General features: G+C 42.6%; 2 protein-coding genes, 1 non-coding gene and 2 pseudogenes across 3 annotated transcripts; 2 read left to right on the top strand and 3 right to left on the bottom strand.

Moving 5' to 3' along the window:
- Positions 1 to 199326: 199326 nt before the first annotated feature.
- LOC124622302 (RNA cytidine acetyltransferase) lies at positions 199327 to 290392 on the bottom strand. The gene is made up of 20 exons (XM_047147973.1): positions 290221 to 290392; positions 290035 to 290126; positions 273725 to 273896; positions 273384 to 273568; positions 268745 to 268955; positions 254111 to 254315; positions 249356 to 249477; positions 247256 to 247392; positions 246935 to 247070; positions 244442 to 244590; positions 244161 to 244242; positions 243967 to 244083; positions 243712 to 243888; positions 243461 to 243602; positions 237337 to 237481; positions 231878 to 232101; positions 208220 to 208392; positions 203421 to 203657; positions 203193 to 203329; positions 199327 to 199611 (listed from the first exon to the last, which is right to left on the bottom strand). The coding sequence occupies exons 1-20, from the start codon at positions 290326 to 290328 to the stop codon at positions 199524 to 199526; spliced, it is 3039 nt and encodes a 1012-aa protein (XP_047003929.1). The 5' UTR covers positions 290329 to 290392; the 3' UTR covers positions 199327 to 199523.
- A 130033-nt stretch (positions 290393 to 420425) lies between these two features.
- Positions 420426 to 420499, bottom strand: Trnas-aga. The gene has a single exon. It is a non-coding gene; the product is annotated as a tRNA-Ser (tRNA).
- A 30599-nt stretch (positions 420500 to 451098) lies between these two features.
- Positions 451099 to 451217, top strand: LOC124623235 (annotated as a pseudogene).
- A 39534-nt stretch (positions 451218 to 490751) lies between these two features.
- On the bottom strand, positions 490752 to 1109493 carry LOC124622394 (prothoracicostatic peptide-like). The gene is made up of 5 exons (XM_047148083.1): positions 1109406 to 1109493; positions 765918 to 766344; positions 649880 to 650168; positions 566528 to 566653; positions 490752 to 491000 (listed from the first exon to the last, which is right to left on the bottom strand). The coding sequence occupies exons 2-4, from the start codon at positions 766341 to 766343 to the stop codon at positions 566532 to 566534; spliced, it is 837 nt and encodes a 278-aa protein (XP_047004039.1). The 5' UTR covers position 766344; positions 1109406 to 1109493; the 3' UTR covers positions 490752 to 491000; positions 566528 to 566531.
- Positions 776401 to 776518, top strand: LOC124623315 (annotated as a pseudogene).
- Positions 1109494 to 1137650: the final 28157 nt, after the last annotated feature.

Genomic DNA, 1137650 nt, shown 5'->3' with positions numbered 1-1137650 from the left:
CCGATGGGAACGATGCAGGGCTTCCCGTGGACTTGGCATGCCACTAGACAGTAGAACTCATCCGCACAGCGCGCTATCTACCAGATAAGAATGATAACGAAGAGAGTACAGTAAAGCGTAACGGTACAGAAATATCGACAGAGCCTTCGGAACGGATGGCAGGGAAAAGTTTCTTTGTCTCTTTCGAAAATTATCTCAGCAGTTGATTAGATACCTTAATAGCGAAGGGAACATTAGATCTGATAGCAGCAAGTATGTCCGAAATTATCGACTCAGTGAATGTACAAATAGCCATCAGCAACCACAAGGCAGTGGTAGTACTGAAGTTGAACACCAAGTTGTTAACTTAGGAAGATAGTTATGCTTAACAAGTGTGAAAATAAGATGATAACAACATAATTGAGCAACCATCATCTAGAAAAGAAAAAAGTCTCTTGAACATTATTTGAAGGCGTTTGCCGTAACGTATTTTTTTATGCATCACACTCAGCCGTTTGTCTTTTATTATAACTACCGATTGTGGCTTACATCATCATCACGATATCTCCATACATAAAAACAAAGAATGAAACAACTAGATATGCACAAAATCCAGTTACATAATGTGATATAAGTTAAGGGGGGATGTAACGGAAAATGTAAACATTTATTTAAAAAAATATTACAGCCATACTTATTAATGTACAAATCTAAAATTTTGCATATGTAAAGCAAAAGAGTTTTGTTTAACACAAAAATATAATAAAATATGCAGGATTAATATTTTGCCAGAAATTTGAAATTTTAATTTTTTATTGTCTTTTTTGTAAAAATCCATAACTCACGCAATTAATATGAAAATTTTATTGTAGTGTCCTGAGAAGGTTATAAGACCACTGAACTACAGTTAATAATTTATGGTACAAACTGTATCATTAACAGAGTTTTTAATTTGCACATCCAAAATTAACTTTTTCTCTGCATACAGTCATTTAAAAATCAGAACGTAATTGCAGGATCTCGTATTTGTTTAGTTCCAGGGAGACAGAAATACGTTGCAAACAGTTCCTGAAAATTTCATAGCATTAGCGCATATACTTTTTGAGAAAATGCTCCTAATAACGTAAAAAATGTAAAACAGAGAAAATGAGGTCAAAGATTTTTTCTCATACTTCTACATGTGATAAGCTTACCTCATTTTTAAAATCCTCCATACTGATTTTCCTCATCCTCCAGGTTTCTCTTCTCTCCTCTTCGAATCTGCCTGGCCTGTATTTGCAGGTAACACACTGATGTGTTAGTTTTCTTGACCCTGTTCTCGTCGATGGTGTAAAACGCTTTTGTTGTAAACACACGAGGATGTATACCATCTCTCTTCAGCACTTCAATTCTGCCATTATTTCCGTTATTGTGACATAAAACTGCATCACAGACACCTATTTTGAGTAAGTCAAGTCCACTGAATGTCCTTTTTGAGCATCTAGTCCAAATTAAATTATTGAGGCTTTCATTTGCACATTATGTCTTTCCGTGAAGACACTTCCTCAATAAATCAGTGTTTACAAGAGACCTGAATGTGGGCTTAATTGCGTTCGTAACAGGTTCTGGTAATGAGTGTTTATGTGAATACGTCTCATTTCTGTTGTTGAACTTACACCAATCCTCTTTCGGACACCGATTGTGCGTTGGTGTTTGATCAGTGGATAGTTTGTGGAAGAAAATTGACCACACAGCACGCCTCATTGCCTCTAAATTATGTGTGATTTTCTTGATAGCTCTCCCTTAAAATAACTTAAGAGAATCAGTTCCCTTCAGAGTAAGCCCGTAATTTCCACCTAGTGGTTTTCCATCATAAAGTACTTCACCTATCTTCTCTTTCAGCAAGCGGCGAAGCCTACCACCAAGCCTCTCTTGATGTGGCCAACACATTCCAACTTTTCTATTGTTGTATTGTACTGACTTTTATCTGTTACAGCTCTGAACGAAGAGGAGTGCCATCACCAAGGTATTTAGTATATCTAACATGATACTGGTCCTCAGATCTGGAGAACGTTCTAACAACTGCAGCCTCCGTGCCCCCACCTGAGTCACTATAATTTTTAGAGCATACCACTGCATGCTTTTCATGCCACAGTTGCTCACTGTCTATTGTTGGACATTTTCCTTGTTGCACACTGGTGGCAGTATTTAGACGTAATTTCTACATCTAAAACTTTACCTGAGTCAAGGCCAATAACAGATTGTGCATTGATGATTGGTCATTGGATAGATGTGTGACCCCTTTTCATCCAGGTACCATCTATAGACACACACAGGTCAGTAACATTTGTAGAAGAATCACTGTCATGAATATCTACCTCAGGCTCTATTTATATTTGGTTTATTACCACCAATTCCTCCACTGTTTTCTTCATAGATTCTTTGACAGTATCGCATACGGTTTTTCAAACATTTCACAAGGTGGGGGCATGTTCAGAGAACCACACAATGAATTACCTCCTTCCCTGCCCTGGCCAAGGCATCTTCGAGCATATGCTAACCTAAAATTACTTTCATTGGTACCAGTGTCAGTTTTTTTGGAGGAGAAAAATGAAAATTCATAGCCACACGAATTACAAATTAGTGTAAAATCACAAGTTATTCCCACTCTTCTTTCTTCAACAACAAACATGCATTCCGTATTTTTACAGTTAACACACGAACATGAAAACTTTGTAGCCTGGAAGAGAAGCTCTAAATCAATAAGTCTGAATCCAGTGGAATCTATATCAACATCATTCACGCACCTACACAATTCTCCTGTCCTAAGTTTCGATGCTGAAGTTGAGAGCTTATGTTCTTCATTTCGAGTTGCTTCCTCTTTTTTTGTTGGTAAACCGATTTGCATGAAACCTTCGTTTCCTAAATACAATTTTTCCGCCGTCCATTATGCATAAATCTTGACTTCCACATACAGGTTTGCGAATTCAACCTTCCACCTACTAATATGTGTTGTTGTTGTTGTTGTGGTCTTCAGTCTTGAGACTGGTTTGATGCAGCTCTCCATGCTACTCTATCCTGTGCAAGCTTCTTCATCTCCCAGTACCTACTGCAACCTACATCCTTCTGAATCTGCTTAGTGTATTCATCTCTTGGTCTCCCTCTACGATTTTTACCCTCCACGCTGCCCTCCAATGCTAAATTTGTGATCCCCTGGTGCCTCAGAACATGTCCTACCAACCGGCCCCTTCTTTTTGTCACGTTGTGCTACAAACTCCTCTTCTCCCCAATCCTATTCAATACCTCCTCATTAGTTATGTGATCTACCCATCCAATCTTCAGCATTCTTCTGTAGCATCACATTTCGAAAGCTTCTATTCTCTTCTTGTCCAAACTATTTATCGTCCATGTTTCACTTCCATCCATAGCTACACTCCATACAAATACTTTCAGAAACGACTTCCTGACACTTAAATCTATACTCGATGTTAACAAATTTCTCTTCTTCAGAAACGCTTTCCTTGCCATTGCCAGTCTACATTTTATATCCTCTATACTTCGACCATCATCAGTTATTTTGCTCCCTAAAGAGCAAAACTCCTTTACTACTTTAAGTGTCTCATTTCCTAATCTAATTCCCTCAGCATCACCCGACTTAATTCGACTACATTCCATTATCCTCGTTTTGCTTTTGTTGATGTTCATCTTATATCCTCCTTTCAAGACACTGTCCATTCCATTCAACTGCTCTTCCAAGACCTTTGCTGTCTCTGACAGAATTACAATGTCATCGACGAACCTCAAAGTTTTTATTTCTTCTCCATGGATTTTAATACCTACTCCGAATTTTTCTTTTGTTTCCTTTACTGCTTCCTCAATATACAGATTGAACAACATCGGGGAGAGGCTACAGCCCTGTCTTACTCCCTTCCCAACCACTGCTCCCTTTCATGTCCCTCGACTCTTATAACTGCCATCTGGTTTCTGTACAAATTGTAAATAACCTTTCGCTCCCTGTATTTTACCCCTGCCACCTTTAGAATTTGAAAGAGAGTATTCCAGTCAACATTGTCAAAAGCTTTCTTTAAGTCTACAAATGCTAGAAACGAAGGTTTGCCTTTCCTTAGTCTTTCTTCTAGGATAAGTCGTAAGGTCAGTATTGCCTCACGTGTTCCAGTGTTTCTACGGAATCCAAACTGATCTTCCCCAAGGTTGGCTTCCACTAGTTTTTCCATTCGTCTGTAAAGAATTCGTGTTAGTATTTTGCAGCTGTGACTTATTAAACTGATAGTTCGGTAATTTTCACATCTGTCAACACCTGCTTTCTTTTTGATTGGGATTATTAATATGTGTTAGTATTGTCAAAACGTAAATAAACCACATGCAAGAAAGTTTCCAGACAAAGATATAGATGTCAGACAGGGATGTAGATGTCAGCCAAAGATATCGAAAGAAAACATCCTTCACACCCACAAAAATTCTGCTGAAGAGAAATGTCGGAAAATGTGGGAGTGGCTGCCAGTGCACAGTTAATCAATTGAACAATTTAAAGGCATCTCTAAAGCTGATATCACGGTAAAATTCACGCACAACATAGATTAAACTGTGTAGATCAAGAAAATAATATTTTTAAAAAATCGATTTTTTTTTACCAAAATCCATTACATCCCCCCTCTTAATACATACAAAAGATCAGATATTAGCCAAATGTCACAGCATATCACATCATTATGGCAGTCTAAGTCATTACTGGTGCATCTGAACTGCTAAACATTTCCAGAACCAATGTTCCAATGTCCTTGTACAAAAGGTGGTGTGTCCATTTTGGAATCAGCTAGAATTTATCATTGGCTGACTACAAATGTATCATTAAGTATCCAACCATAGATGTTTGCTATGAAGAACAAACTAAAGCAAATATACAATTAATGTTTCTTCATCCATACAGTGTTAAAAGTTATTACAACACGTTACATAAAGCGTTGATCCTAGATACTAGGTGAGAGTAAAAGTTTTACTTTAAAATTACTAGTCAGTCGTACAAGAGTATAATGAAAAAGAAAACAATTAATATCCCACAACCAGTAGTGTAAACATGTAGAAGGCAAGAATAACATAGACTAGTGTGTAAGCAGTGACGGCTGTTGAATAAATGCACAAGAGCACATGAACACCCTAACTTTCGACATCTTGCGGATTTATTGGTTATTTTTCTTTGATGCTGTTAAACGTAACATAGCTGCAATCTGAAAAGTGGAGCACTTGATCTACAGCGTTACTGCTCCTCTAGACTCCATGAAACTTGGCATCAGGGTCGCGAGCATACCTGCAGTTGTGCACATTTTAAGGGGCTTATGCACATGTGCAATTGGGGTGACGTAATTGCCGTACGGGTGGAATAGATACGGAATTGATAAACAACGTAAACAGTTCGCGATGCGCACAACTGCTGGTTTACGTCAGTGCCACTGTGTAGATCTTGGTGGTGCATTGTGGCAGAGAGTTACCCCTGTTCGCCCGGCATAAATCCCACTAGATGATAGCACATTCCTCAGACATGCCAATTCACTCACTATATAGTAAAATTAGATCGGATGTCAGTATATGTTATAGTTATACTGACAGAAAAACCTATTTTGTGGGTTTCTGAATGAGTTATAGTATATAAAGTTTTGAACTTTATCATATACTAATCTGGTTGAACTCTGAGTGTCATAAGGCCCTAAAGCACTTCACAGTCGATTGGGAGATTGTAGCACTTATTCATGCCTCTGAACTCTGTTCTTACTTTGAGTCAGGCTTATTTGTGCTGTAGATCCACATTTTATGTATGAAAATTCACGAAAAGCTGATCACTGGTTTCTCTGATACTCACTCAAATGTACTTGTGTGCTTTAGGCCCTTACGGACGTCAGCGCCTTGTTTGTATTCTAGTTAAGTGACTCTAGTACCTTCCGTCGCAAAAGTCGAACACGCGCCAGAACAAACGGACGTGGTCAGCCCATAGAGGGCTCCGCCTCCGCGGGGGCTATTCCGCGCAGCGAGGGTGCCACCGCTAAGCCACGTGCAGACAGCAGCCAATAGCTGCTCACTCCGGTTTCGTGTATAGGGATCCGCTCCGCCCTAGTCCACTCCTCTCCCATCCCCGCCCCCTGCCACACCTTCACTGTTGTGTCCCCCCTACCCTCCATCTCTACACCCTTCATCTCCTTTCCCAAGGTGGCTTCTATCAACTCCCCCTCCCGGATGATGCCCTCTCTCCCTCCATTTATCCCTCCTATCAACTCTGATCCTCACTCCCCCTCCTTTCCTCTGTCCTTTTCCTGGGCTCCCTCTCTCCCCCCTTCCATCCTCTTTCTTCCCCACCTCCCCTCTCTTTGCCCCCTTCTCTCCCCCGAGTCCTCTTACATTTCCCTCCTCTGCCTCCTCTCATTCCCTCTTGCATCTGCCTTCTCCCCCTTTATTAGTCCTCTCTCTCCTTGGTTCCCCCCCCCCTTTTTCGTTTTTTCCTTCCTCCCTCCTTGTTCTTCCCCCTCCGCCACGTCCCGCCCCCCCCCCCATCTGCCTTTGGCTCGGGAGTGTCATCTTTGTGCAGTGTTCTACAGTGAGTGTTCTACAGTGCGTGTTTTACAGTGAGTGTTCCGTGTTGTGTTTTTTGGGAAATTGCGAACGGCCATCATACTGTCGCTGGGTATGCCTTTTATCTCTTGCAAACAGAAACCAGACTGTCGCCGTGTTTTTTAATTGCGGGTGTACTATGTTACTTGTCTGATTCCTGTATCTTTTATTAACATTGCCGACCCCTTTTGCTTTTTTTTTAACTTTCCGCATTTTTCCGCCGTTTTACACTTTAAGTCGCCGTTTCATCGCCTGTTTTTCTTGTTTCTTTTCTTCTTCCGTTTCTAAAAACAAAGTCTGTAGTCTGTAGAGCAGCGTACTAAGCTGCTGCCAGCCCGCCCCCTTTGGGGGGAATTGAAAATCAATAACGAAAAAAAAAAAATATATCAGATGTGTTTTCCTGTGGAGGAATCGGTTGACCTATGACCTTGCGATCAAATGTTTTCGGTTCCCATTGGAGAGGCACGTCCTTTCGTCTACTAATCGCACGGTTTTGCGATGCGGTCGCAAAACACAGGCAATAAACTTATTACAGTGAACAGAGACGTCAATGAGCGAGCGGACAGATAATAACTATGCAAAAATAAATAATGTAAAATATTCACTCCAGGGAAGACATGAACCAAGGACCTCTCGTTCTGCAGCTGCTCACGCTACCACGGGACCACGGCGCTCCTGAGCTCACATTGCGCATGATGTTGCATATGTGGCCCATGGACTACTCAGTTTGTATATTTTGCTTATTTTTTCACAGTTCCACACAACTTCTTCCTGTTTTCTCAATTGATCTGTGTTCAGTTTTTCAAGGCCTATCCACTGTGCCAACTTATAACTAAATCTGAGGGGGGTGCGATGGGGAGGTTCCCTTGTACGTTCTAGGCGACTGATGACCTCAGAAGTTAAGTCGCATAGTGCTCAGAGCCATTTGAACCATTTTGAACAAATGTGAAACGGAGAGTTGCCAGCCAGTCTGATACTCGCTCTGGATTTCGTTTCTATGTCGGCGGTACTGCGTTCTGGTCGTTGCTCGTTGTTGACATTTGCCTGGCTCTGGTTCCAAGTGGATTTACGGTTGGTGTTTGGTGTTGTGGTTTCCACAAGCCTCCGTTGTTTATCTCTTCCTCGTTGTGTCGCTCATAGTCGGTCTTGGTCGGTTGTTGTCAGTTGTCGTCGGTCTGTCGTCCGACTCGTCCTGTGTTTACCCGGTGGTGCGTGCTCCACCGCCGGCGACTTCCCCGCCTGGCGGCTCCGATCCGCAGCCGAAGGCGTTCCCGCTGTTGGTTGTGGTTACTACAGTGACCATGTCGGTAGACGTTACTACTCGAGTTGAATCATTTCCATAAATGGCGCCGCGCGGTGTATCCGCGCGGTCTTGGGCGCCTTGTCACGGTTCGTGCGGCTCCCCCCGTCAGAGGTTCGAGACCTCCCTCCTACATGGGTGTGTGTGTTGTCGATAGCGTAAGTTAGTTTAAGTTAGATTAAGTAGTGTGTAGGCTTAGGGACCGATGACCTCTGCAGTCAAATTTTTGGAATTTTCCATTAACGGCAGTTTGTGCTTGGAGCTGGTTGTTTGCTGTGCAGGGATCGGCTTTTGTGTGCAGCGTAAACATGAACTGTGTTGATTCTATTTTAAACGCTAGCAGAAAAATAAAGCTAAGAGGGCCAATCTTCAGTTTTGCTTGGGTAGCTCCGTCGGTAGGGTACCTGTCCGCGAAGAGTCCCAAGTACGAGTCTACGTCCGTCATACAGTTGTAATCTGCCAGAAATTTTGATATCTGTGCGTACTCAGGTGTGGAGTGAATATCTCATTCTGGAACAGAAAAGTAAATTACCAGGAAAAGTTAGCTGCAAAGGAACTATGACCTCCAAAACCAGCTCCGTTGATAGAGAGAGTGACAAAATCAAATAAGCGTGACTACAAGTGAACAGTTAACAAGGAAGTTTACAATTACCATAAGTTTTTGTGTGGGTGCAACGTAACAATATCTGTTTTTCATCCCGGGAGTAAATTCGTCGATTAATGCATCTGCTAAGGATCTTGTACATTTGTCCGAAAAGGAAAAGCATGAAAACTCTCACTTACACACAAATGTGAAGCCGGCCGAAGTGAACGTGCGGTTCTGGGCGCTGCAGTCTGGAACCGAGCGACCGCTCCTGTCGCAAGTTCGAATCCTGCCTCGGGCATGGATGTGTGTGATGTCCTTAGGTTAGTTAGGTTTAATTAGTTCTAACAAGGGAACCTCCCCATCGCACCCCCCTCAGATTTAGTTATAAGTTGGCACAGTGGATAGGCCTTGATAAACTGAACACAGATCAGTTGAGAAAACAGGAAGAAGTTGTGTGGAACTGTGAAAAAATAAGCAAAATATACAAACTGAGTAGTCCATGGGCCACATATGCAACATCATGCGCAATGTGAGCTCAGGAGCGCCGTGGTCCCGTGGTAGCGTGAGCAGCTGCAGACCGAGAGGTCCTTGGTTCAAATCTTCCATTGAGTGAACATTTTTATTTTTTATTTTCAGTGTATGTGACAAACTCTTATGTTTTCATCACTTTTTTGGGAGTGATTATCACATCCACAAGAAAACCTAAATCGGGCAAGGTAGAAGAATCGCCAAGTGTACAAGTTACGTGGGTCGACAACATATTCCTGTCATGTGGTGCACATGCCGTCACCAGTGTCGTATAGAATATATCAGATGTGTTTTCCTGTGGAGGAATCGGTTGACCTATGACCTTGCGATCAAATGTTTTCGGTTCCCATTGGAGAGGCACGTCCTTTCGTCTACTAATCGCACGGTTTTGCGATGCGGTCGCAAAACACAGGCAATAAACTTATTACAGTGAACAGAGACGTCAATGAGCGAGCGGACAGATAATAACTATGCAAAAATAAATAATGTAAAATATTCACTCCAGGGAAGACTTGAACCAAGGACCTCTCGTTCTGCAGCTGCTCACGCTACCACGGGACCACGGCGCTCCTGAGCTCACATTGCGCATGATGTTGCATATGTGGCCCATGGACTACTCAGTTTGTATATTTTGCTTATTTTTTCACAGTTCCACACAACTTCTTCCTGTTTTCTCAATTGATCTGTGTTCAGTTTTTCAAGGCCTATCCACTGTGCCAACTTATAACTAAATCTGAGGGGGGTGCGATGGGGAGGTTCCCTTGTACGTTCTAGGCGACTGATGACCTCAGAAGTTAAGTCGCATAGTGCTCAGAGCCATTTGAACCATTTTGAACAAATGTGAAACGGAGAGTTGCGAAAGCTTGCATAGTATTTCGATCTTGCCCTAAATTGTAACTTAATTACGTACAAAACAAAAAATTCTTTTTTGTTAGGAAAGTTATGCATCATGTTATTGTTATTATTATTATTATTATTATTATTGACAGTGGCTGTAATTGTATAAGCCTGTTAATAAGCATGTTATACACCAGATGTTGTTAATTTCACACTGTCAAATTTATCTGAAATTGTGAACACCCAGAAGGTATACCCACGAGCCGCGACTGTGTATAAGTGTAGATAATAAGTAAGAAAGGTGTGAGTAGTAGATCAGATGAAAGAAAAGTAATTACACCGAAGTCATTTAACAACTGTAGCACTTCCTTTCTCAAAGTAATATGCAGTGTCAAGGAATTATGCCAAAGAGAAGGATTCACACAGCGGTGGATCTGGCGGCAGACTGTAGCTTCTGGGGACCTCCACAAACAACTTTAAAAGTTCTCTTTAGATGTCCAGTTTCCTTCAGGTTATCAGTTGTGATGAGACAGTTAAAAATTTTGTGAAATGCAAAGCAAGAAAATGATCTAGCGTAATTATTTTAGTAAAAGCATGACATAATGTCAAGTGAAGCTATACATCAGTGACAACTTTTATGGGAGTGTACAATCGCATTTGTGTTTATAATGAACACCGGTTTCATTCGATTTTTAAACATATTCGGGACCATTGTATCAGGTGCATTTAAAAACTAATCGAGCTGGGGGCTGTAAAATGGAAACTGCTGAAGGGACCGCAATGCCATTGCCTACGGAACACGGTGTGGTCCCTACAAGAGCGCCGAGGCCCCACACTCTTGCCTAGAGGAACACAGAAGCACACCCATGACACCCAGTCGTACTGAATACAGGAAAATGGAGGCTTCAGCAGTACAGCAAAGAGTGCGTGCGTTGTGCAATCGGAGTTGTTCCCCATAGATATGTCATCCCGGACGTAGAAGAGCACGCTTTTCCAGCAGGTGCAACTGTCTCCCCCTCCCCCCCCCCCCCTGCCGTCGTAGAGACACCTCGCTCGTGTTTCCTACACAAAGGGTAGAAGACTTTTGGTCTCGCTGGCTCTGGTACTTGGTTGCCACACTTCGCTAACTGGATGCGTCTTCCCCTTTCGGTCTGAGAATGCGATTATTTGACTGTGTAGATACTGTCCGAATTTTTATACAAATTCATTTAGTTGCATAGATTAACATAATGTATAGTTTCATTATTATTTCTGCGTTGCTTTGTTAGTGTTGTGATTTTTCGTAGTTTTTTGTGTACAGCTCGAGTTACGCTCTTCTAGAGGCTGTAGAGCGGACTCAGCAGATCACGTTTTACACAGAAACCCATGTCCGGAAACGTCATCAAACTACGCTACAGAGCTTCAAAGTTGTAAGCGCCGCCTTGTATATGCGGGAAGATTCCGTGAATATGTTACAAACTTTCTGCGATGATAGACCTGGATAAATGTGTGAATTTGAGGTAAGGGCCCCCTTTACCGGAAACGAACGAGCGGAGAGCTATAATCGAACACCTTTTTGACACCACTGACAGTGGAATACATGGACCGAAACTGTTACTGTTAAGACTATCGGGAAGGCAGCTTCAAGAGGTGGCAGTATGGACAAAACAAGGAAAAGAGTCCAGTAAACACGGGCTCTAAAATGCATACCTCAGAAGCCCATGTTTAACAGACATTTTTTCTTGTTTCCATCCATACTACACCTCTGAAAGTTGCTTCCCCTATAATCTTAGCAAGAACAGCACTGGTAGATGCATTTTAGTTTCAGTGGTATCAAAACGATTTTCGCATATAACTTTAGACTCGTTCGTTTCCAGTACAGGGACCCGTACCTCAAATTCACACATTTATCATTCTGCATCACCCTAGGAAGGTTTTAACGTCATCACGGAATTACCCTTACATTTACAGACGCCAGCGCCTATAACTTTGATACTCTGTAGCGTCGTTGAATGACGCTTCCGGACATGGGTTTCTATGTAAAACTTAGATCAGGTCCCTTTTCCAACCTCCAGAAGTGTGTAACATGAATTGTGAAACACTCTGTACATCTCACTATGGAAAAATAACGGCTGAAGGCATTGTTAAATACTCGTAAATGTCAATCGTTTGCTTTCCGTCAGCATGTTCTCATTCGGAATGTACGAGGGAACTTCAAAAAGTAAGTTACACATTACTATGGCAGGTCAAGTGACTTTTATTGAATTTGCACTACGTTTCAAAGTGATAGAGCCTCGTGACACCAATTGCCAACATAGTTACCATGTCTCTGTAAACAACAGTCGAAAAATTCTACTATTCCTTGAATTCGTCAACGATAGAAATCCACTCCTTGGTCATGTGACCCTTCCGGAACCATTGTGTTTACATCCTCATCGTTGGGAAATCTTTTTCTCCACATGTTCTTTGAGTTTGCCAGTTTCCTCGACATTGTCATCTGTGACTACTGTCGATGGCCTTTCATCCCAATCAGCATTGTCCATGTCTGCGTGGCTTTGCCCAAATTGTTGCCACCATTTCACTACAACTGGACGTGACATTACGTTTAGTCTATATATCGCCAGAAATTCACGGCAAATATTCGTGCAATTAAGATGTTTTCTCGACAAGAATCACACTGATCCACGTATTTCAGCTTTGGAGAACATTTGCAGTTGCAGCAACATTTCACTCCCACACTGTGATGCATGTGTTATCAGTACTGATCCAGAATTTTGTCTTCAAAAACCATGACGTGCAACACGATTGTTGCACAACGGTTTTAGCGTGGGAAGACAGGTATAAAGCTGCTCAGTGTGGCCGCACATTTAGAGGCGGCATGTCAGTGATTGCTCGGCCCGTCCCACAGGAGGTTCGAGTCCTTCGTCGAGCATGTGTGTGTGTGTGTGTGTGTGTGTGTGTGTGTGTGTGTGTGTGTGTGTGTGTGTGTGTGTTGTTCTTCGTGTAAGATAGTTTAAGTAGTGTGTAAGTCTAGGGACTGATGACCTCGCAGTTTCGTCCTTCAGGAAGTCTCTCTCTCTCTCTCTCTCTCTCTCTCTCTCTCTCACACACACACACACACACACACACACACACATACACACACATGTAACACTAGTTTTTGAAGTGCCTCGATGACTCTATGTCCTAAAGTTGCAGAAGAAACAGGTATCCTTTTGCTGGGTACTAGGCCACATGGAAATTTGTGGAAATGAACAGGCAGACAAAATCACCAAGGAGGTCTGCAGGGAACATGTTAGACAGTGTGCCATTCCCCTGCATTCTGTCATTTCGCTGGTGAGTTGGAGGTCCATGCAGGTGTGGGAGGAAGAGGGGCTGACAGCGACGAGCAGAATGCCGCAGGTGGCGAGGTCAAATGTCTGTGGCTTTCTTCACACGGAACATTCCAGCAGGTTTAAATGGCTCTGCCTGCTTCTGCAGCTCTCTTCTGGATCGTTCGGTCGCTCTGCCGACCGTTCGGTAGTAGACGAGGGCACTGAGCGGTACGGCTACCCCAACCGAGCATCCGTGCACTTCCGTAAGCCGTTCGGTAACGAGTCTGTGCGGTTCCCGACGCACAGAGATGGGCTGCGCCATGTTGCCGCCTCTTGCCGCGCCAACCAATCGAAGACGAGTTGCCACAGCTGTGTGTATGCTCACCTGATGACTGCACACCCAGAAGGGCGCACCGCAGCGCCCTACACTCGAAGTGGCCAGCCACCACAACGACCAGACACGCTATTCCCATTATTGTTTTCGACTGCAGGCGCATTGTCAACCCTGACAACTGACTGGATGTCACGGGTTACGATTGATTAGATAGTGCGCGAAAAAGTCAACGATTTAATGCTTCAATATCTTTTATTTTAAAGTGTGCCAGTGTCAGCAGATGGGTTAGGATGTTTCTGCATCGTGAAATTCACATGCGACATGGGCATGCATATATTTGACAAACAGCGATATCGAAAGAAGTTTAAGTCTCGCCTTGAACTGGTGAATAAACATTAGCATTAACTGACGGCACTAACAGTAAATAAAGTCTTGTGTCACTGTTGGCTGCGAGGTCGCACCGGGTAGTTCCAACCGCCAAGTCGGGAAGAGATTCATCCATTCCGCCGCTCGTAATGGATCCTTTCCTTGCGGACATGTGAGAGTTGCGTCTTGTGTTTATTTGTGGAGTGTAGACGAGGGTAAATGGTGTGCAGTTGTGTTTGCGCTGTATAGTGATGAAGATGATGATGATGAAGCGATGATGATAACAGAAGCGAGGGGGTGCAAATCGGGGACCGCAAGTAGTCTACTCCTCTCGAACAGCACCAAGAGGCCGTCGAGCTCAACATTCCTGTCACTCGGGCGGATCTCCATCATCAGCGTCATGTGCTCTCAGTTCGTGAGACAATGTGGAGACGTTTCTGATTTAACCCAGGGCACTGGTGCGCGGTCTGGTGATCAGGAAGTTCACGCCACAGCCTCTCCTTCCCTTGCTGACCAAATATGGGGGTTGAAAATTTCAGGCATCACCAGCTTTGAGTGAAGCGCAACCGCACAGACGTGTGTTAGTGAACTCAAGTACGGAGGAGGATACTGGCAGTACTGAAAGGAGTATTATACATTCTTATATGTATATAGAAGCTGTACTTTGTGCACAGTTGGATAAATACATTTTCCATTCGGTGTTCATGGTGCAAGTTAATGGAACTCTGCACCTTCGGACACTGATTTTCTGTAGCGCTACTGTGGTATGTGGTGAGTCATTAGCAGCTAATACTTTTCCTGTCATAATTGTTAACACAATGCTCTCAAATTATCCTTACTAAAGACTGGTCTTGTGGCCGCACACTCAAGGAGTTTCTTGTAGCAGATGTGCTAACCACTGTTGTCTCAGAGTAAGCTGCACGGTAGCGTACTAAGTAAAGCAGTTGCCTAATTAGCAGGCGACGTGGGTGGAATTCCGTCTTTGGTGCAAATGTTAATTCATTGCTTCGACCCTGTTCATTATCAAAGACGATGTTATGTCGTTTGACAGAGTTTTAAGCAGTAATTTTACACAAAATTTGTGGTACTGCAGCATCGAAATAATATTGAGCCGTGCCGTGAGGATCTACAGCTCACGCATCGCTCCTGTGTTCTGCAGATTTGCCTCCCGAGAGTCTGGTTCTTCCACGCCCTCAAGCAACCACTTGCCGCTACCCACGTATCAATATAATTTTAAGTCTGATGCCATTTATATACTGAGAGCAATCAAATAATTTTCGTTTGAGTGCGTTGCTGCAGTGGATATGGCCGGCCGCTGTGACCGAGCAGCTCTAGGCGCTTCAATCTGTAACCGCGCAACCGCTACGGCCGCAAGTTCGAATCCTGCCTCGGGAATGGATGTTTGTAATGTGCTTAGGTTAGTTAGGTTTAAGTACTTCTAAGTTCTAGGGGACTGATGACCTCAGATGTTAAGTCCCATAGTGCTCAGAGCCATTTGAACCATTTTTGCAGTGGATATGCAACCTAGCGCGACCCTCATGCGGGTGTATAAGCACCGACATGTAGGCAAGAAGAGTGTGGCCTTCGAACGGAAACTTTTTGATCTTCCCTTATACGTGTACCACAAATGACAAAATGGGAACTGTAGTTACAAGACATTAAAATACTTGCGTCCTTGTATCGTGTAATACATTATACATACGTATCGTATCCTATACTATCTGCTTCTCGGTTTGTTACATTACAGCCTGCAAGCGGCAGGAGGCCGAATTATTCCTATTAGCAGATAACACCAGCACTGTTGAAAAGCTGACAAAAGAAACATAAACACAGAAAGCAGTAAAAGATTTTTTTTTGTGAAAGTGACTTTTTGCTTTTGCACAAATGGGCTACCTTTGTAATTTGAATATACATTGCTCGTCCGTTTTTGTACTGTGAGATACATAGCATGTCTTATTAACCTAGTATACAGACTGGAAATGATAAAGAGGATAGAAATTTCTATGCTGTGTGCAAATCGATGAAAATTTGAACTGACATAAACGTAGACCGGGCGTGATAAACCGTGTAAGTTTGGCTGCTTCTTCTGTAAGAATAATAAAAGTCTGTAAGTTAACATATTTTTAATAATTTCATTCACTTATGCCATCTGGTGTAATATTCCCTGATAAATCCAAAATTTCACAAAAGTATTCATTTCACAAAAAGAAAGTAATTAGATTATCTGCAGGATTTCCACATGTGCATCTTGCAGGCACCTTTGTAAGCAGCTAAGGATATTAACAAGAGTAAATTTATTTACTCATGAAATTTGTTATCCACAAAATGAATGATCGTATGGCATTGTTGGCCGGGAGGCCCCAAGCGGGGAAGTTCGGCCGCCGTATTGCAAATTCTTTTTATTTGACGCCACTTCGGCGACTTGCGTGCGTCAATGATGATGAAGAACACACAACACCCAGTCATCACAAGGCAGAGATAATCCCTGACCCCGTTGGGAATCAAACCCGGGACCCCGTGCGCGGGAAGCGAGAACGCTACCGCAAGACCACGAGCTGCGGGCTGTTACCCATAGTCTCGCTGACTTAGGGCGTAACAGAGATGTTCACAAGTACAACATCAGGAAGAAATAGGTTTTCTTTTCATGAATCTAACTTTGGCGCAGAAAGGGGTGAAATATGCTCCTATGTAGCTCTTTGACATTCCGCATTATTTTCACGGAATCCACTGCCTGAAATATGCCACATGTTTGGTTTAGTAACTTTCAATTCATTCGTTTCCAGACCAGATTATTTTTTATCTCAAACTGATACATCTGGCGGTTTCGATCATCCTTGAAAGTTTGTGCAGACGTCCTGGAAACGCTCTGTATAATACATGCTTGCGTAATACATGATAAGAACGTGGATAAACGGACGACATACAATGTCTGCATCTGTTAACCTACACTGTGCACTATCTGATCACAACTGTCTGGTCATCCATTAGTGGGCATTAATATAGAGTGTGTCCACACTTCGGGTTTATGGTGGCTTGAACTCTACTGGGGACACTTTCGATGATGTATCTGAATGTTTGTGGAAGAATGGCAACCCATTCTCTCTCATGAGCCGAAACCAGTCAACATAATAATGTTGGACGCTGGTGCCTGGAGTGAAGAAATCGTCATAGCTCTTCTCAAAGATGTGCCAGTGAGTTCAAGTGGGGACTGTGGGCAGACCAGTCCATTTCAAGGACGTTATTGCCCACAAACTATTGCCTTACACAAGCAGCTTTAGGACACCGTGCACTGTCATGTTGATACAAACAATCGCCTCTGAACACTTCCTCTACTGTAAGCACCACACAATGCTGGAAAATATGTTCATATCTTCCTCCAAAGAGCGTTTTGTTAAGAGCAACAAGGGGACCACACCGTAACCACGATAAACACCCACATACCGCAATGTCATATCCTCCATTAATCATGGCGGCAGGTAACTGTCTCCAAAAGCCAAATCCTTCCTTCAGATTGGCGGAGGGTGTAGTGTGATTCATCTCTCCAAATCACTCGTTTCCAGTTACCCACAATTGAGTGGAGTCGCTCCTTAGAGCTTTTCAAGCATCGGTTATCTCCGAGTGCAGAAACGTGTGGCCTATGAGGAGTGGCACGTATATTGTACTACATTCTTTTTAACTCCCTGCCCAAGTGATGTGATTTTTCGACTGTTGGTAGCACGTTGGAGCTCTCAAGTAATTCCTTCCTCTGATTACATGCTACTTTTTCAGCCACCCTCCGCAATGCTTGATGGTCCCTGCCCGTAACTACATGAGACTGCCTGGTCTCGGTCCAGCCGTAATTGTTCCTTCGCGACTGCAGTTTCGCAATCACGTCGTCAATAGTCGACTTGGGTTGCTTCACAAAGGTTGAAACGTCCCTGATGGATTTGTTGCTCAGGTCCAATGACTAGTTCACATTTGAAGTCCCTGAGGTTTGCTGATCGACTCATTCTGCCGTTATCGTTTCTCTGCCGACAACACAGTACTCCGTGCCCCCTTTACACTGGCGGCTGCTGAAAGGTGGCTACACTGAGCCACTGCGCCAGAGAGTTTTGTTTCGCCGCCTCCACTGGCAGTGATTATTGAGAAGTAGCGGAGGGCAGTGTTTGTTGAGAACTCGTAGTGGTCAGTGCTTGCTGAGATGTCGTAGTAAAGAGTGCTTGTCGAGATGTGGCAGTAGTCAGTTCTTGTTGAGATGTGGTAGTAGCGAGTCGGTGTGGAGATATTGTAAGGATTAGAGTGATTTTCATCAATATAAATGAAGGTAACAAACTCCTTTTCTTTTTTTTTATTATCTCAATGTCTTAAATAATGCGTCATTACAGGTTCAGTCAACAAAGCGTCTGGCTTGTGTTCTTGTATTAGAGTGTAATTCTGCTTTCCTTACGCAATTATAGTGTTTCTATTTTTTAATTACTTCAGTATAAATGATATTTAAAATTTCTTGTCTTATTGAAGAAGAACCGTGCCAGATGTGTACGTTGAATCACACTTCCACACACAGAACAGCTACACTTGTGCTTTGTTGGCTTCGTAGGTTTTATAGTTGCTGGGGACTTAATTAATTAATTGTATTAACGGAAATTTTCATTTCATTCTTTGTTGTTGTTCTATGCAGTCAGATTGCGTACAAAAACTAGTCAGGGCCAACCGTTTACGAGACACAGCGTAATCGGACACACAGCTACCAAAAATAAAAAAATGATTTTCAAATTTAACAGTTAAGCCCCCATGCACGTGGCGACCGCTGCTTCGGATCGTCCCTTGGAATTCTTCTGATTGTAAAAATAGTAGACAGTAGTATTGTTGTAGTAATTTGTAGTTTAGCAATTGTAGTCTATATTGCATGTGTAGATTTGGTAATTGTCATTCTTCTAATGGAATTTTTTTTTTCCGAACTTAATTTTGTTGTCTTGTATACGCGTTTGACAATTTAGTGCAATTATTTCAATTGTTCGTTAATCGTGTTTGAGGGAAATATTTCGTGTGAATGGTATTGTTGAAGATAAGGAGTCATTGTGGATAATTTTCGTACAGTGATGAGTTTTGTATATTTTGTAAATGATTACGCGATCGATGAAAAAGGCAAAAATGATGAATAGTGAGAATGACGAAATTGTTAACATGGCGAACTCGCCAACAGAGGAAAACAGTATGATGGATAATGAAGTGGAAAACAATGTAATAAGTCGGGAAAATAGTCAGGAACCATTTCAAAATTTTTCACAATCAAAAAATTTTCAGAATCCGAGATTAACGACAGAAGATTCCGGAATAGTATCGAACTCAGATAGCTTTACAGCTATGACGAAGGAAACTGGTTTCGCGGGAAATGTTAGGGGTGAAAAGAATTTTGAAACAGTTAATATGGAGCAGTTGATGGGTGTAATATTAAATTTGGGATCTGAATTAAAAACAGAGATAGGGAAAATTAAAACACAGACGGGAACAATGGAAACACGGTTAGACTCACTGGGATCACAAATAGGAACAATTACAACCGAGATGGGAACTTTGGGGTCTGAATTAAAAACTGATATGGGAACAATGGAAACACAGTTTAGATCTGAATTAAAAACACAGATGGGGACAATGGAAACACGGTTAGACTCACGAATAGGGACATGGTTCAAAAATATGAAAGATGAATTAACGAAAGAAATCAGAGAAGAAGTACAACCAATTTTGAATGCTCACAATAATAGATTAATTGCAGTAGAGATTAGGCAACAGGAACAGGATAGAGAACAGGAAGAAAGAGATCGCGTGATAGTACAAAAATTTTCAGAGTTAAATTTACAACGTGCACACGATAAGGAAGAAATATTTGAGAGAATCAAGGAATCCGTACCAAATGAAAGAATAAATAACCTAACACAACAATATGAACAGTTAACTACAAAATGTGTTAATACTGAAACCCGAGTCGCGACACTTACGGAAGACGTAAATAAACAGAAAGAACAAATAGGTGATTTATCGGAAAGAGTTGAGGAGATTTCAGATAAACTGACAAGTCTTAGTTTAAATGGGGACAGAGATTCAGATGATACAGCACCATTGCCACTTGCAGAAACCGAAGAGTATCAGAACATAAATAAGCATGTTGAAAATCAGGGAAAATTTAATGAACGCGTGAAAAGGGAATTTGAGGCATTAAAAAAGCAAGTCAAACAAATTGAAGGCGAAATCGTAGGAAAAGACAGCAAAAGAAATTTAGAATCACAGATACCAGAGGGGTTTGAAGAAAATAATTTGTTTCATTTACGGGATGCAACAAGAGAGCGCCAGGCGCGTGAATTTAACAATAATCGTCATTGGGACTGGGACAGACGCGGTAGGTCTTTGTCGCCACGAGGCGAAAACTTTGACTATAAGCACTTTTTGACTGTTCGGAAATTTAAGATCTTTCGTAATTCTAAGAATGACATACATCCATGTTCATGGTTAGATCAATTTATGTACGCACTTCCACGAAACTGGCCACTAAGTCACAAACTGGAAATTATGTGCGGCTATTAAAGTCCTCAGGGGATTCGCTACACTAAGTGAATATGTGCCGTAGCATGCATAGGGCCCGGAGCTGTAGTGGTGCTATTTCCCTTTTAGTTTTCTGCACCGCTGCCTACTCTTTTACTATTCTTTGCATCTGTCAAAACAACTCTTCTACTATCAATCTATCTAGAGAATCGTTAAAGAATAACCGGATATGACGAATTTACCCAAAAGAGATTTCGGAAATTACCGTTTCGACTTACTGTATCTTCTGCAGCATTCATTCGTAGCTTAAATGAAATTTTACCTGTTTATCTTCGTGACAATATTACTTCGTATGTTGACGATATTCTTATTGCTAAACGTTCTTGGAGTGAGCACAACAAAATTTTGGATTCTTTATTACGTATTTTTGCAAAAGTTGACATTACAGCGAACTTAGAAAAATCTGAATTTGGTCGTTCTCAGGTGAAATTTCTTGGTCACATTATTTCTACAGAAGGTATTCTTCCTGATCCAGAAAAATTAGACGCTATTCGTAATTATGCAGTTCCTACCACAAAACATGACGTTCGTAGTTTCCTTGGTGTCTCTAATTTTCCTAGACGCTTTGTTAGATTGGACAATTTGGCCACACCTCGTTTCTGCGAACTATCTGGAAAGTTCTTTTTAAACGAAAATCGGGCGACAACTCTGTTTGGTTAGTTTGTATTCCTGATGAGTGGGTTAATAAGCTGATTTGGTATACGCATTTCAGTTATGCAAACTTTGGTCCCAGAAAATGCTTTCATAAATTACGGGAAAATTGCTACTTCAGTAATATGGAAAAACGTATTCGATCTGTTCTTGCCAAATGCAAATTATGTCAAAAGGCTAAGCCGCCAACAATTTCTCACAGAGCACCGTTGTTTCCTATCATTCCAGCGAAATTAAAGGACATGGCTGCAGTTGATTTGTTCGGTCCAGTGGTTCGTTCTACTAATGGTTTTGCGTACATTTTCGTAGCAGTGGAGTTGACATCAAAATATGTGTGTTTTACACCGTTACACAAAGCAACAGCTCGTTCAGTATCTAATGCTTTCATTAACCATTTTCTTAAAGAAGTTGGTCATGTTGATAAGGTTATATCAGATAATGGATCACAGATTCGTTCTAAAATTTGGCTTCGTACTCTACGGCGTCGTAAAATTAAACCAATTTTCATTTCACTTTTTCACCCTCAATCTAACGCTTCAGAGAGATGGATGAAGGAAATCAATAAATTGTGTCGTCTTTATTGTCATCAGAATCACAGAACGTGGGATCAGTATCTTCATATTTTTCAAAACATTCTGAATGAATTTCCTAAGGATTCAACTTCTTTACCGCCTATACTGATATTAAAAAACAAAGCACCGACAAATCGCATTTCTGAAATCGTTCCTTTTCCACCTTCACGGAAACTGCGGCATTGTGAAGTTGTCAACCTGGCTCTACAAAATATTGCATCTGCGGCTGCTAGAAGAGAGAAATCAGCTAAGCGTCCTGGTCGTTTAAAAATCTTGTCAGTTGGTCAAAAGGTGTTAATTAAGTCTCATCGTTTGTCTCACAAAGGAAAAGGCTTGTGTCGCAAATTTTTTCTGCTTTATAACGGTCCATATAGAATTCGTAAAATTATTCATGATAACACTGTTGAAGTAGAAACTCTTAAATCACGACGCTCTAAGGGAATACATCATATATCAAACGTTAAAATTTTTGTGGAATGACGTACTTTGAGAAACTAACAGCTACATGTAAACATGCAGAGAATACAAGTATACCGGGCTGTGTTTTGGCGGCGGCATATACTCAAAGCAACAGTCAAGTCTGCGCGCCGCACAAGGCAGTCGTTGACCGCAAACAATTGCTTCCTACGTCACGCGCCTACAGCTGATCGAGCGCTCAGTGCGAATGCACTGACAGCCGTAAAGAAATACACAGCCTAATTTCTCCGATTAAATTCAGTATAAAGATATAGTGACTTGATGAATTATGTTATTAACGGTCAGTATTTTTCAGGATACGGTTCTATAAAATATTTAAGAACTTCAGGTAAATTCTGTGTGTCTCCGACGTTAAGAGGACTTGCTATCGAGAAAATTTCAGAAAGAATGTAATTTCCAAGAAGAAACTAATAAACTAAAAAGGTAACTATTAATTGAGTTTATTTTTTCAGGTAACATATTTCCACTTAGGTACGTACTTTAGACGTAATTTGCTGCTCGCAATTACGTGATTCATACTTTGTGCTAATTTCATGTTCTATGAATTTACTTGTGAAGCGACGTGTTTGCGTACATTTGCTGATTTTTGTCAATGTTTTATTAATGAACAGGGTTGTTATTTGTATATATTATGCATCGCTTGGCTGCAATGCTTTTTCACTGATGTCATATTTTTTTATTATGTGTCTGCTGTGCTTATTTATTTAAATTATAATTGTCACCTGATTAGTTGTGCTGATATGTATGTAAGTTATACTTTGTGATTTATCTGCTTGCGCCTTCATGTTTACTTATTAAGATGACATATGAACATTTATTTGCTTATGCTGATATGATGCTAATGACCTGTTTATTACGTAAGATATATGTTTGCTGCTATGCGTATGGATTGCATATTTATACATTTCTGTTTGTTGTCGTAACTACTCTTTAATTTGGTATATAGAAATGCTGATATACTGTGTACAAACATAGAGTTTAGGTCACACTATTGTATTAATTATAGATTGTTTGCTTGGCAGAGCCTCGTTGTAAGAATTGTGCTGCATCCACTTGTTGACGTTCTGTTCTCTACTGGTATATTTACTCGCTATTGCATGTTTTGCTTACGCTCAGTGCCTTATATTTTTAAGATAGGAAAATGAACTGCTATAATTCGACATAAACGACATTAGTACAAGAAACTTCATAGAAGTCACATGAGCTGGAGGTTTTATGGAAGCTGTATAAATTTATGCTAATAGGAAGGTAGCTAACGACATGACATACCAAAACTAGGTTTAGACCATTGACAGTTATTACACTGCATTTTTTGTGAGCAATTGAAATAGGAAGTGACACTTGACACAAGAAATACTCCACATGTTTGCTTCTGTTTGCCATAATTCTTGAAGTGGTGTACACACTGCGAAATATTATGATCATTAACACTCCGTAATCGTACTTAATTACTGAGAGTTATTCGAACTAAGTCTGTTAGAGGTCATGTATGCATTTCTTTTATTTAATGATGGACAAGGTAACCAAAATCCATCTTATAATTTATAATGAGTAGAAGATTTGGGTCAGATGGATTACACAGAGGTTGTGTGTTGACAGTGTGTCTTCGGATTGTATGGGATGATGAGGTTTGCATTAGGATTTTATCTGTACTTGTTCGAGGAGACTGACTAGAGGAAAGAGTTGTTATGGAAGTGAAATGATATTGGCGATAAGGTTTATATGTGTCGATGTATTGAAGAGGTATTATTGAGGTATTGAGATTATATGAAGTTGATGATTATTGGAGTTTTTGTGGACAAGAGGTAAGGTAAATGATATTGATGATAAGATTTATATGTATTGACGTAAGAGGTATTATTGAATTATTGAGATTATGTGATGCTGATGATTTTGGAGTTTTGGTGGATAAGAGGTAAAGTAAGTGAGGTGCATTTTTTTTTTTGTTGGTCTATATGGAACAAGGAGGATGAAGATAGCAGACTAGAACACTCAAGTAGAAGGAAGATTGTCTACACACACTTTGTTAAATCAATAAGCAGTACATATTTATTTTTTTTTTTTTTTTTTTTTTTTTTTTGGAGAGAGGAAATAATTGCATATCTTGGCTCACTGACAGTTGTTCAGCAACCGTACATTTTGATCTGGCTTGGCAAACATTGGTCTTGACATGATGACTATGACGTTGACTTAACTATTATTGACTGTTATACATTGCTGCCACTACTACTTGATACACATGATGAACATCAAATTTTGACAGAATTGCATTTACACAGTTAACACTATTCAATTACACAGTAGTACTTAATGTGGATGAAAGATGAGTGAGTGTGTTTTGTGTGTTTTCCTTTCCTAATCCTACCCACCTATCTCCTAAATATTATTTGATTTGTTTGTAGTAGCTTGCACTGAAACTCATAAATATTATAGGTTTACTGATATTTTAGTATTTGTAATAGTTAATATGACAATTATCTGATATCATTTGTGTGTTTATTAGAATTTGTATGTTTAGTGTAAGAGCATTGAGAATAATTTTGTAAAAGCATTTGTATGTGCATTCAAACTATTGTTCATGCCTGAACTGTCTGATTAGTGATGGTGAATATTATGAACTGTTACCTGCACTTGTTCAACATTGATGTGTGACACTTAGAAATGTTTAATTGCTGCTGATGAACTGTGTGATTAGTGACAGTGAATATTATGGACTGTTACTTGTACTTTTTCTACATGATTGGTGCCACTAGGACATGTTTAATTTCTGCTTATAAACTCTGATGGGCAGTGTGATCAGTGATAGTGAATATTATGGACTGTTACTTGTACTTTTTCTACATGATTGGTGCCACTAGGACACGTTTAATTTCTGCTTATAAACTCTGATGAACAGTGTGATCAGTGATAGTGAATATTATGGACTGCTCTCTGGACCTGCTCATCATTGCTAGGTGCAACTGATGGACTGCTTCTACTGAAATGAAGTCACTTGTTGCTGTCTGCACCTGCTCAACTTTGCTGGGTGCCACTGATGAACTGCTTCTGCTGAATGATGTCACTTGTTGGTGTCTGCACCTGCTCAACATTACTGGGTGCCACTGATGGACTGTTTTTTCCTGAAATAATGTCACTTGTTGCTGTCTGCACCTGCTCAACATTGCTGGGTGCCACTGATGGACTGCTTGTACTGAAATGATGTCACTTGTTGGGGTCTGCACCTGTTCAACATTGCTGGGTGCCACTAATGGAACTGCTTCTGCTGAGAAATGTGACTTGTTGCTGTCTGCACCTGTTCAACATTGCTAGGTGCCACTGATGAACTGCGTCTACTGAGATAATGTCACTTGTTGGTGTCTGCACCTGCTCAACATTACTGGGTGCCACTGATGAACTGCTTCTACTGAAATAATGTCACTTGTTGCTGTCTGCACCTGCTCAACATTGCTGGGTGCCACTGATGGACTGCTTCTACTGAAATGATGTTGCTTCTTGCTGTCTGCACCTGTTCAACATTACTGGGTGCCACAGATGGAACTGCTTTTACTAAAATGATGTCACTTGTTGTTGTTTGCACCTGTTGACCATTGCTGAGTGCTACTGCTGGAACTATCAATTTCGTTTTTTTTTTTTTTTTTTTTTTTAATCATGGAAAGCATGTTATGTGAACATTTGTATAAACTGATTTTATTGTGTATTGTGTAAACTATTATGTAAAGCCACATGTATGGAAGAATTTGTATTGCCTACTGTATTTTATATTAGGTTATTGAAAGGTCAGTGCAAAGCCAAAATTTTATCTAATTATGTGATATTTACGTATTAATATTATCTTTTATTTTTATTTGTATTTTTTTTGACGAATTTGGTGGTATTTTCACCACCAATGCTGTCAAAAATACCATCAAATTATAGCCCGTGGAGGAAGGGCATATGAAAGGTGGCTACACTGAGCCACAGCGCCAGAGAGTTTTGTTTCGCCGCCTCCACTGGCAGTGATTATTGAGAAGTAGCGGAGGGCAGTGCTTGTTGAGAAGTCGTAGTAGTCAGTGCTTGCTGAGATGTCGTAGTAAAGAGTGCTTGTCGAGATGTGGCAGTAGTCAGTTCTTGTTGAGATGTGGTAGTAGCGAGTCAGTGTGGAGATATTGTAAGGATTAGAGTGATTTTCATCAATATAAATGAAGGTAACAAACTCCTTTTCTTTTTTTTATTATCTCAATGTCTTAAATAATGCGTCATTACAGGTTCAGTCAACAAAGCATCTGGCTTGTGTTCTTGTATTAGAGTGTAATTCTGCTTTCCTTACGCAATTATAGTATTTCTATTTTTTAATTACTTCAGTATAAATGATATTTAAAATTTCTTGTCTTATTGAAGAAGAACCGTGCCAGATATGTACGTTGAATCACACTTCCACACACAGGACAGCTACACTTGTGCTTTGTTGGCTTCGTAGGTTTTATAGTTGCTGGGGACTTAATTAATTAATTGTATTAACGGAAATTTTCATTTCATTCTTTGTTGTTGTTCTATGCTGTCAGATTGCGTACAAAAACTAGTCAGGGCCAACCGTTTACGAGACACAGCGTAATCGGACAAACAGCTACGAAAAATAAAAATTATTTTCGTTTATAATAATTAAGCCCCCATGCACTGCGCATCTCGTGACATCTAGTAGCCAACTCCGCGTAACACAGGAGTGTTCGGATACCTCTGACCATCTGGTGTATCTGCATACAGGGAGGTCACGCCATTACAAAATTTTGCGAAATGTAGGGAGGCATGCAAGAGATAAGACGTTGGTGCAAAAATTGGTAGCTGAGCTTCGATATACACTCCAGGAAATGGAAAAAAGAACACATTGACACCGGTGTGTCAGACCCACCATACTTGCTCCGGACACTGCGAGAGGGCTGTACAAGCAATGATCACACGCACGGCACAGCGGACACACCAGGAACCGCGGTGTTGGCCGTCGAATGGCGCTAGCTGCGCAGCATTTGTGCACCGCCGCCGTCAGTGTCAGCCAGTTTGCCGTGGCATACGGAGCTCCATCGCAGTCTTTAACACTGGTAGCATGCCGCGACAGCGTGGACGTGAACCGTATGTGCAGTTGACGGACTTTGAGCGAGGGCGTATAGTGGGCATGCGGGAGGCCGGGTGGACGTACCGCCGAATTGCTCAACACGTGGGGCGTGAGGTCTCCACAGTACATCGATGTTGTCGCCAGTGGTCGGCGGAAGGTGCACGTGCCCGTCGACCTGGGACCGGACCGCAGCGACGCACGGATGCACGCCAAGACCGTAGGATCCTACGCAGTGCCGTAGGGGACCGCACCGCCACTTCCCAGCAAATTTGGGACACTGTTGTTCCTGGGGTATCGGCGAGGACCATTCGCAACCGTCTCCATGAAGCTGGGCTACGGTCCCGCACACCGTTAGGCCGTCTTCCGCTCACGCCCCAACATCGTGCAGCCCGCCTCCAGTGGTGTCGCGACAGGCGTGAATGGAGGGACGAATGGAGACGTGTCGTCTTCAGCGATGAGAGTCGCTTCTGCCTTGGTGCCAATGATGGTCGTATGCGTGTTTGGCGCCGTGCAGGTGAGCGCCACAATCAGGACTGCATACGACCGAGGCACACAGGGCCAACACCCGGCATCATGGTGTGGGGAGCGATCTCCTACACTGGCCATACATCACTGGTGATCGTCGAGGGGACACTGAATAGTGCACGGTACATCCAAACCGTCATCGAACCCATCGTTCTACCATTCCTAGACCGGCAAGGGAACTTGCTGTTCCAACAGGACAATGCACGTCCGCATGTATCCCGTGCCACCCAACGTGCTCTAGAAGGTGTAAGTCAACTACCCTGGCCAGCAAGATCTCCGGATCTCTCCCCCATTGAGCATGTTTGGGACTGGATGAAGCGTCGTCTCACGCGGTCTGCACGTCCAGCACGAACGCTGGTCCAACTGAGGCGCCAGGTGGAAATGGCATGGCAAGCCGCTCCACAGGACTACATCCAGCATCTCTACGATCGTCTCCATGGGAGAATAGCAGCCTGCATTGCTGCGAAAGGTGGATATACACTGTACTAGTGCCGACATTGTGCATGCTCTGTTGCCTGTGTCTATGTGCCTGTGGTTCAGTCAGTGTGATCATGTGATGTATCTGACCCCAGGAATGTGTCAATAAAGTTTCCCCTTCCTGGGACAATGAATTCACGGTGTTCTTATTTCAATTTCCAGGAGTGTATATAAGATGTCATGACACCGTATTTAACTTAGGTTAACGGAAAACATAGAGAAGATTCAAAGAAGTGTTCCATGATTTTTGATGCGTTCGTTAATGCACAGCGACATCGCCACAGAACTGCCGAATAAATCCCGATGGGAGACACCGCATGGTAGGCATTGCGAAATGCAGAGAATTACGTTCTCGGAACTCGCGAGACCCTATGCTTTATCTGGGGTGATGTTACCACCACCAACGTAAATCTTTCTTATTGACTAAGAAGATAAAATGAGAGAAATTCGTACATATTGAGAAAAATGACGAATGTAGCGGAAAAGTAAGGAAGGGGGTAAGGGTGGGGGGATTTGTCACTCTATGGTACCTCAACCCGGCCCAGCACAGTACGCACTTCACACGTGAAGAAATTGCTGGATGTAGAACTAGACATAAAGGCTTCCTCAGCAATGTTTACTTAAATGTTGCTAGAGGTAAAATACTGAATCTCACTTTGAAGCTCCTTAACTTGGCTGTACCACACTAAAGCTCTCTTTTTATTTATTTATCTTTTCCTTTTTAGGAGGTGACTCTTCTTCCAACTTATAAAAAGTGGCAGAAGTTTACTAAAACCCTGGGACTAGCATCCGCAGGTAACTCAGTGACTTTGAGGATAATTTGTTTAACACCAGAAAGTTTTCTGAGGATAAAAAAGTACCTTACATATCTTCTGTATCTAAACCAGAAATACTCTGTGATTATTCTGCGAAATATAGGTCACTTACACCTCTTACAAGGGAAACTCACCATAGCACCCCCCCCCCCCCTCCCTCCCTCAGATTTAGAGTCTGCCCAGTGGGCAGCCCGTCAAAAATTGGACACAGATCAAGCATGAAAACAGGAAAAAGGTGAACTGAACAGCAAAAGAGAATCAGTGAACGGTCCAAGGAAAAGAAGTGCATTAAAGGGCAGCCTGACACAGCGAGGCGCCGTGGCTGAGAGACCTCTGCCCTCTTTGCTTCCGACCCTCCTCTCAGGCTTAAACAACACAAAAATAAGTGGGCACAGAGTAGGACTGCCAAGCCGGGAAGACGTTTTCAAACCTCCCTAGCGCCATTTTTTTTTCGCTGTATTCAAATTTCTGTCTGTCTCGTGCTGTAACGCCCATGTGCAACGGCGAGGTGTAACGTATGACTATGAGAGTTGATTCTGCGCAACTACTCTATTAGCAGCCGAAACGAAGTGGCTTTCGAATGAGAACCGCAAACTTTTGATGACAAGGCAACAAGTCAACAGAATCCTCCATTGAAAAACGCGTCTGGTGTGTCATACAAGGCATTAGCGACATACGACAAGTTCCCCGATTTAGGTGTTCCTGTGAATGTGAATATGATCACTCCCAAGGATATGATGAAAACATAACAGTTTATCATATAACTGCAACAAATGAAGGCAACAGTTTCACAATCATACAATTTCTCTGTGCTCTGTCAAAACGTATGTTTTTAACGTTTTTGAAGTCGCGTTCCGTTTTTGGAAGTGTCTACTCTTGAATTTGTTTGTTGTAACGTAGTTCACACCCGTTCATTTGTTGTTTTCATCTCTGTGAGACATCTGTGTGGTATATCGCCTGCTCTCACGATTCATCACATTTACCTGCGACGGTAACGTATACTTAACACATGACTCATATTCTGTAACCAGTGAATAGTAAGAGAACTGCCAAGACTACAGAAAGAGAACAGACATTTCAGTGACCGGACGGACAGTTGGCAATGTTGTGAAAAAATGAAATGAAAATAAACGGCTGGAGAGAATTCTGAACACGACTCGCCCGCCATTGCTGTGTCAGGCTGCTCTACATTGCACTTCATGTTCCTGGACCGTTCACTGTTTTCATTTTGCTTTTTTTTCCACAGTTCTGTACAACTTCTTACTGGTTTTGTGCTTGACGTGTGTTCAGATTTTGACGGGCTGGCCACTGGGTCACCTTACCACTAAATCCGAGGGTGGCGAGCGATGCAGAGTTTCCCGTGATATTAATTTTTCAGAAATGGACGAAGAAATGTTTACGCTGGACCAAAAAGTTTGTCTTTTCTCTGGAAAAGTTTTCGCTGACTTCACAAAAGAGCTTCCGCGAGCAAGGCTTCCTTCTTGTTTCTCGTATCGAAAAACTTTCGTTAAAACGATTGAAAACATGTGTCGCACTAGCAGAGGTATAACCTTTCTTTCGTGTTTGTGGCTTAATGTCACAAGTCTGCCGTCCAATGTTTAGTGTTGCTGCCTCTACGCCGCGGCGTCCCGAGTTCGATTCCCAGTCGGCTCGGAGATTTTCTACCCCCGGTTCCGAGTGTTCGTGTTTCCTAATCACCTCCCGTCATCTCCATCAGACGTGCAAGTCGCCGAAACGACGTATATTAGAAAGACTTGCACCACGTGGCCGAACAAACCCCAAGGTGGTTTCCCAGTCAACAGTACATTTCCGTTATGGCTTAACAATACAGTACATTACCCAAGAACGACTATGCATAGTCACAAAATTAGACATTTCAGTGCATAACATGAGTGGTATGTTGCAGCCATAACGCACCAGCGACGTGTGCTTGCGCTCCTCTGGTGTAATTATTATTTCTCTTTTTTTCTTTTTTTGCATGTGCACGCTCATGTCCGTGGGTAAGTGTTATCTGAGATGATTATTGACGAGCTGATACATTCAAGAAATCTACCCAAGTTTTGTCATAAGATACATTCATAGCAAGTTTCATCAATGGCCAGATAACGTCTGAAGTAGCTGCCAGTGCGGTTCGGTCATAACAGATAAAAGTATCACAAACGTGTGTGCACCTAGTTCCCAGATACAACCAAATCACTTCAGACGAATATCGAGTTCTGGATTACCCCAGTCGTAGAATTCATTGAAGTATCTAAATTAAACATTATCTCATGCAATCTTGTGCAATAATTTAAACATCAAATTGTAAAATCTTTTTCCTGTATTAAGTCAGCAGGTACAAGCTATATTGAACAATACAGCGGAGCAGAATTCGTATCTGAGGAAGTTAGAAAATGATCTACACCTCTCCTCTGGCTCCAAATTATGGACATGAGAAACAACTTCATCACTTTCGTAAAATGGTATCTCGCGGATATTACTTGTATCCTCAACATTTCCTATTTCGCCTCCTTCCACACGTACGACCTTCTTAGGGCGTCCCAAATCTACACGTTACACACAATAAATCACTTTGATAAATAGAATCTCAATTCACTGAAATTATATATATATATATATATATATATATATATATATATATATGTGTGTGTGTGTGTGTGTGTGTGTGTGTGTGTGTGTGTGTGTGTGTATGTGTGTGTGTGTATACAGGGTGAGTCAGGAGGAAAGGTACATGCTTTGAGGGGTGGTAGTATTAGTGATTCTGAACAAAAAACTTCATATTGACGTATGCCCCATTCCGAATGGTTTCCGAGGTAGCACACTTGTAATGTCACTTCTGTAAGTTTTTCTTGAACAACTCAAAAAGCGCACCCTCCAGCAAAAAGGTAGTCCTATCATTTTTTTCTCTAGAACTAATGGTTTGTGGGAAGAGAGCGCGAGAATGTTGAAAAACTCGCTCGACGCGCGTGCACTGTAGCTTACGTAGTTTTTGTAGGCCAATTTGAGGTTTAGAATGTACCACAGTGGTGTAGAGCAAGTTGAGACGAACAGTTTGATACGGGTCACTTGTGGCCTATCAGGTCGGGAAACTATCTCAAATAGGCCTACAAAAACTACGTAAACTACAGCGCATGCGCGTCGAGTGACTTTTTCATCATTCATACGCTCTCTTCCCACAAACCATTAGTTCTAGAGAAATAAAATGAATAGGACCTTTTCTGTAGGAAATTTAATTTAGTACTGCGACACGTTTTCTCTGCAGGTTGTGGTTTTCGTGTTATTCAAGAAAAACGTACAAAAGTGATATTAAATGTGTTCTACCTCGGAAACCATTCGGAATAGGGCATACGTCAATACGAAGTTTTTTGTTCAGAATCACTAATACTATCACCCCTCAAAGCATGTACCTTTCCTTCTGACTCACCCTTTATATAATAAAATCTCAATTCACTGAATAACCAAGAATTACAATCATTTAAAAAAAAAATTCCTCAGAAAATGCAACGCCTAATCTGCATGAAGTGCAGTAAGATGCTTTAAATATGGTAAGCTGTCTACACTGAAACACTGAAATGCATGCCCCCAATTTACTAAAGCTTAACTAGCAGAATTTTAGTAGCACACGCTCGTGTCCTTACCTTGACAGTTAGCAGACAGGTTTGCAGTTTAAATGTCAGGTTCAGTTCTCAGATTCCTTCTATGTACATGTCTCCTTTATGCAGCAATGTACGTATGCTCGCTCGTCCTTACCGTATTGGTTGTTATATACATTAAAGAAAAATACAATATACGTTAGTAGTAAATACAAATATTGTATTGTGGTGCATACAAGTGTACCGTACATTGGGGCGCCAAATGTGGTGTGTACCGTGTCGTGGCGTGTAGAATGTCTGGCTATATGGATCGTGTTAGTGTATCAATGTACTATAAAGACATGTACACGCTGTGAAATGTATCGTACGAATCTGACAAAGCTTGTTTCTATACAGTAAATCTTTGTGTGTGGGCCTAGTTTAACATTGTTTGCGCAATATGTTACGTGAACCTTCCAAAATATATACTGAAAACTATCTGCAAGCATCTTGAATGTATTAAAATGCACGTAGCCAGCTTCACCTCTGAAACATCCTTTAAATTCAAGCAGCATGCACATACGTAATAGCGGTTCTCTTTGGTGCAAGTTTCTATTAATTGTTCATCCGCTTTATCAGAAAGTACATCTCACCTACACAAATTACAACCACACCGTATTAAACTGTCTTTGGCGGGTAGAGCTGCAAGTTGCGGCTAGTAAGCTCTCAGGGCTATCTTTTTATTAAATACCAAACACAGTTCTTTAAGAAAATATCTAGCTGTCACGAGTTATGTCCTATCACGAACATCTGAATGTACCATCTCGTTATATTTGAAACTTCTCTCTATAAATGTTTGATTGCTTTTTTATTGATAAAACATCGTCTTTGATACAGATTCTATCAGCACACACAATCACTATGTTTTTAGGTAAACTTCCTTGAAATTAAGCAAAATACCTATCCACTCTGAAGGAGTATTATTAGTATTTTTTTTACAAGTCTGAGTTTATTATTAATCAGCTCAGAAATATAGTGAAATAATGTTACCGGTCTTACGACCGCCGACGACAATATGAATAGCATCTGCGCCTCTCGCGTGTTATTTAAAATATTCACAGACACTTCCTGAAGCGCTTTATCTGAAAACTACCTTGAGCAGTTAAACAGAGAACCGACTCGTGGCGATAACATATTAGACCTTCTGGTGACAAACAGACTCGAACTATTTGAAACAGTTAACGCAGAACAGGGAATCAGCGATCATAAAGCGGTTACTGCATTGATGATTTCAGCCGTAAATAGAAATATTAAAAAAGGTAGGAAGATTTTTCTGTTTAGCAAAAGTGACAAAAAGCAGAATTCAGAGTACTTGACGGCTCAACACAAAATTTTTGTCTCAAGTACAGATAGTGTTGAGGATCAGTGGACAAAGTTCAAAACCATTGTACAATATGCGTTAGATGAGTATGTGCCAAGCAAGATCGTAAGAGATGGAAAAGAGCCACCGTGGTACAACAACCGAGTTAGAAAACTGCTGCGGAAGCAAAGGGAACTTCACAGCAAACATAAACATAGCCAAAGCCTTGCAGACAAACAAAAATTACGCGAAGCGAAATGTAGTGTGATGAGGGCTATGCGAGAGGCGTTCAATGAATTCGAAAGTAAAGTTCTATGTACTGACTTGGCAGAAAATCCTAAGAAATTTTGGTCTTATGTTAAAGCGGTAGGTGGATCAAAACAAAATGTCCGGACACTCTGTGACCAAAATGGTACTGAAACACAGGATGACAGACTAAAGGCCGAATTACTAAATGTCTTTTTACAAATCTATTACACAGAGGAAGACTGTACTGTAGTTCCTTCTCTAGATTTTCGCACGGATGACAAAATGGTAGATATCGAAATAGATGACAGAGGAAGAGAGAAACAATTAAAATCGCTCAAAAGAGGAAAGGCCGCTGGACCTGATGGGATACCAGTTCGATTTTACACAGAGTACGTGAAGGAACTTGGCCTCCTCCTTGCAGCGGTGTACCGTAGGTCTCTAGAAGAGCGTAGCGTCCCAAAGGATTGGAAAAGGGCACAGGTCATCCCAGTTTTCAAGAAGGGACGTCGTACAGATGTGCAAAACTATAGACCTATATTACTAACGTCGATCAGTTGTAGAATTTTGGAACACGTATTATGTTCGAGTATAATGACTTTTCTGGAGACTAGAAATCTACTCTGTAGGAATCAGCACGGGTTTCGAAAAAGACAATCGTGTGAAACCCAGCTCGCGCTATTCGTCCACGAGACGGAGAGGGCCATAGACACGGGTTCACAGGTAGATGCCGCGTTTCTTGACTTCCGTAAGGCGTTCGATACAGTTCCCCACAGTCGTTTAATGGACAAAGTAAGAGCATATGGACTATCAAACCAATTGTGTGATTGGATTGAAGAGTTCCTAGATAACAGAACGCAGCATGTCATCCTCAATGGAGAGAAGTCTTCCGAAGTAAGAGTGATTTCAGGTGTGCCGCAGGGGAGTGTCGTAGGACCGTTGCTATTCACAATATACATAAATGACCTTGTGGATGACATCGGAAGTTCACTGAGGCTTTTTGCTGATGATGCTGTGGTACATCGAGAGGTTGTAACGATGGAAAACTGTACTGAAATGCAGGAAGATCTGCAGCGAATTGACGCATGGTACAGGGAATGGCAATTGAATCTCAAAATGGTTCAAATGGCTCTGAGCACTTATGGGACTCAACTGCTGTGGTCATCAGTCCTCTAGAACCTAACTAACCTAAGGACATCACACACATCCATACCCGAGGCAGGATTCGAACCTGCGACCGTATCAGCAGCGCGGCTCCGGACTGGAGCGCATCGAACCGCACGGCCACAGCGGCCGGCGGCAATTGAATCTCAATGTAGACAAGTGTAATGTACTGCGAATACATAGAAAGACAGTTCCCTTATCATTTAGCTACAATATAGAAGGTCAGCAACTGGAAGCAGTTAATTCCATAAATTATCTGGGAGTACGCATTAGGAGTGATTTAAAATGGAATGATCATATAAAGTTGATCGTCTGTAAAGCAGATGTCAGACTGAAATTCATTGAAAGAATCCTAAGGAAATGCAGTCCGAAAACAAAGTAGGTTACAGTACGCTTGTTCACCCATTGCTTGAATAGTGCTCAGCAGTGTGGGATCCATACCAGATAGGGTTGATAGAAGAGATAGAGAAGATCCAACGGAGAGCAGCGCGCTTCGTTACAGAATCATTTAGTAATCGCGAAAGCGTTACGGAGATGATAGACAAACTCCAGTGGAAGACTCTGTAGGAGAGACGCTCAGTAGCTCGGTACGGGCTTTTGTTGAAGTTTCGAGAACATACCTTCACCGAAGAGTCAAGCAGTATATTGCTCCCTCCTACGTATATCTCGTGAACAGACCGTGAGGATAAAATCAGAGAGATTAGAGCCCACACAGTGGCATATCGACAATCCTTCTTTCCACGAACAATACGAGACTAGAATAGAAGGGAGAACCGATAAAGGTACTCAAGGTACCCTCCGCCACACACCGTCAGGTGGCTTGCGGAGTATGGATGTAGATGTAGATGTAGGCTAGTGGGGTTAGCAAATACTACAATAAGGGAGTACAAAATTAAGTAAAATTTCATCTATTGCTTGAAATTACCAAATTACACTTACTGCAATAACGTCTGCCCTCCCGGACGCTCAAATTCAACATCAGAAATGGAAGAAGAAGAAGAAGAAGAAGTGTGAACAAAAAAATCATCAGAGCGTTTGTCCTAAGAATGACAATGATGATAGTTATTATTGTTCCGTATAACAGTTCTTTGTAGATGATGACACATTTAATTAATATTTTTCGTAATATTTTTGTAAAGAAAGTACGTCTTTATAAGTTTTTAGCACTTAATAACACGTAACAAAGTTTTCGTGGTGAATAAAGTTCACTTTCACGAACGTTTATCGCACGAGTGTCTGCTCCAGAAGACAAGCAGTACACTGGTTGTGATGAAAGTTGGATGTCTCTTTGCAGGGAATACACCGTTAAATATTGGAATCTCAGTGTCATCACGACAATTTTAGTATTCACGTAGTAGTGCGCTTTTCCATCTGATATCAGGGTGTGAAATGTGGCTCAAGATAGATCGTATTGACCCATTAACAATGCGCATGATCTTGTTAAGTTACGCTACCTGTCTGTTAAGCCAGACAGATACACAATATTCTGCTGCTGGGTAGACTAATCCAAGTGGTGATACCCGAGGAGCGTCTGCGGAAGATCACCAACAAGTGCCACAGACTTTATGGAGAACGTTGTTTCTGCTTTTAAGCTTAGCAGATGCTCGTGTCAAGTGATCCTTAAAAATGTTTCCTATCTCTGTTATGACGAAGTTTGTCTCCCTCAAAGTAGACATCAAGGGCTTTGTATGCCAGTCTATTGTACAGATGAAAACATGAGACATCTGTTTTATTTGAGTTTGGTTGTAACCTCCATTTACGGAAATATGTCTAGATAAGAAGGTAGAATTTCTTCAGTTGTTTGAAAGGTTTTGTGTAGGGTAGCTACTGCCTAGTCTTGCTCATAGCCAAACTTTCTGGATTGTGTTGGAGGAATATCAGATGCATATAAATTAAACAGGACAGGAGCAAGGAGGGATCCCTGTTGTAAGCCATTATTCAATATTTTTGGGCGGCTAGTGTCTTTTCCTGTAGTTGCTGTAAATGTCCTTCCAGTTAATTTGTTGTCAATTACTTCTATTTTCCGTTTGCATGGGATGGGTTGCAGTAATTGATAAAGCAGTCCATCTCTCCGAACGGAGCTATATGCTGCTGTTAGATCAACATAAGTAACTGATGTTTTCTGCTTCATTTGGTATCCTGCTTCAGTAAATGTTGTTAAAGATAAGGCTTCATCAGCGCAGCTCTGTCCTGGTCGGAATCCAGCTTGTTCAATAGGAAAGTTCAGGAAGATCACTGGACTATCCTATTAGCTGCTGAGTAAGTGTTGTCCCTTATTTTAATTTTGTTTCCATCCAAATTTCTTAGTAATAGCCACGCTTCTCTACTTGATGTTTGAAAACTGAGTCAACAGTCTCTGTCCACCGAACCTGCCTGATTGCATCGAAATTACGAAGTAGATTACGCGCCATTTCCGGGTCGCCGTTTTTTGTAAATTCGTAGTATTGTTTTTTCTTAGTGTTGCTCCAACCTGGAATATAATGATTCCGGTAGCCACAATGAATTACCATCTTTGCTGTACTTATCTTAGCTACAACAAGCTTTCCATAGTTTTTTTTCTTTTTTTTTGGTGGGGGGGGGGGGGGGAGGGGGGGGGGGGGGGGGAATACAACCAAGACATCTGTCCAGAATTTAGCAACTATATCCCACTTTGCTTGTCTAAATTTCTATCTAGGCTGTGGAAAGGATGATAAGATTGGGATATTTGACGCTATTTCAATCAAAATTGGACGCTGTTGGTTTGCTGGAACTCTTAATTTATGAACTGCAAACTTTGGAGAGGTAATATATTTTCATTAGTTGTTACAAAATGTAAGTCGGGATTATATTGCTGTCTCGAAGCTGCTTACACGAATGTTACTTTATCCTTTAAATCAAACACCAAGTATATGTTATTGTCTCCTGTTCCATTTACGCCGGCCGTTGTGGTCTAGCGGTTCTAGGCGCGCAGTCCGGAACTGCGCGACTGCTACGGTCGCAGGTTCGAATCCTGCCTCGGGCATGGATGTGTGTGATGTCCTTAGGTTAGTTAGGTTTAAGTAGTTCTAAGTTCTAGGGGACTGATGACCACAGATGTTAAGTCCCATAGTGCTCAGAGCCATTTTGCTCGATTTACAATGGCTTCACCATTTTCATCACTTTCTTTATACTTCTGTTGAGTATGGTTGCTATTAAATATCCTAGAACACCATACCCTCCACCTCACATTCTGTATCCACCTTCTATCCCCCATGCAGATCCTCTATGACCACATCCACTTCCACATCTTCTCCTTTTCCTCAAACACATCTGCACCCTGTACATCATCTGCCGACTCACTGCCCCCCACCCCTGTCTTCTATCCTCTCTACCCCCAGTCCATTGCCGTGCCTTTGCCGTTGTATCCCGCCCTCCCTCCATGTCCACACCCTCAACCTCCTATCGCAACTTCCAGCACCTACCCCTCCCAGATCGTGAGCTTCACCCTGATCCCTTCCGCTCTTACCAACTCTAACCCCACCTTCCTCTCCTACTCCCCTCCTCTTCCCTTCTCCAGAGTGGTTTTCCTCCCTCCTGCACCCTCTCCCTTCTGTGTCTATGCACTCCCTCCTGACTTGCTTTCCAACTCCTGCCCCACCTTCCTCCTGCCTCTTGGTGTGCCCACCTCCTCCCCTCCCCCCCACCCCACTGCACCTTCCTCTCCCCCCTTTTCCCTCCTCTCAGGCCTCTCGTCCCTTGACAGCTCCCTCCCAACAGTTTTTATCCTTCGTGTGTGCTCTGTGGCTTATAGTGGTTTTTAAAGCATCACTCCTTCTGTGTGTTTTTATGCTGTAGCCAACTTTTAACTTGTGTGTGTGACTCCAGTGTATTTTAAGTGCCCCACAAATCACCAACTGTGTTCTTTTAACTTTATGTCGACTTTTTTTAACTGTCTAGCAATGACCGTCCCCATGTCAGTTTATATTGTAACTACCATTGTCTCCATTTTCTATGTTTTAATATCCCCCTTTTTCCGTAATTTTTATTATGTATGGTTTCCTCTTTGTATTTTTCGTAATGCCACTCGGTTGAAGATCGGTGGATTGTGCAAATGCCGGCCCTCCCCAGCGCATATGGGGAGAAAAGGAAAAAGAAGATGGCACTTTTACTTCCTCTTCACTCCCCATCTGGTGCCGCACCTTCACTGATGTGTCCCAGCCACTCTCCATCTCCATACACTCCACCTCCTCTCCTAAAGGAACTTCCAATGTCTCCCCATCCTGGATGATGTGCTTCACCCCAATATTAATCCTTCCTTCCAACTCTGACTCTCCTCTTCCCCTCCCCTCCTACCTTGGGCTCCCTCTCATTCTCCTCCTCCCTCTGCTGTTTCCTCCCTCGCCCCCCCCCCCCCCTGTCTTTCCCAGTCCCTGCACTCCCTCCTCATCTTCTGTCCCTTGGTGTGCTACCGACTCCACCCCTTCACCCCCTTCCTGCCCCCACTCTTCCGTCAACCCCCCATCTCTCTTTCCTCTCTCTCTCTCTCTCTCTCTCTCTCTCTCTCTCTCTCTCTCTCTCTCACCTCTTCTACCTTGGCAGGTCCTTTAAATTTTAATGCAGTTACTTCGTCGTGTTTTGGTGCTTGCCGTGTATTTAACGTTAGTCCAGTGTATGTTCAGTGCCATCGTCCCATACAGTAAACACCGTTTTTAATTGTGCTATTTGTGCCGCTAGTGTTTATGTGCTATGTCTTCATCGAGTGCCATTTTAACTGTATGTGGATTTTATGTGAGTGTGCATCATCAAACCACCCCCTTTTTTTGTATATTTTAACTCCAGTTTACTCCCCTTCTAACGCGTAAATTTCAACTTTTATCCCTGTATTTTATATATGTATTGCTCTTCTATGATATTTTATGCAATCTCTTGGCTGAAGATCGGCGAATTGTGCCATGGCCAACCCACCCCTGAGCTGGCCGAAGTGGCCGTGCGGTTAAAGGCGCTGCAGTCTGGAACCGCGAGACCGCTACGGTCGCAGGTTCGAATCCTGCCTCGGGCATGGATGTTTGGGATGTCCTTAGGTTAGTTAGGTTTAACTAGTTCTAAGTTCTAGGGGACTAATGACCTCAGCAGTTGAGTCCCATAGTGCTCAGAGCCATTTGAACCAACCCACCCCTGCCCCCATGGGGTATGGAAATGAAATTATAATAAAGGGGGAAATATGGTCCTGTGATCGTGTTCGCGTTATTATCGGTAAATAGCCACAGACCATTCAACACACAATATATTTTTGGGGGAATTTTACAAGTATAATACCCGAATTTCCTCTTCACTTCCCAGCCTATGGACCACTGTCCGTCATCAGGAGGATGAATGTGCATCTCTTGACTTTTAATTGCCATCCAGAGTGTTTGTATGTATGTGTATGTGGCTTATAGATTGTTAGTGCTTATCATTCCTTATTGGTGCTTATCCTTTCTTATCACCTACAGAGTAAATTAGTTGGAGCAAGACGCTAGTACTTCTCAATCCGAGCATTCCTTTCTTCCCCACTGCTGTTGTCCCTTACCTGTCACCTGGGTTAAAGTACAAATGTTTTCATGTTTTCATCATTTTAATTCGGGAGTTTCATGGCTTATGCGGCACGGTGAGCCCTGCAGCCCTGTCTTCCGATTTCGGCAGTGGTGTGTGGTGACATGCTCTCAGCAGCCGTGGGCGGACTTCTCGATCACAAATTTCCGACTGCCCAAAGGGGACTTCTCACCGGCTTGGTTTAAATGGTTGAAATGGCTCTGAGCGCTATGGGACTTCTGAGGTCATCAATCCCCTATAACTGAGAACTACTTAAACCTAACTAACCTAAGGACATCACACACTTCCATGCCCGAGGCAGGATTCGAACCTGCGACCGTAGCGGTCGCGCGGATCCAGACTGTAGCGCCTAGAACCGCTCGACCACACTGGCTGGCACCGGCTTGGTATTTGTTTGTTTAAACAAAGATGAATTGTTGCTCACCTACTCCCTGCACTTGCTTTTAAGTAGAGCAAATGCAGAGTTAAACTTAGGACAAGGGTGGTGGCTGACGCGAAATCTTTCACCTCGCATGAAGTAGCTGAATTATCAGTATCCAGTGATGTCATTGTGCATGGAACTGTCTCAGGTGCGACTCCAGAACGAGTTAGAGGAATTGGAGTTAAGAGAATCAGTACGCAGGAATTCTATAAGAAGCCATACCCCTCTGCGTGAGAGCTGTTCGCTCCTGGTGTGTAACTTACAATTATAGTTAGAAGAAGCAGTGATGACACACCTCTGAGTGAATAGTAGCCAGGCAAAACATTTCAGCAGACGGGCTGGGACCTCCACAGAAAACTCTGACATAATAGATCCTGTCGCAGTATTCACAGTCCTGAATTTCCTCTCCCAGTATTCCACATTGGACATCTTGCATCGCTATCTTGTATTCTGATATCTTAACAAGACTGTGTCAGTATTCCAAGTTCAGTTGGAATACTAAGGCTGTAATAGAATTCTAGGTCGGCCCTGTTTTATCCAGCTCAGCCATCTTGTGTTGGCTATGTTTCATTCAGATTCGCCATCTTGCATCGTCGTCTTGTATTCTGACGTCATAGCAAGATTGCGGCAGTATTCCATCCCTTGGGTTGTGATGTCAAATCCAGGCCGACGATCTTGTGTTGTCAAATAGGTCGACCATCTTACAGCGCCATCTTTTATTCTGACGCCAAAGCAAGACTGCACCAGTATTCCAAGTCTCAGATTCCCTCTCGTATTCCAAGTCAACCAGCGTGACAATGCACCATTTTGAATATCCCACCAATTTATACTTAGGACAACAGCAACCCTACTTCCACATTAGTGCAATTGGGCTACTTTCTGAAATTCCCGCCAATTTTGAGTTTCCTGTCAAACTTTGAACTTCTCTCCACTTTATAAATAGGGCAATAGGTCTCTGTTAGAAGAATCGTTGGGTGGAGGAGAAGAATGGTGGGTGTGAGGGTGGCGTGGGTAGTCCCTTGCGTTATCGATGACGTCATCGGTGACACATAGTGCACTTCAGGTCTCCTCACTATGCTACTCATATCATCAGTAACAGTGATAACTGTAGTGGTGACCGTGCACTGCCTTGCTGAACTTCACTCTTGGTATGAGTCCATGAAATCATCCCTCTCCAACTTGTACACAGCTAGTGCAGCCATGGTACAACATTCTTACCAATCCTTCAGGTATTTTCCTTCTCCTTAGGTGTTCCCAAATCTTCTCCTTTGAAGTATTATCATCATATGGATTTTTTAGATTCTAACAACACTTCCAGTACTTTTTCATCAGAATGCATATATTGAAAATTATGTCTGGATATAAATCCTCCTAAACATAAAGCATGCCGATACTTTTACTGTACAGTTTTTATAATCTTGATAGCAAATTTTCTCACAACGTCATTTGGAACACAACTTTTTTAAACCACCTACTAGTACTTCTCTATGATTCCACATTGTTTCTCTAAAGCACAATGTACTTATATGTACATATATAATTCTTATTTTTTTCATTATATACAACACATCCTTAATGTTCACGACAGTATTCAGGACCACTTGAAAATGGCTTAATGTAAAGGCCAAAACAGATAGTGGAATTAATAAAGTTCTCAACAGCGACTGGAGCTGTTTTCATTAACTGAACAGACAGCTACTAATACATGGCAGGTTGTTCTGGCCCGGCACCTGGTGGAGGCTAGCACCTAGGAATGGCGAAGCTGATTGGCTGTTCGGCACCCACTGTCCATTGAGCATTACGGAAAGTGGTGAAATTGTAACAGTTTTGTTTTTTGGAAAAACTGGCTAATTCGTTCGGTAACAACGTCTTGATCAGCCAGTCAGTTTGTTCAGTGACACCCTGAGACAGCGAAACTGAAAGATACAATAAAACACTATAAACGCAAAATACTGGCAAACTAATGCAATATTTTTCAAACTTTTTAATTCATGAGTGATTCTGAGAAAGTGTTTCTATTGCTTGCTTAGAACGAAACGCACCTTGTTCTGTCTTAGTTTTTTTTTTCACCATTACTGTTCAATACTCTTTCTTTTTGCTTCCAAATTAGTTGAAATGCTCACCCTCTTTACCAAATTCTTTTGTTCTTGTACTATACACAATTTCTGTTCACCTTCACTTCTTAACAACTACACCCCTTTTCAGTCTCTTTTTTTCTAAACGATATAGTCTTGAAATTAAAGACAAGGCAAAAATATATTTACTTACATAGAACTGTTTCCTTTTAAATTGTTATTGACTACCCAAGCTATCAAAATTTGACACGTTACTAGAAAATATCGTAACGAATAGCATTGTCAAGTTTTTGAATAGCTTTCATAATAACAGCATCGAAGTCAATACTCGGCGTCTGGCCTTCCGCGGTATATCATTCCTTACAATGCTTGTTCGCGAGTAACATGTCGTTGAGTAATACTCGCATTCTATAGCATGCGCTTACACATAAAAATGTCTCCGATGACCAAGAAGGGAGAACTATACATCTTCAGAGTTAGCTGTGTGATATTTATGTAACTGATATCTGAATGGAACAATCGAAGAAACTGGTGGCCAACATCTATGAACGATTACCGGAGTTTACTGTGAAATATTGAAGACATATTCAGTTCTGTATCGGAGAGGAAATGAGGTCGCATTATTATTATATTTCTGTCAGTTATTAGTTCAATTTTTTCAGCTTTAATGTTAGTCCAGTATTACTGTATTTTGTTCTTTTCGTGGGTGTCTTTTTTTCGTTAGCATTGTGTATGTCTTCTTATATTTTGGTTAGGAACTTTGTTGTGTATCACTTTTTTTCTTTAGGGCTCGCGCTTCATACTGTCAAATGAAATCCCTAGCTCTTTCAGTTTTTCAACTTTTCTGAACCATGTTGCATTATTTTTACTAAAGAAGAAAAGATAATTGATAATTCCGTTGGACATACGTACTGAAACTATTGTCTGGTCACTATAGAATTCCCCGTTCTCCTTGCTGCGTTTGAATGTATCTCACGCTTGTCTCCTCGTCTGTTCTCTCCATTGTCTTTAAGTAGATCCGAGATCGTTCTCTGAAGTTCCCTTTCTTTGGCTTCTAGCTGTTCTGCTAGACTTATCTTACTCATTATGAGTGATTGTGTCACTGAAATAGTCACTAAAATAGGTGCTCGCTTATAATATCCTGGTTTCAGTTACTCTTCTGATTTTTAAATCAGCAAATTATATGAGTTTTCTGCACCATCACACTGAATTTTCCTTGCCCTCCACTCAAAAATTATTTCACGCTTTCTGTTGACTTACCTAAGACAATAAAAACACGCACACCAGCACAAACGATTATTTTTTCGAGGGTGGGGAGTGGGGGCAAATCTATAAGATAATTTTAGCTAGTGTGACTTTTTATAATATAACCGTAGACTCGATTAAACCTTTTAATAGATGAGACACGCGGACAAGAGTTGATTTGCTGTTTTCACTCGCCTTAAATGATCCTCAAACGTGTTAAAAGCTCAAATTTCTGCAAAACTACTAGATAAATACTTATTTAATTTACAGCAGTGTTATTGAAATATCAGTCTCACATAGTATGCAGTAGATAAACAAATAACTCGAAAATTGAAAGAAGCTGACAGAAGGTTACAAAGTAAAGTCCTCGAGGGGATCGCTGAAAATGTCAGTTTTACAACGTCGGGGTTCACATTAGTATGTCTGTTAACGGACAGGTGTGGCACCCCATGCGTCCTCTCTTCTTTCATTGTCGAGCGCAAGTACTTTTTCAGTCGACGCAGGCAGCTAAAACTTTGCTTGCAGCTGCGGGCTGATACAGGAAGAACAGCATATATTTGAAGTAGTGTTCGAATCTTTGGAAAGAATATCTGCGAGCACTTCCCTGATGCTTCGACTGCGTTCTTAGATTTGTCACTCTAGTCAACCTTTTCCCATTTCTTCTTCCATCTCTCGAATTCATTTTTAGAACACTTTCTGAACTTGGCAGGTCACTACTATAGGCGCGAATAGCGGATTGAAGATCTGGAAAGTTGGCTTACTAATGAATTTCGGGACAAGGAAGACAGTCGTTCTGATGTCTGGATGAAAGTTCTGACAATCCAATGTGTACATACATACATACATACATACATTAATCCTGGTTCCATAGATCATGAATACGACATTTCGTAATGACGTGGACTTATCACTTTAACATAAGTTTTCTTTACACAAAATAATTAATTAATTAATTAATTTTTTACAGTTACTTCATATTTAAGAATTCATCTATTGAGTAGAAGGAGTTGTCATTCAGAAATTCTTTTAATTTGCTTTTAAATGTTGGTTGGCTATCTGTCAGACTTTTAATACTATTTGGCAAATGACCAAAGATTTTTGTGGCAGCATAATTCACCTCTTTCTGTGCCCATTGAGATTTAATCCAGAATAGTGGAGATCATCCTTTCTTCTAGTGTTGTAGCTAGGCACTTCGCTCTTATTTTCAAACTGGGATGGATTGTTCATGACAAATTTCATGGGAGAATATATGTATTGCGAAGGTACTGTGAATATCCCGAGTTCCTTAACTAAATGTATGCAAGGTAATCTTGGGTAGGCTCCAGCTATTATTCTGACTACACGCTTTTCTGCAATGAATACTTTATCTCAATGCAAGGGATGTAAAGAAGAATGCAGAAGTATTCCTCAGGTGTTGAGTGAAAAGTGTTCTCATGGTGTAGTTGTCTCCCACCCAGATCGGATGTCGACATCAAGGTCTTCACAGAGGTTGTAGAAATAGCTGGTGAAATTAATCAATAGCATTTTGCATTCTCCCAGCCAGTATAGTGAAGACATTTTCAACTACATGGAAATTTTTACCCAAATACAGATTTAGTAATGTTACGAAACTGTTCACCATCTACTCTGCTTTACAAGAGATTAAGCTTCATATAGTTTCTCAAATCTTTTTCTGCTGTTTTTCATCAACTTCTTTACATCCCTAACTCTTTTCAGTTGACTTTCAGTTATAATCAAGAATGAACAATGTTGAGTAAGCATTTTGGTACTAGTAAATTTCCGTTGTACGTAGAATACGCCCAAACATGAGGGGGGGGGGGGGGGAGGGGGCATGGACTCCCCAGTCCTCCTCCCCCCTGCGTGCAGGCCTGAAGATACGTCTTACGAATTTTCTATGAATTCAGCAATCAGTGAAGTGTTGCCGCCTCTAAGAGTTACGTCATAAACGGATTTCTAACACGTCAACTGATACACGTTGTACTTGTCGCAATAGTAAATATGTAAATATTTGATCAATAACGGAAAACAACAGATTCAGATTTTTCGATTTACGTGTAATCTGGTACCACATGGAACCCAAATTTTAATTTTTTCTACTGCTACTACTACTGCAAGTGGAAATACACGTCCGAATAATAAACCTATTTATGTACAAAAGATCATATTGCTGCTATAGAGTTTAATGATGTATTTGTTGTGATGGATCCATTTTGGCTACAATGCCATCTTCAGATCGTCAGCGATACTGTCTGTAAATGAAACAAAGCCACATCAGTTCCTAAATTTACTGTTAGGTCTAGTTTATCCTTTCGCTTTAAAAAATTAAAAACCACTTCCCTCCTATTTGTTTTCTAAACTATATAATACTTCTCAGTCAATTCTGAGGAAACTAATCCATTAATCTTGGCAAGATTTTTCATTATCGAAATTCAGACTGTCCGTGAGGGCACCTCTTCTGTTATCAAAAGCTTTCAAAGTATGTAAAGCCTGTTGCATTATGTCCCAGTCTGTACCCTCTAAGTTTAAGGTGAACGATTTTCCAGCAAAAATAGCGAGGTAAGAAATTATGGGTCCTTTATTTAAAGTAAATCTTTTAAACATTTCGTAAGCAGTTCCATCTGCTTCGGATATCTTGTTTCAATTTCAGGAAATCTTTTTTTTAAATTTTCTTGCATTTCAGCAAGTTTGCTGAAAGCAAAGGGTTTCTCCTTAAGAAACACAACAACTCAGTTGAACTCATCAACGGTTTTCTGCATCGACTTCTGAACTGGCTGTTGCGCAGGGGGGATTATAATGTGCAAATCATGGGATATGTGGAAGTTTTAAAAGCATGGCAGTTAATTTCGTATTTGACGCATTTTCTGTTGTTATGGAAGTGATTTTAAAATTGATGTTGTATTTGGGATAACAGACTTTACCCAGTTTGAGATGTTTTCTGCAATCTGTCTGTCTTCGAATTGTGCGCACTCTAAGAGGGATGACTTTGGTTCACTCTTCTCAGACTAATGTTACTTACACTCGTCCATGCATCAGACGTATGGCAGACTGCCTTTTCGGTGGCCGAAAATTTTTTAATTTTTACTGCAAATCACTTTTTAAAAGCTGTACATCTAATGTCATACATTTACTTAATGTGAAGGGCTTTATAATATTAAAAAAATTACTTATTGGTTGCTGTAAATGAAAAGCAGTGGAGGGCGAGGGCACCTCAAAAGAGATAAATCAGGCCTTAGTCCAGAACCTGACGACACTGAGGAGCTGCATAGTGCTTGAGACTCAGTTTGCCTTTTCAGGAGGACACCTTCACCCGAGGTGGAAGCAGACGTCTGTGAGGACAGTTGACGAGAAACGATTTCTCGAATTTCTGCATCGATTGATGGCAGTCTTGATCGGCTTCCTGACCCACATTGTTCCAGATTTACCGTAGGATGCTTCGATTTTAGATGTCTCCAGGTGTGATGGTGAGCCAGAAGCCATGACAATCATCTGCTGACAGTAGCGGCATTTTTCTTCATCTTTCATTTTGGTAAAATGGTACCGAACATCGTTCGTAATTCCTCTAGACGAAGGCAGTGTGTATAACATACTGTTTTCCAGCAATGAAAGTACACTGGTAAAGTTAAAATATTTGCTATTAACATAGCCATTTTACATTGTACAAGCTTAAAATGAGAACAGATATACAGACAGCACATTCTATAATCAAAAGTTATATAATAGGATGTAGGAACTTGTGATCTGTGAAACCTAGAGCCACAAACGAGAAATCTGTATCATATACGGAAAGGTCTGAAACAGTCATAGCGATTAAGGAACTCGCGAAAAAAAGCGTGACAATACGCGAGGATTTCACTGCTGAAAGATAAAAATTTTCAGTAATGTCATATCCGAATTTGGGCTACGTAGCATGTGAACAAGAGATGACAGGATAATGGTGCCGATAAAGGCTGGAAGAAAACAGTGCAAATGAACTCTAAAAGTCCGTGCTTTAGGAGCTACGAACTTGCCTACCCATGCAGCCACTATTTCTACCAACGTGTTTGTATTGTTAGTGTAGAACATAGATGGCCACCACTTTCAACTCATCTCGACGAACTCCGACACATATTTCAGAATATCGACATCCACGTCTTTCTTCTGACGAGCGTGGACACCTCGCTTAAGCCAAGCGCTCTCCATTTCCCTAGATATAGACTCCACTGTCCTAAGACATCACAGAAGTAATAGATGAGAAGGTGGAGTAGTGGCATACAAACACACTGACTTACTAACGACCATGCTACTCACTTCCAATACTAATGAAGACAAACAAGACAAATACATGTTCGTAAATATCAAATACCTTAAAAAAATTTGCCTAATGTACGTCGTCTACAGACCTCCGAAAGTAGGCGGTATAGCCTGTTTCAAAACTGACGTTTCGAAATACGATTCGACTTAGGATCATACAAAAATACGAGGATCACTAACATAAATATTCTGCCCCTTCACTGTGAAATTCAAGTGTGTAGGTTCTTCTTCAGATGCAACAGTATTTCAGCTTGCACCTACCCGTAATGCAGCCAATAGTTAGGCACCTATACACACACACACGGAAGAGCTAAAACAGTCCATGAATGTCCGTGACACTGCACATTGGACTCACAAACGACCTCCTACCCTTTAAAATAAAACAGATTACATGCAGAGAGCAAACAGAATCAAGCAAACTGAGAGAAACGATAACTAAGACATCCCAATATATTAATCTAAAACATACCAGGTAAAGACCGGATGCCCTATGGAAAAACTTGTGTGGCCTAGGGAAGCGTAGGCAAAGTAGAAGGTGCAGCTGATCCCATTGTCCCAACCAAGGAACTAAACCAGTCCTTGACTTTAACGATAACCTTCATTGAACCGTAAACAAAATATAGACTTACAGATTATTCTGCGGAGGTAAATGATGGTAGTTCCGAAAAAGTCTTTCTTGAGCTGACAACGTGGTCGAAAAATCCTTCAGTTCAGCATTTACTGTACAAGACGTCGTTGCAGTGCAAATACTCAAGCTTACTGTTGCTCCACTACTGCTCATAATAACTACTGCTCACAAGACCTTGAAGCTCTTTCCTGGAAATCACAATAGAAACACTCGTTCCCGTCAGAATACAAGCACAACAGATTCGATTGCTCAGAATATAGCTGGGTAGATTCTGTCTGAGGGGAGAGTGAATGTACACGTCAGAAAAAAACTGAGAGTGAAAAACTTAAATGAGCAGATTAAAAATTACAGAAACAATTGGAAGGATTATATAAAAAGAATGGAAGACGCCAGAGTACCAAAACTGGTGATAATTATTACCCAGTGGGCAGAAGATATTTACGAAGCCCGAGGGAAATCAACAATTTCAGCCAAGAGACCGTAACTGGCAAATGCCAACTACATGGAGAGAGAAGGAGAAGAGATATCATATTAAAAACATTATGATTTTTTAAGTTTTGTAATTACATATAAATCTCTGCTCTGACGTAAGAGGAGTACTGAGGGCATCCATATGTTCAGGTTAAATGAATAAATAAAAAATTAAACATAATGCACAGGTTTTCCCAGGGCAAATAATCAATACGCAGGGATGTGACAGAAACGATCACTTGATGCAAAAAACTTCATGTGGACATATGCACTCTTCTGAATGGTTTCCGAGATAGAACATATTTAATGTTCATCATTGCTTATTTTCTTTATTATTCAGTACACTGTCGTTTACAATGTACCATAGTAGTGTAGACGAATTCGAGACGAATAATTTGATATAGGACAAGTGGTCTATTAAGTCGAGAAAGTACCTCAAGCCGGCCGGTGTGGCCGAGCGGTTCTAGGTGCTTCAGTCTGGAACCCCGCGACTGCTACAGTCACAGGTTCGAATCCCGCCTCGGGCATGGATGTGTGTGGTGTCCTTAGGTTAGTTAGGTCTAAGTAGTTCCAAGTTCTAGGGGACTTATGACCTCAGACGTTAAGTCCCATAGTGCTCAGAGCCATTTGAACCAAAGTACCTCAAACTGGCTTACCTACACCTCAATGCGTGGGCGATGTGCAAGAATTTCCACATTCCCTCGTTCTCTTCACGTAACCTAAAAGTCCTTCAGTACTGCGACAAGTTTTCGCTAGAGGCCGCGGATTTCGTGTTATTCGTGTACACAACCTGTATATGTAGAATATCATGTATGTTAAAATAACCGTTACATTTAGTATCCTATCCACCCAAAGTAATCAAAAGGTGTATAAAGGCTATTGATACACCAACAAAAGCAACTATAAATGCAACAGACACAGAACAAGACGCAATAGTACACCTAACAAGAACTTAGAATGGGTCAAATAAGGATACAAAGAATGAAGAGCTGAACTCGGATGGAGACGCACTCAGTCATTAAAGCGAGTTGCAAGCTGTATCACTGCGCCAAGAGCACAGAGAACAGAGTGGCGCCGCAAGTCGCCACGTGACCTGCTCTGTGCGATTCCAACCGTAAGAGCTTTTTGGCTTGGTAGGGAGCAGTAAGCTAGTTTGCAATCCGATCCTTAAGAATGCTGGGAGCAGTGAGCTAGTGAGCTACCTTGCGATCTGATCCCTGAGAGTGGTGTAGAGCAGTGAGGTAGTGAGGCAGCCTACGGTCCGATCGGTGAGAGTGGTTGAGAGCGCTGAGTTATTGTGAGGGGAGTGATGCCTGGATCGCTTTGCTACGCGCTCTGACCACATGGAGGCTGAAAGCCACAGCTTTTATGATCGCTGGCAACACATTACAAGTGCGATGCTAAGTCAAAAGATAAAAACTAACAAAGCCTTTAAACGTTTATTGAGCTTCTGAAATTTGAGCTTTCTTTTGAAATCAAGAACGGAAACACGCTAGAATTGTTTTCTGCATTAATGTATCGTTCTGAAGAGCACGTTTTTGTTTGTGACAGTAGCTGTGTTGTCAGCATGGCAGATTGTGATGTGAAAGTTACCAGGTTCGGTTCCCAGAAAAGTCGGAATTTTTTTTTTTCCACTCACTGACCGGGTGTTGTGTTATGCTTACTTTCACATCGTCATAATTAGCATTACTATTGAAATGACTGAATAGATACTGCGCAACAGCGTATAAATTGGAAAAAGCGGATCTTTCTTTATTTGCTGTTTTCATGAATGAGTCAAGCTTCATGCACTAATAAGGTTTGCAAATCTACATGTGCACATGGTCTATAGCACATTTTTCGTAGCTTGGGAAACGTTTTCCTAAGGATGTGACATGGGACACTGCAACAGCCTAGTGCAGAATTTTCTGCCCGCTCATTACAGCCGCCAGAAACGCATTTTGAGCTATCATCCATTTTTTTCCGAATCATCCATTATCCACTCTTTAGAAAGACTTGACTCTTTGAATCAGTGCAGGAGCAGAGTGACCATCTCCAATGCGCAGTGCCGACTCGGCAGTTACATTGTAATGGTCGCGAAGCTTCCAGATACCTGGTGAGGAATGTACGTAGTATTAAAGTCGGCGCCGCCACGTTAGAGCCCCGAAAACACTGGCAGATTATTGTTCATGTAGAGATCATTTACGATTGCTTTTGGTCGTAATTTTTGTCGTGTGCACGTGACAATATAGTAAATTTACAGTACTTGTGCAAATAAGATAGTGCCAGGAAGGCGTTTTCAGACGTTTTTCTGGTCTTAAATGAGCGGTTCTGGCGCTACAGTCTGGAACCGCGCGACCGCTACGGTCGCAGGTTCGAATCCTGCCTCGGGCTTGGATGTGTGTGTTGTCCTTAGGTTAGTTAGGTTTAAGTAGTTATAAGTTCTAGGGGACTTATGACCTCAGCAGTTGAGTCCCATAGTGCTCAGAGCCAGCCTGGTCTTAAATACGTATTTAATCCAGTTATACGACCGCATTTGCAATCGTTATTGCAACTGTCTTTTTCCATACACATTTCAAATAACCATTAAGAGAAATGTGTGATGTCAAAATGATGCTTTCGAAAGCTGTTTAAATACTCTTGTCTGTGGGTACTTGTTTGAGTCTATCCGTTATCATCGACTTCTGTTAGAAGTTCAATAAATTTTTCTATAAAATGTTCATTTTTTAAATCCGTTTGTTTATTTAAAACGTCAACAGGGCGTTGTATTATGTGTATGTATATTTAAGCTCCTGAAGTACGTTCATTGTAAACCTTTATGTAATACGTGGAAAAATTTTCATTGCTAATTCTATCGTTCTGGGCTGTGGTTATTGTTATTTAAGGAGAAATGCCATGACTGATCGATGACGTCACAAGTGACACACACAGTGTGCTTAAACTCCCAGTACTTTAACACTGATATAATAAAAAACAACGAGGAAAGTTTTGGACAACTTAATGCAGCTACAATTGCTGGTGATCTGCGATGAAACGGAAGGTGAAGTTCAGATCAGGTTAAACGCATGGAAATCCAAGTTGCAACAATACAATCCCTGCATCAGTGAGACTAAGGCAGTGGTATTGGCAGTCAACAGCGATGGGTATCTCGCAAATGAGGAACTAGGGGAGCAGCAGGTAGAGCGTGTGGAATGTCTTTCATACCACGGAAGTACCGGGTGATCAAAAAGTCAGTATAAATTTGAAAACCTAATAAACCACGGAATAATGTAGATAGAGAGGTAAAATTGTCATGGGGTTATATTACAACAAAAAAAAAAACGAAGTTCACAAAATGCCCGACAGATGGCGCTGGACAGCAAAACGTCAGTGACTGCCCATGACAATCATCATGCTTGGTCTCCCTGGTCCCCAGACCTCAGTCCGTGCGATTATTGGCTTTGGGGTTACGTGAAATCGCAAGTGAATCGTGATCGACCGACATCTCTAGGGATGCTGAAAGACAACATCCGACGCCAATGCCTCACCATAACTGCGGACATGCTTTGCAGTGCTGTTCACAACATTATTCCTCAACTACAGCTATTGTTGAGGAATGATGGTGGACATATTGAGCATTTCCTGTAAAGAACATTATCTTTGCTTTTGTCTTACTTTGTTATGCTATTCTGATCAGATGAAGCGCTATTTGTCGGACATTTTTTGAATTTTTGTATTTTTTTTTTTTTTTGGTTCTAATAAAACCCCATGTCATTCCAAGCATGTGTGTCAATTTGTACCTCTCTATCTACATTATTCCGTGATTTATTCAGTTTTCAAATTCATACTGACTTTTTGATCACCCTGTATAATCTGCAGGAATAACTTGACTACACAGGAGATTACTAACAAAGTGCAAATGGTGTTGAATTCTATCGACAAGGGAGAACCCTTTTATGGGACGACAAGATTCCAGAAAAAGCAAAATTTGTGGTGTTCAACAGCTGTTTCGTACCAATATTCACCTACTGTATCGAAGCATGCACCCCCACAAAGACAGAGCCATCGAGGCTCCAGGCATCCGAAATGTAATTCCTTAGATCCATCAGACTACGATGGACAAGTTAAGGAACTGTGATGTGAGGAAGAAAGCCGGAATCGAGACATCCCTTTTAGACACAATTAGCACGTCCAGACTAAAGTGATATGAGCGTGTAACGAGGTTGGAGATTACAAGCAAAGCCCAAATAAATTCGAAAAGACAGGTGGAAGGAAAATTCCCAGTCGGAAGACCCAGAACCCGTTGGCTGAAAATGACCAAGGAAAACCTTACTGCCGGAGGAAGACCAATTGACGATGTTCTCCGTGACACATTATGCGTGGGCAGAAGAAAGTGGAAACTGGAACTGTACAGTGATGATGATGACGATGTCCTGAATTATTTGAAAATTCCAAATTGCATATTTTACCAGTAAAAGGATAAGAACAGTTTATAGATTTAATGAAAGCATAAAATACACTCCTGGAAATGGAAAAAAGAACACATTGACACCGGTGTGTCAGACCCACCATACTTGCTCCGGACACTGCGAGAGGGCTGTACAAGCAATGATCACACGCACGGCACAGCGGACACACCAGGAACCGCGGTGTTGGCCGTCGAATGGCGCTAGCTGCGCAGCATTTGTGCACCGCCCGCCGTCAGTGTCAGCCAGTTTGCCGTGGCATACGGAGCTCCATCGCAGCCTTTAACACTGGTAGCATGCCGCGACAGCGTGGACGTGAACCGTATGTGCAGTTGACGGACTTTGAGCGAGGGCGTATAGTGGGCATGCGGGAGGCCGGGTGGACCGCCGAATTGCTCAACACGTGGGGCGTGAGGTCTCCACAGTACATCGATGTTGTCGCCAGTGGTCGGCGGAAGGTGCACGTGCCCGTCGACCTGGGACCGGACCGCAGCGACGCACGGATGCACGCCAAGACCGTAGGATCCTACGCAGTGCCGTAGGGGACCGCAACGCCACTTCCCAGCAAATTAGGGACGCTGTTGCTCCTGGGGTATCGGCGAGGACCATTCGCAACCGTCTCCATGAAGCTGGGCTACGGTCCCGCACACCGTTAGGCCGTCTTCCGCTCACGCCCCAACACCGTGCAGCCCGCCTCCAGTGGTGTCGCGACAGGCGTGAATGGAGGGACGAATGGAGACGTGTCGTCTTCAGCAATGAGAGTCGCTTCTGCCTTGGTGCCAATGATGGTCGTATGCGTGTTTGGCGCCGTGCAGGTGAGCGCCACAATCAGGACTGCATACGACCGAGGCACACAGGGCCAACACCCGGCATCATGGTGTGGGGAGCGATCTCCTACACTGGCCGTACACCACTGGTGATCGTCTAGGGGACACTGAATAGTGCACGGTACATCCAAACCGTCATCGAACCCATCGTTCTACCATTCCTAGACCGGCAAGGGAACTTGCTGTTCCAACAGGACAATGCACGTCCGCATGTATCCCGTGCTACCCAACGGGCTCTAGAAGGTGTAAGTCAACTACCCTGGCCAGCAAGATCTCCGGATCTGTCCCCCATTGAGCATGTTTGGGACTGGATGAAGCGTCGTCTCACGCGGTCTGCACGTCCAGCACGAACGCTGGTCCAACTGAGGCGCCAGGTGGAAATGGCATGGCAAGCCGTTCCACAGGACTACATCCAGCATATCTACGATCGTCTCCATGGGAGAATAGCAGCCTGCATTGCTGCGAAAGGTGGATATACACTGTACTAGTGCCGACATTGTGCATGCTCTGTTGCCTGTGTCTATGTGCCTGTGGTTCTGTCAGTGTGATCATGTGATGTATCTGACCCCAGGAATGTGTCAATAAAGTTTCCCCTTCCTGGGACAATGAATTCACGGTGTTCTTATTTCAATTTCCAGGAGTGTAGTTGCGCTCAAACGTTGAATCACAAGGAACTGTAGAGGGCGTTAACGTAGTTTGTCCGCATCGTGGACTGCTTACAAAAGCATGTTTACAAGCATCTTGACACAGCTACCAACTTGCGAAGCAAATTTAAAGTAATTTATCGATAACGCACGGGCAGATTTCCAAGAAACTGGTGTTTCTAAGTGTGCATCACTCGTTGAGCGACTTTTCCAGAGATTTCTTCAGGTGGCCGAAGATTTCTAATTGTTTGTATATTCCATAAAGTATGTGCTCTTTATTGTACGGAAGGTCACAAGGTTCTTTCCGGTACTGTGCACAGTGTAACTAAAATGGTTCAAATCGCTCTGAGCACTATGGGACTTAACATCTGTGGACATCAGTCCCCTAGAACTTAGAACTACTTAAACGTAACTAACCTAAGGACATCACACACATCCATGCCCGAGGCAGGATTCGAACCTGCGGCCGTAGCGGTCACGCGGTTCCAGACTGAAGCGCCTAGAACCGCACGGCCACATCGGCCGGAACAGTGTAACTCTATTGCACGAAATGGAGTGTGGCGGTGGATTTACATCTTACGTTTTTTTTCATTTATTCTTTTTTTAATTCTACGTGTTTCTCGTATCTCCTTCTACAGTTCCTTCCCCTTTGTTATATGTGTAATCAGAGCAGCCAATTTTGTATATGCACTATTTTGGTATAATTATTGCGTTATATTAATTTTGTGAATTAAAAGCGGTAACAGTGGGGATGAGATTTATATGCCGTGTGTAAATTATATTTTTTGGGAAGATTGCTGAGTTGATAGGACACTTGACCGTAAAAAGTAAACGAACCAAATTTTTTTTTTTTTATGTAGCATCTCGATTTACTTTTAGCAAACACGAATAGATTTCAGTAGTTTATCCACAGTTTTCTTCATTCCTGACGTTCCTCCTTCATGACACCTGTGAAATACGGTAAATGAATGAGTACATAAATAAATTAGCACACTTCGTTCGAGTTTGCTGTTAGAAATGGACAAAAATTACCAACGATTTCAGTTTTACTAATTGGGAGATAATAATGCGTCGTCTACGTCAAATCAACAAATTCTACAAAGACCTTTTCATTTATTTAACAGCAACTGTTGTGAATTCAAGAACACCGATGCATAATTACATATAAAAAGTGTTGTTTTTTTTTGTTTCAAACGTCATCGAGGGAAAAAAGAGACTTACAGAATTTTTATTTGTGGAACGAATGAGTTTCTTATCTTAAGAAAAAACAAAGAATAGGATTCCTTAAAGTAGGGACCCTTTTGAACTCGTTAGCTCTATAAACCCACTGGCATTACGTCTTTTTAAAACATCACCATCGCTTACCATATAGAAAAAGATGACTCAAACAAAGAACGTCACATAGTTTTATCTAAAACCTTAACAATGTGCTGTCACTAACAGCCGCAACTGGAGGGATGTTAACTAGAAAAATTATAGAAAAAATTGTTGTGTACTCATAACTTTTTTAACTGCAGCAATTATTTGTGTTGTGGTCGTGCGTCAGAACACCTGGCGACGTAGGAGTGTAGGGACACTGCCACTCCGTTACGTCAGAAATGTGTATTGAAATCGTCACTCGAGGAACTATGCCGTGCAACAGCTTCAATGACGAACTTTACTGCTTTTCGGGCGTAGCTATTATCACTACTGACAAGATAATTTAAAGCTTCGTTGCTCCAACAGCTGCTGCGTACTGCGTGAGAACATTTTTCAGCAGACGAATACCTCTGTAACTGGACAGTCCCAAAGTACGCATGACATAGGTTATCGATCTTAGTTTCACATTCTTGGCAACACGTTTCTCAGTTGTTGACGGTCGGTGGCGGTGCGCAGCTGAGCTTGTGAGTCTCTGGGACTTCACTGCGCAAGTCTACCTGCGCAATATTTCCAGTACGACGCTAAGTCGAGCATCAGGAACAGGAACAACAGGGAAATGAGCCAGGAGATGGTCATACGCAAACGTCACAGGCTCTTACATTTCCTGTGGAAGGCATTCGGCATCCTACCTCTTCGCCACAGACGCCACACCTCGAGGCATAGTGTGCCCCCAATACCCTTAGTGTGGTTGGCAGTATTTCTGATCATGGATCTTTCATCTTCGTACCAGATGACCGTATGTTCACCAAAGCTCACTGTTCAAACTCGAGTCCTCTTTGAATTTCACAATTTCTTGTCGCATTTGGGACCCTTAACACTACTGTCTAAATGCGTCCGCACTAGGTATCGTAATTTAGATGATGTACGCGTCTGTCTGTTGCAGATCACGGGGAGGACTCGATGCGAATCTAAGAACTGTTGTACAAGATGGGACCTCACAGTCTGTTTCTTGCTTGCTGTAGATACATTGCTTTTTTATTCGAATATTTCGTTAGCCTCGGAGGAAGGGCAGTTAGCGTGTAGAGGAATGGGAATAGTCGTGCGCCTGCTGCTCAACTTGTCCACCATATTGGTACTGTCCCAGTTCGTGTGCTTGGTGGAGAACATCGAACTGGCCTTTCGGGCGATGATCCAGCGTCTAGTGGGATATATTTCAGAGCCACTCGATCCTGCGATGCCGCTCCCCAGCAGAGGTACGGCGGAGAAGTTAGCAGTACGCACGTGTACATGAGTTATTGTTGTGTCTACATTTAATATCTTAATTCTATCTGTTGTGATGGACAACCATTAGCGATTACTCAGAGCACGGCGAATAGTGCTTCCCTCCAAATGTTGGTCTATAGAAGTATATCATCTGAAACTTCCCGGCAGATTAAAACTGAGTGCCAGACTCGAACTCGAGACCTTCGCCTTTCTCGAGCAAGTGCTCTACCGACTGAGCTACCCAAGCACTACTCATGACCTGCCGTCCCAGCTTTTTTCGGAATATCTCGTCCCCTACCTTCCAAATTTCACAGAAGTTCTCCTGCGAAACTTGCAAGAAAATCACTCGCATAAGAAAAGATACTGCGGAGACGTAACTTAGGCAAAGGTATCGAGTCCGAATCTCAGTCCGGCACACAGTTTTAATTTGCCGGGAAGTTTCATATCAGCACACACTGAGCTGCAGAGTGAAAATTTCATTCCAGTTTATCATCTCTGTGGTACATGACTTAATGATGTCATAATACGATGCTGTTATCTTTGCATCGTGATGCCATCATCTACAACATTAGGTTTGCAAAAGGCGCCCGACCTTTTTGTCAGAAGGGAAAATAGTAAATTCTGAGGGCGAACCCCGATCCAACAACCTGCGAAGTGTAGTTAATTCTCTGAACCGGTTGAAAGCACATCTACAGAGTATATGTAATTTTAGGTTATATTTAAGTCGAAACATTGCTTTCCCTTATTCACGCAAAAACGCCCATTTTTCGTGCAATAGTTTGTTAACTGGGAACGTTCACTTTCAATTGCTGTATCACAATCTCCATTTGGATTCACGTCCACACAGCGTCATCAGATGCACAAGGTAGGGAATGCGGATGGTCATTTCAGCATAGCAGCACTGCGCTTTTCACTGTTAACGAACGGTGCCATGGGGTTTATGGAGCGAAGCCACATTACTTGATGCTTATTTTCATGGAAGCTTCCTCGCGGCGCCGTATCTCGGACGGCGGAGGCTGTCAACACGGAGTTCGTTACGATCGGCAGCTTTTCTTGGATGAACTCGTAGTCAAACAACACCTACCTAATCCCAAAGAAACCACAACACCAAGTTTCTCGTGATTATCTCTATGTAACTGTAACCATATCAACAGTTTTTGTTGTTATAGTGAAGATAAGAAAAGATGGAAGTCGACTTTCAACTGGCCGAAACAATGACGACTTTTTAAGAATATAGATGAAATCGAAACTTTTACGCAACGTCAACAACCGAGCAATAGGCCATTCCGGAGACCAACAAGGATTACTATGGAAAACCAAGGTCATCCACCCGCCCCATAGCGGTTTCGTGACTACGGGCTACCAGTCGGCTAATGCCATCGCGTTCGTTCTTCGGGCCTCCCCCCGCCATTTGGTTCAAAATGGTTCAAATGGCTCTGAGCACTATGCGACTTAACTTCTGAGGTCATCAGTCACCTAGGACATCACACACATCCATGCCCGAGGCAGGATTCGAACCTGCGACCGGAGCGGTCGCTCGTTTCCAGACTGTAGCGCCTAGAACCGCACGGCCACTGCGGCCGGCCCCCATTTAGGGCGTCCCACGCCAACAGCAGATATTGTAGCTCATGTGTTCCACGCGTGGGACATATCTCTCGAAGCTGCCGAAGACGCGTAATTTTCCAGGTGAAGCACGTAAGTGTTATCTGCAAGATGCCACTTCATTCATACTGATATCTGTGACATTGGTGATATTATCACACTATCAAAGAATCCTCGGAGTATAATACTGCTGCCTCGATAACATCGAACACGTGACTAAATCGAAACTGTAGATTCAGTTTCAGTTAACTGCCTGCAATGAGTAAAAGATATCATGAGTTTTTTTCTTTCCCATTCTTCGCGAACGATACAACGAAGACAGACAATCAAACAGAAAAACTGTACATAAATGATCACTCATTTTCTTATTAATTACAAGTCAGTTTCGTTGTGACACAAATGCATTGTTACTACCCACAAACAACTGTTACTTTAAAAAAAAAAAAAAAAAAAAAGCGTAGCCGGCCGGTGTAGCCGTGCGGTTCTAGGCGCTACAGTCTGGAACCGCGTGACCGCTCCGGTCGCAGGTTCGAATCCTGCCTCGGGCATGGATGTGTGTGATGTCCTTAGGTTAGTTAGGTTTAAGTAGTTCTACGTTCTAGGGGACTGATGACCACAGATGTTAAGTCCCATAGTGCTCAGAGCCATTTATAAAAGTGTCACGCGCAACCGTGTATTTGTTATTACTATCGCTCTCGGTTCTCACCATCATCACAGTATAAAACTTCATATATTATTTACGTGTCATACCATGTCATTTCGTATATATATGACAATGTTATTAATAGAGCTCTGATTTTATGTAATTGCATATTCTGTTCCTTTATGGGTAGTAGTAAGAAAAACTAAAATGTCACTAAATTACACTGAATGGCCCCTAATTCAAAGTTTTAAATAATATATGTTGAGATATAATACATATTTCACACTATACATAATTTGACATATTTTAATATTATTGCGCAGTTATTACACATTTTCGTAAAACCCATACTTTTACGTCACGTGGCAAGAAAGGAAAAGAAAATTAAGTTTCATTCTTGTGTGTCTCATAGTGTAGTCGATCCCGTTGTACTCAAAGCTAAAACTGAACAAGTCCGATGCGGACAACGCTTTCCTTTCTTGTTCCCAAACGCTTTATAGTGTGTAACAGTCAATCGCATTTGAGTTAACCATGGCACCGGTTGCATCTTGGTTGTCAGAAAAACAGGAAATGAATGTCTATTGACAGTGCTTGAACCACGGATGATGCAAAAGTCCCCTGCCAAACTTCTGATAAACGTATAGTATGTATGATGAAATCTGAAACTGAACAACATTTACGAAGCAATCTACATATTAGGAATAAACAACTGATTTCTTTAAAAGAAAAGGGTTCTACTTACACAGTTGCATGGACACCCTATATCATCTAATAATGAATTTTACCAAGAACTGTGTCTTCTATTGATTGCAGGGGACATATGCTGGAATAAATTTCAGAACCTTCTTACACAAATATTGCAACCGTAACATTTTTAACAAGTCCACTCTCAGGAAGAATTACCTCGATTCTTGCTATGTTGACAAACTAGAAAAAATCAAGAATTGACATTGAAAATCGTCTCTATGGATTTCTGTGATGAGACGACGGATGCTGTAGCCTGTTTCATCGCTAATCCAACTGTGGGCAACTTGAACTCTAGCGCTTTGTCAGAACCCTATTGAATTTACTGTCAATCTTAGCGGCAGCAAATAGTTCAGCAGTTGCTAGATTCATTAACTATAGACTGAAGAAAAGAAGAGAGAGTGATTTTGATTTACATAGATACAGCTCCATAAATGTCAAAAGCGGAGAAATCTGTTAATGCATTTTATCCTAATTTAGTGCATGTTATATGTACCTACGTCTGATGTTTTGCAACCAGTGGCAGAAACAGTACGACATTAACTCCCGGAACTAAATATACTGTTATCAGCAACGAAGAAGTTTGGGAAACATAAACTGCAGTTATGCTTTTCTACAGTAAGCACTTTGAAGCTGTGAAGTCGGTGTTGGAGACCTTTCCTTCTGATACTGCAGTGTCTGTGAGTGAACCTTGTGTGCATTCAACAATTCTAAAGTGCTCAGTTCTGTTTCGTACATTACAAGTCACTTCAGTGACTTCTCGACAGTATCAAAGAACTGGAGACTTTAAGTATGCCTCTCCAAGAGGCTGTGGGAATAATGGAAGATGCATTTCGGAAGGTTAGTGTCGTACCAGAAGTGTGTGGTGTAGTTTCCAGTAAACTGCAGTCTATGTTGAGTAAGAAACGTGTATACTCAAATTTTATTATTTTGTCTAGCTTATTTAATGCTGAAATTGTAGAATCCCTGAAAATGTTATTCCTAGCACAATTCGTCTGCATAAATATGCGCCATTGACTTCTTGCGAAATTGAGCGCTCTTTCTCTGTTTATAAAAACATGTTGTTAGTAGGCTGTTCGTGGCAATAGAGCATATGGAAAAGTATATTATAATGAATTGTGCATTCCGCTCCAGTGTGACTTAAATGGTTGAACTGGAGACACTCGTACTTCAGTAATTTGTAACACAAGTGAACTGATTAAAAATTAACATATGTATTTGACTAGCCTATCTATGAACTTACATTTTCTAGCAAAAATAAATAAATTATTTTACATATAACTGCTTAAGTATATATTTCTTTACGTATGTTACCAACCTGCGTTACATATTTATATACATATTTCTTAATTGGTTATGACATAAAATCCGGGCTCTGCTTATAATGTATACCCTTCACAAGTGCTAATCATGATAAATGAATAATAAACGAATTCTTGTGCGATTTTGGTTATTATCACTTGTTTAGCTTAAATGCCTTTGTGACGTTATGAGACGTTTGCCCGCGTATGCCATCTTACGGGAACTCTGAGCAGTACATCTATTTCACTGCTCATTGTTGCACTGTTTACAATCAGGGCTATCCGACAGGAAACAATCGTGCTGCTTTTCGTTACTGTGTGCTCATGTGATACAGCTTTCGTAATACAGTTAGTTGCTTGTAATTGTGAGAAACCAGGCATCGCTTATCGAGTTGTCCATGGGGGTCAGAGAACGTGCTAACTTTGCGCCCGAAAGGGAACGGGGAGCTAGCAGTTCATCATCACAACCAATGAAGAGAACGTCTGAGTGTATCGCCATGAATAAAAGTACACTCAAGCGAATTTTAAGGGAATATAGAAAACCTTCATGCCTTGTTTCGCCAGAAAAGAGTTCTGTCAGGGGACAGAAGTGTACCTTCGGTGAGTTTGCACAGGTCATCCTAAGAAGAAAATAGTGGAAAAGCAGCTTCTAAAGGTAGTAGGCGTATTGCAAAAGTTGAAGACCGAAGGGGAAGTGTTCCTGCTGTGAGTGAAACAGCCCTTTGGAAAACAAAGTTTTAGACACATGAAATTTAACGAGATACCCATACTGACGGAAAATAACATAGTAGCAGGAAAAAGAGACGAGTTCTTACAGTAAATAAGACACTTGCGAAACATTGTTATTACACTGACGATAGTTGGTGTCTTGCAAATCATTCCAGGAAGTTCGGATGTTAGGTGCAACAAACGCCTTAAGCGTCAGAAAATGTATTGGACTATCACAGAAAATTCAAGTACCGTCTAGCTTTGGAAAAAGGATTAACACTTGTCACATTGAAAGCGAAGACGATTTCGCAGAATTTGCTCGCTTGCATTTTACTGGGCAAAGAGAAGATGCAGACAGTTATTCTGAGATGAATGTCAGACGCTACGAAGAGTAGTTTAGGAGCATTCTTGAAAAATTACCGAACCGATCTGCGACTGTTGCAGACTAGGCTCCATCCCACACAGTTATAAACCGAATTATAGACTAAATACGAATACATAGTTTCATCCCATAAACAAAACTGCAGTTAATGTGATAGACGAAGGTGAAAGTGCAGTGAAAACATTTTGGATTTAAGTAGATCAATAACTATTACATGTTAAGTAAAGTTACTGAACAGTATATTGAAAGAACCTCTTCGTCCATTATCGTCCACTGAATAAGATATTAAGCTATAAATTGCCACTTTTAGACTCTATGTGGTTGCAGGGTTCCTACATGTGAATTCTGTAGATCTGAACTCGCGTTGTTGTAACTTTTTTGCTTTGGAGTACCCAGTCCTTTAAAATCTAAATTTTTATTTGTTTCCTAACCAAAATTTTTCAAAAAGATTTTTGAGGTTCCGAGCTTGCACCTGAATAACTACTGCTTTTTCTTTCAGGTATACGTGTTCTCCACGCTGAAATAATATACCTGCCAGAGGAGCTAGAAAGACAGGGGGTGTTTAGGACGATCACCACTGAGTACTTGACTGTGCTGCGTGTTGTTCCAATGGTAGAAGCTCATTTCGGCATTGTCATAGCCGTCGACGTAGCTAGTAACTTCTTAGCATTACTTTCCGGTGTCAACAACATATTCCAAGCATTCGTGGACTCGCTGAAACTGATGACTGTCGATGTACACTCGCTGATGCGTGGCTTTCTCACCACTGTCTACGGCGCCCTCCGGATTGTACTGGTCATCGAAGTGTGCCACTCTGTCAAATGCTGGGCCGATGACGTCCGCTGGATCCTTTCAGCCGAAGCGAAACTCCTGCCGCCATTCGAGATCTCGGCTGCGGGTCTCTTCGCCGTCAACAGGAGGCTCCTCATTTCTGTCGTCGGTGTCGCTGTGACGTATGCTGTGACACTCTGGCAGTTTCACTTCAAATGAGCATTCAAAAATGTAAGTACAGAAAAGAAGGAGAACATAAATACACTTAATGTCCCGTAGACACGGAGTCATCTGCAAAATAAGGAACGGAACCAGGGGTGCGATGGAATATCGAGTGGCGTATACACGATGAGACACTGCCACACTTGGTCACCTGATTTATTCGTCATGACGCCACATGAGTTGAAGGACGCCATACTCAGTTTCAGGCGAAGAACAAGTCGGTCACTCATCAAGTACTGTGACCATTCATCTCAATCCGGACACCTCATTTGTTCTACTGATTTCCTGTTGGTGTCCCTGTTGTACTTGTCATCGGTAGCACGTCTGAGATGAGGATTTCAGTCGGGAGATGAGCAGTAGAAGTAAGCCCCATCCCACAGAGATCCGTTAAAGAATCGAACTCCCATTTATAAAACAGCTTTGTGAAGCTCTAAGCGAGAAAACATTAGATTTTTTTTTTTTTTTGAACTCTCTAAGCGCTCTCAAGACATATGAACAGTTTCTAATACGGTTCTTGTGGCAGTCATTTTCGCAAAAGTTGTATATAAATTGCAGTATTTTTAAAGAAAAACGCCTTTCGTATTCTACACATGAATTTTTTTATTTAATTGTCTACTCACATGCGTTTCGTCTTAATTACATTTTCAGTGGGTATCCTGAAATATTATACGACTTTTCATTTGCATATATGAGTTATTATTTGCACAAATAGGTAATAGATCTTTTCTAATAAAATGGGAAAGGAATGACAGATCAGCGTCCAATTCATTACTTGTAAGAAAAACAGCTTTCTCTCAAGTGGCAAGCTGGTTGAAGCTTTCAGTTTTCCTTGTGGTCTCCGTTTTCGAAATATAGCACTGTAACAAAAATTTTTGTGTCTAGAGTGTCATTCGTCCCTGTAACTGTTGTCAACTTTCTCAGCTTGCGCTTTCAGTGTTCTTTTTTGACTATATGTGTGTTTATGTGAGTCCTGCGTGTGAGTGTGTGTGTGTGTATTCGTTTCATTTTTTTATTTTATTACTTATTTATTTTGCTTTGCTTTTATTATTATTATTATTTCATTTATGTACTTACGAGAGAAATGGGATTTGTGACCATGAATTTAGGATTTCTGTCTGTTATATGATCAGTCAATGTCAACAGTGAGTGGTTGGTCGTATTCACTTAGTGCTTTATTAGTAGTTCTTTTCAGCCTTTGCGATCGTTATCTTGCAAGGATTGGTAGGAGGTGTCTGTCATTATTTATTCTAACTGTTTTCATGTCATTCTTTCCTGAAGTAACATTTTTACCATTTTTATTGTTAAATTGGTAATTCAGAATAACAAAAAAAGTCCTTCGTTTATAAAACCGAACTGACCTTTACAATCCTTGAACATCGCCATCTGAACTTTCTTCTTCTTCCTCTGCGTCGTCATCGTTGTTCTCTTCGTCGTGTTACTTGTGCCCCACTTTTTGAAATAATTAACAATAATGTCTCCTCTCACTCTAGATCACGATTGTTTAATCCAGTGACACACACTTGTTTTATTGCAGATCGTTTTAAAGTTCCCTTCGGCGTGAATTCATGTTGGCTTTCATCCATTATCTATTTGTTCGATTCCTCTCTCATATACGCGTTAAATGGTTTGTTTATCGAGACATCAAGAGGTTGCAATTGTGAAGTAAGTCCTGCCGGAATAACAGCAAGCTCTGTATTTCCCTGTCTCAATTTCTCTTTCACAGATTTTTCAAATGACTACTCAACTGATGTAGCACAAAAAGAGAACTCTTCTTCAACAAAGCACCTTTCTTTCTCTCCCACACTCTGTTAATCCCAAATTTCACACCAGTCTCATCCATCCATCCCTTCTTATGTACGTGAACAACAACAACTGGCCCTAGTGCAGAAGGTTTTGGCATTGTTTTGCGCTAGAAAATGACATTAGGTTTAGTACCGTCAGTACAACAGTGTAGTTCATTTTTTATGTCCGCTTTTTTTATTACAGTTTTAGCACCGTTCATGGCAACAGTCCTGTTACTCGACACATGTCAGAGCTTCGTCCATATTCGCTATTTGGCTTAGTTCCACATTGGTTTACTTTCGATGTTGAATAATAAAGCGATAGAAACGTTATATTTTCTCTTCATACTTTTGTGGCATTTTCTGAGACTTTTGTGTTTGGTTAGCATGTTAAGTCCATTACGCTTCATGAACCTGTAGCACCAGCCAAGTTCACCATTAGAGTCTGAGTTTCACTGTAGCACTAGCTTACGAGTGTGTATTTGAACCATATTTGTATTAATTCCAATGCCATTTTGACCGCGTACTTGGATCCATTTCAATACGTCATCTCCTAGTTTTGGTCATTTTGCATTCAGTCTTCTATTTGCACATTTAGTCTACATCATCTTTTTCACTTCCTCTTTACTAGGCCTCCAATCGCGAATGATTTTTTCTGTTGGTGAAGGGTCCAAAGGCCGCTCACCTGCTCCGTTTCCATGTTCTTCTGCATATGTTAGTACTTTAAATTTATATCCTGCATCATATGAATACCTTTTTTTATTACGAAAATAGCTACTAACAAAAATGTTGTCTGTTACCGATCAAACATATCACTTTCAGTTCAAGTTCACTGTCACGGTAGACGGCAATGACACGTCATAGGCTAGACGGTGTTCTGGGTTTGTGATGGCGGGGAAGGAGGGAGGTAGTGTTAACAAACTTGTGAATCTCTGAACTCACGTTCTTCGTATCAGTGCACTGCTGCTGCCAGTTGAATCCAATGTTGCCATATAGAGATAGGTTTCCCCGCGGCATCGAATGTATGGCCATTTTTATGACTGGTAGGATTTTCAATCAAACACTGAACATTTTTATATTGGTTTCGAGTATAAGAAGCACCTGAAGGTGCGTCTTGGAGTCCGTAAAATACGGTACCTTGCGTCATATGTGTTTCATTGTACACTCCTGGAAATGGAAAAAAGAACACATTGACACCGGTGTGTCAGACCCACCATACTTGCTCCGGACACTGCGAGAGGGCTGTGCAAGCAATGATCACACGCACGGCACAGCGGACACACCAGGAACCGCGGTGTTGGCCGTCGAATGGCGCTAGCTGCGCAGCATTTGTGCACCGCCGCCGTCAGTGTCAGCCAGTTTGCCGTGGCATACGGAGCTCCATCGCAGTCTTTAACACTGGTAGCATGCCGCGACAGCGTGGACGTGAACCGTACGTGCAGTTGACGGACTTAGAGCGAGGGCGTATAGTGGGCATGCGGGAGGCCGGGTGGACGTACCGCCGAATTGCTCAACACGTGGGGCGTGAGGTCTCCACAGTACATCGATGTTGTCGCCAGTGGTCGGCGGAAGGTGCACGTGCCCGTCGACCTGGGACCGGACCGCAGCGACGCACGGATGCACGCCAAGACCGTAGGATCCTACGTAGTGCCGTAGGGGACCGCACCGCCACTTCCCAGCAAATTAGGGACACTGTTGCTCCTGGGGTATCGGCGAGGACCATTCGCAACCGTCTCCATGAAGCTGGGCTACGGTCCCGCACACCGTTAGGCCGTCTTCCGCTCACGCCCCAACATCGTGCAGCCCGCCTCCAGTGGTGTCGCGACAGGCGTGAATGGAGGGACGAATGGAGACGTGTCGTCTTCAGCGATGAGAGTCGCTTCTGCCTTGGTGCCAATGATGGTCGTATGCGTGTTTGGCGCCGTGCAGGTGAGCGCCACAATCAGGACTGCATACGACCGAGGCACACAGGGCCAACACCCGGCATCATGGTGTGGGGAGCGATCTCCTACACTGGCCATACATCACTGGTGATCGTCGAGGGGACACTGAATAGTGCACGGTACATCCAAACCGTCATCGAACCCATCGTTCTACCATTCCTAGACCGGCAAGGGAACTTGCTGTTCCAACAGGACAATGCACGTCCGCATGTATCCCGTGCCACCCAACGTGCTCTAGAAGGTGTAAGTCAACTACCCTGGCCAGCAATATCTCCGGATCTGTCCCCCATTGAGCATGTTTGGGACTGGATGAAGCGTCGTCTCACGCGGTCTGCACGTCCAGCACGAACGCTGGTCCAACTGAGGCGCCAGGTGGAAATGGCATGGCAAGCCGCTCCACAGGACTACATCCAGCATCTCTACGATCGTCTCCATGGGAGAATAGCAGCCTGCATTGCTGCGAAAGGTGGATATACACTGTACTAGTGCCGACATTGTGCATGCTCTGTTGCCTGTGTCTATGTGCCTGTGGTTCTGTCAGTGTGATCATGTGATGTATCTGACCCCAGGAATGTGTCAATAAAGTTTCCCCTTCCTGGGACAATGAATTCACGGTGTTCTTATTTCAATTTCCAGGAGTGTAGTTGGGGTGCACCTGCTTTTTGACAGATGTAAGTATTTTGTCTTTTTGGAATATACCTTTGGATGAATTGCCTGTCCGAATGCTATGCGAAGGCCTTGTCTCCTGAAACTATTTGTTATTTTATGTGTGAGTTTGTGGTTGTAAGTCACTGTGTACCATCTTGTATCTTTCTCCTTGTGTTCATATTCATTGTGTTGTTGTTGTTGTTCTGTCGCTGTGTGTGCTTGTTTGTGTCATGTTTCGTTGTGCTGTCGTTTTTCGCTGTGTGTCTATTGCATCTATCTACTGTATTTGTTGCTTAATTTTCTACCCAGTGTTTGTTGCTATCTATGTAATAACATCTAGTTCTTTTTTCTGTGCTGAGTGGTAGAGCGCTGAGTCTGCAAATCATGTATCTGAGTGCTGATTGTTTCTGTGAGTGCAGGTGATTTGAAGTCTAATGTATTATTGTGTCAGTTGTTATAAGCATATGGCAAATTTCAAAGCTATGCTGATTGTTTCATTTTCTAATGACACAGAAAATGGTGTTACAGTGCTGTATTTCGAATACAGTGACCAAAAGGAAAACAACAGTCATTCAACCAGTTTGCCACATAACAGAAAGCTGTTTGGCTTTCAAATAATGAATCAGGCCGTCATCTGCAAGTACCTTTCTTTTCTGTTATAGAAACTTCAATGAATTCTTTTAAATCTATAACCTATATGTACAAACGAAAACCTATATGTGCAAGGGAGAAGTTCATGTAACACTTCAGGAAACCTACTGAAGATGCTTTTCAAATCAGAGAAACACATCTAGGTACGTAAGTTCAATAAAAAAAGCATGGAAAAGGTGTTCTTCCTTTTTGAAGTACTGAAATTTATACACAGCTGCTGAAAAAATGGCCACCACAAGACACTTGTTGTATAAACCCTGCCAAGCATTTACAATTGGCCCCTACCACAGATTTAGAAGGCTGTGTCTCAGCATCTATAAAACGATGGAACACACACAGTTCAACAATATTTGTCAATCTAATAACCCTGTACCTAACTACATCAATGTGAAGATTAAAATCAGTTTTTCTAATCCTCCAAGCAGCACAGAAGTACTATGAAATTATATCTCAACACAAAAAAACTTTATCTCAGGAGATATGTTAAATACATGAACAGCATGCAGATAACGTTAACAATAATGCCGTTTTCTCTTATCCAGTCAAAAAATTTGAAAGTTACACAGACACAATCAACAACGAAATTCAAGAGAAACATATAAAAAAGATTACACAGTTCATGAGGCAACAAATACAACACGCAAATATAAACCATAAACAACCAAAGCAAGCACACAAATTTTACCCAAGACTGATGAATCTGACAGGCACACAGCCAAACAAGGAAGAAAAAGTGCTATTAGAAAAAGTATTTTAAGCATTATTTGAATATAAAAGTAGATGAAGAATATACAAGAAAACCTCATAATACAATCAAAAATTTTCTAAAACAAGAGGAGAAAATTGAAAACACTACTGTGAATCCTAGGCTAACAAGACAACTGATAAAAAAGTAATACATAAAATTATAAGACACAAAACAGCAGAACGATAAAAACAGAGACTCCATAACACTCAGCAAACTCAAGATCTTCAAAATCAGAAAGTCATTATTTCCTAAACACACAAAAGAAATACGATTCTCCTTATGGGTAAGCAACGATATATTGACAAAACACAAGAATTTATTTTAAAAAGTAATATTAACAAATTGACATCACATCCAACAAACAACTCCAGGCTAAGGAAAAAATTTCTTTAAAAACATAGATTATACACTAGATGGCAGAGAAAAGGGGAATTAATACAGATAAATCCCACTGTACCAACCCTCCAATACCATCCAAACATCCATAAACAAAACATCTCATTAAGACCTTTTGCAAAGTTTGACAAAGCTCCCACTTACAAACTTGCAGGACACTTGCTGAAATTTCTGTGTGAAACCTGTAAAATAGAAGATGAGAGAACTACAGAGAACACTTCACAATTCATACGCATCATAAAAGACATAAAAATCCCAGACATCACTACCCTTCTCTCTTCCGATATATTAAATATGTAAATGAACATACCAGTAACAGACACAATAAACATATTAAATATGTAAATGAACATACCAGTAACAGACACAATAAACATCATACAATCAAACTTGAAGGATAGCAGCTAGCTAGCAGATGAACACATCAAAGAAATGCACAAATGGTTGGTATTGATAACTGAAGAGAACTACTTTCAGTTTAATAATGAATACCATTTACAAGAAAATGGACCGCCAATGGGATCCCCAGTGGCAGAGGCCCTAACTAGCGTTTTCATAAACCATGTAGAAAATCAGATTTTAAAAAAATTACAACAAAGAACTACAACATAGTTCACTAGGTTAGGTATGTAGATGATATCCTTTGGATAATTTATGTACCTCCAGGCATAACTTCGAAATTCACCATAAACCTAGAAGTGATGCAATCATACATTAGACTTCAAATCACCCACACTCACAGAAACGATCAGCATTCAGACACATACCTCATAGATTCAACACCATACCACTCAGAACAGAAAACTACTAGAAGAAACTAGACTTCATCACACAAACAGCAACAAACAATGGGCGCAATAATAATCTAGTCACAAAATTAAACAGAAAATTATACAATGAATAAAGTCAATAAACGCAATACACACATAATAGAAAACGACAGCACAACAAAACATGACACAAAGAAGCACACTCAGTGACACAACAACAGCAACAACAACAACAACAACAACACATTGATTACATAAAAATAAGGAAGAAGATTCAAGATGGTACACAATGACATACAAGCATAAACCCACACATAAAATAACACACTTTCTCAAAAGACAAGGGGCCAACACAGCATTCAAAGAAACAGTTCAGTCCAAAAGTACATTCCAAAACTAACAAAAGACACACACATCTACCAGAAAGCAGGAATATACAAACTACAACGAAATACATGTGACTGAAGGTATGTAGTATTAACCAGTAAAACTTTCGAGACAAGGTACAAAGAAAATATGATAACACTGAAATATGGGGCAAGCCACTCAACTTTTGCAGAACACTTAAGAGAAAAGAATCACAAATCCACTTCAAGAGAGAAAGACATCAAAATAGTATATACAATTATACTAAAATTTGGGACAAGCCACTCAGCTTTTGCAGAACACTTAAGAGAAATGAATCACAAACACACTTGAAGAGAGAAAGGCATGAAAATAGAATAAATAATGGAAGACAGCTCCTAACTTTGCAAGAAAATGATCACATATACGAAACAAGGGCTGAAAAGAAGCTACTAATAAATGACAATGTGAATATGACTAACTACTCAATGTTTATACTGATTGATCATATAACAAACAGAAATTCTATATTGATGATCACAAATACCATTTCTCTCCTAAGTATATAAAAACGAAATAATAATAATAAAATAAAAACAAAATAAATAACAAAATGAACACACACACACACACAAACACACGCAACCAAACACACACGCAGAATGCACATATAGTCAAACAAAAAACAACGCTGAAAACGAAATCTTCGAAAGTTGGCAACACTTACAGGAATGAATGACACTATAGACACAAAAATGGCAGTTACTGTACTAGATTTCGAAAACAGTAGCCACAAGGAGAACTGCAAGCTTTCAACAAGTTTGACACAGGAGGGAAACCTGTTTACTGTTAGTTTTACAAGTAATGAGTTATAAGCTGATCCGTAAGTACTTTTCCATTTTGTTATAAAAACTTCAATGAACTGTTGTAATCTATAACCTACATGTGCAAACGATAACCTACACGTGCAAATTAAAAAATTGTGTAATATTTTAGGACACTCACTGGAGATGCCTTGTAAATAAGGCGAAATGTGTTTAGATGTACAAGTTTGTAGCATCAAAAAGGCGTTTTTCTTTTAAACTACTGTAAAAAGTTTCTAATTTCAATACTTGACTGATTTCGTTAAGTCCTTAACATAAGATTGTACCTTAATCAGTAGATTATGAGAGCTTTTTTAAATTGGTTCAGTAATATTATGTGTAATACTGAAATGAAAATTTTTGATTCCCCTGGAGGCCATTAGCTGTGAAACCCGTAACTGTGGCTGTGTGATTTTTTTAGCCATTTACTAATATAGACTTTTTTGTCCAGACGTAAATATATGTAACATATTAAAACTCATATTCAGCGGATTCACTGATGAAACAACATCCATTTTCAATTTTGTGGGAAGGATCACCCAGACACTTCACGCCCACAGAATGCTGAAAATTGACTGACTAACCTTATATATGACAGGAGTGCCTGTGTACAAATCGTAACTATAGGATACTGACACTTTCCTTGGAGTGCAAGTGTAGGTATGAGGCCAGTGTTTGGTTCGACAGGTTGGGGGAGGGAGCACAATTGGTCAATGTCTCTGTCCCACCCCACACCCCAATATACAAGTTTCCATCTCCCCCACTCTTAACCTGCTCTAGATGAGAATCATTTTAATATATACCAATAAAAATTTTAAATGTTTTAATGTAATAACATTATATTGTTTAACAACCTGAAATAAGTTAACATATAATAATTTTCTTACGTCAGTGAATAAATAGTACACTGTTCCAGCTTAGTGTCCAGTAAAAAATTCATAAAAATGTAGCCTTTCAAACGCATACAACTGAAAATTTGAGGAATATCTATGTCACATAGTAAGTAGCAATGAACTCTCAGAACTTTGTTAACGTCATAGCCTTCTCTGGATTACCAGTATTTCACTAAGCACTGTGACAGTGTACACTGGTCTGCAAACCGAATATGTATATGAAATAAATGCTGTTTGTTTCACTCGTTCCTGCCGAGTGTCTCCTAGTGGAGTGTCTTTGCTATTCTATATTGCCTTACTTAACTCCATGTGATTTGCCAGTTCCACCTGTGGACTCTGGAACCGAGTCGATTTTGTGTAGACAGCAGGCAGAGAGGGTTCTGCGCATGTACCACACTACCTGGTTGGCTGCAGGCCGACGCACATGGTCACGCCCTATCGTAAGCAATTGAAAAGAATTCTGTGTGAAGCATAGCTTGTACATACTACAGTTCCTCTCCATTTCTGAGACACTTAATTTTCATGCTGCTTCATTTTCCGAAAGTCAGTTGTTAAATTTGAGAATTGATTTAATTATGTAAAAGTAGAAACTCATTTGAGGGACATGGGCGTGGGACGTCAAGACCTTCAGGCTATCCATCCCTTGGATCAGCGCTTGATTGGCAAAAGGGTGTCTTGTGGAACACATCGAGGACAAGACCGCATGCCCGGAAACATAATCCAAAGACACTAACGAGGTCGGCATTTTAAAGGCCGCAGCATGGCTGTAGGTTAGCGCTTCGGCAGCAAATGTGAGTCTGTATGCTAACGGACTGCAATCCAACACACTAACTCTCTAAATGCTGTCAGATCCGTTGCGAAAGTTCCGCTTGTGATCGGCCTGACATTTGCTCTCAAAGGGCGCAACGGCGCGCGGTTGCCTGTATAACGCCGACGCTCCCTGCTGCCTTTGGACGGTGTTCCTGGAGATCGCTTCCAGCTCTCAGTATGTTCCTCGTGGCACCTTGTACAACACCTCCGGAATTGTCGACATTGTTTCATTACATCCTTCACTTCCTGCTGTCTTGTTATACTCCAGTGGTTTCCGTGATATTTTCTATTTTCCTACACTCATTTCTTGCTACTCGTTCAGAATGACATTATTAGTGATAATAACAACATTTCTGGTTGACGATGTGCTACTTCAGTATGATGTCACTTCACGTTACATCCTTCCTGCAGTTCAGGTACGCTTCTTACCAAAAATAGAGCAAAATTGGAGAAGAGGAAGATATCCATTGTGAGACTTATGAATAGTGATTGATTGGTAGAAATGTATATATGCTCAGGGTGATTCATTCGTTACTCTTTTTTGCATCTGCAGGAAATATGAGCCATCGTTAAGTCGTAGAGACGTTTCGAAACTTTTATGACATTGTAAGATATTTCCCTTTGTCTGTCAGTGTGACAGGACGTTCTCTTGGGACCTCCAACAGTCAACGTCATCATTTGAACTTCGTGACTGTATGACATGAGCTACTCGAGCAACAAAATGGTAAAGGTCAAATTGGGAGCTTGGAGGTACACTAGATTAAAGTTCGCAATTGTTCCACAGATCTGCATAATTTTATTCTCACATTTTATTCCGCATGGCTTTTAACATCCATATTCTTCCACAAATGCCTAAAATGAACAGGAAATAGACTATAACGACAAAATATACAGAAGTAAACACGTTGCTGTAGTGAGGGTACCATTATGTTATCCGAATCAGATACAGCAAGAACAAAATATGTTATTGTTGTGGTCTTCAGTCCAGAGACTGGTTTGATGTAGCTCTGAATGCTACTCTATCCTGTACAAACTTCTTCATCTCCCAGTACCTACTGCAACCTACATCCTTCTGAATCTGCTTAGTGTATTCATCTCTTGGTCTCACTCTACGATTTTTACCCTCCACGCAGCCCTCCACTACTAAATTGGTGATCCCTCGATGTCTCAGAACATGTCCTACCAACCTATCTCTTCTTCTAGTCAAGTTGTGCCACAAGCTCCTCTTCTCCCCAATTCTATTCAATACCTCCTCATTAGTTATGTGATCTACCCATCTAATCTTCAGCATTCTTCTGTAGCACCACATTTCGAAAGCTTCTATTCTCTTCTTGTCTAAACTAATTATCGTCCACGTTTCACTTCCATACATGGCTACACTCCATACAAATACTTTCAGAAAAGACTTCCTGACACCTAAATCTACACTCGATGTTAACAAATTTCTCTTCTTCAGAAACGCTTTCCTTGGCATTGCCGGTCTACATTTTATATCCTCTCTATTTCGACCATCATCAGTTATTTTGCTCCCCAAATAGCAAAACTCATTTACTACTTTAAGCGTCTCATTTCCTAATCTAATACCCTCAGCATCACCCGATTTAATTCGACTACATTCCATTATCCTCGTTTTGCTTTTGTTGGTGTTCATCTTATACCCTCCTTTCAAGACACTGTCCATTCCGTTCAGCTGCTCTTCCAGGTCCTTTGCTGCCTCTGACAGAATTACAATGTCATCGGTAAACCTCAAAGTTTTAGTTTCTTCTCTATGGATTTTAATTCCTACTCCAAATTTTTCTTTTGTTTCCTTTACTGCTTGCTCAATATACAGATTGAATAACATCGGGGATAGGCTACAACCCTCTCTCACTCCCTTCCCAATCACTGTTTTCCTTTCGTACCCCTCGACTCTTATAACTATCAACTAGTTTCTGTACAAATTGTAAATAGCCTTTCGCTCCCTGTATTTTACCCCTGCCACCTTCAGAACAAAATATAATGACAAATAATCAGACTAGAACATTTACACTGTGTTAGTAGAAGAGTTAACTGTATCACTCTCATCACAGATGTGCCCTTCGGCCAGACATGCTGGTTTCAGTAACAATTAAAATCCATGATGAACAGGAGGGATGTAACCGTGGAGGCACAGGACGTCAGCAACATTCTTCTTTCCATTCATCCGTGAACCATCGTATTTTAATCGATGAGTAAGAACTAGGTTTTGCTTCCCAGGTTTCCTAAAACTAACTTTGCGCCAGATGTCATGACAAATATTTCGGCACTGCAGTCATGGACTGTGCGGCTGGTCCCGGCAGAGGTTCAAGTCCTCCCTCGGGCATGGATAATTTAGGTTAAGTAGTGTGTAAGCCTAGGGACTGATGACCTTAGCAGTTAAGTCCCATAAGATTTCATACACATTTGAACAACATAATATTTCGCTGATGAATAAAGATAACAGTTATTCAGACGTCACCTTTCACCTTTATGTCGATAGCTCGATGCATTCTGAACGTCAAACTCACCAACTTCACAGAATGTTCTGAACGTTTGCCTCTGAATGCTTTTTCATGAGAGAGTAGTGGCAGTTAGGTCCCACGTCTTTTTATCTACGGCTTTTCCAGAACGAGATAAATATTCTTTGCCTGTATTAAATCTCATCTGTTGAAACTTCTGTTGCGAAGTGTGAGCTCAACCTTTTCCTAGAAGACCTCTTCGTCTGTTCTTCTGCTCTTTCATGACAGGTATCAGAGTCAGTGTTAGACCGCTCGATATTAAAGCCTGTTCGAAACCCTTCCCAGACTACCTGAATAACAACAATGCATGCAGTTGCAAATACCAACATCCATCAGCTGCATAAGAGAATGACAACAGTGAAAATTTGTAACGGATCAGGACTCGAGCATGGACTTCCTGCGTTATGCAAGTGGTCCCCTTAACCGCTTTTTTTTCTTATTTCCCCCACTTTCTTCGTTATTCTACTCCTCACTTTGTGCGGGCGGACTTCACATGACAGCCCTTTATGTTCAGCGTTGGATACTTGATTGCGTGCCGGCCTTTGGCTATCCATGCACAACTGATGGCCATACTAAGATTTCCATATGTCATCGTTCCTGTCTCACAACCTGTACTTGTAAACACAATATGTAATTCCCGTGCGGGGGAGGACATTTCCATTGAAAGTCGCTAGTATAGGTGGATAATACTATACTACGGGGCCTGTGTTGTTAAAAAGAACGATGCAATGTCCCTCTGGACATGAATGTTCCTTCAGTCATTCATATATGTACTCCCCTGTATCGCAGTTCTATAATGTGTGTACGTTTACACGACGTGAGGTAGGAACGACGACTTATGGAAGTTTATATGAAGACAGTAACTGTTCTCGAAAGAACAGAATACTGTTGATGACCGTGAAGCTTTTCCCTAGAATAAATGATGACTAACTGAAACCCTCAGCTGGTGACAGGTGTTGTTGATATACCTCGATGTGGACAGCTGAAAATGTGTGCCCTGACCGTGACTCGAACCCGGGATCTCCTGCTTACATGGCAGACGCTATATCCATCTGAGCCACCGAGGACACAGATAAATAGCGCGACTGCAGGGACTTATCCCTTGCACATTTCCCGTGAGACTCAGAGTTAGAACATTGTATGTTGATCTTTTATTTCTTCTAATTTATTGATTTCTTTGGTTTTTAAGGGTTACATTTGCCGACATAAATTTGGAACATTTATTAATGTGTTAACTTTTTCAGTAAAAAAAACTTTTATTAAAAATTTATTTTTAGGAAAATTATGTGATTTTAGTAATGTGAATAATACATTGTCCATATCTACTTCTTATTGATTGAAATTATTAGCTTTTAGTTACATGCTAGATGGTATAAATAAATGAGCATCTCAGAAAAATAACCAAAATAGAGGACAATATTACTTGACACCATCAGTTACATTTTACCTTCCACTCTTGATATGTTAATGCTACATGCACCAGACATGAATGACAAATTTTAAAATAAATCATTCTCTTATATTCCATGAACATGCTAAAAATCATATACCTGCCATTCTTATTTTATTGCATTAATCTTCGATTGCTGATAATAAAAACATGGCACTAGTCATTATCACAATATTTATACTTTTACAAAGAGAGAAAATACATTCACTTACCAAAGACTGTAAAAACTTTAGGCTATGTCATGGTATTTGCTGCTGATTAAATACAGTTGAGAGGTAGAAATCATATACATTGCTTATATGTACACTAACTGCTTTACACCTAAGCATATTGGAAATTTTGGAGCTAAATAATTTCAAAAAAGTGAAAATTAAAAAATTATAATTAATGTATGGTCTCTCTGATAGTGTCTACTGCAATGTATTTCAACAAAAATCCATTTTTGATGTAGGTTGTGAATGCTAGGAAATGTACACTTTATTAAATATTCAAACTGATAGAAATTTTCTGAGAAGAACTGTTTTGCTTGGTCTTATTTACATTTATTTTCGGTACTGGGAAAATTGTGAAATTAAGCAACTCATTTGTGGAGTAACCAACTTATTCAAAGTACAGGGTATCGCAAAAGGAACAGTACAGCTTCAATGTACACCCTAACTAATTAAGATATTAACATGATGTTTGGCTTAAGTGAGAAACAGATTTGTTTTTTGGAGTGCTCCAGATTGTCACGAGTGAAGCATAATGACAATGGTTCAAGAAAAGGCTCATTGTGTGGAAAGGTTTACTCTGATCAAACCAGATACGCATGTTCAAAGTAACTTCCAGTGACAGTACATAAAGCACCCACCCTCTCAAATGTCGGTACACCAGCGGTACAGAAATTTTATGCAGACAGTGAGTGTTTATGTGAAGCATCATACTGGATGACCTGGAACAAGTGAAGGTGACATAGAACAGATACAGTTGGCTTTTCAGTGCTCACTTCAGAAGTTTGTCCAGGGGACATCTCAGGAGCTACAAATTCCTAGGCTGACAGTGCACTTGGTCCTTTGGAAAAGTTTACAAATGTATTCAAACTGATCCCCACTTTGCATGCAATAAAACCTTTTTCTGATGAAATAACATTCCACATGTGTGGTAAGGTAAATAAACACAATGCTTGCATCTGGGGCACATATAATCCACATATGGTGACGAAAGTGGTATATGACAGCACGAAAGTGAATGTGTGGTGTTCTTTGGTGGTTGATCGCATTTGGGATTTTTTTTACTCAGGAAAAACAGTTAATTTTAACACTTACCTTGATGTGCTGCAGGTTTTTGTGTGTCACAAGTGGCTAACCGCCAAAGAGACAGATGTTTTCAAGTGAGATGGTGCACTGCCACAATGGACTCAGATTGTGTGAGATGTTCTAGACCAAGTGTTTCCAGGTCGCTAGATCAGCAGGGGTGGTCCAGTTCCCTGACTGCATAGGTCGGCTGACTCCATACTGGTGGACTTCTTTGTATTGGACAGTATGTCAACGACAGAGTCCACCAAACACCTGTCAATCACATCAGTGATTTAAAGAACGGAATCGCTGCTGCCACTGCCATGGTTGACATGGATATGTTCTGTCCAGTGTGGATAGAGCTTCAGTGCAGATTGAATGTTGTGCGTGCCACCAAAGTTGCATGTGTTGAAACAGGCTGATTAAACTAAGAACGTTTTGAGACACAGTGTTACATAAGCCAAACATGGTGTGAATAACTTAATTAGTTTGGGACTATAAAAGTTTAAAGTTGAACCATACCTTTTGAGACACTTAGTGTATTGTTGTAAATTACTTTTGGTTATGTGATTTGCTTCTGCAAATACGTTTTATCATTGTCTAACCTCTGAATGAACTACAAATAACTGTACATGCAAGAAATACAATTCTTTGAAATTCATTCTGTAACAATGGAATATTTGCTCTTGTGCCTGAGTGAGAGTCATACTAAATGTTAATCTTAACAGAAATTGAAACCTTTTTAAGCTGAATGATAGGTCAATTAAACTGTATGAATAATGACCTGCTTTTTGCTTTTCTGGTTAACATTTGCATTTTAATGTTGATCTTTAGAAACGTTTCTGTAAGTGCATAGTAAAAATACTGAACCAATTTAGGAATTACGTTGGGATGTTGCACTTCTGTCTTCATTCATCAATGAATTTTATTTTTTTCCTATAGTCTACAATGATTTGTTTGATGAACTGCATTATCTTTTTGCTAAAATCATTCACTCACAAAACCATTCCTCATTAACATCATTTCTCTCTAGAAGCAAGTATACATTTTTTTAATTGTTCCTCTGTCACTACACTGCACAATCCATCAGTTAAGACGATTTTGTAAGAATCTGAATCAATAACTTGTTTTTGAGAACATTTTAGAATGTTCAAAAAATATTCTTTAACATTGGAGATTATGAGCACAAAAGCCTGTTAGTATTATAGAAATTTTCCTTGAAAGATACTGTGATGTGAAAGAGACAATAGATGTTATCGTAAACACTCAAACATTCCTATATCCACAGATACAACAGCTACCAACACAATCAAAGAAATGAGGATAGCACCAGACACAAAAACCACTGATAGGTGATGGTTGGATTTGGAGGTATCATTCACTTCACCCATGAAGATTTTAATTTTTATGTAAGTATAATGTATTGGTTGAGTTTCAGATGAATAAAAAACTTTTTTTCTTTTGCTATGGTAAATTCCTTTGTGCTAATACCTATATAAAAGAGAAAAATCATTCACTTGTCTACAATGTTCTTGCAGTCTCACTATGGAGAAGAACTTTTAAGGAGATTGAAGGAGTTAATGTGCAATTTAATTAAGTTAGCTGTCTATTAAAATATGTTCTGAACTATCATTATATTGTTACTACAATGTAGTTCTTAGCTTTTTCGAGATACTTTGCATATGTGCACCCCATCTAAGACAACCATGGAGACCAAATCCTGGAAATGCTATGCTGTTTACTGACTGAATAAAATTTTCATTGTATTCTGGTTATATTTAAATTTTTGATTGTGCTACAGAAAGTAGGTATCATTAGTTTTTGTACACCTCTTGTTTACTGTAAAAATATATTACACAGTTAAAAATTAAATTAATGAATTTCTTATTTGTTCTGTTGAATTCACATGAACAAATCGTACTGACATGTATTTCAGGAAATATTTTAACCACTGAAAGGAGATTGTCGCATATGGAAAGATATAGCTTATTATTCAGTTATTGTGGAAAGCTGAAGTTGTCACTTACATTGAGTAAGTTAGTTAATTTCATTTTCCATGGATAATTTGCACCATAAGCTTCATGTTATGGAATGAGTCATTTTGAATCCAAATAACAAATTAATTTCAAATATGTTTACATGCTGATCATTTACAAGATTTTTTTAAATATATAGATGTTTTCAAAGTCTGAGAATGCTACAGGTGTTGCAGCACTCATGTACTGGGAATTGTCATGCTGAAGGAGAAGATTCTCTTATGTGTGGACGAACTCTTTGAATTTGTGTATTAAGTTATCTGAGGGTGTCGCAGTACACCGACAGAGTAACATTACACACAGCCATGTTACAAGTTACAATTCAGAGCGTTTTAGTGGCAGAGAGTTGCAACATGCGTTAGTGAAGTGTGAAAGGTGACTGAGCAATGTGCATGACATGTAATACCTCAACCAATCTTGAGAATAGAATAAAACATTCACAGACATTAGTTTTTAGCAGCTGCTCGTATTTTTCCTTGTCGTGTATTAGACAGACATTTACATATATAGGGTGGCGCAAGATAGGTTTTACCAAGTTTTCAAACAGTGAAACTCCATGTTAGAGTTGTCCATCTGGATCCGTCCTCCCGCCACCAGCTTTTCTAAGCTGTGCGGATGGGAGTTGTCCTTACAACATATTCTCCACTCCCAAAATAATCTCGGCCTCAGCCTTCGCTAGCATACTGCCCGCATACCCTCCACACAACAGTTTCCACCCCCTCTGTCCTACCACCTCGTCCTTATTCTCATCTCCGCTATAACGGTACTTTGCGGGCAGGCGTGTCAATTAGCATCGTATTAATTAAAATCGGGGATAAATAGACTTTATTTTGGAAGAATTGAAAAGGGGAAAGTAATACGAAACTTAAATAACTGCACAGTATTACTAAGAAGCAATATAATGAAAAGTAATAAAAAGCAAAGAACAAAGACCAAGCGGGACAGAAAGATATAGGGGCGCGTTTGTTATGTAATACATATAAAAGAACATGTAACACATTATTGAGCTCTCTACCTTCAGTTATTGCCATCGGGTTAGTCGATGAAAAAGTGGTACACGACTGCGAAATTCGTTAAGGAGATTATTTAAAGACTCTTCAAGCACGTTTAAAATACATTACGTGTGACGAAGTGATCAGAGACGTTTATGGTCAGGTGGAGTGAAAATGATTCCGACAACGTAAATTGTACTTTGTGTTAGCTGGGAGAAATACTCTTGGGAAACTATTATTGTTGTGGAACCCACGAAAGCTGTACGCAACGGAAAGGTATAGTTCACGTAACTCTGCATTTTATGAAATTGTGAAACGCGTGTGCGCGGAACATTAAGAGAATCTTATCCTTGGACGGTTGCGGGGGTAACTGACACAAACAACGCGCCAGCATAAAAATAGTTCGCTTATTAACTACCAGACATTAATTAACGGGGACCTAAAATACTAAAAACAGTGCATACACCGTTAAATTGAACCCTGTGTGAAACACAATCACATCGAACATTTCAAGAGCGGAGAATAAACATTTAAGTGCTGAATTGAGAGCCTGGATCGTGTCGATATTTGCACATTATATGACATGTGTTATTCAGAACACGATATCGACCATTCTAATACTGAAAAGAAGGATAGGATCATCACCTTCAATCCCGATTCATATTTCATATTTAGTTATTGAAAAGAAAATTGTTAATAAACAAACTACATTTCAATATCATCCACGATTTTGGCTAATTATGTAGTCTTGACTACATGATAAACAATATCTGTGGAAGTTGTATGCAACGTATCGTCATAATATTTAGCCAACCAATATTGTGGGACACCAAAAAAGGAAATGCATGAAATTGTTCTTATAACGGATGTATAATGTGAGAGTGCGATGAACTGTATTGAGAAACTGAACATCCATTACGTACTTGCATGTTTATCTGCGAAAATGGTCTTTGTCGGTACATCACATAGAGTTCGAATAGAATCGCTGGAACATTGCAAACCATTCAGATTAATCGAACATCTAAGTATTCATAATGCTGGTATCACCAGGATGTGTTCTTTCTCCTCAACTCCGTGGTAATAATTGAATTAAGAGTCAGCCGGGAATAACATTTAAATCAATTGACAACCATCGAGCTAGCATCACGAATTTTCAAACGTCCACTGCCATGTATGAAGGCTAGTGACACCACAAGTGCTAACGTCGATCGAGGGGTGTCGTCGTGATCGTATTGAATGACAGTGAGCGGTCACACCACCTTCTTTGTGTGCCACTTCTTCCAATGCACCTAGCCATTGCCAGGCCATTACTTTATGATACATGTGGATGTAGTTATGTAGATAATACTAATAACTGAGAAATACAACAACTATTTGCTATAGCTATCTTAAATAAACTGAATTCACTTTGTTAAATTAAGTTTGAGTAAGCACACATAATTTACCTATTTGTGGGAATACCGCTAGGTGGCTGGCAATTTTCTTGCTCTGAAGCATTCACTAAAAGATGGAAAGTTGTTGCCACAATGGGAGATAAAAGTGAACAATACTGTCTGCTGTAGACGTGGCTGAGTGAACTTGGGACATTAGTGTACTATCAAACGTTTTGTTGCATTAAACAATCATAATCAGCCATCAGTGTCAGAAAAATGGTACTTCACACAAGTACAATATAAGATATTTCAATTTATGTTATCTTCAACCAGGTACCATTTGACATAAAGGAGGACAGTGAAAATAACTTGATATTCAAGGAAAGTTAAAACATCACCTTTTTCTTTAAAAATGTGCTAACGTTCATCTTCATCTTACTGTGTTAAACTTAGCTTGAGTAAGCACCAGTAGTTCACACGCTTCGGTGAATGATGATATGTTGGATACAATGTTGTTTCACTGAAGCTTTAATGGGCCTGTGATTTTAATATTTTCACTAAAAGGTTGAAAGTTCTGATACTTCTGTGGTGTTTACAAACAGGGGCATTCCGAATAGAAAACAGAGTGGAACAGTGTTTGCCCCTATTGATGTAATGTGGCTGAGTGAAATTGGGACCCTATTGTTCTTGTGAAAAGTTGTTAATACAAATAGTACACCCAACTGGTAGAATCTGTTATGGCACTGTAATAAAAAGAAACAGTCCATTAACTACTGCAGCAATTGTAGCACACGCCAGATGAAAAAGACTATTTTTGTACAAATCGTCATTTTAATGTGCCTGATTTACATAAATAACACTACAAAATTCATGACGAACTAAAATTAAATGCATAGTACTACAAATAAACGATATTATTTAAGAAAACAGAAATAGTCTCCCCTGTCCATCATATGCATGTACAAGATTGAAAAGACGAAGTATGGCTTCATCTGAGAAGCGGAAACTGGATATAAATTCGGAATCGGTGTCGTCTCACTTCCCTCTCCTTCCTCAGTCTCATGAACAGCTCAGCCAAAGTCTCGTCATCGTTGTCTGCATCTGACACACATTGGACAACATGCACAACAGACAGATTTTTTTAAAATTATTTCAGTTCTCTGGTCTAGTTAAATGAATATAAAATAAACAAATATATATGGATTAATATAGTTTTATTCTGAAATCATTTGTTTCAATTTTTATTTTCTGATCCTAATTTTGATCTTTGTTCTCATTTTTTAACCAGTACAATTCTTCCTCCCTACTCTAGCTCCTGTCAATCTACTTTTGAAGCAGAACCATCTGAAACTCTGCTATTTTTTTTTTACATTTGAAAACAGGTATATTTATTCTGGAAACAAAAGTGACAGTTCTGAGCTGACTGTAGAAAAGAAGGAAGAACACAGTGATGGTGTCACACCTCCACTTACTTCTCCTACCCTCCCAGATTAAGTATAGCTGCTAGTGATGATTGCACAAGACAGAATTATGAATGAAAATGTTATCGTTCCTCAAACATTATGGGCGAGATACAATACCAACAGTTTCCAGATTGATATGTTCCATAGGTACATTTCTACCCCAGGATTATAAAATTGTTAATGGTTGCTTATTGTAAATCTTGGAATCTTATTCTCTATATATACCCTCAACATAATTAATAATCACCACATCATAGAAACAGGATTTATACACGCCAAAAAATTTCAAAAGTGGAGGCACAAGTAGTGTTCAGTTACTCAGCATGGGTATACCCATTGTTGCTGTAATGAATTAATCATTCTAAGATGTAAATACTACAGCAAGATAGCTAATAACACCTCTCAGAATTTTTAATCAAATCAACCTCCAAGATGTCTGTGTTGTCACAGTTTCTTGTAGAGACTGAAAAGACCAAATATTTCATAAAGCTGGATGCATTTCACAGTTGCTTGTATATTATGTGCCTGCTTACAATTCAGCATCGAGCTATAGTTACATATGATGGAATATTATCTTGAGTAAAAATGTTGTAACTGAATCAATGGACTGTGGTTTCCATCTGTTGACAATTTTATCAAATCGTGTGTTTCATTGTACACAATTTGGAACTTAAACTCCCTTCATCGGACGCCACTAATCTGTAGCCTTCTGTTACCTTTTCTGGGCAAGATATTTACGTGTTTCTTTCTTTAAAAAAATCACAAATCTGGTGTAGCTGCTCTGTCGATCTACATGAAGATGTCTGAATGGATACTGTTGCATGTTTCATATTTTTCCCCATGCTTTGTTCAGAAATCTAGAAAGATCTCTTACTGCTTAAAAAACAAATAGATGATCTTTTAACTAATTTCAACATAGTTACATTCTTGTACATATAAGTATTCAATCAATTTAGTTAAAGGTTTTGCACTAATATTTTCATTGAATGAGACTGCAGCAGGTTTTCGTGTTTTCTGCTACATTCTTGAACTCACGTTCAGTACCTATTAGCCTCAAAGTATCCTCAGGACAATAGTTTTGCGATCTGATACGCTTGTCATTCATGATTGACAAAGACGACGATTAAGTAGTTACGAAATGTCGTACAGTAAAATATCCAGAATGCTGTTCAGTTGTTGCCAACTTAAGTGGACACGAACGCTATTCCAGGAATAACTAATAGGAGAATAAAATGGAATCTTAAAACACATACTCAAAGTTAATCTGTGGTTATCCTAATCCGCGATTAGCTACCCTTGAATTTATCCTGAGATTGTACAATGGGCCCTTAACGTGTCATCCTTACAGTAAGTAGCAATCTATCTTTCCTTACATTGTTACAAAGTTTGTGTCTACTACAACGTAATATGGGGTGATAGATTCTTGTTCTCATATTTATCCTAAAGCAGGCATTCTAAAATTTAATAGAAAAGGTTTTCAAAATATTTTCCGTGTGTAGCAACATGTGTGTAGAGTCTTGAACTGAGCTTCGTGATGAATTAATAAAAGATCAGCATTTTCTACTGCTCGGATCTTCCTGTAAATTTCAGTATGAAGGGCCTGGAGTATTGCAGGTGCATCTTCAAAGACTCTGTCCTACGATAACCCCGGAAGTAATAATCATATGGTTTGCGGCAGGAACTATAAGGGAGTCATTCTACATCATGTCCAGCAGCTTGATGTCTGGTTTCGCAGTACCCCAGTGGAGCAGTCCTGTGCATTGACATCCCCATGGACATCACTAAACTACTGTTCCTCAGCCACCTCATTTGCAAAAGAAAATCGCTGATCCACATCGCTGTCCTTCAAACAATGATTGGCACAGTTGAGCTTTGTAAGAAAACGTTTAATTTCTGTTTCATTATCTTCAGAAGAATCAGTAGTGACATCCTGAGTTGCTATGCTGAATGTCGTTTTCATACTGTGAGACCCTCACTGAATAGGGTTCGCACTTGTTCCACATTCTCACGATTTCAACTAAGGCCTGTCGTCTTGAGTGGCCCTTCATTGAGTTATGCAGGGATCCACTCTTTTCAAAACGTTTCATCATCTTGCAAAAGAAAAAAAACCGTCATCACAAATAGACTTTTTCTCAATGCTGTAATCTCACAGAGAAGTGGTTATTCGGAATACTGATGTTCTTGGATCACATATACTGCTGAATGTGCGCCTCACACATCCAGAAGTTGTGTAAAATGTCTTTACGATACACAAACACCGTTCCTATGTTCATGCTTCCATTCTGAAAACTGAAGTGAGGAACTGTTGAATGAACTACAGAATTTTCAAAGTTTCAATGCAACAGTAGCACAAGGCGACTCATTTATGGCATACGATTAAACCACAATAGACAAACAACTTGTAACATTTCTTTTGCACCACCGTGTATAAGGAACCATAGTGCTCCTAATACTGAACGTTGACGAGTCTCGTATATTATTTCTCCCCTGTCAGAAGTACCTCCACTCACTCCATAGGTTGAATTGCTAATTACGAATTTTTAAATTCTTTTTGCTTGGTTGGCAATACCATCGATTCTATAAAACCCCAATTAATATAGGAGACAGTTGCGACTCACACAGTCGAATGCCTTAGACCAGTGGCAGAAAATACCAAATGCTGCTGCTATTATGCTGTTTAATTCTTGTGTAATTTTGTGTGTGAACGTGTAAATGACGTTCGCAGTTGAACAATTGTCCTGAAATCCAAGCAATGATGACATTATTGTTGCTGAAGTAGGATACTACACTGGCATGCATCACCTTATTATAAATTTTGGAAATTGATTTCAGTAGTGGAACAAGTCGGTAGTTATCGACATCTCCCGTTTCACCTTTCTTATAGAGGGATTTAACAATGTGACATTTCAGTCTCTATTTCAGATAACATAGGGCTTATTATATGAGAACAAATGCTGTTGGAATCACCATGATATCCAAATGAGCTTTTATTTTCGAGAGGACAGAGCTACAGGTATAGAAACACTGGCATTTTCGGATTTTGCAGTTATCAACATTATACAGATGGAATTTCTTAAAAGTGGGTCCTCTACCACTCACCGGTAGATTTAATTACTGTTTAACTTGTGTAGATAGATCTGCTAACTGGACGGAAGCTCTGCCCCTTCTAAACATAGAAGTAGCAAGAGTAACAACAACATCTTTTTAATTCCTACATCAGATTTGGAACACCACAAGATGTATAGAAACATCGTTTCAATATTTAGAGCATTAGAAAAGGTCTGTGGCTGTGAACAGACTAGAATTACTGCATGCAACTGGCAAGTTAATGGAAAAGTTGAAAGTTTCACCATATACAGAAGCATGCCATATGGGCCTATACCAAAGCTAAATGAAGTAATATGTTACTCACAGATTTACTTAACTTCCATCATTAGCAGACAGGCTATGTGGTAGTACACTTAAATTACCTGGAGATTTCCCCAGGAGCCTCCTATAGCAACGGAAATTGACCTTCCAACTTTCATCATCAAACTGAAGAAAAGGACGAATCACATGAAACCTACAGAGTATTCCCACAACGCCAAAGAAACTCCCTTCATTCACAAAGACCTAAAAGGTAGAAATCAAGTGTTTCTTAGAATTTTTAAGGTAAAATAATTGACTCACACAACCAAACGAAGATCCTAATGAAGTGAGTTTTTCGCCATCAAGCGTAAAGATAAACTAATCAACATATTTAATGGTTGAATGAAGCCAGACTATTTGCTTCCTGATGATAATGCACATGAGCATCAGGAACTATGGCATCATCTGCCAGCTGTTCTTGATAAGAAGCGTTTCCAAGCCCCCCAGGAAGATACAAGGTTAGCACCCACAGTGAAATTCCTTACCTTGTTCACAGACATCATTGAGTGACACTCACCCTTATGGTGGGTGGGCGTGATGTATGGACCTTTAGAATACAGAAACAGTGACTAAAAAGTAAATTATTAATCCCAAGCAGTTCAAAACTGTGTGTTGATTTGTTTTATGAATGAATTTTTAAAAAAATGCATGTGAAAATCTCCGCCTCTTACCACATCTACATTTTGTTTCTGACGAGCAAATATTGTAAAGAAGAGAGAAGTGAGTTGCGAAATAAAAAACATCGCAATCTAAGTCGGGGTTAAGTTTACTTAGATTTCGTGACAAACATAAGGAATAAGCTCTCACAATCATAAAATACAGGGTGGTCGCAAAGTCCCGTTGCAGACTTGTAGGACTTGTAGAGGGGAGTGAGTACATCGTATTTTGAATAGGAACCCGTGTCCGGATACGTCATCCAACGAGACTACAGAGCGTCAAAGGGACTATGACCATTGATCTTTGCTAATGTGAAACACATCTCCTCTACTGAGCAAGTGTTCATAGCTGTTAAGGCACGCACTTCAGGGCCCACGTTTATTGGACGTTTTTTCTCGTTTTTGTCCACGCTACCACCACTGAAAGTTACCAACCCTACACTCTTCGCAACACAAAAACCGGTACATGTATTCAACTGTCAGAGTTGTCAGAACGGTTTTCGTTTATAACTTTCGACCCGTTCGTTTCCGGTACAGGGATCCTTACTTCAAATTGATTCATTTATCGTTCTCCGTCATCCTAGAAAGACTGTAACATAATCACGGCATCACCCCGTGTATACGTACATTTACAGACGCCCGTGCTTATAACTTTAACGCTCTGTAGTCTCGCTGGCTGACGTTTCCGAACATGGGTTTCTATTCAAAATACGATGTACTCACTGCCCTCTACAAGTCCTAGAAGTCTGTAACGGGAATTTCTGACCACCCTGTATAACGGCCGTTGCATGCTAGACGTTAGGCATCAACAGTAGGTTACAGAACGTCTAAGTAATCTGGATTGCCACGGGCTTCGCTCATACAGAACGGACGCCAAGGGAACTCTGAGTTCCGGAACTTTGCAGCCAGACCAACAAGTGGCGACAACAGTCTTCCAGCCAGGCCACCAAGCAGCGTGCAAAGCGACGGAAGAGGTCATCAACGAACCGCCTTCCTTCGTCGACAATGTTATGTACCAAAAGTAGCCCGGCATATATCCTACCTTGAGGCAGCCATTTAGGCCGGCGCACGAGCTTAACAAGCGAGTTCCATTGCAGCGAACAACGCACTACAAGATGCCAGCAATGTCTCACTGAGGCCTCCACCATCGTCTTCCAGGACAGCATGTCACCTCCTTCGTCTGGACTCTGAGTGTGATTGGCGACGTGGTAGCTACTTTCTCGGTGAAGTAAAGGCAATAGAAATTGTTTCAGAATCATTTCTAAGTGTATTTATTTCACCGACAAAATAGTGCCAAGACTTTATTTTGAGCTCCTATCTCTGCCAGTCTTAGAAATTTTCTTTGTTGTTTTGTCGTCGAAACTTCTCCTATGAAATATTACTGCAAGATGTTTTGAAAGTGTTTGCTAGAATATGGCCTTCGTTTACTTTCATACCCAAGAATTAAGGAACTTGTTTTATGTTGAACTTTAACTTTATTTAGACTTACTGACTTTCCTCACGCGGATATCGTGTTCTCAGTTACCAACTGACGATTTTTGCTTGTTGATGAACTTAATTATTTTTTTATTCAGTTAGGTTTTTCTGTTGTCATTGGAGAAACGTTTAATTTCGGACTTGAAAGAACTTTACTCCCATAATACATCGAAGACTTGTTAAAAATTTGTTCGAGAAATGAACTTGTTGTATTATGACTACCTGTATCTCCAGTGGATATCTTCATGGAACCGGATAAATCAGATATTGGCGAGCATTTGAAAAGCACATTTTTTTCGTATGTTTTATTCCAAGTAGTCCACCTCTGTTTGACAGACAGGTTGTAAAATATGACCCAGGCAGCTTCGGAGTTCGATAGGCACCTTGCACAAATTGACTCCTCACTACACAACACCCAGCAGAAGCCACCATCTCCCAGCAGCTTGACTACAAAGTCGAACCCTAGTCCTGTTACATCGCGAGGATAGAGCAAGACTTCATTATCCGTCATATTGCAGGTGACACACAGCAACGCACTTTCCGATGGCCATTGCAGGACCGTTTATCTACCGGTTTATCCATCCACTAAACGTAGTAGCAGAGCTCCATTCCCTCCCTTACACCTTGTTGAAAGCAAGTGTTTTTAATTTATTTGATTACCAGGTGCCTGTGGCAGCAGCTAGGCACAAGTTTTTCATCTGTCACAAACTGTCTTCCGAATTCTATCAGGAATGGACTGCGCAGCTGCAGCAGTTATATCTGGAGTATCACCTCCATTGCACCAATCCAGTACAAGCAGACATACGCATCCTCGCTCGTCAGACACCGATGTTTGTCCACTCCCTAGATGACGCTTTACACCATGATATCCTTAAGCTCAAGGGCCAATCTTTGGAGGCGTGCCTCCATATGCTTCTGAACAATTGTTACGTTCCTCAGAACGCTGCTAGATCCAGCGCTTATCTTTGTCTCTACCCTTCCTACAATGGCTCTTGCCTATGCAGACAGCCCTGGAAGCTCGGCAAAGATCCTCCAGGTCCCAACCCTTTCAGCAACTTCCATCATGTAGTCAGTATCTCATTAAACATAATTGGCAACAATTTAGGAACCAATGGGCGAAATACGCGGCATGTGAGAAATCTAGCCACAAAGTGCAGTTTGTCGTTTCTCTTTGGCAATGACCATCAGTTGGACGTATATGGACTTACAATCGAGGAATCAGATCCTCCTGATGTATCGTTTGTCCAATCTGTGCTTTCACATTCCAAGAAGTTGTTGTCCATCACAGTGATGTTTGATGGGGTCTTTGCTGAATTAGAGATTGATACTGGCCCTTCAGCCACTGTTATTCATTGGCCCATGTATCAAAACATGACAGTCCCCCCTCACCAACCATTTGACAAGCCCCTGCGCAGTTCAGAAATGATCCCATAGCTATCATGGGCCTCTTCATGCCCGGATCCGGCATGGGTTATTAGATCTCACTACCAGGATCCTCGCAGTGGCCACCCCTGGGTCCTCAAATTTGCTTGGCTTTGAGCTCTTGATCGCCTTGGAAATTCATGACACTGAAGCCACTGTCAATGCTTAATTTTTTCCCATTTTCTTTCTTAGGATTTTGTATGTTTATTACCGTAGTGGGCTGGCGACCGTTTAATTAAATCTCGTCCTTTTTTGTGTCAAATGTTATATGGTACCCTTCTGCCCTGTATGGTTTGTGAGCGATTGCACTAAATTCCACCCATTTCAAAACTATTATCAGTATTTAGATCAGGTTTAGAGTAGATTCATCCTTCAGGAGGGTCTGTTGTACACTTTCCTCCTACTAACAGGTATTATTTTCCTTCGGTAACGATAGCCTTACTCATTGTAAAATTTCGTTAGGAATATGCGATCACGGTCGTTTATATTGCAGTCCAATAGGCCAATTAGGAGGGGATAGGTTACAAGGTATGACATACACTGTTCTAATTCTTCATACGCCATTCACTGGAGATTAAGTGCATCAGTGTCATCGATGGACAGAGTATTAAGGAATTATAGGAGCAACGTGTAATCTGGCTAGCTACAAGTAATCTTAGATACGGCATCCAGTAAGCAGGGACAGAATAGTACCGGAATCATTACAATCAGTCCAGTCGGAGAGTGTTTTGAAGCTATTCATAGGATGTCTGTGTAGATTCGTGATCGTCGCCGGAGCTTGGATATAGCCTCACGCTTCTCAGTCTAAGCAAGAGTCCAAACGTGAACAAAATCTTGAGTAAGGTCGCGAAAGAAAGATCTAACTGATAATCGGTCATGCCTGACAAACAAAACGAAGCTCATCCACCAGAACAACCCACCAAACCAGCCGTCACGGTGGCCAAAAGTTATCCTTTAGCCCAGGATGTTTTCTCCTTCTTCCCAAATCGAAAATTTGACTTTAAGACGGAGCTCCAGTCACACTTCTTTTCTTAGGATGAAGAAATGGAAGCTGTGTGAGTCAAGACTACACTATTCAAAAATGATTAGATGATTATGGTAATAGATTTTTTAACTGTTTACTGTGTTTTGTGTCAAACAACAATGTGTCTGCGAATATTTTATTTATTTATTTATTTTTGGCTTTTGGTTTCATGGCCATTCAATCAAACATACTTTATACCCATCAATAACAACTGACAATTTTGATTATTAACGATATACGTATTTAAATCCATTTATAGCAAAAAAATAGATTTATATAAAACTGGAATGTGTACACTATACTGATCTAGGCGTAAAATTAAAGAGGGGACAGGTGTGAGCCATTTCCCCCATGCTGGTTATGCAAATTTGCAAGGTATTTAGGTACCATTTCCAACAAACTATTAAAGACAAAAATCTTAAAACTTGGTAAGCAGGTTTTCAGAAATCATTGCTTTAGTCTCATGCAGATTCAGGCACATTGAATTTGTTGAGTTCTACTGACATTTGTTTAAAAAAATGGGTTATAATTTCAAAAGAAATTGATCTTCTTTTTGAGCCTGATAAACTGAAAAAGACAAATGTGAATTTGTTTGTTCTTTTGTTGCTTTGGAAAACCTGCAGAAAATTCCAAGCGTCTGTAACACACAGTTCTGGAAGTAATGGTACCTAATGAGAAAAAAATGTAGTTTTTAGAAATCTTAGTTTAAAGTTTTATTTGTGCATTATTTACAAATTTTTTTGTAACAGTTTTTACGATTAATATTTTCTTCCACGTATTCACCATCGTCTGCATCGTAGGCATCTTCTTTTCTTTTATTCTTGGCTCTTCTTTGTTTTCTCACCTCTTTTGTGCAACTGAGTGTAGCTACCTCTGCTTTCCGAGTTCTTGAAAAATCGACGTTTCCTAACGTCAGTCTTGAGTTTGCACCTGTATTCACTCTTCCTCTCTCCAGTACTACACTTTTTCTTGATATACTATCATTAAAGATAAAACAGTATTTAATACGCTAAATTTTAAATTTTCATAATATAGAAACACCGTTTTTGGTAGACGATCCCAAATTACAGAGGGCGAACTTCCATTGAGATTTTGAGTTTTAACATGTAAGCACTTCTCGAATAGATCGTTATTAACAAGGTCCCTAAATACAGGTTTTATTGTGCTCATAACTGCTCTTCATCATTTAATACCTAATGGAAAAGAATTGCCCATACAGCTCTTCTCATACTTTCTAAATATCTATAGTTCTTTCTCACGGATAATCCATAGTAAGTTTGCAGATGGTCTGTATCAGAATTTGTGAGACGTCCTTTTCCTCCATCTTCTAATTTATTTCACGCCTTTTCCTTTAGAAGCTTTAGAAGCTTTGAGGCAAGTTTTTTTCTAAACCTGCAGTATGATCTTTAATTTTGTAATCATAATGTCAGTACCAATGGCTACTTTCACAAAAGCCTTTGTGTCACCATCACCGAGATATTTCGTGTGCATGTCACCTCTAATTCTGACAGAGCGCTGAAAAACTTTTCGTACTCCAGCCACCTCCATACCTCCAGTACAATTTTTTCACGGATATGTCTTGCTCCTGAGTCATTTTAACAAACAAAGCAAAATTTACTCATTACTTCGACATTTAAAACTTTTCCAGTGTCAAAAGACGTGACAGACCCGATGCCATGAGAGATGTGTGATGTGTGCCTCTTTTCTGCCATGAGCCATTAAACCATTCGTGTGGAATGATATTCGGTGTTTTCATTTATCGCTTACTGAGCTGCTTCTTTCATTGATAAGTCCAACACGTCACTTACAGCTGAACAAATGATTTTATTATAAATTGAAAATCGCAGGGGAAGTTGAGGGACGTCAGACACTGCACAAGGAATCTTTCCTGCCTGCATACCTTCTTGATCTAATCCCATACGCAAGACGTATATTATTCTCATATATCTTAGTTGGATCTAAATTAGGTGTCATTTTCGTCGTAGTATATTTACACTTAGCACATTCTATAACTGACTCACAATTCCGTTGCGAATATTCCTGTTTCCACTGAAAGAAATAATACCACGACGATGCTAACACCACGTATGTGAACTGATAAATTCAATCAGTATCTTGAATTCAGTTATACTATGTCCAGAGTTTCCTCTGTTGTCAAGGTTTTTGTAACAGCCATACACAAATCAGGTATCGCTTTCAATTTATTTCTTGATGCACTTATCGGCTGTTTGTTTCCATGATTAGAAGCACATGTAGACGGCAACTCTTCCTGTTTATCACTTGTATTGTTAATATTTGTGTGCCGATTTCCTATGAATGTTGCCTTTGTCGAAAACTTTCCTTATTTTGGTATTTTCTTTGGACAAACGATGAAAATTGTAGCACAAGCAAATAAACAAAAAGAACATATTCATCTCGTATCGACAAAGGAGGTCAATTGTCACCTAGGGTACAGGCTGAGAAAGTACTGAAGTATAAATCAAAAATGCTTGCAGCACATCGAGGAAGCACGAAGTCATATGTCTGGAAACCTACAATAGCACCACTGGGAATACATACAGGCGCAACACTCTCTGCTGCAAAAGTTTGCATTTGACAGCTAGACCTATATCTACATCTACGTCTGCATGGATACTCTGCAAATCACATTTAAGTGCCTCGCATTCGGAGTAGAAAGTTGGTGACTGAAATTTCGTGAAAAGATTCCGCCGCAACGAAAAACGCCTTTGTTTTAATGGTGTCCACCCGAATTCCTATATCATTTCAGTGATACTCTCTCCCCTATTTCGCGATAATACAAAACGTATTGACCTTCTTTGAATTTTCTCGATGTACTCCGTCAGTACATCTATCTGTTAAGGATCCCACCCACGCAGCAGTATTCTAAAAGAGGACGGAGAAGCATAGTGTAGGCAGTCTCTTTAGTAGATGTTACATTTTCTAAGTGTCCTGCCCATAAAACGCAGTCTTTGGTTAGCCTTTCCCACAACATGTTCTGTGTGTTCCTTCCAGCTTAAGTTGTTCATAATTGTAATACTAGCGCTCCAAGCGGTGAGAAACCAGACAAACATACATCGTGAGGACAATGATTCTTTTCAATTATTTTTCTACTTAATTAGCGAAATAATTATATTTGCGCGTTCTCTGCATTCATAAAGTACCAAGAGATATGAGTTATCGTGAAATAAATGTAAAAGCAGCCGAATCTCAATGAGTCAGTGACGTCAGTTACAACTTGTTCATGAAGAAATACTTTCGAATGTGTGTATAATTGCAACTTAGTCCTCTGAAAGGAAGAGAATATAAACTCATTTCATGCATGAGAAGCAGATATTTCTATTGATGACTCTTCTTATTATGATAGACACCTTTCTCGAGACGGCAGAAGTTTTTGTAGAGTCCAATGATTCGCACACTTCACTCGACTTTCCAATACAATAATATTTTTGTAAATATAATTACTTTTGCTTCAAAAGCCTATGTGTTGAAATTTCTTGCCGTTTGTGGTTAAGATGTAGCAACAATTGTAGAAATGGTTTCTTCTGTGTTGGGAAACAGTTTTATCACTTTTGACGTTTTATTATCACGCAAGCACAGGTAGTTCCAGTTTTCAAGAAGGTTCGTCGAGCAGATGCACAAAACTATAGGCCTGTATCTCTGACATTGATCTGTTGTAGAATTTTAGGACATTTTTTTTGCTCGCGTATCAGATTTAGCCCGTGGTCTTGCGGTAGCGTTCTCGCTTCTCGCGCACGGGGTCCCGGGTTCGATTCCCGGCGGGGCTAGGCATTTCCTCTGCCCCGTGATGACTGGGTGTTGTGTGTTCATCATCATTTCATCATCATTGACTCGCAAGTCGCCGAATAAGCGTCAACTAAAAAGGACTTGCAATACGGCGGCCGAACTTGCCCGCATGGGGCCTCCCGGCCAACAATGCCACACGATCATCATCATGTAGACCCAGAATCTACTCTGTAGGAATCAACGTGGAATCCTGAAACAGCGATCGTGTGAGACCCAACTCGCTTTATTTGTTCATGAGACCCAGAAAATGTTAGATACAGGCTCCCAGGTAGATGCCATTTTCCGTGACTTCCGAAAGGCGTTCGATACAGTTCCACACTGTCTCCTGATAAACGAAGTACGAGCCTACGCAATATCAGACCAGCTGTGTGGCTGGATTGAAGAGTTTTTAGCAAACGGAACGTAGCATGTTGTTCTCAATGGAGAGACGTCTACAGAAGTTAAAGTAACCTCTGGCGTGCCACTGGGGAACGTTATGGAACCATTGCTTTTCACAATATATGTAAATGAACTAGTAGATAGTGTCGCAAGTTCCGTGCGGCTTTTCGCGGATGATGCTGTAGTATACAGAGAAGTTGCAGCATTAGAAAATTGTAGCGAAATGCAGGAAGATCTGCAGCGGATAGGCACTTGGTGCAGGGAGTGGCAACTGACTCTTAACATAGATAAATGTAATGTATTGCGAATACATAGAAAGAAGGATCCTTTATTGTATGATTATATGATAGCGGAACAAACACTGGTAGCAGTTACTTCTGTAAAATGTCTGGGAGTATGCGTGCGGAACGATTTGACGTGGAATGATCATATATAATTAATTGTTGGTTAGGCGGGTGCCAGGTTGAGATTCATTGGGAGAGTCCTTAGAAAATGTAGTCCATCAACAAAGGAGGTGGCTTACAAAACATTCGTTCGACCTATACTTGAGTATTGCTCATCAGTATGTGATCCGTACCAGATCGGGTTGATAGAGGAGATAGAGAAGATCCAAAGAAGAGCGGCGCGTTTCGTCACATACGTTATTTGGTAAGCGTGATAGCGTTACGGAGATCTTTAGTAAACTCAAGTGGCAGATTCTGCAAGAGAGGCGCTCTGCATCGCGTTGTAGCTTGCTGTCCAGGTTTCGAGAGGGTGCGTTTCTGGATGAGGTATCGAATATATTGCTTTCCTCTACTTATACCTCCCGAGGAGATCGCGAATGTAAAATTAAAGAGATTCGAGCGCGCACGGAGGCTTTCCGGCAGGCGTTCTTCCCGCGAACCATACGCGACTGGAACAGGAAAGGGAGGTAATGACAGTGGCACGTAAAGTGCCCTCCGCCACACACCGTTGGGTGGCTTGCGGAGTATAAATGTAGATGTAGATGTAGATGTAGAAGTGTGATTTTCGCATCTGCTACAGATATTGTGACCTACTTGGTACGTTGTATAATGAAGGTAGTACATTCCATACAAGTTTCTTATGCTCCATATTCACCGATTTGTCTGGAAGCGTAGCGAAAAAAGCTTCGCGTTGTTGGGCAAATACACAACGTGTTTCAGCTGAAGGTCAAGTTTTCTGTTGTTTACTATCAATTTTTTGTTATTGAAGGAAAACTACACAACATACCCATACATCCCAAGAGAAATCTAAAAAAACTATCGTGTAACCTACCGTTTCATATTTCCCAGAGTCTTTAGGAAAGTACGGAAAGACATGTGTGATGTCATTTTTTGTTGTCGATTTTTATAGCACTACGTTCGCTCTATATCGTAAAAAACTATGTTACAAAACAATACGATACGGTACGATATGCACTCGTCTGATATCGTATTCAGAAGTGTAGGCTGCTGGCCGCTTGGCGCGCTGTTATCGCTACGCTTAACAAAAACGAGATGGATTGTCACGACTGTTACATTAGACTGTCGTAAAGCACTTTGTGCAATGTGTTGTAAAATTGTCACCATCTCGGAAAATAATCATCAGATCCGCATAAAACAAAATTCATTTTACAGAGTAAATTGCAAAACATTTGAATTGACAAGGAAACAAATTTCTACTTTTTTGAGCCGATTTATCTCATGTCTCCCCTTAAAATCGGTTACAGCAAAAGTTGCATGTATGCGATTGCAGGATTTCTCAGAGGACTTTGATGATCAAAACTTCTCGTGTTATCGACTGAATAAGGTGTTGTTCTGCGGGAACTGAACGACGTCTTGGCTCGCCTGATAACCAGAGATTTCATCAAAAGGTGCCTTTTTTAACTAAATAACTGTTTATAAATCCCTTCACTTTATGTGTCCTGTTTGTCTTTTGATGTAATGGGTCATTGGGGTCCGTCCTCCAGGCAATACAATTCTTCATTTCTGCCCCCCCGCCCCCTAAGTGTCCTGCTTCCTGGAGTAGTCTTGCTTTCACCTCCACCCTGCCTTACTCGCAGGATCTAGATTCTGGCGTGGCTGATTATATGAACACTCTTAATTCCTTGAGAGCTTTGTATATGAGTTTATACACCCTAATGTGTTGTTGCCAACAGAGTGGTTTCGCATTGGAGGCCTTTATTTCGCATAGCACTCATTTGATTTAGTGTCCCATCTATCCAGTCTGTCTTTTCGGGACATCCTTATATTGCATGGTTCATGTCTTCTTCCTCTTCACCAGTACAAAGAGGACTGTCGATCAGCCTCAGGCAATCTAAAAGCTTTTTTTTTTTAAATGACTGTAACTGAATTCATTTCATGCAGTGGCTGTGCAAAACCTCTTGACATCGTGCACTTCATACACCAATGCGTATACCGGAGCGTATCGCTCTGTGTTTCCTTTTGTCGTTAGTTCATCTACTCCGTTCCTCACTCCACCTCATTCACATCGTCCATTTAAGTCATCGTATGAAGTCTGTGTGCGGTACCTTTGGATGGTATTGCATTCCTGAAGCTGCCCCTTGGTTAGCCAGTTGGCCGACCTGTTCGCTGCCGCGGATGTTGCTGTGCCATTTGAGCCATGTTAGTATAACTTTTTTGCTGAATTTGTAACCTACTGACATACTGCATAATTTCACACGCGACTGAGTCGTCGTTTTGCTGCGTAAAATGGTTTTTCATCATCATGACTGCTGCTCAGGAATCGGTTAAGATGATAATTGTGTCTACAGTACAGTTACCTGAGCACTTACGTGGCTTTAAAATGAATATTAGCTCTGTGCACAATAGATATTTCCTCAGGTAGTTTATATCCCCATGCTTGTACTGTCTTGTCTGGGAATGCGCATGCTGTGCCATATGCGCTTTTGGCACCGTCTGTATATAGCATTTGGCATTTGTTATGTTTCTCAAAGACTTCTTGTATCATCATCACATGCTGTGAAGGGTAATCTTCGGCATCACTCACATTGTTCACTTATTTGAGTCAGGGATATATCATACCAGTCGTAATACGGTACAGCCATAGCGTGCATCACTTTGTGTTGGTCTTCGTCTATTTCAAAATAACCTAGAACATAAGTCGGCACTTGTTTGTTGAACGAATAGCGTCCGGTAAAATAGCCGACAGCAAGCATCCAGATATTCTTTACAACCAACGATCTCGTAAACTGGCTATGTTTTAGCATGAACTTCGACGCAACAAAACGCCGACGGAGATGTAGTGATGCTTCTAATGTCTCCCATAACAATGGATTTGTTGGCGTCGACTTCATCGCGCCGACTCAGAGTACAGCGCTTTACACTGTGTTTTGTCCATTTTAAATAGGGTGGACTTGCTTGCAGAACCGTAGGATGGTCCAGGTACGGACGAATAAGTGCTCTGTTGCTTAGAGTCACATTGGGGTCTGCATCTCAGGCAATTCCCATAACTGCTCGTAGGATAATTATTGCTGTTTCGCATTTTTGTGCTGCTCTTCCAACATGCGACTCCATGTCAGCTTGTGGTCTACTTCCAAACCTATATATCTGACAGTTTTTTGGCTGGAAATGTATATGGACCTATGATTCAGATTTGTGCATCTGCGTCTGGTGAATACACAGACGGAGGTCTTACTAGGAGATAAATCAAGTGAGCTATTTCGCAGCAAAGATTGGACGCTCTCCACCAGTTGCACTAATGTCTCAAAGCGCTGGTTCAGTGTCTCTCCAGATGAATAAATGCAGAACTCATCAGCAAATTGGAAGCTCCTAGTGTTATCCTCCACTAGACTGTGAAAAGCGCGGAAGTCCTTCACACAAACACCTACCTCAGAGTACCATGATAATAGCCGTGAGATGAAACTTTGAGTATCCCATGTGTAAACAAGTACTATCCAATAAATTTCTGTATGTATAACAATTGTGTTACTTGGCGTCGGGAGTTGACGACTACAGTAACTTAATCATTCCGTTATAATAAGACATTATCCCACATGCAAAATACTTCTCTAAATAGCAACGTCGATGTTATACACACAACAACAAAAAAGTTTTGCATCACCTCAGTTCCGAGAGTTCTGGAACCTGTACAGAAAATTGGACTAGTGATCAACATAAACATCATTTCCTCCCTTTTTATATCTCATGAAAACCATACATTGCATGTTGTACCACCATACAGCGAGACCATCAGAGGTGGTGGTCCCGATTGCTGTACACACTGGACCTCTACTATCCAGTAGCATGTCCTCTTGCATTGATGCATGCCTGTATTCATCGTGGCATACTATCCACAAGTTCATCAAGTCACTGTTGATCCAGATATTCCCACTCCTCAACGGCGATTCGGCGTAGATCCATCAGAGTGGTTGGTGGGTCACGTCGTCCATAAATACCCCTTTTAGATCTATCCCAGGCATGTTCGATAGGGTTCATGCCTGGAGAACATGCTGGCCACTCCAGTCGAGTGATGTCGTTATCCTGAAGGAAGTCATTTGCTAGATGTGCACTATGGGGGTGCGAATTGTCATACATGGAGACGAATGCCTCGCCAATATGCTACCGATATGGTTGCATTATCGGTCGGAGGCTGGCATTCACGCATCGTATAGACTTTGCGGCGCCTTCCATGACCACCAGCGGCATACATCGGCGGCACATAATGCCATCCCAAAACAGCAGGGAACCTCCACCTTGCTGCAATCGCTGGACAGTGTGTCTAAGGCGTTCAGCGTGACCGGTTTGCCTCCAAACACGTCTCCGACGATTGTGTGGTTGAAGGCATCTGCGACACTCATTGGTGAAGAGAACTTGATGTCAATCCTGTGCGGTCCATTCGGCATGTTGTTGGGCTCATCTGCACCGCACTGCAGGGTGTCGTGGTAGCAAAAATGGACCTCGCCACGGACGTCGGGAATGAAGTTGTGCATCATGCAGCCTATTGCGCATAGTTTGAGTCGTAACACAACGTCCTGTGGCTGCACGAAAAGCATTATTCTACATGGTGGCGTTGCTATCAGGGTTCCTCCGAGCCATAACCGTAGGTAGCGGTCATCCACTGCAGTAGTAGCCCTTGGGCGGCCTGAGCGAGGCATGTCATCGACAGTTCCTGTCCCTCTGTATCTCCTCCATTTCCGAACAACATCGCTTTGGTTCACTCCGAAACGCCTGAACGCTTCCCTTATAAAGAGCCCTTCCTGGCGCGATCGAACCGCGGTATTGACCGTCTAGGCATGGTTGAACTACTGACAACACGAGTCGTGTACCTCCTTCCTGGTGGAATGACTGGAACTGATCGGCTGTCGGACCCCCTCCGTCTAATAGGCGCTGTTCATGCATCTTTGGGCGGGTTTAGTGACATCTCTGAACAGTCAAAGGCACTGTGTCTGTGGAACAATATCCACAATCAAAGTCATCTTCAGGAGTCTGGGAACCAGGGTGATGCAAAACTTTTTTGATGTGTGTACTTTAGCGTATTCTTCCTTATTTGCCGCGCGGGATTAGCCGAGCGGTCTTAGGCGCTGCAGTCGTGGACTGTGCGGCTGGTCCTGCCGGAGGATGGAGTCCTCCCTCGGGCATGGGTGTGTTTGTTTGTCCTTAGGATAATTTAGGTTAAGTAATGTGTAAGCTTAGGGACTGATGACCTTAGCAGTTAAGTCCCATAAGATTTCACACACACATTTCTTCATTTTTTCTGTGGTACAGTGTCAATAATGTAATACGAGCAATAACCACCCGAAACCCGATTCTTTAAAGAATCGAACTTCCATGTACAAAGTAGAAAAGCTAACTTTTTCACTCGTCTCAGTGTTTGAGACGTCGTATCTCCTGAACTATGCGTCGTAAAGTGATAGAATTTTGCAGTTATACACAGAGGTATATTTCACACTGTCTGCAAAATGCGCTGCAGCTAGAGTTGGTAGTAAAGGAGTAATAAACTAAAATGTTATTCCTGATGCTGCAGTTTCGCTGCGTTAATAGGAAAAATGTATTAAGCGATAACTTTTTTTTCCTTTAATTAAGTGTAAGCAAGAAAAAGTTTCGAAAAGGTTTGAAATTATGTGTTAAATTTATCGGAAGTTGCTAAGTGCTCTCATTCTCAAATACTGGATGAATATAGACTTAGTAATTTGCGTGTCATGAGCAGCTGCCCGTCTCTCGACGGATGCCAGGTAAATTAATGCTGTCACTATAAAGTAAGTTTACACACATTTAAACCAGTGGTCGGCAGAGTCATTAGTCGCCGGAGCCAAATACCAACAGTACAACCACTGAAATTTCGTTTGAGACCCGCATTTTTAAAATTTAAACCCAGGTACATTTTTATTAAGTTAAAGTATTCCTAAGCTGGTCTTTGCTAAAAACGTTGTAGCGATTCTGTATGGTCATCACTTTAAACAGTGAAAACACTCTTGGGGATACTACAACGGAAGTTTTTATTTTTATGTAAGTCATTATTACAAAGAGCTGTGTCAAATTCCAAAGAGTAAACGTACAGTCAATCTTAGGCAACTCTGAAATGCAATTGTTGGATTTAAAAAACAGTGCCAGTATTAAAGCAAGAAAAATTTAATTGTAGTAGAGTAAGATAAGGAGCTTTTTTTCATTTTTTTATCAATGACTAATGTCGCTTTGCTATTTCTGGAACGTGTTGAGAAAAGCTTCCCTCACATTTAAAAGTGTTGTTTTAAAATAGAAAATGTCAGTATCGGAATTATTTTCTTGGAAATGTTTCAACTACGGTCGCAGGTTCGAATCCTGCCTCGGGCATGGATGTATGTGATGTCCTTAGGTTAGTTAGGTTTAAGTAGTTCTAAGTTCTAGGGGACTGATGACCACAGAAGTTAAGTCCCATAGTGCTCAGAGCCATTTGAACCATTTTAGATGTTTCAAGAGTTTCAAGAAGTTTGGAAAGTTTCTCATAGGTTCTCTTTTAAAATCTTGAGCAAAAAGAATTTATTTTCAAGCGAAAGAATTAATTGTAATATCGAAAATATTGTGTTTCTTTTCCACTGTAGTTTACGATTACGCTGTTTTAGATTTGGCGTAACGCCTACCATAAAACAAACTTTTTGAATCCACTGCGGGTCTTAGCTGACAGTAGTGAACATTCTTCTCAAGAAGAAATCCTTTTATTCCTGTTAATAACGAAACGAAACTTTTCATAATGTCTCCTCATGATAACCCATATACCTTAGCGCAGTAGAAGATCCGCGTACTCACTCTCCATTTCAACTAAAACGTCTTTAAACTGACGATGATTAAAAGTTTTAGCTATAATAGTGGTGATCACCTTAATCATAAATTACATAACTTCGCAAATTTCTTCGGGGAATGTCTGCCCAACACAGTGTTTCTTAAGGAATGATGCAATTGTAACTAAGTTTATCGTCATAACTTTTTCTTTAAAAATAGCAACAGACCCACTTCTTACGCAAGTCATACTTTAAACCCCGCCTCTTGTAATTACGAATTTTATCCAGAGGAATATGATGTTTTCCAATTAACTAAATTACAGCTTTTCCTCTCTACAAATTTGACCTTTGAGTGACAATATCCAAAACTTTTTCTTTAGGACCTATTGATGAAACAGACCGTACGAAATGTGTAACCCTTTCTGTATCACTCATGTCACAAGACTCGTCTGCTCCTATTGATAAAGCCGAAAGCGGTTTAAGACCTTGGACTTGCTGGCTGGTTATACTTGAAGATTTTTTCTGTTCTGTCTTCCCATGTTTTAGCAGACACTGCCAACCGTATAACATTTTTCTTTTAACATCTCTCGAAATAGCTCTTCGGATGCACCTATAAAACAGTTTTTTATGTACTGTTTTCGCCGTGTGTATATGGTTTTCCACTCTTGACTAACCACAGATGTTTCAGTATTAACATTAGTGTAAGATTGCGCCACTGCACAATGAAACTGCTGACTTGGGAATAGATCGCGTACGCCTCCTCTGCGCAACCCTGCCGGTGGCCTCCAAATGCGTAGAACAGCAACTTAGTGAGGGAAGTGGGGGGGGGGGGGGGGGGGGGGGGGGTAGGGGGGGAGAGGGGGTAACCTTGGACGTTAGGTGAAAAGCATAGGATAGAGCCAGGTAAAAACGCCAACTACAATTCTAATCTTACGTGCATGGGCCATGAAGTTTCAGTCGAACAGTACCCGTGTGTCCACACTCAAAGGGCGAAAGAGCCACATGTGACTAGCGAGTCGCGGGTTGCCGACCACTGGTTTAAGACCATGCAACAAGATAATGCGATGCAGAACAATGACTAGTAGTTAATAACATAATTCGTCGGCGTGGTGTACAAAAGCAAATTTATCGTTTCCTTCATTAGAATCGCTGTAGTACAAAGTGGTACGTTGGCGGAGAAAGAACTGTGAAATTACATTTATGTAAACTAATCTGCATACTGTTAGCGAGCAGAATATTAATCACTGCACCTGTGTGAATTTTCTAGGAAAAATGGAACAGAACAGAGGGCTGTTTGTTGATGATAACAGTCAACGACTGAGCAATTTCACACTACTCGCCAAAGCGACAGAAAGCGGTTTTCAAAAAAACAGTAGCGAATTGACGCTTAATGCAGATGTACAGAGGTGAGAAGCAGAACTATTGGTTTTTATGTTGTTTTTTTTTAATAACTGCTCAGAGGCAAGAGGAATTTTGGATACTGTGGAATGATTATCGCAATAAAAATTATTCAATCGCTACTCAGTCTAATTTCCGAGCTTTAATTCTTCCTGAGATCTAGTGCGTTTGTTTACTTATTTTTTAACCTTTCTTTCCCATCCCAGAAAGGGAATGGCGAGTCGAGCAAGAGTTCTCACACTCGTTGTGGGCATTTTTCTGTATTTGTGCTGTTCAAAAATGGCTCTGAGCGCTATGGGACTTAACATCTGAGGTCATCAGTCCCCTAGAACTTAGAACTTAGAACTACTTAAACCTAACTAACCTAAGTACATCACACACATCCATGCCCGAGGCAGGATTCGAACCTGCGACTGTAGATAAGTAATCGCTTGACGGCTCAGGGGAAAGCTCCGAAAACCCTGGCTTGCTGGTGTTGACACCTCACGTATTATGCTGGGATTAACTCCTCTGGTAATTGTCTTGTTTCCAGCTGGCATACTCTTCTTTGTAGTTGAATTCCTCCAACTCACGAGAGCACATTAGGAGGCTAAATCTGTTGATTCAAGCCTGCACTGCTATGAAGGACATAGCTGGACGTTCCTCGCGGGCGTCCGGTGTCGTTTCCGTCTCTCAGTATAGAAAGTGGCCCTTCGTTTGGGAAGACGACGAGACGAAGTGCAGTCCAGTATTTATATCTATGTGAGGTTAGGCGATACGTCATCGGTCTGTACCACGCCAGGCGCTGCGTCTGAAGTACGCGCTGGTCAGTAGCAGCTATCGTCGTATTTTCTAGCCGTAGTTGTTACGACTGCTGTGCGCGTACTTTTTGGTTGTCGTCAGTTATAATTTTGTCATGTAACGTTCTGTTCCATATCCAAGTTGTACTGGACCCTCAATTTTCTAATTGCCGTCATTTAAGCTTTTCTTTGGATTATGCTGTTCTATTGCCGAAGCCGGCCGCGTCAGGTAGATACATCCGAGGTCCACGCCCGCTAGGGGCGGCTATCGGATTATTTTCTGGCCGCTGGTCTTCAAATTACGGCTCGTTCTCCAAATGACCGTCCTCGGGTACTTTATTTGCTGTCGGAAGTACCACCACCTGTGCGTCCTGTTTTGGTTGTGCTGGGTTATTTGCTATGTCACCATTTCCAAAGTTATTTCCGTCGAAGTATGAATGTTGCCACCGTTGCGTCTTTAGCAGATCGAGTGTCGAATTCCAGGCGGAGCTAAGCTGACAACCTGCGTCACGGTTGATAAGTTTTTGTGTGACCGTTATTTCGATGGATTCTCTAATAACAGTCTCCCAATATGTGAGTATTTGTGTTAGATTCTTGAAATAACTGCAGTTCATCGAATGATTTACACTCCTGGAAATTGAAATAAGAACACCGTGAATTCATTGTCCCAGGAAGGGGAAACTTTATTGACACATTCCTGGGGTCAGATACATCACATGATCACACTGACAGAACCACAGGCACATAGACACAGGCAACAGAGCATGCACAATGTCGGCACTAGTACAGTGTATATCCACCTTTCGCAGCAATGCAGGCTGCTATTCTCCCATGGAGACGATCGTAGAGATGCTGGATGTAGTCCTGTGGAACGGCTTGCCATGCCATTTCCACCTGGCGCCTCAGTTGGACCAGCGTTCGTGCTGGACGTGCAGACCGCTTGAGACGCCGCTTCATCCAGTCCCAAACATGCTCAATGGGGGACAGATCCGGAGATCTTGCTGGCCAGGGTTGTTGACTTACACCTTCTAGAGCACGTTGGGTGGCACGGGATACATGCGGACGTGCATTGTCCTGTTGGAACAGCAAGTTCCCTTGCCGGTCTAGGAATGGTAGAACGATGGGTTCGATGACGGTTTGGATGTACCGTGCACTATTCAGTGTCCCCTCGACGATCACCAGTGGTGTACGGCCAGTGTAGGAGATCGCTCCCCACACCATGATGCCGGGTGTTGGACCTGTGTGCCTCGGTCGTATGCAGTCCTGATTGTGGCGCTCACCTGCACGGCGCCAAACACGCATACGACCATCGTTGGCACCAAGGCAGAAGCGACTCTCATCGCTGAAGACGATACGTCTTCATTCGTCCCTCCATTCACGCCTGTCGCGACACCACTGAAGGCGGGCTGCACGATGTTGGGGCGTGAGCGGAAGACGGCCTAACGGTGTGCGGGACCGTAGCCCAGCTTCATGGAGACGGTTGCGAATGGTCCTCGCCGATACCCCAGGAGCAACAGTGTCCCTAATTTGCTGGGAAGTGGCGGTGCGGTCTCCTACGGCACTGCGTAGGATCCTACGGTCTTGGCGTGCATCCGTGCGTCGCTGCGGTCCGGTCCCAGGTCGACGGGCACGTGCACCTTCCGCCGACCACTGGCGACAACATCGATGTACTGTGGAGACCTCACGCCCCACGTGTTGAGCAATTCGGCGGTACGTCCACCCGGCCTCCCGCATGCCCACTATACGCCCTCGCTCAAAGTCCGTCAACTGCACATACGGTTCACGTCCACGCTGTCGCGGCATGCTACCAGTGTTAAAGACTGCGATGGAGCTCCGTATGCCACGGCAAACTGGCTGACACTGACGGCGGCGGTGCACAAATGCTGCGCAGCTAGCGCCATTCGACGGCCAACACCGCGGTTCCTGGTGTGTCCGCTGTGCCGTGCGTGTGATCATTGCTTGTACAGCCCTCTCGCAGTGTCCGGAGCAAGTATGGTGGGTCTGACACACCGGTGTCAATGTGTTCTTTTTTCCATTTCCAGGAGTGTAGTTCCAAATAATGTTCCGCTATAGCTGACGTGGAAGCCTGTTTGAGTCCGGTGCGCCGATGGTGCTGCTCACAGCTGTTACCACCGGTCCTGGTGCTCTGGCCTTTATATGTCATACCACATTGACATGTCATGTGGTAAATGTCTGGTTTCTGTAGGCCCAGATGATTCTTTACAGTCCTTAACAAAGCATTAATCTTGATTGGTGGGCAGAAAACGCTCTTGGCGTTATATTTATGAAGAGTTTGTCAGATATTGGTCCGGCATATGGCAAAAAGTAACCTTCTTTTGGGTGATGACGGCTATGGTCTAGAGCCCTGGTTGATGACCCCCTATCGCAATCCAGCAGAGGAGAGTCGCAGATTATTCAACACGATTTTAGAGAGGGTTGCGATAGAGCGTTGTTTTGGTCAGCTAAAGAGACAGTTTCCTATGTTGCAGTTGATGTGTAGAGTTTCTTTATCAAATCTTCCAATAATTATAGCTTGATGCTATGTACTGCATGATGGTGAGAAACATCTACAGGATTAAGATTCTGAACATACTGTACAGGGTTTCCGTGACGATGGCGTTAACGAAGAGGAGCTGTAAATGAGGGGGAAGTTCTTAGGAGAGGATATCAAAAAATACAACAACTTGCAGCTCTAATACAATTTCTAACAACACGTTATGTTCCTGCAATATACTTAAAGACATAAAATCAAAAACTTGAAAATGGCATAAAAGACCGAAACCTGGATTGCACTTAAATAAACAATAAAACGGACAAATGGCGGTGTGTTCCTTAAAAAAAAATTGTGTGATTATTGCTCAGCAAAAATCGTAGAGGGAGACCAAGAGATGAATACACTAAGCAGATTCAGAAGGATGTAGGTTGCAGTAGATACTGGGAGATGAAGCAGCTTGCACAGGATAGAGTAGCATGGAGAGCTGCATCAAACCAGTCTCAGGACTGAAGACCACAACAACAACAACATTGTTCAGCAATATCAAAATCGGTCTAATACAAAATGCAGAATTCTGGATTATTTTATTCATGAAAACATACATAACTGCTTATCGTCTACAGCAAGCTATTGGTAATACTGTCTAAAAAAATTTTTTTAATTTTCTTTCTCTTGAACAGTGTTTTTGTAGCTCACCTTTGCATTAAGGAAGTTCATAGTCGTACTTTCTTTTTCCATTTGCATCCTTGTCAATTTCAATTGCTCCAATAGGACTAACTTGTGTAAGCCAGTGGAACTGAGCACCTTTGTCTCATCTGTTTCTGGCAAACATTTTGTTTTCTTCAAGGATAGTGGCCTGTCATATGAACTTGCAGCAGACGAGGAGCTGTTTCCTGTTTTCCTGCTTTTTGCTTCCACATATTGAGCTTTGATCTGAATCGAATGAGGCCACTGTAACTGGCAAGTCACGTGTGTTCACTTAGAACAAATAAAACAAAGCGAAGTCAGATGCCCGCACTTACTCAACAAAGGTTGTCGACAATGCGGACGAATCAGATACCTACATTTGTGTTAGAAGCAAGAAACAGGAGGGAAAGATAGAGACTACTCAAACAATCTGAAGCAAAAGCTACGCTTGTTCCTTTTGCATATTTTTGCGTTTGACTGTTACATAATAAAAACACCATAAATATTTATATATGTTCTCAATATACTGCCTGAGTGCTCTTATTGTAGTTTCGTTCAGATACAACAGAAATTCGTTTCCCCCTGCATCTACATGGATACTCTGCAAATCACATTTAAGTGCCTGGCAGAGGATTCATTGAACCACCTTCACAATTCTCTATTATTCCAATCTCGTATAGCGCGTGGAAAGAATGAACACCTATATCTTTCCGTACGAGCTCTGGTTTCCCTTATTTTATTGTGGTGATCGTCCCGCCCTATGTAGGTGGGTGTCAACAAAATATTTTCGCATTCGGAGGAGAAAGTTGGTGATTGGAATTTCATGAGAAGATGCCGTCGCAACGAAAAACGCCTTTCTTTTAATGATTTTCAGCCCAAATCCTGTATCATTTCTGTGACACTTTCTCCCATATTTCGCGATTATACAGAACGTGCTGCCTTTCTTTGAACTTTTTCGATGTACTCCGTCAGTCCTATCTGGTAAGGATCCCACCGCGCAGCAGTATTCTAAAAGAGTACGGACAAGCTTAGTGTAGGCAGTCTCCTTAGTAGGTCTGTTACATTTTCTAAGTGTCCTGCCAATAAAATGCAGCCTTTGGTTAGCCTTCCCCACAACATTTTCTATGTGTTCTTTCCAATTTAAGTTGTTCGTAATTGTAATACCTAGGTATTTAGTTGAATTTACGGCTTTTAGATTAGACTGATTTATTGTGTAACCGAAGTTTAACGAGTTCCTTTTAGTACTCATGTGGATGACCTCACACTTTTCGTTGTTTAGGGTCAGCTGCCACTTTTCACACCATTCAGATATTTTTTCTAAATCGTTTTGCAGTTTGTTTTGATCTTCTGATGACTTTATTAGTCGATAAACGACAGCGTCATCTGCAAACAGCCGAAGACGGCTGCTCAGATTGTCTCCCAAATCATTTATGTAGATAAGGAACAGCAAAGGGCCTATAACACTACCTTGGGGAACGCCTGAAATCACTTCTGTTTTACTTGATGACTTTCTGTCAATTGCTACGAACTGTGACCTCTCTGACAGGAAATCGCAAATCCAGTCACATAACTGAGACGATGTTCCATAAGCACGCAATTTCACTACGAGCCGCTTGTATGGTACAGTGTCAAAAGCCTTCCGGAAATCCAGGAATACGGAATCGATCTGAAATCCCTAGTCAATAGAACTCAGCACTTCGTGTGAATAAAGAGCCAGTTGCGTTTCACAGGAACGATGTCTTCTAAACCCATGTTGCCTGCGTTTCATTAAACCTAGATTCCAAGCAGAGTTATAGCTTGTTCTTGTGGTATCTTTGAGGTTTCTTGCCATCACTTGCTCTCGTGCTACGTGAGTCCAATGTCATGTGAATGTTCCAGCAGCACTAGATACCGTACCGAGCTCTGTGGCGTATCGGGGAAATATCGAGCTAGTTCGAACGCGATTTCAGCCTTACTTAAAACACAATTACACCATCATATGGCACGGTACATTATTAGAATCATCACACTTTTGGAACTGGATGAGGACTTGCTAATTCCTATAGGCTAACGTAAACGAAATCTGGGAGTGGGTTATATGGTTCCCGGATTATCCGTGCAAAGTACGGCGATTTTTCAAAAAAGCAAATAACGGAAAGATATTTCGGGGACAGAAAACTTCAAGTCTCGTTTTTCATTTGTTTCCGGTTTCATCTCAGGTAAATGCGGGAACCCTGCCCTTGTAACATGTCTCCTGTCTGTATGTTTTCCGAGCCCTTTCCCTGGTAGGTGAAGGGCGATCATTTCCGACCCATTATTTCAAACGAGTAATGCACAAGTAGTCCTAATGCAGTTGGCTTTTAAATGTGGCGTGTAGTGTGTTCCGTGAATGCAGTAAGTAGCAGTTTATGATTTTGTTCATAGCTGTTGTTCATAAGATGCGTTGTGTATTCTTTCCACTAAAACAAAAATCATCGTTAGTTGCACGTAAATTTTCAGTTTCGCGTAACCAGCTTCAAAAGATTAAGATGTTATCTTGAGAAGTTTTCCACTGGCTTAAATAAATACTGGACAATCAAGACATCCTAAAAGAATAAGTTAAAAATATAAAAAGTCTGTTAAAAACAAATGATCAGTACTTGAGAGTCAGAAAAGTATAACAAGTTTGTTAAAGCCGAATGTACAATAGCTGACAGAAAAATAACATACTTTCATAAAGAACATTAAATACTGTCACATCAAGCAAGTACATAATATATGCAATGAAGAGCAACAGACTGCTAACTTAAAGTGAATTGATCACGCTTATGTACAAAGTAGGCACATTAGCATCTACAGAACCTTATAAAACCATGTCAACTGTTTAAAGCATGCATACAAAAAGACAGTTATGCATTAGACCAAATACTCAAAAGCTATAAAAATAATAAAATTTTGTAAATGGCTGGAGCAGCAAACGGAGAGTAAAGTCTTGACAAAATAATCAGTTGCAAAACGGAAGGCTTATTTAAACCTCTTGACCACGGTTTCGCCGTTTGTAAAAACTTCTTCTTCAGAAGGAAACTAGTGACAATTGGGTTACAAGATGTAGCGGGGGTACGTTAAATACGTTTTTAATATTATGGAGGTGAAAGTTTATATTTCACTGACACCTTTCGGCTATTTTTTAACTTACCATAGTAACAACATGGAACTGAGTTGTCACTACTTTCTTCTGGAGAAGATGTTTTTACAAACATTGAAACTACGGTAGAGAGGTTTAAATAAATCTTCCGTTTTGCATCTAAAAAAATGAAATGAGTTTGTGGCATTGTTTGCCGGGAGGCCCCATCCGGGTAAGTTCGGCCGCCGAGTACGCGTCTTGTTTCAGTCGACGCCACACTGGGCGACTTGCGTGCCGGTGGTGATGAAATGATGAGGAGGACAACACAACAACCGGTCCACGAGCGGAGAAAATCCCCAACCCGGCCGGGAATTGAACCCGGGCCCGCTGGCTGCTTCTTATTTCTTCAAGAAGATATGAAAATAACTCTTTTTTTAATTACTAATGTTGAACATTTGTATGGTATCGTTAAGTTCTGGTTCTCAGTCTGTTGGTTTCTATTCATGGCATATTTTTTGCTATGTGACAGAATTTATTGTGCTTTAAAGAAGGTATGTAACTTTTCTGATGCTTTAGGATGCTAAATTATTGTACATTTGTTCTTAATAAACTTTTTATATTTTATACATATTCTTTGTAGGGCGTCTTTATCAGCGATATTTACTTGATGTGGGCTTACTTATGATTTAAACCTGCATTAAACTTCTGAAGATGACAGATGAATCTGCCGAAACGGGCGAAGTTAAATTAAATATTTTTGTGCAGCCGACGACTGGTTTCCTTTTCTTGTAAGCGGCTGCTTCAGGTAAAAACGTGTGTTTTTCGATTATCCTTGTTTTATTTTATGTCCGTGCAGTCTAGAGAACGCATTAACCTGTCCAAGCGGGAGCTTGCTGTGTTGCCAGGGGAGTGCAGTTCTCACACTTCTCTTTTCCTTGCGTCCGAAGAACTGACTTGAAATTCCTGCTGTATTTATGGGTATCTCATTGAAAGTAGTTCTATATAACCCATCAGTTAGCGCCCGATGACAAGGAGCGATATCCGTTTGTATGTTACCGGTAGGGTGCTCCTTGCCCATAAATACTATCACAATAGCTGCCAAGATGGCTGCCGCTCAGAGCTTTCTCCATCTGAATATTGACGTGAACTGTACGAATTTCTGACGAACGCGCTACACTGCAAAAACTTTCTGCAAAAGAGCAGACAGAAAATACACACGACAAGGGAAATCGATTGTAACATTTCTCACCTGTCAGAAAGGTTTCGTATGTGTTGTTAACGACACGATGTGGTCTTCGGCTACTCTTGCGCAGCCGCAGTTCTTTACAACAATTCTTCATCTACGGAACGTTCCCAAAGTGTGCTGTCATGTACGGTGGTAATTCTAGTAGAAAGCGAAAGACCGTGAGCCTAAGACACAGGCTCTTCCGTTGCTTGTGGCAGGTTTTTGGTCTCCTTCCTTTTCGCTGCAGTCACCGCAGCTTGAGGTTACCTGTCTCGCTAGTGCCTTCACTGTGGACAGCAATTTTTCTCATCGTAGACACTTCAGTTTCCTACAGAATATTTGCCTGTTCGCCGGAACTCCCTCTTGCATTTCGATGCCTGTATGAACTTCACAATTTCTTGTCTCACCTTTCGTCTGTAACAATTTTCTGCAAATGCATCTTCACTGAGTTCCGGAAGGTAGAAAGCGTCTATAATTTTGTGATACGATCCAAGAAGAATCGCTATGCGCCCGAGAAGCACCCCAGAATATGGTACCTCGCTCTCGATGTGTTGTTTACTTTGCAAATACTGATGGGAATTTCGCATTTATACACGACTTGGAAACTAAAAAAGCTGCCCTGTATAGGGATGGGAACTGTTGTGAGACTGCTGTTGAATTTGACCACAGTAGTGATATTATCCCAGTTCGTGTACATGATGGAGGGCATAGACCAGGCTTTCCGAGACATGAAGAAGCATCTGATAGAACGCATTTTAACACCACTCAGTTCTCTTCCCAGAAGAGGTATGACAATTATATTACAAGTATGTTCTTACGTTTTTTTTGTGTCCAAAGTAGTACCAGATAGAAGTAGTACAGACAAAGATACTAAAATCATTAATAGCTATATTGGAAAAAAAGCCACAGTTTATAACTTTTCTGTGAAGAGTAGAATAGTAGAAATAAATTTCAGGGAGGTACATTTAGACTGTGGATTGTGGCAAGTGTATACATGTGGGAAAAGACGGTAGAGGGAATTTGTGAAATACAAGTTACTAAAAAAGGAGAAATCGCGCTAGCAATAACAGGTACGGAATTGCGAATTGCTTAGTCGTGTTCTCACAAGTGAGGGTAGATAGGCAGGTATCTGCGCATTACGCAGCGCGGAGATTAGAAATGAAACTGATTTATTCCAGTAACAATTATTGGCTTGGTGTATACTTTTGTAACGTTTTTCCACAGGTTTAATGAACACAGCAGATACTCATAATAGAGACCTCAGTCATCAATAATATCAACTTTTCGATTCCGCGACTGTTGAAATGACATGGTTTTGAGCCGAAGAATTTGTCGAGCCACGTTTGGATCGCATTTTCATCCAGAAAGGAAGTTGAGCAACCTTCAAGAAGGTTGAGGGCACATATTTTTTCTCAGTCTAGCAGAACGAGGATGGCCATTATCACAGAGCAGCATCACTTCACACAGTCTTCGTGCGCCTGCAAGACGTCTCAGCTATTGTTCAGCGGTGATAGTTACACCTTGGGGAAGCAATATTCGTATATACCGTAGCACTGCTATCCCACCAGACGCACAATATTACCGTTTATGGACGTGCACACGACTTTGTATAAGTAGTCGCTGGTTTGTTTAGGCTCAACCATTCCTTTCTTTTCCTTGTGATTGCATAAAGACACCATTTCTCGTCACCAGTAGAGATATAAACGTTGTTAAAACGTAACACAAAACTGATTGTCATTCTGCTGTAGCCTGCTAGGACACAGTACGTGGTGTAGCGTATAACACGTCCCCTTGCTAGAGCTGATGGTAAAGAAATGGAAACACAGAAAGTGGACACTTGTCATTCAGTCAATCGTCTTAAGCTGAAGTTTGGACAGTATCAAGCGCCTTTTGAAAGTCAATGAAGACGACACTAAACTGGGCATGGTGACATGTTGCCTTCTGCATGTCATAGACGAGCTGTACACTCGTCCACTGTTTCCGGAATCCATTTTGACTCCTGCAGAGAATATTTTAGGTGTCTAAAATTGTCGTACTGCATGAACATAAAACACCTTCCATGAGGCTACAACATAGTGACGAAAGTGATACAGTCCGATTATTATTATAATCTGTCCGATGACCATTGAAAACGGAAATGGCCTGAGATTGCTTCCAATCGCTTGCAACACTTCGTTGTTCCAGCAACCAACAATAGGCTACTTGGTGATTTCGTCTCAAATCGTAAAGGTTCATAAAGGTCATGTAAGCTCGTGGTTATGAATTTCTCTGGAAAGAATATATATTAAGGCCCGTCCACACGCAACGATCTGTCTGCGCAAATGTCAGCGCACGTCACATCTGCGCAGAAGATTTGCACCAACCTGAGATGTGTGCAAACCTGGAAGTTGGAGTTGGAGGTTTGAGCGAAACCTCTCAAATCTCTGGGTTCAAATCACATCTGCGCAGACAAGTTGGAGCGTGTGGGCAGGAGATCGCCGCAAATCTGGCGCGAAACAGCTGTTTGCTTAGTCTAGTGTTTGTATTTGTGCGTGCACGGCATTAAAATGGCTGATACTCGTCAGTGTTCTCGAGAGTTTGTAAGTGAATTCATTGAAATATATAGAAACCACCCATGTGACACAGGCAAAAAGACAGCAGCATACAGTGCTCTAATTGAAAAATTGCAGGTATTATATCACTCAACTCTTGTTTCGATATTGCAGTTGAAAATTCCAAATCCTTGTAGCTCCTTCCTGTTGCTAGGAATCTTAATGTTACCGCCAGCCGTTCATGAGGAGAAATTGCCCTTCTCTATACAAGTATTTTTTCTCATAATATGAGGGGTTGCAAGCTTTAAGAGATAATTATAAGTTTCGACATCCATCCGCAAATAATTTCGCCAGTCGCTAGGTTCGCTCTGCAACTCCCGCAGTAAATTTACGTGAGAAAACTGCTTTCGCTTCAGCAGCCACTGTCTACACCATTTTGACCGCTTTCTCTGTTTCCTGCGGTTGGTCTGGATGTTTTTTGCAACATAAGTTGCGAACACAGACCACAACAGAACTTCCTCCGTTTCTATATTTCAAAATAACTGAATTAAATTTTTGACGTTCACGGGGAGCGTAGTCGCTTGCCACTGATATTTCTTTTCTATACCGACAGATGGCGGGCGAGTAGTAGATCGGGGTTTGTGTCGTGTGAACACACCACATTTGCAGCGATCTTTTGCATGTACAGGCATCTGTGCCGATGTCTGCGCAGACAGATCGTTGCGTGTGGACTGGGCTTTAGACCTCTATATCATCAGTGCTCAGAAATACAGCATTTTCGTTTTATTTTAATTTTTGTAAATGGTACAGCCCTTCGAAAAATGTATATTTTGTAAATATCTCTTAAAAAAGTAGGGAACAAAAGAGATGTAACTAATAAACAAAAAGTACTCGAGACCTATCAGGTGTTTTGTTTTAAAGCTCCCTCTTAGCGTGATGAAATTTAGTTGACACCCACATACTTATGAGCTTCCTTTAACTTACAAATTTAAGACGAAAATACCAAATTTAAGTTCATTTCCCCTTAAAATTTCTTTTTCTAATTTGGAAAGTCACAGAACGTTATCTTTTCTGTCTTATTACCAGATACTACTGATGTATTTATAAACAGTAAATTCAGCTTAACTATAGGTGTTCAATGAGAAGCAGATGAAAAAAACAAATGAACTCTTTCCAAAACTGCAATGTTGATTGTTACATTGTAGACAATTTTAATTCATGGAAAGTCATAAGAAGTTAAATCATGACAAGATACCATAATAATTTGTGAATAATATCACAAAAACAAAAATGGGTGTAAATATTCTATATCTCATTTTTGTCATTAAATGCTTTTGAACAAAATTATGAATTGTATTCCCACTCACTAATAATGTCGTAAAATAATTGTTTTGATTCAGAAATACCAGTTTTGCATGACATTTCCTGAAAATCAGCGATTAATTTAAATATTTAAGTGTCTATGATTTTTTGACCTTGAAAGTAGAGCTAGGTCAACCCACTCTGATTGTACATTCGCTAAGTTCAATGACCATTTAAAGTACAATGGGATTTTTAGAACATTTGGGAAGGCGGTTTTGGAGAAAATAATTTATAAATTATCAAAAAAATTCAGATTCTTTCATCTTTATACTATAATTTTTTTATAGTTTAAGAATTTCATGCATTAATACCATAGCTGACAGCAGTTCTTCCACCTTATCATTTCTCAAGGCGGCTAACATCGCATGGCTATTCGTATTTTCAAAACATAATTTTGAAATTTGCAAGAAGTTATAAATTTTCATAGATCTCTGAAGTGTGTACATATGAATTATAACTCATAGTATCGGGAACAAAGTATTTATTGTAAATAAATTTAGATCACTATCACTTTTGGTTTCTTTACTGCAATTTTTCAATGTTCGTTTTCATTATGACTTTTTTCACAAATACTCCCATTTTGAGAAGTCTGTAGCGTTTTAACAAATCATTGGAAAATCAGAATATTGTAGTTTTGAAGAGATATGATGTGCAATTTGGACACATATATTTTTCCACAAATTTTGAAATAGTACTGTGACTCATTCACTCTTGACCTGTATAATTTGAGATGAAATCGCACTACTGTTAGAAGATGAGCAAGTTCTTTTTCTTAATCCAATCTCATAGTTAGGTAAAAATATGTGAAAATGATTTCTTTTTTATTTGTTTTAATATTCATTAAAACGCTTTAATTAAACCACATTTTATTTATGAAGTATACTAACCTGTATTTCTATCACTTTTCTTATTTTAAACATGTCAGCTCTTACTATTATTCAGATGGAGGACACACAAAGATAAAAGGACAAAAGGCTCTGTGAAAACAATATTAACTGTTTTGACAGCTCCATGAAAAACTGACCTTTTATTGATATATTATATACATTTAATGTCAGTGAAGCCTTACCTACTTTGCAGATGAAAGGCAATATTGTTTGTACCTTCTTTTCAACCATATGATCATGTAGCTTTTCAATATCTTGATTTGTACTATCACTAAGAGAAATCTTGTTGGTGAACCTCCACAAATGGTTAACTTTTGCCAGTATGACGCTTAACATACACATTGTAAAAGATTTAATGCAAGGTTATGATGAATACTATAACATTGGTATTATAGGGATAGCAGAATATCACAACCAACTCAGTGCTGGACACACAGTGATTCTGACCAGTGCAGCAATGATCTCCCCAAATGAAATCTAACCTTGCGTGGCACTTGTTTCAAATCAGAAAATCCAATGCATGCACAGATGTAAATACTTCAGTTCAGTTCAGAGAGGACGTAAAGACTACTGATCACTTTAATAATGTTGATGAATGGTATACATTATACAAAAAAAGTTATCTGTTATAATAATGTATATTCTCTGAATAAAAAAGTTGACATGAGATTTTCTCTGCTCCCCCCCCCAATTTAAATGAGAATTGGTGAGACTTTGTTGGAACCCTCCCCCCCCCCCCATTAAGAGCTGACATACTTAATGGACATCCACCAATACAGAAAATTTAGGATACAAGTGGTGTTGCAGTGAATACTATAATGCAACGATTAAAGAGATGACATTGTGTTTGATGTGTATGACATCAGACTGTTTTATGAATTGTAGTATCCAGCAGTTCAGTAGGTTGGTAATCGAATTAGCCATAGTGTAGATCAATACAGTAGGGCACAGAAGGGAAAGGAGGGAGGGTGGAGTGTTGTCCCTTGGTCTTTCGTCTCTAGCCAGTCCTGTAACAAATGTTTAATATAATTTCTCATTCGGCAGTATTTGCCTTACATGTACTGCAGTCTTTTTCTGAATTTACAGACATTTGTCTTACATTATTACTGTACTACACATCAATAATCAGTGCCATAAGTAAAATCAAATTAAGACGAAATATGGTGTTATCAAAAACAAGTTACAATTTTAAACCATTTTGAAACAGAAACTAGTGGTGACTAACACTAGTTCTCTTTTTCAATGAGGGAAAACTTGTTAAGACATTCATTTGCAAGTATCATGTGTTCCATGGTAGAAAAACTTCTTCAATTTAGAGGCACAATATGGTGCATGACCAACGAAGTATGGCTTAACTTAAGAGTCCACATGTTGTGATGCTGGTTTTAAAATTTATAAAATTTTACTAATCATAAAACTCTCCAACTGATGAGTGAACAATATCCTCCAAGTAGCTGTAATATATTATAGAATGGTTAAATATGTAGAAGTCATAATATCTACAAACACTACACAAAACACAATCTCATGTCTCGCAATAACAAAAACAGAATAAAATCCTGGAAATTGCTTTGGCAGTTTATAGTGCAGATTTCCTTAGGTGATTTTAAAATCACTAAATAGATTGAAACACTGACCAGGAAATATCGTGCATTCCCAGTTACTCCACCCTGCATGTACAACACCCTCTCCTACGTTATATCTACATCTCTACTCTCTGAACCAAAACATTCTGTGAATACTTGGAGTACATCTGCATCTGTAAGTTCTCATCTTTTCAGTTCCATTCGTGAATGGGGCTTGAGACGAATGATTGTGCATAAAAGTGAATGTCTCTTATTTTTCTTGCATGGTCATATCGTGAGATACAAATTCCCTTGCAGAGTAATGTGTTGCTTGACAGTTCTTGGTATGCACAGTCTCAAAATTTTAACAGAAAAACCCTTTGTGATGCACATCTCTATTGTAGCATCTACTACTGGAATTTGATGGGTATCTCCATGACACTCTGATGCTTGCTAAGTGAAGCCAGGGCCAAGTGAATTATTCTTCTTTGAATTTTATCTGTCACCCCTTTTAAACATACCCTCTAAGAATCCCAGGCGTATGAGCAAACTTGTAAGAACTGGTTTCGTGAGTGTATTACTTTTTCTTAGGATTGTTCCAATGAAGATTGGTCTAGCAACTAGGTTCATGGTGCTGTTCCACTTTAGGTCTCTGCAGTCGCATACCCTCAGATACTTTATGCATGTTATTGTTTCCACTATTTGATTTGAGTCGTGTTACAAAATAATAATGTGTATTTCCATCTATTTATGTTCAGGTTCAACTGCCAATGTCGATCCCCTGCAGGCCTTCATACACTTTGCTATAGTCTTCTAGTGTTGCAGCGATACTATAAACAACAGCAGCATCCACAAACAGTCTCATGGACCTTCTGACGTTATCCACCAGGTAATTTACGTACACTCATGACCCAAAACAATCCATCTGCTATCACTGGAAAGCATCCCATATGTGTTCCATCAGGTCCAGGTTAAGTGAATTTGGTGGCCAAGACATCAACTTGAGTTCGCTATCACACTCCGCAAATCACTGCAGCACAATTTTGGTCTTGTGACATGGACAGTTATGTTGCTGTAAGATGCCATTTCCACCAGAGAAGACGGCAAGCGTGAAGGGATGCAGGTGGTCCACAGTGATGTTTACATAGTCCACAGCTATCATGATACCTTATATTATTACCACAGATATTCTGTTGTCAGAACAGCCACAGATCATCACCTACGCTGGTTTGGAGAGTGGACAACTCTAGGTTCTGCGATGAGGTGCGGACGTCCAGCATTTTGTTACTTGCTTGTGGATTCACCGCCACTCAGCCACTTTCTATGCATGTTCGTGACAGTGACCACTGGCTTTATACTTTTTGAGATACTTGTTCCCATGCAATGGGCCATAACAATATGCTATTTGCCAAAGTTGCTTATGTCAATGAATTTTCTCATTTACAGTTTGTATCATCAATAGAATGATTCAACATTTGTCTCTGCTCTGCTTATAAACGTTCCTTGCCACATCACATGCCCACAGTGTTACCAGACAGCATTCAGTCTCATGGTGGGTAGTGCTCATAATGTCTTAGCTCATCAGTGTATACTGTGAACAAAACATGCCCAGTAATTCTACAAGGGAATTACTTCAGCTATAATGTCTTATATTTGTTAGTATCTGACTAGCATCGGGGAATGTCCAGTACTTTTTTTTTGCAGCCACTTGGTGTGTGCACTTCGCTTTTCCCAATGTCCGTCAGTAAGTTTGTGATAATTGGGGATGGAGTTACTTCCCATAATATATACCCAATCATATACATATCCCAACAGGCACACCCCTTTTGCACATTGAATTTAGCTTTTTATTCAGTGATTTTTATTATTATTATTATTATTGTGGTCTCAGTACCTTACATATGTGTTTTCATAGCAATTGGCTAACAACTATTGAGCCATGTGAGTAGCCTAATTCTCAGCATCCATAATCGTCTTCATCACGTACAGTATGCCTCACAAAGAATATTGTATATTATTCTTTAATTTTGTTATCAGAGTTATAAGTTTGATGCTGACTGCTCAAATAATAATTTTTTTGCTGTTGCGCTTTCTACACACGATTATTTCCTATGTTTTAACAGCCTTTGTAGCATCTGAGTCTGAGCCTATAACAGCCTTATGGTCACCGATTCCATGCTCTGCGTTAACTGAGTTGAAAAGTTGGAATCTATTTTCCAAAGAGAGATCTAAGACATTGTTCTCATGAGCTGATTCTTTAATCAGTTGTTCAAGGTAATTTTCAGGTAAGATGGTTAGAACAGTCTCATATGTATTCTTGTGGCTGACACCTACTTTAATTCTTGAGCATTCCATTTAGTGGTGGAGAAATTAAATCACCTATTACCAAGTCAAAATTCTGCTGTGAGATGTCTAGCTCAGACACAGTTTTCCGTGTCTGCTTTATAATAGGACAAGGTGCGTGCAAAAGTGCCATTCTGAATTCTCTGGAAGTTCCAGAGCATAGCTGGGAAATTACATCAACATTAATACAACAAGGCTATAATAGCTCATGGAGACGAAATGTATTCTGAGCAATATTCTCCACTTGCATTCACCTGGAAACTATCAGTAGATTTTGAAACATCTCTGGTTAGTTCTGCCCTCTCTACTCCTCCCCCTCCCATCACTACCAACATTGGTGCCACCACCCATCAGCTTCATGAAGCAAGGTCAGATGTACTATCATACTACATTGGCCATCCAAATATAATACTGCAGAAGAAATGGAGGAAACAAATTTCACGGTTTTAACTACAGTGCATCATTACAATATTTATATTTCTTACATATATTAGACATCTTGTGGTTTGAAACACAGTTCTAATCTACCAGGAAGTTCCATATCTGCGCACAATCCACTGCAGAGTGAAAATCTCATTCTGATCTTGTGGTTTATCTAATCTGATAATTTGTACTCAGATTTATCCTTCTAAATACGTGGAGAAATGGATGGTAAGCACTGTGCTGTCTTACAATGCATTTATTCTCAACCGATTTCGCTCATTGATCATCTTCACAGTGAAAAAATAGAGTGAGAACTTCACATGTCATACGTGCTATTTTACCAGGAAAGACGCCATAGTTAACTTGCAAACGTCAGACAATAATATTTCACACCATTATTTATGTATAGATAACATATACGTTGGGACACCAGCAATGTACACAATGCACACGACAGTGAGGAATCTTGCCGACTGACTACTGCCTTTCCAGATTCTTGACTTAGATAGCAACGTGCGAATGTGATTACGTAAGCAATTGATAACGGACTTAGGTGGACGGAGAATACGTCAGCGCGCGACGTTATTGCCTACGGGACATGTATAATCTAACAGTCTTGGGCTGCAACCAGGATCGACATGTCTGCCAATTTTTATATTGATAAACCTATGAGTATTCGTAAGTGACGTTTGTTTAAATTATCGAAAGACGATGTCTTGTCTATATTTATTCGTGGTCATGGAACTGATGCGAAATTTGATTTTGTTGGCGATATGACTGTGTATCACATTGTATAGTGAGCGTACTTCGTGAACCTGTAAAAGTAACAGATGTAACAGTTTTCTTAATAAACTGCACTGATCTTGTCAAAAGGCGAGAAGCGATTTTTTCGTTGTAGCCCTGCCCTCACTCAGTATCCTGCTCCGTGGGTCCTCTGCATGGGTAAACACAGTAGTTACATAATCAATGGCAACGCTGCTGTTAACATGCTTTCTGCTTGCTTAAGCTGGTATTATGGCGTGAAGTATCTTTTCCTGACGTTTGCGATTCAGTTATGGCGTCTTTTCTAATAAAATAGCATATGCATGATATGTTGTCAGAATGTTTTTTCCACTGTGAAGATGATCAATGATCGAAACCGTTTGTGAGTAAATATGGCAGCACAGTATTTACCATGAATTTAAGTACAACAACAAAACGTAAGCAACAAAACGTAAGGAAAACGTTCACACACTAAAAAAATCTTACATGAAAGTGTACTGTATAGTAGTGCCTGTACTATAAAATATGTCTGTATCGTACAGTAAGATACTGTTACTGTGAGTGTAAGTTTAACATCACTACATACCATATTACTGTACTGCAATGATACACAACTAATTTGGACTTACTTAACTGTTTAAAAAATGAGAAATCACACGGTTAGAAGTGTTCTGCTTTTAATCAGGACCAAAAACGTCTGTAATGTTATTTTGCTTGCAGGCAACTACTTTGATTTTGCCACAACGTTCCGCCATTTCCTAATTCACAAATTCTCTATTGGGAGTAGACGTGGAAATTTATTTGATGTATTGAATGGCTACATCAGACGAATTTTTAGCATCTGTTTATGTCACGCGAACTGTAGATTGACTCTCTTCGTTGTTGTCATCATCATTCCCATTCTCAATAGTTGTTCGAGTTACAGCGTCAATGAGTTGATCGTCAATTAATTCAGCTTCCGTTGTGCAGCAGTCAATGTCAGATGTACTCATCCATTCAAAACGGCACTGGACCCAACATGCGGCTGTAAAGACAGCGTCACCTGTTTACGTTTAGTTGTGTCATAATTTAGCTTTACACACTTTAATATGTAAAAAGAACAGTGTCACTAATTTACAGAACAAATGCGTACACAAGAACACTTATAGATCGAGTCAGAAACAAGTTATTTCACACAAAAAGTTACCAAACTATCACATCTAGCAACAGTCGACTGCCTACTGATCCACACCGCAGACGAGTCTGACTAGTCCACTCCACGCTTTACCTACGTAAACAAACATTGGGAATAGGATGGCCAGACTAAGTAGTTAAGTCGGACCATCTGAGGTCAGATTTGGGAGGTTCTGCTACAGCTTAGAAACACAGTAATTCTAATTGGCAACTGGTTTTGACTTGACAAATTTCTTCTAGATTACACAGCATTTCAGCGTTTCTTAACCATACTTGTTGATGCTACATAAATTGTTGTATTTTCTTTCAGGCACTGCCATTTTCCAAGTTGAAACTACAGGGATACCAACTGTGTTTTCACAAGCAGCAACACTCAGCGCAGTGAGCTCTGGCTATTCAACACTCCTGCGTATACTTCTGATACTGGAGGCTCATTTTGGTATCGTTATTGCTATCGACATGGCCAGTACATTTTTTGCCTTGCTTTTCGGTGTCAATAATCTACTCCAAATATATATCGAATATACTAGGACTTCGGAATTGTCAGACACTGGAGTCCACTTCATGATGCGCAGCCTTGCCATCATGGTCTATGGTCTTCTGCGTCTTGCGCTGGTCATAGAGGTGTGCCACGCTGTGATCATGCACGCTGAGGGCATCCGCTGGGTACTGAGAATAGAAGGGAAAGAAGTGCAAGCAATTCGCTTCTCAGCTGCCAGCTATTTCACTGTTGATCGGCGCCTCTTTGTCTCTGTCATCAGTGTCACTGTTACATACGCTATTATACTCTGGCAGCTGAGAGTGTAGTAGCAAAATCAAATTTCAAGAATCGAAGTAAGTTGCCCAGTGATTTGTCATAATCATGATAATTACTAATGTCATGAAACATTCATTCATTAATTCGTTTATTCACACATCTTGTTCCCTCAACCTCATCATCAAGAGATACGAAATGAGTCAAGTTACTCATTAACAATAAAAGCAACCACTGCTGGCTGCTTCTATAAAGTAGCTGGGACATTCATAAACGATGGGCACTACAATTTTTGCGACCACAGGAACCATTTACCAGCCCCAGACCTTCCGTATTTCCCAATCGGGGCAAAAACTTGATAGATATAATTTAAATGGCTCTGAGCACTATGGGACTCAACTGCTGAGGTCATTAGTCCCCTAGAACTTAGAACTAGTTAAACCTAACTAACCTAAGGACATCACAAACATCCATGCCCGAGGCAGGATTCGAACCTGCGACCGTAGCGGTCTTGCGGTTCCAGACTGCAGTGCCTTTAACCGCACGGCCACTTCGGCTGGCAGATATAATTTAAAGTATGAAAAACGGGAAGAAGCTTACCAGAGACACTCAGTAGATGATGAATTTAATTCATTTCTAAAAATTCTCCTACAACGTTATGAATCCAGTCTTTTACAGTGAGTCAGGAGCATTTACAGTGGAAGCCAAGAAAATGAGTGGGTAACATCTCAGATCGACGTATCTTTTGCCAGGTAGATGCGAAGAACTAATTCTAGTCAAGACTTAAAACTGCACTATAATCAATATTGCAGAATTCCTTAGCGTGACATCAAAAATGCAAAAACAATGTACTGTGCACAAGAAATTCAAAATTCCACATACAAAGCAAAGACCATTTGAAGCATTATTAGGTGTGAAATGAATTAACTCAGCAATGCAAGTGATACTGAAGTCCCAGATGGCAGTAGTTGCAATACGGATGATATGAAATTAATGTTGTTGGCTACTAAATTCAATGATGAATTCCTAAAAGTATCTAATAGAGGGGGACAAAGAATTATCTGACAAATGAAAATACAATAAACTTACTTGGGCAGGTAATGCATACTGCACACAAGAGATCAATTTTGGCTATTTATCAGTTAGAGAGATCACAAAAACCATTAAGCCGCTAGAAGGAGCAACATTTTTGGCCAAGATGTTTAGCAGCCAAAGTGATAAAATTTTGTGCTAACTTGGTAGCACCACCACTGTGCTACCTTTGTAATCTGTCAGTGAACCAAAGAGTATTCCCTGAAAGATGGAAGCATGCAGTAGTAACACAAATATACAAAAGTGGAGCTAAGCAACTGACTTCTAATAATAGAGCAATTTCCCTCCTTCCTGTGATCTCAATTTTTTTGAGAAAGTGCCTGACAAGAGAAGACTGAAGCATCTTTCTGAGAATAGCCCTCTAACAGCACCTCAATTTATCTCCCAGAAAGGCTTCTCTACTGATTGTCCAATACATAATAGAATAGTAGAATTAAAGAGCAAAAATTTCCCTGTTGGCATTGTCTGTTATCTTGCCAAAGCCTTTGACTGTGTGGATCACAAAATTCTGCTGAGGAAACTACAATGCTATGGATGGAATCATATTTTAACATTAGGAAAAGGCCACACTGTCAAATGATAAAACTGAAATAAGATTAAATTCAGAATGGAAAAACATTAAATATGTTGTGCCACAAGGCTCAGTGCTTGGTATTCTCCTGTTCTTGGGCTACATAAATGATTTACCAGGTACACTGGAGGACTTTTTAAAAACTGTAATGTTTACTGATGAGAAGTGTGTTGGTAAATGGCCTAAACAGATTCACACCAGACACAGTTGTGGCGTAGCCAACAGCTTAATCCTTAATCTTTCAAAAATTTATATTATGCTATAACAAACAAATAAAAATTACTCACAGGTTATAAAAAGACAAGACTATCTCATTCTTATAAACTAAGTTGACCATTTTTGGTTGAGTCCTTGTGGTCCCCAGTTTTGGATCAGAAACTCATTTTTCTTTTATTTTCATCCTGATTTGCTGTTTCAATATCCATTTTATAAATTATGAAATCATTTTGGTGTGATTTACTCTTTACATAAAAAATAGCTTGACTCCAAAATGGTAATCATCCTGATACTTACCATGACCAGTTTTAATAAAAATAAACAGAATGAAATGAATAAAGTAAAAATATGTATGCATATAACAAACTATACCATTAAATCAGAATTTCATTGATTTTGTCAAAAACACAGAGAATCTTTATCTTACTGAAAATATTGTGATATATATATCTGTGACATGTGAGCTCTTGGAGTTGTTATTCATGCATTTACTGCATGTAGTTAGATAGAAGTTGGTTTTGTAAAGAGAAGGAGATTGGAGATATTGTTCCAATATTATTGATTATTGATATAAGACCTCGAGATCAAGAGGCAATTTACTAGAATTGTATTTGCAAATGATGTCAAGTATTGCTGGTGTCAAAACAAAGAGTTCATAGTAAGTCAACAGCGGCATTAGTGTTCTCAGTCGTTTCAAGATGAAGACCTGAACAAAGTAGTTTCAGATCTTGAAGAAATTTAGTCTACCCCTGGAGGACTACAGCTATTCCAAAAGATAATCTGGCCTACTGACAAACATATAACAGTTACAGAATGTTATTATTCACATTGCAAAATATTCACAATTCATTAAGATATACATTGTGATTTTTTTCAGTTATTGTTTGGTCATCTGTTGTGTGTGTACGTAATAAGGCACCAGAAGTAGATATCAATTGGAATACACTGGATGAGTGCAGTTCCTGGTCATCCACATGGATAATAAACAGAGGTGCCACCAGCACATGGACAAGATGACAAAAAAGCTCATTTCTGCCTGCTTTTCACACAGAAATCTCTCTCACTAAGTTGAGCTACAGACAATATTGTTAGCATACTTTACTTTCTGTCACTCAGCTCTGTCCTATAGCATAATCTTTTGGTTCATTGCTGTTAAGGTGGTAAGAAGCATTGATCCTTCAGAAGTGTGCAATAATAATACTGTGTACAGTTGATAATTGAACTTCTTGCAAAAGTTTCTTCAAGGAACTAGGGATTATTACACTCACACAGCAATATGTATACTCTCTGTTGGTATTTGTAGTTCCCTGCCCATAACTTCTGCAGAGTGGCAAGAAGATAGACTATAGTACTGTCTACCACCACCAGGTATAGTTGCTGTTCCCTATATGTGGCACACTGCTGCAGCACGTATTCTGCCTTGCAAGTGCACTGGTGGACATCAACAGGACAACATAGAAGCAGATGAGCATAGGTAACAATGGACTGTATAGTCTGTCCAGTGGAAAGCAGTGACTACCACAGATATTCACAAGAGATTAGTAGCCTTATGTGGAAAAAGAGGGACAGGACACAGATCCATGTTTTGTTGATTATCAGAGACAGCAGAGGCTGTGCCCAAAAAAGCAAAAACACTGGGTGGCCAGCAACTGCATGCAAACCAAACAATGCCCAACATGTCAATAACTTGATAATGGGGCAGAGCCGAATCATCTCTGATGACTTCAATGAACTAGAGGCAGCAACTGGTCTATTGCAAGGAACGATCCATATCATACATGAAAATTTGTAGACAAGGAAGGTTTGTGCACAATGGGTTCCCATTCCCTCATCACTGTGCAGAAACAGAAGGATGTGGAGATATGCAAATGATTGGTACAACAGTACGGTGGAGAGCCATAAGAACTATTTGAGCATCTGGTCAACACCAGTGAGTTGAGGTTCTTCCATGAGATTCTATAAAAGAAATGCAAGTCTCTGGAGTCTAAGTATATTTGGAGCCCTCATTTCAAGAAATCACGCCTGGAACTATTTGTGCAGAAATTAATGGCAACTGTGTTCTGGGGTCAGGAAGTGGTTTGGCTCCCTCCCAGTATGAGCCTCAGCAGTGATTGGTACTGTAGTTCACTGTATCAATTCCACTGATGCATTCGATGATACCACCACGCAAAACAGGGTCATGGCATTCTGCTCCAACATGACAATGAACAGCTGCACATTCCAGTTGCCAGACCACTACCACTGTGTGTGACCTAGGGTTTACTGTGCTGCCACATTGTCCAAATTCACTGGAGTTGACTGCAAGTGACTGTGCCCTATTAGACACAACGAAAGGGTGATGATGGGCAAGAAGTTGACCAGCGGTAACAAACTTCATGCAGTTGTCCACCAGTAGCACTGGGATATACCCAAAGAATGGTTTTGCTGTGCAAATAAGAAAGCTGCCAGAATGATGGAAAAAGTGCATGGACGTTGGAAGGGAATACCTGCAATATAATCTGTATTCACTTTTTCAGTAAATGGCAGGCCCGGACTTCGAGGGAGGGGGGAGAACTGGGGTATCTGCCCCAGGCAACAATTTCAGGGAGCGCCAAATTGATATTCCTTGTTTTGCAAAGTGCCTGCCATCCAGTGCATGATGTTCTATTGATTATTCATATGATTTTGAAGCATGTTGGTGTTGGTTTTTGAAAATTTTTGAACACATTCTAAGTTGATTTCTGAACTAATTGTAAGTTGATTTTTGAATATGTGCATAGTGTACATGGTACATGATGTCTCTGCCACCGGAATCCAGAATGCAACATTAAGACTGATTGCTGGGAACAGCAGCAGATGAGATTTGAAAACCTAAGAGCTTAAAGGTGGAAGATAAGAGTAAAAGCAAGACAGAGATTATTGAGACTGAGTGTATGCAAGACCATGATCTGTGTCTGGCCTATACTGTATCTCCTACATTTAATCTCTCAGGTTTTCAAATCTCATCTGGTGCAGTCCGCAACAATCAGTCTTTCCTTCTCATCCCATCTGGTAAGTCTCCCCTAATTGCTGTGAATGAGCAGTCTTTCTGTACATCTGGCCATATATAATGTTTCATCACTAGGCAGGTTGCTGAATGAATAACGGGTTGGCACAAGTCGTGTAGCATATTGGAGACATCCCTTCTGATGGCAATTGGTAGGAACGACTGCAGTTTTGACATGATCAAAACACACACAGCTTGACATCACTCCCTGGAATTTGGACAAGTTGTAGATCCAATGCCAATGCTCCTGCTGATAAATGTCTTTGTAGTCCTTGATCCGACTGTTGAGTAGTGACGCGAGTCTGGTGTAACTGATCATGCTAGAAATGCTTCTGTCCCAAGACAATCGGCCACCAGACTGTTGATGCTGGAGATGTTCTGGATGACCATGCTGAATTTTGAGTTGAACGTTAGCTGATTGTGTTGCCTAGGTGAACAGTTAATATTGTTCTGGCAAAAGTCTTAAGTTAGTAGTTTGTGAGCAGTGTGTTCAATAAAGCCTCTAGCTTCCAGGCGAGGTCTGAAGTGTTTGATGAACTCATAAATGGCCAGAACTTTTCTGTCGTATGTGCTCCACAGCTTTCGCGAGGGCGATAGCTTGTGCAAGAAAAGCAAAGTGGTTGCAATGTGTCACTACATTGTTGTTGTAATGTTGTGCCAGTCACCATCCAGTTAGTGTTAACCACTAGTGCCAAAGGTGCAGTAGGCTAAGGGTGCACCAGTAGGACAATGTCTGCAATGCTCTTTTTGGCCACTTCAAATGCCACACATTTACTATTAGTCCATGTTATAGGTGAGTCACCCTTGTTCTTTGGGCCTCTGAGTGCTGCAGTTAACTGTTCTTGTAACTCGGTAGAATGTGGCAAGTAACAGCTATGTCAAGGAATGTTGAGGAAGCAACGCAATTGTTTGGCCATATTTGGTCGTTAAACCCACCTTCTCTGGCAGTGAAAACAATCACACTGCTGTTATCCTACACCCTAGGAAATCTACTTGGGGCTGGGCAAAGACACACTTGACAGTGTTCAGGATGATGCCTTATTGTTCCAACTGCTTAACACTTCCATTAAATGCTGCCGATGTTGCTCTATCAGTGAGGAAAAAAATAGCGTCCAGGTAACTGAAAGCAAAAGTTATGCCCTGCAGCCCTGAGTTGCCATGTTTGAGCAGCGTTCGTGAGTCCAAAAGTCATAAATTTGCTCCCAAACAGGAGTAATGATCACTGTTTTGATAATATCTCTTTCAGCTACATCGATCTGTGCATATCCTTTTGCACAATCTAGTGCACTAAAAATAACTGCACCTATCAACAGCGGTGGGTATCTGTGTCAGAGCCAGTGATCCATTCAGCAGCATACTCGCTGTCTGCCAATTACCTTACTTTGGCAGTATGAATGGCTGACTCTGCCACAACCCAGATATTGTTAAGCCTGTGGTGTTGTCAATTAGGTGTGGGTACTTCATGTCCAGCAGTAGATTATAAAGGGTGAGGAAGTCCACTCTTGGCAATGTCTGCAATGGTAAAATCCCACACAAAGGCTCATCATAAACTCACGTCTAGTTTCAGGCACAGAGTGCCGTACATTTTTATGTCTGAGTTGTTTGCAGCGGTCAGACAGAATAATGTGGGTAATCACCTCCCGTGCAACGTAGTCCATGGGTGAATGGACAAATTGGTTCCAGTGTCTATTAAACAATTCCATCTGGACTGCTGATGACTAACAAACAGGCATTGAGACACTGATCGACAATCAGAGGAGGTGCCTACCTCTCACCAGTATTGCCATTTAGATAAGTGCAGGGATTTGTGCATCTGAACACTTTCTCCCCAAATTTCTGGTGATACCATCAGATATCTTGCTGCCTAGGTTCAGTTGTATCAGAGGTCATTGATGACCTGCTATGTCAACATTGGTGGTATCAGTATCAGCTTCTGTCATTGCTCAGGTCATTTCAAGATGACAGTTCGCTGATCTGATGCATCAGTAGATCTACACTGGCCATCAAGGCACGGTAATCTGCAATCTGGCATCATGTTAGTGCACAGCACAGTGATTGCACTGACTGGCACCGGTGCACTTCTGCAGGGTCACCGCTTTGTCAGCAAAAGCTGTGCAGACTGTTTTTTGTTCATCAGAACTTGCATGTACTTAATACAATGGAACCACACTACACAAAAACTCCCTTGAATAATATTAACATTAGCTTTATTGATCCCAACCACAAGAGACAGCAAAAAGTACATGGCTTGTTCAATCCTTTCAAGTTTGCAATTGAAAATAACTTAACATGCAGGGAACAAAACATCAGAATTCTCTCATAACTATGCGACAACTCATTCCAGCATAGATGATACAAAAAAATAAAAAGCATAATCAAAGAATTACAAAACCAAAACACACGTATATAAAACACAGCATGTCTGATGGCTGGCAAATGTTCGACGGTGCAGTTGTTTCTAAGCACATGCATGTCACACGCAATACAAAACTATGTAACTGAATGATGTAACTATGTAACTGTACGAAGTCACCTCAATCATTAATAAAATTGTCATATCAAATTCATTGTCTGGCTGTCACACACAGACAGACTCACAGACAAAGCATCCAACATAGACACATTCCAGAAATCTACTAAGATTCAAGGTGCCCACCAATGCTCATGCCGCAACATAATTCAGAGATGTTACAATTTCATTTCTATTATTTACATCAAAAAGTATATTTTATAATTCATTAGTATTTTATGACATTTACATTGCAATTTTTTATAATATTAAAATCTGGTATTTATTTGAATAGTAATAACAATAAATTTGAATAATTTCAGCAGTGTTCCTCAAATTTAAAGTGAACATAACTTTTCACATTTCAAAATATTCTCTTTAATGCATTTTAATATGTTTCTGGCTTAGTAAAATAATATTCTATGATCTATTCAATCATAACAAAGGAACCCAAAATTTGTATGCTTCCTGAAATATACTTGTGTATTAAGTAATCATGCCCTCAGGTTCTCCGAGGGTCTTGTAAAGGAACATCCTGTTCTAGCATTACTTTTCTTCTGCCTTAGTAGTCAATACCAGTAATATTTTTCGAATTTTGGACAGGTCAGTATTATCTCAGATGTTTTCTGAAAAATTTTATATAATTTTATACACATCATGCTATATTTCAAGCTAAAATTTATGAAAGGGAATTACTTTATTTTGTTATTACAGTCAATATGTACTAGCTGTGAATGTACAGTTAAAAATTTTGTTTTAGAAGCATTTGAAATTATGAAATATTTGTCACACTTAACATTTCTACTATAAATTACACAATCTAGCATTGTTTATTGTGTTTATTTCTGGATTGATTTATGAAATAGTAATCAAACTTAATAGAAATTCATTTGCCAAGAAAAATTGTAAACCTTTTGGAATATTGTTATTACAGCAGAGTGAAGTAGTAGTAAGCTTGACTCTGATGTGATCGGACATATTTTGGTACTTATTTTATTAATTTATTTATTTAGCTTCCTTGTGTCTCATCATTATAAAAATGATATAGGATTTATCGTACATTGCCTTACATAGAAAATATGACATGAAAGGTTTTACAGTTATATGTCCATAAATATAATGTTATTATATATAACATGAAACCATACGCATAACAACATTCATAATATGCTAAATTAGAATAATAAATGAATACAATTTAGTTTTCAATGAGAATTTTGGGTCATTGTGATGAGGGAAATAAGCTACTGTATATTGAATGCTGGTGATTTTAGTATTCCTTGACACTATAAAAACTCTTGTTAATTAACATTTTTTAAGTTCTTTTTTGAATATGTGGAATTTTGGTGTACTTTTAATTTCCTTTGGTAGTGCACTAAATAAAATTTTTGGCTGATAAGGAACACTTTTTTGATAAACAGCTTTTGTGTGACTTTCTCTATGAAGGTTGTCTCTATTTCTTGTTTTGTAGTTATGAACTTGACTGTTTAGCAAAGAATGTTCCTGGTGTGCCTTCATAAAACATATACTTTCATAAATATAGATACATGGTAGAGTCATGATTTGTAGTTCCTTGAAACTTTTTTTACATGATTCTCTGTGTGTCATACCTCTGATTATCCTTATTGCCCTTTTTTGGAGCACAATTGAGTGTTTGGCCAAACTGATATCCCCCCATAACATGATACCATATCTTAGTGTGCTATGTATGAGTGCAAAGTATAAACATAACACTGCATCAACACTACAGGAATTTTTTAGTATTCTAAGAAGATAACAATAATGACTTAATTTATTGTTTAACATTTCTGTGTGTTTCTCCCACATTAAATATTCATCAAGCCACAGTCCTAAAAATTTAGTATGGGGGGTTTGCTCTATCTTACACTGCCCTAGTTCTACATTTAGGTCAGATTTTACTTTGTTATATGTCTGAAGTTCATCCAAACTGTTTTTCTGTCATTCACAATTAATTTGTTGTTTGTAAACCAAATGTTTGCTTCTTCTTTGGCTGCTATGACTCTCTCCTGTAAGTCAGTTTCATTTGTAGCTTTGACAAACAGACTGGTGTCATCAGCAAACAATACTGCATTTGCTGTTGATATATGGCTTGGCATATCATTTATAAATATTAAGAACAGCAATGGCCCCAGCACAGAGCTCTGTGGCATTCCATACCTGACTCTTTGGTATGCCAATGAGTAGACTTTACCTGCATGCTGTATCTCTACCTTCTGATACCTATTAGAAAGATAGGATTTTAACCAATCATGTGCCACTCCACGAACCAGCAGTAAATTATGGTCAGTGACATCAAATGCCTTAGACAGGTCCAAAAACAGGCCACAGTTTAGATCATTTTTGTCTACAGAATGTATGATCAGTTTTAAAAGGTTACAAGTTACTGTGTCAGTTGACCTATTTTCGTCGCAGGTTCGAATCCTGCCTCGGGCATGGATGTGTCATGTCCTTAGGTTAGTTAGGTTTAAGTAGTTCTAAGTTCTAGGGGACTGATGACCTCAGAAGTTAAGTCCCATAGTGCTCAGAGCAATTTGAACCATTTTTTTTTTTTTGACCTATTTTCCTAAAACTTTTTTGCCCATTAACTAGAATTTGATTTTTATTAAGAAAATGAGACAGTCTTTCATGCATTACCCTATCAACTACTTTTGAAAATCCAGATAACAATGATATAGGCTAGTACTTGATAACATCAGACTGGTCACCCTTGTTGTAAATAGGCTGGACAACCAACTTATTTACTTTTTCTGGGAAGACTCATGTGCTAAATGACACATTAATCATGTCAGCAAGTGGGGAATCTATGTATCTTGTGCTGTTCTTTATTACTTTGTCTGGAATTCCATCACAGCCACATGTCATTTTATTTTTTAACTGATTTAAGGCATGTCGTACCTATAATGAAGTAAATGGAGAATAGAAACATGGTTTTATCATTCATTGGTAGTTGCAGTCTGGAGTTGAAATCACATCTTTCTTGAAATAGTTTTGTTGTGATATTTGTGTAATGTGTGTTGTATATGTTGGCTATCTGTAGTGGGTCCTCAACTGTTTTCCCTTCGCTTTTGGGCAAACAACATAATTTCAGCCTTGTTAATGTGAAAGTCAAAAGACTGTGTGATATATTAAAATGTGACAAAATAAATTAACAAGAAAACAAAAATTCTGCAATGACATTCTTCAAAATTATTGAGATCAATTGACCCATGAGAACCTAAAATGTGAGAATTTCAGCTTCAAGAATGAGACCCCTAGACAACAACAAAAGGATCCAACTCTACATAAAAAGATAAGTATGATAAAAAGTTTATCGTAATCTTACTCCTGTCAAATCTTCAGAAAAAACTTTGCACATTGGTGAACAATAACAGCAATCAGGAAGGAGGGGTAGATTACATTCTGTAAGTATCAAGTACTCTCACAATGATGAAGATACTGTCAGTGAGCAGCTGCATTACAGTATCTTGTAACATCTATTTTCGACCTATTTTGTATCTGTATTGATATTTTGATATCAATTTGTAATATTGCATATGTATAATGTTGTATCTGTCACGGAAATGCTTTGACTGTGTATACATGTTTCAGTTGTGTGAATTTTTGAATGATGTTTAAATTATGCTTGTGAATTTAAATTACTAAAATGATTGCTATGGAATGTACTACAAATGACTTGGTCCATATTTAGGAAATGTAGAGTTAAATGTAAAAGATGTGGGGAAGCCCCGCAGCTATGGAAGTAGCCTAGCGGAGTGGAAAAGGTGTGGTCGGTGTGCAAGTGGCAACTCGTCCTTGGTGATGAGTAAGGAGTCTGGGATGAGCAATGCTGTGGTTACACAAGGACTGAACCACATCGCCGCACACTGCACCATGGTTGTAAGATGCAGGAAGTGCGCCAAGGCCCACAACACCAAGTCCTGTACACTTCTGCCCACGGACCCACAAATAAGGTGCACGTTGTGTGGCAAAAACTACACAGTGGTTTACCAAGGTTGTGAGGTCCATACAAGACACTCACAGCAGGCAAACGGCGCAAAAGCCACACCCACACACAAAAACAAAACACCTCCACCACCTCTAGACACACAAAGAACCCAGCCACATCAATACACACAGACAAAACTTGGGATAAACCAAGACCCGATACTCCAAGGGCAACATACGCTGACATGGTTTCTCCACAAAGAAGCCACGAAGGCATAGCCCTGTCACGATGACATCAACACAGGAACAACGCTGGGTAAGACAAAACAACAACAACCAGCTCCCCAACAGAGAAAGCTCTAGTGAACCCGTAACACAAGCTGCAACAGAGACTGCAAACCTCTCCCCAGCAGCTCCCCAACCCCCCCCCCCCCCCCTCTTCGTCAGCTGTTAGGCATGATGGTCCAGACCATGAACCTTGTCATGGAGATGATGAAGGATGAAGGAGTTCAAGGAGGCCCAGAGGCAAAATATGCAGATCCTCGTTGCCCTTCAGGCAGCAGTCCAGCAGTTGCTCCCCTCTGCAACTTCACCAGTAGTAGAAAAACCCTATCATGGATAGACAACCAAATATTCAAGGCCTGACAATGTGTGCCTTTAACGCAGATGGCATTGTTAATCAAGTGGTCGCATTCAGAGAATTCATGAAGGAATTCTCAATCGACAAATACAAGATGGCGGAAACCCACCTCAAGCCGGGAATCAAAGTGACAGTTCCCAATTACAATAGTTACCATGTAGATAGGCCAAGCTAAGGCAGAGGAGTGGCCATATATGAGGGCCATTCAGAAAGTAACCTCCGGTTGATTTTAAAAAAATACACCAAGTTAAATAAAAATATTTTAATATATACATCTTACAACTATATCTTTGCACTATTTTTCTACATAGTCTCCATAGCGATTGAGGCACTTATCGTATCTCTTCACAAGCTTTGAAATTCCTTCTGCATAAAAATCACCCGCTTGTGCCTGGAGCCAGCCTGTGACCGCATCTTCGAGCTCTTCGTCGTCATCAAACCGCTGTGACCCAAGCCATTTCTTCAAATGCATGAAGAGGTGATAATCACTTGGCGCCAGGTCTGGGCTGTAAGGTGGATGGTTGATAACGTCCCACTTGAAGGACTCAGAGTGAGGACAGGCATTATCGTGCAAAAAAACGATACCGGAAGTCAGCATACCACGGCGTTTGTTCTGTATAGCCCGTCGTAACTTTTTTATTGTTTCACAGTACACGTCTTGATTAATGGTCGTACCACGTTCCATGAATTCAACCAACAACACCCCTTTGGCATCCCAAAACACCGTTGCCATCAGTTTTCTGGCAGAAAAATCTTGCGAGGCTTTTCTTGGTTTGGTAGGCGAATTTGAATGTGCCCACATCTTTGATTGTTCTTTTGTCTCAGGGTTCACGTACTTAATCCAGGTTTCGTCACCGATCACGATTCTGTTTAACAATGGTTCTCCTTCGTCCTCATAACATGACAGAAAGTCTAATGCAGAGGCCATTCTTTGAGTTTTGTGGTGGTCGGTAAGAATTTTGGGCACCCATCGTGCACAGAACTTATGGTAACCCAATCTTGCTGTCACTATCTCGTACAAGAGAGTCTTAGAAATCTGTGGAAAACCAGTAGACAACTCCGACATTGAGAAACGTCGATTTTCACGAACTTTTGCATCAACTGTCTGAACGAGTTCGTCAGTCACCAATGATGGTCTACCACTCCTCTCTTCATCATGAACGTTTTCTCATCCACTTTTAAATAAACGTACCCATTCACGGACAACTCCTTCACTCATAGCTCTTGGTTCGTACATGGCACAAAGCTCACGATGAATAGCTGCTGCAGAATATCCTTTGGCTGTAAAAAACCTTATGACAGCACGCACTTCACATTTGGCGGGGTTTTCTATTGCAGCACACATTTCAAACTGCCACAAAAACTAAACTAGCGCAGGTACGACGTTCACTCGACCACGGCTTGATGCCGACTGACCTGTTGAGTGCGTGAACGCACAGATGGCGTTGCTACTCCCCCCACAACAGTATTACCATGACTGCATCACTGCCAGTTTAATAGCCACTACAAATTACGTCACCAGTGCCACCAGCCTTCCACTAAATTGTTTATATTTGGCACTCTGTAAATGGACCAGGTATTTGTGAAATTTGGTTGATTTTAATAATAATCATGGTGTTGCAAAAAACTCCATCTTACACCCGTGGTAATCCCAAATCACAAACCTGGACAGGAATCCTATCCTAGTGAATTTAATTATGAGTGTCCTAATTTATTATGAGAAAGTGGTTGCACTTGAATTTAATGTTGTGTTGTCATTTGCACAGCCAGTTATACTTTTGAGTAGGACAAAAGACAGCTTATGAAAGCACAATTGATTTTTAAAGAGTTATAGTTTGTTGTGCTTTAATTAATTAATAATGAATGACAAGCATACTTACCATTTCTCGTACATACTGGTGTATTTTTGTTAATGAGCATGGTTCTTCAAACCATGAAAGTTTAAGGGTCCTCAAGTACTAGGCTAGTTAGTTAATGAAGCAAAGCAAAGGCTCCTTCAGATCCAGTGTAGTTAGATTTGCTTTCTGGTTAGTTGCTTCAATCTGAGTTTAAGAAAGGACTATTTACTGTATTATCTATTCTAATGCAAGCTGGTTAATACACAGCCATACAGACCCTTTACTAAGCTATGAAGTAACAGTATGATCATTAGCTGACCTCCTGATTTAAATTCAGTATCATTTCAAGCTTTTCCTGTTCAGTATTGCTATTAGTTTCATGTGTGTTGGTAATTTATTTTTTAAATTGTTGCACCTAGTTCGTTTAAGAACGTGTTGTTGAGAGGCATATGTTACTGTTCACTATCTCATTGGCCATTTGTTTGTAAGTAACACATTTATCTGCAATGTTAGGTTACTGTTTTCTTGTAGAAACAGATGTAAGGAAAGAGTTTAGAGTTTGTGTGTGTGTGTGTGAAAGAAGGTTAGTTTAGCCTTAGCGCTGCCTTCTCCCTTATCATTTAGTTTGACACAAGAATGCCTAATTAGGCTGACGACCAATTTTAATATGTAATGTTACAACTTCCTTTTGTGCTGGGAGAACTTTAGTTCCTGATCCACCTGTTTACTGTTTGTTATACTCTGCTGGAGTGTTTTGGAAACAAATCCCAGATACACTACTGGCCATTAAAATTGCTACACCAAGAAGAAATGCAGATGATAAACGGGTATTCATTGGACAAATATGTTATACTAGAACTGACGTGTGATTACATTTTCGCGCAATTTGGGTGCATAGATCTTGAGAAATCAGTACCCAGAATAACTACCTCTGGTTGTAATAATGGCCATGATATGCATGGGCATTGAGTCAGAGCTTGGATGGCGTGTACAGGTACAGCTGCCCATGCAGCTTCAACACGATACCACAGTTCATCAAGAGTAGTGACGGGTGTATTGTGACGAGCCAGTTGCTTGGCCACCATTGACCAGACGTTTTCAATTGGTGAGAGATCTGGAGAATGTGCTGGCCAGGGCAGCATTCGAACATTTTCTGTATCCAGAAAGGCCCATACAGGACCTGCCACATGCAGTCATGCATTATCCTGCTGAACTGTAGGGTTTCGCAGGGATTGAATGAAGGGTAGGGTCACGGGACGTAACACATCTGAAATGTAACGTCCACTGTTCAAAGTGCCGTCAATGCGAACAAGAGGTGACCGAGATGTGTAACCGATGGCACCCCATACCATCACGCCGGGTGATACGCCAGTATGGCGATGACAAATACACGCTTCCAATGTGGGTTCAGCGCGATGTCGTCAAACACGGATGCGACCATCATGATGCTGTAAACAGAACCTGGGTTCATCCGAAAAAATGAGGTTTTGCCATTCGTAAACCCAGGTTCATCGTTGAGTACACCATTGCAGGCACTCTTGTCTGTGATGCAGCGTCAAGAGTAACCACAGCCACGGTCTCTGAGCTGATAGTCCATGCTGCTGCAAACCTCATCGAACTGTTCATGCAGATGGGTGTTGTCTTGCAAACGTCCCCATCTGTTGACTCAGGGATCGAGACATGGCTGCACGATCTGCTGCAGCCATGCAGATAAGATGCCTGTCATCTCGACTGCTAGTGATATGAGGCCGTTGGGATCCAGCATGGTGTTCCGTATTGCCCTCCTGAACCCACCGATTCCATATTCTGCTAACAGTCTTTGGATCTCGACCAACGCAAGCAGCAATGTCATGATACGATAAACCGCAATCGCGATAAGCTACAATCCGACCTTTATCAAAGTCAGAAACGTGATGGTACACATTTCTCCTCCTTATATGAGGCATCACAACAACGTTTCACCAGGCAACACCGGTCAACTGCTGTTTGTGTATGAGAAATCAGTTGGAAACTTTCCTCATGTCAGCACGTTGTAGGTGTCGCCACCTGCGCCAATCTTGTGTGAATGCTTTGAAAAGCTAATCATTTGCATATCACAGCATCTTCTTTCTGTCGGTTTAATTTTGCGTCTGTATCACATCATCTACATTGTGCAGCAATTTTAATGGCCAGTAATGTAGATTGTTCTGCTTCCATTAGGTTATCTCATGGTCACAACTACTTAAAAATTTCTCGCAGAGGTATAACCGTTAGCGTCAATTACCATTTAAGGCAACCAGTGTTACTGTTACATTCTCCTCCTGGAGCAGACAACATTATCTCAGAATTATTGAGCTCCTTGGGAAAGCCAACCATGACAAAACTATTCCACCAGGTATGCAAGATACGTGAGGCACGTTAAATATCTTCTGACGTCATGTGGAATATAATAATTCCATATCCAAAAAAACAAGTGCTGAAAAGTGTGAGTATTACCAAACTGTCAGTTAGATAAGTCATATTTGCAAAATACTGAAACAAATTATTTACAGAAAAATGGAAGAACAGGTACAAGCTGACATCAGAGAAGATGGGGGAAGATCAGTTTCAGTTCCAGCAAAATTTATTGAAATGTAAGGCAGTACTGACCCTACGTCTTATCTTAGAAGATAGGTTTGAAAAAGTCAAACCTGAATTTATTGCATTTGTAGATTTAGAAAAAGCTATTGACAGTGTTGAGTGTATTATACTCATCAATGTTTTGAACATTGCAGGAAAAATGCAGGGAAGGAAAGGACATTTATAACTTGTACAGAAACAAGAATGCAGTTATTAACAGTTGAACAACATGGAAAGGAAGCAGTAATTGAGAAGGGAGGGACACAGTGTTGTAGCTTATCCCAGATGTATTTCAGTATCTACAGTGAGCAAGCTGAGAAAGGGAAATAAAGTTGAGGGAGAAGAAATAAAAAAAATTTGATGTTCACCAACTACATTGTAAGTCTATCAGGACTTGGAAAAGCAACTGAACAGAACGATAGTGCAAACTTCCAGGATGCTGGAGTAGCTATGGGTCAACAACTTCCGTAAATTGGTACAACAAAAAACCAGTACAGAGTTGCAAATTTTACTTTTTTTATTCACTCAGTGACTAGTTTTGGGCCGAGATCCATTTTCAAATTACCATATCATAGTCAAAAATGGTATTTCCAAAGATGTGAAAACCATGTCAAAAATGTGCAACAAACACTTACAGTTATCTGTAGACACTGTAATTATTCATTCTACATTTTTGACATGGTTTTCACATCTTCAGATATACCATTTTTGACTATGTTATGACGATTTAAATATGGGTCTCGGTCTAAAACTAGTCTTTGAGTGAATAAAAAAAAGTAAATTTTGCAACTTTGGACTGGATTTTCATTGTACTGAGAATTGATAGTGCCTTTTAAGAGACTATATGATGACCATAAATTAATGTAAAACAAGGGTAATGGAAGGTAGTTAATTTAAATCAGGTGATTCTGAATAAATAAGACAAGGGAATATGACACTAAAAGTAGTAGATGAGTTTTGCTGTTTGGGCAGCAAAAGTACTAATGATGACTGAAGTAGAGAGGATGTAAAATGCAAATGTAAACTGTCTGTAGCAAGGAAAGAACTTAAGAAAAGTGTATTTTTTTTTTTTTTTTTTTTAATATTGAACATAAACTGACATGATAGGAAGTCTTTTCTGAAGGTATCTGCCTGGAGTGTATAGAAGTGAATCATGGACAATAAGCATTTCAGACAGGAACCAGCTTTTAAAATATGGTGTTATAGAAGAATGCTGAAGATTATATGTGTAGATTGTGTAACTAATGAGGGGCTACCGAGGGGCTGATGAGAAATTTAAGGCACAAGTTGGCTATGATAAGAAATCGGTCAATACCACATATTCTGAAGCAACATGGACTTACAAATTTGGTTTCTGATGGATGTGCGTGTGTGAGGGGTTAAAAATTGTAGAGAAATGCCAAGTGATAAGTACAATTTAGTAGGTTTGAATGAAGGTAGGTTGTAGTATTTATTCAGAATTGAAGTGACTTGTACAGATAGACTATCAAAGGAAGTTGCATCAAACTAATCTTCTGGAGTGAAGATGACAACAATGAACATTTCCTTAAGCATTTTATAGAAAGATGCACATTATTCAGCGGATTTCGTTTTCTATACGCTTCCGTCGGAACACAAAAACTGAGTGATAAGCCCCAAGTATTCAAACCAACTCAAATAGTTCTCTGTGGCTGACTCCTATTCTATAAAGGATTTCCTTGCAACAGTTGAGAACTTCTCTGTGATGTGTTATTTATTCACATACTATTGTTTTTCTTTTATTAATTTTTTGTTAATAATTTTCTTTATATATTCTCTCACTGTCGCCTGATAAACAAAGTAAGAGCCTACGGAATATCAGACCAGCTGTGTGGCTGGATTGAAGAGATTTTAGCAAACAGAACAAAGCATGTTGTTATCAATGGAGATACGTCTACAGACGTTAAAGTAACCTCTGGCGTGCCACAGGGGAGTGTTATGGGACCATTGCTTTTCACAATATATATAAATGACCTAGTAGACAGTGTTGGAAGTTCCATGTGGCTTTTCGTGGATGATGCTGTAGTATACAGAGAAGTTGCAGCATTAGAAAATTGTAGCGAAATGCAGGAAGATCTGCAGCGGATAGGCACTTGGTGCAGGGAGTGGCAACTGACCCTTAACATAGACAAATGTAATGTATTGCGAATACATAGAAAGAAGGATCCTTTATTGTATGATTTAATGATAGTGGAACAAACACTGGTAGCAGTTACTTCTGTAAAATATCTGGGAGTATGTGTACGGAACGATTTGAAGTGGAATGATCATATAAAATTAATTGTTGGTAAGGCGGGTACCAGGTTGAGATTCATTGGGAGAGTCCTTAGAAAATGTAGTCCATCAACAAAGGAGGTGGCTCACAAAACACTTGTTCGACCTATACTTGAGTATTGCTCATCAGTGTGGGGTCCGTACCAGATCGGGTTAACGGAGGAGATAGAGAAGATCCAAAGAGCAGCGCGTCGCGTCACAGGGTTATTTGGTAACCGTGATAGCATTACGGAGATGTTTAGCAAACTCAAGTGGCAGACTCTGCAAGAGAGGCGCTCTGCATCGCGGTGTAGCTTGCTCGCCAGGTTTCAAGAGGGTGCGTTTCTGGATGAGGTATCGAATATATTGCTTCCCCCTACTTATACCTCCCAAGGAGATCACGAATGTAAAATTAGAGAGATTCGAGCATGCACAGAGGCCTTCAGACAGTCGTTCTTCCCGTGAACCATACGCGACTGGAACAGGAAAAGGAGGTAATGACAGTGGCACATAAAGTGCCCTCCGCCACACACCGTTGGGTGGCTTGCGGAGTATAAATGTAGATGTAGATGTAGATCAAATTTTGTAAGGTACTGACTGACTAGTTCCATGACCAAGTAGCTTGGGATCATTTGGTCCCACAGAATCTGATAAATAACTAAATAAATAAATGCAAACACTGCAGGCAGAGTTATAACTACATTGGGACAATGCTACAGGGCCTCCAAGGACAAAGGCGACCAAAGGAAAAAAAATTAAAGTGAAATGGAAGAGTTGTAAAACATGGTGCAAACATTACCAATCTCTGCAGCTTCCACAGATACATCAAGTAGTTTATCTTTTATGTATTCCAACAAAAATAATCAATTTTCGAAAATGTAACTGGATAGATAAAATATCTACTCACCAAGCAACAGCAGGAGAACACATATACAAAAGCTTTTGGAGCCAGTGGCTCCTCCTACTGGCAAAAATGTTGAAGGGGAAGGAAGAGCAGTGAAGGAAAAGGAGGTGAGGTTTAGGAAAATGGGTAGAGTTCAGAAAAGTTGCCTAGAACCAAGGATCAGGGGAAACTTGCTGTACGGGATGAGAAGGAAAGACTGATTGTTGTGGACTGCACCAGATGAGATTTGAAACCTGAGAGCTTAAAGGTAGGAATTGGGTATATGCCAGACAGAGATTATGGTCTTGCATACACTCAATCCCAATGACCTCTTTCTTAAATATACCCTATCTTCCAACTTTAAGCTCTCAGGTTTTCAAATCTCATCTTGTGCAGTCTCCAGTAATCAGTCTTACCTTCTCATTCCATCCTCTAACTCTCCCCTGTCCCTGTGTTCAGGGCAAATTTTCTTTTGTCTCCCCCTTTTCCAAGACCTCACCAGTCCCTTTCCTGCGCCTTTATTCCTTCCCCTTCAACCTTTCATTGAGTAGAAGGAGCCACTGGCTTGAAAAGCCACAAAACTGTAATAACTTTTATATTTGTGGTCTCCTGCCACCACTTGGTGAGTAGGTTTTTTATTTTCTAATTACTTACATTCTATAGAGACATAAATCATAAGTATGGAAAATACCCATTACTAAATTTTTCATGGTACATTGTTGCAATTCTATTTAACTCATAAGTATGAAAAGAATGCCAGTATTTTGCTACTATGATATATGAAACCAATTGTTTGGTAATATTTACACTTGTCACCAGCTGCCTTCCTTCGAACTGAAATTAGTACATTCTGAGGTTATTTTGTCTAATTCATATATGTTGCATAGCAGGTTAGCAATAATTTTGAGGTAATGTCACCTGCTCCAGAGGTCTTATCTTGTTTCAAGTTTTGCAGTGTTTTGGTTCAACGTGAATTATCTTCATATCTGATTGTACCAGTTACAGTAATAACTAGGCTAAGTTAACATGCTATGTCAAAGGATAAAAATCAAACAATGGAAAATCCAGGATGGAATAATGACAAGTGAGCTTTTGCAACTCATACAGTCAGATGTGAGACTGGTTCATGTGGAATCAAAATTACTCATTTAAAAAAAAATTAAAGCTGCATAGCTGAACAATAAACTCTGTTTTACAGCAAGTGATTGTGGGTATAATTTTTACAGTATTAGATACTTTGCAATTTTTGTCAATCTCATATTTTAGACATCTGCATTCTCTTTCACCTGTTTCATTTGTTGCAGCTTTCTGTTTTCTGGTTTCATAGATAACCTTTCCAATCCCTATATTACCTTCAGGATTTACAAATGTGTATTACAGGCAGCATCATCCAATTTATATTTTTACATGCACATTTTTAGATTGTAACTGTAACTATACAATATTGTATCTGTATTACATTAAAGGATGAGTGTATTGACACATATCTCACTGTATATTGTTTGTGTTTTTACTATAATGAAATGTAGGGGCTAAAGTTTTGAAGTTAAGAACAGGATATTATTACATTGCAGTTACCACATGTAAGTTAGGCTGTAATTATATAATACATGGTCTGCTGCAACTCCCCATTTTATCATTTAAATGGATAACTACACTCTTATTAATTACTTAGCTATATTCAAGAACTCTTTCGGTCTGTTTATACATATATTGTAAATATTGCAAGTTCCATTGGTTATTTCATTTTTCAGAATGGTCCTGCTTGCAAAAATCTGGTGAGGTTTTCAACTGAGTGAACTGACAGGGTAGAAAAATGCCTAAGATTCCGCTATTAGTTCATACAAATCATAATCTCAAAGACCAATGACTGAGATATGGAGAGGCTGTTATGAGTAACACCTGTAAAGCGAGGGCAACTGCATAGCAGACAGCACCATTCTGCAAACATTTTGGAGATGATGGGCTGATGAGCAGCAGAAAGAAGAAACCAAAGTGGGAATGATGAGTAAGAGGTCGATATCTTTGGTATAATCAGGAGCAGACAGTGTTAGACAGTCTTTTGAGAGCAGACGAAGATCAATTTACTGATTGCTGATGACACAGTGCAAACTGGGTCTGTCTATTTGCTAGAAACATCACTGGTTGTAACTACACCTCACAGCATTACATTTTCTCTTTATTCAAAATGTTGTTCAGTTGTGTATAATTTGAAAAATAAAAACTGATCATTTGATTGAAAATAGCGACACGTAATGTGGTGCAAATGTTTCTTCCCATGTCACAATCTGGTACAGAATCCAACACTACTGCAGAAGAAAGTTCAGTGTGAGCTCGAAATAAAGACAGGCTCTAATCCTGAAGCATACAAAGCAGTAATGAGGCTAGGGTGTATCATACAGCAGCTTTACTTACTAAATGGTATTAACTACTCTTAAGTAATCAAATATTATTCATAAGTGATGTTTGTGAATAAGGAAGTAAGTAGCCAGAATGGGAGTTTCACTCTTGCAGTGGAGTGTGCACTGATATGAAGTTTCATATCAACGCACACAGAGTGAAAATCTCGTTCTGGAAACATCCCCCAGGCTGTAGCTAAGTAATGTCTTCACAATAATCCTTTCTTCCAGGAGTGCTAGTCCTGCAAGGTTTGCAGGTGAGCTTCTGTGAAGTTTGGAAGGTAGGAGACAAGGTACTGGCAGAATTGAAGCTGTGAGGATGGGTCATGAGTCGTGCTTGGGTAGCTCAGACGGTTAGAGCACTTGCCTGTGAAAGGCAAAGGTCCCAAGTTCGAGTCTCGGTCTGGCTCACAGTTTTAATCTGCCAGGAAATTTTAAGGAAGTTAGTGTTTGCCAATTGCTACTGAGTTATTCAAAATCTGCATACAAATAGTATTTCAAGCTTTCAAGAAACGTAGGTTGTCTACTGTAGCTTACTTTAGCATACAGGCAGCTGTTTCTTGCATGCTGTTGGATTACCAAAAGAGTTATATGTACTACAGATATATGGGTACAAATCAGTGGGTGTAGGATATGCACTTCACATCAGGATCTCTGTCAGATCTAGGTTTTATCTCTCTCGCAATGTCCAAGGAGAGGTCTTCTTCTCATGACTGCAGCATCTCTGGCTGTCCTTGTCTCCAGCAGTGCAGCTGCCATGGCTGCATAATCATAGAACAGAGCCCAGTGCAGTGCTGTCCACAAATCTGACCCATGATACTGGAGCCGCCAGAGGACATCAGCAGCAGCCGCACCACGGTTATGCGGCAATTCCAGGCAACGCACCCCTCAGGGATGCTCTGTCTGCTGCAAAGTGCAGGACAGTCCTGCAACATCTGTCCTTGGCCTTCTTGTCTTCCCCTTCAATAACCAGTGTTCTCAGCTTTCTGAATGCCCCCTTTTCAGCTGTATACAACAGTAGCTCCTTTTTCTTCTCTGCTGATAACCTCCTGCGCAAGACAGCAAAATTTTTACTTCATCACCACAAATGCATGTATCTGCTATGAGAAACTACTGTAGCAGCAAAACCATGAGATTCTAAATACTCCATCCAGCCTGGATGATAAATCTACAGTTTTTTTTCTTTTTATTATACAAAGGAATAGAAACTGTGTGCGTTAGAGATGCACAATCAGTTCTCTCAATCAAAGTCCCCAAACGCTTTCCACGAAAAATTCCTTTGTCATTTCATCTCTCAACTGATTGCATTCTCACAATGTGATCACATAGTTCCCTGACAGTTTGTTTCCTTCACTTACGTATTTTGTTTTTAACAAACTGCCAACTACTCAAACAGGTCATTAATTCAGTTGACAACAGTTCTTTCTCTGCAGCAGTGCAAGGAAATTGCTTAAAAATTAACACTTAAAAATAATAATAACTGTAAAAATTTCAAGATAATTATCAGGTACAGTTTCAGTCCATTTATCAGCAAATATCATGGTGCAGCCTTACTATATAGAGAAATCTGCTGTTGTGTTGACCACTTATGTTCAAATATTTGAAAAACATGATGCCCCTCGTTCCTCCTGCAAACTAAACAACAGCAACAGCAATAACAACAACAACAACAACAACAACAACAACACACACACACACACACACACACACACACACACACACACACACCTATAACTTGAGGTTTGTGGATGGCACATCCTGCCCAACTAGATTTTTATTCTGATGGCAGTACCAAAATCGGTAGGCCTCTGGGCTGTTTATAGTAATGTTTCACACAGAAATAATCACAAAAACTGTGCTAGAGCTGTATATATTTACCATGAACTTGGGACTGGAAAATGTAGTATTCATTTTTGGCAAAGATCACTTATAATTTGTTTTTCTTTATAGATGGTTAGACAAACAAATTTAAAAGATCATCGCACTACATGCCTGAAGAAAACTCCTTAGTGGTTTGAAACTGTCCGAAAGGAAAAAATAAAAAAAGAAGGTGGTTGGGGAGATTTATGATTGGAACCTTTGTTTTTGCAGTAATTTTAACAGTTTTTTCCTAAAATTGTCTGTGCTTGTTTTCTTTTTCTTGTTGTTATTTTGACTTTAATGAAATGATTATTTCTGCTCAGAAGCAGCAACATTTTATCCATTGGTGAACAGAGTGCTTCTCAGATTTAAGGTATTTTCCAACACTACTTTTCTTTTCACAACCAGTTTTGTAATTACATTATTTATAGAATATCAGCTTTAACATTTCTCAGGCATTCATAGCTATGTGAGCCACACTTGACAACACTACAGATGCAAGATACTTAGCATAGAAGCAGAACCAAAAATAACCATATTCACATCTTAGGAGAAGCCCATTGTTCTGTTCCAAATACATTGAGAGGTTTTGTCTTCCAGTCATTATAGTGCAGAGCATGGACACTGTAAACCGGAAGTCAACTATGAAAATAAACAAACAAGGATTAAAATTGTGAGGGGGGCTAAGGTGTGATGCACGGAAACCAGCTCACCTCCCTTTTGCAAGACAGCCATCCTGAACTTATGATATGTGTTTCTGTAAAAGCAGAACTGACACATGGTCATTGGGATTGCCATGCCATGTGGTGCTGTGGGTATTACAGTTGAACTCTGTGATGGACAAGGACTAGTCTCCTCACTCATTTCAAATTAAGAAAAGAAAACAATGAGCAATGCAAAACACAAAGCATTCAATAACAGCTACCATGCAGTAGTTTGCTGAGGTCGGCAGTGTCACAAAGTTGTAGATTGTAGATTGTATTTTATTGGTCCTGTTGTCTACATAGCAGCTTATGCATAAGACATTGGACAAGTCAAGTTATAAATATACAGGCTGAAAGTAATTTCAAGGCATACATATTTAAGCTTACAATAATACATATTTAAGCTTACAATAATACACTTTACACACAAGTATTTATATAACACATTTCATAAATTTAAATATTCTTCAATGGAATAAAATCAGTGATGCTGTAAATATGACTTTAGAGATTTTCCAAATGTATTGACCTCAGTGATAGCTTTTATGTTTTCAGGAAGTTTGTTATAAAGCTTAACTCCCATGTGAAAAGTACCTTTTTGGCACAGTGCTGTGCTGATTTGAGTCATATGTAAGTTCCTGTTTTGTCTGGTAAAGTGCTCATGTATATTACAGTTTTTTTGTAGCCTCTGGTCCTTGCCTATTTCATTTAATTTAAAGAACAAAAGGGTTTCCATAATGTATACACACGGTAATGGGGGAATACCAGATTTCTTAAACAGGGGTTTACAAGAGTCTCTAGGCTTGCACCCAAACAAGATTCTAATGGCCCTTTTTTGTAGTTTAAAAGTGCTCTTAGCTATTTTACAGTTTCCCCAGAAGGTGACCCCATATCTAAGACGAGAATGAAAGTACGCATGATATGCATTCATTACTGTTTTCTCACTACAGCATGATTTTAATGAACAAAGAAGATAACATGTTTTGCTCAGTTCTGTATTGAGACATTCAATATGCTTATTCCATCTGATGTTACTCTGCAGCCAAAGTCCTAAGAATTTGGTTTCAGTACTGTTACCAACTGGTTCGTCATTGATAGAGACTGATGGGATAAACATGTCCTTGTTAGGAACATTGTGGAATTTTAGAGCAACGGTTTTCTTACTGTTTATTACAAGCTGGTTACTCTGTGCCCAGCTGCTAAGTTGTTTCGTGACCGTGTTTACTGTCTGCTGTAACTGTTCATCGTCATCTCCTTTTAATAGAATTGTGGTGTCATCTGCAAATATGATTGATTTGTGTGCATCAATATTTAAGCTTAGATCATTTATGTACAGAAGAAACAGAAGGGGTCCCAATACGGATCCTTCGGGTACACCACATTTTATTTGTTTATAGTCAGATAAGTGATTAGATACAGTTTTTAGTTCAATATCTGTGTGCTTGACGCACACTGCCTGCTTACGATTTGTCAGGAAGGAACTGATCCACTTGTTGGACAGACCTCGAATACCATATCTTTCTAGCTTTGATAGCAGAATTTTATGGTCCACCATGTCAAATGCTTTTGACAAGTCAATAAAGACTCCTATTGTTTCCTGTTTTTTGTCCATCAGGTTTAGGATGGAATTGATGCACTCATAGACAGCAGTTGTCGTTGACCTCTTATTTCTGAATCCATGTTGTTCATTACATAGGATGCTGTTTTTATTTATAAATTTCATAAGTTTCTCATACATAACTTTTTCCAGTACTTTAGAGATGCAGGAGGAAATTGTGATGGGTCTGTAGTTATTTACATTGTCTTTATCCCCTTTTTTATATACAGGAATAACTTTTGATGTTTTTAACACATCAGGGAAAGTGCCTGCCTGAAGTGAGCAGTCGCATAAATGTGTGAGTACTTCAATTAGGTTTGATGCGCTCTTCTTTAACATTGTTGCAGGTATACCATCAATACCTGCTGATTTGGAATTTTTTAGTCCTTTTATTGCTTTAGCTACTTCATCTTGTGAAACAGAACTGATGTACATTGATCCTCTACATGTACTTATTTTATATTCATTTGCCTGGATGCTCTTAAAGTTTGATTGTAACATATTTTCAGCAACACCTGTGAAAAAGTTGTTAAATGTGTTAGCTACTTCTAAGGGGTTTGTTACTTTTTTATTTTTATGTGATAGTGTTGTATTTTTCCAAGGTTGTCTGTATTCTCCACATTCTTTTTTTATAACACTCCACATAGCCTTTGATTTATTAGCTGAATTATAAATGATTTCACCATTATGCATTATTTTTGCTGCTTTTATTACTTTTCTTAATATTTTGGAGTATTTTTTATAGTATGCGCGTACTACAGGTGAGGAATTTTTTGAGTTACATATTTCATGAAGTAGTCTTTTCTTCTGGCATGAAACCCTTATTATCTTTGTGATCCAGCTGTTTGTTCTAGAGTTTCCCCGTATGGTTAATGTTTTCAGTGGGAATGCAAGTTCAAAGAAATGGGTTAATGTATCAATGAAAGTGTCGAATTTTTCATTTATATCATTCATTTTGTACACTCCTAGCCATTTTTCTTTCTGTAATAAGTTGTTGAAGTAGTTCACATTATGCTGATTATAGCTTCGATATGCTGTTCTAAGAGACATGTTGTTAATAATACTGCCTTGTACTTTTATGCTTAATATTTGAGCAAGATGATCACTAAAACCTGCATTGAAAATTTTTAGTGAGGTGTTGTGCAAACTCTTCTTTACTAGAAACTGATCAAGAGCTGTTTGACAAGTTTCTGATACTCGGGTAGCTGCTTTTACTTCAGCCTTTAAATTGTAGGATGTTGCAAGGTTCAAAATGGTCTCCCTATTTCCACTATTCGTGAGGAAGTCAATATTGAAGTCACCACAGATTATCAATTCACAATCTATTTTATTTACTTTATTTAGCAATGACTCCATTTTGTTTAAGAAAAGTTCAAAATTCCCGGACGGTGATCGGTAAACTGTAGCAATAACCAGGTTGAACTGAGTAATTTTTATAGCTGCAATTTCATAATCCTTTTCGACATTTGCCCTAGTTAAGTCAGGTAGTGTAATAAAATCTACATTTTCCTTTGTGTAAATTGCTACCCCACCCTGTTTGCTGTTTTTCCTGCAGTAGTAAGCAGCCAAGACAAATTTGTTTATTTTCGTATTCTGGATTAATTCTGGGGTAAGCCAATGCTCAGAAATGCATAACACTGAGATATCATTAAGTTCATGTGTTAATAGAACGTTAATTTCATCGATCTTATTACGCAGGGATTGCACATATGGTGATAAATTTTTAGTTCGGGCGTATTCACGATTTGGTAATTGGGAATCATATTTACAGGATCACATACCTCTAGTTTAAATTAGGAACGTCAGCAGCGTTGTATTTTCGTTCTTCTTTCTTGTTTATTTTGTTTTCCTCGCTGTTGGAAGGATGTTCAGGAAGCTGATAAATTGTTCTATCCCTTACAAGTCTTTCTTTGATTATTTCACTAACACGATCACAAACAAATATTTTCCCATCATAGTTCAAATGCATTCCATGCTTCGTGTGCAGATTTCCATGCAGCTTGCTTATATCCAGTACATCGCACTTAGTGTATTGAGAACACAGTTTCCTTATTTTAATGTTTGTTTTCCGAATTTCTTTGTTTACACACGAATTATAAATCAGATCATGCCTATGAGGAAGTGTGGCAACTACTGTGTTTCTGCATTTATTAGCTTGTAAAAAATTCTGTAACGTTTTCACGCAAACCTCTGCTTCATTTTTTGCCACATCGTTTGAACCCATTATACAGACGATAAAGTCATTTTCTTGCATTAATTTCGTCTGAGAGTTAATGTCTACAACATTTTTACATCCCGCTCCCGGTTTCACTACACTAGTTACTGCTATGTCGCGATTTTTCTCACGGAGCATGCTGAATAGATTCCTGCCATGACTGTCTGCTAGTAATAGTACACTACTCTTTTTCCCTGATGATCTGTGTTTGTTGTAGACATTATTTGAAAAAACGCTATTCATTTTCAGTTCACTGTCTTTTTCAAGTTCACGATCATTTGGAGAGTCGTTATCACAGTCATTTGTTAGCAAAACATGATATTTGTTTTTCTCCGAAAATGTGACATTTTTAGCAGACTTTGTTGTTCTTTTTGTAGTTGGAACACTATTTTTGTATGGCACTTTTACCCACTCGGACGATATATTACTTTTGTCTTGCATCACTTCACTTAGTGTTGGCTTCGATCGCAGATCCCGATTTTCTTTCTTGAGTGAGTCAATATCGCTTCTTAAGGAACTGACTATGAATTGTAAGCTAGCAATTCGTTCTTTTAGCGTTGTTATTTCAGTGTTACAATTCTTACAAACTCCCTTTTTAACAGCAAAACTATAACTATTTCTCAAGTTAGATTCACACACTTCTACACTCGCGGCCATCTTGATGTAAGACTGTCATTTTACGTTGATGATGCATGCTTTGTTTATTTGTTATTATATCTTTGGAATTTTCAAGCTGCTAGGTTAGTTTCATTATTGCTGCTATGCTGTTAATCATTGCTGCTCTGCTGTCTATTTGCAACAAAGAAGAGCAACATTCAGTGATCCGTTTTTTGTGTCGGAAGGCATATCAGGGGCTGAAATTCATCGAAGACTTTCGGTACAGTGTGGGAACAGTGTTTTGCCACAATGGAGTGTCTATGAATGGATTGAAAAATTCTGAAATGGTCACACAAGTGTTACGCATGATGAAAGAGCTGGATGAATGTTTACCACCACAAATGAAGAAACCATTGAGCATTCACGTGAAATTATTCTCTTAGATGATTAACTATCGATGAAGTGCCACACATTTGCAAATTAGTCATGGTTCTGCCTACAAAATAATCCACAACCGACTTGGATTTGATAAAGTTTGTGTAGATTGGTAGCAAAACAACTCACACAGTTGCATAAACAAACGCGCTTGGACATCTGCAAAAAAAAACATTTGGATTGCTATGGGGACAACTTCTTAGACAAGATCATAACTGGTGATGAAACATGGATCTATCATTACGAGCTGGAGAGTAAATGACACAGTATGGAATGGGACACATCCAAATTCGCCGTGCAAGAAAAAGTTCCAAGACCCAACCGTCCGCAGGAAAACTGATGCTTACGGTTTTTTGGGACACACAAAGTCCAGTATTGGAACATTATGGGGAAAGGGGCTGTAATGGTCGCCTAGTCGTAGATATTCCTAATTGCTATAATTGCACTATTTCACTCCAATTTACGGAGCTTGTTAGCACTTGATGTTAGGTTGGCGCCATTAAAATACATTGTAGTAATCGCTGATGCTTGCTGGATCGCTGCTGTGTATCGATGCTGATGCTGGCTCTTATTCTGGTTGTCTAGGGTAAAAACATGAGGTCCCGTGTTTTTTATGTGCTTTTGATGATAAAGAACGAGCGATTCCAACAAATATGTAAACTTCAAATATTTATTACTCTGGTGGCCATCTTAATTCCACTGTCCACCAAAGACCATGACACAACACAAAGTAGTACTTCCTTTACATGGTCTTGGCATTGTTTATCCACCTCCAACAATAACACACAAACACACTTTACCAAAGTGACGTTCCGACTGCCTCTCGACCCTTCTTGCTGCTTGTATTTATAACATTGTCAAAGAACTACTAAAAAGAGATATAGTTTATAAGTCACATGTACATCTGTGATAACAGATGTGCAGAAAAGTTATTAATTTGCATTGAGTGACATAAGTTAACATGTTATTAAAATGACAGACAGATTTGTTGATTTGACAGAATAATTCTTTGTTACAAAAAGGCCGTTTTTTAGAAGTTTGTCAATTGACTTCTCTAATTTGCATAAATAAGTAAGTAACATGTATTATTAAGAATTACATTGGTTTTCGTCTAAAATAGGATTGATTACGTTAATATACTGAGTGAAAACGCTCCTAGTGAACAAATAGGTTTCACTGGGTGATTTTTATTTAAGGAGATCCGAAATACCTAAGTTGGCCACTATTTTTCGTACTTCATATTAATTATTTAAGATGAACTTAGTGTTTTTACATGATGACATTTGCTGTATCAGTGATCAAGTGATATTAACTTTTGTGAGGGTCAGTTATTCAGTATAATTTAATGGGTTGACTGTTTATGTAGACACGTTATGCAATCATTGTTAACATACACAATAACTTTTCTATAATCATAAATACTCATTAAACTGGTTGAATTTGGAGGGTATCGCATACTTCATTAAAGTAAAGCCTTTAATATGTGCCGTTACAGGGCACAACAATGAACAGGATACATTACAGTGAGATTCTTACTGCCAGGCTAAAAACTGCAAATCGAAGCAAACGCCGAGGATTGCTGTCAAATGGTGTTGTGTCGTTGCACAACAATGCCTGTCCGCATACTGCTGCCCACACTGCTGAAACGCTCCATAAACTCAAATTTGAAGTACTGGATCATCCTCCATATAGTTCCGATCTTGCCCCTTCTCACTATCAGTTGTTTGGTCCTCTCAAACAGGCATTAAGGGGCCATCGGCTTGCCTTGGATGAAGCAGTGAAAGAAGCGGTGCATTCTTGGCTCACTCAATCGAGAACTTTCTTTTATGAGAGCATCAGGGAGCTTGTACAATGATGGACCAAATGCATAGAAATGCAAGGAGATTGTGTCGAAATATGATGTTCTTGTAAGTTTCATATTTGATTTCAATAAAATTTTATGACTACTTCGTGTATAATAATTGACCTACCCTCGTTTATTAATTATGTTTCTTGATTTTTACAGGTATACTTCAGCAATGAAAGTACATTTGAAATTTTAACTAACAAATCTCAGTATGTGCACTGTTGAACAGGAGAAAAATTTCATCCCGATTGCATTGTGTGAACCATGTTTGTGTGATGAAACAAACTCCCGTGAGCAATATGAATATGGATGTGGCCTTTTGTACAAGGTGATTTGTGATTTTTAAATAGTTTATCAATGACAAACCTTTATAATGTGCTGGTTTTATCCACTTTATGGCTCATCATGAGGTTCAGCATAAAATGAAGATCTTTTACAACAAAAAGCTTAAGAACTTAAGATGACAGCAAAGTCAGTTGAAACCGGTTGTCTTAAATAAAGAAATATTTTAAGTAAGCTTGACTGTTGAATGGTTTTTAGTATTTTTGGCTTTTGGTGTGACAGACTCAAATTTTTGCAGAGCCTTATTCCTCACATGGATCCCACCTAAGGTGTATCAGCTACTGTGTCAGCATGCCTCCTTTCAAGAAGCAGCAGCTCTTGATTGAGTGATTGATTTTGACACGGAAGCTAAAATAAGCTTTGGTCTAACCTGCCACTGCCCACACCAAAACCGAGTTTATTGTGCGGTATCACTCCCTGTGTATCTAGTAAAGCCAAACTATGCCCTTAAATAGTACAAGGAGACCCTATACCAGTTTTTTGTTCAACATAATTTCTTCAGGTCTAGTTGTCCAGAAAATTCTGCATCTCTTGCCCTCCAGTGCCATGCATTCAGAGATTAGGTGTGATGCAGGTTCTTCACCCTCATCACACATCCTACATTTAGGGTCCTCTTCCATTATACCCATTGTGTGTAGGTGTTTTTTGAAATTCCCATGGCTGTTCATCAGTCAAGTCATGAGTTTAATCTCTTTCCTGTTCAATCCCAGGAATACAGAGCTTCTTTTAAAACACAACTTAGGCATCATTACATTACTATGTTTTTGTTTATTGACCTTGGTCCAGTATTCTATGTGCTGTTTCCTAAGCCAGTTCTGTAGTTCTTGTTTGATTATAGCCTTGGTGATTGTCAGGACAGGTTCCGGTCCAATGAATGGAGTCATTGCCCCCATCCTGACCAATCTCTCGGCTTGTTCATTGCCACAGATCCCTAAGTGGCCAGGGACCCAAACTAGGTTCACCCTACTGCTTTCCCCTAGCTCCGCCAGAGCCCTGTGGCACTCTGCAACAATCTTAGATCTCATTGCAGGAGCTGCCAATGATTTCAGGGCTGCCTGGCTGTCTGAATGGATGTAGATGCTACGGCCCTTGTAGCAACTACGCATATTCTTCTCCACACGTGACCTGATTGCAGTAATTTCAGCTTGGAATACCGAGGCCAGTTTTCCTAGAGAGATGATGCTCTCCAGTCTCAGCTGAACCCCTTACAGCCCTGCCCCAGCACCTTGGTCTGATTTTGACCCATCAGTGAACCAAACAATGTCCCCTGTATGGTGTTGAATTGTTTTTTACCACTGCTTCCTGCTTCCAATTATTATATTGTAAGGCTTGTTGAAGCAGTTGGGAGTTATTATATAGTTGGCCAACATTTCCCCAGCCATTCCTATATTTACCTCACTCTCTATTTTGGCATGTGATTCTGGATATCCCAATGAGATCCAGTTTTTACCAGTTTTAAGTCTGTAGGCACCAGCTGCTGCCTCCATCTTGACGCAAAGGTGTAGTGGAGGCATGTCCAGCATGGCTTCCATCCCGGCAGTTGGTGTGCTGCTAATTCTGCCAGTCTCTGCCCTTAGCTAGCTCCTTAACTACAACCTGCTGTTCTACCTTCTTCCACCACACTACGGCCCCGTAGGAAGTCTAACCACCGTGGTGTATATCCAGTGCATACCTCTGGGGCTTAGGCCCCAATTTTTGCCACAAGCCCTTCTGGTACTCATTAGAGTACCTTTCACCTTGGAGCAGATGCGCTTAATGTGAGGGGTCCATGTTAGTTTCTCATCTAAGGTTACCCCTTGATATTTGACTACCCCCTTCACAGACAGAGTTTCATCGAGCTTTAGATTCCAACTTGAGTGTTGGATATGCCTCTTTTTGAATGGCACCACAATAGTCTTCTTAGGATTAACTCTTAGATCCTGTTTGAGGCACCTGTCTTGCACAATGTCCAATGCACCTTGTGCCATATTTCTAACTGTGTCAGTAACTTTGCCAAGTATTACTATGACAAGGTCATCTGCATATCCTTGGCCAAAGCATTGTCTGGAATTCAGTTCCTCAATGAGTTTGTTCACCAATAAAGGGGACAAAACTCCTCCTTGTGGACAACCTCTAGTGGTGTTAATTACCATCTTTGGATTCATCATGGTAGCCTCTACCTTCCTTCCATTAAGCATGACCTTAGCCCACCTACTCCCTAGGTCATGCACCTCTGCTGCCCTTACCATGGAATCAAAGGTTGTGTTACTGAAGGTCTCCTCGATGTCTAGGAAGATGCAGAGTGTTATTTCTTGAAAGTGAAGTGCTTTCTCCGCCCTCCCAACAAGTTGATTGATAGCTGTCTCACGTGATTTACCTGGTTGATATGCATGTTGGTTTGAATACAGTGTGTCCCTACTTAGCTTCCTGTCCCCAACATATACTTGCAGCAGTCAGGCAGCAGTAGCCGACCGTGACAGATGCAGCAACAGATAAGCAAACCACTTTTGTGACATTTACGAGTTCCTAATCAGGAGCGAATTTTATTATATCATCGGTGTGCTTTAATAGTTTAGTTTCTTGAGTTTCTGCGTGTACATTTAAAATCAAATAGCCACACTTCTCACGTTTTTGTCTTCATCAGAAAGTAAACTGATTTTGTGACATATTACAAGTTCCTTTTCAGGGGCAAATTATTTAGTTTCACCTGAGTGCTTCGGTAATTAGGTTCTTGAATATCTGCATATTACTAGACACAGTTCATGTACTTTTGTCAGTGTCTACAGTAGAGCTGCGCAGCACATGCCGGTAGTCCATTTATCTGCAAAGTTCAGTTTTCCATGGTCTTTAGTATAGACAGGGACTGCGATTGTTGTGTGCGGATGTGAGCCAAGTTGGTAACACTTCACTCGCAGCTTCAGGCTGTGATGGCTTCGGTTACACAGCTTGAGGCTGCAGTGGACGGGCACCACTGTTGTGGGCTGGTCATGGGGATCCAACGGACGTCCAGCACGTCCGAGTCCTCCGATCGGTCCTCACTGGTGGCCAACACAGTTACTGCTCACACTGAGGCTGACCCCTCACCTGTGGCCGAGTGGGAGGGCGAAGCAGGTGGCGAAAGACTTCCCAGGGAGCTGCACATAAGACCTCCCCAGTTTGTCTGACAAACAGGTTCCAGGTGCTGTCTGTGGCTGAAACTGTCGCCTGTCCTGTTTCAGAGGAAACTACTCAGCCTGCAAGATCCAGGCAATTGCAGAGGGTGGGATTATTGGTAGTTGGGAACTCCAATGTTAGGCACGTTATGGGGCTCCTTATGGACTTGGCTGACAATGAGGGTAAGAAAACCAATGTGTACTCCATGTGCATACCAGGTGGAGTCATTCCAGATGTGGAAAGGGCCCTCCCGGATGCCATGAAGAGCACAGGGTGCAGCCAACTGCAGGTGGTTGCTCACATTGGCACCAATAATGTGTCTCGATTTGGATCAGAAGAGATTCTCTCTGGTTTCGAGCGGCTAACAGAAGTGGTAAAGGTTTCCAGTCTTGCTTGCAAGATGAAAGCAGAGCTGACCATTTGCAGCATAGTTGACAGGACCGATTGCAGACCTCTGGTACAGAGCAGAGTGGAGGGTATGGATCAGAGGCTCAGACGGTTCTGTGACCAGGTAGGCTGCAGATTCCTCGACTTGCGCCAAAGGGTGGTTAGGTTTCGGGTTCCGCTGAATAGGTCAGGTGCCCGCTACATGCAGGAGGCGGCTACACGGGTAGCAAGGGCTGTGTAGCGTGAACTGGGCGGTTTATTAGGTTAGAGGGTCTCGGGAAAACACAAGAAGGGCTTCAGTCACAAAGGGTGCAGGCTGAACACAGGAAGAACATAGATACAGGAACCATGGTATAACAGTTGTAAATTGTCGTAGCTGTGTTGGGAAAGTACCAGAGATCCAAGCGCTAATAGAAAGCACTGATGCTCAAATAGTTATAGGCACTGAAAGCTGGCTAAAGCTGGATATACCCTCAGCCTAAATTTTTGCGAAGAACCTAACAGCGTTCCGAAAAGATAGGCTAAATGCAGTTGGCAGTGGCATGTTTGTTGCTGTCAGAAGTAGTTTAACTTATCGCGAAATTGAAGTAGATACTTCCTGTGAGTTAGTATGGGCAGAGGTCATTGTTGGCAACTGGAATAAAATAATAATTGGATCCTTTTACCGACCTCTCAGATCAGATGATACAGTTGCTGAAAGGTTCAAAGAAAACTTGAGTTTGATTTCAAACATGTACCCAACTCATACGATAATTATTGGTGGTGACTGGCGAAAATATATGTTTAATTCCGGAGGTGCACTTAAAATATCATCTGAAATTGTGCTAAAATCATTCTCTGAAAATTATTTCGAGCAGTTAGTTCATGAGCCCACGTGAATAGTAAATGGTTGTGAAAACACACTTGACCTCTTAACAACAAATAATCCTGAGTTAATAACCAGCATCAAAACTGATATAGGGAATAGTGAACACAGGGTTGTCGTAGTGAGATTGAATATTGTAATCCCCAAATCCTCAAAAAATAAGCGAAAAATATACCTATTCAAAAAAGCAGATAAAAATTCACTTGACGCCTTCCTGAGAGAGAATGTCCACTCATTCCAAATTAATAATATAAGTGTAGATCAGATGTGGCTTAAATTCAAAGAAATAGTATCGGCAGCAATTGAGAGGTTTATACCAAATAAACTAACAAATGATGGAGCTGGTCCTCCTTGGTACACAAAATGGGTTGGAACACTGTTGCAGAAACAACGGAACAAACATGCCAAATTTAAACAGACGCAAAATCCCCAAGATTGGCAATCCTTTACAGAAGCTCGAAATTTAGCAAGGAGTTCAATGCAAGACACCTATAACAGTTTCCACAATGAAACTTTGTCTCAAAACCTGGCAGAAAATACAGAGAGATTCTGGTCGTATGTGAAGTATGTTAGCGGCAAGAAACAATCAATGTTTTCTGTGCATGATAGCAATGGAGATACTATCAAAGACAGTGCTGCCAAAGCATATTTACTAAACACAGCCTTCCGAAATGCCATCACAAAAGAAGATGAAGTAAATATTCCAGAATTTGAATCGAGAACAGCTGCTATCATGAGTAACGTAGAAGTAAATATAATGGAGTATTGAAGCAACTCAAATCACTTAATAAAAGCAAATCTTCTGGTCCAGACTGTATACCAATTAGGTTCCTTTCACAGTATGCTGATGAATTAGCTCCATACTTAACAATTATATACAACTGTTCACTTGACGGAAGATCCATACCCAAAGACTGGAAAGTTGCACAGGTCACACCAATATTAAAGACAGGTAGTAGTAGTGGTAATCCACTACATTACAGGCCCATATCGTTAACACTGTTATGCAGCAGTATTTTAGAACATATATTTTGTTCGAACATTATGAATTAGCTCGAAGGAAATGGTCTATTGACACACAGTCAACATGGGCTTAGAAAACATCGTTCCTGTGAAACACAACTAGCTCTTTATTCACATGAAGTGCTGAGTGCTATTGACAAGGGATTTCAGATCAATTCTGTATTTCTAGATTTCCAGAAGGCTTTGAAACTGTACCACACAAGCGGCTCGTAGTGAAATTGCATGCTTATGGAACATCGTCTCAGTTATGTGACTGGATTTGCGATTTCCTGTCAGAGAGGTCACAGTTTGAATTAATTGACAGAAAGTCATCGAGTAAAACAGAAGCGATTTAAGGCATTCCCCAAGGTAGTATTATAGACCCTTTGCTGTTCCTTATCTATATAAATGATCTGGAAGACAATCGTCTTCGGTTGTTTGCAGATGACGCTGTCATTTACCGACTAATAAAGTCATCAGAAGATCAAAACAAATTGCAAAACGATTTCGAAAAAATATCTGGAAGGTCCAAAAAGTGGCAGTTGATCCTAAATAACGAAAAGTGTGAGGTCATCCACATGAGTGCTAAAAGGAACTCGTTAAACTTCGGTTACACGATAAATCAATCTAAAAGCCGTAAACTCAACTAAATACCTAGGTATTAAAATTATGAACAACTTAAACTGGAAGGAACACACAGAAAATGTTGTGGGGAAGGCTAACCAAAGGCTGCATTTTATTGGCAGGACACTTAGAAAATGTAACAGACCTACTAAGGAGACTGCCTACACTATGCTTGTCCATCCTCTTTTAGAATACTGCTGTGCAGTGTGGGATCCTTACCAGATAGGACTGATGCAGTACGTCGAAAAAGTGCAAAGAAAGGCAGCAGGTTTTGTATTATCGCAAAATATGGGAGAGAGTGTCACAGAAGTGATACAGTATTTGGGCTGGAAATCATTAAAAGAAAGGCGTTTTTTGTTGCGAAGGAATCTTCTCAAGAAATTCCAATCACCAACTTTCTCCTCCGAATGCAAAAATATTTTGTTGACACTTACTTACATAGTGCAGAACGATCACCATGATAAAATAAGGGAAATCAGAGCTCATACGGAAAGATACAGGTGTTCATTCTTTCCGTGCGCTATACAAGATTGGAATAATAGAGAATTGTGAAGGTGGTTCAATGAACCCTCTGCCAGGCACTTAAATGTGATTTGCAGAGTAGCTATGTAGATGTAGATATAGATGTAGATACATTAACCAGTTTTTCCAGTGTTGTAAGAATGAAGGACAGACTGATTGGTCTCATATCCTTGGCCTTGGTTTGGAATAAATACAACCTTCACTGCCCTCCAGGCATTGGGAATGATTCCTGCTGCTAGGCTAACCATGAATAATCTACATAGGACTTTTATAAGATTCTCTCCTGCCTGTTGCAGGAGAGCTGGAAAGATTCCATCTGGGCCAGGTTACTTGAACGGCTGGAATGTTCCCACTGCCCATTGGATTTTACTAAAGTCGACACACTCCCTGGCTGATTCCCAGTCCTCTCTTTGAATGCCTGAGAACTATTGTCTCCCAGGGATCACATTCTGGTTCTACGTTATCCGTTAGAGAGCCAAAATTACAAAAGTCAGCGGTGGGTGGGCATACGTGCATCTCTGCTTGCTCATAAGCAGTTGGCTCATGAAAAACACTGATCATTCCTATGCTGTATCATTATTGGTGATGAGAAATGGTATCTCATGCTGACATAAGGAAAGGAAAGGAATAGTTGAGCACAAAAAAGCAGCAACTACCTGTACAAAGACCTGCATGCATCCACAAAAGATAATGTTATGCATCTGGTAGAACAGCAACAGTGTGGTGTACTATGAATTGCTTCCCTGAGGTGAAACCATCACTGCTGCATTTATTGTTAACAACTGAAATGTTTTCCAATGCACTCCAAGAACAATGACCAGGAAGACTGTGTGAAATGACGATAATGCAAGATAACGCCCACCTGTATTCTGCTACCCTGACAAAAAACAGAATACAAGAGTTGGGCTGTGAGGTCATTCCACACTTTCACCTGTATCACTACTAGTCATCTCCTTTCATGTTCCACTGATGGTAGGTCTTAAAACAAACACAGGACAGGCACAGATAAAGTTAAATCCAAGATGTTCTACCTCTTCCACTGAGCAAAAATTTTGCACACACACAATCAATCACTCACAAAACGGTGTGGGTGATGGTCTGCATGTGTGATAATTTCTGCTCAATGAAGGTGGCACTATAATAAGCAATTAATGTGATGATTGGCTTGTGTGATAATGTCTGCACAATGAATGGAGCAGAATTCCTTAAGAACATAAAAAGATGAAGGCAGGGCAAGAAAAGCAAAACAAAACATGCTTGCAGACATCACATACAATACTGGTGTAAATAGTAACACTTGAAAATAGGAATAGATTCGTGGAGCACATCATTCTGTGCATGATAAAGCAGATCTGGTGCAGTGTTTTATTACTTAAATTGTCCTAGGATTGGTTGGGGTTAAACCACAAGGTTTGGGTTCCACCTCTTAGATATGGAGCACCTAATCTAGTCCATATCCAGACATTTCTACATCCACATCTACATATATACTATGCAAGCCACTATACGGTGCATGATGGCAGGTTTCTTGCACCACTACTAGTCATTCCCTTTCCTGTTCCACTTGTAAACACAGTGAGAGAAAAAGACTGTCTTTACACTTTAATATGAACCCTAGTTTCTCTTATATTTCCACTCCTTAAATAAAACATACATTGGCAGCAATAGAATCTTTCTGCACAGACAAATTCTTGTTCTCTAAATTATCTCAATAGGGTTTCATGACAACATCATTATCTTCCCTCCAGAGAATCCCATTTGAGTTCATGAAGCACTTCCATAATAATAATGAGCGTATGGCATTGGTGGCTGGGAGACCCCTCATGGGGCAGTTCGGCTGCCGCTCCACAAGTTCTTTAATGCCACTATGGCAACTTGCGAGTGAATGAGGATGAAAGACACACAACACCCAGTAATCAGGCAGAGAAAATCCCTGACCCCATTGGGAATCGAACCTGGGACCCCATGCACGGGAAGCGAGAACTCTACCGCAAGACCACAAGCTGCAGACAGCATTTCCATAATACTCATGTGTTGATCAAACATACCGGTAATGAATCTAGCAGCAAGCCACTGAATTGCTCTGATGTCTTACTTTAATCTGACATGGTGGGTGTAATATGACAACCCTTTTGGAATCCTGTATCCTTTTCCAGTCTCATCCCCACTGTCCCGAAGAGGGCATATATGTAATATTAGTAATTTACACCAATTTAAACTGCTGCTTTGACTTTTTATTTTCTGGTTATCCGGATTTGGATACACTGAAGATTTTTTTGTGCAGAAAATTAATAATTTGCACTAATTTAAGCAATTGTTTTGACATTGTTTACATAGAGTCTCACCAAAACGTAGAATGAAGGAAACATGTTGGATTAAAAGCTAAAGCACATAATAGAAACTACAGCCACATGGTAGGAATAAAATTGCTATTGTAATTATGGAGGAGTTAACAATTAAAGTTCCAATATTTCCAAATCGTCAAGAGACAGCTACTTTTATGTTTATTTTTCAGTCAGAATTAAACATGCTCATGTTCTAATTGGTGTTAGTTAATAGAACTGTAATTACGACCATATAGAAATGTAAAATTTTATTCATAAAAAATTTAATTAATTAAATGTAGGCATTTTATGCAATAAAACTAATTGCTCTGTTCACCTCACAATGATAGGATTATATTCTATTAAGTCAGTAAAGTAATATATGCAAATTAACAAATAGAAACAGATTATTTCCTGTCTTTGTATGAAATTATTCACTTTTATTTCATGTAAATTTCTATGTAATTTGGGAGATGTATGTAAAAACTTTAATTGTATAAATCCAAAATTCAATATGTAACAATGACAGTTATTGTTAAAACCATGTAAATAGAGGTGATTTGTACGCCACCATAGATCAGTCTTGGACTGAATTTTGTTTCAACAGCATGTAGTCAGACTTTGTACATTTGCCACTGAACACCTAATGTGCAAAATAAAATTCTCTATGAACAAGAAGTACTGAAACTTATTTCTACCCTTGCTTGATTCCCATGTGGTGGTGCAGTAACATCAAGATGAGTCTAACTGCATTGCATGCTAATGGTTATTAAGTTTCAGATAAAATAATTGTTTACAATATACTGCACCATATACCAGTATTGGGAAATGAATGGAAACAAGGACCTGTATGGAAAAAGTGGACGTCTGAGAATATCAGTGGACCAACACCAACAGCCAGCCGCATGGACTGTCAGATGAGTACCAATACATTATTTATGTAACAGAGTAGTGAAACAGTTAACTGTTAGGAAGTGTCATTGCATGCTTAAGTCAGGCAAAAATAATTGTGTGTGACACACTTTGAAATATAATAGGAATTATAGTTTTTGGAAGTATGCTTCTTTTTTTATCATCTAGCCAAGCTGTGCAAAATTAGTCAAAATGAGCAGAAGCAATATATTTTCTGTACATGACCAAGATGGAATCACAACAAGATCAGGTCAGCAGCAACATGCATTGATGCCGAATCTAAACACTCAAAGCCATGAGAATTCCTCCAGTAGTATAATTTCATCTTTCCATGGATTTCAACAATCATAGAAATACTACAAAAATTTTGTAAGCTACTAGATAGCAAACTGTCCGAAATCAATTTTAGAAATATAGACAATACTCTCTTAAAAATGGACCAGAAACTAGAAGCAATTGTGGAAGATGTTAATAAGGCAAATAAACAAATAAACAGAGTAAATGAAAGAGTAGCCAATGCAAAATATGAAGTGGATTGTTTGAAGAACTTTGCAGTTACTGAATTACAGCTAGTTACCAAATGTGTTGATGTAATCAATGAATGAGTAAAAAGAACAGAAAACATTGTCATTGACAAACTCGACAGACAAAAATCATATTGCATAACATACAAACTTACATTGAGACCGAAAATAATTTCATTGATGAGAAACTAAAATTAAATACTATACTTGTTTCAGAACAAATTTCTTCAGTAAACAGCAAAGTGAATGAAGTATCAAATAATTTTCAAAGAATCAACTCTAAAGTTGAAAATCTAGAGACTAATATTTTTAATAATATACACAGTTGTAATAACATGTGTCAAAACAATTGCAATAAAGTATTATCAAAATTTTCCCAGGTGATTTTGAACTACACCCTGCCAAGTACTTTTACCAGTGCAAGGACAGCTTTGCACTGGGCATGCCAGAATATACGAAAGTGAAATTTGCTAAACGATATTTATATGGAGAAGCATTATCCTGGGCTAACCAGCATGTTAACCCAGAAATGACATTTGCAGAGTTTCAAAAATTATTTTTAAACAAATGTTGGTCAGAAAGTAAGCAGGCGTGAATAAAATCAGAATTTTTGATTGGAAGTAGATTTCGCGAAGGTGAGATGAGAATGCGAGAATTTTCTGAAAAGCAGCTTATGACTTTAGCACACTTAGATAAATAACTTGATGAATTAATCCAAGTTGATGTGCTGAAATGGTGCTTGCCTAGTCGTGTTCAATGGAGTCTTGTTTACAGACCAGATGACTCTATTGAGGAATTTCTGAAGTATGTAGATAAATCAGATTGTGCTTGGGAGAACAATTTTCAGACTGGGGGTCATCTAAACATCACCAGAATAACAACAACGGGAACAACACTAAAAGATATGATGATAATAGAAGTAATTATAATTTGGGTAACAACTATCACAACCAGAGTAATAATAAAAATAATAATAATAACAGGAATGAGCAGAGTGGAGGTAATCAAAGGAGAAATGGTAACAGATCTTACAAAAATAATAATCAGGAAAACAACAAGCCTGTCAATTTCAGGTGAAGAACAGTTACAGAAATCAGGATAGAGGTAGGAGAGGAAGGTGAAATTCAGGTAACAGACACTGACACAATAATTATGATAAAGCATTTTGGGACTTCATGCTGACGGAAATGGGTGAAGATACCAGTTAAGTAGAAAATAAATTTAACCTTAGTACAGATGATTTGACTAATTTATTTGATGAGAGTTGTGTGTTTAGTAATAGTAACATTTATTATGATGCTGATGAGTACGGTTTAGTTAGCTTATTTTGTGATGATGAATTTTCAATATTGTCTGAAAAAGATGTGGAGGAAAGCAAGGATCACATACCTAAGTCGAGTTATGTTTATGTGCCTGCTGACACAAGTTCTAGTACTTTTGATAGTGATTGTGATGTGGAGGCATATGTAGTTGAATTTGAGGTTCATCTAGGTGCAGATGATTTTGAGACTATTGATGCTGATGCTGATGATGTATTTTATGATGAATTAGATGGTATGGTTTATGTGGAAGTACTAGACAATGATATGAGTAATGGAATGGTAGGATATGATGATTTAGAATCCGAAAAATCAGGTACATGAAAATCAGTTGATACCCATTGAGATCAGTGAGATATTACATGACTATTACAGTAAGGAGGCTCAATATAAGTTAATTAGTGATAAGATACTGAAAGTATTGGAACAGAATTAGGAGTCTATAGGAAAAGGTGGTTACTGTGATAGTATTAAACACACACACTATAGTTGTAATCTATCTTTAAGTACTTTACAACATAAGTTAGGAAATGAGGTTCAAGTAAATGCTGATTTAAATTGTAGGGATATTGAAGATGATTTATTGACAGAAGAGTATGGAAGTAATAAGCATGAAATACTCAGTAGTCCCTATATTGAAATGTCTATAGGCAACTGGAAAAGATTTTGTCTATTGGACACTGGTAGCCCAGTAAGTGGCGTGTCTGATAAATTAAGAGATAGATTAAAGAACACTGAACAGTGTTCCAATTACTGATGTTAAAATACAAGGAGCCACTGGTAAACTTAGTAAATTAATCAGTAGGCAAGCATTAATTTTATTTACTGTCAGTAATGTTATATCTCAACAGGGATGTCTAGTAATAACTGACCTGAATGAACACATATTGTTAGGGATGGATTGGACACTGAATGTAATGCCAGGTTTGGTTAGGTAAATATGAAGTTAGATTTTATCGATCCAAAATCTGGTGTTCATGGTGAAACTAAGTTATACATAATGTTTGATGAGAATTGTAGCAATAATTTAAGAGGAGTGGAAGTATTTGATGTCGGAAATTATTTATATGAAGATAACGAGTAATTTGATAACCAGGTGGTTAGTGAATATTTTTCTCAATTAGTATTGGACAAAGTTAACTCAACAGACAATTTAAGTAGTTATGAAAAGAGTGACTTGGAGGGATTCCTGTGGGAATATAATAGCATTCTCAGTGACAAGCCAGGTAGGGTAAAAGATTACATGTGTAAGTTAAAATTGAGACCACATGAACGATTTTTCATTAAGCCATGTGGAGTACTTATATGTAACAGGAAGGTTGTTGAAAAGGAGATGGAGAAATTGCAGAGTTGGGAGATAATAGAAAGAAGTAGCAGTCAGTACAACAATCCTATGGTTGCAGTAGCTGAGAAAGGTGGTGGTGTTAGAATAGTGCTTGACTCTTGACATTTAAATAAATTTTTGGAAAAGGGAACTGACCACCCAGAATCAATAGAGGAATTGTTGTATAAATTTCATGAAGCAAATTATTTTACGAGTTTGGATTTGACATCAGGATTTCAACAGATTACTTTAGAACACAATTTAGGCTATATACTGCAGCTTTGTGTAATGGGAAAAGTTTTCAATTCTGTGTAGTACCTTTTGGATTAAACTTATCAGTTTCTGAATTTATCAGGGCTTTGGATATTGTTTTGGGAAGTGAGTTACTTTCAAAATTAATGTGGACAACATTCTGGTAGTCAGTAAAACCTGGGATGAACATATGGAAATTATGAAAGCAATTGCAATAAAATTTAGGTAGGGGGTGTAACGGAACCTATTAAAGGCTTTACTTTACCGAAGTATGCGATACCCTCCAAATTCAACCAGTTTAACGAGTATTTATGATTATAGAAAAGTTATTGTGTATGTTAACAATGATTGCATAACATGTCTCCATAAACAGTCAACCCATTAAATTATACTGAATAACTGACCCACTCAAAAGTTAATATCACTTGATCACTGATACAGCAAATGTCATCATGTAAAACCACTAAGTTCATCTTAAATAATTAATATGAAGTAAGAAAAATAGTGGCCAACTCACGTATTTTGGATCTCCTTAAATAAAAATCACCCAGTGAAACCTATTTGTTCACTAGGACCGTTTTCACTCAGTATTCACGTAAACACTCCTATTTTAGACGAAAACCAATGTAATTCGTAATAATTCATGTTGTTTACTTATTTATGCAAACTATAAAAGTCAATTGACAAACTTCTAAAAAACTGCCTTTTTGTAAGAAAGAATTATTCCGTCAAGTCAAAAAATCTGTTTGTCATTTTTGATAACATGTTAAATTATGTCACTTGATATAAATTAGTAACTTTTCTGCACAAATTACAATAACAGATGTACATGTGACTTATAAACTCTATCTCATTTTAGTCATTCTTTGACAAGGTTATAAATACAAGCAGCAAGAAGGGTCAGGGGCCCAGTCGAGATGGCACTTTGGTAAAGTGTGTATATGTTTGTTATTGTTCGAGGTGGATAAACAATGCAGAGAACATGTAAAAGAAGTACTACTTTGTGTTGTGTCATGGTCTTTGGTGGACAGTGGAATTAAGATGGCCACCAGAGTAATAAATAATTGAAGTTTAAATATTTGTTGGTTTCGTTCATTATTTATCATCAAAAGCACATAAAAAACACGGGACTTCATCTTTTTAACCCTAGACAACCAGATTTAAAGTCAGTATCAGCATCGAGACACAGCAGCGATCCAGCAAGCAGCGGCGATTACCAAAATGCATTTTAATGGCGCCATCAAGTGCTAACAAGCTCCGTCAATGGGAGTGAAATAGTGCAATTATAGCAATATCTACGACTAGGCAACCATTACAGGGGTATGACATTAATATTGGAAAAAATGTAAATTTGGAGTAAAAGAGGTGAAATTTCTTGGGCACACTATTAATAAGGAAGGAATTCTGCCTGATAATGACAAATTGTTGGCCTCTGCAGATTTCTACAAACTGAGATCAAAGAAGGAACACAGATCATTTTATGGTCTATGCAGTTTCACAGAAAATACCTAGGGACACAAGTTTTAAATACTCCATGTCTTTTAGTGCTTTTAAAAAAGAACAGTATTTGAGAATGGGCTGACAAATGTCAAGCAGCTTTCAATGAGATTAAAAGACAGTTTGTCAATAGTGAAATCTTACACAGACCAGACTTAACTTTCCCATTTTGTATGATGACAGATGGATGTGATTATGACTTAAGAGTTTGCTTATTTCAACAGAAGGAAGTTGAGGGAGACACCATGCACTGTGCTATTAGTTTAGCTAGTAGAAGTTTACAAACGCAAGAAAAAAATTATACAGTCACCGAGAAGGAATTTTAGCCATTCTATTGGGGGTTTTAAAAATTTCAAAATTATTTAGTTGGACCAAAGTCGTTGTATACACAGACCATAAAGCTTTGTGCTATATTCAGGAGTGCAAACTATATCACAGTAGGATTACCAGGTGGGCAGTTTTCTTATAGCAATTTGACTATTTAATCCAGTACATTAGAGGCGATCAGAACATGGTTACTGATGCTCTGTCTAGATTACCACTAGGAGGTAACCTAGATAGTGAGAATATTCAAGGGAATATGAATTTTAGGATCATGTACATTCAAGGGATTAATGAAGAGAAAGAAATTGCAAGAATCTGTAGACAACTGAGACGTAATCAAAATCAGGATGAGACATGGAAACTAGTCAAGAGCTACTTAGGTAAGAAAGGATGTGATAAGGTAAAACAGTATTACCAAGTGTGCAAAGGAATTTTATTTAGAACAAGTAGACCTGATTTGGATAAGTGGGAGGTTTGTTGGCCTACACAATATATTGACACTTTGATTAACTACATACATAAAATTTATGGCCATTGTGGATCAATGAAGTGTATCCAAAAGATACAGGAAAATGTGTACTTCGATAATATCTCCAGAAGGGTTACGAAGTGTTTGAGTTCTTGTGATTGATGTCACAGAGTAAAGGTTATCAACTGGAAGCATAAAGGATTCATGTAAAGCATAATTCAACAAGGTAAGTCATAACTGGTGGGAATTGAGTTATCTGGCCAACTTCCCCACACTAAAGAATGCTACACGTTTGCTACTGTTGACGTGTTTTCAAAAAAGCTACAAGTAATAAAATTATTCAGTCTTTTACTAATTTTAGGAACATTGGCAAACCACACACTTTACTGTCAGATAATGGAAGTCAGTTCACATCTCATACATGGAAGGAATTTACTAACAATGAGAACATTAAGCACATTTTAATATCTGTGTATTCTCCATCATGCAATCCTACAGAGAGTTATACAAGGAAAATTGGTAGGTTGTGCAGAACATATTATTCCAAGGATCATACAAATTAGTACACTTATGTAAGTCAGTGTGAAGACATTCTAAATAGTTTGCAATGTACCTCAACTGGATTCACACCATATGAAGCTCATTTTAATCAGAAACCTGTTAACTTACTAGGTGAAATGACTGAGTTTCCAACTTGTACAGAGTTAACTGCTGATGAAAGGGAAGAGGTGGTGAAGAAAAATATGGAGGCATATCATAGTAAGGTGAAGAAGAAGCATGACAAAAATCTTAAAGTCACACAGTTTAAAGTAGGAGTTATGTAAAGTCAAAAGCATTTAACAAAGAAACAAAAAAGTTCTTGGATATATACATTGGACCATTCGAGATCTTGGAGATACAACATCCAAATGCATTTAGGTTAATTTATCCAAAGTCATGTAAGCTATTTGGTTTAAGAAACATCACACAGCTGAAGTCATATGATCATATTTGATCAACCATCAGGGGGGTACACTCTCTGTGTGTACCATGTGTCAGACATGCACGAGGGCCCCAGCTAATGTAGTATCTGCTTCAACGCCTATATACTTTGGTACTCCATTCCTTAATTACACAGTTTCCACTTAGTTTCTAGCTACATGTCTAAATCAATTCTTGAGGTATGAAATGCTTCACTGATTTGAAAATAGTATCTTATCTCACATATACTGACAGGAACTGACAACAATATGAATTTTGAAGAGAAGTATAGCCAACTGTATAATACACATGTATTTACCTGCTTAACACACTAGTTGATCGGTAGGAACTATGGTATAATCTTGGTCACTTGTATAACATTTGGTATTATTTAATATCTTTATGATTTTACAATTATTCAATATCATGCGAATCTGAAATACTTCATACATACATGATTCAATGCTCAGCATGATTGTTATGGAGACTTTTGGCAAAAATTGACATAACTTACATTGCATACACATAGCCTGGTATTTGAAGTTTATACATGACATATATGCTATGGATGTCAATGATTTATTTATTATTTACTTTAACTTGACTATAATGAATCCCATTGCTCTGTGGTGCATCTGGGGTTGTCTTTGAAAGCTTTTGACTAATATGATTTAGGAGTATTTTGCTTGCTGTTGTCCTAGGGTGACAATAGTATTATTAGTGGGTTTGGCTGCCTGGTGTCATGTTTTCTACATTGATTGTTAACATTCGTCATATATGTTCCTTAGTACCAGTATACATGTTCTTTAGTATTTTGATATTCAACATTGACATGTGGTATTTTGATGCTCATCTTACTCATTTATATTTTCTGCCCGTGACCATCTGACCAACATATTTTCTGTTACATAATTTTTATGTATAACTTACGCGCGCGCGTGCATGCACGCGCGCACACACACACACACACACACACAATTTTCTCTCTCAATTTAACCTCCACGTCAGAGTTTGCCACAGAATCTTTCACGTCACCCTTGTTGAACCACTTTTGTTGGGATATGTTCTAACATCAATTTCATGATATCAGTGATATATACGAGTACTGTCGGTGTGTTTCTTCAACTGCTTGTTCAGGTTACTATTGAATACCTACATTGATTTTCCTATTTAGTCATTTAAGTGCCAACATATGCATTCACCTTCAAACAACCATTCATATTAAAACATGGTATGAAATAACTAGATTGTGACTGAACATCACCTACAAAATCATTTTCACCACTTTTATTACAGTATGAACATGAACACTTTTGCTTATCTGGAAGATTTTCCCATATTTGACATGAGTTGTAATCATTGTTGATGCTTCACTGTATCATTGAACCTTTGTGCTCCTAATACTAACTTCTGCTTGTCTTATGGTAGTTGATGATGAAGTCCCATACTCCTTGACAGAGCATAGGGGAACAATGTGGGAGACCCACATCACCGTACTAGGCAAGGTCCTAGCTGAGGTGGGTTGCCATTGCCTTCCTCCGACTGTAATGAGGATGAATGATGATGATGATGAAGATGGCACACCAACACCCAGTCATCTCGAGGCAGGTGAAAAATCCCTAACCCCGCTGGGAATCGGAACCCAGGACCCCGAACTCAGGAAGTGAGAATGCTATCGCGGACCACATGCTGCAGACCTTATGGTAGTAGGTGATGTTCGTTTGGAACTTGAAGTTCCACATCATTTTGATTCACAATTTGCATACTTATTCCTTATGGATTTTGAGATCTGAACTGATTGATTATGAACTTTCTTAGTGGATAGTACCCAGCAGTTTGGATTTTTCAGGTTGGTCCAAACATCACAAACACAGGCTTTGAACATTTTAAATTATGGTTTGAGGTGTCTCATGCCAAATTCTAGTTTCATGTAGTTTTGCTTACTATATCCATCTGATCTGTTATTCAGTTGTGAAGTCATGATTTTGGATTTCCAGTATATAAGTGCATTGTAGGTTAACTCTTGTATTTGATTGTATGTTAGGATGTAAATGATTTTCTTCAAATATAACTTGTTTTGTGGCCTTACAGTCACTTGCTGCAATCGCATTTCCTATGAGTGGATGAGCTCTGTATAGTTCTATGCACTACTTCAGTCTCACTTAAAAGACTGGAGGGAATTTTCCATTGCATTTTCTGGTATATACTCTAAATTAGTGTTTTTCTATGATTTAATGTTGGATAACTCTTGAATTTGATTTGTCATTCATGGACACAAATATACATTTTGTGTGGTATGGTAGGTTAGATTTTTTATTATCAACTTGAATTTTGCTTTCTCACACTGTAATTTATACACAGAATAACTCTTTACACTGTATAGTTCACCATACTTCAGAACTGGAAGCTACACAGTGATTAGATTAATTAACAATTATGGGATATATGTATATATGAGTAAACTAATGATGATTTTGTGCTGATGCAATTTGAAATTAACCAAAGAAGGAGTTGGAACAAGGGATGTGATGTGGAGTATGGTAAAGCACAGCACTTTGTACTGATATACTGTTTACTGCATTTGATAAAGCCATAGAGGTAAGAGGCACAGTTGTTGCGATGACAAGGGGGTTATTCTGAGAAACAATTAATTATGCTTACTGATGTACATTCACACTTATTTGAGGACACTGATATAGGTGTGATCATTCTGACCATTAAATTTCTTTAGTCTATTGACATTTTGCCATTGAAATCAGTTTGATATAGCATCTAATATCTGGCATTCCAGTTGAGACATGCTCTTACCTGGAAAAATGAAAATGTGGCCACAATCTAGTTGTGACTGCATGTTTAAAACCAAAAAGTGATACTATATCCATAACATGACATCCAACTCACACTAACATTTTTTAGAGGTAAGATACAATTTCTTAGGTAATAATATATGAACAATTGAACATAGTAATAAGGAATCTCAACAGAACATTCAATGGAGTGCATCAAAAGGGCACCAAGATGATAAAACTGAAATTTTATACACTTGTATTTTTCTTGTATTTCATCTTGTATAGGAGAAAGTTGACTGACTAAACTTTATACGAGAACATGCATTTTTCACACATACTAATGGTCAAATTGTCTGTTTCACTAGCCATGATTATATTCTCTTCATTTTAGCCAGAGATTTAGAAGAGCTTTGTCTCTCTGTGACAGTCAAAGTTAAACCACTTCAGAGGGGGGGGGGGGGGGGGGGGGGGAGTGGGGGAAGGGGGGTGTACTGTAATACCACAACCACTTTTGGGATTCTGTATCCTTTTCCAGTCTCATTCTCACTCTCCCAAAGAGAGCATGTATGTAACATCAGTGACTTACACCAATTTAAACTGCTGCTTTGACTTTATCTTTGCTGGTTATCTGGATTTGAATACACGGAAGATTTTTTGTGCAGAAAATTAGTAATTTGCACTAATTTAAGCTATTGTTTTGACATTGTTTACGTTGGGCCTCACCAGTATGTAAAATGAAGAAAACATGTTGGAATAAAAGTTAATGTACCATCACAATTTGCACATAATAGAAACTACAGGCACATGGTAGGAATAAAATTGCTATTGTAATTATGGAGTAATTAACAATTTAAGTTCCGATATTTCCAAGTCATCAAGAGACAGCTACTTTTATGTTTTAAAACCAGTAATTGATTGTATCCCTAACAGAAATATGAAACAATGATTTTTCAGTCAGAATTAAACACGCTCATGTATAATTGGTGTTAGTTAATAGAACTGTAATTATGACCATATAGAAATGTAAAATTTTACCCATAAAAATGTAATTAATTGAATCTAGGCCTTTTATTCAATGAAACTAATTGCTCTGTTCACCTGGAAATGATAGGATGATATTCCTTTACATCAGTAAAATAATTGATGCAAAGTAACAAAATACATTGTTGCAATGATAAAACATGTAATTTATAGTCTTAATAGAAACAGATTCTTTCCTGTCTTTGTATGAAATTATTCACTTTTATTTCATGGAAATTTCTATGCAATTTGGGAAGATGTATGTAAAAACTTTAATCACATAAATCCAAAATTCAATATGTAACAATGACAGTAGTTGTTTAAAACCATATAAATAGAGGTGCTTTGTATGCCGTCATATGTCAGTCATAGGTCACTCTTAGGTCAGTCTTGGACTGAATTTTGCTTCAACAACATGTAGTCAGACTTTGTACATTTGCTGCCAAACATCTAGCGTGCGAAATAAAATTCTCTGTCAACAAGAAGTATTGAAACTTATATCTACCACTGCATGTTTCTCATGTAGCGATGCAGTAACATCAAGATGAACCTACGGCAGCATTAAGAAGCAGCACCCCGGATTACACAAGGTATGTATTATTTTATTGGTGGAGGATATCTGTAATAAGACGTGGTATATTAATCATTATTTTTTGTATTAAGCAATGATGCAAATCCCAAACTTCACCCACAAAAACATGTTTGATATGTTATATTACATGGGGTACTAAACATTTGAGCAGAACTCAAGATGGGTCACACTAGTGTTATACACATGGTCTCCTTTACAAATGAGCTGCATTTTCCTAGAATTTTCCTCATAAAATGAAGGCAACCATTTGCCTTCCCTACTACTGACCTTACATACACATTCTATTTCATATCACTTTGCAATGTTATTCCTGGACATGTAATCAGCATGACTGTGTCAAGCACCACACTATTAATACTGGATTCAAATATTACGGGATTTTTTTTGAATTTTTTAAATTTTTTTTTTTCCATTCATCTGCATTAACTTACATTTCTTCTACATTTAGAGAGAGCTGTCATTCGTCTCACCAAACAGAAATTGTATAAATTCTTTTTGCTGCTAGAGTCATTTAACAACGACACTTGTCCATACACTGCAGCATTATCAACAAATAGTTCCAGAATGGTGCCCACCCTGTCCGTCAGATAGTTCATGTATATAGAGAACAAGAATGCTCCTATCACACTTCTCTGGAAGCACTTGTGACAATATCCTTGTCGCTGATGATGAAAAGAACATATTCCATACACTCAGACTTTCATTTACAGACTGTTGTGGAACACTGTGTCAAACACTTTTCAGAAATTGAGGAATTCGGAAACTGCCTTTTACCCATCATCTATGGTTCACAGGATATCACATGAGAAAAGGGTAAGTTGGGTTTTGCATGAGATATGTTTTCTACGTCTGCATTGATTTATGGAGAGAAGCTTTGCTGTATTTGAGTAACTGTAGCAGGATAAACAATGACTTGGACAGAATTTCTATTTGGTGTGATGAATTATTGTACTGTAAATGTAGAAAAATGTAAGTTACTGCAGATGAGTAGGTAAAACAGTCCTGTATTATTTGAATACAGTATTAACAGAGTAATTTTTGACACAGTCGCATCAATTAAATACCTATGTATAATGCTGTAAAGCAAAATGAAAAGGAATGAGCATGTAAGGAAGGTTGCAGAGAAGCCAAATGGCTGATGTCAGTTTATTGAGAGAGTGTTTGCATTCCCTATAAGCAGTGACTAAAGGATGACATCAAAGAAATTCTGAGGCATAGTGCCAGACTTGTTACCAGCAGATTCAACCAACACATGAGGACTCAAATGGGAATACCTGGAAGAAGTCAGCCATTTCATACCACACTATTGAGAAATTTTAGAGAACTTGCATTTGTGACAGGCTCAGAAATGATTCTCCTGCCACCAGCACACATCTTGTGTAAGAAACTGAAGGACAACACCAGGGGAATAAAGGCTTGTATGGAAGCAAACAGAAAGATGTTTTTTCTTCACACAGTTTACCAGTTGAATAGGAAATGGAGTGACTAGCAGAGGTCTTGGTCGTGTGTCTTGGTGTTTATGACTGTTAAGATGGTATTCCTAGTCCAATAGTGGGGTACTGAGGGATGTTATCTCCAGCAGTGGGAGATTTAGCTTTGTATGTGCATGATTAATAGAACTGACAGTGATGGAAGCAAGGAGAACAGAAGAAAGCTGTGCACATGTACCTGAGAGACAGCTTCTTTTTGCACTCTGTGGAGCCACACAATTTCTAAGGTTCAGCACAGTCTGTTAAGCAGTATCCCTTGAACTATTTGAAGTAGATATGATTGACAGTATTATGTATCTTAAAAAAAAGGTCACAATTCCAGTAAGTTGAATGCGAAATATATGCATGTGTTGTGACAGAACTTACCTCATGTGAAACATGGGAGATACGTGAGTGAGTGTCTCGGTCAGCTGAGTGTATCGTAGCTGCAGCGGGAATCCAGCCATGTTCGTTATTGGACCAAATTGCTATGTTTTGATACATAATACTGATGTCCCCAGAATGAGATTTTCACTCTGCAGTGGAGTGTACGCTGATATGAAACTTGATGGCAGATTAAAACTGTGTGCCAAACCGAGACTCGAACTCAGTACCTTTGCCTTTCGTGGGCAAGTGCTCCACCAACTGTGACATGGCTGCTTTCACCGCTCCTAAAATGGTATTCCATCGCCCACCCAACTTCCACAACATCCTAGTCTATCCCTGTGACTCTCCCAATCTTAATCCCTTGCCCTGAGGATCATATCCCTATGGAAGATGCAAGCGCAAAACCTGCCCAATCCTCCAGCCAGCACTTCCTATTTCAGTCCTGTCACAGGTTTATCCCACCCCGGCAGGAGATGGGCCAACTGTGAAAGCAGCCATATCATTTACCAGCTCTGCTGCAATCATTGCACAGCTTTTTATGCTGCTATGGCTACCAACCAGCTGCTCACCAGGCTGTATGTCCACAGCCAAACTGTGGCCGAGAGCAAAGTAGACCATCCTGTGGCACAACATGCCGCTGAACATCACACACTTGATTTTAAAGGCTGCTTCACTACCCGAGACATCTGGATCCTCCCCTCCACCACCAGCTTTTCTGAAATACACAGATGAGAGTTATCCTTGCAACACAGTCTCTGTTTCTGCAATTATCCTGGTCTCAACTTGAGACAACATACTGTCTGCACACCCTCCACCCAATAGTTTCCACTCTCTCTGTCCTATCATCTCCCTGTTCTCATCTCCCACCCTTTTTATTTGCCTCCATCTGCCAACACAGCCACCCGTCTTCTCCTGCTCCTCCCTTTTTTTCCATCTCCCTGCCTCACAATCTGCTGACGCTGTGCCTGTTTGCATTCTAGTCTCTGCACACTCCACCAGTGTTCATTGCTCTCCCCACCTATACACTACTTTCACTTTCCCTTCCCTACCTCCTCCACACTGTTGCTTGCATCCAATGTGATTGTTGCATTCCAGACCGAGATGCTGGAGTTGGCAGTCATGTGTGCATGAGGTGTGCTTGCTAGTGTGTATGAATGGTGTGTGTCCCTCTTTTACTGATGAAGGCTGTTGCCAAAAGCTTTATGTAAATGTCTTTTAATTGTGCCTGTCTGCAAATTAATGTGTCTTCTTTACAGTAAGTGGTAATCTGTCTCTTCCTACATTGTAGATATTCCTATCTGGAGTTTCCATTGGTTGTTTTTATAGTTCGTCTTTCAAGTTTTAGATCTTAAGATGGCCTTATTTGGTGGAAATGTAAAAATAGTTTAATAAAAAGGTGATCTAAATTAATTGGTTTGAAAACTACTAAAATAAGGTAACCCTCTCAGGCACAATGCCACTATGTTGGAAGTTAAATAATGTGTTTTCCACTGACATGTTAGTCTCTACACCAACTTTAAAACACTTAGTCATTTTGCTTGTATATGAGGATCTAGCTGAAGTTTTGTTCCATTCCTGCCATGGCACAAAACGTTACCCATAGCAGCAACGCTTTCAGGCAGCAAATGTGCATTTCAACATAAGTAATCCCAGTTGGAAAAATTTTCATTGATTTAGAAAAAGAAAGGAAGATTGGGTTTAATGTCCCATCGTCATCAAGAGAGACAGGGCACATGCTCATGTTGTGTCAAGGATGGGAAAGGATATCAGCTGTGGCCTTTCAAAGGAACCATCCTGGCATTTGCCTTAATCTGAATGGCTGGACACAGGTTTGAACCATTCTCCCAAATGTGCCTTGTGCCACTGATTTGAATATAATGCCTCTAGTATGCAGGACTCTGTCGAAAGTGTCTAAATATTCTGTCACTGTCTGAATAGCTTATAGCAATATAAAAAGTTTAGCTATCCTCTCTTAATTTTCTTCCTGGTAGTAGTTGTTTGCATTACCAGTCAATTATACCAGTTCTCTGGACCACAATCTTTCATTTAATCCCAGGAAAAAAGATTACAGATTGACATTCATTCACAATGAAGTGATTGGGGAAAGAATACAACTTCAGATATGGGAAGAAAAGGAGATGATATCAGCCATATCTATTTCAAAGCAATGATTTCTGCTTTTACATTAGGTGACTTACGGAACTACAGAAAATGTATTTAAGTGTGGTCAGATGGGGAATGGAATCACCATACTTTCAAATGCCAAATTAATGTCTTAACACTGCACCACCTCACTCAGTATTTACTTTCAGATATCTTAGAAGCACCACTTCAAGCACAGTCTTATGCAAAACATCCCCCTTCCAAAGAAAAGGGTTTCTTCAGCAGGGAGGGAATTAGTTAATGTTAATACTATCTCTTGATTCATATAGAAAGCCTCCATCCTTTTTTTAAAAATTTCTCTTATGTCAAAGCTATCTATAATGAAAAGTTTCCTGCCAAAAGCCTCTGCGTTCTCACAAAGCAAATCCTGTAAAACATATGGTTTATTATTGTATGATATGTCATACAATAGCATGGCCAACTATAATAAATTTCATTCTCAATATTATACGACAATTATTTTAATGGCACTCTTAAGCACAAATACTAATCATGTGAGAAATCAATGAAGTCTTTTCCTCTGCTAATATCTTCCCTTGACATTATGCGCAATGTCTTGCAATGTAGTAAACTTATATACAACTTCATCTCACTAGATCTCTCTGTTTATATATAAACATAACTTTAGTATTTTATCCATCCTCAAAACTATAGTCATATGTAAAGAAATAATAAGCAACCAGTTGCATGAAAGAAATTTAATTTCTTTACCTGTTTCGGGAACTTAGTGGCGTTATTCAGAAGGCTGTACAAGAAAATATACCACAAATAAGTAGAAGTCATACAAGAATATTAAAATTAAGGATGAAAAATTTTAAAAATTTAAAAATAAAAAATTGTACATACATATATCTGCCACATTATTTGCGAGTGTCAACAATAAGATGTATACAGTAAAATGTCATGGTCCTGAAAATATACAGGAGCATTAAGTCATACAATACTGAATCTGTTAGTACAATAAGGGCTCATAGATGCTTTCATGCGCTTCATAGTGTCTTTAGAAACTTACTATAAAGAAGCAAAACAATAAGTGCAGACATCATGCAATAACATAAGCAAATCACCTAATGACTTGAATATCTTGAAGTTAGTCTCAGGGTGGGGATGAAAGTATGATGAAATAATACAAGGTGTACAACTTTGTTTCCACCATTTGCCAAGAAACAGATTGCAGACATCACGCATTTAGCTTAGACCTCGGTCAACATAATCTCATTCAAACATTAGTCAATTTTCTTGATTGAAAATGTCAGTTTACAAGCCTAATTCTCATCATTTGCGGGAGGTGTTACTGTTGTTTTCAGTATGAAGAAAACAGCAGCTGAGTCTCATCGAATGCTCTCAAGTAAATATGGTACAGATGCTATTAATGAAAGACTGTGTCGTGAGTGGTTTCAACACTTCAAGAATGGTGATTTTAACATTGTAGACTGGCATAGTGGTGGAAGAGAGAATGCTTTCAAAGATGCATAATTGGAGACATTGCTGAGTGAAGACTTATGTCAAACTCAAGAAGAATTGGCATGATTAGTGGGAGTGACACAGCAAGCCATTTCAAAATGTCTGAAGGCTATGGGCATGATTCAGAAAGAAGGAACTTGGGTCCTGTGTGAGCTGAAACCGAGAGACGTTGAACGGCATATGTGTGTTTGTGAACAATTGCTTCAGAGGCAAAAACGGAAGGGATTTCTGCATCGCATTGTGACCGAGGATGAAAAACAACCCTGAATGCAAAAAATCATGGGGATTCCCAGCCATGCTTACACGTGAACGGCTAAGCTGGGTATTCACAGCTCCAAGATCTTGCTTTGCATTTGGTGGAACCAGCTCGGCATCATGTACTATGAGGTGTTAAAACCAAGTGAAACAATCACAGGTGCTCATTATTGAATGTAATTAATGCGCTTCACCAGAGCATTAAAAGACAAACAGCCGCATTACAGTGAGAGGCACGATAAAGTGATTTTGCAGCACAACAACATTCGATCCCCAAGTTGCAAATGAGGTCAAAACATACTTGCAAATGTTAAAATGGGAAATCCTACCCCACCCGCCGTATTCTCCAGACATTGCTCCCTCTATCACGTGTTTAGATCAATGGCTCATGGCCTGGCTGACCAACACTTCTGATTTCATGAAGAAGTCACAAATTGGATCGATTCGTGGATTGCTTCAAAAGATGAACAATTTTTTCGACATGGGATTCGTACACTGCCCAAAAGATGGGAGAAAGTAGTGGCCAGTGATGAAAAATACTTTGAATGATACATGTGTAACCAAATGTTGGGCAAAAAAACGGTGGAAGCAAAGTTGTACACCTTGTAAAACCAAACTATAGTTATCGTAAGGCATAAAAAATGTAAGTGGGTATAAGCAGCATAACAAGATATATAAAAAACCTAAGGACAAATCAAATAAGTTCACATCAATGACAAGTGGCGCTATGGATGGGAAATGTAGGAACTAATTTCCAAACAGCTGTAGCAGGGTCAGTAGCATGATTGTAAGGAACCTGTCAACAGAAACAAAGTACGAAGTATATCATGCGGCTGGAGCTTGTGACTGGAGTAAGTGGAGAGACTATTCTCAATCATTACCTAAATATTAAATATTGGAAAGTGACTTTAGAGAGAAAGAAGTGTGGACACAATTATAAAATAATGAAACGGCTAGTACTGGAATATATGTATGTTCCAAATACGTTTTGTGAAAGAATTGTATCTAGCAGCTTTTATACCAACTGTATAGCACCGTAAGTTTTAGAACAGGTCATTGAATTGGTGTAGAGACGTCAATAGTGAGGCAACAGGAAATACGCCCATGCAAACAGCATGCAAGATTTATCAAGTGGTGAGAACAATAACTGGAGTATATTACAAAACAGTTCCTAGTCAGTAACTAAAATGAAGACTCAAAATTAACTATAGGAGAAAGGAAATGTGAACATCATTGTATACTTTTGATACAGTGGAATAACTAGTTCAGAAATGTATACAAAGTCCTGAATACACTTTGTGAAGTTAATGTAACTACTGTAGTGACATTCACATAAGATGTATGAAATAAGTACAATAGATTTGACCACATAGCAGTGAATGAATAAAAATGCTTATTAGCCATAAACATTACTCGTAACTGTAGAGTAAAGAATCTGTAACTTTAAGAACAGATTGCCTATAGGTCATTGTTTACATAGAGCTAGTCTTCTGTAGCAAAATGAATCACTACCTGTAAATTGTAGATGGTGTACCTACAATAAAAAATATTTAACTACCTGGCAGTTTAAGTGCCTAACTAGTTAGAAACTGGAAATGCTTCACTACTTAGAACTGTAGATGCCTATTAACCTCTAGCTGTAGATGATCAACTCACTAAAAATCTGTATAAAAAGTTGGAAAACTAATTATACATAATAAATGTACCAATATTAATAGGTAGACTAATAGTAGCTGTGAGTGAAATACTACTACATGCTATAGCTTGGTCATACAATGTTGCATTTAGTTACTGTTAGTCAGCTATCTGAAATCAGATTTAAAGAGCTGCTCGCAGCTGTAAAAGATGGATTAATTGTAGCTGTGTGTAAAATACTATTACACACGATAGCTTGACAATACACTGTTGCATTTAGTTACTGTTAGTCAGCTATATGCAGTCACATTTAAACAGCTACTCACAGCTACAATTAGTCCACCTTTTACTGTTGGTAGATTTGTTACATGTACTTAGTTTTCCAATTTTTTTTAGTGAGTTGATCATCCATAGGAACAGGTTATTAGGCAACTACAGTTCTAAGTGGTAAAACATTTGCAGTTCTAAGTGGTTAGCCACTCACATTGCCAGGTAGTTAAACTATTTATTATTGCGGGTATTAAACCATCTACAATCTACAGGTGGTGATTCATTTTGCTGCAGATGATTAGCTCCATGTAAACAATGAACTACAGGCAATCTCTTTTTACAGTTACAGGTTCTTTACTCTCCAGTTACAAGTAATGTTTACAGCTAATAAGCACTTTTATTCATTCACAGGCAGGTAGTAAAATCTATCATACTTATTTCACACACCTTATGTGAATGTCACTACAGTAATTATATTGACTCCACAAAGCATGTTTAGGACTTTGTATACATTTCTGAACTAGTTATTCCACTGTATCAAAAGTATGCAATGATGCTCACATTCCCTTTCTCCTAAAGTTAATTTTGAGTCTTCATTTTAGCTACTGACTAGGAACTGTTTCTCCATTTACTCCAGTTTTTGTTCTGATCCCTTGATGCACTTTGTGTGCTGTCAGCGTGGGCGTATTTTCTGCTGCCCCACTATTGACATCTCTACACCAATTCAGCTATGTGTTCTAAAACTTGCAGTACTATACAGGTGGTATAAAAGCCGCTAGATACAATTTGTTCACAAAATATATTTGTAACCTACCTATATTCCATTAATAGTTGATCCATTATTATATAATTGTGTCCATGTTTCTTTTCGTCTACAGTCACTTTCCAATACTTAATATTAGTTAATGATTGAGAATAATCTCTCCACTTACTCCTGTCACAAGCTCCAGTCCCATGGTGTGCTTTGCACTTTGTTGATGTGCTTTAGTCTTGTTTCTGTTGACAGGTTCCCTATTAGCATGCTACTGACCTCGCTAAAGCTTGCCCACCCATAGTGCCACTTGTCAGCAACATTAATTGATTTATCATTAGGTTTTTATATTACTTATTGTGCAGCTTATACCCACTTACATTTTTGTTTATGACTTATGACAACTATAGTTGTTTTGTTTTATTATTTTATCATACTTTTATCTCCGCCCTCAGAGAACTTCAAGACATTCATGTCATTACTTTTTTTGCTCCTGTTCTGGTATGATGCCTGCACTTGTTTCACTTCTTCATACTAATTTCATACAGACAATACGAAACACATGTAAGTGTCTAAGAGCTCTTATTGTATTATTGGATTCGGTATTGTATTACTTATTGCCCCTGTATATTTTTAGGACCACGTCATGTGTGCATCTTACTGTTGACACTTGCAAATAATGTGATAGGTATATATATGTATCTTTTTTATCTTTAAATTTTTTAAACTTTTCATCCTTAATTTTAATATTTAGCCTTCTAAAGAGGAGCACTGAGTGCCCAAAACTGATAAATATTTTTTTCATACAGCTGGTTGCTTATTATTTCATTATGTAAACATAACTAACACTTGTAAGCAATGTAGCTAATATAAATAACACAGACAACAAGAACTACGTATATACCATCACACTCCTCGCTAATACTATATTGTAATGTGGATTGGTATGAAAAACACACCTGTAATAATCAAATACTGTAATAATTGTATGCTGCTTGTATAACATAGCAAAACAACATGAAAAGGAATGAGCCCAAAAGATCAGTTCAACAGAAGGCAAATCTATGACAACAAATTGCAGAAAGTGTCCCGGGAAAGGGTAGCGCACCTATAAAGGACACTACATATACGGTGCTTTCTTGACCACTTCTCACGTACTGCTCGAGGGTATGGTATCCAAAACAGTTCAATAAGGAGACAACAGAGCAATCCAGAATGTGTATGTTTTGAACATGGAAAAATAAAGGAGACGGCATTACAGACATACGCTGTACATTGATCTGATGCCAGTGGTTGGAACGAGGGATTAAAATGAGGACACTATAATACTATGTAGGCTTTCACGGCCAGTGTTGTCTTCAGTTGAAACTTCCGGGCTGAGAGGCCATGGTCGATGTATAAAATTTCCACCTGACGTTTCGTCTCCATCGGTGGGAGACATCTTCTGATGTCGTCCGGCTAATGCCACAGAGGCTCCATGTACTCGAGAGAACATACAGGGCAGCACCATTCGTCACATGATGCTGACGGTATGCCTATCTTTGGAAGGCGTCATCATTCTCGATTAAGAGTAATCGATTGTCATTCTGATGGCGCAACGCTAACATCCATATTTTGTCCAACTTTAAAACTTCCTCTTTTCTATTAAAATTGTTATGGTGTTTGTGAATTTCTGTTGCTTCTCTATACATGCACGCATGATAATGGGATGTTCGTGCTAGAATGTTTGTCTCATTAAATTTAATTTCGTGATTCCCATCTCGAAAAACATGCTCAGCTACGGCTGATTTTTCGGTGTGTCCTAAGCGACAGTTTCTTTTATGTTCAGCTAAGCGGGTGTTTGCATTTCTTTTTGTTGTTCCAATATATACTTGTCCACAACTGCATGAAATTTTGTATACCCCAGGTGTTGCTAGGGGATGTCGGGCGTCTTTTGCAGTTCTTAAATATTCCTTATTCTTCTTGGTGGGTCTGAAGATTGTTTCGATCCCATATTTGGCCAGAACTTTCCCGATACGGTCCACTACCTTATTAATGAACGGTAGGAAAACTTTTCCAGAAGGTGACCGTTGTTGCTCTAGACTTCTGGCTTCTTTTCTTCTTTGAAGGAGGGCTCGATCAATTTCCTTGCTGGTATATCTGTTTTTGATGAAGACTGACCATAGGTGATTCAGTTCATCTTGTAAGTAAGCCGGCTCGCAGATTTTGTTGGCTCTGTCCACCAAGGACACCTATTTTTTGCCTAGGATGATGGTTAGATTCCTTGTGGAGGTATCGATCCATGTGGGTGTTCTTTCTATATACCTTGTGGCCCAGCATCCCATCCACCCATTTAATTACCGACACATCCAGGAAATTGAGTTGACCGTTGCTCTCTTTCTCCATCGTAAACTGTATCTTCGGGTTAATGCTGCTCAGGTGCACCAAGAAGGCATCCAACTCTTCTTCACCATGAGTCCGCACAACAAATGTGTCATCAACATAGTGGTACCATTTAGCAGGCTTTTTACTGGCAGTCTGCAGTGCTCGCTGTTTGAAGATCTCCATAAATAAATTGGCAACAGCTGAGCTGAGAGGGCTTCCCATCGCCACCCCGTCAATCTGTTCGTAAAACTAGTTGTTGTACTGGAAATAAGATGTCGTCAGGCGGTGTTTAAATAAAGCCACTATGTCAGTCATAAAAATATCTGCTATATATGAAATAGCTTCGTTTACAGGCACCATGGTAAACAATGGCACTACATCGAAGCTCACAAGTATATCACTTGGGCTGACATTAATCTCCCTCAGTTTTTCAATAAAATGCGCCGAATTTTTAATGTAACTGTCCGTTCTGCCGATGTGTGGTTGCAGCAAGCAGGCGAGATATCTGGCCACCTCTTGTGTTGGAGATCCTACGGCACTCACAATGGGTCTCAAAGGGATCTGTGGTTTATGTACCTTCGGTAGTCCATAAAGTCTGGGTAGATAAGTTTCCGTTTTTGCAGAGTTGTTATTTATCATCCGAAAAAAGAGAAGATTGTTTCACCAGTTGATTGGTATTTCTAAAAATTTTGGTTGTAGGATCCTTCTGAAGCTTTTTGTATGTAGTGGGATCCAAAGGGTTGCTAATCTTCTTGTGATAATCTTCGGTGTTCAGCAAAACCGTAGCATTTCCTTTATCAGCTGCAAGTACAATAATGCTCTTATCCGCATTGATCTCCCTCAGTGCCCTCCTTTCCGCTTGAGACAAATTGCTGGTAGGTGGTTTCACTTGGCGTAATATTCTGGGTGTTTCAGTCCTGATTTCATCCGCGGAATGGAATGGTAACAAATGGATTCCTGCCTCCACATTCGCTATAATGTCCTCCATAGGAACCTTTAGAGGCTTGCCTGCAAAGCTGCCTCCTTTCGATAGAGCTGAATGTTCCTCTTTTGTTAATTCTCTCCCCGACATGGTAATCACAGTTCAAGAGTTGCCAGCGACTGATGTTTCACCTCTGCCTTTCTGTAGGCCATCGAATTTCCTCTTTTGCCTATTAGTTGCCATTTCTGAGCTTCATGGTCCTGAATGTTAGACAGTCCACCTTATTCCAGTCATAACACTGCATTACAATACTGATGTATGAATGGAGATGTAACAGCTTACTTCTAGTTTCCGCTAGTTCTCGCCGTGTATGGTGAATTCGTTCCCGTAGCATCACTAGTTCCATGCGGTTGTAAATACGGTTCACTTGCACCGAGTGAAACATTCTCCTCGCCTTCAGAAACTTCGGCACTGTCGCGGTGTCCGGGCAGCGTAGCAGGGAAGTAAGCGTACACAGTTGTTGTGCTTTCTTCTTGCGCAGTCCCTCCAGTCGCCGAACCAAAACTGACACTTCCTCCCCGTAGAGGCGTTTAATCATACAATGTTGGCTTTCACGGCCGGTGTTGTCTTCAGTTGAAACTTCCAGGCTGAGAGGCCGTGGCCGATGTATAAAATTTCCACCTGACATTTCGTCATTAATAAGGTCATGGACCGTATCGGAAAGTTCTGGCCAAGTATGGGATCGAAACAATCTTCAGACCCACCAAGAAGATTAAGGAATATTTAAGAACTGCAAAAGATGCCCGACATCCCCTAGCAACACCTGGGGTATACAAAATTCCATGCAGTTGTGGACAAGTATATATTGGAACAACGAAAAGAAGTGTAAACACCCGCTTAGCCGAACATAAAAGAAACTGTCGCTTAGGACACACCGAAAAATCAGCCACAGCTGAGCATGTTTTTCAAGATGGGAATCACGAAATTAAATTTAATGAGACAAGCGTTCTACCACGAACATCCCATTATCAGGCGCGCATGTATAGAGAAGCAATAGAAATTCACAAACACAACAATTTTAATAGAAAAGAGGAAGGTTTTAAGTTGGACAAAATATGGATGTTGACGTTGTGCCATCAGAATGACAATCGATTACTCTTAGTCGAGAATGATGACGTCTTCATAAGATAGGTATACCGTCGGCATCACGTGACGACTGGTGGTGCCTCTATAAATGTGAGAGTACACGGAGCCTCAGTGGCAGTAGCCGGACGACCTCAGAAGATGTCTCCCGCAGATGGAGACGAAACGTCGGGTGGAAATTTTATACATCGACTACGGCCTCTCAGCCCGGAAGTTTCAACTGAAGACACTGTAATACTGTTCAGCTGACATTTGGGTCATGTAACAGTCCTTACTTGCTTAAAGAATAAAGGTCAATCTATTACCACAACCTTTTATTTGGTATTTGCATTCTTTAGTTTCACCAATTCACAACCAAATTATCACATTTTGACCTAACCTAACCATCAGGCTATGTAACAGATCTGTCTGTATCACAGTCAACTCAATCCACTTCGGTGTAACTCCTGTTATATGCCCTTGTTTTAGCAACTCATGTGAGAGAGGCCCCCCGCGATGCCCCAAAACATTAGCAGGCCACTGTTTACATTTGCTTCATGTCTTTATTTTCTGTCATGTGCACACAAATCTGTTTTAAATTGTAAATGTTACAGTGCTTACACAAATAACGAGATATTTTTCTGGTCTTACATGCACATTTGATTCAGTGATAGACAAATTTGACCTTGTTAATCTGACCTTTTGGTTTGTTTATCTATTATGTTCATTTAAACAACTGCCAGGAGGCTCACCTGCATGCACAGAGCTCGAAACAGCTGTCAGAATTCTTGTATAGAATTGGCAGGTGCATCCACATCATGAGGACTGCACAACAAATTCTGCAGCATCAAGAAAGACTACATGGTTCAATGAAATCTTTACTTGAGTCATAGTGGTCACCCAAGTGACAGATTGTGCACAGTTTTCTCAGAGGTCCCTTGTGCAACACGACTTGTTCAGTGCTAAGTGGGCAACTTTGCTATCAACATGATTAGTGAGCAATGGTGTCTTTCATGTGCCAGAACATTCCTGTCCTACTTCCTATGTAAAATATCCCAAAGTGGTGACATGCAACTGGCACAGACCAATTGCTTTGTGTGTATTGTACACTCTGATTAACTCCAATTAGGCCATTTCCACTGACTGCTTAGCCATTGCTGCTAAATCATCACTCAGTGAACTATATTCTACAATTTTCAATGTCGCCGTGTGACTACCACCTTTCTGGCCTACATGTCCAGTCCTCTGTTTGTGCAGGTCAAAGCCAGGTTCCATTGCAGTGGCACAACATCAGAGCACATGAAGTACACATGTTGTCAGCCAGCTTGACCAGCACTACACTGCTGAGGTCACCTGCACCACCATCAGTGTGGTTTATGCTTCGCTATCCCTTGCATAATTTGACCACCACACTTTTTTCTATGTTTAGTGGGCCAGGTATAGCCGCTGCTTCACCCATGATATTATTAGTACACAAACGAGGGATGCATTGTATACAATTGAACCACCAGCAGCTGCAAAGCGTCTGTGGGTACCAGCTTCACCACTACATGGCACGTGAGTTGCAGCTCTAAGTTATATCTGTGCAGTCATATGCTCAAGTGGTATTGCGCCATACCCTTCCACAGATGGTTACAAAGGTTTGTGCTGCTCCTACAGGTGTCAGACACATTCCGGACTCTGATGGATCAAGAGCCGCTTCAAATCTCCGCAGAGGACCCAGCCTGCTGTGGCCTCTTCTGCTACCACCATGTGATTGCGCCATTTTTACTTTGAGCCAAATCTGGTATTGCACTTCCAACAACTACTCATTAGACACTTCCTCATCGTGGTTACCAGTGGCTGCCTATGAGCTTCTCACCTCGTAGGACCATGCCAAGCTCTCTCCTGTTCAAGATAACTGCCCAGAATATAAAGCTTTCTCTGAATATATTGTTACGATATCACAGTGTGTTTCATCATTCCTCAGAAGAGGATAGAACAATCATTGCAGCGCCACCTACTGAGCCATTCCAGCAACCCAAAGGGAATTCATAAGCTACTTCTCTGTGTCTTGAGCTGAGAGTGTATGTCAACTGCTTACCGGTGGCAACATTGGCAACAGAACTCCCTCACAGCTCTTGTGCCACCACCTCTGGAGGACGGTTGACATTGGCACAGTTCCAGATGAGGTGATCCGTGTGCTTTGGCTGAACCAGCTGTCTAGCCAGGCACATACCATGCTCACAACTCAGCAAACACTTCCACTGCAACAACTAGCAATCCTCACTGACACCATGGTCAAGGACCTTACTGTAGCCCCAGCGAACGTTACTGCTAACAGCCTAACCGGTGCTGCCTCTGGCAGACAGCAACACCACCTTCCCACACAGTGAACCACAATACTTTGACACCCACTATGGTCAGCCAGGAATTCTAGTTGCTTTCAGTCCAGATCAAGTCCTTAGAACTTGTGCATTCGGACTTCGTGCCAAGCAAGTTGCAATCCCACATTGTAATATCCTCACCAGTGAACTCATGAGCACTGTCATGCTAAAGATCATGTGTTGGTACCATAGACATTTGGTGAGCAAGCATCCCAGCACCATATACTGTGCAACCACCCAAATACCTGCTTCATCCACAAGTGAACATGTACAGATGCCATCCTGCCTCTAAGTGCTTGTTCATCTTGGACAGGTTTGGTCAGCATTTCCTTGTAGATGCTGGGTCCAACTTGTGTGTCTATCCACACAAATTACTTCCAGGGCACTGACCTACAACACCATTTCGGCTCTCAGCTGGCACCACCTATGGTGTCTACCCGGCGTAATTGGTCCTAGGATTTCCCAGTACCTTCACCTGGAAATCCCCATTGCAGATGTCACAGAGCCAATCAATGACACTGAGCTCTTAGCACATTTTTGGTCTCCTCCTGACACTGGTCGCTTTCATCTCATTGACAAGGGCCTGAGTGCTCAACTGTTGGGTTCTGCTGTATTGCACAAAACTTTATGCTGAAGCTTGTCCATCCTGTTGATGTAGGGCAGTACCAGGACCTTCTTGACCTTTTACCAGCCACTTCCTGTCTGCCTGGAGCATCACAAGAGATATGCCACAGCACAGTCCATCATATCCGCACGATACCTGGTCCTCCAGTTTTCAGATGACAACACCTCGCACTGGAGTGAAGTGCTGCTGCTAAAGCCAAATTCAAGGTTATGCATCGGGTGGCATCATTCGCCATTCTCCTTTCCATCTCGTACCGTAGGACGCCTCTTGGTGACACTACAGGGACTATTGTGGTCTTAATGCATTCACCAACCCAAACAGGCATCCAGTCCCAAACTTTCACTAGTTGAACAGTGCCCTCAGTGGCACTTCTGGGTTTTTCATCCTAGACTGCATGAAGGCATTAACGCTAATACCAGATGCCATGGAAGAAATTTCAAAGACAGTCATCACCACTCCTTTGGCCTCTTTGAATCTCTTTACATGACATCTGGTCTCCAAAATGTTGCACAGGCATGGTGGCTATTCATCTACAGTATGCTTTGTGACCTACCCTTTTGCTTTGCCTATCTTGATGATATATTGTGGTGTTTTCTTCTTCACAGTGGATATTGTGGTGTTTTCTTCTTCACAGTAGCAACACTGTGTACATCTGTCAGCAATGTTTCAATGACTAAATGATTTTGGGGTTATTGTTAATCCCTCCAAAAGTATCTCCGTGCCTCTGAGGTGACATTCCTGGACTACCAGATTTCTGGAGGCATTTTTACTCCTCTCCCTGAAAAATTCAGGCTATTCAGCACCCACAAACTTTTCAAGAATTCCACCAGTTCATGAGTATGCTGAACTACTGCCACCATCGACCTGTCACAGCTCCATTCAAGAGCCACCAACAGACACTCTGGCTGGTCCTAGAACAATCCCATTTCTTGGATGCACCAAATGGATGTTACCTCCACTGCTGCACTTCTGGCTTACCCAACACGACTCCCAGTTGACTCTGGTGGTCACCGCCAGCCACCAGTACGTCTTAGGTGCAGCCTAGCAGCAAGCAACTCATGGTTCCTGGAAACTTTTACTACAAAACACCAATCGAGTGCCTATGACAGGGAGCTGCTTGCCATCTATGAGGCAGTCCACTACTTTTGCCCATTATTGGAGGCCAGGAAATTCATGATATTTGTTGACCACAGACCCCTGACATACACCTATCAGCAGGCCAATGATCACTGCTCACCACATCAGTTCTGCCAACTGTAATACATTTTTCAGTTCAGCATAGACATTTAGCATATCTCTGGAATGGACAGTGTTGTTGCTGACCGTGTCACATATCACTGGGATCAATCGTTGCATCAATTTTGCCACACTTCCTGCAGCCCAAGAGGTTGATATGAAGCTAGGCATTATTGTCAAGACCAAAATGTTGGTCTCACACTGGAGTGTGTGTCTATCCCTGGCAAAGACACAAAACTGTACTGTGACACCTCCCGTGACAAGCCACAACATTTCATTAGGTTGGGTGAAATTTTAACTATAATATGCTACTGCTGTTGTGATCTTCAGTCCAAAAACTAGTTTGAGGCAGCTCTCCATGATAGTCTATTGTATGCAAGCCTCTTCATCTCTAACTACGGCAACCTACATCCACTTGATCCTGCTTTCTATATTTCTCTCTTAGTTTCCCACTACAATTCTCCCCTCCCCCTCTCTCACCCAACACTAAATTTTTGACTCCTTGATGTCTCGGAATGAATCCTGTCAACAAATCCCTGCTTCTAGTCTAGTTCTGCCAAAAATTTCTTTTATTCTAAATACTATACAAAGTGGCTCATTAGTTACCCAACCTACTCATCTAATCTATCGTTCTTTGAAGCACCACATCGAAGGTTCTATTCTCTTGTCTGAACTGCTTATCATCCACATTTCACTTCCGTACAATAGTGCACTCCAAGCAAATATCTTCAGAATGGACTTACTAACACAATTAAATATATTAGATGTTACCACATTCGTCTTTTACAGATATGTTTTTCTCACAATAGTGTGTGCATTTTATATCCTCTTTAGTTTGGCCATCATCAGTCATTATGATGGACAAATAGGAAGACTCATCTGCAAGTTTTGGTATATCAGTCCCTAATGTAGTGCCCTCAGCATTGCCCAATTTAATTCAAATACATTCCACTATCCTTGTTTAAATATGTTGGTTGAAATTTGTGTATCGTACATACCCTTTGTGTTTTATTCTCATGTTCAATTCCAGTAGCCTGAAGTGCTGCACCTGTGGCCTTTTTGGCAGAAATTACTGATAATTTTTTGCAGTGTAATTATGATGACTGATCTCAACCTTACAAACATTACCTGCTACAAGCCCATCAAAGACAGTGCTCACTTCCTGTCACATTTTTAGCTTTTAAATTTGTTGAACTACTAGTAATTTTGATTTTGCCCTGTAATATTACTGTTAACATTTTGGTTGAGATTTATGAACTGAGCTATCTAAATTTGTGTCACTTCCTATATTCAAATTCTAGCAGCTATGGCCTTGTTGGTATAATGAAATTCCTTTATTAACAATTTTTGTACATATATAAGTAACACATGTTCTTTTTAATAAGGTTGTCATATAACAGCTACCTCTGGTGTCATGTCACAAATGCCACCTATGTATAAAATCTTTTACATTGCTCCATGACAAAACTGCCTGTGACAGTTTGGGTACCACTGGTGTTATGGAATGGAGTAGGGAATGACAAGGTAATTTGCACTGATTTCAGTAGGTACCTCTGTCAGCTTCAAAGTTGTTGTAATGAATTCTTTTTAATATTGTATCTTTATTACACGTTTCACGTCACAGATCTGATGATGGGTTTCTCCCAAAATATGTCATTAGATTACAAAATTATTTTGGTGATCAAGACAAGTGTATTGTTGTTTAAACCAAAATAACCCTTGTGCTCCTCATACAGCCAGCCATTCAGGGGACCCTACAGTTCTCAAACTTATGGTGTGAGTTGTGAAATCATAATCTGTCTTGACATTTGCACTGCCTCCCACTGTCAACACACAAATTCTCAAATTTCTTGATCTCAGTTGTAAAATGCTGACTTTACTGATTTTTTTTCAGGTAACCCTCTTCAATGGATCTGCTCAAGGCATAAAATGAAAATCTCTGCACAGAAGGCAAATACAATGGTTTCTGGAGGTGAATATCCAGTATGAATGAACATATTCCTAGATAACAGTATTATTGAACAAAGGTCTCACTTCCAGTACCATAGCTGTGACAGTTTATGACACTGGTCATGATATCAATCACAAACTTAATATATGCCTGGCCACATATGAAACAATCTTAAGAACTTTATTTAGGAAAGTGACAAAATTTTACAAATTGATAGCTGTGCATATTTTGCCCTACAGCTCAGAGATTCTGGTGATGTATACTAAATATCTTAGTAAGATACAGGGATCAAAAATGAGATTCCTGAAATCTGTGGATTGCTGAATAGGTTTAAAAATGATGATAACTGGAGAGAAATGAATAAAATAGAAGACCAATGAAAATAAAGAAAGCTGGCTCCATACTTGAACTGAATGCAAAGTGGAAGAATGTAAAAAGAAATTTTATCATACAGAGCACATGGAAAAACTTAAAAGAAAGAAACAAAAAGAAGAAAATACCCCCCCCCCCCCCCCACACACACACACACAGACACCATTCAGTTACCATGGAGAGAGATGATTTTCTAAATGGTTACCTCTTTTTTGCAAGTGCTGTCATGATATTTTGATGACACTCTTTCCAGCTGATAGGAGTCAAATATTTAGTGTAGTGATTTCTGTTACCTTCTACACTTCTGCACAAATAAAAAATGGTGATTCTTTCTCTTTCTCCTCTTCTACCACAAAAGAGTGCCTTAATCTGCTACTTTCTGTTTTTTAGTGCTTTTAAAAAGAGCACTGACGTAATGAAGAAGACATTTATCCATGTGCATTCATTCCCCAAAGCCAGCAAATTCTTCCAAAGTCTTACGAATGGCTTAAGCAAACCTCAAACTTTTTATTTCATAGTCAATGACTTTAGTCACTAGACCGCACTGATCAATGATACTGTGAAAGACAAATTGTTACAATGCTGAAAACAGCAGAAGCCAAGAATATTACAGGTTAATTTGCATTCACTGTTGATATTAAATAAAACCAGCAAAAATTTTAAACTTATTCGTGCCTTTCCTTTCAATCTGTCTGGTGACCATTAGTTAAAAATTAGCAATATCATGTTCATGCATGAAGTCTTTTCTTTTCAGATTCCTTTACTTGTGGCTGGACACAGCTAAATGACACCAAATAACAAATGTTCATGATGAAACGAAGGGACAAAACCTTAGAAAGTTGAGAAATACAAACACTACAAAAATTAACAGATATATTATTTTGAATATGTACATAGTCACTATTAAAATAGCAAACTTTTACAGTTGACAACAAATATTATAAACAACACTTTTTACAAAGTTTATGACTTTGGGGGCACAGGTCCAGATTAGTTTCAGTCCTCCTTGTCATACATTATATTAAGCTAACACTGTTAATTATAACTAACAGCAATTCAACTGAAGGACTTTTTCTCTTTTTTCTTCTTCTTTTTGCCAGAATTTTCTGGGATTGACGGCTCTTCATTTATTCTTTTCTCACCACTGAAAATAACGCAAAAATTCATAATCAGTAAAAATTATTCCATTCCATTGTGGCAGGGCGCTACAGCAACCAGTTTTAGATTATTTCAGAAAAGAAAAAAAAGAAAAAAAAAAACTGTCTTGGTTGCGAAATTATTTAATGTCAATGTTGTGTTTCAGCCTGTTGGGATATTGTCAGATTGTGTAAAAGTAGCTGGATATGAAAGCTATCCATTATATAGCCATGTAAAATGAAAAATGGACAGAACAGTATCTTGAACTCACCAGCTGACACTGCCATAGTCATAAAAAGTAGGGCCATGCTTACAAAAATAAATGCAGTACGAGTCGCATGCTGGATGGTGTCTTGGCATGCACACAGTAATTTCACATTAGTGTTTGTGTGCATGCCGAAAGGACATTGTGCTGCATGTGGCTCATACTGCATTTAATTTTGTAAGCATGGCACTATTTTGTACTATTATGGTGGTTTCAGCTGTTGTGTTCTACGTCCACCTTGCATTTTATATGTTTCTGTGATGGATGGATTACATAACCAGTTACTGTTGTGTCCATTTTACATTTTATATGGCTATATAATGGATGAATTACATAACCAGTTACTCTTGTGACCATTTTATATGGCTATATAATGAATGGGTCTCTCTCTCTCTCTCTCTCTCTCTCTCTCTCTCTCTCTCTTTCCTTGTGCCTGTGTCCCACACTCCGTAGGTTCGGCATGGTTATCATCTGATTTGGCGAGGTTAATTGAAGGGGTGGCCAGATGCCCTTCCTGTCACCAAAAGGGTGAAACGCTTCATTGACATCAAATAATTTCGCAACCAAAACTATTTTTATTCTATCATAGTGAAATTCTGTTCTTTTACAAGGAACTAACAACCAGAACTCTCGTACATAATGAAACCACTACAACAATTTTAAAATAAAAATGTTAAAATAATGTCATATGGCAGCTATGTTCGTTACATATGAAGTGCTTATTTCCAAAATGGTACACTTCCAGTTTTGTTCATTTCAAGATTCAGAGGCTTAAACATAACTGAGTGATGAGAACAGAAAGAAATGGTAAACCCTTGCAACAAGCAATGAACTGCAATATTTCAGTTATCTCAGTCAAAGAATTTCATCACTCAATTATGTTTAAGCCTCAGGTGTACCATTATTGAAATAATGCCTTCGTATATGACTCCATATAAAATGTACATTTAATCTGTGAACATATCTGTAAATGTGTAACACACATCAATTTGGAAACTGAAATGTACAGGGGTTGGACAAAAATATGAAAACACCACAGGAAACACATGCTTGTACATAAATTCAGATGCTAGCCAAACCTGCATGTTGCACTGTTGTAACTGACCATGAACAGCACCTGTGCAATGTCCTCAGTACGTTGCAAGTGTCTGTTATGGTCAGAACAGCATACTGTATAGTTGTGAGTGCATTATGTCAGAACTAAGTGAATTCAAGCGGATGCAAATTATTGGTACTTGTATGGTAGGTGCTTCCATAACCATGGGAGCCAAATGTCTGTGTTTCAGGGGCACTGACTGCATGCAGGGAAAGTAAAAAACATCATCCACTAAGCCACAACACTGATAAATATGTGTTAGCATGACAAATTGTCACTGGAGAGGATTATGATGAAAAATAAGAGGACGACAGCTGCTAGGACCACTGCAGAATGGTTAGTCGCGCTCCCCAAAACAATGTCAGCACCAAAAACCACGAAGAGAGTTCCATAAACAGGAAATTACAGGATGATCTGCAATTTCAAAACCAATAACAGCTGGACTATGGACCAATGGTAGAAAGTCATATGATCAGATGAGTTGTTTGGATTGTATCCAAAAGTCTGGTCATATTTACATCCCAAGAGGGAAACAGGGCAGGGGTTCGGTGATGATCGGGGCAGCATATTGTGGTATTTCAGGAGCCCCACGGGTATTCTGCAGGGTCGTATTATTTGCAAGGATTACCTGAACATTTTGGCTGATCAAGTCCATCCCACGGTACAACGTTTGATGCCCAGCGATGATGCCCTGTTTCAAGATGACAGAGCACCTGTTCTTACAGCTCACGTTATCCAGGACTGGTTTCGTGAGAATGAGGATGAACTGTCACATCTCCCTGGCTGCCATAGTCCCCAGATCTCAATATCACTGAGCCTCTGAGGTCTTCTTTTGAGAGAAAGCTGCATGATCACCAGTCACCTTCATCACCGTTACCTGAACTTGCTATTATTTTGCAGGGATCCTTTGAAAACCACATAGGACCTATATTTTTCCATTCTAAGGTGACTGGAATCTGTTTTGAAATCCAATTGGTTTCCTACACTATGTTACACATGGTAATGTGTTATGTTTTTGATGTTTCCATTTTTTGTCCAATCTCTATATATGGTACTGCTGTGCAAAATGTTAAGAGAATGATAATTCTGCATTTAGGTAAAATAGCACAGAAAGTAGCTAACATTTGTAAGCTTTTAAATGCTGAAGTTACATTTCAAACCAACATTTTTACAATGTAAATAAGGGACCAATTTAAAACAGAAGGTTGATAAACACAATAAAGCCGGTATCAAAAAAAATTCAGTGTAACAGAAGTTCTAATATGAACTACATCAGTCAGATTGGTAGGTCCTACAAAGCGAGGCATAAGGAAAACTGGTATGCTTTTCAGCTTCATAATTTTGAAAAGTTGGCTACAAGCACACATTCCATGAAACTGACCGATCTTTTTGGGAGGATAAGTGTAGAAAACTGAATGTACAGGAACAGTTAGAAATTACAATACGTAGCAGGACAAATGAAAATACATTTAGGGACAGGAGAGACAAACAATTTTTTAAACATTTCAAAAGCTTTTTAAGACATCAGCATGTTGTTAGCTACTTTGTAATCATACTCTTGACATTCAGTGTATGATGAGATTCATGCTCCTGACCATCTATGCAGAGATGTGCATCATCTTTGATTTCTTGATTATGAACACAAAATGCTCAGTCATGCTGTATATGTTTTTGTACCTGAGTGAGTCATTTCTGGAGATATACAGACTGTGCACACAAATAGCTGGTGCTGTGATACTGCCTACATTTATGGACAGCATATGCCAATCCACTTTAGTTTATTTTACATACTGGAAAATGATGTTTAAATGTATTTTAGGGTGGCATGGTTACAAGGGGAATAATCATTAAATTTTAACATTTTTATTTATATTTTTATCTTTATCACTTTCATAAGATTCTGGTGAAATAATTATGATGATGAAGTCTTGCTCTGAAACAATTCAATGTAAGTGCTTTTGCACTGTGGAAGGTGGTGCAACCTGCATTTTGAACATTAAAACAAAACAAAATTTTTGAATAGCATCCAAAACTACCTTACAGCAAAAAGTCACACAATCAAGTAATTCCTCATTTCTTGTACAAATGAATCTCACTCAATATCTATTGACAGTTTTTCACTATCAACTTTTAATTCAGCTATGAACTCCCCTCCAGCACATTATATTGTTGACAATTCTGAGTGGAGTGTTGTAACAAGAATGATCTAAAATTTTAATATGCTTACCTCTTCACAGAAATTATGCCCTTTGCTCCTTTCGACAAAGCTCTGTCCCATTCTTGTTCTGAACCTTTTATAACATACTGACTCAAATTTTCATTTTTCAGCCTCTTTAATTCTTCCTGCTGTTTTAGTTTAAGGTCCTGAAATAACAAAAAGAGGTTAATAATTTTCTAACTGGAGTCCAGTACTTAAATACTGTTTTACATAATTGTGAAATGCTCATATTCACACCTTCGCTGCTTCATCCAATTCTTGCTGCATCGTCTTCACTAAAGGATTTAGTTTTAAGTCTTGCTTTGGCTGCACAAAATCCTTTTCTATTGCTCGCTCAAGAACACCTGTCAGGTACTGAACTAATCGACGAATTGTACGATTAAAAAGACCCAGCAGCTGTGACACTGGCAACTCAAGCTCAGTGGCCAAGTCATCAGCTGTTTTGTGTTGCAGCCCCAGTCCAAGTAATATTGCCTGGAAAAAAGGTAACAAGTACTATTTACAAATGAACACAAAATACAATGCCACTACACATATTCAACTTTTATTGTATACTACTTTTTCTCATTTTCGATGTACGTAGTTACACTTCACTCTCTTAGCTTACCACGGATATCACAACTGTTTATGAAGGAAGGTGATACTACTGACCCCGCCATCCAATCGAAGGGGAGTATATCATCTCCCAGAAAATAATCTAACTCAGTTCTGTGCTTAAATTTCCTGACAGATTAAAACTGTGTACCCATCTGCGACTTGGGCCTGGAAAAGTTTACGGCAAAGGTTTGGCTAATGGTGATAGTTGTAGCTTTGAATAATGGACTACTTAAGTACAGATACACCAAAAATTATGTAGCATGTCCACATGCTACCCTTGTCAACTGTGCCACTGTTCCATACCACAATATTTTAATACCACGTCAATTACGGGTAAGGGATGAATGTATGACAAAACAGCAACTTGTTAAAATCATTGTCTGGTTCGGTTTTCTGTGGTTTCACTCAATGTGATGTCTCCTTTCAAAAGGAAATGGTCAAGAAGTCCAATGTGCACACCAGAGGGGGCGTGATGGGGGTGGGGGTGAGGGGAGGGGAGGCGATGGTTGAAGGAGGCGAGTGTCATCCCACATACAGAACAGGTTCTTCCAGATGCCAAGAAGCACAGGATGCAGCCAACTGCAGATGGTGGCTCATGTCGGTACCAACAGTGTGTGTCATTTCTGATTGGAAGAAATTCTCTCTGTTTTGGGCAGATAGCTGAAATGGGAAAGACTGCCAGTCTTGCTTGCGAGATGAGGGCACAGCTCACTATATGTAGCATCACCCACAGGACTGATTGCAGATTTTTGGTACAGAGCCGAGTGGAGGGTGTGAATCAGAAGTTCAGATGGTTCTGCAACCATATAGGCTGCAGATTCCTTGACTTGTGCCATAGGGTGGTGGCCTTCTGGGTTCCGTGCAATAGAAAATGGATCCACTACATGCAGGAGGCAACAACACATGTAGCAGGGGCTGTGTAGAGGGGACTGGGCAGTTTTTTTACATTGGAGTATTTTGGAAAATTACAAAAACGGCATCAATCCTGAAGGGTGCGGGGCAAGCACAGGACGAGTGTAGATGCAGCCACTAGTTGATGATCGCGAACTGCACATTACAGTTCCTAGTACTCCAAGAAGAGTGCAACAGAACTGTGCACTGTCTTTTTGGAGGTAATAAGAGGGCTGTGCTGATCCAGACATACACAAATGCCTCCCATTCAATCAATTCGGCCTCTAGGTGTCTGTTACGAACTGCAGTACAAGCCCCCCACCACCCCCACTGCCATAGTGTGCAAAGGACAGCAAGTAAACACCTGAAATGGAACTGAATCTTGGATTTTGTGTATCGTGTTCTCCTTACTAACAAGGGCAGGATTAAAGCAGAAGAATATGGAGGCAGCCACACAGGAATGCATGTCTCAGGCATGCAGCCCCACAAGTTAGGCAACAAACTGGGTCAATCATGATTTGTGCTGCTATCATATAAGGATGTCAGACAGCTCTCAGTGCTACTCCCTCCTCATGCCTCAGGAATGTTGCTGTAGAAGAGTGGGATAGGTTCAAGCTGGAATGTGTGCCACAGAGGACTGAGCATTATACAGGGTGATTCAAAAAGAATACCACAACTTTAGGAATTTAAAACTCTGCAACAACAAAAGGCAGAGCTAAGCACTATCTGTCAGCGAAATAAGGGAGCTATAAAGTTTAATTTAGTTGTACATTTGTTCACTTGAGGCGCTGTTGACTAGGCGTCAGCGTCAGTTGATGCTAAGATGGCGACCGCTCAACAGAAAGCTTTTTGTGTTATTGAGTACGGCAGAAGTGAATCGCCGACAGTTATTCAGCGTGCATTTCGAACGAAGTATGGTGTTAAACCTCCTGATAGGTGGTGTATTAAATGTTGGTATAAACAGTTTACAGAGAATGGGTGTTTGTGCAAAGGGAAAAGTTCTGGACAGCCGAGAACGAGTGATGAAAATGTAGCACGCATCCAGCAAGCATTTGTTCGCAGCCCAGGAAAATCGACTCGCAGAGCTAGCAGAGCGCAAATTCCACAATCAACTGTATGGAGAGTCCTACGAAAAAGGTTAGTTATGAAACCTGAACGTCAACTACCCGAGGCGATGGATCGGCCGCCAGGCAGCCCGTGACAGAGCACTTCATCACTGGCCTCCAAGAAGCCCTGATCTTACCCCCTGCGATTTTTTCTTATGGGGGTATGTTAAGGATATGGTGTTTCGGCCACCTCTCCCAGCCACCATTGATGATTTGAAACGAGAAATAACAGCAGCTATCCAAACTGTTACACCTGATATGCTACAGAGAGTGTGGAACGAGTTAGAGTATCGGGTTGATATTGCTCGAGTGTCTGGAGGGGGCCATATTGAACATCTCTGAACTTGTTTTTGAGTAAAAAAAAAAAAAACCTTTTTAAATACTCTTTGTAATAATGTATAACAGAAGGTTATATTATGTTTCTTTCATTAAATACACATTTTTAAAGTTGTGGTATTCTTTTTGAATCACCCTGTACTGTGCTCAGTACTCACTGTTATCCAGCAACTGATTTTGCTTTAGCTGATGCACAAAGATGTGCAATTTTGAACAGATTGCCTATATTTTTGTTACTGTTTTGTTTTCATTTTGCTAAAAAGTTATTTTAATTTCATAAAGATTATTCTTTCAGTCCCAGCTCTCCCTGAATCTAAGCCTACATATGTTTGCACATATCAAGATGGTGATTTTGGTGCAGGTACCAACAATCTGTACCTCAAATCCCTCAATTTTCTCATTGTCAAAGCATCTTGACATGTTATTTTGGAATCCACTTCTCTCCTCACATTTATTCCATTCAGTTGTTCCAAAAATCTATCTAGAACATACTTGCTTACACTTAACACCTTTCTGGCACATGAAATTGGCACTACTTTTTTGCTTCAAGGCCATTGACATTCACGTAATGCTACTTTTGATGCTTCATTTCTAGCATGAAATTGCCCAATCAACAATAAAAAACTAACACCAAGATCAGTTTATTCTTTTGAAATTGATCCAGACTTTGCAAAGGAAACCAAATTGGATCATCCCACACCAAGTGCACTGTTGGTACCTGCCTGTAAGCATCACCAACCACAATGAAGTTTTGCACAAATGTTCTACATGAATAAAACCAGGTTTTGCAAAAAAAAAAAAAAAAAAAAAAAAAAAAAATCCTGGCTTTAGGAGGCTCTCAGTAGCAAAATGTGATGTGGGTTCTATGAAAAATGGGCTGAGACAGCTTAAAATTGAAGTTAGTAGTAATCCAGAGAAAATAAATGGATCAGATACATCACACACTGTTAAAATTTCAAGGCTTTGTCCCTCACTATTATCATGCTACTTAGGTCCAAAGTTGGGGAAAAATGAATCACAATTTTTCAACTATCTTGTAACTGCATTTTTAAAAATCTTTTATTATTTTTTATGCCAAGTGTAGCTGTGCAGAAAAGTGCTACATTTGTCGGATGTTGATCAGAAGGTCATTCATTCCACATCAAGCAGACCAATTTTACGAAGAATAACTACATGACCATCTCCAGTTTGAATAAAATTGTTCATGAATGGTTTCTAATGAATAGAAATAAGCTGTGCCAAATTTGAGCTCAAGATGCTCAAAAATTATATGTCTTAGGAGGTTTTCAGTTGAGGGCTGAAAATTGAGTTGTGAGCTCTATGACAGTTGAACCAAATTTAAGGCAGAGCAAAACTGAAACTCTCTTAACTTTAGCCAAAACTGAAATAATTTGGTATAGATTAGTTGCAGTAATTAAAAAAGCACCATTAAAAATTTCATTCAAATTGGAGACGGTCATGTGGGTATGTTTCTTAAAATTGGTCTACTTGATGTGGAACGACCCCTCTGACGAACACTCAATAAATGTATTTCACAAAGTTTTTTCACAGTTCCCAATCATTACATACAATATTGTCCACCTCCATAGCTGAGTGGTCGACGTGACTGACTGCCATGTCGAAGGCCTGGGTTCGATTTTCCGTACTGCCAGGTATTTTTTCTTGGTGGGAGGACTGGAAAAGGATGCACTTAGCCCCATGCTGCCAATGGAGGAGCTACTTGACAGTGCAATAGTGGCTGCAGGTAATGAAACTGACAACAGCTGGGAGAGCGGTGTGCTGATGCCACGCCCCTCCATACCACATCCAATGACACCATTGGTGGAGAGCGACATGGCAGTCAGTTGGTATTGACGGACCTTAGAGGGCCTGAGGATAGAGTTTACATTCATGTAAATATGACACATGCACTTTCCAGATATTTTCGTCTGTGATTATAATTTTGTGATGTCTTTCACATGGATCAACTTCAAGAAAAGTATGGCTACATTTGAATTCAATCTCCTGTTTCTCAACTATTGTAAATAAAGGAGCAGGATTCTTATAAATCTTCATAAAATTCAGACAAATTTCCAGTGGTGATACACACTAAAAACTGTTACTTACTGACTGTACTGCTGATAAGTGAGTATCTCCCATTTGCCGCAAGAAATAAAGGCGTGCTAACATAGGCAAGAGATCCATGATCAAATGGTAGTCCACCAGATTGTTGGAGTACATTTCCAGACGTTTGATGTCATACTTGGTGACATAGCAGTCCAGCTCTTGCTGTGTAAGATCTGAAAAAGCAAAATATGGATGCCACATTGAAAAAGAAGGATAAAATATGCAGGACAGATAACTGAGTTGTAGTCTAATGAAACACTCAAAACTAGAAGCTCAGAATAACAGTGAAGTGGAAATTGGGTATGCATATAGAAATAATTGATCAAGAACTGTGGTCAACAGCATAAACACTTGGCAACGAGAATGAAAGGAAGTAATTCTTGAATGACATCATCTTCTCAAATACAGTCTAGCTGTACCAATTTTTGTTTATTAACTTCTGGAAGTGTTTTGGATAAACACTTTGTCAACAGTCAGATGCAAAAATGTGCATAACTAACAGTATTTACACACAGACATTATGGTGCAAGTAATTTTTAACTATCACACATTTTTACTATCATACACTGACTTTTAGCATGACATCTGTATGTAAGCGCTTTTAATCCTGCATATTTTCATATCTGACAGTTGGTAATCAGTTTATCTCAAAACATGCCGAGGTAATGATAAACAAAATATTTGTGCAGCTGTGCATTGTTAGTGAAGATATTATTGAAACTGACTACAAGCCATGGTGTTCAGAAAATATTTAAAATAAAATTAAGGAAAAGTGCACCAAAAAACAATAGTAAAATAGGACATCTTAGGACTAAAATTCAAATAACATTAAGTGATATGAGACAGAAAAAGAGTCAAGGAAAACAACAGACCAACAAAGAAAAGAAATCAAGATGAAAAAATGGAGGGAAAAGTTTATAAATACCATTAAACAAGATTATAACAATATTAGAGAAGGAAGGTTGCTACTCACCATATAGCGGAGATGCTGAGTTAGCTTTCGCCCATTAAGGCCTTTGTCAGCAATACACACACAGCCACATGCATGCACACACACACTCAAGCAAACACAACTTGCACACACATCTGCAGTCTCAGAGTGTGTTTACAGTTATCTGAGACTGCAGATGTGTGTGCAAGTTGTGTTCGCGTGAGTGTGTGTGTGCGTGTGTGTGTGTCTATTGCTGACAAAGGCCTTAATGGCCGAAAGCTATAATTGTGTAAATCTTTTTGTTGTGCCTATTGCGACTCAGCATCTCCGTTATATGGTGAAGAGCAACTTTCCTTCTCTAATATTGTTTCATTCCATCCTGGATTTTCCATTGTTTGCTTAAACAAGTTTAGTCAGCCCAAGATACCAAAAGGATATAAGGGGAGAGTACTCAGAAGAGCATGGAAGGAGGGGGGGGGGGGGGGGGAGGAAGGGTGCTAAGAGAATGAATGAAGAAATTTGAGAATGAAAGGCAGGAAAGACAATTAAGGTTCAACATCCTGTAGACAACTATGCCATTAGAGAGGAATTACAAACATGGATAAGACAATGATGGGAATGAAAACTGGCCATGTCCTTTTAAAAGAAATTATTGAAACTCTAATTTGAAGTGATCCAGGGAAGTTACATAAAACATAAATATGGATGGCTGGATGGAGATTGAAACTGCTATATCACACTGATTAGTAAATTTATTCCTGTGTTTCCAGTTTTTGTCATCATTTATCTGGCTGAACTTCCTTTTTCCCCAACATTTGGCAACAGTTCATTTATCTGTTTCATCTCATATAACCTAATACAGGGTGAGGCAAAAAGGACTTTCGAACTTTGGAATGATGTAGAAATTTATTGAGATAACTCTGAGAATTGATATATGTGTCACCATGCAGCAAACAATATCAAGGTTGATTCATGTAGTGCATCAGTACCCCAATCCACCATCAGGAGCACCAGCATAGTGAACAGTTAAAATGGCTGCTTGCACTGTTGCAAAGCATGCTCCCTGTGTGTTTTGGTTTCATGAAAAAATCTCTGCACCAACTATTATAATCGAGACTCAAGTGTCTCAAGGAAAATTTAATTATTTCTGCATCAATTGTTTGGTGCAAATTTCACACTGAATATGCTAAAGAACCTCCAAGCAGTCCTGCAATTTACTCTTGGCAGTAGAATTTTGTTGCAAAAGTTACGTGTGATTAGCTGTAACCAATGTCGGAAGAAACTGATTACTGGTAGGACATTTGCCGCGTCATAAATGGTAGTCACACTGAACCAAAATGACACTTGACACTTTTATGTGAAACTTGAGATTGTTTGCAACAAAATGACACATCTAACAATCCTGTAAGTTATCAGAATAAACTTCTGTATCACTGCAAAGTTGTAAGGTCCTTTTTGACACACACTGTATTTTGCCTCTAATTTTATTTCACATGTTGTTTTCCTCATTATCTGGTGGTAACTTGAAATTCACAATTTCTCAACTGCAGTCAGTTGTTCACTATAGCTTGTAGTGCTGTCTTTTCTGATCCCCTGTCATTGGGTTTTACAATTCTTATTGTCTGTTCATGCTGGTCACCTGTTACTGCTCTCATCAGAATTATTTTCCATTTCATAAAATATATTTAGTTCTTATTATTTGTCGATGTTTTCGATTTACTGTTTATTATACACAGTAAAAAACCCAATATCAAATATTTCCATTCTGGTGCAGCTGCCATAAGAACAATGCTCCTGAAAATTGTTTTCAACAAAACTGGACTTCTAAGTAATAAATATGAAAGAACATGAATTTAAACTCAGTTTTCTTTACAAAAGTTCCTAAAATGCCTCAGAGGTTTTTTTTTTTTCATTTTCCAACAGGTCACATTAAAAAGAGAACATACAACACTAATATGTAATCAATTCTTTTGGTCGATAAGTAGCTCATAAATGGCCCCACACATGACCAATAAATTCCTGGCAATATCGTCTGACATATTTCACTCGTTTCAGTCCCACCACAGGACTGATGTACCACACAATTTTGATCAGTATTTTCAATGGACAGTGTGTTATGAATTTGTGCTATGTAAAATGAACTGCTATGTTTCACAGCAGTGGCTTTTGAACTCGTATGTTGACCAATGCTTGGAAAAAAAGGAGGGAGAAATGCAATTTTTCAAATTTGCTCTGGGACACTTTTTTTTGGGAACTGTCAGCTATGTTACAGAATACAGTACATTTTTCTTTTTGTGTCTACTATTATTGCAATTTATACTTATAAAATACACCTTACTGTCTTTCATTCCCTTTTCACATATTAATCTTGTCGGTTATTACAAGTATTTACACCAAGTTTTTGGTATCTCGATGGGTATAGAAATTTTATCAATGGCTATACCTCCAATTTTCATAGCTATTGTTTTAAACTGCATGAGGGAAAATCACATTACATGAAATGACAAGGGACTTATCTATAGCTGTAAAATAGGAAAGCGCCTAAACATATAAATTAAAATGTGCACCTAAAATCACCTCATTCTGTTTGGATGTTACAGACATCTAGATGTTTCATAAATAGTTCAAAATCACCATCCGAAGCTCAGTGTATATTACTATGAGCTTACCATGAAATGTACTACTCCTTATTATAAGCAGAAACTCAAACTTCAAATTCACTTTTCAGTGTGTTCTGCTTCCCGACTATCAGTTGTAACATGAAGTCCTTGCTCCACATGGGTGTATTTGGGGGGGGGGGGGGGGGGGGGGACTTAATGATAAGCGAGTCACAGTCACAGCGGACAGCCATATTGCCATAGGTGGCCGATTTGTTGCATGAACTTCATCAGATTGCTTAGGAATTATGGAAAGATCAGGCAACTTGGTGGTGGACTGGAGTGATTCATCAGCCGTGTGAGGTCCTTAAGTTGTTTGATCAATATTTTCTTACTCCATTCTAGCTAGTGAAATTGGAGTCAACTGATGTATCTTTATGAAGTCATAGAACCATGTTTAACACCTGTATAAACTTTATTGTTTTTCAAAATCAGCAAAAAATAGTCTACATCGCAGAGGTTATTTTATTTCAAACGACCAGTGTCAGCCTAGTCTTAGGCCATGTTTAGATGCTGAAACTGCTCACTGAGGTCTACTGACTGTTCTGGACATCATTAACTGCAGCTGATGGTGTTACTCTGAAGATGGCCTAAGATTAGGCCAAAACTGGTCATTTTAAATCAAATAACCCCTGCGATCTTGACAATTTCTCTCTAATTTTATACAGCTTACAAGATCACTGATCTCCAAAAATGTAAGCAAAATTTTTTGTTTTATTTTGGTCCATACTACTGCCTCTCAAAATATGGAATACTACTTTTTCTTTTCTTTTCTAACTAGCAGTATACTATCCAAGTAACTCACTTTTAGCATAAGTCTAAGTTCAATAATGCTGCCCTAGTTAAAGACTATTTTCTTATTATGCAATACCGACTGGAAAAATCATTTCAATATCCAATATCAGAAAATTTCAATCAGCAAACATGCTTTGAACTGTTCTACTGGCAAACTCAGTATGATTAAGCACCACTCCCATAAAACCACCCCCTTATAAACTTTCCAAGGCTTTCTGATCCCCAACCTATACACTAGTCTCTTCATCCTCTCAAAAGTGGCAACTCCAACATTATCCTTATGGACAGGAATATGTGAGAGAGGGTGTGTGCCCCATCTCCTGACACCCTGGACTTATAGCAACTGCCTCTAAGATCACATTCTCCTGGTCCAAACTAACCTTCAGCTTCTCCTCAGGTGGTAGTGCTGTATCTTAACCTAATGGATGTCAATATATAACCAAAAGATTATGTAAAATCGAACAATGGAAAGTCCAGGACAGAATAACAACAATAAGAAAATAATAGCCTGCTACTCACCACAGGAACCGAGTAGCAGATAGATGCAATGAAAAATATGCTAGTGTTTCAGCTCTTGAACAGTCATTCTTCAGTAGAAGAAAACTCACACTATTCACACAAGTGCAACTCATACACACATGGACACTGACTCCGAGCTATATGGCTTGACTGTTACTGCACGTGATGTGAGCAGCAATCTACCTGGTTCTAGCTTGTGTGGGTAGTGGGGTTAAGAAGAGGTGTGTGGCAGGGAGGAGGGGGAAGGGGAGAGGGGTTAGCAGGGTAGCGTTGCAGCAAGATGCTAGTGCTGCCTGTTGGAGCATTCAGAGACACGGTGGGGACAGGGTTAGGCTGCTACGTGCAGCATTTGGAGGCTGTGCTGCATGGGTGAGAGGAGGTGGGGATTGGGGGTGGGGGGGGGGGGGGGGGAGGGACCACAAGAGAAGTAGAGAATTGGAAAGGACTATGTAGGTGCATTGTTGGGATAGAAAGCATTTATGGCACTGGAGTTAGGAACAAGGAAACGGAAAGGCAAGTGGGAGACAGGGACTAGCAAAGCTTGAGACCAGGTGGCTTACAGAAAAGATGGATAATATGTTGCAGGAAGAGTTCTCATCTGTACAGTTCAGAAAAGTTGATACCTTTGGGAAGAATCCATATGGCTGCAAAGCAGTCATAACAGTGAAGCACAGCATGCTGGGCAGCACATTGAGTAACTGGGTGGTGCAGCTGTCTCCCAGCCACAGTTTAGCAGTGGACATTCATGTAGACAGACAGCTTGTCAGTTGTCATGCTCATGTAGAATGTGGTGCAGTGGTTGCAGCTATATTGCTAGATCACACGGCACAGGTGGGTGGCAGAATACTGCTGTGGGAGGGGTGGGGAGGGTACTTCGCATTGCAAGGCACAATGAGAGGTAGTTCAAACCCTGACAGAGATTGTGATTCACTTAACCCCAACCTGGGTGGTACTGAGTGCTCATGGATGGCCAGACAATTAAAGGATGAGTGGAGAATAGTAGGTGACTGAGGAGACAAGCACAAAAGATCTGTTCTAGGACAAGGGTGGGATGGTAATTTCAGTCTGTGAGGGCCTCAGTGACATCCTTGGCATATTTGAAGAGGGGCTGCTCATGATTACAGATACAATGACCATGGATAGCTAGGCTATATGGACAGGACTTCTTTTCTGAAGACATGGATCCACAAACAAATCCATGGTACAGTAATGGACACCCATGTGGTACCATGCTGCATTAACCAATTCTTTGGCCATCTTGGGCATGGTTTCCAACCAGGGATAATTATGCCCTGAGGAGTAAAATTAAATTTTTGGAGAGGTAGGAAAAAATTCTGAATTATGTTTTGGCCACAAAAATAATTTATTTTTAAAAGAACATTACTACTATCACTAGGCCTATTTTGTACGACAGTAATACTGATTACATAAAAAACTAAACTAAACTCTGTCTGAACAGGACAGGAAGGCCCAACAGTACCAACCGGCCGCCGTGCCATCCTCAGACCACAGGCGTCACTGGATGCGGATATGGAGGGGCATGTGGTCAGCACACCGCTCTCCCGGCCGTTTACGAGACCGGAGTCGCTACTTCTCAAGTAGCTCCTCAGTTTGCCTCACAAGGGCTGAGTGCACCCCGCTCCAACAGTGCTTGGCAGACCAGATGGCCACCCATCCAAGTGCTAGCCCAGCCCAACAGCACTTAACTTCAGTGATCTGACGGGAACCGGTGTTACCACTGCGGCAAGGGCTTTGGCTACTGATTACGTAAGTTACCAATAATTAATTTTTTTTATTTCAAATACTAGCATTAATGTGTGGCACGATGCAGTGGAGGTTACAACTTGTGAAGAATCTTCCTCACATAGTCCATGCATTACATACATACTTAGTACCACGCATCTATGACAGTAAAATTGAGACATATGTATCACATATGCTGAAAAATATCATGAAAATGCCTTCTCCGAGTTGTATGTAGTTCCCACAATAGACCAGAAATTGCTTTATTACTGACTTCACAACAATAAACAAACTAACTGTCAGCACAACACAAAAGTAACTATGCAATGGCTACTGCACTGTTGCTAGAACTACACAAATTTAATAATAATAATAATAATAAATAATAATTAATTCCCGTGGAGGCCCGGGAAAAGACTAGACCTCCGGTATGTTCTGCCAGTCGTAAAAGGCGACGAAAAGAACAAACCCTAATAGGGCTAACCCCCCTTTTAGTGTGATTAGTTGGTTCAGGACAGAACTAAAGAAGCCTCGGACAAGCGCCGTCATGGTCGGGGATGACGCTTGAACCCTATGCCCGCCCACAATGGTAACGACACTGCTAGGCAACTGGAAAATGATTCAAATCCAAATAGAGGTGTTTCGCAGGATATGCTTCCTGCAACCACCCTAGAAGGAAAACAAAGACAGAGGATGAGATGGTCAGATGAAGTTAATCGACACCTCATGTTCTGTTATTACCAAGCAACAAACCTAGGAACCAACACAACTGGATACAGATCACAAGTATACACAACATTTATTACCAGATACCCAGAATTAAAAATTTTAACAGAGCAACGAATAGCTGATCAGATCCATGTAATAATCAAAAACAACAGGATACCCCAGTCAGAATTAGAAAACATCAAACACCAAGTACAACAAATACTGGAACAAAATAATGTGCAATCAGAAGAAGAAGAAAATACAGTAATGGACTCAAACATCCCAGAGCAAACAAACAAAGAACAACACGCATCAATTAAACAGTCAGAGGAAAACGAAATCTTAAGACAGCCACCAGAACAAGCACAAATAGAACACAAAGTGACACACATGTTAGATATAGAAGACAAATTTAAGCTGACATGTATAGAATACAAAGACACAAATACAGACATTAGACCATTCTTGCATAGACCGCCAAATAGCCCACAAGTTGAAACAACAATAACAACTATCAACACAATCATACACAACAAAATAAATGAAAACACAACTATGGAAGAGTTACAACTACTGGTTTTTAGGAGCACTCACTACACTAAATATACACACTAGGCAGAGATCAGAACCAACCAACACACAGAAGAAACCCACAAACCAGCATGGCAACACAGGCTACAGATCAGAATAGAAAAACTGAGAAAAGACATCGGACAGCTAACACAATTTATAAGAAATGAAATGTCAGAAAAAAAAAAAATGAAAAAGGTTAGGTAAAATTTCACAACAAGAAGTGATCGAGCAATTAGATGAAAAGAAGCAGAAATTACAAGCATTGGCCAAACGACTTAGAAGATACAAAAAAAAAAGTGAAAATAGAAGGAAACAAAACCAAACATTCAACACAAACCAAAAGAAATTTTACCGGACAATAGATAACACACACATTAAAATAGACAATCCACCAAACATAACAGACATGGAACACTTCTGGAGCAACATATGGTCAAACCCGGTACAACATAACAGGAATGCACGGTGGATACAAGCAGAAACAGATACGTACAAGATGATACCACAAATGCCTGAAGTGATAATTTTGCAACATGAAGTCACCCAAGCAATTAATTCTACTCACAATTGGAAAGCCCCTGGAAAAAATAAAATAGCAAATTTCTGGCTAAAGAAATTCACCTCAACACATTCACATCTAACTAAATTATTTAACATTAATGATATGAATATAATAGAGGGAAACATTCCACGTGGGAAAAATATATCTAAAAACACAGATGATGTGACTTACCGAACGAAAGTGCTGGCAGGTCGATAGACACGCAAACCAAATTAATGATATGAATATAATAGAGGGAAACATTCCACGTGGGAAAAATATATCTAAAAACACAGATGATGTGACTTACCGAACGAAAGTGCTGGCAGGTCGATAGACACACAACCTGCCAGCACTTTCGTTCGGTAAGTCACATCATCTGTGTTTTTAGATATAAATTATTTAACAGTTACATTGCAGATCCATACACATTCCCTGATACACTTACACATGGAATAACTTATCTGAAACCTAAAGATCAAGCAGACACAGCAAACCCAGCTAAATATCGCCCCATAACATGCCTACCAACAATATACAAAATATTAACTTCAGTCATTACACAGAAATTAATGACACATACAACACAGAACAAAATTATAAATGAAGAACAAAAAGGCAGTTGCAAAGGAGCACGAGGATGTAAAGAGCAACTGATAATAGATGCAGAGTGTGACATATCAAGCTAAAACTAAACAAAGGTCGCTACACTATGCATACATTGATTACCAAGAAGCTTTTGATAGTGTACCCCAGTCATGGTTACTACAAATATTGGAAATATACAAAGTAGATCCTAAATTGATACAGTTCCCAAACATAGTAATGAAAAATTGGAAAACCACACTTAATATCCAAACAAATTCAAATAATATCACATCACAGCCAATACAGATTAAGCATGGAATATACCAAGGAGACTCATTACGTCCTTTCTGGTTCTGCCTTGCTCTGAACCCACTATCAAACATGCTAAATAATACAAATTATGGATACAATATTACTGGAACATACCCACACAAAATCACACATCTGCTATACATGGATGATCTAAAACTACTGGCAGCAACAAATCAACAACTCAACCAATTACTAAAGATAACAGAAGTATTCAGCAATGATATAAATATGGCTTTTGGAACAGACAAATGTAAGAAAAATAGCATAGTCAAGGGAAAACACACTAAACAAGAAGATTACATATTGGATAACCACAGCGACTGCATAGAAGCGATGGAAAAAACAGATGCCTATAAATATCTAGGATACAGACAAAAAATAGGAATGGATAATACAAATATTAAAGAAGAACTAAAAGAAAAATATAGACAAAGACTAACAAAAATACTGAAAACAGAATTGACAGCAAGAAACAAGACAAAAGCTATAAATACTTATGCTATACTAATATTGACCCACTCATTTGGAGTAGTGAAATGGAGTAACACAGACCTAGAAGCACTCAATACACTTACACGATCACAATGCCACAAATATAGAATACATCACATACATTCAGCAACTGAAAGATTCACATTAAGCAGAAAGGAAGGAGGAAGGGGATTTATTGACATAAAAAACCTACATTATGGACAGGTAGACAATTTAAGAAAATTCTTTATAGAACGAGCAGAAACTAGCAAAATACACAAAGCAATCACTCATATAAACACATCGGCTACACCACTGCAATTTCATAACCACTTCTACAACCCTTTAGATCACATAACACCAACAGATACGAAGAAAGTAAATTGGAAAAAGAAAACACTACATGGCAAGCACCCATATCATCTAACACAGCCACACATCGATCAAGACGCATCCAACACATGGCTAAGAAAAGGCAATATATACAGTGAGACAGAAGGATTCATGATTGCAATACAGGATCAAACAATAAACACCAGGTATTACAGCAAGCATATTATTAAAGATCCCAATACCACAACAGATAAATGCAGACTTTGCAAACAACAAATAGAAACAGTAGATCACATCACAAGTGGATGTACAATACTAGCAAATACAGAATACCCCAGAAGACATGACAATGTAGCAAAAATAATACATCAACAGCTTGCCTTACAACATAAACTTATAAAGACAACATGTTCCCACATACAAGTATGCACCACAAAATGTACTGGAGAACGATGAATACAAATTATACTGGAACAGAACCATTATAACAGATAAAACAACACCACATAACAAACCTGACATCATACTCACCAATAAAAAGAAGAAATTAACACAACTAATCGAAATATCCATACCCAATACAACAAATATACAAAAGAAAACAGGAGAAAAAATTGAAAAATACATCGAACTGGCTGAGGAAGTCAAGGACATGTGGCATCAGGATAAAGTTGACATTATACCAATTATACTGTCAACTACAGGAGTCATACCACACAATATCCACCAGTACATCAATGCAATACAGCTACATCCAAACTTATATATACAACCACCACAGAAATCTGTAATTATTGACACTTGTTCAATTACCCGAAAGTTCCTAAATGCAATGTAACATATACCGTACAGTTAAAAGGAAGTCACGCTTGATCAAGGTCCGTGTCACCTTCCATTTTTAACCAGACATAACGTCTGAGACAAGAAAGAAATAATAATAATCATCATCATCCAATTTCAGCCAGTTCAGAAGTAAGGAAAGCATCAATCAAGTAATTTACACACAATAGGCATATGTGTAGTACACAAATTTTAACTTGGTTGATTTTAACTGTGGGTGAAACAAGTATCATTAGGGACAGGAGTGGTGCAGACGAAGCATGTTTTGTAACACATGTCCCCTGTCAATGTGGACTTCTTTCTTTTCTGAGCATGAGTTGTAGGTAGCATTTGTGATGCACTGAGAATTGCTTCACCATTCTAGAAAAAAAGTTGCTAGAAATAAGCAGTATCAATTGTCTCACTGACTTATCAGTTTGTGGTATAATAAAACACAAACAAAAACTAAATATCATTTACATTTACTTTTAATAATTCTATTTAAAAATGTCCAAAGAAAATTCTTTTACATTCTGAAGTTTAGTTAGGCGAGGGTGGAGTGGGGGTGGAGATGGGGGTGGGGTGTGGAGCTGGAGGTACTACCTAACATCTGACTGCACTCATGGATAAGGTCTCTGAAAGGCTGGCAATTGCTGATCGAGAGGAATCCTTCCTAACCATCTACTATCCCAAATCCCTCACCTGATAACCATTCATTGATGATATCTTTATGATCTCGACTAAGGGTAAGGACACTCTATCCACATTCCTCAAAAACCTCTACACATTCTCTCACATTCTCTTTATCTGGTCCTCATCAGCCCAACAAGATACCTTCCTCGATTTCAACCTCTACCTCAAGGGTGGCTACGTCAGTACCTCCATCCGTGTCAAACCTAATGACACCAACAATACCTCCATTCTGACCGTTGTCACCTAATTCACACCGAGCAGTCCCTTTCACACAGCCTACCCACCAGTGGTCATTGCATCTGTCAGTCTCACTGATGCCTTCGCAGATCAAAATGATGTTCTCCTCCTTGTTCAGAAACAGATCCCCTGTACCTTGTCTCTTCAGTCACCTTCCATCTGTCACATATCCATGTTTGGGCCATAACTGGGTCAAGTGAATTACATTCTCTGTCATGGTTTCAACTACCTCTCATTGTGCCCATAAATGAGAAATATCCTCCCCACTCCTCCCACAGTAGTACTCCACCACCCACCCAACCTATACAGTACCCTTAACTGAGCCCACTCCACCCCTGCTCCCCAACGCCTTGCCTGAGGGCTCATATCCCTGTAATACACCTAGATGCAGCACCTTCTCTATACAGCCTCCCACTGCCACCTATTCCAGTCCTGTCTCAAGCATTTCCTAACTGTTAAAGGCAGAGCCACCTGTGAAAGCAACCATGTAATCTACCAACTTAGCTGCAACCACTGAACCACATTCTATGTGAGCATGACAACCAACAAACTGTCCATCTGCACAAATTTCCATTGCCAAACTGTGCCCAAGAGACAGCTGGACCTCCCAATTGCTGAACATGCTACCCACATGATGAGCTTCACTTAAATGACTTCTTCGCAGCCTTGCCATCTGAATTCTTCCTGCCAACACCAGCTTTTCTGAACTACACTGACGGGACTCCCCTACAATATATCCTTCTCTTTCATAAGCCTTCTGACCTCAAACTTCACTAGTCCCGGTCCCCCACCTGGTTATTCCCTTCCCTGCTCCTCCTCCAGAACTACATATGCCTTCTATCCTGCCAACACATCTACACAGTCCTTTCTCCTTCTTTACTTTCCAGCTACCCCTCCTCCCCCTTCCTTCACTCCCCTAAGCACGGTCTCCCAATGCGGCACTTAGTTGCCCTATCTTGCTCCCACCATGTCCCTGCACACTCCAACAGACAGCTCTTGCATGTTACCCTGTCCATATCTCGCTATATCTTCACTCTGCCCACCCCACATTTCTTCCTTAAAATACTACCCACACAAGCTAAATTGCTGTTCACTCAGAAATATTCGCAGTCAGGCCTTAATGCCCAGAGTCAGTGTCCATGTGTGTGACTTGTGTGAACATGTATGAGTTTTCTCCTTCCGAAGGACTTTGTTTGAAAGCTGGAAAACTTCTACCATTCTTTTTCACTGCACCTACCTGTGACTCAACACTGCCTCCAAGTGATTTGTGGCAGTTTACCCTTCCAAACGATTCTCTAACAATTTCATTCTGGACCAAGAAGTTCTACTATTTACCATTTTTTGAAAGTAATTCACTGATTGTGAATTTCTTAAGATCAGTTGTATTAGGTATATATCTAGATGTGTGCTGGACTAGGACTCAAACCCATTGCGGGTGGTCGTCTTAACCCCTTCGGCTACCTATGCATGCTCCCTAGACTGACCCTAACTCCCACATGTCACACTATCTACATATTTATATTGTAGTCCACTAAGTGCATCACCTAATGCTCACAACAAATACGAATCAATACCAATATTGCTATCATTGTGTGGTCACCTAGACCTGTAATTCTTATATACTCATCTGAAAGCCGGACTCTGTTAATGAACCAAAGCTGTACCAAATATTTTTGCAAATTAATTTCCTGACTGTGATTTTCTTGAGACCAGCGGTGCTAGGTATAGATCTACTGCTCAACAGTGACAGTCTCTCTTCTTGCAGACATGCGTGTAACTATTTACCATTATTTCCTTAACCCTATCACTGCTGTGGGAGTGTATACCTGCTCTGCTCCGCTGTTCCCCAGGTGCTGTGGATGTGTATACTCAAGCTGCTTGGGTTTCCTTACAGTGCTATTGATGTCTGGAAGTGACCTGAACCACCGACCTCTCACTGGCACTGACAAGTTACTTCCATGTCTCAGTGAATAAAAAAGTTTTGAGTATTTATCAAACAACATATGTGCCTCTTTGTGTGCCATAATTCGAAAAAAAAGTCTTGTTTCAATATATTGAGTTGTTTATGAAATATAATGATTGTTATGATGACATAAGTCCCAATTTGAGGGAACAGAAATGGCCATGTCGCATGTGACCATTCATCGGATATAAAAATCAGTAACTCGAGAACAAAATGAGATAATGTTCTGCTCTCAACTTTCAATGAAATTCTGATGTTTTACCTACATTTCATATACTGTAATGTATGAGCTGCAATCAACCGTAGGAAACATGTTTTTACCTCTGCAAACTCTTTAAAACTGCAAACAATGTTTTACTTAATTTCATTCAGTGCAGTAAATTAACAAATAATGAAAAGAAATTTGGTCCTTTATCGAGCGAAGATATCCAATAGTAAGATGTTCAAAACTAAAATTTTTTCAGTAAATAGTTTTCTTAAAATCAGATGATAAGTATTTCACAGTGGCTGGAATGTTGTTCCTCAGCACAGGTATCAGCGTTCGGTAAGCAGTACAGCCACATCAAATCTGTGCTCAGTACGGAATGCAGACAGCACATCTATAGCAGTGAAAGTGTTAATAATCTTAGAAAGCAATATTTTGTTGACTGTTACCATACATGACTTAATTTAGAGCATTAGTTACAGGATGTCCCACGCAAAAGAGGCCCCACAAATAAACATTTGCTGAAATTACACTTAAAGGTTTTGCATAAAAATTGAGAAATGAAATGTGCATGTCACTCCTCGTTCATCGGAAAAATCAAGGTGAATCACAAAAGGTGCTGGAAGAAGATGCTGCAGATTTTCAATGGTACTGCCAGAACCTCTGATGTCACTGTCTGGATTTCAGGAATGGCTTTCTCTCGTAAATCTTCCAAGTTGTTCCTGTAGACCTTGCCTCTTAGCCCATCCCAGAAGAAGAAGTCAGGTGGTGTTTAATCAGTTGACCCTGAGGGCCACAGTCCTTTCGAAATCACTCTGCTGGCGAAAAATGAGTCAATGTCAGGCAGGGTTACTCGAGACATGTGGCACCATCCTGTTGGTATCAGCCGAGGGTACATTCTGACCTGTTAAAATTCCTGGAATCTCTGAACATCCTCTCCCAATTAAATTTCTCACGGTCCTATTCTAAATCCCATGCCAGTTTCCTTGATGTTGATCTCATCCTCACTGAAGGCCAACTACACACTCCTGTCCACATTATACCTACTACCAGACAGTACTTACATTTTGACAGTTGCCAAGCTTTCCATGTCAAATGTTGCCTCCCACACAGCCTTGGTATTTGAGGCAAATGTATTTGTTCGGATGCAGACTCTTTACAGAAATACACCACCATTCTCACCTCAGCCTTCACTGGCTATAATTATCCCAACAGCCTCTTACAAAAGCAGCTTTCCCGGGCAATCACATCCAATCCTCGTACTGCTGATCCCTCCAAAAAAACAACTTCAGAGCACACCACTTGTCACTCAGTATTACCCTGGTCTTGAATGTAATAATTAGATACTTCGACAAGGTTATGACTTCCTAAAATCATGCCCTGAAATGAGATCCATTCTGTCTGAGATTTTGCCACACCTAGAATAGCTTTTTGTCACCCTCCAAGTCTCCGCAATATGCTTGTCGGACCCTACGCTCCTTTTGCATCCATCTCCCTACCCTATGGCTCCTACCCCTGTCACTGTCCCTGCAGCAAGACTTGCCCTATGCACCTTCCTACCACCTCCAATTCCAGCCCTGTAATTGGCACAAAATATACTATCAAAGGGAGAGCCACCTGTGAAACGACATGTCATATACTGGCTGTTATGTAAACACTGTTCAGCTTTTTACATCAGCATGATTACCACCCAGTTATCAGTCAAGATGAATGGACATAGGCAGAGGGCGTATACCAGCAACACTCAATATCCTGTTGCAAAGCATGCTCCCCAATATGACAGTCACGACCTCGGTGCCTGTTTCACCAGGTGCACCATGTGGATTCTTCCTCCAGACACCTGTTTCTCAGAACACCACAGGTGCGAACTTGCGCTACAGCATGTCCTTGGTTCTTGTCACCCATTTGGCCTTAATTTATGTTAATTCCTGCCATCTCAGCATTTATTCACAGTAATTGCTTCTTTCTTCACTCCATTTTAGTTTTCTATATCTTTCAATTCTCTGATGTGTCTATTTTTTCCCGTTCTCACTCTCCCCTCTATTACATACAAGGAACTTTCACCTCTATTGCATAAAATGCACTTATCTTTTCACTCTTTAACTTGTGCACGTTTTAACAGTAATCTCTGTCTTGCATATTACCCTGTCTTCCATCTTTAAGCTCTCAGGTTCTCAAATCTCATCTGGTGCAACCCCCAACAATCAGTCTTTCCTTCTCATCTCAACTGTTATGTCTCCCCTTCTGACCCCCTAAACCCCATCAGTCCTTTTCCTTCACCCCTCTTCCTTCCCCTTCAGCTTTTCTGCCAGAAAAATGTACCACTGACTCTGAAAGCTTGTGTGAATTAAAGCTTTTTGTGTGCATTCTACTGCTGCTGCTTGCTGAGTAGATTTTTTATGTATCCATATACTCTGCAAACCACTACGAAATGCATGGCAGTGGTTACTTAGCATGGTGCAATATGAAACTTCCTGGCAGATTAAAACTGTGTGCCCGACCGAGACTCGAACTCGGGACCTTTGCCTTTCGCGGGCAAGTGCTCTACCAACTGAACTACCGAAGCAAGACTCACGCCCGGCACTCACAGCATTAATTCTGCCAGTACCTCGTCTCCTACCTTCCAAACTCTACAGAAGCTCTCCTGCGAACCTTGCAGAACTAGCACTCCTGAAAGAAAGGATATTGCGGAGACATGGCTTAGCCACAGCCTGGGGGATGTTTCCAGAATGAGATTTTCACTCTGCAGCGGAGTGTGCGCTGATATGAAACTTCCTGGCAGATTAAAACTGTGTGCCCGACCGAGACTCGAACTCGGGACCTTTGCCTTTCGCGGGCAAGTGCTCTACCAACTGAACTACCGAAGCACGACTCACGCCCGGCACTCACAGCATTAATTCTGCCAGTACCTCGTCTCCTACCTTCCAAACTTTACAGAAGATCTCCTGCGAACCTTGCAGAACTAGCACACTCATTCTGGAAACATCCCCCAGGCTGTGGCTAAGCCATGTCTCCGCAATATCGTTTCTTTCAGGAGTGCTAGTTCTGCAAGGTTCGCAGGAGAGCTTCTGTAAAGTTTGGAAGGTAGGAGACGAGGTACTGGCAGAATTAATGCTGTGAGTGCCGGGCGTGAGTCGTGCTTCGGTAGTTCAGTTGGTAGAGCACTTGCCCGCGAAAGGCAAAGGTCCCGAGTTCGAGTCTCAGTCGGGCACACAGTTTTAATCTGCCAGGAAGTTTCATATCAGCGCACACTCCGCTGCAGAGTGAAAATCTCATTATGGTGCAATATGTTTGGTTTCTTCCCATTCCTATTGCATATGGAACATGGAGAGACTGATTGCTTAAATGCCTCCGTGGCTGCTGTAATTAGTCTTATTATGTGTTCATGATCCCTACAAGAGTGACACACAGGGGGCTCAACAATATCTCTTGATTCTTCATTTAACAATGGTTCTTGAATTTTTGTATGTAGGCTTGACAGAGATAATTTTCAATTTTCAACATTTTTGTGACTCCTCCCCATCAGTCAAACAAACATGTGACCATTTGTATACAGTGGGATAGACTGAAAGCAACTGATGTCTGCCACCTGCCATACCTATCTGCGATTATTCCATTTCATATAACTACAAATTGTTACATCCAAGTGTTTCTATCAGTTTACTGCTTCTAATGAAGTCATTGATATTGTAGTCCTAGGTTGCTACATTTTGTTTTCATTTTGTGAACTGCCTAATTTTATACTTCTGTACATTTAAAACAAGTTGTCAATTTCTGAACCACTCTCAAGATTTGACTGATTATTTGTACAGCTTTCTTCAGACACTACTTCCTTACAGATAGCTGCATCATCTGCAAAAAGTGTGAAGTTACTATTAATATTGTCTGCCTGGTCATTAATATACAGTATGAAGGCCATGGGTCCCAACATACTGGAGCACACACTTCCAGCATGCTGAATGGCAATAAGCAGCAAATTACAAGACCATCAAAGTCTGTTTTTATTTCAATGGCCATCAGTTTCAGACATTAGCCCATTATCAAGCCACACACTTAAGTCCTACCATCAGATCATAATATGTGCACACTGGCTGCATTGCTTGTATAAGTGCAAGAATTAATATCTGAAACAGGTTGCAATTTAAATAAAAACAAACTTCTCTGGAATTGTGACAGTTCTGTGATTTCTTCTATATCTGTTGATGACTTCCCATCAAAGATAACATGCTGTGTCCTTACCAGGAAATTCTTAAACCTCTCACAAATTTCGTTCAATACCCTATATGATCATATTTTCGATAATAAGCACAGATGTGATACTCATTCAAATGATTTTCAGAAGTCAAGAAAACTATGTCTACCTGACTGCCTTCAAGATTTCATTTGAAAAAGGTGCAAATTGGGTGTTCCAGGACCATTTTTTTTTTTTTAAACAATGCTGACTAGCATGGAGAAAATAATTCTGTTTGAAATATCTCATAATGTTATTTGTAACCATCAGAATTACCACTCAGTTAATAAGATGATGGCTGCATGATATGTACACCATATGTAAATAATACTACAAACAACAATAAAAACTATCTTACATTATTGTTATTTCAGAAACTCAGGTGGCCAGACAAGAACCTGTGATTTTATTAGTCTTTTTTGTTATGCACACTGTTTGTGCTGTATCTATCTTATCTTCACATTCTGCAAATTTTCTGTTTACTCTATATCTATCTTATCTTTATTTTCTGCAAATTAAAGTCATTTTAACTCTGAAATAAAACAGTGTCTGTGCCCCACCATAATCTTGGTTTATGAATTTGAAGCAACGTTCTGCAGTCATACCAAGAGATACTGGCAATCTCCATACACTAGTGAAGTATTGATCACAATTTATCTGGCAGACAAACAAATATGTGATGGATATCCAGTAAATTGAAATGGATGTCTTTCTTAAGTCAACAAATTAACAAACCTTTTCCGAAAGTACAGGGTGTTTCAAAAAGGACTTTACAAAATTGAAAATTCATATAAATTAAGTCATCATACCTATAGAGGCAACTGGAGTGTCAGTTAGTGTACGGAACATCAAGTTTGCCTCGTGTAGTTCGTTAGTGCCGAAACGCAATGGAAGGAGCGCTAGTGGCAGCTGCATTAAAGATGGCTACCTTCACTGGACCCGTGCATGCTAGCTGTGTGTTTTGGTTTGAAGAATCGAAGTCAGTGACAACAGTTCAGTGTAATTTTCATACCAAGTACACTAAAGATTCTCCTAGTAGGCTTCCAATTTATGAATGGCATAAATATTTTGTAGAAACACGGTACTCGGTAAGACATGGGAAATCATCAGGTTGTCCAAGCACATCTGACGACGTCTTTGGGTGAGTCAGACAATGTTTTGTCAACAGCCCTACGAAGTTGACGTGGCGTGCATCTCGCGAACTGCAAATCCCCCATTCGACTGTTTGGCGTGTGTTAAGAAATCATTTGCATTGACGATCATACAAGCAATACCAGACACCAATAAAACTGCTCACAAGAACTTCTGTGTGGATATGTTAAATCAATTACATGAGGATGAACATTTCTTGGACAAAATCATTTTTTCTGATGAGTCGACTTTTCACTTAAGTGGCAAGATTAACACACATAACTGTAGGATTTGGGGCAGTGAAATTCACATCAAACATTGCAACATGTTAGTGATAGCCCTAAACTGAACGTTTCTTGTGCACTGAGCAAGAACAAAGTGTACGGTCCCCTTTTTTTCTGAGAGAGTACCATCAACGGAAAATGTTACAACAATTTTTGATAACACAGATCGACGAGGATGACCAAGAACGAAATGTTTACTTCATGAAAGATGGTGCACCATCCCACTACCTGGCTGACATCCAGGATTTTCTCAGTGACTGCTTTCCAGGTCAATGGATTGGCTGTGATGCGCCAATCGCATGGCCCCCACATTCCCCCGACACGACACCACTCGATTCTTTTTCATGGGGATTCAGTAAGGATGTCGTGTTTGTACCTCCTGTGCTGGGTTCTCTACCTGAACTTGGAGCAAGAATTTACGCTGCCACTGATCAAGTTACACCCGCAATGCTACAGCAAGTTTGAGAAGAAATTGACGTCCGATGGAATGTGTGCAGGATACCAACTGAAACCACATACAACATCTTTAGTTTAAGGGAAAAAAAACTTACATGTTTCCCTACAAAATAACACTAAACAAAACTCTATATCTTCTTTCAATAAATTTATGTGAATTTTTAAAGTTGCAAAGTCATTTTTGAACCAGCCTGTAATACATGAAGGTGACAGATGGACACATCTCTGTGACTTGAAAGGAGGAGGAGGAGGAGAAGTAGGGGAGGGGGGGAGGTAGCCCACAGTGAACCTGGCTGTACGTTTAGACTAGGAAGAGAGATGTGAGTAAGCTGGATCCTGTGCTACACCATTTGGAAATATGCTATTAACTCCATATTGGGCAGAAGATTACGATTAGGTCTAGTGAAGAAAGTAGAGAGGAGATTGTACAAGCAGGACATTCCTCACTACAAATAGATGTGTATCACAATAGAGCCAAAGCGCTACTAAAAAAGAGAACAAAGAGCACACAACAAACCTTAGAATACATGCATGCTAGGAAGGAAAAGTTACGAGAGATCAAAATTGTAGACTGATGACAATTGCATCATGAAGGAAGATTAAGGGTAGCCTTTCAAATTGATGCAATACTTACATGAACTAACTACAGTATATCATATCAAAGTTCTAGAACACATAATGGAAACAAAGGTGATAAACGTACGTGGTTTAATCTCTAAAGGGTTTGTCTTATTTCAGCTGCAAAAATTACCTCCTAAGAAAAACAAAACTTTTTTTGTCAGTATAATAAAGAGCCTTCTTTTTTTGAGAATACGCAATCCACATAATTGTTCTACAGTGCATTCTCTGGCCTTTTAATTTTGCCCAAAGAAATATTATTGGTTGGTAAAAAGAGATTATAGTCTGATTTAAAGCAGTTGTCACTTGACAGGCAACGGGCTGCAGGGCTCCCGCCACCAATAAACCAAAGGCAGCCAGTGCTGTCGGCTGCCACTGTGTTGCCACTTCGCTCTGATGAGCTGACTAGGGCATTGTGCCAGCCAGCCAGCCCTCAGCGAGCCATTGTAGACGTACAGCTGAGAGATTTGAGTCACTTGTAGCTTCACTTGTTTACGATGTCTGATGAAAGCAGTCGCAAGAGAGGGAGGCCGAGGCTGCACACTCCTTGGAAACCTCCAAAAAGTGGCGAACATGGCGTCATTATACGCAGTCAGGTGCATGAATACGTGTGCTCCTTAAGGGAGTATTTTGAGAGAGAGAGAGAGAGGGGTGCAGGAGGGCCTCTCATTCCTTTGGATAAGGTGGTGGAGCAAAGTGCAGCTGCTCTTCAAGTTAGCGAACGATCAGTAATAAGAATCTGCAAGGAGAAATTCACGAAAGAAGGCTCGAGTGAATCATCTAAATTGGAGACACCTGGGAAAAAGAGGTGACTAGAGAAGAGGGTCACAAAACTTGATTCTTTTCAGGAAGATGCCATTCGTCGTCAAATATACGCATTTTATTCGAGGAAGGAGTATCCAACACTTAAAAAACTACATGCTACCCTCACAGCGGTTGACCTGTTACAGGGTAGTAAATCATCTTTGTTACGCGTCGTGAAAATGTTAGGATTCTGCTATAAATCCATCTCTGGCAGAAAGTTACTAATGGAACGCCAAGATATTGCAGCCTGGCGATGCCGCTTTCTTAGAGAATTAGTGGGGACAAATTTTGATGATATCGTTTGGCTTGATGAAACGTGGGTGAATGCAGGACATAGCTTAAAAAAAGGTTGGACAGACGGTACCGTCAGCGGTAGTATGGCAGCTCCGATCGGCAGAGGAAAAAGAATAATTGTAGCACATACCGGAAATTCAAAAGGTTTCATTCCAAATTGTCTGCTGCTATTCAGTTCAAATAAGACCTCCGACTACCACGAAAGAGATGAACCACAATACTTTTGTGAAATGGTTTGAAGACTGTGTGGTCCAGAACTTAACAAAAAACTCTATCATTGTTATGGATAACACTCCTTATCACTCAGTAATACAAGATTAAGCACCCACAAAGGCAACGAGGAAAAATGACATTGTTAGCTGGTTACAGAAACATAAGGTACGGTTCGACAGTAATTTGACAAGGGCAGAATTATTAGAACTTGTATCGCAACACAAGCCAAAGAACCTGATTTACATTGTGGATGAAGTAGCAAAAACCACGGGCATAAAGTGCTCAGATTGCCTCCTTACCATTGCCATTTCAACGCAATAGAGCTGATTTGGGCTCAGGTTAAACGGCATATTGCTGCAGAAAATAAGAAATTCACATTAACCGAAGTGGAACGCCTTTTGAAAGAGGCAGTTGAAATTGTGACATCAGAAGATCAGCAGAAGGTAGTACATCACGTGAAAGGAGTGATACAGGACGCATGGAACAATGAAGGTGTCTTACAACAAAGTGTCGAAGACTTGATTATATCTGTCAATACGAGCAGCGACACGGATAGTTCCACTGACTCTAGTTCTGAATTAAGCAGTGTTTTCGCATTGTCTGATTAGTGTGTAGCGTACTTACTGCCATTAAACAGTGTGTTTGCGAATTTATTTCGATTAATTCTTATTCTTGTTGTGAGACTAAGAAATACTGTTTGGCCAGCTGTTTCATTTCCTTACGGTAAGCTAGGCTGAATTTTAATTCTATTTCATTTTGTATATACACCAAGATGTTATTCAATGTGTGTAATAGTTTTTGAGATTTGCAATCTAAAGAAGAAAACTTTTCCGGACGTGAAAATTTCTCACACTTCAATAGTTAATGTAACAACGGCCCTAATTAAAATTAAGAAAAGATATCTGATATACTTATAGATACCACTGAGACCGATACTGTACGTAAATTTCAAAATATTTACATAATATTTATAGGAGATAGAGATTTTAAACGTCATACTTGTTTCGAGTTCAGCACTGATAGGGTTGCTTAAAAACACTGTTTTCAGAAATTTATATACAGGAAACGTAATGCATTACGAAAACTTTTAAGGATTCTTTGCCGAGTGCATTATTTTGGTAATGAATGGAAGAAAATAATTTTGCTGTGACACCAATATTTTTTCAGTGATGACGTGATAAGTTAGAAGATGTTTGCAAAATTGAGAATTTAAATGGTTTCAAACAAATTAACGTAACTGTGGTCCTAATTAAAATTAAGAATAGATATTCGACAGATTGAGAGACATTGTAGAGATATACATCATATGTGGGTTTTAAATGTTTTACTTACTTTTTGTAGAAGATACAGACTTTAAAACGATTTTGTATCGCCGGGGGTAGCGATGCGCTGAGGCGGCTGCCTCCAGCCAGTTTTTGACGTGACAACGCCGCAACTCCAATGTCAAGTGACAATTACTTTAAATCAGACTATAGAAGATGATAGTATGAGAGTCTTTCACATTTTCGTTATATGGATAGGAAGGAGTGTACTTATTACCTTTAGATGGAAGGTTCAAGGCCTTATTGTGCAGCACACTAAGTGCTAGGGCGGGTGAAAATGTGCGAAACTGGAAGCCAAGCAGTGAAGAGAAACGCCTGCAAAAGTCAGATCCAAATGCGCACAGCCATCCATCTTGTCTTTCCACACTGTCTTCACCTGATGAGTTGATGGTCCGCAGCATAATGCATGAATGCTCTCCTGTCAATTCATTTGTCGTCTGCCTGCATCAACCAAATAGGACACAAAATTCAACATAAAAATATATATTGTATGTGCAAAAAGGAGTAAAATTGTACTGACTATTATTTATTATATATTAAATACAATTTCAAATGTGTCACCACGCACCAAGTGAAGAAGCACAAATAGTTAAAGCAGAAATTTTATTCTTTGTGTGCAAATGCGACATATCAGACTGCCTTGGATTACAATACTTTTAAGTACAATAGTAATTTTCACGATGTTTGGTGGTCTTTCTTATTGTCAAGAATGATTTTATGATGCAGTGTTCCTGCACAAAACTATGTGACCAATTTTCTCTCAACACTTCCTGCATTAACATTATCCATCTGCGAGGTGTATACTTGCAGAGAATCAGCAGAACACATAAATCTGAATTAAAAATATGTTGTAAATGCATTTCTAAAATTTTCCCAGCAGTCAGAATACTCCACATTTTTTTTGGCATGCACCAAGAGCAGAAACTTATGTTGTCCAAGAGGTACGTCCGAAAAATAATGGAGTTGGAGTTGTTCACTATTTTACATTTGATATTGTATTTCCATTACTTTGCAAATACAAGTATCCTGTCATAAGACTTCAAAATTACTGTCATATTTATCAACACCTCAATAAAGAATAATGAGAAATAAATAATTAGGTAACACAGCACACCAATAAAAAGGATTAAAAAGTATGCATAAATTTATTAATATCAACAAAACTCCCAATCTCACTTACAGATCCTACCAACAAGTAAACATTTTAGTGCTATGATTTTTGTCTTGTTTAGTTATCATTACAAGGTCCCATTTCTCTTTTATGGACATTATTTTATCAGTACATAGATTCATCTACAATACCACCACAAAATGCTACAAAGGAAGCAGGCACATTTTATTCTGGCTTGTAAAACTGGCAAGAAACTTAGTACCGTCAATGGTAAGTAAGTAAAATGCTTGTTATCTTAACTGACGAACTTCCTATAATTATTTTGGTACGACTTAAGGGATTTACCAAAAAAGGCTGGGTGCTGTGTGATCTCTATGTATTTAAAAAATATAAATAAAAAAAAACAATTACTGCATGTTTTCATTTTTAACGTATACTGAGCATTGTGAATTGTAAGTGAAGTGTAGTATGCATCAGTTTCTGTTTAAGAGGACTTCAAGATAAACTAAAGTCACCAGAATAATGCCATGACACAAAAGTGCCATAATACACAAGAACACACTTGCGAATGAGAACTACTTCCCAAAACATGTCAAGCAGAAAATGAATAAAATAAAATTGTGGCAGAAGTTATTTTATACCAAACAAAACCACGGCTTTTACAGATGCAAGATTCCATCAAATGGCTGAAATACAACTGTTATTTACTTTTTGTCTGCACAGTACTTATTCATCATCCAAATGGGCCAGCAGAATATTGATCAAGACATATGATGTCTGTTCAAAAAATTCCAGAACATTCGTAATTTCGCGCCAATAGTGTGTTGGAGCGAAATGTGGTTGGCATCACTGCACACGTCTGTGTTTAATGTGTAACTGCCAGAAGCTTCATTGTTGTATGTCTGTTAGATATTGTTCAGTACTCTAATGAGAAGAACATTGTGCTGCACAGTGAATTTCAAGATGGCAGAGTTAGAGAAGCAACACATCTGCATTAAATTTTGCATGAAACTCCAGAAAATCTTTACAGAGACACACCAAATGACGTAGGAAGCCTACGGTGATGAGTGATTAATTTGTACTCGGTGTTACGAATGGTTCACACAGATTAAAAATGATTGGATGGAAGTTAAAGATGACCCTCATTCAGGACGCCCTTTGATGTCTACAGACAATGCACACGTCAGGAATGTCAATGAAATTGTACATGCCAATCAAAGACAGACTGTCCGAGTGATTGCACAAGAATGTAATATTTCAGTTGGATCATGTCATGAAATCCTGACACAGCATCTTTGAATGCATTATGTTGCTGCCAAGTTTGTCCCACAGCTCACAAAGTAAGACCAGAAAGACCTTCGCCTTGCTATCTGTGAAGATCTTTTGGATGGCGCAAATGAGAATGAGATGTTCCTTAAGACATTCATAACTGGTGATGAGATGTGGGTCTGTGGTTATGATGTTGAGACCAAGGTTCAATCTTCACACTGGGTCAGGAAAGGTTATCCAAGACCAAATAAAGCTCATCAGGTCAGGTCAAACATCACAGTCATGCTGATAGTTTTCTTTGACTTTGAAGGATTAGTTCATCATGAATTCATGCCACAGGGACAAACTGTTAATTGATGGTACTATCGGAATGCGTTGCGATGCCTGAAAAAATGAGAGATAGAAATGGCCAGAAATGTGGTAAGACAATTCATGGCTCTTCCATCACAATAACGCACCCACAAATTCATCCATGTTGGTCCATGATTATTGCACAAAAAACAAATTACTTTGCTCCCCCATCCTTCATACTCTTCTGACCTGGCTCCTGTGCACTTTTTTTTTTAATTTCCAAAGTCGAAAACCCCACTGAAAGGATGAAGATTTGCAACAAAAGATGAGATAAAATAAGATTCACAGATGGTGCTTCACACAATCCAGCAACAGACATACGAAGAGTGCTTCTGGAAAAGGGAACGGCATTGGGAGAGGTGTATCAATTGTGGAGGAGATTATTTCAAAGGAGACCATACATAATAAGTAAAAGGTAAGTGTACAAAAATTTTGTGGATAAGGTTCTGGAATTTTTTGAACAGACTTCATATAATCTTATCTGACTGTTCTACGTACGCCATTTTCATTTTTTCATCTGTGTTTATGTGATTATAAGGTTTATGCAGTAGCTATAATTGCTTTCTCATTTTCCACTGTTAACCATACACTTATTTTGCAGCAAAGGAGACAGATACAGTTTTGTCTGTTTTCTGACATGATTAGTTATCTGTCCTTCCTGATTTTATCTACAGCAATGACAAGCAATACTCCTTAAAAAAAAAAAAAAACATCTCCCACAGTGACTCATTTAGATGCTTATCAGTTGGAGAACTAGAAAAAACTCATTGATCAGCAACATGATCAGAGCAGAAATAAGCAAAACTATGTAAAATGTGTTACTTACCAATTTATTGGAAACCAAGACAGTTATTCTTATGGTCAAAGAACCTGAACTGAAATATCTTCACATGTTGACTATATGCTCTTTTTTCAGTTTAAATTTTCATCAATAAGACTGTGATCGTGTGTGTGTGTGTGTGTGTGTGTGTGTGTGTGTGTGTGTGTGTGTGTGTTTTGTCTAATTCTGATAAAGGCATTTTCTGGCCAAAACTTACTTGCGTCTTTTTGTTGTACTTATCTGTGACTCAGTATCTCCGCTACATGTTAAGTAGTAATGATGCTTTTCATAGTGTTGTCATGGACCTTTTACTCCACTAATTACAAAACATCACACATGGGTGTTACTTAGTATTCAAAATTTTTACTATGTTCTCAATGAAAGTATGAACAGTTATATTAATAGAGCAATAGGAACTCAAACTGTGAGTTTCTAATTATGTAGGTAAGTACCAAACTTTTAAGTCATTACCTCATAAAAAAATTTGAAAGAAACTGAGTGTGGCTTTGTGGGCTAGCACAGGATTACCGATCCACATATATGTAGAAAAATTTCCAGCTGGCTCTACAAGTGTTCAGTCACTTGCCATTTCTTTAATATCTGGCAATGGTCTGTTAATTTGAAAAATGACAAGATGCACTAGCATTCAGTATCCTCATTAAACTGTAAGTCTCCCTATGACTGGTAGGATAAATCAGCTCCAAGATCAGAGGTAGGCAAAGGCCTGCCACTTCCAATAGGACCAGGAATAGTACAGCACAGTGGTATCAAAACCCACCTTCAGCTTGTAGATGTTATTATAAGGAGGATGGATGGTTGACAGTAACTGGGATCTGTGGATTCACTTTTCTTATAGTGGGGCCTCAAAATAGCATATTTTAATCCATCTGGAAATCATGTTGAATCACACATGTGACTAAAAACTATACATATTATAGGGTCACAAATAACTATCTTTTTTGAACTTTCACCAATGACAGATTTCTAAAATAATTTGGCACATTCATAAAAAGCTGCAGTTGGCTTCACAGAATTTCAGAATTATCCATACAGTCAACAGACTAAGTTTATTCTCTTGAACCTCAAGTGGGCATTCCATTTCCCATAACACAAGCGAGTGCATGGCATACTTTGTGCACATGTAAAGAACAGCTGTCTTTATGCTACCAACGTAAGCATGTATGAGTAAAATCACTGTTTAATTTTAGGTTAATGAAACAACAATAAAATTAAGTTATAATATATAAGCTAAACCACTGTTCAATTAAACAATAACAACATAAACTTCTATTATATCATTATGTTGCTGCATATAAGTGTTACCCCACAGTAATGACCCATTCCAAGCATTAAATAGTGCAGCTATACGAGATCCCTGCCAACTGCTTATTTGATTACCAATTACATTGTATATAACTGCCTCATCATGAGATTCTGATTCTAGCTCAGAAATTGGGCCATTTTCTTGCACAATCTGTAAATTTTTTCTCATCTAGCTCACTGTTTATTTCTTATTACTGCTGCTCCCTTGGACATATGACAATGCAAATTATCACTGTGTGAGGTAAAGCCATAATAGAGAAATAGGTCAAGTCTCATAGCTGTAAAACAAGAATGGAATGGTACAAGACAAAGTTATTTGTGAATGGTGCAATGTATACAGAAGGGTGCCTGTTTGAAGATTAAAATCAACATTATCTTTCTGTTGTGTTCACGTAATTATACAAAAAACATCATCCAGCCAGGTAAGTCTCCCCTGACCTGGAGTTTTGAGTGATTTTTCCAAACTCTACCACTTTTTCTAAATTTCTCCAATCCTTTTCCTTCACTCTTCTTCCTTCCCCTTCAACCCTTCTGCCTGGAGGGGGAGCTACTGGCTCCAAAAGTTTGTGTACATAATACCTTTTTCATGTGTGTTCTCCTGCTGTCACTTGGTGAGTAAATTTTTCATATACCCAATTACTTTATATTTTTAAAAAAACAAAAAAGGCAGGTTGAGAAGGATAAGGAATGTTACTTTCAAAATAACAATGTTATGGAGCTACAAGAAATTGAAATCATAATTAACCTGGAATAGAGAATGCTTGATATAGCTCTGACCTCAAATTAAATCTTGATGTCATACCTTAGATACACTGGGACAAACTTAGCTCTTTTCCAAAATTTTAGAAGTTCTGCTGTTAGTCCAAATGATACACCCAAATAGTCCAACCTCTCTGGTGGTCGTTCACTTAGTTTCAGCAACAAAGGCGGAAGTGCTTTACGAGGTTCTATATGCGGAAACAAAAGGCACATAGTTAGGAATTATGTTATTAACTTCATTACATAAAATTATTTTATACACTACTGATTAATGCAATAATAGGTACAATGTTTGCAAAGCATCCCTTTCGTGTTTTTATGATAGTATAAGAGTTTCTTGTCTTACAGTGTGTTGCAGCTACAGTATGGGACTTAAGCTCACTGTGCTACAGTAGTAATTAAATGCACAAATCCAGGCAAGATTCAGGTTCAGTACTGTCTACAGATTAAAATTAATAGCTTATAAAGTTGGACACAGGATTTTAAGTTGGGAAAAGTGAACAGGAAGGGAGAGGGAGGGATGGTCCCATTCAGGACACTCACATTGCTGATGCTACATATTCCAATGAGTGCAAGCATTGTGACTGTTTACTGCTCATGGCTAAAATCCCATGGAATTATATGAACAAGTGTTGTTACATTCATTGAATGAACTGTGATCAACTGTGGTTAATGGCTTCTTTTAGCATTTCCTATGACTGAAATTGATTCAAGATGCACTCTCTAGTATACTGCTAGGTTACCAGCTGCCTCAATGAGTTGCTTCTACACTCCCAATGTCTTTGCATGTCCCCAATTCCAGTGAATTATTCTTTAAATTAATTAAGTTTCTGCGCTTGTTCCATACTAAATCCTCCTCATACTGGATGCAGACAAAACTTGCGGCTTTTAAGGCTCTAAAGCACCCAAGTGAATGGAAGCAAAGACAAGCAAATGAGCATTCACAGACAGTTTGCCAGTTTTCAGAACCATACGCCTGTATCCGAGAATGAATGTTAACAATAGGGAGAATGGAAAAGAATATTAGAGAATGAGTGTAAAGTGCCAACCCCATGAACTATGATTTATTGTTTTTATGTGCAAATAATCCTTACAACTTTCTCTCAATACAACACTAATTATGTTACAATGTATAGTTGTAGTTTTCAGGTACAATTATTTTGCATGGCAAGCATTTGTTTTATCAAAAGTACTTGTTTTACCAAAACAAACAAAAAGCAATACAGAAAGACAATCATCATCCAAATCGTATTTTTATTTTATCAGATAACCTATTTTAACCATTTTTAGGTCATCCTCAGATCCACTAACTGCTAAAAAGGAAATAAAAGGGTTATGATAGCATAATGATAATTGTAATGTGACATAAAAATACACACAGTAGCAATAAGCAAAATAACAATAAATCAACATTTTTGTTATCCCGACGAACGTGCAAACAGAAGATATGGATGTAGCAATACGCAAGAAATCCCCCATGTCCGGGGAGAGTGTCTTCAACAGGAAATCCACTAGTATCACAGACTGCGAGCCAGCAACTGGCTCACAGACAATTGCTGCTGCTGCTTACCTACACCAACTTAAACTTGTGTTGGACAATGCTTCAGCTGATGAGCATTTGGTTTCTACTACCACAAGTTAAGTGAAACTGTCCCTAACATTATACTTTCAATATGTGTGTATCGCAAAGTAGCAGTGGCTGGACTTAGATTAATTTCCACCTAGAAAATGACTTATATTAATTTCCATTAAGAACTGTTATTGTTTAGTTTCACTGACTAGTAGACAATTTTAATGTTTTTACAGAAAGCTTATTTGTTTTCAATAAAGGAGGTTCCAGTTTTGGACCACCAAGCACTAACATGGAGTCAAATTCTTTTCAGTTTTGGCAGCAACAACTCAACCACCATCAGGAATTGGACAAGCACTTAACTAGTTCTACACTACAGCCACTACAGGTGCTGGCAGGCATCCTGGCATTTCAGAAAATCAGTGAGGCTCAAGAAGACTGTGTAGTACCTCAGAAACACCTCATGCCGTCCTTTTAGGCAATGACATCAAATGTCCAGAACACCGACAGGCCTATGAATCTACAGTTATATTACTTGGCTCAAAAGTTAGCCTCCATTGACTGACTTGTCTGTGTTTCCATTGTCTGACATATTCTCTTTACTATCTGATCAATTTTTCCAACAAAATGCATGGTAGTGGCAATGCTAGAATTCTTACAGAATCATAAGTCAGACACTGTATGTTATGCATCATGGACTGAAGACTTGCAGGGGTTGAGCAGAATATGTCAATCATCTGTGGTTGTGGTAAATCATAAGTGGAAAGTTTAATCTGTGATGTGATTTGCTTAGCCCTGGATAAGGAGGTCCACACACAAGCCTTAAGATAGTCTGACCCCTCCCTGCAAACTGAATGTGCATGTGAGATACTGAAAGTCACACAATATACTTTTTCAGCAGACTCAGACATTTCACTTGTGGCTCAGAGCCATAGTTAAACAGTGCAGCAGGTTTCCATTACAGACACTTTCAGAGGTGGCCAAATGGTCTTATTCTCCACAGACCCAGGCTAGTAGAGTGATCATTTGCAGGGATACATTTTGCTTTCAAATCGCCTGGACTGTTTTTCTTTACATCTCAGATGGAATGTCCACATATGAGGATTAGAGTTGTACGTGTTTATGTAAAGGCATACTGTAGAAGTCTGCCATAGCATGGTGGACACTAGGCATTGGCCTCAGCCAATTCAAGTTAGTGACACTTCAGGCAGTGGTCATGTGCTGCCACAGCACAAAATTTTGTTACACGCAATAATCCAAGACAGAAATCCAAGTCAGCCCTCCAATCAGCTCCACTTGACTTGGTCTTGGCAACAGATGTGTCATCATATGGTATTGGGGCTGTTCTCTCTTGTAAGTTAATGGACAGTGTGGCCAAGTCAATCATATTTATATCAAAGACACTTATCCCAGCTCAAGAAAATTTCTCACAGATCTAAAAGAAAGCATTGGACATCATATTCGGCATACCTTTAATTCGAATTTTTTTGTATGGTCATAGATTTCATCTTGTTATCAATCACAAACAGTTCGTGTCACATTTTAGACCCAAGGCAAAACATGTCACCTTCATCAATGGGCTCTTTATTTGTCAAATTCTGGAATACTTCATTTACTACAGCACTTCTGCTCACCACGCACGTTACTCCTTACAATGTTGTGTGCTCCAACTACTCCATCAATCACCCTGGGGAATTTCCAGGATTAGGAAACTGACATGCTGCTACATATATTGCCTCATATGGATGATGACTGATGGAGGAAAAGCTCAAATTCGAGAAGACTGTGGAAGGAAAGAGAACATCCCACCTTAGTGATTAAAGGAAATCATAAAAATCCAATATGAAGATTTTGGACATGGTTTGAATGGCTATCTTCCCAAACGTGAGTCCTGTGTATTATCACTGCACCACCTCACTTGGTAACAATGTGACTGACATGACAGAGAGTGACTTAGAGTGGTATCACTTGAACTGCAGAATGCTGGTTACAATAAGTGGATTAATGAGGATGAGATAGACTGCCAGTGATTTGAGCGTTTGTGTGAAAAACACAATGACAGACTCCAGAAATCTTGTAAGTCAGTAAAGCTGTTCCTCCTACTGAGATGGCAAGTTGCTTCTTCCTCTCATTTGAAAGTGACGAGTTTGCCCCACAATTTTGTTCGGTGAAGTAGAACAGCAGAGAGTAAAATAGACTTCATCAGACTCTATCTTGATGGGCACCTACCTGTCCATAAGTTCAACTTCTCTTCACAGTAATTCCCAGAAAAAATATCTTGACCCACACTCTTCTCAGTTTGTGAGGAAACTCAAACAAACAGAAAAAGGAACTGAAATTATGTATAAAGGAAAATACTAAGGAGAATGAGATTTTCACTCTGCAGTGGAGTGTGCGGTCCGGCACACAGTTTTAATCTGCCAGGAGGTTTTGAAAATACTAATTATTACAAAATATCATGACTACGGGAGAGAGTACACCACTTTAAAATGAAAAATCAGCATCTGTCCATTTTCGCCTATTGTTGCAGTAACTGTCTTCATGGCCAAAGAAGGGTAATGAAAGATGAAACAATGGATTACCAACAACAATTTGGATAAATAATTTTAACACTGGGAGGACACCACAGTATATTACACACACACACACACACACACACACACACACACACAGGGTGACTTACCTAAGATGCAATGCACCTAATATTTCATGAACATCTGAAGTTATCAAAACACATTTCTGGCAAATGATAGTACACAGAAGGCACATAAGTTTTCTATGCGTTTCATACACATCACTTCACTGAGACATTGAAACTGATTTTTTAAAAATGGAACAAGCACTTTTTAATGAGTTTTTTGAGCACTTGAAAAGAAAGACTCAGTGGTATGATACCACCAATTGTTTATAATGAAAAGTTTCATAAAAGCAGCCATGGAAAGAGATAAATTTAGCAGCAATGCAGTTCTCAAGGCACATTTTGTCTTTGTCAGCCCTGTTTGGTGTTATTTACAATGCATTAATGATGGAAATAGCATGTTCATTTTTAAATCAGTATTATTGTAATATAGTAACATTACAAGAAAATGACATAGTTTTTTTTGGCGCATATTGAAATTTTATACGCCACAGTGTTCCTTTTACATCGTGATTTGGATCTGGCTCTGCATGATTAAAAGAGAAATTAGATGGGTTCAACAACAATACAGGCTGTCATGGCATGGCAGGAACAGCCATGGAGCTCAACTCAGAACTGTATCTGTCAAATGCAGTCACCATGCCAGCGGGTCACATCGGACAATGTTGTGGTTGCTTCAAGTTACGATACCAAATAAAGTAATGATGGAGCATCTGCTGAGTAACTCTGCTCGCTCTACAGTTTAAGAAAACAAAACAAATATCCAGACCAACTTTTTTTCACAACAAAAGTAAGTAGAACATCATACACAACTTTCAACATGAAATATACTCTGGAGTCAAAATGATGGAGTGGACACTTGTGAATAAGCAAGCAACAACAAACCATGCTGCTCATGACATGTCTGTCAAAACAACACAGTGGCTGCTCTATATTCTTCATTAGAAATGTTTAAGTCTGACTTTTCAAACTGATGGCTTACGAGAAACACAACAAGAAAACAACAACCTGAATTTTCTGAATATATTAATGGTGACGTTTGTGGGCTAATCATTAAGTTGACACCTAAACAATGACATAGAAATAATATTTTATTTATGATTTTATCAACAATTCTGTAAATTGTAAGCTCTTGCCCCCCTGGAAATTCCATTGTCATCATTACTGGGCTCCATTACATGACACGCTGTGTCACTGTGATAACCTTAACATATGAGAAATTCCTCTGTGCGAGCCCTGGTTTCTCTTATTTTATTGTGATGATCACTTCTCCCTATGTAGGTGGGTGTGAACAGAACGTTTTCGAAATTGGAGGAGAAAACTGGTGACGGAAATTTCATGAGAAGATCCCGTTGCAACGAAAAATGCCTTTGTTTTAATGATTGCCACTCCAATTCACGTATCATGTCTGTGGCACTATCTCCCCTACTTCACAACAATACAAAACAAGCTACCCTTCTTTGTACTTTTTTGATGTCATCCGTCCGTTCCATCTGATGCCGTTCCCACACCACACAGTGATACTCCAGAATAGGGCAGACAAGTGTGGTGTAAGCAGTCTCTTTAGTAGACCTGTTGCACCTTCTAAGTGTTCTGCCAATTAATCGCAGTCATTGGTTGGCTCTACCCACAACATTATCTATGTGATCGGTCAAATTTAGGGTTTGTAAAAACATTTACTATGAAAAAGTAAGCAAAGTACAACTTTGCACTGAGATAAGTAAAAAAATAATTGAAACCTGAATATTCAATGCTCTCTAAAAACACACGTCCCAAAATGGATCAATATTTATTTAAATAAGGCTGCACACTCAATTATTTGTGCATAAGAAGACCCCCACCTCACGCCAAAGTAATTCCCTAACAAGATAAATTTGAAAGCTAACCAGTTCACAGAGATTTGTATGTAAAATAATGAAAATAAGTTCTCAGGTCAGGTTTTAGCTGGTATATGTGTACCTATGTGTTCCTCTAGTAGGCCAACCTCATCATCTTCCACTGGTTCTATGACTTCAGATGGCAACTGGTCTTCATCTATGCTGGGCACTTTGAATTCATAGTACTCTTTCAAAAGATTCAAAGCTCTGCTGCCATACCCCATCTACGGAATGAAAAGAAAGAGTAACAATAGCAACTAGAAACCAAATGAGAGTATAATTCATCTAGCAGTTTTCAGAAATGAAAATAGCAAAAAGTCAAACAAAACATACCCCCTGATAGTCAGGATGTGTTGCTATCCTGACAATACGAGCACCTGCCAGGGATGGGAAGTCTTCATCTTGATACTGCTGGGCTATTGTCCATGGGATAAGATCTCCAGATGCACGTTTACCACGAGACAGCCCATCGACAACAGACCCTCTGGATACCTGGCCTTCCAAACAAACCTGCAAAATTAATTCCAGTCTTCAAATGTGAAACCATAAGCTGGCCAGTTTCTATTCATAGCATCATGTTGTTAGTACCTGAATTACAACTAGGATTTCAGGCAATGACTTTTTGTTGGGATCCACAGGGCCAAGCAAACAGAAGAGATGATGTGCTGGAGCATCTGACATCATTTGCAAGTCATTTGGGCTATTCTGAAACGTATGATGACACATTATTATGCAGAATATTTGAAACCTTCTGTTCTGCCAAAACTAGTTTTTCAACTAACCTTATAATGTGAGGCTACATAGAGTGCAACTAATCGGTGCAAAAATGCTTCTGAGGCTTTGTGGTAACAGAAGAGAGTGTCCCTGAAATGACAAAACATGATATCCTACACTGCGTGAACAAGGTTCACTATCAAATCAAGTCTTAAAGTAATATATAGGAATCAGCTGCAAACATTTCTATATTTCAAGAGGATTTGTATTATCTGCTTTTCATTCATTTTTCAAATTTCCTTCTTGAATTACATTTTGTTTATTCAACAAAAGAAAGAAAGATAGAGACCTGTTTATGTAGTAGAGATCACAGCTGTCAGGAGGAGGGCACCCAGACAGTAATGGCTGTACAGACGTGGCATCCAAACACAGTAGATCTGTCAACCATTTCTCAACATCATCATCAGGTTTATAGCGAATGGATTCTTCCAAAGCCACCTAAAATGATTTATAATAAAAGCTGTTGCATCAAATGGAGAATTCACTCAAATAAACTACAAAATTAGAAGGAGATAAGACTAGCTGACCAGTAAGTGCCTTCAAGAGGTGAAATTCCAGTACCGTCTATAAAAACATTTAAAAATAGGTGAAAAACATTTTTTTTATTTTCAAATATGTACATTGCCAGTACTGGTATTTTGCATGCTGAAAATAAGTTATGGCCAGCCATTCTGTCTCCTTGTAAGTTCACATAATGAAGGTTTTGTCATAATATACAATGCACCTTTCCAGGATTCAATCTTCTGCCTTTGTCATTTGCAACACACTTCATTAAAAGTGTTTATTATCTTGTGATGTACATAAATAATATCTGAAAATAAGGATAAGGATTTGCTCTCTTATTATGTTTTCTAGTAATGATATTAGAATTATGGACAACCTGCACACAAATGTTGAGAAAGACAAGAGAAAGTATAAACACTGTCTCATCCAGTACCCCCTCCCCACTTTCACAGTGACACTCTTCCCTTTCTCTTGTCCTCACTCTTTCCTCTACTGTGCTGACATCCCTTCCCACATCAAATTTCTCTCTCACATTATCTCTTCATGCCTGTGATCGCTACCAGAATTTATTCACATTTTATCACTATTTCTGAGAGTAATCTGTCTATACACTCTCCAGCCACCCAATAGTACTTCCTTATCACCATCTTCTGCTGTGCCACTTTAACTAATCCAGGCGCCTCAATCCTCCTCCTCCCCCTCTCCCTGTAAAACAGTCACCTACGCAACCACACATAAGTAGTATTACAGTGACTTTTGTGTGTGTGTGTGTGTGTGTGTGTGTGTGTGTGTGTGTGTGCGCAAGCGTGGCAGGCGTGTAGTGAATGATATAGACTATGGAGGAACATCGATTTAATTAGCTATCAGTGGTATTGTCTAATCAAATACTTTCAAGCAATTATGGAACTCTGTCCAGGAAGTAACAAGAACATTATAACAATTAATTAACAAACTTTAAAGTTCGTGCAATTGAATGTTTAAAGCTACACAATTCCTCTACCACAATTTACAAAGTTACCATGGAGGAGGCACACACAGCTACAAAATGTGTGGCAAAGTCAGAGCAAATTCTAAACCCCAACACAAGACCTGACCGACATAGAATCCCTTTGGGATGACTATTTTTGGCTCATTAACTTGCGCAGATGACGTCTTTCCACCTTAAACGTTCTCCCACAGCACCCCTGCACTCTTGCAGCCATATCCTAGCCAATGTCTAAATCCTTGCCTCATGGCAGTGGACAAGATAACCCTTTCAGCTTATCACAGAACAAAGTGACCCCATGTAGTGAGACACTTTTCTGCTGTGTCCCTAACCACAGCTGATGTTGATAGCATTACCAGCAGCTACCAGATAGTGGATCAGCAGTTTCTTACTGCTGTGTGTGCTCTATATGACGGCATACAGATGAAACTGTCTCTTTTCAAGTATTCCTGGTGCCCACCTGTTTGTTTTCCAGATGGCATGCTGAAGCATAGCCTGTGTCTGCATAGCGTTGCTTCGCTATGTTCCTGTGCTTTTCACAACCCTTCAATTTCAATAATCAATACAATATAATCAACACATCAGGCTAAAAATTTTCAAGCAGATTTGGTTGTTCTGGCTACTGTCTTTGCCTGCTCATGTTGCACTGCTGCTCATATGTGTGCGAGTAATTACACTGGAGAAAGAATGAAAGTTGGGTTAATTTTGGTGATCTTTTACTCATTCATCTGCACCTGAGTGGTTGACATTCTTTACACTTTTATTATTGAAATCCTGGGCTTTCAGTAATGATTTATTACAGTAATGTTTATTGATAGAATACCTGGGCATAGTGACATGGTAGAAGGCAAGGGAATTTTAACAGTTCCTTACAAGGTAATATGAAAAGGAAAGATATTAGATCAGCTTCGGTCTAGGTGAACAGCTTGTACTATGTGTTTTAATAGTTAAATGTACACTCAGTATATCATGGATACAGGCAAAAAAACAGAACAATGGTATTTTTTATTGTAATAAATGAGCAATATACTCTGAGCAGAAACGTAAAAGGGGCATTTATCTGGCTATCCATTTCTCTTGGAGAATCTAATTAGGTGTTGTACTTCTTGAAACAAAATCACACACAATACCAGAAATGACTCAGTGAATTATGCTTTGTTTTAATTTATCTTTTAATTGTTGGGTAATTACTCTTGCCAACGATGAAACCTAGCTGCTTGTAACTGCAGAAATCTGAAATGAGAATTTCCGCTACAACTGCAAAATACACATCAATATGAAGGTATTTCTCACCTCATGGAGGGCCCTCCCAGTAGCTGCTGCTGGGGTTTTTGTTTTTGCTTGATCAGCGGTTGCACCTACAGGAGCAGCTTGGTTCCTTAGTTGCTGCAGGAGCTTCAAGGAGAGTGAGCGGCCTGTTCCTTCATACCTAGATTTTAATTAATGTGCATTTAATTTTGCATATTTATAACAAACACATATCATGTTCAGAATTCACTATCACAAATTTTAGGAACAGTTTAAAGGACAGAATCATAACATTCTCAACAAATGGAATCGTAGAAGCATTAAGTAACCCTCTAAGAAACAGTACATATTATTTTCTGTACTCACCCATTAATTGTTGAAGCCAGAAACACAAGGTATGGTCCCAGCATATTTCTCACAAAAGGTAAGGGAATAGCTGCAGCTTCGTCAATCACCACCAACTCTGCTTGGCCAAGGCGATGCGAATCTGTAGGATGGATGTACTGCAATGGTAATGATGAGGAATGCATTTTTATAAATTTGTTTACACTAATTCTAATTCTAAAGGGAAAAAAAACACAAACTCAAGTGCCCCAAGAAGACAAAATAAACACTAGCATGCATGCGTGTGACTGCCCCCCATACGTGCGTGAGCGCGCGCGCGCTCACACACACACACACACACACACACACACACACACACAGAGAGAGAGAGAGAGAGAGAGAGAGAGAGAGAGAGAGAGAGAGAGAGGGAGAGAGGGAGAGAGGTGGGGGGGTGTTTTGTATGATTTTAAAGAAGAAGACAAATAGATTTCAATAATTGCAAGTTCTAGAAGAAAGAAATTTATTTATTTATGGTTTTATAAAAAATACACCAAGGGTACCACCAAATGTGGATTAACCTCACATTTTGACATCATAGGAAAAATAGTTTCACTTTTGCGTGCAGTGACTACAAAAGCAGTGTTAGGTTTGATAAGTGTGCTAACTGCATACATATCCACACATTTAAACTTAGAGGTACATCCAGTAAAGTTATATGTTATTGTTAATCTTCCATTTTCATTAATTAAATTAACGACAATAATATACTGGATGTGTCTACAATGTGAACATCTCTACTTGCTCACTCATCAAACTTTGTTGTGTTACTGAATACCGTCAGATTTGAAACACTAATAAAAACAAGACTAAATTGCATAAACAATGGCTCAACCCAAAAGAGACAGATGATATTTGTGCAAGTTCGTTGTGCTGTATTTTTTACGCAATTGGTATCATCACACCAGTATGGAGGGATATGCACATGTAAAGTTATACATTGGGGTAGTGCAGAAAAATGTTAAGCTAGATCATTGCTTCAGATGTCAATGTTAAGAGCTTACAGAAACTACTAGGACCCAAAATGAACAATAAAAATGTCCACCAGAATATAAGTGAAAATCAGTATTAAGTTGAAAATTACAAAATAATTAAATATGCCATCTCATATGACTCATATGCTTGTAATCATGCAAAATGCAAGAAGGGAAAAGCTCACAACAGAAAGACTCCAAAAAGCCTAAAAAGTCCAGTGTCAATTGAATGTAAGAGATGTGGCAGTGCCGAAACGGAAATCAGAAAACCTCACAAGGTGATCAAGTAGCTGGCCCATAGACCATACAATGGCCAGCAGTAGTCCAGGCTTGTGGTTTATCTATTCCATAACCATTATAATACTCTGTGTAATCACTGGATTAAAGAGAGTGATAATTAAATTAGATATTAATAAGAAATGCTCTTTACGATTTTATCCTGACATTTTCATGAAAATCTGTGGTACACATCTGAATACACATCTGAACTGTGCACACAGAAATCTTTTCCCTATTTAATGCATTCTGCTCAGAACTTGCTGCTTTGTTAACTAGGAGGATGGTGACCAGTCTCTACACAGTATGCAATTGCTGCTTATTTCGTAGAATGCTTAAATAACTTTTCCACACCGTAAAGACTATGTTTCATAATTGAAAGAATGTTAGCTATATGACAAATTATTCAAATAGAACTCATCTACATAGCTGAGCTTCTACATTTTGGCTAACAATTGTGCCAGTGACATTATACTACAACAAAAGCTGTAGTTGCCTAATAACAAAAGCAATAAAGAAAGCAAACTTCATTTTTACAGTTGATGTCCAAAGTCAAATTACATAATGAATTTAATCTTTTAAGATGCTATGAGTGCAAGACAACATATTCCATCATTTGTTTATCTTATTCTCAGGATTAATCTTCCGTATTGCAAAAAAAGGTGCCAAAGAGCCTTTGCAATTCAGTGAATTGCTTCTCCTCAGGACAAATTGCCTTATATTAAAATGTCACATGTAATTTGGTTTTTGCTACACTATAATCACAGTATTCTTTCTATCTAATACTTAACAATGTTTGGGCGAAAGAAAAATACATTATTGATAAGGAACATACCTGAACAGTCTGTCTATGGTCTCTGTATACGTTAAGACGTACAACTGCTTTGTTGAATTCTGGGTTTGTAGACTGTATAACATCATAGTCCAAATGTTCTTGGTACTCGAGTACATCAAGGCCTGAAAGACAAGAGTCCAGATTTATTACATTAAAAGGGTAAAACAATGTTTTATTTTTCAGTTTAGAGAACTTTATTGTAATTAAAAAATTTTCTATTCTGTAACTATTTTATGCTAAAATTGGACAGGGTGGCCTAAAATATTCCTGCCACCCCCATCCCCCCCCCACCTCCTCTATCTCAAAACAGGCACTAATGTGTAATGCTCCCTCTATAACCTAATTGTGTGTCACCCATTTTCAAAGATCCTCAAATATTAAAATTTTAAAATCATGTGTTGTATGTATAATATATCTGATTATAACACAAATGCTGAGTAATGTTAACAAAGGACTGATAACACTGTTCAGAGGTCATATTGTACTAATTGGATCACTAAATTAAAAAAAAAAAAAGGTCAATCAACTCTTGATCTTGGGCATATGGTTGTAAGGACATATCTTGAATGGATAGTTATAAGAGCATACACATTTCAAGAGAAGCATTAGATAGCCCCAGTCAAATAAAAATGAGATAGATGGAAAAAATAAGTAAACTGTTCTTTATTTCAAAAGTAATCAGCATAACTGTTTATACATTTATCCACTATGGAACAAGATGGTCAATATCCTTTATGAGAAAATGTTGGTGGTTGCCTATGGAACCATGATTGTACCCAGGCACGCACTTCTTTGGCCGAAGCAAATCAATGGTCATGAATGTCTTTCTTCAGGGTTCTGAAAATATGGAAATCATATGAGGAAAGATCAGGACTGTATGGAAGACGTGTAATGGCTTCCCAGTGAAACTTCTGCAGCCTAGCTCAAACAACTTTGGTAACATGTGAGCACACAATATCCTGCAACTGAATGATGCTGTTCATCAACATTCTAGGGCATTCGGACTTGGTGGCACACTTCAATTTTTGTGAAGTGTCCACATGCACACCTTACCCAGTGGCAATATCACTCAGAACAATTTTTCATTCAGGCTCCACCACACTGTATAAACAGCACTAGGAAACCTGCATATGTGTGAGAGCCTGCATATATGTAAAAGTTTTTGCTACAGTTCATGGCAGAGGTCTCTATACCCATTACCGTATTTACTCGAATTTAAGCTGCACTCGAATCTAAGCCGCACATGAAAAATGAGACTCGAAATCGAGGAAAAAAAAAATTTCCGAATCTAAGCCGCTCCTGAAATCTGAGACTCGAAATTCAAGGCGAGAGAAAGGTTTTAGGCCGCACTTCCAAATCGAAACAAAGTTGGTCCATTGTAATATGAGACACAATTTAGGTTGAATGAATGACGATACAGCTGTAGTAGTTTGGTTCGAGTCGTAAGCTTGAGCAGTTAAGCTTTACCAGGTAGCCGCTGTTATGCGTCAGGCGCTCCGTCCGTATTTATACGGGTATTCTTCCTTTTTCACGTGCTTCGTCTGATTTGAATTGATTGTTTATTTTTCTTTGATCTGACAAGTGCAGTTCTCTTTGTTATAGGTGTTTCCGCCACTCAACGCTGAAAATGCATTACTGTACTGTGTCATGCATTGTTTGTCGCATTCTGAAAATGAGGGTTTACGGCCTGTCGCCGCTCGCGGCATGGCTTGCTTTTGTGCACGCTACCGCCGCTTACAATTAAAAAAAACAAAGAGAGGAATCGTCTCATTAGCGAAACAATGGCAAGAGACTGCTATTCGTTGCTATTTACACTGCTGCTTTCTTTGATAATGATCAACAAGAACCAAATAATAAACTGCGTATGATAGAAGATGTTCTGAACGAGAATTTAGCGAAAATTTTTTCCGTTTGAAAATCTTTGCAGACGCCTCTTTTGTACATTACATTATGCACAGGAATTAGAGTCATCTTAGATTTAAAAATCTAGTCAATTGCCGTGCTTCATTTCTGACTGTATCACTATTAGGCATAAGAATAATACGAATATAAATATGACATGGTATGTATATTCTTCCGCGTCTGCTGTTGTCTCACTCTAGTTTCGTAGTTTATTAGGCGGACAGGATTTAAATGAGATAGCAGCAAACACGAAAGAATACATGGCAAAATGTTTATATTCGTATTATTCTTATGGTGAAGAAAATACTGCATGTGATTCACAATTCATAAGAGTTCCTATTAGCAACCATTTCTTCTCACAGTTAGGAAAAAATTCAGAAAGCAGAGTTGGCCATGTTGACAAATATCCCAAACAGTCTTGCCAGTCGGATTTTAGTAGTACATTGAAATGCTGCTACATTCGAAGAGGAACCAATATGGAGTTTGTATTTACTTCGTTGGATAATGTATGAAAATGCAGTGGTCGAAACTCGGGGCGGAGAAAAAAAAGCTCGTCTTCCACCTTTTTTTTTTATTCATTTACTGACGCAAAGGTTTTGGTGCCAGTATTTGTCTTTGTGCCTGCAAAGCATGCCTGCGTAGCGCTACATATATTCGACGACAGAAGTTAGTTGTCGCGGCACCTTCCAACATTTTTCAGAACTTTCGCTTACTTTGCACTCGATTCTAAGCCGCAGACGGTTTTTTGGATTACAAATACCGGAAAAAAAGTGCGGCTTAGATTCGAGTAAATACGGTACCTATTATCAGTCAATTAACAACACCGATACGTCTAATGTCAATCACTGACACCACAAGAGGCATTCCATAACATGACAACCAACAGTCTACAGAAGCAACAGAGTGGAGATGACAAGCAATCATTACAAGAAAATGTTGTAAGACTATTGTACTCAAGAGATATGTATTCATCTGTAAATTTTTTCACAGCTCAGTTGGTACATCACAGAAATAACATCAGGTATCATTTCTTTCCATATCCATAAAATGAATGGGTCCTTTCAACTTTTGTAAACATTTCCTAACACCAGCAGCTCCTTGCGATAAAGTAATCTTGTCAAATGGTACAAATTCCTCTACATTCCATTATGCAACAACATTCCTTTCAGTGAAAGATTCCTATCAGCGTGGTAAGAACCCTCAATGCTGAAATTACATCTTTGAAAGTATCTTAGACATCTGAATATGATGGAGAAATGTAGGTAGTTACAATGGAGGTAGTTCCTCAAAGCAGTTTTCCGCTGTAAGGAAAAAATTTGTTACTATTAGTAAAATATATGAAGGCTGTGGCAATAACTATGATAGTTTCTGAGTAGTCTTGAATAATGTCAGTGACTAGGTTACTCTGCATATTGCTTCTTTTTTACAATAGCTTCAGGAACTTCACTGATGCAATAGCAAGTTGATAGCGTATTGGAGTACTTCCTATTTCATCACCCCTGTGATAGGTTAGGTACTGGAGGCCCTTTATCGCTTTCAAAAGTGACCTGCTTCGCTTCATGTTTGTTGTTATCCTGGTACCAAGTTATTACTCCATATCCTTCTGTTATGGGTACACATTATTTGATTAGAATGCTCTCCTTTGGCTGTCAAGCCTTTTAGACAGGATTACCCTGAAACTGTCGTGCCCTCCTCCCGCCAAGGGCTCATTCCATTAGGATATGGTCAGGAGTACCAATGACTTCACAATAACATATGGACCGCACTTTTATTCTGACTTTATACAATTATTCTGGATGTGGATCATGCGCTGTCAGATGTTGCACAATACCCCAGACATTTGGGGAGAAGTGATACGTCTGCCTTCCACCGAAATTAATGTGAGCCACCTCCTCCTGGGAGGCTGAAATGATTCAAGAGTAGGCACAGCTACAAATATTTTTTTCCGTTCAACAGTGATAACCTGTTTACTAGTTTTTTTATTAAGATATATAGAGGTGAAATTCTTATGAAGGATGATTAGCTAGAATACTGTATGTTTATATTTGATGCTCCAAATTGTGATCATATGTGGTATCTGACATGTGATCAGACTCCCAAGTATCAACCTGTGGATATGAACAGAAACTTTTCACAGGGAATAAGCACCAACACATTACTGCAGTTAATAGTGAAGGAATAAATCATATTTCAAATCCCAACTGTGGGAAGTTATTTCACATCAATAATATTAAACATGAAATACATTCCTGATGTTCTGCAAAATATTATTTATTTGATCATGATTTGAGTTTAGGCTTCTTCTGCCTTTGTCAGGTGACAACATGCACCCAAGAAGTGGAAAGCTGGTTCAGATCAAATAAATACTATTTTGTAGAGCACCAGGAATGTGTTTCCTATTTAAAATTGTTGGCATGTTCTGTCAGGCACCAAGGAAAATTTCAGTTAAGGTTATTTCATAATTTCTGCAAAATGAGACATGCCCTCATTTCATAAGGCTAAACATTACCCTGTTCAACTGTGTCCATGATTTGACTGGGGGCAATGCCAAGAAGGGTTTACTATTCATCCCCATACTTTGTAGGTTACTGTATACTGTGTTGTTAGAATGCATACCAATAAAGCTGCCGCTCATTAGCGCGTTCTACTCTCACACTGGTTCACTTATGAATCTTTAATTGCTTGCTAATTGTTACAAATCTTTGTCAAACTTCAGAAGCTATTTTAACACTGTGCCATGGTAACCTAATGTCTCAGCTGCTTCATAGGAACCGCACCATATTCAGTCAATTTAATTCTTAATATTCAACAATAATAACAGGTAAAAAGAAAAATGCGAATAAAAACACAAACCTTTGAAGACAAACTCAAAAAGTGTCTTTAAGTTTTCAGGACTGGGACTTGTGACAAATATATTAGAGTAACCAAATGCAATAGCTGCTGCAATTGCAAGTCCAAGAGCTGCAGATTTGCCTCTGCCTCTTGCAGCTGTCAGAGATACAGTTGAACGTAATGATTTCTCTGAAATAGCTTCAATGAATTTCAAAAGAGCCTTTGCCTGAAACATAAATACAAAGAATTTATAATATAAACAACAGAACCAGAGTAAAAAAATGATGATACATAAAAATACTTAACACACATGTTACTGGTGTCTACTACCAGCTTTAGCTACTTTAATAAGCATTTGTCTGAAGCTATGGGGGGGGGGGGAGATCAATTATGAACCAGAATTCTTTTCTGTAAAATTTATTAAATGAAGCAAAACAGAATACACCCAACAAATTTTTCTACATAGGCTTCTGACACATTTTTCCCATAGAACTGGCAATTCTTATGCTATCCTTGAACAAAGAAAAGGGACATGTGCACAGCTACTTGCACACGAACTTCTCTACTGCTGAGCTGTCAATCTGGTGTCCTCCCTAAATTGTTCTTTCAGTGGTCCAAACAAGTGATAGTCACTGAGTGATGAATCTGGACTGTCATGAGGATGTTCCACAGTACCCCAACGACTTTACTCCAGTTGATTAAATCAGCAGAGTGAGGCTTTGTATTGTCATGTAGAAGAATCATGACCAGTGGCGATGGCTTGAGCTCTTCCATAGCTTATGCCTACTATTGAAGCAATTCTGGAAAGGTTTATGAGCAAAACTTCTGCAATAAGACACTGTGTGATACAAATGTTGTCTGGTGTGATGCTTGTCTGTGATCATCTTTGGTGGGTTATGTTCCCCACAGTTACCCATCCTGCCACAAATGTTTTATGTCACTGCTACACTTGGATCTCTGAAAGGGTTTCTTCCCCTAATTGTGCATGGAGCCTCCTCCTAATTTCAGCAGGGTTGGTGCCTTCTTTTGCAAGAAACTTGAGGATCACACGATGCACAATAGACTTGTGTACCTATTGCTTGCACATGGTGACCTGACACAAGCAGTCATGTCATGTTAACTACAGCATCACAATGCTATCTCCAACACCCACACCAATATCCTGTCACAGTTGTGTCCATTTATGCCCACTACCATAGCCATTCCACTATCATACTCTTCAGGTTCATATCTGATACACAACTGAAGTACTTCATGCTACTCCAAACATACAAGAAAAAAGCCAATATGAAGAAAAATCACAGGAGAAAGAACAGTCCAGTGATGTAACACACACACGCACGCACGCACGCACGCACGCACACACACACACACACACACACACACACAAATAAGTACATTGTCATTCATAAAACACATGTGGATCATTTGTTACATTAACACTTCTTTTATTTTAGGGATCCAACAATTTTCCTTTACGGCTACTAAGAATTGTTTTGGTGATAAGAAATCTTGAACGACGCTTTTCCTCAGCAGCAGAGTGTGTACTATTTTTGAAAGATTCTGGAAGATTAAAATTGCCTACCAAACTCTGAATTAAACTTGGAACAATTTTTGTCTGCCACTTCTTTCAATTCTGAATTGCCCATTATTCTGATAAAATATAATGGAAGCTGTAGTATTAATATATTCTTCAGTATGCTTTCATTGGTTGCATTAAAACCTCTTCCAATTGCAGCATTCTGTAATTTTGTCCATTGCTTGCAAGTTGTCCATTGTGCTATATCCTTTTCAAAAGTTAGCTAGTTCATTTGTTTTATTATAATGCACTATTTTTCATCTTGTGCATTGTGGAAATGAGGTTGCAGGTCTGTAGTTTTCGATTCTGTCCTTCTCTTTTTGTCTTGTCTCTCTCCTGTCTTGTGAAGTAGAATAATTACAGCATTGTTCCAGTATTAAAGAAGTGTCTTCTGCAGATACAGTGCAAATATCTTTTGTAAGTCCCTTTTGTATAATTTTTGACCCACAGTTAACAATTTCTATTGAAGTGCCATGATCTCCAATGTCCTTTTCCTTTCTTCATAACTTGAATGGCTTTATACATCTCATTTTGAATTATTCCATAACGTTATAGTTTTGATTGATAACTGTGTTTCTGATTCACATCTTGAACAATTCATACACTCAAAACAATAACCTACAATTGTTTGTGCAACTGTCTCTCTGTTGTTAACTACAGTGTCATCTGAAATCTTAACTGATGAAATTTGCTATCTACCAAACACATGTTTCTCTTTTATTTACTTCATTCTTTTACTATTTTTAACTGATTCTCATATCAAATTTTCATTGTACCTCTTTACATCCTCTTGGCGACTTTTAAGATAGTTTCATTTGGTACAGCATATTTTATTGTGTTCCTATTATCACCTCCTAAACAGTTATCTGCTTCCATATGATATTTCCTTTTTCTTTCTTCATTCCCACAACATCTCATGCTGTTTGCCTGAATACCTGTTTAAATAATTGTTTCATTATCTGTATCTATTAAGAACAAAAATGTAGTTCCTCTTCGAAAATTCTTTGTTTCTGCTAAACTTTAAACATTGTTACCATTTAGGTGACCAACAGACGACTTACGAAAAACGCCTAGCTAACATCTCCCAACAACTACTTTAGTACTGAATATGTGGCAGCTTTAAGTTTGATTCACACATATCACACAACAGAAACAGTTCAGCTCACTATCAATGTGTATGAAGAAAACACTGATATGAGAATAAACAAGTTACACTAACGGGAAACATACTAGAAAAAGTCAGGTCCCATTAGGAGACACAAGAAAAAAAGCATGCACATCTGTTTAAGAAAAACACACTCACTGGCATGTAGCGACAATGTGAAAGTTGTTCATATTCTGTAAGAAAAGCCCTCTAACAACTAGCATATAATATGCGTTTATCATATATCACAATTATTAAGAGTGCTGATGATGTCTTATATTAGAAAAAGTACAGGAGAATAATAATGTGGCTATGTAGACTTCCAGTGTATTAACAGATCAAATTCTTGTTAGGTCTTCAGCCAGATCAAACAGTCATCTGCACACAATACTTCCACGAGCCATTTGGCCACAATCATCAGGAAAAAAAAGCTAAGCCGCTCTCGCCGATAACTGGTTCAAACCATGAACAATGGAACCTTTATATGCAGTGAAAATACAAAAGTGCATGCACTAAGGTAAAGCACAAGTGCTCAAACATTGCTGCTGCCCCCTTGGAACAAGAAGAGTTGCAATGCCTCCAGTGGAGAATGCTATAGAAAAATGATATATCATCAAAAGTTAATACTCACAGCCAGCTGATTCAGATGCCATTGTTTCTTTACATCTGATGCAACAGGACTGCAAGTTTCACTTAGCAGTTATCCATTATCACAGTTAATGATGTTATCTGTTAGTCTGATTTCGAAAGATTCTTTTAAAACACAGTCCCAGTAAAGCGAGGTATTTGCAACCACTTGTGCCTCATTGTGATACAAATAGTTTGGCTAATGTATATTTTACTGCACTCCAATGTCTTTTGTAAATGCCGGGCTTCCTCAAACTTACATTATCCTCAACAGAGCCAAGAAGCGCTTCAATATTAGCTGGCGGACAGAATACATGTCTGATTTCATATTTCTTCAAAACCCTACCAACTCATATGTATGTCAAATCTGTCTGTCAGTATAGCTGTTATGATTAAACACATCCTTCAGATGTAGCAGCTCTTGTGGTAAATTCTCAGCACCTGAGATAGCACACACTCTTTTGACCAAGGTCTGTAGGATTCCTATACATTGAAACAGTGGATGACAGCTGGTAGCATGAAATAGCTATCAGCATGTGTTGGTTTCCCACAAATTCTGTGTCCAAGAGTTCACTCATTTTTTTATAAACCAGTACACACAAAAAGTGTAACTTCCCCTCCTTTTCAATTTCCATTGTGAATTTGATGTTAGGATGAAAGCAATTAAAATGGTTCAATACCAGTACAAAGAACCTATTCCATGTGGTCAAACAAGAAACATATCGTCAAGATGGCTCGAAAAACAAGTAGGTTTTCCAGGGCATATCCTTAAAGCCCTCCATAAAAAGATTAGCGACTATGGGGGATAAAGGACTCCCTCAAAATATCTGTCGTTGAATAAAAAAAAGGTGGTCTTCAGTGCATGACGGCAGAGCTTCATCATTTCCATATCTAGTTTTTTATCAATTAATATCAATAACTCTTCAAGAAGAACCCAAGTAAAATGAGACACCACAGCGAAACTGACAAGTAATCACAGGGATTAAGAAGAGGTGACTTTAAACATTGAATAAAATCCATAGAATTGGAAATATGGTGTAAACTTTTACCCAAATGAGGTCTGAGGTCCGACACTAAATATTTTGCCAAGCTGTAAGTCTGTGAGTCCAAATTACTAACAATCAGGTGTAAAAGGACCCCATCTTCAGCAGTCTGTATAATCTATGGTTTATAAAAAAGATGACGGAACTCTTTGACACAGAGGTTATAGGAAACCAACACATACTAATAGTTATTTACATGTTATCAGCTGTCATCCACTGTTTCAACGTATAGGAGAGTCTTACGTACCTTGGTCAGGCTTTCATTCCATATTTTGGTAACATGTCCACCAAGATTGGTAGGGTTCTGAAGAAATATGAAATCAGATGTGTATCCCATTCGCCAACTAAGATTAGAGCATGTTTTGGCTCTGTTGAGGATGATCTAGGTTTGAGGAAGCCTGGCATCTAAAAAATACCATGGGAGTATGTTAAAATATACACTGGCCAAACTATTAACGCTGTCAATGAAAGATGTGTTGAATATCATAGCCATACACGATTATTACAACCTGGCTGAGCACTGTCTTACAGAGGAACAGGAGATGCTACACAATGAGAGACAAATGTCTGCAAATGCCTCGCATTACTGGGATTGTATTTTAAAAGAATCTGTCGACATCAAACTAACAGATAATATCATTAACCATGATAATGGATACCCGCTAAGTGAAACTCGCAATCCTTTTTCATCAGATATGAAGAAACAATGGCATCCGAATGGGCTGGCTATGGCTATTCATTTTTAACAATATATCATTTTTCGATAGTAGTCACCACTGGAGGCACTGCAACTCTTCTTGCGCCAGGGTGCAGCAGCAACTTTTGTGCACTTGTGCATTACCTCAGTGATGTGCTTTTGCATTTATGCTGCGTTTAAAGGCGAACGAGAGCAGCGTAGCTTTTCTCACATGATGATGGCGGCCAGGTGGACTGCAGAAATATTGTGTGCAGATGACAGTTTGATCTGGCTGAAGACCCAATAAGAATTTGAAGAGTAATTATTGGTTATGTTTTGTTGTCAACAAGAGCAACAGGTAATTAGATATGATGGTCACAAATGAACATATAGAACACTACCACTGATGTTCTATGACATCCGACAAGTCAACAGGGCAGCTGTCATGACTGGTACTCATTCTGTATTGTTATGTTAATACCTTTACTACCACTGATGTTCCGCAACATTCAAAAAAGTCAACAGGACAATTGTCAGGACTAGTACAGGTTCCACATTGTCATAGGTTAACAGCAACACGGAAAGACAGTACAGAACTTCCACGCCTTTCGAAACCAAACATGTCTTATTTGTAAGTACTGGGGTGAGGGGGGGGGGTGAGGGGGGGGGAGGATAGGGGGAGAGGGGGGAGGATAGAGAGAGGGAGGGAGGGAGAGAGGGAGGGAGGGAGGGAGGGGGAGGGAGGGAGAGAGGGAGGGAGGGAGGGAGGGGGAGGGAGGGGAGAGGGAGGGAGGGGGCGGAGAGAGAGAGAGAGAGAGAGAGAGAGAGAGAGAGAGAGAGAGAGATAGGTGTATGAAAATTAAGGTTTAACATAACATAAAACAACATACAAACTTGGACTGGATGAGGATGAGGAAATAAATTAGCTGCAGTCCTTTCAAATGATAAAATAAGAAATACTGGAGCACAAGCAAGAATAAAAATATTCTCAGACAACCTATCAGTAAGGTGAGGAAAATAATGTAATACAATGTGACACAAAGGATGAAACAAACTTATTAGTTAATTAGTTACTTTTCAGTATATCACCTACATGAAACATGTTATGATAGTTAATGAGTCATTTGTACAAATCACAAAGAATCACCTGACACCTGCATTTACAAACATTTTTGTTCCCTGTGGGTCATTTTATCTCTTTGAGTAGCTTATCGTGCACAACTGCTTACTTCACTTATACCAGAACCACTGTTAGAGTAACTAGATGACAGTGTATAACAATTCTCCTTCTCCTCGTTTGTGAATGGATTATGGCTACCTAATTTCATCGCCGGTTAAATTTGGGACTTATGTACATATCTCCAATGTGCAAAGTGTTTAAATACATGCTCGCAAAGAAATAAATAATCTGCTTTTGTGAAACTGATACTTTCTGCCTAAATGTAAAGTTATTTAAAATATTATCCTGCAGGAGATCAGTTAAGGAGAAATAAGCTCTGAGAAAATATTATTTAATGAAAAGAGGAAGCAAATTAAGATGAAATGGGAGATATGAGAGTGAGGAAAGAATCTGACAAAGGTTGGAAAGACTCTTATGAAAGAAGTCCCCGTCAGTATATGAGATTTGCCCAGAATTACTGAGAACATTGGGGGAACCAGTTACAACAAAACTATTCTCACTTGTAAGCAAGATATATCACAAAGGTGAAATACTATGAGACTCTATTAAGAAAGTGATAAGTACAGTTCCAAACAAGGCAGGTGACGACAAGTGTGACATGGCTGCAAAATACTGAGAAGAATTATTTGCAGAAGAATCTAAAAACTTGTAGAAGCAGATCTTGGGGAAGATCAGTCAGGGTTCTGGAGTAATATAGGAACATACAGTGCCACATTGACACTATGACTTATCTTCAAAAAAGACTGAAGAAAGGCAAACCTATATTTATAGCACTTGTAAATTTAGAGAAAGAATTTGACAATGCTGAGTAGAATGCACTCTTTGAAATTCCAGAGATAATAAGGTTAAAATATAGAGCGCAGGAAGTAATCTACAACTTGTACAGAAACAAGACTGCAGTTTCAAAGAGTTGAAGCACAGGAAAGGAAAGCAATAAGTAAGAAGGAAGTAAGACAGGGTTGCATCTTATTCCTAATGTTATTCAATCTGTACACTGAGCAAACAGTAAATAAAACCTAGGAAAATTTTTGAAAAGCAATTACAGTTCAGGGAGAAGAAACAAAAACTTTGAAGTTTGCTGATGACATTGTAATTCTGTCAGAGACGGCAAAGGACTCGGAAGAGCCGTTGAATAAAATGGACAGGTTCTTGTAAAGGGGCTATAAGAACATCAACTAAAGTAAAAGAAGAGTATTCAATTTAAATCTAGTGTAATGCTGATCAAATTAGCTGTTGTGTGGAAAAACTCCTAATAATTTTGCGTCCATTTGCCACCTCTCCTTCAACTGTTACTTCAATAAACATAACATAGCCTCTAAAGCCTTTTAAAAGCAACCATCCTTCACTATACATGAGATAACTGTCATGAGAGAATGCAGCAACTGTGTTGGCATTTAACCCGTGAGAAGGCGCGCTATGAGCATTTCTCTCACACAAAAATTCATTTCGATAATTGTGTATGTTATTAACATGATAGTGCGGCGAGCGTCTCAGTACCTTACTAAGCATTCATCCCCTCCCCGTGCACCACACTTTCACGTCTCTCAGTGTGCCTGTGACCTCGTAGTGAATCGGTTGTGCCACTGCGCCGTAAAGTGCAGCATTTTGCTCATCGTGCACCTCTCCGTGTAAGTATTTTTATCTTGTTATGTAAATGTTTATTTCTTGCTTTATTACATTTTAACAAACTGAAGGCAACTTTATTTTTAGTAATTATGTTCTTTATTATATACAACTTACAAAAATCAGTATGGATGACCGACAAACAAAACAAATACTTGCATGGCTGGAAGACCTTGATTTGGACAAAGAATGTATATTGGATCCGGATGATACAGACGCCGAAAAATTTTCACGAGAACGGGATTGTAAGATGACAGACGTGGTTGGAAAAAAGGCATTCATTGGATTGTTGTACATGGCTGGTTTGAAGAACACAAATCATTTGAATGTGAAAGGAATGTGGACTGATGATGATACAGCCTGTGATTTTTATACAGTAACAATGTCCATAAAATGCTTGTTATTTTTGTTACGAGTGTTACATTTTGATGATATCAATACTCGGGAGGCAAGAAAGCAAGCTGATAACCTAGCGCCTATCCGATAAATATTTGAGGTCTTTTTAGACACTGTAACAACAATTATACATCCAGAGTACTGTACTATTGATGAAATGTTGGAGTCATTCAGGGACCGCTGTAAGTTTCGGGTATATATTTCATATAAATCCGCTAAATACGGCATAAAAATCTATGCCCTTGTCGATGTGAAAACCTTTTATACGTGTAATTTGGAGATATATGCTGGAAACCGGCCACTAGGAAATTATAATTTGAGCAACGCGGCTGCTGACATGGTCAAGAGGGTTGCTGCTCCTATATTTAACAGTGTTAGAAACATAACACTGGACAATTATTTCACATCAATTCCACGATTCAAAGAATTGAAAAATGTCTACAGAACAGCAGCAGTCAGCACATTTTTGTCAACAAAGAACAGATCGATGCCTAGTTCCATTTTTGGTTTCGGTGAAAACAATGTCATCGTATCTTACACACCAAGGAAAAAAAATGAAGAAAATTGTACTTATGTTATCCTCACTCCACAATGATGGTAATATCGATCAAGAGACAGGTATTGAAGCTAAACCAGAAATTGTTACATTTTATAACAATACTAGAGGAGTTGTGGACGTTATTGACTAAAAGAAAGAGGATTACTCTGTTGCACGAATTTCTTCAAGGTAGCCAATGAAACTGTTCTTCACTATTTTGAATATAACTGGGATCAACGTGCAAATTATATACAAAGAAGCCACACAAAGTGTAATTGCAGGATGTGTATTCCTGAAAGATGTGACTCTAGAGATAGTGAAACCACATATTTCACGAAGAATAACACTGCAGAACATTTCATCAGATCTAAAGTTCCAAATAAAGTGGTTTGTACATCTTCCTAATGTGGAAACAAAGACAGGACCCAGTGGCTTTTGCATGCTTTGTCCAAGAAGGAAGAATAGATGCTCTAAAAAAGCATGTACTTTGTGTCACAAATCATTCTGCACTGAGCATGTGACATTCATGTGCAACGGAGTTTATGAAGGACACATTTCTCCAGATACTATGGAAGACTGATCAATTAAAATATATGCGATTTTTGATTTTTTTATATATTATATTCATTATATGTGCGATAAGTAAATAACCACAGTTCAGAAGACTTTATTTATGCCTAAGACTGCATTTTCTTTGTTACTTATACCTTAATAAATACTATGATTACGTAGATAAGTGCCTTTCATTTCATACGATGATTTTTTATTATAGTGTTATATTTCCTTTTAGTAAAAAATATGATTTAAGTAGTAGCAAGAGCATTTGCTCCCACATGCTAACTTTCTCACAGGTTAAATTTTTTATAAATATCATTTATTTTTCAGTCTCAGTTGCACATTTTTTAGAGTGCGGCTAATTTCAATCTCCCTGGATCATCTTCAGGCTTATATAGTCACACTGTAAAAAGTTTGCAACTGAAATGACATAAGAATTTTTTAAATATCAATCATCTTTGGTCATTCAATGCTCTAATGCTTTGCAGTCAATCATTACATGCTGCTGTCTTCAGATCAAATTTGGTGGTTGCTTTCCCACTGCAACTCCCCACAGGACAGCACTGCACAGTGGATTTTACTAGGGACAAGCCACCGGCTGTACTTAGCAGCGGGTAGAAATCTTCCATAGAGCTGTCTTTGAGTGTTGCTGCATGCCTGGAAGCCCTCTACGAAAAAACATTCACAAATTTCCTTCTTAGATTGCACCACTGTGCAGAGACAATTTCATTTTCGTTTTTTTGCCTCTCATAATGGCAATTTCCTTCCACACCACAAGGTTACATCTCTCAGTCCACCCACAACATCAGCAACATTGGTATTTCTATAGCAGTCATAAACATTGTGGTTCACTCATATTCTTCTTTATGCAGACACTTTTTGCATGAAATCTTTCTCCATGAGAAGAACTCTGCTTTATATCTTTGTCAACTGTAAATTGAGCTTAGTGGCAAAATTATCACATGCGATGAAGAGGCTAAACTATAATGCCATGGTATTGTAGGTGTTATTGTGGATACTTGTTGTATGTTTTGAATGTCAACAATGTAGGAAAAGATAGTCTGTTACTTACCGTAAAGATGACATGTTAAGTTGCAGACAGGGAGAATTAAAAGGCAGTCACATAAAAAGCCATCAGCCACAACAGCCTTCATCAGCAGAAGAGAAGCACACACCATTCATACACGTGTTTTTCTTTTGCTGATGAAGGCTGTGGCAAAAAAGTTTTTTTTTATGTAAATGTCTTTTAATTGTACCTGTCTGCAACTCAACATGTCATCTTTACAGTAATCTATCTTTTCCTAAATTTCTGACATTTCTAGCTGGAGTTTCCAGTGTTTAATTTTGTTGTTAAGTTTTGCTGTGTTTAGATGTGATTGAGTGTTTTGGTTTCAGATAGTTTTATATGTACTGTTAAATACGATAGATTCTGGATTGCAAGTAGTGCTAATTCATCTATGTTAAATTCTGAACATTTGACTCTTTTTTTTGTCCAACTTCCTAGAACTCACAAACCAAATAACTATAAACATTTTAATCTTTACAGGATGTAACAAGATTATGAAAAGGATAGTTGCTACTCACCACATAGCAGCGACGCTGAGTCGCAGATAGGCACAACAAAAAGACTGTCACAAAATGAGCCTTTGTCGAAAAAGGACAGACACACACACACACACACACACACACACACACACACACACAGACACAGACACTCAGTCAAATGTAACTCACACAAACATGACCACAGTCTCTGGCAGCTGAAGCCACACTACGAGCAGCAGTGCACGATGGGAGAGACAACTGGTGTGGGGGGGGGGGGGGGGGGGGGGGGGGGGTGCGGCAGTAAGGAGGAGGCTGACGGAGGGATAGCAGGGTTGGTGGGGGATGGTAAAGCGCTTAGTGCGAGCACGCAGGGACGAGGTGGAGAGAGAGAGTAGGGCAGCTAGGTGGAGTTGGGAAGTTAGACGGAGGGCGGGGGAGAGATGGGGAAGCACAAAGACAGAGTGTGTTGGTGGAATAGGGGGCTGTATAGGCTGGAATGGGAGCAGGGAAGGGGTAGGTGGATAAGGCCAACAACTAATGTAGGTTGAAGCCAGGAGGGTTACGGGAAAGTAGGATATACAGCACGGAGAGTTCCCATCCGTGCAATTTGGAAAATCTGGATTTGGTGGGAAGGATACACATGGAACAGGCTGTGAAGCAGTCATTGAAATGAAGAATGTTGTGTTGGGCAGCATGCTCAGCAACAGAGTGGTCCTGTTGTTTTTTGGACACAATTTGTCAGTGGCAATTCATATGAACAGACAGCTTGTTGGTTCTCATGCCCATGTAGAATGCAGCACTGGCTGCAGCTTAACTTGTAGATCACATGACTGGTTTCACAGGTAGCACTGTCTTTGATGAGATAGGTTGTGTTTGTGACTGGACTGGAGTGGGTGGTGGTGGTAGGATGTATGGAGCAACGTTGGGAGGGTAATTATGATCTGCAAAGGCCTAAGGGAGGCCCTCAGTATATTTCATCACTGCAGATGCACTGGCCACGGGCAGTTAAGCTGTATGGAAGGGACTTCTTGGTATGGAATGGGTGGCAGCTGTTGAAGTGGTGGTATTGCTGGTAGTTGGTCGGTTTGATATGGACAGAGACCAGGTGAGAGGTTTGGGATTCTGGGTGTTTACGAAGGATTTCTCTAAATGGCTCATGAAAAGGTTGGCATAGGATGGTGCCTTGCGGGTGCCAATAGTCGTACCCCGGATTTGTCTGTAGGTAATGCCTTCAAAGGAGAATTAATTTGAGTGAGGATATAGTTGGTAACGGTGAGTAAGGAGATTGTAGGTTTGGAATCTGTTGGGTGTTGGAAAAGGTGGTTTTCAATAGCACTAAGGCCATGGGTATTAGGGATGTTAGTGTAAAAGAAAGTGGCATCAACAGTGACGAGCAGGGCAAGGTGTGGTAAAGTAACAAGAACTGTGGAGAGTTGGTGGACACAATGGTTGGTATCTTTTATATAGGAGTGTTGGTCGCAGGTTGCAGGTGTTGGTCTACGAGAGCAGAGATTCTCTCAGTGGCAGCACAGTAACTGGCCACAACGGTGTGTCCAAGATGGTTGGGTTTATGGGCTTTAGGAAGCATGTAGAAGGTAGGAGTGAAGGGAGTGGTAAGGGTGAGGAGAGAGATGGACTCTGGGGAGAGGTTCTGGAATGGGCCTACGGATTGGAGGAAAGACTGGAGATCCTGGTGGATTTATAGAACAGGGCCACTGTGGCAGGGTTTGTAGGTGGATGAATCTGACAGCTGGCGGAGTCTTTCTGCCAGGCAATCCTTGCAGTTCAAAACAACAGTGGTGGAGCCTTTGTTCACAGATAGATTACAAGGTCAGGATCAGTTTTAGGTGCTGGACTGTAGTTCATTCTGCAGATGTAAGGTTAGTTTGCATGTCGAGGGGTTTGGGGAATGATGATGAGGTAAGGTTTGAGGCTAAGAAATTCTGGAAAGTTAATGGGGTGATTTGGGGGCAGCGAGGGGGGGGGGGGGCAGTGAACTGAGTCAGGCAGAGTTCAACATTGGTCTTTGTTGGTTGAATCTGATTGGTAGTGTTCGTGGTGAAAAAGTGTTTCCACTGTAGGGACCTGGAGAAGGAGAGAGGGTCTTTAACAAGTCCTGCATGACTGAATTTGGGAGTGAGGCAAAAGTGAAGCCTTTGAAAAGGAATGATATTTCTGCATTTTTGGAGGAAAGGTTCACGACTGTTTAGGTTCTGGATTTTGTGTGGTGGTGAGAGGGAGTTTTGAGGGGTGGGGTAAATGTAATAGGTCTGTGAGACATGATTATCAGCTATGAGGGGATGTAGAAAGGTTTGGAGGTTGTCATAGAGGCAGTGGACAGTGGTAGTCCAAGGCAGGAGTAGGAAGTTATCAGGTTGGAGAGTTTTTTGAGATAGCATTGTGCATGTTGTTCTAGTTCTTGGAGGGCGAAAGTTTTAATGTGTTTTATGGTATCCAGGAATTTGGGATTGCATAGCAGGAGGGTTTTAAGGATGGAGAGAAGGTACTGCAAAGAGATTTGGGCTTGATTGATATGGTTTTGCAGAATTGTGTTGGTAAGGGCTAAGGATTGGCAGTTTCTGAACAGATGGAGGTCAATGTGGGAGGAAAGTTGGCAGCCAGAGATGAGTGATTTGATGGTAAGGCTATTTGGGGGGGGGGGGGGGGGGGGGGATTCCCATGAGGCAAGCAACAATGCCGGAACAGTATGTGGAACTGGGTTTTGGCTAGGGATAAGGAAATTTTTCTGTATTGAAGAAGATGGAAGGAGCAAGAATCCATGGTGGTGGACAAAACACGAAATAATATGTAAATAACATAGAATTACATCCAAAAAAACTCACAAAAATACATCAGAAAAATCACAAAAAGGATGAAATAAGGGGAAACGAGGTGAAATCTGATGCAGTACATTGATATTGAAAGGCTAAAACCAACTGAAACTAACGTGAAGTCACAATGATAGCAAAGAAAACAAATAATTTTTTTTTTTTTTTTAACTGTGGGGATGAGTCTATGGGTGGATAAATGTGAAGAAGGGGGACGACAGATGTGACTGGATTAGATGACATCAGTAGTAATATTTATAGACATCTCCTAATGTAAGATTTTGAGTGACACAGCCATTCTTTATAATCATATTCATTTTCATATCTACTGCTTAAAATTATTAGCTCTTGAATAAAGAAACACTTGTTCTGAACGTTAAAAATTAATTTAATATTCTGACAACTTAAGATTCATTCAGTCACTAATCATATTTTGGTTAATAATTTCTGTAGTAAGTGTATTATGATTATTTGTTATGATGATTACAGCATTTTTGGTGTAAGTTTTCAATTTCAATCTGTTATAAATCAGTATTACTACTACAAAGAGCAGAGAACACTGGATACATACAGCATTAACATTTACTTCATGCACAATAGCCAAGGGCACCCATGTAATATTTGTATGGGCTGGAAGGGGGGAGGGAGAGGGGGAGGCATAGACATGGGAGGTGCTGAATATTTTTAATATTTTGGAAAACAAATGGTGACATGCAAGTACCCATAAAAAAGTTCCAGTTCTGACTCTGTTAAAAATGTGCATAATACTAACTTTTAAATGATTTTTTAAAAAGAAAAACACCTGACTACACTACATTTTTTTGTTCTTTCTTAGAGTGTTAGGGGAAGGGGAAGGGTGTGAGCCCCCTTGCCCTCCGGTAAGGGTGCCCTTGACAGTAGCCTACTATGATGAAACTATACCTGATCTACAGTCTTGCAACAGTTGACCAAAACACCCACTGGTTGTGTATCCCGTAAACTCTCTTTCAATTCTGATAGTTCTTGCTCAGTTGCAGCTGCCTCAGGCCTACCAACAGGCTCAACCTGAAGGTTGTGTGACGAAACAGGCAACACAGTTAACTGGTCATCCACCACCAAACAACGTGGGCACGATGACAGCGACAGCAGAAACCTGTATGTATTTACAGAAGCGTCATATTATTGCTGAAAGTGTTTTGAAGTCTGAGAATAATACATAATGTAATGTCATTTATATTTTCAATTTCAATAACTAATTTTATGAGGGGACCTCGTTTCTCAATTTTCCAGCACAGCTTATGACTCCATTTTTGCCTATGGTATTTCAAAGAATGATCTAGTTATTTCTTCAGGTGATAAAAGTAGTTGACTAGTTGTAGTAGTAGCGCGACCAATGACTAGAGTCCAGTCATACTCTGAGACACATGGAATCCAGCTGTCAGTTTATTAACTCCTCTGTGGTCATTCCAGAACTGGGAAACACGGAGAGGAAGTGCATCTCAAACAATTACATCAGAATCATGGAACAAAAGAGTGTGTGTGTGTGTGTGTGTGTGTGTGTGTGTGTGTGTGTGTGTGTGTGTGAATGACACTGTCAGACATAGCAAAACTCATTGGCTGTTCATGTCCTACTGTCGTGAGTGATTATGGGAAGGGGTTGATGCACTGTGAAACCAAGAGTAGGTGACAACATTTTGGACATACACACCTCATCACAGAAGATGGAGGTTTGCTTACTTCATACAGCAGAATACGCTGCTGCCTATGTAAGATCTGAATCCAGCAAAAACAAGGCTGGCAAGTGTTTTGAAGCAAACTATTTAGCAGACATTGCTTAACATGGAGCTGTCAGACATAGCAAAACTCATTGGCTGTTCATGTCCTACTGTCGTGAGTGATTATGGGAAGGGGTTGATGCACTGTGAAACCAAGAGTAGGTGACAACATTTTGGACATACACACCTCATCACAGAAGATGGAGGTTTGCTTACTTCATACAGCAGAATACGCTGCTGCCTATGGAAGATCTGAATCCAGCAAAAACAAGGCTGGCAAGTGTTTTGAAGCAAACTATTTAGCAGACATTGCTTAACATGGAGCTCTATCAGCAGGCAATCCCCACTGCTGACCCAATGACATCGTCAATTATGAGTGCACTGTGAAGGGGATCGCAGAGATTGGACTGTGGATCAATGGAATTGTATCATCTGGTCAGTTGACTCTTCTTTCTTGATACACCATGTCAACAGTTGTATCTTAATATGCTATCAACAAGGCACATGGCTGCTCAAAACCAACATCAAACCATGAATGCAAGCCTTTAGGGAGAAAACTATGCTATTGAGGACATTCACCTGGGCTTTCATGAAACTTGTGGTAGTAATCAAAGGCACCAAGACAACTGTGGACTACAGGAACATTATAGCAGACCAGCTGCATCCCTTCACACTTGATGTTTTCCCTGACGAATATGGCATTTTCTAACAAGATAACTTGGCCATTCCATGCCAAGTGGCCCAATTTCGGAAAAAGGGCCTGCATGACCTTCACAGGTTTTCCTGGAATTTTGTGTGAACATTCACATATGTTCCCAATAAACATTGGTAAAGTTCCACAAACACTTATTCAATACTTCCAGAGATACGATCATTTGTTTGAACCATAGCCCAGATATTAAGAGCACTCGTGAGTTTTTGGCAATTTTGAGGCATAATATCTGTGGCAATATTTTCTTGAAACAAACAAAACTAGACCATCTGATATAACTTTTTGTGCTCTCTTAAGCAAAATAATAAAAAAAATTATTTCCTGAGGAATTTTCATGTGAATAATGAGAAGCAAATTCAGCAAAAAAAAAAAAAAAAAGAAAAAGAAAAAGAAAATAGATGCTCGAAAAAATGTGAAGTTCAGCTTTTGTTAACTCTGGAAGTAATTGTGAGTAAACCTGAAACTTTGCAATAATAATGTATCGATACTAGGTCTTAGAATACAAAAATTCATTCTGCTACTGCTTTCCTACAGTAAACTATGCTGTCAATCATTCATACTGAGGAAACCTCAGAAATAAATTAATGGGTCATCTATCATGAACTACTGGAACTCAGTATACTGACTAAAAAGAAAGCAGTGGTGATTCATAAACAGAAATAACACATTATTTTTAAGCTGATGTTTGATAATATCATAATTATCATTTTATCCTGCAAAATCCAACTTTATTAAATGTTTTTTAACTTCTATATGGAATTTTACATTTCACTGATAAATCTTTATTATTATTTCCTATTTTACACATTATTATTTATAGTCTTTGAGGCAGAGGAGTTTCTGTTACCCAACCCGAAACAGAACAAATTTAAAGAATTAACACAGAAACTGATTTAAAAATGGTAAAATTTTAGTGTTTTTAAGTGCAAATAGTTCTTGCACCTGGAGAAGAAGTACAATGGACAGGAGCTGAAGAGAATGAAAATGAACTGTAAGCCCATCAACTAAGTGAAATACAAGGAATGGAAAAGAAGCACTACTTTTCTGGCATACACAAACTGTCCTGAGAAAGCTATGTAGTCCATCCAATAGATCATTTATACATTAACCTCATCCACAGCTAAACCCTCTTCCTCCCTGGTTCTTCGTAAGATTTTTTTTTTTTTTTACTGTCTATTTCCATTTTTTCATTTTCATACGTTGACAAGGTATACCCTGCGTGTTTCTGTTTACACACATGATAAACATGTACTTTGTCTCTGGTTTACACAGCTTTACTACTCATTTTATACTTGCATATTTTGAAACTGAAATTAAATATTTGCACAAAATACTAGAAAGGATATCCTTTTCTGTGCACATTGGCAGTTCTTTCTACTATTTATCCTATCTTGTTGTGTCATATGAGATGTGTTGCATATTTTCACCCTCTATGGGACATGTTCAGAAAGTAAGTGTACTGTGACCATAATGGGCTTTGGTTTTTTTGAGAGTTGGCAACAATGGGTGGTAGAGAGGGGATCTCCTGGCAAAAACAAGCATTGCAGGAACATGATAGTATGTAAACTCACATTGTAGTGTCCAGTTGTATAAAAGATGTCAGTAAGAAATCCCCCCAAGTACGAGCCACATGCTGTGATCCACATGCTGTGATCCGCCTCCTACTTGTGGAATGAAGAACAACCTAGTGAAGTCTTTCTGTGCATCAAAATGGTTTATGGCAAAGGTGTTATGAATAGACTGAGTTTTTTAAGTGGTGTAGGGAGGTTAATGGAGACAGACCAAATGTTCATGATGAAAAGAAATGTGAAAGACTTCCCATTTTGACTGATGAGTTAATGCAAAAAATGGAAACTGTTCATGAAGACTGGCAACTGACAGTGGATGAAATTTCCAGGAAGTTTCCACAACTCTACAGAATGTTCTTATACGAGACGCTCACAGAAATTGTGAGCTACCGGAAAATGTGTGTAAGACAGATATCAAAACAGCTGACAGAGCAGCACAATAAAAAATCATGTCAATAGTGCCTGCACGTTTCTTGTATAATTTTAATTTTAAATTGAGGATTTCTTAGCTCTATTGTGACTGGAGATGAAACATGGATGGCTCACTATATGCCTGAGACAAAAAGACAGTTATCACAGTGGCATCAGACCATCTCTCCATCCGCCAAAAAATTCAAAACTGGAATTTCAGGCAGTGTTTTGAGATTGATGTGGCATTACTTTTGCCGAATCCTGTAAGTGCTTCCTGATGAAGCAACCGTTGGTTGCGAAAACCATAATTTTGTGTGTAAGCGCTGGCAGGTCGATAGACACGCAAACAAACACAAACATACACACAAAATTCAAGCTTTCGCAACAAACGGTTGCTTCATCAGGAAAGAGGGAAGGAGAGGGAAAGACGAAAGAATGTGGGTTTTAAGGGAGAGGGTAAGGAGTCATTCCAATCCCGGGAGCGGAAAGACTTACCTTAGGGGAAAAAAGGACAGGTATACACTCGCACACACACACACACACACATATCCATCTACACACTTACAGACACAAGCAGACATATTTAAAGACCAAAGAGGAAAATAAGACGACAGAAAAGATTTCGAAATGCAACAGTGACAATAACAAACGTAATTGTTGGATTCAAATTAATGATCTCAATATAATAGAGGGAAACATTCCACGTGGGAAAAATTATATATAAAAACAAAGATGAGGTGACTTACCGAACGAAAGTGCTGGCAGGTCGATAGACACACAAACAAACACACAAAATTCAAGCTTTCGCAACAAACTGTTGCCTCATCAGGAAAGAGAGAAGGAGAGGGAAAGACGAAAGGATGTGGGTTTTAAGGGAGAGGGTAAGGAGTCATTCCAATCCCGGGAGCGGAAAGACTTACCTTAGGGGGGAAAAAGGACGGGTATACACTCGCGCACAAAAGAGATATATATATATGTATATATATGTCTCTTTCTGAACATGTCTCAAACATTTATTTCTAGCTTGGTTACATACACACAGATACAGAAACATATAAGTGGCATTATGCTACTGTACACAGAGCATTCATGTATATATAAATCACACCAATTACCTCTCATTGAAGCGCCCAACAACATCCTGATGGGCCTCTGTGCGGTAACGTTCATGAACATCCATACTCATTGTGTACAGCTGGCGCAGTGATTTGACAGTTCGCAGTAGTAAAACAATGATTCCACCACCTTCAACTGTCTCTATAGTTCGAGCTAAGAGATTGGGTGTAAGTGCTTCAAAATCCTGAGCAATTTGCAAAAAAAATGAAAACATCGACAATGAGAAGAAAGCAAAGAAGACATACAATTGCATTTAAACCTGAGATAATTTAAATCCTATAGCTAAACAAAAACCACAATCAGATAACACAACTGTAGAATGATCTAGTTTTTCAATTACCTGGAGAACACACATGCCATATGTGTTTCCCAATATTTTGTGTGTCTCAGCATAGTAACAATACCGTATATTTGTTGAGGCTACAAACAACTCAAAGGGATCATCTTCATTAACATTTAGCTTTCCAGATTTGATTTTACGTTGAAGGTTCTTCATTCTCTTCTTGCGATGGCTAAGAAAATAAAATTATAGTTTACTAAATGACATAAAAGGAGACTTCTGCAGTTGGCAGTACAACTAAAGTAAATAAAGTATTTGTTCAATGAAAGCGAAAAAAGAATACTTTGAAAATATATTTACTCTTTAATAGCTATCATAGCAAACAACAAAAAGGAAGAGAGAGTGTATATCTAAAAAAAACTGCTAACCTGCTTGAGAGAGAGAGAGAGAGAGAGAGAGAGAGAGAGAGAGAGATATCAACGGATGAGTATATAACATTTCATGTCCTAGCTGTTTTGCCTACTATACAGGAAAAACAGTCAGAATTTTAAAATCCTGTTCCAATAGCACATGAATACTTTCCAACTGAACCATTTTGAAAAATCAGCTATTGCACAAAACATGCTCAGCACAAAATATGTTATTAATGATATGCAAAAGAACCTGGCAGGTCTACACACCCAACCCACTGACAAGAATCTACAACTGCTAGAACAAATTGAAACATGCCACCAAAAAATAGAAAAACCCAAATCCTTGCTAGGTGAACAAGTATAATTTGAAAGTCACAATTATGCTAGTAATTTTTAAGACTTATTCTTAATCTAATAGCTGGTAATGATGTACAGACTTATTTCAATGCCAGAGATCATAACAATGTAACTACTACACAAACACAAACATACTGTTTCTGAAGTCTTGGAAAGAGTCTCAGCCCCCAAAAGTACCATGTGTAAATATGAATATCATCACAGGTGTTTAAGGTGAAATCAGCAACAACTTTCTAAACAACAGGAGCATTTTTGGCATGGCATGAATGATAAACAATGCTACTAGAGAATCAAAACGCTCAGCATGAGTCTTAGACCATGTTCTTACAGATATCGACAGAGAAAATTGTGAAGTATTTACAGGAGATCTTGGCCTTTCTGGTCATCACTGTCAAAAGCCAAAGTCAGGCTTGACAAAATCCGTAAAATTGCAGACCTACAAAAGCATCTTCTCTGAACGCAAATCACATACTTTTTCTCTGTCACTGGTAAATCAAAGTAAGTAAATGAAGTATACACGGACTAGAAGCTTAGTTCTCTAAATTCTGCACCCTGTTTAAATTAAGCCTTGAGGAGATATTTCCAAAAGTGGCTGCTTTCTATAGCAGCAGCTAAAGAAAACAGACAGATAACTGTGATTGTTAAAAAGTGGTTGCATACATTTAAATTTTTCAGTTCCTAACAAAAGCATTACACTAAGCCACAATTCCTAGATTACTATCACATGTATAAAAAAATATACAGCAGGTACTGCTTGCTGCAAAAAAAACCACTCAAAGATTTTCTGGACAGTAGAAGACATGGAGAAAAAGTTATCTTTGCTGACAACAGCAATGTCATAGTCAATGATAAAACACCAGCAACTCCTATCAGAGAAAGCTAATGAAACCCTCAAGGATGTTTATGATTGGGTTGTATGTAATAAATTAACATTGAACATTCAGAAAACAACCACTATGCACCTCAGCATAAAGAGGGAACACAATTCTGTCACATTAAGTATAGATGATAAATTTATAGATTGTGTAAACAACACACAGCTTTTAGGGATGAATAGTGACTGTCAGTTAACATGGAATGAACACACAAAGAAGCTTGCAAAAAGAACGTCATCGGAATGTTTTGCTCTTAGGATTCTATCGTCAATTTGTAACAGCCAATGTCTTGTGGCGACGTACTCAATTCTTAGTTATGGGATTCTTTTCTGGGGATCGAAGGCACGAAACATGGATACAATTCTTAAACTACGAAAAAGGGTTGCAAGAATAATAACTGTAAGTTGTAGTTGCGCTCACTGTAAAAAGCTGTTTAAAAATTGGGTATCCTTACTGCACCAAGTGAATACATTTACCAATCTGTTGTTCGTATCAGGAAAAAAATCATCAAGATTTTTACTAACAGTTTTATACATAATCATTGAAGACGAGCCAGCCTGGACTACAAAGGAAAAAACAAACAAAAAGGCTCAAAACAGCATTTTCTATCTGGGAATAAAATTATACAATATACTGGTCAAGGCGGTGAAAAAGATTCTATATCTTCATATCTACTCTGAAATTCACGCCAAATGCCTGGCAGAGTGCTCATCAAACAACTTTTACACTATTTCTCTACCCTTCCACTCGCAAACAGTGCACAGGAAAAACTAATACTTAAATCTTTCTGATGCGAGCCCTAATTTTTTTTTTTTTTTTATATATATATATTAGGCTATCATGATTATTCCCTATGTGATTTGATGTTGACAAAAATTTTTCATATTATGAAGAGAAAGTTGGTGACTGAAATTTTGTGAAAAGATCTCGCCACAGAGTAAAACACCTTCATTTTAATGATTGCCAACCCCATTCACTTATCATATCTGTGATACTCTCTCCCCTATTTCATGATAATATAAAACAAGCAGCCCTTCTTTGAACCTTTTCGACATCCTCCATCAATCCTATCATGCAAGGACCCACAATGTACAGCAGTGCTCCAGAAGGAGACAGACAAGCATATTGTAGGCAGTCTAAATTGTTACAGATGTAATGTCTCTCATAGATTGTGCTGCAAACTTTCTCTTAAAAAAGACTGCTCTGCTCTTCAACATGTAACAGCATTCATGCAACTGTGGAAGAAAAATTCCAAAAACAACCACTGGGCTGTGTCTAAGCAATTCTCAATTATATCCTTTCTCTGAGGCATGTTACATCTCGGAAACCATTCATAATAGGCATATCTCCACATTAAGTTTTCTGCTTCAAATGAGTATTCCTGCCATACCTCTGAATATTGACAATGCCTCCTGTATAAGTTTTTTCTTATTTGAGGAATAAATCACGATTTGGGGTACAATGCACCAAATTTTGCGTTTGCTGTTTCTAAGATTCAATTTCAGACCGACACTCTAGGCTGGAGATAAACCAAAAGGAACGCACAAGAGCAACTAATTTTCATAGTTATTTTAAAATCTTGTGCAATCATGGGTCTTTTACATTTCCTTTTTGTTTGAAATTTTGCTTTAATTCAAATGATGATGAAAATAATATGATTGTTACATCAAATTGAATAATACTGTAACAGAAAATTGTAAACTGCAGTTCAACTGAGTTTCCAGACAGGCTTACTGCATACTTCAGATGCAGTTTATTCATCTTTATGTTGCAAGGAAAGTGCTATACCATCACCACTCAATGAAGAGGGAAGGAACGGGAGGCTTCAAATGTTCATATTAATAATTTATACTGCCAAACTAACACAGAACATACTGATACTTAACATACTCTAGCACATTCATCTCCATTTATTTTTCTTATCACGATACCTAACAATTTTTAGGATATATGAATCTAGATTATTAAGCACTTTTTTTAGTCAAAGATGTCATATTTAGGACGAAAAATGGTAAAGCTGCCATTCACCCTGAGGGCTAGTTTGTACAGAACAGTCCAATTGGAGGTGGTATGCACTTGCCTACCTCCCACTTTTGACCTGATTTATCCAGCAATAAGGGGACCTACAGCTAGTTTAACAAGGACTCAGAAGTTTCACACAGCAAGGTATTTCTCACATCAGAAAATGATTGCCAGAGGCGAAAGAAGGAATTAGTGAGAGAAAAAATCCTTTGATTGAGTGGGGATTGAGACCCATACCTTCAGATTTGTCATCTGACCCAATATGCCACCAGGCAATACCTAGCACTAGAGTAACACAAAAAATACTCATTACACATACATAGTAAAGTAACTACAAATACATATTGTAAGAGTTTGTTTAAAAATCTATAAATGCTAAAAAGACTAAAGGAGGAACCACTACAGGACAGGATAGAAAAATCAAGACTGCAGTGGTATGGACACATGAAGAGAATGGATGAGGGAAGAATTCCAAAGAGGATGTTTGATCTGCAACTGGAGGGGAAGAGGCCCAGGGGAAGACCAAGAAATAGTTGGGTGAAGGGAGTGAAGGAATGTGTGGCGAGAAGAGGAGAGAACTGGACGAAGGTGGAAGAGGGGGGATGGTGGAAAGACAGAACACGATGGAGAGGCTTGTGTTCCCGACAGACCCAGCCAGTGGCTGGAAACTGTCCAAGATGATGATGATGAAATGCTAAAAATGCTGCAATTTATTTTTAATGTCATTTACAAATGTGATATCAGAAAGATCTCTGTTCTAATCTGAATTTAACTTTGAGTCAAATTAGAGGGGAATTACTGCAAAAATCTCTTATATTACAGATGGTAGAAATAAATTTAAAAGAAGCTTAGACGAAGAGAGAAGAGAAGACAAAATGCTAGGAATGAGTTCAACATTTTTTTTTTCTTTTTTATGTACAGAAATCAACTATTTAGTTTCTCAACTAAATACTAACTCCATCAATAATACATTTATCTGCCCTCCGACACTCCCCCACTTGGTTCTTCAAGCATTAACTGGATTGGAAAAACGGGGCACTTCGTAACATTCAGCAAGCCATCTGTGGCACAGTCATGGGCACCCACATGGCACTGTCCTATATGCCAACCTATTTATGAGCCATCAAGAGGAGACCTCCCGACCCTCCCAAAACACCAAAGCTCTGGTCTTGTTCTTTGAAGATATCAAGATCTGGAGTCACAACCAAACCACCCTATCTTCATTTTTCACAAGCTCAACAACTCTCCCATCTTAACCTATGGTAACCTACTGTCCTTACACCCTCCACCCAACAATTTCAGCCCCTCTCTCCTATCACCTGTTCCCTACTCACATTCCATAACCCTCCTTGTCTGCTACCGCTATTAAATATTCTTCTAGAAGAAATAAATGTTCTTTTCAGAGCTGAAAATACTACCAGACCAAATGGTCAATGCTGCGTATTGGGAACAGGGTTTTTAATTAACTTAATATTCCTCTTTCTTTCACTCACAAAATACGGATCAGGGTTATACTCATGTTGCCATACTCTGCAACTGAATGAATACGGAAGTTTCATGTTGTTGCTGTTGTTGTCTTCAGTCCTGAGACTGGTTTGATGCAGCTCTCCATGCTACTCTATCCTGTGCAAGCTTCTTCATCTGCCAGTACTAACTGCAACCTACATCCTTCTGAATCTGCTTAGTGTATTCATCTCTTGGTCTCCATCTACGATTTCTACCCTCCGCACTCCCCTCCAATGCTAAATTTGTGATCCCTTGATGCCTCAGAACATGTCCTACCAACCGGTCCCTATTTCTTGTCAGGTTGTGCCACAAACTCCTCTTCTCCCCAATTCTATTCAATACCTCCTCAATAGTTATGTGATCTACCCATCTAACCTTCAGCATTCTTCTGTAGCACCACATTTCGAAAGCTTCTATTCTCTTCTTGTCCAAACTATTTATCGTCCATGTTTCACTTCCATACATGGCTACACTCCATACAAATAGTTTCAGAAACGACTACCTGACACTTAAATCTATACTCGATGTTAACAAATTTCTCTTCTTCAGAAACACTTTCCTTGCCATTGCCAGTCTACATTTCATACCCTCTCTACTTCGACCATCATCAGTTATTTTGCTCCCCAAATAGCAAAACTCCTTTACTACTTTAAGTGTCTCATTTCCTAATCTAATTCCCTCAGCATCAACCGACTTAATTCGACTACATTCCATTACCCTCGTTCTGCTTTTGTTGATGTTCATCTTATATCCTCCTCTCAAGACACTGTCCATTCCATTCAACTGCTCTTCCAAGTCCTTTGCTGTCTCTGACAGAATTACAATGTCATCGGCGAACCTCAATGTTTTTATTTCTTCTCCATGGACTTTAATACCCACTCCGAATTTTTCTTTTGTTTCCTTTCTGCTTGCTCAATATACAGATTGAATAACATCGGGGACAGGATACAACCCTGTCTCACTCCCTTCCCAATCGCTGCTTCCCATTCATGCCCCTCCACTCTTATAACTGCCATCTGGTTTCTGTACAAATTGTAAATAGCCTTTCACTCCCTGTATTTTACCCCTGCCACCTTTAGAATTTGAAAGAGAGTATTCCAGTCAACATTGTCAAAAGCTTTCTCTAAGCCCACAAATGCTAGAAATGTAGGTTTGCCTTTCCTTAATCTATTTTCTAAGATAAGTCGTAGGGTCAGTATTGCCTCACGTGTTCCAATATTTCTGCGGAATCCAAACTGATCTTCACCGAGGTCGGCTTCTACCAGTTTTTCCATTTGTCTGTAAAGAATTCGCATTAGTATTTTGCACCTGTGACTTATTAAACTGATAGTTCGGCAATTTTCACATCTGTCAACATCTGCTTTATTTGGGATTGGAATTATTATATTCTTCTTGAAGTCTGAGGGTATTTCGCCTATCTCATCTATCTTGCTCACCAGATGGTAGAGTTTTGTCAAGACTGGCTCTCCCAAGACTGTCAGTAGTTCCAATGGAATGTTGTCTACTCCGGGGGCCTTGTCTCGACTCAGGTCTTTCAGTGCTCTGTCAAACTCTTCACGCAGTATCCTGTCTCCCATTTCATCTTCATCCTCTTCCATTTCCATAATATTGTCCTCAAGTACATCGTCCTTGTATAGACCCTTTATATACTCCTTCCACCTTTCTGCTTTCCCTTCTTTACTTAGAAAGTTGGGTTTCCATCTGAGCTCTTGATATTCATACAAATGGTTCTCTTTTCTTCAAAGGTCTCTTTAATTTTCCTGTAGGCAGTATCTGTCTTACCCCTAGTGAGATAAGCCTCTACATCCTTACATTTGTCCTCTAGCCATCCATGCTTAGTCATTTTGCACTTCCTGTCGATCTCATTTTTGAGACATTTGTATTCCCTTTTGCCTGCTTCATTTACTGCATTTTTATATTTTCTCCTTTCATCAATTAAATTCAATATTTCTTCTGTTACCCAAGGATTTCTACTAGCCCTCGTCTTTTTACCTACTTGATCCTCTGCTGCCTTCACTACTTCATCCCTCAGAGCTACCCATTCTTCTTCTACTGTATTTCTTTCCCCCATTCCTGTCAATTGTTCCCTTATGTTCTCCCTGAAACTCTGTACAACCTCTGGTTTAGTCTGTTTATCCAGGTCCCATCTCGTTAAATTCCCACCTTTTTGCAGTTTCTTCAGTTTTAATCTACAGTTCATAACCAATAGATTGTGGTCAGAGTCCACATCTGCCCCTGGAAATGTCTTACAATTTAAAACCTGGTTCCTAAATCTGTGTCTTGCCATTATATAATCTATCTGATACCTTCTAGTATCTCCAGGATTCTTCCATGTATACAACCTTCCTTTATGATTCTTGAACCAAGTGTTAGCTATGATTAAGTTATGATCTGTGCAAAATTCTACCAGACGGCTTCCTCTTTCATTTCTCCCCCCCCCCCCCCCCCCCCCAATCCATATTCACCCACTATGTTTCCTTCTTTCCCTTTTCCTGCTCTCGAATTCCAGTCACCCATCACTATTAAATTTTCGTCTCCCTTCACTACGTGAATAATTTCTTTTATCTCATCATACATTTCATCAATTTCTTCATCATCTGCAGAGCTAGTTGGCATATAAACTTGTTCTACTGTAATAGGCATGGGCTTCGTGTCTATCTTGGCCACAATAATGCGTTCACTATGCCGTTGGTAGTAGCTTACCCGCACGCCTATTTTTTTTTTGTTCATTATTAAACCTACTCATGCATTACCCCTATTTCATATCATTTCTTAATTCACAGACCATTTATGTTGTTGCCTACATATTCCCAAGATGCCATGTTATTAAAATTGCCCATCAATAACTGAACTGCATGTGAAATTAAATTATTCAGTGGATGAAATATAAATAGCAGTTTTTTTTATTGTTCGCGGTTTCGCAGTTCCACCGTGTTTATTATAGGATAATAATGTTGGGTGAAATCAAAAATCAACTATTGAACTGAGTTTTTAATTAAACTATACTATAATATTTCAGATGCAGTAGATCATTCACTAAGTTTCTACTCTTTATTGTTGGTCTCTTTGTTTTGTCATCCTTGTATGTATCATATGTTGCAATTATCACTTTTGCAGAACTCTGATGGAATATCCGGCTGGGTCATTCCATGTCAATTCAACCAATTTGAGAAAATGTTCCAGCTAATAGTCTCAGATTTGGCTGAAATTTAGCACACCAATGCTACCAAGTGTGGAACACTCATGTACAAAATTTTAAGTTCCCCTGCCAATTAATTCCAGAAATATGGCTTGTGAAAGAAGGTGGCATGACCCAGAAATTGCAACTCGCATCTGGCAATCTATCTTCAGACCCAACTTCAGGACTTAATAACTTTGGAACTATTCCGCACAGTCCAGTGAAGTTTTTACAACCCAGTAACATCCACTTAGAGAACAAACACTATGAATCAAAACACCAACATATTTCTGAGGGAAAATAAAAAATTCCAAAATGTGATTAAAAAAATTTAATATATTAAAAGGTACATATTGTAGGTGTCCTCTATGCCAAATATAATTCACTCAAAAAGGGTTTTTTTGTGGTAAGCTTAATGTGGCCTAAACACACACAGAACTCATCATGCCCATATCAGTCACACAAACAGAGTTACATGCACACAAAAATACAAAAATTTGAAAAATTACCTGAAAAACATGGATTTTTGAAGTGTGGTAGCACAAAAGGGACAAGTGATATCCATGTCAAATTTCAAACACTGCAAGTAGACCATAATATAATATGTGGCAAAATTTCAACTTGTTGTTGCAAGGCATTTGTGTGCAATAAAAGTTGACAGAGATGTATTTGGTTACATTTCTTTTAACACGATTTAGCAAGTAATAGTGATGATGCTTGTTTCAGATAAAGCTGCAGCAATTGTTGGGAACCATTAGGCAACAGAAAGCTAAGCAATGGTAGTTTTCAGGGACAGAACAAGTCATTGTTAGGCAGGAACAACAAAGGAAACAAGCAACAATTACAGGTTACTCATGTTTTTAAGATTCTAGTTCAGATTGGTCAGTATTGTTGTGGAAAGTCGGTATGGAGGCAGAAGAGTGTACTAGTGGTGCTTTTGTTCAAAGAAGTTGCAGTATTGGTAGAGCACAGGCATCTGAATGTCATAAAACAACATATGGAACAAAATGTGGCATTCGTTTTGTACTGTACGATCTGGATGAATCGAACCAAGATTTGTTGCTATGGAGATCTGGGATACACCCTGTGGGCACAAGAAGTACAGTTCCAGGAAACTTTAGTGTTTGTTATCATCATATGAAAGTGTTTCTGGATAAGTATTCTTTCCTACAAAGAAGTTGTCTTGATCCATTTCGGATTCATAAGAAGACAGTGAAGTGTAGCCTCAGAGAAATTGATATAAAATCAGTATTGAAAGTGAATCAGTGCATGGGACGTAACATGAAACCAGAACAAAAGTAATGTTCCAGGTGTGTTACACTGCTAAAAAATGAATAATATTCTGATAATTTACATGACAGTGATAAAGAGTATCAGCCACCTACAACCACAGCGGATGAGCAATTAAATACTTCAGTGACTGCTCTTGCTTTGTCTCCCATGAAGACACACAAAGTTGAGAAAAGAGACAGGCCCAGCTATGGTAGAAGAAAGCTACAAGAAGCTCAAATGGAATTAAAACACAAAGTAGCTGACACACTAATGGTGGATGAGGAAGAACTATCTGCTCCAAAGGAACAGAAATCGTGCCAGAAATGCTCTGATTTGGACAAAATTGTGCATGATTTGAAAGGAAAATGTGCCATATCCACACGCCAGAAAAAAGTAGCTATTCTTACCCTTGAACCTTCCACCTTGTCTATTGACTACACTACAAAGGAATTCAATGTTTCTACATATATGGTGAAGCAAGCTAGGAAAATAAAAGCAACCCAAGGAGTACTTCCACAACTTCAGCAGACTCAGAGCAAGCAATTGAGTTCAGAAATAAAGGTGCTAGTGTCAGAGTTTTATGAAAATAATGACTACAGCCGAATAATGCCTGGAAAAAAAGACTTTGTACGGTGAAAATGGGAAATGTACATGTACAGGTGCAAAAAAGACTGTTGCTATGCAACATATCAGAACTATATGTAGAATTCAAGGAAAAGTATCCCAATAGCAAAGTAGGTTTATCATCTTTTTTCAATCTTCAGCCAAAATGGATTGTGCCTGTAAATGCAAGGGAGACACACAATGTTTGTGTATGTGAGACCCATCAAAATGCTAAGCTGATGTTTGCTGCTATAAAGGATTCTGGTCTGGACCACAAAGGTGCAATGAAGCTGCTAGTGTGTGACAGCAGTTCCTGCCAGTGCATGATACACAGGTGTGAAAAGTGTCCTGGTAAGGCAAATCTTGCAGAACACATGAATAACAAACCGTATGGTAAACTCCTTATGGATGACGATGAACTTGTTTCTTATAAACAAAGGACACACATGGATCACACAAGTCTTGAAACAAAGCAAAGTACAGTGGAAGATTTTGTTGAAATGTGTTGTCAAAAAATGGACAAACTGACCACACACAGCTTCACAGCAACAGCACAATTGGCTTATCTCCAGTTTTGTAAGGATAATTTGAAACAGGATGAAATTATAGTAATACTAGAATTACTGGTATTGGTGCTGCCATTTATAGTTCAAGATGCCATCCAAGGATGTCATTGGGACAACAGTCAAGCAACTCTCCAGCCACTTGCAATTTACTATAGAGGCGAATCAGGCAATGTGTCTGTCATGAACCCGTGCGTTTTTAGTGACTGTTTAATTCATGATGTCAGTGCAGTTCATGCCCACATTCGCACTGTCATGGCATGTGGAAGAAACAAGCTGCCTCACATACATTTTGCGAAATACTTCAGTGATGGGGCAGCTAGTCAGTACAAAAACTGTAAAAATCTCAAAAATTTATGCATGCATTACCATGATTTTCAGAATCACACAGAATGGAATTTTTTCGCAACAAGCAATGGTAAAAATGTATGTGATGGTATTGGTGCTACCATTAAGCGCATAGCATCACGAGCTAGTCTGCAGCACCCTACTGAAGGTCACATTCCAACACCTCTTCAATTATTTACCTGGTTACAGAAAAATATCTCTGGCATACAATCATTCTATGTTTTGAAAGATGAGGTGAAATCAGTCGAAGATTTGTTGAAAAGCAGACTAGAACACGTTAAAACTGTTGCAGGCACAAGGAGCCACCATCACTTCTCTCCAGCAGGATCCGACAATGTGCAGATGAGCAGACTGTCCGGTTATAACTATAGGTTCAAGCACATGTGTCTTACTCAAGATTCAGAGGCAAAAGCAGCAACATACAATGAGATTGCTACGTTATTGCTGTTTATGATGACAAATGGTACTTAGGATGTGTTGCAGAGTGCTGTGAAGCATAAGGTGATGTATTTGTGAACTTCATGGCACTAGCAGGACCAGCAAGATCATTTCATTGGCCATGTTTGGCAGACAGGTGTTGGATTCCTTTTAAACATATTCTTATGACAGTTGCAGTTCCCACCACGGTGTCAGGAAGACAGTACAATTTGCCACTCAATGTACAGAGCACAGAGGCTAAAGTGTGGGAGAACATCTGTTCGAAGCACAATTGACTGGTTTTTAGCAGTTAAGGTGCAGTAAACATTAATGATAGGTTGTGTTAATCTGTCTATTAGTGATTAAACAGTTGTGGGAGAGGATAAGAAGAGGCAGAACAGTTTACAATATGTCTTTACAAAATTGTGTTGTGGAACAATGGCCACATCACCAAATACATCTGTCAACTTCCATTGTACACAAATGTCTCGCAATGACATGCTGAAATTTTGAAATATGTATCATTATGTTCTACTTATGCAGTGTGTGAAATCTGGCTTGGATACCACTTGTCCCTTATGTGCTACCACACTTCGAAAATCCATGTTTTTCACGTAATTTTTCACATTTTTGCATTTTCTTGTGCATGTTGGGGTTGGGTTGTTTGGGTAAGGAGACCAGACAGTGAGGTCATCGGTCTCATCGGATTAGGGAAGAATGGGGAAGGAAGTCGGCCGTGCCCGTTGAAAGGAACCATCCTGGCATTTGCCTGGAGCGATTTAGGGAAATCACGGAAAACCTAAATCAGGATGGCGGGACGTGGGATTGAACCGTCGTCCTCCCGAATGTGAGTCCAGTGTCTAACCACTGCGCCACCTCGCTCGGTCTTGTGCATGTAACTCAGTTTTTGTGGCTGATATGGGCATGATGAGTTCTGTGTGTGTTTAGGCCAAATTAAGCTCACCACAAAAAAATTTACAACCTTTTTAGTGTATTATATTTGGCATAGAGGGCACCTACAATATGTACGTTTAACGTATTACATTTTTGATCACATTTTGGAATTTTTTATTTTCCCTCAGAAATATGTTGTTGGTGTTTTGGTTCATTGAGTGTGTTCTCTAAATGGATGTAACTGGGTTTTAAAAATTTCACTGGACTGTGTGGAATAGTTCCAAAGTTATTAAGACCTGAAGTTGGGTCTGAAGATAGATTGCCAGATGCGAGTTGCAATTTCTGGGTCACGCCACCTTCTTTCACAAGCCATAATTCTGGAACTAATTGGCAGGGGAAACTAATACTTTGTACACAAGTGTTCCACACATGGTAGAATTAGAGTACTGAATTTCAGTCAAATCTGAGACTATGAGCTGGAGCCCCTGGTTGAACTGACATGAAATGACCCGGCTCCATCTTCATAATGCCTCCTATATCTATGCTCAGTATTGTTAAAAATTGCTCTGAGAAGAACTGTTTCTTATTCATAATAATCATCTTTGTTTTTTCCAGGATGAAAGGACTGTCTGTCACCAAGACTGAATGACCACAGGTACGCACATTTAAAGGTAGCTGAACAAACTTTTCTACAACACTGAGAATTAATAAACTGGATCTTTTGTTACATTACAAATAACAGAAAAAACCTAATCAACATTCCGCTCTACCAAAATGCCTAAAAAGGAAGTAACAGCATACATTAAAATCACAGCGATGGTATCTACAGCCCCCTTCCCAAAAAAAAAATCCCAGATAACATCACAACTCGCAAACAATACACACAAAAAAAACAGCTACTTACCACAAACAAATTCTGGTGCTACATACTAAGTTAGCCAACCCCATCAAAAACACACACACATAATAACATCCAAACGACACACAACCTACCAACCCCACCCCCTCCCCCAAACATCACCCCCCCCCAAAAAAAAAAAAAATAAATAAATAAATAAAAAATAAAAATCGCAAAATAAACGAAAATCAATCACACATTATAATTCAAAAAACAACTGCAACAAAACAGATCCTCTGTAACATAATCCTAAAACAACCATTACCCACAACCCCCTCCCCCCCCAATACAAAACCCCCTCAACTAACCACCCTTCGCCTGTACATCTTATTAACTGCCCTCAAAAAGACGCGAAAAATACAATACTCCCCTGGGACGCTCTTCCACCAGCAATACTCATCTTGCCCCTCCCTGTGACTGAATTAACTACCTTCCCCAAAACCCCTCTATTGTATGCCCCAGTTTCGTAATTTTTTAACCCTAAACTATGGTTTACAACTAAATGACCATAGCCCATCTTCCCCAACTCCCTATATGATGAAAAAGCATCTGACACTGCAGTACTCCCCTCCTCTATATACTCTTCAATTAATCCCACCAATTCTCTCTTAGTACACCCCTCCAAAACCCTGAAAACACAATCCGCATACCCACCCCTGAGATAACAGCCCCCCGACACAAATAAACCAACCAGAGACTTACCGCTCCCACACTTTCTCTTCCCAAACTGAGATTCGTCTATCTCGACCACCACACCGACCCACCCAATTTACCTCTATACTTTACATATTCCAAAAATACTTCCCTACAAAAAGAAAACCAATCTAAAACTGTCCTCTCACTCACTCCAGTCTCATGTGAGCAAAAGCTGATAGAGGACCTATTACAAAATTAGTAAGTCATTAAAAAAATCTCTCTCATGGCCAACCTACATTTCTAAAACCAGGTACCGTGTCTGATGGAGCGCCAAAGGTTGTCCTTTTGACTCTGCCACATATAACAGTCCCTGGTCCGAGACTCCGTAACTCTCGCCAACCTCTCACACTCTCTGCTAACAGTCCGAACATCTGGAGAAACTTGATCAAAGACATCATGTCTCTCCCTTCTCCGTACGCAATGTCTTGCTATTGTATTTCATAATCATATCCATACCTAACAAAAGAAGCCACACAATAAACTCAACATCTTACTGCACCACAAACAGCAAAAAGGCAGAGATGAGTATTGCAAGAAACTTAACATTAAAGTGGTGATAACAAAGAAGACAAAGCTGACGAATTCCGCTACCCTGAAAGCAAAATCACTCATGATTAACTAAGCAAGGACGACATAAAAAGTGGACTAGAACAGCCAAAGAGGGCATTACTGGCCAAGAGAACTCAACTGGTATCACACACAGACCATAATTAGAGCCAGGAATTTCTAAGAATGTACGCCTGGAGCACAGCATTGCATCATAGCAAATCGCAGACAGTGGGAAAACCAGAAGAGAATCAATGAAGAAAGGAATATACGGAAAACACTGACAAGGAGGAGGGACAGAATGACACATTTATGTTGACAACAAAGAATAAACTCTATTGTACTAGAGGGTAAAAACACAACAAATAGTTAAGGATGTAGGATGGAAACACTACTTTGAGATGAAGAGGTTAGCACAGGAGCCCCATGAAACAATCAGAAGACTGATGGCTAAAAATATATCCACCATATGTCACAACATTGCTACCCATTTGCAACAAACTGTTGGACAGACTAATTTATATGAGGAATGACCAATGAAGGAATATTCAGAAATACACAGATAAATAGCTTTGAGACAACTTTCAAAAGACCATCATACAGGCTGACTCCACCGCTCTCTACTAAAATAGGAGGAGACAAAAACTCGCATCTCTCAAAACAAAAAAGCAGGTGGCTAATGTGTTAGTACAAAATATTCAGCTTAGTGGTTGAAGAACAAATAAATACATTAAAAATAGCTAATCACAGGATTAATGTGATGCTACTATACAGTAATTCATCCAGCTAAGCACTTTATGCAGCAAAATCTTTACGCAAATAGTTGATGTTAGCAATCGAAACCAAAGAAATATAAAAACGAAAATAAAAAAGGAAAAATTTGGGACCAGTTGAAGGGCAATTCAAATAGAGTAGAGATCATATAGTGAAGTTTATATAGGCTGAAAAAATTAAGAGATATGATTACGAAAATAAGAGATTTGTATGGCTATATCCAAAGGATGAATCTCTACAGACTGCCAAAAAGACTGCTCATTTATTTTGGTAAATTAAAAACAGATAGTGCATGGTCCAAAGAAGTTATCAGGGTCATGGATGAACTCCGAATCACTCCACAAGATGTTAAGGAAATGACTACATATACCATTTCATCAGGAACAGGTGACACACAAACAATATTACAATCAGTCTTTACATAGAGTATTATCAACGGGTAATGTGTGGTGAACCAGTGCAGCTACAGTGAAGGGGAGTGCTGATGTAACATTATTCTTAAAAACCTTGACCGAAATGTGTGGAATGTAACGAAGTAAATATATGAGAAAAATCTGTATCCGGAGACTCAATATCAATATTTATGTCTTAATATTCTTAACATACATTACTGAACTATGAAGAAACTTAATAAGGAAACCGCCCGGGGCAGCCTATCGGTTCTAGGCGCAACAGTCTGGAACCGCGCGACCGCTACGGTCGCAGGTTCGAATCCTGCCTAGGGCATGGATGTGTGTGATGTCCTTAGGTTAGTTAGTTTTAAGTAGTTCTAAGTTCTAGGGGGCTGATGACCTCTAGAAGTTAAGTCCCATAGTGCTCAGAGCCACTTGAACCATAATAAGGAAACAGCTTTAAATGCACAATGGCACTGCTGAGTTAATTTCTACATAATGGTTTCCAATTTCACTTAATAGTACACAGCTCCTACGCTGTGGCACATAAAAAACTTAGAAACATAATAAATAAATAACTACGGAAAATCGATTATTATGAGCCAATTTTACTCACCTACTGAATCCAAGTTCCTTTTTGTAGCACCATAATACGTTTGGTCTTGCCTTGACAGTCGCTTTCGAGAGCATATGGTGTAATATAACAACCTAGGAGAAACAGCACATTCATGAACGATATGACAGAGACAGACCAAGAATTAATATCTATTTTCAAAGCTGCATTTCGTAACTGTCTAACAACCTGATCACGACCCTTATCGCCAACTACAACAAACATTGTTCTGTGTCCTAGGGTCACTCCATTTTCAATTAGAACTCTTATTCTGTTGTCTATTTTCTTTCTCACCATCTTGTTAGGTTTTAATAATCTACACTTCTACAGTTCTACACACTCAAACACAAACACGTGCTGTACACAGTGCCACAATTTTGTTTACGATTCAAAGATCACAATAGCAGCTGAAGATAGTACACACCTCAGTTCACTCTTAATCGACTTAAGATCGATCCACACCTGACGGGACGAAATGTCATTTTCACTAGACTATAGCCTCAGACCTTCTGACGGCTGCCGCCATTCTACGAAGCATTTCAAATGCTGGTAGTCACACAGACCATCAAAGGAAGGAAATAGTACAGCACGGAACGGGAGGTCAAAGTCAAGGTTTCCGGGGAACCAAGTTTTGACGTTGATTTGATCTGGGAGGAACAGGTATCGTCTTCTGCTAACGCCGGAGTTCTTTTTTTCTCTACACACACTCATGTTATAGAAGTGGATTCGTGATTTGGTGTTTTATTAGTCTTTATTTTATTATTATGCTTTGTTTTCGTGACACAATACAAGTGTTCCATAACGTCATGGATACTTTTTCCGCTGAGTTGAGGAGGAATACCTGAAATTAAATGTAAATAAGAACATAAAATCATGAAGCGGTTTTCGTTATAGACCGTAACTTATTTTTGATAGTGAAAAACTCAACTTCACTGAAGGAGGAAATTGCGGTTGGTTTTTATGTTATTTGGCACAAACATGGAAAAAACACGAAGAATAATGCAAATTGACTGTATATATCGCCGTATAAACATAGTTCGAAAATGTGTTTGATTTTATATATTTTCGGCAGGAAAGAAACATCAATGTTTCAAAATGGTTGGACGATACTTTTTCTGCTGTTCAGTTCTCTGCAGCTAAAAATAAAACTTTAACAAGAACATCTTTTGTACAGTTCGCTTTATTCATTAACAAACTTTATCACTGCTGCTTCCTGGATTCCAATCCTATATTTCCATTCTTTTATATCACAGATGGTATTTTATAACCTAATTTTCACCATCTGGGCCGAGATAAGTGGCACTGAGTTGACGTTTTGTCTAGCGCGAAGACACCATCTGACGGTGAAATTGCCTGCAGTTACGTTTCGTTGACGTCAAATATGAATCTACCTGTAAGCTATCAGCAGAAGGTAACAGGTACTATTTACTGGTAACGAAGGAAAATTCAGATTTTCGCAAAGTAAAACTTTTCTGTTAATTTGCTAGGTTCCATTTAGCTGACAGAAGAACAAATTGTATTGAGTATTGCAGTGATATTTTATTGTTATTGCAGTGTACATTTTAAGTTTCTCATGCTTACTTGTCGTTTGTTGGTATACATGTGGACTTGTTCTACGTCTTTGAAGGTTCTCCTTGTCGACTGCAGTCTACCTATGAACCACAACCAATGATTGAGAGAATGAATTAATTTCATTGATATTAACTTCGTTAGAGATTGAACAATAGTTCGTGACTGAACAAGAATGCATAAATCAATTGATCACAATCTTGCCAAAGTAACAGTTTGTAATCTCCCCCCCTCCTTCATAATTCCAGTTATTTTCCACAATAAGAAAAATTTGAGAGGAGTGAAGACTACAATAAATTTTCTAATTTATTTAGCTTTTCGTGTAGAGTTGGTTCCAGTTCTTCTTGTGTACGGGTCTGATATTCTCACATTTTAGGTCCTCATGGTTGAATTGATCTAAATAAATTTGAAGAGTGTTCTTGCAGTATTTTTAATGTTATGTTAATATACTTTATCACATTTTAGTATATCATACAGTCTTCTGACTTTTCACATTAACAAAACGAAAATTTCATTTTTTGTCCAAAATACAAGAATACGTCTAATCACATAAGAGGCATGCTTACTACTACTGCACTCGGCAGTAATAACTATATTCCAAAGGGTTTTCACTTTTTCTTGACAAATGAATTTCTATTAATTTCGATTATTATTTCATAAATGACATACTAAATAGTACTAGATTGCGTAATTAGTAAACGAAATTTTTAGTGTGCCAAATGAGTTTTAATTTCAAATGTTTCTAAAAAAACTAATTTTAACTGTACATTTAGAGCTAGTACTTATCGATTTTAACATCGAAAATAAACTAATTCCTTTTCATAAATTTTAGCTTGAAATATAACATATTGTGTATAAAATTATATGGAAGTTTTCAGAAAAGCAGGTGAGATAATACTAATCTGTAAAAATTCGAAAAATACTACTGGTATCAACAACTACTGTTGAGGAAAAGCAAGTCTTCTGTTTGGTGTAATGTGGTCTGCTACGAATTCTACTCTTGTGTCAACCTCTTCCTCTCAGAATACCACTTGCACCCTAAACCCACAATTATTTGTTGAATGTATTCCAATCTCTGTCTTGTCCTATAATTTTTCCCCTCTACAGCTGCATGTAGTACTTAAGAAATTATTACCGGGTCTCTTAACTAGAGTTCTATGGTACATGTCTGGATGGTATCAGGTGTGCATCCAGGTTGTTTTTCCCATATGTAAAATGAGAAATAGATTCAGGGAAAAAATGGGTTTTATTCCTAAGAACTAGCACTAAGGGATACAATGTTCATGAAAACTGTCTATGGCCATGGAGTGAATCACACATGGTATGGAAAGAGCATTTTGCCCTCAATAGGAAGTACTGGTGGACATGTTCAGAGGGTAAGGAAGCAGGCAGGCAAGAGAGTCTGCCACTGTTGCAGCCACTACTTCTCTGACCCTCTTGAGTACCTCACATGTAGGCCATGGTCCTCCCATTGGGGGGTTTGTGGCAGAAAGTTGGCATCTCTCACTCAGCAACACCATGGTGGCGCCTGTAGGTCGGCATAATAGCGTGGGAGCCAGCCACAAGTACTGCGGAGTAGTTTATTTAATCGCTAATACCACTGCCTGAGGCTAAATTAAAATGATGGAAGTAGAATACAACAAAAAATTTTACCGTTTTTACCTATTACCACGCACACTATCATCCTGTCCATTCTTGTCAGTGTGGCCCATATGTTTCTTTTTTCACCTATTCCATGGAGAACCTCCTCATCTTTTCTATCCATCTAAATTTCGACATAATTCTGTAGCACTACACTTCAAATGCATAAACTCTCTTTGTTGTAATTCAGTTGATCTAATTCAGTGAGACATCAGTTTGAATACAGCGCCATTTCCACCAAGTTGAACTATTAAGTGGAATAAAAATGTGATGGCTTTTTGTGTTATGTAGAGTGTGTATTGTGTAGAATAAAATAGAACATGTGGTTTAATACACGAGTAAACAGTGACGACGTGTATTTTATGTTCTTAGTCAAATAATTATCCTCATCCTCATTTAAAGGAGACAAGCGCTACAGAAAAGTTAAAAGGTTATGGGCCCAGGGCACTCTGTGGCAAGTGTGTTAAAAAATTCAAAGTGAAAACGAACATTAAGTGACGGAACTGACGAAGACGACGTATTTTGACATTCTACAACAGCCGACGACGAAGAAAACAGTACATAATGACGAAACCATCTGTGAAAATTGATCGCCTGTGCAGCAGTAACTATTTTGCATGGTCTATCCATGTTCGTTCACTGATACAGCATCGTGATGCATGGACTGCACAGAACCCGGTTTTGGAATGCGTTATGATCAGTTGGATGCGGAAAAAAGGAAGAAAAATGAAATGGCCTTGTCCATCATTCTGATGCTAGTCGAAGACCACTACCTAGAAACAATTGGTACTCTGAAATTAGCAAAGGAAGCGTGGGAGGAGCTCAAAAAGATTAACTGTATCAACGGCCTACTCAACACTATATCCAAGATGAGAGACTTAGTAAATATCAAGAAAGATGATGATATGAGTATGGATGAATATGTGACGAAAATCCTTGCTGCCAACAGAGTAGTGAAGCAAGGGGGTTTCAACTTTGATGATAAGACAGTTGCAGGTTTCATGCTTCTCGGACTACCTTTTGAGAAGTATGAAGGCCTCATTAGAGGTCTAGAAAGAGATGAAGACAGATTAACTACAGAAATGGTCATCAACAGATTAGAATTAGAAGAGAAGCGTCTGGAACCAGATTTCAAGTCCACTAAGTGCCAAGAAGAAGCCAAACCATATGCAGCAGTAGGCAGAAGTTAGAAAAACAAGTTTTTCCCAAGCCAGGACAGATGCAAGCAAAACCAAAGAGGTGAGAAGAACACATCCAACAGCAACAGACTGTTTTTCCTGTGGTGAATCAAACCACATCGCCAGGGAGTGTCCACATTTCCAAGGAAAACAAGCGGGGGCTCCACCAAGCAAACAGAATTATATCAAGAAATCAGCATACAGGGCAAATGGATGCAAGCTCAACAGTTTTAAAAACGTTCCAAGCAGTGAAGGTCCATGAAGTGCAGCTGAAAAAGAAATGGTTCAAATGGCTCTGAGCACTATGCGACTTAACTTCTGAGGTCATCAGTCGCCTAGAACTTAGAACTAATTAAACCTAACTAACCTAAGGACATCACACACATCCATGCCCGAGGCAGGATTCGAACCCGCGACCGTAGTGGTCACGCGGTTCCAGACTGAAGCGCCTTTAACCGCACGGCCACACCGACGGCAACTGAAAAAGAAGATGAAGAAATAGTGGCTATGACAGTGACCAAATGTGGAGAAGGTGCTGATGAAAAGGTATGGTTTTTGGATTCAGGAGCATCACATCGTATGACTAGTCACCAAGAGATACTACAGGACTTAGAGATGGGTATCTTTGGAGAAATGAAACTGGCTGATGGGAAAGTTACTGAAGTGACTGGTAAGGGGACAGTTATCATGAGAGCAGCAGAATCATGTGGTGGTAACACAATCAAATTAACTGAAGTGCTTTTGGTGAAAGAACTGTATGGGAACTTGTTGCCTGTCAAACAGATGGACAAAAAAGGGATGTGTATCAGATTCAAAAATGGTGATGTTAGTGTATCTGTTGATGAGAAGGAAGCATTGAGAGGAAGATCATCAAACAATAATGTCTATTTAGTGCAATGTGAATATTACAAAGTGAACAACAGTACAGTGATGCCTCATAGTGGCAAAACACATCAACAAATTGAAAATGAAGCAACAGCCAGAAGGGCAGAAGTTTTGTGGCACCAAAGACTTGGACACAGAGAAGTCTTACCCAAAGTATGTGGAGCCACAAACTACATGGAAAAATATGAAATTTGTGTGCATGAAAAAATGAAAAGACAGCCTTTCAAACCGAGCCAAACTACTACTGCTAATATTCTAGAAGTAGTACATAGTGACATAGGTTACATTAGACAGACCTCCCTGCGTGGAGCACATTATAATGTTACTTACCTGGATGGTCACTCAAGGTATTCGGTAGTGAAAGTGCTAAAGCAGAAAAGTAATGTGTTTGAGTCTTTTGTGGAATTTAAGAGATGTGCGGAATGCGAGTCAGGGAGGAAACTGCAAAGCTTCCAATCAGACAATGGTACTGAGTACATCAACAGAAAATTTGAAGAGTTGTTCAAGGAAGAGTGCATACTATATCGGAAAAGCACAGTTTACTCTCCTCCATCCAATGGAAAAGCAGAGCACCTGAATCAAATACTTTTATCGATCGTGAGGTGTCTACTGTTTCAGGGTGGTTTGCCCAATACCTTTTGAGGGAAGCTCTAATGTTGTCCTGCTATATTCGAAATAGATGCCCAACAAGATCCCTTCGTGCTAAAATCCCATATGAAGTATGTAAGAAGAAGAAACTAACTAAAGATGATTTGGGAACACTCAGAATGTTTGGCTGCAGAGCTTGGACAAACACATTGAATCTGACAAACTCGGAGAATGGACAGAAGAATGTGTTTACCTTGGAGTGGAGGCAGGATCTAAATGATAAAAATACGTTTGAGAAGAGACGTCATCTTTGACGAAAGAATATTCCCACTGAAGACTACAGTAAACAAAGAACTGTCTCTTCCAGGGGCAGTAAACCTGAGGCAGATGACAACAGCTGAGCCACAAAGCAATGCAGTGACAGCAGACGACACCAGTATTGTGCAATTGGGTTTCCCAGATTCATCAACAGATGATGACAACACACTGCTGAGGAATGCAGGGCCAGTAACAGAAGATCCAGTCGAATCAATAGCTGTTCGAGGAGATGGGGGCAAATCCAGTCATGGAGAAGAAGAGAGGTTCGACTCAGAAGACGATGTAGTTCCTGGCAGTTAAGATAGTGACGTGTGTGATGAATGTGATACAGTGTTGCAAAGTAGAATCTCAAGTGCACATAGTAAAGTAGGGTTACGATGGTTTTCACGCCTAGTGAAACCAAAAATGTGTGGTTCGTGTTTTTTTTTTGCTGCTTTGTGTCAGGTGAATCCATCTGATCCAACATCAGTAGAAGAAGCTTTAGTTTCAATTCACAGGGACAAATGGTATAAAGCCATGGGGTTAGAGGTGAGTAGCCTAAAACTTCACAACACATGGCAACTTGTTGACCGATCAAAAGCTGACCATGTTATAGAAAGTAAGTGGGTATTCTTAACGAAGAGAAACAGAGAGGGTGATATTATTAAATTCAAAGCGAGGTTAGCAGCTCTGGGTTATAGACTGATATTTGGAGTTGATTATTGGGAAAGCTACAGCCCAGTGATGAGACAAAGTGTCCTGAGGATCCTGTTAGCAATAGCAGTATTAAGGGGATGGAAAATAAAACATATTGATGTGGAACTGCTTTTCTGAATAGCCCCATAAGTGGCACTGTTTATATGGAGCAAGCAAGATTGATTCTTGTGGGGAATAAAGTGTGTTCATTAAATAACAGTTTGTATGGGCTTCACCAGGCAGGTAAAGATTGGAATGATTTCTTCTGCTCTGTGATGAAAAAAGTAGGTTTTGAACAATGTGAAAAGGATCCCTGTGTATTCTTCTCTGGAAATTTGATTGTTGGAGTTCATGTTGACGATGTAGTTGCAATTGGTGAAGAAGAAATGATTATGACATTCATTAAGTGTTTGAAATCTCATATTATCATTAAAGAAATGAGTGACAGCTTGTTGATTTTGGGTCTTGAAATAGAACAGTCTCAAGGGCAGGTGAAATTAAATCAGACGGGTTACACTCAACAGATGCTAAAAGAATTTAAAATGCATGACTGTAAGGGTATATCTACACCATGTAACGACAACTGTTTTAGTGAAGATGATAATGACAGGCCAATTGACCAGAAATTGTACCAATAGGCAGTAGGTTACTTGCTGTACATATCTACATGTACTCGACCTGATATTGCTTTTATTGCAGCGAGACTGAGTCAGTTCAATTCTAAACCTTGTATTTCTCATTGGGCCAGGGTAAAAAGAGTATTTTCGGTACCTGCAAAAAAACTAAAGAATTGAGTTTGTGTTTCCATGCTGATTGCTGTGAACCTATTGCATTCAGTGTTGCTGATTGGGCAAATGACCCAGGTGATAGTAAATCTGTGTCAGGCTACACAATTTTGTTAGCTGGAGCAGCAATCAGCTGGAGAAGTAAAAAACAATCAATTGTGGCAACTTCCACAGTAGAAGCTGAGTATACTACCATGTTTGAGACATGTAAGGAGGTGGAATGGTTTATTGATTTTTTAAAAGAGCTAAAGTGTTGTGAATTTGTTAGACTGCCCCTGCAGGTCAATGCTGACAACACAGATGCAATTGAAATCACCAAAAAGAAAGGCATATCAAAGAGAACCAAGCATTTCAGAGTCCGCATCCATAAGGCCAGACAAACTGTCTTGGATGGTTTTTTTAAGTTTAAGTATGTCTGAACTAATGACAATGCAGCTGACATTTTAACTAAAGGACTACACAGCATTAAAACAGAAATTCAGAGACATGTTAGGATTAAAATGAGTATTGTTTACTATTGGAATTTGTGATGCATTATTGTGCTTGCATTATTTGTGATCTTAACTTCAGTGTCTCATTTGTGTTCCTATGTTTGGTACTGGAATTTGTGATGGTTTTATTGTCACATTTGTGATCTTAATTTCAGTGTCGCATTTGTGTTCCTATGTTTGGTACCGGAAATTTGTGATGATTTTATTGTTGCATTTGTGATCTTAATTTCAGTGTGTCATTTGTGTTCCTATGTTTGGTACTGGAATTTGTGATGGTTTTATTGTCTCATTTGTGATCTTAATTTCAATGTCTCATCTGCTTCCCTATGTGTGATATTGGAAGTTGTATTCTTATGTTCAATATCAGAAATGGTGAATTTTTTGATACTGGAGTGTAACAGGATGAGACTACTTACTAAACTGCGCTCTTTGATGCTCACCGAGGGGAAGTGTTGTAATTCAGTTGATGTAAATCGGTGAGACATCAGTTTGAATACAGCGCCATTTCCAGAGGGCTTGTACCTTCTGTTTTGTCTTCTTGTACAGGTGCTCTTTGGAGGGGATTTCGCACCAAGTTGAACAAAAATGTGATGGCTTTTTGTGTTATGCAGACTGTGTGTTGTGTAGAATAAAATAGAACATGTGGTTTAATACATGAGTAAACAGTGACGACGTGTATTTTATGTTCTTAGTCAAATAATTATCCTCATCCTCATTTAAAGGAGACAAGCGCTACAGAAAAGTTAGCACTCTTCTTTTCGGCTTTTACCATAGTCCATGATTCATTGCCATATGATTCTGTTCCCCAGGTGTACATTCTCAGAAAACTGATCTTCAGATTAAAGCGGTCTTTGATACTAGTAGCCTCCTTTTTACAGGAATGCTCTCATTGCCTGCTCTAGACTGCTTTTACCAAAACATCATCTACTTCATCGTTTTTAACTTTGATGTCAAACTCATTACTAATTTCATTTCTTTTACTCCTTATTACTTATCTTTCTTTGGTTTATTCTCAATCCATATTCTGTACTCACTACGCCATTCTTTTTCACTGAGGGTAGCAGTGTCATCAGCACATCATATCATTGATATAATTTCAACTTACACTTTAATCCCACTGTTGAAAGTTTCTTTTATTCCTATAATTTTTTCTTCAACCTGTAGACTATACAGTAGGGGCAAAAAACTGCATCTTATTTACGCCCTTTTTAATCATAGCACTTTCTTCTGTCTTCCATTCTTACTATACCCTCATGGTTTTCGTACATATTGTATATTACCTGTCATTCCTTATAGCTTATTCCTATTTTTCTCAGTATTTTGAATATCTACCACCATTTTACATTAATAAACTGTTTTTCCAAGTCGACAAATCATATGAATGTTTCTCGATTTTTCTTGAGCCTTGCATCCATTATCAGTTGCAATGTCAGAACTGCCTCTCTGGTGACATAACCTTCCTCAGTCAAACTGACTGTCATCAAATAGATCCTCAACTTTCATTTCCTTTCTTCTGTACGTTATTCCCATCAGCATTTTGGTGTCATGAGGTTTTAATCTAATTGTGTGATAATTCTCACACTTCTCTGCCCTTAATGTCCAGTGATCCAACACTGAATGAAATTAAGTTTAACAAGAAGTGCAAACAGATAGGTACTAGATATGTTAAAATATCACAAGATACTGATAAAGGTATAGTGAAAAATAATGTTAGTATATCACAAGAGTTTCACAAAAGTACAATGAAAAATAATGTTAGTATATTGCATCAGTATATAAGGGGATTAAAAGTAGGTGAGATTCTTGAATGTTTAGGCCTATAGAAACTGAGGGTGGAGTAGATGAATTATGCCTGTCTAAACATCATGTTGTCACAGATATGGTAAAGATAAATGTAGATAAATTTAAGCTTTCAGATCATGTAATTACAGGGTGTATACGACCCGGGACAACCGGGAGATCCAGGAAAAACCCGGGAATTCTTTGATCCTGGAGAAAACCAGGAATAATAGGGAAGTTTTTAGAATTCCGGGAATTTTTCGTTGTTTTAGTTTTCAGTTAAATTTTTGTAATTTTGACTAGTAAGAAACGTTACTCTAACAAAGGATATTACTGTATCCCGATACTGCTGAATAATACTGCAGCATTAAAACATGAACGAAAATAAAACTTAAATTTCAAAGAAAATGCGCCATATAAAATAACAGTGCTCGTACAAGCGTCTGCCAACAGCAAAATATGTCAAAGGCTTTCGGAAGACTATGCAATGCATGCTTACGGAGATGTTTAATAAACTCAAGTGGTAGACTCTGCAAGAGAGGCGCTCTGCATCGCGGTGTAGATTGCTCGCCAGGTTTCAAGAGGGTGCGTTTCTGGATGAGGTATCGAATATATTGCTTCCCCCTACTTATACCTCCCGAGGAGATCACGAATGTAAAATTAGAGAGATTATAGCGCGCACGGAGGCTTTCAGACAGTCGTTCTTCCCGTGAACCATACGCGACTGGAACAGGAAAGGGAGGTAATGACAATGGCACGTAAAGTGCCCTCCGCCACACACCGTTGGGTGGCTTGCGGATTATAAATGTAGATGTAGATGAACAATAAATTGCCTTCGATGAGCGTGACGTCATAACTGTTTACATTAGACTCATTTAATCAGCTCATGCACACGCGCAGTTGAGTCGCGTATGAGTAGTACCTTCTCCCAGTTCTGGCTACAGAAATGTGGCTGTTGGCTGTATAAGCAGCAGCAGCAACCAGCCACGTGGTACCTGGAAAAATTTTACTGGCATGCCCAAGCTGCCAGATTCATGCGTGTGCAGGAGGTCCGGATCTAGTGGGGAGTGAGGGCAAACCGGGGTATCTGAAACTGGTGGCAATTTCGGGGGGAGGGGGCAAATTCATATTCTTGAGAAAAAAACCTTGTTTCACAAAGTAGCTAGCATCCAGCGCACTTCAGTCCATCGATTGTTCATATGATTTTCAACCGCACCCCTGATGGTTTTTGACCACATTCTAAGTTGATTTCTGAATAAATTATAAGTTGATTTTTGAATGCGTGCATAGTGTATGTGATGTCTCTGCCAGAGGAATCCTCGTCACATCTAGAAATAAACTTTCCTGCAGACAAAATGGGTCGGGGCTGAGCGGTACAAAGTCGAACCGGTGAATGTCAAGTGCTGCTTGTTTATGTGGTTGATTTGGTTTGCGAATATTCAGCGTTGTTATAATTACTAGCGAAATCCATAGAATCAGACTACCAGAGTGGAAATAAACGACTAACAGGTAAGAAAGATTATGTATTATCTTCTCGGTGTATCAAAGAAAGTGAAATTTTGACAGAAATTTTTTGGCCAGATCGCTACATGAGACAGGGCCAGTTGTAGTCCCCGGCTAGCAGCCGCTTAAGTTCCATTCTGGGAGTAGCGCGGAAAACGCATTGTACGAACATGTAATAACGCGTAACTGGAGAATAATCGCTGGATAACTAAATCGGTGATTGTGGCAGGGTTAGTGAAGTTAACCAGAGAATGACAGTGGTAGGAATAGTTACAGATTTAGTAATGACAAGATTGTTTGTTAGAACGAGGAAGGAGACGAAATGGGGACATTACACAAATTATGGACGAATATGACGATTCCAAATTCATACAAAATTTTGTTCTACTACTTTTCGATCTCGTGCATGAGAAACTGGAATGTATGAATGAAATGTGAAACTACTTCCTAACGTAAAGCTTTTTGCTTTTAGTAGGCCAAATAGGTACTTCGCGAATTATAATCTGACGTATTATAAAAATGATCATTATTGCCAAAAGAATCTCGCTTATTTGGTGTGTGTTACAATTACTGAAATATTAGAAAGGCCTATTTTGTTTTCTCCAGCCCACAGTGACAAAATAGACGTAATCAGATCGAGAAACCACACCAGTCTTGGGTACTATTTGTATTAACAGCTTTTTCAGTACTAGACAACGACATTCCTATTTTTCATGTAGCAAAACGTTTGACGAACTTTGGTAAGGTAATAGTCCTTTCGCAGAAAGGAAAGCACGACATGTAAAGCTGTAGCAAGATTAGCGAGAAAAACCGCTAGGACCCAAGGATTGAAGAAATGTGTACTGTCTTGGCTGTCTCTTGTCTTTACTGGTTTTAGGTGTCCTATATTTAATTTTATGTCACACAGAAGAGCAAGTTCTTAGCTAATAGGCAATAAAGAGTTCAGTTTTTCTGAAGAGTTCTTGTTCTCCTGGTTACAAATAATTCTATCTAGTGTTAATTGCGAAGGGTGTTTTTAGAAAAAAAAGAAAGGGGGGGGGGCAGGATGTCAAACAGGCCGACTGGGAGCAGGAGAGGCGCTACAGGACATTTTAATTTCCACTGTCCTGAAATAGTTTGAAGACATTCATTACAAAATATACATGTTTGAGTTCCAGAGAGCGAAATACAGTGATGTGTGGTATAACAATGTTGTCTGAATGTTTGAAGATGCGTGGCACCTCACTGCACATTTAAGACCAAATAACGTGTCCATCATTTCATCGAAGATATATCTTTTATGTATCAGACTCTTCAGAAAGATGTGCGCTGCAAAATGAGCTGTTTTTAAAAAGTCGTCTTTTTTTTTAATTTTTGACATTCTGATGTGCAGAGCAGTCTGAGTTGTAGTTTGAGGGGTGGGGGTGGGGGGTGTAGTCTCCACGTGACCCGTTTTTACATTTAGTGATTTTTCTGTTTCCTCTTCGTTTACTGCTCTCACGTTAAATGAAAACAAGATGGATTTCTGTGGTTGAGAGCTAGCAAGTGAATTAAAATACACTCACATAATTACGGAAGGGTAAACTATGTTACTAGTTTCAGATTTTATTTTATTTCCAGCTTTCTGACTGTCAAGTATTAATCGCTTTGTAGAACAATGAAGTTATTTTTGTCGGTTTGATAAATAAATTTGGCTTTTATTAAGTTTTCCTGCTGAGACAGTCAATTTATTCCACACTATTGGCTCGTTTCAACTGTTTGCTGCATTCCAGGTACATGTTTTCATCTTCTAGCATGTGTGGCATTATGCCATAGTAAGGAACCAAAAATGAGATAATGCAGTGCTGGTACTCCAAGAAAATTTACGTCCCAAAAACCACACTGAAAAGCTTCATATCTGGTCGAGTCCAATGTCATTGAGAATCTGCACATACGAATGTGCCCTGTAAGGTGAACTATGCATTTTAGTATAGTTCACGAAATTCTGACGCTCTTGTAGTATCCTCTGATGTCTTGTTTCTTTTATGACATAATGTAAGATCTTTTAATGTTTTACACGTACGAACATATGGGCTTCCTACATCACTGTAGCTGTGCAAGCACGGTGACGCCTCTTATCTGGCGCTCTCTGACAACTCCCGAAATGAATCTATTTCTAACAGATCACCGGAAAATATTGCGAATTGTTGTTCGGAAAGCGTTATTTTCAAAGTAAATTTCCTCTCATGCAAGATGAACTATGTGCGAGAATGTACGATGGATTTCTTAAATCACAGAGTGTTTGGTCTCTTTTAAAAATCAACTCGTTGATGATGAGCCATTTAGAAGAATTTCGAGCGCAGAAGATCAGAGATTTACGTCGGTATTAAAAATTTTGATGGCGTATTTGTGTGATGTATCTCAAAGTGTAACATGCGCTAAACAGATCAACATTATAAGTGAAAGCTTAGCTTCTCTTGTAGCTTATTAATTTTTGATACAAATACTATATGCAAAATCTTTGCTTTTCTTGTAACAACACTATGTATTTTAATTTAAACCATTAACTTTTCCTGTTGGTGGGATTCGAATTTATACTTTCGTAATACGAAAATATGCAGCGTACATGTTGCTGCACAGCAAATATCTTTCCAAAACGTGTTTTTCTCCCTGAGTATCGTTTTCTGAAGTGCCGGGAAATTCTTCGCTGCTGTATAAAACCATATCCTATCAAAGGATAAGTTTTACAGTTCCGAGGGAAAGTATACTGTCACTTAACATGGCAAAAGCATTTTTTATCTTGGGAGAAAATGTATTTTTAAGAGAGAGATCCGGGAAAAATCCGAGAACATTTTTCTCCTTGTCCACATATACACCCTAAGTAGAGACACTATGGATGGAGGAGGAGTTTCCACACATGTAAAAATATGTCATAGTGGAAAAATTTAGAAGATAAAATTTTTTTGTTGAGGAGCATACTGAAGCATGTGCATGTGAGCTTAAACTAAATAATGGTACTTTTGTAATTGTAGCTCTGTATAGGTCCCCACTGGCAAATTTTCAGCCATTTCTGAAAAACTTGTTTTCTTTGTTGTGCCTTCTGCAGACAGAGGGAAGAAAATAATTGTTTGTGAGAATTTCAGTGTAGGTTTTCTGAAAGAATCTGGTAGAAAGAATGACCCTGAAGTATTACTTGGTTCTTTCAATTTGACATCAGTTACTGATTTTCCTACTTATGTGGTACTGGAAGGCAGCACACTGATAGATGTTTTTATAAACCAAGACAAATTTAATAAAAAAAACTTTTGCTGTTAATAATGGTCTTTCCTATCATGACACTTAGCTAGTTAAAGTACATGACATACCTGAATACAGTAATGCAGCAATTTCCTCCAAAATAGTGCTTTCAATTAACTATTTAACAGTTGCAAATTTTAGAAAAGGCATGGAGCAATTAGACTGGAATGAAGTATAAGGGAACCTGATGCTAATTTAAAATGTGCCCTATTTCATGATACGTTTGTGAGTGTATTTGAATACAGTTTCCCTAAGAAAACAGTGAAATACAATTGTAAGAAACCACATAAAATGCCATGGCTTACTAAAGGGAGAAAATTACCTTGTAAACAGAAAAGAGTAATGTATCTTTCAGCTGAAAGGAGTAACTATCCAGAAAGAGCCAAACATTATGAAAACTACTGCACTGTATCACGAGAAGTTATTAAAAAAGTCCAGAAGCATGTGCATTATGTCTGAGATTAGCACCTCTGACAATAAAATTAAAACAATTTGGAATATTGTTCAAAGGGAAATAGAGCAACCAAGCGCACTGGAAGTTTATATTTCTATCAAATTCAATGAAAAGTTCGTTAACAAAAAGTTAGGAATAGAAAATATTTTTAATAGTTGTAGAGAAAATACGATCCAACTCTTATAGTAGAGGCAATACCTATGCCATTTAATAAAACTGGTATCCAACCCACCTCTCCTATTGAAATAAGGGAAATAATAAATCACTCAAAAGTAAAAGCTTGAATGGAATTGATGGTATTTCCAACAGAGTACTAAAAGCTTGTTCTCAACTGATAACTAGGATTCTCAGCCACATCTGTAGTAGCTAAGAAGGTGATCTTTGACTAGCAACGAACGTAAACATGTGTGTCTGACTGCTGTTGCAAAAGTCTTTAAGATAGTGGCTTAAAGCAACAGTTACAGTTTGTGAACATGACTGAGTTATAGTCTAACTCACAAGAGTCACTGTCGTTTAATTCATTTCAGCTTAGAGAAAATAGCTCCTGTCTAATAGAGTCACACAGGACAGCTTCACTGGCATGGTGAGCTCCTTAAATGGTTACAATCTGGAACTACAGTCAGTTGTTATCAACACGAAAGCCACGAATGTGCGCCATAATGGGCATGCAATTGAAACCTCCATGACTGAATCGTCCCCACAAACACCTCCTGCTCCATCATAACAGCAACGTTCTCTTTCTACCGATAATGTGATGTCACCTCAAAAAGGTGTCATCATAGACACTGTTCCTAATACCGTAATAGGTGACTATGTAAAATCGGTAAGTGGCACAATTTCTGCCATCAATATTACGCATTGCTCTCGCTTATCTGGAGGTAACATCTGCGTTTTTACAAGAACTAATGAAAATATAGATCGATTAGTGCAAGAAGCTAAGTTGTGTGTTAAAGGGACAACGACGCCAGTAAGGTGTTTTAAAAGTGTCAATACGTCAGCTGTTTCTACTAATGAATTTCATTTATTAGTAATGCTGTAATAGTTAACAGAATGTCTAAATGGGGATGTATGTACAGCCATGTCAGAGACATCCCAACCAGCTCCAAGGTTCTGGGATGTTCTCTTATAAAATCATTTCGTTGCACTGCTCAATGTATATTCGATTATTTCACAATACAGGTCCTCTACCAAGGATGACGTTGTAGGTCATTATTTCAAAGATGTTGGTCATATCAAGAAAAACTGTTCGCATGTTACTGACTATTCCAAATGGTGAAAACAAGTTCCCTGATGTCGTAAACAATGCTGCTACACAAAAGTCTGTACTATTTGTAGAAGAAGCATGTCCAAAAAATCCTTAGCCTCCCACCCAGTCTACAAAAGAGCAAAATACATTTGACTCTTATACTACAGTACTAGAAATGTCACAATCGGTAAAAGTAGTCGATAAAATACCTTTCCCTCACACAGGGTCTGGAAAAGAGCAGCATACTGCTGACTCTGGCCTTACCGTTTTAGAAACATCACCTAAATACACTAAAAGACGTCGATCTGGTATCGATTTTAATAAGGATACTGTCAACAATCCAGTCGTCACTAATAACAATATTTCTACCAATGAAAACCAGATTTAAAATCTGCTAACTGAAACTCTCAATGTCCTTCCTATGGAAACTAGCGACTTATGTGATTTTAACAAGACTGACGAAACTAATACTAAGGCTCACATAGTGCAAGGCATAGTATGAGTAGCTACTACGGACACTCTACCTGCATTTGGTCCTACACAACAAAACGATGATATGATAGATATGGGATCAAAATGTAGTTTGTCATTATCAGTTCCTCAATGAGACATGCGCCACTAGCGGAAGATAACATAAAGGTTAACTCATGTCTTCAAAAGAATTCAAAGACTTTTTGAAAGCAACAAGAAATCAGAAAATATACCTCCAATTCCAAACCGTACACTAAAGATTTTGTAGCTCTGGAACAATTAATTGATAAACAACGTACAAAAAACAAAGTAATCGTCAAATGGCGTTACTTACAGCGATTGTTAAGTGCAATTAAAAAAGAAACATCAACTAAATTAGATACATGTTTGTCACTTCTACGTTCGAGCAAGAACAACGCAATAGTATGGATATGTCTGAAGTAAATAGTATACAACACAAATAGAACAGTGGTTATTGCTAATGGTAACAACAAATACAAGCTACATCTGGTCTCTTCAAAAACAAGTCAAGTACATACAAATAAATCTACAGCACTCCAGATCTGCAACAGCTAACCTAATACAGTTTATTGTGCAAGATCAGAATTACATTGCTTTCATACAAGAACCGTACTGTTGTCAACAAAACGTACATGGAATCACTAGATGATACAAGATATTTAGTGCAGGAGACACAAGGAAAAGGGTAGCAATACTGATAACCAACAAAGATACTGATTCCGTAATGATCAGCCACTTGTCCAACAAAGATGCAGTATTTGTTGAAATAGTAATTTAAAATTTGCGATTTTTCATGTTTAGTATGTACTTGAATATCAAAAAACCATAAAAGATGACCTGAGAAAAATTGACAACATGTTAACCTACAACAAAGGAGCCGGTTTAGTAATTGCTATGGATAGCAAATGTAAGATCGAGCATGTGGCGTATACAGTAAGAAACTCCACAGGAAAGGTGATGGAAGAATTTCTGGCTTCCACTAATCTGTACCTACTGAAAGAGGGGAAGCATGGATCAAATTTTGAAAACAGTGAAGGAAACAGCAGTATTGGCTGATGATAAGCCAGTGGACATGTTGTGAAAAAGAGAGTTGCTCCAACCATAAGATTATTACTTTTAGCATAGAAGTGTGCCAAACACCATAGGAATATTCGAAAAGTAATTCAAATTAAAAAATTAATTGTTAGAGACGAAAACCTGAGAGATTTTGATGGGTACTTCTTGAAATAACTTGCACACAAATATTTACCAAACACTGACTTACACAATGTAAAGGAAATAGACCACAGTTTGGCAGCAAAAGTTCAACTGCAAACGAACACTGAAACTGTTATCACAGAATTTGAAGACATTCCAGATATATCACTCAGTAAAGCGTTCAGGACACAAAACGAGATGCAGTACAGAACTGGGAGAAAATCTGTCCCCTGGAGAACGTCTGAATTAACTGCAAAGCAGAAATAACCAACGTGTTAACGCGAATTTATCAAAAGACAAAGGACAGCGAACACTTAAGGGAGGTACAGAGTCGTACATTTTGTACAGAGAAGAAGGACTACAGCACAGCTTTATAGAAAGCAAAAAAAGTTCTGGAAGCAATACTGCAGCTTGACCCCAGCAAATAACCCTTGGAATGCAGTCTGTCGAACTGCATCAGAAATCGTCCTCCCATGACAACCCTAAGAAAAAGTGATAACATGACAGCAATGGATTTAAGCGAAACTGTCACCTACATGCTCGAATATTTTGTGCCTGAGGACCATCAAACTCAAGACACAGAATACCATAAACTAATAAGATCTCAAATGCTATGATCCAATGAAACGGTAGCTGAAATAGCTTTTACACACACAGAAATAATAATGAACTTGAATGAGATTTTCACTCTGCAGCGGAGTGTGCGCTGACATGAAACTTCCTGGCAGATTAAAACTGTGTGCCCAACCGAGACTCGAACTCGGGACCTTTGCCTTTCGCGGGCAAGTGCTCTACCAACTGAGCTACCGAAGCACGACTCACGCCCAGTACTCACAGCTTTACTTCTGCCAGTACCTCGTCTCCTACCTTCCAAACTTTACAGAAGCTCTCCTGCGAACCTTGCAGAACTAGCACTCCTGAAAGAAAGGATATTGCGGAGACATGGCTTAGCCACAGCCTGGGGGATGTTTCCAGAATGAGATTTTCACTCTGCAGCGGAGTGTGCGCTGACATGAAACTTCCTGGCAGATTAAAACTGTGTGCCCGACCGAGACTCGAACTCGGGACCTTTGCCTTTCACGGGCAAGTGCTCTACCCGAGTTCGAGTCTCGGTCGGGCACACAGTTTTAATCTGCCAGGAAAGTTTCAATAATGAACTTGTCTAGAAACAAGACTCCTGGTGAAAATGGTGTTATTAGTAAGCCCCTTCGACGATTATACAGCGTTCTTTTCCAACTATTTTACTGCTTTATACAACATTTGTCCAAAGAATGATTGCTTTCTGAGATTTTGGAGACGAGTTAAAATAGTACCCATTCTCAAACCTGGTGAAGAAAACAACATGGAAGTGTTCAAATTTCGTCCCATCAGCCTTCTGTGTACAGAGGGAAAAGTACCAGAAAAGATATTAATTAACAGAATTACATACCCTGTCATCTCCGTGGATCTCCTAAGCAACAGTCGGTATTGATTTACTCCACAGAAAGAGACAGTTGACACATTGTTGGCTGTTAATAACTTTTTAGATGGAAGTGATCACAAAGATGGTATGTAATAACAGTCAGTCTTGACATTTATGGGGTTTTTGATGTAACTTGGTGGCCCAGCATCCTTAATGTGCTACTAGAATTTAAATGTCCTAGGAATTTATATAACCTAGAAAAAAACATTTCAGTGATAGAACAGCATTGTTGACGTTTAACAGCATCCAATTAGAATAGAAGATGGCAAACGTTTGCCAACAGGGGTGTTGCTGTGGCCCAGGTTTTTGGAATATACAGTGTGATTCTCTGCTTAATTTGGATTACACGTCAAACACAAAAAAAGATACCAGTTTCAGACAACATAATCGTGTTGACCAAAGCATATACTGTCATTATTGTTGAGAAATAGAAAAAAACATCACAGCCAGGGTCAAACAACAAAATCCATTTTAATGCAAAAATTATAAAGTAATGCTAATAGAAGGAAGAGGCGTGCAGACAAAGCAACAAACAGTATATTACAAACTCAAAGAATATCATAGAGAGATTGACACAGATGGGAGCTATTCAGAGAACAGAACAAGTTCAGGAGTTGTGACAATGATTAATGGGACACCTGTCTATCAATTAAAGAACACACTAATGAATGAATGCACCATTACCCAAGTAGAACAATTAGCAATCTAGCTAGCCTTAGAGAAACTAGAGAACGTACGAAAAAAGTGTTAAAATGGCAGATGTAATACGCACAGACAGTAGAATCATTATTGGATTCATTAAAAAGTTCCAGGAATTATAAATATTTGATACAAGAGATCAGAAACAAAATTAGGGAACTCTGGCAGAGGAAATGGCATATTAACTTCTAATGGACAAAAGCGCATGTAGGAACTCCTGGGAATGAACTGGCAGACAAGTTTGCCAAATGAGCAGCTCGAGAAAATGCAACAAAAAGCTACAACAGAATCCCTTCATCTGCGACCAGAAGAACTGCGATAGAAAAATGGGCAAGAGATGTGATCACAAAAGATTCTTTGTCGACTGTTCGACATAGTCTTTCCATAAAGTTATTGCAGTCATCTAATCTTACAACAATGTTAAGCAGGCATGGAAAATTAATCTCTTACTATAATTGGTTTAGGCTACCCCCAAGTGCTGCTTGTACATGTCGAGAGGGTGATCAACAGTAGATCACCTGATATGGATATGTTGTGAGCTTAAAACAGAGAGAGAGAGATGCCATAAGGAAGAGTAGTACAGGAAGGGAGGCAGCCGGCCCATCGACAAATCAGTTTTAGTGAAGCTATACATAAACAACTTTTGCAAGTTTTGCAGCTCAATAACGTTTCCTAACAAATTAAGATTTATGTTACCTAAAGTTTTTTTTTTCTAAATAGTGACCATATAAGTTTCCTATTGTGAACACTTTTCATCCACACTTTTGTAACTCGATATAATTACAATTTTTCTTTATGTATCTTGGTACCTAAACACGCACTGCTACACATATTGTAGTGGAGCACGTTGAATAAATGTAATGGAAATGAAAAATACATAGCACCTCAGTGAAATAGGGAATTTTTCTGGATAGACTGAAATATGCTAATGTTATACCTTTCCATGAAAAGGTGGATAGCTCTGATGATAACAACTACCACCCAATCTCACTTCACTGATTCAAGAGTAGCTTCACATATCTGTAAAAATTAAGTACTAACAAAATGTCAATTTGGGTTTCAGAACAGCGTTTCAATCGAAAATACTGTATATGGTTTTACTTAACAAATATCAAATGCACTGAATATCCCACCACTGGGATTTTTTGTGATCTCTGAAAAATGAAATTCTTCTAGATAAACTTAAGTATTGTGGACAAATGATTTAAATCATATTTAACCAGAGGAGTGTAAAAGGTTGAAATTAACAGTACAGATAGTCTGCAAAACTCAGTAGAGTCCTCTAACTGGGGCGGCATCAAGAACTCTGTCTCACTATGTTCAGTGTTGGGACCCTAACTATCCTTCATGTGTATTAATGACTTACCACATATATTCATGAAGGTTCAAGGCTAGTTCTTTTTGCTGATGATACAAGTGTAGAAAGCGCATCCAACAAACAAGAATTATCTGAGGAAATTGTAAATAATGTATTTCAGAAAATTGTTAAGTGGTTCTCTGGAAATGATCTCTCACTAAATTTGGAGAAAACACAGTATATACAGTTCTGTACAGTAAATAGCATAACACCATTGATAAATACAGACTTTGAACAGAAGTCCGTTGCCAAGGCAGAATATTCCAAATTTCTGGGTGCATGTATTAATGATAAATTGAACTGGAAGAAACACATTGATAATCTGCTTAAATGTTTGAGTTCAGTTACTTACGCTATTAAGATTATTTCAAAATTTGGTGATAAACATAGCAGTAAATTATCCTACAATGTCTATCTTCATACACTGCTTTCATATGGCATCATATTTAAGAGTAATTCAACATTCAGAGAAAAATATTCATTGTATAAATGCATGTCATCAGAATGATAGCTGAAGCCCATCCAAGAGAAAAAATATTCATTATACAAAATACATGTCATCAGAATGATAGCTGAAGCCCACCCAAGATCATCTTGCAGAGATTCATTTAAGGAATTAGGGATATTCACAGTACCTTCACAATACACATATTCAATTATAAAATGTGTTATTAATTACTCATCCCAATTACAAAATAACAACAAAGTGCATAACCACAATACTGGAAGAAAGGATTATCTACACTATTCTGCTTTAAACCTGACTTTGACAGAAAAAGGGGTGATTTGTGCTGCCACAAATATGTGGGCATTTACTAAATAGCCAATCAGCATTAAACTGCCAACCAGTATTAAAAACAAATTAATCGAATTTCTGAATGAGAACTCCTCCTATTCAATAGACGAATTTTTAGATATAAAGTAGTAATTGAAAAAAAATTATATCAACTTTATGTTAAACTGGCACATTCCACATCATTATGAAATGTAGTATTCATGATATATGGAACAAAAGTTAAAAGTGATATAATGTAACTATGTTCAGGATGGTATGAATGTCATTTTTCCGAAAGTCTGATAGTATGTCACAAGCATGACTGAGTGTACACAACATATATCCCTTCTTCATTATTGGAATGCAAGTCTTCCAAAGTTTTATTAAACTGTGACTTTAATGCTGGATCCCCTATGTCACCCATATAAACTTTCTTCCACATATTTTTCTCTGTCCATTATACACGATTGGCCTCTTTGGAGGGGCCTACTCCTCTTGCTGTGCTGGTACTGCGAACAGCTGAAAGCAAGGGGAAACTACAGCGATAATTTTTCCCGAGGGCATGCAGCTTCACTGTATGGTTAAATGATGATGGTGTCCTCTTGGGTAAAATATTCCGGAGGTAAAATAGTCCCCCATTCCGATCTCCAGGCGGGGCCTACTCAAGAAGACGTCGTTATCAGGAGAAAGAAAACTGCCGTTCAACGGATCGGGGCATGGAATGTCAAATCCCTTAATCGGGCTGGAAGGTTAGAAAATTTAAAAAGGGAAATGGATAGGTTAAAGTTAGATATAGTGGGAATTAGTGAAGATCGGTGGTAGGAGGGACAAGGCTTCTGGTCAGGTGAATACAGGGTTATAAATACAAAATCAAATAGAGGTAATGCAGGAACAGGTTTAATAATGAATAAAAATATAGGAGTGCAAGTAAGCTACTACAAACAGCATAGTGAACACGTTATTGTGGCCAAGATAGATACGAAGCCCACGCCTACTACAGTAGTACAAGTTTATATGCCAACTAGCTCTGCAGATGGTGAAGAAATTGATGAAATGTATGATGAGATAAAAGAAATTATTCAGGTAGTGAAGGGAGACGAAAATTTAATAGTCATGGGTGACTGGAATTCGAGAGTAGGAAAAGGGAGAGAAGGAAACATAGTAGGTGAATATGGATTGGGGGTAAGAAATGAAAGAGGAAGCCGCCTGGCAGAATTTTGCTCAGGGCATAACTTAATCATAGCTAACACTTGGTTCAAGAATCATAAAAGAAGGTTGTATGCATAGAAGAATCCTGGAGATACTAGAAGATATCAGACAGATTATATAATGGTAAGACAGAGATTTAGGAACCAGGTTTTAAATTGTAAGGCATTTCGAGGGGCAAAATGGTTCAAATGGCTCTGAGCACTATGCGACTTAACTTCTGTGGTCATCAGTCGCCTAGAACTTAGAACTAATTAAACCTAACTAACATAAGGACATCACACACATCCATGCCCGAGGCAGGATTCGAACCTGAGACTATAGACGTCGCCCGGTTCCAGACTGTAGTGCCTAGAACCGCACAGCCACTCCGGCCGGCTCCAGGGGCAGATGTGGCCTCTGACCACAATCTATAGGTTATGAACTGTAGATTAAAACTGAAGAAACTGCAAAAAGGTGGGAATTTAAGGAGATGGGACCTGGATAAACTGACTAAACCAGAGATTGTACAGAGTTTCAGGGAGAGCATAAGGGAACAATTGACAGGAATGGGGGAAAGAAATACAGTAGAAGACGAATGGGTAGCTCTGAGGGATGAAGTAGTGAAGGTAGCAGCGGACCAAGTCGGTAAAAAGACGAGGGCTAGTAGAAATCCTTGGGTAACAGAAGAGATACTGAATTTAATTGATGAAAGGAGAAAATATAAAAATTCAGTAAGTGAAGCAGGCAAAAAGGAATACAAACATCTCAAAAATGAGATCGACAGGAAGTGCAAAATGGCTAAGCAGGGATGGCTAGAGGACAAATGTAAGGCTGTAGAGGCTTATCTCACTAGGGGCAAGATAGATACTGCCTACAGGAAAATTAAAGGGACCTTTGGAGAAAAGAGAGCCACTTGTATGAATATGAAGAGCTCAGATGGAAACCTAGTTCTAAGCAAAGAAGGGAAAGCAGAAAGGTAGAAGGAGTATATAGAGGGTCTATACAAGGGTGATGTATACAATGTTATGGAAATGGAAGAGGATGTAGATGAAGATGAAATGGGAGATACGATACTGCGTGAAGAGTTTGACAGAGCACTGAAAGACCTGAGTCGAAACAAGGCCCCAGGAGTAGCAACATTCCATTAGAACTACTGACGGCCTTGGGAGAGCCAGTCCCGACAAAACTCTACCATCTGGTGAGCAAGATGTATGAGACAGGCGAAATACCATCAGACTTCAAGTAGAATATAATAATTCCAATCCCAAAGAAAGCAGGTGTTGATAGATGTGAAAATTACCGAACTATCAGTTTAATAAGTCACAGCTGCAAAATACTAATGCAAATTATTTACAGACGAATGGAAAAACTGGTAGAAGCCTACCTCAGGGAAGATCAGTTCGGATTCCCTAGAAATGTTGAAACACGTGAGGCAATACTGACCTTACGACTTATCTTAGAAGAAAGATTAAGGAAAGGCAAACCTACGATTCTAGCATTTGTAGACTTAGAGAAAGCTTTTGACAATGTTGACTGGAATACTCTCTTTCAAATTCTAAAGGTGGTAGGGGTAAAATACAGGGAGCGAAAGACTATTTGCAATTTGTACAGAAACCAGATGGCAGTTATAAGAGTCGAGGGGCATGAAAGGGAAGCAGTGATTGGGAAGGGAGTGAGACAGGGTCATAGCCTCTCCCCGATGTTATTCAATCTGTATATTGAGCAAGCAGTAAAGGAAACAAAAGAAAAGTTCGGAGTAGGCATTAAAATCCATGGAGAAGAAATAAAAACTTTGAGGTTCGTTCATGACATTGTAATTCTGTCAGAGTCAGCAAAGGACTTGGAAGAGCAGTTGAATGGAATGGACAGTGTCTTGAAAGGAGGGTATAAGATGAACATCAACAAAAGCAGAACGAGGATAATGGAATGTAGTCGAATTAAATCGGTTGATGCTGAGGGAATTAGATTAGGAAATGAGACACTTAAAGTAGAAAAGGAGTTTTGCTATATAACTGCTGTATAGCTGATGATGGTCGAAGTAGAGAGGATATAAAATGTAGACTGGCAATGGCAAAGAAAGTGTTTCTGAAGAAGAGAAATTTGTTAACATCGAGTATAGATTTAAGTGTCAGGTAGTCGTTTCTGAAAGTATTTGTATAGAGTGTAGCCATGTATGGAAGTGAAACATGTACGATAAATAGTTTGGACAAGAAGAGAATAGAAGCTTTCGTAATGTGGTGCTACAGAAGAATGCTGAAGATTAGATGGGTAGATCACATAACTATTGAGGAGGTATTGAACAGAATTGGAGAGAAGAGAAATTTGTAGCACAGCTTGACTAGAAGGGATCGGTTGCTATGGCATATACTGAGGCATCAAGGGATCACAAATTTAGCGTTGGAGGACAGCGTGGAGGGTAAAAATCGTAGAGGGGGACCAAGAGATGAATTCACTAAGCCGATTCAGAAGGATGTAGGTTGTAGTAAGTACTGGGAGAAAAAGAAGCTTGCACAGGATAGAGTAGCATGGAGAGCTGCATCAAACCAGTCTCAGGACTGAAGACCACAACAACAACAACTCCTCTTCAAGTGAACTGCCTACTTTGTCAGACCTTCGAGAACTTCAAATGAACTTCAACATACATCATCTTTCCACACTAGCTTTACAGGGTGATTCTGTTGAACTTCAGTTTACTTTTATAATTACTAAATGGTGAGCTGAGTATGTATATGTTCCTGTATCCCATATCTAATTTCAGAGTCTCTGTCTGAGCAAGATGTATTACAGCTGGAATTTCCCTGCATTTCTGTGCCTTTTCCAAGTATAACTCGTTCTCTTCTAATTTTTGAGGAACATATTCGTTGTCACTAGCTGAAATTAGTTGAACTCAATTAGTCTTCTTCTCTCTCATCTGTGCTACTGCGTCCTTATTCTCCCTAAAATTTTTCTTCTATTCATTCCCCTACGACCACATTTTCATATCCAAGTTAATTTTAAATTATTATTATTATTATTATTAATGTTCTTTAGTGCCAGCAGCAGAGTGTATATCTGATACTGACATGATTATTAGAATGATGCACCAAACAGCTGCTCATAAAAACTAATCTTTATTCATAACAGACCGTTTTGGCATTTATCGCCATTGTCAAGTACATCTAGACTGGTGTGACATCCATTTTATGTAGTTAGTGAACTGTCTTGTAACTGTCACAGTTTTTATAAGATGGTAAATGACATAAATATATTGAAAAAAAACGCTAATTATGGTGTGAAGTAGTTAGACACTTCCACTCTTATGGTACAGTCAAGAGTAAGAGTGGAACTGTCAAGATACCGTCACACCATAATTAACGTTTCATTTTGAACATATTTACATCATTTACCATCTTATAAGAACCAATGACCGGTCACTAATGATATTATATGCACATCACAACAGTCTAGATGTACTTGACAATGGTGATAAATGCCAAAGCAGTCTGTTGTGAATAAAAATTAGCTAGTACAAGCAGCTGTTTGGTGCAGATCCAAGCGATATGGAAGTTGTCAAGGAGATAAAACATAAATCAGTAGTTCAAAATATACAATACACAGAATGCATAACATGCATGGTTGATGATGATAGGACACGTGGACAGCCATGGACTTGACTAAGAAACCATCCCAGCATCTCCCTTTACATCTGAGTTATCCATACAAAATCTTAAAATATTTTCTCTAGCTGTTCATCTTCTATGTATGATGTCAGAGTGTTGCTGGTGTTGGTCTGTGTCATTCCTTATGGAAACAATGCTGCCGCTAAACTGTTCACAATAACTTTCTGCCCTACCTTTCTATACATTATGAAACCTGTTCCCATTATATCACTTTCTGCTGGTGTCGATATTATCCTAAATTGGCCTGAACAGAAATCCTCGTCTTCCTTCCACATTTCTCACATATTTGGGGTTTGCATTTCTCTTCACAGATGTTACCATTTCTCATGATTACCTCCCTTTGGCAGTCACCTCCAGGAAGTGTGAATGGGAAACTAGTCTGGATTCTTTTGGCAATGGAGAGATCATCATGACATTATTGCAGTTTTTCAATTACAAGTTACATGGAGATACACATGTTGTGTCTATAATGCTGTAGTTCCTATTCCGTATACACTCTCATGCTGCTGATTATTTCTGATTATTCCACTTTTTAAGGCATGTTACTCACCCAGCATCACTGTTAATTAACCTGCAGAGAACCAATAGAACCATGTTTGTACTATTTCTCCCCATTCCATTCTCAAATAGCATGTAGGATAATTAAAACCTAAACCTTTCCATGTCGGCTTTGTCTTCTCTTATTCTGTTCTGATGGTTATTTCTCCCTAAGAAGGTGGAAGTTAACAAATCATTTTTATATTTGACAAAGAAAATTGTCGAATAAAACTGCGTGAAAAGACCTCACAACGAAAAACTCCTTTGTGTTATTGATTGCCACTCCAATTCGCTTATCATATCTGTGAAACTCTGTCCCCTATTTGGTGTTAATATAAAACAAGCTGCTCTTCTTTGAACTTTTTCAACATCATCCATCAATTCTAACATATAAGGATCACATGGTGCACAACAATTAACCAGAAGATGATGGACAACCATACTGTAGGCAGTCTAAATTCGCTGTTCCAAATGTAGTGTTTCACATACACTGTATTCAAAATTTTCTCTTAAAAAAGACCACTCTGTTTTTCAATACATCACACATGCATTGACATATAACTATTTTTATTCAGGACGAGGTCAGCTGGTAGTGATACAGTTTTATATTTCAACATCTTCGTTCTTGTCATATTCATCCTCTCTGTGAGACCCAAAGACTTTAATTCTAGATCTAATTCTGTACCATAAATGTGAGAATTACATTCAACAAAATGTAGATTGGACAGACTCAGTAGTTTTTGCAGTGCCATATTTCATATAACCACTCACTTCATATAGCAAAACAACTGAAGAAAGTTTCAATAATATTCCCCAAAGAATTATGGAGTAGTTCTCAGAAAATTAACTCTTCTTTAATCTGAAAAGAAAAAGAATAAAAGAGGCACAACTAATTCAGTTCTGAAGGCCAGTATGCTGTAAATAATAAAGCTAACTCTTGTTAAAGAGTCAATGAATGAAGCAGAGCATAGCAAATCATAAAAATTTTAACTGGAAATATATTATTGTTACATGCAAAGCTAAGCTTAGCAACTTTTACATTCTTATACTGACCCAGTACTGAATGACATAATTGTAAACATCAGTAGTTCCACAGAAGCTCTTTTACTGGTGTTATGTGCTCTGCCATTTTCGATCAAAGAAGCAAAACCCTTACAGCAAAATTGTCTCACAATGTAGGCCAACTTTAGAGATCTTCTCAGTAGGCCCACTGTTTATGTAATGTCCTAGTGAGACTGAATACTCATAGTTACTATCACAACAAACTCACATGCTTTCCACAATGACATCATAGAAGAAATGAGGTGCAGTTTGACGACAGTTCTGCAACCAGTGTGCACAATGTGAGCTGGGCTTTCCACCTGCGAGTGATATGCACCGAAAAAACATTTTCCTGCGGAATTATAAATATTTACAACATTTCAATAACCAGGGAGATAAATGGAAAGGTTTATATGCCAGAGTATTATTTGTTGAATGAGAACAAGGAGTTTTGGGAAAAATACAATTATGACTCAGCTTTCCTCATAAGTGTGAAATTAATCCATGTACATACCATATTGGTGATAGCAAAAATTCGAAATCTCCTTAGAACATGTTTACAAAAGCACAGAACCTTATGTCATTCATACTTTCAACAAAGTTTATGAGTCTTTCTTTCTTCAGGAGAGGACAGTCAACTGATTAGTGTACATCAATATGCTGCAACACATTTTAATTCGAGTGATTGAAAAGAATGATTAAGAAATAGGGCTGGATGTTGTTGCATAGGGTATGAGCCAGTAAGAAATTCCTTCTGATTCCAGGGAAGAAAGTAATGGCGTATAGATATTAAAAAGAAAACTATGAACATTGGGTTAATGACACCTTCATGGAAGTATGTCACTGCACCCTATACAATAATTATCACAGTTAACATGAGTCTCAGTTCAAATTGTTTGGGCCTGTGAGTTGTAGGAATAACATGTGGAGAAAAAGTGTCGAACACTGTGAAAGAGTTTCTAACTTTAGAAATATGGAAAATATTAAGGAATATTTCGACGTCCCTTCACTTGTGGCCTCTTTCTTCTGACTTTTCACAGATTAAAAATAAGCACACATGTCTGGCCCAAATGCTACAATTTGTCTGTTCAAATTTTGTGTGCACTGAAAACTTTGCAGACAATTTGTAATGTCTGGAACTTAGTGCACAGGAAAGGATAAGGTCGATTCACACTAACTGTCAATGGAATGAAATGGAACAGCAGGCAACATCACTATCAAAAGGTGGTGTGTTCACAGTTATTTGTATGTCAACACAATGTCACTTTGCTAAGCCCAGTACCAGTACCACATGGCAAGAGTGAGGTTATCAGATACCACTGACGATGCCAAAAGTCGAAATAGGATGTCAGAATTAAGGAAGTAGCAATGATAAAGTTTATTGATGGTCAACATATACTTCCTAATGGATGTTCTTGATAAAGTTTGTATGGTACACTGCTGAGAAATGAATCTACAGTAAAAGTATCATCTCAATGTTTCAAAAACATCGATTTTTATCTGGTAGGAAAAATATATATGTACAAACAATATTTGTTTTCCCCCTAGTATACCAAACAGCATGAAAAACAATTCTGTTTTTATCATTCACTGAATGTGCGTTTTTTTACTTTGAAAATGTTATTTGACTGGAATTTCTTCAGCAGTTTATGATATATTTATATACTGTGTAGGGCTTTTCTCTGCCCAATAATGGTAGAACTTTAATCATTTTATCATTTTAGATATGTGGTCTCTTTTGTGGAAGAACAGGCTATGGAAAAAAATTAAGTTCCTCATGGAACACTTCCAGTGTGTCACAATAACAAAGTCAAATAATTAAATATAGACTAAGAAAATGCAAAAACATGAAATCCAATATTATATCATTAGTTAGAGCAGTAAAAGTAGGTTACCTTCCAATATCAGGAAATGATAACACCATTCCCTCCAGCAACGTTAATGTCAGAACTTTCTTCCTGAAATATCTTCACCATGACATTTCATTCTGACTCATCCTCTTCTATTTCGTTACTGAACTGTGTGAGTGCCACCATTTGAAATATTCTGTGAAACTTTTTGATGTTCTGTTCCATTCTATAAGTGTGAGTTGACAATATAGGTAGTCTCTAAGGAAAGTAGCTACCTAAGCTGTCACAAAAGGTAGCTGTTTATAATTCAGTATTTCTTTTTGTAATGCAATGTATAGGGTCAAGTAGTATCAGAACATGACTCTCAATACTGAGAGTATTTTTTCATACTTACATTAATTTACTAATAAAGGAAGTTTCATTTCACTATGCTGAGCTATAAGTGAATCCTTTTCCACATTTATAATTATTAGATGGTAATATTAGTTCTTACAACACTTCAAAATTTATTAATAATTGTAAGCAAGTAAAAGATACCATACTCATTGTTTCCACAACTTTTGTATAAAATTTTAGGAATACTAAAAAGTTATTTAAGAAACAATTTAAATGAACTGTGGAGAATAACCTTATAAAATATTACTTCTGATTTTGGAGTAAATTACCTGCAAAATTATTAATACAGAAAATGATTTTATAATTGACAAACCTTTGTATATTTCATTGGTTTTTTTCGATATTTTCAAATTGTAGTACTGGTACTTGGAAACATAAAGGTGGAGGCTTAATCAACCTATAATATTACAAACAGTTCTTAGTTTTAATTGTATTCAAACCCATTAACAATGATATTTTCTTCTGTAGTATTACAAAGTTTATATATGGCTCATGGATATATAACTGTGTAAACATATCATAGTCCAGACTGCAATTTGTATATGAGTCAAAGTTGATAACTGTGAAATCATATGTAACTGTGTCTTGTGCATTGAATAAATACAGTGAAAAGTTATAAGAAAATGGTGTTTATTATTACTTTGAGATAAGAACCCTGGACCACTTTACCCTGAATCAGTTAAGTATGATATATTTCTATGATTGCTCTAATTATACCCATTTTATCTCTACCACATGGTAATTCGTTTTGGAATGTCTTTCCAACAGAAACACCTTTCAAATGAATTCTGTGAAAATAGTTAATTCTTGATAAAATTGTGATGAAAAAAGCACATTCTTGAGCAACAGTACACTGCTACTTGCCATGAACGTATCAGAAATTTTTCAGTCTTTGAAGATCAGATTACTTATCGAAAGAGTGAATGATCAGTTATGCTATTGGTTATCATACAAAATGGCAAAGAGTCTTAGTTTCTTGTTTTATGTCAAACAGGAGCTTGCTGAATACCTTTGCACCACAGTATGTAACTTTTCTCTGAACATACGACGCCAAGTCTACATGAAAGTGATTTTTATTATTAGCAACAAAATCCTTTAAGGATTGAAAACATTTCTAGAATGCTAAGTTGTATGTTGTACAGTTATTGCGATGTCTAAAAGGTGGTGGGTACGAATTACTGTCACACCTGCATACTTAAAAATAAAATAAAAACCCATAAACGTTCAGATAACGCCATATTTACAAACTAATGTGCAATGAGAATGTAAAATGAGTTGTTTCAAATCATCACGATTTATTGTGCAAAATGATCTATGTAACATGAAACTAACTACTTAATTAACTAGCACCTACGATAAATTATGATTGGTAACCACAAAACATGTACCAAAACTGATTTTGAGTCTTTGAGCATTTGAGTGGAGATGACGACAGTATTATATAAATTTTATTTACAGTAGTCAATGAATATTTATCTGGTTTCATGCATATGGACTATAGCTTATAACAACTAGATTAACTACGATCACTATGGACAAAAATTTATTAAGATACTAATTTTGAATATTCGAGCATTTCAGTGGAAATGACAAGATTGTTACATTAGATTTTATTAAAATCGGTGAAAACTGATCTATGTTCACGTGTATGTACCATAGTTTATAATAACTGCGTTAAATTATCGTCTGTAGTAGTAAAATACGCTGCCGTTTGCGAAAAGTGCAACACCCAGAAGGAATCATTCGAATATCGCTGCACTTGGTGGAAGTGACGACGGGTGTGCAAGCAAAACGTGATACGTTTTGCAGCGAGTTGGGGTACACGTAGACCGAGCAGAGCCCTCTCGTGTCGGTACGACAGGGTCGTTGTTGCGCCTAGTGTAGACGGTGCAGACCTGTCACACAAGATGGAAACAATACAGTGAGTGCCAGTATGCCTCGTCGACGTCAAAGGGAGCCATATCGGCATGTGAGCGAGTTCGAACAGGTCAGAATGATCGGTGTCTAGGAAACGGGGTTGTCATACCGTGACATTCTGGCTCGCACAGGTCATGCTGTTACGACAGTGATGTGTGTGTGGAAGCAGTGGATAGAGGAAGGTCGTGCGCGGCGACGAGCGGAACTGGACCACAGCATGAGATGACTGTCATCTTGTCCACATGCCCATTACAGACCATCTAGCATCACCCACATTGTTGGCTGGTCGCTGGAGCACTGCAACAGGTGTTAACTTGTCTGCATCGACGATTCGTCGCCGTCTGCTGCAGTTTGGACTGGTTGCACGCATGCCATCACGTCGGCTTGCATTGTGCAGAAACCACTAGCTCCTCTGACTACAATGGACCCGTGAACACTGTCACTGGGGTGCTGAGTGACAACATGTAATCTTTTCTGATGACTCCTGCTTCAACGTGTCCTGCAGGGATGGCCGCGTATGTGTCCGGCGATACCTTGGTGAGTGCAACCTGGTGGGCTGCATTGTGGAGTGGCATAGTGGGCAACCATCAGGTATGACGGTTTGGAGCGCCATTGGTTACAACAACCAATCTCGCTTCATATGTATTGTAGGCACTTTGAACAACAACTGGTATCTAATGGAAGTTGTGGACCCTGAGGTACTCCTCGTGCTTCAGGCATCTCCACAGGTCACATTTGAACAGGACAATGCCCGACCACATACTGCAAGGAATGTACAGGCCTTCTTTGAAGAGTGACAGGTACCACTGTTTCCCTGGCCTGCACGTTCGCCAGACATGTCGCCCATCAAATATGTTTGGGATATATTTGGTCTGCACATAGTGCGTCACGGTCCTCCAGTAACTACTGTCAGGGATTTGCGGGCTCGCGTGGAGGGAAATTCCTCAGGAATGTATTCAGAGCCTTATTGATTCAATTCCATGGCGTATAGCAGCTCTAATTGTAATGCATGGCGGACACATGACATACTGAATGGTGGGGCTCAAGGGACATGTACAGATTTGAAAAGGTAATCATTTGTTACTTGTCATGTATCTAACTTGTGGTATTAAATTAACTGAATTCATACGTTTCCTTCTTGGTGCTGCAATTTCCACAAATGGTAGTGTACATATTAAGACACAGATTACTGAGCATTTAAACAAAAACAAAAAAATGCATTCTCTGTATGTGGCTTGAAATGTGTTTTCAACAAATCCCACACACCGACAGGGCACTGCCCAGTTCGCTCACATTTTTCTGATCTACTTTCTTGTGGTTCTGCTTGTTACCAACAGGTCAGATCTTCCGATGCAGTTACTGCACAACATAGAATCAGTAATCGTGAAGCTGTTATAGCATTTCTGAATACAACTGATAAAAGAAATGCATCCAGTGCTTGCATGGCATCTGGACCCTCCTAATATCCGGCGCTCTCACAGCACCCAGTATGGGATTACGTGATTATTCGCCATGTTAGTCGCCCAGTAACTACATAATTGCATAATGAGTTGCCCAATTTATCATCCGCAACTAGTCATCACATTAATCACTGGAACTGGTCCTAACTGCCCAATTGTACGACCAGTTAGACGCCGGAATAGAAGCCCAAAGAGGTGCTAAGGAGTCACTAGGTGAGGTCAGTCACCTGAGGAGTAAGACACACTGCAGGCATCCTGGAAGGTCGCCCGGGGGAAAGAAAATCACCTGAGTAGTTTGGCCTGATGGGTCTAATGGGGGGAAATCGCCTGGGATGTGTCAGGAAATCATGTTTTATATGTATGCCATATGCAGAATGGCCACTGCTCTGATTGTATGTATTTCCTCATCAACTTTATCTTAGATTTCCTGATTAGCAACAGGGTTAATCTTTTCAGCTCTGGTAATATAGAACAGAGATTCAATTATCAGAAAACCATTGCAGCATTATTGAATATGACTGACAATGGGAAGTAAAGAAAGATAGAATATCAATGGTCGCTGGAATGTCTCCTGCCAGACAGCAGGGTGTTACCAGGGAGTCATGCACAGGACATCATGGAAGTCACTCCTGCAGGACCCCATGGTGATGCCAGAGTGTTGTTGGGTGGTTACTGGAGTGTTGTTGGGAGGTCACTGGAATATGGCTGGGTTTGGTTAGCATTTGGATCCCCGCACATTCTGGGGCTATGTGACTTCTGTTGTGACATCTGGTCTCTATGTTGCATCCAATGAGAGACTGCCTGATTAGATGCCCACTATAACCCTCAAGAGACTCTTCAGGCGACTTCTGAGGCGACTGGGCCTAATTCTCGAGCTTCTAGGCAGGTGTCTAACCAGGTGGCCATCCCACAGATATCACACTAGCACTGGATGCTGCGGGACACTGAATGCTCTCCAGGCAGTGGACGCTGCAGAGACACCAGATGCTGAGTAGACACCAAATGCTGTGCGAGCCACGGGTGCCGTGCAAGCCCCAGTGACTACCTGATGCCAACCCTGCACCAGTACAATACCCTGCAGGTGACTTCCTAACATCACTGTGATTGATTAACAACAGCTGAAATCTGACCAGATGTTATGGCAGAGAGTCAGCACTAATGGTCAGAAAACTGTTACTAGAAATTACATTGAGTTGTCAAGCTGATACAACAGAGACTAGCTTGGTGTAGAACCAGAGTCAACTGAGATACTGAATGTTACTTTGTGGTGTTTAGCAAAGAGTCTCATTTTTGTTTGTGTGATCAAGTAGACACCAAATTGTCTGTAGAAGACCTAGTGAGAGATCAAAGGAAGTGGATATTTTCGAGACCTGTACGTCTCCATCTTCTTGAATCATGATGTCGGACATGTGTTTGTTGTTGTTGTTGTGGTCTTCAGTCTTGAGACTGGTTTGATGCAGCTCTCCATGCTACTCTATCCTGTGCAAGCTTCTTCATCTCCCAGTACCTACTGCAGCCTACATCCTTCTGAATCTGCTTAGTGTATTCATCTCTTGGTCTCCCTCTACGATTTTTATCCTCCATGCTGCCCTCCAGTACTAAATTGGTGATCCCTCGATGTCTCGGAACATGTCCTACCATCCGATTCCTTCTTCTCGTCAAGTTGTGCCACAAGCTCCTCTTCTCCCCAATTCTATTCAATACCTCCTCATTAGTTATGTGATCTACCCATCTAATCTTCAGCATTCTTCTGTAGCACCACATTTCGAAAGCTTCTATTCTCTTCTTGTCTAAACATGGTAAATCCAGTTGTCACACCCTTCATGACAAGGGTACCAAATGGCAAACGGTAATTCAAGACCCCACACTGCAGCACACACAACAAACGCCTTGACTATCATGGCCTATTCCTTGATTTGTCATGCATACAACATGTGTGGAATTAGATGGAAATATGTATGCTTTCACACCAGCCTCCAACCAGGTATCTTCGTGAACTGACATAGCATGTGTTTCAGGCATGGGAAGAAATTGCTTTGTATAATATTCAGAAGCTGTTTATATTTCATGCCATAACAAATACAAGATGGTATTTGTGTCTGTGGAGGTCATACCCTATAATGAGGTTGATGATGGACGCCAGATCCGAATAGAATAAAAGTTCAATCATTTAATATGTGATGAAAATCTCCAGAACATTATTCTTGATATATGTTGAACAAAGTTAGAACTTTCAGTAGAACAACTAGTGTAATGGGGGTAAACGACAACCTAAATCCTCAGTGCAATTCAGGAGAGCTCCCTGTGTCTGCAGACGAGAACAAGACAAAGCGTTTGGTAGACTGGTCAGTCTGTCAACATGCTTCTTTTTTTTTGGAGTCATCAGTCTTCTAACTAATTTGAAGGTGCCTGCCACGAATTCCTCTCCTGCGCCAACCTCTTCATCTCAGAGTAGCACTTGCAACCTACGTCAACAATTACCTGCTGGATATATTCCAATCTCTGTCTTTCTCTACTTTTTTTGTCCTCTACAGCTCCCTGGAAGTTAGTCCCTGATTTCTTGACTAATGTCCTATCATCTTATCCCTTCTTCTTGTCAGTGTTTTCCATATATTCCTTTCCTCACCAATTCTGCGGAGAACATCCTCATTCCATACCTTATCAGCTCACCTAATTTTCAACATTATTCTGTCGCACATCTCGAATGCTTCGTCTCTTCTTTTCCGGTTTTCCCACAGGCCATTTTTCACTGCCATACTATGTTGTGCACCAAAAGTACATTCTCAGAAATTTCTTCCTCAAATTAAGGACTTCTCCTGCCCAAGAGTGCCCTTTTTGCCAGTGGTAGTGTGCTTTTTATGTCCTCCTTTCTCCATCCATCATGGTTATTTTGCTACCTCAGTAGACTTCCTTAACTTCATCTAATTCGTGATGACCACTCTTAATGTTTAGTTTCTCACTTTTCTCTTTTCTGCTACATCTACATGTACATCTACATGATTACCCTGCAATTCACATTTAAGTGCTTGGCGGAGGGTCCATCGAACCACAATCATACTATCTCCCTAACATTCCGCTCCCGAACAGCGTGCGGGAAAAACGAACCCCTAAACCTTTCTGTTCGAGCTCTGATTTCTCTTATTTTATTTTGATGATCATTCCTACCTATGTAGGTTGGACCCAACAAAATATTTTCTCATTCGGAAGAGAAAGTTGGTGAAAGAAATTTCGTAAATAGATCTCGCCGCAACGAAAAATGTCTTTGCTTTAATGACTTCCATCCCAATTCGTGTATCATATCTGCCACACTCTCTCCCCTATTACGTGACAATACAAAACGAGCTGCCCTTTTTTTGCACCCTTTCGATGTCCTCCGTCAATCCCACCTGGTAAGGATCCCACACTGCGCAGCAATATTCTAACAGAGGACGAACGAGTGTAGTGTAAGCTGTCTCTTTAGTGGACTTGTTGCATCTTCTAAATGTCCTGCCAATGAAACGCAACCTTTGGCACGCCTTCCCCACAATATTATCTATGTGGTCTTTGCAACTGAAGTTGTTCGTAATTTTAACACCCAGGTACTTAGTTGAATTGACAGCCTTGAGAATTGAACTATTTATCGAGTAATCGAATTCCAACAGATTTCTTCTGGAACTCATGTGGATCACCTCACACTTTTCGTTATTTAGCGTCAACGGCCACCTGCCACACCATACAGCAATCTTTTCTAAATCGCTTTGCAACTGATACTGGTCTTCGGATGACCTTACTAGACGCTAAATTACAGCATCATCTGCGAACAACCTAAGAGAACTGTGGTGTCACCGCCAGACACCACACTTGCTAGGTGGTAGCTTTAAATCGGCCGCGGTCCATTTCTACTGCAGTGAACTTGTTTGGTTTAGATTTATTTCAGTTGTTTAACTTGTCTATTGTAAATCAGGTCCTATCAGTGAATAAGACTGTGCCTTCAGACAGTGTTTCGCGTCTGTGTGAAGAATTTGCAGACATTTTTGCACCGGGCCTTGGTTGCGCTAAGAATTATGAAGCACATTTGGAACTGAAAGTCAACGCGCAACCGAAATTTTTTAGAGCGCGCAATGTTCCTCACGCATTGCGTGATGAGGTCGCAAGACCATTACACGATTTAGAATCGCAAGGTGTGAGTGAATCTGCGCAATGCCTCTTCCATTTCAGCTCCGCTTCATAGCTTACGCCGTAAGGGTGTTCCGTTCGTCTGGACGACGGAATGCGAACGCGCCTTTCGCCAGTTGAAATCGGCGTTGCTTTCTAATACTTGCCTTACGCCATTCGATCCCCAGACGCCCCTTTTGTTGATGGTAGATGCATCGGATTTCGGGATCGGTGCTGTGCTTGCGCACAAAGTTGGCTCGCATGATCGCCCTATTGCCTTTGAGTCAAAATTGCTCTCGTCTGCGCAAAGAAATTATTCACAGATAGAGAAAGAAGCTTTGGTTCTCGTGTTTGGTGTTACTAAGTTCCATGATTTCTTGTATGGTCGTCACTTTACCATCATCACAGACCACAAACCTTTGACGTCGCTTTTTCATCCGAACAAGCCAGTACCTCCTCGTACAGCGCAGAAATTCATTCGCTGGTCTATTTTCCTCTCGCAGTACCGCTACGATATCTTGTATCGGTCCACTGCTAAGCACGAAAACGCCGATGCGTTGTCCCGTTTGCCTGTTGCTGAGGATAGAGCATTCGATTCTTCCGAACTTGCTTGCATGTTCATTGATGCGGAAACCGATGACGTGGTCGACACGTTTCCGATTGATTTTCGTCGTGTAGCTACAGCCACAGCTGCTGACCCTGTCCTTGCTACCGTTTTGCGTTTTGTTGCTACGCAATGGCCTTTGTCAAAGTCTCGGATCGAGGATCCGTTGGTTCGCCGATTCTTTGCTCACAAGGAGAGACTTTTTGTTCGACGTGGTGTTTTGTTGTTGCGTTCTGATAATGATCAGTCCAGAGTCGTGGTCCCACGTTCGTTACAGTCCTCTGTCTTACGGCTTCTTCACCAAGGACATTGGGGTATAGTGCGAACGAAACAACTTGCTCGTCAGCACTGTACTTGATTCGGAATCGATGCTGCGATTACGAATATGTGTTCTTCTTGCATGGCGTGTGCCGAACAACAATCCGCACCGCCGAGGAAAGTCTTTGCATGGCCAAAAGCCACTTCCCCTTGGCAACGCTTGCACATCGATTTTGCTGGTCCCTTCTGGAATGCTCGATGGTTGGTTCTGGTAGATGCCTTCAGTAATTTTCCTTTTGTTGTCCGGATGTCTTCCACGACGTCCTCTGCCACCATCCAAGCGTTGTCTGGTATCTTTTGCATTGAAGGTCTTCCACAGACTATTGTTTCCGGCAATGGCCCACAATTCATGTCCGCAGAATTTCAGTCATTCTGCCAGGCCAATGGTATTCAACATCTGACATCCGCGCCGTTTTCGCCTCAGTCAAACGGTGCTGCTGAACGATTGGTCTGGACTTTCAAGTCACAGATGTTGAAGTTGAAAGAGTGGCATTCTCGGGAGGACGCGTTGTTGCTCTTTTAGTCATCGTATCGCTCTCAGCCCCGAGATGGTCGCTCGCCGGCTGAATTGCTACACAGTCGTCCTCATCGAACCTTGATGTCTTTGCTGCACCCGCCGCATCAGGTTCCTGTGCAGCGGCAGACTCCTGCTTTTGCTCCAGGCGACGTTGTATTCTATCGCCACTATCGAGGTTCACGGCGTTGGCTCGCAGGGCGCATTCTTCGCTGCCTCGGCCGCTCGATGTATTTGGTTTTGGGGGCCTCTGGTGAGGTGCGTCGGCATCTCAATCAGCTGCGCCTCTGTCGTCGCACGGGTTCTGCCGCTCCCCGTCTGCTTTCAGCGACGGTGCCGTACGGTCAGCGCCCTGGGGACCCATATACTGGCTCGCCTCATCCCCAGGTGTTACCGACGATGCTTTCCATTTTGCCCCACGGCGACGCGCCGCCGCAGCCGCCGCCGTCGCCGCCTGTTCTCCAGCCGGCGCCGCCCGCATTCGACGCTTCGCTGCAGCCTCCCTGGGTCACGCGCCGCCGGTCGCTTCCCGTGACCAGCCGTCCTCCGCCATGGAACTCTTGCCCGCTCCGGACCACATGGCGTCTTCGCGCGTCGGATACCCCAACGCAATGGAGGTCGACCCTTCGGCCCCTCCTGTCTCTTTACGGGCGCATACGCCACATGTTGACGTGCACCCTGGACTAGGTTTTCAGGTGTTGCCTAGCTCCCCTCGGACCGAATGGCCGGGTGCGGGTGGCACAGCCTCGCCTGTTGTTAGGCTCCCCACCACATCGCATACGTCAACATGGGGTCCTCCCCACGGCGGGCGGAAGCCTTATCACACGACCGTTCGCCGATTTGCGGGGGGGGGGGGGGGGGGAATGTGGTGTCACCGCCAGACACCACACTTGCTAGGTGGTAGCTTTAAATCGGCCGCGGTCCATTTAGTACATGTCGGACCCGCGTGTCGCCACTGTGTGATCGCAGACCAAGCGCCACCACAAGGCAGGTCTCGAGATACGGAAGAGCACTCGCCCCAGTTGTACGACGACTTTGCTAGCGACTACACTGACGAAGCTTTTCTCTCATTTGCCGAGAGACAGTTAGAATAGCCTTCAGCTAAGTCAATGGCTACGACCTAGCAAGGCGCCATTAACCATTTTAAGATAGTCTAACTTGTATCATCAAGGAATGCTGTATTCACATGAAGGATTAAAAGTTAAGTATTAAAGCAGCTACGTACTTTTCTTGCTACCATTCATTACGTATCCTGTTTCAGACCTCTATCTAGCCTACGTGAGATTACGCGTGCCTTTCGGCTACTTCAGTGTGGCGTAGCTGTCTTGTTACGCCACAACAAGAACTGCTCAGATTGTCACCCAGGTCATTTATATAGATCAGGAACAGCAGAAGCCCCAGGACGCTTCCCTGGGGACCACCTGATATCACTTCAGTTTTATTCGATGATTTGCCGTCTATTACTACGAACTGCGACCTTCCTAACAGGAAACCACGAACCCAGTCGCACATCTGAGACGGTACCCCATAGGCCCGCAGCTTGATTAGAAGTCGCTTGTGAGGAACGGTGTCAAAAGCTTTCCGGAAATCCAGAAACACGGAATCAACCTGAGATCCCCTGTCGATAGCGGCCATTACTTCGTGCGAACCATGCTGATTACGTATCAATAGATCGTTCCCTTCAAGGTGATTCATAATGTTTGAATACGGTATATGCTCCAAAACCCTACTGCAAACCGACGTCAACGATACAGGTCTGTAGTTCGATGAATTACTCCTATTACCCTTCTTAAACACTGGTGCGACCTGCTCAATTTTCCAGTCTGTAGGCACAGATCTATCGGTGAGCGAGAGGTTGTATATGATTGCTAAGTAGGGAGCTATTGTATTAGCGTAATCTGAAAGGAACCTAATCGGTATACAATCTGGACCTGAAGACTTGCCCATATCAAGCGATCTGAGTTGCTTCGCAACCCCTAAGGTATCTACTTCTAAGAAACTCATGCTAGCAGCTGTTCGTGTTTCAGATTCTGGAATATTCCATTCGTCTTCCCTGGTGAAGGAATTTCGGAAAACTGCGTTCAATAACTCCGCTTTAGCGGCACAGTCGTCGGTAACGGTACCATCGGCACTGCGCAGCGAAGGTATTGACTGCGTCTTGCCGCTTGTGTACTTTACATACGACTAGAATTTCTTCGGATTTTCTACCAAATTTTGAGACAATGTTTCGTTGTGGAAACTGTTAAAGGCATCTCGCGTTGAAGTCCGTGCCAAATTTCACGCTTCTGTAAATTTTAGCCAATCTTCGGGATTTCGCGTTCTTCTGAACTTCGCATGCTATTTCCGTTGCCTCTGCAACAGCCTTCGGACCTGTTTTGTGTACCATGGGGGATAAGTTCCATCTCTTACCAATTTATGATGTTTGAATCTCTTAATTGCTGTTGTTACTATATCTCTGAATTTGAGCCACATCTCGTCTACATTTGCATAGTCAGTTCGGAAGGAATGGAGATTGTCTCTTAGGAAGGCTTCTAGTGACACTTTATCCGCTTTTTTAAATAAAATTATTTTGCGTTTGTTTCTGGTGGATTTGGAAGAAACGGTATTGAGCCAAACTACAACGACCTTGTGATCACTAATCCCTGTATCAGTCATGATGCTCTTATTATCTCTGGATTGTTTGTGGCTAAGAGGTCAAGTTTGTTTTCGCAACCATTTACAATTCGCGTGGGTTCGTGGACTAACTGCTCGAAATAATTTTCGGAGAAAGCATTTAGGACAATCTCGGAAGATGTTTTCTGCCTACCACCGATTTTGAACAAGTATTTTTGCCAACATATCGAGGGAAGGTTGAAGTCCCCACCAACTACAACCGTATGAGTGGGGTATTTATTTGTTACGAGACTCAAATTTTCTCTGAACTGTTCAGCAACTATATCATCGGAGTCTGGGGGTCGGTAGAAGGAGCCAATTATTAACTTAGTTCGGCTGTTAAGTATAACCTCCACCCATACCAATTCGCATGGAATATCTACTTCCACTTCACTACAAGATAAACCACTACTGACAGACAAAAACACTCCAATACCAATTCTGCCTAACCTATCTTTCCTGAACACCGTCTGAGACTTCGTAAAAATTTCTGCAGAACTTATTTTAGGCTGTAGCCAGCTTTCTGTACCTATAACGATTTCAGCTTCTGTGCTTTCTATTAGCGCTTGGAACTCAGGGACTTTCCCAGCACAACTACAACAATTTACAACTACAATTCCGTCTGTTCCTTGATCCAAGCACGTCCTGTATTTGCCATGCACCCTTTTAGATTGTAGCCCACCCCGTACTTTCCCGAGGCCTTCTAACCTAAAAAACCGCCCAGTCCACGCCACACAGCCTCCGCTACCCGTGTAGCCGCCAGCTGAGTGTAGTGAACTCCTGACCTATTCAGCGGAACCCGAAACCCCACCACCCTATGGCGCAAGTCAAGGAATCTGCAGCCAACACGGTCGCAAAACCGTCTGAGCCTCTGATTCAGACCCTCCACTCGGTTCTGCACCAAAGGTCCGCAGTCGGTTCTGTCAACGATGCTGCAGATGGTGAGCTCTGCGTTCATCTCGTAAGCAAGACCGGCAGCCATCACCAAATCAGGTAGGCGCTGGAATCCAGAGAGAATTTCCTCAGATCCGAAGCGACACACGTCAGTAGTGCCGACATGTGCCACCACCTGCAGCTGGAGGCACCCTGTGCTCTTCATGGCATCCGGAAGGACCCTCTCTATATCAGGAATGATTCCACCCGGAATGCACACGGAGTGCACACTGGATTTCTTCCCCTCCTTAGCCGCCATATCCCTAAGAGGCCCCATTACGCGCCTAACTTTGGAGCTCCCAACTACCAATAAGCCCACCCTCTGCGATTGCCCGGACCTTGAAGGCTGAGAATCATCCTCTGAAACAGGGCAGACAGCTGCATCTGGCAGAGCCAGAGACAGTGCCTGAAACCTGTTTGTCAGACGCACCGTGGAGGCTTTCTTATCAGCCTTCGGGGACGTCTTTCGCTGCCTGCCACGCCTTGGAACGACCTCCCAATCAACCACAGGCTAGGGCTCAGCCCCACTGCGGGCAGCAACCGGGGCAACCACAGTGGCAGATCGATCTGGGGACAGACGGGACGAGGGTGACATCCCTGTGATACCCAAGTCCGGCTCCCCACAGTGGTGCCCATCGGCAACAGCCTCAAGCTGCGCGACCGAAGTCAGCGCCTCCTGCAGCAGTGAGCGAAGGGATGCCAACTCAGCCCTTGTCCGAACACAGCAATCACAGTCCCTGTCCATTCTAATCGATGTTGAACAACAGTTACTGAAACACGAGTCTGTGCCTAGATAACACAAGCGAAACACGCAAAGAATGTATGAACTAACCTGTACAAATGCCTAACGACTGCGCTACAATCTGCCTGGATTTACGATTACAGTGACTAAAACTCGAAATTACACCTCCTATACGAAACTCACACGGAATTTAGGTAACACAGAATAGAAGCTATATACGTATCTTTCTGCACTGTCGATGTGCACCAACTGGGAGCTCAGGTCACACTGCTACTTCTCATTACTTTCGCCTTCCTTCTATGTACCCTCAATCCATATTTTGTACTCATTAGACTGTCCATTCCAGTCAGCAGATCCTGTAATTCTTTTTCACTATCGCTGAGATAGCAATGTCATCAGCGAATCTTATCACTGATGTCCTTTCACTACGAATTTTAATTCCACTCTTGAACCTTTCTTTTATTTTCGTCATTGCTCCTTCGGTTCACAGATTGAACAGTAGGGGCGAAAGACTACATCCCTCTCTTACACCCATTTTAATCCGAGCACTTCGTACTTTATCTTCCGCTCTTATTATTTCCTCTTGGTTTTTGTACATATTGTATATTACCCGTCTTTCCTTATAGCTTACACTGTGTATTACTCATCTTTCCCTATAGCTTATCCCTATTTTTCTCAGAGTTTCGAAATTTGACATTGTCGAACGCTTGTTCCAGGTCGACAAATCCTATGAACCTGTCTTGATTTTTCTTCAGTCTTTCTTCCATTATCAACTGAAACGTCAGGATTGTCTTTACCTTTTCTAAAGCCAAACTGATCGTCGTCTAAGACATCCTCAATTCTCTTTTCCACTTTGCAGTATATTATTCTTGACACGACTTGGATGCATGTACTGTTAAACTGATTGTGCGATAATTCTCGCACTTGTAGGCTCTTACAATCTTCGGAATTTGGTGGCTGATGTTTTCCCGAAAGTCAGATGGTATATCACCAGACTGACACATTCTACACACCAACGTCAATAGTCGTTTTGTTGCAACTTCCTCCAACGCTTTTAGAAATTGTGGTGGAATGTTATCTATCCCTTCTGCCTTGTTTCATCTTTAAAGTCTTCCAGAGCTTTTTTAGATTCTGATTATAATACTGGACCACTATCTCTTCTATATCGACTCCTGTTTTTTCTTCTGTCATGTAATCGGACTGGCCCTCCCCCTCACAGAGACTTCCAATGTATTCTTTCCACCTATCCAGTCTCTTTTCCTAATTTAACAGCGGTATTCCCATTGCCCTTTTAATGTTATCACCCTTGCTTTTAGTTTCAGCGAAGGTTGTTTTGGCGTTTCTAGGGGACTGGTTCAAATGGCTCTGAGCATTATGGGACTTAACAGCTGAGGTCATCAGTCCCCTAGAACTTAGAACTACTGAAACCTAACTACCTTAAGGACATCACACACACCCATGCCCGAGGCAGGATTCGAACCTGCGATCGTAGCGGTTGCGCGGTTCCAGACTGCAGCGCCTTGAACCACTCGGCCACACCAGCCGGCAGTGGACTAATGACTCAGATGTTAAGTCCCATAGCGCTCAGAGCCATTTGAACCATTTGAACCAGTTGATGATTCCTAACCGCAAATTACTGCTTACACGAACACTTTGGATTCTACGACAGAAAGGCGTGCTGGACTTTTGGAGGTAGCTGGGAGGGCTTGATTTCACATAATCAACTTGGTTTCTAGATATCCATAATGAAGAACAGAACAAAGTGCCTAGTACCGTGGTGCGTGAAGAAGGTGGGCAACGGAAGAACAAAAATGGAACCTGGATCAATGGCGCACTGTTGGTTCAAATGGTTCAAATGGCTCTGAGCACTATGCGACTCAACTTCTGAGGTCAGAAGTCGCCTAGAACTTAGAACTAATGAAACCTAACTAACCTAAGGACATCACACACATCCATGCCCGAGGCAGGATTCGAACCTGCGACCGTAGCGTTCGCTCGGCTCCAGACTGTAGCGCCTAGAACCACACGGCCACTCCGGCCGGCGGCGCACTGTTCTCTGCACCGACGAGTGCAGAATTCGTCTGATCCTAGTAAACGTCGCAGAAGAGTGTGGAGTCGACCAGGTGCTGATGCTCACATCAGGTGTGTAGTTCCCGAGTTAATTAGTGAGGTGAGAAAAGGAAAGAAGGAAGATTAGCGATAGCGCGGTCATTAGAGACGGAGCGCAAGCTCGGATTAAGAAAAGATGGGAATGAAGCTGGCGAAGCCCTTTTTAGAGGAACCATTCCAGCATTTGCCTGGAGCGATTTAGGGAAATCACAGAAAACATAAATGTGGATGGCTGGATAGGTATTTGAATCGTCGTCCTACCCAATGTTTTGAGGCGGTATCCTATACAGAGGTTGATACTTCTCATAGCTGACGAGGGTAATTTAGGACTGTGCAGTATCGTGACGGGGTCGTCCAAAATATTATCTACCGCTTGAACCAGTATTTCAGTCAAGGGATCGTCTTTAAAGAGGATAATGTACTAGTTCATCGTGCCCACTACTTGAATAGCTTCCTACATGAGATAGGAATCATCTGATTGGAATGAGCCATGGTATCTGCTGACTTGAATCCGAATGAGCGCAAGCAGGACCATTTATAAATTCCATTGCATTGTCGCAGGGCCCCTCTTCACACACAAGACGGCTTTGGGAGTGCCCGCGCCGAAGTGTGAGGGGAAGTTCATGCAGCAGCTTGTTGACAACCAGCGGGCCAGCAGGCAGAGGAGAATCCAAGCAAGCTGCAGTACATATGGTGGAGCAACGCGGCGTCGATTGTTACTTACAAGGGAAACTCCCCATGGCACCCCCCTCAGATGATTTAGTGGTAAGGTGGCTCGGTGGCTAGCCAGTCAGAAACTGAACACAGATCAAGCATGGAAAGAGGAAGAAGGTGTACTGTGCCGTGAATAAAAGCAAATTAGACACAGTGAATGGTCGAAGGACTAGAAGTACAGTATAGAGCAACCTATAACAGCACTGGCATCGAGGTTAAGTGGTCACGGTGTTCGACTGCCATGCATGTGAGCTGTGTTGAAATCTCTCTGGTGCCCCTTTTTTCCCCACAATATTAAGAACGATAAATACAAGGTGTGTTACATAAGTAATGCGACAAAATTCATAAAAAATCATTTATTGAATATATTCATACAAATAATCAAAAATTTTCAAAATAGCACCCTCTTGCGCCAATACACTTCTGGAGGTGGTGTTTCCATGCCTGGAAGGCATCCTATAATACCTTTTCCAGAATGTCCTTTAGAGCTGAATGCTTTCAATCGTGTCCCAATGTTTTCCTTTCATGACTCCTTTTAACTGAAGAAACAAAAAAAAAAAAAAGTCAGCAGGAGCCAGGTCAGGAATGAAGGGAGGCTGGAGAACCAGTGGGGTCTTTGTCCCTGGCCAGGAAGACGTTGACAATGAAGGCGCTGTGACCCAGCAAGTTGTCGGGGTGAACTTTCCACGTGTCCTTGATGTCGCTTTTGCAGTGTGAGACTCTCCTTCTCAGTCTTTTGAGCACTTCCAAGTAGAAAGCTGAGTTCACTGCAGGTACGAATTGGTGGTGGACAGTGCCTTGACGTCAAAGAAGACAATGAGCATGGTTTTGATCCTGGACTTGCTCATGCATGCCTTCTTGGGACAGGGTGACGATAGTGTGTGCCACTCTGAACTCTGCCTTTTCGTCTCAGGGTCGTACTAAAAATCGACGACTCATCACCAGTGATAACTGAGTTTAAAAAATGAGGATCATTTTCACACATTTCCAACATTTCTCAGCACCGAAGTACACGCATGTGCTTGTGTTCGTCGGTCAACACTTTTGGGACGAGTTTGGCACACACGTTTCTCATGTTCAAATCTTCGGTCACAATGCGGAAAACGGTTGTTTATGACATGTTTAGAGTTTGTGTTATCAATTGAAGGCTCAGCCGTCTGTCAGAGTTCAAACAATCGCGCACATGCGTCACATTTTCGCCGACTAGTGCGGTTGATGGCCGTCCACTGCGAGATTCGTCGGTGATCTCCTCTCGGCCCTCCATGAACGACTTGTGCCATCGGAAAACTTGCGATTTGGGTAAACAATCAGTCCCAAAGGCATGCTGAAGTAATGGAAACGTTTCGATGGCGGACTTCCCAAGTTTAACGCAAAATCTGATAGCATACTCTTGCTCTACAGAATGATCCATTGTGCCGTGTTATATAAACTCAAAATGGGGTTTAAGGAAATGCACGTCCTGACTCTCCGGCAGCTCGCAGTCGAATGAGACGAAGAGCGTTTTGTAGCTAACACGCCCCCCCCCCCCCCCCCCCTGCACTTAGCCCAGCCGGTCACAGCAAGCTGTGCCGTTGCGTCAGAAAAAAATTGGTCGCATTACTTATGGAACGCACCCTGTAGGCGGGTGTGAACTATGTTACAACAAAGAAATTCAAGAGTCAAAACTTACAAAACGGAACGCAACTTCAAAAACGTTAAGAACATATGTTTTGCCGGAGCACGGAGAAATTGTGTGATTGTGAGACTGTTACGTTCATTTGTTGCAGCTTATGTGACAAACTACAATGTTTTCATCATTTCCTTGATAGTAATCACATTCACATTCATATGAACACCTAAATCGGACAAGGAGGCATATTTCAGTCCCTTACCAGGCGTACAAATTAGGTGCATCAGTAAGAGATTCCTATCATACGACACACGTATTGTCAGTAATGCCGTGTATGATACACCCGACGTGTTTCCCGGTGGAGGGTACGGTTGACTTATCGCCTTGTCATCAAACGCCTGCGGTTCCCATTCGAAAGCCACTTCGTTTCGGCTGCTGATAGAGTAGTTGTGCAGAATCAACTGTCATTATTGGCCCCTCCCTTACACCACGGTGTCGCAAACGGACGTTACACAACGAAACAGACACAAATTTGAGTACAGCGAACACCGAAAAAAGAAATAGCGCCAGGGAGGTTTCAACACGGCGCGCCTGCATGGCAGTCCAGCACTATGACCTCTTAACTACCACGCCGTTGGTGTTATAAGTTGCTCTATATTACACGTCTTCTCTTGCGACCGTTCACTATGTCTATTTTGCTTTTTTTTTCACTGTTCAGTACACCTTCTTCTTGTTTTCATGCATGATCTATGTTCACTTCTTGAATGGTTGTCCACTAGGTCATATTTTACCACTAAATCTGAGGAGGAAGGTGGGGGGGGGGGCGGGGGGGGGGGGGGGGGTGAGACGGGGAGCTCCCCTTGTTAGCAGCAGATTTGATGCACAAAGATGGGAGCTTCCGAATAGGCGGTTACTTTGGCTATTGTTTTCTATTCATTTCATAGTAAAGATGTTTCATTTGTTTTATTAGGCTTACACTTTCACTTGATGCTCTCCTCTGCTCTGCTGCAGACTTTTCCACTAAATACAGTTTTCAGTTATACGCATCCATATTGCCAATCATGTTTTCTCATCTCATCTTTAAAACTTCCACGAGTTCGTCATCTCAGTCTTTTCGTGTCTCTTGGAATGTGCCAATAAACTTTTAAGCTCCCTGACTAGTTTTGAAATCGGATTACCTACAAACGTAAGCTCGAATTATGCCCTAAATTTCTTCTCGCGAATTCATAAAGTAACGCAGTCTGACTACGACATTAATAGAATATGACCTAAAGCTGGAGGGACTTACTTCACGCACCATAATATAATGGGCAAAGTACGTAGTTAATCGATTTACCTGAACCTAATTAGTCGCAGCAAACACCTGTATTTACTTGAAGCCGGCCGTTGTGGCCGTGCGGTTCTAGGCGCTTTAGTCTGGAACCGCGTGACCGCTACGGTCGCAGGTTCGAATCCTGCCTCGGGCATGGATGTGTGTGATGTTCTTAGGTTAGTTAGGTTTAAATAGTTCTAAGTTCTAGGGGACTTATGACCACAGCAGTTGAGTCCCATAGTGCTCAAAGCCATTTGAACCATTTACTTGAAAAACGTGTAAACAGGACGCTAATAGCGCCATCGAGTGCAATGGGCATGATGTTAACATAGCTCACAAATGCATATAGTAAAACAGTTACAGTTGATGCGATGAAGAATTGCGACACTGCCAGCTTTGGCAAACTCCATTACTTACTTTATTGTTCTGTAAAGGCATGTATTGAATGATGGTGAATAACGTTCACCGTGATTGGTGCAAGATTTGAGACAAATCGTAAAAATGATTTCAGAGGACAGGTTCTTAGCTAAAGGCAAAGTAGCGGTATTGCGGTGATTGCAAAGTGCCACTCTACATAAATTCATCTTTATGGGAAAGTGGTGGTAAGGAAGTTAAATTGATGTAGAAAATATTTGATTAGAACATTTCCAAAATGTAATTAAACCGAGGTGCCACACAGAACATTAGTGCTTAGCAAGTGTGGTACAAAATGATCGGGACATGAGAATTTGAAACAAAGGAAATTCTGTACATGGCGGGGAACATTGGATATCGCTTATTGGCAGGAAGCGTGACGAATGTAAATGCTCTATCAACCGGATGAATAAAAAACAAACCGACGAAAGATTCTATGAGACGGCCGCTGTGGCCGAGCGGTTCTAGACCCTTCAGTCCGGAACCGCGCGATCGCTACGGTCGCAGGTTCGAATCCTGCCTCGGGCATGGATGTGTGTGATGTCCTTAGGACAGATTTAAGTAGTTCTAAGTTCTAGGGGACTGATGACCTCAGATGTTAAGTCCCATAGTGTTCGGAGCAATTTTGAAAGATTCGATGAAGTTCTCCATTTCTAATCCCGCAATACAAATCAAGAAATTAATTGTACGTAAACCACACAATATCTGTGAATGATTAACAGACTCGTATCACAAATATACTCATGCGCTTTACAACCAGACTACATCTTACCACACCGCCGCAACCGTACAGCGAATCGTGCAGCACACTGACGAGACCAGATACCTCCACACGACTAACCATGCTGTGTTCCCTGCACGCTGCCCATCATCCACCACGAGGTATGAATAAACCTGACCAGAACTCAGGAGTCCTTCCGACCAAGCTTACACAATGTCCCGAAGTCACTTAAGCTTGTTGCAATAAATAGATAGCTAGTTCCAGTCGCGTGTCTTTGCAGTGAACCAGGAAGTTAATAACACGTGAAATCATTTCAGGAATGAAAGTTGCAAGGGTAACGGACAACTTTTAACTTTCGTTACTGTCTTCATTATGTCTTACTCTCCAGTCTGTTCTCTCTCTCTCCTAGAAGTGAAATTCCCATCTCACCCCCTCAGATTTAGTGATAAGAGTGCACAGTGGACAGCCCGTCAAAAACTTAACACAGATCAAGCATGAAAGTACGAAGAAGGTGTAATGAACTGTGAAAAAAAGCCAATAGAAACAGTGAGCGGTCTGAGGACAAGAAATGCAATATGAAGCAGCAAAATTAAGCAACGGCGTCGTGGTTAAGAGGCTCCGGAAAGCACTCTCTTTCCAATGTTAAAATTACGCTTATAAATCACATGTTTTCTCAGAAAGTATTTGAGCTAGGAAGTTGAAATTTGTACAGGTTATTTATTGGAGGATTGCCTACTAGTTAACACAGGAATTTTTAAAAATTTCAATTCAGTTGCTAGAGATTAATTTTTTCTATTGTAATGAAAGTTCCCTACTTTTTTGTGCCATTTTTTGTTTACATATTCAACAACATACAGGTTTTTGTAAAAAGGCTGTGTTAAGTTACGCAGAAGGAACTGTGCGACAGTTTCCTGAAAATCTGAAGCAATATGTAATTTGTATGAAAAAATAACACTCATGGGAATCAAGCGACAAATTTAGGATTGCCTTTTTAGTGCATCCCCGGTCCATAGCATTGATTATCTTCATTTTCTGCAAACTCGTCCTCCAGCTTCCTTTTTGTTCTCCTCCTTTTTACTCTGGCTTGTGTTTCTAGGCTATTTATAGCCGACTTAGCAGCCCGAAGACGTCCCTTGTCTAAAGCAAGCATCGTTCGTACCACATTTACATCTATCTTCATTCCCATATTTCGAAATACTTTGTATCTTAGAACGTTGTCATCGTTGAAAGTAGCAACAGCATCATGCTCACCAAAATGAAGAGTTCCCATTCCAACAAACAGAGTCTTGGGGGATTCAAATGATTCAAATGGCTCTGATCGCTATAGGACTTAACATCTGAGATCATCAGTCCCCTAGACTTAGAACTACTTAAACCTAACTAACCTAAGGACAGCACACACATCCAGGCTCGAGGCAGGATTCGAACCTGCGACGGTAGCAGCAGCGCCGTTCCGGACTGAAGCGCCTAGAACTGCTCGGCCACAACGGCCGGCTCTTGGGGATTCTTGACCGTATAGCACTATTTACACTTTCAATGGGGTTTTGAGTTTTTCCATGAACACACTTTTTCAACAGTTCAGGTGCTGCTAAGTCTCTGAAAATAGGTTTTATCACCTCCATTAGGGGATCAGTCAGATTATGTTTATGAGTGTACATTTCACCAGTTAGCAATCCCTTGTTGTATTTACACCAACTGTTTCCTCCTTTGGGATACAAGTAATGACGGCGACTTTCCTCAGTTGAAAAAGAATGAAAAAAAGAGCCCAAACAGTCTTCTTTATTTCATAGACAATGTGTGTGTTTTGCCTAATAGCCATTCCATAATAGTTCTGTATTTTGTCAATTACACTGTCATTTAACTATCTCTTCCCAACTAACCCTTTACCATCACTGAGTGTTTGTTTTTTGTACGATGCTTTCAGTCGCCGAAGTCTCGATCCCTTTCTTTTCTGTACTTGTCTTATACACTCAGATGTCTGCCCTACAATATCATAATCACCATAGGGCTTGAGTTCTTGAATATGTTTGAAACTTTTACAATCACCATCTCCAAGGTAATTCACATAACGCACTTTATCACAAGCAACAGAACTTTTAAATCTGCTAGCAGCACCAACCCGTACACTCCTCCACTACAGCCACTATAGTCAGCTATGCAATTATTTTCATGTCTACCTCTATTTTTTTGTGGACACCTACAATATTTAGACATTACTGCTACATCTAAAACTTTCCCTGTATACATACTGGTGGCAAATGCTACACCATGAAGAGATGTGTGTCCCCATTTATGCCAGGTATCATCGAATGCTGCAGTCAAGTCTCCCTTACCACTGTTTCTATTACTGTGTCTTCTACAGTTTTCTTCATAGATTCTATACAGACATCTTCTGTTTTAGACCCTATAAATCATGCCACAGGAAACTGCATCTTCAGTAGGACCCTTACCAATTGTACGCAAGGCGTAAACAAATCTGATGTTGCGTTCATAGATTTTGCTGCCATTTTCTTCACTTAGAGTTACTGCAACAACTGTTCCAAAAGGTGGTCATGTATGAACACTTACCACACTTCAGTTCCTTGCGCTGGCGACCTACTTCACTACCCCTGGGCACTGTTTTCTATGTTTCTATAAAGTGTATCGATGCATGGAACCGTTTCAGTGTTTCGAAACGGCTATGTTTCACTGTTTCGAAACAGTGGTGTTTCATTTCGCTCTGTCTTGGATAACGGGACCATATTCGATCTTGAGCCAGGCACAGAAACTGTATCGTTGTTTCAAAATAACGCTGTTTCAGTCCACTTGTTCTTGTAACGGACTAATTGTATCAAAACAGTGATGTTTCATTCCGCTCTGTCTCGGATACAGATACTGAAAGCCGTTTAACATACTACTTCATAAAACACTTTCAAGAGTGTCGAAATCTTTTTGACACACAACAGCGTGAAGCTTAAGATTTCCAAAAATAAAGCTTCGTTTCTAATTGACTGCCCTATTCCGAAATGGCGTAATATCTGCTTTAGAAACACTAACAAGCAATAAAATAACGCACACTATTCGCATTCAAAATACACTCCTGGAAATTGAAATAAGAACACCGTGAATTCATTGCCCCAGGAAGGGGAAACTTTATTGACACATTCCTGGGGTCAGATACATCACATGATCACACTGACAGAACCACAGGCACATAGACACAGGCAACAGAGCATGCACAATGTCGGCACTAGTACAGTGTATATCCACCTTTCGCAGCAATGCAGGCTGCTATTCTCCCATGGAGACGATCGTAGAGATGCTGGATGTAGTCCTGTGGAACGGCTTGCCATGCCATTTCCACCTGGCGCCTCAGTTGGACCAGCGTTCGTGCTGGACGTGCAGACCGCGTGAGACGACGCTTCATCCAGTCCCAAACATGCTCAATGGGGGACAGATCCGGAGATCTTGCTGGCCAGGGTAGTTGACTTACACCTTCTAGAGCACGTTGGGTGGCACGGGATACATGCGGACGTGCATTGTCCTGTTGGAACAGCAAGTTCCCTTGCCGGTCTAGGAATGGTAGAACGATGGGTTCGATGACGGTTTGGATGTACCGTGCACTATTCAGTGTCCCCTCGACGATCACCAGTGGTGTACGGCCAGTGTAGGAGATCGCTCCCCACACCATGATGCCGGGTGTTGGCCCTGTGTGCCTCGGTCGTATGCAGTCCTGATTGTGGCGCTCACCTGCACGGCGCCAAACACGCATACCACCATCATTGGCACCAAGGCAGAAGCGACTCTCATCGCTGAAGACGACACGTCTCCATTCGTCCCTCCATTCACGCCTGTCGCGACACCACTGGAGGCGGGCTGCACGATGTTGGGGCGTGAGCGGAAGACGGCCTAACGGTGTGCGGGACCGTAGCCCAGCTTCATGGAGACGGTTGCGAATGGTCCTCGCCGATACCCCAGGAGCAACAGTGTCCCTAATTTGCTGGGAAGTGGCAGTGCGGTCCCCTACGGCACTGCGTAGGATCCTACGGTCTTGGCGTGCATCCGTGCGTCGCTGCGGTCCGGTCCCAGGTCGACGGGCACGTGCACCTTCCGCCGACCACTGGCGACAACATCGATGTACTGTGGAGACCTCACGCCCCACGTGTTGAGCAATTCGGCGGTACGTCCACCCGGCCTCCCGCATGCCCACTATACGCCCTCGCTCAAAGTCCGTCAACTGCACATACGGTTCACGTCCACGCTGTCGCGGCATACTACCACTGTTAAAGACTGCGATGGAGCTCCGTATGCCACGGCAAACTGGCTGACACTGACGGCGGCGGTGCACAAATGCTGCGCAGCTAGCGCCATTCGACGGCCAACACCGCGGTTCCTGGTGTGTCCGCTGTGCCGTGCGTGTGATCATTGCTTGTACAGCCCTCTCGCAGTGTCCGGAGCAAGTATGGTGGGTCTGACACACCGGTGTCAATGTGTTCTTTTTTCCATTTCCAGGAGTGTAATAAAAGTAGTGAAAAACATTCAGTTGTATTACGCATCTCCTATAACATACGCTTCTCTGTTCATGTATAGTAACCACATTAAAAAACGCAAGTAAACCTACAACATTTTGAATAAAAAACGGCTTAGATTGGCAGTTTTTAGACATGTACATAAATTGGATGCATGTACACTTGCAAGCTATCTGATGGACGGATCATTGATGGTGTAATGGTGAGCGGGAAGGCCTGGGAAGCATGGTGGATTTATAGAAATGGTTCGGAACACCTTGGGAGACAAAAACTTTTTCACTTATATTTTGTTATTTATTCGAATATGTCCGCCCCAGTAGCTGAGTGGTCAGCGTGACGGATTGCCGTCCTCTGGGCCCGGGTTCGATTCCCGGCTGGGTCGGAGATTTTCTCCGCTCAGGGACTGGGTGTTGTGTTGTGTTCATCATCATTTCATCCCCATCCGGCGTGCAGGTCGCCCAATGTGGCGCCGAATGTAATAAGACCTGCGATATGGCGGCCGGACCTGCCCTGCGAGGGGCCTCCCGGCCAATGACGCCAAACGCTCATCATCATCATCATTTATTCGAATTACGAAGCGTTATTTGTGAGTTTATAGCCAATGTGTTTATTCTCCACAATGATCCCTTTTGTGTGCATGTAAATTAGCAGGACGAGGATATTATTCATACTAACGGAATGTGGGAATCCCAGTAGTAGCGTATCCGTTGTTTCTGCAGTTTGCTCCCGCCTTCAGTTTCGTTCGTGTTGGTTCTTTTGTCTTCATCTATGGCGTCGAATTCCGGTGTGGGATTATTTTGTGAAGATGAATCTTGAGAAAATTAAAGAGTAATTGGTGCTCGGCGATTTTGTCGTTTAAAAGTAGTTCAACTTCTTGCTTAAACAGACATTTACGACATAATCATCCAACAGTTAATTTAAGCGAAACTCGTTCGAAACCAGCGTTTATCAATCTAGGCAGTGACGAAGCCAGTTCATTTTCCACAGCAGCTGTTCAGGAATCTGCCATTTCAGTGCCTGTGCGTCAAGATGGACAATCTGTGAAAGAAATGCCCAGCACTTCCACCGGTTCAGTTCTGGGTAGGTGTGGTAGACAAACAAAGATTACTGGATTTGCATCAAGACCAGTGCCTCCATCCAAACGAGCCAAAATAGACGAACAGATTTTAAGACTTGTTGTTAAAGAATATCTTCCATTTAATGTAGTTGAGAGTGTAGAGTTTAGAAAAATGACTTACTTATTAAACGAAAACTACGTACCTCCCAGTATAAAAACACTCTCCAACAGTTTACTCTCTCAAGTGCTCGACAAGACATTAGTGCGCGTAAGAGATCATCAATTTTAGCTGCATCCTACATCTGCATTACGACTGATGAATGGACATCTGTGAAAAATGAGAATTATATTGCAGTGACTGCTCACTTCATTGATGAAAACTGCAATCTGAAGTCGTATTTGCCATCTAGTTTTAAATTCCATGACAAGCATACAGCTGACAACATTTCCAGTGAATTACAAAATTTTACTTCAACTTGGGGTATTACCAATAAAAATGCAGCTTGCATAAGAGATAATGCACCTAACATGGTGAAGGCAGTGATGACTTGCAAATGGTGGTATGTACCTTGTTTTAGACACACATTGAATTTAATTGTGCATGCAAGCCTTGAACCAATTACAGACACAAGGGCAAAAGTGAAGTATTGGCGGAATTTTTCAAAAGAAGTCCTCAAGCACTTGAGAAATTACACAATATTCAGAGGCAAATGGGCTTCTCTGTTTTAACACCGAAACAAGATTGCCCTACGAGATGAGATTCCACATATGAAATGTTTGACGGCTTTTGAAAATCAAAGAGCCTTTGCAAAGCACCCTCGCCATCCTCAGTGTGGATTCACAAACAAAACTGTCCAATGAAGACTGGACAGTTATTGAAAAATCTTGTGAAGCACTATCTCCTTTTGAGCAAGTTACAACAGAAATTAGCAGCGAAAGAAATGTAACCTCGTCAAAAGTTGTCTTATTAAGCAAAGGTTTACAAAGTCAGTGTCTGAGACTGAAAAAGTCAGATTACAAAAATGAAGCCATTAATACAGTAACTGCTAAACTTGAGGATGGAATCTGTACCCGGCTCGTTCAAAAGTTTGCAGATAAAGCAATTGCTTGTGAAGCAACGTAGTTAGATCTTCGGTTCAGAGAGCATGAATTTCCAAAAATTGGGCACCCATTAAAAGAAACAAAAGATGCCATAATTAACAAGTGCTGTGCTAGACGACAGAAACCCACTCGGTGTTCTACAGACAATCCACCACCAGCCGTAACAGTTGTGGTGAGCACATTCAACTAAAGCAGTGGCAACATTTGGAAAATTTTGACCAAGCTGTAGGAGGCTTGATCCAAAGTGTGGACAATCCACTTGCTGCAAGTATAATCGAACTTGATAAATAAGTGAAGGTGCCGCTGATACACAGGTCACAAGATCCACTGCTCTGGTGGAAAGAAAATCATGTGTGGTTTCCTATGCTGTTTGAAATAACGAAACGATGTCTTTGTATTATTGACACCTCTGTGCCACGTGAGCGCATATTTCCAAAGCAGGGGCAAACAATAGCAGACAGACGATAACGTCTTTCAAGCGAAAAAGTATCAAAAATGATATTTCTAAACTACAGCTTAGAATAGGTACAGTAGATCTCAGAAATGAAACAGTAAAATTTCAAGGATTTTGTTCTTCTCTGGACAATGTGCACCGAATTTGTATTTGACTGTGTTTTGTTTAGTCCACAAAATCTTACGTGTAGCTTCCTTACAAGAACATTTTTCTCAAATTTATTGTACACAGAAGACACTTACGTTGTTGCTTACTATTCAGTGAGTTTAAATTTTGAGTATGTTATTTATTTGTGAGTTCGAGAATAATTATCTGATTTATGTATGTATATGCTTGTGTGTTTATTTTTGTAACTGTGCTATGTTTCCTTATTACACTATAGGCATCTTAATACTTGGGTCTCAGAAATAATTCTCAGACAAATCAACAATGGCGCTTTCATACTTTTGTTTTTGGCACTCAGATACTGTGACAGAAATTGCATTTCAGCAGCAACTTAACTTCATCTCCGATTTCCTGGGGAAGTTTACAATAAAATGATAATATATGTGCTTCCTGTGAGTAACTGAGAGAACTCCATATACCTGTACCTCATTCAAAATTCTTTAGCAAGAAATGTAAGCGGTGTAGAGCCAATTCTGCCATGATATAGATATCAAAAAGGCATTGCACTGTATGCCATGTTTTCAATTTTAGTCTGGATGTTATACATCAAAGAAACGTACCGATCTCTACATTCAGTTACCTTAAAATATTTTAACATGTTTTCCAATTCTAACAAGTGTACATATTATGACCTGTATCCGGCTAACTTGTGAATGTTTGATGAAAAACTGCCATTCTTGACGATTGTTCTATATGCTCCAGTCTGTTGTTGTTGTGGTTTGCATTCCAGAGACTGGTTTGATGCAGCTCTCCATGCTGCTCTATCCTGTGCAAGCTTCTTCATCTCCCAGTACCTACTGCAACCTACATACCTCTGAATCTGCTTAGTGTATTCATCTCTTGGTCTCCATCTACGTTTGTTACCCTCCACGCTGCCCTCCAATACTAAATTGGTGATCCCTTGATGCCTCAGAATATGCCCTAGCAACCGATCCCTTCTAGTCAAGCTGTGCCACAAATTTCTCTTCTCTCCAATTCTGTTCAATACCTCCTCATTAGTTATGTGATCTACCCATCTAATCTTCAGCATTCTTCTGTAGCACAACGTTTCAAAGGCTTCTATTCTCTTCTTGTCTAAACTATTTATCGTCCACGTTTCACTTCCATACATGGCTACACTCCATACAAATACTGTCAGAAACGACTTCCCGACACTGAAATCTATACTCGATGTTAACAAATTTCTCTTCTTCAGAAACGCTTTCCTTACCATTGTCAGTCTACATTTTATATCCTCTCTACTTCGACCATCATCAGTTATTTTGCTCCCCAAACAGCAAAACTCCTTTACTACTTTAAGTGTCTCATTTCCTAATCTAATTGCCTCAGCATCACCCGACTTAATTCGACTACATTCCATGATCCTCGTTTTGCTTTTGTTGACGTTCATCTTATACCCTCCTTTCAAGACATTGTCCATTCCGTTCAACTGCTCTTCCAGGTCCTTTGCAGTCTCTGACAGAATTACAATGTCATAGGCAAACCTTAAAGTTTTTATTTCTTCTCCATGGATTTTAATTCCTACTCCGAATTTTTCTTTTGTTTCCTTTACTGCTTGCTCAGTATACAGATTGAATACCATCGGCGATAGGCTAAAATTCTGTCTCACTCCCTTCCTAACCACTGCTTCCCTTTGATGCCCCTCGACTCTTATAACAGCCATCTGGTTTCTGTACAATTTGTAAAAAACCTTTCACTCCCTGTCTTTTATACCTGCCACCTTCAGAATTTGAAAGAGAGTATTCCAATCAACATTGTCAAAAGCTTTCTCTAAGTCTACAAATGCTAGAAACGTAGGTTTGCCCTTCCTTAATCCTTCTTCTAAGATAAGTCTTAGAGTCAGTATTGCCTCACGTGTTCCAATATTTCTATGGAATCCAAACTGATCTTTCCCGAGGTCGGCTCCTACCAGATTTTCCATTCATCTGTAAAGAACTCGCGTTAGTATTTTGCAGCCGTTACTTATTAAACTGATAATTCGGTGATTTTCGCATCTGTCAACACTTGCTTTCTTTGGTGTTGGAATTATTATATTCTTCTTGAAGGCTGAGGGTATTTCACCTGTCTGATACCTCTTGTTCACCAGATGGTAGAGGTTTGTCAGGGCTGGCTCTCCCAAGGCTATAAGTAGTTCTAGTGGAATGTTGTCAACTCCCAGGGCCTCGTTTCGACTTAGGTCTTTCAGTGCTCTGTCAAACTCTTCACGCAGCATCATATCTCCCATTTCATCTTCATCTATATCCTCTTCCATTTCCATAATATTGTCCTTGCCCTTGTATAGACCCTCTATGTACTCCTTCCACCTTTCTGCTTTCCCTTCTTTTCTTAGAACTGGATTTCCTTCTGAGCTCCTGATATTCATGCAAGTGGTTCCCTTTTCTCCAAATGTCTCTTTCATTTTCCTGTAGGCAGTATCCAACTTACCCCTAGTGTTATATGCCTCTACATCCTTTCATTTGTCCTCTATCCATCCCTGATTAGCCATTTTGCACTTCTTGTCGATCTCATTTTTGAGATTCTGTATTCCTTTTTGCCTGCTTCATTTACTGCGTTTTTATATTTTCTCCTTTCATCAATTAAATTCAATATTTCTTCTGTTACCCAAGGATTTCTACTAGCCCTCGTCTTTTTACCTACTTGATCCTCTGCTGCCTTCACTACTTCATCCCTCAGAGCTACCCATTCTTCTTCTACTGTATTTCTTTCCCCCATTCCTGTCAATTGTTCCCTTATGTTCTCCCTGAAACTCTGTACAATCTCTGGTTCTTTCAGTTTATCCAGGTCCCATCTCCTTAAATTCCCACCTTTTTGCAGTTTCTTCAGTTTTAATCTACAGTTCATAACCAATAGATTGTGGTCAGAGTCCACATCTGCCCCTGGAAATGTCTTACAATTTAAAATCTGGTTCCTGAAACCTTCCAGCGTCTCCAGGCCTCTTCCATGTATACAACCGCCACTCATGACTCTTGAACCAAGTGTTAGCTATGATAAAGTTATGCTCTGTACAAAATTCTACCAAGCGGCTTCCTCTTTCATTCCTTAGCCCCATTACATATTCACCTACTACTTTTCTTCTCTTCCTTTTCCTACTGTCAAATCCCAGTCCCCCATGACTATTAAATTTTCGTCTCCCTTCACTATCTGAATAATTTATTTTATCTCATCATACATATCATCAATCTCTTCGTCATCTGCAGAGCTAGTTGACATATAAACTTGTACTACTGTGATAGGCGTAGGCTTCGTGTCTGTCTTTGCTACAATAATGCGTTCACTATCTGTTTCTGGTAGCTTACCCGCTCTCCTATTTTTTATTCATTATTAAACCTACTCCTGCATTACCGCTATTTGATTTTGTATTTATAACCCTGTATTCACCTGACCAGAAGTAGTGTTCCTCCTGCTACCGAACTTCACTAATTATCACTATATCTAACTTTAACCTATCCATTTCCCTTTTTAAATTTTTCAACCTGCCTGCCCGATTGAGGGATCTGACATTCCACGCTCCGATACGTAGAACGCCAGTTTTCTGTCTCCTGATAACGACGTCCTCTTGAGTCGTCCCCGCGCAGAGATCCGAACGGGGGACTATTTTACCTCCGGAATATTTTATCCAAGAGGACGCAATCGTCATGTAACCATACAGTAAAGCTGCATGCCCTCGGGAAAAATTACGGTTGTAGTTTCCCCTTGCTTTCAGCCGTTCGCAGTACCAGCACAGCAAGGCCGTTTGTCTGGCTTCTCAACAGATGCCTCTCCGTAGTGGTTGCACCTACGGTACGGCTATCTGTATCGCTGAGGCACGCAACCCTCCCCACCAACGGCAAAGTGCATGGTTCATGGGGGGGGAGGCCAGTCTGTTATGATAATTTTTTTATCTGTGTGCATCAGTTACTTTGCATCCTGCCATGTGTGACAAACAATGGAAAATTTAACTGTGAGGAAGGGAAGTGGGAGTGGCACACTCATACATGTTAATTCAGTTCCTCGCTTCCCAGAATGCTATCTCAATAAATTATATCTCATGATATGCCTTATCAAGAGCACATACCGATTGTCACTCATAAAACCTATCAAAATTAGGCACTAGAATGTAGGGAAACAAGTTTGGCAAAACCAATTATGTCAAACATACAAACTCTGTCCTCAGCCAATTGAAAAGTATGAAAGTCACATGACACGGAAGCAGCGCATTTGCCGCAGGAAATACGAAACAGCCACTTACTGAAAGTTTCATTCTTTCTGTGATATGATTGGCGCTCTCGCACATTTGTGTTTTTATGACAATGTTTATACAGTAGACACTCAAGATGATATAATGTGAAGGCCTATACTATTACAAAACACAAACTGGTTCACTGTTTCGAGACGCCGTTTCGAAACATAACATTTGCTGTGGCCTTCTCCACCAGACATCACAGCGCCTAGAGTATCAGCAACCAAACTGACATCCTGCAGTCGCGGTATGCCCGCCTTCGCAGGCACACCGAAGCACCACACAACCGACAGGCAATATTGATGAACGGCCACAGCAACAACCACAACAACACAGCAAAGACACCAGCGGCTACCAGGGGCCACTACCGGCCCACATAAACATAAGGAAGAGGTCGCTGCAGATCCCGGAACTATTTTCACACGTCAACCTCGTGATGGAAAATAGTTCTGAGATACTCATCCGCCTAAGCGGTCTAAAGGCCGGCGCTCGGGCGCACATGGCCAGTTTATCGACCGCCAGCAGACTTGGATAGCTGCCGCCCCGGCAGCCCGGCTTCGATCTTCTCGCTGATCTCTGGATTAGGCTCGGTATATCGGAGAAGTCTGTGGCGGAGACTAGTAGGAAATTGTTTCAGTTGTTTTCTATCTTATTCTTGTATGTAGTGTGATTCGACGACGGATCACTGTTTTTTGTTGGTGTTATACTTGAAGAATTTGTTTTGATTAATTGAAGAGTCCAATAAATTGTTTCGGACTTTGATCGTTAGTTTCTCCTGATTGCTCCCGCCATTTTTCAGCGGTATCTGGAGTCCGTGACGAAGGACGTTCCGGGTACGGTGAACTACGTGGACGACATCTTAGTCACGGGCACCTCTGTTACGTACTTTAACCCGGAACCTCCGCCACCTCTTTCGCGTCCTCCACGCTGCTGGCTTACGTTGCAAGAAGGAGAAGTGTCTTTTTTTGTGTCTCAGGTGACCTACATCGGCCATGTCCTCAGCGCCTCCGGCATTCGCCCCACGCCACAATATATCGAGGCAATCCAAAAGCTGCCGCCTTCGCGGGACGTCTCCCAGCTCAAGTCCGTCTTGGGACAGCTTAACTACTACCGCCGTTTTATTCCGCACGCCGCGGCCTTGGCGGAACCTCTCCATCGTCTCCTTCGGAAGAACGTTGTCTGGGCCTGGTCTACGGCTTGTGATAGGGCGTTTCGCCGTCTCTCCTGACGTCGGCTTGCCTGGTTCCGTACGATCCCGCATTGCCTCTCACATTGGCTGCTGACGCGTATGACTACGACATCGGGGCGGTACTGTCTCACGTCATCGACGGGGTGGAGCGCCTGGTGGCTTTCGTCTCGAAGACGCTCTCTCCGGCTCAGCGGAACTACAGTCAGATCGAGAAGGAAGCGCTGGCGATCATATTTGGCTTCAAGAAGTTCCGCTATTTCATAGATGGTCGTCGGTTCACCATGTACACCGACAACAAACCGTTGGTTTCGTTGTTCAGCTCTACGTCCACCATCCCCACCCAGTCTGCTCGCAGGCTCCAGAGCTGGGCTCTGTTCCTTGCGGGTTATTCCTACGACATCCGGTTTCGGGCCACGGCGCGACATGCCAATGCCGGCCGAAGTGGCCGTGCGGTTAAAGGCGCTGCAGTCTGGAACCGCAAGACCGCTACGGTCGCAGGTTCGAATCCTGCCTCGGGCATGGATGTTTGTGATGTCCTTAGGTTAGTTAGGTTTAACTAGTTCTATGTTCTAGGGGACTAATGACCTCAGAAGTTGAGTCCCATAGTGCTCAGAGCCATTTGAACCATTTTTGAGCGACATGCCAATGCTGACCTTCTATCTCGCCTACCGGTGGGGGCCGACCCCGTTTTCGACGCCGACCAGGTGGCTTGTTTCCACCTGGATGCTGTTGAAGCCGACGCCGTCGCTGCGTTGCCGTTGGATGCCAAACTGGTGGCCCATCGCACGGCCGAGGACCCTACCCTCCGGACTTTGCTGCGCTACGTCCAACAGGGGTGGCCGGCGGACAGCCGTCACCTGCGGTCTCCGTAGGTCCGCGTTTATTGGCATCGCCGCCAGGACCTCACTGCCCGCGATGACGTCCTCATCTCGGGAGATGCTGATCGTTGGAGGGTGGTCCTGCCTTCCTCTCTCCACCAACGTGCCTTAGAACTACTTCAAGTGGGACACTGGGGTGTCGTCTTGACCAAGCAGCTGGTGCGCCAACATATCTACTGGCGGGGGATGGACACCGACACCGTGCGCATGGTGGCTTCCTGCCGCCGTGGCAGCAGCAGCAAGCGGCGCCACCGGCCTGCCTCGTCCCGTGGCCGAATGCTCCTTCTCCATGGTCTCGGTTACACCTCAATTTCGCGGGTCCTTACCTTGGATTTTCCTGGCTTATCCTGGTCGACGTTGCTAGCGGGTTCCCTTGTCTCCCGCATGACCTCCACGACTTCCGCCCGGAGTATCCAAGCGCTTTCCCGCATTTTTGCAATTGAGGATCTTCCGAAGACGCTGGTGACTGACAACGGACCTCAGTTTACCTCGGTCGAATTCAAGGCTTTTTGCACCACCTTGGGCATCCGCTTGATTCAACCCGCTGCTTTCCACCCGGCGACCAGCGGATTGGCCGAACGGTTCGTTCGCACCTTCAAGGTCCAGATGTCCAAGCTGCGTCCTCTCCACTCCCTGGACGATGCCCTTAATATCTTTCTGTCTTCCTACGGCTCCACCGTCCGAGAGGGGTATTCCCCGGCCGAAAAGCTTCACGGCCGCCCTCATCGCTCCGCCTTGTCCCTCCTGTATCCCCCTTCACCCCGACCCGCGCCCCAGCGCTCGCCACGGCCACGTTTTTGTTCGCAGGATCCAGTCTGGGCGCTGGTCTTCACCCGCAACAGTTCCCGGTGAATGCCCGCCCGGATATCGGCTCTCCTCGGTCGGGTGATGGCGGCTGTCGTCCTCGACGATGGGTCTGTCTGCGGGAAGCACACCAATCAGCTTCGCCCTCGGTGTGGGACGCAGCCCGCTCCGCCGCCTCCGCCGCCTCCGCCTCCGCCGCCGGACGTCGACATGGGCTGGCCGCCCCCTCCGGCCGGAGGGGGTGGGAGGTTTGCCGTAGCCTTCTCCATCAGACATCACGGCGCCTAGAGTACCAGCAACCGAACTGACAGCCTGCAGCCGCGGGATGCCCGGCGCGCAGGCACACCCAAGCACTACACAACCGACAGGCAATATTGATGAACGGTCACAGCAACCACTACCACAACAACAACAACAACACAGCAAAGACACCAGCGGCCACTACCGGCCAACATAAACATAAGGAAGAGGTCGCTGCAGATCCCGGAACTATTTTCACACGTCACCCACTTGCCACTTGATGGAAAATAGTTCCGTGTTACTCATCGGCAGTTCATCGAACGCCAGCAGACTTGGATAGCTGCCGCCCCGGCACCCCGGCTTGGATCTTCTCGCTGATCTCTGGATTAGGCTCGGTATATCGGCGAAGTCTGTGGCGGGGACTAGTAGGAAATTGTTTCAGTTGTTTTCTATCTTATTCTTGTATGTAGTGTTGTTCGAAGACGGATCACTGTTTTTTGTTGGTGTTATACTTGGAGAATTTGTTTTGGTTAATTGAACAGTCCAATAAATTGTTTCGGACTTAGATCGTTAATTTCTTCTGCTTACGCAGACATATCAACATAGCGCTATTTCATTTGTTTCGAAACAGTTGTTCCAGTTTGCCCATCTCTGCTACACTGAATCATCTTACATAGTTTACAAAAAATTCCGTTGAGAACTGACAAATCAAATATTTCGTTCACATCCGATTCGTCCACAAAACGTTCATACTTTTCACTATCTGAATCAAGTTTCCTCTGCGAAGTACTTTATTACTCACTATCTTTGTGATGAACAGGTGTACCAACAAGGTTAGGTTCACACACTTGGTTATCGTCTTTATTGTTTACAGTAGTAATATCTACCTTTAGCTGTCCAGCATTTCTCCTTTCCTTAAAAGCCTTCAGAGGATTTCTAGTCACTTTACTTTTACCCGTGGTTATTCTTCAATAAAACAGAGACGTCAGTGAACAGAATTCACTACGAATATTTTCAGGATTACAAAAGAGTAAATAAACATGAAACAAACAACAATCTAGCGAGCAATATACATCGAACTGTCACACTTTAGCCACAACACTTATTTTGTAACATTTATTTTCTCTCACGTCAGTAAAATGTACATGATGAGCATATAGATTAATGAGTACGACATTTGACAGCAGTTTAACAGCGCCACAGTGGGTCACGCTCATGCAGAACATATTTCAAAAATATATTAAAAATAGCTATAGTCTTCTGAAATGAATAAATTATGTATCAATTAAAAGAGTAAAAACTGTAGATTTTTAAAATGCAAAAAAGAAAAAATTGAACATTTCAGGAATTGAACCTTTCCGGAGCTCCTTAAGTGGCCACGGTGTTGGATTGCCAAGCGGGTGAGCCGTGTTCAAACCTCGTCGGTGCCAAATTTATTTATTTATTTATTTTTTCCGCTGCTAGCTTAATCAAGTTTGTGTCTGTGTCGTACTGTAACGTCCGTTTGCAACAGCGAGCTGTATAATAAGGGACCTCTAATGACATTTGATTCACAACTACTGTATGAGCAGCCGAAAGAAAGTCGTTTTCGAATCGAAACGCAAACGTTTGATGACAGTGCACGGCATTAGTGACGGTACATGTGTCACATGATATCTCTTATCGACGCACCTAATTTGTACGCATGGTGAGTGAGTGAAATATGCCTCCTTGCCCGATGTGATCACTCCCAAGGCAATGATGAAAACATAACAGTTTGTCACATAAGCTGCAACAAATGGACGCAACAGTTTCACAATCACACAGTTTCTCTGTGCTCTGTCAAAAGATACGTTTTTAATGTTTTTTAAGTTGTGTTCCGTTTTGGAAGCTTGGACTCTTGAATTCCTTTGTTTTAACATAGTTCACACCCTTTATTTGTTGTTTTCATTTCTGTGAGACGTCTATGTGGTATTACGCCTGCTCTCACTAATCATCACATTTACTTGCGACGGTAACCTGCTTGCCAAGCGGCTCACAATTTCTGATTCATTTTATCACTGACTGTCGATGTCTCACCACCGTTATGTCATAACTAAACTAATAACTGATCATAAATTTTCCCTGGGAATACTCGTATTGAATAGCCGATTTTGTCTACGATAAGCACTCCAGTCCATTTAAACTCTCCTATTTATTTATTTTCCTTCCCACCCTGCCGTTCAATTAAACTGTCCCAAATGCACAGTCTCAGCTGTGTCTACGACTTCACTGTTAATTTCTATTACAAGGTAGTCCGTCGATGTGGAGCCGCTCTTCTCAGACAAAACAGTTTGGATAAACAGAAATTTTTAGTGGAGTAGTAATGAGATGAGAGAGAGGGTGAACCTGTGAGCCTATGTTAACAACCTGACTGCCGCTTTAGAAGCCAGAGTAAATGAAAGTTCAGAATGAAGTACTTGGCGCATCTCGCAAGATACTGGGGTCAGGTGTGCATCAATAAAGAAAATTTTAACCACACGTAGATGATGTCAGATTCGGTTTGCAGAACGGATGAAACTATGGGCAGAAGTAGTCATGGGGGCGACAGGGCAAAGCATACAGTATGGACACCTGCCACTCATGCATGCCTACCATTGCTCAATCCCATTCTCAACTCAACAAGACGTCGCTCAAACATCGTCTTTCACAGTCAGCACCTCAGTCCTACCCTCACATAGACACGCAGTACATAACACCGTTATCGTGGCAACTTCCTTCCACATGAGTCAAAAAGTGAAATAAATGAGATAAACTTTTTTCAAAAAGATCGTTTATTTTAAATTCCCTAGTGATGGGAAATATAATCTTAATTTTCTCCGCTTTATCTACAGACGAAACAATAATTCGTTCTTGCATCATCGCACGTAACAAATACTGCACACAACCCAAGGTTAATTTTAATTAAACACAAAACCAAAATGTTTCGCTCGAGAATCTTTATTTAACTAGCAAGACAATCTTCTTATGTTGAAAATAAAACGTAAAAAACTAATTAATTAAAAACGGAATAATGGCACCAAATGTGAAATAACACCTAATACTATACTATAAGGCAAAACAGTAATGAACAGATAATTTCGAAGAAGGACATAAGTTTGAATATCTATATAAAAACGCAAACTGTTATTTAATTGGGGCAGTAATTATCGTATGTCAGCGAAACCTGGTAGATATGCTAGTTTGTTAATGCGGAACAGATTTACATTGGAACAAAAATTAGTCCCAGTTATGGCCACCAGGGGTATATCTGGCACTGTGAATGGAGGAAAGACGTATAGAAATATTTCCATATGTAATGGGTTAGGGACAGAACGTGTGCAGAAAAGCTCAAAAAGTGAGAAAGGCACAATGTTAATTTTATTATTAACATCATTTGTTCAATATAAGCACTGGAGACGCCGAAGAGATGCTGCATCCGTGAGACGACCGACGTTATCGACAAGTGTTGACATAATTTTCGGTGGAATCTGAGCAACGTGTTTTATGTACATTGGCCTACAGATGAGGAAGAGACCGAACGTGTCCCTGGTAAACGGATTCCTTTAGATATCCTCATAGCCAAAGGCCACATCTTACATGAAAACAATGATTTCTACACGTTTGTGCTCTTCCCGAGCAGGAATCATATGCTGTACAAGGTGGTGTCGATAACGTGCAGACTTCGCGGTACACCTGACAGGTACTCTGTATGCATTGTCTTCAAACAACAACGGATCGAGAATAGGGTGTTTATGAATCCACAGCACACAGTCACATAAGGCGAGTCCAATGGCTCTTCGTGCATAACACGCGCTTTAATAGTGGCCAAAATTCGGCAGGTCTGGTATTCACTGCACCTTGTAGTGTAAATCGCGCGTTGTCACTCCACAGAATATTGGCCGCCCACAGGTCATCAACTCCCATCGATGTCGGAAACCAACGAGCAAATTTAGAAAGTTGTTGTGGGTCATAAGGTTTCAGTTGCACCGTCTGGATCTTGCACGGGTACCAGTGTTTTCGACAGCCATACTGTTCACTACCGTTATGGCCTGTCAAATGACAGTATTGTTATACCGTAATAGAAATAGCGTACAACGCCAGATTTGCACTTGATGACCAAAATTTTTTCCAATGTAAATCGGCTCAGCATTAACGCATTAGCGAGTCTACCAAGTTTCACTGGCATGCGATAATTACAGCCCACACAGAACCTTTGCGAGTAGCTGCTCTTTAACTGTAGCCACCCGGTACTTGCTTCGTGACACAAATTTTCGTTTTATTTAAATGAGTATTTCCTCCTTCTTATATGTGCAAAATGGTCCATTATTTTAGAAAAATCTGTATTTCTTGCTTCTTCATTTTCTACATAACTTATACGTCCACTTCTTCATCTGTGGCCTGCGATTACTGTACACTGTGTGGCAGAAAGTATGTTTTCAAAACTAATATATTAACGTCTTTTCCTCTTCCATTCACGGATACAGAGTGAGAAGAATGATTTCTGCGCCTCTGTGCGAGCTGCTGTTACTACAGTTTTGCTTGCGTGAGCCTAACGGGACAGGTAGGTAGGAGGCCTGAGAACATACGTGGTTTCTATGCTGAGAGATGAGTCTCGGAATCTTCCAGGCACGTCCTTGAGAACTATACGGCGTATTCCTTCGAGTCGCCCGCCAGGACAGCCGCGCGGTCTAACGCGCTGTTCCCGAGCGGGAAGGCATGCCGGTCCCCGGATAGAATCCGGCGGGCGGATTAGTGTCGAGATCCGGTGTGCCAGCCAACGTGTGGATGGTTTTTAAGGCGGTTTTCCATCTTCCTCGGCGAATGCGGGCTAGCTCCCCATATTCCGCCTCAGTTACACTGTGTCGGCGATTGCCGCGCAAACGCTGTCGCCACGTACAGTCGTGGACAAAATGAGCGAGACCCCTCGCCTTTTCGTTATGCTGATCCGCACAGCTCTAATGTCTGCTACACAGCATAACAGGCAAGGCGACGAAGTGCTACCAACATACTATGCACAGGCGTGAAATTGAAAAACTATCCGAACTTTGTCAGACTGTTTTCAATCATGTGTAAGACTATGTTAACGTTGAATAGTGTGTTAAACACAACACGTAAATACAAAATATAAATGAAAGAAGAAAGGCCAACTAGTGAACTGTACTAATAAAAATGAATTACAGCTTATCGACATAACATAACTGTTTTAGTAAGACAAAGTACCCCACATCGTTACGAATTAGCAAAATATTACGCGCTTTCGGCCACGAAACGGTCTTTGTCATCGTTCAGACCAGTCACACTGGATTACCGGTTCTGACCTACCATGAAAGTGTGCAAATTTAGCAATGCGTGAAGATTCATAACGAAATTCTGTTAATGGTGAAAAGGGTTTCAGCGAGTTTGGTGGCCGAGCGGTTCTAGGCGCTTCAGTCACGAACAGCGCGGCTGCTTCAGTCACAGGTTGGAATCCTACCTCGGGCGTGGATATGTGTGAGGCCCTTAGCTTAGGTAGGTTTAAGTAGTTCTAGGTCTAGGGGACTGATGACCTAAGCAGTTTGGTCGCATAGTTCTTAGAGCCATTTTTTGACCTTTCGCGTAAATTTTCTTTACTTAAACGGCCGTATCTTTAGATTGCGTTGACATAGAAGATCACTTTTTTACACCACCAAGGGACCTTATATCGCAGGATGTGCAGCACATTTCTGCTTATTATGTCTACCCGTACTCGAGGATAAAGGGTTTTAAGGGTTGGGTAGACAGATAGACGGTCAAGAAAGTGAGACTAGTAGGGTTCCATTTTTACCGATTTAGGTGACGAAATCCTAACAACGAATGAATAATTCACCCTACTCTTTATTCGAAATGTTATAGTTGCAGTCGATACATCAGCATGTTAATCGTAGCTACGCTTTCGATCCAAATCACGTTTACAGGAATGCAAATAAAATCCATTTGCCTATGCACGTGGTAATTCACATCCAAGTATTAATGCCACGGCGATTGAGAAGTGAGAGCATTCCCATTGCTAGCTAGCGTAAGAAACACTTCGGCTAATGAACATTTCATGGCTGTGGTGAGTCTAATGGAGAATTCGAAACATTGTAGAATATGTTTGGCAGCTATACCGCCCTTTATTTCCTGGGGTGGTGCAGAATTATCCTACTAAATTTACTCGAAAATAACAGTATTTTGTTATTTCGATAAACATCCCGAATGATCGACACATAAGCCGTGACATAAAGGTAGAAAATTCATTTTTTTAGTCCAGAAAGCTCTATGCAACAGAAACTGCAGATCATTTTGACATTTTCATTGCGAAATTGCCAGCTTATTCATGTCTGGGGTAATAATAGAGGACTGTTTGCCTGGGTTGTCTGCTAGTGTAGTGAAAGGTAATACCTACTGCAAGGGAGGTCTGGTTTGTTTTCGGTTCTACTCTCGATGCAGGCAGACAGAATATCAGTAAAGCCATTTTAAGAAATTCTCGCGCCCCCAATCCGTTTTATTGCTACCTTCATTCTTAACCAGCGCCTTGTGTGGATGTCAATATGAAACTCTTGTAGAGTTTCATACTTGTTACTGCCTACTTTTTCTGCTTCTGTCAATAACTGAATTGACTTAAGTGTGGTAACGAATGATTTTTAACAGAATTTCGTTATGAATCTTCACGCATTTCTATTTGCACACTTTCGTGGTAGTTCAGCAACGGTAATCCAGTGTGTCTGGTCTGAACGATGACACAGACCGTTTCGTGGCCGAAAGCGCGTAATATTTTGCTAATTCGTAACGATGTGGGGTACTTTGTCTTACTAAAACAGTTGTGTTATCTCGATAAGCTGAAATTAATTTTTATTAGTACAGTTCATACTAATTGGAGTTTCTTCTTCCATTTATATCTTATATTTACGACTTTAACACACAAATCAGCGTTAATATAGTCAGTCTTACACATGATTAAAAACAGTCTGACAAAGTTCGGATAGTTTTTCAATTTCACGCCTGTGCACAGTATGTTGGTAGCACTTCATCGCCTTGCCTGTTATGCTGTGTAGCAGACATTAGAGCTGTGCGGATCAGCATAACGCAAAGGCGAGGGGTCTCGCTCGTTTTGTCCACGACTGCACGTGTACATCTTAATTACTCTACCACACAAACATTTTGTGTTACACTCGTCTCGTATGAGACGGAATCGATCTGAAATCCTTTGTCAATAGCACTAAACACTTCATGTGAATAAAGAGCTAGTTGCGTTTCACAGGAACGATGTTTTCTAAACCCATGTTGACTGTGTCAATAGACCGTTTACTTCGGGGTAATTCATAATGTTCGAACACAATATATGTTCCAGAATCCTGCTGCATATCGACGCTAACGATATGGGCCTGTAATTTAGTGGATTACTCCTACTACCTTTCTTGAATATTGGTGTGACCTGTGCAACTTTCCAGCCTTTGAATACGGATCTTTCGTCGAGCGAACGGTTGTATATGATTGTTAAGTATGGAGCTAATGCATCAGCATACTCCGAAAGGAACCTAATTGGTATACAGTCTGGACCAGAAGACTTGCTTTTATTAAGTGATTTAAGTTGTTTCGCTACTTCGAGGATATTTACTTCTGCGTTATACATGTTGGCAGCTGTTCTCGATTCGAATTCTGGAATATTTACTTCGTCTTCTTCCGTGAAGGCATTTAGGAAGGCTGTATTTAGTAACTCTGCTTTGGCAGCACTGTCTTCGATAGTACCTCCATTGCTATAGCGCAGGGAAGGCATTGATTGTTTCTTACCGCTAGTTTTCGAGACAAAGTTTCGTTGTGGAAACTATTATAAGCATCTCGCATTGAAGTCCGCGCTAAATTTCGAGCTTCTGTAAAAGATCGCCAATCTTGAGGATTTTGCGTCTGTTCAAATTTGGCATGTTTGTTTCATTGTTTCTGCAACAGTGTTCCAACCAGTTTTGTATACCAAGGAGGATCAGCTCCGTCGTTTGTTAATTTATTTGCTATAAGTCTCTCATTTGCTGCCGATAATATTTAATTAAATTTAAGCCACATCTGGTCTACACTCAGGAAGGCGTCAGATTAGATTAGTACTTGTTCCATAGATCATGAATACGACACTTCATAATGATGTGGCATGTGTCTGGTTAATAAAAGGCGTCTATACAAGATATTACATTACACAAAATATTACATGACACTTAATATTTTTAATTTTTTTTTTTTTTTTGGTGGGGGTTGGGGTTCAAATGGCTCTGAGCACTATGGGACTTAACACCTGAGGTCATCAGTCCCCTAGAACTTAGAACTACTTAAACCTAACTAACCTAAGGACATCACACACATCCATGCCCGAAGCAGGATTCGAACTTGCGACCGTAGCGGTCACGCGGTTCCAGACTGAAGCGCCTAGAACCACACGGCCACACCGGCTGGCTTGGGGGTTGGGGAAATTACCCTCTTACTATACCCCAAAATTCATCTAATAAGTAGAAGGAGTTGCCATTAAGAAATTCTTCTAATTTTCTTTTAAATGCTATATGGCTATCTGTCAGACTTTTGACGCTATTAGATAAGTGACCAAAGACATTTGTGGCTGCATAATTTACCCCCTTCTGAGCCAAAGTTACATTTTAATCTTGAGTAGTGAAGATCATCCTTTCTCCTCGTGTTGTAGGCATGTACACTGCTATTACTTTTGAATCCGTTCGGATTGTTAATAACAAATTTCGTAAGTGAGTATATATATTGTGAGGCTACAGTGAAGATCTCTAGCTCTTTAAATAAGTGTCTGCAGGATGATATTGGATGAGCTCCAGCAATTATTCTGATTACACGCTTTTATGCAATGAACACTCTTTTACTCAATGATGAGTTACCCCAGAATATGATGCCATACAAAAGCAGAGAATGAAAATAGTCGTGGTGAGCTAATTTATTGAGATGCATATCGCCAAAATTTGTAATGACCCTAATAGCATAAGTAGCTGAACTCAAACGTTTCAGCAGATCTTCAGTGTGTTTTTTTCCAGTTCAACCCCTCATCAATGCATACACCTAGAAATTTTGACTATTCTACCTTAGCTACGGATTTCTGATCGAAGTTTGTATTTATTAATGGTGTCATTCCATTTACTGTGTGGAACTGTATGTACTGTGTCTTGTCAAAGTTTAATGAGAGCCCATTTGCAGAGAACCACTTAATGATTTTCTGAAAAACATCGTTTACAATTTCACCAGTTAATTCTTGTCTGTTGGGTGTGATAGCTATACTTGTATCATTGGGAAAAAGTACCAGCTTTGCATCTTCGTTAATAGAGAATGGCAAGTCATTAATATATATTAAGAACAGTAGAGGACCCAAGGCCGAACCTCGCGGCACCCCATTCTTGATTGTTCCTCAGTTTGAGAAATCACGTTTTTTGCATATTATGTGAACTGATTACTTCAACTTTCTGCACTCTTCCAGTTAGATATGATTAATCGATTTGAGCACTGTCCCATTCATACCACAGTACTTGAGCTTATCTAGAAGTATTCCATGATTTACACAATCAAAAGCCTTTAAGAGATCACAAAAAATCCCAACAAGTGGCTTCCGGTTACTCAGAGCATATAATATTTCATTAGTGAAAGTATATATAGCATTTTCCGTTGAAAAACCTTTCTGAAAACCAAACTGACATTTTGTTAAAACTTTATTTTTACAAAGGTGTGAAGTTACTCTACAATACATTACGTTTTCAAGAATTTTGGATAAGACAGTCAGAAGAGAGATTGGACGGTAGTTATTGGCATCAGACGTATCCCCATTTTCATGCAGTGATTTAACATTGGCATACATCAGTCTATCTCGGAAAATACCCTGCTTCAGAGAGCTATTACATATGTGGCTAAGAATTCCACTTATCTCTTGGGAACAAGCTTTTATTATTCTGCTGGAAATGCCATTAGTTCCATGTGAGCTTTTATTCTTGAGAGAGTTTATTATCTTCCTAATTTCAGAAGGAGAGGTGGGTGGAATTTCAGTTGTATCAAATGGTGTGGGTAATGTCTCTTCCATTAACTGCCTTGCTTCTTCTAATGAACATATAAATCCTATTTTCTCTACAACATTTAAAAAAGATTTTTCAAAATGTTTTCGACTTCTGGCTTGTTGTTTGTCAAGTTTCCATTCGCTTTGATGGTAATGCCGTCATCCTGTTCTCTTGGTCGCCCTGTCTCCCTTGTAATAATATTCCAAGTTGTTTTGAGTTTGTTATCAGAAGTATTAATTTCAAACATGATGCACATGCTTCTGGACTTTTTAATAATCTTTCTTAATGTAATACAGTAGTTTTTATAATATTTGGCTGTTTCTGGGTCATTACTTTTGTGGTTACAAGATATTTTTATTCCTTTAGTAAGCCAAGGTTTCTGCATGGTTTCTTATAATTAGATTTAATTACTTTCTTGGGGAAACAGTTTTCAAATTCTCTTACAAGTGTATCATGAAATAAGTTATATTTTAAATTTGCAGCAGGTTCCTTGTACACCTCATCTCAGTCTAAATGCTGAAGATTTTCTCTGAAATTTCTAATTGTTGAGTCATTAATTGAATGCACAAATTTGGTGGGTAGTTTTGAATTGCTGAAAGGGGCTATGTCATATACTGTAACTAGCTGAGCACCATGATCAGAAAGACCATTCTCAACAGGACAAGAATTTATGTTTTTAAACTTATGTTGGTCTATAAAAATGTTATCGATCAATGTGCTGCTGTCCTTTACTACGCGAGTAGGAAAATTAATGACAGATGTCAAACTAAAGAACCGAGCAAGACTTCCAGGTCATTCTTCCTATTACACTCTTTCAGTGAATGAACATTGAAGTCCCCACAAATGAATATTTGCTATTCCCCTATATGACAGATACCACAACAAGGCAGCGAAGTTTTCCAGGAATAAATGAAAGTTTCCTGAAGGGGACCTATATACTGTTACAATTGTAAAAGAGCCCTCCTTCAGTTTAAGTTGACAGGCACATGCTTCTATATGTTGCTCTAGACAAAACATTTTTGTATCTAAGCTTTTTACACAGTAATAACTTTTGACATACACTCCTGGAAATTGAAATAAGAACACCGTGAATTCATTGTCCCAGGAAGGGGAAACTTTATTGACACATTCCTGGGGTCAGATACATCACATGATCACACTGACAGAACCACAGGCACATAGACACAGGCAACAGAGCATGCACAATGTCGGCACTAGTACAGTGTATATCCACCTTTCGCAGCAATGCAGGCTGCTATTCTCCCATGGAGACGATCGTAGAGATGCTGGATGTAGTCCTGTGGAACGGCTTGCCATGCCATTTCCACCTGGCGCCTCAGTTGGACCAGCGTTCGTGCTGGACGTGCAGACCACGTGAGACGACGCTTCATCCAGTCCCAAACAAGCTCAATGGGGGACAGATCCGGAGATCTTGCTGGCCAGGGTAGTTGACTTACACCTTCTAGAGCACGTTGGGTGGCACGGGATACATGCGGACGTGCATTGTCCTGTTGGAACAGCAAGTTCCCTTGCCGGTCTAGGAATGGTAGAACGATGGGTTCGATGACGGTTTGGATGTACCGTGCACTATTCAGTGTCCCTTCGACGATCACCAGTGGTGTACGGCCAGTGTAGGAGATCGCTCCCCACACCATGATGCCGGGTGTTGGCCCTGTGTGCCTCGGTCGTATGCAGTCCTGATTGTGGCGCTCACCTGCACGGCGCCAAACACGCATACGACCATCATTGGCACCAAGGCAGAAGCGACTCTCATCGCTGAAGACGACACGTCTCCATTCGTCCCTCCATTCACGCCTGTCGCGACACCACTGAAGGCGGGCTGCACGATGTTGGGGCGTGAGCGGAAGACGGCCTAACGGTGTGCGGGACCGTAGCCCAGCTTCATGGAGACGGTTGCGAATGGTCCTCGCCGATACCCCAGGAGCAACAGTGTCCCTAATTTGCTGGGAAGAGGCGGTGCGGTCCCCTACGGCACTGCGTAGGATCCTACAGTCTTGGCGTGCATCCGTGCGTCGCTGCGGTCCGGTCCCAGGTCGACGGGCACGTGCACCTTCCGCCGACCACTGGCGACAACATCGATGTACTGTGGAGACCTCACGCCCCACGTGTTGAGCAATTCGGCGGTACGTCCACCCGGCCTCCCGCATGCCCACTATACGCCCTCGCTCAAAGTCCGTCAACTGCACATACGGTTCACGTCCACGCTGTCGCGGCATGCTACCAGTGTTAAAGACTGCGATGGAGCTCCGTATGCCACGGCAATCTGGCTGACAGTGACGGCGGCGGTGCACAAATGCTGCGCAGCTAGCGCCATTCGACGGCCAACACCGCGGTTCCTGGTGTGTCCGCTGTGCCGTGCGTGTGATCATTGCTTGTACAGCCCTCTCGCAGTGTCCGGAGCAAGTATGGTGGGTCTGACACACCGGTTTCAATGTGTTCTTTTTTCCATTTCCAAGAGTGTATATGGCAACTCCTCCTCTCACCTTATTCTCTCCACTCATATCTGCAGCTAGTCTATAACCATTGATATTTACCTTTTCCATATCAGACTCAATGTGATGCTGAGATAGGCATAGTATATCTGTTACATTATCAGATTCATTGTCATCTAAACAAACCAGGAGCTCATCTACTTTATTCTTCGAGCCCTGAATATTTTGGTGAAAAATGGTAACATTATTTTTTACTTTACTTTGTGAGAATTTACTTTTTTCTTTAACCCACCAATATTTTGGTTAAATATGGTAACATTATTATTTACTTTCCTGTTGTGAGAATCTTGTGAGTTTTGGACCTCTTTAGCACCTGCCTGCCTGAACTTCTCATTGGACACTGATATTAGTGTAAAAAAGAGGTACATCCATGAGTACTAGTGTCTCCCCTTATTGATTTCGCCAACACCCCTGCCAGTTTACCCTCCCCTTTCCTACTGAGGTGTAGGCCATGCCTTGTGGAATCCCCCCTATCAATAGCCTCGACAGGAACCAATCCAATGTCTGACAGAGTGGCCGCCCTACGCAACTGATCCAACTCTATATTTACCCTCCTGACAGAGCGGTTCAGCTGGGGCTGATTATGCCACATGGAAGCAGGCACCAGCCCAACATTGGTACGGGTCGTTGCAGAGGCTATTTTCACCAGGTCACACTCAATACTGTAGCCCTGATCTCTATCAATACTGTTTCCCACTCCACCCACTAGTGAATTTTTATCTGCTTTTTTGAATAGGTGTATTTTTCGCTTATTTTTAGAGGATTTGGGGATTACAACATTCAGTCTTGCTATGACAACCCTGTGTTCACTAATCCCTGAATCGGTTTTGATGCTCATTATTAACTCAGGATTATTTGTTGCTAAGTGGTCAAGTGTGTTTTCACAGTCGTTTACTATTCACGTGGGCTCATGAGCTAACTGCTCGAAATAATTGTCAGAGAATGCATTTAGCACAATTTCGGATGATATTTTATGCGTACCTCTGCAATTGAACATGTATTTTCGCCAACATATCGAGGGTAAATGAAAGTCACCACCAACTATTATCGTATGAGTCGGGTACGTGTTTGAAATCAAACTCAAGTTTTCTTTGAACCTTTCAGCAGCTGTACCATCTGAATTGGGAGGTCGGTAAAACGGTCCAGTTATTATTTTATTTCGGTTGCCAACAATGACCTCTGCCCATACTAACTCACAGGAAGTATCTACTTCAATTTCGTGACAAGTTAAACTACTTCTGACAGCAACAAACACGCCACCGCCAACCGTGTTTAGCCTATCCCTTCGGAACACCGTTAGGTTCTTCGCAAAAATTTCGGCTAAGCTTATATCCGGCTTTAGCCGGCTTTCAGTGCCTACAATGATTTGAGCATCAGTGTATTCTATTAGCGCTTGGAGCTCTGGTACTTTCCCAACACAGTTACGACAGTTTACTACTGTTATACCAATGGTTCCTGTATCTACATTCTTTCTGTGTTCAGCTTGCACCCTTTGTGACTGAAGACCATCTTGTGTTTTCCCCAGACCCTCTAACCTAAAAAACCGCCCAGTCCATGCCACACAGCCCATGCTACCCGTGTAGCTGCTTCCTGCGTATAGTGGACACCTGACCTATTCAGCGGAACCCGAAACCCAATCACCCTTTGGTGCAAGTCGAGGAATCTGCAGCCTACACGGTTGCAGAACCGTCTGAGCCTCTGATTCAGACCCTCCACTCGGCTCTGTACCAGAGGTCCGCAATCAGTCATGTCGACTATGTTGCAAATGGTCAGCTCTGCTTTCACCTTGCAAGCAAGACTGGCTGTCTTTACCACTTCTATTAGCTGCTCGAAACCAGAGGGAATCTCTTCTCATTCAAAGTGACAGGCACCATCGGTACCGACGTGAGCAACCACCTGCAGTTGGCTGCACCCTGTGCTCTTCATGGTATCCGGGAGGACCCTTTCCACATCTGGAATGACTCCACCTGGTATGCACACAGAGTGCACATTGGTTTTCTTACCCTTCTTGTCAACCAAGTCCCTGAGGGGCCCATAACGCGCCTAACGTTGGAGCTCCCAACTACCAATAATCCCACGCTCTGCGACTGCGCAGATCTTGCAGGATGAGTGGTTTCCTCTGAAAAAGGACAGGCGACAGCATCTGACTCAGCGACAGTGTCAGCCAGACAGCACCTGGAACCTGTTTGTCAGACAAAGTGGGGAGGCCTTACGTGCAGCTGTCTGGGATGTCTTTCGCCGCCTGCTTCGCACTGGGGCGACCTTCCACTCGACCACAGGTGATGGGTCAAACTCAGTGCGAGCAGTAACTGGGTTGGCCACCGGTGAGGACCGATCGGAGGACTCGGACGTGCTGGACGTCCGTTGGATCCCCATGGCCGGCCCACAACAGTGGTGCCCATCCACTGCAGCCTCAAGCTGTGTAACCGAAGCCATCACTGCCTGAAGCTGAGAGCGAAGTGTCTCCAACTCGGCTCGCATCCACACACAACAATCGCAGTCCCTGTCCATACTAAAGACCGTGGAAAAGTAAACTATGCAGATAAACGGACTATCGGCACGTGCTGCGCAACTCTACTGTAGGTCCTAACGAAAACGCAGGAACTCTGTCTAATAATACACAGATATTCAAAAACCTAACTATCGAAGCACTCAGGTGAAACTAAATAATTCGCCCCTGATTAGTCACAAAATCGGTTTACTTTCCGACGAAAACGAAAACGCGAGACCAGTGGCTGTTAGGTATTAAATTTACACGCAGGAACTCAAGAAAGTAAACTGTTAAAGCACACAGATGATATAATAAAATTCGGTCCTGGTTAGGAACTCGTAAGTGTCACAAAAGCGGTTACTTCCCTGTTGCTGCCGGCCGGTGTGGCCGTGCGGTTCTAGGCGCGTCAGTCTGGAACCGCGTGTCCGTTACGGGCGCAGGTTCGAATCCTGCCTCGGGCATGGATGTGTGTGATGTCCTTAGGTTAGTTAGGTTTAAGTAGTTCTAAGTTCTAGGGGACTGATGACCACAGATGTTGAGTCCCATAGTGCTCAGAGCCATTTGAACCTTTTTTTCCCTGTTGCTGCATCTGTCTCGGTCGGCTACTGCTGCCTGAAATAGTTAATTTGTAATTACATCACATAATTTTTTTGCCATTTGTTGTCTGTCTGTCTGTTAAGATCCCTTTTTCTCAGGAGTGGGGAGAGGAATCAAGTTGAAATTATTGTTAAATATTAAGGCATACTATCCCTTGGCGGTGTAAATAATTTAAGCTCCTAAGCCAGTGAAATCAAAAGATACGGCGATATATGTCACATATTTTTATACAAACTCGCTCATCAGAACCAACACACATCAATAAAAGTTTTTCTTCACCTCGGTTCCGAGAGTTCTGGAACCTATACAGAAAATTGGAATAGAGATCAACATAAAAATGATTTTCGCACTTTTTATTGCTCATGGAAACCTCACATTGCATGTTGTACCACCATACAGCGAGACCTTCAGAGGTGGTGGTCCAGATTGTTGTACACACCGGTACCTCTAATAACCAGTAGCACGTCCTCTCGCATTGATGCATGCATGTATTTGTCGTGGCATACTATCCACATGTTCATCAAGGCACTGTTGGTCCAGATTGTCCCACACCTCAACGGCGATTCGAAGTAGATCCCTCAGAGTGATTGATGAGTCACGTTGTCAATAAACAGCCCTTTTCAATCTATCCCATGCATGTTCGATACGGTTCATGTCTGGACAACATGCTGGCCACTCTAGTCGAGCGATGTCGTTATCCTGAAGGAAGTCATTCACAAGATGTGCACGATGGGGGCGCGAATTGTCGTCCATGAATGCCAGTGCTTCGCCGACATGCTGCCGATATGGTTGCACTATCGGAGGATGGAATTCACGTATCGCACAGCCGTTACGGCGCCGTCCATGACCACCAGCGGCGTACGTCGACCCTACATAATGCCACCCCAAAACCGCAGGGAACCTCCACCTTGCTGCACTCGCTGGACCGTGTGTTTAAGACGTTCAGCCTGACCGGGTTGCATCCAAACACGTCTCCGACGATTGTCTGATGAAGAGAATGTGATCTCAATCCTGAGAGGTCCATTCGGCTTGTTGTTGGGCTCGTGTGTACCGCGCTGCATGGTGTCGTGGTTGCAAAGATGGACCTCGCCATGGACTTTGGGAGTGAAGTTGTGCATCATGCAGCTTATTGCGCATGGTTTGAGTCGTTACACGACGTTCTGTGGCTGCACAAAAAACATTATTCAACATGGTGGCGTTGCTGTCAGGGTTCCTGCGAGCCATAATCCGTAGGCAGCGGTCATGCACTGCGGTAGTAACCCTCGGGCGGCCTGAGCGACGAATGTCAGCGACGGTTCCTGTGTCTCTGTATCTCCTCCATGTCCGAACAACATCGCTTTGGTTCACTCCGAGACGCCTGAACACTTCCCTTGTTGAGAGCCCTTCCTGGCACAAAGTAACAATGCGGACGCGATCGAATCGCGGTATTGACCGTCTAGTCATGGTTGAGCTACAGACAACACGAGCCGTAATGGATACCTCCAGTACAGCCACCTGATATTATTAGCAGCCAACATTGAGGCTGCGTGGCAGAGCAATGTGGCCATCGAATGCTGTAAACATCATAGGCCTTTGGCGACCTCGCGCTCAAAGGGTTCCTTGTTAGAAGCATGTTTTATATGTAAATTGAAGGTGCAGGGGACACTAAGGAAAGGAAAGGGAAGTGAAGGGATTACTAATGTCAGCTGCATCGGAACATTACGCGAACACATCAGCGATAAATGAAAATGTGTACCAGATCGGGATTCGAACCCAGACTCTTCTGCTTAATAGGCAGATGCGTTAATAGCTGCTCCATCTGAGGTACAGTGTTACCGCAACTGCGCGGATTATGTCAGCACTCCTCACGGCCGATCCACAGTCCCACCGAGTGCCACCTCCACCTATACGCAGTCCCTGTCCATATCCTCCATGCTCGCTACTCTGAGATTCCCGCAGGAGGTCGGACGTACTTGTTCGTCCGCACTGAAGAAGGTGGATCCCTTGCCCATCTACGCTAATCAATTACATGAATGCATCTGTTCCTTCGGACATGTCCGAAAGAACAGACACCACACACGCATATCATATTTCACAAGGTGAAAGTAGATACCGCCTACAGGAAAATCAAAGAGTTCTTTGTAGAAAAGAAAAGCAACTGTATGAATATCAAGAGCTCAGATGGGAAATCATTACTAAGCAAGGAAGTAAACTTGCAGGCAATATTATAGAAAGAAAACACAGATGAAGATGCGATAGGAGATATGATACTTCATGAAGAATGTGACAGAGCACTGAAACACTTAAGTCGACACGAGGCTCGAGGAGTAGACGACATTCCGTCAGAACTACTGATACACTGCTGGCCATTAAAATTGCTCCACCACGCAGATGACGTGCTACAGACGCGAAATTTAACCGACAGGAAGAAGATGCTGTGATATGCAAATGATTAGCTTTTCAGAGCATTCACACAAGGTTGGCGCCGGTGGCTACACCTACAACGTGCTGACATGAGGAAGTTTCCAACCGATTTCTCATACACAAACAGCAGTTGACCGGCGTTGCCTGGTGAAACGTTGTTGTGATGCCTCGTGTAAGGAGGAGAAATGCGTACCATCGCGTTTTCGACTTTGATAAAGGTCGGATTGTAGCCCATCGCGATTGCGGTTTATCGTATCGCGACATTGCTGCTCGCGTTGGTCGAGATCCAATGACTGTTAGCAGAATATGGAATCGGTGGGTTCAGGAGGGTAATACGGAACGCCGTGCTGGATCCCAACGGCCTCGTATCACTAGCAGTCGAGATGACAGGCATCTTATCCACATGGCTGTAACGGATCGTGCAGCCACGTCTCGGTCCCTGAGTCAACAGATGGGGACGTTTGCAAGACAACAACCATCTGCACGAACAATTCGACGACGTTTGCAACAGCATGGAATATCAGCTCGGAGACCATGGCTGCGGTTACCCTTGACGCTGCATCACAGACAGGAGCGCCTGCGATGGTGTACTCAACGACGAACCTGGGTGCACGAATGGCAAAACGTTATTTTCTCGGATGAATCCAGGTTCTGTTTACAACATCACGATGGTCGAATCCGTGTTTGGCGACATCGCGGTGAACGCACATTGGAAGCGTGTATTCCTCATCGCGATACTGGCGTATTACCTGGCGTGATGGTATGGGGTGCCATTGGTTACACGTCTCGGTCACCTCTTGTTCGCATTGACGGTACTTTGAACAGTGGACGTTACATTTCAGATGTGTTACGACCCGTGGCTCTACCCACCACTCGATCCCTGCGAAACCCAACATTTCAGCAGGATAATGCACGACAGCATGTTGCAGGTTCTGTACGGGCCTTTCTGGATACAGAAAATGTTCGACTGCTGCCCTGGCCAGCACATTCTCCAGATCTCTCACCAATTGAAAACGTCTGGTCAATGGTGGCCGAGCAACTGGCTCGTCACAATACGCCAGTCAGTACTCTTGATGAACTGTGGTATCGTGTTGTAGCCGCATGGGCAGCCGTACCTGTACACGCCATCCCAGCTTTGTTTGACCCAATGCCCAGGCGTATCAAGGCCGTTATTACGGCCAGGGGTGGTTGTTCCGGGTACTGATTTCTCGGGATCTATCCACCCAAACTGCGTAAAAATGTAATCACATGTCAGTTCTAGTACAATACATTTGTCCAATGAATACCCATTTATCATCTGCATTTCTTCTTGGTGTAGCAATTTTAATGGCCAGTAGTGTACATTGCGGGAGCCAACCATGACAAAACTGTTCCACCTTGTGAGCAAGATATATGAGACAAGCAAAACACTCGAAGACTTCAAGAAGAATGTAATAAGTTCAATTCCAAAGAAAGCAGGTGCTAACAGGTGTGAATAATACCGAACTGTCAATTTAATAACTCATGGATGCAAAACAGTAACACGGATTCTCTACAGAAGAATGGAGAAAATAGTAGAAGTCAATCTTGGGGAAGACCAGTTTGGATTCTGGCAAACCGTAGTAAGTCGCAAGGCAATATTGACCCTTCGACTTCTCTTGTAGGATAGGTTATTCCTTAACCTACATTAATAGCAATTGTAGTTTAAACACAGCTTTTGACAATGTTGACTAGATCATTCTTTTTGAACTTCTGAAGCTAGTCGGAGTAAAATTCAGGGAGGGAAAGGCTATTTACAACTTCTACAGACACCAGACGGCATTTATAAGAGCCGAGGGTTATGAAAGGGAAGCAGTGGCTGAGAAGGGTGTGACGCGGTGTTGTAGCCTGCCCCTGATATTATTCATTGAGTAACAAGAACAGAAAAAGAAAAATGTGTAGTAGGATTTAAGATTAAGGGAGAAGAAATAAAAACTTTGAGGTTTGCCGATAACATTGTAATTCTTTCAAAGACAGCAAAGTACTTGGAAGAGCAGTTGAACGCAATGGACAGCATCTCGAAAGTATGATATAACCTGAACATCAACAACAATAAAACAAGACTAATGAAATGTACTGAAACCAAATTAGGAAGGAAGTCTCTTATGAAGGTATCTGTTAGGAGTGTAATCACGTATGGAAGTGATATTGGACAATAAAGTGTTTAGACAATAAGAGAATACACTCAAGAGCCAAAGAAACTGGTACACCTGTGAAAAACCGTGTAAGGCACGCAGAAGTGCAGCACGACGACGTGGCACGGACTTGACTAATGTCTGAAGTAGTGCTGGAGGGAACTGACACCATGTATTCTGCAGGGCTGTCCAGAAGTCCGTAACAGTACGAGGGTGTAAGGTCTCTTCTGAACAGCACGTTGCAAGGCATCCCACATATGCTCAATAATGTTCATGTCTGGGGAGCTTGGTGGCCATCGGAAGTGTTAGAAAAGTTTCCTGAAGCCACTCTATAGCAATTCTGGACATGTGGGGTGTCACATTGTCCTACTGGAATTGCCCAAGTCTGTCGGAATGCGCGATGGATATGTACGGATGCAGGCGATCAGACAGGATGCTTATTACGTATGTGTCACCTGTCAAGTTACATCTAGACATATCAGGGATTCCATATCATTCCAACTTCACACGCCCCAAACCATTATAGAGTCTGCTGAGAAGCAGGGTCCATGAACTAATAAGGTTGTCTCCATCCGTTCGATACAATTTGAAGCGAGACTCGTCCGACCAGGCAACATGTTTCCAGTCATCAACAGTCCAATGTCGGTGTTGACAGGCCCTGGCGAGGCGTAAAGCTTTGTGTCGCGCAGTCATTCAGGGTACACGAGTGGGCCTTGCGCTCCGAAAGCCCAAATCGATGATGTTTCGTTGAATGGTTCTCATGCTGACACTTGTTGATGGCCCAGCATTGAAATCTGCAGCAATTTGTGGAAGGGTTTCACTTCTGTCACGTTCAACACTTCTCTTCAGTCGTCGTTGGTCCCATTCTTGCAGGATCTTTTTCCGGCCGCAGCGATGTCAGTGAGTTGATGTTTTACCGATTTTTGATATTCACGGTACACTCGTGGAATGGTCGTTCGGGAAAATCTCCATCGCTACAGCGGAGATGGTGTGTCCCATTGTTAGTGCGCCGACTATAACATCAAGTTCAAACTCACTTAAATCTTAATAACCTGCCATTGTAGCGACAGTAACCGATCTAACAACTGCGACAGACACTTGTTGTCTTATATAGGTTGCGCCGTCTTCTGCATGATTACATATCTCTGTATTTGAATACGCATGCCAATACCTGTTTTTTTTTGCTCTTCAGTGTAGAGGGTTTTGAAATGCTGTGCTACAGAAGAACTAATAAAGAGGTACTGAATAGAATTGGGAAGACAAGAAATTTCTGGCACAGCTTGACTAAACGAAGTGCTCGGTTGATAGGACACGTTCTGAGACATCAAGGGATCACCGATTTCGGACTGGAGGGAAGTGTGCGGAGTAAAAATTGTAGACGGACACCAAGAGATAAATACAGTGAGCAGGCCCAAAATGCTGTAGGTTGCAGTCGTTATTCGAAAGTGAAGAGGCTTGCACAGGTTACAGTAGCATGGAGAGCTACATCAAACCAGTCATCGGACTGAAGACCGCAACTAACCAAACGTAGATAATTAAGTTTACACTGAACCCTCAGAACGCGGGTCCTGCTCGCATTTGTTCTATTTTCTTGAAATATTTTTACTTCGAAAAAGAAAGCTCAGCTCGTCTATCTACACAGATCGAGGTCTTCCGTGATTTCCACCCCATATCTCTTGAGTCAAAAGCCGTGATGGTTCCTTTGAAAGGGCGCGGACGATTTTCTTCCTCATCCTTGAAAGATTCCGAGCTTATGTTTAGTCTCTAATGACCTGGATGTTCTGTCTTTGTTTCTGACAGCGGCTTTCCTGAGAACTCTTATGCAGCTGTAATAACCACACTCTCAGACTGCAACGCCTTAGATGCTGTATTAATTCTTTCTATGATTTACGTTTAAAATGAAGTGGGTAACATTGTTTTTATGCCGTATAGCTACAGCTTTCTCGTTACATTTATTGCCCTTACGAACCTTGGCAATGGCAATGCATTTCTAAGTGTACAGATGGTTTCTTAGCTGCCAGTTCAACGCGTTTAGCTTTACCTTGAAAGTACTCACGGAACAAGTTTAACTCCTATCACCGTAGCATAAAGTGATCAAAAAATTTGTAGATGCTCTCAGTTATTTTGAAAAACAAGGCTGTTTATTGATTAGTCTCTCAAGCGGCCCCTAAACCGTCAATAGTATTTCACAATATTATTCACGTTTTCCTATGCAGATCAATAATATTGTCAATAATATTGTGCAATAATTCTGTAGCTCGGAATGTTTTAAGCAGAAAGGAAACGTGGATGATAAATAGGTTCATGGAGGGTTATAAATCACTGACGAAAAGTTGTTGAGAGAATTTAAACTGAATTAAAATAAAATATTGTCGAAACTTTATTGATGGTCCAAACGGTCGATACATTACTGGAAGTGGTTCTCCCCACACCCAGCCCCCCTCACCTCACCCAACTACCCTGCATAAATTTTGGGGACCCTCGTATCTCCATCATCAACATACAAAGTAATAGAATGAGAGACGCCGTTGCACCAAGTCGGCGCTTATCCATTACTCTACAATACCTTGCTAGTGACAGTTCCTTCGTAGACTTGAAATTTTCAAGTGCTGTTTCACCTTACACTATTTGAGACATAGTTACGGAAAGGTGTAATGCAATAATACGTGTACTAAAGAACTGTATTCGGGTAAGTAATGTGTACATAGAGATAAATATCTACACATACTTTTATTCATAACTTTACATTAATTAAATTTTTTGAAAATATCTTCCTTCGTGGTCGTTCCCCACGTTGTCTGAGCAACAAATCACGATTCATGTCTTAATGCTTCTTTTTTTGTATTCTTCTGCCCTAAGATCTAACAATGTCGACAATGATTTACTCATTTTGATCCACTCTAATAATAATGCTCTTTCGTCTTGTTTTGAGCTCATTTTCCACGTAACAACAAAAAACCTAACCTAACCTTTCTGGTCTGCGTAGCACGCGAGAGATTGCCAAGGATGTTGTCAATACTGCCCACAGACGGAAAAATATTTCTAGGCAGAGCAATATATTTTAATGGTTTTGATTACTGCGCAGTTTCTCTGTTTCACCCATACACATTCAATATTATTGCGCATCAGGTAATACTACGCAGTATTATTAACCGTCTAGGGGACGCTCTATCCTCTTCAGTACCATTAAAGTCTAAATTTAAATTACCACGTGATTATTTTCACCTCACCTTTGCATATGCCTCCCATGATGAATGCTCCGATATAACCTTGGCTGAAACACTCGCGCCCATGAAATCCATTTCGTTCCATACATTCAGTTAACTGATATTCGTATCTTGATACAAACTGAACTTTGACTTGAGTAAATGAGGTAAATGATTTGCTATCTTCAACTCAGCGTGATTTCCAAAAGTCTTTCATTATTTTGACATACCGAAAGACTTTTGACTACTTATTTTATTTTATCCTACATTTTTCTTTCCAGAGGCACCTTAGGCCGGTGTTACACTATCATATTTCTTTGTCAAATTTAGTATGTCAAAGAAATTTGATGATGTAATAGGGAATTTTCTCAAATCTCGCCAGTCGTCAAATAAATATGATCAAATACAGGGCCTCGCCGTCGATTTGATTGTAAAAGTCGTTGGTCTTCTGTTCACTGCAATGTGAAATGTAACCGCTTTGATCGCTGGCGTCGCTACAGCTATTTGATGTCTCTGTAGTGTGTTTGTAAATATGGCAGCAAAATTGGTTTGTTCCTTCAACTATTTTTTTTAATAAACTTGCTTCGACTGGGGTGGGGGTGGGGGGTGGGGGGTGAGCGAGTAGCACATTGCATGCTATTAATTGTGTGTTGATGGGCAGGTGGAATATGCTGCAGCCGACTTCATGTCCACGATCATGCCATCCACCTCTACATCTGGAAAAACCCAGGCAGCTTTTAAGCCAGCCGGAACAGAGGAAGTGGGCACACTCAAAACTAAAAAATTCCTTCTTAGCTTTCCATTTTACTTTGTCTATTTGTGAACTCTGGATGCTGTAAGTTAAAAAGCGCGTCCTCTGTTTCTTACTTATTATTAATTTTGTAGTTGTTGGAACACTAATTCCATTAACTAAATTATTCAAAATTATAAATAGTTCTTATTGCCCATATAGTGTACTAAAAATTTATTTACCTTCACATATTCCCCTTCAGTGCTTTATAAATCTCGTCACACGTTTCTGTAATTATTTTGGTTAATGTTCAATGTGATATTTCAGTGCTGTGTTGTAAACTAGAGTAGTTCACACATCTATCAAGAAACCGCAGTGTCACAGTTTGCCTGTCTTCTGCACATATCGCATTTCTCAAGAGAGTATTCTGTTTTGTAATATGAGAAGCCATTTTTTGAGCAAATGCTGAAATACACTCTCATCCATTCGTAAGAAATTTTTGTATTAGGACTTGACTTCCTCCACTTGCAGCTCTCGTAACAAATTTTGCTGAATGGTTTTACTACCTCGACATAATACCTAGGACTTAATCCAAGTATGTTTCCTTTTTTCCGTCGGGTTTCTTCCAAATACACACCCACTGCTGTTGTGGTACTAGCAACTGCAGCGCATAAAAATAGGTTGTCGTCCGCCATCTTGAAATTTGACGAAAAATATGACGACAGTGTAAGACCTCTTTTTAGCGCCACGTCAAAGAAATTTCTCAAAGAAATTTGACAAATATTTCATCATATTTACTTGCCGAAGAAATATGATACTGTAATACCGACCTTAGAGTAAACAAATATTGCGACGTGACGCAGTTTTCAACAATACAGTGCTCTCTGCAGCCGTCCAGATCGTTGCGTAGCATTAGTCGGAGGGAAGACGACTAGAGAGCAATATGAACGTGTCCGTCCCCAGCCGGCAGAAACTTACAATGAAACAGTGAAATGAAGTAAGAGCACGGAAGAACGATAGCACTCAGAAGGTAAGCCATTTGAGTTTCACTAATCTGTGGCACTCAAAACAGAAATGTCAAATCGAGTGCACCTTTCTGCGGACACATATCGTAAATTCTCATAGGCACGCAGGCTATATTTAATGAATATGGTGATCTTAAGCATTCCGTTTACATTCTGCGTAATTTGATTTTGCGAACAAGTCATTCATAACGTTTACCAAGGTTTGTGTGAGGCGGTTTGTGCCGCTTAAGAGTGACTTTGAAAAATCTTGTAATTACGAGAACATTGTAATTCTACAAACATTTAGATTCTGCTACGAAGTTTTCGTGACGAGGGATGTCTGTATTCGCTCATGTAGACTTCGTTCGATTAGTCGAGCGTGTCACCGCCACGGTCATGGAACACACGTTTCCCGTACACATATCATGAGAAGTAATACATTTCATAGGAATTTCCAGTGATTACACTAGCCAACAAAATTTTCCTTTTTCCTGTAACTGGCATGAAAATTGCTGATCTTTCCGTTTTCGCGTTTGTTGACAGCGAAAATGTGAATGAAAATGTAAGATTAGTCCCAGTTTTGAAGTTATGATAACTTTACGTTATGCATGTATCTTGGTGTTATTCCTCCGAGGAAGGTCGCTGCAAACGCCATCGCTTTGCCTGGCGTTTGTAGTTTTCTACTGGGGATTCCCTGATCAGCAGTAATAGGCTAACATTGATGCACTTCACTTTTCCTGGTATCTCACTTCCATGTCGGAAATTTGCTAGTAGAAGCTTTCTCCATTCTCTTCGATTACAGCACCGCAGCTCTCAGGAAAGAAGTCTAAGTCGAAATCTAGGAAATATAACCTCAAGGACATGTTGCACCCCAGTCAACTGTAGCAGTGCAGAAGATTTGCCACAAGATCTTAATAGTTTTCTGGCCCCTTAATTCCTAGAAAGCTGTTGGCACATCAACAAAGGCATCCCAAGCTAACTTTTCATCAGCTGTCTGGATGGTGTTGAAATTCTCATCTCTATGCAGTTTGCGTATCTGGGGACCCACTAAAATTTCCTCTTTTATTTTCACCTTACTAACACGTGGTAATTTCTCGCGCAAATAGAGAAATGGTTCCTCAGTTCCTGGATTCGACAAGTGCTTGGTGCATAACATTGTGAGAACCTGGTTCAAGTGATTGACGCTTAGGTCAATTTTCTTTTTATAATGAAGAGCTTTTGCGCGGTTATCTCAGTCATAGGAAGCAACAGGATTTGGTATAGCCATGTTGTAGCTCAACTAGTATGCATATGAGTTTCAGATTCGAGGAAATCTGCCATTCAGTTCAATCACAATAACAATTGTTTCATGTTATTATATGTTTCTTTCATGTAAGGTGCAGACCTAATCGGAATCGATGGTAACACGTTGGCATTAGGCGGTAGCACACACTTGCAACGTGGGAGGAGTAGCTGAACAAGATCCACTGATTACTTTTGCCAGTAGTTGCCATTAGTCCATGTACATCACTACGAAATAACATTGTCTTTTCACATTAGAAAAATGAAAGGAATGGCGTATGGCGATTACGGAATGCAGTCACGTTTACCGTATTATCAAGAGAATTCCACTGTCGTAGACTTGACGCCAACAGTTCAGCTTTACCTTTCTGCAGTTCAAGATCTCTCACTGTGTCATTATGTTCATACTGTGTTATTTTGTGAATCTCTGTACACTCAACGTTATACAAAAAATCAGTATCTTTCGAAGAATTAGATTTTAAAAATGATGGTTCAGCGCTAGTTTCAGTATCGCTCTCTTCACTACCACTAGCAGGTGGAACAGTAACAGACAGTCCGTCTCCATGAGGCATTGGTCGCATGGCCGACGGTATGTTAAGATATGTCAAGGAAGAGTCTCTCTTCTTGAAAATACCGTGTGTTAATGGAGTTGTCGTACAAAAGTAACAATCATTCACATGGTTTGATGGATCTCGCCAGATCATGAGTATAGCGAAGCCCATGGAAGATCTTTTACGATTCAACCATGAATGAAGACTCGGGACACAAGATATGCAACATACATGAGGAGCCCAGGACTTGTCCTGGTCATCAATTTCACAAAGCATAGCCTGAGCGCCTTCCTAATGTATGGCGCTATTGTCCTCCTCTGCGATTTCATTGTAGCCTATGCGCAAAAGTAGCAAAATTGTCAGCTTTGTTTGCGAGGCATATTGAATCGCAGGAATTATAACGAACACACGCACTAAATACACTTCAGTAACACTTTCTTCCAGCACACGAACAGAACACAGCTTGTAACGGACTGAGACGTCGCTGAAATGAAACATGCTATGCTCCCCCCTCTCTCTCCCCCATCCCTTTGTTGCTACGAGCTCGGGCTAAAAATAGCGACAAAATACGCACACCTACTGTTTCCTAAAACTTCACCACACTGTCTACCAGCAGCGGGATTTCGAAGCCTTTTTGGGAAGGTGTTGACAATGACTGCTAATAAAATGTAATTATAATTAAAAGCGTCCTCTTTAACTTGGAAAGGAGAGCTGATTTTTCATTGTCCTTTTTGGTATGAGCGTGGTCGGTATAGTTAACAAACCTTTAGTTCATCGCAATTACGTTTTCACTGTTGAATAATGCTGTAGACGAATTTCCAAAACTGAGCTGTGTTTTTGTCAGGAAACTAATTTGCCTTTTAAATCATAGGTGTCTTGCAAACGGCATGAAATGCTACATGAAATTGTTGTTCCAGGCTAGTATAATTAAATAAGGTGTGTCAGCTTTCGTCTTTGTACCGGTGCAGTTCGTGTTCTCAGTCCAAGTACAGTGCGCCCACATCATCTTGGTTTCTTGTCTCCCTAGAGTTGAATCGGTAAAGTCGCTCAAGTGGGAGCTGCTATTATGTTGAATCTTCTTGCTGCCAACTTTAGGATACTGTGCCCAATAGATCTGACACTATAGTCGCCACTGTTTGTAACTGTGTTTCATTTCGGTGATAAGTAATTTGCAGCACTGAGTATGATTTGCACATGACCTCTTACTCCACTGAATGCCCCTTTATCTGAAACAAAAGTACCGGTATGAGTAGTTGACACTGAGAAGATTCTCGGAGCAGTAGCTGTTTGGATAGAAGTCGAAAGACTGTCTATGATTTCAGAGTGATCTTCGCCTGTTTCCTGTGACTACCAGTCCTAGCTTTCAATATTTTATACAAAGAGTACCTTCTTCGAACGTATCAATAAATTTAAAACAAGTGGTTCAAATGGCTCTGATCACTATGGGACTTAACAGCTGAGGTCATCAGTCCCCTAGAACTTAGAACTACTTAAACCTAACTAACCTAAGGACTTCACATACATCCATGCCGAAGGCAGGATTCGAACCTGCGACCTCAGTGGTCGCGCGGTTCCAGACTGAAGCGCCTAGAACCGCTCGGCCACTTCGCCTGGCAAAATTAAATCATATAAAATTCTATTACATATAACACTTTTGTAATATTTAACCCCGCGTGGTACGTAGGTTTTCATTCGCGAATACGTTGACGCACTGAACACAGCATCAACTGCTAGCTGAAGCTGACTGAATGATCCGTGTATCTTTACGCCAGAATGATTTCCTAAACCAGTTTTATTTTAATACATGAAGAGACTTCGCTTGACTGATTGAGTGTACTAATTTGCGTTTGTTATTATTTTTTTTTCGTTTGCTCCTTTCGAGCGGCAGGGACCGCTCTTGCTTGTTCACGAATGACGCTTATTTCTGTGGGAACCGAGAAGTTATTCTTGGCTTATGCACGACTGGGCACCATCCCATTTTCTGCGTATTGTGGGGCAGTACCCCAACGCGTTTTCATCCATTGGATTTCTGACTATGTGGACATTTTGTAGCATCGCACGTTTAACTGAAACCACAGCACGAACTATTTGCGTTCTTCGTGTACTGCCCAAGGCCTTAGAGTATGTAGCCCACGATCAGCTAATAAACTACTGAGTTACAAACACCCTACTAGACGAAAAACAATAGGTAGTTCACAACCACCTAATAAACTACCAAACTACAAACACCCTACTACACGAATAAAAATCAGCTTTCTCTTAGACTTCACCAAAGCCTTTGACGCTACCAATTTCGACATTTTTTACGTCAATCTTAGCAGCGTAAATTTCACACCAAGTGAAGTGCAATGGTATCGCTCTTATCTAACATCTCGCCGGTAATGCGTCATGTCTGGCAGCATAAAGTCACAATGAAGGCAGGTAGTATCAGGTGTCCCCTAGTATTCAGTATTAGGTTCTTTACTCTTTTCCTTGTATCCAAACGATATGTCATCAGTTTTGTCTTCCTGCAAATACCACATGTGTGCTCATGACCTCCAGTTGTATCTAAGTGCAAAACCAATAAACCTAAAGACAACTATTGAGTATCTCAATACCGACCTGTGTGCACTATCAAAATGGGCACAAAATATACTGTCAAAGATCAAGCAATCTAAATTACAAGCCGAGCTGGCTATTCTTGGCTCATTAGCCCGAAATATCGGGAATCCATACCATCTTTCATCCTATATGGGACAAATATCAACTTCTCAACAAAGAGTCTGGGTAGTAATAGATAAAATCTAAACTAAACGAAGCAAATAGCTGCAATGTGTAAGACGGTATCAGCATTTCTCCATGCACAACAAAAACATAAAAAACTCTTCCCTCTTGACCTGAAAAAGAAACTTGTACCAACACTTGATTACAGCGATGTTTCCCGCGATGTTTTACTCAGGCAAATTTATGGCGCCTGGAATTGGTTATGAATGCCTGTCTTCGATATATCTGCGATATTTGACTGTTTGATAATATTTCACCATCATATGTACAGCTGTCCTGGCAACGTGCAGACGAGTGCATAGATTTCCATCTTCTTCTTCCTCTGGCACTCCATCCTAGTATGGGACTTGGCCTCCTCGATAATTTTCCACCATTCCAATCTGGACTACGCTGTAGATCTCCAGTTACGGCAACCAACTCGGGCAGCGTCTTCTCCAATCTCATCACTCCATCTCAACATCGGTCGTCCTCTTGCTCTTCTTCCTCCAGGTTCACTGCAGCAGGCTTTTCTTGCAGGATCTGTCTTAGCGAGTCGTATTACATGTCCAACCATCTCAATCTACACAACTGTATGAGCTTGACCTCATCAACCTCCTTATAGCAGTCATAAAACTCGTCATTCCTTCGCCTTCTCCAGCTCCCATTTTCATACAGGTCCAAAGTTTCTCCTCAATATACTTCTTTCGTATGGTCTCAGTGTACTTTCACCCTGCTTTGTAATCGTTCATGTTTATGAACTATACGTAAATACTTGGCGGATCAGCGTTTTACAGAGTCGGTACTTAGGAGCTTGTATTTAAAATGTCGCAACATTCCAAAATAACATCGACTAGAAGCAATTATGCGGGCCATAATTTCAGTCGAGGTGCTGCCATTTGATTCTACCTTTGCGCCCACGTAAGTGAAACATTCCACTCGCTCAAAAGTCATTCCATCAAGGGTTACTCTGGGATGTAAGGGTTGATTTGTACATATACTTGGTATTCCCATAATAAATTTTCAGGCCCATTTTCTCTGCCCTCACTTTTAGAGGTGAGATGCGACTTCTTAGATCTCTAAATGTTCTACTCATTAGGTCCAAATCATCTGCATATCTCAATAGTCGTATAGACTTATAGTGTATAGTACCTCTTGTCTGGATACCCGATTCACACACCATTGTTTCGAGTGCCAAATTGAAGAGTAGGCTGGAAAGCCCATCCCCTTGTCTCAGCCCAGTTCACGTTTGAAACTGGCGTGATAGCCTAGACTGCACTCGCACAGTACACTGGGGTGCCTTAGGGTAACCTCTGTCAAACGCACCAGCTTCTCAGGCACCCGAAATTCCCGCATTGCCCCACGAAGTCTAGCCCGATTCGTTGTGTCATATGCAGATTTGAAATGAATGAAAAGATGGTGCACATCATCATTAAATTCGTTGGTCTTTTCCACTATTTGCCGGAGAACAAATATACGGTTCACTGTCGACTTTCCTGGTCTGAATCCACACTGATGGCTTCCAATAACTTTTGAGAGTTTACTAAACTAGATATTTGACAATACTTTATATTCTACATTTAGAAGTGTTATGCCTCTATATTTGTCATATTTAAATGTATCTCCTTTCTTGTGTAGCAGACACAGTATCCCTACATTCCTTTCCTCTGGAAACTCTTTCTTTTCCCAAATGTGGCACAAAATCTTGTATAGCTGCGGTTTAACTCAACTCCTCCGGCTTTCAATAGTTCTGATGTTATATTATCAATCCCTGGTGCTTTACTGTTCTTCAGTCGGGCTTTTGCTTTGTCTACTCCTCCTTGAGAGGTGGGAGGGGCTATAGCCTCACCATATTCTTCTGGGTGGATTAGGATCTCCTCAATAGGGGGCACTGGAGCATCCAACAGTTCGCTGAAATATTCTGTCCAACGCTCCAATATCTCTTGGTCATTAGTTAGTAATTCTCCCATTTTTACTTCGACATATAGTAATACGCGGCTTAAATGTTCTTCTTTCACTGTTAATTTTCTGAAAGAATTTTTGAAATAATTTTTTTTTTCCAGTTGTCTCGAATTCTTCAATTTGCTTTCGTTTCCATTTCCTTTTCTTCTTCCGATACAGTTTCTTCTCTTCTTTCCTTTTACCTTGATAATTTCTTACCCTTAAACGTGTAAACGATTCCTGGAGCATTTTCCTATAAGCCAAAATTTTCTCGTGACTTATTTTCTTGCAGTCTTCATCAAACCACGAAATTCTTGGTTATTTTCCTTCTTTCCCTAGCACTTCTTCTGCAGCTTCCTAATCCAGAGTATCGCTTACACTAGGACTGTACAGTGCAAGGTTCTCAGTAACCTTCTCAGAATATGTTTTAGCAGTCTCTTCATTTTTTAGCTTTGATACCACATACTTCCTTTGAGATGTTCCTTTCACTTTACTTGCATTAGATATTCGAGCTCTTAGTTTCGCAATTACAAGGTAGTAGTCTGAATCCACATTAACTCCTCTGTATATACATACATATAGTATGTATATACTGTACCATACTGCTTTACAGATTCTTTAGTGTGGGAACATAGTGCTACCTGCAGCCATGTTATGTGATAGTGCAAACTGAACAACTCTGTGTCCATTATCATTTGTGTATTCATGGAGGCTATGGTTTCCTATTGCTGGGCGGGGGGAATGATCTTCTTTCCCAATCTGTGCATTGAGGTCTCCAATAATTATTTTACCATCATACCCCGGCTCCCTCGAGGTTCTCACAGAAAGTGTCTTCAACCTGGGCATCTGCTACTTCCGTTGGTGCATGTACATTAATCATTTGTGAGATTCTAGGTGTTATTCCAGTAAATTCACCCACTATATGTTTAAATTTTTGTCTTTCTGCAAACACTATACCAAATTCATGGTTGCTTTCTGGACCATGGTAGAAAATTATCCAGCTTCAGATATCAAGTACCCTGTGTCCATTCCATCTCATTGATCTTACATTCCAGGTTCCAATAAATGCGTCATTTTTCGTTTTTCATTTGCCTTTGCCTTACTCTTTAACAATGCTGTGTTGTTGTCAATGTATCAGACCGGCTTCTTTACTTTGAGGCTTCTGAATAGGTTTTTTCCCCTCTTTTTTTCTTCCAGGAAGGGATTGTTAGTTGCTTGTCCAACCCCCACCCTCCCCCTCCCTCCCACTTGAAGGATCAGGATTTGTAATGGGTTCACTCCTTTAGGGAAGTTGGCTTCACTACACCTCCGACAAGATTACTCCGGCTTGGGCGACCCTGACAGTAGCTATGCTACAGCCGGTACAGCTCCTGACTTCGACGGAACACGAAAGCCATCCCGCTCGGCACTGAAGGTGCCTCCGACAAGGCGGCGTCCCTTGAGAGGACACGAATTTCCATTTCCTCTTTTTTATCTAATGTATTATCTGTCTTACCAACGTATACTGCCCCTTATATCTCTCCTCGATCTCAACGCTCCTGACTGAACAACATGGCAGAAGCACCCGTTCTCATCACAGCAAATCCTTTCTGTCCCTTTCCATAGAGCCGGCTGCCGCGCCCGAGCGGTTCTAGGCGCTTCAGTCCGGAATCGCGCTGCTGCTACAGTCGCAGGTTCGAATCCTGCCTCGGGCATGGCTGTGTGTGATATCCTTAGGTTAGTTAGGTTTAAGTAGTTCTAAGTACTGTTTCCAATATCAGGCTTCACATAATTGCTTTCCATTGTTACCTGAAAGTTGTAAACACGTTTCGATAATTACTAACTAACCTATTTGTGGGAAAAAGTATACAAAGGTTCTAGCAACGTCAGTTCACACTCATGAAATATACGTAAGCAGAGCCGACGTCTTGATATTTAATGATCTTCAAACTATTATTTGCATAACAATAACACGTATTTTGAGAGAATATTGACCGAAAACTTTTTTTAATGCAATCATTCACAGTAACAAAAAAAATGGCTCTGAGCACTATGGGACTCAACTGCTGAGGTCATTAGTCCCCTAGAACTTAGAACTACACTCCTGGAAATGGAAAAAAGAACACATTGACACCGGTGTGTCAGACCCACCATACTTGCTCCGGACACTGCGAGAGGGCTGTACAAGCAATGATCACACGCACGGCACAGCGGACACACCAGGAACCGCGGTGTTGGCCGTCGAATGGCGCTAGCTGCGCAGCATTTGTGCACCGCCGCCGTCAGTGTCAGCCAGTTTTCCGTGGCATACGGAGCTCCATCGCAGTCTTTAACACTGGTAGCATGCCGCGACAGCGTGGACGTGAACCGTATGTGCAGTTGACGGACTTTGAGCGAGGGCGTATAGTGGGCATGCGGGAGGCCGGGTGGACGTACCGCCGAATTGCTCAACACGTGGGGCGTGGGGTCTCCACAGTACATCGATGTTGTCGCCAGTGGTCGGCGGAAGGTGCACGTGCCTGTCGACCTGGGACCGGACCGCAGCGACGCACTGGATGCACGCCAAGACAGTAGGATCCTACGCAGTGCCGTAGGGGACCGCACCGCCACTTCCCAGCAAATTAGGGACACTGTTGCTCCTGGGGTATCGCCGAGGACCATTCGCAACCGTCTCCATGAAGCTGGGCTACGGTCCCGCACACCGTTAGGCCGTCTTCCGCTCACGCCCCAACATCGTGCAGCCCGCCTCCAGTGGTGTCGCGACAGGCGTGAATGGAGGGACGAATGGAGACGTGTCGTCTTCAGCGATGAGAGTCGCTTCTGCCTTGGTGCCAATGATGGTCGTACGCGTGTTTGGCGCCGTGCAGGTGAGCGCCACAATCGGGACTGCATACGACCGAGGCACACAGGGCCAACACCCGGCATCATGGTGTGGGGAGCGATCTCCTACACTGGCCGTACACCACTGGTGATCGTCGAGGGGACACTGAATAGTGCACGGTACATCCAAACCGTCATCGAACCCATCGTTCTACCATTCCTAGACCGGCAAGGGAACTTGCTGTTCCAACAGGACAATGCACGTCCGCATGTATCCCGTGCCACCCAACGTGCTCTAGAAGGTGTAAGTCAACTACCCTGGCCAGCAAGATCTCCGGATCTGTCCCCCATTGAGCATGTTTGGGACTGGATGAAGCGTCGTCTCACGCGGTCTGCACGTCCAGCACGAACGCTGGTCCAACTGAGGCGCCAGGTGGAAATGGCATGGCAAGCCGTTCCACAGGACTACATCCAGCATCTCTACGATCGTCTCCATGGGAGAATAGCAGCCTGCATTGCTGCGAAAGGTGGATATACACTGTACTAGTGCCGACATTGTGCATGCTCTGTTGCCTGTGTCTATGTGCCTGTGGTTCTGTCAGTGTGATCATGTGATGTATCTGACCCCAGGAATGTGTCAATAAAGTTTCCCCTTCCTGGGACAATGAATTCACGGTGTTCTTATTTCAATTTCCAGGAGTGTAGTTAAACCTAACTAACCTAAGGACATCACAAACATCCATGCCCGAGGCAGGATTCGAACTGCGACCGTAGCGGTCTCGCGGTTCCAGACTGCAGCGCCTTTAACCGCACGGCCACTTCGGCCGGCCATTCACAGTAACAACCTAACCCAACTATATTTCTAATAAACGAAAATAGTCTATTACGAACTCACTTTCTTCCAACTGGATGCGTCCTCTGGTGATTCTTTAGTAACAAAATCACTAAATACAGAGCTAAAACCGCTAAATATGTTTAAAATTACAAATTATAGGTGTACATAAACCACAGCTCACCGATCGACAGAGCCAGACCGAAATCCAAAACCTCTCGGTACAATTATCGTAAAATCGGTGGGAGGACCGTTCGGTAACGCGTCTCAGAAGCTTACTGAACATGAGATTTCGATAAAGAACCGTAAATGACGTCACTACCGACACTAACCTACTACACCGATCGGTATGAACGATACAGAATAGGACCCCTGGCCTGTCACTCGGCTTTACTCGATCCTTCTCCGAAGTATCTGGAATAGTGCGACATCTAATTTAGCATTGCGGTGCAGCGTTTTGCGGTCGTCACAATTTCTCTGAGTACGACAGAATCGTGGTGTCAGCGTTGTTTATTCTTCGCAAGTTGTTCGTGATATGAAGGACGTTCACAGGTTCTGTGACTGTTAGCAGAAAAGAGGCAGTCTAGTGGTCTATCGTCACAGTCCTTTAAAATAAATGGGAGTAACGGAAGAGGGCGCTGAGAATTCTTAGTTCGCAAAAGTGCCATGTACTGTTTATTTGATACAAAACAGCTTTATAGTACCATGCAGGAAGCTTTTAAACTTTTCGATGACAATGAAAGAGCAGGACATGACAATGATTAACAGATGGGATTCATTGTTCTGTACTTCAAGAAGCACTTCGTGCGGAATCTGCAGACAAGGAGCATTTGATGAAATTGGTGACACGAATAGTAAAATTTCCGAAGTCGCGCCCATTATTCCATTTTCAGTTGGAACAGTTTCCAGTTGAAATGAACGAAGGGATTGCAGACTGCAAATATTACTGAAAAGTGCATTGGTTACGTCAAGGGGCATGCGTGGAACGATTTTTCGATTTAAATCTCGCTATTGTTGAATCTATGAAGGAAAAAGGAGAGCAGGAACGAAAATTAGAACATTGTATTTTAAGCAGACTTGATTGCACACTGCCCGCAGTAAGACACTGCAAGCTAGCTTCTTCCGGATTTTATGGGGATGCATTTCAAAAGAAAATCCCCTGGTAGAAGAGATACATTCTGACAAAGACAATCCAGTTCGCTACGATCACTGGCGTTAACGAAAGTGCGAGGGGTGAAGAATTCATTGTGGCCTTGCAAGAATTAACGATGTGTTAATAAAGGTTTTGAAGACACTGAAAATCTTGCATATGTTTTTGAGCTCTTTTGGAGACTGTTTTACCGTTTCAGTTGAAAGCGTCCCTGTGCATGTGCAGATCAGATCTACGAGGTAATTCCAGTTTCTATCACAAACCTTTTTACGTTGAAACTGTCCAGGACCGTCTACATTGCTATTCTCAGGTAGATTTTCCAAGTATCTGTAATGAGGTTTGCAAAAGAGCTACAATATTTCGATCGACATATTTGTGCGAAACACCTTTTTTCCGATTATGAAACTAGATAAGTCACGATTACGTGGCAACTTGAGTGCGACAGTAATATTCAGAGTAAATAGTTACCTTGTAGTAAATATTTTTTAAGCTTAATTTCTGTGGCATAAATATGTGATACACTTATACATTGAATGCTACCAAGTATAGAACAATTATTTAAACCTGGTAGTGGACTGCATGTAAACAGAGTGCATTCTCTGGCCACGCTTGTGCTATATAGAGTGATTCTAAATTGAACTGACGATTTATTGAAAGGAGGACGGGCAGCCATGCAATAACTATACTCAGACTGTAAGTATTAGTATGTAAGCAACATGAATGATGACATTTGGTTGATAAGTCAAGAAGAAGCCAGTACAGGGTGTTACTGGACTGATGTTTTACTTTGTATGTCTGCCGGAGTGGCCGAGCGGTTCTAGGCGCTTCAGTCTGGAACGGTGCGACCGCTACGGTCGCAGGTTCGAATCCTGCCTCGGGCATGGAAGTGTGTGAAGTCCTTAGGTTAGTTAGGTTTAAGTAGTTCTAAGTTCTAGGGTACTGATGACATCAGATGTTGAGCCCCATAGTGCTCAGAGCCATTTGAACCATTTTTGAACTTTGTATGAAAGTATTTATGTGTATGCTATTCTTTTATTTATCTATTGTATTTCAATTGAGTTGATGTGAATTCTTTTAAAATAGAGAATTGCTGTGTAAAGGTATACTGACACAATTTAATCAGCATGGTCCATTTTATGTTAATTGATGGTAGACCATGAGTTATGTGAGTTTATGCGGAGATTTTTGCCACATGCGATTCCGGAGGTATGTGTTAATTCCCTGATCGTGGTCTGTGTTGCTCGGATTTTGTTTGTGCTTTGCCGATCCGTACCTACAGTAGGATTATTTCATGGGTACATGGTAACGTGATCATAACCTAGGTAATGGTACTCAACCTGTGAAACATAAAAACAGGGATGTAAACAATTTTGTGAACATCAGACCACCATTGTAACAAACACGGCTAGAACACATAAGTGACATATTACTCGTGTAAAGTACGCTATTTGTAAGAAAGACAAATGTAAAAACTATGTCAATTAATTTGTACGAGAAGTAAATGCGATCCAGGGAACAAACAGAGTTGCGTGGGTAAGAAAAAGGGACTCATTTATTTGTGTTTTAATAAGTGAAGATTACGATGTGAACTGGTGACAATGCTCGCAGTAAGACTCTCGAGCGATTGACGTTACGAATCCAAGATGTATAAAACAAATAAGTGTTACGTGAACTGAACAGTTCACCAGGTGTACCGGTATGAAATGAGCGATTTTTTTTTGTGCAAATGAAACGCTAATTTTGAATTGAAAAGTAAAAGCATTTTATTCAAAGTACTGACCATTGCTTTCTATATATTTTGACCACCTTTCTGGCAATTTGTGGACATCACGCCAATAGAAATGTTCGTCTTTTGAAGCAAAACAATCAGACAACCAATTTTCGACTTCCTCGTAGGAATCTAAGTGTTCCTTAGCCAGTGCGTGTCCCATTGATGAAAACAAATGGTAGTCGGAAGGGGCCATGTCTGGTGAATACGGCGGATGGGGTAGCAGCTCCCAGGCAAGTGTTTTGATTGAACCCGGAACCAGTTTTGCTTTATGTGCAGGTGCATTGTCGTGTAAAAAAATTACTTTGCCATGTCTTCTGGCCCATTCTGGTCTTTTTTCGATCAATGGATAGTTCAAATTGATCATTTGTTGTCTGTAGCGATTAGTATTTATAGTTTCACCGGGTTTTAGAAGCTCATGATACACCACACCTTTCTGATCCCACCAAACACAGAGCGTTGTCTTCTTGCCGAATCGATCTGGTTTTACAGTCGATGTTGATGGTTGTCCCGGATTAACCCATGACTTTTGCAATTTAGGATTCTTAAAATAAATCAATTTTTCATCGCCAGTAACAATTCGATGGAAAATTGATTTTCTTTCATGTCTTTGAAGCAAAATTTGACAAATGGTTTTTCGGTTTTCCATCTGTCTTTCATTCAATTCATGTGGCACCCATTTTCCACACTTTTGGACCTTTCCCTCAGCTTTCAAACTGTCAGAAATTGTTTGTTGTGCAACATTTAGCATTGCTGCCATTTGCTTCTGGCTCAAAGTATGATCTTTATACAATATTGCTTGCAATTCGGCGTCTTCGAACTTTTTTGGTGGTCTTCCACGTTCTTCATTTCTTACTTCAAAATCATTATTTCTGAACCGTTGAAACCATCTTTTGCATGTTGCTTCTGATAGAGCATGATCACCATATGCCTCGACAAGTATTCGATGCGACTATGCAGCACTTTTTTTCAAATGAAAACAAAAAATTAATGCTTTCCGCAAATCATCACTTTCTGGTACAAAATTCGACATTGTTAACACGATGAAAACATATGATGATGTTTGTTCCATGACTTGATGTGTACTAAATATCTTTGAAAAATGTCATACCAACCAAACAAAAAAAATTAAGGCTCGCTCACAACAAATGTTCCCTATCGCCACATTTGTATCTTAACGCTCATTTCATACCGGTATCAAACTCACCTTTGTGAACTGTACGCCAGGCAGCACCGTGAGAAGTCCTATGCACATGACTTGTCTTAGATGCATATACGCACGTTGAAAATTGTATCCGCAATTCGTCCCGATAACTGAGTGGTTAGCGAGAAGGATTGTCATGCCGTGGGGACCGGGTTAGATTCCCGGCTGGGTCGGAGATTTTCCTCCGCTCAGGGTCTGGGTGTTGTGTTGTCTTCATCATCATCCTCTCATCCCCATCGATGCGCAAATCGCCGAAGTGGCGTCAACTCAAAAGACCTGCACTAGGCGACGGATCTATCCGAAGGGAGGCCCTAGCCACACGCCGCTTCATTTACTTGTGTCCGCTCACAAAAGTGACTTAATGAACTTGCACTGGGGAGGAAATTGACAAGTAAAAAAAAATTGCCTCATCAGTAAACAAAAACCGTGTGAAAGAGTGATTAATTGTCGCCGCACACAAACTTTGCAACTATACACTGAATGAAAATTATTTTAAGTAACAACTTTAATCAGTGATTAAAAAGTTATAGAATATAATTTTTAAATATTAGTAACATTATACTTTCAGCTCCAAAAAAGGGAGTTCCATAAGCAGGGAACTGTAGGGCGAGCATCAGTCATACAAACGCCCTTAACAAGAACACGTGGTACCGAAGCCATAAGACCTGGCTTATTGATCAGTGGAGGAAAGTCATTTGGTGGGATGAGTCTTGCTCCACAGTGTTTCCAACTTCTAACCGAGTAACGTCCCGAGAGCCATGATCTGGGCAACCATTTCATGATATTCCATGGACCCTTTTGTTACTCTGGAAGCTCATGTTACTGACAAGGCTTATGTGACCATTATGGGTGATCAGGTCCATTCCACAGTACAATGTTCGATCCCCAGCGGTGACGCTGTGTTCCAAGACTACAGTGCTTCTCTTCACACGCGTCGCATCATCCAGGACTGGTTTTGTGAGCACGAGGATGAATTGTGGCATCTTCCCTGGCTACCACAGTTGGGAGATCTCAATATTATTGGGTCTTTGTAGTCTAGTTTGGGCAGAAGAGTGTGTGATAGCTGTCTGCATCTACCATAGTTACCTGAACTTTTCACTATTTTGCAGGAAGAATGGTATAAGAACCGGTTGAAAACTGTATACGACCTGTTCAAATGGCTCTGAGCACTATGGGACTTAACTTCTGAGGTCATCAGTCCCGTAGAACTTAGAACTACTTAAACCTAACTAACCTAAGGACATCACACACATCCATGCCCGAGGCAGGATTCGAACCTGCGACCGTAGCAGCCTCGCGGTTCCGGACTGAGCGCCTAGAACCGCTAGACCACCGCGGCCGGCCTATAGGACCTGTATTTGTCCATGTCGTCTGGTAGCTGTTTTGATTGTCAACGGGTTTCCTACTTAGTATTAGGCATGCTTTTAGTGTTTCCATATATTTGTCCTACTCTTGTGTTATTGTAATACTGCGTTATTAGAGTTAAGAAAAAAATGTGTACTATTACGTTGAGAATTTTAAAATGACCGAATGTATTGTACGACCTACGTTAGACACACAGGAGAGCAGTTTCTACAATCGCAGCAAATAAATAAATAATATCTATTAGGTGTAGATGAATGTGATGCAAGGATGTCGAGCTTTAGTGTCATATTTGTATTCCTTCCGAACAGCTTAGCGTCTCCATCCTACGGACTGCAGATCATTGTCACGTGGTAAATCATTAAAAAATCAGATCGTTTTGGTTGTATAACAACTTGAGTAGTTTTATTCTTTTAAATGGGCCGCAGAAAGCACTCCTCCTGCACTACGTAACAGTGAAATAACGCACTCGAAAGTCTGCTCATAATGAGCTTCTTTGCTTGTTTTGTAGCTGTGACGATAGGTCACAGAATCAACCAAATATGTGATCCGAGGATTACATGTTGCCAATAAATGGAATTTGTCGACAGTATTTTTTGGTTTACATCTGGATAGTTTTGCGTTAAAGCAATTAATTTGGTCACACAGGCATGCTGCGATGATATGTACAGCGCATAATTACCGTTAGGCTTAGCGTCCGTAACGGCTTAAACAGCGATGCGTAATTTGAACTCAATATAGCCTGCCGAGAGCTGATACTCATTTCACTCTGCTGTAAAAATGGTTTAACGCAACAGCATAACCCCAAAGCCCCATAACTGCCTCTATTATAACGCTGTATTTTATTCGGTCACGGATAAAACTGGTAAAGTTGTTGCGTGAAATAAATAGGGCAGTTGATTTAATTATCAGCTTTCCCATACCTTCATTATGTATACGTCACACCCCGTTACTACTTATAAAGTATAGTTGCCGTCGTGCAAGTGACATGGGTCTAATCTCATTTGCTTCTGAGACGTTTGCGTTTTATTTAAGTAATGTTCATTATAACACATTACGTCATGAGTATTTTTAATGTTTACAATCGGGTAAATTTGTACCAGCTTATGAATACAGCTACACTATGATCTTTTCGAGTTTTGTATTTCATTTCATCGAATGAGGTGCCGAAGTTCTTAGTACGTTGGACTCCTGTTTAAGAAGCCAGGGTCCAAATCATCGTCTAGCTGTATCTAGATTTGTGTTATCCTTGGTTTCCCTAAACGCTTCAAGCAAATGGCGGCATATGTTTTAGATAGGACGCGGCCGACGTCTTTCACAAACTCCAGATTTTTCTCTAGATTTTTCGATGCGTGGTACTCTCATGCCTACTCAGCCCGACTTCGTTGTCGACGGTACGCCAGACCCTAATCTTCCTTCCCATTCTTCACATACCTAACTATGTTTGCAGATAGGTAGCATCTGTGTAGATCATTTCATGATTTCCCTCGTTACAGAGGTTTCTGATCAGGCACCAACCTTCATTTTCGGTAGGCTGCTAACTATTCTTCACCATTTCTTGTTTAGCAGAATGCTTTGTCTTATCACATTTATTTAATTAGTGTGGTCGTACAAGACAAAGATAGAGTTAAGTCTTGAATGAGAAACAACTGCCTTTTGATATTTTTTAAGTTCATAATTCTGCCAATTATCCAGCGAGAATTGTTTACATTTGTGAGGTCACAAACTATGCCTCCTGTCTATGACGGCATCATCGTCATGTCACAAGTCACGCCCTTCTTCAAATAGTCATCAAGATGGTGGATAGCAGGAAATATAAAAATTAAATATCGCGGGCAATATAAAAATTAAAGATGGTGATAAATTTAAAAAAAAATGCAAGATGGCTGTGGTGGGAAATGTTTTTACATTCGATCACATTGCAGTATATATATTTTCGTAGAAACCGCACCATGTCCAACAGTATTGACAATGCCCTTCATATTTAAAGAAAAATATATTTCGCAGGTACACGCATACATTCATTTCTTTTTTTATTTTTGCATCATGTTCAGACGTATCTGCAACACTTCGACAAGATTCTTCGGGCACTATGTATCAAAATATTTCTGCAGCCTCGCACGTAATGTGGCGTGTCATGTTATTGTTCGTGTGATATGTTGTAGAAGTTCAGCAAGATTACAATAAAATTAGTTACTTATTATTAATGTAACATGAGGTTTTACTTAATCACTGCTTTCCCCGGCTAATGAACGTCATTTTGTTAAAGAAATCTCCACCTGGGGACGCGTAACAATGATGTCTGTCAAGCAGTGTAAATGTCACTAAATAGTAATTATTTATGAGCAACAAGCAAGCTAAATATATGATAAGTAATCTGAACTAAACAAGATTAATGATTTTTAGAAATTTCAGTGCTGTTGTTTAAAAGACTCTTTGTTAGTTGCGGATCGTTTATCAAAATTAACGCTACTGTTATCTCGAGGTGGCAACACTTTTCATTGAGCAAAATGAACAGTTTTGTCACACAATATCACACGTGCACAACACTAATGTATTTTCTTGTCAAAATATTTCATCAAAGTTGTTACCAAATTACCAGGCTTCATACATCAGCAGATAACAATTTGTATCACGTAAGATCCTGCTTGAATTCATAGGAGTTCGATGTATTCACAGTCTAACTAGAATTTATTACCTCAGAGTGGGTCCTCGGCTACTAGTACACAATTATTACTGCAATTATAACATTTAAGTCTGTATGGAAAATCAATTCAAAACTGCCGCTGCAATATTTCACTAAGATGGTGGCTAACATAAGACAATCGCTTACCGATCTGTTTCACGCTGTGTTTTACTCGTAATAAATAGCATATGTCAAATCTTTTCTCACCTTCACTATTTGCGTTAACATTTGAAAATATTTCTCAGTGTACCTAGAGACATTAATATTCACCATTTACCAATAAACTGCGCTGTAAATCAATAGCGCTAATGGCTGCATTCTTTGGTAGCCGAGCAAAATCCTTAACATTTATATACGACGAGAATTACAATGAAATAAAATTCCAAACAAAGAAGATTCATTTCACTTACATATAATCTCTATTTTCAAATATCGGTTAGCAACATAACAATGTTTTAGTTCAGTTTTTACAGACATCTGTGTTACGATACATCAGTCACATCCCTCGAGTGCAATAGTTCGAACAAGAAGAAGGGTTTTTCTACAAAATCATAGATAACAAAAGATTAAGATTTTCATTATCTTTCTACGCGGGTATTGTCGAAGATACATTGTTTTAAAATATTAAATTATGTCGTTGACAATAATTATTTATTTTATTAACGATGAAGTTCTTTTTATGTACACACAAATACACAACTTACACAAAAAATGCGTGAATGGTGTAACTTGCAGTATTTTACAGGGTGGTCAAAAGTATACGAAGGCTCTGAAATTTTGCAAAAGAGGAAATTTATTGTTGTGCATAAATCAGAGAGATGAAATTTATACTAATTAGGATGATTATGAGATGCATGTGGTGATAATGTACGTAATTTTTTGTTTGCACACGTAAACTGTATTAGCTTGTCCTGAGACTGTTTCAACTTGCCCTCTGTAAATGGTACAGCTGGACTGAAAGCTGTATCAACTTGCAGCAAAAATGTATCGTCTTACTCCCAAAAAATAATTTTTCGTGTAGTAGTGACCCCAAGGTGCTGTATTTATCTCATAAGGAAGTGTCAAATATTTATCGTCTTGTGCAGGTAAAGTGAGTTTATTCTGTCTAATAGTACAAACAAAATACATGCTGTACCGTCGTTTGTACTTCCGAATCAAGTACACATAGCCTATAATCGTCTATAGCTAACCTATAAACAGAACATGGTTTTATATCTTTTGCTCTGCATATTATGTGCGCAGACTCGGTCTAGAGGGCATACATGTTTGGTCATAGGCCAACAAATTCTGTAATAGGTTCTCCTTTAAGCACATCTTTCATTAAACCAACCTCTTTTTCATTTACTGTTGGAATAGTGTAGCTGTTATTTGCTGGGAATCCCGAAGCATTGAACCTTGTATGCATATCAGTCCTGATATCCTGTTGGATATGTGGAAATCATGCTATGGGTTTCTGTGTACCACAGTTTTACGTGATTTGGGGAATTTTTTTTAATATGTATCCATTCTGAAAATCGATAAGAAGCGTTTTTGAAACATCCGAAAGCGTATATTCTTACCACAATGGGTTTATTAGAGGCTAAATTAAGCCTGCTCAGTTTAATAGCGACTAAATTTTCGTTAAAAATAATACCCATTGAAAACAAGGTTTGGCAATTAATGCCTTCCCAGGATGTTGCAAGACTTATGCTCAGCTTCTTCGCAAATTTTGCATGGTTTTTCTAAATACACTATTATTCATCAGTTCGGAGTTTTCCTCGAAATCACTGCTTGCACTCTTACATTTTTGTGCATTAATCTCAACGTATGGCTTTATCAAGGGAGCTTCCCTAAGTGGTAAAATTCTATAAATCGTTTTTCTAAAATCAAATTATGTTTTACACGTTGTTTTAGATTTCTAAAATGAATAACGTAGTTTTTCGTATAATATAACATCAACAATCATGTCTTTGATTTCTTGCAATTCGTTGGTGGTGGCATTTTTTCCAGATATAAGGGCAAATCTGAGTGTAAATCATGAATACTCTCGGTGTACTGAAGATCTGTTTCTAAAATGTACCCAGTCTTTGATTCATCTGGTACGTCTTTTACGTCAAAAATTTCAATACTTTTTACAGGAAGTGATTTAAAATTACACACTTAACAGCAAGCGATTTAAAATTACACATCAAAACTTACTGCAATATCGACCAGCTCTACAGGCTATTCAGGACAAGATATATGATGTAAGATTCGTCAGTTTTGTCGACATATTCGACCGTAAGTCTGTTGTTGGATACGGAATGTCTGCAAGAGAAGTGGATAATACCGTCTCTAGTGCCGCTTTCAAAAAACTGGAGTTGTTTGATTCTGGTAATAAGCTGCAGTTCCTCGTTACTAATTTTCAGTGGAGACCCCAGGCTAAGCCGGGTGAAGTAATGAAATGAGCAGGATGTAATTCATTTTTATTAACGGATAGACCGCAAAAGTTTTCGAAGATATTGCGAAGCAATAGCATGTCAGTTTTTAAATATAAGTTGCAATATCGACCGTTGGGAAAGTATTCCATCGTTACCTTCAGTTCATCAGCTAGCAGACGAAATGCACACTTTGTAGCGAGTTTATTTCGTGTATTTGTGTTGTATGTTTGTATTTATACCTTTGCTGTTAATAATACTTCGTACACCACATAAGGCTGCGCACAACATATTCGCTACAACTTCTTATCACGAGTGAATATTATTATTTTTGACATTGTTAAGATTTTCTATACTCTGGTGCCCGATAAATAATTCACTGTGGAATGTCGGCTTGTACGTAAAATAAATTAGTAACAGAATGGTGTGAAGTACCTTAATCTTTAACATTTAGAAATACCTCAGGGTTGTAATTAATCATAAAAAACGGTGCAACGGCAACCACAAGAATGTTTAACATCGATTCGACTCTTTGCAAAATGAATGAAATTTATTTCAGTAAATTTATTCAAGAATGAATTGTAAACCCTCTCCAATTTGCTGTACGTCCCTTAGTATTGAATGAAACTGAACAAGAATCTGCCGCCTTGGAAATGGCGCGCAACAGTACAAATTCCAACTCGCACTGTACCGCACGTTATTAATCTGTGAAAAAAAGCAACATACAATTAAATTTTCACACATGTAGGGATGTTACCGCTACTGAAATAAGTGGTTTGGTTATCAACAGGAGCATATATTTACCAGAAGTGCGTTAGAAGATACGTACCTCTCCATCCACGTCTTTCTCGTATGAAGATCCGCACAAAAGCATAAAAAAAAGTCCGTAAATCTATTTCTGTTGTTTCATTGTTCTAAAACCGCCGATTATCCTGCAATATCGATGCTGCTTTTCACATACATCACGGTGAGATAATTAATTTTTTTTCGTATTCTTTTGTACACAAAATAACAGTTCGTTTAATGATTTCATGTCAACCGTAAATAAATATTTCTCGTTCCCACAGGACCAGTGCAATGGCCCCCTGGAATGACTGGACCAAAATTATATAAAGCTTTGTGGATGGGCATTCCACATTTACTGTCCGTTAATTCATCAGATCACAATTTTTCACAATGCACCCGTTCCGTGTGGTTAGATTCCCGGCCGGGTTGGGGATTTTCTCTGCCCAGGGACTGTGTGTTTGTGTTGTCTTCTTCATCATCATCTGTGACAGTGGCTCGATTGGATTGTGAAAAAATTGGACTTTTTAGTAATTGGGACTTTGTACTGCCGCTGATGACCGTGGAGTTAAGTGCCCCACAAACCAAACATCATCACCACAATGCACCTGTAAAAGTAAAAAGCCAAGTTCATAATGTTATGTTATGTGAACACACTTACATCAGGTGTGGGTTCGTAATCGTAATTGTTTTAACTAGTTATTAATTAATCAGTTCATATAACTTTTCAAATACATAGTTTCACATTTATAGTGGATTTGCAATCATATCTGCTTTAAGTACGTACGATCTAATCACTTCACCAAGCATTCTTAGTTACATACGGTTTCATTGGCTGTGAGTTTAAAACTGTGTTTAAAAAATCATTAATACGTATTTAACGATACCTGTTTCATAACGTTTTTATATTGTTATTTACTATTTATTACTTGGGCGTTATATTAATTATTTTTTGCCCATTTCTCTCTATACCACTGCAACCAGTGAAAACAGTCTGGTAAAGTTGAACATTCCTTGGAAGGACACATGTTAACTCCCCCATTCGGGTTATAGGCAGTGGGAAAAAACTTGAGGATGACAAAAAAACCAGCCCTGAGTTTTCAGACTGCTCCCATCTGAGCATTCGCACAATAATTATCAATTTAGTTACCAACTAGGCTCTTAAAGCTATAAACGATGTTTTTAAAATTCGTTTCATGAAGTTTTAAAATATCAGTACATATACATGTTGTTAAAGGAATTCGTTGCAAGTACTTTCATTATATTGCTCTTTGGATCTCAATAATGCAAATGTGAGCAACAGTCTTTGAAAAAGTAATGCGTAAGAGGTAGGAAGGTAGGATATTATTCGTCTGCAAGTGAATTTTAAAGTTGGTCTGCTGATTAGTTTCTCTCTCATAACCATTATATGTACACAGTTCTCAAATAGGATTGCTTGTTCAGTAAAAAACTGAGGTGAGACAATACATTTCCCATAGAGCTATAGTACTTTGTTACGACCTGTAACCCTCTCGCAGATAACCCACCTGGGCAGCTGTGTGTGTTAAAGTGCCGCTTCTTGGACGGGGAGGTCGCTCACCCCGGGTCGAATCTGCCCAGCAGATTAACGATGAGGGATCAGCCAGCCAGGCTGTGTAAGGCTTTTAAACGGTTCCCCACATCCCACTAGGTGAATACTGGGCTGGTACCCACGTCCTGCCTCACTTACACGATTCGCAAACATTTAGAAAACTTTCACTCGCTCTCACATGAGTAACACTACACACTCACATCCGAGTGAGGGAGGAGGCGTAGGGGGTGGCGACAGGAAGGGCATCCGGCCATCCCTTGAACTGATCAACCCAAATCCGTTATTAGCGACGCCTATCCTGCGCCGATGCAGGACAAAGCCCCCCCGCCCCCCCCCCCCCCAAAAAAAAGCACACCCGGGCAGATCTGCTGACGCTTCTTATGTCGGGAGCACTGTTGCTAAATTGGCCTGTATTGCTAGGCTATCAGGTGTCGAGAACGGAGTGTAAAGAAGCCGAATAAATAAAATATTATGTTGTCCAATTTGCTACTCAATTTGAAAGATAATTCCTAGACGTTGACACGAAAAGGTCACCCGTCTTAAAAAAATAACTATGTGACATCTAATTTTCACTCACTTGCACTTGTGGCGTATTACAGATGACTCTTGCGGGATGTTGTGTCGAGAGAGCAGCAGCAACAGAAGAAGCTTAAGAGCTAAGAGATTGGAGAGGTGTCACTGAGAATGTAAAATCTCTAGCACCATGATTCAACTCAGCCAGAGTTATTGCAGATGGCGTATTGTGGTATGTAGTATCAAACAGAGGAGCAACGAAAACAGCTGGAGAGATAAGAGATTCGAGAGATCCCAGTGAGACTGTAAAGTCTCAAGCGATATGATTTAATTCAGCTTCAATATCAACGTGATTCAACCGCAAGCCGAGCTCGTCTGTTAGCCAGCGTCTCTACTGATCGCAACACCGTGGCTTTAATTTCAATATCTTCTTGTATGAAGTTATCCCAGAAGCTGTTTGTTCGTCTGAGGACACAGGTTTTCATCATATTGCCGCGAGGGTCCAAATTTCGCAATTACATACCTTTGCAGAGCGGTAACGTAGAGCAGCATCAAACGATTGAGAGAAGCTACGCGTTTAGAAGGGTGCTTTATTGAGTTCTTTAGAAATCGCTGCAATGAGAAAATCGTTCAGCGTATTACGTTCCTGTGGCAACTAAGCGCATGTTTGGGTTCCAATGACGTTTCCTGTCAGGCAGACTTCATAAGAATTTCAAACTTATTATCTATATTCTAGGACACGTCGCACTGGAGTATTCTTATCTGTCCTTAACAGATGGATTGCACTGCCCCAGCACTACAAATCTGTCTGCCATTATCGTTCTCTTTTAACTGATTTCGTGTTTTGGTATAATTTCATACTGCTTCGTAGGGTTATCCTAGTATATTTAAAACAGGTAACACTTAGGCCCATCTGATATTGTAACGTGATCCAGTAGGGTTTAGGTTAGGTTAGTGTTGTTTTAACGTCCCGTCGACAACGAGGTCATTAGAGACGGAGCGCAAGCTCGGGTTAGGGAAGGATGGGGAAGGAAATCGGCCGTGCCCTTTCAAAGGAACCATCCCGGCATTTACCTGAAACGATTTAGGGAAATCACGGAAAACCTAAATCAGGATGGCTGGAGACGGGATTGAACCGTCGTCCTCCCGAATGCGAGTCCAGTGTGCTAACCACTGCGCCACCTCGCTCGGTCAGTAGGGTTTCTTTTCCTGTTTATGTATAGCCGTTTATGCATCAAGCCGTGTACTACACATTTTACTACTTTTCTGCAGACAAAAACATCAGAAGCAAACAATTGGAGGGTTGGACGTTCCTAATAAACCATTTATTTACGTTAATAACATTAGTCGGCTTAACTGAGACATATAGAATGCAATTTTCATTTTGGTTGTGTTGTGACCAGCGAAACTACTTTTATCTGGTCATAACTGTGCGTTCTTTGAGTGCTCTGGGAGAAGGCTCATCAAGCTGGAACACATGAGGTATTGGCTTACTTTACTACATAAATGAATAAAAGATTTACTTAACTTCGACACACCTCTTTGCCACAGGAGTACTGGATAATTTTCAGTTGTCATTGAGTACGAATGCATCACTTGATGTACAGATTAACAAACTGTTCTCTTAAAGCACAATGTTTGACACTTACAACAGTACCAGTTCATCTAAAATTTTGATATCACTCTCCTACAAGATGATGCTGCCTACTGTATCTGAGGTCTGGAACTGGAGCTGAGCTCTTGCAGGCTCAACTCTATATTGACCTTACTGTGAGGGCACTGCTGACGCTGAGAACGAGTTGTGGTCTCCTGGAGCACCTCCCATACATCGTTGCGGATTTCAGCAAGATCTTGCTAATGTCTGTGGTGTCGATTCGCGTTGCCGACTTTGGTGTGACGTCACGATGTCTGGACGACACCACAGGCTGAACATAATACACTGAGAGCTATCACTCAATGACTCTCTGAGCTAGTCATACACTTGAGAAGATCATCACCCATCGACAGTGAAGTATAGTGTCAGGTCAGGTACCCTTCGAAACTCCAGGAAGAACATATTTATGTGGTCTCTGGTGTGTATTATTTGGAAGATGTCGAGTGTGAAAGAAAGGATATATCTTACGCAATAGTGGCGTGTACTGAAGTTGTGCAGATCCTTTGGGAGGAACTTCATACCAGATAGGACTGCCATAATGTTCAGGCTAAAATACGTGGCCTGCCATGAATTTGTGTCTTGTGCCAACCTTTTCTTCTCAGATGTAGCACCATAGAGCTTTAGCGGCATGGAAAGCAGCCCAAAGCTGTAACCAAGCAACAGCCAGAGCCTGCCATTGGACAACACCCTTGCCGGTACAGTAGTTCAGCAGATACCGCCACATTTGTAGTGCCACTCCTGTGTGACAACGGCCTGGGAGTGGAACAGCCTTCAGGAAGCTTTTGCAGTTTGGGCGACTGCCACGTAACAACAGCCGGGCCTGCCGGTGTGGTCGAGCGGTTCTAGGTGCTTCAGTCTGGAACCGAGCGATCGCTACGGTCGCAGGTTCGAATTCTGCCTCAGGCATGGGTGTGTGTGCTATCCTTAGGTTAGTTAGGTTTAAGTAGTTCTAAGTTCTAGGGGACTGATGACCTCAGATGTTAAGTCCCATAGTGCTCAGAGCCATTTGAACAACAGGCGGACCTGCTCGTCTGTCCCAGGTCCAGAGATTTCCGGATGATACAGACTCACGGTCTTCTGCACGCTCAGCCTCGTGCAACTGTATTTAAACCCCCAGGTCCAGCCTGTCATCATCGGCGCAGCTGGACCCTCTTTTGACGTATAGCCTTTTCCAGTTGCCAGCATGAAGCAGTGACCACCGCCTGCCTGAGGCCGGGCCACCTGCTGCCTTCATGGTCTGGGACGCATAGTGATTTCCAGTGAGCTGCGCAATGGCTGCCGCCTGCCGGTGCTCTCCAGGTCGCAGTCCAGTGCTCATCACCTGAGTAGTCCCACTGTGGGTACACGCATAACCCTGGCTACCGCTTGACTCGTCGCTGACCGCCGCCTGCTGCAGATACATTGTTCTAAGTTCATGTATGATTGTAACTAAAGAGTTTTGACAACAGACTGGCTGACATCTTCTTAACCTATACACACTTCCAGCAGGGAACCATTCACGAACACCCTCCCGAAGCACCAGCCTACTACCTTTAGTGCCAGAACAACTGTCGGAGACTGTAATGGTCGACCAAAGGAGGACAGAGATGAAGAGGGTGTAACAGCTCGTTAGTTAGTGAGTTTCATGTTACATGGATCATTTTACACGATAAATCGTTATGAGGTGGAACGAGTCATTTTACATTCGTATTCTAATTAATTTGTAAATATGGCTACATCCTGAATATTTATAAGATTTTTAAATATACGGATGTGAGATGGTAATTCCTACACACAACCTTTTACGCATAGCAATAACAGAAATTCATCTATGGAACTTTTTCAGTTTAGATTCAAAGTTTATTTTGCTGTCTGTCAGAGATTTTATATCACTGGGTAAGTGACCGAAAATTTAATTGCCGCATTGTGAGCCCCCCCCCCCTTTTTTTTTGCTGGAGACAACCATAATGTAGTGCAATGAAAGTCATTTTTCCTTCTTCTATTGTAATTATGTACATCATTGTTCCTTTTGAGCTGCAGTGGATTATTTACAACAATGTTCTCGAGGGAATAAACATACTGAGAAGCAGTAGCAGTGTCTTTAAACAGATGTCAACAAGCTGATCATGAGCGAGGAACGCATGTTATTCTTACAGCACGTTTTTGAGCAATGAAGGCTTCTTTGATAAAGATGAGTTATTCCAAAACATTATTCCATATGACATTATTGAATGGAAATGTCTGCAATATATCAACTTACTCATTTTTCTCTCCCCAGGATTTGTAGTGATTGTAAGTGCAAATGTGGCTGAATTAAGTTGTTTTAGCAATTCAAAAATGTGTTTTTTTTGAGTTTAAATTCTCGCCAATATGGACACCTTACAATTTATTATTTCCTCATCAGAGTTACACGTATCATTGGTGCAGTACCGCTACATGTGCAGAAATAAATTTGTTGTGCCTTTTTAAAATTGAGGGTGAGACCATTCGCTGAAAACCTGTCAATGATACTGTCCAGAACATTTTTTATCGTTTCTTCTGTTTCTGTATGTATGCTTTGGTTGATTAGAATACTAGTGTCTTCTGCAAAAAGGACTAATTCTGCTTATTGCATATTAGACGGAAGATGGTTTACATATATGATGAACAATAGTGGGCCTAAGATTGAGCCTTGACGAACTCTGTAGGTCATTTCTTCCCAGTCAGAATAACATCCTCAGACTGTATCGGTTGAACTACTAAGTAAATTTTCTGCAGCGGCAACGAATGCAAGTTTTCAAAAAGTGCCGACTTTAATGTGTTTTAGGACCTGTCAGGTTGTGTTTTTTCCTTCCCTGTCTTTTGCTTGCGTTTATTGTATGCTTGTGGTGATATAAGTAAGCAAAAATATGTGTTGGTGAGAAAGTGATAACGCATAAGGCGATTCAGAATTTACTAGATGAGGTAGCTGGAGTTCGAACTGATAATGAGACTTTGCATAAAGAATTAGACAGTTTACGGGGTGAAAGAAGCTAACAGTTGGCTTATAGCATCTTGATGCTAATACTGCCTCGTTGCTGGTCCCATTTTCGAGTACATCTCGGGAAGATTTGTTTGTCTTATTTGACACTTTGTGTACAACTACAAAGTTAAGGTAACTGGGGTAACGAGCCTTTTTTATGTGTTGCTTGTTTAGAACTCGTAAGCGATGCTAGGTGATATCTTACATGCATGAGTAGTTGCAGGAGACTAAGTCATTCGCGAAGTTTCAGGAAGAGTGTTATGGTGAACAACTTAGTGATATAGTGCAAAAAAGGAGAATCGGTAGAATGTTTTGTAGACCGATCAGGAAAATCAGTATTAATGTACGTGAATTGACAGATGATGATCATGTCAACAAGGCTATCTGCAGCAAGCAAAACAATGAGCGCTGTACGCGTTTCTGCAGGGTCTGCTGGCTGAGATGTCACGAAAAGTGCAGGTAGTATTCCCAATAAGCTCGGACGAAGCTATAGTAACTGCGAAAAATTGATTCAGGTGGAGGGAGAAAGGAGTATGTTTCATAAAAGGGGTATATATTACAGATGTTGCTCTCCAGCCACATTAAGCTGATCCAGTAAGGTTTCTTTTCCTTTTTATGTATAGGATATCGTGCATCAAGCCTTGTACTACATAATTTATTACTTTTCTGCATACAAAAGCATCAGTAGCAAGCAGTCGCGAAGCTGACCATGCTTAATAAGCCATTTATGTACGTCAATAACACAGGAAGCCTTAGTGTCAAAGATGCGGACAGATCGGACACTCCATTCAAAAATGACCACAGGCATAGAGAAGATGGAATAAGGGACACTCTCATGCACCTCTATTACATGGGGCAGAGCGTGAAGGAAGGTTGACGACTGCGCCGAGTCCCCAAAACAGTGCATTTACACCTGTGCATCTTGTAGCAAGTCTCCACGCAGCTGTAGCTTACCCTACATGGAAATTGAGGCGCTCAGTGTGAACACAGATATGAGTGGAATCCGCTTGCATGCACATGTTGAGGAAGGGGCATGCACCTACATGTGTGCCCCTACTTATGTGAGGGGAGAGCACAGTCGCTCGGCGATTGAGTACAAAACACACAAGTGTAAAGGCACCTTAAGTGCGACCGCAGAACACCTCTGTACAAAATCAGTGGCAGACATTTGTTTATCTGGCTATATAAAGACAGGATTGTTTAAATTTTTGGATATGGGATCAGAGGTAGCTGTGGTTAGCAAAAGTATTTGTTGCTGTGAATTTGAACCTACCACATTGTATACTAAGTGCTGTGGGTTTTAATAGTGTTCACTCAGTCAGTTTGGCATTGTTGGGATTCCGAGTGGGGAAGAGAGACTTCCAGTTGTATGCGAAAGTTGTCCCTAGCGTAGGCATAAGCTACAATGTCATTCGTGGGCTGGCCCCTCACACCAAAGTCGGTGTACAATAACGCATAGTGAATCTGGAAGGAACATTGTTCCGTCTCAGTTTTACTGCTGGAGAAACCGAACTGTCGCAAGGAACTCCCGAGACATCAGAAAAGCCATTTAAAATGCGTGTATGGTCTCTTAGACTCGACTTGTGAAATACAGTACAGGAGGGCTGCTTTGTATTAACGAATGAGCTGATCTGTCAATTAATACGTTGTGCATAGTAGAGCCCTTGCCAGAGAACGAAGAACTGCATCAGGCACAGTGTTCCATATTACATAGTTTGCTGTTTGTGCAAGAAATTAGTGGAAACCAGATAATATCCATCAGTGTAGACAACTTTGGTTCAGGTTATCAAAAGGTGCTCTACCAGCGGATAGTGTTAGAGGTAAATGAGGTGAATCGGTATTTCAGGATTACATGAACCCAGGACAAGCTCTCGATTTAACCGTGCCATAGGGAAACGTGTTGCTTTTAAAGGACATGATAGAATAACATGGAGAAATTATTAGAGGAATAGAGAATTATTGCAACCACCTGAATCGTTTCCAGCTGCACCACTAGTGTAGCACAGAATTCCCACTGGGAAAGAAATGCCTGTATACAACAGACTCTATTAGATCCCACACCATCTGCAACTAGTGATGGAGAAGTTTATTAATCAACAGTTTCAGGATAGAATAATAGAAGAAAGTGCCAGTTACTGGTCAACACCTGTTATCATCATTCCGAAGAAGTCCTGAGATGGTAAGATGGCTTACATATACTTCTTCAACTATACATATTTAAATCAATGGACAGCAACCAATGCATACCTCATGACGAACATTCCAGAGGCCTTAGACAATCTGGGGCAATGCCGGCATCTTACCACCATGGAATTATGAAGTTGCTACATAAAATCAGAAGTGGTCTTGGAGAAAAACAGTGTTTTCTGTTCCATTCGAAAAATGCAGCAGGACTTTATAACACTTATTATACAGGGTACTACATAGTATAAGAAACTAAACCAGTCAACCTACAATTGCTACAAACCATAAAGGTTTTTCAAATGCCTAGTGCCGTGAAGGAATCACTGTCATATCTCAAGTTCGCCACTTTTTATACGAGATACATTCCAAAATTTTCAGAGATAGCAAGATCATTTACGACATTTTTAAAGAAGGTAGTAAAGTATCACTGGACTCCACATTGTGAAGTAGCATTTGAGTGAGTAAAGGAATTATTAACTACTGGGGAAAAACAGTTTATATTGTCATGTGATTCGAGGAACCGTGCTCTAGGTTGCATTTTATAAACAACAGTCCAACGAAAATGAGACAGATAGAAAAAGTAAGTATGCTGTTTATTATTTCAAATGTAGTCGCCATAACTGTTTATATATTTATCCCATTGTGGGACAAGATGGTCAGTGCCTTCACGAAAAAACAAAAAAAAAAAATGTTTGCTGTTGCCTATGTCGTTTTGCAACTGGGAGTAAATTTCATAACATTAATACAGCTGCAGATCGTCATATATTTATTGTGTGGGCAATATTCGATCACTAGTAATGAGTAAAGTGGTCAGTTCCAGAATATAATCGTTATAAAACCTACTAGGATCTACAACTGGATCTGGCGTCTAGATCAGTGTGAATCACTTCAATTGCTTTTCAAAGAATATTATTGTGGTTTTGGCTTGAGAAGCATAAGAACGAAAGTAAATTTCGCATGATGTTTCACTGTCAAGTAAAATTGCTCAGTGAAACTTGGACCACATATAGAAAAAACTGCTACAGATAGTACAGATGGTAACTGAAAGATTTACGCAATGAGGTGAACTTCAGTGATACTTTTATTCAAAGATAATTATTATACTGAAGTCATTGCGATTTATGATGGTCCCTTGGACATTATACATACATCGTAAAAGGCAGGACATAGTTCTTAATAGGATGTGTGGTCACTACAGTTGGCAGTGCATGTTCCACAGCGTGCTCCCATACTGGCGTCAAGGTTGCTAAGGAGTTCCTTCGATACGTTGTTACAATCCTTACCTGTGAGGATGACGATGGCTGGATAGTCGTTGGTGCAAGGGGATGTGCTAAAATATATTTCTGAAACGCATCCCACACGTGCTTGATGGAATTTAAATCTGGGGGATGGGTAGTCCAGTCCATCTGCCAAACATCCTCTCGTTCCAACAGCTCCTCTACCTGCACGGTTCCATGTGGTCGCACATTGTCATGCATAAACATGAAGTTGGGGCCGAAGACACCCCTGAGACAATGCATGGGGAAGTACCGGTTAGTGTACTGCGTTCAATTTGGTGGTCAGTACACCCATGCGACATTATGCCTCCCAACACCATAACAGTTGGACCACCAAACGATCATGTTTGACAATGATGGTGATCGTACCTCATTGCATGAGGGTCTGCGTACTGGATCTGCTGACAGTCGTAAGCCTGCATTTGAAATGTAGTGGAAGTCATAGCAGCAGAAATTCGCTGTTACGACCAATCACAATTTCGGGTAGCAACAGATTTCCAAAGCAAGGGTGTCGTTGAAGGAGTCACACACGCATTCACCAGAAATGGTTTAGAAATCCTGTGGAAATATGAGACATATATGTCAGACAGTTACCTCACTGCTGCGACATTTCCGAATGGTCGTACTGCACTATCATTTATCTTTGATCACAAACCTGTGACATCTGTCATCATTCATATAGCATGTAAAAAGACGAGACTTTCACCAATCGAAAGGGATACTTCTATAGCTTTTGGAACACTTGTGGGTACAAGACATTCACGCTGCTTCTGTCAAGCTACAAACTGTGGTCTTAGATGTTGTTCGTCTGAAATAGTTTAGATGTTTATATCTATCATTTATGAGCAGGTTGTAACAAAAATGTACGGCACAAATTGCAGGACTCATTCCTCGGATGTAGACGAGGAAATTTTGTTATATGACCATGGGTCTGGAAGCTCTTTGTTTCCATGTTAAAATTCACTTTCTCCATCTCATTAATCGTGAGAAACAGACCAGAACAGAACATTAGAACCATAGGGAGCATGCTCTCATGGTGACGTCTGGTTACTTTGTGCACCTTTAATGTTTTGTTTTATGTGTGCCTGTTGCCATGAGACATAGGTCGTTGCTTGTTTACAGAGTACATCAACTGTTCCAGCGATCAGTTCGACCGTCGCAAGCACACAGGTTGCCACATAGAGTTAATCACAGACCTGAGTCGTGCAGTAGCAGTGTACACAAATATAGACAGGGCAGATGCCCATTTGATATATGGATCACCTGGCAGCAGTGGCGCTCGCGCAACGTTGGTACCGGGAGAGATTTCCAGAACGAAGGTGCCATGACAGGAAAACGTCTTAAGCCACTGATCGTCACCTTAGGGAAAATGGAGACATTTAAGCCTTATTCTCGCGACCGGGGGAGGCCTAGAAGAACGAAGACACCGCAAGGGGGGGGGGGGGGGGCAGTTCTTCATGGAGTTATCGACGATCCTATTGTCAGTACAAGACATGTAGCTGCAATACTGAATGTTGACCACATGACAGTATGGCGAGTGTTACATCAGGACCCGCTGTACCCATGCCATTTACAGCGTGTGCAGACATTATCAGCAAGTGATCTTCCTCCACGGACAATCTTCTGCCAATGGTTTATTCAACAAAGTGTCAACCCTTATTTTAGTGCTCTGGTGCAGTTCACAGATGAGGTGGCCTTTCAGCGAGATCAGATTGTAAATTTTCACAGTCGGCATGTATGAGCAGACATCAATTCTCACGCAGCTACTGAACCAAGTCATCAACAAAGACTTTCTGTCAATGTTTGGGCCAGAATTGCTGGCGACTGTTTGGTAAGGCCTCACTTTCTTCCGCCCAGGCTCAACGGACAAAGTTACCATAATTTCGTAGAGAATGTTCTACCTGATCTGTTAGCAGATGTGCCTTTAGCTGTGCGACAAAACATGTACTTCATGCACGGTGGAGCACGTCCTCGTTTTAGTGTTAATGCCCGCCAGCTTCTAAATAACAGATTAAGTATCAGATGGATAGGTTGAGATGGACCAATTGTCTGGGTTCCACCCTCTCTCGAACTAAACCCATGGACTTTTATTTGTGGGGCCATTTGAAAGCTCTCTTGTACGGAACCCCAGTACAAGGCGTTCAGAGTCTTCTTACCTATATAATGGAAGGCTGCGAAACCATGCACAGTACATAAGCGAATCCGAGATTCTACAACGGCGGGTGGATGCATGTTTCGATGTCCATGGAGGGCATAATGAATATCTGCTATGAGAAAGAGATGCAGGTGGTATACTGGTGCATTCTGTTCGTGTGTTTCCCGTGATTAATGAGTTGGAGAAAAGCGTTCCCAGACCAATGTTTACATAACATACCTTATTCATCTACGTGGGAGGAATGTGTGCTGCAATTTGTGGCGTACATTTTTGTTACACCCATATTGAGAGCTTTGTTTGGTCTTCAGCAGGACAGGCGTCTGCGTTACAAACGCCAGATCGTTCATGACACATCTGCTAGCTGCGGCGTTAAATGTGCCCTATTGGGTGTGGAATGTTGGAGTGATGTGCAGATGAATCGCAGGAAATGGTGTAACAAATTTATAATAGAAACTTCTCTGCCACATCTTGTATACTTGTAGGAACTTTGGGTATAAATGAAATCGTTCGGTTGATAACTGCAGCGATTCTGATGCAGTGACATGAACAGGTAAGACTCTACCAACACTATGCGCAGATTCCTCTAGCAAAGTGTTTGCCAGTTATTGTGACGTAGGGTCACGGTGAGCTAGCGTCCTGTTCTATTCGTGATGATAGTACAATATCAGTAACATACTGTTAAGTTTTAACCTCTAACACTGCTGCCTTTCGCTCATCTATTTCTGTCAAGGAGTTCGCTTTCACTGCATTGGTCAGTGAGACGTATGTTGATAACAGTCGTTTTTTTTAGTAAGTGCAATCGATGATGAACTGTGACAAATGACAACATGGCAGCCTACTGTAAAAGCAGGTAAAAACCAAAGGCATGTTTGAAATACCAAAAAAATGTGTACACTATCATTCTCCAAACCTACAGAGATTTGAAACGTATTTCACGAACTAAATATCTTAACGTAATACATTTGAGAAATGAAATACCACAAAACATCTGAAATAATTGTGTTATTCCAAACTACTCAGTATTTAGTTCTTCCACACTCCTCCATATGTGGTTTCACAATCCTGTTTCTGTTTCGCAATGACGGTACAGGCGGATGACTGTGCTATTAGACTTTGCATAAGACATGTCAAAGCGTTAAAACTGTGATCATGGAAATCTTTGGAAGTTACAGTGGCATCATTCTTTGATTTCGTAAAATACACGAGAAGCGGATGGAAGACTTATATTTGTTGGATGGTTCTCTGAAAATGCCAAGTGCTGTAAAAGAAATAGCACAGAAGATGCTGGTATGGTTAATTCTAGAGGTTTGTTTGGAGTTCTTATGAGTGAGCATGACAACAGATATCGAACAAAATTAGAGACCCCCTGATAGAATCTAAAGACTTATGAATAGACTGAACGACATTATAATGACATGGTCCAAGTTTCATGCAAAATTTACTTATTTAGTTACAAATTTCGATAAAATAATCATTGATTTCAGCAGAAAATTAATCGTAAAGATCAATGATTTTCTGTGCAAAGTGTCAGTGAGTTGATGCACTGCATTACTAAGGTCAGTCGGCTGTGCCATTTTTGAAAACATCTTATCACCTTTCTGAAGGCAGAATATCAACATCCATTCCATAAACAATGATTGTGTACGACTCAGCTCGTTTTACTCGTTTATGAGACCTGGATGGTAGTAAATGTCAGTGTCTGGTTGGACACCATGTTCGATGCAGTTCTGCATATACGAATAAAATATGGAGTGTCAAACTAGGTTTGTGACTGAATTGGAGAGATCCTAACAAACAACATGTTATTCTTAACATAGAGGAAAGTTCACAGTTAAAAGTAGTCTCGTGCATTCCTTCAGCGAGTTTTGTTACAGCTTCTAACAGCAGTGTGTCCGGCGCATTGAGTGCGAAGGCATTGGCTTCTGTATCAGTGCACAGTGTGGGTGCCTGTCGGAATATTTAGGCGTTGTCCACTTAGAAAACTAAGAAGTGATCAAGACCTTAGGAATGCCTCTGTGTAAGTGCCTGCTATGTGGGGGTCGTCTCAGCATACCCCAACATGCCCGAGGTATACGTTGTGACAATACTGTGGTGTGTGAACGTGGGCAAATATGGGAGTACAACGCACAGGCTCCATTCATAGTGGTAGCTGACGTGGGAGGACATCACACAATTATAAAATTAGTGTAGATTTGAGTGATAAATCATGTAACCAGCTGTAGTGGGGATCACTCCCTATAGTGTACAGTAGTTAAGAAACAACTGTCCACAGTCCTGACTGTTGACATGGAATACCAACACAAGCATTCTGCGGATTCCGACATGTAGGCAAAAGCAGTGTGCTGGTTCACTAACGCCATGCTGAGCCTGTGGTCGGGGTAGTCAGGACAACCACGCTCCACTATCCATGCAAAGTTCTGAATATGGCGTTGCTGTGGTAGGACATTGGGCATGTATTGTAATCATCCTGAGCAGGTATCCGGCTGTTAGGTGCTGCCAGTGACTGGATGGACTGGGGACCACTGAAATTCCAGTATGATGCACAGTGCCAGTTGACTGGCAAGTGAGGTCTCATATGCAACAGTGGTGAGGTGTTGTTGACATGTGGCTTTCTTCAGCACAGTGTGAATTAAGTTTAAATAAAGGTGCGATTGCATTCATCCCACCCTATTCTACTACAGATGGTAGTGACAAGTGTTTGATTATCGTACAGGCTGTACTAGCGAGCTACACAATTTTAAAGTTAGAATTTGTGCTCTAGTTCCGACAGCCAGAGGACTTCCCATTATTTTAAAGTTAGGATAAGTGGATTTTTGAATTTTCTGCGATTTTAATCTTAGGACTTAAAAATTTTTTGAATATCACATCACGTTAAGCTTATGGTAACTGGGATAAGGGAAACTGCTTAAACTGTGACATCAAAAAGATGTGGGGCAGTTGTTTAAGCAGAGCACAAGTGGACATAAACTTTGTCCAAGTGATCTATAAGGTCATAGGAAGATCAATGATTGTTGAATTGCCTACCGTTATAAACTTAGTATTCTGCAATGTTCTTAAAACATAAGACAGGCGAGCTAACAACGATGTAGACTGCATCAATCAGTAGGGAAATATGCCAAGCATGACTACTATCTGCAGATCCCCACTTATGTTAGTGAATATTAGCTTTCTACCTGCAAGGGAGAAACCTATTTACATCTACTACATTTTTCATGTCAATGAAAGTAGAAGCCATAAATAGCAGACAAGTCCAGACTTGTTACCACCTGTCAGTTGGAAGTAGTCAGTATATTTAGACAGGTAATGGGAAGAACATTTTTTCTTGTGTCTATTAATACACTACTGACCATTAAAATTGCTACACCAAGAAGAAATGCAGATGATAAACGGGTATTCATTGGACAAATATATTATACTAGAACTGACATGTGATTACATTTTCACGCAATTTGGGTGCACAGAAATCAGTACCCAGAACAACCACCTCTGGCCGTAATAACGGCCTTGATACGCCTGGGCACTGAGTCAAACAGCGCTTGGATGGCGTGTACAGGTACAGCTGCCCATGCAGTTTCAACACGATACCACAGTTCATCAAGAGTAGTGACTGGCGTATTGTGACGAGCCAGTTGCTCGGCCACCATTGACCAGACGTTTTCAATTGGTGATAGATCTGGAGAATGTGCTATCCAGGGCAGCAGTCGAACATTTTCTGTATCCAGAAAGGCCCGTACAGGACCTGCAACATACGGTAATTGCATTACCCTGCTGAATGTAGGGTTTCGCAGGGATCGAATTAAGGGTAGAGGCATGGGTCGTAACACATCTGAAATGTAACGCCCACAGTTCAAAGTGCCGTCAATGCGAACAAGAGGTGACCGAGACGTCTAACCAATGGCACCCCATACCATTACGCCGGGTGATAAGCCAGTATGGCGATGACGAATACACGCTTCCAATGTGTCGCCTAACACGGATGCGACCATCATGATGCTGTAAACAGAATCTGGATTCATCCGAAAAAATGACGTTTTGCAATTCGTGCGCCCAGGTTCGTCGTCGAGTACAACATCGCAGGCGATCCTGTTTGTGATGCAGCGTCAAGGGTAACCGCAGCCATGGTCTCCGAGCTGAGAGTCCATGCTGCTGCAAACGTCGTCGAACTGTTCGTGCTGATGGTTGTTGTCTTGCAAACGTCCCCATCCGTTGACTCAGGGATCGAGACGTGGCTGCACGATCAGTTACAGCCACGCGGATAAGATGCCTGTCATCTCGACTGTTGGTGATACGAGGCCATTGGGATCCAGCACGGCGGTCCATATGACCCTCTTGAACCCACTGATTCCATATTCTGCTGATAGTCATTGGATCTCGACCAACGCGAGCAGCAATGTCGCGATACGATAAACCGCAATCGCGATAGGCTACACTCCGACCTTTATCAAAGTCTGAAACGTGATGGTACACATTTCTCCTCCTTACACGAGGCATCACAACAACGTTTCACCAGGCAACGCCGGTCAACTGCTGTTTGTGTATGAGAAATCGGTTGGAAACTTCCTCATGTCAGCACGTTGTAGGTGTAGCCACCGGCGCCAACCTTGTGTGAATGCTCTGAAAAGCTAATCATTTGCATATCACAGCATCTTCTTCCTGTCGGTTAAATTTCGCGTCTGTAGCACGTCATCTGCGTGGTGGAGCAATTTTAATGGCCAGCAGTGTATCAGTAGTTCTGACGGAATGTCGTCTACTCCTCGAGCCTCGTGTCGACTTAAGTGTTTCAGTGCTCTGTCACATTCTTCATGAAGTATCATATCTCCTATCGCATCTTCATCTGTGTTTTCTTTCTATAATATTGCCTGCAAGTTTACTTCCTTGCTTAGTAATGATTTCCCATCTGAGCTCTTGATATTCATACAGTTGCTTTTCTTTTCTACAAAGAACTCTTTGATTTTCCTGTAGGCGGTATCTACTTTCACCTTGTGAAATATGATATGCGTGTGTGGTGTCTGTTCTTTCGGACATGTCCGAAGGAACAGATGCATTCATGTAATTGATTAGCGTAGATGGGCAAGGGATCCACCTTCTTCAGTGCGGACGAACAAGTACGTCCGACCTCCTGCGGGAATCTCAGAGTAGCGAGCATGGAGGATATGGACAGGGACTGCGTATAGGTGGAGGTGGCACTCCTCCTTACACGAGGCATCACAACAACGTTTCACCAGGCAACGCCGGTCAACTGCTGTTTGTGTACGAGAAATCGGTTGGAAACTTTCCTCACGTCAGCACGTCGTAGGTGTCGCCACCGGCGCCAACCTCGTGTGGAAGCTCTGAAAAGCTAATCATTTGCATATCATAGCATCTTCTTCCCGTCGGTTAAATTTCGCTTCTGTAGCGCGTCGTCTTCATGGTGTAGCAATTTTAATGGCCAGTAGTGGAGCATGCCAGCTTGGACCTGCAAGAGGAAAAACATCTTAGGACACAGGTGAGACAGTGCCCTTTGTGCCATAACTGGTACAGGGAGAGGTGAGGAGTGGGTGAAATTGGTCCTAGAATCGGCACAGATCCGTCATTTTAATTTTTTTTTAATTTCATATCAACAGGACAATGTTTATATTATGTGTTTATATGGATGTGTGGTGTCTGTTGTACTGGAGTGGGATTCGAACCCAGGATCTCCTGCTTTCTAGGCAGGCACGTTAACCTCTGCGCCATCTGGACATAGCATTGTTGCAACTGCGAGGACTATCTTGGTATGCCTCATGGCTGATCCACAGTCCAATCCATCGCCACCTATCTGCACACCCCGTCCATTTCCTCCAAGTTCGCTACTCTGAGATTCCCACTAGTCAGACGTATTTGTGCATCCGGGTGGGGTAGGTGGAACCGTTGCCCAGCTAGGTGTAACGATTATATGAATGTATAGTGTTCGTTCTTTCGGACACGTCTGAAACAACAGGCAGTGTGTGGTGTCTCTTCTTTTGGACAAGTCGGAAAGAACGGACATAATGTATTCATATAATTGGTATGCTTAACTGGACAATGGATCCAACTTCTTCAGTGTGGATACACACATACGTCCAACTTCCAGTGGGAGTCTCAAAAAAGTGAACTTGGAGAAAATGAACAGGGACTGTGGATAGTGGCGGTCGATGGGAGTGTGGATTGGCAATGAGGCATGCCGAGATAGTCTGCACAGTTGTGATAATGCTGTGTCCCGGACGCCGCAGTGGTTAACGCACCTCTCTAGAAAGCATTAGATCCCAGGTTCGAATCCTGATCTTGTATACATTTTCACTCGTCGCCACTGATTCCGTATCATATCCCAATGCAGTTGACAAAAAGATCTCCTCTCTTTCCTTTCCTTTCTTCCCCTCTCCATCTCAATTTACGTAAAATAGGAGAGTGTTTCACCTTCGATTTTTTTGTTTCCCACCAGTTCTCTCGCGGTTCTAGCGCGCAGTCCGGAACCGCGTGACTGCTACGGTCGCAGGTTCGAATCCTGCCACGGGCATGGATGTGTGTGATGTCCTTAGGTTAGTTAGGTTTAAGTAGTTCTAAGTTCTAGGGGACTGATGACCACAGCTGTTAAGTCCCACAGTGCTCAGAGCCATTTGAACCATTTGAACCCACCAGTTCACGTTTAGTGCAATAGCTATACTGTCACTATGTTGACACAGGAATGAGGTAAAACCCATGTAGCACAACAGGGCAATTTGAATTTCCCATCATTTTATGCATTGCACGAATGGTCTTTGTCGGAGTTGGAGTTGGGGGGGGGGGGGGGGGGGGGGAGTAAGACAAGAAATCTAGCGATAGCGCATCACGTCAGAGGGGGGTGGGTGGGTGGGTGAATGGGAGAGGAGGTGGAAATCTGGTGACAATACAGAGTGTGGCAGAACCCATTTTGTTCTACTACTAGTTAGACCTTAGAGCATCTTTTATATAAAACTTCCTTAAAAAGTGAATAGGCTCAAATGAACAAAATAGTCTGATCATCTTACTCGTGGTTCTACAAGCAACTATACTAGATTAGCAAGACAGAAACTCAAATTCATGTTTTTATAAATGAAGTTGTTATATTTCGTAGAAATGACCTCGCAACGCCCCACCACAAAACAAGTGAAAAAAATGTTGAGTAGCTGTCGTCTCGAAACTCTCGAAGTGACCTACCTTATCTGATCTGAAAATAATTTAGTAATCCAAAAAGTTGTTCTTTGTGAGCATGTACTACGAGCAGACATGGTTTTTTGATTTTAAAAAACTGACATGGATTATTTAAGAGAATATTTTGTTTAATCGCTTCCGTATACAAAGGACGTTCAAAAAGTTTTGCACAGTTTTAACTTTTTTATTTTTTTCGGGAGGAGAATGAAACTTTTTGTGAACATACTTGGAACATTTAGCTATAAGTTGGTATATAAAAGTATTTTCTCTTATTTACAGGTGAGCCATAATGGACCGTGAGGCAGATGTCTGGTTGCGACAACGGTCGGTGATGGAGTTCCTCTTCAAGACCGGCGATGACTTTGCACGTCGATTCACAGGAAGTTGCTCCCTGTTTATGGGGAGGACACAGTGTATCACAACAGTATCCAGCGGTGGTTGCAGGGGTTTAAAGAAGGTGATTTCTCTCTACTGGACAATCCATGACGCGGTAGGCCATCGACGGCAGTGAGTGATGTGAATAAGGAGACTACTGATCAAATCATACAAAATGACAGACGTGTGACGGCACGTCAGCTTGCTGAAAAGACTCATTTGTCATTAGGTAGTGTAGTATCACTGGTACAGTCATTAGGGTACAGAAAAATCCGTCCACGTTGGGTGCCTATATTATTGACAAGAGAAATGAAAACATGAGGAAGATTGTGTGCGAGGGTCTCATGAAGACCTTTACTGGAGAGTGGAAACAGTGTTTTGACGCCGTCATTACCCAGGATGAAACATGGTTGTTTTTGTCCGAACTTGAGAGCAAAACCCAATCCATGGAGTGGCGTCATCCAGGTTCCCCTCGGAAGAAGAAACCAAGACTTTCAGGAACAGTAGGCCGAAAGGTGCTGACCTTCATCTTCTTGGATCAGTGCGGTGTCATTTTCGTTGACTTTTTGTAACCTGACTCCACAATTAACCGGGACCGTTACTGTTTGTCATTGTGCAAGCTGCGACGTGCCATTAAGACCCAGAGACCATAGCTTCAGGGTCAGCTCATCAGGCTGCACCATGACAATGCCAAACCCCATACAGCGGTGATGACGCACGAGAAAATCAGGAAAATGGGTTGGAAAATTGTTCCTCATCCTCCCTACAGTCCGGACTTGGCTCCGTCTGATTTTTACCTCTTTGGTCGTCTGAAGGCCCACCTGCGCGGTAAAACATTTGATAGTGAGAAAGATCTTATTTCCCATGTCAAGTGATGGTGTAAAAGTAAATCCCCAGAATTTTACCAAAGTGCATTTACATCATGGAAAGAACGTTGGGCCAGATGCGTCACAGCTGATGGAGGCTACACTGAGTAGGCTCAATGTATAGCTAAATGTTCGAAGTATGTTCTCAAAAAATTTCATTCTCCTCCTGCAAAAAATAAAAAAAAATAGAGAAGACTGTGCAAAACTTTTTGAACGCCCTTTGTAGTTGTTGAGCTACGCCTCACGTCTGGCCTGTTCTACTATCTGTTAAAATTCATGCTTCAGTTAATAAAATTTACAAAAGCCTTACACTGTTCAACTGAATAATGTACAAATACGTGCTGCTCTCAGCATAATTACAAAAAGATCTATTCGTTAACAGACGTATGAAAATAGTATTAAAAGTGCAGGAGCTATTTATCGACTTCGTACAACCGGTCACGAGTTATATTCAGTTCACCAACAGAGGAAGGTCGGACACACACTGATCGCAGTCGCTGGCGCCAGCCTAATCTGTTCGACACGAAGACGTAGGCAACCACAGTGTTCCAATGTAAGGAAAAAGCGCACATTTCCTGGTTTTTACAATGAAATGAATACTCCTACCTGCATACAGGCGTTTATATAAGTCAACGGGGACAGTTGAAAATGTGTGCTCCAACCGGGATTCGAATCTGGGATCTCCTACTTACACGGGGGACGCTCTATCCATCTGAGCCACCAAGGACACAGAGAAGACTGCGACTGCAGGGACTTATCTCTGGCACGCCTCCCATGAGACCCACATTCACAACTTATTGTCCCAAAATGAATATATTGCGGGATAATAAGTGGGGAATGTGGGTCTCACAGGAGGCGTGCCAGAGATAAGTCCCTGTAGTCGCACTATCTTCTGTGTCCTTGGTGGCTGAGATGGACAGAGCGTCTGCCATGTAAGCAGCAGAGGCTGGGTTCGAATCTCCGTCAGGGCACACATTTTCAACTGTCCCCGTTGACTTATATCAACGCCTATATGCAGCTAGGGGTATTCATTTTATTGTAATTTCATTCTAACGAGCCGCATGGTCACTGATGGTAACTGCTTTTTCGGACAAGTCCTAAAGAACAGATACCGTCTTCATATATACATTTCCTTTTGTTTCAGATTAGACAGACGGACAGAGAGGGGCGGTACATGCTTCTTGTTTTCACGCCCTCGATACGAACTCATACTGCACTCACGCAAAGCTCTCTCTGTCCCTTTCAGTGCATCTCATTGTAGCGACATTCATTACCACTTCGGACCAAAGCAGTGCAAAAACAGAATGTCTCGGACGACTGTCGGACAATTACATACAATTTTTAGCTAGCACTTCATAGTCAGCACTCTCCTCTTGCTCGCAACCACACTCCAAGTGACTGCTACATTCAAACTGCCACTTCCTCATTTCGAAATCTATCTTGCCCACCAAGGCGAGTACGCTCTCAATATTCACTGGATGAGCTAAACTCGCTCGAAAGACTACAGGCAAACACCTAAGTAGGGCCAATGTAGCAGAGAGAATGTATAAATCGATCAATGCGTTACCGCCACAGAAGCAAAAGTTCGTGCCAGTGATCCACATACAAATAAATGGGACATATGAAAGATGGCAGGTTAAAACAGACACCTATCAGCCTCTGCCACGGACCTAAGAGGGCACGTGGCTAACCATCTCAGAATGCAGCGTGGGGCATATCCAGCGAGCGCTCACTGCAACTTCGAGGTCCTCGTTTATCTGCGTCAGTTGTGCACCGGTATGCAAGTCACGCTGGTGGCTGTTTCGCTAAGCCAGGCAGTGTCTGTCATCTTTGGCAACTTCCGCAAAGCTGTGCGAAGTTTAGCTCCCTCTCTCTCCCGCAGATTGCGGGCGAGTGAACACCGTATGGATCGGGCATCGACCTGCAGTGTTGTAGCTGCTACCGACTAAAGCATAAAGGCATGCCTCAGAGCGTAAATCTGACAGTACGTCTCTCTCTTCCACATACACGTAGATCAGTCGGTAGAACGGGATAGAATTCGAGTATCAGTCAGCATCGGCTCTCATGTGTCAGAATTTTTCGAAGCAGCATAGACTCAACTATACAGAAAAAGAATCTTTCTGGACACGTTATTTACGTTGGTATTTCAAGCAGTGTCAACAATGTTCTCATGCATAGTGTATCTACAATAGCCCCTCCCTAAACGGTCTTGACTTGTCTTTTCAACGAATAGCAAGCTTACCAATCAGCAGAAAAGATGTGACGTGCGAGTTGCATAGTGACACATTAGTCGAGCTTTTTCGTAGCGCCGGCCGCGGTGGCCGTGCGATTCTAGGCGCGCAGTCCGGAACCGCACGACCTCTACGGTCGCAGGTTCGAATCCTGTCTCGGACATGGATGTGTGTGATGTCCTTAGGTTAGTTAGGTTTAAGTAGTTCTAAGTTCTAGGGGACTGATGACCACAGCTGTTAAGTCCCATAGTGCTCAGAGCCATTTGAACCATTTTTTTTTCGTAGTGTGAGTATCACATGACGGTGCTCTCTATGTAATCTTTGACTTGTGACACCCAGGTAATACAACTAATCGTGCGCGCAGGGACAGTTGTGTGTTACTACATTGCCCACACTGTGAGATATTGCCAAGCACTGAGCTGGCGAGTCATCTGCTGTGTTGTGACATGTGACCACCTATTTAGATTCCAAGAAATCTGACAGAAACACCTAATTTTCATCTCTTACTGGTCCAAACGACATCCACACTACAACAGTCAAGAAACTCATAGTAGACACAGTTCATAATCAGCAGCACGAGTTACATTTTCTGTGGTGACCCCGAGACATATTAACTGTCCGTTATTTAGCTTACAAAGCCAGCCGGCATCAGCGGATTCTCAACGTCACAAACGCTGTGGATACACGTAGCTTGTGATCGTTGGCTCTCCGGAAATGCAAGACCACGGATCCATTTTTCTGTTTGAGGTGATCTTGTTTTTGTAAATAAGAAAAAAAATACACTCCTGGAAATGGAAAAAAGAACACATTGACACCGGTGTGTCAGACCCACCATACTTGCTCCGGACACTGCGAGAGAGCTGTACAAGCAATGATCACACGCACGGCACAACGGACATACCAGGAACCGCGGTGTTAGCCGTCGAATGGCGCTAGCTGCGCAGCATTTGTGCACCGCCGCCGTCAGTGTCAGCCAGTTTGCCGTGGCATACGGAGCTCCATCGCAGTCTTTAACACTGGTAGCATGCCGCGACAGCGTGGACGTGAACCGTATGTGCAGTTGACGGACTTTGAGCGAGGGCGTATAGTGGGCATGCGGGAGGCCGGGTGGACGTACCGCCGAATTGCTCAACACGTGGGGCGTGAGGTCTCCACAGTACATCGATGTTGTCGCCAGTGGTCGGCGGAAGGTGCACGTGCCCGTCGACCTGGGACCGGACCGCAGCGACGCACGGATGCACGCCAAGACCGTAGGATCCTACGCAGTGCCGTAGGGGACCGCACCGCCACTTCCCAGCAAATTAGGGACACTGTTGTTCCTGGGGTATCGGCGAGGACCATTCGCAACCGTCTCCATGAAGCTGGGCTACGGTCCCGCACACCGTTAGGCCGTCTTCCGCTCACGCCCCAACATCGTGCAGCCCGCCTCCAGTGGTGCCGCGACAGGCGTGAATGGAGGGACGAATGGAGACGTGTCGTCTTCAGCGATGAGAGTTGCTTCTGCCTTGGTGCGAATGATGGTCGTATGCGTGTTTGGCGCCGTGCAGGTGAGCGCTACAATCGGGACTGCATACGACCGAGACACACAGGGCCAGCACCCGGCATCATGGTGTGGGGAGCGATCTCCTACACTGGCCGTACACCACTGCTGATCGTCGAGGGGACACTGAATAGTGCACGGTACATCCAAACCGTCATCGAACCCATCGTTCTACCATTCCTAGACCGGCAAGGGAACTTGCTGTTCCAACAGGACAATGCACGTCCGCATGTATCCCGTGCCACCCAACGTGCTCTAGAAGGTGTAAGTCAACTACCCTGGCCAGCAAGATCTCCGGATCTGTCCCCCATTGAGCATGTTTGGGACTGGATGAAGCGTCGTCTCACGCGGTCTGCACGTCCAGCACGAGCGCTGGTCCAACTGAGGCGCCAGGTGGAAATGGCATGGCAAGCCGTTCCACAGGACTACATCCAGCATCTCTACGATCGTCTCCATGGGAGAATAGCAGCCTGCATTGCTGCGAAAGGAGGATATACACTGTACTAGTGCCGACATTGTGCATGCTCTGTTGCCTGTGTGTATGTGCCTGTGGTTCTGTCAGTGTGATCATGTGATGTATCTGACCCCAGGAATGTGTCAATAAAGTTTCCCCTTCCTGGGACAATGAATTCACGGTGTTCTTATTTCAATTTCCAGGAGTGTATGAATGATGTTTGTTTATTGTTTAGTACAAAACCAAAGGCATTTTGCATCTGGCTTAGTCATTGTGGCCAATATAGCTAAGCCGGTCTTCTTCAAAACTGTCCACACAATGGTTCCATCTTCACGTGGGACTGCTGAGTTTAGTCTGGTATCTGGTGACGCTATTGCCACGTCGCGTCTTCAGAACAAAATTAGGTTCATATAATTTTAATTTGTACTTATCATAATTCATTGTATCCAAATGACGCTCTGCTCGCTTACGAATCTTGTTTATGACTTACTGATGGAACCGGGGTGAAATGGGGAGGGAAGCTACAAACATACAAATGCAAAAATCTCTAGGAAAATACATAAATAAAAATCTAACATGAAGTTATTATGATATACAGGGTGTTTCCGTAAGAGCGTGCAAAGATGTAACAGGACATAGAGCAGGGGCGGGCAGGAATCCTGCACATGTGCGGTGCACATGCACGCGTGCAGTTAACACGTGTTCCGCGTGCACACAGAGGCAAGCTGGCCACCCGCTTATCTCCCCTCCCCACCATACCCTCTGTCCGTTCCTTCCTCTGTAATGCGTTTTGTTTCCTAACTTGCTTTATTGAGTGAATGAATAAGGTTAGTAGGAGTGCTTGACATAAATCATGGTTTGAAAGAGTACCTATTACCTACGACACGTTTCATTTAATTATCACAGGTGGAGTTTACAATACGTTTAATACCTGGAACAAAATTTCTACATACAGACAAACATAAATAGTTACGTAAATTTTCATCACTGATGTTTGCTCTTAACCGAGACTTATTAATTCAGCAAACGGTTTTCCAGCTCTCGCTATATTAAGCGCAGTCTTAGAACTTGCACATACCGCTGGGCTATTATTGTTGTCGTCCTGAAAACTTGAAAACAGTGCTCCATAAAATGTTAAATCAGTTATATGAGAGACATGACGAGAGAAAGTCGTAGATATCTCGTGACAACGGCAACTACGACAAATTCAAATGGCTCTGAGCACTATGGGGCTTAACTGCTGTGGTCACAGTCCCCTAGAACTTAGAACTACTTAAACCTAACTAACCTAAGGGCATCACACACATCCATGCCCGAGGCAGTATTCGAACCTGCGACCATAGCGGTCGCGCGGTTCCAGACTGTAGTGCCTAGAACCGCTCGGCCACTCCGGCCGGCCAACTACGACAGATTCATCTGGTATCGTCAGATCGCTCTTCTTAAGCTCAGTCAATTCCCCATCCGCTCAGAATCTGACAATAAATTGTACTAGTGAAATTTATTATAATGGCCTTCAATACTAAACTTCCGTTGACCAGCGAGAATACTGCCACATATTAAACATTTCGAATTTTCACGTTTTTGCACAAAGAAAAAATGATTCACCCATTACTTTTTAAAAGATAGCAAATCTCCACTTCTCCGTTTCTTGAAATACGACGTTCACTACATAGTGCTCGCTTCGCATCAACGTCCGCCGCTTAGCCTGGCACTACACTGCCGCAACCTGCCGGCTGTCGCCACAGCCCCGGTCGACGCCTGCACGCGAGCAGCACACGTGCAGCGCTGTGCGCTCATGAGCCGCGTGCAGCGTTTGCCCGCCCCTGACATAGAGGATGCTCCAGTGAACAATTTGGGGTAGGAAAGCTGGGGTCGGAGGGGCCTGCTTAAGCACATATGGAAGTAGACTTGTCTACGTCTTTGTCCAGCATTACTGTTTCCCAGCTTGTTTACAGCTAAAATGCGTACAAGTTTACATGTGCTTTGCTGTTTATTTACATGCACATTCTTTATTTCCTGCAAGGAAACGAAGAGCACGATCCTGATTACTAGTAAGTTCCCTGGTCACTGGATTGGAAGGGGAGGTCCGATTCCATGGCCTGCGAGGTCACTTAGCCTGAATCCCCTTGATTATTTACTATGGGGACATCTAAAGTCACATGTGTATGAGACCCCAGTGGATTCGGTGGTGGAAATAGTTGCCAGAATTGTAGACGCCAGAAATATTTCTCATGGTACGTCAGAATCTTGTTCGCCGATATCATGCTTGCATTGAGATTGATAACCGTTAGTTTGAGAACATTTTGTAAGATACAGTACAAATGCTGTGTTCATTGTGTCACTCATGGTATTTGTAGTTAATTGTAACTAATGCAAATAATAAAGTACACAGTATTCTTATATTCTTCTTAAACTGGCTTCTCCGACTCCAGGTTCTATACCTTAAATTGTTCGATGTAGCATCCTCTATGTCCTGTCAAATTTTTGCAGGCTCTTACGGGAACACCCTGTATATCAAACGATTCCGTTCGATCAGAGGATTACGAAAGTGAACTTGTATTTTTTCTAGACAAAGTATTAAGAGAGTTATCGATGTATTGTTATTGGTGTTTTAATCAAGTAATAGCTACTAATAAATAAAAATATATAGTGATACTAATGAAACATCAGTTTTTGAGTAAAACTGGTTTTCAGAATCGAGATATTTGAACCTTGTGCTTCAATTTAAATATAATTGCTTCGAAAGTATTTACTAAACAAATCTCAAAAATAAAATGAGCCGTTTTCTCATATAAACGTCAGTCATGATCTTCATGAGAAAATTTCTTTCACCATCGAATTTGAAAATGAGGCCCGTCAATTAAATTTTCTTGACTTCACGCTTATTATAAAAACAAATAAAATTTCTTTCAATATTTTTCGTAAAGTAACATACACCGACCAGATCGTTCCTGCATCTTCTACTCATCCACAATCGCATAAAAAAGCCTTCTTTCATTCTGATGTTCACCGAACAACCGAAAACTTAAACGACGAAATCAATTTACTTAAAACAATAGCTGTTAACAACGAGTATTAGCCTAACATAGTAGATGACGTCCTTAAAAAGAAAACTGCTAAAAGACTTACTACGCTAGGCACTTCTGTTATCGAGTCTAACTCAAAAAAATATTTCTCTATTCCTTTCGTGGGGCCTATCTTAACAGATCCAACGCATTCTTCGAAATACGATTGCAACGTTGCTTTTTCTACTAATAACAATTTGAAAAAAAAAAATCCTTCATAATTTACATTCTATGCGTTCCCCTTTAGAAAGTTCTGGTGCCTACAAAATTGTCTGTGATACTTGCTCCTCGTACTATATAGGTCAAACAGGACGTGCCTTCACTACCAGATATAAAGAACACTTGCTAAGAAAAAATGGCACTAGCCCCCAAAATTCGTCTTTTACCGACCGTCTTCTAATTACAGGTCATTCACCTAAAGTCATCTACGATAGCAACATTTTGCACACCGAAAAGAAAGGGCGTAAACTAGATATTCTAGAAGAATTAGAGATTTTCAAGCATTTTGCTCGAAAGGATAGCCTCATCCTTAACGAACAGCAACAGCTACGAAACAAAAATTTTTTTCAACGGTATAAAGCCGTTACTCGGTATCTGACTTCGGGTCTGCTTGTGCAGATTGCCGAAATGTTTCTTTCCTTCTAAGGTAGTCCTATGTTTTTCAATTATCAAATGTTTCTTGGCTGCATTTCACGTCAATATTGCTTTCTACAAGTTGTCATTCAGTCCTCTCTACATTTTCATAATGATGTTTTCATGTTTTATCTTACTGTTATAAACTTTGATGTAGACAAAATGTTACGTTGTATGCTAGTATCAAACAAACATTTCTCTCCATTATGTACCAAATACTGTTTATTTATAATCATTTCTGTCTATATTTCAGTGTGAAATAGCCTAGTTCTACCTACGGCTAATAGATGGCGCGCTCGTTGCTGTGCCATGTTCACCTGGCCGCATTTGTTAACGCGGGCACCTCAGTCCGTTTGCAACCTGTAACCGCGCAAGTAACGAGCAGCCCTTAGTGGCTCGCCATCACAGTTTTCTTTAATATTTTTGTGACTAATGCCCTTTTAACATATTTATTATTTTATAAATGACATATAAGTACTTCCAGTCTTTCACGACGATTCCGTACTTATACTCTATCATACGTTTTTAGTCATAATTCTGTGACAGTGTTATAGAATATAGACCATTCTTTGATTTAAATTATGAGGAAGACACTTCTAGCAATGTCGAAACCAGGTTAGTTTGTTAAAAATAGTGGCCGAGGGCTGATTTTCTTTCAATTGTAACTATTCACGGTCTCTGAACGTGCAGCCATGTACAAGATTATGGAGCAAAGTATTCAAAATTCTCAGAAATGTAGGTGTAAGCGACAGGAAAGAGAGGTACTATAGAATATGTATGAGAACCAAGAGAGAAAAATAAGAATGAAAAATCAGAAAGGAAGTGCTCGGATTAAAAGTGCTGCAAGACAACGATACAGTATTCCTCAATTGCTGTTCAGTCTGTTCATTGAAGAAGCTTTCGCGGAATTAAAAATTAGGAGTGGGATTAAAACCCACGATGAAAGAAGATCAATGATAAGATTCACTAATGAGACTGTTATCCACAGTGAAATTGAAAGACGCTCACAGGACATCATGAAAGGAATGAACACTCTACCGAGCACAGGATTTGAATTGAGAGTAAACCAAAGAGACGAAAGTAACGAGGAGTAACGGAAATGAGATTAATGAGAAACTTATGTCAAAACTGGGTACCATAAAGTATACAAAGTGAAAAATTTCTGCTACCTTGGAAGCAAAATAAAGGATGACGGACGAATCAAGGGTGACTTAAGAAGCCAACTAGGATAGGCAAAAGACGTCTACGAAGCCAACTAGGACAGGCAAAAGACGTCTACTAGTATCAAACACTGGCTTTAATTTGAGGAAGAAATTTCTGAGAACGTATTTGTGGAGAACGACATTTTATGAAAGCGCATCACTTACTGTTACAAAAACGGAAAAGAAGAGAGTGTAAGCGTCTGAGGTGTGGTGTTATGGAAGGATGTCGAAAAATAGGACTGATTAGACAAGGAACGAAAAGGCTCTTACAGAATCGCCAAAGAATGGACAGCAACGACAAGAGTCGTCTTGACATCAGGGAACAATCTTCATTGTACCCGAGGGTCATGTAGAGGATATACTCCGCGTAAGAACACAGAGAATGGAATACATCGAACAAATAATTGAGAATGGAGGGCGCAAGTGCTACTCTGAGACGAAGAGGCTGGCACAAAACCGAGAGGACTTCGTGGCGGGTGGCATCAAACCAGTCAGAAAACTGATGATCCCCCAAGAAAATTAATAAGTAAAAGAAGATAAACATATGAGAAGAAAGACTGTAGTACCACTTTTTATGATACAGAATTCTGTCGTGGTTTTTACGGAAGCTGTATTTTGTAGGAAACAGTATGTTTCTTGACTCGTTCTGAAACGTAGGATCTTATTTGTAAAGTCTCCAAACTGCAGTTTTGTGGGCATGTCTATGATACATCATTGCTGACTAAAGGAATTCGTGACTTGTCACGTACCCCTTCTTTCCATATTTTCTGTCTTTGGTTCTAAACCACCTTGCTGAAGGTACCAGGCCACTACATGTACATCAACATCTACGTCTACACTCCGTAAATTACTTCATCGGCGTTGAATATCTTCGACGTACCACTGCCCTGTAACGATGCCGCGGATGACAACCAAATGGTTCCTGCTATGAAAAGAATTGCCCCCTCCTTCCCCCCCCCTCCTCCCCCCTCCCGGACCATCACTCCTGTCTGTCGCGCCGTACGGCGTGTGGCATTCAGGTTGGTATCCCTCCACAGTCCAGGATGTCTCCAGACATGTCATCACTGGTCGTTGGTTCTCAGTTCGAAGCAGGATTCATCACTGATGACAACTGTACTGCAGTCAATGAGATTCTAGGCTGAAGACGTGTTTGCAGGCATTCCAAACATCAATGGGAATCAACCTTACTGTCACCAGTCATACAGCCAAGTAACCACGAGTGATGGTATGGGGTACCATTTCATTTCACTGCGTGTCCCCTTTGGTAGCCATCAACGGAACCCTTGCAGCACAGTGGTACGTCGACGATGTTCTACCCCCCCGTTTTGTTGCCCTTCATCGTGGGCTTACATTTCAGCAACATAATCCCCGACCACACACAGCGCGACTGTCTACTACTTGTTGTGCTTGTTAAATTCTACTATGGCCAGCAAGGACGCCGGATCTCTTCCCAGATGAGAAAGTTTGGAGCATTACAGGCAGGGCCCTCCAACCAGCTCGGGATTTTGATGATCTAACGCGCCAGTTGGACAGAATTTGTCACGATATCCCTCAGGAGGATAGACAACAACTCTCTCAATCAATGTAAAGCCGAATAACAGCTTTCATAAAGGACAGAGGTGGACCAAAGAGTAGCTGACTTGCTCAATTTGTGAAGATCTTTCTCTTGAATAAATCAGCCAATTTTTCTCAAATAGTTATCATTTGTTTCTCTGTACATGTGCATTACATCTACCTGTTTCTGTCCTGTTCTGGTAATTCCTTCGTGGTGCGTCGTTTTTTTTTTTCTCTTTTTGTCTTTCAGTGTACATGGGAGTTTGATTCTTTAAAGAATCGTGGATGGGGGGCCTACTGGTAAAATAATAAAACATTAAAATTATGAAAGTGAAATCACAGCACTAACGCCGTAGAATGTTGAAAATAATAATAAGAAATTCATAAATAAACCATTGCCAGATGGATAAACAGTTCAATTACAGCCTCTCTGTACACTACTGCGTTCTCTGTTGATCCTCTTATATTGTTAGAGATGTAATTTCCCGAGCCTGTGACATATACTGTAAACAGCAGCCGCCCTATGTAAGTAGCAAAGACCTTTGCTTCTCACTGTTCCTCCCTACTGAGAACAACAACCCTGAATTCTGTATGGTGGGTTGACTTCCGTCTTAGCGCACATCTGTCCAGGTATTCCGTATCCTCGCGTTTTGTTCACTGTGTAACGCTATGTCACAATATCAGAGGCTTTCAGGAAGTCAAGCAACAGAGCACCAACTGGTTCCGTTATTTGCTGCCTTCTGTATCTCACGAAAGTACTGAGTGAGCTGTGTTTCGCGAAATCGTAGCTTCCAAAACCTGCCCTGAGCTCTACGCAATTATTCAAGCTCCACCTGAAGGCATTGTACGCTAGCATAACACGTTAATCTAGTATTGCAGCTAACTCTGTCGAGCCAAAATAACCGACACGACAGAATGTGTTCATGTACCTTCCTTTTTATTATTGTAAGTTGTCCACATTTTTCGGAGCTTACATAAGCTTCATACGTACGACACAGAATAAATTCCTCAGAAAGTAACTCTATATTGTCAACAGGAGGTAATTATGGCAATCTCATGTACCAAATAACAAAACAATATCTACCCTTATAACGACAAAAAATGCTCCAAGCACTATGGGACTTAACGTCTGATGTCATCAATCCCCTAGACTTAGAACTACTTAAACCTAACTAACCTAAGGACATCACACAAATCCATGCCCGAGGCAGGATTTAAAGCTGCAACTGTAGCAGCCGCATGGTTCCGTACTGAAGCGCCAAGCACCGCTCGACCACAGCGACCGGCTTATAACGACAGGGGCTTGCATAAAGGAGATAAAATGAATGCAGCTTGGAAGACCGGTGTACGTGGCTAATGGCATTGGGAATCCCCAATTAACATTAACAAGAGAAGGCGCAGCTACAGCGCAGAAAGAAATAAGGCGAGTGCAATATAACACCTTTTAGAATAAACACAGATGAGACCTTGAGTAAATGGCGATACTACATTAATGAGGCTAGCGGCGACCTGGGCAAGAAAAATAAGAATTCACCTATAACGAGGAAGCAGCTGGCCGAAGTCATACTGTGTGACGTAGTAGAATCGCGGTGGGGAGAGTAACGACTTGTAGAAGCATTTTGAGAATTAAGTTAACACACAGAGAGCTCCCGTCTCGCGGTGGGCAGCACACATCCATGTGGTAAAATTAGCGAAGAATGTGAGACTCAGACTTTACGTTTGCAAAGTGAGGGTGGTGCACTTCACGTATTGTGGCGACAAATGTAAAGCGATAGTTCATATTGCTGCGGGAATATTTGTGGGCTGAGATTTTTGCAGTTCGATCCACCCCATAGCGAGTGTGCAATTGCCTTTAATTTCGTCTAGGGAAAATTTAACCTTCTACAGAATATAGGAAAGTTAAGACTGATTGAAATCAGTCAAGGCCAGTGTAGGGAATTAGCGTTTTAGATCCAGCACAGAGACAACGCCGCTGCAGTTCCGAGATTAAATGTTGAGTTGAGATATTGTTTACTCCAACCTGCGTACACTTTCAATATGGAAATTCAAGAGCTAATTACTAACATACCCTCCACTGAGTACATGAGAGTTTTGATTAGTTCAAAAGATGAAGTTCATTCTCCACCAACTTAGTCCATTGCTCAGCTATGACAATGTAGATGTAAATATCATTGATGAAGGTTTAATTGTTTCATTTGTCATAATACTTTCATATATAGAGATAGAGTTTTAATAATCACATATTCAATGTCTAAATGTTAATTAATTTGTTGAGAGTTGAAAGTTATTAAACCTTCTTGTTGTTTATGACTTGAACCTTGAAGAAAGCTTCGATAAATTATAATGTAGAATGAGTAAGGGAGAGGTTGTGTTATCATTTAAGGATAATTCCCAAACTAGTCATTTATATTAATTTAAGTATTCTTGTAATGTCACAATGGCATTTTAATTAATTTTGAGGCAGGGCCAAAATTTATAGCTATGTAGAATACCTGTTTACCATCCTGGGCTTGAAATGACAGTTAAGGTACATTATCCATTGGCGCATAAGATACGTCATCCACTTGCATAAAGACCGCAAGAGCCATCGCCCGCTTACAAATGGTGACCCTGCCAGAATACTGAATAAACAGCATTTTGCTCAGATAGAAAACAGAGGATTCTGAATTAACAGCATTCTGACACTTTATTGAGGGTAAACAAAAAACTGACGAAAATGGAGAAAAATAAATTTCATTTAAATCTGACTCAACTGTGTAGTAGTAAATAAGTTAAGTAAGTAAATAAGTGTAGATAGAAGTGTATTCTTTGTATGTTTCATTGTTGGTGCAAAATTATTGTTGTATTTGGTTGGAAACAGATTGAATATAACACTGTGTGAATGATATTTTGGGGTAGAGTCAAGTCTTATAATCTGATGTTAATGCGTAGTCAGGTTCGAAAAGTTCACGATCAGCAACACTTAGAGGAACGATAAAAAAAGACAGTAAAAAAGTACGTCAAGGCAGAGAGAAATCATGGCAGATATTGATAGGATCGAGTTGGACATGCAACAGCCAGGTCAGCGTGAACACCACGAAACAGAGGACGTAGAAATACCGAATGAGACCGAAAGTGCAACACATAGTGTTAAATCTGGTCAAATGAATGAACATGAGAACAGCGGTGCACATGATTCAGATGTAGAATCCGTTCACAGTAATTTACAGTATGTAGTACCGAACGTGATCATATAGAATCAGACAGATTTGCAATCACATGAAGCGCACCTACACTGTGTTCAGAAGAGAAGGAAACGGTTCACGAAAAATGCGAGAGGGAATGGTTACATCAAATGGCAACAGGCGAAAATGATGTAGGAGTAGAAACCACCAACATATTTGGTATGTTGCAGCTGTTATTACAACCATCTCAGCAATCAGACAAACGTTTATTATAACATCTTCAAGAATTAGCAGGGCGTTTAGAAGGGCACATAACTCAAGAACAAAAAGAATTAGCAGGGCGTTTAAAAGAGCACATAACTCAAGGGAAAAAGAGTTAGAAGGGCGCAGAGCACTGGGGCTTAGACAAGTTAACAAACAAATACAAAAAACGCGTGATAATATTCAAGGTCAGTTAGATAAAATCCGAACAGAAGCTCAAGAAGCGCAAATTACGCTTCAAACACTTGTTAAAGGGACACACAAATGAGACAGACATTGACAAACTACCAAACAAATACAAAAAACGCGGGATAATATTCAAGGTCAATTAGATACAATCCGAACAGAAGCTCAAGAAGCACAAGTTACGCTTCAAACACTTGTTAAAGGGACACACAAATGAGACAGACATTGACAAACTAACAAACAAATACAAAAAACGCATGATAATATTCAAGGTCAATTAGATACAATCCGAACAGAAGCTTAAGAAGCACAAATTACGCTTCAAACACTTGTTACAGGGCACACACAAATGAGGACAGACATTGACACTGTCCAAATAGACATGAATACGTTACGTGAAGATATGCAACAAAGTGTCAAAAAAAGTTAAACAACAGGTTGAAGCTTTTGCCATCAGAGCATCGACGAAAGCGAGACATGTCATTGCTGACACGATGTCTCACAAAAGAACAATGACAGCTGCATTAAAGAAATTCGATGCTCGTATTTTAAAGATACAAGAGAAAAACGAACATCAATTTCAGAGGCTCAGAAAGGAAGTTTTGCATCCAATAGAAAGTCGAGGAGACGCGGAAAGCGTTAGTGGGGAGTCGTAAACGACGACATAATCCACTTTAATGTGCAGATAATACTGTGAAGACGGCAAATTCAACAGCAGCCCATAACACGACAGAAGAGAACGCGAAAGTATGGGTGAAGTGAGACGGAAAGGCACATGTGAATGTCAGTCCGAAACCACAGACATAGATCGGGAAATTACTCCAAAACAGCATATCCCATAACAATATGGTAACAGTAGGGAACAATATGGTTTGCGACCACTTGTTCACGAGAGAATAACAGATCAGTTGGGAATACGAGAATGTGGGTTGCAGCAAGGTTACGTACGTCAAGCACAAAGCGTGACATACGCAGACCAAGCGATAGCGACACATTACGCAACACCGCAACGTGTAGGACGTATACCGGCGGGTTCCAGTACAGTATCTCACTAGCCAGAATCGCTTACAAGACAAGATACAGAGCCAGTAGCGGGTGTTATGCGCGCATATTGCGCAATGAAACCTGCAAGTGATTCTACGGCACAAACGTCACAGAATGAGCCCAATTACACACGTTTGCGTGGATTTGATAAAAACATAGGACAAAATTCGAGTTTTCAAAACACAGAAGGTATGATGTCGCAGAGCGAAGCAAGAAGTTTTGATGGTAACCACTTTCTCACAGTGCACAAATACCGGCACTATAAGGAAGATACAAATAGTCTACATCCTCGCACATTTATTGATCAGTTCAAAGTAGGAATACCAACACATTGGCCTGTGAAACATAAACTAGACTTCATTTGTGCACAGATGGAAGGAAGTATAGCCGAAACTATGCAGAAAATAGCGGAAATCTGTGATTCGTATGATTCGTTTCGAGCAGCCTTTATATATAGATATTGGTTACCTGAGGTTCAAATTAGAATAAAGTACGACCGGAGGTTGGATTACGACCACCAAATCCAGGGAAACGTACAGAATGACAGACGTTATGTATTGCAAGGGTTCTAGCAGATAATACACTTTCTGGAGAAAAGAGAAACGATGTAACAGGAGCTATAACTAGGTTAAAATATGATGGACAGGAGTCGAAATTGCAAATACGAACGAGAGAACGATCGTCAAAAGTATCAGGACCGATACTTCAGATAGGAAGTAAGTCACAATTAAAGTGTTGGAACGAGATAGATTGGACAGATACAAACGATGAGGAAGAAGTCCTAGCTTTACCTAATCATGAACCAAGTAATAATGAGGAAGCATTGATGTATATAGCGCAGATGTTTGATTCTGCACAGATGAAGGACGGTTCTAGATAGGATAATACATATCCTAATGTAATTAGTCATGGTACAATTGATCAAGACGACAGGAGTAACCCACAAAGTACAGGTGGTATAGGTCAGAAAGAAAAAGAGCAAAGTAGAAACGAGTACACATAATCAAAAGTTCGATACGTTGCAAGATTTGTTAAGATCCTTCCAGCGTTATGGATACAGGGAATCGGACAGAATAGGGAAGAACAGGTAGATCACAGAGAGGACAATAATTGGGCAAATATTTCGTCTACGCCAAAAATCGGACCAAACAATAAAGCATCTGAACAGTCTGATAAATCGAAGTCAGGGGTATATAATTGTGGCACATATGAGTACATAGTATGGCATTATTACTGAGACTATGTAATCACCAAGCCAGATGCAGAAAACAGCGACGCAATAAATAACGACATAGCTGAAAATGCGAATCTTCAACCTTCAGTGGCAGTTAAAAAAGATGAACACGAATTTTTGAATCAGGGTGCGAGTACCACCACACCTAATGCAGAATGTAACGAATTCCCAGAATCTAAATGTGAGGTACTATCACATTTAAAAAATAGTTGTCATGTTTTAAAGTCCAAATTAAATAGGATCACGCGGTTGTGTGACAAGGAGACAAGCTTATAAGAGAGAGAAATGTGTCAAAATGATGTTTTAAAATCTAGATTGGCTAAGGTAGCTGATCTCAAAGCAGCAAGAATACAGTTACACAATTTGCAAAAGTGAAATACTTCTCCCCAAACTTTCGAACAAACACAAAAACATCGATTAAACTATGAAGTAATTGACGACATATTAATGGAGGAAGTCAACAGTAAAGGGTATTGGTGTTAGCGCAGTTATAAATAGTGGGAGTGAGTTGACGACAATATCAGAGCAGTTATTTAATAGTGACAATAATGACTATGACGCATACGAAAAGAACGAAGATCCTGAAGTGGTAAAAGTCAAACATAAATGGAAAGAAAAGAAACTGGTTGACATTCTGCAAGCACTATTTGCTGAAGAATGGCGTGCTAATCTACAGGCACATGGGAAAATAGAATTACACTAATCATATGACAATTAGCCATGAGAATACACACAAATAGATCATGGATAATATAGAACAAACACAGATATGTTACAGGTTGCAGCAGAAATCCAGATGCCGACAAGAAGAGCTACAAAAACAAGTAATCATTCAAAATTTAAGTCTCATAATACTAATCAATTAAATTGGTAAAGTAGATCAGAAAAGATTAATAAAAGGAAACTAACAGCATGACGAACTAACAAACTAATCAACATATCACCAATTGATACTCATATATGAAGTGAAGTACCCGTAAAACCAAAATGTAGTAATGTAAAGACATGTAAATGATAAATTAATGTAAAATAACTAAGAAAATCTTATTTAAATATCCAACATTCAAATATTCATTGTGTTATTCATGTACATGTTCATTTATGCAAATATTTATGTAAAAATCTATATAATTATTCGATGTAAAGTTCATATTGTTGCATTATCTATGTAATTAATTGATGTAAACTTTATTGTAAAATTAATGTAAAGAAAATTGTAAGTAGTGGTCAAGAGGTGAAGAAGATGCAGAGCCACGTCATTACCAGCGTCTGCATAAGGAAGGAGCAGCGAAGCTGATGTTAAAAAAAACGCAGAGTCTACAGGAAGCTACGGGTCTGAGTCAGAGTACACGATTGCACAATATGGCGTCAGCAACAAACCAGCTACTAAAGGAAAGAATGCACTGACTCACGCCGTACATGAAGGTGAATAACGAGCCAGGTGGATGTTAAAGAATGTGTCTCACCCCATTTGGCGAAAGGATCGGGGAAAGACAGCAATTAGGACACCTAGGACGCACAGGTGCGTAGGAAGGGAAGCAAACCCCATTAGTGACAACAACAGCGGCAGAAAACAAGCTATGCTCACATTATTATCACGACTACCTGGGAAAAATAAACACAGAATATTTCTCTTAATTACAAAATGGACAAGAGTATATCTGAGGGCCGATTTATCACTTCTGTAATCTATTCAAACTTCGTATCTCATCACAAACGTAACTGTACACTATCAAATAATTTACTGTTCAACAAATCCTATCCCTATGCCCGAGAAGAGTAAGTTCCAAGAAAGAAGACGTAAAGATACACCAAGAAACGAAGAGAAGAGAGAGTCCGAGGATGAGGGCAAAAGACAGAAAATTCCTTATTTCCAAACTCTTACCTTGAAACCAGTATGAGATGTCGCAAATCAACTAGAAGTAATATTCAACAAACCTTAACAATTAATTTATTCAACAAATTTAGGTGGTCAAACCTTCTAGCAGAGCGCACATTGGGGACTTCATATGTCAACCTGCAACTATTGTCAAGGAGTTACACTCACCATTCTCAGTGGCAACTATACGAAAAAGGGACAAGGACACCTAAGTCATTACCTCAAGACAGTTCCTTGGACGAACTGACCACGTAATAGCAGTCGTAATCAACCACTCAGAACTGTAGATGTCAAATGATCTTCAGCAACAGCAGAGTCTACAACTATCAATATCACTGACCACTAATCAACAGTAGTGTCGAGAAGAAACCCAGCCCAAAATTAAGTGAAAGAGTAATGAAAAAAGTGATGCATGTGGCAAAGTCATGGTAATATTCGAAAAAGAGTGAAAAAGACACACATTTGAACAAAAGAATTAAAATACCAGTAAATAAATTACACCTGTACCACTGCACACCTGTATTTTGTAATTCATTGTATTTTGTAATTCCACTTGTAAATTGTAAATGTATTTGAAAAATGTCCCCTATGTTTATAGTATGTATTCCATATGTAAAGTTCCTTTATTTAATCTAAATCATCATGAAACTTCCTGGCGGATTAAAACTGTGTGCCCGACCGAGACTCGAACTCAGGACCTTTGCCTTTCACGGGCAAGTGCTCTACCATCTGAGCTACCGAAGCACGACTCACGTCCGGTACTCACAGCTTTACTTCCGCTAGTATCTCGTCTCCTACCTTCCAAACTTTACAGAAGCTCTCCTGCGAACCTTGCAGAACTAGTACTCCTGAAAGAGAGGATACTGAGAGGATACTGCGGAGACATGGCTTAGCCACAGCCTGGGGGATGTTTCCAGAATGAGGTTTTCATTCTGCAGCGGAGTGTGCGCTGATGTGAAACTTCCTGGTGGATTAAAACTGTGTGCCCGACCGAGACTCGAACATTCTGGAAACATCCCCCAGGCTGTGACTAAGCCATGTCTCCGCAGTATCCTTTCTTTCAGGAGTACTAGTTCTTCAAGGTTCACAGGAGAGCTTCTGTAAAGTTTGGAAGGTAGGAGACGAGATACTGGCGGAAGTAAAGCTGTGAGTACCGGACGTGAGTCGTGCTTCGGTAGCTCAGATGGTAGAGCACTTGCCCGTGAAAGGCAAAGGTCCTGAGTTCGAGTCTCGGTCGGGCACACAGTTTTAATCCGCCAGGAAGTTACATATCAGCGCACACTCCGCTGCAGAGTGAAAATCTCATTCTAAACCATCATGTTTTTATAATTTGCATTTCATATGTAATGTCTGTTCATTTAATCTAAACATAGCAAAAAATATTTGTGTATAGTATAGATAGAAAACATGTGATTGCAAAGATAACTCAGATGAAACAGAAATGTATAGTTGGCACTATGGAAAATTATTAATTATTTAAACATGGTAATAATTTAATTAAAGTAACGGACGTATGTGTTGGGACTATAGAAAACAGAAACAAAATGCTTCCTAACTTCAACTCATCTTCCATAAACAAGATCATGAGTGTTTGATAATTGTGGAATGCTTGGAATTATTATGAACAAAGGATGATATAAAGTGTGGACGAACCATTTTGACGAAATTTAGCCATAAGAGGAAGGAAGTATTGTAGGACTAAATTCAACAGAACTGTTATAAAAGATAGTCAAGCCAAACCAGTAATCATCTAGAAAAAATACCGTGTAAAGCCAGATCTTAAATTAAAATTTCTGGATATTAAGACAAGATCATCTAGAATAAGGTAACCAGTAGCTGGACAATGAAAAATTAATTGGGCTTATAATTTTGCACTGCAATGACCAATGCCTCAACCTTTGCACACTGCAGCACAAAATCAAGTCGGAAGGGACGGCATGTGTAAGGTTTCCACATTTTTTGGAGCTTACATCAGCTTCATACATATGATACAGAATGAAATCCTCAGAAAATAACTCTATATTGTCCCTATGTTTATAGTATGTATTCCATATGTAAAGTTCCTTTATTTAATCTAAATCATCAGTAAGTAATTTGGCAATCAGGAAGCAATTTGGCAATCTCATGTACCGAATAACAAAACATTATCTAACCTTACAACAGCAGGGGAATGCATAAATGAGATAAAGTGAATGCAGCTTGAGACCAGCGCACGAGGCTAATAGCATCGGGAAACCCCAGTTAATATTAACAAAAGAAGGCCCAGATGCAGTACAGAAAGAAATAAGGCGAGCACAATATAATACCTTTTGGAATACACAGCTGAGAGCGTGGGTAAATGGCAATACTACATTAACGAGGCTAGCGGCGACCTGGGTAAGAAAAATAAGAATTCACCTATAACGAGGAAGCATTTCGCCTAAGTCATACTGTGTGGCGCAGTAGAATCGCGGTGGGGAGAGTAGCGTCATATAAAAGCATTTTGAGAATTAAATTAACACACAGAGAGCTCTCGTCTCGCGGTGGGCAACACATATGCATGTGGTAAAATTAGCGAAGACGTTGAGACTCAAACTTTACATTTGTGAAGTGAGGGCGGTACACTTCATGTACTGTAGTGACAAACGTAAAGCGGTAGTTCATATTCCTGCGGGAATTTTTGTGGGCTGAGATTTATGCACGTCGCTCCATCCCATAGCGAGAGTGCAATTGCCATTCATTTCATCTAGGTAAAATTTAACGTTCTACAGAACACAGGAAAGTTAAGACTGATTGAATTCAGTCAAGGGCAAAGTAGGGAATTAGCGTTTCACACCCAACATGGAGACAACGCCACCGCAGTTCCCGAGTGGCAATGTACCAACATGTGTTAGGTGAGATTAAATATTGAGTTGAGATTTTGTTTACTCCAACCTGCGTACACTTTCAATATGGAAATTCAAGAGCTCCATGGGGTGCCTGAGAGTTTTGATTAGGTCAAAAGATGAAGTTCATTCTCCACCAACTTAGTCCATTGCTCAGCTACGGCAATGTAGATGTAAATATCATTGATGAAGGTTTAATTGTTTCATTTGTCATAATACTTTCATATATAGAGATAGAGTTTTAATAATCACATGTTCAATGTCTAAATGTTAATTAATTTGTTGAGAGTTGAAAGTTATTAAACCTTCTTGCTGTTTATGACTTGAACCTTGAAGAAAGCTTTGATAAATTAAAATGTAGAATGAGAAAGGGAGAGGTTGTGTTATCATTTAAGGATAATTCCCAAACTAGTCATTTATATTAATTTAAGTATTCTTATTATGTCACAATGGCATTTTAATTAATTTTGAGGCAGGGCCAAAATTTATAGCTATGTGGAATACCTGTTTACCATCCTGGGCTTGAAATGACAGTTAAGATACATTATCCATTGGCGCATAAGATACGTCATCCACTTGCATAAAGACCACAAGACCCATCGCCCGCTTACAAATGGCGACCCTGCCAGAATACTGAATAAACAGCATTTTGCTCAGATAGAAAATAGAGGATTCTGAATTAACAGCATTCTGACAGTTTATTGAGGGTAAACAAAAAGCTGACGAAAATGGAGAAAAATAAATTTCATTTAAATGTGACTCAACTGTGTAGTAATAAATAAGGTAAGTAAGTAAATAAGTGTAGACAGAAGTGTATTCTTTGTATGTTTCATTGTTGGGTATTCTTGTAATGTCACAATGGCATTTTAATTAATTTTGAGACAATGATAAAATTTATAGCTATGTGGAATACCTGTTTACCACCCTGGGTTTCAGATGACAGTTAAGATACTTCATCCATTGGCGCATAAGATAAGTTGTTCACCTGCATAAAGACCATAAGATACGTTGCCTAGTTACATTATCATTATAAATTCTCGGCATGTGACTTCAGAATTAATATCCATGAAAATGAAGAATTTGTATATACCCTAAGAAGACTAAAAAAGGGTCAGAGCTGAATAAGGTTACAGTATACCAATGCATAAAATACAAAATATAGATTATTGGAGTACTCATTACAGTTCACTTAAAAATGATAATTCAGAAATTTAGGAAGAGTCTTAAACGATTGGAAATGTTGTATTTGAATGTAAAATAAGACAGTAATGTTCTGAATTATATTTATTCCGATTTATGACATACTTGAAAAAATGTGCATGTGATTTAATTTTTTTTAATGAATTGAGAACTACAGAGTGGGCGAGAATTAACTCCCAATTAAAAATTGTTTATTGCTTTTTTAACATGTAACCAATTTTTACGAAACAAAATACATTTTATTCCTTACAATTGTAGTACTGTTATACAGTGCTAAAATTCAACATAAGTACCATCATTATCTACCAGTTTCCTTAAATGGATATGGATGGTTCCGACTGAAATCTGCAGAGAATCCAATGGTGCATCTCCAAGAATTTGGCGAATTTTCTCCTTCAGTTCATCAAGAGCTTTTGGTTTTGTGCGATAAACTTCCTCTTTTGCCAATTCCCGTAGGAAGAAATTGCAGGTCGTTAGCTCAAGAGTCCTTGCTGGCCTTTCAAGGGGGGCACGACGTCCCAACCAGCATTTTGGAAAATGGGTGTTGCGTCACGTGCGGACAGGATAACTGTCAGTTTCCATTATGCATAATCATTAGGTCATTGTAATTGCCCATGTCGATACAATACAGTGAATACAATTTTCAGGCATATCAAGGCACCATTCTGCATTCATTTGTGCCCCAAATGAGATACTGACCCATAACTTTCGTGGATGATATATTGCACCACAATGTGACCCTTGAGCAGTCTCGGCATTGTTCAGCTACCATCTTATGATCCTCTATTGCTCAATAATAACAATTGTATGAAATTGTAAAAAATGGCTGGACATGTTTTATAATTGAATTAAATGGTTGTAGTTTCTTCATAAGCTGCATTGAAAAGTATCTTTTTTATTTCTTGGTCCTGACGATTTTCGGACACATATGTTCGTTTTCATTCTGTCTTCATCGTAAGTGTGACGTGATACAGGTGAAAGCCTATGTACAGAACTGCCCCAGCAATCATGATCAAAGTGGCACTATGGCCGAATAAACAACAGTAAATTGACCATATAGGCCAGAGATTAGAGGACTCTTGTAGCTTATGACATAGCTACAACTATTAATTTAAAAACAATTGTGCCATTAACAAACCCCTTAACATGAAACACGGTTTCATCTGAGCACAGTATATTACTAAAATAACGGACCAGTCCTCATACCAAGCAAGCAGCATTCCAACCAACTATCAAAATCATCCGGCGATAATTTCTGGAAATAATGTGGTTTCCATGGACAAAAATTCAACTCTCTCTTCAGAACAGTTCGGATTGTGTGCCGCGTCAAACCTCCTTTGTGGGATGTCTGTCTTTGTGATTTCTGAGGACTTTGTGTGGACATTTACTGAACCACTTTTACGTTTTCTTCCATCCTGGACGTTGACAGTCGACCTCTTCTCCTAACATCTGATACAGAACCTACGCCTATTAGCTCTGATTCGTGTCTCCTGTGAGGGCTTTTCATATCTCGCCAATCTCCCTGTTGGAGGTTTGAGTCCTCCTGCAGGCATGGATGTGTGTGTGTAGTCCTTAGCATAAGTTAGTTTAAGTAAAATTAAGCAGTGTGTAAACTTAGGGACTGATGACCTCAGCAGTTTGGTCCCAAAAGACCTTACAGCAAATTTCCAAAATTCCATCTCGCCAACATCTCTGTACTTGCATATGAGTGGTTTCAGTTGTACCTACAGAACAGGAAGCAAAAAGTTTCCTTACATGCGTCAAGTGATTTAAATAAGTTTCACTGGAGTGAAATTACATTAGGTGTTCCACAGGGTTCAATCATGGGTCTCCTTCTATTCTTGATGTATGTGAACGACCTCCCTTCCCATCTGAAACAGGAAGCTGAACTGACGCGCATTTGATGATGATACGAGCATCATTATTAATCCGGTAAAAGAAACTCCAATTGAAAATGATACAAATAAGGTACTTGGAAAAGTCATTAATTGGTTTTCTGCAAATAAATATAACACATCAACAGAATTCAGCAGACAGGGTAGAGCATACAAAGTTTTTGGGTGTACACGTGGATGAGAATGTTAACTGGAAAAATTCATATTTGGTTCTTCTAAAGCTACTAGGTTCAGCAACATTTGCAATAAGAATAATTGCCAATTTTGAGGATATGGATTTAGAAAGCTAATATACTTTGCATACTTTCACTCTCTGATGTCATATGGAATAATATTTTGGGGTTACTCTACATTTAGACAAAAAGTACTCACTGCTCAAAAGGAAGTGGTTAGAATAATGTGTGGGGTTCCAAGTCGCTCATCTTGTAGGTATCTTTTTAAAAGATTGGGAATTTTTACAACAGCCTCACAGTACATTTACTCGCAAATGAAATTTGTTCTCAACAACATGGATCAGTTTAAAAACAACAATGACATTCATGATTGTAATACTAGAAATATGAAAGACACTATCCTCTACTCAACCTATCTTTGGCACGGAAAGTGGTAAAATATGCTGCTATAAAAATTTTCGACGAATTACTACATGAAATAAAATGTCTGACAGACAGCAGTAATAGCTTCAAAAATAAATTGAAATCATATTTCCTTGACAACTCCTTCTATACCATAGATGAGTTCTTGAATAGGAATAAATAAATCCATAAATATAGTATATGCATTTTGTGCCATTTGAAGGAGTGGGGTAACTGTGAGACGTTGCGCCATGGTCGGCCACTGATATTGCGATGACATAAATGAAATATAATGTAATACACAGAATAACCAAAGAAACTGGTGCACCTGCCTAACATCGAGTAGAACTCCAGCCAGCATGAGGAAATTCCGCAAAACGACGTGGCATGGACTTGACTAGTGACTGAAGTAGTGCTGGAGGGAACGGACACCATGAATCCTGCAGAGGTGTCCATAAATCCGTAAGAGTACGAGAGGGTGGAGATCACTTCTGAACATGGAGTTGCAAAGCATTCTAGACATGCTCAATAATGTTCATGTCTGGGGAGCTTGGTAGCCAGCAGAAGTGGTTAAACTAAGAAGAGTGTGCCTGGAAGCACTCTGTAACAATTCCGGACGTGTGGGGTGTCGCATTGTCCTGCAGGAACTGACAATGTACGCCGGAACGCACAATGGACATGAATGATTGCAGGTGATCAGACGGGATGCTTACGTGTCACCTGTCAGAGTCATATCTAGACGTATCAGGGGTCCCATATCACTCAAACTGCACACGCCTCACACTATTACAGAGCCTCCACCAGCTTGAACAGTCTCCTGCTGATATGCAGGATCCATGTATTCATGGGGTTGTCTCCATACACATCTGTCAGCTCGATACAATTTGAAACGAGACGCGTCCGACCAGGCAACATGTTTCCAGTCATCAACAGTCCATTGTTGATGTTGACGGGGCCAGGCGAGGCGTAAATCTTTGTGTCGTGCAGTCATCATGAGTACACGAGTGGACCTTCGGCTCCAAAAGCCCATATTGATGATGTTCCGTTGAATGGTTCCCACGCTGACACTTTTGATGGTCCAGCATTGAAATTTGCAGCAATGTGCCGAAGTGTTTCACTTCCGTCACGCTGAACGGTTCTCTTCAGTTGTCGTTGGTCCCGTTCTTGCAGGATCCTTTCCCGGCCGCAGAGATGTCGGAGATTTGATGTTTACCGAATTTCTGATATTCACGGTACACTCGTGAAATGGTTGTACAGAAAAATCCTCACTTCAGCGCTATCTGGGAGATGCCGTGTCCCATTGCTCGTGAGCCGATTATAGCACCACGTTCAAACTCATTTAAATCTTGATAACCTGCCATTGTAGCAGCTGTAACCGATCTAACAACTGCGCCAGACACTTGTCTTATATAGGCGTTGCCGACAGCTGCGCCTCATTCTGCCTGTTTACATGTCTCTGTATTTGAATACGCATGCCTATATCAGTTTCTTTGGCGCTTCAGTGTAAATTCTAACATTGAAATAAAATGATTTTTGTTATATGAGAATAAGTTACGTATTAAAAAGTTGTAAACAATTTTTAATAGGGAGTTAATACTTGTCTACCCTGTATGTTCTGTTAAATTAAAGTATAGAGTGTGACTTTTTTATGCTTACAGCAAATCCACTGCATACTGCACAAACAATATACGGACGAATATTTTTCTCCATTCAGTTTTTGGCCAACAGTTTATTCAATAATTAAAGATCTTCGGATAATGACTGTGACCGGAGCACGCTCGCTCCTGGCAAATACCGGGATGGTTTCGTTGAAAGGCGACGACCGGACTCCTTCCACATCCTTCCCTACTCACATGAGACCGATGACCTCGCTGTTTGGTCCGCTCTCCCAAATCAACCAACCAACCAAGAACCAACCGGTGAAGGTAGCTGCATGCGAACGCTGGAAGAGGCGCTCATGAAGGTGACATAAAAGGAAGTTTGTAGCGCTGCCAGGCGAATACAACTATCACCTTGTTCGCGAAAGGCACTTGATATACACTTTGCGACCAAAATACTTACTACAGACCAAGCAGCTCAATGAAATCTCTATAACATGGTCATTTCGCATATAAAATCAATACTTTTTTGCTCTTTTTGTTACAGGTTACAGGCACTTTTGTTGTTAGTAAGTCGTGTTCAGTCACAGTATTTTATTTTTATATTCTAATCCAAAGCGTTTCGGACCTGTAACTCAATTCTCAAGGACTACATTAACATTTTTTGGGCGTTACATCTGCTCCCTTTCACCACCTAGCAGTAGATGGACATAGATGTTAGTTCTCCGCAAAGAAACGTCCCAGCCCAGGCGAAAGACAGATAATCTTTTGAGGTATTGCGTTATCTTCTTTTTTCAAATGTTGGTGAACTTACAATCACAAATAAATCTTCGAAAATTGAGATTTAGTCTTGTTTCTTAATTTGATCAAATGAAATGAAATGAAAGAAAACATCAGCTCCTGGAGTCCCTTTGTTCTCTAATTCTTCATCACCTATGATAAATATCAACATTGAATGTTGCAAGAACAATAAATGCATTACACCTACTCAGGAACTTATATTTAATTATCAGCAGACAAGACAGATTAAATAATTGTTCAGCTCAATCAGTTGCTATGCTTAAAATGACAACCTGAAGGCACCCAACGAAAGTAAAATTGTTTCGTTTGTTGCTTCAAAGCAAGCCACCCAATCAGCATATATCTAAAAATTTCAGAGGATTCTGTTCAAAAAACAAATGAAATGCCTGAAGTTCTACCGAGGTCGAAAAATGGTTACAAATTTTTAGAAAAAGGCAGTTTCCACATTCAGATTTCCTCTAGCACAGTTGACTAAGTTATCCACAATATGGGCTCTGCAATTAGCTTTTAACATTTTTTAATGGAAGGCTGTGCCAATAGCCTTGCCCCAGTGGTAACACCGGTTCCCGTCAGATCACCGAAGTTAAGCGCTGTCGGGCTTGGCTAGCACTTGGATGGGTGACCATCCGGGTTTGTCGAGAGCTGTTGAGAAGCTGGGTGCACTCAGTACTTGGAAGGCCAGTGGAGGAGCTACTTGACTGAGAAGTATCGGCTCCGGTCACGAAAACCGACAACGGCTGGGAGAGCGGTGTGCTGACCCCATGCCACTCTATTATCCGCATCCAGTGATACGTAAAGACTGAGGACGACACAGTGCTCGGTCGATATCGTTGGGCCTCCCGTCGCTTGTTCGGACGAGGAGTCTCTATGGATTTCCATACACAGGGAATGCCTTTTCAAAGACCAGAATTTGTATTATTTGTCCACAACAAGAAATGCATTTCTGACCTGACTGCAAAATGTTAATAGTACTGGATTATTCGTATGAGTCGAAGACTCCGTCTACATCTATTACCGTATTCTTAAGAAAATCATTTTTATATTACATTTTGTCAAATTCCATTAAAAATTTTTGAGTGTAAACACGGAACATTTTCACTTTTTAAGCACCAATTTGAAGACAAAAATATAGAGATAGATCATGATTTTTCAACACTTTCAGTTTTTAGCATGCACATTTGTAACAGTTGCTTCACATTTTGATCTTCCACAAGATAGTTTGCAACTACTCAGCAACTTTTTTAAATTAAATTTCAAACGGAAATAAAGTTACTCATGCATGATAATAGTTGAATTTATCTTCTTAGTATATTTGAGTTATTTCTAAAGCAATGTTTATATCTTTTTTCCGGTAGAATTTGCTTTTAGAATAAACTTGCGAATTAAATATATGGATGATAACACAAACCTTTTTTACTGCGGAAACTATTATAATTCCGTACTCAACAACATTGTGAAAAATAGTTCGCTTTATTAGATGACAGTACTGTGAAGTAGCTGCAAGAGATTGCGTTTCCTTCAGTGGCTATACAAAATCAGGAGCGTTAATTGAATCTCGAACACTGGGTAGCCTTCTGTCAGTAGGCGCTACGAAAGTTTCTGTAAATGTCGATTAACGGGGCGTGAAAAGCGAGAGCTCGATTCCATTTACACCTACATGCCAGCGTAAGAGGAGAGCGTTCCAGCGTCCCAGCGTCCCAGCGTCTTTGATGATTCTGTGAAAGTCTGACAGCAGGTGGAACTCAAGCAATGTCGAACTGAATACGACTGCACACTGTTTGATCGCTCTCACCAGCTGTTTACACGCAGAGAATGCCCCGTTCTCTGATGCCGACACCTCAGTGTTCGCTCCAGTGAAATTTGTGCTTCAAAGATGAACAAAGGTAGGGACGCTGGATAACGTACTTTCGTTTTCCAATAAAGGACGGTTGAATCCTGTTCGTAACTCTGCAAGAGAGTGATCTCACTGAGAAAGATCTACAGTTCCGCTTGTCAATCCTGCGACCCTTTTTGTAGAGTAGAACGACTTGCAGTCGCGTGATACGCTCAGATGTCCAAACGAACTGTGGTAGACTGTTCCTAAAACTGTTGGTGAGGCCGCTTCCTCCTCAGGTTTAATGGGACACCCAGGGACGTCATCTGGTCCTATGGTTTCTTTTCTGTGGACCAGTCCCAATTATTTTTCAACTTCGTTCTCACTTATTTCTCCATTTGTGATATCCGCAGCCGTGGGACGGTCGAACGTAGTAGCTATGTTGTGATATTCTTCAGTGGGAATGTTTCGGAAGACCGAATTTAATATTTTGGCCATCACTGCATCTTCTGTCGTTTCGGTATCACCATGAGCAACATATTAATCGATTTTACGTAGGACCAGGACAACTTAATCCATTGCCAACACTAATTTATCCCTACAAAATTGAGGGCTACCTCTCATTCGGTTATTCAGCATCGCGTATTATAACACACTAGCTCAGAAACTCGGCATTGCTCGGGGTATTCATTTAGCCAATCTTCAATTATGAATGGAAACAAAAAATGAATTGTGTTCGGAGCGTAATACCGAAAAAATTTCATTACCATGTACACAAGGAAACACCTTTAAAATTACGAAATTGTAGGACAAAGAAATATACAAAATGTAGAAATGTATAACTACACCTGCTTCGAGTGCCCCAGGAAGTGAATTCGTAAACTTCTCTATGACAACACCTCTTCATAAGTCTACAGACGGTTATTGTTTTCGCCTTCATTCGTTTGCGCTTTACAGTTGAAAGCTGTCAAAAGCGCTATCACGAGTCAGGAATTTTCTTACTTTGGCTGGATTGTAGGAGTGCCTTAGTAAAGAGCAAACGTATTAAATCTTCATGCATGATGCGGCATTTTCTCAGCGTTTATGACATCATATCTCTTGAATTATGTGTCGTACAATGATGCATTTGTGTAGGTACAATGTGCGGCACGTGTGGACACAGTATGCGAAATATATTTGGAATAGAGATAGTAGCAAAGAAGTAATAAATTTAAACGCCATGCATGATGCGGCAGTTTTTCGTGCATCTCAGAATTTATGACGTCATATCACTTGATCTCTATGTCATACAATAATATAATTTTGTAGGTATGTTCACGGGCGTATGTGGATACTGTTTGTAAACTCTGTTGCAAATAGATTTAGTGGCACAGAAATAATAAAATTAAACGTCAAGATTGATGCGGCAGTTTTTGACGCAACTCATTGTTTATGTTATCCTATCTCCTGAACTGTGACAGGAAGATGGTTCTTACCCCGACAGCGATTGTTACCTGACAGTGAGGGATATGTGTACCAAGGTTGGTTGAAATCGGTCCAGTGGTTTAGGAGGAGATGTGGTACGTACATACATACGTACACACACACACACACACACACACACACACACACACACACACACATACATCTATTTCTACAGTATATATGGATTACACATATTAATAGAACAGATTAATTACTGTCGCAACCATAGTCGAAACACGTTAGGGAAATCAGTTTCAGATGACTTAATAGTTTGAAACTAAGTACAGCTACAGCCCAATCATTTGGCTCTTCTGGATCCACTTAATTGGGGTGATAGCTGTATTTAGTATGTATCTAAAAATTGGATCACCGATATTATAAAAATAGAAACTAAGTGCTAAAGTACCTTTAATATCCCTCAAAGTAGTCCCCTTTGGTGACAGTTCGCTCTTGGTAACGCATATAAAACTACTGAAAACTGTGAAATAATGCTTCTTCTCAAATGAGTCAAAGCAGCAACGTCGCTCGTAGGATTATATCGTGAGGTCCAGAGCTATTGTGAGGGACACCCCATTTTCCACTCATGCGCAGCTGTGGCTCAACAGGCCCGATGAGGATCAGTACCAGTGTCTCGAGAGATTAGCCATTGAACTTGAGGCCTTCAGGTTTTAATGGCCTGTGGAAAACGTTGTCGCTGTCGAAATAGAGCGTCAATATGGTCTTGCACCTTCACGTTTGGGGACGACTCTTTTTGGGTCTTGGGAATCTTATGTTACGTGAACTGAAGGTTGGATTAGTGGAGCCATGTCCCATTCCCTTTGATGATTATTTGTGTTCGGGGTAGATTTAGGTCATACTTATTCAGAAATCGGAATCAGTTTCCTTCCATATTGTCTGCTACTCGCTAGCCATTAGGCGTAGAACAATTCAGAAGTAGATCTGCCTATCACCCAAAACAGGTTTCAGAGAGGGCTTTAACGTTGTCCCATTTCCTTGAAAATGTTCGAACTATTTGGAAACAAAATTTCTGTCTCCTGACATTCGACGCGTCTTTGTTGTAATTTTGGAAAAGTGACAAGAACTATGCCACGCGGTATAACATGAGCCTTTACACACATTGTGTCCTATTGGCTGCAGCAGATAAACCCCCTTAGTGTGTTTCACATTACTTGGCACTTTTCGAGTCGTCTCACTATGCCATATGCATACGTGGAACTTGACAATACACTCATGAGCCAAAACACCATGACCACTGCCCACAGCGAAACTGAACTGCGGCTGGGGGTGATTGCGGGCACGTGATGCGCTCAGTAAAGCTTATGACCGAAGCAGAAACGAATGGGGAATCATTATACAGTACTGCATGGATTGAGCTGCCCTAAAATATTATGCTATACGACATCAAGCAATGGAACAGAAATGAATCAGATTAAGTGTGCCAGAGATGTTAATTTAAAAAAAAAAAAAAAGAAAAGCAATCCGTCTTCAGGCCACGAGTGGCCTACCGGGACCATCCGACCGCCGGTCATCCTCGGTGGAGGATGCGAATATGAGGGACGTGGGGCCAGAGATGTTAATGGCCAATACAATTCTGACAGTGTAGAAATCCTTACAGTTAAGTAATTTAATGATCACTAGTAATTTTTGTTTATTTACTTTTTTGTCTCTAATGTTTCCCATGTGAATAAATTACGTGACGGAGATTCCTAAGCGGCTTATCTGCGAGTGAGCATTGGAAATTTCACTTGCATCTGCGATTTCAGTGACGTCAGCAGATCTTTGTTATACGACGCTTTTTCGTCGTTGGTCTGGAATCTCACGTATGAGAGCGCCAACACAAAATTTTGTTTCAGCATTTTGTTTCACACCTTTGTTGTGGGATGGTTCACGTAAGCCCTCAGGTGAACGTCTAAATCTGTCACAGCTGGCGATTTGCGGTGCGGTTCTTGCATCCCTATCCCTCGGGAGCAATAACAGGCACTCTCGTTATTTCAATACTTTGAGCCGTAGGAACAGTACTGGATGGGCAGTCGTGGACAGTAAAGAGGTGCGGTTTCTACAGCTCGCAATTATCGAATTCGTGTTTTCTGTTCTGGAAATGTGCGCTAATATTTTAAACCTGCAATACAGGTCTGGCTCTAGTCCACAAACGGGTGAGCTCGCACGGAAAGCAAAAATGTTCAAAACATGCCAGGGCGCATCTTCAAAAATAAAGGCTTTGCAGCGTGCTTACGCTGCATATAAAACAAGAATACTTCATATTGCCTGGGCTGTTTGTATTCCGCAGTATGGAATGGTCTCTGAAATGTAGTATATTGGTTTCTAGGATTATCGGAAAGATTTACATACCAGTATGCAGTTCTACAATTAATAACTGACGTTGTCCGTAAAAAGTTAACTATGAAGTAGCATCTATACATTTTGATAGGAATTTATTTTCAGGGAAAGCGTCCGCTATTCGCCTACGAATGAAACATGGGATTCTTCCAGAAGTTTTGCAACTGTAAGAGGCAGGCGCGGGTAAAGGGTAAGGTTTTGCTGTGGGTCAGTTTGTTCACGATGTAGGGAGGCTTTCAGAACGTTTCATCTTTCTCTTTTCTGTTGAGGAGAGAGGAGGAGGGATGATAGTGAGGCCTAAGGCCCCGCCACAGTGTTTTACTGGTTTTGGCAATTTAAGTTACTGTCATTGTAAGTAGGCTGTTTAGGTTTTTATGTTGGTAACGCCACGCAGCGCTCTGTATGAAAATCACTGACTGTGCTGTGTGCAGTCTGTGGCTGGTTTGCATTGTTGGAATATTTGCTATCGTAGTGTTGGGCAGTTGGATGTGAACAGCGCGTAGCGTTGGGCAATTGGAGGTCAGCCGCCACCAGTGGTGAATGTGGGGAGAGAGATGGCGGAGTATTGAGAGCGCACGATCTGGAGTGTGTCCGTCAGAAAAAGGAAATTTTTAGGACCGGATGTCATGAAGTGATATATTTTATGACTTTTGAACACTATTAAGGTAAATACATTATTTGTTCTCCATCAAAATGTTTCATTTGCTACCTATTCCTATCAGTAGTTAGTGCCTTCAGTAATTAGAATCTTTTATTTAGCTGGAAGTACTGGCGCTCACTGTATTGCAGTAGTTTGAGTAACGAAGATTTTTGTGAGGTAAGTGATCCATGTAAGGTATAGGTTATTGTTAGTCAGGGCCATTCTTTTGGTAGGGATTATTGTGAAAGTAAGATTGCGTTAAAAAAATGTGTCAGTTCAGTGTTGATCAGAATAAGTAAAGAGAGAAATGTCTGAGTACGATCAGTTTTGCTCAGCTGTTTGAAAATCAAATAACGTAGGAGGTTTACCAGCGCTGTCATTCTTAATTTTTCTAAGGGGATGTTTCATATCACTACAATTTTTTTAGTCCACAGTTTGTCTGTATGCTCCCTCCCTTTCCTACAAATACAACTTGCAATCGCCCCAAGTCCTAACATGCCGCCGGCCGGTGTTGCCGAGCGGTTCTAGGCTTTACAGTCTGGAACCGCGCGACTGTACGGTCGCAGGTTCGAATCCTGCCTCGGGCATGGATGTGTGTGATGTCCTTAGGTTAGTTAGGTTTACGTAGTTCTAAATTCTAGGGGACTGATGACCTCAGATGTTAAGTCCCATAGCGCTCAGAGCCATTTGAACCTAACATGCCAGGTGCCTAGGATTTTAAGTACGCATGGTCCAGTCGCATTAGAGTGACCGCCACCTACGTTCGACGTCAACGTGCAATAACCGCTCACAGACAGCAGGTGGCAGCACTGGAAGTGGAGGGAGTACGAGTATAAAGCGTGTTGGGAGGGCGCCAATGACAGTGCAATCGTTGTCGTAATGCGGAGACGGAGCGATTTGTCCGATGTCCGAAAGGTCATGGTCACTGGCTTTTGGACGAAGGTTGATAGCATTTCCAAAACGGGCAACTTTTTAAAGTGTTCGCCATGCTTAAAAGTATATCGTGCATGGCAAAGTGGTGCTATCCGACACCAGCACCTCGGCGAATGTGGTTCACCATGGGCCATAGGTGACAGGTGTCAACAACAGCTGCAGAGACATGTACGGGCTAATACAGGTACAACTTATATGTAAGACATTCTCAGGATACAATCTCAAGCTTTCGACGATAACCTTCATCGTCATCGTCAAGAGCAACTGACTGTCTTCACTGCTGCTGTGGTAGCCTTTTATAGCCCGTGGAAGGCTTCTGAATAGTCGGCTTGTGATTGGTCGTCGATTACGTACTGCTATCGCAGACGGTGTGAATGTGTGCGCTGGTGGTTCCACCGCTTCCGTTGGAACGTAAACGAAAAATCGGTCTTACCCCGTCTACCCAGGACTCTTCCTATTTTGCTGGATACAGCGCCACTAAAAAGGAAGAACCGCAGTCGATGTTTCATCTTGTGAGTGTGCAGCATGTTCACGTTTCCTTTTTTTGGAGAACGCTGCCTTTATATAATATAGTTATCATTTACACTCCTGGAAATTGAAATAAGAACACCGTGAATTCATTGTCCCAGGAAGGGGAAACTTTATTGACACATTCCTGGGGTCAGATACATCACATGATCACACTGACAGAACCACAGGCACATAGACACAGGCAACAGAGCATGCACAATGTCGGCACTAGTACAGTGTATATCCACCTTTCGCAGCAATGCAGGCTGCTATTCTCCCATGGAGACGATCGTAGAGATGCTGGATGTAGTCCTGTGGAACGGCTTGCCATGCCATTTCCACCTGGCGCCTCAGTTGGACCAGCGTTCGTGCTGGACGTGCAGACCGCGTGAGACGACGCTTCATCCAGTCCCAAACATGCTCAATGGGGGACAGATCCGGAGATCTTGCTGGCCAGGGTAGTTGACTTACACCTTCTAGAGCACGTTAGGTGGCACGGGATACATGCGGACGTGCATTGTCCTGTTGGAACAGCAAGTTCCCTTGCCGGTCTAGGAATGGTAGAACGATGGGTTCGATGACGGTTTGGATGTACCATGCACTATTCAGTGTCCCCTCGACGATCACCAGTGGTGTACGGCCAGTGTAGGAGATCGCTCCCCACTCCATGATGCCGGGTGTTGACCCTGTGTGCCTCGGTCGTATGCAGTCCTGATTGTGGCGCTCACCTGCACGGCGCCAAACACGCATACGACCATCATTGGCACCAAGGCAGAAGCGACTCTCATCGCTGAAGACGACACGTCTCCATTCGTCCCTCCATTCACGCCTGTCGCGACACCACTGGAGGCAGGCTGCACGATGTTGGGGCGTGAGCGGAAGACGGCCTAACGGTGTGCGGGACCGTAGCCCAGCTTCATGGAGACGGTTGCGAATGGTCCTCGCCGATACCCCAGGAGCAACAGTGTCCCTAATTTGTTGGGAAGTGGCGGTGCGGTCCCCTACGGCACTGCGTAGGATCCTACGGTCTTGGCGTGCATCCGTGCGTCGCTGCGGTCCGGTCCCAGGTCGACGGGCACGTGCACCTTCCGCCGACCACTGGCGACAACATCGATGTACTGTGGAGACCTCACGCCCCACGTGTTGAGCAATTCGGCGGTACATCCACTCGGCCTCCCGCATGCCCACTATACGCCCTCGCTCAAAGTCCGTCAACTGCACATACGGTTCACGTCCACGCTGTCGCGGCATGCTACCAGTGTTAAAGACTGCGATGGAGCTCCGTATGCCACGGCAAACTGGCTGACACTGACGGCGGCGGTGCACAAATGCTGCGCAGCTAGCGCCATTCGACGGCCAACACCGCGGTTCCTGGTGTGTCCGCTGTGCCGTGCGTGTGATCATTGCTTGTACAGCCCTCTCGCAGTGTCCGGAGCAAGTATGGTGGGTCTGACACACCGGTGTCAATGTGTTCTTTTTTCCATTTCCAGGAGTGTATATTTATTTGGGCAAATACCTAACAAAGTTGATGACTCCTATAGTCAGCAGGTGTAAACATCACACCAAAAACTCGCAGATGTTCATTGAGAAAACCAAACAGATTAGAGTTGGTCCAAATGACATATCAGTCAGCCTGGATGTGGTATCGCTGTTCACAAAAGTTCCTGTGGAGGACACTTTGAAAATGCTGGTGCATCTTTTTCCTCCTGAAACTTCGAAGTTGTTCCGGCATGTGATGACGACCACCTACTTCTTGTATGGTAATAAATTTTATGAAATGACGGACGGTATGGCGATGGGCTCTCCGTTGTCTCCTTCACCAGTTAACTTCTTTATGGAGAATTCTGAGGAACGTGCATTAAATTCGGCCCCCGTCTGTCCTTTTTTAATCGTTATGTTGACGATACATTTATGGTCTGGCTACACGGCGCAGAAGCTCTCGAACATTTCACGGAACACATGAACAGCATACTTACGAACATGCGTTTCACTGTCGATATGGAGAACGAAAGGAGACCATCTTTCTTAGACATTTTAGTACAACGGCAGGCGGACGGGCGTCTCGGCCACTCTGTATACCGTAAGCCGACGCATACCGATTTACATCTTAATGCACAGAGTTTCCATCATCCTGCTCAGAAGAGAGCCGTTTTGAACACGTTGGTATATAGAGCAATAACTGTTTCTGACGAGGACCACTTAAAGTCCGAGATTAACGATCTGAAATACGTGTTCCGATAGAATGGCTATGGTGTACGCGATATAAAGGCAGCGTTCTCCAAAAAAAGGAAACGTGAACATGCTCCACACTCACAGGATGGAACACCGACTGCGGTTCTTCCTTTTTGTGGCGCTGTATCCAGCAAAACAGAAAGAGTCCTGGGTAGATGGGGTATAAGACCGATTTTTTGTCCTCCTAAGAAAATTAAGGAGATGATGCGCCCTGTTTAGGGACAGTCTCGGCCTCAGGGTCCTTGAAATTTATATTATCTCCTGTGAGTGTGGAAGCAGTTATATAGGTCAGACCATTCGTACCATTTCCGACCGCTGTGCAGAACACCAACGCCATATTAAAAATAGAGAACTGGAGAATTCGGCAATTTCGGAGCACAGCCTCACGATTAAACATAAAATATTGTTCGATGAAACAAAAATTCTGTCTCATGCATCCACATACTGGGATTCTGTTATTAAGGAGACTGTTGAAATGAGAATGAGCCAGAAGAACTTTAACCGTGATAGCTGATACTATCTGAACGGTGCATGGAAACGAGCGCTCGATGCAGAGAAGCGGCAGAGACATTCCTTCCAAGGTTTACGTTCCAATGGAAGCGGTGGCTCCACCAGCGCACGCATTCACACCGTCTGCGACAGCAGTACGCAATCGCGGACCAATCACAAGCCGACCAATCAGAAGCCTTCCACGGGCTTTAAAAGGCTACCGCTGCAGCAGTGAAGACAGTCAGTTGCTCCTGACGATGACGATGGAGGCTATCGTCGAAAGCTTGAGGTTTTATCCCGAATTGACGCTGCAAGAAAAGCGAGAATGTTTTACATATTCCGTCGCGAAAGTCTTCGTTCTCACAGGTACAACTGTTCTAACATTCTGCGTGGTGTCTGTTTGTTCTAAGTCGTGTCTCCCTACCACTTTCGCGCAACGACGCTCTGAGCGTGTTTCTTTGGGGAATTGACTGGATTGAACCTGGGACCTGTTGCTGGTAAGGAGACGCCAGACCACACATGACGTGTAGAGTTCAGAAGAGTTCAGTGAGACTAGCGATGATATAACCAAATACTTAATGATTTCAGCGTCAGCTCCACTGCACTCCCTATAAAAGAATCTTAATACTAACTAAATTTCGTGGAAGGGGTTCAAGGCTTTCCTATTTTTAGTTAGCTGGTAAAATAACGTCGAAAAAGCAGTGAAGTTTACCATTGGAAATTTTATTCTACTCACAAAACATTGTTTATAAATTGCACTATCGATAAAAGGAAATATTTTAATACAGGATGATAAAAACCAACTGCGTTCAACAATAATGTGAACGAATATTCCCTGAATGGGTTTCCAAGTTCTACAATGGATCGAAGGATGACCTAAGCCTTATCACATCTATAATCTAGGTTTAAAATAAGTTTCACAAAAGAGAAAACTATCAAAATGGTCTACAGTGACCCTCAATTATCTTTAATTGCTTATTTAACTTGTCGTAAATTACAGTGGCTGATGTGGCTTCTCAATAATTATATAACAGAGAAATCATCGCGTTTCAGATTTTAACTTACGTAGCAAATGTGAATACCATGAGCTTTAATTGACGATCGACACTAGTATTACGCAAAACGGGGGTGTAACAGATGAGACTTCTGCACTTCTGAGTGAAGCTTTATGCGCTGTTATGCGCCATCGCGTGCGTTCATTACCTTGTCGTTGGTTAGGCAGTGTCAGGGGGCGTCGGGCGACGCAGCTCCATCCAGCTCGCCGTCTCCGAAGCAACTCAAGTCCTAACTTCTCGTTACTACAATTTACCGAAGTTGGTTAAAAAAAACCTATCTGGCTGTGTTTTCATCTGACTAATCAGGGTCTCAATGTTAACCTTAAGCTCCGCCTACAAAAATTCTGTCTATCCAATGATAAACGTTATACTTTTCGTGGTGGGGCAATGTTTTTAAAGTTTGCAACGTAACAGAGACGCGAAAAAGTATCACGCTAAAACTTGCAGCTGGTGTGGCCCTTTTAGTGTTATCGTAAGATCTATACTGTTCTTCTGGAGGGGTCTATCTTTTAACATGGGCTGGGGGGTGGTCCTGATGTGACAGAGACGCGAAAAAGTCGTCTCACGCTAAAACTTGCGGCTGGTATGGCCCTTTTTAGTGTTATTGTAAGATCTATACTGTTCTTCTGGAGGGCTCTAGCTTTTAACATGGGCTGGGGGGTGGTCCTGTCGGTTAGCTGGCGACGTGGGTGTCCGTCTCTTATCGTAGGGCCTTCTAGCTTAACACGGTTCTGCTCTCGGCTTCTGTTCTCGTTTCTCCCCTCGGAACTGCGTCTGTCTCACGGTGGGAAAGTATGACATGCATTTAGGCATTCTTGTGTTAGTCTGTGGTATTCCATTTGCTCACTCGTTACTCGTATTACTTTGGTTAATTTAATGTCACGATTTATTCGGAGCTATGTGACATACTACTGGATTTGCTTATCATGTCAGTGTTTTCATGGAAGGTGTTGGATTTGCCTGACACCTTACACTGTCCAACAGCTGATCGCCCAGATGAACAATGGGGCTATCAAAGTGTCTCCTTAATACCATTAAGTGAACGTTGCTGCGTATGGGCGCCAGTAGGAGGCGCCTATTTCATCAACCAATGCTGGCTGCTCTTGATCGCGGACGAAGGCTGGAACTTCCACGCCAAAATCGCAACTGGACGTCCACTGAGTGGCGATAGGTGAGGATTTTAGGTGAATCACGTTTTATGCTTCATTAGACAGATGGCGGTTTGGAGGGCACGCCGCAAAACGTCAGAAAGCAAACAAGGAGGGAGCTTTGTGGTCTAGGTAACGTTTTCTTCGTTCTAGAAGGCACAGTGAATCGACACAAGTATGCATCTGTCGTTGGGGACCATGCCCACCTCTACATGCAGTTTGTTTTTCGCAGGCACGATGGCATCTGCCAGCAGGATGACACAACGTGCCGCTCAGCTCACAGAGTACGCGTATGGTTCAGAGAACATAAGGATGAGTTTACCGCGCTGCCCTGCCCGTCAAACTCCCTAGATTTGAGCCAGATCGGGAATCAGTAGGACCATCTCGATCACACAGCTGGAGCCATGGATCTTCAACCGAGATTCCTGGCTTGGTTGGCCGTAGCACTGGAGTCGGCATGACTCCACATCCCCATCGGCCTTTCCAGAACCTCGCTCACTCCCTTCTTGCATGTCTCGCAGCGGTCGGCGCAACAAAAGGTGGTTATTCAGGCTTTTGACAGGTGGTCTCATTAATGTGACTGGACGATAACGATAGAAATAAAGCATAGGTAATATTTTAATACAATAATTTTCTTTCCTCAGTCAGTAACAACGCGTATAACATCTAAGAAATTGAAATTCAAAGAGAGACAGTGTGTCAACTCAAAAGTGGTCGTCCAAATTTGGGCACATTCATCTATCGTGCAGTTGATTTAGCAACTTACTAGTGTTGCATAACAAAACAATATTATTGCGCGGGCTTAAAATTTTGTTAAAGTTCTACAAGGTGAGTTCAGTGCAGAGTAGGTTCGGGCTGTGCCAGTGATGTGCAAATGGTTACGTCAACAAAATTACTGCCAGTGCAACAGATTCTGGACAGACAGAAACGCATACAGTGCGCTAATTAACGAGGCACTGTTAGGTAACAATATGTAACTTCACCGACTGAGCATAGACAGAAAGAACCGAGCTCAGCGACTCAGAATCATTATTGAAATTAGCACAGCGAGGCAAGGAGCGCTCCTGACCGCTCGTCAGCTTCTGCTGCAGTCTTGGTCGAACTGAGGTGGACGGCCAGCGTCCAATTTTCACAACTAGCATCACGGACCACAGTCGGCAGTCTCCACCTGAACGCATGACGGGATGTCTTCGAGAGGCTTGAAGACATAGTCGTACCGGGTCATTGCGAAGCTTATGGGCGGGCAGCGCCTTCCCAACCATCCACCGATGGCGGCACAGCACGCAGCTGTGGCACTGCCGCGCAGCGGTGACGTCACGAGTCGCTGTCGACGCAGTCCTTCGCGTCACTTGCGCACCCGCCCAGCTACTGACTGAAGCTCCAAAGATAGTTGTACCTTTGTACTCTCTGTTCGACCAACAACTGTTACTACAGGTATCGCTGATCACTGATGCCCCGGCCGCCCAGTGGACGCTTCATACTCATTCCATGCTCGACCACCTCATCACAACGCGACCCCAGCCCTCGGGTCACAACAATTGCAACGAAGAACTTTGATAACGCGATATACACTGAAGAGCCAAAGAAACTGGTACACTTGCGTAATATCGCATAGGCCCCCACGAGCACGCAGAAGTGCCACAGCACGACTTGGCATGGACACGATTAGTGTCTGCAGTAGTGATGGGGGAACTGACACCATGAATCCTGCAGAGCTGTCCATAAATCCGTAAAAGTACGGGGGGATGGAGATCTCTTCAGAACATGAAGTTGCAAATCATTCCAGACATGCTAACTGATGTTTATGTCTGGGGAGTTTAGTGGCCAGCGGAAGTGTTTAATCTCTGAAGAGTGTTCCTGGAGTCACTGTGTAGCAGTTCTGAACGTGGTGGGTGTCGCTTTGTCCTGCTGGAATTCCCGAAGTCCGCCGGCACACACAATGGACATGAATCGATGCAGATGATCAGACAGGATGCTTACGTATGTGTCACATGACAGGGGCGTATCCGGACGTATCAGGGTCACATATCACTCCAACTGCACAAGCCTCACACCATTACAGAGTCCCCAACAGCTTGAGCAGACCTCTGCTGACATACAGGGTCCATAGATTCATGAGGTTGTCTCCATACCCGTACACGTCCATCCGCTCGATACAATTTGAAACGAAACTCGTCCGACCTGGCAACATGTTGCCAGTCATCAATAGTCCAATGTCGGTGCGGACGGGCCCAGGCAAGGCCTAAGGCTTTGGGTCGTGCAGTCATCAAGAGTATACGAGTGGGCCTTCGACTCTGAAAACCCATACCGATTATGTTTCGTTGAGTGGTTCGCACGCTGACGCTTCTTGATGCCCCGGTTTTGAAATCTGCAGCAATTTGCGGAAAGGTTGCACTTCTGACACTTTGAACGATTCTCTTCAATCGTCGTTGGTCCAGTTCTTGCAGAATCTTTTGCCGGCCGCAGCGGTGTCGGAGATTTGATGTTTTACCGGATTCCTGACATTCACGGTACACTCGTGAAATGGTCGTACGGGAAGATCCCCGCGTCATCGCTACCTGGTAGATGCTGTGTCCCATCGCTCGTGCGCCGACTGTAATACCACGTTCACACTCACTTAAATCTTGATAACGTGCCATTGTAGCAGCAGTAACCGATCTAACAACTGCACCATGCATTTGTTGTCCTACATAGGCGTTGCCGACCGCAGCGCCGTATTCTGCTTGTTCACATATCTCTGTACTTAAATATGCATGCCCATACCAATTTCTTTGGCGATTCAGTGTAAAAATTTTACTTCGATTTAATCGAAGTGCGCTTTCGTCGTTATGAAGCTTATCACATAGCACTATGATTTCGAATGCAGATAAACAGGTAGCGTCTGCGCGAGCGTGTAAACTGGGACAGTAATGCATCTTTTGGTGGTTTCTGCCTACGTTTGGGAGACCTTAATCTGTCTGTTATCGATTTCTTAGTGCAAGATCTTTGCCTTTCTTCCTAGTCCTACTCAACTTTCTTGGACTGACGAACATTTGGGATTTGTTGTTGGCGGGAGGTGCGGACAGGCCGTGCTCGGGCGCCCTAGGCCACCTGGAAAATTTCCTGTAGCTCGTCGGTTTGACTGGCCAGCTATGTAGCCCACCCCTCAGCGAAGCAACTAAAAAGTGGAATTCCTCGCTACTGTCCAGACCCACTGTTGCCATCCAGCATTACTCTAGTTGTCTAGAGAGTTTTTAAAACAAAAGAATAAGCTGGTAAGTTGTTCTTTGGATGGAGAGATGGTTTCTTTTCTGTCACACTCACCGTGCGTAACACTCATTTTACAATCTCACACACAGGCAGTGACGCTGGGTATGGAGGAACAAACAGGCTGTTCCTGTTGGCGGTCACTGCAGTTGTAAGGGTGCGCAAACAACCCAGGGAGTTATCCACATCACAAAATAGCTCTAGTACTTAGAGAAAAATTTTCAGTATGGTTTTCAAAGTTGTCATATTATTGCGGATCAATTCACAATGTAAGGATGGACTATGTCGTCTGCTTTTTTACGTATAGTGAAAAATAATTTGACAATTAGATGTAATACGTAATATTACGTATGTAAGTAGGAATTTTGCACGGTTTATTTATTTATTTATTCGTATGGCTTATACAGTCCGCCCCTCGTGGTCTCGCGGTAGCGTTCTCGCTTCCCGAGCACGGGGTCCCGGGTTCGATTCCCGGCGGGGGTCAGGAATTTTTCCTGCCTCGAGATGACTGGGTGTTATTGTGTCGTCTTCATCATTATCATTCATCCCCATTATGGTCGGAGGAAGGCAATGGCAAACCACCTCCACTAGGACCTTGCCTAGTAAGGCGGCACGGTTCTCCCGAGTCGCTCCCCTACGCTCTGTAAAAGAAGTATGGGACTCATCATCATCATGGCTTATACGGAGTTCAAACTACAGGTATATGACATTAGTAATACTATGTATAACAGGAATATCAAAATACAAAACTACACATAAAACTAAATTGGTCGCTCCAACTCCCCTGGTAGGAACGCAAGGGGCATTCATCTCTAATGTGCTTGATTGTCTGGTTCGGAGCCCCACAGTCACAAACCGGAGACTCTGTAGCACCCCATTTGTAAAGAGGGTCTGTGCGTCGTCCATGCCCAGTGCGAACTCTGTTCAATTTGACCCACAGTTCCCTGTCGAGTTCGGTGCCAGTAGTCTCATAGTTACATTTTCGGAACCACTCACGCTCTTCAGGATTTTCAGTAAGTTGACAGCTCTGGTCCCACAGGTGTATCACCCCGGCATTATTGGCATCTAGCTGTTCTGCTTGTCGTATTGGTGGGTTTCTTGAACGGAGTCTTTTTTGTCGTAAATTTGGTATGTCTTCCTGTATGGGTAATTCCAGGTTCTCCTGTAGCTTGCGGTATTCCTTAAGCAAGGCCTCACTTCTGAAGATTGCGGGTGGATAGATGTTGCTGAGAAGACCGGTGCAATGGATGATCTGCGTAAGGTATCTGCTTAAGCTCACCATGTCATTCCACACAATTTCTGAATAATATTGTTAAGAATTTTTATCTTGGCAGCAGTATTTTCAAGATGTTTTCGGTGTTGGTCGGATTGTCTTAGTTATTAACCGCATAGTGTGGTTCAACGGGTCGCCGATCAAGTTGGTGTGGCAGCTGTTTAGTCATACCAGGGCACAATATTTGGCTGCTGAGAAGACCGGTGCAATGGATGATATGCGTAAGGTATCTGCTTAAGCTCACCATGTCATTCCACACAATTTCTGAATAATATTGTTAAGAATTTTTATCTTGGGAGCAGTATTTTCAAGATGTTTTCTATATGAAAAGGAGCGGTCAAGGGTGACACCAAGGTACTTCGGGTACTTGTTATGGCAAAGAGTGTTTCCATTAAGTTTCGCTCTGAGCTCCGCGTTAGCTTGTTTGTTTGTGAGATGGAATGTACATACTTCAGTTTTACTTGTACTGAGTTTATGTCACCACTTTCTGAAATAGGCTATCATAGTGGCTAGATCTTGTATGAGAATCATCTCCGCTTGTGCAAGATCCTTGGTTCTGCAAGCAAGAGGGGTATCGCCCGTGCAGCAGAATTTTGTTGACCTGGTATTGGTGAGATTGGAGATATACAGGTTGAATAATAGAGGGGGTAAGACAGAGCCCTGTGGTAGACCACTACTTAATTTCCTCTCCTTTCTTACATTTTATCCCAATTAAACACGGAAATATCTATTGTTTATCATGGTGTTGACGACAGTTGCAGTTTTTTGGCATCGGATTGTCTGAAGTTTACATTTTCTACCATCTCACAGCATCGTACTCTTCTGGCAAGGTCAAGACTTGGGAGGAGGTCACATGCAATATCGCTGCCGGCAGGTTCGCTATACTGTTCATAAAGTTGTTTACAACGTTCATTCAAGCCTAGTAAACATTCCTTTCTGTACCCAAGAGGGATAAACTTCTTAGCAACAGTAAGAACAGCCCCGACGAATCGAGGGTAGTTTTTAGGTTCTGGTGGAATAAAGCAGATTTACCTAAGTGGTCAGAAAAACTCCGCCCTGCGGAAGTTCCATCAGGGTCGCGGTACAGATCTCGCTAGTAGGAGAGAGCCCCATATCGAGGACTACTGGCCTGTGCTGGCTGTGTGGGAAATTAGGTACGACTTCTCTGGGTATAGGTAATGGGTGCTTTCTGCAGTCTCGGGACACAAAGCAGAGATCCAGGTTGTAATCTCTTCGCCAAGCGGCATATCTGAAAGTTCCCAAATAAATGCCAATAAACCAGGTATAGATTTTCATTTTCAGCCCAGACGCTGGCGCAGTACCACACTCATTGTCACGTGCATAGTTCCAGTGACCGTGGTGACTATTACAACCTCCGACATAAATCGATGGGTGGGCCGTAATTGGCAGAACATCCAGTGGCCACGGCTCATTTGGTGGCTTGTAAATATTTTTTATAATGGTCTCCTCCACTTATGTTGAGACATAATGGATCTTGTTTTCCGTATTTGTTGAAATGAGACGAGCATGCTCGACATTGCTCCTTACATAGATAGCAACACCATGCACACTGTGATGTGTAGCACCCATAAGATCGTAGCCATGGCTCCTACCTCTTTTAAGCAGGTCTTCCATAGCTGGAGCATGTATTTCCTGGATTAGAACTACGTCAATATCACTATCTACAAGGAATTTAGGTAGATACTCGCTTTCAGCTCGGCTAATGCCTTCTATGTGTAAATGACATACTCGAATTGAATGGACAAGTCTTTTAATCAGTTGGTCCTGAAAAGGTCCTTGTTTTAAAGCTTTTTGATTTTGATTTGTCTGCATGTTTGTAACCAGAGAATCCAATATCTGGTCTGGGTACCGATTCGTTCTAGCTCATTTAGCGTTACCCTGGGTGCACGTGTAGTATTCCACTACGGACGCGAGCCTGTTTACGTTTTGCACGGTAAGGAGGTATGTTAATGTGAGGTGCGTAATGTGTAATGTACGGGGATGTATCCAGACAATGTGATACTATTCCGCTTTGGTTTCAGAGGTGCTTGAAAATGACGGGTCGTCGAAATTAGCTAATCGCACTACTTAAATAAAGATCATCTACATTACAACTTGCTACGGACCGTGTTTTCTTTTATTATTTCCTTGGGTGCTGTGTGTTCAGACCTTAAAGGAAACTTTCAGTCTTTGCAGCTTAACTGATGCTGTAATTAAAACAGAATTAGCGAGGCTAATTTGAAGTTAAATCTAAGTTTTCAGGGAAGTACCGCATCAGTCAGAATTCTGCTCCCACTGTTCTGGGACGTAGGACGAGTTAGTTGATGTTCGTAAGCAGACGGCAATCGATGTGACTGCTGTCAAAGTATTGGAGCTGCTGCGATTGTGTGTGTTAGATGAGCTGTCGACAGTCATACACCAGATATACCAGAGGTGCGTCAAGTACCTTCTTCTCCTGTGGATAGTGTCTCCTCTACAGAAAGTACAGAATCTAACACCGCTCCATACCTTAACTGTGAATGCTGTGTCAATGGCAGGGACTTGCATTCGGAAGGGCGACGGTTGTCGATGGGACGTTAAACACTAATCTCCTCCTCCTCCTCCTCAATGGCAGGGCCCTGAACAGGGAGGCAGCGCCAGCGAGAATTCGGTGTGTTACATCCACCCTGAGGCGCTGTAATTCACAGATACTGATACTGAGACAGTGAGAAACACTTTACCAGTTCAGAAATCTGCTGTGGCCAGTTTCACTTGAAAGCAAGCGCAAAAGAGTAAAGATCTGTCAATGCTCGGCATATCGAATGTATAGCGAATAATGATTGTTCTTAGGAAATTAGCAGCAAGTGACGGAAACAATCACGTTGTAAATTCCATGTGTATGATTGGAGGCCTCATGCAACATCTTGAAGAGTTTCCTCGGCAGCTATTGAGAGAACGAAGTGCAACCAGCAGCATTAAATTGACCACGTCGGAACGAACGATGTCTGTCGCCTGCACAGCGAGAGTTATACTTAGATCATTCCAGTGACCTCAAGGGAAGTTTCGAAGTCCAGCCTCGCTCATGGAGCTTCAATGAAGTCCGCAGTCTACAGCATTGACAGGAGAGCAGAAAGCTCGAACCAGAGACTTGGAAGGTTCTCTGACAAGCTAGGCTGTGACTTCCACGACTTTCGCCATAGGTATAAGAAATTTAGGCTCCCCATAAATGAGTAACGGTTGCGCTATATACCAAGGCTGATGCCGGGGGTGGGGGGTTTACTGTGCGTGGAGTGCACAGAAGTTCTTTTTTTGCTTAGGCTGTAACGAAGCATGTTTACTCCAACCATTTCATTTGCTACAGAAACTCTTCATTATCTCGCTACCACCAATATAGAATTGTGACTGCACCATAAGTGTGGCCTACACGAGTAAATGAACTTTTATGATTGGTATAGGAATTCATATTCCTATTAATACCGATATGCTGTCTCCAACCAAGAACATTGTGGTGTAATTGCTTTTAACTGAAGTTAATTAATTTAGGAGACATCAGAATTTGAAGATATCTCAGTTCCATTACCAAGCAAAAAATATATGTGTCAAAATTGAAACATTACAATCAACAAACTAGTTATCTTTGTTGACCAACTGTTCATGATTCCGAGAAAGTGACTGGTTTAGCTTAAATGTCCGTAATTAAAATTATTAATTAATCAAGCTACGATATCAAGACACCAACCATTTTTATACCTTGTGATATTTGAAAATTCTGCTCTGATAATATCGCAGCCCCCCAAATTTTTTGACCACGGTAATATGCTTGGATTTCCCATATTCGGAATTTTAAAGGAAATATTGAATGTTTAAACTATTGTTAAACTTCCCCAGAAGCTGGGGAAGTTTTCTTGAACATGAAGGTACTGTATCACTACAATATCAAATAGTGGCTTGTGTTTCTGAAAAATGATGTAAATGATTATAAAAGTAGGTGCTGGTTACCTTAATAATCCCTCTATTTTGCATTCTGTTGTAAATCGTTAAAGACCATGAAATGAGGCATTCCCGTGAAAGACCGAGATTATAGACTGACGGTCATGAGTTGGGAAGAGTGACTCGTAAGTCAGTTACCGGCAGTTGCTAAGTTATGGAAGTTCAGTTGCACCGACTATGTTGCGAAACTATGTGCACTGTACGGCGCAGGTGTGCTAGCAGAATTGTGGAGAACTGTACTAGTATAATGACAATGACGGGCGAGAAAAATAATGTACTGAACCTTCAATTATGCACTTATATCGAAACGAACACTGAGCAGTTGTTAAGCGTACACACTATGCGATCAAAAATATCCGGTCACGTGGCTGAAAATGACATACAATGTACGAATGCATGCTTTCGCGGTGATATCCGTTAGTAAAACATGCTCGGGTTTCAAGCCACGTCAAGTGGTTTACTGGCCACGAGCTTTCGGCAGAGATCTCCTCTGCCATTGTCAAGTGGACGACTGTCATGTGGTTGTCATTGCCTTGCTTATATAGCCGCGCCTTCACTCGTGACGTCACTGGTGCTCGATCCCGCACCATATACGGTAATATTTTGGCCGCGCGACCGCCGGGCCCGCTTCAACTCCCTCAACAAAATCCAAACCACCAGCTTCAAACATGACTAGATCTGAACGCAGTGGCCTCCGTGCTCTCCGGAATGATCCTCTCACCGTCGTGCTACCAGCTGCCGTCTTAATGGAACGAGCCGACTATGACGAAAAAAACAGACGGATGTTGGAGGAAGACACATACTAAAAATTACCTCGGAATCCAACATCCAGAATAGTGAGGATGACTTCAGAACTTCACAAACGGTCATCTCTGGAAGAGAATACTGTTAAGAACCTACTCCTCAAGGCACCAAGACCACCGATGTTCTATGGTCTGCCGAAGGTGCATAAGAACGACAGACAGTTGAGGCCGACAGTGAGTACCATCAGATCGCAGACCTATAAACATCTGGCCAAGCTCCTCTCTACGCACGTTGGACACTGGGGACACCATATAAAGCCGGCCGTAGTGGACGAGTGGTCCTAGGCGCTTCAGTCTGGAACCGGGCTGCTGCTTCGGTCGCAGGTTCGAATCCTGCCTCGGGCATGGATGTGTGTGATGTCCTTAGGTTAATTAGGTTTAAGTAGTTCTAAGTCTAGTGCTCGGAGCCATTTGAACCATTTGAACACTATATAAAGAATACGGCGGATTTCATCAATAGGATTAAAGGTCCGGGACTTGCTGAAGGGGATATTATGGTTAGCTTCGATGCGGTTTCTTTATTCACATGTGTCCCCACCACAGAAACTATTGACTTGCTGTCCCAGTTCTTTGACGACACCATCGTGGATTTATTTAAGCACACTCTGACGTCATCATATTTCTTACATGATGGAGAATATTTTAACCAAACTGAACGCGTGGCGATGGGAAGCCCATTAGTTCCCGTAGCACCCAACCTCTTTGTGGAGCATTTCGAAGACATCTCGTTGGATACAGCTCCTGCAAAGCCGAGCTATTTTTATCGCTACATCGACGATACCTTCGTCATTTGGCCACATGGACATGAAAAGTTAGAAGAGTTCCTGGAGCATCTCAACAGCATGCACGACCACATCAGCTTCAGAATGGAAGTAGAGAAGGAGGGTTTCCTGGCGTTCTTGGACGTGCTTGTCCGTCGTAAACCCAATGGGTCTCTATGTTATAGCGTTTACCGCAAGGCCACCCACACGGATCGGTATCTGCACGCCACCAGCTTCCATCGCCCAGCACAGCAACCTGTCACTTCTGAGGACCTTCGTACAACGAGCTGAAACCGTCTCAGACGCTGAAAACATGCCGAGAGAATTGAGCCACTTACGCAGAGTTTTTAAGGAAAACGGTTACAACAACAAACGGATCTCACAAGCAGTGTCATCCAAGTCTCAAAGGAAGAAGACCTCTGAAGAAGATACCAAGCAGGTTGCATTCTTACCATTTTGTGGTTCGACAACAGGCAAGATTAGTAGGCTCCTGAAGAGGCATAATATAGACACAATCTTCAGGCCTCCGGCAAAGATCCGGCAACTAATGAAATCTGTGAAAGACGATGTAGACCTCAGAACGACAGAAATTTACAAGATACCGTGTGGATTTGGGCAGTTCTATGTCGGCCAGACTGTTCGCACTATTGAACAGCGCCACATAGAAGATGAAAGGTGCTATAGTCTGCGCTAACCCAAAAGGTCAGCTGTAGCAGAACATGCTCTGGAAAACGGACACCGAATTGCATTCGATGAGACGTCTGTTATTAAACGACCTAATGGCTTCTGGGATAGCGTGATAAACAAGGCCATAAAGATTAGAATTTCTGACAACACCTTCAATAGATACGGTGAATTGCAGCTGAGTACAGCGTGGGATCCGGTGTTGAGGGAGTTGAAGTGGGCCCGGCTGTCGCGCGGCCAAAACATTACCATATATGGTGCGGGACGCGGCTATATAAGCACGGCAATGGCAACAACGCGACAGTCATCCACTTGACAAGGGCAGAGGAGATCTCTGCCGAAAGCACGTGGGCAGTAAACCATTTGACGCGCCTTGAAACCCAAGAATGTTTTATTAAATGACTTACCTGGCACCCTCCATCGGTAATGCTGGACTCCAGTGTGGTGTCGGTCCACCCTTAGCCTTGATGAGAGCTTCCACACTCGCAGGCATACGTTCAATCAGGTGCTGGAAGGTTTCTTGAGGAATGGCAGCCCATTCTTCACGGAGTGCTGGACTGAGGAGAGGTATCGATGTCGGTCGGTGAGGCCTGGCACAAAGTTAGCGTTACAAAACATCCCAAAGGTGTTCTATAGGATTCAGGTGAGGACTCTGTGCAGGCAAGTTCATTACAGGAATTTTATTGTCGTGTAACCACTACGCCACAGACCGTCCGTTATGCACAGGTGCTCGGTCGTTTTGAAAGATGCAATCGTCATCCCCGAATTGCTCTTCAACAGTGGGAAGCAAGAAGGTGCTTAAACCATCAATGCAGGTCTTTGCTGTGATAGTGCCACGCAAAACAACAAGGCGTGCAAGCTCCCTCCATGAAAAACACGACCACACCATAACACCACCGCCTCCGAATTTTACTGTTGGCACTAGACGCGCTTCCAGATGACGTTCACCGGGCATTCACCATACCCACATCCTGCCATCGGATCGCCACATTGTGTACCGTGATTCGTCACTCCACAGAACGTTTTTCCAATGTTGTCGTCCAATGTTTACGCTCGTTACACCAAGCGAGGTGTCGTTTGGCATTTACCGACGTGGTGCGTGGCTTATGAACAGCCGCTCGACCATGATATCCAAGCTTTATCACCTCCCTCCTAACTGTCATAGTACTTGCAGTGGATCCTGATGCAGTTTGGAATTCCTGTGTGATGGTCTGGATAGACGTCTGCCTATTACACATTACGACCCTCTTCCACTATCGGCGGTCTCTGTCAGTCAACAGAGAAGGTCGACCTGTACGCTTTTGTGCTGTACGTGCCCTTCACGCTTACGCTTCACTATCACATCGGAATCAGTGGACCTAGGGATGTGTGGGAGTGTGGAAATCTCGCGTACAGACGTATGACACGAGAGACACCCAATCACATGACCACGTTCCAAGTCCGTGAGTTTAGCGGGGCGCCCCGTTCTGCTCTCTCACGATGGCTAGTGACTACTGAGATCGCTGATATGGAGTACCGTACCTGGCAGTAGGTGGCAGCACAATGCACCTAATATGAAAAACTAATGTTTTTGGGGGTGTCCGGATACTTTTGATCACATAGTTTATGTTTCGAGAATGTGTTCGTGAATAACATCTGACATCGTCAACAATTATAGAATTATGTATTTTGTGGGTATAAAGTGCGCATGAATTGCAATGCTGTGTGTCCGTGTCTGTTAATTAACAAGCCTACAGTTTCAAATCCAAATACACTTTCGTTACTGTGATTTTATATTCGCAGTTCACGAGCAAGCAAGGGACGGAAAAACTTGACATGACAAGAAATCCACACTGCAAATGAAAATGCCGAAGGTGGCTCTCCATCTATTATGGATAAGGACAGCTGCAGGAGACCTCGAAGTATTAGTAAGAAATGCCCTTCGCCCACAGACGAAAAAGAATTAAAATCCTACTGATCATCTGCTGAAGCATTCGGAACGAAGTAGTGGCGTTTGAAGCAGACCTTGAAGGAGTTCATTTAATACTTCGTTCAGGGAACCGGTTAAAACCCGAAATTAACAGCTTTGAGAGTTTTGCGATAAACCGAGGTGTGTATCGAAAGCATAGATTAATGCGAAATGGAAGTGGCGTAATCCTCGGCGTAGACAAGAAACTCAAGTCCACCGACGTAGAAACTGAAGCTGTGGGAGAGGTTGCTTGGGCAACGACCAGCATCAAAGATAGACATAAACTTATAACTGTATCGTTCTATCGGCCACCAGATTCACCCCCAAATATGGCTAGAACCTTGAGAGGAAGGCCCAGCTCGGTATTGGACATGTTTCCCATTCATCCTGTCATTATTGGAAGAGATTTTAATCATTCAGCAGTCGACAGGGATGGTTGCAGTTTTGTAAGGGGTGAGCTTGATAAGACCCATGGCGTAACAATGCTACAATGCTGGCTATTAAACTGCAACACTATGCAGGTGACGTGCAACGAATGTCACATTAGCATGAGGTGTACGTACCGTAGACTAGAATATGCACATTATTATTTTTAGCGTAGTTGTATGAAGTTGACAGGAGCAACGCCATCCACGTACTGCATGCAAGTAGAGTTTACCAGCGGGTTTCCATTCAGAAATCTCGTTTTAATGTTGTTTTATTGAGAGATTATTGTTGTATGGCTCGTGTAAGAAGGAAACTCATGTTGGAATTCTACCGCGCCGTGACTAGAAACTACGCGCTGATTTGGCTGTAGTACAGAAATTGTCAGCAGTTTAGGGAGCTACAGTATTGAGTACCAATCGTATAAATAGACCAAATGAGTGGATTACGGTCATGTCCTTCAAATCAGTTCAAATGGTTCAAATGGCTCTGAGCACTATGGGACTTAACATCTGAGGTCATCAGTCCCCTAGAACGTAGAACTACTTAAACCTAACTAACCTAAGGACATCGCACATATCCATGCCCGAGGCAGGATTCGAACCTGCGACCGTAGCGGTCTCGCAGTTCCAGACTGAAGTGCCTAGAACCGCTCGGCCACTCCGGCCGGCTTTAAATCAGTAAAAACGTCTAGATGGTACTATAAGTTTGATAGGTTCGATCAACAATATCCAATAGTTTCAGTGCTTTCGATAATATAGACAACAGCATTCAGATAATAGAAAAACTTAAGTGGCAGTTCACACAGAACAGGGCATAACTTGCAAGCCAAGCCTAGCCGGAAAATTTTCTGGAGAAAAAGAAGGTCTTATTGCTGGACATTAGTACGGGAGGAGAGTGTCACAACTGGTACTGAAATCCTTGGAAGAGATTACGAGGTAATCAGTGTTTTTAAGCCAGGAGTAGGGCTCATGGATATGATCTATGATTTAGGCTCTTTGGGGAATAAGTTCTTTGAAAAGAAGATAGTGCGTTAACAGTAGGGGATGAGGACATCAGCTTGGGCCGTAATCTTAATTACATTACTGAGGACGATTAAATGCACATTACCAAGAATATTCCTCAAATTGCAATGAAGGTAGAGTCAATTTTTGAACGCTATGAGTAATCTCAGGTAAAGAGGTGGGAAGATACCTCAAGGGAGAAAGACGTTCACACATCGGTGTCCCTCACTCGCCTACTCGGTCACGTCATACACACCACGATACGTATTTGCATGCTTCTAGTAAGATGCCTCTAATACGACCAATTGCAAGAGGCATCCAATTTAACCAAAGCAAACCCAAATGATTCCCAACGAGTTACCTATTCCTTTTTAGCGTAAATTAATCCCAAAGACAGATTTGCAAAATAAATGTAGCTACAGGTGAACCAGCTCCTAACAAAAGAAAATGCGCTAGCATGGACAAAGCCATGGATATTAAAGGAAATTAATTTCTTATCTTCAGTCACAATATCAGAAACCACATTGGTAAAAGGATGATGTTAACGTAACAATTTACATATTATAACGGTGGTCGATTTCCGTGGCTTTGTACTGAATTACTTCAGGAAATAAAGCAACCAGACACTTTTTATATAGCTTTGTTTATGCCAAGAGGCGTCTCGAGTTCTCACTGATCTTCATTTAATGTAATATGTTTATTTCGTTATCAACGTTATATTTTTTCAAGTAACAAAAATAAAAAGAATGAAACTACAGAAAAAATGAATGGATACAAGTCTTAGTGAAGAGTTGAAACTCAAGTAGCAACAGTATTATTAAATACTCCAGTATGTTAATTAAAAAGCGAAAAATATGCGCGTGGTATATGGCAAACAAAATTTGGATTATTGTTAAACAATCAAGAGAGGAAAACAAAATTGTGCTCCAGGAAAGAGCTCTGACTGAAATGGTGACACACGAAAATCATTGGCCAACAAATTGAATGAGTGCTTTCTCACACTGACAACAAATATTGCAAATACTGGTAAATAACTAAATACAGAGGTGAATTATTCACTTGTAGGAACTGTATGTACCACCAACAGACATTACTTTGAAAAATATAACGTGTACGCAGATTACAACTTCACCAAAATCTAATAATTCTGTTAGAAGTGATGGTATTCTTAGTAGTATGTGCAAATCTTGTACTGACTTGAAAGAATTGCCCTTAATTTATCGTCGTAATCAATTTATGACTCTGGAAATATTTCGTAACGGACTTTAATACGGTGGAGTAACACTCATCCATAAAATTGGAGATATGAAAATGATCTCTCATTAAAATCCTATTTCAAGCTTTAAAATCTCTTGCAAATGTTTCAGAAAGTGGCCTTTGCTAGAATACTAACTTATGTAACTAAGCAGAAATTGTTAACCGCCCCTCAGTTTGGCTTTCATTAAGGATTCTCCACAGATAAAGCAATACAAAGCTTCACATATATAATTTAGGCACAACTAACTGGCTAAAATTATCCCGTTGGTATATTTTGTGACCTTCCCAAAGCCTTTTATAGTGTGGATCACAATTATATTTGCTAAACGAAATTATTATTGCAGTTTCATCATCACAACAGAAATCAGTGGATCTCATTGATAGGCTGTGTCATTGGCATGGAACTAAACTCAGAATGGAGGATATATAGCGTGAGGAGCTGCAGGGATCGGTTCTGGATCCATCTTGTTTTCGTGCATAAATGATCACTTACATGCCACCGTTGTAATCCAACAGGTTCTACAGAGTATCGAGATGTTTTCTTGGCCTACTCCATCACCAGATCTGTCTCTAATCGAGGACATGTTGCACATCATCGGATGACAACTCCAGCGTCATCGACAAACAGCATTAACCGTCCCTGTATTGACCGACCAAGTGCAACAGGCATGGAACTCCGTCCCACAAACGGACATCCCGCACCTATACAACACAATGCATGCACGTTTGCATGCTTACATTCAACATTCTGGCACTTACACCATTTATTAACGTACCAGCATTTCACGTTTGCAATGGCTAATATCGCGCCTGCTTGATCTTGAAATGTTAATCACTTAAATATGTTACCGAGGCAAATATGCTCCAGAAATCTAATTACTCTACATTAATTAAGTTTGGTGTTGTGATTTTTTCCCCTCAGTGTTTTGGATGTCATGCGAAAACTTAGCGGCAGTAGAAGTACTACAAAATTTTTCGTAACTACTTTCTTTTTGTCATCAGTTTTCTGGCTACTTTTATGCGACATGCCTTGACTTTTTCTCCAGTGACAATCTTTCATCCTAGAGCACCATTTCTGTTCTCAAGTAGAGATATACACCTTTGCCCTCTACGATTCACTCTGGTACCATGGTGGTCATCCCTTGGTCTTGTAACGCGCGGTCTAGCATTTCATGCGGTATGGTATGAAGCAGATAGATTCCATGTTTGTCAAAGTAGACTGAATGATGATCTGCCCAATAGTAAGGCTAAAGTACTATACAAACGGGCTGAGAGGTCTAAGATACCACGGATGTAAGAATTTTATTTGAATATGTCCAGGGCAGCAGTACTGGAAGAAATAACCGTGCTTAGACACAGAACTCGTTGTGATGGCTTTAATGTTTAAGAGTAGGACTGAAGCCAGTAATTGTAGTAGTAATTATAGAGATCTGTAACAGAAGAAAAATAAGCTTATCAAAAGCGTTATTAACTAGGGCTGAACAACAACTTGACTCTCAGACTGTTGAATATATAAGTGATGTTACAAAATAAATCATGTTCAGAGCAGATTCTCGACTTAAAATCAATAGTAATGTTTCTGAAGAAAAGGTCTAAAGTATTCTTTATCGCTTTTGTTGACTTCAAAATAGCCGCATGACTCAGTCGATAGGAAATCGCTGTTTGAAATTCTAAAGAAACTGCGTTTAGATAGTAAAACAGCAGCTCCAGTTAATGAGATACTAACAAACTTCCTTTTTAAAGGGAAATTAAAACATGAAATTTCTGCACGTTTTGACATTAAAACTGGTACCAGACAGGGAAATGGTCTCTCCAAGCTGCTCTTTAGTTGTGCTCTAGAAAATATCGTAACAGAATGGAGAACGTCATAAGGAGAAAGCTAGATCTTTGAGGGAGGTAGATTAGATTACAAAAGGGAGAACTTGCAATAGATTGTTGGTGACGGCCTAGCTATTTTTTCAGACTTAGTGGAAAAAGGTGCTTGACAGAATTGCTGAAACTAAAAGCTGAAAAAGCGGTCTTACGTATCTCGTTTGAGAAAACCAGATTTGTGACAAAAATAAAGACAATGAAAACTATATGTGGAAAAATTGAGAGAACTAACTCAAGATCTATTAGAAGTAACTGAATAAGACATTTCGGAAAAAGAAATATGAGATGAAAATAGCTTACTGCCCCACTAAGGATGTGTGTTACAACAAATCAATATAAATCAATACTAAAGTTAGACACTGCTCTGTACTATTTCCCCCAGAAGTACTTAATGCTGGAGAATGTTTAAACAAAAAGGCGGTGATGGAGCCAGCGTAACTTAAGGAAAGAAAAATTCTAAAGAAGGTTTTTGGACCAGTTAAAGAGCAAACACAGGTCAGGAGATATCATGATAGTCTGAAGTCGTGATATAGCGAAATATACATATACGTATGACGGAAGTATTGCGTACAGAAGGTATAAAATGACAGTACTTTGGCGGAGCTGTCATTTGTATTCAGGTGATACATGTGAAAAAGTTTCCGCTGTGATTATTACCGCATGACGGGAATTAACAGATTTTGAACGTGGAATAGTAGTTGCAGTTAGGGGCATAGGGCATTCCATTTCGGAAATCATGAGGGAATTGGGTACACTGAGATCCACAGAGTCGAGAGTGTCTCGAGAATACCGGATGAGGCGTTACCTCTCGCCATGGACAAAGCAGTAGCCGACAGTCTCAATTAACAGCCGAGAGCAGCGGCGTTTGCGTAGAGTTGTCAGTGTTAACAGACAAGCAACACTGCGTGAAATAACCGCAGAAATCAAGGTGAGACGTACGAAGAACGTGTCCGTTACGACAGTGGGGTGCAATCTGGCGTTATTGGACAGTGGCAGCAGACGGCCAATGAGAGTGTCTTTCCTAATAGCACGACGTCGCCTGCAGCGCCTCTCCTGGGCTTGTCGCCACATCAGTTAGGCCCTGGACGACCTGAAGACCGTGGCCTGGTCAGATGAATCCCGATTTCAGCTGGTAAGAGCTGATGGTGGAGTTCGAGTGCGGCGCAGACCCCTCGAAGACATAGACCCAAGTTGTCAACAAGCCACTGTGCAAGCTGGCGGTGGTTCCATAATGGTGTGGGCTGTGTCTGCATGGAATTGGCTGGATCCTCTGGTCCAACGGAACTGATCATTGACAGGAAGTGGTTATGTTCGCCTGCTTGGAGACAATTTGCAGCCATTCAAGAATTTCACGTTCCCAAACAACGATGGAATTCTTGAAGGTCTCTCGGGCATGCAGCCGGGTTGACTGGTCGTTGTTGAACGAATTTTCGACGGCGTAACGTACCATCATCATCAGGTTACTTCTGTTGACTGTCAGCAGGAGTAACCTGACGATGATGGGACGTTACGCCGTCGAAAATTCGTTCAACAACGACCAGTCAACCCGGCTGCATGCCCGAGAGACCTTCAAGCATCTCAATCGCCGGGAAAATCTACGAACACACATAACGATGGAATTTTCATGGAAAACGATGCACCATGCCACCGTGCCACAATTGCTCGTGATTGATTTGAAGAACATTGTGGTCAATTCGAGCGAATGAGTTCACCAGCCAGATCGGCCGACATGGCACACAGATGACAGGCCAGTTCGTACACAAAATCCTACATCGGCAAAACCTTCTCAATTATGGAAGGCTATAGAGGCAGAATGGCTCAATATTTCTTCAGGGGACTTCCAACGACTTGCTTCGTTGATCCCACTTCGATTTTTTACACTACCCCGGGCAAAAGGAGGTCCGACACGGTATTAGGAGCTATCCCAGGACTTGTGTCACCTCAGTAGACATAAAAATGAAAAAAAATGATAGGAGAGAAGAATAGCTATTTCTGGATGAGTCCCACCGGATGGCAAAATGACTGTTCACTTATTTCGGTAAATTAAAAATAGATAACATATGGTACAAAGAAACTGGAAGGGACAAAGACGAACTCCGAATTACTCCACATGATACTGAAGGACGACTGTCACTCAGCAAGAAAGTGCAAACTTCCTAAGATTTCCGAGATAAATTAAACACTGAAGCCACTTGAACTGTGGAACGAAGAGAGAAATATCGAGAAATAATGAGAGAAATGTGGATAAAAAGAAAGGACAAACGACTGCAATAAACGTAGCCCATAGAGGCTCATATGTAAAAGAGGAACAATGGGACGACAGATCTCAATTCACATAGCTGCAGGAAAGTAAAGTTATCTTCAAAGAGAAGGTTAGTTTAACACTGCACGCACGGTCGTGTTCGAGGTGGAACGGCCTTGGTTTCCTCCATGTCTGATCTGACTTACCCATCCAGTTATAAGACGACCTACAGTTTATTATGGACTCTATTTTTCGTACGTACATTTAAGTCTTCAGCAGAGACGATAGAAGAATTAAGTGACGGAACATTCTAGTATCGACTGATTATAAACTCCAGACTTTAACATTCATAGCCTGACAACCACTGTGCTAAGGGCCTCCATCCTCCCTTCCTAGGCCACCTTACTGGCACTAAAATGGTCATGTTTGGCGTTACAACTACTCTCAATATGTTATCTTCTAGCCGGCCGAAGTGGCTGAGCGGTTCTAGGCGCTACAGTCTGGAACCGCGCGACCGCTACGGTTGCAGGTTCGAATCCTGCCTCGGGCATGGATGTGTGTGATGTCCTTAGGTTAGTTAGGTTTAAGTAGTTCTAAGTTCTAGGGGACTGATGACCTCAGAAGTTAAGTCCCATAGTGCTCAGAGCCATTTGATTTTTGTTATCTTCTAAAAAAATATCTCCTTCCCAAAAAATAAACTTCTACCACTTAATTGGTTGGTTAAAGGAAGGAACAGAAAGACGTTTTTACTGCTTAACATGACTTGGGAGAATTAGAATTGTATCACCTTTCCAGGATGTGGTGAAATAACTAATGAATTTAAGATTCACTTCATTCAGCTGATATTTCTTCTTCACACCTTCTTAAGGTGTGATGAAATTAATAATGGATCTGAAATTTACTTCTGCTCTAAAAAAAATAAAAAAAATAATAAAAGAATAATAATTCAGGTAGTTGGTTCTTCTTTCTTGACATGTCTACATTCGCACTGTCACATTGTGTTGTTTCTGTAACTTTAAATTTTGGACGAATTTTGTATAGCTTTCTAAATCTTGTTTGGTTCTTCCAATTACGATCTGTTAAGTATAGTAAGAAATCTTGTGTATTAATGTTTGCAATACTCTTTGTGTTATATGTGAAATGACCAACTAGTCATTGCAGTTATCATGTTTAGCAGCTAACACAGTGTCAGAATATCCGAGACACAGACACTGTATCGATGTTGATATTGTATTTAGAGCGATTCTGTACAGGGCGGCTAATATTTTCTGAGTCAAATTGTTCTTCGCACAGAAGGATGTGAGCCACGGTAGCTATTGCACTGAACCAGTCATAATATGAACTTGGGTGCTACATGAATCTGTGTCGTTTCTGATTGGTGGAATGGTTTCTGTAATTGTACCATGTTGTCGTGATGGTGGTTCTCAATATCTTGTATACCTTCATTCATATTTCAGTCCAGTACTTTCCTGGGCATTTGATTGGGAGGAGGGATGGAGTTTTAGAGTTTGATAAATTTCTGCGTTTGCCATTTCCAAGATTTCATTGCCCGTGTAATTGTTTTCTAAAGAGTACATGCCAGTGTGATCGAAGTGGGGGCTTTTTGACGCTAGGTTTCTTGGTGGGTTGACAACTTGTGGCTCGATGATTTGAAGTCGTGTTAATAACTTGTCGACGTTCGTTTGGTAATTTTATATGCTGTCTTAAGATATGTTGTCTTGCAGTGAAAGTGTGAGTTGTTAAGTCCAACATTGCCATTATTGTATGACGTTACAGAGTTTATAAAGTTCACTTTAAAGAAATTTTGAATACATATACATCAGCATGAAGCTGCTAAATTGAGGTACACTCTAGTTTTAGCCAATGGAGTTGCAACGTTTTTCTTGTTTCAATATATGTTTCTCGGCTTTAATTTTCATTAGAACGTAGTTACCTACGTTAGCCAAGTGAGCCAACAAACCACATGAATATAAGGGTTTTATTTAAATATATGCAGGGTCACAGTAGTGGGAATAGTGCACAGGCTATGTAATGGCGCTGATGTAGATCAGTAGTGTTATAAGTTGTAGTAATATTATTATTTGTATTACCTCTAATAAAATAATAACTTACAACTGAAAAATATATATATATCATACAAAAATATTATAAAGTTTAATTAATATTATTTATAATCTTATCTGAATATTCCTTATGGCTGCGGTTCCCAAGAATGAAGATGAGAAGTTGTCCTTTGTCCTGTCATGTATCTCATTATAGTATGCTGCGTGAAACAGCTGTCATAAAAATGTTGTTGTTATAACTATCAATTATTCCCATGTTACGGCAAATGTGAACAGGATCTCCATGTAAATAAGGCACACATAATAAAGAAACAATGATCCTTCATTCCTTCCGTGTAACTTTGCCACTTACCTATTTCACAAACATTAAACAAAGTTTATCCTTCGGCTCATATTATCTCTGAACAGTTAGCTACGAGGTGTCACTGTCTTTGTTTAATACTCCCTTGATCCTGTAGATGAGTGTGCTGTGTAACTACTGTTGTCGTAACATCTGGTGTTAGCCTCAAACTCTTAAGTCCGTTAACGTAGTTAAACATTTTATTGTATGATGTCTCCCTTGCTGTATACTTACCATTCCAAATTTTAATCAGTTTGCGTTTAACTGCATTGTTTATCAGACCAACAAGCTCTGTTTCTAAAACTCTGTGACATAGACATGTAAACTGGTTGTAATCTATGTATGAGCGTTTGTAATACGCCACTTCACTCCGTCGACTATTTTGTATGTTTATCATGTTGCATGAGATATGTTTTTCAGACACCTGAGAACTGCTACAAACCAAAACTACATACAGTGAACAACATAAAATAACAGTATACTGTAGTTTCAGCGTAAAAATAACGGCCATTGCAGCAAACTGATGTCATTCACGAAATATGTCTTGGCAGTTGATCCTGTTACCACAAATATATTGTCACATGCCTTCACTTTGTTGTACAAGAGGGATTCAGCAAAGTAGGTACCAGAAAGAAAGTGTAAAATTAAAAGATCAGATAAATTTGGTGTAGCCATTTCGTAATTGGAGACAAGAAGGTTACGAGCAACGCGCCGTTGATGATTGGGTCATTAGAATCGAGAGGCACAAGCAGTGATACAGAAGGGATCAGCTGTGTCCTTCTTGAAAGCAACCAATCTGGCAATCGTTTTAAATTGGTTTAGGAAAACCACCGAAAACGTAGATTCGGTTGGCCAGTTCCTCATGAATTCGAGTACGTTACGCTACATTGTCTGACCAAGAGTAACCGGACACCACATTGAAGTACAGCACTGACCAAGAGGGGCGGCCCAGGTAGTATGAAAGGGGGCGACGAGTACTGTTCTGTCAGTAGAGCGGCGGCGCCATCAGAACGTGGCGGTCAGGGAAGGACAGTGACTTCGTACGTAACTGGTCAGTCAACGTTACCTGAGTAACACATCCTCCAGCGAACTTTATCCCTTTTGATGCTGCCCACGTCAGCTGTTCATGATGTGACTGTAAAGTGGAAAGCCGAAGGAAGAGTTACAGCTAAACCACGGCTAATCCGGCCTCATGTACTCACGGATAGGGACCGTCAAGAGCTGGAGACGGTGGTTGGGAAAAACGCATGATATCAGGAGAAGGATTCACATGTGAGTTCTAAAGTATAATTGTGTATAATGATCGAGCAGCTCCTCATGAACCGTACATTCTACAATCAATGACACTGGACAGCAGATGACAGGAAACGAGTTATTCCGAGTGATGAATGACGTTATGCCCCGTCCATTGTGATGGTTTCGTCTGGCGGATCCTTCGAGAACGTTTCCTGCTATCAAATGCAGTGCCAACAGCGAAGTATGTGGCAGGTGGTGTTTTCCGTGGTTAGGGTGTGGCCCCCTACTTTCGCTTAAGAAATCGCTATGGGAGGAATGATATGACCACATTCTACAACATCGTGTAGTGCGTACAGTAGAGGACACGATGACTGTATCAACATGACAGTGCAACCTGTCATAAAGGAGCAGCTGTGAGGCAGTGGTTTTGTGGACTATAACATTCCTGAAAGGGACTGATCCATCCAGAGGCTCGACCTGAATCCAAAGCAATACGCTATATGATCAAAAGTATCCGTACACCTGGATGAAAATGACTTACAAGTTGGTGGCGCCCTCCATCGGTAATGCTAGAATCCAATACGGTGTCGGCCCACCCTTAGCTTTGACGACAGCTTCCACTCTCGCAGGCATACGTTCATCAGGTGTTTATTGGGGAATGGGAGCCCATTCTTCATGGAGTGTTGCACTGAGGAGACTTATCGATGTCGATCGGTGAGGCCTGGCACGACGTCGGGGTTACAAAACATCGCAAAGGCGTTCTATAGGATTCAGGTGATGACTCTGTGCAGGCCAATCCATTACAGGGATTTTGTTGTCGTGTAAGCACTCCTCCACAGGCCGTCCGTTATGAACTGGTGCTCGATCGTGTTGAAAGATGCAGTCGCCATCCCCGAATTGCTCTTCAACAGTGGGAAGTAAGAATGTGCTTAAAACATCAATGCAGGCCTGTGTTGTGATAGTGCCACGCAAAACAACAAGGGATGCAAGCCCCCTCCATGAAAAACACCGTCTCTGAATTTTACTGTTGGCACTACACACGCTGGCAGATGACGTTCACCAGGTATTCGCCAAACCCACATCCTGTCATCGGATCGCCCCATTCTGTAGCGTGATTCGTCATTCCATACACCGTTTTTACACTGTTCAATCGTCCAATGTTTACGCCACTTACTTTACCATGAAATACAAGTTTTCTCACCTCCCGCCTAACTCTCATAGTGCTTGCAGTGGATCCTGATGCAGTTTGGAATTCCTGTGTGATGTTTTGGATAGATGTCTGCCTATTACACATTAAGACACTCATCCACTGTCGGCGGTCTCCGTCAGTCAACAGAGAAGGTCCGCTTGTACGCTTTTGTGCTGTACGTGCCCCTTCACGTTTCCACTTCACTATCACATCGGAAACAGTGGACCTAGGGATGTCTAGGAGTGTGGAAATCTCGCGTACAGACGTATGTGTGGTGTCACCGCCAGACACCACATTTGCTAGGTGGTAGCCTTTAAATCGGCCGCGGTCCGTTAGTATACGTCGGACCCGCGTGTCGCCACTGTCAGTGATTGCAGACCGAGCGCCGCCACACGGCAGGTCTAGAGAGACTTACTAGCACTCGCCCCAGTTGTACAGCCGACTTAGCCAGAGATGGATCACTGACAACTACGCTCTCATTTGCCGAGATGATAGTTAGCATAGCCTTCAGCTACGTCATTTGCTACTACCTAGCAAGGCGCCATAGCATTTGATATTATTTTATATTGTGGTTATAACATGTACCGTCAAGAGAGATGTTCTACAACTGTGGATTAAAGTTAAGTATTACATCAACTACGTACTTCATTTGCTACTATTAATTCCTTTAACTGTTCCAGACCTCACGCCAATCTGCGTGAGCTTAACGCGTGCCTTTCGGCTTCCTCTCATAGTGACTTGGCTGTCTTGCCAAGTCACAACAGTGTGACTTAAGTGACACCCAATCACCTGACCACGTTCGAAGTCCGTGAGTTCCCCGGAGCGCCCATTCTGCTCTCTCACGATGTCTAATGACTACTGAGGTCGCTGAATTGGAGTACGTGGAAGCAGGTGACAGCACAATGCACATAATACGAAGAACGTATGTTTTTAGGGGTGTCCGGATACTTTTGATCACATAGTGTACCTTTGCGATGAGTCAGAACATCGCCTTCGTTTCAGACCGCAGTATCCAACACCACTGCACTCTGCTCAGGCTGGTGGGGGGCAATGGGCTGCCATTCCTCTACACGCATACAGACACCTCACTGAAGTTATAAAGGCAAAGTTGTACACTCCCTGTTGAAATGTTTCTTTTTATGTGTAAATAAATTTAGGCCCTAAAAACTAAAATAATTAATTTAAATCTACGTAAGAAACGATGTATTTGTGTAGTAATGCCGGGTATTTTCTTTAAGTTGTCTTATAATGCAAAACTGTAACTAATTTTTCGTAAATGTGAGAGAGCATACAGATGTTAAAACTAAAATAATTTATTTAAATCTACGTAAGAAACGCTGTATTTGTGTAGTAATGCCGGGTATTTTCTTTAAGTTGTCTTATAATGCAAAACTGTAACTAATTTTTCGTAAATGTGAGAGAGCATACAGATGTTAAAACTAAAATAATTTATTTAAATCTACGTAAGAAACGCTGTATTTGTGTAGTAATGCCGGGTATTTTCTTTAAGTTGTCTTATAATGCAAAACTGTAACTAATTTTTCGTAAATGTGAGAGAGCATACAGATGTTAAAACTAAAATAATTTATTTAAATCTACGTAAGAAACGCTGTATTTGTGTAGTAATGCCGGGTATTTTCTTTAAGTTGTCTTATAATGCAAAACTGTAATTAGTTTTTCGTAAATGTGAGAGAGCATACAGCTGTTAAAAATAGCAAAAGAGAAATTTTGTAATTGGGGAATAGTGTATCACACGCAGCGCCCGCGTCGACAATAATAAAATTTTACTGGTCAGCCACGCCGGAACGGAGGGCAGCGAAGTCTCGCGAGGATTTTTCCACGCGAGAGGCTTGCAGAACAGGAAGAGGCTGAGGAAAAATGACCGTAGAGTTGCCTTCAGTTGTCTACTTGTCTATAAACACGAATCACGTCTGGCTCGCTGTCTCTGGAAATCTCTCCTCTCTCCTGGGCCCCGCTCTCTATTGATGTCACCGCTCTTCTCGATCGCTCTCTTAATGGTCGCTCTCTCGAATCATTACGTAACAGGCAGTTGTACTAGAAAGATTTTTTCAAGGTGTGCAAAATACTTATCTATGTTAAAGTATTGTCAATACATAAATAAATGTTTTTGCTTATCCATGTTTCATTTCAATAACGTTAACCTTGCCTCCAATCTTTCTATGTGTCAGCTAGGAGAACTGCAAGACTGCCGACGTATCGCTTGCTGGCCGCTGCCGAACGCCACTGGTGTCTGGGCTTGTAGCAGCCACTCGTGCGTCCCTGAGATCTGTTAAGCCAATCTGTAAATGCAGTTTCCCGGTAGCACTTCTGTGCATAACGCGTAATATTAATGATCGGCACACGGCCAACAAACGGTGTGCGCGGTCTGTCCACTCCGCGATTCAAAGCAGGATAGACAAAACCTTGAATTATTAATTTTCTCTCTCTTAGTGGTAAATTTATCTGTGCCGTGAGATAATTTAAAATTATCATTTTTTTACTTGGCTGCTTCTTTTACTTAATGGCACTCCAGTAAATTTCACCTTATCAAAATTTATTTTTCAGTTACCACTAAAGAGCGCCATACAAAACAAAAAGAAAACTTTCCTTGTTCGAAAATAATAATTCACTGTAGCATGTCTATTAATCGGTTTTGGGGTACTTTTGATCAGACAGTGTAATTGTTTCACCACATCCCTCTCTGCCAAGTCTGCAGCTCACGGTCTAGTGGCTACTGTTGCTACCTTTGGATCACTGGGTCCCGGGTTCGATTTCCGGCCGGGTTGGGGATTTTTCTCTGCGCGGGGACTGGGTGCTTGTGTTGTCATCCTTTTATCATTATCCACGTCATTCGTGACAGTGGCTAGATTGGACTGTGTACAAAATTGGACTGTGAAAAATTGGGACTCTGTACAGCCGCTGATGACCATGCAGTTGACCGCTCCACAAACCAAACATCATTATCATCATCATCATCATCTCTTAGCAGAAAGCTGAGAAAGCATTCTTACAAAGAAAGAATTTACTCAATATGCATTTTTTGTTAATGTTCTAACATCTATATTTTGTAGGTATTTTGACTATTATTTGTAAAAAAGGTGATCACATTGTTTGGATTATCTAGGTTGCATGATAACTTTGATTTTGAAAGTTTTGATCTGATGAAGACGTGGCCATCTTTTACACTGCGTATAGCGAAGGTTAACGCAAGTCAGAGGATATGTGAGAATGTAAAGTATAATGAATGTAGACAGTACAGTGCTGCACATTTCCTTTATTGGTATTTACACAGAAAATAACAAACCGTACCGTTGAACAAGAGGATAACTACAGGGTGCAACCGACAGATATACAGAGATGGTACAGGTAGACTAAAATTACAGAGAGCTGGCTGGCGAGTCTTCTGCAGCACGTGGCGCCACCAGCGACGTTTCTCTATGGGTGAGGGGACAGTCAAGGTGGTGGTGGTGACGGGCTTCCTGATGCACCACTCCCTCCTCATCCTGAAACATTTGAGGGAGCAGAGCATGAGACTTTGCTTTGATAAGGCAAACATGGTGTGACCTGATGTCCGTATTAAGGTGAGTGTTTACATTTAGATTCATATTCAATTTGGAATTTTTTTTAGATAATCCGTTTATATTTCTAGTAAACCTTATACTATTTAAGTAATGTAACTCTTCTTCTATTTTTCTGATTTAAATCTATTTATTCATTAACTTATTTAACTTGGCAAAATTAGGGCTATCAGGTCCTATCTTACATTTTACCAGGCATTCTACAAGGGTTATTCGGAAAGTAAGGAACGATCGGTCGCGAAATGGAAACCACAGGGAAAATCCGATGAAGTTTTGCTCAGGTGTGTTGGGCAATGTCTCTAGTATGCCCATCGATCGCGTTACGTCGTTTTTTTTAGTTCTGAGCACACAGAGAGCACTTAAAGATGCCTAGAATAATAGTGTCTCCCGCCAAGTATGAGGGCCGGGTGAGAAATTTCGCCTGAAGCTATGCAGCCAACATTACATAACTGTTGTGCGTTTTCTTCTTCAAGACTATTCTCAGCCGCATTCTGCAGGGGCAATGAAGATGCTCCTGCATCGTTTTCAGCTGGAAATGTTTGGTTGCCCACAATGCAGCCCATAATTGTCTCCCTCTGAGTTTCATCTCTGCTCACATGTGCTGGCTATGAAGACAACATTTTGGCACAGACAGTGAGCTGTAGGCCAGCGTAGAGAATTGGCGGAAAGCACTGGCGGCTGCCTTCTATAACGAGGGTATTGGAAAGTTGGTACAACGCTACGACAAACGTCTAAGTCGGATCGGTGACTATGGAGACAAGTAGCTGGAAGTTGTAGCTAACTGTTGCAAATAAAACAGTTTTGATGTTCACTGTGGTTTCCATTTCGCGATGTATCGTTCCTTACTTTCCGAATAGCCCTCGTATATATTTTCCATTACATACAGGGTGATTCTGTTCTCCCTACCAATGTCGTTGCAAGCAACCCCACACGACAGAATAATGTTGTTGGCCAATTCACTCTGGAGATGTGAAGCACATTGTTAAAATGTCACAGAATAATTGGTAAAGTAAACTAATACATTTTAGACCTAGCGCAAAAACTTTGGCACATTAATGTGACGAGTCATACATCAAACTTTTCATTGAGTTACATATCAGAAAGTTATTGCTTCCCATTTTCAATTCTCCTTGTTTCTGATAATGAAACACACTTTATAAGGCAACGTTTCTTAACCATTTACGGATGAATAAGTACTATAAATGGAATTAACTGCCAGAGATATCCAAATCCTGTATGACTACACTGATAATTACACTAAGAGAGGCTGGAAAAACCTGTATAAGTATGGTAGAAGTAAAGTATATCTTGGTTCAAAAATATCGGGTAATTCATGGCCTATCATCATTCGTATTTTTTCAGTACGATTTCGTTTGCTAACAGTCGCCCAAACCTCTTAGAGGGAAATTAAATGCTTATTACATGGCTGTTGTCTGGATACTGTTCCTGATGTAGCCGTAACGCGGGTTGCATAAGACGACATCGGCAAGGACACTGAATCACACTGTATATTACGACAAGCATTTTGGACTGCTACATTTAGAATTTAAATTTTACAAAAGTGCAGACACACGGTTTATACTCATAAATGACAACTACAAGAGTAAATTCAAGTTATGGAAAGGTAGGGTTCAATTATGAGCAATGGGCATAGGGAAGGCAGTGAAAAATGGCTAGAAAGAGGAAGTGGCGTGACTCTTGTTGGAACGTAAGGAGAAATGAGTAGAAACGGGAGCAGGCAGGAATATAAGCTTTACTATTTGATAGAGGGAAAACCGGAAGGAATGCTCTGCTGTTCTGGCTACGAATGGGCCAATCGGGACCGACCGACCACCGTATCATCCTCTGCCATATGGCGTCATGCGAAAGCGGTATAGAGGGGCGTGAGGGCAGCACCGTTGTCGGTTTTCTTGACCTTGAAGCCGCTATTTTTCATTAAAGTAGCTCCTCGGTTGACATTACGAGGCAGCAGATGCGACAGCTTCCCAGTCCCCCCACCAACGAAATATCCATGGGACTGCCGGGGTTCGAACCCAGGTGTTCTGCTTGACAGTTGCCCATCATGACTATTTCGGTTTCATTTCTTATTTCTGTTACTAATTTATTCGTCGTTTTATTTTCATCCGTTATCTGTGGATGTTGCACGAGATGTTCCAGCTTCCGTAGATGAGAACTTCACTCAGTTTTTTTGTTGCAGAGCGTTGCCAGTCCCCTGTCCGAACACGCTGAGTTACTGTGCCCGCACGGTTCAGCTACGGAGGCGAACCGGAGGAAATTCGGCATATACATTAATTTTGCAGAAACGGTGTGTGGGTGACACAATGAGGTTGCTTCAACTGCTTCTAAAAAGCGGCAAGGCTTTGGCTCTTGCGCTGAGTGTAGGGCTACTTTTTCCAGAGGCGGACAGCAGCAACGGCGAAGGTTCAAAAATGGCTCTGAGCACTATGGGACTTAACTTCTGAGGTCATCAGTCCCCTAGAACTTAGAACTACTTAAACCTAACCAACCTAAGGACATCTCATACAACCATGCCCGAGGCAGGATTCGAACCTGCGACCGTAGCGGTCGCGCGGTTCCAGACTGAAGCGCCTAGAACCGTTCGGCCACCCTGGCCGGCACGGCGAAGGTGTTTTTGTTTTATGAGTAGGCACAGGTGGGACACTAGATGAGTGGGATTTAGTGTTCCGACTTTGATTGGATTATAGATGTTTAATGTCTGATGCGAGGTACTAAGGAGCCGATGAAGTAGACAGAGCGCGCGGTTGTCACGAAACCGTCCTAACTAGGCGTATGAAGCGCTAAAAGGGATACATCTACGACCACTGCAGATGTAGCGCACACAAACATTTATTTTTAGCTCTAACCGTCTAATGTTTACAATTCTTGTCATGTGTTGAATTACGTCACAATAGTGGAGGGTCAGTTGTTGAGTGAGTGTTCAAAAATGGTTCAAATGGTTCAGAGCACTATGGGACTTAACATCTCAGGTCATCAGTCCCCTAGAACTTAGAACTACTTAAACCTAACTAACCTAAGGACATCACACACATCCATGCCCGAAGCAGGATTCGAACCTGCGACCGTAGCGTGAGTGACTGTACGAGTTTACGTTTCAAGTCCTTTGGAAACATGTTCCGAAACTTTTTCAGGGAACAGAGGCAAGCGCAAATCTTCTGGAGCCTGTGACAGTATTTTCCACCCAGATAACGTGCTCATGTAAAGCTACACCCTAGTTCCTTACTGTTTTCTAATATAGTATGTATTGGAATACCGTCGAGCGAAATACAAGACAATTGTCCACGGATTTCTGAACTTATCAATTTCTGACAGGATGCGAAGATTACTCGCGCCTTGCCGTTTTTAAGTTTAGTTTAAGCCACAGGTTTCGTACCCACGTTACCACTGAAGCCAGATCATCATCCATCTGGGCGGCCATTGTATTTACATCTTCCGGTCTGGCACTAAGGTAAAGTTGGAGATCGTCGGGTTAGAAATGGTGATTCAGGGGAACAAAACACGAAATATCATTGACATACAAGGAAAACATAACTGGGCCCAGAATTGGCTGCTGTGGCACTCATGAAATAAAATTCTTCCTGTACGATATTCCATCCCCACAGACAACACATTGCTGGCTGTTTTTGAGCAACTACAGCTCTGCACTTTTCTGAGTAGTAAAGTCAAATATGACAGTTTCAAAAGCTTTGCTGAAGTCTGATAGTCTCAATATTATGGCCTCACGTAATAGCAGTTGTACGGCAGGCAAGAATGCAGGGAACGGGGAGAGGGGGTGGGGGGGTGGGGGTGTAGAAGGAGGATGACCGCTCATCTGCTCCCAAACATACAATTCAGCAGAATCGTTTATATTTTTCTATATATCAACTTTCGAATTCCGTAGCTAACTCTGAGAGGGTAAAGCAGCACGAGAAAAAGTCCCGAACGTCCGAGAAATTAGATACATCCAACAGAGGATGCTCTTGAGTTACACGTGTGAGGGCGCGCCCACGCGGGCGGGATTACCATTGGACCGGTAATGTTCTAACCACAGGTTAAGGCGCCCATTCGCAGACTGACCGTAGATACTCACAACATTGAACCCGAAATGGTTCTCAGGTCGACGGGCAGTATCGACGAGGCACGGGAACCTGAGTAAGGGAAGAAGGCAGAGGAAGACCCTTCACCAAGAGAAAAAATATCACAGAAATACTGACTTCCAGAAAGCGCCCATTTAGACGCTTCCGTAGCCACGGTCTGCAGACCTGCGTCCACAATCGCAGCGCTGAGTGAGATACTAACAGTGATGATGCACACTTCGATTTTGCATTTTGTAAATTATGATGCTTTTGTTCCAATACCACTTCCGTTGTCAAAATGTTTTTTGTTTCTTTTCTCTTCATTATTCTATGCCAAACATAAAAAATAACTAATTTCTTATTCGCGATGTATATCACTGTACTTGATTACTTATAGTATAGTTTACCGAATGCTGGTGACAATAGTAGATTTAGTTGTTGTTGTTGTGGTCTTCAGTCCTGAGACTGGTTTGATGCAGCTCTTTATGCTACTACATACAGTAAAGATGCATGCCCTCGGGAAAAATTATGGCCGTAGTTTCCCCTTGCTTTCAGCCGTTCGCAGTACCAGCACAGCAAGGCCGTTTTGGTTAGTGTTACAAGGCCAGATCAGTCAATCATCCAGGCTGTTGCCCCTGCAACTACTGAAAAGGCTGCTGCCCCTCTTCAGGAACCACACGTTTGTCTGGCGTCCCAACAGATACCCCTACGTTGTGGTTGCACCTACGGTACGGCTATCTGTATCGCTGAGGCACGCAAGCCTCCCCACCAACGGCAAGGTCCATGGTTCATGGGGGGGGGGGCGGAGTAGATTTAGATCACAGGCAAATACTTTATCTAAAGAAATTTTATAATTCAAGATACCTGTGATCCATGTGCACGTCAAATTTCAACCACAGTAAAAACTGTTTGCTTCGACATTAAAATAGCTTATTTGAAAGTCCTTATTGTAGATTTTAAAGCAAAAAATTCACATTTTCTGAAAATAATGTTTCAGAAGTTATGCATATTTAAAGTTTTCGTATTCCTGAATTTTTCAATCTGGTGTAATACTTTTCAAAATCGTGTGTTATGATTTTGTAGACACGAATCTTCTGTTTCGAAAGATTATACGCTCACAAAAGTAACATGTTAGTTTATTAAGTATTCTAGTAAAATTTCAACTTTCTGGAAAATTCTTGGCGAACACTGGGAATCGCCTTGCACATTGATGCTTACCTCTCATAAAGCAGTACCTATTCTTTTGCCATTTTATAATTACACAGCTTTTGGTTAAACATTTTTTTTCGCTGCCTGTTATATATTTATGCCTTCTACGTTTATTATCTTTTATGTTAACATCTATATAAAATGTAGAAATACTGTTTTTTAACAATTTGTGATTTATGTATGCCTACTACCTGCGTCTAAAGCAGGCGCACACACAAAGCAGTGTTGTTTCAGTACCCAGCACTAAACGTTCAGCCATCTGTGTTAATTCTGAGTCGGTAACCAGTCATCTACCAGTACACAGGCTATGTTCAGTGTCACTTCTGCATTACTCGATCACTTTCCGTCAGTTACTACGAAATGTGTCCTATCTGACAGGAAATCACGAACCCAGCACATAACTGAGACAATGTTCCATAAGCACACAATTTCACCACAAGCCGGTTGTGTGGTACGGCGCCAAAAGCCTTCCGGAAATCTACACATCAATTTGAAATCCCTTGTCAATAGCACTCAACACTTCGTGTGCGTGAAGAGCTAGTTGTATTTCACAAGAAAGATGTTTTCTAAACCCCTGTTGACTGGGTGTCAATACACCTTTCTCTTCGAGGTAATTCATATTGTTCGAACACAATACATGTTCTAAAATCTTGCTGCATATCGACGTTAATGATATGGGCCTGTAATTTAGTGGATTACTCCTACTACCGTTCTTGATTACTGGTGTGACTTGTGCGACTTTCCAGTCGTTGGGTAAGGATCTTTCGTCGAGCTAGCGGTTCTATATGATTAAGTATGGAGCTATTGCATCAGCATACTCTGCAAGGAACGTCATTGGTATATAGTCTGGGCCTGAAGACTTGCCTTTAGTAAGTGATTTAAGTTGCTTCACTACTCCGAGGATATCTACTTTTAAGTTACGCATGTTCGCAGCTGCTATTGATTCGAATTCTGGAATATTTACTTCGTCTTCTTTGGTAAAGAAATTTCGAAAGACTAGGTTTAGTAACTCAGCTTTGACAGCACTGTCGTCGATAGTATTTACATCACTATCGCGCAGAGAAGGCATTGACTGTGTCTTGCCGCTTTCATACTTTACATACGACCCGATCTCTATGGATTTTCTACCAGATTTCGAGATAAAGTTTCGTTGTGGAAACTGTTATAAGCATCTCGCGTTTGATGTCCGCGCTAAATTATGAGCTTTTGAAAAGGATCGCCAATCTTGGAGATTTGTGTTCGTTTGAATTTGGCATGCTTTTTGTTGTCCCTGCAACAGTGTTCTGACCCGTTTTGCGTACCAAGGGGGATCAGCTCCGTCGTTTGTTAATTTTTTGGTATAAATCACCCAACTGCTGTCGATACTGTTTCTTTTAATTCAAATCACCTTCGGTTTACGGTTACGTTGTTAATTTGGAAGGAATGGTGATTGTCTCTCAGGACGGCGTGAATTTTTATCTGCTTTTTTTGTATATTGTATATATGTATTTTAATTTTTGGAGGATTTGGTGGTTACAACATTCAATCTCGAAACGACAATCCTGTATTCAATAATCTATGTATCTGTTTTGATGTTCGTTATTTGCTGAGAATTATTTGTTGCTAAGAGATAAAGCGTGTTTTCACAACCGTTTACTATTCGCGAGGGCTCATGAACTCACTGCTCGAAATAATTTTCAGAGAATGCTTTTAGCACAATTTCGGATCATGTATTATGCATACCTCCAGATTCAAACATGTCTTTTTGCCAACATACCGAGGGCAAATTGAAGTCACCGCCAACTATAATTGTACGAGCGGGTACGTGTTTCAAATTAAACTCAAGTTTTCTTTGAACCTTTCAGTAATTGTTTCATCTGAACTGGTAGGTCTGTAAAAGGATACAATTATTGTTTTATTCCGGTTGCCAAGAATGACCTCTGCCTATACTAACTCACAGCCGTTCCCCAATGTAATGTTATAGGCCCTCTGCTATTGCTTATCTATGAAAAAAAGATTTACGGGACAACCTGAGCAGATGCGTTAGATTGTTTGCAGATGATGCTGTCGTGTATCGTCTAGCAAACTCATCAGAAGATCAAAACAAATTGCAAAACGATTTAGAAAAGATATCTGAATGGTGCGAAAATTTTCAATTGAACCTGTATAACGAAAAGTGTGGGGTCATCCACGTGAGCGCTAAAATGAATCTGTTAAACTTCGGTTGCACTAATCTAGAGGCCATAAATTCAACTAAATGCCTAAGAATTACAATTACGAACAATTTAAATTGGAAAGAACACATAGAAAATGTTGTGGGGAAGACAAACCAAAGACTGCGTTTTACTTGCAAAACACTTAAAAAATATAACAGATCTACTAAAGAGACTACCTACCCTACTCTTGTCCACCCTCTTTTGCAGTACTGCTGCGCGGTCTTGGATCTTTACCAGATGGGATTAACGGAGTACATTGAGAAAGTTCAACGAAAAGCAGCACGTTTAGTACTATCGCGAAATAGGGGACAGAGTGCCACGGACATGATTCAGTAGTTGGTATGGACACCATTAAAACAAAGGCGTTTTTCGTTGCGGCGGAATCTTCTCACGAAATTTCAATCAGCAACTTTCTCCTTCGAATACGAAAATATTTTGTTGACTCCGAGCTACATGGAGAGAAACTATTATCAATATAAAATAAGGGAAATCAGCGCTCGCACGGACGGACATACGTGTTCGTTTTTTCCGCGCGCTGTCCGAAAGTGAAGTAATAGAGAATTATTGCGATGGTGGTTCGATAAACACTCTGCAAGGCACTTAAGCCTGAGTTGCAGAATATCGATGTAGATGTAGAGGTAGATGTAATGTTAATTCAGCTGTCGCCAGCAGTTCTTTCCGTATGCTTTTGTGTCCATCAAACGGTACGACGTACTGTTTCGTGGGAGTTAGTCCTTATCCGGGTGAAAATAGCTAAAGATGTTTACAAAACAACATCTTCAATTTTGACGCCTTTTGTTAATATTCGCAAGGCTGAAAACAGCCTATCTAGCTTACTGACCTGTGATGTTAAATTGAAATAGTTCATGCCAAACAAGCTGATCATCTCATAATGTTCTCATGAACAATAAAGACGAAGAAAAGCGACAGTTAAAATAATTTGGGTTGTATTCAATCACTTTATAATGGTTCAAAGTTCATAATCATCATGAAGAAGAAGTGAGGCAGAAGACTAAATCTGAGATTGTTTTGGGTACGTTCCGACATGAACAAAGAGATGTTTTTCTTCCTTTCCACTCACACATGTTTCGCCGACATTACAGCATCATCATTTTGTTCTTTATTTCCTGTCTATTAAATAACAGGAAAAATTTCTTTTTACTTCAGCCTCAAGGTGAGTAGGTCAACGCTATCTAGGTTGATACGTTGCAAAATGAATCTTGTGGCTTGGCGGAGCGTGCCAACGCGAAAGGAATGTCATACGAGCACCGTTCTCACAGGAATCGAATGTGTAACAGGCTGCTAGAAGCTTCCAGACACGACGAAGTCAGACTAACAACATAAAGTAAAGTCACCAAAGCAACCTATACTTCACAAGCCAGCTTTCGACGTGTAGCGGAGGGTACTTGTGGTAGCAATACGTTCTACCCCCTTTCCTATTCTCGTCGCGAATACCGCGTGGGATGAACAGCTTTCGGTATGAGCTCAAAATATCTCTGGTTCCCCCTGAATGGTATACAGCGAGACATACGCGGGAGGAACTGATACGTTACCCAAATATTGTCAGAACGCACGTTCCAGAATTTATAGGAGTAAATCTCTCCGTGATGCCGCCTCCCTTATAGCGCAGCGTCTGCCGCAGAATTTTGATGAGCAGCTGCCCCGTTTGCCGTACGAACACTAGGAGTATAGCGACGTGCCTTATTCTGTATTCTGTGTTTCCTCTATTGATACTGCCTGGTACGGATCCCAGAGTAGCGAGCAGTCCATCGGGCCGCGCACGGCAGCGCACATTACCATTATGTTCCAAAACGCCGCGCGCAAAAAGACGGTTTTTCAGCGGGTCATATCTACGGTTCTGTTGATCATAAGGATAAGGGGCAAGTTTCTTGGACAGCCCTTAGCATAACGTGACCATACGTCCCGTATGTTACGGGATCGTCTCTTATTTAGCTTAAATGTCCCGTTGTTCCGATAAATTACATGCAGGATGTATATCGTTCCGTTTTTCATTAACTGTCGCGTGCATAGCAATAGCCTTTTTTCAAGTAATGTGTAGCATAATCAAATGGAGAAGAAATGTGGTCATACGCAAAGAATAAAGAAGATACACTGTTTGATTAAGCCAAAGTGAACGAGGTCTATCATTTTCAGCTTACTTACATCTCAAGCTAACCCTGCAAGAATTTGTAGTTCATTATTGCATCTGTGTTATCTCTACGTGGCAGTAGTGCTACTGCAGAAAGACTGTTCTCGATCACAAATACTCTATGAACTGATGAAAAGAAGGGGTTTAGTGTGCAAACTGTGAAGGAAATAATTATCACTAAGATTCACTCTCGGGATACTTGATGTGTTGATTTTTATAAAATTCCGTTTAACTACCGGCGATGAAACTTGCAGTTCAATTGAGAGTGAAAAATAAGCAACCTACGTAAATAACAATCATTTACTACCATCGTTAAAGACTTCGTTGGATGAAACTGGTATACTGTGTTTGCATGGATCAACAATAAAATATTTACTCGATTGGTGATGAAGGTATTTTGATGTATCTTTTAGTATGAATTTTAACAAAATGATATGATGATCCATGCAATTGTAGAACAAAGGAGCAAATCTACTAAATATATTAGGCCTATCAATAACAGTTTCTAAAAAATGTCCACTCATTTCAACTTCTAATTTTGGACCCGTATATTGATTCTGGAAATCTCGACACCCTACCTTAGCCTAGCAGTCATTTGTATACCTATCGGAATAACGGGCAGACTGTATCTGTCCTACAGCACAGGGCCAAAAATTAAACGTTACACACCTCAGACTAATTGAGGGAAATCAAATGGCTCTGAGCACTATGGGACTTAACTGCTGAGGTCATCAGTCCCCTAGAACTTAGAACTACTTAAACCTAACTAACCTAAGGGCATCACACACATCCATGCCCGAGGCAGGATTCGAACCTGCGACCGTAGCGGTTGCGCGGTTCCAGACTGTAGCGCCTAGGACCGCTCGACCACTCCGGCCGGCTAATTGAGGGAATTAGTTGTTTCTTTTGTATTATGTCTGGTGTAGGGTGGGCCTTAGGCGACTTATAAATGCAAATTTAAATCTCGGGCAATTCCTTATATAACAGCAGAAATCGGTTTTTGGCCGTTTTTTTTTTTGACCCGTGGGCCGAAATTCTCCAAATAGATATCTGTAGAAAGTGTCTCAAATTTTGATTTACTTTAGCATTTATCTAAATACATTTTCCCGTTTCGGAAAATTTTTATCCGTTGTCAGGGTACATTCCAGAAACCATGAGTTTTGGGTACCAAAAGTACAAACTGTGGAAATAGCTGCTTCTATCATTTCTACTCGTGGCAAATCGTCGAAAGTTTCACTATGCGTTTCTAAGTTTATATTAGCGGGCAACCTTGAAACCTTTTTCGATATCATTATCCGTTGCTGAGAGCCAGAGGTTCAGTTACCGTACTTACGCACGTTAAATACGTACCTACAGGGTGTTACAAAAAGGTACGGCCAAACTTTCAGTAAACATTCCTCACACACAAATAAAGAAAAGGTGTTATGTGGACATGTGTCCGGAAACGCTTAATTTCAATGTTAGAGCTCATTTTAGTTTCGTCAGTATGTACTGTACTTCCTCGATTCACCGCCAGTTGGCCCAATTGAAGGAAGGTAATGTTGACTTCGGTGCTTGTGTTGACATGCGACTAATTGCTCTACAGTACCATCATCAAGCACATCAGTACGTAGCATCAACAAGTTAGTGTTCGTCCCGAACGTGGTTTTGCAGTCACTGCAATGTTTACAAATGCGGAGTTGGCAGATGCCCATTTGATGTATGGATTAGCACGGGGCAATAGCCGTGGCGCGGTACGTTTGTATCGAGACAGATTTCCAGAACGAAGGTGTCCCGACAGGAAGACGTTCGAAGCAATTGATCGGCGTCTTAGGGAGCACGGAACATTCCAGCCTATGACTCGCGACTGGGTAAGACCTAGAACGACGAGGACACCTGCAATGGACGAGGCAACTCTTCGTGCAGTTGACGATAACCCTAATGTCAGCGTCAGAGAAGTTGCTGCTGTACAAGGTAACGTTGACCACGTCACTGTATGGAGAGTGCTACGGTAGAACCAGTTGTTTCCGTACCATGTACAGCGTGTGCAGGCACTATCAGCAGCTGATTGACCTCCACGGGTACACTTCTGCGAATGGTTCATCTAACAATGTGTCAATCCTCATTTCAGTGCAAATGTTCTCTTTACGGATAAGGCTTCACTCCAACGTGATCAAATTGTAAATTTTCACAATCAACATGTGTGGGCTGACGAGAATCCGCACGCAATTGTGCAATCACGTCATCAACACAGATTTTCTGTGAATGTTTGGGCAGGCATTGTTGGTGATGTATTGATTAGGCCCCATGTTCTTCCACCTACGCTCAATGGAGCACGTTATCATGATTTCATACGGGATACTCCGCCTGTGCTGCTAAAACATGTGCCTTTACAAGTACGACACAACATGTAGTTCATGCACGATGGAGCTCCTGCACATTTCAGTTGAAGTGTTCGTACGCTTCTCAACAACAGATTCGGTGACCGACCGATGGATTGGTAGAGGCGAACCAAAAAATCCATGGCATCCACGTTCTCCTGACCTCAAGCCTCTTGACTTTCATTTATGGGGGCATTTGAAAGCTCTTGTCTACGCAACCTCGGTACCAAATGTAGAGACTCTTCGTGCTCGTATTGTGGACGACTGTGATACCATACGCCATTCTCCAGGGCTGCATCAGCGCATCAGGGATTCCATGCGACGGAGGGTGGATGCATGTATCCTCGCTAACGGAGGACATTTTGAACATTTCCTGTAACAAAGTGTTTGAAGTCACGCTGGTACGTTCTGTTGCTGTGTGTTTCCATTCCATGATTAATGTGATTTGAAGAGAAGTAATAAAATGAGCTCTAACATGGAAAGTAAGCGTTTCCGGACACATGTCCACATAATATATTTTCTTTCTTTGTGTGTGAGGAATGTTTCCTGAATGTTTGGCCGTACCTTTTTGTAACACCCTGTATATAAGGTCTGAGGCGTAAATGTAGTTTTAACTGACGTAGTGAACACATGGAAAGGGCTGTGGAGTCATAGCAAGGATTCTGAAGACAGCAAACTGAAGTTCTCAACAGAACTCAAAAACATTTACATGCTTTTTATGGAACGATTTTGAAAATGATAAGTTCTGTAATACCTTAGTAGCACAATTTGACGAATGTTATATGTAATTAATCATTTTAAAGCACATTTGTAATTATAACTGATGTCTGTCCAAAACGTACCTGCAGTTGAGTGGTTCCCACAGTCGTAATAATGGATATAGGTGACCCGAACTTTGCGTGACATTTTTATCATACGCTAATATTTTGTCATCGTACTTTCTAGCAAGTGTTGAAATATGCCCAAAGTGGTACTGCACTGACAGAAACTGGGCAAAAAGGGGTCTTACCAAGCGTGAAAAGATTTTAAAATGCCTGCCAAAAATTATGTAAAACTAGAAAGACTGCTAATTTAGTAAAATATTTCTAATAACATTTTTACTCTTATAAGATACAAATCGTAAGCTGGGCGATTCCAACGACTTACGATCGACGAGGGAAGTATCCAGGAAAATGATTTTGTGTTCACCTTATAGTACGCGTATTTATTTGGTATTTGAGGTGTAAACGGGTCTAAGTATAGAAATAAAATGTTAAAACTTTGCTGAGGAAGAGAATTCGTTTTATATAAGCAGCAAACTTTGCTGTAGCTCGGAAAAAAAGAGAACCATAAGAAATATGCTTCTGTCGGAGCACGGAAAAGGAGAATACGTGCCTATTTAAAAGACTTTGACAGAAAAGTGGGAAACCACCTGCTTCAGTTTTCGTTTCTCCATTCTCACAAAAAAGCTCGGCTTACGAACATATTCGAGCTTTTTGTGCCGAAAGAGAATAGCAGAGAGACAAAGACGGTGGAAGAGAGAGGAAACAGTGTCAGTGGCAGAGAAAGAGGGTACACAGTGACAGTCGGAGAGAGATGGGGGCAGTGAAAGAGAGAGATAGATGGTTGAAGACAACAGTAGTGGGAGCCAAAGAGAGACGAAATAGTCATGACCAGTGGGAGACAGCGGTCGTGCAATAGAATGAGAGATAGATAGAGGTAGTAGCAGTGGGAGCAAAAGACAGAGGAGACAGTGGAAACGAAAAGAGAAATGAGTGGAAACTATAAATAGATTTGGGGTCTGTCCAACCACCTCCCCCCCCCCCCCCCTCCCAGCTCCCTGCCGGTCCCCCTCCCAATCTCCAGACGAAAGAATTATTGCGTAGATAAGGAGCTGGCGCATTTTGGATGGAAATTTTAAACACGTAGGTGTAAGGATAAAATAAGTAGGCCCCCCCGCAGAATTTTGGGCTGCAGAGGTATGGTGGAGGCAGTGGCAGTGGGAACAGAAGACAACGCGTAAGTGAGAGAGGAGACCATGACAGTTGATCATACTGCAAATACAGGAGTTAGAGCATTTGAGAGTGGCAGTGGAAGAGAAAGGGAGAGGGAGCCAATGTACGTGAGAGAAGAGAGAGCGTCAGTGGCAGAGAAAGAAGCAAGTGCGGGCGTTGGGAATAGGCATGAGATATGTAAATAGGCAGAATACCACGCTGCGGTCGACAACGCCTTTATAAGACAACAAGTGTCTGGCGCAGTTGTTAGTACGGTTCCTGCTGCTACAAAGGCAGGTTATCAAGATTTGAGTGAGTCTGAACGCGGTGTTACAGTCGGTGCACAATCGATGGGACACAGCGAGGTAGCAATGAAGTGGGGCTTTCCCGTACTACTATTTCACGAGTATACTATGAATATCAGGAATCCGGTAAAACATTAAATCTCCAACATGGCTGCGGCCGGAAAAAGATCATGCAAGAATGGAACCAGTGACAACTGTAAAGAATCGTTCAATGTGACAGAAGAGCAGCCTTTCCGCAGATTGCGGCAGATTTCAATGCTGGGCCATCATTAAGTGTCAGCGTGCGAACCATTCAACGAAACATCATTAATATCAGCTTTAGGAGCCCACTCATGTACCCTTGATGAGTGCACGACACAAAGCTTTACGCCTTGACTGGGCCCATCAACACTGACTTTGGACTGTTGATGACAGGAGACATGTTACCCGGTTGGACGAGTCTTGTTTAAAATTATATCGATCGGATCGGCGGGTACGAGTGTGAAGACAACCTCATTAATCCATGGCCCTTGCACGTCAGCAGGGGATTGTTCAAGCTGGTGGATGCTCTGTAATAGTGTGTGGCGAGTGCAGTTGGAGTGATATTGGACCCTTTATATGTCTAGATACAACCCCCAGGTGGCAAGTACGTAAGCATCCTGTCTGACCACCTGCATCCATTCATGTCCATTGCGCATTCCGACGGACTTGGGAATTCCAGCAGGACAATGCGACACTCTACACGTCCAGAACTGCTACAAATGGCTCCAGGAACATTCTTGTGAGTTTAAACAGTTCCGCTGGCCGCCAAACTCCCCAGACATGAACATTATCTGGGATGTCTTACAACGTGCTGTTCAGAAGAGATCTCCACCCTCTCGTACTCTTACGGATTTATGAAGAGTGTTGCAGGATCCATGATGTCAATTCCCCCCAGCACTACTTCAGCCATTAGTCGAGTCTATGCCGCGTCGTAATGTGGCACTTCTGTGTGCTTGAGGTGCCCTACACGATATTAGGCAGGTGTACCAGTTTCTTTGGCTCTTCAGTGTATTGTATAACATAATAATTCAGAAATATAATGGGGATGATAGAGAAATACACTACGTTAGCTGGACAGATATACTGATTTTGAAGGACAAGAAGAACAGGAACCTGAAGGTAGCTATTCAAGCAATACCCTCCGTTCATCTCCAGAGTAACAGGACCAGTCCGGTCATAGTGAGTACGAACTACCTCTGCCCATACAAACGAGGCCAGTATTATAGAAGCTATTGATGACGGCGTACTAGGGTACAATATTGAAGACTATTACAGTCGTGGATTCAGTTCCTATAGCAAAGTAATGTGGTGCGAGAAGTCCATTAAGAGTAAGCCAAATTGTAGATTAATTGTAAACTACGTGTCTAGCAAAAGGCGAGCAAGAGCTCGTTTGAAAACGGACTGTCGCAATTATAAACAATATAAGAGCATGTACTATCGAAATTCGATAGAGCAAGGTCGTAAGGATCTACTGATTACTATTGGCATCTGTAAATGTGGGCACTAGAAGGGTCTAAAATGGATGGTATGGATAATTTCAAAGAGCTTAAATTCCTTTTACCGACAATCTTAAGGCTGAATACGGCATTACATGCAGGCATATTACTTCAAATATCACGCCTAAGGACGTAGAAGACTACAACAGTATACAGCAGAAGCATAAATTTGTGGAGAAAGTGAACTGTTCATGACAGATCAGGGCATGGAGAAAGGAAAGGTTTGGAACAGTGACCAGAGTGAATTCCAGTATGAAATGTCTTCATCATCGACACTATCTCACAGAGGAGAGAAACCTACAACTAGAGTGTTGCAATCTGTGCATAGCTCAATTCCCAGCTACGCCACTGATGTGGGTGGCTTTATGAATGACAATCAGAGTAGCAAATAAGGTGCACATCTGTTTTCAAGAGGTAAAAAATGGTTCAAATGGCTCTGAGCACTATGCGACTTAATTTTCATAGTGGGAGAGCCACTACAGATTTTGCCTGTGTAACTTTTGTTAGCTTTGATGAATCCGGCTTCGCACCTACGTGCTCCTCAGTACCAAGTTATGCATTCACGTTTAGTATTGTGTTGAGAGATAGTAAAACCACTTTTGCTTTAATTGCAGTAGCGAGAGTTCTACCTCACCCGCTCCTCCTAGCTTTCTACATACGGATTACCCTCTAAATTATAGGAGCAGACCCCCGCGCCGCCTTCCAGGCGCAATACAAAACAATCAGTTTCCTGCACCGAAGTATGCGCATGCGTTGCAATATGCTTGACGAAAGGCGGGCTATGACATTGACATACCCATACTATTATTTGACAATCTAATTAGTATGGTTTTTAATACTGATTTGCTTGCATGTACAAATGTGGTTTTATTGAGGTGTGCAGCTTGTTCTTTGTTTTAATCACTACATGAAATCCAGCATCTGCACTACGAGGACTAACACGTGTACTGCAAGGAGCTACAGGCCTATATCTCTGACATCGATCTGTTGTAGAATTTTAGAACATGATTTTTGCTCGCGTATCATGTCATTTTTTGAAACCCAGAATCTACTCTGTAGGAATCAACATGGATTCCGGAAACAGCGATCGTGTGAGACCCGACTCGCTTTATTTGTTCATGAGACACAGAAAATATTAGATACAGGCTCCCAGGTAGATGCCATTTTCCTTGAATTCCGGAAGGCGTTTGATACAGTTCCGCACTGTCGCCTGATAAACAAAGTAAGGGCCTACGGAATATCATACCAGCTGTGTGGCTGCAGTATGGAACCGCAAGACCGCTACGGTCGCAGGTTCGAATCCTGCCTCGGGTATGGATGTTTGTGCTGTCCTTAGGTTAGTTAGGTTTAACTAGTTCTAAGTTCTAGGGGACTAATGACCTCAGAAGTTGAGTCCCATAGTGCTCAGAGCCATTTGAACCATTTGAACCAGCTGTGTGGCTGGATTGAAGAGATTTTAGAAAACAGAACACGGCATGTTGTTCTCAATGGAGAGACGTCTACAGACATTAAAATAACCTCTGGCGTACCACAGGGGAGTGTTATGGGACCATTGCTTTTCACAATATATATATATATAAATGACCTAGTAGATAGTGTCGGAAGTTCCATGCGACTTCTCGCGGACGATGCTGTAGTATACAGAGAAGTTGCAGCATTAGAAAATTGCAGCGATATGCAGGAAGATCTGCAGCGGATAGGCACTTGGTGCAGGGAGTGGCAACTGACCCTTAACATAGACAAATATAATGTATTGCGAATACATAGATAGAAGGAACCTTTATTGTATGATTATGTGGTAGCGGAACAAACACTGGTAGCAGTTACTTCTGTAAAATATCTGGCAGTATGCGTACGGAACGATTTGAAGTGGAATAATGATATAAAATTAATTGTTGGTAAGGCGGGTACCAGGTTGAGATTCATTGGGAGAGTCCTTAGAAAATGTAGTCCATCAACAAAGGAGGTGGCTTACAGAACACTCGTTCGACCTATACTTGAGTACTGCTCATCAGTGTGGGATCCGTACCAGGTCGGGTTGACAGAGGAGATAGAGAAAATCCAAAGAAGAGCGGCGCGTTTCGTCACAGGATTATTTGGCAAGCGTGATAGCGTTACGGAGATGTTTAGCAAACTCAAGTGGCAGACTCTGCAAGAGAGGCGCTCTGCATCGCGGTGTAGGTTGCTGTCTCGGTTTCGAGAGGGTGCGTTTCTGGATCAGGTATCGAATATATTGCTTTCCCCTACTTATATCTCCCGAGGAGATCACGAATGTGAAATTAGAGAGATTCGAGCGCGCACGGAGGCTTTCCGGCAGTCGTTCTTCCCGCGAACCATACGCGACTGGAACAGGAAAGGGAAGTAATGACAGTGGCACGTCAAGTGCCCTCTGCCACACACCGTTGGGTGGCTTGCGGAGTATAAATGTAGATGTAGATGTAGAAGGTGTGTAGGATATGCGTGTTTTGCGCTATTATAATTACTTCGAGGTTTTTTGGCACCGCTGATTGAAAATGTATCGATACACTGACGTCGTTGAATCGCGTATAATTTCCCTCCCATGCTACTGTTATCACTTTCTTTTCCTCTATTAAAATGTCACTTGTGGTAGATCGAAACATTTTGCACGGAAGTGCCACAGAGCGATATTGATTTTATGAGCGAGTGTTGCGCTAAGCACGGTTTAATCTGATTCCCAGCGTTCAGGGTCAAAGGTGACGCCTGTTAGTGCTGTGCTGTAGACGGTGGTGTGGTGACCGTGTTGCACTGATGGTCGAAAGGCCTCTTCCGGGGGAGTTCGGCTGCGGGGTTCAAGTGTTATTTCAGGTGACGCCAGACCTTCTTTTTTCCAAATCTCACTTTTTTCGTTACAGTTCGTTGTATTTGTTCAGGGCGGAGTCGCATGACAGCCGTTCAAGTACATCGTCGATCCCCTTCACTCGGTGTTTTTGTTACACGGGGCAGGTGACCGTCTGACCGAACAGGCTGAGCCACGCGCAGCCTCGCACTGTGCGACTTGCACGTCGGTGATGGTGAGGACAGCACGACAGCCAGTCCGTGAGCGGAGAAAGTCTCGCGAACGGGAATCGAGCCCGGGACCACTGCGTGGTAGGTGAAAACGGTACCCCTCAGCTAAGCAGGCAGACGACGACACTGGCGCTATGACTATGGACCTATATCTCTAACGTCGATCAGTTGTAGAGTTCTGGAACACGTATTATGTTCGAGTATAATGACTTTCTGGAGACTAGAAATCTAATCTGTAGGAATCAGCATGGGTTTCGAAAAAGACGATCGTGTGAAACCGAGCTCGCGCTATTCGTCCACGAGACTCAGAGGGCCATAGACACGGGTTCACAGGTAGATGCCGTGTTTCTTGACTTCCGCAAGGCGTTCGATACAGTTCCCCACAGTCGTCTAGTGAACAAAGTAAGAGCATATGGACTATCAGACCAATTGTGTGATTGGATTGAAGAGTTCCTAGATAACAGAACGCTGCATGTCATTCTCAATGGAGAGAAGTCTTCCGAAGTAAGAGTGATTTCAGGTGTGCCGCAGGGGAGTGTCGTAGGACCGTTGCTATTCGCATTATATATGAATGACCTTGCGGATAACATCGGAAGTTCACTGAGGCTTTTTGCGGATGCTGCTGTGGTATATCGAGAGGTTGTAACAATGGAAAATTGTACTGAAATGCAGGAGGATCTGCAGGGAATTGACGCATGGTTCAGGGAATGGCAATTGAATCTCAATGTAGGCAAGTGTAATGTGCTGCGAATACATAGAAAGATAGATCCCTTATCATTTAGCTACAATATAGCGGGTCAACAACTGGAAGCAGTTAATTCCATAAATTATCTGGGAGTACGCATTAGGAGTGATTTAAAATGGAATGATAATATAAAGTTGATCGTCGGTGAAGCAGATGCCAGACTGAGATTCATTGGAAGAGTCCTAAGGAAATACAATCCGAAAACAAAGGAAGTAGGTTACAGTACACTTGTTCAGCCACTGCTCGAATACTGCTCAGCAGTGTGGGATCCGTACCAGATAGGGTTGATAGAAGAGATAGAGAAGATCCAACGGAGAGCAGCGCGCTTCGTTACAGGATCATTCAGTAATCGCGAAAGCGTCACGGAGACGATAGATAAACTCCAGTGGAAGACTCGGCAGGAGAGACGCTCAGTAGCTCGGTACGGGCTTTTGTTAAAGTTTCGAGAACATACCATCACCGAGGAGTCAAGCCGTCTATTGCTCCCTCCTACGTATATCTCGCGAAGAGACCATGAGGAGAAAATCAGAAAGATTAGAGCCCACACAGAAGCATACCGACAATCCTTCTTTCCACGAACAATACGAGGCTGGAATAGAAGGGAGAACCGATAGAGGTACTCAAAGTACCCTCCGCCATACACCGTCAGGTGGCTTGCGGAGTATGGATGTAGATGTAGATGTAGACGGCGACTGCAGGGTGCGCTGACGGCGCGGGGCCGCACGCAGGCGACAGCAGCGGCCAGCGGCCACAGCAGTGTGTACTGTGTGGGCCGGCCGCTGGGGAAATCGGCGGCGGCTGCGGCTGCCCGCTCGCGCTGCCGCCCCACGCACCCAGCCGCCCGCCCTGGGGCTGCGCCGCGGCTGTCGGCGTAGCCACAGCCGAAGTCCTCCCTAACTGCGGCCTCACCTCGCTACACGGCCGCTGGACTGACTCCTTGCTAGGGGAACTACTTGCTACAATCTTCGTGTTTATATTGCAGCCCCATCAGGCTAGCTGCTGCTCCTTCTGGTCTTGTTGGGTATTTGCCCTGCGGTCTAAACTACGATATCGAGTTGCGCGTCTTCGGTTGTGCAGAGGTAAACTTGCGAAGATACGAATCTTTACTGGAAAAAAACGACTGATTAGGAACTATTAACGGATGGATGCTTGCCAAATGCGAACGTGAGTCCGACTTCTGAAGTATAGCACGGCAAGCGAGCGCGCTTTTCTCAACCATCCGTGAAAGACTTTAAGGGGGGTAGGACGTCAAATGGTTCAAATGGCTCTGAGCACTATGGGACTTAACATCTATGGTCATCAGTCCCCTAGAACTTAGAACTACTTAAACCTAACTAACCTAAGGACATCACACAACACCCAGTCATCACGAGGCGGTAGGACGTCAAACGGACCGACTTGGATCAGGAGAGGTACCACAGGAAATTTTAATTTCCACTGTCTATACTTTTACAAAAAAAAAAATCATAAAACTTTGTCAGCATGACCAGGAAGGATTCACAATTCGCACTCATTGCAGTGGAAGTTCGAAAACATAACGAAATAATTTTTTTTACATGTGAAATTTCATCATTTTTTTCGTTTACTAATGGTAGTATTTTACGTCCTAACCCCCTTAACTAAATTACACGAGGGTTGGAACTTTAATAGTGGCAACTATTTAATTGGCCGGCCGAGGTGACCGAGCGGTTCTAGGCGCTACAGTCTGGAACCGCGCGACCGTTACGGTCGCAGGTTCGAATCCTGCCTCGGGCATGGATGTGTGTGATGTCCTTAGGTTAGTTAGGTTTAAGTAGTTCTAAGTTCTAGGGGAGTCATGACCTCAGAAGTTAAGTCCCATAGTGCTCAGAGCCATTCGAACCATTTTTGAACTGTTTGTTTATAGCTCGTACCAAATAGATACGTGTTTCAAAGTTTTACTGACCTTCAAAGTAGTCACCAGCATTGTGTGTACCCCGTTGCTAGCAATGTGGAAGTCGTAGGATACTCTTAGCAGTGCCAGTTGTGTTGACAGTTCGAGCGGCGCGGTCTATTGCCCAACGAATTTGTAGCAGTTCTGCAGGGAATGCCATGAACTGTTTCCTTCAGTTTAAAAATCGAGTTCAACTCACGAGAGCCTAAGTCAGGGGAGTGCAGTAGGTGGTATAGCACTGAGCAGCCCCATCAGTCAAACAAATCACCAACAGCTTGCACTGTACGTGCTTGAGCATTGTCCTGCATTGTCAGGTGCTGCAGGAAGTGTCATCACTTCTGTTGCATCCACGGACCCAACCAACCAAACAACCAACCAACAAACTCGCGCACGCGTGCCCTGACTGTGACATCACTGGCCACAGCTCCTGTCGCGGCCTTCGTTGTCTCAGGGCGTTACCGCCGACGGAAGAAATCGCGCCCTGGCTGAGCCCGGCTCCGCAGCGCCCTCTGCCTTTTGCATATAAGGAGGAGCGCTGGCATCGAGACGGACGGTCTATTGTCGATTGTCTATTGCTAGCCTTTCGTGGAGTTTATAGCTGTGCCATTGCAGTGAGATATTTGCTACTGTATTCGACTAGGCTCAGTACACGGATTACTCTTGGATATTACTTGGACTTGTATTGTTGGTGCAGGTTTCGTCAGAAATAAAGATAAGTTATCTCTTCATTCTAGCTGGCGCAATTCTTGTCATTAATTATTTTTCGGCCAACAGACATAGCTGCATCCTGGTCACTACCCACGCTTTATACAATTTGTGGTGGCTGCCCCAAAAGTACCGCCGAGGACCTTGGGTTAGGGAGCCGTCACAGAAACTTCTGCCTCTAAGCTGGTCGTAGGTTGTGTTCCAAAAATGATCACCATAGAGACAGAAGTGATGACATTTTGTGCAGGACCTTACCATCATTTTGCAGGATAATGCTCAAGCACGTACAGTGCAAGCCGTTACTGATTTGTTTGACTGATGGGGCTGCTAAGTGCTATACCACCTACTGCACTCCCCTGGCATAAGCCCTCGTAAGTTCAACTCGATTTCTAAACTGAAGGAAACACTTCATGGCATTCTCTTTAGAGCTGCTGCAAATTTGTCGGCCAATAGATCGCGCCGCTCGAACTGTCAACACAACTGGCACTGCTAAGAGAATCCTACGATTTCCACATCGCTGGCAACGGGTTATACACAATGCTGGTGACTACTCTGAAGGTCAGTAAAACTTTGAAACACGTATCTATTTTGTACAAGATGTAAATAAATAGTTGCCACTATTAATGTTCCAACCCTGCACATAGATGATACATTTTTTTACAAGACACTCTTCCTATCCTGTATGTCAGTACTATTAAACATCTCGAGCCGTCAAATTTTTCCATTGTTTTCTGCCGTGTTTCTGAAGCAGCAAACGTTTGACTTTCTGTAATTCATATAATTGTTGACGCAAATTAAAATCCGGCCGTTGTGACCGAGCGGTTCTAGGCGCTACAGTCTGGGACAGCGCTACGGCTACGGTCGCAGGTTCGAATCCTGCCTCGGGCATGGATGTGTGTGATGTCCTTAGGTTAGTTAGGTTCAAGTAGTTCTAAGTTCTAGGGGACTGATGACCTCAGAAGTTAAGTCCCATAGTGCTCAGAGCCATTTTGAAACCAATTAAAATTGATGTCAAAATGCACTCATTAATAGATCTCCTCCTACGTTAAAGGTTTAACACTACAGTTCAAGTATTAAACTTACATGTCTTGAGGCAGCATAACTCATAGCGTGCAAATTATCCGCACTATATTCATCCAGTGACCGTGCTCGTGGTCTCGCGGTAGCGTTCTCACTTCCCACGCACGGGGTCCCGGGTTCGATTTACGGCGGGGCCAGGGATTTTCACCTGCCCCGAGATGACTCGGTGTTGTTGTGGCGCCTTCATCGTCGTCGTTACGGTCGGAGGAAGGTAACAGCAAACCACCTCCATTAGGACCTTGCCTAGTACGGCGGTGCGGTTCTCCTGCATCGTTCCCCTACGCTCTGCCAAGAAGCATGGCACTTAATTTCTATTCTATATCCATCCACTACTTCAGAGTGAGAGGACTTAGCGACTTTCAACAAATTTTGCACATGATTTCAAACCTTTCCGGAATTTTTTCTCGTTGACACCTCAACAAAATTAAAAAATAAGAAAGATTACCGATTAGTTCATTTTCGCTCTTAACGCAGTAAAGCTTCAGCAGTAGACATGACGTTTTAATTTTTTTCTTTTCTACTACCAACTCTGTTCGCAAAACATTTTGAGACAGTATCCACATGCACCACTGAAACTCTCCGTTCGAACAGGCCTTGGAAGGCCCAATGGTACCAAAAGGGCGCCGTGTCATCCTCAGCCCACAGGCGTCACTGGACGCAGATATGGAGGGGCATGTGGTCAGCACACCGCTCTCCCGGCCGAATGTCAGTTTACGAGACCGGAGCCGCTACTTTTCGATCAAGTAGCTCCTCAGTTTGCCTCACAAGGGCTGAGTGAACCCCGCTTGCCAACAGCGCTCGGCAGACCGGATGGTTATCCATTCACGTGCTAGCCCAGCCCGACAGCGCTTAACTTCGGTGATCTGACGGGAGCCGGTGTTACCACTGTATGTACCACTGAAGGTACTTGAAAAATTATTTGGTTCTATAAAACATACACTGACAAGGAAACCGTTATGACCACTGCTCACCGAGAAGTTGGAAGGTGCCTGATGGAGTTGCGTGGTAACAAAAGTATGTGAGCGGAGCAGACACGGTCAGTCGGTCACCCGGGCGAAGATATGGGCTGCAAAAGCGTAAATGCAATGATACAAGCGACTTTGAAAATGGCATACTATTATTTCGCAGAGCCTGTGAACGAATATCTCGTAACCAGCGAAGCTGGTCGAATGTTCACGTGCTACTGTCGTGCGCATCTACAGAAAAAAGTAGAAGATCAGTGAAACTACTACTACTATGTGCTAAATGGTTGCACGTCCGCCGGCCGTTGTGGCCAAATGGTTCTGGGTGCTTCAGTCTGAAACCGCGCTACCGCTACGGTAGCAGGTTTGAATCCTGCCTCGTGCATGGATGTGTGTGATGTCCTTAGGTTAGTTAGGTTTAAGTAGTTCTAAGTTCTAGGGGCTGATGACCTCTGATGTTAAGTCCCTTAGTGCTCAGAGCCATTTGAACCACTTTTTTGTTTGGATTTCCACGACTCTCCACAGAACGTGGGATTCAGAGACTTGTCTGCTCTGTAAAGTAGGATAGATGGTGTTCTGTGACATCTGTGCCGAAAGAGAACAGTGCTGGTGCCCGCACAAGTGTTTCGGAGCGCACCGTTCATCGTACGTTGTTGAACATGGAGCTCCGCAGCAGACCACCCCTGCGTGTTCACATATTCACCCAACGACATCGCCAATTACGACTGCAGTGAGAAAGGTACCATTCATATTCGGCCGTCGATCAATGGAAACGTGTCGGCTGAATAACATTTTTACTACACTCGGTTGATGGTCGTCTCCAGAAACGACGTCATCGAGGCGAACGGCGGCGCGAAACTTTCAGCATGCTACGGACGCGGGCTGGTGGAAGCAGTATTACTATGGGAGACATTCTCCTGCGCTTGCATGCGACCTGCGGAAATAATCGAAGACTCGCTGACAACTGCGAACCACCTGCATCGCTTCATGCTTGATGTCTTCCCACACGGCAATGTCATTTTTGAGCAGTATAACTGTCCGTGTCTCGGAGGCAGGACCGTCCTACAGTGATTCAAATGGCTCTGAGCACTATGGGACTTAACGTCTGAGGTCGTCAGTCCCCTGGAACTTAGAACTAATTAAACCTAACTAACCTAAGGACATCACACACATCCATGCCCGAGGCAGGGTCGAACTGCGACCGTAACGGTCGCGCGGTTCCCGACTGCAGAGCCTAGAACCACTCGGCCACTTCGGCTGGCGTCCTACAGTGCTTTCAGGACCATTATACTGAGGTAATTTTGTTGTCTCGGCGACCAAATTCGCCTGATGTAAATTCTATGGGCCGCTATCGAGCGCCATCATCGCGACACCGTGTACGAAGATCAGCGGCGCCTTATTGGCGCTACTTACATCACCTGTGCGTAGACATCTAGTGCCACATACCTCCACAAATCTACAAACAAACTGTCGGATCCCCGATACGGAGGATCAGTGATGTATTTCGCTCCAAATACGGACAAACAAACATTTAAACTGGTGGTCATAATGTTTTGGCTTATCAGTGTATTTCATGATATGTAAACTCATAAACATTGAGATGCGTAAAAACTATGGATTTAAGTATTCCACCATACATGTTTTATATGCTTAACGTCATATATTCAACACGATAACTCATCTGTAAAGTAATCAGAGATTTGAAGCAGTTTTATTTGTGGAACATCGGTTCTTTCAAGAATGAGTACGGTTATTAGTTTATCTAGAATTAACGAAATAATGACACAGACTCGTAAGTGTGCACCGGTAGGCATACCTGAACGTATGTTGTTTAAATGTGATCAGTATATGAATTTATATCAATGGACATACTCGACAATCCATATAGCATACTCGGTACTGATGAAAATGGCAGCTGTTAGATAGCCAGACAGTAAAAAACCCAAAGTTAGACGAGATAAATATCAAAATACAAAAGGCCTCGAGCAGCAGAGGTGGGTCAGCACCAGTCAAGACAGTCCAGTAGGAATTACGAACCACAAACTTCCAGCCACCCCTACAGACGGAGAAACATCACGCGGAGTAATGAAAAATCCAAAACGAAGACGTGGACTTTACAATGATGTGAGTAATCAAGTACCAATGGAAGATCGTTGACCGAAGATCTACTAACAGAAGACAATTTTTCTGATTACATACGAGGCGGCATCCGGTGCTCACAACATTCCATGAGAAACGGAGAGGCTGCTGGTACCGTGCTGGACGCTATGCTGGCACAGAGGAACCGCGAGGCTGACGTGAGAACTCACTTAAGATGATTACTACCTAGGAAATACAAGGACCTGAGCTAGAGATCCCGACTGACACAACTGTAGTGTCTCATAGACTCTTCAGCTGAACTTAGATTCATGTGCTTTAAGGACAGTGCAAAGCAGTAAGTAGTAGATTTTACATTTTGAAGTGAACCAGCAACCTCCGCAGTGTTATCTAGTACTGGATGAATATCGGCTGTGTAGTTTACGCGCTGTGAATTGCGCAGCCTCCAGACATATACACAGTTTCAACTTTAATGCTTATTGTGTTAAACATTTAACGTAAAATAGTATCTCTTAATGAGTATTTGTGACAGTATTTTAAATTTGGTCAATAATTATATGCAACAATTAAACAAACTTTTTTTGCCTCTGGAAGACGTTTGGTAGGCAACATGAAATTCACATTTGGTGGCCAGGTGACCACTATAGCCGTAGTAGCGTAGGTAAAAAATATTATGTATTAAACAGGCAAATGCTACGCGCTAAAATTCCCACAAGTAATTCTGAAACACCACCATCGGAGTGTTTGGCAACTGATGGCAAAAATCACAGTGCTAAGAAAAAGTCACGCTTGTGAAAGGTGTGCTTTGAAGACACTACAATATGATCAGAAATAATGTTTGACAAATGACTCAGAAAGCGTCTAGGTTTCAAAAATGTTATGCTTATACTCACAGAGATTTTTTAGCCTGATTTTGGAAACTATCATGGAAAGGGCATGATCCAGTCACAGAAATTGCACCGGGACTGGTGTGTGGAAGTGGAGCCCACACCTTTCGACGATGGTGGGCTGACAAGTAGATGATTGCAGTAGTTTAGAGGAGGTTGTGTATTTTTCAACGTAAACGGTGAGAAACATTCCGGTTTCAGCTGGCGTAGAGTGAGTGAGTGTGTGTGTGTGTGTGTGTGTTAGAAGCGCGCCAGATGAACAAGTGGTCGCCGTAATCCCACGCTCAGAGAACATCGTCTGGAGAGCCATTGTCTCACGCGGTAGTCAGCCCAACTCTGATAACTGTGCTCGTATGTTGTAAATTCCCGAAATTGGACAAACTTGGTCTACCGAGAGGGCGACGCTGCGCTGGTCGCAGATTGGTTCAGAAGGGCAAGAGCGTCGCGCTTTTCAGGCGTTGTGGAGGCCTTCTACCGAAAGCTGGTGTGAAGTCCCCACAGCAGCCGCTAGGAGGACTCGCTTCTCTGAAAACTAAATATTCAGGCCGGGTAGTTAGCGACTCTGCCTCAGGAGCAAAATATCCTATTTAACACAGATCGGCAGTTACACTTCGACATGAAGCATACTATCACAGTTTTTCCTGTATGTCATTGTGTGCATTTGGAATTTCAACACACACGAATTGAGTCTTGCACTTACAAGCCTGAACCAAAAAATTTAATTATATGGGCGTACATCATAATTTGGACCCCTAATATTGCATAAAACCTTCACGATATCGAAAGAACATTATCGGTAAGTGATAGTACGCACAGGTTGCATTATATTTATGTGAGTTTAATATTCACAGATTTTTCTGCTGGGACTACGACTGTTTCATGCATTTGCACAGTTTGCGAAACAGGACTTTTTAAACATTTTCTTATTGCTGCTTGGTCGGTTCCTTTGGGAAACGTGGCCGTGCCTACGCACCGTAAGGAGTAAGTTAACATCGTGTATCTGTTATTTTTATTACTTGCCTACATAGTGAAGTAATAATAAAATAAAACGTAAGACAAGAAAGACGGAAGGGAAAAAAAGTGACGGAAACTTCGCTAATCTTTCGTATAACCAACACTAACATTTTGGCGATTTGATTCTGTTTTGTCTTCGATTGCAATCAAGTCCCACTAACACGCCACATCTGTCTAAACATGCACTCTACTGTAACAGCAGGCTAGTGCAGATTAAAACAGGTAATACACGGTAAAGGCACATGTGTCAGCTACACGGTTTTGCACAGGTAATGACAAATTCATCTACATAATGCGGGACAATCTTCACGATGTAACTTTTCTCGAAAACAGCCGCGACTTATGGTAAGGGCGAGGACGAAATCTTGCAACACGGACTAGTTTCAGTCTAGTATGTTATTTTTTTTACTGGAAAGTGGAAGCAAAATAACACCGTTCCGGCTGACTATAGATATACATTTAGCTCGCTACATAGTTGCTTTTGGAAAAAAAAAATAAACACTGTGTGTTACAGACAATTCCTTTCACGACTTGTCGAATTTTATTACAAAAATTCCATCGTTCATAAAAAGAGAAATCACACTTTCCTGAAACATCTCTGTAGATAAATGAGTTCGGATACTAAATACAGTCGGCAGCTCGTGGTCGTGCGGTAGCGTTCTCGCTTCCCACGCCCGGTTTCCCGGGCTCGATTCCCGGCGGGGTCAGGGATTTTCTCTGGCTCGTGATGGTTGGGTGTTGTGTGCTGTCCTTAGGTTAGTTAGGTTTAAGTAGTTCTAAGTTCTAGGGGCTGATGACCATAGATGTTAAGTCCCATAGTGCTCAGAGCCATTTGAACCATTTTTGATACTAAATACACAGCAAAACACCCTCCAGACAGCCGATTTTCATCCAGTACTTGATAACACTTAGGATGTTGCTGGTTCGCTTAAAAATGTAAAATCTACTACTTACTTCTTTGCACTGTCCTTAAAGCACATGTACCTATGTTCAGCTGAAGAGTCAATGGGACACTACAATTTTGTGTGTGTGTGTGTGTGTGTGTGTGTGTGTGTGTGTGTGTGTGTGTGTGTGTGGATTCTTAAGGGAGCAAACTGCTGAGGTCACCCTTTGTTCACTATAATTTCTAAACAGACGAGCTTGAAGTTTAGCAAGTCTCTCCTGGTTAGGAACCCAGTACGTGACGAGGTACGTACACATGAGCTTGGGCTACTTATACTTTTTATTTATTTATTTATTAGGTACCATGGGGCCATGCGAGCCAAAGCTACCTGGTCCTGGAATGAGTAAAAACTTGGTTTACTGAGTGTTATTATCATGTAGTGTTCTGTCTAGTGGTTCTTCCATGTCCTCGTACGGAGAATTTCTGACGCTAATATTCCCTATCCTCAAGTTCTTCCGTCAATCTGCTGTACCTCCTTCCATCTTCCACGTCACCGAAATGTTAAAATCATCTTCCTCCTCGTCCTGTAGTTCCTTTACCTTTCCTACGATGAAGTCTTATATGGGCCTCCAATACATATGTGTGTCTCCGATCCAGTTAGCCTTTTTCTGGGGAATTATATTCAGAATAGGTTTCTTCTCTTCCACTCATCTCAGTACATTGTCGTTGTCACCCGATTGATCCAGCTGATGTTTATTATTTTTCTCCAGTATCACATTTCAAAACTTTCCAGGTATTTTTTCTCCATTTTTTTTCATGGTCCACGTCTCGTCAGTGCCCATGTTATTAAGAGACAGAGTAAATACTTCACTTAAACTACGACGTTTACTGGAAGCGCACATGATTTGTTCCGTGGAACATACTGGTAGTTGCCTGATATGTTTCAGCCAACACACAGAAGTTCAAATCCGTGTGGACTGCGGCGGTGAGTGCTAACGGGAGGAATTGGGAAGTAACGGATGGATGGCGGAATTGGCGGGGGGAAAGGGGAGGGGGCGAAAGAATCCCCCGTTGCCCCTGAATGCGCACACAGTCTTTCAACCACTACGATGCTTCGATTGGTAAGCGATACATGCACGATACTATCGTCTGAAACGCAGTGAATTGCTGAACTCTCTTAGAATATAAAATAGACTTCAAGACACTGAATTATACATACTGACGGAGCAAAATCTTGCCGACCTAGTTAACTTTGTTTCTGGATTGTAGCGGTACGTTTTGGTAAACTTGGCCTGGTTCTGAAGAATACAGTTTATAAATAGTCAGTCAGGGTTCGATCTTTATATACACTACTGGCCATTAAACTTGCTACACCACGAAGATGAAGTGCTACAGATGTGAAATTTAACCGACAGGAAGAAGATGCTGTGATATGCAAATGATTAGCTTTTCAGAGCATTCACACAAGGTTGGTGCCGGTGGCGACACCTACAACGTGCTGACATGAGGAAAGTTTCCGACTGATTTCTCATACACAAACAGCAGTTGACCGGCGTTGGCTGGTGAAACGTTGTTGTGATACCTCGTGTAAGTAGGAGAAATGTGTACCATCACGTTTCCGACTTTGATAAAGGTCTGATTGTAGCCTACCGCGATTGCGGTTTATCGTATCGCGACATCGCTGCTCGCGTTGGTCGAGATCCAATGACTGTTAGCAGAATATGGAATCGGTGGGTTCAGGAGGGTAATACGGAACGCCGTGCTGGATACCAACGGGCTCGTATCACTAGCAGTTGAGATGACAGGCATCTTATCCGCATGGCTGTAACAGATCGTGCAGCCACGTCTCGATCCCTGAGTCAACAGATGGGGACGTTTGCAAGACAACAACCATCTGCACGAACAGTTCGACGACGTTTGCAGTAGCATGGACTATCAGCACATAGACCATGGCTGCGGTTACCCTTGACGCTGCATCACAGACAGGAGCGCCTGCGATGGTGTACTCAACGACGAACCTGGATGCACGAATGGCAAAACGTCATTTTTTCGGATGTCTCCAGGTTCTGTCTACAGCAGCATGATGGTCGCATCCGTGTTTGGCGACATCGTGGTGAACGCACATTGGAAGCGTGTATTCGTCATCGCCATACTGGCTTATCACCCGGCGTAATGGTATGGGGTGCCATTGGTTAGACGTCTCGGTCACCTCTTGTTCGCATTGACGGCACTTCGAACAGTGGGCGTTACATTTCAGATGTGTTACAACCCGTGGGTCTAGCCTTCATTCGATCCCTGTGAAACTGTACATTTCAGCAGGATAACGCACGACCATATGTTGCAGGTCCTGTACGGGACTTTCTGGATACAGAAAATGTTTGACTGCTGCCCTGGCCAGCACATTCTCCAGATCTCTCACCAACTGGTAACGTCTGGTCAGTGGTGGCCGAGCAAATCGTTCGTACAATACGCCAGTCACTACTCTTGATGAACTGTGGTATCGTGTTGAAGCTGCATGGGCAGCTGTACCTGTACACGTCATCCAAGCTCTGTTTGACTCAAGGCGTATCAAGGCCGTTATTATGGCCAGAGGTGGTTGTTATGGGTACTGATTTCTCAGGATCTATGCATCCAAGTTGCGTGAAAACGTAATCACATGTCAGTTGTAGTATAATATATTTGTCCAATGAATACCGGTTTATCATCTGCATTTCTTCTTGGTGTAGCAATTTTAATGGCCAGTAGTGTAGTTAGGATTAGAACTCCATTTTTATGGTTCCATACCTCAATTGGTAAAAGCGAAATCCTAATAGGATCACTTTGTTGTCACCCTCTCTGTCTGCCTGTCTGTCCGAAAGTTGCGACCCATTTCTCTCAGAATGGGGTTGAGTTAGAAATTTGAAATTTGTGTCACGTACTGAGGTCTACAGCCCCTTGGCCATTTATGTCACTCATCAAGACCTACAGAATCATGGAATTTGACACGAAACAAGGTCTCGCAGTAGAAGTGAATGTAAAAGATTGGAAAATTGTTCATTTGTAATTATATTGCATAAAAATATTTTTTTGGCATTTGCTGTCCGTCTGTCTGTCTATTAAGAGTGCTTTTTCTCAGGAACGGGTAGATGTATCAAGCTGAAATTTGTGTCAAATACACTCCTGGAAATTGAAATAAGAACACCGTGAATTCATTGTCCCAGGAAGGGGAAACTTTATTGACACATTCCTGGGGTCAGATACATCACATGATCACACTGACAGAACCACAGGCACATAGATACAGGCAACAGAGCATGCACAATGTCGGCACTAGTACAGTGTATATCCACCTTTTGCAGCAATGCAGGCTGCTATTCTCCCATGGAGACGATCGTAGAGATGCTGGATGTAGTCCTGTGGAACGGTTTGCCATGCCATTTCCACCTGGCGCCTCAGTTGGACCAGCGTTCGTGCTGGACGTGCAGACCGCGTGAGACGACGCTTCATCCAGTCCCAAACATGCTCAATGGGGGACAGATCCGGAGATCTTGCTGGCCAGGGTAGTTGACTTACACCTTCTAGAGCACGTTGGGTGGCACGGGATACATGCGGACGTGCATTGTCCTGTTGGAACAGCAAGTTCCCTTGCCGGTCTAGGAATGGTAGAACGATGGGTTCGATGACGGTTTGGATGTACCGTGCACTATTCAGTGTCCCCTCGACGATCACCAGTGGTGTACGGCCAGTGTAGGAGATCGCTCCCCACACCATGATGCCGGGTGTTGGCCCTGTGTGCCTCGGTCGTATGCAGTCCTGATTGTGGCGCTCACCTGCACGGCGCCAAACACGCATACGACCATCATTGGCACCAAGGCAGAAGCGACTCTCATCGCTGAAGACGACACGTCTCCATTCGTCCCTCCATTCACGCCTGTCGCGACACCACTGGAGGCGGGCTGCACGATGTTGGGGCGTGAGCGGAAGACGGCCTAACGGTGTGCGGGACCGTAGCCCAGCTTCATGGAGACGGTTGCGAATGGTCCTCGCCGATACCCCAGGAGCAACAGTGTCCCTAATTTGCTGGGAAGTGGCGGTGCGGTCCCCTACGGCACTGCGTAGGATCCTACGGTCTTGGCGCGCATCCGTGCGTCGCTGCGGTCCGGTCCCAGGTCGACGGCCACGTGCAGCTTCCGCCGACCACTGGCGACAACATCGATGTACTGTGGAGACCTCACGCCCCACGTGTTGAGCAATTCGGCGGTACGTCCACCCGGCCTCCCGCATGCCCACTATACGCCCTCGCTCAAAGTCCGTCAACTGCACATACGGTTCACGTCCACGCTGTCGCGGCATGCTACCAGTGTTAAAGACTGCGATGGAGCTCCGTATGCCACGGCAAACTGGCTGACACTGACGGCGGCGGTGCACAAATGCTGCGCAGCTAGCGCCATTCGACGGCCAACACCGCGGTTCCTGGTGTGCCCGCTGTGCCGTGCGTGTGATCATTGCTTGTACAGCCCTCTCGCAGTGTCCGGAGCAAGTATGGTGGGTCTGACACACCGGTGTCAATGTGTTCTTTTTTCCATTTCCAGGAGTGTACTAAGGTGTGGAATTTCTTGGCGGTGAAAATACACTGACGGGAAAAATTCGCAACGCCAAGGAGGACTTGTGTGACATAAACGATAGTTGGTAGACGCGTTTTTAAATCTGACGGATGATATCTATCGAAATTACGCGCCCCTCGCAGAACTGTGGCGCTAGTTGCGCCGCTATGAGGGCGAATCATGTTCGCTTTAAATACGCGCTCTAACTGTTGTGAGCGTGGCTACCTTTGAAACTGTGCTTGGTGGACTCAGGTTACACCAGAATACCGTCGAGGCGACAAAGACGTCATTATCGACTCCCCAGTGAGTTTGAAAGAGGTCACGTAGTAGGGCTACGAGAAGCTGCGATGTTGCAAAAAGAGTTGACAGGGATATAGCCACAGTACCTGAGTGCTGGCAGCTGTGGCCACGGGAATGGACGACTGCAAGAAGACCGAGCTCCGGACGGCCACGTGGCACTACCTAGAGAGCAAAGCCTCGCGTTCCGCCCATGGCTCGTGTACGATACTGCATGTGCAGCAGAAATCTAAGCAGCATCTGGCACCGCAGTGACACAACGAACTGTTACTTATCGGTTACTTCGAGGACAGCTCCGTGATAGATGCCCTTCAGCATGCATTTCGCAGACACCATACCACTGGCACTTGCGACTTCAGTGGTGTCGAGCGAGAGCCCATCGGAGGGTAGGACGGAGGTCTGTTGTGTTTTCTGGAGAACTTTATTTCTGACCTCGTGTCAGTGACGGACGTGTGGTGTTTATAAGGAGTCCAGCTGAGGAGCTGCAGCCAGCCTATCTGCGTGCTAGACGCACTGGATCCTCACCCGGAGTTATGGTCTAGGGTGCGATTTCGTATCACAGCAGCAGCTCTCTCGTTGTTTTCCAGCGCACCCTGACTGAAAATTTATACGGCAGTCTGGTTACTCGACCAATTGTGCTGCCATTCATGAACAGCATTCCAGGAGGTGTTTTCCAACAGGATAACGCTCGCCAACGTACCGCTGTTGTAGTCCAGTATGCTGTACAGAGTGTCGACGTGTTGCCTTGGCCTGCTCGATCACCATGTCTGTGTCCAATCAAGCACATATGGGGTATCAGCAGACGACAACGCCAGCGTGATCCATAACCAGCCTTAACCGTCCATGTATTGACCGACATAGTGCAACAAGTGTGGAACTCTATCCTACAAACTGACATCCAAAACCTATACAACACGATGCATGTACGTTCACGTGCTTGAATTCAGCATTCTGGTGGTTACACCGGTCAATAATGTACCAGCATTTCACAGTTTGCGGTTGTTTACATCTCGCGTACAATAGCTTGTGATCCTGCAACGTTAGTCACTTAAATGTGTTACCCATACAAATGTATTTGTTACTCTGCATTAATTATTTTTTGGTGTTGCGATTTTTTTTTCAATCAATATAGCTTGAGCTTCCAAGACAATGCAATCAAAACATACGGTCATATATGCCACGTGTGTGCATACTTCGCTACGCTCGCAGGTTCGAATCCTGCCTCGGGCATGGATGTTTGTGATGTCCTTAGGTTAGTTAGGTTTCGGTAGTTCTAAGTTCTAGGGGACTGATGACCTTAGAAGTTAAGTCCCATAGTGCTCAGAGCCATTTGAACCATTTTTTGTGCATACTTTTAGAGTTATTCTTCAAAATCTGTGAATGTATTATCTATCCTCATCTCGCGACTGCGATCTAGCGGTAAGCACGTCGCTGGAAGCCGAGAGGGTATGGGATCGAATCTCACATTGTTCAGTCTTCGTATTAACTCAGCCATCACTTCTCAACGATGTGCGGAGTCGCCAGAAACAACACGTGATTCGGTTTCAAAGATAAACTATGGGTCCAGTTTACGCAGCTGGATTACTGGGGTAGCTTAGGGTCACTGAAGTCGTCAAAGTGGCGTCCATGAGGAAGACCTGCACCAGGCAGCTGAGCCACACAAAATTCTCATTATTATTCATATCTATACACATAATTAAGTTTGTATAGAGCCCCCAAAGCTTAATTCCTATTCTCAATCGTCCGGATTTTTTAATTTATTCTGAGTGTAGTAAGAGGTAGATCCGTTTCTATTCAAAGTAGCCCTTTAAGTCACGAGTCATCTGACTGGTTTTATGCTGTCCACACGAATTTCACTTCCTGTAGCACTCGCAGACAACAACTGCAGTCATTCATTGGATATAATCTAATCAGTGTTTTCCGCTACATGGCTTAGCCTCTGCAGCTCCCTGAAGCACCATGGACGTAGTTCCCTGATGTCTTAAAACCTATCCTATCATCGTGCTCCAGCTTCTTGTGGACGTTTACCTCGTGTTGCTCTCGTTGCCGTTTTTGCGGAGAACCTCGTTATTTCTTATCTTATTAGCCCACTTACTTTTCAGCATCCGCCTACGGCATCACATCTCAAACAGTTCGATTCCGTTCTTTACCAGTTTTCCCACATTCCATTATTCACTTTCATTCTGCGCTCCGTTGTAAACATATATCCTTAGAAATGGCTCCCTAAAATTAAGGTGGAAGTCTGATGGAAGCAGATTTCTTTGGTGAGGACTGCTTTCACTTCTCTTTGCCAGGAATGTCCTCTTTATATGATAATTTACTTTTTACATCATCCTTGTTTAGTTCCGTCACATGCTACATTGCGTCCTGCGTAGCAGAAGACCTTCTACTTCCTCTATTTCGCGGTCGTCAGTTTTGATGTTAAGTTTATCGTTAATCTCATTCATGTTATTCCTCATTACTTTAGCCCTTTTTCGGCTTACTTTCAGTCCATATTGTTTGCTCACTTCATTGTTCATTCCATAGAACACATCCTGCAGTTTCTTTTCACTTTCACTGAGGACACCGTTGGGCCTGGTGGCCTGGCGGTAAAGCACGTACACGGTAACCGAAAGGTCGCGGGATCGAATTCCGGCTGAACCACGGAAAATTGCAGTCTGTCATTAAGGGGCCTCCAGGAACCGCACGTGCTTCAGATTCCGCGTTAAACTGTAGGTCCCCTTTCCCGGGTTGGATAACTACACTACTGGCCATTAAAATTGCTACACCAAGAAGAAAAGCAGATGATAAACGGGTATTCATTGGACAAATATATTATACTAGAACTGACATGTTATTACATTTTCACGCAATTTGGGTGCATAGATCCTGAGAAATCAGTACACAGAACAACCACCTCTGGCCGTAATAACGGCCTTGATACGCCTGGGCATTGAGTAAAACAGAGCTTGGATGGCGTGTACAGGTACAGCTGCCCGTGCAGCTTCAACACGATACCACAGTTCATCAAGAGTAGTGACTGGCTTATTGTGACGAGCCAGTTGCTCAGCCACCATTGATCAGACGTTTTCAGTTGGTCAGAGATCTGGAGAATGTGCTGTCCAGGGCAGCAGTCGAACATTTTCTGTATCCAGAAAGGCCCGTAGAGGACCTGCAACATGCGGTCGTGCATTATCCTGCTGAAATGTAGGATTTCGCAGGGATCGAATGAAGGGTAGAGCCACGGGTCGTAACACATCTAATATGTAGAGTCCACTGTTCAAAGTGCCGTCAATGCGAACAAGAGGTGACCGAGACGTGTAACCAATGGCACGCCATACCCTCACACCGGGTAATACGCCAGTATGGCGATAACGAATCTCCCCTTCCGCCCCCCCCCCTCCCAATGTGTGTTTACCACGATGTCGCCAAACACGGATGCGATCACCATGATGCTGTAAACAGAACCTGGATTCATCCGAAAAAATGACGTTTTGCCATTCGTGCACCCAGGTTCGTCGCTGAGTACACCACCGCAGGCGCTCCTGTCTGTGATGCAGCGTCAAGGGTAACCGCAGCCGTGGTCTCCGAGCTGATAGTCCATGCTACTGCAAACGTCGTCGAACTGTTCGTGCGGGTTGTTGTTGTCTTGGAAACGTCCTCCATCTGTTGACTCAGGGACCGAGACGTGGCTGCACGATCCGTTACAGCCATGCGGATAAGATGCCTGTCATCTCGACTGCTAGTGATACGAGGCCGTTGGGATCCAGCACGGCGTTCCGTATTCCCCTCCTGAACGCACCGATTCCGTATTCTGCTAACAGTCATTGGATCTCGACCAAGGCGAGCAGCAGTGTCGCTATACGATAAACCGCAATCGCGTTAGGCTACAATCAGACCTTTATCAAAGTCGAAAACGTGATGGTACGCTTTCCTCGTACTTACACGAGGTATCACAACAACGTTTCACCAGGCAACGCCGGTCAACTGCTGTTTGTGTATGAGAAATCGGTTGGAAACTTTCCTCATGTCAGCACGTTGTAGGTGTCGCCACCGGCGCCAACCTTGTGTGAATGCTCTGAAAAGCTAATCATTTGCATATGACAGCATCTTCTTCCTGTCGGTTAAATTTCACATCTGTAGCACGTCATCTTCGTGGTGTAGCAATTTTAATGGCAAGTAGTTTATGTGCTGGCCCCCAAACTTGCCAGATCTGAGCCAGATCGAAAACATCAGGGATGTGATTGAACGTGGCGACAGACTTCCTTCACCGACCTATCAAGGCCTCACTGCTTCCACGCCAAGACGCGTCGGCCTTGTTACCCGTGCCAAAGGTGGACACACCGGATGTTAGGTGGGTGGTCATAATGTCCTGGCTGATCAGTGTATACAGCGTTATAGGAGAGTCAAGGACTTCAGCTGGGGCGTCGCCTATTTTTGCAGCGATAACAGAGGTTAGCTGCGATACGCAAGGCCACGCGGCCGCGGTGTGACTCCCTCTGCGCTGCAGCACTGCTGCGAGCTGCTGCGAGGTGCTGCGGCGTGGCCGCCCCTGCCGGGACCGACAGCTGCGTAGCCGTCTCGGCCACAAACTAACTTCCGGCGCTTGATTAAAACTCCGCCGTACATCCGCAAGGGGTGATGTATTACGCAGAAATTTTTAATGAATTTTCAGAGGATTACCGCATCCTCGTGCAAACACTTAACCCTAAATGCAGTGCCCCTAAATTGTATTAGCCTTCGTGGTAGACCACCTCCTTCGTGATTTTATTTTTTGCTCACTAATATGGAGCATTGTAGCATCTTCTCGAGACAACTTTAACATGAACATCCTTATGGAACAATCTATGCGCCACAGTGAAGAAAGGGAAGGCTGAACAGATATTACGTCCCGTCGACAGCGCGGTCATTATAGATGAATCACAAACTCAGATTACTGAAGGGATGCGGAAGGAAATCGGTCGTATCATTTGCAAGGGAACCATCACGGCATCATGGAAAATCTAAATCTGGATGCATTATAAGTACTCGCAGTTGTGAATATGGATAACCATCATTTAAGTAACGGAATAACGAAAACGAAATATTGGTAAGACGAAAACTCGCGATAGGCGGCGATCCGCATTCGAGTCCCGGCCCGGCACAAATCCTCACTGTCGTGATTCCATTACACAGCTCATGATTGTTCATATTCGCAACTGCGTTTACATTTCATGTATTTCATAATGGCTGTAGTCGTCGCAGCGCTCGTTCCTTCGGACATGTATGCATATCCGAAGGAACATTGCATTGTAATTCGGAATAACACGGACACTGCAATGTCGTATAGATCTGGATGGTCGTAGGGGGATTTGTCCCGTCGTCCTTCCGAATGCGCATGCTGTTTGCTAATCAACGCACTATCTCTGCATCCGCCGGCCGGAGTGGGCGACCGGTTCTAGGCGCTACAGTCTGGAGCCGCGCGACCGCTGCAGTCGAAGGCTCGAATCCTGCCTCGGGCATGGATGTGTGTGATGTCCTTATGTTAGTTAGGTTTAAGTAGTTCTAAGTTCTAGGGGACTGATGACCTCAGAAGCTAAGTCCCATAGTGCTCAGAGCCATTTTTTTTTATCTCTGCATCATTGCGTGTGGAGTGGAAAAATAAACTGCAAATAAACTATTATTTATATTATGTTGTATGGTTTGCTACCAAATACACTAAAGTGCCAAAGAAACTGGCATAGGCATGCGTACTCAAATACAGAGATATGTAGATGCACCGATTACGGCGCTGCGGTGGGCAACGCCTCTATAAGACAAGCAGTTGTTAGATCGGTTACTGCTGCTGTAATGGCAGGTTATCAAAATTTAAGTGAGTTTGAACTTGGACTTCAAGTCGGCGCACGAGCAATGGGACACAGCATCTCCGAGGTAGCGACGAAGTGGCGATTTTCCCGTACAACCATTTCACGAGTGTACCGTGAGTATCAGGAATCCGGTAAGACATCAAATCTCCGACATCACAGCGGCCGGAGAAAGATTCTGCAAGAACGGGACCAACGACTGAAGAGAAGCGCTCAACGTGACAGAAGTGCAGCCTTTCCGCAAATTGCTGCAGATTTCAGCGCTGGGCCATCGACAAGTGTCAGCGTGCGAACCATTCAACGAAACATCACCGATATGGGCTTTCGGAACCGAAGGCCCACTCGTGTACCCTTGATGACTGCACGACACAAACCTTTACGCCTCGCCAGGGCCCGTCAATACCGACATTCGACTGTTGATGACTGGAAACATGTTGCCTGCTCGGACGAGATTCGTTTCAAATAGTATCGAGCGGATGGACGTGTACAGGTGTGGAGACAACCTGATGAATGCATGGAGCCTGCATGTCAGGAGGGGACTGTTCAAGCTGGTGGAAGCTCTGTAATGGTTCGGGGCGTTTGCAGTTGGAGTGGTATGGGACTTCTGATACGTCTAGATACGACTTGGACAGGTCAAACGTACGTAAGCATCCTGTCTGATCATCTGCATCCATTCATGTCCATTGTGCATTCCGACTGACTTGGGCAATTGCAGCAGGACAATCGACACCTCAAACGTGCAGAATTGCTGCAGAGTGGCTCCAGGAACACTCTACTGAGTTTAATCACTTCCGCTGACCACCAAACTCCCGAGACACGAACATTATTGAGCATATCTGGGATGCCTCGCAACGTGCTGTTCAGAAGAGATCTCCACCCCGTCGTACTCTTACGGATTTGTGGACAAACCTGCAGCATTCATGGTGTCACTTCCCTCCAGCACTACTTCAGACATTAGTCGAGTCGATGCCACGTCATCTTGCGGCACTTCTGCGTGTTCGCGGGTGCCCTACACCATATTAGGCAGGTGAACCAGTTTCTTTGGCTCTTCAATGTATTTTTAATGTTATTTGAGTTGGAAAGATGTTTCAGGTGGCTTCTGACGCACTCTAGGCCTGTCCCTTAGTGAAAAAAGAACAGCCGGCCGTTGTGGCCGTGCGGCTCTAGGCGCTTCAGTCTGGAACGGCGTGACCGCTACGGTCGCAGGTTCGAATCCTGCCTCGGGCATGGATGTGTGTGGTGTCCTTAGGTTAGTTAGGTTTAAGTAGTTCTAAGTTCTAGGGGACTGATGACCACCGATGTTAAGTCCCATAGTACTCAGAGCCATTTTTTTGAAAAAATAACGAGCTTACAGACTGTCGGACCAGATTTCTTTCCCGGTTCGGGACTTTCTTGCAGACGTTAATACTTCGCTTCTAGCGGAGCCAAAGGTAGTTTCCAGGGTATCCTAAGCAACTGTAATAGGAAATTTACTTTTTACAGTATATACAATGATCTTGTGGATACCTATGGAACAATTAAGAGGCTGTTCTTAAATGATGAGATCGTCTACTAGGAGGCAGAGGACTGTAGCGATTTGCAGTAAGTCCTTCAGGGACATATTGGTGGGTGGTGCAGGTATCGGTAGTTAATCCTCTTCGTGAATAAATATTACATTTTGCACGTAAACACCCTGTACTGTACAATTAAACTATTGTTTACAAATCGCTGGAAACAGTAATTACCGTAAAATGAAAAGGAAAAAACTTTCTACAGGCAAGATCACATAAATTCTTCTTTTTTTCTGACAACCGGTTTCGACAAATATGAGTGTATTTTCTGGCCTTCAAAAAAATTTTATAATGAAACCTGTTCATTGTGAATTAGGACCTCACGCTATGTTTTTATAATGGTGGATAAAGTGTAGTATATTATACAAAGGTTTGTCAGAAATAAAACATTTATATTAAACAGCACCTTGTGCATATGGCCATGTCCGTACACGTAGCGCCCACAGATGATTGTCAAGTCTTAAAGATCTCAATCGCCTGTGTTTAAAGACTTAACGATCGTCTATGGGCGCTACATAACCAAGTGTATGAGGTGCATTTTAACTGCAAATGTTTTATTCCCGACAAATATTTCTATAATGCGTTACATTTTATCCACCATTATGACAACGTGGTACGAGGTTCTCTCATAGTGAACACGTTTCATGACAAAAAAAAGATTGGTTTCCTGAAGATGACAGTTATCTCTGGAAACCGATTGTCAAAAATTAAGAATTCATGCGATCTTAAGTACAAGAAGTTTTTACCAAGTACAACAGACCTTCCTTCTGATTTCTCAACATGAGAAAATTCAATCAGATACACAGGGGTAACGACCTAAGATGCAATGACAACAGACAACTAATCGTAGGAAAACACCAGACCGAGAACCAGTATGAGAATCCTAAGGAAATATAACTCATCCACGAAATAAGTGACCTACAAAACCGATTCTTGAGCATTGCTCATCACTCTGGGCCCCTACCAAGTTAGATTATCGAAAGAGAGATACAACGTCGAACGAAGAGTGAAGCGTTTTGTCGCGGGCTAAATCAGTCGACGTGAGGCAGTTTCGAAAATGCTTAAAAATCTCAAGGGGCAGACGCTACAACATGGGCTTTGTACACCACGTTAAGGTCTGACATTGGAATTCCTAGAGAGTACGACCCGGAAAGGGCCGGAAAACATATTAATTCCTCTCGTAGACGTCTTGAAAAATGACCTGAACGAGAAAATCCGACAAGTTCGACCTAATACGGAGGTTTACCAATAGTCATTCTTCCTAGGCGTCATTTGCAAATGGAGCAGGTAAGTAGGCATCAGACAGAGGCCACGCGCCGTATGGTAGCTTGCGGAGTAGAGATGGAGATGTCATGGAATACTTCCGGCTTGCATGCGTTCCTCCTAATGGCGGTTTACAATGCGAACTAAATGGGCAGCTCGGCCATACAGTGTGGCGGTAATGGTATGGCAGAAGACTGTACTTGCCGCTTGTCTCTATCCTCCCAAATTCGCCGAGATTTAGATAAAATGCCTGACTCGGTACATCTGTTTGACTCTGTTCGTCTCACAGAGAATCTTTCCCTTTTCCGCCCTTTCTCCTTTTCTTTATATTTGCTCGACATCCATTAGAGCCGTCTCATTTGATCAAGCAGCAACGCGTTCGTCAATCAATTAAAAATCAGACCTGAGAGCAGTATATGATACAAAATCAAAGTTGTTCCAATGATTTCGCCATCAAATTTTTTTAAATATATCTGTGTCTTAATATTTTCTGTGTTTATTAATTTCTTACGTGTTTTTTGAGTAAAAGTTTTCTGTAACTAATTGGAAATTTAGGGAGAATAATGTGGTTAACGTCATTGTAGAACCAACTTACAGTGTGGAGAACGCCATTCTGGAGTAATTCATCGGGACAGCAAGTGATGAAAGTATACTGTCGCAATCACTGACGTTCTAACGTGGCGAATTATGTCTTTCATAGCATCATCTTTTCTATAATAGGCAGTGATCCTAGAAGACTCAATACCTGATACCTGAACCACCTTACTTTTAGTCCTGTCATTCTGTTCATAAGCCATGTCCCACAGTCTGTAGGGCAACATTTATTCACATGCTCCATAGGTAATTTCAAGGTTTCTTTTGGAACTAGTCGGTTTAGAGGATATATATATATATAAAACTAATGTTAACATCAATAAATATGTTATTTTTTAGTCCTACTCATGCAAATACACTTAAAAACTCTTTTCTTACACGATACTGGATTTTTAAATAAAAATTATTCCATAAAATAGAAAGTGTTCTCAAAGAGAAATGATTTTAGGTGCCGGCCGGAGTGGCCGAACGGTTCTAGGCGCTGCAGTCTGGAACCGCGCGACCGCTACGTTCGCGGATTCGAATCCTGCCTCGGGCATGGATGTGTGTGATGTCCTTAGGTTAGTTGGGTTTAAGTAGTTCTAAGTTCTGATGACCTCAGAAGTTAAGTCCCATAGTGCTCAGAGCCGTTTGAACCATTTTTTTTTTTTTTTGATTTTAGGTTAGATTTAAAACTCGCTATATTGCCTGTCAGACATTCTATGTTATTGGCCACATGATAAGAAAGTTTTGTTGCTGTATGTTGACCTTTCTGAGCCACTGACAGCTTCAATAACGGGCATTAAATATCATTTTATCCTCTCGTTCGTAGGCATGGACATCACAATTTTTCTCAAATTATGATGAATGTTGTGACGCATTTAAAATGCCTGTCTGGAAGAGGTACCTACATGAAGAGCGCATGTGAACACCACTTATTATGATACTGCTCGCTTTTGTGCAATCAATACTTTCTAAGTGATAAGTTACCCAAGTGTTATTCCATAACACATTAATGAGTGGATATGGTTCAAATGGCTCTGAGCACTATGGGACTTAACTTCTAGGGTTATCAGTCCCCTAGAACTTAGAACTACTTAAACCTAACTTACCTACGGACATCACACACATCCATGCCCGAGGCAGGATTCGAGCCTGCGACCGTAGCGGTCGCGCGGTTCCAGACTGTAGCGCCTAGAACCGCTCGGTCATCCTGGCCGGCCAATGAGTGGATATATCCATACTATGTTAGGAAGTTGATTGATTTCTTACGAAGAGTAACAATTATATAACGAGCAAAAACAGGCGAACTTAATTGTTTGAGCACCTCAGTAACATGCTTCTTCCAGTTAAAGTTTTCATTAGTAAGTAAACCCAAACATGTGGAGCAATCTATCCTGTTTACTGACTCCTACCCATGCACTATATCAGTTATTGGTATTTGTTCTGCAGAAATTAATATAGTGTTTGCACAAAATTTCGAAAGAGTTCATTTTCAGAATACCACTTAATAATTAGCTGAAAAACTCGTTAAAAATCTCATCTGTTGCTTTCCCCCCAAATGAGATTTATTGTATCCTAGTATCGTCTGCCAAAAGTACCAACTCTAGTGCTGAATGTTAACTGGTTGGTCACTCACGTATGTAGATATGGATTCGGAGTGAAACCAAAATTGACCATTGTGGGACTCCGTGATTTCTCCCCAATCATTGAAATTTTTTTTATTCGTCCAATGTTGTTTCAGTTATTCACGACTGCATCGTAGCTCCTGTAGAGGAAAGGAATTCAACCGCGTCGGAAGGCGAACCTGAGCGTACATGAGCACAAAAGCGCAACAATGGACAAACTGTTACCGTGTGACAGCAGGATGCAGTAGGCGTGTTGTAGCTTGATGGTGGCGTGTGACATCAATCCTGAATAGTGAAGATGTAAATACAGAACGGCAAAATTATTTTTTTAACGTACTGCAATCAAAATATACCACTATCTTCCCTTGATCAGTTCACACTGTTCTGCACTTGCTGGACTGCGAAGAAAATGTGTAACCGTAAAGGAGCGGCTCTGTAATGATCAGAAACTTTGTCGATTAGCGCTCTTCGAGCAAAATGTCTGTTGTGACTGGCGGATATGTGATATTTTTCGACGAATCAGTACTGTTCACAGTGAATAATGCTCCAGCACGAGTCTATAGACCACACAGTGCTCGTCTTGACTCCAAATATATCCATGAGTCATCATCTCTCAGTTGCCGTCTGTCTGCAGTAGTTTCAGACTGTAAGGAGTCTTTCCGAATGTGCAGAGCAATATCTAGCATGTCATGTATTCTGAACGTGCGTCTGAACGTTGACCAATGAGATGGCAGAACACCACCTACGTCACATGCACGCCATGTCCCTCTGGTGCAAAGTTGTGAGGCGCCATATTGGCTTTCATTTGAAGACCGTACCTATATATGTCATTTCTGAGCACCAACAAACTGGGGAGCTCTGGAAAACCCGCCTTGAATTGCATGATTCGTTGTAATAAAATGACAAGAAACATGAGATTCTTGGTAAATGGATTATTGTAACTTGTGTAATATTAGAGTATGCTACTTGAAGGCAACGGCATGTTGAGGATCCTTTAAACACGCATTGTTCTTGTTGCAGTTTGTTATATTTCAGTTAGTATATAGCTACGATTAAAGCTCTCAGGGCACTGGGTAGGTTGCAGTAAGTACTGGGAGATGAAGAAGCTTGCACAGGATAGAGTAGCATGGAGAGCTGCATCAAACCAGTTTCCGGACTGAAGACAACAACAACAACAACAAGGTGGCTAAATGTTTGGGGTCTTCTTAGCACAATGAATATCAGCACAGGTTACTACTGAAATTTTTGATGTATTGGCGGTTGGCGTCCCACAACACCTAAATATATTTTTCTGACCTTCGCGTTTTATTAGGTTCTGTTACTCTCTTATTAATTTAACATAAATACATCCTACACTACTGGCCATTAAAATTGCTACACCACGAAGATGAAGTGCTACAGACGCGAAATTTAACGGACAGGAGGAAGACGCTGTGGTATGCAAATGATTAGCTCTTCAGAGCATTCACACAAGGTTGGCGCCTGTGGCGACACCTACAACGTGCTGACCTGAGGAAAGTTTCCAAACGATTACTCATACACAAACAACAGTTGACCGGCGTTGGCTGGTGACACGTTATTGTGATGCCTCGTATAAGGGGGAGAAATGCGTACCATCACGTTTCCGACTTTGATAAAAGTCCGATTGTAACCTATCGCGATTGCGGATTATCGTATCGCAACACTGCTGCTCGCGTTGGTCGAGATCCAATGACTGTTAGCAGAATATCGAATCGGTGGGTTCAGGAAGGTAATACGGAACGCCGTGCTGGATACCAACGGCCTCGTGTCACTAGCAGTCGAGATGACAGGCATCTTATTCACATGGCTGTAACGGATCGTGCAGCCATGTCTCGGTCCCTGAGTCAACAGATGGGGACGTTTGCAAGACAACAACCATATGCATGAACAATTCGACGACGTTTGCAACAGCATGGAATATCAGCTCGGAGACCATCTCTGCGGTTACCCTTGACGCTGCATCACAGACGGGAGCGCCTGCGATGGTGTACTCAACGACGAACCAGGGTGCACGAATGGCAAAACGTTATTTTTTGGGATGAATCCAGGTTCTGTTTACAACATCACGATGGTCGCATCTGTGTTTGGCGACATCGCGGTGAACGCACATTGGAAGCCTGTATTCCTCATCGCCATACCGGCGTATCACCTGGCGTGATGGTATGGGGTGCCATTGGTTACACGTCTCGGTCACCTCTTGTTCGCATTGACGGTACTTTGAACAGTGGACGTTACATTTCAGATGTGTTACGACCCGTGCCTCTACCCACCACTCGATCCCTGCGAAACCCAACATTTCAGCAGGATAATGCACGACAGCATGTTGCAGGTTCTGTACGGGCCTTTCTGGATACAGAAAATGTTCGACTGCTGCCCTGGCCAGCACATTCTCCAGATCTCTCACCAATTGAAAACGTCTGGTCAATGGTGGCTGAGCAACTGGCTCGTCAGAATACGCCAGTCACTACTCATGATGAAATGTGGAATCGTGTTGAAGCTGCATGGGCAGCTGTACCTGTACACGCCATCCACGCTCTGTTTGACTCAATGCCCAGGCGTATCAAGGCCGTTATTACGGCCAGAGGTGGTTGTTCTGGTACTGATTTCTCAGGATCTATGCACCCAAATTGCGTGAAAATGTAATCACATGTCAGTTCTAGTATAATATATTTGTCCAATGAATACCCGTTTATCATCTGCATTTCTTCTTGGTGTAGGAATTTTAATGGTAGTAGTGTATAATACTCGATATCACATAAGTACCGGTGCGCTCGTGTTGAGGAGTGAGTTTGCTGGATTGGCTTAATCTACAGGTCACCTTGCACTACTTACAGGAGGATATTTTGGCTCTTTTTTCTTTTAAGTTTTGTAATTCCCATGCTGTGGAGATTCTGCTTCTGAGTAGGAACAGTGGCCAAGTAAAACTGACCTTAAGGTTTTAGTAAGAAGTGAGAACGATGAAATAATTTTTAGTCTTATGTGGAGAACTATTGTAAAGATGTATCGTACTACTTGTAATGAAATTTATATAAACCGATGTCCTTATTGACTGGGTATGGTACTTTCCTTCTTGCCTTATTATATTTTCACGGAAATTGAATTTTTGTTTATGCATACTACAGACAGATAACCTGACTAGCATATAGGCAGGAAAGCTAACATGGGAATTTTCCGCCCGTCCATTTCGTAAACAGTGTGATTTACGAGCCAGATACAGCCGACAACTGCCATTGTAACACGCTGCTATCGCGTATACCACGTTGGGGACCACGTACCGTATGCACAAGCCGCATCGTTTCTGAGCGTTCGGCAGCACGTTGAACTCGGCACGCTCAACGTTGGCGTTCGACAGCACGGCCCGTGTGAAGACTGCTTAACGGTGCCCGTGGACTTTGGGTGAGTCTTAGGACAGGTGGCTGGCTTGATGCTTGCGCTATGATCTTTGACTGTCGCCCCAGCTGTCTGGAAGAAGCTCGCAGAAAGTAGGAGATTTATTACTCGTCCCATCACGTGCTTTCCTCGCAGGTTGCAGACGACCATTACAGAGAAAGGTAACTGGACGGGATTTTAAATGGTAAAGAATCCGTGTGCTATGCCCTCTTGAGAGCCGAAAAAATGTTATTAAGAACTTTGAACTCTACGTTCTGTTCATGACATATTTTTATTGGTTAAAGAGCCATTCGGTCCAAGGCGCCTTGTCACGGTTAGTGCCACTGCCGTCGTTGAAAGTTTGAGTCCTCCCTTGGGCATGGGTGTGTGTGTGTGTGTTGCCCTTAGCGTAAGTTAGTTTAAGTTAGATTAAATAGTGTGTAAGCTTAGGGACCGATGACCTCTGCAGTTTGGCCCCGTAGGTTCTTACCACAAATCTCCAAATTTTTTTATCGGTTTAAGCAAAAATGTTGTTTCCGCAAGTAAGATTCGGTCTGAGCCCTGATGTCGTGCAGTTACGTGTCAGCTGTCGACAAAGATACTCAATTATACTCAAAGTTATAAAAATCCTTTAGTTTTATGAGCAGTAATGTAGACTCAACAATGTCTGGCTCCTGGGTAACATGGTGGGCAATCCAAATTTCAACCACCGTCTCCTTTTTCTGTGAAGTTTACGAATCCAACAAGGAAGATGCCTCATCTCGTACAGGATTTTCTCGTTGCCCTGCAAACGCATGGGAGGACAGTCTCTTTCTGTCGTGTGCCAAGAACAGAGGGGACTGCGATAAATGAACGAGCTGATAGAAAAGTAAAAGATGCTTGTGAGGAACAAATAAAGGGTGGGCAAAATGAAACCATCCAAAAAATATTTCGTGCACCTAAAGACAGGCAACCCGAACTGCATGGCACACATCCAAGGTGGATGATGTAACCTGGGTTGCCTACCTTAAGATGCATGAAATGATATCTGGATACATTTATTTTGGCTACCATGTACAATTAGATAAACTCTCTTTGCATTCTATTGCTGTATCATTGAGAAATAGAATCGAATATAAGTTGAACAATGGGTGACTGGAGGCACTGAATAGCAAGCTGCCGCCTATCAGCCACTCCAGTGGAAAGAAGTCTTCCTTACATGTCTACAACTCTACAACGCGCACAGACAAGCCACCCTCTATGTTTTGACAATGGAGCGTCTGTGGAATGTGCATTCAGCTGTAGATGATGATGAGGCGAGAGTGTGTTGTGTAAGGCTTTGTCCATGTATTGTTTGTGGAATTATTTTGAGAAGAGTTGTTTCATAGGGTTTGCTTGTCATACCTGGTCGACGGGCTATATATATATCTATTCATTTGCGTGTCACACTAAGACAAGAAAACGACGCACCACGAAGGAAATATGCGAATGAGACGAAAATCGGTAGATGTGATGTGTATGTACAGAAAAACAAATGAATTTGATTTCAGAAAAAATGGATGATTTATTCAAGAAAGGTCAATAACGCGGTTGTCCCCCTTTGGCCCTTATTCAGACAATTATTCGACTTAGCATTGATATACAGTGTTGTTAGATGTCCTCCAGAGGCATGTCGACTCAAATTTTATCCAATTGGCAGGTTAGATCGTCAGAATCACGAACTGGTTGCAGGGCCCTGCCCATAATGCTCCAAACGTTCTCAAATACGGGGAGATCCGGGGACATTGGAGGCGAAGGTAGGGTTGGCAAAACACGAAGAGAAGCCTTAGAAACTCTCGCCGTGTGCAGGCGGGCGTTATCTTGCTGAAATATAATCCCTGGATGGCTTTCCGTGAAGGGCAACAAAATGGGGTTAGAATATCGTCGACATGCCGCTGTGGTGAAAGGGTGCCACGGATGACAACCAAGGGGGAGGGGGTGGGTGGGACGGGGGGGGGGGGGGCTGCTGTGAAATTAAATGGCACCCCAAACCATCACTCATGGCTGCCGGGCCATAAGGTGGGCGACAGTCGGGTTAACATGATACCGCTCTCTGGGCTGTCGCCAGACACATCTTCGGCCTGGAATCTCATTGACTCGAGTACAGTTGTTGACAGCGATGAGTCACGCACCGAAATGAGCCGATTCTGATTACTAGCATCAATACATGACATGATTGTTGGTTACGCAAGGCAAAAGTGTTGGGCTGCCTGTCCCCTGTGAATAAAGAGCGGTTCAAGAACAGTCTCTTGGAAATTTTGTTGGCTTCAGCAAGTCTCAAATAATAATTAAAAGAAAAAGCGGAAAAAGAAAGAAAATTTCAGTGTTGCATCTGTCGAAATGGAAATGAGCGTTTGGCGTCATTGGCCGGGAGGCCCCTTACGGGGCAGGTCCGGCCGCCTTGGTGCAGATCTTATTACATTTTTTTTAAACTGAAGGCGGACGGGGGAAGAAAGGAAAGGAAACGGGAGGGACTGTTTTTTAAATTTTTTTGTTTCTTTTTTTAAATTTATTTCTTTTTGACTAAGAAAATAAAAATCTCTGGTGTTCTAAAATAAATGACGGCCTTCTGCATAAAATAAAAAAATATTTCTTGAAAATAGAAATAAGTATACTTTTTCGATATCAGATTTTTGTTTATTTATTTTTATATATTTGTTGAGATCAAATAGGACCCCTTCCAGGCGAAAAACAGTTGCGTAATTACTATGAATAACACACAAAATAAAAAGGGAACTATAGAATTTAAAGAAAACGCCCTCCTGGCAGAACAGACAGAATGGCATCCGCATCCCGCCAAATTGTGGGCAGACGCACACTGAATCCCAAGGCAGTGTTCCAGGCACGTCTTCAAGAAGAATATTGCATTTGCCGATATATTGGATCGAGTCCTGGTATTACACAATCTCACTGAAATTACCTTCTCATACCTGGGACAGCCCAGCTGCAGGGGGGATCGAAGAAGGCACTACCCAAAAAGTTGGCATAGTACTGACGGTACCGCGGATGGTGCACCAGAAAAGTAAAGCGATCTTGCAGGAAAGTCCAAAAATCAAGAACACTCTTATCACCTTCATGGAACAAATAACGGATCAAAATGGTTCAAATGGCTCTGAGCACTATGGGACTTAACTTCTGAGGTCATCAGTCCCCTAGAACTTAGAACTACTTAAACCTAACTAACATAAGGACATCACACACATCCATGCCCGAGGCAGGATTCGAACCTGCGACCGTAGCGGTCGCGCGGTTCCAGAATGTAGCGCCTAGAACCGCTCGGCCACTCCGGCCGGCAAATAAGAGATAGAGAGGCCTTTTATCCAGATCACAGCGTTGGTCTTCGGACGTGGGAAATATGTGTCATCTGGGAACAGAAGAGATTGCGATGTAATGGCATGGGGAGCCGTACGCAGAAGAACGGCAAGCATATTTGAATCCGCTGCCACACCTCTGCAGAAGATCCACACATCAGTCGATATTCGGCCGTATCAAGCTTGTGACAACGAGGACACAGCGGTGACTGTCATTTTTATGGCATGCAGAAGAAATGGCTTTGAGCACTATGGGACTCAACTGCTGTGGTCATCAGTCCCCTAGAACTTAGAACTACTTAAACCTAACTAACCTAAGGACATCACACACATCCATGCCCGAGGCAGGATTCGAACCTGCGACCGTAGCAGTCGCACGGTTCCGGACTGCGCGCCTAGAACGGCGAGACCACCGCGGCCGGCGGCATGCAGAAGAAGTTGTGTCACGTATTTTCCGTTAACGACCAGATACCAGGCGGCACGAGCGTTCGTGTCGGGAAGGATATGGTTCACAGAACGCCAAACCACGGGCCATGCGATCGTAGGATGTCGGCTTTCCACAACATTCCTAGTATGATTTATCATCATTAGGCGGTAAACATCATGTGCGGTAGCGTTTCTGGTACTAGGCAAGTCGGCATGGATGTAACTGTATTCGATGAAAAAGGTCCTGACACGTGAGAGCGAGGAAGAAATATGGGCTACTGCAACAGGTGCAACTCGAGAGGAAGGGGCCAGTTCGTCCATCAGGCTTCCCGATAATCCGGTCCGGCGGCATTCGACGCCACATTGGGCGACCTGCGCGCCGGATGGGGATGAAATGATGATGAAGACAACACAACACCCAGTGCCTGAGCGGAGAAAATCCCCGACCCACCCGGGAATCGAACCCGTGCCCGTAGGACGGCAATCCGTCACGCTGACCACTCAGATATCGGGGCGGACCAGTGTTGCTACTCTAAGATTTTGAAGATAAAGTACTAAACGGAGTGTGGAATAATGGGTTTAGGTAAGTACTCTTATGTCCGTTTGATATCACATTCAGAGCTGAGCCATCAACATAAAAAGCTTAATCATCAACATAAAACACAGCTCTTTCCCTGCCTTTCCCTCGGCCGGACGGAGTCCTGTTTCGAGCTTTGTGCAGTGGGCGGAACAGGGACTCAGCTGTTTGCATTGGAAGTGAGACGCACCGCCGGCTGAGGAGGGAAGACGTCGCCATCTCCCACGCATTTACGAAGTACTGCGAGACGAAGATCTCCGCTTGGTGTGTAGTCACCGCGAGTATTGTAGTAGATCTGACTGTCTGGAAGGAACGCCATTTACCGAGGAAGGACGGCCATATTTGACGTCCTTTAATCACAGAGATCTAGTTGGACGGTGAAGGAAACGAATGGTGGCGGCCTTGAAGGAAGAGCCGTCCCAGCATTTGCCTGAAGTAAAACAATGGAAAATGTAAATCGGTGTGACTCGACAGGTACATGAATCTAATTATCAAGAACACGATATCTGTTACACCACCTCGCTCTGTCAACTACTCCGAGGCGAGGCACTGGAGAATGTGCACGCCGATAGCACACATTGGACAGACAGTCGTTTGCAGCAAATGTTTCTCGATTCTGAGGCGTGGAGTTGCCCCGGCCAAGTACCAGACTATTAATTACAGAGCCTTGCTGCTGAGGATTTTTTAGTGGATTTTACGCAGCTTATGTCTTGCTTCTGTGAAAAGTCAAGTGGCACAGCCATTCGGTTTTGATGTTAAAACGTCGGTTTGCTACACAATTCTTGAGCGTATTCTACACTATAAATTTTTTTGACACAGAAAATCTTCTGGCATAAAGTCAGCGCGTATTTAGAAAGCATCATTCTTGCGAAACCCTTTTCTCGCACGGTATTCTACGAACCGTGGACGGTGGACAACAGGAAAATTCCAAATTCCTAGCTTTCCAGAAAGTGTTTCACACAGTGCCCTATTGCAGATTATAAACGAAGGGCCGAGCATGCGGTAATGTTCAAAGCCATGTGAGTGCCTCGAAGATTCCTCAGTAACAGAACCCATTACGTTGTTCTGGACGGAGAGTGTTCATCATAGACGAGGGTATCGTTAGGAGAGCCCCAGGGAAGTGCGATAGGGTCGCTCTTGTGTTCTATATACGCAAACGTTCTGAGAGATGGGGCGAGCAGCAGTCTCTGACTGTTTGTTTCCGACTCTGTTGTGTATGGGAAAGTGTCGTGATTGAATGACCGTAGGGGGATAAAGGATGACTTAGACAGAATTTCTACTTGGTGTGACGAACAGCAGCTTGCTCTAAATGTAGAAAAATGCAATGAAATCGAGATGAATAGGAAAAACAATCCTCTGATTTCGAATACAGTGTTGGTGGTGTCCTGCTTGACACAGTTACCTCGATTAAATATCTATATGTAACCAGAATTAAATTTTCACTCTTCAGTGGAGTGTGTGCTGATATGAAATTTCCTAGCAGATTAAAACTGTGTGCCGGATCGAGACTCGAAGTCGTGACCTTTGCCTTTAGTGGGCAACTGCTCTACCACTTGCCCGCGAAAGGCAAAGGTCACGAGTTCGAGTCTCAGTCCGGCACACAGTTTTAATCTGCCAGGAAGTTTCATCTGTACGTAACAGTGCAGAGCGATTTGGAACGGAACGAGCATGTAAAATCGTTAGTAGGGAAGGCGAATGGATGACTTCGGTTTATTGGGTGAATTTCAGAGCTCACGTACAAAGGAGACCACGTAAAGAACACTTCGCTACCCATTCTTGAGTATTCCTCTATTGTTTGGGATTCTCATCAAGTCGGATGTAATGAAAACATCGAAACACTTGAGAGGCGGGCTGCTAGGTTTGTTACTGGAATGTTGGATCAGTTCGCGAGTATTTCCGGAACGCTCCGTGAACTCAAGCGGGGATTCCTGGAGGAAAGACTGCGTTCTTTTCAAGAAACACCGTTGCGAAAGTTTGGAGAACCAGAATTCACAACAGGCTGCAAAACGATCGTACTGCCACCAAAATGTATTTCGCGCAAGGACCGTGAAGAAAAGATAAGAGAAATTAGGGGTCGTACGGAGGCATACAGACCGGTTGTTCTCTATCTTTCTTAGACCATTACCCCTGAGTGCAGTCCCCTGCCCACCCTCTGCCGTCTGTTGCCCCACCGCCTCCTTTCCCCACTTTATCACCAACTTTAGCACCTAACCAAACTGTAGAATGAAAGACTTTTGTTGAAACACTTTTAAAATGATGAAAGATGAATGATATTTAGTTTTGTGTGTGTGTGTGTGTGTGTGTGTGTGTGTGTGTGTGTGTGTGTGTGTGTGTGTGCGAGCGCGTTAGAATAAATGATAAAGGAACTCACGGTGCATCTCATGTGCTAACCGCAATTCCTTCTCAGATAAGAAAGCTAACTATCGACAGTGAGGATAGATACCTGTTCCAAGACGTTCTCATCCCTTATTACGACTCTCCATTGCGGCACTTGGTTGACCTGCGCACTGCAACCCATTTAAACTCAAACAAGTTCAGCTGTGTGCACTACACGCACTGTTTGAAAATCACTTGATTGCCGCGCACCTTACTTTGAACTAATAATAATAATAATATTGTGTACAGCACTATGGTAGCCCTTATGTAGTTACTGCTGTGTTGTGCTTGCAATTAATTCATTTATCTGTTTTGAAGCGTGTAATAAAGCAGTTTTTGGACCAGTGCAGGTACTGTCTACAACTTGGAGGAGACGTTTTCTTGAGATATTTCGCATTTGTTACGTATATGTCTCACTTTTACCATCAGCGACGTATGGGACAAAGCACAGTATCCGTATGGTGTGGGTGGACTACGTAAGAAATCTCTAACCTCCTGTGCATTAATGCTAGTAATTGAGAAAAAGTAATTATTGATAACGTTTATAATCAATAGTAGCAATAGTAGAGTCCTACAAAATTGTGATACTAGTAATGATCTTTTGATAATAATAGTCAGAAACATAATCGAATCTTTTAGTTTTTACCCCTCAGAACATTTCATTTTACTTCTGGGGGGGGGGGGGGGGGAGGGGAGAACTTACCCCCAGGTTGGGAACCATTAATACGCTCGCTCTATTTTCGAGTGAAGCAGGTTCAAATGGTTCAAATGGCTCTGAGCACTATGGGACTTAACATCAGTGGTCATCAGTCCCCTAGAACTCAGAACTACTTAAACCTAACTAACCTAAGGACATCACACACATCCATGCCCGAGGCTGGATCCGAACCTGCGACCGTAGCAGTCGCGCAGCTCCGGACTGAGCGCCTAGAACCGCGAGACCACCGCGGCCGGCAGTGAAGCAGGAAGGGGAACGAGTAGCAGTGGTACAAGGTACGCTTTGCCATGTACCCCATGGTAGCTTGCGGAGTAGTAGTTGTAGATATAAACTGAAGCACGCTGTTGTAGCTAGCAGATTGAGTCAGTGTCAGTTCGCGGAGAGAAGGAAGGCGATGGCTTACCAGCCCCAATAGAATCGTGTCCAGCAAAGAACCACAGTATTCGAAGGCTTTACTTTCTATTCCAAATAACCAATTTTGTTATTCTAGGCACATGCTCCATTGTTTACGCGCTAGTAATTTTTTCGGCATTTCGTGATTAATATGTTCTAAGAATGCCAAGAAAAGCGATATTTTTTAGTATTAGTTTAATGCTCGGAGCAAGAGTGAAATACATGAAGAACTATGAAAGAACGATCAATAATATACAAAATTTACATCTCATGTGACTGGTGCAAACAGACAACAGTAGCTCCAGACAGCGCAAACACATTTGTGGATATATTGTCTGACAGCAGGATGGCGAGTGTTTGCACCATTCTCGGATCAAAGACACCCTAGCACGTCTGACGTGCTTGGTATCCAGATTCTTGCAAGCCCCAATACGACCTCGTACAAGCTTAGATAAGATCGCTTATACATGGAGTTTCATATGAGTTTTTTTTCTCTACGGCTTACAATATAATACGAGGCTGAGTCAACAACTCGCCAGCGCCAGAATACGGCATATCGTTTTATTTTTCGCTCCTAGACGTATATTGAAGATGGCTGCTAATGTCGTGTTGAAGGTATCCGATGCACAATACTCCGGTGCCTATGATTAATGTGGCTGCTAATGTCGCGTGGAAGGTAGCCGATATACAGTACTCCGGGACCTATGATTAATGAACTGCAGTCTGACCAAGATAACAGGTGTGCTATGAGTGTGCACCCGACTAGAACAGAGCTGACGGACAGTCCGCAGAGGACGTCCATAGCGAAATTCGTCCCCTATGTCGTTAGAGCTGTATTTCACGGAAATGTGTGTTCATCTGGATACAGGAATCCAACAAAGCACAAAAAAAGAAAAAATCACAAACAAGGAGCGCCCTGGCCGCTCTGGTTATCCAGTGATGGAACATTGTTTCTCCGCCTAGGGATGTTTTGCTGCCCCGGCACACATCTCTATTTTGGGCAGTAGCAATTTAAGAACCCAAATAAACTTGTTATATCCCGAAAGGTCATTCGTCAGATGAGAACGTTGCCACAAGAATTCCATGGTGCAGGTTTTCAACACTTTGTCCAGGGACGGAATAAGTGTTTCAGTTTACAGGGGGAGTATGTTCAAACGGAAAATAAATTTCCGGCTGGTACACGCGGCTCTGATGTGTCTATAGCAGTTGCGACTTATTCATTGACCGACCGAGGTGGCGCAGTGGCTAGCACACTGGACTCGCATTGGGGAGGACGACGGTTCAATCCCGGGTCCGTCCATCCTGATTTTGGTTTCCCGTGATTTCCCTAAATCGCTCCAGGCAAATGCCGGTATGGTTCCTTTGAAAGGGCAAGGCCGACTTTCTTCCCCGTCCTTTCCTAATCTGATGAGACCGATGACCTCGCCGTCTGGTCTTCTCCCCCAAACAACCCTTATTTATTGACTCATCTTCGTAAACGAAAGTAGTATTTATTTGGATAGGTAAACGTAAGAAACCTAACTTCTTCATCGGATTTACGAACATAGTTTATTTAGTTATTTTTCGGAGAGCTAGAACAATGAGTTAAAGTATTTTAAATTAAGCATTACATTTTTATTCGCGTGGCTGATGTATGTAAATCAACCGTGTACCGATCAATTTAAATGAAATGTTTATCAGTTGTAGTTAAGGAGGTAGAACCGTTTAAAGTGTGAGGGATGATGCACCATGCTGTACATAATTGGTAGTATTGAAATAGATATTCTTGTGACGGAATTTTAAGTGAGACGTTTCAACGAATGCCAAATATTCTGAATGAGCAACTCAATGCGCCTTCCAAACGACCTGCAGATGGGACGTGAAGTCGCAGGTGTCACGGAGCTACAAGCTTCGACATTGCTCTGAAGACATCTGGGGTTGCAGGTTCGGTGACGTAAACACGATTCTTTATACATCCCAACAAAAAGAAGCCTACTGGTGGTAAATCGGGCGGCCGTTTGGACCATTCCTCACGAACTTACAAAAATCTGCTGTTGAGTTCTAGCACACCATGATGAGCAGAATGGGATGGGAGACTGTACTCCTGCATTCACATACGGACGGCGCGTTTGTAGAAAGTAGCTCTCCGATTTGACTGGATCTCGGACAGCTCCCACGTCAGTTACAGGTGGTCCTGCTGAAACTAGTGATGGTGTACTGCTCGCTTGATTTATAGTGAATTTTACACAGTTGGTTTACGTAAATCAGCTACATGCTAGAAAAAATTAATGTTCTCGTTGGTGTAACTCTTTGGAAATAAATTGTGTTTATTATTTAGCGTTTCTGACTTTTACCTATCAAAAGAAACACACCTTCCACTTACCGGCAGTATTTCGTAAGTTACAGTGGAAGACCTCTCAATCAAAACCCCATGCATATCTCATCGATGCACTTTTGCTTGTCTCCATGTTTACTAGCATAGTGTGTGCTGTGTTTTGAAGAATACTCTCGCCTTTTAAGCAACGTGAAATGCGGCGTTGTTTTAGTAAACTACAGATACACAGTGCTAGGGAAGCAACTTGAACACCGCTTCACAGAGAGCCTGTGTCTTCTTACTGTGGCTATTGCCTACGCCAGGGTCGGTATCTGACGGAAGGATACTATTACCAGGCTTGGGTGATGGGCCGGCCTGAAGCTAATCCTCCTAAACGGATTGAGGAAGAGGACAGGGTATTGGCTGAGGTGCGAGTTGTTTACCGGAATGGCAGGTATTCGCCTGCAACTGTTAGGAAAATCACTTACAGAATTTCTAGCACAAAACAGCACCACACAGCAAGTACAATTATCAGGTAACTACGAATGGAAACGCTTGAATTCTGTTGTACAGGCTGATTGGTTGAAAGGGCTAACTGTGAAACAATTTGGCGAATCTGCTGGAAACTCTCGAAATCTGCCACTCCGCCGGTAGCCGTCGTGAATTTGATGCGGCGATTCGCGGTTCCTCTGCGGCGGAGCTTGTGTCTGGGTGTAGTGATCTTTCGCATTTAGCAGGGCTACTTTTCCGGTGCGGGAAGACTACAGGGCAATCGAAGGCAGAGTTGCGGACCAGTGAGCATGGGCTTGTTCCGTAGGATGAGGCCTCACAACAGAGAGTGCAGCCATTGGCTTTTTGGAGGTGCTGCTGGACAAAAATTACAGACTTGGCTGTAGTTAACCGATGCAAATGAAGTTCACCTGTTTCCTTACCAGTTTGCGTGACGTGTTCGGCAACACCTTCCCTGCCACCCGCGCACCTTTCTTGCGCACTTTAAAGTTGGTTGGTTGGTTGGTTTGGGGAAGGAGACCAGACAGCGAGGTCATTGGTCTCATCGGATTAGGGAAGGACGGGGAAGGAAGTCGGCCGTTCCCTTTGAAAGGAACCATCCCGGCATTTGCCTGGAGCGATTTAGGGAGATCACGGAAAACCTAAATCAGGATGGCCGGACGCGGGATTTAACCGTCGTCCTCCCGAATGCGAGTCCAGTGTCTAACCACCGCGCCACCTCGCTCGGTGCGCACTTTAAAAATGTCCCTGTACAGAGGTAGCCATTCACCGATGGCTACGCGCCGGCAGGATAGGCGACATTTCCCGTATCCTTCAGATTTCGCCAGCGCCCAGTAGGCGTTAATGCAATTAAGTAGCAACACTCAGCTGAGGTTGTACACGGACATTTTTCAAATGCCCATCAAAGGTGCGCGTACGGCACTGAGTGTGTTGCCATACTTGGCGGTCTTCGGCCGGAGTGGCGCTACAAAAAAAACGGTTCAAATGGCTCTGAGCACTATGGGACTTAACATCTGTGGTCATCAGTGCCCTAGAACTTAGAACAACTTAAACCCAACCAAGCTAAGGACATCACACACACCCATGCCCGAGGCAGGATTCGAACCTGCGACCGTAGCGGTCACGCGGCTCCAGACTGAAGCGCCTAGAACCGCACGGCCACAACGGCCGGCTTCTAGGCGCTACAGTCTGAAACCGCGCGACCGATACGGTCGCAGGTTCGAATCCTGCCTCGGGCATGGGTGTGTGTGATGTCCTTAGGTTTAAGTAGTTCTAAGTTCTATGGGAGTGATGACCTCAGAATTTAAGTCCCATAGTGCTCGGAGCCATTTTAACCATTTTGAACTGGGCGGTCTTATAGGCATCCTTTGCTGCCCAAGTGACATCGTAAACCCACCTTACGCCTGGCCGTCCCAGTCACCTAACCTTAATCCGTGTGACTTCTGGCTGTGGGGCTATCTGAAAGATGTCGTGTTCAGTGTTCCGACTGCAAACATAGCTGCACTGAATACACGCATTGCGCAACACATTCTGAACGTGATCCCGGAAACACTTCGATCAGTTATGGGACATGCTGTTTCCCGATTTCAACTTGTTGCAGAAAACGGTGGACAGTATACTGAACATGTTTTGCGGCAGTCACACAGAAATTAATAATCAGATTTGATTTTGATTGATGCTTTCTATGCTGCTTTTGGCCTCAGAACAATTAAAAACTGATGTGATTGATGCTTTTTATACGGTTTTTGGCCTCAGGACAGTTAAAAGCCGATGTTATTGATGCTTTTCATGCGGCTTTTGGGCTCAGGACAATTAAAAAAAGATGTGAGTGATGCTTTTTATGCGGTTTTTGGCCTCAGGACAATTAAAAACCGAATTTTCCGATCCGATGTTATATGACGTTGTCGTGGTGGATGGGCTACGTAACTAACAGTATCACACCTGTACACCCACGCACACTGAGTAGTACAGTTTGTTTAACGTCAAACCTACACATTAGGCATTGTTGTACGATTCGTTTGTTATGTGTAGTCGACCACTATTAACTTATGATGCTTACAGCGCCATATATTGGTACATTTTGTAACTATTTATTTTTCTTCTGCCATACGCCTTTCCCATTCTCCGTTGCAGTTTGACGTCATTCTGATCAGTGGTTTGAAAGTTTAACTTTAATTATAATCACCCTGCATATTGTGACTACTGACAGAACAAGCAATATTTCACTTGAGATCAGGATTTATCAGTCCCTTCGATTTGTCGGTATTCGACTAACCGCTGTACGTGGCGAACCCAAAACAAATCTCTGACTTTTATGATACCCACAACCACACGGTGCTCAGAAGTATATTCCGCAGCATAAGTGAATACTTGGCATGTTTACTGGATGTCTTAGTAGCTGGAATTTTTAAATGCACCGTCAGTGCCTCTTCTTCAGAACACCATAGTAATAGGAAACTACAGATTTTGGGACAAACGGCATGGCAATTGATACCTCAGAATCACGTAAGAAAAGCCCCACGCCCCTCCTCCCGCTCATTCGATTTAGCGACGTACCGTGTGCGTGTCTTGTTTCGTTCACAGTAAGCTCCCAAGCAGTTATGTTACGACTGTTCATACTGGACTGAAAGTTCAAGTACCGCACATCATTCTATTCAAACTGTAGAAGTTACTTTATTACAAATAATTGGTGGGAAAGATTGATGAGAAAGTGGGGTGAAACCCTTAAAGACATCTTACAAGGAGGGGCCACAGCCTGGAGACCCATCCATTTTGACTAACTTCAGCATGTTATAAGAGGTCTGCACATAAGACGGCAGCTGGGTGATACATTCCGCAGAGAGAGAGATGGATAACTTTATCTGGACGGGGTAAGCTTGTCTAGTCCATGAAGTGTAGAAGAAGTAGTAGTAGTAGTAGTAGTAGCAGTAGAAGAAGAAGAACAATGTTATACATGCGCCCCAAAATGCACACTATACAGAAGACGTGGTAGAATCACGATATTGCCTGGAGCATTGCCCCACCATCCGCCTCTTTACGTGCGCACCACTATAGCCTAGAGTCAATCAGAAGTAGCTTCTGTGAAAAGGATGAGGTCAATACGCTCCCGTTTTCGATTAAAACAAGTAGAATTTGTTCGGTGTTGTCATTAGAACAACAGAAACACAGAAAACTTTATTTTTATGTATCAGCGTTACAAGCTAATAGTTTCCCAGAAATCGAAGAAATTGTGATTTCGATCACTTGCAGATGTACATAAGGTGGAGATATCTTACTCACCGAGGCTATGGCCAACAGTTTTTAGCTAATTGTTGTGATCACACTTCACATGTTCACATCCTGTTGAGGAAGTGGATGAGTTACAACAGATGACCAATGACAACGAAACGAATTGGAGGATTATAGTGGTGCACTTTAACAAAAAAGAAGGGGAAACAGAACGGAATGAGGCTTCAGTAGCAAACATCGGATACTAGAAGTTGCAGAGGTTCTATGTAGGGAGGAAGAATATTTGTTTGCCCTCAAGACATTCTCTTAGAAGGAAGAAAATAGAAAGCAAATGTAGCTAAAAATGGAACTGAATATATTTTATTAAACGATAAGGAAATTTTAATGGCTAGGATGGTCTTAAAATACTTCATAAATGTAGTCACAGGAGCCTATGCGACGCAAGGTAAATACAGATATAACTTAGAGAGAAACAGACTCTTCAGGTACGATTTGAAAAGTGTAGGTAATGAGAATTTTTCGAGAATAGGGAGGTAGAGCAGATTAAATTAAGCAGCAGAGCAAGAATTTTTGTAAATGATGATACTTGGGCGTAGACAGATGCGTTCGACTACATTCTGTTAACTTTATTTCACTTCTGTTAATCAGGTGACGCAGACAGAATTAGAGCAGAACACGAAATACTAAAAATAGTTGATCAGTTTCATTATTTGGGCAACAAAATAACTGAAAACGCTCAAAGTAGAAAGGATATAAAATGCAGATAATGCAGATTAGGAATAGCAACAAAAGCTTTCCTGAATAAGTGAAATTTGATGACACAAAAGAAGAATTGTGAACATCGAATGTAAACGTAAATATTAGGAAGTCTTTGTTGAAGGTATTTTTATTGAGGGAAGCTTTGCACAGATGTGAGATGTGGAGCTAAAGGGTTCAGAAAAGAAGCAGGTAGAAGCTTTTCGAATGTAGTGCTACTGCTGAAGATTGGGTTGGTACATCGAGTAACTAATAAGGAGATTCTAAATTGAAATGAGGAAAAGGATGGGATCGATATACAAGGTGTAACAGGTAAAAGCGCAAATATTTCTGCTGGGGATTGAGGGAAGAATACTGAATAAAATTACATCAATATTTAAGTCATTTACAGACTAGTAATTATGGCCATTACAAGCTGTATGGTTTTAGGTTGGTTAGTAGCGCCAAGTACATGAGTCAAAAGCGAGCACTTAGTGCGACTTTTCCCCTGTGAAGCTTGTAGGTGTTGAAGCGTGGAAACATGTTCAAAAAACGGTTAGTCTGTACTGACAGGCGCACTACACTAAGTGGTGAAGTATATTTGTGCAGAAAACATCTGGTCTCAAAGTCTGTTATGTGTTGTTGCGAGACGGTTTGATGCAGAGGAAAAACGACCACATTAGAGTACCACTAATAAAAATATTTGCACTTTACCTGTTACACCCTGTGTAGGACACATCCTGAGCCACCAAGGAACTGTGTGTTGGTAATTGTAGAGGGAGCCTAAGACTTCAAGTGGGTGTAGGCTGCAGTCGTTATGCAGAGACAAAGAGGTGTGAAGGGAAGGCTGCTTCAAACCAGTCTTCAGACTGAAGATTACAACAACGAGAAAACGCGAAAACTTTTAAAATGGTTCAAATGGCTCTGAGCACTATGGGACTTAACATCAGAGGTCATCAGTCCCCTAAAACTTAGAACTACTTAAACCTAACTAACTTCAGGACATCACACACATCCATGCCTGAGTCAGGATTCGAACCTGCGACCATAGCAGTCGTGTGGTTCCGGACTGAAGCGCCTAGAACCATTTGGTCACAACAGGTGGGCGAAAACGTTTTAACAAATGTTATGTAAATTGAAGGTGAAAGGGGGGGATGGGAGAGAAGTAAGGACAGGGAAGAACTGATGATATCAGCTGCATGGGAGATTCATGTGAAATTGGCAGCGACGAGTGAAAGTGTGTGCGAGACTGGAACTCGAACCCAGGATCTCGTGCTTACTAGGTGGTTGCGTTAGCCATAGCATCACGTGGACACACTGTTAATGGCAAATGCGCAGATTATCTTGGCGCGCTTCCCAGCTCACTCCCATTCCCACCTAGCCCCATCTGTTCGTAGTCCCTGTGCAAGTCCCCCATGCTCAAGAATTTCAGTTTCCCACTGGAGGTCGAACGTAAATGTGTATCTGCACTGAAGGTTATAGATTTATTGCCCATTGAGGTGAATCAAGTAATGAATGCATGGCATCTGTTCTTTCAACATGTCCAAAAGAACAAACTCTAAGCGGAATCCGCAGCTGTGATAAATATTACATAAATTGAAGGTGGGTGGGGGAGAAAGGAAAGGGAAGAAACTGACTACATCACCTGCATTGGAACTTCATGTGGAATCGCTGGTGACATGTTAAAATGTGTGCCACATTTTGTTTTTTTGTTTTTTCCCTTTCTTGTTATTTCATGCCTCAGCTGAGGCAGTGGCCTACATACGCCGCTCTCTGGCCAAGAGATACAACATATAGACACGGAAGACAGAGAAAGCATAAAAAGCATGGTAAATATACGAGGAACACTGCACAAGAAATTACAAGTCGTTCGACGGAAGGCACTGTACATGAAGGGTGGCACCAGCTGAACAGATGAAGACATCCAGGTGAAGAGCGAATATAGTAGAAAACACTCATGAAAACACTGTGCACAAATGGAGAGACACTGACGCACGGAAACACTGGTGACAATTATAGGCGAAGCACTCACACTGAGGAAGGGGGGGGGCTGCCTCCAGGTCAAAGGGAGAGGTAGGAGGGCAGGAAGGAGGGGGGTGGAACCAGTGGGAGAAAGAGGGGAGAGTGGGGGAAGGAGAGGGGAGGGGTTGGAAGCTCGGGAGAGGGTTGTAAGTGGGAGATGTGGGAGAGAGGAGAGGGAAAAAGGAAGGTGAGGAGGGAGAAACAGAGCTGGGGGAAAAGGGGGGAGCAGGAGGGGAGAGTCAGAGCTGTTAGGAGGGGTAGATGGACGGGACAAGGACATCATCAGGGAGGGGGAGTTGGTGGAAGCCACCTTGGGAAAGGGTGTGGAGGGTGTGAAGATGGAGAGCAGGTGCAATACAAGAATACAGGTGCGGCAGTGGGCTGGGATGGGCGAGGATGGGAGAGATGTGTGCCAGACTGGGATTCGAACCTATGATGTTCTACTCACTAGGCAGTTGGGTTGAGAACTGCTCCATCCAGACACAGTGTTTGCCGCAAATACATTGACTATCTCTAGACACCTCCCAGTCGATGCATTCAAATAATTGATTCGCCTCAATGTGCAGTGAATCCATAACCTTTAGTTGGAATGCACAATGTCATTCAACATCCAATGGGAATCTAAAACTTGCAAGCATGGACGACGTGGACAGGGACTGCAGAGATGTGGCGCTGGGTGGGAATGTGGGTCAGCTGGGGAGCGCGATGAGCTAGTCCGCGCGTTTGCAATAAACACTGTGTTGGCTGGCGGAGTGGTTAACGCAGCTGCCTAGGAAGCAGGAGATCACCGGTTCGAATCCTGGTCTGGAGCACATTTTCACTCGTTGCCGCCGATTCCGCGTAAAGTTCCGTTGCAGCTGGTATCATAAGTTCCTTCCCTTTCCTTTCCTCTTCCCTCCCACCCCTCCGCACCCCCTCTCCGACCTTCAATTTACGTAATATACACTCCTGGAAATTGAAATAAGAACACCGTGAATTCATTGTCCCAGGAAGGGGAAACTTTATTAACACATTCCTGGGGTCAGATACATCACATGATCACACTGACAGAACCACAGGCACATAGACACAGGCAACAGAGCATGCACAATGTCGGCACTAGTACAGTGTATATCCACCTTTCGCAGCAATGCAGGCTGCTATTCTCCCATGGAGACGATCGTAGAGATGCTGGATGTAGTCCTGTGGAACGGCTTGCCATGCCATTTTCACCTGGCGCCTCAGTTGGACCAGCGTTCGTGCTGGACGTGCAGACCGCGTGAGACGACGCTTCATCCAGTTCCAAACATGCTCAATGGGGGACAGATCCGGAGATCTTGCTGGCCAGGGTAGTTGACTTACACCTTCTAGAGCACGTTGGGTGGCACGGGATACATGCGGACGTGCATTGTCCTGTTGGAACAGCAAGTTCCCTCGCCGGTCTAGGAATGGTAGATCGATGGGTTCGATGACGGTTTGGATGTACCGTGCAATATTCAGTGTCCCCTCGATGATCACCAGTGATGTACGGCCAGTGTAGGAGATCGCTCCCCACACCATGATGCCGGGTGTTGGCCCTGTGTGCCTCGATCGTATGCAGTCCTGATTGTGGCGCTCACCTGCACGGCGCCAAACACGCATACGACCATCATTGGCACCAAGGCAGAAGCGCCTCTCATCGCTGAAGACGACACGTCTCCATTCGTCTCTCCATTCACGCCTGTCGCGACACCACTGGAGGCGGGCTGCACGATGTTGGGGCGTGAGCGGAAGACGGCCTAACGGTGTGCGGGACCGTAGCCCAGCTTCATGGAGACGGTTGCGAATGGTCCTCGCCGATACCCCAGGAGCAACAGTGTCCCTAATTTGCTGGGAAGTGGCGGTGCGGTCCCCTACGGCACTGCGTAGGATCCTACGGTCTTGGCGTGCATCCGTGCGTCGCTGCGGTCCGGTCCCAGGTCGACGGGCACGTGCACCTTCCGCCGACCACTGGCGACAACATCGATGTACTGTGGAGACCTCACGCCCCACGTGTTGAGCAATTCGGCGGTACGTCCACCCGGCCTCCCGCATGCCCACTATACGCCCTCGCTCAAAGTCCGTCAACTGCACATACGGTTCACGTCCACGCTGTCGCGGCATGCTACCAGTGTTAAAGACTGCGATGGAGCTCCGTATGCCACGGCAAACTGGCTGACACTGACGGCGGCGGTGCACAAATGCTGCGCAGCTAGCGCCATTCGACGGCCAACACCGCGGTTCCTGGTGTGTCCGCTGCGCCGTGCGTGTGATCATTGCTTGTACAGCCCTCTCGCAGTGTCCGGAGCAAGTATGGTGGGTCTGACACACCGGTGTCAATGTGTTCTTTTTTCCATTTCCAGGAGTGTATATCACAGCTACGGACATATCCGAGACAACAGAAACACGCATACAATATAACGAATTTATCTAACGAGATAGTGATGATCTTGCAGGCAAGAAAAAGAGAAGGTAATACTATGTCACTAAGAGAAAGACTTATTAACTATAAGTGACTTGTATTGCCGCCCAGTTGTGTGTCCTACGTGGAAGAATAAAAATCCATTCTAATTGGTCTGTTGTGAAATGCCTGCTGCGTACAATGAAACAGAAGGTAAGGCCGCAGTCAATGCAGTCGTCCTCGTTAAGTCCAAGAAGTTTAGAGTACACCAAGAGCAGCTACCAGAGGCAAAAGGGTGAGGCTCTCGAAGAATTAAAAAAATAGTGTCGTTATCTTCTACTGTTGTAAGCGGGCAAGGTAAAGTGAATACAGCCTGTTTCGTGTGTTGAAACTGTACTGAATGGAAAGTGGATCTGAAATGGGAGGACAGGAATTGTGCTAGGAGGGAGACACCTTTATGATTAGCAGAACGTGGTAACAAGGAGGCATTAGCGAGGTCGTTGCGGTTAAAACCCGTCCGCGCGCGTCCAATTTCCTCTCTGGGAGACGTTAAGCAAAGTGTAGTCTGCTAGGATATTCCTGGGTCGCCGCTGATAGCATCTGCCGCAGAAAGCTGGCGTTGGGCGAGGACCATTCTGCGAGAAATGGAAACTGTCAGTCATCATCTCGTCGCTCCAAGCCTCATAGTATTCGATTGTGAGATTGTTTTTGTTTGTTCGTTCTTTTCTTCCTCTACAACGCCCAGTCTAAAAGAAAGTGCGAAACTGCTTTGTATTTTTCTCACATTTATTTGAGGCCTATCCCAGGCATAGCGATTTAGCCAACAACAAGTGATCACTTATACAGTGCACAAAATGTTGTTAAAAATGGTTCAAATGGCTCTGAGCACTATGGGACTTGTCATCTCAGGTCATCAATCCCCTGGAACTTAGAACTACTTAAACCTAACTAACCTAAGGACACCACACACATCCATGCCCGATGCAGGATTCGAACCTGCGACCGTAGCAGTCACGTGGTTCCGGACGGAAGCGCCTAGAACCCCTCGGCCACAGTGGCCGGCAGAATATTGTTAAAGCTATAAGAAAGGGTACTTATTTGTAGCACATAAATGTTTGGGACCTGAGGCGGTCGCCCATGCGAATCAAAATTCAGATGTGTGGAAAATTGTAGCAGCAACAATAATTGAGAAAGTTAATAACAATGTGCGTTCTTGTAAACCCGGAAGCAGTTTATAACAACACTATCTGTGAAGTGAGTAGCAGAGAGTATCTCTCGTTATGCCGGATATTTGCCTTCCTTCCTGTTCCGTACGCTCACGGAACGCAGGGAGAAAGACATCTTAAATGTCTCTGTGTACGCTGTGATTGGTCTAATCTTGTCTTCGCTACTCCAGTGAAGCCCTCTGTGCGAGGTTGTAAAATTTATCCCAGCTTTCCAACTTGGCACTGGTTTCAAGGGATAGTTGGCGACTGTGTGTTAGTTCAGGTTCTTGAGCACTTCTGCGACGCCCTCCGACGAGGACAGGAAACGGTCGTACCTGACGAGGACTAAAAAACTCTGACTGGCACATGTATATCACAAACGCGAAAAAATAACACAATTGCACCTTTAAGTACTGGGCCTTTAAAGTGTTGCAAATTGCAGTGCACACATTCACACCAAATTTTGAAATGGTGGGCTGTGCCATTCTGTGGCCAAACTCAAGATGTCCGTGTATTTGTCTAAATTTTCTTCAGTTCTGTTCTGGACTTTGTGGTTATTATTATTGTTATTATTTTGAAGGACCACGTATTCACTCAGCCACAAAGCTGCCTCGGTAATTACTTTGTTTTGTAACATTTGGATGTCTAGAGAATACAAACCACATTAAAGTAGACCCTGTCGTCTTCCATCGACATGGTGGCGCACACGCAAGACGTCCATAACAGGAAGGCGTTAGAGACCCTGAATCGTATTGGAATCCGCGACCTCTACTGTTCGAACAGACGACGCTGCCTAAAAGCCACGGAGGCCGTCAGCACGTGTATTCGCTCTTCCACGTGATCTCTCTGGCAAGACGGGACGTATTTTGTGCTCAGGCCGTTCGTTCATACGTGAGGGCTGACAGTGTTGTATGCCAAGGCGTGCCGCAGAATCACTTCAGCGAGATGGGGCACAGCACCGTAGCACTACTGCACATATACAATGATTCACTGACAGGCTCCTTATATGTCTCACGCGAGTGTGTACCTTGTGCGTCGAGAATTCGAGGATATCTTGGTGATAGCAGCTGTCGTCTATAGCCGCTGCACAAGTCACTGCAGAGTCAGTGGAAGGATAATTATACCATAAATTAACGTAGGTCAAGATTGCAAGGTGGGAGAAAAGATATATTACATGCCTCTGTGCGACATGTTACTTTTCTAGCGTTAGCTTCATAAAGCCTACGGAGACATGTCTGGACGATATTGCCTATTTTAAAAACCAGTACTTGAAAATTTCTGGATTGCATTTTGTGTTATAAATAGAGTCTTCTTTGGAGTGGCTGTCAGATGATATCTTTCGCACCTTCTGTGACGCTCTCCTGAGTACCATATAATGCTCTGACAATTATTAGTGCTTTTCCGTGTAAAGTAGCAGTTCTGCTTGGCAGTTGCCGAAGTCGATTCCACAAACGATATCACTTTTCAACAATTATGCTTTTTAGCTCATACAGACATTTTATAATTTGTTTCTTTCGTTGTATTCCATTCCTCGACCTTAAATGAAGAAAGCTGAGAATTTAATGGCTGGCAATGGGAGAGCAGTACGAGCGCAATTTTGTTTTTTCAGTCTCCGATCGGTAGCGAAATTAAAAACACAGTGAATATCTGATGAAATTTTGTGCGGATGTGTTACACAGTGTCTCTAGTATGCCTGTCTATCGCATCACATCGCACCTTTCAGTTCTCAGTGCATAGTGAATACATAGAGATGCTTAGAACAATAACGTCTCCCGCCAAGTTTGAAGTGGCTGCTGGGGGATTCCGCCTGATTTCATGCAGCCCACATAACATAACTGTCGTGTGTTTCACTCTTCACAAAAATGCTCGGTCGGACACTGCAGGTGCAAAAGCGATGCTCCTGTAGCGTTTTCGATGGGAAGGTATTCGGTCACCTAACATACAGCCCCGATTTGAATCCCTCTGATTTTCATCTCTTCACTCACATGAACCGTTGCGTATGAAGTCAGCATCTTGGCACAGGCAACGAGCTGCAGGCCCATGTAGGGAACTGGAGGAAAGTACAACAAGCTGCCTTGTATGACGAGGGTATTAGAAAGTTTGTACCACGCTATGACAGATGTCTAAATCGGAGCGGCAGCTATGAGCAAGAAGTAGCCCAAGGTGCAGCTAAATGTTGAAAATATAAAAGTTTTGATTTTCACTGTTGTTTTTCCATTTCGCGAGCGACGCAAGGCTGAAAACAAAAATAGCCCTTGTACTGGGCCAGTTCTCACAAGGATACAAAGTACACAAACAGGTTGACAGTCGTTTGTCACTGTGGAAACTTTCAACGCTATTCTTTCTTCTGTGTGTTCTGTGTCCCAAGCATGCTGCAAAGATGTTTCCTTACCAAACAGTCGATTACTGAAACTATCATAGTCTTTTGACGAGTTCAGGTGGGGCATCTGATATGAAATATTTTGGTGAGTTGCAGGGCTAAACAAGGAGAAGTGAGCCCGTCTGTGTGTTCCTCTAGTCTACTCTGGGTGCCGGCTTCTGTGACCCTGCCGTGAACGCGTAATATCTAAGTTGTCTTGAAGTTTCTGTGTGTTGGTTATTCTCGGGTCATTAGTTATTCTCGGGCTGCGTTTTACAAATGTGTGGTGTGATTCCGGCTTGCATCATGCTGCTCGGCCTATTATTAGCAGCATTTCCAGATCACTGCTTTGTGTTTATGTTTGTTCAAACATAACGTTACCTATGCAGTGAGATGGTTAGTTTTCGGGGCACATGGTAAAGAATCGGGTTTGCGTTACTCCATCCGAATAATAACTTGTTGAATTCATCACACTCTCGTTTACTGAAATGTTTCCAATATTTTCCAATACATGTAGAATTCTTGTTGTTGAATTATTTCTTTTGAGGTGCTCCATTATGTCACATGTCTCAGGCACAGGCGACTGTAAACATCCTTGAGCAGGGATTATCTTTTAGATGAAATAATTTTCAAAAAATGGCTCTAAGCACTATGGGACTTAACATCTGAGGTCATCAGTCCCCTAGAACTTATAACTACTTAAACCTAACTAACCTAAGGACATCACATACATCCATGCCCGAGGGAGGATTCGAACCTGCGACCGTAGTGGTCGCGCGGTTCCAGACTGAAGCGCCTAGAACCGCTGGCCACACTGGCCGGCAATAATTTTCATTTGAATCGTTTATGAGATTTACCCATATTCCCATGTCACTGCTAGATTAATATTTAAGTATGCTATTACTTTCGTGATATTGTATTCATGTTGCAAATTGTATCCAACTACAGCACGTACCTCCACACGTTTTCTGCCGTCAGCTGGAATACTATTCAAAGTAAGCCACTATTACAATCAATATTCACATTTTAAGAACTGCAATCAACAGAACGTTTTAACACTTCTTTTCATCTTTACAATTAACAGACCACGTGCAGATACCGAGGAAGCTGGCAGTATATCATATTATGGGAAACACGACTGCTGTGCATGTTTAGATGACAGGCTTCTTGGTACAGAGCGTTAGCTTAACAGATCCAGCCACACATGCTTATAGCAAATAACTGGCCCACGACGTGGTTCATCTACAAGTTCTTCAATTAGATTGCAAACTTATTACGAGTGACTGATCATACGAAATCATTAAAATATTTATTTGTGAGCGCTGTTTTTTCTGTTGAGCGAAGCCTCAACTCTAACTGGCCTTCGGGTGCTCGTTTCTTTTTTGAATTACAGTCAGACTGCGTCAGAAATCATTCTTGGAACTAAACTGTTTGTAGAAGAGGACACTTATTTTTGGCACGTTTCTGGAGGCATACCTTCATGTACTCAGAATACGAGCAGAAGGGTTGTCCTCTTTCAAGATAAACACCCAAAAAAGTATGATTCTACGAAACAGTGGAAAATCAGAATTATCAAATTTGAAAATTCACTTGAAACTTGATCGTTTTGGAGAGTGAACTGCTGCGTGACATTTGTTTAACAAACGACTGAACTTATACGACCGATCACTTCTACATTCCGATCATCCTTTTCTCTGAAGTCGACGTCGCAACATTTCTTTGCATGTAAATCAAGCAAGCAATATTAGTACCAAGCTCATATTTCCTCCAGATAGTATCACATCGTTGACTGCTTTCGTTTCACCAGAGATTAAGTCACAGGTTATATTAATAGCAAAAATTGAGAGGTTGTATCCAATCTTACACCGACAATCATTTACGAACGGTAGCACTCATGTTACATTCTGGTGTATCAAGTGAAGGTTGACGATAGAATCTTCTGAGCTGTTGCATTATTTTTCTTTTTCTTCTTCTTCTCTTTCTTCTTCTTATTCAAATTTTGAGGAGGATTATGTCGCGACCTCACAACTAAGAAGATTTTGGTGTCAATGACAACGGCAACTGCTCACTTACGAAAAAAAGTTCTAATTGCACAAAAGAAAGGAATAGAATTCTGTATGGCCCTCTCACACACATATATATCATTCATCTCTTTAAGCAGCTGCGAATATCAACCACAGCCTCGCAGTACATTTATTCACTTATGAATTTTCTTATCAACAGTTCATTTGGGTTTGAGAACAACAGAGATATGCACAACAACAACACTAGAAAGAAGAATGATCTGCATTATCCTCTAATAAATCTAACTTTGGCACAGAAAGTATTGAAATATGTAGCTTTAAAACTCTTTTACAGTCTAAGTAAGGAAACAATATGTGTGACAAATACCAGAACTGCTTTCGAATGAGCCCGCATCTCGTGGTCGTGCGGTAGCGTTCTCGCTTCCCACGCACGGGTTCCCGGGTTCGATTCCCGGCGGGGTCAGAGATTTTCTCTGCCTCGTGATGGCTGGGTGTTGTGTGCCGTCCTTAGGTTAGTTAGGTTTAAGTAGTTCTAAGTTCTAGGGGACTTATGACCACAGCAGTTGAGTCCCATAGTGCTCAGAGCCATTTGCTTTCGAATGTAGATTAAAGTTATTTCTCCTGAAGACCTCGTACACTACAGAGGAACTCTTGAACAGAAATAATTATTCGTTTATACAGAAGAAGGACTGCAAACGGCCAGGATGTAGCTACATAAATATTTTTTCTATGTACAAATTAATCCATATTTAGGCCCTACTAGACCATGCGATGTACAACAAGGGACTTCTCAAGGTTTTGTTTACACTTTATTTGTGGGAACTTTGCTTTCATTCTCTCAGAATTGGCTCGTTTCCGTTGGTCAGACAAGTTATTCCACTTTTCCTGGGATTCTCTGGCAGGCCAGTAGTCCAGTCATAAATTTTCTATCTAAAAATTTTCTGGCTGGTAATCAAGTTCTTTGGTTAATACTTCCTTCAGATCTTCTTGAACTGCACCCATCAATTTCATTGTTTCGATTTTAGTGTTACTGTGTGTTTCATAAACTTCCATAACATGTCTAGATAACCAGGATAGCTCTATTGTAAAATGCAAATAGAATTTTTTTCGTATCCGAGTAAATTTTGGTATAATTTTCAGGTTCCTTATTTGTTCTTAGTCTGTATGTTCCTACTTCAATACAATTTACAGGTAAAATCTTCCGGATTCCTTTTCATTTTCTCCTTTCTATTCGTTTTGTGCCCCTCTTTCTGTTTAAAATGAGTGTCTCGGCCCCATGAAGGCACTCTTGTGTGATGATATTTTTTAGCGTCTCACTTTGGTACATTTAGAGCTGTATTTTTTATTAGTGATGTTGTTTAAAGCCCTGAAAACTGGTTTTATTTAGTGCCAAAGAATTTTGTAACTACTATTTCACAGGCCAGTTTCCTGATAGGTTTCAGGTAGTTAATTAAATTTCCAAATCTTTATGATTTTTCCCATATTTAGTTTTTAGAATTTTGGGTGGCAGCTTGTCAGGCAGTCTCAGAATTTCTGGGACATTGTCTCTCTCATATATATGCCCAGAAACGTTGCGACGTACTTCGATGTTGTAGAGGGTGTCTTGAGGAACAAATCAAGGATAGGAGCCCATGCCCAGAAACGTCATCCTACGACGCTACAGAGCGTCCAAGGTGTAAGCGTTGTCGCCTGCTAGTAGGCCGCCCCTTCGGCAGGAAACGTGACGTTGTATGCTGGCAGACGGTAGCCACGCCTACGTCTAGCAACGTTGTTTGTTACTCAGTGTTCGCGACTGATTGCCACCATCGCCAGTGGAGAATATGGAGTTAGCTGCTACATAGACAGACCTTGTCTCCTATGAATGTGATGCTCTGTCGCCTTGGTGGATGTTGGTTTCAGATGCTCGTTTCCAACCGCAGTTTATTTTTCTCCTGTGTACCGAAAAACTGAAGATTTTAGAGGGTCCCAGGAGAAAAATAAACAGCAGCAGCTAGCTGCATCTCCTCCACTGGCGATCGTGGCAATCTGTCACAATCGCAGAATAACAAACGACATTGCGAGACGTTCCGCCTACGGTCCGCAACATACAAAGTCACCTTTGCTGCAGAAAGGGTGGCCTGCCGGCAGGCACCGGGGCCAACGCATGTAACTTAGACGCTCTGTAATGTTGTTGGATTAAGTTTTCAGACATGAGGTCCTATCAGTGATTCACCGATTCATTTCTAAAGACACAAGACACCCTGTACAAGCCCTGCAAAATCTATCACCACACTTCTGGGACACCCTATATATATTCTATTGATGCCTTCCTCACCATAAGATTTATTATGAATAACGTAATTAACTAAGTTAACTGTTTGTGCGGTTATTAGGATGCACGCTTTGCCGATTATCGTCGGGTGTCCGCAGCTCGTGGTTGTGCGGTAGCGTTCGCGCTTCCCACGCCCGGGTTCCCGGGTTGGATTCCCGGCGGGGTCAGGGATTTTCTCTGCCTCGTGGTGACTGGGTGTTGTGTGATGTCCTTAGGTTAGTTAGGTTTAAGTGGTTCTAAGTTCTAGGGACTGATGACCATAGCTGTCAAGTCCCATAGTGCTCAGAGCCATTTGAACCATATCGTCGGGCAAGCCACGTGGTACGTATGCGAGTCGTACTCCACTCACCAGCTCATTCCTCCTCGGAGCGCTTCCCCCACATGGCGGGCAGTCGGTTCCAGTTGGAGGGGCCGGCGCGCTTCCCCCACAGGCCCTTCAGGTTGGTCCAGCCGGGTTCCCGCTTCCCCCAGGAACCTGCAACACCATACCATGCCATTCATTTGCTGCTGACTGATACCAGGTGGGAGCGACTCGTAGATTTCTCAGCACAAGATGAGCGAACAGTCACCGACATCAGAAGTACTGCACACTGACAAAGCTGAACCTGCTAGGTCACGCAAAAACACTGCAGTTAATGAACAGTCAGAGCCGGGATACACAACAGTTTAATACAGAACCATCATAATGTTTTGCTGTGTGTGTCTGCACAGACACACACACACACACACACACATAAAAACCATAAACGTCCGCAGAAATTTTTACAGGGCGAGAGGTGAGTTGGTCAGTTTTAAGACGTGCCACAAGAACTAAATTTTATAGTTGACAAAAGAAATTTATTATAGTCCAGACAGCTTAAGACTGTCCACTCACTTCTGGAAGTGAATGATAATCCTGCAATGAATAATAACTCTGTACTTTAGATTCCACGGACGGTGGTCGTGGTGGTAGGCGGGGGAAGTTCGGCAGGGCAATTGAGGCGCTCGCAACAATCACAGCGGTGGCCCCAACTATGTCCGCGATCGACATCGGCCGAAGTGCAGTGCGGATCATCAAGCAGCCAGTGACACTGCCAAAACTGATCGAGCAAACGTGACATTGCCTGTGGACTCAAACACGACACAGACTGCTACACTGGAATAGTTTTCTATTCCACATGACGACGTGCTGGTTAGCCATCGAGAATTGTTGTTGTACTGTAGCGAAACTGAATCGGCGCGTCCGCAGCTCGTGGTCGTGCGGTAGCGTTCTCGCTTCCCATGCCCGGGTTCCCGGGTTCGATTCCCGGCGGGGTCAGGGATTTTCTCTGCCTCGTGATGACTGGGTGTTGTGTGCTGTCCTTAGGTTAGTTAGGTTTAAGTAGTTCTAAGTTCTAGGGGACTGATGACCACAGATGTTAAGTCCCATAGTGCTCAGAGCCATTTGAACCATTTTTTTTTGTTTTTTTTTTGAATCGGCGCAGCGAGTTTACGAACTATTTAATTTGTTGTACTGTGACTGTGTTCAAGAATAGTATGTCTAGTGTAGACAGGGTGCCGTCTCGGATGCCTCAACGTGCCTCCACCAGGTTATCGTCAGAATGTTGTATAGCGGTCATTTCCAGATTTTGCCTCTAATGTTACAAAAGAAAACTAGGCCCCTTAAATCATGACACTGGCACAACTCAAGGAAACGGAGTGTCCTAAGCTCTAAGGAACGGAAGCAGTCATGTCACAATAAGTATGTATTAATATGGCCCGCCCGGTTGGCCGTGCGGTCTGACGCACGTCTTTCCGGGCGGGAAGGAGCGCCTGGTCCCCGACACGAATCCGGCCGGCGGATTTATGTCGAGGTCCGGTGAGCCGGCCGGCCTGCGGTTGGTTTTTAGGCGGTTTTCCATCTGCCACGGCGAATGCGGGCTGGTTCCCCTTATTCCACCTCAGCGGCGATTGCTGCGCAAAGAAGTTCTCCACATATGTGTACACCACCATTACTCTACCACGCAAACATAGGGGTGGTTCTCATTAACATTATTATTAGCTGTGGAGCTCAACACTATCAAGATTAAAATTAAATCCTTTCGTGGTATTCTGTCCCAACTAGCCACCGTACCTCCTTTATCGTTCCTTATGTTATACATGTACAAGACTTGAAACGAATGCATAATATGATATGTATCCCATATTCATTATAAACTTAACGATATCGAAATCACATTATACTTTTCAGTGATATACCAGAGAATTGTGACTCTTTTTTTGGGTTTCGTACCTTAGGCGGCAAAAACGGAGACCTTATACGATCACTTTGTTATCTCTCTGTCTGTCTGAGTGTCAGTCCCAATGGTAAGAACGCTATTTCCAGGGACGAACAGACGCATCAGGTTGAAATTTATACTAAGACCTGTGATCACTTGGCGCTGTAAAAGAATTCAAGCTTCTAAATGAATGTAATCAAAAGACAGTCGCAAACTCACTCATCAAAACCTGCAGGGTACTTGCCGTTGGCCTAGAATCATGCATGAAATTTGGCAAGAAGCAAGGTTTTACAGTAAAAGGAAAGGAAAAATATCCGAAAGTGTGAATCTGTGATTATATCGCACGAAAAAATTACTACTTTTTGTCATTTATGCTCCAGCTATCTGTCTGTCCGTCAAATAAGACTCCATTTTTTCAGTAATTTATATTTATATCATATACCAAAGTCTATGATTCCTTGGCGGTGTGATAAACGTAAGCTTCTAAGTAGTTTGGTTGACTTGGTGGAGGGGACCAAACAGAGATGTCGTCAGTCCCATCGGATTAGGGAAGGATGGGAAGAAAGTGGGCCGTGCCCTTTCAAACGAGCCGTCAGCCGCCGCAGCATTCGCCTGAAGCGGTTTAGGGAAATCACGGAAAACCTAAATCAGGAAGGCCGGACGCGGACTTGAACCGTCGTCCTTCCGAATGCGACTCCATTGTGCCAACCACCGCGCTACCTGTATTTGTAACCTTCTAAGTCAATGCAATCAAAAGATATGGCCAGTTATGTAAGGATAAGCCTAATTACAAGGGTAATCCGTACACTGCGAGCATGAAGTCTGTCCTCGATTACAAATATTTATTTCTAAGGAACTACGGTAAATACAGCAACGCAAGTTTTTGAAGATAGTAGCTTAACTCATAAAGTTTTTAGTGGATATACTTCCTACATCCATACGTTTTCTTGCAAGTTGTATCTCCACTCAAGAAGTTGTTATGGAGACAGATCTATACTAGTGACCATTAGAATTGCTACACCAAGAAGAAGATGATAATCGGGTATTCGTTGGACAAATATATTATACTAGAACTGACATGTGATTACATTTTACGCAGTTTGGGTGTATAGATCCTGAGAAATCAGTACCCAGAACAACCACGATACGCCTGGGCATTGAGTCAAACAGAACTTGGATGGCTGCCCATGCAGCTTCAACACGACACCACAGTTTATCAAGAGTAGTGACAGGCTTATTGTGACGAACCAGTTGCTCGGCCACCATTGAAAAGACGTTTTCAATTGGTGAGAGATCTGGAGAATGTGCTGGCCAGGGCAGCAGTCGAACATTTTCTGTATCCAGAAAGGCCCGTACAAGACCGGCAACATGCGGTCGTGCATTATCCTACCGAAATGTAAAGTTTCGCAAGGATCGAATGAAGGGTAGAGCCACGGGTCGTAACACATCTGAAATGTAACATCCAGTGTTCAAAGTGCCGTCAACGCGAACAAGAGGTGACCGAGACGTGTAACCAATACCCCATACCATCACGCCGGGTGATACGTCAGTATGGCGATGACGAATACACGCTTCATTGCGAGTTCACCGCGATGTGGCCAAACATGGATGCAACCATCATGATGCTGTAAACAGAACCTCGATTCATCCGAAAAATGACGTTTTGCCATTCGTGCACCCAGGTTCGTCGTTGAGTGCACCATCGCGGGCGGTCCTGTCTCTGATGCTGCGTCAAGGGGAACCGCAGCCATGGTCTCCGAGCTGATAGTCCATGCTGCTGCAAACGTCGTCGAACTGTTCGTACAGATGGTTGTTGTCTTGCAAACGTCCCCATGTGTTGACTCAGGGATGGAGACGTGGCTGCACGATCCGTTACAGCCATGCGGATAAGATGCCTCTCATCTCGACTGCTAGTGATACGAGGCCGCTGGTATCCAGCACGGCGTTACGTATTACTCTCCTGAACCCACCGATTCCATATTCTGCTAACAGTGATTGGATGTCGACCAACGCGAGCAGCAATGTCGCGATACGATAAATTGCAATCGCGATAGGCTACAATCCGACCTTTATCAAAGTCGGAAACGTGATGGTACGCATTTCTCCTCCTTACACGAGGCATCAGAAGAACGTTTCACCAGGTAACGCCGGTCAACTGCTGTTTGTGAATGAGAAATCGGTTGGAAAGCTTCCACATGTCAGCGCGTTGTAGTTGTCGCCACCGGTGCCAACCTTGTGTGAATGCTCTGAAAAGCTAATCATTTGTATATCACAGCATATTCTTCCTGTTGGTTAAATTTCGCGTTTGTAGCACGTCACCGTCATGGTGTAGCAATTTTAGTGGCCAGTAGTGTAGTTGTGCTCTGACAGCATCTCACCTTCTTCCTCCCTCACCCCTCCATCTCTGTCTCTCGCTAGAGGTGGGCTAATTTAGGAGTGCCTCTGTCACTACTCAAATGGTTCAAATGGCTCTGAGCACTATGGGACTCAACTGCTGAGGTCATTAGTGCCCTAGAACTTAGAACTAGTTAAACCTAACTAACCTAAGGATATCACAAACATCCATGCCCGAGGCAGGATTCGAACCTGCAACCGTAGCGGTCTTGTGGTTCCAGACTGCAGCGCCTTTAACCGCACGGCCACTTCGGCCGGCTCTGTCACTACTCACAACCACGTCTACGCAGGGGGAAGCGCAAAGTGTTTTTCGATTTCCTGAAACACGGTCGCCTACAGCGACAGCTCCGCAGTGCCTATGGTCAAGATCCGCCATTTGTGGTGAGAGCTACATGTGATGTGAAAACCTTATAAAAAGAGTAGCAGATCTGCTGATACGACTGAAAGCGGCAAACCTGGAATGGGTGACGACACTGCTGATGCCGTACTTTCAGTACTTCAACGCAGTCCGCGGAAGACTGGACGTGGTTCCGTTTGCGGAGAAACAGGCATACTTCAGGGCACTACGGTGGACACTTTACACAAACGGCTGCATTTCTATGGATGCAAAGTGCAACTCCTACAAGTTTCGCAGCCAGATGATGGGCCCAGACGTGAAGAGTTCGCTAAGAAAATGCTAGAAGGAATCGATGCAGATAATGACTACCGTAATGAAGTTCATTTTTCCGATGAAGCAACTTTTCACATCTCCGAGAAAGTAAACAGGCATAATGCACTGTTTGGGCTTCGGATACCACTTGTATCGTCGTAGAGTATACAGCGCACAGCCCGAAAATGAACGTGTGGTGTGGCTTTATTACTGGATCCTCCTTTTTTACCGAGCCTACCATTACGACAACTGTTTACCACCACACGTCGGAACTTAACGTTGCTTCTCAGTGACGGGAATTTGAAGCATGGGTAGAGTTACAACAAGACAGTGCACTGCCATAATAGGGGTGGATGAAACCTTTCTGAGCAGATAGATTGCTAAAGATGGTCCAACATAATGGCCACAAGTTTCACCAGAGATAACACCTCTTCACTTTTTTGTGGGATTACGTTAAAGATGAAGTGCTTAGTTCACCAGCTCCTGGTGTGCAAATTGTTGCACTACGGACGAGATGCTGTAACGGTGGTGACGGAAAAGATGTTGGAAAAGATGTGGAGTGAAATTGAGTATCGCCTAGACGTTTTACGCGCAGCCAATGAACACATGTGGAAGTATAGCCATAAAAAGCTTTGAGCGTTAAGCTACCATTTGCAACAAACCGCATAGGTTTGTCTAGCATAGTTCCTTACAAATAAATTTTTGTAATCAGGGCAATAATTTAACTAGGGAAGAAACGAACATGAGGATCTTAGACCGGCAGGCTCAGACAACTGAAGTTTGAAATATGGGTGTCCAGACAGATCGCAGGGTAGGACACATGAGGAGAATACGGTAAGTGCGATAACCCGATTTCCCACAAACTTCGCTCAGTGGAAGAGCAGCAAAAATAAGCGAAAACGTGTCTCGGCTTATCTGTAGATATTCAACCGTTTCTGAGGGAACGACGGTTAAAGTTTTAGGGTAATTTATATGCCCTTTAGCGAGTAAACACCCTAAATTAATCGGTGGCATAGTGGTTAGCGTCGCGGCTTCACACTTCTGCGTCCCTTGTTCGACACCCAATTCTTAATATTTTCATTGTTTGTTTCGTTAATCTATCGATGTCCGCAGAAGGTTACTACACGAATGTTTTCCAATGAATGTTCAAAAAACCTCGTCCTTATTTGTCTCGTAATTGTATGTCTGGTGAATGGATCAAAAAACTCAGAGAAAAAGAAAAAAATAATGAATGGAACTGTTATTGAAATTGTTTCGGTGAAATCCCTGTAGTGTATCTTTATTCATAATCAATACTGCAAGTGCCAGTTTTCGTAAAAGTGATTTTTTATGCGTCGTTTGCTGCGAAATTATTGTCAAAGCATGAAATCTTCAGCAATGTGAACGACGTTTCTTCCCCGAGTGAGATTCATACAAAGAAATGTCTCTGTGGAAAACCTGACTCCACGTGATGATCGTGACGTCCAGATTCCTGTGTTTCGAAAGTTTCTACGATCGGTGTCTTTTTGAAAAATAAACATAAGAATAAAATGTAAGGATTGATATAAGAACGAAATGTAAGAATATGAGAATTTAAAAAGATTGCTGTTGTTGTTGTTGTGGTCTTGAGTTTAGAGACTGGTTTGATGCAGCTTAAATGGTTCAAATGGCTGTGAGCACTATGGGACTTACCTGCTGAAGTCATCAGTCCCCTAGAACTTAGAACTACTTAAACCTAACCAACCTAAGGACATCACACACATCCATGACCGAGGCAGGATTCGAACCTAGGTAAGTCCCATAGTGCTCAGAGCCATTTGAACCATTTTTGAAGCGCCTAGAACCTCTCGGCCACACCGGCCGGCTTGATGCAGCTCTCCCTGCTACTCTATCCTGTACAAGCCTCTTCATCTCTCAACAATTACTGCAACCTACATTCTTCTGAATCTGCTTAGTGTATTCATCTCTTGGTCTCCCTCTACGATTTCAACCCTCCACGCTTCCCTCCAGTACTAAATTGATGCTCCCTTGATGCCTCAGAACGTGTCCTATCAACCGATCCCTTCTAGTCGAGTTGTGCCACAAATTCCTCTTCTCCTCAATTCTATTCAGTATCTCTTCATTTGTTACGTGATCTACCCATCTAATCCTCAGCATTCTTCTGTAGCACACTTGAAAACACCATACACGCTATTATTGTATAATAAATGGGTGCCACTTATCGTGAAACCCAGTTACAATTAGAATTAATATAACGACTTTGTATTCCATATCTCGATAAGAAACATTCGTGTAGTAACCTTTTACGGACATCGCTAGATAAATGAAGAAAGTGAAATAAAATAAAACATTAAAAAAAAAACCAGTCATCGCGTTTCAAACACGGAACGCAAAGTGAGAGGCAGCGAAACTAAACCCAATGCCCCCAGATAAGCTGAGCTCATCTTGAGTTAAAAAGACATTTGAAGTACGCCGAATAATTTTGACGGTCGTTTTCTCAGAAACGGTCGAGTATCTACGGGTAAATAGACACGTGTTCGCTTCTTTTGGCTCCTCTTGCAATGAGCGTAGTTTCTGGGAAATCGGTTGCTGGCACTTGCCTGGTCGGAGGCGGTGCGACTGCTGACTGGTGGACGTGTGGGGTAGCGGTGTTTATCCGGTCGCCAAGTGAGCGCACACGACTGGGAAACCTCTATGCCTTATCGAGCCCGGCCGCATTCAGGGGCTCTATTGGACGGAAGAAGGGCAGCCGATGTAATCGCTTCGGCCTGCTGCGTCAGCGCTAACTGGCTGCCTCGTGGCGTCAGTTGACTTAACAGGTGGCTGCCCGGCTGTACATGTATCGGCCCGCTGCCTGCCTTTCCGCGTGCTCTGAATCAGTTAGGGCGGTCTCACCGGCTTAATGGACTACCACGCGCGCTCGTGTCGATTGTGTGTTAGGTATGTGGAGCGAGTCGATGCTTTCCTGTTCCGAAACGCGACGACGAACGGGCAGTGGCATGTGGGGTAGTGCAAAGAACTTGGGTTTCTGTAGTTAGATTGTGGTTAAGATTGTGACGTCTGTCAAGGAGTTCAACCATTCGGGTTCCGTTGGTACCCGGAAAGTTTCTGACTCAACTGCTGAGGTCATTAGTCCCCTAGAACTTAGAACTAGTTAAACCCAACTAACGTAAGGACATCACAAACATCTATGCCCGGGGCAGGATTCGAACCTGCGGCCGTAGCGGTCTTGCGGTTCCAGACTGCAGCGCCTTTAACCGCACGGCCACTTCGGCCGGCGGTAATTAAAAAAAAAAAAAAAAATTCTTATCGAACAGAGTTCAGAAACTGCATACTCCTACTGCTCCACTTCAGCCATCCTTGCACGTCTCAAGTGCATAACTTCGCTTCATGACAATAGTACGTCTAAGGTAGCGAATATTTTTTTGTTCCTGTATTTAACATGGAGAGCTACGCATATCACTAAGCGGCTATAACTGACATCAGGGTTCCAGTTGCAGGTCGCCTATCTGACGACTTCTAGGAGCAACAAAAATTTGATTTTAAATATTTCATATAATTATCGATCTATTAAAAAAAATTTAAAATGGCAGCGCAATTTGTGCCACATAAATAACCCAGATTATGAAACTTCCTGGCAGATTAAAACTGTGTGCCGCACCGAGATTCGAACTCGGGACCTTTGCCTTTCGCAGGCAATTGCTCTACCAACGTTTTTTTTTTTTTTAAATCTCATTTTTGTTCGCCTTCACTTGTTGCATCTGCTCGGAGCGGACGTCGTAGGACACCCGTTGAAGTTCGTTGTTGATCGATTAACTCAGTATTTTTTTTTTTTATTACAGAGGGTAGCTAACCCTTTGACGGTTCACACTGAGCTACCGTGCGTGCGAATTTTTGGTTTCAGGTGGAACTGAACCCAGGACCCACATATCAGAAATCAAATGCTGTATCGACTGAGCTGCACTTACACCAACTGAGCTACCCAAGCACGACTCACGCCCCGTCCTCGAGGACGAGGTACTGGCAGAAGTAAAGCTGTGTGGAGGGGGCGTGAGTCGTGCTTGGGTAGCTCATTTGGTTGATGGCTCCTCTGTGCCAAACCAGCAATCCGTAGGACACTTATGCAATATGGCAAGGACGTGACTGCGTGGCATCGACAGACCCTCGATTTTTACTACGCGGCACTCAGGGACCTCGACGCCTTACCCCCTTCCCCGGAGAGACAACATGACCAATGCAGAATCAAGGCTCACATACAATCATTGACGAAACGCCGACTAGAAGGTGCAGTAGTCCGCTCGCGACGGCACGACCGAACGGTTGCAGAGGAACCCACTATGCAGCACGTTGTGGCGGATAAGCGCCGACAACGCCAACCTCTCGGCCACACGTCCACCAAAGGCGAAAGATTTTTATACCAACCTTCTGCGGGCTGTTCCCCGTAACGTGGTGCAAAACAAGCACCCTACGGTTCACTGGCCAAGAGTATGGAAAACGATACACCACAACTTTCTGTCATCCACGGTGCGTTCGAAGTGATATCAGATCGCCAACAAAAAATATGCCACACGACAGCGACTTCACACTATTGGACTGGCAGACTCACCTTATTGCCCAGATTGCCACCTCTTGGATACCGATGAACATCGTTTTACTTGCGCATCATCGTCCGGAGTTTGGCGACTAACACAGAAGATATTGGCTTGTTACCTCCGGGTCACACCTGATATGATATTGACCTGATATGATATTGAAGAACCTTTTAGTTGGAATTGTATCAGTGATTTACATTTTTATTTTTTTGATTACTCTTTTATGCCACCTTTGTTGTTGTAACACTTACTTGTAACACTGAGTTCCTAGAATTCTCATTTGTACACGTTTCCTAAATGTAATCATGTAAAAAGATAAATAAATATATTTTTAAAAAAAGTTGGTAGAGCACTTGACCGCGAAAGGCAAAGGTCCCGTGTTCGAATCTCGGTCCGGCACACAGTTTTAATCTGTCAGGAAGTTTCATATCAGCGCACACTCCGCTGCAGAGTGAAAATCTCATTCTGAACTCAGATTATGTTCACCCAGTATTTCATAATGAGACCACTTAGTGACTTTCAACAAACTTAAACATAATTTCATACTATTTCGAACCTTTCTCTCACCGACGCCCCCTCAAAATAATGAAAGCAAAAAACTTTATCGCTTACTGCATTTTCGCTCTCCATGTAGTAGAAGCTCAGCATCAGTCATGATATTTTAATTCGTTGATCTCTTACTACTATACTTCTTACAGCGAGAAAAGAGCTCTAACAGTGGAAGTGGCCATGGCGCACTTGCTTCTGCGTGCGTCCCCGACGACCAGTCAGCTCATGAGATTTTGTTTACGTTACCGTGGCAACGCCTCAGTGCTGCCGTAGCGCTGGGCTATTACTGCTTTCAGTCAGTGGTGCAACGTGCTTGTGTGGTACGCGTGCATTCCAGTAATTCTGTGAGTTTCTTGCCATGTGTGTGCAAAATGGCTTCCTGTAGTGTAGAGAAGAGGACTTATGGAAAAGGAGCTTCGCTGAAACCTCCAGCACGCGAATTTATGCACAGATTGCGTGTTTACTTTGAAAGGGAAGTGGACAGTAGTGGGCCTGTGACACCAGTGAGTACAGTGATTGACAGGCTGGTAGAAGCATTGAACATCTCTACGGCGACAGTGGCAAGAGTCACGAATGATAAAGAGGCTCCCACTTCAGTTGGGAGTCCCATTGTTGTGACGCCTAGAAATTCAAAGAAGAGATCGTATTTTGGATAATTTCCAAGAAATATTGCCTATCGAAGTTGGAGCGCTCCAAACGATACATATCGAAGTTGCGATAGTAAATCGATTATGGAAGTCTCGTAGCGCGCATTACAATAAATTACTTGGAATCGTCATTTGTATCAGTTTCTCTTCATAGCGAGTGTAAGGTGTGCTGCTTCTCAAGATTCTTCTGCGGATTGCCTCACATGGAAAACTCTAATTCCATGCATATGCAGTGTAGACAAATGCTTGACTTTTCCCCCGAAATATGGACTTCTGCCGAACATCGACAGGAGAGACTGTATTGACTGTGGTGCTGCGAAGTCTGTGATACTGCGTAAGAGGAGTGCGGACACTGAGATTCCGTTGCAATTTCATTGCGGACTTTGTGGAAAGCGAGCCAGCATCAGGAGAAATACGTGGTTCGAATCCTCTAAATTATCGATTGAGTCGAGCGTAATTCTTGTGTCGTGCTGGATTCGTGATTATACTCTGCAAGCCACAGTATCAGAAACTGAGCTATCGGCGAATACCGTCTGTGATTACGTCGGGTTTTGTCGAGAAGTGTGCTACGTCATAGTGACAAATGACAGTGTGCCAATTGGTGGACCGAATAAAATAGTGGAAGTAGACGAGTCTCACATTACAGACGAAAGAATCAGAGAGGAAGACCTTCTAAAAATGAAGTAGATCATATTTGGGTTTTTGGTGGCATAGAAAGGGAGTCACGCAAGTGTTTCGTTGCCAGGGTATTGTCGCGAGACAAGGTCACTCTAGTGGGTCTTATAAAGCATTTCATACTGCCAGGAACAAAAGTCATCACCGACAGGTTTCAGTCATACCAGAGTCTCAAAGCTGAAGGGTTCGAGCACGAATTTGTGAACCACTCTGTCAAGTTTGTCTCTTCAGATGACGTCAGTGTCCATACCCAGAACATAGAACGCCTGTGGAAGTCTGAAGTCAACCATAAAAAGAGAAGAATGTCCAGGGCAGAGGGACGAACTGTATTTGTTGCAGTACCTATATTTTGACAACTTGCAGGGGAAAATCGACGCATGTGACAGGCTGCCGAAATTCCTACGCGATATTGGCAGAGTTTACCCTGGGTGTGGGAAAAAAGGACTTGTCCCTGAAGCTTATACATCACGCGGACTGTACAAGACGATGACACCGGCGACGACTAAGGTAAGTCGTCTCCTTTCAATTTGCGAGTGCTTCTCTAACGCTTTTCTTTTGTCGTTCTGTAGTGACACCTTCAAACATATTCGTAACACGCGCCACGAGACTTCCATAATCGATTTACTATCGCAACTTCGATATGTATCGTTTGGAGCGCTCCAACTTCAATAGGCAATCATTCTTGGAAATTACCGCATCTTGCGACAGAAACAGACAACTTTGACTGAAGTGTTATGAGGCAACATGCACTACATACTACACATACTACAGCAGGAAGAAGTACCAGACACGTAAGAAGCTGATGGCATCGCAGTCGGTTTGTGGTTTGTCCACAGGCTGAACGAAATGTGACTCTATTTTTTTTAACAAAATTGGCTTCTGGTGGAAAAAATTATCGGGAAGAAAGGCACTAATAGAACTCGTAGAGAATGTGTCACGGAGATATCGTTTTACACGTCAGTTGCTGGCGGTGAATCCGGAGAGCGTAATTTGGATTGACGAAATAGGGGTCAAAACGCGTCATGCGCGGCCCGTTCCAGGGACAGACGACACGCGCCACGGAACTAATTCTTGTTCTTGGTCGCTCTATGGACGGTTTTGTGCCCGGTGCTCTGATAGTGTTTCAGAAAAAACTGTCGATTACCACGAGGGAATGAGTCCAGATTTATTTAAAGGCTGATTTGTTACTAGTTTCCTACCAAACGTTGTCCGCCCCGATAGCTGAGTGGCTTCCCAGCAGGGGACTACGTGTGTGTGTCCTTCATCATCACTAAAAAAAAAACAACGAACTTCAACGGATGTTATGTGACGCCGCAACGACCAAATAGAACGGTCAGCCACAAAAAAAAAAAATAGTGGTCAGCGTGACGGATTACCGTCCTACGGGCCCGGGTTCGATTCCGGGCTGGCTCGGGGATTTTCTCCCCCAGGTCGCCCAATGTGGTGTCGAATGTAATAAGACCTGCACCAAGGCGGCCGGACCTGTCCCGGCCAATGACGCCAAACGCTCATTTCCATTTCCATTACCCAACGTTAGTTCTGGTAGTATTTTTGTAATGGTCACTGCGCCGTACTATTCGGTTCAGTTAAATAAAGCGCCAACGGTTGCTTCAAGGCGAGACAAAATAGTCAGCTGGTTGAATGCTAATAGAATAGGCTTCGAACAGATTATATAACAACCAGAACTTCTGGAATTAGTGAAACGATACAAGCTACAGAAGTCGTAGTATGTAAATCATACGTTAGCAGAAAACAACGGCAAAAGAAAAAAAAAAACAAAAAAAAAACCTAGAAGAAGGTTTAAGAAAGAATCCATACAAAATATTGTAATTTATTTATCAGATGAGGACAGCAGCAGCGAAGATACCTGTGTGGACATGACGAGAGGTGATCAGATAACGATGATCTTGGGGTTTCTGTTCTCATACACGAAAAGTGAATGTGATTTCTTCAAGAGATATATGACACATAACATTTGTGCATTTTCCTGCACCTCGTTAATGTCGAAAATCAATTTGTGAGTGTCTGTATAAGGAGGCAAACACTGCTAGCCCATAAGAAAACAATATTTTATCAAAAACACATCACTCAGTAGAATATTGCCAGCAAAAATACTGCAGAGAATCGCGCGGCATTACTACGTTTACACGCGACACGTCTTCTGGAAGACGAAAACCAAATTTCGAACACCGGTTTTCGCTATTTGCTTACCTGTTAAGGTCGGAAGGGAGTTGCTAGACAATTAAATACGGCGCCTGGAAAACAGCTGTTCCAGTTTCTGATTTAGTCGGCGCAATCGCTATTTCTCTTCAACTAGCGAGGTGTAAACAGTGTTACGCAAATATTTCTACTTGTCCTTCACTGTGAAAAAAGCCACTCCACCCATATCAGTCCAAAATTTTCGAAAACAAGACGAAACCTGACAGCCATAGCACGTTTCAAAACCGGTTGAGTTTACGTGGGAGAGAAATCGACTGCGGAATTGGAAAACCAGCAACTAGTAGCCGATTTCGAAATTAGAAGTGTTTACATGACCACCCAGAAGCGCCGGCCGAAGTGACCGTGCGGTTAAAGGCGCTGCAGTCTGGAACCGCAAGACCGCTACGGTCGCAGGTTCGAATCCTGCCTCGGGCATGGATATTTGTGCTGTCCTGAGGTTAGTTAGGTTTAACTAGTTCTAAGTTCTGGGGGACTAATGACCTCAGCCGTTGAGTCCCATAGTGCTCAGAGCCATTTGAACCATTTGAACCACCCAGAAGCGGTATTGGGAAATCGGTTTACGAAATTCGGTTTGGGGAGCCCCATGTGAATGGGGTGATTGTTAGGCTCTATAATCCCGCCTGCCGCGGGGCCGAAGTGTGGGAGGGGAAGTTCTGGCACTCTGCACCCCACGGCGCCAGTCTATGGGCCACTGCACCCCCATGTCAAATACTGGAAACTGCGTTGCCTGCTGACAGAGCACTTCTCTCGCCGTATGGAGTGCAAATCTATTCACAACGCATTCTGCAGACAGTATCCATCTCCATTTATAGAATTGAAGGCGTAAAGGAAGCTTTTGACAATACTGACTGGACTGAAGTCTTTGACATTATGAAGGTAGCAGGGATAAAATGCAGGGTGTGAAAGGTTATTTACAACTTGTACAGAAACAGTCCGCCCCGATAGCTAAGTGGTCAGCGTGACGGATTGCCGTCCTACGGGCCCGGTTTCGATTCCCGGATGGGTCGGGGATTTTCTCCGCTCAGGGAATAGGTGTTATGCTGTCTTCATCATAATTTCATCCCCATCCGGTGCGCAGGTCGCCGAATGTGGCGTCGAATGTAGTAAGACCTGCACCAAGGCGGCCGGACCTGCCCCGCAAGGGACCTTCCGGTCAATGATGCCAAACGCTCATTTCCATTTGTACAGAAACTAGCAGTAACAAGAGTCGAGGGGCATGGAAGGCAAGAAATGATTGAGCAAGGAGTGAAATAAGATTGTTGCCTATCCCTCACGCCATTCAATCTATACATTGAGCAAGCAGTCTAGGAAACAAGAGAAAATTATGGAGAAGGAGTTTATGTACAGACTCAAGAAATAAAAACTCTGAGATCTGCCAATGATGTAATTTTGTCGGAGTCAGCAAAGGACTTAGAAGAGCAGCTGAACGAATTCGACAGGGTCTTGAAAGAATGATATAACATGAACAGCGACAAAAGCAAAACAAGGATATTGAATGTAGTCGAATTAAATCAGGGACGTTGAGGGAGACGTTGAAAGTAGTAAATGAGGTATGCTATTTGGGCGGCAAAATAACTGGCGATGCAAAAGTAGAGAGGATGTGAAATATAGACTGTCAATGGCAAGAAAAGCGTTTCTAAAGAAGAGAACTTTTGTTAATATAGAATATGAACTTAAATGTTAGGAAGTCTCTTCTGGAGGCATTTGTCTGGAGTGTATGCAAGTGAAACGTGGATGATAAACGGTTCAGACGAGCTTTTGTGGTGCTAAAGAAGAATGCTCAAGATTATATGGGTAGATCATGTAACTAATGAGGAGGTACTGAATGGAACTGGGGAGAAAAGAAATTTGTGTCACAGCTCGAGTGAAAGAAGGGATCGGATCGGTAGATGGAACACATTCTTAGACATCAAGGGATTACCAATTTCGTATTGGGGGGTGAGGGTGAGGGGTAAAAATTGTAGAGGGAGACCAGTAAGCAGATAGAAACGATGTAAGTTGCACCATTCTTCGGAGATGAGGAGGTTGCATAGGAGAGCTGCATCAATCCGGTCTTCAAACTGAAGATCACAACAGGAACACATCCACATTTAAAACTGAATCAATGGAATCACTGTATGATACAGAGTTCATTAAATATGATGTCATAAATATTGAGAGGATTTTCCTTTGGAACCGTTTTACACAAGGGTACTCGGTAGTTTAAAGAATCAGGAGGTGGGGCTGGGAGTTATTGGATACATTCCTAACTGGCATACAACAATACTTACCAAACGGCGGAGGTATGCTCCGCAGCAGGCAAAGACGTTACCACTGCTGATACACGGATTGCTGGGCGGTTTGAGCTGTATTTTCACCCTGCCAGTTTCCGAGGCAGTTAGTTTTGTGTAGAGATTTTTTTTTGTTATTACAATGGTTTTTGAATAAAATAATTCTGTCAAGCGTTACCCCCTGTTATTCTTGAACGTGGCAATGTTGTAATCGGTTTTCTGAGCGCAGTATATGTAGGCCTTGACGAACTTCTCTGTTTCGTAGACGGAATGCACTAGCTTGACTCTCAGCAGATTTTGTCTTAGCTGTACCCTGATACATCTCAGAGAGCAGCTGTCGTATTTCTGTCAACGGAAGGGATCTGAGAAGGAATAATGACATCTGAGCCGAATTGAGAATTTATACAGTTAACGAATTAAATAAAAAGGTCGAGTAAAATTGCTAGAACATATGCGTAGGATGTCTGAAAGTAGACTAATAAAAGCCAGTATTGAATTATAAACGACAAGGCGATTACATACAAGATGACTAAACTGATATCAGATCAGGCGAGGAACCTGCTCCTTGAAGTAAAGAATAAGAAGAAAAGGAGATGTGGTTCAGGTGTCTCCACTTTTGGCCACCATTATCATCGACACCATACGAGACAGTTGTCATTACGCCAAGCAATTCTACATCATGCACTGGGCCTGTCGAGGGAAAACGCAAATGCTCGTATGTGAATAACAACTACATATCTGATACCTGATTTACTGTTAGCTGTGTCCCAAAAGTATCAAACATTTTTAATTATTTGTAAATCTTCACACTCGAGACAAAACTCAACATGTCAGTACTCAACTGAGCGGAATGTCCACTGTACATACTTTTTCCTTTGGCACATGTAGGTTACTCTGAATAATGCCTCTTGGCTTCTGTCTCGGTCTTTTCGGCCGACGTTCGTCTGATGATTTGCCTGACGTTTCGCCAGCATGAGTTGCTGGCATTGTCAGAGTTTCACACTCCACTGCTGGTAGTCGACTAGAGCCGAGTGCGCGCCCGCAAACTATATGTATCTGGCGCGCCAATGTCCAAGGGCTTCTCCTCGGTCGTTTCCGATGCGGTTCTCTTGCTACCTGCGACGGTCGTTCGCTGGCTTCCCGTGCAGGTAGCAAGAGAACCGCATCGGAAATGACCGAGGAGAAGCCCTTGGACGTTGGCGCGCCAGGTACATGGAGGGTGAAACTTTGACAATGCCAGCCACTCGTGCTGGCGAAACGCCAGAAAAACCGTTAGACGAACGTTGGCCAAAGAACCCAAGACAGAAGCCACCAGGCAGTTTGTCAGCAAGTGGCCACGAATGCCTTAACAATTTTGTTCTCCGAATAATGTTATACTTCGCGAATTTGAACTCTGTTGTCATTATTTAAGACATCCATTATAAATTATCTATTTAGAAATTATGCAATCTCATCTTCACGTGTCCATAATGCTGTTCGCATTAGTCAGTATCCACATTAGTACCCAGACTGGGATGGCATTCACAGATCTGCAGAACGGCATAACAGATAAGCGTATTATATGTGACAGTAGTGGTGTTGGGGCTGTGTACCATGTGACGCTCCAGCCAATAGTCTCAACCTTCTGCGTGTGCTTTGGGATACACGCATAACGGTTGGTGTTCGTTTTCATCTTAGTGAGGGTATGGCGAGGGTACTTAGCCTTTGTAGCGTTCATTATGGGTAGCATAAAGCAAACACGACAAGGAAGCGACATAGAGAGTTTCAAAAATAGCTCTGAGCACTATGGGACTTAACTACCGTGGTCATCAGTCCCCTAGAACCTAGAACTACTTAAACCTAACTAACCTAAGGACATCACACACATCCATGCCCGAGGCAGGATTCGAACCTGCGACCATAGAGAGTTTCGCGGGCACATGTCTTCTACCAAGGAGAGTCAGCAGCAGAAACAGTGGCTGGGTGTAACGGTCGCACCAGCATTTCCTTTATCTCAATGGTTAGTGTGTGAGGCCTATGACAGACGCAGAACGGCACAGCGAACCATTCTCTGGCTGCGCCCAGCCGCCTTCTTACTTGTGAATTGAACTGGGGACCTAGAAATGACGGAGAGGCTTCGTCCCCGCCGTATCCCTCAGTGGTACACAACAGTCTACAGCAGTCCACTCACCCCACCGCCGCCCCACAACGAACCCAACGGGCCGCAGGCGGTCGCGGGGCAGAAGGTACACGGGCCACGGACGTATCTGCACAAACAGCTGCAGGGCAACTGTCAGTCCACTTTCGCGCACACCAAGAGGAAAACTTGCCGACAAGAAGTCGAACGCTGATTGGCGGACAGCTAACAATCGCTGACGGCATGGACATCCACGAATAGCCTCTTTCCTTCTATCTTCCCTTACGTCATGACTAACCAATCCTATTAGAGGGCCAATTAAAAGTTTTACAACAGTGACGTCAGACATCGATAGTCTGTAATAAATAGAAGCACCTATCCACATGCAAAACCAGTTGTGCAATTCGGCCGAAACGTCGGTTTCAGTGTTTACTATTGTTGTTAGTTTCTTTCTTTCTTTCTTTCTTTTTTTTTTTTTAAGCAATGACACGTCATAATACCCAGAAGGATTTTAATCACTAGAATCCAGGGTTATTGTGCGGTTCGGCCTGCAGTGGACCCCCCCCCCCACCCTTCCCCCGCGGAACGTCCCATACCAGATGAATGTAACCCCAAATGTTTGTGTGGTAGAGTAATGATGGTGTACTCGTACGTGGAGAGAGTGTTTGCACAGCAGTCGCCGACATAGTGTAAGCGACGCGGAATAAGGGGCACCAGCTGGCATTCCCCAAAGCAGATGGAAAACCGCCTTAAAAACCATCCACAGGCTGGCCGGCACACCGGACCTCGACACTAATCCTCCGGGCGGATTCGTGCCAGGGACCGGCACGCCTTCCCGCTCGGGAAGCAGCGCGTTAGACAGCGCGGCTAGCCGGGAGGGACCTATTTACTTACGCAGCACCGTAGTTCAAATGGTTCAGATGGCTCTGAGCACTATGGGACTTAACTTCTAAGGCTATCAGTCCCCTAAAACTTAGAACTACTTAAACCTAACTAACCTAAGGACATCACACACATCCATGCCCGAGGCAGGATTCGAACCTGCCACCGTAGCGGTCGCGCGGTTCGAAATTGTGGCGCCTAGAACCGCTCGGCCACCTCGGCCGGCAGCACCGTAGTATGGGCTGGTTCTTTACCCAGGAGAAAGCAGAACAGCCAGAATTAACACCTGTGTATATTGCTGAAAAACATTTTGCATGGGGAGATCTAGATGAGTCCTGTTTTTGGCAGGAGGCGTCAAATAGAAAAAGAGATCCTCTTATTTGGAGCACATTTTATTCGCCAATTTTAACATCATATTGGGACGATGCAGTTAGCAGCTTAACTCACTTTCTTAAGCAGCAATGTCGAATGCTCTAGCAACGAGAAAGAAGACGTCAACACGTTTGAAACACATACAACGAAATTTTCGGCATCACGTGGCACTAATGTACGGCAGTGGGATGACGGAGTATGACTGAGCAGTGAGAATGACTCCTCGCAGATTATGAATGCCAAGGGCCCACCAACATCGAGGGGTGAAGCTAAGACTTTTTTTTACTAAATATTAATAATTAAAAGCCACCAATAGTATATTAAATGTGGGGGGAACTTAAGTCTCATTGAAGCTTTGCCACGACAATGCCAATAAGAACTAACCTATCTATAACAGAAGAAAACGAAAATAATTAATCTTACAATAACAACGTACGAATAGTTGCGAAGTTCTACGAAGTTCACTGAAGATTTCTGTTGGCGGCTCGTCAGTCGGCGTTAAGACACAGTCCAGACCTGATCTCTGAGCGAGCTATGCTCTCATTTTTACGTCATATTGAAGGTATTTTTGTTTAACGGAGCAGATTAGCTGTTTTGTACCCCGCCTGGAAGGCGGTGCTTGGGTCTGCTCCTGTGATCTGCAAAATAGGACGAATGGCTGGTTCAAATGGCTCTGAGCGCTATGGGACTTAAGATCTAACCGAGCGGGGTGGCGCAGTGGTTAGCACACTGGACTCGTATTCGGGAGGACGACGGTTCAATCCCGCGTCCGGCCATCCTGATTTAGTTTTTCCGTGATTTCCCTAGATCACTTCAGGCAAATGCCGGGATGGTTCCTTTGAAAGGGCACGGCCGATTTCCTTCCCCATCCTTCCCTAATCCGAGCTTGTGCTTCGTCTCTAATGACCTCGTTGTCGGCGGGACGTTAAACAGTAAGCTACTACTAATCTTCTTAACATCTGAGGTCATCAGTCCCCTAGAACTTAGAACTACTTAAACCTAGCTAACCTAAGGACATCACACACATCCATGCCCGAGGCAGGATTCGAACCTACGATCGTAGCGGTCTTGCGGTTCCAGACTGAAGCGCCTAGAACCGCTCGGTCACACCGGCCGGCTAGGCCGAATGAAGGAAGCGATTAGGAGCAGGAGAGGTAAAGCACTTCGGTACTGCATGTAAAGTAAAAGCACATTTACTAGAGAATATTAGTCAATGACATATACGTAACTTTTGGTAAAGATGAGCACGTAGGTGCGTAGTCGTTGTCCATGTATCAAAGCTAACAGTTACTAGTAGTTGGACAAACTATCATTGAAGTAACAAAGGCAAAGTCTGTAATAGCTAGCCCCTTACGAAGTAGAAGCTAAGTTGCTTGGTCGCCTGCTCTTGTTCAACTGGGCAGAAAGTAGAGCGGCGCTCGTTGAGCTCCTCAGCGTCCACTAGAGGGCGCTGTGGTCGGCGTAGTTGATCCGCTCGAGTACTGCCGACCTACGAGCGTGTACGTACGCTGCGGCATCGGAACTATCGATACCACAAGCTACCCATTTATACACTCATAGCCACACAAAACTACAAGAACTGATTCAAGGAACTACGCCACTGAGAAAACTGCACTGTACACATGAGTTCTAATCGTCGATTACTAAGTCGATCCAGGAAAGGGTTAACTTTGCTTTTGCAGTCTCGAGTGGGAAGGAATGACCAGTTATACTGTGTAGCGCCTATACTATTTTCTACGGTTTGTGACTAGAATGAAAAATTTTTATGGAACTTTAGTACCACGAGGGAAATTCGCAGAGAAACGGGAAGGTGAAAAGACAACGTACCAAACACCACTCATCATTAATTTGACAAACTATCTGTTTTCAAGGAATGAAGATCCTTTTCTCAGCTGCCTGGCAACTAGAAATATTCATTATAATAACGTCACTTCTCTAAGGTCACATATACCACTTTTCCTTTATAAGATATATACGAGGGTCATTCAATACTTAGACATCTAAACATACATAGTGAAGGGAACGCCTAATGCAGGAAAATCAAACTTTTGCTTTACTTGGCAACCTTGCCAAGTGTGTTAGTCACTTGTTCAATTAATATTTACGTAACATAATGTCTAAGTTCTCTGTTCGATGGCGTCTTTGCTCAAAGAAAGTATTTTGCACTCCACTTGTTACTTTCGGAAAGTGTACAATCGTTAGAAATATTCTCTCCGATGAACAAACAATACGGCAGACGATGAACAAACAGTGGAATTTGTTATACAAGGTTAAATGGCTCAAATAGCTGTGAGCACTATGGGACTTAACTTCTGAGGTCATCAGTCCCCTAGAACTTAGAACTACTTAAACCTTACTAACCTAAGGACATGCCCGACGCAGGATTCGAACCTGCGACCGTAGCGGTCGCGCGGTTCCAGACTGTAGCGCCTAGAACCGCTCGTCAACCCCGGCCGGCTATGAAAGGTTAGAAATGCTGACAAGTGGCCAGAAAAGCGTACACGGGCGTCCCATGGAGATGTCGACATCGGTACTGTAAGCTAGTATAAAGCCATTTATCTCCGAAAAACGACAGTTTACAGTTGAACAAGTAGCTGAACAACGTCGAGTATCTGTTGGCGCAACACATTTTGTCATTCAAAACAAGCCGAACTATCGTAAGGCTTGTGCAAAGTGGCTCATCAGAGAACTTCCCCTTCATCTCAAAGAGCACAGTTTGCACTGAGCTGGAAAATCATCTCAGCAGCGGAGGTGATGCGTTTTGGATAGGATTTTAGTCTTTAATGAAAGCTGAATACGTGATTTTGAGCCAGGGTTCACGCGTCAACACTTGCAATGGAAACATTCGGAATAACCTGCCTCTAAAAAATTCAAAACGCAAACAGCGGTTCGTAAGGTCACGAGATCATGTTAATCATCTTTTGGAGTGACCAAAGTCCGATTTTCTGTAGTTTTTGTTTTGAGAAGTAACGTACAAGTACAACTTATACCACTCAGGAGTGGATCAGAACAAAAGGAAGCCGGCGCTCTAGAGGAATGGCAGAGGAAGGCATGACTTTTCATCAAGACAATACTCGACCTCATACAGCAGATCTGACGCTGCCGACAATTGGCAGAGGGGGTTGGAGATCCCACCTTATCATCCACACAGCCCTGAACTTGCCTCCCCTCTCCCCCTCCCACCACCATTACAGTGAGACGTGTACGGCGATCGCGTACGTTATGCGAAATGTCCGTAGTGGCTGAATCGGAAAGCCCATTCGAGCGGAAGTGAGTCGGGTGGCGCGCGTGCGACTGACGGGTGGGCGGTTCGCTTCACTGCGGTGGCGGCTGGCAGATGGCAGTCTCGACCACAGAGCTGTTTTTGTTCTTTTTTTCCGCCCCAAAACTGACGCACACGGACGCGGCTGGCGGCACAGGCGTCGTAATTACCCACCAGCCTGCGGCACCTACACATGTTGTGGCACCGCATTCCAGAACGCAACAACTACCACGGCGTTTCATGGCAGATGGTCGATTTGACACGGAAATGTCAAATAACTGGAATTATGTGAAACTGCAATTTCTGTTGGTTACGAATACTACCCACTCTTTCAACTTATGAGGGAAGCACGGTTAAAATACAACGAGTGAAAGGCTTTTGACACCTTGTACACAAAGCAGACTGCAGTTACAAAAATCGAATATCGCAAGAGGAAAGTAGTATTTGAGGGGGAAGCCTGGGAGAAATTTAGAAAGCGAATTGAAGTTCAGGAATAAAAGACAAAAACTTTGAGGTTTCCTGATTGCATTGAAAATGCGTCAGGGCCCGCAAAGGACTTGGAAAAATAACTGGAAGGAATGGAAAGCTCTTGAGAAGTCGATGTAGATGAACATCAACAGAAATAAAACAATGGCAGTGGAATGAAGCGGAACTGTATCAGTCGGTGCTCAGGAAACTTGACTATGAAATAAGACAATAAATGTAGTATACATGTTTTGCTATTAAGTGATGCTATTAGCTAAGCAAAGTGAATGTAACACGCCGTCCGGCTATAGCACAAATAAGTTCTGAAAAAGAGATCATCATTAACATGTAATACAAATTTAAGTGTTAGGAAGTCTCTTCTGAAGGTATTTGTCTCGAGTGTAGCTTTGCACTACTTACACAGAAGCGAAGGATGGACGATAAGGAGTTCAGGCCAAAAGAAAATGAAGCTTTACAAGTCTAGTGTTATAAAAGAAAGCTGAAGGTTAGATGGGTAGATCGACTAACTAATGTGGAGGTGCTGAATGGAATTGGAGAAAAAAGAGATTATCACACAATCTGATTAAAAGAAGGAATGGCGAATTTGGTAATGGAGGTGAGTGTGTGTGTGTGTGTATGCATGGGGGGGGGGGGGGGGTGAGGGGGCAGGGTAAAAATACCAGGCCAGCTGGTGTGGCCGAGCGGTTCTAGGCGCTACAGTCTGGAACCGTGCGACCGCTACGGTCGCAGGTTCGAATCCTGCCTCGGGCATGGATGTGTGTGATGTCCTTAGGTTAGTTAGGTTTAAGTAGTTCTAAGTTCTAGGGGACTGATGTTAACTCCCATAGTGCTCAGAGCCATTTGAACCATTTATTTTAAAAATTCCAGAGAAAGACCAAGAGATGAATCTAAATGAATGTAGATTGCAGTTATTACTCAGAAATGCACAGGAGAGACTACCATGGTGAGCTCAATGAAGAACTTAATAACAGCAACAACGAGAACACGAATTCTCCGATCCGAAATTGCTAGTGGACTAATGCACGAATCGGAGATACGTGGCTAGAATTCTGCTGATAGATTAAATTCATTCAACGGGGAAGAAAAGGATTTGCGTTTAAAGCCCCATCAACGACGACGTAATTAGGGATGAAACACAAGCCTGGTGAAGAGGAGGCCGTCCAGTTTAAATGCAACATCCCAACATCTGCTGTAGTCGCTTTAAGAAAACCCCAGGAATTCCAAATCTGCATGGCTGGATTGGGGTACAGGCCCTGGTATTCCCAAATGCCCGTCATGTGTCTTAACGAATGTACCCCGCCCCCGGTAGCTGAGTGGTCAGCGTGACAGACTATCAATCCTAAGGGCCCGGGTTTGATTGCCGGCTGGGTCGGGGATTTTCTCCTCTCCCGGACAGGGTGTTGTGTTGTCCTAATCATCATCATTCCATTCCCATCGACGCGCAGGTCGCGAAAATGGCACCAAATCGAAAGACTTGCACCCTGCGAACGGTCTACCTGACGGGAGGTCCTAGTCACACAAGAATATACCACCCCATTCCATACCAACACGGAAAGATGATGGGAAACGGTGGGTACAGTTCCTGGTTGGCAGTGATCGTAGATTCTTCCTGATATTATGATGTATTTGCAACGCATAAACGAGAAATGGCACATTTAAATCACATATCGACGCCCACAGCGGCGTTGTCTCTTAAAGACAATGACAGGTGTTTGAATACTACAGCGGAAGTAGATCAGGAAATGGGGCGTGTGACATTGACGATGCTGGTCTTCTAGTCAGACGGTCGTGTTCAGCTCATCATTTGTTGCCACACGATAAAACTTTGTCGTCTGTCACGCTCTCTCATGCTTTCATTCCCTACACGTTCATAATAATGCAAACATAAGACTAAGCTTCCCTGTCGCAATTGTCCACACTATATGGGTGCTGTGTTCTCCAGAAGACACCAGGCACAAGACATACACAGAGAGGGCGCCACACAGTAAGGGCGGACCCCAAGGAGGGACAATGCAATTACGGTCACACGCCTTAGAGAGCGCACGCAACACGAGCTGTTCCACACTTTTGCCTAACCTCACCCATATAGGCCCGGGGCCTACCAAAAATACAGGCCCTGCAACGAACGTTTGACGCCACACTAGTCGGCTTGTCCACCATGCTTCGGAACGCTCGGCCCAAAGCAGCGTGCTTGGGAAATCAATATGTGATTGGAAAGGTAGCCACTAAAGGTCTTAACTCTGTCGTACGCTATGCTAGACAGCTTAAGTACATTTAAACGCTCAGTCAAGAATTATTTAACTCGTCTGAAATAATTACTCGTTCCCCTCCGGAGACGACTGCTGGCACTCATTAGGACCTGCAGTGTCACGTGCTCTGACGTAAGCGTCACGGCCAGTCTTTCGCTTGGGCCTCGAATAGGTCCCAGGTGGACATCCACCCGTCTGATGAGGATACAAACAGACGCACGACTACACTCAGTGTATATCAAGAGTCAGGTCGACAGCATAAACTCCGTACCTCAACACAGTATCAGGACTTGATCAACAGCCGCTGGCCAGAAGAGTCCAACTGGACATACTACTAGCTGTATAGGCCATTGTTCGCTGGATTCACGACCGGAACGGTGTTCAAAGTTATAACAGTGCGATCGATATTTAACCACGTTACCACGTATCACAGTCACACTCAAGTTACGCAGTGTGTAATTTCAGTTCAAAAATTATTTTAAAATGTTTCTAATCTGGGTTATTCTACGAGTTCTGACATTAGCTGTCGTTCATCCTATTTGGCCGTGTAAAGACTCAGTACTGCAAGCAAGCTACCCTATAACGACCACTACTTTCAGTCGTAGGTGGTTCCGTTATTTCTACTTATTTATGGTCGACATCAAGTGTACTTGGTGAATAAAACAGCTGATATGCACTTGTCATTTCATTAACAGGTCGGAGTAAAGATCGCGCCCATACCGAGCGAGATGGGCAGAGGTCAGCACACTGGACTCGCATTCTGGAGGACGACGGCTCAAACCCTCGGCGAGCCGTCCTGATTTGAATTTTTCGTGATTTCCCTAAAGCTCTCCAGACATATTCCAGGACGATTCCTTTGAAAGCGGACGGCTCATTTCCTTCAGCTGCCCGTGAAACAATCGAGCTTGTGCTCCGTCTAATGTCCTCGATGTCGACGGGACGGTAAACCCTAATCTTCCTTCCTTCTTCACTGATCATGATCGTGAAACGAGACAACCATATTGATCATAGCGTTCATTCATGACTAAGCATGAAACTGATTTTGGATTTTGTGTATAAATAGTGCCATAAGAAAACTCGTACAACTTTCGCCCCATTTGAAGATATTGGAAGAGAAATCTTAAGAAATGAGCAATCCCTTTATGAGTTCAAAAACAAATAGACTGAAATCATAATTTCTCAGAGTGCAACTTCGATAAGACCGTTATATGCCAACAGGACACGCGACCAAAACAGGGAAGAAGATAGATGGTTCAAATGGCTCTGAGCACTATGCGACTTAACTTCTGAGGTCATCAGTCGCCTAGAACTTAGAACTAATTAAACCTAACTAACCTAAGGACATCACACACACCCATGCCCGAGGCAGGATTCGAACCTGCGACCGTAGCGGTCACGCGGTTTCAGACTGAAGCGCCTTTAACCGCACGGCCACACCGGCCGGCAAGAAGATAGAATGGTAGTTCTGACCGTAAGGTCTCACATTTATTGTAACTTGTCTAAATCTTTTAAATGAATGAGAGACGTTCTCCTTTTACAGTATTCATTCGTGTTTCCGATTGATGCAAATATCACAACGAAAGATGAAATGAAACGCATAAAAATAAACCATCAAAATATTCATTTTCTCATGATACTATTAACATGGAAGACTAAACATAGGGCATGACTAACAGGTTAAATATTTTGAAAGATGCCTTGGAAACCGAAAATTAAACATAAATACAAATAACACAAGAAGCCTGAAACCAACATCAGAATAGGGAACAAATATCTGAAGCAGGTGAATGAATCTTGCTATTTAGACAACCAGTTACTGCTTACACGATCAGCCTAACAGCCTGAAAAGAAGAATCATAAAGGGATAACATCAGGAGTAAAAGTAATCTTTCAATGAACAGCCACCGTCGTGTATATGAGCAGGGAGAAAAATTGTCAAGCCCTTTATGAATAATGTTTTAAGATATGGATGTGAATTGTGTGCTCTTAGGAAGCGGAAAGGGAACAAATTAGAAACGTCAAATATATGGGTACGGAGGAGATAAAAAGTCGCCTCGGACAGAGAGAAAACCTAATGGAATGGTGTCGAAAGAAATCAGTGAAAGAAGGAGACTGATCAACACCATATAAAAAAATTATTTGAGCAGCTGATTCGGCTTTTATATAACATCAACGAAGAACAGGGGAGAAAAATTGACGCGTGATCCAGAATAGAAGTACTACAGTTGTAAGTAGGCTGTTTAGGTTTTTATGTTGGTAACGTCACCTAGCGCTCTGTATGAAAATCACTGGCTGTGCTGTGTGCAGTCTGTGGCTGGTTAGCATTGTTGTAATATTCGCCATTGTAGTGTTGGGCAGTTGGATGTGAACAGCCTGTAGCGTTGCACAATTGGAGGTGAGCCACCAGCAATGGTGGATGTGGGGAAGTGAGATGGCGGAGTTTTGAGAGCGGATGATCTGGACGTGTGGCCATCAGAAAGAGTAAATTTGTAATACTGTGTTTCATATATGATGAGTTTTGAACATTATTAAGGTAAATACATTGTTTGTTCTCTATCAAAATCTTTCATATGCTAACTATGCCTATCAGTAGTTAGTGCCTTCAGTAGTTAGAATCTTTTATTCAGCTGGCAGTATTGGCGCACGCTGTATTGCAGTAGTCTGAGTAACGAAGATTTTAGTGAGGTAAGTGATTCATGAAAGGTATAGGTTATTGTTAGTTAGGGCCATTCTTTTGTAGGGAGTTTTGGAAGTCAGATTGCGTTGCGCTAAAAATATTGTGTGTCAGTTTAAGCACAGTCATTTATAGTTTTTCTAAGGGGACGTTTCACAGTACGTGGTCAGTGTAATGAAGTGTAAAAACTACAACTACTCGGCATAGGGGGAAAGAAAGAGGAATACGCCTCCAACAGCAAGGGATTGCCTTAAGTCGAAGATGACGATGATGTGAATATTCTGTCCATCTTTAGTAACCTGTTCTGCACTGTATCATTAGGATTGTAACTTTTAAGAAAATAATAACAAAAGGTGACAGACTGAATAACAGTATCAAGTGTACAGTACTCTGTTTTTAAAATTTATGAATCCTAGTACTCGAATGAAAGACGTGTACGTGCCTTGAATTGTATTGCCCCTCGTATTTTTTTCCTTTATTTCCCTTTTTACCTTATATCAAATACTTCTACGCTGTTTGGTATTTCATAGTAAGACGGAATAACTTTTCACAAGGACAGACTCGTGAGAAAAGGTATGGGTGAGCGGTAAGTTTAGGCCACGGACGAGATGGCTGCCGGGGATGTAAGTATATTGTTACGTACCTAAACCGACACGTCAGGCCTAGCATGTGGGATCAACGAAGTACTGTGGCGAAGTAGAAGGCGCAGCTACTGGAGCGGTCTACATCGCACTAGCGTTTCGTAGCTTAAGGTATGTCTACAATGGCTTACGGGCTTACGGAGGCGAGAATACTACAACTGCGGAACAGTTTCGTCCCATGGGGCGGCAAGACCACCGAATGGAAGTTGCTCTCACTCCTAACCAATTTGAAAGCAGCAGTCCATTGTTCTGCAGTTACAGACTGCGAACTGGTTGCTTGAAATTTACCCGTTATGCTGCCTTTGTCTTCAGAACACATTAGGCGAAATATTATTTAACTGTTTACAAGAAGTAGATGACAAAAGATGAATCAAAAACTCTACGTTAGACTCCACCGCAAAAAAGAGAAGCTTTTCGTAATGTTCCTCTAAAGGAACATGTTCCGACACAGAAACCCAAGTTGCCAAAAAACAAAGAGACAAGAGGTTGAAATGACACTGATCTTCGGAAGCCGCAGATAGAGCAGAGTAAATTGGGTTTTAAGTCAGTTTAATACAACTCACAAAATGTAAATTCCTGTTGTGTGGTCTTCAGTCTAGAGACTGGTTTGATGCAGCTCTCCGTGCTACTCTATCCTGTGCAAGCCTCTTCGTCTCCGAATAACTACTGCAGTCTACATCCTCAGAATCTGCGTAGTGTATTCATCTCTTGGTCTCCCTCTAGGATTTTTACCCTCCACGCTACAAACGTAATCATTAGCTAATGTTGTTTCAGTATTTAATCCCTTCAAGAACACCATTTCCACAGGTACTCGCTCAAAGTTACATTAAGAAGTACCTCCCAATTTGTAAACTGGAATTACGATATTTTTTGGCAGTACATTGCACTTACTTAGAGTTCATTGTTCTAATTCTTTATGACGGTCGTAATATAGTATGATTGCGAGCTTATAAACACAAAGTGGCTCAAAATGGTTCAAATTGCTCTGAGCACTATGTGACTTAACTTCTGAGGTCATCAGTCGCTTAGAACTTAGAACTAATTAAACCTAACTAACCTAAGGACATCACACACATCCATGCCCGAGGCAGGATTCGAACCTGCGACCGTAGCGGTCGCTCGGCTCCAGACTGTAGCGCCTAGAACCGCACGGCCACTGCGGCCGGATAAACGCGAAGTGGTTGTGGTGACAAGAATGCTGTTTCTTTCTCTTTTTGTCTTACTACTATATTTTATTTTCTGTGATACTGCTACGTTGCGAGTAAGACGGCGATGTAAAGACTTACACTCACTTAAATTACACTTTTATGGAAACTGCTTTACAAAATTTCTTTGCCTTTTTATGGAGGAGATAATTTTATACAATTTTTGTGTCTGGTGCTGTGATTATGAAGAGAAGAAAGTCAGGGCTGCAGCCAGCCCAGATGAGGCACTGTGCATTCAGTAATTATCGTTCTGGTTGAACATGGATTCGAATGTATGTCGTTGCACTCCAATAAGTGGAATTTTCGACGCACTGGAATTTGAAACAGCTCGTTCTATTTAATTTTGAGACAGTTTAGCCTCTGTTTAACACTATCTTTTTTTCTGTTACACGAAGTGCATGTTAAGGGAATTTTCAATAGAAATTTCAAAATTAATCCGTATAGTAACATTAAACATTGTTTGGGAGCCGTTCCACTACAAGCTGCTGTCTACACTGTAGGAATAAGCAAGACGGTCACAGACACTGAAATGCAATGGGGTGTTTAACTGGGCTTTTTAAGTTGGTTTCGTTCCTTTCCGATCAAATTGTACAGCAACACTACTCATCCATGTACCACGTATCAAAACGATTTGTAGTGTTAGTTCCAAAACTAATGTGTGTTCGCCGGCCGGGGTGGCCGAGCGGTTCTAGGCGCTACAGTCTGGAACCACGAGACATGTACGGTCGCAGGTTCGAATCCTGCCTCGGGCATGGATGTGTGTGATGTCGTTAGGTTAGTTAGGTTTAAGTAGTTCTAAGTTCTAGGGGATTGATGACCTCAGCAGTTAAGTCCCATAGTGCTCAGAGCCATTTTGAACCGTGTGTTCGTCTTCAAAAGCCTCGTACTTCCTACTCTACCAAGCCTGTACTCATAATTCCTAGTAGAAGTTGTGATTAATAAGATGGGCCCATTGATGTGGAAGTACAGTGGTCATTCATTGAACGCTACCCAAGAGAACGATCTGAACTTGAAGTATACTTACTGGAGACATCGTACGGAGAGATATTCTCTAAGCTGAAAGATCCTTTTTTCAACACGATTCGACTACGACTACTAACAGAGTGGTAAATTCATATTTTCCAATCGAAGTTACAGACGTCCTGTGACTTCTTTTCTTATATTCACATGGTTTTAACAGTTTATTACTTGTTTACTAAAATCTGCGAAGTATGTTTGCAGTTACTCATTAGGTTACAGTGTAACTTCAGATGGTCCCATAGAACCAGAGATACAAAATAAATAAAAGAGAAGGAAATAAAAATTATACCTGTCTTAAACCAGAAAATGGAGACAACATTCTTTCTCTAATAAAATGCTCTCTTAATCAAATTTCTTTAGTTCACTAGCTGACAATTACCGCCTCAGAAATTGATACTGATTTCGTTTTGCGAGAGTGGGTATAGAGATTTTCTCCTCAAAGAGAACATTACATATTTCAGCTGATTATGAGAAGAGGAAATTACTAACATTAATAAGATGAGTAATTAAAATCGAAATCTCACACCAACAGTTGCCTAGAACCCCACTTTTTGTGTTCTGCCCTTGTGTCAAATTTCTGTATAGGTGCTAGTCAGGCTCATACTTTTCTATTGGGGGTAATGAGGTAACGAGCTACAAATCATCGCCTACTCATCCTGATTTAAATTGTCGTTGGTTTTGCTAGATAACATCTGTCTAACAGAGGAACAGAACCTTAAACATGCCACATCAGCGTCGTTTTTAGGATATTCTCGATATGATCTAGTATCCCATCGCTAATGATGTCCATGCAGACAGATCTCGTTTTACATGTTACACTGTAGTTGTGCATGTGAGAGCGTCAGAGAACCAACACACAAGTTGTTTGAAATTTTCTATTGTGAACTTCTCGAAGAAACTTTCCTTAAAACATGGCCAGCCTGTTTTCTCGTTGTCCGCAAGCACTAAGTAAAGTTTCATGTGTATAAAAGGTTCTTTATCAATAGACCGGTAACCCATTTGCTTTCACTTTCAGGCCTGGGACACCTGATGCAAGTAAGTCAATGCAGAGCTATTTGAATCTTCTTCCTGAGCCCCAGTTTCTGCTTACTGTCGAAAGCGAAACTTCACTTTCTTTTATCAGCGGTCCATGCACAACATTTTACATTCCTTGAATCACTGATCATTTCTGCTAATAACTTTTCTGAGAGTAGTGTTTGTTCCGTAACACAACTATTCCAGTTGCACAGGAAACAACAATACTTGGTACAGGCAGATTGCATTGCAGTCTTAATAATATGGCAATAATTTTAAAATTCCACAAAATTTTCACTTGTATCACCCATAGCCTATTCCTAGTAGAACGTTTCTCCTTCTTGTATTCGTTTCTTTTCTATTGGTACATACGTCAAAGGAATGGAGAGAAACATTTTATCATTGCGTCAGAGTACTGCTTTAGTACTTGTCTTTGAAGAGTCAAAGAACGATCACAGTTAGTTAAGACTGTCTATCAAATTCATTGCATCATCGGATCCTTTGTGCCTTAGCAGCGCGTGAGGTCACCTTTAGTTTTAAGGAACTGCTCCAATTCGTTAGTTGTGTTGTGAAATGTGGGCACTCTTACGGAGTTGAGTAGATACTTCCCATGTTTTAAACATTATGTGAAAAGTTCTGCCTCATTTTTGAGACGTTCGAAATCCTTGAGTTCATTGAGCTAAGCTTGTGTCATCCTGTTAATCGAGGGAGATTTGCTTGGAATGGCTTCGCATATTCTGTTGAGGATTCGCTAGCGCTAACAGAAACCGTTTGTGGAGGTTCATTTGTTGCCGTGAGGTATAATGCAAATTGGAAAGGGTAATCAACACTTCATTTTTTCTTAGTGGAGATTTCTTTACTTATGCGGTAAACAGTACACAATAGTGATTAGAATAGCTGGTGGACTTCCTCCATGTCATCGGTATTTCGAATGACATTCTACGACTTCTTCCATTTATCCATGCTTGGAGACTGCGCCGGCAACTAGCACAGTATACACATGGTGCGCGTTTCGGATCCTGGTGCCCCATCGGACGGATTATTTTATTTTATTTTTTAATGTCCTAAGTGAGCATTTCCTCTAAGCCAAAGTGACTTCGCCATAAATGCCCAGGCTAGCAGAAATTATTTACATTATTAACATATTTATGAGACATTATTTTACGTGCCAGTTAGTGGCAAGCTTTAAGTGCAGTATATAGCCAAGCTCGGCGATCGGCTTGGTACTGAGAAGGCTCGAATAAGAGTGAGAGTTAATTAACTGGACTTTGTCGATTATTTTTTGATGATAAAAATGCTTATTCGACAGCAGATAAAGCGAAGCTTTCAATTTACGTTTCTCTTTTTGTAACTGACAACACTTGCTCAGGTTTTTGAAATACACGATTACTATTTTTTACTTTTACCGGAAATATATACCTATTTAACATCAATTAATATCGTTGTTTTTGACACAGATCAGTAGTGAATAGCCCGCATCTCGTGGTCGTGCGGTAGCGTTCTCGCTTCCCACGCCCGGGTTCCCGGGTTCGATTCCCGGCGGGGTCAGGGATTTTCTCTGCCTCGTGATGGCTGGGTGTTGTGTGCTGTCCTTAGGTTAGTTAGGTTTAAGTAGTTCTAAGTTCTAGGGGACTTATGACCACAGCAGTTGAGTCCCATAGTGCTCAGAGCCATTTGAACCAAGTAGTGAATAAGCGTACAACCATCTTTATTGAATAGTACCGAGGAACACTAATTTATGTAAGCTTTTCCACTGAGACTCCAACGGCAGGTTGTTGCTCTTTGTCCTGTTTCAGAACACAGTCTTTCAGAAGGATCAGATGAAGCTGCTGTTCCCAGATATTTTCGAGCCACATTATGCATAAGTCTGTTGTGTTCTAATTTTCGGTTGGCTATCGGTAGGTGAAAATAGGGTCGACCTTCAAAGAGTAAATCCTGGTTCCTTTCTCTCACGTGGTAGAGTTCTGTTCTGTTGATTACAGGTAGGTGAAAGTAGGTTCAACCTTCAAAGAGTAGATCCTGGCTACTTGCTGTTGCTTGGGACACCTCTATTCCTGCTGTATTGAGATTAATGTCTCCTGAATGCTCCACAAATCATCTCCTGAAGTAGCTGGTAATCGTACTTGTCATTCTTCGACTGCGGCTCCTTTATGTGGTATAAATTATGACAGAAGCAACGAGCTCTGGTGAAAACGCGTAACAGAGGCATTTATATTCGAACGCACTTGTTACGTTATTTATTTCAGAATCGATACACAACACAAGAATTTGTCACTCTACTTAAGGGCTACTACTGTTAGGTCGCCGATGTTGGCAGCAATCGTAAACAGATCACAGTCACCGTGAAAAGTTCCGAGTTGTGCCGACGTTACACGATGACTATCAAGTGACAGTGGGACTTCTTTCCTTAATGAGGATGAGGAGGAGGGGGGGGGGGTTCGTGTTTAAAGTCCCTCGACAGCGAGGTCGTTAGAGAGGGAGTACAAGCTCGGATTGGGGAAGGAGGGAGAAGAAAAGCAGCCGTGCCATTTCGAAGGAACAGTCCCGGCATTTTCCTGAATCGATGTAAGGAAATCACGGAAAACCTAAATCAGTATGGCCGGACGTGGATTTGGACCGTCGTCCTCTCGAATCCGAGTCCAGTGAGCTAAACATTGCGCTACCCCTTTCGGTTTCCCGTACTGAAGCTATCGACAACGCGTCAACACTTAACAGGCTTAAAAAAAGAAGAAAAATTGAAATACTTCATCTTGGGGATAATCTATTAATCAAAACTAACTCACATAAAGAAATATCGATATATATGCATAATCGATTACCAAACTAGTTACCAGTAATCGATTAATTGGAATTATTCGCTCATCCCTACTTGGTGTCGTCTGAGAGAAGGATATTGTGTATTGGTATCGGGTTCCCATTCTTTCTTCTCCGTCATCGTCATCAACAAAGGAACCAAAACGCTGTACATTAGAATTAATGATCTCAGTCTCGTGCACTAAAAAGTTATCCTTGTGGTGTGACTTTTACATTTTGCGTAGTACAAGTGGCAATGTGTGTGTGTGTGTGTGTGTGTGTGTGTGTGTGTGTGTGTGCGCGCGCGCCCGCGCGAGGAAAGGAAACTTTTACATCTGGACGGCCGGACCTTCCCCCTCGTGGTCTCCCACGAAAGAGTGCCATATAACTTTCCTGTTTTAGTTTCCCAGTACTTTGTTTCGGTGCCAGGGTACTGTTTCGTTCCTCGTGTTTCCTGAGGAAGATTCCTGGTGAGCAGATTTTCTCGTGCGCAAGAATATTATGTCTTGCATCTACATTATCACAAATTCCATACTTTTCTGTTTGTGTTAGGCGAGGGTGCATATGGAAGGGTGAAATGTTAAGCTTTGTGCAGACTCACAGAAATGTGCAGAACATAGTAAATGCGCTATTCTCTGAGCCTTCAGCACCTACATATGCATGAGTACATTATGACTCGTTGTACAGCGCTTGGTGCAGGGTACTTCGTAACAGAATTAATGTCCTCCTGTCCTACTTCAGGCACGCATAGAGGGTGAGAGAATGGCAGTCTACACGGTGCCCCAGAAATGTTGCGACATACTTAAGAGGTTGTCTTGAGGAAGAAATCGAGGACAATAAATGTGTCTGGAAATGTCATCCAACGACACTACAGAATATCGAAGTTGCAAAAATGGTTCAAATGGCTCTGAGCACTATGGGACTCAACTGCTGTGGTCATAAGTCCCCTAGAACTTAGAACTACTTAAACTTAACTAACCTAAGGACATCACACACAGCCATGCCCGAGGCAGGATTCGAACCTGCGACCGTAGCGGTCGTGCGGTTCCAGACTGTAGCGCCTTTAACCGCTCGGCCACTCCGGCCGGCATCGAAGTTGCAGGCAGCAGCAAACGTGAGTTTATAAGCTGATGAATGATATGCGGAACGTCTCGCAATGTTGTTTGTTGCCGGCCAGAGTGGCCGAGCGGTTCTAGGAGCTTCAGTCTGGAACCGCGCGACCGCTACAGTCGCAGGTTCGAATCCTGCCTCGAGCATGAATGTGTGTGATGTCCTTAGGTTAGTTAGGTTTAAGTAGTTCTAAGTTCTAGGGGACTGATGACCTCAGATGTTAAGCCCGATAGTGCTCAGAGCCATTTGTTGTTTGTTATTCACTGATCGCGATTGATTGCCATGATCGACGGTGGAGAATATCGAGATAGCTGCTGCATAGAAAGGCCATGTCTCCTATGAATATATAAGCACTATAAGGAGCTGAGGAGATACCTAGCTTGGGTCGGTAAGACGACATTTGTGTTACGGCATGTGAATTGGGACACGTTTGCAAGTGTCGTGGTCGGTTTCTGGCACAAATTGTACTGATTATTTCATTAGTGTGGAATTTTTCGTGATTTTATTGAAAGAGTATAGTTCTTGGAATGAGTTATGTTAAAAATGCAAGGTTTGAAGAGTGCAGTAACTGGTCTAGGGCATGATGATTGCGACTATTTTCTGAATTATAACCGAGTCGGTGTCCTCGTTTTCTGCGTGGTATTTGAGGGAAGGTCACGTGGAATTAATGTTGGTTCGGGCTTAGTTAAGAGTGGTTTGTATGCTTTGTCAGTATTTGCTAGCAGAATTCGTGAGTCGTTAAAATACGACGATACTAAATTTCTGACTTTTCTGTTTTGTCTGAAGTGGTCTGTGTTGTGTTGCATGTGCCTATGATACTAGTTAGCGCACACACCAGTAGATTCAGGTGTTGTAAATGGTTAGGAGAGATTTATGAAGGCACACTCTCAGGTAGTTGAATGGCAGTCGTGAGTGTATTTTTTTTTAACTATAGAGTCGTACTACGGAGTAGTAACGTTGTTGTGTATGTGGAGTAATTGTCTGTCGAGCACTGTTCTCTAATTTTTTCTTGATCGGTGAATCAAGCACAGGAAAAGTCGTTGGTGACGTAACAACTGAAAATACAATGCCCTAGTTGAACTATTTCAAAGCGGGAATTCCAACTGCTACCATCATTTCTGTAGTAGAAGTGCTGAGTTGCATTACATTTATAATTAGTTAGTGGCTACTCGAGATGGCAACACCTGAAGAGGCTTATATTTTGAAAATCTGGAATTTGGCGGCACCAAAGGTTTATTTTGAGATTCTTATTTTTTTTGTAATTTTCATCTCGGTTAGTGAAATAAACTTTCATCAGTTAAAATGAATTTTAGTCCTTCACTTGTCATTTACACACGACTAAAAATAGAAAAGAAAGCTCTTTCAATAACTCATACTGAAAAGGAAAGAATTTAAAAGGAAAGCAAATGTTATAGTTCTGGTATTTAGTAGACAGCATAAACACGCCCAAGTCAACGATTAGATGTAGGTAATTTAATTGACAAAGTTGAACCAATAGGGTCAAAGACTAGCGCCTTATGGGCCAGGACTTTCAAGCGATTTCATAGGAGGTTGTCATTGAAATATTACGAGTAATTAATTACTGGAGTTGGCGAGAATATTTCTAAAAGGTTTACCGAAGAAATGAACTTATATGTTTATCTAAAGATTATGCTATACGTTATAGTGGAGCAAATAAACAGAGGTGGTGCCTAAAAATGTTTATTTACGTTGTCTTAGTAACAGTTTGTGCCTCTGGAATAGGATCTTTCGAATATAGTAAGAAAATAATTTGATTATGCAACTTTTCAACACTTTAGATATTTGTAATTAATTGATGGTATGAAAATGTTAGTCTCAATTATCATGCTACTGAAGATAGTATTTTAATGCGTGAAAAGATATTTTAGGTATTTAGTGTAAAATTTCTGCGTGCTAACTTACGTATTCACTCAAAAGAAATACTGAGTGAATTCTTCACGAAAAAACAGATACTCAGCAGCCTGTATAATTTAAATGCTGCACCTTAATATCAGTTACTATGTCATTTACAGCTGAAGAGTAATTCAAAGTATATTCAAATATCACTGACGAGTGTTACAGGCAAGGAGCACTTCATAAATAGTGAGTTGCCTTGTGCATTCGCCCCATTGTATGTTGATGTTTTTTTCCTGTGTATAAGCTTACACTAAATAAGGTCAAATTTAAGAGGATTGTTGGTTTGTGGGGCGCTCAACTGGGCGGTCATCAGCGCCCGTACAAAGTCCTAATCTTTACACAGTCCCATTTTAGCCACTTTGACGAATGATGATGATGATGATGATGACAACACAAATACCCAGTCCCCGGGTAGAAAAACTCCCCAACCCGGCCGGGAATCGAACCTGGGCAGCGACGCCAGCCTCTAGACATCGAGCTGCAGACAAATGCAATTAGTCGAAGATGTGCTTACGAATTCGATCACGTATACTGGTCACATCGTTGCTCGTGCAGCAATTCTAGGAAACTGTGTTCTTGCGAGAGGTTGCGCCTCTCCACGAGTTATCATCAGTTTCATTCAATTTGTATTTTCTTCTCGGTTTTCTCGTGCATTGGGTCGGGCAGCTGCTTGAACGTTTTAACAGGGCTAGTTACGGGGACATTCATACACTGCAGTTCAGGCACAGTGCCCAGTATTGTGGTTCTAGAGGTAGCTGCAAGGGTTAAAAGCTACAGCAAAAGATAGAGATAGGAATAAATGTAAGAAATAATGGAGGACTTTGGGTGTAAGTGCTACTCTGAAATGGAGAGGTTGAAACAGGATAGAAAATCGTGGCGCTTATTACCAAAACTGTCATACGACGGACGAAAACAAATGTTAAAAAATGCTAAGTATCAGTCGCTTATCTGTTGAATGGTACGTGCCACGCTTGACCTAAGACCAGCAGCCTGGACGTGACGAATTAAAATTCCGCAGGGCAGTCGCTGCTACGCGTTCCTTAAATAGGCGGCCAAGTCCACAGCGGCACCGGCGCCAGGACGTGCCTTGCAGAGATCTAAAAGAGGCCCGAGGACGCGGACGTCACGCCACACGTGGGAGAGCGGCGAGAGCATCTTCTGTGCGCAACGGAGCGGCCTGCGCAAATTTTGCAGTGCGGGGGATTACGGGCCCGCCAAGACGTGCCTCGACGCCCTGCTGACGTAATCTGACGCGCAAGCGGATCGCAGCGCCGTGACAGGGTGCCGGCGTCGGCGTTTTGGCGCCGCTCACACGGGCTGTTGGGTCTTCTCCCGCTGACGCCCCTGTTCGGTCACCGCTTCCCCGCGAACAGAGTTTCCATAAGCATGGCGGATCACCTGTGCGATGTGCGGAAAAGTAACTCAATACGCTGAAGCGACAAAGAAACTGGTATAAGCATGCGTATTCAAATACAGGCAGAATACGGTGCTGCGGTCAGCAACGCTTGTATTAAGACAGCAAGAGTCTGGCGCAGTTGTTAGATCGGCTACTGCTGCTACAATTGCAGCTTATCAAGATTTACGCTACTGGCCATTGAAATTGCTATACCACGAAGATGACATGCTACAGACGCGAAATTTAACCGACAGGAAGAAGATGCTGTGATATGCAAATGATTTGCTTTTCAGAGCATTCACACAAGGTTGGCGCCGGTGGCGACACTTACAACGTGCTGACATGACGAAACTTTCCAACCGATTTATCATACACAAATAGCAGTTCACCGGCGTTGTCTGGTGAAACGTTGTTGTGATGTCTCGTGTAAGGTGGAGAAATGCGTACCATCACGTTTCCGACTTTGATAAAGGTCGGATTGTAACCTATCGCGATTGCGGTTTATCGTATCGCGACATTGTTGCTCGCGTTGGTCGAGATCCAATGACTGTTAGCAGAATATGGAATCGGTGGGTTTAGGAGGGTAATACGGAACGCCGTGCTGGATCCCAGCAGCCTCGTATCACTAGCAGTCAAGATGACAGGCATCTTATCCGCATGGCTGTAACGGATCGTGCAGCCACCTCTCGATCCATGAGTCAACAGATGGGGACGTTTGAAAGACAACAACTATCTGCACGAACAGTTCGACGACGTTTGCAGCAGCATGGACTATCAGTTCGGAGACCATCGCTGCGGTTACCCTTGACGCTGCATCACAGGCAGGAGCGCCTGCGATGGTGTACTCAACGACAAGGGTGCACGAATGGCAAAATGCCATTTTTTCGGATGAATCCAGGTTCTGTTTAAGGCATCATGATGGTCGCAACCGTGTTGGGCGACATCGTGGTGAACGCACATTGGAAGTGTGTATTCGTCATCACCATGCTGGCGTATCACCCGGCGTGATGGTATGGGGTGCCATTGGTTACGCGTCTCAGTCACCTCTTGTTCGCATTGACGGCACTTTGAACACACTTTCAGATGTGTTACGACCCGTGGCTCCACCATTCATTCGATCTCTGCGAAACCCTACATTTCAGCAGGATAATGCACTGCCGCATGTTGCAGGTCCTGTACGGGCCTTTCTGGATACAGAAAATGTTCGACTGCTGTCCTGGCCGGCACATTCTCCAGATATCTCACCAATTGAAAACGTCTGGTCAATCGTGGCCGACTGCTCGTCACAATACGCCAGTCACTACTGTTGATGAACTGTGGTATCGTGTTGAATCTGCGTGGGCAGCTGTACTTGTGCACATCATCCAAGCTTTGTTTGACTCAATGCCCAGGCGTATCAAGGCCGTTATTACGGCCAGAGGTGGTTGTTTTGGGTGCTGATTTCTCAGGATCTATGCACCCAAATTGCGTGAAAATGTAATCACATGTCAGTTCTAGTATAATATATTTGTCTAATGAATACCCGTTTATCATGTACATTTCTTCTTGGTGTAGCAATTTTAATGACCAGTAGCGTAACTCAAGATTCACCGTAACAAGCGTCGAGTTCTGAATCGCGAAAGAATTGAAACGATAAAAATCAAGAAACATGACTACGGCTGTGAAACGACCTTAACTTGAGCGCAAGGTTCCCAAACTCCATACGACGCCGATCACCGTCAAATCCTAATACTTGATGATCGCACGACACAAAATTTTAAGTCTCGACTGGGTCCGTCAACACCAACATTGGACTCTTTATGACCGAAAACATGTTGCCTGGTCGGACAAGTCTTGTTTTAAATTCTATCGATCAGATGGACGTGTATGGATGTGGAGACAACTTCATGAATCCACGGGCGCTGCATGTCAGTAGCTCTGTAATGCTGTGGGGTGTGTGTAGTTGGAGTGATATGGGACCCTTGGTACATCTTGATACGACTCTGACAGCTGACACGTACGTAAGCATCCTGTTTGATCACATGCATCCATTGATGTCCACTGTACATTCCGACGCACTTGAACAATTCCAGCAGGACAATGCGACACCTCACATGTGCAGATTGCTATAGTGTGGCTCCAGGAATACTCTTCTGAGTTTAAACATTTCCGTTGCCCACCAAACTCCCCAGACGTGAACGTTATTGAACATATCTGGGATGCCTTGCAACGTGCTGTTCAGAAGAAATCTCCACCCTCTCGTAATCTTACGGATTTATGGACAGCCGTGCAGGATTCAAGTTCAGTTGCCTCCGGCATTACTCCAGACATTAGTCGAGTCCATGCCACGTGGTGTTGCGGCACTTCTGCGTGCTCGCGGGGCCCTCCATTATACGAACCAGTCGGATGCCCGGAGCATCGATCTTACGGACCACAACTTTCGGTCTTCTCACATGATTTCTTGAGGAGCACTTATCGAGGCAATGAAGTGGTTGCAGTATCACTTGACCTCAGAACAACACTGGTCTCGGTACCACACCAAGGTTTATTAATAACAGAGCGACCATCATCGTCGTCAGCAGCAGCCATTTCTGTCAATGAATGATGTGGCCTCTACAATTAGTAGGCTCAGGTACATCTGCCGCTCCTACTTCCTTGAGGAAATGTCTATGGCGATATTCAGCCAGTTGAGTCCTGCGATCTTCCGTAGGTCGTTGTCCCATCAGTGTGGTGGGAATGCCCCTGATCTGTCTGTTCCTTGAACTCTTTTCCAGCACCGCCTTTGTCCAGCAGCCGTCATTGCTGGCCTGCTGTCATTTTATAGTCGTCGTCCTCTCTGGCATGTCTTGATGTCGGCAGTTAATCTCTTCTCTTCTGCACTCTTTTTGTCTTTCCTTGTAAATTCCAACATAGACTCTTCCACGACACACTGTGCGATTCTAAGTTGCTGCCTTGTACGCATACTCTGTTGAGAATTTAGTTCCACTCATATGAGCCTTCGGCGAGATGAAAAGATGATAATCTGATCGTACCAGTCAGGCAAATACGGGGAGTGGGGAGGGGGGTGGGGGAAAGATTAAAAAAATCCCAACCATGTGAGTCGAAGAGCGTCTTGGTGGCAAATACTGTGTGAGGACCGGCGTTGTCGTGCAACAAGCACACTCCTCCAGTCAGCGTTCCCCTCCTTTTGTTTTGAATGTTCCTTTCTACTTTTTTGCAGTCTCACAGTATCGTTGTGCATTGATGGTCTGCATCTGAGGCAGAAATTCGACGAAAATGTTTCCCCTCCGGTTCCAAAACACGGAATCCATGACTTATTTGTCCCAATTTGTGCTTTCGAATTTTCTGCCAGATGGGGAAGTGGTATGACGCCAGTGGGACGACCGGATTCTTGTCTCAAGCGTGTAATGGACCACCTAAGTTTCACATCCAGTTACAATAGAGGTCAGTAAATCCTCATATTCCAGTTCAAATCGCTACAGAAACTAGAGGGCGCTAATGACCTGATTTTTCTTGCGCCGCTGTGTCAGTTGCTTTGGGACTCATCTTGCGCCACAGTTTCCGGTATCCCAGCGTTTCCGCGAGTGTCTCTTATAGGAGAGCTCTGGAGAGCTGCGGAAACATCGCAGAAATTTCATCCACTCCCAGTCATCGGCCTCCACGAACAGTTTCCTCGTTCTTCTGCTCCGACTCACCACTAAACTCCCTACACCACATAAACACGCTGGTTCTCTTCATAGCACCTTTGCAGACGCTCGTTTTCATTCGTGAAAAAATTTCGGTGCTTGTCATTCGTTCCACAAGTAGAAAGAGGATCGCAACACGTGGCGCGTACTCTGCGGGGTTTCTTACAGACATCTTTCATGCAATGAACAGTACAACGTGAGGCTTACGTACTACCGTGTTTCTGCGACTCTCGCTCTGTAAGGGGATCCCCCTCTACCACTCAGTGTTGCCAACCCCTAGAAAACAAAACATAAAACTCAGCCCGTTATGATCACAGTACTTTCTGTGCATGACATGCGTATTCATGAAGTGTCCAGCTCTCACAGCCATAAATCGAAACGGAGAGGACGCACTGAAACAAACTATTGTTGTCCAGTTTTACTTGCCACCTTCAACCAGACTGCCAAATACTTGCCAGCCTAGTTTGTTGCGCTGAAAGATTTCCGAACCGCTATTTCTCATAATATTTGCAATATGGCCAAGATAATATATCCTCTGACAGCGTCAAGTATTGCATTTTTGACTTGCATGTTTCCTTCCGTGCTCCATTTATTAGACAAGATTTGTTTTAGAACGTTTTGTGTTCAGTACCACTGCCTGACATTCCGATGTGAGATCCGATACTAACGTCTGTATACCTCAGTCATTTGCCACCAGTACACGGTCATGCCATTCGCAAATCTCAAGTTGTCAAGTCCCTTCCCGTTGATCATAGTTACTTTTTGTTTCCAGATCAATTGTTAGTTACTTTTTGTTTCCAGATCAATTGTGACATAGCAATATCCAGGACAGAAGAGAACACACTGGGAGAAATTCTGTGAACTCGAAACTCTTGAGTTAGTTCCCTGACTCTTACAAAAGCTGTAGAAGTTTCTTATGTACTAGACGGCATTAAAAAACAGTAATAATTTTTTTAAAAGCTATATATTTTCAAACTGCTTAAAAACAATCTTATCCCCTTCAAAACTCTCTCCATTACAACTAATACATTTGTCCCTCCGGTTCGAAACATTTTTTGCAAAATATCCTTTCGAAATGGCTGATAGCTCCACTCGTTTTTTTCTTGACTTCTTCAATGTTGTCAAATCGGTGTCTTTCAGGCCCCTTGCATGGAAATAAGGAAAAGTCGCACGCAGCCAGGTCAGGTGAGTAACGTCGAGGGGGCAGCCGAACCATGCCATTTTTAGGCAAAAACTGTCTAATGGAGATGACTGTGTCTGCAGGTTCGTTGTCGTGGTGGAATAACCAGTCTCCTGTCTGCCTAAATCTGGTCTTTTTTGACGAACACTATTGAACAATTTCCTTAAAACTTCCAAATAAAAGGTTTGGTTGGCGGTCTGACCTGGGGGAACAATTTTTTCGTCGATTCGAAAAGTTGATGCACGTCCAGAACGAGGTTTGTCATCAGTCGACGTTTCGCTGTTTTTAAATCGAGAAAACCACTCATACAATGGAGTTTTTCCCATAGCGTCATCTTGGAAAGCTGTTTTCAACATTAAAAAAGTTTCAGCAGCATTTTTACCTAGTATAAAAAAGTTTCACAGCTGAACATTGTTCACTTAAACTTGCTATCATAAAAAACTAAACAAGAACAAAACAGGAAAAAAAATCACTGCATATGATCAGAACGAGTTAGGTCGACAATACAGGTGGCACTGTATTGTCAATGAGTTGCGATATACACTCCTAGGGACAGAAATGGGTACTAGACAAGCTCAGCCCACAGCAATATAAATCCGATTTTTTGGGTACCATCTCGTACGGTAAAAGATTTTAATATAGGCCACCTCCACCCCCTGGTCAGCTAAGGCTTTCACGACAGTAGCAGGATGGCAATTGTATGGGGTGCCTTACAAAATTTGTGACTGGGTTGAGGATTAATTGGACGGCGTTCTCCGCAAGTTATCTTAGATGGAGAGCCGTCGAGAGAAGGAACTTCAGGTATGCCTCACGGAAGATTGTAGTGAGTCTTGTTGCTGAAGTTGTACAGTCATGACACGGCAGACAGGCTTTTTACAGGTGATGCAGTTATTTGTAATGCAGTACAGCCTGAGAAAACCTGCGCTAATCTCCAGCCAGATCATGATAAGATTTGAAAGTGGGGCAAACATTTGCAATCTGTTTTAAGTATTTAGAAATATAAAGATGTACACCTGATAAAACTTAGAAACTTAGTGCTCTATGATTACTTTGTCAGAAGCTGGAGATGAAAAGAAAATTCTTGTACAGTCTTTGCCTGTAAAGAAAGCTGCCTTAACGACACTGATTTTCTTCCGCAACGGACGGTATCCTCCTTTCCACGCTACATTTGAGACTTTGAATGCATCTACTGTGATAGACAGGAAGATGCGAAATCCAGTGCCGCTATACAGCCTTTCACTCTCCAACAGCACTGAGATTTACGTCCCCATCCGATGCACGCATCACCATCAGTATAGTCACCTGCCGTCATTTCATGAGACACTGCGAAGACGTTTGCAGTGTACTACATGACATTGGGGCAAAGACTGGTGATCAGGGACTTCAGGCCACGAACTTTCCAGTCAAATGATGAACGAAAATTTTTTCTACCCGAGGATTCGAATCGGCCGTATACGGCTGAACACCGCAGCAGAGGTGTGCGGCTGTTGCATCGACTGCGGACATGGATTCTACACATGTAAATTGTATGAAACAGGGTGTATGTGAACACTGCCGACTAAACACCAGAAGAAATATGCTCCTATCGGAGCGCAAAACATTCGAATATGTTTTTATTAATTTAAAAGACCCTGACTGAAAAATGCTGTGCCGGCGACTTCCTTCACATTCCTCAGCACCTTTAAAAATTTTCCCAAACAATTTGGCATGCGGTCATATTCGCGCTGTTTTTAATATGCAGCTCACCTCAGACTTCCACAAGCTCCCCTAAGTGTAACTGCCTCACAGTCACTAGTCCATCGTTGTAAGTCGCGCACACCCATCAACTCCCACTTGTCCTTTCTCACTCACTCGTTATCATTATCTCACTGAGTCGCTCTGTCGGTGTCTCCTGTCTCACAGTCACAGTCTCCTTCGTTCTGTCCTATTACTGCGGTCTCCTCTTACTATATATTTAACTTGTGTGAAATCTTACGGGACTTAACTGCTAAGGTCATCAGTCCCTAAGCTTACACACTACTTAACCTAAATTTTCCTAAGGACAAACACACACACCCATGCCCGAGGGAGGGCTCGAACCTCCGCCGCGTTGTCACTATATTCCTATTGCTCTCTCTTACTGCTGCTATCACATTCCTTCCTTCCCACTGCTACTGCTGTCTCTTCTCACTCTTCCCAGTTTTCATAGATTCTGTCTCTCATTATCACTGGCTCTCGTCCACTTCCACTTTCTCTTTCTCTTTATTCGCTCCCCCTCCCCCCCCCCCCCCCCCTGTCACCGTCTCCTTCATTCTTTTCCTAGCACTGTTCTGTCACTGACAACTACGTTCCACTGCCACTGTGTCGCTCTCTTTCTCTCACAGTGCCTTTGTCTCCTTCGCTATTTCTATAATACAACCACTGCCTACTACCTCAAACTATTTATTATTTTTCCGCATCTCACACTCTTCTTCTCCCCCAGCATAAAAAAACATGGGAATATGTTCGCATGCCAAAACTTCTGAGAAAAATTTTGATGGTGCTGAGGAAGGCAGAATCCTATCATGACTTTGAAATAAACAGGGACATATACGCATTTTTTGTTCTCTGACAGCAGCATTTTTCCGCTGATTTTCTTCTTTTCCCTGCTGCAGCAGGACGTGTAACTCATATGAAGAGTAATAAAATTTAGATAGCTTATTTATGTGAAACAGAAACAAGGCAAATCTAATTTTACGTCTCAGACTGGATTTTACAATCAAAAAAATTTCCAGGTGCTTCAGTACTATAACATGGGGTCCCTAGATGATAATAGAGGCACTTTACAGCATACTTCTCCGTGTTACGTCGCTTTATAAATTACGTTTCCGCTTCACAGACTATTGTACATGCTTATTTTACATGTACAGGTAGTATAACGTTGAACCTTTGTATCTCGGAAACGGAACGGCTAACGGCAATTAATCGGTGTTCACGGGCTCAGCCGAGGCGTGAAGCCTTGTGTCGTGCAGTCATCAATAGTGCAAGAGTGAGCCATCGGCTGTGAAAGCCCATATGCATGATGTTTCGTTGAATGGTTCACACGCTGATACTTGTTAATGGCCCAGCATTGAAATCTGCTGCAATTTGTGGAAAGGTTGCGCTTCTGTCACGTTGAACGACTCTCTTCAGTCGTCGTTGGTCTCGTTCTTGCAGGATCTTTTTCCGGCCGGAGAAATATCGGAAATTTGATGTTTTACCGGATTCCCGATACTCGCGGTATACTCGTGAAATGGTCGTACGGGAAAACTCCATTTCATCGCTACCTCGCTGTGTCCCACTGCTCGTCCGCCGACTGTAACACCACGTTCAGACTCACTTACATCTTGATAACTAGCCATTGTAGCAGCAGTGACCGATCTAACAACTGCGCCAGACATTGTTGTCTTATAGAGGCGTTGCCGACCGCAGCGCCGTATTCGGCCTGTTTACATATATCGTATTTGAATACGCATGCCTATACTAGTTTCTTTGCCTCTTCAGTGTGTGGGGTATTGACAGTCAATTTTTCTTGCCCATGAAAGTCATTAGGTAGACAACCTGCCACTGGAATCTGGTGACGGCGTGATAGTTCTATCCGTTTAGCGATAAAAATAAGATGCCTGGTTGGCGGGTGTCAGCTCCCGTCGAAACTCTAGTGCATCTTAATGCTAGTGTCAGTGTGGGAGAGCTGCTAAAGGTCGCACTAAGTTAGCGAATGTGCCAAGCTGACACCTGACATTCGCGCGCTGGTCCCAGTGCTGCTTCTTTCGCTACACTAAAAGTCACTCTGCACGGTCAGGCTGCGCCCGGCCCCCAGGGGGCGGCGGCGGCGGCGGCAGAGGCGGCCACGTACAGGTAACCACCCACACCCCCGCCCCCACGCCCGCGGCGCTGACTTACGGCGTCCCGCAGCAGTAAATACCGCGTGATCCTGCCTCTGCGCAGGACTTAGCAGAGCCGCGGCCGCTAGTCGGCGCGACGTCTCCGTGGCGAGTGGCGGCGGCAACCCTGCCAGCTTTGCGCACGGCTACCGAACACAACTCTCTCACAGTATAATGACAACAATCACAAAGGCTGCAGCGAATTACACGCTGAAAACAGACAGGCTGTGCAGTTCTATTATCGGTCATTAGACGATTTAATGAAATTTTGGTTTTTAAACACTGCCTTTTGCAAAAGTACTTCTTTTTCTAATTTACCTAGACGTGTCTTAACACCTGTGTGTGATCGTCTGTGGATCTCGATTTTTTTCTGTAAAAATTTAATAAAAAGTTCATGGCTGTGTCTGTGTTTAAGCGCGGGCTGCCGTGGCCGAGCAGTTCTAGGCTCTTCAGTCAGGAACCGCGCTGCTGCTACGGTCGCAGGTTCGAATTCTGCCTCGGGCACGGATGTGTGTGATGTCCGTAGCTGATGGTTCAGATGGCTCTAAGCACTATGGGACTTAACATCTGAGGTAATCAGTCCCCTAGAGCTTAGAACTACTTAAACCTAACTAACCTAAGGACATCACACACATCCATGACCGGGGCAGAATTACAACCTGCGACCGTAACAGTTGCGCGGTTCCAGACTGAAGCGTCTAGAACCGCTCGGCCACCGCGGCCGGCCCGTAGGTTAGTTAGGTTTACGTAGTTCTAAGTCTAGGGGACTGATGACAGATAGTGCTTAGAGCCATTTGAAAAAAAAAAGTTCAAATGTCTGTGAAATCTTATGGGACTTAAATGCTAAGGTCATCAGTCCTTAAGCTTACACATACTTAACCTGAATTATCCTAAGGGCAACCACACACACCCATGCCCGAGGGAGGACTCGAACCTCCGCCGGGACCAGCCGCACAGTCCATGACTGCAGCCATTTGAGCCATTTGAATTTTGTGTTTAAGCTTAAAAACTTTGACGTGTGCGCTTTTATTTTGTTTCGATTACTCATCTGAAACTACATTAATTGCTGAAGTGGAAATTTACAGGTCGGCTCGCGTTTATACCTTTGCCTTGTTTTGCAATGTGTCACTGAAAGGTAGTCGGACGAGTTTGCTTGGTAATTTTGAAATAATTTTCCCAGAGCAGAAATGGTGTGTGTCCTGTACCTACGTTCTCCATTCTATAGTGCGCCAGTGATGTGTTTCCTTGTTTGGTTTCAGTCTGGAACCGCGTGACCGCTACGGTCGCAGGTTCGAATCCTGCCTCGAGCATGGATGTGTGTGATGTCCTTAGGTTAGTTAGGTTTAATTAGTTCTAAGTTCTAGGCGACTGATGACCTCAGAAGTTGAGGCGCGTAGTGCTCAGAGCCAACCTTGTTTGATTTTAATTAGATACACTCTACATCTACATCTACATCTACATTGATACTCCGCAAGCCACCCAACGGTGTGTGGCGGAGGGCACTTTACGTGCCACTGTCATTACCTCCCTTTCCTGTTCCAGTCGCATATGGTTCGCGGGAAGAACGACTGCCAGAAAGCCTCCGTGCGCGCTCTAATCTCTCTAATTTTACATTCGTGATCTCCTCGGGAAGTATAAGTAGGGGGAAGCAATACATTCGATACCTCATCCAGAAACGCACCCTCTCGAAACCTGGCGAGCAAGCTACACCGCGATGCAGAGCGCCTCTCTTGCAGAGTCTGCCACTTGAGTTTATTAAACATCTCCGTAACGCTATCACGGTTACCAAATAACCCAGTGACGAAACGCGCCGCTCTTCTTTGGATCTTCTCTATCTCCTCCGTCAACCCGACCTGGTACGGATCCCACACTGATGAGCAATACTCAAGTATAGGTCGAACGAGTGTTTTGTAAGCCACCTCCTTTGTTGATGGACTACATTTTCTAAGCACTCTCCCAATGAATCTCAACCTGGTACCCGCCTTACCAACAACTAGTTTTATATGATCATTCCACTTCAAATCGATCCGTACGCATACTCCCAGATATTTTACAGAAGTAACTGCTACCAGTGTTTGTTCCGCTATCATATAATCATACAATAAAGGATCCTTCTTTCTATGTATTCGCAATACATTACATTTGTCTATGTTAAAGGTCAGTTGCCACTCCCTGCACCAAGTGCCTATCCGCTGCAGATCTTCCTGTATTTCGCTACAATTTTCTAATGCAGCAACTTCTCTGTATACTACAGCATCATCCGCGAAAAGCCGCATGGAACTTCCGACACTATCTACTAAGTCATTTATATATATTGTGAAAAGCAATGGTCCCATAACACTCCCCTGTGGCACGCCAGAGGTTAGTTTAACGTCTGTAGACGTCTCTCCATTGATAACAACATGCTGTGTTCTGTTTGCCAAAAACTCCTCAATCCAGCCACACAGCTGGTCTGATATTCCGTAGGCTCTTACTTTGCTTATCAGGCGACAGTGCGGAACTGTATGGAACGCCTTCCGGAAGTCAAGAAAAATAGCATCTACCTGGGAGCCTGTATCTAATATTTTCTGGGTCTCATGAACAAATAAGGCGAGTTGGGTCTCACACGATCGCTGTTTCCGGAATCCATGTTGATTCCTACATAGTAGATTCTGGGTTTCCAGAAATGACATGATACGCGAGCAAAAAACATGTTCTAAAATTCTACAAGAGATCGACGTAAGAGATATAGGTCTATAGTTTTGCGCATCTGCTCGACGACCCTTCTTGAAGACTGGGACTATCTGTGCTCTTTTCCAATCATTTGGAACCCTCCGTTCCTCTAGAGACTTGCGGTACACGGCTGTTAGAAGGGGGGCAAGTTCTTTCGCGTACTCTGTGTAGAATCGAATTGGTATCCCGTCAGGTCCAATGGACTTTCCTCTATTGAGTGATTCCAGTTGCTTTTCTATTCCTTGGACACTTATTTCGATGTCAGGCATTTTTTCGTTTGTGCGAGGATTTAGAGAAGGAACTGCAGTGCGGTCTTCCTCTGTGAAACAGCTTTGGAAAAAGGTGTTTAGTATTTCAGCTTTACGCGTGTCATCCTCTGTTTCAATGCCATCACCATCCCGTAGTGTCTGGATATGCTGTTTCGAGCCACTTACTGATTTAACGTAAGACCAGAACTTCCTAGGATTTTCTGTCAAGTCGGTACATAGAATTTTACTTTCGAATTCAATGAACGCTTCACGCATAGCCCTCCTTACGCTAACTTTGACATCGTTTAGCTTCTGTTTGTCTGAGAGGTTTTGGCTGCGTTTAAACTTGGAGTGGAGCTCTCTTTGCTTTCGCAGTAGTTTCCTAACTTTGTTGTTGTACCACGGTGGGTTTTTCCCGTCCCTCACAGTTTTACTCGGCACGTACCTGTCTAAAACGCATTTTACGATTGCCTTGAACTTTTTCCATAAACACTCAACATTGTCAGTGTCGGAACAGAAATTTTCGTTTTGATCTGTTAGGTAGTCTGAAATCTGCCTTCTATTACTCTTGCTAAACAGATAAACCTTTCTCCCTTTTTTTATATTCCTATTAACTTCCATATTCAGGGATGCTGCAACGGCCTTATGATCACTGATTCCCTGTTCTGTACATACAGATTCGAAAAGTTCGGGTCTGTTTGTTATCAGTAGGTCCAATATGTTATCTCCACGAGTCGGTTCTCTGTTTAATTGCTCGAGGTAATTTTCGGATAGTGCACTCAGTATAATGTCACTCGATGCTCTGTCCCTACCACCCGTCCTAAACATCTGAGTGTCCCAGTCGATATCTGGTAAATTGAAATCTCCACCTAAGACTATAACATGCTGAGAAAATTTATGTGAAATGTATTCCAAATTTTCTCTCAGTTGTTCCGCCACTAATGCTGCTGAGTCGGGAGGTCGGTAAAAGGAGCCAATTATTAACCTAGTTCGGTTGTTTAGTGTAACCTCCACCCATAATAATTCACAGGAACTATCCACTTCTACTTCACTACAGGATAAACTACTACTAACAGCGACGAACACTCCACCACCGGTTGCATGCAATCTACCCTTTCTAAACACCGTCTGTACCTTTGTAAAAATTTCGGCAGAATTTATGTCTGGCTTAAGCCAGCTTTCTGTACCTATAACGATTTCAGCTTCGGTGCTTTCTATCAGCGCCTGAAGTTCCGGTACTTTACCAACGCAGCTTCGACAGTTGACAATTACAATACCGATTGCTGCTTGGTCCCCGCATGTCCTGACTTTGCCCCGCACCCGTTGAGGCTGTTGCCCTTTCTGTACTTGCCCAAGGCCATCTAACCTAAAAAACCGCCCAGCCCACGCCACACAACCCCTGCTACCCGTGTAGCCGCTTGTTGCGTGTAGTGGACTCCTGACCTATCCAGCGGAACCCGAAACCCCACCACCCTATGGCGCAAGTCGAGGAATCTGCAGCCCACACGGTCGCAGAACCGTCTCAGCCTCTGATTCAGACCCTCCACTCGGCTCTGTACCAAAGGTCCGCAGTCAGTCCTGTCGACGATGCTGCAGATGGTGAGCTCTGCTTTCATCCCGCTAGCGAGACTGGCAGTCTTCACCAAATCAGATAGCCGCCGAAAGCCAGAGAGGATTTCCTCCGATCCATAGCGACACACATCATTGGTGCAGACATGAGCGACCACCTGCAGATGGATGCACCCTGTACCCTTCATGGCATCCGGAAGGACCCTTTCCACATCTGGAATGACTCCCCCCGGTATGCACACGGAGTGCACATTGGTTTTCTTCCCCTCTCTTGCTGCCATATCCCTAAGGGGCCCCATTACGCGCCTGTCGCTGTACTCTACGGACGCTATGTCATTATCGTCAGTCACTTGTTTCTTGTTTTATTTTGTCCAGTATGGCATTAATTTTGAACGCTTGGTGTGAGTTTTTTGCGGTGTGCCTGATGCGTGCGAAATTCATATAATTTGTCTGTCTGAGTATGTGTGTGTGTGTGTGTGAGAGAGAGAGAGAGAGAGAGAGAGAGAAAGAGAGAGAGAGAGAGAGAGAGAGAGAGAGAGAGAGAGAGAGGGAGGGAGGGAGGGAGAGAGAGAGAGAGAGAGAGAGAGAGAGAGAGAGACAGACAGAGAGAGAGAGAGAATAGGGAGAAATAGTGGGGTGGTAGGGAACATGTTGAGTACAAGTCTTTTTGGATAGACGAATATGTTTGATGTACTATGCTTTCTTTCAAGACGTGACTTTCTGTAGTTTATTATGTGTACCAAAAAGTGGTATTGGATAGCCGGCCAGGGTGGCAGAACGGTTCTAGGCGCTTCAGTCTGGAACAGCACGACCGCTACGGTCGCAGGTTCGAATCCTGCCTCGGGCATGGATGTGTTTGATGTCCTCAGGTAAGTTAGGTTTAAGTAGTTCTAACTTCTAGGGGACTGATGACCTCAGAAGTTAAGTCCCATAGTGCTCAGAGCCGTATGAACCATTTGATATTGGATAGTTGTGTGAATTCGTTTAAAACTTTCTTCATATATGCAGCAGTTCTCCGCTATTGTAAGTTTTGGAACACACAATTGGTTTCTAAGAGGATCTGGCGATCAGTTTCAATATGATTTGGGTGGCTCATTTTCTCTGTCAGACGATGTGCGAAAGTGCAGTCTGCGCTCTCGCTTCCTCACATTTTTAGGCTCAGGGTTGCTAATAGTACCTAATTTTAAAGTTCCCGCCTATTTCCCGTGCGTCAACACAGTGCTGTGATCCATAGGTTAACTGGTGCATTCCAGCTTCTTTGAATGTATTTTTGTTTGTGTTGAGATTTTGCTGTTGCACATCATTTGGGTACGGTATGATATTTGTAGCCGTTGTGCATTCACCGCGTTCCGCACTCTGTCGACTTTTCAGTATGTACCATGCAGTGTTCCTCGTAAGGGACTGCTGTTCCTCTCTGTCTGCTGTGTTTCTCATGTTTTGTTTTTCTTGGCTGTTTATACCTGCTGGTTATTTACCTTTGGTTCGTTCTTTCTGAAAACAAGACACGCGGTAGCCACAGAGAATGAGTGCAGCACATACACCGGTAAAAAAAAAAAAAAAAAAGAAGCTGAAATCTAAGCTTCTCCCGGAAATGCAGGCGGCGGTGTGGCCGAGCGGTTCTAGGCGCTTCAGTCTGTAACCGCGCGACCACTACGGTCGCAGGTTCGAATCCTGCCTCGGGCATGGATGTGTGTGATGTCCTTAGGTTAGTTAGGTTTCAGTAGTTCTAAGTTCTAGGGGACTGATGGCCTCAGATTTTAAGTCCCATAGTGCTCAGAGCCATTTGAACCGCCGATACTTCGACAGGAGCACACACTGCAATTTTCTAAGGCGCAACTGCAACCAATAAGCGCTGTGCAAGGGATTTAATAGTTCGGTTTACAGAGAAACCCTGGAAACATAACACTCCCACTCACTGTACACACTAGCACCATCATAAACCAAAGATGACAGACGTCAGAAATTATCGACAGTCAAATTAATAACGAAAGGATGAGGTAGCATCAACTTTGTCCCTCTGTTTCTTGACGGGAAACAGAGCAAGTTTGCACCTAGAATTTAAAAAAAAAAATCTCTGTTTATAAGGTTATTTGATAGTTTAGTTTCAACGGCTTCCTAATAACACTATCCCAAAAGCTGGGAGCGCATGCCAGAATTTTTTTCTTGTTATCTTCCATAGGATGACTCCTACTATAACGACCCATCTCGTGAGTCGTTCAACGTACTTGCAGCAGATCTAGACTGGCAGCATGCGCTAGCATCACACGCTATTTATAGCCTCACGCAACCACGTATCCGCCTTATCGTAACTACAACATCCGACTTCGGCGAGCAATCGCCTCCGGCGGCGTGTAAAACTAGTTCCGTTGCGGGGGCGACCGTGCATCGGCAACCCGCACATCCGCACTACGGCATACAGCTCTGTGTTGGGCCACGCAACCGAGCTGCGACAAAATGGTTCAAATGGCTCTGAGCACTATGGGACTAAACTTCTGAGGTCATTAGTCCCCTAGAACTCAGAACTAGTTAAACCTAACTAACCTAAAGACATCACACACATCCATGCCCGAGGCAGGATTCGAACCTGCGACCGTAGCGGTCATGCGGGTCCAGACTGCAGCGCCTAGAACCGCACGGCCACTTCGGCCGGCTGAGCTACGACACACAGAGATGCACCGCAGGGGTGCCTCACACACACAGACCATCCCAGTGAGCTCATGTGTAGCTTTTTTTCTTTTTTGGAATCACAGTTCTTTACTTCTGATAATATACAGTCAAATCACCAAAAGGCATTGTAGAGTAGATACATGTTGTACGAATGTCCTTATTAAAGACTTCGCCAACATTAAAAGTACGGTAACCAATGAAAGCATCGGTGGTTTGGAGAATTTTGATTCACATGATGTTATTACTTGTAGTTTTCAGACTAGTGAGGTGTATAACAGTGTATAATATTTAGTTCTAGTGTATAATATTTTAGTTGTAGTATGCCTCTTGTTAGGACTCACAGTGATCGCAAGATTGACGAGTCAGAGGCGATTTATGAATGTTGGTGTGTGTAGAAGTGTGAATGTTGTAGGTGATCTCACTTTGTATTATCATAAATAAAGATCCCTGATCCTCCCCCACCCAAAAATAATAATAATAATAGAAAGCAAGCTACACATTGATCTTGCCAAAAGCCGAAAAGCGATTATCGGTGTTGCAGCTCTCGGGGGCGCTCTGGGATGGTCTCATTGTGAGGGACTCTGTGCATCTCTACGAGTCGCAGCTCGATTGCGTAAAGCGTATCGCAGGGTGAGAGCTGCTGACTCGACGAAAATTGTTGAGAGAAAGATTAACAGTGTCCTGAAGAAATATTCGTCGTCGCAGTAGACCACCAAGAGTAGTAATTCTTATTGCTTTGTTCCTCCTAGGTTATGTGGCTTCCCTAAGGTCCACAAGGAAGGGGTTCCTCTTCACCCAGTTGTAAAATTGGTGCTCCGACATATCGTTAGCTACACACTTTGCTACTCTGTTCAGCCCATAGTAGGTCGGCGTCGGCACCACGTTAAGAACTTGGCGGATTTCTTATTTGTTATGGCGGATTGAGGTTAGGATTGGTGCTGGGTTAACAAAACTATTTCGACATGTGTTGACTTCCACTTACTTTTTATTCGGAGGCTAGTACTACGAGTAGACAGATGGAGGTGCGATGGGAAGCCCGTAGTCACCTATTATAGCCAATTTGTTTATGGAATACTTCGAGAAACGTGCCTTCTAGTCGGCGACTTTGAAACCTACGTATTTTTTTCAGATATGTGGACGATACTTTTGTTGTTTTGGCCCCTGGCAGCGAGAATTTGAACGACTTTTTACAATACCTGAATTCAATGCTCCCGAATAATTATTTCACGATGAAAGTGGAAAAGGATGGCTGTCTTCTTTGCCTTGATGTTCTAGTCAGGAGGAATGTTGATGGTACGTTGGAACATGATATTTACAGGAAGCCTACTCACACTGACTTGTATCTGCAATCTGATAGTTGTCACCAATCGGCTCAACATGAAGAGGTACTTCGTATCTTCGTTCACAGCGTTCATGTCCTCTCGGACCCTGAGATTTTGTCAGCTATGCTAGCCCATCTCGAAATCACCTCTCGTTATAGACACGCACTGTGCTATCGACCAACTGTGCACCGGGTGAGTGATGGTAATACCGAGCTGGCACCCAAGTCTACTGCCTTTTTGTCTTACGCAGGGAGCATTTCGAGAAGAATTGGTCGCATTTTGCTGAAATATGATGTGAAGTGTGTGCTTCGACCACCATCTAAGTTCGGTGTCCTTTTAGGTTCCGTAAACGATGAGCATGGTTTGCGTACGCCGAGTGTCTACCGTATTCCTTGCAGTTCTGGCATGTCATATATTGGTCAGACTATCAGGACTGTGGGGGGCCGGTGTAAAGAGAATAAGCGTCACACACGCTTACAACAGTCGAGAAAATCCCCTAACGCAGAACATTGTCTTGGCACTAGTCATCCAATGGAATACAAGAAGACAGAGATTCTGGCATACACTTCCAATTATTGCGATAGTATTATTAAGGAAACTGTTAAAGTTAAATTGCCAAGTAACCTTATAAATAGAGATATTTTTTTAAAATTCTGCGTGGAATCCTGCTCTCTTCCCTGTCTAGAAACAGGGGGACAGAGTTAATACTACCTCAACCGTTGATTATTAATTCACTGTCACTAACTTCTGACGTCGGTCATCTGTGGTTTGTGGCGGCGCTTGTGTCTACAGTGTGTGTGTGTGAGTGCTATGTTTACGGAGTTTCTCTGAAAACCAAGGTTCCATATGCCTTGCACAGTGCTTTCTTCTTCCAAATGTGCCTTGAAAATGGTAGGGTGAGCTCTTGTCGAAGTATCGGTGGTTGTAAACGACAACACCAGGTTGCATTCCCGTAACTTATTTAACAAAAACCTGCATTCTCCAAGTAGCATTAATGTAGTGTTTGGGTCGCACTGTGATTTGTGTTGTGATCACTACCTTTCTAGTAAACTGCCAGCGTATTAAATAAGATGAGCCGAACATATGTCGTAACTGACTGCAACATTCGCCTCGCCCCTCTTCTGTGTACAGGATGAGGCGTTTATAGTGTCTGGCTATTTTGCTCTTAAACGAAGGGGAATTCGAAACTGTTCTCATACAAAATTTGCAGTATTCATATGGGGACGTAAGAGAGTGACCGTAGCTGGTCCATAAACGCCATTATCAATGTTTTTTAAGGGTCAAATTATTTTTTTAAATCGGATGGTGTATTTTATTCAACGGAAATGGAAAGGTCATTCAATTTTGTGTATAAAACTTGTAGTACATGTATCCGCTGGTCATGTTAGGTGATGTGATATTGGATAAATAAGACAGCAAAGGGTTTTCACAGAACGACTTGTCCCTCTCTACTTGTATTTTGATATTGTTATACAATGAAGGAAATTCATTTCTTTACAGAAGTGGGTTAGTTGATCTTTTAATTGTATTCTCATTATGGTACCCATTTGTTTACGGGTTTGTTGATGTCGTTACGAGTTTATCCAGAGCCAATTTAAACCTCATAAGAACATTACCTACTATTCCTCGTGAGCTCCATTTCGTTTTGTAATCATGAATGCTCGGTACACGTTTTATGGTAGAATCGATATGGTTTACATTTATGGTGAGGCTTGTAAGAACGGTAGAGCAGTTTGCAACTAATACCGAGAACAGTACCCTGAAAGGAGACATCCACCGTTAAGACATTTTCAACGACCTATGAAACTATTTTCTGAACCGGGATGTGTCGCTCCAAGAAAACATAATCGAAGAAGAACTACTACTGGGCAAAATTCAGAAGCAGCTGTGTGAGATGCCGTTGCCTCCAGTCCTCACGTAAGTTCCCGTCAATTGGAGCGTGATTCGGGAATTTCGCAAAGGTGTGTCCTTCGAATAATTCAACGTGATAAATTCCGTCCATATCACGTAAGTACCCATCAAAAAGCGTGTTTAGTTTTTCAGATAGGCTTTAGTATAAATTGAAAATGATCCATTTTTAAAAATTTTATTTTCTGATGACGAGACATTCACCAACCATGCTCAAGTGAACCGACATAATACGCATTATTGATCAGTGGAAACCTCGAGTTGGTTACGGGCAGTGGAAGGTGAATGTTTGGTGTGGAATTTTGGTATTACGTATCATTGGACTATACTTCACTGAAGGTAAACTGAATGGCCGTAAATACGGAATGTTTTTGGACCAAGAACTTCCAGCGTTGCTTGAAGACATGCCACTTGTGGAACGAGGTGACATGCGGTATCAACACGATGATTGCCCATCTCATTACTCAGCTGTAGTTCAAGACATACTAAACGGAGATCATCCAGATAGATGGATGGGGCGTATACGGCCTGTCCATAGCCTGCTCGCTCCCCGGGCCTCGTGTCCCCAGACTTTTTCTTATTGGGTACGTGAAGGACAAAGTTTATCAACAAATGGTTCAAATGGCTCTGAGGACTATGGGACTCAACTGCTGTGGTCATCAGTCCCCTAGAACTTAGAACTAATTAAACCTAACTAACTTAAGGACATCACACACATCCATGCCCGAGGCAGGATTCGAACCTGCGACCGTAGCAGCAGCGCGGCTCCGGACTGGAGCGCCTAGAACCGCACGACCACCGCGGCCGGCAAAGTTTATCAAGAAATGCCAAACACAACTAAAAATCTGTGTCAACAAACTAGGAATGTCCGTGCAGAAATCAGCAAAGAAATGTTGAGGTGTATTCCACTGTCTTTTTAAGTGCGTTTTCGGAAATACAGCGAAGTAACTTTGAACATTTACTGACCTGGAATTCTTTGTAATGTGAACATGAATTATGGTTATGCAGTGCACATGTACTATATGTACTGTATGTAAATTGGTGGTAGTAAAGTCAAAGTGCGTGGAATCCATTTGCTGTCTTATTTATCCAATATCACATCACCTATTAGCCCTAGCGGATAAATATACTACAACTTTCACCCTCAAAATTGAATGAGCTTTCCATTTCCGTAGAAGAAAATACACCGTCCCATTAAAAAAAAGTAATATGACCCCGGAAAAACACAGAGAATGGCATTTTAAGGGCGAATTACGGTCACTCTCTTATGCCTTCAGCCTCGTCTTGCGGTCCTCTGCGGCGTCGACTTCAGCTGCCTTTGAAATGAAAATAACTTTTTTGGCATTCCGTACCATGCATTCCGGAACCGTTGGACTGCTACGGTCGCAGGTTCGAATCCTGCCTCGGGCATGGATGTGTGTGATGTCCTAGGTTAGTTATGTTTAAGTAGTTCTAAGTTCTAGGGGACTGATGACCTAAGATGTTAAGTCCCATAGTGCTCAGAGCCATTTGAACCATTCCGTACCATGTAATGTTTTCGTCGTCTTGAATGAGACGGCGTATTTTCTATTGTTCGCCTTGTAATCCTCATATTAGGAAGTTGAAAACAAGTGTAAGAGATATATACATTATAACTGAAAACTCTTCACATAAGAGAAATAAATGGAAACCTCTTGACTTAAAAATTTGCGAGGAAGAAGTACGCATAATAAAATGAGGCTTCATCCTCGCCGTAGCCCTCAGTGGTTCACAACCCCACAACAACAGGCCACAGCAGTCCACCACCTCCCCCTCCTCCCTCCCCTCCCCCCCCCCCTGGGAACGTCTCATACCAGGTAAATAAAACCCCAAATGTTACGTAGTAATTATAGTATACGCGTACATGGAGACAGTGCAACTGAGGTGGAATAAGGGGAACCAGGTCGCATACACCGAGGCAGATGGAAAACCGCCTTAAAAACTATCCACAAGCTGGCCAGCACACCGGACCTCGACACTAATCCGCCGGACGGATTCGCTAGGGAAGCAGTGCGGTAGATCACACAGCTAGCCGGGCGAGCAATAATTGATTAGTAGTGGATCGATTCCTCATAAATCCCGCTATTATTCTCTCAATTAGCCCTCCTAAATACGACTCCAATATTTTCTGGAGAACCTTGGAGAACGCTTTGTAGGCTATGCTACTTAGGGAGGTGCGTCTATAATTTCTTTTTTTCTTGTTAATCGACGTTTTTATGGACTGATACTATATTCATTTCTTCCCACTCAGCTGGAATTCTTTCTCCCTTCCAAATGTTGATCACTACTTTGTGTATTTTCTTCGCTTGTTGTCTCCTCCGTTTTTAAGTACTTCAGCTGTTATTCCATCTCTCCCTGTAACTTTGTTGTTTTTCAGTATTTTCATTGAGTCTATTCGACAACTGAGGAAAACAGAGTAAGAGTACACAAATGATAAACGTTAAGCTTGAAATTTGCATTCCTTTTCTTGCACTTTTGAATGTCTTGGTATGTTTGTTGTGCTTCACGTACCAAGGTGCTTCTGTTAACTGCTAACTGTCGGAGGAGTCAATTAGTGGTGGCGCCGGTTTCATCTGAACACTCAAAAATAGTTTCTTTCATTTGAAAATTGTTGTAGCTTGTACAAGCGAATGCCTCAAGCCGGCCGAAGTGGCCGCGCGGTTCTGGCGCTGCAGTCTGGAACCGCGAGACCGCTACGGTCGCAGGTTCGAATCCTGCCTAGGGCATGGATGTGTGTGATGTCCTTAGGTTAGTTAGGTTTAACTAGTTCTAAGTTCTAGGGGACTAATGACCTCAGCAGTTGAGTCCCATAGTGCTCAGAGCCATTTGAACCATTTTGAATGCCTCAAAACTGGCAACTAATTTTACAAGCAGCGACATACTCGCGAATGAAGTGAGTGATCCGAAAGAACAGAAATTTTTTCTTTAATTCCAGTTCATGATCACAAAGAAATCGTAGTAGGACTAACGATTTCGACGCATAATGACTATCTTCAGGTCTGATTAAAACAGAACAAGCCTTATATTATTCTAATGTGATTAAGAATAATAAGGTTTCCATTCTGTACAGAAATCGATGGTTCGGTTACCGTTAGCTTGCGATCATGGTTTAAATTAAAGAAAAGAAATGTCACCTACCCCTCCTGACAAAAAAAAAAAAAAAAAAAAAAAAAAAAAGTAAATCGTCTAGAAGGGGAGGAGCAAACGAAATGAAACTCCGTACGAAGAGAGATTACGGCATTATTAAGTCAAATTTAAAATGAACTTGTGAGTATGAGCCCTCTTGTCAGTACGCGCTGACCCCTCTGGTCTCACTGCGCGTACTTCTTCGGTCGGGAAGCGTTTCATAAAGCCATTGTATCCTCTGATGGGGCAAACTGACGCACAAGTGTTGTAACTGAACCTTAATAGCCTGGATACCTGTACTGGGACGTTGTTGATATCTAAGCGGCTCAAAAACGTGTTCATTCGGGGACAGATCTGGGGATCTTCTTGGTTGCGCGAATATATCACGCAGACACTTCATAGATACACGTGCTTCGTGTGAACGAGCACTGTCCTGTTTAAAAATGGCGCGACAATACTGTCGCACGAGAGGTAACGCGTGAGAGTGGTGGACGCCCGTGCTGTACCGTTGTGCCACCAGAGTAACCTCAGTCACTACTGCCCGCGACCTGGAATCATACCCGATGGCTTCCCCCACCATGACATCAGCAGCACCACCTGTGTGCCTCTCCAAAACGTTGGAAATAGCCGCCATATTCACCAACGACGTTCATCCGCGATAGTACAGATGCGCGACGCACTGGTGAACACAATGCGACGCCATCCACCACCAATTCCAGCTTCCCGATCACGGGAAGTTCAAGCGCAGCCTTTTATGTTGTGCTGTTAATAGCGGTCCAAATGGTTCAAGTGGCTCTGAGCACTATGGCACTTAACATCCGAGATCATCAGTCCCATCGAACTTAGAACTACTTAAACCTAACTAACCTAAGGACATCACACACATCCATGCCCGAGGCAGGATTCGAACCTGCGACCGTAGCGGTCGCGCGGTTCCAGACTGAAGGTTAATGGTGGCTTACACGTAGGATGGTAATTCGCTAATGCCCCCAAATCTGGATATTGCACATTTCGACCAGCCGGCCCAATGGAGACCCCGAAGGACGACTCTTTCACACTCTGTCAGGTGCTGATAACGCTGTCTTACAGGAGTGCGTAGCATCTCCGTGTCGTTCACAGCGATCATTCATCATGTGAGTCTGCACGTGTCCTTATATGCACTACCAGGCTTTGTCATAACACTTAACACGAACAATACTAATCCACTCAAGTGGATGTTGTACCTGTTGCAGAGAACTACAACTTTCTTAATTGTCTACCTTACGTAACGCCAACTAAGTGAGGTCGAACATGTGGTGTCACCGCCAGACACCACACTTGCTAGGTGGTAGCCTTTAAATCGGCCGCGGTCCGTTAGTATACGTCGGACCCGCGTGTCGCTACTATCAGTGATTGCAGACCGATCGCCGCCACACGGCAGGTCTGGTCTACAGACACTCCCTAGCACTCGCCCAGTTGGACAGCTGACTTTGCTAGCGATGGTTCACTGTCTAAATACGCTCTCATTTGCCGAGACGACAGTTTAGCATAGCCTTCAGCTACGTCATTTGCTACGACCCAGCAAGGAGCCATATTCAGGTACAGATAATATAGTGACTCAAGTACCGTCAAGAGTGACGTTCATCATTAATGGATTAAAGTTAAGTATCAAACTAATTACGTCAGCTTTCTGAATTCTAATTCCTTGTCATCTTCCAGACCTCACGTCAGTATAGTTCTTCCCTCGTCACACCAGCCTGCGTGAGCTAAAGCGCGTGCATTTCGGTCTCCTCTAGTAACACGGTGACGGCTCTTCTGCCAACACAAAAGAACATACGGCCACGCCAATGGATTACCGACTCTTCCAGTTTGTCGTTGATGTTTTTAATGCTGTTTACTCAATGCAGTAACTTCTGTCATAAGAAGTGCTGCACTGACAAGGTAAGTCACAAACGACACACAGCCCTGTTGGTGGCCGGTCCTCAACCCCGGAAACTCGTATTTCGTGACGACCGAACACCGAGTTGGTCTCTCGAAGAATCTTGTACTCGATCGATTAGCTCGTAGAAACTGTGGGGCTCTCAGTTCCCGTGGCTGAAAGGTAAATAACTTTTCCCGGTGTTACGCAACCTATAGACCGTTAACCCGAGAGAAACCCGTAATGTGCCCGTTCGCACGAACTGCTGATAAATTATACGTGTGTTTAAGACAATGTCTGAATCCCGGCCTTTGTATCACCCGCTGCCGCACGCTGGACTTGGGGAAGCAGTTCAGCACTGAGGTGATTACGTAGTGTTCACAGTCGCTATAATTACTCGGAAATATTTTCTACGGGTGGCTAATTTTTTGTCAACGACGTTTATAATAGCTATATTCTGAGGTGACAAAAGTCATAGGCTGGCGATATGCAGATACACAGATAGCGTTGGTATCGCGTAGACAAGGTATGAAAGGGCGGTGTATTGGTGGAGCTGTCATTTGTACTCACGGGATTCATGTGGAAAGGTTTCCAACGTGATTATGTCCGCACGGCGAGAATTAACAGACTGTGAATGCGGAGTGGTAGTTGGAGCTAGACGCATGGGACATTCAGTTCCGGAAATCGTTAGGGAATTCAGTATTCCGAGAATCGCTGAGTCAAGAGTGTGCCGAGAACAGCAAATTTCATGCATCGTGTCTCACCAAAGACAACGCAGTGGCCGACGGTCTTCGCGTAACGACCGAGAGCAGCGGCGTTTGCGTAGAGTTGCCAGTTTTTAGTTTAGTTCTAGTTATGTCATGTTCCGTAGATCATTTTCCCGATAATTTTATCGATATGATGTGGAACAGATCAGATTACAAGACATATATACACACACGAATAGTGCTAATATTAATATTACTTAAATTCTCTTAATTGCTTAGTTTCTTAGCTCTTATTAGTTTATGGTTCATGTTATTGTGCTCTCCTTCAGCCTTTCTGATTGTTTTGATTTACTTCCAATTGAGAAGTGCTCATTTTGGCATTTCACTTTTGCATATTTCTCATTTTGCTAATAATATGCTCCTTAGCTTTTTGCAGTTGAATTGACTGGCATAGTCTCATGTACTGTTTGTTCATTTCAGCCTGTTCATATTTTGATGTTCTTTAAATACTGTAATAACTATCGGAAGCATTTCTTCCCTTAAACTTGTGTAAAGTATTCTCGATGTAGGATTCGTTCTGTGACACAGGTGTAACGTTTTGAATATAAATTATATACGAAACTGTGCTTTAAAAGGAATTTATTTTTTCGCTTTGTACTACATCAGACGAAAATTTTGTGATATGAGGGAGAAATTTGAGGGGCGAACCAATGGAAATAGTCTTAAGTGATCCCCTTTAAAAATAAAAATTTGTTTGACACTGAAAGACGTGACACTGTAGGCACCGAAAATTTATATATATAAAATTATACGGCACACGTTCCTCACAAGCTACTATTAATCAAATTGCGTCCATATAGTATCGTCTCAGTTGTGTGACTGGATTAGTGATTTCCTCTCAGACAGGTCACAGTTTGTAGTGATAGACGGTAAATCGTCGAGTAGAACAGCAGCGATATCTGACGTTCCGCAAGGTAATGTATTAGGCCATCTGCTGTTCCTGATTTACATAAATAATCTAGATGATAACCTGAGCAGCCTCCTTAGATTGTTTGCAGATGAAGCTGTAATTTGCCGTCTAGTAAAATCATCAGACGATCAATTCCAATTACAAAATGATCTAGAGAGAATTTCTGTATGGTGCGAAAAGTGGCAATTGGCACTAAACGAAGTGCAAGATCATATACATGGATACTAAAAGAAATCCGATAAATTTTGGGTATACGATAAATCGCACAAATCTAAGGGCTGTCAATTCAACCAAATACCTAGGAATTACAATTACGAGCAACTTAAATTGGAAAGACCACATAGATAATATTGTGGGGAGGGCGAAACAAAGACTTCGCTTTGTTGGCAGAACACTTAGAAGATGCGACAAACCCCTCTAAAGAGACAGCCTACATTACACTTGTCCGTCCTCTGCTGGAATATTTCTGCGCGTTATGGGATCTCTACCAGGTAGGATTGACGGAGGGCATCGAAAAAGTGCAAAGAAGGGCAGCTCGTTTCGTGTTATCGCGCATTAGGTGGAGAGTGTCACTGACGTGATAAGCGAGTTAGGGGGCAGTCACTGAAACAAAGGCGGTTTTCTTTGCGGCGAGATCTGTTTACGAAATTTCAATCACCAACTTTCTCTTCCGAATGTGAAAATATTTAGTTGGCACCCACCTACGTAGGGAGAAATGATCATCATAATAAAATAAGAGAAATCAGAGCTCGAACGGAAAGATTTAGGTGTTCCTTTTTCACGCGCCATTCGAGAGTGGAATGGTACAGAAGCAGTATGAAAATGGTTCGATGAACCCTCTGCCAGGCACTTAAGTGTGAATTGCATAGTAACCATGTAGATGTAGATGTAGATGTAAGTCGAGCAAAAGGAGGCATCTCGTGACTTTTCTCATCTTAGTGTACATTGACTGACAAAAATTGAAGCACCGAAAACATGGAGGGATGTCAACGTACCTTCGTAAACGGACACACCGTCAGGAGGTATTTAAATGGTTTGGAGTGAGACGTGAGAACGGTCATCAGTGTGCATTGGTGTTGTTCTTGTTTAGTCTTGATGAAAGGCCTGGTAGGGCCGTGAACACTGGTGAATGATGACTGTGGAGGACACGGCGAAGCTGCGTAGTCGTGGAGACAGCGTTTTCAGCACCTGACAGAATTTGAGAGGTGACTCAATGTGCGTCTAGATTGGACCGGGTGGTCGAATAGTGCAGTATCGAGATTTGTGGGGCATTCTAACGTGACAGTGGCCCAACGCTGGACTGCGTGGGAACGTGATGAAAGGCATAGTCTCATCAAGTTTTCAGCGCATCACGTCTGACCAATATAAGGCCACAAGGGAGCATCGCCGTACTGTGCACCACGCTCATCGTAGCCTCTTCATATATGCTTCTCCATAAAGAGGACAAGTATGGCCGGCCGGAGTGGCCGTGCGGTTCTAGGCGCTACAGTCTGGAACCGCGAGACCGCTACGGTCGCAGGTTCGAATCCTGCCACGGGCATGGGTGTGTGTGATGTCATCAGGTTAGTTAGGTTTAAGTAGTTCTAAGTTCTAGGGGACTGATGACCTCAGATGTTAAGTCCCATAGTGCTCAGAGCTATTTGAACCATTTGAAGGACAAGTATTGGACTCCCTGCAATACTCTGTGTGATGGTATACCGCTGATTGGATACTAGAAGCAGCTCGACTAAGTAATTGCAGTCTCGTGCATAGTCTGCCATTATCACGAGAAAAGAGAGCCTGCATTGGAGTAGTGCCGTGGTTGGGAAGTATGGATTTCTGGTGGATGGCGTCGCTCTGTGTTCAGCGATGAATTGCAGTACGCCAGACGACCTTCGTCGGCGATGATCGTGGTGGCTATCTGGGAAGAGGGCCTATTCTTCTAATGATTTGGAGAGGTATGTGGTGTGGGGAGCTATCGGGTATGACTTCAGGTCTTGGTTGGTAGTCATTGGGTTCATGACACAGCACCTAGAAGACAGAATTCTAAGTACTGATATGCAGTCAATCTTACCTGAATATAACAATTACTTTATAACCAGCTTTGAGTACCGAATTTTATACACAAGTGACTTCATGTTTCCGTACCCAAAGTGTCATTTTATATCACAACCAAGTTCATGTTAAACATTACACTTTCATACACGACAAACATTTCTACATCAGAGTTTATAACAACCTACAGTGGGGATGTGTTTAAAATCATACCAGTCTTAACCGCAAAGTCAAATGGTTTAAATGGTTCTGAGCGCTATGGGACTTAACTTCTGATGTCATCAGTCCCCCAGAACTTAGAACTACGTAAACCTAACTAACCTAAGGACATCACACACATCCATGCCGGAGGCAGGATTAGAACCTGCGGCCGTAGCGGTCGCGCGGTTCCAGACTGTAGCGCCTAGAACCGCTCGGCCACCCCGGCCCGCCCCGCAAAGTGACTTTCAAGAGCAAAGAGCTAAGATTTTAAAAATAATGAATACTTCAGAGATATATCGTTGTTATGAAAGCTATCAATTACGTTGTGGGGAGAAAGTAAGTCGTTGCTGTTATATTCCACTAATACTTCAATAACAGAGTCGCCTGATGCCTGAGCATCAATGATTAATACGAGGGGTGCTCAACAAGAAATGCAACACTTTTCTTTCCGGAAAGAATGTTGGCTTTATTCAGCATTCCAGTACACAGCCGGCCGAAGGGGCCGAGCGGTTCTAGGCGTTTCAGTCTGGAACCGCGCGATCGCTACGGTTGAAGGTTCGAGTCCTGCCTCAGGCATGGATGTGTGTGATGTCCTTAGGTTAGTTAGGTTTAAGTAGTTCTAAGTTCTAGGGGACTGGTGACCTCAGATGTTAAGTCCCATAGTGCTCAGAGCCATTTGAACCAATACACATGTTATTCCCCACTGTTTTGGCAATAAGACACTATTTTTCAACGTAATTTCCGGTCAATGCGACGTCATTACGCCACCTTAGTGGGAGGCTCTGCGTGTCCGCTTGGTACCTCCCTACTGATCGACGTCGGAACCAACGTCTCGCTGCGTCTGCAACATCCCCATCACACGCATACTGCTTCTCGCGGAGTGTATCGTTCTTTGGGCCAAACGGATGGAAGTCGGAAGGAGCGAGATCCGGGCTGTGCGGTGGATGAGGGAGAACAGTCGAACGAAGTTTTGTGAACTCCTCTCGGGTGCGCAGACTTGTGTGAGGCCTTGCGTTGCCATGGAGATTGAGAAGTTCGTTTCAATCTTTGTGGTGACGAACACGCTGAATTCTCTTCTTCAGTCCCCTGAGGTTAGTAAAATAAACTTCAAAATTGATCGTTACGCATGAGGGAGGACATCAGACAGAATAACTCCCTCACAGCCTCAACAGACCGTCACCATGACTTTACCGGTGGGCGCAACCCCGAATCCTCCCGCGGTCAGAAAAAAGGTACCGAAACCTCCCAAGCCCGCAAGGGTCTGAAAAACGACGGGAACGAATCCTCCCGTTTGAAGCAGGTAGCAGTTCTAAACGTTATCAATACTCCAAGCAGGCAAAGGAAAGCATATGAAATTACAGTAGAAGATGTAAAAAAAATTTTCGCGTGTATTGTATGTTTAAAAGTTTTATCTTTTATCTTATTTAGATATTTATTTTTAGAAACAGGAATCATTTATAGGCTTGATTTCTTCATAATTAATTTATGAAAATAGCACATCATGATTTCGCAACACATATTCTATCTCAGTGTTCATTTGATGAATTATGGTTACATTTCCAGCAAATCTACACATACAACAAATTGATAAGTGTCCGATGTCTGAATATAGGAGTTTTCTTGTCGTTCAATAAAGAGATGACCAATGGAATGCAATGGCCATTAACTAACCCAAGTATTGTAAACAGCTGACATAAAAACTTTGTACAGCACTTCAACGTACCATCAACACATTTATATTCACACTGCCTTAATGCTTTAAGGTTTTGCAGAGTCACAAAAAGTGATCACTTTTTTCTCGGTGTTATTTTCTAATAAACACTTTGTCCCGTCCATGGTTTCCACATCCAGCGTGTTGGTAACACCATGAACATCTGCAGCATTCGTGGGCAGTTTTGACAGAATTTTGCGCCTAGCTTTGTAATTAGATTTACGAAAATTGCTGACATCTCTCGTAGTTATATCTTACGCATAGTCTCTTTTTAACTTCTGGTAAGTTATTTTTGACGGTCTGTCACAAATATCTTCTATGGCTTTTCTCTTTAGGTCAGAAATGATTTCTTGTCTCCGAATTTTGTTATTAGGCATTTCTTCATGATTGTGCTCTTCTTGACACTCGACGACATCCAGCTTCTCAATAGAAATAGTTTTAACAAAAATTCTGCAGCCATTAATGTTGCATGTCCATCGCGCTAGACCACCTTTCAGCCGTTTCTCAAAACGGAAGATGTTACCTTCCAAAACCAACATTTTCCTTCCCTTCCTACTTACTGAAACTGTAAGCTCGTCTGAGGACACGTTCACTCTACAACAGCGAACTGCGGAGTGTCCGCAGGCAGCTGTGGTCATTAGCGCGCACAATGCTCTGTCGCATTGTGTCAGTTTGGGAGGATTCGGTCCTGTTACCTGCTTACCTACCTGGTTTCGGGAGGGTTCGGGGCTGTGCCCTTACCAGCTGACGGTGAGGCTTTGAACTTTTGTGATGTGGCGCCGCTGCAAGTATTACCATTTTGCTTCTGGTTGAAACTGATCAAACCATATTTCATCACCTGTCACGATGTTCGACAAAAGATAGTCACCATCAGCCTGATAACGCGCAAGCAATTCAGCACAGAAGGCCCTTCGCTACTATTGATGGTCTTCTGTTAAGTGCAGAGGATCCCAAAGGGGACAAAGCTTTGAGTATCCGAAGTCATGGACGCGTATGTCAACACTACAAACAGGGACATCCAGTTGAACACCGAGATGTTTGATTGTGATCATCTACAGTGAAAGTGACCACACCTTCCTACGTTGTAGGAGTCACAGCTGTGTGCGTCTGGCCGGCACGTGGGGGATCGGATACACTACGATGCTGACAGACGTCTCGCCCAACGACACGCCATATTTTTGTTTACTGGCAGGTCTCCGTAGACGTTCTGTAACTGCGATGATCTGGTTTTCCCCCAAAAGAAACTCAATAGCAGGTCTCTGCTTGGAACGCTCCTTCATTACAGAGGCCATTCTGGTGGCTACTTTATGAAACTATAGCGGATGAAGCGGGAATCTTCCACAATGTATCACAACAAATTTTTCAACCGAAACTGGCCGAGAAAAAAAAGGTGTTGCGTTACCTATTGAACGCCTCTCATACCAAGTAAAGCACTATATCCTATGGCCTTCAGGATGATCGGAAGCTATCTGTTATTTATAAGAATATTTGCACCACACAGCTGCCATAAGAAAAAATGTCCTCATATATGAGTATGGCTTAAGGTGTTCGCTAATCTATATTCAAATGCCATGGGAGTAAATAACTACTGAAATCATATCAAGAAAAATTCGATTACTACACTTTTTTTTTTTTTACAAAGATCTGTATAAACATAGAAAAAACTGAACATGGCGAACGTCTTCGTTCAAAAATAACAAGAAATACACGTAGCATAAAGCTGTCTCACTTACAAGTAATGCACACAGATACTTGGAAACGCAGTGTAAAAGAGGCCTTACTTCCAGAGATCACGACCGAATCGATCTTGAATGTTGTGGCAGAAATACCTATGTTACCCTTGGTATTAAGAAGAGCTTAGACATGAGCCAGAATTAATATTTGCACTAGGCAAATTAACGAACAAGTCATAGTACACTACTGGCCATTAAAATTGCTACACCACAAAGATGACGTGCTACAGATGTGAAATTTAACCGACAGGAAGAAGATGCTGTGATATGCAAATGATTAGCTTTCCAGAGCATTCACACAAGTTTGGCGCCGGTGGCGACACCTACAACGTGCTGACATGAGGAAAGTTTCCAACCGATTTCTCATACACAAACAGCAGTTGACCGGCGTTGTCTGGTGAAACGTTGTTGTGATGCCTTGTGTAAGGAGGAGAAATGCGTACCATCACGTTTCCGTCTTGGATAATGGTCGGATTGTAGTCTGGGTGGCTCTGAGCACTATGGGACTTAACATCTATGGTCATCAGTCCCCTAGAACTTAGAACTACTTAAACCTAACTAACCTAAGGACAGCACACAACACCCAGCCATCACGAGGCAGAGAAAAATCCCTGACCCCGCCGGGAATCGAACCCGGGAACCCGGGCGTGGGAAGCGAGAACGCTACCGCACGACCACGAGATGCGGGCGGATTGTAGTCTATCGCGATTGCGGTTTATCGTATCGCGATATTGATGCTCGCGTTGGTCGAGATCCAATGACAGTTAGCAGAATATGGAATCGGTGGGTTCAGCAGGGTAATACGGAACGCCGTGCTGTATCCCAACGGCCTCGTGTCACTAGCGGTCGAGATGACAGGCATCTTATCCGCATGGGTGTAGCGGATCTTACAGCCACGTCTCGATCCCAAAGTCAACAGATGGGGACGTTTGCAAGACGACAACCATCTGCAAGAACAGTTCGACGACGTTTGCAGCACCATGGACTATCAGCTCGGAGACCATGGCTGCGGTTTCCCCTTGACGCTGCATCACAGACAGGAGCGCCTGCCATGGTGTACTCAACGACGAACCTGGGTGCACGAATGGCAAAACGTCATTTTTTCGGATGAATCCAGGTTCCGTTTACAGCAGCATGATGGTCGCATCCGTGTTTGGCGACATCGCGGTGGACGCACGTTGGAAGCGTGTATTCGTCGTCGCCATACTGGCGTATCAGCCGGTGTGATGGTATGGGGTGCCATTGGTTACACGTCTCGGTCACCTCTTGTTCGCATTGACGGCACTTTGAACAGTGGACGTTGCATTTCAGATGTGTTACGAGCCGTGGCTCTACCCTTCATTCGATCCCTGCGAAACCCTACATTTCAGCAGGATAATGCACGACCGTATGTTGCAGGTCCTGTACGGACCTTTCTGGATACAGAAAATGTTCGACTGCTGCCATGGCCAGCACATTCTCCGCATCTCTCACCACTTGAAACGTCTGGTCAAAGGTGGGCGAGCAACTGGCTCGTCACAATACGCCAGTCACTACTCTGGAAGAACTGTGGTATCGTGTTGAAGCTGCATGGGCTGCTCTACCTGTACACGCCATCCAAGCTCTGTTTGACTCAATGCCCAGGTGTATCGAGGCCGTTATTGCGGCCAGAGGTGGTTGTTCTGGGTACTGATTTCTCAGGATGTATGCACCCAAATTGCGTGAAAATGTAATCACATGTCAGTTCTAGTATAATAGATTTGTCCAATGAATACCCGTTTATCATGTGCATTTCTTCTTGGTGTAGCAATTTTAATGGCCAGTAGCGTAACTCAAGATTCACCGTAACAAGCGTCGAGTTCTGAATCGCAAAAGAATTGAAACGATAAAAATCAAGAAACATGACTACGGCTGTGAAACGACCTTAACTTGAGCGCAAGGTTCCCAAACTCCATACGACGCCGATCACCGTCAAATCCTAATACTGCACCAAGAGCAGTCACCGTTCTGGTTGCCACCTCAGATCTCAAGCGAACTCCATCTGCCCTCCATCGATCACAGACGCAGAAAGCTGATGTTCTTCACCGACCTCTGACACAGAAAGCTCTCTGCGCCGCTCTTCGAAACTTAAATCTTCTCTCCAGCGCTCTCTTCAACCGAAATGTTTTCTGTAATTTTTTGTTTTTCGAACTCTGGCGGCTCAACAAAAATGATTCCGCCGTAAACCTGCGTCACCCGACCTGGGCTCATGCTTATTTGTACGACGTATCGGAAATAGGGAAACGTTTCCACACGGCTCCCCTCCTCTCGTCTTGTAAGAAAGACCCACGCCACTTAATACCGTCTTGTGTGAGCTCTAGTCTTGTTCTTAGCCTAAGAGTCATAAACAAATCCTCGTTTTTTCTCGTAGCATTCTGCGTCCTTTTCGAAAGAGTCTCAATTCTTCCCAAGGTTTTGGAAGACATCTTTGGTATTGGTACGTCTGTCGGGTACGTAATTGTCTGCTTAATCAGCAAGCTGTCAGTTATCGACTGGCATCAATATGTTGCTTGGGAGCATAAACATCCTTCAGTTTCTGAGCTGTGTATTCTGGACTTGTGCCATCGTACCTGGAAAAGGCTTCACCGTTAATCATAAGGCTGTCCATCATAGCACATTCCACTAGAGTCCTGGTATGACAGACCCCTAGGGCGTTTGAAAATCGACTATCCGAGGCAGAGCCTCCGCTGAATACGTTACATGAAGGTTCCGCATTGTTTGATGAATACAAAAAGTGTCGTCCTGCCATAAAAGGCTTGCGCATGGAACTCGGTAATCTTTATCTTAATGTTACCTGATTCAAACGAAAAACTGTTATTTCACTAAGATCTGACTTGCTTGTTCCTTGACTTACTAAGAGGAGTTTCAAATTATCTGTCTAGATTCTGTTAAAACGAGCTAATTATGAGGATGACTGCAATTGTTTATGCTCTGCTTAGCCTGGCACTGAAATTACTGTTGGAAACCAATCTTGACCGACTTTTAATCACCACAGACAGATGTCTCGCTCAAGATGTTTCATTAATCCAGCGAGCTCTTTATTGTTTGTTGTCAGGCTGGATTTCCAATTAGTTGGATTAAGAAGGAAGTGTGGACGCAGATCATCGTTTATCAAACATGCAAACCTGAAGAATATAATGGCACACGTCTTTCCGACAGGTTGGTTACATTTACAAACGTTTAGAAATTGCAAAAGCCAATAAACAGTTTAGAAAAGGAAAAAGTATCAGAGGAATGTGACGGATGTCTCTCGGTTATTTTGTGAGCGTGCATAAGACTATGTGGGGGTGTTATTTTCCCCATCTCAGAGGACACCTAGCCACGAGTCGACTCAACAGGTATATTCACTCAGCACAGAAGCTTCAGCCGGCCGCGTTGGCCGAGCGGTTCTAGGCGCTTCAGTCCGGAACCACGCGGCTGCTACGGTCGCAGGTTCGAATCCTGCCTCGGGCATGGATGTTTGTGATGTCCTTAGATTAGTTAGGTTTAAGTAGTTCTAAGTCTAGAGGACTGATGACCTCAGATGTTAAGTCCCATAGTGCTTAGAGCCATTTGAACAGAAGCTTCTCACGTTACGCTGAATCCATAAAAAAGTGGCACTTTGGGAAAATAGTAGCTAGCAATGTTCAGTTAATTGTGGTCTCGCTGGATACTGGTGTACTAACTATTTGCGATGGTATTTTGAACTCTTACCATCGGTGCATTCATTATACACAGTGAGGTGAGAGTATTGGGTATTGGGTTTCATTATCTTAGTCGGTTGTAGTAGGACTTATCCTGGCTTTCATGAAATTATTTCAAACGTGTTAAAATTATTGAGAAACGTCGTAAAAAGCTCACTATATTAAGGAGGTATGTAGTTACGATCGTTTCAGCATGTAACACACACACACACACACACACACACACACACACACACACACACACACACACACTCTTACATGAACTATAGAAAATTTAATAGTAATCTCGCAATACTTACATAATTCTTATTCTTAAGGCTTTATCTACGAGAGAGCTGACATTTTTGCGATAGGATACTTTGCGCTTCTTTGTGTGAAATCTTGTATTTGGCATGTCTCAAATTTCCGATAGTGACAAGGAGACCACACTGCAATAGTAATTTCTATATTTTTTTATATTTATGGTTCATGATGATCGGAACCGAAATATCAATTTCCCAAAGCAGTTCGATGCAACTCTCACGAATTGTCGTGAAAATCGATTTTGAAGTTTTCTGAGTATCTAAATAAGTTAGTTTCTATAAAAGGCCAAATGTTTCTGTGATGTAATGCTCGCCTAAAATGTGGGCGGCCTAGGTTCGATTCCTGGCCAGGGTAATTTTTTTTTTTAAAAGTGCATTTCCCATGAGCATTTCCATGAAGCGTACAAGACATACGGATGAAAACAAAACCAACTTGTAATTTTTTTAATTCAATATTTACTAACAATCTTTTACACAATATCATTAACTACGAATTTATATTTGAATGTAAACTGGATTTTTGTGTGCTTCATATAATTACAAATGTGCATTTTTAATAAAAATGAAAATTAAAATATGTGTTAATATACATATATTTGAGGAAATTTATATTGAAGTGATGTAGGTATTAGAACTGAATGGAAAAGAAACGAGAAAAGTAATTACTAAAGCGGGGCGCGAATCAACAATTCAGCGATTACCAATGTTGAGCGGTACTGACTTTCCCCCCTTGTTTATGTATTTTACGCTTGATAGAAAAGTTCACAGAACATTCATATTTGTTTAAAATTTGCTTCTGCCAGGAATCAAATGAAGGACGCGTACACAGGTGGCAAGCATTCTACCACAGAGCCACACTTCCTCCAGGAGAAATCGACTATATTTCAGGGTATTAAGCACACTCGTAAAATTACAAAGTCGTTTTTCTCGAAAATTTTTGAGAGTTGGATTGATTTAATTAGGATGTCTGATATTTCAGTTCTTAAATTCATGTGCGATAAATACAAAAATTTACAAAAATGCAGCTGCGAACACTAAGAATGAACTTTGTACTCATATTTTGCTCATATTTAGAATGACGAGACACTTTTTATGAGGAAGAGTATTTTAAATTTGTATCGCACGCAGTATTTGTAGTGGAAGTTTTAAATGAAGATGCCCTTGCTGACTGGACATGGAACTTTCCTTTTTGAATTGTTCAGGAATATTACAGTTATTATATATGTACATTACAGATAGAAAAAAATTGGGGAGATATTGTCAAGGGTGGAATTGAAGGTTTTAGTAGAACTAATGTAGAAATTTTGTACATCTTCAGTTTCATAAACAAAGTGTGTGATTTGCGAGCCAGATATAGCTGACAACAGCTGCTGGAGAGCGCTGCTCTCGCAAACCATTATGAGAAGTGCAACACAGCAGCTTGTTTCTGAGAATATACGAGTACCACGTATATAACACTACGAGCTGAGAAACATGTGCCGTATTAGTACGGCATTACTAGGATATGTTTACGCTCCAGCCTCGCTGCTGCCATCTCATCGCTTGCAGATATCCCGTCGGATTGCCAAACTCGCTCTAGCACTGCAGTTGTATCTTGCTCAATGGCGGCGTAAATTCTTGTTCCAGAGCGAGTACCAGACTGCCTGGACTAGGTTTTCTTTCTTTTTTCTTTATTGTGATTTCATTCCCCTGCCCATATGCGCAGGGGAGGGCTGTCAGCGGCACAATCCGCCGCTCTTCAGCCAATCGGCATGACAACTTAAAATAAGAATAAAATGTTACATACATAAGGCGATAAAGGGGAACTTCAAACAGAATAATAGGAGAAAATGGAGGTAAAAAATAGACTAACACAGAGACGTTCATGGAGGACAGTTAAAAAAGAAAAAGCCATCAGAAAGTTAAAAAACACGGCGATTCTTCAAAACTCAGAGAAGATACTGAATGGACATGCACATGTTAAAAGTCGGCCACAGTAGTAAAAACACTCCGGGACAACACACTTAAAACCCACTTGGAGTACACATGACGAAGAATAAAACTGCCAGGAGGGACCTGGCGAAGGAAAGGGCAGAGAGGATGGAAAAGGAGGGGAGAGCAAGGGCAGCAGGGGAAGTGGTGGGATGAAGAGAGGAGGGGCATCAGTGGGTACACGAAGAGGCAGGAGACACATGGGGTGGGAGATGAAGAGGGAAGACAGGGCAGGAGGGAGTGCAGAGACACTGAAAGGAGGCACAAGAGATGGAGGGGGAGTAGGAGGGGGGAGCCGCTCAGGAGGAGGGAGAGAGAGGAGAGGGAGCCCTGAGGAGGAGGCAGGAAGATGGGGTTAGTGTTGGTTGGAAGGGTAGATGTCAGGGCAAAGCTCATCATCCGGGAGGGGTAGATGGTGGAAGTTGTGTTGGGAAAGGAGATGGAGGGTGTGGAGATGGAGAGAGGGTGGGACACAACCGTAAAGGCGCAGCAACTGGTTGGGGGTTGAGAGGAAGGGAGACACCAGGGGGTGAGGGGGATCAAGGCGGCGGACAATATACAGTGTGCGGATGTGTTCAAGGAAAAGGAGAAGGTGGGGAAGGGGATGAGATCTTTGAGGATGTGCATGGGGGACAGAAGGCAGATGCGGAAGGCAAGGCGGAGCACATGGCGTTCGAGGATTTGGAGGGTTTTGTAGAACCGGGGAGGGGCGGAAATCCAAGCTACACTGGCATAACAGAGGATGGGGTGGATCAAGGATTTGTAGGTGTGAAGGATGGTGGAAGGATGCAGACCCCACGTCTGGCCGGCCAGGAGTTTCAGGAGGTGGAGGCAGTTGTGGGCTTTGTTTTGGATGCTAAGAAGTTGGGGAGTCCAGGTGAGGTGGCGGTCGAGTGTGAGGCCAAGGTATTTGAGGGTAGGAGTGAGGTGGATAGGACGGCCATAAATGGTGAGGTAGAAATCATAGAGGCGGAAGGAGCAGGTGGTGCGGCCTGTGATGATCACCTGGGTCTTGGAGGGATTAACACCGAGGAACCACTGGTTGCACCAAGCGGTGAATTGGTCAAGGTGGGTTTGGAGGGTATGTTGGAACCGTTGAAGGGTAGGATAAAGGGCTAGGAAGGTGGTGTCATCAGCAAATTGGAGAAGATGAACAGGAGGGGGAGGTTTGAGAATATCAGCAGTGTACAGGAGATAGAGGAGAGGGGAGGGGACAGAATCTTGGGGCACACCGGCAGAGGGATAGAAAGTACGGGAGTTGGAATTGTGGATAGTCACATAGGAGGGATGATGGGAGAGGAAGGAAGCAACGAGACGGACGAAGTTGATGGGGAGAGCATAGGTCTGGAGTTTGAAAAGGAGCCCGGGATGCCAGACACGGCTATAGGCGTTCTGGAGATAAAGGGAAACAAAGATAGCGGAGCGACGGGACTTACGTAGGAGGAAAAGAAGATTGGTAAGGTTAAGGAGCTGGTCGTCGGCGGAGAAGGAAGGCCAGAAGCCACATTGGGTAAGAGGAAGGAGGCAGTGCTGGTTAAGGTGACGGTGAATCCAGCGAGAGAGGATGGCCTCAAAGATCTTACTGAACATGGAGGTGAGGCAGATTGGACAATAAGAAGAGGTATCATAGGGGGGTTTGTTTGGTTTAGGGAACAGCAGGACACGGGAAGTCTTCCACAGGTCGGGGTAAAATCCAGTGGACAGGAGGACATTGTACAAGGTAGCAAGGACAGAAAGGAAGGAAGGAGGGGATTCCTTGAGGTGACGGTAGGTGACGCCATCATGACCAGGGGCGGTGTTGCGTTTGGAGCGGAGGATGAGTGTGATGTCTTGTGTGGTGATGGGAGTGTTGATGTCTGAGGGGGGTAACCGATCCAAGTACTGGAAGCTAGGGGCGAGCCGGGGGACAGAGGTGTCAGTGCGGTCAAGGATAGTGGGGAAGGGGGAATAATCAAAATGGGGATCGTCAGGAATGGAGAAGACCTCAGATAGGTGGGAAGCAAAATGGTTAGCCTTACTGAGGTTGTCAGGAAAGGGTTGAAAGTCATGGAGGATGGGGTAATGCGGGATGGGATGGCTACCAGTAAGGCGGTGGATGGCTGACCAGTACTTGGAGGAGTTGCAAGGGAGGGTGGAGTTGAGGCTTATGCAGGTCTGGCGCCACTCCCGGCGTTTCTTTTCTGTAAGGAGGTGCCGGATGTGTCGCTGTAATTGCCGGAGGCGGGTGAGAGTATCCCGGTCACGAGTGCGGAGGAAGGAGCGGTAGAGCCTGCGGGATTCGAGGAGAAGAAGGACAGCCTGTGGAGGAAGCGTAGGGAGGTGAGAGTGGATGAGTTTGGTAGGGACATGAGCCTATACAGCGTCAGTGACGGTCTTCTGAAGGAAGGAAGAGGCATGGGTGATGTCATCAGGGGTCCGCAGCTCGTGGTCGTGCGGTAGCGTTCTCGCTTCCCGCGCCCGGGTTCCCGGGTTCGATTCCCGGCGGGGTCAGGGATTTTCTCTGCCTCGTGATGACTGGGTGTTGTGTGATGTCCTTAGGTTAGTTAGGTTTAAGTAGTTCTAAGTTCTAGGGGACTGATGACCATAGATGTTAAGTCCCATAGTGCTCAGAGCCATGTCATCAGGGTGGTGAAAGGTGAGGGGGTGACTTTCGACCTGCAAGGCAATGGATTCCCAGTAGGCATCCCAATTGGCACGGTGGTAGTCATGCCTGGACTAGGGCAGAGCGGGCCCTATATACGAAACCGGAGGGAGCGGCTATTGGCCGCTGTCTGCACGTGGCTTAGCGGTGGCACTGCACGGAATAGCCGCCGCGGACGCGGAGCCCTCTATGGGCTGGCCACGTCCATTTGTTAAGGCGCGTGTTCGACTTCCGCGGCGGGAGGTACTAGAGTAATACATCCAGGTACAGTATTCCGTTGCTGGTCCTCTCATGGAAAAAAAGGGGCTGCACACTTTGTTCTTGCTTAATGCACAAAAAACGTTCAGATTATGGCTATCACGAACATGTTGCAACGTTTGATGTGGATTTTCACTGCCCCAAATTCTACAATTATGTGTGTTAACTGTGCCACTTATATGAAATGTCGACTCGTCCGAAAAGATGATTTTGTCCGAGAAATGTTCATCCTCCTGTAATCGATTTAACATGTTCGCACAGAAGTTCTTATGAGCGATGTTATCAGTGTCTTTTATTGCTTGTACGATCGTCAATCTGTACGGTTTCAAATGCAAATTGTTTCTCAACGCACGCCAAACAACTGTATGTATGATTTGCAGTTCGCGAGATGCACCACAGGTCGATTTCGTAGGGCTGTTGACAAAACGTTGTCTCACTCGCTCAGCGACGTCGTCAGGTGTGCTTGGACAACCTGACGATTTACCATGTCTTACCGAGCACACTATTTCTACAAAACATTTACGCCATTCATTCATTATAGTCCTACTACGAGGATCTTTAACGTACTTGGTACGGAAATTACGCTAAACAGTTGTCGGCGACTTCGATTCTTCAAACCAAAACACACAGCTAGCACACTCGGGTGCAGTGAAGGCAGCCATCTTTAACGCAACCGCCGCTAGCGCTCCTTATGGTGCGATTCGGCACTAGCGGGCTAAGTGAGAAAAAACGTGATGTATCTACCTACAAATTGACACTACAGTCACTTCTATAGGTACTATGAATTAATTTATTTGAATTTTCAAATTGTAAAGTCCATTTTGAAACACCCTGTATGGGCGTCTAACACAGCATAGAACTTATCCTTAGGATCGAAAGTGACTGTGCTGGTCAGAGCTTGGCTTTCGCTCCACGTGTAACAAAATCGGATGAGATTCAAGCAAGACCGGTATTACACTATCAAATTTCTTTGTTCAATATCTTTGTCAAATACCTTTGTCAAAGGCATTTGATGGTGTAATAGGGAACTTTGTCAAATGTTGTCAAATATTTGAACAAATCTAAGGCCTCGCTGTAGATTTGATCGAAGAAGTCGCTTGTCGTCTGTTCACTGCAATGTGACATGTTACCACGTGCAGCGCTAGCATCGCTGCAGCGTTCTGTCATCTGTAGTGTTTTTATAAACATTGCCAGTAAATACGATTGGTGTGTACCGACAACTACAAAATTAATAGAGGTGAGGCACTTTAAACCGTGAGGCACCCTGAATACAAAAATAGATTAAGAAGATTGGTGACCTGACCTAACCTAACCTAACCTAACCTAGCTCTCTCCTGTAGCAGGGAATCGGAGTGTTACAGTGAGCCTGTCTTCTGCAGATATAGCAGTTCTTAAGTGAGTATTGTACTGTCTAATAGGAGGATACACTTCACTGAGCATATACAGAAATGTATGCTCATCCATTCTTAGGCAATTGATGTACGGCTTGACGTCCTCCACTATAAACTCACATAACAAGTTTTGTTGAATGCTTTTATCGTGTCGTCATAAAACCCACGGCTTCACAAAAGTACGCTTCCTTTCTTTATCCCGCTTCTCTTGCGCATGTACACACGGTGCAATTGTGGTACATGCAACTGCTGCGGTTAATAACAAGTTGTTGTCATCATCCATCTTGAACTTCGACGAAAATATGATGACAGTATAATACCCCTTTTTAGTGCCACGTCAAATATCTTTGTCAAAAATATTTGACGAATATTTGATCACATCTTTGATCAAATCCTTGACAAAGAAATTTGATAGAATAATGCCGGCCTAAGACTCGGTGACAGATCATGCTGGCGAGCAGCGAGGTGGCAGTACCAGGTGTACCCGTATGAAATGAGCGTTTTTTTGTGAAAATAAAACACTTATTTTAAACTGAAAAGGAAAAACATTTTATTCAAAGTACTGACCATTGCTTCCTATACATTTTGACCACCTTTCTGGCAATTTGTGGACACCACGCCAAAAGAAATGTTCGTCTTTTGAAGCAAACCAATGAGACATCCAATTTTCGACGTCGTCGTAGGAATCGAAGTGTTCCTCAGCCAATGCGTGTCCCATTGATGAAAACAAATGGTAGTCGGAAGGGGCCAAGTTTGGTGAATACGGCGGGTGGGGTAGCAGCTCCCAGCCAAGTGTTTTGATTGTATCCCGAACCAGTTTTGCTTTGTGTGCAGGTGCATTGTCGTGTAAAAAAATTACTTTGCCATGTCTTCTGGCCCATTCTGGTCTTTTTTCGATCAATGCAAAGTTCAAATTGATCATTTGTTGTCTGTAGCGATTAGTGTTCACAGTTTCACCGGGTTTTAGAAGCTCTTGATACACCACACCTTTCTCATCCCACCAGGCACAGAGCATTGTCTTCTTGCCGAATCGATCCGGTTTTGCAGTCGATGTTGATGGTTGTCCCGGATTAACCCATGATTTTTCCCGTTTAGGATTCTTAAAACAAATCAATTTTTCATCGCCAGTAACAATTCGATGCAAAATTAATTTTCTTTCGTGTCTTTGAAGCAAAATTTGACATGTGGTTTTTCGGTTTTTCATCCGTCTTTCATTCATTTCATGTGGCACCCACTTTCCAGACTTTTGGATCTTTCCCATAGCTTTCAAACGGTCAGAAATCGTTTGTTGTGCAACATTTAGCATTGCTGCCATTTGCTTCTGATTGAAAGTATCATCTTCATCGAATATCGCTTGCAGTTCGGCGTCTTCGAACTTTTTTGATGGTCTTCCACGTACTTCATTTCTTACATCAAAATCATCATTTCTGAACCGTTGAAATCATCTTTTGCATGTTGCTTCTGATAGAGCATGACCACCATATGCCTCGACAAGCATTCGATGCGACTCTGCAGCACTTTTTTTCAAATGAAAACAAAAAATTAATGCTTTCCGCAAATCATCACTTTCTGGTACAAAATTCGACATTGTTAACACTATGAAAACATATGATATTGTTTTTTCCAGGACTTGATGTATACTAAATATCTTTGACAGATGTCATACCAACCAAACTGTGGTGTGCATACTGTAAGACCTTCGGTGCACACACCATCAGATTATTTGACTTGTCGCTCTAGCGAAGTACGCGAGTGTCAGCAATATGTCTCGTGGTCTTATCGTGGCGTGTTTATCGTCTGCTGTTAGGGCAGACGATAGAAATGCCAATTGCATGCTTAGAGTAGCAGATTGACGGTGACCAACTTTAAACAGAACTTGATTAATTTTCACACACATTTATTAAAATAATAAAAAACATGGACATTACGTAACTTGATTCTGGATGCTGTTTACAATTGACAATCTGAAGTTCCTTTGGTCTTGGTGCGTTAATCTCACATATCTCTGATACTTGAAAAAGTGTCTATTCATTTCTCTTCATGCCTATGTACAGGAATATGATAATCTTATTAGGTGCAGACTGAAACTTGACTACAGACTAATGCAGACTGGTACAGACTGGTGCAGACTAATGCAGACTGACTAATTGGAGGTCTGTACACTCGTTATAATACCACGCGTGTTCAGGTATCACTGCACAAGTGTGAACCGCGAGGAGAAAAGGTTCTACGTTAGCTGCAATCTCATTGGCTGCATTGCATATTGATACGCGGATCGGCGGAAGCAGAATTTGGTCCGTCTCTAAGGCAGCGCCATTTCGTAGTGTGGAGACAGACGAGCGCTGCGCTTGCGTTGTTGTGCTTAGCGGGGCTCGCTCTATTGGGAAAGTTGTGTACGTGCTGACTACGCGGAACTATGTAAACAAAACAAAAAAAAAAAGGCTCGATCGCAATAAACGTGCCCTATCGACACATTTGTATCTTAACGCTCACTTCATACCGGTACACCTGGTATAAGGGCGTCCACCTAGGCACTTACCGTGGAAGCTGCGCCAGTCGGCGGCGCGCTTGCCCCAGGTGTTGTGCAGGCTGCTCCAGGCGCGCTTCTCCTCGTCGCCGGGCTCTCCCTCGTCGCCCTGCAGCTGCAGCTGCACCTGCAGCGGCAGAGGCAACTGCATCGGCAGCGGCACCAGTTGCGCGGCCTCCTGGTCTCCCTCCTGCTCAGCCACGGTCTGGTCCGGCAGCTCAGGCCACGTGGCCGCGTCGTCTCCGCCGCGCTTGCCCCAGGCGCCGAGCAGGTTGCTCCACGCGCGCTTGCCCCACGCAGACTGAAAGCACAGGCCGCGGGCGGGTCGTCAGGTGCAGTTCCATTATACACTACTGGCCATTAAAATTGCTACACCAAGAAGAAATGCAGATGATAAACGGGTATTCATTGGACAAATATGTTATACTAGAACTGACATATGATTACACTTTTACGCAATTTGGGTGCATAGATCTTGAGAAATCAGTACCCAGAACAACCACCTCTGGCCGTAATAACGGCCTTGATACGCCTAGGCATTGAGTCAAACAGAGCTTGGATGGCGTGTACAGGTACAGCTGCCCATGCAGCTTCAACACGATACCACAGTTCTTCCAGAGTAGTGACTGGCGTATTGTGACGAGCCAGTTGCTCGGCCACCATTTACCAGACGTTTTCAATTGGTGAGAGATCTGGAGAATGTGCTGGACAGGGCAGCAGTCGAACATTTTCTGTATCCAGAAAGGCCCGTACAGGACCTGCAACATGCGGTCGTGCATTATCCTGCTGAAATGTAGGGTTTCGCAGGGATCAAATTAAGGACAGAGCCACAGGTCGTAACACATCTGAAATGTAGTGTCCGCTGCTCAGAGTCCCGCCAATGGGAACAAGAGGTGACCGAGACGTGTATCCAATGGCACTCCATGCCATCACGCTGGGTGATACACCAGTATGGCGATGACGAATACACGCTTCAAATGTGCGTTCACTGCGATGTCGCCAAACACAGATACGACCATCATGATGCTGTAAACAGAACCTGGATTCATCCGAAAAAATGACGTTTTGCCATTCGTGCACCCAGGTTTCTCGTTGAGTACACCATCGCAGGCGCTCCTGTCTGTGATGCAGCGTCATGGGTAACCGCAAGCACGGTCTCCGAGCTGATAGGTCATGCTGCTGCAAACGTCGTCGAACTGTTCATGCAGATGGTTGTCGTCTTGCAAACGTCCCCACCTGTTGACGCAGGGATCGAGACGTGGCTGCACGATCCGTTACAGCCATGCGGATAAGATGCCTGTCATCTCGACTGCTAGTGATACGAGGCCGTTGGGCTCCATTACGGCGTTCCGTATTATCCTCCTGAACCCACCGATTCCATATTCTGCTAACAGTCATTGGATCTCGACCAAGGCGAGCAGCAATGTCGCGATACGATAAACCGCAATCGCGATAGGCTACAATCCGATCTTTATCAAAGTCGGAATCTTGTTGGTACGCGTTTCTCCTCCTTACACGAGGCATCACAACAACGTTTCAGCAGGCAACGCCGGTCAACTGCTGTTTGTGTATGAGAAATCGGTTGGAAACTTTCCTCATGTCAGGACGTTGTAGGTGTCGCCACCGGCGCCAACCTTGTCTGAATGTTCTGAAAAGCTAATCATTTGCATGTCACAGGATCTTCTTCCTGTCGGTTAAATTTCGCGTCTGTAGCACGTCATCTTCGTGGTGTAGCAATTTTAATTACCAGTAGTGTATTTTGATCAAGCATACACTATCTCATCAAAAGTATCAGCACTGCTGTACATGATGCCGATTTCAACACTGTATGTTACGTGAGTTGGACGTGCCAATTATAAAAGGACGTGGGGAGCGTTGTGTTGCTTTTAGAGTAGCAGAAACAGCTGACTGGGTCAGTGAGGTGATGTCAGTGCCATCAAACGTAGACCAGCCATTGAACGCCACCTGAGTAACAGATGAGTCAAGATCATTTCAACCAATCTAAAGCGGCCCAAATTGACCGTTGGTCAGTGATTGTGAAATCGAAACGCGAAGAACAACCACAGGTCAGGCAGACCTCATGTCTCGATGGACAGTCACCATCGAGGATCGTGGAGCGTGGTTGTAAAAAAATCGCACGAAATCAGAGGAAGAAATCACTCACGAGTTCCAAAATGGTACCAGGAGTGAGCGAGCACAATGACTGAGTCAAGGGAGTCAAACAGAATGGAGCACCACATTCGAGTAGCGTCTCATAAACCATGCATTTCTGTAGGAGTGCTGAAGTGATGTAAAGAGAGACGACAATGGACAGTAGATTACTGGAAACGACTGGAGTCATGAAGCACTCTGTTGCCTGTGGCAGTTCTTTGGAAAGGTTAGGGTTTGGCGAACTTTACCTGCTATAATGTGGAGAGCTTACGGTGGAGTACAGAGGAGATGGTGTTACCAGTTTGGACGTGTTTTTCTTGGTTAGAGTGCGATTCCGTTATTGTGCTTTAGCAAACGCTGAATGCTAATGGATATGAACATATTATACAGTATTGGGAACTGTGTGTGGTAGAGGAACAGTTCGGGGACAATGACTGTATCTGCATGACAATGCACACTGTCGTACAGCAGCGTCTCTGAGGGAGTGGTTGTCGACAACCACATTCGTCAAATGCACTGTCCTGTCCAGGATACCAACCTGAACCTAGCAGTTGGTTGGTTGTTTGGGTGGAAGAGACCAAACAGCGAGGTCATCGGTCTCACTGGATCAGGGAATGATGTCGGCCGTGCCCATTCAAAGGAACCGTCCCGGCATTTGCCGGAAGCGATTTTGGGAAATCACGGAAAACCTAAATCAGGATGGCCGGACGCGGGATTGAACCGTCGTCCACCCGAATGCGAGTCCAGTGTGTTAACCACTGCGCCACCTCGCTCGGTCCTAAACCTAGCGGAATACCTTTGGAAGAAGTTAGAACGTCGACTTCCTTCCAGAAGCCAGTGTCCGACATCGCTACCTTTCCAGATTCCATCTCCTGCAGGAGGATGGTCTGCCATTCCTCCATAGACATTCAGACAGAATGTGCCTCCAGCAGAGTTCACCCCATCATAAAGACGAAAAGTGAACACATCCCGTTTTAACAAATGTCCAGATACTTTTGATCAGTATGTTTATTTTATCTTGTGATTAGTATTTTGGTCTCTCACAGACATGCATTTATATGAGGACCATTTAACAAGTAATGCCTCAAATTTTTCTTACAGCCGTTAATGCATATAGGATGTTTGAAAAAAGTGTCGCATATCCACGCGGCAGAAAGAACTGGTCAATAGACAAGAGAAGTTCCCATTGTTATATTTACGGAAATCAATATCTATTGTAGCAAGTGCCTTTATAATGGAGATGTGTACTGTATACTATTCGGTGATGTATGGCATCACAAGAGATGGCATACTGAATTACTACGGTAAGCACGTGTGGGCAGATGCGAATACTTAAGCAATCATGGAGGTGAGCCATCAGGACCGTTTCATTACCAATATACAGGGTGGTCCTTTGATCGTGACTGGGCCAAATATCTCACGAAATAAGCATCAAACGCAAAAACTACAAAGAACGAAACTTGTCTAGCTTGACGGGCGAAACCAGATGGCGCTATGGTTGGCCCGCTAGATGGCGCCGTCATAGGTCAAACGGATATCAACTGCGTTTTTTTTAGATAGGAACCCCCATTTTTATTACATATATGCGTGTAGTACGTAAAGAAATACGAATCTTTTTGTTGGACCACTTTTTTCAGTTTGTGAGAGATGGCGCTGTAACAGTCACAAACATATGGCTCACAATTTTAGACGAAAAGTTGGTAACAGGTAGGTTTTTAAATTAAAATACAGAACGTAGGTATGTTTGAACATTTTATGTCGGTTGTTCCATTGTGATACATCTACCTTTGTGAACTTGTCATTTCAAAGAACGCATGCTGTTACGGCGTGATTACCTGTAAATACCTCAATAACGCAATAAATGCTCAAAATCATGTCCGTCAACCTCAGTGCATTTGGGAATATGTGTAACGACATCCCTCTCAACAGCGAGTAGTTCGCCTTCCGTAATGTTCGCACATGCATTGACAATGCGCTGACGCATGTTCTCAGGCGTTGTCGGTGGACCACGATTTCAAATATCCTTCAACTTTCGCCACAGGAAGAAATCCAGGGACGTCAGATACGGTGAACGTGCGGGCCATTGTATGGTGCTTTGACTACCAATCCACCTGACATGAAATATGCTATTCAATACTGCTTCAACCGCACGCGAGCTATGTGCCGGACATCCATCATGTTGGATGTACATCGCCATTCTGTCATGCAGTGAAACATCTTGTAGTAACATCGGTAGAACATTAGGTAGGAAATCAGCATACATTGCACCATTTAGATTGCCATCGATAAAATGGGGGCCAATTATCCTTCCTCCCATAATGCCGCACCATACATTAACCCGCCAAGGGCGCTGATGTTCCACTTGTCGCAGCCATCGTGGATTTTCCGTTGCCGAATAGTGCATATTATGCCGGTTTACGTTACCGCTGTTGGTCAATGGAACTTTGTCGCTAAATAGAACGCATGGGAAAAATCTGTCATCGCCCGTAATTTCTCTTGTGCCAAGTGGCAGAACTGTACACGACGTTCAAAGTCGTCGCCATGCAATTCCTGGTGCATAGAAATATGGTACAGGTGCAGTCGATGTTGATGTAGCATTCTCAACACCGACGTTTTTGAGATTCCCAATTCTCGCGCAATTTGTCTGCTACTGATGTGCGGATTAGCCGCGAAACAGTTAAAACACCTACTTAGGCATCATCATTTGTTGCAGTTTGTGGTTCACGTTTCACATGTGGCTGAACACTTCCTCTTTCCTTAAATAACATAACTATCCGGCGATCGGTCCGGTCGCTTGGATGATGTCGTCCAGGATACCGAGCAGCATACATAGCACACGCCTGTTGGATCACAATAGCTATACAGCAACACGATATCGACCTTTTCCGCAATTGATAAATGATCCATTTTAACACGGGTAATGTATCACGAAGCAAATACCGTCCACACTGGCGGAATGTTACGTGATACCACGTACTTATACGTTTGTGACTATTACAGTGCTATCTACCACAAAGCAAAAAAGTGGTCCAACTAAAACATTCATATTTCTTTACGTACTACACGAATATGTAATAAAAATGGTGGTTCCTATTTTAAAAAACGCTGTTGATATCTGTTTGACCTACGGCAGCGCCATCTAGCGGGTCAACCATATCGCCATCTGGTTTCCCCCTTGAAGCTAGACGAGTTTCGTTCTTTGTAGTTTTTTCGTTTGATGCTAATTTCGTGAGATATTTGGCCCAGTCACTATTATTGGACCACCCTGTATACGGAAATCAATATCTATTGTAGGAAGTACCGCTATAATTGAGATGTGTACTGTATAGTATTCAGTGATGCATGGCATCACAAGAGATGGCATACTGAATTACTACGGTAAGCACGTGTGGGCAGAAGCGAATACTTAAGCAATCATGGAGGTGAGCCATCAGGTCCATCCTCACCCGACGCATCCACCAGCATCTCTGCCAGCACCGCCTCCTTCCTGTTACCCAGTGTGGCTTTCAGCCGTCCTTCTCTTCCGATAACCTTCTCCTTCACCTCACTCATCCCCTCTCCGAACAACTTAATTCCCGTCATTCCGCTGTCTTCCCCTCCCTTGACCTTGAACGCGCCTATGACCGTGTGTGGCATTCCGGTCTCCGCTTCAAGCTCCAAACCTTCGCCCTTCCTATTAACTACGTCCGTCTGATCGGCTCCTTTCTATCCCACCGTCCTTCCTACGTCACCATCCACAACATGGATTCCTACACCTTTTTCCCCTCCGCCGGTGTGCCCCAGGGTTCCGTCCTCTCTCCTCTTTTGTACCTCTTGTATACGGCGGACATGCCGCCGCCTTCACCCCCATTCACCTTCTCCAGTACGGCGATGACACTGCCTTCGTTGCCCTTGCCCGACTCCACCCTGCAGCGCTCCCAACACCTTCTCCAATCCCATCTTGACCGGTTCACCGCTTTGTGCAACCAGTGGTTGCTCAAGGTCAATCCCTCCAAAACCCAGGCGATCATAGTAGGCAAAACCACTCCTTCCTTCCACTCCTCGATTTCTGCATCACCATCTATGGCCGTCCTATCGCCCTCACCCCCACCCTTAAGTACCTTGGTGTCACCCTTGACCGTCGCTTCTCCTGGACCCCCCACCTCCGGACGATCCAAGCCAAGGCACACTCCCGCCTCTGTCTCATCAAACTCCTCTCTGGCCAAACTTGGGGTCTGGACCCCTCTGCCATACTCCATACCTATAAATCCCTCATTCGCCCTATCCTTTGCTACGCCCATGCTGCCTGGATCTCCGCTCCCCCTACCTTTTACAAATCACTTCAGATCCTGGAACGCTGTGCTCTTCGCCTCGCCTATCGCATCAGTCTCCCCTCCCCCACGCGAATCCTGTACGACCTAATTCCCTTCCCCCACCTCCTCCTTTTCCTCGAGCAGATACGGATCCTCTACACCTCCTGCAAACTCGATCCTCCTCACCCGCTGGTCTCTCCCATCCCCTCCCACCCCTGTCCGCTGCCGCGCCTGTACTTCCATGTCCCACCTGTTCTCCACCTCTCCACTCTCTACACCCTCTCCCAAGGTGGCTTCTGCCAGCTCCCCCTCCCTGATGATGCCCTCCTCCTCTCCATCTATCCCTCCTACCAACTTTGATCCTCCCTCCCTCTTCCTGTGTTTGTTTCCTTTGGGCACCCTCTCTCCCTTCTCTCCCCATTCCCTCCCTCGTCCCTTTCTCCCCACTCCGCCCCCGGGCTTCCCCTCCAGCCATTCCTCGTTCCTACTACCGTCTCCTCCGCCATTGGCATCCTTGCTCACCCCTCTCCCTCCCACTCCCCCTTCTTCTCCTCTTGGCAGGTCCCAGGTCTCGTACACGCTATGTGGACATTCGCGCGCCGGAGATCATCGCCATCAGTTTCTCGTGTGTGTGCCGTCGTTTTGTGTTTTTTAGTGTCCACCGTCACGCTCATACGTTCACATGTGCCGTCGAATTCATCAGTGTTATGTGCGCCGTGTCAACATGTTTTCAGTGTCGTTATCGTCGAGTGTGAACGGCTCCGTGTTTTTTATATTTCTGTGTCCACTATTTTTTGCCCGTCACTATGTTTATTCTGGATATTCTTTCTGTGTTATATCATTGTCAACTCTAAGGCCGAAGAGCGGCGTAGCATGCCGCTGCCAGCCTATCTGATTGTACAGGTATAAAAATAACAATAAAGGAAAAAAAGTGAGCCATCAGGATCGTTTCATAATCAATACATGTAGTGTAATACGTCCGACTGCAGCCACTTTCGCCAACTCGCCGCGAGCGGCCGAGGTGGAGGATGGAGCCGGACACACTGAGGCGAGCCCCCGAGGAGAGGACACTGCAGCCATTCTGCAAGGACACAGCGGGAAGGGCGGCCGGACGCCCTCGCCTCGCTCAAGGAGGGACACGTTGCAAAGGGCTCGTCTGACAACGAGAAGTGAGCTGAGAACTGACGGACACCTGCAGCCATTAGGACGGAACGCCAAGAATGTACGCGCGAAAGCATCTGAGTTATTCTGGCCTGGCGGCAGTCATTTTACCTACCTTAGAAAGCAGGAATATGCCGACATTTCCAGCACCCCACGGGCACAGCGAGGAGCGTACACAAAGCGAGCGAATTGGCGCAGGCAGGCGTGCGAAAGAAGTCGGCGCTCTTAAGAAGATGTTTTTCTCGACAGTGAGGACATTCCTTATAAATCACGGACGCCGGCAGATTTTGAACGAAGCCCAAACATGGGTCTGTCCAGGCATCACGCAGAGAGAGTGGTTATAAAGAAGTGTCGTGCAGCTGCTCTCCCAACAGCCTCGGAATGCAGGAAAACATCTTAGGAATGTGAAATCGTGAGAAAGATGCCGATTCACGAGCGACACGCAGCCCACGCTACATAGGAAATTTCCACCCCGTACGTAGAGGCGTGACTATGAAACGGCGATCTGTGATTGGGCTGCATTGAAAATTTTGTCCCCCAATGACAGTGCCGGAAGGAAGAATATTTCGAATGGTAGTTGAGTTGAGGGATGGAGGAGACACCCCGGAAGCGAGAGCACATGGGCGCTCTTCCATGCATGGCCAACATCCGCCTTCTGACACCGAGAGAACACAGCTTGGCCACGGAGCACACAACGGGCAGACAACGTGGAGATCGTACATGGGACCCGCCGCAACGCCGCGATTGCTGATGAGGGCAGTTGTTACCAGTCAGTATCCAGTTCATATTCTGCCTTGCTTCAGTTTGATACCGAATTGCCGGCCGGATTGGCCGAGCGGTTCTAGGTGCTACACTCTAGAACCGCGCGACCGCTACGGTCGCAGGTTAGAATCCTGCCTCGGGCATGGATGTGTGTGATGTTCTAAGATTAGTTAGGTTTAAGTAGTTCTATGAGACTGATGACCACAGCAATTAAGTCCCATAGTGCTCAGAGCCATTTCAACCATTTTTGATGCCGAATTGATACATCTGTTGATGTTGTGGGGCATGATGTGACTACGGTTTTTGAAAATCAACTTTTGTTTTCTAAAGGAGGAGTGAACTGGATATATCGATGCTCCATAGCCACCTTTTAGAATACTGCATAAAAATCATCGTAGAATTTTTAAAAATGAAAATTAGTATCATTTTAATGACAAGTCTTTCTGCCTTGTCACGTACTCGTTTCCAATAAAGAACGATACTAAAATGTTGTCATTTTAAAAACTGAAATATTTGCAGACGGATCCCATGGTCTGCTCCTATATCATTTTCTTTGCAGTTACAGGTTCTGTAACTCCGTGCCTGGACATGAATCGACCTTGATTAAATGATTACCGAACTCTGTTAAGTACAAAACATATCCAGCTCTACACGGTAGACATCGGTAGGTAATTGCATGGAAATACTGGTATTCTCAATAAATTAAAATTTGGTACAAACATGTGCAACATCAAATTTTTTACTTGCAAGGGCACTGTACGTGCTTCGCTCATCGCTTTGATTCATACTGACAGGATATGTAAGACACGACTAGGACTTCAAAATGGCTCAGATGGCTCTGAGTACTATGGGACTTAACATCTGAGGTCATCAGTTCCCTAGAATTAGAACTACTTAAACCTAACTAACCTAAGGACATCACACACATCCATGCCCGAGGCAGGATTCGAACTTGTGACCGTAGGGTTCGCGCGGTTCCAGACTGAAGCTCTAGGACCGCTCGGCCACACCGGTCGGCCTAGTACTTCAACATATGTAAACTGGAAAACACAACTGTCAACAGTACTCGAGGAAATCAAGTTTGAAAGTTTTAGTCGCGCTTATACAGGTCTATTTTGTAGGTTCTCTGGTTGAGAAGGAGAGAAGCGAGTAAGCACTTCATTTCGTAAGCGCGAAGTCTGTGAAACGAATCTCGCAATCGGTACTTTTTTCATTTCCATGTAATTCCAACAACAGATTTATTACGACTGTGACAATTATCTATATTTACTTATTTTCATAATCATAATCATGAAAAAAGGACACCAAGTTTTTTCGTAAGGAAAGTCGAAATAAAAAAGGATACACGAGAACTTTCGATCAAATCAGGATTGTCATTTTCCTTACGTTAGCGTATCTTCATTGTTGTCAAATTCAATGTGTAACTCATCGATCATTGCACGAATCAGAATGATACTGATCGTAGAAATATGGAAAACAACATCCATTGCTGCATACAGCACATGTAGTGAACGCAGAATTTTTGTATGTGCTTCGTTTATTCGATGTGCCTATTGCAAAACAAACCTGGTTTTATTCATAATCGATTCTCACTCATCACTCAATTTCGCGCCATATCTCGCATATCGAAGTATATCACCGAATACTGATGTACGACTGACAGAATTTTTATAAAGTCGTTTCTAGAAGCTATCTCTCTGTTCTGTTCTATAATACAAGTGCAGTTGTGGAATAGTTTTATAGGGTCATAGGTCTGCCTGAAAAAAGAATGCACTTGTAGCGAAATTGGGACCAAAAACCACGCGCTCACGAAACTAATCACTTAGTCTCTCGGCAGCGGACGCTTTGAATGCTGGTGATCTTACAAAATGTATAAGCAATCCTAAAATTTTCAAAGTTGATGTCTCTCAAAACAGTTGATAGCTGCGTCTTCCTGTTTACATATGTTAAAGCCCTAGTGATATGACTCAAATGAGCGAGGGAAAGTACGTATGGTTCCCTTCATAACAACTAAACACTTGACACTTATGTATCAACTATTGTTTCCGTATGACTGAATAGTTACAATAACAAGCCATTATTTTTATTAAAATTATAATGCGACATTCGTTAGTTAATATTTCCATTGGTTAATATATATGGAATTTAAATGAAAGTAGAAATAAAGTTACTACTTGTGAGATTCGAGTCAGCAAGTTTACAGTTCGAAAATTTTTGCTTTACACGCTCCTCTGGCGATGAGATGGAATTGCTTTGTACGTGAAAGTATTGGAAAATCTTTAATCTTTAAAGGAGATTTTCCGAGGTTTTCTGTGAACTGTATAGCCCAGTACTGCTTTAATAAAGTGATTTCCGGCCACTTAGCGTTAAATCCTAGGAGTATGAAGTAAATCAAAAAGGACAGAACAGTCCGTAAGATCTCCTTGTTGGGACTAATACCACATTCACGTCAAACTGAGGTGGCGTAAGAAATTTTCCAAATTTGAACCAAAAATCTTGGTGTTTTGAGCGAACAAAACAGAATGGAATGGTCTTCATGTGGTCCGACTGCCCATTAATAGCTTAAAAGGATTAACTGCTGTGTTTCAGGAGCTGAAAAGTGAAAATGGTATAGGCGACTGTTTTAATAAATTCGTTTAATTTCGTTATAAAATTATTATTAACAACATGTTAACCAGAAACACTAAATTTTCCCATTTGTAAATATTATTTGTGAAAGCTAAAGTGCAAATTTTGTGCACATTGTTTTCAGAAACAGTCATCAGCTTATAATTTTAATATATATTTATAACAAAGCTATAAGCCACCAGTCGCAAATACTGAATGACCTATACAAGCAACGAAAAATCGAGATTTCTAGAACGGTTTGAAACTGGAGAAAAACTGGCGAACGCAATAAACGAAAGGAAATACAACTCGGTACTCAATGAAGAACGGTGACACTGGAACTGAGAAAAACACCAGCTGAATGAATCCGAGGTGGGAAGCGGAAAGGGCGGCAATGGAACATTTTGAGGGAAGCGTTGGAAGGTCAGAAATGCATATTTCAGTCGATCCCACATCTCGGCTAACAGCGCACGTGAAGCAAGTGTTTATAACAGATTATAGTTAATAACAAACAGCTACCTGCAACTGTTTTGACAGCCTTACCGTAACAAAGAATTCACAATCATACAGATGTGTCCATTGTGAACTCCAACCCTGCTTTTAGATCACTGCTGATTGTCGAAGATACAGCATTATTCCTTATAGGAACTTAACCTAACCTAACCTAGCCTAACCTACAGACATACATTCAACACATGGTGCAGTAGAATGTAGTGTCCGAAAAGCGCAACGAATGTTTAGAGAAACTTTGTAACGTGTGTCATACTAACTAGAAGAAATAATCGTCGTGGGTAAAACGTAAGAGAAATTGAGTCGTTCAAACCACAACGATCAGGTCAACTTTCTGGACAGAGAATTGTTCACGCAGCAGAATTTGAAGAGATGGTGAAGGATCGCGCGAGAGGAGATTCGTCAGTAACAAACCGCTAAATAGCCCGTGAAATATTCACTGCTGATCGTACCATGTAGATATTAATGGCAGAGCTGCAGTGGTACCCGTACATTAACAATGTGCACAAGTAATGGGGTAAATAATATCTAACCAAGAGTTCAGTTCTGTCGGTGGATTATCCAGCGCGGCACTGGATAGCCGTACTCTACGCACTCTGAAGTGCTAACGTGTGAAACTTGTTGTAGTTGTGGTGTCGCATTAGCGGTACGTGGAGTGACGGAAATCCATTCGTCGCGCTCGTCTCTTGTCGCCGGGCGACTATTCTCTGTCAATATGTGCGATACATCAACTAATTATACCTTACTTGCTGACAGAACATTTGAGTGGCGAATGCTATTCGGTGCTGTTTCGAGGAACGGTGCCACGCTGCATCATCCCACTTCGAAAGTGCTGTCTGCGAGCAACTGATTTACAGACACCATCACTAAACTAGAAAACGAAGTCCAGCTTCGTTGCTTGCAGAGTTGCTGGATGTGGGCCTTTTGGATGTAATCCCGTGGGAAGCAGTGAACTATAACTCAAGAGAAACTTATTTATACGACCTCAACAGACAGATACGACGTCTTGACAGACGGTCGCAAAATCGTGAGCGCCACAGTAAAATTTGATGGTCATCGTTGTGAATAACTACTATGAGTGTAAGTTGTTGATATATAGTGTAACTTTCTGATGTGAACAAAACCCAAATATTCATTGCTGTTCATGAAATCTTTAGCTGGAAAGCTTTCTGTTGTGTCACCGCCAGACACCACACTTGCTAGGTGGTAGCCTTTTAAATCGGCCGCGGTCCGGTAGTATACGTCGGACCCGCGTGTCGCCACTGTCAGTGATAGCAGACCGAGCGCCACCACACGGCAGGTCTAGAGAGACGTACTAGCACTCGCCCCAGTTGTACAGCCGACTTTGCTAGCGACGCCACACTGACAAATACGCTCTCATTTGCCGAGACGATAGTTAGCATAGCCTTCAGCTAAGTCAATTGCTACGACCTAGCAAGGCGCCATCACCAAGTTATATTGAGATGATAATACTGTAGCAACAAGACCAATGTTCACCAATTGTGGATTAAAGTTAAGTATTCCAGCAGCTACGTACTTTTCTTTATAGCATTAATTACGTATCCTGTTTCAGACCTCACGCCAGCCTGCGTGAGTTTAAGCGCGTGCCTTTCGGCTTCCTCTCATTGTGTCTAGGCTGTCTTGTCTAGACACAACACTTTCTATTTAGCATTTCCTGCATCTGCTTAATTTTAACCGCAACGGTCTGGGACATCATACACTGGTAAGACAAAACATTATAGCCACTGCACACTGCGATGTTGGATGCCGTTTGCTGCCGTTGCGGACACGTGCCGCGGTAACAAAAGTGTGTAAGTGGAGCAGACGCGAACGAGGGATCCCCTAGCAAAGATATGGTCTGCAAATGGGGAAATCCAATGAGATAAGCGACTTTAGCAAAGGGTAGATTATTATTACGCAGAGCCTGTGAAAGCGTATCTCGAAAACGGCGAAACTGGTCGAAAGTTCACGTGCTACTGTCGTGAGCATACACGGAAAGAAGTAGGACAGTGAAACTACCACAAGCCGGTAAATGGTTGGACGTCCACGAATCTTCACAGTACGGGAGGGGGATGGTGTTCGGAGGCTTGTTTCCTCTGTAAAGTAGGATAGATGGTGACCTTTGGCACCTCTGCCGAAAGAGCACATTGCTGGTCCACGCACAAGTGTTTCGAAGTACACCGTTCATTGCACATTTTTGAAAATTGAGCTCCGCCGCAGACCGCGCTTACGTTTTCACACGTTTACCCAATGACATCGTCAATTACGATTGCAGTGGGCACGGGATCATCGACATTCGACCGTTGATCAATGGAAACGTGTCGGCTCTTCTGGTGAGTTAATTTTTGTTACACTAGGTCGATGGTCGCCCTCATAAACGCCGTCATCGAGGTGAACAGCGGCTCGAAACGTGGAGTGCGCCACGGAGGCAAGGCTGGTGGGAGCGGTGTTATGCTACGGGGTACATTCTCCTGTGTTTGCATAGGGCCTGTGGTAATAATCGAAGATACGCTGAGAGCTGCGAACCACCTGCATCCCTTCATGCTTGGTGTCTTCCCCGATGGCGATGTCATCTTTCAGCAGTACAAATGTCCGTGTCTCGCAGCCAGAATCGTGTTACAGTGGTTTGAGGAGGGTAACAGTGAACTCACGTTGATGTCTCGGCGACCAAATTCGCCTGAAGTAGATCGTATGGAACCCATCTGGTTCGCTATCGGGCGTCATCACAGCGTACGTAAATCAGCGGCCCATTATTTAAGCGAATTACGTGATACGTGCGTAGCCATCTGATGCTACATACCGCCACAAACCTACCAATCAACTGTCGGATCCGTCATACACAGTGATATACTTCCTTCCCAAGACGGACAAAAAAGCTGTTAAGCAAGTGGTAATAATGTTTTGGCTTGTCATCTCAACGCTGACAATAAAGTGCTGTATATAATCGTCTCCATTATTTTAGAAGCAGAATTTTATTTCCGGATGAAATATTTTTCTGCAAATAGCAGTTCCTCTGTTACATTCTAATGGTCAATTTTATTGATTTATTTTTTGTTCTTGGCCACTAGTTATGGGATCACAGTCTCAGTCTCAAGCGAAAATTGTTGTAATCAGCCAGTTGTCAATATAAAACATTTATACATTATGAATTTGGAACACTGCGGCTGTCTTGTTTCAGGATTTACTGCAACGAATCGCCGTTTTTTTTTTCTTCAATTTTTGTTTATTCATGACCGGTTTCGAATCGCCTAGCGATTCATCATCAGATGATACAATTTAGTTTGGAGTATTGTGGGGGTCGTGCATCTGTGGCAAATATAGAGCCGAAAAACTGAGCACTGTATGTGGGAAAAATATTAAGATTGTAAGATTAATTTGATGGTATTACTCACTGTTTTTATTCGTGTTGCAAGCACTGCTCTGGAAAACATAATGTATGCTTTGCAGTATCGTTAAATTTGAAGTGAAACAGGCAGTTTTCCATCGATGGCGACTCCCACGTACTTTACAAAATATAAAAAAACCAAAGAGTGTGGCTGTTGTTGTCTCCAACGAATTTTATGGAGGCAGAGATTTTCTTTGCTCACTTTTCGTTTGTGTGGCATTCATAACAAAATATATATGTATTACATTACTTTCTTTATAATAATTAGTATTATGTTTTTACTTTGCAATTTTTTTGTCTTATGCTATTTACAAAATCTACACCAAACTGTTTAGGACAATATTTCTGGTAGTGAAGTTATATTTGGCATGTTTCTCATTGCTCAATAAAGAGGATAGTATACATATGGGGAGGGGTGCAAGGGGGGAGGAGGGATGGAGGGATGAGAAGGGGGAAGGGAGGGAGGAAGGGAGAGAGAGAGAGAGGGAGAGAGAGAGAGAAAGAGAGAGAGAGAGAGAGAGAGAGAGAGAGAGGGAGGGAGGGTTAGTGTGTGTGTGTGTGTGTGTGTGTGTGTGTGTGTGTGTGTGTGCGTGTGTGTGTGTGTGTGTGTGTAAAAAAGAGGTAGAGAGGATGGTGTTCAGGAGTGGTATGAGCTAGGTTGGGAATGGGTATGGGAGTGGATGAGTACAGTATTTATTAGTTTTTCAAATTTGAGGCCTCTTTAAAATTTTGGAAGAATGGGTTACTTGCTAAATCAATTTGTTCATGTAAGATGGTGTGGGATGTTTTATTGTTATGCATGAAACTTTCTAGTTGTTCCAAGAGGTACATTTTTATTCCTTCGTCTGCAATGTGTAGAATCTGGAGGTTGTTTTTTATATCTGTGATTGAATGACAATTTTGGGATAGATGGGCTGCAAAAGCGGATTTATTTAAATTATTTAAACGAACGTTACCTGCTATAATATGGAGAGCTTACAGTGGAGTACAGAGGAGATGATGTTCTCGGTATGGACGATTTTTTCTTGGTTAGGGTGTGATTCCGTTATTGTGCTTAAAGAAATGCTGAATGCTAATGGATATGAAGATATTATACAGTCAGATTGCAATGTAAAAACATAATACTAGTTTTTATAAAGAAAGTATTGTAATAAATATATATTTTATTACGAATGCCACACAAAACGGAAAATGAGCAAAGAAAATCTCTGCCTCCACAAAACACTTTGGAGACAACAACAGCGAAACTCTTTGGTTTGTTTATACAGGGTGTTACAGAAAGGCACGGCCAAACTTTCAGGAAACATTCCTCACACACAAATAAAGAAAAGATGTTGTGTGGACACGTGTGCGGAAACGCTTAATTTCCTGCACTGCAATAGAAGTGCAATACACTAAAGAGCCAAAGAAACTGGCACACCTGCTTCATATCGTGTAGAGCCCCCGCGATCATGCTGAAGTGTCGCAACACGACGTAGCATGGACTCGACTAATGTTTGATGTAATGCTGGAGGGAATTGACAACATGAATCCTGCAGGACTTTCCGTAAATCCATAAGAGTACGAGGGGTGGATATTTCTTCTGAACAGCACGTTACAAGGCATCCCAGATAATATTCATGTCTGGGGAGTTTGGTGGGCAGCGGAAGTGTTTAAACTCAGAAGAGTGTTCCTGGAGCCACTCTGTAGCAATTCTGGACGTGTGGGGTGTCGCATTGTCCTGCTGGAATTGCCCAAGTACGTCGGAATGCACAATGGACATGAATGGATGCAGGTGACCAGTCAGGATGCTTACGTACGTGTCACTTCTCACACTCGTATGTAGACGTAACAGGGGTCCATATCACTCCCACTGCAAACGCCCCCACCATTACAGAGCCTCCACCAGCTTGAACAGTTCCCTAATGACCTGCAGGGTCCATGGATTCATGAGGTCTTCTCCATATCCGTACACGTCCGTCCGCTCGATACAATTGGAAAGGAGACTCGTCCGACCAGGCAACATGTTTCCAGTAATCAACAGTCCAGTGTCGGTGTTGACGGAACCGGACGTAAGGTAAAGCTTTGTGTCGTACTGTTATCACGGGTACACGAGTAGGCCTTCGGCTCTGAAAGCCCATAACGATTATGTTTCGTTGAATAGTTCGCACTCCGACACTTGTTGATGGCCCAGCACTGAAATCTGCAGCAATTTGGGGAAGGGTGGCACTTCTGTCACGTAGAAGGATTCCCTTCAGTTGTCGTTGGTCCCGCTGTTGCAGGATCTTTTTCCGGCCGCAGGAATGTCGGAGATTTGATGTTTTACCGGATTCCTGATACTCACGGTATACTCGTGAAATGGTCGTACAGGAAAACCCCACTTCAAAAATGGTTCAAATGGCTCTGAGCACTATGGGACTTAAGTTCTAATGTCAACAGTCCCCTAGAACTTAGAACTACTTAAACCTAACTAACCTCAGGACATCACACACATCCACGCCCGAGGCAGGATTCCAACCTGCGACCATAGCGGTCGCACGGTTCCAGACTGAAGCGCCTAGAATCGCTCGGCCACTCCGAAAACCCCACTTCATCGCTACCTCACTGTGCCCCATCGCTCGTGCGCCGACTGAAATGCCAAGTTCAATCTCACTTAAATCTTGACAAACTGCCATTGTAGGAGCAGTAACCGACCTAACAACTGCGCCAGACACTTGTCTTATATACGCATTGTCGACCGCAGCGCCGTATTGTGCCTGTTTATATGTTTTTGTATTTGGAAACGCATGGTTAAACCGGTTTCCTTGGCTCTTCAGTGTATGATTCTTGAGGAAGTTAGGGCACATAAATAACTTGTGGAGGTTACTAAAACTTTCAAAATAATTGTCATAAAAATGATTTGGGAATGGCAATGACTTGAACTGAAAGTTGACATCCTACTCAAAAAGCAGAACTGTTGTTTATTCTGAAGAGATTTTAAGAAAAAGGAATACTGAAAACCACAAATGAAAATTCAGTCACTGAAATTATTTTGATGTCATGGTTTCATCAAGCTATTTGGCACTGATCGAACCGCCACCTGACCACGTGTGAACCTAGAAAGACATGATGCTGGGAAAGAGGTATAAAGTTCATTAGGTGCACCATTTTTTGTTTGCATCTGTGACGAATTTTCCATCTCCATAAGCGTTTTGAAATTCATGTCTAGCAAAATTTATTGACTGCCGCGTAGTCCTGTTTCGAGAAGCACGTGGTTTCTCGTATTATGCTATTGCAATTCAGTCTTGACAATTACGTTAATTTGTAAGAAAAAGCACATGTTCCATGTGCTTTGCCCTATTTCTTACTCTCACTTCCACGAATAATTCTTCTCCTCTTCATTGCTCACTGTGCGTGTGTGTTTTATCTCTCCATAATTTTCATACTGAGATTTTCACACTGCAGCGGAGTGTGCGCTGATATGAAACTTCCTGTCAGATTAAAACTGTGTGCCGAACCGAGACTCGAACTCGGGACCTTTGCCTTTCGCGGGCAAGTGCTCTACCATCTTTTTTTTAACCTCATTTTGCTCTATACTGTTCGTTGAACATGTTTGGGGCGGACGTCCGATGACACCCATTCAGGTTCTTCGTTGATCTGTTCACTCAGTTTTTTGTTACAGAGGGTAGGTAACCCTCTGACCGAACTCGCCGAGGTACCGTGCCGGCACTATCTGAGCTACGCAAGCACGACTCACGCCCCGTCCTCACAGCTTTACTTCTGCCCGTGAAAAGCAAAAGCAAAGGCTAAAGTCACTAGTTCGAGTCTCGGTCCGGCACACAGTTTTAATTTGCCAGGAAGTTTCTCTATAATTTCTCTGCAAACCGAGGTTTTAAATTCACTTGTAGAGGGCTCATTAGCTTTAGTTTTGGCTTGAAAATGACAGGGTGCGCATCTGCCGAAATACCGACTGTTGCCAACGACGTCACCCGCCTGCATTCGCGTACGTTATTTCAAAATCTGAACGTTGCTTTTCACAAACGACAAACATATTCATCATCAAGCCGTGGTAGCAGAGCTGACAGCCTTGAGCATTTGTATGTACACCACTCGAATGGCAAGTTTCGTTCAGTGTGAGCAATTCGTCGGTCACAAAGATCTGCTTCTCTATTAGCAATAAGTGATGTCATTTTATTTTTCAATTTCTGTGACTTAGCCGGCCGCTGTTACCGAGCGGTTCTAGGCGCTTCAGTCGGGAACCGCGCTGCTGCTATGGTCGTAGGTTCGAATCCTGCGCCGGCTGGGGTGGCCGAGTGGTTCTAGGCGCTACAGTCTGGAACCGCTACGGTCGCAGGTCCGAATCCTGCCTTGGGCATGGATGTGTGTGATGTCCTTCGGTTAGTTAGGTTTAAGTAGTACTAAGTCCAGGGGACTGATGATCTCAGATGTTAAGTCCAATAGTGCTTAGAGCCATTTGAACCATTTTTTGTGTGACTTGCCCCACTCGGTAACGAATCCGCTTAAATATCACTGCACAGTCGTTGTCGCTGGCGCTGCCAGCCATGCCTATACGGACGTGTCGTTTATATGCGAGTATCCGACGTAAAAAGAAATTGCAGAAAGTTAGTTTTACGGGTGAGAGAAAAGGGGCGGGGCGGGTATGGGGCGCAGCTTCGGTAGTTCTGGCAGGGGCACTGGTATCCGGATGTGGCGCTCGGCCTGGCGTTGCCATTTATCAGGGCAGGCGACGGCTGGAGGAGGAAGCGTGCAACGCAGACACGGGGGCACACTGTTGACAGCAAAGTACTCCCTGTGTGCAGCACGCACTGCACGCTACTGTATTTCAGTTCTACGGTACGTTTCACATCTACATCTACGTACATACTCCGCAAGCCACCGTACGGTGCGTGGTGGAGGATATCCTGTACCACAACTAGCCATTTCCTTTCCTGTTACACTCGCTGACAGAGCGAGGGAAAAGCGACTGTCCATATGCCTCAATATGAGCCCTAATTTCTCCTTTCTTATCTTCGTGGTCCTTACGCGAAATGTATGTTGGTGGCAGTAGGATAGTTTTGCAGTCAGTTTGAAATGCCGGTGCATTAAATTTTCTCGACACTGTTCCTCGCAAACAACGTCGCCTTCCCTCCAAGGACTCCCATTTGAGTTCGCGAAGGATCTCCGTAACACTTTCGTGTTGTTCGAAGGTTCAAGTACACCCTCGGGCATGGGTGTGTGTGTTTGTCCTTAGGATAATTTAGGTAAAGTAGTGTGTAAGCTTAGGGACTGATGACCTTAGCACTTAAGTCCCATAAGGTTTCACACACATTTGAACATTTGTTGTTCGAACCTTCCGGTAAGAAATCTAGCAGCCCGCCTCTGAACTGTTTCGATGTCTTCCTTTTATCGGAGATGGTGTGCATCGCAAACACTAAAGCAGTACTCAAGATTACGTCGCACTAGCGCCCTATATGCGGTCCCCTTTTACAGATGAACCACACTTTCCTAAATTTCACGCAATAAACTAAAGCCGACCATTCGCTTTCCCTCACCACAATCCTCACATCCTCGTTCCATTTCACATCGCTTTGCAACATTACCCCCAGATGTTTGAACGACGTGACTGTGTCAAGTAGGACACTGCTAATGCCGCTGTATCCGATCATTAAGGGGTTTGTTTTGGCTACTCAGCAGCATGAATTTACATTTTGCTACATTTAGAGTTAGTTGCTATTCATCACAGGAACAAGAAATTTTGTCTAAGTCATTTTGTATCATCCTTCAGTCACTCACCTGCATCTACATCTACATCTACATCTACATGATTACTCTGCAATTCACATTTAAGTGCTTGGCAGAAGGTTCAACGAACCACAATCATACTATCTCTCTACCATTCCACTTCCGAACAGCGCGCGGGAAAAACGAACACCTAAACCTTTCTGTTCGAGCTCTGATTTCTCTTATTTTATTTTGATGAACATTCCTACCTATGTAGGTTGGGCTCAACAAAATATTTTCGCATTCGGAAGAGAAAGTTGATGACTGAAATTTCGTAAATAGATCTTGCCGCGACGAAAAATGTCTTTGCTTTAGTGACTTCCACCCCAACTCACGTATCATATCTGCCACACTCTCTCCCCTATTACGTGATTATACAAAACGAGCTGCCCTTTTTTGCACCCTTTCGATGTCCTCCGTCAATCCCACCTGGTAAGATTCCCACACAGCGCAGCAATATTCTAACAGAGGACGAACGAGTGTAGTGTAAGCTGTCTCTTTAGTGGACTTGTTGCATCTTCTATGTGTCCGGCCAATGAAACGCAGCCTTTGGCTCTCCTTCCCCACAATATTATCTACGTGGTCTTTCCAGCTGAAGTTGTTCGTAATTTTAACACCCAGGTACTTAGTTGAATTGACAGCCTTGAGAATTGTACTATTTATCGAGTGATCGAATTCCAACGGATTTCTTTTGGAACTCAGGTGGATAACCTCACACTTTTCGTTATTTAGCGTCAACTGCCACCTGACAAACCATACATCAATCTTTTCTAAATCGCTTTTCAACTGATACTGGTCTTTGGATGACCTTACTAGACGGTAAATTACAGCATCATCTGCGAACAACCTAAGAGAACTGCTCAGATTGTCACCCAGGTCATTTATATAGATCAGGAACAGCCTGCGACTTGAGTAAACCCTATGTGCATGTGTAATAAAGTTTTCTAAATGATTGCATAGCGTGTATCTGAAGCGACAAGTGAGTACTAGCTCAGCGCGATCGCAGAGTTTTTCAGCACGGTTGTTTACGCAGAGCTTAGACGCGGCAACAAGTGGTTGTGGCAGGGAGGCGGAGCTGTTTACGACAGGTGAACGACGTGACAGGCAGGCGCTGCGTCTCTGAGGCGTGTGCGCGTGACGTCACAGTGGGGCCCCGTGCAACGTGTGGCAGCCATCGCCCTGCCGTCAGCACCTGCCGACACACAGGTACGCCGCCACCGTCCGGCGGTAGCCACCGATACGACCTCCACCTGCACGTAAGCCTGCCTGTTGTGTAACTATACAGCATATCCTACGTACACGTGTTACGACGTTTCCGGACAAAGTGGGTTGATTTCTTTGGGGTAGAGGACCAAACAGCCAGGTCACGGATCCCATCAGATTAGAGATGGATGGGGACGGAAGTTGGCCGTGCTCTTTCAAACCAACCATCACGACATTTGCCTAAAACAATTTAGGGAAATCACGGGAAACCTACACTACTGGCGATTAAAATTAGTACACCACGAAGATGAGGTGCTACAGACGCGAAATTTAACCGACAGGAAGAAGATGCTGTGATATGCAAATGATTAGCTTTTCAGAGCATTCACACAAGTTTGGCGCCGGTGGCGACACCTGCAACGTGCTGACATGAGGAAAGTTTCCAACCGATTTCTCATACACAAACAGCAGCTGACCGGCGTTGCCTGGTGAAACGTTGTTGTGATGCCTCGTGTAAGGAGGAGAAATGCTTACCATCACGTTTCCGACGTTGATAAAGGTCGGATTGTAGCCTATCGCGATTGTGGTTTATCGTATCGCGACATTGCTGCTCGCGTTGGTCGAGATCCAATAACTGTTAGCAGAATATGCAATCGGTGGGTTCAGGAGGGTAATACGGAACGCCGTACTGTATCCCAACGGCCTCGTATCACTAGCAGTCGAGATGACAGGCATCTTATCCGCATGACTGTAAGGGAGCGTGCAGCCACGTCTCGATCTCTGAGGACGTTTGCAAGACAACAACCATCTGCAAGAACAGTTCGAAGACGTTTGCAGCAGCATGGGCTATCAGCTCGGAGATCATGGCTGCGGTTACCCTTGACGCTGCATCACAGACAGGAGCGCCTGCGATGGTGTTCTCAACGACGAACCTCGGTGCACGAATGGCAAAATGTTATTATTTCGGATGAATCCAGGTTCTGATTACAGCATCCTGATGGGCGCATCCGTGTTTGCCGACATCGCGGTGGACGCACATTGGAAACGTGTATTCGTCATCGCCATACTGGCGTGATGGTGTGGGGTGCCATTGGTTACGCGTCTCTGTCACCTCTTGTTCGCACTGGCGGCGCTTTGAACAGTGGACGTTACATTTCAAATGTGTTACGACCCGTGGCTCTACCCTTCAGACCATCCCTCCGAAACCCTACATTTCAGCAGGATAATGCACGAACGCATGTTGCGGGTCCTGTACTGGCCTTTCTGGATACAGAAAATATTAGACTGTTGCTCTGGCCAGCACATTCTCCAGATCTCTCACCAATTGAAAACGTCTGGTCAATGGTGGCCGAGCAACTGGCTCGTCACAATACGCCAGTCACTACTCTTGATGAACTGTGGTATCGTGTTGAAGCTGCATGGCAGCTGTTGAAAGGTGGCTACACTGAGTCACAGCGCTAGAGATTGCGCCAAAGAGTATTATTCAGCCGCCTCCACTGGCAGTGCTTGTTGAGATGTGGTAGTGGAGAGTGCTTGTCGAGAAGGCGTCGTGGAGAGTGCTTATTGAGAAGTGGGCAGTAGGAGTTCCGATGTAGCTGTGATAGTTGTGAGCATGTTGAATGCAGTTGTTCTGATGGGCTAGACAGCCGATGCTGTTTGATTGCGGATGTTGTAATGATCAGAGTGTATGTTTCGTCAGTATATATGGAGGTAATAAATTTTTATTTTTATTTCAAATGTCTTAAACAATAATGCCTCTTGGTCACAGGTTCAGTCAACAAAGCATCTGGCTTGTGTTCATGTATTAGAGCGTAATTCTGGTTTCTATGTGCAAGTATAGTATTTCAGTTTTATTTAATTAATTCAGTGTAAATGGTATTTAAAATATCTTGTCTTTTTGAGGAAGAACCGTGCCAGATGTGTACGTTGAATCACACTTCCACACACAGAACAGTTACACTTGTGCTTTGTTGTTCGTAGTTTTTGTTTCGTAGCTTTTATAGTTGCTGGGGACTTAATTAATTAATTGTGTTAACGGAAGTTTTCTTTCATTTCTTGTTGTTATTCTATGCAGTCAGATTTCGTACTAATACTAGCCAGGGCCAACCGGTTATGAGACTTCATAGCCGGACATACAGCGACTAAAATTAAAATTATTTGCATACTATTTATTTAATTAAGCCCCCATGCACTGTACCTGTACACGCCATCCAAGCTATGTTTGACTCAATGCCCAGGTGTATCAAGGCCGTTATTACGGTCACAGGTGGTTGTTCCGAGTACTGATTTCTCAGGATCTATGCACCCAAATTGCGTGAAAATGTAATCACTAGTCAGTTCTAGCATAATATATTTGTCCAATGAATACCCGTTTATCATGTGCATTTCCTCTTGGTGTAGCAATTTTAATAGCCAGTAGTGTGAATCAGGATGACCGGCGGCGGCTTTGAACCGTCGTCCTCTCGAATGCGAGTCCAATGTGCTAACCACTGCGTCACCTCGCGCGGTTTCGGACAAGGAAAAATTTCTCTATAAAAAGCAACATGGATTTCGCAAAAGGGGATCTTGCGAAAGCTGGCTAGCTCTGTTAGTTCACGAGATCCAGAGCGCCGTAGACAAAGGCGCCCAGGTTGTGTGCCGTGTTCCGTATTCCCCGATTACCGGTAGGCATTCGATACAACTCCGAGCTGCCATTTGGTGAAGGAGATACAAAGTCACTGAGAATCGCGCCAGACCTGTGATCGCGTACAAGACTTCAAATTGTTCAAATGGCTTTCAGCACTATGGGACTTAACATCTGAGGTCATCAGTCCCCTAAACTTAGAACTACTTAAACCTAACTAACCTAAGGACATCACACACAGCCATGCCCGAGGCAGGATTCGAACCTGCGACCGCAGCAGCAGCGCGGTTCCAGACTGAAGCACCTAGAACCGTACAAGACTTCCTTGATGACAGAATTCAACAGTCGTTCTTTACGGACCAAAATCGACAAATGTAAAGATAGTTTCCAGCGTACCCAAGGAAGTGCTGTCGGGCCACTACAATTTACACTTGACATGAATGACCTATTGGATGACGTTGGAGGCTCTGTGAGGCAATTGGCGGAGGATACTGTTGTCTACAGTAACGCGAGAAGACTGTAACAGATACAGAAAGAAATGCAGAGGATCGCCGATTGGTTCAGCTGATTCTGAAACAAAATAAACGTAACGTATCGTGCATAAACAGGTGACGAGGTATAAACGGGCGAAGAGATCTACTACTGTACGATTACGGTGTTGGTGATCAATCACTGGAAACAGTAAGTTCCGTAAAGTACCTGGTAGTGACCATCCTGAGTGACCTGAAGAGGAATGACCACGAAAAACAAATAATAGGGATTCAGATGGAGAGCTGAGATTTATTGGGAGACATTAATTCACCTACGAAGCTACTGGATTACCGAACATTCGTTCGACCGATTCTTGAGTACTGTTCATCAGTCTGTGATCCATATTATGTTAAATTAATAGAAGACAGAGAACTCTGTGAAGATGCAACAAAGAGCAGTGCGTTTCGTCACGGCGTCATTTGCTTCGCGCGAGAGCATGCTCGACAAACTTCAGTGGCAGACGCTACAAGAGAGGTGTTGTGCATCACGGAGAGGCTCATTGTTGAAATTCAGAGAGGTTACATTCCAAGAATAATCGGGCAATACGTTTCTTCCCGCCTCCTCTCTCCTCCCCCCCCCCCCCCTCCCTTAACACACACGTGACTAGCAAAATGGTCATCCCGAGAAGCTCAGAGAAATTAGATGTTATACAGAACTATACCGACAGTCGTTGTGCGACGCCCCATTCGCGTATGGAACAGGAAAGGCGGAAAACGGAGCTACTGGTAGCACCCTTTGCCATACACCGTAAGGTGTTGATGGACATGTAGATATGTCACACATTGGCAAGAAATGTACAGCAGTCTCACCCTTCGAGGCTCCAGGTAACTTTAAGTTTTTGGACAAATATTTTGACAATGAGTGTATTTTTGTATCACCTGTGGCTGTTGTTGATACCGTCACCAACACAGAGGCTGGTCTGATGCAGCTTTGGATGCTAGCATATCATATGCATCCCTTTCCGTTCCTCATATCAGTTCTAATCTCCATCCTTTTGAATTTCCTTCCTGTATTTTAGCCTTAGTCACCCTTTATAAATATTTATTTTAGCTTCCACGCTTCCTCCTACTACCATGTTGGCCGTTCCTTGATAACTCGGAATCTGACTTACCAAACAATCAAAATATTTAGTTAAGTTATGCAATAAGCCTTTTTCTCCTCCAATTACATTCAGTACTTCGTCATTAGCTCTATCTACCTATACAATCTTCAACAGTCTTTCTTAGTGTTACAGCTTCTGATTTATCTTTGTCAATAGTGTTTAATGATCAGGTTTCACTTGGGTATAATGCTACACTCCATACAAGTACCTACAAGAAATATTTTATAGGTCTTAAATCTATATTTTATATTTATCTTTTACAGTAAAACTTTTCATTCTGTTGCCAGTCAGCATTTTATATCTTCTTTAATTCGATGTTTACCAACTGATCAGCTGTAATTCTTCAACTTCTCCCAGTTTAATTCATGACGAAGTAGTTCACAGGTGAACAGCCGGATGTTAACGTCCAATGGACACAATATTTTGGCAAGTCAAACATGTTGCCATCATCAGGTGCAATGATAAACTGACTGCCTAGGAGCTGGCAGGCTGCTCGTCAGTCAGTTCGTCAGCATACCTAATGATGACAACGTGTTCGGCTTGCCAAAATATTGTGTCAGTTGGACGTTGACATCAGGCTGTTCACCGATAATCTATTTCAATTAATTTACTCCTGCTCATCTACTACTTTCAATGTGTTGATTAGCAATTTTATTCTATCAACACAACCCGACTTAATTCGACTATGTTACATTATCCTTGTATTTCTTTTGTTGATGTTCATATCATAACCACTTTTCAAACCACTGTCTACTCTTTTCAACTGATATTCCAAGTCCTTTGGCGTCTCTGATAAAATTACAGTGTCACTGGCAAACAGCAAAGCTTTTATTTCTGCTCCCTGAAATATATTTTATGTAATGTCGTATTCTCCAAGGGCCTTAATAATTTTGAGGGCATGATGTCTGCACCAGGTAGCTTTCTTTCGACTCAGGTCGTTCACTACTCTGTCAAACTTATTACTCAGTATCATAATTTCAGTCTCATCTTCATCTGCTTCCTCATTCCTTCACATAATATGGTATTCCAAGTTCGTTTCCTTTGTATAGCCGTTTTGTATGTTCCTACTATGTTTCAGCTTTACCTTCTCTGCTCAGTAGTGTCTTGCAAACGGGCTCTCAATATTCATGAAGGTGCTTCTCTTTTTTTCCTAATGTCTCTATGATTTTCCCCACAGACGGAATCTACCTCTTCCACAGTTAGTCATGATTCTATACGTTTCCATTTTTTTTCTTGCCGTGACAGGTTTGCCATTTTGCACTTTCTGTCGATTTCATATTTTAAATACCTGTATTCCTTCCTGCCTAATTCAGTTTTCGAATTCGCATATGAGCCCCCAACCATTTATTTGCCGTATCGTAACCTGGTACGAAGACTCACGTTGTTTGTCTATATGAATGTATTATTTATGGTTGGCCGAGTGTTGACACGGATTAGGTGAAGAGACGTAATCTACAGCTATCGCTGGTATTTGAGTGGAAGTATTACAACTGCGTCTGAATAAATTTTAATTTTGATGACCTACGAATCGTGGCATAGCAGAGACGAATCCGTGGTCCACACTGACTACTAAATTCTGCTGTGTCTGATCATATCGATTTTCCTCATCTGCGCGAACATTGCTAGGTAGTAGACCGTTAGTAACTTCACAGAATTTCGAAAATAGTTTTCTCGGACTCAGGACTAGCTACATGGGACGCAAGAAGAATTACTTGCAAAGAAGGAGAAATATCCTCACAACAACATATATATTTTGCAACTATCTCATAAACTGAGAAGGAGCTGAAAGCTAGTAAATAGTATGTTGGAAAATATATATTGTTGTATATTGGCGTATAACAGAAATAAATATGTGTAGGAATATACATAAACAGACTAAACAGAATATGGGAGAGGTATATCAAGAGTTATGAATATATAAGCGAAAGAATTATACCAGCAACGATAAAAGCAGGAAGAGAAAACATAACACAAATAGCACTTGATGCACCAGAGGAAAGTAATACTGAGGCATCGGTTACCCTTTATGACTCCCTTCAGAAAACTATGAACCAATATGAAATTTTTCTGTCTGCTGACCTAAATTCAATGGTAGGAAACAATACCTAATGTTGTTGGAATATATGGAGGAACAATCAGAATGGGCAATTGCTTGAAGATTTTTCCAGTTTTAATAAAAAAATAACAAATATCTTTTTTTTAATTTGAAAAAAGATATTCACAAATGTACTTGGACCAGTGATGGATATAGTTCATTTATAGATTATGTGATAGTGAATAGAAAAATACAACGTCAAGTAAAAGTTACAAGATTATACAGAAGTTTTGATGTCGATACTAATCACTACCTTGTAATATGTCAAATTGACATTTTTGGTAAATGTAACCAGAAGAAATCTTTTACTACACAACAACAGGAAGATATTATAAAGTATATTTACTGCAGAATGAAAGTATTAATATCCTATGCGAGAAAAGATTAAGAAAAGAATTAGAACAATTATGCACATTGAAGAGGAATGGACAAATATTGAAAAAGCCATAGAAGAGCGACAAATGAGGCATAAGGAAATAAAAAGTACTACCGCTGAAGGCGCCGATTAAAAATTTGCAAATAAAGATTGTGGAAGGAAAAAAAAATAACAAGCAGCATATCAAAAATATCTTTCAAAGCCTACCACAGAAAACAATAAAATAGGAATAAAGACGAGAAGTGTCACACAAAAGGAGTAGCGAAGAGCACCCACCAAAAAGCAAGGGATAGTTTCACAATTTAGACACCTGCATTCCTTCCTGCCAAACTCATTTTTCGAAGTCTCATATGAGTCCTCAATCCAACCATTTATTTTGCGTGTCGTAATCTGGTACGAAGGCACACGTTGTTTGACTATTTGAACATCATATCCATGGCCGTCAGCAGATAGCATATAGAGCTTTGAAAACATTGAACAAAACGATATAATATTAAGAAAGAATAGTGGATAAACACTATACGAACGTATGATGCGATTTATGGGAGAGAAGAAGGATAAATATCAAGAGATAGAAGTTAAAGGCCTAGATGTCATAATAGTAAAAGAACTCACAGCTGTTTTGAACACCGTAACAAATCGCAAAGCAACAGATTTAGGTGGAATTAATGGAGAGTTGATTGACTATTGGGTATAATCACTACTTCTAAATTATTACATTGTTTAACAGGTGCTGACGCAAAATGATGTATCATGAGATTGGAAGAAAGCAAATGTAATACCGATATGCAAAAAAGGAGGAATAATATGGGTAAAAACAACAAAGGAACAAGTATACTTGGCGCAGTATATAAACTTCATGCAACAATTTGAAACACAAAACTGGAAGCAATACAGAATGCTTAGCAGTGGAAGAACATGTCGGATTCAGAAAGGGACGATCAGTCACTGATGCAGTTTTTGTTTTACAGCTGCTTACTGACAAATAAAGAGACAAATATTACTTTTATACGTTTTGGAAAGCTTTTGATTATGTGGTTAGAGAAAATTTACGGAGAACAATTGAGCGCAGAAGCTATCCTTTACACCTTACATCAGCTCCCAAAAGTTTGTATAAATAAACATCAGTAACATGTAAAGAAGGCATACATACAGAACCGATGGAAATAAATAAAACGCTGAGACAAGGGTATAGTTTTTCCCCTACGTTGTTCAGTATACACATGAACGATGCAGTTCATAAACGGAATTTTAGGATAAACACTGGGGTACAACAATTTGGTGAAGTTGATGCTGATGATCTTACACAGATTTTTTCAAGAAAAAATGATTTACAAAAACCAAATTTGAACTTAGTAAGATATGTACAAATATAATGTCGAAATATCTTCTAGTAAATCGAAGTTCGTGGTATTACGTGGAAATTATTCACAGAGAACTACAATAACAGTTAATGAAAAAACTACTGAACAGATGAAACATTTTAACCGTCTTGGATGTAAAATATCGTATGAATACGAATAAGACGTGCAGATTATGGTGAATAGAACTGAAAGTATCTATCGAACAATTAATAGAAATTTAAGATATAAAACACGGAAAGAAACACGACTGAAATTTTATAGAACTATCGTTTTCTCAACCTTGTTGTATGGCAGTGAACGGCGCATATGAAATAAAAGACAAGATAAATAAATTAAAGAAGTATAAATGAGATTTCTTAGAGCGATGAAGGGATGTAAAAGAATATGTAAAATACAAAATGATGATACTGGAAAGAATTGAAAAACTGCAGTGTGAAAGAAGTGCTGGGCGAAAACAAAAAGAAACGGAATGAATGTCTACAAAGAAGAGATTCAGAGAGACTACCACATCAGATACAGAGCATTAAACCAAAAAGGAAAACAGATCCTGGCGGAGTGAGAGAAAGATAGGAACCCTAATGGACCATGATTGGCATAACACGAAACGCGCAGAAGAAGAAGAAGAAGAGTAACTAGTGGAGGGGCGCAGGGATGGAGATGGTCTCGAAGGTTGATGTGTTTGATTAGCGCGGGGAGACAAAAAATATAGTGCCAGTGATGTATCTGGTGAGTAATTATCTTCTGCTTCCGTTCAATAAGGGGGCCTGTGAACGAATCGATATCAGGACTCCGACCTCTACTGAAGAGGTGGGACGTCAAAGCAATGAACCGAGTTAGACCTGTCAAAGATTTTGCTTCACTGAATAATTATTTGTTTCACGTCAGTAACTGTACTAATTAAGACACGGAGAAAGAAATAGATAATTGTGTCTTCACAAATAAACTGCACAGTCTTTGATGTTGTGCAGCCATCATTTGACAGGTAGGAAACAAGGAACGCAGACAGATGCAGAAGAGAGAGCGGCAGCTGGGAACAGTGCTCATCTGGAGGCCTCTGCTCCCTCTCTCGCTATGCTAGCAACGTTCAACATCTGTGGTTGGTATGTATATGATTTCGCCGGTTGGGTGTTGTTTAGTTGTATTTCGAGATTCTTCAGAAACAACAGCTCTTATTATGTTATTGTACGTCTGCTTTGTTGTTATTCTGTTACTGAGAGTTTGTAGTTTTATTTATGTTCACTAACGCACTTCCTAAAATTACAGAGCACTTTACATAAACAGTCAATATTTGTTGCAATACGTATAATTTAATGCACGACATTTCTCTTTTCATATACGAAGTGTGTTTCTTAAGAGTTGTCAGGTGCATTTCCTCTGGCGTTTCGGCATATATTTGCAATTTCGTTTTTAGCGTTGTGTGGCTGGAGTCAGCCGAAACAAAGAGTGCTCATCGTGTCCTTCATGCGACGCCCGGTGTTGACGGAAAGCGTTGGTTTGTTTTCTGTTACAAACAAAATGATTTTTTAAGCGGAATTTGATGTGCCCGTTCGAGAGAATGACCCCTGATCAGTCTAGTGTGATATTTATTTTATCGATATGTACTAACAGAAAGAAGAATAACCAGTACTGCTGCAGTGACAGCACTGCTCTGGTCCGCGCTGAGTGCTATCGCCAAGCATGCAGCGCTACTGCTTCGCTGCTGGAGTACTCGTTGTTCCTCGTGTTTTAATGCTTCTGTTAATACATATGGATAAAACAAATATCGGACTAGACTCATCAGGGGCTGCACTATCGAATGCGCAATTTCAGCTTCCGTTTTTGAAACAATTTTGTTTGTAATGGTAAACAAACTGACGTTTTCTGTTGTCACTAGTCATCGCATGAAGGACGTGATGAGCAGTAACTGTCTGGGCTGACCTCAGCTACGCAACGCTAAAAATTAAATTGCAAATAAATACCGAAACACCAGAGCAAATGCACCTGACGGCTCTTAGGAGAGACACCCTGCATAGGGATGTAACATCAGGGATCAAAAACTGTTCCGCTTCTAGCTTTGATTTTTGTTCCTCTCTCAACGAGTGTAGCGCTGAAGTTAATGTAATGCGAGAGGTTACTTCTTTCCTTGCTTGTTAATTCATTGCGTGCCAAAAAACTGAAGCGCCAAGAAGTGAGGAGAAACGGAATGAACATCACGGACTGCGAGAGTATGTGATGTTATTTCAGTGATTAAAAAATCGAGTTAAATTTACCACGAAACTCCGCTTTCTAGTGCGACGTTGCACCCTGTGTGACATGGATGCGTGCACTGATTCGGTTCGGTAGGCTGTTGTAAAGCCGTTATATCCCCTCCTGAGGCAAGCTGGCACACGACTGTTGTAAGATGTCCTTAGTGTCTTGGTTACTGGCACTGACATCCGAGCAGGTCCCGTAAATGCTCTATCGGGTACGAGGCTGACTACTGCTGGTCACAGAAGTACGTCACCATCACGCAGCCAGTTCACATGTGTGGACGAGCATTGTCCTGCCGAAAAGTGGCACCACAGTACCACCATCTGAGAGGTAACACATGAGGACGCAGGATGTTCTTCACATAGCGCTATGTCGTCGGAGATCTATCAATCGCTGTCAGCCATGATCAGAAGTCATAATCAAGCCAGGGGTAACAACGCTGTGCCTCTCCAAAACATTGAAAGAATTGGACCTCCCGCCAGGTCGCCACGGTACTCGTCGATGACGTCATCTGGTAGAGTGTTGAACCGCGATGCATCGCTGAACACAGTGTGACGCCATTCTTCGGTAGTCCATGCGTCCTAATCAGGGCACCCCAATCACAGACGTTTGGGTTGTGGTGTTAATAGTAGCCTACGCACGTGATGTAACCGTCTGGCTCGTCTGCTGCTAGTCTCCCACTAATGGTAGGGCATGACACCGCATATTACACGGATTCAGTTACTTGTTTTCGGATGCCAGGCATAGACGTGAAGGTGTTACGAGTGTCTGGCTCAGACTACCGTGGTCGTTCCCTGCGGTGACCAGAAGTGGTTGACCAAAACCTTGACGACGCGTATGCCTGTCCTCACGATCCCATACAGTTACACATCGAGCCACTGTCTCATTCGAATACCGCAAAAATTCGACCACTATTAGACGAGCCGGCTAAATGAAGACCCACTACGTGACACTCTGTCACATGTTCATAACGCAGTCTCAAGAGTACGCGGCATCTTCGTATCCTTCATAGTGATCACTCAGTATCCGACGCTATTCTTGTCTCTTATACACGGTTTTTCCGTAAGATCGTGCAAAAATTGAACAGGAGAGTGCGCCACTGAACAGTGTAAGGTAGGGAGACAGGGAAGTAAACTTGTTTACCCCTTTCTCTAGCGTTACTATTTTCCAGCTTGTCTACAGCTAACATGCATACAAGTTTATACGAACTACGCTGTTTACTTACATTCACATTATTTATTTTCTGCAAGGAAAGGAGGACGAGCCTGGTTGCTAGAAAGTCATCATGCTGATTTTGTTTACTTTATTTGTCCGTAAGGCGGCTCTGTTGTATCGTATTTTCATCATCCCATGACAGAACGTGCTATAAACCAACGACAGAGCCATTCATGTGTCAGTGCTATTCAGAGACGTACAGTGCAGTGTGATGGAGCAGTACCGATACAGTTTCGCAGAACTCACTGACATGCACCTTGTGTATGAGGAAGTACGTTGTGATGCTATCGCTGCTGAAAGGCTGTACAGGAAACGATGTCCTAACAGACATCATCCGTCACGACGAATGTTTATTTCTCTCGGTCGACGAACGTGGGGGACTGGTTCATTGGAAAGAAGAACCGAGGGAGCTGGGAACATAAAGACCACTCGCACACTCAATTTTGAAAAGGAGGTTGTGAAACGTGTTACAACAGACCCCACTGCAAGTACTCGTCGGACTGCGCGTGAAATGGGCTTTGTACATACTAGCGTACGGCGAATACTCCACATCAACAATTACACCTGTATTATCCACAACCAGTCCTTGCAGTGCCTGTGACTGAATTTGCACCAAGGGTCGCATTTTGTCAGTGGTTGCTCCAGCAATGGAATTATCAAACAGATTTCCTCCAGATCGTGCTGTTTATTGATGACGCCTCATTTGATCGTGATGATATTTCGATGTCTGAGTGGCTGTGGAAATAGCCGTTGGTCCGGGCTAAACCAAGAACTTTATAGCCCATATTAGTAGCCCAAATAGAAACCCAGCACCAAGACCCCCCAAATGGCAGGCCTGCGCGCGGTGTTCTCAAACATATTTGTTACAGCGCATTCACGTTTCCGATATTCGGGGACAGCCATGGGTAACAGCTAGGTCCTATATAAAAAATTAAAAGGAATTACGCCAATTAAAAAGAATCGCAAGGAAAAAAGTATTAGGCCTAACGTTTTAGGAGCGAATCAACATTCAGATGGTGATAATGCAAACACAATTATAACAATAATAAAGGGCGGAGGGGTTGCACACTAAGATGGAGCCACTCGCAGTTCTGTGGAAGCTGTTGTCACAGCCCTTCGGGACATCCGCGGAAAATAACGAGGTGCGAACCGGCTGGAACGTTACGCGCATTGACCCCAGCGCCCGGACATCCGCCGTCTAACAAGCGCGGAGCACCGCGAAGGCCCGAAACGCCGCGTCCGCGTCGCTGACTGATTTCGAGGGCGCGACGCGAATACACGAGTTCTCAACGAGCACTGTGTAGCGCTCGCTCTCGTGGCGTTAGGAATGTGTACTCTCAGTATCTTTCCGGCGCTGAAGTATGATGCAAGTCCCACACTGTCAAAACTGTAAGGCCATCTTCCGTAAGTTAACAACATTTGCTACTGCTGAGGCCGATCGCAAATCATGAACCCCATACACCCTAGTTCCGACCTTCACTGTGGCACAAATCGTACAGACCAGGTAGACGGTAGTTCATTCCCGATGAGCATTTCAGCATTTGAATTATCTAAAAGATGTAAGAATAAAAAATAATGATACTAGCAGACAATACAATGCATTTAGTCAGCTTCAGTAGTCTCTTCACAGGAGACGATTATCTACCCAAAGATCTATGAAACGTCAGGAACGTAATAAATCTTTACGACGTTCTGAGTTATGTAAGCAATACATGTCAAAGTTTCAGGCACATTTCTTACTTTGGGTGAATTTTTTATCTTTTTTTTTTTTTACTTGTGATGCAAGTAGCAAATGCTTCTAATTTTTTTCACGTACTGGAACACAGTAATTGCTTCATCCTAGGAAGCAAGCCCTTGTACAATTATATAAAAAATGGTTCAAATGGCTCTAAGCACTATGGGCCTTAACATCTGAGATCATCAGTCCCCTAGATTTAGAACTACTTAAACCTAACTAACCTAAGGACATCACACACATCCATGCCCAAGGCACGATTCGAACCTGCGACAGCAGCAGCGCGGTTCTGGACTGAAGCGCCTAGAACCGCTCGGCCACAGCGGACGGCGCCAATTATATCACTAAGTTGTATTTCTTATAATGTTAGTGTGATTTTTGGCGCTACACCCTTCTGCATATCCTGCAAGCAAATGCGTAATGCCGTACGGTTCTAGGCGCTACAGCCTGGAACCGAGCGACCGCTACGGTCGCAGGTTCGAATCCTGCCTCGGGCATGGATTTGTGTGCTGTCCTTAGGCTAGTTAGGTTTAATTAGTTTTAAGTTCTAGGTGACTGATGACCTCAGAAGTTAAGTCGCATAGTGCTCCGAGCCATTTGAACCATTTTTGAACCAATGCGTAGTGCTTCAACATTCTAAAGCGCTAATTTTTGTTGTACGTCACGACATTAAAACTTTGAGTAAATATCAAACCAACTGCCACTATGTATGGATGTACCCACTTCAATGTTTATGTACGAGCAGGAAACGCGATCTAGGCAGTTCCCCGATTCCAAATATAAAACTGTGTGCTGAAACTTCATATACTCGTAGGAAGATACATTCATTACATTTTCCGACCAAGAGCAAGCCTTTGATAATCTATTGTGAAATACGATGTGCTAAATGCGAATGAGCAAAGTCCAAAGGGACAGAGAAACCACTCATTGCAGGAAGCTGGCGTAATGAGTATAGGAAACTAATTGGCCCAGACATCATTAAAAATAAATTAATAAATTACCACGAATTTATTCTCCTAAATAGAGCGACTTGCTTAATTTTCTTGGGTCTTGTCTTGAAAGTAAACGCCGAATACACTATATTAGTTCACTATTTTATTGCTTCTTCAATACTACTTATAAAGATAGGGCTAGAATTTTATATTTTCTATGCCCGAGCATGTCCTTATGTTTATCTTGCTTTTAGAAAGATCTTTTCGCTGCCGGTAATATAAATTAGGGACAATAAAGACTTTCTAAGACGTCTGTCTATTCTCAGAAACTGCGTGTCATGATAGGATTAGGCACCACAAAATTTCGGTCGGCACGGAACTCAGTTGATCCTCTCGTTTTGTAGAGGGATACCGCACGTGGACGTCGCTCTCTCGTTTTTCCAGCTGCATTGATGAACCGATTCATTACCGCGGTGACACCCGAACGCTAGGGCGGACTGTACGCCAGTAATTGGCCCGATGCAGTGGCAGATTTCGACCGGGGGAGTGGCAGCTGACCAACTGACTGCTGGGAAACTGACATCACAATCTCTGCGATGAACAACAGAGTTATATATACGCGGCGAAATGGGAGAACGTCATTTGGTAAGCGCTAGCACAATACTGGAGTCGAAATCGTGGTTCACTAACGAAACAAAACTCTCTTTGGGCAGCGGTGGTGCAATTACATCTGGCTGTACGGCTGTTACCGGCGGATAAGCTATAAGACACACTACGGAAGAAGAAGGTTAAGTGTTAAGTCATCAGATTGTCGTCGTTGCGACTGACAGCGTTAAGAAACGTGAACGCAAATGTGTTTGACGTATGGAAGGTAAAAATCGGTTTTTCTTATTTGGAGTTTGCTATATTCTCTTCGTTAGCTCTTGATTCATGCCACGAGGTGGTGGTGGTGGTAAGACCTTATGGCACCAAACTGCTGAGGTCATCGGTCCCTAGGCTGACACACTACTTAATCTAACTTACGCTAAGGACAACACACACACCCACGCCCGAGGGAGGACTCGAACCTTCGACGGGGAGAGCCCCGCGAAGCGTGATGACACGCCCCAGACCGCGCGGCTACCACGAGGTCCTTTATTACAACACTTTCTGTTGTAGTTATCATTTCCGTACTTTCCGACTGATTTTTGAATTATTCTAATTTTCCGTCTTTTCTCCATGTGTGCATTATGTGGTGCATTAGTGATCATGTGGTGCATAGACGTGACAGGTATTATTACACTACTGGCAATTAATATTGCTACATCACGAAGATGACGTGCTACAGACGCGAAATTTAACCGACAGAAAGAAGATGCTGGGATATGCAAATGATTAGCTTTCCAGAGCATTCACACAAGGTTGGCGCCGGTGGCGACACCTACAACGTGCAGACATGAGGAAAGTTTCCAACCGATTTCTCATACACAAACAACAGTTGACCGGCGTTGCCTGGTGAAACGTTGTTGTGATGCCTCGTGTAAGGAGGGGAAATGCGTAGCATCACGTTTCCGATTTGGATTATGGCCGGATTGTAGCCTATCACGATTGCGGTTTATCGCATCGCGACATTGCTGCTCGCGTTGGTCGAGATCCAATGACTGTTAGCAGAATATGGAATCGGTGGGTTCAGGAGGGTAATACGGAACGCCGTGCTGGATCCCAACGGCCTCGCATCACTAGCAGTCGAGATGACAGGCATCTTATCCGCATTTCTGAAACGGATCTTGCAGCCACGTCTCGGTCACTGAGTCAACAGATGGGGACGTTTGCAAGACAACAATCATCTGCACGAACAGTTCGACGACGTTTGCAACAGCATGGACTATCAGCTCGGACACCGTGGCTGCAGTTACCCTTGACGCCGCATCACAGACAAGAGCGCCTGCGGTGGTTTACTCAACGACGAACCTGGGTGCACGAATGGCAAAACGTCATTTTTCCGGATGAGTCCAGTTTCTGTTTACAGCATCGCGATGGTCGCATCCGTGTTTGGCGACACTGCGGTGAACGCACATTAGAAGCGTGTATTCGTCCTCGCCATACTGGCGTATCACCCAGCGTGATGGTATGGGGTGCCATTGGTTACACGTCCCGGTCACCTCCTGTTCGCACTGACGGCACTTTGAACAGTGGACGTTACATTTGAGATGTGTTACGACCCGTGGCTCTACCCTTCATTCGATCACTTCGAAACCCTACATTTCAGCAGGATAATGCCCGACCGCATATTTCAGGTCCTGTACGGGCCTTTCTGAATACAGAAAATGTTCGACTGCTGCCCTGTCCAGCACATTCTCCAGATCTCTCACCAATTGAAAACGTCTGGTCAATGGTGGTCCAGCAACTGGCTCATCACAATACGCCAGTTACTACTCTTGATGAACTGTGGTATCGTGTTGAAGCTGCACGGGCAGCTGTACCTGTACACACAATCCAAGCTCTGTTTGACTCAATGCCCAGGCGTATCAAGGCCAGAGGTGGTTGTTCTGGGTACTGGTTTCTCAGGATCTATGCACCCAAATTGCGTGAAAATGTAATCACATGTCAGTTCTAGTATTGTGTATTTGTCCAATGAATACCCGTTTATCATCTGCATTTCTTCTTGGTGTAGCAATTTTAATGGTCAGTAGTGTATTTCCGAACCATCAGTTAAATAGAAAGTAAGTCATGGGCGTAAAATTTTGAAACGAATTATTTATAGAAGAATGAGGAGAAAACTGGTAGAAGCCGTCGTCGAGTAAGATCAGTTTGGGCTTCGTGGAAATGTAGGGACACGCGAGGCACTTATCACAGGAGACAGAGGGAATATCTACGTTTACAGCATCCGCAGATTTAGAGAAAGGTTTTAACGGTGTTGATTGGAATACACTCTCTGAAATTCTAGAGGTTGCAGGAATAAATTACAAGGATCAAAAGGCTATTTGACTGTGATTACAAGTGTTAAATAACATGAAAGGAAAGCAGTGTTTAGCATAGCACATTATTCCGCGTTATTACACTCTCAGTGACATTAATGTGACCATCTCTTCAAAGCCTGAGTAACCACTTTTCTACCGTTCCGAGACGTACAAGATGAAAGCGGGTGAGGTTCTGAATGGTACCAACAGCGATGTGGAACCATGCGGAACCCAGTGAGGTAGCCGGCTGCGCTAGGCGTCACGGTTAAGGATCCGTGTTGCTCGAATCACACAAGTTCACTGTGAGGTGTGTGACACGTTGCCTTCTCCTGTTGCTAGACGCCATCGTGGCGACGAAAAGCAAACCAGACGGTCCTCAAGGCTGGATGCTTAAATGTGTTGATTAGTTGTGCCTTCCAGAATTATGAGATCACGCAGCGAATCCCACGAAAACATTCCCCAGGCCATTAGGCTTTCCGAGGATTGCACAAGGCGTTGTTTGATTTCAGACATTTCAGATCGATGCGTCGTGAAACGTGAGTGATCTGGAAACGTCACCTGTCGCCGTTCAGTCGGCGTTCAGTTGCGGTAGCGGCGTACAGATGCCAGCCACCGTCGCCGACGAACATGGTCCGTGTACCAGGCGCCTGCTGACGACGCCCATTCAGAGCGACGTTCGGTGATCGGTCGTTGACGACCATTGTTGGTTGCCCCTTGTTTCATCTGGACGGCCAGTTACTCAACAGCTGCGCGTCTATTCTGCCGGCCACCCCTGTCATCGATGGCCCGAGATGTATCACACTTGCCTTGGCAGCTTTGCCACGCTTGGTGTACTTTAACCACGGCGGCCCCCAAAGAGTTTATAAACTTTGCCGTTTTGGAAATGCTACCACCCTTGGCCGGATAGCCAATGATCATGCCCTTTTGTACATCCAACAAATCGTTCCGCTTCTGCATTACGACAACGACTGCACTGTTTCCTGCTTCCCGTTCAACACCTTTTATATACCCTCCACTGCTAGTGCCGCCAACTGCCATCTGCGAATGGTATTGCAGGTTGACGTCAAATAGATGTGGTGATCGCTTTAATGTGACTGAACCGTGTACTTCGTGCAGTGGTGTACGCGATGTTAAGAATGTGTCTTGCCCTGTGCTCTTGCACTGGGTCAGCCTAGCGTAACATCAAATCGTATATTCACACTCCCTATGTATCTAAAGAAATATTATTAATTCTTGTCCAGTTAATTTCTTATTTCATATAAAATCTTGTGTTGCTATTAAAACTATAGGCTACTGTGAAAATTTCATGCCGCTACTTTTCTACTAATACGATGCAAAGGATTTCTACTTAGAAATTTGTCTGAAATTATGATTAAAACATCAATTATTAGAAATCGCTCATGCAGGATTTTTTTAAAATTTTGTCTGCATTAACTTACTGGCGTAAAACAACAGTTTCTAAATTTTATTTAGTCAAATTTTGTTTTGTGGCTATTTTGAAAAGCTGCAGTGAATATATAGATGGGCATGCGTGAAGTTCCGTGAGTGTTTTGTGATTTTGTGAAATGTTGCTGGAAACGTACACACATCAAAAAAAGTTTTAAATCAGTACGGTTCCCACAACTCCTGAAGATAGACGTTGGCTATGGATATTGTATCACAGACACAGTCCCTTTGACTGTTCAGAAATGTCACTAAACTCGCCCTAAGTTGTAAACAACCATGGATGAGCAGCGCCTATTAGACGGACGGGGTCCGACAGCCGATCAGTTCCTGTCATTCCACAAGTAAGGAGGTACAAGGTTCGTGTTGTCTGTAGTACAACCATGCCTAGGATGGTCAATACCGCGGTTCGATCGCCTCCGCATTGTTACTTTGTGCCAGGAAGGGCTCGCAACAAGGGAAGTGTCCAGGCGTCTCGGAGTGAACCAAAGCAATGTTGTTCGGACATGGGGGAGATACAGAGAGACAGGAACTTTCGATGACATGCCTCGATCAAGGCGCCGAGGGGCTACTACTGCAGTGGATGGCCGCTACCTAATGATAATGGCTCGGAGGAACCCTGACAGCAACGCCACCATGTTGAGCAATGCTTTTCGTGCAGCCACAGGACGTCGTGTTACGACTCAAACTATGCGCAACAGGCTGCATGATGCGCATCTTTACTCCCAATTTTCATGACGAGGTCCAACTTTGCAACCACGACACCATGCAGCGCGGTACAGATGGGCCCAACAACATGCCTAATGGACCGCTCAGGGTTTTCTTCACCGATGAGCGCCCCATAAGCCTTCAACCAGACAATCGTCGAAGACGTGTTTGGAGGCAACTCGGTCAGGCTAAACGCCTTAGACACACTGTCCAGGGAGTGCAGCAAGGTGGAGGTTCCCTGACGTTTTGTGGTGGCATTATGTAGGGCCGACGTACGCCGCTGGTGGTCATCGAAGGTGCCGTAACGGCTGTACGATACGTGAATGCCATCCTCCAACCGACAGTGCAACCATATCGGTAGCATATTGGCGAGTCATTCGCCATCATGGACGACAATTTGCGCCCCCACCGTGCACATCTTGTGAATGACTTCCTTCAGGATAACATCGCTCGACTCGAGTGGCCAGCATGTTCTCCAGACATGAAACCTATCGAACATGCCTGGGATAGATTGAAAAGTGCTGTTTATGGACGATGTGACTCACCAACTACTCTGAGGGATCTACGCCGAATCGCCGTTGAGGAGTGGGAGAATCTGGACCAACAGTGCCTTGATGAACTTGTGGATAGTATGCCACAACGAATACAGGCATGCATCAATGCAAGAGGACGTGCTACGGGGTATTAGAGGTACCGGTGTGTACAGCAATATGGACCACAGCGTCTGAAGATCTCGCTGTATGATGGCACAACATGCAATGCGTGGTTTTCATGAGCAATAAAGAGGGTGGAAATGATGTTTATGTTGATCTCTATTCCAATTTTCTTTACGGGTTCCGGAACTCGCGGAAGCGAGGTGAAGCAAAACTTTTTTTATGTGTGTATAAACAAAGTAAAAACTAGTGAAAAAGGTATTTTTGAGTGATAATTATGCCTTTAAACGGCTGTGGTCATGGATATGTAATTTGAGGAGTACATTCATAAGTACGCCAATACAAAATTTTACATGCGAGGTGCATTCTATCCGCATTGTAGCACTGAAATACTGGAAATGTGCGATGTGCCTGGAATTTTCTAAAATGCAAGTCACAAAAGAATTAACTCAGAATTTCATGTCAAACAAATGATTTATTTTCTTCCATTAAATTTCAAACCACAATGATTCTCAAGGTGTTTAATTTACATTTCGATTTATATTGCAAGACCATTGTTCAAGTAAACACTTTTAAATCGAAGAAATGTTTTGTTTCATTTGGCTTGCTGTGACAGCATCTTTTCGTCATTGCAGTCATACACGACCAGCAAACAGTCACTGCCTCTGCGATTTATTTATTGTCATTGCTGAGGCAAGCCGTACCGAAAACTGGAAGCGTTTAAAGTTGAATGGGACGTCGATTGGAATCATTGCGAAGCATGAAATGGAAACATCTTCTCCTTTGTACTTTCCTTTAAGAACTGTTGCATCGATGACGTTGCTCATCAGTTTCTTCATTGTAAGCCTGGTGCCATTAAAAGACGTGGTTCACTGATACATCGCAATATTATGGTTATCGATCCGACTTTCCATTACAGATTGTGAAGCGGCAGTCCGAGCTATCCAGCGAGTTTAAAAATTTGGTTGCATAGTCGGCTGGTGACTGGAGCCGATCTGACATCAATATATTTCGCAGCCAATATAGCACGTTCGCTGAACCAAACATGATTTGTATTTAAATTTCGAGTGTTGTTTGGGAACACCTCTCCGATAAGTTCGATATACTGGCAAAAATCAGTGGTGAATGTAATGCAGTTGTTCGAAATGTCAACGGGCATTAATTGAACTTTAGACATTTTTACGTAAGTAGTTAGGATCCCGAACACACGATATTTTCTTACGAACTTGCGGATACTGTCATCGAGCTGGAGTTACACAGCCTCTTGTTTTGTAGGTATTAGTCGGTGTTTGTTCATCGCTGTTTTTCGTCGACTAAAATAATGTCTACTCCTACGGAACGAAGAGGATGGACATCAAGAAACCTGCAGAAGTTGGTGGACTTAATTTTTTACACCGACATTACGCTGAGGTGGCGAAAGTCATGGGACTTCTCCTAATATCGTGTCGGATATCCTTTCGAGCGGCGTAGTGCAGCAATTCCACGTGTCACGGGCTTAACAAGTGGTTGGAAGTCCCCTGCAGAAGTACTGAGCCATACTGCCTCTAAAGCCGACCACAATTACGAAAGTGTTGCCGGCATGGGATTTTGTGTAATAACTCACCTCTCGATTACGTCCCATAAATGGTCGATGGCTTTCACGTTGAGGGATCTGGGTGCACAAATGTGTTCAAATGTTTGTGAATTCTTATGGGACTTAACAGATAAGGTCATCAGTCAGTCCCCAACCTTACACACTACTTAACCTAAATTATCCTAAGGACAAACACACACACCCATTCCCGAGGGAGGACTCGAACCTCCGCCGGGACCAGCCGCACAGTCCATGGCTGCAGCGCCCTTAGACCGCTCGGCTAATCCCGCGCGGCAGGCGCACAAATGATTCACTCTAACTGTCCAGAATGTTCTTCAAATCACTCGCAAACAATTGAGTCCCCGAGACATGGTACATTGTCATACATAAAATATCCACCGTTTTCTGGGAACATAAAATCCATGAATGGCTGCAAACGGTCTCTAACAAGGGAACCTCCCCATCGCACCCCCCTCAGATTTAGTTATAAGTTGGCACAGTGGATAGGCCTTGAAAAACTGAACACAGATCAATCGAGAAAACAGGAAGAAGTTGTGTGTAACTATGAAAAAATAAGCAAAATATACAAACTGAGGAGTCCATGGGCAAGATGGGCAACATCAAGGATGATGTAAGCTCAGGAGCGTCGTGGTCCCATGGTTAGTGTGAGCAGCTGCGGACCGAGAGGTCCTTGGTTCAAATCTTCCTTCAAGTGATAATTTTAATTTTTTATTTTCAGACAATTATTATCTGTCCGTCCGACCGTCCGATGGGAGGTAACTGTGCCGTAGTATGGGGATGCTACACCTAAACCGAAAAATTTGAAAACGTTAAAAACATATGTTTTGACAGAGCACAGGGAAAGCCGACAGACTGTGAAACTGTTCCATTCATTTGTTGCAGTTTATGTGACAAACTCTTATGTTTTCATCACTTTTTTGGGAGTGATTATCATATCCACATGAAAACTTAAATCGGGCAAGGTAGAAGAATCTTTTTACCCATTCGCCAAGTGTACAAGTTAGGTGTGTCGACAACGTATTCCTGTCATGTGACGCACATGCCGTCACCAGTGTCGTATAGAATATATCAGACGTGTTTTCCTGTGGAGGAATCGGTTGACCTATGGCCTTGCGATCAAATGTTTTCGGTTCCCATTGGAGAGGCACGTCCGAAAGGACTACTAATAATCGCACGGTTTTGCAGTGCGGTTGCAAAACACACACTAAACTTATTGCAATGAACAGAGACGTCAATGAACGAACGGATAGATCATAATTTTGCGAAAATAAAGAAAGTTAACTTTTCACTCGAGGGAAGACTTGAACTAACGACCTCTCGTTCCGCAGCTGCCTACGCTAACCACGGGACCACGGCGCTCCTGAGCTCAGACCCTCCTTGATGTTGCGTATCTTGCGCATGGACTACTCAGTTTGTATATTTTGCTTATTTTTTTCATAGTTCCACACAAGTTCATTCTGTTTTCTCGATTGATCTGTGTTCAGTTTTTCAAGGCCTATCCACTGTGCCAACTTATAACTAAATCTGAGGGGGGTGCGATGGGGAGGTTCCCCTGTAAGTAGCCAAACATAATCAGTTCCAATCAGTGATCGGTTCAGCTGGACTAGAGGACTCAGTTCATTCCGTGTAACACAGCCCACACCATTATGTAGCCACCACCAGCTTGCACAGTGCTTTGTTGATAACTTGGGTCCATGGCTACGTCGGGTCTGCGCCACATTCGAACCCCATCACTAGCTGTTGCCAACTGCATACAGGACTTGTCTAACCAGGCCGCGGTTTTCCTGTCACCTTGGTTCCAACTAATATTGTCACGAGCCCAGGACAGGCGCAGTAGCCGATGTCGTGTTGTTAGCATTGTTCGTCTGTTGCCGTAGCCCATTAACCCCAAATTTCGCCGCTCTCTTCTAACGGATACGTTCTTCGTAAGTCCCACATTGATTTCTGCGGGAATTTCACGCAGTGTTGCTTGTCTGTTAGCACAGACAACTCCAAGCAAATGGTTCTGCTCTCGGTGGTTAAGTGAAGGCCTTCGGCTACTGCTGACTGAAATGTGGTATTCTTGACACGCTCTTCACACTGTGGATCTCGGAATATTGAATTCCCTAACGATTTCCGGAATGGAATATGCCATGCCTGGAGCTCCAACTGCCATTCCGCGTTCAAAAGCTGTCAGTCGCCTGCTGGCGGACACAATCGCGTCGGAAACCTTTTCATAGGAGTCACCTGGGTACAACTGACCGTCAATGCACCGCCCTTTTATACCTTGTGTACACGACGCTGCCGCCATCTGTATATGTGGATGTGTCTGTCCTATAACTTTTATCACCCCGTTGTAAAACGTGGACTTTTTTGGCCGACCTGTTGTCAGAATTAAGTGTAGGAGAGTAAGAGGAGTGATCCTCCCCCTCCTTGCTCGCAAGTGGTTACTTGAATGTCTACATTACAAGTCTAGACAGACATAAGACGATAGCAACTTTGGTCTCGATTCCTTGTAGTCTCAGTCTCCTTGGTGCACTAATCGAATTACCAATTTTCACGAGCATTAGGAAATGAATATGGTGGAGTATGACATAAAGATGTAGACAGAGTGACGTAGGGAGTTTTGGGTTGGTTCAGGGAGCATGCACGGATAGCCGAAGTTGTTAAGGCGATCACTCGCGCACTCGCGATAAGTGGGAATTCCAAGTTCGAGTCCCGGTCCAGAACATACTTTCAAATGTCACTAATAGGTAGTACAAATGTACCTAATACAGCTCATGCTAATCAATTCTTAGACACTGCATAAATTTCAAATTATTTCGTACATCTGTGGATAGTCAACAAGGCCTGCCCTCTCAGACGTACAAGTAAGCTACCAGATTTGTTTATGATACACTCCCAGTAAACAGCAGGGGTGGTACCACTTTTCTGTGAGGAATATTCGAGGAATCGTCGGCGATACTCTCACTTTCAACGAGGCTTTAGCAATGACTGATACGTGATGAGTCGCTTCTCTTATGTAATCACCTGTTTGGTCACATATATCACCCGATTTGCGCAAGTTTTTACGCTCACGAGTCAAAATATTACGACTACTGTCTACCACGGTATTGATTGCCACCTGATGGCGTTATGAGCACGTGACAAGACAAAGGAAGTACACAGCCCGTGCAGAGACTAAGGAGGAATCATTCTAGCAACGGTGCGACCAACCTATGGGGAAATCCACTGACATCCTCGATTATGACAAAGGGTGGATGGTTATGTTTCACGCTCGGGAATGGGCACGCAGGAGACGGCGAAGTTGGTCGGCTGTTCGCGTCCTACTGTCGTGGGGGTACATGGGGAGTTGCTGAAGAACGGTGCAACCAAGAGTACGCGACGAAATGTTGGACGTTAACGCCTCATCACGGACGTGGACGTCGGAGGCATAGCCGCTCCGTAAGGCAGGATAGGATGCGATCTGCTATCTACAGTGCAGTAGTAGATTGTTGAGCTTATGTTATTGAACGTGCAGCGAGGTAAACACTTCCCCAGTCTGTTCAGATATTGACTCCAAAGTTAGCTACGATTGCAGTGGGCACGTCATGTTCGAGATTGGACAGTGGATCAAAGGAAACGTGCCACCTGTTCGGACGACTCACGTTACTAGTCACAACAAGGGGATGGTCGTGTACGAATACGCCGTCATCCAGGCGTACCGTTGCTCGAAACCTGCTCCGCGCAACAGACGCAGGCCTGTATTTCGCTACACCATGGAGGACATACGTCTGGGCTACCGTGGGGAATGTGGTAGTAATCGAAGGTGCCGTGGTAGCTGTGATCTGATGACGATGAGGTCTCATACTCCGAGGAGCGTAGGGGACGATGCGGGAGACCCGCACCGCCGACTAGGCAAGGTCCTAGCGGAGGTGGTTTGCCATTGACTTCCTCCGACCGTTATGGGGATGAATGACGATGATGAGGACAACACAGCAACACCAAGTCATCTCGAGGCAGGCAAAATCCCTGACCCCGCCGGTAATCGAACCCGTGCGCGGGAAGCAAGAACGGTACCCCAAGACCACGAACTGCGGACAGCTGTGGATTAGGTGAGTTTTATTGACGTAATCCCCGACGGCGGCAGCATCTTCCATCACGATAACTGTCAGTGTTACAAGTCCATAATCGTGCTACAGTGGTTTCAGGATCATGATAGTAAACTCGATGGAACAAACTGTGGACGCTATCCGGTGCCTGCTCCGCGCCCAAAAACAACCGACGCGTAATTTACGAGAATCGCATAATCTCTAAGACTGAAAAAAAACCACGCCTCACGAAGGAATTATTCTAATAGGACTCAGATCGGTAGATGCGATGCGTATGTACAGACAAACAAATGATTAATATTTCAGAAAAACTGTATAATTCAGACGAGAGAAAGGGCTCCACAAATAGAGAAAGTCAATAACGCGTTGGTTCATTTCTGACCTGTATGTAAGCAGTTATTCGGGTTGGTATTGATTGATAGAGTCGTTGGATATCCTACTGACGCGTATTGTGCCACGTTCTGTCCAATTGGTGCGTTAAATCGTCAAAACCCCGAGCTGACTGGAGGACTCTGTCCATAACGCTCCAGAGGTTCTCGATTGGGGAGAGATCGGGCGACCTTGTTGGCCAACATAGAGTTTGGCAAGTACGAAGACAAGCGCTTGAAATTCTCGCCGATTGAGTTCTGGCCCAATCTTGCTGAAATGGAAGCCCAGGATGGCCTGCCATTAAGGACAACAGAACGAGACGTATAAAACAATAAAACGGCAGTACAGGCCAACATTCCTGGTTGTAGAGCTGCCTGCGGGCGACAGTTAGGTTCATTTCATAGTAGGACCTCTTTGTTTGTCATCCGCAGCACTTTTACAGCACACCGGTAAGTCGACGATATTCTACGCGGCGTTTTCTTGTCCCGGGCTTACATTTCAGCAAGGTAATCTACATCTACCTACATCTACATCCATACTCCGCAAGCCAACTGACGGTGTGTGACGGAGGGTACCTTGAGTACCTCTATCGGTTCTCCCTTCTATTCCAGTCGTGGAAAGAAAGATTGTCGGTATGCCTCTGTGTGGGCTCTAATCTCTCTGATTTTATCCTCATGGTCTCTTCGCGAGATATACGTAGGAGGGAGCAATATACTGCTTGACTCCTCGGTGAAGGTATGTTCTCGAATCTTCAACAAAAGCCCGTACCGAGCTTCTGAGCGTCTCTCTTGCAAAGTTTTCCACTGGAGTTTTATCTATCATCTCCGTAACGCTTTCGCGATTACTAAATGATCCTGTAACGAACCGCGCTGCTTTCCGTTGCATCTTCTCCATCTCTTCCATCAACCCTATCTGGTACGGATCCCACACCAGTGAGCAGTATTCAAGCAGTGGGCGAACAAGTGTACTGTAACCTACTTCCGACACTTCCTGCGGCTTGTCTTCGCGCTTGGGAAACCCTACAGTGGCCATCAAGGTCACCGGATCTCTCCACAGCTTACGAAGTTTGGAGCATTATGGGCAGGGTCGCTGACCATCTTGGGGTTTTGAGGGTCTAACGTGCCAGGAGGGCAGAATTTGGCACGATACCTCTCAGCAGCACATCCAGCTTCTGTGTCAGTCAGTGCCAAGACGAACAATTGGTCGCTTAAGGGCCAGAAATGGACCAAAGCATTACTGACTTCCTCAATTTATGAAGCTCTTTATCTTGAGCAAAAGCATTAATTTTATTCTGGAATTGTATTAATTTGTTTGCCTGTGCATGTACACTGCTGGCCACCGTAAATGCAACACCCTGAAGGAAGCATCCGAATCAAGTGAAATTTACACCATGGGTTTGCAGCGATGAGATATGCAACTGATTAGAATTTCAGCGCAGACGCACATCACGCGCGCCTGTAGCGCCACCTCATAGCGCCATTTAAGGCTTGGCGATTTCGACGAGTGTACGTTCGGCACGTGTGTTTACCTTGTGGTTGTTTCACAAGACGATCAGTTATGCCTCGTAGACAACAGCGAACATCGTTTGATCAAGTATCCGAGTTCGACAGAGGAAGGATAGTGGCTTATCGAGATTGTGGATTATCATACAGAGAAATCGCTAATCGTGTTGGACGAAACCAAACAACTGTAATGCGGATATGTGACCGTTGGATGCAGGAGGGTACGACGGACCGACGTGGTCGATTGCATTCACCTCGGTGCACCACTGCACGTGCTGATAGGCAAATTGTGCGCATGGCAGTGACGGATCGCTCAGTGACATCCCGAACCATAGCACAGCACATTGCGTCTGTAACGCATCATCCAGTGTCTGCGCGTACCATTTGACGCCGTTTACAGCATAGTGGTCTGTCCGCAAGACGTCCATTGCTTCATCTACCATTGACGCAGAACCACAGACGTCTCCGTCGCCAATGGTGTGATGATAGACGGATGTGGACGGCAGAATGGAATGACGTTGTCTTTACTGACGAGGCACGCTTCTGTCTGCAGCACCACGATGGTCGGATTCGAGTGTGGAGACACCGTGGAGAGAGGATGCTGGACAGCTGCATTATGCACCGCCACACTGGTTTTGCACCGGGTATTGTGGTATGGGGCGGCATTGGCTATTACTCTCGCACGCCTCTAGTACGCATTGCCGGTACTTTAAATAGCCGGCGCTACATATCCGAGGTGCTGGAGCCAGTTGTCCTTCCTTACCTTCAGGGCTCGGCCACAGCCATATTTCAACAGGATAATGCGCGACCACACGTGGCACGCATTGTCCAAAGGTTCTTCGTCAATAACCAGATTGAAGTGCTTCCCTGGCCGGTTCGCTCTCCGGATCTTTCGCCGATAGAAAACATGTGTTCCATAGTTGCTCAACGAGTGACCCAGATTACATCCCCAGCTGCCACACCAGATGATCTTTGGCAACGTGTGGAAGCTGCTTGGGCTGCTGTACCCCAGGAACACATCCAACGTCTCTTTGACTCAATGCCGAGACGTGTGGCAGCGGTGATCTCCAACAATGGCGGCTACTCTGGCTACTGATTCTAGCAGGAACTACATGTCACAGACGTCTGTAAACGTAATCATTTGATACTTGGTCAACATGTTATCTACAAAATAAATTTTGTTGTGCTACCTCTTGTCTTTCTTGGTGTTGCATTTACGGTGGCCAGCAGTGTACATCTCATCTACCTATTTCCGTTCCATTCGGATAATTCCTTCCTGATGCGTCGTTTTTTGTGTTATAGTCTGTTTGGCCACATTTCTCCGGGAACTTAGCAAGGACTTGTCGAATCCATGCCATGAAGAATCGATGTTGTACTGTATTCCAAATGTGAACAAACAAACTGTTAAACAGGTGATCACAATGCTTTGGCCCATCAATGTATTTCGTTGACTAACAGTGCGATAAAATACTGAAGACTGCTCAGAACTTTAAGAGACATAGCATCAACCTGGGAGCCAGTATCTGGTGCCTTCTACTTCTGGATCTTGAGAACTAAACCTGTGTTACTGAAGACAGCCTTTCATGCAACCTGTTCAGGTTCTTATTCAGGTGACATTCACTGCCTGAAAAAGTCTTAATATATGGGTTTCACAATTCTGCAACTTAGTTGTCGTCAACTTTAGTAATTCTGTTGGTGTGTGTGTGCCTATCTCTCCTGTGACCTTTATTGCCTTCTTCGAGAATTTCTGCGTGAGCATTCTCTCAAGCTGGAGGTAGGAAAGGGCCTGCCTCTGCAATATATTCGTGTCCACTAAAAAATTACAGTTGACATACCCTCGTTCAGATTGGTAACAGATTTAATTAAATGACTATAAATAGCACCTTAACTTCTTGTGATAGGCGTGAACAACTTTCTCGGAAGTTCTTACAGATTTTCACTCAGATTTCATGTCATACTATCGAGCAAACACCTCTTCCTGACGGCCAACCAAATGCAAATCTATCACCGAAATATTTACTTCAAATCAGTGTCCTGTAAACTTCCGTTTTAAAAACTAGTATGTTATTCACTTCATACCTTCTTCGAGCATTTTGTTAGAAGGACGAAAGAAATGTATAATTTAACCGAAGGCATTAACGAACAGCACGGCGGATGACTGAGTAGAAAGGACAACGCGGCAACGCGAAGTCAAGACGCAGCACGGAAATGTGTCCACTTCCGTGGCGTCTTCCAGTGGTCCTTTGATCTGTGACCGCAAAACAGGAGTCACCCAGCTGGTGTAACATCGCATCAAAGCTGGCGGCCACTGCAGGCGGGCGCGCTCAACAGGTTTCGACGCCTTCGCCTCGAGTTCAACGCCTTTTGCGTAACACTGGCCTGAAGGACGACCGACTTCTGAGTCCACGTGGAGATTAGCGGATGAACTTCCGACCACCATTTATATTTTCATCTGCCCTATTACTCCTGATCGCTACTCATAGAAAAGACTCCCTTATGATGGGGCAAACACAAAACTGTGTTTTGAATGTTTTCTTGAGAGAATCACTGTTTACTGCGACTGCCACCCTATCGTTGATGTAGAGAGCGCCGTTCCTGGTTGGCTATCGCCACGTATCATACATTTCTTCATACTTGTACCCATAACATAACAGTTCACCAACAGTCGCATTAGCAGCTAGAGCTTATCACGGCTCTCTTATAACATTGCGTATAAAACTGGGAAGTTACTGAACACAATTTAATGGTCACACGTTTCAGCCACTAACATGAGGCAATAGTATTTTCGTATTCTGCGAAAACAAAACTGATATGGCAAGTAACATCGGTACCCCGTATGTTGATACGGTTTTTGCACATTACTGTCACCTCATAAAATCATGCACCACGACATTTGACAGCACACCTAAGTTCACAAACAACCTAATACTCATTCACCACGCAATGCCAGTTCGTCCGCAGCTCGTGGTCTAGTGGCTGGCATCATCATTCGGGACATGGGGGGATTGGAACTGGAAAGACTGGGAACTTGTACGGGCGCTGATCACCACGATGTTGAGCGCTCCATAAACCAACATCATCATCATCAATCGTAGTTTCCACTGCATTCTTTTCGCAGACAGCTGAACAGACACGACTAGCAATTCACAGATACACATTTTCAAAATACTTAGAACTTGTTTTCTGTGCAGAATGTCGAACTACTCTTCGGTTTCTAACATAATGTGGCCTTTGAAGCAGTCTGGCCACAATTACACAAACGACAGTTTGTACGGGAGTTTGTAGCCAGCGTACTTACCCGTGCACGATCTGTTGAGGAATTTGGTAGTCTCTTTGTACGTCGTTCAATATAAAGCATCGCCTGACACGCATTAGAAAGGTGCAAAAGTAGGCGTAGATTTAGACTAGAGATCATATTATTCTGACTTTCTGTAAGACGTCCAAGGACCGATTACTACGTGAAAAACTGCTTCGACGGTCAAGACGAACGGGGAAGATTTTAATCAGGTAATATTCGATCATGTGCATAACATATTTCTGTGGAAACCAGCCCACTTCGCTAGCTGACGCTTTTAGTAAGTGTGTGGTTTGAGAAGTAACTTACCTGTTAAGTCTCTCGTAATGAGGCAGTTTAATACTACGATCCGTTTTCACGTTTTACTAGATGACATCGTAGATGAGTTCGTTGTACAGCGGTTTTTAGATTACTTATTAATTGAATGCACTGTTCGAATTTTTCCAGTGATATTAAATATCACGATACAGCTTTAATAACATTTGTTTTCTAAGGTAATATTACTAGTATTTTAGCGCAAGTGATTTTTTTTGGGGGGGGCTTGTGAGTCTTCTGATTGGTTTCCTGTGGCCCGCAACGAATTCCTCTCTTTCGCCAATGTCTTCATTTCAGAGTAGCACTTGCACCTTACGTCCTCAGTTATTTGTTGGATAGTTTTCTGCCCCTGTCAGCGCCTACAGTTTTTACCCTCAACAGCTTCCTGTACAACCGTGGAAGCTCTTATCTTAATCTCATCACATACCTTATCATCCTGCCCCTTTTTATTGTCAGTTTCTTTCTTCGCGGATTCTGCTAAGAACCTCTTCATTCGTTATGCTAAGAGTCAACCTACTTTTTGACATTCATCTACAGTATCACATCTCATGCCAGACAAGTAGACATTGCTCTCAACGAAACCTGCAGGTTGATCACAGGTTGCTTAAGACGCAACCCAACCGATAAGCTCTACTGCCTGGCTGGAATAGCGCCACCATGGATACGCAGAACAGTGGCTGCCAACAAGGAGAGACTGAAAGTGGAAGAGGACAGTGCCCATCCACTGCACGGACATAATCCACCACAGCAACGGCTGAGATCGCGAAAGAGCTCCCTGAGAACTTCCGAGAAGCTCACCATTTCACCAGGGAAGGCAAGGCTGGAGTTATGGAAGAAGTCGACGCCTCACCTGCACACGCCAGAAGCTGAAGAACTACCACCTGGACACAACGAGAGCTGGCTGGTGTGGAAATCTTTAAACAGATTACGATCAGGAGTTGGAAGATCCAGAGACAACCTGAAGAGATGGGGCTTCATAACAGAAGATGCATCCTGTGATTGTGGACAAGAACAAACCACAAGCCACATGCTCCAGTGCCTTTTGTGCCCTACATCCTGCACGAAGATTGATCTCCTGCAAGCCACTCCAAGCGCCTTGGAGGTTGCAAAGTACTGGGCACATGTAATATAAATACAATTTGTGTATATATATGTAGATATTTATTGATGTGTATGGCTACTGTAAATTTGTATGTTTCTGATTCGAGAATAATAATAATCTCAAAGTGAGAGTCTTGTGAAGCACTCATGAACATATTTTCCGAAAACTGCCTTGAACAACTAGGTCGACAGCCCGGTCTCAGTGGAAGTGCTTTAGACCTTGTAGCTACAAACAGACCTGACCTTATCGGTAGTGTCGATATAGAGACAGGGATTATAAAAAACGGGAAAACGACAATGTAGTCAATGTTAGATCTACGTCTATGCCATCGCTATTTGCTAAAGTTGTTGAAAAGGCCGTATATACTAGGGTAACTGATCAATTCACATAATTTGTAGTCAAACGTACAATTTGGTTTTAGAAGTGGTCTAACAACTGCGAATGCTACTTCTCTTTTCCCTGTGAGACTCTGTATGCATTAAATAAAGGGTTGCGAACGCTAGGCGTCTTTTTTGAGTTGTGTTGAGTTTGTGGTGATCACAAAATGTTACTGCAGACGTTGGGCCATTATGGAATAAGGGGAGCAGATCACAACTGATTCACCTCTTACTTTAAGAACCGACAGCAGAAGTACATTCTTAGCAGTACTGAGAATGGCTACGACTTGCAGCCTCAGTGGGGGCGGGGGGGGGGGGGGGGGTAGGGGGGGACAAGGCTCAGTGCTATGGTATGCCTTCTAGTATTTCAGGTGATTCTAAAATTTTTCTCTTTGTTAATGACACCAGCTTGGTAGAGAAGGATGCTGTGTGAAATAATGGCACAGTATCAAATAATGCAATTCGAGACAAAAGTTGATGGATTATAGAAAATAAACTGGTGCTAACTCGCAGGAAGACACAGTTTTTACAGTTTCTAACACATAGTTCAACAAAACCCAACATTATGATTACACAGAACGGGATTATGATGAGACTGAGCAGTTCAAATTCCTAGGCGTTCAGATAGATACCAAGCTGTCGTAGAAAGCCCATGGTCAGGTTCTTGTTCAACAACTAAATGTTTCCAGAATGAGATTTTCACTCTGCAGCGGAGTGTGCGCTGATATGAAACTTTCTAGCAGATTAAAACTGGGTGCCCGACCGAGACTCGAACTCAGGACCTTTGCCTTTCGCGGGCAAGTGCTCTACCATCTGAGCTACCGAAGCACGACTCACGCCCGATACTCACAGCCTTACTTCTGCCAGTATCTCGTCTCCTACCTTCCAAACTTTGTTGCTTTGTTTACTATTAGAACAGTATCTAAAATAAACCATAGGTCAGCACGAAAAGTGGTCTACTTTGCTTATTTTCATTCGCTTACGGCGTATGGTATTATTTTTTGGGGTTACTCTTCTGACTAAAAAAGGGTTATGTTTGGCTCAGAAAATGGCGGCTCGAGCAATATGTGGTGTAAATTCTTGTCGACCCCTGTTCAATAGTAGGGAATTCTGACACTGCCCTGTCGAAACATATTTTCTTTAATGTAGCGTGTTGTTAACAATATTAGCTTATTCCCAAGAGTTAGGAGCTTTCACTCAGTTACTACTAGGTAGAAATCCAAGCTGAATTTAGACCCCACCTCCTTCACTCTTGTGCAGAAAGGCGTGCAGTATTCTGCTGCATCCATTTTTAATATGCTGCCACAGGGATTCAAAAACCTCAGCAGCACTTTCAGGTTCAAACTGAAGAATTTCCCTATGGCTCACTCCTTCTATTCTGTCGAGGAACTCCCGGAGAAATTAAAAAATTGAGCTAATTCCTGTGTTATGTTGTTGACTTAAAAAAAAAAAAAATTGGCTTGTCGTCTGCATAGGATTCATATAGGTTTCACTTTATCTATTATTACTCTTCTGCTATAATTTCATGTACTGACTCGTTCCATGACCATGGAGGCTTGGTCCTCAATTTGGTCCTACGGAACATGAGATATGAAATGAAAAATAAAAAATAATGATATGACAGTGACGATGGTAGCTAAAGTTAAAAAATACAGCCATGAGAGTATTTATACCAGAAAAAGTAAATAAGCAGTTGTTAGCATCCAACTTACACAATGAATGGACTCCATTTGATTCCAATACGATGGACGCAGAAGAATTATGTGCAACGTCTAAACTGATTGTTAATCGCGCTCTGGAGACGTTTGTGGCAAATAAATCAATTAGGGATGGAAAGGACCTTCAGTGGTTTAATAATCAAATTCTAAAAATTCTGAGGACGGAGAGACTGTTGCACTCTCGGTTCAAAAAAGAAGGCATACATGTCGACAGGCGAAACTTAGTAGAAATTGATGCGTCCGTAACAAGATCAGTGCGTGAAACATACAACAATTTCTACTGCCATACCTCAGTGATAGATCCTGCTGAGAACTCGAGAAAATTCTGGTCATACGTAAAATTACTAAGCGGTTCGAAGGCTTCTATCCAGTCTCTCGTCGACCAGTCTGGCGTGGCAATAGAAGACAGAAAAGAAAAGCTGAAATTTTAAATTTCGCGTTTACGAAATAATCTATGCAGGAGGATAGTAGAAACATACCATCGTTTGACTGTCACAGAGACTCCCGCATGCAGGCTATAGGAATAGGTGTCCATGGGGTAGAGAAGCAACTGAACGAGTTGGAAAACAGATAAGTCGCCAGGTGCAGGTGGAATCCCAGTTTGGTATTACAGAGGGTACCCTGCGTCATTGACCCCTAACTTAGTTTGCATGTACTGCGAATCTCTCGCCTTGGGCAAAGTCCCAAGCGACTGGAAAAAAGCACGGGTACTTCTTTATACGGGGTGCTCAAAAAGTCTCTCCGCAGTGCCGTATGATTGTTAGCCGCAATTGCCGTATGATTGTTCGCCTGCCCGGATTACTTCCCTTCAAGTCGACTCTCCCAACATTCCACTGTTTCGTTTATCTCAGCCAGCGTCAGTAGTATCGCTGGTGTGTGTCGTTACGTTTGAGGTGAACGTTTAAGCTTAGTTCCTTTGTTCGTTTGTTTCGTTTTTTTTTCATTTAAAAATGCTAGCCATTGAAGAACGTGTGCTTCTAGTCAAACAAGTGTTCAATACACAGTTTCAGTTCGTCAAACATTTAATTCAGTTTTCCCGGAGACAACACTCCCACATCGCGATACTGTGCGAGATTTGATTAACAAATTTCGAAGTACGGGTTCAGTGACAGATGCACCGAGAAGTGGTCGTCCTAGCGTTTTGTCTGAGGATAGACTACTCGATATTTCCGATAAAATGTTCATGAGTCCGAACGGGTCAGTAAGAAAACTCGCCCAGGAAATCCATGTTAGTGTCGGAACGGCCCACACAGCTGTAAGGAAAAAATTAGAACTTTTCCCTACAAAGTGACAGTCGTGCAAGAACTGAAAAATGCTGATCATGGCAAGAGACTGCATTATTCTGAATGGTTCAAAAATTTCGCTCAACAAAATGGAAGGGATTTTCTTAATGAAACGTTTTTCATTGCTGAGGTGTGTTTTCATTTATCCGGCTACATGAACTCGCAAAATTCTCGTATGTGGTGCTCTGCAAATCCATTGCGTATTCATGAGGAACCACTTCATTCTGTGAAAATAGGAGTTTGGACTGCAATTTCTAGACGTCGGATTGTGGGTCCCATATTTTTCAACGAAACAATAAACGCACAACGATAGTGCAGTCATATTCTGTGCCCATTCATAGGAAAGATGGTGCAACCGCGCATGTAGCTCGCGTTTCAGTGTCACTGCTTGCTGATGTTTTTGGTGATCGCAAAATTTCACAGGGAATTTGACTTCCACGATCGCCTGACCTAACACTACCTGACCTTTTTCTTCTGGGGTGCAGCGAAAGCAACTGTCTATAAAACCGTCCAAAATCCATCGATGAATTGAAAACTACAATATCCACTTTCACTGCTTCTGTGACAGAAGAAATGTTACAGCTTGTGTTTGGAAACACGATTAGACGAATTGAATTGTGTATTCAACAACAGGAAGGACACTTTCAACATTTAATGTGAAATTTTGTAAGTAAAAATGAATATTCATAATAACTTGTATTTCACTGAGTTTCATTTCGGTATATTGACTGCGGCATACGGCACGCGGGGCTAACAATCATACGGCACTGCGGAGAGACTTTTTGAACGCCCCGTATAATAAAGATAAAAGAAAGCAGCAGCGTAATTATAGTCGAATATCCGCAACATTGATCTGGTACAGAATTATTGAGCGCATTCTGAGATCAAATATAATAAATGTCTTGAGACAGAAAAACTTCTGTTCACACACAGGAGTGCATTTAGAAAGCATCACCCGTGCGAAACTCAGCTTGCACTTTTCTCACATGATACCCTACAAAATCGTGGTTGGAAGGCAAGAGGCAGATTCCATATTCATAGGAGGAAAAAAGCGTTTGACACGGTCTGCCCAATGCAGACTGTTGATGAAGATCCGAGCACACGAGTTAGTTTCCCAGATGTGTGAATGTCTCGAAGCCTTTTTAGGTAATGTAATGCAGTACGTTGTCCTCGACGACTAGTGTTCATCAGAGACAAGGGTATAGTCAGAAGTGCTCCAAGGAAGTCTGACAGGTCCGCTCTTATTCGCTACAAACGTAAATGATCTGGAGGACAGGGTGAACACTAGTTTACAGCTGTTTGCTGACGACGCTGTGGTGCACGGCAAGGTGTCGTCTTTGAGTGGTAGGGTACACGGGGTAGGGGGGATAGAAGATGACTCAGACAGAATTTCGAATTTGTGAATGTTAGTGGATGTAGAAAAATTTATGTTAATGCCGATGAGAAGTAAAAACCATCCTGTAACTTTCGAATACGCAGCATTAGTAACGTGCTGCTTGACAAAGTCACATCGATTAAATATCCATGCGTAACGTTGCAAACCGATATGAAATGGAATGAGCACGTCAGGTTGGTGATCGGGAAGGAGAATGATGGAGGACTTCGTCTTATTGGGAGAATTTTGGGAAAGTGTAGCTCATCTATAAAAGAGGCGGCGTATAGAACGCTAGTGTGACGCATTCTTGAGTACTACTGGAGTGTTTGGGATCCCCACCAGGTCGGATTAAAGGGCGACATTGAAGCAATTCAGAGACATGCTGCTAGGTTCGTTAACGGTAGGTTTGTGAACTCAAATGCGAATCGTTGGAGGGGAAACGACGCTCTTTTCGGGAAGTACTTTAAGACGTTTGAGGGCGATTGCAGATCGATTCTACTGGCGACAACGTGAGAAAAACGTAGATAAGTTGAGAGAAATTAGGAGTCGTACAGAAGCTTATAGATAGTCTTTTCCCCTCGCTCTCTTTGCGAGTGGAACATGAAAGGAAATAACTATTAGTGGTACGTGGCACCGTCCGCCATGTCTTGCGGAGTATGTATGTAGATATAAACGTACAAACGCTTGATTCTCTCCTTTCTCTGATTTCCCACACTCCATGATTCACTAACATAGAGTGCTTTGCTGTCCATCCCCTGTAGCTGAGTGGTCGGAGCGACAGAATGACAATCCAAAGGGCCCGGGTTCGATTCCCGGCTGGGTCGGAGATTTTCTTCGCTCAGGAACTGGGTGTTGTGTTGTCCTATTCATCATAATTTCATCCCCATCGACGCGCAAGTCGCCGAAGTGGCATCAAATCGAAAGACTTGCACCCGGCGAACGGTCTCCCCGACGGGAGGCCCTAGTCACACGACATTTACATTTTTTAGTGCTGTGCTCCGAATGTATATCATGTGAAATTTCTTCCCCAAATTAGCGACTACGCCGTCAGTAAAAAAGTTCCGAGACTGGGTTTTAGATTGAACCTTCGCATTTCTTTTTTAAAATCTTCTAGCTTCCCTATCGCGATCAAACTTCTGACGTTCAACGCTGAGTCTCGTAATGTGTTACCATTTCGTTGGTTGTTCAGTCTTTTCCTCATGGTTCCATACTCCCTTATAAACCCCTTCCGGAGGTATGATTATGGAACTCATTCGAAATTTTTTGCCAATGGAGATATCATCATGATACTTCTCAGTTACGGGGCACATTTCCTGTGGATGCACACTGTGTGTTTTTAACGCAGGGGTTTTCATTGCCTTTTGCATCCTTGTGCCGTTCATTATTGCTGATTCTTCCACTTTTTAGGGGCAGTTTCCCACGCCAAATGCAATAGGTTCTCTTCCAGCTGTCCATTCTTCCGCCCTATTTTACAAGGCCGTTGGTAGTTGACTCCTCACAACGGAAGTCTTCGGCTAAGTAACGGTAATGATTTCTACTCAAAATATGAGCAGCAGCTAGATTCTAACCCGGGATCTTCTGACTATTAGTCCCGTAGACCACTGGATTTGTCAGCTATTGCCGCGAGTGATTCGATTCTATACTCTCGAAATATTTCACTATTGATACAGTTTTCACTCTCTTTAACGCGTGGTAATACTATACCTGCATATATCACGCTCTTCTTCGCGCGCTTCAACGGTACAGGCCAAGTGGTTGTTAATAATGGCGGGAGCTACGCGTTTCATACCTAAGTTTTTGGCAGGCGCTTCATAGAAACATGTTCAGACTATTTCTCGACGATATCACTCTACAATAGCACTTGGGAAAGGAGAAAACATAATTTTCTCCGCGCGAGCTCCCATTTCTCTAGTTTATTATGTTAGTCTTTTCTACGTATGTAGGTGGGAGTCAACGAATTGTTTTCGCATTCGGTGGAGAACGTTGGTGAATGAAATTCCTTGAAACAATCTCGCAGCAATGAAAAACGCCTTTGTTTTAATTATTGGCACAACAACTTTCGTATAACATCTACAACAATTTCTCTCTATTTCGCTTTAATACGAAACAAGCTGCCTTTCCTTGCACTTTTTCAATGTCCTCCGCGAATAATATCGTGCAGCGGTACTCCTGAACAGGACAGACAAGGGTAGTGAGCATAGTCTAGTAGATTTACTGCACCTTCTCTGTGTACTGTCAACAAAACATAGTCTTTGTTTCACCTGTTCTAATTTTCTTTGTGATGGTTGCAACTTAAGTTGTTCCTCATTGTAATACTTAGCTGTGTAGCTGAATCGATAATTTTTAGATTTGCGTGATTTATTGTGTTACCGAAATTTAACGGATTTTCTTTTTACTATTCATGTGAAGCGCCTCACACTTTTTATTGTTTAGGGCAAAGTATCACATTTCTTATCATACACAAATAAATCGTTTTTCAATTAGTTTTGATCCTGTGTCGACTTTTCTAGGCTCTATACGACAGAATCATCTGGAAACTATCTAAGATGGCGGCTGATATTGTCTCCTAAATCATTTATATGGTTTAAGAATAGAAGATGGTATGTAACACTTTCTTGTGCAGCTCTAAATAGCATTTACGTTCCACTCGACGAATTATTGTCAATTGCTACTACATAATTTGATTAGAAGGCGTTTGTGAGGAAACCTTCTAGGAATCTGCACTATACAGAATCAACTCCAGGTTCCCCGTCGATGAGTTGTCTGGCGATCTTCAGTCTGAAGAGTGGTAGATGCAGCTCTCCATGCTACTCTATCCTGTGCAAGCTTCTTCATCTCCGAATAACTACTACAACCTACATCCTTCTGAATCTGTTTACATAACTTATCCCTTAGTCTCCCTCTACGATTTTTACCCCCGCAAACATTGCTCCAGTGCTGAATTGGCGATCCCTTGACGCGACAGAACGTGTCCTACCAACCGATCCCTCCTCTTAGTCAGGTTGTTCCACAAATTCCTCTCCTCTCCAGTCATATTCAGTACCTCCTCATTAGTTACGTAATCTACCCATCTAATCTTCAGCATTCTTCTGTAGCACCATATTTCAAAAACTCACATTCAATTCTTGTCTAAACTGGTTATCGTCCATGTTTCTCTTCCGTACATGGCTACACTCCATACAGATACTTTCAGAAAAGACTTCCTGAAACTCAAATCTATACTCGATGTTACCAAATTTCTCTTCTTCAGAAACGCTTTTCTTGTCTTTGCCCGTATACATTTTCTATCCTGTCTGCTTCGGCATAATCACCGTTATTTTGTTGCCCAAAAACCAAAACTCATCTACTACTTTAAGTGTCTCATTTTCCAATCTAATTCCCCCTGTCGGTAGCATTTATTAATTAGTGTGATTAAAGAGCTATTTATGCTCAAAAGAAGGACATCTCTGAATTCGTGCTTTTTTTGCGTTAACAGATCGTTTCCTTCGACACATAATGCTGGAATTAGTGAATGTTCTAATGCTTTCTGTAAACCGCTACCAATGATATATGTCTCTAATTCGGAGAATTACTTCTATTTTCTTTCTTTTATACTGTTGGGACCTACGCAACATTTATTTAACACTCCATTCCTGGCATATGCTGGTGCAGCTTCCGCAAGAATCGGGAGAGCTCTGCCTAAGGAAGATATCAGGCCCACATTTTGACCACTTGTAAAAACGAAGAATCTCGTACACTGTGTGAAAGGTGACATCGGATTTCGTAAACCTGGAGTCTAGTGTGACCTGGGAAACTTTCCGGTTAACATCTTTACCTTGCTTTTTGACTCACTGAAAATTAACTGGGAAACTTGTTACTTGTATTAACAACTTTGATTAAATATTTCTGTGTCAGCTACGTTACGAAGACCCCAGAAACATCTACAATATTGTATTCTGCACATGTCAACGTACTCTGTGCTCTTACTGGATATTTGCAATTACAGGATAAGCGTTAAGTTTCGTTTTTGTTCCGACTCACTGTCAGAGCGCACCCCTGCAGCTATTTTGTTCCAACCTTGGATAACAATGGCACCGCGCGGGCCTCGTTACACTTCGGCTGACCCGTTGGAAGAGCCTCAGTAGACTACCGACCGGATAACATCGGATAAGCCTCCCTAATCCGACTGGAAATATAAAAGTACGCCCGCTATCGCAGAAGTTATATTAGCGCGTTAAGTGAGTTGCAAACGGTTGTAGCTTTCCTCCGTACGTGCTCTGTTTTTTTAGCTTATCTAGACAGTCTTACGAGAACGATGCGTGAGTCGTCACAATTTCTACGTTCTTTAAAGCTAAAGATTTTATCTAGAAGTTTCGGTAAGTGTTCCTTCGTAACGATCTCTTGTATGGACGTGAACAATTGCCCTGGGAGAGAACGAACATACCGAATTCGAGGATACATGATGTAACGGACTGTTCGTTCAGTTTAATACGAAAGGTAGACCACACTAAGACAAACGGTGTGCAGAAAAAAGAGTCATGTTCGTACAGGTACCGGGTGGTAGTAGTTAAAGTACAGCTACGTGCGGACGTCCACTGTGGGTTATAAATTGTCGTATGGCGGCGAAATTTCGTAGGCATGCTAATACGTTAGTTCCAGTTTTGACCACCAGGTGCAAACCTGGCACCGTATACTGTTTAGATGACGGTACGTCATTTGAAAAGCCATAACGTGAGTGAAGAGTACGACTACCGAGAAGAGAGACTGCGTGCCGTTAGTGAAACTTAAAGGTTTGAGGAGAGGCCTGATGTTGCTAAATGGTTTAAAGCAGATGATGACGAAATTATAAACCACGGGTGGGCGTGGTGTGGCACCTGGAAGTGGAAGGGCTCCTGTCCCGGTGGAAGCTATAGACGAGGTTGCTGTTGCTGTGACTGACCATGCAGCAAGTGTAGTGGTAGTGTTCGTTCTGTGTCACGAGAATTGTCCATACCATGGTTAACAGTATGGACAGTTTTGAGATCTATTTTGCACTGGTACCCGTACAAGAGCCGGAGGGTGTTGCAACTGAATCTCATTATCCGTAAAACATTCTGAATTTTCTCTTCTGTTTCTGGCACGGATCGATGATATGTGGCCGGGAAATGTTCTGTGGAGTGATGAGACAGATTTTACACTGCAGGATGCAGTGAATACACAGAAGTGCCGAATTTGGGGCACTGTTAAAACACGTGTTGTGCACGAAGAGCCACGGCACTCGCCGTATGTGACTGTGTCGTGTGGACTCACAAGCACCTTTATCCTCGGTCCGTTGTTCTTTGAAAAGAATACACCCAGAGTCCGTGTCAGGTATACCGAGACATCCGCACTTTATCGAGCCCTCCTTGTCTAGCAAGCAACTCCCGTTTTGGAGGAACGCAATTGTGGCGAAACTACTGTTTCCGTGTAGGCTGGGGCAACACCTCGTGTCGCTCGCCCAATGAAAGATCTGCTTAATGCAGCCCTCCACGAATGTGTTATCTCCAGAGGTTTGCCTGATGCATGGCGTGCAAGATCATCTGATCTGAATCCATGTGATTCTTGGCTCTGGGGATATGCAACATCTCGTCTTCGTCCGCCATGCTTGTATTGAGTAAATTGTGTAAGCGGTGGTTAGTAATGAAATCAACATTATGGCTTTCTCACTTGTTTGACCTCTTCTGCCCACGTCCCTTTCCTGATCCACTACATATTGAAACATTTCTATACGTGTTTCTTGCATTCATAACGACTGATTTGCACCTGGTGGTCAAAATCAGAAATATCTTTTTTCAGCGAACGTCACTTCCGCATTAACGGACAGCAATATCTACCCGGTAATGTTGGCCAAAACCGGAAGAAAAATGTCTGGAAACCAATACGTATTGAGATATGGACCGTTTTGCTTCTGAGGAATAATGAATAGTATTCGGTAGTACATATCGGGGAAGACAGGATTCACAGGACATGTGGACAGTTGCAAGTCCTCGAGCAGTCATGGTTGTGGGGCATCAGGATCGCTTCAGAAATTGTGTGTGGGCAGGTATAGTTAGTCACAGAGTCATAGAGCCATACATTTCGAGAAACGGTATATCAGGTGCTGTGTATCATCTATTTCAGCTTGTTGAGTTGCCAGCGCTACCGGAAAACCTCACCCTTGCTGAAAGACGACTGTGGTTTATGCACAACTTGGCATCCCCCCCCGCCTTTCCCGCCCCACCCTCCCCGCATTTTCTACGGGTCGTGCGATCGCAACGTTTCATTGATGATGGACTGGTCGAGGATGTACGGTAACTTGGCCTCCCCGTTCACCGGGCTTGAATCAGTTAGATTTTTGGCTATGGGCTTATTTACAGGCACTAGTGTATGTCCAACGCATCGACAATGTGCAGATCCTGCAGGAGAATGTGACCAATCCGAACGGAGCGAGGTGCATTTGAAAGGGTACATGATGCACTGCAAGGAAAGGCTGAGGCGTGTGCCAGGATGCGTTGTAACGACATTCAGAACTGCTTACGTTGCCTACTTCCACATAACAGACAGATGTGAGTGAGACGACAATGTGGCCCATTTTTCAACAGGTATTTGTTTCCGGATATATCTTTATAGGAACGTTCCTTCTAGTTTTGGCATTTACTATCTTCAGCGCAATATGTGACACTTATTTTGAAATACCTTGTATGGTCGGTGGCAGGAACCTGTGATATCAGAAACTGTTACAAGAAAAATAGACGTTCTAGATGGTTGTGTAAGATGGTAAGATTATTTATGGAATTTAAAGGCGTTCACAGGGGCAACCACTAACCTTATATGTAATCACCAGTTTTTTATTCAGCACTCTTTCAATTTATTTATATCTGCCTGAATAGTTTCTAGGGTCCTTTGTTTACGTTTTAGTCAGTACTTAAATCAGCTTATACGATTTCTGTTTTTACCATGAGTGAGAAGTGTGTGACATACCGTAGGATCGTTAGTTCCGGGTTGTGGTGTGATGGGTGCTGTAGTTCCTTTCATTGGGGCGAATGTAGTGGCGTGGGAAATGTTGACATAAATGAGGCTCACCAGTGGTATTGTAGGATCTGTAGTAGAGATAGGAAAATACTGGAACAGGAAGGGAAAATTGCAGCTCTTCAAGCTGACCTAGACAAGGCAAGGGAGGATCTGGACAGGTTAAAGAGGGAGAAGGGTGAACAGAGGTGGGAAATTGCAACAGGTAATAGGGGGAACAGGCAAAGGAGAGCATCAGACAACTTTTGTTGTGTCTAGACAAGACAGCCTAGACACAATGAGAGGAAGCCGAAAGGCACGCGCTAAGCCAAAGCAGGGTGCGTGAGGTCTGAAACAGGATACGTTATGAATGCTATAAAGAAAAGTACGTAGCTTCTGGAATACTTAACTTTAATCCATCCTTTTGGTACATCTGGAGATTGTGGCGATACAAGTGAGACTCTTTAGATACATGCAATGTTACTAATGGCGCCTTACTAGGTCGTAGCCATTGACTTAGCTGAAGGCTATTCTAACTATAGGCTCGGCAAAGGAGCGAGGCTTCGTCAGTATAGTCGCTAGCTACGTCGTCCGTACAACTGTGGTGAGTGCTAGTCCGTATCTCGAGACTTGCCTTGTGGTGGCGCTCGGTCTGCGATCACACAGTGGCGACACGCGGGTCCGACATGTACTAATGGACCGCGGCCGATTTAAAGCTACCACCTAGCAAGTGTGGTGTCTGGCGGTGACACCACAGCTTTGTCATAAATCTTGAAAATAGATGTGACCTGTTGCCTCAGTCAGAATCGGTTGAGCCTCATGTAGCTGAAGCTGTAGAAAGGGCACAACAAGCTTTCAAGGACTTGAAAAAGGTAGGGAAATTCGTAAAGAGAAAGAAAGTTCTGTTGTTAGGTAGTTCCCATGGTAGAGGTGGTGGCCAACTACTGCACGAAAATCTAGGTCCAGAGTACCAGGTCACAAACTTTTTCAAGCCTAGTGCAGATCTGGGTCAGGTAACAGAGGGTGTAGGTGCTTTATGCAAGGATTTCACAAAGGAGGATGCCGTGGTTATAGTGGGTGGTCCGGGAAATAGCATTGACAGAGAGTCTGAATATTCCATAGAGAGTGACCTAGTGAAGATAGCATCAGCAACGAAGCATACGAGTGTGGGATTTGTGTCTGTGTTGAGACGCCATGATCGGCCTCATTTGAACTCTTCCGTAGGGAGGGTGAACTTGGAGTTGGAGTGGCTGCTTAGGACGGATATAGGGTCCCATATTGGTTTGATTCCTGTGGATGCTATCGATAGGTGGGACTACACTAGGCATGGCCTTCACCTCAATAGGAAAGGGAAGGGAAAACTGTCTGGGTTGATTGCAGAAAACTTAAGGGGGGGGCACTGGCACAAGTGGTAAAATACCAGTGGTCACAGGTGTCAGAGGGATGCCTTTTTTAGGATAGGGAAGGGGGAACGAAAACAAGTTTTAAGAGAGATTGGCAGACACACTCAGTTTGAGAAAACAGATGATCAGGAGTCAGATTGTATCATAAAGCCTCCATCTAAACAGTGTTTAACAGAAAGTAATCAGAAACTGCCAGTTCATCTTCACCAAAGCAGTTACAATCCCATTAGTATGCAGTATCAGTTATCTTTATTACACCAGAACATTCCGGGATTTAGAAATAAAGTTGATGAACTACTCATTTGTATCGATGAAATGAATTCATCTAACGAAATTGACATAATCTGCCTCTCTGAACATCAAGTGACCACTGATATAGATATGTTAGACATTTCAGGATTTAAGCTAGCTTCCTACTTCTGCAGAGTAGATATGGATGGAGGAGGAGTTGCCACATTTATCAAAAACTGCCATAAATTCAAGAAAATTGACATTAATAAATTCTGTTTAGAGCAGCATCTAGAAGCATGTGCAACAGAAGTAGAGTTCCATAACAGATCCTACATAATAATAACTATTTACCGAGCACCTGCAGGAAATTATAATCTATTCTTAGATCATCTAGAAGCTCTTTTGGGTTATTTAACAGGAAGAAACAAAGAAATTTTGTTGCTGGTGACTTTAATACAGATTTTCTAATGCAATCTTTCAGTAAACATTCACTGCAGTTAGTAATGTTGTCTTTCAATCTAACTCACACTGTAAACTTTCCGACAAGGATCACTAAATCCTCAAGGACAGCCATTGATAACATTTTTATAGACAAATCAAAGGAACAAAATCATATCATAAAACCTGTTATAAATGGACTATCAGATCATGACATGCAGCTCCTTGTTTTAGATGTAAATTCTAAGCAGATTATCAAGACTGCTAAATCTGAGTACAGGAGAGTAGTCAATCAATCAAAAATTGAGTGTTTTAGTGAACTGGAAAGATGTTTATACTGCTCATGACATGAATTAAAAATATAACACATTCATGAACAATGTCAGTACCATGTTTGAAAACTGTTTTCCTCTAAAAGTTACTCAAATTAAACAGAAGTCTATAATAAAACCATGGATTACACAAGGAATAAAGATTTCCTGTATGACAAAAAGGAAAATGTATCTGTCGACCAAGAATAGCTCCAATGCTGATGATTTAGCTAAATACAAGGAATACTGTAAAACATTAAAAAAAGTAATTCAGACGTCTAAACAGATGCACTACGAGAAGAAGATAGCAATGTCAGGGAACAAAATAAAAACAATATGGGATATAGTGAAAGAGCAGACTGGTAGAACCAGAAAGGGACAGGAGCAAATAGCACTAAGGGTAGATGACACATTAGTAACTGATGGGCATAGTGTGGCAAATCTATTTAACAAGTACTTTATATCCGTTAATGATAGAGTGGGACTTTCAGGATCAGGAAATAATGCCCTTGAATATCTGAAACTAGCCTTCACAAATAGCTTCAAGTACATGAATATATCACTCACTTCACCAAAAGAAATAACATCCATAATAAAATCTTTAAAAACAAAGCATTCTAGTGGGTACGATGAAATATCAACAAAGTTAATTAAGGCATGTTCTTGTGAGTTTAGTACAATTCTAAGTTGCTTGTGTAACCAGTCAATTATAACTGGGACATTTCCTGACTGGCTAAAATATGCAGATGTTAAGCCTCTATTCAAGAAAAGGGGATAAAGAGATACCATCAAACTACAGACCGATTTCACTTTTGCCAGAATTCTCAAAAATTTTAGAAAAAGCAATGTACAGGCAGCTGCTCAACCATCTGACCACAAATAACATATTATCAAGAACACAGTTTGGATTTCTGAAGGGTTCTGATATCGAGAAGGCTATTTACACCTACAGTGAAAATGTACTTAATTCATTAAATAACAAATTACAAGCAGCAGGTATTTTCTGTGATTTGTCAAAGACATTTGATTGTGTGAACCACAACATCCTTTTAAGTAAATTAGAATTCTATGGTGTCATGGGCAGTGCTGCAAAATGGTTCAAGTCATACCTCACTAACAGGAAACAAAGGGTGTCAGTGCAAGGGACTAGTGAATTAAGTCATCGGTCATCATCAGAATGGGAAGAAATTACATGTGGTGTCCCACAAGGATGCATCTTAGGGCCATTGCTTTTTCTCGTGTACATTAATGATCTCTCATCAGTTACACTGCCAGAAGCAGAGTTCGTTTTGTTTGCAGATGACACAAGTATTGCAATAAATAGTATGTCAAGTGTAGTTCTAGAAAGATCTGCTAATGATATTTTCATGGATATTAATAAATGGTTTAAAGCCAACTCATTGACATTAAACTTCAAAAAGACTCACTATATGCAATTCAGAATCTGTAAGAGGTTTCCACCCAGCATATGCATAAAATACGAAGAAGAGCAGATAGAAGAGGGTGACAGTCTTAAATTCCTGGGATTACAACTTGATAATAAATTCAGTTGGGAAGAGCACACCACAGAACTGCAGAAACGCCTTAACAAATCTGTATTTGCAATTCGAGTGTTAGCAGACATAGGCGACATAAAAATGAAAAAGCTTGCATACTTTGCCTACTTTCATTCCATAATGTCATATGGTATAATATTTTGGGGTAACTCTTCAAGTCAAACAAAAGTTTTCAGAGTCCAAAAGTGTATAATACGTATTATTTGTGGAGTAAATTCACGGACGTCCTGTAGAAACCTCTTCAAAGAACTGGGTATACTAACTACTGCCTCTCAGTATATTTACTCGTTAATGAAATTTGTCCTAAATAATGTATCTCTTTTTCCAACAAACAGCTCAGTTCATACATACAATACCAGGAACAAAAATGATCTGCACAAGGACTTAAAAACACTTACTTTAGTTCAAAAAGGGGTCCACTACTCAGGAACACTCATCTTCAATAATTTGCCAGTAAACATAAAAAATTTCGTTAAAAATAAAGATCAGTTTAAAAGGAGCCTGAAAGACTTACTAGTGGCCAACTCCTTCTACTCCATTGGCGAATTTTTTAATAGAAACAAATGATGTATTGTATATATTCATACTATTAGTATTGTTATTTCAGCTTTAAAAAAATTGACATGTTCCACATCCACGAGGATCCCCTCAGCACGGATCTATGGAACGAAAACTAATCTAATCTAATCTAATCTTCAAAGAAAGAAATACATACACTAACGCAACGAGATGGCAGTCGGTTGTGTAGACGATACGTTTATTTTTTAATATTTAACAGTGCTTCAGTTACTAGTTCTGGCACTCTATCTTCGACGACTGGGTATATGGTACCTCTCGTCCTCAACGGCAGGAAGACCCAGAGTCCAAATATTCCTGCTGCGTGTGATAGTCTCCCACTCAGAGAGTCTCTCCAACTGAGCAACCGCTGCCAGCAACTTTGCGGTCTTGTCGCCTCACAGCATATTTATTATTTACCCAACCTGATGACCCTGTTCTAGACATGTTGGTAATAATATGAACGACCAGTTTTACAATATGCTTTAAATGTCTTTGTTGGCCAGAGCCACACCATGTTTCTGTCTCTGTAACTTATTGTATCGTGAATTTTGTTTTTCCGTGTGGGTGTTTTTTTTTAATGTGAAAGGTTTATTTTTCGGAGAAATAAAGCGAATTAATGTTTTAAAATACTGTCAGTTACTTACAAATAATTGGATTTAAGTGAAGCAATAAAATTAAAAACACGATCACACACCATATACGAGACTTTCGTCTATAAAGACAGTCTCAGCGCCTATGGTTTACTTCCAGAAGTCGTTCCAAACAAAATTAAGTATCTGCTGGGGAAGTTCGTCGTAAAACTCTCCGACACAACGAAAAATGCTGTTTAGATATGTATATGGAGTATATGTTTATGTGTCTCGTCTAACACATTCATACATCTGATGCTTGTTTCAGGACAGTTGTGGAGCGCCTATAGAAATGTACATCATGTTTGGTGTGAATAGGAATTACTATCAAGCATCATTGGGAGCTCTGAAACGTGTATGATAATTTCAGCCAGTTTCCGTTCATAAATAACATACTTTCTAGAAAAAAAAAATGTTTTGAGAGAGACATATGTAAGACCACTTTGAGAATAGGACACCTAGAGAATATTTTACACAATCTTTTTCAATCAGACATATGACTTCCTATCCAAATAGTTTGAAGGGAATTGAAAATTACTCATCGATTCATCCTTTGGTGTGCGTCATTCACGAGCTTTACAATATAGAAACGTCTACGCTATTCCTTTAGATTTATATACATCGTACTGGTACATTAGCTAAGAAAGCCTACAATTGACCTGCTAATAACGAAAATCCCAGAATATCTTGCGAAGGAGAGTGGATGATCAACATCCTATCCAATAAACTTTGAAGTATAAAAGCCCCCACCAAGAGAAGCTGTATTCATATGTCGCATCTCTGTTGGTCATATCTACTTCACACACTGCTACATACCTCCTCAGTGCATCTGCAGAGTCATCCTGACGATCTGCCACATCCTTGAGGCATGCCTTGACTCACTCAAGTTTACCAATCATAGCCAGAGATCCTAGATGACGACGCAACGAAAATAACTCGCGTTTTAACGTTTCCTTCATGAATTTTGATCTTAAGTCTAGATTTAAAGCACTCCTTTTAACAGTCTATACTCGAAATGTATATGCTGCTATTCAACCTTATCACCCACAGCGCGCTAAATAACTTTTACTTTTTGTGATATATCCTCTCTCAGTATCGATGAAGACCTCTGTTTCTGAAAGAACCTCTAGCCACACACTTTCTGTCGCCGCTGTGACTACATCTTCGCCTGTTCTATATCCTCCATCATAGGTGCCCTCCGTTCACTGGTCTCTGTAAGCCATTTCTTGTGACAGCGTCATAGACCTAAACCCCGACTCCACCAATATCACTCACAAAATTGGCTCGTTGAGTATGAAGATGAAGTGACTAATAACAACAACACTGAGTCCCTCGAAACACCATTCATCATCATCCTTCCTGGAGAAAAGTACCAGGACTAGAACCGTTAGGAGCCATGGTGGTGATAGTGGTGGTGGTGTTCGGGAAGGGGTGCGTGTGACTTCGAATAGCTCCACTCCATTCTTGCTACATGCAAATCTGCTATCAAAAAAATGACACTGGAGCTATGGAACAGACAGCACTCGTAGCGAGCCAGAGAAGAAGCGGGAAAGAGGTGGCGTGCAAAAATAATCTTGAAATGCAGCTGATGAATACTGTTTGGTCGATCATGTGATGGCTTTCTCGATTGTATGGGATGTTATCTACAATGTTAGGCTTTCTAAAACTAAGTGCTGCACAAAACTTCGGGATCTCCTAAATATATCAGCATACGAAAGAAAGGTTTTGTGACGAGTGACAAATACACATCAGGGACGGTAGTGGTCATAGTTTAATTACACAGAATGCTGTTGGATCTTATGTAACTGAAATCGGCATTTAAAAAAAAATGCTATACAGTAGATGTTGCAATTTGTCTTGGAGTTCTCCATTGAAAGAAATTAATTTTTGATAAAATGTAAGACTAGGGCCGGCCGAAGTGGCCGTGCGGTTAAAGGCGCTGCAGTCTGGAACCGCAAGACCGCTACGGTTGCAGGTTCGAATCCTGCCTCGGGCATGGATGTTTGTGATGTTCTTAGGTTAGTTCGGTTTAAGTAGTTCTAAGTTCTAGGGGACTTATGACCACAGATGTTAAGTCCCATAGTGCTCAGAGCCATTTGAGCCAATACTCGCCTTTTGCAATCTGTCACTTGACGCAAATATTGTAATGATTCCTTAAACCGTTAATGGTTTTTTTCTGCGTGGAATACTTCATATGTTTATGGTTGGCAGTTTGATTTGGGAAAGGGGACCAAAGAGCGAGCATCGGTCCCATCGGATTAGGGAAGGATGGGGACGAAAGTCGGCCGTGCCCTTTCAAGCGAACCATCCCGGTATTTGCTTGGAGCGATTTAGGGAACGCTGGTTTGAACAGTCGTCCTCCAGGTTGCTAATCCAGCGTCCTAACCACTGCGCCACCTATATCTGTCATATGTTTATGTTAAAGCTTTTGTATGTAACATCCTATGACCAGATGTGCACTTCGACACGTATTGTGTTATTGTAATTAAAAGGTAAAACCGTTCAAAAATCACTGATAACCGATCGTGAGATGAGTCAAGCAATTTTGTTTTTAGCCACTCCAGTTCACTACTGCTTTTGTCATTTTTTCATTCTTGAATGTTTAGCAAACGCTACCGAAAAATTTGTACATGAGTAACCTGTAAACTTTTTCTGAAACACAAAATAATTGCCGTTTCGGAAAACACAGTGATTCATTTCTTTTCTGATAACCAAGTAGACGACAGTCATCCATTTCAACTGTAATAGTTATCTCTTCTATCCTATGTTATGAGACTCCTTACGCAGCAACGCTGGATCTGAGGACGACTACTGAACACGTTTGAAAGCGCTAACTATACGATTGAAGCTCCTAATTGTATTCTGGTGTAATGAAATGAAAAATATATGCCACTCTTCTCAAAATCGTTTTGTACAAACGAGACCTCTTTCATATCTGATGGCCTACTTCAAGCTTTTGTTGGCAAGCCAAAATGACGCCTGGAAGTGAAATGTAACATTTGGGCTACGCACTCCATGTGGCTTCTCTCGAGGTTTTCATTCTTTTCAGACAACGTCCACTGTTACGAATCTCAGAGCTACGAAAATTCTCCGCAGGCAATCCACGTGCCATAAACGTGTTCTGAATAAATTGTCGATATAGTGGTGGAGCCTTCACGTGGACCCTGTCGATCTCCTGGCGAAAGTGATCTGCTGCTAACGACGCGTCTCTCGACAGCACATCGCACTGGTGGAATCCAGCCGCTACTGGAGGTTGCTGACGTCATCACACGCCTGATACGGTAGACGTGTCCTGTTTACGCGACGGCAATCAGCCGCGCGCCTCAATTTCCTAAGGGCGTGCACGTATTGCGCGCCAGAGTAACTTACTGTGACCGGAAGACGAGCCCTGCTGGAACTGAAACTGGACTGATTCGTGTGCGGATGTCGTCGGTGTTCGGCGCAGCAGTGGCAGGTCTATGTGGAAGCCGTGTACTGCGACTCTCCCATCAGACCAAACAACAGGCCGTGGGCGGGCGACGTGGGCTGTCAATTGTTCGCCCTGCCTGCAATAGCGTAACGAGGCGATACTGCGCCCCTGGCAGATCGTCCAAAACTGTCCTCTCCTCCTCCATCCCCCCCCCCCCCCCCACTCTTCCCACATAAAAGTAGTTTTCTCTGATTTTTATACGCAGATTTAGAAAATTTTATAATGCCGTACTATGTTGTTTAATACAAATAAAACTTTATTTTAATAGCAATATTGTTAATCAGCTATAGAATGCTTATTCTCGAGTTGTTATTTACTCCCGCAGCATGTCGTAATGACGGAAACTTGGGAGTAGCAGAAGTATCGGATGGAGTGTGAAATGTAATTTTGGGTTGAGTGTGTTTGTGGTGGGGGCAAGGCAAGTTCCCATTACTGCAATAATTGAGCCGGCCTGGGTGGCCGAGCGGTTCTAGGCGCTGCAGTCCGGAACCGCGCTGCTGGTACGGTCGCAGGTTCGAATCCTGCCTCGGGCATGGATGTATGTGATGTCCTTAGGTTAGTTAGCTTTAAGCAGTTCTGAGTTCTGCGGGACTGATGACCTCAGAAGTTAAGTCCCATAGTGCTCAGAGCCATCTGAACTACAATAATTGATACCACTGTTTACAAAAGCTCTCGATACTAAATTATATCAGAACTGTGAGATACATGTGATCACACATAAGTAATTACTTCATTTAGTAACTGTTGTAGTCATTTCATTCAGCATTTGTTGTAACTGATAAAAGCATTTCTTTCGTGCTCTATTTAAGTGCAACATGTATGTTCAACACAGAGTAATGAAGGTTCATTATCACATCATTTATTTTAGAGCCAAGAAAGTAATTAAAAATAAAAGAGTGAAATAATGATCGAAATAATACTTTCTATTTCTTGTGAACTATGTATTAAATACGTAATGTGTAATCAATATGTTGCAGAAATGTCGAAATTTTATTAAAGGTGTTTCACATTAAACTTAATTATTCAGTATTTAGTGGTCAGCCTGCTGATTGGAATAATGTAGCTAGTTTCATTCAAAAATTTTATTCAAACAAATGCGATAAAATTACAGTACCTACAAAGTACATATTGCCTAAAATTTCTACACAGATGAAAGTTGCTTGTATAAGCCTTGACTCACCTCAGTTGAAAACTCTTTTTCTCCATTTCTAAAACAACAGTTTTCTTCTCCAAAAATAATTTGATTAAAAAGTTATTGATGGTAAGAATTTCCGAATTTTTTGGAAATACTTTCGTAAAATTCAGTAAGATTTTTAATAACTAATACTATATTCTTGTAACTCCTATTCTCAAATTTCTGCCAATGTTTAGTTTTACCAAAATATGTTGCTAATATATTTTACCAATATATGGTCTAATTATAGAGCTACTGAAATTAAAAAGTTTTTATTTCCAGAAAATTCACTCCGGAAATGGGAGATTATAAATGCGGAGATAGCGCGCCAGCTCTACGGATCTGTGCTTAGCTGTTAACCTGTAAAGATTGTATGCCAGGCAATCTGTGATTATATTGCTGCTTGAGCCAGTTTGTAACTCCCAAGGAGTTCGCCTTCGATCTTGATGGTGCGAACCTTTTTGATCACTGTGGCGCGCCATTTTTCATTCGGTGTTCATGGCGCGAGTGAATGGTTGGTTTTGAACATTATTTGATTATCGACGATGTCCATTTTGTGGAATCTGGTAATGCATCCCATAGAAAGTCGATCTGTGCGTCTCCCGGGCACTCATTTTCTGTTGCCCTCCTGATGCAGATGGCGAATCATTAGCAGCTAATATTTTTCTATCGTAGCTGCTAATACAACAATTTCAAATGAGACTCGCAAAAGACTGAATTTGCGACCTCGCACCCAAGCGGTTCTTCGTAAGGTGTATCGCCCCTTGGCGGTGTAAAACATTTACACTGCTATGTCAATGCAGTCAAAAGATACGGCCATTTATGTCACAGATTCTGAAGCTCAATCATCAGAAGCTTTAGGGTACTTCTCGCTTACCTAGAACTACGGGACTTGGAAACAAACTAGGTTCCACTGTGTAAGTAAAGGAAAACATTCGGAAATTGTTGATTAGTAATTAGATCCCACGAAAAATTATTTTTTCTCAACTCTTATCTGTCTGCCTATCTGTTTGCCTGTCTGTTAAGACCACTATTTCTCACGAACGGGCGGCGTATCAGCTCCAGATCTGTGTCACGTGGTAAGATCTACGGTCCCTTGATGGTGGAAAACATTCCACATTGTAAGTCAATAAAATCAAAGTATGCAGCCACTCACATCTCATGTTTTAACACTCTTAAATTCACTCATTAAAACCTATAGGGTACGTCCACTTTACCTATAATTATGATATTTAGGGAGAAGTAAGGTTTCACAGTGAAGGTGAAGGAAAAAATGCGAAAACTGTTGGTTTGTTATTGTATCACACGAAAAAATTATTTTTTGTCTATTATTAGCCGACTGTGTGCTGTCCATCTGTTAAAACGCCTTCTCCACAGTAATTGGTGAGGGTGTGTAATATACCAAGGTCTATAGTCTCTTGAAGATGTAAAAAATATAAGGTTCTAAGATAATGTAATTAAAAGATATGGCCATTTGTATCACATATTGTGATACTTGCAAACTCACTCATCAAAACTTTTAGGGTACTTCCCACTAACATGGAATCATGAAATTTGGCAATAAGAAGGTTTCACAGTAAATGTAAAGGAAAATAATCCGAAAACTGTGAAATTGTAATTATATCACACAAGAGATATCTTTTTGCCATTAGAACATAAATTGCATTCAACATCCATCAAAGCTATAATAGAAAAATATTACCGCATACAAACATAAAATATAAGTTGCAGTAATGTTTCAATAAGTAAATAAAATATTTTACTCAATCTTGTCCATCTACATATATAAATGATGTCCCTCACTCACTTGCTTCTGTGTTTCCTGGACTGGTCTCAGGAACTTTTGTAGAGACTTTGTTAAGGTTTTGGAATTCCAGGGACCAATTCTTGACAGTATCAACATCTATAACAGGCAAAAATCGTCGAGATTTCCGATTTCTGGGATGGACGAAATATCGATATAGGTAATTAAGCTCGTATGGAACCATCAGTGTAGGAGCCTTACAGGCACTTCGCCAGTTTTTATGTATGCAATAATTGAAATGCCGCTCTTCATTAATAGATACTTTAAAATTGTGTTACATCTTCGTGGCCTTGTCACTGTCCGATACTGAAGCTGAGTACCATAGAGGAAGTAGATTTCAGTCGCTGCTCGAGATGCAAGTGTAAGAGGAGAAAGTACTCTTACACTCAGAACTGTCAGTATAGTGAGTGGGGAATTGGGGTGCGAGTTTGCGAGGTCTGCAGAATGTCAGAGTGCGCGCTAAATACCGTGACTGCTAGCCGCGCAGTCACCTGGGAAAGCGTGGGGAGAGCGACAGTGGTGGGGGTCGCTCACAGCGCTGTAGGGGAAATAGCGAGCGCTGGAGGGGAAGCGCCGTTCTAAACAAGCCTACACTCACATTTTCTGTAAATATGAAGTGGAGCCTCACCATTCCCACACTGGCATGATGAGCAGTCAAAAAGATCTACTGTCACCTCTGCTTTCGTTAGTATCAGAAAAGAATTCCACAGAAAATGCAACGATTTATATTCATCTGGCTTGTTAACGATTTGTAACGTTCACAGAAGCGTCATGTGTGGCAAAGTTTGAGTAAAATCTACACATTTGTGTGGTTGGCATGTCGAAATTTGCTTCTTTTGCCAAAATATAGCTGAGTTTACACCATCTCACCTCGCCAACATGTTGTACAGACACAATTGCGAGAGTATTTCGAAACAGTAATTTATTAAGTTTATTAAGTGAAGAACTCAGGAAAATTAAAGTCAGCATCCTATGAAAAAGTACATTCTCGTTACAAAAAAGGTGTAATGGCTTCACATATGTTGTTTCGAAACCCATAGCATTTCTCATTTCACCAGCTATTGATGGCCGTTAAAAATAACGTTCTTTTACTGAAAAAGTCTGTAATTATTGGAAAAAAGCGGTAGATAATGAAGTTTTGTATAGTAGTGATATAGCAAAATACTCTCCTCTTTGGGTACTATCATTCGTCAAAATCTCATTTCGATATCTGAAATTGTTTATGAAATATGAGGAATGATGTGGATATTTCTCTCTGGCTTTATCGCCAGTGTGCTGCATCAGATCATTTTTTTCGAGATTGGTTACAGATACATACATCTAACCAAGTCTAAAGAAAAATTCAATATGTTATCTAAATTCCATGCGCAACAACATTACCTCGATTAAAAAGATTTGTCGACCCTCGTATCTCGATTTCTCCCTTAATAACGGCTACAGAAATGAAAAAAATTGAGAAGACACTGGTGGCACACACAGACACAACAAAAACAAAAAAGAAAAGTAAAACTAAAGAGAACGCAAGACTGCATTCCCGCCATACCCTGGTGCAACCTTCTCAAGAATCGCTCGAGCCTCATCTCAGGCAGCCCATGCACAACCAAACTCGTTTGTCAAATTCTCTCTTTTCCACCCACCAGTGGTGTCAAACAAGGCCGTATGTATACCAATAAAATTTGTCAGTTTAATCTCATTTTTGAAGGAGACGCTGTTCGTGTCGCGAGGTATCTTGACACTATTACGGATGACTACCAATATACACTCCTGGAAATTGAAATAAGAACACCGTTAATTCATTGTCCCAGGAAGGGGAAACTTTATTGACACATTCCTGGGGTCAGATACATCACATGATCACACTGACAGAACCACAGGCACATAGACACAGGCAACAGAGCATGCACAATGTCGGCACTAGTACAGTGTATATCCACCTTTCGCAGCAATGCAGGCTACTATTCTCCCATGGAGACGATCGTAGAGATGCTGGATGTAGTCCTGTGGAACGGCTTGCCATGCCATTTCCACCTGGCGCCTCAGTTGGACCAGCGTTCGTGCTGGACGTGCAGACCGCGTGAGACGACGCTTCATCCAGTCCCAAACATGCTCAATGGGGGACAGATCCGGAGATCTTGCTGGCCAGGGTAGTTGACTTACACCTTCTAGAGCACGTTGGGTGGCACGGGATACATGCGGACGTGCATTGTCCTGTTGGAACAGCAAGTTCCCTTGCCGGTCTAGGAATGGTAGAACGATGGGTTCGATGACGGTTTGGATGTACCGTGCACTATTCAGTGTCCCCTCGACGATCACCAGTGGTGTACGGCCTGTGTAGGAGATCGACCCCCACACCATGATGCTGGGTGTTGGCCCTGTGTGCCTCGGTCGTATGCAGTCCTGATTGTGGCGCTCACCTGCACGGCGCCAAACACGCATACGACCATCATTGGCACCAAGGCAGAAGCGACTCTCATCGCTGAAGACGACACGTCTCCATTCGTCCCTCCATTCACGCCTGTCGCGACACCACTGGAGGCGGGCTGCACGATGTTGGGGCGTGAGCGGAAGACGGCCTAACGGTGTGCGGGACCGTAGCCCAGCTTCATGGAGACGGTTGCGAATGGTCCTCGCCAATACCCCAGGAGCAACAGTGTCCCTAATTTGCTGGGAAGTGGCGGTGCTGTCCCCTATGGCACTGCATAGGATCCTACGGTCTTGGCGTGCATCCGTGCGTCGCTGCGGTCCGGTCCCAGGTCGACGGCCACGTGCACCTTCCGCCGACCACTGGCGACAACATCGATGTACTGTGGAGACCTCACGCCCCACGTGTTGAGCAATTCGGCGGTACGTCCACCCGGCCTCCCGCATGCCCACTATACGCCCTCGCTCAAAGTCCGTCAACTGCACATACGGTTCACGTCCACGCTGTCGCGGCATACAACCAGTGTTAGAGACTGCGATGGAGCTCCGTATGCCACGGCAAACTGGCTGACACTGACGGCGGCGGTGCACAAATGCTGCGCAGCTAGCGCCATTCGACGACCAACACCGCGGTTCCTGGTGCGTCCGCTGTGCCGTGCGTGTGATCATTGCTTGTACAGCCCTCTCGCAGTGTCCGGAGCAAGTATGGTGGGTCTGACACACCGGTGTCAATGTGTTCTTTTTTCCATTTCCAGGCGTGTAGATAAAACATTCTAGCATTGACTTTGGCACAGGCAAAATGAAAACAAGACGCTGGACCAGAAAATGGTTGAAATTGCGAAAGAATTATACCCAAGAAAATATGCTAAAGGAACCTGTTGTTTACATCAGTTTCGTATGAATGGACAGTCAAACATTTGTTAACTGACTTATTTCGCCTTCAGAATGAAAAAGAAGAAACAAATATATGGAAATGTGTTCTCTACTACTTGGTCGTCTAATGACAGTTCATTAAAATATCATAACGTGGGAATACTGTATTCTCACTTACATGCTGTATGTAGACTACTCATTTTCTTCTAATCTCTTCTTGTATATGATAAGGCTGGGAAAGACGGAACACCTCTACCTTTTTGATAACTGCCATCGCTACTTTATTTTCAACCTTGATCGTAGTTTCCACAGTTTCGAAACTCACCGTAGATTGAGATGAATTGTAATAAAACTCTTTTTCGCTAAACATGAGCGGTGAAGCGTTAACCAACGCGTCAAACAGCGCCGTTTGCCGTCAGATATTTAATAAATCGAGAAAAGTTTGACAAATTGTGCTATCGTGTACGGGGACGTTCAGACCTATGAATCTTCCAGTGCTCGGGTACCCCAAATGATAGAGCACTTGAACGCGAAGTGCAAAGGTCTCGAGTCGAGTCTCCGTCCGGTACGTAGTTTTAATCTGCCAGGAACTTTCATATCAGCGCACACTGCACTGCAGAGTGAAAATTCGTTCGTAATAATGACATAAAATCCATATTTCGACCACCTGCGAAAATAAGGAAACGCCTGGGCAGCGCGAAAGGTAACGTCAGAGTATCTCCATCCAGTGTGTATTTCACTCGGCGTGAGTGCAGAAAATCTTACGTGGGACAAATGCTGCGCTGTGTCTGCCTATACTACAGTGGAACACATGTGCAACATAATACTCGGGCAGGAAAATAAATCTGCAGGGTCGACTATAGCTTAACGGAAAAGCATATGTCTATCATGTACTCAGCTAACGGTTTCTGGGATGCATTACTAAGGAGGCTAGTTAGTTACATGTTCCATAGATTACTTGAGGAACAAGACAGTTTGCAGCAAATGTACGCATGATTAGTTTTAACAGTAATAAACATACCAGATTTTTAATTTTCGCACATCCATCCACAACCTCAGATGGATAGTGGGACAACAACTGATGAATATACGAGAAGTAATAATAACACTGTTTGCTATGTGTCTGTATCTATTTATTTGAATGTGACGGATTTCGGTTGTTCACTCCATTGTCATCAGGCGCACACGTACAGCATGTATGATAATAACATCAGTTATCCAACAAATAAAGGATCATAATGTCAGAAGTAACTGTTACCAAACGGATTTACAGTGAAGTGACAAGAGTCATGGGATAGCGACGTGCACACATCCAGATGGCGGTGGTATCGCGAACGCAAGGTGTAAAAGGGCGGTAAGTTGGTGGACCAGACATTTGTACTCAGGTGATTCACGTGAAACGTTTTGCGATTTTATCGTGACCGCACGACCGGAGTTAAGAGACTTTGAACGTGGAATGGTAGTTGGAGCCACAGGCATGGAACGTTCCACTTCGGATATTGTTAGAGAATTTACAGAGTCAAGAGTGTGCCGAGAATTCCATATTTCAGGCATTCCCTCTCATCACGGACAACGCAGTGGCCGGTGACCTTCATTTGATAACCCAGACCACTGACGTTTGCGTAGAGTTGTCAGCGGTAGTAAACATGCAACATTGCGTGAAATAACCTCAGAAATCAATGTGGGATGTGCCACTAATGTATCCATTAGGACAGTGCTGCGAAATTTGCCGTTAATGGGCTGTGGCAACAGATGACCGATGCGAGTGCCTTCACTAACAGCACGATATCGCCTGCAGCGCCTCTCTTGGGCTCGTGACCGTATCGGTTTGGCCCTAGGCGATTGGATAACTGGAGCTTGGTCAGATGAGTCCCGTTTTCAGTTGGTAAGAGCTGGTGGTAGGATTAAACTGTGCCGCAGACCCCACGATGCCATGGATCCATGTTGTCAATTAGGCACTGAGCAAGCTGGTCGCAGCTCCATAATGGTAGGGTTGGGTTACGTGCAACGGACTGAGTCCTCTGGTCCCACTGAGGCGATCATTGACTTGAAATGGTTATGTTCGGCTACATGGAGACGATTTTTAACCATACATGGACTTCGTGTTCTCAAAAAACGTTGGAATTTTCATGGAAGACAATGCGCCATGTAACTGGGCCGCAAATGTTTGCGGTTGGTTTGAAGAACATTCTGGATAGTTCGAGCGAATGATTTGGCCACCCAGATCGCCCGACAGGGATAACATCGAACGCTTATGGGACATAATCGATATGTCAGTTAGTGCACAAAATCCTGCACCAGTAACATTTTTGGAATTATCGACGGCTATAGAGGCAGAATTGCTCAGTATTTCTGCAGGGGGCTTCCAACGACTTGGTGAGTCCACGCCAGGTCGAGTTTCTGCACTGCGCGGGGCAAAAGAATGTCCGACACGATATTAGGAGGTATCTCTATCTTTTTTCACCACTTTAATGAACAGTACACGAAACTAACCGCTTATATCAATTCACGGTGCCAGCAATATCATGTAACTATAAACTAACCATAATTATTTCTGTTCTGTAATAATGTATTTGCTGTTCAACCCCAGATGGCAACAGGTCCGTTCCTCCATATGAACAGCCTGTCGTATGTAGTGAAATATTATGATTTTCTTCGCATTCTGAGCAACACACCTGTTATTGCAGCCATCTGGGGTTTAACAGTAAATGTACTCTTACAGAATAGAGTTAATTATGGTTAGTTTATGGTTTCATGATCTCGCTCGTAACGTGAATTGATATATATGGTTTATTTTGTATAATGTTTATTAACAAAAGTTTGTTTGGTAACAGTTGCTTTGACGTTATGACCTTGTATTTCTTGGATAGCTAATGCTATTTTCATATATGCTGTACATAGGGGCTGCTGACGATGGTGTGGGGCACCGAAACCGGCTACATTCAAATAAATAGGTACAGGCACACGGCTAATGGTGTTATCATTACTCGTCATATATCTTTTTTCAGTGATATTCATGGAACTATACCTAAAACAAGGGCCGTTTTTTTTCTTTTTACAGTTTAACAGTTAAGAATTCATCCGTGAATTAAAAGGGGGGCTGTCCAGAAGAAATGCTGTTACGTCAGATTTAAATTTACTTTGGTGTCTATCAGACATTTTGTGTTAATGGGCAAACGATAAAAAAAATCTTGCTGCGTACTGAACTCCTTTCTGGGCCATCCACTGCTACAATAACGAGTGATAAAAGTCTCTCCTTTTCCCTAGTGTTGTAGAGATCGACATCATTATTATTCTGAAATTATGATGCGCTGTTTGCGACGAATTTTATTAGTTTCACAATTTCACAGCCATTGACTGTTATAATAACGAATGGTAAAGGTCGTTTTTTTCTCTAGTGTTGCTGAGATCGACATAATTATTATTCTGAATTTTTGATGGACTGTTTGTGATGAATTTCATTAGTTTCACAGCTTCTATTGCAGGCCTGCAGTTTTGATGAGGAATCTACGTCAACTGTCGCACCACTCGGATATGAAATAAGTTTGAGGAATGATCACTTTCAAATCTCCTACCTTTACCTTGTGGACAATGTTACAACTCGTTCATAGCAGAATGACCTTAGTGCCTTCAGTCACAAACTGTCAGACACACAAATACCCATTTCTGTACATATAGCTCTACTGTAGTGGGTGTTTAATCATAGTATGGTAAATGTTGTCTTAATGAATGTCGTAGTTTTGTACAATAAAAAATGTAACTTTGTCAAAATAACTAACGGAGCTAATTTTTATAATAAGTCGAAAACTGACAGATTACGAAGATCACATTTGTTAATTTTGATGGTTGCCATTATGGGATCAGTTGTGTGCTTAGAAAACAGGCGCGAGCACGAAACCTAGGACGAATAGAAATAATTAAGTTTTGTGAAACAAAACACAGTACATAATGTTTCACCAAGTACCAACTGTTGAATCAGTTAAAACTATTTAGACAAGGAATATATATGGTGAAAAAAGTTGCATTGGACCTTAAACAACCAAAAGTGTGAGGTCTTCCACACGAATACTACGAAAAATTCGTTAAATTTCGGGTGCACGATAAAAATACAAATTATGAACAAGAATTGTTACCATAACAAATAAAATGTAGTGGGGAAGACGAACCAAAGACTGCGTGTTGTTGGCAAAGCACTTAGAAGATGCAACACGTTTGCTGAAGAGATTACCCACAGTACTCTTATCCGTCCTCAGCTAGAGTGTTGCTGTGCGGTACGCGTTCTTTATCAGAGAGGACTGACAAAGGACAGCGAAAAATTTCAAAGGAGAGCAACTCATTTTGTGTTATCGCGAAATAGGGGAGAAGATATGATACAGAAGTTGGGGTGGCAATCATTAAAACAAAGGCATTTTCTGTTGCGCGAGATCTTTTCACCAACTTTCGAATCGGAATGAGATAATAGTTTGCTGACTCCCACCAACATAAAGAATAAATGGTCATCTTAATAAAATAGCAGGAATAAAAGCTCGTGTGGGTAGTTGTAGGTGTTCATTTCCCCTGCGCCGACAATGTACTTGTTGCAAACAGTATTAATGAATGATAGCTGACAGCTGTTCTACACATTCTCTGAGTTAGTATTCATTCGGGCCATTCTTTCTGGTGGTAGCACTTTGAAAACGTTCGCTCTCACAACTATGAATCATCAGATTACGACTGTAATGTTTCTCCACCAGCCACTTTCCTCTGTATACCGTTAACTGTCAGTTTTATTAATGTTAGTTACGACACACTGAACCATAAAGTAATTGATATGAAAAGGTAAAGTGAGTCATTAAGCAAAATATATTAAAAGGGGAAGTAATTTTTGCGGGTGTTGAACATCACAGCGAGGTAGTTCGACGGAGTCATGTACCCGAACGAGATGCTTCTGGGTGGATGGACAATAACATTAATAGAGCTCAATAATTCTTTATGGACTCAATACGTGCTATTGCTCTGTAAACCGTTGATACTGTGCGAGAAAACGGCCTGCAGAATTTACGGACCACCTGTTTCCCATAAAATAAAATGGACATCAGGACGTCGTATGCAATCCTGTAATCCCAGAAACTGGTCGTAACGGCGTATCTGAAGCACTGTTGGCGTGAAAGCCACTATATCTTAAGCCCATGTTGTCAGTGTAAGAGCTATCAATATTAATACCTCCAAAATTACCTTCAGCCAATATTACCGCGTTGTGGTACAGTCCTTTATTTCGCGTAGACCTAATGTGCAGAATCAGGCGGTCACTTTCCGCGTTTCTGGCTAATATTTCTTGAAGTGGAAAGACTAGGAAGTCGAAAGACGTGGCTTAGAATCCAGTCTCGTAGGTGACAGTCTGTTTTAAATGTGCCAGTACTGTGTACTGTGTGTGTTCTACGTATCTCCATAATCATAATCTAAGAGATCTTCGTAAAACGCAAAAAAAAGAAACTTCGCGTCATGTGGAAAGTCAGTGGACTAAAATGTGAAAGACAGTACTAAAATTTGTAATGTATGTGATGTAGTCCTGAAGTTCTAATTATCGCTGTTAACAAATAACTATGCGATCGTGAAACTTGACAATGGTGTGAGTCCTCACCTACATATCCACCCTGTAATGGGAGACTTTGGGGCTCTTCATTCTGGCTGTTGAGAAAACGTTCCGCCTCGAAAACCACCTCGTTCATCATTGTGGAAATGTCTGCTCCGCAACGGTTTCTTATGCGAGGAAAGAGGGAGACGTAATCGGATGCGACGTCAGGAGAATTCGAGGACTGAGGCAAAATTTGAAGCCGAAAAAACTAACGTTTGTGACTGTGTCCAGCACGAAGAGCAAACACCAATTGTGAACCGTCAACAACAGTGATGTGGGCATGCGTGCTCGGAGGAAAAGGACGTCACTCTCTCGATAGGTAATTGATGGTATTGGACTAACACTGTAGAAATTGACGCAAATTACCTTCCGTGTAAGGTTGTTGAGTATCTAGTATAACTTAGATATTCTCAGTACCAGTAGTCATAAGCCGATATTAAGCTCTAAGTTTAGAATTGCATTCTATAATTTTTTCTCCTGCTCCCCTGCCACTGAAGTGTAACTTTATCTGCCGTTAAGAAGAAGGGTCATGCACGGGACTAGCATAACCGTATAGCGAGTGGTAGCATCTACTCTGTCAGTCAGGCTGAGTTTGACGCTTCCATTTTTTGTGCGACCCATCACACTAATGCAAGGGGTAGCTCGGCGAGTGTCGTATCCTGTCCACCGTGAGGATCTGTAGGGTAATCTTCCGTTCTCGAACTGTTAGTTGAGCCTCAAGCGTGATTCTTGCTGTCTCTATGTTCGTCTGGTGTGTTCCTGTGGTACGTTATAAATCAACCAACGTTTTGAAAAGTAAATAAATAATGATGGGGTGAGTTAGTTCGCGTACAGTGGCGTCGTGCAGGGACAAGAACACGACTGCATCTTTTTCCGCGGGGCAATGTGGGTTACAGACATGATATCCCGCTACTGTATGTGCAAATGGTCCTGGTTTTATCTAACGGGTCATTGTGTCTGCCAACACGGTTCAATTGAGCCATTGCTGTGAACATTTGTTCAAAGCCCTCATTAACAATAAGTAACACAAAGAATTTGACAGTCTTTATTTGTCGTCTGAATATTATTGCAAATAGCATTGTAATACGCATGAAAAGAGGAAATAATTTAAATAATGAGTGATAAAAGTTAAAAACTGAAGTAATTATAAACAAATTAATAATGTTTAAAAAAGGACCATTCTAGAAATCACTGTTCAGCATTTACGGATGGTCTACCTATCTTTCAGAGTTAAAGATAACCCATCAAAAAAAATCTGCTTAGAGATAATCAAATATATGACAGACATTAACGCAGTCCTAAACATAATTAAAACTAAATATGGAAAAATTGAGAGAACTAACAAGTACAATTATATAGGAGAAGTAAGGAGCAGCAACTGAACAATACATTTCGGAGAAAGAAGCCACTAAAGCAAGAATTAATAATATGAAAACAGCATACTACCTCACTAAGAACGTGTGTAATAAGAAATCAATATCCGTCAACGCTAAACTTACACTCTGCTCCATAATAATTCACCCACGCGCACTTTATAGAGGAATATGGTTAACTCTGAACAAAATGGCGATATTACAAGTACTGCAAATCGCAGAAAGAAAACTACACAATGCAGAAGGCGCCATAATAGTGAAGTTTATACATATATTGAAAAAATTACAGACATCGTTAGGAAAAGAAGATTACATTTCTATGATTACATCCAATGGATGAACCCAATAGACTGACAGAAAGACTGTTCATTTGCTTCAGTAAATTAAAAATGGATAACACGTGATGCAAAGAAGTTGGAAGGGAGTCACAAACTCCAAATTATTCCAAAATATACTGAGCAACTACAGCAGCACAGAAAGAAATTGCAGGACTCCGAAGGTTTTCATGAAAACCCAAGAACAACACACGATCTACTTGGAAAGAAGCAAGAAAAGAGAAACGTTGAGAAATGGTGAGAGAAATGTGTGAAAAAAGAAAGAAGAAACAGTTGGAATAACCGTAGCTAGAGCGTCCCATACGTAAAATAATGAGAAGAAATTATGGTGTCAGATGCAATGACAAATAATGATAAAATTGCTGAAAATGTTCGAACTATCTAGATATCAGCAAACGTATGTAGAGTTAAACTAAGTAGTAGGGAATGTAAGAATGAACCTCACGGAACTAAAAAAATACCTGTTCAGTGGGATAAAAACAAAAATAACAACCAACAATAAGGAAGTGTGTCCGCGAGAGCACATTTGGGAAATCAAGATGTGCTCCTGGATAACGTGCAGTATCATTTTGCTCCACCATGTGTATTGTTCCTACTCAAGTGTGTCCCAGTCTTCCACAGATGCATTGCTGAGGTCACCCAGTCTCTGGGGATGGTTCTTTGGTGTCGCAATGTAAATTTCAGATGTATCCAAGCATATTCAGTCAGGTTCACGTCACCAAATGTCGTAGCTCAGTCAATTCGAGGAGTTGTTTCCTGCCTTCGAGAGAAAACTGTTCACGAGGTGGGCGCCATCTGCTCATGTGTTACCGATCCATCGCCGAAATGTCGAGTGTAGAGAAGGTCAGTAGGTTGCAGAAGCCAGCACCGATACTGTACAGCTCTCGAATTACCTTCGGCGACGATGTGCGGCGTCAGACATCCAGTTTCCATTACCCACCTTTTTCGTGCACCACTGAGCCGGGATGATTGTACTGTGCTTTGTAACGAACGACCGGAAGCCATATTCATTATGAGGAGATGGTTACGTGCAGTCTGGGGCAACAAGGTCCTCCCACTTGCCTGCAAAATGGCAGCGTGCACCCTTTTGTTGCTTGATAACGTCCAGTTTCTTTACGTCCCACCGGGTGCATTGTTCCTGCTCAAGCCTGTACCAGTACCTACAAACCATAATTTGTAGGCAGCGCTCACTAGCTGATAATTTTGGGCACAAGTGAGCACCATCAGCCAAATCATAATTTTTTTCGTTATACGAATGTTGTATGCATTTTGCAACAACGCTACCTAAAATAAACAGAACAAGGATGTTAACATTTGTTTACTGCAACACTCACGCAAATGTACATCCAGTGCAGAGAGAACGCCTTTGAATTTGTCCAGGCTGAGAACTAAGTTCCATAAACGAACAGTTGTTTCCGGGAGTAAACAACCGTCCAGAGAAAAACTTAGTTTCCACATCTCTGTCAGGCACACAACGAGGACATCATCCCGCTTGCAGACCCATTGTCCAGGATGGTCGTTATCGCCTGCAGTGCCAGCCAATCGCACAGATTCAGTCCTCGTGGGTTGTTTACTTGCGGGTGGCACATACTGGCCAGTGGCAGATCTCTTCCGACTGTACTTAATGTGATCACTGGCCTGCGTAGCTGATGCCATCTGGCGGAGAACTGGTGAAAATAGACTCCTGCCTGTCGATGATAAAGCTGCACAGATTACTATACTGTATCTATGCAAATGGCCTGCATTGCAGGTAATGATGTGCATCCCGCTCATTGGCTCTGCAAGTGGGACGATGTCATCGTTGTGTGCGGTTGGCGAACGTGACGAGATATGGCGAAATAATGTGGTCGCCACGGCGGCATGTGGGGACAACGGCTGGTGTCCTCGCCATTCTTGGCCTTGCCACGATTGAGGCACGGAGACATGCCACTGCATCAAAAGGGTGGATTACCTAGCAATGGTTGAATAACAGAGTGGAGTCGCTCTTGTGTATGACAATTGGGTGGGGAAACTTGTGTGCTGGTAACCATTATTGCCACAAATATGTGCACGGCCTAAGGTTCAGATGATCTTTCGAGGCATATTGGCAGACTGAGAAACACACACAGGAGACACATAATGCCGCAATAAATGGCACTGAGAATGCATGTTTACTGTTGTCTCGATAACACTGGTGGCTAAGCGTAGCGATTTCTGGTGGTCAAAAAGTTGGTGCAAACTGCTTTTTGAGCTGTTTACATGTACGTTTTTGTTGTGAGGCACATGGATCTGAGTTCTATTGGAGGGGTGGTAATGCCTATCAATAGAAAGCAGCTGATCCGTTACCCTGGGCATTTGCTAAAAGCTCCTCATTCTTCGAGTTTGGGTATGACTTGTGAAGTGAACGTGAGTGAAATGGGACATTGTTTCGGTTGTGATAAGCCTGTGACCATTAAGTCTCTCGGACGGTGAAGTGTGGTCAACTGTTCAGCACCCTATATTCAATCGCCAGTATTCATTATTATAAGTAGTCTTGTTACTACATTTATTCATATTTGGTCCGATAAATTTATTCCTGGACAGTGACACAAATATTTGTTCACACTCGGCTGTAAGCAAGCTGGCATTCGTTATTTTGACACAACAAACTTTAGTTTTCCTAATGCTGTATACAATATTTTGCAGCTTTTATTCGATAGGGTTAATCAACATGTGTTGTAGTATTGTTATAGTGTTGAATATTTTACGAAAAGAAATTCTTCCAATCCATATGTGGCATACAGCAAACAAGTGCTTAACAGTATTGGTTAAAAACAGCCTTGGTTGCAATTTTAGTTTTTTATTTTTCAACGACGCGTTTCACCTTATTTAGGCATCTTCAGGTTATCTTTTCTAGATGGACGCGAGACGCACCAAGATCTGCACAACGCGTTCCCGTTCACAGGGAACGGGAATGGGAACGGGAACGGGAACGGGAAGGGAAACGCGTTATGCAGATCTTGGTGCGTCTCGCGTCCATCTAGAAAAGATAATCTGAAGATGCCTAAATAAGACGAAACGCGTCGTTGAAAAATAAAAAAAAAACTAAAATTTCAACCAAGACTGTTTTTAACCAATAATATTTTACGAAACTTTCTGATATCCTTCCTTTAGACGCCTTGAATTTCATGAATTGGGAGCTGTTAATTTGTAGTCACCTACCATTTGGTAGCTGCTGATTATACATGAGGTCAAAAGCAGAAATCTTCTCTGCGCTCGAAATCCAGATTCCTACCGTGCAGGTCTAAATTTTATTTTATTTTTTGTTTTATTTCTAACCTTCCCCCGCAATTTTCAAGTACAGTTCATTGCGACCTACATGCCGAGTAGGATCATTCCGCCAGCACAGGTTGTTTCCCCCTGTGGAACGCGATCTCTTGACAATAAGCTCAAACCAAGCCAGGTTAGACGTTTCCTTAAGACGCTTCCTTTTTCTTGTTTTCTGAGGAACTGATTACAATTTTGGTTTCAACTTGAACTTACCTCGGTACCTCAACAAATCTGTACGTATCGGAGCTGCAGGAGTACAACTGCCTATGGTACTTGCTGTGAAAACTGTACCAAGCATTAGTGATTCTCTGTCTATTGCAGCTTGGTTTTACCCACATGGATGCAGGAAACATGAGTTTCTGTCTATGTAAGTATCCGCTAAGCTGTTGCAAAACGTTTTGTAATTTTTGAAACAAATGCATCTCTGACATTAAGTGCCCGACAAAACAGTCACCAACCACACCATAATCCAGCATTGTCAAACCAAATATATAAGACACAAACTTTCCAAACTTTACTTCCAGCTTTCTTCAAAGCCTGAAAATATCGTTGACAGAGATAACTTCAAACCTAAATCAACAAATGTTGCATTTGGTTCAAATGGCTCTGAGCACTATGGGACTTAACATCTGAGGTCATCAGTCCCCTAGAACGTAGAACAACTTAAACCTAACTAACCTAAGGACATCACACACATCCATGCCCGAGGCAGGATTTGAACCTGCGACCGTAGCAGTCCCTCGGTTCTAGACTGAAGCGCCTAGAACCGCTCGGCCACCGCGGCCGGCAATGTTGCATTTGTTTGGGGTGTACATCCCATGACATCCGTTCAAGTTCATCGTTGAGCCATTCACTGAGTTTTGTTATTTCAGAAGGCAGCTAACCTTCTGACCGAACACGCTGAGGTACGGTGCCGGCGTAACTTGAGCACCATGAACTCCGATTTCCGGCACCTATGCACAGATACATCATCAGTTACATAATAGACAAGTAAAACTTCTCTTGCAATTTTCTCGGAACTGCCAGAGTATCTCACCTTTCTGCTTGCACATATTGTTGTTTTAATGGCGTACTAAAGGTGTACAAAGTCTGAAATGAATCTGCGATCGCAACGTCGCGACCTCCTTCTGTTCTCCTATATGGACGAAAACCCTTGTGAGATAAAAAAAGAAGAACATTTCAGTTTTCTATGTCGTCTTCGTTATCAGCGCAACTGAATTGGTAAGGATTAGCTATTTTCCCTTAATTTACGTTTTCACTGTCGCACTGTGTGTCAGGCGAGTGTAGCTGCCGGGCGGCCTGCGGCAGTACGCCGCTATTTAATCAGTACCAGGCAGCATGGGACGGGACCCGCTGTGTCGGCGCTGCACCCTTGTCTGATGTGTGGCAGTGCGCTTTCGTCGTCTGCCGGGATGTTCCCATTATGCGCTGATCGAGCAGCCATAAATATGGACAGCGCGCGACACTACGCGAGCTTCCCGCTGTCGCCAAACGCGGAGCAGAATTGAAATTTAAATGCAGCAGCGACTCAAAATGCGGCGCAGGCCGTGCGCGCGACACGCACGCCACGTGCGGTCCTTTCCACTGCGCTGCCCGCCACTGGCGGATGTGCTCTTGTTAATGTGGTCCGCCGTGCTGGAGGGCGGTATGTATGAGCGGCTATGCCGCCACTGTGCAGCGAGCTGCTGCCGCTCCACTACGTGTCTTCCTCGCTGGCGCTCTGTTGCCTTGATATTGTGGAAAGAGTATTGTAAAGGACTCCAACACTGCACACTTACTACAGTTGCGTTATCCTCTGATGGTGAACTGAAATCTGGTATCATATTCCAGTATTGGGGAACTGTTGTGTACTTAGTTCCGCGTAGTCAGCGCGTACACAACTTTCCCACTAGAGCGCGCCCCACTAAGCACAACAGCGCAGGCGCAGCGCTCGTCCGTCTCTGCACTACGAGATGGCGCTACCACAGAGACGGACCAAATTCTGCTTCCGCCGATCCGCGTATTAATACGTAACGCAGCCAATGAGATTGGCTCACACTCGCGCAGTGATCCATGAACGCGCGAGGTATTATAACGAGTGTACAGACCTCCGATTAGTCAGTCTGCATTTGTCTGCACCAGTCTGTACCAGTCTGAATTAGTCTGTACGAGTTCTACATTTGTCTGTACCACTCTATAGTCAAGTTTCAGTCTGCGTCTAACAAGATTACCATATTCCTGTACATAGCCATGAAGATAAATGTATAGACACTTTTGTCAAGTATCAGAGACATATGTGAGAATAAGATTAACGTACCAATACCAAAGGAATTTCAGATTGTCAATTGTAAATAGCATCCAGAACCAAGTTCAGTAATTTTTATGCTTGTTATTATTATTTTAATAAATGTGCGTGAAAATTAATCAAGTTCTGTTTAAAGTTGGTTACCGTCAATCTGCTACTCTAAGCGTGCAAGTGGCATTTCTATCGTCTGACCTAACGGTAGAAGATAAACACGCCACGATAAGACCACGAGACATATTGCTGACACTCGCCTACTTCGTTAGAGCGACAAGTCAAATAATCTGATGGTGTGTGTACCGAAGGTCTTACAGTACGCACCCCACACTTTCTTTTGTCACTATGATCTTTGTCGTACTTGTAACTCTGATTTTTGGGCGCGTAAGCGGTAATTAGGGAGTCAAGTCTTGGTTGTCATGTTGAAAAGACGCAAATTGTAGTCAGTTTATGAAATGTGCGCTTTTACAGTGAGGAAGATATTTTCAAGTATGTTTTATATTGTGAAGTGATGGTGCAACAAAAGTAATAAAAAAGAAGTGTAGCTTAAATTCGGAGTGCTGATTACTATTTTACATCACCATTGTCCTAACCTGTAAAAGTTTAATCTTCAATAATGTTTTGTGAAGCGCATCTATAAAACTTTTGAATATCGCAGAATAACACCTAGGCCTCTTTGCATCCGAGCTTGGAATCATCACTACCTAGATTTTCGACGATTGAGCCATGAGTTCACAACGAGACCAGCGTGGGAAACACGAAAAGATGAGTGCCTAGTTTACCCATTATTTCATGAAATGATTTTATTAACTGTGCTCTAATGACACCTGTCACATAATATAACTTTGTTGTTGCCCGAAAATGCAATATTCAGGAGCGTGAGCAACACTACAATCATAATTAATTTTTGACCTTTGTTGTGGTAGGATTGTTAGAACCGCCAACTTATGAAAATAATTCTTAGTACCTCGACGACTAAGCAGCATATCAGACAACAACTTTCATCCAGCGAATACGATATACGATCAGCTGCCAGATTTCCAGCTTCCTCCTAGTTCATGTCCATTCAGTGAAGACGTCTTTCCCTACTTCTGTATCCATCCACTGGTTACCACAACAGCGCCGATTTGGCAACTATTTCATCTTTTATGACTGAAACATGCCCCGCAATGTTAAGTCAGAAATGATTTAATGTAGACTGTGCAGATCACTTCTTCTCACAAAGCAAACTCCCCATCGCAACGTTCTCAGATTTAGTGGTAATGTGGTTCAGTGGATAGCCTGTCAAAAACTTAACACAGATCAAGTATGAAAACAGGAAGGAGGTCTACTGAAAAGCAAAATAGAAACAGGGAACGGTGGAAGTACAAGGCGTTCGATATAGAGCAACCTAAACTGGGAACGTCGTCGTGATCGTTATAGTACTTGACAGCCATGAGGGTGACCCGCGTTCAAATCTGTCTCATCTCTTCTTCCATTTTTTATTTTTCACAACATTATGAGCTATCTGTCCGGTTATAGAAATGCTTGTTCTCTTTCTGTAGTCGTGGCAGTTGTAATACTATTCACTAGTTATAGAATATGAGTAATATGACAAGAATACATTTCCGTCGCAAGTAAATGAGACAAATAGTGAGAGCAGGCGTCTAGCAGAAATGAAACAACAAATAGACGTGTGTGAACTACGTTACAACAAAGGAGTTCAAGAATGAAAACTTCCAAAATGGAACGCAACTTCAAAAACGTTAATAACATATGTTCTGATAGAGCACAGAGAAACTGTGTGATTGTGAAACTGTTACTTTCATCTGTTGCAGCTTACACGACAAACTATTATGTTTTCATCATTTCCTTCAGAGTGATGACATTCACATTGATATGAACATCTACACTACTGGCCACTAAAATTGCTACACCACGAAGTTGACGTGCAACAGACGCAAAATTTAGCCGAGAGGAAGAAGATCCTGTGATATGCAAATAATTAGCTTTTCAGAGCATTCACAAAAAGTTGGCGGCGGTGGCGACACCTACAACGTGCTGACAAGTTTTCAACCGATTTCTCATACACAAACAGGAGGAGAAATGCGTACCATCACGTTTCTCACTTTCATAAAGGTCAGATTGTAGCCTATCGCGATTGCGGTTTATCGTATCTCGACATTGTTGTTCGCGTTGGTCGAGATCCAATGACTGTTAGCAGAATATGGAATCGGTGGGTTCAGGAGGGTAATACGGAACGCCGTGCTGGATCCCAACGGCCTCGCATCACTAGCAGTCGAGATGACAGGCATCTTATCCGCATTTCTGTAACGGATCTAGCAGCCACGTCTCGGTCACTGAGTCAACAGATGGGGACGTTTGCAAGACAACAATCATCTGCACGAACAGTTCGACGACGTTTGCAGCAGCAGCATGGACTATCAGCTCGGAGACCACGGCTGCGGTTACTCTTGACGCTGCATCACAGACAGGAGCGCCTGCGGTGGTGTCCTCAACGATGAACCTGGGTGCACGAATGGCAAAACGTCATTTTTTTCGCATGAATCCAGGTTCTGTTTACAGCATCATGATGGTCGCATCCGTGTTTGGCGACATCGAGGTGAACGCACATTGGAATCGTGTATCCGTCATCGCCAAACTTGCGTATCACCCGGCGTGATTGTATGGGGTGCCATTGGTTACACGGATCGGTCACCTCTTGTTCGCACTGACGGCACTTTGAACAGTGGACGTTACATTTCAGATGTGTTACACGACCCGACCGCATGTTGCAGGTCCTGTACGGGCCTTTCTGGATACAGAAAATGTTCGATTGCTGCCCTGGCCAGCACATTCTCCAGATCTCTCACCAATTGAAAACGTCTGGTCAATGGTGGCCGAGCAACTGGCTCGTCAGAATACGCCAGTCACTACTCTTGATGAACTGTGGTATCGTGTTGAAGGTGCATGGGCAGCTGTACCTGTACACGCCATCCAAGCTCTGTTTGACTCAATGCCCAGGCGTATCAAGGCCGTTGTTACGGCCAGAGGTGGTTGTTCTGGGTACTTATTTCTCAGGATCTATGCACCCAATTTGCGTGAAATCGTAATCACATGTCGTTCTAGTATAATATATTTGTCCAATGAATACCCGTTTCTCATCTGCATTTCTTCTTGGTGTAGCAATTTTAATGGCCAGTAGTGTAAATCGAACAAGGAGGCATATCTCGCTCTCTTTTCAGGGTACAAATTAGATGTGTCGGTAAGAGGTTCCTGTCATATGACACACCTACTGTCACTAATGCTGTGTATGAAATACCATACGTGTTCTCCGGTAAAGGATTTGGTTGACTTGTCGCCTTGTCACGAAAGGTTTGCAGTTCCCATTCGAAAGTACTTCCTTTTTGGCTGCTAATAGAGTAGTTGTACAGAACCAGATGTCATTATAGGTCCATTCCTTACACCTCGCTGTTGAAAACGGACGTTACACCACGACACATACACAAATTTGAATACAGCGATCAGCGAAAGATGAAAAATAAATTAGCATGAGGGAGTTTCGAACACGGCTCGCCCGCATGGCAGTGTAACACCGTAACCACTTGCCGTTTTGGTCTGCTCTATATTGCACTTGTGGTCCTTCGACCGTCCATCATTTATATTTTACTTTTTTTTTTCACAGTTCGGTACACCTCCTTCCTGTTTTCATGCTTGATCTGTGTTCAGATTTTGACAGGCTGTCCACTGAGCCCTCTGACCACTAAATCTGAGGAGGGTGCGGTGGGGACTCTCCCTTACCTGTACTTCGTCATCTGAAACGTGGTCACGACAGATGGCCATCAAAGCGCCCCTCGGCCGTCATTGGTGAACAACATTGACCTTGTATGCTGATTTTGCTGACATTTTGCACGTTACACGTGGATGTATGGGTGTCTGTAGTTTGGTTGAGGAGTAGAGCGAAAGATTTGTGAACGTACTCGTAGAATTAATTACCATATCGCTTTCGTTGTACGGTTGCTTGCTTCTGCTGGTGATGTCTGCAACTACATCTCCGTTATTACAGATAAGTCTGCCTAGATACGTAGTGGATGTAGGTCGACATCTTGTACTACCTACGGTTGTACTATAATCTTAATAGGCATATTTCATGCACATTGTTTCTGTTTTATGACTATTTATTTTTGAGCTGTTTCTACCAGACGTACGACATCATCAGCAAAATCCGGATCCACAAGATTAGATTTCTCGTACAAACGCATGTTCATGTTTGAGTTGTCCGTACTTTTTGTCATTATGAAATCTGTGATTGATGTGAAAAGGAATAGTGACAAAATACATCCTTGGCTGACTACTGAAGACAGGGGCGTTCTTATACAGCAACACGACTCTAGGTACAGGTTTCTGGAAACATAAATGAGATGTTCAGGAATTCCATAAACGCTTACAATGTTCCACAATGATCCTCGGTGTATACCGTGGTATGATTTTTTTGAAATCAACGAATTTTATTTCCAATGGGCAGTTGAGTTCTATGCGTTGTTGTACTACTTTTCAAAGAGAGCCAGCCTGTTCTTCATGTTGTGTGACGATCTGCTGCTTCTTGTATGCTTATGTAGTACAGGGTGCTCAAACTGTATGTGACCCACAAAATATTTTTAACACCATAAGATGGGAAACGAAAGTTACATCATCCATCTCAGCTGGATTGCCTGTCTCGAGGTGCATGAAATATTTCCTGGGTCAGTTTTATTTTCCCCTACCTGTAAAATCTCTATTTATAATTGTCCATCCTGATCACGTATCTTACGCAGCTCACGTTACTGACTTCATCAGATCTGTTACAAAAAGAAAATAGAAAAATTATAAATGCCTATTTTTTTCTATTTTGTATTTGGAATAGATCTGATGAAGCAAGTAAGCCGAAATCGGTAATGTGAGTTCTCTAACATATGTGATCAAGAAGAATATTCATAGATGTTTTTGTATGTCCATCCTTTTGACTGGAGGTCTTGGGAACCACGGCCGTTCACTACTGCAAGAAAAGGAAACGCCTACAGCAGTCCTTATGATCTTATTTATTGTGTAGCTACCAGTTTCGGCGCTTCAATGAGTCATCTTCAGGCCTTAGCTGATGCTGAAGTGGCTATCACGTTCCATATATACGCTGCATCAGTGGCCAACGTAACTGGTTTACGCAGACTATGTGTAACTGTGCTGTCAGCACTCCAACCATCAATTGCCAACCAGTAATAAATCATAACTTCATACCTGATGTTGAAATTTTAAGGCAAGAAAAGCGAAAATGTAGTAAGAGATAATTTTTTTCCTTTCATCCGTTTTTTGGCGATAAAACTATTCGAGAAGATTTGAAATTACGTGTAAAGTTTGTCGGAAGTCGCAAAATGCTCTCATTTTCAAATACTGGATGAACGTATTATCGGCAATTTGCGCGCAGTGAGTTACGCTGCGTGAAGGAGAGGGTGATTCAGTTTTACGCAACCCGGCAATGTTATGTCTTGCCTCCATAAACCACACGTGAGATTTTCATATTATCTCGCTCGCTATGTGCAGGCTACTAGTCCTACAGAAAAAAATGAACAGGACCTTTACGTAGAAATTTAATGTAGTTGAAATTTGTACTGGGATTCGTTTTCGCTGAAGGCCATAAATTTCGAATTATTCAGAAAATGGTACAAAGTGACTTTCAAGCGTACTCCCACTCCCGCAGTCAGCCCCCACCAGTCCGGAATTCCAGTATGTTGTTCATGGCGCTCTCCCACCACTGTAGAAAAACTTTTGACTACACAAATTATTTCTCACACTCGACCTTTTTTTGCTCTTCATTGACTGGCCTTATTACGCCACAGTCCTAGTCGACGTTGAGGCTGACGTTTGTGTAAATTTTACCTGACAGTTCTGTGAATTTTAACGGCATAAAATAGAAAATTACATCGTTGTACGAGGGTTGGAACTTAAATAGTGGCAACTATTTATTCACAACTGATACAAAAGAGTTAACATGTTAGCACCTGTTACTGTCCTTCAAAGTAGTCACCAGCGTTGTGTAGAATCCCTTGTCAGCGACGGGGATGGCGTAGTATACCGTTAGCAGAGCCTGTTATGTTGAGGATGCGAATGGAGCGGTCTACTGCCTGTCGAATCTCTGGAGCAGTTCTGAAGTGAATGCGACGAAGTGGTTCCTTCATCTTCGGAATCAAATCAAAGTCACAAAGGCTTGTGTCCGGGGAGTATGGTGGATGTACAGTACTTCCCAGTCCCATCGACCGAAGAGAGCAGCCACAGCTTTCATGCAAAACGATGGGTGGGTTGCGCAGAAAGTGTCGCCGCTTCTTTCGCAAAGCTGGTCTCAGGTGACGCTCCAAAAACGAACAGTAATACTGTGCATTGACCGCCTGCCGTGGAGGAACGTAATGCGTTAGGATAACACCATCACAGTCGCACACGAGAATCACCATAACTTTAGACCGCCCCATTCGCACAATCAACAGAACAGGCTCTGCTAACGGCATACTACGCCTTCCATATCGCTGGCAAGGGGTTATACACAACGCTGGTGACTACATTTAAGGACAGTAACAGGTACAAACATGTAACTCTTTTGTATCGGTCGTGAACAAATAGTTGCCACTATTTAAGTTCCAACTCTCCTATTTGTCGAGCCTTCTGATTACTAAAGTAAAGATTACTAAACTAAAGAGTTAAATTTGGATCGAACTGTCAACGTAATTAGTTGTAGTGCAACGTTTAGAAAAATCGTTATTCTTTTATTACCCTCACGGAGACGTACAAATTAGTAATTTTAACGAACTAGCTGACTGTACTGATGATGTAATAGCCCAATCGATAGAGACCAGAAATGGTCGGATATTGGGAATAGTAAGAGGGGCGGTATCGAATAACATAGTGGAAATCGTGACTGGTGAAGGATGAGTGTGGGGGCGGATTGCGTTTGAAGGTCACTTTTGTATGTTGTTCTTGAATAGATCGAAAACAGTGGCATCCAGCGAAAACGTCTCCCAGTACGAAATTGTGGGCAACAATTTTAGAAAGTTTTTGCACATTCGTTCCATTTAAATTGTGTTAGGGGGCTGATAACCTCACTTTTGAGAGCCCATAAAGTCAACACACACAGACACACACACACACACACACACACACACACACACAGTACCAAATTTAACTACTGCGTCGTCCAAACAACACGCGGCCTGGGCAAAAGCACCACAGGCGCAAAGATGCGAGCTGGTGCGACCGCCATAGAGACTCGCCACGGGCGGCGCTGAGGATGAAGATATCGACTTCGCCTCGGCCAATCGCTGGCCGAGTACAATCCGCCAATGACCGAACGACAAGGGACAGAAGCCTTCTCGGAAGACAGAAGAGCAGCTCTCGCCCACTTGGTTATAGATCATCGTCCTGGGCTGACTTGGACAGGGAACGTCGTTTTGAGAATTCTTACAAGTGAACAGATAGTTGTTGTAAATTGCATTTGCCATGTACTGGAAGTTTACCTACGATTATTTGCACTTAGCAATTGAGGTCCTTTTTTATGTTATATTACAAGCAGTGTTGCAGACTTCAACTACTCACAAACCTTTTAACTCATTTGTGTGGCTTCGTTACTAATTTGTTGGAATGTTGTAGAACCTTGTTCTCCTATCCTGTTACCTGACTCTGGTACATAGCCGTGTAATAGTGGCAGGGAGAAACTGTCTTAGCGGTGTGTTGCACCAAAACCTGTTTCCCGAACTCACAAAGTGAACCTACCATAACAACAGTTGCATCTCGGCCTCCAGAGCAGTAGCGACGAAGCCTTTACAAAAGTGGCAACGAGTGTTTACAAAACTATCTAAATTATATTTCCCACAAAATGATCCTGCTCAGTTTTCCCGTAGAGCTAATAGTTTGCTTCTAGCGAGAGAGAGAATATGAAACTCCAGCGCGTCGTTTATGAAGGCCAGATATAACATATCTGTCGGACCTCAAGGAAGTCTTCCGATTTAGGAGACAAAATGAGTAGCCCTCTAGACTGTTTGCAGATGATGCTATCATTTACCGCCTCATAAAATCATCAGATGGTAAAAAACAATTGCAAAATGGTTTAGATAAGATATCTGTATGGTGCGAAAAATGCCTGTTCACCTTAAATAATGAAAAGTGTCAAGACATCCACATGAGCACCAAAGGAATCTGCTAAATATCGGTTATACGATAAGTCACGCAAATCTGATGGCTGCACACTCAACTAAGTAGTTAGCGATTACAGTCACGAATAACATAAATTGGAAGTATCAGACAGATAATGCTGTGGAGAAAACAAATCAAAGACTGCTATTTACTGGAAGAATACATATAATGCAACAGGTCTACTATAGAGACTGCTTGCACAATGCTTCTCCGCCCTCTTCTGGAATATTGCTGATTGCTAGCAGATCCATATCAGACGGAAGACATCAAAAAATTTTAAAGAAGGGCAGCTCGTTTTTTATTATCTTGATACAGGGAAGAGAGTGCTCCAGATACAATACGAGAATTGGGGTGATAATCATTTTTTTAAAAGGCGTTTTTCGTTTGTCGTAATGTCTTCTCATGAAATTTCGATGAGAAACTTTCTCCTCAGAGTGTGAAAATATTTTGTTGACCCCTGCCTACATAAGGAGAAATGATGACCATAATAAAATAAGACAAATCAGCGCTAGCATGGAAAGATTTAAGTGTTGGTTTTCCCCTTCAGCTATTCGAAGGGACCGATGGAGAAATAGCTCGAAAGTGGTTGGCAGGCACTTAATTGAGAACTGCAGAGTAATCATGTAGATGTAGATGTGGACTCGGCAGAGACCAATGAACACTAATCTATACACCGAAGAGCCAAAGAAATTGCTAAACCTGCCTAATATCGTGTAGGGCCCCCGCGAGCATGCAGAAGTGCCGCGACACGACGTGCCATGGACTCGACTAATGTCTGAAGTACTGCTCGAGGGAACTGTCACCATGAATCCTGCAGGGCTGTCCATAAATCCGTAACAGTACGAGGGGGTGGAGATCTCTTCTGAACAGCACGTTGCAAGGCATCCCAGATATGCTCATTAATATTGATGTCTAGAGAGTTTAGTGGCCAGCAGAAGTGTTTAAACTCAGAAGAGTGTTCCTGGAGCCAATCTGTAGCAATTCTGGACGTGTGGGGTGTCGCATTGTTCTGAAATTGACCAAGTCAGTCGGAATGCACAGTGGACATGAAAGGATGCAGATGATCAGAGAGGACGATTACGTACGTGTCACCTGTCATAGGCGTATGTAGACGTTTTAAGGGTCCCATATCACTCCAATTGCACACGCCACACACCATTATAGAACCTCCACCAGCTTGAACAGTCTCCTGCTGACACGCAGGGTTCATGGATTCACGAGGTTGTTCCGTACCCCTACACATCTACACGCTCGATAACATTTGAAACGAGACTCGTCCGACCAGGCAACATGTGTCCAGTCATCAAGAGTCCAATGTTGGTGTTGACAGGCCCAGACGAGGTATAAAGCTTTGTGTCGTGCAGTCATCAAGGGTACACGAGAGGGCCTTAGGCTCCGAAAACCCATATCGATAACGTTTCGTTGAATGGTTTGCACGCTGACACTCGCTGATGACCCAGCACTGAATTTGCGGAAGGGTTGCACTTCTGTTACGTTGAACGATGCTCTCCAGTCGTCGTTGGTCGCGTTCTTGAAGGATCTTTCACCGACTCCAGCGATGTCGATGATTTGATGTTTTATCGGATTCCTGATATTCACGATACACTCGTGAAATGGTCGTACGGGAAAATCCCCACTGCATCGCTACCGCGGAGATGCTGTGTCCCACCGCTGGTGCGCCGACTATGACACCTCGTCCAGACTCACTTAACTCCTGATAACATGCCACTGCAGCAGCAGTAACCGATCTAACAACTGCGCCAGACATTTATTGTCTTATACAGGCGTTGCCGACCGCAGTGCCGTACTCTTCCTGTTTACATATCTCTGTATTTGAATACGCATGCCTATACCAGTTGCTCTGGCGGTTCAGTATATATACGTGCGTGTCTCTCTCTCTCGTTCCCGCTGCCTTGTTTACTACACGATTCAGACAGTTAAGTCTGCGAACACTATCGGCGAAATCCAATCTGCCGTGGTTGGAGTACCTGTCGCTGTCAGCACGTAGACCTTGAAGTGCGTGGGCCTTCGCGGCTGGCCTGCAGCAGTCGCCAGCCAACGGCGAGCAAATATTTCCCTCCGCCCTCGAGCTGCTATCGGATTTCCCCCAGGTCCCAGGTCGGGGTCTGCCGGCGCTCGCCGACCCGCTTTAAGCCGTTCCGCTAATACCGACTGGCACGGCGTCCCTCGCCGAGAGATGGGCCTCGAGGCAGCGCAGTGCAGCGGACTACTCGATCGGGGCGCCACCATCTTCTGGAAACCACCAGCAGTTTCCCGAGCTCGTTATCGATATGGCAAACGTATACTGCGATAGACGCGACCTCGCGTGCTGGAGCGACCTGTCTCCTCCTGTCTCCTCCTGCACCCGTCGCTCATGCTGTGGAGTCACGGACTTTTTTATTTTGCCTCGCAGAAGTGAAATTACGAAACTGAATTATTGTTTGTTTGCAGATAATGCACTCCGTCTTCAGGCCGCGAGTGGCCTACCGGGACCATCCGACCGCCGTGTCATCCTCAGGGGAGGTTGTGGATAGGAGGGGCGTGTGGTCAGCACACCGCTCTCCCGGTCGTTATGATGGTATTCTTGACCGAAGCCGCTAGTATTCGGCCGAGTAGCTCCTCAATTGGCATCACGAGGCTGAGTGCACCCCGAAAAATGACAACAGCGCATGACGGCCTGGATGGTCACCCATCCAAGTGCCGGCCACGCCCGACAGCGGTTAACTTCGGCGATCTCACGGGAACCGGTGCATACACTGCGGCAAGGCCGTTCCCTTTGTTTGCAGATACATGTCCACAATCTTGGTACACACTGCAAACACCACCATAACACTCCGCCAGGCTGTCTGCACTATTTGGTCTTGGCTCCCCTAGTGGCATTATACGGTACTAAGGTGCGGGTATTTCAGTATAAATCAGGACTGCAAAAACGTACTTGCAAAAAAACTAAAAATGAATTACGTAACTTTACAACACTTACACCGAGATGACAAAGTCGTAGGGTGGCGATATGGACATGATACCAATGACGATACTATCGCGTATACAAAGTAAGGGCAGTTCATTGGCGAAGGTGTCATTTGCACGCAGGTGACTCATGTGAATAGGTTTCCGACGTGACTATGCTCGCACGGCTTTGAACGCGGTATGGTAGTTGGAGCTAGACGCATAGGACATTTCATTTCGAAAAATAATAAGGGAATTGAATAATCCGAGATCCACTTGCCTAAAGTGTCGACAGTGTGCTGAGAATATCAAATTTCATGTGTTATCTCTCAGCCGGCCAGAGTGGCCGAGTGAATCTAGGCGCTTCAGTATAGAACCACGTGACCGCTACGGTCGCAGGTTCGAATCCTTACTCGGGCATGGATGTCTGTGATGTCCTTAGGTTCGTTAGGTGTAAGTAGTTCTAAGTTCTGGGGAACTGATGTCAGATGTTAAGTCCCATAGTGTTCAAAAAAATGGTTCAAATGGCTCTGAGCACTATGGGACTTAACATCTGTAGTCATCAGTCCCCTAGAACTTAGAACTACTTAAACCTAACTAACCTAAGGACATCACACACATCCATGCCCGAGGCAGGATTCGAACCTGCGACCGTAGCAGTCGCGCGGTTCCGGACTGAGCGCCTAGAACCGCTAGACCACCGCGGCCGGCCCATAGTGTTCAGAGCCATTCGAACCATTATCTCTCACTGCGGACAACGCAGTGGCCGACAGCTTTCCATTTGACGACCGAGAGCAGCGGCGTTTGCGTAGAGTTGGCAGTGTTAACAGACAAGCAACACAGCTTGAAATAACTGCATAAATCATTGTGGGACGTACCACGAACGTATACGTTAGGAAGTGAGACGGAATTTGGCGTTTTGGGCTATGGCAGCAGATGACCGATGCGGCTGCCTTTGCTAATAGCAAGACATCGCCTCTCCTGGGGTCGTCACCATATCTACATCTACATCTACGTTTATACTCCGCAAGCCACCCAACGCTGTGTGGTGGAGGGCACTTTACGTGCTACTGTCATTACCTACCATTCCTGTTCCAGTCGCGTATGGTTCGCGGAAAGAACGGCTGCCGGAAAGCCTCCATGAGCGCTCGAATCTCTCTAATTTTACATTCGTGATCTCATCGGGAGGTATAAGTAGGGGGAAGCAATATATTCGATACCTCATCCAGAAACGCACCTTCTCGAAACCTGGACAGCAAGCTACACCGCGATGCAGAGCGCCTCTTGCAGAGTCTGCCACTTGAGTTTGCTAAACATCTCCGTAACGCTATCACGCTTACCAAATAACCCTGTGACGAAACGCGCCGCTCTTCTTTGGATCTTCTCTATCTCCTCTGTCAACCCGACCTGGTACGGATCCCACACTGATGAGCAATACTCAAATATAGGTCGAGCGAGTGTTTTGTAAGCCACCTCCTTTGTTGATGGACTACATTTTCTAAGGACTCTCCCAATGAATCTCAACCTGGCACCCGCCTTACCAACAATTAGTTTTATATGAGCATTTCACTTCAAATCGTTCCGTACGCATACTCCCAGACATTTTACAGAAGTAACTGCTACCAGTGTTTGTTCCGCTATCATATAATCATACAATAAAGGATCCTTCTTTCTATGTATTCGCAATACATTACATTTGTCTATGTCAAGGGTCAGGTGCCACTCCCTGCACCAAGTACCTATCCGCTGCAGATCTTCCTGCATTTCGCGGCCATTTTCTAATGCTGCAACTTTTCTGTATACTACAGCATCATCCGCGAAGAGCCGCATGGAACTTCCGACACTATCTACTATATCATTTATATATATTGTGAAAAGCAATGGTCCCATAACACTCCCCTGTGGCACGCCAGAGGTTACTTTAACGTCTGTAGACGTCTCTCCATTGAGAACAACATGCTGAGTTCTGTTTGCTAAAAACTCTTCAATCCAGCCACACAGCTGGTCTGATATTCCGTAGGCTCTTACTTTGGTTATCAGGCGACAGTGAGGAACAGTATCGAACGCCCTCCGGAAGTCAAGGAAAATGGCATCTACCTGGGAGCCTGTATCTAATATTTTCTCGGTCTCATGAACAAGTAAAGCGAGTTGAGTCTCACACGATCGCTGTTCCCGGAATCCATGTTGATTCCTACAGAGTAGATTCTGGGTTTCCAGAAATGACACGATACGCGAACAAAAAACATGTTCTAAACATATGGCGACATATCGGTTGGATGCTGGACGACTGGAGAATCGTGGCTTGTTCAGATGAGTCCCGTTTTCAGTTCTTAATAGCTGATGGTAGGGTTAGAGTGTGGCGCAGATTCCACGAAGCCATGTACCCAGGTTGTCAACAATGCCCTGTGCAAGCTGATGGTGGCTTCATAACGGTGTGGGCTGCGTTACATGGAATGGACTGTGTCCTCTGCTCCAACTGCAGCGATCATTGACTGGAAATGGTTATGTTCGGATACATGGAGAGCATTTACGGTCATTCACGGACTTCATTTTCCAAAACAAAGATGCGCCACGCCACGGGGCCACAATTACAGCATTTGCGTTTGGTTTGAAGAACCATCTGGAGATTTCGTGCGAATGATTTGGACATGAATCCAATCGAGCATTTGCGGCACAAATCTAGAGGTTAGTTCGTGCACAAAATCCTGTACCGGCAACAGTTTCGCAATTATGGGCGAGCGTAGGGGCAGCACGGCTCAATATTTATGCAAGGGACTTCCAAAGACGTCGAGTTGCTGCACTACGACGAGAAGAAGGAGGTCCGACAGGAAATTAGGACGTGTCCCGTGACTTTTGTCAACTCAGTGTTTATCATCCACAACGTTATTTTTGATTGAATGGCGCAGTTATTAACCCCCCAGACTCGCATACGGGGTTCAAATCCCCGGCCGTGCACTCTGATTTAGATTTTCAGTGACTGTCCCTAATCACTGTGAGGCATCAGTGTGGTACATGAAAAATACCGCCGTCGATTTCCGCACCCATTACAGCCATATACAAGCTCTCTTTCTGTCTAATCATCTCAAAGGTGAGAAATAAAGATTGGCAGATAGGTTCATCGGAAATACCACTGTAGTGCAAGGGGAATTCCAGTGTTAAATGCAGAGGAGAGAATACACTGAAAGCCTCTACGAGGGGGAAGATTTGTATGCTGTGATAGAAGAAGAAACAGGAGTCGATTTAGAAGAGATGGGGGATCCAGTATTATAATCAGAATTTAAAAGAGCTTTGGAGGACTTAAGATCAAATAAGGCAGAAGGGATCGATAACATCCCACCAGAATTTTTAAAATCATTGGGAGAAGTGACAAACTAAACGACTATTCACGTTTGTATGTAGAATATTTGAGTCTGGCGACATACCATTTGACTTTCGCAAGAGCATCATTCACAGAATTCCGAAGACGACAAAAGCTGACAAGTGCGAGAATTACCGCACAATCAGCTTAACAGCTCATGCATCCAAGTTGCTTACAAGAATAATATAAAGAAGAATGGAAAAGAAATATCTTCTGGTAAACCTTGCGGGATGTAAGGTCGTGGTCCATGAAACTCTTCAGCTCCTAACGTTTCGTCCAGTGCTTCGCTGGACATCTTCAGAGGGGTGTTTCTCCTCCGGTGAGAGAGGAGAGGAGAAACACCCCTCTGAAGATGTCCAGCGAAGCACTGGACGAAACGTTAGGAGCTGAAGAGTTTCATGGACCACGACCTTACATCCCGCAAGGTTTACCAGAAGATATTTCATCCGGTCGTGAAAGCCTTCATACTATGAATGGAAAAGAAAATTGAGGATGCGCTAGATGACGATCAGTTTGGCTTCAGGAAGAGTAAAGGCACGAGAGAGGCAATTCTGCGTTGCGGTTAGTAAAGGAAGCAAGACTAATGAAAATCAAGACACTTTCATAGGATTTGTCGACCAGGAAAAAGCGTTCGACAATGTAAAATGGTGCAAGATGGTCGAAATTCTGAGAAAATCAGGGGTAAGCTATAGGGAGAGACGGGTCATATACAATATGTACAACATTCAAGAGGGAATAATAAGAGTGGACGACCAAGAACGAAGTGCTCGTTTCTAAAAGGGTTTAAGACAAGTATGTAGCCTCTCGCCCATCCTGTAGTGGAATCAAAATTCAAGGTGAAAGGATATCAATGATACGATTCCCTAATGACATTGCTGTCCTGAGTGAAAGTGAAGAAGAATTACATGATTTGCTGAACAGTCTTATGAGTAAACAGTAAGGATTGAGAGTAAATCGAAGAAAGACGAAGGTAATGAGAAGTAGTAGAAATGAGAACACCGAGAAACTTAGCATCAGGTTTGTTGGTCACGAAGTAGATGAAGTTAAGGAATTCTGCTACCTAGGCAGTAAAATAACCAATGACGTTCGGAGCAAGGAGGACATCAAGAGCAGACTAGCAATGGCAAAAAGGGCATTCCTGGCCAACATAAGTCTACTAATATCAAATATCGGCCTTCATTTGAGAAACAAATTCCTGAGAATGTACGTCTGGAGTACAGCATTGTACAGTAGTGAAACATGGATTGTGGGAAGAGAAGAGAATCGAAGCACTTGAGATGTGGTGCCACAGACGAATTAGGTGGACTGATAAAGAATGAGTAGGTTCTGCGCGGAATCGGAGAGGAAAGGAATATGTGGAAAACGCTGATAAGGAAAAGGGACAGAATGATAGGACGTCTGTTAAGACATGGGGGAATGACTTACATGGTACTAGAGGGAGCTGTAGAAGGCAAAAACGGTAGAGGAAGACAGAGATTGGAATACATCCAGCAAATAAGTGAAGACGTAGGTTGCAAGTGCTACTCTGAGATGAAGGGGTTAGCACAGGAGAGGAATTATTGGCGGGCCGCATCAAACCAGTCAGAAGACTGATGACAAAAAAAAGTGCAAGGTGACACACGAAATGTGTAGCCATCTGTTTCGTACATAATTTATAAGTCGTACTATATATCCCGTTGAGTGTCTCAACAGCAGTAGCTGTAGAGTTTGGGGAAGCACATCAGTTACCATTGCTAGGAGACTAGTGTTTACAGCATGGCCGACAGTCGGCGATTAACAAAGCAGCAGCCATCGACAATTGTCACTTTTCCAGGACCAGGAAACGAAGTCATGCTGCGACTCAGAGGCGGTTTCGACAACAGTTTACACACGGTAGGCCCCCTGAAAGAGAATCATTTACAGGCTGTGTGATCAGTTTGTACTGGAAGAATCAGTTCTGGAAGCGAAGCGATCTCGACCTAAGCCTGTTTGTTCGCCGGAGAATACTGAAGCGGTACGGTATGGTCCTTAGAGAAACCCAAGCAAATCGCGCAGAAAGACAGCAGTGCAACTGGTCATACCCAGACACTCCGTTCAACGGATTTTTAAAAGTGAGATCCGGATGTAGCCGTACAGGATGACCCCTTCTCGGAAGCTCACCTCAGAAGACAACCGGCGGAGACTGTTTTTTGCCCGCTGGGCACACGATAAGGAACAAGCTCGTAACAACGTTTGGTTTTCAAACGAGGCGCATTCTCATTTGCACGATGTGGTTAACAGACACAACGTACGAATTTTAGGCTACAGAAAATCTGCAAGCGCTTCGAGAACGTTCTGTGCCATGTGCTGCTCGTGAGATACGGATCTGAATACGTAACTTGTTTTGAAGATAGACTTTTTATCGGTCAAGGGAACTTAATCTACGCTCTCAAGAATCTATTTTCGTTTCGTTGACGAACCTTTTCTTCACATTACTAAGAAGAATTTCTGGAGAACATGTATTTTCTTTCGTACTGCATCAGAAACAGCATACTGTTTGTATTCAAGGTCTACTTGTTCAGATAAACAAAGTGTGTTTACCTCTATTCGTGATCTTGTGGGAGTGTTCCGAGTGAGGAATACTTCAGTATGTACCTGCTGCACAATACGGCGATCCTCACTTGCGTTTGGTCAGACGAGATCGACTTGGAACCTGCGGAGGAACTTGCCTACCGCCTCGTTCCCATTCAGCCTGTCACTGGGTCAGTGGCACGTATGAATGTATCACTAATCTTGGTATTGCATGATTCGACCAGACGAACGAATGGACAACCATGACTGAAGCCCCTTTGAAACTCTGTCATGTTCTGACATGGTCAAGTCACAATATGTCACCATCGTTTATGTTCAGTGTCAAAGTACAATAACCACTCATGGATGGCATGTGGCAGCCATATCAGTTGAGGGTATATAAAGTGTATCGGGGGATGCGGAAGATAGTGCAGTTGTTTTCGTAATGCGGAAATGGAGCTATTTATGCGATGCCAAACGGGCATGATCATTGGCTTTCAGGCCAAGAGTGGAAGGATTGCCAGTACCGATACGTTTGAAGTATGTTCTCGTGCTGCCATGATTAAAGTGTACCATGCACGGCGAAGTGGAGCTATATAAAACTGCACCAGAAGCCAGAAATTACAGGGGTGAACAACGGCTGCGAAGATGTTTATCGCCGAATAGACGTGCAACTATTGAGCAACAGACCACCCAGACGAACCAAGCGGCTACAAACAGTGTCTCCTCAATGACCATTCATCGAATGTTGTGTCGATTGGCCCTCTACAGCAATCGCCTAGTTCATTCATCCATGCCACTGCTTTTCAGTCGTGATGAAGGATGGAACTGGCACGCCAGTGACACAACTGGACGTTCTCTGGATGGTATCAGGTGGCCTTTTCAGATGTACCACGTTTTATCCTCCACTGGACAGAGGGCAATTGGTGTGATTTGCGTGAAACGTCCGGAAGTAAACACAGTGCAACAATTGTCGGAAGCGTCTAGGACAGAGGACAGTCCCTGAGTGATCTCGTAATTTCGGAAGGCATAATGGATCAACAAAAGTATGCATTTATCCATGGAGTCCATGTCCGCCCCTACATGCAGTTCGTGGTTGCTCGGCACTATGGCGTTAACCAGCAGAAAAACTCAACGTGTAACAAAGATCACAGTCTATGTTGATGGTCTAAAGGGCACCATGATGAGTTTACCGTACTCCAGTCGACACGAAATTCCCCGGATTTAAACGCAATCGAGACTCTGTGGCTGTATCCTGATCGGACTGTTCACGCCACGAGTCATCAACCGAGAATCCTGCAGTCGGTGGGCTTCGTGTCCCTGTCGGTATCTTCTAGAAGCAGACTGACTCTCTTCGTGGACGTCTCGCAACAGTGTGCGCTGCGAAATGAGGCTATTCAAGCTTTCGAGAGTTGATCGCATTAATGTGACTCGACAGTGTGATAATGCTGTCTCACATGGGTACACAGCATGGGTGAGTCTTTCAAGCTGATCCCTTCACGTCTGACGCTCTTCGCGCCCCATATATACCCTACCAGTCCTGATAGACACACTAAACATGAACACCACTAATGCGCTCTGTCGTCCTATTTGTCACAGAGAATTGCAGCTCTTATCGCTAAAATACCCGACGGTGATGTGTATGAGTACCAAGTTAGAGAGACAGCCAGCCATGTCTTCTGAATGCTTCACTTTTTTTTTGTCAGGTATTAAATTAGAAACCCAGTAAAGCGCTGTGTAGTTGATGATCGTGTCGATGAGCCCCAGCGTAAGTGAAAGTTAGAGCTGCTGGCAAAGCAGCATGTAGCTGATTAGACAAGGAAAACTGTGTTATCAAAATGGTTCAAATGGCTCTGAGCACTATGGGACTTAACATCTGAGGTCATCAGTCCCCTACAACTTAGAACTTCTTAAACCTAACTAACCTAAGGACATCACATACATCCATGCCCGAGGCAGGATTCGAACCTGCGACCGTAGTGGTCGCGCGGTTACAGACTGTAGCGCCTAGAACCGCTCGGCCACACCGACCGGCCCACTGTGTTATCCAGTGCTATCCTAAATATTATTCAAACTGTGCACTGAGCAGCTCATAAAGGATACCAAGGAGAAATTTGGAAACGGAATTAAAGTTGAGGGCGAAAAAATGAAAGCTTTGATCTTTCCTAGTGACATTCTAATTCTGTCAGTAATGGCGAAGGATTTGAAAGAGCAGCTGAGTGCCATTGATGTCTTCAGAGCAAGTTAAAACATGATGCTGTCTTCTCTCATTAATTAGCACAGTCTTAGCAACTATACAGGTCACTTTGTCCAGTAGAGCCTGATACCTGCACTCGTGTGTGCCTACCTGCAACGTCTGGTTACTTTTTTGAGGGCGAGCAAAAAAATGATTCAAATGGCTCTGAGCACTATAGGACTTAACATCTCAGGTTATCAGTCCCCTAGAACTTAGAACTACTTAAACCTAACTAAGGACATCACACACATCCATGCCCGAGGCGCGGTTCCACAATGGAGCGCCTAGGACCACTCGGCCACCAGCGGCCGGCTCAGGGCGAGCAGGTAGGTTTGAGAGATCAGTGAGTGGACGTATGCCTCAGTCTGGCAAGCTCCGCTGTGAGTGCAGCACATAGCGTACGTTGCAGTTATTTAGAATAAATACCTTGTTTCCTCTTTGTCATTTGAATGGAAAAGAGGGGAGGGTAGTGAGTAGTTTGACACTATCTACTCAGGATTAAAGTGTGTGAACACAGGAGCCAGGGGGCTGCAGGTGAACAGTTGTGTGCGGATTAACATCAGCAAAGGCAAAACAACTGTAATCGAATGTAGCCGAATTAAATCAGGTGACGCTGATGGAATTGGCTTCGGAAACGAAACACTGAAAGTTCTGAGTTCTGCAATTTGGGCAGTAAAATAACTGATAATCGCTGACGTAGGGGGGTAAAACTTCTCAAAAGGAGAAATTTATCGTGTAAATATAAGTAGAAGAAAGTCCTTTTTGAAGATATTCGTCCGGTCTAGCCTTGTAAGGGAGTGCAGTGTGCACGATAAGTTGTTCGGATAATGAGAGATCCGAAGCTTTAGAAAACTGGTGATACAAGATGTGCAGTCTTAAAGCATAGACAGCACAGCGACCAGCGCCGCGCCGCGAAACGCCATCAAGAAGGCTCTGACGCACGCACTGATTGAAAGAGCGGGCAGCGCCATACCTTCAAGAAGACAGAGTTCAACGCCCCCTGTCAATGCTGACTTAACCAGCCGCCCATCGCAGGTCGGGCCCAGTTTGTTCGCCGCTTTCGATGCCATCAGCATTAAGTAATAATGATAATAATGAGGTCCCATACTCCGAGGAGCGTAGGGGACGATGCGGGAGACCCGCACCGCCGTACTAGGCAAGGTCCTAGCGGAAGTGGTTTGCCTTCCTCCGACCGTAATGGGGATGAATGATGAAGATAAAGACGACACAACACCTAGTCATCTCGAGGAAGGATAAATACATGACCCCGCCGGGAATCGAACCCGTGACCCCGTGCGCGTGAAGCGACAACGCTACCGCAAGACCAAGAGCTGCGGACGTATTGAGTAACAGTAGCACGATACTTAGCTTGAGTTCTACGACCAGTGATACTGTGTAAAAGTAACTGCATGTAAGAGGCACAGGAAGCACATCAAGCCCCCTGATAACGAGAAGTTAAGTTATGTCTTCCCTCTTTAGAAATAATGTGTTCTATAAATCTGCAAGTGTTATGTACATATCACTTTGGATTCCTGCCACTGGCCATCGGGACTCCTCTCTTTCCTTGTTTGCGTCGGTGCTGACTCCCACAATAGATGACATAACACGAAAGGATGTTCAAGATTACTTGGCTATATAGAGTAACTGATGAGGCGGTACTCCGTCGAATGGGAGACAGCAGAAATTTATGGTTCAACTTGACTGAAAGATTTGTTTGGTTGATAGGAGACATGTTTAAGCATTAGGAAATCGTCAGTTTCGTTATCGAAAAGTGTGTGGTGGTGGTGTGGGTGGCGGGTGGGGGCGGGGGGAAGAGGTACGTGTTAAAATGTAGAGAGAGACCAAGGACTGAATACAGTAAGCAATTTCAAATGGATGTAGATTACAGTCAGAAGTCAAAGTGAAACGTCCCCTTAGAAATATTAGTGAATTACTGTGCCGGTAAACCTCTTACGTTATTTGATTTTCAAACAGCTGAACAGAACTGAACGTACTCAGACATTACTCTCTTTACTTATTCTGATCAACACTAAACTGACACACAATATTTTTAGCGCAACGCAATCTCACTTTCAATAATCCTTACAAAAGAATGGCCCTGACTATCAATAACCTATACCTTTCATGAATCACTTACCTCACAAAAATCTTCGTTACTCAAACTACTGCAGTACAGCGTGCGCCAATACTGCCAGCTGAATAAAAGATTCTAACTACTGAAGGCACTAACTACTGATAGACATACTTAGCAAATGAAAGATTTGGATATGGAACAAACAACGTATTTACCTTTATAGTCTTCAAAAGTCGTAATATATATATATATATATATATATATATATATATATATATATATATATATATATCAGTTCATGACCTCCAGTCTTACAAATTTACTCTCTCTGATGGACACACGTCCAGATCATCCGCTGTCAAAACTCCGCCATCTCACTCCCCGCAACCACCACTGCTGGCGGCTCACCTCCAACTGCGCAACGCTACGCGCTGTTCACATCCAACTGCCCAACACTACAATAGCGAATATTCCAACAATGCCAACCAGCCGCAGACTGCACACAGCACAGCCAGTGATTTTCATACAGAGCGCTACGTGGCGTTACCAACATAAAAACTTAAACAGCCTGCTTACAAAAGTAGTCCCATACTCAGTAAATGATTGTAGGAGAACAGATGCAGGAATCCTGTATCGCCATTCTAGGCGAGGTACTAGCGGAGGAGGTTTGTTATTTCCTTCCTGCAACGTGTAATGAAGTGTCAAGTTTGTATGTGTTTCATGTGAACGACTATAGTAGAGCTTGTACAGTGTAGTGTCGGGGTTGTGTGGTTATGGATGAAGAGGAGGAACAGGGTGCTACCCAGTGCCAGCACATAGCCTAATTCTTTAAAATAGCACCAAGCTAGCCACCAAGCTGACGTCCCCATCTGATGGTCGGATTAACATCCTGAGACACTGCAGAGAGATGTGGAATTTCGTTCAAGACACTGGCGCAAACATTTGTCATCAGGAATCTTACCTCCGCCACCTCTCCTCCCCTTGCTGGCGAAACACTGACAGTAAAAATTTTCCACCAGCAGGATTCGCAGTGGCTCATCTATTAGCCCAACCACAGTCGTGTGCATTAGCGACCTCAGGTACGGTGGAAGATGTAGGTTACGGTAGTAATGTAGACACGAAGAGGCTCATACAGTGTGTTCAGTCAAATCAGCCTTAGGACTGCAGACCACGAAAACAGCAGTAATGTGTTATTCCAGAGAGATGTGGCCGGTGTGACTCACCTGCAGGTCCCTCCATCCTCGCTTTCCCCAGCCGGCGTTCAGGTCCTGCCAGGCACGCTTGCCCCAGGCAGAGCCCAGGTCCTGCCAAGCACGCTTCCCCCAGCCGGCATTCAGGTCCTGCCACGCGCGCTTGCCCCAGGAGGAGCCCAGGTCTTGCCACGCCCTCTTGCCCCACGAGGATCCCAGGTCTTGCCACGCTCGCTTGCCCCAGCCGGCGTTCAGGTCCTGCCATGCTCGCTTCTCCTCGTCTGACTTGTCTTCGTCGCTGGCTGCTGGAGATGCGGCGGCAGCAGCGGGGGCGGCCGCAGAGACGGTGTCGGCGGCGGGGGCCTGGGGGGCAGCGAGGGAGCAGCTGGCAAGTGCTGCGAGCAGTGCCAGCAGCAGCAGGCTGGCGGTGGCCGCGCGGGGGCGGAGGCCGTGGCGCATCCTGCTGCAACACACCAGATTGGGACGTTCAGCATACACTGTCAGGGTCCAAGAATGGCCCACAACCAGGGCCGGTTTAAGGCCTAATCGAGGCAAGCATGCACTTGGCGCACCAAGGAGAGGGTGGGAGGGGGAGGGGGGGCGGGCGTCAAAGGTACCCAACTACAAAATTCATACTCTGCTGGAAGAAAAGCCCTCAAGAATTGCTCTTCAAACACACTAAAGGAGAGTATCCCAAATTTTACAGCAGAGTACTGCGTGGAGTACAGGAGCAGTTCCCAGACGATGGCTGTTTGTATCAATATGACAATGCGCCGTGTCACATGGCAATGGTTTGTGGACAGTAACATTCCTGAAATGGACTGGCCTCTCAGAGTACAGACATGAACCCAGTGAAACACTTGGCGATGAATCAAGACCCCGACGTCGCTGCAGGACCAACGACCAACATCACTACACTCCATGAGTCTCTATATGCCCTCGAAAACAGTGGACGTTCTGTGACCTTCATTTGGACCTCAGGACGTGTCGGGATACAGGACAATGAGCTTGCTGACCGCCTGGCCAAACAGGTTACCAGTAAACCAGTTCTGGAGATTGGCCTGCCGGAGACCTATTTGCGATCGGTCTTCCGCCTCAAAGTTTTCACGATCTGGGATACTGAATGGCACACCCTCTATACACCAAATAAACTCCGTGTTATCAAGGAGACAACAAATGTGTGGCGGTCATCCATGCGAGCCACTGATAGGGAATCTGTGGTCCTTTGCCGGCTACGCATTGGCCATGTTTGGCTAACACACGGTCGCCACCTCCGTCGCAGGGAACCACCTCGGTTTCACTGTTGCTCCCCTATGACTGTCGTCCATATCTTGTTGGACTGCCCAATTTTAGCCGCTCTGCGGCGGAATATTAACCTTCCGAGCACCCTGCCTACGTTGCTGGGTAGATTCAGCTTTATGCTTTATTCGTAAGGGGGCTTCTTATCGTACCATCTAAGGGTGGGAGTCTGGCCTTCTCTCCGAGGCCTCCTCCTCCCTCTGATTTCAGTCTCTATCATCCTTTCTCTGCATTTTGTTTGCCTTGTTGTTCGTCTTTTCCCTATGTGTGTTCATCTCGCCTTGTCTTTTTGGGCTGGACATTCTGTGGTGTACTTTCTCCCCATTTTTCTTCCTTTCTTTCGTTTTCTGTTTCGGTGTGGTTCCCCATTCCTTTTATCCCGTTTAACCTCCCCAAATTAAATTTGGGTCTTGTTTTACCTTGAGTCTTGCTTCCCTCAGGAAAAAGGGACTGATGACCCTGTAGTTTACTCTCTTGATATCCGAAGCCAACCAACCAATCTCTGGTTTCGGTTGTTGAAGAGGAATGGACTGCCATTCCTCCAAAGACATTCGGACACCTCACTGAAAGGGTCCCCAGCAGTGTTCAAGCCATCACAAGAGCAAAGGGTTGACCCACCCCACATTAGTGTCCATTAGTAGGTGTTTAGATACTTTCGATATAACTGTGTAAAGTGTATGATTTTTAACTTCCCTGTTGAAGATAGTGGTATTATAATCGTCGGAAACAGAGTTCTGGCCCAACCATATTTTCTCTTCGACGATGTATCAGTAGAGAAGCATTGCGCAGTCTGGCTGTGGCCAACATGCTCTTGGAACATGTCAAGGAACAAAACATAACAGCCCTCTGGAATGTGATGTGTTTCTTATGCTGCAGTTGCAGTATGCTCATTATGGTGACATTGTAGACAGAAGCTGGAGGAATTCATTGCATATCACAGTCCAGTACAACTTGAGACGAACTTCATCAAGGAGGAAAGATAGGTTACGCTCTCCACGAGTGACACATGATCATGCAGTATGGACCAGGAATGTGAGATAGCGATGAGAACAGGATGAGGAGTCCTTGAGCGACGCAGGTAGCGAGGAATACCGTATCGGATTTGGTGTCAAGATGCACAGCTCCCAGTACCGATAGGTAATGCGTAAGTGATTAAGAAACAAATCTGACATTGAAATAAATGAAAAACACCAGTTTGCTTTTGTTCTACAATATTACTTTTATCGTTAACCGGTTTTCGGCTTACTAGGCCATCTTCAGATATTTACTGAGTATTATCACCAAAGAAGCTAAATGTTAGCAAACAACATTGGAAGAGAAGTAACACATCTAGACTGAAGTAGAAACATACAGTAAGTAACATCTTTGCAATGAAAAAGTAAAAACTGAACAGTACATAAATAACAGTGGAGTAGACAGGAAAACCTTTAGCACAAAATAGGAAGAGCATGCCTACATAACATTTTCTGTTAATAAACAAAACTAATAAAGTAAAATAAAATTAGTGCTAGACAAGGCTGCATCAGGAGGTATGAAACATACACAACCAATTAAAGAGACAGTTATCAATGTAACTACAGAATACGTAAGGAACTTAAGCAATATCAATAAGATAAACAGAAATAAATAAATTTATGAAATGGAGGTGTTTGAGGAAACCTACAGTTTGAGAGTGTGGTGGTACTGCATATTAACATTAACATTATAATCAAAGCAGTGGTTGTGTAACAGTTTTCATTAAATAAATGAGCAAAGTAAAATATGAACAGTATTTGATGAAACAACTACAAGGGGTGTTAAACATGGACAGTAATAAAAGTACCAGTTAAAAGATAGCCTTAACTATTGAAACTACAGACTATGTGGAATACAAAGACAACTTCAACAAAACAAAACAACTTAATGAATACAGAAAAATGGGAATATGTTGGAAGAGAGAGTGTGGGAAGTAATGAAACGACTAAAACGATCACATAATCCCAACTGCGGACTGCCTGTCTAACAGTATCCAGGCACACAAAAAAAAAAGTGTTTTTCACTATTTCATATAATGAAATCTTGAGTTGTCGGGAGTTCTGCAAGATATCAGCGTTGTTCTTGCACGATATTTGGACGGCGTAACTCGCTGTCTTCTTCAGGTGCTACCCGAGAAAGATATAATTACTAACCGAGTTTAAAAATTTAAAATGCGTTCATAACCTACTAATTAATCTTACGTTCAAGCCTCACCACAGCAAGTCAAGTATCAAAGCAAGAAAATGTGCGTATGTCTTGACGCAGTGTAATTTACGGTACGTAAATTACGCTGACTGTTTAAGAATGAGGGGACATAGCGATTTCAAACAAACTTTAAACATAAAATCAAACCCCGACTAAACTTTTACGTACTCGTGTTGATGTGGTAAAACTTGAGCATCAAGTGAGGTTGGTGGTGGCTTTCCAAAACATACAGAAATCCGACATCAGTATGTTCCGATATTGCCGCTGTCTTTACCAGGTATCTGTCTACAGAACACTTAGAAACTCCGTGAATACTATTAGCCAGCCATTCCACTACGACCACGAAACGTCATTTGCATGTTATCTAATTACTGACCACCCCTACAACGGGCTTGGCAGTCTTGTTGAATGGAAGGGATAGTGTCTCGAAAAGAGGTTTCTTTACTTTTCCTACCATCAAGACTAAAATAAACATTAACAGGTAAAAGGGTTAACACTTTTTTGGTTCCCCAGTTTTGCTTTTCTTTTCAAAAAATGGTTCAAATGGCTCTAAGCGCTATGGGACTTAACATCTAAGGTCATCAGTCCCCTAGACTTAGAACTACTTAAACCTAACTAACCTGGGGACATCACACACATCCATGCCCGAGGCAGGATTCGAACCTGCGACCGTAGTAGCTGCGCTGTTCCGGACTGAAGCGCCTAGCACCACTCGGTCACAGCGGCCGGCTGCTTTTATTCTTTTTCATTGGGTGAGTGATTTGAAAGTAATAAAACCAACACAGTTACGGTTTTGTACCTTCAATCACGAAAGTTTTACGTGCTTAACGTTCAATAGTTAATACTTTAACTCATTTGTAAAGTAGTGAGATGTTTGAAGCTGTTTTATAAATTTCATTTTATCCATATTTTGCAGCTTCAAATGTTTGTACACAAATGTGTCTCTTGAATGAAGTGATATACATGAACAGGATGGAGAGAAGGATGCATGACGGTGTTAAAAAGTTAAAAACCCTTTTCTTCGATTATGTGGTAAGCTTACACCGTTCGTTTTTCCGCTATTTCGCACACCTTTTCTGCATTTGACTTACGAAATTCATAACCTAACATCAAACCTTTTCTTGACAGGAATATATGCTTCACCTCATTCAAGAACAAAAAAAAATCACGTGTTAAGACAAGTCACACGTGATGACGGACCCGAAAGGTCTGAAATGCATACTTCCAGTATATGTTTTATAAATGGTAGTCCGATTCGTTAAAGAAACAGCGGTTTTGAATTGCTGGTCGTCTGTAAACTGTGATCATTCTGCATATGAATTTAATGTGGTCTGATTGTTCTGAAGAGCTGTAATAGTTGCGCGCTGAACGTGAAATCTTCGCGGCACCCTCTGTGACGGCACCCCGGAGTGGCACCGCGTGACGTCACGGCATCCGCTGGTAGCCTGCGCCACTCCTCTGCGCGCCATCAACATTTATGAGAACGCGCCTGAATTTCTGCAACGGGGAGTTTGTGCCACGTGAGCTGCGCAAAACGGCTGCCCGTGCTGGCTACTTATCATCTCCAGCGCCTTTGCCGAAAGAAGCTCACTCACCGGCGATGACCTTCCACGTGAGGCAGGGAAGCAAACACTCAACAACGCCTGCAAAACCACATAGGAGAGTGGCTGCTTTAATCGCCAAAACAGAAGTCTGTTAATCGGAGATAAACAAGCCATGAGGCTAGAAGTAATATTCCTACATGAAGTAGTTAATTTTGCTTACATTTGAATTGTTGTTGTTGTTGTCTTCAGTCCTAAGACTGGTTTGATGCAGTTCTCCATGCTACTCTATCCTGTGCAAGCTTCTTCATCTCCCAGTACCTATTGCAACCTACATCCTTCTGAATCTGCTTAGTGTATTCATCTCTTGGTCTCGCTCTACGATTTTTACCCTCCGCGCTGCCCTACAATGCTAAATTTGTGATCCCTTGATGCCTCAAAACATCTCCTACCAACCGGTCCCTTCTTCTTGTCAAGTTGTCCCACAAACTCCTCTTCTCCCCAATTCTATTCAATACCTCCTCATCAGTTATGTGATCTACCCACCTAATCTTCAGCATTCTTCTGTAGCACCACATTTCTAAAGCTTCTATTCTCCTCCTGTCCGAACTATTTATCGTCCATGTTTCACTTCCATACATGGCTACACTCCATACAAATACTTTCAGAAATGACTTCCTGACATTTAAATTTATACTCGATGTTAACAAATTTCTCTTCTTCAGAAATGCTTTCGTTGCCATTGCCAGTCTACATTTTAAATCTTCTCTACTTCGACCATCATCAGTTATTTTGGTCCCCAAATAGCAAAACACCTTTACTACTTTAAGTGTCTCATTTCCTAATCTAATTCCCTCAGCATCACCCGACTTAATGCGACTACATTCCATTATTCTCGTTTTGCTTTTGTTGATGTTCATCATATATCCTCCTTTCAAGACACTGTGCATTCCGTTCAACTGCTCATCCAAGTCCTTTGCTGTCTCTGACAGAATTACAATGTCATCGGTGAACCTCAAAGTTTTTACTTCTTCTCCATGGATTTTAATACCTACTCCGAATTTTTCTTTTGTTTCCTTTACTGCTTGCTCAATATACAGATTGAATAACATCGGGGAGAGACTACAACCCTGTCTCACTCCCTTCCCAACCACTGCTTCCCTTTCATGCCCCTCGACTCTTATAAGTGCCACCTAGTTTGTCTACAAATTGTAAATAGCCTTTCGCTCCCTGTATTTTACCCCTGCCACCTTTAGAATTTGGAAGAGAGTATTCCAGCCAACATTGTCAAAAGCTTTCTCTAAGTCTCCAAATCCTAGAAACGTAGGTTTGCCTTTCCTTAATCTTTCTTCTAAGATAAGTCGTAGAGTCAGTATTGCCTCACGTGTTCCAACATTTCTACGGAATCCAAACTGATCTTCCCCGAGGTCGGTTTCTACTAGTTTTTCCATTCGTCTGACATTTTAATTAGTGATTTTAAATGTGTTACGAAGGCGGACGAGAGGTACCAAGCAGAGGGCAATTACGACCCCATGTAGAGGTATTATCTATAATTTTTTTATTTGTCGTAATTGAAATTATTTAAGAATGTTAGTAATTTTCGCTAAGATGACGCTTTGCGTAGTGAGGGAGCACTTCATTTAAAGTTTGAACGATCCTTTACGCTCGAATCCACACAAGATACGCCAGACAAGCGGTTGTGCTACTTAGAAGATGATGGCAACCTAATGCAACTAAGTAGACGGCCCAAAACTGTGAAAACGAGCACAGTTAGGTAGGAAGTAAAAGGCAGAGTCCCTCGCGCAGTAGCTCGTTATCTTCGAACCCTGTGGTTTTAAATAACCACAACAAGAGCTTGACCTCACTGGGACTCGAGTTGTACTGCAGTCAGAACGTATACCAGTGGCGGATACAGTCACTCTTCAGACCACATGGTCCTACAGTTTAGGCGCCTTGCTGCAGTAGACTAATGAACGTGCAGAGAGGCGGCGCACTGCGCGTGCGCCAGATTTGGGACGAACCCTAGTAAAGCCTCCATGCACGTGGCCCGTCATCACGTTTGTCTGTCTGAATGGACTCATGATCACACAAACGCCCAAAAATGGCTGTGTGACATGGTTGGTGTCTGTGAGGGGACTTGTTTTGGTATAGCCTTGCTGCCTCTCGACCATTTCCATCCGATTGGCCGCGACACAAACAGCATCTCCTCTTGTTCCCGACGTGAATATAGGACCCTTCTGCTGCTTACAGTACGCTGCGTCAGTCGCACAGCCTGCAACTCAAACGAACACAAGGCACAGGATCAGAGGATCTTTCAGTTCTCAGCGCCATCTACCGTGGCAACGATGCATTTCCTCAATTTCGAGTCAGGAATCCGTCCCTGCAGTACGTCCGTTTAATTTATCTTCACCCTATAGAGTTTATGGAAAGTGTCAGAGATAGGGATACAAAGAATGCAAGCAATCAGTAATGTAAGCTGGAATGAGTTGGGTTGTTTTGGGGGAATAGACCAACCAGCGAGGTCATCGGTCTCATCGGATTAGGTAAGGATGGGGAAGGAAGTCGGCCGTGCCCTTTCGAAGGAACCATCCCGGCATTTGCCTGAAGAGATTTAGGGAAATCACGGAAAACCTAAATCAGGATGGCCGGACGCGGGATTGAACCGTCGTCCTCCCGAATGCGAGTCCAGTGTGCTAACCACTGCGCCACCTCGCTCGGTAAGCTGGAATGAGATTTTCGCTATGCAGCGAAGTGTGCGCTGATATGAAACTTCCTGTCAGATTAAAACTGTGTGCCGGACCGAGACTCCAACTCGGGAGCTTTGCCTTTCGCGGACAAGTGCTCTATCAACCGAGCTACCCAAGCATAACTCACGACCCGTCCTCACAGCTTCAATTCTGCCAGTACCTCGTCTGAAAGTTTCGCAGAAGAGCTTCTGTGAAGTTTGGAAGGTAGGAGACGAGGTACTGGCAGAATTGAAGCTGTGAGGACGGGTCGTGAGTTGTGCTTGGGTAGCTCGGTTGATAGAGCACTTGTCCGCGAAAGGCAAAGGTCCCGAGTTCGAGTCTCAGTCCGGCACACAGTTTTAATCTGTCAGGAAGTTTCAGTAATGTAAGCTGTCTGGTTTCATGTCCAACTGATGCGGACAGAGCATTATGGAGTCCATTCTGTTGAATGTCCTGGAAAACACACCTCGCCTTAAGCGACCTGCTATCCAAGACGACCTCCCACCCACTAAATCAAATGGATACATACAACAATCTAAAAATTTCCGAACTTAAGACGAAAGCAATGGCCATTCAAAGCAAATATGCAATACGGTGGAAAATAATAATTAACGTTATAAATATTTTGGCCGAGCCGCGACTTATGACTATGATAAAGAAATGGATGAAAATTTCAAACAGTATGTAGCACAATAAACAGAACACTTACCTACATAATCAGAACAGACACTCAAATCAAACTTTATGAAATTATGACGATACATTTACTGCTCTATGGGAGCGAAGGTTGGTTAACTGATAAAGAAAGGTGACAGTAAAATACACTCACGTTCAGAAAAAAAACAGAAGACTGAACGACTAGAGATGGGCCGTTCATATTCACAGGACCTGTACATTAGTATGTCCTGCAGAAATGATTAGCATTTGAACCATGTCGCCCACCGGTTCTAGGTCAACATCGACATCGCGGCGCAACGCCATCGACTGGTAAAATGTGCCTGCGGCTCTTGTTGTCGCTATAAACGGAACGTAATGGGTCAGTGTGACTCGAGCAGACGTATGCGCGAGCCGTACAGTCAAATACGTGAGCTTCAAGATGGCCATTATTGACATGGGAAACTGTTACTCTTGTGGGATGAAGTGTTTCGGCAGTGCAATGGGTGTGTGCAGAATGTTTCACGAAACAAATGGGATTTTGGAACCAGGTGAATGCAGCATGTATGGCGATATATCACAGGACACCATTCGTGTCTTATACTCATCGATGCCGCCGGCTGGGGTGGCCGAGCGGTTCTTGGCGCTAAAGTCTGGAACCGCGCGACCGCTACGGTCGCAGGTTCGAATCCTGCCTCGGGAATGGGTGTGTGTGAAGTCCTTAGGTTAGTTAGGTTTAAGTAGTTCTAAGTTCTAGGGAACTGATGACCTTAGAAGTTAAGTCCCATAGTGCTCAGAGCCATTTGAACCTCATCGATGCCATTACGCATGGGACAAGTTATCAGGGTCCACGACCGACCCTTTGCCTAGTAGGCAACAGGACACATGCTGAACCAAGATGACTGAAGTGCTAACCATTTCTGCAGAACGTACTAACTGACGTGTCCTGTGAATATGAAAGTCCTATTTCTAGTTGTTCAATGTTTCTGTTTTTTTTCTGAACATGAGTGTGCAAGCGGAAGAGATGAGTTTCTTGAGAAGAACAAGGGGCTGTACAGAAAGAAATTTAATAAAGAACGAAGATGTTCGAATTTAATTGAATGTACATTTCCAATAATGAAGAAATATTTGAATACACTGATAGATGGAAATAGGTTGTAAATAGAGTGAAAAATGAGAAAATTCTGAACTACAACTCCGAAGAAAGGAGAAACACAGGTCGGCCGAGGAAACGAGGTGCATAAACTTTGTGAGGACGGAATAGGCTTATGCTGAATCCCCGACGACGATTATAAAGTATTACCTTTAAATTACAGGTCAGTTAGTTGACACTGGTTACTCTGGTGCTACTGTTATACAAAACTGAGAAATTAAAAAAAATCCTTTTAAATGCTACTTCAGAAGTATGCCTGATACGGTTATTAGAGAGCTAAGAGCCTCAGAATTTGAAAAAAAAGCCGTACGTATCATTAGAGTGAATAGAAATGCAACAAGCACCCTCGCCTTTCACAAAGGCACATATACAAAACTTTTTCAAAAGGACAAGTTAGGTAGAAAAACAAGAAGGGAGGAGAGGAGGCAATATTAGCAAAGAGGAAACCCTAATGTGGAAATGGTGATTAGTGTAGTTACATAAACGCAGACAGTACGTGCAACTTAAAACATCGATCAATAGCTTCCAGACATTTGGAGCATAGTGATGAAACTTCCCGGCCTGTAACCGAATTGCTGTGGAGAAACTTGCTGGCACGTTCCGGGCGAGTCGAAGATCTCGGTGAAAACTCTGACGAACGCTGGCTGTTTAGTCTCTGTCAGAGGTGAAGTTACGTAATTGCTACAGCGGGTGGTTAGAGGGCTGACGTTTTACGGTCACGTGTTGTCTAGGCTTACTACTTTACAGAACATTACAGTGGGAATTATGATTAATAATATAGCGTCTACTACTTATTTTGGTTTGCTACATTTAGTTTCATACTGTTTGTGAGGAAGTATTCGCAACAGTTCGTCTTTATGCCGATATCCACTACAAACTGAAATCTCTCGCACTGAATAATTTAGACGCTTTAGGCTAACTTGGGCAACGGCCTTGCCGCAGTGGATACACCGGTTCCCGTGAGATCACCGAAGTTAAGCGCTGTCGGGCGTGGTCGGCACTTGGATGGGTGACCCTCCAGGCCGCCATGCGCTGTTACCATTTTTCGGGGTGCACTCAGCCTCGTGATGCCAATTCAGGAGCTACTCGACCGAATAGTAGCGGCTTCGGTCAAGAATACCATCGTAACGACCGGGAGAGCGGTGTACTGACCCCACGCCCCTCCTATCCGCATCCTCCACTGAGGATGAGACGGCGGTCGGATGGTCCCAGTGGGGCACTCGTGGCCTGACGACGGACTGCTTTAGGCTAACTTACATATGGTCTCTGTATTCCAAAAGTCTTCTGGGTGAAGCGTTTTTACCCATTGACAGTAAATCTGACGCTGGTAATCCAATTTCTTGCTCAGAAAATGGTTATTACCGCTAACATTTTGTGGTGTCACCGCCAGACTCCACACTTGCTACGTGGTAGCCTTTAAATCTGCCGCGGTCCGTTAGTATACGTCGGACCCGCGTGTCGCCACTGTCAGTGATTGCAGACCGAGCGCCACCACACGGCAAGTCTAGAGAGACGTCATAGCACTCGCCCAGTTGTACAGCCGACTTTGCAAGGAAAGGTTCACTGACAAATACGCTCTCATTTGCCGAGACGATAGTTAGCATAGCCTTCAGCTACGTCATTTGCTACGACCTAGCAAGGCGCCATAGCATTTGATATTGAGATTCTATTAATGAATCATCAAGAGCGATGTTCTACAATTATGGATTAAAGTTAAGTATTCTACCAGTACCTCCTGTTTTGCTACTATTAATTCCCTTAACTGTTGCAGACCTCGCGCCAGTCAGCGTGTAATTAAACGCGTGCATTTCGGCCTCCTCTAACAACACTTCACATTTCATCTAGTAACAGACATTTTAATGATACAGCCTTTGTCAAGATGGGCACGACATATTCGCCGACATCTTGTCCAGTTAATAACGAAAACTTTGAGGAGGAGATGTTGATGTCTCTTTTGGTTAAATCTGCTGTGTTCTTGATTTACCTGAATTATCTACTAGTAATGAAGCCGCAAGGCGAATGGAGGTTACTTGAATATTTTAGTTATCTGAATTCTTTGCACGGGCGTATCCTGTTCGAAAAGAGGACTGTTTGTTACTTTGGTGTTCTAGTACAACATAAGGGCTTTATCAGAAGCTCACTGGTAGTCTACTTTATTGGCACTCACTGTGCTGATCACGTGAAAATGTCGTCGATAATGGTATTACAGAGGAAATGGAACGTCTAAAAAGTAATTTTAAAGGGCAAAGTATATTCTCTGCTCGGGATATACGTAAAGTTTAAATACAACTTTGTTGCGAATTGCAGAATTTGGAAGGTGACACATACGACGGAAAAGATCCGAACACGAAAAAAAAAAAAAAAAAAAAAAAAAAAAAAAAAATGCGTCGAGTAATCAGATTTCGGTAATACATTTTTCTAGGTAAAATATTGAAGTGATTAATACTACAAGATCACAGGTTAATGTAAGCGAGAGATAAACCTTTGCAAATGTGAAATGCTGGTACATTAGTAACCTGTGCAGCTGCCAGAATGTTGAATGCAAGCATGTAAATGTGCATACGTTGGGATGTACAGGTGGCGGACGTTTGTTTGTGAGATGGAGTTCCATGCCTGTTGCAGTTGGTCATCCACACACGGACAGTTGACCCTGCTTGTGGATGACGCTTGAGTTGTCGTCAGATGATATCCCACTGGTGTTCGACTGAAGACAGATCTGGTGATCGAGCAGGCCAATGCAACGTCTCGACGCTCTGTAGAGCATGTTGGGCTACAAGAGCGGTGGATGGACGAGCGTTATCCCGTTGGAAAACACGACTCGGAACGCAGTTCATGAACGGTAGACAACAGTTCGAATCACCAGACCGACGTACAGGTTTGCAGTCAGGGTGAGTGGGAGAACCACGAAAGCGCTCCTGTTGTCATACGAAATCGTATCCCGGATTATAATTCCACCAGTAGGTTCAGTATGTCTCGCACATAGCTTGGTTGTAGGTGCTCAACTGGTCTCTTTCAAACCAACACACAGCCGCCACTGGCGCCGAGGCAGACCCAGCTTTCATCATAAAACACAACACTCCACCCTGCCCTCCAATGAGCTCTCGCTTGACACCTCTGAAGTGGCAAATGGCGGTGGTTTGGTATTAAGAGAATGGACTTTACATGACTTCTAGCTCGGAGCTGTCCTTGAAGTAATCGATCTGTAACAGTTCGTTGTGTGACTGTGGTGCCAACTGCTGCTCAGACTGCTGCTGGAGATGCAGTACGACCCGCCAGAGCGATACGCCGAACACGAAGGAGATGGAAAAGAGCCACCGTGGTACAACAACCGAGTTAGAAAACTGCTACGGAAGCAAAGTGAACTTCACAGCAAACATAAACATAGCCAAAGCCTTGCAGAGAAACAAAAATTAGACGAAGCGAAATGCAGTGTGAGGAGGGCTATGCGAGAGGCGTTCAATGAATTCGAAAGTGAAGTTCTATGTACTGACTTGGCAGAAAATCCTAAGAAATTTTGGTCTTATGTCAAAGCGGTAGGTAGATCAAAACAAAAGTCCAGACACTCTGTGACTGAAACAGAAGATGACAGACTAAAGGCCGAAATACTAAATGTCTTTTTCCAAAGCTGTTTCACAGAGGAAGACTGCACTGTAGTTCCTTCTCTCGATTGTCGCACAGATGACAAAATGATAGATATCGAAGTAGATGACAGAGGGATGCAAAAATAATTAAAATCGCTCAAATGTGGAAAAGCCGCTGAACCTGACGGGATACCAGTTCGATTTTACACAGAGTACGCGAACGAGTTTGCCCTCCTTCTTGCAGCGGCGTACCGTAGGTCTCTAGAAGAGTGTAGCGTTCCAAAAGATTGGAGAAAGGCACAGGTCATCCCTGTTTTCAAGAAGGGACGTCGAACAGATGTGCAGAACTATAGACCTATATCTCTAATGTCGATCAGTTGTAGAATTTTGGAACGCGTATTATGTTGGAGTATAATGACTTTTCTGGAGACTAGAAATCTACTCTGTAGGAACCAGCATGGGTTTCGAAAAAGACGATCGTGTGAAACCCAGCTCGCGCTATTCGTCCACGAGACTCAGAGAGCCATAGACACGGGTTCCCAGGTAGATGCCGTGTTTCTTGACTTCCGCAAGGCGTTAAATACAGTTCCCCACAGTCGTTTAATAAACAAAGTAAGAGCGTATGGACTATCAGACCAATTGTGTGATTGGATTGAAGAGCTCCTAGATAACAGAACGCAGCATGTCATTCTCAATGGAGAGAAGTCTTCCGAAGCAAGAGTGATTTCAGGTGTGCCGCAGGGGAGTGTCTTAGGACCGTTGCTATTCACAATATATATAAATGACCTTGTGGATAATATCGGAAGTTCACTGAGGCTTTTTTCGGATGATGCTGTGGTATATCGAGAGGTTGTAACAATGGAAAATTGTACTGAAAAGCAGGAGGATCTGCAGCGAATTGACGCATGGTGCAGGGAATGGCAATTGAATCTCAATGTAGACAAGTGTAATGTGCTGCGAATACATAGAAAGAAAGATCCCTTATTATTTAGCTACAATATAGCAGGTCAGAAACTGGAAGCAGTTAATTCCCTAAATTATCTGGGAGTAGGAATTAGAAGTGATTTAAAATGGAATGACCATATAAAATTAATCTTCGATAAAGCGGATGCCAGACTGAGATTCATTGGAAGAATCCTAAGGAAACGCAGTCCGTTACGGGCTTTTGTTGAAGTTTCGAGAACATACCTTCACCACAGTATATTGCTCCCTCCTACGTATATCTCGCGAAGAGACCATGAGGACAAAATCGGAGAGATTAGAGCACGCACAGAGGCATACCGACAATCTTTCTTTCGACGAACAATACGAGACATTAATAGAGGGGAGAACCGATAGAGGTACTCAAGGTACCCTCCACCACACGCCGTCAGGTGGCTTCCGGAGTATGGATGTAGATGTAGATGTAGACGATTGTCTTCCTACTCGGCAGTGCTACGTGGCCGTCCGTAGTCCGATCTTCTTGTGGCCGTTCATTCTTGTGGCCACCGCTGTCAGCAGCAGTGTACATGATCTACATTCCTGCCAGTTCTTTCTGCAATACCGCGAAAGGGACATCCAGATTCACATAGCCCTATTACACGACATCGTTCAAACTGAATGAGATGTAGATAATGGCGTCTTGTCGCCTTGAAGGCATTTTTGATTAACGTCAACTCACCATGTCCAATCTCGAAGATAACTAACGCTCACGACCGTTACAGAGCGTATTCAAAGCAAACCTGATTAGTAGCCTCACAGTGGCGTGACTGCCGCGAAACGTGAATATATATCATCTTTCAGATGTCGAAACACGATTGCCAACTTTCGTTAATGTCGCGCAGGTCCTTTCTTGTGCTGCGATTTTTTTCTGTCTGTGTATGTTTATGCCCTCTGCCTTTCTTCAGTACGCCGGAAGCAATTTCCATAAATCAGGCATAATTTTCAAAATGCACCAGCTAAACGCGATGTTCCTTCTTCTGATTGGGACTGCCTCACTGAGAGGTTTTATAAAACTTGAGTGGTTTCCACGTACGACAGACCTCTATATTCGTAGAACTAATTACCTACCGAAAAGTCCCTGTCTCGGAAGCCACATCCGCTAGACAGAAACGGTACTTGGAACATCGAGAGTGTATCCACCTTAATGTCGTCTTCCGCGGACTCGGGTGTCTTGGGAGCTGTGTAAACACGGCTGGCGAGCCATCTCTTTACTCGTCAGGGAGCGGTGTAATCTCTTACTCTGTTCATTAACATAACAAATATTTAACGTTTGTGACGCATGCTCTTTGCTGATGGCAGAGGGGAAATACCGACTTCTGGAAAAATATGCAACGCCAGTCTTCGTCTCACTAGGAAAAACGTAGCTTCAAGATTCGCGGCCGAAATTTTAAGACAGGCAGTCGATTACAACCGACTACATGACAGAGATTTCATTGTTTACATCTCATGGCGCACCTGTATAATATGATTTTCTCTAGGCAGAGGAAAACTGTTAATTATGACTACTAGGTTCCAACCTTGTAGTTAAATCAGGTATTAGCTTCGACGTAGGCTGCAAAATACACTGAAACAAACGAAATGGTTCGCATTATTGTAGCAATGCATTCTAAGAGCTTCATGTGATTTAGTAATTTATTCTTGACTTTGATACATTTAAAATTCTAAACGATTTACACATGGTTTCCTCAGAAAAACAGAACCTTTTCAACATTCCTAGTGCTAAAACGAGTAAGGCAATAATTTAGTCTGGGTTGATAAATAAATTATTGACAAAACGAAGTAATATAAAAAGTTCACGGAGGGAATAGGGGAATAGAGACGGCTAAAAGTGAGATTGATAGAAAATGCAAAATGGGTAAGCAGGAACTGCTAGACGACAAAAGCAGAAGGATCCGTGACTAAGGGAAAGAGGTGTCGTCTGCACGAAAACTGGAGACATTCCAGGAAGAGACTTACAACTGTACGGATACGAAGAGCTCAGATGGCAGGCCGTGATAACCAAACAAGGGAAAACTGAAGGCTGGAAAGAATATACAGAAGTGGCCAATAAGGGAAATCAACCTGAAGAGAATATTATGGCATTCGCCGTGCCCACACCCTGCCATCGGATCTCCACATTGTGTATCGTGATTTGTCACTCCATACAAGGTTTTTCTACTGTTCAATCGTCCAATGTTTACGCTCCTTACACCAAGCGAGGCGTCGTTTGTCATTTACCGGCGTGGTGGGTGGCTTATGAGCAGCCGCCCGACCATGAAATCCAATTGTTCTCACCTACCGCCTAACCGTCATAGTACTTGCAGAGGATCTTGATTCAGTCTGGAATTCCTGTGCGATGGTTTGTGTAAATTATCTATTGCACATTACGACGCTCTTCAACTGTCGGCGGTCTCTGTCAGTTAACAGACGAGGTAGGCCTGTACGCTTTTGTGCTGTACGTGTTCCTTAACGTTTCCACTTCACTGTCACATCGGAAACAGTGGACCTAGAGATGTTTAAGAGTGTGGACGTCTCGCGTACAGACGTATGACACAAGTGACACCCAATCACCTGACCACGTTCGAAGTCTGTGAGTTCCGCGGAGCGCCCCATTCTGCTCTCTCACGATGTCTAATGACTACTGAGGTCGCTGATATGGAGCACCAGGCAGTACGTGGCAACACAGTGCACCTAATATGAAAAACGTTTGGGGGTGTCCTGTACTTCTGATCACATAGTGTATCTTAGAAAATAGGTTGAAGAAAGGCAAACAGACATTTACAGATGGAATACATTCATGAAGTTCTGAAGCTGGCATGGATGAAATACGAAGAGCGAAAATAAGCAGTTGTTGGGAACGGAGTGAGACAGAGCTGTGTTTTATCCCCTATCTTAGTCAGTACATTGAGCAACCAGCAAGGGAAGCCAAGGAGAAATTTGAGGAGGGAACTCAGGTTCAGGGAGAAGACGTACAACCCCTGAGGTAGCGATGACATTGTAATTCTGTCAGAGATGGCATTGGAGTTAGAATATTTCTCGAAGGATAACGTATTCAAACTAGGATATAGGCTGGAGTGCCAAACATACTGGTATAGGCATGCGTATTCAAATACACAGATATATAAACAGACAGAATACGACACTGCGGTCGGCAACGTCTATGTACGACAAAAAGTGTTCGGTGCAGTTGTTAGATCGGTCACTGCTGCTAGGATGACAGGTTATCAAGATTTAAGTGAGTTTGAACTTGGTGTTACAGTCAGAGCACGAGCGATGGAACACAGCATCTCCGAGGTAGCGATGTAATGGAGATTTTTCCGTGCTACCATTTACCGAGTATACCGTGAATATCAGGAATGCGGTAAAATATAAAATCTCCGACATCGCTGCGGCCGGAAAACGACCCTGCAAGAACGGGGCCAACGACGACCGAAGAGAGTCGTTCAACGTGACAGAGGTGCAACCCTTCCGCAGATTGCTGCAGATTTCAGTGCTGGGCCATCAACAAATGTCAGCGTGCGAACCATCTAAGGAAACATCATCGATATGAGCTTTAGGAGCCTATGGCCCACTCGTGTACTCTTGATGACTGTACGACACAAAGCTTTACGCTTCGCCTGGGCCCGTCATCACCGACATTGGACTTTTGATGGCTGGAAACACGTTGCATGGTCGGACGAGTCTCGTTTCAAATTGTATCGCACGGATGGACGTGTACGAGTACGGAGACAACCTCTTGAATCCATGGACTCTGCATATCAGTGGGGCATTCTTCAAGCTGATGGAGACTTTGTAATGGTGTGGGACGTGTGCAACTGGTGTGGTATTTGACCCCTCATATGTCTAGATGTGTCTCTGACAGGTGACACGTACGTAAGCATCCTATCTGCTCATCTCCATCCATTCAAGTCCATTGCGCATTTCGACAGACATGGGCAATTCCAGCGGACAGTGAGACCCCCTATACGTCCAGAACTGCTACAGAGTGGCTCCAGGAACACTCTTCTGATTTTAAACACTTCCTCTGGCCACCAAACTCCCAAAACATAAATAATATTGAGCATATCTGTGATGGTTGCAACGTGCTGTTCACAAGAGGTGGACTGCTCTGCAGGATTCATGGTGTCAGTGCCCACCATCACTACTTCAGACATTAGTGGAGTCCATGCCATCTCGTGTTGCGGCTCTTCTGCGTGCTCGCGGAACCCTACACGATATTAGGCGAGTGTACCAGTTTCCTTGGCTCTTCAGTGTAAAATGGAGAGTGGTGAAAGCGAGAAAATCGTTTATGGAACAGAGGAATTTGTTAAAAACGAACGTAAATTACAATCTTAGTTGGTTTTTTACATAGGTATTCGTCCTACTGAAAATTGAAGTGAGGGCGATAAGAGTTCAGAGAAAAGGAGAACATAAGCTTATGAAATGTGGCGCTACAGAAGGATACTGAAGGTAATGGGGATAGATCGAATAACAAACGAAGAAGCGCTGAATCAAACTGGGTAGAGAAACCAAGTTAAAAGAAGAGGTAGGATGTGGAAGGAGACGATGCCTTGTCTACAGTAAGCCTAGTTAAATGGATGTAGGTTGAAGAAATTGTAAAGGCATTAGGAGGCTTGCACAGAGCTGACTACCGTGGGCAGCAAACCAGTCTTCTGTGCGATGACCGCCACAACTACAGCCCATTCATTCTGCTCTCCTTCACGAATTCCGTAGAGTGAAATGATGATAATACACTACTGGCCATTAAAATTGCTACACCACGAAGATGACGAGCTTCAGACGCAAAATTTAACCGACAGGAAGAAGATGCTGCGATATGCAAATGATTAGTTTTTTAGAGCATTTACACAAGGTTGGCGCCGGTGGCGATACCTACAACGTGCTGACATGAGGAAAGTTTCCAACCGATTTCTCATACACAAACAGCAGTTGACCGGCGTTGCCTGGTGAAACGCGATGCCTCGTGTAAGGAGGAGAAATGCTTACCATCACGTTTCCGACTTTGATAAAGGTCGGATTGTAGCCTATTGCGATTGCGGTTTATGGTATCCCAACATTACTGCTCGCGTTGGTCGAGATCCAATGACTGTAAGCAGAATATGGAATCGGTGGGTTCAGGAGGGTAATACGGAACGCCGTGCTGGATCCCAACGACCTCGTATCACTAGCAGTCGAGGTGACAGGCATCTTATGCGCATGGCTGTAACGGATCGTGCAGCCACGTCTCGATCCCTGAGTCAACAGATGGGGACGTTTGCAAGACAACAACCATATGCACGAACAGTTCGACGACGTTTGCAGCAGCATGGACTATCAGCTCGGGGACCATGGCTGCGGTTACCCTTGACGCTGCATCACAGACAGGAGCGCCTGCGATGGTGTACTCAACGACGAACCTGGGTGCACGAATGGCAAAACGTCATTTTTTCGGATGAATCCAGGTTCTGTTTACAGCATCTTGATGGTCGCATCCGTGTTTGGGACATCGCGGTGAACACACATTGGAAGCGTGTATTCGTCATCGCCATACTGGCGTATCACCCGGCATGATGGTATGGGGTGCCATTGGTTACACGTCTCGGTCACCTCTTGTTCGCATTGACGACATTTCGAACAGTGGACGTTACATTTCAGATGTGTTATGACCCGTGGCTCTACCCTTCATTCGATCCCTGCGAAACCCTACCTTTCAGCAGGATAATGCACGACCGCATGTTGCACGTCCTGTACGGGCCTTTCTGGATACAGGAAATGTTCGACTGCTGCCCTGGCCAACAAATTCTCCAGATCTCTCACCAATTGAAACCGTCACTACTCTTGATGAACTGTGGTATCGTGTTCTAGCTGCATGGGCAGCTGTATCTGTACACGGCATCCAAGTTTTGTTTGACTCAATGCCCATGCGTATCAAGGCTGTTATTACGGCCATAGGTGGTTGTTCTAGGTACTGATTTCTCAGGATCTGTGCACCCAAATTGCGTTAAAATGTAATCACATGTCAGTTCTAGTATAATATATTTTTCCAATGAATACCCGTTTATCATCTGCATTTCTTCTTAGTGTAGCAATTTTAATGGCCACTGGTGTACAAATGGTAGGAAGGTGATGAGAATAACGAACGTTTGACAGAGCAGCCCTAAACGTGGACCGCTTAGGTGTAAACGAGAAGGAAAATATCGCGTGAGTTGTTACAGGCAAGTTAAAGGACAATTGACATCGGGGCGAAGCAGTGGACGAACTGCGGAAGAGGGTGGGTCTGACGGAGTGAGGTCGGTGGCGCAGCTAGCCCAGGGCTGGGAGTGGGTGTCCGGGGGTGAATGTCTGGGGTGGCTGGGGGTGGAAACAGCAGCCGCGCCTAACGAGGCTGCTGCTGCTGTTTGCCGCCCATTGTGCGCCTCCTTACCCCACTTGCCGCTTAAAGGCCGTCTCCGGCAGGCGCAAACACTTGCAGAGCTTAAACACGGGCCGGCTGCCGCAGCGATTACCAACACATGCCTAGCTGCCTGTCCCTCTCTTCTTCTTCTTCTTCTTCTTCTTCTTCTCGCCGTTTACTTTCTTGTTAATGTAAATTCGTGTGTGCATGTTGGGTAGGTTAATACCGATAGATGCGTGATTGCAACGCCAGGAGGAAAAGTCACATTCATTACTTCGCATTAAGGCTGTTGAAAGACGTGCACTTCATTCACAATTCAGTGCTCGTATTTCATGTTTCTAATCCCAGCATTCTGGTATTCGGTAAAATAATAATTCAGGCAATATTAATAATTTCTATGGGTTGCCTGATTTATTTCACGATTTTTACAGCTTGTCTCACACTGATCTGTGAGAGGAGCTTGGCGCTAGAAATTTTCTTTATTTATGGGCGAGGGCAGCAGTCTTCCTAGCAGCCATGATGGCTTCCCGTTTCCCATCCCTTTTTCGATTGCCAGGGTAGCACGTGGTGTCGTTTGAACATTCAGTAGTGGCCAAAGTTTCTCCTGTTCTCAGTTCCCCATCCTGCCTTACCAACATTGTAACCGCTATTTCTGCTCGATTTTAGCGTCGCGAGGTCGCCGCCCTGTGAGATTCCGGCCCTCTGATTGGCCAGTTCAGGTGCGCCCGTTTTTCGCCTGTAGGCGCCAACCGCCTTCCGCGGGTGGATAGTGGACAAAGGGGGAGTAGTGCAGTTCTAGTGTTACCCTGCCGGAGACCGGAGGTGCTGCTTCCAGGAGATGAAGTCCGGTAAGCATGTGCGCCGACGTGCACTGTAGATTAGCGCCCTGCGGCCCAGAGGGAACCTGATAGGTCATTATGAATAGTTTCGCGTCTTGCGGGCTTTACTCCTTTAGTACGGGAGGCTAACTAGCGATTCACGCACAGTAGCATCTTTCTTGGTCTTTGGCTGACTCATGGTGGCAGTCGTTGCATGCCTGCAACCCCTTCCTTTACTAAATGGGATTCTATTTGATAATATGGCGATCGTTACTAAAATTCCTTTTCTCCTGCTATCGTGGCTTGTCATGAACGTACGTTGGGGCAGGCTGCTGAACTTGAATCTTTCTTCTCCCCACACCCATTTGGTTGTATTATTGTTTAATTTTCAACTGTTTAATAAATTAGTCCTGTAATCTTACATTCTCTCTGTTTCATTACGTGGAATCACCCCCAGTGTAACAGAATAATGCAGAACTATAACGGTTGCTATAAGGTCGTGCAGGCCTCGCGCCATTAACGAGGCCTCTGTTTTATCTGCTGGTTTAGACAAAATAATCGTAAATCACAGCCCCTACAGCAAGGAATAGTAGCCTGAAAATAACGAGCCACCGCTTTTACTGTCTTTAGCACAAAATGGGTTTTACAATGCTGCAACAAAATTTTTTGGTCACTTACCCAACGATGTAAAATCTCTGACGGACAGAAAAGTAAAATTTGAAAACAATTTGAAAGAGTTTCTCCTTGACAACATGTTCTATTCATTTCTAGTATTGATATGTGTACAAGATGATGGGTAGGAATTACTAACTCATATCTATGTATTGTTTTGAATAAAAAGTCTTACAAATTAATTTCCGACTTGAATGTAAAATGTCTCTTTCCATATTATAACGATTTATCATGAAAATGATCCATGCAACATGAAACTAACTAAGTAATTGCCGTACATAATGACCTTATACAGTCACATTTATTTATGTTTCCACTACGAGTTACCATCAGTTGGGTTTAATTGATGAATTTAAAAATAATCTGATGAATTTGAAATTAAACCAGGAGTCGACAAAGAGGATGCGAAATCAACGGTTTATTAAATACCATTGTAACTATAAAATAATGTAACAGTAAAATAATTACAAACTGTATCAGAATCTAAGACCAAGAATAATATCTTCACATATACTGACAACATTGTGTAACTAGGTAACAAGAGAACTGAGTAAACATCTCTTACAACACTATTAATAAATGTTTCAAAAAGCACTGATGAATGCAAATAAATTATCACTTTAATTTACTATACAGCAAATACTAATTGACTGAAAATTAAATTTCAGGGGAAAAGACATAAGAAAGGAAACTGACTGTATGTAAATGAAAAATCTTAAGAGAAATATTTCGCCCCATAAGACACATAAATAAGCAAATTACACGTCTACGTCTACATCTACATCTACATCCATACTCTGCAAGCCACCTGACGGTGTGTGGCGGAGGGTACCTTGAGTACCTCTATCGGTTCTCCCTTCTATTCCAGTCTCGTATTGTTCGTGGAAAGAAGGATTGTCGATATGCCTCTGTGTGGGCTCTAATCTCTCTGATTTTATCCTCATGGTCTCTTCGCGAGATATACGTAGGAGGGAGCAATAGACGGCTTGACTCCCTGGTGAAGGTATGTTCTCGAAACTTCAACAAAAGCCCGTACCGAGCTACTGAGCGTCTCTCTTGCAGAGTCTTCCACTGGAGTTTTATCTATTATCTCCGTAACGCTTTCGCGATTACTAAACGATCCTGTAACGAAGCGCACTGCTCTCCGTTGGATCTTCTCTATCTCTTCTATCAACCCTATCTGGCACGGATCCCACACTGCTGAGCAGTATTCAAGCAGTGGGCGAACAAACGTACTGTAACCTACTTCCTTTGTTTTCGGAATGCATTTCCTTAGGATTCTTCCAATAGATCTCAGTCTAGCATCTGCTTTACCGACGATCAACTTTATATGATCATTCCATTTTAAATCACTCCTAATGCCTACTCCCAGATAATTTATGGAATTAACTGCTTCCAGTTGCTGACCTGCTATATTGTAGCTAAATGATAAGGGATCTTTCTTTCTATGTATTCGCAGCACATTACACTTGTCTACATTGAGATTCAATTGCCATTCCCTGCACCATGCGTCAATTCGCTGCAGATCCTCCAGCATTTCAGTACAATTTTCCATTGTTACAACCTCTCGATATACCACAGCATCATCCGAAAAAAGGCTCAGTGAACTTCTGATGTCATCCACAAGGTCATTTATGTATATTGTGAATAGCAACGGTCCTACGACACTCCCCTGCGGCGCACCTGAAATCACTCTTACTTCGGAAGACTTCTCTCCATTGAGAATGACATGCTGCGTTTTGTTATCTAGGGACTCTTGAATCCAATCACACAATTGGTCTGATAGTCCATACGCTCTTACTTTGTTCATTAAACGACTGTGGGGAACTGTATCGAACGCCTTGCGGAAGTCAAGAAACACGGCGTCTACCTGGGAACCCGTGTCTATGGCCCTCTGAGTCTCGTGTACTAATAGCGCGAGCTGGGTTTCACACGATCGTCTTTTTCGAAACTCAAGCTGATTCCTACAGAGTAGATTTCTAGCCTCCAGAAAAGTCATTACACTCGAACATAATACGTGTTCCAAAATTCTACAACTGAGCGACGATAGAGATATAGGTCTATAGTTCTGCACATCTGTTCGACGTCCCTTCTTGAAAACGGGGATGACCTGTGCCCTTTTCCAATCCTTTGGAACGTTACGCTCTTCCAGAGACCTACGGTACACCGCTGCAAGAAGGGGGGCAAGTTCCTTCGCATACTTTGTATAAAATCGAACTGGTATCCCATCAGGTCCAGCGGCCTTTCCTCTTTTGAGCGAATTTAATTGTTTCTCTATACCTCTGTCGTCTAAGGATGTAGCTTATGATTTATAGAAAGCACCAGTCAGGTATGGCAGAAAAAATCGCAAAAACGTTGTAGTAGACAAGGCGTGTCATTAGCACACAGTTCAGTAAGGTCATCAAGAAAAGAACTTTCCACAGACGGAAGACATCTTGGATTTCCACGTAAAAGTTACCTTGTAAGTATTAAACTGATGCTGTAAGATGGAGTAAAGACAGGGACTGGAGAATTATCTCTGAGGACAAGACCATCGGAGAGCCTTCATGGCTTGCACAGCTTGATGATAATAAAAATAATAAACGTGATAATAATAATAATACTGTAAATGGTTTTTATGTATGATTTCTGCGCAAGAGGTCTGTCAGGCAGCCGAAGGGGAAAGCAAATTTTTAGTAGATTGCACCAAGACGTACTTGTTAAAAGAGTACTTTTTATGCACAAAAAATAACAATACATATATCATGTCGTTCGTCACTATTCACATTTCATTAGCTGTGCAAGTGCGTATGCAGCAGAATCCTGATTATCCACGTATAAATTATCCGAGCTGTCGGTTATCCTAGACTGAATTTCTTTTCTATTCTTTTCTTTTTCTTTTTCTTTTCCTTTTTATTTGTCATGACCATTCCTGTTCACTAGTACGTCCGTTAATGACGCCACGTTGACAAAGAAGTCTCCGCCATGCTGCCTCTGCAGAGGTACTGGCCGGTCTCTTGGTACAAATGTAAGAGTAGGTGTCTCTACTTATACAACACCAGCATCATGTTGTTAGAGTTCCAGTTTCACGCCTGCTAGCATTCTAACACTGCCAGTGCCATGCCAAAACATATGCCTCGAAAAATTACAACGCTTAAATTAAACGGATAGTGGTTTCTTTTGAAAAGAAATTAGAGCAATGAAACGTACTGATAATAGCGAGGAACAATGATATGGTGTAGCAACTCATACTGTTGGTGACTGGAGCAAAAACAGTAAGTATATTGATAACTTTGCGAAGAGACCACTTCCGTTCTTAGTGATAGAAAAGGACGAGGTAGTAGGTTTCCTCGAGCACTGGTGAAACCATTCGCACCTGGCTTCAGCAGAAACATAACTGTAGTATTGTAGTTTTGGGTTCCATAATTGTGCTAAAAAGAAATTTGGTAAATCGGTTGCTGAGAAAAATTATTGATACGTAAAGGTTAAACAAACAGAAGAATACTGTTTTTTTTTCTTTGTTCTCGTGCGAACAGTTATCAACAGATAACGCATCGTGATGTTTTTGTTTTGTTTTTGGCTTTCAGATGAGCTTTCCCTTAAAGTTAAAAAGAAGACATAAAACAATATTTAAGCTGTATGAAATAATTACCCCACCTCAGCTGACTGAAAATGAATTAGATTTAAAAATTTCATGTATGTTATCAGCACAGCTCAAAATGGAACCGTTCCGTATTACTGGTACTGGAAATATCAGACGGAATAAAAATAAAAATAAAAAACATGTTTTATGGAAATCATTAATTTTTCCTAATCAGTGTGCTCACATTCTAATGAATATATTGAAAACCTCCACAGGAACTTATAGAAAGCCGGGAAATCCTGCAGGAAGTTGATAAGGCGAGATTTTAATTCAAAACTAGACTTAAATATATGCTTAACTAAGAAAGTGGAGAAGTGGTATCTAAGCTGGCGTGTCATACTTTAGGACAGCGTGACATTCAACACATTCCCCCATTCCTCCACCACGAAGCAAATGGATTACAATGGCCAAATGAAACTAAAATAGAAACTGGCTGTATTTTAACAAACAGCAGCTTAATTTTATACTAAGTAACCACGGACCTTGGCGTTGGTGGGGAGTCTTGCGTGCCTCAACGATACAGATAGCCGTACCGTAGGCGCAACCACAACGGAGGGGTATCTGTTGAGAGGCCAGACAAACGTGTGGTTCCTGAAGAGGGGCAACAACCTTTTCAGTAGTTGCAGGGGCAACAGTGTGGATGATTGACTGATCTGGCCTTGTAACTCTAACCAAAATAGCCTTGCTGTTCTGGTACTGCGAACGGCTGAAAGCAAGGGGAAACTACAGCCGTAATTTTTTCCCGAGGGCATGCAGCTTTACTGTATGATTAAATGATGATGGCGTCCTCTTGGGTAAAACATTCCGGAGGAAAAATAGTCCCCCATTCGGACCTCCGGGCGGGGACTACTCAGAAGGACGTTGATATCAGGAGAAAGAAAACTGGCGTTCTACGGATCGGAGCGTGGAATGTCAGATCCCTTAATCGGGCAGGTAGGTTAGAATATTTAAAAAGGGAAATGGATAGTTTAAAGTTAGATATAGTGGGAATTAGTGAAGTTCGGTGGCAGGGGGAACAAGACTTTTGGTCAGGTGAATACAGGGTTTTTAATACAAAATCAAATAGCGGTAATGCAGGAGTAGGTTTAATAATGAATAAAAAATAGGAGTACGGGTAAGCTACGACAAACAGCATAGTGAATGCATTATTGTGGCCGAGATAGACACGAAGCCCACGCATACTACAGTAGTACAAGTTTATATGCCAACTAGCTCTGCAGATGATGAAGAAAATGATGAAATGTATGAGGAGATAAAAGAAATTATTCAAATAGTGAAGCGAGACGAAAATTTAATAGTCATGGGTGACTGGAATTCAAGCGTAGGAAAAGGAAGAGAAGGAAACATAGTAGGTGAATATGGATTGGGGGAGAGAAATGAAAGAGGAAGCCGTCTGGTAGAATCTTGCACAGAGCGTAACTTAATCATAGCTAACATTTGGTTTAAGAATCATGAAAGAAGGTTGTATACATGGAAGAACCCAGGAGATACTAAAAGGTATCAGATAGATTATATAATGGTAAGACAGAGATTTAGGAACCAGGTTTTAAATTGTAAGACATTTCCAGGTGCAGATGTGGACTCTGACCACAATCTATTGGTTATGAACTGTAGATTACAGCTGAAGAAACTGCAAAAAGGTGGGAATTTAAGGAGATTGGACCTGGATAAACTGAAAGAACCCGAGGCTGTACAGAGTTTCAGGGAGAGCATAAGGGAACAACTGACAGGAATGGGGGAAAGAAATACGGTAGAAGAACAATGGGTAACTTTGAGGGATGAAATAGTGAAGACAGCAGAGGACCAAATAGGTAAAAAGACGAGGGCTAGTAGAAACCCTTGGGTAACAGAAGAAATATTGAATTTAACTGACGAAAGGAGAAAATATAAAAATGCAGTAAATGAAGCAGGCAAAAAGGAATACAAACGTCTCAAAAATGAGATCGACAGGAAGTGCAAAATGGCTAAGCAGGGATGGCTAGAGGACAAACGTAAGGATGTAGAGGTTTGTCTCACTAGGGGTAAGATAGATACTGCGTATAAGAAAATTAAAGAGACCTTTGGAGAAAGGAGAACCACTTGCATGAATATCAACAGCTTTGATGGAAACCCAGGTCTAAGAAAAGAAGGGAAAGCAGAAAGGTGGAAGGAGTATATAGAGGGCGATGTACTTGAGGACAATGTTATGGAAATGGAAGAGGATGTAGATGAAGATGAAATGGGAGATACGATACTGCGTGAAGAGTTTGACAGATCACTGAAAGACCTGAGTCGAAACAAGGCCCTGGGAGTAGACAGCATTCCATTAGAACTGCTGACGGCCTTGGGAGAGCCAGTCCTGACAAAACTCTACGATCTGGTGAGCAAGATGTATCAGACAGGCGAAATACCCTCAGACTTCAAGAAGAATATAACTATTCCAATCCCAAAGAAAGCAGGTGTTGACAGATGTGAAAATTACCGAACTATCAGTTTAATAAGTCACATCTGCAAAATACCAACGCGAATTCTTTACAGACGAATAGAAAAACTGATAGAAGCTGACCTTGGGGAAGATCAGTTTGGATTCCGTAGAAATGTTGGAACACGTGAGCCAATTTTGACTCTACGACTTATCTTAGAGGAAAGATTAAGGAAAGGCAAACCTACGTTTCTAGCATTTATAGATTTAGAGAAAGCTTTTGACAATGTTGATTGGAATACTCTCTTTCAAATTCTGAAGGTGGCAGGGGTAAAATACAGGGAGCGAAAGGCTATTTACAATTTGTACAGAAAACAGATGGCAGTTATAAGAGTCGATGGGTATGAAAGGGAAGCAGTGGTTAGGAAGGGAGTGAGACAGGGCTGTTGCCTATCCCCGATGTTATTCAATCTGTATTTTGAGCAAGCAATAAAGGAAACAAAATAAAAGTTCGGAGTAGGAATTAAAATCCATGGAGAAGAAATAAAAACTTTGAGGTTCGCCGATGAGATTGTAATTCTGTCAGAGACAGCAAAGGACTTGCAAGAGCAGTTGAACGGAATGGACAGTATCTTGAAAGGGAGATATAAGATGAAGACCAACAAAAGCAAAACTAGGATAGTGGAATGTATTGGAATTAAGTCGGGTGATGCTGAGGGAATTAGATTAGGAAATGAGACATTTAAAGTAGTAAACGAGTTTTGCTGTTTGGGGAGCAAAATAACTGATGATGGTCGAAGTAGAGAGGATATAAAAAGTAGACTGGCAATGGCAAGGAAAGCGTTTCTGAAGAAGAAAAATTTGTTAACATCGAGTGTAGATTTAAGTGTCAGGAAGTCGTTTCTGAAAGTATTTGTATGGAGTGTAGCCATGTATGGAAGTGAAACACGGAAGATAAATAGTTTAGACAAGAAGAGAATAGAAGCTTTCGAAATGTGGTGCTAGAGAAGAATGCTGAAGATTCTATGGTTGGACCACATAACTAATGAGGAGGTATTTAATAGGATTGGGGAGAAGAGGAGCTTGTGGCACAACTTGACTAGAAGAAGGGATCGGTTGGTAGGACCTGTTCTGAGACATCGAGGGATCGCCAATTTAGTATTGGAGGGCAGCGTGGAGGGTAAAAATGGTAGAGGGAGACCAAGAGATGAATACACTAAGCAGATTCAGAAGGATGTAGGTTGCAGTAGGTACTGGGAGATGAAGAAGCTTGCACAGGATAGAGTAGCATGGAGAGCTGCATCAAACCAGTCTCAGGACTGAAGACCACAACAACAACAACAACAACAACGTGTTTAAAGCACTGCAAATTGTCAGGCGATTGAAGGCGTGTGAGGTGCAGTGCAAAAATGGATACAAACCTAGAAAGAAATAAACTCATAACTTCCGAAGTCTGAAGTGTGTATTATAAAATTTGTTTAAGAAGAGGACTTATACCCCATCCAAGCAACAAGCTTAGCATCTTAGGAGTTCGTGATAATACAAGATTAAAGAAAAGGACAAACTGTATAACGAAGGTACTTATGCAAATAGCAAGAAAAGCTACAAATATGAAAAAGAGAAATGTATAGAGAAGGCCAAATGGAATATGGCAACTATTAAAAAACCATAACAGATCCATGAAAATGATTCTACAGTCATGGTAGAATATACTTAAATAAATAAAACCATTCGAAAATGCCTTTGGAAGGATATGAGGTCAACGAAAATTTTGTAACAGAAGCAACTGAAAATAATAAATTGCATATAGAAAACAAACACCGACCTGTGACGGATACATACCACACTGTAACGTTTATGTTGGCATGTAGCATAGTGGCTAACACCAGAGAGAGAACTGTGTAAATATTAACAGACTTCTTCAACTACACAAACAATTAAAGATGTAGATTAGAAACGCAGTTAGCTAATAATGAAAACAATAACATTCTAAAAGCATTATCAGATGAGAAGCATCTTGCTACTCGTTCTGTGGAGTAACAAAGGTGCTAGAGATAATGATGTTTCAGTGGAAGTGATTAAATTTCGAAGAACAGTAATACTAAAGGCTCTTCGCAAGGTAATGACATAATGCCTGCAGAGTAAGCTAAGTGGCCAACATTGTCACTGTGCTATAATTGTGTTAATTAAGAAAATAAGAAGAGACAAGTCCGAAAACTATATATCCATCAGCACCCTCTCCATAATATACAAGACATTCACTAAAATTTACACCAGACCCGTCAGAGCGACAAAAGATTTAAATCAAGCAGAGGAACGTGCTAGTGGTACAAGTGAATCCACCACAAGTTCTGAAGGAGACTGAGGGAGAGGCTGAACGAGTATGAGCCGTCATTTTGCGTGAGAGTAACAGATTTTGAGTATGTTTTAGATTCAGTTTCGATAATTTCTGTACTGTCTTCTACAAGACTGTCAGTTCATGTTTGTAATATTCTACACAGTGGTAAGGGACGTACAGGGTGTTCGAAAAATTCCAGTTAGAAACTTCTGTGACCTGTAAAGGGGAGAGAGTACATAATATGCCGGGTAGGAATCTATGTCCGGAAACTTACCGATTTCGTTCTACGTCGGTTTCAATTCAGACGTTTAACTCATCCGCTTCCGCTTGAGGAATTGTATAAGGTGTGACGCAGCACAGTTATAGGGTAAAAATTCGAAGCGAAAGATATCGAAACATCCATTAGTCACCAAGGCTCATTTTTTGGTGTTAACACTTAAACTTAACCTGTTTACATTATTCAGAACCAAAAAAGAACGCAGCATACTGTACATACGGAAGAGTGCTGAGGCGTTGCAACATCAGATGACCGTCTACTGTATTGCATATCAGAACAAGCGACTTTGGAAGTCTTCTCTTTAATCTCAGCAGACGTGGACGCGTCACACATCTGAACTGAAACCGTCATAGAACGGAAACGGTACATTTCCAGACATGGATGCCTATTAAAAATATTATATAATCACTCCACTGTGCAAGTCCTAAAAGTTTATAACTAGAATTTCCGAACACTATGTATTTCATTCCCTTATTGATGTCTTGTGTTTTCTAGGGTTCGATACGATCACCTCCATTTAACACTAGACAATGGATAAGTGTCACAGGTTTTCTTATTGGAAAAGTCAACTCGATGGTGTGTGGACCAATGAATTCAGAGGTGGCCATGGCATGTGTAATGTTTGAATTGTACCTGAATTCTGAATAACTATCGCCACTGAATGCTTAATTTGATTGACGTTCGACAACTCTTTCTGGATATTCCATGAACAAATTCGCCAAAAGCTGTTAGAAAGTATGATTTCCTCCATATTTACGTCGTGAACTTAAAACATGTTTTAACACAGATTAAAATGACAGTACGCTGCTAAATTGTCCCTTCTTCAGGAGTAGGGGCCTTTCAAGTAATTAATGAAAATATTGTTGGCTTCGTGAATTATCACAAACTTTGGAAGACAGATCTCTTTAACATAGTATGATGTATCTACCTCTGCAGACTCCAAACCACAGTGAAACACTTTTACCAGCAAGTGAGACAAACGGCGTTTTGGAAAGGACCGGTTCAGTCAATGTGATTAATTATTCAATATTCACTACCAAATATTCATTGTAGTACATAATCATGACAGTTTAAAAATTAGATACAGAAAAGAACATGGTAAATAAATTAACACAACAAATTAATCTTTATCTGTATTTTTATGTTCTTTATACATAACGTCAACTGGGTACAGAGAAAACTTGTGACATGATCATTAGGTACTGCGTGTGATTATGGGTACGTTAAATACAAAAGCTGAGATATGAAGGAGTCGTCAACTCTCTAATGGAGGGAAGTGGGGAGCGGTGAAGGGGGTTAAAATTGTAGAGCGAGACCAAGGCATGAATACAGGCAGCAGGTTCAAACGGATTTAGGTTTCAGTAGTTAGTCGAAGATTATGAGGTTTCCACAAAATATACTAGCGTGGTGAGCTACATCAAAGCAGCCTTCGAAATGAAAGCAACAGCCACGACACACAAGATACCAACGCTTAAATAGTTTGGTTTTCCGCTGTATGTGTACAGTGTACTGGGCGTAGAATAAAAGCTACTGGACAGAGGGACAGGGATGTGGTTGCGTGATAAGTTTTTGAGAAACTTTTCTTGTTGAAGATGGAAAAGGGGACGAGGAAAGCATATGATCGATGTCTCCCTCGTCACACTCGCAGAGTATGGAGCCCAGGCGGAACAGATCACTAGGATTAATTATGCTAGTAGTGTTGTCATAGGCTCTAAATAGCTTTGCTGAGCCAAGATAACTACGGAATCACTTCCTTAATTGTCATGTTAGCACAGCCATTCATTTAAATATCCACATCGCGTCTTCTTTTCATAAACATGACCGTAAAACCTATAACCCAGTGAGATGGAGTAGTGGTTAGGACAGCGAACTAGCATTCGGAATTTTGGTGGATGTTCGAGGTTTAGCTTTCCTGCCGTTTCCCTAAATCACGTAAGGCAAATGCCGCGATCGTTCCTGTGAAGAAAGCTACGATGTTTTTTTCCCATATCCTTCGCTAATCATCTTTCATCTTCCTTTCGAGAAACGATAGCCATACATTTTTGCATAGAAAGCAATTTATTTCATGATCTAAATACGTAGAAATTACTCTTAATTCTGACACTGGTAATTCACCAGTGTTTATCACGCCTTACACTTAACAGCTAGATACACTTTGATTCAACAGTGTAACTCAGTACAATAATGTGCGACTATTAAAAACATGTATTATCTAGTTTCTGAAAGGCGGTAAGAAGGTAAAAAGTTTTGTAAGACAAACACTTCTGCACCGAAAATATTTCATACCTAAATTGGTAGAATAGTAACAGTCGACGTGATATTTCGTAACATAATACGCACACAAAAAAATGTTCATCGAACTGAATGACGTTCTCTAAATCAGAAGGGGTTTGCAGAAAGCACTGGTACCAAAATACGAGAACCTGGTAATGACTGAACACGGCAGTGGCCGGAATCAGGCAGGGGATCCTAACAGCGCGCAGGTGTGTTGTGCAAACGCGAGCAGTGCGCAAACATGCAAACGGTAAACAAACGCGCAGCTCTGTTCAAGCCAACCGGTACATTTCCCCGAGGAGTTCAAACACCTCCGTCTTTGCGTAATCACAGATATTACTTCCCCTCTTGGATAAAGGGTTTGCCAGAACGTATCGTCAGAACCTTTGTTTCCGCTCCAGGCAAAGTTTCCCGTGTTTAATACAAGCACTCTGTGATGTACTCCACTCCTGTGTCTACATGCGGGTCCAGGCAATCGCGGCTGCTTCTACCACTTTGCGGGGAGAGGATAGTTAATACACCGAAACAGCGTTTTCAAAATGTGTTCCGACTGCATATACTGCAAAAGTTTCTTTGAGTATGGAATACGTGACTGTACAACGTCTATACCGGTAACGCCTGAAAACAGGGCCATATCCACGCGCAGGCTATCTACGCTGTACCGCACAGGGGCTCACACCAAAAAATTACTCTGCCTGTCAAAAATGTGATGCGAAGCAGGAAGCGAAATGAAACCTCACGGATTGAGAAGGTATATGACATTATTTCAGTGATTACAATATCGAGTAAAATTTACAGAGAAATTGCCAGTATGAGCCAACTTATTAGGATGACGATTCAACCTCTCTGGCCTGGATGCGTTTTCTGATTCTGCTGGGAAGGGGGTCATGAAGCCTTTGGATTCTCTCCTCAGACAAGCTGGTTGGTTGGTTAGTTGGGACCAAACAGCGAGGTCATCGGTCCCATCGTATTAGGGACGGATGGGGAACGAAGTCGGCCGAGACTTTACGAAGGAACCACCCTGGCATTTGGCCGAAGCGGTTTAATCAAATCGCGGAAAACCTAAATCAGGATGGCCTGATGCGGGCTTGAACTGACGTCCTCCAGAATGCGAATCCAGCGGGCTAACCACTGCGCCACCTCGCTCGGTGAGAGACAACTGGCTTACAAGTATTGTATCTCCCATTGGTATCCAGGATACTGGAACTGGGAAGGAGTCGACATCCGATCTTGTCCCTCAGGTGTTCTGTCAGGAGCAAATATTCGCACCTTGCTGGCCACGGGATTAGGCCAACATCATGCAGACAGTGCCATGTGCGGATGAGCACTGCAAGATTGACAAATGGCTCGACCACACTGTTACGTGAGAGAGATCGCCTGCCGTCACGTTCCCGTGCAGTCCATGATGTCCAGTCCATGTCACGTCCGAATGCCCTAGAGTTCTGCAGATTGCACGATTCGACGAGCCAGCAAATGGAGACCCACGATGAGGCCCATTTCAAACTCTGACAGGTGCTGATAACGCTGCCTCAAACGAGTACGCAGCGACTCTCTATCCTTTAAAGTGATCGCTCAACCTCCGACGCTGTTTACGACCCGTAGTCACTGAAGCGCCAAAGGAACTGGTCTAGGCATGCGCATTCATATACACAGATATGTACACGGGCAGAACGCAGCGCTGCCGTCGACGACGGCTATATAAGACAACAGGTGTCTGGCGCAGTTGTTAGAACGGTTACCGCTGCTACAATGGCATGTTCTCAAGATTTAAGGGAGTCTGAACGTGGTATTGCAGTCGGCGCACGGGCGATGGAACACAGCATCTCCGATGTGGCGTTGACGTGGGGACTTCCCCGTATGACCATTTCAATAGTGTACTGTGAATATCAGGAATCCGGTAAAACATCAAATCTCCGACATCGATGAGGCCGTAAAAAGATCCTACAAGAGCGGGACCATCGACTACTGAAGAGAATCGTTCAACGTGACAGAAGTGCAACCCTTCCGCAAATTACTGCAGATTTCAATCCTGGGCCATCAAAAAGTGTCAGCGTGCGAAACATTCCTTGAAACATTATCGACACAGCCTTTCAGAGCTGAAGAATCACTCGTGTGTCCTTGATGACTGCACGACACAAAGCTTTGCGCCTCGCCTGGGTCTGTCAACACCGACATTGGACGTTTGATGGCTGGAAACATGTTGCCTGGTCGGAAGAGTCTCGTTACCATTTGTATCGAGTGCAGAGTTTAAGCACTTCCACTGGCCACTAAACTCCCCAGACATGAAGCTTATTGAGCGGATCTGAGATGCCTTGCAACGTGCTGATAGGAAGAGATCTCTTCCCCCTTGCACTCTTACGGATTCGTGGTGTCGGTTCCCTCCTGCACTACTTCAGACTTTTGTCGAGACCATGCCACGGCCTTACCATTTCTATCTTTCCATCTGCGTGCTCGCGGGGGCCCTACATTATATTACGCAGGTGTACCAGTTTCTTCGGCTCTTCTGTGTATACCGTGCAATGCCTGTTATCGCGACTGAACGCGAATAGTACTAATTCACTCTGATGCACACATTCTACCTCTCAAGGGGAACTGCATCTTTTATCAGTTAAATATCAGGTGATGGTGTGTCCGTGTGCAAAGTTACATTGACGTCCAACCATGTGTTCTCTGTGCCTCACTTTTTTGTCAAGTAGTCTAAAGTTAAAAATATTTGTTTTAATACTTTGACGGGGTCGTCTTTATTCGTTCAGTTTGTATGGCCCTATTTAATTGAACTTATCAGCGGACAGATAACAAGTATTAAACCAGTATTCATCTGTCGAACATGACGTCCGGTTGCGTCAAGTTCCCAGCGTTGCGGTTTCCGGTCAAACACGTAGTACTTGAGATGTCAGAGCCGCTAGGACTGTTAAAAACACGGTTACCCGTGATTTGGCAGTCTGAAATGAATTGCATTTTGTGGAAAGTCGATTCCTTTCATAATTCTTTTTATCCAAGGCAGGAGCCATAAAATGTCAAGGATAGTTTCCTTAATATCGTGGTCGCTGTAAGATTTTACCACTTATTTATAATCAATAACAACAGCCCGAAAATATCATCTACAGAACTGGTGTCGAGAAAAAGCGGCTTCAAACTTCCATTTTAGAAGACAGACTCATCGTTTCGGTATCGCTCAGTACCGAAAACAAGACAATGAAGTTATGAAGGCATTTTAAGTAGCTCCATAAAGATGAAGCTCAGGCGCCAATAAATTATCCGATAACATTATTAAATATTTCATTTCAAATGCTAATTATTTGGGAATGTATTGTATTTGAATCAAACATCGGTGAATATTTGCTTGGTTGATAGATTCCATTTGTAACGTTGCATTTGCCTGTCAAAACTGTTAGTTTATGGTTTCAACATCTTATTTTTAAAATTAAGGTTCTGACTGTAGCAGAAACATTAATTACAGAAATGACCCACTAGATAACGGCGGCATTCCCATGGTGATTTTCGTGGATTATGCCATTCTATAGAGACAAGTCACGACGATAGAGAATTGTAATGAAATGCAGAACACATGCAGAGGATTGCCGCTTCGTGCAGGGAGTGGCAATTGAACGCCAATATAAACAAATGTAACGTATTGCGAATACGTAGACAGAAAGATCTGTTACGGTAAAATTATGCAACTGCTGAACAATAACTGGAAGCTGTTACATCCGTAAAATATTTAGGAGTATGTGTACGGACAAATGGTTCAGATGGCTGTAAGCACTATGGCACTTAACAACTGAGGTCATCAGTCCTCTATAGCTTAGAACTACTTAAACCTAACTAACCTAAGGGCATCACACACATCCATGCCCGAGGCAGCATTCGAACCTGGGACCGTAGCAGCAGCACGGTTCCGGACTGAAGCGCCTAGAACCGCTCGGCCACAGCGGCCGTCTGTGTGCACGGACAGATCTAACACGGAACGACCACATAAAATTAATAGCGAGTAGAACAACTGCCAGGTAGAATCATTGGAAGAATCCTCAGGAAATGCAGTCCGTGAACAAAGGGAATATCTTACAAAACATTCGTCTGACCAATATCTGAATATTGCTCGTCAGCATGGGATCCCAGATCAGGTAGGACTGACAGAGGAAATACAGGAAATCTAAATAAGAGCAGCGTATTTCCTTACAGGTTTATTTAATAAGCACGAAAGCGTCAGTGAGACGATCAACCTACTTTGGTGGCACACGCAGCAAGAGAGGCGTTCTACAGCACTGTTTGGTTTATTGTTAAAGTTCCGAGAACATTCGTTCCTAGACGAGTCGATATATTGCTTCCTCTCACCAATATCTCGCGAAAAGACCATCAACACAAAATCAGAGAGATTCGAGCGTACACGGGGACTTACCGGCAACCGTTCTACCGGCGAACTACCTGCGGCTGGAATAGGAAAGGGAGAGGGGAGGAGTGACAGTGGTAAAAAATTACTCTCCGCCACACACCGCAGGTGGCCTGCAGAGTCCAAATGTAGATGTGGAACACAATTTTTGGGGGTTAATTATCATAAAATTTCTCACCAGATTACCTTTGCGGATTGTAGACTCTGTGTACACTCCTGTGTCCAACGACAGTAGTAACTGGTGTTTGGAATACGCACACACTGCTATGTCTCCCTTGAGATACGTACGCAGCTATATACACGGATGAGGTTTAGCCTCCGGTATAGCGCGGCATAGTTGTGGTTAATCGCCACAGAGATGGCACACACAACAGGGACGATATTATGCTTCCGCCGTATGTCACAAAGATAGCCAGATCAGACATAGTTACGTCTGACGCCACAGAGGTCGCTGATATCAGGGGCCAGACCCGCATCTCCATGACGTCAGACAAATAGTTCGAAGATTTATGTGGACGCACGGCTTCACTCGTGCAGTACGCGTAGTTACCATCACTAACTATCAGTTGCCTGCTGTCACCGGACTGCTCTCACATTGCTCCAGCCATTGTACAGCGTCGCAGGAAACGCTTAGTGTATTATTAGAGCCAGAAATGAGATTCTGCCACGGACAGCGGAGTCAAAGTGGGACTGTTGTTAGTTGGGTCAGTCGCTGTTCACTGAGTTAGGCTTAGATCAGTGTTCAGAACTTTAACATTAGTGCCACGCCTGCTCATCATCAAACTAAAGTTGAGTATTTGACTTAAGTTTTTAGTAACTGATTTTTAATTGTTGCTCATTGTGTTGCCATCATTATATTTGCTGTAGTGTAATTTGCCCTATGACAATAGTTGCTGCGTGCAAGTGCACTACTTCAATAAGCAACTAGTTTTCTGTAGTACGTGGTTCGCTTCCTGCTACCTTGATGTACGGCAGCGAACTTATGTAGTAAACACGACGTACACATATGCTGAGAATCAATGAAAACTGTGTGGCACAGAGTAACTTTTGGTGTAGTAATTACTATAGTTTCTTCCTCAACGATACGAGAATGCATTGTGATGGGAATCACTGCTTAGTGTCTCTGTGAGCGTTGTTCTTACTTTAATTCTTTCATCATATGGGGGTCAAATGTAGACAGCTGAAAAACATCCATAGCTTCAGAGTTAAAAATAGGTTTTTCCTACTTGCGAGCAATGTTTTGAGAGTCCGATAACGGAAGTTTTTCAGATTCTATTACACCCTCACACTGGTGAAAAATCCCTGTGTCTTTTCGCGCTGGCCTTCTACGTAAGGAGTGATTCAGCTAGCCCTACCTACGGGTTTTATGCAAATCGCATCACCTTCAAAAACAACATAAGAAATTGTTATATTCTGTGGTTCGCCATGCAGAAGGTATTGCTTCTGCAGAAAAACGAACAGGACCTTTATGTAGGAATTTTAATGTAGTGAAATTCTGTTCTAGGGTACCATTTCACTGGAGGCCACAGGTTTCGAGTTATTCGCGTCTGATAGTCACTTTTGCGCGTTTTTCTTGAATAATTCGAAAAGTATAGCCTGCAGCGTAAACGTATCCCAGTAGAAAATTTAACTACATTAAATTTGAGACAATGTTTCTCTTTTCCTGTATGATCCGTGCACGTAATAGTTTTCAGACGCCATATTTGTTTACAAAATATGACAGTATACATGTGGTGCGTTACGGCAGTGAAAGGAACCTGTGACCACTGGAGACAGTGCCATAAGTTACTCCAAAAAGTCTAACACAACATATACACACATATCACACCAACAAATCTAAATCCACCTGATGATGGAGATTTAAACCTTTGAAACTCGTCGTGGAGAAAAATAAAATGTCAGTGGTAACAGTAAAGCTGTTATTTCATTTAAAATTAAATTTCCTACGAAAATGTTGTGTTCACTTCTTGTACAGTACTAACAGTTTGCACATAGCGAGGGAGAGAATATGCAAATCTTGCACGTGGTATTTTAAGGCATTGCACGTTGCATAAAACTCATAGGTAGGAGCAGCTGAGTCACTGTTTATATCTTCTATCTTCCGTTAGTGCTACTTAACATTAGCCCCACACACGCGATCGATATTCCCACATAGACCATGAAATTGCTCGATCACTCACTGTCTGATTAATACTCTAGTATTGGAACATAGAATGTTGATGGTAGATACCATGGCTATTCGGAAAGTAAGGAACGATAGGTCGAAAAATGGGAACAACAGTGAAAATCAAAACTGTTTTATTTGCAACGGTTAGCTACGCCTTCTAGCTACTTCTCTACACAGTCGCCGCTCAGACGTAGACATCTGTCGTAGCGTTGTACCAACTTTTCAGTTCCCTCGTTACAGAAGACAGCCGCCAGTGCATTTCGACAATTTTCTACTCTGGACTGCAGCTCGTTGTCTGTGTCAAAATATTGTCTTCATAGTCAGCAGTTCATTTTAGCAGAGATGAACCTCAGGGGTAGCGAATTACGGGCTGTATTGTGGATGATCTAACACTTTCCAACGGAAACGCTGCAGGAGCATCTTCATTGCCCCTGCAGAGTGCGGCCGAGAATTGTCGTGTAGAACCAACCGCTTGACACTTACGTTATGTGGATTGCACAGCTTCAGGCGAAATCTTTCGCCAGGCCCCCATACTTGGCGGGAGACGCTAATTTCTAGCCATCTTTAGTTCTCACTGTGAGCTCAGTGCCCAACGCGTCTGTGCAAAGCTTCATTATATTTTCACTGTATTTTCCATTCCTTGACCGATCGTTCCTTACTTTCCGAATAATCCTGGTATACATGGTGAAACTGATTTTGTGAAGGAAAACTGGATTCAAAATGCAATCTTAGCTAAAGATTAACGATAACGATTAATTACATTTCGTCACACTAAAGCATTACTCACGACAAATACATATAAAAACTTATCGTGAGCTTTAACTTAAGTATCGAAACCAATAGTTTACTTTGGCGCCGGCTATAAGTTGCCTACGAGGATCTTCGTGGTGCAGCCAGCACGCAACTCGCTCGCTCTTTCGTTACCCGCTATGTGTCGAGTCTAGATCGTGGTAACACAGCAACAAGAGGCATTCTGCATTCCCGTTCAAACTTGTAGCTGTGTTACAACCCCTGTAGGGACGTTCTTTTTGCAAAAGACGCGGTTACAGGAATCACGTACATGGAGATTTAGCGAGAATATTCCGAAACTCTCACTTTTCGACAGCACAGACCATCCCCACCACAATGGCTTCTGCGTGTGAAAGTGAGCTGCCTCAACTGCCGCACGAGGTGTACGTATCTCGCTCTGAACCTTTGTCTTCCACGGTCCCTTGATCTGACAGTGTGCTATTCCATGTTTTTTGTTTTATTTTGTATATTGTCCGATTCAGTCACATGAGCATTTCCCAATACCCTACCCTGTTTCTGACGAAGCAGTGGTAGTCTTCAGACGAAAGGGACATGATGAAAACGGTTTCCGTTGCACTGTTACACTATCGACAACGTAATAGAAAGGGTTGCAGCGCGCGCCTCTAATGGTGAGTACTGCGTAGACGAAAGCAGATACAGCACTGTGAAATGCCCATGTTATTGTAACGTGAATATGAATAAAGGTTATATTTTCTTCTCTTTTCTTTTCTGGTTTTGTGAACGACTCTGTATCCGTGTCTCCTCCACTTACAACTTTACATGAACCTCGACTCCGAATAGAGACAACAGTGAATGCCGTAACTTCAGGCAAACTCACAAATGTATGAGATTAATCTGACTACTGTCTGTATATTTGTTGTGTCTGCGGTGGAGAGAACTTCGAACACTTGTGAAAGGTAAAGGGAAACTTCAGTCCTAAGTTTAATTATGGAAAGTACCCCAGGGTAGTGTGTGCATGCACGTAAAAGATGGACCCTTGTAATATCGGAATTTTTTATTTATAGCAAAGATCGCGTTCAGAACAAAGTTTTTTTTTTTTTTTTTTTTTTTTTTTTTTTTTTTTTTTTTTTTTTTTTTGACCGGTTTCGAGAGTAGCTGTTAAGTTCAGCCCGTACAAAGAGAGACTGCAGATTCCATCGATTAATGTAAAATGCAATCGCTAATCCAGAAAGAAGGGGAAGTCACGAGTTCAGTGACAGCAGTCAAGTATTGATTACGTCCGTTTTAAATTAGCTGAAAAAAAAATGCAAACCTTTCCGGTTAAATCAAACTTTTCGAGATACTAGATCGTCCGATGTGTTGCGGAAGTGTAGAACCGTTAGAAGAAAACAAAAGCGGTTTGGTTCACATTTTCTCCGTGGCCACGCTGTCTAGAGGAAACACTTTTTTTTTCAGCGCTGTCCAGTTGGTACCAAATAGACCAGCCCAGCTAAGAGCCTGGGAGAAACACCAGCCCACAAAGCAGGGAAGCAGCGCTTCGTAATTTTCTTCGAACGGAAGAGGAGATTATTTCGAAGCTGTTCATCATACTCAAAAAATACAAAGATGAGCCAGCCATAAATCCAGAGACAGAAATATATATTTTACAGAAAGCTTCCTAGTAGCAAAAAGCTTCCGGAGTGTAGCTTGCGTTTACTTTCTGACACAGTCTGGATGACACGTTAAGATTTCTGTCCACTGGGGAAACGTTCCAGACGTCGGTCTTTGCAACAAGACTTGCAGCAAATACATTATTTATAATAAATAACATCGACTTTTGAGATAATATTTCTATGTAATGAATAAGAAAGTCTCTGAATGTTTTAGAAAAGAAAAAGGTGAAAAAATTGGAATTGGAAGAAGGTAGAGGGAACTCGCTAATTTATCTGCATGGCTCAGAGCTCACCACACCATCAACGACGCTACAATTTCGACATAGATGTCAGCCGTCCGTAAGTGATACACACTGTCTAAAGACCGTATCTACAACTGTCATTATTTGACATTTGATTTAAAATTGTACCACAAAGATGCGACTCGGATACACCATCATTGTGCTATAGCTTTGGAACGGTATACATTCGTAGCACACAAGTTATAACACTAAAAACATCAGCCACAGAACGTCTTTACCCGCCGATGTGTAGTTTCCTGTCATTTTATTATAACAAACCTCAGCTAAAACGACGCAGTTTCGAGAGATTCTCAAGTTTTGAAACAGCTTATATTCATACCACGTACTCTATGAGAAAGAAACCCCACCAAATACGATGTTTAACGATGTTTAACACCATACAATATGGCGACCCCTATGTTCTGCTTGTGACGTAAAACGATGTCTATTTCACCGGCCACGTACCTCCCTATTTCACTTTCTCGAAACCCGGTCATTATCTTCAGTTGCGATGCATAAGCTTGAAATTTGGCTCAGAGGTGTGTACACACACGTACGCGCGCGCACACACACTCACGGAAACGCAAACGCGTTTGCGCGCGCGCGCGTTTGTGTGTGTGTGTGTGTGTGTGTGTGTGTGCGGGTATGTGACTATTGTTGACGAAGGCTAATGGCCGAAAGCTTTAATTGTGAAAGTCTTTTTGTTGTGCCTATCTGCGACTCAGCATCTCCGCTATATGGTGAGTGGCAACTTAGCTTCTCATAACTGTTACATTCCATCCCGAATTTTCTGTTGTTTGATTTTAATTAATCGTAATGGGAGACAATTACGGGGTTCTGGAAAAGAAAACCTTTAATTCTGTTGTGCTCTATATTTTCGGGGCCAGTTTTCTTATTGAAGCCACCCCGTATCTAAGTGACCCGAAACTGAGAAACGCAATGGAAGAATTTCGTTACAAGATGGTTCTTTGTTCTCCTTACGCAGTACCCGTTGCACGAGTATCACTTTAGACTCATTACTTCTGTTTTACGTGTGAAATGCTAAAGATGCACCTATTTTGATGACACTTAGGGACTCACGGTCTTCTGTCTGCCTCGGTGAGCAGCGCGATTTACAAACACTCTCATGAATATTGATACGACACAGGGCGGACGACGTTCCCCTGGTACACAGAGCCCTCCGTCCAGGCGACTTTATAGCTTTTGCTCAGTCTTTTACGGCGCTATCAAATCCGACTCACTGCCCGCCCTATGGTAATGGCTTTTATGCTCACTGTATCGGCAACTATTCCCTACAGTCCACTCCGCTACCGTCGCCCCTCTTACGGAAGTACGACGACGAAAATTCCAGATAATCTCACTTTTGGCTCGTATTTATATCTCTGAGGACCTCCAGATGGACACCGCATTAAACGGAGGGTTATTCCGTCAGTTATGAACGTCCATTTTAATCTCAGATCGGCATGCAGATGGTGTTTTGGTTTGATGCGTCGTAACTTCATCTCTAGCAGGGGACTAACTTTTAATTGCCACATGGGTCAGCATTCTCAGATTCCATCTGGGCAGAGGACCCAGTGTTCTCAAGGGATCGCCAAAGCGGAACTTAACACGGATCACATTTCGACAGTCAGCGGAACTGTGGTAACTCTTTGAGGGGGAGAGCAGCTGTGTATCCGGGAGGCACCAAAAGCGGAAAAACTGCGGAAGGGCGGCTGAGGGGGCATGGGAGTTTAAATTCGCTGTCTTGCGTACATTTAGGGTACCTTTTAGTTCGGAAGGAGTCTATTTACACGTGTTATTACTGAGGTGTTTTTCAAAAGAGTAAAGGAAAACTAGAAGGTCATGAAGAGCGGGTAGGAAGCAGGAGAGATGGGAAAGCACACAGAATCTTTCGTTCGTGACCGCGTGGCGAGCGATGTGCACTGTAGGTACTGAGTGTTCATGTTTCTTGTCAATACGAGTTATTATGCTATTTACCCCTAATTTGATTTACAAGATATGGCGCCTAACAAACGAATGCGAAAATATTTTGTTGACACGGACCTACGAAAGATATTGGTGTTCATTCTTTCCGCACGCTATACGAGATTGGAATAATAGAGAATTGTGAAGGTGGTTCGATGAACCTTCTGCCAGGCACTTAAATGTGGTTTGCAGAGTATCCATGTAGATGTAGATGAAAGACGCTGCAGGCGATGTCGTGTTGTTAACAAAGGTGTTCGCGTCGCTCGTCTGCCGCCATAGCCCATTAACGCCAAACTTCACCGGACTGTCCTAACAGATGCGTTCGTCGTACAGCCCACACTGATTTTTGCGGTTATTTGAGGCAGTGTTGCTTGTCTGTTAGCACTCACAATCAAACGCAAACGACGCTGCTCTCACATCATTGCACGCATAAACTTGCATAGTGCGGCGAAAACTAGAAACATTGTCTACTGGACGAAAACTATGAAAAAAGTACTCCAAACCGACATTTCACGTGAGTCACATCCCAATACAACTCTGTGACTCAACCATCTTTGTGATGTGCTTATAATTATGTATTATTTATATTTTAGGATAAATAATCAGTAAAAAACGCAGCACATGTTGTAATGAAAGCATGAAAGTTGTCTGACGATGAATCGTAATGATTCGAAACCGATAACGGTACCTTTTGAATAAAGGAACTTAAAATAAATTTGTGGCTCGTTGTTGTCTCAACACCATCAACATTTGTCTTCAAATAACAGCCACCGTCTCCAACCATGTCATCATATGACAAAATCGCATTTACTACTTTGCTTCCAACGTAGCGGAATACCTTCACTTTGTCGACTTCGGGTCATGAATTTTGATGTTAAGTTTATTGATAACATCATTTCTACTATTATTATTTAAACCTTTCTTCTGTTTACACTCGATCCAGATTTTGTATTGATTAGGCTGTGGTGCATCAGGCCCTGTTACTTTTGTTCACTGTCACTTGAAATATGACGGGCAAATTTGCATGACAGATTCTAGGACTTTTTCTGCAATTAGAGGATGATACCAGACCGAATCCCAGAGGGAATGTCTTTATTCAGATGCACAGAAACACAGTGACTTGAAATTCTCAGGTGTAAAAACCTGATTTCCTTTTTCATTTAATGTGGTGCTGGACTTACTTGTTTGTGGATGATTTTCGTGGTCATGAAAAGGCACAGTGTGTTGGAAGTGAGGTGAGCTGGACGCGGAATGTGGTGAAAAAACGGATGTTTGGCGAAAAGGCGAGCTGGTAGCACAAGTGTTGACTTTGTGAAAACAAAGAGTCCAGACACGGGGTAGCGGCTATTGTTTATCTCCTGCTTCACCTGGCGCAGTGGTGAAACTGGGGCGGGGAGGAGCAGCAGAGCGCAATTTCTTTACGTTTGTCAGAGGGCGTTTGTAGATAGCTATCTGACACTTTTTGGAAAAAAACACGGCCTGCCGAAATATTGCCTAGCCTGGTGCGATGTTTTTGAAACGGTAGGGGTCCTCCGATGCAAGACAAGTCGCTGGTCATGAAAACTTACCATTGGTACTACAGTTAGTGAAGTCATGGCGGCGCCGCTGAAACAGCTGGTGTTTTGTGATGGGAGGGAGTTTTGTGGTGTGACTGGCGTCAGATCGTGATGCTTTATTTTTGGTGGGACTGCATATGTAGAAAACTCCTTGCTGCTGGACCGCTGCTTTCTGTATTTTTCGCTGTTGGCGAGGGGGTACAGTTTGGCGGAAAAATATAGCTGAAAGTCAGAATTCGCCAAAAAGTTGAGACTTCTTCAAAAGCCGCGGGAGTGTTCGCACGTAGAGAGACATCTTCGGAAGACGTGGAGGAGTGTGGAGATTAAGATTTCGTCAGACGTTGCGGTAATATTCAGAAGACGCGGCAGTTTTCGCACAGAGATTTCCCTGTGCAGACATAACCAGCACGGATCTTGAATTATTACATACGTGGAGCTGTTCACGTACTGTGCATTTCAGCTGCGTACTGGAGACACAGAGATCAGTGCGGCTTAGCAGACGAGCCGGAAGGAGAGTTGCGGCATTAGCAATCCCCCCTCGTCTTCACTCAAGAGCCGTTCACATAACGGCGGCATTTGCATGGCGCGCGTGTATCATTACTGTCGACATAAATATGAGCACCAGTGTGTTAGGGCATTCTTAGAGCGCACTTGCATTTCCGTATGAGAACCTGTCACTCATTTTCGTGGAGAGTTCGTAAGCTTTACCATTCACTTTTTGATACGTATTACCCATCAACAGGGCCTACTTTCTTGGACAGTCGAATAAAAGTGCTAATTATTTATAGCTGATAATTGTTGTTGTTGTTGTGGTCTTCAGTCCAAAGACTGCTTTGATGCAGCTCTCCATGCTACACTATCCTGTGCAAGCTTCTTCATCTCCCAGTAGCTACTGCAACCTACATCCTTCTGAATCTGTTTAGTGTATTCATCTCTTGGTCTCCCTCTACGATTTTTACCCTCCACGCTGCCCTCCAATACTAAATTGGTGATCCCTCGATGCCTCAGAATATGTCCTATCAACCGATCCCTTCTTCTCGTCAAGTTGTGCCACAAATTTCTCTTCTCTCCAATTCTATTCAATACCTCCTCGTTACTTATGTGATCTACCAATCTAATATTCAGCATTCTTCTGTAGCACGACATTTCGAAAGCTTCTATAGTTTGTCTAAACTATTTATCGTCCATGTTTCACTTCCATACATGGCTACACTCCGTACAAATACTTTCAGAAACGACTTCCTGATATTTAAATCTATATTCGATGTTAACAAATTTCTCTTCATCAGAAACACTCTCCTTGCCATTGCCAGTCTACATTTTATATCGTCTCTACTTCGACCATCATGAGTTTTTTTGCTCCCCAAATAGAAAAACTCATTTACTATTTTAAGCGTCTCATTTCCTAATCTAATTCCCGCAGCACCACCCGATTTAATTCGACTACCATTATCCTCGTTTTGCTTTGCTGATAATTAGGTTTCTGAAATTTGTGTTTGCAAATCATTGTATATTTTTCATAACTCGTTGCACATGATTGTTGCTTGTAATTAAAAAATCAACTTGATTAAATGACGTATTTGTGCCAGACACCATTCCCTTAAATTAATTATTCTTCGTGTAAATCGTCAGTTTGGTTTCTACAGCTCGGGCCATTAAAAATTAGCGACAGCTTAGATGTTGAAGGTGTAGCCTTAGTGACAATTAATTTTCTGGAATAGTATAACTTTCCACGCACAGGGATTCCAAACAGTGATTGTAGCAACGCTATCAGACAATCCTATCACAGATATGCTTTCACCTTGAATTCTAATTCCACTCTTGTATTTTCCATCATGATTCACTCCTCGATGTACAGACTGCATCCTTGTCTTAGACCCTTTCAAATCCGAGCACATCGTTCTTTGTCTTTCATTCTTACTATTCCTTCCTGGCTCTTGTAAGTATTGCATATTGTAAGGTGCCTCTTACGTGAGGAAGACATTTTTACCAGTTTTAATAAATTATAGTCTCTCATTGATGTATTCACGATAGTTAGGAAGTGCTGTAGTCCGTAGCCGGCCATGAATCGGAGAGCATTTCCCACGCTGGCTGGCTAGCTGACGAAGCGACCATATGTCGCGAGTAGTGGGGTGGGGCTCGGCGGTGGACCGTAGCAACAAGCGTCAGCCTGGGAAATATACATGACGGGAAGTACCGCCATCTTGACCCCAAAGTCACCGATTTTGTTTATTTATATTTAATAATTAAAGCCATTTATGACAACGTGAATACTAGGAGGAGCCTCTGCATGTTTAAAACTATTTATCATAATTTTGCCTCGTTAAAATTCACACCCGTTCATTAACAAATGAATATCTTAGTAAGTACGAACTTGTTCGGAAACCCACGAGCTGTGACGAAACTAGTAAGATATACGGACTGCACGCCAAAGTCGGCAGTCGGCGTTAAGAGCTCTTCCTGTGTTGTTCGATGGTAGCCATGCTCCCGGTTACGAATAGTTTGTGACATGGGTGTTTCATTACTGATCTAATAGGAACAAAAGTGATATTACGGCATTCTGAATGTTAATTTCGAGTTAATAAATACCCCAAAATTGGTCGTCAGCAGTTTCAGATAATTAGCTTTCACATACAGAGACATCCAATGCGCCAATGAAGAATCTGCACGGGACGACATTTACGAGAGCTGCACCGCGCACAGGTGGGAGGAAATCCGACGACACGACCCACCAAGGCGGATCAAGGAATGTCCGATTTACACTCGCAAATTTCGGGTGGAAATGCTGACCAGTTATACTGTACGTCACATATACCACCCTCTACGAACTCGCGACTAAGCTGAGTAATAACAGTATCAGTTCAAAAGCGAGGGGATCTTGCAATATTATCCACCTTTCCCTCTAGCTTACACTTATTTTTCTCAGAATTTCGAACATCTTGCAGCAATTTACGTTGTCAGACACTTTTTACAAGTCGGTACACCCGTGCAGAAGCTGCCAAATTCGAATGCCATACACAGCACAAGTAGCTGTGTGAAGGCGGCAGTAGGGGAAGCATTCGCGCGGCTGCAGAATGAGCGCGCTTCCCGGGCAACTGCAGTCCCAATTAGGGGAGCAGCGCGCTACGAACCGCACGACACGCGGTGGCTGCGCCAGGCGCCACACTACAGCGGCTGCTGGCGCCTCGGCGAACTTGGTAGGGCAGGGAGGCAGGCCGAGGTGGGATACGTGCCAGCAAAGTAGCGCTGTGCCGGCTGCTGTTCACACGGCCGCGAGTCTGCTGTTTACACAGCCTCTCTCCGCTGATTGCTCAGCTGCAGCAGCTGCCGCGGAACACGTGCCGAGTGTCGGCGTTACTTAACGCCTGGTGCGCACTCTGCGTACATACACAACTTGTCTCACGAGCGTTTAACTCACAACAGAGAGGCCGCTGGTGCTCTTTCCGGAAGAAGAAGCATAACTGTGGGAAGGATGAATTCAGTGACTTTGGAAATGTAATTACATACACATATCTACCGCGACGGCTCGCTCAGTGAGACTATAGTTTGGAGATGTGGTAGCTCTGTATTGGTGATACTTTAGTCAAAGGTAGAAGCTGTGAAACCTGCTGCTTCGGCCGAGAGGAAAACAGTTTGCCGGATGAAGGCTCACGGCGATGGAGAGATGACGGGGCCCTCGCTTGGGGATCGCTCGACACAGAGAATTCAACCCGTTCTCTCCCCGATGTTATTCAATCTGTATATTGAGCAAGCAGTGAAGGAAACGAAAGAAAAATTCGGAGTAAGTATTTAAATCCATGGAGAAGAAATAAAAACTTAGAGGTTCGCCGATGACATTGTAATACTGTCAGAGACAGCAAAGGACTTGGAAGAGCAGTTGAATGGAATGGATAGTGTCTTGAAAGGAGGATAAAATTGAACATCAACAAAACCAAACGAGGATAATGGAATGTAGTCGAATTAAGTCGGGTGATGCTGAGGGAATTAGATTGGGAAATGAGACACTTAAAGTAGTAAAGGAGTTCTGCTATTTGGGGAGCAAAATAACTGATGGTGGTCGAAGCAGAGAGGATATAAAATGTAGACTGGCAATGGCAAGGAAAGCGTTTCTGAAGAAGAGAAATTTGTTAACATCGAGTATAGATTGAAGTGTCAGGAAGTCGTTTCTGAAAGTATTTGTATGGAGTGTAGCCATGTATGGAAGTGAAACATGGACGATAAATAGTTTAGACAAGAAGAGAATAGAGGCTTTCGAAATGTGGTGCTACAGAAGAATGCTGAAGATTAGATGGGTAGATCACATAACTAATGAGGAGGTACTGAATGGGATTGGGGAGAAGAGAAGTTTGTGGCACAACTTGATTAGAAGAAGGGATCGGTTGGTAGCACATGTTCTGAGGCATCAAGGGATCACCAATTTTGTATTGGAGGGCACTGGGGGGGGGGGGGGGGGGGGAATCGTAGATGGAGACTAAGAGATGAATACGCTAAGAGATGAATACGCTAAGCGCCGTCCGGGGTGGCCGAGTGGTTCTAAGCGCTACACGCTGGAACCGCGTGACCGCTACGGTCGCAGGTTCGACTCCTGCCTCGGGCATGGATGTGTGACATGTCCTTAGGTTGGTTAGGTATAAGTAGTTCTAAGTTCTAGGGGACTGATGACCTCAGAAGTTAAGTCCCATAGTGCTCAGAGCCATTTGAACCAATACGCTAAGCAGATTCAGAAGGATGTATGTTGCAGTAGGTACTGGGAGATGAAGAAGCTTGCACAGGATAGTGTAGCATGGAGAGCTGCATCAAACCAGTCTCAGGACTGAAGACAACAAAAACAACAACAACTCAAATGTCCGTCTAGCCCTGGTGTCGCTGTGGAACCATAACGGCTGTGGGAACTCCGAGACTGTTTTGCAAACTTAGAACGGAGGGCTCTCGGGAGCCACCAAACGCCAGACACGGTCAAGTTAAACCGTTCACGGTGGTGTTCGTCACGGCGCCTTGCAAACCCTAGAGTTGTTTATGGAACCATGGCGACTCTGGAAACTCCGAGACTATTCTGCAAATCCAGAATGGATGTGTGTCGGCAGGTGGCGAGCGTTACTTTTCCTGTAGGGTGACCAGCTCTACCGTTTTTCCCGGGATCTGCCGTGAACATTTTTTTTCATAATATCCCGACTCCCATATTTTCAGGCTCATTGGGCGTGTTTTTCCAATTTTTAAGATTGTTTTTATGTACATACAAATATTTTTAAAGTATTTAAATTTTGCGCACACGGTCAGAATTCGTTGAAATGTTGGACAACATAGACAACTGATTCGGTATCCACATTATGGCTATAGATTATCTTAGGAATGGTCAACCGATACTTGGCACTCAGATGCGACTTCGTTTCAGTGCTAGTGCTTACTGCGAATCGTTATTAAAGATGCTATGTGGGCAGCAAGGACGAAGCTAAAACGCCACCAAAAAAGAACACAAGATGTTTGCGTACATCGCTTACGAAGTGAGAAGCTTTACATTCCTGGATTGGACCAGCACGGTCAAATGCTTATAAAGCAAACTTGTAAGTGAGTAGCCTTTACTTGTGTGAGTGTTATCGTAAATTCAAACATGGGAATGTGAATTGACAGTCTAAACATCTTACTGAGCTCAAAACCACATCACTTACATGAAACGGAAAAGAATCGTGTGGTTGAAAACCGATCTCATTCATAAGCAAATAAATTAGCAAACCAATAATTTCACGTTCAGTAGGTTTGGTCCGTGCGAAATGTTTGAAAAAAAAAAGTAACTGTATAAAAATTGTAATGTCGACCTGTGTAGTTATGTAACTTGAAACCCACGAAAATTTCTGCACTGACGTACGGCCCTAGTGAAATAAAGAAACTGACGGAACCTACATTGCGCAAAGGAAACGAAGCAATCACGTATTATGAATCCCAGCTGCAAAATGAAGCACTGGCAGAAAGAGCAACACAACAAGACTCCGCCACAGCTAAAAAAATACTTCTAAAAACTAATTACAGTTGATTCAGGGAAACTGGGTTAATAATCTTGACACAGAATGCCAATGAAACACATGACTCAACTTTTAGGTGCTGAAATTTCAATCAGGTTAGAACTTATCAAAGAAAACAATTATAGAATCAATAGAATAATTATCGAAATCTTGATTGTGACGCGGGTGAAGTGGACCAACAACTCCAGTCTACAAAAATAAAAATAAACTTTTTATCTCATCAAATAATACCTTGTTCTTCATTTCAAAATCTTTTTTATGTCCGTATTCTATCCAGCGTTTCTTCTGAGTCATCATACCTTCTCGTAATAAGTCTGCAACTCACTCAGTTTCAAAAGTGCGTCCACGCATTACACTGTGCACACAACTAACCCAGACCTGCTGCATACCACAGCTATCCGCTACTGACGGTCAAAGATTCAACGACTCTACAGTGCTGCCATCGCAGACACAGATACTGTTGCCTGACAACGGTTTCTCTGACCCCTGTTCTTCAAATACATCATTTTCCTTTACAAATATTAAGACAATCAGCAATATCAGCAACTCAAAAAGTAGTAAGACTCCTCCACACAATGAGAGTAAAATTATGTGCTACTACAGTTTCAAAAGAACAACATCAATTTCGTACCGAAAATATGAATAAATATAATAGAAAAAAATATCCGCCCTCGAAATTTCTATTTTGATATCGATACTTTTTGAGCTGATTCAGTTCTACGAAACACGAATTGATCGCCTAGTCTCCCTGTGAGATAAATATCTTAAAGCCTGTGGGATTACTTTTGAATGGAACCTTTGCATAATCCCGTTCTGATGGGTGTTTGGTTTTCATTTGACTGCCCCTTACATGGCATTGGAAAGCTGGTGCCAAGCTATTATGACAAGGTAGCGTCAAATGTTGCCAGTAAAACATTTATGAGTTTATCAGTGGTTTTTAAAAGGTCCTCACGCCCTCATACAATGAAACGCCAAAGAAACTGGTACAGGCATGCGTATTCAAATACACAGATATGTAAACAGGCAGAATACGGCCCTGCGGTCGGCAACGGCTATAAAAAGAGAAGAAGTGTCTGGCGCAGTTGTTAGGCCGCATACTACCGGTACAATGGCAGGTTACCAAGATTTAAGTGGGTATGAACGTAGAGCTATAGACGGCGCGTGAGCGATGGGACACAGCATCTCCGAGGAAGTGATGATGTGGGGATTTCCCGTACGACCGTTTCACGAGCGTACCGTGAATATCACGAACCCGCAAAGCAACAAATCTCCGAGATCGCTGCGGCTGGAAAAATATCCTGCAAGAACGAGACCAACTACGGCTGAAGAGAAACGTTCAACCCTACAGCAAATTGTTGTAGATTTCAATGCTGGGCCATCAATAAGTGTCGGCGAACAATTCAACGAAACGTCATCGATATGGGCTTTCGGTGCCGAAGGCTCACTCGTATACCCTTTATGGCTACACGACACAAAGCTCTACGCCTCGCCTGGGCTCGTCAACACCGACATTGGACTGTTGATGAATGGAAACGTCGTGTCTGGTCGGACGAGTCTCGTTTCAAATTGTATCGAGCGGATGGACGCGCGCGGGTTTGGAGACAACCTCATGAATCCACGGACCCTGCACGTCGGCAGGAGACATTTGAAGCTGGTGGAGGCTCTGAACGGTGTGGAGCGTGCGCAGTTGGAGTGATATGGGACTCCTGATACATCTAGATACAACTCTGACAGGTGACACGTACGTAACCATCCTGCCTGATCACCTGCATCCATTCGTGTCCATTGTGCATTCCGATGGACTTGGACAATTCCAGCAGGACAATGCGACACCCCACAAGTGTCAGAATTGCTACATAGCTGCTCCAGGAACACTCTTCTGGGATGAAACACTTCCGCTGGCCAGCAAACTCCCCAGACATGAACATTATTGAGCATATCTGGGATGCCTTGCAACATGCTCGCGTATCATGTGATTTCTGGAAACCCAGAATCTACTCTGTAGGAATCATCATCCATTCCGGAAACAGCGACCGTGTGAGACCCAACTCGCTTTATTTGTTCATGAGACCCAAAAAATATTAGATACAGGCTCCCAGGTAGATGCCATTTTCCTTGACTTCCGGAAGGCGTTCGATACAGTTCCGCACTGTCGCCTGATAAACAAAGTAAGATCCTACGGAATATCAGACCAGCTGTGTGGCTGGATTGAAAAGTTTTTAGCAAACAGAACACAACATGTTATTCTCAATGGAGAGACGTCTACAGACGTTAAAGTAACCTCTGGCGTGAAACAGGGGAGTGTTATGGGACCATTGCTTTTCACAATGCATAAATGACCTAGTAGATAGTGTCGGAAGTTCCATGCGGCTTTTCGCGGATGATGCAGTAGTATACAGAGAAGTTGCAGCATTAGAAATTGCAGCGAAATGCAGGAAGATCTGCAGCGGATAAGCACTTGGTGCAGGAAGTGGCAACTGACCCTTAAGATAGGCAAATGTAATATATTGCGAATACGTAGAAACAAGGTTCCTTTATTGTATGATTATATGATAGCGGAACAAACACTGGCAGTTACTTCTGTAAAATATCTGGCAGTATGCGTGCGGAATGATTTGAAGTGGAATGATCATATATAATTAATTGTTAGTAGGCCGGGTGCCAGGTTGAGATTCATTGGGAGAGTCCTTACAAAATATAGTGCATCAACAAAGGAGGTGGCTTACAAAACACTCGTTCGACCTATACTTGAGTATTGCTCATCAGTGTGGGATCCGTGCCAGATCGGGTTGACGAAGGAGATAGAGAAGATCCAAAGAATAGCGGTGCGTTTCGTCACAGGGTTATCTGGTAAGCGTGATAGCGTTACGGAGTAGTTTAGCAAACACAAGTGGCAGACTTTGCTCTGCATCGCGGTGTAGCTTGCTGTCCAGGTTTCGAGAGGGTGCGTTTCTGGATGAGGTATGGAATATATTGCTTCCCCCTAGTTATACCTCCCGAGGAGATCGCGAATGTAAAATTAGAGAGATTCGAGCGTGCACGGAGGTTTTCCGGCAGTCATTCTTCCCGCGAACCATACGCGACTGGAACAGGAAAGGGAGGTAATGACAGTGGCACGTAAAGTGCCCTCCGCCACACACCGTTGGGTGGCTTGCGGAGTATAAATGTAGATTTAGATGGAGATTTGCTGATACCAAGAGATCTCTACCTCCTCGTACTCTTACACGTTCATGGTGTCATTTCTGTCCAGCATTATTTCAGACATTTTTTCGAGAGCATGCCACGTCGTGTTGCGGCACTTATGCGTGTTCGGGAGGGGGGGGGGGGGGGTCCTACACGTTAGGCAAGTGTAGCAGTTTCTTTTGTTATTCAGGGTGCTTCACACACGTTATGGTAGGCAACCCACTTACATCACTTTGCCCACGATTGTAGAAGTGACGGGACGGTATTGACGTGGAGCAGAGACCAACAGTGAGTCGCAGGAGAGCGCGGGAAGCCGGCGTGCGTGGCGCGCCGCTGCAACAAAACGGAGTGTGGGCGGGCGGACAAAGGCGGCGGGCACGCGGCTCGAGTGATGGAGGGACAAACAGCGGCGTTCGCTCTCTTTGTGGCGGCGCAGCCCGCCGGAGCGGCCTAATGTGTCGCTAATTGCCGCCTCCGCCGGCTGCCGCTGCCGTTCTTGCGCCGACAGCCACATAAAGCCCGCTGCTGGCTGCGGGCGCTCGATCGGGTGACGTCTGCCGGCGGCTCTCCTTTCAGTCGCGGCAGAGGCGCCCGCTCCCGCTTCCGGCCACTCTGCAGATGGATGGCTGCCTGCGCCGCGCCGCGCCGCACCGCGGGCCTCCAAAGTGCAAAAGTCACGCGCTGCGCTCGGCCGCCAGCTCCCGCAGCCCAGCGCTGGGATTTAGCGGCCACAGGGACGGGACGCGAATTCCGTGGCATACAAAGAGTGCACAATTTCAACGGTCTGCTAATCGCTGCGGCGGTCTACTTACGAACGAGTTGGTACTTTCGTACATCGGGGAATATCCTGTTTTATGTAAACAACGAGACAAGCGCAGTAACTCAAGCAGTTGGAACAAATAAAACTGGGGCAGAAATTAATTCATGAACCTTAATAGGCAATCGAGCTTACATCATCTGCTTCGAGGGCAGATGATGTACACTACTCGCCATTAAAATTGCTACATCAAGAAGAAATGCAGATGTTAAAAGGGTATTCAGTGGTCAAATATATTATACTAGATCTGACATGTGATTACATTTTTACGCAATTTGGGTGCATAGAGCCTCAGAAATTAGTACCCAGAACAACCACCTCTGGACGTAATAACGGCCTTGATACGCCTGGGCATTGAGTCAAACAGAGCTTGGATGGCATGTACAGGTACAGCTGCCCATACAGCTTCAACACGATACCACAGTTCATCAAGAGTAGTGACTGGCGTATTGTGACGAGCCAGTTGCTCGACCACCATTGACCAGACGTTTTCAATTGGTGAGAGATCTGGAGAATGTGCCGGCCAGGGCAGCAGTCGAACATTTTCTGTATCCAGAATGGGCCGTACAGGACCTGCAACATGCGATAGTGCATTATCCTGCTGAAATGTAGGGTTTCGCAGGGATCGAATGAAGGGTAGAGCCACGGGTCATAACACATCTGAAATTTAACGTCCACTGTTCAAAGTGCCGTCAGTGCGAACAAGAGGTGACCGACACGTGTAACCAATGGCACCCCATAACATCACGCCGGGCGATACGCCAGTATGGCGATGACGAATACACGCTTCCAATGTGCGTTCACCGCGATGTCCCAAACACGGATGCGACCATCATGATGCTGTAAACAGAACCTGGATTCATCCGAAAAAATGACGTTTTGCCATTCATGCACCCAGGTTCGTCGCTGAGTACAGCGTCGCAGGCGGTCCTGTCTGTGATGCAGCGTCAAGGGTAACCGCAGCCATGGTCTCCGAGCTGATAGTCCATGCTGTTGCAAACGTCGTCGAACTGTCCGTGCAGATGGTTGTTGTCTTGAAAACGTCCCCATCTGTTGACTCAGGGATCGAGACGTGCCTGCATGATCCGTTACAGCCATGCGGATAAGATGCCTGTCATCTCGACTGCTACTGATAAGAGGCCGTTGGGATCCAGCACGGCGTTCCGTATTACCCTCCTGAACCCACCGATGCCATATTCGGCAACAGTCATTGGATCTCGACCAACGCGAGCAGCAATGTCGCGATACTATAAACCGCAATCGCAATAGTCTACAATCCGATCTTTATCAAAGTCGGAAACGTAATGGTACGCATTTCTCCTCCTTACACGAGGCATCAGAACAACGTTTCACCAGGCAACGCCGGTCAAATGCTGTTTGTGTATGAGAAATCGGTTGGAAACGTTCCTCATATCAGCACGTTGTAGGTGTCGCCACCGGTGCCAACCTTGTGTGAATGTTCTGAAAAGCTAATCATTTGCATATCACAGCACCTTCTTCCTGTCTGTTAAATTTCGCGTCTGTAGCACGTCATCTTCATGGTGTAGCAATTTTAATGGCCAGTTGTATATGTGGGTTGCCTATATTATGGTGAAAGATATATTTTCCTGGCGTGCTTAATTTTGCTCATCGTGTATAATTTGATCAGCAAAATAACTGTCAAAGGCAGTAGGACACACAGATCTAAATAAAATTTCAACTGCAGCTGTATGTATAAAAATGTAGTCCGTCTTCTTACCTGAGTGGTCAGAGCATCTGACTACCTTGTTGCAAGCACAGGTTCGATTCCCGGCAAGGTCAGACATTTTCTCCACTCAGGGACTGAGTGCTGTGTTGTCCTCATCATAATTTTATCATCATCGACAAGCAAGTTGCCCCATGTGGTGGCATCAGAAAAGACTTGCAACTCGGCAGCCAAACTTCCCCTGGCCATCGATGCCATCGTTATAAAAACGTCTTTTGGCGTGTGTGCGTGTTTTCTACATCTCCTTCTAACACATTCGATCAATTTCAACGAAATTTCTTAGATGTACTACATTTTATCTGGGACGAAGTTCTGAAGGGAAAGAGTAAGAACCACGTAGCTCCCATAGGGGTGGGAATGAAAAGGGCTGGTGATCCCTGAATCTAGGCTGTCCTGCATGAGAGGCATGTTATGTGGGTAGTGTTGGACTGCATTTCAGGAGGTATACATGTGGGTATGCCCAGCTGAGCCAAACCAGAGGGGAGGAGGAGATAGGTAGTGAAAGGGGAAAGGATGATACGTACAGAGAAAGGGGGTGAGGATATGGACAGATAGACGTGTGAGTAGAAGACAGACGGTGAGAGAGTGGAGGAGAAGATGTGTGCAATATATGAAGCCCCATATTTACACATTGGCCACATGGGGCCAGGCCCAGGGTGGTAAATTCTCAGGGGCATCAAATTTTTGAGCAAAAAGGAAGACAAGGAACGAAAGAAAGAAAAAGCAGCGATGGTTGCGGAAATTCTTATTAGTGAGAGGGAAATGGTAGATAGACAGTTGGGGAAGTGCGCATTATGCAACTAGCAACACTGCCTCTGCGATATTTTTGTTTGGCTAGGCACAGACACGTCAGATGGTCAGCTCGAGAAAACGCCTGCAAAAATATAAATGCTAATTGGAATGTAGTCAATAAAGTTCGTAAGCTACATTTCTGAAGGGAAAAGCGGGAAAGCTGTGATTAAATCCCAACTAGAATACTGAAAAAGCTTAGCTCTAAAGATATCGCTACAATGTGGAGCAGTATTTTGAAAGGTTTCAGTGCAACAGAAAATGATTTGATTGTGAAACTGGAATTCGAGGACGTGATAAATGCATTCTTCAGTAATTCAGTGGCTTTCTTCTTGCCTTGTTCTGAGCATTCTTTGTTGGTACACTAATCGAGTTTTTGTTTCTACTGACTTATCCTTTATGTGTATGTGCATGTAGTTAGTAGTAGTACATGTTTGGCGTCTCCATCCTGAATTCTAGACACGCTGCAACCTATCTTTCTACTCTGATCTCAATATTTTGCTTTTGCGAAAATTTCTTCTTTCAACAATATATAACTGTTTAAAATAACCTGTTTACAATTTTGCTGCTAAATGTTTTTCAGATTTGCCGAAGTTCGTTATTGTAGGGGTGAGAAAAGTTTTTGGGCTCAAGGGTGTAGCATTACCTAAATACTGGTCTGAATATGCATACAGTTTACATTAGCGACTGAACCCATGAATAATATGCTACCTTTTACGTATAATATATCAATTTCCAAATTTCAGAGCTAGCTGTCAGAAAGTGAAATCTAGAAGTCTGTAAAATGGCAAGGTATCAAATAGATTACAAAAATGGTTCAAATGGCTCTGAGCACTATGGGACTTAACATCTGAGGTCATCAGTCCCATAGAACTTAGAACTAATTAAAGCTAACTAACCTAAGGACATCACACACATCCATGCCCAGGGCAGGATTCGAACCTGCTACCACAGCGGTCACGCGGTTCCAGACTGTAGCGCCTAGAACCGCTCGGCCACCCCGACCGGCAAAATAAATTACAACCTACATTTAAGACATGATACTTTTCCGTTGGTTATGCGAAGGTTTGTCTGAGTGGATTGGCTTACAATCCGCCCGCCAGCGTTCTAGCCAGGTAAAGGCGCTCATCAGAATACTATCAGTAATCGATCTAACATGGGTCGTAACTCCACAGTAGGAGAGGAGTTAGGAAAGACCGAAATGGTAAGGTCGTCCACTAATAAAGAATTAAAAGGAAGGCTAACTTCCAGAACACAGGAGAAAAAGACTGAAAAAAAAGAAAAGAAACAGATCCCTCGCATTTGCATGCTTGTAATGGCACACTCTTCAGATCTATGTTCGCAGTCGTAATGCAAAGTAAAACACTGATAATAGTGTGTGTACGCTTGTGGTGTCAGAGCTATGAGAGTTTGTTACTGTAATAGCTGTTAACTTAATTCAATGACGTTTATAGTTGTCAGATCGTCGGAAGAATGCGTTTCAAATCCTGTAATTCTCTCAATTCTAATTTCTTGAATATTTTGCTAAGTCGATATACTAAGTTATGATGGAAACAAATTAGTATTATTATACTAAAACATTTTCTATATTTTATTCTTATTGAAGTCGTAGACCTCAGGAGGTGGGAGACTGTAGGTAACAGTTGTGGGTTGGTGGACGGGGGTGGAGGCAATATCCAACTGTGACCCCAGCCCTCCCCCTCGCCGCAAGACAACTGCATCCGCGCCTGAAACTTCCAAGAGCAAGAGATGATTTTCTCAAAAAGTTTACATCTAATGTGAGTTAAGGGTTACAGTGAAGAGCCAAAGAAACTGGTGCACCTGCGTAATATCGTGTAGGGCCCTCGCGAGCACGCAGAAGTGCCGCAACACGTCGTGGTCGCGACAAATGTCTGAAGTAGTGCTGGAGGGAAGTGACACCATGGATCCGTAAGAGTACAAGGGGGTAGAGATCTCTTCCTATCAGCACGTTGCAAGGCATCCCAGATCCGCTGAATAAAGCTCATGTCTGGGGAGTTTGGTGGCCAGCGGAAGTGCGTAAACTCAGAAGAGTGATCCTGGCGCCACTCTAGAGCAATTCTGGACATGTGGGGTGTTGCATTGTCCTGCTAGAATTGCCGAAGTCCGTCGGAATGCACAATGGACATGACTGGATGCAGGTGATCAGACAGGATGCTTACGACGTGACACCTGTTAGAGCCGTATCTAGACGTATCAGAGATCCCATATCGCTACAACTGCACACGTCCCTCACCATTAACAGAGTCTCCACTAGCTTGAAAAGTCCTTTGTGAATATGGGTCCATGGATTCATGAGGTTGTCTCCGTACCCGTACACGTCCATCCGCTCGATACAATTTGAAATAAGACTCGTGCGACCAGGCAACATTTTCCGTCATCATGAGTCCAATATCGGTGCTGACGGGCCAAGGCGAGGCGTAAAGCTTTGTGTCGTGTGGTCATCAGGGGCACACGAGTGGGCCTTAGGCTTCGAACTCCCATATCTATGATGTTTCGTCAAATGTTTCGCACGCTGACATTTGCTGATGGCCCAGGATTGAAATCTGCAGCAATTTGCGGAAGGGTTGCACTTCTGTCACGTTGAGTGATTCTCTTCAGTCGTCGTTGGTTCCGTTCTTGCAGTATCTTTCTCTGGCCGCAGCGATGTCAGAGATTTGATGTTTTACCGGTTTCCTGATATTCACGGTACACTCACGAAATGGTCGTACGGGAAAATCCCCACTTCATCGTTACCTCAGAGGTGCTGTGTCCCATCACTCGTGCGCCGACTGTAACGCCAAGTTCAAACTCACTTAAATCTTGATAACGTGCCATTGCAGCAGCAGTAAGCGATCTAACAACTGCGACAGACACTTATTGTGTTACATAAGCGTTGCAGACCGCAGCGCCGTGTTCTGCCTTTTTCATATCTCTGTATTGGAATATGCATGCCTGCACCATTTTCTTTGTCGCTTCAGTGTGTTTTGTGTATATATCTTATTTGGAAATGAACAGTGGGCCGTAAACAGTACAGATAGGATGGAAATAGAAGCTGTTGAAATCTGTGTCTACATGTACATGTGCACTGCGAGAGCCACATCGCGGTGTGTGGTATATGGTACTTCTGGTACCTCTGTCTTTAACCCCTCTCTCCTCCACCTGTCCCTGTTCCAAACGAAATTTGCACGTGAGAAAGGTTGTCGGTAACACTCCGTACACACACACAATTTTCTCGTTGTGCTCATTCCGCGAGATGTATGTAGGTGGAAGTATCATGTTGCCCAACTGTTCTTGGAACGCACGGCTCTAAATTTCAGCAGTAAGTATCGCCGTGATCCACAGTGCCTCCCCTCCAGCGTCTGCTACTGGAGTATTTTGAGCATCTCCGTAGCGCTCTCTAGCCGAGTAAACAATCCCGCAACTAAACCTTCCGCTCTTTGTTTTATGTTCTCAATCTCTTCTATTAATCCTACTTGGCAGGGATCCTAGGTTGAACTTGTGTTTTGCAAGCCATTTGACATCGATGAATTAAACTTGAGCATGGCTACCAACTATTGCAGACTGTCCATAACAGTTGCGAATTTATCACCTTTATTCCTGAGTTACGGGAAGTTAGTAAAATTTTCGGAAACAGACATATTACAATTTAATGTTGTCAAAAAATCGTGGAGAATATTATTTATATTTCGCTAACCATTTGCTTCTAAAATGTTATCTAGATTGCAATGATCTCCTTCCTGAGTACGTAATAAACCTGTCTATGAATGTTTCGCCACAATGGCTAACTAATGTCAGTTACGCTGACTGATGACGAAAATTTTTTGATTCTGTGCTCGTCATCTTAAAGGATAGGAATAAATCTGCTTCCGAACCATGCTGACAGCCTCTTCTTAAGACTGGCAGCTATTCCTCCCCAAAGATGCTTCCAATGAATCTCAGTCTGGCGTCTGCTTCTTCTGCGGCTTTTAACGACAGTGCTGAAGATTTGTTAGGTAGATCGAGCAACGAATGAGGACTTACTGATTCGAATATGGGTTAGAAAGCTTCATCGCAGAACTTAGCCAACAGAAGAAATCGCGAATACTACTCGTACTGAGGGCTAATGGAGAGAAGTGTTGGGGCAGTAAAAATTGTACAGGTAGAAGAAGGCTTGTTCACTCTAAACAGGTTGGAGTGGATGTAAGTCATAGAAATGAAAAAAAAGTCCTGCAGAGTAGAATAAAACAAGTCTTAGGACTGAAACCTCAAGAAGTACAATTCGGGAATGAATAAACCAAATGAGATGCAAAATTAATGTTTTTTTTGACGGTCCTGTTACGTAAAACTTTTCACGTACAAAACGGTGCAGCTTCCGTCGGCAGCGAGGTCATTCCAGTAGAATGAAAATTGACTGGACGAGAACGTAACAGGAAACCCACAACGGTTTTTTGGCGGCATCTGCCCCGCGGTTTGCCTTAATGGATTTGCGGAAAGCACCGAATGCTTAAAGCAGAGTGGCTGAATAGGGTGTGGTATCGCCCAGAGATCGCTTTGCTACACCACAGTCAGCAACGCGGATCGATACCACAGACAACAGCAAGGACTCGCTGCAATCCACAGCAACCAATGGTAGGCACTCCAGAGGACATGCCCTCTCTGTCAGCAAAGGAGCACCCGCATGCTGAGGTCAACATAGTGTCGAGTGTGGAACAGCTCAGTTCGAGACCTGAGCCACGGCAGTCAACATCATCGATTAGGACAGCGACAGCTGTTAAAGTTTGTGAGAGACTTGTTCTTTCGTAAATATGGAACACTGTACTGCAATAGAAATTTGTGCATCAGCTGATGCTTTAATAGTTAACGACAGTTGTAAGTTATCAGGCAATCCTGTGACAAAGGACAGTGTTAAAAGTTAAGTAAATCTAATAATTTATGTAATAAAGTGAACTAATATTTAATGTGTTCTACTTCGATGGGCCTTCTTTCAAAACCATCAAAGAGCCCACGGTTACGGCCGGACGAAAGTAGTTTTGTCGGTTCACAACACAGGAGATTTCGTTTGAGTCAGTTCTACATAGGATATAACTACAATCTCTAGAGTGGGATGTCTCTTGGAGCCGAGAAGCAGAGAGAGAGAGAGAGACAGTGAGAGAGAAAACACCTTGGATACCCAAGGTAGTGTAATGGCGTCCTCACAAAGTGAATGATCCGAATTAATGGGCACAGTTAACCGCAGCATTCGCATCTCATCACTTTACTAATTTGCCCGCAGTGACTGTCTACAACTTTTCTCAGTTCGGCACTGCAGATTTTCTCTTAAGGAAGAGGTCAAGGTGTTAATGGCAAGCTGTGTTGATTCATCCCATGTGCTCATCTGATTTATTAATCAACGTGATCTGCCAGATTTATTAATCAACGTGATCTGCCAGACTTCGACTTTGTGCCACAGCAACGATTACTAAAAAAGTGCGATAATGTTGGATATCAAGCAAAATTACTTATTTGGTTGAGCATTTATTGGTAGACAGAGCGCAGAGCGTTACCTTGGATAGAGAAGCATGGACTGAAGTGGATCTTACTTAAAGAAGGGATGAAGATTAGGGTTTATCGTCCCGTCAACAGCGTGTTCATTAGAGACGGGGCACAAGCTGGGATAACGAAAGGATAGGGAAGGAAATTGGCAGTGCCTCTTTCAAAGGAACCATCACGGACTTTGCCTGAAGTGATTCAGTAAAATAACAGATCGACGGGGGAGGAGGGGGGAGGGGTGAGTCGTCGTCCTCCCTAATGGGAGTGCAGTTTACTGAGCACTGCTTCAACTCTCGATTTGGAAGCGATTTCAAGGCGTACCCCAGAGAATTGTGTCGGGACCCTTGTCGTTTATATTGTATATTAAGGCTCTGACAGGCATTATTGACAGCAACCTCAGGCGTTTTGCAGATGGTGCAGTTATCTGAAAAAATTGCAGAAATATTCAGTGGGATCTTGACAGGATTCCAATGTGGTTCAAGGACAGGCAACTTGCACTGCACTTCAAAATACGGGAAAACGTAGTACCCCATGATTACAACATCATAGAGTCACAATTAAAATCTGTCAACACACGCAATAACTGAGTATGATAGTCTGTACGGATATGGAATGGAGTGATTACGTAGGCTCTGCGGCAGGTAAAGCCGGGTTACAGACTCCCATTGACTGGAAGGGCACTTATGCTATCAGTCTATTAAGTAAACTGCTTAAAACTCATTTGTGTGTCCGACCTTATAACATCGCTCAGGTGTGGCAAGGCTGTACCACACAGGACTAAGAGGGAACATTGAACGTATGCAAAGGAGGGCAACACTAGAGAGCATTAAGTGAATGTTGAGAAATGTGGGTGAGTATACTCTTGAACATTCTAATGGTCACCTGTTCAAGTTCTAAGAGGGGAACCCTCGCGTGGGAGTCTGCCTACTTTCAAGAAACAGTTTGAGACCTGTAGATATTTTTCAGCTTCCTACTTGTCGCTCCGGTAAGGATCGCGAATAAAACGTGCACATCTACGTCTAGACGTAGATGTAAAAACGCAAGTCTCCGTGATCCACTGGTTACTGCAGCTGACTCCTAATACAGAAGTAGGAGTTCGGTTCCGAGTGAACACCTCGGGTTTTGCTGGAGAGGAATTTTCTGAGCGGGAGTCGCTTGAGCTCGTAAGTCCAATTGAGAAGCAGTTCCGAGAAACACGGCGGCAAAATCCGGCCAGGGGATGTCTGATTTAAATATCTACGACACGCAAAAAGCAATACTGCATTGATTTATTTTTACCGGTTAAGAACTGCGTGGAACGACTTAATAGTGATCTGACCTTCAACGTTCAGGTCCGCACGAAAATATGGTTCGATTATAATGCCCGTCCCATAAACAGTGGCACGATCCTTTCGAAAAAAAAAAAAAAAAAAAATGCGCGTCGTTCCACGAGAGACATTCTAATGGGCACCTATTAGAGGTCTAAGAGAGGAACTTTGGTAACGCGAAGAAATATAATATCGATACAATAGGACCAAACAAACACGCCATGTCGTAATTTATAGCCATATGCCTCTCTGCCTAAAACAATTACGCTATATGAACTACAAACTTTTTCTAGTGACCTGATAGTGTCACACAACTATTCATTCTTCAAAGTGCGGTGTGGATTTTCAATGAAGTGCTCAAAGTAAAGCGGAATAGAGCAATATTCACATCTGACTAAAGCCACTATTTCACATTCAACGTCACATGTTCATTCCAGCAGTCCAATATGAAACACCGCACTAATTACATTTTGAAATGCTGGGATCTGTATGTCAATGTCATAACCTGCCTTTTGCCAAGCATATTGTTAACATAGGTTTGTATTAGCAGGAATATGATTGTATAGAACTGAGTGAAGTCTGATGATAAAAAGACGCTCGTGTGGCTTTACTTATGGTTTTTCACATTGTAGTCTTACAAAATCAATGCCCCTTCTCATCTAGAGCTGGTATAGCCAAAAGACGTACAGATGAAGGTATTGGTAATATCTTATTATATTCGGTGGCAACATCTGGAGCGTCACATTTTTGCTTAGAAAACTTCTTTTCTAACAGAGCACGATCTTTATGATCTGACAGGTATCACACAGCAGTAGCAGACGACAACAACATTTTGCATGCGAATGACCTGCACGACTATTTCTAGGATGAGCGATTTATGTTCCAAGCACATCATCGTGGTCGCGCTCTTCCTTTGGCTGACGTGGGTGAAGCGCATACGGAGCCTAGTCAGACCACTACTTAACCCCAAAAACTGTTGATACACACTCACTATGCACACTTCATGTGGATGCATTAAAATATTTTAATGCTACACCCACCGCCTCTGGAAGCACATCGTGTCTCTGCTCTGTACGGCAGAGAGAGTAAATAGAGATAAGAAAAGAGTAACGCAACTTGTGGCTAGCAGGCTGGCCGAGGTGGTTCCCCGTTCTGGTGTCACGTGGGTTCCTCCGCAATTAATCTCGCGACTGCCGACAGGGGAGGTGCGCAGACGCCTCACGATGCTGTCCAAATGTTTGACCAGCCGAAAAGTTCTGCCCGCTACCGTTGTGATTTATGAGCTAATCTCATGTCCCTTATCACAGTATTTCAGAGCGAAAAAGTTTAAGACGAAACTCCATCTGCGCTGCCAAAAAACACTTGACCTCCAGAGAGCTGCTGCCAGCTTCTTGTCGCAAGTTTCTCAGTATGTGTACATGACGAGTCCCACCTTGCCTTATCGTAGTGCTCGTTTTGGAATTGAAAGAAGGCTCTCTATTAGCATCATACCGTCACTGACGACAAGCTATCTTAACTTATTGATGTGTAGAGAAGAAACACATCTTTGCTACCCTGACAAACGATCTCTATAGTACTGAGACGTCTTTGCGAATTGAGTGTGGAAACACGACGCGCGTCACTTGGCCTGCAAGCCGGGGAATGAGACGTCAGTTTCCGCTAGTGGAAGTTTGAGTGTGAGAGAAGTTCGCTTTAGCGCCAGCGTCTCTAATCAAGCACCTGCAATTGACTTGTCAATTAAAACACTATCCGACACTAGCCGACTCTGTGCGCCTGAGGGGTGCATCACTGCAATAGGAATCATCAATAATCTCTTAGCGACAGCAGTCGCTTTCACTAGTACCTGCCTAAGACAGCTCCGGTGACGTATTTTTCAGTTGGTACGCCTGATTTAGTTTGTACACAAAACTCTCTGATTTCCGATAGTGCACTTAGAAGACGTGATTTACACACTTGTCTTGTGATTTCGAGGGCAGCGGCCTTACCGCAGTGGATACACCGGTTCCCGTTAGATCACCGAAGTTAAGCGTTGTCGAGCGTGGCCGGCAATTGAATGGGTGACCATCCGGGCCGCCATGCGCTGTTGCCATTTGTCGGGGTGCACTCAGCCTCGTGATGCCAATTGAGGAGCTACTCGGCCGAATAGTAGCGGCTCCGGTCAAAGAAAACCATCATAACGACCGGGAGAGCGGTGTGCTGACCACACGCCCCTCCTATCCGCATCCTCATCTGAGGATGATATGGCGGTCGGATGGTCCCGATGGGCCACTTGTGGCCTGTAGGCGGAGTGCTTGTGCTTTCGAGATGAACACATTCGCCCGATAACTTTCAGCAAAGTGGCGAGACTGCAGAAAGCGCGGAACATTTGGGTTGCATTAATGCAGTTAGGATTCACACGTGCAGTGGGGTTATCTAGAATTCTGTCCTTTTCGCATTGAATTTTGCATTCTGACTCGACGTGGAAAATATTATGCCTTTGCTCTCGTTTATGATCTCTTCAGGACAGTTTGTGATCGATATCCAGTTTTGAGTTGATCATCCGTAAATCACTTACAGTTTCGCCGGCCGAAGTGGCCGTGCGGTTAAAGGCGCTGCAGTCTGGAACCGCAAGACCGCTACGGTCGCAGGTTCGAATCCTGCCTCGGGCATGGATGTTTGTGATGTCCTTAGGTTAGTTAGGTTTAACTAGTTCTAAGTTCTAGGGGACTAATGACCTCAGCAGTTGAGTCCCATAGTGCTCAGAGCCATTTGAACCATCACTTACAGTTTCTCTCACATGTAAAATCATGTTTCAAAACTTTCAAACTATATTTTCAATATTCTTGTACAGTGATGTTCAGAGAAGATGGTAAACGGTTTAATCCCAGACCTGTATTTATCCATGACGAGTAATACTATGTATACTGTCTTTCGAGCATTGTATTGCATTTATAACGCGCTAGGTCTTCGCGAATATGCTATGTTGTAGCTTTTGATTTGTTTACGAATTCTAAGACGTGTCTCACATTTCCATATGTGAATACTTTACATTTGCTTCATAAGACGTGTTTGCAGACGCTCCGCACAGCAGCACGACACACAGATGTGATGGTCTGGGTTGATATTTCAATTCCTAGCAGGACCTTTTTGGTTGTCATCCGCGCCAACCTTACAGCACAGCGAAACGTCGACGATATTCTACGTCCCGTTTTGTTGCCCTTCGTGGCCAGCCCTCGTGGGATGGCAATTTGTCTTCGTGAATGCCAAACAGTACCTTGGGTAGCGATGTCGCCGAATTTGTCCCCAAATGAGAACATTTGGAACATTATGGGCAGGGCCTTCCAACCAGACCAGGAGTTTGACGGTATAATGGGCCAGCTAAACAGGATTTGGCTCGATATCCCTCAGGAGGATATCGAAGGACCCTGTCAGTCAATGCCAAGCTGGCATAAGGGCCAGAGGTGGATCAACTAGCGGTCTTGCTCAGTTTGTGAAGCTCCTCTAGAATAAATAATCCATTTTCCTGAAACTGTAATCATTGTTTATCTGAACATCTGCATCGCTTGTGACTGTTTTCGTCCCATTAGGGTAACATCTTCATGGTGAATTTTTGTTTGTTTGTTTCACTGTGTATTAGCACCGACATGTAGGCAGGGAGTTAGTGTGGTTTTAGGGCGGGTATAACTCCCGCACTATCTTTGTCATGGCAATTGTACATAAATGAGTTTTACTTCAGCGTATAAGGAACTTCCGCTACTGTATAAGTCTACGAGAAGCAGAATAGAACAGCGGATATCAGTTACGGACAACTGCAAGACAAGCTTGACAGTGCTCTCACTTTCAGGATATAATTCATGGTTTCTAAGTTCATGTCAAAGTTAATTCTTTTTCGAGGTATGACATCAGTGCACTTTGATAACTTTTGGTTCGAGTAAGATTTGGGCCTGACTTACAGTTACTGAACTGAATTCACCACTTAAGACCGAGCAGCGGAGCAGAACTGTTTCAGAATTCCTGAAGGGTGCGACGTAACGCTATTAGTTCACGTTTCAGGCTGTGGACCGGCGGAGAAAAGGAAGCGGCACGCGGAGAATGTTTGGATTTGGTGAACACGTGGTTCATTCCAAGCACTTCCTGAACTTGTAAATGGTACTGGAGCTGACCAGTATGATATTTCGTACAGGGACATAATTGTGTAGCAAATAGAAACATTCATTCATAATCATCCCTTCAGAATAGTAAGCGGCTCAGTGTCTGAAAATTATAGCGCCCTGGAAGAATTGCTTTTGGGTGATCTGAAGTGCAGACAATTGACAATACTGTGTCTGTTCACACCTGGCACGACCACAATGACACACCTAACAGCAGCGACACTAGTTTCCGTCCAGATTTGACGCCCGCGCTGGGTGGCCGCGCGGTCTGTGGCGCCTTGCCGCGGTTCGCGTCATCCCTCGGGCACGGGTGTGTGTGTTGTCCTTAGCGCAAGTTAGTATAAGTTAGAGTAAGGGGAGCCGGAGGTGCCTATGCTGCCCATGTTAAAATCACTAAGTTTGAGGAACGTTTATGAATAAACTACCAAATAGAAAAATTTGAATTTTTTTTACATATAGAGTGGTTTAGTATTACGGTTATGACAGAGGGATTTTTGAGTATCTTTTCTAGTTTCCTTCCAATTATTTTTTTATTAATGACCCAAATTTTTTTTACAAATAATTGCTTTATAATTAAACTGAAATGAACTACTGAACATATTGCCAAATGGCTGTGTTACAATGTAAGTTTGACCACTAGAAATGCTGTATAAAAATTTCATCTCTCTAGCTTGAGTGGATTTTGAGAAAATGTTCCTTATATTCGAAAAATTCTAATTTACGGGAAATGGCTATCAAAGTTTCTCAATACATTCCTGCCCTATAGGATGGATTATCAGGGTCTTCCTCTTCATTTTCCAAAAGCTTCCTCTTCTGTCTTCTTTTCTGGCCTGTTATTCCATCATACTTCATATGTCTTTCTCTTCTTTCTGCTCCTATTATCCTTTCTCTGTCAATATTTCTTAGTGCTCGTACAGTGTTCACCCCAGCTGTAAATCCTAATGCCTTCAGAACTTCACACTTCGCACTGTTCCCTTGGTTGTAGGTTGCTATTGCATCATAAATGCCAAAGTGCAGTGTTTTTATGCTTACAAACACCCTTTTAGGAATCACTTCCCCAATCAAATTGTTTACGCTCTCATTAGGATTCTGCGTCTTTCCGTGTAGACATTTGTGTAACAATTCTGGCTGTGCTAAGTCATGAAAAGTTGGTTTTATTGTTCCCTCCTGATTCTTGTACATACTCCATATTACCCGCTTTACACAAGAAGTATAATACTACCAACAACAGGCGCAACACTGAACTAATTCGAAACGGTAAACAGCAAAGAGACGATGTTCCGCGCTCTTATTCATTGTAGTATCGCAACTTGGTATTAGTGTTAATTTTCTTTTCCCTACGTTCATCCTCTTCTTATATACACCGTTACTAAAACGTGGCATCGTAACCAGAACAAAAGTGTACGGCAATATTAAATGGAGCAAGATGTTCGAAAATTTGAGGAAAATACGAGTAAGCTGTAAGGAAATACGGGTAACATTTGTCACAGAAAACAATGTAGCCAACTCTTGCACACTCGCTGTATGCGTAACATAAGGCGCTGTATGCGTAACAGGCCGAGAAAATCCCAAGCAGTCCGCCAGGAAGTCACGAGAGGGTGTTAGATGCATTCAGCGGCCGCCCATTTGCTCTGCAGGCATGGGGGAAAATGGTAATAACTCCACTTCTAGGGCGAGTAGAACAATAATTCAAAGTTTACATTAAAGAGAAATGTTCCAATTAATTTTCGGTAGCAAAAAAAAAAAAAATCGTAATTTTTTGGATTTGACCACCTCCGGCTCCCCTTAAGTAGTGTGTAAGCCTAGATGACCGATGATCTCAGCAGTTTGGTCGCAGAGGAACTTACCTTTTTTTTTTTTTTTTTTGGTCATCAGTCTACTGACTGGTTTGATGCGGTCCGCCACGAATTCCTATCCTGTGCTAACCTCTTCATCTCAGAGTAGCACTTGCAACCTACGTCTTGAATTATTTGCTTGATGTATTCCAATCTCTGTCTTCCTCTACAGTTTTTGCCCTCTACAGCTCCCTCTAGTACCATGGAAGTCATTCCCGCATGTCTTAGCAGATGTCCTATCATCCTGTCCCTTCTCCTTATCAGTGTTTTCCACATATTCCTTTCCTCTCCGATTCTGCGTAGAACCTCCTCATTCCTTACCTTATCAGTCCACCTAATTTTCGACATTCGTCTATAGCACCACATCTCAAATGCTTCGATTCTCTTCTGTTCCGGTTTTCCCACAGTCCATGTTTCACTACCATACAATGCTGTACTACAGACGTACATCCTCAGAAATTTCTTCCTCAAATTAAGGCCGGTATTTGATATTAGTAGACTTCTCTTGGCCAGAAATGCCTTTCTTGCCATAGCGAGTCTGCTTTTGTTGTCCTCCTTGCTCCGTCCGTCATTGGTTATTTTACTGCCTAGGTAGCAGAATTCCTTAACATCATTGACTTCGTGACCATCAATCCTGATGTTAAGTTTCTCGCTGTTGTCATTTCTACTACTTCTCATTACCTTCGTCTTTCTCCGATTTACTCTCAAACCATACTGTGTACTCATTAGACTGTTCATTCCGTTCAGCAGATCATTTAATTCTTCTTCACTTTTACTCAGGATAGCAATGCCATCAGCGAATCGTATCATTGATAAACTTTCACCTTGTATTTTAATTCCACTCCTGAACCTTTCTTTTATTTCCATCATTGCTTCCTCGATGTACAGATTGAAGAGTAGGGGCGAAAGGCTACAGCCTTGTCTTACACCCTTCTTAATACGAGCACTTCGTTCTTGATCGTCCACTCTTATTATTCCCTCTTGGATGTTGTACATATTGTATATGACCCGTCTCTCCCTATAGCTTACCCCTACTTTTTTCAGAATCTCGAACAGCTTGTACTATTTTATATTGTCAAACGCTTTTTCCAGGTCGACAAATCCTATGAAAGTGTCTTGATTTTTCTTTAGCCTTGCTTCCATTATTAGCCGTAACTTACCACAAATTTCTAATTTCCAGATTTGACAAGACACTTGACACTGGTAGCTCTAGGCGTTGGTTTTTTGAACCATCGACTGCGATGTACATAATACGATTTTATTCGAATTATGTTTTCCTGTAGTAAATTACAATGGGAAAGAATACGAAATGACCCGATTTGACTCAGCATCGTTAAGGAGTGTACCACAGTTGTAATGAAAACGCATCGACCTGTATTGACCTCGGCCTCATTTAATACGTTTAGAAACGCTGCTCCCCTTTTCAATAAACAGCATAACTAGGTCTAGTGTTAGTTTCCTATAAATTAATGTTTGTAATCAGGGAAATACTTCACGATAACTCCGTTTGAAAGATCTTCGTGTTGTACTGTCTCTAGGTTCACAGGGTAGGCTGGAAGGGAGAAATCATGCAAAGTAGAGGGAGTATCCGAAATCTGCGCAGGCTCTGCGACGACAGAACAACCGCGCTCCAGCAGCAGCTTTCGTTGCCGCTACATTACGGCGGCCCAGCCGCAGTATTACATTACACCGGGCTGCATTGGTATGCGGTTCGTCCTGCGGCCGAAGCCGGAAATCACGACCGCACCGCCCTCGCACTACAAACCGGTCTGTGAATTTAATAGTCGGGGAAGTCGCCAGCCTTACGCTACGAACTGGTGTGTGGATTTAACAGCCGGGGAAGTCGCAGCTCGTAAATCTCCAGCATGTTAGCTCTGCGTGCACTCCCGCCCATACGATATTAGGCAACAACAAACTCAGCACACAGCCGAGGCGCAAGCTGTGGCTCGAGCTCTTTGTCAGTTGATTGCTTTCAGGTGCAGCGATCCGTGGCTGTCCATATCGCCTTTAGCTGCCGTCATCTACGGAATTACTAAACTGTGCGCACTGCACAAATGAAAAGATTGTAGAAATTCAGTTTGTTGACAACGTATACACTGTTTGTTTCAGTCGATAAACGTCGGAATGTGGAAATAACGCAGTCAAACTTCTAACGTTAGGAAGATGGCTTATCCCAAAAATATTGGAAAGTGAGTAAGCACGCAGTTGGTAATTGAAAAGCAGCACAAACATTTCCTGTAGGAGAAGAGTATTCTAAACTTAACGCTGCAAGAGTCTCCAAGTCGCTCACTTTACACTATACCGCACTGGTTTGAAGTGAAGTAAGTATTAGACACTGTAGATAGTGAACTATGGAATCATAATGAAACATAACAGAAGTGTGTTTGTGTTTGTGTGTGTGTGTGTGTGTGTGTGTGTGTGTGTGTCTGCGTGAAATTAGTAATTGTGCGCTTTTCTTAGTATATCTCCAACCTAAAGCAGACTGAGTAGCTTGAAGATTAAACTAAGCCGGTATTTTTAAAATTTCTTTTATACATTCAAATGATTAATGCCACAGACAGACACTAAAAGTCCTTCCCTTTACATTCCTCCGTGGATTCTAATCACGGTAAGCAGCAATATCGAGAGATATGTTATCCATACAGCACTTTAAGAAACCAGGGGCGATACTATAAGTCATTAAAGGGGGGGGGGGGGAGGGGCTAATGGGGGAGGGGGTTTGGGGAAATGGAATATGGCTTAACAAAAGGAGAGTTGGGGTCCTCTACTGACAAATTTGTAAAATTTTGTGTTGCTTAAAGTAGTTTTTGGCAACTGTTTTGGAGCTCAGGTTAAAAAATGTGTATTAATAAAAAATAAGACGCCTATTTTAAGTTACACGATGTTTATTGGTTTAGCTAGTAAGCTATTTGACGCTCTTATTGTTTTGTTAAAATGTGTTTTGAATAAATTTCAACCTATATTCCTACATAATTATTAAAGAAAGATTGAATCTGTTGGAGTAGTTTGAAGATGAGCGTGTGTTTGCTGTAAATGACGAAGATTTTTTTCTCTGAGAGTGTGGCAGTTAATTCTCAATTTTAACATGATTCAAAATCATCATTCTGATTCCACTAAGCCGGCCGGGGTGACCGAGCGGTTCTAGGCGCTTCAGTCTGGAACCGCGCGACCGCTACGGTCGCAGGTTCGAATCCTGCCTCGGGCATGGATGTGTGTGCTGTCCTTAGGTTAGTTAGGTTTAATTAGTTCTAAGTTCTAGGCGACTGATGACCTCAGCAGCTAAGTCGCATGGTGCTCAGAGCCATTTGGTTCAGATGGCTCTAAACACTATGGCACTTAACATCTTAGGTCACCAGTCCCCTATACTACATTCTCAGAATCTTCTGTCGCCTACTGTATAACTCCTGTTGTTAATGACGTCAAGATTATTAATTCTTGAGTTTAGAACTGAGCTCTAGCGCTATTTTCCGCCAGCAATACATCAGATACTGTTCAACACAATTAAAGGGTCGTCTCTTTGAAACCTCGTAATTGTCTCCCATTGCGACGCAGAAGTTTGAAATCGGGCTCGGAGGGACGTACAACGTTCATCTATGATGGGGAAAGCGTGTGGCGCCTCCGAAATCACACTCGGGCTCGACGATCTTCTAGACAGCAAGGTGTCGACACATGCGGAAATGAGGCCGGAGCGCAGAGGTTCTTGTCAGGTGTAAACTGAGTTAATGATGTCCCACTGGGCACCAAATTTCACCACATTTCCGCCTAACGCCACCGTGTACGTGTCACGTGGTGGGAAGGTCGTCCACACCACCACTTACCCACACTTTACCCGATACTTTGACGCCTCTGCCATGGAGGTCACAACCGCGACACCTACCTTTTAAATCACGCTGATTTCTCATGGGTGGCCGAGAAAAACATTTCGCTGCTCAGAATCGACACGAAAAGGCGTCAGTAGACGGCATAAGGGCGTTAATGAAATCACTTCTTCTCTTGGGGCGTTGATTCCCACACGTTTTGCGCTCAGAACCGAACGTTCGCAGTGTGACGAGCAAGAGGACGGTGTTCTTGACAAACCTTCGACATTGCTGACGCCTCCCGGACTATTAAACCCTTATTTAAGGACAGAAGCCACACTGAAAGTAGAATGAAATTTTCACTCTACAGCGGAGTGTGCGCTGATATGAAACTTCCTGGCAGATTATAACTGTGTGCCGGACAGAGACTCGAACTCGGGGCCTTTGCCTTTAGCGGACAAGTGCTCTACCAACTGAGCTACCTTATCTCCTACCTTCCAAACTTCACACTGGCGTGAGGACGGGGCGTGAGTCGTGCTTGGGTAGCTCAGTTGGTAGAGCACTTGTCCGCGAAAGACAAAGGTCCCGAGTTCGAGTCTCGGTCCGGCACACAGTTTTAATCTGCCAGGAAGTTTCACACTGAAAGTGATGTAACCACCACGGAGTGTAGTGCGACCACAATTTTTGCTGTTCGTGTAACCAGTAGGTACAATTCAAAATTATTCGACGAGATTTGAACGTGATCTGAAGCAGCAAAGGGTGTTTACGCTGTTTCAGACATCCTGTTTTGTGGCCTCCTGTGACGTGGTCATGGGGAACGGGGAGGGGTCATTGTAACATCGACACATGAGTGAAGAAAACGGCTACGGGTTCCTGTCTAAGACCACCTCGTTTGGCAACAGCCTCCGTACCAGTCATACACCTTTGTGCAGATACTTAAAAATACACCTGAGCGGAGACTTTAACACACCTTTAGCTGAATGGCGCTCGGCAGCTGCTCCATTACGTCCTTGTGGGCATGTGGAATCTGAGGAGTGTTGAAGGGTTTGCCTGCCCTGAGGCGCTAGAGCATCTGAACACTATTCAGCTGAATGGGTATCGAAGTTTCTGCACAGATGAAATATTAAGATGCTGAACAAAGGTGCACATCTGGCACGGAGTACACCATGACACTACATTCGAAAACGTCACAACAAATGGTTCAAATGGCTCTGAGACTATGGGACTTAACATCTGTGGTCATCAGTCCCCTAGAACTTAGAACTACTTAAACCTAACTAACCTAAGGACATCACACACATCCATGCCCGAGGCAGGATTCGAACCTGCGACCGTAGCGGTCACGCGGTTCCAGACTGTAGCGCCTAGAGCCGCACGGCCACAACGGCCGGCCGTCACAGCACGTACAGTGGGTTACCAGCACCATTATGTCCTTAAAGGAGTGAATCATCTGGGGCGGGGATGGCGATGTCAGTAGTGTCGAGTATCCTCAAGAACATTGCCCTGCTGCTCATGTAATTCTGAACTTTAGTTTTAGACCCCGACATGTATGGAAATCAGTACCCAAGGCCAGGGACTGGTTTCGTTGACACCTTTTATGCCACATTGTAAGGCTTTTTCACGTCTACTCTGAACGTCGAAATATTTTTCTCGGTCACCCATAAGAAAGGTTGGGCGTCGCGGTTTTGACTTCCACCGCAGAGGCTTCGAATGAAGGGGTGAAATTTGGGGAAGAGGTGGTGTGACGGCCTTCCCACCTGTGATACGTCCATGGCGACGTTGGGCAGAATTTTGGTGAGATTTGGTGCCAATGTGACATACTTAACCTGTATCAACCTCACACGAACTTCTGAGCCCCGTGCTGTTCTCACGCGTCTCGGCACCTTGCTGTCTGGAGCATCGCGGAGAACGAATATGACGTCGCAGGTCGCCATGCCTTTCCACAATTACAGAAGAAGTTTGTAGACAGCTTTGAGCCAAATTTCAAACTTCTGTGTTGCAATGGGAAACAATTACCCACTTTCAACATTTTATTCTTTAACTGTGTTGTGCACTGTGTTTCATGAACCTTAGGGTAAGTAACCCAAGTTACATCATCTGTCTCGGGTGCAGGAGGACGCAAGTTGGATTGCTTATAGTAAGGTGCATGACTTATATTCTGGACCAGCTTTATTTGCCCCTTCCTGTATATAGGTCCATTATTTAGGAAATATTTTGTCGGTACAGAACTCACTGAACATAGATGCCAATGGATCTGCCGGTTCAGAGAATTCACAGTGTGCACGGCTATCAGTGTAGACTGCCTAACATAAGAGTACACTCTTCTTATTGTGAATAGAAATCGAGGCAATGTGTGTTCGTCCTGTCAGTGCCAAAGTACTGCATCGCAGTAGCAAATATCTCTCTGAACGAATGGAATATTGTTAACTTTCGTGATACAGAGTTCCTTTGTATCGTCATTTCTTAAGTATTCGTCATGACATCCATTCTTTTTTTTCAAGTTATTTTGTCTTTGTTAGTGCAGAATTTACGGCATATAACGAATACGTCCAACAATAGGAAGATGCTGCTGCGTATGTAGACCTCTTGTAGTTTCGGACTTTTTCTTATTATAAGGGACTGAAGCAAAAAAATTTAGTTATAAACATTAAAGTCAGTAGAAGAAAACGCTATCACGTGTCCTTGTGAAGAAAAAAAAACTGTTGCAACATTGCCGGTTGTCGTTTAGCGAAAATGAGTGGAAACCAACATCACGTCAACCGAACGGGGAATACAACTCATTCTCTCCCGACCCAGTAATCACCCAGCCCCTCCCCTTGACTTCGATTCTTTAAGGAATCTATCTCTCAGGTACAAAACAGGCAGTTTTCACGCATTTTAATGCTTTTGATATCATATCTCCTTAACGACATGTCGTACAGTGATATAATTTTGCAGGTAAATTCAGTGGTATAGGTCAATACTGTCCGCAGCAATTGTTTGGGCATAAAAATGGCTCTGAGCACTATGGGACTAAACATCTGAGGTCATCAGTCCCCTGGAACTTAGAACTACTTAAACCTAACTAACCTAAGGACATCACACACATCCATGCCCGAGGCAGGATTCGAACCTGTGACCGTAGCGGTCGCGCGGTTCCAGGTCGAAGCGCCTAGAACCGCTCGGCCACACCAGCCGGCTGTTGCGAATAGAATTAGTAATAAAAATGAGATGTAATACAGTAATACGTTATGCGCGATGCTGACATTTTACTGTATGAACAAGGAAAACATAGTTAGCGATACGTTTTCCTCTTTTCATTATTTTATGGGAGCTATCAGACAGAAAATGTTTCGAAAACATTTGAAATTATGTGTAAAGTTTGTTGGAAGTCACTATGTGGTCTCATTCTCAAGTACCGGACGAATAAAGGCTGGGTAATTTAAGCATCGTCACTTACGCGGTCTCACTTCACATACACAGTTTCTAACTTTAATACTTGTTTATTGTCCTAAGCCTTTAACGTAAGATTATAACCCTTAACGAGCAGATTAAGACGGCATTTTATATTCTTAAATTCGCTCAGAAATTATTTTAAACGCTAAAAATCAAGGGCCGGCCCGTGTGGCCGAGCGGTTCTAGGCGCTTCAGTCTGGAACCGCGCGACCGCTACGGTCGCAGGTTCGATGCCTCAGGCAAGGATGTGTGTGATGTCCTTAGGTTAGTTAGGTTTAAGTAGTTATAAGTTCTAGGAGACTGATGACCTCAGATGTTAAGTCCCATAGTGCTCAGAGCCATTTGAACCATTTGAACCATTTTGCTAAAAATCAAGTAGCTTTGGACACCCCTGGAAGCCATTAGATAGGCCACCTGTATCTCGAACTGCGTGATTGTTTTAGCCGGTTAGTTACGTAGATAGGCGTCCATTCTTCTCACCAATTTCACATGTATGTGGATTCATATTTCACTCTAAGCTGATTTTAATTTGGCAGGGTCTTTCATTTATGTGCACGTTTTTCAGCCTGTCGAATGCTTTACTCTCACTTATAGGTATCTGGATGCGAAAAAATCAAGAGGCTTTTGAAATTACTGAATCATTGAAACGACACTCAAACATTTATGGGAAGTTTCATCTGCCGTGGGAGGGTACCGGCCTACTGGTACTTTGTGATGTAAGATAACTACACGGAGCATTAGCCACCTCCTGAAAAGGTCACATTGGAACACTGTAGATCGTATAGAACTGGTACCAGGGGGTCACGAGAACCTTCATTGTTAATGGGGCTGGTGCAAGTTGAGCGTTGCCAGTCGGTGTTTGGTATCAGCGCAATAAGACGGGTTGAGGTAGACGTGTTACAGAGTAGCTGAAAGGAGTTTTCGCGTTTGGATTTGCCTGTGACCACAGTGCAAATGAAGTTTCCCGATATTTTGGTGTATCAGTCAGTTACGCCCAACGTTTCTACAAATACTGTCGTGCCACGCTCAACAGTGTAACACAGAGGTCGTAAAAATATCCTGATCGAATGTGAGCAGAGGCAGATGTCACCACTTGTCAGTGGCAATCGGTCTAGATCCCTACAACGAGGACTGCTGCTTTTAGTGAATGCAGGTACATCTCAGTCAGTTCTCGAGCGAAAATTAACAGGTCAGCTGCATGCAATAAACAAAATCCCGAGCTGGTTGGAGGCCCTACCCACAGTGTTCCAAACGTTCTCAGTTGGGGAAATATCCTGCGACCTTGCTGGCCAAAGTATGGTCTGGTAAGCACGAAGTTAAGAAACTTTCGCTGTGTGCGGGTGGGTTTTATCTTCCTGATAGTTAAGCCCCAGCTCGGGATTTCGACGATCTAACGCGCCAATTGAACAGAATTTGGCACGTATCCCCCAGGAGGATATCCAGCATCCACTAACCAGTGCCAAACCGAACAACTGCTTGCGCAACGACCAGAGATCGACCAACGCTTTCTTGACTCGTCCAACTTGTGAAGCCCTTCTTCTTAAATAAATGGTCAAATTTTTCTGAAATTGTGAACATTTGTTTGTCTGCACATATGCATCACATCTACCGATCTCCGTCATGTTCAGACTTTTTTAATTTATTTTCTAAGAGTGCATTTTAAATGCGTCTGTGTATCAACAAGTAAATGAAAACGTTTGGTTTTGTTGATATAAATCAACATCAATCGTCTGTAATGAAACACATTTACAATCCGGCCTGTTTTCTAGATCTAAAGCCAGATCGAAAGGCTCTAAGCACTATGGGACTTAACATCTGAGGTCATTAGTCCCCTAGACTTAGAACTACTTAAATCTAACTAGCTTAAGGACATCACACACATCCATGTCCGAGGCAGGATTCGAACTTGTGACTGTAGCAGCAGCGCGGTTCCGGACTGAAGCGTCTAGAACCGCTCGGCCACAGCGGCCGGCTAAAGCCAGTTCGTTCGAAAAGATATTGAGATGTGATTATTCTGCACATCAGAACATGTGTAATGCTGCAATTCACTATGGGATCAGGGAATAAACAGGAGTCTCAAAAGACAGAATATCTGAAATATATGCAAGCAGTTGACACTTACTAATACGAGTGAATTTTGGACATAAAATATCGCACGTAGAATCACACTTCAATATCTTTCCTAAAGAATTGTTTTTAGATCTAAAATACCGTTCGCCGGCCTCGGTGGCAGAGCGGTTCTAGGCGCTTCATTCCGGAACCGCGCGACTGCTACGGTCGCAGGTTCGAATCCTGCCTCGGGCATGGATGTGTGTGATGTCCTTAGGTTAGTTAGGTTTAAGTAGTTCTAAGTTCTAGGGGACTGATGACCTCACCAGTTAAGTCCCAAAGTGTTCAGAGCCATTTAAAATACCGTTCAAATTATAAATATGTTTTGTTGCAGATCAGTAAAACGAATCGCATTTGATCATAACAATAGACATTTTTTGTAGCTGCACAGACACATTTAAAATACCTTTAGTGCAGTGGAGTAAACCTATTTGATACTATTCACAAACTGCACGCCTCAGTTATAAAAGACTTATTTAAAACAACAGCGGAATAATTGCTTATTGAAGGGGAAATGGGTTTTAGAAAGTGATCGTCTGTTCTGTTTTACGACAACTTATTGAAAAGTAATGAGAGTTTAACAGAAGAATATGCTCAAGGCATATAAATTTGGATAAAACGCATCAAATGAAAAACTACCGAATAAGTTGATCTATTATTATGAACAACCGGTACCACATCATTTGTATTGGATCTAAGTGGTAAAATGACAGACCTATTCCCAAGAAACAAAGGAGTGAGACGAAGATCTAGTTAATCCCCTGTCTAAGTTAATGTCTATATCGACAATGCTGTCCATCACTATATCGATATACGCTATGTCTGTCACAGAGAACATAAAAAACGCAGTGAATGACACTTGCGAAACAATGAGCAGACTTGTGAAACATAAAATTCTGAAACATACGTGATGATATTTATATAAGACTATTGCTCCGTCAGTACTGTATGTGATAGTGGGTTGTGAGTGTTAAACAAGAAGCAAGTAAGGCATATTCAAAGTGCTGAGATGAAAAGTAGCAAGTGATGTAAAAGAATAGTAATAATGAAAAACGAACTCAAAATATACAGCGTAACTGGATTGAACATCCATAAAGAATGGATCCTGAAAGATTATCAGTAAAATAAAGAAATTCAAACCGAAATGGCAACGAGACACCGAAAAAAAAGATGGAAACCATAACAAGAAATAAACACACTAAAGCGGTAAGTGATGAAGAAAAGCAAGAAGAAAAATACGCCAACGAATCGTGAATCGAAACTCGCATCTGTAATTCCGAAGTTTCATTCGCCCGTAGGACCGCTATTTAGCGACGCAGAGGCCATGTTTAACGATTGTTTTAAAGGATCATAGCATTTTTCAGCACGCAGCTGCTTTGTATTGAACCCTATTTCGAGTGCTTGAAGAGTGTAGATTCACGGTGCATTTAATTTCCGTTGCGATTTACCTAGGTTAGTCGATTTAATCTTCTGGCTAGATATGTGGTTGCCAATGCCGTTTCTTTGTGGTCTAGTATCCAGAATGATTGGGTCCAAGCACACGGGGACTGGAGGAAATACAAAATTGCGCTGGAGCGTTCGTCATATTTCGATGGAAGACAAAAGCAGCTGAATTGCGCTCGCGAAACAAGAACTGAAATATAAAAACTGTCCGTGTTATTCGTGTGTACGTTCGCACCAGCTGCGATTCCAGTTTTAGAAATTTAAATACATCTTTTCATCTCGTTTCAGCAGCTGTTCGGCAGCATATTCTGCGATATTGACATTTCTTTACAGCAGGTTAATGGGCAGTCGTGAGAAAGAATACATTTTGGCTGGATGTTGAATGCAGCGGCACGTATTGATACGGTCACAAGACCGGAGCCATGGCTGCCGAAGCGATACTGTGCGCTGGACCTCCGTAAAAGTTTAACACAGCAAATACGGTATACGGACCAAAAGATTAATGTTAGCGTCGCGGGTCTTGGACATCAGAGTCATGTACAATGGAAAACCGCAACTTTCGTAAGCAAAAGCACAGGCGTGTTGGGTCCCCTTCGTCCGCTGCACCGGATTTCTTGAAGAATAGAGTTTTCCCTCTATACAACATTTTAAAACGTATAATTATTTCACAAAAACTTTGTTGCAAGTAGAGCTTGTGTTTGAGGCATCTCATTGTATATGACGTCATATCTCTTGAATTACGTGTCGTACAATGATACAATTTCGCAAGTACGTTCAGCGATATTCGTGGATACTGTCTGCAAAATGTGTTGCGAATAGAGTAGGCCTAAGTGGTAATGAAGTGACAAATTAAGACATCATGGTTGTTGCTGAAGTAAGCGATAATGTAGTAAGTGAAAAACCTTTTCCCATTCGCTATTTGTGGGGGGATATCCGAGAGAAGAAGTTTCAAAAAAGTTCAAAATTATATGTAGAGCTCGGTGAAAGTAAGTGAGTTCTCTCATCACCATTTGAGGACAACTGCAGAACGATTCTACTGCCGCTAGTGTGAGTTTCGCATAAGCGCCACACATAAAATAAGAAAAATAAGGGCTCATACCGAGGCGTATAGGCAGTCGTTCCTCCTTCGCTCTGTTTGCGAGTGGAACAGGAGAGGAAATGACCAGAATTGGTACAAGATACACATCCGCCACGCACCGTACATTGGCTTGAGGGTAATTCATTTAGATGACGTAGGTTTAGGTTCTTAAAAAAAATGGTTCAAATGGCTCTGAGCACTATGGGACTTAACATCTGAGGTCATCAGTCCCCTAGAACTTAGAACTACTTAAACCTAACTAACCTAAGGACATCACACACATCCATGCCCGAGGCAGGATTCGAACCTGCGACCGTAGCAGTCCCGCGGTTCCGGACTGAGCGCCTAGAACCGCTAGACCACCGCGGCCGGCGTTTAGGTTCTTAAATACTGGACGAATCAAATCTGGGTAATTCTTACTCCTTAAATTACGCTGCCTCAAGAGATTTACACAATTTCTAACTTTAATTCTTCACCCATTTTGTTAACCATTTAACGCAACATTGTACTTCTTAATGAACAGATTGTATCAGCATTTTTAATTCGCAACCTCTGTTCAGTAATTAATTGAAATACGGAAAACCAAATTTTGTTGTTCTTGGAAGCCGTTAGTTAGCCGATTGTTCTAGCATTGATTATTTTATTAATGTGATGTCGCACAAGGGCATATATCTTGTAAATTTTCCTCTACGAAGATGTTTTCCTTCGAGCACATCAATTACGACTTTGCAAATAATGCTGCTAAAATTAATAACAGCAGTATAAAATTGCAGTATCTTAATACATGTCACTGAGAGTTTTTAGCGGTGTTACTCTTGATTATAGTATTTATCTACGGTTTTGTCGGGTAGTAAAGCAAGTTTTTCAAGTATGATAATGTTTTCATTATTCTAGTGAACACTGTAAATATGCACAGGAGAGTGAATGACTGTACGTTTTCGGTCAAATCAGTGCTCTTATGTACTTAAAACACTTTAGTCGTAATGTGTGGCCAGTTAGAAACGTTGATGGGTGAAAAAAGCCTCAGTACAACTGTTTATATCCAGATTAGCCACTGTATGCAAAAAACGACAGGCAACGAGAAGCTGATTGAAAATATGACAATTACAGTACAATTCGTATCGTGACCGGGTCGCCAATAGCACGAGCACTCCAATTAAGCAAGTAATTGCTTATATTAAATTATATTACAGCTACATTACCACCGCTTTAAAAAATATTAGCATAGCATTGCAAAAGTCAACAAATCTACTATGCTGCTGCTTTTAACAAACGACGTACAGTAATTACACCTTGATAAATCTCGCAATTCGAACAGGAACATACACTGAAGAGCCAAAGAAGCTGGTACACCTGCCTAATATCGTGTAGGGCCCTCGCGAGCATGCAGAAGTGCCGCAACACGATTTGGCATGGGCTCGACTAATGTCTGAGGTAGTCCTGGAGGGAATTGACACCATGAATGCCGCAGTGCTGTCCATAAATCTGTAAAAGTACAAGGGGTTGGAGATCTCTTCTGAACAGCACGTTGCAACGCATCCCAGATATACTCAATGATGTTCACGTCGGGGGAGTTTGGTGGCGAGCTGTTGTTTTTAAACTCAGAAGAGTGTTTCTGGAGCCACTCTGTAGCAATTATGGACGTGTGGGCTATCGCATTGTCCTACTGAAATTGCCCAAGTAAGTCGGAATGCACATTGTACATCGAGAGTCCCATATCACTCCGACTCCAGACCAGTTTGATCAGTCCCCTGCTGATATGCAGGGCCCATAGATTAATAAGGTTGTCTTCATTCGCGTACACGTCCATCCGCTCGATACAATTTTAAGGGAGACTCGTCCGACCAGGTAACATATTTACAGTCATCAACAGTCCAATGTCGATGTTGACGGGCCCAGGCGGGGTGTAAGTCTTTGTTTAGTCCAGCCATCAAGGGTACACGAGTGGGCCTTCGACTTCAAAAGCCCATATCAATGAAGTTTCGTTGAATGGTTCGCACGGTGACAGTTGTTGATAGCATTGAAATATGCGGCAATTTGCAGAAGGGCTGAGCGATTCTCTTCAGTCGTCGTTGGCCCTGTTCTTGCAGGATCTTTTCCCGGCCGCAGCGGCGTCGGAGATGTGATGTTTTACCGGATTCCTTATATTCACGGAACACTGTGAAATGGTCGTACGAGAAAATCCCCTCTTCATCGCTACTTCGGAGATGCTGTGTTCCGTCGCTTGTGCGCCGACTATAACACCACGTTGAATCTTACCAAAATCTTGATAACCTGCCATTGTAGCAACAGTTAGCGATCTAACAACTGCGCCAGAGATTTGTCTTAAATATTAGTTGCCGACCGCAGCGCCGTACTCTGCCTGTTTACATATCTTTTTATTTGAATACACATGGTTATACCACTTTCTTTGGCGCTTCAGTGGAAATGTGTCGTATGTTGAGTCGGTAGAAACAGGTTTCAGCACCGCTAACAACTACCAAGAGGCATAGCTCTCCGCCTTTCTCAGCCCACAAAGCCCACATCGAAAGCCAAAGCCACCAGGGCCCCACTAGCTGTGAACTTACAAAGCTTCCCAGGGCAGTGAGAGAGAATCCTGCGAAAGTGCCATGTTCTGCGAGATCAGCGCTTGTTAAAAAACATCAGCCAATCCCAGGAAGCCACACCTCCCACTCGGTCTACTTCTTAATATTTGCTTATATTAAAACTCTGGTTTTGCTCTCTTGTTGGACTCGCCTCTATCGTAAGCTACAGTTTATATTTTCTAAACATTAGCTGATTTAATGTTATATTTCTCTAACTGTCTGTGATTTTCTGAGACAGTATTTGGGGAGTGGTCTCTGCTAGTTATCTCCTGGTGGGAGCGTAAGGTGTCCTTTCTGCCGGTGGAATCCCTCCCCCTCTACACAAGTGTTCTGGCCGTCTGAGCGGTCATTTCCAAGAATTCCGATAATCTGCGATCCACTGGTTGCATGGGTAGTGGCTCGTAGTACTTACCCCGCCCAGAACAGGAAATCGAAGCACAGAATTAAAGTGCCTAGCTTCTATATTTTATTTAAGCAGCAGGATGGGAGGATTCTCTCATTATACACTACACTTCTTTCCACTAACATTTTCCCAACAATCTAGTTTAATATCACGATATCGTATTTTTATAATGTGCTCGATGGTCCCAAGTTGCCGTAAGATGTCATCATCGTCAGCAACATAATCATCAACATGTCTTTCCTGATAACCATTTGTGATTAAATTCGGCTTTCATATTTCTCCCTACAGTACTTTTTTTTTTTTTTTTTTTTTTTTTTTTTTTTTTTTTTTTTTTTTTTTTTTTTTTGCGTGTTGGTCCTGTGAGCGTTGCAATGTCATTTCCCCATTTCATATTACGTCGTTTCATCGGTCTTTTCTATTTTGATTTGATGAACAATGGAACGCATAATTCACTGGTACAACTGTACTACAAGCAGCTTTGCGCCCAAAACCATAACCAAAAAAAAATAAAAAATAAATAAATAAATCAACTGTACTAGTCACAAGGCGTTGAGTTTCAGGCAGTAGTTACTGGAAACCAAGACGAGTAACGATTTTGCACCCATCCTGCAAATCTTATCATTGCCACTGTGATTTTTTACCTTTCATCTAAGATGAAAATGTATCCAAAATATAAGCGTTCTGATATAAAGAACAGATTTACAAAGCTCACCATAATCGGATAACATTTTTTACAATATCGAGCACTCCGGTATAATTTAAGCTTCCGTACGGATGATACTTAATCAGCTGATTTGAAGCAGAGTAGTAGACTGCTGCATACTAGAGTATTCTCTGGCATCTCAAAGGAACTGCATGTGACTGATACATTTTTCAGTACAGCCGTTTGTTCAGATCGTGCAACTGAAGAAAATGTGGATATAGTAGGACTTTTTCCGCAGCCTGTAAAACGCCGATCTACGACAAATATTTTGGTATCCATCGGTTTTCCGCATACAGTGAAACGGCGAACACTGCGTCTGCATGTCACGCATTCTTCTCGTAATCAGTTGGCGTAACACATTCACCCGGACGATGAAGTTTGATGTTTTCCGAAGGGTAATTACTTTTCAATTCTTTCCGTTGACTTATTGAACTAATCCCACGCGTAGTAGTGTCAACAATAGACCCCTTCAGAAATTCGTAGAGCAGTGTGATCGATAAAGGGATAGTTGATTTGATGTAATAGAGACAGCTGAAAAGTGAACTAAACTGAGTTACTCTAGCATAGGAACTTTAAAGCAAAGTGATTATTATGGGGTGAGTTTTGTTTAATCTCGAGATGTGGTATGCCCCTCTACTGCCCCGACATTGGACATGACTTCACTGGTCACTTGCAGGAGAACAAAAAATTTAACGTGGACTCCGGATTCACAGTGCATAGACATTGAAAATCATACATTAGTTTTCGGGTCGATCAACTGCATCAATAAGTTACGCGGGCCTGCAATCATTCACTCCAACTGTTGTACCTCTGCATCTACAGAAAATTGGAGTCATGTTTATTTGAACATCGTACTTTACTCCTGAAAGTTCCAGTTCACCCTGAAACACCCTACACGTAAGACAAAACAGTATTACGACTCGACACACGCTACGGTCCAGTTTCACGACTACGTCCCATTCGCCACTGTACGTCGCCATCCCTCGCGGCACTGCTGTGATCTACGGCCATCCCAAAGCGAGGCGTCTGCAAGCGATCCTCGTCAGCTCGACGTAAGACAGAAGAGGCGATGACGGGCTATTTGTATCTTGTGGTCGACTCGCAGCGCCTCGGATGACGCGTGTTGTCGGGCGAAGACTCGGACTCGCGACGCCTTAATATTTCAGCGGGGAAGTCCAGGTGACGCCTATCGACTGCCGACCATCGATCAGAGCGGAGGTCAGCTTCCGGGGTTGATCCCGCCGCTGCGACGCGGACACGTCGCGTCGCCCGCCTGTCGGGAGTTTCTTGTGCCTGGCTACTCTACACTGAGATGACACGTAAGTCGCTGCATCCAGCCACACTGTCCGTGCAGAAGGTTTGTGGCTGAGAGGGTAGCACTAAAGGGATACAGTAACTCGAGACAATAATTCAGTACGCTGCACAATTCAAACATTCTAGCGGAAATATTCAGGCAACTAGCCTGAAAGAGGTAGCTTACAAAATTCGTTTTCACAAGATGGAAGCAGCTTTTGGGCTTACAAAACACATCTGTAAGGAAAAGTGCATCTCAGAATACACCAAACTGATACACTACAACAGTCATCAAAGCAGAGCGCCTTTATGGAGCTAAAAGACTCATTTCAAATAGAAACCAACCAGTTTTACTAGACAGGTTATGGAATTCTACGAAACTATAGTCAAAGTAAAATTGAAACAATAAAATGGATCAGTGTAGTAAACCACGACCTGAAGAGACCAAGAGTAACACAACTTGATCTACAAAATGGAAAATTTTTGGGGCAGAAGCACAGTTGGCCTGGCAGAGAAACCGAAGAATAGAGGAACAGCTTGGTCTGCCGAGCGGGAAGAGCCCATTTTGCGAGAACGAAAGTAATGTGTGCGAAAAACCTAAACCAAAAACTGAAATGCCACTTGTTGTACATCGCGTAGTCCAGACCTGTTGGAATGTGAATAATAGTAAAAACTACGTGAACATATTAGCGGAGTTGTTAGAATAAAGAAAAAGAAACACTTGTATGTGTCACACAAATGTCAGAGGTGCATCGTTTCACCGGTAGAAGTCCTGTAGCGGTTTGACGCTGGACTTTCCCCTTAAGCCAACGTTCACAGAGTTTTAAACTGCGTCGTAAGTAAGACGTTCACATCTGCATTACCAAAAATGGTTCAAATGGCTCGGAAGACTATGGGACGTAACTGCTAAGGTCATCAGTCCCCTAGAACTTAGAACTACTTAAACCTAACTAACCTAAGGACATCACATACATCTATGCCCGAGGCAGGATTCGAACCTGCGACCGTAGCGGTCGCGCGGTTCCAGACTGTAGCGCCTAGAACCGCTCGTCCACCCCGGCCGGCCTGCATTAGCAAACGGCTATACCGGATCATCGTTCATACTGCATGGTTCATGGTTCACCCTAATGCAGGTTGCCTGTCTAAGGGTTTCCAGACGCAACAATAATCTGATTTTCAATGTTTCGCAATTTATTAAGCAACAAAGTTTAAAATTTTAAAATGTTGTCCTAATGTACCGAATTAGAGGAAAAGTCTTACGTTAAGGGAAGTATTACAGTTAGTAACTGTGTATGTATCTTGTGGTAGCGTAAGTCATTGGTCGCAAATATCCACATTGTATTCATGCAGTATTTGAGAATGAAAGCATCTAGTAACTTCCAATAAACTTCAAACATAATTTAAAACTACTTAACGTCAAATATTAAAATAATTAACTAATTTGTAAAGTAATCGGATGCTCAAAGCTGTTTTACACATGGGTGTTCGATTCTTTAAATAATCGAAGGTTTACTCATAGGTATCTGATTTGCAACACAACTGGTCATTTCAGTTACCACCAGAAAGTCCACGTGCGTTGGTAAATAATTATAAGGGACAGTTAAGTGAAAACGAGACAGACGGAAAAGAAATACGTAATCTATTTATTTTGAAGTATTTACTATATCTGTTAATATATCTATCCCACTGTGAGACGATTCAGTCAATGCCTTCACAGAAAAGAATGTGTGGAGTTGCTCGCAGAACAACGATCGTATCCAGGCACACACCTCTTCATTGGAAGCAAGTCGACCAACACGAATGTCTTTCTTAAATGCTCCAAAAATATGGAAATCGCATGGGGAGAGATCTGGACTGTATGGAAGATGTATAAGAGGTTTCCAGCGAAACTCCTGACGCGTATCCGAAACAACCTTGGCAACACGTCGACCCGTCCAGATCTTCCATATAATCCCGATCTCTCCCCATTCGATTTCCATATTTTTGCTACGTTGAAGAAAGATATTCGTGGACGACGATTTGTTTGGGAAGAAGTGGTGCATGGCTGGGTATAATCATGGTTCCTTAGCAACCACAAACACGTTTGCACAAAGGGACCGACCAGCTTGTCTTACAGTGCGATAAATAAATGTATTATCAGTCACGGCAATTACGTTTCAAATAATAATCAGTTTACTTACTTTTTTCCATCTATCTCGTTTGCATTCGACTGCCCTTATATATTACAACAGTGTACCTTATCTTGTGTTTAAGTGAAAGATTCTTATTATATTTGCAGATTCTTGAGGGTTGATTACCCTCTAACACGTACTATCTCATTTTATGTGGAGGCCCTGTGTAACAGTCGTTCTGGAAGGTATCTTTATGGAGAACGATTTTCACGGAGGAGGCTACCAAATCATGTCACATTTCCAAGACTTGAGGCCGTCATTGTGAAATAGGACCACCTTGACCAGACGTTGGGGAAACTGATAGATCTCACAGTGCACATCTGTTCAGTTTGAGGAAGCTGTGTTACACCGAATTCAGGACTGTCCCAGCAATCCAATCATTAGCAAGCAGACGGCAGTTGTGCATTAATGTAGACGGACCACATTCTCAGCATCGTCTGAAAAAGAGAGTTTTATCACAGCGCAGATCTCTCCCCAATTTAAAACTTTTGGTGCTTATGGGCAGGGAAAACTGCTAGGGATATCGACGATCTAACGCACCATTGGACAGAATTTAACGCTATACGCTTCAGGACATCTAACTACTCTATCAATCAACGCCAAGCCGAATAATTGCTTGCATGAGGGCCAGTGCGTTGTTAACTCCCTCAATTTGAGAAGCTTTTTCTCTTGAATAAATCATCCACTTTTTATGAAATTGTGATCATTTGTTTTCTGTACATGTACATCACATCTACCGATTATCATTTCTGTAGGGTGATTCTTTCGTGCCGGCCGCTGTGGCTGAGCGGTTCTAGGCGCTTCAGTCCGGAACCGCGCTGCTGCTACGGTCGCAGGCTCGAATCCTGCCTCGGGCCTGGATGTGTGTGATGTCCTTAGATTAGTTAGGTTTAAGTAGTTCTAGGTCTAGGGGACTGATGACCTCAGCTGTTAAGTCCCATAGTGCTTAGAGCCATTTTTGGATTCTTTCGTAGTACGTCTTTTGTCTGGCTTGTAGTGTACACTCCAGTTGTAATCTGCCACGCAAGAGGACGAATCTGATGTATAGTGCACACTTTAGCAGCTTAGTGCCATTTTAAGGTGTCCTCCCTGTAGCAGAGGTCGTGAATCTACAGCCAGACTCCTCTATATCCACCGACGAGACTCTGGTTAGGACCGTCCATAAGGAGACGACTCCGAACAGTCCTTGCTGCAACTATACAGCTTCATTACGGTATTTGGTATTTTCGACAGTCAACGGACAGAGGCGGTAGCGATCCGCGATCCCAGGCGACAGACGCCCCTCGTGCGACTTCAGCGACGGTCTGCCGCTGACTGCTAACCGAGCTGTCGCGTCAGCTGCTCCCGCGTTGGCCTCTGCCTCCTGGCGGACGGCTCTTCCCGAGATGCACACCTCACTCCAATTCCTTTACCTGTCGTCCTTATTTTCATAACACGTGTCATCTCTCAACAACTAATAGCTTGAAATTTCCTGGCAGATTAAAACTGTTTGTCGGACCGAGACTCGAACTCGGGACCTTTGCCTTTCGCGGACAAGTGCTTCGCAGAAGAGCTTCTGTGAAGTTTGGAAGGTAGGAGACGAGGTACTGGCAGAACTGAAGCTGCGAGGAGGGGTTGTGAGTCGTGCTTGGGTAGCTCAGACGGCGCCAGATCAGCGATGGTGGTCAACAGAGGGAGAACTGAGTATTTTAAGATCTTAAGATCAGTGAGACAGGGTTGCCCCTCGTCGATCCTCCTTTATGCGATCGCCTTAGAACCGTGACTCGCAGGCCTTCGCCGCCGTCTTACCGGGATCTCCCTACGGCATTTATCATTCAAATGCAGAGCATACGCGGATGATATTGTGTTCCTCGTACGGAATGAGAGGGAGACTCAAACAGCACTGGATTGGCTACAGACGTATGGGATGGCAGCTGGAAGTGTGGTCAACTACCGAAAATCACAGTTCATGCATGTGGGGCGTGGACTAGAACCAGGAACGGAAGGACCCTTACCTGCGGTGGAAACCCTCCGCTGTTTGGGTATCACCTTTCATAAAGAGACAGCGAGAACGGCTGCGGACAACTACCGAAGACTGTTATTCAGAGTACGCACGGCAGTACGACTAAACGCCCTACGGTCGATGGATACGCTGCAGCGAGTGTTACTCGTCAACCTTTATCTCGCTCCCATTATGTGCCACCTGACACACCTTCTCCCCTTGACGCGCACGATGGCTATGAGGATTCAGGCGGCTTTTGGGTACTATGTGTGCCCGAGACAACTCTTTAAGGTACAGTACAACACGCAGGCGCGTGCCATGTATGTTAATACTATGCTCAAACGGTGGCGCAACAGGAATCACTCGCTTACGGGGACGATCATCGAAGAACTCATACCAACATCGCATCTTCCTCCAGTCAGTGTCGGCCATATATCGCCCCCTTTAACGTATGTGTGCACGTTCATCGTGGAACACAGTTACGTTCGAGAGCGTTTATCGACGACCCGACAGTCGACATAGAAGGACGTGTACCATCTGCTTCTTCGACAGATCGCCCGGAATAGGGTGGAACGGAAACATCCAGCTGTTAATTGGCACGTGGTGTGACGCACGGTCCACCACCCCCACCTACCTACAACTGTCAGATCAACATGGTACACTGTCGTGAACCGAAAATACCCTACGAATGATAAAAAGTACGCAATACATTTGGCGGATTCGTCCTTGTGCCAGCAATGTGGCGAGCTGGATACGGACGACCATCAGCTGGTCTGCGGCGAGGCATTGGCTGTCTGGACTCTCGCAAGAAAGATAATAGCGTTCATGCGGCGCACTGTCTACACAGCAGTCTCTCCTGACATAGTATTTTTTCTAGAGGAAACGTATTTTCCGCGTCATAAGACGAACGCAGTGGCGTGGATCACAGGTATGACGGTCCATTACATCTATAGAGACACACGTACGATCTTACTGAATGTCCTGGATTACTGGCAATACCTGCAAGATGGACACACAAAACTATTACGGCTACAAAAGTACAAGGATTGGTATGCCAATTTCCTAGTAACGGTTTTTGCGGACCCGCCATATACTTGGGGTGTGCAGGGTGCGCAAAGATGAGCGGCGGTGCTTTCGTTATGAAACCGACCAAGTAATGTAATCGACTAAGAACACTATGCGAGTATGCGACCTACGAAAAACTCACGCTTCAACAGTTAGAAAAAAAAAAAAAAAAAGTTGGTTAAGCACTTCCCCGCGAAAGGCAAAGGTCCCGAGTTCGAGTCTCGGTCCGGCACACAGTTTTAATCTCCCAGGAAGTTTCATATCAGCGCACACTCCGCTGCAGAGTGAAAATCTCATTCTGGGAACTAAGAGCTCCTTCTTTACTGTCTGTTGTTGCCCGCATATCGACAATGATGTAAGAGCTTTCGGCACACTTTGGCCACTTTTAACTGGTGTGATTGTTTGTAAATTAAAGAATTTATGAGCGTGCACAACTGAGAATAAGGCATAGTGGATATTGTCTGAGAGTTTCTGTGAAATCAATGATTAGTGAAATTTTAGTACGATTTAACAAGTGAAAACATACTGTTTGAAACCCCACTGCCAAATGGTTCAAATGGCTCTGAACACCATGCAACTTAACATCTGAGGTCGTCAGTCCCCTAGCCTTAGAACTACTTAAACCTAACTAACCTAAGGACATCACACACACCCATGCCCGAGGCAGGATTCAAACCTGCGACTGTAGCAGCAGCGTGGTTGGCGGACTGAAGCGCCAAGAACCCTCGGCCACAACGGCTGGCTCCGCATTGCCCAGGCAAGGGTTATTTTCTTAATATTTAGGTATGAAGGAGTCCTGGTCTCAAGTGGCTCGTTACAGAGTAATAATGTAATTCGATTTATTCAGTTTGTTACCTCGAATACATTTGTTCCTGTAAAAGTAACTTCAGTACAGTGAAACAGTATCAATCCGTCTACTGCAGCGCATATTGATGTATGTTGAAGAAGGCAAGGAAGAAAGATTAGAGCTTAACGTCCAGTCAACAGTGCAGTCGTCCGAGACGTAACAAGATGTCGGATTACGAACGGATGGGGAAGGAAATGGGCTGTGCCCTTTTAAAAGGAACCATCATGGTTACTATCGCGGATCGATTTAGGTAAAACACGGAAATCCTTAGTCTGGATGGTCGGACATAGATTTCAACCTTTGGCATCCTGAATGCGAGTCCAGCGTGGTAACGTTGTTAGCTATATGCGTATACTGCCCGCCAACTGCCAATCCCTGAACCGAGTGTCCATCTTGTGCAGGTGTCTCTGCATTACGGTACAGTTTTCTAGCTTTGCGACTTTTCTGCACGCAGCAATACCGTACACGACAAGCGTCTTGGAATTTGCGACTTTATCCACCATGTCGTTTATAATTATTATGAAAAGTAGTGCTCCAATAACACTTCAGTGGGGTACGTCTGAAGTTACTTTGACGTCTGTTGTTTCCTCTTCGCTGAGAATAACATGGTGTGTTCCGTTTGCTAGTAACTGTTCAGTCCAGACAAAGAGCTGGCCTCGTATTTCGTAAGCTCGTATTTTGTTCATTAGCCTGCACTGTGGAACACTATCGAACGCCATTCGAAAGGCAAGGAAAATAGCGTCAACCTGCGCGTCTGTATCTACTCTTCCTGGATGCAAAGCTGAATGGGGGAGAGAAATCAAACGTAACTCTGTAGCAGCGGAGACAACAGGTCCGTTGCAGCAAAATGCTTACGACTTCTCACTGGTCAACCTCTGAGATCTTCTGGGTGACGGTCGACTTCGCATTGTCTAATGTATTATTTAGTAACTGTTCAAACTCGAACATTTCCTTAACAAACAATTACTTAATAATTTTTCTGAAGTGTGCTGATACGCTCTTTATATACTTTTGTTTACTATTTCTATGCTTCTGCATCCAGTGTCATCTATTTTATGTCTGCCATCATGGGATCGACTTTTACGGTAGAACGTTTTAGTATTCCAAAATGATCTCTGCCTTCACACGTGGTTGCTATCGTGAACCACACAGAGTGAATTCCACTAGCGGGATTCTTCGGTTTAGATAACATGGGTCCATGGCTGCGAAGTCAAGGGAAGACAGATGATCGTGCACAACGATTCTTGTGAATTTTCTAATTGTGTGCCTATTTTGCGAGCACCTGCGGAACTCTACACACCTATGGATCCAACAAGGCGCTAGTGCCGGGTTTATTATTAACTCCATCGCTGCGGCCTCCGAAACCACATGATAAGCTGCCACTTTAGTGTACCACCGAGGCTAAAGACTGCTCTTGCCCTTTGATGGCAGCTCAACAGAGTCCCCTCAAGGTAAGGCTGCAAACTGCCCCGCTGGTTGTGAGTAACTGGACTTAATGCTAATACAGCAGTCCGTGGGCTGAGCTGAGTTAATTGATACACTCGTATACATGACCAAATGAATGAGGGTGCCTGTGGTGGAACGGAAATAACATGTGCAGTTGCGTTCGTATATGACTCACTTTTAAGAGCTTGTATTCATCAAGAGGCATGAACATCGACAACTCACATGAGAGTTCTGTGGGCCTTGACGTATACGAAATAGTTAACTGCATGTATTGGAAGATTTAGCATGATACTGTTAAATTTACGAATCAAACAGTATGACGGGACATGTGGAAAATGCAAGTAAGTGGAAGGTGCTTTAAAACTGTTCTAATTTGATTTCAAATGCAGCGGGAATGTTCAGCAAATTACATTAGAATTAATACCTGTTTGGTGTATTTGACATTATAGTATTGTTCGTAGGACAGATTCCGTAAGAATCACAGTGCAGAGTTACCGAGTAAATTTTACTTTTTTCGTCTTAACGTCTGACTAGGAAGGTAGCATGTATTATGTTGTTCTTGTAGACAAGAATTTTTGTTTGTACGACAGTTCCAAATGTCCAGAGGAGTTATTTGCCAGGCAATATGTCACCCGATCCGTGATACAAGCTTTCCAGTAGCGGTATCTGGCTGAAGGCGCTTGCGGTAGGTTCTGAATGGCTACAAAAGGACAATTGTTTGCCGATTTAAAAGGGACTGTCAATTCTCTGCTAGAGGAGAGAGAGAGAGAGAGAGAGAGAGAGAGAGAGAGAGAGAAAGGAAGAAAGCCAAGGGACACTGCACTGAAATGCATTGGTAGACCTGCAGAAGATGATTGTCTACATTTCTGCCATCATTCAGGCGCGACATTAAAAGTTTGTACTGCCCGAGGATTTGCCGTGGGGAGCGATAAACAGTTTTGACCGATCGGCACACTTATGGACGATATGACAAGTGTGTATAGTTTAATGCTCAATACATCTGTATTTGTGCTCCCCAATCCGCCGTAGTCTGGGTGATTAGCGTATAATTGATAATGAATATATAAAAATAAAACTGACCCAGAAAATATTTCGTTTACCTTCCGGTAAGCAATCCAACTTACTTCACTCTGCATTCCTTCTGTAGCTAAGGCAGATAATAAAAGTCGGATTGCCGGTCTTAACGTGCATTAAATATTTTGCGGGTCAGTATTATTTTGCCTGCCTTCTACTATGCTTTGCTTGCTTTTTGTTTCTTTCGCAGATAGTGTACATAAAGAACGCATAAAATCATAAAATATGGGATGCCCATGTTTCACTAGCTACATCATCACGATCATTACTTCAAATGTACACCGATAGAAGCACTATTTATCTCGACTCCTCTTACAACATTTTGCCTTTAGTGAACTCACAACGTCTATCGTATAACTTCTGCCAAAGGACGTTTCTGAGCACTGCTTTGGCTACCTAGGGCTGATTAAATAGGCCTATGATGAATCGACTAACTCTCCTTTGAACATCTTTTTGTCGTTTGATAAACTGAAACAACATTTTATTGCTGCGATATATATTTATTTTTGTTCCAGATGCGTTTCGCCTGTTACATTAAGGCATGTTCTGCGATTTAATCTTGAATAACACTTGCCCAGAGAAATTTCAAGCATCTTAAGGTAGGCAAACCACAATTATATTACAGTCTCTCACGGCGAATGATGAAAATTGGGTTGCCTATGTTCCGTTTTGCCATCCCTGTAGATTATAAAAGAGTTTACGCGATGAAGTTGGGTTTGGTTAATTGTTACTTATTATTCTGATCAGGCAAACGTATAATCGTGTGTAATAATTTATTATACACGAACTCTTCTCTATCAAGGAGAATCGCATATAAAAACAAAAGTGTGTTATTCCAGGTTAAAATGTATCAATGTAAATGGCGAAATGTGACTAGAACATAAAAAACGTAGACAGCAACTAGAAAAAGTCGTTTACATGTACAAAGCGAATATTTATATACCTGCTACGGAAAATGTCCACAAAAAAATTGTTATCTCTATCCCTTATTAACATTTCCCACATCATGAACAGTTCTCAGGAACGAGCCAGACGAGAGTGTTCTAAGCGACCTCTACGTCCGGATGGCGGTTGAATGTGGTGGGACGAAGTCGGGATAGAAAAGTCTAACCGGTTAGGAGGTGCAGAACAGGAAGGTTTCGGGGTGGAGCTACGGCGGTCAGGAGGCTGGGGGGAGTCTCGAAGTCTTGATCTAAGGAGAAGGTACCGCTATATCTGGTGGGATCGATAGCTGTGAGCAAGGAGTTCCGTGTGAGGACTAGGAGGACGGTTTTTAGGTTTATTGTAGGACTGGATTTTGTGAAAATGTTTGAGGAAATTATGGTGAACGAAGAATTAAATCGATTGTTAGTGGATGAGAGTGGTACAGGACAGACGGATGTAGACGTACAGAAATATGTGTGTAAAGACCACACACACCTAGTACGTTACTCCGTAAGCACGCGTCTTGTTTATGCGGTTAGTGAACTTTCACTTTCATGAGATATTGGTTTCATGAAATTTTCGGCTGGTATTCAGAAATGAATGCCTTTTGTGATGGTAAAATTTTTATTTTACCGGTTTCAAGTCGCCTAGTGGCTCATCGTCTTATAATTAACTGCTCTTTGTGATTGATTGTAGCACTGTGGGAGACGTTATGACAACACAGGAGAAAACCGAAACAAGTAAGCACTGTATTTGTGCGAACTATCTGGAATTATTTTCGCCATACGATCGCCTTGAAGATATTACTTCGAGGTACTTGAATCCATGGCGTTAATCTTAGTGCAGAAATCACTTTGGAAAACTTAGTTAATGTTTTCCAGCTACGTTCATTATGCAGCACTACACAAATCTTGCCATGGCCTTACAGGATGTAATCAAAGAGCGTGATTTCATCTCATGCTAAAAGATTTTGTGTTAGTGCAGAAATTTTCTTGGGTTAGCACTCGCATTTTCGAAAGTTACACATTGTTTCTGAATGATATGTGCATATATAAACACCGTCCGAACAGGCGTTGAAGGAGCAACGGTACCGACCGAACGCCGTGACATGCTCAGCCCTTAGGCGTCACCAGATGGGGGTACGGAGGGGCATGTTGTAAGCGCACCGCTGTGTTAGTGACCGGGCCAAATAACTCACGAAATAAGCATCAAACGAAAAAACTACAAAGAACCAAACTCTTCTAGCTTGAAGGGGAAAACCAGATGGCGCTATGGTTCGCCCGCTAGATGGCGCTGCCATAGGTCAAACGGATATCAACTGCGTATTTTTTTTTTTTTTTTTTGAGTAGGAACCCCCATTTTTATTACATATTCGTGTAGTACGTAAAGAAGTATGAATTAGTTGGACCACTTTTTTCGCTTTATGATAGATGGCACTGTAATAGTCACAAACGTATAAGTACGTGGTATCACGTAACATTCCGCCAGTGCGGACGGTATTTGCTTCGTGTACATTACCCGTATTGAAATGGACCGTTTGCCAAATGCGGAAAAGGTCGATATCGTGTTGATGTATGGCTATTGTGATCAAAATGCCCAACGGGCGTGTGCTATGTATGCTGCTCGATATCCCGGACGACATCATCCAAGTGTCCGGACCGTTCGCCGGATAGTTACGTTATTTAAGGAAACAGGAAGTGTTCAGCCACATGTGAAACATCAACCACGACCTGCGACAAATGATGATGCCCAAGTAGGTGTTTTAGCTGCTGTCGCGGCTAATCCGCACATCAGTATCAGACAAATTGCGCGAGAATCGGAATCTCAAAAACGTCGGTGTTGAGAATGCTACATCAACATCGGTTGCACCCGCACCATATTCCTATGCACCAGGAATTGCATGGTGACGACTTTGTACGTCGTGTGCAGTTCTGCCACTGGGCACAAGAGAAATTACGGGACGATGACAGATTTTTTGCACGCGTTCTATTTAGCGAAGAAGCGTCATTCACCAACAGCGGTAACGTAAACCATCATAATATACACTATTGGGCGACGGAAAATCCACAATGGCTGCGACAAGTGGAACATCAGCGACCTTGGCCGGTTAATGTATGGAGTGGCATTGAGGGATTGGCACCCATTTTATCGATGGCGATATAAATGATGCAATGTATGCTGATTTCCTACGATGTTACTACAAGATGTTTCACCGCATGACAGAATGGCGATGTACTTACAACATGATAGATGTCCGGCACATAGCTCGCGTGCGGTTGAAGCAGTATTGAATAGCATATTTCATGACAGGTGGATTGGTAGTCAAAGCACCATACAATGGCCCGCACGTTCACCGGGTCTGACGTCGCCGGAATTCTTTCTGTGGGGAAAGTTGAAGGATATTTGCCATCGTGATCCACCGACAACGCCTGACAACATGCGTCAGCGCATTGTCAATGCATGTGCGAACATTACGGAAGGCGAACTACTCGCTGTTGAGAGGAATGTCGTTACACGTATTGCCAAAAGCATTGAGGATGACGGACATCATTTTGCGCATTTATTGCATTAATGTGGTATTTACAGGTAATCACGCTGTAGCAGCATGCGTTCTCAGAAATGATATGTTCACAAAGGTACATGTATCACATTGGAACAACCGAAATAAAATGTTCAAACGTACCTACGTTCTGTATTTTAATTTAAAAAAACCTACCTGTTACCAGCTGTTCGTCTAAAATTGTGAGCCATATATTTGCGACTATTATAGCGCCATATATCACAAAGCGAAAAAAGTGATTCAACTAAAACATTCATATTTCCTTACGTACTACACGAATATGTAATAAAATGGGGGTTTCTATTTTTAAAAAAACGCAGTTGATATCAGTTTGACCTATGGCAGCGCCATCTAGCGGGCCAACCATAGCGCCATCTGGATTCCCCCTTCAAGCTAGACAAGTTTAGTTCTTTGTAGTTTTTTCGTTTGACGCTTATTTCGTGAGACATTTGGCCCGGTCACGATCAATGGACCACCCTGCATGCATATATATATATATATATATATATATATATATATATATATATATATATATATATATGTGTGTGTGTGTGTGTGTGTGTGTGTGTGTTTGCGTGTGTGTGCACTTTTAATTACACTCATTGCCGCATAATTAACATACCCTGTTTACAAAGTCTATCAAATTAGAGTTGAAAATGGTATTTCTTCCATATTTATTGGAACTGAAATAAAATTGAGTAGGTTTATCTTTCTTACTACGTACTGCCAGACGGAACCGTTTTCACGTAATCCATACTCTGTCAGACCTGGATACGGCACAGAGTCCGCAGAAGGAAACCGATTCCCTCGCGTAATACGTTTCACAGGAAATGGGACTTGAGATGAAAAAGTTGTAGGAAGGTTTCATCTTATTTCTTTTCAGCGCTTCCGACGTGAAATTACTTTACGATTAATTAAACGGAGAGAGAATGTCGTGTTTGCGATCGTTTCAAGAAAACGTTTACTGCAAATGTTAATCTACTCGCGGGCTCGCGGCGACATAGCAAACCGTTTAGCAGATGCAGAGCCTGTTAGGTCGGAATGGAGGCCTTGATGAGTAACACGGCTCTAAGCTGTTTGAGAGATTAAACTGACTGCGTCAATGAGCGGTGGCGAAGTTTACACGGGTTAGAGGGGGACTGACAGATAAAAACAGCCAGTCAGAGAGAGGGGGATGGGCGATCTGGCTGGTTGAGAGTGGGTAGGGGGGAGTAATTAAAATTATAACTAGCTGCCGAACTCTGTGAATGCGCCGCCGTCAGCTGTGAAATGGGTTTGCTCTGGCGGTGCTCTGCGATTTGCCGCGGCGTTCAGCGTAGCATGGCGGTAATGAGGGTTGGTGAGAGGGCGGGGGGGGGGGGGGAGGGGTGTAGCGGGGGAGGGGGAGGGTGGCGCGTCGTCACTGCCTGAACAACGCCAGCCGGACACTCCAGATAGCAGCTAGTGCGCCACCGTTGTCATATTCACACCGGACGACTAACCGAATGTTCTGCAGAACGATTAGAATTTTGTGAGGGCACGAAGTGGAATTTTGCGCTGTGAAGCATTCCTAGACGTGTAAAACAAAATCAGATTTACAACTTCTTACAGAGGAGCGAGATCAATCTGATGCAAAGTCACTTTGAGACCTACAAAAGAGCTTATCAGTTGAATTGCGTATATGTTGTTGTTATTGCTGTTGTGGTCTTCAGTCCTGAGACTGGTTTGATGCAGCTCTCCATGCTACTCTATCCTGAGCAAACCTCTTCATCTCCCAGTACCTACTGCAGCCTACATCCTTCTGAATCTGCTTAGTGTACTCATCTCTTGGTCTCCCTCTACGATTTTTGCCCTAAACGGTGCCCTCCAGTACTAAATTGGTGATCCCTTGATGCCTCAGAACATGTCCTACCAACCGATCGCTTCTTCTAGTCAAGTTGTGCCACAAACTCCTCTTTTCCCCAATTCTATTCAATACCTCCTCATTAGTTATGTGATCTACCCATCTAATCTTCAGCATTTTTCTGTAGCACCACATTTCGAAAGTTTCTATTCTCTTCTTGTCTAAACTATTTATCGTCCATGTTTCACTTCCATACATGGCTACACTCCATACAAATACTTTCAGAAACGACTTCCTGACCCTTAAATCAATACTCGATGTTAACAAATTTCTCTTCTTCAGATACGCTTTCCTTGCCATTGTCAGTCTACATTTTATATCCTCTCTACTTCATCAGTTATTTTGCTCCCCAAATAGGAAGACTTCTTTACTACTTTGTGTCTCATTTCCTAATCTAATTCCCGCAGCATCATCCGACTTAATTAGACTACATTCCATTATCCTCGTTTGGTTTTGTTGATGTTCAATTTTATCCTCCTTTCAAGACACTGTCCATTCCGTTCAACTGCTCTTCCAAGTCCTTTGCTGTCTCTGACAGAACTACAATGTCATCGGTGAACCTCGAAGTTTTTATTTCTTCTCCATTGATTTTAATACCTACTCCGAACTTTTCTTTCGTTTCCTTTATTGCTTGCTCAATATAGAGATTGAATAGCACCGGGGAGAGGCTACAACCCTGTCTCACTCCCTTCCCAACCACTGCTTCCCTTTCATGCCCCTCGACTCTCATAATTGCGCTCTGCGTTCTGTACAAATTGTAAATAGCCTTTCGCTCCCTGTATTTTACCCCTACCACCTTCAGGATTTGAAAGAGAGTATATGGTGTTCTCTATTTGTAACTTATCTACCATTGGCACACAGAGAATCTCTTGTAAATGCGTCGTTTCTGATATGATTTACTGCAATAAGATTACGGGAAACGACATGCTGATGATTAAAGGATTTTCATATTTCGTGCTTTTCATATTATGCAGGGGTTCGGAATTCCCCGTTTGACTTGTAGAGCATGTAAAGGGTGTGAGTACATAATATTTTGAATAGTAACGTATGTCCGGAAACTTACAAGTCCTGGTATGGAATAAGGTAGACAGGATGAGGTGTACTACGGCACTTAACATCTGCCTTGCTGAGAGACTCCTGCAGAGACTGAGGAAGATCTGCTGGCACGAGTTCTGGCCGAGGTGCCTGGTGGGATGAAGAGTGTGTACCAGAGCACGCTTTGCAGGTACCAATGTCTGTAACGACGTTGGTGGTCACCACATCGAGCCGCTGTTGTTTTGTGTCACTACGCTAGCTTCTTCTTTGTTTTGAAATAATGTAAACACTAATGTTTAAGTGTTAATGAAAGAAAATGTGCTTAGGTGATAAACAGATGTTTTGTTTACGAATTGTTAGCTAGTAACTGTACTACGTCACCCATAATTGAATTCCTCAGGCAGAAGCGGGGAATTTCCGAACACCCGTATAACTTTTGTACCTGCCTCGATAGCCGAGCGCATTAACACGCCGCTTTCAGGATAGAATGCGCGAGGGCTGGTGAGTCGATCATATTAGATGCGATTTTTCGGTGGTTTTCCACATCCATCTCCGTAAATATCGGTTGGTACTCACTTTCCGCCACAGTAAAAGCAGCGCAGTCATTTAGACTGCATTCTTAAACTTGAACATTAGATTTACCTCACGCGCTTTGAAGATTTATCAAACACATGTCGCTGATTTAAAACTTCAGGACATCATAGGACCAAAGACACAGCCCTCAGCAACATGTGTTAACTGAAGTCAGTTCTACAAAGGCGCAGAATTTTATTTGAAAGGTGTCCAAGATATCGTTGTAGAGAATAGCGTGTAACATTGAAAACTATCACTTTTTCATATGATGTTACATCAGAGCGTTGACCTGTATCAAGTATTCCGGCCCCACAACTTGTGCATAGCTACATTGTCTTAGAAATAACTCATACTAAACTTTGTGGCAATATATTATTCTCTACAAGATTTCATCACCTCTCATCTGTTAGCGTTCCGAGAGATGCTCCGAAGGTTGTTACTAAAACTAATTTAAGTGGTATCTAGAATTTGTTATGTTCATTTCATTTTGTGAGGCCGAGAGACAGACAGAGAGAGAGAGAGAGAGAGAGAGAGAGAGAGAGAGAGCGAGAGAGAGCGAAACACGCAGGTGTCATAAATGTAATTTCACGAATTGTCTAGGCAGATGGATCTTGTTAAACTCTATAAATTATGGTAATAGAAACATTACAATTTGTATTAATAAATGCATTATGGATGTTTAACATTCGATTAACATCACATTTTACATTGGGACAAGAAAAGTTAATGTCACTTTCATTGACACGATGTTCTCGTTCGTAAATATTTCGGAGAGTCTGACCGGAATAATAATAATAATAATAATAATAATAACTACAAAAAGAAGAATATGCATGACAAAACCATAATAATTTCCCAATTTCAGAAGAATGTGTTCTATTCACCAAGCAAACAGAAAATCTCTATAAAACAAAATGGCAATGGAAAAGAAAGTAACTTACTGTATAGCTGCAAATTTCATCAAATATCCTCCTCTTATGGCAAGAAATAGGTCTACTGTTGCATAAAATTCATCAAAGATTTCAGTAACTGCCGCGCCTGAAGTGTCAAAGACATCGTCTGCGCATGCCCGTACACTCACTTTTCTACGAACCTCAAACGTGGCAACACAAAAAAACTTAGTGTTATTTAACGATCAATGAAGGGAAACGTCTTGAAGAAAGCGACATGAATAAATGGGGAAGACGCAAAAATTTAGAAATTCGGGACGTGGCACTGGTTCTTGTGAAACTGAAATTGGTGTTAGTTGGGTTTATAAATATCTAAATTAACTAAACATGCACTAACAAAATTGTCACATACTGCGTGATAAGTGAGCACCTTCACTATACCATCAAAAGTATCAGGAAACCTGGCTGAAAATGACTTACAAGTTCGTGGTGCCCTCCATCGGTAGTGCTGGCATCCAGTATGAAGTTGGCTCACCCTCAGCCTTGATGACACCTTCCACTCTCGCAGGCATACGTTCAGTCAGATCAGGCAGGCTAAACTCTGAAGGCGTCATATACGTTACTGGAGTGTTGACGTTTTTCAGAACTACAATGCAAAGTTCCTTTGCAGACGCACGCATGTCCGAAGGAACTTTGCACCGGAGTTCTGGACAACGCAGGCACTGAGATATCGTATTTATCCGCCGACACCAGGCAAGCGACTTTCAATTAAATGCACTGATCAGTCAGAATATTACAACCAGCTTCCTAATAGTCAGTATGTTCACCTTTGGCACGGATAACGGCGGCACTTATCTTGGTAGGTTACTGGAGGGGAAATTTGCACCACATCTGTACACAGAAAGATCACCTAATTCCCATAAATTTTGGGGAGGGGGGCGATGAGCTCTGACGCCAATCACATCCCAGATGTGTTCGACCAGGTTCAGATGTGGCGAGTTGGGGGGGCCAGTACGTCAACTGAAACTCGCCACTGTGTTCCTCGAACCACTCCATCACACTCTTGGCCTTGTGACATGGCGCATTGTCTTGTTGAAAAATGCCACAGCCGTTGGGAAACATGATCGTCATGAAGGGGTGCACGTGGTCTGCAACCAGTGTACGATACTCCTTGGCCGTCAAGGAGCCTTGCACGAGCTCCACTGGAGCCACGGATGCCCACGTGGAATGTTTCCCAGAGCTCAATGGAGTTGCCGAAGCTTCTCTGTCCCTCAGTACAGGTGTCAATGAGCTGTTCCCCTGGAAGACGACGGATTTACGCCCTCCCGTCGGAGTGAAGAAGCAGTTATAGGGATTCATTGGACCATGCAACGCTCTGCCACTGCGACAACGTCCAGTGCCGGCGATCTCGTGCCAATTTCCGTCGAGCCGGCCGCTGGTGGCCGAGCGGTTCTGGCGCTACAGTCTGGAACCGCGCGACCGCTACGGTCGCAGGTTCGAATCCTGCCTCGGGCATGGATGTGTGTGTTGTCCTTAGGTTAGTTAAGTAGTTCTAAGTTCTAGGGGACTTATGACCTCAGCAGTTGAGTCCCATAGTGCTCAGAGCCAGCCAATTTCCGTCGAAGTTGCCGATGTCGGAGTGTTAACATTGTCACAGGCATGCGTCATCGGCTGCGGAAGCCCATCATTAAGAGTCTTCGGTCCACTGTGTGTTCACACGCACTTTTACTCTGCCAAGCATTAAAGTTAGATGTTATTTCCGCTTGCCTCCTGTCCTGTTTTATGAGTCTGACATCTGTAATGAGTGGTTACCGCCCAATCGCACGACTCCTGGACGTGGTTTGATCTTGATTTCGCCACGTATTGAAGACACTCACCACATTCGTGCGATTTCTCCATTCTACACACGGACAGCACGCTCAGTCCACGTCAGGTGACACGCTATCGCCTGGACGCGAATATGTCGATAATATTCTGCCTGATCACTGTATCTCCCCTGTACAAGAACGCACATAATGAACGAACGAGTGCAGATTCTAAAATGGTTCAAATGACTCTGAGCACTATGGGACTTAACATCTATGGTCATCAGTCCCCTAGAACTTAGAACTACTTAAACCTAACTAACCTAAGGACATCACACAACACCCAGTTATCACGAGGCAGAGAAAATCCCTGACCCCGCCGGGAATCGAACCCGGGAACCTGGGCGTGGGGCGATAGAACGCTACCGCACGACCATGAGCTGCGGACTGCAGATTCTAGACACATGGTTGATGACATATGGAAGTTTAGGTCTGGCAGTGAGTCGTGCTTGGATAGCCTAATGGTAACGCGGCCTCTCGCCATAAGCGGGAAATCCGGGTTCATGTACCGCTCCGGCACACATTTTCAATTTTGTCATTCCATTACACAACTGATTCTTATCCATATTGCCCGCTGCTAATACACCTCATATAAAATCTAAGAGGTTTATATCCGGACGCTGGTGGGCAAGACACATGACCGTTCCTGTCAATCTGTCTTCCTAGAAATATTAGGTTTAGATGATTGACACCTTTCGACTGGAGCGAGCAGGAACCACATCACGCTGGAAGAACATATCCATCCTCGTAGCCGAAGGATCCTCTTCCAACAAAGAAGAAAGCTCGTTTCTAAAGTGTAGAAAACGGACTTCTGTAAGACGATGCGGTAACACAGCAGGCCCCATTAAACTGATCGACCGTCAGACCACACTACACATTTACAGAAAAAGGGTTTTTGAAAATCTGTCTCCACAAAGGCATGAGGGTTTCGTCGGATTACCGGTTTCAGCTAAGAGTGTTACTGATACGGTTACACGTGAAAGTGCCATCACCAGTAAAAATTATTAGAATAATCCCATTATCAGGGAACGACAAAATTGCAATTGTCAACTTCGTCTTCTTCTCGGAGGTGTTGAATACACTGTAAGTGACATGGATGAGAGGCCGTGTATATTCACGCCTATGCATCATCGATAGTATTACAACTGCTTTGTATGCTCGTGAAAAGACACCGTTGTACCAACTGAATAACGGCTACCATTGCACCCACACTCTGTTGATTTGCGTGTTGAGATGAGATGTGACTGCTGAGCACTGTACGAGTCTCACTCAGTTTAGTGGAAACACAACGAAGCACTCCTGGATCTGGCGCTCTGCGGTTAGGAAATCGTCTACCGAGTTATCTACAAGCAGCAGCAACAGAGTTTCCATTACAAAACCCGTATACAAGTACCACATCTGCATATTTAAACGATAGCCGCTGCAAGCTTAAAATATGCAGCAGAACCCTGACATCGAAATAAGAGTCCAAGGAATAGAAAAGCAACTGAAATCACTCAACAGAGGAAAGTCCACTGGACCTGATCGGATACCAAATCGATTCTACACAGACAACGCGAAAGATCTTGCCCCCCTTCTAACAGCCGTGTACCGCAAGTCTCTAGAGGAACGGAAGATTCCAAATGATTGCAAAAGACCACCGGTAGTTCCAGTTTTCAAGAAGGGTCGGTGAGCAGATGCGCAAAACTATAGGCCTATATCTCTGACATCGATCTGTTGCAGAATTTTAGAACATGCTTTTTGCTCGCGTATCATGTCCTTTCTGGAAACCCAGAATCTGCTCTGCAGGAATCCGTATGGATTCCGGAAACAGCGATCGTGTGAGACCCAACTCGCTTTATTTGTTCATGAGACCCAGAAAATGTTAGATACAATCTCCCAGGTAGATGCCATTTTGCTTGACTTCCGGAAGGCGTTCGATACAGTTCCGCACTGTCGCCTGATAAACAAAGCAAGATCCTACGGAATATCAGACCAGCTGTGTGGCTGGACTGAAGAGTTTTTAGCAAACAGGACACAGCAGGTTGTTCTCAATGGAGAGACGTCTACAAACATTAAAGTAACCTCTAGCGCGCCACAAGGGAGTGTTATGGGACCATTGCTTTTCACAATATATATAAATGACCTAGTAGAGAGTGTCGGAAGTTCCATGCGGCTTTTTCCGGATGATGCTGTAGTATACAGAGAAGTTGCAGCATTAGAATTTTGCAGCGAAATGCAGGAAGATCTGCAGCGGATAAGCATTTGGTGCAGGGAGTGGCAACTGACCCTCAACATAGACAAATGTAATGTATTGTGAATACACAGAAAGAAGGATCCGTTATTGTATGATTATATGATAGCGGAACAAACGCTGGTAGCAGTTACCTCTGTAAAATATCTGGGAGTATGCGTGCGGAACGAGTTGAAGTGGAATGATCATATAAAATTAATTGTTGGTAAGGCGGGTGCCAGGTTGAGATTCTTTGGGAGAGTCCTTAGAAAAGATAGTCCATCAACAAAGGAGGTGGCTTACAAAACACTCGTTCGACCTACACTTGAGTATTGCTCATCAGTGTGGGATCCGTACCAGATCGGGTTGACAGAGGAGATAGAGAAGATCCAAAGAAGAGCGGCGCGTTTCGTCACAGGGTTATTTGGTAACCGTGATAGCGTTACGGAGATGTTTAGCAAACTCAAGTGGCAGACTCTGCAAGAGAGGCGCTCTGCATCGCGGTGTAGCTTGCTGTCCAGGTTTCGAGAGGGTGCGTTTCTGGATGAGGTATCGAATATATTGCTTCCCCCTACTTATACCTCCCGAGGAGATCACGAATGTAAAATTAGAGTGATTCGAGCGCGCACAGAGGCTTTCCGGCAGTCGTTCTTCCTGCGAACCATACGCGATTGGAACAGGAAAGAGAGGTAATGACAGTGGCATGTTAAGTGCCCTCCACCACTCACCGTTGGTTGGCTTGCGGAGTATAAACGTAGATGGAGATGTAGAAAGTCACAATGACACTTGAAAAATTGAAATACGTCAATTCGAGCACACCTCCACAACTTAAAATTTAAAAAAAAATCTATAAATAAACTTACAGCAACATAAGTCCCAGCAAGTGAAATGAAGGCTAATCTCTGTAATAAGCTGTACATCCGTAACCTATAGAAAACTGGACACATGTCGTATGGAATGTTTTATTCGAATCAGCCTTTGCCACAACGTCCTAAGATGTTTACTGCTCCTTCTCAGACGCCCTGTATTTACGGATAATACGGTAGTCTGATAACCCAGAGCTGGCCGTATCTACAAAATTCAAAGCTATGAAGATACCTCTACAACCTTTACCAATTACAACGAAGCGGGTACCCTTCTTCAGTACGGCGGTCATGCAGACGTAGCATCCCAAGAGACAAAGTCAGCTGTTGTAGCGCGGCAACAGTCTTTTCAACTGTCCGCTACGGCAAAAGGGCATTGTTCCCGTCAAAGGACATTGTTTTGAGTTAATTTTTTAGTTTTTTTCGCGTTGCTGTACAGCAAAACACGTGCAGAAAGGGGAGCTGCAGTTAATTAGGGAGGCAGATGAGCAGAACTACGCAACGGGCGTGGAGTAGCATTAGCCGGACACGTGTTGGCTAATGAGGGCGAGGCGGCGGCCATTGTGGAGGCGCTAATCCTGCGAGCTGTGTGTGTGTGGGGGGGGGGGGGGGGGGGGATGGGGGGTGGAGAGGTCTGGCGGACTCCCTGTCCCATTCTACCTGTTGTAGGAACCCGCCTTTGAGGTTCTCCCACGCAAGTCTCATACGTCAGTCACTCTCAAAGCAAAATAAGAAAAGCCCTCGATGACAAACGGCTACATAGTTCCACTGTATTCTGACTGTGCTATATACTACTTCTTACACAGAGCGATACAGTGATCACAGATGAGTAGAAAGAGGTCCCAGCCAGTTGTTAGAATGACATTCTCTCTAACACTGGTTCAACATAAATTATTTCCATGATTACACAAAATTATTTATATGGAATTGTGCTAGATACCGATACGCACTTTTTTGCAAGACGTAGCTTAACCCGCGAAGTTTTCGGCGGTATACGTCTACACGAGCGCCGGCCGGAGTGGCCGAGCGGTTCTAGGCGCTACAGTCAGGAACCGCGCTACCGCTACGGTCGCAGGTTCGAATCCTGCCTCGGGCATGGATGTGTGTGATGTCCTTAGGTTAGTTAGGTTTAAGTAGTTCTAAGTTCTAGGGAACTGATGACCTCAGAAGTTAAGTCCCATAGTGCTCAGAGCCATTACTACACGAGCTTCGACAGCATGTGATTTATTTTCTGTCTTGTTACAGGTAGCGTAATTTAGGAGTGCCTCTGTCACAGCAGCTTCTACGCACGTGAAAGTGTTATGTGTTTTAAGGTTTCATGAAACATGGTCGCCTGCTACAGTTCAGCTGCATTTTCGAAGTTCCTACGGTCGTGACCTTTCAGATGTAAAGAACACCGAAGGATGGTAGAAAAGCTAAAAGAGACTGGCGGTGTTCGGTGAGTGACGACGATGTTGACACCGTGCTTACACCATTTCAGTGCAATCCAAGGAAATCGACGCGTTGTGTTTGTAGGGAAACAGGCTTTCCTCAGAGCACTGTGGTGAAAATCTTACACAAATGGCCGTATTTCCATGACTACAAAGAACAACTCCTGCAGGCTTTGCTGCCAGATGATAGGTCCGAGCGTGCTGTGTGTGCTAGGAGTACAGAGAAACAGAGTATCCCTATGACGTTCTAGGCAAAGAAAACGGAGCACATCTAGATTCATAGGAAAGTTTATGAGCTAAGCTACAATCTGCAACAAACCGCATAGCTGCATCTAGCGTAATTCCTTAGAAATAAATTTTTGTGTTCAGGTCAGACTTTATGCTCACCCTGTATATTTTCTACTGATGGTAATACTAAGTCGACTTAAACGGCACTAGGCAGATCTTACGTAAAAACATGACATCCGCAGATAATAAGTAATTCTTTTCTATAAAGAAACAGAAGCAAAGATTGGATGCTAAATGTAAAAACGTAAAAGAATATTGACTGTGTAACTTACAAGTGAAATATCATTCAACTGTCAATTTTAATATTTTTAATCTAACCTCAATCTATATTCTGCACGTTGTTTAAACCATATAAGAGCAGACCTGATAGGTAGAATAATATGAATAACACTACGTTATTGTTAACTTTTTCCGTACTACCATTGGATAAATGAACACGACTAGTTTACACTCCGTATAATCCTAATTTCCTTTAAAACTTCAGTGCAAATATTACTGTTGGTTGAACTCAATAAGAACTCTGAAGTAGAACATAAATTAACTTCACAACACTATTTATTAAATTATATCAGGACACAACACAATATAACGATAGTATGCCTCTTTTATACATATATACATACATACATCAGCGTCAATACTAGTGGAGTAGAAGACAATAGTGGGAATGGATAACAGTGGATAATTCAATTCATTTTATGATTTGCGCTAAAGCCAGGTGAAACCAGATCATAGACACCGATTTTAAGATTCTCGCGCATCGCTCTTTGGACAGTATCGATATCAGCGATTCCTACTAAGAAATATTCCGATTTTATGATTTACGTGATATTAAATGTTTTGATACTCCTCTCTCGGACTCTGTCTGAATTTCATTAATCGTTCTGGCACATTATGTCATCTGATTGTCTCTCTGTACGGCCAACTGACGTAACTGAGTAAAATGCGACCGGTAGGTTTATGCTACTCGAAGAATTCTCTGAGAAAGCAACCGTTCACATAATCCAAACAGGAACGCTTTGGATCAACGGTCATAGGTTCCATCCTACGTGCAAGCTCGGACAGCAAAACGTATTGTGACACTGGATCGACTCCAGAGCTGTAATGTGGCTGTAGATGCTAAGATATGGTCTGTTATTTGGCCTGGTCACACAAAAGAATTTATATATACAGAAATCGTGGTAGGAGAAGGACGGGCATGACGACTAACTAAGGTTTGATGATATCTTTAGCTGCTTTGCAACCGATCTAGGAACTCCAAATTCAGAGGATCTACAGTCCTCCTTCCTGCCAAATTCTTTTCATTCTCGTAGGACGAAAAGAAAGAACTTAAATAATTAATAACGGAAAAATACCGAACCACTGTGCCCTACGTGGCACCTAACGCTCATATAGTAAAAAGGGCTTCATAAACAGAGAAACCAGTTTTAACTCTGCAAAGAGATAGAAAAAAATAACTTATTTACAGTACATTGCATGTCGAGAGAAAGACGTCAATTACATAATATAGTTATTATTTGTTTTTGCAAGAAAAAGTCGTCACTACCGAGAAAAGTAAAGTGATTTAAAAACGTTAGACACAGTTTTCGCACAGATAGTGATTTTTGTCCTCACGGCTCTTCGTGGGCACACGTTTCATATTCTAGGCACTTCGCCACATCCTCCATGTTGGAAACTTTTTCCGGAAAGCAGCAATACACCCCTTTCCATCCTCTCTGATCTTCTGATTAAAATTGTGTGCTACATTCTTACCGTTGGACAGTTCCAATGCTGCGCATTGCACATCTTTAACTTTCAGTTCTTTTCTCCACCAACAGGAAATGGTCGTGAATTTCCTTTCCTTGTTTTGAGATAAAAATGACTGAAATCGCCGAATACCATTTTGTTGTCAATATTTACCATCTGTTCACATAAATAACAACGAAAGTGGAAGAAAAAAAAATTAATTCAGGCACGGTATATTAGCCACGACCTGCACAATGTATCAGCCTAGACGCTATTCCACATAAGTTATTTTTAGTTGGCAGTAACCTCCAATGAAGCAATCGTCCACATGGAAATCTGTCGCTAAGTAACCACTCTTTCAATTTGTTATACGTTATATACATTTGTAACAATTAGATCAACTGAGTTCCTTAGATCCAAGGGTCCCAAACTCAACGAAAACCTGACAACGAGACAACGCTATAGCCAACCCGCTTCTAACGACTATTGTAGCGGAGAGAGTTTTGAGTTATAACTTTATGCAATTTGCGTACGATTCCAGCAGAAATTAAATGGCGTTCGCTGGCCGTTACGCCCGCCGTCTCTTCTCTATATGGTATTCTAGAAGGAATGAACAGTAATCAGGGATAAGACAGGAACAATACTTCAAAGAAAAAACGTCTGGTAAACATGGGCTCTAAGACGCATACCTTAAGAGCTGCAAGCACTTATTCAGTAGAAATGATGTGTTTCGAAGACGGACAAGTTTACATAGCTCTTAACACATGCACTATAGAGCCCATAAATACCCGAGTTTTTGATTTGAATAGTCGTTCGTATCATATTCCTGTGACGCACTGAATATTCGTAACGACTTTGCAGCAAAAGCTGTAATGAAAAGAACTTATAGAATTCCCTTGAGTTGGCAGAAATCAGAGGAGCTGTTATTACGGCAGGGTTTTGCTACGCACGGTTGCCTACTGCAACGGGGTTTGCTGCGGCGACAGTGAGCTTACAAGAGGTGCACGGAGCCTGCATGGGAAGCTGAGTTCCTTCCTACACGGAGATGGCTGCACAACGCGTCTTCGCTGCAGCACTGCTTATGTAGAAATGGGCTCTCGTTCAGCTCCGAAAACTGGTGGTCGTTCTTCAGCGGTTGGCTACGGAGTATCTCCTGTAGTGGCTCTTCCCAGGTTGCCAACCCAAGCGCCCAGTTTCGACAGGAACGACGGAACAATTTGTTTCTGTTAAGTTTCCTGGTAAGGTCTATTTTGAACGATGCTCGTGGCCGACATTACCTTCGTCTTCTTCTCTGAGTTTGAACTTCACGACCTCGCTCTCCTTTCGTGTCCCAAGAAGCGGCCGTTGCACAAAACTGCCCTTCGGCACGCGATCTAGAACTGCGTATTGCCAAACGTGTACCGTCCTGTTTTTCTGTCGCCTCTCTTTCACTCACGCCATTGTCTGGTTTAAAAAATATATCTCATAACATTGCCTCAAGAGCACACGTCCAGCCGTATGTTGACGAATAAAAGCATTTACTCAAACGTACATGAAGATGCACCACAAAGGAGGAAGCGTGTGACTGACATAAAAATAACACCACAAATCTGGTCCATTACAAAGACAAATGGTTAGGTATTACGGCCTTGTTCGCGGTCTGTGAGTTCGAGAATGCATATCTTTTGAAGGACCCACGTGGTGCAAATCACAGTCCCTGAAAATCGTAATATGTAGTCAGGAAAGACATGGATCTTGATACTCTTATGTTCCTGTGGTATCCCTATTCACCTAGTTTGTATCTGAGTCCACAAGAAGTCGACGGGCATACCGTAATGACTCTGACTGTTCTGGCGTAAACATAAGCGTCGGAACGAAGAAGAAGAACGCAAGAGAAGAGAAGGCGGTGGAACGACCTCGTCCAATAGCGCGGTCATTGTCACACTTAACAGCACATGAAAAATAAAATCGAGTTTAAAGTTGTAACCTAGTATTTGTGTAACTGAAACATAATTTAAAGAAATTGATTTCTGTTACTTTAAACTAAGCTGCCATTCTCTGTACCATGTTTATTGTTTTTAGTATCTTCAGATACTGTTAAGAAAAGCAGAATGATGACCACACAGGAAATACCTGAAATCAATACGTATATGATACAGAATGGAACACGATGTAAATGACCAAACTCAATTTCCTTCTTCCCCACTATTAAATTAATTAGCACCTACACTTGTAGCAATGGTACACAGTTAAAATACCTATGTGTAAAATTTGTGTGAAATGAAACTCTTATATAGGCTCAACCATAGGTAAAACATGTGGAAATCTTTGGTTAATGAGTAGAATAGTAGGGAAATGCAACCAGCCTGCAAAGGAGATTGCTTACAAAACACTCGTGCTAGCATTTTTAGACTATTACTCAAGTTTGTCGATTTTGTACCAGGCAGGACTAACAGGGGATATTTAATGTATACAAAGAAGGGCATCACGACTGATTACAGTTTTTTTGGCCCACGCGAGTGCGTCATAGAGCTGGGGAAGAAAAGTAACTGGCAATAGCTTGAAGATAGGCGCTAACTATCCAGTGGCAACCTACTTGGAACGTTTCAAGAATCATGTGATGGACTTAGGAATATAATAGAAATCCTACGTGATGCAGCCGCAGGGACTGTGGAGACAAGAATAGAATAACCACAGTGCGCAATATGGCGTTTAACCAATTATTCTTATCGTGCTCTACGCGAGAATGGACTCCCTGGGAAATGGTACAATAGGGAATACCTTCGGCCACGCACTTCACTGTATTTTGTATAGAACGGACGTAAATGTAGATGAACTGAATTAATAATCCAGGTTTTCCTTCACTTCCAATACACACTTGGCTGCACGTGCAGCGATTTTCTTTGGTGAAAACACTATTGACAAAGAGGTTCCAAATAAAAAATATATGATCGGCATTAGTGTAACGCAATTTTCATTTTTTTTATATTTTTACGCGCTTCGGCGACTTGCACCTCGATGATGATGAAATGATAATGACAACACACACATACAGCACTGGGCAGAGAAAATCCGGATCCCACCCGAAAATCAAAGTTCTTCCCCGTGATTGGAGCTACCACAATAGCACGAGATGCTGACTTCAACACTTAAGAAACTGCCGATTGAACTCAAAGAAGGCTGGACACTTGAAGGTGGTCCAAATGAAGGACATACCGAAAATACACTACAACTGAAAACGTTGAGAAATCACTGGCAGCTAGAGAAATTTTTCACCTTGTTGAGGTAAATCATCTTCGGGCGTCCGATATATCGGTTCACGAAACATCACGTGTTAAACACTGGACAATAATGTTCTTGCTCAGTATTTATTCAGGATATATGGTCTCAGCGCAGACTGCATACCGTCGAAACGTTCACAACGGTGATAAAGAGTTTGGAGATTGACATTTGATCGATCATATTCATTTTGTGCAGCTTGACTGTCACTAATATTCTTCACTAATGATGTGTCGCCACGAGCTGCTAAGGCACTTATCGTCCAGTACATTTTTGCTCTTCATACGATCTCTTTTACCTGCTCCAGCTCACTTCCAAGTCGCATGGCGCACTGGCTGAGGTACTACCCTCGTATTCGGGGGAAGCGGTGTTTAAATCAGTGTCCTACGGCCTTATTTTACGTAAGCCATGTATTCCTCATTTTATTAGATCGATCCTGTGATAGTTGTTTCGTTGTATGAACTTCCTCTCTGTCTCTAATAATCTCTGTCTCCACGAGAAATTAAACTCTTACCTGACTTTCTCTACCACCCCGTCCTATAACACATTATCCTCGTCGAAACTCGGGACTATCCCTTATTTTCTGCACTATAATCACCTGACATTCGCATCTAGTACCACTACAACATTCATTTACCCACCCGCTGTGCTCTACAGTATCCACAACGGATAAGCCTAATTAGTCAGCGCAGCGCCAGCAGGGGAAACTCTAAACACACAAGACGGCAGCTGAAACTCTAGAACGGCTGCCCCCGCGCGCAACAACCTTGGGTGACTGGCATACTGCCCGCACTGTCTGACACGGCTTGTTACTGGAGTCAAGTTTCTGTAACAAAGACGCAAGCGAACAGATTATTGAACTCTAACAGTCGCGCAAACCAGGTGCAGAGCCCATCAGAAAACTCTGTCATTTCTGAAGTCGCCGGTATAGTAGTTTCTTTGTCTGGGAACAGTTGGAATGTGGCCAGTGTTTTTTTTATACTTTAGATCACTGTTCAGTATGTCATTCCAGGTTACAGAAGTCTACTAACTTACCACCAAGGGATACTTCAGTTTCATGAGCAACACTACCTTGTTTTATCAGTGTAGTTGAGTAAATTAATCAGTTTGCTTGTTATCTTACTCCATCCCTCAACACAAAATATCGATAGGCACCCCAAAAAAAGCACAAAATCAATTCTCACTCACTCCTGCACTCTATGGCCGGCAGTTGGTTCCCGAAAGAGTTTTCCTGACGCGCCTCATTCGGAAAAGGGGTACCACAGCCCATTAGTGGTGACTGGGCCCTGACAGGCATGCGGTACTTCTGAATGGCAAGTGGTTTTAGACTGTTATTCTTAGAATGAAATGAACATCAACGTTATGTAGACGCTCCTCACTGCCAATTTAAACTAAGAGCAAAGACGGCCTGGTTAACTAGAAACCATCATGGGAGGGTAGAATGTCATCAGGGAAACACGTAATGCTGTACCTATTTCTGAGGTGTACCATGGGCATAGATCATGTTAAATATTCATATCCAAGACGATTTCATATCTCCGACGGATAATAAAGAGTTCTTATAACACAAAAATGTACATCATTCAACAAAATGTGAACTATTTTACCTAGCCTATCGAAGCTTAAAAAACAATTGAAATATGAACACAAAGAGTTTTAAATGACACACGAAAAGAAAATAATATTTTCTGGTTCTTCAATCGATTCTCAGTCTACGGATTAGTTCGATCTTGTCTAAAATGAGTAAAGGAAATTAGAAATCCTATAAAACGAAATGACAAGTTGTTAATACCCGTAGCAGATGGAGATTAGCATTTAATAACGCAAAATTTAGCAGGCACAAAGTTTAACAATAAGTGGCGCACTTGTTACATCGGTTACTGCTGCTAAAATGGCAGGTTATCAAGATTTAAGTGAGTTCGAACGCGGTGTTGTTGTCGGCGTACGAATGATGGGATACAGCTTCTCCGAGGTAGCGACGAAGTGGGGATTTTCCTGTACGATCGTTTCACTAGTGTACCGTGAATATCAGGAATCCGGTAAAACATCAAAACTCCGACATCGCTGCAGCCGGAAAAAGATCCTGCAAGAACGGAACCAACGGCGACTGAAGAGAATCGTTCAAAGTGACAGAAGTGGAACCCTTTCGCAAATTCCTGCAGATTTCAATGCTGGGGCATCAACAACTGTCAGCGTGAGAACCATTCAACGAAACGTCATCGATATGGGCTTTCGGAGCCGAAGGCGCACTCGTGTACCCTTAATGACAGCACAACTACGCCTCGTCTGGGCTCGTCAACACAGGCATTGGACTGTTAATGACTGGAAACATGTTGCTTGAACGGACGGGTCTCGTTTAAAATTGTATCGAACGGATGGATGTGTGCGGGATTGGAGACAACCTCATGAATCCATGGACCCTACATGTCAGCTGGTGGAGGCTCTGTAATGGTGTGTGGCGTGTGCAGTCGGAGTCATATGGGACCCCTCATACGTCTAGATACGACTCTTACAGGTAATACGTACGAAAGCATCCTTTCTGATCACCTGCATCCACTCTTGTCCATTGCGCATACCAACAGGCTTGGGAAATTCCGGCAGGACAATGCGACACCCCACACGTTCAGAAGTGCTAGAGAGTGGCTCCAGGAACGCTCTTTAACTTTAAACACTTCCGTTGGTCACCAAGCTCCCCAGGAATGAGCATTATTGAGCGTGTCAGGGATGCCTTGCAACGTGCTGTTCGGAAGAGATCTCCACCCCCTCGTACTCTTACGGATTTATGGACAGCCCTGCAGGATTCGTGGTGCCAGTTTCCTCCAGCACTACTTCAGGCATTAGTTGACCGCATGCCACATCGTGTTGCGGCACTTCTGCGCGCTCGCGGAGGCCTCCGTGGTATCAGGCATGCGAACCTGTTTCTTTGGCTCTTCAGTGTATGTAGCATATGTTTTATTGTTTAGAAAATGTTGACTCACCTGGGACTTCTTTACGATTTTTTGGGAATAAATATGTTCACAGTTCTTGATGTCATTGTTGTTGTTGTGGTCTTCAGTCCTGAGACTGGTTTGATGCAGCTCTCCATGCTACCCTTTCCTGTGCAAGTTTGTTCAACTCCCAGTAACTACTGCAACCCACATCCTTCTGAATCTGCTTAGTGTATTCATCTCTTGGTCTCCCTCTACGATTTTTACCCTCCACGCTGCCCTCCAATGCTAAATTTGTGATCCCTTAATGCTTCAGAACATGTCCTACCAGCCGGTCCCTTCTTCTCGTCAAGTTGTGCCACAAACTCCTCTTCTCCCCAATTCTATTCAATACCTCCTCATTAGTTATGTGATCTACCCATCTAATCTTCAGCATTCTTCTGTAGCACCACATTTCTAAAGCTTCTATTCTCCTCCTGTCCGAACTATTTATCGTCCATGTTTCACTTACATACATGGCTACACTATATACAAATACTTTCGGAAATGACTTCCTGTCACTTAAATTTATACTCGATGTTAACAAATTTCTCTTCTTCAGAAATGCTTTCCTTACCATTGCCAGTCTACATTTTATATCCTCTCTACTTCGACCATCATCAGTTATTTTGCTCCCGAAATAGCAAAACTCCTTTACTACTTTAAGTGTCTCATTTCCTAATCTAATTCCCTCAGCATCACCCGAATTAATGCGACTACATTCCATTATCCTCGTTTTGCTTTTGTTGATGTTCATCATATATCCTCCTTTCAAGACACTGTCCATTCCGTTCAACTGCTCTTCCAAGTCCTTTGCTGTCTCTGACAGAATTACAATGTCATCGGCGAACCTCGAAGATTTATTTCTTCTCCATGGATTTTAATACCTACTCCGAATTTTTCTTTTGTTTCATTTACTGCTTGCTCAATATACAGATTGAATAACATCGGGGAGAGACTACAACCCTGTCTCACTCCCTTCCCAACCACTGCTTCCCTTTCATGCCCCTCGACTCTTATAACTGCCACCTGGTTCCTGTACTAATTGTAAATAGCCTTTCGCTCCCTGTATTTTACCCTTACTACCTTTAGAATTTGGAAGAGAGTATTCCAGTCAGCATTGTCAAAAGCTTTCTCTAAGTCTCCAAATCCTAGAAACGTAGATTTGCCTTTCCTTAATCTAGCTTCTAAGATAAGTCGTAAGGTAAGTATTGCCTCAGGTGTTCCAATATTTCTACGGAATCCAAATTGATCTTCCCCGATGTTGGCTTCTACCAGTTTTTCCATTCGTCTGTAAAGAATTCGCGTTAGCATTTTGCAGCTATGACTTATTAAACTGATCTTCCCCGATGTTGGCTTCTACCAGTTTTTCCATTCGTCTGTAAAGAATTCGCGTTAGCATTTTGCAGCTATGACTTATTAAACTGATAGTTAGGTAATTTTCACATTTGTCAACACCTGCTTTCTTTGGGATTGGAATTATTATATTCTTCTTGAAGTCTGACGGCACTTAAGCTGTCTCATACATCTTCCTCACTGGATGGTAGAGTTTTGTCAGGACTGGCTCTCCCAAGGCCGTCAGTAGTTCTAATGGAATGTTGTGTATTCTCGGGGCCTTGTTTCAGCTCAGGTCTTTCAGTGCTCTGTCAAACTCTTCACGCAGTATCGTATCTCGCATTTCATCTTCATCTACATTCTCTTCCATTTCCATAATATTGTCCTCAAGTACATCGCCCTTGTATAGACCCTCTATATACTCCTTTCATCTTTCTGCTTTCCCTTCCTTAGTTAGAACTGGGTTTCCATCTGAGCTCTTGATATTCATACAAGTGGTTCTCTTTTCTGCAAAGGTCTCTTTAATTTTCCTATACGCGGTATCTATCTTACCCCTAGTGAGATAAGCCTCTACATCCTTACATTTGTCCTCTAGCCATCCCTGCTTAGCCATTTTGCACTTCCTGTCGATCTAATTTTTGAGACGTTTGTATTCCTTTTTGCCTGCTTCATTTACTGCATTTTTATATTTTCTCCTTTCATCAGTTAAATTCAATATTTATTCTGTTACCCAAGGATTTCTGCCAGCCCTCGTCTTTTTACATACTTGATACACTGCCGCCTTCACTATTTCATTCCTCAAAGCTACCCATTCTTCTTCTACTGCATTTATTTCCCCCATTTCTGTCAATTGTTCCCTTATGCTCTCCCTGAAACTCTGTACAACCTTTGGTTCTTTCAGTTTATCCAGGTCCCATATGCTTAAATTCCCACCTTTTTGCAGTTTCTTCAGTTTTAATCTGCAGTTCATAACCAGTAGATTGTGGTCAGAGTCAACATCTGCCCCTGGAAATGTCTTACAATTTAAAACCTGGTTCCTAAATCTGTGTCCTACCATTATGTAACCTATCTGATACCTTTTAGTATCTTCGGGATTCTTCGATGTATACAACCTTCTTTTATGATTCTTGAACCAAGCGTTAGCTATGATTAAGTTATGCTCTGTGCAAAATTCTACCAGACGGCTTCCTCTTTCGTTTCTTAGCCCCAATCCATATTCACCTACTATGTTTCCTTCTCTCCCTTTCCCTACACTCGAATTCCAGTCACTCATGACTATTAAATTTTCGTCGCCCTTCACTATCTGAATAATTTCTTTTATCTCATCGTACATTTCATCAATTTCTTCATCATCTGCAGAGCTAGTTGCCGTATAAACTTGTACTACTGTAGTAGGCGTGGGCTTCGTGTCTATCTTGGCCACAATAATGCGTTCACTATGCTCTTTGTAGTAGCTTACCCGTACGCCTATTTTTTTATTCATTATTGAACCTACTCCTGCATTACCTCTATTTTATTTTGTATTTATAACCCTGTATTCACCTGACCAAAAGTCTTGTTCCTCCTGCCACCGAACTTCACTAATTCCCACTATATCTAACTTTAACCTATCCATTTCCCTTTTTAAATTTTCTAACCTACCTGCTCGATTAAGGGATCTGTCATTCCACGCTCCGATCCGTATAACGCCAGTTTTCTTTCTCCTGATAACGATGTCCTCTTGAGTAGTCCCCGCCCGGAGATCCGAATGGGGGACTATTTTACCTCCGGAATATTTTACCCAAGAGGACGCCATCATCATTTAACCATACAGTAAAGCTGCATGCCTCGGAAAAAATTACGGCTGTAGTTTTCCCTTGCTTTCAGCCGTTCGCAGTGCCAGCACAGCAAGGCCGTTTTGGTTAGTGTTACAAAGTCAGATCAGTCAATCACCCAGACTGTTGGCCCTGCAACTACTGAAAAGGCTGCTGCCCCTCTTCAGGAACCACACGTTTGTCTGGCCTCTCAACAGATACCCCTCCGTTGTGGTTGCACCTACCGTACGGCCATCTGTATCGCTGAGGCACGCAAGCCTCCCCAACAACGGCAAGGTCCATGGTTCATGGGGAGGACACTTTTTGATAGCAATGACATAAATTCTCATATCATCTGAATCTAGCTGTCAAAACGCTGCTAGTAACGTAACTAGCGTGTATTAGGTGACAGTGCAACCAGAAAGCACCTTTAATGCAGCATTGCAGCAGAAAAATTGGCTGCAAGCAAAAGGTATGTTGGGTTTTGCTAGGAAGTGAACAAGCAGACAGCCGGAAAAAAAGTGACGTGGTAACTGACATACTTGAAAATGAAGGTGGTACAGGAAGGTGGCTAGGAGAGCGCTGCTACTTGGCACATGGGAAATGAAGTGACGAACATACACTCCATTTGATAGTAGCTCTGTATATTACTGCTCGACTGGTATATAAATTTAGATTCAAGTCTTTTTCTAGTGGAATCTGAAGCTGACATTGTAAATGCAGACACACTGTACGCTGAAAATAAAGATGTAATGAATATTTAAGTACCTTACATGACAGGAAAGGAGGAGTTTCGACTGGTAAAAGGCTTCACCCACGTACAGTACAAACGCATATCACAGCAGTAGATTTTATATATGTCAGTGCTTTGGCATAAGACTTTTGTTGTGTTAATGTTACGTGCCCACTATTTGGTTACATTTACAACTTAAATTTCATATTGCAGTACTAAATTGTTTCAATGTTTAGGATAGCAAAAATAAAATTGGTCCAGAAAATACTTCACGCAGCTTAGGATAGGCAGCCCAACGTACATCAACCCCACCCTGGGCAGACAATGTAAGTTGGGCAGCCCATCTTAAAGCGACAGCCCTATTTTGCCCACACAGCATAAGCCGAAACTGGTTGTGGCGTACACTAAAGAACCTTTTAGCTACTCATCGGCGCAGGAAGTGAGTATCCCAGTATCTACGGCAGCTGCGTACAGGGAAGATGTATGATGGGCACCAGCTACCTCCGAAACTTCTTTTATGCCTCCATGACACTTTGTAAACGCAAGAGAAACGGTGAAACACACAAAGAAGCACCGTTGCCTGTGATTTGCATAAGCGTGAGGCGACATGAAGGGAAGCGACGACCCACAAAACGTATACAAACAGAACGCTGTAGAATTCCGCTGGTCTTCCCCTCTGGGAGAGAAGGGCGCTGTTTTCGCTGAAAATCTGACGGAATTACTCGGGCAGGCGGCGCCATTGTTCTCATGTCTTAGTGACGGGCGGCAGAGTCGCTCGTGATACAGATAAAGAAATGTGTGTGCTTCCAGTGGTCCTCGCGTGTACTTCTGTTCAAAAGAGGTGAGTAGTCGATGGAGAAGAACATTTGGAACGAGTTCAGTGCGGGGCAGAAGTAGAAATATCCATTATTTTTCTTCACAAAGTGTAGTAGTAATATCAGGATGAAGAAATCTGAATAAAAGATTTCAGAGACATTCGATAATTCGCTTGCTGATCAGACAACCAAAGTAAGTTTTTGCGCTTGCGTGTAAGCTGTTCCCGCAGTGACATAAGGGTTAATATCTGTTCCTTTCTCGAAATGTTGTACAGTTGACAGATAGAGATTTGGTATTTGGAGCAAGCCTCGACAATGACGGCTTCATCGCATGGATTTCTCGATGCAAGAATTATAAGGTGAAGAGCGGAGTAAGGGACTTTTCAACAGATCGGTACATTTTCACATTTTCAGGGCAGAGCAAATGGTTCAGATGGCTCTGAGCACTATGGGACTTAACTTCTGAGGTCATCAGTCCCCTAGAACTTAGAACTGCTTAAACCTAACTAACCTAAGGACATCACACGCATCCATGACAGAGGCAGGATTCGAACCTGCGACCGTAGCGGTCGCGCGCTTCCGGACTGAAGCGCCTAGAACCGCTCGGCCACCGCGGCCGGCTTGCGAGCGAAACAGTAAAGGATATGACTAGTAGTACTGAGCACACAGTCAATCTCTCAATCGTTTAGATGGGGATTTGCGATTACTACATTTGAAGAGAGTATTTCCTCTACCTGCATGTTTGTTCATGGTTTGAGGTATTGCGGTATTGTATTTATCGATAACCTGTCCCTTCAATTTGTCTTTTCAATAGCATTTGGTAAGTAGGACAATCTATTCCTTTACAGTGTACTTTTCCCCCCACTTCTTGCAAGGTATGCGGACTGCTGGACTCATTTTCCTGGGACAGTTACTTATTTCATGATCTCTTTCTCCACAACGCCCACATATTACCTTATCTGAATCACAGAACTTATTTACGAGTCCATAGTGTAAGCATTTGAAACACCTACTTATCGCCGAATGATCTGTAAGAGATATCGCAGAGAAACCATTGTATAGCTTCCTCCACTGTTCTACCTGTCTTCTTCCCATTGCAAGAGACACTTCAGCCACATGATGTAACGTGGCTGTTCCCTATGGTCCATTCTTAAATTGAAGGATAAATTCCTTATTTAAAATTTCTCGATTCACAAAAAAAAAAAAAAAAAAACCGAGCTGTCTTAGTCTCTCAATCTCAGTACCTCAGTACGTCGCATCGGTACTCAGTTCGCATTACACCTCAGTACGTCAAAGTGTGCGCTAGTCTTCCACACTGATAGTCGCCACCTCACATCTTAGATAGCTGTGAGGGAACGTAAGTCATTGTATATAGTTGTGATATGGATACGGACAAGATCCAAGCATTAGTACACGTAATTTGATTGCTGTTCACTAAAGAATTTCAGAATTGGAGATAACTTAAGTTAATCACTCAATTGGTTCCTTTAATGAAGTGTATTTTAACCACGTGTGCATTTTGTGTCACAGTGAGAGGAAACCGGCCACCCACCTATCATACAACCTTCTCCTCATCCAGCGAGGAACCACAAAACATTACAGGAGGGCGCAACTTCTACAAACTCCGAACTCTCCTTCTCCGTGTGCATGTGGACTCGACTCGTCAGTCTTCGGCGCTGCCCACTCCTAACCTGATAGTCTGTTGTCGGGAACAAGTAGACTCGAATCGCTCAGGAAAGAGAGCGGCTACAAGAGTTCTCAAATATAATTCCAGGCTTGCGGCGTTCCCGCTTCATACGCAACCATTTCGAAGCAAAATTTCCGCCATTAGACTATAAATGATGAAATGAAAGAAATTATTCAGATTGTGAAGGGAGACGAAAATTTAATAGTCATGGGTGACTGGAATTCGGCAGTAGGAAAAGGGAGAGAAGGAAACGTAGTAGATGAATATGGATTAGGGGTAAGAAATGAAAGAGGAAGCCGCCTGGTAGAATTTTGCACAGAGCAAAACTTAATAATAGCTAACACTTGGTTCCAGAATCATAAAAGAAGCTTGTATACATGGAAGAAGCCTGGAGATACTGACAGGTTTCAGATAGGTTATATAATGGTAAGACAGAGATTTAGGAACCAGGTTTTAAATTGTAAGACATTTCCAGGAGCAGATGTGGATGCTGAGCACAATCTATTGGTTATGACCTGTAGATTAAAACTGAAGAAACTGGAAAAAGGTGGGAATTTAACGAGATGGGACCTGGATAAACAGACTAAACCAGAGGTTGTACAGAGTTTCAGGGAGAGCATAAGGGAACAATTGACAGGAATGGGGGAAAGAAATACAGTAGAAGAAGAATGGGTAGCTTTGAGGGATGAAGTAGTGAAGGCAGCAGAGGATCAAGTAGGTAAAAAGACGAGGGCTGGCAGATATCCTTGGGTAACAGAACATATATTGAATTTAATTGATGAAAGAAGAAATTATAAAAAAGCAGTAAATGAAGCAGGCGAAAAGGAATACAAACGTCTCAAAAATTAGATCGACAGGAAGTGCAAAATGGCTAAGCATGGATGGCTAGAGGACAAATGTACGGATGTAGAGGCTTATCTCACTAGGGGTAAGATAGATACAGCCTACAGGAAAACTAAAGAGACCTTCAGAGAAAAGAGAACCATTTGTATGAATATCAAAAGCTCAGATGGAAACACAGTTCTAAGCAAAGAAGAGAAAGTGGAAGGAGTATATAGAGGGTCTATACAACGGCGATGTACTTGAGGACAATATTATGGAAATGGAAGAGGATGTAGATGAAGATGAAATGGGAGATATAATACTGCGTGAAGAGTTTGACAGAGCACTGAAAGACCTGAGTCGAAACGAGGCCCCGGGAGTACACAACATTCCATTAGAACTACCTACAGCCTTGGAAGAGCCAGTCCTGACAAAACTCTACCATCTGGAGAGCAAGATGTATGAAACAGGCGAAATACCCCCAGACCTCAAGAAGAATATAATAATTCCAATCCCAAAGAAAGCAGGTGTTGACAAATGTGAAAATTACCGAACTATCAGTTTAATAATTCACTGCTGCAAAACACTAACGCGAATTCTGTACAGACGAATGGAAGAACTAGTAGAAGCCGACCTCGGGGAAGATCAGTTTGGGTTCCGTAGAAATGTTCGAATACGTGAGGCAATACTGACCCTACGACTTATCTTAGAAGCTAGATCAAGGAAAGGCAAACCTACGTTTCTAGCATTTGTAGACTCAGAGAAAGCTTTTGACAATGTTGACTGGAATACGCTATTTCAAATTCTGAAGGTGGCAGGGGTAAAACACAGGGAGCGAAAGGCTATTTACTATGTGTACAGAAACCACATGGCAGTTGTAAGAGTCGGGGGACATGAAAGGGAAGCAGTGGTTGGGAAGGGAGTGAGACAGCGTTGTAGTCTCTCCCCGATGTTATTCAATCTGTATATTGAGCAAGCAGTGAAGGAAAGAAAAGAAAAATTCGGAGTAGGTATTAAAATCCGTGGAGAAGAAATAAAAACTTCGAGGTTCACCGATGGCATTGTAATTCTGCCAGAGACAGCAAAGGACTTGGAATAGCAGTTGAACGGAATGGATAGTGTCTTGAAAGGAGGGTATAAAATGAACATCAACAAAAGCAAAACGAGGATAATGGAATGTAGTCGCATTAAGTCAGGTGATGCTGAGGGAATTAGATTAGGAAATGAGACACTTAAAGTAGTAAAGGAGTTTTGCTATTTCGGGAGCAAAATAACTGATGATGATCGAAGTAGAGAGGATATAAAATGTAGACTGGCAATGGCAAGGAAAGCATTTCTGAAGAAGAGGAATTTGTTAACATCGAGTATAGATTTAGGTTTCAGGAAGTCGTTTCTGAAAGTATTTGTATGGAGTGTAGCCATATCCGGAAGTGAAACATGGACGATAAATAGTTTTGACAAGAAGAGAATAGAAGCTTTCGAAATGTGGTGCTACAGAAGAATGCTGAAGATTAGATGGGTAGATCACATAACTAATGAGGAAGTATAGAATAGGATTGGGGAGAAGAGAAGTTTGTGGCACAACTTGACTAGAAGAAGGGATCGGTTGGTAGGACATGTCCTGAGGCATCAAGGGATCACCAATTTAGTATTGGAGGCCAGCGTGGAGGGTAAAAATCGTAGAGGAAGACCAAGAGATGAATACACTAAGCAGATTCAGAAGGCTGTAAGTTGCAGTAGATACTGGGAGATGAAGAAGCTTGCACAGGATAGAGTAGCTTGGAGAGCTGCATCAAACCAGTCTCAGGACTGAAGACCACAAAAACAACAACAGACTATAAATTACTACTCCTTTATTTGACACAATCATGACTTCCCCTTCGTAGCCGCTCTGAAGTGCAAGTTGAAATGTCACAAAATGTCAGAACTGTCTTAACGATAAGAGCAACAATAGGGTATGGCGATTATTATTCACAAATGTATCGAGTTATTGGTTAGCTGTAAGTACCTTTTTCGAAGACTGCTGTAAATTTATTTCAATATTTAATATCTGTTCAGAGAATGGTCAATAGTTAGGTTAACTTATACACGCTTTCGAAGCATTACCGAGTCTGTAACAAGAGTACAACAAAACTTGATTTGAAGATGAAGTATAATGTCTATATGGTGACAATTATTAAAATAAATTACAGAAATGAGTGATGAGCCACACAACTCGTTTTTAACCCGTAAACGCAAGGTACTGTGACTGAACGAATACGGAAATAGCACGCTTTTTGTCACACGGACATAACTGTAACGTCCAAGCCCAGTTTTCATTTGACGCAGCATTTATGTTTTCACGTGGTGGAGGTGAAATAAACAAGAATACAACCATTTTTTTGTATTGTAAGAAAATTGTATGCTTTTAGTTCGCAGCGTGGACTATAGTATGAGACTTATTTCAGAGGCTTCTCTGATGCAACCTATGTGCAGTTGTGTAGTTTGCACCAATTAATTTTCGTCTAAGACCCTGCACAGTCTTACAACACACAGCTTCGTTAAAGGCTATCTGATCCAGATAATCAGTCATCTTTACGCTGCAGCAGGAAGACAGTGTACTCATCTTCAGTACTAACGGTAAGCCACGAATATCCTTACATTCCTGCATGCTTGAGTACGACGCGAGTGCAGCGCCTCACTCCTCAGGTCGTCACACTCGGTGAACCACAGCAGGAACGAAGACAGCCCGTTAGCGCTGACGTAACAGTGGCCCCTTGATTTGTACAGTAGGCAACCCGCAGTATTTGACTCGTAATCGGGCCGTTTCCGATCTCTAGTAGCTGTGGTGTGGCTTCAAGCCCCTACATGAAGCAGTCCTCGCCTACACAGTGCAGGCTGTGACAGGCGGCAACTCCCTGCTCCTTGCCAGCACCCCCAGCTCCAACCAACAGGGACCGATGACCACTCAGTTTGGTCCCTTTAACAATAAAACCAACCAACCAATCCAACCAACGTCCGCCACTCCTACAGTACCGATGGGACATCTAAGTGGGATGTGAGGCTGCACCAGCAGATGAGGGCACAGATCTGTGTCTCCTCTACCTTGTTGCAACACTACAGAGTTTTCTCAAATGCCGTCTGTCTTGCTCCAGCCACTTTCGCGTCTGACAAATTCCTGTAGTCCCTGCCAGCCCATGCAACCTGCAACAAAGGTGTGAAAGCAGAACTCCATTTTGAAAACAACCCGAAGGATGGTTCCTCTGGAAGCCCCCATAGAAGTTAGGACGTCCCCTACGTATACAACAGGTTGTACGGGTGTAGACTCAATGTGTGCCATCTGCATTAGTTGTCTACCCATCAGTGCATACATGGACAGTTTTTATACAACGTTCATCCATTTGAATCTACAGTGCCAGTGTAAGCACTTGGGTTTGTTCGCTAGTGACTAATGAAATAGTGTATTACACACAGGTTATCATTTAATTTTCCTTTCGCCATGTGACAAGAGAAACAAATGGCCCCATAACGAGGCAGATCAGTGATATTAGTATTCTGTTCACAAAAGCCGTTCCTCCGCCGATCTTTATATTGACATTCTTGGGTTTTTGCAAAACTGGCTAACAGCAGAAACCTTAGGAGGCAGCATGTGGCAGTAGGAGCAGCGGACAGACAGCACGCCCGCCATCGCCTCCTCCCGTGCCCTCCGCCGCCGTTGAGGCTTTAATGGTAGCCGTTATTGGGGCAGGCCGCAGCCACCTGTTGCTGCCCTCCCACAGCAAGTACCTGCCGTGTCCCGACATGGCCCCACACAGCCACGCAGCTTAGCACCAGCCCCTTGACCAGTGTTCGCCCTCTAGTCTCCCCTAACCTCTTGCGACAGACCACGTTTCTTAAAACACTTTCATGTCGGCGCTAAGAATTGTACACAGAGGTAACAAAAGTCATTGGATAGCGATGTACACATATGTAGATGGCGGCAGTATCGCGTACAAAAGGTGTAAAAGGGCAGTGCATTGTTGGGGTTGTCAATTGTACTCAGGCCATTAACGTGAAATATTTCCGACATGATTACGACCGCACGGCGGGGATGGACAGATTTTGAATGCGGAATGGCAGGTAGAGGTAGGCACATGGGACATTCAATTTTGGAAATCGTAAGGGAATTCATTATTATGAGACAAATTATAAGCCGAAGGCTGTGTTAAAGATGTACACAAACAACGATCTGGACGACCTGTAACAGTAACAAGTCCAGCTAACTCCCGTCGTGTGTTAGAACAATTCACTCGCTCACCACAGAACCCTGTGAGACAGTGTGCCCGTGAAACTGGAGTGTTCGGCGAATTTTGAAGACAGCAAAGTGGAAGTGCTACATCTGACGATTGCTACACGCAATGAACGAGGACGACCCAGATCGTAGAATGGAGTGCTGCGAGTGGTTTACTAACATGGTGCGCAACGATGAAGAGTTGGCAGAGACGATTTTGTGGTCTGATGAGGCACAGTTCAAACTCAGTGGTACAGTAAATCGCCACAGTTGCATCTACTGGACCGCCGAAAATCCGAACGTCCATGTAGACAAAGCCGTGAATTTGTCAGGAGTAGATGTGTGGTGTGGGTTGTCTTACCGGGGCTTGATTGGGACATTCTTCTTTGACGGCAAAGTTGCCGGTGAGGTGTACCTTCAGAAGCTTCAGACGTCCATTTTACCTGCTATCCGAGACTTGTATGGAGACGGAAGAGTTTACTTTCAACAAGATGGTTCCCCAGCCCACTACCAAAATCGTGTTAGTTTGTATCACGACGAATATCTACCAGGAAGATGGACAGGCCGTAGAGGTGCTGTGGAGTATCCACCACGTTCCCCAGACCTAACTCCTCTGGACTTTTACCTGTGGGGAACACTAAAGAACGTCGTTTATCGACAAAAGCCACGCACATTAAACTTCGAGAATCCATCGTACATTCATGTGGAAATGTCGAATTGAACACGTTGCAGTCAGTAGTTAGTGCTGCAGTTCGGCGGCATCGTTTGTGTGTCGATGTTAATGGTGACCATTTCGAACACCTACAGTGATATCTTTACGTTGGACTTTAAGCTACACTTTCAGCAAAAATGAGACAACTACGTCAATTAGTTTGCAAGTTGTGGACTGTTAAACAGTGGATACATTTTTTTGACCCCTCTGTATATTGACGGGAAAAATATCGGAAAGCCAAAAGGTAATTAATGTAGAGTAATGAAATATCAGCAACGCATTCGTCAATGTAACATATTTAAATGATTAACATTGCAAGATCACTGGATATTGTAAGCGTGAAAGTCATTGCAAATGTGAAATGCTGGTACATTCTTAACCGGCATAGCCACCAGAATGTTGAATGCAACCATTCAAACGTGCTTGTATTGTGTTTTACATGTGCAGGATGTCAGTTCCCGGGAGAGAGTTCCATTTCTGTGTCACTTGGTCTGTCAATGCAGGGACGGTTAATGCTGTCTGTGGATGACTTTATAGTTGTCGCCCGGTAATGTCCCATGTGTGCTCGATTGCAGACAGATATGCTGATCGAACAGGCCGAGGCAACACGAAGACACTGTGTAGAGCATGTTGGAGAGCGTTATCCTGTTGGAAAGCGCACCACGGAATGCTGTTCATGAATGGCATCGCAACACGTCGAATCACCAGAATGACATATAATTTTGCAGTCAGAGTGCATGGGATAGCCACGAGAGTACTCCTGGTGCTATTTGAAATTGCACGCCAGACCATAATCGCAGGTGTACATCCAGTGTGTCTAGTAAGCAAACAGGTTTGTTGCAGACCTGCAACTGGCCTCATAAGCAACACACGGCCATCATTGGCAGCGAAACAGAACCAGCTTCCATCAGAAAACGCAACTGACCTCCACCCTGCCCTCCGATGAAGTCTCGCCTGACATCACTAGAATCGCAAATGGTGGCGGTTTGGGGTGAGTGGAATGCGCGCCACAGGACGTCTGGCTGGAGCTGTTCTTGAAGTAACCGGTTTGTAACAATTCGTTGTGAACACTTGACGCGGCTGGTAGCCCGAGAAGATGTTATTCTGACACAGCTTGGGTTTCTCGAGAGGCATCAAACGAAGTGCATAAGTACTCATGACCGCGCGTAGTGTTCCACAGTCAACTGTTACGAAAAAAGCATATTATTACAACCAATGTCGACAGTCACAAATCATCAGCTTCAATCACATTTTTCTGTGGATACATACAATATCCGGTCCAAAGTATCAAGATAGATATTAGTGCGTCTACCCTTCACCTAAATGACGCCTTGAAATCTGACGGGGGCGCTTTCAGTTTGGTGTCTGAATCTCTGTGGAGGAATGACATCCCCTTCTTCGTCAAGAGCCGAAACTAAAGAATGCAGTGATGTTGCAAGCTGGGGTCTGGAGCGAAATCGCGTGCTAACTCATCCAGAAGGAGCTCCACAGGGTTCAGTTCGGGGCTGCGAGCAGGCCACTTCATTTCAACAATATTATTGGTCACAAATCAATGGTCCATTGATGCTACTCGGTGACAGGCTCATATAATCATTGTCCCCTAACTGTCCCTCTACTGCACGCAGAATACAACGCTGTAAAATGTATTCGTGTATTTCGGCATTTAGCATTTGTTAAAGAACGATAAGGGGATCACCCTGTAACCACGAAAAACACCATCATATCGTAACACTACAGCCTCCGTACTTTACTACTGACACTACACATCATTTCAGATCGCGTTCTCGAGGCGTTCTCCAAACAAAAACCCTTTTATGAGACTGTCACAGAATAAAGTGTCGTTAATCACTCCAAACTTGTCATTTACAGCCATTCACCGTCCAGCACCGTTGCTATTTGCTCCACTTCAAGCGTCACTTACCATAGTTTAAAAAGATGTGTGGGTTATGAGAAGCTGCTAGAGCACTGTACTCCATTCGTTTCCAACTCCAAAAGTCCAGTCATAGTCGTAGATGGACCGCTGGTAGCGCTTTGGAACTTACGAGTAATTCCTTCCGCTGATTTCATGCATTTTTTATTTTTTATTTTTTTTATTTTTTTACAAGCAGCCTCTGCAATGCACGGCGGCCCCCGTCCATCAGTAAATGAGGTCCACCTGGTGTTACTTTAACTGTGGTTCATCCTTAACGTTTGCACTTCACATCATCAACAGCCGACTTGGGTAGTTTACAGGGGCAGAAATGTCCCTGTTAGATATGTTATATAATGATGTCGTGTGACTAGGGCCTCCCGTCGGATAGACCGTTCATCGGGTGCAAGTCTCTCGATTTGACGCCACTTCGGCGACTTGCGCGTCGATGGGAATGAAATGATGATGATCAGGACAACACAACACCCAGCCCCAGAGCAGAGAAAATGTCCGAACCAGCCGGGAATCGAACCCGGGCCCTTAGGATTGTCATTCTCTCGCGCTGACCACTCAGTTACCAGGGGCGGACGTTAGATATATTACTCACGTGACATCTACTGCTTAGCTCCGTATTATATTCTTGTGTCAGGATATTTTTGATGAGACAGTGTGTGTGATATTCAGTGTCGCTCTACATGACGTGAAAAACGCAGAGTGAACACAAGAACGTAATACATAAAAGAGGAACATACACTGAAGAGCCAAAGAGACTAGCATATGTGCTTAATATCGTGTAGGGCCCCAGGGAGCCCGCAGAAATGCCGCAACACGACGTGGTATGGACTTGACTGCTGTCTGAAGTAGTGCTGTAGCGTTCAAATGGCTCTGAGCACTATGGGACTTAACTTCTGAGGTGATCAGTCCCCTAGAACTTAGAACTACTTAAACGTAACTAACCTAAGGGCATCACACACATCCATGCCCGACGCAGGATTCGAACCTGCGGCCGTAGCGGTCGCGCGGTTCCAGACTGTAGCGCCTAGAACCGCTCAGCCACCCCGGCCGGCAGTGCTGGAAGGAACTGACACCATGAATCCTGCAGGGCTGTCCAGGAATTCGTAAGAATACGACGGCGTGGAGATCTCTTCTGAACAGCACATCGTAAGGCATCCCATATATGCTAAATAATCTTAATGTATGGGGAGTTTGGTGGTCACCGGAAGTGTTTAAACTCAGAAGAGTGTTCCTGGAGTCATTATGTAGCAACTCTGGACGTGTGGGGTGTCGCATTGTTCTGCTGGAATTGGCCAAGTCCGTAGGAATGAACAATGGACATGAATGGGTGCAGGTGATCAGACAGGGTGCTTATGTACGTTTCACATGTCGTATCTAGACGTATCTGGGGTCCCATATCACTCCAACTGCACACGCCCGACACCATTACAACACCTCCACCAGCTTGAACAGACCCCAGCTGACATGCAGGGTCCATGGATACATGAGCTTGTCACCATACACCATACCCATACACGTCCATCTGCTCGATACAATTTGAAACGAGACTCGTTCGACCAGGCAACACGTTTCCAGTCATCAACAGTCCATTGTCGGTGTCGACGGGCCCAGGCTACGCGTTAACCTTTGCGTCATGCAGTCATGAAGGGTACACGATTAAGTCTTCGGCTCCAAAAGCCCATATGGATGACGTTTCGTTGAATGGTTCGCACGCTGACACTTATTGATGGCCCCTCATTGAAATCTGCAGCAATTTGAGAAATGGTTGCACTTCTGTCACGTGAACGATTCCTGATATTCACGGTACACTTGTGAAATGGTCGTATGGGAAAATCCACACTTCATTGCTTCCTCGGACATACTCTACCCCATCGCTCGTGCGCCGACTATAAAACCTCGTTCAAACTCACTTAAATCTTGATAACCTGTAATTGTAGCAACAGTAATCGATCCAACAACTGCGCCAAACACTTATTGTCTTACATAGGCGTTGCCGACTGCAGCGCCGCTTTCTGCCTGTTTACATATCTCTGCATTTGAATAGGCATGCCTATACCAGTTTCTCAGTGTGCTTCACATGAACCAGCGTGCCAGTTTTACAAATATATAACGCATCGAATCTGTGGATACGTATAAGTCTTGGAAAATTTAGCTGTTAGGTTCGTATAGCACCTCACACGCACAACTGTATAGACGCAAAATGTGAGCAGTTTTCGCCTACTCTTCAACATTGCCCTTACGGTGTCGTAGACGTACTATGACCTTCAGGTGACTTTTGAATTGAACGCTCAGAGCGGAAATACAGGGAGAGACGGTGAAGCAGCCCAGCGTTTTGAACGCGCGGACTCAGAAAGCGCTCCGCGGTCTGCTAAAAGCGGCAGCGGCGGATCACTGTGTCGGCTCACGCGATCAACGGCGGCCGTCTCGAGGGGCGTCGGAATCAGAGCGGCATTGTCTTCGCTTCCGCAGCACTGCGCCGGAGTCGCCGCGACTACCGCCGGGTGACAGCGGGCGCTGCTGCAGCCCAGCCACTGCAAGCTGAGGCTGCCACACACGTAGCTGCGGGCTTGACAAACACACACGTGCAAGTTTCTCTGTACAAGAATGCACCAATCCCCTTCGCCTTCACACAGTCCAAACATGCTCGCACAGCCATCAGCTTCTGCTTCGAATACTCCATCTGTCCAAAAGTTCCGACTCTGATTTTCTTACTGGTGTATAACCGACATCAGCGCAGTAACCATGGTGGAAAGTTGAACTAGCAGCTGTAAAGAACAAAATGCGCGTACGACCTGTCACTTGTGAGGAGCCTGTGTTAAGCAGTGGACGTGTAATGTGTCAACAGTATTTGCCACAAATCAAAATCGAACGTCATGAGAAAAACAAATATTCAAGACCTTAATACAGAATGTTTTGAGGAAGAGAAAAGTGTATGCAAAGTTTGTCTTGCAGTCCTTGTCTCCCGGACAACAATAACAACGACGCGTTATACCTGCCGCGAGTTGTTTGAAATCCAAAACGCTGACAATTCTTACGAGAAAAAAGTAAAGATACGAACTTACCAAAAAAATGACGGAGTGCAGAAATTCACATGAAGGACCAACACTTTGACGATATAACCGACATTCAAGCTAATGTGAAGTGCGAGTTTAATAAAATCCCAAAGAAGAATTTTTTTGACACTTTCTCATCCAGAATGAGATTTTCACTCTGCAGTGGAGTGTGCGCTGATATGAAACTTCCTGACAGATTAAAACTGTGTGCCCCGGACCGAGGCTCGAACTCGGGACCTTTGCCTTTCGCGGCAAGTGCTCTACCAACTCCAATTGAAGCTGTGAGGACGGCTCGTGACTCGTGCTCGGGTAGCTCAGATGGTAGACCACAATCTGTCAGGAACTTTCTCATCGTTTTATAAATGTTAAGCGCGTCGTATTCGAGAGGGCGACACTACGTTGAACACCGTAAGCATTAAAACCACTGTCTTAACCTTCTTCTAATTTTATTAATCCATTCTCGAAACTTTTTGGACTGATGGTGAGTTCGAAAGTCGGCGATTTGCCCATTTTTGCCGGCTTTGCCATTGCGGTGTGAACGTCTCTCTCTCTGTGAGTGTGTTTCAGATCAGGTGTTTTCCTGTGTAACGTATAAAATAAACGATAGGACTGTTAATTTAGTGAAGTAAGAGTAGGAAATGTTACTTTAGAAATGAGCGAAAGGACTATTAATTTAGACAGATAAGCATAAGAAATATTATTCTCTCAAGGGAGTATGAACACAGTTTACTGAGTTAATTTCCAAGTGTGATAACATGAGGTTGTATAAAATGTGTCAATGAATCATACATCTTATCATTTCGCGTTAACGGAGACTCGTTTAATACGTGACGACATGACGATAATACAGTGACACATTTTATACTACTTGATGATGTTCAGGATGCATAACTGGAATTGTTACGTATCCTTGATGAAGCTGTTAGTGGATCAACCACAACCGTGCTCAACTGCCGAAACCGGTAAAGTAAACATTGCGGTTACTAAGCAATTATTACGTAATAAATTAGTACCACTTGGCAATACACCGATAATAAAAACCTTACAAACTTTCGCCTCGAGTCCACCCTTTCAAGGGATAGATTTCACAATTCAGTTGAGCTGTACAACAGTTGTTCTGTCCATGCAGTCTATCCTTGTATTTCTGAGAATGTCTAAAACGATATTCCTGTTAACATAGTCAAACATTTTCTAGTTGTCTACGAAACTTATCGTAGTTTTTTAATCGAAGGTCAATTTTCTGTCAATGACTTGACGTGTGACAAGCGAGGCTTCTCGATTCCATCGAAATGGAAAAGAATTACGCTTTAATTCGTCCTAGCGGTAGTTTACAGTGTCCTTGATAGGTTCTTCATTCTATAATTTTCAAATATCTTAGCATTTGTGGGCTTCAGTATTGGGTATGATTGTCATGTGTGTCTGTCCAATGAAGAGCAATTTTTTTATCAGTTCTGTTAATTTCTTGTAACAGAATCTCCCCAAAAATGGAATTTTTCCGGAATGGCGTGAGGTATTGCAATCTTAAAATGTACAGTACTATCAAAATCGCATCACAGAACCGCTTAGCTACTGAGCTTGCATTACTTTGTTGTTTAACTTCTATTCCCTGCGAAAAACCTATACCTTGCATCGTCATCTGTTTTCAGCACCTTCTCCATCGCATAGGCTTCCTTCACCTGTATGTAATCCTTCTGGACTGCAAAATTTCGACCTGTTTCTTCTATTTTCGTAGTGAAATAGTTACACACCTGTAAAATCCAGATTATTTAAAGAATCAAACTCTCATATCTGCAACAGCTTAAACGCCTAATTACTTTAAAAATAAGTTAATGTGTTAAATATTTCACGTTGACTATGCAAGCAAGAAGTAGTTTGGAAAAAATTTGAAACTGGGTTTAAAGTTAGCTGAAAGTCGATAAGTACTGTCATTACCAGGCACTGGTTGCGTATAGTCTGAGTAATTTGTATGGATGATTTGCACTCCCTTTTATACAGATGCTTGTTTTTCACACATTTTAAAACTATGGCGTCATATCTTCTGAACTGTGTGTCGTACAATGGTATGATCTTGCAGTTCAACTCAGTGGTATACGTGGATAGTGTCTGATAAATTTATTGCGAATGCTATTAATAGTAAAGAAGCAATAAATTAAGACATGATGCCTGATGCGACGTTTCCAGTACATGAACAGCACAACATTCGTAAGCGTTAAAACTTTTTCATTTTACGTCAGTTTTCAGAGAGAAAAAGTTTCGTAAAGGTTTGAAATCAGATATAAAGTTTGACGGATATCTTCCTCAAATACTGGATGAATATAGTCTGGGTACTTTGCATTCCACGAATTGAATTGCGTCAAGACATATACACAGTTTGTAACTCTAACACTTACCGGACTATGTTAAGCCATTACCGTAATGTTAATGAGAAGATTATGATAGGTTCTAAATTGCTAAATTCGGGCAATAATTATGTGAAATATTTAAAATTGAACGCTTAAAGAAGCCGTTAGAAAGGCTGCCCTCAACTGAGACTGCGTCACTGTGCATCGGGTTCTCGTAATATGGATTCACAACGACAGCCAGAGATTACTCGCGAACGAGTGTGAAAGTCGCATTGTGCGGAGTTTTTACATTTACTTTACTGACAGCCCAGTCACTGCCAAATGTTCGCAGGTATTCGTGCTGTAACATGGAGCTTTGAAATGTAGAAGGGGAAAGATCGATAGTTTAGTTACACTTTGCAGCAACTTAACCGGTTCCCGAGTTTCTCGCAGTGACCAGAGGAAGCCTTGAAAATTACGGAACGCGTAACGGACGCCAGGCGATAACTTTCGCACCCGGACGTTTCTGAGTTAACTTCTAGCTAACTGAGCAGTGTGATACAAAGGACAAAGAGGTTCCGCTAAGAAAAAAGCTCTGATATTTTAAAAATACACGCGGTGCAGAATTTTCCGCCCTACTACATGCAAGAGTTTCGTCCGTCTTCATTATACCTGCAACAAACTGTCACCAGCTTGTAAGTTTCACGACGTAGATACCTTCTTCTGTTGTTGTTATTTAGATCGTGGCACACAAGTCAATGATACGGTCAAACTTTCTTTCTTTTAAATGGTTTGTGTATAAAAATGAAGAGCAAAAACTACGGCCAAGTGACGTTACAAATGCGTGTGATCACGCTCAATAGGGTTGCAAGCCTACAATGTCCTCGCTGGAGGTTTGAATCTTCCAGGGTATGTCAGCAGTATCAAAAGTTGTCAAGTACATCTACATCTACATCTACACAGATATTCCGCAAACCACCGTACGGTGCGTGGCGGAGGGTGCGCTGTACCACTACTTGTCATTTCGTCTCCTGTTCCACTCGCAAACAGAACAAGGGAAAAATGACTATCTGTATGCCTATACGCTTATCTTCGTGGTCCTTACGCGCAGCGTGGCTTGGTGGCAGTAGAATCTTTCAGCACTCAGCTTCAAATGCGAATCTCTAAATTTTTTCAGAAGTGTTTCTCAAAAGGAACGTCGCCCTCCTTCCACGGATTCCCATTCCAGTTCCCGAAGCATCTCTGTAACACTTACGTTTGTTCGAACCTACCGGTAACAAATCTAGCAGCCTGGCTCTGAACTGCTTCGATGTCTTCTTTCAATCCGAACTGGCACTGACCCAAAACACTAGAGCATCTCAAGAAGAGGTCGCACCAGTGTCCTATTTGCGGTCTCTACTCTTTCCTAAAATTCTTCCATAAATCGAAGTCGACCATTCACCTTCCCTACCACAGTTCTCATATGCTCGTTACACCTCATATCGTTTTGCAACGTTACGCCTAAATGTTTAAACTAGTAATACTGTATCAGAGCATTACAGGTTTGATCTTCCTTCCCCTCCGCATTAACTTACATTTTTCTACATTTAGAGCTAGCTGCCTTTCATCACAGCAACTAGAAATTTTGTCTAAGTCGTCTTGTATCTTCCTAAGGTCACTCAACTTCGACACATCACCGTACATCACGGCATCATCAGCAGACAACCGCAGATTGCTGCCCATCCCGTCTGCCAAATGATTTATGTATATAAAGAGCAACTGTTGTCCAGCCAAAATATCGTGGGATGAAGTTTACGACGACCGGCGGCAAGCCCGAAGTCTTTTTGAAAAGTTGATTCGCCGGGAAAATTTCAAATGTTACAACTGCGGTCCTGTCACACTTCCCTGGAACACTCCTGACGATACTCTCGCCTCTGATGAATACTCGCCTTTCCGAGATCGATGTCTGAAATACTCCTCTTTGATACAGACAAGGGAGAGATTGAGACAATAATTAAATCACTGAAGACGAAGGGATGACATGGATACGATGGAGTACCTAGCAAAATACTGGAGTCCTGTGTTGCACCTGTTAGCCCTGTATTTAGCCATATTTGTGAGTTTTTCTTTAGGAATGCTCAGTTTCTGAACGATTAAAGTACTCAGTAGTAACGTCTCATAATAAAAAGGGAGAAAGGGATAATGCAGACAATTTTAGACATATTTCTATGCCACCAATGTTTGCTAAAGTTATTGAAATGGCTGTGTATTTAAGGATAATTCATCGTTTTATATCACACGATTTGCTATCGAATATACAGTTCGGCTTTAGATGTAGTTAAACAACTGAAAATGCTAGATTCTCTTTTCCCTGTGAGGTACTGGATGGGTTAAACAAAAGGTTTCGAACGCTAGGAATATTATTTGATTTAGCAAGGCGTATGATTGTGTTGATCACACAATATTGCTCCAGAAGTTGGGCCATTACGGAATCCGGGGAGTAGCTGACAATTGGTTCACCTCTTACTTTAGCAAAAGACAGCAAAAGGTCACTATTCACAGTGTTGAGAATGACTGTGATGTGGGATCTGAGTGGGGTACGGTCAAGTGGGGAGGGGGGGGGGGGGGTCCCAGGGATCAGTGTTGGGGCCGCTCCTGTTCCTTATTTATATAAATGATATGCCCTCTAGTATTATGGGTAACTCAAAAGACTTCTGTTTGCTGATGACACTAGCTTGGTAGTAAAGGATGTTGTGTGCAACATTGGCTCGGTTTCAGATAGTGCAGTTCACGACATAAGTTCATGGCTTGTAGAAAATTACCTAACGCTAAATCACAGTAAGACCCAGTTTTTACAGTTTCTAACACACGATTCAACAAAACTCAACGTTTCCATTTCGTAGAATGGGCATATGATTAGTGATACTGAACAGGTGAAATTTCTAGGTGTTCAGATCGATAATAAACTGTCGTGGAAAACCCCCGTTCAGGATCTTGTCCAAAGACTTAATGCTGCCATTTTTACTATTCGTACGGCATCTGAAGTGAGTGATCGTTCGACACGAAAATTAGTCTACTTTGCTTATTTTCATTCGCTTATGTCCTATGGTATTATATTTTGGGGTAACTCTTCCTATCCAAAAACGATATTTTTAGCTGAGAAACGGGCCGTTCTGGCAATAAGTGGTGTAAGTTCACGAACCTCTTGTCAATCCCTGTTCGCTAGTCTTGGTATTTTGACATTGGCCTCTAAATAAATATATTTTTTACCATCGTTTATTGTAGACAATATCAACTTATTCCCAAGAATAAGCAGCTTTCACTTAGTTAATACTTGGCAGATATACAATCTCCATTTGGATCGTACTTCCTTAACTCTTGTGCAGAAAGGTGTGCGGTATACTGCTGCATCCATTTTCAATAAGCTACCACAAGAATTCAAAAATCTTAGCAGTAGGCTAATGCATGCGCTTTCATATCGAAACTGAAGAGTTTCCTCATGTGTCACTCCTTATATTCTGTCGAGGAGTTTCTTGACAAATTAAGCCGATTCTTGTTGTATTGTTGATTGCATTTACTTAAACTTATAGCCTGACTTTTTCCGGGTTCTTAAACTGTTTTGTTTGTTATTACTTTTATGATGTAATTTCATGTACTGACATGTTTCATGACCTTGGAGATTTGCTCCTCAGTTTGGTCCTACGGAACTTGACGTGTAAATAAATAAATAAATAAATAGGGAAAAACGGAAGCGTCCGATCCCGCCCGTCTGCATTGACCCATGACGTCACAAATATGGCGGAAACAAAAACAAACACACACACTTTCCACAAGAAGCCTAATGACACTAACGGGACAAGCGCGGGAAATGGGGTGTTTTGGGTGGGGGCAAACTAACTATAAACAAATTTAGACGCCTTGCGTAGCTACAACGTGTAAGTGAAGACAGCCATGCATGAAAACCCACCCACCTCCCCAGAGGTCGTAACCCCTGCAACCCATATAAGATAAAGATGCTTCAGTAGCTGATTAGTGTTTTTTGTCTTTTTTAAAAAAAATCTCACGGGATAGAACGAACAGATCAGAAAGATAAATATAATAAACTAAAACAGAAATTGGAGGAAACAGATAATTAACATAAGTAATAAGTGTTTTTAAATTTTAAAAAAATCTCACGAGATAGAACGAACAGATCAGAAAAGTAAATAAAATAAGATAAAACAGAACTGGAGACAGCCACACTCAAACCAAACTCCGCGCCGTCATGACGTCACACACGACAACGCCCTTACGTCACGGGTCAGAGCCGACGCGTGGGATCGGACGCTTCTGTCGACCCATAAATAGGACAACTTACTGGTTTCTAATACTTAAAAAGTCTTCAAGCCACTCGTATATCTCTGAACTTATTTCTTATGCTCTTACCTTCGTTTACAGCCTGCAGTGGGGCACCGTGTGAAATTCTTTCGGGAAATCTAGAAATACAGAATCTACCCGTTGCCCCTCATCCATAGTTCTCAGTGTGTCATGTGAGAAAAGGGCAAGCTGAGTTCCACACGAGCGATGCTTCTAAAACGATGCTGATTCCTGGACATGAGGTTCTCAATCTCGAGAAAGTTTATTATACTCGAACTAAAAACATGTTCAAGGATTCTGCAGCAGACAGAAGTTAAGGATATTGGCTTGTAACTTTGCGGATCCGCTCTTTTAGCCTTCTTATATACTGGAGTCCTGCTGCCCATTACACTTCGAACTGTCGTTTTCGACCGCGAAATGTGTGGGAATGAACGCCCCAGGGAGTGGGATCGTTTCATTGACGGCTTTGTTTGTTCCCACCTCCGCCCCACTCCCCGCCCACCCATGGCCTTTTGGTGTTGATTCCGAGCGGCGGAGTGTGTGAAACGTTTTCCTCTGCCACCACTAAGAAAACCGCCTAATTTCAACTCAGGATTTGGCGGCTATGTATTTCATGGCAGAGGCGTCAAAGGAAGAGGGTGAAATGTGGGTAAGACATTCCTACCGTGTGACTTGATGACTTTCCTATCTTGTGGTGGGTTCACTGTGGCATTGGACAGAATTGTGGTGAAATTTAGATCCAGTGCGACACCATTAACCTATCTTACACCTGGCACGAACTTTTGAGCTCTGCCCTTTTTTTCATGTATGTCGACATCTCGGTGTTTGAATCGTCGTCGAGCTCAGGGATGACGTCACAAGGCGCTACGCTTTCGCATCATTACAGAGGAATGGTGCAAGCACCTTTCAGCTAAATTGCAAACATATGTCTCACACTGCCAGACAACTACGGGGTTTCGAAAATGTGATCCCTTGTGCAGCGTAGTGTATAAACGTTACAGGAAAGAGGGAACGATACGGAGATAGCGGTCTAATAAACTTCAGTATTACTTCTTCAATTCTCTTAGAAATCAAAAATCGTGAGCGTCTGTTTATAACTACTGAGACTGTAAATAGCAAAGTACATTAGAAGCGGCTACCGAAAATATTCTGTGAACACGGAATATTGATTTCGCAGAGCAGTGGAGCAGTTTATTTTAGAACGCCCGTCTCTTTCTTTACAGACTGTCTCGATTCATATGTAGCGTCAGTCTATCGGAAACACGTTCGATGGCGGTTGATTTATTCGGCGTCACACAGCCAGTACGTAACATAAAGCGTCCCCTGCTATCTCAGACCCGTCGCAAACAGGCGGTTTGCCTCTGCTGTGGAGAAGCGGTCGCGATCGTGTTTCGGAACAGCTGTCGTAAATCAGAACGGCTGTTCCTCCAAGCGACGTTAAGGGCCCATTTAGCGATATGCAAACGCAAAAAAAGTACATGGGTCTTTCATGTTAGCGTCACAGTCAACACATGTAATGACCTTTACCTCAAAACACGTCCTTCACAATTCGCGGTGTTTTCTTTAGCGCTAGTAAAATACGCCACAGTAATCATTCATCGTTGTTTCAGAGTTTTGGCACTGCTGACTAAAATAGTCTGCTATCGTGTTTATGACTGGAACGTGACTAGACTTACAATTTGGCAAAATTCTCAACAGTTTTGAAATCACGCATACGATGCAGATTTCTGCTTGTCGTTGCGTCGCTTTAATATTTCACAGTGTGAACTGTAATTACCAGTATGTGTTCAGACCAGAACGTATTTATTCAGACGCTCCCCAGACACATTAATGTAATCACCTGTCCAAAGCATGAGTAACCTAGTTTTGCAGCACATACGGCTGCGAGACGTGCGGGAAGAGAGTCAGTGGTGTTCTGGAATGACCGACACAGATGTAAGGCCATGCCGACACCAGTGTTGTGTCCAGCTGCCCTAGGTTTCTCGGATGAGAAACTATAGTGTGAACAGCCACGCCAACGTGGTGCCATGGATTCTCGATTGGATTTAAATCCGCGCAATTTAGTGGCCACGAAAGCACGACAAACTAATCCTCGTGCTCTTCAAACCACGCACATGCACTACTGGCCATTAAAATTTCTACACCAAGAAGAAATGCAGATGATAAACGGGTATTCATTGGACAAATATGTTATACTAGAACTGACATGTGATTACACTTTCGCTCACTTTGGCTGCATAGACTCTGAGAAATCAGTACCCAGAACAACCCCCTCTGGCCGTAATAACGGCCTTGATACGCCTGGGCATTGAGCCAAACACAGATTGGATGGCGTGTACAGGTACAGCTGCCCATGCAGCTTCGACACGATATCACAGTTCATCAAGAGTAGTGACTGGCGTATTGTGACGAACCAGTTGCTCGGCCACCATTGACCAGACGTTTCCAGACGTTTTCAATTGGTGAGAGATCTGGAGAATGTGCTCGCCAGGGCAGCAGTCGAACATTTTCTGTATCCAGAAAGGCCCGTGCAGGACCTGCAACATGCGGTCGTGCATTATCCTGCTGAAATGTAGGGTTTCGCAGGGATCGAATGAAGGGTAGAACCACGGGACGTAACACATCTGAAATGTAACGTCCACTGTTCAAAGTGCCGTCAATGCGAACAAGAGGTGACTGAGACGTGTAACCAATGGCACCCCATACCATCACGCCGGGTGATACGCAAGTTTGGCGATGGCGAACACACGATTCCAATGTGCGTTCACCTCGATGTCGCCAAACACGGATGCGACCATCATGATGCTGTAAACAGAACCTGGATTCATGCGAAACAATGACGTTTTGCCATTCGTGCACCCAGGTTCATTGTTGAGGACACCACCGCAAGCGCTCCTGTCTGTGATGCATCGTCAAGAGTAACCGCAGCAGTGGTCTCCGAGCTGATAGTCCATGCTGCTGCTGCAAACGTCGTCGAACTGTTCGTGCAGATGGTTGTTGTCTTGCAAACGGCCCCATGTGTTGACTCAGGGATCGAGACGTGGCTGCACGATCCGTTACAGGCATGCGGATAAGATGCCTGTCATCTCGCCTGCTTGTGATAAGAGGCTGTTGGGATCCAGCACGGCGGTCCGTATTACCCCCCTGAACCCACCGATTCCATATTCTGCTAACAGTCATTGGATCTCGACCAACGCTAGCAGCAATGTCGCAATACGATAAACTGTAATCGCGACAGGCTTCAATCCGAACTTTATCAAAGTCGGAAACGTGATGGTACGCATTTCTCCTCCTTAGACGAAGGATCACATCAACGTTTCACCAGACAACGCCGGTCAACTGCTGCTTGTGTATGAGAAATCGGTTGGAAACTTTCCTCATGTCAGCACATTGTAGGTGTCACCACCGGCGCCAATCTTGTGTGAATGCTCTCGAAACCTAATCATTTGCATATCACCGCATCTTATTTCTGTCGGTTAAATTTCGCATCTGTAGCACATCTTCCTGGTGTAGCAATTTTAATGACCAGCAGTGTACTTCTGAGGTTTCAAAAATGACAATGCGAAAAGTAAATGGCATATAGAAACATCACACATATCGATGAATGGATCGTCTCAAAATCACACATATCGATGAATGGAGCGTCTCTCCATATTCAAAATATGTGTCCTGACGTTGTTGCAGAGTGCACCTTTAGGAGACAGTTGTGTCAGAAGAAGTAGAAGTAATTTTTCCTTTAGGAATGGTCAGTTTCCTGAACGATTAAAGTACACCGCTTTATAAAAAAGGAGAAAGGGATAATGTAGACAATTTTAGATCTATTTCTACACCATCAGTGTTTGCTAAAGTTATTGAAAAGGCCGTGTATGTAAGGATAATTGATCATTTTATGTCACTTGATTTGCTATGGAATGTATAATTCGGCTTTAGAAGTCGTTTGACAACTGAAAAATGCTATATACTGAATGGGTTAAACAAAAGGTGTCGAACGCAAGGTATATTTTTTGATTTAGCTAAAGCGTTTGATTGTGTTGATCATAAAACATTGCTCCAGAAGTTGGACCATTACGGAATACAGGGAGTAGCTCACAATTGGTTCACCTCTTACTTTAGCAAAAGACAGCAAAAGGTAATTATTCGCAATGTTGAGAATGGCTGTGATGTGGGGTCTGAGTGGGGTACAGTCAAGTGAGGGGTGCCCCAGGGATCAGTGTTGGGACCACTGCTGTTCCTTATTTATATAAATGTTATGCCTTTAAGTATTATGTGTAACTCTAAAATATTTCTTTTTGCTTATGACACTAACTTGGTAGCAAAGGATATTGTGTTCAACATTGGCTCAGTTTCAAATAGTGCAGTTCATGACCTAAGTTCATGGCTTGTAGCAAATAAAGTAACGCTAAATCACAGTAAGACTCCGTTTTTGCAGTTTCTAACACACAATTCAACAAAATCTGAAACTTTAATTTCGCAGAATGGGCATATGATTAGTGAAACTGAACACTTCAAATTCCTAGTTGTTCATATAGATAATAAACTGTCGTGGTAATTCCAAGTTCAGGATCTTGTTCAAAGACTTAATGCAACCATTTTTACTACTCGAACGGTATCTGAAGTGAGTGATCGTTCGACACGAAATTTAGTCTACTTTGCTTATTTACATTCGCTTATGTCATATGGTATTATATTTTGGGGTAACTCTTCCCATTCTAAAGCGATAGTTTTGGCTCAGAAACGGGCAGTTCGATGAATAAGTGGTGTAAGTTCACGAACCCATTGTCGACCGCTGTTCACGAGTCTGGGTACTTTGACATTGGCCTCTCAATACATATATTCCTCACTGTCATTTCTTGTTAACAATATTAGCTTATTCATAAGAATAACCAGCTTTCACTCAGTTAACACTCGGCAGAAGTCAAACCTGCATTTGGATCGGACTTCCTTAACTCTTGTGCAGAAATGCGTGCATCCATTTTCAATAAGCTACCGCTCGAACTCATAAATCTTATTAGTAATCCACGCGCATTCAAATCGAAACTGAAGAGTTTCCTCATGGGTCACTCCTTATATTCTGTCAAGGTGTTCCCTGAAAAATTAAGCTGATTCTTGTTGTATTGTTGGCTGCGTTTACTTAAACCTATGGCTTGTGTTTTCGGGTTCATAAACATTTTATTTTTATCTGTTATTACTTTTATGTTGCAATTTCATGTACTGACACGTTCCATGACATTGGAGATTTGCTCCTCACTTTGGTCCTACGGAACTTGATGTGTAAATAAAAATAAAATAAAAAACTACACCACACCTCCAAGACGTATAAAATGTTACACTATTTACGATAGAGGATAGAGGACAACTCTAGGTACGGTACAGTCCGACACAATGCTGCTCTGATGTTACGCATTTCATACAGTATGACGACTGTGTGTTATGCTAGTCACATATTGAAAACACTACACACATTACAGGCCTAACATGTTACGTCTTCAGTACAAACAGTTACTTTTAGACCGTTCTTAAATTATGAGTGTTATCGATTACTTCGGATAAGACGCTCTTTCCCCATTCTTATTGGCTTCATTGGCGAACCAGAATTTTCTTATCTCGACGTCTCGAGACTCAACTGTGTAACGAAGAATGTAACATACAATATTACAGGTGGCTGAGTGCTTGTCTTTTAATATACACCTGTGATTGAAAGACCGTCAGAAATAGTATTCAAGGTATACTACTGTAAAGACACTAGCGAACCCGACAACTGTTTGCAGTTACTAAATACAGTACGCACAGGAATTGGATGTACGGCTTAACCTGGGGTAATAGGGGGCATTCTTGGGATTTGTTTAACCACACAAATTTCGGCTCCGTGTTGCGACTTCTCCCACTTTGGAGACATGGAACTTGACTTTATAACAAATCGTATAAACTATGAATGAAAAAATACGCCTTTGTCTACGTTTTTGGTTTTTAGAGTTTTAAAGGAATTTTTTTTATTTTTTTTTGTAGGCAATGCAATTACAGAACTTCAGAATATGCAACACTTTTCGCTTTTTTGCGTCTTGAAAGGAAAGAGTATGAACTGGTTTTCCGAACTACCAGTTTGTGAATGGGTGACATACAACTGACCATATGAAAAATTTGTCTAGTTGTTTAAATATTCTGCTATCGTAGTTAAAACCGACTGCTAGGAAGAAAACAAAACACATTCACACACACACACACACACACACACACACACACACACACACACACACACTTGTGTGTGTGTGTGTGTGTGTGTGTGTGTGTGTGTGTGTGTGTGTGTGTGTGTGCACAATTACTGTCTAGATATGTACAGACTGTGTAGACAGTATAGAGATTAGTTTTAATTTTTGCAATACTGTGTGGTAAGAGTTAGTGAAAGGTCACAAACAATTGACCATGATAAAAACACTCAGATCGTCAATAAATTCCAACGTATTTGAATGTCGGACCTTGAGCCTTCTTTATTGTTACTACAAAATAAACCTTGAATAGCTTAAAATAAGCGAGTAAACCGATTGCGTTCGTTGGTATATGGGATATGAGAGAGATCTCTCCAGTTGCTTTATCATCTAGGACAGTAGCTCGAAAGATATTATTTCGTATATTTTTAATCTGCGGACAAGTAGCATTAAAAAGTGTCAGATACTTCAGATTGCGTGGCAGCATTCTAATCACAAGCCGTTAAGCCACAAATACAACTTTCCTGAACACAGAGGTGTTCTTTCAAAACCGACTGTGAGGTAGAAAACGAAATAGCACTTTGTCGGTATATAATTTTTGTTTAAAATTATGCATGAGGAGAAACAACAGATATGTAAGAAACTATTTACCTAACGATTTAATTGACTGAAGGAACAGCAAAGGTGGAACGATGGCGTGCTGAAAGCAATGCTTAAGAATTCTTTATGTCGAAACTCTTCAGTCTTTTTAAATAAAACAGACTTTATTAACATTGTACATCTCTATCCTTTATGTATATATATATTTATTTTGAACATAGTCACCATGACGCCGAACACATTTCTCCCAACGAGAGACGAGTTCGTTGGAACCGTCACCACAGAATATTTGACTTTGTCGAGGGAGCCACAACGTCGCCCCTGCTCGCACCGATTCATCAAAGTAAAGCCCTGTAAGGTGTTCTTTAAGTTCTGGAAACAGATGAAAATCGGATGGGGCCAAAAGGGGGACTGTACGGAGGGCGATCGGTGACAGCGAACTCAAGGCGTCGGATTGTTGCGGATGTCGCAACGCTCGTGTGTGGTTCTGCATCATCACGTTGCAGAAGAGGGTGCGCCATGTGTGGACGAACTCTTCTGCGGTCAGAGACCCGATTACAGGGCGCTGTTTCTCAAGCAGTGACATAGTTTACGTTACGTAAGGCCATGTTACAGTTGCAACTTGCGTCAACGAAACGGGAAACTCGACCACGTAATATACATGGCATGTAATAAATACCTCGACCGGTACTTTCGGAACAGACTTAAAAAATCGGAGGCATTACTTTGCAGCACGCCCTCGTATATGTCAATCAGCGGAGGGGAAGTCGGCGATGCCCTGTAAAAGGAACCATCCCGACATTTGCCTAAAGCGATTTAGGGAAATCACGGAAAACTTAAATCAGGATGACCGGACTCGGGATTGAACCGTCGTCCTCCCAAATGCGAGTCCAGTGTGCTAACCACTGCACCACCTCGCTCGGTTCAGCGGGAGGCTACGCTGCACTGTGCTGGTGTCCTTCATTACATCATGACGCGAAGACAACATTTGGATGATTTCAGAGGCGGAGAAATGACCGGGAAGCTAGAAGAAGGACGAAGTGCGACGAGTACAGCCCAATAGTTCGATATTTCTCGCAGAATTGTTCAGGTACGTGGACGGCATTCCGAACCACAGGCGCTGCTGCCCGACGGGTTGGAGTGGGTCGATGTACAGCAGCAGGCGAGAGCGACAGTGTGTGACAGACGAGAACAAACTAATTTCATACAAAGACTGCATCTGCAACCACATTTAACAGGATTCCAAAGCACGCAATCTCACCCTTCAGTGGCACCGTGACTGCTCGGGGTGGTCTCTTTGTGCGATGACCTGTGCGCCGTGTTCCGCACATCGGCGTCACCGTTTACAGTGGTACCAGGAGCACAGGGACTGCACCAACAAGGAGTTTGGTCACGTGGTCTTTTCGCATGAGAGCAGATTCAGTCAACTTGCACGTAAACCTCCAGATGTCAGACACACAGACTGGTACCAAACGTGGTATGTCGATAAGGAGAGTATCAACCAAAACAGCGATTTAATACGTGCTATGGGCTGTCATCCAGTAGAACATGCGCAAACGGCAGTTAAAAGTAACAGCAGAACTACGGAGCACAGGAGAAGAGTATCTGTGAGATCTTGGTTAGTAGATCTCTCATGGGTGCTAAGGCGTGTGGTCGTCATACCGAAGGTCCTGCGTTCAAACTCGCCTGATGACAGCTTTTCATTCCTTTCATTTTCATTTCTTTCTTTTTTTTTGTTTACCCGTGAAAGTGTTATATGGGAGAATATTTTCCTGCTATGTAACAGGACTTTTTGGAGTTTGTAGCGACGTTCTTTTGGCAGTGTGCTTCCTCTTCGTTAGTTGAAAGTAGGAAACCTATGGAGTGCATTTGTATAGGTAGGTGTGGTCCTCTGTCGGGTGTGAGTGTCTTAACAGACACTACACGTGATGAAGTAGCTAGTGCATTTGTAGTTTCCACACAATAAACATAAACAATCGGAACAGTAGAATACAGAAACAACTGCATCAAATGGCTCTGAGCACTATGGGAAGTAACATCTAAGGTCATCAGTCCCCTAGAACTTAGAACTACTTAAATCTAACTAGCATAAGGAAATCACACACATCTATGCCCGAGGCAGGATTCGAACCTGTGACCGTAGCGGTCGCACGGTTCCGGACTGAAGCGTCTAGAGCCGCTCAGCCACAGCGGCAGGCAAACAACTGCATCACACGTGTGTAATTATTAATAGTCCCATATAACACTATCACGCATAATACAGTAAAAAAAATTACCATCATTGGGATTTGAACCCAGGACCTTTGGTACGACGATCTAACGCTGTAAAAACTCCACCAAGGCAGCTATACGTATTAGTTATTCACAGTTATGTCCGCATACAGATGCGGAAAAACGAAACTTCAGTTTGTGCGGCTCTGAGAATCGCTTGGCTATATCAGACTCGTGGAAAAACAAATGTAAATTGACTGATGTGGAAGAAAAATGGAGGAAAAAAACTCGACACGTGCAGCTATTTGTTCAAACACCTACACCAAAACAGCTATAAACATGCCAAATTCCATGGGAGGAATTTTTTATAGCGCTGTTTAATTGGACAGAAGTAATTTTCTACTGACAGGTTGCTTTTATTACTATTAGCTAATTTTGATCTCGTTTGCTTAATAACTTTTTCGAGTACCCAGAAAATCGGTTTATAGGCCTAATACTGTTAACCAAATTGACTCTGTGTGAAAATTCCGTAAAATTACTTAGTGCGATTAACTCTGCCCACCGCGTCCCTCTCTCCGCTTCATCTCGCTGTCTGTCTGTCCGTCTCTCCCTTCCTTCTCTTTCTTTCTTTCTTTCTTTCTGTGTCTCTCCCTCCTCTTCCTCTCTATGTTTATTCGCATGGTGTGTGTGTGTGTGTGTGTGTGTGTGCGTGTGTGTGTGTGTGTGTGTAAGTATGTATTAACGGGTGAGCTGCACACTACGAATTTGATAGACCAAATAGTTTTTGTTTACTTGTGGGAAGTATGGACACGTACAGTTAATCGGTTATCGAGTAAAAATGCTAAATAGTGAAATATCTTACTTTGAAATTGTGAGCTACAGAAAAGCAAAGTGAGTTAAGAGGTTAAAGTCTTGTCGACATTGAGGTAGTTACAGCTCGGTCATTTTCTCGAACTGGATGTTGATGGTAAAAGAAATCATCCGTTGGCTTGAGCAGTGAATCACTCACGCTTTCGGCTGCAGTAATGTACAGAAATTACGGAAAATGAAAATCCACCTTGCTGGTTCGGGATCTGAACACCGCTCCTCACGAATAATTTGAGTCACCTTGTTCGGAAGAGATACTTATAGTAACAGCACATGGTAGCCAAGTGATGGTTGTGCCAAATGGCTATATTCCTGTGTATGTCGGAAACTGACAAAACAACAGACCAGACCAATCGTTGGCTAAGTAAAGTGATTCACTTGGAGAATGGTGTCATGCGCACTACGGGACGGGAAAGGGAACGAAGATGTCAGAGATAAAGTAAAAACATTTGGCATGAATCAAGAAATAACAACAAACAGGGACAAAGAATGAATGGAAGACTGCGATTTAACGTCCCATCGATTACAAGGTCGTTAGGAAGGAACACAAATTGAGAAAAGGAAGTAACACGGCTGTTTTCTCTTTAGTGGAACGATCCCGACAGTCACCTTAAGATATTTAGGAAAATAATCGTAAACGTAAGTCTAGATGGCTTAAAGGGTATTGGCACCATGTTCCTACAGAATTCTGCTGCAGCGTGTTATCCACTTAGAGAACAAACTGAGGACAGATAAGGTGACAGACAAAGAATGAAGCCAGAAAGTCGGAAGCTCTGGTGTACTACAATCCAAAATATTGAAACACTGAAGAGACGATAGAAGAACATGAGGATTGTTGAAGTGGAGCAAACGAGAAATGATTGAATCCTCGATAATGACGATGGCTGTTGGTGTTTTTGTACGCTTTTAGTTCGGCACAGCTTATGATATCCTTGAACTAGCTAAGAATGTAGTTCTGAGCGTGAACTAGCGTAGAACTACTTAAACCTAACTAACCTAAGGACCTCACACACATACATGCCCGAGACAGGATTCGAACCTGCGACCGTAGCAGCAGCCCGGTTCTGGACTGAAGCGCCTGGAACCGCTCGGCCACAGCGGCCGGCAGGGCGACAGTCAGCTCGGTGTCCCATCGCCATCTGGTACGTCTCCAGACACGTCCTCGCTGATCATCGGGGCTCAGTTCGAAGCAGGACTCATCACTGAAGAGAATTTTATTCCAGTCAATAAGAGTTAAGGCCTTAGATATCTCTGGAGACGCTCCAGACAGCGATGGATACCAACCTAATTGAGGCCCACCATACGTCCCAATAACTAGCAGTGATGACCTAAGATAGTATTTATTTTTATAGCAGTTATCATGTGCGGCACCGTTATAGCTCTGCGATACGTCGACGATATTCTACGCCCCGTTTCGTTGCCCTTCATGGCAAGTCATCCTTGGGTTGCATTACAGCAAGGTGATGCCCACCCGCACACGGAGAGTTTCTACTGCTTATCTTAGTTCCTGCCAAACCCTACCTTGGCCAGCCGAATCTCTTCCCGTTTGGAACATTATGGGCTGGGCCCTTCAGTTACCTAGGTATTTTGACGACCCAAACCGCCCAAGGGCGGAATTGTCACTATATCACTCAGGAGGGCATTCTACAACTCTGTAAACAAATGCCAAGCCAAATAAATGCTTGCATAAGGGCCAAATTTGGACCAGTGTGTTACTGACTTGCTCAATTTGTCAAGATCTTGCTGTTGAATACATGATCCAGTATTTCTGATATTGTAATCATTTGTACTTGTTTGTCTCTAGATTTACATAACGTATCCTGATTTCCGTTCAGCTCGGATGATTCCTTCGTGGTGCGTCGTTTTTATTTTTATTTATTAATTTATTTTTGTCTTATAGTGTGTTTAGGCGGAGCGGAGACGAATGGGTACCTGTTATAGCGACGATACAGACCACAAATTGGGAAATCCAGCGATATAAGCGATTTTGGCGAACGGTAGATTGATATGGTCCTGCGCCCAGGAACGAACAACTCGGAAATGGCGAAGCTGGTCAACTGAACATTTTATGAAAGTGGTAGAGGGGATTGTGGTACCACGAGTACGAGTATGGGAACAAGGTGTCGGATGTACACGCTCCATCACAGAACATGGAAAGAGATCACAGAACAGACCACCTCCACATGTTCCCATATTGTCCCAACGACATTATCAGCTGCGACTCCAGTGATCATCGGTATTGGAAACGCGTTGCCTGGTCGGATGATTTACGTCCCTCGCTGCACCAGATCGATGGTCGCGACGGATAAAGTGTCAGCCAGCTGAACGGCTGCTCGAAACCTGCACTACACCAAAAACGCTGATCGTTAAGGGGTGGAGGGGAGGCGGCAGTATTAGTCTGTGATGGGGGGGGGGGGCGGGAGAAGGAATTCCCCTGAACTTCCATGGTATCTGTGACAGTAATTCAAGACACTGTGGCAGCTGTGCGTCACATCGTCATGAACGCTGGTGCGGACCATCTGCATCCTTTGATGCTCCATGTCTCCGCATTGGCGACGACGTCTTCCAGTGGGATAACTCGCTGTGTCATAAGGACAGAATCGTGCTACCGTGGTTTCAGGAGTGTGATAGTGAACTCACGCTGATGTCTTGGCCACCAAATTCGTCCGATCCGAACCCGTTCGATAACATCTGTTACAAGGCTGAGCACCAGCTCCGCACCCGCAAGCACCAAGGCCCGTAATCTACTGCTATTGCGTGTCTAGTGGGTAGAGATCTCGTGGCATTTACTTCCGTTAAACTATGGAGGACTTAGCGAATACATACCATGCAAAATCGCTGCTAAGTTGTATTACAAAGGTGGCTATTAAGCAGGAGGTCATAATTTTTTGCTTCATCAGCATAGGCTCTCCGTGCGTAGGACCATTACCACTTGTATTCTTAGTTCTCTGCCAAATCTTCAGTTTCCTTCAGTGGAAGGGGGGAGGGGCAATGATTGTGTAACTCTCGTATTTCCACGTGCGAAATTTGATCCAAACTAATCTGTCTAGTGTTAAGTATAGAAATCACTGTAAACGTAATAGATTATTGCGTTGCTATACTTGTTACCTACGATTTTGACACCATTGCTTTAAAATTGGAGTGTTGTCCATCAAAATTTGGAAATGCTCACAGTTGCTTTTGAAACATCTTTTGTACGAAGAAAACAAGTAATTACGTGCGGTACAAACATTTCCAAGATAGTTAAGACGTTGCCGTACTCGATATCAAAAGCATATCAGCAACAGAAAAGCAAGTCGAAAACGTAACGAAATTGATTATGGGCAATAGCTCAATCAGTTCGAGAGCTGCTTCCGATGATGCTGCTGTATCACTAGTCTTATGCGAAGCAACTGTTTCGAATGTACGAACCTTTCTCCAAACATCTGAATCTAGGCCATGAGCAGCAGAGAATTAATTTTTCTTTGGAGTTGCAGGATGAAATTAATGATGATACAGGGCTGATGAAACGCGTCATAATTGTAGTTGAAAGGTATCTGGAAGGGGTTGACTTCGAAACGAAGGAGCGAGCGAGGTGAGACACTGGACTCGTATTCGAGAGGACAGTTACTAAAATATCCGTCCGGCCGTAGAGATTTAGATTTTCCGTGATTTTCGCTTATTGCCTCAGGAGAATGGCACAATGGTTCCTTCCAAAGTCCGGGGCCAAATTTCTTCGCTGTAGTTCGCTAATTCCAGCTTGTCCTCGAAATGAAAGTAAATTCGTACCAGTGGAAAATTCCTGAATAGTAGAGAGATAGGGAAAACTTTTTGAAATCCTGTCGGAGTTGAATTTACTGCTGACCGTGTTCCTCCGTTTCAACGACGTAGTGTTCCACGAATTCCAAGTCGATTGTCAGTAAGGAGTACATCCGAAAAGTTATTCACCGCTTGCGCGAAGTGATAAAATGAAATGATGGAATTACTGGCGAAATGATCAATGACAACTGTGCCAGGAGAAATCACTTGCTCCACATTTCATGGTTTATTCACGAAGTTTTGGTCTAAAAGGACGCCTTTATTATACCTCATCCTCAGTATTCACCAGACTTACCAGTTAACCTTCCCCTCATGCTGCCCTCCTCACTCAGACGTGTTCCTATTCCCGAAGATCTAAAGAACTTCGAAAGTGCTAAACGCTATACCGAGAATGGCATTCAGAAGTCTAAAAGCTCTGACACAATGGGAAGGATTTGAACCGAATAATCGATGAAAGAGTAAATATTAATTTAGATAAAAGGAAATTGTCTTGTCCTCTATTGAATCTTAAGCAAAAGTGTGTCAATCACTGCAGAGAAAAGTAGTGTCACCAGGGTACTTCGTGGGACCGACTGATATGTGTTGTATTCCACTTGCGCGCAGTTACATACCAGTACACATAACTGGTCTCTTGACGTGCAGCTCCTAGCTTAGTCCGCTACCTCATGTATTTCCGAAACCAAACAAAATGTAAAAAAATACTACTGACCAGGGATGTACCTACGTCAGAGGCTCACACAGTGGGCACGAATAAATGTAAGCAAACATAATTTTCAACACACAGTTACGTTTTCTAAAATGCCACATGTAGGATTTTTCTAGGAGACGAAAACTGGAGGTACAATTAGTGACGACAGACCTATTTTCAGTGTTATAATCCTCATACCTTCTGACATACGTAAACTTCAAAGGATGGCAACGACGCCCCTTTTTCTGTCGTAATGCAAATAGCAAAGGTTGCCTCCGGCAGGCTTCAGGACAGAGCAGGCAAACCGCATTACGGCAGAAACTGTGGCACCGTTTCCTTTACTTAAAGTTTTAAGTACTTCAGAAGGTATAACGTGCAGAGCAGTGACACTATGTTTGTCATCACTAATTGTACCTCTAGTGCTCATAAGAGTAGACAAAACATCCATGCGCCATTAAAAAACGTAACTTTGTGTTTAAAGTGATGTTTGTTTACTTGTGAGGACTGTGTATTCTTGCCCATTGTGTGAACACCTGACATAGTTGCATTGCTGGTCAAATGCATTTTTCACATTTGTTTCATTTCGGAAATACTTGATGTAGCGAAGTTAGGTGGGACACCCTGTATAGGCAGTGGCAGCTACGTGTGCAGTTGGCTGGTTTTATTTGGCCCGTCGCTTCGGCTGTTTGCTACAGTTGTACCATCCGCCTGGGGCTAATGTCATTCGCTCTCTAACTTGGTTGTTACCACGAGAGGAAAGTTACCCAGCCCCTTCAACACCCTGAAAAGAGGGACGCAAGCATGTCTTTGAGCTTCTTGTCTCTCACTGTTATACTCCACTGCCGTTCACTACGGAGATTTTGCTTGTGAGATATTTCCATTGCTATCCCTGAATGAATTACAAAAACACGGCTGGTGAGTAAATCAGTAAATCTCACAGTTTTAGGTGTCGCTAATAATCGTGTTTTGTTGTAGCACATTTACTAAACCAATTTATTCATTTTCTCCCTGCAGGAGTGTTGAGAAAGGGCGGAGGTTAAAAACCACGGGTTGGAAAGAATATCGTTGTTGTTAACATAAAACTTCAAGTATATGTAGAAATATCAACAGGAAATGTAAGTATAAGAAATGACATAAAAAATGATAAACAGTATTAACGGAGGTGATCTCTCCGGCGTGATGAATCGCCGGATTGCTTCCGGGTGTTGAGCAGAGTTCTAGTTTCCATTGTTGTTGACATGAGATTTGTCGAACTTTAAAAATGGTGCATTCATAACATTCGCATGTTAGAGAACGAATTTGACAATGTTAAGCAGTATAAGAAATTAAAACCGTAGCGGTCGCGCGGTTCCAGACTGTAGCGCCTAGGACCGCTCGGCCACTCCGGCCGGCGACTGCCGGGCTGCTACGGTTTATCTCGTATACAGGCACGATGACATCATCAGCAGCCAATCAGATAGACCCAATGTGGCGCGCGCTCGTAAGTCGACCCGGGCAGCTAGCGGTGCTATTGCCCGTGGCAGCACCGGTGACGTCAGATGGCGTCAGTGAACTCCAGACGACGATGGCGGAGATAGTCATCGAAAGCTCGAGGATTTTATTCGAATTGACGCGGCTTGAACACCGAGAAGATTTTATTCATGTATGCCGTCGCGAAAGACTCCGAGCACACTTTTTTCTTGTCAATTTTCACGATTCGCCATCAAGGGGATGTACTCTTTAGGTTTTAATGGGCGATTTATCGAGTATCAGAATACATTTCTGGAAAAGAAATGTAGAACACCTGTGATGACAACGTACATTTTGATCTGATGACAGCGTGTGTCACCTGGGGCTAGGAGATGCACTGATAAAGATTTCAACGTCGTCCGCCTACAGATAGCGTAGTGGCATAGATATCGTAGCGCCATCTCTGTCTACTCCTTAATACGGAATTCTCAGTCAGAATGATCCTTTAATCCTCCCGCAAACCTGACCCCCATCACCTGCTTGTCTCTCCCATCTTTTCCCACCCCCAACCACTGCCGTGCCTGCCACATCCCACCTGCTCACCACCTCTCCACACTCCATCACCTTGCCCAAGGTGGCTACCGCCAACACCCCCTCCCCCTCATCCCCTCCATCTACCCCTCCTACCAACTTTGATCCTCCCCCTCCTCTCCCTGTCTTTTTCCTTCAGGGCACCCTCTTTACCTTCTCCCTCCTCTCTACTTCCCTCCCTCCCTCCCTCCCCTCCCCCCAGGCTTCCATAACCCCCTACTCTCTCCCTTCCCCTCCCTTCTCCTCTCCCACTGGCATCAACAACCCCCCTCTCCCTCCTACCCGCACCTCTTCCCTTTGGCAGGTCCCCTGCTTTGTGTGTGAACAGTGCATCGTCGTGCACCGGAGATCGTCGCCAGTCCTCGTGTGTGTCTTCGCGTCAGTGTTTCAGTGTCTCTCCGTTTGTGATCCTCCGTTTACGTGTATAAACTCGTGCTTTCCCGTCGTGTACAGTGATCAACGTTTTTTATCCAAACAGTGCGCCTGTGAACGGCTTCATTTATTTTACTATGTCTGTCTCCCATATTTGTCCACCATGTTTGTTTGCTTTTCCGTCTTTCTGTTTCCTGTATGTGTTCACTGTGGCCGAAGAAGGGCGTACATAGGCCGCTGCCGGCCTACCTTTATTGTAAAGGTATGAGAATATCAATGAAGGAAAAAAAAAGTCAGAATGCTCAGTGTGGTGCAACCATGCCCTGGAGACGTACCCGTACTTCCTACAGCTAACTGAGTGAGTATGAAAGGGGTCAAACTGTGGCGAGATGGTCCTTCTGGAGAATTGCCACCCAAGTCAACGTCAGCTGTGCAACGATGCTGGCATCAGGGGTCACGTGAATATTTTCACAGCCGTAGACGATGATCTGGACGTCCACGCAGCAAAGGCGCTCGCCAGGATCGTCGTACTGCAAGGACAGCAGTGGCAAATCGCACAGCTACCACAGAACATATCAGAGGAATTGTGAGCACAGATGTGTCAACACAAACTTCGTGAACTGGTTATTATCATCGGGACTACAGACACCCACACCGTTAATCTGTCTTCCACTCACGCCACAGCATCGATGCGCATAGCTCGCCTGGTGCCGTCAGAGGATATCTTGGAAGAGGGAATAGCACTTCGTGGCCTTCACGATGAAAGCAGGTTCTGCCTGCACGCAAGTGATGGTCGGTTGCTCGTACGACGCAGACCTGGTGAGCGCCGTCTCGTAGTGTGCATTCGTCGAAGATACATCGGTCCCTCCCAAGACCTCCTGGTCTGGGGTGTGATAAGCTACAACTCTCGTTCACCTTTGGTGATTCTGGAGCGGATGCTAACCAGCCCTCGGTAAGTGCAGATGTTGTTAGATCTGTTCTTATGCCGTTCTTGCAACAGGAAGTTGATGTGTCTTTCCAATAGGACAATGCTCGCCCACAGATTGACCATGAAACTAAACGTGCTTTGCAAGACGTGCAGCGACTTCCTTGGGCAGCACGATATCCAGACTTGTCCCCAGTCGAGAACACATGGGAAACGATGGGACGAAAAATGGCTCGTGCGACTCATCAATCCCAACTCTTACACAACTACGTGAACAGGTCGAGCAGGCGTGGCATGACGTATCCCAGGACAGTATTCACCATCTGTACGATCGACTGAAGTCAGTGCCTGCATTGCCACCTGCGGAGGCTACACCACGTACTAAAATGGGTGTTTCAGCATAGAACGGCACGTAGCACTTCAGAACCGCTTTCGATGCTGATCTGTTAATATAATCATTTCACGTACTCCATATGATCTTTTGCAACAATAAACATTCAGTAAATTGGAAATCACCAAACGGATGTACTGACTTTTTTTATGGCAGTGTATGTAACATAAATACCTATATCTTTCGACTGCATCGACTCAGAAGCTTAAGATTTTTATACCACCAAATGACCATGGACCTCAGTATGTGACATAAATTTCAACTTGATACGTATACCCGCTCCTAAGAGAAAGGCATCTTAACTGACAGAGGGAGTGACAGTCAGTCGGATAAAAGTGACAATTTTTTTGTGTGATATAGTTAAAAATTGCAGAACTTGGCAAGAAGAAGGGATCGGTTGGCAGGGCATGTTCTGAGGCATTAAGGGATCACCAATTTTGTATTGGAGGGCAGCGTGGAGGGTAAAAATCGTAGAGGGAGACCAAGAGCTGAATACACTAAACAGATTCAGAAGGATGTAGGTTGCAGTAGTTACTCAGAGATGAAGAAGCTTGCACATGATATAGTAGCATGGAGAGCTGCATCAAACCAGTCTCAGGACTGAAGACCACAACAACAACAGTTAAAAATTAACTATATCAGATTTTTTCCTTTGGTTTCTGTGTGAAACCTTGCTTCTGGGACAATATGTAATGTTATGTGAGCCCCGCTGCTTTTTTTTTTTAAACTAATTTGTGCCTGATTTTAATCTGAGAATCTCAGTAATGTGTGTAAATACCGTAAATGTAAATGTGATTCAAAAAGTACTTGAAGTGAAGTGAAGCGCAGCTGGACAGCAAGAAACTCTTTAGCACGCAACCCCCGCAACGAAGTAGTTGTGAATCTTTGAGTATGGACTCTAAAAAAAAGACAATTGATTTATTAAAAAAAAAGGACTGTTAATCTGTATCTTGTGGAAAGAGAACGTGTTGCTAGGCCGTCGCTCAGAATGTATTGTTACATTTAACGAAAATTGATAGTTTAGTGATAAAACCGAGTAAAGTATGTGTAAGAGTTGCCAAACATTTATGTATACAAATTTTCTGGAAGTGAAGAATAGAAATATCTTGTTTTTGGAAAAGGAGGTGAACTTCATTGTCGTCGCCGTTTACCAATCGACAGAATTGTAAGAGTACAAAGTTCACTAAAATACAGGAAAAGAAATGCATTCTCTATAGTTTTCATTCAATTAGTAACAACCTCTCATAATTTCTTAATTACAGTAATTGGATTATGTTCTTGTTCAATAGTATGGTGCTGAACTCCACTGTGCAATTTTGATGTAAAATGTGTAGTTTGAAGGAAGTCTGTGTGCCAAGCAAACTCCTTTTCTCACGTAAAGCAGATTGCTGTTTGATGTTATTTACTTACAACAGTGGGCCCTTAGGTATGAAAAGCTACGGAAACTTGGGCTCAAAGCTATCCGCAATACGGCCAAGTAACTAACAGAGTCGTATTTTAAACCTTAAAGAACAATAACTCTCTCCAAATTGTAATATGTCACCAACTGGTGCAGAAGTTGATCATTCAAGGAGGCAGCAACCAAAATTCGGGTACCAATTACGACTTAAAGTAAAAATCTCAATCAAAAATCAATCTCACTCTCTCTCCAAACACATATATAAATATTAATATTATTAAGATAAAAGTCACTTTATAAATTTCATGATGCTGGATGATCGGAAGGTATCTCGTAGGGTTTGATGAGTCAGTTTGCGAGTGTCAAATTATGTGAAATAAGTGGCCGTATCTTTTGACAGCACTGACTTAGAAGCTTCACTTCTTTACATCGTCAAGGGACCGTGCATCTTAACACGTGATACAAATTTCAGCTTTATACGTCTACCCGTTCCTGAACAAAACAGTTATGAACAGTCAGACAGACAGACAGCGAGATGGACGGACAAGAAAGTAATGATATAAGGATTTCGTTTTTCACGACTGAAGTATGGAACGTTAAAAATACAAAAATCCGATTGATGTATGGTCTCCTTGAAATACGAAACAAATAATAACAGAAATGAGAATAGTGGCCAGATAGACATTAAAGTTGGGGAAGACAGTGCAGAGGAAGTGGATTAACTCAAATGTAAAGAAAAAAGTGATACACAAGATGGCTAAGGTGTTCACGCTCTAGAATCTCGAAATCTGTTACTCTAGGAAGCTACGTGTAGCAGGTGTGGAAAGCTCAAAATATTAGCCCGAGGTAGAAAGCGACGGAAGTTATTGTAAAAGCCAACGAAAGATTGATAGCTTAGGGAAAAACTGGCGATAGAAAGCTGCCATCGTACAGCTATTAAAATTACGTGACTTATGACGACAACATCAGCGCATTAATTTTATAATAAGCTTTATAAGCACGTTGTTGCGATTTCAGTTCGTTATTCTCTTTTATTTCTTTCTCTGGAATTAGGATCCGTTTACGAGCAGAGAGCCACTTGTGGCACATAATGAAAGTAAATTATGAACGCGCTAAATTAAAGACCGGAGTGCGGAGGGACACGTTTTGCCGAACGGGAGTAATAAACAACTCTTTGTATTTTCAAGGGAAAAGCGACCTTTTTAGCTGGGAAAACTGAGCGAGAAAAAAGGAGAATGTGCAGGATAATCTCAAAAAAACAAAAAAATTCGAACCTGGTTCTCGGAATGCTAGCTAAATTCTTTTTGAGGTACTTTCTATATTTTCTGCGTGTTCTGAATATGTAGGTTTTGAATATGCTTCGCTTGCTTTAAGAGTTGAAGTGCCTGTTTTCAGTGTTACTTTCGTTTTCGTTTGATTCAGTTCCACACATTTCTTCAATGCGAATGGAGACGAAGCTGCAAGGGTGTTTGTTCATCAGTCCCCACTGCAGAGTCCCGGAAAACGCACAGCGCAACGTAGAACAGCCAGTTTCGTACTTGAAAGAAATATAACATTCTGAAACCAAAGACTCAAAGGAAAATTAGGATGAGTGTCTATTACCCTACACTCGCCATTGTATTTCTTGAGGAGGAATTTTCACTCGACAATTTTGGTTACTAACCGAACGCAGCTTGCATTCAGCGTACTCAACCAAAAGGTATCGGAAAGCGAGCGAGTCATCAGTCAATTTCGTTGATGTAATACATATTACTCGTGGTTAAATGGTCTAGGTACTTTCATCAAATGATTGTGATACAAATGGTAATCTTACCTCGGGAATTTGATTTTAAAAGAATCAGTCGTAAAGACAGTGAGGCAGTTCTGGATTCCCGCAGTTTTACCAAATTCCCGTTTCTGATCATCCGCCTGAACTCGTCTTCGATCCTCAAACAATCGCATTACTTACACAAGTTCAGTTTAAAAAGTTACTGTACCACTAAACGCCTAAAGCCGTCACGTGATCCCCAGTCCAAGTATGCAGGTTGCCTACATCGCGGCTTCCAGGAAAATAAAAATTTTCAGTATTTCTTAAAATTACTGACATATTTTAAAAATTTAAATCTGTTCATTTGGAGGTAAAACATTACTCTGAAGATTTAACACAATAAGACAGGTATTAAAGTGGACAACTGTTTGTGTGGCTTGAGGCAGTGTAACTCAGAGTGGACAAATTACCCACACTGTATTCACCCAGTATTTGACAAAGGGACTTCCAACAAACTTTGCACACAATAATTTCAAACCTCTTCTCGCTGACACCACCCACAAAATGATTGGAAAAAAGTTTATCGCTTACCAACTTTTCGCTGTTCAAGCAGTAAAGCTTCGGCGTCATGCAATACGTTTTAGTTTATACATCTTTACTTCTATATGCATTCGCTACACATTTTGCGGAAACTGTTGACATTTACCACTGAATACAAAAGCAAAATTATTTCATTGTACGTCACATAGTTCAGCAGATATGATGTCACAAATACTGGGCTGCATGAAAACGTAGCTTCAGAGAGAATTTAGGTGCAGACAGAGGTGACATGTGTGTGGAAGAATGTGAGAAGTATGTCAAATATATGTGACATGTGCTTACGCGGGCAAAGTCACGGATAAAAAGCTCCTCTTAAACTCCTGGATCGCTTTCAGCTAAACTTGGTGCGCCATTTATTTACTATTTGAAAAGGAAAACCGTGTGGGTAAGAACCATCCTACTGGGATATGTGTGACAACTTGGAGAGACACAGATAGCGGAGATGACGAGACGGACTGATGGCAAAGGGTTGGGTTGTTTTGGGGAAGGAGACCAGACAGCGTGGTCATCAGTCTCATCGGATTAGGGAAGGATGGGGAAGGAAGTCGGCCGTGCCCTTTCAAAGGAACCATCCCGGCTGATGGCAAAGAAGAGGAGATGGACATAGATGGCGAAGAGAAGGAAATGGGCAGAAAAGGGAAGAGGAGGAGATGAACAGAGAGGGGGAGGAGGAACTGGACAGAAACGGGGGAGAGGAAGAAGCGGAGAAAGGGGGAGAAGAATCTATTTTATCCCCGTCATCCCATACGGGAGGCGGTTGGCTGTCAGAAGTACAACATTCCGCTCTTGAACAAAGCTCTTTTCGTTAAAATAAACAACAAAGACGAAATACAAATATTATTAAAGATGAAAGTTGACAGATGTTTTTAAAAACGATAAAAGGATGAATTTTCTGGATGTCTACATAAAATAACATTAAGACTGTTGTCGACTTTCCTTTTTCTAAATTAAAATCGTAGGACTAAAAGCAAAAAAACAAAAATTTTACGTTTTGTAAAATCACGTCTCGTAAAAGTGACATTATTCCAAGAAAAAGATCTGCGCTATCACTAAATATATGAAGGATCTGCAGGGGAAGAAAAGGATTTCTGGAGGACAGATTATGTGGTGTAGGGTTAACGAGTGTAGGCAGAAAAAAAAATAGAGGTTAGTTAGGTAGGATACGTGGATATGAAAGTATCTGTTGGGATTGAAATTCTGTCTACTTCTGTACATATTACAAACGATATTTTACAACCGCAGTTTCAGTCTGTATGTGGAGGCTAACCTCAGGAAGCAGTGTAACGATTTTGACACGGTTTTCACTGATGTGCAGACTGACACACAAGAAAGGTTTGTGTATATAACTTATAATTATAGTAATGTTGAGGCTGTAATATATACGGGGTGTTTGAGAAAAATATATGTATTACAAAGTATTATGTTGTCAAAACACGGCTGGGGTATTGGAGGAACGTGATCTTTGTCTATTTTATATTCGTTGCTTCTATATGTCGGTTGTTGTCAATTTGCTTGGTTGCCATCACATGTTGCAGTTGTAAAATTTTTACTCCACATCAGAAATCATTTTGTGTTCTCTTCACGTCAATCGAAAGTTACAACTGCCAGCAACAACTATTTGGCGTAGTTTGAGACGTTGGTTGGTTATGAAGCTGTACAAGTTACTGTTGTCACTGGTTTTGTATCATGAACACAAACGCAAAGGTGTGGCATTTTCTGAGAAGCTTCAGAATGTTCTTGACAATGATAACAATTTCGTACAACGAATCGTGTTCTGTGATGAAGCAAATTTCCGGCTTAGTGCGGAAGAAAACCAGCACTACGTCCGAATTTGAGCCCTACAGAACCCACATACACGGAATGAACATGCACAAGATTCACCCAAAGTCAATGCGCTTTGTGCGATATCCCACTCACCTGTTTATTGCTCATTCTTCTTTGATAACACAATTAAGGGGCAGCAGTATCTTGCTATGTCACAAAACTGCCTGTTTCCGAGGCTGAACGGGGACAACTCCATTATAACAAGACGGGCTAACCCATCACAGGAGTCGCCAAGTTCGTGAATGAAAGTCTACCGAGCCGTTACATTGGCCGTCAAAGAGCCGGCGGCTTAGCACTTCTCGTCTGGGCTCCACGGTAGTCCGATTTGACGCCCTGTGACTTCTTCCTGTGGGGTTTCATTAAGGACAACGTTGGTGCACCAACACTACCACAGTTCCTAGAAGAGCTGAAGAACCAAATCCATACTGCCATAACAGCAGTGATGGTGAACACTCTTGTACGAGTATAGAGGGAGTTCTACTATCGATGTGATATTGCTCGTGTGGCTGGTGGATGACATATGCAACATCTGTAATGTAAACTTGAGAGATTCGTAAATACGTGTCTCAAGTTTCATAATTGCACGTCTTAAGTTCAAAATTACATTATCAACACCCCACTGAGTTTGAACGGGCTCATGAAATAGGGTTACAAGAAGCTAGAAGTTTTTCCGCGGTAGTGCATAAACACTTGGCAGGAATGTAACCACTGTATATGGCTGTTGGCAGCGGTGATCACGAGAATGTACGGTCGCAAGAATACTGGGCTCCGGACGGCCACTTATTACTACCTAGCATCGAATTCGGCCTATGGATGTGGCGCATCGTACTGCATCTGCAGCGGCAACTACAGCATCAGTTGGGACCACTGTGACACAACAAGATGTTGCAAATCTGTTACCTGAAGGACACATCCGAGCCAGACGACCTGTAGCGTGCGTTCCATTACCACCAGACAACTGCCATTTGCAGTTTCAGTCGTGCCACAGACGAGCTCACTGGAGGGCAGTGTGGACGTCTACTGTGTTTTTTTTATGAAAGCAGGTTCTGTCTCGGTGCCAGTGATGGCGGTACGTTCATTAGAAGCAGGCAGTTGATGCCATGTCTACGTGCTCAACACACTGGACCTACACATGGAATTGCGTTATAGAGTGTGATTTCACATGAGACCAGAAGCATACTTGTGGTTATCCTACTCACCCTGATTAGAAATTTGTACGTCAGCCTGGTGATTCGACTTATTGTGTTGCATTTCATGAAGAGCGTGCTGGGGATGTTTTCCAACTCAACTGAATAACGCTCGCCCACACACCGCTGTTGTAACCCAACATGCTCTACAGAGTGTCGTCATGTTGCCTTGGCTTGATCGATCACCTGATCAGTTTGCAATGGAGCGTATATGGGACCTCATCGGATGACAACTCCTACGTCATCCACAAATAGCCCAAACAGTCGCTCTATTGACGAACCGAGTGCCACAGTTATGGAACTCCACCCCATAAACTGACATCCGTACAACATAATGCATGTTCGTTTGCATGCTTGCATTCAACATTCTGGCGGTTACGCACTGCATTAATATGTACCAGCATTTCACATTTGCAATGGCTTGCGTCGCGCTTAGATTAGCCTGTGATCTTGCAGTGTTAATCACTTGAATGTGTTACACAGACAAATGTATTCCGGAAATTTCGTTACTCTAGATTAATTATTTTTTTATGTTGTGATTTTTTCCGCCAGTGTATATGCATTCGAAATACATACAATGTTTTGGAAACACCCTGTATATTGCTATATCTTCCTCATTTAATTGGCTTTAGGAGTGACTTCACGTAGCAGCAATGAGAGCTACGGTCTGATCAGCAGCAGAAGGGGCGGCGTCTGGTGGTAGAAGCAGTAAAGTAAGTAACTGCCACAAATCCAGCGGGCAACAAAGCATTGCGAGGATGTGCAGCATACGTCTTCCTCTTACCCCGTATAGTTGAAGGTTGCACTGCACACAAGTGTTAGGAAATGTATTTTATGTAACTCAGGAGCTACATGCCCTTCCTCTTGCCGCAGCCATCAGTTACCTGAGGGAAGGGAGGCGGCCGCGCCCTGTCCCTGCGAATTGTGCAAACTTTGTTCAGTGTGTGATCGTATATTAACTATTTGTGTATCGTACTTTCTGCGGCGGAAAATGGGAAAAGCCCAGCATTTGAGTAGACGAGCGTGGAAAACCGCCTAAAAGGCACAGTCACGTTGGCCTGCCCACCAGCCTCTCTCGTTAAATCGTACGTGATACGGGCGTGCATGTGTCGGTCCTGTGACTGGTGCCCATATCCCGGTGTCCTGTACGGGCGCAGCTTTTCCGTTCACTGAAATGTGTTCAGCCGAGTGCTACACGATTGCTGGCTGTAGGATAGCCGTAGCATTTCATATGCTACATGCATCAGGAATCGATTTAGAATCGTGCCTTTACTGGACAAGTTATAAGAATTAGTTATCAGAATTGTCATGAAGAAGTGGAAGAGGCTACCAATAAGCTTCAAAAGAAGCAAACTGAAGCAAAATGATGTTTTCTTTTTTTTTTATCACGCAACCGCCAAAACGGTTTCTGAATGTTCAAAGGAAGGTTTTACAAGAAGAATAAAATCCGACATTATCATAATGTAATACGAACAAGACTGGTGGCGACCGTGTCAGTTAGTAAGCGAAACAATGAAGTGATGGAAAGAACTTTCCTTTCACAGTTTCATAATGTCTATTGTCAATGGTTTCGTTTTGTGCAACGATGTCACTAAGCACTCTAGAGCAGTTTGTATAAAAAAGTCAGCATGGATTTGGTAGGTGCACGACGAGATATCTAATCATTGGAAAAACACCAACAACCAATCTCGATAGCAAGTTTGGTCTTCATTTCTCAGAAAAGCTATCACCCGTTGCCAACAATGTAAAGGCCACGTGATACTGTAAACTTCGCTCTGACAAAGGAAAGAAAAAGACTGGCAAGGGGATAAAGAAAGAAAGCCGTTGGAGGTACAAGGATTGCAGTGTTGAACTTCGTGTACCACAATATTTTGAAGACTACCGTTTGGTAATAAATTATTCACGAATTAAATGTAATCAGTTTTGCTATAAACTACGAAATGGTTCAAATGGCTCTGAGCACTATGGGACTTAACTTCTGAGGTCATCAGTCCCCCAGAACTTAGAACTACCTAAACCTAGCTAACCTAAGGGCACCACACACATCCATGCTCGAGGCAGGATTCGAACCTGCGACCGTAGCGGTCGCTCGGTTCCAGACTGTAGCGCCCAGAACTGCTCGGCCACTCCGGCCAGCTCTAAACTACGAAATAAATAAGCTCCTATCAAGTTAATTTTTTGTTTGTGAACAAACGTAGCAATTATTTCGGAGAAAGTTTTTTTCAAGTTCTTGGCAATCCCAACACACCCGTACTGATGTGAACATATATGGAAGCAAGCGTATTTCTTAATCTGTAGTGTACGGGTTTTCAAATCATACTAGTTGTGTGCCTCTAAGTTGCTTCATTATTGTTTAATTGTTCTTTAAATTTGCTAGGAAATCGCCAGTTCACCTACTCAGTCGATGAGCAGAGATAGCAGTGTTGAATGTGATAATCCGCAGTACGCATTCGGTGCTCTTCTGCCTCACCTAGCAGCCTCGTCAGCTAGCACAGAGCGCGTTGCGAGATACGAGCAGGTGACCAGAATCTCTATACATATTATCAACTGAAGTCCTCCATTGAGTTTTTCTTTGTGTGTGCCATTCTATGTTCAAGAACAAGTGTAGAGACGTTAATAAGGTTCTAACTAATAAATACTCTGATCCACGAGGAAGGCCGGCCGGAGTGGCCGTGCGGTTCTAGGCTCTACAGTCTGGAGCCGAGCGGCCGCTACTGTCGCAGGTTCGAATCCTGCCTCTGGCATGGATGTGTGTGATGTCTTTAGTTTAGTTAGGTTTAGTTAGTTCTAAGTTCTAGGCGACTGATGACCTCAGAAGTTAAGTCACATAGTGCTCAGAGCCTTTTTAACCACGAGGAAGTTTTGTGTACATCACCATATCTTATAAAAAAAAGGTCGTCTGACTGTAGGCTTTCTGTCCCACCCGTGCGGAGACTGAGCGGGTCCACAGTATGTCATATAACATTGATGACTTAAATGAGACAAAGAAAAAGACAGTACATAATTAACCAACGAAAATTCTGTCACATGACGAATACAGTATTAGACGAAGCCGTAGTGGGACACCCCGGCACTCGCCTGCTGCGTTTGATGTGACCAAACACACATACACACACGCACACACACACACACACACACACACACAGGCACAGGAACGCGCACGCACGTGCGGATAAGTGCGTCCCACGGATCGTCCGGCAGACTTGCGCAGTCGGCGAAATCCGGCCGCCGGCTGTTTGCATTCAGCTCACCGCTGCCCCGGGGGCGCCACTTGTCGCGGCCGATTCGGGGTCGAGTAAACACGGCGGGCAGCGGCCGAGGGCAGCGAGCGGGACCGCCGTATCGGCGACACGGCCCGACAGGCGGATCGGGCTGGAGTGAGCTCCCGCGTTCGGCCCCGGAGAGCTGATACCTCACTTCATCTCGTCCGGAGCAACAGCACCTGCTCTTACATTCGCTATAAAGCCGCGGGAGCGGTGGGCAATATGCGACCGCGGGGAAGAAAAGGGGAAAAAAATAAAAAAATCGAAACACTCTTCGCTGGCGACACGCCCGGGACAGACACAGGACTAAAATCTGATGCTTCATATTTTACGTGAAAACGTCTATTCACTGGTCCATCAGATTTTCTCGTGTGACGAAATGCCATCAAATTTTGATTGCTAGTAACTACAAGATTAATCATGTGATTGAGACCAAAACGGATAGATCATGTCTGTGTTTGCCGCGCAGTATTTGTGTCGCCTGTGGCGTTATCGTGCCAGTGTAGGCGCATGCGCGTGATTGTTACGGATTATCTTTGTCTAAAGTCGTACAGTGATCAGCGTGGAAACGCGTTTCGTTAGTGCAGAGGTTCGGGTGTCATTACGAAGAGCTTGCGGAGAATTACTTGGACCCAAAGCGAGACAAAACAAATATTCGCCGGAACATGCGTGCAAACCGGTTGTCGTTCTTGTTGTGGTCTTCAGTCGAGAGACTGGTTTGATGCAGCTCTCCATGCTACTCTATCCTGTGGAAGCTTCATCATCTCGCAGTACCTACTGCAACCTACATCCTTCTGAATCTGCTCAGTGTATTCACCTCTCGGTCTCCCTCTACGATTTTTACCCTCCACTCTGCCCTCCAATACTAAATTGGTGATCCCTTGATGCTTCAGAACATGTCCTACCAACCGATCCCTTCTTCTAGTCAAGTTGTGCCACAAACAACCTCTTCTCCCCAATTCTATTCAATACCTCCCCATTAGTTATGTGATCTATCCATATAATCTTCAGCATTCTTCTGTAGCACCACATTTCGAAAGTTTCTATTCTCTTCTTGTCTAAACTATTTATTGTCCATGTTTCACTTCCATACATGGCTACACTCCATACAAATACTTTCAGAAATGACTTCCTGATAGTTAAATCTAAACTCGATGTTATCAAACTTCTCTTCTCCACAAACGCTTTCCTAAAAAAATTAAAAAAACAGTGAAAGTCGTTGTCTCATATGTGTTGTACATACAAAGAGCGATCAATAAGTAATGTAACAAATTTTTTCTCGGCCAATTTCTGTTGAAAAAAATGCAGAATTTTTTCTGGAACGTCGTGGAATATTCCTGGTGTAGTCCCTATAGTTTCATGAAGTTCGGTGGGTCGTGGCATTATATGTAGCTTTCAAAATAGCGTGTGTAATGGAGGTGCGTTCAAAGCAGAGAGCTTTCATTGAATTACTTTTAGCGAAAAATCAGTGCATCGCAGATATTCATAGGTGCTACCAGAATGTCTAGAAGTGAACAAATGCACGCTGAGTCGTTGGGCGAGGCGTCTGCCATCATCGCAACAATGTCACGCAGACCTGTCCAATCTCCCTCTCGCCGAACGGCCGCACACAGCTGTGACTCCTGCAGTGTTTGAATGTGCGGACACGCTAGTTCGAGGTGATCGGTGGATCACAATCAGACACTTCCCTCCACAATTGGACGCCTCTGGCTGTAGTGCTGACAAACTCGTCCACCAGTTGGGGGTGCTCAAAGGTGCCCGCTGGTTTCCTCGCCAGATGACAGAAGACCAAGAAGAGCAACGAAGAACCATCTGTGCAGAATTGCTTGCACATTTTGTCGAACATGGTCACAGGCGATGAAACCTGGGTTCTTCGCTTTGAACCGTTTCAAAAGGGCAATCCATGGAGTGGTTCCACACCACTTCTCCTCCTTCGAAGAAGGTCAAAGTCGCGCCCTCAGCTGGTAAAGTCATGGTGACGGCTTACCACGATTCACAAAAGTTTATTCTGTTTTGTATCCTCCCTCATGGTTCAACGACAAAGTGTATTGTGCTGCCCTCAGGAAATTTAAGAAGCGACTTCAGCGCGTCTATCGCCACAAAAATGCATACGAACTTCTCCTTCTCTATGACAACGCGAGATATCGCACAAATCTGCACACGCAAGAGGAGCTCACAAAACTTCATTGGACTGTTCTTCCTCATCCACCTTACAGCCAGGATCTCGCACTTTCCGTCTTCGAACTGTTTGGCCATACGAAGGAGGCACTTCGCCGGTAGCAGTACGTGGATGATGGGGGAGATTATTGATGCAGCAAAGCGTTGGCTCCGCGGTCGACCAGTAGAGTGGTGCCATGCGGGCATGCATGCCCGTCGCACTGGAAGGAGGTTTTGTCGAAAAATAAGATTTTGTAGCCAAAAGAGAGGGGAATAACTTGGTGTGTAGGAATCCTGAATAAAACCAACCTGCTTTCAGCAAAAAATGTGTTGCTTACCTTACAGAAAGCCCCTCATATGCTCTGGATTGTAGGGAGACGTAAATAAGAGGAACAGTCCAAAAAGTTTACAAAGTCCAGTGCCGAGTAAATACGAGAGCTATGGCAGCGTCCAGCAGGGAATGAGGAGACGAAGCAAAGCGATTATCGTATCTGGCCAATTGGGCGCATCGCCGCACAGTATTATATAGAGCACACCGAAGCTCATGTCATGTACGTCAGTGATCTGCTTCAGGCGGTTGTCCATTTTGTGAAAGATGGCACAGCTGGTCTTGCTGACCTCATCGACGATGATACTACGCACACTGTTAAAAATCCGTCGATACACATGTTCGACTTCATGAGCTCACAGACAATTTCCAGAATGAGATTTTCACTCTGCAGCGGAGTGTGCGCTGATATGAAACTTCCTGGCAGATTAAAACTGTGTGCCCGACCGAGACTCGAACTCGGGACCTTTGCCTTTCGCGGGCAAGTGCTCTACCATCTGAGCTACCGAAGCACGACTCACGCCCGGTACTCACAGCATTTTTAATAAATGTCTGATCTTTTGGACTCTAAATTCTTCTAATTGGTCGTCCTCAAAGAGTGAGGTCTGTGATTTAACAAATTCATCATACATTCTCGCACATAGATCATCTAGCGAAAAAGGAAAGTTACTTTGAAAGTAACGCTTTTCAAACCACCGTACACAATATTTTTTCAAGACCTATTAAAAACAGGTTCGCTTCGGCAGTTGGTAGTGTGTGCCGTATAACAGAAGTCATTGCCCTTGAGCAACTACGATGACGCAGGAAGCCCGTATGTTCGTGCATGTAAAACATTAAAAGATCTTACATTATGTCATGAAAGAAACAAAACATCAGAGGATACTCTACGAGCACCGGAATTTTGTGAACCATACTAAAATGCATAATTCGGATTAAAGCATACATTCGTATGTCCAGATTTGGATGTAAATTTTCTTTGAGTACCAGTCCATTATAATCTCTTGTTTGGTTCTTTATACGTGCTAGAAGATAAAAATGTGCACTTGAAATGCAGCGAACTGTTGAAATTAGCCAATAGTATGGAATTAAACACTTCGTTTCAAAGAAATTGACTGCCTCAGTGGAAAAGATTTATAAATGCCAAATTTCTTTGGCAAACCAAAAGAATAACTTCGTTGTTCTGCAAGGCAATTAATGCTTAATTGTCAGAAGGGTGGAAATAAAATAAAATCTGAAACTAATAATATATTTTTGCCTTCCAGAATTATGTGAATGTATTTTAATTCATTTGATAGCTCTCAGCCACAGAAATCTGTTTTGTTTTCATTTGACGTGAGAGCAATAAACGAAGAGGAAACAGCAAAACCACTAAACGTGAACATGGGTCACATGGAGACTACCCACCTCCCCACTACAACTCTAATTGCTCTGTGCATCAACCCCGATTCTACGATATTTCCGAACCGGGCCAATACTAGATAGTGCTCCCCCTCCCCGCCTTCCTCGAGCGTTTTGAGGTAGGACGCAAAATTTTTTTTTAAAATCTACTTTTCAAAAATATGTTAATTTTGTAACGCACATTTTTTTGAAAATGTCTGATACATATAAATGTTTTTTTTTTGGGGGGGGGGGGGTGGATTTAGGGTGCAAAACATGTAAGGTCATAAGTACCCAGTATAGAACCACAGAATGCTGGGACCGCGAGGGTAAAAAAACCGTTTCGAGGTCTAATACAGAAAGATAGAAAAAACAAATATAAAATGTAAAGATGTTACGGAAGAGTATCTAAAAGACATCGACAAGACACCGAAGTCACCAGGTAGAAATCAAATCTCTTTTGTCATATTACTGCTTTTTCAAAAAACTAACAGGTGTAAAGCTATGAGTTACGGGCGTAAGTCGTGCTTCGGTAGCTCAGATGGTAGAGCACTTGCCCGCGAAAGGCAAAGGTCCCGAGTTCGAGTCTCGGTCGGGCACACAGTTTTAATCTGCCAGGAAGTTTCACAGACAATTCCTAGATGCGATAAACTTGTGAAAATTTTTTGTATAAACATCATTCTACTATGTGTTACCATTGTATTAAAGGGATTGATAATAAAATTAGAAATTAATGCGAAATACTTGTTATTCATTTTATCCCAACCTTTTCCCGAAAAACCTATGGTGGGAACTCGAATCGTGCAAACAGAAATTTTAAGTACAAATCTGTTGTAGTATGCCTGTCGAATGAAGCAATAAGTTTACTGTTACCAGTCCCCGTTTATCCATTTCCACAAAGGGTCAAAAGGTACAATTCTTCGTCATCGGGTATTTGACCGAATGAACGAACGAAAATGCAAATGTGAAACCACTCTGCTGATCTTCGATTGCATAGCTAAATAGCAATGTAAGTGTAAATATCTCCAAGGGTCTCAGATTCTTTTCTGTCAAGTTTGTATAACTTAACGCTCAATTACAAACAACATTTATTAAGGACAGCTGTCAAGATCAAAACTCGAAATAACATCATCTAGAAACTCTGTGGACCGTCATGGGGATCAACTGCATCAACACTCAGTACGACTGTACTGGGACTGGTTTACTCTGTTGCGCAAAGTTGCTCACGAGGGTGAATGAACAGTGCTTGCACAAAACTTGGAGGCACACAATTCAAGCATACGATGCGCCTTGTAACCGGTACCATCAGATACACACCTACTGTCTGGCTATTCATACTTAGCCACATAAAACTGCCACCTCTGCGGCAGGAAAGTGAACTTATACGAGGCAACAAAAAATATAACAACATTCCTGTTCACGCAGACATTCCAAGCATCAGCAGAGGTAGGCTTCACATCCGACACACACTTCTGGAAATCCAGAGAATATTAGTTGGGAACGTCTTTAATACTGATGACTGCTGGAGAACCGAGCGAGGTGGGGCAGTGGTTAGCACACTGGACTCGCATTCGGGAGGACGGCGGTTCAATCCCGCGTTTGGCCATCCTGATTAAGGTTTTCCGTGATTTTCCTAAATCGCTCCAGGCAAATGCCATGATGGTTCCTTTGAAAGGCACGGCCGACTTCCTTCCCAATCCCTCCCTAATCCGATGAGACCGATGCCCTCGTTGTCTGATCTCCTTCCCAAAACAAGCCAACCCAACCCAACTGCTGGAGACACCGATTGCATATTAATGCTGCGACACAGCAGCTTAAGATGATACGCATAACGACCAAGCCACCTAGTTCTGAATTGCCACACAAGATTAAATGAATATAAACCAACTCTGGAAGATGTGCCGACTCTATGTACAAGTGGAAGAAAGTAACTTCTCAAAGTTGTGTCTGTGGCCCAGAAGAGCAGACTGTTCGCCTTGCAATTGAGGAATTTTCTCTGAGAGCTCTCCCTGCTGGTCCAACAGAGTCCCTACCGACGGCAGAGGAACAAATAGACTGTATTCGAGGCCTGGATAATAGTATGTACTTTGAGATAACAGACCATGTGTTTGTGTGTGTGAGAGAGATCTAGCCATACGCTGAGTAAAGAAAAAAATACTTTTTACACGTTTAAGCAAACATGCTGATACGTTAAAAACAGTAAGTGTAATAATTATGTTGTCAACAGTGACAAAATTGATACATAAACAACCATTTACTTATTATTACAATGTTACTTCGGTAGTGTATGTATGTGTGTGTGTGTGTGTATGTGTGTGTGCATTTCCTAATTTATTTATAACCCATTGCCTTAAAAAAATTATTGTGCGTTCATCGTTGTGGAAACTTTAACGAGTTAGATTAACGGAAAAGATAAGGAAGAAAGAAGATGGTTCAAATGGTTCAAATGGCTCTGAGCACTATGGGACTCAACATCTTAGGTCATAAGTCCCCTAGAACTTAGAACTACTTAAACCTAACTAACCTAAGGACATCGCACACACCCATGCCCGAGGCAGGATTCGAACCTGCGACCGTAGCAGTCCCGCGGTTCCGGACTGCAGCGCCAGAACCGCTAGACCACCGCGGCCGGCAATAAGAAAGAAGAAGCAGCTGCGCTCTTCATCGCATTTTTACACGAGAGAGCGACAGAAATTCTCAGTAGGCTTCGTTGGGTGACGTTAGCAGTGGAACGTTATACATCGTCACAGATGTCTTTAGCCTCTAAATGCTTAAAGCCAATATGTTTATACAGCTCGAGAGACAACACACTTTTTGCAACTTAAATTTCGCATGAGATTGTAAGGTCAAAATTAAAGAATTACACTCTATATCCAAGGGTACGGCTGAGATTCTTTCTTCTCGTTCATCTTCCTCGAAAGGCGGGTGGGGCGGTGGAGCTGGGAATGGTGCGTTGGAAGGGAAGGTGAATGTTACACGCCATCTACCATGCATCTACCAAACGGTTTCTAACAGTCCGTCAGACGGACATACACACGGACCGACTGATAGACGGACAACAAAGTGATCGTAAAAGGGTTTCTTTTTTACCGATTGAGATACGGAACCCTATAAACGAATTTTTGTAATGGCAAGAAGCCTGGTATCTATTGTTTCTTGAAACTCTACCGATAGCATTGCAATTGTGTGGAAAACTGTAAAATATTGACAGGCTATTACCATACAGAGTTACTGTGCCTAGTTTATAGCATGTCGAAGCATAAGCGACCAAGATTATTCGTGGAAAAAGCTCTATTGTACCAGGAAACTGCGCCTGCTTAACGTTTTGCTCACTGGGGGGACGCAAGTACAACGGCTAGTATTTCAGATAATTCTGTACCCACCCCATTCCCTAAATTACGTGCAACACACTTATTTTATAACATTACGAAAACCGCTTTTTGGAAATGAGTTTTCGCGTGTAACGATTAGGTTACCTGTGCTGTGCGGGCATTGCGTTATTCTTGTTGTTTTCAGTACAGCTCTCTACACCATCATATCCTCTTCAAGTCTCTTCACCTCTGCATAACTACTGCGACCTACACCATTTTGATCTGCTTACTTATTCAAGCCTCGACCCCTCTGTAACTTCTATGATTCCGTTCCTCAGACGTTAAAAACGAAACCCTGATAAGAGCACTTTGTTATCCGCCTGTCTCTCTGTCTGTCTATCCGTCCGTTAAGAACCACTTTTCTCAGGTACGGGCATAGGAGTCAAACTGAAATTATGTCACATACTAAAGTCTACGATCCCTTGGTGGTGTAAAAAAATTTAAGCGTCTAAGTCAATGCACTCATGAGATTCGGTCATTTTTGATGCACGTGAACTCACTCATCAAAACCTGTAGCATACTTCCCGTTGACCTAGAACCATAAAAGTTGGCGGGAAGCAAGGTTTCACAGTGCAAGTAAAGGAAAAAAATAAGAAAAACTGTTAATTTATATCACAGGTAAAATTTTTTTGCCATTTCAGCTTACATTGCATTTGTTTTCCATCAAAAATCTCAGAAACAGCTATAGGGATTTGGATCTGGTTTTCAGTAATAAGTGGAATTATTCACGACGACGGTTTGTATGTGTAATTTACAAATATTTCCTGCTGCTAATTGGCTGAGGTACGATGAAGTGAAGTCCCGTGCAGCTGAGAAAACGATGCCCTTGCCCTCTAGCGGTGACAGGTGTAACTCTGCCCGAGTAGCATGCCGTGACGGGGCTACTATAACATGCCTTTACGAATTGCTCATCCTACATACAAACATTTCCTGACACTCTATGCCAACGACACGTAGATCAAGTGTAATGTTTCTCAGCAAACTAATAACGGTAATTGATGCTGGATTGCATTTCTACTGTACGGTATGAAGTTCTGATATCCCATGAAATATCCGTTGAAGGATTCCACAGAACTATTCGACATTTGCGTAACAACAATAGTCCTACGTCAGGCTGCAATGTTTTCTTCTTTGGAAACTTCTCTCGGAGCTTGACAGTAATCACAACCCGGACGAGTGTAAACGGGATCAAAGCATCTGCAATTACCAGTTTAGATAATGTGTTAATACAAATCCAACATTAATCAAATAATTGAAAAACAACAATAGCGAATGTGAAATGACGCAAAGATTTAAAATTAAAATATTCTGGAAAGTCTTGGAATTCCTGGGACCTATATCTTACCAGTATCAAAATCTATGACAGTCGAAAATCGTCGAGATTCTCTCGATTCCTGCGGGTGAATGAACCATCTGTATACATAATTAAGTTTGTGTCTAGCTCTCGGAGCAGGAATCCTACTCGCATTTATCTCGTTTTTACCTTCCACATTTCCCTGCAGTACCAATTCGACGGTGGCTTGATGCATCAGAATGTTTGCTAGCAAATAATCAGATCTTTTATTCGAGGTGTTCCACATAGTGCTACTTGCTACTTTTTTCCTTCCTCATTTGAATTCACTACCTCCTCACTAGTTACTCCATCGATCCATCGAATTTTCAGCATTCTCTTGCACCACCAGATTTAAAAAGCTTGTATTCTCTTCTTGACCGAACTGCTTGCCGTACAGGGTTACATTCCAGACATATTCTAGGTACTTTACCGTCTCTGACAGAATAAAATGTCGTCAGCAACCTACAAAGCGTTCATTTCTTCTCTCTGACGTTTAATACCCTTTCCATATTTCTCCTTGATTTCCTGTACTCTTTGCTCAATGCACTATTTGAATACATTTCGGGAAAGGCTAAACACTGAACCGCTCCTTTCGCAACTACTGTTTGGCTTTCGTGTCCTTCATCTCTGGTTTGTGCAATTTGATTTCTGTACAACTATTTGATAACCTGTCGCTTCCCTGTTTCACTATTTTATCCTCAGATTTTCAGTGAGTATACCCCAGTCTAAATTGCCACAAGTTTCGCTTAAATCTATAAATATAACTGGGGGTCTCTTCTGCCTGTCTTTTTAAAAAAGTCGTATGGACAGTATTACCTCGCGTGTTGCTACGATTCTGTAGAACTTAAAATGATTATTTTGTTCTTTTATAGAGAGATTAAAGCAGTTAATTTTCCCGTGAGATCAAGATGAACCTTGTGAAATGATCTCAGTGAACAATTATGTAGAGAAGAAGTGAAAAGTGGTTTCTATACGGTTTTTCTTTCTTTTTTCTTTTTTGTCTGGTGCATCAAGCCATCCTCGAGGCGAGTGGGTAATTCTAAAAGAGCGTAGTTGCCTCGCCTGTCAGAATCTCAATTCCAGATTCTCACCAGTACTTTCCACTGCCACTTTCATTGCATGTGATTACGGCTATGTGACGGAGGAAATATAGTAGTGAAGGCTGCAGGAGGAACCTTTGTGCTAACATTCTTATTTAACGATAACAAATTCGATAGAGACTAAGTGACCGGGCAGGGCAAACAGAAAGTAGTGTTTTTTTTTTGCCGGCTAAGTGCACTAGGTTTGCAGTGCAGTGGAGAATCGATACCGATGACGTAGGCAGAGTGCCGGGTGAAGATGTCATCAGTTGATAGGCACTGTCCCTAATGGTCGGCGGATGGAGCGACTGATTGCAACTGGAACGAGACCAGTCCATTTGTAGCTGCAGATTTTAGCGGCAGCCGACTAATGGGCGTGGCATGGTGGCGGCGCTCAATCACACACGCCCGAGTCCCGAACGTTGCGTCGCACAGTGGAACTGCTGGACGCTGCGCCCAAGAAATTCGATGAATAATTTACGAGAAGTATACTATTCGCTCGAAATAACTTTCTTTCGCTACAAAAGAGGTCGGAATGACACCAACAGAACGAGTCAGCAGCAAGTCGTGGATCTGTAAGACGCGTCATGCGTGAACCCTACTGTAATTTTCATAGTGAGATCCTAGTGACAGATTTAATAGAATAAGAGGTCCTGCTCGTACGTTAGGTCAGTGAAGCGATGTAAACGTTTCATCCATGTCTCGTTCATGTCAGAGTGTACGCCCTATTGTACCAGTTGTTGCCCAATTCCATTCACATATGGAGTGCAGGAAGAATAAGTATTTAAATGCCTCCATGTATGTTGTTATTAACGTAATCTTGTCCTCACTATCCTTACGGCAGCGATATGTACGGTGCTGTAGTATATTCCTAGAGTCATCATTATAGGCAGTTCATGAAACTTCGTTAAGTAGGCTTTGTCGTGCTGGTTTACACCTAGCTTCAAAAGCCTGCAGTTTCGTCATCGCCTCTGTAGCACTCTCCCATGGGGCAAACAAACCAGTGACCATTGGTGCTGCTCTTCTCTCTATATGTTCAACGTCCCCTGTTAGTCCAATATGGTATGGGTCCAACGCATTGGAGGAATATTCTAGGACAGACGGTATAAGTCATTTGTAAGCAATCTACTTTGTGGATTGGTTTTATTTTCCTAGTATTCTACCAATAAATCGAAATCTACCACCTGGTTTATCTAAGACTCAGCCTATGTGATTGTTCCATTCCCTATTTCTATTAAGTTTACTACGATTTTGACAGATTGCAGCCATAGGTCATTGACATTATGGTCATAGGATACTACGTTTTCTCCTTTTATACAGTCCACAGTTTTACATTTAAACCAAGTTGTCAATCTTCGAATCATTTTGAAATCTTATCAAGATCTGACTGAATATTTGTGGAGCTTCTTTCAGTCTGTACTTCAATGTAGTCAACTGTATCATTTCCAAGTTCTCTGAGATTGCTATTACGAGGGCAGTTCAATAAGTAATGCAACACATTTTTTTTCTGAAACAGGGGTTGTTTTATTCAGCATTGAAATACACCGGGTTATTCCCCAATCTTTTAGCTACACAACACTATTTTTCAACGTAATCTCCATTCAATGCTACGGCCTTACGCCACCTTGAAATGAGGGCCTGTATGCCTGCACGGTACCATTCCACTGGTCGATGTCGGAGCCAACGTCGTACTGCATCAATAACTACTTCTTCATCCGCGTAGTGCCTCCCACGGATTGCGTCCTTCATTGGGCCAAACATATGGAAATCCGACGGTGCGAGATCGGGGCTGTAGGGTGCATGAGGAAGAACAGTCCACTGAAGTTTTGTGAGCTCCTCTCGGGTGCAAAGACTTGTGTGAGGTCTTGCGTTGTCATGAAGAAGGAGAAGTTCGTTCAGATTTTTGTGCCTACGAACACGCTGAAGTCGTTTCTTCAATTTCTGAAGAGTAGCACAATACAGAGTTGATCGTTTGACCACGGGGGAAGGACATCGAACAGAATAACCCCTTCAGCGTCCCAGAAGACTGTAACCATGACTTTACCGGCTGAGGGTATGGCTTTAAACTTTTTCTTGGTAGGGGAGTGGGTGTGGGTGTGGCGCCACTCCATTGATTGCCGTTTTGTTTCAGGTTCGAAGTGATGAACCCATGTTTCATCGCCTGTAACAATCTTTGACAAGAAATTGTCACCCTCAGCCACATGACGAGCAAGCAATTCCGCACAGATGGCTCTCCTTTGCTCTTTATGGTGTTCGGTTAGACAACGAGGGACCCAGCGGGAACAAACCTTTGAATATCCCAACTGGTGAACAATTGTGACAGCACTACCAACAGAGATGTCAAGTTGAGCACTGAGTTGTTTGATGGTGATCCGTCGATCATCTCGAACGAGTGTGTTCGCACGCTCCGCCATTGCAGGAGTCACCGCTGTGCACGGCCGGCCCGCACGCGGGAGATCAGACAGTCTTGCTTGACCTTGCGGCGATGATGACACACGCTTTGCCCAACGACTCACCGTGCTTTTGTCCACTGCCAGATCACCGTAGACATTCTGCAAGCGCCTATGAATATCTGAGATGCCCTGGTTTTCCGCCGAAAGAAACTCGATCACTGCCTGTTGTTTGCAAAGCACATCCGTTACAGACGCCATTTTAACAGCTCCGTACAGCGCTGCCACCTGTCGGAAGTCAATGAAACTATACGAGACTAAGCGGGAATGTTTGAAAATATTCCACAAGAAATTTCCGGTTTTTTCAACCAAAATTGGCCGAGAAAAAAATGTGTTGCATTACTTATTGAACTGCCCTCGTAGTACTGCCCGGAAGGTGATTAATATACAGAGGCGTCCAAAAAAATGTGTCCACTGTTTAAAAGTCCATAACTTGCAAACTAATTGTCGGAGTTGTCTCATTTTTGGTGGATGTGTAGCTTAAAGTCCAACTTAAAGATATCACTGTAGGTGTTCGAAATGGTCACCATTAACACCCACACACAAACGATGCCGCCGAACTGCAGCACGAACTACTGACTGCAACGTGTTCAATTCGACATTTGCACATGAATGTACGATGGATTCTCGAAGTTCATCCAATGTGCGTGGCTTTTGTCGATAAACGACATCCTTTAGTGTTCCCCACAGGTAAAAGTCCAGAGGAGTTAGGTCTGGGGAACGTGGTGGATACCTCTTCGGCCTACCCATCTTCCTGGTAGATTTTCGTCGAGATACGCCCTAACACGATTTTGGTAGTGGGCTGGGGCACCATCTTGCTGAAAGTAAACAGTTCTGTCTCCATACAAGTCTCGGATGGCAGGTAAAATGGATGTATGAAGCTTCTGAAGGTACACCTCATTGGTAACTGTGCCGTCAAAGAAGAATAACCCAATCAAGCCCCGGTAACACAACCCACACCATGCATTTACTCCTGCCAAATTCACAGCTTTGTCTACATGGACATTCGGATTTTAGGCGGCTCAGTAGATGCAATTGTGGCGATTTATTGTACCATGGAGCTTGAACTGTGCCTCGTCAGACCACACAATCATCTCTGCCAACTCTTCATCGTTGCGCACCATGTTAGTAAACCACTCGCAGTACTCCATTCTACGATCTGGGTCGTTCTCGATCACTGCGTGTAGCAATCGTGGGATGTAGCAGTTCCATTTTGCTGTCTTCAAAATTCGCCGAACACTTGAGCGACTCACTCCAGTTTCACGGGCACACTGTCTCACAGACTTCTGTGGTGAGCGAGTGAATTGTTGTAACACACGACGGGACGTAGCTGGACTTGTTACTGTTACAGGTCGTCCAGATCGTTGTTTGTGTACATCTTTAACACAGCCTTCGGCTTCAAATTTGTCTCGAATGCGATGAATCGTTAAACGTGTCGGTGGCTCTGATTGATACTCATTTCGCCATTGCCGTTGAACCTCATTAATGTTTTGGTACTTAAAAACTGACTTCCTTTCATCGAATGTAAGCCTTGCGCCAGTCATGTTAACTCGCGTAACTAGGTGTAACTAAGAAAAAAACACTGACTATCTGGCGACTGTCATCTGACAAAACAAAACAACGCAATACAATACTTGCGTGGCGATTGCCGGAACTAGAAACTATTACACTACCAAAGATGAGACAACTCCGTCAACTAGTTTGCCAGTTATGGACTTTTTAAACAGTGGATACAATCTTTTCGACCCCTCTGTATAAAACGAATACAAACAGTCCAAATTTACTTCACTGAGGAACACGTGAAGTCATTTCTACATACAAAAATGGCGTCACCCCCAGAATTCACCCCTGAAAAAACGCACATAGTGAAGGAGTACAGTGTCGCAGTAACGTTGGCCGGTGAATGTATCGTGTTCAAAGGTTTGCTGGTCTGTAGACGGAAGCAACATTATGCCCCCTCCCCCCCTCCCACACACACACCAATACACAACATGGACCAGCAAACCGATCATGTTCCTGCGTGCATTACGTGTTTCCACCTCTCGCCGCACCTTTAGAACGTCCAGCATTGTGGAACGTCGTTTTGGAGATCCTGGTTTTCTGGTGTGGGGACGCATAATGTTGCGTGGGTTTGCTGACCGCCAAATCTTTGAACACGTTCCGCTCACCGGTCTACGATTTGTGACACAGTACTCCTTCCCCTTGTGGGTCTTTTTAGGGTGTGTTCTGACTTCATTACGAGGTGTGACAATGCGTGGACGCATTGAACTTAACAGGTCAAGGAGCTCGTGGAACGAGAGGATATTCGGCGAATGAACAGGCCTGCCCACTCAGCCCACCTAAATTCCATCGAGCCCGTCTGGGACGCTTTGGGTCGACGTATTGGAACACCTCCAAATTCACCAACGAGCAGCCAGCAGTTATCAGTAGCGTACCTGCAGGAACGGATGTCCCACAACGGCACACTGCTTACAAAACTTGTAGTCAGCGTGGGAGCCCGTTGCAGAGTAAGCATTGCTCCTTCCGTCCGTGGTGATCACACACCTTATTGAGAACCATGTCGCGCCGTTTGTAATGTCAGGTGAATCTTCACCAATCACGGTGACTTCGATACAATCATTGTCTTTGAAGAGGTGTCATTTCATGGCCTGGTTCCTTCAGCTGCCTTCTGGCTATACTGTAGCTGTTTTTTCTATGAATGGTCCAAACTTCATCGAGCTATTTTACTTGGTATTGATACACCATGCGAAAGTTACTTTCACGCTAGGTTTTGCACACCAGTGTGCACGTAACGAATTCAGTGACGCGCTGCTGGAATCGCAACAGTCGGTGTAGTCCATTCGAGAATGTGACAGAAGTATTCGGGAAAGGGAAATGGGAGTCCTTGGAAGAAGCATGGTGTAGAGGCTGTGAAACGGTGTTCCGAAAAATTTAGAGAACATGTATTAGAAGAAGACTGTGTGGCCTTTACGCTTTTGCCAACCTATATCCCACGTACGGATCTAGAGAAATAGCTAAGAAAATTATACCGCGCAGAGAGGTATGTACACAGCCAGTGTTCGCCATTTCAGAGCGCCGACGTAGCAGGGTTGACAAGAGATAACAGTGATACTATGTACCCTCCGTCATGCACTGGACAGTGGCTCGTGGGGTATTTAAGCAGATGTGTAATGCAGGCGACAGCGTCACATTTTATGGCTCCTGCAAATCGTACCAGCGGAGTGGTCACAGCAGTAAGCTGATACCTCTGCTAGGCGTAGACTTTATAACCACCTTGCGAACACATATTGTTGTTGACAAGTTAGGGAAAAATTGGAAATTTGTGATAAGGACTGTGGGACCAGACTACTGAGGTCATCAGTCCATAGGCTTACACACTACTTAATCTAACTTGCGCTAAGGACAACACACACACACACAAACACACACACACACACACACACACACACACACACACACACACACCCATGCCCGATGGAGGACTCGAACCTCCGACGGGGGAAGCCGCACGAACCGTGACAAAGCACCCAAGACCGCACGGCTACCCCACGCGGCGACAAGTTAGGTTCTGGGTCCAGAGTGACGTATGATGTCCTTCAAAATCATCTGAATTTGTATACTGATTGTGTATCGAAGTTCTGAAGATAGCGATGCGACGGGAGAGGCATCATGCCATTCCCTACGACTAACATTGTCAAATACGAAAATTACCATGCCTATCCGGTGAAGATATGGGATAAAGGCCAATAAAAAGTGGAAGACAAACAGCGCCTGATTTGCACGTATAATTTATTTCCGCCGGCCGCGGTGGCCGAGTGGTTCTAGGCGTTTCAGTCCGGAACCGCGTGACTGCTACGGTCGCAGGTTCGAATCCTGCCTCGGGCATGGATGTGTGTCATCTCCTTAGGTTAATTACGTTTAAGTAGTTCTAAGTTCTAGGGGACTGATGACCTCAGAAGTTAAGTCCCATAGTGCTCAGAGCCATTTCAATTTTTTAAATTTATTGCAGCTGCCGAAATTTTGATATCTGGCACTGTAATAACTATTTACGACGGCTGTTAGATGCACCCAACAAATTTATCCGCGAACCCTTGGGCTACTCATTTTCTAGGACCTGTACTTCCACCGGCACAGCACAGTGGAACAACGTACCGTCAGTTTCAGCACTGAACTTTGACTGCAATGCAAAGTACTACGAGGGCGTGCCTAAACATAATGGCTCCCAATGTTTGGTGCGAAAAGTCTTGGAACATTCCTTTAAAAAAGTTATTAACTCTCTACATCTTTATTCTTCATGTCTACGTATTCATTTCTCAACATAATCACCCTGGTGACGAACACGTTTCTTCCAATGAGAGACCACTTTGTTGATACTGACACTGACACCGACACTGAACTAGTAGATAGTGTCGGAAGTTCCATGCGGCTTTTCACGGATGATGCTGTAATATACAGAGAAGTACAAGCATTAGAAAATTGCAGCGAAATGCAGGAAGATCTGCACCGGATAGGCACTTGGTGCAGGGAGTGGCAACTGACCCTTAACATAGACAAATGTAATGTATTGCGAATACATAGAAAGAAGGATACTTTATTGTATGATTACATAATAGTGGAACAAACACTGGTAGCAGTTACTTCTGTAAAATATCTGGGAGTATGCGTATGGAACGATTTGAAGTGGAATGATCATATATAATTAATTGTTGGTAAGGCGGGTAGCAGGTTGAGATTCATTGGGAGTGTCCTTAGAAAATGTAGTTCATCAACAAAGGAGGTGGCTTACAAAACACTCGTGCGACCTACACTTGAGTATTGCTCATCAGTGTGGGATCCGTACCAGGTCGGGTTGACAGAGGAGATAGGGAAGATCCAAAGAAGAGACGCGCGGTTCGTCACAGGGTTATGTGGTAAGCTTGATAGCGTTAAGGAGATGTTTAGAAAACTCAAGTGGCAGACTCTGCAAGAGAGGCGCTCTGCATCGCGGTGTAACCTGCTGTCCAGGTTTCGAGAGGGTGCGTTTCTGGATGAGGTATCAAAATGGTTCAAATGGCTCTGAGCACTATGGAACTTAACACCTGAGGTCATCAGTCCCCTATAACGTAGAACTACTTAAACCTAACTAACCTAAGGACATCACACACATCCATGCCCGAGGCAGAATTCGAACCTGCGACCGTAGAGGTCGCGCGGTTCGAGACTGAAGCGCCTAGAACCGCTCGGCCACCAGCGGCCAGCGATGAGGTATCGAATATATTGCTTCCCCCTGCTTATACCTCCCGCGGAGATCACGAATGTAAAATTAGAGAGATTCGAGCGCGGACGGAGGCTTTCCGGCAGTCGTTCTTCCCGCGAACCATACGCGACTGGAACAGGAAAGGGAGGTCATGACAGTGGCACGCAAAGTGCCCTCCGCCACACACCATTGGGTGGGTTACGGAGTATAAATGTAGATGTAGATGTAGAACAATATTTGATTTTGTTCACGGAGCCGCAACGTCGTCTCTGCCTGGACAGCTTAATCACTATCAAGGTAAAGTGCACGAAGGTGTTCTCGAAGTTTTGGAAACATTTAAAATCGGACAGGGACAGGTCGGGACTGTATGGAAGATGAGCGATGACAATGAACCCAAAGCGTCGGATTGCTACAGACCTCGTAGCGCTCGTATGTGGTCTGGCATTGTCATGCTGAAGAAGCGGGTTCTCCATGTACGTACGGACTCTTCTGCGGTTGGAAACTCTATTACGCCACGCTGTTTCTCACTCACCGACATTGTTAGTCACACACCACCGTGTTACACGCTACAATTTGGAGCCCTGTAGCAGCAGAGGGCTGGAAATATGTATGCATAAAGAATAAATATGTGGAATGCCAACAAAGTTTCACGTAAAAAATTCTGAAGCCTTACTTTTCAACATGCCCCTACACTTACTGTGTGCCGAACCTCAGATTCCGGTATGAAGGAACTAAAATAAAGTTCAGTGTTGCAATAGAATCTCAACTTCGGGTAGTATGGAGATGATGCTCACTAGGGGTTGTTGCTTGGCCTGGAGATTAACTTGATTTAATGCCCCTCATATAATTATTGGCTGAATTTAAAAGTTCAAAATGCCCTTTTTATCTACTCTTAAACGATATAGCTGCAGGTTAAAGGTTTAACAGTGTAAGTCAAGTTTAAAAGTTAGAGACTGTGTATAAACCTTGAGGCATCGTAACACACGGGGTGCAAAGTATCCAGACTATACTCATCGAGACGGCCGCTGTGGCCGAGCGGTTCTAGACGTTACAGTCTGGAACCGCGCGACCGCTACGGTCGCAGGTTCGAATCCTGCCTCGGCCATGGATGTGTGTGATGTCCTTAGGTTAGTTAGATTTCAGGAGTTCTTTAGCTTTAAGTAGTTCTAAGTTCTAGGGGACTGATGACCTCAGAAGTTAAGTCCCATAGTGCTCAGAGCCATTTGAACCATATACTCATCGAGTATTTGAGAATACGAGCAATTAGTGACTTCCAACAATCTTTACGTATAATTTCAAATGTTTCTGTAACTTCTTCTGTACGACTTCCCCTCCCTCTCCCACCCACCCACCCACCCACACCCACCCACCCACCCACACACACACACACACACACACACACACACACACACACACAATAATGAAAGGGGAAAAATAATACTTACTACAATACCGCTGTTCATTGACTAAAATTTCACAATCAGAAACGACGTAATTTTGTTATCTATTTACTGCTAACTCTATTCGCTACCCATTTGGCAGACAGTATTCACATATGCCACTGGAGACACCTACAAAATTGTATCATTGTGTGACAGATAGCTTAGGAGAGAAACCAGCACTTCAGGGAAATATAAATAGGCCTCAGTTGTCAATATCCGTTGTATAAATGTTTATAGAATTAAAAAACTGTGAAGGCAATTCCGAAACAGCCTGTGAATAAAGTGCTGATCAAGTTCGTGATGCGTCAGCAACTGACGTCATTTCTCGCTGCTTCTTGCTAGCGTTCAGTTACGAGTAATGCTTGCGTGGAAGGCTTTGAACTTACTCGGGTACGACGCGATTACGTCATCATGTCAATACCGCACCGCAAGTTACATAACTCGCAATATGAGCCAATATGGGAATCATTGCGTTGCAGATGACCATCGAAAATGAGCGGACGAATCGAAAACTCATCAGAAGAGACAACATTTGGGATTACGTTTCACGTGTATCATTGCGTGGGAACACTGATACCAAGCGGCTATTTTCTGTCTGTATAACCTGCCTGCGTTTCCTGGAACACGAGCTTTGTGCAGTAATTCCCTCAGGCATGACATTGAACGCCAAACAACAAAAAGCCACCTTCGCCTACAAATGTTCCGCCGATCAAAGCAGCAGCTTTTCTTACCGATGAGCGGCAAACTGCGATGAACAGGCCTTCATGATACCAAAGAAGGGAGTATCTGCTCCAAGTGTACCATCCTACGTCATACTGAGTGAACGCCTTCTCTCAACATCTGGAGCGCTGTTGGATTGAACAATTATGGTTATTTCGAACCACGCATTTTCTCAATACAACAGTATACAATCGTTGGTTCTGGAGCGGTAGCCTTTTGCCAGCTTACCGCGTATCTGTATTTCAAGGAGAACGTTTTTGTGCGTACATTGCATAAAATGGTAAAAATCTCTATTCATGACATACACTGCGCATTACTTAGGAAGATGTAGTCACTAGTAAAACCAAAACTTGCCTCCTACTTGCCGGTGCGCGGAAAGTTAGATACTTTAAACAGATAGGTAGGTTAGACAAATTAAAAAGAGAACTGGATAGGTTGAAGTTAGGTATAGTTAGAAGTGAAGTGCGCCGGGAGGAAGAATAGGACTACCGGTCAAGTGAGTACACGTTTATTAACACAGAACCAAATAGGGGAAATGTGTAAGTAGGTCTAAAAAAGAATAAGAAAATAGGGACCCACTGAGCCACTATACCAGCATAATGACACAAAGCCAAGACGCACCACAGTAGTACCAGAGTATATGACCACTAACTCCGCAGGTGATGAAGAGACTGAAAAATGTATGATGAAACAAAAGAAATTATTCACATCGTTAAGGGCCGCGAGAGCTTAATTGTGATAAGACTGGTATTCGGTAGAAAAGAAAGACAATGGAAAATAGTAGGAGAACATGCGCTAGGGAAGGGGAATGAAGTTTGAACTCGCCTGGTAGAATTATTCACGGAGCATAATTTAATCATTGTTGACACGGTTTAAGCATCCCGAAGAAAGGCTGTGTACGTCGAAGAGACCTAAAAACATGGGAAGTTTTCAGATAGAATATATAATGTTAAGATACAAGTTTTGAAACCAAACTTTAAATTGCAGAGCACTTCCACGAGCACATTTGGGTTCTCATCATAATTCATTAATTATGAGCTGCATATTAACGCTGAAGAAACTGCAGAAAGGAAATAAATTGCGGATATGATAACTAGATTATTTGATATAGGTAATGGTTGTTGAGAGATTTAAAGTGGCCGTGAGGAAACAACGGTCTGAGATAGAGGAAGGAAATGCAGTATAAGACGGATGCTTACCTTTGGGACATGAACTACTGACGGTCACAGAGAATTAAAACGGCAAAAAGACAAGGCCTAGTACAAATCTTTATATAATGCATCAAATACTGAAAGTAATAGAGAAAAGGAGAAAATATAAAAGTATGGCAACTGAGGCAGGCAAAAGGAATGAAATATTTAAGCTTTCAAGCTTCCGACTGCGTGAATTGAGTACAGTAGTTGACATTCTGGAGCTATTAGGGATCAAAAATGCAGGAAAGGAAAGGTTAACCGAAACTTGCACAGAAAACAGACTGAATTTGTAACGACTGAAGGTATGAAAGTCAAAGTGTAGGTGATTCAGATGTGAGACAGGGTTATGGCGTGTACTCGATGTTATTTAATCTGTTCACTCAGTAAGTTGTAAAGGAAACTAAACAGAAATATGCAAAGAGAGTTAAAGTTCAGTGAGAAGGAATAAAATGATTAAGGATTTCCGCTGGCATTGTAATATTGTCAGAGACGGCTAAGGTCTTTGAAGATCAGCTGCACGGAATTAATGTTGTTATAAGTTATATGATGAACAGTAGCAAAAATAGAACAAGGATGACTGAATGTAATCGAGTACTGAGATGATGCTGAAGTAATTACACTCCTGGAAATTGAAATAAGAACACCGTGAATTCATTGTCCCAGGAAGGGGAAACTTTATTGACACAGTCCTGGGGTCAGATACATCACATGATCACACTGACAGAACCACAGGCACATAGACACAGGCAACAGAGCATGCACAATGTCGGCACTAGTACAGTGTATATCCACCTTTCGCAGCAATGCAGGCTGCTATTCTCCCATGGAGACGATCGTAGAGATGCTGGATGTAGTCCTGTGGAACGGCTTGCCATGCCATTTCCACCTGGCGCCTCAGTTGGACCAGCGTTCGTGCTGGACGTGCAGACCGCGTGAGACGACGCTTCATCCAGTCCCAAACATGCTCAATGGGGGACAGATCCGGAGATCTTGCTGGCCAGGGTAGTTGACTTACACCTTCTAGAGCACGTTGGGTGGCACGGGATACATGCGGACGTGCATTGTCCTGTTGGAACAGCAAGTTCCCTTGCCGGTCTAGGAATGGTAGAACGATGGGTTCGATGACGGTTTGGATGTACCGTGCACTATTCAGTGTCCCCTCGACGATCACCAGTGGTGTACGGCCAGTGTAGGAGATCGCTCCCCACACCATGATGCCGGGTATTGGCCCCGTGTGCCTCGGTCGTATGCAGTCCTGATTGTGGCGCTCACCTGCACGGCGCCAAACACGCATACGACCATCATTGGCACCAAGGCAGAAGCGACTCTCATCGCTGAAGACGACACGTCTCCATTCGTCCCTCCATTCACGCCTGTCGCGACACCACTGGGGGCGGGCTGCACGATGTTGGGGCGTGAGCGGAAGACGGCCTAACGGTGTGCGTGACCGTAGCCCAGCTTCATGGAGACGGTTGCGAATGGTCCTCGCCGATACCCCAGGAGCAACAGTGTCCCTAATTTGCTGGGAAGTGGCGGTGCGGTCTCCTACGGCACTGCGTAGGGTCCTACGGTCTTGGCGTGCATCCGTGCGTCGCTGCGGTCCGGTCCCAGGTCGACGGGCACGTGCACCTTCCGCCGACCACTGGCGACAACATCGGTGTACTGTGGAGACCTCACGCCCCACGTGTTGAGCAATTCGGCGGTACGTCCACCCGGCCTCCCGCATGCCCACTATACGCCCTCGCTCAAAGTCCGTCAACAGCACATACGGTTCACGTCCACGCTGTCGCGGCATGCTACCAGTGTTAAAGACTGCGATGGAGCTCCGTATGCCACGGCAAACTGGCTGACACTGACGGCGGCGGTGCACAAATGCTGCGCAGCTAGCGCCATTCTACGGCCAACACCGCGGTTCCTGGTGTGTCCGCTGTGCCATGCGTGTGATCATTGCTTGTACAGCCCTCTCGCAGTGTCCGGAGCAAGTATGGTGGGTCTAACACACCGGTGTCAATGTGTTCTTTTTTCCATTTCCAGGAGTGTAGATTATGAAATGAAATACTAAAAGTAGTAGAAGAGTTTTCTTATTCGGGCACTAAATAATAGATGTTGACCCAAGTAGAGAGGATATGAAATGCTGATTGGCAATAGTAAGGAAAGTATCTCTAAAAAAGCGAACTTTATTGGAGTATAATATAAATTTAAGGTTTTTAGGAAGCATTTTCCGAAGACATTTGTGTGGAGTGTAGTCTTATAATGGAAGTGAAATGTGGACAGCTAAAAGCACAGACATTAAGAGAACAGCAAAATTTTGATTTGTGGTGCTACGTAAGAATGCTGAACATTAGATGGGTAGATCACGTAAGTAATGAAGCGGTACTGAACTGAATTGGAGAGAACAAGAGTTTATGGCACGACTTGACTAAAAGAAGGGATTGGTTGGTTGGACACTTCCTGAGGCATCAAGGAATCGTCATATTGCTAATTTTGGTTAGGGAGGGGGGATGGTGGGGAGAAGGGGGTAGAAACTGTAGACCAAGGCTGGAATACAGAAAGCGGGTTCAAATGTAATTTGGTTGCAGTAGTTATTCAGAGATGAAGAGACTTGCACAGGACAGAGTAGCATTGAGAGCTGCATCAAACCAGTTTTCGTACCGAAGACCACAGAAAACACAACTATTTGAAGAGAATATTACTAGATATAAATTTGAAAATTAGCGATCTAATACTGATTGGTGATCAGCAGATGTTTACTTAAAGATAATTGCTTGAGAATTTGTTAAATTGCGTATCGTAGAACAAAAAGTGGTACTCACATGTGCATCTGGCTCCTTCGTAACAGAAAAATTTTGCTTTCGATAATTCCCTTCCATAAAAGAAATAATGTACTTGCGATAAACTAGGCATACACAATACTATTACACTGATGCATTTCGCCAAAGTGATGGAGTTAGTCAGTGCTGACAATAATTAAACGTATAATTTGCGAGGTACCATCAGCTACACTAACAGTTCAGACAGTACGTATTCGTTAACGCATGTACAATCAGCGACATTTTTTAAGGTATTCTGATATAGGTCTCGGAAAAGAAAGCCTTTAGCTACGATACAACCCCTCTCCTGACTAAGGGAGCAATTTTCCCTTACTATTCTGGACAAAACAGTAAATTATATCTAGAGTATAGACTAGGTAAAGTAAAATGCAAAGCTATTGTTTATTTAATAAGTAAAACCATCTAATTGTCTGAAAGTTTCTGACTGAATGTAGAATATTTAGTTCAACAATTGGTCACTATTTTACGCCATTCATCCTTTTCTACGTATATACAACTACTTTTCGTATTGACTTTAACTGACTCATTGTGTCTATATCGCAGTTCCATCTGTCTTTCCGAGGGTCAGTCAAAATACTCGTAAAGAATGTTATGATATTGCAGTTCCATCTGTCTTTCCGAGCGTCAATCAAAATACTCGTAGCAAAGAATGTTATGAATTTTATACTAGTGCTGTTATACACTTATAATTCATTGTAAACCGTATTTTGACTTACGTACTGTTAAAAGCTAATATTTCATGCCGAGCTTTTACTAAAGGAATTACACAGATACACTCCTGGAAATGGAAAAAAGAACACATTGACACCGGTGTGTCAGACCCACCATACTTGCTCCGGACACTGCGAGAGGGCTGTACAAGCAATGATCACACGCATGGCACAGCGGACACACCAGGAACCGCGGTGTTGGCCGTCGAATGGCGCTAGCTGCGCAGCATTTGTGCACCGCCGCCGTCAGTGTCAGCCAGTTTGCCGTGGCATACGGAGCTCCATCGCAGTCTTTAACACTGGTAGCATGCCGCGACAGCGTGGACGTGAACCGTATGTGCAGTTGACGGACTTTGAGCGAGGGCGTATAGTGGGCATGCGGGAGGCCGGGTGGACGTACCGCCGAATTGCTCAACACGTGGGGCGTGAGGTCTCCACAGTACATCGATGTTGTCGCCAGTGGTCGGCGGAAGGTGCACGTGCCCGTCGACCTGGGACCGGACCGCAGCGACGCACGGATGCACGCCAAGACCGTAGGATCCTACGCAGTGCCGTAGGGGACCGCACCGCCACTTCCCAGCAAATTAGGGACACTGTTGCTCCTGGGGTATCGGCGAGGACCATTCGCAACCGTCTCCATGAAGCTGGGCTACGGTCCCGCACACCGTTAGGCCGTCTTCCGCTCACGCCCCAACATCGTGCAGCCGGCCTCCAGTGGTGTCGCGACAGGCGTGAATGGAGGGACGAATGGAGACGTTTCGTCTTCAGCGATGAGAGTCGCTTCTGCCTTGGTGCCAATGATGGTCGTATGCGTGTTTGGCGCCGTGCAGGTGAGCGCCACAATCAGGACTGCATACGACCGAGGCACACAGGGCCAACACCCGGCATCATGGTGTGGGGAGCGATCTCCTACACTGGCCGTACACCACTGGTGATCGTCGAGGGGACACTGAATAGTGCACGGTACATCCAAACCGTCATCGAACCCATCGTTCTACCATTCCTAGACCGGCAAGGGAACTTGCTGTTCCAACAGGACAATGCACGTCCGCATGTATCCCGTGCCACCCAACGTGCTCTAGAAGGTGTAAGTCAACTACCCTGGCCAGCAAGATTTCTGGATCTGTCCCCCATTGAGCATGTTTGGGACTGGATGAAGCGTCGTCTCACGCGGTGTGCACGTCCAGCACGAACGCTGGTCCAACTGAGGCGCCAGGTGGAAATGGCATGGCAAGCCGTTCCACAGGACTACATCCAGCATCTCTACGATCGTCTCCATCGGGGAATAGCAGCCTGCATTGGTGCGAAAGGTGGATATACACTGTACTAGTGCCGACATTGTGCATGCTCTGTTGCCTGTGTCTAGGTGCCTGTGGTTCTATCAGTGTGATCAAGTGATGTATCTGACCCCAGGAATGTGTCAATAAAGTTTCCCCTTCCTGGGACAATGAATTCACGGTGTTCTTATTTCAATTTCCAGGAGTGTATATGGAAGTAATCCACTTATATTTACATTTCTGATTTTTTTATTGCTAAAGCAGTACATGGCATTTTCTGACTTCAAGAGACCAAATCACACTCTTGGAATAAATCACCATCTAGTTAGCGATTGTATACAAAAAAGGCACACTTAAACCACCGATTTTAAAACTGACAGGAAGGAACAAAACATTCTAAGCACGTGAAGACATACTAACTTGCTAATTTCATTATACACGGTGTCCATAAATTATCTTTACAACTTGAGACTTTATTAACTTTAAATCTGCACTAGATATTAACAAATGGTTTCCAACATGTGATAAGACATAAAGGTGTCTTTATCTTCCAAGTGACGCAGTTTTGACGTAAAACTGAACTTGAAAATCTGATAAAATGAGGATTCCAAAGCAGAAAGATTAGTGTACGGCCTGGTACATAGAAACGACGTCCGATAACGAAGTACAACGAAACTTTCGAAGACATATGGAAGGCAACTATCATCCCGACCAACTATTGGGGCTTGGCATACGTCTTCTATGGAAACAGGTAGTGTTCTTCACAAAAAGGGGGGAGGGGGGGGGGGAGGAGGGGTCGCCCGTCTGTTTCAGACTCCAACGTGGACAAGGTACGGCAGACGTTTGCAAGAAGTCCGACAAAATCGGTGCATACGGCGACCAGAGAGATCGAAATGACACGATCAACAGCATACAATGTCTTGCAAAAGAGGTTACGGCTGTATCCCTACGAGGTGCTCCTGCTTCAGGCATTAAAACCTATGGATAAACCATAGGGCCAACAGTTCACAGTGGATATGCCAAGCAAGACTGACGCAGACAATGACTTTATGAAAAGATGTGTTCCTCCGATGAGGCAACGTTTCATGTATCCGCGAACTGAATCGTCGTAACGTTCGTACATGGGGCTCACAGCATCCTCACGCTGTATGTGAAATGGAAAGAGACAGTCACAAGGTCAACGTCTGGTACGGATTGACGCACAATTCCATCACTGGTCCAGTCTTTTTCATTGAGTCTGCCGTCTTCGGTGGTCTTTACCTGGACGTGTTACAGGAGTTTGCTGTGCCACTATTTGAACATCTGCAATCTGATGTTATATTCCAGCCTGATGGGACACCACCCAATTGATCCCTAAATGTCCGTCAATTTCTAAGTGAAAAGTTTCCGGATAGGTGGATTGGATGCGATAGTTCAATTTTATGGCCTCCACAATCCCCTGACCTTACACCACTAGACGTCTTCCTGTGGTGTTTTGTAAAGGCTGCGGTGTATTTCATTGAGCTTAGGACTTGAAGGCACTCATTCGCAACGCATTTGAACACGCCACCGTGGAGATCTTGAATCGTAAGTGGACAGAAATAGATTTCCGAATACACATTGCCCGTGCCACTAATGGTGCGTACATTGACGTGTGTAAATGAGTACCTTATCACATGTTCAAAGCCATTTGTTAATATCTAGTACACTTGTAAAGGTATTAATTTGTAGACATCCTGCAGTTTTACGTAAAGAGAGCAGTTCATAGTGCGTTTAGAAAAAATAGAAGATAGAGCTTACACACCCCATTTTGGCCGATTTACACTGTGAAAGCTATTTAATGCAGCACCGAAGAAGAATAAACGAGGACAAATGGTCTTGACAAAACGGGAGCTCACTCTTGCTGAGAGACGATTGATTTGCAAATAATGTGTGACGACAAAACTATGGGTCGACGCGATTCATTGAGTTGATAATCACTAACTGTTTGTGCTCGCTTTTGTTACTCTCCCGGGACAGAATTAGCAAATAACGATTGCAAGGAAACTCCATAATGAGTAACTGTTGTACATTTTATTTACGAACTCATCGAACCCTATTGTCTGTATTAACAGGAAACAAAGCGTATGACTGAAGAGCTGTCGAGCATTCCGACACCATGCTATACTACCGAAACCCCAAATGGTCTCTCGCATGTATGATACAGGTCTGTAAGGCTCTAGTACCTCTAGAGATTGCTATCAATATTTGCTCCTACATTTCTGCGCTTACCATTTTGAGATTTAGACTTAGTAACTCGAGTGGTCTTGATATTCCACAGAAACATGACCGCAAATATATTAATCAACGGTTCGCAAAATTTGTTTGTATTTTGTCTGGACACTTGAATTTACTTATTACAATATTTTTATAGATCACTACAATTTTATTTTCACTTCGACATATATCTCTAAACATACGAATACGATCAGGCACTAAATCATTTACTTACAGTGCAGTTGTCCAACGAATTTCAAGTAGGAAAAGCGATAGGATACTAGACAAAGCGAGGCGTGATGGGAGGATTAGTTTTATCCTTTACTCTGAATCCTTACACGTTCTTCAGGTTATCAAAGAGATGTATCCACCGAAAAATAGAGGGATTGCAGAGGAGCAGTTCGGGTTTAGAAGGGGAAAAGGAACAAGAGATGCTCTTGGCCTGTTTAGAACTGTAGGGGAAAGATACACGGAAAAAGGTAGAGAAATCTTTGCTGTTTTTATAGATATAGAAAAGGTTTTCGACAGAATTCAATGGAACAGGCTGATGGATAAACGAGTGGGCCTTCGGCTCCGGACGCCCGTTTCGTTGAATGGCTCGCACGCTGACACTTGTTGATGGCACAGCATTGAAATCTGCAACAATATGCGGAAGGGCTGTAGTTCTATCACGCTGAACGATTCTCTTCAGTCGCCGTTGGTCCCGTTTTTTCAGGATCCTTTTCCGGTCGTAGCTATGTCTGAGAATTGATGTTTTACCGGATTCCTGATATTGACGGAACACTCGTGAAATGGTCGTAAGGAAAATCCCCACTTCATCGCTACCTCAGAGATACTGTGTCCCATCGCTCGTGCGCCGTCTATAACACCATGTTCAAACTCAATTAAATCTTGATAACCTTCCATTGTAGCAGCAGTAACCGATCTAACAGCCGCGGCAGACAGTTATTGCGTTATATAGACGTTGCCGCCCGCAGCGCCATATTCTGCCTGTTTGCTTATCTCTGTATTTGAATACTCATGCCTTTACCAGTTTGTTTGACGCGTCAGTGTAATTAAGTTTGTAGGGAACCCTCAGTGTGAGAGTTCTATTCGCACTCAGCTACTTTTTCTGTATGTCTTGGAAGTTCTCGCACAGTAATACTCTTAAGTCCCGGACGTACTTAGCAAATGGTTAACATGGCTGTGAGCACTATAGGACTTAACATCTGAGGTCATCAGTGCCCTAGAACTTCGAACTACTTAAACCTAAGTAACCTAAGGACATCACACACACTCGTACCCGAGGCAGGATTCGAACTTGCAGCCGTAGCGGTCGCGCGGTTCCAGACTGTAGCGCCTAGAACTGCTCGGCCACACCGGCCGGCGCGTACTTATCAGTAACCCTGCACGTGTCACAACCTACCTAATTTCAGCAAGATAATGGATTGCCCAGTAGGCCCGAAGTTTGTAAAATTTCTTTGAAGAAGACTCTACGTACATGATAAAGCTTCTGGGTTTCGTAGTTTACTAGTCTGTCTATTAAGTGTCTTTCTTGAATCCGGCTCCAAATAATCGCTATGAGATGTGACCTACGGTGATTGTTGATGGGTCAGGTCGGCTCCTGATCGTTTTCAGCGTCTCGTGGATTCACGCGTCGTCTATTTTATAAGGGTGACACCTGGCACTTAACGTGACTCCCTCTAATTGAGTTGGTCAAGTGATCGTCATCCTTGAAACGTTCATACGTTCTCAATAAACGTCGGCCAGTTTAACTGCGAGTGCCGGTAGTAATGGGCACTGAAACAAAGTGATTGTCGGCTATCTTGTGAGACAATAATTGATAATGCGTATCGACTATTACCGGAGGATACAGGTCGCACTCACAATGCGTTATCCGAAGTTAATGTCCGTAGTTAGAAAGACCTCAGGACGCGGTTTTTATTATGTTTCCATTAAAAGTGAGAGACAAACGGATTAATTAAAAGCGCTGATAGAATTCTAGAGGCACTGCTGAGCGTCGTAGACAAAAGCTGACGCCGAGGCTCACTGAATTACGCCGATTAGTGTAATGGCCCGTTACGCCAGACAGCGCGAGCGGATGGGCAACGTGGGGCGCTGGGTACGCTTGAGACCGTAAGCCGGTTTTTAACAGCTGCCCGTAAAGAGGGCGGAAAAATCGCCTTTTCGGAGCGGGCGTCATGGGCTGGCACTCATTTGTTGAGCGTGGCTATGGAATGTGGAGCAGCGGTCCAGCGATCCGGAGGCCGATAGGGCGTCACGAGGGAAGCAGAGGGTGGGCTTCTGGGAGCTTCCGGGCCCGCGCAGGGCGGGGCTTAGAGGCAGAAAGAACCCGCAAAAGTGAGCAAACGTTAAAACCTGCGAAGATCCCAGCGAGGATCCCCCCCACTCTACCTCCCTGCGACACTCCCCCCGCACTCCAGCTCGCCCACGACGGGTCCTCACCCCACCCCCATACCTCGCTCACGAACGGGACCTCACCCCACCCCCTATAGTTCCCTCACAACGGAAGACCGGAAACAGTACCTGACTACCTGCATTTGATAAATTGTTTTGTGTTGTTGCCGCTGTTTACGTTCTGTTTTAGAGGTACAGCGGCAGAAGACTTAATTACTAATTGCTTTGGTTTTGGAGAATCACGTTATAAAGAATGTTTAGATATGTTTTTAAACGTTAGCAACTCAGAAATTGTATGCCTACATCACGTCTGTCTAACCAGTAACAAATACGAACTGTGTTGATAAAAATGAATTAAAACGTTTAATTACTCTTTTCTGGTAAGAACAGACAGAATAGACACTACTGGAACTAACTGCTGCCTTGTTTTAACGAAATTTAAATTATTAAGAAAACTTAAGCAGATATTTTAATGTTTATGTAACACAATATTTCGGCCTACGTCGCGAGTATTGGGATTTCTATTAAACGAATTGCTTTTAAGAAAAAGTATTACTGAAATCGCTAAATATTTATTTCGTAACAAGAACGGACACTACAGCAAGTATACAAAATAAGAGCTCCTACTTCTTAAGGCACTCCTGCACCCACACAACATTTAAGTCACTACAGATAAACTGAAAGTAGATCAATAAATAGTACGTAATTTTTAAGTGAATTAGTCGTTCCATTGAAGTATTTGGTAATTATAACAATAATTCATAGGTTGCAATATACCTACTTCTAACTTTACATACAGACGCAAATACTATATTAATGAAATACCTCATGTGTCATGTATGGAAAATACGACTGTCTTCATAACGTTTTTGTTATCAGTATGATTTTTATATTCTTCACTTCTTTAGGTCTAATGAGTCAAGCTACATTTTATAAACATAAAAATATTGAGTCAAGTGAGGACATTGTAAACAAGTAGGCCTTTCTATTCATATTAGATTATTGCTTCTATTCCGTTGCAGAATATTTTGGATGTTTGAGATACAGGGACTAGAAACAAGATAGTGAAGCTAATGAAAATAGTGCAAGCTGTTTGGTGGATAAAGCTTACATTTATGTCTCTACTGACATAATACAGTATTTTTACTGTGCTGTTTTGGTTTGTGTTTGTTCTGTGTCTTATAATCTGGAAAGATTTTTTTGGATGAATAAAAGAAATAAACTCTGTTGCCATCTGCGACATCGTAAGCTTTTATTACCGACATACGTAACATTTCCAATCACATTATTTGCGAAAGATCACGTTATATTAAGCGATTAATTTGATGCTAATTGGCTCACATTATAATTAACAGACAGCACGTTTGTATTTCGCTTTCATTTATTATTTTAAATCATTTGTGATTTTTTGTTCTGCTTGTTGTAAATACCATTAGGTACCAGAAATCCATTTTAAGTTATAGACACTTCTACTTCGTCAATAACATACAGTTATAATCGTAGTCGTGTCTGTAAACGTTTACATTAATACCTGTAACTTAAAGTCTTTGCATTATACGTTGGAAATTGTTCATTTTCTAGTTCTCGTTCTAGGAGTAACATATCTGCGACGATGTGTATCGTTTTGCTCCGGTTGGGCGGAGCATCTTGCTGATCAGGGGTGGAGCTTAAGTGGGGTGGGCGGGGACTGTGTCGGGATCTTCGCAGGTTTTAAGCTCATGTCAAAAGTGCCGCCGCAAGAGGCAAACAATAGCAGGACTGTCGGAGCGCGACCGTATCTGAAAGCGGCCGGCGAATCGCTGCGCTGCCCACAAACCGTGGCAGCAGTGGGGGACTCGTGTGTAAGCGGGGACTCAGCGCTAGGCAACCGGTAGAGCGCGCAAGCAGCAACCTGTCACGGCGTCGGCCTTGCGGAGAACACCAGTCTTTGCAGCAAAAATTCGGCGGGTTCCTTTCGCTATATCCTTGTGGAAGGAAATTCATTTTTTGCTGTTCTTGGTATCCATCTGCGCCAGACTCGAGTAAATACTTCCCGGCAGTATCCACTTCACATAAAGGGCGTTGCAGGTTGTATAACACACAGGGTGATACATCCGCCACTACCGTTTCCTCTTATGCAACACGCACTATCTCCGTAATAGGAACAATACACAGACCGGCGACAGCCACGCTGGTGATTGTAAGCAAACGGAGTCACATTATAAAAAATACAGGGTTATTACAAATGATTGAAGCGATTTCACAGCTCTACAATAGCTTTATTATTTGAGATATTTTCACAATGCTTTGCACACACATACAAAAACTCAAAAAGTTTCTTTAGGCATTCAAAAACGTTCGATATGTGCCCCTTTAGTGATTCGGCAGACATTAAGTCGATAATCAAGTTCCTCCCACACTCGGTGCAGCATGTCCCCATCAATGAGTTCGAAAGCATCGTTGATGCGAGCTCGCAGTTCTGGCACGTTTCTTGGTAGGGGAGGTTTAAACACTGAATCTTTCACGTAACCCCACAGAAAGAAATCGCATGGGGTTAAGTCGGGAGAGCGTGGAGGCCATGACATGAATTGCTGATCATGATCTCCACCACGACCGATCCATCGGTTTTCCAATCTCCTGTTTAAGAAATGACGAACATCATGATGGAAGTGCGGTGGAGCACCATCCTGTTGACCGTCGGCTGCGGTACGTTTAGCTCCCTGCTTGCTTTATTCCTCGACTTCCGCGGGCTACGCGTAAAACTTGCCCGCACGCGTTCAACCGTTTCTTCGCTCACTGCAGGCCGACCCGTTGATTTCCCCTTACAGAGGCAGCTTTAAACTGCGCATACCATCGCCGAATGGAGTTAGCAGTTGGTGGATCTTTGTTGAACTTCGTCCTGAAGTGTCGTTGCACTGTTATGACTGACTGATGTGAGTGCATTTCAAGCACGACATACGCTTTCTCGGCTCCTGTCGCCATTTTGTCTCACTGCGCTCTCGAGCGCTCTGGCGGCAGAAACCTGAAGTGCGGCTTCAGCCGAAGAAAACTTTATGAGTTTTCTACGTATCTGTAGTGTGTCCTGACCATATGTCAATGAATGGAGCTACAGTGAATTTATGAAATCGCTTCAATCATTTGTAATAGCCCTGTACAAGTGAGGACTGGCCATCATTTACTCGGTATTTTAGGAACAAGAGATAATTTACTTCTGCCATACGTATCCAAGAATCTACAACGTTTCTTTGTGTAATTAGTAGTGTAGTCATAGAGCTTTTGGATATCTCTGTACGTTTACACGGTTTATAGTACTCAGCCTTTCGTCAATAGTTCAGGAACGTTGCCTTACTTGTGTTTCACCATTCGAAACAACGAAACTAACAGTAGATATCACAGTGGGAAGCGTTGAAATAACAACTTTCCTGTACATAACCCCTGAATCATTTACGAAAGGCTACATACTATAAACGGAATAAACTTACAGAGACATTCAAAACCTGTATGATCACACAGCTAATTACATAAAAAAGGATTGGAGACACTTGGATAAGTATGGCAGAAGTAAGGTATATCTTGGACCAAAAGTATTATGTAACTGGTGGCCAATCACCAATTGTATTTTTTACAGTCTGGTTCCCATTTGTTAATAGTCGCATAAAACTCTGAGAGGGAACTTATATAGATTATGTGGCTGTCGTCTGTGTGGGTAACATTACTGACGTAAACGTAGTGTGGATTGCACAAAACGAGTCGATAGGGGCAGATATCCCTGTGTGTGCAGCTGCAATATCTACTTCACAGAATAAAGCGTCTAAAGTTCCTCCTCTCTTAGCATTCATAGAGCATATGATTCGCCCTGACGTAGCACAGAAATGCTCTGTCGGAGAAACTAGAATTTTAAAATGATTCTTGGGTATTTATTAAAAACAATCTGCCAGTACCGTAGCCCGCAATATAACTGTTTGCTTACTGAACGTGGCTTCTTTTTTACCTGTAATAGGATGTTGTGTGTGATACGAAGTAGCATAAGGGCTATGTTTCTTCTTCCTGTTTTTCGTGCTTCAGAAACATTACAAGAAGTGAATGAAACGTCAGAGTCAGTCAAAAAAATACAGGGGGTTGGAGAAAAATATGGGAACACCAAAAACACAACATAATGCCTGTGCAGGAAACAGATTGGCATTCAAAACTGATCGCAGTCGTCTCGGAATGGATAACTAACGATTTTCAACGGAATCTTATGACACTGTTCCTGCAAAATAGTGTCGAGTTCACGAAGCGATGATGGCGGTGGGTGGCGATGACCCACCCTTCTCTCCAAAGTAGGCCACTAAAGCTCGATTATACTGAGAGCTGGCGAGTGTGGTGGCCAGGGGAGAAGCGACGATTCACACCTCGTGCTCACAAAACCAGTCCTGGACGACAGAAGATGCATGAATAGGTGCCCTCTCGTCTTGCGACACAGCATCACATCACCATTGGGGAGCAAACATTGTCCTATGGGATGGACCTGTTCAGCCGAAATGGTCACATGATCCTTGAGAGCAATGGGACCTTGCAAAGTAACCAACGAGCCCATGGAATACAACGATATGGCTATGTGGTACTTAAATGAGATAGTGTTATACAGTAAATTTTATATGAAATTTAGGTATCTTGTCCACATTTCATTCTCAACATTGTGGCAACTAAAATCGACCATACGGAAAGTATACTCTATGGACTTTTACCTCTGCAAACTCTTCAAAATTTCGTGCAATGGTTTACCATATTTAATGCTGCATAATAACTGCGTTGAACATCGAAACAAAATTAAGTCATTTATGGGGGGAAGTTATCAGTCAAGAAGATGTGTAAAAATCTAATTTTTGGGGCAAATAATATTTGTGGAATCGAATGATAAGAGTGTCAAAGCAGTCGGAACACGATGTGTCTGCACAGGCGAGCAGTGCAGTGACAAAATCGCGCACAGCGCGGAATGCAGGGAGCACGTCTTTGTAGCAGCGAATGGGTTAATGCGGCCGTGGTGGCTTTACTTCATGAACTGCGCGCTCCCCCCTAAACGTAAGCTTGCGAACTATGCTATACTATGGCGCTGTTCTATTGGCGCGTGAGTCGTGTGCAACTGGCAACGCAGCAATCTCCCGCGTCTGGGCGGGCATGCGCGAGCCGCCAAGATAAAAGAATTGAACTATAATTGAACGTGTGCCTGCGAGGGTGGAATCTGTCATCAAGGCTAAGGGTGGACCAACACCATACTGAATTCCAGTATTACCAATTGAAGGCGCCACGATCTTGTAAGTCATTTGCAGCCAGGTGTCTGGATACGTTTGATCACATAGTATATTATGTCTCGTGGTGGTGACTCAGTTTTTATCTAGCGTGCAAGGTTTTAGTTACTTTGCTAAATATGAAAGGTGCCTTTCATTTGTGACATTCATTTCGCAGATTATTCTGCATATTTGAAGTAAATAAACCCATATAATGGTTAATTGGTCTTATTAGGTGGATTAGAAAGAGAGATACGTGATGATTAGACACATGTCTGAAATAATACGGGCTTTGGTAATGATAATATTTAGTTGCATGCTGTAGGTGTAAGCAAAATAAATTTGCCAGTGGAAGCGGGGAGGCGAAGGCCGGTGAGCCCCCGAAGAGGATTGTGCAGGGGCTGGGGGTCCCAGGGGATGCGGCCACTGACCTGCAAGCGTCAAAAGGCACGCCGCCGGGTGCCAGGTGAGAGAGAGACGGGAAATGTCGAGCAGACAGAGAGCGTCCAACGTACGCGCTGGCGCCGCCCAGTCGCGCTGTTTTAGCGGTAAATGGGCTGAGCTCTGATTGGGCAGTTCATAAGAAAGTGCGGGAAACGCTGAGGGTCAACGCCCCCTGTTTGGACAGGGAAATTTTTGGATAAGTGGAGAAATTGTATCACTCCGCGAGGGAGATGTGGAAGGCCTTTGCAGGGTCGGGATTGGCTGATTAGAGTTTGGCGGCAAGATTGTCGCAAGAGCATCGTGCAGAGAGCGACAGGATGGAGAGCGTCTTGTGACGTGAAAGCGGACAGTCGCAAAGTTCGGTAGCTCTGAGAGAGGGGCTTAGATTCTGAAAACTGTGCTGTGTATGATCTAGAGTCTGCAGCTACAGTAGGACATAGGCGTCCACAATAGGCATTGCATTGACTACTAGTATAATTGCAGTTGATTCCGCCTTATAGGCTGGCAGTCACCATTGAACGTAGTCAACCAGTGCACAGAGCTATCATACTGGTATTGCACGTTAGTACAAGACACACTGGGCTGCACCTTAAAGGTTGTTGAGCCAGTCTTGAAAGCGTTGTATACCATTTAGAGCAAATATAGGGCTTGTGGTATTAGTAGTTTCTGAGTAATTTATTCTGCTCAAGATATTTGAGACACTTATCTTAATTCAGTGACTTCGCAGCTGCAGTCGTCGCCCCAGCAGTATCGACGGAGCCAGCACGCTGGTAGACGGTATTCTAAAACTTGCAGGGCAGTAAAGTTCAGAAATAGTTGTTGGATCGTGTTCTTGCCATCCACTGAGCATCCGTGCAGTTTTGCTTACGATTCGTTATTGGTTATTTGTCTTTTTGCATGTTGTTTGGTTTGTTTCTTGGTGGTGGTGTCCGAAGTGCGTATTATTTCAGACACAAAAGAGATTATAGGAACGCAGTCAGATCGCATTTACCATTTGCTTATCCAGGGGCATAATTAAATCTAACTTCGCGTCAACTTAACATTAAGAGCTGAGAGCCAATCTTACCAGTGTAGTATATCTATGAACAGTGTACAATTTGTTTAATTTGTTTTCATTCATGATTTGTTCAATATGATCTAATTTCTATCGTGAGATAATTTACAATAAATACAAGTTATTTACAATATCGCTTTTGATTCAGTAATCAGTGGTAGTTAGCCGTCACTGTCACAATAATATGTTTTAATCATATTTAATTGCGGCCCCTACTCCAACAGGAAGACTTACAAATAGACTGCTTAGCAGAAAAAGAGAAGCACCCATAAAGGGATGCAAAAACAAAATGGAACTTCACCGATTGAGCAGGTACATGGTGTTATTTCAGTGATTACAAAATCGAGTGAAATTTACAAATAACTTGGCAGTAATCTCCCAGTTATCAGTATGCCGTTGCAGCTTAGCCTAGATGTATGCACTTGTTCTCTCCGGAAGGGTGTCACGAAGATATTGTATCCTCCCCTGAGGCAAGCTCGCGCACTAACGATGTAGCTGGTCCTTGACGTACTGGATACAGGCAATGGGACGAAATTGACGTTCAACGTGGCCCGACATATGTTCTACCGGGGACAGATCTGGGGATCATTCTGCACCCGGGAGTGTGTCAAAATAGAGGCATGTGCCATGTGCCGACGAGCATTATCCTCTCCAAAAATGGCTCACGATTCTGCCGCATGAGAGGTAACGAATGAGGATGCAGGATGTCCTTGACGATGTATTGTGCAGTCACACTTCCATCAATCAGTATCTGCCACTACTTAGGTAGTGGCAGATAGTCATAGCCGATGGTTCTCCATGCCATGCGTCAGGACTAACTCAGCTGTAACTCTCCAGACCGTTGGAAGACATGTTCCAGGGGCGCTGCCATTCCCTCCGACGATGGTCACCCGGAGCAATACAGAATTGCGATTCATCTCTGAATACAGCATGACGGCATTCCTCAGCAATGTATGTTTCTCGACCACGGTACCATCGTACACGCAGTCGTTTATGCTGTGTTAGTGGCAGACTACTTTTAGGGTGGAAATTCTCCAGTCTGGCTGCTGATAGCCTCCGACCGATGGTGTTGGATGACACAGAATGATGAAGGAAGAGTATCACCTGTTCTCGGATGACAGCCGCAGATATGAAGGAGTTTCAGTGTGTTTGATGCATAATAAGTCGTTTGTGATCCTCAGACGTGTTTAGTCGGAACCATGATTGTGAGTACGCTTGGCGTCACGTGTCCATGCAGTGCAGCACATCCCAGTGCTCCACAAATATCCATACGGCGCTATTCGCCCAGTCAGCCAAGTGGATATTCACAAAGAGCCCCTTTTCAGAGCCAATCAAATACTGATATTAAAATGCAGCATAGTGGTTCCAGCTTAGCTTGTAGATCATATGATTGCTCTCACAGGTAGTCCTGCTGTAATTGGGATATGTGACGTTTGGACTGGACTGGAGTAGGTGGTTTCGGGAGGATGTATGGGGCAGGTCTTGCAAGTAGGTCTATTACAGAGATATGAAACATGAGGCAAATGATTGGGAGCAGGGGTGGAGTAGGCATGAAATAAGATGTTATATAGGTTTGTTTGCCATTGGAACAGCACTGTGAGAGGGGTGGCAAGGATAGTGAATAGGATGCTCTTCATTTCAGGGCACAACGAGAGATAGTGAAAACCCTGATGGAGATTACGTGGCATATCCATGTGCTTCCCTGAGTGTATGAGCTGTCTATGCCCTACGGGGCCTGGTAAAACACTAAACACGGGACACAGTAATGCACTATGGTGCATGTTCTACCTGCCATAAGAAATTACACCTCCAATCATTTACGTACCCATCCGTGGCGTGAACGGTACGGAGTTGCATTGACAATGGACCACGTCTTCTGGGTACCTTACTGTTTTGTCAGTTTGTGAGTTTCCAGTGGTGTAGTGGCTGCAGAGGCGCGCGGCCCGCGACGTCGCGGACGCAGCGTCCGGCAGTCACGTCCCGGGAGGGCCAACTAGCGGGAGCTGGAGGGGCGGACCAGAGGCTCGCCCGCGCAACCGAGTTAGCGCCACAAGCCAGCGTAATCGCGTTGGCGCCGCCGGCTCGGCGCCGGCCGTGATAAGGTCGCCGGGGCCCAGCGGACGCGGCCGCCGCCTCGCCGCGGCAGTCCGGTGGCCTGGTGACCGCACGGCGCCAGCAATCACCGCCTCACTCACTGTGCTCCACCCGGAGGACCGGATTAAGGCCAATTCACACTGCCCGTCGCGTCAAGTTACGTCACGTTAAAACATTCCGCAATGCATTTCCAATGGCTGCATCCACACTTACCGTCACGTCACGTCACCGTCAGGGATTCTCGGGAGAAAAGGAGAAGGAACATGTCATGTTGGTTAGTTCACGTGGAGGAGGGGACCAAATATGTCCCATCGGATTTGGGAAGGATGGGGAAGGAAGTCGGTCGTGCCCTTTCAAAGTAACCATCCCGCCATTTGGCTCAAGCGATGTAGGAAAATCAAGGGGAAACCTAAATCAGGATGGCCGGACGCGGGCTTGAACCGTCGTTTGCCCGAATGCGAATCCAGTGTTCTAACCACTGCGCCACCTCGCACCGTAGGAGATTAGTGTTTAACGTCCCGTCGACTATGAGGTCCTCAGAGATGGAGCACAAGTTCGGATTACTGAAGGACGCAGAATGAAATCGGCATTGCCCTTTCAGAGGAAACAACCCAGCATTTTGTAAGGTGGCAACGGCATTGCACCTTACATGAGTCCATTTAACGTAGCACTTTAGGTTTTGTTGGGGTAATACTCTAAATTATGGTCTAGGAAATCTATGTGGAAACGCATCGGCACGCGAGAATTCCGCGACTTTGTAATTATAAGATTTTGCGGAAAGGCAGTACGTGAGACAGAGCTCGGCTACGTCCCCGCCTAGCCGCCGAATGCCACAGCCTGACGGTATGAATGGTGAACTGGGGGATTGCTGTATTCCGTTTAGAGAGGCCACAACGGCCGCCAACCTCTGAGGGATGCGCGGCTGCAGGTGCTCAAGTGTTTACCAAAACAGAGCAGTGGATAGCTGGACGGGCTTTCCTGTGCGTGCTCTCGCCTATGTCCCACTAATTTTACGCCTTCGAGTAACTCAAGTGGGGCAGGCCTGGAGTTCCAAATAACAAACTTTCAATGCAAGAATCTGTGTTCGCTACGACGGGGAATCTTCATGAGAAAATCTCGAGTGGTCTCTTGGGAGAAAACTTCCAGTAAACGTGTTATTGCCCACAGCTGTGGTTCTTCCCAGGCGGCGTGGGCGGAGTTTACTTGTCAAATTTTGTAGAAATAAAAGAATTGTGCAAAAGAGTTCTATTCCCAGGCCGTACATTGGTCGACACTGGCAAACTGGGTATTTTGAGAGCTTCTAGTGATGTGATTCACTTGGTAAAAGTTGAGATGAGAAAACAAAGATGAAGAGCGATCTTGCTGGACTCTCGGTAGAGGTGTCCCGTGCTGGGCTCTCGTACTGAGAGGACGTTAGCCAAATGGTCTCCCTCTTGGTTCTTTGTTCTGAGAGGACGTTAGCCGCGCCAGCTCATTGCTGACAGAAACATTGACGCAATTACAGAAGTTATCGGACAGCAGTCTGGTGTTCGATTACTGTAGGATTGTACTTTCTGAGGCGCCACACGCTGACCGCACGGCCGCGCCGTCGCCGTCGGAGGCCGCCGCTACAACAGGAATATTACGGAGAGATCGTTCCCGCTTCGGCCTGTGGTAGGAGTAACGTTAAATAGTTGGATCAATTGCAATTGCTGTTTCCACAGAGGTTTCACGGTACTTTGGAGTGTAGTGGTTCTTCGTATAGATGTTATAAGAAATCGCGTTTTGGACCGATTTTAACACAGCTACTGCCAATGCCAGTTAGGAGGATAATTTGTAAATTGTTCATTGTGTTTTATTCAGCATTGATCTGAAGGTTATAATAAAATTATTGTGCTTCAGTAGAGCCTTTGCTTTCAGTAGTTGATCCTGAATTCACCCTTTTGCTTTATTTTATGTTTGTGTACGTGTTTGATGTCACTGAACACCCTAAGTGTTCGTGATCGTTCGTGTTTGGAAGTAAAAATAGGTGTGATTTATCGTCAACACTACCATCGCAGTTTAATTAGGGGTGACAGGCCCACATTTAAATCTAGTTTTATCCATTTTTGCGTACAGTTCTACTCCCAATTACTCTGTAAGTTGTTTGTCAGGGGCGAACACACGCAAAAATAGGACAAGCAACGGGTGGGGTGTTACAATTTGCCTTAAGTGATTTAGGGAAATCACGATAAACCCAAATCTGGATGGCGGACGCACGTTTGAACCGTTGTCCTCCCGAATACGAGTCCCATTTGCCAACCACTACGCTACACCTCTCAGTCTCTCGGGAGGAAAGTTTTGATGGCTGTCGTCATCATCCGTTGCTGATCACGTGACCATGAGGCTCATTCCCTCATGATATACAGCTATGCACTCATATCCATATTTATTTTCGCCATGCTTTTCGTCGTTAATACCGGTTGATATTCTACGTCTTTGTTATAAATTGTTTCGTTTTATAATTTATTTTGCTAAAATTTAAAATTCTATAACTGCCAACGAAAGGTTAAGTGAAGTAGTGAGGCAGCAGTCTGAACTGTAAGACATAAGCGCAGTAATTTTCTTGCCCTCTACCATATATAATGTTTTACAATGGAATGTACTGCAACTTGAAGTGGAATTTATTTGTATGTTGCCAGTTATTTGTAATGTTTGATAAAGAAATGAACTGAAACCTTCAGGCACTGCAACAGTGACGTATGTATTAAGTAATGTGTCAGAATGGTTTGTTTAATTATATGTTTGCCGCAGGCTTCTTTATTGTTAAGTAACTCTATGGACTGTGTGTGAAACAGTTTTGCAAGCATCAGTGTTCAAGGCTTACCTGGTTTCCAAAACTAACCCCCAGTGCAAATAAGGCATTTGATGTCTTAAAAGCCAAATACAAGATAACATGAAAGGTGTAACTTTTGAAGGCAAGGCTGCGCAGTGCCGATGGTACTGTTACCGACGACTGTGCCGCTAAAGCGGAGTTATTGAACGCAGTTTTCCGAAATTCCTTCACCAGGGAAGAGGAATGGAATATTCCAGAATTTGAAACACGAACAGCTGCTAGCATGAGTTTCTTAGAAGTAGATACCTTAGGGGTTGCGAAGCAACTCAAATCGCAGGTCTAGATTGTATACCGATTAGGTTCCTTTCAGATTACGCTGATACAGTAACTCCCTACTTAGCACTCATATACAACCGCTCGCTCACCGATAGATATGTAGCTACAGATTGGAAAATTGCGCAGGTCGCACCAGTGTTTAAGAAGGGTAGTAGGAGTAATCCATCGAACTACAGACCTATGTCATTGACGTCGGTTTGCAGTAGGGTTTTGGAGGATATACTGTATTCAAACATTATGAATCACCTCGAAGGGAACGTAATCAGCATGGTTTCAGAAAACATCGTTCTTGTGCAACGCAGCTAGCTCTTTATTCGCACGAAGTAATGGCCGTTATCGACAGGGGATCTCAAGTTGATTCCGTATTTCTAGATTTCCGGAAAGCTTTTGACACCGTTCCTCACAAGCGACTTCTAATCACGCTGCGGGCCTATGGGGTATCGTCTCAGTTGTGCGACTGGACTCGTGATTTTCTGTCAGGAAGGTCGCAGCTCGTAGTAATAGACGGCAAATCATCGAGTAAAACTGAAGTGATATCAGGTGTTGCCCAGGGAAGCGTCCTGGGACCTCTGCTGCCCCTGATCTATATAAATGACCTGGGTGACAATCTGAGCAGTTCTCTTAGGTTGTTCGCAGATGATGCTGTAATTTACCGTCTAGTAAGGTCATCCGACGACCAGTATCAGTTGCAAAGCGATTTAGAAAAGATTGCTGTGTGGTGTGGCAGGTGGCAGTTGACGCTAAATAACGAAAAGTGTGAGGTGATCCACATGAGTACCAAAAGAAATCTGTTGGAATTCGATTACTCGATAAATAGTACAATTCTCAAGGCTGTCAATTCAACTAAGTACCTGGGTGTTAAAATTACGAACAACTTTAGTTGAAAAGACCACATAGATAATATTGTGGGGAAGGTGAGCCAAAGGTTGCGTTTCATTGGCAGGACACTTAGAAGATGCAACAAGTCCACTAAAGAGACAGCTTACACTACACTCGTTCGTCCTCTGTTAGAATATTGCTGCGCGGTGTGGGATCCTTACCAGGTGGGATTGACGGAGGACATCGAAAGGGTGCAAAAAAGGGCAGCTCGTTTTGTATTATCACGTAGTAGGGGAGAGAGTGTGGCAGATATGATACGCGAATTGGGATGGAAGTCATTAAAGCAAAGACGTTTTTCGTCGCGGCGAGATCTACGTACGAAATTTCAGTCACCAACTTTCTCTTCCGAATGCGAAAATATTTTGTTGAGCCCAACCTACATAGGTAGGAATGATCATCAAAATAAAATAAGAGAAATCAGAGCTCGAACAGAAAGGTTTAGGTGTTCGTTTTGCCCGCGCGCTGTTCGGGAGTGTAATGGTAGAGAGATAGTATGATTGTGGTTCGACGAACCCTCTGCCAAGCACTTAAATGTGAATTGCAGAGTAGTCATGTAGATGTAGATGTAGATGTAGATATTGATGGACTATTGCATAAAAATTTGCGCTGGGATGGCAACTAAACTTAAACAAACCAAAGTTTCAAGGAGATGTGATTGCAGCCTGGAACATTGTTCTCCTTTTAGTAATTCTAGTGCAATCTGGCGTAACTAATGTAAAAACATGGTGTTTCGTCTTTTCTAAAGATTTTATAAAATGCAAATTTCCGTTCTGTACCACGTAAAGACATTTCCCGGACACCCACTCAGTTTTTTGCTTTGTTTCGCACTTCTATCTCCTTGTCAAATTTTTAAGCTATCCCTGCAAGGTGCAAAAGTTTAGAGTCCGGTAACTGTCATTTTATTACAAACGTCAACGTCAGCATTTCTGCTACCACGTTGTGCATGTGTACGGAGCGCGAAAAAAAAGTTGAGAATCATCTTGCGAAGACAGCAACTGCCGCGGAAATACAGATGAGGACAGCCACTCGTGTTGAAACCACCTGGCTTGAACTGACTCGACGTGACGAGCAGTGTGAATGCGATGTCGTGACAACCAGTCTGAACTGGCCTTTATTGGTCTAGTGTCCGGCACGACTCCACTGGAGTCATATTATTATTATCGCAGTCAGATAAGAACTAAGTTCGACATCAATCAACCACTACATAACCTCGCCTTCCTCTGTCTCTCTCAAATACACTAAAGCACCAAAGAAACTTATATAGGTATGCATATTCAATTACACAGATATGTAAACATGCAGAATACGTCGCTGCAGGCGGCAACGCCTATACAAGACAACAAGTGTCTGGCACTGTTGTTAGATTGGTTACTGCTGCTACAATGGCAGGTTAACAAGATTTAAATTAGTTTTAACGTGGCGTTATGGTCGGCGCACGAGCGATGGGACACAGTATCTCTGAGGTAGCGATGAAGTGGGGCTTTTCCTGTACGACAATTTCACGAGTGTACCGTGAATACCAGAAATCCGGTACAACATCAAATCTCCGACATCGCTGTGGCCGGAAAAAGATCCTGCAGGAAGATAATCATTCAACGTGACAAAAGTGCAACCATTCCGCAAATTGCTCTGGATTTCAATGATGGGCCATCAGCAAATGCCAGCGTGCGAACCATTCAATGAAACATCATCGATATAGGCTTTCGGAGCCGAAGGTCCACTCGTGTACTCTTGATGACTGCCCGACACAAAGCTTTACGCCTCGCCTGGGCCCGTCAACACTGTTGGACTGTTGATGAATGGAAATATGCTACCTGGTCGGATGAGTCTCGTTTCCACTTATATCGAGCGGATGGACGTGTGCGGGTATGAAGACAACCTCATGAACCCATGGATCCTGCATGTCGGCAGTGGACTGTTCAAGCTGGTGAAGTTTCCGTACTGGTGTGGGACGTGTGCAGTTGGAGTGATATGGGACCCCTGATACGTCTAGATACAGCTCTGACAGGTGTCTCCTACGTAAGCATCCTGTCTTATCACCTGCATCCATTCATGTCCACTGGGCATTCCGAAGGGCCTGGGCAATTCCAGCGGGAGAATGCGACACCACACACGTCCAGAATTGCTACAGAGTAGCTCCAGGTGCGCTCCTCTGAGTTTAAACACTTTCGCTGGCCACCAAACTCTTCAGACATGAACATTATTGAGCACATCTGGGATGCCTTGCAACGTGTTGTTCAGAAAAGGTCTCCGTCCCTCATAGTCTTATAGATTTATGGACAGCCCTTCAGGATTCATGGTGTCAATTCCCTCCAGCACTAGTTCAGGCAATAGTCGAGTCAATGCCACGTCGTGTTGTGGTACTTCTGCGAGCTTGAGGAGGGGGTCTACACTATATTAGACTGGTGTAGCAGTCTCTTTGGCTCTTCATTGTAAGTGATTAATCAATTATTTTCTTCCTACTCGAGGATGGTATGTTAAATTCACAACTTCACATCCAGATAGCAGCAACAAGTGCATTTAAGTATGCCCGCATCTCGTAATCGTGCGGTAGCGTTCTCGCTTCCCACGCCCGGGTTCCCGGGTTCGATTCCCGGCGGGGTCAGGGATTTTCTCTGCCTCGTGATGGCTGGGTGTTGTGTGCTGTCCTTAGGTTAGTTAGGTTTAAGTAGTTCTAAGTTCTAGGGGACTGATGACCATAGATGTTAAGTCCCATAGTGCTCAGAGCCATTTGAACCATTTTTTGCATTTAAGTATAACGTCGTGCGTGTGCTGTAAATTACAGGTTAATATGTCGGGTCAGTTCAGTCCTATTCTCAGGAAATGATTTCTGGAAGCATTATATGGGCAACCTCGCATTGCCATTCTTGACAGCGTCCTATTCGATATGGTTTGCAATTTCCTTTCTCTATCCTGCGCCCGCATCTCGTGGTCGTGCGGTAGCGTTCTCGCTTCCCACGCCCGGGTTCCCGGGTTCGATTCCCGGCGGGGTCAGGGATTTTCTCTGCCTCGTGATGGCTGGGTGTTGTGTGCTGTCCTTAGGTTAGTTAGGTTTAAGTAGTTCTAAGTTCTAGGGGACTTATGACCACAGCAGTTGAGTCCCATAGTGCTCAGAGCCATTTGAACCATTTTCTCTATCCTGCTATGAAGTGTCAAGAGTGTATCTGTGTCGCCTAGCTAATGGTTATGACTGCTTTTACAGTGTGGTGTTGTGTTTATATTGTTATGGATGAAGGGAAGGGAAAGACTCTCGATGTCGGCACCAGGGCCAGTTTCAGGCCCAAGCGACACAAGCCACCGCTTTGGGCGGTAGGTTGAGAGGAGCGCCAAAGGTGCAAAATTTGTGTACAGTGCGTATCGTGATTGGTATCTGAAACTGACACGTGCGAAAGTATACGAAGGAAAAGGGGTGGCAAGTATGGAGAGGTCGCGCCATATGATAAGTCGCTTGTCTGGAAAAATATCTTCGAACCGGCCCTGACCACCTACATCCCACCTGTCTTAAATAGCACCAGCAGGACTCGCCGAGCTTAATATAGTTATACGGTGATGGGTCACCATCAACCAAGTAGCATGGCCGCACCCAGAGATACCCAGGGAGATCTTCTGAATGTAATGCAGGACATTGGTGCAAAGCGCGGGTCAGGGGAACTATACGGCATCACCTCTCCTCCCCTTGCCGGCCAAATACTACCAACGAAAACTTCTTCCGTCACCAGTGTTCGAACTGGCTATCTCCTAGTAGATAGACACTGCACAGACGTCACTTCGCGTCGTCGACTGCGGTTAGGAATCACTCGGTAGCGTGACAGTTATAAAATTGTGGTCTAACTCTGTGATGGCGCAAGGTACGTTTTTCTTGAACTACTATTGCTGCTGCTATATTCTTGTCGTCGTTACTAATGTCCAAATCTTCTCTAAGAGAGATACACTGAGATTTTTCGGTGTAATGCGTTACAGTGGCGATCAGCTAAGCGAGTAGTAACCATACCTCGCTTTGTCGGCTGCGTCCGGTTATCAGTGTCGACTTCTGTCAGTGGCAATAGAACCCCTTCCCTATTAGTTTGGCGGAATTGCTTCATTGCTGCTGCGCGACCTTAGCCTCAAAGACCGAACAATACAGAATTCTCAGCGAGCGACATGAATACACTGTGATACCAGATACCTGAAATCTACAAAATGGGTTTGAATACATAATTATTTGCATCCCACGAGGCGTAGCAAGAAGCTCCCTCCACAGCAAATTGCGAACACCGCTCGCAGCCCTCGAGAACTTCCCGGACCCAGTCACACCGCGGTCGCCACGAGATTGCCGTGCAGAGCAAACATCGGAATGAGTAATGGGTGACTCCGGGTCGTCTGCAGTGTGTGCCCTGCCGAGTGCCGATCGACCCGGGAAGATGAATCACTCCTTATTACGGAGACGTCGCCGAAGACAGCAAAAACTGGTGACATCCAGTTTTGCCTTATATTAACCTGACGCGGTACCGATTCCGGATCTCACTCTGTAATGTTACAAACATTTCAGGGACCTTTAAGGTATGTGCTCTATGGTGTTAAAATATAAGACAGATAGCCTCAATTGCAACGTATGCGTCTTTCTTACTGAATAGATTATCCAAATAATGTGTCATGTTATTGTAGATTTATCACTTCTTAGTTACACACAATATCAACTTAGTCTCGATTCTCAAAAAACACTCTTCTAAAATAAAACTTCAATAAACAAGTAACAAGCTTATACGGCAGCAGTAAAGGGAATGCATATAATAATAAAATACTACCTAAGATTTAAAACACACACTAAGCAAAATCTGTTTGAAGCTTGTTCAAGAGGAAAAATCTCTTCAAATGAAAGTTTAGTTTCAGGGCACTAAGTTAATATAGTTACTATCTTTCAGCAAATATTCAGCCACTGGCACGTTATTGGAAGTTTCCACGTTTCTTTTTGAGAAGTGGACGTTGAAGTTTCCTTAGGGTCTGTCTGTGACTATTACCATAGCCGATTGGCAAATGCCATTCGGATGATACAGTATACACGTTAATAGTGACTTCCATAGAAAAATAAATGAACTTCCTCACTAAAATTTTACGACAGGGTGTCTATGCTCTAGAAAAGCGGAAGTGTCTTCAACAGTCATACAATGTATGCTTTTACAGCCGGAGTTTACGTCACTTAGCCGGCCGGAGTGGCCGAGCGGTTCTATGCGACTCAGTGTGGAACAGCGCGACCGCTACGTTCGCAGGATCGAATCCTGCCTCGGGCATGGATGTGTGTGATGTCTTTAGGTTAGTTAGGTTTAAATAGTCCTAAGTTATAGGGGACTGATGACCTCAGATGTTAAGTCCCATCGTGCTCAGAGCCATTTGAACCATTTTTTACCCCACTTAAAACATCCTGGCTGAGAGGCCCTGGTCGATATACATTGACTGGCGGAAAAGTGAAACAGTCAAGAAGAGAGGACGAAACGAAATGAAACTTCACAGTTTGAAACGGTATGTTATGTTATTTCAGTGGTTAAAAAATCGAGTCAAATTTACAAACAACTTGTCCGTAGGAGCACACCTATCTATATGACGATGTACCCCCTCTGGCCTGGATGATACACTGATTCGGTTGAGAAGGATAACATAAAGCCATTGCATCTTCATCTGAAGCATGCTGACCTATAACTGTTGTAACTGGTCCTTGATATCCTAGATACTGGGGTTGGGACGGAGTGGGAGTCCCTGCTGATACCACGCACCTGCTCTGTGGGGCGGATCTGAGGTTGTTGCTCGGCACAGGAGTAGCTCAACATTATGTTAACGGGGGACCTAGAAACGATGGAGAGGCTCTTTCCCCGCCGCAGCCGCAGTGGTCCGCAACCCCACGACGACTACCGCAGTCCACTACACCCTCCGCCGCCCCACACTGAACCCAGGGTTATTGTGCGGTTCGGCCCCCGGTTGACCCCCCCCCCCCTCCCCCAGGGAACATCTCACACCAGACGAGTGTAACCTCTATGTTTGCGTGGTAGAGTAATGGTGGTGTACGCGTACGTCGATAACTCGTTCGCGCAGCAATCGCCGACATAGCATAGCTGAGGCGGAATAAGGGGAACCAGCCCGCATTTGCCGAGACAGATGGAAAACCGCCTAAAAACCATCCACAGATTGGCCGGCTCACCGGAGCTCGACACAAATCCGCCGGGCGGATTCGTGCCCGGGACCGGCGCTCCTTCCCACCCGGAAAACCGTGCGTCAGACCCCACAGCCAAGCTCGGCATTACTCATGCACTTCATAAGACACGTTCCATGTGTGGACGGGCACTGTTGCGTTCAAAAATGCACCATGATACTGCTGAACTAGAGCTAGCTCGTGAGGACGCATGATGTCCGTGAGTTATGGTAGTGCCCTTAATCGCTAACAGTCGTAAGATAAAATAATACCCAATGATTCCCACGCCATGGCGCTAGGGGTACAGCCACTGCGCCTCTCCAAGGCAATGGAAGAATGAAATCTCTCCTCTTATCGCCACCACATTCTTAGAAAATGGTCATACAAGATAGTGCAGAATCGTGGTTAATCGCTGAACACAATGCGACGTCGTTCTTCGGCAGCCATGGCCTCCAGTCGCTGAACCCACTCCAAACGCAGGCGTTCGTGTTGTGGTGTTTCAGGCAAGTTCTGCGTGGGACAGTGATTCCTAGGTAGGCTGCTGCTGATCTCCAACCAATGGTGCGGCGTAACACCAATTCTGTCCAACATAGGCCAGTGCAAAGAGCACCTTCTTGTTCTCTGACGGCAGGCGCAGATGTGATGTGGGTTCTGATGTGCTGGGAGCAAAATACGTCGATCCTCCCTTGTTGTGATCAGACGTGGTCGATCAGAACATTGACGAACAGTAAGCCTGCCCTCGCATTCACATGCTGTCCAACATAGACCACTGTCACATCTAAATGCTTCACAAATCTTGATACCGCAGGTTCAAAAGGCTGTGAGCACTATGGGACTTAACTTCTGAGGTCACCAGTCCCCTAGAACTTAGAACTACTTAAATCCAACTAACCTAAGGACATCACACACATCCATGCCCGAGGCAGGATTCAAACCTGCGACCGTAGCGGTCTCGCGGTTCCAGACTGTAGCGCCTAGAACCGCTCGGCCACTCCGGCCGGCGATACCGCAGCATTCGACCACCTGACCAAATGAGGACCTATTATGAGACCCGTTTCAAATTATGTCAGCTACTGCTGTGGTGTACGGGAAGGTGTCGTCGCTGAGTGACTGTAGGAGGATACAAGATGACTTGAACGGGATTTGTGACTGGTGTAAAGAATGGCAGCTAACTTTAAATATAGATAAATGTAAATTTATGCAGATGAATAGGAAAAAGAATCCCCTAATGTTTGAATAATCCATTAGTAGTGTAGCGCTTGACGCAGTCACGCCGATCAAATATTTGGGAGTAACACTGCAGAGCGATATGAAGTGGGACAAGCATGTAATGGCAGTTGTGGGGAAGGCGGATAGTCGTCTTCGGTTCATTGGTAGAATTTTGGGAAGATGTGGTTGATCTGCAAAAGAGGCCGCTTATAAAACACTAATACGCCCTATTCTTGAGTACTACTCGAGCGTTTGGGATCCCTATCAGGTCGGATTGAGGGAGGACATAGAAGCAATTCAGAGGCGGGCTGCTAGATTTGTTACTGGTAGGTTTGATCATCACGCGAGTGTTACGGAAATGCTTCAGGAACTCGGGTGGGAGTCTCTGGAGGAAAGGAGGCATTCTTTTCGTGAATCGCTACTGAGGAAATTTAAAGAACCAGCGTTTGAGGCTGACTGCAGTAGAATTTTACTGCCGCCAACTTATATTTCGCGGAAAGACCACAAAGATAAGATAAGAGAAATTAGGGCTCGTACAGAGGCATATAGGCAGTCATTTTTCCCTCGTTCTGTTTTGGAGTGGAACAGGGAGAGAAGATGCTAGTTGTGGTTCGAGGTACCCTCCGCCAGGCACCGTATGGTGGATTGCGGAGTATGTATGTAGATGCAAACGCAGATAAATCTGTCTCACATGAGTGTCGGTCGCCGTGATCACTCAATATCTGACGCCGCTTATATACCAGGCAACAGTAAATATGAACAACACTAACGCACTGTGTTGGCCGTATTACTTGTCACAGATAATTCCAGCCCTAATCATTTACATATCCAGTGATGGTGTGTAAATGTACAAAGTTACATTGACATCTAAGCATGTCTTCTGTGGGGTCACTTTTTTGTGTGCAAATAAAACATTTTTTATTTCCGCTGTGATTTCCATTTCACGACCGACTGGACCTTGAAAAAGAAGCCCGACAAGTGCTTGTAGGACTTGTACCCTGAAGGTTTTGCACAAACTTAATTATAAGTACAACTGATAAAAATAATTACTTCGTGTGGGTAATTGCCTGGTGCATATCTTTCTGCTGGACATTACAACAGCGACTTGCGAGTCACTGACCTACTTAGTATCGTGGTGCGAAAGGGTAGGTTAAAGCGATGGCTGAAAAATTTGACTTGCGAGCGAGATCTGATCTCACGGCCTCTCGTTTCTAGACACGCGCTTTACTGCTACACAACTAGACACAATATGTGTTTAAATAGTCCATCCATAGGCTTTGATGAGTTGGCGAGTCTCAAGAAAAAAATGGTTCAAATGGCTCTAAGCACTATGGGAATTAACATCTGAGGTCGTCAGTCCCCTGGACTTAGAACTACTAAAACCCAACTAACCTAAGGAAATCACACACATCCATGCCCGAGGTAGGATTCGAACCTGCGACCGTAGCAGCAGCGCGGTTCCGGACTGAAGCGCCTTGAACCGCTCGGCCACATAGGCCGATAAGTCTCAAGATATGTGACACAAATGGCCGTATCTTTTCACTGCGTTGACTTAGAAACTTCACTTTTTCACACCGCTATGGGATCGTAGACATTAGCACAGGGTGTCCCTAATTAAAGTTCCATTTTCAGAATGCTGTGGAAAGAGAACCACTGCTCAGAATGACGTCAAATTTGAACACCATATTATTGGCGCAGGGAGAAACGCCAGGGAGCAAAAATGAATTGAAAGAAAATTTGACCAACAGCTGGCGCTACAAACGTCAGAATATGCACACCAACAGACGCGCGGCAGGCACAAGGCTGTTCTCAGTTTCTGTCCGACACTGTCTCCATAAAGGACCGCAAGCTGCGGGTGAAGCTCTTTTACAGGATCGGTGACTGTGCGCTAGTAGCCCAGCAGACGTCCCTGACTCTCAGGGGTATATAAAATGCATTGGTCTGACGTCTGCTAAGAGTCTGGTTACAAAATTCGGAAAGACAGGTTCTTCGAAGTGCAGCGTGGCAGAGGGAGGAAAGCAGCCGATCAGACGTCTCTCGTGGATGTGACACAGCATTGCAGGAGGAGTCGAGGGGTGGTGCGTAAACATGCAGAGCAGAGGGTATTATCCGAACGTTGGACGCTACTTCAAGCGCGATGCATAAAAACCTAGTCGCTTCCTGCTAACTTGCCACCATGACACGTTCGCTCTCAAATTTATTGCTCTCATGTAAGTGAACAATGAATGGCCAAGGAACATCCTGTCGACAGATGAAGTCCATTTCCATCTCCAAGGACAAATCAACATGTGGCATTGTAGAACATGGGCAACGGAAAATCCTCACTCACATTAACCGGTACCACCTCATTCTGCGTTGTAATAGAGGTTCGCGGCATCATTTATCGTAAGGACGTATTTTTTCGGGGAGACGAGTTATTTTATGTGTACTGTTACTGGTCAGCGCTAGAAGAATATTAGGCACATCAACGTCATTCCAACCCTTCAACAGCGTTGGTATGTGGGTAGAATCATTTTTATGCAAGATGGCGCTCTTTCACCCGTTGTACTCCAGTGAAGCGGTTGCTGCGGAGGCATTTCGGATATGGCAGAATTATCAGCAGTCTTTTCCATATAGCCTGTCCGCCCAGATCACCTACTCTTAATATGTGTGACTTATGGCTGTGGGATTATCTGAAAGCTGAGTTCAGTGCTCCAATTACGAACATAGACAAATTGACGGCACGCACTGCGCAAAGCATTCTGAACGTGACCCCGAGGCACGCCGATCTGTTGTGGAACGTTCTGTGGCAGAAAACGGTTGGGAGCATATCGAACACGTCTTGCGCCAATTTCGCGTCAGCTAGAAACCTGTCATTTTCCTTTTTATGCTTCTTCTGACCCCAGAACAATGAAAAAAGATGCCATTTAGATTTTTATGCTGTTTTTGGCCTCAGGACAACTAAAAAACCGGTTTTCCCATGCGATGTGGTACGACCTTGCCGTGCCGCGCGGCATTAGCCGAGCGGTCTTAGGCACTTCAGTCATGGACTGTGCGGCTGGTCTCGGCGGAGGTTCGAGTCCTCCCTCGGACATGGGTGTGTGTGTTTGTCCTTAGGATAATTTAGGTTAAGTAGTGTGTAAGCTTATGGACTGATGACTTTAGCAGTTAAGTCCCTTAAGATTTCACACACCTTGCCGTGGTGATAGGCTTTCTTAACTGACTGTGCCGCTACTGTTGAGTGCAGTCATTCTCACTGAACAGTACGGATGGTGTAATGCGCAACTCAAACCATGGCAGTTGTGTTGCGATTCACCTATCAGTTGTAGCCGACCCCATTTACGTTAATCCCCTTACAGCACTGTCTAATGGTAAAATTTTATTTAATCTTTTTTGTTCCATCACATTCCCCCTGCGTCTATACCATGCTACTCAAATTTCACATAAATCTGAGCAGTGGCTGTATTTGACATAAGTGTGAACTTGATACCTGTACACATTCCTGAGAAAATGGGGCCCTTACAGACAGACAAACGGACGGACAGACAGCAAGGTGATCGTATCAGGGTTTAGTTTTTACCAACTGATCTATGGGCTCAAAAATAGCTCTCATACATATACATAATTCCACACACACACACACACACACACACACACACACACACACACACACACAGAGAGAGAGAGAGAGAGAGAGAGAGAGAGAGAGAGAGAAAGAGAGAGAGAGACAGACAGACAGACAGACAGACAGAGAGAGAGAGAGAGAGAGAGAGATACAGTGTGTTGTGTATATGTGGTGTGGCCGAGTGGTTCTAGGCGCTTCAGTCCGGAACCGTGCTGCTGCTACGGTCACAGGTTCGAATCCTGCCTCAGGCATCGATGTGGGTGATGTCCTTAGGTTAGTTAGGGTTAAGTAGTTCTAAGTCCAGTGGACTAATGACCTCAGCTGTTAAGTCTCATAGTGCTTAGAGCCATTTGAACCATGTGTATATGTCTGGGGTCTCATCTCAAAGCCCTGGATCTAATTCAACTAAATTTGGCACAGAGACTTCAGGACTCACAAGTAACACCACTAGCCTCCTATCTCCAACAGAAGCGAAGATACTGGCAAAAACGAGTTTTTCCCAGCCTTGGGAATATTGGCTGCACTGCATGTGAAGAATGTTGTATGTAAACACCATCGTCCTGCCAAAACAGCCTGCTTTGCAGGGCAGCCTATACGTAAGGGGCTCCCAACGTATAGACTGCCCTGCATGACAGACGTGTTGCGTTGGAGCAGTATCGGCCTGCCTTACCAACCTAGTTTTCGTGGAGGCCTGTGCATAAGGGACAAATAAATGATTTTCACACCAGTAATGTGTAGCATGCCCTGCACGAGAGGCATATTGTCAGAGAAGTATATGCCTCATTAGTGAGAGGTATTGCTGGTGTTAGCCGGCCGCTGTGGCCGAGTGGTTCTTGGCGCTTGAGTCCAGAACAGCGCTGCTATTACGGTCAAAGGTTCGAATCCTGCCTTGGGCATGGATGTGTGTGATGTCCTCAGGTTAGTTAGTTTTAAGTAGTTCTAAGTTTTAGGGGCTGATGACCACAGATGTTAAGTCCCATAGTGCTTAGAGCCATTTTAACCGTTGCTGGTGTTACATGTGCTGATGTGCATGTTTGGGGACAGGTTGAGATGGATAGAAGAGGGGATGCAAGGAGAGAAGGGAGGAGGAAATGGACTGAGAGAGGAGCGGACGGGGAAATGCATGAGGCAGATGGACATTGTAGAATTGTAGTGGGCAGGTGGATAAGGAGGAGGGGCAGGCAGAATTGGAAAGCGAGAGTGTGAGGTGGCTATGGTCAGAGAGAGGGGGCAGGAAGATACGATCACAGGGAGTATGTGGAGGAAATGGACAAAGAGAGGGGAGGATGAGATCATGAGGCGGAGAGAGTGGGGAAAAAGAGATAGACAGAGGTGAGAGGATGAGGTGGACAGGCAGAAAGAAGAAGAGGAGATGTGTTCTACACTACTGGCCACTAAAATTACTACACCACGAAGATGACGTGCTACAGACGTGAAATTTAACCGACAGGAAGAAGATACTGTGATATGCAAATGATTAGCTTTTCAGAGCATTCACACAAGGTCGGCGCCGGTGACGACACCTACAACGTGCTGACATGAGGAAAGTTTCCAGCCGGTTTCTCATACACAAACAAGAGTTGACCGGCGTTGCCTGGTGAAACGTTGTTGTGATGCCTCGTGTAAGGAGGAGAAATGCGTACCATTCCGTTTCCGACTTTGATAAAGGTCGGATTGTAGCCTATCGCGTTTGCGGTTTATCGTATCGCGACATTGCTCCTCGCGTTGGTCGAGATCCAATGACTGTTAGCAGAATATGGAATCGGTGGGTTCAGGAGGGTCATACGGAACGCCGTGCTGGACCCAAACGGCCTCGTATCACTAGCAGTCGCGATGACAGGCATCTTATCCGCATGGCTGTAACGGATCGTGCGGCAACGTCTCGATCCCTGAGTCAACAGATGGGGATGTTTTCACGACAGCAACCATCTGCACGAACAGTTTGACAACGTTTGCAGCAGCATGGACTATCCGCTCGGAGACCGTGGCTGCGGTTACCCTTGACGGTGCATCACAGACAGGAGCGCCAGCGCTGGTGTACTCGACGACGAACCTGGGTGCACGAATGGCGAAACGCCATTTTTTCGGATGAATCCAGGTTCTGTTCACAGCATCACGATGGTCGCATACGTGTTTGGCGATATCGCGATGGACGCTCATTGGAAACGTGTATTCGTCATCGCCATACTGGCGTATGAACCGACGTGATGGTTTGGGGTGCCATTGGTTACACGTCTCGGTCACCTCTTGTTCGCATTGACGGCACTTTGAACAGTGGACGTTTCATTTCAGATGTGTTACGACCCGTGGTTCTACGCTTCATTCGATCCCTGCGAAACCCTACATTTCAACAGGATAATGCACGGCCGCATATTGCAGGTTCTGTAAGTGCCTTTCTGGATACAGAAAATGTTCGACTGCTGCCCTGGCCAGCACATTCCCCAGATCTCTCACCAACTGAAAACGTTTGGTCAATGGTGGCTGAGCAACTGGCTCGTCACAATACGCCATTCATTACTGTTGATGAACTGTGGCATCGCGTTGAAGCTGCTTGGGCAGCTGTACCTGTACACGCCATCCAAGCTCTGTTTGACTCAATGCCCAGGCGTATCAAGGCCAAAATTAGGGCCTGAGATGGTTGTCCTGGGTACTGATTTCTCAGGTTGTATGCACCCAAATTGCGTGAAAGTGTAATCACATGTCAGTTCTAGTATATTTGTCCAATGAATACCCGTTTATCATCTGCGTTTCTTCTTGGTGTGTCAATGTTAATGGCCGGTAGTGTATGTATGTGTTGGCTGCATAATGGGTGTAATCACAGGGAATATATATAGTGTATGTGTGTGTGTTTGTGTGCTGAAGGCGTAGTGTGCTTAATGTTTGTTCTTTTGACACTTTTCATATAATTACGTTCATTATGAATATGATCTTGAGGACAAATAAAAAACTATTGATTTGTTAGCATTAGAGGACTCGGCAGCTTGTTACCTGACCTAGGTGGGACAGTGTGGTTACGACGTCGTTACGTCACCGCAAAGTGGTAGCCGGGCCGTCAGTGTTCCCCCACTCCTCGCCTACGACGCGACGCTGGCTGCGGTCACACCGGCCGTCCCGTCCCGTCCCGTACCGCAGGCCTGCGTAGAGCGGAGCGGACACCTGCCGGCGCATTGAGCACCAGTCGGCTGCGATTAGGTCGAGTTTGCCGGCTTTTCAGGCCGCCTGTCGGCTGCCCGGGGCAATTAGCGGCCCATTAGGCGCCATTGTGGCGATTCAGCTGTCCGTCGGCCTTTTGTGGCGGCGCCGCTGTCACTTCCAGGGGCCGCCGCGCCTCGCCTGTCCCGCTCGCAAAAACCGATGCTCCCATTGCGGGCGAATTACCGACAAGTGCGCCCGTCGCTACAGCTGCAGCCTCGACTGACCTGCTGACCTATCAGAGGACGTCAGCGTGACCAGCAACTGCGTAATATTCAGGGCCCCTTTCCTCCGTAGATCCGTGGTTCCAGCTACTTCCATACCCGCCCTCCCGTACCACTGTGACGTGCACGGCAGAGGATACTTCCTATCGTGCGTGTTATTTTTTGTTCTTGGTAAGTTCAACCCAATTTTTTACTTATATTTATTGAACAACACTTCCAGCAGTTTGGTAAAAATATACAATAATTACAGGTATTCATAAGTACATCCGTGGTTTCAAAGGTGAGTACAGGGAACCTACAAGAAATACAGAGAATACACACATACCAGTACATAGACCATCTGTGCAAGCTTCAAACCAAATTAAAGGTGCTCAGTTCTATACTTTTAAATTTTTTATTGGCATTCCAAATGCGAATACGTTCTTGCAATTCATTGAAGTCAGGTCTGCTGCTGCCTGAAACAACGCAACGCCAATAGCCCGCCTTCGGAATCTGTTCACTTGTTAACCCAACTGCAGATGCAAATTGATTCGTTGAGACAATAAGGAGCGGGCTATTTTCCTACATGTCCTGACACGCCAGCCCCCTAGTGCTGCGCTCTGAAACTACGCTATGATAAGTATTACGAGTCCAAACTGGGACAGATGCTCTATCCACTGATATCTGTCAGTTTTCTGTATGTTTTGTGGTTTTCATGCAGTCGTCTTCTGAAGCACTGCTGCTATTGGGTCATTGTAATTACAGTGCAACTACTCAAAGACGTCCAGTGTAGGCTCTAATTATCGTATGGCAGCGAAACCGGTCAGATATTCTAATACGTTATTCCGAAACTGATTTACGACAGAAAACGTTAGTTCCGGTTTTGGCCACCAGGTGCAAATCTGGCGCCGTGAATGCAAGAAACACTTATAGAGCTGCTTCTATATGTCATGAATTAGGAATGGGACGTGGAGAGTAAAAGTTAAACAGGTGACGAAATCATACTATCGATTTTATTATTAAACCGACGCTTACACAATTTGCTCGTTGTGAGCCCCGGGAGGTTGACGAGATACCGTACAGCGCCAGATTTGCATCTGGCAGCCAAAACTGGAACTAACTTTTTGCAGCGTAAACCAATTACGCATTAACACATTACCATATCGAACACGTTTCGCTGCCATATGATAGTTACGGCTGATACCGCATCTTCATGCGAAGCTGCACGTTAATTATAACCACGTGGTACTTATGAGTAGCCGTGTACGGAGAAATCACAATGTAAATAGTTCCCGAAATTATTTGAGATTATTTTACAGTGCTCACATAGGCACAGTAATTATAGCTAAGGAATATTGCCGTTATACTTGTAGATAAAACGAGATTTAAAGGAACGTTTAGTATTATTCGAGAGTGAATGATAAAATGAAACGTGCTGAACCCTCAAGGTCTTCCCTGTTTTTACGAAACACTGCGTTAAACGCTTAACACATCTGGATCTTTATTTTAGGTCTGTTTTGAGAGTCACTTCCTTGGTAAAACAGAGGTGTAAGGGTGGAATTCTCATTCGTAGGTGGTGGGAAAATGTATGAAGCTGCTTCGTATTTTGTAGTGCCAAAAATTAAAAAAAAAATTAAAAATAAAAAAAAAGGTTGAAATGGCTCTGAGCACTATGGGACTTAACATCTGAGGTCATCAGTCCCCTAGAACTTAGAATTACTTAAACCTAACTAACCTAAGGACATCACACACATCCATGCCCGAGGCACGATTCGAACCTACGACGGTAGCGGTCGCGCGGTTCCAGACTGTAGCGCCTAGAACCGCTCGGCCACCCCGGCCGGTACACATCCTTTCACATCCGATGTCTTCCCCGACGGCGATGGCATCTTCCAACAGGACAACTGTCCGTGCCAGAAACCTGAATAATGCTACAGCGGTTTGAGGAACGTTATAGTGAACTCAAGTTGATGTCTTGGCCGCTTTCTCTGGACCCGATGGAACGCGGTTGGGACAGTTCTCGACGTCAGCTCTGCATCCACAAATTACCGGCCCGTAATTTGCGGCAACTACTTCTAATCCACAAAACCAGCTTTTAGCGAGACTCGAAAGCGAAGGTCCCCAAAAATATTCTTAATTTCCCTTTGACGTAGAACGTATTAAAAGCTAGAACAGAATCAAATTCCCTGAGAAAGAAATGTGCGTTTTTGCACATCAGTCTAGATTCAATAGATCACAGATGTACAAAACTGTGAGCGTTCTCTTCGAACACGATAAAAGGTCCGTTCTATAAATAACTGGAGAATATGAATAAAAATACAGAACTTCGCCAAAGTTTGTGCTTCCTTGTTAAAATTTGGTGGTGTCCTAGAACTATTATCAGATGGGGCTGGCACACCAGCCTCGCAAACAGGATGCTGGGAATCAGAGAAACAAGATGGCGGCACTCTTGCAGATCTGCAGCAACGTGGAGCAGAGCAGCGTCGTTAGATTTCTATCAGCTGAAGGCTTGAAATCAATAGAAATTCGCTGTCTGGTGGCAGTATAGAACGCAGGCGTACGAGTAGGGAGATGAATTTAAATAGGGTGAAACAAGTGTTGAAGATTCCCCACACCCGAGGAGCTCTGCCTGTGTAGTCACGGAGAAGAACACTGTGAAAGTTGATCAGTTGATACGGGAAAACGGGTATTACAACGAGTCGTATGCGCCAACGATGCACATTAGCATCGAAATAGCCCATCGTATTGTTCATGACGTACTCGTTCAAGAAAGTGTTTGCGAGGTGGATTTCAAAACATTTGACATCATATATGACAGAAAGGTGCTGCAGGTGTGTAGGGAGACCTGAAGTTCGTCTGCTTCTCGCAGCCTGCGAATTTGCCGAATCTGCCACCTTCGGACTGTCATATTTTTGACCCACTGAAAGAAGCTCCTAGTAGTTCAAGGTTCGCTGATGATGTCCAGGCAACAGTGCACTGGTTAATCACACGCCTCTCAAGAATTATTTGCATGTGGACTTGAGAAGCTTGTCCATTGCTGGCATAAACGCATACATCTTGAGAGAGCTTACGTTGAAAATTAAATAAGTTTTGTATTACATTGTCGAATAGATAATTTTAAAAAATTCCAGGTTTTTATTGAATGACCGTTGTATATTTCACCTCTCTGGATGATACTAATAGATAAATTTCGTCTACCGAGTCTTGTAATAAATAATAGCTCAAAACAAAGAAAATTAACCTTGACTGACACGGGGAAGCATTCTTCTACTTTACAAGTCATTCTTTAGCTAATATGCCAAGGAAACAAGATATAGCAATGCGTAACACTAATATTCGCGACGCACTGGAAATTCAAAAAAGTAGCTGTCAGAGCTCAAAATCTAACGAGGAGACACTGGACGGAAACTCCGATACTTTTTTTTAAAGGAGAATCAATTTTCTACGACGCTATCATAGAGATGAATAAACATATTGGCCCCTGAACCGTAAAATAGCGCGTGCTTTTCGTTGCACCGTTAACACGCGAGTAGAAGCTGAAAGGCGACCTCTATCGTCGCTTGTTAGCATCAACATAATAGCTCTGCTGCCTCTGAGAATGCCACCTGCGTTCTCCGACAAAGAACGCAAACAAAATCGGCGCGTCCTATCGATACTGACGTCATAGTCTGCCCCCCACGCCTGCCCTTCTTACGCACGGCCCCTACAAAGGCTACCCCTCCTATTGTCATGATTCTGGGAAAGATATGCCCATTACTGGGACTGCTCATACAGCTATCTTAACGGGCATCGAATACGCTAGAGTTAACGAGGTTTTTTCGACTCTCTGAAGAACAAGCGTTTCAATTGCTTTCTCCCACCTCTTTTAACGCCACAGTACGGTGTATGGCGGAGGGGACCTTGTGCCACTGCTAGTCATCGCCTTTCAGGTTACACTTGCAAATTAAGCGACGGTTAGAGGAGTATCTGTACCTTCCAAAAGAGCCTTAATTTCTCTTACCTAGCCTTCGCTGTACTTACGCGAACTGTACGTCTGTGGCAGTTGAATCGTCCTGCAGTCAGACGCAAATAACTGTTCTCAAAATTTTCTCAGTAGTGTGTATGGAAACAAGCGTTGTCTTCCATTCCAGGAATCCCCATGTGAGTTCACAAAAATTCTCCATAATAGTCTTGTGTTGACCTAACCTACCGGTAACAAACCCAGCCGCACTTGTGTGATATTTCTCGATGTTTGATGTGCATCCCAAACACTGGACCAGTAATCAAGAATGCGTCCCACTAGTGTCCTGTAAAGAGTCTCCTTTATAGATGAGCCACACATTCCTAGAATTCTCCCAGTAACCTGAAGTCGACCATTCGGTTTCCCTACTACAGACCTTACGTCATCGTTCCATTTAATATGGCTTCGCAACACTATGCTTGGACATTTTATCGATCTGGAAGTCTGAAGAAATACACCAGCAGTATTGTATTGGAGCTTGACAGGATTGTTTTTGACGATCATCTGCTTAAACATAGGGTTTTCTGCATTTATAGGAAACTGCCATTCATTACTCCAAACAGAAGTTCTGTCTGCGCCATCCTCTCTGCTCCTGCGGTCACTTGACGATGATACTTCCCGATGCACTACAGCATCATCAGCGCCAACAGAACTGCCGCAGTGCTAACACTGACACCTGTCAGATCATCGAAGTTAAGCGCTGTCCAGCTGGGGTAGCACTTGGATGAGTGACCATCTGGCCTGCCGAGCGCTGTTGGCACGCGAGGAGCCTTCAGCGCTTGTGAGGCAAACTGAGGAGCTACTTGACTGAGAAGTAGCGGCTCCGGTTTAGACAACCCGTCTCACATCATCGACACCTGGGGCGGATGGTGTAGATTGGGGTTACCTACCTTAAGTTGCGTGGAAGACAGCGTTGGGGGTCGGGGGATGGTAAGCAATACCCTCAAGGACGGCGCTCAACAGCAGCTGGGTATAGTACGTGCATACTAAGGAACTGCAGTGTTAGTGATTCATTTCTCACGGTCATTGGCCATCACAATGCGCTAAGGAGGCCTGTCTCTTTGGCCTCTGGTTTGACTGTGCTGAGTTTGGTGGTGAACAGTGTTTGCAACATTCATTGTAGGGTACGATCACATAGAAGTACTTATTCCTGTTGAACAGCTCCAGCCATTTGAAAGGGGTCGCATTGTGTGTGCTGGGGAAGCTGGATGGATGTCTGCGCATGTCTGGCATATAGTAACGGTGGTGACTCATTGTCCTCATCAGAGGTCTGTGGAACATTCCCACTCCTGTAGACGAGGTTCTGGACGCCTAGTACTGACGCACGTCAAAATCGACACACGGTGCATGCAGCCGAGGCCAGCCGAGTATCGTGCAGATTCAGGGGCCAAATCCGGCACACTTTGCACCTGCTGTGTCACCACGGACCACTGGGAACCGTCTCCTTGCAGCAGGACTGTAATCGCGTTTGCCTCTGGCCAGGCTACCACTGACACCACTCCAATGCGAAGCTTTATCTGCTCTAGGGTCGTGAAAGAGTTTTGATAAACATTTTTGGAACAGTGATCAATAAAATGTTATATTTTAACTAAAGTTCACTCTTGATGGCAACAATTATGTATCAATAACATAGGTGACTGGTTGCGGTTATATTTATGTAACCATCTTCAGACCCATGGCTTCCTTGGAGGATGGTACGCGGAGCTCTCCTCAGCTGCTACGAAGTCAACGTAGCTGCTTCGTAGCAGCTGAGGAGAGCTCCGCGTACCATCCTCCAAGGAAGCCATGGGTCTGAAGATGGTTATATAAATATAACCTAAACCGGTCACCTATGTTATTGAGACATAAGTATTGTGATCAAGACTGAACTTTAGTTAAAATATAATCGTGAAAGAATGTACGGGAGAGTGTAATGCGTTCTGTTGTCTTCAGCGATGAGAGTATGTTCTTTCTGTATACGAATGATGGACGTACACGTGTGAGCGGTCTATTCGAAAATGCATTCTCTCTCGAGCCGTAGGTCCCATCCCAGGCTTCATCCTGAGGCGAGCAATCAATTACAACTCGCGGTCACATTTCGCATTTCTACAAGGGGAAGTAACCAGTGCCCGCAACATTGCGCATGCTGTTATCCCCATGTACTTCCATTTCTGCGACAGGAAGCCTGTGTGCTTTTTCAACAGGGCAGTGCACGTAACAGACGGCTGCTGTCACTCTGCTCTTCGTGGTGAACGGCAACTGCCCTGGCCAGCGCGACCACTGTGGGACACGTACCTACTCGTTCTGCAGGGCCTGTAAGAACCCTCTCAAGTTGCAACAAAAGGATCAATTACTTGGGACTCTTTATCGCAGGTTGTCATTCTGCACTTTTATCAGCGTTTGGATGCGAGAAAAGTCGCTTGCGTTGTCGCTAGAAGGGGCAAAACACTGTATTTGTACTGATACGACTGTTCGGGCACCCTTTGCTGTGACATGTGTGTTTCATGTGGTCTGAACCTGGTGTTATACACCCTACAATGATGAAAGACTTGCCAGCTCGCTTCTCAATAAAATGACCTTTTCCTTGAGACTGTTGTATTTTTTCCGGCAGTGCATTTCTCGAGAGAGTTTTAGTTTCCTTATATGTACAGAATCTATCTGTGTGTATTTCGTACTATAGTTTATTGACGTTTGTACTTGTGATTCGTAAGATAATAATAGCGAAACTCTTTCAGACGTATGTAAGAAGTATTAGAGTCAAAAGGGTGATGTAGAGACTAGTGAACATAAATTAAAAGCAGTAACGCTCATGCCCCTTGCGAGCCTAGTATAAATGAAAGTACCTGCAACCACGACAAGGATTAGAGCAGGGCACTTGCGGATCCGGCACCAACGTGGGACTACCCAGGTAATTTAGAGACGCAAACGGTCTCGTGTGTCAACCAGGCAAACTCCGTAGTGAGAAGAAATGCAAATCTCTTGCCATTTGATGCAAAAAAATTGTTTTTTTATCAACTGCCTTGCGTTCTGGTGTATCATGTTGTTATATCCAAAGACTGGTTTGATGCAGCTCTCCATGCTACTGTATCCTGCGCGAGCCTCTTCATCCCTGAATAACTACTACAACCTTCATCTCAATCTGCTTACTGCACTCACCTCTTGGTCTCCCGCTACGATTTTTACCCCCCACACTTCCGCCAAATACTAAACTATTGATGCTATTAACTGATCCCTTCTTTTGGTAATGCTATGTCACAAATTCTTTCCTCCCCAGTTCTATTCAGTACTCCCTCATTAGTTGAGTGATCTGTCCATGTAATGTTCAGCATTCGTGTGTAGCACCACATTTCGAGCGCTTGTATTCTCATTTCCATACATGGTTACAGTCCAGACATCTACCTTCAGGCAAGACTTTCTAACACTTCAATCTATATTCGATGCTAACAAAGTTCTCTTCTTCATAAATACTTTTCTTGCCATTGCCAGTCTACATTTTATATCCTCTCTACTTCAGCTATCATCAGTTACGTTGCTGCTCAGGCAGCGAAACTCATCTTCTACTTTAAGCATCTCATTTCCTAATCTAATTTCCCTCGCATCAATTAACGTAATTCCAGTAAATTCGATTATCCTTGATTTGATGTTCATCTTATATCCTCCTATCAAGACCATGTCCATCCCGTTCACCTGCTCCTCCAAGTCCTCTGATGATTCTGAAAGAATTGCAGTGTCAAACCTCAAAGTTATTATTTCTTGTCCCTGAACTTTAGTTTCTACTCCAAATTTTTCTTTGGTTTTCTTTCCTGCTTTTTCAGTGTACAGACTGAATAACGGGCTACCACCCTGTCCCATTCCCTTCTCAACCACTGCTTTCCTCTCATGCCCCTCAACTTTTGTAACTGCCATCTAGTTTCTGAACAAGTTATAAATAGCCTTTAGCTCCCTGTATTTTGCCCCTTCTAGCTTCAGAATTTCAAAGAGAGTATTCCAGTCAACAATGTCTAAAGCTTTCTCTAAGTCTAGAAATGCTATAAATGTAGGTCTGCCTTTCCTTAATCCATCTTCTAAGGTAAGTCGTGAGGTCAGTATTGCGTCGCGATGTTCGTTCATTTCTCGGGAATCGAAAGTGATCTTCCCAGAGGTCGGCTTGTACCAGTTTTTCCTTTCTTTTCCCTCAAGACCTTTTTAATTTTCCTTTAGGCGATACCTATCTTTCACCAAGTGAAACATGCCTCTAAATCCTCAACTTTTATCGTTGCTGCTTAGCCATTTTGCACTTCCCGTCGATCTCATTTTTAAACGTTTATATTCTCTTTCGTCTGCATCATTTGGTGAAGTTTTATATTTTCTTCTTTCGTGGATTAAATTCAATATCGAGTGTGTTATCCAAGAGTTTCTACTAGGCCTTGTCTTTTTACCTATTTGAGCTTCTGGTGCCTTCACTATTTCATCTCTCAAAGCTATCCATTCGTCTTCTACTGTATTCCTTTCCAGTAGTCAAATAGTGCCTAATGCTCCCTTTGAAACTGATGTATAATATGTTTGGAAATAAGGGGAGGACAGTGATTCCTTCCTCACTTAACGCTCGTAACTGAAAGGTACAAACACAAGGACCAAGGGTCTGTAAGTGAACAGCTGCGTGCAGAATTATCAGTTTCTGTTTCGATAACTGGCCGTTAGGGAACTTGGAGGCGTGAGGGGAATTACCGTGGATAAGGAGACGACGGCCAGTCGCCGTGGGGCGGCCGCCGCCCCCACAGCCGCACCCGCCGCCACCCCCGCAGCCGCCCTTTACACTTTGGCTGGGGAAACGGCGGTCTCAGCAACGCCGCTCCTAATGGCATTAAAGCGAGCGCCGCACCGTCCGGCTAATTGGAAAACTCTGGCAAGCAAGTTTTACGCCGGTGAGGGAGACATGCAAATTAATTCCGCGGCGCGGGCTGGCCGGCAGCTAAGAAGCGACTGTGGAGCGGCGCGCGCGCGCCTCACCGGAAGCGCCCCGCGGCAGCTACGGCACCGTGGCGGCACTGCGCAAGGACGAGCTGGCAGCGGCTGCTAACGCGTTAAACAATCCGCCAGGAGGGTGCTGGCTGTGATGTATAATTCCTGGACGGCACATGAGTGTTCGACAAGCGGCTATTGTGCCCGTTAGAGCCAGTACCCGGGGGGAAGGAGGTTCGCAGCAGACTAGTGCAGCACTCGATACATGCTAGTAACGTACACTACTGGCTATTAAAATTGCTACACCACGAAGATGACGTGCTACAGACGCGAAATTTAACTGACAGGAAGGAGATGCTGTCATATGCAAATGACTAGCTTTTCAGAACATTCACACAAGGTTGGCGCCGATGGCGACACCTACAACGTGCTGACACGAGAAAAGTTTCCAACCGATTTCTCATACACAAACAGCAATTCAACGGAGTTGCCTGGTGAAACGTTCTTGTGATGCCTCGTGTAAGGAGGAGAAATGCGTACCATCACGTTTCTGACTTTGATAAAGGTCGGATTGTAGCCTATCGCGATTGCGGTTTATACAGGGTGTTTCAAAAATGAGCGGTATATTTGAAACGGCAATAAAAACTAAACGAGCAGCGATAGAAATACACCGTTTGTTGCAATATGCTTGGGACAACAGTACATTTTCAGGCGGACAAACTTTCGAAATTACAGTAGTTACAATTTTCAACAACAGATGGCGCTGCAAGTGATGTGAAAGATATAGAAGACAACGCAGTCTGTGGGTGCGCCATTCTGTACGTCGTCTTTCTGCTGTAAGCGTGTGCTGTTCACAACGTGCAAGTGTGCTGTAGACAACATGGTTTATTCCTTAGAACAGAGGATTTTTCTGGTGTTGGAATTCCACCGCCTAGAACACAGTGTTGTTGCAACAACACGAAGTTTTCAACGGAGGTTTAATGTAACCAAAAGACCGAAAAGCGATACAATAAAGGATCTGTTTGAAAAATTTCAACGGACTGGGAGCGCGACGGATGAACGTGCTGGAAAGGTAGGGCGACCGCGTACGGCAACCACAGAGGGCAACGCGCAGCTAGTGCAGCAGGTGATCCAACAGCGGCCTCGGGTTTCCGTTCGCCGTGTTGCAGCTGCGGTCCAAATGACGCCAACGTCCACGAATCGTCTCATGCGCCAGAGTTTGCACCTCTATCCACACAAAATTCAAACGCGGCAACCCCTCAGCGCCGCTACCATTGCTGCACGAGAGACATTCGCTAACGATATAGTGCACAGGATTGCTGACGGCGATATGCATGTGGGCAGCATTTGGTTTACTGACGAAGCTTATTTTTACCTGGACGGCTTCGTCAATAAACAGAACTGGCGCATATGGGGAACCTAAAAGCCCCATGTTGCAGTCCCATCGTCCCTGCATCCTCAAAAAGTACTGGTCTGGGCCGCCATTTCTTCCAAAGAAATCATTGGCCCATTTTTCAGATCCGAAACGATTACTGCATCACGCTATCTGGACATTCTTCGTGAATTTGTGGCGGTACAAACTGCCTTAGACGACACTGCGAACACGTCGTGGTTTATGCCAGATGGTGCCCGGCCACATCGCACGGCCGACGTCTTTAATTTCCTGAATGAATATTTCGATGATCGTGTGATTGCTTTGGGCTATCCGAAACATACAGGAGGCGGCGTGGATTGGCCTCCCTATTCGCCAGACATGAACCCCTGTGACTTCTTTCTGTGGGGACACTTGAATGACCAGGTGTACCGCCAGAATCCAGAAACAATTGAACAGCTGAAGCAGTACATCTCATCTGCATGTGAAGCCATTCCGCCAGACACGTTGTCAAAGGTTTCGGGTAATTTCATTCAGAGACTACGCCATATTATTGCTACGCATGGTGGATATGTGGAAAATATCGTACTATAGAATTTCATAGACCGCAGCGCCATCTGTTGTTGAAAATTGTAACTACTGTAATTTCGAACGTTTGTCTGCCTGAAAATGTACTGTTGTCCCAAGCATATTGCAACAAACGATGTATTTCTATCGCTGCTCGTTTAGTTTTTATTGCCGTTTCAAATATACCGGTCATTTTTGAAACACCCTGTAGTATCCCGACATTGCCACTCGCGTTGGTCGAAATCCAATTACTAATAGCAGAATATGGAATCGGTGGGTTCTGGAGGGTAATACGGAACGCCGTGCTGGATTCCAACGGCCTCTTCTCACTAGCAGTCGAGATGACAGGTATCTTATCCGCATGGCTGTAACAGATCGTGGAGCCACGTCTAGATCCCTGAGTCAACAGATGGGGGGACGTTGGCAAGACAACAACCATCTGCGCGAACAGTTCGACGACGTTTGCAGCAGCATGGACTATCAGCTCGGAGACCATGGCTGCGGTTACCCTTGACGCTGCATCACAGACAGGAGCGCCTGCGATGGTGTACTCGACGACGAACCTGGTTGCACGAATGGCAAAACGTCATTTTTTCGAATGAATCCAGGTTCTGTTCACAGCATCACGATGGTCGCATCCGTGTTTGCGGGCATCGCAGTGAACGCACATTGGAAGCGTGTATTCGTCATCGCCATACTGGCGTATCACCCGGGATGATGGCGTGGGGTGCCATTGGTTACACGTCTCGGTTACCTCTTGTTCGCATTGACGACACTAGTGGACGTTACATTTCAGATGTGTTACGACCCGTGGCTCTACGCTTCATTCGATCCCTGCGAAACCATACATTTCAGCAGGATAATGCACGACCGCCATGTTGCAGGTCCTGTACGGCCCTTCCTGGATGCAGAAAATGTTCGACTGCTGCCCTGGCCAGCACTTTCTCCAGATCTCTCACTTTTTGAAAACGTCTGGTCAATGGTGGCCGAGCAACTGGCTCGTCACAATACGCCAGTCACTACTCTTGATGAACTGTGGTATCGTGTTGAAGCTGCATGGGCAGCTGTAGCTGTACACGCCATCCAAGCTCTGTTTGACTCAATGCCCAGGCGTATCAAGGCCGTTATTACGGCCAGATGCGGTTTTTCTGGGTGCTGATTTCTCAGGATCTATGCACCCAAATTGCGTGGAAATGTAATGACATGTCAGTTCTAGTATAACATATTTCTCCAATGAATACTAGTTTATCATCTGCATTTATTCTTGGTGTAGCAATTTTAATGGCCAGTAGTGTATTAGTTGACAGCTGGTCGTGAAACTGGAAATGTTTCATAACTGCTGCTAACTTTTTCTCATTCATCATTCAGTGTTGCAGTTAATGGCCTTGCCGCAATGTTAGCACCGATTCGCTTCAGATCACCGAAGTTAAGCGCTTTGGGCTTGGCTAGTACTTGGATAGGTCACCGTCCGAGTCTACCGAGAGCTGTTGGCGAGCGGTGTGGACTCAGCCCTTGTGAGGGCAGTGGAGGAGCTACTTCATTGACAGGTACCGGCTGTGGTCATGAAAACTGACAATGGCTAGGAGAGCGGTGTGCTGACCACATGCCCCTCCATATCCGCATCCAGTGACGCCTATCGGCTGAAGATGACACGGTGGCCTGTCGGTACCGTTGGGCCTTCCGAGGCCTGTTCGGACGGAGTTTTTAATGTTGTAAGAGAGTACAAGTGCTGTCAATCTCAAAAGTACATTAGTATTTCAGATTTATAATATGATTTCTTCTTTCTTTGAAAACGACATGATGTTGCTTCTGTTTAATAGTGTATTTAATTTTATATCTTGAAAGCACGTTTTGAAAATGCTCAACACCTATAAAAGAACGTGTGAGAGTATTGCTACTAAAAAACAGGACATGTTGGAGCAGGACTTGCGCTCTGAGGGTTCCGTAAAACTTAGTTATGTGTATAGATAATAAGAACAGTTTCGAGTGAGAAATCCGTTGTCCGACCGATATTCGATCCCGCGGACTCTCAGTATCCTGGTTGCGTTTTTACCGATAGACCACCGGGCACGACATGTATTTAGATAGTTCACGTATCGCTTTTGATAAGTGAGTTTGCGAGTATCAAAGTGTGGCGCATATGGCGGTATCTTTTGATTGCATCGACTTGGAAATTATTTACACTGGGAAGGGACCTACATCTTAGTATTTGACATGTATTTCAACGTGGTACCTGTAAATGTTCCTGAGACCAAGGTTTCTTAACTCACGGACAAAAAGACAGATGGACGGGCAACAAATGCAAAAAAAGTGTGATACAGTTACAAATGAACAATTTGTCAATTTTTTCCATTAGTTGTACCGTGAAACGACGCGTGTTGTCAAATTTCATGATTTTAGCTCAATAGGAACTACTCTATGGGTTTTGATGAGAGTGATTCTAGGTCAGTGGGAAGTATCCTAAAGGTTTTGATAGGTAGCTTTGCTAGTATCGAAATATGTGACATAAATGGCGCTATCTTTTGATTGCATTGACTTGGAAACTTAAATATTTCACACCGAAAAGTTGTTGTAGGTCTTAGTATTTGGCACCTGTTTCAACTTGACCCCTCTACCAGTTCCTGAGAAAAAGGGGTCTTAACATTCAGACAGACAGACATGCGGACAGCAAAATGATCCCATAAGGGTTCCGTTTCTATCGATTTAGGTACAGAACCCTAGAACTTATTTAAGTAATTGAAATGTCACCCAGAATTATTGTGGTGTGATTTTTTGCGCAACACTATTTATTTTCGAAATGAAAATACATTCTTTTCTAAATTTCGTTTATGTAAAACATATTTCCCCTTTTTGTAAAATTCGATATAACACCTAATTTTCTTATACACTCAAAACTTTTAATTATTAGTTTACTTGTGTGTGCGTTTAAAAACGGGTTGTGCATAGGTAGTTGTTATATTTTCACTCATACGGCGATGGCAGTGCCCGATCCGTTAGTGGTTGCTGTATTTAAATTCTACTTCGAGACGTACAGGGTTCCAACTTTTGACTGCTTCCGCTGATTTCATGCTGTACTCTACAAACACGCTCCGCAATGCTCAGCCGTGCCTGTCCGTCAATACATGACGTCTGCCTAATCTTAGTTTAGTTTCGGTCGTTCCTACGTGTTTCCACTTCACAAGCGCATCATCAGCAGTTGGCTTGGGAAGATTTAGAAGCGTTGATGTGTCGCTGACGACATCCAATGGTTCGACGTCCATCTAGGTTCGAAGTCACCGAGCTGTCCTTACCAACCAATTCTGATTTTACTGCTTGTCTACCGACAACGTAACACTCCTCTCCTCCTTTCATACGGGGTGGTGGGGGCATGGATGGACCACTCCAGTCACATCTGCGGGTTGATTATGTACATTACTGGCCATTAAAATTACTACACCACGAAGATGACGTGCTACAGACGCGAAATTTAACCGACAAGAAGAAGATGCTAAAATATGAAAATCATTAGCTTTTCAGAGCATTCACACACGTTGGCGCCGGTGGCGACACGTACAACATGATGACACGAGGGAAGTTTCCAACCGATTTCTCATACACAAGCAGCAGTTGACCGGCGTTGCCTGGTGAAACGATGTTGTGATGCCTCGTGTAAGGAGGAGAAATGCGTACCATCACGTTTCCGACTTTGATAAAGGCCGGATTGTAGCCTACCGCGATTACGGTTTATCGTATCCCGACATTGCTGCTCCCGTTGGTCGAGATCCAAGACTGTTAGCGGAATATGGAATCGGTGGGTTCAGGAGGGTAATACGGAACGCCGTGCTGGATCCCAACGGTCTCGTATCACTAGCAGTGGAGATGACAGGCATCTTATCCGCATGGCTGTAACGGATCGTGCGGCCACGTCTCGATCCCTGAGTCAACAGATGGGGACTTTTGCAAGACAACAACCATCTGCACGACCAGTTCGACGAAGTTTGCCGCAACATGGATTATCAGCTCGGAGACTATGGCTGCGGTTACCCTTGACGCTACGATTGTGTACTCAACGACAAACCTGGGTGCACGAATGTCAAAACGTCATTTTTTCGGATGAATCCAAGCTCTGTTTACAGCATCATGATGGTCGCATCCGTGTTTGGCGACATCGAAGTGAACGCACATTGGAAGCCATACTGGCGTATCACCCGGCATAATGGTATGGGGTGCCACGTCTCGGTCACCTCTTGTTCGCATTAACGGCACTTTGAACAGTGGACGTTACCTTTCAGATGTGCTACGACCCGTGGCTCTACCCTTCATTCGGTCCCTGCGAAACCCTACATTTCAGCAGGATAATGCACGACCGCATGATGCAGGTCCTGTACAGGCCTTTCCGGATACAGAAAACGTTCGACTGCTGCACTGGCCAGCAAATTCTACAGATCTCTCACCAACTGAAAACGTCTGGTCAATGGTGGCCGAGCAACTGGCTCGTCACAATACGCCAGTCACTACTCTTGATGAACTGTGGTATCGTGTTGAAGCTGCATGGGCAGCTGTACCTGTACACGCCATCCAAGCTCTGTTTGACTCAATACTCAGGCGTATCAAGGCCGTTATTACGGCCAGAAGTGGTTTTTCTCGGTACAGATTTCTCAGGATCTATGCACCCAAATTGCGTGAAAATGTAATCACATGTCAGTTCTAGTATAATATATTTTTCTAATGAATACCCGTTTATCATCTGCATTTCTTCTTGGTGTAGCAATTTTAATGGCCAGTAGTGCCTTACATACAGGTGTCCGAATACTTCTGATCAGATAGTGTATATGTAGAAACTCTAAAAGTTACCAACCAGCTGCATATTGTGCTATTAGAATACGATCGGAAGATCGATAGATTTCCGTTAAGGAACGTAAACGTCAGCAATATCATTATATCGACAATCAGCAGAAGAGAACATCTATAGTATGAATATAGACGAAATCGTACTTGATTTTTGCGTTACTGTGCATCACACGTTGGTGGGACGACAGTACTGCTAAGTTATAGCATTTATCACTGTATCAAGATGATTCTCCCGTAGAAGTGGAATAGGCTGCAACAAAAGACTGTACCCGATTGCTAAATGTATATAGATATACATTCGTACGTTAAATTTTAATCCTATTGTAGCTTTTGTTGCAGAGCTTCTTTCATGCAGTATAGAGTCCTTAAAACATTATTCTCAGTCTTCGTACTTCAATTTGTAATGTTGTTGTAATTTCAGTCGTAACGTCACTCTCATACGAAACAGAGCCTTGCAAACAGTATGCTAGAGTTATTGCTGATTACTTAGTATAAAGCAAAGATATGCACAACAACCGGGAGCAGAAGCTCAGTTACAGCCAGTGTTCTGATGAGACTACTGTCAACAAATGAAATGCCTGAGACGTGAGTAATGAAACAATGAGGCCAAAGTAAGATAGTTAGGAGGTATGAAAATGCAGTTCCGCGCTCGTCGAGTTAAGGAATTGGAAAGCGAGAGCGTGCAGGTATTTCCGCGCCCACTGAATACCGTGGAGCAGCCCCCCCCCTCCCCTCCCCACCCCACTGTGCTGTCGCGTGTGCCGTTCCTTACGAGGCCAGATAAAAAGCCTGTGCGTGACCCTAAATCTTGACCCCGTGGTGCTCTTACTGGCCCCGGCCACGCTTCTTGTCATCAGGGAAGTGGAGGCGGCTTCTTTTTCCTTGATTACAGTAAGCTACGTGACACAGAAACGTCAGCAAAGTAAAGAATATCCATCTACGGAGAGCCCTTAATCAACATTATGGGAAGAGTTACTACTGTTACGTTCACTAAAATAATAATAATTATTTAGTGTTGCTCAATAGCTGAGCGCACGTCTTTTAACTGGAGGCCACTGCAATTACTTGCGTGTCCCAGTTGTCCAATCAGTGAAAGGAGACCCCAAGTTTAACGCGGAATCCGAATGACGTGTCATTCCTGCCGACTTCTCAGGTCGTTGAGAGGTGAAGGCTGGTTCAGAGGCAGACCAAAAATTTCCGTTTCTCAATCGGAATTCCACATCGCGACCTGTCGATCTCTAGGCACGCGCTATACCGACTCTTTTTTCTTCCTCGTCTTTCTTCTTCAGCGAGGTTGGTTCTGTGTGGACTCCGGATGACGTCTCGTAAAGTGTACCGAGGAAAATTTTACTCCCTTTTTTGTTTTCTTTTATTTTTTATTTTTATTTTACGGACGGTAGCCAGCGCCCCGACCAGAAGCAATGGACTACCTCGCCTTTTGACTAAAGATTCCCGTTGTTCAACCGGCATTTGATATAGCGACCTCTTGTTTTCGCACTTTACCACTAGGCGATGAGGCCTGATAGCGGCGTATGTAACTGCACCAGTTGGAGGTTTGTCAACGTGGCGCTGAATACACACATTAGCGAATAATAATTTGATCTATTTCTGTCCCTCTCATATCACTTAAAAAACAGCGTTGTTTTTCACCCGCAATTATGGTTCCTGAAGCATAATGTAGAGCCCTTACAACAGGAAAGAAATGTAGAAACTCTTGATGGTACATGAGAAAACTTCAGTTGACTCTGCGAAAACCAACGTTTCACATATGGCGAGAGAAAGGCATACCAGACATTTGCTATGTCCTCAGAAACCTCACGGCAGAAGTTAAAGAAACTCGAACGAAGCTACTATTTCTATGTATTCAGTCCCACACCCGTTGATCGTTGATCGTGGGTAGACAGTTTATTTGTAGAGCGAACAGCAAAATCCTTCGTTTAGGATTTTAAAAAGAGAGACATTCGGAGATAATCCAAATTGATCTATATTACTCAGTATCTTCGCAGATTTAATGTATTTTGACGACAGAAACAGAAGAATGGAAAATAAACAGCCGGCCGCTGTGGCCGCTGTGGCCTTCTCAACGGAATCAGTGTATCAAACGGCTCTGAGCACTATGCGACATAACTGCTGAGGTCATCAGTCGCCTAGAACTTAGAACTAATTAAACCTAACTATCCTAAGGACATCACACACATCCATGCCCGAGGCAGGATTCGAACCTGCGACCGTATCGGTCGCTCGGCTCCAGACTGTAGCGCCTAGAACAGCACGGCCACTCCGGCCGGCGGAATCAGTGTATCATCTAGGCATCATCATATAGGTAGGTGAGCTCTTACTGCCAAGTTCTTTGTAAATTTGACTCGATTTTTTAACCACTGAGGCCGGCTGGGTGGCCGACCGGTTCTAGGCGTCACAGTACGGATCCGCGCTGCTGCTACGGTCGCGGGTTCGAATCCTGCCTCGGGCATGGATGTGTGTGATGTCCTTAGGTTAGTTAGGTTTAAGTAGTTCTAAGTCTAGGGGACTGATGACCTCAGCTGTTAAGTCCCATAGTGCTTAAAGCCATTTGAACCTTTTTTTTAAAAAATAAGTAGTTGAGAAACTATTTACGTATAGACTTATAGATAGATCTCTACGCTCAATCTCATGGAGTGTGAGGGTTGGTACGTCTAATTTCTTGCACCACTTATCTATTTCTTCCTTCCCTGTTTCACTCGCCAGTGGAACTAGGGAAGAATGACTTCAGTGAACATTAGTATCAACTTTAATTTCTCGTATTTCCTCGTTGTGGACATTTCGTGAGACATATGTTGGAAGAAATAATATGTTGCCTTACTTTTCCCGTAACGTACTTTGTCGGAATTTGAGTGATAAACATTTGTGCGATGCGCGATGACCATCTGGTAGCCTCCGCCTATGGAGATTGTTGAACGTCTCCGTAATACCCTCGTGCAGACAAACACATCGCCTTTCATTGGAGCTTCTGCGTTCTTCTATTAATCCAGGCTGCCAAGGGAAATGGACGGATGAGCAATGACAAAGAATCAGACGAACGAGTGTTTTCCAAACCGATTCTTTCGGTAGCTGTATTATGTTTTCTTCAGATTCTTGCATTGAGTCTCAGCCTAGTGTCCGCTTTTCCAACAATTAGTTTTATACACTCACTCCGCTTTCGGTTACACTGGATGCCTATTGCTACGTATCAAACAGTAAATACTGTTTCCATGAATTTGTTCCCAGCAGTGTAATCGTCCAGTTGTGGACCTCCCCGCTTGTTGATGCGCGATAGGTTACATTTATTTAGGTTGAGAGTCAGCTGCCCGTCGGTGCACCAGTCGTCAGTTCCTTGTACGTCTTCCCGCAGTTTACCGCAGTCTTCTGGCGTTGCTGCCTTCTCATACACACCGCATCACCTGCGAACAGCCTCACAGATATTGCGATCTTATCCAGTAGTCCATTTAAGTATACTTGCATACAGAAACGGTCCTATGAGATTTTCTTGTGGTACTTGAGAAATTTTCTTCGCACTTCTCGATTGCGTTCCGTTAATAGCGATGTGTTGAGTGCTATCGGTAAAAGTCGATAGTCACAAATCTAGTCCTACACCCGGTCATTTCATATTTTGTTCGTTAAACGATAATGTGCAACTGGATCGAACGGCTTCCTGAAGTCAAGGAACACGGCCTCAAACTGAGTGCCGAATTCTACGGCACTCTAGGTCTCATGGACGAACAGAATGACCTGAGTTACGGAAGATCTCTGTCTGAAACATTCATGTTGATTTTTATAGAGCAGATTTCTTGCTTTCAAAAATCATCATAATATGTTCCTATAAAACGTGTTTCACAATTCCAAAACAAACTGAAGTTAACGACACAGGCTTTTCATTGTGTGCACCTGTCTCATACCGCTACTCGAAATATGCAGGGTTGCGATCGGTCAAATTTTCTCGGTGTGACTGATTAATGGTGTGCTTCCAGATGTTCTGCCGAGATGTTGTTTCCATTTTGCGGGTGAAATGAAAACAACTCAGCACAGCACATGGAATCACACCATTAATGTTATGACCTGACAAAACTACTTTCGTCCGGCCGTAGCTCCATAAAAGTGAGTTCTCTCATTATCCTGGGAGAAGGCTCATCAAGCTAGAACGTATGAAATATTAGTCCACTTCTTTAGATAAATGAATTAGACATTTACTTAACTTTGACACAGTTTTCTGTCACAGTAGTACTAGATAATTTATAAATTTCATTGACTATAAAAGTATCACATGACGTACTAAGTAACAAACCGTCCTCTGGAGACAGAATGTTCGACATTTACAAAAGTACATCAGAAACATTAACTACTTGTAGGTCCTACACTACCATATTGACTGTTGTAGCCGAGGTCACGAACTGGGGTGAGCCCTTGCATGCTCATTACTCAAAATGGTTCAAATGGCTCTGAGCACTATGGGACTTAACTTCTGAGGTCATCAGTCCCCTAGAACTTAGAACTACTGAAAACTAACTAACCTAAGGATATCAGACACATCCATGCCCGAGGCAGGATTCGAGCCTGCGACCGTAGCTGTCGCGCGGTTCCAGACTGTAGCTCCTAGAACCGCTCGGCCACCGCTGCCGGCTGCTCAGCACTCAGATGACCGCCCCCTGTAAGGCACTGGTATGCTGAGAGGGGAGAGGTGGCCATCAGGAGCGCCCACCATACGTCACTGCCGGTTGCAGGGAGCCGCAGACTCTGGTGAGCCACCGCGATCTCTGGGCGATACCACTATGAACACATTTGGTTATTCATAGGTACCTGAGGGGTTTCTGAAGACAACCACATACCAAGCCACGAAAGCCCGAGGGACATCCACCAGCGGACGTGTCATCCTTTGCCTTGGCAGTCATATGGATGCGGTACGGATGGGCGTGTGGTCAGCACACCGCTCTTCCGGCCACTTTGCAGACTTTCCAGGCCAAGGAGTAAATGGTCTTCAGTCAAGTAGCTCCTCAGTCGGCATCATGAGTCTGAGTGCAGACAGTACAAGACCCCCTCCCCCCCCTCCCCGCAATCAAGGACAATTCGTCGGCTATAGAGGGAATCGAACCTGGATCTTTCTACTGTGACTACTCAGATATGGAGGCCAACTAGGACAACTGCAAGACATAGACAAAAATGACACATATCAACATATGGAGCATCCAGTTTCGAGTCGTTATACACATCGAGTTGTAGTTTCAGGGATCACAACTACGTGTCCGGCGTGTCAGAATATGTAGACAAATTATACACTCCTTAATTAGTTTTTCGCCTTTAGATAGGGAACCCAATGAACAGATATCCAAAACGAGCTGTTGTCGCAGCGCCTTTCCAGTCAGCAGGAGAAGCAGTGATTTCAGTTATCTGCAAGACATATTGACGTTTTCCAGTACACAAGCCGGACACGTTGGCCGAGCGGTTCTAGGCGCTTCAGTCTGGAACTGCGCGACCGCTACGGTCGCAGGTTCGAATCCTGCCTCGGGGATGGATGTGTGTGAAGTTCTTAGGTTAGTTAGGTATAAGTAGTTCTAAGTTCTAGGGGACTGATGACCTCAGAAGTTAAGTCCCACAGAGCTCAGAACTATTTGAACCAATCCGCTACACAAACCGTGTCGACTTTTAACACCTGGAATGTTAGTTAAAATCTTGGAGAGATGCACTACCATTTGATGTGTGCGTATTGTGGCTATGTCTTGGAGACTTTGGACAGACGTCTTCTGAAACAACAGACGTTCTGTGTAGAATAATAGACGTTACTACTGACAGCTTTGGGAGAGCCAGGTCTAACAAAACTCTACCATCTGGTGAGCAAGATGTATGGGACAGGCAAAATACCCTCAGACTACAAGAAGAATGTAATAATTCCAATCCCAAAGAAAGCAGGTGTTGACAGATGTCAAAATTACCGAACTATCAGTTTAATAAGTCACATCTGCGAAATACTAACGCGAATTCTTTACAGACGAGTAGAAAAACTGATAGAAGACGACCTCGGGGAAGATCAGTTTGGATTCCGTAGAAATGTTGAAACACGTGAGGCAATACTGACCTTACGACTTATCTTAGAAGAAAGATTAAGGAAAGGCAAACCTACGTTTCTAGCATTTGTAGACTTAGAGAAAGCTTTTGACAATGTTGACTGGAATACTCTCCTTCAAATTCTAAAAGTTGCAGGGGTAAAATACAGAAACCAAATGGCAGTTATAAGAGTCGAGGGGCATGAAAGGGAAACTGTGGTTGGGAAGGGAGTGAGACAGGGTTGTAGCCTATCCCCGATGTTATTCAATCTGTATATTGAGTAAGCAGTATAGGAAACAAAAGAAAAATTCGGAGTAGGAATTAAAATCCATGGAGAAGAAATAAAAACTTTCACCGATGACATTGTAATTCTGTCAGAGACAGCAAAGGACCTGGAAGAGCAGCTGAACGGAATGGACAGTCTCTTGAAAGGAGGATATAAGATGAACATCAACAAAAGCAAAACGGGGATAATGGAATCGAGTCGAATGAAATTGGGTGATGCTGAGGGAATTAGATTAGGAAATGAGACGCTTAAAGTAGTAAATGAGTATTGCTATTTGGGGAGCAAAATAACTGATGACGGTCGAAGTAGAGAAGATATAAAATGTAGACTGGCAATGGCAAGTAAAGTGTTCCTAAAGAAGAGAAATTTGTTAACATCGAGTATAGATTTAAGTGTCAGGAAGTCGTTTCTGAAAGTATTTGTATGCAGTGTAGCCGTGTATGGAAGTGAATCGTGGACGATAAATAGTTTGTACAAGAAGAGAATAGAAGCATTCGAAGCGTGGTGCTACAGAAGAATGCTGAAGATTAGATGGGTAGATCATGTAACTAATGAGGAGGTACTGATCAGAACTGAGGAGAAGAGCAATTTGTGGCACAACTTGAATAGAAGAAGGGGTCGGTTTGTTAGAACATGTTCTGAGGCATCAAGGGATCACCAATTTAGTATTTTGGAGGACAGCGTGGACAGTAAAAATCGCAGAGGGATTCCGAGAGATGAATACACCAAACAGATTCAGAAGGATGTAGATTGCAGTAGGTACTGGGTGATGAAGAACCTTGCACAGGACAGAGTGACATGGAGAGCTGCATCAAACCAGTCCCTGGACTGAAGACCACAACAACAACGAATTACATGAAGTTGTAGAAACAGAAAATAATAATATATCTCTACGCATAAAGCAGATTTCTTCACCAGGCGCTTCAGTTCGAAAAGTTGTAACGAGTGGCATCTGTGTCAAAGGAAACGCGGAGAATACTGGAGACGAAGAGCAGTACTGAGCGAAGGCATTCTTCGGAGGGCGACGCGTGAGAGGAGCGCCTTAGGGCTCCATGCGGGCATCCGCGCGGATCGTCCCGAGGCGTCGCGAGGGACGGAGGGAGGCAGCGAGGAGGGCTTGCTGCAGGCGCCGGCTTTGTAGGCAGGGCGGCCGTTGTCGCCGCCTCCACTGTGCAGCGGGGGCAGGACAGCCCGGCGCCGGCCTCGCCGGAATAATCACTTCCGCGAGAGCGGCGCCTTTCAGCGGCCGCCCCCGGCGCTCGGTCCGCCGTCGCGGCGCTCTGTTGCCGGTGGCAGGCGGTGGCGGGGGGCGGCAGGGGCGACGGGGGCGGCGCCTCTCGGCCAAATGAGGCGCGCCGCCCTGCGCCTGACACCGCCGCCGCTACTTGTCGGGCTGAGTCCCTCTTCAGCCACGAAATGCGCGCACCCGCCTTTTGTCAGCACCTACGGTTCCGGTCGCCGAGAGGCGCAAGGCTCTTCTGGTGATAGGGGGTGGTTAACTAAGTCAGTTCCAGCGCTAAGAGATATGACAAGTGTACGCCACGCTCGTCCATTGTCAACTGCTGGGAAGAACGCCACATGATGTCCTTAATTCTATAAATCCATCCATGTATTTATTTACTACAGTTCAATTCTTTTATCTTGGCGGCTCGCGCATGCCCGCCCAGACGCGGGCGATCGCTGCGTTGCCAGTTGCACACGACTCACGTGCCAAGAGAAGCAGCGCCGTAGTAAAGCGTAGTTCGCAAATTTACCTTTAGGGGGGAGCGCGCAGTTAATGAAGTAAAGCCACCACGGCCGCATTAACCACGGCCGCATTCCGCGCTGTGCGCGATTTTATCATCACTGCACTGCTCGCCTGTGCGGACACATAGTGTTCCGACTGCTTTGACACACTTATAATTCGATTTCACAAAAACTATTTGGCCCAAAAATTAGATTTTTACACATCTTCTTAACTGATACCATATCCCCATAAATGACTTCATTTTGTTTCGATGTTCAACGTAGTTATTGTGTAGCATTAAATGTACTAAACCATTGCACGAAATTTTGAAGAGTTTTCAGATGTAAAAGTCCATAGCGTATACTTTCCGTATGGTCGATTTTAGTTGCCACAATGTTGAGAATGAAATGCGGACAAGATACTTAAATTTCATATAAAATTTACTGTATAACAGTATCTCATTTGATTTAAGTACCAGGTAGATGTCGTATGTAATACTGAGAAATACTCCGGCTCTCGTGACTGTAATAAAAGTTTTACTTATACCAGGCGCGTTTGGCTTTATTTTAAAGCACCTCAATCAATCAAAAGAAAGTAGACTAAAGAGAAGATACACAAACAAAACAGATAACATGAATATTGTATGTGTTCCTTTGCATTGTTTTTAATTGCTATGAAAAGAAATATTGTAGGACAAAGTTAGAAAAACCGAAAACTTATTATGATTAAATGAAGAGACACAGCATTAGAAATTTCAAAAAATTACATTCAAACGAATAAAATTCATTAAGTAAGACACTTCGACGTTGTTTTTAAATAAAGAAAATATTAAGCACCGAACAAGGTTTGTACTCAGACCCTTTCACTAGCAGCCACACACCTTCACGATTACACTAACGAAGCTCATCGTTTATCAGAACTCCCAGAGGAGGCTAAAATTCAACGCAAAATACCGACAAACACTATTGGTATGACTATGAATTACGTTTCGTCGAAGTACAATAGGAAATAACAATTACTGTTGTTCTTTATTGCGAAAAAGCGGTTCCTGAGGACGATACAAACATCTTTCCTTGCTATCGCCTGAATTAGGAGGCTTATTGCTTGTTTGGTTTAATTAATTAATAGAATATGAAGCAATTGGTATAAAGAATGTTTTTTCAAACTTTTTATAAAAGAAAGTCTGCTATCAAGATATTACTTTTGTTCAATTAGTTTATTTATGACTGAACGTTTCTAAAACTGAAGACACTCGTCCATGCTCTGCACTGCGGTCGAGCTCTGGCAATGTCGTTCTCTGTTCATTGGCTGACTGTGTTTTGCGACGTCAGATGCGCAGAACGAACCTAAACTCGGCCGCCATCGTAAACGACGCGCACTATAGCTGTTACCGGCAGCTGCACTCACATATCAGTAAAATGAAGTGATAGGTGCGGGAGTGTTTATTGGCCAGGAGACCCCGTTCGGGATCTTCGGCCGCTTGATGCAGGTATCCACTTGAAGGCAATTCGGTGACTTGTGTATCGATGATGATAAGGGCAATACACACGCCCAGTCTGAAGCCAAGAAAATTCGACCTGCCAGGGAACCAATCCGAAAACAAAGGAAGTAAGTTACAGTTCACTTGTTCGCCCATTGCTTGAATACTGCTCACCAATGTGGGATCTGTACCACGTAGAGTTGATAGAAGAGATAGAGAAGATCCAACAGAGAGCAGCGCGCTTCTTTACAGGATTATTTAGTAATCGTGGAAGACTCTGCAGGAGAGACGCTCAGTAGCTCGGTTCGGGCTTTTGTTGAAGTTTCGAGAACATACCTTCACTGAGGAGTCAGGCAGTATATTGCTCCATCCTACGTATATCTCACGAAGAGACCATGAGGATAAAATTAGAGAGATTAGAGGCCACACAGAGGCGTACCGACAATCTTTCTTTCCACGAACAATACGAGACTGGAATAGATGGGAGAACCGATAGAGGTACTCATAGTACCCCCCACCACACACCGTCAGGTGGCTTGCGGAGTATGGATGTAGATGTAGATGTAGATCACGGGTCAGCAACGCTAACAGAAAGACGACGAGTTGTTGACGCATATCTGTAGTTTTGTTACGGTGAGTGATGGTGACGGTACTAAAGTAGAATTTGGACCTCCTAAAATTACGAAATAGCCTCAGACTGACGAAGAAAGAGAATACGTAATTTGTATATCGATGTAGCACGAGTTTTGTAACATTCGTATGTGCAATAATGTCAGAAGCCCTCATGCGTCAACCTATTACCCACGGCTGCGCCTACGTATCACAATCAAATGCAGCATCAACAAAATCCTCCCACATCCTATATGTAGAGGCACGACGTCTCTCTGTTTGTCGTACAGCATTTAAATGACTCCATTGTGGTGAGTCTTCAAGCCTCTCAGAAGCTATAAGAGGCGCTTGACGCTCAGCGGCTAATATGCGACATGCTTGTGAATGATATACGAGGGCTGATCGGAAAGTAAGGTCCAATCTGTCGCGAAAGGAAAACCACTGTGAAAATCAAAAATTTTTTATTCGCAACAATTAGCCACACCTTTCACCACATTTGCAGTCATGTTGTACAATCTTTCCAGTACCCTCGTCACAGAAAGCAGTCGCCTGTGCTTGCTGCCAGTTCTCTACGTTGGTCTGCCTTTCGTTGCTTGTGCCAAAATGTTGTCTCCGCAGCCATGGGTTCATGTGAGCAGAGATGAACAACGGAGGAAGCCAATTAAGTGCAGTACCGTGGGTTATGAAACACTTCCCATCAAAAACACTGCAGGAGCGTCTTCATTGCCCCTGCAGAATGCGGCTGAAAATTGTCTTGGAAAAAGAAACGCCTGACATTTATGTTACGTGGGCTGCATAGCTTCAGGCGAAATCCCTCACCAGATCCACATACTTGGCGGGAGTCACAGTTGTTTTAGGGAATTCTATGTGACCACTTTGCGCTCTGAACTGAAAAGAGCGAAGTGAAGCGATCGACAGGCACACTCAGGACACAACTCAACACGTCTGTGCAACATTTCACAGTGGTTTCCATTTTGCGCCTAATTGGACCCTACTTTCTGTATGCACCTCGTAAGTATGGATTAAACACGTTGTGGGTTTTATAGCTACTGTATTCATTACACTGAATCAAATTACATAGAACATATCAACAATAAAAGCATATTCAGAAGTACAGTAAAAAGTCGAAGAGTAAATAGCTTTTCGAAGGATTAACTATTACTCCATAATCGCCTTATACTACTAAGATCAATAAATATCTAGTTCTAAAGTAGCCTATGATTTTCCTCAGCGTTCAAGCTATTTTCATAGCAAATATCATGAAACCAGTTCAGCGTAACAGACATAGTTAATTTGGCGTTCATAATATTAGTTCGGATTCATCTAGACACCCAAGGATCACATCACAATGATACAGGATTTATCAAGTTAGCACACTACCAATCAGCGAGCCAAAATGTAGCCTACAGCATACATAGTATGTTAAAAGATAATAGGACACGTCGCAGGCTGTGATCTTGATTATGGAACAATCTCGGCATTTGCCTTAGCGATCAAGAAAAGCTACGGAAGACCCAAATCACGATGGCCAGACAGAGCAGCTCCGTTCTTCTGAATATGACGTCAGTGTTCTAGCAGCTGTACTGTCTCTCTAATTGTCTAATGAATGTTTCTTGATTTATGTACAAATTATTTAGTTTAACTTGCAATATAAAACACTGTTTTCTTCTTCACTGTCCACGGAGATTTACCGACAATCATTCTTCCTAGGTGTCATTCGCGAATGGAACAGAGAAGTGGGGACAGGCAGTGGTACCAGAATTAGCCTCCACTGAGAGCCGTCCGGTCGCTGACGGAGTACGGATGTTGATGGAGGTATTTCAGGAAAGGAAGCCTTTTTCGATAAAAGAAACTTGTCATTGTATATTAAAACTGTTTTGAGAAAGATGTTACTGGGGCACAGAAATATGTGAATGTGAAACGTGGCCCATTGGAAATCTAAAGAAGAAGAAACCACAAGTTCTTGGAATGTGGCGCTGCCAAAAAGTGAAAAACACCTCAGCGCATCACAACGAGACTGCCACTCCAGAAGAACAAAGATAACCACAGCGTTCACGAAAAGACTATGTAACTTCAGTATGTGTATGGTTTGGGAACTTATGGTCGCCCAACGGCGAGGTTAGCAGCGCCCTGACATCGATGAAAACAAACAAATGTGGATAAGAACGAAAACTGTCGTACACGCATGCACACGAAACGACCACACTATGACTATCGCACAGGCACTCTCCCATGCATTAAAACCAATCTGGAGGCAAGATAGCTAATCAAGAAATTAAAGCAGAGGGAAAACAAGACACAAAAGAGCTAAAAGAACAGCACATGGAAATGAGACTGGCTGACCACTTACGAAAAAATTTGGGTGAGCTAGCCACCCCGTTGACACATTAAAAATATCTCCCCAAAATCTTGTTAAAAATGTGATACAATTCACAGAACTTTAAAACCCGAACCACATTGGTTTGAGTATTGCATAAAATAGACTGCAGATCCGCCGGCAAATCCGCTGCAGTCCGCCGGTCAGCGAACAAAATGCAGTGCAATAAAATGTGGTGCATCGTGATCTGCACTCCACAAGCGCCACACATCGGAGGGCCCTCTCGCCGGAGTAAAAATCCGTGCGTCATAGGCGTGTGGCCGATGCGAAGAAGAGTAAGGGGGACCTCGTCCCGACGACGAGGCTGGAAGGAAGTGCGCCACGGCCGATTTGTGGGCTTGATGACACGGAGCTTGTTGTCGGTCACTTCTAGCCACTCATGTTCCCAACGACACAGGACTTTATACCTCAACAGCGAGGTGAGGGATGCAGTGGGGCAGCACACTGACCTCACTGTAAAATTGTTCTTGTAATGCCATTTAGCCTGAAGATAAGGTATTCCCTCGAAACATGTCGCTAAATAAAGAAGTAATACAATAGTCAACAAAGTTTGTGAGTGGTAGCGGTAATTTAAAAGAAAACTTTACATATTTATTAGGACAGTCACAGTCGAAAAATAGTCAAAATGGCTTCAATTTTGTTTGTGATTTGAGTACCGTGTTTACGTTCCAGGTTCCAAACGTTGCCCCATGTGATGACTCTCTGCATTCATGACGCCTTGGAACTGCGCTATACACACAATTTCACAATTATTCGCATCGCTTTTCTAACGGTGGGCCATGGAATGTTCAGCTGTGGTGACACAGATCGTACATTGCGTCCAGGAACACCAACCGTGGCAACATTAACTTTTCAACAATTGTGGAGCAATTGACCGTCTACCTCTTCCTGGAGCAATTTCTAAAACTGCAGCTATTTCGATCTACCGAATAATGTTTTTCAGCCCCGTTGCGGAAAGGAAACCTCTCTGCATTCGTATAATGCGTCAATACTCGGGAAGAGCAGCAGCACTGCCGCTGTTGTTTTGACAACACAGCTGTACGAGCGAAGCTCTGCTCACCTTGTGCAGACCCGTGTTGACTGTCGACAGCTGTAATGCACACTAAGGGCTGTGTTTGAACCCTACGACACCACACCAGTACTGGCACCTAACGGGAAGTCATGACACTAACACTGCTAACAACGCAAATCTGGCAGCGCGCAGTCTGAACGTCATTGCTGTAAAGTTGGTCACTCAGTAAGTAGTTTTCCGTCGACACAGGCTCGTATAGCGAGGGTTTAATTATAACCACGCTGTACTTCACCTATTGTAAATCTCTAGTCACGGCTTCTACATCCACATCTGCAACCAAACCCCGTATGTCACGGTACGGTGCGTGGCAGGCTGTATACTGAACAACTGCTATTCATTTCCTTTCCTACTCGACTCGTAAATAAACAGAGGGAAAAATTACTATCTATGTGCCCCCGTATGAGCCCTAATTTCTCAGATCTCATCAACGGGTCCTTACGTGGATTGTATGTTGGCGGCAGTAGAATCGTTCCGCAGTCAACTTCAGATGACGTTTTTCTAAAATTTGTCAATAGTATTTCTCGAAAAGAACGTCAACGTTTCTCCAGGGATTTCGATTTGAGTTCCCGAAGCATCTCCATAATACGTGCGAGTTGTTCAAACCTACCGGTAACTAATCTAGTGGCCCGCCTCCGACTTGCTTCGATGTCTGCGTTTAATCCGACCTTTTGCGGATCCCAAACACTCGAGCAAAAACGTTCTACATGCGGTCTCCTCTATAGACGAACCACACTTTCCTAAAATTCTCCCAATAAACAGAAGTCGACCATTTGCCTGCCCTATCATAATCCTCACATGTTTACTCCATTTCATATCGCTTTGCAACGCTACGCCCAGATATTTAAAAGACGTGACTTTGTTAAGGAGGACACTACCAGTGGTGTATCCGAAAATTACTGGTTTGGTTTTCCTAAACATCTGCATTAGCTTACATTTTTCTACATTTAAATATAACCCTCATTTATCAAACCGGCTACAAATTTTGTCTAAGTCGTCTTGTATGATCCTAGTGCCACTCAGTTTCGATAGTTTCCTGTGGCCGGCCGCTGTGGCCGAGCGGTTCTAGGTGCTTCAGTCGGAAACCGCGCTGCTGCTACGGTCGCAGGTTCGAATCCTGCCTCAGGCATGGATGTGTGTAATGTCCTTAGGTTAGTTAGGTTTAAGTAGTTCTAAGTTCTAGGGGACTGATGACCTCAGATGTTAAGTCCCATAGTACGTACAGGCATTTGAACCATTTTTCAAGTTTATTGTGCACCACAGCAGCATCAGCAAACAACCGGAGACTGCTATAGAGAACAACAGCAGTGCTATCACGTTTCCCTGGAGCGCTTCTGTCGATATCCTTGTCTCGGATGAACACTCGCCGTCGAGGACAAAATACTGGGTTCTGTTATTTAAAAAGTCTTCGAGTCATTCACCTACTTGGGATTTTATTCCATACTCAAGTAACTTCGTTAACAGTCTGGAGTGGGGCAACCTGTCAAATGCTTTTAGGAAATCTACACAACTGGCCATTAAAATTGCTACACCACGAAAATGATGTGCTACAGACGCGACATTTAACCGACAAGAATAAGATGCTGTGATATGCAAATGATTAGCTTTTCAGAGCATTCACACAAGGCTGGCGCCGGTGGCGACACCTACAACATATTTACATGAGGAAAGTTTCCAACCAATTTCTCATACACAAACAGCAGTTGACCGGCGTTGCCTGGTGAAACGTTCTTGTGATGCCTCGTGTAAGGAGGAGAAATGCGTACCATCACGATTCCGACTTTGATAAAGGTCGGATTGTAGCCTATCGCGATTGCGGTTTATCGTATCCCGACATTGTTGCACGCGTTGGTCGAGATCCAATGACTGCTAGCAGAATATGGAATCGGTGGGTTCAGGAGGGTAATACGGAACGCCGTGCTGGATCCCAATGGCCTCGTATCACTAGCAGTCGAGATGACAGGAATCTTATCCGTATGGCTGTAACGGATCGTGCAGCCACGTCTCGATCCCTGAGTCAACAGATGGGGACGTTTGCAAGACAACAACCATCTGCACGAACAGTTCGACGACGTTTGGAGCAGCATGGACTATCAGCTCAGAGACTATAGCTGCGGGTACCCTTGACGCTACATCACAAACAGGAGAGCCTGCACGAATGGCAAAACGTCATTTTTCGGATGAATCCAGGTTCTGTTTACAGCATAATAATGGTCGCATCCGTATTTGGCGACATCGCGGTGAACGCGCATTGGAAGCGTGTATTCGTCATCTCCATACTGGCGTATCACCCGGCGTGATGGTATGGGGTGCCATTGTTTACAAGTCTCGGTCACCTCTTGTTCGCACTAACGGCACTTTGAACAGTGGACGTTACATTTCAGATGTGTTATGACCAGTGGCTCTACCCTTCATTCGATCCCTGCGAAACCCTACATTTGAGCAGGATAATGCACAACCGCATGTTTCAGGTCCTTTACGGGCCTTTCTGGATTCAGAAAATGTTCGACTGCTGCCCCGGCCAGCACATTCTCCAAATCTCTCACCAATTGAAAACGTCTGGTCAATGGTGGCCGAGCAACTGGCTCGTCACAATACGCCAGTCACTACTCTTGATGAACTGTGGTATCGTGTTGAAGCTTCATGGGCAGCTATACCTGTACACGCCATCCAAGCTCTGTTTGACTCAGTGCCCAGGCGTACCAAGGCTGTTATAACGGGCAGAGGTGGTTGTTCTGGGTACTGATTTCTCAGGACCTATGCACCCAAATTCCGTGAAAATGTAATCTCATGTCAGTTCTAGTATAATATATTTGTCCACTGAATACCCGTTTATCATCTGCATTTCTTCTTGGTGTAGCAATTTTAATGGCCAGTAGTGTAGAAACATGGGAACTGCTTGTCGCACTTGAGCCATAGTTCGCAGTATATCTTTTGCGAAAAGGGTAAGTTGGGTTTCGCACGAGCGTTGCTCTCGAATACCGTGCTGATTCGTGGAGAGAATGTTTTCGGTCTCAAGAAAATGTGTTATATTGTAGAGATATCGGCATGCCATCTCTTGATAGCCGCTGTAGTTGATAAATTGTGCCACAGTGCTGAAGCAGCATGGAATGATATACATGTGTCTGCCATACAAGCTCAGTTCTACTCGATAGTCCACCTGGTCAGAGCAGTTGTCACTGACAGAGATGGCAGCACTGTGCACTTCTAATCACGCACAAATTTATCATCGATTGCTCCCGTTATACTGTTGCCCCACGATAATTTCGTTTAATTTATTTGCTATCTTTTCTGGAGTAGCAAATTTAATGGCCAGCCGCATACATCAGTTCGCCGTTCGCTAGTGTGAGTCAAGCGTCTGATGATCTAAAGTTTACGAATGTTCGGTGAACAAATAGCTGAAATGCGGAGATCGGTTCACGCGTGAAATCGATACCGCGGGAAGGCGTTTGGCCGGCGCGGGCGGGACTGGAATCGGGGGGCGGCGCGCCGGGGGCGGAGATTGCTTTGCGGCGCGTTATGTTGTGGACGGAGAGCCAGCCATTCCGGCAGGGCGACGCCAATAAATCTGCACGCCAATTAGCCGTCGCGAAGCCCGCCAATTAACAGCGGGCTGGCGGGCCGGCCAGAAAGAGTGCCCGCCGCGCTGTCTTTATGGCACAATAAAACGGCGGAGCCGGCCCGGGCTGGCTCGGCTGCGTCTAGGCGTCTGGAGGCGTCGGGAGACGTCACCGCGAGGACGCGGCCACGCGCGCCGCCTTCGACAGGAATGTAATAATATCCGGCTGCAGACAGCCAGGCAGATTGTAATAGGGCAGATGAAATCCTGCCAGGCCGGTGCCTCGCTGCCGCGACCACGTGCTCCGTATCGAGGGAGCGCCGGGACAGAAGGAATGTGGTCGCGGCTTGTGGCATTCTGATGCACAGTCGCCATGTAGATGGTGACAATTATTGAACTACATCGATTAATCATACAATGAAGGCTTTCAGGACCGGATGGTACTGTTGTTGATAATTCTTCCGGGTTATATGGCCGTGGTCCATGGAATTCTTCTATTCCGAACGTTTCGTCCAATACTACGTCGGCAGGACTCAGCAGAACCAGCCATACCTCTGAGGATGTCAAACGTAGTATTGGACGGAACGTTCGGAATAGAAGAATTCCATGGACCACGGCCAAATAACCCGGAAGAATTATCAACTACATTAATTAAAATCGTCCTAACTTCTGAACGGTTTACGACGGGATATTCAAACCGCACGGTTGGCCGTGGGGCATGATGGGAACTAGTAAGCGCATTTAGCGACGAAGCCCACTCTCGTTTGGATGGGTTCGTCAATATGCAAAATTGGCCCAATTTGGGGGAATGAGATTCCGCATTTCGCGATCGAGAGGTCTCCTCAACCTCAACAGGTGCCTGTCTGGTGTGCAATGTGTAGTAGTGAAACGAACGTTGCGATGTTCCTTGATGACGCGGTGACCACCGCAAGGTACGTGAGGGTTTTGCAAGATGATTTCATCCCATTATCCAAAGTGACCCTGATTTCGCTAAGATATGTTCCATACAAGACTGAGCTCGACCTCATTGAAGCAGGAGACTGATGTCCTGTAGGAGCATTCTGGGGACCGCATTCTGGCTCTGGGGTACCCACAGGCCACTGGCATTGGTCACCATATCCTCCGGATTTGAACATATGCTACTTCTTTTTGTGGGACACTATTAAAGACAAAGCCGATGCTGAGCTGAAAACAGCCATTCAGGAGGTCATCGACACCATCGATGCTCCGACACATCAGCGGGTCACCCAGAATTTCGCTGTTCGTCTGTGTCACATCACCACCAATGATGCCAGATGTATGAAACATGTCGACGTCAATATCCGAATATCTGTAGTGATGTTCACATGTCGAATAAAGTGTTTCAATTGGTTCAAATGGCTCTGAGCGCTATGGGACTTAACATATGAGGTCAAAAGTCCCCTAGAACTTAGAAATACTTAAACCTAACTAACTTAAGGACATCACAGGATTCGAACCTGCGACCGTAGCGGTCGCGCGGTTCCCGACGAATGCACCTAGAACCACTCGGTCACAGCGGCCGGCAAATTTACGTTTCTTTTCACATAGTTCAAGAACTGTCACCCTTAGCTTCCACCCACTGTAGAGTTACCATTTATGAGGTAGCACCCTAAATTTTCATGGATGTCCCCGTAAAAATCAGGAAAGTTATCTTGCACCTTAATTTCCATCGTCACCTTCAGGGTGGTCACCTCACACATGTACAGGGAGTCCACAATTAAAGTTCCAGATTTCAAACGCTGAAGGAACAAAAGCACTGGTTAGAATGACGTCAGATTTTAACAGCATATTATTGACGCAAGATTCAACGTCACCAAGAAAATATACCAATAGATGGCTCTGTAAGCGTCTTAACATAAATGGGATAGGCTACAAGTGACAGATGAATCGCAAAATGAAGGCTATGGTTTGAGTTGCACATTAAGGCAGCCGCACTGTTCAGTGTACATGACTGCGCAACTAAACAGTTGCTGTACTATTACTTATGCAAGACATGCACCACGTCGAGGTCATACAACATCGGATGAGACAAATCGGTTTTTAACTGTCCTGAATGGTATCGGTTTCTACCTGTCGTGAGACTGGTGCATGACATGCTCAGTATGCTGTCCACCGTTTTCTGCCATAGCTTGAAATTGACAAACATAAATTTCTACAAGAGATCGGAGTGTCTCCTGGGGACACGTTTAGAATGCATGCCTTCAATTCAGCTACCTTCGTAAATGTAGCACTGAAAACAACATCTTTCAGTTAAAACCACAGCCAGAAGCCGTACGTATTAAGGTCGGAAGATATGGACGTTCAGGCTGTAGGGAATGACGGCTTACAATTCTAGCATTTTCAAAATGCCTCTACAGGAGCCGCTTCGCAGGCTATGCAGTGTGAGGAGCAGCACCATCTAGCACAAAAATGATGCTACCCACACTTGCACACTGTTGAAGGGTTGGAATGACGTTGGTACGCAAAAGATTTTCCTGTCGTTTACCGGTGACGGTACGGATAACAGGACCCCCAGCACACATCACCTCGAAAAAATACGGCCCGATGACAAACGATGCTGTCAACCCGCACCACACAGTCACCTCTGCAGACTGATGTGGTAGCTGCTGACGTTCGAGCGGATTTTCCATTTTCCATTGCCCGTATTCTGCAAGTCTGCGTATTGACAAGTCCTTTGAAATGGAAATAGGGTCTGTCCACAGAGTACTCCATGGCCATTCATTGTCCACTTCCATGCGAGCTAGAAATTCCAGAGCAAACGTTTGTCATGTTGGAGGGTCAGCTGAAAGCTACTGTTGAATGTGGGTGATTTTGTGTAAACAGCAATGCCGGATATATCGTATGATTATATGCACCGTGTTCGCAGGTATGTGCATCGTTCGGGCAGTTCCCCATGCACTGTATGTTTGCACACCATCGCTCGACTCCTGCTACAGTGCTGTGGCCCCATCTTCGACATACGTCGGATCAACTGCTTTCCTCCACCTGCCGTGCAGACATCGGATCAGTGCCTGTCTTCATACGAGGTGCGGCTATAAAAAAACCGGACTGATGCTGGAAAAAACATTTATTTACAATTATTTACAATTTCATGTTATCTCCTTCAATGTACTCTCCTCCTCGGTCTCTACACCGCTCCATACGAATTTTCCACTGTTCATAGCAATGCTGCAGATCATTTTCGGTAAGTTCAAAAATGGCTCTGAGCACTATGGGACTTAACTACAGTGGTCATCAGTCCCCTAGAACTTAGAACTACTTAAACCTAACTAACCTAAGGACATCACACACATCCATGCCCGAGGCAGGATTCGAACCTGCGACCGTAGCAGTCGCGCGGTTCCGGACTGCGCGCCTAGAACCGCTAGACCACCGCGGCCGGCTTTTCGGTAAGTCCATACATTACTTCCGTCGCTTTTTCTTTTACTGCTTCAACAGTCTCAAATCTAGTTCCTTTCAAAGCTGACTTGACTTAAGGGAAAGGAAAAAAGTCACAGGGGGCCAAATCAGGTGAGTAGGGTGGATGATCTAAGATGGGAATGTTGTGTTTTGCCAAAAACGTCTTCACTAACAACGCACTGTGAGCTGGGGCATTGTCTTGGTGAAGGATCCATGACTTTTTTCTCCACAAATCGTTCCGTTTTCTCCGTACTCGCTCACGTAGGGTAGTCAGGACGCTAATGTAGTAATGCTCATTCACTGTTTGTCCCTCTGGTACCCAATCAATGTGTACAATCCCTTTGATGTCAAAAAAAAACAATCATCATTGCCTTGAATTTCGATTTTGACATTCGTGCTTTTTTTGTCGTGGAGAACCAGGAGTTTTCCAATGCATCGATTGGCGTTTAGTTTCGGGATCGTAAGTAAAAAACCACGATTCATCGCAAGTAATAACATTTTGTAAGAAGGTGGGATCACTTTCAATGTTTTGCAGGATGTCAGAACAAATCATTCTTCGGCGTTCCTTATGTTCAATTGTGAGACACTTTGGAACCATTTTTGAACACACTTTGTTCATGTTGAAACTTTCATGAAGAATCTGCCTAACACTATCCTTGTCAACTCCTGTTAACTCAGACACTGCTCTGATTGTTAAACGGCGATCTTGTCGAACAAGTTTACCGATTTTTTTAATGTTTGCATCAGTTTTTGCTGACAATGGTCTGACTGGTGTCTTCGCGGCCATCTTTAAATCGTTTAAACCACTCAAACACTTGTGTTCGCGATAAACAATCATCGCCATACACTTGTTGTAACATTACAAACGTTTCACTTGCAGATTTTCCTAGTTTGAAACAAAATTTGATGTTAACACGCTGTTCTTTCTGTACACTCAACATTTTCCGACGCACAGACAAAACGTCAACTACTTAAAACAGACGCCACGGGCAGACTGAGTGCAGGAGGCAGATGAAACTCGAGCAGTAGGTGGAGCGAGAGTCACGTGACAGGCCACGCGACTTTCAGCCTTATTGCATTCATTTTATTGTTTCACCACTACTAGTCCGGTTTTTTTTTAGCCACACCTCGTACACTTGAGTCTCGGAATCTTCTGCTGGGCTACTGTCACCGTTCTTGTAAAAGAGCTTTACCACAACGCGCGATACTACATGGAAAGTTGTATTGGGCGTCTCGGAAGCAAACAGAGGAACAACCGTGTGTCGCACGTCTATTGTGCATATTCAGACGTTTGCAACGGAAAAAACTATTGGTCAGATTTCTCCTCTCCCCGATTTTTTTGCTCCATGACGTTTCCTCCTGCATAAATGATATGCTGTTAGAATCTGATGTCTTTCTGAGCAGTGGTTCTCTTTGTACAGCGTTTTGAAACTGGAAATTTAGTTATGGACACACTGTACAAAACCCCTTACAGTGATTTTACAACAATTCGGAGCAGCGCTGCAGGTTGCATCGTGTCAGAATACACATTACAAAAACAGTTTTGCATCACCTCGGTTCTGAGAGTGTCGGAACCTGTACAGAAAGTTGGAACAGAGATCAACATAAACATCATTTCCGCCCTTTTTATTGCTCGTGAAACCATACAGCGAGACCTTCAGTGGTGGTGGTCCAGATTTCTGTACACACCAGTACCTCTAATACCCAGTAACACGTCCTCTGGCATTGATGCATGCTCATATTCGTCGTGGCATACTATCCACAAGTTCATCAAGGCACTGTTGGTCCAGAGTGTTCCACTCCTCAACGGCGATTCGGCGTAGATCCCTCAGAGTGGTTGGTGGGTCACGTCGTCCATAAACAGCCCTTTTCTATCAATCCCAGGATTGTTCGATAGGGTTCATGTCTGGAGAACATGCTGGCCGCTCTATTCGACGATACTGTTATCCAGAAGGAAGTTATTCACAAGATGTGCACGATGGGAGTGCGAATTGTCGTCCATGGAGAGAAATAAATGCCTCACCAATATGCTGCCGATATGGTTGCTCTATCGGTCGGAGGATGGCATTCACGCATCGTATAGCCGTTACGGCGCCTTCCATGACCACCAGTGGCGTACGTCGGCTCCACATAATGCCACCCCAAAACATCAGGGAACCTCCACCTTGCTGCACTCGCTGGACAGTGTGTCTAAGGCTTTCAGACTGACCAGGTTGCCTCCACAAACGTCCCAGACGATTGTCTGGTAAAAGGTATATGCGACACTCACCGGTGAAGAGAACGTGATGCCAAACCTGAACGGTCCATTCGGCATGTTGTTGGGGCCATCTGTACCGCGCTGGGTGGTGTCGTGGTTGCAAATACGGACCTCGCCATGGACGTGGGAGTGAAGTTTCGCATCATGCGGCCTAGTGCGCAAAGTTTGAGTCTTAGCATGACGTCCTGTGGCTGCACGAAAAGCATTATTCAACATGGTGGCGTTGCTGTCAGGGTTCCTCCGAACCATAATCCGTAGGCAGAGGTCATCCACTACAGTAGTAACCCTTGGGCGGCCTGAGCGAGGCATGTCATCGACAGTTCCTGTCTCTCTGTATCTCCTCCATGGCCGAGCAACATCGCTTTGGTTCACTCCGAGACGCCTGCCACTTCCCTTGTTGAGAGCCCTTCCTGGCATAAAGTAACAATGCGAACGCGATCGAACCGCGGTATTGACCGTCTAGGCATGATTGAACTAGAGACAACACGAGCCGTGTACCTCTTTCCTGGTAGAATGACTGGAACTGATCGACTGTCGGACCCCGTCCGTCTAATAGGGGCTGCTCATGCATGGTTGTTTACATCTTTGGGCGGGTTTAGTGACATCTCTGAACAGTCAAAGGGACTGCGTCTGTGATACAATATCCACAGTCAACATCTATCTTCAGAAGTGCTGGGTACCGGGGTGAAGCAAAACTTCTTTTGATGTGTGTATTTGCGATTTCGTTCGAATCTTTTCTATTTCTCTAAACGCCGCCCTTCCAACTTCAATTTTATTTTCGGGACGGGTAAGGAATCGTAAGGGGAGAGATCAACATCTACATCTATACTCCAGAAACCACTTAACGTTGTGTTGCAGTGGGTATTTGTGGTACCACTATCTGATTCCCCTTCCCCCTTCGCAAATATCACACAGGAAGATTGATAAGGGTAAATCTCCAAATTAAGTCAGTTTCTCGTATTTTCTCGTTGTGATCATTTCACGACACGTTTTATTTTTCTGTGTAAATTAATTTTTGTAATTAAAATCACAATAAAAACGATTGAGCGGATGCTTTTGCTAAATCGGCCAAAGGGAGACGAACTCCGTATATCTTCTGCTGTAAAACACATGGAACTGGACTTTATTTATTCTTGACATTTTTGGCGTACTTTGTCGTCTGACTGTTGTAGAGTAAGTACACATGTTTCTACGTACCGTAAATTTAGATAAAATGTAAGATATTTAATTTAAATGTGTAAGTGGAATTTAACGGCTCTTGAGACCCTTATTCGATCCCATAATAATAACTATAGCTTCGTATGAATATTTGCATCTTTCTGTTAAGAGGCCATAAAGAAGGTTTGGTGATGAATTGTTCGATGGTAGAACGACCGAACAAATTACGTGCTCTGTCGTTACCTATTCAAAATCATTAATCAGAACGTCATTCCTCGTGTATATCTCTTACATAAGGTTGGGTTGATTGGTCAGTTACTTTCGAACAATCACTTCGGCAGTCGCTTTAATGGACTAATGTGTCGTGCTTCACGATATTAATGGGCGGTGACCTTGTAGGTATGTGAATATGTAATTTATATCTTTTGAGAATAATCATTGATTTCATTTATCTATATTTTTTCAGTTTGTCGTTTTTGAATGTTTCTCTCACCCGTCACGAAACTGCATAATAATCAACAACGTTTTTATCTGTCGTGACGTACTGGGAAAGTTTTCATAGCAGTAACATCACAGGCCATACTCTTGTACTGTAGATTCTAGAGGGAAACGCCGGCCTCGGTGACCGAGCGGTTCTAGGCACTTCAGTCCGGAACCGCGTGACTGCTACGGTCGCAGGTTCGAATCCTGCCTCGGGCATGGGTGTGTGTGATGTCCTTAAGTTAGTTAGGTTTAAGTAGTTCTAAGTTCTAGGGGACTGATGACTTCAGATGTTAAGTCCCATTGTGCTCAGAGCCATTTGAACCATTTTCTAGAAGGAAACGCCTTAAGTCGAAGGATACAAAGGGGAAGCAGTAGTTAGGAAGGGAATGGAACGGGTTTATATCCCCTCTCCTTAGTTATTTAATACGTGCATTGAGCAACGGGTGAAGGAATCCAAGCAGAAATTTGGAAAGTGTGTATAAATTCATGGAGAAGAAATAAAAACTTTGAGGTCTGCGATGACATTGTTATCCTGTTTGAACTGACAAAATACTTGGATGATCAGACAAACGCAATGGATAATGTCTTTAAACAAGATTATAAGAGGAATATCGATGAAAGCAAAACAAAATTAAGTGAAATGTAGTCTAATGAAATTTGGGGATGCTGACGTTGTTATGGACCTCTTGTTGTTCCTTTTGTCTATATAATTGTTTGTAATCTATTCTTCTTCTCGAATCTCAAAGATTTCAGATGTGTACACAATACGCGAATGCCAGGGTGTATAGGCATCCTTACCTATATAGCCCTGTTTCCTTAACCGCTTGCATCGTACAGATAATCTCAGACAGCTTGCGCACACTGCAGAAGCAGCTTTTACTTTAGATAGAAATTTCCGCTCATTCAAAATGCCTTTGTTTGGATGTGGCTGTATTTTGCAGGTGTGACACAAAGTTGGAGGAAGCCCCACAAGCTCCATAAGAGATTGGCCCATATCGTCGCGCAAATCGGCCCCGTCGAAAGGCTTCCGGCACCATCTACTCGTGTGTACAATAAAGCCGCCAGAGGCACAAGGAAACACCCACCTGAGACAAAGGCGCCGACAGACACGGCACAAACAGGAGACAAGGCTTAAAAGTCTCGCACTGAAGTTGGCTATCAGGAAATGACAGTTGAATAGAAGTGTTTGGTGTCCAGTAGTCGAACAGTGTATCACATCTTCAAAGCACACCCTTTGTTGAGGGGTGCATACAACGTACCCACTGTTTTAGTTTTCATTGTGCACTAGTTTCCTTTACGGATTTTTACTGCTGTTACAGAGCCTTCTGAAATAAAAGAAAGGAGAGAGAAGCATAACGTATGTGCTTTGGCAATTTGTTCTTTCTACCTATATGACCTACTATGCATTATGCCTCTTCGACGTGGCTGACTGTTTCTGCAACTAATACGAAACAGCAATTGATGGGAAATAACACTAATCAACACTGATATTACACCCACACTATGGATTTGCGAACATGAGTACAGTATGCCGGTGACTTGAGAGTGACTTTTTGGCGCACTCTCAGACGCGGTTATACAAACTCAGGGACGCTTCCTCTTTCCATCTCAGATGCCAAATGCATGGAAACTGCTCTAAAAAGTGTCTGCCAGAAAGTAGCAGTTCGTTATCAGATGACGTTCACAACTCTCCTGGAACCTTGGGTTTAGGTCAGTCTGAAGACATGGACATCCGACCACAGTAATCAGTGCACAATCCGAGATGCAATTAGCCCATTATACAAGGAGTCTGAGGATGGAGAAACTGCTTTAGAAAATAATAAAATAAATGGGAATGAAAACGGCGATGGTTCAGTGATATTGCTCGTGAACTGTTTGTTAGTTGAAAAATGGAAGTTTAACCGAAAATAAGAGAGAAGATTTGTTTCAGTAATGACGTGGCAAGTTCGATTTCTAAGGAGTTTTTTTCGAGCAACTATCAACTAAATATAGCTCAGTGACATTAATTTGTCTCGCAATTAATTTTAACATGCGTACAGTCTCACGAGTTTCATCGTCAATATATTTTCCATGCGCTAAATGGGGCAATTAGGAAGCAGTCAAAATGTTCAAGCCTGACAGGAACCTATGACATTTATATAACTGTTCTCGGTGCGCAGGTAAAGTTACTGCCTCTTTAGTTTACTGTGATAAGCTGTAAATGTAGATGTAGATGTGGTAAGAAACTGATGAATGTTAGTGACTAGCACACAGATGTAGTCGGAACAATATTTCCGGTGCGCTATGAAGTCACACGTCATAAATAAAGAGAAAAGGTACGTAAGTTTTATTGTTGGGATGATGTTTTACTGGCTTGTGTATATGCTGTGGGTACAGGTAGTGGATCTCACTCTCTGAATGATACCCAGCGCTCCGTAATACACGATCGGACACTCTAAGTTGTTTAGTACGCAGGTAACTAGAAGGACATGTCACGGAATTAATTTTGCTTTCAGAACATACTTTTCGTAATTATGTTCTACGTCACATTTTTGCTAAATTGTCTTATGGGAGGAGACTCTTTGTGATTGACTACCTTTCACCTGCGACTGCGCTTGCATATCTCTAACTTTGTTATGGGGAGTGACAATGAGTTATTGTACGAGTGAGGATCGGAAGGTAATGCACAATAAATTTTCTCTCTCCTGGTATTGCAGCTGGAGCGTTGAAATTTCACGACGGTGTAGTTTGAAGTTTGCGCTACAGAGGTATTTTGTTTTCATGTGCAGTTCCAGCGAGAGAAGCCTGAGCTCCAAAACAAAGGTGGCGCGTATCTTGCTGTCGTCAACTTGTGAACAACGGCGAAGTGTAGCTCGATATTTGTGGGCTAAAGTGCATGAACCGAGTGAAATTCACAGAAACATACGCAGCATGTTTGGGGACGATTATATGGACGGTAGCAATGTCTCCGGGTGGCGTGATTTCTAACAAGCGAGCCGTGTGAACCTTAGTGATTAGCCACACTCCGGGCAGTTTTGTCACTGGTTTCTTCACCAGGCAACCACGATTCCGGAATTTGTGTCATCCATCCTATTCACAGATACCTTTCCGCAGAGTGGTGTCTTCAACTTCCATAACAATCGCCTGTGGGATAGTCTGTAGAACCCCCATCGTGTGGTGACAGCGAATCATCAGCATTGGTGCTGCCTGAATGTGTGGGCCGGGATAATTGGCGACCGTATTTTGGGACCAGTCTTCGTTGCACGTCGCCTAACGCGCCGGAACTATCGGCACTTCTTCCGGGTGACTTAGGCGTCGACCACAGTTCAAAGGAGGAACGAAAGACCTTTGTGTCAAGAAGGCACATATAATTGTTTAAACAAACTTTAACGATAATCTGTTGTCATTTACCGCGAACGAACTGCCGCAAGAATACCCTCCGCCACACACCATTAGGTGGTTTTCGGAGTAGATGTAGATGCTCATTATTTATGGAAAAATCTGTATTTATATTTATTGTGAACTGTCTGAGTATGAACGAATATTGTAACATTTCTTTATTTAAATATTAAGGCAGTTTCTTAGTTTAGTCCGGGAAGTGGTCACGTTGAGACCACGTCTGTTGAACTGACGAACTATCTATTTTTTGTGAAGGACAACCTTCAGCCCATGAAAAAGCGCACGATAGGAGAACACTACGGGAGTCAATTGGAGACTGGTACTTTTCCAATGAAGAGCTCAAGGGAGAGATTAGGGACACTTTTACGAGAGTTCTGCAAGGAGGCAGACTTGCCTGCCGTAACGCGCGGTTTTTCGATCGTGAAGGTATTTTGTGCTAGGTGCTGAATGGACATTACCATACTTCAACTTTTGAACAGAGTTTATATTCCGAGTGGTCGGAATGTGCTCCAGAGTAGAACTCTAACTTTTTCCGATTCTATTACGGAAATGAGGGTAGATAGAGTATGAGTTACTATTCTTTGCATTGCGTTGGATAATTTGTAAATCATTATGGTTAACTTCTAACTTTTCTGGGCTGGTGAATATTTCGTGTATAGTGATAACGAAATGGACTATTTCTGTCTGTATTATGCCTGATTATCGTAGGGGCCACTTTACGTTTATTTGAGATGTCATTTCTTAGATAAACATTATTTAACACAATCCTCTGTCGTCTACGTTAATTACAGACTTTAGAATAGAACCCTACTTATTAAGTTATTCATTTAAATTTTATTTTGTGTTTCTCTGTATTTTTTTAATTTGCAACTCTAGCCAATGCATTGACTATTTGAGTGTAGGGTCACAGCTACGGGTTATTATTCGTAGCGACTTAACTACAGGGCACGAAAGCAGACGCGCCGGCTCTGCCCCATGACTATATGGAACTACACTACTGGCCATTAAAATTGCTACACCACGAAGATGACGTGCTACAGACGCAAAATTTAACCGACCGGAAGAAGATGCTGTGATATGCAAATGATTAGCTTTTCACAGCATTCACACAAGGTTGTCGCCGGTGGCGACACCTACAACGTGCTGACATGAGGCAAGTTTCCAACCGATTTCTCATACACAAACAGTAGTTGACCGGCGATGCCTGGTGAAACGTTGTGATGCCTCGTGTAAGGGGGAGAAATGCCTACCATCACGTTTCCGACTTTGATAAAGATCGGATCGTAGCCTATCGCGATTGCGGTTTATCGTATCGCGACATTGCTGCTCGCGTTGGTTGAGATCCAATGACTGTTAATAGAATATGGAATCGGTGGGTTCAGGAGGGTAATACGGAACGCCGTGCTCGATCCCAATGGCCTCGTATCACTTAGCAGTCGAGATTACTGGCATCTTATCCGCATGGCTGTAACGGATCGTGCAGCCACGTCTCGATCCCTGAGTCAACAGATGTGGACGTTTGCAAGACAACAACCATCTGCACGAACAGTTCGACGACGTTTGCAGGAGCATGGACAATCAGCTCGGAGACCATGGTTCCGGTTACCCTTGACGCTGCATCACAGACAGGAGCGCCACCGATGGTGTACTCAACGACGAACCTGGTAGCACGAATGACAAAACGTCATTTTTTCGGATGAATGCAGGTTCTGTTTACAGCATCATGATGGTCGCACCCGTGTTTGGCGACATCGCGGTGAACGCACATTGGAATCGTGTATTCGTCATCGCCATACTGGCGTATCACCCGGCGTGATGGTATGGGGTGCCATTGGTTACAGGTCTCGGTCACCTCTTGTTCGCATTGACGGCACTTTGAACAGTGGACGTTACATTTCATATGTGTTACGACCCGTGGCTCCACCCTTCATTCGATCCCTGCGAAACCCTACATTTCAGCATCATAATGCACAACGGCCAGCACATTTTCCATATCTCTCACTAATTGAAAACGTCTGGTCAATGGTGGCCGAGAAACTGGCTCGTCACAATACGCCAGTCATTACTCTTGATGAACTATGGTATCGCGTTGAAGCTGCATGGGCAGCTGTACCTGTACACGCCATCCAAACTCTGTTTGACTCAATACCTAGGCGTGTCAAGGCCGTTATTACGGCCAGAGATGGTTGTTCTGGGTACTAATTTCTCAGGATCTGTGCACCCAAACTGCGTGAAAATGTAGTCACATGTCAGTTCTAGTATAATATATTTTTCCAATGAATACCCGTTTATCATCTGCATTTCTTCTTGGTGTTGCAATTTTAATGGCCAGTAGTGTATTCATTCTAACAGAGCCGTGAGTAACCGCAGGTAAAGACGCAACTGGTTTGCTCATGTTGCGTGCTGTTTAGAAGAGCAACTACTCAACAGCAACCGTTAGGTACCGTCGCAAACGGAAGCAAGCAGCAACCTCCCCCCCCCCCCCTCCCCCCCCCGTGTAGGATCCAAACTGCAAATCAAATAAGCACATGAGAGAAAACACATTAGAATTAGTGTTTCACATAACCACCATTCATGTGAAGGTGGGCTTCGGCACATCTCCACGTCGATGTGCAGCACGTTAAAAAATCCGTCTCCTGAGTGCAGGAACACTATCAACAGGGCTGGAATGCACTAAAGTTTTCAGGCATCCCCACACAAGACATTCCAACAGATTGAAGCTGGAGACCTGACAAATCATGGAACTGCGAGCCACTACCCACATGCTCGTTGTCGAGACACTGTTTATCAGTACTTAGGTACCCGGAGTGATGATAGTCAATCGAGGGCAGGTATCACATTGTATCTTACGCCCCACGTGCGGTATTTAGGAAAATATGTAGCCTTAGACATTAATAGTAGAGTGTTGTAACAGTAGCTTCTGTTGCTGCTGAGTATGTGTATAAGGAGACCAAAGAGCTAAGGTCATCAGTCCGTTACTCACACAAACCCTCCTCTCCCCCCCCCCCCCTCCCCCATCCCTGCCTCCGTCACGCCACCAGGACAGAAGCAGTGCCCAATCTGCGTGTAGAGTGAATTCTGTGCGGAAGTATGAGCCGGTGTTCTAAATGTTTGCATAGCATGTATCTGAAGCGGAGCAAGGGAACCCTCCCCCTGCCGGAAGCTGTCTCGTTAACACCGGCGGCTACCTGAGAGGGCTAACATTGGCATGACTCCATTGGTGATAACGTCGTATCAAAGAAGGCACTGGTTTCTGGTCCTGTGTGTATTAGGGTTGTTTGATTGTTTCACGGTCCTCTACTTACCTCTTCCGTTTAGTCAAACACAGCGCGTATGAAAACTGTTGACTGCCGTTGCTGGTGATACTAACAACGTTAGTAAGACGACGGGCAGTCTGTAAAAACAATAGTAGGAAGGACGGCATAATTACGCTAGCAGGACAGATCCTATAATATAAACTATGCAGTATATTATCGGAGGCGCGTAGGCTTTTCCTATACAATCTTTACTGATCCGGCTGTTGTTTAACCCGCACATTTGTTTTGCTATTAAAATTCCACGCCCGAAACGACGCTTAAAATGTAATTAAAAAAAGCAAAGCGGTTCACTGTCCCTCCTCGTCGCTGCCTCTTGCTACATCGTGTAATTACATTTTTTTAGTCGAGCCTTGCGCTGGTGAGTGTGGAGCCAGTAGAACAACAGCGAAGGCCAGAAGCCGGTGTGCGCAAGAACGTCGAGCGGATTGTTCGACCAGTTAACGCATACAGTTGAAAGTACACGTTACTAGAAGCAAAAAAAGTCTCAGCAATGGTCGGGTCGAAAATGCATACCTTAAAAGATATGAGGAATCTTTCATCTTCGATACTGTGAAACAAATCTACTGCAAGTTCTTTGCTTTCCATATTTTGGGAAGTGGTAGTATGGACCAAAATAAGAAAAAAAGGCCAGCAATCACGTGTTCTAAAATACATACCTTAAAAGTTACGAGCACTTGATCATTAGAAGAGTTGTGTCTCAAAGTAGCAAAGATGAACAAGTGCTCATAGCTCTTATGGAAAGCATTTTAGAGCACATGTTTACTGGAGTTTTTTTCTTCGTTTGGTCCATACTGCCAGTTCCCAAAATATGAAAAGCAAGGAACTTGCAGTAGAAGAGATTTGCTTCTCAGTATCGAAGATGAAAAATTGCTCGTAGCTCTTAACGATTGCATTTTCGACCCTATTTTTACTGAGACTTTTTTGCTTCTAGTATCGTGTACTTTCAACTGTATACGTTTACGCCATTAATTATGATGCACCCTGTATATACGTTCCAAATACGTATATTCTACGGAGTTCTGCAAAGAACTTGCAGTAGAAGAGATTTGTTTCACAGTATCGAAATATATATATATATATATATATATAATTTTGTAAGAGATAGCCGGCCACTGTGACCGAGCGGTTCTAGGCGCTTCAGTCTGCAAACGCGCTGCTGCTACGGTCGCAGGTTCGAATCCTGCCTCGGACAAGACTGTGTGTGATGTCCTTAGGTTAGTTAGGTTTAAGTAGTTCTAAGTCTAGGGGACTGATGACCTCAGATGTTAAGTCCCATAGTGCTTAAAGCCATTTGAACCATTTTTTTTTTGTAAGAGATACAACAGATACAACTATGAAACTTAGGACACATACACATTTACGAATCTCTCAAGTATCGATTGCAGATGTTCAATATGTCCACTGCCAGCAGTATGAACAATATCACAACGATAGTCGAATTCCTCCCATAATAGGGTAAGCATGTCCACCATCACTGATGTTATGGCATCGGTCCGGTTCTTCAACTCTTCTAGGTTCTGCGGTAGTGTTGGTGCATAAACGTTGTCCTTAATGAAACTCCACAGAAGCTGAAAATACCGCTGCAGTTGTAAGGTTCTCTTATTTAGGATGGGACCAGTTTCGGGCTCTTAAACGCCCATTTTCAGGTTCGTAACTTGGTGCTGTGACTCTGAGCATCGCGGTGGACGATTACTAGACGCGGTGTGGTACCAACGAGAGCAGAGCATGGAGTTATATTCCATCCTCCAAAAGTATAGGCGGGCTGTAAAGCATTTTCCAAACGTATAGAACAGACCGTCAGCAGCGATTTAGGGCTTTTGCGTCTTTTAGATGCCCTTTCTTGACAGCGCTATTGGGCTGCACTTTTGTCCAGCTACTAGGAACGTTCTATTCCTCCAGTGTGTTACGCAACGCTGCTGCCAGAAGAGGGACTGGTTGTTCCGCGTAATCCTTGCTGAGTCCTTTCCTCTGTTGAGAGACTTAATGATTTTATATCTATCACCGTGTGTGATGTCCTTAGGTTAGTTAGGTTTAAGTAGTTCTAAGTTCTAGGGGACTTATGACCTTAGAAGTTAAGTCCCATAATGCTCAGAGCCATTTCAATCATTTTGTGTTCAAAATGGCTCTGAGCACTATGGACTTAACTTCTGAGGTCATAAGTCCCCTAGAACTTAGAACTACTTAAACCTAACTAACCTAAGGACATCACACAACACCCATGCCCGAGGCAGGATTCGAACCTGCGACCGTAGCAGTCGCGCGGTTCCGGACTGTAGCGCCTAGAGCCGCTCGGCCACACCGGCCGGCAGACATGTGTCATTTTGAGGTTTGTGCGATGATTTAAATGAGGAACCGCAGTACGATCTATGTCTGTGAAACAGTTTTGAAAAAAAGAGTTTAGTATTTCGGTGTCTCTGTGTCGTCCTCTGTTTCGATGCCGTTCTGATTGGAGAACGTTTGCACAGATGATTTCGATCCGTTTACTAGCTTAACAGGAGACCAAAGCGTGGTAGGATTTTCTGTCAGTCAGCGGCACTGCACGGGCATTGGTCTTTAGGTGGAATGTGTCGTGAAGCAAACACACACGACTCGCTTCAGAGTGTGAGCCACGTTATAAGGACGTAAGCATTGAGTAACTGAGAATAGCCCAATGCAAACATTTTGTTCTAGAGAGCTACGGGAAGTCCACAGTACGAGTTAAGCGGCAAAGCGTGTTTGGGTATTGTATGTCAGCGACACTGCCCTCGGATTGGTACTCAGGAGGAACTTCTTGGTCTGCTGATCAGATGCAAGGCTGGCCCCAGAATGTGAAAGATGTGGGAAGGTCGTGAGGATTAAGTAAGTGAGAAGATCGCTCTGTAAACATATTGTTTTAGAGAGATACGGTAAGTCCACAGCAGAGCACAGGTTAAACGCCATCCAGGCGAGAGTCCGAAGCTACTAGCAACTCAGCGGCTCCGTAGCATTCGACAGGTGACACGTGGCCCAGCAGGTGTTGCTGAATGGGCAGCGTGCCAGGGAAGTCGACCTGTTCCCTCTGGGTACGGGGATTGGTGAACCCGCACATCCCAATCTCGGGACCGGTCAGTGCCACCAGTCTACGATTAAGTTCTGGGCAGGTTTCAGTGAATGCTGCAGATCTGGATCGTTATGTTTGCCAGAGAACATGCATCTTGGCTGCTCGTATTGTGTGAGTCAGGCAGAAACCTCTACAGAAATAAAGGTCCCTCCAGTTGAAGGAGAGGTACGTGTATATGTGATGGGTTTCTGTTGAAGCGGAAAACTCGATAGCGAAGAATCTCTGTGACACCCACCGCTCCTCAATTGTGTTGTAAGAATGTTGTGGGCAAAATAGTGTCACATTTTGCGACAGGAAATAGAGCTGACCAAAACTAGAAGACAATCGTGTAATTACAACTCCACAAACTAACACCAGTTGACATGCGGGCCGTTTCCCTTTAGACGAGTAATGTGTAGTATTCGGTGGTGTAGGCATGATTCACAAGCGAGGGCTTTGTAAAATCCTCTAACAACCATAGCGCTGAGGCATTATGGTAGGTTTCACTACCAATATATGGGCAGGAATTGTCGGTGATGGACTCATAAGGCAACACACTTTGCCAAACAAATTAACAGGTGCTATACGTCACCGATTTCTGCATGATGGACTGCCAGCGCTGTTGGAAAACGTTACCATTGAAGAAAGATCGCGTCGGTGCTTTACGCACGCCGAAGCACCACCCCATTTTCTAACCATCAGTACATTACCGCAACGTTTCATGTGTGGTGGAATAGTAAGGGTGTATGAATTGACACACGTGTGAATAAAACGGCAAAGAGTCTGTCAAAGACCCCACAGCTCAGCGACACCCTTGCTGCTATCTGCGCGCCTTTGAAAAAGTCTCTTTATAGAGACACGCATCCAACGACCCCTACCCGCCGGCGGAAGGCAGTCACCTCGACTCTGTCACCTGATAGCCGCACGCGGAATCTGAGAGAGTACATGTTCACAGATTAGTTGTTACATCACACAGGACGTGGTCAAAAACGAATTCTGTGACAGAAGTGCTTTTCAGCAGCAGTTGTCGGCTGTATCTGACCCGAAATCCACGAAAATTTCATACGACAACGGATGTGCATCAGTAGATACGTTAGCTCTGTTTGCGATTGTCGAAGATGAACGGAGGAAATCGGGATGCAGACAACCAACTGTTACGCATATTTAAAAATTGTTGTTGGCATTATTTTGAGCCATTAATTCCGTCCTAGACATTTTACCTTTCCAGATACGCAGAAAACTGTCTCGGCTGGCCAATGTTTGTTGTGATAATTGTTACTTTTAACATTAAACAAACATTATACCTCTTCCACTGCATGTATTAAAACGCACATTTGCGTCCTTGACCATGTGCTAGCCATGTTGTTCCGTCTAGAGCAGGCACTGTACCGAATGCTGAGGGAATCAGCAAGTGATAAACATTGTGTTTTTGACGGATGCCCAATGTGCCGATGCTCTGAAACAGCATATATTCATAGCTCATACGTTATCATATAAAAAAGTCACAAAATACAAGCTTCAACAGCAAATGACGAAATCCACTGCGTGTCTCCCAAGCTCTGCTTGTGACCTAGAAAACGTCCTTGCATCTCGTTGGACACATTCCTCTCCACGAAGCACAAAAACTCAAAGTATTAAATAACAGTCTCATTCTTTGATAATGAACTGGCTTTCGGCTGTCGACTTTTTACCTGGATATCGTTACATTTAACAACAGATGAAAAAAATTGCGTTTACAGCTGTAATATGATATTTTCTCCTCTGTTAAAATAAGTTTGCGTCATACAGTTATTACATTACAATTGTAAATTCAATTTAATTTTTCATCTGATGTTAAGTGCGAAGGAATACACATAGATACCTATGTTTTTAATCTTTAGTTAAAAGAAAGTAGTAGTCAGAAGTAAGTTCAGTTAAAAGTAAGTTTAGTTGAAAGTAAGTAAATGAAATAGTTTCCTTCGTATGCACTCTGTACGTTACAATTTTTGTATTTTTTGTATCTTCTGTAGCTGGCTGGTGTGGCCGAGCGGTTCTAGGCGCTTCAGTCTGGAACCGCGCGGCCGCTACGGTCGCAGGTTCAAATCCTGCATCGGGCATGGATGTGTGTGCTGTCATTAGGTTAGTTAGGTTTAAGTAGTTCTAAGTTCTAGGGGACTGATGACCTCAGATGTTAAGTCCCATAGTGCTCAGAGCCTTTTGAACCAAATCTTCTGCACAGGTAATATCTTTGTACTTTGCATGTCTTGTTATTGGTGTTTATGTGTAATCTGACTACGAGCAAAGAAGCCGAAAGCCGGCAGGAAACCAAAAATAATTTTTTCAACATATCATGAAAGACTCTTCTGTTTAAAACTGTTGTCATGTTCTGTCAAGTACCGACGGAAAATTCAGCTAATGCTAGGAAAATCTGAGGTATCTGATTCCTCCTTCCACACTTGGAAGATGATTGTAAAATGAAATTCCACTTTGTGATGTTACGATACTCGACTACCTTGAGGTCCACGTTCGCTAGGACAAAGGACTTTTTCCAGACGAGAAGCTGCAATCTTTGACTTTACGTAGAGTTCGGGATGTCGATGGAACCTTTATCTTCTGTCTTCCTCTCTTTTTTGTCCGTATTTCAGCGGCAGGAGGGCCTATTGTGGATCAGTACGCTTTCCTAGCAGTGTGTAGTGATAACAGATGACGCCATTTAAGTATCACCAACATCAACACCCCCCGCGGGAATAATCTTCTTATTACCTCCTGCGAAGTCACAGGTTTTACAGCTTTTTTAATGACTGCATTCCCAGCCTCATAAAACGAAGGAAGGCTCGGTACGTTTTATTAAGTCGAGTCCACCTGTCTCCGGGAGAGACGTTGAGATCTGTGACCGAGTGGACCCGATCGTTGGCAAGAGTTTAGAACGGTCGATGGTGGCGGCCTAATCTCCGGCAGTATAAACTGAAATCCGTTAATGACGTGCGCAGCCTACTACCCAAATACAATCACGCTGCGGCGATAAGATAGGCGATAAGGCGCGCGAATTGGTCGCGCTGTTTAATGGCTCTAATAGGCGGCAGCCATCCGCGACTCGCGCCGCTGACGGTTTTATGGGGAGAATCGCCCGCCATCACCTCCAGAGATAATTCACTCCACAAACTCGATCGTGACACATTTCCCTCAGATATCGAGATATTTTCATTCATAATAAAACGGCCTTGGAAATCGCACCGGTTTTGAATCACGTAGTATATTTTTCTTTGTTGGTTCACCGCATTGTCGTGTATCATTTCCATTTCCGTAAACATTCTTATTATTCCCTGAAACGGAATTTCTCGTCTTTCTTTACTGTGTGTCTAGCCATGATGCAGTTTACTACTGGACAGCTATGGTAATAGTGAAGACATTTTATCGGAACGCAGAAAATCGTGCAGCATCTGTGTCTTTAGGGCGCAATAAGCACCGAGTGAATCAACACATCGCAAACGTAATGTAAAGTCCAATGAAACATGCTCAACAATGAATGTTTCCGCCTCAATCCGCGGTTGGTTGAACTTCAGTGTTCCCAAGCGCTGGATCGGCTGCAAGGGGCACAATGAGAGGGCTTGCTTTGCATGGCCTCCACGCAGTGTGATTTTTTCCTTTGGGGTTTCATCAAGGACCGTATGTACGTGACTCCGCTACCAGCAGACCTCCCTGAATGAAGAAACCGGAGTGAAGCAGCTGTTGCTACAATCTCTGAAGACACACTTATCGACGTTTGGGAAGAACTCGGCTATAGACTTGATGTGTGGGGTTGTTTGGGGGAGGAGACCAGACCGCGAGGTCATCGGTCTCACCGGGTTAGGGAAGGACGAGGATGGAAGTCGGCCGTGCCCTTTCAAAGGAACCATCCCGGCATTTGCCTGGAGCGATTTAGGGAAATCACGGAAAACCTAAATCAGGATGGCCGGACGCGGAATTGAACCGTCGCCCTCCCGAGTGCGAGTCCAGTGTGCTAGCCACTGCGCCACCTCGCTCGGTTTTATGTGTGGCGTGTGACAAATTGTGCTCACATTCAACATTTATAAGGTTCTTGGTAAAACTGTTTGAGTTGCTCTTAGATTTGACGTATCATTTATACCTGTAAGTTTAATATAATAAATATTATAAAGCGTTAAAACCTCGATATTCATTTATAAACACCCTGTATTGCAGTGCTTCGTCACAGTGTAGGTGTTACACTAGTCGACTGATGTCGCTTCTTCATCCTCCCAAGAATTGGGTATTTTACTTGGTTATTATTGCTTACAATTTCGACACCCGCCACTTGGAATCCAGTGCGGGTCTAATTTTCATGTAACTACAGAACATTGTATACAACTGTAAAAAATTGTGGTAAGGTCTTATGGGACCAAACTGCTGAGGTCATCTGTCCTACGTAATCTAACGTAAACTAACTTACGCTAAGGACAACACACATGAATGCCCGAGGGAGGACGCGAACCTCCTACGCAGGAACCGCACGGCCCATGACAAGGCGCCTCAGACCGCGGGGCTACACTGCGCGTCGATACAGCTGTAATTAACATCCTAATCGAGAACTGTAATGTACCTTAAGCATTATCAATAATTAGCCGAAGTAAATATAGAGGAAACAGAAAATTTATAAAATAATAAATTAAACAGGATAATCTCCATAACCCTTAAACATGATACTACATTTTTTAATCATCAACACTACCATCACAAAATATGGTCCATTGGCAGTACCGATCATCGTCAGGATTAAGGAAAACATATTCTTCAGCCGGCCGGGGTGGCCGAGCGGTTCTAGGCGCTACAGTTTGGAACCGCGCGACCGCTACGGTCGCAGGTTCGAATCCTGCCTCGGGTATTGATGTGTGTGATGTCCTTATGTTAGTTAGGTTTAAGTAGTTCTAAGTTGTAGTGGACTGATGACCTCAGAAGTTAAGATCCATAATGCTCAGAGCCATTTGAACCATTTTTGAACATTCTTCAGGCAGCCTCTACTGCGGAATTGAACATCCGTGACCCATGCTACCATTAGATTGCTGGAGTCAGCATGCTACAGTCCTAGAACCGGAGTTCCAGGCAATCCGTACGATCCCGAAAGAACCCCGTACCCACCGAGTGTCAGCGCTAAGATGGGGCTACAGGTGAGCTAGCGCAGTTCCTTTATGGTCAACCAATGCGACACCTACCTTTGGCTGCCTGCTCCTGGCAGGAGCCCACATAAGCCACATGTAAGTCCCAGTTTATTCTGTCTGTTCTACTTTGTTGCGACGATGTTGGTCGCATATCTACTGGTTCTGGTCGCCCTCTGTCTAGAAATTAATTCTGGCATCGGTGAAACCTCGGCGATATTCACGAACTCAGTGTCTCTTAGTATTCCCTTCAAAATTATCACTTAAACTGGATTTGCGTGATATTCTTCAGTATGGCGAATTCTCCGGTGTGATCTCCATTACCGCTCTTACAGAATTCAGTTATCTCAGCTTGTGAAAGAAACTGATCATGAGAAAAGGTATCATTTCATTGACTAGTTTCTCTGCAGAGACAATTTTACGAGGAATGTCATCTTTGGTGACATGGCACACATCCACTTAAATAGAATTCTGTTTAAACAGAAGTGCCACATCTGCTTGCACGGTTCCAGAGAAGGATATGTATGCACAGCAAGTGAAAATTTCTTGTGGCTTTTGGGTGTGCGACGTCACCGGACTTTTTTTTCTTTTTTTAATGAGGTTGGACAGGCCGTGAAAGTTAAATGAAACTGATGTCGTGCTATAAGAAGAGATATTTACTGGTCTCAGCTCAACAGAATAAACGTTCAGGAGCAGTGGGTTAAGTAGGATGACACCCCAGTCACATTTGGTGCGAAGGAATTAAGTTGCTCCATGAGCGGTTTCCACATCGCTCATCTCACGTAGTGGTGACTGACAATAGCCACCAAGGTCATGTGCTTCAGTCACTTGCGATTTATTCTCTTTGAGATTATATAATCACATTCATATACATCAATGAACCCGAAACATCCGCTAACTAAAGAAGGACATTCGACGTGTTGTTGGCAAAATGCAACTGGAGTCGTATGACGCAGTCATAATGAATTTCAAGGACAGAGTTCTTGCATCCCGGTAACTGTAGGTCATATGCCAGAAAAGATATTTCGGATCTGAAATGGAAAAGAGTTTTGAAAATATTTATGTAATACGTTAAAGTGTTTTGAAAAAATAATGTTCAAATGGCTCTGAGCACTATGGGACTAAACATCTGAGGCCATCAGTCCCCTAGAACTTAGAACTACTTAAACCTACCTAACCTAAGGACATCACACACATCCATACCCGAGGCAGAATTCGAAACTGCGACCGTAGCAGTCGCGCGGTTCCGGACAGAAGCGCCTAGAACCGCTCGGCTACCGCGGCCGGCGAAAAAATAAGGTTCGTAATTTGAAATAAGGACGCCTATAGAGTTCAGTATTCCAGAAACTTATATCATTCTGAAATACTCAGCAGTCACTTAGAAGACGGTAGATGCGTGATACTAGAGTGTTCACCAGTAAAATAGAGGAATATATAATATGCTGGCATTCCCTGCCCAGTGTAGGAGACAGAATGGGTTGTTTGAGATCTATTTCATTATATACGAGGTCGTTCAATAAGTAATGCCCCACATTAAAAAAAAAAAAACAATTAACGTCCTTGTTGGTCCTTCACATTTTATGTTTTTTCTGTGCACCGGTGAAGTTTCGAACCCTTCTGGCAGATAACAGCGCCGTAGTACAGCTTCAAAATGGCGTCTACATACGACTCACGTTACAGGCACCGTGTTGTTATTGAATTCCTGTGTGCAGAGAAAGAAACCGTGGTGAACATCCATAAAACTTTGTGTGCAGTGTATGACGGTGCTGCAGTTGACAGGAGTACAGTAGGGCGATGAGTAAAGAAAGTTAGAGCCCCAGAAAATGATGAAACAGAGCTCCATGATCAGCCACCCTTTGGGACGTCGAGTCACAGCCACTGCTCCAGACATGCTGAACCGTGCGGGAGCGATTATTCGTGCCGACCAGCGCATCACAACTCGACAATTGACTCTACAGTTGTCGGTCAGCATTGGAAGTGCCTCTGCAGTGATCGAGACTCTCGGATATTCAAAGAGGTGCTCACGATGTGTTCCACGAAGGCTCACAGCGGACCACAAGATTCAAAGAAAGGTCATTTCATCTAAAGTGTTAGAGCGTTTTGAGACCGACGACGAGGGCTTTCTGTCACGGACCGTTACGGGGTACGAAAGCTGGGTGCACGAATTTGCGCTGGAAACAAAAAGGCAGACCATGGAGTGGCACCATGGTCATTCGCCACAAAAGAAGAAATTCGAGACAACCCCCTCTGCCGGAAAAGTTAAGGTGACAGTCTCCTCGGATTGTGATGGCGTCATTCTCGTGGATGTGATGCCAAGAGAATCAACCAGAGGCATACGTGAAGACTCTCAATAAACTCAAGAACCGTTTACGACGTGTTGGATCGGGCAAGAATCCAGCAGAAGTTTTGCTCCAACACGATGATGCACGCCCACACATGAGCCTGAGAACCCGGGAACACATCGTCAAATTTGGTTGTACATCATTGCCTTATACAACCTACAGTCCAGAGCTGGTACCCTCACTCCTCCATCTCTTTGGGTCTCTTAATAATTACCTGCGGGGAACACACTTTGAAGATGAGGAGAGTGTCAGTAATGCAGTGAATACATGGCTACGCCTACAGGACAAGAGCTCTTACCAGCATGGAATACATGCTCTTCCACAACGTTGGCGTACGGCCATAGAACGTGATGGAGACTACGTAGAAAAATAGGACATGGACAAGACATGTTGATGTACATTGTCGCCAAATTCTGATTCTTAAAAATACATATGTTAGGAGAAAAAAACTGTTGGGCGTTAATTATTGAACAACCCTCGTATCTCGGTTCGTCTTAGTCAAATCTCAAGAGAACGGGAGAGGGAAGAAGAGGTTCCCGGTGGGAAATACACCGGGTGTAACGAAACGATAACGCTAAAATTCATGGGGTCACAAAAGGCATCTTGTAGAACAAATTGAGCATAAGACACGTCATCATACGGCGATACAGTGCGCCCAAGATAGGGCAAACTCGGAGATTATCGGACACGGTAAGCTTTCCCGAAGTTTTGCTTTCTGCTGTAGGTTCTCTTGGATTATTATTCATACAAAACAATACAATGATACGTTATTTACTGGAATTACTGTACTCAGCGTCCTAAGAATATATGTTCGCTTTTTGGGCATTTAATTATTTGGAGGGACGTAATGAGCATTGAATTGAACTTGTACTCTGTAAAGTATGGTGGTGAAACGGTAAAGACACGGAAAAGGCGCTAGCGAGCTATAGAAGGTCAAAGGGTTTGGAAAACCGGAAATTTCGTCAGTATTTATTGGACGAGTGGAAAAAAACTCCACAATGCAGAATGTATGGTTGGACGGTGTTCAGACAACACAGGCTGGACGGGAACTACCAGGACTGCTTTGGCGCACAGTAAAGCTTTTCTTTCAAGAGCTACCCGAGATACAAGGGAGCTGGCGACCTCACGGAACATAAAAGGCCACAATCCTGGTTGGCGCTCTAACGTTCAACGAGCACAGAAACCTGTGGGAATCTGAAAGACCGCCAGAGACATAGACTGGGCGCTGGCCAGCACACCTTCATCTTGTTCCAGCGCAAGGGCAGAGTTTACAGTCTGATGTACTCGACCACATCGTCGCTGACAGCGCTGGGAGGTAGACGTGACTTAGTAGCCCACATGGGTAATGTATGTGGTTTGTGGGTCAGGAACATTTGATTAACTGTGGATGACTGTATGCATTCCTGCAGGATTCGAACCTGCGACTGTAGCGGTCGCGCGGTTCCAGACTGAAGCGCCTAGAACCGCTTGGCCACACTGACCGGCTACTATTTGGGTCTATAGAATAGTCTACTGATTATAAGAACGCATTTCACTGTTAATAATAGCATCAAACGCTACCCTGCTAATGTTTGATAAGATTTCCAGACAAATTCTAGTTTTTACTCACGGGTAGCGCTCTACGGCATTGGCCCCTTACCTAGTTTGCATTTACGGTGAATCTCTCGCCAGGCACAAAGTCCCAAGCGATTGGAAAACAGCTCAGGTGACTCCAGTATATAAGAAGGCTAAAAGAACGAACCAGCAAAATTATAGACCAATGTCCCTAAATTCTGTCAGCTGCAGAATTCTTGAATATATTCCCAGTTCGAATATAATAAACTTTTTTGAGACTGAGAAGTTTACGTCCACGAATCAGCGTAGTTTTCCAAGCATCGCTCGTGCGAAACTCAGGTTGCTCTTTTCTCGCATGATATACTAAGAGCTATGGTTGAAGGAGAACAGGAAGATTCTATATTTCTAGATTTCCATAAAGCATTTGAGACGGTGCCCCATTGCAGGCTGTTGGCGAAGGTACGAGCACATGCAACAAGTTCACAGGTATGTGTGGCTCGAAGACTTCTTAAGTAATAGAACCCAGTATGTTGCCCTCTACGGCGAATGTCCGTCAAAGACAAGCGCATCGTTGGAAGTGCCGCAGGGAAGAGTGATAGGGCCTTTGTTGTTCTCTGTGTAGACACATGATTTAGCTGTCAGGGTGGGCAGCAATCTGCGGTTGTTTGCTGATGATGCTATGGTGTGCAGTAAGATCTCGAAGCTGAGTGACTGTAGAAAGATACAAGACGACTTAGAGAAAATTTCTAGTTGGTGTGATGAATGACAACTAACTCTAAATGTGAAAAAAATGTAAGGTAATGAGGTTGAGTGGGAAGAAAAAACCTGTAATGTTCGTTTGCATTATTACTAGTGTCCTGCTCGACACGGTCAAGTCGTTTGAATATTTGGGCATGCTGCAATATTACTAGTGTCCTGCTTGAGTCAGTCAAGTCGTTTAAATATTTGGGCGTAACGTTGCGAAGCGATATGAAATGAAACGAGCATATGAGAACTGTGGTTGGAAAGGCGAATGGTCGACTTCGGTTTATTGGGAGAATTTTAGGAAATAGTGGTTCGCTTGTAAAGGAGACCACATATAGCAAGCTGGTGCGATCTATTCTTGAGCACTGCTCGAGTGTTTGGGATCCCTAACAGATCAGATTAAAGGAGGACATCCAAACAGTTCGGAAGCGGGCTGCTAGATTTGATACCGGTAGGTTCGAACAAAAAGCAAGTGTTACGGAGATACTTTAGGAACTCAAATGGCCATCCGCCGTTCTTTTCGAGGAACACTGTTAAGAAAATTTAGAGAACTAGCATTTGTAGCTGACGGTCGAATGATTCTAGTACGCCGGACGGTGTGGCCGAGCGGTTCTAGGCGCTTCAGTCTGGAACCGCGCGACCGCTACGGTCGCATGTTCGGATCCTGCCTCGGGCATGGAAGAGTGTGATGTCCTTAGGTGAGTTAGGTTTAAGTGACATTCTCGTCAGTAACGTTGGCAATAGCAACGGATCAAACCCTCCATATGATATTTTCGAAAGTTAGGCAGTTAAGGACCGTGAACTACGATTAGGGGCGAGTCTCCTCTACGTCTCTCTGTCGAATGTTTTCTCTGCGGATGGCCATCTGGTACTGATAGGTGGACGCGCTGGGGAAATGTTAGTATCGTAATTGCAGCACCCGTGCCCATATTCTGCGCAGCTCATCACTTGCTTAGTTTGCCAGGTAACTTGTGTTACTTAGTTTCATTAGAATTTGTGGCTTCATGCTGTATCGATAGCTTGGTTTTGCGAGCTGCCTAGATGAGCAGATGATGTTATGCTTTCTCCGTAGTCTTCTGCTACCCGGTGGCTTTAGTTAAAGTGCAGGTACTCACGGCGGTCCAGTTGGGGCTGTTAACTATCGTATAGCAGCAAAACTTGGAAAATATGCTAATGCGTTCATGTAGAAACGACTTACGCTGGAAAAAATTAATTCCAATTTTGGTCACCAGCTGCAAATCTGGTGCCATACTGCATCTAGTCATCATCTGAAGTGATGTCCTTATTAACTGCCACTTTCACAGTTTGTCCAATATAATATTGAACAAACTGTGAAAGTGGCAGTTAATAATAAAATCGGTATTATGTCTTTCTCACTTGTTTGATCTTTCCTGCCCACGTCCCATTCCTTATTCATTACATGTGGAAACATATCTATACGTTTTTCTTGCATTCACAGCGCTAGATCTGCACCTGGTGGCCGAAACTGGAACTAATTTTTTGCCAGCGTAAGTTTCACTGCCGTACGGTAATTACAGCCCACACTGGATCTCTGTGTGTACCTGAACTTTAATTACAACCACCTGTTACCATTCGACAATGTCAGCATTATTTTTTTAATTTGATTTGTGTTTTAGAGATATAAATATCTGTTAATCTCAGTCTTGACTTATATTTGGAGATCCTTTAAATGTTACAACAACTTTTCTATGGTTAACCGACGCATTAATAATATGAACAACCTGGTGCACACCGAAGAGTATTGTTTTCACTGTGCCAGTGTTATTGTTGTGCACATGGCCCAAGTCAACAACCATTTTGTTACTGGTCAGGGAATATAACGAACACTGCAGTCACTCGTATTTTTGATTAAAAATTTGTTTTTTGACTAGGGAGAGATGTGTCGATTTCTCCTAGGACTACAAGTTTGCTGTGTGTTGTTTCGTGACTGGTTGGCTTACAGCCAGGTAGTATTCACAAGTAGGAAACAGCGGCACTGCATACTGTCGGACTTTAAAAAGCTATGAGCACTTTATATCTGATTAGTTCAATTAACGCACACTTTCGTGTCCATTTGCAATCAAGAAAGCTGTAACAATACGGCACCGCTTAGTTAGCATCTTCCTTGGGTTATGTTACTCTTCAGTTTGTGTGGGTTTTGGTTCAGAGGAACTACGCCATCCATTTTAAAATTTTGCGAGACTCGTGCCCTTACGACAGAGTCTCATCAGAAAGGCGCATCACGCTGTGTGGCAGAAGCGCGAGCCACCACAACAAAGGAGTCGCGGGTGCAGCGACCAGCCAGTCCGAAGCTCCTCAGCACAGCGCAGCCAGTGGGCGCGTAAGAAGTAAAAGGCCGCTCGGCGGCGCCTTGAAAGGGAAACGATGCGCCGCGGAAGCCTCGGAGAGAATGAAGGGGCTCGGCACAGAAGCCGCGCATGCGCATTGCGTGCCTCTTACCGCCGCGCGGATATCAAAGCAAAGCAGGAGCTTTAAGAATCCCTTTGTCGCAGCTGAGAAGGTCAAGCAAGCCACAATCATGAACTGCTCCTTATTGCGCGGCTAACCTCCATCATTCGTTTCGTGTCTACATGTTTCACCATAACCCAAAAAAGAATATCGAATCGGGTCATTGTAGTATTGTGTCAGTTACAGTTAATACTATACTGCTATACAGGGCGTAATTGGTATAAGTAGAGATATTTTTGTATGTGGTACCGTAATTCGTACACACATCAGTTTATTACTTGTTGTTTCTCTGTATCGAACAGTCTTCCCACAAACACGTCACAAACTTCACGATCTGATGTTTCCTGCACAGTCGTAGCAGCTCCACTAAGTGGACACTTCCTGTCCGTATAGACCAACTGTTTTGCGTCCACGTGTCAATACTTCAACACCTGACCTGCTGCCCAGGGGGAAATAAGCATTGCCGGCCGGAGTGGCCGAGCGGTTCTAGGCACTTCAGTCTGGAACCGCGCGACCGCTACGGTAGCAGGTTCGAACCCTGCCTCGGGCATGGGTGTGTGTGATGTCCTTAGGTCACTTAGGTTTAAGTAGTTCTAAGTTCTAGGGGACTGATGACCTCAGAAGTTAATTCCCATAGTGCTCAGAGCCATTTGAACCATTTTTAAATAAGCATTAATGACTTGTTCTTTCCATATCTAGTTGGAGGTACTACCCAACCTTAAAATATATGGGTTGTAACAGCTGTAATCAGTAGTCCACAAATGACATAGATGTAATGTTGTTCAGTACTCCATGCTCAGTCACTAACAGAAATACCTACGCTAATACCCATTACACCATGTATACATGGACTCCAGAGATGGTGGCATTGTCAGTCCTGTATACGATGGGTCGGGCTTTCCATTATCCTCCTCAGCCCACTATGGAGGGAGTGACTGTTCTATGATGGCAAGTCTTTCCCTGCACTTGTCTGAAGTATGTTTTCGGTAGCCATGGCAGAAAGCAGTCTTGGTAGAAGAGCAATTTAAACGTGAGCGGTAAATCGTTTTTTAAACTGTCTGAATTCTACTTTTGAATTTGACTGGCGGAAAGCACTAGATAATAAAGTCATGGAGGGGTTTTGGAGCTTCCAAAACGGAGAGTCGCCTGGCAACCCTTACGAGGGAAGGAAGGAGCGTAGGGGAGGGGGGCTGTAAGTGAGATGGGGCGAGATTTAGCTGACTATTGCGTGTATACAGTGGACGCAAGGCAGGCAGTGCTTACGCAGCATAGACTAGACCACTGGCAAAACTAATGAAATTAAGTTTTACTAGCATTTCTTACGCGAATTGACAAAATCGATATTATATAATATTATCGAAGTAGCGCTGCTGATTATTTTGTGATTCTCAGCTAAATTAGTGAGTCACGCCCCACTATAAGTTAAGATTCGGACAAGTATTGTCTGAACGGGCTGTACAAGCGGAGGCTGGAGCGCCTGAAAGCGCGGCTACCTACCAATCTCGGCCACCAGCTCCCACACTGTGGCAAATAACTTGCGTTGCTGTGACGTAAGAGGCACCAAAAGTGGTAACTTATTTTCTGGCGTTACAGAAGACATACTCGTGGTACAGGTTAGTCACTAATTGGTACGTATTTTACCTTCTGTCAACGCCATAAAGAGCCCCAGCAGAGTCCTTACGCCTACTCACTTGCTGTTTCACTTATATGATTGTCTCCTACGACGCTTAGAGTATGTCATCCGATTTCACCCACGTTCTCTTTCAGGCTGACTTCAAAAGGAAGCCGCACATTGCAGTACATGTTCAGTGTGTGCTGTGCAGCCTTAGTGTGCGGTCTTTGTTGCAGATATGCCTCGCTTTCACAGAATTCACACAAGAAGTCAATGTCTTCCTATCATTTTCTTTGTGGACTTCTTAAATATTTTCTTCTCAGTTTATATCCCCTATTAACTATATTCTTACATACTTCGTCAATATTAGATGGCTCTAAGATCCACGCTTTATATCGACTTTATCCAGATTTAATGCGATCAGCTACAGTTTTGCTGCGTCAAGTGAACACTTACTGTGATGACTTACTCTGGATTTCCTCATGTTAGGCATCAGCGGCACAGACGTACAATCTCACTTCGTTTCTCCCTGAGTAAACACTTTACATATACTGAAAATCGAAGACAAAAGCCACATTTCTTTGCGACGAGCGCTTACTGTAAAATCTGACGTTTTTGTCAGTAATTCATTGAGCTACTGAAATACTTCGAAAGACACTCGCATGGCAGTACCTTTCCTGTCAATCAACAAGATACTTGTATTAGAAACTTAGGCAGAAAAGACAGTTAGACCATTTCTCTGCGACAAAATTTTTTTTCATGTGCAGTGGGAAGATAACGTCCCACAAACTTTAATGTCTTCCAGGGCTCAAGAGACTCGAGATTCCCACGTCTTGCAGGCGCTGCCATCTGCAGATTACATTGAGAAACATGTTAAAATTTCCGCCGCTGTCATCAGTCGCAATGTCAACAATTGACGAAGTATTAATTGTCTGTTGTGGTTTGATGGCAGAAACACGTCATTTTGGTATTGTTTTGTGGTTTTGTTTGTTACCTGCAGACAGTGTCGTTTGCAAGTAACTTCACAGTCCTTATTTGATATTCTATACAATTTTATTGATGTTAACAAATGAATGAAAATTTCTAGTCCATTCTAACACATCAAAAATACGTTGTAAGCTTGTGGGAATATTTGCGCTCTCGGTCCAATTGGCCACACATCTAGCACTGTTTCACACTTTTGTTATAGACAATATGCCTGTTTATTGAGGTGTCGCTAGGCATATTCACTTATTTTAGGTATTTCATTACAGAATTACTTTACCAGAGAGGACGACGTGCTGGAACATCTCTTCTCACTTCCTGATGACGAGTCAGTTTCCGACATTGAATGAAACGATGTTTCAAGAAATAAGGGAAATAATTTACTGAACATCCACCCACAGTATTCCGCTAATTTTTTTAACAACAAGCGACGTCAGTAGCAGACAATATTTCAGTCCATGGTGTGTGTTCGTATCTACAGGTTCTTCCACAGAGTCGACAAAAATTCCAGCCCTGAGTGATAGTGGTGTGAACCCTGAAACTGACTGGGATGAAACATTGCCTCAGTGTTTACGCATAAATACTGTTAGAGAAAGTTGAGCATTTTAAAAGAAAACATTCTGTAAAACTAATCGTCTATACGAGTATTTTCTTGATATCGACAATGGAAATATCATTGAAAATACTGTTGAACAAACAAACTTTTATGAATCCCAAGAGCGACAAAATTTTCAAATGAGCTCTGAAACACCTGTAATAACAAAGAACTCGATGCAGACAACTGATTCTGAAATCAAAGCATTTATTGTGTTGTTCACCATTATGGGAATCCATAAACTGCCACATTTATCAAATTACTGGAGTTCAGATACTCTTTTGCATGTTGAATCAGTGTCGAAAGTGATGACCCTAAAAAGTTTCAAAGATTTTTAGAAAACCATCATCTCCACGATAATTCGAAGGCAGTGTGCTCCTAGATATGATAAATTATATAAAGTGATGCCACTAACTGACGCCCTAAATAATATTTCTTAGAGGTTTATAATCATTCAGGAAATTATCCACTGATGAAACTATGATACATTTCAAGGGAAGCTCGACTGGCTGGCTCTGAGCACTATGGGACTCAACTGCTGTGGTCATAAGTCCCCTAGAACTTAGAACTACTTAAACCTAACGAACCTAAGGACAGCACACAACACCCAGCCATCACGAGGTAGAGAAAATTCCTGACCCCGCCGGGAATCGAACCCGGGAACCCGGGCGTGGGAAGCGAGAACGCTACCGCACGACCACGAGATGCGGGCAGGGGAAGCTCGAGCATAAAACAGTTTAAGCGCATGAAGTCTATAAAACAAGGGTACAAGGTTTGGTGCCTGGCTAATGCCACGATAGGCTATGTACTGATGTTCCAGATCTATTGTGGAAAACAGGAAGACAATAATGGCAATATTCCTCTTGGTGAAGGGGTTGTACTTGAATTGTGTTCAACTTTGAAAACTGGTAAATGTATTGTTACATTTAACAACTATTTCACTTCGTTCGCCATAATGAAAACACTTTTGGATAATGAAATATATCCTGTAGGTACTGCCAGAGTCAACAGAAAATGTCGTCCACAAATGGCGAAGAAAAATGGCAAACTTCCAAGAGGCGAGTTCAACGCACAGATCAAAGATTCAGTCGTTGCGATAAAGTGGCAAGACACAAGAACAGTAACAGTTTTGTCTACAGCAATAACTTCCAAGGACGTAACATTCGTTTCCAGAAAAGGACGAGATGTGTAGCATAGCTTGTCTAAGTGCCGCAAGTTTGTGCAATAGTGTAGTGAGCAGTGTTGATATCTTCTACCAGAGGCAAGAACGGTAATAAGTTGGACAGCGACCTCTAAAATGGTGACACAGAATCTTTTATTTTACACTGATACTGTCATTGTGAATGAGTTTACAATTCCCGCAACAGTGAGAGTAAATGGAGAGCAGCCAACATTCCTTTTACAGTTAGCAAGAGAATTACAGTCAGGTTCTCATCACGGAAACGACGTGGGCGTCCATCTCTATTAATTTCAAATTTGGAAATTTGGAAATTTGTGGTAAGTTCTATGGGACTAAACTGCTGAGGTCATCGGTCTCTAGGCTTACACACTACTTAATCTAACTTAAACTAACTTACGCTAAAGACAACACACGCACCCATGTCCAACGGAGGACTCGAAGCTCCGACGGGGGAGCCGCGCGATCCGTGGGAAGGCGCCTTAGAGCACACGGCTACCCCACGAGTCATTCATTTGGAAAAAAAAACCAGACAGCACTGGTGTTCCTCATGAATTCAGACTTTCAGATGTGAACATCCGCCGAAGAAAATTGTGAAGTATAGAAAAAATGGCTCTAAGCACTATGAGGTTTAACATCTGAGGTCATCAGTCCCCGAGACTTGGAACTACTTAAACCTAACTAACCTAAGGATATCGCACACAACCATGCCCGAGGCATGATTCGAACCTGCGACCATAGCAGCACCGGCGGTTCTCGACTAAAGCGCCTAGAACCACTCGGCCACAGCAGCCGGCTGTGAAGTATAGGCGTTGTCGTATATGCAGTACAAGAAAAGAACAAAAAAAAGAGGACAAGAATAATATGTTCCAATTGCAATGTCACTTTCTCTGTACATCCGTGTTTCAGACTGTTCCATAACATCCAGTAATTAAATTTTCGTTAATATTTTGTGAATGAAAAATAGCAATCACGTATATTTTTATTTTGTTTTGCAGTGTCAGTGCTTACAATGAAAACATTTCTAGAACATTCGATGGTATCTTCTCATGGTCCATGGGTAGCCCTCTTCCCACACAAATTAAAAAATATGGGTGCCTAAAAACCTTTTGTTTTTTCAGTGTAGCAACACAGAAGGCATTACTGGACCCACAACTTACCTTAGAAGATCAACTTCAGAAAGGAAAACTTATGTTTACATTATTTACAGATTTAGAGCAAACACTTTACAGTGTTGACTGGATTATCTCTTTTAAATTATGGCAGTAACAGAGATAAAGTACGGGGTGCGAAATGTTATATACGAACTGTACCGAAACCAGGTTTCAGTTATAAGAGTTGCACTCTTTCAAATAAGCAGCGAGAAAGAGCAAGAGGACAGGGGTTACTTACAACCTGTACAGAAACCAGACTCCAGTTATAAGAGCTGAAATACAGGAAAGAAAAGCAATAATTGGGAAGGGAGTGAGAGAGTACATTGTGTGCTCACCATATTATTCAATAATTCGGATGACTTTTTTTTTTTACCTAAGACTTGGTCATTGTTGAATTGAATCAAGTATTAGCCACAATTTAATCGATTCTCGAGATATTGTCTTTAGATAAGTGGACATGATTGTAATCTCTGTTCGGTTTTAGTTTCCTTTACGAGTAGCGACAACGATAAAGTAAACATTATAAAATTCTATATACTATCTGGGATGGTATTCAGGCGTGTTTTTCTTCATCTGTGAATTTTATCTGCCGACAGGTGAGCGGGCAGAACAGTATTGTAGTATACGATACAGGCCCTCATCCGACATTAGCCACAGCATAAGATGTAAACATCCCGCTTGGGACTCTAGCGGTGTTCACAGGTGCAGGTCGGCAGTAGAGCCCGCAGCTGACCGCGTCTTTAACCAGCAAGTGTTTGATGACGAGGCTGCCAGCAGTGTGTGCAGATAAACAGTCACACAGCCACCTCGCGCCGTGCTGCGCTCTTGCACTCGATCGGCACTGGACTGGGGTTGCGGTGTCGCGCCTCCTCGTTTTACTCTGCCGCGTCCCCAATTGTTCTGGGGCGATGCATCAGGACGGATTAAACAGATAGGGGCTCAGTCAGACCGTCCCAAACAAAGTCCTGCTCTCACTCAATCAATATACATGCAACCATTCGTTTCGCGGTAGCCTATTATCCCTGAACTGTTGCCTGGCCAACATATGTTTATTGCTCTTTCTGTGTCCGAACAGTCTCAGGGTTAACACTACCTTCTAGAGGACTGCGTTCTAGTATTTAGATGTACTTTTCTTTCATTTTTCACCTTAATTTTGGCTACTGAATGTGTATCATCTGGGCTAATGTACTTATAAATCCCTGCCATTCGTACTTATACGTTTCCTAAAAAATATAAAAGGACGATTACAGAAAGAGACATCAATGGCTCTAAACTACTATAATAACAGTTGCCCGACAAACCTGCCCTCTATGCTTACAGGTATTTTTAAATTTATTTATAGAAATGGTAACACAGGCAATAAAAAACAGCAACAAACGGATCAGAATTAATGCTTCACATATACACTGTATTCGACGCTGATATAGTAGTCGTAACAGACTCAGAAAAGGACATGAACTATTGTCACACGCCCTGTATAATCGCAAATTGGAACTAAAGGACAACAAGACTTTAATAATGATGACAGATGAATCGAACAGAGAAATAATGGTAAACGCTGAATTACGGAATAAAATTCTAATACTAGTAAGCGAATTTTTCTGTTCGGGAAATACGGCTATAATAGATGACAGTAGAAGTATACTGGATGTTGTTGCCATCATTCCATGGTTCGCCTCTATGGTGGTGAGAAAAGGGCAAGCTGGGTATCGCATGAGCGATGCTTTGTAAATCCGTTCTGAATCGTGGACAGAAGGTTTCCTACCTCAGGGAAATTTATTATATTCGAACTTAAGTATGTGAGCAAGATCTCTGCTGGAAACCTATGTTGAGGACGTTCTTCCTGTGATATTCAGTCCGTAAAGTGGCTTTATGCAGCCATCCATGCTATAACATCCTGTGAGAGCCACTTCATTTCCGAATAACTATTGTAACCTGCATCCGTCTGTATTTGCTTACTTCATTCACCTCTGGTCTCCTTCTAAGATTTTTTACGCCCACACTGCCCTCCAGTACTAAGCTGGTAATCCGTTGATGTCTCAGAATGTGACCTGTCACCCGATCCCTTCTTTTGGTCTACCCAACTGTATTCACCACCTCCTCAGTAGTTACGTGATCGACCCATCTAACCTTCAACATTCTTCTGTAGCACCACATTTCGAAGTTTCTGTTCTCTTCTTGTAGCCGGCCGGTGTGGCCGTGCGGTTCTAGGCGCTTCAGTTTGGAACCGCGTGACCGCTACGGTCGCAGGTTCGAATCCTGCCTCGGGCATGGATGTGTGTGATGTCCTTAGGTTGGTTAGGTTTAAGTAGTTCTAAGTTCTAGGGGACTGATGACCATAGATGTTAAGTCCCATAGTGCTCAGAGCCATTTGAATCTGTTCTTATCTAAACAGTTTATCGTCCATACTTCACTTGCATACATGGCTACTCCAGACAAACACGTTCAGAAAAGACTTCCTAACACTTCGATCAATTTTCAATGTTAACAAATTTCAGTTTTTCAGGAATACTTTTCTTGCCATTGTCAGTCTACATTTTGTATCCTCTCTATTTCGACAATGAGGCAACGGCCTTGCCGCAATGGATACACCGACGTTAAGCGCTGTCGGGGGTGGCCGACACTTGGATGGGTGACCATCCAGGCCACCATGCGCTGTGCATTTTTCGGGTGCAATCAGCCTCGTGATGCCAACTGAAGAGCTACTCGACCAAATAGTAGCGGCTCCGGTCAAAGAAATCCATCATAACGACTGGGAGAGCAGTGTGCTGATCACACGCCTCTCCTATCTGAATCCTCAGATGAGGATGACACGGCGGTCGGATAGTCCCGATGGGCCACTTGTGTCCTGAAGACGCAGTGCTTTTTTTATTTCGACAATCATCAGTTACTTTTCTGCCAAAATAGCAAATTCATCTTCAACTTAAAGTACTCGTTTCCTAATTTAATTTCCTTAGCATCAATTGATTTAACTGCACTAGATTCCACTATCTTTGTTTTAATTTTGCTGATGTTCATGTAATATTCTCCTTTAGAAACACTGTCCAATCCCTTCAACTATTCGTTCAAGTCATTTGTGGTCTCTGACAGAATTACAACGCAATCGGAAGACGTTAAAGTTCTTATTTCTTCTACCTAAAGTCTGCTTCCTATCACAATTGTCTTCCGTTTCCTTTACTGCTTGTTCAGTGTACCGACTGAATAACATCAGGGATAGGTTATAATCCTGTCTCGCCCCATTCTCAATCCCTGCTTACCTTTCATGACCCTCGAGTCTTACAAGTGGCAACTGGTTTCTGTATAAGTTGTAAATAGCGTTTCTCTCCCTGCATTTCATTCCTGTTATCTTCAGAATTTCAGAGAGTATTCCAGTCAACACTGACAAAAGCTTTCTCTAAGTCTAAAAATGCTATAAATGTTGGTTACGATAACTCAGACGTCAAACCCAAGCGGGAACGTAAACAATTAAAAAAATGGGCAGTCCGTCAGGAAGTGGCGGACAGTTAAAACTTGGGCGCAATGTGTACAAAGTGGTGGGGTACCGCCACTGACCAAATGACGATGGCTAAAAAGGTAGTGTACAATACGCAGATTAGTTAAAATGACCTCCTGCCGGCGGGATAGCCTAGAGGAGATCTTGCAAGCCACTGGGAGAGGCTTAATAATGGGTGAATCCAGGCGAACCATCGACATCCACTGCAAGACCAAATAGCTGTGGAAAGAAGACAATGCTCTGTGTTTGGTGGGATCAGAAGTTTGTCATATATTATGAGCTGCTAAAACCTCGTGAAACAGTTAACACTCAACGCTACCAACAGCAAATGATCGATTTAAATCGAGCATTATGTGAAAAACGTCCGGAATATGGAAAAAGTCAACACAAAGTCATATTGCTCCATGATAACGGCCCATAAGACACAGCAAAACTGGCCAGGGAAACGATCAAGGCGTTCAGTCGGGAAATACTAGGGCGTGAGGCTTATTCTCCAGACTTGGCTCCACCTGATAATCATCTATTTCCATCACTGGGACACGCTCTCGCTGAATAACACTTCCGTTCGCATGAAAATGTACGAAAGTGGCTCGCTGACTGGTTCGCTTCAAAAGAAGAACCGTTTCTTTGGCGCGGAATTCATAACCTGCCGGAGAGGTGGAGCAAATGTATAAATAGCAATGGAGATTATTTTGAATAAAATATTGTTTATCAGTTTCAAACAACAGACGTGTAAATATTGCAACCAAATTCCGGTATCATACTTCTGCACCTGGTAGAAATCGCGTGCTGTAGTTGAGCTAAATAACTCGAAGATTCCTCAAGAAATAAATGAGAACGTATGCAAGTGTAAGCAAATTTCAGAAGTCGGTTGTGTGAGGTTTCCTACACCACTGGTCAACACTTGTAACAATTCGAGTAAGAGCCTCCTTTTGAGCGACACATTTATTTTAAGAGTAACCACCCGCTTACAGCGCTAGAAAATAATTTTAAAAAGAATCAAATTATCTCTCTAACACAGAGAACACGGACTGCTCTAATGTTTCGAACTACGTGGGGAATTACGAGGAGAACATCGTTATCCTGATCACAAAATCAATCGATGCAGACTCCTTCCAACATAATCCTTACTTTCTTGCATGGAAAATGTGCGGAGATCATACGGTGACATAAGGTGTACACTGATTTGTGAAGTCGCAAAATTTGCGGTATTCTTTAGGAAGAGACAACTTACCAACAGTCCAGATGCCGTGGGAGTCACGTCGCCGGACGGAGCGACTGTCTCTGGCGCATGCAGGACAAACGCTACGCTATCTGGCATCCGTCCACACACTGCATCGAATGCAACTGTTTCCCCGCAACGGAACGAGCAGTTAGCGGACATTGTTGCCGACTCTCTCAGGATAAACAGACACAGAAATAGATGCTGTAGAGTCACACTTTTATGTTTTAAATATTGGATCCTGAAATTTCAAATTGTATTCTGTGCGTACATCTACATCTAGATGGATACTCTGCAAATCACGTTTAAGTTCCTGGCAGAGGGTTCATCGAACCACCTTCACAATTCTATATTATTGCAATCTCGTATAGCGCGCTGAAAGAACGAACACCTGCATCTTCCCGTATGAGCTCTGATTTCCCTTATTTTATCATGGTGATCTTTTCTCCCTCTGTATGCCGGCGTCAAAAAAATATTTTCGCATTCGGAGAAGAAAGTTGGTATTGGCATTTCGTGAGAAGATTACTCCGCAACGAAAAACGCCTTTGTTTTAACGATGCCCATCCCAAATCCTGTATCGTTTCAGTTACACTCTCTCCCGTATTTCGCGATAATACTAAACGTGCTGCCCTTCTTTGAACTTGTTCCATGTTCTCCGTCAACCCTTTCTGGTAAGGATCCCACACCACGCAGGAGTATTCTAAAAGACGACGGACAAGCCTAGTGTAGCCAGTATTCTTAGTAGGTCTGTTACATTTTCTAATTCTAAGTGTCCTATCAATAAAACTCAGTCTTTGATTAGCCATCCACTCAAAATTTTCTATGTGTTCCTTCCAATTTAAGTTGTTCGTAACTGTAAATTCTAGGTATTCAGTTGAATTTACGGCCTTTAGATTTGACTGATTAATCATGTAACCGAATTTCAACGGATTCCTTTCAGCACTCGTGTGGATGACCTCATACTTTTCATTATTTAGGGTCAACTGACAATTTTCACACCTTTCAGATATCTTTTATAATTCGTTTTGCAATTTCTTCTGATCTTCAGTTGAGTTTACTAATCGATAAACGACAACGTTATCTGAAAACAACCTAAGACGGCTGCTCAGGTTGTCTTCCAAATCATTTATATAAATAAGGAATAGCAGAGAGCCTATAACACTATCTTGGAGAACGCCAGAAATCACTTCTGGTTTACTCGATAATGTTCCGTCCGTTACTACGAACTGTGACCTCTCTGACAGGAAATCACGAATCCAGTCACATAACTCAGACGATATTCCATAAACCCGCAGTTTCACTACAAGCCGGTTGTTTGGTACAGGTAAAAAGCCTTCCGGGAATCCAGAAATGAGGAATCGATCTGAAATCCCTTGCCAATAGCAATTAATACTTCGCGCTTGTAGAGCTAGTTGTGTTTCACAGGAACGATGTCTTCTAAATCCGTGTTGGCTGTGTGTCAATAGACGGTTTTCTTCGGGGTAATTCATAATGTACGAACACAATATATGATCCAAAATCGTGCTGCATATCGACGCTACTGATACTGACCTTTAATTTAGTGGATTAATCTATTGCTTTTCTTGAATACTGGCGTGATCTGTGCAACTTTCCAATCTTTGAGTACGTATCTTTCGTTGAGCGAACGGTTGCATATGCTGTGATTGTTAAGTATTGAGCTATTGCATCAACATACTCTGAAAGGAACCTAATTGGTATACAGTCTGGAGCAGAAGACTCTTTTATTTAGTGACTTAAGTTGCTTCACTACTCTGAGGATATCTACTTTTACGTTGTTCATGTTGGCAGCTGTTCTCGATCCGAATTCTGGAATATTTACTTCGTCTTCTTTTGTGAAGGCATTTTGGAAGGCTGTGTTTCGTACCTCTGCTTTGGCAGCACTGTCTTCGATAATATCTCTATTGCTATCGCGCGGAGAAGGCATTGACTGTGTCTTGCTGTTAGCATAGTTCACATACTACCATAATCTCTTTGGATTTTCAGCCAGGTTTTGAGACAAAGTTTCATTGTGGAAATTGTTATAAGCATCTCGCATTGAAGTCCTCCCTAAATTTCGAGCTTCTGTAAAAGATCGTCAATCTTAGTATAGTTTTTGTTTTTAATGTCAGCGAGTCTTTGAAATTAACAGTTTAATATATACGCAGTCCAAATCACAGAAAGTGTACCTAGCTACAGCATGTAACCGATTTCGCTTTAATCTTGATTAAGCTATTTCGATTTAATCTGAATTAATATTCGAATTTCTGTAGCACATGAAACTGTATCTTCAGTTACCAACGAATACGCGAAGAATACTTATTAAAGTTGATACGGATCACAGCAAGTATTTATGTAGTTTCTTATGCTGGATAATACAGGTAACAAAACCTTCTTTGTGGCAACGGTCGCTGTGTTTACTGAAGCTACACTACCTGACCAAAAGTAACTGGACACCTATTAGTGGACTTTAATATGGGGGGTGTCACGCTTTGCCATTGGTTGATTGATTTGGGGAGGGGACGATTGGGGGTGGGGACGGTTGTGGGAGGGGACGGTTGGGGGGAGGGACCAAACAGCGAGGTCATCGGTCCCATCGGGTTAGCGAATGATGGGGAATGAAGTCGGCCGTGCCCTTTCAAAGGAACCATCCCAACATTTGCCTCAAGCGGTTTAGGGTAATCACGGGAAACCTAAATCAGGATGGCGGGAAGCGTGTTTGAACCGTCGTCATCACGAATGCGAGTCCAGCGTGCTAACCACTGCGCCACCTCGCTCGGTCCCCTTCGCCTTTATCATGGCTTGGACTCTGCTGGGAACACTTTCATTGAGGTACACGTGTGTCCGTGACGGAGCGGCAGTCCGTTATTCTCCACCAGCTGAAATCTGCTCAGAGGCGTTCCACTCTCTTCATGTCGCGACTCCGGCCAGCCAAATCATTTCAGGGATGTTAGTGTCTACAAATAATTGCTTCATAGATGCTGTTTCATAACACGGTGCATCGTCTTAATGATAAAGGGTGACAATTATTGAACTACATGAAAAAAAACGTAATTCAGTTACAATCTACGGCGAGAACACACTTTATTCTACATTAAATGTCACTACAGATATTCGGATTAGGTTATGACATGTTCGATATGCCTGTCATCATTGGCGAAGACGTGGCGCAGACGAATAGCCAATTCTGCATGACCCGATAATTGTCAGAACATAGATGCTGTCGATGACCTCCTGAACGGCTGTTTTCAGCTGAGCAATGTTTTTGGGGTTATTGGTGTACATCTTGTTTTAAATATACCCTGACAAGAAGGAGTCAGATGTGTTCATATCCGGAGAATATGGCGGCCAATGGAAGCCTACGCCAGTGGCCTCCGGGCTAACACAGAGCCAGAACGCGGTCGCCAAAGTGTTCCTCCAGGACATCAAACACCCTCCTGCTTTTAAGAGGTCGAGCTCTGTCTTGTATGAACCACATCTTGTCAAACCGTGCCATCAAGGAATATAGCACGGATTATTCAATGACTCGACATTTATAACCGCTCTTTTAATTAAGAACCATATTGTCAGGCTTATTCTCATATAGGGGTGAGGTGATCGATAGTATAGAAACAATTAATAGCATCGAAAAAGTTTTAATTAACATTATCGGTATATAATTTCTCATTTAGAATAACGCCCGCAGCAAAGCAGCGCTTCAGGGAAAGCAACGCGGCTACTTTTGTTTCTAAACTCTACTACATAAACCATGCGCGGATATTGTTAGTTCTCTTGTCTAGTTTACTGCGCTCTGAATAAGTCTACGTAGCTGCGGCGTGCGATATAGCGGGCATTTCCGTGTGGTATGCTGCGGAAGGGACCAGGGTATTTTTGTTAAACTGCAAGAAAATTGGCTATAGTTCATTTTTACGGGACAGACTTTTGCCGTAAGGTCACAATGTAGGGAACATCTGAGAAACTGTGTACTCGAGAAAAAGTAACGCACGGTATTGCATTCTGTTACATGCCGAATAACTGATAATGGGATCTGTGGACTATACGAAAGGACGTTAAGTTCAATATAAAACAGAACTGCACATTTAGCTTTGTGAAAGTAAAAGCGTATGAAGTTTGAATCACTGTATCGACATATAGTAATGGACCATAGTCCTTGCTATAATATCTTTGAGTGACGAACTATAAAAATCACGGACATTTTGGTTGCCGTAATTGCTGAGAGAAATTGTAGAATCAACCCTCCTTTTCCATCTATACAAAACGCAATCATTCATGATCATTTCATTATTATTAAACGTAATTAATAAAAAACTAAAGTGATTTCCATAATCACGTGTGTATTATGATGTGTTGGCAAATGTGCCAACACCTTGTAGATAGAGGCGGCCTAAAGGCACGCTATCTAACACAGACGGGCGTGAATTCTGGAACAGGATAAGTAGTGAATTCTAACAAGAAAAGTATGCAGCTCCTCGAATACTTATCTTTTATTCTTTGATGTGAATTACAGCATTCTTGATGAGACATTTCATACGATAACTCTCAAAGTAGGTAAGGCTAATGGCGCCTTGCTAGGTCGTAGCCATGGACTTAGCTGAAGGCTATTCTAACAGTCTCTCGGCAAATGAGAGAAAGGCTTCGTCAGTGTAGTCGCTAGCAAAGTCGTCGTACAACTGGGGCGAGTGCTATCCCGTATCTCGAGACCTGCCTTGTGGTGGCGCTCGATCTGCGATCACACAGTGGCGACACGCGGGTCCGACATGTACTAAATGGACTGCGGCCGATTTAAGCTACCACCCAGCAAGTGTGGTGTCTGGCGGTGACACCACATATTAGTAAATAAGAACTCACATCCAAAGACGTTATTAACTATCTCGTCTTCTGTAACGTAGAAACAAATGAAGGGTGATTGATTGAGCAAAAACTTAACAATAATTATTACGAAAACCTGAAATTTAGTCGCCGTTACAGTGAAGATGTTTGTGGCTGCTCTATCTGAGGTATAGATGTAACGAATAGTGGGTCATATACGGTAGATAACAACATAAATATCTTACGTGAGAGAAGTCGACGTCAGCAGTTCGACGGAGGGCGGCTACGCATTGCACACCAGACAGTCACCCGTTGAGGGTGAAGAGATTTTTCGATAGCGAAATGCGGATCCTCAGCCCTCTAAATGCGCCAATTTTGCTTATTGACGAACCTATCCAAATGAAAATGGGCTTTTTCGCTAAACCAGATCATACAGCACATACTAATTCCCATCATGCCGCACGGCCAACAGTGCAGCTTGAACGTCCTAACAACGCAAACCGTTGAGAAGTTATGAGATTATATTTCATATCGTTCAATAACTGTCACCCTGCACAAGCAATCATTGTCTACCAATTTTTCCTCTACTGTACGCAGTACAAAATGATGTGAATGAATTCGTATCTTTCCTCATTTAGCGTCTTCTTAAGCGATATAAGACACCACACCCCCACCATGACAAAAAATACCTCTTACCGCAACACCATCTCCCCCATACTACAATGTTGGCAATACAGATATTGGCAAGTAACGTTATTCAGCCATGCACCAAACGGAAAACCTTCAATCGGATTACCACAGGAAACAGCGCGATTCATCACTACAAACCAGACGTTTCTAGTCATTCACTGTCCAGTGGTGTGGCTCTCTGAGCAACCTCAAGTGACTGACTACAGAAAAAAGTGGCTTATAATGAGCGAACTGACCACTGTACCCCGTTCTTCTCAACTCTCCAAGCACTCTGATTGTGTTAGGTGGACTAGTGGTAGCACTCTGGAGCTCAAGGCTCACTTGAAATAATGCGATATTTCACAACCAACAGCGCTCGACGGTCCATTCCCGTCAGCACATGTCTGGCTGTTCTTGGTTTAGCTGTTCTCCTTCCTTCGCATTTCCACTTAACAGACGCATCAGGAAAGTCGACTTGGACGCCTTCAGAAGGGTTGGAATGTCCTTGCTCAGGTGACACCCAATGTCTAGTGCACGTTCCAAGCCCCTGAGCTCTCGTGGCCATGGTGTTACTACTTTTCCACTGGAGAACGGTACTCACCTTCTCCTTTATACCGGTGGGTCCACCTCTCGTCACAACTAGAGGTCAATTCCGCATTATATAGGGGTGTCCGGATATTTTTGATCAAATAGTGTGTATCTAGAACTATATTCTGCATTATAGTATAATTCAATCTTAAATAAAGGTCGCTTAGTCACTCTACTTCAAGTCGGCCGGCCGCGGTGGCCGAGCGGTTCTGGGTGTGGAGTCCGGAACCGCGAGACTGCTACGGTCGCAGGTTCGAATCCTGCCTCGGGCATGGATGTGTGTGCTGTCCTTAGGTTAGTTAGGTTTAAGTAGTTCTAGGTTCTAGGGGACTGATGACAGCTGTTAAGTCCCATAGTGCTCAGAGCCATTTGAACCATTTTTGAACTTCAAGTCGGTAACTATGTTTTTCTAAGATTATTTTTCGCTAGCGTGTGTGGATTCGGTAAGCACTCCACCGCATACTGCTGTAACGTGAGTGAAATGAATTCAAAGAACCTGCAGCCAAACACAGTTCCAATATGTGAGAGATTGCTTGTTGAGTCAACATCTGCCGACCACCAGTAATGTAAGAAAAACAGTTATCTTCCCGAATATGAAACCCCGACTACTGTAAACGCCACATAGAATATTTTCTGCGCTCTGAAAGTTTCGGAACATTACGTGACATCATTTTTTTTCAGAAGAAATAGCTATATGAATTCCAACGTTCTACCTCTGTCTCTACCCTGGTCTATGGTGAGGTCTGCCAAACAGAACAACCGTATAATGACTACGTACTCATAGGCCGTTAAGAAATATTTTTTGCATTCCAGTTCAAGTGTTTGTACCTCTCAGCACAGTTTGGTTGTCATTTCCATTAAAAGTTCAAGACGTATATTATATTCTAACATACAGGGTAAGTCAGCTACCCCTAAGGCTGTCGTTGTACGGAACCCGCAATATTATACGTGGTCTTCAAAAACCACAAGCGAGATTTTCATATTACCTCGCTCGCTACGGCCAAACTATTAGTCTTGCAGAAAAAATGGACAGTAACTCTTTTGTAGGAAATTTAAAGTATTTAAATCTCTTACTGGTATACGTTTTCGCTGGAGGCCAATGATTTCGAGTTACTCAAGAAAACACGCACCTCCGACCCCACACACATCGCTTACCAATCAAGATTTCTCATATGTTATTCGTGGTACTCCCTCCTGCCACTGTTCAAAAATTTCCGACTGCGTGAACTGTTATCGATATTAGACTTTTTGGGTCCATACTAATTGGACAATTACACCACCAGCATAGTCAGCTGACTGCTTAACATTATTAAATTATACGTGACTGTGATCACAATGAAAGAAAAGCGACCTTTGTAAACAGCTTTCGATGTTGCTGAGCAACAGTCATAAAATATGATTTAAAGGGACACACCATTTTACTGTTTTATTGTTTATTTAAGTACAACCCAGGTTTCGGCCTTTTATGCCATTTTCAATAATTTGCTAAAAGCAAAAATTGCAGACATTAAGACAACGTAACATTTCAAAAGATGTAAAAGTCTTACACACTGAATGTAAACTGGTGTATAATTACGGAATATGTACTTACAGTTTATGTTTTTGAGATAAATTGTAGGACATTTAACATGTTGTGGGGAAGGCTAACCAAAGGCTGAGGTTTATTGGCAGGAAACTTAGAAAATGTAACAGACCTACTAAGGAGACTGCCTACACTACTCTTGTCCGTCCTCTTTTAGCACCGCGCGACTGCTACGGTCACAAGTTCGAATCCTGCCTCGGGCGTGGAGGTGTGTGATGTCCTTAGATTAGGTAAGTTTAAATAGTTCTAAGTTCTAGGGGACTGATGACCTCAGATGTTAAGTCCCATAGTGCTCAGAGCCATTTGAACCATTTTTTTCGTCCTCTTTTAGAGCACTGCTGCGCAGTGTGGGATCCTTACTAGGTATGGCAGACGGAGTACGACGAAAAAGTTCAGAGAAAGGCAGCACATTTTGTACTGTCGCGAAATATGGGAGAGAGTGTCACAGAAATGATATAAGATGTGGGCTGGAAATCATTAAAAGAAAGGCGTTTTTCTTTGCGATGGAATCTTCTCACGAAATTCCAATCACCAACTATCTTTTCCGAATGCGAAAATATTTTGTTGACACCGATCTACACGCGACGGAACGATCACCACAATAAAATAAGGGAAATCAGAGCTCGTACGGAAAGATATAGGTGTTCATTCTTTCCGCACGCTATACGAGATTAGAATAATAGTGAATTGTGAAGGTGGTTCGGTGAACCCTGTGCCAGGCACTTAAATGTGATTTGCAGAGTATCCATGTAGATGTAGATGTAGACATGCGGGGCGGTAAGACTATGGAGTTAACTTCCGTGCTCCGGCAAAGTACAGAATAACATCGGCAGGAACTAGAATCGACGTAACATTAATTTCGTTTTCCCTCTGCTTCCGAAAGTGCATGCACTGTTAGGTTCGGTGTCTAACGTATTCTCTGAAAATGCGCTGAGGCATATGTCCGGCAGATTGTGCGGAGAGTCAAAGAAGGGGGTGAGGAGCACAGGACGTACACGGAACTCAAGTAACAAACGAAATATGAGATTTCGGAACACTGCACAGCTATAGGGGACTGAATGAAACGTAAACAAATGGAAGTGCTAAGACAGTACTCGTCGCTTTCGAATTCCTTTCGAAAGGTCGCTGTTGAAATACCGACCAATAAGGACAGAGGCACTACTGTCAGTGAAGCTAGTGACCCAGCGCTCAGTAAAGCTCAGCCGACTGTAGTCACAACGACAGCCGACAGCGGATTTCGTCCTCGAAGGGCCGGGAGAAGGGCTGAGAGAGCGGAGATCGCGCCCAGCATTCGGCAGCCGCGTTCCCGCGTCACTTCACCCGACACGGCGTGCGGCCGGGTAGCGAGAGAACGGGTGGGCAACGATAACAGTATAATGGAGGCGCGGTGTAGTGAATACCGTCATTCTACAGGTATTACCTGAAACTAACGGCGAGCTACGCTGTCGACGTATCGCGTTCCGCGAACGACTGCATTCGGCTGGACATCGGAGGACAGTACAAACAGACGATTTCCCAGGACAAATTTTGGTTATACTCAAATTCTTGTCCTTGGTTCTGAGAGGATCATCGCGACTCTGCGGTCACAGCATCACGATTAGCTGACGGCCACCGACCGCGAGAGGAAACCGTTGTTTTGATACCATTTCGCGTGGTAAATGTTTCAACATTACAATTGTGGAAAAAAAGATTACATGTAAAAGCTGTACGATTTATATCTTTATAACACGCTGTTTTATGCTGTATCGGTACCAAAAGGTTGTGTATCGTGTAACATTGTAAGAAATGTGTAATGTTGATAACGACAGCAACACGCTTCTTAACTGTGATGTTGTACTACTACAGAATATGAATATCAATATTTTATTGGTGAAGCGTGCAAGTACAAAGAATTTGCGTAGGTTGAAAATGGTTGAAACGGCTCTGAGCACTATGGGACTTAACATCTGTGGTCATCAGTTCCCTAGAACTTAGAACTACTTGAACCTAACTAACCTAAGGACATCACACACATCCATGCCCGAGGCAGGATTCGAACCTGCGACCGTAGCGGTCACGCGGTTCCAGACTGAAGCGTCTAAAACCGCACTGCCACACCTGGCGGCTTACGTTGGTAGATTTCCCTTGTTTTATTCGAAGATGTAAAAGACTGAAGAAAAAAGTTGTACTTTATACCGTTAGGAGATATGAATCGAAGAAAATTTATTGATGAATTATTAATACGGAAAGACCTACCGCTAAAAGACTTACAAGGTTTCAAAGAAAGATCGTGCAAAGATATATTAAATATTATAAAATGTAATTTACTGGTAGTCTCAAGCTGAATAGTATCTCAAGCGTCTAGTAACGAAATCCATCGCTGGGTAAAGTTACAGTAATGATAAAGAAAAACGAATCCAAGACAAATAACCAAAGACACCAACCAAATCCGATACAGTACCTTGATTCTGATAATAAATATTCCCGGCAGGAAGCTGTAACTACAGAGATAATACACGTGATGTTGGCGGTACGCAAGCTCACTATTACAAAACAACTATGAGTACCACCGAAAGCTGCAGAACGTAAGCGAAAATATTCCAAAACTAACCACCAATTAACACTCACTGACGCTGTAAACTTACGGTGAAATTTCTGTACTATTTTCATTACTTTGAAGACTTTTGTAGATAGAATCTTTAATATGGCAGATGGAATTCCCTCGCTGTTTTTTGTTTAAAAAAACAGAAGCCACGAATGATCTGTCGAACGCAACGTTTGCGTGCTACGTGAAACGCCCGTCATGAAACTGCCGAGTTATTAAGGAACACTTGGTCTTTTTGATATGCTGGTCTAACGAAGAGGTGCTGTATTCTCTGTAACATAGTTTAGTCGTCTATCTAATAGCCATAAATAATGCCACATGAACCACATTGAGGTCACGGTGGATTTCATTGACCACAACATACTTTACTTAATGTCTGGACGATCAGAGTAGCAAGGCAGAACACTCATGAAAGAAAACATGTTCACAAAGCATGATGTAAGCTAATGTCTACTGCGAGTTAGTACATCTCAGTCGATAGAGTCTGTCAGTAACATACACTTCACATATTAATAACAAACCCATTGACAGTTCCTTCTTTCCAGTCATTCCAATCTCTGGCAATCCCTTTCGTTTGGAGCGTCGAGTATCCTAAACTTGTCGAAGCAAGACATAAATTACACCGTACTGACAAACCATACCTCACCTTACTCGTATTCCGTATGATATGTCGCAGAAAACATATCGTTTGTAGTAACTACTGATGAAGAGGTGTTTAATTTCCTCTCCGAATTGAAGTTGATTGAATGGGATTGCTAACTAGTTGTCAACAATTTTCTTTGGTGCTGTTGTACAGCTGTAGTAGTTATATTGCTAACAGTGACGTACGAGTTTCTAAATGCTCTACTTTGCTTTCCGATGACTGTATGTTCTGGCACGAGATGGGTTTATAGCACTGCCACGTGTTGTCTGATCCTACTATTCGAAATCACTTTTTTCTTTATAATCTACACTGATTCAAATAAAGTTCCAAGAATTAACAGCTATATAGGGATGTATCTAGCAAACTAGAGTTCTTTAATAACTGATTGACTAAAATTTACTGTTCGAGATATGACAGTGAATCAGTACCACCACCAGCCCCCTCTCCCCTCCACCCGACTTTGTTTTCATCCACAGCACGAATGTGAAGAAAAAGGAACTGGCGTTGATATTTCCGAACACAGTGGCAACTTAAAACAATAATTTATTAGAAGACAACTAAAACGTAGTTCTCCATTTTTTCACCACCACACTCACTTAACGGATCATAAGTCAGCACCTTTCTGAACAAAACAAGACCGAAGCTGAACTTCTTAAAAATGGCTCCAGCATGACGTTTCTTTCAGTCCACTGATTTTTAGTAAATCTTGCCGCCAAGAGGACAATACGCTGTAGAAAAGAGCTTTCGGTACCTGAAACAAGTGTATAAACGGCGGTAGTGTAACAACTGCACCACGTTTGTTTATCGATTAAGCGAAATACCGGGACTTTCAACAAAAGTGTCGCATATTCCTACAGGAGAATATTGATCGAACTAGAAGGAAAAGTCCTGTAATGATAGGGCCCACGTATTGAGATATGAGCCAGTCTTCCCTCTCATTCCCATCTGTCTGTCACGTACAAGGAGACACTAAGGGCACTGCTGCATATGGTTACCACGGATCGTGGCACGTGCTTCAGCCCTTTTTCGAAATGAATCCAGCAGTCTTTACAATAGGATACAGATATGGTTTGAACTAGATTTCTTTTGTACAAACCGGGATAAATGGCGTGGTGCTTAAAGGAGTTTTCTGGTCTAGAAGTTCAAAAAATCGATTTTATTGCATTTTTCGATACCTTATTTTATGGAGACCATATGGACGAAACCGTTTTGCCAGTAAACTGTCGCCTGTAATTGAAATACACGATCGTGGGACCGGCAGTCCCGCGTCGACCGGCGACTACGGACGGCGCTCGAAAGCAATCAGACCTGTATACGAAGACCTATCGAATGACAGTCTACTGGAAAAATGTATTGGCGCGAACACTCAAATCTCTAAGAGTCGATGAATTCGCTGATTTTGACGCTTTCTCCAAAACACATATATTCCTGGAAAGAAGTAGTCGAAATTGCAAACAATTTGGCTGCAGCTATCTTCGATGACGGCTTCATGGGACTCGCACAGACAACGAATGTCACGGGCTTTCAACTTGGCAACTCGGCGTTCGAATTTTGCAGAAGGCGCAACGCAGACCGCCTCGTACGCCTAGAGGAGTGCGCGTCTATGGCCAGTAAACAAGCCAGGTCTGCGGCCTGGGAGGAAGCGGCGCACGCGAACGAGATGTACGAGATCGAGGAAGGCGTACTGTATGCTCCAGGCATCGCAGACTGATGGGTAAGTCCCAAAAAAATAGACCAATACGATTTCCCGAACTTAAAACGCTGTTTCATAAAGGTCACATATTTTTTGCGGAGTGTCTGTGTTGCCGAAAAAATACTCGGTCGATTCTGTTGGGCCGGCCGGAGTGGCCGAGTGGTTCTAGGCGCTGCAGTCTGGAGCTGCGCGACCGCTATGGTAGCAGGTTAGAATCCTGCCTCGGGCATGGTTGTATGTCATGTCCTTAGGTTAGTTAGGTTTAAGTAGCTCTAAGTTCTAGGGGACTGATGAACTCAGCAGTTAAGTCCCATAGTGCTCAGAGCCATTTGAACCATTTTTGATTCTGATGACGCTTAGCTATTTTTTTAGAGAACTGAATTGTCTATGGTCTGAACCTCTAAAAGTCAAACAACTTTCAAAATATAGATTTTTATGCACGTTTCAATGTCCAAACAAAGTCGATTTTTGTTATTTTTTTTTTTCAAATAGCAGCCATTTTGTGAAAAATGACGTTTTTTCACTTTTCGGAGATACCGAGCATAGCTACACTCATACGCTTTAATAATATTTTGGTCTGGTCTGTTTCGAACCACCCAGTTACGTGAACCAGGCCCACCCGCCTACCGGTGCACGGCGTGTATAACGATCTTCGACGCCATTTGTTTAGTAACCCCTTAATATTCTCAGAAAAAAATGTATTGCAAGTAAAAAATTGAGTAAAAAATTGATGAATAAAAGGATATAAGCTTTCCAGAATGAGATTTTCACTCTGCAGCGGAGTGTGCGCTGATATGAAACTTCTTGGCAGATTAAAACTGTGTGCCGGACCGAAACCTTTGCCCGCGAAAGGCAAAGGTCCCGAGTTCGAGTCTCTGTCCGGCATTCAGTTTTAATCTGCTAGGAAGTTTGATATAAGCATTGTTTGACTTAACGTTAGATTTTACCTAAAAAAGAAAGATTGAAAATGACGTAAAAATCGGACCTCTAGACCAGAAAACCCCCTAAGACACACTACTCATGTTTAGGCATTTCCGTAAATCATTTCAGGTGAATGGTAGGATAGTTCCTTCAAAGTGCGCGGTCTACTTCCTTCTCTATTCTGCCCCAATACGAGCTTGTGCTTTCGTCTCTGATGACCCCGCCATAGACGGGACGTTAAACGCTACTCTTTCTGCCTTTCTGCATCCTTGCTCAACAAAGCCTCTAGGTCGACTAGAAGTTGAGCGACAACTTTTCTTCCAACCACCGGCATTCCAAATACTCCGCGAAAACCGTTAGCTCAATTATTTCCGCATTAGTTTTTGGTGCAAAGGTAAACACTTATTGCGATATATGACAGAGTACTGACACAGAAATAGCTGTGTAGATTACGATTGTAGTTTTGAGGAAATGGATGATACTGTGCAGCCCTGCATCGTAGATTATTCTCGCTGTAATGCAACGCCGACATGATTGATGCGACAGCGATATTCGATCGAAATATTCGTATAATTAAACTTCAATTTACGAGCATCGTAAAATATGCCTTATTTGATAAAATGGAGAAAAGTTGTGCCTTTAAGCATGGAAAACACTCCGATCGCATATGTTATTCATGTAACTTCCGGTAGAACGACAACCCAATTGTCCTTCGTGCAATTACCTCTTGTTCTCGGAAGACACAGAATTGTTAGACACCACCTCCTCGATAGACGCGCGGCAACGTACGGAGGGAAGGAAACAAGTGAAAAGAAGGCCTCACGCTGTTCTTTGTGAGTTTCCTGACCAAAGCCAATTTCCAGATGGCTGCTGTCTGTTCTGTTCTTGTGCCAGCTATTGAACGGGACTGCTAAATGACACGCGACGACTCTAATGAAACTTCTGAAAATATATTGACATTCCTTGTCGAGGGGTTATGTCAGACCTTTCTGACAGCTTTTACTGATGTTACTCCCTGAATCAATAATATCCTCCTTGACTACCGCCTGGTTCCGCGAGACAGTCATCGCTTTGCAGTATTCACACATAACTAATCTGCTGTGAGGATGCGGGATACTCATTCCCTCCATAATTTATTTCCGAAAAAAGAAATGTAGTATATATCTGTCTTCGCATTAACTTCCAGTGAGAAACTTCTCCTTCAAGGGTATGTGTATTTGTTACTACTAAAAACCAGTAACTCCCTCACACCAGAATCACAAAAGAATCGAACTCCGACGTATAAAACACCTCAAACAGTATAAAACAACTTCAAATATCTCCTAAGATTACAAGTTAGTTGAAGTGTTAAACACTGGACATTAAGCACGTAAAACCTTAATGGTCGCAGGCGGAAAATTCTAGTTTTTCTCGCATCCCAATTTGTGTAGCATCATACCTCCAGAACCATGTATCGTACAATGATATAATTTTGAAGGTACATTCAGTGGTATATGTGAAGACTGTATCCAAAATTTTTTGTGGTTTGGATAAGTAGTAAAGAAGTTATAACACAAAATATCACGCCAGGTGCTGAATATTTGCTGTATTTGTGTAGGGAGCGTCGGGAAGAATAAAATTTCGAAAAGATATGGTATTAAATGTGTTGGAAGTTTCTAAGGGGTCTCATTCTCAGACAGTGGATGAATGTAGTATGGATGATTTGCACCGTGTGACTTACGAAGCCTCAAGACATGTACATAGTTTGTGACTAATACATGACTCATTACGTTAAATCTGTAACATAAGTTTATACCGCTTAATGAGTAGGCTATGACCGCTTTTAAAAATTTTAAATTCGGTCAATATATTACGTGAAAAATTGCATAATCAAATTTTTGTTGCCCTTGGAAATCGCTACATAGGCAATCTGCAAGAGAGCCAGTGTGAGAATTTTAGCCAATTAGTAATACAAATTTGACGTCTAGTTGTTGGAAATTCACTTTTCCCATATCACCTGACACTGTTTAAACTATTTGCCACCACCTTTTTCTTTTCTTTCAGCTTTCTTGGACATTAAAAATCAAAATCAGACGAATGTCAGTAACGGATTTATTGCTGTTTAACAGTGATATCATGTGGGACGCAAACCTTATATTTATACTTGTAACTCTATTGCAATTTGACAATAGATGCACAATGAATAACTGCACCAACACAGTACATTTCTTATCAAATACTGGACTACTCATTTCACAAGTCAATAGGATAAGATGGGACAGGGTTTCGATTCCAGCATATTGAAAAGAACGGCATGTAATCTATATGTCACGTTTAAAATCGTTAACCTGGGTATGCAGACAAGGATTTGTTCTCTGTTAGTCTAGTAGTGGTTTAACCGCTTTGCAAGCTAGTTCGGTCATCTAATGTTAGCTGGTTAGCGATTTTGTACACACGTGGCCCAAATATGTTACTTAAGTTTCAGAATTATATATATATTGGCAGGTTGCTATTCTGAGACGAGACAATCCTCTCAGTTGCAACTGCAGTTTTTGTTATGTGCGCCGCTTTACCCTGCGAAAATGCAAGAACGTTATTGTGACTGCAGAAGTTGTGCATAAAAAATTTGCAAGTTCAAGTTTTACTGGAACAGTAAAAACTCCCCAGACTTTCTTTCTGAACGTGCAAAAATGAAGCCAACAGCGGTGAACAGTAGGCCGGGTTGGGTTGTTTCGGGGGAGGAGACCAAACAGCGAGGTCATCGGGCTCATCAGTTTAGGGAAGGATGGGGAAGGAAGTCGGTGGTGCCCTTTTCAATGGAACCATCTCGGCATTTGCCTGAAGAGATTTAGGGAAATCACGGAAAACCTAAATCAGTATGCGAAGACTCGGGTTCTCTAAGCTGGTCGTAGGTTGTGTTCCCACAATGAACAGTATAGAGACAGAAATGATGACACTTTCTGCAGGACCTGACCATCATTTTGCAGGACAATGCTGAAGCACGTACATTGCAAGCTGTTACTGATTTGTTTGACTGATGGGGCTGCTAAGTGCTATACCATTTGCTGCACTCCCCTGACTTAAGCCTTCGTGAGTTGAACTCGATTTTTAAACTGAAGGAAACACTTCATGGCATTCTCTTCAGAACTGCTACAAATTCGTCAGGCAATAGACTACGCCGCTCGAACTGGCACCGCTAAGAGTGTCCTACGACTTCCACATCGCTGGCAGATGGTTATACACAATACTGGTGACTATTTTGAAGGTCAGTAGCACTTTGAAACGCTTATCAATTTTGTACGAGCTGTAAATAAATAGTTGCCACTATTAAAGTTCCAACCATTGTATATGTATCACTGCTCTTGACATTGCCGGGACTGGATAAGACTAAGAAAAAAATATAAACAGCACTCACGTATTAGACCTTGGGCCTCTCCCAACTGCCGGACAGGTGCCTACAAGGAGTGATCTATAGTCGATCTATAGTCATATCCTTGAAGGAGAAGTTCCTCGCTGGAAGTGACATGTGATCAGCATGCCTCCAACGCCTCCAGCTGTTATTGCCAGTGTATGAATCGTGACGATACCGCTGCTTTTCTATTCAAGGAGCTTCTCATTTTCTTTCACGAGCTTGAGTCAATGCCGTTCCAGATTTCCCTACTTTGTAAAATTCCGAGGAGCTACTGCGACTCGAACCCGGATCTTTCCGTAACGAAAACAGCGACGCTAAATAGTAAGCTGCATCGGTGGTATGAAATATAAATGTAACACAGATCGCACGAAAAACACAGTTCACGTCGCCAAGCAAATGATGGAGAGAAAAACTACGTGCGGATCTCTGTGACATTTAATTTAAATGTATTCTTCTCACGTTTGCATCACAGATAAAGTCCGCTGCTTACTCGATTTATCTTCATCATGGATTTTCTATATAATCTCGCCCCGACTCCCACCATCAACTATCCTCAATGAAATACAAAGACAAAGAGACAACTTCCGTTCCAAATACAAAATGACATAAGTTTTGCTATATCATATGCCAGCTGTATCTTCGCTGATGGCTAATATCCAGTTGCACTCATTCGGTGATAATTTAAAGAGGTACCTAAGGCTCTGGTGGTACCCACTGTTGAGTAAATCTAAAATATTTCAGCTCTTAGCAAAACATATCTTTGAATTAACTACAAGGGGCGACGAAGAAATTTCCGTTTGAGGGCGTTGCTACGACGTATATGAGACGTAGCTCGACTTTGATGCGGGAACATCAGCACCGACATGTAGACAAGGGTTTCGTGTTTTTCTTTCCGACGTGCATGCGATAAATGCAGAAACCTGAGCTATGGTGACATTATTACCAAATGCGTCCAAACGGGACCAGCGTGCTGTTATTCTTTTCTTGGCTGCCGAATCAGACACACCGGTAGATACACGTCGCCAGAGATATCGCGGCGCCAATTAAAGCAAAATGTTCGACAAAAATGCGATGAGGTGTGCAACTATTTCATGATAACGCACGCCCCCGTATCGGAAATATCTTAAAGCAGAAGCTAACGCCAACTTAAGTGAGAAATCTGAAGAACGTGCCCTCTGGTCCTCATCTCTCCCCATTTCCCCATCTCTCCCATCGGTCCCATAAAAATGTACTTGAAAGGTCGACGATTCCTGTCCGACAAGGATATGCTTCAGACTGTTATGGACTTCTTCACGCAACAGGACACGGTGTTCTACGAAACGGGTACCTTCAACCTGAGGCGTCTGTGGCATGATTGCGTCAGCGCTCACAGAGATTTTGCCTGATTGGGATGCCGATTCTGGACTGTACGATCTTCTAACGGAAACTTTTGTTCACCCCTAACACATTACTGTACTTCACTATCGGACAGTTTCAGTAACGGACATTCGGCCCCCACTATTTGCTCAAGATGATATAAGTTCTAGAATATTCCTATCAAGGAAGTGTATAATAACTATTAAGTAAAAATGTGAGTGTAATGCACTGTACCATAGATATGAACCTCTGAACTTCCAACCTCTCAACATACAGCCTTGAGCAATTAGTTAGAAAACCAACTCGAGATGGGAACATATTAGATATCTTGGCGACAAACATTCCTGATCTTTTTGAGGAAATTAATCTAGAAGAAGGTATTAGTGATCATAACGTCGTTGTAGCTTTTATGGCAGCGGAAGTTGCAAAAAAACCAAACAAATAGTGCAGAGTTTTCTTGTTTCGGAAAGCAAATAAAAGTTTCATTAATGATTCAGCTCCAATCATTCACCGTGGGACACAAACATATCCAGCATCTTTGGTCGGAATTCAAAGATATTGTCCACCACATGCTAGAGAAGTATGTACCTAGCAAAAATACAGAAGAGGGAAAGGATCCACCTTGGTACAACAAACATATTAGGAAGTTGCTGAGAAAGCAGAGAATTTCGCACAGTCGTTTTCAACGTAGCCACTGCCCCGTTCACAAACAGAAATTATGCGAAATGAAAGCAGCTGTCAAAAGGTCAATGAGAGATTCTTTTAACGAATTTCAAAGCAATATTTTATCTGCAGATTCTAAAAATAGCCCCAAAACATTTTGGTCGTACGTAAAATCTATGAACGCAACAACTAATTCAACACCTTCCCTTGTTGACAGTACGGGTAATGTAACGGACGATGATAAACAGAAGGCCGACATTCTAAACCTAGGTTTCAAACACTCGTTTACGGTAGAAAACTGCAGCACCATTCCCCCTTTCAATTATCGAACAAACGCAAGAATGACTCACACAGCGTTTAGTGTATCAGGGATTGTAAAACAGTTAAGATCCTTAGGCGCCAGGAAGGCATATGGCTCAGACGGTATCCCCGTAAGATTATATGTTGACTACGCTACAAATATAGCATCCATCATCTATCAGAGATCATTGGTACAGCGGAAAGTTCCAATGGACTGGACAGGAAGAAGGCCCAGGTCATAGCAATCTATAAAAAGGTTAGAAAATCGGATGCACATAATTACCGGCCAATTTCACTGACATCGATTTGTTGTAGAATCATGGAACATATTTTGTTCAGACATAACGATCTCTCTAGACTCTGAGAAGTTCATCTGCAGAAACCAGCACCGTTTTAAGAAACAGCGGTCATGCGAGACACAGCTGGCCCCATGGTCTTTGTGCATGATATACAACAGGCTCTATATACCGGCTCCCAGGTTGATGCCATATTTCTCGACTTTCGAAAGGCGTTCGACTCAGTTCCGCACTGTCGCTTGCTACAAAAAGTGCGCGCTTGCGGTATATCCGATGACATATGCGGCTGGATAGAAAGTTTTCTAACAGACAGAGAGCAGTATGTCGTCCTAAATGGGGTGACTTCAACAGAAACAAGCGTAACTTCAAGTGTGCCCCAGGGTGTGTAAGAGGTCCTCTGCTTTTTACGATTTACATAAACGATCTGGTTGATAGTATTGACAGCGGCATTAGACTGTTTACCGATGATGCTGTAGTCTACAGGAAAGTAGTATCACACGAATATTATGAACGAATCAATGAGGATTCGCAGAAAATAAATGCGTGGTGTAATGACTGGCAGTTATCTCTCAATATTAATAAGTGTAACCTACTGGGTATACCAAGACGAAAATTCCCATTAATGTACGAGTACAAAATAAGTAACGGGTAAGGCGAACTCTAGATTGCGGTTTATTGGTAGAATCCTGAAGGGATACAGTCCTTCAACAAAGGAAATTGCTTACAGTACGTTAGTTCGTCCTGTATTAGATATTGTTCGTCGGGTATGGGACCCTTACCGGTTGGGTCTGATTTAAGTCATTGAGAAGGTCCAAAGAAGAGCGGCAAGGTTCGTGACTGGTACGTTTAGCCATCGTGAGTACGTTACAAATCTCCTGGAAAGTTTGAAGTGGGACACACTTGCAGATAGACGACGAGCTAAACGGAAGGGGCTGCTCACTAAATTCCGAAATCCGATCTTCGCCGAGGATGCAGGGCATATGTTATTACCACCAACTTTCAAATTGCGCAATGATCACCATTCAAAGATAGAGGAGGGGGGGGGGGGAATATGACTATGGCGCAAAATGTGCCCTTCGTTACACACCGCTTGGTGGCTAGCGGAGTATATATGTAGATGTAGATGTAAATCCAAATTACAATTCCATGGAGAATAGCCATTTCTAAAGTAAACTTTAAGGTTCATCAAATAGTTGGTACTTTTTGGATCATCTGTAGCCCGGGTTCACCTTTCCGTGGCATTGCCTGCCAGACCTGCAGTCTCTGGAAGCGAATGTTTTCTCTTCCCTCTGGTTTTTGTTGTCAAGTAATAGCCTGGATATCATAATCTAATATCCTCTAGTAGTTGATTTTTCTGGGTCAAAAGTGAAGCTAGTTTTCTCATTACAACCATTCACACTTACGACTTAAGCAAGTTCTTTATTTCAATTGGGTTAGCCTATTAACTCTTATTATATCAAGATTGCTTTCGTCAGTTTTTGATGTTCATGGTAATGTTTACGCATATGATGTACAAGTTGTCAGATTCTTTAACTGAAGCCGTGCAAAGTGGATATCAAAATTCCGAATTTCCTCTAAGAGTTTTTAGAAAAGGATTCACAAAAAACTAAAATCGGCTACTGCAGTATATTTACAAACTAGAACACCTTCTACTGTCAGTAAGAGAATGCAATATCTTCGTATATGCGTCCACTTGGGGTTCGGAAGCTCCATTTATTAGTCATGATCCTTACCGCTGTTGTTGGTATAATGATTCGTTTGCAGGCTATGAGTCGCTATTAATCGTTTATCAGCCATGAGAAAGAGTTCTGCGTGGTGTATTTATTTTTTTAAGAATGCTCTCACCAATTTTGTGGAGTGGTTTACTACCGCAATGAAATCTCACGTCAGTGGAGTCATACTGACAACGAAGTCGTGGTTGTAGCACTACAGTACTGGAAATATAGATTTCGCGAATCTCGCACAGTGCATAGAAACTACGTTCAGTTTCGTGACAAGGACAGTGTGGATTGCTCTGCTGCTTGCTGCCCCAGACGCCCTCTCCACGGTACGGCGACGTCCCCTAAGCAATATGGCCGCCGCACCCTAGAACGTGACTGTGCAGTGACGTCACCGACTCACTTGGGAGAGACGCGCAGGTCAGTCTGGTTCTGTCCCACACTGCCAGCAATAATTAAATTAGCTTCGACAGCAGACCTGTTGTCTCCGAGACAGCGTTGCAGCGGCTGCATCTCTTCGTGCAGACGGTTACGCAATTTTGAGAGTAGTTAAATACGAGCCATATGTCTCACTATTTCCCGCAAGACGCGATACACAAAACACACACAGGTGGAGGAGGGGGAATTACGTAACAGTTAGAGAAGACTAAATAAATTTGGATGACATTGAAGTCAGTTTTCACCATAGGAAAAGCGCACAATTCACAAATTCATTATCTTGCGCAATACTAAATGTGCAAAAAATTAAACGCTCTTGGCGGAACAGTTATACCAGATATCGACTCGATTATGGTCATTCGATCGCAAACATAATTCTACGTCGTTGATGCAGCGATTATTAATTTTCAACAAAAAAATGTCATACGCTGAATCGAAAATTTATTTACCATTGCCACAGTAACAATTCCTCTTGGGCAGCTTCGTTGAAATTTAAATAGAAAAGTCACCTAAAATTGAGCACAGAGATGTCAATTGACACTCCTCCTCCTCCACTCACACACACGATTATTGTTTTTTCACTCTGAGTGGATTTTGTAATGCGTTTCTTAATATAGTTAGTAAGATATAGTTACTAAGACAATAAAAAACGATCTATTTGTCCTGCTCTTTGCCCTAAAATAAAATCGAGCTTTGGTGGCGCGATACTAATCCTAGCGACATTCTCTCGCTTTACTGCAAACATGGACTGAAGTCTGGGAAGTGTTCTTAGCAATGGTTCGATTCTGACCTATGTTCACATTATAGCATCTTCGCTTCAATCGATGACTGTACCGAAAATGGTAAGTAGTCCATGTTGGTTGCTCCTATTATTCTGTTCCCTGTTGCATGCCATTCAGCCGTCTCAACGGCAAACAGCCAGACAATAGCTAGCTTCAAATTCCCGTTGAGACGCGGAAACTTTGGCGAGAAGTCTAATTGTAAAAGCAACGAAAGGAATAATGGCGTTCAGCGTAGCATCAGAGACGGAGCACAAGCTCGGATTAAGGGAGCGTCGGAAAGGAAATTGGCCGAGGGCGTTGGAAAGAACCAACCCGGCACTTACATGAAGCGACTCAGAAAAATCATGGAAAGCCTAAATCAGGATGGCAGAGCTGGAATCTGATCCGACGTCCTCCAGAACGAGAGGCCAGTGCGTGCTGACCACGCCGCCGTGTCTAAGTGTGAGAGCCTGTAGAAAGAACAGCGGTATCAAATTTCGCGGACTGACAAACGTGCCCCAACTTGTATCTATACATCGACATCCATGGCACACATGAATCGAACTTAGGCGCACTCCCAAGCAGCCAAATGATACTACCACAAAATAACTGCTTATGAAATGACCATATAAGCTTAGTCGTAGATTAAGCGGCTAAAAGACCTCGGTTCATTGAAAGAATACTAGTGAAACGCAGTAGGTTTACAAAGGAGAATGCTCAAAATGTGTGTGAATTTCTGAGGGACCAAACTGCTGCGGTCATCTGTCCCTAGACTTACACACCATTTAAACTAACTTAAACTAACTTATACCATGAGAAACACATACACCCATACCCAAGGGAGGACTAGAACCTCCGGCGGCAGAGGTACAAAGGAGATTTCTTACAAAACACTCGTCTAGCCATCCTAAATTATCACTCAAGTGAGTGAGACCCGCAGCAAATACGACTAACTGGGAATATTGAATGTATTCAGAGAATTACAGGATGAATGGTCACAGGATTGTTTAACCCAAGAGGGAGTGTCACGGAGATGCTGGAATGCTGAACTGGGAGACAGTTGTCAAGATAGACGCAAACTGTCCCGAGGAAGCCAACTTACAAAGCTCCCAGAACCAGATGTAAGTGATGACTGTAGAAATACGCTGCAGTCCTCTACAAATCACTCCCGTGGGGATCAGACTAATTGTAGCGCCCACAGAGCCGTTTAAACAATCCTTCTTCCCGCACTCCGTACGTGAACGGAACAGCAAAAAGTCCTAATCCAGTGGGAAGTATTCTCTACACTTACTTTATAGTGATTCGAATAAAACTGATGTAGATGTAGAATAGACCGAAAAATTGCCAGTGTCTAATAAGTGGGACTACACATCTAATAATTTACTTCTGCAAGTTGTAAGTAAGACAGAAACCGAGTTTGACTCCTCTACGGCATAGCCAGATCCACATTTACGATGAGAACATGGCAGGTACCATAAACCTATTCCCCAGAAACTTCGTTCCATGCATCAGGAGGCAAAATAAACGAACATGTATCTTGAAAAATTCAAAAATTCTCGACGGTTTCTGAGAAACGATGGTCAAAGTTTTCGACGTAAATTACACGCTTTTTAGCGCGGCAAACCCTCAGCCGATATGTTGGCACGGTGGCTAGCGTTGAGGTCTCTCACTTTTGCGCCCCGTGTGCGAAAACCGATTATTGTTTTTACTTTTTTTTTCATTCGTCTACCAGTGTCCGTAGAAGGTTACTACACAAACATTTATTGTCAAGTTATGTGACACAAGGGCTTATATTACTTTTAAAATTACAACTGTGATTCACAACAAATGGAAATGGAAATGAGCGTTTGGCGTAATTGGCCGGGAGGCCCCTTGCGGGGCAGGTCCGCCCACCTTGGTGCAGGTCTTATCACATTCGACGCCATATTGGGCGACCTGCACTCCGGATGGGGATTGAAATGATGATGAACACAACACAACACCCAGTCCCTACGCGGAGAAAGGATCTCCGACGCAGCCGGGAATCGAACCCGGACCCGTGGGACGGCAATCCGTCACGCTAACCACTCAGCTTTTTTTTTTTTTTTTCCTTGATCTAATTTTTTTTCTATATTGTTCGTTGAATGTGTTCGTGGCAGACGTCCGATAACACCCGTACGGATTGTTCTTTGATCCGTTCACTCAGTTTTTTTATTACAGAGGATAGCTAACTCCTCTGACCGAACACGCTGAGCTACCGTGCCGGCTATTTTATTTTTATGTTTATTCTCCAGGAAGATTTGGTGCACTCTCTTGGATGATACCGATCTTAAAATCATTTGAAGCATAGAAATTCCGAACACCTTGAGCATCGCGCGAAGGCAAATTTGCCACAGTGACATTCCTCTGTGTGAATCTCACCCGGGAAAGAAAGAGTGTACACGTTGGAAATGATTTCGCGGCAAACCACGCATAACGGATCACTTTATCGTAATTGGCGCTTGCAGTTGATTATGAATCAAGATACATTACAGGAGTTTCACTGAAAATGGTCGCAAACTATTTTCTCATTCATTTACTTTTTTTACTTTCTTTCCTTTTTTAAATTCATTAACGAGAAATTCAATTAGCATACGAATAACGACAACGATATTTCATTGTACGTAGTACTGTAGTAATCTTTTACGGACCTGGGTAGATAAATAGAGATAAAAAATAAAAATATGTTTACGAACACGAGCCACAGAAGTGTGAATCCGCCACGCTAGTTACTGTGCTTCGGGTGAAGTGCGAGCGTCGTTTAATAAGTAATGCCGCACATTTTTTAAATAGCCTTTAACTTACGTAGACAAACGTCCTTGTTGGTGATCCACATTTGATGTTTGTTCTCTGTGCCGGTGAAGTTAGGTACTGTTCTGGCAGATAGCAGCGCCGTAGTACAGCATCAAAATGGCGGCTACATACGACTCACGTCATAAGTAGCGTACTGTTTTTGAATTCTTGAGTACAGAGAGCGGCTCAAGTGGCCCTGAGCACTATGGGACTTAACATCTGTGGTCATCAGTCCCCTAGAACTTAGAACTACTTAAACCTAACTAACCTAAGGACATCACGCACATCGATGCCCGAGACAGGATTCGAACCTGCGACCCTAGCGGTCACGCGGTTCCAAACTGAAGCGCCTAGAACCGCACGGCCACACTGGCCGGCCGAGTACAGAGAAAGAAATCGTGGTGAACATCCATAAACATTTGTGTGCAGTGTATGGCGATGCTACTGCTGATAGGAGTACAACCGGGCAATGAGTAAAAGAAGTTATAGCCTCAGGAAATGCAGAAACAGAACTCCATGATCAGTCACGCTCGGGACGTCCTGTCACAGCCTCTGCTCCAGACATGCTGAATCGTGCGGATGCCATTATTCGTGCCTACCGGCGCATCATAACTCGCCATTTGGCTCTACAGTTGTCGGTCAGCATTGGAATTGAGTCTGCAATGATCCAGACTCTCGGATATTCAAAGAGGTGTTCACGAAGGGTTCCACTAATGCTCATAGCGGACCACAAGATTCAAAGATAGGTCATTCATTTGAATTTTTGGAGCTTAAAGATACTTAAAGACACTTTGAAGATGACGAGAGTGTCAGTCATGTAGTGGAAACATGGCTACGCCTACAGGACAAGAGCTTTTACAAACACAGAAAACATGCTCTTCCACAACGTTGGCGTACGGCCGTAGAACGTGATGGAGACTACGTAGAAAAATAGGACGTGGGCAAGATATGTTGATGTATATTGTCACCAAATTCTGACTCTTAACAATAAATGTGTTCTGAGAAAAAAAATGTGGGGCATTACTTATTGAACGACCCTCGTATTTGCTCGCTAAATGGCACACAAAGTTCCTCGAGAACTTCAGCCATCGTTTTCTCTGTAACGATGGAGTATCTACGGATAAATTTAGAAATGTGTTCGCACATTTCGACTCCTCCTCCACTGAGCGGCTTTTCTGAGAAATCGGCTTATGGCACTTGTCGTGTTCTCCTCATTAGATTTTACAGACACCTATAATCCTCCAGAATCTTCAGCAGCTACTTATACTTGCAACCATTCCATTATGTGGAAACAACAACTCGGAAGAACGCCCAGAAGGACTCTGTTATTCACTCCATTATTGTTGAAGCCTAGAGGTGTACTTAATTTTATCGACAATAGTGAATCAAACCAATAAACCAATTTTTCTATCACTTGGCACTCTTAAGATCACTTTAGGCCCGCAAGACGACCGGGACAACAACTTTCATCCCTCGCCTTTCCCGCTGTAGAGACTTGGAAACTAGCGACCAGCGCAGTTCCGCTAAGCTTGCCCCAGGTCTACAACTCGCCTCTAAGTCCCGCGTGATCTCCTCTAGCCCACGGCTCTCTGGTGAGCGCGCGACGCGAGATGCCGCGAGTCCCTCACCACCCATCCGATCCACCCACGCTCATCTGAGTCTTCGGCAAGACTGGCTTCCAGTAACGAGCATCGTTATCCCTCCCAAACTCCGAAGTTACCGGAATACGGCGAGTAAATTGTTCCCGTAGTTGTGACACCCATAATTATTGCTGCTGCTTGGACACGAGCAATTGGTTTTCTTCGAAACGCTACTGTACCGCCGCGCTCCTCTGCGGTTGAAAAGTGAGCAAGTTGATTCTCACTTTCGGTAAGTTCGCCGGACAGTAACGTCCATGTTGATCCCGCAAACTTTCGGCCAGCGACGTTTCGCTACTCCATTCCACCTCCGCGTAGACAGGCTAGTCAGGATTGTAAGTAGTCAGTGTATTGCGAGTAAGAAGTTGATATAATGTCAGTTTATAGACTCTGTTTCCATAAATGTCTCTTCGATAGCGTTCATAGATGCAAGATGCAAGTGTAGGAGGAGAACATTTAACTGTTTTGTGATACTAAGTTCTTTAATTTATATTATCGGTGCGCAGTGTGCAATCAGACCATAATCGTAAAAAGGATGAGTCTGGTACATTAATCCGTCACAGAATCAGTAATATTATGAAGAGAAAGGCTGAGGAAACTTTGTGTGAGCTCCCCTCCAAACTTACATGCTCCGAGTTAGTTAATGGTGTTACTGACGCGCTCACAACTTAGGATTTGTGTCGATTACGCTAACATCCGACGTTGCCCAATAACTTACTAGAACTACATGGAGCACTGATGAGTGATGTTTTCCGCACATACGGGGGAGAAAATATTTTATTTGTGAACTACTCTGAAAAGAGTATTCTGAGTTTCTCACGACAAAACAGTTTGAAGTGGCCATGCGGTTCTAGGCGCTACAGTTTAGAACCGAGCGACCGCTACGGTGGCAGGTTCGAATCCTGCCTCGGGGATGGATGTGTGTGATGTCCTTAGGTTAGGTAGGTTTAATTAGTTCTAAGTTCTAGGCGACTGATGACCTCAGAAGTTAAGCCGTACAGTGCTCAGAGCCATTTGAACCATTTTTTTTCCTTGAAGAGTGGAGAGATCTTTTTATATACGGGCGCTTCAAGAGTTGTCCTAAGCTGTTGTACCAATTATTTATAATTCACGGGAAAATGAAGAAAACACTGTTTCCCATTTTATTCTAAAAAAGAAAGAGAGAAAGTGAAAGAAACATATGCGGACGCTTTGTCCTTAATTGAAAATAACACCTATCTGGACACGATATAAGTTGGCTTTGATACGGCAATTCACCAGGCAGTTGATTACGTCTGGTCCCGTGGTCCCAAACCATGGTGGACAAATATTCAGTCGTTGGGGTTACACAGGCCAACGAAAAAAATTTATTGAGAAACTTTTTTTTACTTTGATAGCTGATCTTTATAGATTTTTATGAGCTGAATCGAAATCTAGCCTTAGTTTTTTTGTATTATCCATAGTTTTCGAGCAATATACTTTTTACTATATAGTGTAAAAATCCTATGCTCTACGGTCAACGGGAAAATTAGTGAAACGCTTTGTTACAACAGTAAGCTACTTAAAACAATGATATATGTTAGTAGAGGTTTCACTTGTCAGCTGGAATTGGTTTGTTAGAGGTTTCACTTGTCAGCTGTAATTGGTTTGTATTTTCTTTCTCTCTTTTCTTTGAAGCTTTTCGTGTAGCTTTTTCTACGGTGAGTCGCTTGCTGAACTACTCGGTGAAGTGACCAACAGTAGTCCCCATCATGTTGGCGTTCCAGCGGTCTGGGTAGCGTTTTTTCCATCACTTTAATGTCCTGGTGGAAACGTTCTCCTTACTCCTCACTATCATCTCCCATATTGTCCGCGAAGTAATCAAGGGTACTGATAAAAGTGAACTTTCAGGCTCATAAACATCCTAAAGTTTTTAACTTCTTTAACATTATAGCTATAGTAGAAACATATTCTGGGTCTTTTTCATGTCCTAAGAACTTTGTAACGACTTACTTGAATAAAACTCTTGCTTCTTTCTCATTTAAGGTCATTGTGGATTCAACGTTAACATCAAACGTCAATTTTCTTATGTCAGGTCCGACAAAGACGCCTTCTTTTAGTTTAGCTTCTGAAAGGTGTGGAAACTTTTGGCAGAGATACTTAAAACATGGTCCATCTCTAGGCAAAGCCTTTACCAACTGTTTCATTAGCCTAACTTTATATGTAGTGGTGGTAGGGGTATATTTTTTGGATCTACAAGGTTTTTGCGTAGAATGTTCTTCTCACCAGATTTTAAAGACTCCCTCAGAGGCCAGTTCTTTCTGCACCAGTGTTGATCCCTAGCCCTACTGTCCCATTCACACAAGAAACATGGAAATTTGGTAAAGCCACCTTGCTGACCAACGAGCATGCTTGTTACTTTTAGATCGCTACATATCATCCAATCATGAGCAGAATAGCCTATTGTATTTTGCAGTATTTCTAGGTTTTCATAGCTTTCTTTCATATGTACAGAATATCCAGCAGGTATAGATGCATACATGTTACCATTATGTAATAAAACAGCCTTTAAACTAGTTTTGGATGAATCAATAAACAGCCTCCAGTCTTCCTTTTTGTGTTCAATACCAAACTCATTCATCAGACCGGGAATGTCTGAGCAGTACACTAAATTACCTTTTTTCTATACATCTATATGCTGGTTCCAACTGCCAATAAGTTCTTTTCTTTTAATCTAGAGCCAAGCAATTCAGCGTTTTCTTTCCTTAAGCCCAGATCCCTAACCAAATCCTTAAGCTCGGTCTGCGTAAACAATTTGGGCTCCATCCTTTCTGCATTACAATAGAATTCATCATCTGGTTCATCTACATCACGTTGTACGCCAGAAAATACTTCTGTTGGAATAGAATTTAAATTATCTGGTGGTTCAGGAACCAGCAAATCTACACCATACCCTACTGGTCGGATGGCGGATGGAAGGTTAAGGTAGCTTATTACCTTCCTGTTTTTCGAATTATGACCAGTAATATCAACACTGCAAAAGTGGCAATCATCCAATCATCGTAATGATTTTTTGGCTCCCTTCATACCATAGGAACAGCAAATCTAAAGGCTTTTTTCTCCTTTTTGGACAATTTTCTCAGATCTTCAACACACACACAACATACCTTATGTGGCGCCCAAGATTTATCTTGACCACCAAGTTGAGAACCAAGTTTGATAGATAAACCTTTTTCACAAAGTCTGTAATGTTTGTTTGGTGTTTTTTAATCACAAATTCACCATAAATATAGCAAAAACTGTCAGCAGAGTTTTTACAACCACGATTAGACATTGTACTGAGCACATGTACAGGAAATGGGAAAGTGAGGTTAGGTTGACAGTAAACCAAACACCATCTGTTCACACAAAAATAGAGTCGACTTTTATTGCCAGAAAATGTTTTTCAGCAGTGTTATCAACGTCATCCACATTCATTATACCTCCTTTTTAAATTATTTTAACTATATAAAAGCTGTTAAATTCTTTAAAAATAGACGAATGTAATAAATTTAACTGTAAAACGTGAAGAAACGGTGGGTGATACAGTTTTTTAAAGTATCGTATTTGGATTTCCCACCCCTCAAATTATAAGTATAAGTTATTTTCAGGAAATAGTATTTCCATCGTTGGCCTCTGTTATTCATTACTTCTTCACAGAAGCATCTTTTTGTTCACTTTCCAATTGTAGTGTCCGCTAACACATGCGACTGACCTCTTTTAAATTAGCATACTTTCTTAAATAACACATGCAATCAACATTTAAATAAAATGACTAGCAAGATACTTTACTGTTCATTAAATGAATACAGAAGTATGACAAAATATGAGGTATTGCTGCTATATTCATCTCCTGTGTAAATGTGGGAACAGGATGTTCTGACAAACATTTACATAATGAGAGTGTTATAAAAGACGTCGTAAATCAATAGAGAAGATAGATACAGATACGTAGCTTTCAGGGATGATAGCTATAGTCTAATGCTATAATCTGAAATACAGTTTGTTGAAATTAAAATTTGTTAATTCAGAGGTTCATTGTGAAAATGTTTATTCACCTTGAAATATTAGCTTCTGTAGTTTTAAGGATACTGAAATATTGTGGTGTCATTGGATGTGCCTCATTTTTCTGAGATAGAAGATGTATTCAGATTTGCACTAATATTTGACTCTGAGTTCTTGTAGAATCTCAAAGAGCTGTAGCTTAGCCAGGTTTAAGATTCACTAACACTCCGCCATTGCTTGGATCATGTCCTGCACAAAGGCCAAGCGAGTAACGAGTGTCAGCCGGCCGGAGTGACCGTGCGGTTCTAGGCACTACAGTCTGGAGCCGAGCGACCGCTACGGTCGCAGGTTCGAATCCTGTCTCGGGCATGGATGTGTGTGCTGTCCTTAGGTTAGTTAGGTTTAATTAGTTCTAAGTTCTAGGCGACTGATGACCTCAGAAGTTAAGTCGCTTAGTGCTCAGAGCCTTTTTTGAGTAACAAGTGTCAAGTTTCCAGCTTCGGGATTTTTCCTATTTCCAGCGACGCAGCTAGTCTCACTACCTGGACTCGCTTCTACAGGTCAGCTACCCGCAGGTCGTAACCGCCGCTACGCCCCCAGAGACCTCTGCCCACTAGCGTTCAGCGGCACAAGCAAATTCATCTTACCTCATACCAGTACTGGGCGGCCCTAACTCTCCTGAATACGCGTAACCTTACAAGGGGAAAGTAAAATACGTAATTACATATCCCCTCAACTTCCTTTTTCTCCCCTCCACCGTCACGTCACGCTGCAGTCCTCAGCTGGCAGATCGTCAAAAATCGGAAACTTTCGGTCACTATGTATATTTTCTTCAGCACCCGCTCGCCGACCTTTGAGACGTTGCAATACAGCAGTGAAGTACGAGCAAGAACTCGAGCTAGGAGTGCAGGCGGCAGCTGTGTGAACCGAGCGCGCTGTTGGCACATAAACCATTTTAGGAATAGATATCTTTCCGGTAGCAGGCCCAGTAGGGGTTTCGGTATGAATGACACTGGATATATTGGATATGACGCTGTGGCCACTGCGGAAGTGAATATTTCCATCGAGTGTATATATTTTAATGACGTGTCATTTACGAGGAATGGAAATGGTAACTTGATAGTGTCGCTGTACAGGAAGAGTTTTATAGTATATGTGGGATTAAAACTGTGTGCCGGACCGAAACTCAAACTCGGGACCTTTGCCTTTCGCCGGCAAGTGCTCTACCATTTGAGCTACCCAAGCACGACTAGGATAGCTCAGATGGTAGAGCACTTGCCCACGAAAGGCAAAGGCCCCGAGTTCGAGTCTCGATACGGCACACAGTTTTAATCTGCCACGAAGTTTCATATCAGTGCACACTCCGCTGCAGAATGAAAATTTCATTCTAGAAACATCCCCCAGGCTGTGGCTAAGCAGTGTCTCTGCAATATCTTTCTTCCGGGAGTGCTAGTTCTGCAAGGTTCGCAGGAGAGCTTCTGTGAAGTTTGGAAAGTAGGAGACGAGGTACTAGCAGAAGTAGAGCTGTGCGGACGCGGTGTGAGTCGTTGCTCAGATGGTAGAGCACTTGCCGGCGAAAGGCAAAGGTCTAGAGTTCGAGTCTCGGTCCGGGTCAACAGTTTTAATCTGCGAGGAAGTTTCATATCAGTGCACACTCCGCTGCAGAGTGAAAATCTCATTCTAGTATATGTGAGAGCTGACGTTGGATAAACCAGTACTGGGGACCGTACGCTGGACACTACGTGTCCACGCTTTTAATCAGTCTCACCGTTGACCACGTATGTTATCTTGCCTGTCTTTTCCTTTAGCACCACTGAACAAGCGTTATACACCTCGAACAGCTAGGGATATTTCTTTTATTTGGGCCACAGACGTGAAAGCCCATAAGCAGGCTTAGAGAGGTATTCAGAAAGAAGGTGGTGCTCCAAATAAGGTAAATCTTTGAAAAAACGTCACTATTCACTGGCAACAACTGCTTAAAATGTTTCTTTATTACACAAAGAGTTTCGGTCCACAGACCATCATCAGGCATCACAAAATATTTACATCAACAAGGCTATATGAAACAAATGGCGTCGAATAATATAAAAGGCATGATTTGTCGATGTTGGCAGATACAAATATTATTTGACGCCAATGGTTTTACACCTCATTGTACGCGGTTATCAATATTTTACACCTGATGATGGTCTACGGATTGAAACTGCTTGCATGTAAAAGAAATTGCAGTCAGCAACTCTTTGTGGTGAAACATGACGTTATTAAGAAGAAATCCAGTTTAAGTTGACCGATATGATATTGCTAAGAGTTTCGTTGTGTGGGATGTCCGTGAGATTTGCCCATGAACTTCATGTACGCTCTAGAAAATTAGTCTCCATTTGGAAAGTTTTCGCGTTTCAAACGGCTGACCCCGAATTGATTTCAATATGGAAGTCTTGATTCCCATTAGCTGGCACCATATTTATCTGACAGCGGACATACTGATTCCCATTAGTTGCTTTCTTCTTTTTCCATACAGTGGGTGCTGATTCCCATAAGCTATCATACCGGGATAAAATTTTTCCTCCCATTTCAAGTTAGGACGGAATACGTCACCCCAGGTACTAGTCCGTTCAGAACTACTACTACTGTCTGCCTACATAAGAGGTGGAAAGTCTCTACCTGCAAGAAAATAGGCATGTAATAAATAATGAAAAAATTCTAGATGTTCATTGTTAGGTTTGCGCTATATTAGGTCTCCGACGAAGCAGACATCAGTTTCGTCAGGGGACAGGAGAGGCAGTCGAAACAAAGTTTTCAGAAGTCCTCAGATTTTAGATTTCTTTGAATGAAAGCCATTTGATGATTATTTGATCAAACAACAATTAACGATAATTCGTTGTCATTTAAGGTGAGTGCACTTGCGACAGAATACTGGCTTACTTAATTACGGATAAACCTTTACCTATATTTACTGTGAATGGTCTGAGTGTGACCGAATGTTTGTAGCATTTCTTTATTTAAACTGTGTTGTAATATATTAGTTGAATCAGATCGTATCCGAAGAGCTTACGGACGATGAATTTTTGGTGGGGACGGTCTTTAGCCAGTGGAGTAGCAGACAGTAGCGGAACACTATGAGAGTCAAGTGAAGGCTGCGACTTCTCGAGTGAAGAGCTCAGTGGAGTGATTCGGAACACTTTGTGGCGAGTTCTGGAAGGATGCAGGCCTGCCTAGGGTACAGTGCGTGATTCAGTCGTAAAGGTGATAGTTTCTTGGAGGTGAACACCCCTACAATACTTCAACTTTTGAAGACAAATGGTTCAAATGGCTCTGAGCACTATGGGACTTAACATCTATGGTCATCAGTCCCCTAGAACTTATAACTACTTAAACCTAACTAACCTAAGGACAACATACAACACCCAGTCATCACGAGGCAGAGAAAATCCCTGACCCCGCCGGGAATCGAACCCGGGAACCCGGGCGTCGGAAGCGAGAACGCTACCGCACGACCACGAGTTGCGGACAACTTTTGAAGAGACTTTATATTTCGAAAGGTCTGAATGTGCTCCGGTGCAGGACTCTAACTTTTGCCGCTTTATTTACGGAACTCAGAATAGACAGAGTATGAGTTACTAATCTTCGTATGGCGTTTGTTAATTTGTGAGTAATTATGTTGAACTCTAAATTATATTGAGTTGGTGAATCTTTCATATATTGTGGTCACGAAATGGACTTAGTTTTCGTGAGTCGGCCACGACTGGTTTTTGGATTTTTCTACCATTCTCGTATCAGTCTCAACGTAACTTTACTGCATTTGGTAAGGGTATTTTCTGTCTGCATTTTAACTGTATATCGTAGGACCACTTCCCGTTCATTTTAGATGTCCTTTCTTTAATAAATATTATTATCCATTATTCTCTGTCGTTTACATAAATCCCAGATGTTTGAGCAGAACTACTGTTGTTAAATTAATCATTTTATTTTGTATTTGTATGTACTTTTTCGCAATTCTAGTCAATGTAACCATAGACATCTGTACTCCGTCCATCTTAGATGAATCCTCCTGTAACCGAATACTGGAGTTGGTCAGCGACTGCACTGATCAGGCATCTGGTGTCATAAGAGCGCTGGACTTTTAAAAATACGGGGTGAACAAAAATTGGCCTACTCGGTCGCCACAGCGCGGTCCCTTTCATGTTAACAAAAATATCTGTAATAAGATTTCATCCCGTGAATATTTCCAATAGAAAATTGTCGTCACAGAAAGGCAATTTGGAGACGCTGTGACCACATGTCAAAAAGTAGCTTCATTTCCTACTTTGTAGTTATTCTACGCAGTTAGAGCAGTAACGCAAAAATGCTCCTATCGGAGCAGAAAAAAGGCGAACACGTTCCAGTTCAAAGAACTGTGACTGAAAAATGGCTTACCAGCTGCTTCATTCTGTCTTCCTCGGTACCTTTAAAAGAATTCCCAAAAACTTTGACATCTGAAGATATTCTCTCACTCTTACAAGCTTCCCTAAGTTAAGTCCCTTATACTCACTAGCCCATCGTTGTAAGTCGCTCATATCTCTTCAGTCCCACTTGCCTATTCTCACTCACTCACTCCCTCCCTCGCTCCACCCAACTCATTGTAGTTACCTCTTTGAGTCTCTGTGACTGTCTTCATTCACACAGCCACAGTCTCCTTCGATCTGTTCTACTATTAATGTCTCCTGTCTCTGTCTTGCTCTCTCTTACTCTTACTATCTGCTTCCTTTATTTTTACTGCTGTTGTCTCTTTTCACTGTCACTATACCACTCTTATTTAACTGTCATTGTCATAGACTCTGTCTCTCTTTATCAGCAGCTCTAACACCCTCCACATCCTCCTTGTCTTTATTTCTCCCCCACTTTCCCTGTCTCCTTGACTCTTTTCCTAGCCCTTTCTGTCACTGTGAACCATGTTCCACTACCATTGTGTCCCTCTCTTTCTTACACATTACCATTATCTCCTTCCCTCCTTCTGTAATACAACCACTGCCCACTATCAGCCAGTATTTATTACTTTTCCATCTCCTTACCACTGCCACTGTCTTCTTCTCTCTCAGAACAAGAAAGGTCGAATATGTTCATATACTAAAAGTTCTGAAATTTTTTTAAAGGTGCTAATGAAGGTAGAATGACACAGCTGGTACTCCACTTTTCTGGCAGAGCCCTTTAAAAAGGAGCATATTCGCCTTTTTGTATTCCGAAAAGAACATTTTTCCACTGTCGTCCTTCTTCTGGCTGCTACAGCAGGGCAGGTCGCTCAGATGAAAAGCATTATATGGATCAGTAAAATTTTGATGGTTTACTTACGTGAAATTGAAATAACGCAAAATTATGTAATTGTGCATCTCAGTGCGCATTTTACGAGCGCAAAAATTTTGCATTTGCTTGTGTGCTAAAACACGGGGTTTCCAGAACACTTCCGATGATAACGGGGATACTACACAGTATAATTCTCCGTGATATGTCACTTTAAAAACTGTGTTTTCACCTCACACCGAATTTTACGTGTGCAGCTAGGATAGCTTTGAACCTCTGTATCTCGGGAGTAATTTTCTAGTTTGTTCGAGGTGCGGATCTTAGAAATGCCTCATAAAAATTTCAGCCATTTCCTGAGCACAGCCGTCTTGCAATCGGTGGCTTGGTTTTGCTACGAAAAAGCAACAAAAAAAAGTTTTTGGGTTTCCGAGAAACCACTCATGAACGAATGGTGCCCCCATAAGCCCCTTAAAAAAGGTCCACCACAGACCACTTCAAATACAACAAGAAGCAACCGATTTGCTCCATCTGCCTAAGCGGGAGGAGATTTTAATATTCATACTTTGACCCTGAGCTGTAGGATAGTGACGCTAAGACGATCTTACTGTTGGCTGTACGAATGATTCGTAGCCAAAGGGCTATCCATAACACTTGAGCCTAACTTTCTATCACCAATAAAAACCCGAGGTATGAGCCGCCAACCTATCTGTTTTTATGTGCGGCCTTTTGGAAAATATTAGTTAGTTATCAAAACTGTTTATGATGTCAAAAGTAATCGCCATAACTGTAAATAGATTTATCTCACTGTGAGAAAACAATTAATGCCTTCAAGCAAAAATATTTGCGGCTGCCCACAGAACTATGATCGCACGCAGGCGTCCAACTTTCCGTCCGAAGCAAATCGACGACCACGAATATCTTTCTTCACGGTTCCAAAAATGTGTAAGTCGCATGGGGAGAGAACAGCATTATACGGGCGATGGGAAGGGCTTTCTAGCGAAAAGCCTGCGGTATAATCGAAGCAGTCTTGGAAATATGTGGGCGGCATTATCCTGCAAGAGAATGATGCCGTCCGTCAACCAGCTCCTCATTGACTTTATGGAACACGGAGCCACAATTAACTCAAAGCAGTACGTGAAGGCTATGCAAAAACTGAAGCGCGCCGTTAAGTCCAAGCGCCTAGGAATGTTGACGGACTTCATCATTCTCTCGGAGGATAATTCCCGCCCACATGCAGTCAAGATTGTTTCGACTATGCTGCAGCCTTTCCGCTGGGAGGCAGCGATTCAACGAGGCATATGGTAGGGAAATACGCACTAAATTCAAGCACAAAGTGAATGGGCAGACACCGGCTTGAAGGCAGGAACATGCGTGAAGTGTTCAGTGGCAGATTTCCCGGATTTTAATCAACTAACCGGTGGTGTTTTGTTTACAGCTAAAAGAAATTTTTTCCAGCAAATCAATTCTTAAAGAGCGTCTATAATACAGAGAAGTTTCTGAGAGTGTAAGTTTGGAACACAACGTTATGTGGTGGTGAACCACAGACTATGGGAAAACAGGAAAAGAAGAAAATCGGAGCGTTTGAGATGTGCTACAGAAGGCTGTTGAAGATCAGGTGGTCTGCTCAGATGAGAAATGTGAAGGTTTGCGTAGAACTGCCGAAGAGCGAAACATATGGAACACATTGACAGGACGATAACTTCCATTGTATTTGAAGGAGCTGTAGTGGGGAGAACTGTACCCGAAGACTGGCACTGAAATACACACAACAAATAATTTAGGGCGTAGGGTAAATGAGAGTGCTGATCTACGATGAAGAGACTGGTACTAGATATGAATTCGTGGTATAACGCACCGAACCAGTCACTAGATTGCTTGAAAATAAAATATTAAACAGTAGAGTAAAGAAACGATAAATCTGAGGCAGCGACTCACTTTGTCATCGATCTATTCACAGCAACAGTGAATAACAAGCAGAAAGTGGGACAGATATGACGACAATATCTATAGTTATCATGAGATCGCTTATAATGCGCGCGCGCGTGTGTGTGTGTGTGTGTGATTTGATAAACGGGCACGTATGTGGTACAGATGATACTGCTGAAACCTGAACTGTGCTTCATACTGCTGGACACCATTCGCTCTAACGAGTGAGGTGTAGATCTTAACTAGCTTAGTAACTTCTGTGACGAAGGTGAAGGACTCTCGGCAGTATTCGACGAACATTTGCCAATCGATTCCAGTAATTTAAGTAACACTGTAGAATTCTGACTATGCTACAATCTATAGTTGCAAATCTTATGGGTTCTTTACATTTTTCATGATTTTTCTGATATCTATATTTGCTAACTTCCTTAGCTTCCTTCATGATATTATTTATTGTAACACTCGCTGACAAGAAGTATTTAATTTTTTAAGGCCTTCTCACTTTTCTAACCAGGAGGGAAGAACAGTACGTCGCCTGTTTCCTTCCATATGTGGTGCTGCATACTTCTCGTATTCACGTTTAACCACGTAACTTGTACATCTAGAGTGTTTCATAGGCAGATCGAGGAGTGGAAGTGGCAAATTATAGCACACAAATGAGAAGTAATTTGCTGTACTGGTTGCACATGTATTTTTTAAAAATATAACGTGGTATCTGAGCAACTTCCTTTAAAAACAATGGTATACTTTTAACTTCATTTAAATTCATTTAAAAGAGAAGTTCAGTGATATAACACGTATCGTTTGCTTAGGTTTACAGAGAAACAAGCCGGCCGGGGTGGCCGAGCGGTTCTAGGCGCTGCAGTCTCGAAGCGCGCGACCGCTACAGTCGCAGGTTGTAATCCTGCCTCGGGCATGGATGTGTGTGATGTCCTTAGGTTAGTTAGGTTTAAGCAGTTCTAAGTCCTAGGGGACTGATGACCTTAGAAGTTAAGTGCCATAGTGCTCAGAGCCATTTGAACAGAGAAAAGAAGACCATATTTTCCTACTTATTATCTTCCACAGGAAAATATCTCATTTCTACTGTATCTGAAAGTGTGGCTGTTGCACAGCCAAACGGCTGTAGAAATAACTCAGGAACAGACTGTCTCCACAAAAAAATGATTTTCCGCAACTGTAATAGAAAATAATCTGAACGATAAGAAAGGGCTGCTAAATGTGGGGTATCGGAATTTCTATGAAAGAAGATGTATAAAACATTTTTCTTTCTGATGTAATTAAGAAAAATTTTTGTTACTTGTAGATACGATACCGTTAAGTACTTAAACAGCACGGCTAAAAAACTGTAAAACTTGAAAGCAGACGTTCTTTTAAACCGATCAAATCACTCAAGGGGTATCAACTTCCGTAGAGTGAATTGTTTGTACCGTTTAATGCTGAAAGGCAAAGAAAACTGCAGAGGGTTACTTCCTGCTCTTGTGGCTCTACGTTGGAGTTACACACATACAGTATGTGTTGCATTCCCACGCGGAAATCTCCTTTGTAAATGTTAAACAATGGAGGATAAACTCCTGTCTGGACTGCGACAGTGTACTATGTAAGCCAGAATTCCTATTGCGTTTGCTAAAAAGATATACATTTTATAGCAAAATCCTAGTTTTGTGTACAGCGTCAGAGCTTTTAAAAGCTTCAACGCTTAGCAATGAATACACCACAGTTTTGATATGTGTGTGTGGACAACTCGGTTTTAATCCTTTTCCTCCATGTGACAAAGTGTCAGAATTTTGCTACTCTTCTGACACGCTCATCCGCTTATAAAAAGATTCCTCCATGAACTACATACGGCTGTAGGAGAGACAAACGAGAGAATAAAACTAATGGGTATTCTAAAAATAAGTCTGCAGTAAATGCAACTTCAGTCCATAATACATTGTTCACTTTGGTAGCATATAGGTGAAAATAGCTTAAACGCTTCTGACGAATTTCTACGCATTATGCCTCGAATTATTATTATGAACATCGCTCACAATTAAGAAACCTGTTAAATAGCACATAAATGCATATTGAAAATTAAATATCAATTATCTTACGTTATTTCTCCATTTATCCTAGTACAGCGGAATAATAAAATTGATAGCTGCTGCAGACTAAAAATGAAATTGTGGAACCATCAGAAAGTGTTGTATATTTACTCACAGGCAACTAGCTTTCGCTCAGTCGAGTATTTTCAAATCACGGTTAACACGATATAAAATTTAGGTAAGGTTCCTTGGCGTCAATTACGTAATTGTTATTAGCTGCAAAATTTGTCACGTGAATGATAAAAATATATCCGTTTGAAAATCATATTCGCCGTTGAGTGAAGAAATCTATCGTCAACGTCGAATATGACGTCCTTTAAAATATTCTACATGACTGTCAACCATGTCTATGAGTGGTTAATATCAGTTTAAGTAAGGTATGTGTAATTTGGCTCTTATGTGCGCCTGCCCAGTTTAGCTAACAGCAATGTGAGTAATAACGTAGACACAGTACATTGCAACATCGTCATATGTACACAGGATATGTTCCGTCACTTGATGATCCCGAACAGTTTATACAGAATTCAAAATAGTGATAGACACTCGATAAATAAAAGTCCGAAAAAGTGTGGGTGAGATTAATGATCGTAGCGATTTGTATGCACAAACTGTATTTTTTAAAGCGAAGTGTGCAGGTGAAGTACCTGCTATAGAACGATTTCTGCCCCATTAAACAATGTTTGACAGTCAAAGCAGATGAAATTGAGAAGCGTCAAAATTCTAGGGCTTAATTTTTTAGCTTATTAGCTTTTTGCTAAAGATATGATGAACCTGAAAACCAAATTCTTGTTATTACTTTTTCGCGAGCACTCGCGAAGGCCGTCACAACGGTACATATTTTCAATTTGAATAATTATATTACCTTAGTGGACAAGATATCTGCGAGTCCTGAAGCTTGTTCAAAAATATCCGCTCCTTTGCGGTTTGTTACTTGTCGAAATTATAATGTCATCAGCTGTTTTGTTGTCATGAGCTGTCTGCCAGATACAACAGATATCGATGATATGTGCGGCGACTTATGAGTATACTCTGGATTCTCTTGCCCGCATGAGGTACTGAACGTTCTTCCGTTCCCTGTGACCTACCTTTTGAACTCTTTATAGTTTCCATCTGAGACTGTGGGCATTCATAGTAAGTCTGTTTAGTGAATGACGTGCAGATTTTTCTGAAGTTTGTCATATCGGTTGAAATTAATCTTAGGGGAAAGCTATCGAAACACACAGTTTCCATAGAATTCTTACTTACGCGTAGGTTCCAGAAGAATGTGTGAAATAAACTGTAAAATATACACATAAAGAGCCAGTCTTGGTTGCAAAGTTGTTTTTAATACAAAATTCCTAATAAAAATTGCTGTAGAATCGAGCCCGTCTCCTTGTGCCATTACGGAAATCGTTTGTTGTACGAATCAGCCCATCACTCAATGGAATAAGCTTTAAAATATGTTTTCTTCCTGGAGACAGTAATATGGAAATTTTTGCTGCTTCTTCGCGAATGATATAATCACAGTTTTCTACAACACTCATAATATTAAAGATGAATACCCTGCAAGAATGATCTTTTGTCGAGCTACAGCTTTCCGAATACCACAACATGAAATTATTCATAACAGTATCTAACCAAATTTGTATAAAAGATTTAAGAATGTGGTGTTCTGCAGCTGATATAGTTTATATAGCTACACCACGTACGGCTGTCAAATATTAAGTTCTGTTGGTGGCCATTGATCTCCCTGTAAGTAGAGTTATATAGTGAACTCGAAAGTCGATAGCTACAGACAGTGAGAATACGATTTGTATTTGTGCAGGAACGAAGTTTTCGGCAGGGTTGCGAAGCGAGCAGATTTAGAATAACTCAGGCACCTTGACACGAAACAGGTTTTCCACCTTGTGCAACGAAAGGCCAGATGTCTCCAGGTATTGAAGGCGTGTTAGTGACACGTAATAAGAACGCTAGTGTTTGCCTACTTAACTTAATATTAAGGCAACAGCCTGTAATGCATCAGAACTCGAAATTCTGTAACGAAATTTTTGACCAGCGCTAGGAGATGGTCCATGTATATGACTGAAAGTAGGACCAACTTAATCAAGTTTGTGACGGCAACATATGGTGTAACTATGTAGCTACGTCTTGCATGAAATTGATAGAAATTGCTAGATTCTCTTTGAAATGAGCTGCGTTCACTAGCACAACAAGCGTAGCCGTGGTCTGCACGGCATCATCAAAAGCTTTTTGAATTTGTTTTCGTCAATATCTACCCTTAAATGATGTGCTTGCAGTGGCTCAGTACTTAGCCAATAGAAGAAGAAACAAAATGAAACAATAAATCGTGAGTATTAGCTGGTTTCTCTCGGATAATTCACGCTTAACTTTTAGTGTACAACACCATCACGGAATGTATGTAAATATAAAAAGTTGCTACAGAAGCTGTTTGTACGAGTTTGGCGTGAATTATCCGAGAAAAAAAAGCAAGTAGTAGTCGCGATTTATTGTTTCAAAATTTGTTTTCTTGTCTATGAGCTAGATTTTAAGCCTTTGCAGGCGCATCATAAATAAAATAAAAAATCATCTGCCGATGACGTGCTGATCACGTATTTACTTTTGGTGCTGGTGAAGGCAGTTGGTTTCAGAGAGAATGTTCTTATGTATAACATAGTGGACGTATGAGCCATTAAAGGTTTTAACATACGTATGTACAGTTGATGGCATACTACAACATTTTGTTAGCCTCTTTTAGGGATTTTCTATTTAGAAGCATTGTCGAAATCCTCTGAGGTCTGAGGTCTGGCTTTGCCGTCTAGGAGCGCTTGTGGGGCCGCCGCTGGCGAGCACCGCGCACTCACCTTGGCGGAGAGGCGGCGGTCTGCGACAGGGTGGTCGTGCGGTCCGTCAGAGGCGGCGTCGGCGGCGGCGTCGGGGGCGTCTCGGAGGTCGGCGGCGGCGGTGGTCGGCGGGGCCAAGCGTCGGGCCGGCGGACACGCACCGCTTTATATAGGCGGCGCGACGCCCGCGGCGGCGGCGGAGGCGGAGGCGGCGGCGGCGGGGGCGGCGTCGGGGGCCGCGGCGCGCGCCAGCCGGCCCCACGTGGCGACGCCAGCGCCAGCGCGGCCGCCGCCGGAAGCTGCCAACTGGCCGCTCCCCGCCGGCCACCCATCACCCACCACTGCGTCTTTCCGCGGTGCAGCTAAAGAAAAGGCGGCGGCAGGATTGCGGCGCTCATGCCCTGTCTTAGATGAAACCCGATTTCCTCAGTCAGTAACAATTGCTGTGATGGTACTGCGAACGGCTGAAAGCAAGGGGAAACTACAGCCGTAATTTTTCCCGAGGGCATGCAGCTTTACTGTATGATTACATGATGATGGCGTCCTCTTGGGTAAAATATTCCGGAGGTAAAATAGTCCCCCATTCGGATCTCCGGGCGGGGACTACTCAAGAGGATGTCGTTATCAGGAGAAAGAAAACTGGCGTTCTACGGATCGGAGCGTGGAATGTCAGATCCCTTAATCGGGCAGGTAGGTTAGAAAATTTAAAAAGGGAAATGGATAGCTTGAAGTTAGATATAGTGGGAATTAGTGAAGTTCGGTGGCAGGAGGAACAAGACTTCTGGTCAGGTGACTACAGGGTTATAAACACAAAATCAAATAGGGGTAATGCAGGAGTAGGTTTAATAATGAATAGGAAAATAGGAATGCGGGTAAGCTACTACAAACAGCATAGTGAACGCATTATTGTGGCCAAGATAGATACGAAGCCCACACTTACTACAGTAGTACAAGTTTATATGCCAACTAGCTCTGCAGATGACGAAGAAATTGAAGAAATGTATGATGAAATAAAAGAAATTATTCAGATTGTGAAGGGAGACGAAAATTTAATAGTCATGGGTGACTGGAATTCGAGTGTAGGAAAAGGGAGAGAAGGAAACATAGTAGGTGAATATGGATTGGGGGACAGAAATGAAAGAGGAAGCCGCTTGGTAGAATTTTGCACAGAGCACAACATAATCATAGCTAACACTTGGTTTAAGAATCATGAAAGAAGGTTGTATACATGGAAGAACCCTGGAGATACTAAAAGGTATCAGATAGATTATATAATGGTAAGACAGAGATTTAGGAACCAGGTTTTAAATTGTAAGACATTTCCAGGGGCAGATGTGGACTCTGACCACAATCTATTGGTTATGACCTGTAGATTAAAACTGAAGAAACTGCAAAAAGGTGGGAATTTAAGGAGATGGGACCTGGATAAACTAAAAGAACCAGAGGTTGTACAGAGATTCAGGGAGAGCATAAGGGAGCAATTGACAGGAATGGGGGAAATAAATACAGTAGAAGAAGAATGGGTAGCTTTGAGGGATGAAGTAGTGAAGGCAGCAGAGGATCAAGTAGGTAAAAAGACGAGGGCTAGTAGAAATCCTTGGGTAACAGAAGAAATATTGAATTTAATTGATGAAAGGAGAAAATATAAAAATGCATTAAGTGAAACAGGCAAAAAGGAATACAAACGTCTCAAAAATGAGATCGACAGGAAGTGCAAAATGGCTAAGCAGGGATGGCTAGAGGACAAATGTAAGGATGTAGAGGCCTATCTCACTAGGGGTAAGATAGATACCGCCTACAGGAAAATTAAAGAGACCTTTGGAGATACGAGAACGACTTGTATGAATATCAAGAGCTCAGATGGAAACCCAGTTCTAAGCAAAGAAGGGAAAGCAGAAAGGTGGAAGGAGTATATAGAGGGTCTATACAAGGGCGATGTACTTGAGGACAATATTATGGAAATGGAAGAGGATGTAGATGAAGATGAAATGGGAGATATGATACTGCGTGAAGAGTTTGACAGAGCACTGAAAGACCTGAGTCGAAACAAGGCCCCCGGAGTAGACAATATTCCATTGGAACTACTGACAGCCTTGGGAGAGCCAGTCCTGACAAAACTCTACCATCTGGTGAGCAAGATGTATGAAACAGGCGAAATACCCTCAGACTTCAAGAAGAATATAATAATTCCAATCCCAAAGAAAGCAGGTGTTGACAGATGTGAAAATTACCGAACTATCAGCTTAATAAGTCACAGCTGCAAAATACTAACACGAATTCTTTACAGACGAATGGAAAAACTAGTAGAAGCCAACCTCGGGGAAGATCAGTTTGGATTCCGTAGAAACACTGGAACACGTGAGGCAATACTGACCTTCCGACTTATCTTAGAAGAAAGATTAAGAAAAGGCAAACCTACGTTTCTAGCATTTGTAGACTTAGAGAAAGCTTTTGACAATGTTGACTGGAATACTCTCTTTCAAATTCTAAAGGTGGCAGGGGTAAAATACAGGGAGCGAAAGGCTATTTACAATTTGTACAGAAACCAGATGGCAGTTATAAGAGTCGAGGGACATGAAAGGGAAGCAGTGGTTGGGAAGGGAGTAAGACAGGGTTGTAGCCTCTCCCCGATGTTGTTCAATCTGTATATTGAGCAAGCAGTAAAGGAAACAAAAGAAAAATTCGGAGTAGGTATTAAAATTCATGGAGAAGAAATAAAAACTTTGAGGTTCGCCGATGACATTGTAATTCTGCCAGAGACAGCAAAGGACTTGGAAGAGCAGTTGAATGGAATGGACAGTGTCTTGAAAGGAGGATATAAGATGAACATCAACAAAAGCAAAACAAGGATAATGGAATGTAGTCTAATTAAGTCGGGTGATGCTGAGGGAATTAGATTAGGAAATGAGGCACTTAAAGTAGTAAAGGAGTTTTGCTATTTGGGGAGCAAAATAACTGATGATGGTCGAAGTAGAGAGGATATAAAATGTAGGCTGGCAATGGCAAGGAAAGCGTTTCTGAAGAAGAGAAATTTGTTAACATCCAGTATTGATTTAAGTGTCAGGAAGTCATTTCTGAAAGTATTCGTATGGAGTGTAGCCATGTATGGAAGTGAAACATGGACGATAAATAGTTTGGACAAGAAGAGAATAGAAGCTTTCGAAATGTGGTGCTACAGAAGAATGCTGAAGATTAGATGGGTAGATCACATAACTAATGAGGAAGTATTGAATAGGATTGGGGAGAAGAGAAGTTTGTGGCACAACTTGACCAGAAGAAGGGATCGGTTGGTAGGACATGTTGTGAGGCATCAAGGGATCACCAATTTAGTATTGGAGGGCAGCGTGGAGGGTAAAAATCGTAGAGGGAGACCAAGAGATGAATACACTAAGCAGATTCAGAAGGATGTAGGTTGCAGTAGGTACTGGGAGATGAAAAAGCTTGCACAGGATAGAGTAGCATGGAGAGCTGCATCAAACCAGTCTCAGGACTGAAGACCACAACAACAACAACAGTAACAATTGCAGCTTGTGAAGGAAATGAACAATATAACTATAATAGTAATAAAGTAGTAATGACAAAGAAAGCCTCTACAACAAGTAGTCAGTCCTCTGTACGGCAGAGTGCCTATCCCTAACCTAGAAGACCTCAGTTACAATCTTCGAATTACAGGAAAGGGAACTGCTGCGGAAGATAGTGCGACCAAGAATTCTTCGAGATAAGAGACGGTGGTACAAACCTAATAATGAACTCTACCATTATCAACAGAACCTTATCGATGCGATCAGAAGAAGACGACCAGCAATCAATGGCCACCTGTACGGAATGGACCCCCATGGGCTGTCCTGTAAGATCTACAGGGTAGTCAGCAGAAATAAAGCCAGAATGAGATTTTCACTCTGCAGCGCATTGAGCGCTGATATGAAACTTCCTGGCAGATTAAAACTGTGTGCCGGACCGAGACTCGAACTCGGGACCTTTGCCCTTCGCGGGCAAGTGCTCTACCATCTGAGCTACCCAAGCAGGAGAGCTTCTGCAAAGTTTGAAAGGTAGGAGACGAGATACTGGCAGAAGTGAAGCTATGAGGACGGGGCGTGAGTCGTACTTGGGTAGCTCAGTTGGTAGAGCACTTGCCCGTGAAAGGCAAAGGTCCCAAGTTCGAGTATCGATCCGCCACACAGTTTTAATCTGCCAGGATGTTTCTTAAGAGTAAAGCCAATTGGTCGCTTTAGATGAAGCCCATAGAGAGTTTGTAGAACTTCTTATTAGGCAAGACTTTGCAGCTATTGAAATCAGACCCTAACTGACATCCCTTACAGAACTCAACCACAGTGAGCCAAGGAAATGGTCCGAGGAATGCAAGACAGAGTCTAGTAAGGAAATGAAAGAATGTTTGGCTAACAGAGAAGCTCGAGGTACTATCAAGGATATATTAACTACTTAACTTCACCAAGAACACCACAAATGGCAGACGACAACATATCAAAAACACAGCCGCTGTGATTCACAGCCGGCCGCTTTGGCCGAGCTGTTGTAGGCACTACAGTCTGGAACCGCGTGACCGCTACGGTCTCAGGTTCGGCATTGATGTGTTTTATGTCCTTAGGTTAGTTAGGTTTAAGTAATTCTAAGTTCTAGGGGACTGATGACCTCAGAAGTTACGTCCCATATTGCTCAGAGCCATTTTTGTGATCCACAGATGACCCAAATGAAGTTAAAAATGACAATGTGTACAGTAATTAATATGTGGAATTTAAAAGAAGTCACTCTTATTATTAAAAATAGGTGACAAATCGAGCATTTCCCAGGCAATCATTTTGCCAATTTTCTGTAGGAAAAGAAATCAAAAAGGTGAACCGTGTTTGTAGTGTACAGTTCTTGTACGCTGGGCGGAGCTGCTTCGCGTGTGTAGAACCAACGTCTCTTCGTAGCTCTGTAGCCGTCTATTGTTTTCACGTGAAGCCGTTTGCGTCTCGCAGTCGAAAGCCGACAAAAGCGCTGCCGGGTGAAGGGCATTTCCTTGAATTGACTCGACTATAGGAGTGTCTCTGTAATAAAGAATACGTCTATTAAAACTTCATACACGATACGGAATTTTTTCACACATATCAGTGTTTATGACGGCATATCTCCTTACCTGTATATCATAAAATGACACAATTTTGTTGGTATATTCAGCTTTGTAATTAACCTTTGAGACTATGCTGTTACCGAAGCTCCTTGGGTAATAGGAGTAGTGTGTGTTTTCCGAGAGCTGGTTACCAGCCATCCGCTTAACCCCTTTGTAGAAGGACCAGATGAAGAAGAGGACCTCCAAAAAGGAATTTACTTACTGAAATAAATAAGTGTGAAATTTGACAGGGAGACCTCAACAGAAAATCTAAGGCAATGGCCTCTATGGGGAAAGAACACATTAGAACAGAAATAGTAGTAAATCAAGAGATTTTACAGCAAGTAGATCACTTACTTAAGTTACCTAGGATGTGAGGTGACATGTTGCTATAGAAAATATGCAGAAATTAAGCTTAGCAAATTTAGCCCGGTACGTGTAGTCTTGAAAACAAAACTAGGAAAGGTACTCAAATGAAATTCTATGAAATAGTTGCAGTCCCCTCACTGCTTTGTAGAAGCAAAACCTGGATAATGAGCAAAAAGCAAGAAAGCCTTACTCAGGAACAAGAAATGAAATTTCTGAGGCGACTTAGTTGCACAATAGAAGAAAGACTAAAGAATCAAGATATTAGAGACGAATCAAAATTTTTTAATCATAATAATAAAACAGTGGTGTATGGGAGAAAATGAAACGAACACCTAGAAAGAATGGAGATTGGCAGACTCTCTTTAAGGGCTAGAAAGTGCGAAGGAAAAAGAGATAGATGAAGACGCCAGCAACGATAGATACCATAACAGACAATTTCGCCTTATACCATGAAAACAAAACTAGGGCCGGCCGAAGTGGCCGTGCGATTAAAGGCGCTGCAGTCTGGAACTGCAAGACCGCTACGGTCGCAGGTTCGAATCCTGCCTCGGGCATGGATGTTTGTGATGTCCTTAGGTTAGTTAGGTTTAACTAGTTCTAAGTTCTAGGGGACTAATGACCTCAGCAGTTAAGTCCCATAGTGCTCAGAGCCATTTTGAGCCAACAAAACGTGGAAAGACACTCAAATGAAATTCAGTGAAACAGTTGCAATATCCTCACTGCTCTGTAGTAGCGAGATCCGGGTAATGAGTGAAAAGCAAGAAAAAGAAGACGAACATCTACGCGGCGGTATATGTCGACACTGTCTGCAAAATGTATTGCCAATAAAGTTAGTAGCAAATAATCAATAAATTTAGACATCGTGCATAATGCAGCAGATTTTAACATACCTCAGCGTTTATGCCATATGCAAATTTATCACCATTTTCTATAATATGCAGGTTGGTAAATTGATAGTGACCGGGCCAAATACCTCACGAAACAAGCATCAAACGAAAAAACTACAAAGAACGAAACTCGCGTAGCTTGAAGGGCGAAACCAGATGGCGCTATGGTTGACCCCTTAGATGGCGCTGCCATAGGTCAAACGGTTATCAACTGCGTCTTTTTAGAGAGGAACCCCCATTTTTATTACATATTCGTGTAGTACCTGAAGAAATATAAATGTTTTAGTTGGACCACTTTTTTCGCTTTGTGATAGATGGCGCTGTAATAGTCACAAACGTATGAGTACGCGGTATCACGTAACATTCCACCAGTGCGGACGGTATTTGCTTCGTGATACATTACCCATGTTAAAATGGACCGTTTACCAATTGCGGAAAAGATCGATATTGTGTTGATGTGTGGCTATTGTGGTCAGAATGCCCAACGGGCGTGTGCTAATTATGCTGTTCGGTATCTTGGAAGACATCATCCAAGTGTCCGGACTGTTCGCCTGATAGTTATGTTATTTAAGGAAACATGAAGTGTTCAGCCACATGCGAAACGTCAACCACGGCCTGCAACAAATGATGATGCCCAAGTAGGTGAAAAGCTGCTGTCGCGGCCAATCCGCACATCAGTAGCAGACAAATTGCATGAGAATTGGGAATCTTAAAAACGTTGGTCTTGAGAATGCTACATCAACATCGACTGCAACCATACCATATTTCTATGCACCAGGAATTGCATGGCGACGACTTTGAACGTCGTGTACAGTTCTGCCACTGGGCACAAGAGAAATTACGGGACGATGACAGATTTTTTGCACGCGTTCTATTTAGCGACGAAACGTCATTCACCAACAGCGGTAACGTAAACTATTGGGGAACGGAAAGTCCACGATGGCTGAGACAAGTGGAAAATCAGTTACCTTGGCGGGTTAATGTATGTTGCGACAATATGGGAGGAAGGATATTTGGCGCCCATTTTATCGATGGCAATTTAAATGGTGCAATGGATGCTGATTTCCTACGTAATGTTCTACCGATGTTACTGCAAGATGTTTCACTGCGTCACGGAATGGCGATGTACTTCCAACATGATGGATTTCCGGCACATACCTCGCATGCGGTTGAAGATGTATTAAATAGCATATTTCATGACAGGTTGAAACGTCCCTACCAAATTACTATGTTGAACATTAGTTAATTCATTACACGGTGGCGCTAACACACTGCTTTCGTCTTCACTGTCATTTCTCAGTGTACTTTGGAGCCTAGTATTACGTTTTTCACACGCCATAATTGTCACAATATTTCACACGATAACACAGAAAAGCACAATTTGAAGAGCAAAAATAAGAAAACACATTAACATAGCACTGAAAATAATATCTAGTTAATTGCAAGCGCAGCTGCGAAATACTTGGTGCAAATCTACATGCATGCCACAACTGTTTTACTGTACAACAATGAAAGACTGCAACTACAAAGGAGATTGTCTCTACAATTACGCGCTAGCAATAAACAAAAGCTACATTAATTACACAAACTACAAGAAAAAATCAGAAGATTCCAGCGAGGTATCCTCGGCTAAGGGTCGCCATATGAAACGTCCCCTTAGAAAAATTAATGAATTACTGTGCTGATAAACCTCTTAAATTATTTGATTTTCAAACTGCTGAGAAAAACAGAACGTACTCAGACATTACTCTCTTCACTTATTCTGATCAACACTAAACTGACACACAATATTTTTTAGCGCAACGCAGTCTGACTTTCAATAATCCCTACAAGAGAATGGCCCTGACTAAATTAACCTATACGTTTCACTTACCTCACAAAAATCTTCGTTACTCGAACTACTGCAATACAGCGAGCGCCACTACCGCCAGCTAAATAAAAGATTCAAACTACTGAAGGCACTAACTACTGATAGGTATAGTTAGCAAAAGAAAGATTTTGATGGAGAACAAACAATGTATTTACCTCAATAGTGTTCAAAAGTCATTATATATATATATATATATATATATATATATATATATATATATATATATATATCAGTTCATGGCATCCAGTCTTACAAATTTACTGTCGCTGTCCAAAACTCCGCCATCTCACTCCCCACATCCACCACTGCTGGCGGCTCACCTCCGACTGCGCAACGCTACGCGCTGTTAACAGCCAACAGCCCAACACTACAATAGCGAATATTACAACAATGCCACCCAGCCACAGACTGCACACAGCACAGCCAGTGATTTTCATACAGAGCGCTACGTGGCGTTTCAATATAAAAACCTAGACAGCCTACGTACAAGGTTGATTGGTCGTCGAAGCACCATACCATGGCCCGCACGTTCACCAGATCTGACGTCCCCGGATTTCTTTCTGTGGGGAAAGTTGAAGGATATTTGCTATCGTGATATACCGACAACGCCTGATAACATGCGTCAGCGCATTGTCAGTGCATGTGCGAACATTAAGGAAGGCGAACTACTCGCTGTTGAGAGGAATGTCGTTACACGCATTGCCAAATGCAATGAGGTTGACGGACATCATTCTGAGCATTTATTGCATTAATGTGGTATTTACAAGTAATCAAGCTATAACAGCATGCGTTCTCAGAAATGATAAGTTCACAAAGGTACATGCATCACATTGGAACAACCGAAATAAAATGTTCAAATGTACCAACGTTCTGTATTTCAATTTAAAAAACCTACCTGTTACCAACTGTTCGTCTAAAATTGTGAGCCATGTGTTTGTGGCTATTACAACGCCATCCATCACAAAGCGAAAAAAGTGGTCCAACTAAAACATTCATATTTCTTTACGTACTACACGAATATGTAATAAAAAAAAAGGGGGTTCCTATTGAAAGAAAACGCAGTTGATATCCGTTTGACCTATGGCAGCGCCATCTAGCGGGCCAACCATAGCACCATCTGTTTTCTCCCTTCAAGCTAGACAAGTTTCGTTCTTTCTAGGTTTCTCGCTTGACGCTTATTTCGTGAGATATTTGGCCCGGTCACGATCAATGGACCACCCTGTAGTTGAATTAAAAAAGTTCTTCATGAAGTTCTTGTCGCATGTGAGCAGTGACATTAACAGAAACGTATGACAAAGCACAAAAGGAATGAAAGTGGAGAAGAAGTTCACTGGACAGAGGAAGAGGGGAGAAATATTAAGCTAAAATTAGCAGATGAGGTGGAAAGAAGGGAGCTGCACTAGAAAGGGACGGGAGACACGCCGTTCGCAAGGATAAAGCTTTAACTCCTCCTTAATAGAGACTGGTTTTGGACATGACGCAGATAACAGGGTAATTTGTTCGATAGTTGTATGTCTGAAGTGGAAAAGGAGATGGAGGAAGATTTAATGTTGTTCAGAGTTACAGCCGAGATGCTGGACGTATCCGGTCTGGCACTGCGGTTGTGTGGAATGGTGACAGGTTCCTGATATGTGAGGAGTGGTAGTGGAGACAGCAGTGACTGGGAAACGGATGAAGTAAACAGAGAGTGTGAAAATGACATAGCCGGTCCGGTCGTATCCAAGTTAACTGAGTATGCAAACGACATATACGATCAAGCAACCGAATATTGCCCACATTTGTTACGCATTCTTTCTTCGCTACCTCGAGTCGTCTGAACTAACATACGACTGAGAAGAGATCGGAGAACACATTTTTGGAAATATGGCGTGCTTGAAGCACTACCTCATGACTGCAGTGACACACGTACAACCAACTCTTTACACGCAATTGTGTCCACGTTTGAAAATTATCTGTTCTACAAAGACGTCACTATTAATAAAATTGCGGACAGCATATTTACTTCCCACTAAGTATATACATGGTCCAGTCACACAAAGTGACCACCGACTACGTTCGGCATGCACGTGGAATAACCTCTCATGGACAACAGGTGGCAGCACTAGCAACTGAGGACATAAAAAGCATGTAGGAAGGACGAGGAAAACAGTGCAAAAAATGGCTCTGAGCACTATGGGACTCAACTGCTGAGGTCATAAGTCCCCTAGAACTTAGAACTACTTAAACCTAACTAACCTAATGACATCACACACATCCATGCCCGAGGCAGGATTCGAACCCTCAACCGTAGCGGTCGCGCGGTTCCAGACTGTAGCGCCTAGAACCGCTCGGCCACTCCGGCGGCCAAAACGGTGCAGTCACTGCCGTAGTGCAGAAACTGCGCGATTTATCTAATGTCCAAAATGCACGGTCATTGGCTTGCGGGCCAAGGGAGGAAGCATTTCCGAAACGGCTAAGTTTGTAAGCCGTTCGCGTGCTGCCATGGTTAAAGTATATCGTGCATGGGCAAATGATGCTGTCGAAACTCGACGCTTAAGCAACTGTGGTGCAGCACGGGCCATAGACCACATGGGGGAAAGACGGTTGCAGAGGTGTGTAGGGGCGAAACGACGCGCAACTGTTGAGAAACCGGCCGCCCAGATGTATCAAGGGCCTACCAAAAGCGTCTGCTCAACGACTGTTCAGCGAGCGTTGTTGCGTACAGGCCTCCGCGGCAGGCGACTGGTTCATGCACCAGTACTGACGAAGGGTGAAATGTGCTGAGATGACTCACGTTTTACGCTCCGTGTGGCAGGTGGCTGCTGGCGTCTACTGCGTGAAACGTCTGAAAGCAAAGACCCCTGCATACAGTTTGTTTTTCATCGGCATTGTGGCATCTGCCAATAGGAGAATGCAACGTGTCACACAGCTCACAGTGTACGTGCTTGGTTGGAGAGCACCAGGTTGAGTTTATCACTTCCTCATGGCCACGAAACTCCCCAGATTTAACCCAGATCGAAAATCTGTGGTACTAACGGGCATGTCCGCGCAGTGGATCCTCAGCCGAGGTTCTGGAGATGGCATGGCTCCACATCGTCATCAGTACCTTCTGGAACCTAATTCACTCTCTTCCTCCTTCTCCATGGGGTTCACCGCTTTTTGGTGAGTTTGTGCTTGGCGGTCATAGGACCCCAGCCCCTGCAGCACCTATTCTTTTCTGTGCTGCATGTCTATCCTTCTGCTACTCGTTTTCCCCTCCTCTGGGGAACTTGTGTAGGATATGTTTGGGAATGAGTTCTGAGGTCTTAATAGCCTGACATCAGAACAGCCTCTCATCTGTTTTTTTGTTTCTTTCTTCGTTCTCCACCTTCAAACCCTCCTCTCCTTTGGCGTTTGAGGTTCCGCTATGTTTCTTCTTCCTCGCTGTGCGCTCCTGAAGGCTGTCCCACGCGTTTGACGCATAACAATTCCCTGCCACAGGTCGACAGGTAGGGTTTGCACTTACCCCTGGTACAGGCCAGGCACAGGGAGCTTCTGTCGTGTGGTGCAACCTCCATCGGCTCTCTGTGACCAAGTTTCATTCCCCAACTTCCAGCTTGACCATAGCAGATTATGTCATTGTGGACCCTGTTGTTATCTCAAACACCTTAGTCGCTATTTTCTGGAGATTTCGAGTTCCACCCACCATCATCCCGTCTTCCTCCCTCAGAAACGAGTGAAGGAGGCTCTGGTGATATCCTTATCCTCTCAGAATGGTGAATGCTACAATTCTGTCGTTAATATGAGGGACCTGGATCATACTCTCACTTCACCCGATATTCCACCCCAGGGGCAGATGATGTTCCCATTCAGATGTTGCAGCACCTTTATCTTGTGGGCAAGCACTTTCTCCTTCATATGTATAACAGCATTTGGGCAGATGGCACGTTCCCGAGGAGCTGGCGTGAAGCCACTGTCGTACCATACCAAAGCTCGCCAAAGACAAACACCTCCTTTCTAGCTACCGCCCCATATCTTTACCAGCTGTGTTTGCAAGGTGATGGAACATATGAGACATGGCCAGTTGGTATGGAGCCTGGAATCTCGCAATCTACTAATAACTGCTCTATGTGGATTTCGAGCGTACCGTTCTGCAGTTGAGCATGTTATTATTTCAACTGATGTCGTGAACGGTATTGTGTGGAAATACCAGACTGAGACTGTGTTTTTTAAATCAGAGGAAGCTGAGCAGGTACGCTTACCGTTTGTCTGTCATGCCTGGCTACCCATCTTATGCCTCCTTTCTCGATGATTCTGTTGACTGCATGCTACTGCAGCGTTCCCGATGGGTATGAACCCTTCACTACCTCGGATTTCTTGCGGCAGCCCGTGTTCATCTTGGACTTCGTTCGCTTCGCAAGGAAAGTACTCTGCATTCGATCTATCGCTGTAAGTTTCTCGACTTTCACACACAACTTAGTGATAGCACCTTCATGTACGCGGATGGCTGTAAGACTGACTGTGGTGTCGGGTGTGCCTTCGTCATTGGCACCGGCCATCCTTGATATCGGATCAATATTTACAGCAGAGCTCCTCGTCCTCTATCCGGCCACTCAATACATCCGGTGACAGAGGCTTTTTAATTGTGTCATGCTCCGACTCTCTCTATGTTAAAAAATGTTCAAATGGGTGTGAAATCTTATGGGACTTAACTGCTAAGGTCATCAGTCCCTAAGCTTACACTCTACTTAACCTCAATTATCCTAAGGACAAACACACACACACCCGTGCCCGAGGAAGGACTCGAATCTCCGCCGGGATCAGCCGCACAGGACTCTCTATGCCCTATGCCTCTGTGTGCTGTACGTATTCCATCCCTTAGTGCATCGAGTCCAAGAAAGTTTCCAATAGCTCGCTCTTTAGGAAGCCGCTGTCATGTTTATATGGGTTTCTGGTCACGTCTGTCTAACGGGAAACGAGGCTGCTGACGCTGCAGCGAAGGCTGCAGACCTGCTTCCTCCGCCAGCTACTGGGTCTCTCTTTCCTCCGGAAAGTGTAATGGACACTGTCGTATAAGCCATCGTCATTTGTTAGGTGATGATCCGCTACCACTATGTGCTCACTGTCTTTGACGGTTCGCCATTTTGTAACCGAGTGCCGTCTTTTTAAGCGCTTACGTCCCGTTGTATGTTTGCCGTCTGAGTTATCGGCCTTTTGGCGGACGACAGGCGGGCTGTCGATGGTGTTTTACTTTTGATCCGTCTCACTAACATAGCTAAGGACATTTAATCTTTAGTTTGGAACCTCCGCTGTCACTGCGGCGTATCTTTTCGCCCGTTCTCCGAGAGGAAGTTCTTGTTCTTGGTAGCTCTCTTTCCTTCCGTCACTTTGGCTTAACATGTGGTCGGTCGCTTTTAACTTCTTTTCCATATTAGTGTTCTTAGGTTCTGACATGGACGCTTATGACATCACTTGATTTTGCGCCCTAAAACAATACGAGCAAACTCTCTTTTTTCTTTGTCTCATGCTGCAAAAGGAGGTTATAAAGGTTTTGACAGGTGGTCACATTAATGTGACTGCAGAGAGTATGAGACATTTTAGTAGCTGAAACGTATCCTCTGCAGTCCACGACTGCTAGATGCAGTTACCTTAACGATTATTCACATTCAGCGTAAGCTGGCACCTGGCGAGGCGGCGCAGTGGTTAGCACACTGGACTCGCATTCGGGAGGACGACGGTTCAAACCTGAGTCCGGCCATACTGATTTAGGTTTTCGGTGAGTTCCCTAAATCGCTTCAGGCAAATGCTGGGATGGTTCCTTTGGAAGGACATGGCCGACTTCCTTCTCCTCCTTCCCTAATTCGATGGGACCTGTGACCTCGCTGTTTGGTCTCCTCCCCCAAATCAGCCATCCATAAGCTGGTATATTCTTCAAATTCGTATAATGCCACAATGCCACTGACATAAAGAACTCTAGCGACCGCGGTGCTAATTCAAGAACCTCGCACAGTTTGCAGATTTTTTTACTGACATTGCTGTGTACTACTTACGGTGGGTGTTTTGAAGTTCAAAGGTGTTCTCAAGGACTAACAGCATTCATATAGTGAATACAAGACACCAGAACGATCATTTCATTGCATGTGTTTCCTTAAGGAGAAAAGTAAAACACTTTTAGTGACATACAAAAGTTTTAAAAGCCAATTTGGGCGTGTATCTGCAAGAAAATTCTTTAAGTAATTTGAAGCATTACTTCAGGTCTGCATAGATGTGTTTCATCAGGTAATTCACTGCAATTAATGGGATACAGACAATCAATATTCTCCCACCGACGATTCCTTAAAGAATCGAACTCTCAGGAATAAAGTAACCTCAAAAGCATGGTTGCTTCACATGTGAGTTATTATTATGTCAGACTTTTATGGTTAAAGACGCTGCGTTTTAAGAGAAGTTGGTCTTTCTGTTTATGATGTGATACCTCATGAACTATACGTCGTACAATGATATAATTCTACAGGTATATTCAGTGGTATATGTGGATACTGTCTGAAAAACGCGAATTGTTGTTGTCCACGGATGCGGTCATAGGGGCGACCTGAAACGTTGAGCGGGTGAGCGGCTTGAGAGTGCAAGCCGTTTGTTAATATTGATAACTAACACCGTTCTCTACTGTTCCATTAATTTCAGTGAATTACGTTCCATAACATAATGAGTACTTCAGACCTACTTCGCTACGTTATGTTTATTTTATTCCACTAAGGTACGAGTATTTCTCCCATTTGTTGTCCATCATTAAGACATGACATTTATGTAAATTCCTACAATGTATTTTTATAGTTATTAACAATTTGAGTGTAGTTATTAAATGCTTTTTTCTGTTTCTGCAATCTTATGAATTCTAAGCATTTTGGTTTATTGTTTTACGTAGATCTGGGTGTGACTTTACGTATTCTTTGAGCCTGTCTAATTAGGGAAGACGTCCATCGGATAAAAAATTAACTAACACAACAATCGACCACGATGTATTTGCTAGCAAGTGTCTTTCGTGTAAAATAATAAAAATAAAAAAAATATTTTATTTTTCGCCCATTTCTCAGCGGACACCAAAACATTCACATCGTGTCAGACGCAGTGTGGCAGCGGCCGCTCATTCAACCATACTGAATGATTTTTATCATAGGTAGGGATATTTTGCGTCGTAAGCTCTCTGAAACTATTTAAAATACCTAACAGCTTCCTGACACGCTTCGCGTATATCTGTCGAGGTCAGTCTGCGATCTCGGGTCCGATATTCCCAGTGAGAGCCTAAGAGAGTTCTTGGGGAGCATTCTGGGTGACAGAACGACCAGCAGCACTCCTAACCATTGTACAGGGTGATTCAAAAAGAATACCACAACTTTAAAAATGTGTATTTAATGAAAGAAACAAAATATAACCTTCTGTTATACATCATTACAAAGAGTATTTAAAAAGGTTTTTTTCCACTCAAAAACAAGTTCAGAGATGATCAATATGGCCCCCTCCAGACACTCGAGCAATATCAACCCGATACTCCAACTCGTTCCACACACTCTGTAGCATATCAGGCGTAACAGTTTGGATAGCTGCTGTTATTTCTCGTTTCAAATCATCGATGGTGGCTGGGAGAGGTGGCCGAAACACCATATCCTTAACATACCCCCATAAGAAAAAATCGCAGGGGGTAAGATCAGGGCTTCTTGGAGGCCAGTGATGAAGTGCTCTGTCACGGGCTGCCTGGCGGCCGATCCATCGCCTCGGGTAGTTGACGTTCAGGTAGTTACGGACAGATAAGTGCCAATGTGGTGGCGCTCCATCCTGCTGAAATATGAATTGTTGTGCTTATTGTTCGAGCTGAGGGAACAGCCAATTCCTGGGCTGCGAACAAATGCTTGCTGGATGCGTGGTACATTTTCATCACTCGTTCTTGGCCGTCCAGAACTTTTCCCTTTGCACAAACACCCATTCTCTGTAAACTGTTTATACCAACGTTTAATACACCACCTATCAGGAGGTTTAACACCATACTTCGTTCGAAATGCACGCTGAACAACTGTCGTCGATTCACTTCTGCCGTACTCAATAACACAAAAAGCTTTCTGTTGAGCGGTCGCCATCTTAACATCAACTGACGCTGACGCCTAGTCAACAGCACCTCAAGCGAACAAATGTACAACTAAATGAAACTTTATAGCTCCGTTAATTCGCCGACAGATAGTGCTTAGCTCTGCCTTTTGTCGTTGCAAAGTTTTAAATTCCTAAAGTTGTGGTATTCTTTTTGAATCACCCTGTATTTTGTACCGTATGTTTTCGGTACTGCAACGACACATACCCGTTATAAAGTATTTGTCACTATCTAATTCGATTACTGTATGTTATTTAGCAACAGTGATTCTTGAAATTTGTTGTGTACCCTGTTTCTGCTTAAGTATGACTATCGGCAAAAATCACATCTTAATTCCTCGTTCTTCTCTAGAAAAACCAACACTGATTGTTTCTTTTCTGGTTCGTGAAGATTACAGCGCAAATGAGAATATGTACGCTGTAAGAGAAAAAAAAAGAGAGAGAGAAAAGGGAAAGGAACTGTGCGCCATGAGGAAATTATCCAAATGGAACAGAAACCAGTAGATGTACACGTAGAGACAAACAAATGACTACAACTGTCTGTTTTGTTCAAGAGAAAGAGAAGAGCTTCACAAGTGGAGCAGATCAATAACGCGTCGGCCCGCCTCTGGTCCATATGGAAGCAGTTATTCGGCCTGGCGTTGTTTAATAGATCTCCTGAGGGAGATCGTTCCAAATTCCGCCCAACTGGCGCGACAGACCGTCAAAACTTCGAGCTGGTTGGCGGGTCCTTCTCATAATTCTCTAAACATTCTCAATAAGGGGAGATCCGGAGACCTTGCTGGTCCAGGTTGGGTTCAGCAAGCACGAAGATAAACAGTAGAAACTCTCGCCATGTGCGGGCGGACATTATCTTGCTGAAATGTAAGCCCAGGATGGCTTCCCATGAAGCGCAACAAAAAGTGGTGTAGAATCTCGTCGACGAATTGCTAAGCTGTAAGGGTCCTGCTATGAATGCAAATGGCACCTCAGGCTATCACTTCCAGGTTGGTATCCCTCCACTGTCCGGCTCGGCCGCAGACACGTCTTCGCTGGTCGTCTGGACCTGGAATTTCATTAACTGGAATAGAATTGGCTTCAGTGCTGAATCCCACTTCTAACTGCCCCCCCCCCCTCCCGAGAACCATCGAAGACGTATCTAGAGACGTCGCAGACAGTGGTGAGATAGCAACGTGACGGTCATTCGCCACAAAGTCCGAGAACCAGGAGCGATTGTCAGTCCCATTTCATTTCATAGCAGGACCCCTTTGGTTATCATCTGTAGCACCCTCAAAGCATTGTGGTACGTCGACGATATTGGTCGTCCCGTTTATCTTTTTATTTCCTTCATGGCAAGCCGTCCTCGGCTTACATGTCAGCAAGATAATGCCCACTCACATACGACGAGACACCGGCATACGGCGATAGTTTCTGCTGCTTGTCTAACCCTACCTTGGGCAGTAATGTCGCCAGAGCTCTCCCCAGTTGAGCAAGTCTGGAGCATTCCTGCAACCAGCTCAGGATTGTCGCGATCTAACGCACCAGGTGGACAGAAATTGGCACCATATCTCCCAGGACGACGTTCAGCAACTTCATCAATAAGCCGAATAACTGCTTGCATAAGGGCCAGAGATGGACCAATGCAATAACGACTTGCTGAAATTGTGAAGCTCTTTCTCCTGAATAAGTCATTCAATTTTTATGAAATTATTATTTTCTTTTGTCTGTACATATACGTCACACTTACCTATTTCCGTCCCAACGGGTAATTCGTGGTGCGATTTTGTTTTGTCTTAGAGTGTATTACATCATCATCCTTATTGTGAACTCATACGAACAGTATAATGTGTTGTTGTAAAATAGAAACTAACTTCCCATTCAGCTCAGATCACTAGTTAACGTTACAGGCGAACTAAACAATTTCTAAGAAATGTAGGGTAGGTCCAACAAGTGAAAAAATGTAAATATCGTATGGCATTGTTGGCTGCCACATCCCACAGGGTAGGTTCATCCGCCTGTCGGAAAGGGCGTCCTTCTTACAGTAACACTGTCCCCCTTCATTGCGAATATGTGGGAATTATGTCGTACGTGTGTTTGTGTAGCTTACCGTAGTCTTATTTATGTTCGCATTGTTTGATGATCATGAAAGAAGGGAGTGGGTGAAACCCAGTCCCAGCACATAGCTTACTTTTCTCGAATAGCACCAAGGCGAACCCTCCCCCCTCCATCCATCCTACCATATCATCGTCCCCACCACCCCATTAACAGTGCCAAAGCCCTTGCATATGAGACGCTGAGAGCTTTGGAATTTAATCCAGGAGCCGAACGGTTCTAGGCGCTTCAGTGGGGAACCCCACTGCTGCTACGGTCGCAGGTTCGAATTCTGCCTCGGGCATGCATGTGTGTGATGTCCTTAGGTTAGTTAGGTTTAAGTAGTTCTAAGTTAGGTGATTGATGACCTCCGATGTTAAGTCCCATAGTGCTTAGAGCCATTTGAAATAGGAACTTAACGCTGCCACCTCTGCTCCCCTTGATGGGCAAAATTTGGCAGTGAGAATTTCATCCATCACCGGGATTCGAACCTGCCTACCTCTGAATCGAGCGACATCGCACAGACGTGCATTAGCGACCTCATCTACGGAGGCGAGTATCTGATGACGATACACAGAGATATTGTTCGAGCACAAGTCACTCCCGCTATATATTCCGCGCCCACGGCGTCTGAATACACAGGTCTTTAACGAAGTGGCGGCGTACGAAAACCACCAAGTTGCCCTGCGTCAGACACGAACTGTGTCTGAGGAAGATAACATGCGAGTAACGAAATAGTTGAGGCAATAAGGAAACAATACTTCTAGTCCCATGGCGCGTTACTTACTCAACAAAGAATTTACAGAGTATTTGATTATCGTAGGGATAAACGAAAGGGACGACTAGACTACACTGAAACAAGTAAATAATCCTAATAAACGTAATTCCGGAAACCAAAAGTTTCCCTGTGTAACACATGCAAAATTGCAGACATGACGATGCTACTACACTGTCAACATCTAAATACACACTAAAACAAACAGAAAACGACGCACCATGAAGGAAGATTGCGAATGGGACGTCTTCACCGGTGATCGGGCTTCATTCGAGGAGGGACTCATCACTGAAGAGAATTCTACTTCAGTGAATGAGATTCGAGGACGCCCCGGGTAGCACCGGGTACCAAACTGACAGTTGTCCGTCATACTGCCCGTCAAGCAGGAGTGAGAGGTCTGGGGTGGAATTCCGTTTCATGGCAAAACCCCTTTGTTTGTCATCCACAGCTCAGTGGTACGTCTCTCCTGAAACCTGAGGGTATAGATTTCATAAGTACTACAAAATTTTTTGCGCATTTCTAGTATTGACTGTCTGAAGTTTTTCTAAACTGTATCGCCGAAAAGTACGGTAGTCACTGTGATTTTTAAATTTTAGCTCTGTTTCTACGCTTTGAGCTGTAATAATTTAGCTGTTTTTCCTGATTATTTTTTTGTTATTCAAGTACCGAGTGATCAAAAAGTCAGTATAAATTTGAAAACTTAATAAACCATGGAATAATGTAGATAGAGAGGTAAAAATTGTCACACATGCTTGGAATGACATGGGATTTTATTAGAACAAAATAAAAACAATGTTCACAAAATGTCCGACAGATGGCGCTGGACAGCAAAACGTCAGTGACTGCGCAAGGCACTCGTGTATAAAAGGAGCTGTAATGAGAGAGAGAATCAGATGCGCCAGCAGTCGCAGCATGTTGACGTTACCTGAAAAGCCGCTTTTAGTGAAGCTGTATTATCAGAATTAGGAATGTGCTAGTTCAGCGTTACGATCCTATCGCCATAGGAAGGGGATTCGAACGGGTAAAGGTCCGTTGAGAAATGCAGCCGTGACGAGAATGATTTCGAAGTTCGAAGCCACGGGTTGTTTAGACGATAGATCCCGTACTGGCCGACCGAGCACAAAGTGTATTGCTGCTGAGACAGTTCAGGAAGAAATGGAGACTATAGGGGGTTCGTCTATGCACGGTGAAGTCAGCGCTCGTGCAGTCGCACGTCGCACCGGCATTCCATACACTACTGTTTGGTTGGCACTTAGGCGTACCCTCCGATACTATCCGTACAAAATCCATCGGCATCATGAACTGTTACCTGGCGATTTAGTGAAGCGGAGGGCATTTGCGGTGTGGGCGTTTCAAAAGATGGCGGAAGATGACGATTGGGTGCGTAACGTGTTGTGGAACGACGAAGCTCATTTCACGCTCCGAGGGTCTGTCAACGCCCACAACTGCAGTATTTGGGCTACCGAAAATCCTAGAACTGTCGTGGAAACTCCATTGCACGACCAGAAAGTCACGGTATGGGTTGGATTTACCACATCTACCGTTATCGGGCCTTTTTTCTTCGAGGAAATGCGTGATACTTGTTTTGTAACTGCTACCGTGAGGTGAGGGGGAGAGGTACGCCGATATGTTACAGAATCGCATCATTCCCAGCCTGGCTGATAAACATCTGCTGGAACATACGATGTTTATGCAGGATGGCGCTCCACCCGGTATGATGATGGACATATTGAGCATTTCCTGTAAAGAACATCATCTTTGCTTTGTCTTACTTTGTTGTGCTAATTATTGCTATTCTGATCAGATGAAGCGCCAACTGTCGGACATTTTTTGAGCTTTTGTATTTTTTTGGTTCTAATAAAACCCCATGTCATTCCAAGCACGTGTGTCAATTTGTACCTCTCTATCTACATTATTCCGTGATTTATTCAGTTTTCAAATTTACATTGACTTTTTGATAACCCGGTACGTCACGATTTTTCAATTTTCGAAAAAAATCTAAATATTTGCAACATGACAAAAAAATGAAAATGTAACTTGTTGCATACTATCAAAATAAGGATGTAATTTAGGTTCGCCGAATGAAAATAATCAAATTAATACTCATTAATAATATAAAATATGTACCGTTAAGTAGCTTCAACCCGCCAGGGTAGTCGAGAGCGCTGCTTCTTGGACTCGAGTAAGCGCGAGGGCCCCAGATCGTACACGCCCAGCAGATTAACGACGAGGGCCGGTCTGCCGGCTATCCGGGATGTAGTTTTTAGCCGGTTTTCCACATCCCACTAGGTGGATACCGGGCTGGTCCCCACGTTCCACTTCAGTTACACGACTGACAGACATCTGAAAACGTTCGTACTATTTCCTGGATTACACTCGACGCAGACACCTGGGGTACACTAATTCCGTCCCGGGGGGTTCGGGGTGGCGGCAGGATGGGCATCCGGCCACCCTCTGCAGCTAACACTGCTAAATCCGTAGTAACAAGGCCGACCCTGCGTCGCAGCGGGACAAAGACTCAAAGAAAGTTAACTATCATTTCAGTATAAAACTGAAGTAGCTAAAACATTGCGTGTCTGTATGTCAGTCGTTTGATATACGAGTAGAATACGTTCTGTGAAATTCTTATCAGATTTGGTTTTTGTGCGCTATACCTTCTCAGACTCACCGAATTAGTTGCATCAAAAGTGGCAAGTTTAGTCTCTTGTCAGACACATACGATATTGTACAGGGTTCGTTAAAGCAAATACGAGACTGCCACAGCTTAAGTTATTCAGTGAAGAAGCTCGTCCTTTGTAGCATTTCCCTGCAGAGGCAGCAAATAGACGTATATTTGATTGACACATATGACCAAAAGCTATCTTCACTGCTGCCCCCCCCCCACCCCCTCCGGGGCGCTGATGACGACGCGCAGCCCCACAAACCAAATATCATCGCTGCTGTTCCCCGATCGGATGAGAGTAGGATGGGCTAAGTTAATTATCACGGTCGCAGCTTTCAGCTATTCCCGTAACAGCTCGACGGACATCTAATGTGTCCATCTGAGTTTCAGTGGATTTCAAACGAAGCGCCTACTAACAGCTTCAGATAGCTTTATAAACATTGTCGGAGGTTCATTGTGCCGAAAGGATGTTATATTGAAAGGGAAATGACCAAGTCTTCTCTTTATTTTAATATACTGTTCACTAAACATTACATCCTCATTCGTCTATGTATTTCATTTCAGAAAATTTAATTGAATTTAATCTATAAATATACTGTAAATCATTTTCTTTTATCACAACAACAGCTCTAAAGGTGACAAAGGGAACATCGCCAATGTTCACAAAAAAAAAAAAAAAAAAAAAAAAAAAAAAAAAAAGGATCAAATGGCTCTGAGCACTATGGGACTTAACTTCTGAGGTCATCAGTGCCCTAGAACTTAGAACTAATTAAACCTAACTAACCTAAGGATATCACACACATCCATGCCCGAGGCAGGATTCGAACCTGCGACCGTAGCGGTCGCGCGGTTCTAGACTGCAGCGCCTAGAACCGCTCGGCGCACAACAGAACATACGGCATGGAGTAGGCGCCGTATGCGTTACGTGTTAATGTTGTAACTCGGTAGCATATAAGCACCAGCTGTCAATCACTATCAGGTCGATTACGTCATTTATATCAACCTACACAGTATTGAGTACTAAGCAAAATATATCAGATATCTAACGCTAAATCTGAGCTTCATATTTTTCAACTTGCAGTCTTCGCAAACCTTTTGATTTACAAGTAACATTAGTTCGAAGAGAAACAAGAGGTAGATCAGCATTCATTCCATTTTATGCTGTAGTCACCGAGAAGAAATGATGACGTGTAGAGTTATTCCCGCACGCACACACGTACACACACACACAGACACACACACACACACACACACACACACACACGATTATTTTTAAGTACTTAATCTCATTGTTTTCTCTTAAGTTGGTTTCACATTAATTTACAATTTCGACCTAAATGCTTCGAATTAAGTTACCAATTCTCTATCAGTTTATGGTGTTCCAATAAGCCGACAGATCGTTAACTAACTAAATTACTAAATTAGAACGTCCGTATTATTGGTTTTTCATTTACATACGTGTCGTTTTGATTGGAAATGAAGTTCGTTACAGGTAATTTTGGATATAAGTCACTAAGAATGCATGATAAATTAAAAAAATAATAGAAATGAAAATAAGTTGGAGAACAGGAAAGAAATTTTTACTCAAACATCATCCTCGTAGAAGTCTTTAATTCTTTCCTAGTTTAGTTATTTTTCTGCCACAGTCACTACTTATTGTTAAGAACAACTCATTTACTCTCACTGGACGCTGTTGGCAAGTTACAGACGATTCCCTTGGGGAAATCCACACAGGGCATGAAGGATTCATACCGACGACATTTTCTTAAAAAGTCGTAAAGTACATTCAATAAATCATGAACTGTGAGCGAACACAAAAACGAAATAAGAGAGATATCTTTGACAATCAGCATACTGAAGACAAAGACCTATAGCGAAAACAGTTCCGAGACGAACCTACATCTACTTCACTGTGTCGGAACTACTAAGAAAATAAATGTAACAGCAGCATACCACGCAATTCTCAACAATTATTTCAAAGTCTGATTAGTCAGATGTTTGGCGAGAGTTGCACAGTGTAAATTAATTCCGTTCCATTCAATTTACTTGACACGAAAGAATTACAGAATGAAACATTATTACACTGCTGGCCACCGTAAATGCAACACCAAGAAAGACAAGAGGTAGCACAACAAGATTTATTTTGTAATAACATGTTGACCAAGTATCAAATGATTACGTTTACAGACGTCTGTGACATGTGGTTCCTGCCAGAATCAGTAGCCAGAGTAGCCGCCATTGTTGGAGATCACCGCTGCCACACGTCTCGGCATTGAGTCAAAGAGACGTCGGATGTGTTCCTGGGGTACAGCAGCCCAAGCAGCTTCCACACGTTGCCAAAGATCATCTGGTGTGGCAGCTGGGGATGTAATCTGAGTCACTCGTTGAGCAACCATGGACCACATGTTTTCTATCGGCGAAAGATCCAGAGAGCGAGCCGGCCAGGGAAGCAATTCAATCTGGTTATTGACGAAGAACCTTTGGACAATGCGTGCCACGTGTTGTCGCTCATTATCCTGTTGAAATATGGCTGTGGCCGAGCCCTGAAGGTAAGGAAGGACAACTGGCTCTAGCACCTCGGATATGTAACGCCGGCTATTTAAAGTACCGGCAATGCGTACTAGAGGCGTGCGAGAGTAATATCCAATACCGCCCCATACCATAATACCCGGTGCAAGACCAGTGTGGCGGTGCATAATGCAGCTGTCCAGCATCCTCTCCCCACGGTGTCTTCACACTCGAATCCGACCATCGTGGTGCTGCAGACAGAAGCGTGCCTCGTCAGTAAAGACAACGTCATTCCATTCTGCCGTCCACATCCGTCTGTCATCACACCATTGGCGACGGAGACGTCTGTGATTCTGCGTCAATGGTAGACGAAGCAATGGACGTCTTGCGGACAGACCACTCTGCTGTAAACGGCGTCGCATGGTACGCGCAGACACTGGATGATGCGTTACAGACGCAATGTGCTGTGCTATGGTTCGGGATGTCACTGAGCGATCCGTCACTGCCATGCGCACAATCTGCCTATCAGCACGTGCAGTGGTGCACCGACGTGAATGCGATCGACCACGTTGGTCCTTCGTACCCTCCTGCATCCAACGGTCACATATTCGCATTACGATTGTTTGGTTTCGTCCAACACGACTAGCGATTTCTCTGTATGATAATCCACAATCTCGGTGAGCCACTATCCTTCCTCTGTCGAACTCGGATACTTGATCAAAAGATGTTCGCTGTTGTCTACGAGGCATAACTGATCGTCTTGTGAAACAACCACAAGGTAAACACACGTGCCGAACGTACACTCGTCGAAATCGCCAAGCCTTAAATGGCGCTATGAGGTGGCACCACAGGCGCACGTGATGTGCGTCTGCGCTGAAATTCTAATCAGTTGTATATCTCATCGCTGCAAACCCATGGTGTAAATTTCACTTGATTCGGATGCTTCTTTCAGGGTGTTGCATTTACGGTGGCCAGCAGTGTAAATGACTGAGGTCTAAATACATAGGGTGTCGTAAGACACCCCGCTCAAGATACCAATTGCAGCATCAAATGCTTATAAGATAACAAACTGTTGAGCATCACAAATAGTTAGTTACCTGCGTGGTGACGTCATGGACTTCAACATCACCAGGCATTGGGTCTGTATCATAACGTTAGCCGAGATGATATTCTACGCATTGAGAAAATACTTGCAGTGAAACAGTTTGATTTTAAATATTAATGCATTTATCATTCGTCTTAGTCGCCTCTAAGACAAATTGAATTTGGTCCAAGTTTTTCCTGTGAGCTGTATCTATTGACAAAATATGATTTTATCTGTCTGTAGCCTGAGGAATGCCCATCTAACATTGCTTCAAACCCGCAATTGGAATCGGAAAATATTATATGGTATGAAATTTTGTAAATTTGGGAACAAATGGAAGTTCGGAACACAGACGTGTCTAGTGAATGGGATGGACGTCCCAGCGAATCTCACTTCAGCTTGCTCTGTTTTGTCATGGCTAGGCACCTGGCCAATTGGGGGCTTTGCACCAATGAGTTCTTCGTACTTCTTCCGCAATACAGGCGTCCTCTCAGGTCATTTCCCAACCAGTTGGTACTAAATCGCAGAGTAGTATTAATGAGTAATAGATTTAGCCTTCACAATATATGTGGTAAGTATCTCCCACTGCAGCACAGAAAATGTCGGAAATAGCCTTCCTGACAGGTGAAATCGACGTAGCCTTTGTTGCTGCTGGCCTCCACCCATTGAATTGATTGCTGTTTGATTTCCGTGTAGACTGACGTCATTCACAGAGCCACGTCGGCACACAAAATCAGTTTGATACTCACGCAGCTCACGTTGCTGACTGATTAGATTGCTCATTTGTTTTAACAGCACCCATGCCAGATACCTACCTGATATTTATTCCTATGTACAAAACGTGCTTTTTCATGTAATACGCCAGTGCCATCGGAACTTTCGTACACCTTTAATCTCAGATACAATATTGTGCCTGTTCTCTACGTTTACATCCTTAGTTGTAATTTCGTGACGTTCTTCACGTTCCTGGGGAACTGTGACGTATTCGAATACAGGTGCTAAATTTCATTACTACTGTAATTAGAGCAACAGAGTCCTGGTAAATCCTCATCGTGCATGAATATCCGTCAGCGAAAGAATTTTATTACAGCCAGTACTGTAGTTTACAGCCTGAAAGGGAGCAATAAATATGATTAAATTAAAAATCACTTTATATAAACCCATTCCGCAGGCCAATTTGGCACCTGAGCTACGTTGCTGCTCGACATGCAGCGAGGTATTCCCTTGATGAGCCAAACATTATGATCATCTGTTCAAGAGCACCGTGATCCACCTTTGGAACCCAATACAGCAGCGTAACTGCGTGGAACGAGTTTCACAAGCCCTTGGTAGGTTTTTGTAGGTATGTGGCACCAAATGTCTACACACAAGTCACATAGTCTCCGTAAATTACGGACCGGTCGATTATGAGCGTAGAGCTGGTGGCTACTAGCGTCCATGGTATCTTCCATTGGTCTCCGATCCGGCGAATTTGGATGACCAAAACATGACAGTAAGTTCACTATCACATTCCTCAGACCACTATACCACGATTCTGGACTTGTAGCATGGATAGTTGCTCTGCTGGAAGGTGGCACCGACGTCGGGGAAGACCAAGCGTGAACGGATGGAGGTGCTCCGCAATGATCTGCATGTAAACCACAACTGCCACTTGTCGTGGTGCTTTCGATCGCTATAACCAGTTGAACACCAGATGACTATCCCCCGCAGCATAATCCTGCCCCTATTAGACTGTGTTCGTGATGCCGTGCGTCTTTCGAGTAGCCATTCGTCTCGATGAAAGTGTACATGGACACGACAATCGACCTGGTGTAACAAAAAACGTGTTTGACCCTATCAGGCGACACATTTTCATTGAGCCACAGCCAAATTTCGATGACTTTTTGCCCACTGAAATCAGAATTGAAGTTCTCGAGTCAAAATGGCAACATGTGGGGCTGGCTCCTGTGGAGTCACATATTTTGTAATGTGGCATCAATGGTTTGCGGGCTGATCAAACAGTACCCGGTACTTCCCGAACTGTGACGTAAACTGTTCGAAAAGTTAAAGTCGTGCTCAAGTACAGACCCCACAGTGAAAACTGGGCTGAAACAACAAAAGTTATATGCAAAGCGATTGCAGTTCCCCGTGTGCCTTGCATTCGCTTTGAGTATCAACAGCCGGCCGTTGTGGCCTAGCGGTTCTAGGCGCTTCAGTCTGGAACCGAATCCTGTCTTGGGCATGGATGTGTGTGATATCCTTAGGTTAGTCAGGTTTTAGTAGTTCTAAGTTCTAGGGGACTGATGACCTCAGATGTTAAGTCTCACAGTGCTGAGAGCCACCATTTGAGTATCAACAACGTATATGGCAATTCACTTTGTGTGGCAAATATTATACATTCCGGGCATTGCACCTAGTGTGTACTAACTTAGATTATAGCTTGAAACGTAGTTAACTGGAGAAAGTTCTGATTTCATAGGCAGCAGAACGACATTTGACGTCACTTATCCAGCAGGAAAACAAATGCATCACGCAATTCAGACCTCGGACAGCCTACGCATGACAAAGTTGATCTGTAAAGGCTGATATTTGTTGTCAATTGAGCACCAGTATGGAGAATGGTAAAGTGTTTCAGAAAACATGATCGGATACGCCTGAAATGCGTCAGCAAACATAAATTTTTAACTATAAGTGATCTATTGAATTTAGAGATCTAAGAAAGCGGTAGTACAGAAAAAAAAGTGTGTGAAATCTTATGGGACTTAACTGCAAAGGTCATCAGTCCCTAAGCTTACACACTACTTAACCTAAATTATCCTAAGGACAGACACACACACACGCCCATGCCTGAAGGA

This window comes from Schistocerca americana, chromosome 7 (assembly GCF_021461395.2).
Source record: "Schistocerca americana isolate TAMUIC-IGC-003095 chromosome 7, iqSchAmer2.1, whole genome shotgun sequence".
NCBI lineage: Eukaryota > Metazoa > Arthropoda > Insecta > Orthoptera > Acrididae > Schistocerca > Schistocerca americana.
Note: the sequence above shows the minus strand (reverse complement) of the source record. Positions and strands in the feature narration are given on the sequence as shown.

Bases quoted from the DNA above. Each gene is read 5' to 3' on its own strand.
- LOC124622302 (XM_047147973.1), bottom strand. From the start codon at position 290,328: ATGGTGAGAAAGAAAATAGACAACAGAATAAGAGTTCTAATTGAAAAT. The intron at 243,603-243,711 runs GTATGTTTTGTT...TTCATTCCGTAG, and splicing joins CACATCCTGACTATCAGGGG to ATGGGGTATGGCAGCAGAGC. The intron at 237,482-243,460 runs GTACACATATAC...TTCCGCATATAG, and splicing joins CCTACTAGAGGAACACATAG to AACCTCGTAAAGCACTTCCG.
- LOC124622394 (XM_047148083.1), bottom strand. From the start codon at position 766,343: ATGCGCCACGGCCTCCGCCCCCGCGCGGCCACCGCCAGCCTGCTGCTG. The intron at 650,169-765,917 runs GTGAGTCACACC...CTGTGCTTTCAG, and splicing joins GAGGATGGAGGGACCTGCAG to TCTGCGTGGGGCAAGCGCGC. The intron at 566,654-649,879 runs GTAAGTGCCTAG...ATGGTGTTGCAG, and splicing joins CGACTGGCGCAGCTTCCACG to GTTCCTGGGGGAAGCGGGAA.